General features: G+C 32.5%; 8 protein-coding genes across 25 annotated transcripts; 3 read left to right on the top strand and 5 right to left on the bottom strand.

Annotated features, from left to right (window-relative positions):
- Positions 1-25,052: 25,052 nt before the first annotated feature.
- On the top strand, positions 25,053-44,544 carry mRpL55 (mitochondrial ribosomal protein L55). Its single transcript, XM_035377908.2, has 3 exons — positions 25,053-25,212; positions 38,261-38,423; positions 43,702-44,544. The coding sequence occupies exons 1-3, from the start codon at positions 25,190-25,192 to the stop codon at positions 43,852-43,854; spliced, it is 339 nt and encodes a 112-aa protein (XP_035233799.1). The 5' UTR covers positions 25,053-25,189; the 3' UTR covers positions 43,855-44,544.
- Positions 44,545-44,688: 144 nt separating this feature from the next.
- Positions 44,689-106,436, bottom strand: LOC146997118 (MYG1 exonuclease). Of its 11 annotated transcripts, none has more exons than XM_085816699.1 (10): positions 94,725-94,766; positions 93,689-93,733; positions 90,459-90,618; positions 90,057-90,197; positions 86,808-86,903; positions 76,840-77,073; positions 73,290-73,365; positions 59,182-59,307; positions 58,910-59,091; positions 44,689-44,903 (listed from the first exon to the last, which is right to left on the bottom strand). In XM_085816699.1, exons 3-10 carry the CDS (start codon positions 90,467-90,469, stop codon positions 44,741-44,743), a joined length of 1,029 nt encoding a protein of 342 aa, XP_085672825.1. In that variant the 5' UTR covers positions 90,470-90,618; positions 93,689-93,733; positions 94,725-94,766; the 3' UTR covers positions 44,689-44,740. The 11 variants fall into 11 exon arrangements, with proteins under 11 accessions (XP_085672825.1, XP_085672827.1, XP_085672820.1 ...); XM_085816701.1 differs by having other exon boundaries at positions 90,057-90,192; positions 94,725-94,764; XM_085816694.1 differs by lacking the exons at positions 90,459-90,618; positions 94,725-94,766 and adding an exon at positions 106,415-106,436 and having other exon boundaries at positions 90,057-90,192.
- LOC146997119 (uncharacterized) lies at positions 99,302-103,055 on the top strand. The gene is made up of 2 exons (XM_085816693.1): positions 99,302-99,537; positions 101,696-103,055. Exons 1-2 carry the CDS (start codon positions 99,382-99,384, stop codon positions 103,052-103,054), a joined length of 1,515 nt encoding a protein of 504 aa, XP_085672819.1. The 5' UTR covers positions 99,302-99,381; the 3' UTR covers position 103,055.
- An 8,857-nt stretch (positions 106,437-115,293) lies between the features above and the next one.
- LOC118190916 (uncharacterized) lies at positions 115,294-135,537 on the bottom strand. The gene is made up of 4 exons (XM_035361708.2): positions 135,262-135,537; positions 132,605-132,739; positions 129,430-129,500; positions 115,294-119,484 (listed from the first exon to the last, which is right to left on the bottom strand). Exons 1-4 carry the CDS (start codon positions 135,446-135,448, stop codon positions 119,074-119,076), a joined length of 804 nt encoding a protein of 267 aa, XP_035217599.1. The 5' UTR covers positions 135,449-135,537; the 3' UTR covers positions 115,294-119,073.
- A 12,149-nt stretch (positions 135,538-147,686) lies between these two features.
- Naa60 (N-alpha-acetyltransferase 60) lies at positions 147,687-191,395 on the bottom strand. Of its 3 annotated transcripts, XM_085816690.1 has the most exons (7): positions 191,252-191,270; positions 175,611-175,715; positions 172,380-172,531; positions 157,478-157,607; positions 156,765-156,861; positions 154,025-154,262; positions 147,687-147,939 (listed from the first exon to the last, which is right to left on the bottom strand). In XM_085816690.1, the coding sequence occupies exons 3-7, from the start codon at positions 172,487-172,489 to the stop codon at positions 147,813-147,815; spliced, it is 702 nt and encodes a 233-aa protein (XP_085672816.1). In that variant the 5' UTR covers positions 172,490-172,531; positions 175,611-175,715; positions 191,252-191,270; the 3' UTR covers positions 147,687-147,812. The 3 variants fall into 3 exon arrangements, with proteins under 3 accessions (XP_085672816.1, XP_085672817.1, XP_085672818.1); XM_085816691.1 differs by lacking the exon at positions 175,611-175,715 and having other exon boundaries at positions 191,252-191,395; XM_085816692.1 differs by lacking the exon at positions 175,611-175,715 and having other exon boundaries at positions 191,161-191,262.
- A 9,662-nt stretch (positions 191,396-201,057) lies between these two features.
- LOC118201489 (uncharacterized) lies at positions 201,058-219,933 on the bottom strand. The gene is made up of 4 exons (XM_035373609.2): positions 219,630-219,933; positions 213,675-213,821; positions 205,599-205,688; positions 201,058-202,580 (listed from the first exon to the last, which is right to left on the bottom strand). The coding sequence occupies exons 1-4, from the start codon at positions 219,844-219,846 to the stop codon at positions 201,961-201,963; spliced, it is 1,074 nt and encodes a 357-aa protein (XP_035229500.2). The 5' UTR covers positions 219,847-219,933; the 3' UTR covers positions 201,058-201,960.
- A 267-nt stretch (positions 219,934-220,200) lies between these two features.
- LOC118201470 (RNA-binding protein RO60-like) lies at positions 220,201-308,305 on the top strand. Of its 3 annotated transcripts, none has more exons than XM_035373594.2 (7): positions 220,201-220,323; positions 248,648-249,165; positions 255,514-255,725; positions 267,310-267,600; positions 270,113-270,355; positions 291,528-291,697; positions 298,199-308,305. In XM_035373594.2, the coding sequence occupies exons 1-7, from the start codon at positions 220,280-220,282 to the stop codon at positions 298,326-298,328; spliced, it is 1,608 nt and encodes a 535-aa protein (XP_035229485.2). In that variant the 5' UTR covers positions 220,201-220,279; the 3' UTR covers positions 298,329-308,305. The 3 variants fall into 3 exon arrangements, with proteins under 3 accessions (XP_035229485.2, XP_085672815.1, XP_035229491.1); XM_085816689.1 differs by lacking the exon at positions 220,201-220,323 and adding an exon at positions 221,154-221,276; XM_035373600.2 differs by lacking the exon at positions 220,201-220,323 and adding an exon at positions 236,385-236,610.
- Positions 308,306-323,105: 14,800 nt separating this feature from the next.
- On the bottom strand, positions 323,106-1,141,152 carry Hasp (Hig-anchoring scaffold protein). Of its 4 annotated transcripts, XM_085816685.1 has the most exons (25): positions 1,140,911-1,141,152; positions 851,971-852,144; positions 676,930-677,112; positions 658,761-658,952; positions 634,789-634,962; positions 627,316-627,489; positions 623,482-623,655; positions 620,048-620,227; positions 555,682-555,855; positions 491,142-491,346; positions 481,289-481,425; positions 471,476-471,649; positions 468,127-468,331; positions 462,966-463,099; positions 453,839-454,030; positions 439,203-439,397; positions 420,935-421,150; positions 377,909-378,226; positions 357,907-358,176; positions 346,913-347,086; positions 340,215-340,352; positions 339,450-339,623; positions 332,532-332,711; positions 329,118-329,294; positions 323,106-324,456 (listed from the first exon to the last, which is right to left on the bottom strand). In XM_085816685.1, the coding sequence occupies exons 1-25, from the start codon at positions 1,140,984-1,140,986 to the stop codon at positions 324,257-324,259; spliced, it is 4,590 nt and encodes a 1,529-aa protein (XP_085672811.1). In that variant the 5' UTR covers positions 1,140,987-1,141,152; the 3' UTR covers positions 323,106-324,256. The 4 variants fall into 4 exon arrangements, with proteins under 4 accessions (XP_085672811.1, XP_085672814.1, XP_085672813.1 ...); XM_085816688.1 differs by lacking the exon at positions 420,935-421,150; XM_085816687.1 differs by lacking the exon at positions 676,930-677,112.
- Between the last annotated feature and the right edge of the window lie 12,281 nt (positions 1,141,153-1,153,433).

Here is a 1,153,433-nt window from a genome sequence, read left to right as displayed (position 1 = left end):
AGACGTTCCGATGGCAACTTATACTTCCAAGATCCCGCATTCCTGATGTCCTTAAAGAGTTACATAGCACCCCTACTGGAGGTCACTTTGGAATAATGAAGACCTTGCAGAGAGTTCGTGAGCGTTTTTACTGTAATAATGCAAAGGATGACGTGCAAAAGTGGTGCCGATCTTGCGATGCCTGTGCAGGTCGGAAAGGACCGAGGAGACGCAGCCGAGGCAAGCTGCAACGTTACAACGTAGGGGCGCCTTTTGAACGTATCGCCTTTGATATCTTGGGATCTCTGTCACAAACTGCTGATGGCAACAAATACATGCTTGTTGTCATTGATTACTTCACCAAGTGGCCTGAAGCGTTTCTTATTCCTGATCAAGAGCCTGTCACAGTAGCTGAGGTGATGATACAGCACTGGATTTCCAGGTTCGGAGTGCCTCTTCAGTTACATTCCGATCAGGGAAGGAATTTTGCCTCGGCAGTAATCAAAGAACTATGCAAACTACTCGGCATTGACAAAACTCAAACGACGCCATTGCATCCCCAGTCGGACGGCATGGTAGAGAGGTTCAATCGAACCATCCTTAATAACCTCTCATTAGTGGTTTCCAGAAACCAACAGGACTGGGACAAGAAATTACCACTCTTTTTACTGGCTTACCGCAGTGCTGTCCACGAGACTACCGGCTATTCTCCATCACAGATGCTCTTCGGTCGTGACCTTCGTCTGCCTTGTGATCTATTGTTTGGCCGCCCTCCGGATGCTCCTTCATCGTCTGAGGAATATATTCAAGATCTCCAGGCCCGGTTTGAAGTGATGCACAACTTTGCACGAGAGCGAGTCAACTTGGCGACGGAGAAGATGAAGACCCGCTACGACACAAGAGCTACTGAACATCAGTTCCACGAAGGAGACAAGGTGTGGTTGTGGAATCCGACTCGACGGAAAGGACTTTGTCCGAAATTACAGTCACCTTGGGATGGCCCGTATACAGTCCTAAAAAGGCTGAATGACGTCGTGGTTCGGATTCGTAAGTCTTCGAACTCTAAACCTAAAGTCGTTCATTACGACAGGTTAGCTCATTACTATGGCCATAGTACGTAATGTAAATAATTGTAAATAGTATCAGACCATGGTCCTTTTTGTTTATAAATGTGTATTTAGTATTTGATTTGTATTTAGTAATTGATTTGCATTTAGTATTTGATTTGTATTTAGTATTTGTTTTGTATTTAGTATTTGATAGCATTTGATTTGTTTAAGTTAGTTATTGCATTTATTGTTTATATTGTTTGATATTGTAATGTAATGTTTATGCCTCAGTTGCATTTATGCCACAGTTGTAAGTTTAGCTTCCTGTCCAGGGATTGTACTGCCCGGGACGTGCAGTCCTTGGGAAGGGGGCAGTGTTACGAATTTGGTATTTAAAAAAGATAATGTTAGTTCAATTATAAATTAAATGGTTTTATTTCTCGCGCAGTGCAGCGCGTGACGAATATTAAAAGAAAGATAAGCCGGAAAAATTAAAAATACAAGAGCGCGTGCGTTAAATAAATAAATATCTCTTTTTGATTTCGAGAAAGTACTGGAAAATTCTAGCGCGTGATTTTAAAATCTTATAAAAGGAGGAAAACATCTCAGTTTGTTGTAGTTGCTTAGTTTGTTGTTGTTTAGAAAACTGCCGTTGTTGATTGTAGCGAATTCGCGGATTAGCGTTCTTTAGCTGTTTTGAATTACGTTCTATTGTACATTTAAGTAGTTAAAAGATAACTACTGTGAGATATTGTGATACTGCATGATAATTTGAGAAAATTTAAGCATTTCTGTCGTGATAATAATAAATTTTTGGTGTTCATTTTTCATCGGACTTGTGCATTCATTTCATAACGAACCCGTACGCACACAACAATATTGTTTTGGTGAATTAAAGTGAAGAAGTGGTATTAACTTGTTAGTGGTAAGGATGAAACTAATCTAAGATGTCATATTCGGTTCTTGTAATTACTTTGGTTACTTCTTTTTGATATATTGGGCAGTTTGGTGCATAAGCAGGGTGATATGTATTAAGATCCGTATTATTAGCATCGTTATGTAATTTGCAATTTATACATAAGGGACTTTCTGCTTGGCATTCTTTGATATTGTGATTGCCGCCACAGAATGCACAATAGTTTCTATGTTTGCAATTTCTGAGTGAGTGTGAAAAGTCTTGACATATGAAACATCGACGTAATCCAAAAAATTCTGCGATTTTGTGACTTCTCCAGCCGTAGTTTATAATATTTTGTTTCATTAGTATTTTAAAAGCTAGAGGAGAGCATTCAATTATCCATTTTATTCCATTATTTCTTTTGTCATTAATTTTAAAAGAGGGTATGAATTCATTTTTATCCAAATTAGTTGCTTGTTTAATTATTTCAGTGACATCTTCTGGACCAGTATTATTAGGTAGATTGTTTATTGTGCATTTAGGTTTTCTTTTGGAAGGTATTTTGAAAGAAACTCAATTATTGATATTTTTATTGCTTTCCAATATGGAATTAATCTTGAGTATTTCTTCTTTGGTATTGCATGAAACCGCAATACCACCTTTTCGGATAAGTGAAATCTTTTGAATTTTGTATCTCTGGTGGATAAATACGCTGAACGGGCCTTATGAAAATCCCATTCTGAGTTTTTAGTTTAACTGTTCGAACTTTGCCATCCCGACCAGGAATTTTCTCTATAATTTTACCCAAAGGCCAATACAAGCGTTTTTTGAAATCATCGCCTATTAAGACTATCTCCCCAATTTTAGGCAACCGGGTTACTTTATTTTGTGGTTGTTTCATTATTAATTGCCCCAAATATTCTTTTCGGAAGCGGTTCCTTAAATCTTTAAGAAGTTTTGTGCGGTATTTAATTCTTCTCAAAAAATGCTGAGAGTCAATTTTATCTATATCTGCTACATTCGAAGTACAATTTTCAATCAAAAACATTGACGGAGTTAAAGGGATAGCATCTTCAGAGTTCTCCAAAATATATGTTAAAGGTCGAGAATTAATTACCGACTCACAATCGCAAATTAAGGTTTCCAGTTCTTCATAAGATAAAACCGATTTTCCCAAAGAACGTCTTAAAAGTTCTTTAACCATGCGAACTAGCCGTTCCCACCAACCTCCCCACCAGGAGGCTGTTGGTGGATTGAATTTCCATACTATTCTCTTTATTTTTGCCTCATTCTCTATTATGTCCCAGTTAAGTTTAGACATTTCGTTATACGTTCCTCGGAAGTTAGTCCCATTGTCAGAATAAATAGTTCGTGGTCTGCCACGTCTGGCTATGAATCGTCTTAAAGCCAAAAGAAAAGATTCTGTTGATAACGAAGTCACCAGTTCTAGATGGATTGCCCTGTACACTGCGCATGTGAAGAGTGCCATCCAAACCTTCTTACCGTCTTTCAAAAACAATGGGCCAGCTAAATCTACTCCCAAAATTTCAAAAGCCCTATAATCTCCTACGCGATCTTCAGGAAGGGGAGTCACTTCGCAAGACATCGGTTTCGCTTTATATCGTTGACATATTACACACCCTTTTAACACATTACGCACAGTTTTACGTTGTTTTAGTATCCAGAATCTTTCTCTTAAAATAGATTGAAGCATTTGAGTTCCAGCATGACAATGTTTCTTATGAACTGACTCAATTAACAATGTAGTAAAGATACATTTACTCGGTAACAAAATTGGTGTTAAAAATTCAGAATTGTCTTTACGTTCCAATATTCTAGTTTTAACTCTTATAATATTTTCATTATCAATGAATACATCAAGTGGATTAAGAGCTCCAATGTCAGGGAAATTTGAGCTTTGAACCAACCGAATCAAAACGTTTTCGGAATTTATGATTTCAGCAACAGTTAGTTTAGATTCTTTACACAAATTTGACTTCTTCCTACAGTTAGAAATAAAACGTAACACCCAACCGGTTACACGAATAATTTTCTCATAATCAGAAACTCTTTCTGCATACCAAGGAGTGGTATCCTCTGAAAAGTTAACATTAATAAGTTTTACCTTCCTCTTTTCCAAGTCAGCTTCGCTCGGCTGACAAACAATATTGGTAGGCCAAAATTCAGGGCTTTCTCTTAGCCAGAGAGGTCCCTTAAACCACTCCGAGTTAATCATTTGTTTAGCAGAGCAACCTCGAGATAACACATCTGCTGGGTTCATATTACCAGGCACATGCCTCCATGATTCAGGTTTTGTCAACTTAGTAATTTCTTTAACACGATTGCTTACAAAGTTTGACCAATTACCAGGATTTCTGATCCACCATAATGCGACTGTGGAATCACACCATAAAATTACATTTATATCAAAATCATTAAGAGCTTTACAAACAGAATATAATAATCGGGATCCAATGCAACAGGACATTAATTCCAATATAGGAATCGTCAAATTCTTAATAGGAGCTACTCTAGATTTTGCTCTTAAGAGAGTAATTTTTACACTGCATGAATCAACACTTCTCGCGAAAATACATCCTGCATAAGCATATTTGCAGGCATCGACAAATACATGCAATTCAACTGTTTCAAAGGTTCCAATGAATCGGGGTATTGCCACATTTTTCAACAAAAGTATATCAGATAACCACACAAAAAATTTACTTACAAAATCATGAGGCAATACCTCGTCCCAAGAAAATTTCAACTTCCATGTTTCTTGTAACAAAAGTTTTGGAAGCAAAGTTATTGGTGCAAGTATTCCAATTGGATCAAAAATTGATTGTACAATAGACAGAATCAGTCTCTTAGTTACCTTAGTATCACAAGTTATCATATTTACATTTATATTACACCTTAAAGTATCATTGTCTAAATTCCACAATATTCCTAAAAGAGGTGTGTCCCCAGAATGTTTTGTAGTATATTTGGAAGCAACATTGCTCTCCCATCCCCTTAAATTAAATCTGCCTCTCGACATAAGACTTTTGGCCTTTTGAATTAAATCCTCTTGTTCCTCAATATTGTAAACACCCGTAATACAATTATCCACATAGAGCGAATTTTTTAATTTGTCAGCCACATCTAAAAAGTCAGATGGACAATTATTCAAGAGATATTTAATAAACGCACCTAGTAGATAAGGGCTGCAGGAAACCCCAAAAACTACTCTGCAGTGCCTATACACTATTTCTCCCTCATCACTTGGATAGAAAAATCGCAAGTAATCTCTATCCTTCGGAGAAATTCCTAACTGCAAGAATGCTTTCTCTATGTCTGCACTCAGACCAATAGGAAAAAATCTCATTCTGTCTAAAATATCAGGGACTAATTCTATTAAATTAGGTCCTTTCAATAAACACTGATTCAAAGATGGTTTTCCCTTTTCACAAGATGAAGCATCAAAAACGGGTCTTACCTTAGTGCTTTCACTATTCATCTTAATAACCGGTCTGTGTGGTAAAAAGTGGCATTTATTGTTTAATTCCTTTTCCGGAACCTTTTCTATAATATTTAAATTTTCCCACTCTCTAAACACTTCTTGATATTCCTTCAAAGAATTATTTTCTTTTGCCCTCTTTATCATTTTTTGATGACGTGTGAAAGCAATGCTTTTATTATCTGATAAATTGGTAGATTCGCATTTCCAGGGTAATTCTAATTCATATCTACCATCGGGCCGAATAGATAATTTATTCTGAAAATCAATCTCGTAGTCGCAATGAAGATTTTTCGTTTTACTATTTTCCGTCGGGTCGGAAATACCCAAAACTTCAAGCTCCCATAAAGATTTCAAAGAAGCATTATTTACATGTAAGGAAAGACTTATTAGGGCATTATCCCTGACAGTATCATTTTCTTTACCCATAACCGTCCAACCCAGTTTTGTTTTGACTGCAGTTAAACCAGAGGGTAATTCTAGGTATTCGTCAGTTAACAGTTTACCAATGACATCTGCACCTATCAATAAATCAATTTCACTTTCCTCGCAAAATGTGTCACTGACCTCAATTTTCCTGCTTTTCAATTCCTCTATAATCTGAGCATTCTTGATTGTTGGAACAAATCCACATATCTTTTTTTTCAGAAAAAGCTTCAAAACAACACCTGAAAGTGTTATCTAAACTGCTTATGTCAATAGCAAAAACAGAATGGGTTACAGGCGCAGTTTCCCTCCCCCCAAACAAACCATGAATTACTTTCTCCTGTCGAATAGGATCAGCCTTCATTCGCTTCATAATTTTCTCCCCAACGTATGATCGTTGGGATCCCGAATCCAAGAGAATTCTAATTTTTCTCTCTCGATCTTTAACTTTAATTAGAACACATAAAGTTTGCAAATAAACTTTCTCGCTCTTACTATTATTAGAAAGGGAAACATCCAACTTAGAGTGATTTTGTTTTACAGAACTAACATTCTGAGGACACATAAATTTTATATGATCACAACTGCAAATGGGGCATTTAATATTGGCTTTACATTGGTTTTTAAAATGCCAATTCTTAAACATGAAAAACAAACACCTTTCTTTTGTACAAGTTGCCTCTTTTCATTTAAGCTCATATTTTCAGCTTTAAAACACTTAGCACTCATATGAGGCTTACCACAAAATATAGAAACATTTTGCTTACCTTTACTGGTTTCATTTGTACTTACCAGCGCGGCAGCTGTTGCTAAATCTGAATTACCTGAAATAACATTTTTATTAAGACGCTTAACAGAATGAGTAAATCCTGATTGTGCTAATCTAATCATTTCTTCCGATTCTACTTCATGCCTTAAAAAATACATTAGTTTTTCAAGCGTTCTTTCAGAACTCTTTTCCTGTCCCTGTTCAGAAGTTCGACTCCGCTCTCAGGCACGTAGAATATTCTCAGGTAGGCACGACTCTACTAAAGGTCCCAAGAAATCAGCAAACTTTTCCTTGGTGCGTCCTAAGCTTTCCAGCGCTCGTAATTTACTTTCTATACTATCATAAAGTACTCCTAAGTCCGACGCCGTTCTCCCTGTTGTAGCATTCTTTGTAACAAGCCCAAGCAAATCTCTTACATAGATCTGCACCAGAAGGTCTTCTCTACCAAATCTTTCTTTCAGCTGCTCGATAGCTTTAGGATAATTCGCGGCGGTAACAGGAAAACTGTTCAAAAGTTGAGATGCCTTTGAGCCAGGTACTGCACTTTGCACTAAGTACAAAAATTTATCTTCCGGCACAATATCCGCATCTTCATGAATTTTGGAGAATTGGCTCCAAAAGCCTAAAAATTCTCTTGCATCTCCAGAAAATTTTTTCAGCTCAAGCTTAGGAAGTTTGAACTTCCTGTTTTTATTTTCTTTAGGATCCGAAATCGAAACTGAAGCAATATCTGTAGTAACATTCATCGAATTCAGTTGTCCAATTTTATTCTGAAGTTTCACCTTTAAAGCTATAAAGGAATCTCTGTATCCTTCAGCCGTATTAAATTCATTCTCGAAATCCGCTTCCTTGGTTTGTTCTAAAACACTGCTTTGAGTACTGTCCAAGCGTTCAAATTTGTCAATTAGTTGCCCCAACAACACTTTCAATCTCTCAGGATCCGTACAAGTAGGCAATTCTTCTTCCACAATCTTCGTAGTTAACGTAAACGAAGTACGTTCACTTTTACGTTTTGCCTTTAACAACTCCATTTTAACAAAACGCCTAAATCAAAACTACTCGAAATCACACAAACGTCCTGTCAAACGGACGCCAAACTTTTATGTTGAAACTAAATAACGTTTGCATAATCCGAGTTCAGAAAACAAAACATTTATTTTACATATTTTAAAGAAATAACGTTCTGAAACAACATGTTTCATCTACACAATCAATCGACGCTTTCACCAGAGCATTACGCCATCAAACTTGGCACACATCCAAAAGTTCAAATTGAAGAATTACAGAAGCGTTGTTGCCACACAAGAAAAGACATATAGTTACAACTTCACACAATAATAAAACAAAAACACACTTTTGAAAAATAGACAATAATAATAAAAATAGTAATAATAAAATTCTTAACAATATTTTCTCGATTATGCAACACTTGATACAATATGTTGAGTTTCACAGAGATAAAGGCTATTTAAAAGATCTGGCTCCAGTCGTTGTAATATTAGTTTAACATTGAGTATTGTTAAATTTTAATAACTTACGAACTTGATAACCTTGAATGACAATATCTTTTCAGTCCTTGGCGATATATTCCTAAAGATTACATCCTCTTATGTATCTTTTTTAGGGCTTTAAAATGATATGAAAATAATATGTGGCCAAAGCTCTGATATAAACGAAGACGTATGCATTAAGTTCGGTAAGAAACTGTCAAGGCTTTACTCTACTTACCTGCCGAAAGATATTTTTAATGAGGACGACAATGCAATCTTTTATAAACTATTCCCGAACAAGACATTCCATTTTTAAAGGAGATATTTGCGTAGCAGATAAAAGCGGTAAAGAAAGCTTTAGTTTGTGCTAATATGGATGGGAGCGAAAAACTTAAATTATTAGTGACTGGAAAGTCCAAGAATAGATTGATTTAAATAGCAGAAGTGAGTAGTATTTTGAATTTTCTAATTATTAAGATTAATTGATTCTCTGCTATATGTAGAAACTTCTATATGTTCTATTATGTGTATTTAAATACAAATGAAAGAGACATAAGTGAAAGTGAAAACTTAAGTTATGGAAACGAATATGTAATAAAGTTAAAGTACATTCATATTTTCGGTGGATGGATTTATGTTTCTTCTCAGTAAGAATATTTGAATAACCGAATATCAGATATAGATTTCTGAAAAAAATTTAATTTTAGGAAAATTTTATTTGAATATTTTAAATACTTTTCAAAATACAGACCTTGTTTAAATTATTTTACTGTACAGGTTATTGTATATTACTACTTGTTAATGTAAAAGAATTTAACGGATCTAGATCGGATTCTTATTACGATCGTATCTGGATTAAGTGTTCAATGGGGATCGATCACTAGGGAGCATTTTACTTTTATAACTGTCGCTTTGAATGTTTTGCAGGGATTTACTTCAATTTTTAGGCCAAAGGAACGTTAGACCCAGAAGGCTTATAGTCTCAAAACGGTATTTTGCTTCGTTTCATTTTCTGCATTGGTTCACTTTTCAAACTGTTGCCACCAAATATTATCGCCATGTATTATATTTAAAGAGAAGAATCTGCAAGAATGTTTTTAACTGAAGCCTACTTTAGACTTTTAAACATTTTTTTCCCAAAGCGCAGATCTAATGCATCACATGGAGCTTCGAAATCCAGCCTTTGGTTTTCTGGGAGAGTTTGAAGGATATCCGCTGCGTCTGCTCTCAGAGAAGCGGCGAGATAACAGGCTTTAGCTTGGGAATTCTATCCGTGCGCTTCCGTCACTATAGAAAATTGTGTCTTGTAAACTTGCCAGGAGGTCTTCCATCATATGTGAATAACTTTAGAGAGGGACGAGCAGGCATGTGTAAAAATTTAAAACCATCAGAATTGTTTCCTTCTGTAGCTATGCATTTGTTTCTTAAACAAACTTCAACTTCTTTGCGTTAGCAGCAGAACTCTGCCCTCAAATTGTTGCTCGATTTGTTCTCGAACGGCAGAAACTCTTTCTTCGGTTTCTCCAATTCTGTTTTCAACCGTGTCAGTTCTGTCTTCTATAGCTTCAAATTTATTGTCCGTTATGGAAGTAATTTCTCTTTTCATTATTTCTTGAACTGCTTCAATTTGCTTGGCCAACTTTCATCTCTTCTTTGAAGGAGTTGATCGCCCCTTCCATCTTCCCTTGAACGGCTTACATCTCATCTTTAACAGATTCTTGACTGGCTTTCAGAACTGCTTTAAAGGATGCTTTGCCAGCTTCCATCTTTTCTTGGAATGCAAAGGCAGTCACGAGATGTCTTAATTAATTCCATCGCTCTTGTCACTGGAATTCAATCGCATTACTGACACCAAAAATTGTTGCGTGTGTACTGGTTCGTAAAGATTGAATGCACAAGTCCGATAATAGGTTACTAAAATTTAATTTTACCAAAAAAATTTCAGAACTTTGGAATTTTCCAAAGAAATACTCATACAGGTGTCACAGTATCACACAGTACATTCAGTAGTTACGCTTCAAACTACTAAAAATGTTTAACACGACGCAATGCAAAGCGTATCTAAAGAGAAAGTTAACTCAGATGTCTCAGTTCACTTTTGACTAAACAACAATAACTAAGCAACTGAGAGCAGATGCTCTCTCTTCGGCATTAAATAGTTTTCAACAGACCGCGAGGTATTTCTAGTACTTTCTGCTTCTTGAAATTACTGGAGAGAAATATGAGGATGTAATTACGGTTACAGCTAACATAGTGGTCAAATACATTTGTTCAATTCCAATACATATTATGGTGATACAGGGATCGGACCAAAATGTCGCCAAATGGTGTTTTGGCAAATTCTCCCCAAATTTGGCAACAAAATAAGTCGCCCAAACCGTTGTCAGGTTGGCGATATCTCGCCAAATTACCGAGATACCCATTTACTCAATGTTAAGTGGACTTTGCCCCTGTATTCTTACTTTTCCGGCATTGCGTTCTCTTAAAATTCTTCTCGTGTTGCATTTCACAGAAAAATACAACAATTTTACTTATAATTCTGCTAAATTTGTCTATCTAAGTACAAAACTTTTAACAATATGGATTTAGAAATCAAAAGGTGCCTGCAGGGACCTCTATAGAATGATTAAAGTTGATATTGAAGTTGATAACGTAAAATCCCAAGGCATAAATACATACCTTGTTCCTGATTAAGCACAGCCAGTTGATATAATCATTGGTTGGATATGGATTGATGTCCCTCATATCGCTTATGTCAGAATAGCAAAAAGATTTCACTTCGGATATCGTGAAGATGAACCATTTAGTAACTTCCTTATTGATGAAAAAATAAATCGAGTCTACTTTAAAGCTCTTGAGGCAAATGAATCAGAGAAAAAAACTGTCAACCTTGTCAGTTCTCAAGCAGATTTTGTCGATATTGGATTAATTATGATAGAAAATCCTTCCGAAGGTATCGGCTATTTATTAGAAATTAAAAATGGCGAAGTTTGTATACCAATGATTAACGTTTGCGATAAAAGTGTTTTGCTCCAAAAAGATCAATGCGTTGGGAGGGCAGAAGAAGTTGAACTATGTTTAAATACGGAACTTTCTGAACTGAGCTCGAACCCAACTAAAAGGGAAAATGTTAACTACATAAAAGTTCTTGTAAGTTTAAGTGAAGTTAAAATTGGTGAGGATCACGACGTTGGTCACTAGCAAGAGTACTACTTCAACAATTTTAACTTCACTTTCAACAATTTTAACTTCAACAATTTTAACTTCTACAATTTTAACTTCACTTAAACTTACAAGAACTACATAAAAGTTCTTGTAAGTTTAAGTGAAGTTAAAATTGGTGAGGATCACGACGTTGGTCACTAGCAAGAGTTACTGCATCTTCTGAATGAATACAGAGATTGCTTCGCCCTAGATATTTCAGAACTAGAATGCACTGATCTCATAAAATGGGCATTAAGAAGAAATCCAAGGTTCAAAACTAGTATGTATGAAGCCTTATAGAACAAATGTCTCTGAAAGAGCTGCGATCAAAGTAATAGTTCAAGAATGGAAAGAAAATGGATTCGTAACAGAAACGCAATCCCCATATGCTAGTCTTCTCATATTAGTAAAAAAAAAAAAAAAGACTGGTGAATTCATATTAGTTGTTAATTACAGGTGTATCGATAGTCAAACTATAAACAATAAATTCCCCCTTCCTAAAACAGATGATTTATTAGAATAACTGCATGAGTGCAGATTAAAATGTCTCATATCGATGCAATCAGTAGAGCTCCTGTTATTAATTCATCAAACATCATGCAAATTTTTGATAGAAAATAATTTAGAAGCTTGTCAGACCTATATTTAGCCGAACAAATTCTTATGATACATCACGCAGATGAAAAGTTAAGAGAATTAATAACGATCTTGAAAAAAGACCAAAGTGAAATAACCAAAGAAGAAAATCAAAATGTGGAGAATTATATTTTGAAAAGGAATAGACTTCCGTATGAGAAAAAGCATAGGTGTGAAGTTTCATGACCTTATGGGACATTTTGCTGTTGACCGGACTGTCTCAAAAATCAAGGAAGTGATGGCAAATGGCACTGGTTAGTTCCAAGTGGAAAAAGACAAGGTCTTTCACATCCAATCCCACCATCCCGGAGACCTTTTGCAACACTACATTGACCATCTTGGACCTTTCATCACAAGTTCTAAAAGAAAAAAAGGAGTTGTTAGTCATCATTGATAATACGACTAGATTCGCTCGACTGTATGCTTGTGACAAACACATCTTCGAAGCACGTACTGAAATCATTCCTGTGTTTCATAGAAGAGTTTGGATTGCCAAATCGTATAATATCATATCGAGGTTCTTGTTTTACTTCAAATGAATTTCAAAACTTTTTCAATAAAATGGAATTCTTCATACATTAAATTCAACCTTCCACCCACAAGGAAATCATATGGTCGAGGGAATGAATAGAACAATTTTATCAACTATAGTAACATCAATGAAAAGTAAAGATCAAAGGATTGGTACAAAATAATTAAAGAAGTTGAGAAAAACTTTAATAACAGAATCAATAAAACTATTGGAAAAACACAATTTGACATACTTCATGAATATATACCACTATTTCCAGATGCAGTGTTGAGATTATTGCTGATGAAGAATAAGAGGTTTGGAAGAAACCGGAAAAACTACAAAAAGAGGCTAGAAAAAAAATTGCTGGGGAATTTTAAAAAGATTTAACTTCTTGCGACAAGAAGAAATCGGTATCTCTATCATTTAAGCAATTAGAAATAGTAGCAGTTAAAAGAAATACAAAATCTACAGGAGAATCAACCTAAACTCAACGTAAGTATCATCGTCCAATGGTTGTTACAGAAGTACTTCCGAGCGACAATTATAGAACATCACAAATAGAAGAAGGCTACGATGGTCGCTTTTATGCATCAACTGCTCATGTAAGTCAACTAAAATCTTGGAAAAATGCGGAAGGAAATGATGACGATGACGATAATATCGAGGACAAACTTAAAAGTGAAATAAACCCAAGCGAATAGTGCGTAAATCATTGCATTATAGAGACTTTTGTGTAGGACTTATAGATTTTTTTAAATTACATTTCGTTTTATTTCTCTCTTGCTTACTGTTGCGTGCGTACGGTTTCGTAGTAGATTGAATGCACAAGTCCGATAATAGATTAATAAAATTTATTATTAAAAGAAATATATCAGAACTCTGGAATTTTCCTCAGAGATATTCGTGCAAATGTTCAGAATATCACGCGGTAATAATCAGGAGTTATACTTCTAACTACTGAAAACGTTAAATACAGTGCAATGCAAAACGCATCTAAAGACGAAGCTAATCTCAGTTCTTGCGGAACTAAACAATTCGGAAGAACAGTAACTAAGTAACTAACTAAACAACTTAACTGAAATGCTCTGTCTCCGGCTTTTTATAGTTTTCAACAGGTCGCGAGATATTTCTAGTACTTCCTGTCTCTCGAAATTACTTGAAAGCAATACATAGTGGTTACAGTTAACATAGTGGTCAGTTGCATTTATTTAATTTTAATACAAATTAAAGAGATACCCATTTATCAAATGCTTGCCCCTGTATTCTAACATTCCCCGAATATCTTTCTCCTAAAATTTACCTCGCGCTTTATTACACAGAAAAATACAATTTTTAACTATAATTCTACTAAAATTAACTATCTAAATACAAAACTCGTGACATTACCCCCTTTCCAAGGGTTGCACCTTTCGGGCAGTACAATCCCTGGGCAGGAAGCCATACTTACAACTAAGGCATCAATGCAATAATAAACATTACAATACAATAAAAAATAACATAAGTAATAATTGCAATAAGTAGTTTAAGACAAATCAAATACTAAATCAATAAATTAGTGCACAAATTTACAGATTTATAAACAAATAGGGCCATGGTCTTACAATATTTACATTATATACACTACGTACTGTGGCCATAGTAAGAAGCTAACATGTCGCAATGAGCGACTTTAGGCTAAGACTTTGATGACTTACGGATCAAAACTACGACATCGTTCAGCCTGTTTTGTACTGGGTAAGGACCATCCCAAGGTGAATGTAGTTTACGAGAGAGTCCTTTCCGTCGAATAGGATTACACAACCACACCTTATCTCCGTCGTTGAATCGATGTCCTGTAGCTCTCGCGTCGTATCGGTTTTTCATTCCTTCCGTCACCAAGTTGGCTCGCTCTCGTGCAAAATTGTGCATCCCTTCAAACCGGACCTGGAAAGCATGGATGTACTCCTCAGGCGATGAAGGCAAATCCGGAGGGCGACCAAACAAGACATGCAAGGCCGACGAAGATCGCGATCGAAGAGCATCTGGAAGGGAGAATAGCCTGTAGTCTCGTGACAGCACTGCTATTAACCAGTAAAAACAGTGGCAACTTCTTGTCCCAGTTTTTTTTAATTTCTGGAAGCCACCAACGAGAGTTTATTAAGGATGGTTCGATTAAGCGATTCCACCATGCCCAATAGGGGATAGGGCCTACGGGCTACCGGGCAGATGCCCGGTGGACCGGAGCGATTTCGAGCCGATCAAGAAACTCGAACGATCGAATCAACACAGAAGACTCTGCGAACCAGCCCTGCACGTGAGCGAACCTGGGTAATACTTTCACTCAAAAGTATATCTTCCAATGATATACAAAATGCACAGATACGACAAACAGCGAAATCTACTCTGGATAATATATCCACTTTTAGAATAATTTTGTCTGCTCACGTGTATATTTGAAAATATTTCAATATACTAAGCCAGTAATGAATCATTTGCAGCCTAAAAGATTAGATTACATCCTAGCATATGATATGGTTAAGGAGGCTACAAGCTCTAAAAGCCATTTCTAAAAACTTCGAAATATTTGACGCATCAAAATCGTTTGCAACGGATTTAAATAATAAACTAGAAAGGCTGGGTTGTGATATAATTACAAAAGAACTATCTGCTAGAAGATGCCGAAAAGTGACACAAATGGACGACGAAGAATCGGCCGACTATAATTTGAATTGCTCTATCAAATAATTCGAAGTTTAATTTTATAATGGATAACACCATTTTATCGATAGAAAGTAGGTTTAAAGGACATAGGGAGTTGTATGAAGACATATCACTTCTCGATCCCCAAAACTTTTCGAAGCCATTGTTCATCAAACACCTTCGACTATTTATCTGTATTATTAGGTCACTATGCAGGTGTAACAATTGATAATCTTATGGATGAATATCAGGATCTAGTAATTAAATGGGAAATACAAAAAAAATTCAATTGAAATCATTATTTTGAATCTGATACCGAGTCAGAAGGAGAAAGGGCTCTATCTATTTAATGAGCATTCATCCAAAGCTAAATGCAATTTTTGAGAAAAGTGCGTCTTGTGTGCATATAAATTACTCTTGAAATATAATTTATATAGCAATGCGTACACCAGTGTCTTTTTTCTTGTAAGTTTGGACTCACCTTATCTACAACGCACGAAACAGCTTTTTCAAAATTAAAAATTGTAAAAAGTAGATTAAGGAGTAATATGGAGAAAGCTAATTTGGAATCATTGCTATTGATGAACATAGAACAGGATATTTTGTCTAAAGCGAAAATTGAAGGTATAAGGAAGAAAATATTTGCCCATGCACCTGGAATTAAAAAATACTGAAATTTCTAATTTTGAATCAACCGCTGTTTTGTTTATATAATTATTTAATCACTGTTATTTGTTGTTTGTATTTTATTTGCATATATATGTAATAAACACAAAGTAACTGAAGTGGAGCAGGAATTTGGATGACGTATTAGTGTTCATCCATAATGACTAGAATATTGGAGACGAAGGCAGATTAAATCTTCAGTTTTATTTTCAACAATATGTTACGGCTGCACACTAGTCGGAACTTGATAACTTTGTAGCAAGAAAGCAGCAGCGAACGGACAGCAGTCTAGTTAGGCCAAAGCGTGGAAAGCAAGTGCGTAATGTTCAGGATGAAATCTCAAGTCAGACTGAGTTAGTTTGGGTTTTCAAAGCATTTTGACTGGATAGTTAATATTGCTGTAAAATTATTATTGGCTGCTTTAGTTCAATTTACATCACCAGAATTACGTAAGCGTCATATGACACAGATTTTTCTCGAAATGACACAGTGCAAATAGATGTTGCTATTTTTAGAATATAGAAGCGAAATTAATTTACGCTGCTAATTTAATCTTTTACATATTCTTTATTTTTTTACCTATCCCCCTTCAAGAAGAAAAAGACGTAGCGACAGAGAAGCTTTTTTAAAGAAAAAGCGTTAAAGCACTAGCAAGTGAAAAAAAAAAAAATAATAAATCATAAACTTTTGATACTGTAAAGTGCAATTTATAAATATCAATTTTTTAAATAAATTTTTAATTTTTAGAGTCTTATTGAATTTTTCAGCATTTCAGTCCGAAACACGTTTTATTTGAGAGTTCACATAATGATAATTCTTCAGGTAAGGTTCTTATTATCACAGAATATCACAAAAAAACTTTTACATAATCATTACTTATAATTAAAAGTAATGCACATAAATATTTATGATACTAATTTCCATATTGATAAATTATGTTTTAACACCATAAATATAATAGGAGTAACAGTTTCAGAAATTATGGTTTCACTGTTATTATCTTTCATTTCCAATTCCTTATTTTACCAAACTGGAAGGCCTCGCAATACTTCTAAACAAACTTCTCCATCAATAAGGCTGTCCTCTTGAGCTAACCAGTGTGTTCTCTGCACTGGTGAACCAGGGTGCCTAAGCAGTTACTTGAAAAGGCCTCCGTTCCTTGCATAAGGTAACTGGCCTTTGAGAACTGCACTAATACCTTCCAGAATAAAAAAAATAGTATAAAAATGATTACACACACTCATAAAATGATACCCTCCAATATTATCTTACCTGAAGAGGGTAAAAGGAACAGAGGTAATTACAGGCCTCTGTTTAGGAACCAGTACACCCTCAATATACTCTATACTTAACACACAATCACCCATAAATTTGAATATACATTTACCATAATTTCATATTACTTATCTGTACTAATTTCACTTATTTTTTACATCTACTTCATTTTAGAATAATTATAAAATTCGTATTCAAAATTTTCAATAAAATTTCAAAAATATAGAAACTTATCTTAACAGCCTTCCCTAGAAGTAATTAAAAATCTAAGAATTCTTTACTTACTTTACTAACTTATTAGAATTCAAATTTCTAATATTATCAAATTACATTTTTTCATATCACAGGGTTACATTTCAATGCCTAGTTTATTAAGGAAAAAAATATCAGTTCCCAATGTAGATTCAGTTACACAAAAGCAGAATTGAAAATAAATTTCTGGCACCTACTTCAATTGTAATTTAATCCTATAACTACGAAAGAACATCCTCATTTATTCTCATAAAGCCGGATCAAGGTATGTAGTTCGATAACCCTGAAAGCACTGGAATGATTTGAAACGTTGGCACTTAAAATCATTCGTCATTCTGCAATAAACAAACGCTGTATTAATTTTGAAAGGCTGGCTCTAGATTTCATTTTTAAGCACTCTTAGCAATTCTATAATTCGAATTTTTTTCACATTTTCATATCGCTGTTGAATTACGTTGCAGATATTAAATCATCGCATATACTGGATTAAATTTCCAAGAATGGATTTTGACTTCTGTGAAGCACAGGCACATTTTGATGATTTAAAACACTCTTTTATTTATTTTTTTTTCTTCTAAACATTTAAGAGATGGCTTTACACTTCGTTTTCACTGCCTTTAGCACTTTTGGACTTGCAGGTACTCGATATCCATTATGAATTTCCGTTATACATGGAAGTTTGAAGTGATGGTTGGTTATTGCAGACATTTCCACTATAATTCCAACGCACTGGACATGTATCCTGTCGACTCAGTTGTAATAAAAACAAAATCAGAAGTAATTGAAGAACAGGACGAGGAATTTGGATGACGTATTAGTGTTGATCCATAATGACTAGGAAATTAGAGGCGAATGCATATTAAATCTTCAGTTTTATTTTCAGCAACATCTTACGGCTACACACAAGTTGGCACATTAAATGTGCCTGTTCCAAAAGACTTACATTTTTGATAACTTTGTAGCAAGAAATCAGTAACATACAGACAACAGTCTAGCTACGCCAAAGCGTGGAAAGCAAGTGCGTAATGTTCAGGATGAAATCTCAAGTCAGACTGAGTTAATTTTGGTTTTCAAAGCATTTTGATTGGATAGTTAATACTGCTGTAAAATTATTATTGGCTGCGTGAGTTTTAGTTCAATTTACATCACCAGAACTAAGTAAGACTCATTTGACATAGGCTTTTCTCGAAATGACTCAGCGCAAATACATGTTGCTGTTTTTAATATAGAGAAGGGAAATTAATTTGATGCTTAGAGCGTCCATCCATTTTTGAAGAAGAAGCAGTCGAGACGGATTAAATTCCTTTTATTTAATTAAATTCCCATTTTGCGGCCACAATTCACTTGGCACTCCACTCGTGCCTATTAAAGAACATTTACAATTTTTATATTATTGCCATAGAACCCAATATAGCAGGACACACATGATTCCAGAATTTCATTTGGGAACTTCATCTATCTATTTTTAGAACAGATAGATGAAGTTCCCAAATGAAATAAAAGAGATTATAGTGAATTAAATTTAGAAGTTTGCTTTCATATTTTTAATCTTACATATATTTATTTTCTAAAATTAATTTTTATAATGGTGATGATGACAATGATAACTTATATGTATAATGGCATTTCATATGGGGCTTTAGGGCCAATATATTTTTTCTTGGCAGGGCCGATTTCTTTGGCCAATCTGCCATGCCGTCTGACTGGGGATGTAAAGATGTCATCTGTGTTTTGCAATGCTAAGTAGCTTGCAGAGTTCTTTTATTACAGCCGATGCAAAATTTCTTCCTTGTTTGGAAAGTAACTGAAGAGGCACTCCGAACCTGGAAATCCATTGCTGTATCACCTCTCCTATCGCGACATCCTCTTTATCACGAATGGGATACGCTTCAGGTTACTTAGTGAAAAAATCAATGACAACGAGGATGTATTTGTTGCCTTCAGTTGTTCATGGATCAGTTCGTGGATCAGTGCCATCAGTTGTTCGTGAATTGTTTTATGATCTTTAGATAGATTTTTTTTCAGTTTTTAAGTATTGGGAATTTTTAAATATATTAAAATCTTAAAAAGCTTTACATTGATATGACTACTTTTTAGAGAAAATATTATTTGTCAATGCTTTTTTTCTGTGTTATATTGATTTATTTTTGGAATTTAAATGATTTTTAGTATACTAATTGAAATTTACTCAGCATTTGCTTAATATATATACTGGTGTGCAAAAATTAAGGACGAAGTCGAAAAATTAGCACATCAGCTGAACGAAGAGGCAGAGCGGACAGAAAGACCAATCAGGAGATTAAGTAAGGTGATGTACGGTAGCACATGCGCAGATATGCAGGTAGACGTAATGTTGGAGTGTCTGAGTAGTATAAAGCATGTTGTCGGTGTAAGATCAGTATTTCTGGCAAAGAGATTGCACGCCGTATAGCAGTTAAAATCACACCGAGTTGCTGCCTCAGCGAGAAATGGTGAATAATCAATCTGTTAGACGACATCTGGATGCTTTTACCCGAGGTCGAATCATTCGGAAGTTGGAGGAAGGCCGCAGTGTGACAAGTGTGGCTGCAGAGTTCGGAATTGCTCACAGCATCGTTTCACGACTTTGGAGACGATTTCAAACTACAGGAACAGCTATCCGAGGGTTTAGTAGTGGTCGTCCACGAGGAACCACACCCACAGATGACCGGTATATTGCCTTACAGGCCAGAAGAAACAGGCGGCAGACAGCGGAAGAAATCGCTAGACACACGACACAGGCGACTGGACGATCGATATCGCGTTTTACCGTGGCCAGAAGACTGCACGGTGGTGGTCTGTTTGCACGACGCCCTGTACGGTGTGTAACTCTAACGCCTGCCCATCGGAGAAGGCGTTCTCTGTGGTGCCGGGAACACCGGAATTGGAGAGACAGTGAATGGGGACGAGTACTCTTTACAGATGAGAGCAGATTTAGTCTGAGTAGTGATTCTCATCGCATACTCATCTGGAGAGAGCAGGGAAGCCGCAATCATCCCTCGAACATCATTGAAAGGGACAGGTATGGAGGTGGCGGTGTTCTCGTTTGGGGAGGCATCATGCTTGGTAGTCGTACAGACCTTCACATCTTCGACGCAGGTTCAGTCAACGGGACCCGTTATTATAACGAGATTCTTCTTCCATATGTGCGTCTTTTTAGAGGCGCTATGGGTCCGCAGTTCCTTTTCATGGACGACAATGCACCATGTCATCGCACAGTAGCTGCCGAACAGCTCTTAGAGAGTGAGGATATTGAACGTATGGATTGGCCGGCACGATCTCCGGATCTCAATCCCATCGAGCATGTATCGGATTTTCTAGGCAGACGCTTGGCAGCTCGTACCTTACCACCAGTAACGATCCCGGAGCTTCGATTGGCGCTGCAAGACGAATGGGCAGCAATGCCTCAACAACTCATTGACACCCTCATTCTCAGCATGGGCAGACGCTGTGAAACCTGCCTAGCAGTCAGGGCAGATCATATTCCCTATTAAAGACCGGATGTTTCTTGCTGGACACCCATCACAGGGATGTTTCGGCCTTCAGTCGCATTGCGCTCCATGCTACTTTTTCAATAAAGCTTCTTTTTATCCCTCTGATTTCTCTTTTAGTAAGTGTTGCTTACATTACTCATGTCCTTACGTATTGGAGATCTTACGGTATTAAATGTGTTGATTTGGAAAGCTTTTGTACAAAGTTATATTAAAAAAACCGTCTCGTTCTTAATTTTTGCACACCAGTGTATTTTAACTGTAATTTTTATTTTTAGTTTGCACATAGTATTGTTTATGAAAATTGCAATATTTTAAGAGAGTACATGGGAAAGTATTAGTTTATGAAATATCAAAATAGAGGTTAGCAGAACATAATAATATAATTAAATAAAACTAAAAAAAATCCCAACATTGAGTTCCGAAAAGGATTGGTGTTAACTGCAAGAAAAATAAATAAACAAGCCAAAAAAAAAAAAAAAAAGAAAGAAAGAAAGAAACTGGAAGGTTTCGGATTATAAATTACGTCCAAAGGGGCGTTTTTTAACGTTTTGTCTATCACCTTTATTTATTAAATATCATGTTCTTTGCAATCAAACCATAAAATTCAGTTCAATAGCGATGTCGCAAAATAATTTTAAAATGAAGATCTTTTTAATCTTTAGAATTTCGATTGACAGTTCCGGGAGCTGGAGATAAAAAGGTTTTTTCCAGAGAAAGGCAGGTTAAAGGCAGAGTGTTGCCATTCCTCGCTTTTAATTGGTGTTTTGGTGTATTGAGAATACATCAAAGCACACTAGGGCTATCTGCCTTGTGGGAGGGATGCCTTCGTGAAGGACTTTCTAAGCAAAACTGGCTTGTATACACGTTACACATGGGGAAAACTACGAAAACGCCCATGCAGCCAGCCCGTTCGCGGGATTCGAACCTCGGACCGAACTACCAGTGTTCAGCGATTTTACCGCTCGGCCGCTGGTAGGCCTTCTCGCTTTTAAATCGTTGAGTTCTTTACTCAAAAATTCCTTAAAGTTTTACAAAAATATGAAATCGATAATAAAACAAATTACAAATTTCAAATTTGGTCTTCCACATGCCCATATTCATAAGAGGATTACGTCATGTCATTCTAAATTCGATGGCTTTATGTACCGTTGTTTTATCACAATGCAAGAAATATACACACATTAATGCAGATTTTTCATACTTAATTTCTTCATACATAATGCAGGATTCTAACATTTGGTGGCAACAATTTGAAAAGGGATTCGCCGTATATAGTGATTCAACGCAAAATCGCAAAACGAAACCAATAGTCCTATAGTGATTCAACGCAAAATCGCAAAACGAAAACAATAGTCCTATAGTGATTCAACGCAAAATCGCAAAACGAAAACAATAGTCCTTCAGGGACAAAGCCCTTGGGACTAATAAAACTAAAATTGTTCAACTGTCACTCAAAAATTAGAAGAATGACTCACAAACAATAGTACAGGGGACAAAAACGTTTAAAAATAACTTAACCTGAAATAAAAATTAGCACTTTCATAGAAGAAATTAATTCAATTAAACAGCATGGAACTGAAATACTGTATCTTCAAAACACAGCATATTAAGAAAGCAATTATGTATTCATATCGGACGAATAAAACTAACAGATTAATATAATAAATGAAACTTTAAATGAATTCAATTAAACAGCATGGAATAGAAATATATATTCTAGGCATACTATTTTACAAAGGCATTTATGTACTCATATAGGAAGAACTATAGGAGGGCATACTAGAAATAATTATTTTAATCTCCTAAACTTGTTTAATGATACTAAGAGAAACACTATGGATGTCGGATTCTCGGAAAATCAAAACGTCGCCCAAAGTAGGGATAACAAAACAAATCTGGCAACTTTTGCATTAAAAGTATTCTTTATTATTAAATAGCAATATTCGTCGCTACTAAAAAACAAGAGAATTAATTATAAATAAAAAATATAAGGTGGAATAAGGAGAATTAAATATATAATAAAAATATATATAAAAAACATAAGCAAAAAATATAATGTGGAAATGAAAACTTAAAATTAGAAAATATAGCTTGAAAAACTGCGAAACTGCCAAGCATTATACTGGAAGTAAAATTCACAGTTCAGGTTCAAGCATTGTTTGTTGTTGTTTACATTGAGAACTTGCTCATTGAACCTAAATGAACATCAGCTCTATCAAGGAGGTTAGAATAGAACCTCCTTGAGCTCTTTGCGTTCATTTTAAATTTAGCCACAGGAATATCTTGGTAATTTCTCAAGTCATATATATAGGACAAACGCGACAAAAAGTTTCGATACAATACTTGTTTTCTTGAAAAAGGCTTATAAAAATATAAGCTTTTATAGGAAATTAAATACTTTTGAAAAATAAGAACGGCGTATCGTCCATATCGTCGATGAACACTTATTCTTTTGACATAAACCAAGAACGAGAAATACAATCTCTCTATTGTGACAAAGTCCAAAAGGCATTATAAATCAAATCAAAACATGGGTGGAGGGAACTATTTTTTGCTATTCTTAGTAATAGATATATCTAAAGATGCTAAAACGTACTGAGCCACAGGTACATATTTGTGCGGAATAATGATTGCGTCTGATGGCATTGACAATACGCATATTGTTTGTTTATTTCGGTTGATTTCGGTAAAATGGAAGTCTGCGATCACCGAGGCAAGCGGCAGCACGATCGCTGCGCTCCGTAAAAAAGTGGAAATATTTCCTTTCCTCTTGGTGATTATCAATTAAATTTCTTTGAAAAATGTTTTTTTCCCCTACAACACCTATATCATTCCAATGAATTTCGGCTCCGATGTTGACGAGAATAAAACAGCGGACAATGTAAGGATATACTCCAAAAGCCTGGAATTTTAAGATAAGTACTTTTCTTTCATCTAAACTAAATCAAATTTCTTTAAATAAGTGCATTTAAATCAATTAATCTTAATTTTTCATCAGTTTAAAGCATTAAAAAATACTTGAAATTGCCATTGCTTGTGGCTTCCTTTGTGTATCAACTCCAAACAGACGCCAGCGTTATCAGTTCACGTCTGTCAACACTTACAAAACCCTTAAGGAATCTCGAGAGAGGGAAAATTTGGGGATGAGAGGGATAATTTGGGCATCGCGCTATTTCCCTCTCGGATCTTCTGGATTCTCATTTCTTTCTAGATCGCTTGAATATAGTTTCGCCTTTAAATAATATTATACCTCACCGATTTTTTCTCATACTGTTCTTTGCTATCTGTTAAATGTCCATATGTAAGGGATGGTTTATTCTTCACCGCATTAAATGAATTCTTAGAACTATGAGCTTATATCAATAACAGTGTGCCTCATTGTGTTATACTAACATTATTTAACTAGTAATAAATTATTATAGTAAAATAATTAATCTTGTAATAAATTATGATAGTTAAATTAATAAATGTTTAATTTGTGTTTTTAATGCATATACTCAGTAATTTACACACACACACACATATATATATATATTTGGTGTGTGCGATTGTGGTCTTGTATTGTATATATTGTATATGGTTCTCTGTTGTTAGTCTGATGCTGTTTTTTGAAAAATGTATGAAAATGTTGAGAATGAAAGTAGCATAAGTTACTTTGGTTAAATTAATGTATACTTTTGTTTGATGACCTTTGTTGATATCTCAGGATGCAAGCGTACATATTACTTTATATTCCATGCTAAATACCTTGATACGAAGCATTTTAACACCGTCAATAATTGTTTTTTCCCCAGTAACACATCTATTCACCATTACCAAACACACTCACTACACAAACACACATGTGAGACACTATTTATTGTAAATGAAGACATTTTCTTCTCCTTTTAACTACACTCATGGACACAATCGTATTTTAGGATATTTCCTACTTCTTTTCCTTTTCATTCTATAGGCCCTTTTTTTTTTTTTTTTTTTTTTTTTTTTTTTCCCTCTATTATTTTTGGGCCATTTATTTTAAATTTTATTTTGTCCCATCTTTTCTTCCTGGCCTTTTGAACTCGTACAAGATGTACGAAGTTCCTTTTTACTCTCCTCAAATGCGAAATTGCCCCTCTTTCTATATACCTTTCCTTCGCACCTATGCTTGATTTTTCGCCCATCGGTGCAGAAAGACTTAGCGGGTGCAAAACAAGACATCTGTCTACTTTGTCTGTCTGTCTGTTTCGGTAAAATGTGTGCAAAGGATAGCATTTTTGGCAAAATTCAATGAAAGTAAATTATACTCTGGAATTATTTGGCAGTTGATTGTGTCCCAGTGGACTGTTTTAATTTTCTGCCATGTCTGCTCATTTCATACAAAGGTGATGAAGTTTTAAGAATTATTAAGAAAATACATTATAAAATAAGTGCACGCAGTGTAATATGTAGATAGGCATAGTGTAATTTTTTTTTTTTTTTTCATTTTAAATAATTTCATCACATTAACTCATTTTATAAATTAATTTTTATAAAAGTTAAAGGTGAATTGAATTATTTTTTTGTGTTCCGATTAACAAAAATGATGAACAAAGAAAGATGTAGGAAGAATGATTTTACTAACTTGAAATAGAGCCAGCCCCCCCCTAGAAAGTCTTCCAGTAAGGCATCCCTCCTTTTAGGCAGATAACCTTTGAGGGCTTTGCCGTTATTAAATAAATCAAACCAAACTAAGTTGAAATGTTGCTGTTAAATCCAAAAACAAAACTTTATATAAGAAACTCTAAATGCTGATGGTCACTAGTAGTCCAGCGGTGCAAAAGCGCCGAAAACTTCTTATTGGCAGACCGGATTTCCTAATTCTTTTTCTTGTGCAATGTGAATGAATAAATTTTCCATAGAAATTTTTCGATGGAAGTATTCCTCATTGGGTAGGTAGCCACAGCATGCTTTTCCTAGAAAGCTACTCTTGAAGGCATCCAAGGTTAAGGGGGCAGGCCTGTGTGGATCAATTAGCAGAAATTTTGAAATATATGAATTCAGATTTCAAAATAATGATTGCTAACACAAACAAAAGTTATATCAAAGAAACCTAAGGCAGCAGCTTGATTGCATTTTAAAATATCAAATACTGTACTTATTATAGCATTATTCATTCAGTGATGCAAAGCACATTAAAGCTTAATTTGTTCAACATTGTACAACCAGGAAAGCATTTATTTCCTTCACAGAGTGTGAAGCAAACACAAGCGATAACATTACATTTCAATTTCTTTAGAACAGTGTTTCTAAAACTACATATGAATGTTGCCAAATTAATTATACAAAAAAAGAAAAAAAAAAAAAAAAAAAGACATTGCACATGCAAACAAAAGCATAAAATAAATTTGAGTTCTAATATTAAAAATGACGTCTGTATCTATTAATGTCAGAGAAAGGGCAATGTTGGTAATTATTGGTTACTTTAAAAAGTAGATGACCAATGTAGTTAAAATTATTGAGAATGGTGCTTTGACATGAACAGGGCTTAATTTCTAAAATTAGAAGTACTAGAGCACTATAGAAGACCATCAACAAAGAGCATGAAGAATAAATAAATAATTAATGAATTTGAATAATTTTAATTAAAATTCAAGAAGATATAAAGTTGTTTGACTTCTGAATAAGATATAAAGAGTTAAATAAAAATGTAATACGTTATTAAAAATGTTAAATAATAAAATAAAGTACTAGACGACTTATTTGGTTAAAGTATATTTATGGGTACCCCTTGGCGATTTTTGGTGGTACATGAATACCGAGTTTGTGCAATTCATTGACTTGTTATTTTGTCTTTGTGTTAAAAATGTTAAATAATAAAATAAAGTACTGGACCTCAACTTATTTGGTTAAAGTATATTTATGGGTAACCCTTGGCGATTTTTGGTGGTACATGAATACCGAGTTTGTGCAATTCATTGACTTGTTATTTTGTCTTTGTGTAGTGAAAAATCGCCGCTACACAAAGACAAAATAACAAGTCAAAGAATTGCACAAACTTGGTATCTATGTATACATTGACCTATTTTTACTTAAAAAAAATCACAAACTTGGCATTGCGCACTCTCTTGAGTTTTTCCATGTACACATTGATATATTTTCACTTAAAAAAGTCAAAAGAGCACCCAATTTTAGGTAAAAGTATATTTATAGAACATTCAACTACTCAGGTTACCATAAATGAAACAACAACTTCACAATAATACAAGGGGTACCCTTCAGTCTACTCTAACATTTGGTGACTTATTGGAATTACAATTTCACCCAAAAACTAGGAGATAGTTCAAATTGTCCCTGGTTGTACAGTACAAAGTCTGGAATCTCCGGAACTTTGACGATTCCGGATATAGATCATCAGTTTAAATCTAGTTAGATGGCATGTAGAAATTATAAAATTAAAAATATGAAATCATGATTTATGAACTAAAGAGTATCAAAATTTACAAAAAAAAAATTGCTTAATATTTATTTGTTTACCTTATTAAACATTTCTTTCAATATAAGTTGTTTAAGTTGTTTCTTTTCTGTGCTAATACTTTCTCTTTAATTCTGTAGATAGACATAATCTCTTTTTCAGTTACATTCGTTGAAGTCCTGTAACTGCTGTTTCGAGAATTCCGACTAACTTGTCAATTGAAATTTTCTCGTTTTCAGTGACTTCTCTGTCACTTTCTTCACTATCAGTAGCATTATTTTCTGGATATAGAACTATACTACAGATTTCACCATTCATCAATTGATTGATGAGATTGAGAAGTATTGTCATCACAATGAAACACTTTTTTTATATGATCTTCATTTATTACCACTTCTCCACATTTCCTGACAAAATCCGTTAATTGGAAAATTTCGCCTTTGCTTTGTGATATCCGAAAACCTTTAAAATTAGTGGCTATCATCATCAAATTTAGCTATCCTTCACTATACATATTTGGTTATGCATCATGAGCTGGGCAAATAACAACAAGGTTTTCCGTTTTTCGCCTTTGCTTTGTGATATCCGAAAACCTTTAAAATTAGTGGCTATTATCATCAAATTTAGCTATCCTTCACTATACATATTTGGCTATGCATCATGAGTCATTATACTTATGTCTATTTCTTGCACATGCTTAAGGCTTATCAGAGTTCTGAATCAATAAATTCTGACATATACTTAAGCCTTATTGAGGGCCGGTGCTAGATATCTTACCGCCTGGTGCATTCTCTGTGAATTCTAAATTCTGTGACTTGGTGCGGCCATACGAGCCCTGGCGCTGGTTCTGGGTTTATGTGAATAACAAATCAGTTATTCTTAATTCAAATAGCCCTAAATGTAAACTTTGGATCTGTGAGTATCATCAACAAATTTTATTTTTAGCATATGGAAATAAATTTTTGGTAAATTTTTCCTCGTCAACATTTTTTAACGCATTCAACTGAAATCTGTCATCATCGCCAAGCGTAATATCAACATAAAAGATTATCATACTCTTTAATTATTCAATTACTAACATAAAAAATTGCTGGTTGATCTTTACATTACGGTAACTGGTATTTTGGCGACATTTTGGAGGCGATAAAGATTACTACCTGGGACTTTGGTAATAATGTGAGCAGTACTGAGTTCCGATTACGCATTATTTTGTGTGGGGGAAATGAGAGATCATGGGATATGTCATGTGATATTAATGGACGAATTACGGTTCTTTAATCGGAAAAGGGGGGAAATCGGGAAAAAATCTGGAAATTTTGTATTTGGCTTTATTCTGTGTTGTGTGAAATAGTGTTTGTGAATTTTTGGATCCCATGGCCATAAGTAAAGTGAATTCGAAATGGGTATTTAGTGGTATTGAAAAGGATAGTAAAAAATGTTTTTTAAGGTTGTGTGAGAGAGAAATAAACATGTTTTATCATGTTATTTATTTTACCTGGTATCTTGCTTTGAAAGATAAGTATGATTTTAAAGATTCTGAAAGAGAATGAAGAAAAGTGTATCCGCCACGTAATGAAGATTCTGAAGGAGATTAGGTAAGTTAGTATTTTTAATTATTTTTATGCATTGTTGGAAATGTAAGGTGGAAAGGAATTTGGTATTATTGGGAAAATTGTTATTAGCAATGATTTAGTTTAAAGTAATTAGGATTGTAAGGTAATTTTTATTAATTGAATGTATGTGCTCATGTATATTTTAAGTGGTGTTTTTGAATTTAATTATATTTTAATGAAATGATAGTTATTTTGTGAATTTTATACTTGTAGGAATTTGGTGTATGTTTAAGTTGAAATAAATGTGCATGGAAATAATTTAAATATTTGATAATAAATATTTGTAATGCTTCATGTATGAATTCGTTGGTGACGTGTATAATGTAATAGATGATTTAGAGGTAAAAGTTTTTGGATATTTTATTTATTTTATATGTGGAAATGTTCATATTTGTAAAGGGTAAATACTTTTTCGCGATCAGGTAATTTCATATATGTTCTTTTTACCGGGTTTAAAGATTGAGAAAATTGTCATGTATTTTCGTGAAATTTTTCGAATTTATGAGAAAAAAGCAGTGTACATGAATATAGTGAAGAGTGTGCGCAATGCCATTTTTGTGCAATTCTGGGATGTTTTTTTAAGTAAAAATAAGTCGACGTGTACATGGTTTATGTGTATGTGTTACTTTGAAAAACGCGTAAGGTGTATGGTATTGTGCACTTTTTCCGAATTTTGCAGTGAATATTTGTCATGATTAAGCAGTTTTGTTTGATAAAATTTCTAGCATAAGTGTAATTCGGCTAGTAGATTGTTGGAAGAAGTGTTCAGTAGATAAGAAGAAAAGAAACATGTCTTTACTTCGTGAAGACAAAATGGCGGCGGGGAAAAAAAAAATAGAGGGTTGCTGTAAGGGAGTTGGTCGCCAAATTTTCGCTAAAAAATCGCCAAGTTACCGTAATGTAAAGATCAACCAAATTGCTTAGCATCGTATTCCATATTTTGATTCTACAACTCAAATTAGGCCTAAATATTAAATTTTGTAATTGTTGGTGAGAAATTTAAAAATTTACCTTGGCAGAGTTTTTTTCAGTTTGAGCCAAGAATTTTGGCAAACTTCTTATTTTATAGCAACCTATTTTCCTTTTATAGGTTATAATTAAAATTTTTTGTGAAAAATTTATAAACATTTTTTAAAAATACAAATTTTAAAAATAAATCACAAAAAATGGACAAATTTTATTTGGAATGAATCTAAATTTCGAAATATGAAAGAAAGAATCAAATAAGTTTAATAAAAAAGAGATATTAATAAATATGTATCAAATTCAATTAACATTAAGAAGCTAAAATTTTTAGAGCTAATTTTTTAAAAACTACTCATGCGATTTTGCAGACCTTGGCAGTTTGGCATAATTTGAGTAGTAGAATCGATATCTGGAAAAAAATTGGCTTCGCACATATCATGCAGAGCCTTTGTTTAGAGTACAGGGAAAAGTATGTGAAAGTAATGTAAATGTGTTTTCCTGTGTGGACTGAATGTGAATTATATAGCATCCTGAATGGGAATGATTTTAAGAGTTAGTAACTTTTTCTTCAAAACTTGCAGAATTCTGGATAAAATATGACAAATACACTTCATTATATCTGATTTTTATATTCTTGGAAGTTCACTATAATAGTATAAAATTCATTAAATGTATAAGAAATTGGATGGGGCTGAGAAGTTGATTTATTATTAGCCAAATTCATTATAGCAGGGTTCAAGTTCAGTTAATTATTTTTTTCTGTGAGACTGTTTTCTTCTGAGCAACTATATTCATGTGGGCATGGTCAACCTTAGCAGTGGTTCTCAATCTTTTTCACCCCATGCAGCTCTTTCATCATTGCTAGATGATCATCTTCCTCATTCCAAAACTTGAAAAATACAAATACGTTTATTTAAATTTAGATTGCTTTTTAACTTGTTTTATAAATTAAATAAGGTATAGAAAATATTGGTAAATACCAAAGACGTATAGATGTCACAAAGATTAAGTAAAGTTGGTTTCAAGATTTGTGTAGGTCAGTCAAACATTTCAGTGCCTTTCTCATTAAATTCTGTAGTTACAGGTTTATGAATGGAGGCAATGTTATATTCATTATATGAACTTGCATACCAAGCTGTTGCCACAATATAGTCAGCACAGGATGTTACAAATGTGTGTTTTTTCTTTTCCACTGATAATGGGGCAGCTATCCACTGGGTTCGGTTAGTTTCTTGGCCCAAAACTCCATTATCAGACTGTTTAATAATGTTGTGCCTGTGCTGTGTCTACCAGATCTATCCTTGTAATGCAAATCAAATATATACACCTAAAGAAAAAACTTTCAGCCAAAATTAATATTAGAAATGCCTAGATAAACAAGACAATTCATAATTTGCTCTGTGGGAGCCAAGCAATCCAAGAGAAAAATTCCATAATTAAATTCAGCAGCATATAACATTCACCAAGATCTGCACCTGCATGGGGCAGTCATATTGTTAAAGGGTGTAGTAGAAGAAACTGGATGGGGCTGAGAATTTCATCTATTATTAGCCAAATTCATTATAGCAAGATTCAAGTTCAGTTATTTTCATCTGTGAGACTCTGTTTTCTTCTGAGTAACTATATTCATGTGGGAAAAGTGCAACAAAAGTGTAACTTTTATTGCACTTTTGTTGTGATAATGTTTGATTTATAAATATTTTGTTGCTTGTAATAATCCATACATATCAATTTGTTGTGAATACTGTTGTACGTTAGAATTCATTACAGATTCGGGCAGTCATAGCTGATTTTCAAATAATTTTCTATAGCAGAGGTGAGGAACAAGCGGCCTCCTTGAGTTTCGTGTGAAGCCTTTAGCTCTGTCCTCTGTATTAATTAATATTTAATTATATAGATTTTGCAATTTGAAAATTAATAGAATTAAATAATGTGCTACCATCTGTTGAACATAACATGAATTAGAATGCTACAGTGTTGCAGTTCTAGCGGTCTTTCATAGTCTGAAATTATTGCCATTCTAGCACACTTTCAGTTTTCCAATGTCCAACTATAGAAATTCTATTTTTTTCTTATTTTTGACCATAGCTCACCCTTACTTGAAATACACTAACCCTGTTGCTATAGTAACTGCCACCTGTCAGACATTGTGACAGTGGCTGTTCTGAGAGGCAGATAGTGCTTTCTCCCTCTGCTTCCCTCAGCATTCCCCTTATGTTATAGATTGGTGATTTGTAGTTATCTGAGCATGCTTGACTTATTCTGATGTTTTACTGAAACACAGTTTTGTTGTGTATTTTTGGCAAGTATGTGCTTTCTTAAAAATACTATGCACCAACAATAAGCATCTTTTAATGCTTTTGTAAAAACAAAAATGACACTGCAGTTGCTGTTACTTACAAAATAGCACATATACTTGGAAAAAGAAGCAGACAATTTAATAAAATAGAAATAATTAAAGAATGTATTGTAGGTATGTTAAATCCAGAAAAAAATGATAAATACAAACAGTTACCTCTTTCAAGAAGAATTTTAACACATTTGCAGCATGAATTAGCTGAAAATGCAACTGAGCTACTTTGTACAATTATACAAAATGAAGCTGTTTATTTTTCAATTGCTTTAGATGAAAGCATTGATAAAACTGACTCAGCACAAGTTTTATACGAGGTGAGACTGAAAAGTAAGGTGATTCACCCATCCTTTCGAAAATGAGAACAGCCCGACGATCTGGTACATGCACGTTATGATCTTCGGTATGCAGCATTGAAGTTCAGGGTTATTTGCAAAGTTTTGTGTTTGTTCGTGCAGTCACTTAAACGTGAATTTGTGAGTGCATTGCATAATGGAGCAGAAAACAAATCTGAAATCTGTTTTAAAATGGGTAAAACTGCTACAGAAACCTTGGAAATGCTTCGAAGTGTGTATAGCGAAGAAACTTTATTTTGCAAGACAGTATTTCAGTGGTTCAAACTTTTCCATGAAAACGTGGAGGATGAGCATTGCAGTGGAAGACCACTGACCAGCAGAATGACAGCAAATGTTGAAAGAGTTAGAAAGTTATTTCTACAAGATCGCAGTTTGTCCATCTGAATAATGGCAAACAAATTGAATCTTCGTGAAATCGTCCGAACAGTATTGACGCAGGATTTGGGCAAACGGAAACTTTGTGCGACGTGTGTCCCTCATTACTTAAGTGATGAATAAAAACAGCAGCGATTGGACTCCTGTGGCGACTTCATCAATGCAGCTGATAAAGATGACATGTTTTTGCAGTCAATCGTCACAGGAGATAAAACGTGGTGTTTCACGTATGATCCACAAACACAACGCCAAAGCATGGAGTGGTGCAGTCCCTCATTTCTGAAATCGAGAAAGTTTCGTTTCGAAAAATCAAAGGTTAAGGCAATGTTGATTACCTTTTTCGACGCACAGGGAATTATCCATAAAGAATGTGTACCGAGGGTCAAACAGTTAATGGTGAATTTTATTGCCATGTTATGAAGTGCCTCCTGGCTCGCATTCATCATGTTCGGCCCCATTTTGCTGCATCAGGCATGTGGTTTCTAGCATGATACTGCAATATGTGTTAGATGGTTTCCTTGCATAGCAAAAGGTTATGGAGTTATTTCACCCTCCTTATTCCCCAGATCTTGCGCCAGCAGACCTTTTTCCTCTTTCCACAACTAAAATTGGCACTAAAGGGACACTGATTTTCAAGCATCTCAGACATTCAAGCTGCTGTTACCAAGGAACTTAACACACTCTGTAAGGAGGACTTTTTTAAAAGTTTCCAAAATTTGTATGAACATTGTCAGAAGTGTACTATAGACAGCAGGAACTACTTTGAAGGAAGTGTTGTATTTGTATGTAAATATATAATACAGTTATTATTATGACATCAGTCACCTTACTTTTCGATCTCACCATGTATTTTATTCATGCTTTAACAAAAGAGTTTCAATGTTACGAAGAACTTCTTGCACTGGGTACACTAACTGGAAGAACTCACGGAGTTGACATTTTTTTAAAAACTTCAGAGAGGTATACCATCGATTTCAATTAAATGTCAGTAATTTAGTCAATATCTGCACCAATGGCCCACCTTCCATGAGAGGTAAAAAAGAACGATTCATTGCTTTATTAAAAAAAAAACTTGAAAAATTGATATCATTTCACTGCATTTTGAATCAGAAAAATCTTTGCACAAAAATAACCATTTTACAAGACACTCTGGATAAAACTATTTCGATTGTCAACTATATTTGCACAAATGCAATGCGTTGTTTCAAATTTATGCTAAATTTAGATGAGGAAACATACAATATTTATCTATCGTACTATTACAGGGTTCACTGGCTATTAACAGGACAGATTTTGATAAAAGTTTTAACTTTTTAACGAGAACAGGGTAAACTATGTGATCTATCAGATGAAGCATTTTGCAGAAACACTGTATTTTTTCTCATAATATGACAAAACAAAACAATTTAAATATTTATCTGCAAGAATATGAAGCATATATATGAAATGTGGCAAAAGATCCAAGCATTTAAAAAAAAATTATATTTTTCAAAACATTGCTCTCTTGCTCGGATATATCTGCAGAACACTTCCCGGAGCTAGCAAAAATGTCAAAATAAAACATTCAATGAACATGTAGGTGTCTTAGAGTTTTTTTAAAAGAAGAAGGTACTGCTAGATTTTCAGACTTTGACGAGCACACTTCTGCTATGGAACTGGCATTTGAACCACATCCAAAGCTCCTATGGAACTATAAAGAGTTATTTGAGTTGCAAGAAGCTAATATCCTCAAATCTCTTTTTGACGCTAAGAAAGGACCCCTTAGAAATCTGGGAAAATGTTGTTGAATATCCATGCCTACAAGAGGATGCACACCTTTACTTTTCCTGCTATGGAAGTACTTACTGCTGCCAGACAACATTTTCTCTCATGACAAAAATTAAAACTAGTTTAAGAATGCTAATTACAGATGCTGATTTAGAGGATCTACTAAGGCTATGTGTTAGGAAGTTAATACAAATATTAAATTAATTCCAGGCAAGAAACAGATGCAGATATCCCACTAAATTAAATTTCCCATCGGAATTTAATATTATTTAACATACTGTTGCTGTTTATTTTTTAATTTAATATTAATTTTCTATTGTTTTTCTTTGTAGTGTAATAAATTTATTCAAAAATACTTTATTATTTTTATTTGAAACAGTATTTAAATATATGTACAGTAAAATTCCATCCTTTAGATCATTCAGGTTTTTTTTTTTTTTTTTTTTTTTTTTTAAATCAAGAAGATATCTAATGTCATTTGCATTTTTCTTTTGCACTCCATAAGAAGTTGTTGATAAGGGGACAAGACATCCGTGACATCCCGTCTTGCTTTTGAACTTCTATTAAAATGTGCGTCATTTTCAATAAATTGGTCCATAATTTCTGTTATCGTGGTCAAACTGGTTTTTAGAAATGCTGTAGAAAGTTCTTTTTGCTCTTTTTCAGAATCACTACTTTCAATATTTTTGTGATGTTCTTGGTCTGCTAATTCCTTCAGCTCAACATTAGAAAGACTTTCTGCTGTTTCTTGCAAAATTTCTTCAAGATCTTTTACAGTTACTTCATCTAAACCTGTTTGTTTCGCTAATTCCATTATTTTGTTCATATCAACAACAGAATCTCTAGTGTCATCATTCTTATTTAAATCTGGCCAAATGTTTTCCCACATTCATTTCAAACATTTTTCCATTTTCCATTACCTCATTTCAAGAAAGATTTATGTTTTCTATAGCATCCATGCTATTATAGTTCCTCGAAAAATCTCTTATTCATTGTTTATCTTCACTATCTGTTTTTTTTTTTTTTCAAACATTTGGACAAATGTTTGAAATTGGTAGCAGGTATTAAGCTTTAAAATTTGATATAACACCTTGATCTATCTGTTGGATTAATCCAGTTGTGCTAGATGCCAAGAAAAACACTTCGACTGGAATACATGTTATTAAGTCAGATAAATTCTTTAAGTGTCTTGGAGCATTATCCATTAAAAGTAGTGCTTTTGATTCAAATTTTTTGATTTCCCAATAGCATTTAACAGATGGGCAAAAATGTTCAGTGAACCAATTCTGGAAAATTTTTAGTTATCTATGATTTTTTATTAACTTCAAAATTATAGGTAAAGTTGATTTTGATATATATTTCATAGCTGTTTGGTTTTTTTGGGGATGATAAACAAGAAGTGGCTTTAAATTCAAAATTAAGTCTTCATTGGCATTAGCATTCAGGAGAAGTGTCAAGTGATCTTTCGTAGCTTTAAATCCTGGTGCATGTTTTTCTTCACAAGATAAAAATTTATGTTTTGGCATTTTTTTCCAAAATAGGCCCGTTTCATTCACATTAAAAACTAATTCTAGAGGATAATAGTTTCCTCGTTCAGTTATTGTTCTTAATGTCACTGGGAATTCAGCTGCCACTTTTATATCTCCACCTACTTCTCATGTAATCTGTATGTTATGAAGATTACTTTGATGTTTAAATCTATTAAACCATCCTCAACTTGCAATGAAGTTTCAGTTGTGTCACCTGTTTCAATCTGAATGTGATTAAAAATTCTTCTTGCTTTTTCCATTATAATAGCTTGGCTTAGTGGCATATTACATTCAATTTCGTGGTCAATCCATATAGAAAGTCGTTTTTCCAGCTCCTCTGTTGTATGATTTCTAGAACGGTTATTATAGCTTCAGAGGTTTTTATAGTTGTAGTTGCTGATGACACTATTTTTTCTTTATTCTTGAGAATTGTCCTTATTGTTGAAGTTGAAAAGTTTAATGCAACACCGATTTGACATTGACGTTCACCACTATCTAATCTTATAAGCACATGCATTTTAGTTTCTAGCAAAATGCTTTTTCTTGTTGCTTTATTTTCGTGTTTCTTATTATTACCCATATTAAAAACTAAAAATTGTAATATTTATCACTATATCAATCATTACATTACATAAACTTATACTTACAATAACAGCAATAAATGATTGAAATAATTAAAATGTGTTTTGTATAACACTAGAGAAGTAATGCAGGTAAATTATTTTTGATTCGGAGGAAGCCCAGTGCTACGTGCAATTTTCAGGGAATTTCACTATTCCAATAAAAATACGTTAAACTGAAATAGCGTTAAACAGACTGGCGTTAAGCTGTGTCTTACTGTAGTTGTTTGTTAAAAATTTATTTGTTATTATTATTATTTATTTGTTAAAAATTTAAAGATTAATGTTATAATAAGTTGTTAGCCATATGTGAATGCAAAATTATTTTGTATTGTAAATTTTTATTTTAAGAAATGACTTAATGTTTATAAAGTAATAAAACTATAATAATTTTACAGGAGGTATATCAATTTATGCGGCCTCCTAAAATACTTAATTTAAATGTGGTCTCTCATGGTAAAAAGTGTTCCTCACATCTGCTCTATAGCGACTGGTGAGTTTTGAAATGTATCACAGCTTCCTAACAGTTACTGCTGTAAATCATTTTACAATTACTGCTGTAAATCATTCTATGGCATCATCCTCAAAGGATGCTAGTCTAACTAGCCCAAAATCTGGGAAAATTATTTCATAATTTATGTATTAGCAGATGACAATTCTATATAAAGTCAATTAGCTTTACCATGTGACTTGTTTTGCTGTAAATTATCTTGATTTATATCAGGGATGCTAGTGGGCTATTTAAATTATCATTGTGGGTGTTAGAGGGTTTCATCCAATGATGAAAATTAAGGAAGGTGATCAAAACACATTCACCCATATGCAGATGTATACAAATATACCGATATGAAAGTTCTCTATTTGGCCATTCCCATGCCTGCTGCACTGTAATGTTTCCATATATTTATATGGCTCCGTTTTTTTTTTTTTTTTTTTTTTTTTTTTTTTTTTTTTTTTTTTTATAAATTATGTCTGTGTCATACACAAAGTATAAATAAATGGATAAATTTAATTATATATTTTTTACTCAACCTGCACTCAAAACATTATTTTGCAGTCATACTAAATTCAGTTACTAATTAAGTGGGTGGTAGGTATAAAAAGGTTGACTACCTTTGATTTATATTGTCAAGTGAACTACTGTTATTTATAATGTGATTCATGTTGTCATAGACATCATATCTTCCCAACTTTTTTTGCTATAAAATTTAGATTTAATGTATTTAACATTTCTGCTTCTCATTCTTTTTTAAAGACATGCATATTTTCATTATAATTATAGATCTCATAGATTACTCAGTAATGTGTTTATAATCAAATTTGTGTACATTTTGTTATTTAATTGTTCAAGAATTCTTTCTCATCTTTTAGTTACATTTGTTAACTTTTATATATTGCAGGAAGCTTTTTAGTTTGTTTTCACAAGTAAGGAATAACTCAAATATGACATGTATAGTCAAAATTGGTCGAGACAAATACTGCAGAATGTATCTAACTACCATTGTAAATCCTGATGGATCATCATATGCTATCAGATATCATGAACCACGAAAAATCATTAAGGTAAGTGTGCTGCTTTTAATTACGTTACTAAAGAAAGTTTTACTATCTCTCCCTCGTCATATTTTTTGAATGTTTAAAATATTCTAAATGGATTTTGTTGTTCTTCCTGATTCTCTGTTTATTAAAAAAAATTCATTTAGATATGTTGTTTTGATATCAATGCCTGCAATCATACATTCTTATTTAGTGCAACTTAAGTTATTAATGTGAAATTCATCGTGATTGATATAATCATACACTCTATGACGTAAAAAGGCAATGCACCAAGGATTGGTCCAAATTGGATGAAAATAATAGATGTGATGTGCATGTATTAAAAACAAAATGCTAACAATATGATAAGAATTGAATGTTTTATTCAGGAAATACAGTTACAAGAGCAATAAAAAATAAATTATTTGTTGATTCACCTCTGACTCTGATGCAGGCTGTTATCTGGTTGGGAATTAACTCATAGAACTGGTGGATGTTTTCCTGCAAGACTGCTTGCCATACACATTCCAACTGACTAGTTACATTGCCATGATCCAAAGATGGTCAGAGATGCCTGCTCATCCGAACTCAAATGTGCTCTATTTGGGAGAGATCTGGCAATTGCACTGGCCAGGAAAGAAATTGGAGAAGCACAAAGACAAGCAATAGAATGGTGTTCCATGTACAGTAAGGCATTATCCTTTTCAAATGTAAGCCCAGGTGTCTTTTAAAGGAAGGGCAACATTACAGGGCATACAATCTTGTAGAGATGCTGGGCCTCGGCCCAGCATCTCTACAAACATGCTTGGTGATGTGCAGTCTTGAAGAGCAATCAGAGCAGTGGCTGCCGTGACTTCAGTCCTCTGTTCATTCAGTCACATGTCAATGGTCATTGCAGTTGCTGGTATCCCAGTCAGACCATTAATAAGGACACATCGGAAGCTGTGAGTGCCAATCAGACAATCACTGTCATCGCTTAATCAGGAAATAAATCACCAATAAAAATTTTATTTCTACACCTGAAAGAAACAGGTTATTATTATTTAATTTATTTAGCTTTTATTATAGTGTAATTTTAATGTGTTTCACTGCTTGCTGCATATCATTTGCTGAGTTTTAATACCTATTCATTTTAGTGTTCACCACTTTATTATTTCATGTAGATTTTATAACTTCGCTATTTGCTGTTTTATAAAATTTATTTGGGATGAAAGTTTTTTATAAACTACCTTGTGTTTGGACCATATAACCTTTTTGGTTATGTGCCATTAACTCAACTACCACGACTGTGTAATCACTCTCCATTGACTGCTACTTTCTTGATGCTCTTTACAGCCAAGGTTCACTCATTTCTGACAGCATCACTTCCATCCAGATGTCTAGCAATCCTGTGATTTGACTACTCTGCTTCCCCTAGTCTAATTGCATATCCTCTTTCAAATGGTAACTGCACATACATTTCATGAACTTATCTGGGATACATTGGTACTGTTCACCTGAGTTGACAGAAACACATTTATATGGAAGTTTTGTCTTACCATTGGAATAGCCTGTTTCATACAACGACTCTAGCTAGTCAGTCACCGGCCTCCAAAAGTTTATCATTTGCATAATCTGTCGTCAGATAAAGGCATATGCAATTTTGTTCTATTCAGCTAATGCCTTGTTGTGTTGCTTTTTATGGTATAGAATTTTTTTATTTATTTTAGGCACTTTGTAATATATGAAAAATTTTTAGAACTTTATTTTACATTGAAAATAATTCCAAGATTTTAGTACTCTAATGCAGTGATATTTATGTACATATATTATTTTAAAAGTCAGATCTCTTTGTAAATACCATTTGAAATTTCACGCATGCTTAAGAATAAGTGAGTAAGTTTTTGACATTGTTTGTGCAAAATCTTATGCCACATATATTCAAGCACAGTTTGAACACTTTGCAGTGTGAGGTTAAAATGTTTAAGAAAATCTAATTCCTTGCTGGTTGTAAAATACAATCAGTTCTACAATACAATTCTTAAACAGCAAGATACAGGAAAGCTGCTTATATTCATCGCCATATAAGAGAAGTGTATGGGGAGAGTAAAATGCAAAAATGAGTGAGATGGTTCAAGGAAGTTCATGAGAAAGTCCTTTGATCAGCCATCAGTAAGTACTGGTTGCCAGACTGTATGATTTTTCACAAATTTATTACTTTTAACAAACCTGTGAGATAAAATTCATATGCGTATGATTTCACAAAATTTTTGCTACTCATCATTTTCATTTGCTACTTTTTGACTTCAGAATTTTTTATATATCATAGAACATTTATATGTTAAAATAATGTATCTGCTAAAATTAATTTATAATAAATAAATAAATAAATAAAATTATTTAGGCTAAATAGAATTTGGTATGTGGCAATTCTGAGATCATAGAGCAGGTGAAACAGCACCTGTCTGCAGTGTTTTCACATGTTTCATTGATTGCTTTGCTTAATCTTCTAAAGTTTGTCCATAAGCAACTGCAGAAAAAGTTTTCGTGGTTTTCCCCATGTGTAACGTGTATACGAGCCAGTTTCCCTTAGAAAGTCCTCCACAAAGGCATCTCTCCCCTTAGGCAGAAAGCCCTCGTGTGCTTTGCCATAATTAAAATACACACTTTATGCACATGTGTTTTTGTTTATGTTTCTTTCAAGTGGCTTTCTGAGGGAGGAGTATCTCATCTTAGTGCAGTTTTTAGTTAGTTAGTTTTTTTTTTTTTTTTTTTTTTTTTTTTTTTTTTTTTTTTCTTTTTGTATTTTATTATTATTATTGCAAAGGCACTTTATGTCATTGGCCCCCATGCATCAAAGATATATGAGATTGGAACATGAAAATAAAAAATAGAAATACAAAAGACAAAATATTAATTAACCTCATTATAAAAACTACATCAAAACTGGGAAATGGAATAACAAGTGACTACATTGTATTAATAATAATAATAATTAGTCTCTCGATGTCAAATGCATCAACTCTCTAGCCCGCCAATATTGACTATATGTTTTCTTCCTTCATTGAGGAACATTTTAGCAAATTATCTCTGTTCATCTCAAAATTCTGGTTCCACAAAGTAAACAAGGGACTACCATAGATACCAATGCAGTGCAGATGTTTAGCGAGAATATCATATCTGGTCTCTAAATGAAACACCACAACTGTGATTGATCTGGGAGAGTCTGAGATATTACAAATCGAATCCTCCCACTTCCATTCCTTCAAGTAATTTAACTTCAAAATTTTTTCTCGGGATATTTTTTATTATTCTTTTCATTGATGTAAAAGGTACCCCACTATTATTTGATTGCAAAATTTCAGTTCCCTTTTTTTAGCTAGTTTATCAGCCCATTCATTACCAGTAATTCCAACATGTGTTGGGATCCACTGTACCACAACAATCATCCCTTTTGAGAGTAGAAGATAAAGCGTTCTTCTGCAAGATTCAATCATTTTTTATTCTGCAACATTATGTGCAAAAATTGCTTGAATGGCTGAAAGGGAGTCTGAAGAAAAGAACAATATTTTTGAGTTTTCCTGACATTTTAAATTGGTAATGAAAAACACAAAACCAAAAAGCACAAGCACTGAACACAATAAAAGATAAGAAATTAACTCCGACCGATTCGCAAACACTATCAGCCTTAAACTAAAAATGGCGACTGGGAGGAAGTGGACGTGTCAGTAAGATTAAGACGAGAGAGGGCGTTGGAGCGGGCGTTGCAAGGGTGAGTAAGAAATCACTTACTCATCAGAGGGGAAGGTTCCGAGAAGGCCGAGGGATTTTTGCTCAGTTTTGTGAACATTTTTATTTTCTTTGCTTTACGCTTGAAAAAAAAAAAAAAAAACTTTTGTGCGGCTGGTGTGGATAATCGGGAGTCTACTGTATTCTTAAAAATCAGTTTTGCATGTTTTCGGTAGTGTCTGTCCTTTCATAGGAAAATTGATGACAGCATAATACTTGATTTTATGTATATATACACTCATATATCTATGTATCACATTTGTAGATTTCTAAGATGTCGCTGTATTATATATTCTCTCTACACTCCTTTTGAACATATTCTGTGTTGGGCTGAAAATTTATACTTATATAAAGTATATTTCATGAAAATGGACTAAACGTTTTACGAATCACATAAATTCCATTAAAAAGTTCCTCATAAGCACACTTATTTAACTCACACAGTTTTATACAAAAATTGTATATAACTAATTTAGGGTAATTATTCTGTAATGATATAACAATATATTGAACTTTCCTTCAGTGTTTGCAATAGCATCGTAAAGTCTATTAATAAGGTAATGATAAAATTTTCACACAAAAGCATGTACTGTAGAAATGCAAAAAAAAAAAAAAAAAAAAAAAAAAAAAAAATTGAAATCAGGAATAAATGAATGTTTTGATTATTAGTAAGCACTTGAATTGGGAAATGAACTCCTGTTTACATCATGAAAATTAAGATGTTATTGAGTGTTATAGGATTAAACATATCCCTGTAAAAGTAAGATATAATTACTATGTTGTTATATATTGAATAAAAAAATTAATTTTCACATTTTAAACCAGAAAATCTGTTATGAATTTTCTGAAACTAAAATTTCTTTAAAGCAATTTATCTGTAAAAATATATCAAAAGTATAAAACAAATTGCTCCTAATACTTTGTTGTTGTTGTGTGTAAATGTTTTCTTAGCCATAAAGACCTTTAGAAAAAGTCATTGCTATATTAAATTATTTTTGTTGGGCATAACATGTTCCTTCTTACTATGGATAAAATCATGCTTAGAGAAACTAAAATTTAGTTAACACAATATCAATAATGTTCAAACAAATATCAGAAAGTTAAATTGTAGTAAATATAATTACATTATTATCTGTGGGCTGGTTATTAATTGTCTCCCATTTTTATTTGATTTCACTCCTGATAGTTTAAATCTACTCATTCATGATTTGTACATGTTTCACATTAAGAAAATTGTTATGAATTATAAAGCTAAAGAAAAAAAAAAAAAAAAAAGAAAGAAAGAAAAAAACCCCTTCACTTTAATCACACACTTATCTTGGTTTCAGATATTAAGGTTACATTCCAAATATGAAAAAATTAATTAAATTAGGTTGTTACTTAAATTCAGTTCCTTGCATGAATTTTCTGGAATTACTTATATACTATTTATTCTGTTACTGGTATTTGATGATAGAACAAAATGGAGAGGTAATTTTGTAATTTATGTTTTAGTATTATGTAAATTTTATTATTAGTTTTATTTTATTTTTAAAAGCTTCCTTTAGATACAAGCACATTAACTCCAGAAGAATTGGAGATTCATTTGAACAGAAGAAAAGTAGAAAAGAAGATAATATATGAAGAACAGATAGATGATGATTTTGATGTGAATCGTTACAGTCACTTATGGAAATCAAAAGATAAATGATCTTGTATAGTAATTTTAATATAAAATATGTATTTAAAATTAAATTTCTTACATATGCTGGATTAAAAAATTGAATTTATTTAAAGTACTTTTAAAAAACTTTGCCATATTTTTTACTAAATTTCCTGAAGGAAAAAATCATCAAAATGTTGAAAAAATTACTTATAAACTGAAACTTTTCATCTCTCTGAAAATTAAGAGCTAAGAAAATAATGCGAGAAAAATAAATAAATAATACATGTTTAAAGATTTAATGATTCATACTTGCCAGCTATTTGAAGCTAACACACAAAACTGCTTTATTTATTATATATAAAAGCAATAATTTTGGAAGTCGTCTATATATTTATTGTACATAATTTTGACTATATTTTATACACATTAAGATATAGTTTAAGATAGATAGTAACTTGATGTTTTCAAGAAATGCATAATGCTACAATAAATGTTATCAGAAGTACTTTCCTATAATAATGGAACAATGCTATCTTTTTTGAGGAAGTCTTTTTGGCAATTAGATTTCTTTAACTTTGATGTAATCATGTTTTAAAGTTCTGACTTATAAAGTGTGAAAATCTCCCAGAATATTCCACATTTCATTATTTAATACTTTATTTTAAAATGTATATTAGTTATTACCTAATTATTTGTGAAATATTCGAAAATAAAATATTCATTAAAGGAATTAAATCACTTGTTAAAGTAGAAATTCTTGTTGTAAATTAAAACTAATATTTTGTCCTTTAAAAGTATAGCTGCATATATTCCTACAATATTTCAAAAAACACTCGACTATCAATATTGAAATAAATATGATTTTTATAGTAAAGGAAATAAAACTTAATTCTTTTTTTATTTGTATATTTTTTACAAAAAGTTATTATTATCATTCAATTTCTAATGTTTTTAAAGCCATTTTCATAACACCTTCTCGTGTCTTATTACCTCCAATGAACCCACTTGCATGCACAAAAACACATTTTGGAATTCCACTTTTAATACTCAATTCTTCATCATGAAGACCTTGCCATTCTGCTTTTAAAGATAATCTAGAAAAACAAAAAGTGCATGTAAATTTATTTTGCTAAAAAAAAGCAGAGATAAATCTAAGGTCTGGTTAAATTATACTTAATGCTGATAGCCTTTAAGATAAATAACATAAAATATAATTCAAATGTGTGTTCATTTCACTTAACAATCATAGTGTGATATATAAATTCTTTAATTGAGGAAGAAAATAGGTTGGCATTTATAATATTAAATGCATTAAAGACAAATCTAGGCTCAATAGCCAAAAATAATAAGTACATTGTCTTTTCCAGCAATCGTATAACTTATCTACTTGTGTGCCATTTAAAGGGATATTATCGACTGTGTTATTAATTTGATAGTTTTTGTATTCATAATTCAGACACATATAAATACACGCAAACTATCGTGGAAGTATCAATTAAGTCTTCGTTCTAAATGACAATTGATTATAACATGAAACATTAAACAAAACTGTATTACTCTCTAATTCCTTTAAATAAATAAAAACTGAAGTATAAGTTACTTCCTTTTCTTATGTCTCAAAAAAAGCATTTTTTTATTTGAAGTATATTTTAAGATTATTTTCTTATAAATCATAATTAACTGACTTCCTTTACATAAAAAGATGTATTCTGTCACTTCAAAAAGTCACATGACTGCATTTGATAGATATGTTTTTATGCATAACTTTCTATCACGTCAAAGACTTCCCATACATGCATTTTAACATTCTACATTTAAGATCAGATTTTATAAAACAGAAATTTTCAGACTGCTTAAATTATTGACTTAGAATTCTTTCTTAAATAACTAGAAATGCACATTAAGAACAAAGCTAGAAAAATAATCATTTGTTGAAATTTATGTGAAATTAATAATTAATGCATCAGTATGTATAGGTAATTGAAATGAAAAGCAAATATTGAAATAAATAACATTTTTCAGGGCACTTGTAGTTTTAATTTGAGGTTCATATATTAGAACAAATAATTATTTAAAAGTCTATATCAATTCTTTATTTGATCAAAACTTTTTATTAATTAAAAGAAATTATAATTGCTACTTTTCAAAAATGTAACTTTTGAAAAGAATTCCGGATTAAAATAACAAAATATTGCAAAAGCAGTAAAACAATTCATTCTGAATAATGTAGAAAGAAGACATTTGAAGAGTAAAACAGATATCCATACTTTCTGAAGGAAAACATAATCACTATAGAAGTTGTATAGCAATAATTTGTACATTTCTGTTCGAATTTAACCCTTAGCCATTATGCAGCAAAGGTGGAGTTCAACACAATTTTTTATGCAGCCTCACAAAGAAACAAAAATATTTATATTATCAAAAAAAAATCTGAAAGGATTCAGACTAATATCATCTGAGAAGTTTTTTTTTTTTTTCTTTTATGTTCTTCGTAAGCATCTTAGGTTGCCAATCTGCTCTTGGACTCACTCCTAACACTTTTCCTCTTGGCCTTTTAGTTTTATTATTCATCTTCATCGCTTTCTTCGCAATCATGCCATGTACAATTCGACAGCAAAATTATAAATTTTTAATATCAACATATATTTTGAATTTCCAATACAGTGTTACGTGTTAGCATAACATTTTCCTATTTTTTCAGTCTCAGTTCATTATATCAGTATTCTACTGAGATGACTTACAAAACTTTTTTTCTTTTTATTATTAACTTTGTGTGTTTATTTATTAAACATCATGTTCTTCGCACTTACGTCACATAAAATTTAATAGAAAACTCACAAAATATTTAAAAACAGCATGCATATCTTAGGAATTCGTTTGTTAAGGGTTGCCATGTATTTCTATACACTGCTGGCCACCTAAATTGCAACACCAAGAAAGACAAGAGATCTATCACAAAAAAATTTATTTAGTAGATAACATGTTGACCAAGTATCAAATGATTAAATTTATAGACTTCTGTGAAGCGTGGTTCCTTTCAGAATCAGTAGCCAGAGTAGTCGCCATCGTTCGAGATTACAGCTGCCACACGCCTTGGCATTGATTCAAAGAGACTTTGGATGTGTTCTGGGATACAGCAGACCAAGCAGCTTCCACACTAGGTCAGTCGTTCAGAAACCATGAACCACATGTTTTCTATCGGCGAAAGATCCAGAGAGCGAGCCGGCCAGGGAAGCAATTCAATCTGGCGATTGATGAAGAACCCTTGAACAATGCGTGTCACGTGTGGTCGCGCATTATCCTGTTGAAATATGGCTGTGGGCAAGCCCTGAAGGTAAGGAAGGACAACTGGCTCCAATACCTCAGAGACGTAGCGCTGGCTGTTTAAAGTACCGGCAATGCATATTAGAGGAGTGAGAAAGTGATATCCAATACCGCCCCATACCATAATACCCGGTGCAGAACCAGTGTGGCGGTGTATATCGCAACTGTTCAGCATCCTCTCTCCACGGTGTCTCCAGACTCGAATCCGACCATCGTGGTGATGCAGACAGAAGCGTGACTCGTCAGTAAAGAAAATTTCATTCCATTCTGCCGTTCACATCCTTCTTTCGATGCACCATTGGCGGTGGAGACGTCTGTTGTTCTGCGTCAAGTGTAGACAAAGCAATTGACGCCTTGCGGACAGACCACTTTGCTGTAAACGGCGTCGAATGACATGCGCAGACACTGGATTATGCATTACAGACTGAATGTGCTCTGTTCTGGTTCGTGATGTGACTGCGTGATCCGTCACTTCCATGCGCACAATGTTCCTGTCATCACGTGAAGTGGATGCAATCGAACACGTCGGCCCGTCGTACCCTCCTGCATCCAAAGGTCACATATCTGCATTACAGTTGTTTGGTTTCGTCCAACACGACTACTGATTTCCCTGAAAGATAATCCACACTCTCGGTAGGCCACTATCCTTTTTCTGTCGAACGCGGATATTTGATCAAACGATGATTGCTGTTTACTACGAGGCATAATTGATAGTTTTTTTGAAAAAACACAAGTGCCAAACTTGAAATCGTCGAAAACTCCAAGCCTTAAATAGCGCTTTGAAGTAATATCACAGGCACACGTGATGTGCGTCTGCGCTGAAATTCTAATCATTTGCATATCTCACCTCCGCTAATGCATGTTGTAAATTTCATGTTATTTGCATGCTTCCTTCAGGGTGTTGCATTTACGGTGGCCAGCAGTGTATATTTGCTATATTATTTATTTAAAAACTAGTCTCTTGCATAGCGAGCCTCCAAAAATAGTTATCATAAAAAAGAAAGAAGTAGTTAATTGTTTTAATGAGTCCAGCTAGTGTAATTTTATAAAAAAAATTTATATTTCTGATTAGATATCTCATGATTTTAATGCATTTTTATTTAAATCAATCATATAAAAAAGTAGAAAAAACAGTCTTAAACTATGTTTAATATTTGATGGTCATGAACGATCTCAGTTCGCTTTACAAGCTGCTGAAGGATTAAATCATTTAGTTTATTACTCGAAAACAGGGTTCGTACACATTTCCTTATATGAAAATTAAGGACTTTTAAGGACAATCAAAGAAAAAATTAAGGACCTATCAGCAAACAAAAAAATGAATAGAATAAAGCAATTATCCATACAACCGACTTCATGCTTGTAATTTCACTTTAAAAAACTAACAGAAATGTGTATTATGCACTATTATTAAATTCAATTTAATACTTACCATAAAACAATTTTGAAAATTAAACTAACTCCCTACCAGTTATGAAGTAGATAACATTAAATTAGGAACATAATTTCTTGAAAAACATGTATAAGTGTATTTTACACTAATAACAGTCACTATTTTAGAGATTTACATGATTATTATTTAACTTATTTGATATTTACTTAAACACAGTCAACTACTATTATAATCACAATGTAAGAATATTTTGCAGATTAAAATAACTGATTTGTAAACATACAATTTGTTTCCTTGGTTTTTTGAAAGATACTAGAATAATAAACTGTACAATAAAAGATACAAAACATTTGTTCTTTTTTTAAATCTGAAATCTTCTTTTTCTTTAACTATTCTTCTAAGTTCATTTGCTTTAATAAACAAATCAATGTTCATGCTGGTCTCAGCTTCATCTGCTAAAGCATCTACTTCTTCATTAATATCTTTAATGTCCCTTTGAAGAAATTTTTTCTTCTGCTTCATATAATCAATTTCTTCCTCAATAATATTTCTTTTCCTCTTTGAATTTTCAGATTTAGTTAAAGATTTTTGTTCTTCTAAATACTGAACTTTTAAATAACGAACTCCACTTCTTGCAGAAGCTGCTGCTGATCTCATTTCTTTATTAATTTCGATATTAAGAACACCTCCAGAAAATTTTATATAATCAAATACTGTGCGTTGAAAAATGTATGATGAGTCACTTAAATTTTCAATTTCAATTGCTTTATTTACAGAGAAGCCCCTTTCCACAAAGGCCTGTTCATGTGACAAGATAAGAATACTAGTCACAGTGAATACTTGAATAGTGAAAATATACATTTTTTACTATATATATATATATATATATATAATTTATTTCCTAAACAGTATTGATTAATTGATTATATTATCTCCTAAGTTTAATTAAAGTAGAATTATTTTAAAAGAGTGAATCCATACTGGTAAGTTATATTTTGAAAGATGTATATATATATATATACAGTACTAAGTCCGAGATCCGGACATCTAATATCTGGAATGATCTAAAATCCGGACCTCAAAGCCACCACCAACCAATTGCGCATTAGATTTTTTCCTTCATCATAAAAAAACATGCCGGAAATCCCGATTCTTAATCTCAGTTTGGCGCTAAATAAAATATCTCATTATTGAAGAAATAATTATTTTAGCATAAATTTGTGTGATTAGTAACTTGACTCCATAGCTGTGTATCTGCTTGGCATAATCTCAAACCGAAACATTTGTTAATTTTACACCAACTAATATTTTATATCCTTGATGCCGAAATCGCGAATCATTATTTATTGTATTTTGCTTTCATCACCGCATGTTTATCAACGGATGACAACTTGAGTGATGAATCATGCAGCGACGCCAAATAACAGAGTATTATCCGATTACAGATTTAAGTTTAATGCGCTAAAATGTTGACAAGGGGAGATTTAGAAGAAATTTCTTTCCTTATGCTAAAAATAGATTTTGTTAATAATACTCATAGGACACACGATTATATTTAGTGCTATTTGAATTAAGAATAACTGATTTGTTATTCACATAAAGCCAGAACCAGCGCCAAACCTCGCATGGCCGCACCAGGCGGCAGAATTTAGCGAAGTTAAACAGAAGTTTTTCATTGCGATGACAATGCCCAATCATCAATCAATTAACAAAGGGCAAAATCTGTAGTATGGTTCTAAATCCAGAAAATACAGCTACCGATAGTGAAGAAAGTAACAGAGAGGTTACTGAACGAGAAAAAATTTTGATTGACAAGTTATTCGGAATTCTCGACACAGCAATTACAGGACTTGAACAATGGAACTTGATAACTGAACAAAAAATATGTCTATAGTATTAGTCTAAAGTATTAGCAGAGAAAACAAATCAAATAACTCACATTGAAATAAATGTTTAATAAAGTAAACATATAAATATTAAGCTCTTTTCTTTTGTAAATTTTGATACCCTTTAAATCATAAATGCTTCATTATTTCATAAATCACGGTTTCATATTTTCAATTTTATAATTTCTACGTGCCATCTTAGTAGATTTAAAATGATCTAATATCCGGAAAAATCTCAAATCTGGGATCGCCCGACGAGTCCAGACCTTGGACTTTGTACTGTATAAATATGTATATATATATATAAAATACGGAATGTATATTTTCAGTTAAACTTCTACCCAATAACTTTAGTAATTCATGAAAGTTAATTTTGCATCTAGTTAATTCAGGAAAATTAGTTTCAATTAGTTGTTTTCAGCTTTAAAAATATTAAAAAATTTTTAATTAGTTATTTTCAACTAATAATTGTATCGCCATTAGCAAAAATTATGCATTACTATCAACAACATAGGTTTTAAACCAAATACTTAATTGTCTATTGAAGCTTCAAAACGTATTTCCGAACTTCACTTTTTCTCGGCTAGCGTTACCGAATTTGCCCTTGGCGACCTAAAATCGAAATGGAGCCAACAGATTTCCCGCGAAATCGATAACAGACCCTCTGCAGAAATAAACTCATAATCCCGATATCCCATACATATAGTATGTGCAAAAGAGAATAAACTCCGTAGAAGGTGATAAAAAATTAATTTATGGCTTAATTGAAACAAACACAGAAATTAAGCTAAGCAAAACCGTGTAAAAACAAATTGAAATGATAAAACGAAACTTAATTTTCATGTGAATTTTCAGCACTGACTCTTCCATTCTAGAAATTTCAGTTTGTTTCAGACAAAGACCACATTTAAGGATTGCCATCCATCAATATCCAGTCTTTGTAGTCAGCTTGATGAAGCCACAGTTTATTGAAAATGCACTTTCCAGGCATCTCGTTCCTATTGGCGTCGGAAGGGTTGTGGCCTTTCAGGTTGGGATTGCTCTAATTTTAGCAAATATTTTCAGAATCTTCCCCCCCCCCTTTTTTTTCTCAAGCACCTTCATCATCACTTTCGCCTCTTAAAGAACTTCCGGCTTCACGCTTTCGTCACACTCTGCCTAAATTTATGGATAACACCTGTTTCGAAAGATTGCATGAATAGCCAATCAGGCACCGATACTTTCGCTCGGGTAGCTAATTGTTTTTTTTTTTTTTTTTTTAATCGTCTGCAACACAAATCCGCCAACAGATTGGTTAAGAGCCGTGTAATTTTAATTCCATATTCATGAGAAATCGTAATTCACACTTAGAATGGCAATCATTAGAAATGATAAGAAATGTCAAATGAGCAAAATTAAGGACCGTTTATTCATTTTGGCCAAAGTTAAGACTTTTAAGGACCAAAAATCATTTTTGAAAAAATTAATAACTTTTAAGGACCGTACGAACCCTGGAAAACCTTCCAGAATAAATATGAAAGTTAACGGGTTTTAACAAAAGTTTCCCGCCACTTCAAATAGCATCTGTGCAAACAGTTTGTGTAGGCATGTTTAATCATATTGTGTCAAACAATTTTTGGCATTTGAAAGAAAAAGATTTGCTTTAGAACACCATGTTGTGAAATTTGTAAAAAAATATCTTTATCGTATAAGGTGTTTGAAATGGAATTATCATGCTACCAGATAAAAACCATCATTTACTTCTGGTTCTGTAGCAAAAAGTCAGTGACAGAATGTCACCAAATCATGTGTACAGCTTAAGGTGCTAATGTTGTATCATATGGCACTGTGTAGGTTTGGTACCGAAAGTTCAAAAATGGATTATGACACTCGAGAAGCAGAGCGCTCTGGATCTTGTGGAAGAAGATCAGTGTGCAATCACTCAAAAGCTTGCTAAGGAGTTAGACGTTAGTGCCATATCTATTAGTCACACTATGCATCGCATAAACTTGATGTACAAGTTCAGTCGGTGCCGTTAGATAAAGACGGAGGTGTTCGGGCCTGCACTAATCTGCTCGAAAATCAATGCAAGGACCTAATTATGGACTGGATCGTGATAAAAAATTTACTTCCAACAACATAGGTCAAAAAGGGAGTTGGTCTGCCCTAAGTGAGCCCACCGGCTGCGTCCCAGACTGCAACTTGACTAACTAAAAGATCATGCTTTTTATCTGGTGGAATTGTCATGGTATTATTCATAATGAGTATCTGGAAAAAGGTAACAACCTCAACAGTAAGGTCTATAGTCAGATGCTAGTCCATGTTGACGCTGCTATTAAGAAAATGTCAAACTGAGTTCCGCCACAAAAAGGTAATGTTCCATCAAGATAATGCAAGACCATGTGTCTTGCATTACCTTGGGCTCTGTACGAACTCGAATGGGATCTTTTGTCACACCCACCATATAGCCCAGACATTACTCCTTTGGACGTCTACCCTTTTTCACACCTACAGCTACATCATGCTGGTGCTATCTTCCTTTCTGCTCAGGATGTCTAAAATGAGGTTAATCTGTTTTTGGGCTCACAGCCACCAAGTTTCTGGCTTTGAAAAACTATCAAAACATTAGCAGAAAATCATAGATTTGGGTGGTGATTACTACCCGCACTAAAGATACTGCTTTCATATTTTTTTTCCTAACTTTATAAAGAATGTTTTTTTGGCGGAAAACTTTCGTTATAACCAGATAAATATTTTAATGAATGGCAACACATTGGGGGTGGAAAATAAAAGTATTTTATTTCTGACAGTGGTAACACATGGCTTTCAAACAGCTAAGTTTGTTGATTTAAACTGAAGGATAAGTATCTTGCATTCTACTGGATGGTAAGTCTGGAGCACTGGAGATACAAATGTTTTATTATAAACAGTGTGCCACATTTTACTTCCTTGTACGAAGTAAAAAGAAAGTATTGTAATCGCGAAAAGTTTCAGCCAGCAAATTTCAACGAAAATATCCATTTTGACCGCTATCGAATGCAATTTAATGATGTTTTTGTGTGATATCTGTACATAAGGACAGAATAAAAGACTCGTTTCCTCCAAAAAATTATAAAACTGCTTTAAAATTAATTCTGAAGAGAATATTTCGTGGCGTCTGTATGAACGTATGTACGTACGTATGTATCTCGCATAACTCGAAAACAAGTAGCCTCAGAACGTTGAAATTTTGTATATAGGACTGCTATAACATGTAGATGTGCACCTCGTATTTTGGTTGCAATCGGCCGCACCAAACGTATATAAATACTATATTTATATATATATCCACTCTGTTACTCGGCACAGTGATCTCGGTTTCTTTACTCTTATATGTTTGTAAATAGTACATTTTTTTGCTTTAAAAATGATTGAATTATATTGTTCTTATCTTCCGGTTAAGGTTTTTATGCCTTTCATAATTCTGGAAGCAATATTTGTACAATTATCAACAATTTAAAAGCTGTTTAAGTGCGGTTAAGTTTTAAATAACATGGCGGACATATTTGTTTACATACGAAACAGCAGAATAGTAGATTTGTTGTCAATCTAGAGAATGTAAGCTTCACAATAATAAAGATAATGCTTTCTTTTATTGGGAATTAAATCATGCTTAATCCATTCTGGAATTTATTCAAGGAAATAAGTGTTTAAGATTTACTTCGTAATTTTTAATACAGATATTTTGAGTTTTTATGTATTTTTGCCTTGTTGCGAAGTGAGAACTGAGTTAATAGAATGAGAAATACTAAATCGTCTGTGAAAAACTGTTTCTTTTCTGTTTTGTTTACTTAATTTCTTTCATACATTGTTATAGCTTTATTATAGTATTTGAATAGAACATGTGGCAACGATAAGATAATTCTTCGAATGATATAAATTTTGTGCATTCAGGATGTCATTGTAGTAAACAAATATAGTGAATTTTAAAGAGTGCATTTATTCTATTGTGGTTTATGCACTGTGCATATAATTTAATATTCCGTACAAGGAAGTCATGTGGTGTACACATCAGATTTTTTTCTTTCAAATTGCTGAGTTTGATAATAAAAAATTTATTAAATTTTTCCAAAATATGAAATAATTTTTTTAATTGAAAAGTTAGGCTTTGAGGTACAGATGTTTATGGGGAGGACTATGTGTAGTAAAAATTTGGTGACTCTAGGTGTTATTATTTTTCCATAATTCAAGGAACATCACGCATACAGATTCTTCATTATTTAACTTTTTTTCAAAATAATACATGATGATAATGTTTGATAGCAACAGTTTGAAAAGTGATTCAGACAAAAAAAAAAAAAAAAAGTGTGATTTAGAGTGCTATTAGTTTTGAGACTAAAAGCACTTCTGGTGCTAGTAAGTATATCTAATATAATGCCCCTCCAAAGAAAAAAAAAAAAAAAAAACTATAATTTGTTTCCTCTCTCATATAGTTTGGAGATGCCTTTCCCTTCAGTTCATAAAATAAATTACTAAAAATGCTCCTGCCATCTTGTAAACATCCTGTAATACATAACCTAATCCGATATGAAAGTGTTTGAAGGAAATTTTGCATGTTTATTATATTTACATCACACTGCTGTAACGTATCAGGAAATCAAAATTCAGAAATTTATTTTTACAGGTTCAAAAATCAACTATGTTTCTACATCACAATGATTTCACAGGAATATTTACCAAATAAAAAGCCAAGTAAAAGTTCTTCCATATTACTACTAACTTTGAGAGGTATAAATGGTTATTACTGTTACTATGCATAGTGTTGTTTTAATTTATAAAATATTGTTACTGTGAATTCATTACTCTTCCATCTGCAGATGACTCAGCTAAAATATGTAACTAATCATGACATAATATTTATTTTTTCAATAAATGCAATTTACTTGGTACATGAAGAATGAACTACCAGTGTTTTCTAACCATTTGGCCTTTGAATAGCTCCTATAAAAGACCAAATTTAAAATTTATGCTAGAATACTTTCCGGGGGGGGGATTTCACCAGAATCATATGTCTTCCTATGTATTTTATATAGTATCAGTTTTATTTCATAATGTATTGAGAACTACGAAATTCCAAAGAGGAAAACTTTATGCAATCATGTTCAACAGCCAGGAATTTAAAACCTTAAATGAATGAGAAGTATTTTGTGGCTTTAGTCACTTGGTTACTAACTGGCTTTAAAAAAAGACTAAACTAAGTAATCTTTAGAGGGTCTTTCTATTTCATTTAAAGGTTTACCAAGTTTGTAATTGTTTAATGATAATTTTACTTCATATGATGTTGAAGAAAGAAATATGGAATACTAGTAATGTATGTACTTAATTCTAAAAATTATATCTGCATGCAAGATGCTGAAAATTTGAAATTCAACAAATAATATGCAGATAAATTCTGAAATAACAAGGCATTAACAGGGTTTGTACACATTTCTGCACATGGGAATTAAGGGAATTTAATAAACAAAAGCAATTATTGATATTCAGACTTCACTTCTGTAATACCATTTTAAGAATAAAGTAAATCTCTAAATAGAATGCATTATTATTATTAAACATAATCTAACATTTAGCATAATTATGTATGTTATAATATTTATTCTAAAATGATATAGGCTATTTTTAATACACATAAAAAGTTACAAATCATATATATTTCATAGCAACAACTCACAACAAAATCCTTATGTGTTTATAAAATTTTCTAGATAATTTAGCTAATTCACATCATTCTTCCAGCATCTTTTCTAAGTTCATTTGTTTCAATAAAAAAATCTGTACTCCCACGAGTTTTCCCTAATTTCGTTAATGCTTTAACAACATGAAGATGTTCTCAAAATGTTTCCTCAAGGATTTCAGATTTAATTGAAGATTTCTGCTATTCTAAAGAAGTGCATGAATTTAGAATATATAGATGAAACTGCTAATTTTATTTCTTTAATAATACAGGTATTGAGAATAAGTGTAAAATGATATAAGGTCAGGACTGGTAGAGGCATTATGGCAAAATTTTAGAAGTTAGTGAAGCACTGAGCAACAATATTTAAAGATTAGAGATTAAGGCTTAACGAAAGTTTTAGAACTTAAGACAGGCACTGGGCAGGACCGTGACCCAGATGGTATAGTGGTTAAGGAAGCTTATTTCGGTACCTAAGTGCGCAGGTAAGACATGAATGTTTATAAATGTATAGTGTCGGTGCGGCAAGGCTGCACTCTAAATATGCGGCAAGCCGAAAGTCCTCTCGTATGGATTGGTGCGTGAGGAGAGGGGTGGGAGACACCGGGATGCTCTCCCTCAAAATTGGGGGTGGAAAATAGAAGTCCAACCTCTCTTTGGAGTAGGCTCTGGCAGCCATTGTTCCATGTAATATGGACAAGACAACAACAACAACTGGGCAGGACCCATATAGAACCAAATCAGGACCTACAGAGATTGCACCAAGTGACAAAATGCCTACCCATGTGTATGGTGCAGTGAGAAACTTTAACAAATTAAGACAAACCTCTTAAATTTTCTTTTCTTTTTTTTTTTTTTTTTTTTTTTTTTTTTTTTTAATAGAAAAATTCCTTTTTTCAAATGCCCATCCATGTGAGAAGAGTAGAACCACTTTTGCAATTTCCCACCTTGTGTCTACTGAAAAGATGAGAAAATAAAGTGAAGATAAACATGTTAAAGAAAGACTTTTTAAGATCAAAAGTAGAAAATTTAAATAAGCTTGTTCTCACTGTTCTTACAAAAATTCTTCAAAAAAAAAAAATTTGTTCAAAATTTCTAATTAAAAATTCATTCATTATATGTCTTAATACCATGAAGATATTTTTCATTTTGTCACATTTTTCTAAAAATCTTGTTTTCAAATCTTTATAAACCTCCCGAGGCGCCAGGTCTAAAAATTATCTCACTCTTAAGAGCAAAAAGCCAGAAAATTTTTTAATAAAAAATTCAGAAAAGTATAAAATGAATTTCTAAGAGAAAATTGAGAGAGATTTGATTATTTTAAAACAACTACATAGGTAAAAACTCATAAAAAATATAAAATAAGAAGGCTTTTTTTTTTTTTTTTTTTTTTTTTTTTTTTTTTTTTTTTTTTCCATTTGCACACACATACATGTTTTGAGAACATTTGGGCTAAAAATATTTAAAAAAACAGCATTTCTTTAGAATTTCCGATGGACACTCTCGCATGCTGGAAATATATATATATATATATATTTTTTTTTTCTGTATAATGTTGCTATTGTTTGCTTTGAAATCATTGAGTATGTTATAAAAAATTTGTTAAAGTTCTATTTCTACAAAATAGACAATAAAACAAATTCGAAATTCAGGCTTTCAGGTCCTCATATTTGTGTAGAGGACTACGTTATTCAAAATGTGATGGCTTTAGGTACCATTGTTTTTCACAATGTGAGAAACATACATATGATAATATTTGGTGGCAACAATTTAAAAAGTAATACAATACATTTAATGATGCAGCAAAAAATACCATTTCGGGACTAATAGCCCTAATAGGCTAATGCCCCTTTGGGCTAATAATTAAGTGGCTTTAGTGCTTTGGAAACTGTGTTATATAGCATTTGTTATCTTATTTATTTTTCAGAATCAAAATATTTTTAAGATGCCGAAATGGAAAGTAATGTCATTTTCAAATCTGACATGGAAAAATAAAAATGTTTTGTGTTAATACTATTTACACTTTTAATAAATAATTATTATTTTAATTATATTTATGGATTTTATTACAATTGTTAAAAAAATCGAAAAATTTGCAAATTTCCAGATAAATTTTTTATATATAAATAGATTTTGAAATTGCCAAAATGTTAATGAGTCACTAAATTTAGCACCACATAATAAAAAACTTGTATCAAAAAGGAAAAATTGTTTTGATGTAATATTTTATGAACTCTTCCTTCTCAAAAAAGGAATTATTTTGAAATGTTAATGTTCCAATATAAGCAGGGCCTTGTGTCGGAAAATTCAGGAATCATACCTGAATTCTTTCCTACTTAATCATATTAAGTAGGAAAGAATTCAAATCATAATTCATAAAATACATATTTCTCAATAAATCACCAAAACATATTCCTCAAAAATGTTAATTAACACTCAAATGGACTTGGAAAACGAATAGAAATGTCAGATGAGTAAAAGTAAGGGCTTTTTGCAGATTTTGACAAAACCTAAGGACCAAAAATCATTTTCAAAAAAACCTAAGTATTTTTAAGGACCATATGACTGTAAAAATACTTCCTGGAATATGTTTTAATATATTCCTCTTTTTTTTTTTTTTTTTTTTTTTTTTTTTTTTTTTTTTCCAAATTAAATATCCTGTGGTTCCGATATATATCTGAATATTAGCAGAGTTAATTACATCACAAAAAATACTTTTTTAGGTTTTTGCAATGTAATTTATCACCAAGTTCATATAATTTGATTATATTATAAAAATTATCTTGTATTTGAACTATAACATACCTGTTTTCAAATGAAAAAGGTGAAACAGAAACACACTGGATTCTCCAATTTCCATTCATGTCTGTATAAATTACAAATTTTATGGGCTTTTCAATATTAAGAGATTTTTCCAATTCAAACAAGTGTTCTTTCCAAGGACAGCCACCATTATCCAGTTCAATAATTTCTCCACTTGGATGAACCTTAATTCATAAAATTGTAAAATTAAAAAATTAATGATTCTGATTATAGTGATGTTAAACTACAAATTTTTTATAATTGCTGACACTTACTGACATCCTATTCAGTATGGCAGATTTTACAATATCTCTGGCCGGTAACCAGATTTTACCATAAAAATTGACTCGATCTAAAAATTCTTGTTCTACTAGATGACTTGCCTTTTTGAAACACACATTCTGGAATAAAAAACGACTGTCAAATTTACCGTACAAAAATACTTTATAACAAATATATAATCATTACAACTGCATAATCTATAAAAAATTAAAAATAAATAAGGAAAACTGATTCAAATATATGGGCACTAATATTGTTAGTATTTCAATATAACTGCAGAATCTATAAAACTGCAGAATCTATAAAAACTATTTCAACTGCAGAATCTATAAAAAATTAAAAATAAATAAGGAAAACTGATTCAAATATATGGGCACTAATATTGTTAGTATTTCAATATTGTTAGTATTTCTGACTTTTGTACATAATATATTGTTGCAAAATGCCCAGCTTCAGAAAGATAGCTTCCCTGCAAAAAGGGTTTAGGGTTGCTAGAAGGTGGCAAAGAAAGGCAGGATTGCCAAATTTGGAGCAACATCGCCCATTTGGCGACAAAATTGGTGATATGCTATAGACGGAGTGAAGATGTTCTGGAAAGAATTCTTGGTTTTCTCCAGAATGTGCTTGAAGACAGATCAAAAGCTGTAAATATCCTGCTTGTATGCAGAGTAGCGGTTTATTGTGAAGAGTTCTTTAGTGTGTTCAGTTCAGAGATTAGCTCGAGAGCGATCGACAGAGTCGGAAGCTGTAGTGCTTTGTCGTGATGCTGTCTTCACTATTATAGCCTGAAGGCTGTGTTGCTGATTGTTTCAGGGTGTTTATCGTAGTTTTTCAACAGCTCTAAATGAGTCTTTGAAATTCTCCTGCGTAATACTGATGAATAAATTGTGTTCTTCATCAAGTGTTATGATCAATCACTCCAAAACCACAAACCCATAGGATGCAACAATATTGTTTTAAATAAATACTAGACTCCAGTTCAGAACAAAACATTTTCTAAAATTACATTTTAAAAAAAAGGATCGAAGAATATTTTGAATAATCAAAGCATTAGATAATTTTTTTTTAATTCTCTTCACATTTTTAGCACCTAAAACTATATTAAAATCTTTATCTAATTTTTACTTTTGATTTTGCACCAAAACTGAATTAACAACATTTCTTTTTTTATTATATTGATTAATGCATTTTATAAATAACTATTATATATTAAAAAAAGTTTTATAGTGAGATATACTCCATGAAATGTTACCATAATTCAGATAATACAAAATTCATAACACTGCTTCAAGGACTGCACGTCCCAGGCAATACAGTTCCTGGATAGCAAGCCAGACTTACAACTAAGGCATCAATGCCATAATAAACATGACAATACAATAACAAACAACATAAAAAATAATTACAGTAACTAACATAAAACAAATCAAATACTAAATCAATAAATGAGTGCACAAACTTACAAATTTAGAAACAAAAAGGGCCATGGTCTTATACTAATACTATTTACAATGTATACACTTTGTACTATGGCCATAGTAAGGAGCTAGCCTGTCATAATGAACAACTTTGGGCTCAGAATTCGGAGACTTATAGATCCGAACGACATCGTTCAGCCTCTTTAGGACTCTGTAAGGACCACCTCAAGGTGACTGTAATTTAGGAGATAGTCCTTTCCATTGAATCAGATTCCACAACCACACCTTGTCTTCTCCGTTGAATTGATGTCCTGTAGCTCTTGTGTCATATTAAGTCTTCATCTTCTCCGTCACCAAGTTGACTCGCTCTCATGCAAAATTGTGCATCACTTCAAACTCTGTTTAAAGATCTTGGATGTACTTGTCAGACAATGAAGGCACGTCTGGAGGGTGACCAAATAAGAGATCACAAGGCAGATGAAGGCCACGACCAAAGAGCATCTGAGATGGAAAATAGTCGATAGTCTCATTGACAGCACTGCGATAAGCCAGTAAAAACAGAGGTAATTTCTTGTCCCAGTTGGCTTTTCTGGAAACCACCAACGCGAAGTTATTAAGGATGGTCCGATTAAACCTCTCTACCATGCCGTCTGACTGGAGATCTAAAGGTGTTTGAGTTTTGTTAATGCCAAGTAGCTTGCAGAATTCATTAATTACAACCGATGCAAAATATCTTCCTCGATCGGAATGTAACCGAAGAGGCACTCTGAACCTGGAAATCCAATGTTGTATGTATCATTACTTCTACTACTGTGACAACCTCTTGATCAGGAATAAGATATGCTTCAAGCCACTTGGTGAAGTAATCAATTACAATGAGGATGTATTTGTTGCCATCAGCAGTTCATGGCAGAGGTCCCAGGATATCAAAGGCCATACATTCAAAAGGCATCATACAGGGCCAGATTTAGACTTGATAAGACCCTAAGGTATTTGAGATATAGGGCTATTTATAAGTCCAGATATTATATGTCAGTGCCAAATATGACTTTTGGATACCTAGAGGGTTAAACTGAAACACAAGAAGTATAGAGATAGCGAAATAATAAGTCTTTAACTTAAAATCATTTTTATTCATAGCAAACTTAAAAATGCAAACTCTGGTAAAAAGAAACAAAAGTTTACTTAAAAGGCACAACTTAAAAAGGCTTATTTTCTAAGCTTTTAAAATATGTTATACGAATTAAGGAATTATATTAAACTAAAATATTTTATTTCTTGCCTTTGCCAGAGCAAAGTCACTGATGACATCATCAAATGATAAACTGCATAGTTTGTCACTTTCTATGCAGATCTGACTGAGGGAGCATAATTTATCTTGAAATGATGTTCTAAATTCATTTTTATCCTCTTCAGCTGAGAAAAAGATTTTTTTCCAGAGCAATATGCAACCATTATAATAAGAAACAATTTCAAAATTGCTTATACATTAGGGAATGCTGATTGGATACGATCGTTAAATAGTATTACCCTATACAGATCCTGATGTATCAGACTATCATGTTCCGTTAAACCATAGGCTTGACTATGTTTAAGATACTGATGAAAATGCTTGACTTCTACAAGATTCATGTCCACATCTTCAGTATATTTTTGGCATAAAGCACTAACTTCTTCACGAATATCTTCTGTAGCTTCTAATTTTGTTAAGAATGAAAACTTTTTTGCAACATCATTGCGCACTGAGGCCCTCTGTGCCAGATTTGACTCTAATGTATCCATCACAGGTATAAATGTTTTGAATCTGAACTTGTCTCTTGGCTCAATGTGCTATAAAGCATCATCTTCATCATCATTGATAGGCCTTCTTCTACATCTGCTTTTCTTGTAATCAACATCAGGCAATTTTTCCTTTGCCTTTTTTTTCAAAATGATCGAACGTATACCTGGAACCTTTAATAAAATCAGAAAGTGAAGCATACAATTTACTACATACATTTAGACTAATTTGGGGGTCTTGCAGTGATTGACTAGTCTTGTGAAATTCCTCCAGCAAGTAACTCCACAAATATAACATTACCATAAATTTAACCTCCTCCATTTTATTCAAAATGTTTGTAGCTTGATTTCTTGGCTCACCTTTCTCTGTAGTATCAAAATGCAGCTGATGCAATGCAGAAATTATTCTATCATAACTATGCACTTGTGGCCACTGAATGTGCTTCCCATCTAGTCTTTGACAAAGACTTTGGAACTTTTGAATCATCTTCGAAGAATGACACATTACTGCCCATCTATGTGTAGATGATGAAAAGAAATTATATATTTCTTGAACAATTCCAAAAACGTTTAGTGCATCTAAACAACAGTCAACTGCTGCTCTACCAACAAGATTCAGAGAATGGCCAGCCCATGGAATATACATAGCATGTTTGTTAAAATTCAATATTATTTCTTACATACCCTTGTATTTGCCAGACATATTGGCAGCATTATCATATGATTGACCTCGACACTTAATAAAATCTATTTTGAACTCATTTGTAAAAGGTAGTTGTACACCATCTTAGCCATACTTTTCCCTGTGTTTCTACCCCTCTCTAGGAAAGTTAGAAAGCGTTTAATAGGCAGCCCATCATCTGGTGAAATCTAAATCTTATGGGTACAAAAGTCAGTAGATGGAAACATGGTTATGGAAACTAAATTACAGGAAATAAATATTTATACTTAGTTATACAAAACGAGCATTCTCTTTCACCATTACTCCAGTGACAAATTACAATTTTATAAGATTTTTAAGCTATACATTTAAGATAACTGTCTTACACTGCACAGCTTCAGTATATTTAAATAATTATATTACTGTAAAAATATCGTATAATTCGTTTCATTTGATGATTAATGTGAATCATTTGTTTTAAATAATTCAGCATTTCCTAAACGCAATTTTCTGTTCTCTTAACAAATAGAGTATTATGCAAAAGCATAACAAATTTGCATTAATTAATTACTCCAGTTCATAAAACAATTATTGTTACCAAAGCTGACTTACAGAAAATCTGTATTACTCACTTCTGAGAATATACACTATACTATGACCTTCATAGCAATGCTTAAATACTATTCGTAGCTCATACAGTAAACTAAATGAAACTCAGCTGTTTATGTGTTAAAGTACACAAGTTTCTTTATTTAATCAACACATATGGGGAGTAAACACTTATTGTATACTGACTTGAATGATAGCAGTAGTAATTAATATATAATAATTGAAAATAAATTTAAAAATTATTACAGTCAAAAGTCGTTAATCCGAACACCCATAATCCAGAATGATCTATAATCCAGACCTCAAAGCTACAAACTTTCTGCTCATGTGTCACCGCACATGCACTGCGCGTGCGGCAACGCAATGTGCATAATACCTTTATGCATGCGCATAATACGTTTATGCATGCGTGTTTAATGAATAATGGACGGTATAAGCTAAGCTAAAATTATCTAATTATCTATTTCAGTTAATATTGTAGATTGTGTTGTTCCTTAATCTTCAAATTCAAACCGGCTTATTATTTTTTGCAGACTGTTAGAGCAATTTTATAAAAGTAAGTTGGAACTTTCGATTATGTCAAATAGAATTTCCGATGCTGGATCTACAAAGGGAAAGCATGCTTCAATGTTCATTAAACAAAAAGTGGAATTGCTGCAAAAAATGGATAAAGGCTCCTTTGTTTCTCTAACCATTCCGAAATCTGTTTATCAATTTCACGCTGCTCTGAGGGGGGGTGACATCGCGGCGCATAATGAACTGGAAGTTTATCTGTCAGCACTATCCTTATCTTCAGGGCAGATGTTTTTATTTTATTCCGCTTATAATGTAGTATTTCATCTCGATGTACTCTGTCTTTGATATGATTTAAATCAAATTCCTCGTCATTATAAATATCACGAATACAAATCAAATAGTTTTCTGGTTGCAATTTTCTAATTTCGACTATGCGCAATGTATGCTTTACGCATGTGCACGTTGAAAGAAATGTTTAATAAAGTAAACAAATAAATATTAAGCTTTTTTTTTTGTAAATTTTGATAGCCTTTAGATCATAATTTCATAAATTATGGTTTCATATTTTTAATTTTATAATTTCTGCATGCCATCTTACCAGATTTAAACTGATGATCTATAATCCAGAAAAATCGATAATCCGGAATCGCTGAAGTCCTGATTAAAGACTTTTGATTGTATTAAGAATGAAGTGATTATCAAAGAGAAAAATACCAGATATGCATGAACTTTATAGAAGCGCAAGAAAAATCAAAGATTTTTTGCTATCCACAAATTTCTACAAACCGCAATGAAATCAGGGCATTTGGAATTATTTTAATACAATTTTTCAGAGCAAAGATGAGGATTCGAAAAATGTGATTTGATGTAAATATGAAGTAACATGAGATATAGGCATTCTTGCTATCCTTCTCCTTTAGTATAAACACGATTGAGTTTTTTATTTAATTTAAATAATATGAAGATATGATGTTTTACAATGCATACTATCAAAAAGTTATTAATTTAATCTAAACGAATCTGTACAACACAGAGCTGTACCATTTTTGCGTGAATCAGGCATTTGAAAATAATTGGACACATGTACTGTATGTATAAGAATTTGGAACGTAATAAAAGTGTTTAGGAGAAGCAGTTATGAGATTAGTTTCAGATATTAAAATCTGATGATAAGGCTCTGATGCTTTTTAAAGTACTTAATTTTTCTTTAAATTGGACTGTCGAAGTTTTCATTTGATTTCTTTATTGAAATCAGAAATGATTTCACACTGTTAAAATGTCAAAAAGGCATCAATACATGTTTTAGCAATGATGTTGTAGTTTTTTACTAGACGGGAATTAAAGAAAGTTTCCTTAGTATCAAAATCATAAAAAACAACCTTATATTTAGCGTAGGTATAATGAAACACTCAATCGATTTCGAGGGCAGCTAAAGGTCCCTCCTCATCAGGAGAAAGAAATACATAGAAAGAAGAAAATAGGAATCACAGAAACACGTGGTGCTTATCAGCACTGCACGTGGTTATAACTAGATTTTTAATCAGAGTTGCACTGGCCGCCTACTTTTACTGAGCCAGGCTGTCTGATCAAGCATAAAGAAATATTAGCGAAGTTAAAATAGGGAGCGAGGGGCAAATGCACATTACGCTCAAAATCTGAACTTCAAATAATGGAAAGCAACCACTGAACGGATTTTTATACCCTCTGGTAGTACCAAGTGCGAGGAGGTAACGCCATCTATCGGCAAAAATAATTGAATTAAGACAGTAGAATTTTAAAGGCATTAGGAAGGACTGGATTGGACTTCAAATCATTAACTAAACTTTTTAAATCTTTGTGAATGTGAAAAGCCTCAAGAAAATCCAATTCGTCTATGGAAGAAGCCTTTTGGATGATTTTTGCAGACCCGAAATCAAAATTATGGTTAAAAGTCCAGCTATGATACGCTATTGAAGACTTGTTAATTTCTCCTTTTTTGACATAAGATTCATGTTCCTTGATACGAAACTTCAACGCTCTTTTTGTTTGGCCAATATATCTTAAACCACACTGACATGATATACTATAAATTCCCCAAGAATTCAAGACAGAAACGCAATCTTTTAGAATCGAAGGGTGAATTTTATTAATAGGGGAGAAACCGACTTGAAAATTGAATTTCTGGAGAATCCGTGCAATTTTATAGCTAACAGAAGGATAAAATGGAAGCACGACAAGGTCATTGATATTATTTCTAACAGTGGAATGTCTTCTTTGATGGGAATCTGAAAATTTTTTGACGGCTTTATCAATAATCACGGGAGAAAATCCACGGTCAATCGTAACTGCTCTCAAATAATTAAGTTCATTGGTAAGCAAAGATTCAGAGGAACCGCGCGCTAAAAGTTTGTTCCGCACGCTGTTTTCTGCACGCTAAAAGTTTGTTCCTCTGAATCTTTGCTTACCAATGAACTTAATTATTTGAGAGCAGTTGCGATTGACCGTGGATTTTCTCCCGTGATTATTGATAAAGCCGTCAAAAAATTTTCAGATTCCCATCAAAGAAGACATTCCACTGTTAGAAATAATATCAATGACCTTGTCGTGCTTCCATTTTATCCTTCTGTTAGCTATAAAATTGCACGGATTCTCCAGAAATTCAATTTTCAAGTCGGTTTCTCCCCTATTAATAAAATTCACCCTTCGATTCTAAAAGATTGCGTTTCTGTCTTGAATTCTTGGGGAATTTATAGTATATCATGTCAGTGTGGTTTAAGATATATTGGCCAAACAAAAAGAGCGTTGAAGTTTCGTATCAAGGAACATGAATCTTATGTCAAAAAAGGGGAAATTAACAAGTCTTCAATAGTGTATCATAGCTGGACTTTTAACCATAATTTTGATTTTGGGTCTGCAAAAATCATCCAAAAGGCTTCTTCCATAGGCGAATTGGATTTTCTTGAGGCTTTTCACATTCACAAAGATTTAGAAAGTTTAGTTAATGATTTGAAGTCCAATCCAGTCCTTCCTAATGCCTTTAAAATTCTACTGTCTTAATTCAATTATTTTTGCCGATAGATGGCGTTACCTCCTCGCACTTGGTACTACCAGAGGGTATAAAAATCCGTTCAGTGGTTGCTTTCCATTATTTGAAGTTCAGATTTTGAGCGTAATGTGCATTTGCCCCTCGCTCCCTATTTTAACTTCGCTAATATTTCTTTATGCTTGATCAGACAGCCTGGCTCAGTAAAAGTAGGCGGCCAGTGCAACTCTGATTAAAAATCTAGTTATAACCACGTGCAGTGCTGATAAGCACCACGTGTTTCTGTGATTCCTATTTTCTTCTTTCTATGTATTTCTTTCTCCTGATGAGGAGGGACCTTTAGCTGCCCTCGAAATCGATTGTTTCATTATACCTACGCTAAATATAAGGTTGTTTTTTACGATTTTGATTGTCACATTAGCGTGTTTCTCTTCTAGTCTAGTTTCCTTAGTATACTTTTTAACTGAAGAAAAATAGATTATTTGATTTCTTTAATATAAGAAAAATAAAAACACAATGTGAAATGAAATATGAAAACAAGTTTATACCTTTCATTTTAGAAACTACGCAATTGAAACTGAATTTCAGTTATTTACTTAAGTTCAAATTGAAATTGGCTGTATTTATGAAAATAAAAGTACACTGCTGGCCACCATAAATGCAACACCCTGAAGGAAGCATGCAAATAACATGAAATTTACAACATGCATTAGCAATAGTGAGATATGCAAATGATTAGAATTTCAGCGCAGGTGCACGTCACGCGCACCTGTGGCGCCACTTAAAAGCGCTATTTAAAGCTTGGAGTTTTCGACAATTTCAAGTTCAGCAATTGTGTTTCTCTTGTGATTTTTTCAAAAAAACGATCAATTATGCCTCGTAGTAAACAGCGATCATCGTTTGATCAAGTATCCGAGTTCAACAGTGGAAGGATAGTGGCCTACCGAGAATGTGGATTATCTTTCAAGGAAATCGGTAGTCGTGTTGGACAAAACCAAACAATTGTAATGCGGATATGTGACCATTGGATACAGGAGGGTACGACGGACCGATGTGTTCAATCACATCCACCTCAGTGCACCACTTCATGTGATGACAGGAACATTGTGCGCATGGCAGTGACGAATCACTCAGTCACATCACAAACCATACCACAGCACATTCAGTCTGTAATGCATCATCTAGTGTCTGCGCATGCCATTGGACGCCATTTACAGCAGAGTGGTCTGTCTGCAAGACGTCCATTGCTTCGTCTACCCTTGACGCAGAACCACAGACATCTCCACCGCCAAAGGTGCAACGAAAGAAGGATGTGGATAGCAGAATAGAATGAAATTGTCATGCTTCTGTCTGCAACACCACGATGGTCGGATTCGAGTCTGGAGACACCGTGGAGAGAGGATGCTGAACAGCTGCGATATACACCGCCACACTGGACCTGCACCGGGATATCACTCTCTCACTCCTCTAATACGCATTGCTGGTACATTAAACAGCCAGCGCTACATCCCCAAGGTTTTGGAGCCAATTGTCCTTCCTTACCTTCAGAGCTTGCCCACAGCCATATTTCAATACACAACCACACGTGGCACGCATAGTCCAAGGGTTCTTTGTCAATCGCCAGATTGAATTGCTTCCCTGGCCGGCTCACTCTCCGGATCTTTCGCCAATAGAAAAAATGTAGTCCATGGTTGCTGAATGATTGACCCAGATTACATCCCAAGCTGCCATACCAGATCAACTTTGGCAACGTGTGGAAGCTGCTTGGTCAGCTGTACCCCAAGAACACATCCGAAGTCTCTTTGAATCAATGCTGAGGTGTGTGGCAGCGGTGATCTCCAATGGCAGTTACTCTGGCTACTGTTTCTGGAAGGAACCACACTTCACAGAAGTCTATAAATTTAATCATTTGATACTTGATCAACATGTTATCTACTAAATAAATTTTGTTGTGATATCTCTTGTCTTTCTTGGTGTTGCAATTTAGATGGCCAGCAGTGTACTTCCACTACTTAATTTTGTAGGAATAGCTTTACAGCTTTTGTTAAAATTAAAAAATAATGAAAATATAAAACTCCTTTTCTTACATTAAAAGAAATATTTGTTTGTCCCACAGTATAATGCAGCGCCATTATACGGAGTTTTCAGAACCTTCGATTGACTCTCCAAGAATTGGCTTTCTGTTATAAAATTTCCAAACAAATTTATTTGCTTATTTAAATGCAGCAAAGAACTGAAGTCTGTCCCAATAAAAAGAATTCCATGAAGTTATATTTTACCTTAAAATCAGTTTTTCTTCCCCTGTTTGGCAAAGACTTTAATTCATCAGTGTTTTATAATATGCGAATTTCCAAGTTATCACAATGAAATTTTAAATTCCTTTGTGAAAGATTCCTTTCTTAATTTTTCTAAGCTTTTTAAATACGATTGCATAAATTAGTATCTTCTCAATGTCTATTTCTGCAAATGATACTTTAAAGCAAAACTAGATGTGATAAGCTTAGATAACTAAATTAGACGTAATTAGAGGGTTAGATGTAATTTTTTAAGTTTATAATAACAAAATAAAATATCTCGTTTGCAAAAGTGAAATATATTAATTTAAAATAAAATTTTTATTTCGAATAAAGTTTAACGGTGAAGCTTAAATATACATTTCGAATTATAGTAATTTTCATTACGTTTATAAAATTGTCTGCAATAGGTTAAATTTTCTTAAAATACAATCTGAAATTTGGTTTTTTTATAACATGAAGTAACTTGTACTTTTAGAGACATATTACTATTAATTGATACTCTTTTGTCACAAGTGAAATTTTAACTTCCTTCATATATAAATAACAATGAAATGCAATTTCTTTATTTTTATATTGTTGTCATTTAAATAATTTATGTATCTAGTTAAAAAATTAATACAATAAATATATTATCTTAATCTCTCAAGTAACAAATACTTTTACACTGGTTTTCATTTTTTCTTAATATATAAAGTTACTACGAATTAGTTTCCTTAGAAAGTCCTCCACCAAGGCATCCCTTCTCTTAAGTAGGCAGCCCTCGTATGTTTTGCCATATTCAAATAATTTGACCTAAACTAGGAAATATTTTTCTCTAACTAAATCTCTTAATAAGGAAATTCGGTTACTTTAACAACCCAAATATATTATACGTAAAAGTGAAAAAGAAAAGAAAAGATCTGATATAATAAATTTTAAGACTAATCTCAGAAATTTACATATAGGAAACATGTAGAAAAGTTCAGTGTTTTAAAGTAATACGCCATTTGCAAAGTTATAATAATTAAAAAACGTGTTCTATATAACTAAAACGTGGTTATGAAAGTATTGCATTATTTATAATGTGGCGCTATGTACTACGCATGGAAGTAAGTAATTATTTTGTGAATAATTTCGAAAAATAGCTGAACACAATGAAAGTACTGCAGTAAAATGCATAAAATCAATTCTTTTTTCAAATTTTCTTTTAACATTAAAAACAACAAAAAGTGAACTATACCTACCAAATAAACCTGACTTCCTAAATAAAAATTTCTAAACAGTGAGACAAAAATAAGACAACTTTTGATAATGGCCCTTGCTTCCACACTTTTTGTAATACAAATAAAAGTTAATCTACTGCCAGCATTTCTTTTTGTTCATAGCATTTAAATTACGCTTTTATTATTATATATTAATTATTACTGATATCATTCACTTCAATGTACAACAAACAGTGCTTACCTGAAAATCTAGCACAGACGATGTGTTCGGTGAACAGAACTAAAAAAATGGTTGCGAAAATCCTTGAGACAAACAAACACTATGCAGACAACAAACTCTTTTGTCAGTCTCTAGACACACTAGATAAGGTAGAATGTGAATCCATTCACCACAGAATATAGTTCAATGATTTTGAAATATCACATCAATATAAAAACAAGCTAAAACCTGTTAATATTTTAAATAAAAAAAAGAAAGAACTAAAATTGTAAGCTATTAGCATAAAAGAATCATTTATTTAGAAAGGTTTACTGAAACACAATGCAATGAATTGGGGGGATTGAGATCAGCACGCAAGAATACCTCCCATTAAAGAAGAATCACATCAGCAAGGTCAAGAAAGGTCAGCGTGGGGAAGACTGCAAATTTCTTGTCGTCACATTAAACGTTTGCTGCGACATGTATGTGACATCCGTACGACATTCACATCCACATCACAATGCGACATTTCTCCGACATTGTACCGTGGTCATAAACGTAATGTGAAGAAAATGCAACATTGAGAGGTCACTGCAACATCATAGCAACTAAGTGTGCTGTATGGGAAGTAAGTTGTAAACTCCTCTAAAAATAGTACATCATGAACCTACCACTTTTATATATATATATATATTTAAAAAAAAAAAAAAAAAAAAAAGGGAGATTTTATAATGAATAATTCAGATTATTGAACTAAAATAATCTGAATTTACAATGTGATTCTGATATAAAATATGTTGATATGTAATTAGATCTCCTAAGTTTTATGTTCAAGGTTTATTTCATTCTGTAATTATGTAACACTTTTATGCTGAGAAAATATTAAGTAGAGAAGGAAAGCTTTATTTACCGTAGTAATTTTCAATGAAAACAAAAATAAAAATTTTGTCTACATACCATTGTGTAGATAAACTTATTAATTTGCCATTAACTGATGTAAAACACAATGAAATACTAACTGATTATATATTGGTTGAATCTTCATAGAAACCTTGCAAATCTCTACAGATAAAGCTACTTCAAATCAAACAAAATTCTGTAAGAAACATCATGCTGAAAATTACTAGGGCTTAAGTAACTTTCTTTTCATATGCCTATGTTTCACACATACATACCTTATTAATGAAGATGTTTTATTATATGGAAATAATTAGAAGGCTCTCTTGACAAAGAACACACAGAGGTAAAGATTCGCTTCTTCTATAATAAAATCTTGAAAATATTCAAAAACCTACTAGTGTGAAATTTTTGCTGATCAGCATGCCTAACTAATAATAAATGCAGCATGCCTAACTAAAAAATAAATAATTCTCCACACTGCAAATATCCTGAAAGCTTAGACTAGACTAGAATGTCAGACTTTGCATAGAATTGTATCTGATGTATAATGAATCTTAAATTAGAAAAACAAAGTAAATTTTATGGCAAATAAATTGCCCTCTCCTCCTTTCTTTTTTTTAAAAGGTATTAGAAAATTACTTTCATTAAATAAGGGATTTGAAACTTTGCTTCACAGTTCTTAAAATATTCTGCCTCTGAATTATATAACAATTTAAAACTGACACACACTTAAACAATTACATTTCTAAAACATTATCCATAAATTAAATAACAGAGTCCTTGCATACAAATATAACTAAGCTTGATCAATATGGTAATTCAGCTTTCATAAGTTCTGTAACACTTTTCAAGTAGCCTTCACTAAACATAGCTTTACTTTCAGATTTAAATCTCTGCTTTTTATAAGGATGGATTTGTTCAATTGCCAGATACCCTTATTCATGAATTAACAGAAATTTATTTTTAAAGGCTTTCTATCATTTGTGGAAACAAAAAATTGAAACACATTATTCACTAAAATCCCAGCTTTACTTTAAACATATTGATAGCAATCATACAGAATCATCTGTCCAAAAGCTACAAAAGAACAGCTGAAGTTAACTTTTTTTTTATTTTAGACAATAAAGAAGGCAGACATAAATAGTTAGAATCTATTGTCTGCTTCCTTATAAGAGCTCCTCATCTATGTCCTTAAAGTTTCATTGTAATGATACATGTATCACAATTTTAAATGCTATTGCTTTGAGTATTATTCGCATATTTTCTTGAATCAAATTTTTACTGTTGAGAATCTGAAAATGCTTGACTTTAGGAAACAAGTAGTTAATTTTTCAAAGAATGCATTTCTCTAATTTGTTCTGTGTATGTTCAGAAAGTAATTTTTTGCCAGTTTCACAGAAACAGTACTGTTGCTATCAAATTGTTATACGAGACCAATAACAGAACTATTAAAAAATAAAAGTATACTACTACTTTTCATTGGTGAGCTGACACTTACTTCATCTACATTTCTGGCATTCCATGGTGGATTGCAATGTTTTACTCTAGCACTTAAATGAGTATGAATTTTGTACCTGGGGAAATACAATAAAAATTTGTGCATTTGAAAAGTTATTAAAAGATTCTTTTAATTTAAAACAAAAATACACATATCTCTTTTAAAAAATAAATAATTCTCCACACTGCAAATATCCTGAAAGCTTAAGACTTTGTATAGAATTGTATCTGATGTATGATGAATCTTAAATTAGAAAATCAAAGTAAATTTTATGGCAAATAAATTGCCCCGTCCTCCTTTCTTTTTTTTAAAAGGTACTAGTAAATTACTTTCATTAAATAAGGGATTTGAAACTTTGCTTTACAGTTCTTAAAATATTCTGCCTCTGAATTACATAAAAATTTAAAACTGACACACACTTAAACAATTACATTTCTAAAATGTTATCCATAAATTAAATAACAGAGTCCTTGCATACAAATTAAAAAACTCTTTTTGCTTAAAAATACTGTTGTATTTTTGTTTATAGATTTGATGATGCTGAATCTAATACAATATTTATTTTTCATTATCGCCACCAATAAAGAAAACTAAAAAAACTAGACAGTGTTAAAATACTCCTTAAAAATTAGTGTTTTTATAATTTCCATCATAGAAAAATTTATAATAACTCACTAAGAGCTCCACCAACAACTGGTTAAGACTGTTGAAATTGGAAGTTTGACCACAATGGGCTGACTACATGGATGTTTTTCATGGTTTTTCCCATGTGTAATGTGAATACATGACAGTCCTCCATGAAGGCATCTCTTCCTTTAGACAGATAGCCCTTGTGTGTTTTGCCAGATAACCTAATAACTCAATATAAAAAATTAAATGACAATCTACATTTTACATAAATTGAATTATAAAAAACAGTACTGTTCTATTATCTTCATTCTTTCAGTGGCACCAACTTAGGTCTTTAACAGATTATGTATAAGCATTCAACAATAATTAGCCACTTATATTTACACAGCTTTTTTTTTCCACTTCACCTTTCTCCATATTACAAGTATATTTATTAAAGTTTCTATGCTCATCGAAAACAGTTCTCAAATTTTAATAGAAAAAGCAATTTGAAGGAAATATTGCAACTAGATGTACAAGAGGTTCAAACAAATTAATAAAAAATTTAAGTATCTCAGGAATCAATAATGATAGCTTCCCTTTTTACTTCCTTGTACAAAGTAAAAAAGAAGTATTCTAATAGCAAAAAATTTCAGGTATCATATTTTAATGAAAATATACATTTTCTGACCGCTATTAAATGCAATTTAACAATGTTTTTCCATGACATCTGTACGTAAGGACAGAATAAAATACTCTTTTCCCCCAAAAAAAATTTATAAAACTGATTTAAAATGAATTCTGAAGTGATTTTTTCGTGTGTCTGTACGTACGTACGTATCTCGCATAACTCAAAACCAAGTAGCCTCAGAACGTTGAAATTTTGTATATAGGGCTGCTATAACATGCAGATGTGCACCTCGTATTTTGGTTGCAATCGGCCGCGCCGAAAGTATAGAAATATATGTGTATATATATATATCCACTCAGTTACTCGGCTCAGTGATCTCAATTTCTTTATTCTTATATGTTTGAAAATTGAGCATTTTTTCCTTTAAATATAATTGGATTATGTTGTTCTTATTTTCTGGTTACAGTTTTTATGTCTTTAGTAAGTCTGCATGCAATATTCGTAGATTTATCAACAATTTAAAAGTTATTCAAATGCGGCTAAGCCTAATTATTCTTGCCATGGCAGCCATATTTGTTTACATTTGAAACTTAGCACTTAATGGACTTGTTGCCAATCTAGAGAAACTATGCAAAAACAAAGATAACACCTTCTTTTATTATTGCGAATAAAATCCTACTTAATCCATTCGGGAATTTATTTGAGGAAATAAACATGTAACATACTTTGAGTTTTTATGCACTTTTGCCCTGTCGCAAAGTGAGAATTGAATTAATTGAATGAGAAATACTAAATCGTCTGTGAAAAACTGTTTCTTTTTTTGTTGTTGTTGTTTGTTTAATTTCTTTTATACATCGCTTTAGATTTATTATAGTATTTGAATAGAACATGTGGCAACGATTAGATAATTATTCAGATGATATAAATTTTGTGCATTCTGAGTTATAAAATGAATGAATTGTAACGCTGTTAAGTAAACCTAGCCTCAGCGTGTCGGTATGGTAAACAAATATAGTGAATTTTAAAGAGTGCATTTATTCTGTTGTGGTTTATGTGCTATCGACGAAGTAGATTTAATTCAATCCAATACGGTTAAATGAATGCAAGAAAAAAATGCATATAATTTAATATTCTTTATAAGGAAGTCGTAGCGTACACACCAGATTTTTTTAATCTAAAATACGTTAATAAAAACCTACTTGCAGACTAACAGATCTTAAAATGTGTTTCTTTAACTTTTCAAAAAACATCAAGACAGCATTCAATTCTCCATCCAAGTATTCTGTTCTGCAACATTTGAGGCATCATAAATTCTCATGCAATAGCAATGCTTTCTCAAAGATTGTTTTGTCTTTGAGTCTTTTTGTCAACACCCAAGCTAGACTGGGGAAGTCAAATCAAACAATCACAGGCCCAATAGTGCCTTCCTTTCTAATTCAATTCAGTGGAAACTTGATTAGTCAATGGTGATAAAACTAGACATATTTCTTTTTCAGAAAAACAATACCGAATAATGTTATTACTGTTAAATATTTATACAGATACCCAGACACACACATAGATGTATATATTGCATATGGAAATCTATTTTGAAACTGAATAATAACTCTTTCTTGTAGATAATAGAAACATAAACCAGTTTGTCTCAATCAACCTCTAAACTATTATATAGGATCTTCCTATTCTTAAGACACTCACATCACAGTTATCTTTATTTTGCTGATTCAAATAAGATCATTTGTGATGCAGCAAAGCATACAAGGGCTATCTTCCTAACAGGAAGGATGCTTTTGGGGAAGACGTTTTAAGGAAAACTAGCTTGTATTCACATGACATATGGGAAAAATTATTTTATTTTGCTGGAGAGTCATATACATATTTCTATTATTTGAATTTCATTTTTTGCTGGAGTGTCATATACATATTTCTATTATTTGAATTTCATTTGTCCATGAAATCGATAATGTGGTTTCTTCCAAATGATGTTTTAGTGACTCATATGATCATTTTGCAGTTGTCTTAATAACCTCCATAATAATATTTCCTTCTCAGGTGCTGAAATTTAGAAATGGTTGGAGTTATGTGGATGGTCAACTGTAAACAGAACTTATTTATGCCGATTTAGATTATTTAACCTCCAAGTTAGATAGAAAAAACAAAACAAAAACAAACAAAAAAAAATATTAAATTATTTGACATTAAAGAGAATATACGAGTACTTTATAGTAATAATAATTAAAACAAAACCAACAGTCTGAAAATTCTAAAACTTTGTATTATCATCAATATAATAGAATTATTATTACATACTTTGGTTCAGCTCCATCAAAAGGGTCAATGCCGTTATCAATAGCATCAACTTCTTGAATAAAATTTTCATAAATTTTAGAAAATATAATGTTTACTTCTTCAGAATCTTCAGGTAATTCTAAAATCTTAGAAATGATCTGATGTCCAAAATGATAATATACTAAACCAGCACTACTGAGTTTTATTGTCCATGGATATTTCTCATTTAAAGCATTCATTGTATAATCAAAGGATCTGAAAATATAATTTTTTTAAACATTAACAAATTAATTCAGACTAAAATACAGAAGATGTTTACACATTTTTACAATGATTTTGATAAAGAACTTTAAAAAGAGCAAATGTTTTGGAATAAAAATTTTTAGCAAGAGCTTATTATTTGAAATGAGAAATATAACCTCTACTTCAAAATTTACTCTTCCAAAATGTCGCATGTAAACAAGTTGTGGATTGAAGGATATGTTTTTGCACTTTCCAAAGACAAACATTTCTATTCCGTAATTCAAAAACATTGTAAAATGCGTGTTATTAAAATTTCTAAGTGAAAAATAAGCAACATTATTAATCAGAAAGGTAAAACTGTCAGTTGTTACTTCTACATAGAAAGAACACTCCAAATGAATACTTGAAAAAGTTATGCCCTATTTCTAATATTTCTAATGTTCAAAACTGTTGGCAACAAGAAAAAATCCGCAGATGCAGAAATCAGTTGCAAAGTCTTTAAAATGCATCTGTAGCCAGAGCCATGCCTACAATTTATTTTTATTTATTTATTTATTTTTTAATCTGAGGTAAATACGCTTCCCTATATACAATGCAAAGTGACCCGCTATTTCAAAAAAAGGGAAAAAAGACGTGCATACACACACTTATATACAGAGTACCAGGTTAATTATATCAATAAATTTTATATGCACATTTCATTCATTAAGCTTCAAAACATAATATTAAGATATTTACAATAATGTTTAATCATAGATTTGTATATTAAAAATTGACACTTGTAATGATTTACAGTTTTTAAATGAAAGGTATTAAAGCATTCCTTTCTGATAAACAGGAAATAATATCAATAAAGTATAAATAGTAGAGTGCCGTGCCTAATATAAAGATTACTGAACTTATTCTTTCAATTGTTTTTAGTAACTAGTCCCACAAACCGCTTAATTCAACTTTTTTTTGTTGTTGTTGTAATTGCTGCCTGTCAACTACTTTTAAATTGTGCATTAGCCCACATGCAATGTAAGTTTGAGACACTGCTGTAAAGCACTGTTTATGTAATATTTCTTCTTGCATTGTAGAAAAATGCCCTAAAATTCATAGAGATGAGAAAGATAGCGATATTGTATTTCATATTTTTCCGAAGGACAATTTGTTTCTGGAGAAAAAATCAATACATGTGTCAAAGACAGGATTCTATTAATGTGAAGAATACAAGAATTTGCAATGAACACTTTTTATGCAGTGATTGTAAAGATGGCATGAAAAATGGCTTGCTTAGATTGCCGCAAAAGAAACTGTTAAAATCTAATACTGTGCTGAGAAAAGAAAAATAATGCAGAGTGCTTTTGAAAAATTACACAAATTAAATTTGAAGAAAATTCATTTTGAGGTCGATTGCAAAAATGATACAGTCAAAAGTCGTTAATTCGGACTCGTCGGGACTTCGGCGATTCCGGATGATAGATCATCAGTTTAAATCTGGTAAGATGGCATGCAGAAATTATAAAATTAAAAATATGAAACCATAATTTATGAAATAAAGAACAATTATGATCCAAAGGGTATCAAAATTTACAAAAAAAAGCTTAATATTTATTTGTTTACTTTATTAAACATTTCTTTCAATGTAAGTTGTTTAAGTTGCTTCGTTTTTTATGTGATAATACATTCTCTTTAATTCTATAAACAGACATAATTTCTTGTTCAGTTACAAAGTTCAGCTGTTCAAGTCTTATAATTGCTGTGTCTACCGACTAATTTGTCAATCGAAATTTTTCCGTTTTCAATAACCTCTGTTACTTTCTTCGCTGACGAGGAATTTGATTTAAATCATATCAAAGACGGAGTACATCGAGATGAAATACTACATTTAGTAAGGAATTATAAGCCAAATAAAATAAAAACATCTGCCCTGAAGATAAGGATAGTGCTGACAGATCAACTTCCAATTCATTGCGCGCCCCGCCGCGTTAAAGATAAACAAAGGATATGCCTTTATCCACTTTTTGTTTAATGAACTTTGAAACATACTTTTGCTTTTTAGATCCTTTACATATTAATAAATATATATCAGAAATTCTATTTGACATGATCGAAAGTTCAAGCTTACTTTTATAAAATTGCTCTAACAGTCTGCAGCAATCTGCAATATTAACTGAAATAGATAATTAGATCATTTTAGCTTAGCTTATACTGTCCGTTATACATTAAACGCGCACTTGTAAACGTATTTTGCGCACGCGCACAAGCATATTCGCAGCCATAAAGGTCTTACACGCATGTGTCAACGCGATGCATGCGCAGAAAGTTTGTAGCTTTGAGGTCCAGATTATAGGTGTCCGAATTAACGAATGTTGACTGTAATAGGAATAATAAATCAAATGCAAATGATTTAAAAATAGATGTAAATATTGCTAAATGCTCTAAATGTAAAAATAAACAAAAATGCATTGATAATATGTAAAAAAACACAGCTAGCTCAGCATTTTAGCTAATTTATAATCGTATAAAACATAAAAGTAATTTTGCATAAAAAAAAGATCTTCCTCCTTTGCCCCTGTTTTGAAAGATAAGTAATAATCTTTAGATACTGTGAGTAAAGTTGTTTTGTCAAACTTAAGACAATGATCTTGTATTATTTAAATGTAATGCATGTATATAAACGTTTGACAATTATTTTTACAATACCTGTTTTTATATAAAATAGGAAAAGAAGCATGCGAATGATAAAATGTATAATTAGGTCGAAAAACAATCTTAGATTAAATTTTGAATAAAACTATTGATTTCAAGGACAGTCAAACATATGTTCTTTAGCTGCAGGAAGGAAAACTGACATATATATTCAAAACTATGACAAACCAATTTTTTTTTTTTTTTTTTTTGTTGTTTGTTTGTTTGTTTTTGTTTTTTGCCTAACTTTAAAAAGCTGTTATTATAGTTATCGTAGAAAGAATAATAGAGTTCTTCCGCTTAGTATGCAGATAAAGAAAAGATAAAGAATCTTTTTCTTCAATGGCTAGACTGCCCATGATGGACCCTTGCCTTCCTCAGAATCGAATTCCAAGCTCTTCTACCCCTAGCCATGGGCATCCAGTTGGTTATTTTTAAAATTCTTAAGTCTGTTTCCAAACAGTCAAGCCACCTAAGTTTAGGCCTCCCTCTTTTTCGGGTGCCGAATGGTCTGGCCAAGAAGATCTTTTTAGTTACTCGATTTTTCACTCCATTCTGCACAGGTGTCCTGCCCATTTAATTCTCTTAATCCTTATATATTTTACTATATATATTTCTTTAAAGGATTTATAGAGTTCAGAGTTAGTTCTTCTTCTCCAGATATTGTTACATTTTATGCCACCAAACATACTTCTCAAAATTTTTTTCTTTCAAAAAGATAAAGAATGCCATAGTTTTTTCTTTATGATTTAATACTAAATGCACAAAATAAGTATTACAGTCAAAAGTCGTTAATCTGGACTCGTCGGGACTTCGGTGATTCCGGATTATCGATTTTTCTGGATTACAGATCATCAGTTTAAATCGCATAAGATGGCATGCAGAAATTCTAAAATTAAAAATATGAAACCGTAATTTATGAAATAAAGAACAATTATGATCTAAAGGGTATCAAAATTTACAAAAAAAAAGCTTAATATTTATTTGTTTACTTTATTAAACATTTCTTTCAATGGAAGTTGTTTAAGTTGCTTCGTTTTATGTGATAATACTTTCTCTTTAATTCTATAAACAGACATAATTTTTTGTTCAGTTACAAAATTTCGCTATTCAAGTCCCATTAATTGCTGTGCCGAGAATACCGACTAACTTGTCAATAGAAATTTTTTCGTTTTCACTAACCTCTCTGTCACATTCTTCATGTCCATTTTTTGCAGCAATTCCACTTTTTGTTTGATGGACATCGAAACATACTTTCGTTTTGTACGATCCTTTGGAAGCTCCAGATTCGGAAATATTATTTGACATAATCGAAAGTTCAAGTTTACTTTTATAAAATTGCTCTTACAGTCTGCAAAAAATAATAAGCCGGATCCAACTCGAAAATTAAGGAACAACGCAATCATCAACATTAACTGAAATAGATAATTAGATAATTTTAGCTTATACCGTTTGTTATACATAAAACGTGCACGCGAAAACGCATTCTGCGCTTGCGCACACACAAATGCGCAGTCGTAAGAGCTTACACGCACGCGTAAATGCCTATGCGCATGTGTCAACGCGGCGCATGCGCAGAAAGTTTTTAGCTTTGAGGTCCGGATTATGGGTGTCCGAATTAACAACTTTTGACTGTATTAACTTTTTAAATGTTATAAATGTTTACACAGTAATTACATCTTCTCTTCTAAATTAAAACTATTTTTTATACATAGTTTTTTAAGGCTATTTTTTCAAATTTAAAATGTCTATTTCTTTGCTGCGAATCGCATCAGTGTCAACATGACTACGTTATTATACTCTGTAATTACTGTGAAGAGATGTGAGTAATTTGGAGGAAATTTCTAGAACTGTGAAGTGTTTCTTTTAATAAAATTAATTTTATCAAACTATTGTTAGTCCTGTGTGCATTCAATCTATCACAAACCCATATGCATGCACCAATTTTTGGTGTCAGAAGTGGGACTGAATGCCGGTTACAAGAGCAATGGAAGAGCCATTAAGACAGCTCATGGCAGCTTTTGCTGCAAAAGGAAAGATGAGTGTGGGTCAGGAAGAGGCCATGTAAGGTCAAGAAATCTGCCCACATGTTGAAAGCCTGTCTCGTTTCAGCTTTTCATACTGCCCATCAGAAAACAAGGGAAATCCTGTCCTTGCAATACTTCATTGATAGCATGCGATATCTCGAAATACAAAAAAAAAAAAAAAACTTGTAAATGGCAGATGTCAAGGATCTAAAAAGCACTTTAGTATACACCATGAAATTTGAGGCAGCGCAGCAATTCTGTCTGTTGAGAAGAAACTGTCACCCAATCAGAGCTGCTCATGTCTAGGAGCCAGTGGTTCAACTAATTGCATGTCTAGACAATTTAACCAAGTAAGTCAATACCTTGACATGGGACAGTAGTGGCAACAGACCGACCCTAAAGTACTGGAACTGCAGTGATGAAGGTCACGTATGGAACTGCAGAACACCCCAAGGCACAAAAAATAAGATCACTTCCCAGTAACGGCACAGGAAACAAAATAGTGACCATCTCATAGAATGGAAGTTGCCAGATATTGGGAGGTCCCATTTTAAAGCACTTCAGATTTCTGTAATCAGTGGCGGCAGTAATGAACTTTTTATCATGGCATATATCAATGGGGTTCCTTGCAATATGACCATCAATACAAGAGCCAATGTTACCATTATCTGGAAAGATTTAGCTCAAAAGTTGGAAGGTAAACTCATCTGGATGCTACCCTGTGTTACCTTCCATGCTGTGTCCAGTGATAAAATCAAAATTCATGAAAAGTTAGGCTTTAATATCATGTTTGGGACTGCTGCTTACCATCATACAGCACATGTAGCAGATATTATGAACTCTTGCATACTCAGTATAAACAAAACCCAAATGACACCTTTACATCTGCAATCAGACAACATGGTAGACAGATTTAATTGAACCATTCCTAATAACCACTCGCTGATGACATGCAGAAACCACAAAGTTAAAACAACTAGACCTTACTTCCATTCTTACTGGTGCTGTCTACCAGACTGCTAGCTGTTCCCCATCCCGGGTGCTCTTCGGTCATGAACTTTGTCTGCCTTGTGATCTAGTATTTGGTCACCCTCCAGATGTGCCTTCATTGCCTGAGGAGTATATCCAAGATCTCCAGGCATCTGATACGATACGAGAGCTAATATGATATTGATTTAACAATGGTGAGAAAGTATGGTTATGGAATCCGATTAGACGGAAAAGTTCTGATAAATTACAGTCACCTTGGATGGTTGGTCCTTACACAGTCCTAAACAGCTGAACAACATCATAGTTTGAATCCATAAGTCATCAAATTCTAAGCCTTAAGTCATTCATTACGACAAATTAGTCCCTTACTATGTCCATAGTACAAAATCCCCATAGAGTACATAATGTAAATAGTATATAAGACCATGGTCATATTCCTATATAATTTTTTTAATTTATACATTTATTTAGCATTATATTTGTCATTTATTGAAACTACTGTTTAGTACGGCATTGATTTTCCTTCCTATGGCTTCCTGTCCAGGGTATGTACTGCTCGGGTACTTGGGAAGGAAGCAACATTACAAATTCTGCACCTATATAACTACCTTTAATAAAATTATATATGAAATTGTGGTACTTTTATGTGTGTGTGTAACGTAACATGAAAATGTAAAGAGGCGATACTTTCCAGAAAAGTAAGAATACAGGGGCAAACACATTTAACATTGGGTAAATGGGTATCTGGGTAATTTGACAAGAAATTGCCTAAAGTCCCCAGAGTTGGCGACCATTTAATCCAGTTCTGTATCACTGTAATAAGTATAGTAATTGAATAAATGTAATTGATCACTATACTAGCTGTAGCCACAATTCGACCCTCATATGCATTCCAGTAATTTTGAGAAGTACTAGAGATTTCTCCGCAGCCAGGGAAAACTATATAAGACCAGACATAGCATCACCTTAATAGCAGTAATCGTTAGTTCAGAGCTGAATCTGGAGTATTGCGATATCTGTGAGAGTTTCACCTTTGCCTTTTAGATGTGCCCTGCATTCTTGCATTGTGTTCAACTCTCTTAGTAGTTTGAATTTAAACTGTATGATACTAGAAGAGCTGTATGAATACTTTTGTCAAAAGTTCCAGAACTGTGAAGTGTTTCTTTCAATAAAATAAATTTTATAAAGCTATTGTTGGTTCTGCATGCATTCAATCCATTACGAACCCATGCGCACACATTATTATAAATAGTGTTAATAAATTATGCTATTTTAAACATGTTTAAATATATCTTGATGTGTTTCAAAGCTGAAAATTAATAATCATAATTTTCTGAGAGAAATTTCTCATACTTAATTTGGTGTCCCTTCTAGTTATTCACCTGAGGCAAATGCCACATTTGCCACACCCTTGTTCTGGCTCTATCTGTAGCAACAAGAAATAAAAGAATAAAAAAAGATTTACAACTTAGAAAATCTAATAAACATAATGTTCATCAGCTTTTGTCAAGTTATGAGGCTTAATGCCGAACAACTCTATATGAAAACAATTTTAGCAAGAGATAAATAGAAATATCCTGTGACCCTTAAAGAAGCTTGGAAGCAACCAAAAAAAGTCTGATATGAATACCCCATGACTTCCTTGTATGGCCTATTAAATTATACACATTTTTTGCTGCATTTCATTTAAACTCATTTCCTCAAATTTTATTATTAGATACATTTCTCATTCAATGAAATTAACTTTCGCTTCACGGTAAAGCAAAAATATATAAAACTCAAAAAATTTTCATTTATATATATATATATAATTAAAATCAGACTTTCTACGCAAAAGCAAGCAATTTGGCCAGTCGACAAGAAAACAGATTTTTCAGTGAGAAAAATTGAGCATTTAATTTTGGGCCCATGCGCCAAAAAGAGACTGAAGTTGCAGAAACTGACTTAATTCACTCTCTACTAAGAGTCCCAACTGTAAAAAAAAATGGCAGTTTCTTTAGGCTTTGTAGCACTTAAACAACTTTTAAATTTTTGATAATACAACTATTGCTTGCAGATTAACTAAAGGCATACAAAACCTTAAACAGAACATAAGAACTTAATTCAATCACATTTAAAGCAAAAAATGCACAATATACCCAACATCTAAGAATTAAAAAACAGCTCACTGAGCTGGGTAAGAGAGTGCATTTATGTACATGTGTGTGTATATATATATGCGTTTATATATATATACATACATACATACAGTCAAAAGTCTTTAATTCCGGACGTCCATAATCCGGAATGATGAATAATCCGAACCTCAAAGCTACAAACTTTCTGCGCATGCATAAACGCACAATGCATTCACGCATGCACATAATACGTTTACGTATGCGCGTTTAATGTATAACGAACGGTATAAGCTAAGCTAAAATTATCCATTTCAGTTAATGTTGCAGATTGTGTTGTTCCTTAATCTTCTAATTGGATCCAGCTTAATATTTTTTGCAGACTGTTAGAGCAATTTTATAAAAGTAAGCTTGAACTTTCCATTATGTCAAAAAGAATTTCCGATTCTGGAGCTGCCAAAGGATCAACAAAGCGAAAGCATGTTTCGTTGACCATCAAACAAAATTGCTGCAAAAAATAGATAAAGGCACATCCTTTGCTTCTCTAACCATTCCGAAATCTGTTTATCAATTTCACGCTGCTCTGCGGAGGGGGGGGGGACATCGCGGCGCGCAATGAACTGGAAGTTGATCTGTCAGCACTATCCTTATCTTCAGGGCAGATGTTTTTATTTTATTCGGCTTATAATTCCTTACTAAATGTAGTATTTCATCTCGATGTACTCCACCTTTGATATGATTTAAATCAAATTCCTCATCATTATATAAATATCACGAATACACATCAAATAGTTTTTGCAATTTTCAAAAATGCAAAATTGCAATTTTCTAATTTTGACTTGCGTAATATATGCTTTATGCATGCGCGCATTGAAAGAAATGTTTAATAAAGTAAACAAATAAATATTAAGCTTTTTTTTTTTTTTTGTAAATTTTGATACCCTTTAGATCATAATTGCTCTTTATTTCATAAATTACGTTTCATATTTTTAATTTTATAATTTCTGCATGCCATCTTACCAGATTTAAATTGATGATCTATAATCCGGAAAAACCGATAATCCGGAATCGCTGAAGTCCGACGATTAAAGACTTTTGACTGTATATGCATTTGGTGCAGCCAATTGCAACGAAAACGAGAGATGCACAACTATAGGTTGTAGCAGTCCCATATACAAAATTTCATCTTTCTATGGCTACTCGCTTTTCAGTTATACAAGATACATATGTAAGTACAGACATGTAAAAATTTCTTCTGAATTCATTTTACAATCCATTTTCGAAAAAAGTCCTTTATTCTGTTTGTACATATAGATGCAACACAAAAACTACATTTAAATGGATTTGAAAGTGACAAAAATTGATATTTTCTTTGAAATATGATATCTAAAATTATTTGCGATTACAATACTTCCTTTACTCCATATAAGGAAGTAAAAAAAAAAGGGTAATTTATATTGAAAATGAAGAGAAAAAAGTGTACAGATCTGGTTTGATCAATACAAAGAAAATTTCAGGAAGGGATTTATGACTGTTGCAGTATTCTCTTACAATGGGAAATTAAAAACAAGAGTGGGGGGATGTTAAAAATTAACTGAACATACTATCAAGAGGAAGTTTTACCCCCAATATTTCATCTATGGACTATTACATCTCTGGTCTCTTGAAAAGAGCTCTTTCTAGGTGCAAACCCAACATAATTGATAGTTTCTAAAAAGTAGTAAAATAGGAATGGAAATCTGTGCCTCTGAAAATGTTATGAAAAGCCCTTTTTTCATGGAAATTATAATGCAGACTTATAGTCCAGAAAAAAGGCTATTCGATTGATTTTAAATATTAATTAAATGGGCCCAATTCATTCTAAAAATGTATAAACACCCTCTGTAGTAATAAAATAACAAGCATAAAATATTATAACATAAACATTAATAATGAAAATTACCTCTGATGGTGGTCATATCTATGTGTTGCTGGATCATACACACCTCCCACATCAACAACTATATCACAATCATTTAGAATATTCATGTCTCTAGATCTGAGGAAGAATGATATTTATACATATAACACAAGTATAGATAAATTTTGCTGTAGATGGAAGATATTCTAAGACAGAATAAGCACAAAAATTTTAAATTATAAATTAAGTAAAAAAAGAGCATATAGATATTATTCAAAATGCATATAAACAATATAAATGCAGAGCGTATTCTTTTGTGTGTGAATTATAAAAATGCAAAATGTTCATGACTGAAGTTTTCGCAGTGAATGATATGTTATTTCCGTTCTGTTGCAATTTGAATTTTGTCTACATTTACCTGGAACTGGAAAAAGGTGACATCATGAATGTTGCATTTAAAATTTCAGTGGAAGCATAGTTACTCACAGGTGCAGCAGAAGCTCCCTAGATTTGGTAGATGCTCACTAGGTGCAGTAAATTCTTGCAGGTGAAGTAAAAGAACAGAAGAACGGCAGCAATTAGTACCCACTACATGTCAATGCAACTCTTTTAACTCTGAATTTATGAACCGATTGATTAATGCTACTAGCCTCCTGTTCACTGTTCTTGTTGGATAATTTTCTCATGATGCGGTAACAGCACATGTAATTGTTATCTTCCCCCCCCCTTTCTTTTCCTTCTCTAAGTAAAACAAAGCGTATCTAAACATTTTCATGACCAAGACAACCAACAGACTAAAAGTAATTTGCCATAACTACATTTAAAACAACATAAAATAATTTAAAAGTGTAAAATGCAGACATGATCTTGGTGTATGTGAATGGACGTACTATTTCACCTTTGGCAATGAATGTGTTAAAGACCATTTAAAAAAACTGCTTACCATAAACCACCAAAATATGATGCCCTATATGTGGAATAGTGTGGAATCAGTTCCTAAGTTATACTTTCAGAGATTAAGAAATTTTCAATATCAGAATTAGTTTTAAGAACAAAGCTATACAATTTTTTCAGTTCAGACTTATAAATTATCATATTACTACCATTATCTAACATTATTGTATTACAGTTTTCACATTTAGCAATCAATCTTTTGTTAGGATTAAATATGGCAACTGTAGTTAAATCAGTTATTACCACAAAATATATTACTTTAGTAGCTAAACATATAATGATATACACTACTGAATGAGGAATGGACCAGAAAAAACAAGTACCACCTTTTGAGTTATATCTCAACCAGTAATAACTTAAAATTTGCTGTGAATTTGATGCAATAAAACTTGTGCATGGAGATATAATTATTTAACTTGATAATATTTAGAAATTAATCTAATAAATAGTGTTCTTTTGACATTCCATAAGGAAATTTTTTATTATAATTAAAATTGCTACTTGCAAATCTACTTCCGCTAAAAATAGAAATAAAAATTTTAACTTGTTTTTAAAAGAAATACAATTTTTATTTTCCAAGAACAGAATAACCTTGCAACATATTGTGATTGTACACATCTTATAATGATTTTTTCAGTGTCTTTCAATTCTTTAACAGTTAGAGGAACTTTTACATTTTTTACAACTGGCTATAAATCTGCAAACAAAACTTAATACAAGCTTAATATAATGTTATTGTTACGAAATGTCAAGCTCGGTGAGATGGCTTCCTCGCAAAGCAGTTTTTGGGTTGCCATAAAATGGCAAGGGAAGGCATGGTTGCCACATTTGACGAGAAATCGCCCATTTGGTGACAAAATTGGTGATATGCCATGGACTGATGGAGAACCTTTTGGAACAAATTCTTACCGGTTTAGCCCAGAATGTTCTCGAACACAAGCCGAAAGCTATATAAACCCTGCTGGTCCACAGTCAGTCAGTATCGAAAGTAAGTACCTCGTCGAGAGGGCGAGTGAGAGTGCCTCGTCGAGTGCAAGATAGTCAGTATCGAGTTGGTGTCTCGTCTTGCGAGTCAATCCCCCAAGTTGACAGCTGGGCAGCAACTGCCGAGTGGGTCGTCGAGTTCACTGAAGGAGTCTCTTAGTGTATCGTGGTTAGTGCATCGTCGAGAGAGCGTGTTGAGCTCTGGGAACAACTGAACCGAAGAGTCGGGAGCCGTGCTCTGTGTGTCATCGAGTGCATCGTGAGTTGTAGCGCGGAGAGTCTCGAGAGTACGCGGAGCTCAGAGAATGACCAAGCAGAGTCAGAAGCTGTACTCTGGAAAGCATAGTCGGGTGCTTTGCAGGAAGCTGTTTCCACCGCGATAGCCTGATAACTGGAAAGTTGTGTCGCTCATCGTATCAGCGTGTTTATAGTAGTTCATCGACGACTGTAAAGCGTGCTTTGGAGCTGCCCTGACAATACTAGCTAATAAAGTGTGTTTCGATACAAGTGTCGTTGTTATTCACTCCAAATTTACGAACCCCGTACAAACGTGAAGGAAGAAAATAATGTAACAGTATTAAGGACATTAAGAATATGATCTAAAACAAGAGAATTACAGTTCAAATTTAGATTAATTGAGTCACTGTCTTAAAATTTCGGTTCCTTGACATATTTCACATCAGCCATATAAGATGAAATTGTATTGCAGGGCTTCAGTTCTTTAATTAAGAATGTTGGTCCATACCATTACAAATTATTATACAGAAGATCATTAGACTCCGTTCTACATGTTATCAAGTCAACTGGATTATTATTAGTGCTAACATGTTACTATAGATGAATAAGAGTCATATAGCCAATAACAAACATTCAATTAACAAAAATATCTTGAGTTGGTGTGGCTCCTTCTCAATCCATAAGACTACTGAACAACTAGTGAAATAATTCACCTTGTCTATGAATAGTTAATGGCCTTAATAGTCTTTTCATCAGCTTTATCCACAGAACTGCACCACAAAGTTCCAAACAAGAAATGGTAATTGACTTTAAAAGCAAAATATGAGACTTGCAGAAATCTTGATTAACATTCATCTGAAGATGATATTTATTTCACATACATTGCAATGTCATAGGCTTTCCGGCTACCACTGCATAATCCCATGATTTCTATTTGCTGTACTCTATTGGTAAGACCAAACCACTCTGGTACTGGGGATATTCTAAGAACTAGGGATGCAATAATCATTGAATATTAAGACCATGAAGAAATGTCTTCCATTCTTCAAGTCATTTTTAGGAAAAAGTGTTATTTTTAAGAAAAAGGACTACTTAGTAATAAATAACAATAGTTACCTTATTATTTCAGCACTTTTATATTCTGCTTTAGCATATTTCAGCAAGGAACAAGCAAGAACTTCATCACAATGAAATGTGCCATTATGTGTCCCAATTTTTACTTTGGGTACCATCTTTGAATTAAATGTCAGAGCTGTTCTTAAAAATAATTAAATGGTGAATAATTATTTTGCACAAAATTAAAGCATCAACAACAGCAATACGATAAAATAAGTTCAAAAGCAAACTAACCTTGAACAAAGAACAGATAATAATGAATTCTCCTAAATTGATTCGCATTTAGTTTAAGATCTAAAAATTGTGCAGAATATGCTTGCCACAATATTTACATAATTTGTGGCAAATTAAGCTTGAAAATACATTTTGCTAACTCACAGTTGAATACATTTGATCACTCACTTGTATAGCATCTTTTGCCTATCACTCCTATGTAGCTTGAAATTTTTACTAACCCTCAATTTAGTTTTGTGTTCTCAACATTTCCTTTTTCGGGATACCCAACGATGCATCTGAATGTTAGAACATTGATTTTTCTACTGTCTCTGAGTCTGCAGAAAACCTGAAGGAAACATACAAGGAATTCCTTAAAAACACTTTCAGAGATGACACAGAGAAAAATAAAAGCAAAAAACAGAAATAAGAAATCAAAATTAAGATTCCAGTTCTGATTTCTTCAGCATCTGCAAATGGAAAAACTGATGATGATCACATAAAAATGGTTTTAGATATCATCAAACAACATGGAATGGATAATGCCTTTGCTGTGCTGCTATCCAGTATACTAGAAGGAAATTCACAAATAAAAATCAACGAAGCAAAGACTTACATACTGAGAAAACTGAAAGTTCCACACTAAGCACAAATAAGAAACCCCAAATAAGACTGTCAAGATGCCTGAACCAACTGAGTCTATAGAAATCCACAACCAAAACTGCTTTAAGACCCTTGCAAATACTACTAATAAAGGAGGAAAAAAATTACCAATGATTTGACGACTGAAAAAATTCCACCAGTTGTGCCAACTCACAAAAATATTGACTGCCAGTTGCCAGCTCTGACTTACTAAGCGGATGTAAACAAAATTCTGAAGCACAGGTCAGAAGAGGTTCAATCCTTCTATATGCAAGAAATAAAGAAAACTTTATTGGAATCCAGAAGCTAAAATTAAGAGGTATTCCATTCTCCACCTATTTACCCAGCAGCAAAAGTATGCTCTAACTATTAATTAAATTAATTTAAATAAATAACTATTTTTAAAAAATATACTCTAACTTCCGAAGAAAGCATAAAAATGATTTAATAAGCAGAAATTTCTCCATATACAAAGTCAAACAATTCACCTAAAAAAGGAAAGAAGGAATTTTTAAACTTCCCATCTTTTCCTTGGAATTAGAACAAAACAGGTTGTGTCATTTTTCAAGTACACATCATGTGCCTCAATGTGCACACTGAAGAATACCAACATAGTGCTTCAACTGACAAAGATTTGGGCACATTCAGCATCAGTGTTTCAATATCACTTGATGTGTAGCTTGTGGGAAAACCACAGAAGCTCTGAATGGCAAAAGCCAAAAGAGGAACCTCCATGTGCATTTTCTGCATAGGTCCACACGTGTATAATTACCATGGATGCCTGAACTACAAGAAGCAAATCCTGGAAATACATAAGAAAATTCAGGAAACTCCTTCAAGATCCTTTCAACCAACCAAAGAATTTACAAAATTAACAGAGAATCCTAAATATCTCCAATCAAACAACAGAAGAAAATACATCGAAATTCTCAAAAATACCTCAGAAAATAATAGAACTGGCTATAATAATTAGATAAATATATTAAAAGAATTTTCAAGGTCATATAAGAAATGCAGAAAGCCCAAACTCCCATTGAAATACCCAATATACTTCTGAAAACAGCTGAAATATTTTTCTAAATTTTTTCCATGACCTTCATCAGTCCAGAAGCAATAATGTAACATCTTTTCAGTATACGAATGGAAATGAAGAACTTTTAGCAAACGCCTGTGTCGACAGATGGCGGCACTTGATTGGCTCCTTCCCCCCCCCCTTTTTTTTTTCTTTCGTACTGAAAAATTTTGCACTCTTCAATTTAACCTAAAACCAAATCCTTAGGTCATAAATTCATGATGGTGAATGCCTCTGTAAGCAAAATGCCAACTGTACTTTTAGTTCAATAGAATGAAAGCTTGAAAAGCCAGAGTGAAAAATTCTAATTATTCTGAAATAATTCAACTGATTACTAATTGTCAATACTAATAACTCCTTTTAATAGTGTTCATGATGATCCATAATGAAAATTAGCATAGATACTAGTATTCTACTTGAAAATTAAACATGCAAATAAAATAAACAAAACAAATTCATTGACAACATGCAAACTTTATATTTTCTGTTATATAACAATCACCATTTTCCTAGATACCACTCTGGTACTGGGGATATTCTAAGAACTAGGGATGAGCAACACTTGCAAATCTACGAAGCCATGCTAAATAAAACAGATCATATTCTTTCTGCATGTAAATTACTTATAAGTGTTGACAGAAATTCATAGTTTTGGGGAAAAAAAATCTACTGTACAATTTTATTTTAAACATCTAAAAATGCCAATAAACTGATGATTTCATACATAATGCAGTCATATTAGTGAGATGATGCTGATTTAAGATTACTCAGAAGAGTGTGTAGAGATTACGAGTCATTTTATTTGGAGTAAAAGACATGAAAAATGTAAAATGCCCTTGCTGAGACTCAAACTTTGGAACTTTTGACTGTTAACCAGATATGCTTTCCAACTAAAGCATGAAGACACATAGTAAAAAGGAAAAAAACCTTATATTATTATCAACCACCTCAGAGCAAGTCAGGAGGGCAGGACCCAGTCCGCAAACCCTGATGGTAATGAATTATCGTCCAACACCTTTTAGTTTGTGTGCCACTTGTAGAAACTATAAAACATTTTATTTGGAGCAGAGGGTGTGAAAAATGTTAGTGCCCTTGCTGGATCTCAAACTCAAGATCTTGTGATTGCTAGTCATATATGCTTTCAAAATACATCATGAAGGTAAGGGGTAAAGGGGAGAACCTTGCAAGGGGACTGCATTTATACATTCAATAAAGTATTCAATAAATAATAAGCTAATTCTATAAACTTTATACTGGAAACTAATTCCCATGTCATTTGAATAAATATAAAATCCTTTTTCCTTTTAGAAAAGATGGCATAACAACATATATCTTGAATGACTTGGTCATAGATCCACATATTACAAAATTAATAAATCTGTGTTCATAATGTTCTACTAATCACCAGTCCTTATAATTTAATGTAAAGCATTCAGCATAATGTACTATCTTCAGCAAAGCAAGAAATTTTTATTGAACTTTTCTTACAATATTATTTACTATTAATCTTCAAATACAGGAATTATGCATAAAAGAAAACATAATATCTAGATTTTTATAATCATAAATTTCTTGCAATCTTATAAATTCAATGCAACACTACGAAGTAGAATAACATGAAACCATTTTAATGTATCTCTTTAAATGTGCATTATATGAAACTATTTAGCTTACTAAATACTGAAATAGAAATAATTATATTTACCAATAAATGATCTTGAAAAAGTGGTCCAAACTCTAATCATCAGATCTAAAACATATTAAGAATAAAACAGATTAATTATAAATAACAACTGTGTATAATGCTGAAACTAAATTTCAATCATAAAGTAATTAACATAAATTGATTTGGCAATTCAGTAAGTAATCCTTTTCAATGCAACACTGTATAAGAATTTAATAACCCTTTTAAGTATAAAACTGTATAGCATTTTCTCTAGTAATATGCAGTACAAAGTCCAAAATCTGGACATCCAATATCCAGAATGATCTAATATCCTAACCTGCAGGCCATTTCCAAAAAATAAATAAATAAAATAGAATAAAATAACCTCAGGCCTCCCCTCCTTACAAAATTTAAGGTGGAGAATTTAATGCTTGGCAAAAAGAAACAGGCATGCCACAAATGTAATTTTTCTCCCAAATAACTTAGATTCCTGCATGTCACTTTCAAACACATACTGGCTAGAGAACTGCACTGAGACTAATAACAGTATGATGACCGGCATTGTACTGATTTTGGTAAGGTCACACACTTTCGGCCCTTGAGTGGTTAAATAGGTTATTCACTTAGGTGAAATTTTACAATGTTTTTCAGATAATCCCCACTAATTCCAATTTCAGTGAATATCATGCATTTCACATAAGTTTACCTCTTTTTATTTTTCTGGTCCTATAAGATCAGAAGTTAGCCATTAAGCAAAAAACATGGAAGGAAACTTAAAATAACAAGAACTTAGATCATAAAATAAGCAAAGCAACAACTTTGTATGCGGCGTAGATTCAACCAAGGACTCTATCGATTTTATGGAGAAAAAGGTAAACGTCCCTCTTCACCAAGAGCTAAAAAATTTGCTCTTGATGAAGAGAGACCTGTACTTGTTTACATTCGAAATCGATAACACTTCTTGTCTAAACCTAAGCCAAATACAACGTTATTTGCTTTGCTAATTTTATGTTTTACTTTGGCGTGTTTCTCTACTGTTTTGAAGAAATCAGCGATTAATCAGATGTATAGTTACATGAAAATCACAAGAATACATGATTCTTAGAAAATGAATCACCGCCTTACACTTAAACAGTAAACACTACACGTTCCTAAGTTGAGAACAGTTCTTCCTGATACATTTTCCTAAATTCAAAACCATAATGAAAGGCCAGTTTATATAGTGGCTTGTTATTTAATGTATGTGTAGTTTTGATCATAATTTGGTTTCAGAGGAAATACAACGCGATTGATTTATATATATATATATATATATATATATAAATATTTGCCAAATTCAATTAACATTGAGGAGCTAAAATTTTGAGAGCTAATATTTTAAAAACTACTCGTACGATTTTTACAAAACTTGGTATTCTGGCATAATTTGAGACGTAGAATCGAAATATGTAAAAAAATTGGTATGTTATTTCAGAAAAAGTCCGATTTTGTGTCAAAATACCTATGTTAGAATAGTGCTATATATAGATCTAATATATATCCTAAGTCGCGCTTTCGAGACGAAAAACGCAATTTGAATTTTGTCAATCGGCCCAGTAGAACGGGAGATATAACACTGTCCCCTTTTTTTTTTTTTTTTTTTTTTTTTGAGCAGTGTACATGCGGTTTGCTTTCATGTGGGCGACATGTGGGTAAAGTTCCCAGAATAGCCATGTGGCGACAGTTTAGCCAAAGATTCTCATCTCACTATAGATTCTTTGGTTTAGCTTCTTAGGATGTGATCGACATTTTATTATGCGAATGGAAGGAAATATCCTGCAAGGAATAGGAAGAAGGGAGAAGAACATTGTGTAGTCTCCAGAACACAGACTTGGTGGTGACTATTTGGCATTTCTGAGGAAGTAGGCAACGTTTTATTACGACAATAGAAGTAAATATTACGTAGGTAGGGACTTTTGTATCTGGCTGCATATATATATATATGTAGAAGTAAATATTACGTAGCTAGGGACTTTTGTATCTAGCTGCATGCAACGTTTTATTACGACAATAGAAGTAAATATTACGTAGCTAGGGACTTTTGTATCTAGCTGCATATATATATGCAGCTAGATACAAAAGTCCCTAGCTACGTAATATTTACTTCTACATATATATATGCAGCCAGATACAAAAGTCCCTAGCTACGTAATATTTACTTCTATTGTCGTATTAAAACGTTGCCTACTTCCTCAGAAATGCCAATTAGTCACCACCAAGTCTGTGTTCTGGAGACTACACAATGTTCTTCTCCCTTCTTCCTATTCCTTGCAGGATATTTCCTTCCATTCGCATAATAAAATGTCGATCACATCCTAAGAAGCTAAACCAAAGAATCTATAGTGAGATGAGATTCTTTGGCTAAACTGTCGCCACATGGCTATTCTGGGAACTTTACCCACATGTCGCCCACATGAAAGCAAACCGCATGTACACTGCTCAAAAAAAAAAAAAAAAAAAAAAAAATAGGACAGTGCTATATCTCCCGTTCTACTGCGCCGATTGACAAAATTCAAATTGCGTTTTTATGTCTCGAAAGCGCGACTTAGGATATATATTAGATTTATATATAGCACTATTCTAACATAGGTATTTTGACACAAAATCGGACTTTTTCTGAAATAACATACCAATTTTTTTACATATTTCGATTCTACGTCTCAAATTATCCCTGAATACCAAGTTTTGTAAAAATCGTACGAGTAGTTTTTAAAATATTAGCTCTCAAAATTTTAGCTCCTCAATGTTAATTGAATTTGGCAAATATTTATTAATATCTCTTTTTTTATTAAACTTTTTTGATTTTTTTTCTCACATTTCGAAATTTAGGTTCATTCCAAATAAAATTTATCCATTTTTTGCGTTTTATTTTTTAAATTTCTATTTTTAAATAATTTTTATAAATTTTTCGAAAAAAATTTGAATTATAACCTATAAAATTTTTACCATCATCTTAAAGTAGGTGTATTTTTAAGCATATCTGCAAAAAATTAGACTTTTTTATTCAAAATTTTCTAAGATATACACGAATTTACATATTTTCGAGTTTTGAAATTTGGCATCTTTTTTTTGAGCGATAATAACGCCAAATGTGGTCTATGGATTTTTGTTACAGTGAATTGCCACAGCTATTTTTAACCTTAAATTTCAAGTAAGATTTTACGAAGAATTAATTATATAACATTTTTTCCCTCAATGAATCGTAATAAATATTTATTAATACTATATGAAAAGCTATTTTTTTAAATTATAAATGATATTATTTAAATTTTTAACTATTTTTTTAAATTTCTCTCTATCTTCCTTTTTTAAAAAAAAAATAAGAGTAAATTTTTACCTTCGGCGTTTTATCGTCTGCTACTTTACTTCGTTTAAATCGAATTGTCTAAAATTGAGAATTTTCGTTTGATATTTATTTGAATTTTATGACATTAACTGCATAATTTATTTCTAAACAAACTGTTGCTTTTGAAGTGGCTGAAAGAGCGGCTGATACTATCATACACATTTTTAAAGCACAGTATATTTTTATAGAAACATAATATTTAGAATAATCATTTTTATAAAAGTCAAATTATGATATAAACATACAGCCTTCTAGAGACTGAATTAATGAAAGTTCAATGGTTATGTAGAAATGATCTGCAGCTACTTAATGTTTGGATAAGTCAGCAGCTTCTGTGGAAAAGTAAGAATAATTCTATAAACGCCACCCAAACATTCAGGATTCAATTAACAACGAGGATACGATGTTTATTAAATGAATTTAAGAAATTTTAAAACATAAAAAACCAACTCATTTTTATCCTCAAATGTATTTTTTTGCGTAGCGTATTTTCATTATCTCCTTAAAATTCTAATTTAGAATGTAATTGTCAAGAACTGAATCCTAATCATCAGTAATATAATAAGTAATTATTATGGTTATTAATAAATCCTTCTTATAAAGTAATTGCAAATATTTCAAAAAACTTTCTGTCTGAATTCAAATATTTTTCTATGCAAATATTTTAAATTTTATATTAATCAAGATTGCACAAGATATTATTTATTTGCACTTCAATTCTTACCGTCAGTTCCAGTAGAAGTTACAAATCAATTATATTTAATTAAGGATTGGATTGGATTATTTAATTATGGCAAAGCACACGAGGGCTATCTGCCTAAAGGGAGGGATGCCTTCGTGGAGGACGTTCTAAGGTAAACTGGCTCATATACACGTTATACACGGGGAAAACGCCGATGCGGCCAGCCCGTTCGCGAGATTCGAACCTCGAACCGAACTACCAATGATCAGCGTATTTACCGCTCGGCCGCTGGTGGGCTATTTAATTAAGGAATGACCATCTAAGTTTAGAAACAGCGTACCGTAACAGCAATTCAATTATTGGCGCCGTATCGTTCATTTTACTCCTGATTGGCAAGCTACATGATTTTTAATGAGTATTCGGGTTTTCAAAATCGTAAAAACAACCTTGTATTTAGCGTAGGTATAATGAAACACTCAATCGATTTCGAGGGCAGCTAAAGGTCCCTCCTCATCAGGAGAAAGAAATACCTAGAAAGAAGAAAATAAAGGAGAAGGAGTCACTGAAACACGTGGTCCTTTTCAGCACTGCACGTGGTTATAACTAGATTTTTAATCAGAGTTGCACTGGCCGCCTACTTTTACTGAGCCAGGCTATCTGATCGAGCATGAAAAATTAGCGAAGTTAAAATAGGGAGCGAGGGTTTTGCTAGTAACTTCCCTTGGAAATCGCGCTTAAACTAGGTTAGTTGGTTATTTGAACATAGAAAGAACATGGGAGCTATTTGATTAAGATGCTTTCATAGAGAACCTTTGTAAAGAGAACCTAGAAAACTACGAAAACCAACTATGCAGCCTGGGTTAGACTTCGCAACAAACAATTAGTATTTAACAATCTTCAAATGCTAGGCAACTGGTGAGGCTCCAATAAATCTCCAATTTAATATTTTATTTGTAAACATTTAAAATATTGTTGTATTCTTAGACACAAAAAGCAGAATTTAAGTTTTGTTAACTTGTTAGTAAACTACCAAGCCGTAGTGCAAATGAATATTCAATTTCTTTTGCAATAATTGTATTCACTTAATATTTTTGGAATATTACGTTTGTCTTACAAGCTTCGGATCAAAACGATTCTGCAATTGCTCGAGTAGTTTACTTTTAAATGGCTGTGTATTAAGCAGATGACTTTTAATCTTACGTTTTCAGTCAGAAAACGTATTCCAAATGTTTTGTATTGCATGACAATGCATCTTTTCATTATTCAATAACCAATCGGAGAACCGCTTGTGCTCCGAAAATAAGTATGTGTACTCAATTGTCCTGCATGATCTTCAAATTTGTCTTCTTATGATTTTTTCCTTCCCAAAACTAAAGGCCTCTCAAAGGAAAATTTTTTGACATTGAAGAGACAAAAGGAGTATGACATCTACTTTTAGAGGCATGTCAAAAACAGATCTCTACCAGTACCTCCTATATACGAAGCCAAGCCTCTAGGGTTGCTTGAACGTTCTGACGTCATCTAAGTCGTCATTCCTACCATCTTCCTCGTGGCAAAGAATGAAAGAATTTCGGTGTCGTAGCGTAGTGAACTGACTGTTGTTTGAAAGTGTAGTGTGCTCTAATAGAACATCTTTCATTTAAATTACTTTATTTATTTTTTATTATGCCACATAAATGCTGTGTTGCAACATGCAAAGGAAATTATAAGAATGGCCCGAAGGTGGCTGTATTTAGTTTTCCTACGGAAGAACAACTGAGAAAACAATGGATTTGGAACTGCAAACGAAAAGATGGATTCAAGCCTACGAAACATTCAAAGGTAAGCATGCATTTCATTTTTAAATTAGAAAATTCCTGAAAGATTAATGTCATTGAAAGAAACATGACTTGAAAATGCGAAAACAAAAAATTCTCAATGCAAGGGAAATAATTTACTAAAGTTCCATTGCATTCAACCATAGAAAATAAAACAAAGTTTTAATTACTTTCTATACAAGCATAGTTATATATTTATTTACTAGGCAGAAATTTCTCTTATCCCATTATGAATGAGTATTATTAATGAATTCTTTCAGTAATTTATATTTTCGGCGTCGGGATCTTTATAACACGCACATTGATTTGGGATTGATTAATCTTTCAGGAATTTATGTTATACAGAGCTTATACTGAATTTTAAAGTGATTATAAAATGGACCCTTTTCTCAATAACTGTCAATAGAAAATCCACCAACCTTATAAAGTTCATATTATAACTTTAAGTAGATAAATATAAAATGCTTCAAGTCGTAATTTTAAAGCCGTTAATTTAAAGTTGTTTTAGATATAAGTATTTAACTGTTTGGGTATACTATTTCTTTTGATTTAGATAAGTCTCGTTCCACCTATTTTATTTTATTTTTTTTCTTTTTAAAACTGAATGTATGCAATGCCCCTTTATTATATGCTAGGAGCATTTGAGAATGCATTTTGCTCGTAACTCATTTGAACAGGAAATTAATGCTAATTATGCAATGTTCTAAACTTTATTAATTCTAAAATCCTTAAAAAAATTATGAAATATATGTAAAAGAAAACAATCGTATAAATGGACTAGTTTTGAGAGTAATTATTTTAATTTCTGGAATAAGTTACAAGGTGTTTAAATTAAACTGTCTTGTTCAAATAATATTGCCTAAGATTGTAAGCTTACTAGTTTTCATTACATGTTAGCATAAATCCTAATTAGCCTATTAAATTGTTTCATGCATACACACATCTATAAAAGTACGAGTTTCTTATGCCAATAACACCTACCTTGTTACAGTGGTTGGTTCATTTGCTACTGGCAGTAAGTTCTTGTGGGCTTGAAATTTACATTAATTTCTTATCTAAAAACACTTATATAAGGGGTTTTGTTTATTTATACTTGTTGCAGTGGAATATGAAAATGTTTCATTGTATTAATAAGTTATATAACTTTTAAAATTTTTGAAAAAAGTTAAGAAAATTATATGGAAAATAAGCAATCTAGTGAGCCTTCCACAGTAATATAATGTCAAACACGATTGATGAATGTGAATATTTCACTCCAAAATTACATAAGAATAGCCTAAAATATTTAATTACTGCAAATAAACTGTTAAATATACAAATTCTTGTTTTTTTCTTTGTGTATCATATTTTAGCACTTATACATGTTTTCAATAATTCAAGAAAAATGAATTTTTTTAATGACTAATGATGTTTTATGCTCTTAAATATAAACATTCATAGGCACACAAGTAAATTTGTACTTCTGGTTGTGAACATATCATTTGTAAAAATGTTTAGAAAAAGAGCCAGTAACTTTATATTTGAATGGTACGAATGAATGTGGTTAATCTTATTCTTATCCATCAACTGATGGTTAATCTTATTCTTTTTATAACTGTATTATCACCATTTTGAATGTAATTCCATAACCAAGTGTTGTTTTCAAATAACTGAAGAAAGAAATATTTAGGATGTAGCAATTATATATACATGAGCAATTGTATGTTACCTGAGGATGTATCAATTAAATATTACTTATGTTATATGCATTTGACATATGACAACAAACATGTGCTAATTATTTGCACTTTTCAAAACTTTATGACAGCATCCATGGCTCTTTTTAGCCCAAAAGAGTTAATAGTTTTGTTTTAAGATTTTGCATTATTCACTCTAAATGGCTGCATCACTTTTTTGCGTTGTGCACTTTAAATGGCTATATCTCTTCAAATTGTTACCATCCAAACATTATCGCCCTGTATTATTTTTAAAGAAATTAAATGATGAACGTTTTCCACTTCCCTTAAGCAGATAGTTCTTGAGTGCTTTGCCATGATTAAATAAAAATACAATAAAACCCTTATTAGACTGCATGTATTTAAAGGATGGCGAATGCTTACGATTTTATAATTGTTTAACCTTTTGATACATGTTTATTTATTTGTTCTTTTTCATATTAAAAGGTGTGTGAACTTCACTTCAAGCAAGAGGACGTTCTGAGGCAAACTGAATTCTTTGATGAGAAAACTGGAAAGAAGATCATTATACCATTGTCATATCCTCGTTTAAAGAATGGTGCAATTCCAAGTCTGTTTCCTGATGGTCCGAGTCATCTTAGTTCCAGTGTTTCATCAAGGGAATCACCAGAGCATAAAAGACTCAAAAGAGAACAAGATGCACTCGAAAAAGCCTTAGCCTGTAGCTTAGCTGAAAAGGAAGAGTATGAACGAAAACAAATGTTTTATAATTTAGATGAACTAAAAATTTGTTTTAATACTGTGAATTTACCAGATAACTGGATAGTTATACACAGGCCTATACATACTATGATTCTTAATATTTCTAATGACAATCATCCAAGAATTCTAAAATCATTATTGATTGATTGTAATTTGAATATATCTGTAGCAATTAGAAATATACCTATTAAATCACTGAAGCAATATGTAATCCCATCAAAAATTAACAACCTTAAAGATCTTTTAAGTATTTTAGAGAAATTAGACCTATTTGCCTCAAATGATTCATCTGAAGACAGTATTCAAAATTATTTACAAATTGTAAATGAATTAATGACAATTTTAAAAGAGAAAATTCCACATAAAAACAATGAAATAAATTTTCTCGTTGAGCAACTATCAAACTTGAATTCAGAAAAACAACAATATAGGTATTCTGCAGACTTTCTAATATTTTCCACTTTACTTCACAAAATTTCACCACATGCATATAATTTTATTCGAAATTCAGAAAATATTATTATCCCTCATCCACGGACCATTCAGAAAATTTTTTCAGATTTTAATATATATCCAATAAATGAACAATACAACCAAAAGTTCCTAAGCTACATAAAATTTAAATTTCAAGAACTATCAGAAAAAGATCTGCTTGTTATTTTAATGATTGATGAAATTCATCTAAATCAAGCATTTGATTATAAAGGTGGTAATTTGTGTGGAATGGCATATAATTGCAAAAATGCTGCATCTAGTGCATATGTTTTCATGATTCGCAGCCTATTATCTGTTTATAAGGATGTTGTACATATTTTGCCGGTGAAAACACTTAGTGCGGATAATTTGTATATTTATATTAAAAAAATTGTTGTGGGATTAGAAAATATTGGGTTTAAAATTATTGCTATTGTCACTGACAATAATTCGATTAATAAAAAGGCTATGTCTCTGTTTTCCGAACCACCTAAAGTTAGTATTGTTTATCAAAACCCTGTTGACAAATCTAGGCCAGTGTTTTTTATTATTGATACAGTGCATATTTTAAAATGCATTAGAAATAACTGGATAAATCAAAAAAAATAATAATCAGAGTATGTTTTTCCCAAGTTTTGATGATGCTTCACATATTGAAACTGCATCTTTTTCTTGTATTAAAAAATTACATGAATCTGAAAATGGTAAGTTATTAAAGTATGCTTATGGTCTGACAATAAAAGCTCTATATCCAACTAACTTAGAAAAACAAAGTGTAAAGCTTGCATTGCAGATTTTTAATGATAATGTTGTTGAAGCATTATTTTCTTTTGGGCAGCAGAAAGAAATAATAAATTTCCAAGAAACTGGAAACTTTATTAAAATAATAAACACATGGTGGTCAATTGTAAATGTGAAATCTATTTTTAAAGGGGTTCATAAAAATAATGTATTTGAAACACCTTTCACTGTGGCAGAAAATGATGAAAAATATGTTTTTATGAATAACTTTTTGAATTGGCTAGATAGTTGGAAAAATTTGAATTTAACCTCTGGTTGCCTAACCAAAGAAACTCACTTTGCAGTATACCATACAACGTATGCTTTAATTGAGATATCAAGGTATTGTATAAATGAGTTTGGTTTTAAATACCTTTTACTTGGAAAAATACAAACAGATATGTTAGAGGCTAGATTTGGTAAGTACAGGCAACTGGCTGGAGCTCACCATAATATTTCTATCAGACAGGTTTATGAAATAGAGGGTAAATTAAGACTTCAGAGTACATTACCAACCCTAATAAATTCTTCAAAATTTGGAAATATTCCTCTTCGTGTATCTGATTTTAAAGACACTGAAGAACAAACTTTTGATGACACTGATGTACAAACATTCATAGATGAAATAACAGTTGAAGATAGTGATATACACGACATAAAATTGGATGTACCTATTTTGACTTATATAGCTGGATATTGCTGTTATAGTATGCTAAAAAAGTTAAAATGTGATGTATGTAAATCCAATATTACTATTGATAAGGAGTTAGCTTTAGAAAACGATGAAAATATTCATTCATGGATTAAGGTTTTTGATAGAGGTCTTATGTATCCTCATCCTGATATTTTACATGCTGTTATATACAATTTTATTGTTGTTAAGAAACTTATTTCAGATGAATATGAGCAAAAATCTTTATTTTCGGCAAATCCACGAGTTACAGTGTGTAAAATTACTCTAAATTTACTTCATGAAAATTTTTTTTTAGAGTTGAATGACTGTCCTAAACTTCATGACCCTCAAATTATTTTGAAAAACATCATACAAGCATCAACGAATATTTTTCTAAATAATTACTGCAAAAAGTTGAATGATAATCTTTTAAGTAACAATTTAAATAAGCAACGGAAATTGAAAACATTAAAAAAATAATTTATGCATACAGCAGAAATGACATATACTATGTTTATAAGTTAGTAAACTTTATAAAATAAGATAGTGACACTAATCTATTGTTTCTTATTATCTTCAGACTTAATTTGTAATTCATTTTATCTAAATGAATATTTTTTGCAGAATGTAGATAGTATGTTAAATAAAAAAATAGTGCTTTTTCTATTTGTGTTGCGAAATCTTTACCAGCTCTTTCAAAATGCATGCACACACACACACACACACACAAAGCATTTGTAATAGTTAACTAATTATGACAGTAAAGTGCTAAAGTTGTTAAGTCTCTTATATAATATTTTGTGCAAAATAGGTGTATTTATTGTAAACTAGAGAAATATTGATTTTTGAAGATAAAATACTTTGCCAATTAATATTACTATTGTTTAGATTTTGAAATCAGTATCTTGCAATTTTTTAATATTATTTTAATTGAAGCAGACATGTTTATTACATTAATTTTACACTGTAAGAAGAAAATAAATACAATTTGTTTTTACCTACAATTCCATATGAGTCATTTTTATAGATATTCATGTATTTTTATGGAGGAAATTCACTGTATTCTTATACAATATTTTCATTGTAATACATGCTAAATTCTGTCAAAACTAAAATTAAATACTTTGGAATTAAAATTTCTAATGATGTGGTTGTACATATACAGGGGAAAACTTATCAAAAATAAATTGAGTAAAAAAATATTTTTAATCCTTCCCAGCTGTAAGGCTTCATGCAGTTATACTAAACTATTTTGATATTAAAAAGACTTAACTGTAATAAAAAATAAGTAGCATCAAGTTACATAAATAAATAGTCATCCCACCCTTTTTCCCACTGTAGTATGCAATGCCATTTCCTATTACTTCCAGTTATAAATTTACTGGTACAAAAAATTCAGGCAAAAAAAAAAATAAATAAAATCCTTTTTATATGTTTTGCATCCTAATTGTGTTGCTTTCCTTTAATAAAAATCTGAATTATTTTGAAAATTTTAAATCTTACTTTACATCTTAACAATCAGGCTATATTTATTTTCATTTCTAATAGGAAAATACATAAAACTTGTTATTCTTTCAATTCTAAGAATTGAGGACATTTGATCTATTTAGATGTTTTAAAAGTTCCTACTGATTACCCTGATAAAAATTCCAGTAAATACATATATAAACTTCATATTTATCATTTGCTAAAAAATTCTCAAATAAGTTACAATGAAATGCTTTCAGGAACAAAAATTTACAAGTTACAAAAAAAATTATATGCACATAATTTGACAAAAGGGGTGTTACAAACATTTAACAATAAGAATGAAACATAAGAATTTTGAATTCCTAGCAAGTGTCAAGTTTGTTGAATTTTTACAATTTTTCTTTTTTTTATTATTGGGAAGATGCAGTTATGTATTCTCAAATAATGATCTAATTTAAAATGCCTAAATATATGAAATGTTTTGCTACCGTATTTTAAAACTACCAATGAATAAATATTGATAGATGCTAAAAAATAGTATTTTTCAAATCATTCTCCAGGTTTCTCATCTGTTAAGAAATTCAGTCCCACACTGAAGTGAAAAAAAAGCGGAAAATGACTAAACAATTATGTGTAAATTTGTATTTATGAGAAACAGAAAATGCCGTTAAAAATTGATTAAAATTAATTTAAGGATTTTTAGTGTTAATCAATTGTAAACTTGCTTAATTATGCGTTATCCTCTTTGTTAAGGAAGAAAATATTTAATAAAATATATATTCTTCAGAAAGCAAACCAGCATCAGCCAGATATTCAGTATATATTTATTACTACTAATCTGAAGTATGTTGAATTAATTTCTTTACTATACTGTTATTATTTTAAGCATAAAAATATATAAGGAAAGTAAGGTTAGTTATTTGAAATTAGAAAATGCAGTCGATGAAATCAAATCGGAATATATATATTTGCACACACACACATATATATATATATATTTAAAACCAAACGATATAGTAAGCCTTATGCAAGGAAATAAAAACTACTTTTCATTTTCTCTCCTCTTAAAGGAATAACAGCGATAAGTGGTTTCATGTGGCAACCATGCTTTCTGTACATAAGGACGACTTTAGTGACGTAGTGTGCGGCGTGCCGTGGCTTCGTTTATAGGAGGTACTGTCTCTACAAGCCTTCTTCCATTACATGTTGTGCATTCAGACAAATAGTTGCATCAGCGTAAATTCTATAATCTATTTTTATTACACTTTATTAACATACACTTTACTTTATTAACATACAGTGAATATATACTAAACCTTTTACTTCAGCATCAGTAATTCGGAATTGTTGTCGGAACTAGGACTTAGAAGATAAGTCAAATTGAATATTTCGATAATTCAATAAATTCATGGTCGAAGTTTCAATATTTTATTTTCGGAGGGAGGGGAAATTTTTTCAGTTTTGGTCTAATATCCTAAGTATATTTGCTTCGATTCTTTATTTTTTCCATAAAAGCGAAAATCTTACGCATGGTATACATATAACGCATAGCTTCAAATTAAAATTTAATAATATACAGGGTGGTTATAATTAAAATTTCACTTTGAAACGGTCATAAAAGGAAAACTACTGGGTCAAGTGTTATCAAACTTTGTAACCGTGTAAAGGATGTCATGGGAATTTATTTTCCGCGAAAAAAAAAAGTTGGAAACCTCACCACCAGGGCAAAATGGCGCTGTATGCAATATTGTTAAACGAAATATGGGTCGGAATATAACTTAACCTTTTGTTACACGGGTTTAATATGTTGTATACCCTTAAGAAACTTTGAAGTAGGCAAATTACCATTTAAAGGCGTTAAATTCGATAAAAGTCGAGTGCGCCATCCGTGTAAGTGAGAAATTCGTCCGTGAAAACCACGAATTAGCGATTAGAAAATGTGAGGTCGCAAATCACTCGCACAAGTGTGTACAATCTGGAAATCGTTTTCTTACAGATCGCTAATTAGTAATTTTTGAAGTCTGAATTCGGCACTAAAACATGAAGATACTGATTCAAAACGCTTTTAATTGATTTGGGCCAAAGAAATCTCTCATGTTATCTATCTAGCTTCATTGCATTCTCCTACTGCATTCGATTGCATAGCAGTCATTCCACACCGTTTAGTGGTGAATGACAGCTAGTATTATAACTGAACCATTTTTCTCTGAAGAGCAGTCGACAGCTGGACCACTGTGATTGCAGCTCACTTAAAGTCAATGTTAAAATGTTTCGTGATACATGAACTGCAGTAACGTGGCATTTTAGATACTACGATTTTTATGCAGGGCTGGGCCCCACCTCACGTGTGTCGCACAATTACTTAGGCAATATTTCACGAATGAAAGTCTTATAGGCCAACACTTCCCCTCTTCCCACCAGACCTCAACCTCTGTGACTCTTGGCTATGGGGTTATCTCAAAAGCACTGTTTATGGTGATAATCTAAACAATTTGCCAGAAATGAAAAATGTGATACACTGACATTTCCGTAACATTCCTCCTGATATGCTGTTTTCGTGGTTTTCCCCATGTGTAACGTGTATACGAGCCAGTTTCCCTTAGAAAGTCCTCCACGAAAGGCATCGCTCCTCTTAGGCAGATAGCCCTAGTGTGCTTTGCCATAATTAAATACACACAATACATCTTGATATGCTAAGAGCTGCTATCGAAAATGCAGTAACAGGATTTAACTTACTTTCGGAAAATGCTGGACGCTACATTGAACCTGCTTTGTAACACGTTTCGGAAAATATTAAACGCAATTTAAACAGATGTTTTCATGTCTTATTTCATTTAACAATATTGTATACAGCGCCATTTCCCCCCTGGTGGTGAGTTTTTGAACTCTTTTTTTTTTTTCCGCGGAAAATAAATTCCCATAACCTCCTTTACACGATTCCCAAGTTTGATAACATTTGGTCAGGTAGTTTTCCTTTTATGACCATTTCAAATTGGAACTTTAATTATAACCACCATGTAAATTAAACTTTAAAAGTTTGACAGTTTGGTTCAAGTCCCAGCTTTAAAAATATATATATAAATATAATCTTTTATATTAATCTTCTTAGAAAAATTGTTTTAAGAAGCTAATTTTTCCCTCGCGTTATAGATTGTATAAAAAACATGATCTTTAATATGATTTAGATTGTTTCAGCCGATATAAGAATCGGGTTACTCGGTGGTGAAGAATAAACACTGCTGGACTGTTTTATTTCTTTGTCATTTAGCAAAAAAAATATTTTAATTAAAATATTTATCCTTTGGACTTTGCTCTGTACAATGTTTATAGTTAAAATGTCTAGAAAATGAAAAGCTGTCTTCAGCTGAAACACAGTTGATGTAATTGATATTTTAAAATTTTGACAAGAATGCAAAATTTATGAAAATCTAGCAATCGAAAAATCTTAATTTTCTTGTGTGAGCGCTTAAAATAACTGTAGAAGGAAAGAAGAAAATTAGGGAGAAAAGCAAGCAAAAATTTGCAGGGAAAATTTGGCTCTTAGACATACCAAGATGTTTCAAAAAGTTGGACGCTTTTGAATATACTTTCAGGTTACTTCAAAGAATTTAGGCGTTCAAAGAGAAAACACTTGGGCGTGTACACCAGCAAATACCATCAATTGAGCTTGTGTTATCAGAAAAGACAAAAACGATATCATTGCAGATTAAAGTGAAGAGCGACTGGTTTTAGACTATGTGGTTGTATAAATTTAAATTACGTTATAGAACATCATATCGTACCATAAATGGAGAATCCCATGATTTTCTCAGTCGAATGATTTGAAGATTCAGGAGTTTATCCAGTATTGTATGTCAGTGTCACCTAAAGACATTTTTTTTCCCTCCTGATGTAACAGCGGCCGAGCGGTAAAGTCGCTGAACTCTGGTAGTTCGGTCCGACGTTCAAATTCCGCGAACGGGCTGGCTGCATGGGCGTTTTCGTGGTTTTCCCCATGTTTAACGTGTATGCGAGCCAGTTTTCCTTAGAAAGTCCTCCACGAAGGCATCCCTCCCCTTAGGCAGATAGCCCTAGTGTGCTTTGTCATAATTAAATAAACCAAAACCTCTTGATGAAACCAGTCTTTTCTTTCATCTCATACCTTCAAAATGTTTAGCCTCTAAAGACTGATAAAGGCTCTGACCAAATATTGATGAAATGGATTGAATTGGATTATTAAGTTACGTCAAAGCAGGGTTATCTGCCTAAAAGGAAGGATGCCTTTGTGAAGAACTTTCAAAGGAAAACCAGCTGGCATACACGGTAAACATGAGAAAATCCACGAAAACACCCATGCAACCAGCCCATTTACCGGGATTCGAACCCGGGAGTTAACTACCAGTGTTCAGCGACTTTACCACTCGGCCGTTTGTGGGCCTTTATGAAATGGAAGGCGATAACTTTATTTAAAATGATTGTCAGAAATATCAAGATATTTCGAAAAGTTGGATGTTTTTTAATATACTTGCGGAATGCCTAAAGAAAAAGAGCAAAAATAAAGTAGAATGCCTGAAGAAAAAGAGAAGAAAAATAAATTTTTGGGTAAAATTTAGTATTTGTATTTTTTTTTAATTTAAAACTTTTTAATCTTATAATATTTGATTCTTACGATTTCAAAAATAAAATATTTGACTAAAATATGAATAACATTTAAGAAACCAAATGTAGGATAAAATTGTGTAAAGCAATGGGCACAATGATAAAACTGTTTAAAGCAGTGTATGCAAGTCATACTAAGTTAAAATGTCGGTTATACATCTCTCTTATTTATATATATCTTTTCTGAACGGAACATTGAAAGGCGTGTTAAGTATGCTTTTACTGTATTTGCTCTTTTAATGTATGCAGTTTTCAAACGCATCGTAATCTGGGTTACAAAGTATTCCTCCGAAAGAAACGCAATTCAAATAAATAAAATCAAATTCTGGAAAATTTATTTAAAATGCTCAGTTCGAAGAAATAGATAAAAAATTTTAAAACAATTATCTGAAGAGACAATGCAACACAAACAATTAAAATAAAAGTATAAGAATTTAAAAATTACCTAAAGTAATAACTATGACAAAAAATATATATAAAGAAAACTATTTGAAAAAGAAATAAACGCTGCACCTTTATTTACGCAGTTCGAATAGGTAAATAGAAATTTTTAAAACAGTTATTCCGGAAAAAAAAAAAAAAAAAAAAAAAAAAAAAAAAAACCATGCAAATTAAACAATTAAAATGAAATTCGAAAAAGAAAAAATTACTTAAAATAATAAGTTATAATTAAAAATACAATATAAAGAATATTATTTGGAAAAAAGGAACGATGGTGACTTTTTTTCCTCTCACGGGAAAGGAAACTAGGTTGCCATATATTAAGAAGTTCGCCAAGTGAACTATTCTTGGCGCAAACTGACAAAATAGTGCCAACATAAATTTGTGAATTTCTCCGTAAATTTTGCTCCAAATTTTTATTTAAAATTTCATATTTAGGCGTAATTTGAGTCGTAGAATCGAAATATGTAAAAAAATTGGTATGTTATTTCAGAAAAAGTCCGATTTTGTGTCAAAATACCTATGTTAGAATAGTGCTATATATAAATCTAATATATATCCTAAGTTGCGCTTTCGAGACATGAAGAACGCAGTTTGAATTTTGTCAATCGGCCCAGAAGATCGGGAGATATAGAACTGTCCCCCCTTTTTTTTTTTTTTTTTTTTTTTTTTAGCAGTGTACATACATACACTTGAGACTTAGTTGTAAAAATGGAAGATCAAAGTCAACGATGCTCCAAATAATGTACTTTCTATAGACTGCAAGTTATTTATTTATAAATCCATGTTGCGTCCCATACTTTGTTATGTCTGCCTCTCAGCGTATTTCCAAACCCTACCCCACTTTTCGAATTTTTGACGTCACGGAAATATCGACTAGTTTCACCTGGCAAGACGGCTAACTTTTTAGTCCGTCACAATTATGTACAGACACACGCCAAAGGTGTACGGAAAAGTGTACCGTGACGTTACGTCCTTCTGGATGGGTTACAATATTTGGCTTTTTATCATATTTCGCGGTGAATTATGGCAAAGATTAACAGTTTATCGTGCGATGTAAACAAACATCGAAGATTTCGTGTTAGGGTGCAAACGTTGTTGTAGTCAAAGAATATCTTAGATATTCGTTGTTTGTAGTGTTCCCTTATTAATAAATTTCTTCTGGTGATAATTCAGTTAAAATCACTGACAAAAGTTTGATAGAACATGTGAGAACTTCCATTGCAGTGTTCTTTGAATTAACATTTATTTCCTGCTAAACATATTATAAATAAAAGAACAAAACAATCTCAATTTTTAATATCTCTGTTAGTACTTCATATATTTTTTTTAGTGGTATGAAAAAATTTTGTGCATATTGATTTAAAACTATTAAAATCAGATACAAAACTGAGTTTTTTTTTTTTTTTCCTTAGGAAAGCACTAAACTGTTTAATTATAAAAATACTATTTTAATACTGAATTTTGAATGCATTTTTTCTGTTGATAATTTAGTTAATCGTAAAATGACTGTGCTTTCGCATAAGTTAACATCATTTGTGAAGTGAATGACACTAAATTTCAGATGTGATAATTTTTTAAATTGTTTCTGCCTCTGAAATAAAAATTTATTCTAATATTTTGCGACTTTTTAAGTGTATCAAAATGTCAATGTTCCATCGGCACTTGTGCAGAAACATGGGAAATTGACTCATCGTTTGTTGTAATTATTATGTCATTTAATGTGAGCAAAATGTTGCAATGTATTTGATTTTTTCCTTAATGAATTTGAAATTATGAAAAAATAACGTATGGTGTAGATGATGACAGAAATTTTTAATGAATGAATTTAGAAACTGTAAGATGAAAAGAATTTTACCTTTGATCTGATTCACAACTGCATGTCACAAAACATACTTCATAAAGTATGCCGAAGTTTTATTCCTTGCAAAAAACATGATATCTATTATTCAAGTTTGTGATCAGAGAATTATTATAGAGCGATGAAAGAATATGATCTTCATGAGGTGAGCTGTAATCTTCATAATGAGGAAAATTTGGAGTTTTATTCCTTGCAGAAAACATGATATCTGTTATTCCAGTTTCTGATTAAGGAATTTTTATAGAGCGATGAAAGAATATGATCTTCGTGAGGTGAGCTGTATTCTTCATAATGTGGAAAATTTGGACGAAAGTGCAAATGAATTAATAAGGACTAACCTCCTTGGTGCATTTTCTGCATCTTCTAAATACATATTTTGAAACCATGTTTCAGAAAACACAATAATAAACTGTTTTAAGCAGGATAACTTTTACTGATGGCAAAATCAGTCACTTCCCCAAATAGATCCAAGTACCAAATATGAAAAGAATGTCTTTGAATATGATGATGAGAAAACTTTCTTACTTATTATTCCTCAAAACTGGCTCACTCAGTGCTCATAAACTGTGTATGAATGAAATTTTTCATGACAACTGCATGCTGTCCACTATTATTGAATTTTTAGCTCTTATTTCTTAATGAAAGTCCTGTGGAAACATGCAGTTTTATATTTCTATTATTCATTCATTTTATATTTCTATTATACATTTATTTAGTTAAACTGTATTGCAATTTCGTTGGGTATATTTCTCATCATTTAATATTATGATTCAGTTTTTGCTATCAACACAGATATGAACAAATGTAATGATATGCAAAACAGTGTGTGCTTTTTTTGTAGAAAATGCAATCGAACTTCCCAAAGAGAATAACCTCTTACTTAAATAGATTTGTCTTATGGGAGTGGTTATCTAAGAAAATATGCTATTAGTGATGTTCTATTATCAGCCATTATTTTATTTTATATCAAATATGCTAATCATTTGCAAAGGGCCTCTTCACATAAATTTTCTCTCCATTATACATGTATAAATCAACTATGAATGCTTTGGCACAATCAATAAAGTATTACTACTTGCACAGTGATGTTTTGGTAAAAGTATATTTACGAGTACCCATTGGTGATTTTTGGCGGCACATGGATATACCGAGTTTGTGCACATTGACCTACATAAATGCAACATGAAAAATTACAAATTATGATCAGAACAAGAGAGTTATAATAAAACATTGGTATAACAAATACATTTGTTAATGGAAAAAAACATCACAGAATTGCACAAACTAGGCATTGTGCACTCCCTTGACTTTATCCATGTACACGTTGACCTATTTTCACTTAAAAAATCACCAGAGAATTGCAGAAACTTGGCATTGTTCACTCCCTTGACTTTATTTACTGACTGAGTATATTTACGGATGTACAGGACATTCAACTACTCAACAATCAACATAAATGAAACAACATCTTCGCAATAATACAAGGGGTACCCTTCAGTCTATTCTAACCGATGCTTTATATACTTGCCTGTACTTCTGATGAAATGATATTGTAGCTTTTGCTTACAATATTTTATGAATAATAATTTTCTTTTCTGTTAAGAGCATGTATAGTCCTCACTGTACCTTTATTTACTTCATCTTTATGATATGCATTGCTATGCTTAATTTGACATCTGCTTTCTATTTTAAATAATTTTCCTCCTTTTTTTTTTTTTTCCCAAACTCCTTAAAGGATGGGTCTTTGGGAGGAAAAATTAATGTCTCCTAAAGTGTCATGTGCTGTTCTCAAAGTGGGCCAATCTTTTTTTTCCTGCTTTTTTATTTTCAGCTTTCTTGCAGATAATCTTTTTAGCTCAAAGGGGCAATTTTCCCAGAAGGGCTATTAATTTTGTTTTGGCATTTTGCGTTGATTCATTATAAATGGTGAATCACCTTTTTCAATTGTTGCCACCAAATATTAGAGTATTATATTTAAAGAAGTTAAATAATGAAGAATCTGCATAAATGTATGTATGTTTCTCACGTTGTGATAAAACAACTGTTTTTAGGGCCATCAAATTTTGAATAATGTATGTCTCCACCAGAATATGGGCATCTGGAAGCCCTAATTTGGAATTTGTTTTATTATCTATTTCATATCTTGTAACGCATTTATAAGTCTTTGATTAAGAAACTCAATGATTTCAAAGTGAGCAATAGCAGCTTTGTATGGGGGGAGGGAACATTTTTATCTCCAATGTACGAGACTGTGTACCGGGAATTCGAAAGACATGCTCTTTTAAATATTTGTGATATTGCTGTTGAATTGAATTTTGTGATTTAAGTGTGAAGAACATGATATTTAATAAATAAAGATAACACAAGATGTTTAAAAAAAAACCTCAGGGCATAATATAAAATCTGAAAGCTTTCAGTTTATTTATTTATTTATTTTCAAAAAGTAGTCAATGGTTGATCATGTTAAGATAAATGACTTGGTGGTTTCACAAAATGAAATTTGCTGTCCGGTTCCGAAACGAAACGTAAAACAGATCTGATGAATTGGAAACGGATGAGTAATTACACGAGATGTCACTCAAAAAGTTGCACTAAATGTATTTAATATGATACATAATTTCTATTTTTATTTTCTTTTATATGAACTGTTGATAAATTATGATTAGTCATGTATACTTCAGATTGAAACTGCTTTGTGAAATCAGGTAAGGTATGAGGATTGAATATTAAAATTATCATACACAAACTTAAGAGCGTATTTCATTTCTTAAATGAGTTGAATGAAAATTTTAAATGGGTGAATTATCTGTTTTCTTGGTACATTCATTCTGCTAAAACAGATTACAATATTTGGATTTTATTTTTGCCTTGTGATTTGGTGCAGTTTTTTTAATCAAATCAATTAAATTGCTACAAAAACTCAAGAGGGAGTCATACAGTGAGCTATAGTACAATGAAATTAATAAATACACAGATATTACATGATTTGTAATTTTTAAAATGTTTTATTCTGTAACATATTACAGATAAAAAATGATTACTACATGAAATGAAATAAAAGTTCATCAAATTTGACATAATACCATAAAGGTCATTGTGTGTTCCTGTTGGTACAGGACACATATCCACCGGGTATCACAATTCTATCCATAAACATAGTAAAATTTCCCTGCTGATGGTCACCAAAGGAGCTATAATGCAGTCTTGGAGTTTTAATATTATTAGCAATAGGAGCATATAAATATAGTCTAAAGCACATTCCAAAAGCAAAAGATTACGGAGTGTATGGTCAATGATCTCATGGTCATCTGAACAACATTGAGTCATCTTCTGATATTGATCAATCCAAAAAAGATAGAAATTTATTATTAGGTAATGATGTACAACAGTCTTTCAGAGAGGAAATGTGTATTTTTCTGAATCATATTTCATTTAGAGAAATAACAACAACTATAACGTATTAAAATCTGACATACCTTTTACAGTGTTTCTGTAGAAAAAAAGAACTCATGTACATTTATCAGTGAAATGGCATATAAAATGTTCAAGTAAATATAATTTCTATTCAGTAACAGCATGACAATTTTCCATGTCCAGTACACAAACGTACCTATCCAACAAATGCTTCACCACTAGATAGTGGAAGAATTGTCTTCCATGCATATGATTGCAAAATTTATATTGCAGCATCTGTAAATAATATGGATTTAGTTGTAATCGACATTGCAAAATCTTCCCTGTGTTTGGTTATAGAATACATATTTGCTACTAATGTAATTTGTAGACCTATCCTGTTTGTGGATTACATGCAGTGGTGAGCTATGAAAAACTTGACAAAGAGTTTGCATTTTATTCTATATAAAACAACTTATGCAATTCTAATGAACTGTTATATTTTTTACAAAAACAGAAAATACTAATAATTGTATATGAATGAGAAAAACGTAATATCTTTTACCAATAAATCACAAAATATCAATTTTTAAATATTTCAATACATTTACCATTATCAGTCTCAGGTTAATCTCATTGATTGGTGATAAAATGCATATAATGTATCAAGAAATATTTCAAAATGATTTCTTTAATGGTTTTACTTACTGAATCTTGTGATACTACTGTAAATAAGAAGCTAAGCAGTATACAGTGATAAATTACAATATTAAGAAAAATATCTAAAAGTTTGATTACAGCTACTTTTTTTTCCTTCTTAATATCACACCAGCTGTATGTGAACAAACTGCAATTAAATCTTTCTTCAAATAGTTTTAAAAAAAAATAGGTATTAATGTTAACCATTCATTATACATGCATGTGTAGATTCAGCAGCAGCATTTTCGGAGTCTAAACAAAAAGAATCAGTTGTATCTATCATAGCTTAGATATAAATTTAATAAAGGGTTAATGCAAGTTTCCTATAGTTCAGTTACTAATTTATATGTCAAACTAAATTTTTGCACTGTTTCATTGGAAATGACTGGCCATCTGGGGTTATTGCCTTTATATAAGTAGCCAGTATTCTTGAACTGTCAATACCATCATAGGATACTCTGCAGGCTTAGAATCATAGGATGCTTTGTGTACACTGGTGTGCAAAAATTAAGGACGAAGTCGAAAAATTAGCATATCAGCTGAACGAAGAGGCAGAGCGGACAGAAAGACCAATCAGGAGATTAAGTAAGGTGATGTACGGTAGCACATGCGCAGATATGCAGGTAGACGTAATGGGGGAGTGTCTGAGTAGTATAAAGCATGTTGTCGGTGTAAGATCAGTATTTCTGGCAAAGAGATTGCACGCCGTATAGCAGTTAAAATCACACCGAGTTGCTGCCTCAGCAAGAAATGGCGAATAATCAATCTGTTAGACGACATCTGGATGCTTTTACCCGAGGTCGAATAATTGGGAAGTTGGAGGAAGGCCGCGGTGTGACAAGTGTGGCTGCAGAGTTCGGAATTGACATGACAATTATGTTAAATGTTAAAACTAAGGCCATGGATAATCAGAAAATACCAGTAGTTAATTTTATCTTTATTGAAAAAGAAATAATAATTAACAAACTTCAAATTTATACCTATTTAGTGAACAAGAAATAATAAGAACATAATATTATCAAAATACCTTTATTGTTTCAAATAATAACATCAGGAGTAAACAAATTAAAACAGGATGAACATACAACATTTTAAAGAACCTTATATTAAAGTTGCATTAATGAAAACAAAATGTATGACATCAATAACTATTTGAACAGTTAAAAATTTTACCATACATTTATGCTGAATTATATTTTATGCAATTATTAACATATACAAACACTGCAAGAATGTATTATAATTCTGCATAAAACTTCACACTCTACTCATTTTAAAGATATAAGTAATTAATAACAACATAAAATTAATTACATTATAAAACATTATAAATTTTCACATAAAATTATCAATGTTTATGTAAAAATACCAAAAAGTTTCTTTAAGGCCATTTATTTTAATATAACGAGTAAATAAAGCAGCCTTAAGGTACACTGCACACCAAAAAAGAAATTCAACTGGCATTTTGCCCATTTTTTATGATTTATTTTTAAAATTTGTATATTTAAATAACTTTTTAAAATTTTTTGAAAAAAATTTTGAATTATAACCTATAATATGTTTTCCATTTTCTTAAAGTAAGCATACCTGCAAAAAATTAGAACTTTTTTATTAAAAATTTCCTAAGATATACGTGAATTTACATTTTGGCGAATTTTGAAAGTTGGCATATTTATTATAAGTGACAATAACGAAAATGTGGTTTATGCACTTTATTAAAATTATTTGAAAATATGAACAATGACTTTTTCCCCGCTCATGTACAATGGGAAAAAAAAAAAAAAAAAGAAAGGAAAATAGGTTGCTATAAATTAAGAAGTTTGCCAAGTTAATTTTCTTGGCTCAAACTAAAAAATTGCACCAAGATAAATTTTTAAAATTACTCCATAAATTCCCCACCAAAAATTACCAAATTTAATATCTAGGCATAATTTGAGCCATAGAATCGAAATATGGGAAAAAAAATTGGTATGTTATTTCAGAAAAAATCAGATTTTATGTCAAAATACCTACTGCTGTTAGAGCAATGCTATATATAAATCTAATATATATATATATACGCTTTCAAGACATGGAATGCAATTTGAATTTCGTTAATCGGCCCAGTAGAATGGGAAATATAGAATTGTCCCCCCTTTTTTTTGCGCAGTGTACATAAAAATGTAATTTTTTCTTTGGTATTACCATCTTTACATTCTTGCCAATAAAATATATATTATCTGCAACTTGTAACTGAAAATACCTCCTTGTTCTGATGGTTAAAAAGATTATGTTACCTTCAATTTACAAACTTTATCGCACTAGCGCACATATATGATTTAAAAACAATGAAATGAAATGTACAGCTTGATGAAATGTATGAGGTTTACTGATGAATAATTAATTCTTAGAATGAATACTTGCATAGTTTCAAATGAACCACAGAAGAAAGAACTTGAAACCATAATATGAGAATATCAACTACAGCAAACATAATAAATCCAATTCTACAAAAAATAAAATATGATCAAGTTAAAAAAACATCATATACATATTTTCTGCTACTAACTTTCTCGTTGTGTAAATAAGATATTAAAAAAAAAAAAAAAAAAAAAAAAAAAAAATTCACTACCGAAATAAACCTATGCTTTAGTAACACAACTCATGAAGAACTGATGTGAAACCTCCAGCAATTCATTTCATGCAGGAAAGTTGAGCATCTAACAACTTTACTTTCTTTTCATACTCTTGCCTCGCAAACATTAGCTCTTGTTCTATTGCCCTAAGTTTTGCATCTCTTTCACTTTCCATAGCATTGATCTTAACTTCGTGCTGCATCTGCATTAACTTCAATTTAGTTTCCTGAGCTTGTTTAGAATAATTTTCTTGCTGTAATCTCCTTGCCAGCTTTCGCTGGTTTTCAGATCGCAGTAACTTTGCTCGCTCCATATTGAGTTGAATCATTGCTTCATTCTGAAGTTTAAGATTTTCCAGCCTGTTTTCATGATATTTTTCTACTAATTTATCAATTAGGGTTGTAACTGCCTGATGAGCAGCATCAACAGGAGATTCAGTGAAGAAATTTATTTGATCATCAGACACCATCTGGAAGGATATTTATTTTTAAAAACCAGGATACAGTTAATACTAAAACAGACTAAACTGTTTGATTAAAACAAAGTATAGTATGGGTAATACCTTTATGAAGAACTTCTTACAAGCGGAAAAAATTCATGCAGCAGTTCACTAAACTAATAAAAATAGAATTCAAGGCCAAATTACCACTGTTTCACTGCTTCAGCTATTGGGGGTATACTTAACATAAGCTAAACTAAAATCATCCAAAACATGCACAAATACCATGATTAAAAAATAACTTAGATAAAACATAACTGCAGTTTAATGGATAAAGATAAGTTACTATCCAAGTATTAACAGTTGCTAAGCATTAAATCATACTATCCCTGAGCCATAATAATTGCATGGCAAAAATACTTAATATATGAAGAGAAAGTTTATTTCATGAATTATACAAGTGATATAGTAAAAATGTGATAATCCAGAAAGTTCAGAACTCTGGTAATGTTAAGTTATCAAACATAACAGATTATAAAATTAATCAAGATAATACGGCAAAATAATTTTATAAATGTGACTTAACTTATTGTAAGAATGCAGACCTGTAAAGGAAGTTCTACATAATTTTAGAAATACACTCTAAATGGCTGAAAATTTACTTGAATATACATAATTCCTTACTCTTAATAAATTAATGTTTTAGAATTTACTATATTGTCTTAACCCTCTGAGTGTTAGGACCGGATAAAGCTGCTCATCAGAAGTTTTGCTACTTGACACATATTAGCTTATAATTTAAGATATTTTGCTTTTTTACTTTTTTAATTATGTAAATACAGTCAAAAGTCGTTAATCCAGACTCGTCGGGACTTCGGCGATTCTGGATTATCAATTTTTCCGGATTATAGATCATCAGTTTAAATCTCGTAAGATGGCATGCAGAAATTCTAAAATTAAAAATATGAAACCGTAATTTATGAAATAAAGAACAATTATGATCTTAAGGGTATCAAAATTTACAACAACAACAACAACAAAAAAAAAAAAAAAAAAAAAAAAAAAAAAAAAAAAAAAGAGCTTAATATTTATTTGTTTACTTTATTAAACATTTCTTTCAATGTAAGTTGTTTAAGTTGCTTCATTTTATGTGATAATACTTTCTCTTTAATTCTATTACAGACATAATTTCTTGTTCAGTTACAAAGTTTCGCTGTTCAAGTCCCGTAATTGCTGTGCCGAGAATACCGACTAACTTGTCAATCGAAATTTTTTCGTTTTCACTAACTTCTCTGTCACATTCTTCATATCTTTATCCATTTTTTGCAGCAATTCCACTTTTTGTTTGATGGACATCGAAACATACTTTCGTTTTGTAGGTGCTTTGGGAGCTCCAGCATCAGAAATTCTATTTGACATAATCGAAAGTTCAAGTTTACTTTTATAAAATTGCTCTTACAGTCTGCAAAAAATAACAAGCCGGATCCAATTCGAAGATTAAGGAACAACGCATTCATCAACATTAACTGAAACAGATAATTAGATAATTTTAGCTTATACCGTCCGTTATACATAAAACGCGCACGCGAAAACGTATTCTGCGCTTGAGCACACGCTTATGGCCAGTCGTAAAGGTCTTACGTGCACGCGTAAACGCCTATGCGCATGTGTCAACGAGGTGCATGCGCAGAAAGTTTTTAGCTTTGAGGTCCGGATTATGGGTGTCCGAATTAACGACTTTTGACTGTATCATCTAAATGAATGTAAGTTTATAAAAATACAGACTAAAATAAGTAATTATACAAACTCAATTAATATATGCTGTTTAAATACCAGTTTCATGACGGATCTAAAATCCTGCGCCGTTCAGAGGGTTAAAGACTTTGAATACTTTCTTGTCTAAAGACTTAAGTTTTGACTACCTACCCGTCTAATTTTTTTGTCAAATCATCAATAAAGAGAATAGATTATTAATTTCTCCACTACTTTGTAAATATAATACTCTGTAAATGTTACAGATTATTAATTTTCTTTAATTTAATCAGCTATTTGTCTTTACAAAGGATGACTAGAGAATTATTCAAAGGAACACTCTGAACTCAGTTCAGCAGTTTAGAAGGTTTAATCCTAAGGCAATTAATGATTTTACTTTCTTTAATGGAATTGAACCAAAGTAATGCTATTCTTGAAGTTAATGCAGAATGCTTCCATATAATAAACTCATAACTTCAACAGACAGCACTATCAGATATTACATGCATCAAATTATTGGGTATACCATACCACTAGACGCTGAATTTTTATTATTTTTATAAACTAACTCATTTCCACAAAAATTCTTAAAATTTTCATTTAACTAAAAATAAATATATTTAATTATACTAAAAATAAATACATTTATCAACTGGAACAGCCCCAAAAAACTGTCTAATAAAAGTAATAATTATCTATTATGAGGTGCCTTTGTACTTTTCTGTTAAAAGGTTACCACTCAGAATCAAACATAGTGTGAAATCTAACTAGAGGGTGGCAACCCAATTGATACATAAAGTTTAATGGAAAAAATATCTACTTTATAAATAAATTTTTATATATATATATATACACACACCGAAGAGCCATTACATTATGACCAACCTCCGTTTATAACACTGGGTTCACTCAGGAATAAAACCACTGCACGGCTGATGCTAAAGTAAATAAAGCGACTATGCATTGTCTTTCTAAACATGGCATGACCAGCGACATAATGGTAAAAACCTGATATATCAGATAAAGGTCAAATCATTATGGCTCGGTGACTGGAAACATCAATATCAGAAACGGCGAGTTTCGTGGGCTGTTCATGTGCAGTTATTGTCAGAACATATTGAAAGTGGCGTATGGATGCTGAAACGACAAGTTGCCGTCCAGCAGTGTGTCGTCGATGGCGCACTTATTCCACAGGAGTGTAGAGATTGTCATGAATTGCTCGCAGTGACTGAAGAGCTACAACAGCCAAAATCACCACCAGCTACAACAGTGGCAACCCAAATAGTGTTTCTCAACACACTGTGCAGCATACATTGCTGTGTATGGGCCTATACAGCCGGAGGTTGAAGCATGTCCTTGCAATGATGGCACATCATTGGCAACTGTGTCTGCAATGGGCCAAGAAACATCGAAACTGGACATCAGAAGAATGGAAGGAAGCTGCATGGTCCAGTGAATGATATTTTCTGGTCCATTACATTGACGGGTGTGTGTTAATACACCGATTTCCAAATGAAACCCTAGTTCCCGGATGCACAGCTGGATAAAGATAAGCCAGTGGCGGGGGTATTATGATACAGAAATGTTTTGAAGAAACACATTAGGACCCATAATTCCTACAGAACAATCCACAACATATGTGTGCTACATGAACATCATTGCAGATCAGGTTCACCATTCATGACAACATTATTTCCGGTAGGGGATGGCGTTTACCAACAGGATAATGCACCATGTCATAAGGGTCGAATTGTCAAAGAGTGGTTCAAGGAACATTCCAGTGACTTTCAAGTCATGTCTTGGCCTCCAAATTCACCTGACATTAATAGCATTTCTGGTCCCACCTGGAAAACTAAATTCGTGCTGCCATGCTACCACCTTGCAATGTGTGGGAACTGCAGGATCAGTTGGTGAGCTCTTCGTACCAGACAGACTACCTATCAGCACCTAATAAAGTCACACTACCTATCAGCACCTTATAAAGTCAATGCCCCGCCGGGTGCCAGCATTTTTTAATGTTAAAGGTGGTTGGTTCTACATGTTATTAACAGGGTGGTCGTCATAATGTAATGGGCCTTCAGTGTATATATACTTGTATATATATTTAATGTGTACTTGTATATATATATATATTTAATGTGTGCAATGCCGAGTTTATACAATTCTTTCTTTCTTTAAAGTGAAAACAGATTGCAGCGTACGTAAGCGAAACGAAATGGCAGTTCTTCCCCTCTTCACAGCAATTTATGTTCGCTTTATACATATTAAACATTATATGCGTATTATATTTGTCCAAGCATTCACAACACAATATAAATAGGCCACCATTTTTGACGCTTTGGCAAATTTAACAAAAAATACTGATGTTTCTGATATCAAAATACTTTGCAATTTCAAAAAGATTTAAACTGACAATTTATCAGATTAAAGAAAGCTACTTGACAATATTTTGTTCAGATACACTGACATTACTTCATAAAGAAAAAACATAAAAATGATAACTATAGCCACAAGTAAGCAATGAGTACGATAAAGGCCAAGCAAAGACTACTTATTATTCAATGATAGACTGCCTTTAGAATTTGATTCCTCTCCTTCTTGAATGTTATCATAGGATTTTTTAAAAAGATACAGACCATATGAGAAATTTTACTAATAGCAATGATATAAAGGTAGAGCATATATAATTTTCCTAATTTAAAAAATAAATTCAACAGAAATAATCAGCAGATAAAACATCTGAGCTGGTGCTTTCTGATTAACCACCCAACACTCTTGCATATTTGCTGATCAATCCTCAGTGACGAATTTTTTACCAATCCAACATGTAAAAAACATCAAAATCTCCCCTCTTTTCTGCCTGATAGCATCATTAACCATTTGTTAGCCATATTCTATACCCACAAGTTTATAAACAAAGTTTCCTAGGTATATCCTACCATCAGGGTTCGTACACATTTTTGCACACGGAAATTAAGTACTTTTAAGGACCATTATTAAACAAAATTAAGGACCTATGAGCAAATGGGAATTGAATAAATTCTATTAAAAATATTATGTATGCCTAAACTTCATTTTTGTAATGCGACCTAAAAATAAAATAGATCCATAACTAGGATGCATTATTAAATATTAATTAACATAATTATTAATAAGTTTGAGAATTAAGTAAACTTTGTAAATTTACAAAGTAGAATTAAATATTTAACACTTATAATAGTTGGACATATTTGAAAGAATATAAGTGACATATTATTTACGTTTTACTAACAGTTTGCTTTTTGTTGATTTTTTTTCATGTCTCATTTTGTCACATACTTGCTCAGTCTAGCAGTTTAATAAATCATAAGTAGATTTTATGTCAAGCGGCGTTAAGTTAAAATGAGAAGTAAAATCATAATCAGCATGATTCATTATAAAAGACTGCATGTTGCCACCGCTGCTGCTTGCCTACAGAGACTTGCTGATCAGAACAAACCTGAAAGGCCTAATGTAGGCATGGTTGATAAGTTTTGAAAGTTAGTTGGGGGTTTGTCTGACACAGAGAGTATCACAGCTCCATGTAGAGTTCTAGGGGTTGTAACCCAGTTTATATACTTTAAGATTCCAGTAAGCCACTAAAGCACTAGAGGTGATAAGTTGTTTTGTATTATTTTAAGTCTCACTAGATGCAAAGAATAAGTTTTACGTGAATTTTTACATTTTTGTGTTTTATCTTGTGACCACAGTAAGGATTAATGAAAGACAATAATATGCAGAGATAATTTTTAAGGGTAAGTTAGTTATACAACCTTAGTCATTATGGATCGACATGTCCACTATTAAATTATATTTATTGATTAAAAATACAGTCAAAAATTTTTATCCGGACTCGTCAGGACGGTGATTCCAGATTATCGGTTTTTCCGGATTATAGATCGTCAAGTTAAGTCTGGTAAGATGGCATGCAGAAATCATAAAATTAAAAATATGAAACTGTAATTAAACATTTCTTTCAACGTGCGCATGTGTACAGCATACATTACGCATAGTCGAAATTAGAAAATTGCAACCAGAAAGCTATTTGATGTGTATTCGTGATATTTATAATGACGAGAAATTTGATTTAAATCATATCAAAGACGGAGTACATCGAGATGAAATACTACATTTAGTAAGGAATTATAAGCCGAATAAAATAAAAACATCTGCCCTGAAGATAAGGATAGTGCTGACAGATCAACTTCCAGTTCATTGTGCGCCGCGACGTCCCCTACCCTCCGCAGAGCAGCGTGAAATTGATAAACAGATTTCGGAATGGTTAGAGAAGCAAAAGATATGCCTTTATCCTTTTTTTGCAGCAATTCCACATTTTGTTTGATGGACATCGAAACATGCTTTCGCTTTGTAGATCCTTTGGCAGCTCCAGAATCGGAAATTCTTTTTGACATAATCGAAAGTTCCAGCTTACTTTTATAAAATTGCTCTAACAGTCTGCAACATTAACTGAAATAGATAATTTTAGCTCAGGTTATACCGTCCGTTATACATTAAACCCGCATACGCAAACGCATATCTGCATGCGTAAACGCATTATATATACCCGTAAATGCATTATGCGTTTTTGCATGCGCAGAAAGTTTGTAGCTTTGAGGTCCGGTTTATAGATCATTCCAGATTATGGACTTCTGGATTAAAGACTTTTGACTGCATTTGCTAAAAAGGCCCTATTAAAATCACAATCTAATAAAATTTCACAGTTTAAAATACATGTAATTAATGACATTAATTCTTAAACAATATTAGGATAATTACACATTAAAAGCTACAAAACATTTATGTTCTGCATGCGTCTTTTTAATGACGCATAATTTTAATTTTTTGTTTATGTGTCTTTTTAATTTGAAGCCTTCCCAGACATTTTGGCCAATTTATATCGATTTCCTTCTCTTTAAGCATCTTTTCTAATAATCAGAAATTTGTCTCAATATGCAAACCAATGTTCTCACTAGTTCCTGCATGCTTATCTCCTAACTTGTCAACCTCTCCACAATGTACCTATGAGGGTTTACTTCATCTGGTAAAAGTCTGCCGCCTCCGACTGACGTAAAGCAACTATGTCTGAATGTAACTACAAAGTTAGACAAAGGTTTAAATAAGCCCCTTATTTAATAAGAACTTATAACATAAAGGCATGTTCTTATGCTAAGAAAATCAATTACAGCTCATAGTGATGAAATTAGACAAGAAGAGTCAAATTCATCTTAAAAATGTGGACTAGTGGTCAAAGACCAACAGTTCAATTTTAATTTAAGCTAGCTCAGTAAATCTCTCATATCAGGAAACAGAAATGGGAAATTAGAGTAAAAGCTGAAATTATAAAAACCGGGTAAACTACATAATAATAACTATACATATCTTTGAAGAATAATTTTCTTTATGTATTCAGTTTTTCTTCAACACATTTCCTTTTTACTTCAAAATGTTTGAATTTAATTAAGGATTTATGTTATTCTAAAATAAAATAAATGCATAATTCTAATAAATAAATGCATTTAGAATGTGTAGAAAAAGCTGTTAATTTTATTTCTTTAGCAATATGAACATTCAACAGAAGAAATATGAAATACATATGGTAAGGGCTGATTACAGAGCTAATGTGGTAGAATTTTTAGAATTTAGTGGCACACTGAGCAACAAAATCTAGAAATGGCATAACTTTTAGAATTTAGAGCAGGCATTGGAAGCAGAATTTAGAAAGGCACTAGACAGAAGAATGTAAGATCCTCAGAGATCACATCAGGTGAGAAAATGTCTAGTGCCAGCCGTGTGTGAGATGCATTAAGACATATTAGATGAATCTTTTAAATTGCCAGTTTTCAATTTCTTTATTAATAAAAAAATTCGGTACTTTTCAGTTTCTCCGACTCAAATCTCACCAAGCAGACTTTGTTGGCGACAACATACAGTATACACATAAAAAATATTAACTAGATAAATGCTAGTTCTAAGAATTTTTTATTTTGAAGGCATAAACATTTTAATATGGTTTAAAATTTTGTAAAAAGACAATAAAGTTGTAAAAAGACATTAATTTAAGAATTTACTATGCTATCATGGTTTAACATCCTGATTCGCCATTTCACATCACGTGACCCCAAGCGATCTCACCTTACGTAAACTACACTGCAAAAATATAATTCTGTCAGTAATTATTTACATTAATTTCAAGTTAAATCTTAATTTGGAGTACAAGTTTAAATGCAAGAATTATTCAATTTGTACGAATAGCTTACTCAGAAATTATGTAAAACCGCAGTGCTTTACTTCACTAGTGCATTCTCATTAGAATTGATGAATTTAACCCTTGATTTTGCCTTTCCTATATTTTCGCCTTTGGGTGAGCGGTGTGATTGCGTTCTAATTGACTTGATTGCAGCAAATGGTCTTAGGACATAAAATTTAATTATCTTTGTAAATGTTCTATGTAATTGTATGACAGTGTAGAAAGAAACAATCAATCTGGTAAGAAATGACTGCGACTTGTTTTGAAAATGAGACATAAAAGGTTACCAGCGAAGATATTCCGTTTGGCATCAATTGTACCATTATTGGCTACTTTATTGTTTGCGCCAGCAAAACGGAAAAGTACGAAAAATTCCTTTATAAAATGCCTGTCCATGTGATACGATTAAAAGCATTTTTGACATCTCCCATGCTCGTGTCTAGCGAAAAGTACAGAAAATAAAAGGAAGATAAACTTGTTAAAAAAGATTCTAGTATCAGAAGTAAAACATTCAAATATTATGTTTACATTGTTTTTCCAGGGTTCCCCAAAAAGAAAGAAATTCATCGCAAACTTTTTGTAAAACACATCTACTACATGTTAATACCATGGAGACATTTATCATTTTGTCACATTTTCTGGAACTTTCTAGAATCGTGGGTCTATAAAATTCTTGTCATCAAATCCTTCTAAATATTCCCAGGTGAAATGTCTAAAATCCTAAAGAAAATTATTCCTACCAATTCTGAAATAGCAAAAAGCCAGAAATATTTTGGAGGGGGGGAACACACATAGGAAAAAGTGCAAAATTAATTTTATAAAGAAAACATGCATATTCAGAGACAATTAAATGGGAAAACACTTACTATGAAAAAATTAAAAAGAAGACATTTTTAATTAATTACACGGCTAATTTTGTTTTTGCTAAGAATTGTTTCATAAATTGTGCCTTTATAGCATTACACTTTGTTTATTTTTCAGATTCAAAATATTGTATAAGTTGCCAAAACGGAATTTTATCATATGACAGTGAAAAATAAAAATGTTTTATTTTATTTTTAAAATATAATTTCAATATATTGCAATTATTTTAAGGAAATTTATCAATGCTACAAAGCTTTAAAAAAAATTGTCGAAAAATTCCCAGATCTCGGAATTAAAAATTTTCTATAGAAACTGATCTTAAAATCACCAAAATGTTGATAGGTCGCCAAATTTAGAACAGTTTAATAAAAGAATTCACATCCCCAACAGAAAAAAGTTGTTCAAGAGATCTTTGTTAGAAAAAAATGAAATAATTTTAAAATGCTTATGTTTCACTTCTTGCTCGGAAACTCGAGTATCCCACCATTTATATTATATTAGAAATAGGAACACATGATAATCCATGAACCCTTTCACGAATTCAAAAGATAACTAAATTTGTCAGTGAATCGCCAAAAATGTCCCTCCAAAATGCTAATGCACACTCAAAATGGCAATTCCAAAAATAAGACAGAAATTTCATATAATTAAAATTAAGGACCTTTTGATTTCGGGCTGATTTTGCCCGAAATTAAGGACTTTTAACGACCAAAAATTGATTAAAAAAAACTAAGGACTTTTAAGGACCGTACAAACCCTGTTATAGTATGGGGGAAGATAATTATTGTCATTTATTAAAGTTGCAATTCTTTATCGTGTTCTGTTAGATGTTAAGTATAGCATATCATTATTTATAATGCACTTACTATTCACAATATTCAAAAGGCATAGTGGTATATAGGATTATTAGACTGCAACAATTAATGTTTTTCTCTTATTTCTTCTTTGCACTACAACTTTAAAAATCCCAATCTCAATGCATATGTTTAATTAAAAAATTTCAAAAGGATTCTAAATTTCAACTGTCACAAACCATCAAACTAAACTAAAGGCCTGAAAGTAGAAAATTAAACACATTACAAAACATATCTTACCTGGTCAATAGGAATAGGTCCACCAAATCTTGCTTCTGGTCTGTCATTTTGCCTTGGTTCTTCAAGATCATCTATAAAAAAATACAAATGTTAAAAGATGACATAATTATATATCAGCTACAAATACATAGCAGAACACAAGAATAAGTTCAGATTTTAACTACTCAGAGTAAAAGGCTCCTTTCAAACAAATTCCGAGTTTTGTCAGACTGTTAACACTATTACAAATATATCTGCTTTGTAATGAAAGTTTTCTGCCAAATAACATTCTTAATAAAGTTAAGGGGGGAAAAATGAAAGCAGTGTCTTAAGTGCGAACAACGGTAATAACCACTTAAATCTACGATTTTCTGCCAACGTTTTTGGTAGTTTTTCAAAGCTTTGACTCAGAAATTTGGTGGCCACGATTCCAAAAACAGATTCAACCTCATTTCGGATGTCCTGTGCAAAATGGAAGATAGCACCATCAAGATGTAGCTGCAAGAAACATAGAATTCTGAAGGAGCAATGTTGGGCCTATATGGTATGGTGTACAGCAAATGATCCCATTTGAGTCCATACAGAGTCCAGCCAGTGAATGCAGGTACATGTGGTCTTGCATTATCGTGATAGAACATTATCTTTCTGCACCGAAACTCAGTTTGATGTTTTTCCTTGATGGCAGCATCAACACGGACTAGCATCTCGCTGTACACCTTACTGTCTAGGGTTTTACCTTATCCCAAGATATTCCACCAGATACAAAGCATGATCTTTTAGTTAAATTGTGCTTTGCGATGCGCCGATGGGGTCGTCGGGTGCAGACCAACCCCCATTTTGGTCTGTGCGTTTGAAGTAAATCCACTTTCCATCATAAGTGATGATCCAGTCCTTGAACTGATATTCAAGCAGATTAGTGCAGGCCCAAACACATCTGTCCTTATCTGCTCGAGTCACCTCATGCACACACAGCGATTGAACTTGTACATCGAATTTATGCGATGCATAGTGAGACCAAATGGACATGACACTAATGCCTAACTTCTTAGCAAGCTCTCAGGCGGTTGAATACCAATCTTCTTCCACAAGTTCTTGCAGGCGGGCCTTATCAACATCAATACAGTAGGCTGACCAGAGCACTCTGCTTCTTAAATGTCATAGTTCTTGTTTTTTAACTTTTGGTAACAAACCTTCCCAGCGTCATACGATACAACATTAGTACCTAAAGCTATATATATCATTTGGTGAAATTCTGTAGCTGATACTGAAATAACAGAAATGGAAGTAAATGATGGTTCTAATCTGGCAGTATGATAGTTCCATTTCAGACACCCTGCACTTAAAGATATTGATATTTTTTTACAAATTTTACAACACGGTGTTCTATAAAGAAAGTCTTTCTTTCAAATGCAAAAAATCAATATGTCAAATTGCAACAAAATTTTGAAAACGTCTTGACAGGCCACAGGTTGTGCATCCCTATGTACAACCTGTATATGCTTCTTGTTCAAGAGATATTGCTCTAACAGATTATCAGATGCTTCGACATCAGAACACTTTCTGAAATGAATACCATTTCAAAATACTGATCAACTGAATACAGGTCAGATTTAATTCAGCATTCAAACTGCCTTCCATTATTTATAGAGCATATTGAGCATTTGGCTTCAATATGGTAAACCATTAGAGATAATGATGGTGATTATGCAGCTGATTAAGATGGTATATATTTTCTGTTTTCCCATTTGTCATTCCAAACTGAGATTTCCAGGTACACCAAATAAAAATTATTTACAAGCTTTAACATGCCACTGAAAAACTGCAGCCCAGACATGCCCAGTACTGTCCTTCCTTGTCAGTCCCAAACCATCATCTGAAGTAAACATATGCAATTCAGGCCAATATGGAAAATACTTTATTTTCTGCTAAATCCTTGAATTATAGAAACTTTTTTTGGGAAGGGTATGTGTGTGTTTTATTTTTTAGAATAGCACAAATTTTTACTACATGTAGCTATAAAGACTGAAGACTGTATAAAAAGTTAAGATTTTGGTAATTTTTAGAAAACTAATTTATATTTTTTTAAAACTTAAAAATACCATATCATGAATATTTTCCTTATTTAACACACTTTTGTAAATAAGTGTATGCCTATGACCAGGCCACCAAGTCATAGAATTTTGAAGACATGATGTATATACAGTTAAATGAAATGAGAAATGCCATATTCTTTTTATGTCCAGTTGTTATGTATTACTTAAGTCCCAGGTGTTTTATATCAGGAAAATGTTTCATTAACAGGATTCTTAGAGCTTTCAGAGTGATCTAAACATAAGCTTAGTTATATAAAATGAGAAATGTCATATTACCTTCAAGCTGCTGAAATATGTGACATTTCTACCTTTACAAAGTTTTGATTGTTGTAAGGGTTTTAACAAAAAAAAAAAAAAAAAAAAAAAAAAAAAAAAAAAAAAACAGTCTTGATTTGAATAATAAGAATATTTCAAGTTTGTAAAAATTTCACAACATAAATCCTTTATCAATTTCTGAAAGAAAATTGCAAAGACTGCTACAGTTGAGGATATTCCTACAAGAAAGTCACTAAATCATTAGGACTTCATGCCAACCGACATTATAGATACTGATGAATGATCACACTGAATATGTTCATAAATAAACTGCAGAACTCCATATGATGTATCTTCGGTATTTAAAACGTTTTCACAGCGATAAATTTTAAGCTTGAAAACTTTCAAAATTTTCTGAGTAATCATTTATAAATCTGAGGTCACCCTGAGTTATGTTATCACAAACCCTGATGGTCCACTTTGCTTTGAGATGGTTATACACCAACAATGTTTACACTGCCTACATGCTAGCTATACATATCCCTAAAGGTACTTTAATAGCTTTTTGACAGTATTCTGGTTAAAATTACAAATCTTATTATGAAATCTATATTAAAAATTTTATCAGCTATTTTCAATATTACATTTGAATGTATTGCCTTGCACACTGGCTCCAATTAAAGCACATCACAATTAAAATAAATGCCTAATTACATTACCCATTAATAAGAAACATGTATTCACTAATGTTTAAACATAATAAATAACATTTAAATTTAGAAATTAATATAAATTACAGCAATACTTAAAATTATTTCTATAATAAAAGGATACAAATCATTACTTACCTGAACCTGAAATATTTCTAATATGCTTCTTTGTCTTTTCATGCGTTTCAAGAATGCCTTTATGAGCTTTAATCTTTTGATTACATGCTCTACATATAGCTAACTTCGGATTATCTGGATCTTCCTCAACCCACGCTATCATAACAGTAAAAAAAAAAAAAAAAAAAATTTATAAATAGAATGAAAATATCTGATATCAGCTGCTAATTTAGTAAATTTTAACTTAGTAACCTGGCAATAGTACAACTAAATGGTTTACTAACTTGACAACAAGTTCAAACTTACTTCATTTCGATAGCACTCTGTTAGCTAATCACTGAACTATAAAACAGTTTAAGATACTGGCAAAAGGGAAAGAAAACACAAATGTATTCTACTTTTAATGTCAGGAGACGAAACTGGAATACAGTCAATGGCCAATTAATTAACTAAGAAAGAAGAGATTAACTAGTCCCTATTCTTCAAAAAATATATATATAATAATAATAATAATACAGTCAATGGCCAATTAACTAAGAAAGAGGAGATTAACTAGTCCCTATTCTTGAAATAATAATAATAATAATAATAATAATAATAAATTGTTTACTGCGCAAATCAGATAGAAAAATTAGTTATATATTATCAGTAAAAAACAAAAATTGTCTAAGAAAAATAGAAAAAGATAAAGAAAAATACATGAGATAATAGGAGTGATGGCAGATGATGCCTTGCTAAATAAATTCTGCCAAGAAATGAACATTTTACAAACTTTTTCTCAATAACATTGCTCAAGTTCTCTTGTAAATATTACAGTCAAAATTCGTTAATCCGGACTCGTCAGGACTTCGGCGATTCTGGATTATCAATTTTTCCGGATTATAGATCATCAGTTTAAATCTCGTAAGATGGCATGCAGAAATTTTAAAATTGAAAATATGAAACCGTAATTTATGAAATAAAGAACAATTATAATCTAAAGGATATCAAAATTTACAAAAAAAAAAAAAAAAAAAAAGCTTAATATTTATTTGTTTACTTAATATTTATTTGTTACAAAATCAATAACACAATGAAAACAGTACCATAGGGGATCAATTCAAAATTTTCAATAACTAAATTATATGCAAAATACAGTTCAACATACATTACATTATTTTAAATGTTTCGCAAAATCACGAAAAAAAGCATTCTTTACAGTTGCTGCAATATAAACACACTAAGTAAAAGTTTGCAATTGCGTGTCTCTTGTTTGGTTAGAGTATATTGAATGTTATGGTTTCGTTTATTGAGATTACGGCAAAGCACACTAGGGCTATCTGCCTAAAGATAAGGATGCCTTCGTGGAGGACTTTCTAAGGGAAACTGCATCTAGCCCGTTCGTGGGATGCGAACCTCAGACCGAGCTACCAGTGTTCAGCGACTTTACTGCTCGGCCGCTGGTGGGCCTGAATGTCATGGAAACCCTATTATAGCATAATTGGTTATGCGTGACTGTTGTGAATTTGAATGATGGGAAAAGATTTGTAAAGGCTTGTTTGTGTGTTGGATGTTCGTTAGGAAGTACATTGTTATTTTGTAGATTACACGGCAAAATGGCTGAACGTGGTACGATTAATTTGAAGTTCCTGTATGATTTCGAGTTTTTGCTATTATAAGATTTGAAGTTTACTTAGGAGCTATTATAAGTGTCCTGTTTGTACGAAGGAAATGCGTATGGTTGAATGCCGAAGAATAAGTTTGACCCTTATTTTTGCGAATTTAGGGGGCAACGCCAGTTTACAGATTTTAGTTCAGATAATTTTAAGAAGTTTTTGGATGCTGTTAAGGAATTTTGTTTGACTAAAGACGTAGAAATTTCTAGATAAGGCAAGTGGATATTTCCTTTATGTAGTGCTAAGATAAATTTCCTTTTTTATGTTATTTAATTACTTAATTTAAAATGTAGTTTATTGAGATATATATTTTTTGTCAGCTGCTCCTTTGACTTTAGAAGTGAAAATAGATTGATGCGTACATAACTCGGCGTCCATGTACACACCGATCTATTTTCACTTAAAAAAACATCAGAGAATTGCACAAACTAAGCATTGCACACTACCATAACTTTGTCACCGTATACATCAATACTATTTACATTAAAAAAAAAAAAAAAATCGAGGTAAAATCCTAGTATACTGTGCAGGCTTGGCGCGATTATCGCCAACACCAAAAAATGACCCAAAGAACGTCTATGTATACACTGTATACAATGTATATACATGTGTACACCGGATACTAGGATTAAACCAAAAAGGAAGAAGCTAAAACAAAGTTGAAATTATCATGGTAACCAGAAATGGGGTTTCATTACCAAACTGAACAAAATTTGTCGCTAATTGAAGGGTCACCCAATTCTATACTAGAGCATAACACTGTTGTTTCCATTCATTTGTTTCCTAAATTATTCGGAAGAAAACTTCTGCTTTCAACTCATCCTGAAATTTAATTAAAATTGCAGATTCAATTCGCATTTCCAATACATAGAAAATGATACATTTTACGCAAATTTGTTAAATGCGACTTGTGGTATCAAAGTTACACAGTGCTTTAATTTTCCTTAAAATGCACATGCATTTGAATCCATATACGGGTAATGAATACTCAGAAATAAAGCAAGTATAACAAGCTATACTTACGGAATAAATCCAACCATTCTTTTTTAAAAACACGAGATTCATAATATAGTTTCCACTTTCCCTTAGAGCGTCTAATTTTTTTTGCTTTCAGGGTTAGTTTCTCATTTACAGGCTCATCACTGTCAGAATCACATTCATCATTTTCTGAATTCGCGTTGAATTCCGAATCAGAATCATCGTTCGACATTTCTAAAAATTAACTACCTTCAACTCAGAAACCCAAAGCTAAAGAAGAAAACTAACGCGCTTTTCGCTTTGCCACAAACGTATCGCAAATTTTCGTTAAATTCAAAATCATCCTAGCCAAGGCCAGCGTTGATCCTGAAATCATGCGTCTAATGTAAATTAAAATATTAAATTGCTGATTGTTGAAAAGCACGATTACACCTTCGAAATATATTTTTAAACTGACACTTAAGTACGATGCAGACAGAATTTCAAACAGTAATGTTATTTTTTTTTCTCGAGTAATTTCTTTCGGTTTACTCCAATTAAAAATCAGTCGCCAAGTATAATTTAAAAATCAAAGATTAAATAAATGAAACATTTGAAAGGGTTCTTGACAAGACCCACTCTAAAATCGGTATCACATGAACCTCAACAGCGAGTTGACAGAAATATTTCTGCGACTTTTCATTTTCGGGATACCTAATTGATTGACTTACACGAAAACCAATTATTCGATAAAAAAAGTACGGGGGGGGGACACAGGGAACATTTTCATCTCGATTACAAAGTGTCCGACATATGTAGCCGAGAAGAGTATTTCTAAACCGTACCCCATTTCTTGAACTTTTCACGTTATGGAAAAATCGACTAGTTTCTCCCAAGGAGGTTAGGCCAATCTAGTTGGCCTTGGTTAGGCTCTACTGTAGTTGAGTTCACCTGTTCCAGTAAAATTTTAGAAACCTTGGCGCATACGATAAGCAATCAATGGGCGAGATTTTTGCACTGGCATAAGAGATTAGGGATTCTTAAAGGAGGTAATGAGATAAACATAGTAACGATCTCGCAAAAAATATAAATACTTACACATCAGCTAACAATGTGATAAAAGTTGATACATAAAGGATACATAAATTCAAACTAGTTGCTATAACCTAGAGTATAAAAATTTACTCAATTATTAAATATCTTATTTAAGTTTTGAAAAGGAGATCGTTAACTTCAACAGAACTTAAAAAATTAGTGCATTCATTCGCCAACGCTAGTAATCACATAGTGTGAAAGTGTGTTCTTTTATATAAATGCATACTTTGACTTCTTTCTGTAATAAGAAAACATCGCTCAGATTTTTGGAAACTGCATCTTTACATTTCAACATTTTCATAACCATACGCATAATGTGTCAATACTTGGGTTTTCAAAGCAGAAAAAGTTGTAAAATGATACACATCCAGAAATAAGTGTCAAAAGTAGCTAGTTATCTGATACATATGTAGATCATATCAGCACGAATGTGATATATTAATACATATATGAAATCGGATCCAAAAGTAATTGCCATGCGTTTTCGTCATAAATGCACATTACTTGACTTTTGAAGCTAATTTAGCAATATAACAGAATTAAATTAGCAATCAGTTTCCAAACAGACAGAAACACCTCTTAATCCCGTTTTTCCCCATATATTTCTTTTTTTTTTTCCCTAGCTCCAGTTCCTCACATGACATTTACTTCCGTTGGCATAATGAAATGTCAGGAGGGTCTCAGTTCTGGCCGAAATCCTGTCGGGTTGTCGTAAGAATTAGCGAATTTGTGTAGAAAAATTTTACTACCGCCATTTTAGTTTTTTGACAGAATTGTATGCCAGCCGTCGCTCTTGCATAATATTCTAGCATTGCGTACAAAGTTAAAGTTATTTCATTCTGGATAGATTATTCTTAAAAAAGAAATTTGCACTTTTTGAGGGAAGATATTTTCAATCTCGTTCTAATTTATTTCGCCATTTATGTAATATGGATGATGTACTACCTGAATCAGTAGGAGGTAGTTTAATTGGTCCATCTTGCGACAGAAATTCATTAACCTATCAGCAATTAAGAGAGCATACTGGGGATGCACGATATTTTATTTGAATGTTATGAACTTACATCTCGCCCGTACCCTTAAGGCTGATATCACACGGCGGTTTGTTTCGGAAGAACAACTGCTTGGAACAATTTTTCGGCTTTGTCACAACAGCCAAGATCGCTTTGGGGTTATCACAGGGGAAACTAGTTCCCCATTACAAGCAAGCTGATAGCTGACTGTGAAAACGAACAACTTGCAATTTTTTTGGAAAGGAAAGAAAAAGTCGCACGTCTTTCTTTCAATAGTAAACCAGTGAAAAAAATTGTCCGAAACAGTTGTTCGAATGAAACAAACGCCGTGTGATATGGGCCTAAAGGAGCCATGTTGGAACAACTAAGGCTGTTCTCCGAGGAATATTCATTTGGGATGAAACTAGAAAGAATTAAAAACATGTTTCAGATGGATATGTGTAGAAATGTAGAAAAATTTTGAAAGGTCGACTCAGGCGAACAAAGTTCGCAAGCATCAGGCACCCGCGCGGCAGCGCTATCCCCGGCTAAACATGTTGACGATTTTCGATCTGTAATGTGTCCGACTATAGAAGAGGGAGAACATTACGTTGAAAAACTCATAGGGAAAAGCAATTATAGAGTTTCCGAAGTAAACATTACGTCGATCAGGAACAGTATAGGAAGTGGAAAAAGTCCTCGATGAAATGTTTCAGGGCTACACCAGTGGCGACGCTCAAATTAGGGCTGGGAAATGCACGTAAGATGAGGAGTACTTTAACTTAGGAGGAAGCTGGTGTTGGTGTTGGTGTATTTAATTATGGCAAAGCACACGAGGGCTATCTGCCTAAGGGGAGGGAAACCTTCGTGGAGGACTTTCTAAGGGAAACTGGCTCGTATACACGTTACACATAAGGAAAACCACGAAAACGCCCATGCAGCCAGCCCGTTCGCGGGATTTGAACCTCGGACCGAACTACCAGTGTTCAGCGACTTTACCGCTCAGCCACTGGTGGGCCACTTAGGAGGAAGCAAAAATTAAGGAGTGCAAAAATACCCAGCAGTCTTAACCAAAGCAAGAGGTGATACCAAAGGTTAAACAGTTAACTATAAACATTTAAATACAGAAAATTATATATTTTTAAACATTCTATTATATATTTTTATAAATGTATTAAAGAATTAATTTTAAGAGACCTACTAAGCATTAGCACAAAATAAGCGACGTAGAAAGTTGAGTTAATTTAAAGCGTTTATTTCCTCCACAACAGAGTAGAGGACGTTAGATTTAGTACCTAAGTCATTTGCAGCCTGCATAACAGGCAGTTTACTTTTAAAAATTTGCGTGACCTTGTGTAGGTTAGTACCAAATGTTCTTTGAAATCCAGATAGAATTTTCATTAGTTCCAATAATTCCATCAGATTACTGCCGTTTGGCAAACTACTGGAGTTCATACAGTTTCTACCGTTGGTGAGATTTGTAGAAAAATTTAAGTCTATAGTAGCAGGTTCCGAAGAGGAGTTGGCATTTTCTTCTTCACTACCTGATTATTTTAAAGTCTGAGCATAACTCACACCATTGCGGGGATCAGAAGCGGGCTTTTTAGGTCTCTTAAGACTAGGAAATTTTTCATAACCCCTATACGAGGCTGGGTGACCCTCTTTTCCGCAGTTGCAGCACTTAGGGACGTCTAAACTTCCTTTATAGCTGTCCTGAGTTTTATGATGTCCAACGCATTTCACGCATCGTGGGGAAACATGACAAGTCTCCGAGGAGTGGTGCCATTTCTGGCAGTTAAAGTACTGCGGAACTCGGAATTTCGAAACATATTTTTCCACCGTAAGTGAAAATAGGCACAGTCGATTACTTCATTTTTAAATAACTGTACTTGAAATAAGGGCATGGGGGCCCGAGCCCTATTTTTTGTCAGCCACACTATAAAATTATGAGGGTACACTTTTAGCTATTAGAAACTATTTATTTACAATCTTAGAATGTATAATCACAGAGAACTGCAATACCAGCATAGTTCTATTTTCCAATCTGTATCCAAAGTGTTGCCAATTACAAGTTACTAAATATTAAATGTTACCATTTACAAATTATTAAATATTACATCTTCCGTTTTTTTAAAGAGTTCAAAAGTTTTAACAGTCTAAAATCAGTCCAAATACCTGGCCGGCTTTCTAATCAGTCTCCCACTTCTAGTTCTTAGCTCACCGTTCCTTGTTTCTGAGTTAGCAGAGTTTGGTAGTTGATCTTCTAAACTTTGCCCTTGAGAATATCTGGAATCATATCCTTTTACATCTATTTCCTGTGTATTAACTCCTTGTTCTGTTCCTCTGATATTCTCATCAACAGCTGAACTGTTTCCTCTAATATCTTTTATATTTCTTCTCAGTACTAATCCACCTGATCTAAGTATATATGATCTAGGCGTCTTATGCACTTCTACAACTGCTGGTTTCCAGCGATTATCTTGATATACCCGAACACAATCTCCTTTATTTAGCAATGGTAATGTTTTTGTATGACGATCATAATATGACTTCTGTTTAGTTCTTTCATGGTTGATTTTTTCTTTTACATTTCTCACAACTTGAGGTTTAAGTAATTCTTCAGATGTAGGAAGAATCGTTCTTGTTCTTCTACTCATAAGTCGTTGAGCTGGTGATCCTAGCATCTCATTAGTTGGAGTGTTCCTATGAGCTAACAATGCTAAATAAGGATCAGCATAATCTGCTTGAGCTTTCTTTAACAATTTCTTCGTTGTTTGTACTGAACGCTCTGCTAATCCGTTCGACTGTGGATGGTATGGACTGCTTGTTATATGTTTAAATTGGTATTTCTTTTCAAATTCTGAAAATTCTTTATTTGCAAACTGAGGTCCATTATCAGATATCACTATCAATGGTATACCGTATCTTGCAAAATGAGATTTCATGTAACTGATCACTGTCTGACTTCGAGTATCCGGTAGTTTGGAGATTTCAAAAAAGTTGGAATAGTAATCTACAATTAATAAATATACATCTTTGTTAATCTCAAATAAATCTGTCGCAACTTTATACCAAGGTAAATTGGGAATTTCATGTGGTATCATAGGCTCTCTTATGTTTTTGTTCTGGTATTCATTACATATAGAACATTTTGAAATTTTATCTTCTATCTGCTTGTTCATAAATGGCCAAAACAAAACATCTCTAGCTCTTTTCTTACATTTTTCTATACCAAAATGACCCTCATGAATTAAATTTAACATTTCCTTTTGCATAGATAAAGGAATAATTACCCTTCCTCCTTTGAAAAATAAATCATTTTCCATTGTCAACTCATCTCTGTAGTCCCAAAATACTTTGACTTGAGGTTCTACCTGATGTTTCCTTTCTGGCCAGCCTCTCAGAATATATTTCTTTAAGCACTGTAGTGTAGCATCACATTCACTTTCTTTCTTTAACATTTACAAAGCCAGTACATTACATCTTTAACAATAATAGAGAATGGGCGAAATTTTTCACATACAGTTATGTCAACGCTTCTAGCACTAGGAAATAATAGCCACAGCTCGCCCTTCACCATCAAATTACAACAAATTTTACATCGCAACCTGCAGAAACATCTCTCCTTCACACGGATCAAGGCACATGCAGAAAATGAGGGAAATGAAGCAGCTGATAGCTTGTCCAAGCAAGCGGCCACCGATCCAGAAGCTAAACAAATCACAATCCCAGCCCCTCCTTCCTACCTCAAAGAGCTATTACGAGCTCAAGGCTTAAACCTTTGGCAGGAAGACTGGACGCACTGCACAACTTGAAGACGTACATACAGCTACCTCCCGAAAGTCAGCACCGAACGCAACATTGCAATAGCTCCTCTCCCGTTTTATATTACGGGACACGGTCTATTCCCAACCTACTTCAATAGACATGGCATAACGACTACGGATGCATGCGTCTGCGGAGCGTAAGGCTCCCCAGACAACTACGTTTTTGAGTGCCATCTGGCAGTAGGAAATCACCTCCGTCTTCCCACCAACAATAGAGAAGCTTATCACCGCCTCCTTATGAAACACATAGCGGCAGTAAATACAATCTGCAAGGTTGACAACACACTCAAGAGAATGGGCCAAGATTTACGCTCTTCTCAGCCACCTTGATTAGCTTAAATCACTTTTGTTGATCCGCCCCTAGCTTCATTTTGCCAAATGTTCTCGTTAGCCCCGTCTTCTTGCTATCGCTATTTTCGGTCTTCTCCGGTTGCCGATAAGGATAATGCTTACTTTGAGGTTTCGTTTGAGACGAAACCTCGAATACTGGTTCTGGCGAAAACTTGCTGAATGCGTATTTTCAGCTGTTCTTTTACTTTGGAATTTCACGGCGACTGTGAGTGTGGATTTCTCACCTCCAGAAAATCCGGAATCGAAGAAAGTAGACGCGGCAAAATTATTTCGATCAATTCACCACCCGGCCTCTTTCCATACAATAGACTGGGCCCACCAGCGGCCGAGCGGTAACGTCGCTGAACACTGGTAGTTCGGTCCGAGGTTCGAATCCCGCGAACGGTCTGGCTGCATGGGCGTCTTCGTGGTTTTCCCCATGTGTAACGTGTATACGAGCCAGTTTCCCTTAGGAAGCCCTCCACGAAGGCATCCCTCCCTTAAGGCAGATAGCCCTCGAGTGCTTTGCCGTAATCTGATAAAACCAAACCATACAATAGATTGAAGATTTGTATTTTTCTCAGAATAAAATCGGTTAGATCTTTGACATTCGTCTGGTTCATAATATTTTAATGGCATTTTAATACAGAAAACCAATGAGTTAACAAACTAAAAATAAAATAATATTCTAGTTAGTTTGGAATTATATGCTAATAAATGAATGAAATTGCTTATTAACAATGTTAATTATTATGAAAACAAAGTCATCCCACTTAAATCTGATTTGACTTAGACACCAGAAAGCATGAGAATTTATTAACACTATTCATTAAAAAATAGTTTTTAATTTTGTTCGGGAATTTTTGTTATAAAAAGTAGGAAGAGGGTACATATACACTCTCCCTATGCCTGCCAATGATCAATGCATTATTGATATAACATAATAACCTAAGATACAGATAATAAATAAAACAGTTATCTAAATTGTTTCAACTATTTTGGGCATTTTAGCTTCATTTCTTTAGACCTCAATGGTACAAAGATGATGATTATAATTGTGAATGACAGATATAAAAGTGAAATAAAAGGTATATAATAAGTAATATTGAATTATTAATACATAATATATCATAATACCGAATTACAGAAAGTAAATAATGCCTGCTTGTTTTTAGAAGTTATCATTAAAGAGATTTATACATTTTTACAATTCTTGAGGCAACTGAAATAAAATTCTTGTTCAACATTTTTAAACATCATTTCTGGAATCAGTTTCTCAAAGCTCTTCATTCTATTTATCAAAAACATAATATTAATATTTAACAATAGTTTTAATATTTTTATAACATACTATTACCATTTTCTCCAGACTACTAAGAGGTTACTAAATTGATAGGGAAAGCCAAAGGAAAAATATTTTTCTTCTCTGTACTAGCTCATAAAATGTATTTACCTAGTTTATTGAATTTTAAATAAAAAATTACAGATTCGATACTATTGTGCCCAAAATATTTATAACATTGAAGCTCAATTTTTTTTCTTTTGATATTTAGTTTAAAATAAGTTTATAAAACTTGTTATTTTAATACACTCAAACCTGTTTTTGCACAATTTTTTTTCGTGCGGTATATGAAAATTTCAATCCAACTGGAACATAGTCATATGATTATGTGACAGCAGTTAAAATCTATGTAGGACTCCAACTTTATCATAAATTAGAATGTCATTTATTTGCAATGAATGCCAATTCTGAAATAACTTCAAAATTTCAAAAGGAGGTTTTTTTTTTTTATATATATATCTGGCTACCGAGACATATACAAGCATCTAGTGAAACAACACACATCGCCAAAAACTGATCACCGACTGCATAACTGAAAAAAGTCAACTCTAAACGAGCGCGAGATAGTATCTTCAAATGGAGAAAGTGATTTTGAACCAGTTTACAGAAAGAAAATTTACTGTCAGACTATGAAGGATAATGGTTATATATTTAAAAAAGTTTTGTATGTACATACGTATATAAAATAAGTATGTATGTATACAAAATATTCAAAAATGTTCACACGTGTATTTTCCATATCAGACTCTAAAAATTTTTGGTGAGATTCCAAGTAGCTGCCAAGCCTCATGTCTTGATTTCGTTTAAAAAAGCAGATCCAGTTATTTCTTAAGGTTTTGAGTTATTTTCTATACAAGACTTTTTATGCAATCCATATTCACAGAATAAATAAATAAATAAAATATATATAAAAAAATTTTTAATTGTGTTGTGAAAACTATTTTTTATAGCTACTTGCAAAGTTTTTTTTTTTTTTTTTTTTTTTTTAACGCGGTCCCATCCACTGCACAAAAACAGGTTTGAGTGTATATTAAAACCTTATCATTATCATGCAGTAAACATGAATGTTAATAATCAATTTGTTAAAAATAAAATATATTCCAAGAGAGTCATTTAATGTGATTTAAAATTTTCACTTATATCTACAATTTAATGGTGGAATTATGTGACTGGCATTCAGCATAGTTCAGGTAGTTTACTTTTTACTTCACAGCAATATATACCTGTTTTAGTAAGAAAACTATTTATTTAATATAGGAAAGTATATTTCATTTGCTTTCATTTACATTTAATGAAAAGTTTAGTTGATATAAAATGAGCAAACCAATATTTTCAGCCCTGTGGTTGTTGTATTTTACCTAAAATTAGCAATTTAAACTTTTCACTTCACTCCATATACAGATTTGCCATCATAATTATCTTTCTTTTTTACTGTTTTTATGCACCATACGTTTAAAAGTCAGAACCTTATTTGTGAAATGTTTATGAAACAAATCTATTTACTCAATATCAAACACTGCTTGGTAAATAATCAGAAATTAATTCATACAGTATTTTTTCCATTTGTAAAGCAGACATTGCTGTTTAAATCAACCTATCATTACATATAATTTTAAACACGAAGTTGTTAATGAAGCTTGAAATGCATACAATATCCTTCACTGCAACTAAAATCTCTGAGATCTATCAGCTATGCAAGTTCAATTACTAAAAATGCCGAAATAAGCCTCTTTATCAGTAAATACTTTATGCCTATAATAACTTTTCTATGATAATAACGCTTGTTTTCTATTTAACCTTTTGGACTTTTCGAGTTCTATACATAACAAGAAACATTTGCCAATTAATCAAGAATTGCACAGATAAATTAAAACATACTTATGGCCACACAGAGAATTCAGTATTTATTAATAGCAATTATATCTCTACATCAATCCTGCATTCAAAAATTTTCATTCCAAAAGTTAGAGACAACATAAACATGTGTTTTTAAGAAAATAAATCATATTTACTAAAATTTATCACTTCTAATCTTCAAATTCACTATCATTTATGCATTTGCTTATTTTTGGTTAATGTGAGCAGGTTGCATTGATAGAGTCCGAGGACCACACATGGACCCATTCCTGCATTAAATACTTGTGTAGCTATTTTTAATTTGCTTTTATTCCCCAATTTTCCGATGGAATTTTATTTTCCAAATAAGTATACAAAAGTATTTTTTTTTCCTGCAACATTCAGTAGCTAATTCTGACCTTCACTTTTAATACTGTAAGTGACCAATCTGACATCAGCTTAACAAAACTATTCTGGCTGTTCATGTCACAAAGTAGGCTCCTGTTGCAATTTTGTGCTTCATTGGGAATGAACAAGTCTATCTTGCACTCGCTGAGTTTGCTTTTTCAGGATATGATGAACAAGACTTTCTTTAAATATTCCCAGTTTTTATTGTGGGCAGTCAAACCAACTTCGCATATTTCAATAACAATGTATTCTTATGTACTATGTTTGGCATAATAAATAAAGTTCAATAGATGATTGCACTTCACTGATTCTTGAAATAAACACTTACTATACAAATATTTTTGAAATTTTTTTGGGTCCATAATACCATTCATGAATGTTTTTGCCAATTTTTTTGGGTTCATAATACCATTCATACATGTTTTTGCCAATTTTCTTGTTTCTTCTAGCAATAATGATAATGATACAATTATTTATTCTGAGAATACTTCAAGACCTGACAAATTGTCTGAAGATTTTTTTCCCTGTTATGATTCCTCAGATGAAGATAGCAAATACCTTTTATCATTGGCGTCAAATACCTTCTCAAGATTAGTTACCTACAGCATAGCAATTCTGGAATGATAATTCGTATTGCAAAAACTATATTACAAAGTTTTGAGTAGAGTATATTGCAAAGAATGTGAAGTTTCAGTATGCACAGTTCTTTGCTTTAAAATAATTTACCATATGCAAAATGAATTTTAAATTGCTATTACAGTAATTTAAGAGGCCAATATATATTTTCTGTAAGCATATAATATTTGTGTAACAGCACCTTTTTAAAGTTAATATTTTCAAGATTTAAAGACTTTAAGCAAAAAAATTGAAGAAAATGAACATACAAATGAAAAATATATAATTTCCCATCATATACAAAAAATATTAATCAAATCTGATATAAAATAATTTAAAGTGATATGATAAGAGGGAGGTGTTATGATTAGAGAAGTGTTGATTTAAAATTTTCAAGACACAGCAAAAATATTTGTACCAAAGAAACTTGTCCTATGATGGAACAATGCATGTATCTGAAATGTCCTTGAACAAGTGGTGAAGCATGTTATTAGCAATCACTTAGAGTTAATAATTTCCCCTTTTACATCAAGGATTAAGGTTTTGTATTTACCTTGGAGTTGCATTTTACAATTTATTATATTGTACTGAACACTTTCAGAAAATTTCTACCAGATAAACTACTGGGAAAGGTTTTCGGTTTGGTTTAATGATGATGGTAAAGCACACTAGGGCTATCTGTCTAAGGGGCAGGATGCCTTTGAGGAGGATTTTCTAAGGGAAACTGGCTTGTATGCACATAACACATGGAGGAAAACATGAAAAATCCCATGTAGCCAGCCCACATGCTTAGAAATGAACCCAGGGCAGAACCACCATTGTTCAGCAATTTTACTGCTCGGCCACTGATGGGCTTACTTGAAAAAGGAATCAAAGACCTCAACTAGTGATAGAAGGGATGTAGCTTCTTTATTATACAGGCTGTAGCAAATAAAAGTGGTCACTCTGTTCTCCGAGCCGCTTTTATTTGCCCCACCCGATATAACATAATGATACAAATTGTGGATTGGATTATAGTAAGTATTACAATTTGTTAAATGAATGCAAGTATGCTTAGATAATTATAGTCAAAAAAAAAAAAAAAAAAAAAAAAAAAAAAGATAATTATGTTTTAAATGATTAAAAAAATGTTTTTAGAATCACCAGAAGTTTTTTTTTTAATTGAACTATATTACAAAAAATTATTAGCATTTCTTTGTAACTGACCTTTTCAGCACTTCAGGTTTTATTCATATTAATATGATTTCAGTGTATTTTTACTTCTTAACCTCGATTAAATTAGAAAAACATAGTAAATTTACAAATTTAGTGTCTTAAATTTTAACATCTGTAAAAAATATAATAATAACAATAAAAATCATAAAAAAATTCTTGTTATATTATTTTAAATAATAAAAAGATTATTTCAAACGCTTTTTCCTCTGAAAATTCTTCATTACCTGAATAAATTAGTTCTCAAGTAATTTTTTTAAAAAATAGATCTTTGATCTTACTTGCATATTATGTAGGAGAATCTTTTATTGAAACATATAAATAAATAGAAGATTTTTATGACATAATTTAAAAAACAGTATTAATGCTTTTTTCTAATATTTACAACAGATTTTAAAGTCAGTAAAAATAACATTTATTAATGCAGCAGAAAGAGAAGAGCAATTTTTGTAGAAATTAGATTTCTGTTTCCCTAGAATTAATATTTAAAAAGTACAAAAGATAATTTAAACTAAAAATGAGTATTATAGTGCTTGGATAAACAAAACTTAAAAGTAAGCTTTTCAAATAAACTAAAATTTCAAAATTTAAACTTATATAGAAATTCATTATCACCACTACTTTAAACAGAAAAATTTTTATTGCTGAATTCTATATTTTACACATGCAGCATAGGTTCTAACTACAAAATTCCTATTTCAATTAGTATGAATAAACTCAATCTGAGAATGAGTTCATTATAAAATTTGTTCAATTCAATAAAACATATATAAATATTGAGTATATATGCATACAATTAATAAAATTATGAAGGATAACTCTTATATAAGACAGTAGAGTATATGTACATTTAATACAAAGTAATAATTACATATTTGACATCACAAAAATTAGCCTCGGGATGAAAGATATGTTAAAAATATCAGTAAAAATTATCTATGTATTATGACTAAACATAATTCAGCGGGACCTCCAACTCTCTGGCCATAATTTCATCACAAAACCTTGAAATAGACGATACATCTTCTTTGGCAAAACACAAACTTGGAAATGTGTAACAAGTTGACCCCAGTGTTTTAAATAATCTGTAAATAAAACGTTAAGGTTTCCATACAACCATATTGTCAATAGCAGTGACTGAACCTTTTTTTTTTTTATATGTGATATACACATCATTAGCTGATGGAACTTTGATAATTAGTTTATGGTATGTTCAGTTTCAGCAGAAAATAATTTTGATTAGTTAAAACTAAAAAATTAATTTTGCTTAGGACCTACATCTTTTCTAACTCTAGCAAAGTGCATGGATTTTTAATTAAAATATGATTAGAGTGTTAATCACTGTTGCATGGTTATGTAACCAAATAAACCAATTATACAAAATAGATAACAAAATAAATACTAGATATGTTTACACTTTCTGAGGAATTGTGTAAGATGTGTTACATTATTGTATGCAAACTGGGAGTATGAAATCAAGATGATTATGTCATAACATATGCTATATTACATAGTTTATTGTTAATATCAAACAGATGATAAAAAATAAAAGTGATCTAAATTACTATTAAAACTCTGCAAGAAATAAAACTTGAATACAATTATACAAATTGTGCATACAGTGTAGCAACAGATTTTATAAAATTAAAACCATAACCATATTAACTAATGCAATATATAAAATAAAGCAGAAGTAATATAATAAAAAGGAAATGTACATATTATAATGAAAGGAATGATAAGAAGATTAAAAAAAAATAAGTAGTAATAATAATAATAATTAAAAAACTCTCACAAACTTTTATATATATTAAGCTAAAAACAGTAGATTGTGGTTTAGTGTGGTAACTTTAGTGAGAAAGAGTGGTATAATATGAATAAAATTTCACAATGCGGATATAAATTTATTTAAGGGAATAACATCTGAGAATGCTTCACGGACATAAAAACTAGACAGCTCATTAAAATATACTCTAATTATAAGAGAATGCTGCAAGTAGTATCTATATCGATTCACTCTCTCCAAGCAACAAATATTGACAGATAAACCTAGAATTACCTACCTATATCCCAGCCAAAAGACCTTCCCTTTGATAGTTTATTAAATTAAAATCCCATTATTCAAGTTTGTTTTAATTTGTTTATCCTATGGTTCAGTGGCTGTCTGTGGATTATTTTACTACAGTTCACAAAACCATTTCGAAAATTAAATATGCAAATATGACGTAATTTACAAATTAAAATACATTAATGTTTTCACAAGTTAAAGAAAACAATGCAACTAAAATAAAACAAGTTCTCATAGGTTAAAAAAATGTAATATTTTATTTCTTACGATGGAATGTCATAAAACTATAATATTGCTTACAATATACCTATAAACACTTATTACAAAATAGTCAAGTACAAGTTCTGTAAATTAAATTCACTTGTCTGTCTTTTCTTAATGCAAATAAATCAATAGGTTTTCATTGAATTTAGGTAAGTCATTTATGATGCTTTTTTCAATTCAGAGCATGGCTAGAGCACCTAGTCTGTCTTCGCTTATAGTGATTCTTAAAAATGTCTTAACACGTTTTAGAGTTGAGAAGCATCTCTCTGCTTCATCAGTGGTCACTGAAATAGTAACAATAATTAGCAAACGTTTGTAAGTCTTCAAAAACGCTGGTAAGTTGTTTTCTATGATAATTGTAAAAGACTAATGGCATCAATCACCTTTCAGAAATTTGGCTTTCTGTAACATGGAATAAACACCAGTTGTTTTGGTCACAATATGAGTTAGAAACTTTTTTCTCGTACTTTGGAATTTTGGAGCTTCAAAGAGAGAAAATAGCTGAGTACAGTTCTATTTATTTGAATGTTTTCTCTCTTACATTTTCTTGAAGTTTCACGATTCTGATATCTCCTTTGTCATTGTACCCATTATCTTCTTTTCCTTTTCTAATGACTGTTGGAAAACTTTTGCTTACTTTCTAATGAGAGCTACACCTGTTAGTATGTTCTGAAGCAACATGTCGCATAATATTGTAAAACACTGCAAGCAAAAACATAAACTCATATTCTTTTAACATACGGCGAATAACCCCTGCTTGATTTATTACTACAGGTTGTTTATATGCTGAGTATTTTTTCCATGCATTCAATTAAGCATTCCCTACATTCGTACACTGAATTAATGGTTCGACTCTTAAAATTCCATCTAGTAGCTGGATACGGCATCCTTTCTTTCTTACAGCTTCATCTGGAATAGCAGTTCTCTGTGAGAGTCATTGAGAAAGTTAGTAATATCCCTGTGGGGAAAAATACGATCTTTTGGATTCTGACTGGCTGTTTGTCCAACAATCAAATTGAGCTGATGCATGTAGCAATGCACAAATTGTATATTCTTGTAGGTACGCTAAGTGAGTTAAAAAAAAAAAAAAATTCAAGCATAATGCATTACCATTCATTACGCTTGCACCATCGTAGCTTTGCAATATTAATTTCTTAGGCTTTCCCACTACTTTTTCCAAACTTGCTTGGATACGTTCAGCTATAGAATTTCCATCATACCTGGATTCATGAATCCCAGAATCTTTCAACAGTTGTCCATTATTTAAAATGTCTTAGAAAACAACAACCAATTGGGAAGTGGGTGAAGCATCAGTAGTTTCATCTGCTATTACTGAAATAAAACTTGTTCTTGATCGCATTTTTTTGTGTGGTTCTTAAAAACAGTGAGCACACAGTTTAATAAATAATTATGAATTTATTTTGACATTTCTTTAAAAATATTGGCACTAGTGAGATAACCCTAAGAGACGAAATTCAAATCATCAGACGAGAATCAAATTCTGCTGAGAAGATTATAAGACCACTGAAAACTCCCAGATTTAATGAATTCTCAGATTCATCATGCCCTCGAAGTGCAAGCTCATATGCATTGCAAAACAAAACACAATCAATATATTTTTTAGAACACAATGACTTTTATAGCCTCCTTATTGTGTCTTTTAACATTTGAACTAAATGCACTGTTGTTGGCAAATATGTGCCTTTCAAATCAAATTAAATTCTAACATGAAGTTTAAATGTGATTGTGAGTATTCACACGTTTTTATGAGTTAGATGTGATAAATCAGCAACATCATAATTTACTCAAATACTAAATCCCCATTCTGTTTTACAAACAGGAGATATGGAAAACAAGAGTTTGTTAGTTGATTCACATTTACTAATCCTCAAACAATTCTCACATAAATCTGGTTTGAATTTTCTTTTTAAATCTCTAGATTTATATTCTTATATTTATCTTATATTTCTTATCACAAGCTGTTGGCATGAATAGTTTCATTTCAATATTTCTTTCCAAAGAAAATGCTGAAAAAATGTAATTGATTTAGTTCCAACACACTAATTTTACTAAATGCCATTTTAACTGTTTGCACTAGTTTGCAAAAAATATGTATAAAAAAAAAAAATGATAAAAAAGGGGGGGAGGGAAAAGAGAATTAACTAACAATTGTATGCGTAACAAACCAAGGGAGAACTCGGACAAGATAACTGCAAAAAATGCAAATTTGCGCATACTGAAGAAGTGCGAATGGAGGCAACCTCAGCGGTGCCTTTTTTCTCCCACTCCTCTGTCCACAGAAATTGGTTTTCAAGGGCATTTCTTCGATCACACGTGCAATCAAGGAAAAACCCAAACCTACTACATTGTAAGTTAGCTATGTTTTAACGTAATTAAAAAGGGGGGAGGACTCGTATTGAAAATGGGCAAAAGTCTGGAAGTGTATTAAATATTATTTTAATTAATTTGTTAATAAATTTATTTTTTCCTTTTTCTTTGGGAGTTCACATGCTCATGTGCACAAAAAGAGAAGCCGCCACTACTATGGTTATCACCATTTATTAAATGTTTTCAGCCTGATGACCTATTGAATATTTACAGAGAAACTGACAACAGATGATCAGAGGTACACTTATTATCCATCTAAACAAGCATCTTATTAAACTTGATTGTTTCAATAGTCAGAGGATTATTAGAACTGGAAAATGCTTTAATGTCTTAAAAATATCCAGTTAATTGGTGAAAATGGTGTATTTTTTTCAGTATTACCTGGAGTTAAAAGACTTGGCATCGTAGATGGTGACTGTTGTGTTAGAAAAATAGAAGTAAAATTCAGTCTGAAATCTTTCACAATATTTCTGCATACAAAGACAGCAAAAAGTCAACTGTTTGCCTCGGAGGTAACTGTGTCATTTGGAACATGGCTACCATATTTGCAGCTATGCTTTTTAAATAGCTGCTGATATACAAATGCAAGTATATTACTTTTGGCTGAATTTATGGGAAAAGAGTTTAAGAGTAAGAAATTGTGCACACATCTTGGCAGGGATTTCAGACCTCTTTAACCTCCAAGCAAAAGTCATATCTTTTCAAAAAGTAAATGTACACATAAATAAAAATAAATAATATATATATATATATATATATATATATATATAATGGATGTGCTTAATAAAATATCTGATATTATTCATTGAGCAAAAGAGATCAAATGTGATGTTAAGGTTCTGAAATGGTAAAGTGCATTGAAGCGAGCATTGCTGGGAAGCGCGTAATAGAGTAAAAGATTTTGCCTACGATTAAGAAACACTAGATTCTGATTACCATAGCAGATTTTCCATTACCTACGGTGCACTACGGGGAGGAATACTACTCTACACCCCTCCAAAAAGCTCTTCCTGATTATATGATGATTACATGAGTACAAATGGGAAAAAGGTAAGTTGACTATATGATATTTACACTTCCATCTATTTTTTTTACATGGTAGCACTTCTCAAAGTAAGTGACAACACCTTTGAAAAAGCAAAACCCAACATTTCATGTATCCGATTCACAATTTGAAGGCAATTTGTTTAGCACCTTCATTGCTTCAGAAATGGTAAGCAATCTCCAATCCATTTGCAAAATCATTAAAAATCAGAAAAAATAAACTAATATTATATCTGCAATTTAGAAAATATAAACTACAAAATAAAATTAAATAAACATCTACAACTCAAAACTATCAAAATGTAGAGCTAATGAAACTTCTTTCAATGGAAAAGAAAGAAAGAAAAAAAAAAAATCTGCTCTAGTAAACAATCAAAGAGATAAGTGATAAAATTCCCCCTTCAGAAAAACACCCTAACAATTTCTTAGTTGGTAACCAACCCTCCTCTCCCCCCCCCAAAAAAAAAGTGCAAAAGAGAAACAGGAAATTTAAACACAAATGCGGACTCACTTTTCTATTGTGAATGAGCTTATTGATGAAAATACTGCAGTGAAACCACAGATATAGTTATTAGTCTGGTTCTGATTCCACTCTGGGCTCCCCAGATTTTCGTCGTTTGATTTTGGGAAAGATTTGAAGTTAAAAATTTAAAACTAATATAGAATAAAGAGATTAGCATACAGCCAAGAAAATAACATAGAAATTTCTTTTCAAACAATTCCTGTTATATCCTAAACTAAATGAGGGTCTTTATCCCTCATATCCCCCCCCATTAATAAATTTTTTTGAGAAATGAGGGTCTTTAAAAACTAAACATGGCTAAAATGTATGGACTGGTTTCTATTATGTTGCCATCTAGTATAAATAATGAAGGTTCAAAGTAACCTATAAAGCCTTTTATATTCAACTTTTATGTGTGTATAGAGGGAATTTTTTGGATGTGCCGGAAAGGGTTAACCGAAATAAAATTTGCTCTCAAAATGTAGCAGCTAACCTGCAGCTCGACAAAGAAACCTGGCAGATAAACACATGGCTTTTCCAAATGCATGAAAACTCGATTATTTATCAATCAAACTGCCGACACAAAGGTAGCATTTATCACAATCATTTATTACAAACTGCTAACAAAAGCACATACAGTTGAGTGTTCCTGTTTTGTTTAACAAAGGCCAAAGACAGTGCATTTAAGACAAAGACATACCTTTCTATGCATTGCAAATACATAGGTAATGACACCACCATACAATTTAACAATAAGAATAATTTAATTCCATAAAACAAAATACTGTACATTCAAAGCAGTAAATAATACTTTTCATTCATTAGCAAAGGGAACAAAAAAATGAAACATAAATCTCTGCAATCACATAAATGTAAATAAATACTATGAGGTAACAAAAAGGATATAAAACTGTCCAGGGAGGATGGCCACCATTGATGTAAAGAACATAGGAGTAACCATCTTTGGCAACTCCATGCACTGAATAATACAAAGGTAAATAGGAATGAAGGGAAAAATTGCGCCGCTCATAAAACTGAATGGCTGTCGTATTTGATGTTAGGACATGTAAGTAGACAGCTTTGCAACTGTTTCCATCAGGATTTTTTGTCAAGTGGTCAACTAAACTATTTAACAGAAGAGTAGCTGGAGAGGAAAAAATTAATATAAATATATAGACAAATAACTGATAAAAATGATACAGTTTTTAAACAAAAGTTTAACTCTTAAATAACAAAAGACTAACAGTTTTGCTGCAACATCCAAATTGATTGCTAGTTTTATGGAAGCCTTGAGTACAGTTGACCATAACTCCAGTCTGCCACAGTGAAATATACAAGAGTTTTTCACCAAATCTCTGAGATCTCTGAGTACACTTTTCCAAGTTACAGTACAATAATTAATGTAGTAGGATAAGAGTTTTCTATGATGATATGCATAATATACTATAGTACAAATGTACTTATATATTGTAAATGGTTTATGAGTAGGAGAAAACTATTCCAAAAATAAAGTCTCAGCTCCCAGTTAACATAAATTCTTTTAACACAAACTTTTGATTTTTCATTACCTTAGGTTTCATGTTAATGAGGGTTTACTATAATTAATATTTCAATAATCATATATTAAATTATGTAAGAAATTCTTTACTATGTATTTTGATGTAAACTTTGATACAGGTATATGAATCAAAATATTTTATATTATCTTTTGGGTACAGTAATTTTTAAAAGTTATTCAGCTTGAAATAAAATTAATTATTTTTGTAAAAGTTAAGAACTTTAGAAAATTACAGCATACATTGATCAGAAAATTCTTAGTACAAGATAATCTAATTTTTGATACATTATGATTTGAAAACTTTATTAATAATCAAAATATTTATAACATTAAGGCTGCATTTACTTTTGGTAAACGTTTTGAAAATATTTTAATTTCATAATAATATACATATTCAAAAAATATTTGTAATCCTGGAAAAGTTTTATTATTATTATTATTTTTGGTAAAGTCACAACTTTTACATGTTACTGATACTAAAATAGATTCTATGCCATTCATTTCTTGTAATTTAACCAACTTGATATGATAGCTCAGATTTATTACAAAGTCAAATAAGATTAATCTGGACCAACTGCCACTGAAAATGAAAGTGATTAAGATGCACCTCCATTATTTTCCCTCACCCTTGAACACAATCCCCCAAAAACAAACTACCATGTAGAGCTGATAACGCTTGTACCATTGCTAGATATATTTTCCCTTCTTCTAATACCTAATAAATATGTTTTTTTTTTGTGATAATAATAATAACTGTGTTTCTTACATACAGCAAGGTGGATTAGCCATTAACAAGGCAAGACAATTTCATTCTGTTTTATTTATCTGCTTGTCGCCAAAAACTTGCATTTAGTTAGTAAACAAATGAACCGCGTGAACCTTCAACAATTAAGGCTTTTCCTCACTTTTTTTAAATACATCTAAACCAACTGCTTCGTGATTAAACTCATTTTTAATTAATAAAAACATTAAATTAAAAAAAAATTAAATCTTTATTTAAAATTTATGTTTGTCACATAAATAAAGTGTATGTCTGTTTCTTCTGTCTAAATTATTAATTATTATAACAGCAACAGAAAGGAAATTAAATTATTGACATATATTATCAAATATTCAGTTGACATGCATTAACCTTAATTCAGTGACATTATGAAAGTACAAATGCTAGTTTTAAAACCAACTGCTTCATGATTAAACCCATTTTGTTTTAGGTTGGGGGGATTTAAAATTATAACTTTATTCAAAATTTATGTTTGTCATATAAATAAAGTGTATAATCCTCTTCTGTCTAAATTATTAATTACTATAACAGCAACATAAAGGAAATTAATTTATAGGCATATATTATGAAATATTCAGTTGACATACACTATCCTAATTCAGTGACATTATGAAACTACAAATGCTAATTTTCAAAAATGGTTTTATATCTTTAAGCAGCCAATGCTTGCGGAAGACAGACATAATTTTTTGTCTCTTTGAAATTAACGTTTTTTAGTCAAGACACACAAACCTGTATCACTCTGCAATCACTGCTTCTGGGTTAGAGACTTAACTAATGGATCACTGCAATCGGTTCCGTAAAGTAAGGTTTTATAGAGAAAGTAAATTTATATTTTGCCATAGTGCTTGATCAATATCATAAATTGGAAATATTTAATCTAATTTAATTCCAGAACTTCAGAATCAGTTTTGTTTAGATTTTCCAACAGCAGATGTATTATAAAACATACATTACTAAATACTAATAATGGCAAATGGCCAAAACAGGACCGATATGACTGCTGAAAATATCTTTTAAAGATATTATTTCAGTTAATTAAATATTTCTAATGAATATTGTACCCTCCACAGTGATAACATTCTGATAACTGTGCTCCTTGTGGAAAGAAAAAACAAAATCTGATAATGATGTCAAAGTGGAAAAACTTTGTATCATTTTATTTCCAAAAATGTGATGGCAACAAAACTGAGAAAACATGTTACTATCTTTCATGAATTTATAAAAAATTTGATCATATCATATTTTCACTTCCTCATGATTTTATGTTAGTAATTACAATTGTTATATCCAAATCCAAACCATACCTATGCCATTTCTTCTGAATTCTTCAACAACACCCAGAGTAAGAATATAAGCTACTTTAGTATTTTTGGCAAAATGTGAAGAAAGCAGACCTTGGTCCTGCAAAAAGAAGGCAGACATAAAATCTTAATATTAATTATTCATTGCAAGAATATAATTAAACTTGGTCAGGTTAAGAAAATAAACAAATTATAATTAATAACACACACAGAAAATTTTTAAATTGGAAAATACAGACACTTCCCAAAGAATTATTTTCCCTTAAAATATTAGTTATAATAAAAAACATACTGTCACAAACTTGATTTAGAATCAAAGAAAATTTATTTTTGAAACATCTCAAACAAGAATCATAGTACAAATTTTATGAATGAGGTATATTTATTAAATTATTGATGTTATTATATAATTATTTAATTAAGGATAAATAATATTTAAAAAAATTGAATAAAATTTCTCCCCCTCTAATACTGTATCAACATGTCTTTGTATCTAATAAGCACATTTTGTTTTAAGTGAATCGATAAACATCTGGTTCTAAAACCATATGGGCAAAGCATCCCTTTAATGAAAATATTTAATGGAATACTTTGTAACACTCCTACATCTGTCATGGCACTGCAATATGCATTTTGGAAACCTCTGTGATCAGTTATTATGTAACTTACGATGTTCAATCATCTTATTTAGCATATTATTTCATAACAACATATACCTCTTTGTTACATTTTGATTGGGATTTAATTTCTGCAACAACTAGTCCAATAATTTGCACTCTGTACACAGCAGCAAGGGAAAAAAACTTGTTGCTGGAGGTAATGTCCTTGTACCAGCTGTCAGGATACCTTAAATAAAGAAAGAGACATTAAGTAATTTGAATACAGTAGGATAATTGCAGTAATAAAAATATACTCACCACACAGAAATTAAAAATAATGTATCATATTTACTTGCATATCCCCCCTTTCCCTACTAAAGTTATTGCTTGAAAACCAGGGGTAGATAATTATGCAGGGTGTACTTTTTCTGAAGAGACGGCTTTGATAAACATAGCACATTAAAAAGCACACATAAGAACACACTAATATTAATATATTTTGCATTTCAAAGGACTTACTAATTTCAATAATAATCTTTTTGCTTACACAAAATACTTTCCTATTTAAACCTATGTTTTACATAACCATAACTTTCTAAAATATATGCAGAAAAAAACTAGGGGAAAAGTATGCGAGGGAAGAAATATGCGACTATAGTTTTTATACAAATTTCTTGTCCATTTGAAAGCAATAAGATTTATAAGATATTTTTTAAGTACGAAAGTTGATTTTAATTACATTACTACTTATATATAAGCAATGATGAAAATATCTGATGTCTAATTAGTACTTACTTTTATACAGCAGTTAACATATGTAACACGCTAACATATATATGTAAAATATATAAAATACATGGGTTAATAAGTACAGAATTTTACAATAACAGTTTCCTTACTGTTGGTGGAAGAGTTACACAAAAATGAAATTCAATTTTTTATTCCGTTTCCATACAGCAAAAATTTAAATCTGTAAAATTTTTGTTATTTTAAATTTATTTAAAATTAAAAAATTCCACACTTTTAAGTGCAAAATTTGTGAAGACATGCTTTAGTAAATTTACTTACAAATATCTCTGTAAATTCTGAAAACTCTTAGGCTAGCAAATTTTTCATTCACTGGAATTTTTTACAGATATGAATCAAAGAATACTACTTAAGCATATAAAGTCTATGACCACCTTTTTTAAACACCCAATAAAATATCTATTAAAGGCATCAGTAAAATTAATCACATTAAAACTTTTAGCTTATGCGTACAGCAAAAGAAATAGATGAATGTATCTAATTTTTGATAATGTCACTACTAGTCTACATAAATATCTGAAAAATAAGGATTACTGGTCAAAACATTTTTAAATACAGAAAACATTTTTTTGGGTGAAACTTTGAACAGTTAATTATAAATATAAAAAAATGATAATTATTGGATATAAATGAGATTAAGTGATGACCAGATAGTTTGGAATTGCAGAATTTTGCATTATGTGGCTAACTAGAGAGAAACATAATTGTCAGGCTCCTACATGTGTTAGTAATTATTCTTATTTTCATATTGTAACTTTGTCATTGATTTATTGAATACAAATTCATAAAATGCACCAATTAAATGCTGATTAAACTAACTTTTCAAAACTAATGTGTAATGTTAAAAAGTAAACTGATTTTATATGCAAAATTTACAGAGTTTAATATTTAGTTTTCTTCCCCCTTCTTTAAAGTAGGCGAAGATATAACATTAGTTAAATCATAATTTCTTTCTTCACAACAGCCTAAAAGAACTTGTAGTTCTTTTAGGCTGTTGTGAAGCCTAGTTGAAATACTTTCTAGGAGCCTAAACTGAGCTCCTAACAAAATTATATACAAAATTCGTCATAAATGATTTTTTTTTTCATTTTAATAGAAAAGGATGTTGTATTTAATAGGAAATACAAATAAGTTCATATAAAAAGATAATAGCATCTCATTAATTGTTTTGGATTTTATTGATTTATTAGCTACACTTTATGTCAGCACTACGTCCAAGCTCAAATTCTCTATTTCCAATTAGAGTCATTCTTTATGTGCTCTAAATAATCAAAAAATTCACTCTACAATGATACAAACAAAAACGTGCCAAAGCTCCCATGCCTTTGCAGTGTAATTAGAAGCACATCTGGTTAGCAATTGGAAGAGGAAATATGAAAAACAGGCAATGTTTTCAGGAGTTCAAAACCCACTGAAAACATTGCCTGTTTTTCATGTTTCCTCTTCCAAAACAGATCTATTCAATCTACATATTGATTAAAACACAATTAAAAAAATATTTACTAGTTAAACATTTGGCTGAATCTTCATATAAAGTTCTATAAATGACTAGATAGATTAAGACAATTCAGATTAAATAAAACTGAATAAGAAAAATTATGCTGAAGACCACTAGGAATTGAGGAATAAATTTTGCACAATTTACGCTTCATTAATTCAATAATGAAACTTAAAATGTGCAAATTTTAATTTTATTGCTGAAAAACACTTTTCATTCGTAAAGGCTAAAAATGAAAAGCTGGGAGATATATTGATAAAGCAAAAGAGTTGGCAGTTATACTAATCCTATCTAATATTTTCTGATAAGATATATATAATATACTTAAACAACTTTGCTTTACCAACTGAAAGTTTCAAAAGCTGTTATATGCTATCCTTTCGCAATCTCTTGTATTATGAATAAAATATTGTGTAAAATCCTAGTATACGGTGCAGCCTTGGCGCGATTTTGAAAATTATCGCCAACACCAAAAATGATCCAAAGAACGTCTATATACTATACACTATATACTATGTGTGTATATACATAATATATACTATATATAACTATTGTGGAGAACTCTTTATTATTATTATTTGTCCGCTGCCCCGAGAGAGGGCGCTACCAGCTTTCTCCCTCTTCCTCTCTGGAGGAAAATTCGAACTGGTTACTCGGTTCCTGGCTGCCATCGGTAAAGCACGCACTCACCTCTCTTTCCCTCCGTGATGTTATCGTAGCTGTAATATGACTTTCTTGATTTTTACTCATGCAGACTTGCGAACTGAAAAATGCTCATCTTGTAACTACATGCAATGTGATTGTGTATAAGTGAATATATGTTAAAATATATATCATCCTATAATTAAATATAAATGTTAATATTACCGAGTCAGATTTTGTTAACATTCAATGTGCAATCAAAAGTGGCATCCATCAACAACAGCCATAAATGGTGACTCGTCAAGTTAGTGAACACGTGCCTCCTGTAACCTGCTTGCATCCTCAAGTTCTGTGATTATAATGTGCTATGAAGTGAAAATTATTTCTGTTCATGCAAACTACTACCGTACTCCATCATTATTTTCGTGTCATCAGCAATATAGTGTGAAAAACAGTTGGGCCTGCTTAACAATGTGCTTGTGAATTATCATGTGTCTCATGCAAATCGTCAAAGAGCTTTGAAGTGATCTCCATATAAATCGTACAACGTGGCTACATATCATAAAATAAGTTTTTTTCGGAATATTTTTTCTACAAGTGAATTGTGTTGTGCCGAATCTGCTGCTGACTGAGCAAATATTTCTCGCATTATTCGGAGGTAAGCCACGCAAATTCTTAGTATTACTTATGCTTATATTCGGATAGCTTACCTGCAAAAGTGTTTCTCTCACGTTAATGTTTACATTAACTTTATTTATTTTGCACTAGTGTCGTATGTGAACTTATTAGTGACTGATTATTGTGTATTTATTTGTGTCACATTGGCAATATATATTTGTTTTTGTGAATCATGGCTCCACCACAACCCATTGCAGACGATCTTAATATTTCACGTGTTTCCGTCAAACCTCCCCCATTTAGGAAGGTCAACCCTACTTTGTGGTTTGCACAACTAGAGGCCCAGTCTGATATCGCCAGAATCACTGTTGACTCCCCGAAATTCAATCATGTGATATCTGCAATCGAATCTGATATTCTCAATAGCGTTTGTGATATCATTTTACACCCACCTGTGACTGGCAAATATGATACACTAAAAACACGCTTAATTGAATTGCATTCTGAAAGTGAGAAGTCAAAGATACATACACTTCTTCAAGGGCTAGAACTTGGCGATCAACACCCATCACAATTACTTTGCCGTATGCAAAACCTTGCTGGAGAGACCGTTAGAGAACCTTTGTTGAAATCCCTATGGATATCTCGTCTCCCGCAAAATACACAAAGTATTCTTGCTGCCTTAAGTGATGATCTTCCATAACTAGCAGTTGTAGCTGATAAAATTACAGATCTCACAACTCTCCCGCACATAAATAGTGCTGCTACGGCATCTACCTCTCCCATCGAACAGCAAGTTGTAGAGCTGACAAAGCAGGTAAATGAACTTTCGCTAGCCCTCAAAAACAGCCGTGAGCATTCCTGTGAACGAAGAGACTATTCCCAACGTAGCAGCAGGCGTCATAGATCTAGTGGACATTTTCGACAGTATAAAGAACCGTGCAACAACATCTGTTTCTACCATACTAATTTTGGTTCCAAGGCACGAAAATGTGTTTCTCCGTGCAATTTCCGGCAGTCGGAAAACTAGATCGGCGATTGCTTGCCGGCCAATGTTGCGACCACCACATCAATCGAATTCTTTTGGCCGACTCATCCTCAAAGCTGATTTTTTTTTAATTGACACCGGAGCCGATTTATCTGTCATTCTTAAGAGTTACAGTCAGCATGCCAAAATACCAGCTGCATTGGAACTCTTTGCCACTAACAGCACTAAAATTGAAACGTATGGCACCAAACTTTTGACCATCAATTTAAACTTACGTCGCTCATTTACTTGGCTTTTATCCTGGCAGACGTAAATCAACCCATCATAGGTGTTGACTTTCTCACAAAGTTCAACTTACTCATAGACGTTAAAAACAACCGTTTAATTGATGGACAAACAAAACTATATTCTTGCGGTAGACTTCCTAATGTGAACCCGCTCAGTACTAGCATTCATATTTTGATGGGTAACTCAAAATTTGACAAAATTCTTGTCGATTACCCTAGCTTGACAAATCCTTTGCAAACTTTTGAGAGGCCACCAATGTCAATGATTTTCCATCACATTGAAACTAAAGGACCTCTTATTTTCTCCAGACCTAGAAGATTATCTCCAGAATTACTTCAAGCTGCACGTCAAAAGTTTGATTTTCTCCTATCAAAAGGCATCATTCAGCCTTCAAAAAGTCCTTGGGCAAGCCCCCTGCACATGGTTCGTAAGGCTAATGGCGACTGGAGACCGTGCGGGGATTATCGTCGCTTAAATGCCGTTACAATTCCGGATCGCTATCCCATACCCTATATTCAGGATTGCACTCAAATGTTTTCAGGAAAGAACATATTCTCAACACTTGATTTAGCACGTGCCTATCATCAAATTCCTGTTAACCCTGCAGACATTCCGAAAACTGCCGTCACAACCCATTTTGGTCTTTTTGAATTTTTGGCTATGCCGTTTGGTTTACGAAATTCAGGCCAAACTTTCCAACGTTTTATACATGAAGTTTTATTTGGATTGGATTTTTGCATCCCTTATTTTGACGACATCCTTATTGCATCGACTAGCGAAGAAGAGCACATCCGTCATCTTCGTCAAGTGTTTGATCGTTTGAATAAACATTTGACATTAAACCCTAACAAATGTGTACTCCGAAAACCATCTGTTTCATTTTAGGTTGCCTCATTACTGCCTCAGGTGTAAAACCCCTGCCTGAGAAAACAAAAGCAATTGCTGACTTCCCAAAACCTACCACTATTGTCGAGCTCAAACGTTTTTTAGCCATGATAAACTTTTATCGCCGCTCCTTACCAAAGGCAGCCGAGACCCAAGCTTCACTGAATGAACTCTTAAAAGACTCACGTAAAAATGATAAACGTCCTGTTCCTTGGAACGACGAACTTAATCAGGCATTTGAAAAATATAAACACGACCTTAGTAATGCTGCAACTCTCTCCTAACCAAAAGCTGAGTGTTATGGTCGACGCTTCTGACATTTCCATCGAAGCTGTCTTAAACGTTCGACATTCTAATGACTACCAGCCGCTAGGATTTTTCTCACATAAGCTGTTCCCTACAGAACAAAAATACAGCACGTATGACAGAGAATTATTAGCTATTTACGCAGCTATTAAGTATTTCAGGCATAATCTCGAAAGTCAACACTTCATTATATTTACTGATCACCGACCTCTAACTTATGCATTCACATCAAAATCAAATTCTGCTTCCCCGAGACAAATTTGGCATTTAAATTATATCAGGCTGATATTCAATATTGATTGATATTGATCAATTCAGCACTGATATTCAGCATATATCAGGTTCCAGCAATGTCGTCGCGGATACTCTCTCACGTATTCAGGGCATCGAAGCCAATGCACCACTGGATTTCACACTTATTGCTCACTCGCAAGCCACTGATGAGGAGCTAAAACGTCTGAGTGAAGACCCAAACTATTCGCAGAAATTCCAGTCATTACAACTTACTCGGGACCTCCAACTATTGTGCGATACCTCCAACAACAGACTGCGACCTTATATACCACTTGAGTTCAGGAAAAAAGTTTTTGACTGTTTTCACAACCTATCGCACCCAGCTATCCGGGCTTCCAAAAAGCTCATACAAGAAAGATTCGTTTGGCCATCCATGCTAAAGGACATTGCCAACTGGACTCGTTCCTGCATCATGTGCCAATGTTCAAAAGTTACCCCGCACACACATAGCCCTTTGGAAAAAATTGCGATGCCATCCGAAGGATTCGACCATGTCCATATAGACATCGTCGGTCCTCTGCCACCATCTGACGGTTATCGATATCTACTCACCTGTATTGACAGATTTATTCATTGGCCTGAAGCTTTTTCAGGACATCTCTGCTGACTCTGTGGCTCGACAATTCATCACCGGTTGGATTGCACGATTTGGTGTACCATCATTTGTGAGTACTGATCAAGGTCGACAATTCCAGTCACACCTTTTCGCTTCTCTGACATCTATGCTTGGAATACACCGAAGTCGCACCTCACCATACCATCCTTCCGGCAACGGCTTAGTGGAACGCTTACATTGCAACCTGAAAGCAGCCCTGAAGTGCCGTAATGACACCCGTTGGACTACTTCACTTCCTCTTGTGCTTCTTGGTTTGCGTTCTTCTTTCAAGCAAGACCTCGCAGGTACATCCGCTGAACTTATCTACGGCACACCCCTTCGATTACCATCTGAGTTCTTTCAGCCATCCTCTGCTCCAGTCAATCCAGCATCCTTTGTCCAGACTTTCCGAGAGGCGATGAAGAAGCTGTCTCCGACTCCTACTTCATGCCACAACAAATCTGCCCCTTTCGTGCACCACGCACTGAGCACTTGCACTCACGTGTTTGTGCGAAACGACGTGGTCAAACCACCACTCCTCCATATGATGGACCCGTCAAGGTCTGTGCACGTAACAATAAGCATTTCACCATTCTCGTGCGCAAAAAGGAAACCGTTCTGAGCATAGATCGTCTGAAGCCTGCTTTCTTCAAAGCTTCAAACACTCAGGTCCCTGTGACCAGCGATCCTCCTGACTCCCCGGATCCAACTGCTACTCCGAATACTCCTCCTTCGACCGACCTTACGCTTCCTCCCAGTGCTCCACCAGTCGTCACACGATCGGGAATACGTGTGCGCTTCAACACCAGATATTTGTGAACTGATTTTTTTCATTGTACCTTTGGTACTCAGGGGGGAAATACTGTGGAGAACTCTTTATTATTATTATTTGTCCGCTGCCCCGAGAGAGGGCGCTACCAGCTTTCTCCCTCTTCCTCTTTGGAGGAAAATTTGAACTGGTTACTCAGTTCCTGGCTGCCGTCGGTGAAGCACGCACTCACCTTTCTTTCCCTCTGTGATGTTATCGTAGCTGTAATATGACTTTCTTGATTTTTACTCATGCAGACTTGCGAACTGAAAAATGCTCATCTTGTAACTACATGCAATGTGATTGTGTATAAGTGAATATATGTTAAAATATATATCATCCTAGAATTAAATATAAATGTTAATATTACCGAGTCAGATTTTGTTAACATACAACATGCAATCAAAAATGGCATCCATCAACAACAGCCATACTATATATATTCTTTTAATGACCCATTTACTACTCATCGTATATGTCCCGCTTTTACTGCTCATCATAAAGTCGCCAAAAGTAGCCAAATCCCATGTGCACCAGATACTAGGATAAAACCAAATACTGTTATGAAATGTAAAGGCGCGGTAGATGGCTTCCCCGCAAAGCAGTTTTACGGTTGGCATAAAAATGGCAAGGGAGGGCAGGGTTGCTACATTTGGCGATATACCATGGACGGCTGGAGAACCTTCTGGAACGAATTCTTACTAGTTTAGCCCAGAATGTTCCCAAACACAAGCCGAAAGCCATATAAGTCCTGCTGGTCCACAGTCAGTTAGTGTGTGTGCTTCGAGTGCGAGTTAGTTAGTATCGAGTTGGTGTCTCATCTAGTTAACAGCCGGACAGCGAGTGCCGAGTGCATCGAAAGAGTCTTGTAGTGTATCACGGTTAGTACATCGTCGAGAGAGCGTGTTGAGTTCCGGGAACGACTGAACCGAAGAGTCGGGAGCTGTGCTCGTGTGTCATCGAGAGCATCACAAGTTGTAGCGTGGAGAGTCTCGAGAGTACATGGAGTTCTGAGAACGACCAAGCAGAGTCGGGTGCTTTGCAGGAAGCTGTCTCTACCATTATTGCCTGACAGTGTGAAGGCTGTGTCGCTGATTGTTCCAGCATGTTTATAGTAGATCTTCGACGACTGTAAAAGTGTTTTGGGGCTGTCCTGATTAATATTGATAAATAAAGTGTGTTTCGATACTTCATCCAGTGTCATCGTCATTCACTCCAAATCTACAACCCCGTACGAATATGAAGGAAGAAAATAATGTAACACAGAGTTCATAGCCACATTTTAGTTAAAAAAATAAGCACCTATAAGCACTTTTCAAGCACATTTTAAGAAAAAAAAATAAGCACATGTCTAATTACATCATACACAACTGCATAACCTTAAAAATTAGACTTGTAATTTAAAATATGAGAAATGCAGTATTTATTAAGAGCGAATAAGCATTACCTCAACCATGCAAAATAATAACTTTTTTTTTTTAAATTTTAAATAACAGTTCAATTTACAGAACTAGTTTACAATGAGCGAAAAAAAAAAAAAAAAAACTATTCAGAACTAAACTATATTACAAGATTTAATGATGAAATTTCAGTTCAAAATAGAGAAAATAAATAATAATAAGGCATATTTATTGTATTCGCTTGGAACCTAATAATAAATACAATTTATTTTTCCACTCATATTGATATTTAAATCTAAATTTTGAACATTTTCTAAATTTTCATTGTACTCATGTCCAAAATTATGTTTACATGCATAAATTCACAGATTTCTCAGAGACTATAACTTATAATTTAATGAATTTTCGTGGAATCATACATAACATGATGACACATAAATGCAAAAGAAAAAATTGAAGATCACCTCATATGATATAAAATTGTAGCATGAAACAATAAAAATGGTAAGAAAGTGTGACAAAGAGAGTTAAGAAAAAAAGGAATGATTCAGAAAAAGAATTAAGCCTTACGAATTTAATATGGAATATGATCTCCCCTGACTTGTACACACATATCACAACGTGTTTTAAGGCTGGAAATAACGTTGTTAACCACAGTTTGGGGAACTAATCTCCACTCTTCCAGCAATGCCGTCTTTAGAGCATTTACATCTCTAGGAGGAGGATGTATACGCGCAATTGCTTTTCCAAGGTAGTCCCATAAGTTCTCTATCGGGTTAAGGTCAGGAGAGTTTGGTGGCCAAGGTATTCGCTTAATGTCTTCACTTTCAAGGAATTCATCAACGAGGTTTGCTCGATGTGGACGGGCATTATCATCCCTAAATAAAAAGTCAGGTCCATGTGCACCCCTGAAAAGTCTTACATAAGGATCTAAGACCTCATCTCGATATATCTGGCCTGTCACAGATCCGCTGCTGAACACGTGTAGGGGCGTACGTCCATTGATCATTATTCCACCCCATACCATCACACCTCCACTACCGAAACGGTCACGTTCCACAATGTTCGAGAGATCATTTCGTGTTCCTGACTCCCTCCAGATGTAAACATGTTTAGAATCACCAGTTAAACTAAACCGCGACTCATCAGTAAAGAGAACATGGGACCATTGATGTTCAGTCCAGTTTTGATGTTCTTTACACCAATTAAAGCGATCTCTCTTTTTCTGTGAAGACAGTAAAACACATACCCTTGGCTTTCTGGCATAAAGGCCTGGCCTTTTTCATTAAGCCTTCTGTATATTGTTTGCCGTGATGCAACAGTTCCAGTGGCGGCTGCAAGCTTTGAACTTAACTGGCGAGCAGTAGCCTTTCTGTTACGACGGGCAGTTAATGCCAGATACCGATCTTCAGAAGCAGTTGTCATTCGTTTCCGACCTTGTTCAGGCCTCCTTACAACACTTCCATCATTTTGAAACTGTTTCCATAGCTTAGAGACTGTCTGTCTTGAAATATTCAGACATGTGGCTGTTTCCATGACTGACTGCCCTGCTTCTAAACGGCCGATAATTTGCCACTTTACAGATTCTTCCAAATGATACTTCGAAGCCATAACAAACTGCTTTGAGTCCCTACACACTGAAATCAAACGCTATGTTGCAGAAATTCACTCAAATATTCAGTTTGCTCAAAGCGCTTCAAAAGATTCACCCTTGGATGACGTAACGCCTAGATTTGCATATCACAAACCATTTGATTACTTTTGATTGGATAATACTAATTAGGCTTGGTTTTCACACATTCCCTGCAAATACGGATCACATTGATTCGATATTTCATTGAATATCATCATTTTTGGGTATGTAAAGATAATTTTGGACATGAGTATCAGTTTTCCCTTAATGGATATTACAAGCAAAGTAATTTAAGTAAAAAAAGGAACATTTCTGAAATCAGAAGACAGAAATTTGCTTCATGCAGTCATCCTTTAACAGTAAAAGCTTAACTAACCCGCATACTTGGAAACTGGCGAATATTCGAACAGCCGAGCGTAACTTGAAAAAGAGGAGCGGAGGGGGAAGGGTAGACTGAAGCCGCTCTTTAGATTTTTCTGCTAAATAAATGCTTTTGACATTTCGATATGTGCATCATACAAAAATAAACCAATGGAACTGAAAAATATTCTTCTTAGCAAGCACAGCAAAACTCTTAGTGTTCATAAACAAATCTCAGACTGAACATCAAAATTAATTATCTCTGCAAAATATTGCAAACGTTATTGCGCAATACGTGAGCCGTGAATAACGTGATATTACGCAATTGGAATCAACAGCTGCCGGTATTGGGAGAATAAAGAACTAAATAACTGGGGTGTTTTTCATTCTAATTTTCAACAGACGGCGTTAAATTTCCGGAATAGAATCATTCTTCGCTTGGGTTGGTAGACCGCAGAACTTTTATTCATATTATTCCTTAGAAAGCTAATCTGTGTTAAAACACAAACATTTTTGGAAGTTTACTATACTTCAGCAGTTACTGCAACTATGTTATTATAAACATTCATACATATAATATAAGCATAACGATCATAATAAACACAAATATGAACTTGCCAAGCAGAACGAGAATGCAAATTTTTAAGATCTTGATAGAAATTCAAACGTATGTAATATTTGGGTGGGAGGAAAATAATTCTGAATGTACCAGAATTTTCTACTGCTTTCCCAATTCTTTGACCAATAGAACGACGGGCACCTGTCTGTACTCTTTGTGCACACCAAAGGTTATGTTAATGCAGAAAAAGGGGGAAAAGCTGTTTCCGGGAGTATGATTCACCATTTGACATTCCATATTAGGAAGAAGAGTTGTTTATTTAGTTTCGGCTTTGGTACGGGGAAAAATAGCGCGTTCATTAAAAAAAAAAGCACTAAAAGCAAAAAATAAGCACTAAAAACAAAAAATAAGGGCTTTAAAGAAAAAGAAAGCACCTATAAGGGCCTTTATATTTTATTTTCAAATATAAGGACTTATAAGCACTCATAAGCACCGCTACGAACCCTATAGTAACAACTGGTGTCAGAAGATAAGAAAGAAAAACACAACAAGACTTATCATTCTGCAGGCATTAATTGCAAAGCTGACATGTATAAAAATGCTAATTTCACTTTCAAGTTTTTATTAGCTCCTATGACATACTATAATTAGTTTTATGCTCAGTCTTAACAGATGAATTTTAAGATAGTTTTTAAATTATATAGCTTGTGATGTAACAGAATTTTATTTTATGATTTTCACATTTATCATAAATTAAAAGTATACCTTTTTGCTCACCACATAATCTTCCTGACAATATATATAATAAAAATAAAAATTATAATTTATACAAGGATCAAACACTGTAAGTGGAAAAAATTCCTGAATAATTTTCAAAAAGACAAAATTTATTTTACTTGGCTCCTATAAATGAACATATAAAGCAAGTATTCAGATAAAATTCTTACAAAAATAATTCCTAATACTTCAAGAAAATAAGAATTACTAAGAAATATTATACTAGTAAACATCAAATAAGAACTGCAAAAAAAGGATGATTTTAGCTCAAGCAATAAAATTTTTAGATTGGATAAAACTTAAATAACTAATTGAATTGCAGATATTATTAGCATTAGCAGGCATATTTTCTACCTACATGGGTAGAATTGAGCAATGATAAGAAATTCTAAAAATAATTCATTGATAAAGTACAAATGAAATAAAAATAATTATTCAAGTCATTTATTTACATGTAATTTTTCTCAGTTAAAGTGATATCTAAAATCATTTCCACATATTTAAAGATAATACTTCATTAAATACCAAATCAATCTGATTTTTTTCTTCATAGAATAAACAGAAGACACACCTAGTTATCATTAACAAGGTTAATTATCTATCAAACTGATAGATCATAATTATCTATCAAACTGATAGATCAAATCAGTTTGATAGATAATTATGATCTATCAGTTAGAATAAAAAACTGATTAATTATCTATCAAACTGATAGATCATAATTTGATCTATCAGTTTCTGAAATGCAAATAATGGCATGATGTAATTCTATTATGTTACAAATACTTTGCAGAAAGTATGTTTACCAGCAAACTTTTGCAAATCAGATCTGAAGTAAATGTTTATTGAGTCAAATCTATTTTCTTTTCACGGTCATTTATTTTTTGGAAGAATCTTTGATGTGGAGAGCTATCAGCTTTTTAGAAAGAGGTTAGACAATGACAATTACAAAATAACAGAATGCTTCCAGAGAAACAGTTTCTCCCTTCTTGAAATAATTGTTGCTAGGAAGTTGAGTCTAGAAGATGAAACACTACTGCTTCTTAAGATTTGTTTCTACTTGTAACTGTTCATCATTGACCGTTATGCAGCAGAATTTAGAGCTGCCACTCGAAATTTTGTATCATGGAAACATTATTTATTAGCCCTTTTTACCAAAAAATCTAAGGTTTCTGTTTCACTAATTTCACTTGAAGAAGACACATGAATAGTGCACAGAACATCACAGTTACAATTTACAATATTGGGCTTGCATTCTTTATAATCACCAGTTCAAGTTTGGCTTAAAATCTGAATTTTTAGACACATCTGGAAAGAAACAAGACAAACTATTCTTACCCATATCAGAAAAAACAACTGTTTCAGCAGTACAGGTTTGATAAGTGGTACAAAGAGGAAGAGTGATCAATAATTATATTTGCCTACATGTGTTCAACAGAGGCATTGTGACTGCTCAAAGATAACAAGATATATATTTACAGCCCTGCACAAGACTTTCATGAAGATGACTATAAATCTGTGTTTATATAAATGATATTGTTCATTCACATTAAACAAATTTAGTTTCACAAATTTTTTTTGAACCTGAAGTCACTGAAGAAATAAACTGGTTAGGAACATCATTTGCTTAGAAACCAATGGATGTCAAAAATCTACATATTTGCAAGTTATTTTTTCCTCAAACTTGTCAAACGTTATTTGAGCTTTATTTGTTTTATCATATTGTTTTGTATCATATGCATCTATATTCAATCTTCTAGCTTGTATTTTATTGTAACAGTGCTATCTATCACACAAAATATATTCATACAATTTTATTTCGTATATTTCTAAAAAACTGGTTCTTATTCACACAGATATAAAGCAAATTTTGAACAACACTGTAGAACATATTACTCAAAACAAATAATGAAGTAAATTATTAATAAGAAACTATAATTTTAACATGTCAAGATTTAAATTAACGAACCTACATACTAAAAGTGTCATTTTATCAGGGGTAATTCATCATTAGCATAAAAAATGTAGTGGTTGTTTTATCATTACCGCTCTGTCTTAAATGATGCTAAAAATATAAAATTAATCACGGGCAAGCAGCATACTTGTTTTCAGCATATATTATGGAAATATTTAATAGCCAGTCAAACAACAAGTCATATTTTCACAATAATACATTAGATTCAAAGCAATGTCAAATACAAAATATACCGATTGATGAAATTAAGAGTACACTTTCAAAATTCAAATGAATATGTATGCACTGCACAGAAATCGATGAGTTTTTTGAAACATGAAGTTTTTAAAAATTCAGTTAAAAATTTAACTTGTAAATCTCTCAAAAATTAAAAATGAGCCCTTGAGGTATAAATGCTGTTTCCTTAACATAGTAATAATATAAATTTACTTGAATATATGATGATAATATCTGAAAATGAACTGCAATCATAAAATTTAATTTATAGGAGAATTTGAAGATTAACTTTCTTTTAAGATTATTTTTAAAATATTAATAAAAGGCATAATCAGAACAGAAATGATCAAAACATAAAGCATAATCTCACTCGATGGGAAACCATTCTGTGCATAGTTTTTTCACTTCTGGAACATCATCTGGACAAAGAAATCTTAGTTGAACATTACTATCATTGCACAAAGGAACTTGCTTGCTCATCAGCTATCCCATCCTGAGGAAACAGCTTTGGCACTTAACACTCTGGAAAAATTATAGCATTATAATACAAACTTATTTTGAAAGCATTAAAAAAATGTGAAATGGAAAAAAATAATATATATAATAAAAATAAAAATTATAATTTATATAAGGATCAAACACGGTAAATGGAAAAAATTCCTGAATAATTTTCAAAAAGACAAAATTTATTTTACTTGGCTCCTATAAATGAACATATAAAGCAAGTATTCAGATAAAATTCTTACAAAAATAATGAACATATAAAAGCAAGTATTTATATAAAATTCTTACAAAAATAATCTTCATGAAACTTTTCAATTAATATTTTAGACGAATTATTTAACATTCTACTGATACTTCATGTAATTCAACTGCCACTTGGAACTTCATTTGTCATTAAGATATGGCAACAGACTGCCAATAAAAGTCTGCTTCCTTGTTACAACCATGCTCTTAAACTTTCTTGCTACCCATGCACTCAGTCTTATTCTATTAGAATTATTCTGATTTTCAATGGGTCTGTGGAATTAACAAAAGGATGAAGTGAAAATTATCAATTGTTTTTAGAATCATGGAATATTATGAAACAATCAAGAATGTCCTAATGTTCATATAATGGAACGAAGCAGGAAGGATGAAACAAAATATCTAAAACAATGGTAAAGTACAGCAAAAGCAGAGAGACAAATCAAATGACAAACAGCTAAATAACAAATTAAAATAAAATAACTAATCTAAGCTACACTGAATCTCTGTCTTGGGCTCAAAAACATTTGCATCAAATTCTCTTAATTAAGAGCAAAATACCAATTTCTTCAATTCTTAGGCTGCCAACTAAAAGATGTATCTCTTAATTTCAGTACAACTATCAGAAAAATATGTTTGATTCAGAGCAAATAAAATAATTGAAAAAAGATGCTAAAATATATTTAGCAAATCATTTTTCAAAAATCAGCTCTTTTTATTTTTAACTACTATAATATATAAATATATAGAGACTTAAAGAATCTTAAAAGTTTAAAGTAAATTGGAGTCAAAGCAAGGTTATTCCTCAACAATATTAATAATAGGAATTGTGTATAAGAGTTTTAACAGAATATCAAACAATCAAAATTAAAATAAGAATTCATAGTAGTACAAACACTAAAAATAAAAATGGGGGAAAAAAAATAATAAAAATAAATCTCCTTTTACTAAAACTCCAATTCAGAATTCATTACGGGAAAATGAATTAAAGCTTCAAAAAAGTCGATTAATATGTTTCAAAAACATGTTTCGTTCTCCTGGTCCATTTGAGATCAAAAACAGAAAAAAGAATCTATTAAATTTTCGGTACTTACGTATTAACGCAACCAGGCCAAAATTCGCATAAATCGCCAAATTTGGCGACCCTACTTACGGCAACCCTACGTGTTATACGTAGTTTTTCGTACAGAAATTATTTTTCTTACTGGTTAGATTGAATGCCCTGAAATACTTTAACTATGGGTATTTGGGATCTGCCTGCGAGTGAAAAAGATGCTGTTGAATTGTTGCAGGGATATGGAATTATACCGAATGAACATACTTGTAAAAATTCTCATAAAATGAAAAGCAAATCTTCTGGAAATGTAATGTTGAAGAGTGCAATCAACATTTGGGTGTGAGAACCGGAAATCGGTTTGAAGGTAGCCGAATTTCATTTGTGACAGCGGTGCACATCATTTATTGTTGGTGTAAAGAGTTAACCTCAATTAAATTTTGTGCAGAAGAGATGGTGCAGAAGAGAGATTGCTGACAAAACTGTTATAGATTGGAATAATTACATGCAGGAGATATGTGCCCTTGAAATGGATGAAAAAGAATGAAAGCAAATAGGCGGCGAATGACTTATTGTGGAAATAGACGAAAGTTTATTTCGGCAAGACGAAAGTTCGGCACATTTCTGCCGAAAAAATAATTCTGCAACTTATTCAAATTCGAAACCGGAAGGGTTTAATTGCTATTTTATATTTTAAAACAAAATAATATAAAAAACTGTATTAAAAATTATCTGTAATTAATAAATGTACATTTTCTTTCTATTCATACTTTTTTACTCAAACTTACAAATCGCGCCACCTGGTTGCGATAATACGTAAGTACCAAATTTTCATTTAAGACACTAAAATTCACATAAAACCAAAAACTCGAATCTCAAATGTACCAGGATTTCCTTTACACACTTTTGAAACACTTGGTAAAATGAATAAAACATAACATTGTGCTAAATTAACTACTCAATAAAAAATAAAAAAAAAAAAAAAAAAAAAAGCTATACATTATGTAAAAATGTGTAAAAAGAACATTAAAAAAAATAGTCTCAAAACATTATATGCAAATCTGAAATTCAAAAGCAAACAAATAAAGAGCAAAACAAATATACTTTAGACCAAATTGTCATTTAAACAACATAAAACGTACCAGGATTTCCTTACACGCCTTCAAAACACCTGATAAAATAAATACATATAACATAACACTATGCAAAATCAACTAATCAAAAAAAAAAAAAAAAAAAAAAACTTTACATTATGTAAAAAGACATTCAAAAAAATCAAATTGGTCTATTATATGCAAATTTGAAATTCAAAAGCAAATAAGTATAAAGAGCAAAACAAATATACTTTAGACCAAACTGTCATTTACACAACATAAAACATACCAGAATTTTCCTTACATGCCTTCGAAACACTTGGTAAAACGAATAAAACATAACATTGTGCTAAATTAAACTACTAACCCCCCCGCAAAACTTTACATTATGTAAAAAGACCATTAAAAAAAATGAAATTGGTCTAAAATCATTACATGCAAATTTGAAATTCAAAAGCAAATAAATACAAAGAGTAAAACAAATATACTTTAGACCAAATTGTCATTTACACAACATTAACAAATTGGGTGGTTCCTGATTATTCTAAACTAAACTTTTAATGCCAAGAAAATGGAAAACTTTTCACAAACATTCTTTCAATAATAAAATAAAATCTGAGCTTTATCAGCTACAAACTGGAAATAAATTGAAAACAAAAATTGAAAAAAAAAAAAAAAAAAAAAAAAAAAAAAAAAGCAAACTTACTGAAACCTTAGGATGACATTCTGAATGAAAATATACAGTCAAAAGTCTTTAATTTGGGCTCGTCAGGACTTCAGCGATTCCGGATTACAGATCATCAGTTAAAATCTGGTAAGATGTCATGCAGAAATTATTAAAAATATGAAACCATAATTTATGAAATAAAGAGCAATTATGATCTAAAGGGTATCAAAATTTATAAAAAAAAAGCTTAATATTTATTTGTTTACTTTATTAAACATTTCTTTTAACGTGCGCATGCGTAAAGAATATATTACGCATAGTCGAAATTAGAAAATTGCAACCAGAAAACTATTTGATGTGTATTTGTGATATTTATACCGACGAGGAATTTGATTTAAATCATATCAAAGATGGAGTACATTGAGATGAAATACTACATTTAGTAAGAAATTATAAGCCGAATAAAATAAAAACATCTGCCCTGAAGATAAGGATAGTGCTGACAGATCAACTTCCAGTTCATAGTGCCGCGACATCCCCCCCTCCCTGCAGAGCAGCGTGAAATTAATAAACAGATTTCGGAATGGTCAGAGAAACAAAGGATATGCCTTTATCCATTTTTTGCAGCAATTCTACTTTTTGTTTGATGGACATCGAAACATGCTTTCGCTTTGTAGAACAGAATTGGGCAGCTCCCGAATTGGAAATTCTTTTTGACATAATCGAAAGTTCAAGCTTACTTTTATAAAATTGCTCTAACAGTCTGCAAAAAATAATAAGCCGGATCCAATTAAAAGATTAAGGAACAATGCAATATGCAACATTAATTTTAGCTTAGCTTATACCGTCTGCTATACATTAAACGTGCACGCATGCACAGAAAGTTTGTAGCTTTGAGGTCCGGATTAAAGACTTTTGACTGTACTTAATTCTTTAGACAACCAAACTGTGTTCTTTGAGAATTCAAAGCTGTTCTGTAGATACAAAAAATCGTAGTTCTTTGAAAAAGAATGCGTAAGGTTCAAAGTGTCCAACAGCAGAATTAAGCATTTACAAATGTGTTCAAAATGTCCATCCTGTTAAACATTGTGTGCAGTCTGTAAAAATTATGACTACCAAGAAAAGTGATCTTTGACTCCAAAATATGGCAGCGTAGGAAACTTCTAAAAGATGCTGTCTTCTATAAAATCATAAAACACGAAAGCAATGCTGGCTAAAGTTGAGGAAAAGGGGAGAAAAATGTTATAAAGGATAAAATTCTTCACGCAATCAGGGTACACTACATCTTAGAAACTAACAGGGAAGTAGCTAGAGTTTCCAGTGCCCGGGGACAACTGAAGAATTTGCACCCCTTTCTGTGTGCCAAGGATGTAAAACATTTCATTAAAAAATTTCGTAGCATCAATTTGGCGCCCCTTGGATGCTGCGCCCGGGGACAGATGTCCCCCTTTGCCCCACCCTAGCTATGCCACTGGAAACTAAAAAACCCTATTTTTTTTTTTTTTTTTTTAGTCCAAAGGGATTTGAATCCCGAAGGACTATTAGTTTCGTTTTGGCATTTTGCGTCGGACGGATAAATGTCGGTTCACTTTTCAAACTGTTGCCATAAAATGTTAGAGTCCTGCATTATATTTGAAGAAATTAAATAATGAAAATCTGCGTAAATGTATGTATATTTCTCACATTGTCATAAAATAACGGTACATACAGTCATTGAATTTTGAATAAAGTAATCCTCCAACGAATATGAGCATGTGGAAGACCAAATTTGAAATTTGAAATTTGTTTTATGATCGATTTCCTATTTTTTAAAACTTTGACGAATTTTTGATTAACAAACTCAAGGATTTCAAAGCGAGCAATGGCAACGTTGTGCAGAAAAAACATTTTTATCTCCAGCGCGTGAGTCTCTGTATCGGAAATTCTAAAGATATGCTCATTTTAAAACTATTTTGCGATATTGCTGTTGCACTGGATCTTATGGTTTAAGTGCGAGGAACATGATATTTAATAAAGAAAGGTAACACACAAAATGTTAAAAAACGCCCCTTTGACGTAATTTAAAATCTGAAACATTTCAGATTTTTTTTTTTTGTAACAGCTAGAAGATATATATGTACTATTTTTGAAGCATAGAAGAGGAATCAGCTAGCAGTTGTTGTGGCTTATGGTGAAGGTTTACAGATGAAAATAACAAAACATGAACTTGAAGAATTTTCAGTCTTTGTTTCCAAGCATATAAAATCACCTCTGTGGATATTTATCCAATCATAATGAAATCCGATACATTTCTACGATTCAATCATAATGAAATATGATAAATTGTTATGTACACTGGTTTTTAACACGAAATGATGCAGGCATTTTACAGAAGTGAAGTGAGGAGACATTAGCAAGGTAGAAGCTAGCAGAATAATGACGTAATTAGTTTGCCAGAGGTATTTATACCAGAGTAAATGCAATTCTACAGACAAGCTATGATTGGTTAATATTAGTTTTAGTTGCCTTTTTCCAGTAGCGTTCCGTAACACAAAAAAATCTCTAATGGTAATTTTGAGGTTGCCAATTATTTTTTTAAAGCAGCTATCCTATTTTGTTACATCTTACATATATATTAAAATTAATTACGTAAAAAATTGGGGAGGAATTCATACAAATTTTTTCATTTTAATGTTAACAGATTAATTAAATTTACTATTATATAAAAAATTCAAATTTAATTTTATAGAAATTATAGAAGGTTTCTAAAAATTATTTCATTGATATGCATAAGGGTTTAAATAAAATACATGCAGAAAATTTCTAAATTTTAGCAATTTATTTGTCTCTTATTTCAAGCTTTCACTTTAAATTGGGGCTGCTATTAAAGCATGATTAAAGATATAAAACCATCAGAAGAGAAAAAGAACAAACGATAACATTTGATTTCAAAATTTGAAATCAAATACAAGATGAAGATAAATACAAGCTCGTTTTTGATAAGAGATATAAACGATAGCAAAGAAAACGCTGAATAATTAATTTCGACAAAGTGATCAAACTCACAGAAGTGGAAAACTTAAAAATGGGAAATGTTACAAAAAAGGGATACAGTCAAAAGTCATTAATAAGGACCTCAAAGCTACAAACTTTCTGCGCATGCGCATAGGCATTTACACATGCTCGTAATACTTTTACGCATGTGCGTTTAATGTATAACAGACGGTATAAACTAAGCTAAAATTATCTAATTATCTATTTCAGTTAACGTTGCAGATTGCGTTGTTCCTTAATCTTCGAATTGGATCCGGCTTATTATTTTTTGCAGACTGTTAGAGCAATTTTATAAAAGTAAGCTTGAACTTTTGATTATGTAAAATAGAATTTCCGATGCTGGAGCTACAAAGCAAAAGTATGTTTCGATGTCCATCAAGCAAAAAGTGGAATTGCTGCAAAAAATGGATAAAGGCATATCCTTTGTTTCTCTAACCGCAGCGTGCAATGAATTGGAAGTTGATCTGTCAGCACTATCCTTATCTTCATGGCAGATGTTTTTATTTTATTTGCCTTATAATTCCTTACTAAATGTAGTATTTCATCTTGATGTACTCTGTCTCTGATATGATTTAAATCAAATTCCTCGTCATTATAATTTGCTTCTGATAGTGAAGAAAGTGAGACAGAGGTTATTAAAAACGAAAAAATTTCGATTGACAAATTAGCCGGTATTCTAGACACAGCAATTATAGGACTTGAACAGCAGAACTTTGTAACTGAACAAGAAATTATGTCTGTTTATAGAATTAAAGAGAAAGTATTATCACATAAAATGAAGCAACTTAAACAATTTACATTGAAAGAAATGTTTAATAAAGTAAACAAATAAATATTAAGCTTTTCTTTTTTTTTTTTTTTTTTTTTTTTTTTTTTTTTTTTTTTGTAAATTTTGATACCCTTTAGATCATAATTGTTCTTTATTTCATACATAACGGTTTCATATTTTTAATTTTATAATTTCTGCATGCCATCTTATCAGATTTAAACTGATGATCTACAATCCGAAAAACTCGTTAATCCTGAATTGCCGAAGTCCCGACGCCACCCAGATTACAGAATTTTGACCGTATTAGATATATATTTCTAAAAAGTAAAGTCGACTTTTTGTTTCCAGGAGCAATGCTACATTAATTTATAATTTTCATTATTTAGAAAAACCTGAAGCATTGATAAAAGTGAATCTCTCTTAAACACCAGATTTAATACAACCGTAACTTAATAAGAACATTCATAATTATATTCTTAATGGAACATAAAACTACACATAAATATTGAAAATAAGGTGGACAGAAACTCATCTCCAGGGGCATGAAATTTGGCTGTTGGCAATTCCCTACTGAGCAAATTGCACCATGATAACTGCTTCACATTCTTCAGGCCAGGGGTAATTAATTAATTACTTTTTATGAAGGAATGGGACTAGGTTTGAGTTACTAGCCATTTGCAGTTTTCAAAATGGGAACTGTTCGGATTGGTCATCAAATAATTGACATATACACTGACTACCAATAAGTATTTGGACACCTATGCAAATGACGATATCTGCAGTCCTAAGGTACGTCACAGACTCCGCCAGTATATATCGTGTAGGAAACAGCATCGGCTTTAGTCGTATGCAAGATGCCTCGCAGTTCGAAGCTCTCTGATTTCGAGAAAGGTATAATTATCGGGTATCACAATCGTGGCCGATTCTTAAGGGACATATCCAATGATCTGAACTACCCAAAATCGACAGTGGCCTATGTGATTAAGAAGTGGAAGGTGAGCGGTGATTGTCAGAATGTGCCCCGAGTCGGCAGACCAACAAAACTGGGAGATAGAGACCGACAAGTGCTGTCCAGAGAAATTCGGAAGAACCGCACCCAACCGATGGCCCTCATCCACGAGCAGTTTCAACAGGCATCCGGGAGTATTGTTTCAATGAATACAATCTGTAAGGAAGCACATCTGCTTGGTTTTCATGGTCATGCTGCTGCCCATAAGCCTTTGATCACAAAGTCCAACCGCGCTGCTCAGTTAATGTGGTGCAAAGCACATCGAAATTGGACTGTAGATCAGTGGAAACGGGTTCTTTGGAGTGACGAATCAAGGTTCACCCTTCACCATTCGGATGGCAGGGTCTGGGTCTGGCGTCTACCTGGAGAACGTCTCCTGCCAGAATGCATTGTGCCAACAGTCAAGTTCGGCGGAGTTGGAATTACGGTCTGGGAGTGTTTCTCCTGGTATGGGCTGAGACCCTTGGTCCCCATTCATGGTAAGCTCAACTCTGATGCCTACTGCACTATTTTGAATGACAATGTGCTTCCTACGTTGTGGCAGTTTTACGGGTTGGACCCCTCTTACTTTCTGGACGACAATGCCAGTTGTCATGTTTCGACGTTAACTATGGCTTGGTATGGTGCCAATGGAATTCATCGAATGGACTGGCCTGCCCAGAGTCTAGACCTGAACCCTATCGAGAATCTCTGGGACGAGTTGCATTGCCGAATTCAGGGGTGCACTACCCATGCAAAATCGGTGAAGGAACTTCTAGGTCTTCTCAAAGCAGAGTGGAAGAAAATACCACTAGCTGTCATACAAAGACTTGTGGAAAGTATGCCCCGGAGGGTCCATGATGTAATTACCTCTTGTGGAGGCTCTACTAACCATTGATTTTGAATAAAGTTAGTTTTTCTTTTTTATCACAGGTGTCCAAATACTTATTGGTAGTGAGTGTATATTGTTTCATTTTAAACAAAAATTTAGGAATGAAATGTTCTTTTCCTAAGTCTCCTTTTCTGGTCAGTCTTTTTATCTCAACAATATTAATATATCCTTGCTTAATTTCTAAATTACAACTCCTAGAAATGATAGATTATTATCTATACATCTATATACAGTCAAAAGTCGTTAATTCGGACACCCATAATCCGGACCTCAAAGCTACAAACAGGGTTGCCACTCAAACAGGAGAATGAAATTCCCCGACTTTTCCAGGTATGTTTCGAGAAAATTCCAGTCTATTTGCGTAATGTACGCTGGCTGTGCTAAGAGGTAAATTAATTATGGTATTACTTGCACTGTGTAGCAAATTCACTTCATTATTCAATAAATCCCAGAGGATGTTTATTCTTAATTATTCTTGGTACACTTTGTTTGATAATTTTGTTTACTTTTCCACTTAAGAAACTTAATAAAATTTAAGATATATACATTGGATAACAATTGTACGTTTTATTTAATTATTACTCATGATCATCACCAGTTCAACATGAGGCTAATCCGGTTCTTATAAATCACAACGCAATGCTAAAAGTTAGGTTAGATTTTAGGTAAATTTAATTTGTGTGAGGTGTCTTCTTAAAAGGCACCTTAACACTTGAAAACACAAATATAATTATAATAAGAGTTGTTTTCTCCACTGAAGATTGAGATTAGAATCTGCCCAATCTGGAATAAAATAAGGCTTTTTTTGCAGACATTCTGCAGCTAAATGAAAGAAAGAAATCTATTTAATGATATTTTTTTTACTAAATTGAGGTATTTTATATTTATTACGCAGCATACATAAGGAAAAAATATGTGCAACATTAAATGATATGAATAACATAAAAATAAAGATAATTACTTAAAAATTGAATTAGAATAATCAACGATATTTTAGCGAATATAGTTATATATGGTTATCCTAGATGACTGATTACTATTTTTTTTATTTTACTGCAAAATGACAAGGTATTTATTAAAAAGAAAAGAAACAAAAAAAGATTTTGCGTTAAAATCCTAGTATACGGTACGGCCTTCGCATGATTTTGAAAATTGTCGCCAAGAATAAAATGACCCGTTCACTGCTCATCACCATGTCGCCAAATCCCGCTGTACCATACATGAAGATTATTTTAACCAAAGAACGTCTATGTAAAGAAGAAAAGGTTCCACACACGTAAATGCTATTACGCCGCTAGAAAGAGAAGGGAAAATTTGCCAAGGGATTTGGCGACGGAACCTGGCGGCCAGAATTTCCCTCTCCGCGATATGTACAGGAAATTGAGAAACACGTGTTAAGAAGAAACGTTATTTGACAAAAAAGAAAACTTCGAAAATCCGTTTCTAGATTATTGAGAAAAATCCAAGAAGAAACGTTTTATCAAAGAACATTTTTTCTTGGATTTTTCGCAATAATTTTAAAAAAGGATTTTCGTAGTTTTTTTTCCCTCAAAATAACTAATCCATGAATTAATTTACTTGCGCCAAAAAATATTTTCTTTTCCTTTAGAGTTTAAAGAAATTTTAAACGATATTCGTTTTATGAACTCTTGATAACGTGACCTTCAAACTTCGACACCAGTTTCGAGCTTTGGCGACAGATAAATCACGCATGCACAGCTGTTTCTCTCTATGATGGAACGGAGCCATGTCTGTTGCAGAGAGGTTTTCCTTCTTTACAATACATATTTTTTGATTCTAACCTTCATGGTAACGTATACTAGGATTAAACCCATTTTGTTTTATACGAGAACAGGTATTTTCTTTAGTTCATGCACTGCACATGCGATTCTCGAGGTTACTGGAAACCAAAAGTTGCGGGAAACTTGCTTTGCCTTTCTAAAAGACAATCAAATTGGAGCTGAGAAAATTGGTTCTATGCCAGCTGCCCAAATGACACTCACGTGATACACAATTCACCAAAAAAGTGATCTCTTCCGACGTTGGCGCAAAACTCGCCATTTTTGGCGGGATCGTTGTATGAAATTCCCTGACTTTTCCAGATTTTGACTAAAACACTTAAATTCCCTGAATTTTTTGGTCAATTTCCAAATTCCCTGACTTTTTCCGGTTTTCCCGGTAGCATGGCAACCCTGTACAAACTTTTTGCGCATGCGTCAACACGACGCATGCGCATAGGCGTTTACGTGCACGCTTAAGACCTTTACGGCTGCGAATATGCTTGTGCGCATGCTCATAAAACGTTTATGCATGTGCGTTTAATGTATAACGGACGATGTAAGCTAAGCTAAAATTATCTAATTCAGTTAATGTTGCAGACTGCTTTGTTCCTTAATCTTCGAATTGGATCCGGATTATTATTTTTTGCAGACTGTTAGAGCAATTTTATAAAAGTAAGCTTAAACTTTCGATTATATCAAATAGAATTTCTGATATATATTTGTGAATAAGTAAAGGATCTAAAGCGAAAGTATGTTTCGAAATCCGAAATCTGTTTATCAATTTCACGCTGCTCGGCGGGGGGAACGCCGCGGCGCGCAATGAAATGGAAGTTGATCTGTCAGCACTATCCTTATCTTCAGGCCAGATGTTTTTATTTTATTCGGCTTATAATTCCTTACCAAATGTAGTATTTCATCTCGATGTACTCCGTCTTTGATATGATTTAAAACAAGTTCCTCGTCATTATAATTTGCTTCCAATAGTGAAGAAAGTAACAGAGGTTATTGAAAACGAAAAAATTTCGATTGACAAATTAGTTGGTATTCTCGACACAACAATTATAGGACTTGAACAGCGGAAATTTGTAACTAAACAAGAAATTATGTGTGTTTAATAGAATTAAAGAGAAAGTATTATCACATGAAACGAAGCAACTTAAACAACTTACATTGAAAGAAATGTTTAATAAAGTAAACAAATGAATATTAAGCTTTTTCTTTTTGTAAATTTTAATACCCTTTAGATCATAATTGTTCTTTATTTCATAAATTACGGTTTCATATTTTTAATTTTGTAATTTCTGCATGCCATCTTACCAGATTTAAACTGATGATCTATAATCCGGAAAAATCGATAATCCGGAATCGCCGAAGTCCCGATGAGTCCGGATTAATGACTTTTGACTGTATATATTCTTCTGCAGATGCATATCTTTGTTGACCGTTGTTGCTTTGTTTTTTGTGCTAATAATTTCTCTTTAATTCTATAAACAGACATAATTTCTTGTTCAGTTATAAAGTCTCACTGTTCAAGTTCTGTAATTGTTGTGTCGAGAATACTAACTAACTTGTCAATCGAAATTTTGTATTGCTTTGTAGATCCTTTGGCAGCTCCAGAATTGGAAACTCTTTTTGACATAATCGAAAGTTCAAGATTAATTTTTATAAAATTGCTCTAACAGTCTGCAAAAAATAATAAGCTAGATCCAATTAGAAGATTAAGGAACAGCATAATCTGCAGCATTAACTGAAACGCCTCAGATAATTTTAGCCTAGCTTGTACTATCCGTTATACATTAAATTTGCATGCCTAAACGCAAACATGCATATGAGCATGCGTAAACGCATTATACATTTATGCATGTGCATAAAGCTTGTAGCTTTGAGGTCCAGATTAAAAATCATTCCGGATTAGAGACTTTGTACTGTATAAGTATTCAGCATGTAGTTGTATTCAAATACAGTATTTTAATAACTTAAATACTATCTCTGGAAACATGTTGCCCTGATTGTTAATTGTACAATTGTTGTATTACATAAATATAACATTACAAGATTTATTGTAAACTGTACCTGATATACATTGCTTTTAAAAGGTTTAAGTTTGTACCTAATTTAATGCATAGCAAGACTCATGTACTATTCAGTACGCATTGTTATTCATACAGGGTGTCTCAGTACCACATTTCAGAACTTGTAGCAGAGACGCAGTGCACCCGGTAATTTGGAATCGTAAAGCAATGCAGGATGTAAATGCTTTCATGATGCGCTGGTGTACACAGAAAAATCAGAAATTAAAAGACATCAGGTAAGTTAATATTCATTTTAATGATAAACTTATATGAATCAAAGAGTTCGAAGTTTCGTCCACTGACTTCAATGCACACCTCACATCTACGGCACATGAAATTTCAAATATTCTAGGCATATCTTGAATTTCCCTGGCAGCTACTGCAATTCGTGCAACCAACTTTTCAGCATTGTCAACAGAGGTGTCATAAAAACAAGCGTCTTCATATGACTGCACAAAAAGAAATCAAGTCATGGCAGGTTCCGTGATCAAGCAGGCCAATGCACCGGACCACCAAATTTGACCGAATGTTGACCAAATCTCGTGTCTAGACAGGTATGAATATTATGGCAGAAATGTGCAGGGGTTCCATCATTTTGAGACAACATTGTCGATCCCATAAATGTAGAAATCTCTGCATTATCTAAAAGTTGTGGCATGACTTGCTGCATGAAGATCAAATAGTTACAACTCGTTAGACGAAAAAGTAACAAAGTCAGTAATCCTCCCACCAATGCCAACTTAAACATTAACCGAAAATAGACTCTACACTGTATCATGTCGTGTTGCATGAGGGTCCTCTACCGCCCTGAGATGGTCATTAAGTGCATTGAGTATTCCTTCCCTTGTATAGGATGCCTCATCGGTGAATAACACATTAGCAGGGAAATGATGACCTGGAGCACACTTTTCAAGACACCATTGTGCAAAATCGCTTAGTTGAAGATTTCAAGGTTGTGCCTGAATATGCTGCATGTGATGCGAGTGCATTTAATTTTCTCTGAAAATCCTCCAGATGCTGGAACAGGAAACCCTTATGGCGTGTGCTTAACTTCGTGTACTCAAACTTCGGAGTCCCCTCTACCAGAAATAGCACACTCTTTTTGATGTCTGGAGTATGTGTTAATCTTGCCCGATTCATGGCAGCTCTTTAAAAGAACCTGTTTCAGCTAACCTCAGGTGCAGTCCTGCAAAGAAATTATTACCGCTGGGTATGAGCTGTAATAATTTATATAGATATAGGATATTATTTTGCGTATAAGTGGTGTGCAGTTGGCCTACTACAATCTGCAGCCCCACATGCCAAATGCATATCGGCTAACTCTGTGTTAGTATAATTATTCATCCTACTAATTCTGCATCCTTGTGTGAAATGACAATTTCTTGCACGAACTCTCAAAACTTTTGCAAAATGCCATGTACCGCATCAAGAAAGCATTTCAGACCCTGCATTGTTATATGATACCGAGTCATTGGGGGTGCACTCTACCCGTCATATAAGTTCTGAAACATGGTACTGAGACACCCTGTACTTTGTTCTATATATAGAATCTTGAGTAAAATATTAGATTTTTTATTATTTATCATGGTCTGCATAATTAATTCAAGTTTTCTCATTTGCATTTTATTTCAGCAAATAAATATTAAATTAATTACATTTACTTTAACAAATGGAAACATGTTTTTAATTACATGCATTTACATTAATTCTATGCATTTTTGTCTTCACAATGCAGAAAGGTCGACCTTGTTTTAACAGTTAATATTTCATTCAAATAATAAGTTTCATATTTAGATTTAATTAATTTTATTCATTCATTTCAATTTGTTGTTCCTTCATGCTTTGTATATTGGATTTAATTTTTAGATTACTTATTTTTGCACTATAGTTTATGAAATTTATTACTACCTCAGACAGGCAAAAAGAAAGATTTGAATAAGAAATTAAGAGGAGGAATCAGGATCTTACTAAAAATACTGACCTGAAGCAAAAAAGACTGCTAAAAAACTACAAGTTTCAATTCTAGTTGTTAAGTGTTATAAACATTTGTCACCAAAACATTTAAGCAAGTGTGAACATAAAAATATATACCCTCTGAAAGAATACTTAAAAGAATGGGTCTGAAAAATCATGGATTATCATTCACTTAAGTAAGTTGGATGTAAGAAGAGCAAGGTATGTCAGCCAGCATCAATATTATAAGAAACCTTCTGAAAGCTGCATTAAAAAGAATGACACAAGAAACATAACTTTACAGTTTCCATGCCAAAGAAATTATTTTCTTCACCCAAAATTTATGCCACACAGACTTCTCAGGATTGAAGGAATGTATTTAATCAATATTTTACTATTTTTCATATTCAAATTAATTCGATTTATTTTTATTTTTTTGTATTTTACTCTACTTTATTCTATTTGAAAAAAAATTCAGCACTTTTCTGTTTCTGGATTCAGAAATGTATGTGTACCTGTATGTACACTGCAGGGAAAAAAAAAAAAAAAAAAAGACTGTTCTGTATCTCCCGTTCTACTGGGCCGATTGACGAAATTCAAATTGTGTTTCTTATGTCATGAAAGCGCGACTTAGGATATATATTAGATTTCTATATAGCATTGTTCTAATATAGGTATTTTGTAACAAAATCAGACTTTTTCTGAAATGACATGCCAATGTTTTCCATAGTTCGATTCTACGACTTAAATTATGTCTAAACACTAAATTTTGTAAAATTTGGTGCGATTTTTTTTTTAGTTTGAGCCAAGAATATTTCGCTTGGCGAACTTCTTAATGTATAGCAACCTATTTTCCTATCCTTTTTTCATTGCAGACAGGCGGGAAAAAGCCATGAAAGTCACAAAATTATTTGAAAGTATAAATACTTTCACAAATAATTTTAAAAAACTGCGTAAACCACATTTGGCGTTATTATCACTTATAACAAATATGGCAAATTTTAAAACGTGCCACTAAAAATAAATAAAATTTATGGATGTCTTAGAAAATTTTGAGTTAAAAACTCTAATTTTTTTACAGGTGTGAATAGAAATGCATTCTACTTTAAGATGATGTTAAAAATTTTATAGGTTATAATACAAATTTTTTTTCCAAAAAATTTATAAAAATTATTGAAAAATACAAATTAAAAAAAAAAAAAAAAAAAAAACCCATAAAAAAATTGGCAAATTTTACTTGGAATGAACCTAAATTTCAAAATGTGAAAGCAAATAAGTTTAATAAAAATAGAGATATTAAGAAATATATACCACATTCAATTAACTTTGAGGAGCTAAAATTTTAAGAGCTAAATTTTGAAAACTACTCATGCAATTTTTACATAACTTAGGACTATGGCATAATTTGAGCCATACAATCAAAATATGGGAAAAACTTGGCATTTCATTAAGTCCGATTTTGTGTCAAAATACCTATATTACAACAATGCTATATATATAAATCTAATACATATCCTAAGTCGTGCTTTCGAGACATGAAAAATGCAAGTTTAATTTCGTCAATTGGACCAGTAGAACAGGACATATAGAACTATCCCTTTTTTTTTTCGCTGTGTACATCTGTACGTAGTACGTGTAGTACACATCCTTGAATTTCGTCCCAATAACAGAAAAGTTTTAATACAGTCAAAAGTCTTTAATCCGGACCTCAAAGCCACAAATGTTTTGTGCATTCGTATGCACGTTCAAAAGAATTTCCAATTCTGGAGCTGTGAAAGGATCTACGAAGGGAAAGCATGTTTCGATGTCCATCAAACAGAAAGTGGAATTGCTGCAAAAAATGGATAAAGGCATATCCTTTGTTTCTCTAACCATTACGAAATATATTTATCAATTTCACACTGCTCTGCGGGGGGGGGGGGGGGTCACGACACGCAATGAACTGGAAATTGATCCGTCAGCATTATCCTTATCTTCAGGCCAGATGTTTTTATTTTACTCGGCTTATAATTCCTTACTAAATGTAATATTTCATCTCGATGTACTCTGTCTTTGATATCATTTAAATCAAATTCCTCGTCATTATAAATATCACAAATACACATCAAATAGTTTTCTGGTTGCAATTTTCTAATTTCGATTATGCGTAATGTATGCTTTATGCATTTGCGTATTGAAAGAAATGTTAAAAGTAAACAAATAAATATTAAGCTTTTGTTTTGTAAATTTTGATACCCTTTAGATCATAATTGCTCTTTATTTCATAAATTACAGTTTCATATTTTTAATTTTATAATATCTGCATCTCATCTTACCAGATTTAAATTGATGATCTATAATCTAGAAAAACCGATAATCCGGAATCGCTGAAGTCCCGATGAATCCGGATTAAAGACTTTTGACTGTATTGCTTTCATGATTCTTGATATAAGTTGTTTCTGTGGATGAGATTTCAACCCAAATACTTAATGACAGAGTTTGACACATGCATAAGAGGCAAGAAGAGGTAAATAAAAAACACACTTTTTAATGTGGCGAAGATTTGGAGCTGCATATGGTGTTTATGGTAAATAATTAAAGACAGTGTAAGTGCACAAAAACACAAAGCGATCTTGGAAAAAATCTCTTCCATAACCTCCTATTTAGTTTCCTCAAGGAGTCATAATTTTTTAATAAAGTGATAACCATTTATCATATATCTAAGATCCTCAAAACTTGTTTTACTTCTAAAGGGCTTCAAGTGATAACTTGAACCTGGACATAGTCCTGATATGAACTTCTTAGAAGGCATATGAAATATTTTCAAAGATAAAATCCATGCTGCAGAAATAACAAAGATAGATAAACTAATTCAAAGAGACCACAGAATATGGGATTAAAGCAAAAGTCTACAGCAAGGTTTCTATAGGAGGAATTCCCAAAATAATCCAGACATTATTCAAAGCCAAAGAATGTCATAATGAATATTAAAATGTATTCATATTGCTTTAAAATATAATTATTTGTTAGGCTTGTTTGGAAACATCATTAAATATAGTTTATGTAAAACAAACCACTCTTAAGCATAGCAATATAAATTTCAGCAATAAATCTTTCCGGAATCCAAAATAATTCACACAAGACTAAAAATTTAATGTACCATGATGATATACTGATTAACTATATACTTTTGGTTATTGTCTTGTATATTTATATTTTATCAGTCCCTCCCCCCATTGGTTTATTGAACTGTAAGATTTAACTGTCCTTTTTTTATACTGCAATTGATTATCCTATAACGATTTTAGTGCTTAATGCAGAATAATAAAATCAAAATAATAAATATGCAGTACATCAAATTTACAATGTTATAATACTATAGACTTTCAGAAAATTATTTTCTTCAGCTTAATCCTAGTATCCGGTGCATACGGGATTTGGCTTCTTTTGGCGACTTTATGATGAGCAGTAAAAACGAAACATACACGATGAGTAGTAAACGTGTCATTCAAAGAATATATATAGTTATACATAGTATATAGTATGTATGTAGTGATAATATATAGTGTATAGTATATACATAGAAGTTCTTTGGGTCATTTTTGGCGTTAGCGATAATTTTCAAAATCTCGCCAAGGCTGCACCGTATACTAGGATTTTACCTTTTCATCAAATATCTTTAGATAATTTACAATTTTGCAAATCACTAAAAATGTAACTACTACTTTTCATTATTTTCAAAATTCCACGAAATATAAAAATGAATCCTAAAATTTTTTTAATTATTTTCAGGAAAAAAGTCAGTGTACGCATTTCAATTTATTTCTTAAATTTTGATACCGTATTTTTCCTGAATCTAAAAACTGCTCTAACTAATTGTACGCGTAAAAAATCAGGAAACTGGTAATAAGAAGGAAATTATCAGATAATTAACATGTGCCATACATTACTCAGTGTTTTACAGACAAATTTAAAAGAAGAGCTAAAACGATTAGAGTACGGCTAGCATTGGAGCATAACTACAGACGGGTACGTAAATTCAATGCTTAAGCGCAATTTCCTATTTACTTTATCAATCAGCTTCAAAATAATTACATAAGTAGTTACATTCCAGTAGGTTACCTCGATTCACATTTTATTAATTTTTCTCAGAGTTACTACACACAAGTACTTGATAAATTTTCAGTAATATCACGGTACTCAGTGAACTTACCTCCTCACAACAAAGCTGAGGATAAACAAAGCAGTTAGTGATGCCAGATATTAATTTCAAAGTTTCCACAAATTTTCAATTGTTCCATTCAAGGAGGTTCCTCATGACGTTAAATCATTTTAATTTTCTTAACGTTAAACGTTTTCACATAACAGGGCGCCACAAAGTATGAGTTCGTCTGCTAACTCGATGAAAGAGTATTTGTTATGTTATTGTATTCAATTTCTTCCCGTGGATGTTTCCAAGAGTAAATGATAAACCCAAACAATAAATTATTATTAAGGTCGGCGTGAGAAATATTAAACAAATTTTATGGCTTTTAAACTATGAAAACTGAATTTTAGATCGTATTTATAAATATTTTGGGTAAAAGTTTACAATTGGGTGCCCCTTGTTTTTTGGTGATTCTTTTTTTGACGCCAAGATCGGTGCCAGGAAGGCACAATTTCAAGGTGGCCGTTACACAAAACCAAAATAAGTCAAAGAACTGCAAAAACTGTGTGTCCATGTACACATCGATCTGTTTTCACTTTAAAAAACATCTCAGAATTGCACAAACTAGGGATTGCACACTGCCTTAAATTTGTCCGTGTACACATCAATCTATTATCATTAAAAAAAATCAAGAAGCTAAAACAAAGTTAGAACTATCATGTTAATCAGAAATGAGCTTTCATTGCCAAAATTAAATAAAAAAAAAAACATTTGTCGCTAATCGAAGGGGCACCAAATTCTACACCAGAGCCATATTTTGTATTATATAATTATAAGTCTTCTATTATGTTTTCATAGATAAGTACAAACTTTCCATAAGAATGTGCATTCATTCCTAGAAAGCCTATTTCGTAAATTCAGTAGTTCAAGTAGAACATGCGATATGCATTTGTTTTTCACTCTGTAGTAATATTCCACATTTCTAATTCTGATTTATCTTCAATATTAGATTCATTAACATTGCATAAATTTCTTATTAATATACAGTTTTGATCAGTACGTTCTTATATACATAAAAAATATTACAATTGTAACATCTGTGAGGTGCCGGTAAAAATAAACAAATAAATTAACTTATTTTTAGCAGACAGATATTTTCATGGTTGATTTGTGGCATTCTTAAATGAGACATTTAAATTCTTAAAATGCTTAAACATTATATGTAACACGAAAAAGTGCTGTTTTACTTAATTTAAATCGAATAATATAAATATAATAAACTGATATGAAGTTAATTTAAGTACCAAAAATTAATATCCACTCTCAAAATACAAGAAATTACGAGATATATTTATATTATATATGTAAGGTAATTAGTGAATTATGGAATATATATCTATATGTAAGGATAGTTTACAGTGGCTTCAAAACTAGGAATTAATTTTTTTTTCTTGAACATGTAATTCACAAAGAGGGTTTGCTAAGTTTTCCCCCCAACTAAACGAAATTACTAGATATGATTAATTTTGTTATATAATTGAAATACGGATATTATAAAATTTAATTTACTTAACTGAATGAGTAATGTTTGAAAATATTCAGTTCTGAATTAGTCAGTCATTATTTGGGTTGAAGACAAACTATTAATAATTTAACAACTAATCTTACAGGGCACAAAAAAGAAGCTAAGTTGTAATGATAGTACTTAATTTGCTCTTACCACAGAAAGATTTAAAATCTCAATATATGTAATTAAAATTTTCAAAAATAATGCTTGTCTGTTATTGGTTTAATCATCATAACAAAACGAAGAACCTATTTTCACTTTTCTGCGTTTTCCTCATGTGAATAACAATTTCCCATATCTTTTTTTATACATACAATTTATTTTCATATTATTTAACTTTGTTGTTTATTTATAAATTTAGTTGATTTGCTTTACTTAATATTAGCTATTTTTTTATCCCTATAATAAATAAAATATAATAAATAAAATATAAAAATCCCTATAATTTTTTTATCCCTATAAAACACATTAACAGCAATTTATGACAAAAGAATAAAAGTACTTTTGATATGAAGCTTTTTTAAAAAATTGTTTGTATAATAAAGTATATATGATATATTTGCTGGTACTCTTCTGTTAATGGATCTGAATTCAGAAATCCGATTGATGAAATTCAAATTGCGTTTTTCATGTCTCGAAAGCGCAACTTAGAATATGCATTAGATAGCACTGTAGATATTGTGACAAAAACTCAGTCTTTTTTCTAAAATGACATGCCAAATTTTTTCCATATTTCGATTCTGATTCATATTATGCATAAATATTAAATTTTGTAAAATTTGGTGCGAAATTTATCTTGCCGTATTTCTTTTCAGTTTGTGCCAAGAATTTCTTAATTTATTTTCTCTTTTTTCATTGTAAATGAGCAGGAAAAAAGTGATCATTCATTATTTCAAATAATTTTAACAAAGTGCGTAAATCACATTCGGCGTTATTATCGCTTATAACAAATATGCCAAATTTCAAAACGTGCGAATGTGTAAATTCGCGGATATCTTAGGAAATTTTGAAAACTCTAATTTTTTGCGGAAATGCATCTACTTTAAGATGATGGTAAAAATTTTATAGGTTATAATTTAAAAAAATTATACAAATTATTTAAAACTAAAAATTTTAAAAATAAATCATAAAAAAAATGAGTGAATTTTATTTGGAATGAACCTAAATTTCAAGTTCTGGAAGAAGGAATCAAGTAAGTTTAATAAAAAAAAGAGATATTAATAAATATATATCAAATTCAATCAACATTGAGGAGGTAAAATTTTGAGAGCTAATTTTTTAAACTACTGCAATTTTTACAAAATTTGGCAGTTTGGCATAATTTGAGTCATACAATCGAAATATGGGAAAAAAATTAGCATTTCAGAAAAGTTCGATTTTGTGTCAAAATACCTATATTATAACAATGCTATATATAAATCTAATATATATCTTAAGTCGTTCTTTCGAGAAATGAAAAACACAAGTTGAATTTCATCAATCAGCCCACTAGAACAGGACATATAGAACTTTCCCATTTTTTACATACATACATATATGTATACACACACATACATATTTTAATCTGGTCCTGATAACAGAAGAGTATCTATTTATTATTACAGTCAAAAGTCGTTAATCCGGACTCGTCAGGACTTCGGCGATTCCGGATTATCAATTTTTCCGGATTATAGATCATCAGTTTAAATCTCGTAAGATGGCATGCAGAAATTCTAAAATTAAAAATTTGAAACCGTAATTTATGAAATAAAGAACAATTATGATGTGAAGGGTATCAAAATTTACAAAAAAAAAAAAAAAAAAAAAAAGCTTAATATTTATTTGTTTACTTTATTAAACATTTCTCTCAATGTAAGTTGTTTAAGTTGCTTCATTTTATGTGATAATACTTTCTTTTTAATTCCATAAAAAGACATAATTTCTTGTTCAGTTACAAAGTTCCGCTGTTCAAGTCCCGTTAATTGCTGTGCCGAGAATACCGACTAACTTGTCAATCGAAATTTTTTCGTTTTCACTAACCTCTTTGTCACATTTTTCATGTCTTTATCCATTTTTTGCAGCAATTCCACTTTTTGTTTGTTGGACATCGAAACATACTTTCGTTTTGTAGATCCTTTGGAAGTTCCAGCATCGGAAATTCTATTTGACATAATCGAAAGTTCAAGTTTACTTTTATAAAATTGCTCTTAGTCTGCAAAAAATAATAAGCGGGATCCAATTCGAAGATTAAGGAACAATGCAATCATTAACATTAACTGAAATAGATAATTAGATAATTTTAGCTTACACCGTCCGTTATATATTAAACGCGCAGGCGAAAACGTATTCTGCAGTTGCGCACACGCATATGCGTAGTAGTCAAGGTCTTACGCGCACGCGTAAAACGCCTGCGCGCATGTGCCAACGCGGCGCATGCACAGAAAGTTTTTAGCTTTGAGGTCCGGATTAGATCATTCCGGATTATGGGTGTCCGAATTAACGACTTTTGACTGTATTACAACATTCCATTATTTTTTCAGTCAAACTGCTGTCAGGTACTTTCAATAGGCTTCAGTTTTTTTTTTTTCACTTAGGAGTGTTATTTTGATTTGGTTTATTCTTGGTTACTATTTCTTTACAAAATGTTGCAAGGGTTTTTCCATTTTTCCCTATTTTGTGCACATATCCTTTAACTAAGTAAAAATAATCTTCATTATTATGATTAGTTAAGTCATCATTAAATAAGACAGTTTCAAAATGTCATGTGAATATTCAGTTTCCTGCTTTTCTCAGGTTTTAGTCATTCAATAGTTATCTTCTTTTTCTCCATCACTGATGTCTTCTTATGACACACATATCTAAGCACACTAATTTTATTGTTATTTAAAATATTTTTATCTTGGTTGGTTTAAAATTACATTAAAATACAGCAAACCAATGCAAAAATAAAAAGTTTAGCACATTGTGCAGTATCGCCACAGTAAAAAATATAGCACATTAGATGGTCACTATTTTGTGCTTTAAATATATTTGAAACAGACTTAAATATTGAATTGATCTTGTGAGTGAAGTCTGAATGAAAGAGTTGTAATGATAAACACTTTCATTGCTCTAAAAGTGAGGTTTGACATAAAAACTCAAGAAAAATATGTGTTCTTGATAACAAAGTTAAAAAGTCTGAAAGCTTTCAGATTTTAAATTACACCCAAAGGAGTTTTTTTTTTTTTTTTTTAATGTTTTGTGTGTTACCTTTATTTATTAAATATCACATTCTTCCCACTTAAACCATAAAATTCAATTCAACAGCAATACCATAAAATATTTAAAAAGGAGCTTATCTTTAGAATTTCTGATACACAGTCTTCTGTGCTGAAGATAAAATTGTTTTTTCTTCCCCATACAGTATTGCCATTGCTCGCTTTGAAATCGTTGAGTTTGTTAATAAAATATTCGCTAAAGTTTTACAAAATATGAACTAGATAATCAAACAAACTCCTTATTTGGGCTTCCACATGCCCACATTTGAGTAGAGGACTACATTATTCAAAATTTAATGTATTCAGGTACTGTTGTTTTTTCCTTACAATACGAGAAACATACATACATTCACGTAGATTCTTCATTATTTAATTTCTTCAAATATAATGCAAGGCTCTAATATTTGAATGCAACAATTTGAACAGTGAAATGCCGTTTTATAGTGAATGATGCAAAATGCCAAAAGAAAATTAATAGCCCTTCAGGGCAAACTGTCCCTTTGGGCTAAAAAAAATATCAAATTAAAATGTCCTTCAGTTTTATTTATAATATTTCTACTCTGAAATAAAAAATAAAGATTAAAATCATACAATTTGTGTACTTGCTGGACAGAAGTGAATGCATATAATACAGGAATTGGTTTTACAAAACACTTTTCTCCCACCCCCCCGATTTTCTGCTTTTACTAAACTAAAAAATGCATTATACAGAGACAGTGGAATCAGATATATTATTTCTGAATTACTATAATTTATATTAAAGTAGTACTAAAAATGTGATTTATCAGAAAAATTTAAAATCAAAATCTAATCATAGAGGTTGACAAAAATTACAAGTATGAATGAAGAATAATTTTTTTTTTATTATGAAACTGAGGCATTGAAAGGAGTGAAATTTAGAAATTTTACTTTTAGTAAATTTAATAATTTGACTAGGTATAAATACTTGCATGGGCATTTCCATGCTGTTGTTCCCCCCCATATGTAATGTGAATTCAAATTAGTTTGCCTTAGAAAGTCTTCTTTTACTAAGACATAATGTAAATCTTGTTTGCCATGACTGATCACATAAACAAACTGGTATATTTCTGGTAAGTTAGCAATGCATTTTTTTCATGTAAGTATAATTTTCATACAATTTATTTGAGTTTACAGTAAAATATCAACAAAACAGTTTAAAGTCATAATTTACATATATTTTACTTTATGTAGTGCTTCCTTCCTGATGTTGTTTATAATGCTTTTTGAAATCTGTACTCAAGACAGCCTCATAAAGTATGTTCTTGTTAGAACCTTCTTAGCAGGTTTAGTGGAGTAGACAACTAGTTCCTCCTTGAATACTTAGGTAGTTGAGAAAGTTCACCTCCCTGGGATCAAATTGAGGCCAGCAAGGCTCCAACCCGCTAGTACAGATTCCTTAAAATGGGGTTCTTTCATTAAACTCACTTTTGCATTATATGAAGCTGAGCCAAAGGATAAAACCTTATACTAGTATCTTTAATCAGAACAAATAGATATACACACTTTATAATTATTATTTATCTATTGTTGCTGTTACTCTAACAGGGCATATGTATAAAATGCCCATTCAGAATTAAGGACCATTAAATAAGAATAAAGATGAAAGAAAATAATTATATCGAGAACTGTTGTAAATGTTCCATTTTTTGTTTTCTCCTGAAACTTTATAATATATATTTATTTAAATATATGACCTACTGCAGTAACAATAATTTATATTTAATGTTATGGCTATTAATTGCAGCATTAGGATTATAAGTTTACTGACTGTTAATGTGCATGGAATATTCCATACACATTAACTGTCATAATTAATATTCTGAATTTAATGAATATTCTTATAAAAATGGAGTTTTGCTAATATTTTACAAATATATTACAGTAGAATCCCAAAATCTAGAAGTTCCTGTAATTCATGCTCATTTTTGGATGTAAATGAACAAAATTTCGATTTTTCAGAAAATTCCATATGGTAAATTTAAAGGAAATTTTTTCCTCATATTCCTATTTTAGTGACATGGTGCATTGTCGCATCAGTACTTTTTCATGGCTTTTTAGTGGGGTGCTGATAATCATAAAGTACCAGAAAGTTTATTTGCACATACTTTTACCTATTGTGTTTTAATTTAAATGTATCTTATATATGATTTATTTACATATGGGACAACGAGTAAGCTTGTTTATATTGGCAACACTTAGTCACAGATTCTTAAAAACAGGAGTTATAGAGATTTTTCTGTGATGAAAAACATTATAAAGAAAGCTGCAAAATTTCAATCTTAGCAATTTTTTTGTTAAATGTTATTAATGCAACTGGCTAAGTAATGTTAATAATATTGAGTTAAACAGCAGAATTAGCCCAAGGATTCAATTTAGGGAAAACCTTAATACATGGATTTCTGTAAGCAATGCACTTTCCCCCGCCTTATTTAAGAGCATAAAAAATATTCTAAAAATAATTTCACCTCATGGATATACAATGTTTTGTATAAAATATTTCCATTACATTTTTAGAAGAGTTCTTTACATACTCATAAATTTCCTTTATAATTTTATCCTGTTTTCTCTGTGCTACCTTTACCTGATATTGATATTTTCTTGCACATAATTGTATTTACAAGACAATAACTTTGTATTTGAAAAGTGTTGATGTATCACTTTTTGAATTCAAAGTTATTGTTTGGTATGTAATGTAACATACATGTATAATTAAAAGGTATTGTAATGCAGTATTGTAACATATTTTCTGTAATAATTTTAAAAAATAAATAAAAGTTTTATTATTTATATTAGTCATATGTTAATTATGTGACAAACAAGCTTTTTTACTGACTACTGTTTTGGAGAAGCCAAATGATTTAATCAATGAGTCTTTTCACCGAGAAGCAAAATTCTAAATTTAGGATTGGGGGAGGGAGAACATTTGGCACCAAAGTTTTTGTCGGCATTGAAGACAATGGAAGGGAATCTCATATAACTTCTTAAAATGACCTTTTCCTTATGTTACAAAGGAGACTGTACTCACCTATCAAAATTGAGGTAATTTGAAACTATATTAAAATTTATTTAAATTTTTCTCATATTTTTATCAAATTGTACATACTCATCATTCACATTTAAATGTCATTGCTTGTAAATAATGGAAATTCACAATTAAGAAGAAATAGGAAGGATATTCCCATCTAAACCAGAATTGGAGTATATTGTCATTTTTTAATTATAAATATTTTCATAACCACAAGATATACACTGAAGAGCCATTACATTATGACCACCCCTAAACTTACAGCAATGAGCTCAGCCAGAGACAAAACCATGGCACATGCGTGGCTGATGCTGGTGTATATAAAGCACCCATGCACTGTTTCTCCGCATGTAGGAATGTTTAATGACATTATGGGAAAAGCAGCGGATAAGATCTGATAAAATTTTGATAAAGATCAAATCGTTATGGCTAGGTGCCAGGGAAAACTGATGTCAGAAATGCTGCATTTGGTGGGCTGTTCACATGCAGCCGTTGTGAGTACTTACTCAAAATGCTGTATGGTAGGTAAAACAAGTTATTTTCAAGGCACATTTGATTCCACAGGACAGTGGTGACTTTTATGCAATGTTTGCCATGACTGAAAAGCTACAATGGCCAAAATCACTAGCAACTACAACAGTGGTGATGTAGACAACGTGTCTGAATAAACAATGCAGCGAACACTGCCGTGTAGGCAGTGCCCTAAACGTGTCCCTGTGCTGATGGCATGTCATTGCTAACAGTAGAGCTTGAAGTGGACCAATGAACATGGGCACCGGACCACAGAAGAATGGAAGAAAGTCGTCTGGTCTGACAAATCACATTTTCTGGTCAATCATATTAATGGTCAAGTGCAAATATGGCCAATTTCCAATGAAAATCTGGCACCTGGATGCACAGCTGGCCAGACACAAAGCAGTAGCAGCAATATATTATGGAGCACATTAGGTAGATGTTTTCATGAGGTGCATTTAGATACCCATGTCATGTCTTGGCCTCCAAATTCATTTGATATGAATCCAATCGTACATTTGTTATTTCACCAGGAAAACCAAATTCGTGCTGCCACACTATCACCTCTCAATGTGCAGAAATTGCAGGACCAGTTGGTGAGTGCCTGGTACCAGATACTTCAGACTGCCTATCCACACCTTGTCAAGTCAATGTCCTAGTGGGTGCTGGCAGTTTTAAGGGCAAAAGGTGGTCTTATTCATATTAAACAGGTGGTCATAATGTAATGTGCTGTATATGCAGGATTAATATTATTTGTCATTGATTAGTATAATTTTAACATTTTAAAGCAACCATATGGTAGTTCCTAATATATAATAATACTCTATTTGAATGTTTTAAAATACTGCTTATTAAAAAAAAAGGCTTTAAAAGATCAGCACAGCACATTGCCAACAGCAATCTTTAATTTATAAAAACCCTAATAATTTCTCAGTCATGTTTAGAGCTATTTAAATTTGTTCTTCTATCAAACAGCTTTTCATTAAAAATAATATCCTAAAGTGAAATTTTTTTTCATATTTTATGATTTAATCACTAATGAGTCTTTTTCATTAGTCTGCAAATAAAATACAGGAAAAGATACTTAAAATTGCTGGTAACACTCAGTAACTTAAAATCATTTTGTATAGATAGAATATAATGCTGCTAATATATTTTCCATTTGCCATCAGCTGATTAAAATTTCTAATGAAAATAATTCACTAAATATTATTAGTGGTGGCTCTATTTATTTATTTTTTTTGTAACACAAGTAAGTCAATAAAAGAGCAAATTCATTTCTTTACACTTCCCCAAATCAGCTAACAGTTATTTTCTGTTGCTTACGTGAAACTTTTATTAACTCACAAATATAGAAATATTTCTTATCAGTTTATTATATTTTTGAAAATAACATTAGAAATCCAATTTTATGTATAATAGTCCCACAAGAAAAATTCTGTACTTCTTAAAAAAATTGTTTTGCAAGTATGCTATCATAAAAGGCATAAAGAATTTTAAGATAAACATATGAAGTACGAATAAGTTTATTAAAAATATATATCAAATAATGAGGTCTTCAGAAGTCTGTAACAGACAACAAAATGTTCTTAAAATAAAGAGGATCAATAAAATGTAAAAACCACCATAAAATATATAATATCAAATAGAAATTGTTCATAAATTTATGGCAATAATTTGATATATATATATATATTTTAAATCCAATGGCGGGCACTTGCCTATTCAGCACTGGCCACTCTTAAGGCTAGAAGTGGTGACCATTTTATTGTGGAGATGCCTAATAGTTGATTACCATTGCCTCTTTAAAAGGACAGAAAATTAAACATGCCTTCTTTACGATTCGAACTTTGGTAATTGAGTAGGCTCCTCTAACCACTATACTGTCTGTGCGCTGTTTGAAATTTATTGAAAATCTATTTAAAATTTGGTTAAAATCTGCAATTTTCTAGTCTGAAGACAATACCTTATGATTGAAACAATTATTTTTTCTTGCATGTCTATTTAAAGTTGCCTTTTAACTTCAAAGTTATAAAAAGTTCATTTAAAATAATACTGAACAATTATACATGGCAAGAGGCAAAATATGCAAATAACAATAAATAAATAATTTCAGTAACAAAGCTATCTGATGAAAGATCTTTGTATTCTTTGAGTGACTTACATATTTTCTATGAAAACTTAGTACACAATCAAGAAAATACATAATGTATTTATAAATAGACTTGTCAAAATCACGATGCATTAAAATTTTTAGAAAAATATGTATTTGTGACATTTATATGAAACTTATTCACATACATACATATTTAATGAAGAAGTTAATAAAAAAAGCTGCTACATAACTATAAATTAGGTCAAATTTTTTAAGTTTATCACTAATTTAAGTTACAGAGAGATGAATGCACAATATTTAGAAACCAGGAATTACACGCCCTTTCTTCTTTGCTCGTTTGATTTTATGTTCAAGTTTTTCCCTTTTTCTAGCTTTGATATTTTTCAACCTTTTCTCTTGTCGAGTTTTCTTCACAGTTTCAACTTGTTCAGTTCTTTCCTTCCATGCTTTTAAACTTCTCTTTTTCTTCTTCATTTCTTTTTTTATAGACTTTTTTAACAAAGAAGGATCATCTTTCACTTTCATGCCTTCTGTCCTTTGTATTGCCTTCTTCCATTTATCTTTTTCAATGGCTATCTTAGCTTTCTCAGGATCAGTTGCTAGCAACTCTTCTAATTTTTCTTTCTTCTTTTCAGCTTTTTTAAGAAGCACTTTGGGTTTTTTACTCACAAAGTCTTTATTTTTTTCCTCATGTCCATCTTCTGTAAAATCAAGTTTACTATAAATGATGTTACTGCCTTTATTAAAAACAGGTTTGATTTCAGATTTCTCCTCCTTTGCTTTTGGAGTCTGATCTTTATTGTTAATATTTATATTTTTTACTAGGTTTATCTTCTGTTTGCTTTTCATTTTCTTCAATTTCCTTTTAATTTTTTCCTTTTCCGCAGTATCAGAAGGATTACAACTTTTACGTCTCACTAGGATGGGGAGGAAAAAAAAAAAAAGTAAGTATTTCATGAAATAAAAGTATTTAAAACTTTTAACACAATTGTTTAAATAAAAAGTTATTTGTACTAATTCCATTACTCAGCTGTATTGAGCAAATGCAAATTAGTATTAATTGTACCTCCTAACATTTTCTGTATGTGATCCTATCTTGGCCTTAATAGGTAGAACCTGATTATGAGATAGCCTCCTTGTGGCAGCTCCCCACAGTTCAGGGAACTAATATAAATGACTCAGCAGTGTTGTGCTGTTTATCTGTAGGAGATCTGATCTCATTTCAATCTATTTAAAATATTTCAGTTCTCTGGGGATCTCCCTTTGCCATATTTTCCTTCATTTAATTTTATATTTCGGTTCAAAAGAAGAAACTAACAAGGATTTTTTTGGTACAAATTTTATAGATATTTCTTATCTCTTACATGGGATATCTTGTTCTATTTAATTCTCCCAATCACAAGCAGAATGTCTTGTGTATTTATTCCTTTAGCTCTGATGAAATTTACCAGTCTATGATAATGACTGCATTATTAGTGACTTTAGCAAAATAACAAAAATTGTAAAATTGAGCTTGTATGCCACTCGAAATGGAATTAATTATAAATTAATAATTAACTAGTACTTAGTTTTCTTTATGTTATTGAACAAGAAATGTCAACAGCACATGGAATGATTTTTCTTTATATAAAAAAACACTGCCAGATAGTACCAGAATATTGGATATTAAAGTTTAATACCTCCATATGCTCATAAAATCACCAAGTTCTTCATCGATATACGACTGAAGTGACTTCTGTGGAAATTTTTAGAAGGAACTTATCATAAGCACTTGTGTTTTGGATTTACAATGATACTAATCACTGAATAAGACAATTTTCCTGTTCTTAGTTCTTATCTTGGCATATAAGCACTCTGAGGTTTTTGCTAAAAAGGGTGCAAGTTACTCAGGCTATTTTATTGTTCCTATGCATCCGTACAAAAATTTGAGCATTTTTCTTATATCTTAACTTCTCTGATTTCCAGTTAATTAATGAAAGTTTTTCAGACTTATCCACAAAGGTCATTATTGTTTCCTTACTGATTTCATTCCTTGTTGTTTTCAGTTTTGTTGATATTCTTTGATTTTCTACGGATTGTTTTATGAAGGTAAATTTAAGATGACAATATGAAAAATATGAAATAAACATGCTAGAAATAAATACTGCAAATAAAACTTTAATGGAGAAAATGAATGTCATGTATATTTTGTTTGTAAATTGTTTTCAAAGTTATTTGAAGTTTAATCTGATTTTATTAAAAGGGATGCCTATATTATTTATATGTTACTCCCTTGCACAAAAATAAATAATTTTTATGTAAACAATATTTTAATTTATCATTTAGTTTCATAGATATTTGAAAAATAAACAATGATAATAGAAAATCATTTTGCTCCATAGATGACTAAATTAGTATTACAAATCAAGTATGTAGCCATTAATTGTAATATACATGTACGGAGGGTGCTTACACATTTTTGTAACAATTTTGATTTTCACCATGAATTTAAATATTAATTTTAAAATGCAAATGTGACTGACATCAAATTGGAATAAGGTTTAATTATTATCTGCAGCATTAAAAATATTTTCCCCCTTAAAACGTTCCTGAAAAATAAACAATGGATATATTTTTGTGCTGTCCAAAGAGAAATACTCTTATTCAATTATTAAAAAAAGATGTGAAATGAATGGTTTTAATATTCCTACACGTAAAATAAGGGACGTAATTAATATGGACTGGGGAAAAGGCAAAAATTCATACCCAACAAAGGTACATACATATCTTATTAAATCTAAAATCGCATCTCATGTTTTAAAGGGAAATCCAGTCCTCCCCGGTAGAGCTATTACAAAATCTTTAACTATCTTTGTAGGAGAACTCTGTGTTTCAACTTCTGTTGGAAATCTGTGTTTGTCTGTGAACAAAGTTATAAAATCCAATTTAAAGCTAGTGAAAGCAATAATAATAATAATAATAAAAAAAAACCATAATGTTCATCATCTAACACCGAAACATGTTTCTCAGCATAAGACTATGTGCAGAATGCAGATAACATTGCAGCACATAGTAGATTGCTATGTGCAAACTGAAAATTATTTGACAGGTGAGAAATGAAAATATATAGTTACAATTGATGAGGCTTGGATATAGTTATCTGACTGCAACAGAAAGGACCAATTTGCTACCGAGAAAGAGGAGAAAAAGATTTAAAATGTTGGTTCAGAGAAAACAAGAAAAGGTTTGATGGTTACTACTGGATTTCTCTTATAATGAAAAACTTGAAATAAGGAGAGTAAGAAAAATCTCAAAATTAATTTGGATTACTATCAGAAATAACTTTTAACATCTATTTTTAAAAAAGAAATTCAATCTCTTTATCCAAACTATCTTCACTGTGTTAAGTTCCATCAGGATAAGGCTTTAAGCCATACCTCTAAATATACTGCTGTATTTTTTGAAAAAATGAGAAATGAAACAAGAGTTTAAGCTATTCCCCTTAAAAGCATTCCACCCAAGTCCCCTGATGTGTTTCCTATGGATTACTATGCATTTGGACTTTTAAAACAAGCTCTTTATAAGCGGCATGGACTCCGGAAGATTGTGAAGGAGGAGTGGAATGAAATCAACCCTGATGTTTTAAGAAAAGGACTTTTATCTTGGAAATCAAGATGTAATATCTTGGTTAAAAAGGCCTAGCAGAGTGAACGTATTAGGAAATAAAATTCCAAGTTTTGTTTATATTGTTAAAAAAAAAATTATGAACACCTTCTGTAATACATATCAAAATAGACTTAACATGATCACATTAAGCAGTGCCCACTATATATTAATTATTCATGAGTTATCTAAAATTAAACTTATAATAACATTTTTTACAGTATTATTTAAAGCATTTCAATGAAAAACATGAAATATGAAAACATGAATGCTTTCAAGAAGGGGGAACTTACTTTGAAGCTGATCAATGCGTTCCTGAAGACGTTTTTGAAGTTCTTCGATATTTGCAGCTCTTGCTAACACAGATGAAGAATTAGTAATATCTGAAATTTAAATAAATAATTAAATTTAAAAGAAATGAAAGAAAAAGCATTAACTATATGAATTACCTTTATTATTTTTTTTAAACTTAGTTTCTACCATTTAAATACAATGATGACGTGGATCTAGCAAAATACTTTCTCAAGAACCCTATTCATGGAACTTTTAAATTACAGAGGTGAGATTTAATGAATCATATCATGTTCTGATGTCAGAAATCATTAAATCTGCTATTTCGGTATTCTCATCACCCCAATTATTAAATCTGATAATTAGTAGTTATCTAATAAATTCACATGCAGATTTAGAAGCAGTTTTAAGAAAAAGTACAGCTGCCTTTAAAAATAAAATAGCTGATGCCTTTGTATTTTAACTAAAAATAATTTGTAAAAATTATCATGTAATTTTGTGACTCAGGCAATTATTCAAAGCTCAGCACTCCTAATTTATCAGAATATATGTTTCATAATAAAAAAAATATTTTTCAGAGAATGTTACCATTTCAAAATTATAGCATATTTAAGTGACTGCTTACGTCCAACCTTACCCAAAACCTTAAAGGATTCAGATTTTACTGTCACAGCAGAGGGTTTGCTAAGGTTTAAAGCTCTCACTGAGCATCACTAGTTACCAATCTGCTCTTAGACTCATTTTTGCTAACATCTTTTTTAAAAATATTTTCAGCTCTAATATGAAGAACAGCATTCTTCTTGTACAGCACATACAATTCAACAGAAAAATCACAAAATTTTTAAAAGCAGCACATGTTTAGAATTTCTGATATAGTGTTAATTTGTCTAGTTTTTTCAATCTTTTTTCAGTTCATCATATTAATGATCAGTTTTCTTAGTAAATGACTTGCAAAACTTATTTTTATCTTTTTATTATTAACTTTTTGTGTGTTTATTTACTAAATATCAAATTCTTTATACTTATGCCACATAAGATTACCTTTAAAATTCCAGAAATTCCAGATACAGTGTTAGGGTTTGCCACACATTTAAAAAAAAAAAAAAAAAAAAAAAAAAAAAAAAAACTATATTATTTCTTTCAAAACTAGTTGCTCACGTGGAAAGCCATCTAAATTTAGTTATCGTAAAAAAGAAAAAGGTATATAATGATTTTAATGAGTCCAACTAGATTAATTTTATAAAAATATTTAATATTTCTGATTATATACCGTATATACCCGCGTATAAGTCGAGATATTTTGGACAAAAAAAAGACTTCAAAATGGGGGGGGGGTCGACTTATACGCGGGGCCTTTAAAAATTAAAAGAATCGGAAGTTCAAAAATTTCTTTATATAATGCAGTTGTTTTCTTCCCGCACTCAAATTGGACGACTTATCAAATAAGTCACTTACTTGTTCGAGACTGAAAATATGTATGATGATGAGCCAATGACGACAGAAGAGTTCTATGAAATGTTTGGCAAATCTGACCATGAATCGGACGTTGAAGGATTTTAATTTTGTTTATTTACCAAGGTATTTTTTATCATATATTTACTTTTTTTCTCAGATGATTTTGAATAAATGTAGTACATAAAAAAATTTTTTCGAAGTTTCTCGATCAATTTCGGAAGTGGGGGGTCGACTTATATGCGGGTTTTTTATTTTCTACGAATTTTTTATGTCGAAGTGTGGGGGGGGGGTCGACTTATACGCGGGTATATACTGTATCTGATTTTAATATTCTTTTATTTAGTTCAATAATAATGACAAGCAGAAAAAATATTCTTAAGAAGTGTGCATATTGCTTTTAAATCATTTAGTTTGTTACCCCATAATTTTACAGATTAAATCTGGTTTTGAAGTTTGGTGAAGTTAAATATCTTAGGCTTCACTGAATGGCAACATGATGGGTGTGGTGGAAAATATAAGCCTTTTATTTCTGGTACTAGCCTGCTGGAGATAAAAATATATATATTGAGCATTGTTGCCACTTCTCGCTTTTAAATTGCTGAGATTGTTGACTAAAAATTCATTAAATGCGTACAAAATATTAAAAATAAACAAATTCGAAACTTGGCTTCAAGGTACACATATTTGGGTGGAGAATTAAGCATATGAAAAACTTGACCCTAGGTGCCATCATTCTTCCACAGCGAAGAAACATACAAATCCTTCATTAATTAATTTTTTAAAAATATGATAGTAACACTTGGTGGCAACAATTTGAAAAGTAAACTGGGCACGAAAGTGAGTTTCAAGATTTATAGCATGCCTTAAATAATAATAATAATAAAAAAGAGATTAGCAGGATCTGTAGCTTTTACAGTTTAATAATTTTATGGAGTTTATTTAAAAGAAGATTTGGTACTTCCTTGTTAAAAGTAATTACTGCATATTTAAAAGATTTGGTATTGCCTTGTTAAATGTAATCACTGCATAAGCTTTGATGACATTTAAAATTAATTTGGCAAAAATTAGAAACGATAGTGTGTATGGGGGGGGTGACAATTCTCTGCTTTTATGAATGCCATAATTTGTAACTGTTTTTATCGAACAGTTAAATTATTAGTTATGAATATTTTCTCTCTTGCCACATACTACCACACACCAATGATGGATTTATGAAGTTGCATTTAGGAATTACAGTAAAATGGTGAAAACCATCCTAATTTCTTGCTCACAAGGATACCACCAACCTGAATACACCATATTTCTTTCAAGAACATATATTTTTATTATCTTATTAGCATTTAGGCAAATTCTGCCTAGTATTTGTACTAGAAAGCATTCAATCATCTTGCATATTCCTCAGAAAATCCATTGTTTCAGCAAAATTCTAATTACACTGTTTTTTGTTTGACAAATAGACTTCGTCAATCCTGACCATTTTTTTGGGTGCACCAATTTTAAAGTTTGAGTATTTGATTAAAAAAAACTTCTCCTGTATAGTAGTTCTAATCAATCACTTTGTTTTCAACCATATTATACAATCTACAGCATCTTCTGGTGAAAGGTATTTTTTTTTCCAGCTTTACAGTGTATGAAGCACAAAGCAGTAAGGACAGGAATCCTGAAACCAAGAAAACACTTATTGGCAAAAAGATCATTTTTTTCTCTGAAACACTTTAAACTGCATCTCCAAATACTTTGCTTCTCAATAAATAAATTCATCTGGGAATTATTTTTTTACTTTTGCTCAGCATGTACAATTTCCTGCTCTTGGTGATGGAGGGGGGTGCAGAACCCACTGCTTCATTTTTAGTTGATGTCATGTTAAATATGGATAATATTTTAGCAGAAGATAATATGAATATGGAAGAATGAACAATGTCAGGAAGAAGCTATTTATTTTCCAATTAATGGAAAGTTAAAATATTGATGATTTTAGAGAGAAGATAGTCAAATGATATCACAGAATCTAAGGTGAACATTCAAATCAAATATGTAGAATATAAATATCACAAAATTACTGCTTTTTTCTACTTATATTATAAGCAAAAATGATTTAAGCACATCAGAGCGAGGGAAAAAAAAAAGAATACTGGATCAATATCATGCAGATAACATCTTAATCAAAATAGTATGAAAATCAAATCTGTTGCATGTAAAAATCTGGCAATTTAATTTTCCTAGTTGGCAAACTGATAAGGTAGTCAATTTAACAATTTAACAAGTATTGAAGATTTCTCTAAACTTTCTTTACATTTGCATATTTTGTTTTGAAAAATGCAATCCACTACATTGAGTAATAGCTAAGGGTCCAATGAATATTTGATACATAAGTTAGGATTCTAAATGCTATATTTATCATATTTTGCATTTTATTTAAGTATTTTCTACATAATTTCATTAAATTAGGATGGTATTTTTAAGATAAGATAGCCCAAACACATAAACACTAAATCCCAAATAAAATATGGCTGTTTGTCTTTTCTCTGTGAAGTCTACTTTTAACATCACAGAGAAAAGCCAAACAGCCATATTTGCTGCTAAAATTTAATTTCAGAAATCTGGTGTACAGTTGGACTTCCTATAAAAGGCTCATCTTTAGCATCATCAAAGCTGCACTGTTTAAAAAAATGATGCCAAAAGCAAATTAGATATTGGAGATCAAAGATGCACAGGCAAAAAATGGTCAAGATAGTGAATCACAGTTCTAATGTGAATGGAACTGTGTATTGCAGGCTTTTGCTGATTGGAAAATCTCAAAAGAACCTTGGTTTTTGAGATTTTTCAATTCCCCAAAGCCTAGATGATTAAAAAATGTGAAAACACTTCCTGATGCCTCTAAAACTAATTGCAAGATGTGGATAATGGCAAAACTGAAGGACAGTTACAAAAGCGGGTTGAAGAACTTTCTGCCAAAATGCAAAGGATTCTACTCCTGATTGTGCTGACACACAATATCAGGAACCTAAGATGGATTGTTTTCTTGCCTATCACTAAGTGGGTGAAAATAGAGGTATTTCAATATTTTCAGATTGCGACACAGAAAATTTTCAATTATGTGATTATAATATTGTTACACATGAAGATCCAAGTGATGAATGACAGAACTAAAAAATGCTGGCATTGAAAATTCTTCTTCTAATCCTGGTGAAAAGGCTAAATAAATGCAATATACTGAACTCTCTACTAAACAGATGCCAGAATGCAATGTGTATCCCTTATGTTTTTATTCCCACAGACTTCAGAACCCAAAATTATGGAATCAATAATTTTGGGGCAAAAATATGAATAAAGTTTTTTTTTGCAATCTGCCAGCAGAAAGTTAGATTATTTCTATACTCAGAAGTTAAGGATAAATTCATCAATATTATTTGTTATTAATTTTAATGTTTATATTTTTTATGGATAAAATAGTTATAAATGTTTAATTTGGGGCAAGGGTCAGAACCATGATATTTATGCTAAGCAAGCTATCACGTAAATTTACTACCAGACAGTTAAACAGGAAAAGAAAGGTCAACAAATTTTAATAATTGTGCAAAATAACAAACAATAACTGTAATTAAATCTTAATATGACTTTATAATTAAATTTATTATTCCATTCTTTTGGTAGATGCAACAGTGTTAACTGTCTCAGCGTTACGGACGTAAAGTCCCATGCAGAAGGGTGGCATTCTTATTCATTACAGATGAAAATTTCTGCCAGCTTTTACTGTATCCAATTTTAGGTTCAATGCATATTGGAAAAAAAAAAAAAAAAAAAAAAAGGAATCAAGGTACAAAATGAGTGAGTCATTTTTTAAATTATAATCAAGAATTTACTTATAACATTTTGAGGAACTTTAAAATTGTAGGGCTAAACCTGCAATGCTCGAAGGGTTAATCAGCACTTTTTTTTTGTTATTCAATATTCAATGTTTATATGTTTTTGACACATTTACGGTTTTTCAAACATTGTTTATTTTTTAAGATAATCCTATCTTTAATAATTAGACTGGACACAGCAAACCACTAGTTACCGAGAACAAAATCTGTGGTACCTTGAAGTTCATTACAGCAAGGTGGTTCAACTATCTTTTCCACCTGTTTCTAATGTTACATTTATTTTTCCATGAAATTTTTTAATTATACTGCATTTTAATTTGTCATGCACTTGATGGTTCAACAGTTCTACCAAGCGAAGCAGACGGTTGTTGGACCCAAACCACGTTTCTGTTGCTTTTTATATTCAAATCATCAACTTTTACACAATTAGAACAATCAAAATGTATTTTCATTATGCCAGATTGTGCATCTAGTTTTTGATTAAATTATTTACTTATTTGGAATATTTTTTCTGTGCAATTTTATCATTTTCTTGTCTTGTTCAGGCTTTTAAGCATTCATTTATCGCTGTTTTTCTTTCAAATCATTTAAATTTTGCACATTAATTACATTCAAAATTTATTTAGTCTATATGATACAACACTTTTAATTATTTTTAATTAAGTATCATATACATCCTACTCGAAATATAATAGTCTTCTATCATTTTAAGACTTTCTTCCCAGTCTGATTTTTTATAAAAATATACTTCAAATATAGTTTATGCTTTATACGAGATTTTGTTCTCTAATGCATTTTGTAGTTTTTATCGAAATAACAGATAAGCTTCTTAGCAAAACATAAATTTTATTCTCAATTCTCGAAGGTAGAGTATGGTATTGGAAAGTCAACTGTATATGACATAAGAAAAAAGAACTTTTTGTGGAAGCAACTTAAACAACTTACATTGAAAGAAATGTTTATTTAATAAAGTAAACAAATAAATATTAATTTTTTTTGTAAATTTTGATACCCTTTAGATCATAATTGTTCTTTATTTCATAAATTACAGTTTCATATTGTATAATTTCTCGATGCTATCTTACTACATTTAAATTGATGATCTAATATCTGGAATCGCCTAAGTCCCGACGAGTCCAGATTTCAGACTTTGTACTGTATTATACTTTAAGGGAGCAATTTATTTTCAAGCCCACTATTTATGTAAAAAAGTCGAATTAAAAAATATCTTCAATTCCCATGGTCAGGCTTCATATGTTTCAGTTGGAATATATAATGAATTAATAACATTACATATGTAATTAAGACACAATAACACGCCGAATAAATACTAATTCAGAAGTCAAACAACAAAAATCAGCGTTAATTTGCAAAATTTTCACAGTGAAATTTTCACTGTGAAAATTTTGCAAATTAACGCTGATTTTTGTTGTTTGACTTCTGAATTACATATGTAGTTAATTAATAACATAACAGAGAGAAATCTTAAAACTCAGAAAGGGTTTATACAATATGCTTATTCTGCAGCTACTGACAAGAATGTCCACCCCAGTCTTCAACTTTTCTCTGTGGGCCTGTCTGCTCTTTGGGATATGGAGAGATCTTGGTGTGTCTGAAGCTGGATATGCAGGTTTAATAAAAATCACATGAGCGAACAGAAGGTTCATGGTATTGTTCCATCTAACCACTGAAAACAAATACCCTAGAGACACATGGTTACATGTCTACACAGATGGATCAATGTTTAACAATGAAGACGGAGCAGGAGCCAGTGTGCGTTGTGATCTTTTTTCATGCTATGCACCAATAGGTGCTCATTCCACCCATTCCGATTGCAAAATCGAGGCTATTTACATTGCATTAAAGCCACTGGCTATCCGCCCCTTGTCATTCTGTAGAGCGATGATTTTGTCAGACTTTCTGTCTGCTCTTCAGTCTTTAGCAAATAGGCAAGACACAGATAATATCTGTATACTGGAATGCAAAGAGCTCTCAACGTAAATCTCTGTTTCTTTCCAGTGCATCCCAGCTCACTGCGGGATTCCTGGGAACGAGGCTGCTGACTTTTTGACTAAGAAAGGGTGTCGAGGGTTCTCCAGACCTTTAAAAAGTCTCTTATTTCATTCAGTCAAACTCCTGATAAAAAGATGATATGCCTCCAGGATAAAGGAAAGAGCACTGTGTGACAGCCAGTAAGCCATGAGCCTCACTGCTTGAGGCACAGTTGATCCCAAATTTTCCTTAAAATGCAGCTGTGGCACTTTTTTGCCTTACTACAGGCCGTGACTATTTGCCAACATACTTGTATTGGCTTGAGCTTTATGACTCTCCTTTATGTTCTCTGTGCGGACAACATCAAATTTTTTATGCTACTCATCTTGACTTATGCTCTGCACTTTTGTTTTTAAACTGTGAAGTTCAGAAATATTGAATGGCTAGAGATCTAATGACATCATAGCCAATCTTCTGGGAATTTGTAATAAATAAATAACATTACATTGTATAGAATAAATTGTACTGCATAAAACTGTTAAATCGCATAGAAAAAGTGGTTTCTAAATGATCGCCTATTCTTTATGAAAGCTGTAAGTATGAATAATATGGTACAGTAAATAAATAGTATGCATATTAAAAATTAACCATAAAAATAATAAAATCATTATTCGTAAAGAATGTGTTTCAGATTCAAATACAAAAATTAAACCTCTAACAAATACTTTTTATAAAATATTCTACTTTCAAAGAAACATATTTTACCTTTTGTTTTCCTGTTTTTCTTTCGATTTTGTTTGTTGCATTGTTCTTGAATTTGTGACACACTCTTCTGATACGTCGGATCAAAACGAGCTCTCTTTTGTTTGAATTTATCAGAAGGATCATAACGAGAAAACTTTCTCTTTAGATCTGAAAAATATTTCATAGCTTAAATATCATCAAATAAATCAAATAAATTAAAAAAAATATGGTACTTTCTGATTATTTACACTCCTCTCCCAAAACATTAACAATTATTGACAACTATGTTTTTACCCAAAAAACAACAGCCATTTTCAAAAATGGTGATGTGCTAGGGCTCCTTGTGTACAAAGCCATCAATCTTAGTTTAAAAAAAAAAAAAAAAAAAAAAAAAATTACAGAACTGCAGAAACTTGGCATCACACACTTGATCATTTTCTCCATGTAAAAACTGATCTTTACATTTAAAAATATGTCAGAGAATTTCACACATTTTGATTCATAAAATTTGATTGTTTAAGATAGTGATGGGCAAAAGTTTTGGAAGCAAGCCAAAAGACAAAAAATATATATATTAATGGGCCAATATAATTAAGTCTAAAACTTTAAAAAAGTATATAAATATTAATGGGATGAATGAAACTGCAAATGCATTTTTAAAAGTTTCCTAAATTCAAGCTTGAACTGCAATGTACTGATTCCGATAAGAGCTGCTAAATGCTCATCTGTCAGTCTATTGTAACAGAATTTTTCCTAAGGTTCACAGTTAAAACACTTTTCCACATGTATAAGATGAACAAATGTAGCACTTATTTTCTTGGGGTGAGATATTAAATTTGGGAAATTTGTTTTCAACAACAATTCGTAAAACTTTAATTTTGGAACACTGAGAAACAACTGTTTGAGATGATTGCTAGATATTAACTCAATTAATTGAAACTGCAAATCCAGCCTCACTGCTTCACAATTTACCCTCCAAAGCATGTTAAAAATATCCAGTTCTGTTTGAACAGCTTGAAATCTGCATTCAAACTCAAAATACAGTTTTCTTAGGCTATGTTCAGAACTCCTAAGCTTGTCTTCATTTACTGAGGGTGTAGAATTTAGCCTGAGAAAATGTGACAAGTCATTTTAGCTAGCTGCCCAGCAAACAGATCAAGTTTTAGTTTAAAACCCTTGAGAGGAGCCTAGATGTTATTGATAGATTTTTTTCCCTTGCATCTTGACATTTCAGTTGTTCATGTGACAGAGAAGATCTTTGAAAAATGCAAAGTCCTCAAACCATGCTTTATCTTCCAACATTTTACACTCTACAGAAAACTATTTCTCATGGAAGAATGACACAGTGTTGTCTTTCAACTGCCAAACTTGCTCAAAAACACGTTTTGCGCCAAGATACCTTACTTTTATGTAATATTGTACATCAGAGGATTCAGATTGGCATGGACTGAAGAAATCTTGAAATTGCCTTTAAGTACACGACATCAAACAATATTTACAAGTGTCATGATTACTTTAAGTAGAGTTTTAATATTCAATGCAGATTTACACGGGATATTTTAATGTAGAAAGACAACATTGTTCCCAAGATAGCTGTGATTAGAGAGTTCAAGAAATCCCGATTATAATCGGCACTTCAATAAACATAATACAGTTAAAATTCGTTAATTCAGACACCCATAATCTGGACCTCAAAGCTACAAACTGTCTGCGTCGTGTTGACGCATGCGCGTAAGACCTTCACGGCTGCACATATGCGTGTGCGCATGCGCATTTAATGTATAACAGATGGTATAAGCTAAAATTAGCTAATTATCTATTTCAGTTAATGTTGCAGATTGCATTGTTCCTTAATCTTCGAATTGGATCCGGCTTATTATTTTTTTGCAGACTGTTAGAGCAATTTTATAAAAGTAAGCTTGAACTTTCGGTTATGTCAAATAGAATTTACGATGCTGGAGCTCCCAAAGAATCTACAAAGCGAAAGTATGTTTCCATGTCCATCAAAGAAAAAGTGGAATTGCTGCAAAAAATGGATAAAGATATGAAGAATGTGACAGAGAGGTCAGTGAAAACGAAAAAATTTCGATTGACTGCAAAAAACGGATAAAGGCATATCCTTTGTTTCTTTAACATTCCAAAATCTGTTTATCAATTTCACGCTGCTCTGTGGGGGGGACGTCGCTGCATGCAATGAACTGGAAGTTGATCTGTCAGCACTATCCTTATCTTCAGGGCAGATGTTTTTATTTTATTTGGTTTATAATTCCTTACTAAATGTAGTATTTCATCTCAATGTACTCTGTCTTTGATATGATTTAAATCAAATTCCTCGTCGTTATAATTCACTTCCGATAGTGAAGAAAGTGACACAGAGGTTATTGAAAACGAAAAAATTTCGATTGACAAAATTAGTCAGTATTCTCGACACAGCAATTATAGCACTTGAACAACGGAACTTTGTAACTGAACAAGAAATTATGTCTGTTTATAAAATTAAAGAGAAGGTATTATCACATTAAACGAAGCAACTTAAACAACATACATTGAAAGAAATGTTTAATAAAGTAAACAAATAAATATTAAGCTTTTTTTTGTAAATTTTGATACCCTTTAGATCATAATTGTTCTTTATTTCATAAATTTCGGTTTCATATTTTTAATTTTATAATTTCTGCATGCTATCTTACCAGATTTAAACTAATGATTTATAATCCGGAATTGCCGAAGTTCCGACGAGTCTGGATTAACGACTTTTGACTGTAATACATACGTTTATTACAGGTACTTTCAAAGTTTAAAGGACTTTCACAAATTCATGAAAAATATCATATTTCATTGTACTTACCTATAGTGACCACATGCATGGTAGTTCCTTGGTAATTTCAAAATTTTCATCTACACCTCTTACAAATAATACTAGTTAAGCAGTATCATTTATCATAGCTATGCAAAAGGATCTAAACTGGCCAGTCTTTGACTCTGTAAGGTACTTTTCTTTCCAGCATGCCTTCATAATGTAATGATAGCATACTTGGTCTATATTTGGGAGGTCCAGGTTCGAATTCCAGGAAGGACAATGTACATTTTTCACATCTGCTTCAAAATAACCTAATGACTCGACAGTGGCACGACTAAACAGTAGTAGACAATAATTTGTCATCACCAGGATTTGGTGATTGGGTCCGCTTATCCCTAGTGAAATTCCCCTTTAAAAGGGGAAGTATATAAGGTATTTTCTTTTTCCTTTTTGCATGTCTTCATGGTGTAATGGTAGCACACTTGGTGCATATTCGGGAGGTCCAGGTTCGAGTCCTGGTGAGAGCATTGCACATTTTTCACATCTACTGCTTGAAAATAACCTAATGACTCTACAGCTCAAGCTGTGATGACAGATTTTTATTAATGGATCTAAAAAAGTAGCGACTCTTAGAAGTTGCCACTTTTTTAGATCAGCTCATAGTTTCAAAAAATATTTTTTTTATTGTCCAGACATCAAACGCCACAAACTTAGAGTACATATTTTTCAAAGAACTCCTCATCACTGAGAGCTTGTTTACTTTTAGCAATAGTGCATGCTACAATGTAATCTGCATGTGAAGCTACTTGAAAGATACCATTTACTTAAACAAAACAAATTTTTGACCTGATAAGTCTACAAAAATTTCTGCTTTCTTGTTTTCTGTCATATTTAAACATTGCTTTATAACTGGAATCCTTATGCTTCAATGTGAAATGATGGGAAACATTACATTCTTTGAAGACTGCTACAGCGTGACTGCAGATGAAACACATTGGTTTATCCTTTACAACTGTAAACAAATATTTTCAGGTCCATTGATCTTTAAAAGCATGACACTCTGAATCAACTACAGTCAAAAGTCGTTAATCTGGACTCTTCGCGACTTCGGCGATTCCGGATTACAGATCATCAGTTTAAATCGCGTAAGATGGCATGCAGAAATTATAAAATTAAAAATATGAAACCGTATTTTGTGAAATAAAGAGCAATTATGATCTAAAGGGTATCAAAATTTACAAAAAAAGGCTTAATATTTATTTGTTTACTTTATTAAATATTTCTTTCAACGCGCGCATGCATAAAGCATACATTACGCAGAGTCAAAATTAGAAAATTGCAAACAGAAAACTATTTGATGTGTATTCATGATATTTATAATGATGAGGAATTTGATTTAAATCATATTGAAGACGGAGTACATCGAGATGAAATACTACATTTAGTAAGGAATTATAAGCCAAATTTTCATATTTTAAAATTTTTTGGAAGTGAAAGTATTAATTTTTCAGGGTTTTGTAAGGATTTTATGTTCTTTAAATGGTGAATCTTCAGGTTATGGTAACTCGGCGATTTTTTGGCGACCAACCCTGCTACGGTAACCTGCTAATTTGTTATGAACGCCGTTTTGTTTTCACGAAGTAAAGGCATTTTTTTTTTTTAAACACAACATTTTTTTCAAAAATCTGTTAGCCGAATTACGCTTATACTAGAACTTTTATGGAACAAAAATGCTTAATCATGACAAAGATTAGGTGCAAAATTGGGAGAAAGAGCAGAATCGCAAACTGCTTGCCACGTTTTTAAGAATTGCACATACACAGTATCCATGTACACGTCGACCTATTTTCACTTAAAAAAATATCCCAGAATTGCACAAAAATGGCATTGTGCACACTCTTGACTTTACCTATGTACACATCGACCTATTTTCACTTAAAAAGTCAAACAAAATTGACAAAAATTCATTTCTTCTTACTCTTGTAAAAAGCACCAAACAAATAAGTGGGCGATTCTGCACTTTAGCAGCAAAATTGTTTCTAAATGCTTATTAGCTAAAATCCCGATCAGAATTTTCCGGAAAATGTCACATTACATGTCTCATGATCTCTCATTTCTCTGAGACAAAATAATCTGTGATTCCAACTGTGTACTTCTCAGATTATTTCGCTAAGTCCTAGCTAGTAGCCTTTATCGCCTTATCAAAATGTTGCCAAACTACCTGTTACCATATTCCAAAGATTAGTCCTTTGAACTTATGTTTTTTAAATGATTTAAGTTTTCAAAGTCATTAGGTTTTTTTTGAAAGGATTTCCAGTTTAAAAATTTTTCCACTTATTTGTTTGGTGCTTTTTACAAGAGTAAGAAGAATTGGATTTTTGTCAATTTTCTTTGACTTTTTAAGTGAAAATAGGTCGATGTGTACATGGATAAAGTCAAGAGAATGCACAATGCCATTTTTGTGCAATTCTGAGATGTTTTTTTGAAGTGACTATAGGTTAATATGTACATGGATAAAGTCAAGACAGTAACTTCTGGTCCCAAGCTTTGTGGATTTCTGGACTTTACTGTACTTTCAAGTTTAAAAAATAGTACATTCCTATGAGTAATCAGATTAGATGACGAAGTCACTTCTTTCTTTTGTAGGCTCCTGGGCATCGCCTTTTACGAGCATATCATTAGACTGGTAAGCAATTATAGTAGTTATACAGTATCATCATTAATAGAAATTATAGCACGTGTGAAGTAATATGAGGGAGCAATCTATGAAGAGTTCTTTAGGCAGTATGTGGTTTAATCCTAGTATCCGGTGAATACAGGATTTGGCTTCTTTTGGCGACTTTATGATGAGCAGTAAAAACGAAACATATACGATGAGTAGTAAACGGGTCATTCAAAGAATATATATAGTGTATAGTATATAGATAGACGTTCTTTGGGTCATTTTTGGTGTTGGCGATAATTTTCAAAATCGCGCCAAGGCTGCACCGTATACTAGGATTTTACCCAGTATGTTTATCTGCTTTTGAGCTTATGCGAACGCGATGATTCTTTCATCCCAAATCTCGAAGATTCAGTTACCCTTTGGTTAATCATATGAGTACATGCAAATCTATATTTACACGAGAAATATTGAAAAGGATACAATACATAATTAAAAAAAAATTCGAACGAACCTTCTGCTTCTTTATTCATAGTCATCTCCTTTTCAATCGAAATTTTATTTTGAATTTCTTGATTGAAGTACAATTTTGCCGGAATAGTATCAATTAATTTCCTCAGAAATTTATCTTCTTCTGTTATATGCTCAATCAATTTCTGAAAGTCAACATCAGGAAGGCCATTTTCTGTAACTACCACTGACGTTTCATGTTGCTTTTCATCCTGCTCCATCTTTTTTAGAAAACTTATTAAAATTATTCAAGTGCCTAAAATATAACACGTGTGGTTCAAAAATGTAAACATTTGCAAGTTGCCACAATCTAGAATCTGGAAGTCAGAAGTCTGGATTTTATGCTAGTAAAAAGATTTGACAAAATTTTCTTTCTGTTTGAATTATAAAATTTATAATTAACTTATTACTCTGAAAATTTTCAGTCAGCATGAAATATAAAATGTGCTGAATTACGATAATGAACCATTTTAGCCAAAATTTTAAATATATTTCAGTGTATTCTCAGTGAACTAAAAATAAAAATATTAATTTTTAATTTATTGAGTAATTGCATGTTCTCATATGATAAAAAATTCGGCCGAGTTAAAAAATAATACTTTTTTTAAAGACATTAATATTTTCAATAGTTTTTAAATAAAATGGCAACAACATATGGCTGTATGTCAAATCAAATCTTGGCTTTTGTTTACGGAAAGGTAAGTTGTCATTTATTTTATTTGGAAATAATTTAATCGACTATACTCTTCTTTATTTTTCGAAATAATATTATCAATCATTATCTGACATTTTTATTCGCTATTTATTCATTTTAAGTAACAAAGAAGATGGTTTATAAAATGAAAATATTTTAATCTCAGAAGAATGCCGATTAATTCATAAATAACATTGCAAATTATTCTTTCGGAACTTTTAAGTAAAATTGATTAAAAGAGTTGTAGGAAAGGTTATGCTTTTCTGAAATTATGCTGACACCATCCATATTTATTTTCTTTATTAATGATTGTGTGCTTTGTTCATATTTCATTATATCAAGATTTAAAAATGTTCAGCGAGATTATGAATTGTAGGGAAATAATTCGAAAGTTTTTTTTTTATGTGAAATCATATAGGAAAATATTTTCTCTAATATGTATGATTGATTTTTGTCACTTCTTTTCCTTTCTTTGAAACATTTTTTAAATTTAATGTGCCGCATATATTTGTATTCTTTATAATAAAATTTTCAAGTGAAATTAATGTACTGAATAGAAATTTAAATTAGTTTGAATATTGTTTTAGGAATTTAATACTGTTTCATGTAATTTCTGTATTTTAAATCTCTGTATAATGAATCGTATGAAAAGGAAGTTCTTAAATTATCTCTGTCCCTTGAAATGTTTAAAGAACATGTAATAATTAAAAAAATTATATGTATGTTATGTGAATAATGTGTTATACTTCATGGGTTAAATATTTGTTCGTATATAACTACCAGAATAGGTTACGAGTTCTTTTGGTCATTGCTTTGAATATCTTTCAGGTATGGTTTTATGTAATAATAGTAAAATTGTCTGTTTTCCTCTTAAGCAGTGTCTTGTTAACAGCATTATTAGCCTGTGGCAAACCAGTGTGCTGAGGTCCCTGCAAAAACATTTGTAGAAATGAAATGGTAAGCATAGGGCCCTTGGTGCCCATCGTGCTCTTGCATTAAACTGGCCCTGTTCTTAAGGACTATTAATTGTTGCAGCTTTTACTTCTGCCCACTTCTCTCATGGTGGAATTGTTGAAAATGAATGTAAATTAAGAGTCTTCATAACTAGATATGTATGAAATATTCAAATTTCCATTAAGTGACAATCATATGGCAGGGCATTTAAAACCTAAAATTTTACTGATATTGAGCAGTAAGGATAAGTACAAAATGCACATTTTCCCCCCTATTTACTTTCACAATCCTGGAAAGAAGAGCCATTCAGTTAGTCTTGTGAGAACTATAAAAAAATGGGCTAATTTTTTGAATATGGTAACAGGTAGTTTGGCGACATTTTGGTAAGGCGATAAAGGTTACTAGCTAGGACTTTAGCAGTGTACATGAATGAAGTCAAGAGTGTGCGCAATGCCATTTTTGTGCAATTCTGGGATTTTGTTTAAGTGAAAATAGGTCGACGTGTACATGGATACCGTGTATGTGCAATTCTTAAAAACGTGGCAAGCAGTGGGCGATTCTGCACTTTGTCCCAATTTCGCATCTAATCTTCATCATGATTAAGCACTTTTGTTCCACAAAATTTCTAGCATAAGCGTAATTCGGCTAGCAGATTGTTGGAAAAAAAAGTTGAGTAAAAAAAAAAAAAAATGCCTTTACTTCATGAAAACAAAATGGCGTCCAAACAAAAACTAGCAGGTTGCTGTAGCAGGCCAAATTTTTTGCCAAAAAACCGCCAAGTTACCATAATCCAAAGATTAACAAAAAAGGTTATTTTATTTGTAAAATTTATGAAAATTTCAATAACAACAGATGCTTTTAAAGAAAAAATTTCATTTTTTGTCATAAAATTAAAGAATTGCACAAACTTGGCATTGTACACTCCCTTGACTTTGTCCATGTACACCTCGATATGTGCCATAACCAAAACTATTCGTGCTCTGCTGGGATCCATCCGAATACTCTCCGCCAAACCTTTCCTGCCAAATCTAAAGTCTCTCTCTTTTTTTTTAAATTAAAAATTTTTTTTTATCTAACCTATTGTTGGATTAAATGCAGTAAATAATTTTAATATATGTAAGGGCCAAGATTCTTATTTCTGGGAATTTATGTATACATGCTGGAGGGGGGGGGGAACACCATTTCAGCAGGCAACATTTTTTTTCTTATCTATTTTAGTTCTATATTTAGAAAAATAGTTAATCTATTTTTCTAAATTTCTTATGTTTCAGAAAATTTTAAAACCATGTTGCTGTGTAATAAAATTAATGTTTTTATTTCCTCCTATGATAGTGTTGGTGAATTTCACAAACTTATTGGTGATTATGAAGAGAAACATTTGTTTAGCTATCTTTATGTATGTTTTGATTATGCATTGATGAAATAGACATAAAAATACCTAAATAAATGTTTATCTTCACATTTGACGATTCAGAGAACCACCCATATTTTTGCACTCTTTTTTTTTTCTCCCCATGCAAGACATATACACTTTTAAGTTTTTCGTGCTGTTATTCTGTATGCAACAACCTGTTTTTGCTTTAAAAAACTTAGCAACGTGTACGACCTTTGGACCAAAATGAGATGGGGAAAAAGAAGTGCCTTATGCCATTAAGGAAGCTATATCCTGTGTACATGCTGCTGTATGCATGTAAAAAGTTCAAAGATGACAAGAACTCTAATGAAATCAATGACATTTTGGTTAAATTTCCATGGGGAACAAATATTAATTTAGCAGTCAAATAACAAAAATCAGTGTTATGTTTGCAAATTTTTACAGGACTAGTTTTGATGGTTTTACCTAACCACCATCCTCAGCTGCCAAAGTGCAAATGAGCAAGATAAGATATAGCGAATAAATATATCCCTAATAACCTTATCTTTCCCTATATCTTATCTCATTTATTTGCACTTTGGCAGCTGAGGATGGTGGCTCGGTAAAACCATTGAAACTAGCCCTGTGAAAATTTGCAAATATAACGCTGATTTTTGTTGTTTGACTTCTAAATTAATGAAATTTTGTCAGAAATGATGAAAACTATAGTATGTAGTCTACCACAAACAATATGCTAAAACACTGAAATTTCCGTAGGGGGGATTATAATCCTCAGAGTAGTAAAAATGTCTTAAGAAGTGGAAATCTGTCTCGGGCAATGCTAAATGCATACATGGGTTGTTACATGAATACTTTTTAACGACATGGTACATTGCATCATCATTACTATTTTGCAATTTTTCTGTGGGTGTGTGGACAATTGGAAAGCTCCTTAAGAACTTGTATATGGGAAAATTAGGTACTTATGTATTATTCCGTTGACAATGAAAGTTGGCTAAAATCAAATTGTGAATATGGCAGGAGTACTGTGAAAGTTTCGCTGGTCATTCCTGTGGAATTCTAAATTGCACTTTTCTCATTAACAACTTTTCTTTTCTCATTAATAAAACATTTGTTAGTCTATCTGCACAATTTTACTAAATAGCTACTGCTGTGAAAATATTTGACTCACTTTATTTTTGTGCTTCATTATAAGGATTTTGTCAATTTGTACTGTTACATTGGTAAGAAGTTTGTACTCATATAGGTAATTTTAGTCAAATTATGAGTGAAATTGTTGTTATTTCTTTTGTATAATGCAACATGAAAAATTTAAAGAGACGAGCTATGCTCGAAAAGTAAGAATAGAGGGGACAATTAACATTGTCTAAATGGGTATCTCAGTTATTGACAAGATAACACCAAGCTGACAGCGGTTTTGGCAACTTTTTTTCATTGCCAATTTGGTGAGAAATTGTCAAAAGTCAAAGCAATTGGTCAACCTTGTCGACCAACTGCTGACATTTTGGTTTGGCCCTGTATCACCATAATAAGTATTGAAACTGAATCAATATAAATGATTACTATATTAGCTGCAACTATAATTTGACGCTCATATCGCCTTCCATTAATTTCGAGAAGCAGAAATGGTTAGACTGAAGGGTACTCCTTGTATTATTGAGAAGTTGTTGTTCCATTTATCGCCAGGATGTTGATTTATTTATGGTAACCTGAGTAGTTGAATGTTATGGAAACCTTATTATGGTGTAATTGACTGCATGATTGTGGTAAATTTTGAATTATAGGATGTTTTGTAAGGGCTTGTGGTGTGTGTTGATTAGGAAATACATTGCTTGTTTTGTTGTTTAGACGGTAGAATGGCTGAATGTAGTAAGATTAATTTGAAGTTTCTGTACGATTTGGAATGAAAGGGGAAAATAGCATTTATTGACTGTAATGAAGGTTGTGTGTAAATGAAGGTTTACTTAGTAGCTATTTTCCGGACAGTTCGGAACTACGGAGGATAATTTTTACTCTTATTTTTGTGAATTTATGTGGCGATGCCGATATATGGATTGAAGTTCAGATAATTTTAGGAAGTTTTTGGATGCTGTTAAGGAATTTTGTGTGCCACAGACTGAAGAGGAAGAAATCTCTAAATAAGGTAGGTGGATATTTGCTTTGTGTACTGCTTAGATGCATAAGAGGTTTTTCCTTTTTATGTTATTTTATTGTTTGGTTTAAAATGTAGTTTATTGAGATTATGTATTTTTTGTTTGCCTCTACTGTAGAATTGGGCTCTCCTTTAATTTTTTAAGCGAAAACAGGTCGACGTGTACATGAATAAAGTCAAGTGAATGCACAATGCCTAGTTTGTGCAATTCTGTGATAGGAAGTAAAAACGAAGTATTGTAGTGCGAAAAGTTTCAGGCAGCATATTTCAACAAAAATATCCATTTTGATCGCTATAGAATGCAATTTAACAATGTTTTTGCATGACATCTGTATGCAAGGACAGATTAAAAGACTCGGTTAATCTTTGGATTATGGTAACTTGGCGTTTTTTTGGCTAAAATTTGGCAACCATCCCTGCTACAGCAACCTGCTAGTTTTGTTTTGGACGCCATTTTGTTTTCACAAAGTAAACGCATGTTTTTTTTTTTTTTACTCAACATTTTTTTTCCAACAATCTGCTAGCCGAATTATGCTTATGCTAGAACTTTTATGGAACAAAAGTGCTTAGTCATGACAAAGATTAGATGCGAAATTGGGAGAAAGTGCAGAATCGCCCACTGCTTGCCACGTTTTTAAGATTTGCACATACACGGTATCCATGTACACGTCGACCTATTTTCACTTAAAAAAAATCCCAGAATTGCACATAAATGGCATTGCGCATACTCTTGACTTTATCCATGTACACTGCTAAAGTCCTAGCTAGTAACCTTTATCGCCTTACCAAAATGTCGCCAAACTACCTGTTATCATACTCCAAAGATTAGTCAAAAACTCTTAAAAAAAAAAAAAAAAAAATTATAAAACTGCTTTAAAATGAATTCTAAAGAGAATTTTTCGTGTTGTCTGTATGTATGTATCTCACATAACTCAAAAACTAATAGCCTCAGAATGTTGAAATTTTGTATATAGGACTGCTATAACATGTGGATGTGCACCTCATATTTTGGTTGCAATCGGCTGCACCAAAATTATATAAATATATTTATATATATATCCACTCTGTTACCGGGCTCAGTGATCTCAGTTTCTTTAATCTTATATGTTTGTAAATTGTGCATTTTTTGCTTTAAAAATGATTTCTTAGCTTCTGATTAAAGTTTTTATGCTTTTAGGAAACCTGCAAGCAATATTTGTAGAATTACCAAAAATTTAAAAGCTGTTTAAGTGCAGTTAAGCCTAATGTTTAAATAACATGGCAGACATATTTGCTTACATTTGAAACAGCAGAATAGTAAATTTGTTGCCAATATAGAGAGGCTAAGCTTCACAACAACATAGATAATGCCTTCATTTATTATTGCGTATTAAATGATGCTTAATCCTTTCTGGAATTTGAGAAAATAAGTGTTTTAAGATTTACTTCAAAATTTTTAATATAGATATTTTTTATGTATTGTTATGGATTTGGTATTTAAATAGCTAATGTTAGTTGAATTATAAATTAAATTGTTTTATTCCCCGTGCAGTGCCAGTACCTCCTACATACAAAGCCACGGCATGGCTGACACTACGTCACTAAAGTCGTCCTTATCTACAGACAGCATGGTTGCCACATGAAGCCACTTATCGCTGTTATTCCCTTAAGACGAGAGAAAATGAAACGTAGTCTCCCTTTTGCAGAAGGCTTATATCATTGGGTTTTAAATAAATAAATATGTACAGTCAAAAGTCGTTGATTCGGACACCCATAATCCGGACCTCAAAGCTAAAAACTTTCTGCGCATGCGCCGCGTTGGCACATGCGCACAGGCGGTTAACGCGTGCGCGTAAGACCTTGACTATTGCGCATATGCGTGTGCGCAAGTGCAGAATATGTTTTCGCGTGCACGTTTAATGTATAACGGACTAAAATTATCTAATTATCTATTTCAGTTAATGTTGATGATTGCGTTGTTCTTTAATCTTCGAACTGGATCCGGCGTATTACTTTTTTTCAGACTGTAAGAGCAATTTTATAAAAGTAAACTTGAACTTTCGATTATGTCAAATAGAATTTCCAATGCTGGAGCTCCCAAAGGATCTACAAAACGAAAGTATGTTTCGATGTCCATCAAACAAAAAGTGGAATTGCTACAAAAAATGGATAAAGACATGAAGAAGGTGACAGAGAGGTTAGTGAAAACGAAAAAATTTTGATTGACAAGTTAGTCGGTATTCTCGGCACAGCAATTACGGGACTTGAACAGCGGAACTTTGTAACTGAACAAGAAATTATGTCTGTTTATAGAATTAAAGAGAAAGTATTATCACATAAAACGAAGCAACTTAAACAACTTACATTGAAAGAAATGTTTAATAAAGTAAACAAATAAATATTAAGCTTTTTTTTTTTTTTTTTTTGTAAATTTTGATACCCTTTAGATCATAATTGTTGTTTATTTCATAAATTACGGGTTCATATTTTTAATTTTAGGATTTCTGCATGCCATCTTACAAGATTTAAACTGATGATCTATAATCCGAAAAAATCGATAATCCGGAATCGCCGAAGTCCCGACAAGTCCGGATTAACGACTTTTGACCGTATATCCGATTTTCTCTTCATCCACTGCATTTCCTAATTTCAAATACGTATCTTAACTTTTCTTAAATAATTTTACACTTAAAATAATAGAACAGAAATTGATTTAACATACATCAGATGGTGGTGATAAAATACATGTTTAAGATCTGGCTGTTGCTGGTTTGTTTTTTGAATATATATTTTACTAAATATCCTCTTCCTTAATAAAAAGGCAACAGTAATGCATAATGACAAGTTAACAGTTGATTAAAACTAAAAATCCCTAATCCTAAATCTATTAATCATGTTTTATTTTTGGAATATCAGGTTTTAACAACATTTGCTATTTACACATATTTGTTTAGTAATTTTCCGGTTTTGATCTTGTTCACTTCACTGTAGGATTGAATTTCGTAACATATAATAAATCTGGAGTATGATTTGAATACTATTTTTGAGCAATATGAAAAATACTATTTTTGAGCATATATTGTTATTTATTCAGTGTTAATTTTCAATATAGGCGCAAAAAATTCCACACATTTAAGCTTTTTCAATTAGATTCCTATTTTTGAAGAATATGTATTTGCATTTTTCTCAATAACATAAAAGGAAAATTGCAAAAATTCAACAAACTTTACACTTGTTTGGAATTCAAAATTCTCAAGTTTCATTCTTATCATTTAATGTCTGTAACATCCCTTTTGTTTAATATGTACATATATAATTTTCTTGTAACTAGTAAATTTTTGTTCCTCAAAATCATTTAATTGTAACTTATCTAAGAATTTTTCAGCAAATGATAAATATGAAGTTGTATAATTGATATGCACTTAATGGAATTTTTTTATCAGGAAAATCAGCAGAAACTTTTAAAACATCTAAATAGATCAAATGCCCTGAATTTTTAGAATTGTAAGGAATAAGGAGTTTAGTGTTAAGGTAAGATTTAAAATTTTAAGAATAACTTCAGATCTTTATTAAGAAAGTAGCACAACTAGGGTGCAAAACACATTAAAAAAAAAGACTTATTTTTTTTACCTGAAATGTTTCTACCAGTACATTTATAACTAGAAATAATAGGAAATGACACCATGTATTATAGTGAGAAAAAGGGGGAGTAAATCTTTATTTAGGCAACTTCATGCTACTTACTTTTTATTACAGTAAATCCCTTTGAGAAAAAATAACTTAGTACAAATGTATGAGACCTTATAGCTGGGAAGAAATGAAAGTGCTTTTTTATTCTAGTTTATTTTTAATAGAGTTATCAGATGCATTTTCCCCTGTATACGTACAACTATATTTCTAGAAATTTTATTTCTTTGACAGAATTAAACATAGAATAAAATGAAAATAATATATTTGTAAATATCTATAAAAATTAGTCATCTGGAATTGTATTTGACTATAAATTGTACATACTTCCTTCTTACAGTTTAAAATTAATGTAACAAACACGTCTGTTTCAATTAAAATACGATTAGAAAATTTCAAGATATTAATTTTAAAATATAAACGAAAGTAATATTAATTGACAAAGTATTTTATATTCAAAAATGAATATTTCTTTAGTTTATGATGAAAAAGCTTAGTATATTATGCAACAGATCTTAGAGCTTTAGCACTTTTCTATGATAATTGCAAATATTTCCCCTTTTTCTATGATAATTGCAAATATTTCCCCTTTTTTTATGTGTAAGCGTGCATGCATTTGGAATAGGTGGCAAAGACTTCACAACACAAATAGAAAAAGCACTTTTTTATTCAACATATTATACACATTCTGCAGAAAATATTCATTTAAAAAATGAATAACAAGTTGGAAAATATTAAAAAAAAAATAGGTTAGTTTCACTCTCTTATTTTGTACCTTAAACACAACATATTTCATTTCTGCTACATACATAAACTATTTTTTTAATGTTTTCAATTTCCGTTGCTTAGTTAAATTATTATTTAAAAGATTATCATTTAACTTTTTGCAGTAATTATTTAGAAAAATATTTGTTGATGATTGTATGTTATTTTTCAAAATAATCTGAGGGTTATGAAGACAAAGTGGAGAGACGACTTTCGTGACGTCAGAGCGTTCAAACAACCCTACAGCCTTGGCTTTGTATGTAGGAGGTACTGGCAGTGCAGCGTGTGATGAATATTAAAGGAAAGCTAAGCCAGAAAATTAAAAATAAAGAGCACATGCATTTAAAATTTAATAAATAAATATCTCTTTCGAGAAAGTTCCAGAAATTTCTCGCGCATTTAAAAAGCTTATATAAGCGGCATGAAAACCTTTCAATTCATTGTTGTAGTTAGTTAGTTTGTTGTTGTTTTAAGAGTTTCTTTAGAAAACTGCTTTTGTTGATTGTAGTGAATTCGCAGATTAGCTTTCTTTAGCTGTTTTGAATTGAGTTCTCTTGAACGTTTGAGTAGTTAAAAGATAACTACAGTGAGATATTGTAATACCGCACGGACATCTGAGGAAATTTAAGCATTTTTGTTGTAATAATAATAAATTTTGTTCATTTTTCATCGGGCTTGTGCATTTAATTCCAAACGAACTGGTACGCATGCAACAATTTTTGGTGTCAGAAGTGGGATTTTTGAATGATAATTACAAGCGCGATGGAACGATTGAGGCAGCTCATAAGTGCTTTTACTGCATACCAAGAAAAGATGGAAGCTGGCCAAGCATCATTTAAAGAAGAAATGAAAGAAAAGATGGATGCTGGTCAGGAAAAGATGAAAGATTCTGCTAAAGATGAGATGTAATCCATTAAGGAAGAAATGAAAGGCATTAAAGCTGGTCAAGAAAATATTGAAGCAGGTCAAGAAGAAATGAAAAGAGAAATTACCTGCATAATAGAAAACAAATTTGAGGCTATGGAAAACAGAATGGACATGGTTGAAAATAGAGTTGGTGAAATTGAAGAAAAGGTGTCTGCTGTCCAACAACAAATCGAACAACAAATTGATGACAGAGTTTCTGCAGTTTCCAAAGAAGTGGATACTTTAAAGAAATTCGTAGCGATGGCAGGGAGCAATTTGGATGGTTTTAAATTTTTACCGATGCCTGCTCGTCCCTGTCTGAAACTATCTATGTGTGATGGGAAGATTTCCCGGCAAGTGTATAAGACACAATTTTCTATCATTGCGGATGCGAATGGATGGGATTCCCAAACTAAGGCTTGTCATCTCGCCGCTTCTCTGAGAGCAGACGCAGCGGACCCTGCAGACACTTCCAGAAAACCAAAGACTTGACTTCGAAGTTCTATATGGCGCATTAGAGCTGCGCTTTGACAAGAAATGTTTAAAAGACTCCAGCAGGATTCAATTAAAATCCTGTCAACAGAAGCCCACCGAATCACTCCAGGAACTCTCCACGGATGTTGAAAGGCTGTCCCACCTCGTCTTTACAGAATCCTGTCCCTGCAGTGCTTTATCGATGGCATCTGGGATCCCAAAATACAGAAGGCTCTACGAAATGGCGGGTGTTAAAGATTTAAAAAGTGCTCTAGTGTATGCCATGAAATTTGAAGCATCCCAGCAAGCAACTCATAAAGACCGCCACCCAATCAGAACTGCTCAAGTTCAAGAGCCGAGGGATCAAGTCGCTATTCGTCCAGACGATATAACCAGACAACTGAATCTGTGACAAGAAATCGACCTGAAAATGTTGGAACTGTGGATCTGAAGGACATAAACGAAGGTACTGCAGAACGCCCCACGGCACGGATGTTAAGATCGCTCCTAGCAAGCAGCAGGGAAACTAATTTGTGGCCATCTCGCAGGGTGGAGATAATGAAAAGCCCCAGTTTAAAGCCCTTAAGATTTCTGCAGTGAGAGGCGGCAGTAATGGACTTTGCATAATAGGACATATTAATGGAGTTCCTTGCAATATGACGATAGATACAAGAGCCAACGTCACCATCATCCGAAAAGATTTGGCTCAAACTCTGGGAAGCAAACTTATCTGGCCGCCGCCCTTCATTACCCTCCAGACTGTGTCCGGTGAGAAGATCGACATCGACGTAAAAGTAAACGTTAACATAACATTTGGCAATGCCACTTACCATCACACGGCATATGTATCAGAGATCACAGATCCTTGTATACCCGGATTGGACTTTCTAAGGAAATATAATTTTTCCTTGGACTTTAAAAATAATGAATTGCATTCTGCATCTGAGGACATAGCTCTATTTTTAATTAAGAATGAAGGAGTTAAATCTATCCACAAAAATCATAGCTTAAGACGATATCACAATGCCTGCTAAGAACAGAGATTCTACTTCCTGGATCCATAGCCAAAAATAGAAATTTCCACTACGGCATCATAGAAAATCCCAATAACTGTAATAGCCCAAAAGGAGTACTAGTAGCTTGAGCACTCGTCGACCTATTGAGAGCGGTTATCCCGGTGAGAGTGGCCAATGTAACTGAGAAGGCGAGAGTTATTAAGGAAGGTGCACTGGTTGCAGCATGTACTCCAGTGAGCAGTATTAAACGAAAGAGTAACCGTCCAGAATCCGTCTCTTCAGAAAGCATTACATCAGAGTTACTGCAGAAGGCGCAATTAAACAATGAAGAGAGGAATGCTGCCGATCGTGTCATTAAAGATCTTCAAGATGTTTTCTCCCACTCATCTTCTGACGTGGGTCGAACCAGTTTGACACAACATAGAATCGATACCTGCGATCATTCCCCGATCTAGCAACATCCAAGGCGTGTACTGATTGTTAAACAGGAAGAGGTACGAACACTTTTAAATGATGGCAATGTCATTGAGCCTTCAGCAAGTCCATGGGCATCTCCCATCGTTCTTGTCAGAAAGAAAGATGGCTCAACAAGATTTTGCGTTGACTATCGCCGGTTGAATGAGGTTACAAAGAAAGACAGTTACCCTGTTCCTAGAATTGACAACATTCTGGACACTCTTTCTGGAAGAAAGTGGTTCTCAACACTTGATCTAAAGAATGGGTATTGGCAGGTAAAAATGCATTCTGATGACTGAGAAAAGAGGGCATTTACTACGGAACAAGGACTTTGGCCGTTCAAGGTGATGCCGTTTGGACTCTGCAATGCACTGGCTACATTCGAGCGTCTAATGGAGACTGTTTTGAAAGGTCTTTCCTACGAGGCGTGACTGATGTACCTGGATGATATCATCGTCGGAAAGACTTTTGAAGAACATCTAGAAAATTTTAGAAAGGTGCTTCAAAAACTGAAGGAAGCCAATCTAAAGTTGTCCCACTAAATGCAAATTATTCAGACAGGAACTGACGTACCTAGGACATGTGTGTCCTAGGTCTCTGAAGAATGTGTGTGCACGGATCCTGAAAAGGTTTCAGCCGTTAAATCCTGGAAATGTCCCGAAAATGTCTATCAGCTGAGAAGCTTCCTAGGGCTTTGTGCCTACTATAGGATATTCGTGAAGAATTTTATTTCCGTCGCAAGACCCCTTCACAAGCTGACAGAGAGCAAGCAAAAGTTCTTGTGGACAAAAAAATGCGAGGATGCATTTAACAACTTAAAGGATACTATAACATGTACTCCTATCCTGACGTATCCTCACCACTACAGACCATTTATTCTTGACATGGACGCGAGCAGTGAAAGTGTCGGTGCTGTTTTGTCCCAAGAAATAGACGGCCAAGAACATGTAGTGGTGTACTGGACATTAAACCCATAATTGATTTAAGGGAGTCATCGAACAGAAAACCTACATGGCAGGACATTTCTATTTATAGTTCTACAACAAAACAATACTGGCACTCTGGGATTTACTTCACATTTGAAATGGCATCTTATATCGAATTGAATGATTGGAATACGTTCCGTTGGCAACTGATACTTCCAAGATCCCGGATTCTTGATGTGCTTAAAGAACTACATAACAGCCCTACAGGAGGTCACTTTGGAATAATGAAGACCTGCAGAGAGTTCTTGAGCACTTTTACTGGAGTAATGTGAAGGATGACATGCAAAAGCGGTGCCGAACTTGCGATGCCTGTGCAGGTCGGAAAGGACTGAAGAGACGCAGCTGAGGCAAGCTGCAATGTTACAATGTAGGTGCACCTTTTGAACATATCGCCTTTGATATCTTGGGATCTCTGTCACAAACTGCTGATGGCAACAAATACATGCTTGTTGTCATTGATTACTTCACCAAGTGGCCTGAAGCGTTTCTTATTCCTGATCAAGAGCCTGTCACAGTAGCTGAGGTGATGATACAGCACTGGATTTCCAGGTTTGGAGTGCCTCTTCAGTTACATTCAGATCATGTAAGGAATTTTACGTCTGCAGTAATCAAAGAACTATGCAAACTACTTGGCAGTGACAAAACCCAAAGAATGCCATTACATCCCCAGTCAGACGGCATGGCAGAGAGGTTTAATCGAACCATCCTTAATAACCTCTCATTAGTGGTTTCCAGAAACCAACAGGACTGGGATAAGAAATTACCACTGTTTTTACTGGCTTACCGCAGTGCTGTCCACGATACTAGCGGCTACTCCCCATCACAGGTGCTCTTCGGTCGTGACCTTTGTCTGCCTTGTGATCTCTTGTTTGGTCGCCCTCGGGATGCTCCTTCATCGCCTGAGGATTATATTCAAGATCTCCAGGCCCGGTTTGAAGTGATGCACAACTTTGCACAAGAGCGAGTCAACTTGGCGACGGAGAAGATGAAGACCCAATATGACACAAGGGCTACTGAACATCAATTCCACGGAGGAGACAAGGTGTGGTTGTGGAATCCGACTTGACGGAAAGGACTCTGTCTGAAATTACAGTCATCTTGGGATGGTCCGTACACAGTCCTAAACAGGCTGAATGACATCGTGGTTCGGATCCGTAAGTCTTCGAACTCTAAACCTAAAGTCGTTCATTACGACAGGTTAGCTCATTACTATGGCCATAGTACGTAGTGCAAGTAAATGTAAATATTGTAAGACCATGGTCCTTTTTGTTTCTAAATACGTATTTGATTTGATTTGTATTTAGTATTTAATAGCATATGATTTGTTTAAGTTATTTATTGCATTTATTGTTCATGTTGTTTATTATTGCATTTAGGCCTTACTTGTAAATTTGGCTTCCTGTCCAGGGATTGTACTGCCCGGGACGTGCAGTCCTTGGGAAGGGGGCAGTGTTACAGATTTGGTATTTAAATAGCTAATGTTAGTTGAATTATAAATTAAATTGTTTTATTCCCTGTGCAGAGCAGCGCGTGACGAATATTAAAGGAAAGTTAAGCCAGAAAATTAAAAATACAAGACTACGTGCATTTAACATTTAATAAATAAATATCTTTCAAGAAAGTTCCAGAAAATTATTGCGCATTTAAAAAGCTTATATAAGTGACATGAAAACCTCTCAATTCATTGTTGTAGTTAGTCAGTTTCTTGTTGTTTTAAGTGTGTTTAGAAAACCGCTGTTATTGGTTGTAGCAAATTCGCGGATTAGCTTTCTTTAGCTGTTTTGAATTGAGTTCTCTTGAACGTTTGAGTAGTTAAAAGATAACTACTGTGAGATATTGTAATACTGCATGGACATCTGAGGAAATTTAAGCATTTTTGTTGTAATAATAATAAAATTTGTTCGTTTTTCATCGGGCTTGTGCATTTAATTCCAAACGAACCGGTACGCACACAACAGTATTTTTGCCTTGTTGTGAAGCGAGAACTGAATTGATTGAATGAGAGATACTGAATCATCTGTGAGAAACATTCTTTTTTCTTTTGCTCACTTAATTTCTTTTATACATCATTCTAGATTTATTATTGTATTTGAATAGAACATGTGGCAACGATTAGATAATTATATAAATTTTATGCACTAAATTATTAATGATAAAATTATTCAATTTATGCTTCCAAACAGTTTCATATAACTCATTAGTTCCTATCTGAGAAACAGGACTTTTCAAGTTTGTGCGGTTACGCCTTATCTGTCAGAAAAACAATTCATAGCAGGGTCCAGCAGGGGTCTGATCTTTCCCCCGTCTCTATAATGTTTATATCAATGATCTCCCACACCCATTCATTATGAAAATACTCAAATATGCTGACGACACTGTAGTACTGACTGAATCCAGAAATCCCTAGCTCGCTCTAAGTAATTTACAAATCATCTCAGTATCATCAATCAATGGTACAAGACTTTGACAATTAAGCTCAATGCCTCTAACTGTTGTATTGTGCTCTATCAGAGATACAAAACAAGATTAAGAGTCAATACTGATACCTACTTAGATAGAACTCTAATCCCCGTAGCTAATTCCTATAAATATTTAGGTGTTTACATTGATAAGTCTCTTAACTTCAAAAACTTCAAAGATCATATTTCTTTCATCTTAAACAAAGCAAATGCAGTCTACATGGTAATTTATCCTATTATCGACAAAAAATCAAAGCTCAGTCTAAAAATAAAGAAAATGCTGTACATATCTCTACTTCGATCGATCATGCTATATGCAGTGCAGGCCTGGGCAATCACCAATAAAAATGAGTGCAAAAAACTAGATATACTTAAAAGTAAAATTCTACGTAGCATTGTGAATGCACCTTGGTACATGAGAAACTCTATAATTCATAGCGACTTTGATATTCCATCTTTGCATAACTTTATACTCATGACAGCTCACAACTTCTTCGAGAAGATGAAGCATAGTCAGTATGACGCAATTAAACAAATGTTGGATTATGATCCAACCATTGAATACACTGTCAAATGCTCAAGGACAATTCGTCATGGTGGTAACTTGTAAATTTTAATTTTAAAATTTACTTGAACTCTGAATGTTTTTCGCACCGACCACAGGTCATGAACTTTGATTAATTTTCTCTGATAGAAAAACTGGATTCTATCCCATTATTTGTGTTGCATCTTATACTTATGTTAATCTATTTTTATTTAAGATTTTTATGTTACTATTTCATTTTTTAATTATTTTGTAGGAATTTTTACTTTATCGTATGATTCTACGTACTTATGAACTTTTTATGGCCTATCTAGCTACTGCATACTTCTGAAGGACTTTGAACTCTTAAGCCATCCATAGCTTTGAACTGTCTTCACGCCATTTTCATGATGTCTCACTACTGTTTATCCTGCACTCTTACTAGCTATATTGCACTCACCATCTGCATTTGCCATATAATTCACTGCACCTGCTTGCATGCTTCAATTTAATGCCATTGCTTATCACTGCACAATTTTTATGATGAATGCCTACTTTCGTAAGTATTAAGATATGCCTGCTCGCAGCTGAATTTTCTTCACCCACGTGTGTTGGTACTTCCCTAGTACCATTTATTTGGAAATATCTTTGCCTAGCGCACTTTAATGCGATCTACTGGCGAAAACTCTTTAGTAGTTAATGACCAGAAAAAAGTAAGTCATAAGTTATAATATGAACGAAATATAACACTGTTAAGTGAACCTAGTGCCAGGGTGTCGCTATGGTAAACAAATATAGTGAATTTTAAAGAGTGCGTTTATTCTATTGTAGTTTATGTGCTATCGACGAAGTAGATTTAATTCAATTCAATAAACTTAAATGAAATGCAAGAAAAAATGTGTATAGTTTAATATTCCATACAAGGAAGTCGTGGTGTACACATCAGATTTTTTTCAAAGGGAAAGTTATTAGTTTGCTATTTTAAGGCATAGCCCTTAACTGAGAACGTAACTCTTTTTTAAAAACAGGGCAAGCATAAGAATTAGAAGTGTGACAGATGTTGTACTGTGTGTGCGTTTTTAAATTTGATCTTAAACAGTTAATACAAGATGGACCCCCTCCTCTTTACAGTTCAGAACTAAATTAACATGTGTATGAGCACAGTGAGAGCAAAATAAAGAATTTGTACAATTTTGAATATGGTGGCCAAAAGTCTGGCAACCATAGCATCTTAAAATTCAAATATATTTACGAAAACTACAAGAATGGAATCCGACATAAACGCAACCCTTATGACCCAGTAATGTCAAAGACTGTTTGTCTATTTGTAGAATGAAATTCTTATTATTGTCTGTGGATTTAAAAGCTTGTGACAAAAATAAATTAAATTAGTATCTCTTGGCAAGAGCGCCTTAAAAGCACATCTTTGACAGCAGCCTCAGTTACATTAACAGGAACTCCAAATAAAATAATTCTATCCATATGCGATCTGGGTGCTCGTGCCAAAATATTGGCATCTGGAGAAGATGATATCAAATGTTTAAGCTGTTCTTGATGCTCCAGTGGTTTCCAGAAACCAACAGCCACTGGGACAAGAAGTTATTCTGTTTTTACAGAGGTAACTTCTTGTCCTAGTGGCTGTTGGTGGTGGTTATCACAGTTCTGTCCACAAGACTACTGTCTATTCCGCATCGCAGATGTTTTTCTCTTGTGACCTTCACTTGCCTTGTGATTTCTTGTTTGGTTGGCTTCTGAATGCGCCATCATCGCCGGAGGAGTACATCAAAGATCTTCAAACACAGCTTGAAGTGATTCACAATTTTGAACGTGAGCAAGTCAACCTGGCAACAGAAAAGATGAAGACCCGATATGACACAAGAGCTACAGGACATCGCTTAAATGAAGGAGACAAGGTATGATTGTGGAATCCGATTCGACGGAAAGCACTTTGTCTTAAGCTACAGTCGCCTTGGGATGGCCCTTGCACAGTTCTAAACAGGAATTGTTCATCGAATTGTAAGCCCAAAGTTGTTCGTTACAACAGGGTAGCTCCTTACTGCGGCCATAGTATGTAGAATATATAATGGAAATAGTACAAGACCGTGGTCCTTTTTTTTTCTAAATTTGTGGATGCATTTATATATTTAGTATTTGATTTGTTTTAAGCTACTTATTGCAAATATTGTTATCGCTATTTGTTATTGTAATGTAATGTTTATTATATACGTATATTTAAATGGACCTTTGTTACGTACATAACTGGATTGCGACATACGTACTTTTTGTCAACATTGTGCGTTGCTAAGCAACTTTTTTGTTGACATACTGCATTGTTTCAAGAATGCTTTTTTTGTGACTTTTTGGTGGGGATGCCAATAATGAGACAGTACCATGGAAATAATATAATTATTAAGGAAATACGATACTGTTCTATTATCAGGACCGGATCAAGAAATGTGTCTTCATGTATGCATGTAAGCATGAATATATATCTGTATATATGTAATGATATTTTTAAATCAATTTATTAAATTAAATTCTAATAATATTGCTCAATAATGTGTTGGTGATTCTCTACCTAAATTGCATCCCTGTTCCTAAATTTTGGCAAAATCTTTTCTTTAGTATAAATTATATTAACCTGTTGGCGCCCGCCAAATCACCAAACTCATAAATCTGTCATATAACATAGTCCTTAAGAACACTCCTGATGAGAAGATAGCGTCACCTCGTGATTTCAATTAATATCGCTGATTGGATGAGCAGCATGAATCACACGTATCTATAAATAGGGCTTCTCCTCGAGGTACAGGAGGAACACTTGCGAGATGGATGCTAAAATTAACATATCACTTTATATTCCAAAATTTGTCTCATTCCTGTTGCCCCGCCTGCACAACACAAATAATGTATGAGAAAATACATTTCATATACATATACACATACGTAGCCATGCGCATAGGTTCAGACCTTTCTGAATCTGATCCGATAACAGAATGGTACTTAAAATACTTGATAACTCCTGTTTATCCACATCCCCATTGGAAATTCATAAAAAAGTATTCATGAGGCTGCATAGTATATTGTCAAAATAATTATGTGGCAAACTACGTCCTCCAAAATGTTTATGTGATAACTTAGCTACATTCATAGCATTGTTTAGGCTCCTGCACACTACTGAGTTTGTGCAATTCTCCATTTTTTTTTTTAAGCAAAAACAGATCACTAAATAGATAGAAAGAGCAGCAGTGCAAAAGAATTACTGAATGATTGCAGGAAAAATAAATGTTTTATTATTCATGTTTTTTGGCTTTTTAAATGTTTTTTGCATTAATCTGTGTATTTTGAAATTTTTAGTGTGCTGCTATTTTGAAAATGGCTCTTAATTTGGCAAAAAAATTATGAAGGGTCACACTGTGGAAAAAACCTTGTTTTTTTGGAAAGTTGCCATTTTGTGATTTTCCATGAGGTTGTGTATAATCAGAAAGTATTCTTTATTATATAAGACTTATTGGGTACTTACATATTAATATTAGTACAATCACCATGGTGATTTTTTTTACAGATGGAAAGATAGAAATTACTTGTCTAGTGCAAGTTGGCATTCTTCATAAATTTTTTTCAAAAGCATTATCAAACTATTAACCACTTGTGCTAAAAAGATGTGCCACGCACGTCGAGATGCTTTTGTCTCAAACCGCGAGCAAAGTGAACACCATATCGATAGGCATTTATCGCAAAAATGAAAGTAACGTGGTGCACATGTCGGCTAACAACGAGATTGTTTATTTCTCGAGTTACAGCTCTGGATTGCACTCGCAGATGCGGAGCGGTGTAAATGAGACACTTTACCACTTGTTATATTGTAGTGCACGACACCGCAACCGTGAATTTTAGTTGTAGCACAAGTGGTTAATATTTATCACAAGTTGGCAACCATTATTAACATATCGAAAGAAAAAATTAAATTATTAAATAAGGTTTACATGATACATTAAAAAAAGTAAAACAAAATTTTTTCGTGAAATCCTTCTCTAATTTTTTAGCACTGTTCTTTCCATGTACGTAAGGATCTGTTTTCACTTCAAAAAATCAGAGAATTGCAGAAAGTTGGCTTTATGCACCAGCTGTTTACCATTTGCATTTCGTCATCCTTTAGTGATTTTATGCCAAAATACTGCATTGCAGAATTTTTCTTGTTTCTTCCCTTGATGGCAAATTCAACAAGCAATATTGTAAAATTGAGTTGAAGGCCAAAAATGTGATACTTTGTTCATAGAAACCATTGGAATTTGGAATACAACAAAAAGAATGCAAACAAAAGTGGTGAAGTTGCTTAACTAAAGCAGTGGTTTCAAATCCAGATTGCACATGGGCCAAATGCACTAACTGAAAGTAGCTTAACGGCTACAATAAAAGAAAGAAAGAAAAAAATTATTCTTTACCAGCAAGGCGAATATAACTATATTTGCTAAAATATTGTTGATTGTTGTAATTTAGCTTTTAATCTTTAAGTAATTTATTTTAATGTTATTTGTACCATTTAATGTGGCTTCTTCCCTTTATTTATTTAACTAACTTTATATATTATTAGTTAACAATACTTTCAAATTTCAGGCAATTTTTCTGGCATAATCCTGAAATTAAATTCTAACAGTATGGTGACATACTATCATGAAATTTAATGCACATATTTTTTGCTTATGTATGCTGCTAAATAAATATAAAATAACTGAATTTATTTAAAAATATCATTAAATAGATTTCTTTTTTTTTTTTTTTTTGTTTAGCTGCAAAATATCTGCAAAAAATGACATATTTAAATTCAGATTTAGGCAGATTCTAATCCTCAATCTTCAGTGGAGAAAACAACTGCTATCAGCTTTAACAAAGAAAAATTTATTAACTAAGTTTTAAAAAAAATTACATATTTTTCAAAGCATACATATAAAAATGAATAATGCAAATTTATACAAATTTTCTGCAACAAACCAAAAAGTTTGTATCTGCAAGAAATTTCTGTTGTTTCACAGTTTGTAATTCAAATGCACTAACAACTAAACAGAAAAATTTTCAGATTCATACTTATTCAAATAATTGTAATACTTCAAAGTAACCCCTAAGTAACTTACACTAAAAATAATTGTACAAAAACCTCAGAGAGACAAATCTTGAGAATAAAGAATGAAACCTTTCTCTTTCTTTTATCTGTTAGTTGTTCTATAACACGTGCAAAAAAGAGTAATATTTGTATGCAAATAAATATAAACTTCTTTGTTTTATACTACACTTTTCAGTTATAACACACCATGGTATTTTGATTTTCAAAAAGTTTGTAACCTTGGAGCAAAATTACTAAAATGTATCTTCTTCACATATTGTAAATACTCATCGGCAGTACGGCCCTTTTTGTAGACTTATTAATCAAGCGTGCCACATTAGCTGGAAAACTGAAAAAAGTCAGGGAATTAAAAAATTGATAAAAAAAAAGCCAGGGAAAAGGTCAAGAAATTTTAAATATTTTAGTCAAAATCTGGAAAAGTCCAGAATTTTCTATACAACGGCGATCCCAAAAAAGTGAGTTTTGCACCAACGTTGGAAGCGATCACTTTATTGGTGAATTATGTATCGTGTGGGCATCATTCAGGCAGCTGGCATAGAGCCAATTTTAGCAGCTCCAATCAAATTATCTTTTAGGAAGGGAAAGCAAGTTTCCAGTAACCTCAAGAATCGAGAGACTCCCATGAGCTTGTGCAGTGCGTGTTGAACTAAAGAAAAAGTCTTCCCATTCGCATATAAAATAAAATTGGTTTAATTGTCATGTACAGTACACACAGGATTTGGTGTCATGATGATGAGAAGTAAACTGGTAAATTAGTTTTGACGACAATTTTCAAAATCGTTCCAAGGCCTTAGCATATGCCACGATTTTACTGCAAAATCTTTTGAATCTTTTTTTTTTTTCTTTTTAATAAATGCCTTATTTATCATTTTGCAGTAAAATAAAAAAAATAGTAATCAGTCATCTAGGCTAATGTTTAATACAGTACAAAGTCCGTAATTCGGACTCGTCGGACTTCGGCGATTCTGGATTAGGGGTTTTTCCGGATTATAGATCATCAATTTAAATCTGGTAAGATGGCATGCAGAAATTATACAATTAAAAATATGAAACTATAATTTATGAAGCAAAGAACAATTATGATCTAAAGGATATCAAAATTTACAAAAAAAAAAAAAAAAAAAAAAAAAAAAGAGCTTAATGTTTATTTGTTTATTTTATTAAACATTTCTTTCAATGTAAGTTGTTTAAGCTGCTTTGTTTTTTTGTGCTAATACTTTCTCTTTAATTCTGTAAACAGACATAATTTCTTGTTCAGTTACAAAGTTCCACTGTTTAAGCTGTTTTGAGAATACCAACTAACTTGTCAATCAAAATTTTTTTGTTTTCAGTAACCTCTCTGTCACTTTCTTCACTATCGGAAGCAGTATTTTCTGGATTTAGAACCATACTACAGATTTCGCCATCCATTAGTTGATTGATGATTGGGGCATTGTCATTGCAATGAAAAACTTCTGTTATATCATCTTTATTTATTACCACTTCTTCACATTTCTTTACAAAATCCAATACCTGGAAAATTTCACCTTTAGTTTGTGATGTCCGAAAACCTTCAAATTCACGGCCATCATCTTCATTGTCCTCACGATGAAATATGGTAGCTGGCCATAAATTATGCCAAGCATTTTTTTAACGTGTCTGGAGACACATCCTCCCACAATCTTGCGATGCTCCACACTGCAGATTTTATGCTAAAAAATTTCAAAAAGTCTTGATTAGCTTTGCCATTGTTCAAGAAATTTAACATAGATTTTAAAATTGCTACTTTATATTTGCATTTCAGCACGTGCCCTATTCCCATAGCCATAGGCTGAATGATAGACGTACAATTTGGAGGGAAGAATAATACGGATACATTATCTTTCACTAAAACTTAAAGTGAAGTATACGTCGAACAGTTATCAACAATCAGGACTATTTTTGAGTCATTAGGTAACCAACCGAATTCAAATGTCACTTAGCCTCGGGTATAAAATGATTTTGAAAACAATCGTTCTTCAATGCTTGTGTCATCCATGCTCTTTTATTTGCGCGATATATAACGGGGAAAATCGCTACTCCTTTAAATGCTCGAGGTCGTACATGTTTTCCGATTACGAAAAGTTTGCACTTGTGTGTTTCTGCAGCATTTGCGCATGCTAAAATTGTTAGTTTCGCTTTGGAATCTTTGACACCAATTAGAGCCTTTTCTGTAGAGTTTGCCAAGGTATTTTGTGGTACATATTGCCAGAAAAGACCAATTTCAAATTGTTCAGCAGTTTCAGTATCAGCTCAAGCTTTTTCACATGAAATTTTTAATTGTCTTAGACCATAGCGATATTTAAATTTGGTTAACCAACCTGTCGAATATGTGCACTCAGTGTTTTAAGTTCATTTCTTCATGAAATATTTTGGCTTCAGCCATTAGCATTGGACCAATCAATGGCACGCCCTCGCTGCGACACTGTCTGACCCATTCAATCATCACTTTGTCAGGATCGTCACTTTTAGCATAACGAACACTTTTTCTGTTATTCATTGCAAGTGAGGTGTCGGAATCCACAAAAAATTCAAAAAGTTCCTTTTTCTTTTTGCTTATGTCAATAATTGGCATACTCCTCGCATAATTTTGAAACGGATATGCCTTTATCCATTTTTTTGCAGCAATTCCACTTTTTGTTTGATGGACATCAAAACATGCTTTCGCTTTATAGATCCTTTGGCAGCTGCAGAATTGGAAATTCTTTTTGACATAATCGAAAGTTCAAGCTTAATTTTTATAAAATTGCTCTAACAGTCTGCAAAAAATAATAAGCCGGATCCAATTAGAAGATTAAAGAACAGTGCAATCTTCAACATTAACTGAAATGCCTTAGAAACAGTAAAGATAATTTTAGCCGTTATACATTAAATGCGCATGCGTAAAGCATACAAAAAAAAAAAAAGTTTGTGGCTTTGAGCTCCGGATTATAGATCATGCCGGATAATGGACGTCTGGATTACGTACTTTGTACTGTTTAACTATATTTGCTAAAATATTGTTGATTATTATAATTCAGTTTTTAATCTTTAAGTAATTTATTTTAATGTTATTCTTACCATTTAATGTGTCTTCTTCCTTCTAACTTTATTTAACTAACTTTATTATTATTAGTTAACAATACTTTCAAATTTCAGGCAATTTCTTCTGGCATAATCCTGAAACTAAATTCTAACAGTATGATGACATACTATCATGAAATTTAATGCACATATTTTTTGCTTATGTATGCTGCTAAATAAATATAAAATAACTGAATTTATTTAAAAATATCATTAAATAGATTTCTTTCTTTCATTTAGCTGCAAAATATCTGCAAAAAAATGACATTTTTTATTCCAGATTTAGGCAGATTCTAATCTTAATCTTCAGTGGAGACAACAACTGCTATTATAGTTATCATACTAATGTTTTGTGATTATATATATTATATATATGACTTACACACACACACACACACACATATAATAATGTAAGTCATATGTAATTGGTAGATATTTGTATTTTCAAATGGTACCGTAATTAATTTACCTCTCAGCGCAGCCAACGCGCTTTACGCGGATAGACTGGAATTTTCTTACAACACACTTGAAAAGCCTGGAAAAGTCAGGGAATTTCACTTTCCTGTTTGAGTGGCAACCCTGATTAATTTTCATCTATGAAAAGACACATGTAAATATACTCCCAAAGTGATTATTCTTATTGCAAAAACTCATAACTCGGAGTATATATCTTTTGACTACTAATAAAAGTTAATAAATTAGTATTTTCAAATCTATCAGTAAGATTTGTATCTCAGTGTAAATTAGGTAGATCCATATCTAGATTTTATGAAGAGTTGCTCATGTTCATATTGGTAATGAAGATAATGTAACATTGGACTTCAAACCATTAAAATCCTAAAGTTTTTCTTCAAATTCTTGTCATAATAATATTAATTAAATTTGTTGGCCACATAAAATTTATTTGGGGGCTGCCAGTTTGACTACTGAATTAAAGGACTGCTATGACATGGCTGTCTGAAAAATGTTAAGGTGCAATGGCTGGCAGAATTTTGCACATGCTGAAATATTAACTTCTACTAGGATGTTTGTGATAATACATAAGCCTTTTGTCTTTCTTTTTTTCCACCCTCCTGTAAATTAAAAAATGTAATCGTGTAAATTTATAAACATATTTAAAAACCAAATGGATAAAATTAACAAAAACATGAAGATATATCTCCTGCTGAAAAGAAACAGACTAACAGTACAAAGTCTTTAATCCTGACGTCCATAATCCAGAATGATCTATAAGCCGAACCTCAAAGCTACAAACTTTCTGCACATGCATAAACGCATAATGGGCTTACGCATAATACATTTACGCATGTGCATAATATCTTTACGCATGCGCATAATACATTTATGCACGCACGTTTAATGTATAACGGACGTTATAACTAGGCTAAAATTATCTAATTATCTATTACAGTTAATGTTGCAGATTGCATTGTTCCTTAATCTTCTAATTGGATCCGGGTTATTATTTTTTGCAGACTGTTAGAGCAAATTTATAAAAAGTAAGCTTGAACTTACGATTATGTCAAAAAGAGTTTCCGATTCTGAAGCTGCCAAAGGATCTACAAAGAATTAGCATTGGACAAAGATCTCTAATTCTGGATTATGTTATTGAAAGCATCTTTCAATGTCCATCAAACAAAAAGTTTAATTGCTGCAAAAATGGATAAAGGCATATCCGTCTCAAATTTATGCAAGGAGTGTAACATTGGAAAGTCAACTGTATATGACATAAGCAAAAAGAAAAAGGAACTTTTTGAATTTTTTGTGGATTCTGACACCCCACTTGCAAATGACTAACAGAAAAAGGGTTCGTTATGCTAAAAGTGACGATCATGACAAAGTGATGATTGAATGGGTCAGACAGCATCGCAGCCAGGGCGTGCCATTGACGGGTCCAAATGCTAATGGCTCAAGCCAAAATATTTCATGAAGAAATGAACTTAAACAGAGAGTGCACATATTCGACAGGTTGGTTAACCAAATTTAAAAATTGCCATGGTATAAGACAATTAAAAATTTCAGGTGAGAAAGCTTCAATTAATACTGAAGCTGCTGAACAACTTACATTGAAAGAAATGTTTAATAAAGTAAACAAATAAATATTAAGCCTCTTTTTTTGTAAATTTTGATACCCTTTAGATCATAATTTCTCTTTATTTCATAAATTACAGTTTCATATTTTTAATTTTATAATTTCTGCATGCCATCTTACTAGATTTAAATTGATGATCTATAATCTAGAAAAACCTCTAATCCGGAATCGCGGAAGTCCCGACGACTCCAGATTGAAGACTTTGTACTGTAAATGGTATTTATGGTTGTGCTGACTGAGTGGTATTTGTAGTTTTTAACTGTGTTACTCTTATGGTTGTTTTGTGGTTTAGTTTGTATATGGTTTTTGAGGTTAATATAGCTTTTGATAGGGCATTTTCTCATCTCAAAGACTTTCACTCTGTAAACTTTGCAAAGTAAGACACATGTTGATGGCGAAACATGTCTCATTGATTTTTATTATGCCACTTATAGACCATCACAATATTCACCATTTTGTATATTGTTGGATCAACAGAATTAAATTTATGTCTAAAATGTCTCTAACCTCATTTTCCAATTTCTCTGTTTTATATACTCGCTAACAGTGTGAATAAATTGCTGATAAGTATTGTAATTGTTGACAATTTTTGCCATGAGTGTATTTTCCTCTCTATTCGGAATCTCAGCAAGAAAGAATTTGCCAGTTTCCTGGGCGTATATCTTGGTATATCAAAGGTTTAAAAAAAAATTTTTTTTCCCATTTAAAAGTAATATACTTTAACATATGGAATATTTACAGTTCTGCTTGTAATAACAGAATTATGAATGAATTTTAATTATCAACATTTATATATGGAAGGAAATGTGGTAACACAAAGTTTACTTGGAACTCCTCTCATTGTGTGCAAACCATAAGTGATCATTGTTAGGACTGTTAGCCCTTTGAAGATGATTTGTGTTGCGAATAATAATAGAATTGTAAAAAACTGAAATGTTGCTTTGTAGTTTTGTGGTAAAAAATGTAAATTTTTTTTTGAACTTTACATTTTTACCACAAAGGCAACAGTGGATGACCGTTCTACTAATTGTGTTATCTAGTTCAGTGGTCTCATTCTCAAACTGCATGCGGGCTAAATGCGTAATCTATAAACAGGTATCGGGCAGTTTTTTTAAACCCCAAATGAAAAGTTTTTTTGAAACAAAACAAATTTTCAACTAAATTTAAAATTTATGTCCTAAATATTTACCAAAACTTATATAAACAGTACTAATCATGATGCAAAGGAAAAATTCCAATGTATTTTTTATTTTCTGTCTGAAATTTAAAGGTTGGTATGTGCAAGAAATTTTTACTGGTTACACTTTGTAATTCGAATATGTTGATAGCTAATTGTTAAATTTTCAGACTAAAATTTATTTCATCTGATTCTAATATGTTGAATTATGAATGAATTAACCATTAAATAACTTAAACTAAAATGAACAAATAGGGAAAACTTTCCAAGTAGGACAAAACTTGAGAATAAATAATGACAATCTGTTACCTTTTTTTTTTATTTATTAATTTTTTTGATGCACTTAAACAAAATACATATATATTTGTATGAATACAATTATAAAATTCTTTATTTATTTCTAAAGCTTTGAACTGCAACAACTCAGTGTTTTGATTTCAATATATAGTTTGCGATCTTGAGGAAAAACTGCTTGAAACTTTATCATGACTGAATCTTGAGGAAAAACTGCTTTAAACTTCTGTCTTCAGACTGATCAAAGATGCTCATTGATCAGTCTGATTCTCTTTTTAGACGTATTAATTATTCAACTGCAGAAAAATTTTCATGTGTAAATGTATTCTGAGACAAATTATATATCAAAAATTTATAACTGATGGTAGTTATCTTTGTTTTACAAGTACCAAAAAAAGGGTTAATCAATTCTGTGTTTTCAAATCTTTGAATAAGATTTATATTATAGTGTAAATTAAATTAGCTCCATCTGTAGATTTTCTGGAGCATTTTTAAAATTTGTTTTTAATTGTAAGGAAATTACTGTAAAACTGGACTCAAAATCAATAATGTCTTAAACATTTCTTCAAATTCTGGCCATATTAAACAATGTAATAATGCTAATGAATTTAAGGGAAATATATTTATGGGCCACGTAAAAGTGGTTTGAGGGTCAGTTTGATATCACTGATCTAGCTTACAAATTAAAAATTTCCACCTGATACCTTTTGTTAAATAATAAATTATTATAATTCAGTATTTTTAAATGAATTTAATCTCTTTGTCATGTTCTTTTAAATTAATGATATTGTAAAGATTATATTTCTTTTAAGCGAGTTCTATTTTTTTAGGTTCATAATGGCAGATTCAGATCCTCATATAGCCCAGCTTCGTCGATATCTTTATCTAGGAGATGAAACTAAACCTTTCCCCTTATCTGTTAGGTATCCATTTAATCCTGAGAAAAATCAATTTATTGAAGAATTAGAAACCAGAGAAACAGATAAAGAGGCTATTCAAGAAATACTTCGTATCTACAGAGAAGGTCACTATTTGGAATTGGAACCTATAATCTATGCATTAGCAGTTTATGCACATTCAAAGCATTTCTTTATGAAGGATGCAGCATTTAATGTAGCTAAAGAAATTTGTTCCTCAGCAGCTTCAATGCTTACTTTTGCTTACTTTTATAAGGAACTTTCTAAGCCATCATCAGGATATGGGCGAGCTCTTCGAAGATTTTTAACACATTGGTATAACAAAAAAGATGCTAAAGATTTAGCCATTGAGGTAACGAAGGTGAAATCTCGACATAAATGGACTCATAAGGATATTTTATGCATGGCTCATGTTAAATCAGAAAATACTGGTAAGATCTTTTGTATCATTTTTAATTAAAAAAATTGAGTAATTTTTGTGCTTTGTTGTTGTTGCTTTTCTTCAGATTTTGATGAAGGTCCAAAAACTGTTGACTCTAAGAAAATCGAGCACAAGGAGGGGATTTGTATAAATATCCTCCCTAGAGAGGTCCACTCAGAACAAAATATTTTTGTGTTTTTCATTATATAAGGAGGGATTAATAAATAAGATCTCCTACATATAAAATGAATTAAAGCAACAAAAGTCATTTCAGAATAAAAGAAAATCACTTTAGCTTCATGCAATTATGTTTTAGCACAGACATCATTTATTGCTACATATTTTTCCAATGTATGAGCCACTTTTAATTTGCATTTGTGAGGAGTTTTTTTAGTTCCCTCTTGATTTGTCTGCACGCAACAACTTTACTTTGTATTAAAGATGAAAGGTTTGAATATCTTTTTTAATTTGAGACTACTTAAAAATTGAGCTGAACCAGATCTGTTTAGAAGAGTATGTAGCAAATGTAAATTTCAATCTTGTTACTATCCTCCCTTTTTTACTGCATTGCTAGCTTTCTTTCTGATGATGCTAAAAAAAATTTCCTTTTAGAGTTGGTCCTGTGGATGCTTTGCTTCAATGTGAATGAGGTTTTACAGCGTTTTCGGTGTGAATGAAGCTTCATATATTTAATTCATCTACAGTGCAATCCTCTTGAAAGTGAAAGATATTAAATAACTTTTATTGCTATTTTGCTTTAATATCTAATGAAAGTACACCAACTAGAACTTGAAGAACAGTTATTGGTGTAGTACAAAACACTTTAGTTATATCCATTAGTGCCATTCATTGAATTTGTAGCACTTCCTTGTTGCTTTTTTCGTGCTTCTGTAATGTTGTACTTTTATGTGTAGAAACAAAAGAGAGTTATTAATAAAAATGTATGTCATTAATATTGACTTCAAAATTTAAAATGGCAAAGCTTCTGTCTGTAATGTTGAGGGAAGGGAGAAGCTGATGTAGGGGTAACTGTATTATAGTATGAGACTGCAGATCATTGATTTTCAATGTTGGCTATTCTAAGAAGTGGTGAAATTTCTTGTTAAGATCTGTCTATAACTAGCTTTTATCTAGTATTATATTTAGAGCTGAAACAAATCTGCTAGAGGTAAAAATATATTTATGAGTGCCCCGTGGTGAAAATTGGTGATTTTTGGCGGTACATGGATACCAAGTTTGTGCAATTCTTCGACTTATTTTGGCTTTGTGTGGTGCCGATCCCACCTTCCGCCCATTTCAAGATGGTGCCGATCTTTCTGCCTGCTACACAAAGCTAAAATAAGTCAAAGAATTGCTCAAACTCAGTATCCATGTACACATTGATTTATTTTCACTTAAAAAAACATCAGAGAATTGAACAAACTTGGCATTGCACACTCCCTTTGTTCATGTACACATCGATCTATTTCCACTTAAAAAGTCAAAGGAGCAGCCAACATAAAATATATAATCTTAGTAAACTACATTTAAATCAAATAACATAAAAAAGGAAATTCATTTTAGCACTACACAAAGAAAATATCCACTTACCTTATTTAGAAATTTCCCTGTCTTCAGTCAAACCAGAATCCTTAACAGTATCCAAAAAACTTCTTAAATTTATTTGAACTTCGTAAATTTATCTGTATACTGGCATTGCCACATAAATTCACAAAGATAAGAGTAAAAAATATTTTCTGTGGTGCCGCTATCCTCTGACGTTCGACCATACACATTTCCTTCCTACACTTATATTGGCCTATACTTTCCTTCCTACTCTTGTAATGGCTTCTAAGTAAATCTTCATTTACACACCAGTCAATTAATGCTCTTTTCCCCTTTTGTTCCAGATCGTACAGAAACTTCAAATTAGTCTTACCACATTCAGCCATTTTACCGTCTAAACCACAAAATAAGCAAAGAGCTTCCTAGCCAACACACACAACTAGTTCTTACAAATCTTTTCCCATCATTCAAATTCACCGTAACAACACAACTAATCATGTCATAATAGGGTTTCCTTAACATTCAAGTACTGAGGTTACCATAAATGAAACAACAACTTGTCAATAAATGAAACAGCTTCGCTACTATACAAGAGACACCCTTAAATCTACTCTAACCCTGGTAGATACTGGATATGTGGCTAGCTATTTGATTAAGTGGCTTTTTTTGTTGAATTTACTTTAGTCAAATTCTATGGGAAATAGTGTTGAAATTAATGAGCAGCTGTTTTACAAACATTGAATGGACTAGAAGGTAATAAATGTTTGAAGATAGCAATAAAACTAAATGAAGAAGTGTAAAATGTTTTAGGAAAAGAAGGGTACTTTTTAATTAACTGCCCAAACCTCCGGCAAAATCGACAATTGTTGACAACTATTTTTTTGCTAACCTAACATGTGAGAAACTGTAGCCATTTTAAAAAATGGTGGCACACTAAAAATTACATAAAACAGCACTGCATTAATGAAATTAGAAATGCAAAAAATATCTATAATGAAACACTGAAAAATCTATATAAGACAATAAACAAATTAACTAAAATAAAATATGGCAATTATCCATAGTAAGACTGTCAACTATCTTCTTCCCACATTCTTTCCCCATATCTGCAGTCTGATTTAACTTACAAAAAATATCGAGAAATGAAGAATTCTCAGCATCACAGAGCAACTTGCTACTGTCGTCTATGTACACATCAATGTGTTTTATCTTAGAAAAAGATTAGAGAATTGCATGAATTCAAAAAAAACTAATAATCAAAGAATTGCACAAACTTGAAAAAAGCTTTTATCACTGAAAAATACTTCAGAGAATTGTACTTATTCACAAAAGCTATTATCACAACCACCTAAAAACTGTTAATAAAGAATTGCTGATAATGAAACATTAAAAATTGCATAAAACTGTGACAAATTAACTAAATTAAAAATGCAAGGAACATCCATAATAAAATACTTATCTTTTTTCCCTGCATTCTCTACAACTAGTCAAAATGCTATACAGTACAAAGTCTCTAATCCGGACGTCCATTATCCGGAATGATCTATAATCCGGACCTCAAAGCCACAAACTTATGCATGCGCGATTGATGCGCGTGCCCGCTACCCATGTACGTAAAGCCAGTAAAGCGTTTACCCATGCGGGCTTTCGATAGTGAAGAAAGTAACAGAGAACGTTATTGAAAACGAAAAAATTTCGATTGACAAGTTAGTCGGTATTCTCGACACAGCAATTACAGGACTTGAACAGTGGAACTTTGTAATTGAACAAGAAATTATGTCTGTTTATAGAATTAAAGAGAAAGTATTAGCATAAAAAACGAAGCAACGGTATTCTCAACACAGCAATTACAGGACTTGAACAGTGGAATTTTGTAATTGAACAAGAAATTATGTCTGTTTATAGAATTAAAGAGAAAGTATTATCACATAAAACAAAGAAACTTAAACAACTTACATTGAAAGAAATGTTTACTAAAGTAAACAAATAAATATTAAGCTTTTTTTTTTTTTTTTTTTGTAAATTTTGATACCCTTTAGATCACAATTGCTCTTTATTTCATAATTTATGGTTTCATATTTTTAATTGTATAATTTCTGCATGCCATCTTACCAGATTTAAATTGATTATCTATAATCCGTAAAAACCCTAATCCACAATCGCTGATGTCCCAACGAGTCCGGATTACGGACTTTGTACTGTATTTCTGAAAAAATTGCAACATTTTCTTTTTCATTAGCAGGCATACTTCACAACAGCATTAAGATTTGTTTAAAAAAAAATCACACACTAACCACAACAAACAGAAAACAGATTAGTCTCAAATTTCAAAATTACAACTGCGCATATCATGCTCTGGTATAATGTTATGTTGCATGTTAATGTGCATGCAACTATTAGGAAGTTGCCGAGTAAATACATTTTTGTAAAATTCGGTTTACATAGTGTAGTGACATAGCACTTTCACTGGTGATTCTTGTCAGTGTTGGGCTATTAATCAAAGAATGCCAAAGGAAGTTCTGGGTAAAATTTACAAATTTGAATTGTATTTAACGAATTATATGTCTATTTGTGTAAGAAATTCTTATTAGTTTTTATGTATAACAAGTTTGATTTGGGAGAACTCATTGTAATGTTTGGATTGTCATTGATAATATAACTTGAGTAGATGCTTTTTATTTTAAATTTTTGTGTTTTAATAATATTTTTATTTATTTTACAAATGCCAAACATTAGCACTTAAGCCATTAGTTTACAGGCTCTTTAGTGCTTTTTAACAATGTTCTCATACCGAGAAAGTGCAATACAATTATTTAAATGTTGAAAAATCGCAGACTGATTGGAGTCGCATAAAACACAGTTTGGCAAAATCTACGACTCCAATTTTGTAGAGGTGGTCTTGTGAACAATATGTCCAGTCAGATGTCTAAATAGAGATACTATTTTAATAATATAAAAACTGCTTAATGCTGAAATTTATAAGTAGTATACATCATATTAAATGTTTCATATGAGTGGCTTAAATTTTTATGCTTCTGAATATAATGAAGTCTAGCTCTACAGTGTTATTTGTTATTAACTGAAAATATCTTACTTTCATATGAACCTCTTAAAGAAATGAATAACAAATTATGACAATTAAAATCAATAATTTTCAAAATTATTTCAGTTGGACCAGCATTAAACTTTCAGTAGGTGCATTCAAAGCCTGATACAAATATGTACAGTCCATTTCAGAAATGCTGTTTCATGTATGAAAATGTTTAAAAAATAGCTGAAAAATTTTTAATCAAGTATGAACCTAAAATGCTAACTTTTTGGTATTAAATATTGTTTAATGTACTTGTACATTCAGGGATAGGATCCTAATAAAATACAGTGAACAGTGTGAAATTAAAACTAAAATGTAATCTGTATTCAGAATTATTATTTGCAGTAAAAAATTGACTTACTTGATCCTTACTTATTGATTCAAAATAATGAAATTTACTCTCAAGATAAAATATATAATATGTACTGTAACTTTAAGTTAAGCTGTCTGTAGCATTTTATGATAATGCTGCACCTATGCATGGGGAAGTCGCATTATGGCATTGAATACAAATATTTTGCATGTGGCTGATTCATTGCACGCTATTTTTAGAACATTGAAGACAAGTACTTATATTGAATATTGAAGACAAGTATACATATTTGGCAATTGTATTTTATCAATTGCATTTTTTAAAAAAATTTCTTTACTTAGTTAAAATTTTTTCTTTTCTGTGCATTATTCTCTGTAATTTCAAAATCTTTACTGCCACACAAACTTTGTCTCCTTGATGTTCTGTTGCAGTTTTTTTAATATATGATGAAATAGATTTTTTTTTTTTAAAAAAGCATGGAAAAATAGTGTTGGGAAGAAGCATTAATTAAAATTATTATGGTTCCAACAACCACTCGTAGAGAATTTTATTCTTTAAAATTCTTTACTTTTTATTTCTAGAATTCAAGCATGATGGTATTTCATATGATCAACCTTTTTAGCTCAAAAGGCCAATTTGCCCAGAAGGGCTATTAATTTTGTTTTGGCATTTTGCATTGATTCACTATAAACTAAAAAAAAAATATTGCCACCAAATATTAGAGCTGTGCATTATATTTAAAGAAATTAAATAATGAAGAACCTGCATAAATGTATGTATGTTTCTCACATTGTGATAAAACAATCATACCTAGAGCCTTCAGATATTGAATAATGTGTGTCTCCACCCAAATATGAGCATCTGAAAGCCCAAATTTGGAATTTGCTTTATTATTATTTATTATATTTTGTAAAGCATTTATGAGTTTTTGATTAAGAAACTCAACAATTTCAAAACGAGCAACACTGTGTGGAGGAAACTGTTTCAACTGTGTTTCAACACTGTGTGGAGGAAACAAAACATTTTTATCTGCACAGCACGAAACTATGTAGCAGAAATTCTAAAGATATGCTCTTTTAAATATTTTGTGATATTGCTGTTGAATTAAATTTTATGGTTTAAGTGCGAAGAACTTGGTATTTAATAAATATAGTTGACACACAAAACATAAAAAAGGCCCGTTTGAGCATAATAAAATCTGAAAGCTTTCAGTTTTATTTATTTATTTTTGTTTACAAAGTTATTTGTTCTCTAAAATTTTTGTGTCATGAATGTAGAAGCAAAACTGTGCTCAAGTTTGGTCACTTAATACTTTTATCATATATGCCATATTACTAGTTACCATATCAGTAATAGTAAAATTGTATATTCTGATTAATTCATAATTAAACATTTCATATTTTATTTAGCTAATGCTGCAGTTCTGAAATATGCCGTAAAAGGTTTTCATGTAGCAGAAAAAGAGTGCGGCTCACAAGCAGAAGCCGAATCAGTTTTAAGCTATCTGAAAGGCATATATGAACTAACCCATACTGATGACCCTAAGATTGCTGCCAGGTTAATTGAAATCCATGATTTGTGCCTTGAACATGTACCTTCTAAAATTTTGAAATCCTCAGAGGTAAACATTTTATTTGTATACATCGATTCCATATATTTACTATGTATAAAATTTTATAGATAGTTTTCTGTTAAAGGCTATACTATACCATTTGGCATTTTTTTTGGGAGATGTGCAAAGAAAGAAAAGGTCGAAAATGGCAAACACAAAAATGATTTGTTGAATCATGCATTTCTTTCATTTTCTACTAATTCATTTACTTATGATATCATGAATTAACATCTGTTAAGTTTTATGAACTGAAGCTTGCTTCAGAGGAATCAGATTGTTGATTGGAATAGTACATGAGAGAGATATTTACCAGTTTCTTGTCATCTCATCTTAGCATTAAAATTGTGCTACAAAATTGTGGAATTTGATGAATCTTATTCACAAAAAGGTAAAAATAATGCAGGTTGTATTCTTTCCCCAGAATGGGTTTGTGGAAATCTCAGAATGTTTCCTTGCTGATCCTGAATATGGCTTTAAAAGAAGTTTACCATTTGTGTACATGTAAACAATTATTTATCTATTAAATGAATTTGTTCTACTCACAATCATTCGTAAAATGCTTGTTACCTAACTTTTTTTTATTTATTTGCCCAAACGTTCTTTTAGTCTTGAAACACAATTTTTGCATTGTGTCACCTTTCATTCGAGTCTGTTGCCATTTGAAAAAATGTAAGATATTCTTTTATATTTAATCTGACTGTTATTAGTTAACAAACTAAACTATTTAAAAGCAATAGTGCAGTTCTTAAAAATATTTACTTTTTTATTAACCCAAAAAGGGTATTAGTGCTGTTACTTTCGAAACAGAATTTGGTGGTATATCACTTTATATGTCTTAATCACGTTTCAGACTGATATCATGAAATGTTATTATATTGTATTACTCTTAAAGAAATTAAATAATGAAGAATCTGCATGAATGTGTATGTTTTTTGCATTGTGAAAAAATAATGGTACTTAGAGCCATATTCTGAATAATGTAGTCTTCCTAGCGAACATGTGCACTTGGCTGCCTGAATTTAAAATTTTGAATATAATATTTCACATTATGTAAAGCTTTAATGAATTTTTAACAAACTCGATGATCTGAAAGCAAGCAGTAACAACACTGTATGGATTAAAACACTTTTATCTCCAGCACACAAGACTGTATATCAGATATTCTTAAGATATGCTGTTTTTAAATAATTTGTGATTTTGCTATTCAACAGAATTTTATCTGGTGTGAGTGTGAAGAACATGCTTGATTAATTTAACACACAAAACAATAATAGTAATGACAAAAGTTTTACAAGCCATCTTACTAACTGTACTACATTGATATGATAAAATGAAAAAAATCTGAAAAAAATTAAAAAGTTAACAATTCCCAATGAACACATCATTGGGAATTCTAAACGCATGCTGCTTTTAAAATTTTTCAATTTTGCTGTTGAATTGTGTGTGGCATAAGTGTGAAGAAAATGATGCTTAAAAATAAAGCCAAAAAGAACTGGGTTAGTAGGAGTGAGTGCAGCAACAGGCTGGTAGACTGTGAGTTCCGCGAAAGTGTAGAAAAACTTTTTTTGGGGTGACTGTTAAAATCTAGTCCTTTCAGATTTTCCATCAAATTTTATTCTTCAATCACAATATATCTAATTAAAAATATTAAATATTTTTATAGAATTACATATTTTTGTTCTTTTTAAATATACAAAAGTTATATTATGTTCCCATATTAGTCCAAATGCATATTCATCTAATATCCTATAAAATGTTTCTCTATTTCTACCTGGGCCATGTCCATTGATAATCTCTACTGATAAACTATATTAAACTTTAAAAGAGATGTATTGGGCAGTCATTAAAATTTGAACCTTCTCTTGTGTACATACTTTTTTTGTCTTATGCTTTTTATATAAAATCATTTTTTTAACTGATATTTCTTTTGGATTTTTTAAATAAATGTAACTGTGTTTTAATAAGTTATGATTCATCAAATGATTCTGAGAACTTTAAATTAGTTAGTATGCTTATATGTGTATACTTTCCCATTATTAATAGGACCCCAGAAAGGTTGTATTGTTAAACTGTATATTGCTACTATATGTTCTTGCTATTTAAAAAGAGAAGTTACTGAAAGATATTTTGAAGATTTCCAGTATTGCCAACAGCTGTATCATTTCACTTTTTTATTAACTATGCAATTCAAAATAATAAAACAAATATCTTAATACACATATTAAGAATTTATCCATAAGTATTATAAGAATTTAATTAGTACATTTTATGTGATGAAATAGTATATAAATTTCAAATCTCTAGCTACTTAGTGACAGCATGTACATGTTTGAAGGTTGGCAATATTTAAACTGCAATTCAAATTGGGATACTGAAATTATAGAGTTAAAATGTGCAAAATATAATGAAAATTTAAATATGAATTTATAATTTAATTGAAAAATTTTATTCACTTACGAATGTCAAACAAGAGATGTAGAAACAATTGTTATTAGATGAACCAGTTTTCTGACATGATGTTAATCAAAGAATTTGAATTGGCAGAAGAAGTAAAGCTTCAATGACACAGCAATACCATGGAGAAAAATTGTTAGAAATCTGTAAGCGTCGACAGACTTTACAGGTGTAATGACAGGTTTTAAAATTCATCTATGAATGCCATCCAAAACCTCCAGCAACATCTGAGAACCTGCCAGAGCATTTATATTGATTGATTAAAAAATGTGAATTCTTTGCATAATTAATTTTTATTTCTTTAGTGTTAGAAATGTGTTTATGTTGCCAGCTTTAATTTCATTAAACATCCATTTCATGATATGAGAAGGTATTAAAAAATCACATGTTATCAACAATTAAATTGGAAACCCTCATTGGAACATTTTATTTTAAAATTATAAGCCAAACTATTAAAGGAATCATGAACATTTGAAAGTCTCTCAGTATGAAGTTTTCTTATGCAATGCAGATTATCTGCCTTACATTTAAGAACCAGCAACTGCCCAAAATTTCTAGAAACCAAACTTAATCAAATCCATCAACTTTTAATATAATGCTAGCCACAAAATGGGCAATCCTAAAAACCTCCTCCTAAGAAGAGCAAAATAATGTCTAACAGAAGCAATTCCAAATTTATTTTTATCTTAAAACCTAAATGTTACTCTGGAATGGTTAAAAACACTAACCCCAATAAAATATTATTGAATTCTTTTGTATAATGAGGGAGCTCAAAAACGTCTTTGGAATACTAAATTATTTTAATTAACATTTCTTATTAATAACAGTTTTCTGCAATTCTACCTATGCCTTAGTTTACTTGCATTTTTGATGCTCTGCTAGCTGAGAGGTAAGAATACTGACTGCGTCCTTGACTGCTTGGTTTTAGGTGAAGGATGTGAAAGGGAAATGCCCTTTACCTAAAACCAAGCAGTCAAGGATGCAGTCAGTATATTTGAGGGTGACTACTACAAAGGGTTATTTAAGAGCTTCTCTTCTTGCTACTCTCCACAGTTTTTAATAACTTTTTAATAAATGTAGCATTTGTGAATTTATTTATGGAAATATATTTCCATAGGCATTTAAAATGAAATCATAATTTAATATAGTATTACATTAGAAATATTAAAATATTAGTAACCATTTATTAAATATTTGAGTACAAAAATGATTAATTGTGAAATGAACACGTTTTCTGTAAAATAAAAGTCGTATGCAAAGCACATTGCAGAAAAAAATTTTGAGTTTAAATTAAAGCAAAACCTAATTTTCAAATAGCAGGTTTATGTTTCATTCTTCACTAACATTTCAAGTAGAAAGGTTTTCACCAGTACCCTGCATGTTGAATTTGAGAAACACTGTTAAATCTCACCAAAATGCATTCAAAGAATTCAAAAATAAAAGTTTAATTCACTTCATCCCATTTGATAATAATAGTGGATTATCTGGTGCAAAACCGTATAAATTGACTGATGAATCACCTCTTCCAAAAAAAGAAAATAGAAAACTGATTAGCATTGTCATGTCAATCAAAAGAACTGAATAAAAACTAATCTGATTTTTTTAAAAAAAGATTAAGATCTTTTAGTAATATCTGATATTATATCTCTTAGTGGAAGTTAGTAACTGCAGAAACTTTTCTGCATACAGATTTAAAAAGAGCTGGGGGGGGAAGGAGAAGCTTATTGGTCAAACATTTTGCATTAAATATCAACTTGCCCTTGAATGCAATTTCCATCTGCATCTTTGGCACTAACATTACAGCTTTTCATAATTATTCTTTCTGAAATTCTGGTATGTACTTCCTGAGTATCTGCACTTTCACAGAAAGTTACCAATTTATTGGCAACATTGAGTTTTAGCATAAAACTTTGTTTGGCTATCATTATGCTGCATTGATGCTGTTCTGTTTATGACTAATGATTTTTTAAAGCATTTTATATGAAACAGGACAATTTATATTTAAAAAAAATTGCAAAGATCTCTATGGCCTGCATTTGTATTTTAATCCTCTGAGCGATATGACCGGGTTTAGGCGGTCAAGGAGACCTACGTCAAATCGTTACGGACACTTCTAGGTGGTCAAGGAAAATGTGTTCGAAAGCGTTATTGACGGTTTTAGGCGGTCAGGGGCGATGATATCTCTGTCAGGGGGATGATGAACCCTGGAGATCTCTAAATGACAACTCTCAGTAGAAGTCTAAGAGGGTTGCTCTTCTTCATTTTAGACCGCTATGTTTTATTGCCAAGAAAGTGTTTAGACATACGACAAACTGACGCGAACATTCTTCACTAAGTAAATAAGCAGCATGTAAAAATTTCCCTATAAAATATCTTTAAGCAGATAAAATATCCTTTAAATTTCAAACTAAATGTTCAGAAATATGCAAAATGCTTGTGAATTCAATTAAAAAATAGCATTTCAAAATATTTGCATTATTTAAATAAATTTACTTATGATTATGTGTATGCATAAAGCTGGCAAGTTAAAAACTTTCAATTAATTCGCGCAAACCAAATAGCACTGCATTCAATTAACATGAATTACATGCAATTGCATATAAAGAATAACATTACTTAAGCAATAAGTCAGACAAAATTTAGAAAATTAATAGTCTGTTTTAATGAGTATTAATAAGCATATTCTTGATACGGGTTTATAAAACACAAACTAATTTAATAGTAAATATAATAATGGTGACTTAATTATTCTTTTTGGAACAATACTCATCGTTTATACTGGTTTGTTCTAATGCAATTTAAATAATCCAATGCTTTTAATGTACATTGATATGAATGCGATTTTCATTAGATAAAATTTTACTAAGTTTAATTTTCTTGTGTGCTCATGCTTTACATAATACCGTAATTTCCCGAAGAAAGGCCGCATCAGCATAAATGCCGCACTCGAGAAAAATGGCGGGAAAAAAATAAAAATTACACAGAAATGCCGCATCTGCGTAAACGCCGCAATAGATTAAATTGCGCATGACATCATCGTGGGCCGTATAGATGCAAAATCTCAACCTAAGTCCTGATATATGACATACCAGTTAAGAAAAATGCATGAAATGAAACCATAACTCAAAAATAAATTAAAGCTAAGAAATGTGGAAAATATATTTACCTTCACATATATACTTATATTTACCCACTAAAGAACTCCATATTTGTAATATTCAGACTATATTATAAAAAATGTCGCGACAACGAAATATTAAATTTGGATGACAAAAGGAAATTTTAAATTTTACTTACAAAAGGAATTACAGCAAACTATATATCATATGAAGCTATCAAAATCTGATTCTTCACTATCTGAATTAAAAAGATTTAGTAAATCCTGATCTAAGTCCAAGTCTTCCAGATCGTCACATTCATCCTCTTGGTTTACAGTCTCTTTAGCTAAGGATTTCAGCTTCTTTGAACCCTGCTATTATTGATGATGTTTTTACCGATTTCCATGCACTTCCTACCTTTTTTGCAACTTCTTTATAAGATGCTCTACGCATTTTACAGTTTTTGGTATACGTATGCAATCCTTCATTCATCTAACACTTCCACCGCTTTCGGACTTCAGCTTTGAAGGATTTATTACCTGACAAATCTAACGGTTGTAAGATTTTTGTCAAACCACCAGGAATTATTGCTTCGGCCGTAGACAATTTTTGACATGCTTCTGGTTTTCACTGACTCAAGTAAATGAGCTCGCATGGTATCCATTATCAATAATCCTTTTGGTTGGAAAAAAGATCCCATACGACACTGCCAAACTTTTTGTAGCCACTCATGCATGATTGTTTCGCACATCCAGCCGCTCTCGTTTGCACATATAATTACATCATTAGGAAAATCTTCTTTCGGAACAGTCTTTTGTTTAAAAATGATCATCGGCATTAGCTTGTTACCATTTGCAGCACAAGCTAACACACATGTAAATGACGTTCTTTCATGCCTCGTCGTAAGCTCAGATAAAGTTTTTGCACCAGTTTCATCAACAGTTCTGTTCAAGTCGAAAGCTAACGGCGTTTCATCAATATTTATTATCTGTGACCGAAGAAGTTTTTCTTTTTTTTTTTTTTTTCTTTTTTTTTTTTTTTTTGTCAATAATATCTGCCACATATTTTAAAAAAGATGCCTTTTTATCCTGCCAGTCCATTAATAATTGTTGCCCGACTGTTGTTCTAGTACGCGCAGAAATATTTTTTCTTTTCATAAATCTGCTACATCTCCTTTGAAATCATTTATGTTCATTCGTTTTGTTATAAATTTTGCTTGTAAGCGAAGTTTTACAGTCGAAATTGCCATTCCCTTTCCTTGTTGCTCCTTTATCCAGTTTGCAAGGTTGTCCTCTAGATTCGGCAACCTTACAGTACCACTTCTTTTGGCTCGTTTTTGTTGTGGCATATTTTTAAGTTCTTTTTCAGTTCTCCAATGTCGAATACATCTCTCGTCCACTTCAAACTCTCGAGTTGCTGCTTGATTTCCAATTTGTTCAGCATGTGAAATTACATTAAGCTTAAAACCAGCAGTATAGCTTCTGTGCTGTTTAGGTGACATTTTCAAAAATTTTTCGCTCCCGTCTTACTTAAAAACTATCCAACAAGTACTTGTACTCAAACTGATGGGATCTGTATCTGGCAGAATGCCAAAAAAAATCGATTCATGCTGAAAAGGAAATACGTCAGAGTTCGTTATTGCGAGGCAGGTGGAGTCGTGTTCGCCTTTGAAAAAAATTGCTGAAAAGGCAGGGGTGGGGAGAGGATGAGTCCTGGAAGATTCATCGAACGGCAGAGGAGAGAGACTATTCAAACTGATAAGAATGTTGATTTGAAAGGGGGGAAGAATGTTATTGTTCTGAGATCTTGTTTAGGGTAAATAAGGCATGTAGGTCCATTCAAGGGAAAGAATGTAAACAAAATAACGTTTGCAAAAAGCAACTGAGTGGTCTTTTGTGTGGAAACAGCACCAGTCCATGCACAATGACAAGGCCATCCAAACTATGTACAATGACCATCATAGAAAATATTTTATTTTTAGTGCACCTAAACGCCGCACCTGCTGAAAATTTAAGTTTTAAACACATAAACGCCGTAGCATTTCTTCCGGAAATTACGGTATATATTACTTTGCTCAACGCAATGTAACTACAAGCAGCAACGAAGAGCTGAGTAAAAATTTCCATATTTTGTTTCATAAATTATTAAAATAACCTACAGTGTAACATCTGAATTTCCGAAATGTAATTCGCAACTTTTCTAAGAGTTACAAATTTGAATAAAAGAAATAGCAGTAATGAAATAATAAAAACAAAATACTAATAAGAAAAGAAGCACAATTTTTTTTTATGTTTGTTTAGTTTATTTTATTGTTTTTTTATATATATATTGTTGGCGAATGGTGAAGTTGTCGTAGGCAAATGATGTATAATAAAGAAGAATGACCTGCATTATTTATTATTTAAAATGCATATAAATTTCCTCTAAAATAGTATCAGCGTTAGACTGAATGTTATCTAGACAGCTGCAATGATAACATATCACTGCAATGATAACTTGTTTAACATATCAAATACAGTTTTCTTTTAAATAATTTCGTCAGCAATCTGAAGAACCTTTTTGAATCATTAGATGATTTTGAATAAAACTTGGATTAGTCCAATTTAAAAAATATTTAGAATTACCAAAATAATAATAGCTAACCTTATTTTAATTTCTTTATCAAAGTACTACATTCTTTAGTCAGCAATAACTGATCATAAAATCTGAGCCTTATGCCCAAGATTCATAGGTCTAAGCAGTAAAAAAAAAGCTTGTCCCGCTAGAGAAAATCGTCATATATTATGGAAAAGATTTTGCGAGAGATCATTATTTTAGACAAATCACAACTTTTTAAATTTAATCTCTTCTATTAGAGATCAAGTATTTTACCATAATTTTATTTTTACATATGCAGATGATCGCCATGCCGTTCCATAGCATAAATTGAAATACACATAGCAACTTCAACCATAAACATATAACTTAAGAAAAAATTTTTTTGTCATGCTACGTGAAGGAATGACTAAATATTGATTGATTTTACATTTATGTTAAATGACAGTGATTAAAAAAGTATAGCTGAAGATGTGTAAAAAACCCGTACTTGTAACCTTCTGTATTTCTAAAGGAAAGCTTAAAATGGTTCACAATAACGGATGGCTTTGATCATTCAGTAAAGTCATCGTAGATACATTCAGTTCGCGGTTTTGAAGAACTGCAGGAGTTCAGATTTGTCACAAAATAGTAATTACACCCCTGGGGGAATGCTTTACTTACGGAATGGAAAAACAAGTTTTTAAACATACGCATACAAAAGACGTACCTTTTCTTACAGCATAAATGGCAGGTGTGATAATATGAACACATGCTTTCAATCAGTTGCTTCCTCCTAACAAAGGTTCCTAGCAAAGTCCTGCACTCTTTTAAATATGCTGTGTTCGAGCATTGTGAATGCTTCCATTCATTATTTTTTAGTTTGAAACAGTATTAAGTTGTAATTACTGGTTAAAATGGCTTAAAATAAATTGATACATTATACGAATGTCTGTAAAAATGAAAACTGGATTCACTTCTTTTCACATAATTTCTGACTAGCTCTTCCAAAATATTCTAAAGCTTACTTTACAACATACTAGAAAAGTCAAAATTTGGGGAATGCATTTGCTGTTTTTAGTTAGTTGTTTCAATTGGGGTTGTTATGTAAGAATGCATTTAATTGTTGTTGCTGTGTTACAGTGCTTATTTTATTGTATAATATAAGTACTGTGAGGTAGCAAGAACACAAATATTGCTTTATTTGTTAATATTATAATGCATAGAGGAACTTAAAAAAGAACAAAAGTAATTACTGTTATAGTATGTCCTTAAAGGGTTTCCAATGAAAACATAGATAACTAAGTAGTAACATTATATCAATTAATTTACTAACTGAATATGATAAAAATTTCAAATTTGAAATCCATCTTTTTACTGAGTACTTTTCTGAGAAAGGAAAATATCCTCAAAAAAAAAAAAAAAAAAAAAAACTGTGCTGTTAATATATTTTTGGATAACTTCCTGAGAGGAATTCATTGATAATAATAATATATAGAATCCATTAGGTGCTTAAAGCCATGAAACAGGTAAACTTAACATTGCGCTCGGCAGGATCACAGCCATAGTCGGTTCGGTTTTTTAAATACGGGAAAGCTATGAAGACTATCTACCTAAGAGGAGGGATGCCTTCGTGGAGGATATTCTGAAGAAAGCTAGCGTATTACACATGAGAAAAACCATGAAACTGAAACATGCAGTCAGCCCATTCGCCTGAGATCGAACTCAAACCAGGACGAACTGCCAGTATTCAGAGGTCTTAACTGTTCAGCCATTGATGAGGCCTTGAACACAATAATGAATCTTCAAACTTATTCAGCTGTTAATTCCATATAGTCTCTTCTCTTAAAGACTGAAATTCGAATCATAGATCTTTCAGTTTACTAGTTGGATCTGCTACTACTTGCACCACCAGAGGACGCAAGGCAAAAACAGGTAAGTCTTTACAAATGTACAATTGTGGTACAATTTGTAAATTTACAAATTTACAAATTGTGGTCTTATCCAGTCGGTCATCAGAAGACCCAGTTTCGTAGAAAACTACAAGAATCAAGTCATTAAAGAATTTGCTATTACATTGCATCGGCTAAATAATTTGCATGTCAGATAGATTTAAAAATTCTAACATAGCACGTAAGGTCACATTTTCCTAAATAGATATGGGCTACCCAATAGTCGAGCGGTAATATCGTTGAACACTGGTAGTTCGACCCAGACTCATATTCTGGCAAACAGGTTGACTGCATAGACACTTCAGTGGTTTTCCTCCTGTGTAACGTCAATACCAGCTAATTTCCCTTGGGAAGTTCTCCACGAAGACATACTTTCATTAATAAGCTAACACTTTCTTGCTTTGCCATAATCAAATAAACTAAACCTAAAACTGTCATATGTTTTGCCGCCATTTTAAAGGAAGTTTCACATTCAGCCTCCCTAACAGTAATAAGATAATTTTACTTGTTTGCATATACCATATTGGCATATTTTACATGTTCAAATATTCAAGAGGATAATTATAACTCTATTTTGGCTGATCATAGAATAATTAAAATTTCATAGAATAATAAAAAATTGGAACATGAGAGAAAAAAATTCTCACAAATTCCCTTTGTATATTAAAAAGTATTTTCTCAGAAAATAACGATAAAAAATGCAAGATTAATTTTTCACTATTATCGAAGCAATTCCTTAACTGGAAATTTAAAGCATTTTATGTTGTTTCTTTTACTGATATACTGATATTTGACTAACTTTCTGTATTCGGCCCATATCTTGATTAAGGTATGAGTAATATACAGCGTATGTATTAGTATGCAAATTATAAAGTAGCCAAATACTAGATAAAATACCATTTTAGCAACCAATCCTGTGACGAAGATACCATAGGGAGAAAAACTAATTTCACTCGCTAAATTCAACGGAGGGGAGAATTTGCTTAATTATATCCACATGGTAAGGGGAGCCCGCTTTTGAAGTAGTTTGAGTCAAAATATTTGCCGTTTTTGTAACAAACCTGGTAAGTACACACGATTATTTTTTATGCGCTTTCCTGAAAAAGCCGTAATGCTCAGGGGGTGGGTGGGTTAACTGCCAGTGGATATTATCCAATAAAATAACAGTTAAATATAAATTATGAGTGTTTCAAAGCATATATGGTGTGCACATGTGTGTGTATTGCCTATTGTTGTACATGCACTCACAGATACAACAAAAACATAGCATTTCTATGTTTTTGTTTTGAAATTGGGGGTATGGATGGTCAGAAAGTGCTTTAGGTAATATGATATTACTCTTAAATTTATTATTACTTGTTGTCTAATAAGAAAAAGGCAAACATTATGAAATGCATTTTCTATTTGATTAACTGCTGTTGTTGTTATTTTAATTGCTTAAATGTATTCATGGTATTAATTTTAAAATTTTACATACTACATCAATGCAACATTTGCATTTTAATGTATTATTAGGTAGCCCTTTGTTTGATTCCAAGAGTACCTCTGAAATGCCTTTTAGAACTTTTACCTCGCTTCAGTAAATTAGGTTTACTGAAATTAAACAGCCAGCATTACAAGGCTGTTTTAGAACGCCTGAGCTTGGAAGAATCTTTGAATGATGGAAGTCTAGATCCATTGGAAACATTTTTAGTTTTAAGAAAGTGGCAAATAGCAAACAGAATCTTACCTGGTAAACCTATTCTACGGCAAAATACCCCTGCTTTGGATGATGCCCTACAGAAACTGCATTTAGCTTCATTTAAGGTTAGTATTTTTTAAATTATGTTAACTCTGTTATGTATTGCATTTTTCTGTCCTGAAAATTATAGTTAGAAAAAGTAGGACTAAATGTATTTTTTATACTTTTGTTTTGTATGAATTTGAAGATAATCATCATTGAAAGGGTGGCAAAATATTGAAGGAGTTAAATTAGGCCATACTGAATAATACTTTAAATACTGAATATTAAGAAACATTAGGCAATATCACCATGTGGAAGGTATTAAAGGTACCACATATGACACATAAAGTATCTGCAAAATGTCCCCTGTTAATTTCTCTGTCTTTTTGATTTAGTTTTTATTATGGAAAATCTTAGTATTATAAGCTTTTGTGGTACTTGCATATTAATGTAACCACCTTGATGAAGCTTGGCGATTTTTAACAGATGAAAAAGAATGATGACATAAATCATCATTCAGTTCACTGTATGTAAGTAAGTGTGTGTGTGAGAGAGAGAGACTTATGTATCCATCTGATGAATGTACATATAAATCCAAATTATTTAATTAAACTATAAAAATGATACATACATTTTTTTTCTTAAAAAGAAATGTGGCTATATGCTGATCAAGTATTACAATTAAAATCCATCATTAATTTTAGTCTGTCTTTTCTATTATTAAGCCTCTTTGTCATTATTACCTGCCACATTTTTTCTATGGCATCATCCTCTCACTTCTCTCTTCCCATCATGCATCTTCTTGCCCTTCTCTCTTCCCAGTCATATTTAACTGTAGCCCTCCTGATTCTCACATTAGGGCATCCTGATATGAAAGATCCTCCTGAAGTTGATGAATGTGTAGTGAAATCTAAAATAATTAAATTTAAAAAAAAAGAAAGCTCATTCCTCTTGTGGATCATTTTAATAACATCTTGAGTTGGGGGGGGTGAAGAAGAAGAAATGTCTCTTTTTCAAAACGTCTTAAATGCTCAAATGTCTTAAGGACGTGCCTGGAAACATCTTGTCAAGGGAAAAAAAATTGACATCTTAATAAATCTTGTATATGTATAACTGTTGCATTTTGGGCACTTTGTCGTGATAAAACAGGGATTACTGTATCTATAACATGTTAATAACAGACATTCTTGTTTTGTCTTCAGTTCCAGTTTAGGATTTCTATTTGGATTACAACCCTTTTTTTTGAGACCAGCCTTGGAGATTTCTTCTTTCCCTTTTCGTCGACTTTCTTTTTAAAGGAAGGCTAAAATTCTTCTTCCCAATATTTTTTACATTTCCATGTGCTAGTTCACCATGTGAATTCTAGTCAATCCAATTATCAGTAAATTGATCTTTGTGAGGCTTGGTCTTTTGGTGAGGCTGTCTTTTGACTATACTTACGTGAATTCCAGTTAATCCAGTCTTTTGTAAATTGATCTTTATATTCTGGTGGGGGTCACTTTTTGATTTGATCAGTTATAATTAGGTCTTTCAGTTTATCAAAAGCCATCTCACGAAGAATATACTGAGAAAACATTTGTCTAAATTTGTCAGCAATAAGTTTAAACCTTTTTTGTGACATAGCTTTAATATGTTGGTAATTTTGATTGTCAAAAGGATTTTGGCAAACCCTTCTTCATAATTTTTTTAACTTTCTAATGATATTTAATAGTTTTGAAATTTTTAAATTTGGGCTTAAGATCACAACTAACTCTTCTGTTAAAATCTTAAGATTATGCTTTTTACCTTTAGCCAGAAACAGCATTGTTTATGCTTAGTTAACTATTCTAAACAAAAGTGCATTTTGACCATATGAAGTTTCAGATAAAATATATAAATTTAACAGGAGACAGAATCTAAATAGATCAACGTACAATCAATTTAGCATTAAAAAAATTAAAAAAAATATTTCACAAACTAAATTATAACTGACTACATTTCAGGAACTCTTATTTCAAGAATTAATATTCAATAGAAAATATTTAATTTGCAGTTTGAAATTTGTGAATAAAAGTTGCTGTTCATAATGCAATCCAAAATCACATGAACAAATAACTAATTTCATTTTTAACCAGTGCAATATATCTGCACCTACTTAATAATATTACACATGACCTATTTACTTTGACTAGATGCATACAGCATTTGAATAATTGTTTACAAAAACAAAAAATATAATATTGAATTTGAATACTTTATGTTTTCTTTAAATCTCAGATTTGTCATTTACTCTAAGTACTTCAGAACCATAACTATGATGTACAAAGAATATCTTATGCAAAAATTAAAGTAGTTATTTGTTTAATATCAATATATACTACTTCATTATATGTCATATTAACAACTTCTTATCTGAAAATGAAAAGTAAACTTTAAATGAAACACAGTTGTTCAGAAATATGTGGCCTTTTTAAATACTGAATATCAACACCAGGAATGAATACAAATGTTAAATTTGAATTATCTTTGAATATTAAAAACATTATCTTTTTATAAAGATAATATTAAAAACATTATATAATTTAAATATGATTTTAATATTTTCTTCTGTTGCAGACAATTATTCCTAAGGAAAAACGATATCTTATTGCTTTGGACATAAGATTGTCAATGAATCACATCCACTGTGTAGGATGCAGTGCTCTTACTCCTTCTCATGTTAGTGATATTATACTGATGGCACTAGTAAAAGCTGAAATGTCCAATGTTACTGTTGTTGTATATTCTTCTGGTGAACTTGTATCTGTTGATATAAACAACAAGATGACACTTGGGGATGTTGTAGAACACTTAAGTTCCGTAAGTGTTGTTATATTTTATTGTAATAACTTTATAATTTGTCTAAAATATTTATATAAAACCTTTTAATGTTGGTGTAAAAATTTTAATGTTAACATAAAGATTATTGGCAAAGTAAAATTTTTCTCTTACACAAATCAGTTATACAAAGAAAAAGTAAATGTAAAAACCGCCATGAAGGTAAGGGAGGTATTGTTTTTGGTCAAAATTAAGTACAGTCAAAAGTCGTTAATCCGGACTCGTCAGGACTTCGGCGATTCCGGATTATCGATTTTTCCGGATTATAGATCATCAGTTTAAATCTCGTAAGATGGCATGCAGAAATTCTAAAATTAAAAATATGAAACCGTAATTTATGAAATAAAGAACAATTATGATCTAAAGGGTATCAAAATTTACAAAAAAAAAAAAAAAAAAAAAAAAAAAAAAAAAAAAAAAAAAGCTTAATATTTATTTGTTTACTTTATTAAACATTTCTTTCAATGTAAGTTGTTTCATTTTATGTGATAATACTTTCTCTTTAATTCTATAAACAGACATAATTTCTTGTTCAGTTACAAAGTTCCGCTGTTCAATTCCCGTTAATTGCTGTGCCGATAATACCGACTAACTTGTCAATCGAAATTTTTTCGTTTTCACTAACCTCTCTGTCACCTTCTTCATGTCTTTATCCATTTTTTGCAGCAATTCCCCTTTTTGTTTGTTAGACATCGAAACATACTTTCGTTTTGTAGATCCTTTGGAAGTTCCAGCATCGGAAATTTTATTTGACATAATCGAAAGTTTAAGTTTACTTTTATAAAATTGCTCTTACAGTCTGCAAAAAATAATAAGCGGGATCCAATTCGAAGATTAAGGAACAACGCAATCATTAACATTAACTGAAATAGATAATTAGATAATTTTAGCTTACACCGTCCGTTATACATTAAACGCGCAGGCGAAAACGTATTCTGCACTTGCGCACACGCATATGCGCAATAGTCAAGGTCTTACGCGCACGCGTTAACCGCCTGTGCGCATGTGCCAACGTGGCGCATGCGCAGAAAGTTTTTAGCTTTGAGGTCCGGATTATAGATCATTCCGGATTATGGGTGTCCGAATTAACGACTTTTGACTATAATGAATTTTCAGTGAAAAAAAAAAAAAAAAGAATTGCGATTCCCTCAACACATTTTTGCTATTTTTGCAATGTCTGTCTGTATTTGTATGAGAATTTTTTCGTTCATAATAACTCTTATATGAAACCTCCCCAAATTTTTCTTTAATGTAATTAAGCATTCTAGCTTCATATAATGAGTTGATTAGATTTTGGGTAAAATTGGACAGCTGAAAGAAGTATTTGCATAAACTAGAAGTGGTACCTATAACAATCTTTTATGAAAACCAGAAGTAGAGCTTTACTTGAAGTACATAAGAGTTTTTAATAAAAAACTGTATCAAGATAATCCAATACTTCTCAGATTTGGTAACTAAAAAAGTATGTGTTTCGAACAATGTATAACATTTATAAGCATTAAATAGATTTATGAAATTATGCTAAATACAGCGAGAATAAGCTCAATACGAAGAAGAGTTTTCATCATGGAAGCAGTTAAATGTATTAGCCTCAATCTCCAATTTTGTGTTCCTTTCACTTTTCAAATAAATAACTAATAATAACAATAACTTTTTGAATAAAAGGGTGTGCTGCCACCAAATGTTATCATCAATATTTTTATAGAAATAATTAGCAAATGTGAGGCCGGGTGGTGCAGTGGCTAGCATGCGCGCAGCTGCATCACAGGACGGAAGTTTGATCTCTGGGCTGGGCAATGTTGACTCAGCCTTTCAACCCATGTGTAGGTTGATAATTTTTTTTTTTTTAATTTTATTTTTTATTTATTTATTTATTTATTTTTTACTTTTTATTTTATTTTATTTTTTTTTATTTTTATTTATTTATTTATTTATTTATTTATTTTTTTTTTTGTGTGTGTGTGTTTAAGCATTCTAGCTTCATGTAATGAGTTGATTAGATTTTGGGTAACATTGGATAACTGGAAGAAGTATTTTACATAAACTGGAAGTGGTACCTATAACAGTCTTTAATGACAACCAGAAGTAGTGATTTACTTGAAGTACATAACAGTTTTTAATAAAAAAAAATATATTAAAATATAACCCAAAACAACAACAACAACAACAAAAATTACAGTATATAAGATTTTTATTCAATGTGAATAGTATGGTATTTGATTGTGGCTAAAACTGATAAATCAAAAGTGATGCTTTATTTGAAGCTCTGAACAAATTTTCATTAAAAAATATGTTGAGATAACCCAAAACTTCTCAGGTTTGGTATTTAAAGAGGCATGTGTTTGGAACAATGTATAAAGCTCGGTTCACACCAACGTAGTCTCACATTCGGGCGGAAAGCGTTGACCAATCGAAAGCGAGCTCAGACATGGCTTTTTTTCCGAAAGACCGGAGAACGCATGAGTTGACTTAACTGTAACTTTTTGACACATGACGTGTCAGTTTTAGGTATCTTGTTTCAAATGTTCAGTTTATACCATGGTTTTTATATGATAGCACTTTCAAAAGTTCTTCTTGATGGAAAAAAAGTCAAATGGACTAATCTTAATAAAAATTTCAGGTGATAATAAAAAACTGCATATGATAATAGAATAAATAGCTTTAAAATAAAGGTAAATCCTCAAGTTTATTAGCAGTAATAAACCTTAACAATCAACCATAAATTATATATGGTTTATAATTTTTACAGAATAATCTAAAGCAATATATTATTGCGAGAAAATAGTGATGGATTTTGAAATCCCAGATTTTAAATTTTTCTTAAAATATATCTACATCAATTTAAGGTTGCTCTTATTGCCTAGTGGATAAAACGTTGGCTTCTTGAGTTAAAGATTTTGGATTCAAGTGTCACCAGGAGTACTGTTGAAATGGAGTTGGTATTTAAAATATATATATATATATATATATACAGAAAATATTATGACTAGTTTCAGAGTAGCCCAGATGCTTTTTCAGTTTCCTGAACGTGAAGTGTGAAAACCATATTTACCCGCAAGATATTTTAAAGCACGGAGGTTACATGCTCAAGTAGAAAATTCAGCTGGTACTAAAGATTTGTATTGCGGGTTTGGGCCCTACTTTTCCCTACCTTTGATGAGGGTATAAATACACCAGATTTTTTTTTTTTATCTACTGCGACTTTTTTTTTTTGGGAGGGGGGGACACAAGGAGCTTGCATTTATTTTTCATTTCATTCATCATTGATGTAAACCTAATTTTCGTCCGGCCTTGTGTGCATTATCCATCTTTTTACAACAAGCCTTTGGTATAATTCATAAGAATATCTGACTACGATGATCTGATTCTATTTCGGCTGACACGAGTCTAGCAAAAGCGATACTGGTATTTGTATAAAGTTGCTGTTTCATCTAATTAACCCGTAACAGGGGAGGTGAAAAAGTTGAACACAACAGGCCTTGAATTTAGCCTTAAATTTTTCGATGAAAATCATACGTTGCACTAAATTCTATAAAACTAAAAATAAGAATGCATCTACTTTGAGTTAACTATTTTATCTATATTAGTTAATATTTAAAGCAAATTTTAACCGGAGAAAATTGTATGTAGCACAATACATAAAAATTTTGACAGTACCAGCAGTATCAGTATCTCAATGATTTTCTGATAGTAAACAATTTAGTTTTCGTCGTCTTTAGCACATTCATTGCATAACTTTTGCGTGCATTCCAAACAAACAGGGTCTTGGCAAGAGAAACATAAATATGCTGTCTTTCGTTTCTTGCTTGGGGGGCACAGACAACATGTTTTCCTTGATTTTAATTTTGCTTCTTTTGTGCACTGCTCCACATCCTTAGACTCAGCTTCTTTTCCTAAAATCCGCTTTATCGTCAGGCGCACTTTCTCGATTTATTCTTGGATTTTTCACTCTCTTGTGTAGTAGTGGTTGGACTAATTCTCTCGCTAATTCTTTCAAAAACACCATTCTGGTCATAACAGGGTTTTGGTTATAACCTTGGTGCAAAATGTATGCGTTTACTGTACTCATATCTACTAACCGGTAAAAAAGAGCCATAGGTCAACGCGTTGTTCTCCTACTACAGGAATGGACAGAACATTTTTCATCTAAAGCATCAACACCACCTTTGGTTCTGGTATAAAAAACAATTATTTCAGGTTTCTGTGTTTCCGAGTCTGTTTCTATCGAATGATGCAATGATGACATCAAAACCACTGCTCGTCTTTTCTTTGGAACAAATGAAATCAAGGTTATGTCCTTAGTAAATCCATACAATGTTGAATTCTCTTTTCTTGACTTACATGGAAGAAAATCTTTCGGAATTTCTTTTTTATTTTTTTTAACAGTTCCAACATATATCAGTCCATTTTCAACAATTCTGTGGTAAGTTCTATGGAAGAAAACCAATTGTCTGCTGTTACATTCCTGTTCGTATTAAAAATTGGTTTGCTCAAACGCAGAACAGCTTGACTTGGTTTGCTGAATTTTTTCCAACTCTCTTCTACGCTAATTCCATCAGAGTCTTTTCCACAATAAAGATATGCATTGTAAGCATAATTATTCCGGCCATCAGTCAAACACATAACTTTTAATCCATATTTCACAGGCTTTTGGGGCATATACATTTTAAAGCGACACTTTCCTCTGAATCCAACAAGCATTTCATCAATGCAGACGCATGTGCCTAATGTGTACGCTTTCTGTGAGTTATAAATGAATAAATTCATCATTTCAGAAATAAGTGCTGCCGGATCAGATTTCTTTCGTTCTTCCCTATCATCTGGGTTATCAAATCGCAAATTTGAAAGTAAAAATTTAAAACGTTTCATTGACATAACTGCACGAAAAATATCACGATCAGTGGCAAATAAGCATTCAATATCCATTCGTGCCAAATAAACATTCAATATTTTCATGATTGGATTTGAAGACTGATGTGTTTATAAGTAAACCCAAAAGAGCTCTCAGTTCATCAACGCAGGTGTAGTCAATTTCACCTTTAATCGGACCACATATATTTTTTATTTTTCTTTCAATTTTTGGATTTGTCCATTTCACAATTATGCTTAAAAGTTCGTTAGTAAAAAGTAGTTGCCATAAATTTTTTGGATCTGAATTATCAATTTTTATATAAGGTCTTAGTCCAGAAAGTGTTACGATATTGTGAGCTGGCCTTCTAACTTTTCGATTTGGTTCAACGGATGACCATTTGAACCGATTTTTTTCCGTAGTAGTATTTTACGGATTTAGTTGTTTCTAGATCAGAGAAATCATTGCTATTTGCAGAAAATTCAGAGTCTGTTGAGTGGGCACTTTCGCAGAAATTTTCTTCACAGTCATCTTCTTCACTAAAATCACTTCCAACTTCGTCTAGAATTTTTTTCAGTTCTTCTGCATAATGCGGATCAGAAGGATAAATGAATCTCCGCGGACCTAACTTGAAAGCCATGTGTTCACTACTGCCGAAAATTGTAACACTGAGAGGGAGGTGAGGTCTCACAGACCGCTCTAGAAGAATTTCAACAGATACACTTGCCAAAGCATTCTAATAAGAAGGGGTCAGAAAGAAGGTCATGAAACGTGAAGCTAGGGGAAGAATCCATTCAATTGGACAAAGCATGCAATAGGGTGATGGGAGGAACATGTGGCGCGGTCTGTCAGACCGCACGTCCCTTGTTATGGGTTAAAAAATTTAGTGAGTTCTGAATTTTAAACAAGTGGTGACGAGTAAACCATTTATTTAAAAAAAATTAAGAAAACTGTTATTTATGCAGAAAAGAAGCTCGCTAGTATGTAGCTGATTTTATGGAATACTTCTATGCATTTTAATGGCTTCATGTTTGTTTTTCTTATCATGCGTGACCACTTTTTGAACAATTTATATATAAACTTAATCAGAGGTTTAACCATGATGATAATTTTTCATTAATTTAAAGAACTTTTGCATGAGCATTAGCAAATTTGTTAATTGTGGAATTCAGTTTTTAAACACAGAAAAAGAAGTATTATATAAAATGCAGTTTTTCAATGAGTTTTAGATAAAAGTGATATTATAAAATAACCCTTTAGATAGTGGCTGTTCATTAATATATGAATGACTTATTGAAATAATTACTGTTGTGTTTAAGGTAAAAAATATGTACAAAGGGAAAACTAAAACCATTTTTTAGATATATACAACGATCCTCTCTGGAATATCCTATTTCTATCTTCCAAACGATTCGTTTCTGTGATATTCTGACAAAAATTAGTGTTCTGCTTTTGAATAAATAGTTCAATGAGGTCTAGAAATTCATCGAATTGATGAGGTGTCACGCGAAAGTAATTAAAAGAAATTTCATTTCGTTCAAGCGCATTTCTTCAATTCAATTATTTGCATCTTCTTGCTGCAGTTATCTCTAACATATTAATGTAAACCACTGCAGTCTGCTTCTCTTACACAAAGCAAGAAGTAAAATAAGTTTTAATTGAGCGGAAATTAAATCTATTTTAATTAAAAAATGTAATTGTAAAAAGTCAAAATACCACACAAAAGTTTCACGTTTTCCCTCGAGTTTCTGATATAAAGAGCCATCTAGTGCGAGCATATGACAGCTTTTAAAGCAAAAGTTGCGCTCTAGTGGGAACTGACGTACGCGGAAAGCGTTTTTTCCGCATTGACGTTTTTCGCCCCAATTATGCTAAATACAGCAAGAATAAGCTCAATATGAAGAAGAGTTTTCATTATGAAGCAGTTTTAAATGCCTCAATCTCCAATTTTGTGTTCACTTTGCTTTTTAAATAAATAACTAATAATACTAAAAACCTTTCAAATAAGGGGGTTCTGCCATCAAATGTTATCATATATTATTTTTAAAGAAATAATTAGCAAATATGAGGCCTGGTGACGCAGTGGCTAGCGCGTCGCGCAGCAGCACTGCAGATCTGAGGTTTGATCCCTGGGTAAGGTTGACTCAGCCTTTCATCCCACAAGTGGGTCGATAAATGAGTACCAAGTTCGCTTGGGAACTAAACACCAGGGGTACTGCGACCAAGCTGACCACTTGTCCGGGGCATATGCTCATGTACCCCGGGGCCTGTGGTCTAGAAAGGAGATACCAAGGCACTGCCAGCCATGGCTCTGTGTGTGCTGTTTGTGCCACTGAGTTTAGTTTTAGTTTAATTAGCAAATATAAATGGTATAAAAAAAGAGGGGGGTAGGGAACAGTTAACACTTTTTTTGGGAATTCTAAAGATATGCTGATTTTAAAGATTTTGCTATTTTGTTCTTGAATTTTATGTGATGTTCAATAATAAGAAATAAAAAATCTGATATGTACACCATATGACTTCCTTGTATGGAATATTAAATTATACACATTTTTTCCTGCATTACATTTATAAACTTATTTCTTCAAATTTAATGAGATATATTTCTCATTCAATAACTTTAGTTGTCACTTCATAGTAAATTAAAAATACATAAAACCCCAAAAATATCTTTATTAAAAATTGAAAATAATATAGAAAATATATAAAACATAAACACAATTTAAAAGACAATTTTTACTATTAAAATTAGAGTTTCTAAGCAAAAACATGCAATTTGCCCATCCGGCAAGAAGACGGCTGTTTCGGCTCACAAAACTGGAATTTGTCGTTTGGTCCCACTTATCAAAAAGACACTCAAGGTGCAGAGGCTGACTTAATTCAAAATTCTGCTTAGTTTCAAATTAGTTTATGCTTAGCTTGTTATTGCTTAGCAAGTAGGGCTGCTATATTAAAAAAATTAGGCTTAGATGCACTTAAACAATTTTTAAATTGTTGATAATTTTTACAACTACTGCATGCAGATTAACTAACGGCATAAGAACCTTAACTGGAAGATAAGAACAACATAATTCAGTCATTTCTAAAGCAAAAAATTCACAATTTACCCACTTATAAGAATTAAAAAAAAGAGCTGATGGAGCCGTGTAACAAAGTGGGTATATACTATATGTTTATATACTTTTTGGTGCAGCCGATTGCAACCAAAAAGAGAGGTGCACAAATTCATTATAGCAGTCCTATGTGCAAAATTTCAACGCTCTGAGGCTACTCGTTTTTGAGTTATAAGATATACTCAAAAACCGTATGCGTAAATACATATGTAGGTATACCGAGATACCTACATATGTATATACGCATAGACGTCACGAAAAAGTTTGAATTCTGAATTCTTTTAAAATCCATTTTGTAATCTCTTTGTTGGAAAAGAGTAATTTAATGTGTTCTTATTTACAAATGTCATGCAAAAACATTGTTAAATTGCATTCAATAGCATCAAAATGGATAGTTTTGTTGAAATATGTTACTCGAAAATTTTTGTGATTACAATACTTCCTTTACTTCATACAAAGAAGTAAAAAAATATTTCTCTTATTAAGAAAACTGAGCAATGAAATCATAAATTAAGAAAAGCCTGAAAAGAAATGCATGACACACACACACACACACACACACACACACACAAAAAAAAAAAAAAAAAAAAAAAAAAGGAAAAGAAAAGAAAAAGGACAGTTTTACATTTTTTGTTCTACTGGACCAATTGTCAAAATTTAATTTTCGTTTACCATGTCTCAAAGGTGCGACTTAGGATATATATTAGATTTATAAATAGGATTGTTCTAACATAGGTATTTTGACACAGAGTTAGACTTTTCCTGAAATAACATTCCAATGTTTATCCATGATTTGATTCTATGACTTAAATTATGCCAAAGTGCCAAGTTTTGCTAAAATTGCACAAGTAGGTTTGAAAAAAGTAGCTCTCAAAATTTTAGCTCCTCCTTGTAAATCGAATTTGTTATGTATTTATTAGTATCTCTTTTTTTAAAATTAAACTTATTTGATTCTTTCTTTCACATTTCGAAATTTAGATTCATTCCAAATAAATTTGCTCATTTTTTATCATTTATTTTTACAATTTGTATTTTTAAGTAATTTTTATGAATTTTCCGAAACAAATTTTGAATTATAAAGTATAAAATTTTTACCATCATCTTAAAGTAGATGTATTTCTAAGCATATTCACCAAGTGAATCATACTTGGTGTAAACTGGGGGGGGGGAGGAGAAATACAGCAAGATAAATTTTTAAATTTCTACATAAATTTTTCACCAAAAATTGCAAAATTTTATATCTTGGCATAATTTGAGTTGTATAATTGGAATATGGAAAAAAATTGGTATGTTATTTCAGAAAAAGTCCGATTTTGTATCAGAATCATCTATGTTAGAATAATGCTATATATAAATCTAATATATATCCTAATTCACGCTTTCAAGACATGGAAAACGCAAGTTAAATATTGACAATTGGTTCAGTAGAACGGGAGATATAGGAACTGTACCAATTTTTTTTTTGTGCTAGTTGTACATGAACATATATAGTTATCATTGTCTAATGCAGTCTTTGCAATAGACAATTGTCTATTGCAGTATCCGCAACCTTTTCTCACCTGCGACGCACAAAAAATCTTTCTGGAATTTCGTGGCACACCAAAAGCTAATGTATATATGTATTGATTTATGCACAAAATTTACAATAAATTTTTGTTTTTAATTTGAAAAATATACAATTATAAAACCATAACATATTTATTTATATGCAATCATAATAATTATCAATGTGATACCTGCGCTTGCTTCAATGAACACAAAAGTTTTATATTCAAATGCTGACACACTTACAATCACACTCACAACCACGCAACAGTGAAATATATAAAAACATTTAAAATAGACATTATTAAGGAAAAAAAATTGTCATTGTGTATTAAATACATGATAAAAAATTGCAAAATGTCAAATACATGTATTTGATTGCGGCACACCTATATCCTACTCATGGCACACCAGTGTGCCGCAGCACACCGGTTGCGGAGCACTGGTCTATTGTATAATGGGGTAGAATAATAAGAAATGAGTAGTGTTTATAATTAACATATCTTTATAAGCAAATTATAATTTATTAAAAAATGGTCTGCAGAAACGATAGTTTTCTTAAAGGTCGTGCTGCCCACATCAGATTTTTTTTTATCATTGCAGTCTTAAATATCTTCTTCAGAGTTGGGGAATTATAAAGCAATGATTCCTAGTCAGTTGTAGGCATATTCATTTAGCAGTATTGAAAAAACAAACAAAAAACTATGGTATTTTGGAGTATGCAACGAAGCATTGAGTAAGGCTAATACATTTACAATGTATGATAAGATGTAAGTTAAAAGTTATGAAACTGATTGAATATTACGATGAGTGGTTGTTTTAGCAATCTGAGAAGTAAGATCTTATAAACTGATTAGAGCCTGGATATTAGAGAATATGTCTTTTGAAAATATAACCATCATTTTCTCCATTTCATGACATTATCTTGCTGTTGTAGAAAAAACAATCTGTGTGTATTATATTAATTTTAATTTGTAATAGATTTTTATGTTTCCATTTCATTTGCTTTTTCTTTCCTTTCTATCCTAGAGATAATGTAAGTATTTAACGTAATGGAAAAGGTGAAACTAAAATGCAGGAGTAATATTGAAAACTTGCAAACTCAAAACCTTTATCCAAATAATAGAAATAAAATGAAACCTTAACTTAAACTTTAACCTTAACCTTAACGCTGTTCTTAATCCAATATTTATAGTGCAGTCATCACACATTTCTGTTTTGGTAAGATGTCTATCACTTCTGTTTCATCACTTATTAAAATTCTGTTACTATGTAAAAAATAAGCTGATAGTTAAAGGTTCAAGTCACATTAATATTACCATCTGCTATGTATGAAGTCAGTGATAAGTAACTAATGATATAAATTGCATACCAGCAGTAGATTTGAGGATGTATATAGTGTATTTACAGGCATTTGGGAAACATTTTAGTGGCTGTTGTCATGAAGAAATGGATTAATTTATCAGACTTAACCTTTTGACTGCTACACGGTGCAAAAGCGCTGCGTTCATTTGTCTCAAAGCACTGCGAGTTTCAGTGTGTCTTTGTTGCTCCGTCATCAAGTCTATAATTATAATTATAATAAAATATAAGTCAATAGACAACATCAAGTCAAAATATGTCCCGCAGTTTTCGTGCGTTCTTGCAAGAATTGCTTAGCAGTCAAACGGTTAAGGAAAGGAATGATTATTGGGTAAAAGGTGGCAGAGGCATTTCAGAATATCTGCAGTTTGTGAAAGATTCATGAACTGCTGTGATAAAAGTGTACCATAAAATGGCATGATGCAAAATAAGTGAACTGAAAATTACAGAGTACCATGAGCCATATATAAAAGCCATATATGATCAGTGTATTACAGCTGAACAACTCGCTGGCCATAAGAACTGATGGGCTAATGCACTTGTGTCGAAAATGACAATTCAGTGAACCTTGCTACATTTTTTACTCTACAGCAGATGGATGGTGACAATACTTATGCTAACAACTGTTAATTAGGGAAAGAATATGGAATTTGCATGGCAGTATCAATAGTGAATTGACAGTGAACCTCCACTGATTGGCAAAAGTTTGCTTTCTCTGATAATTCAAATTTTTTCTTTATCTAATAAATGCATGCTGATAAAAACAAGGAAAGTGTAAGACTGAGCACTTCTCAAGCATTTTTGGATAATACAAATCAGTGGAGGCGACATTGTGGTCCGGGGAGTGTTTTTGTGATATTCTATAGATACTTTTGTCATTGTAGATGACACTGTATATCATATTACATATACATTGATCCTTGTAGATCACATACATTTATGTATACAAACTTTATTTTTGTCTGGAAATAATGACATTATCTAGCATGATATGATCCACAGCTAGGAATTTCATCAGAATTTCATCAGAGTATGAAGAAAACTTTACTGTACTTTGGTCTTCAAATTCCCCAGATTTAACCTAATCAAAAATCTATAAAACTATGTCTATCATGCTTTTCACTCTACGAAATCTCTACCATGTATCTTTTCAGCAGCTGTCAACTGCACTGCAGTCAGCATTGTTCCATATCACTATTTACAACAGCTTATTGAGTTTTAGTTTTTCCCAGGCTTAACCTCTGTTCATGCTGCACATGATAATTATTCTGGATATTAACAAATGCTCACATTAATGTGATTCAACTGTATATAAAATGCTGGGCATGCATCTTGCTTTAATTTTGCAGTGTATTTAAAGACTATTTTGTTTGTGATGTGAAAAATAATTCTTATGTGCAAAGCTCAATGAGAGAATATACATGGGCCAGGCAGAGGGCTTTATTAAAGAGAAAAGTAATGTTTGTTTTATTACTGCAAGGTTATTTATGGTGTGCATCAAAGTGATCATGAATGTTTTTTTAAATTTGAAAATGCATTAAAAATGTTTTTTATTTATTTTACAAATGCCAAACATTAACGCTTAAGCCGTTAGTTCATGTGCTCTCCAGTACTTTGTAACAATGTCCTCATACCGAGAAAGTGCAATACAATTATTTAAATGTTCAAAAATCATAGGCTGATTGGATTACATAAAATACAGTTTAGGTAATCCACCACTCCAGTTCTTTAAAGGTGGTCTTGCAAACAGTCATGTCCTGTCAGACATCTAAATAGAGCTACCGCTGTCTTTCTTGGAAACTGGGAATGAAAGTTGTCTTTCCCCAGATTTCTCCAACTCTTATCCATAGCACGTTGAATCATATCCTGCTAATGAATTTTCTAAAGAGTCAGGTTAACAAACAACCTTCCTAAAACCTTGCATAAGAAAATAAAAATTTTGAGAAAATAATATGGGATAATTGTGTTGAAAAGAGCACTAATTCTGCTCTTATACGTAGAGGATATTTTAATCATAAGTAGAAGTCAGCATTATATAAATAGAGTAAAGTTACAGTTGAGTAAGTTTTTTTTTATTAAGTGATAAATATTAGTTGGTTTTAGTTATTTATGTTCCTGTTCTTTTATTTATGCTAACAGCAAAGTTTAAATTTCAATGTATTTCTTCGGTCGTGCACTAAGATTGCGGCGCACAGTGAAAGAAGAACTAAGAATTAACTGAACTAAGAATTCTAGTATAAAAGAGTAATGAATTAATGAAATTAAAAAAGAAAACATCCATAATAAAACCTTCACCCTTCTGAAGAAATCTGATTTCTTCCCCCTCTGTTATTCTCATATATTACAGTGTATTTTTGCTTCAAAATTCATTGGGGTATTTCAAAAATTGGGCCTTGTGCATGCTGTTGATCTCCTCATGTGCAGGTACAGGTAGAAGTGGGCTTTGGCATTAGAATTTCATCGTTCGTTGTATAGTCCTTCTGCACTAACTGTATACTTTTGCCCTAATTTTTAGGAAGAATACCCCTGGAGGCTAGTCTGAAAGTCTCCTACATCTTTTCCCCTGCCATCAACTTCTCAGAAGGTCTTCAGCATGCCATGTATTTTGAGTGTCCCCTTGATGTCCAGGCACTATATGCCTGGGATTTGAACCCAGATCCATTCATATGACAGTCAGTGTCACTAACCACTATGCCGATGGGGGGGGGGGCTTTTCCCATATACAGTGTGATTTGTTTTTGCTTGTAAAAACATCAGAGAATTTCACAAATTCAGCATTATCACACGAATTTTGATCAATAAAATCTGATCTCAAGTGAATTCGATGAAGTGAAACTTTATGCAAAGCAGTTTTTTACATTCTTTACTGTAGCATAAAAATACAGTTTTTCTGAAGAAATGAAACGATTTCTTTTTCATCAGCAGGCAAACTCCACAATCCCTGTACAGTTCCTTACAAGGGAGAAAAAAATGCACTCATTGCAACAACAACAATACTTTTAGGCGATGTCATGGGTTAGGGTTGCCTATTTTGCTGACACAGCGCATCGTTTCAGGAATACCTTTTAGGAAGTTTGCGGATAATCAGAAATTATCTTTTTTTAATTACAAAATTTTTTTCATGCATGGTTATTTATATTGCTGTAAAAGCAATAAAAATTCATCATCACTAACTGTGAAAGCATAAAGTCGGACTGAACCGGATTTGTGAGATCGGACTGAACCGGATTCCACTGAGAGCTCCAAGGGACAAGGTGAAATTTTTTTGCTTTGCCTCGTCCCTTTTGCCACTTTGTTTGTTTGCACGTTGAAATGAGTGCCTTTTCCATATGTTCTATGTTGTAAAACATTTTTATAGCCTCAAAATTTCACAACAAATTAATAAAAGTAGAGAGTAAAATGATTTTTCTTACCTTGTATCCAGTGCAGCATCAAGCGAGATCATGATTATGTAATCCAAAAAAGTTTGTAGACGGAAATTGTAACTGAAATGCATTTTTATTTACATGAAAATAGATTAAGATTTGTTAGTATCACAAATATCAAAAAAGGGAGTTATATAATAGAGAGTGTCACATCACTGTCCTTTCCTGAAGGAGTGAGAAAAAGTGCAAAGCGAGTTACACAATTAACTCCTTTGCAGAGTTTCTAATTCATGCAGTTTATCACGCTATTGGCAACAGTCCATCATTATTTGTATACCAACATTCTACAGATTCCAATTTTTCTACAAAAGCATTATGGATGACTAATTCAAAATATACATGAAACTACAGGAATTTCTTCATGCTTGTTTCCATATGAAAGTTGAGACGAATTATTACTGTCAACTTTGGTCAGCTTCACCTTGTCATGCTGCAGGTATTGTGAATGCATCTGTAGTGCCTAAATAATTCTGTGTGCATGCTAAAATATCACTTTTCATTTGAAGGATATATCCTTTGCCATGATGTACCAGCATATTTTGTGTTTTCTCAATTAATTAATCCAGATGTTTCCAGATATGAATCTGTGCACGCACAAGCTTGGAAAATGAGGCCACGAATCACGATGTGCTTTTTCTTTCTTTCAGTTATAAACGATAACATCTGTGTAATGATAATGTTATATATATATTCAAGAAATTAGTAAATTCAGGAAGTAGCTACAGTAATAAATTTATCAAAATGTGCAAAAAATATGCTTCTTGTGTGTGTCTTTTTCCTCAAGAATTGGCACTATTCAGGTAACTAACATGTTTCAATATTATTGAATATTGTAGTCGATAATTGTAGTATTTTAACAATTGGTTTATTGCACCCTCACAATGGGTTATTTATTTTCTAGTTGGAATACTTTTGCTCATTGGGCACATTCCATTACACTTTAAGTAATTATTCGTGGAGACGATATCTTGTGTCTTAAAATTAACTTTTGCCATAAGATTTGGCTACTGTCTCCACAACAATTGCCCCCTTTTTTAAATAAAACCTTTAATCAGAATGTGATATTTTATATCTAGTAGATAAAGTGTGAGCACTTTGTTAAAACTTTTGCAGCTTACCTAAAAATCTAAAGTTTAAGGAAGTTGTTTTCAATAGATGACCATTTTCAATAAATTTATTATTGGGTTTCAAATTTACTGTACAACATATTTCAGATTTAATGGAGATTACTATGTCTTTAGTGGGTAATCATTTCACAAGATTTTCTTAACAGTAATGACTGCTCTCTTCTGCAAACTAGTACTGTAGTTGTATTTATCTTATTTTTCTTATCTTTTTTTAAACTAAATTCAGCTGATTGCTGTCCTTTTCAGTGTGCACAGTTATTGCTATAATGTTAATTCAGAAATAAGTGTTTTTTAGCAAAACATTCTTTCCCAGCATTCATTGCTACTTCTGCTGCCATTAGTTTTTGGTGACAACACCTGATTTCTCTTTTTTTATGACGTGTCCGCAAACATACGAGTAGTTGAACGTAGTTAAATTTCATCCATCCTTCATCTGTCAATGGACAGCAGATATCAATCAAAACGAATTTGCTCGCTGATTGGAGAAACACATAGAGAATGCGTTAATAACACAAAAGTGGAAAAGGGCCTTAAGTGTCCATGGTGCAACTCTTATAAGGTATTTCTTCCACCTTCTTAGCATGCCTTCTTGGTGCGGTGGTCTGCATGCTGGGTGGGTGCGTATTCCAGAGGTCCATGGATCGATTCAGGGCGAAGGCGTTTGCTCATTTTTCAAGTCTGTTGCTTTCAGAAAAATCCTAATGTCTCTACACTCTTTTAAAACATTCTCACGATATCATTTTGGAGTACAAATACATTGGCCATACATTATACAGCCATCTTGGAGACTATACACCATCTCCCTTCCTTTCAATTCATCACTGCTTTGAAGTACTTGCAATAGAGGAATGAGTTCTGCATCAGTTTCAGTGGCAGTAATTTTAAGAGTTTCAATCTGCTGTAATTGAAAAATGGTTACATCACCCTGAATAAGCTGTTGCCCCGAGTTCATCGGTAATCATGATAGAAAGTCAGCATTACCATGCTTGTTTGTTTTAATGTAGAATTGGAATGACTGTAAAGTGCAAGAGTCTTGTTGCTGCCAAAACTGGAATGCCTTTCTTTGAGCCAAAAATTGCAACAAGAGGTTTATGATCTGTAATTAACGCAAATTTCCTGCCTTTTAAGTACAGAACAAATTTTTTAGTTCCCTAGATGATTGACAAGGCTTCTTTATCTGTTTGAGAATGCTTTTTCTCCTTTCAGTTAGTGTTCTAGAAGCATATGCAATTGGCCTTTCTGTTCCATCAGGAAGTTTGTGAGAAAGTACTGCACTTAACTCCACTGGTGATGCATTGGTTGCTAATGTTAAGGGCAATTTTGGATTACAAAGCATCAAATTTTTTTGTAAACACAATTCTTTTTTAATCCTTAAAAAAGGCCTCTTTGACAACCCCTCATTGAAACCCATTTTGAGTTTTTCTCAGTTAATTGGTATAAGAGATTTGCGATTGTTGCTAAATTTGGGCAAAATTTCCCTTAAAAATTTACTAATCAAAAAAAAAAAAAAAAAAAACTTGGAATTTCCTGCACATTTCTGGGTCTTGGGGCTTTTGCAATCACTAATATTTTCCCATCAGTTTATGTAAACTATTAGCATCAATTTTATGACCTAAAAATTGTATTTCATCCTGGAAAAATTTATTTTTCTCAAAATTTAATTTTGGTCCATGAGTTAATTTTTCAAAGGAATTTTTTAAAGTATTTAGATGTGCTTCATCATCAGATCCTGTTATTTGCGCATCATCCATGAAGACTTTACACCCTTCCATTCCTTGGAATAGTCCATCTATGAATTGTTGCCAGATTGCCAGCACTGCATTTAGCCCAAACATTAATCTCTTACACTTATATAATCCTTTCTGTGTGTTTATTGTTACCAATTTTTGAGTCTCAGAGTGTACTTTCATTTGCAAAATAAGCATGTTTAAAATCAGTTTTTGAAAATGCTTTCTCCCGCTCAAACATGAAAACATTTCCTCAATGGTCGGCAAAGGGTGTTTGTGTTTACTGTCACTGAGTAGTCGGCACACAGTCGTATAGAGTCACCCGGCTTAACTACTGGTACTACCAGAGTTGCCCATTTCAATGTTTCAACCTTTCCGATTATACATTCCTTTTCCATGTGTTCAATTTCTTCAACTATCCGGCCCTTTAATACAAAATTTTGGTGAAACATTTGGTTTTTATTCAAGTTGAACCTCATAATTTTTTATCTCCCCTAATTTTCCATTAAAAATCTCTTTATGTTGTTCCAATAATTTATTTAAACTACTCTTTTGAGAGACAGAAATTGACATTATCGAGGTCCAATCTAAATTTATCTCTGAAAGCCATTCACAACCAAGTATTGTATCAAGATTTTCTTTAACAATGTAAAGATTTAAATTTTTATTTTGACCTTTGTATTCTACATTAGCTGTAGTAAATCCCAAAGGTATCAGTTTTACTCCATTATATGTTTTAAATACAAGACTGAATTTTCTTTTTCGAAATTTGCCGGAAATTTTTTAAACTCATTACTGATACTGCACCCCCTGTGTCCAGTTTCATAGCTACTGGTTTTCCTTCTGTGTTCACTTGGATCATTATGGGTGGTTTCCTATTTTTCACCTCACTGGAATTTATTCTGTTTATACGAACTGTGTTTTCATTTCCTACGTCTAACTGTTTTTGTTTTTCCTTCATTCGTTCGGCGTTTTTAGCATTATAGCATGATCTTTTAGTGTGCCCGATTTTCTTACAAAATCTATAGATACTTGTCTGAAATTAGATACTTGTCTGAAATTTACAAGAATTTTTATCATGGTCAGTCCCTGTGCATTGCGAACACATTTTGCCTTTAGTACTCTTAGTTGAAAAGTTTTGCTTTTTTAAACTTCTGTTTTGGAGTGACTGACTTAGATTTACCTTTATTCCTGGCACTAAATTCCTTAATTTCCACTGGTTTCCCAATTATTTCGTTTGCACCTTTTAATGCTTTTTCCATTACCAAAGCTATTTTTAAAGTGCCATCATAACTGATGTCATCCTGCTCAAAATTTCTATCTAGAGTAGTCCTATCTCTTAGCCCACTAAACTCTGCCATATACACACTAATTGTTTCCCCCTTATGCCGTTTTCGATTTAAAAATACTTGCCTGCTAGGAATTAAGTGGCTTAGGGTTTAAATGATTTCTCATTGTTGTTTTTAACACATCATAATTTTTATCAGAAGGATTATCAGGGGCCAGCAAGTTTTTTAAGAGACTATACATTTTTCCAGACAGACTGAAAATCAGTACTTACCCACGCTTGTCCTGTGAAGCATTTTCTATATCTAAATAACTTTTGAATCTTTCTAAAAATGAATCAAACCGTTATTCATGTTTATTATATTTTTCGAACTGAACATAAAGTTTAGAACTATCTATTGGTGAAGTTATAACTGAAGTAAGTCTCTCCATCAGAGTTTTATTCTGCTCTATTAGCTCAGTTACCAGCTGCTCCATAGTGGATCTTCCGAAAAAAAAAAAAAAGTGATAATAAAATTTTTACCTTGAACAGACCTTGGGGAATTCCCTAATCCAAAAGTACTCCGATAGCATTAAAAGCACATCGCGAAAGCACTTCTTGCATTATTTTCAAATCCCAAATTCATCATCGCAAGATTTTACTATGCCTTTAGTGTGTAACCATTTTAACGCTGTATTTAATTATATACTACTTTATTATATACAAAACGCATCATCCCCCCACTCGCATGTACACTCCTACTACCGGCATTCTCTGTCTTGGTTCTGGTTTTACAATAACTTTGCATGCTTGGTGATGCGTGGCACGGTGCCAGTTAAAGTTCCATTCCGATTAAGTTCCCGATACACCACAGAGGTCTATAGAAATACGAAAAGTCTAAGAGAATTTAATCCTAAACCTTATGTAAAAACATTTTTGGATCATCACTTGGTTTTAGAACCTCTTAGAAGACAACTGGCATTTATTTTTTAAATGGCTAGGTGCCATTAGCCTTGCGCCACTGCAAGGGCTGGAAGTAGTGGTCATTGTGGAAACAACTAATAAGTGGTCACCATTGTCTCCTATGAAGAGAAGGACAGTTACAGCCATGCCTTCTCTGGGATTCGAACTGGTCCCATCGTTACGGCAGTCAGGGTACCACTGTACTAGCTGAGTGGCTGATAACTGACATAAAAGTAGAAGAAGAAAATGTGTAGCAGCTTTTAGCATAAATTAAGCTACATGATGTAATCTACTCATTATTTTCTTTAATTTCTGTGATATTTTGTGATACTTTTGCTAAGTTTTAAAGATATGTTTTTCCATTTTTAAATTTTTTTTTTTTTCATGTACAGTCAAAAGTCGTTAATTCGGACACCCATAATCCGGAATGATCTATAATCCGGACCTCAAAGCTAAAAACTTTCTGCGCATGCGCCGCGTTGACGCTTGCGCATAGGTGTTTACGCGTGCGCATAAGACCTTTACGACTGCACATATGGGTGTGCTCAAGCGCAGAATACGTTTTCGCGTGCGCGTTTAATGCATAACGGACGGTATAAGCTGAAATTATATAATTATCTATTTCAGTTAATGTTAATGATTGCATTGTTCCTTAATCTTCGAATTGGATCCGCCTTATTATTTTTTGCAGACTGTAAGAGCAATTTTATAAAAGTAAGCTTGAACTTTCGATTATGTCAAATAGAATTTCTGATGCTGGAGCTCGCAAAGGATCTACAAAACGAAAGTATGTTTCGATGTCCATCAAACAAAAGTGGAATTGCTGCAAAAAATGGATAATAAGGCATATCCTTTGCTTATCTAACCGTTCCGAAATCTGTTTATCAATTTCACGCTGCTCTGCGCGGTGGGTGGGGGGAGGTGGAACGTCGCGGCGCGCAATGAACTGGAAGTTGATCTGTCAGCACTATCGTTATCTTCAGGGCAGATGTTTTTATTTTATTGGGCTTATAATTCCTTACTAAATGTAGTATTTTATCTCGATGTACTCCGTCTTTGATATGATTTAAATCAAATTCCTCGTCATTATAAATATCACGAATACAAATCAAATAATTTTCTGGTTGCAATTTTCTAATTTCGGCTATGCGAAATGTATGCTTTATGCATGCGCGCGTTGAAAGATATATTTAATAAAGTAAACAAATAAATATTAAGCTTTTTTTTTTGTAAATTTTGATACCCTTTAGATCGTAATTGCTCATTATTTTATAAATTACGGTTTCATATTTTTAATTTTATAATTTCTGCATGCCATCTTACCAGATTTAAACTGATGATCTATAATCCGAAAAAATCGATAATCCGGAATCGCCGAAGTCCCGACGAGTCCGGATTAAAGACTTTTAACTGTATAAGTATTTGTATTTTCTGTTTTTGAAAAAAAGGTATAATTCTTAATTAAAATTTGCTATTTTGTTTTTTATAAGAAAAAGTGTTCTCTGTTTGTTAAGATTTTCATAACTCACTATTATATATAATGAATGAAAAAGTATTTGCACCTCAAACACAATTAGCAAAAAATGTTTGCTCAAAACTAGTAAATTCCAATTTAATGAGAGTAAGTTAGGTTAATATTTCATAAGGTATATTTTAGCACATATAACAATATCTTAATTAGGTAAAACTTATTGTGTATATTTTTCTATGCAAAAGTACATAATATGGATTGAATATGCAACATATGTTTACATGTTTCTGCATAATGAATTGTAGGTTACTGCTGGTCCTGTGAACTTGTCTGCTCCTATTCATTGGGCTTCAGAAAAGAAAAAATGCTTTGATACCTTTCTTGTTTTTACTGATCTTCTTGGAAGTACTGAAGATGGAGATTTATTATCTGTTTTCAGGAATTACAAAGAAAATATGAACTTACCCAACACTAGGTAATTATACTGTGTATTTAAAAAAATATTTGGTTAATATTTTCAAATACCGTATTTGACGGCATATAAGATGCACTTTTTGTTCCTAAATTTGGTCTCAAAAAAGTTACCTGCGTCTTATACGTGAAGGTAATTGCATTCAATAATTGTTTATTTGGCTTTTACGAAAAGTGAGAACTAAAAGAAACCACGCTATTGAAACTTTTTTTCCTTGTGTGTGGCCGTCTAAATAAGGGTGCATCTTATATGACGTCAAATACGGTATGTAAAAATTAATTTGTATCTGACTACTATTTTTCTGTATAGTTTTTTTTTTTTTTTTTTTTTTTTTAAATTTTTTATTTCACTTTATGCTGAAAGAAATTTTTCTTGGGAATACATTGAAAATGATTGCAGGTAATGGTAAAACATATTGAGTTGAAATGTATGTAGACATACAGAAAATATATTTTTCAGAAAAATTAGATTTGATTATAAATAATAAGTTTGTAAAACTAGAGTATAGAGGATAATATAATAATCAAGGGTATTATGAATGGGCCATTATTTCCTACAGGGTTGCCACGCTACCTGGAAAACCGGGAAATGTCAGGGAATTCAGAAATTGACCAAAAAATTCAGGGAAAAGTCAGTTAATTTAAGTGTTTTTGTCAAAATCTGGAAAAGTCAGGGAATTTCATACAACGATCCCGCCAAAAAACGCGAGTTTTGCGCATGTTTTTTGGCGAATTGTGTATCACGTGAGTGTCATTCGGGCAGCTGGCATAGAGCCAATTTTCGCACCTCCAATTTGATTGTCTTTTTAGAAAGGCAAGCAAGTTTCCCGCAACTTTTGGTTTCCAGTAACCTCGAGAATCGAATGTGCAGTGCATGAACTAAAGAAAATACCTGTTCTCGTATAAAACAAAATGGGTTTAATCCTAGTATACGGTACCATGAAGGTTAGAATAAAAAAATATGTATTGTAAAGAAGGAAAACCTCTCTGCAACAGACGTGGCTCCGTTCCATCTTAGAGAGAAACAGCTGTGCATGCGCGATATATCTGTCGCCAAAGCTCGAAACCGGTGTCGAAGTTTGAAGGTCACGTTATCAAGAGTTCATAAAATGAATATCGTTTAAAATTTCTTTAAACTCTAAAGGAAAAGAAAATATTTTTTGCCGCAAGTAAATTAATTCATGGATTAGTTATTTTGAGGGGGAAAAAAAAACTACGAAAATCTGTTTTTAAAACTATTGCGAAAAATCCAAGAAAAACATTCTTTGATAAAACGTTTCTTCTTGGGTTTTTCATAATAATTTAAAAACGGATTTTCGTTTGCCGCAAGTAAATTTTTGCCGCAAGTAAATTAATTCATGGATTAGTTATTTTGAAGGGGAAAAAAAAAAAAAAAAACTATGAAAATCTGTTTTTAAAACTATTGCGAAAAATCCAAGAAAAAACATTCTTTGATAAAACGTTTCTTCTTGGGTTTTTCATAATAATTTAAAAACGGATTTTCGTAGTTTTCTTTTTTGTCAAAGAACGTTTCTTCTTAACATGTGTTTCTCAATTTCCTGAACACATCGCGGAGAGGGAAATTCTGGCTGTTCCGTCGTCAAATCCCTTGGCAAATTTTCCCTCCGCTTTTTACATTGACGTTCTTTGGTCAGAATAATCTCCATGTACGGTACAGCGGGATTTGGCGACATGATGATGAGCAGTAAACGGGTCATTTTGTTCTTCGCGACAGTTTTCAAAATCATGCGAAGGCCATATTGTATACTAGGATTTTACCGCAAAATCTTTTTTTTTCTTTTCTTTTCTTTTTAATAAATACCTTGTCATTTTGCAGTAAAATAAAAAAATAGTAATCAATCATCTAGGATAACCATATATAACTATATTCGCTAAAATATCGTTGATTATTCTAATTCAATTTTTAAGTAATTATCTTTATTTTTATGTTATTCATATCATTTAATGTTGCTTCTTCCCTCTAAATTTATTTATCATTAGTAAGTAATATTTCCAAATTTCAGGAAATTTTCACTGGCATAATCCTAAAATTAATTCTAGCAGTATGATGACATCACGAAATTTAATGCACATATTTTTTCCTTATGTATGCTGCGTAATAAATATAAAATACCTCAATTTAGTAAAAAAATATCATTAAATAGATTTCTTTCTTTCGTTTAGCTGCAGAATGTCTGCAAAAAAAGCCTTATTTTATTCCAGATTGGGCAGATTCAAATTTCAATCTTCAGTGGAGAAAACAACTCCTATTATAATTATATTTGTGTTTTCAAGTGTTAAGGTGCCTTTTAAGAATACACCTCACACAAATTAAATTTACCTAAAATCTAACCTAACTTTTAGCATTGCTTTGTGATTTATAAGAACCGGATTAGCCTCATGTTGAACTGGTGATGATCATGAGTAATAATTAACTAAAACGTACAATTGTTATCCAATGTATATATCTTAAATTTTATTAAGTTTCTTAAGTGGAAATGTAAACAAAATTATCAAACAAAGTGTACCAAGAATAATTAAGAATAAACGTCCTCTGGGATTTATTGAATAATTAAGTGAATTTGCTACACAGTACAAGTAATACCATAATTAATTTACCTCTTAGCACAGCCAACATACATTACGCGGATAGACTGGAACTTTCTCGAAACATACCTGGAAAACCTGGAAAAGTCAGGGAATTTCATTCTCCTCTTTGAGTGGCAACCCTGTCATAAGTAATAATTAAATAAAACGTACAGTTGTTATCCAATGTATATATCTTAAATTTTATTAAGTTTTTTAAGCGGAAAAGTAAACAAAATTATCAAACGAAGTGTACCAAGAATAATTAAGAATAAATGTCCTCTGGGATTTATTGAATAATTAAGTGAATTTGCTACACAGTACAAGTAATACCATAATTAATTTGCCTCTTAGCACAGCCAACGTACATTATGCGGATAGACTGGAATTTTCTCGAAACATACCTGGAAAACCTGGAAAAGTCAGGGAATTTCATTCTCCTGTTTGATTGGCAACTCTGTTCCTAGGTCTATAAACAAGTTTATAGACGTAGGAAATAATGAATACTCAGCAGTAGAACATTCATGTGGTCATCTTTAAAAGTTCTAACCCATTTCTGTACCATTTCATCACTTATTCTGTCGCATTGATAAACTTTATATTTTCCAAGTATGTATAGAACATAAAGCACTGTGGCTATGTTCTTCAGTGCATTTTGTGCTGCTTATAGCATGGGTGATTAAAAATATAATACTTTATATCTTTTGTATTGTTTGATTCACACAAGAATAAAAATGTGTGGTGTGCTTGAAAAATATTTCTTCTTTTCAGAGTACAAACTATGTATTAGGACTCAGCAGTAAAATATGTCTGTAAATTTTAATGTGGATAATGAAATTCTCTTAATATTGCTGGTCTGCTCTTACACTACTGTTTAGCAACCACCCTGGCAAAAATCCCTAAATTTTCAGAATGTGCCAAAATTGGCAGTCGTGCATAACAGTTCTTCAGTTTTCTCAACAATATTACTATTTTTGTATGCGTTCTTTTTGTGGCATTCCGAGTACCAGTGGTTTTTATAGACAAATTGGGAAGCTCAATTTAAAAATATCTGCTTATGATGGAAGAAATTTCGGTAAATTTTTTGTAGGAGTACAATATTATACCATAAAACCACCGAAGAGAACAATTGCTTTGAATCTATTATTATGATGTGAACTAAAAGAAAATAATAATAAATAAATAAAAAAGCTTAAAAATCAGTGAGGAACACAAAAAGAGCTAAATGAAAAGTGTGACGTAAAAAAGGTGCACAGAAATTAAAATACACCTCCTCCTCCCCCAGTAAATTCAGGGCAACTATTTGTGACAGTGAAGGACTTAAGATCATTAGTGATTTTAATACCCATATAGGAGAAAAATGCTTGCAATGCCCAGAATTTCAAATAAACACGCGCAGCATATTTTCAATAAATTTCTATAAGTAAAAACTCTGTTGTTCATTTCATACATTTTTACAATAACTAAACTTTTTGAATTAAGAACTTAAAATTTTTCAGTAACTTCAAGTAAATACCTGTACCTATGTTACTTATTTATGCATCATTTATTTAAAGCTTAATAAAATGTTAATTTCTAGTTAAATTAAACATTTTTTAGTATATACCCTCTGAAGAAGGGACACCTCTATTTAAGGAACAAAATGTCTGCTCTGGTGGGTGTCCATTATTGGGAGGTGTTACTGTATATTTTAAATTGTTATGTGTTTCCTTATTATTATTTTTTATTTATTCTTTTTAATATCTACGAGGCATATTTTTAAAGTAAGTATTATTTGGAAATAAATAATAGTAATTAAAAAAAAAAAAAATCTTACCAATTTTATTTTTATAAAGCCTGTTTTTCTACATAATTTTTGGTAATATTAAGGAACTTATTGTATTGTACAATCAATATTTAAAGCCCTTATTCATAATATTCTGCCACCTGACTTGACACCCTCTGCAACATAGCCATTTTGACCTCATCATAATGATGGCAAAGACCACCCAGATGCTTTTTTCAAATGCAGGAACAGCAGGTGGTGGTCACTGGGATTGTGCAAAGATGATTAAGTCGTTCCCAGCGAAGCGTCGTGATGAGATCTTGAGTTTGTTAGCCATGTGTTATGGGAATTGTCATTAAGCAAAACAGTCACCCTACTCAGCATGCCATGCACTTGTTTTGAATTTCTTAGTGCAGTGTAGAATTTATTGTCTTACCCTTGTGGGGAATTGTAGAATTTGTCTCAACACAAGGCAAAAAACTCCACAAGTAATACTCCCTTCCTGTGTCAAAACACAGTACACATGGTTTTCTGAACTGAAACAGTTTGCTTGAACTTAACTCTCTTGGGTGATGATGAATTCTGGCATTCCATGAATTGCTGCTTCAATTAGTATAGCATTAAGTCATCAAGGTTTTGTTGCCTGTGACAGTTAGGCTTCAAAAATTATTACCTTCCTTACTGTACTGCTTAAGAAAAGTTAAACATTAAGTTTTCTGTCAACATTTTTGGTACCCAGTATGCACATAATTTTCGATAATTTAAGCGTTCGATCACAATTTCATACAAAATACTGCAGGATCACAATTTCATACAAAATACTGCAAGAAAAATCATCAGATAATGACGAAATCATAAAGTGTTTGTTCTGTTTCACTCATTTGTCAACTCTCTGCACCAAATATTCAGTAATGACAGAAGGTTGTTTACTTTGTTCGTCATCATGAACATTCATGTGGTTATCTTTAAAAGCTCTAACCTATTTCTGTACCATTCAATCACTTATATATAAAGTTTTATTTACACACTTCATTAATCTGATGATGAATTTCAGCTGCTTTCATGTTTCCAGCACTAAAAATGCTTGTCACCAGTCATATTTCTTTGTCGCTGGGATTCTCAGTCAGCAGAGGCATTTTAAATACTCAAAAACAAATGCTATCATGGTTGAAAGTTTCTGTAATGTCGCCTGTGGCTTTCCAAAACATACATAAACAGCATGCACATGCAGAATCCTTGCTGTTACGCTGCAATTTCAAAATGGGGCTTTAAGAAACTTGCCTCCTATATGCATAAACATCTAGCATTTCTCTGACTCTCTTGACTAAAAATATTGATGAATTCTACAATTCATAATCTACATTTTAAAGTAATTGAAATTTTAATTGAGTTTCTGATGAATGCATTGTATGAAAATAGTACTTCATTTTTTTTATATATATATTATGCAAGCCATTTGAAAATTTGGTACTTATGTGTTATCCCACTGATCGTGAAACTGTTGCCAAGGGGTGCTATTTATTTTGTGCCAGTTGTGGATAAGCATGACATAATAGCGTACTCATAACATGTGTACTTTCATTTGATGTAATCGAGACTGATTCTTGATAAGCCTCCTTTCCTTTATGTGAACAAGGATGTAAATTAATTGTTGTTGCTATATTTTTATCTGACATTTTAAAAGAAGTGATTAAAATTTGGGATCTGCCTCCTACAGAACAGAAGCAATGGATTATTCTAAAAGTAAAGTGATCATTAAAAAAAAAAAAAAAAAAAAAGTGTTCTAATGGGCACAATATGATTAGCTGAATGTGGCTGACAAAATAGACTGGGACAATTACCTGCAGAAGTTTGTACTTATAGTACTCTTCTAAATAGAGCTTTTTTCAAAATTGGAGGGCTTAACAAAATAATAGAAATTGATGAGTCTTTTTATGAAGCATGTTGATTATTTATTAAATGAAAAGGCATCTATTCCTTCAGAATTCTGCAAGAATAATTGGTGCAGTTTTGGTGGGATCTTTGGCAATTTTCATAGTTTGATGGCAGCCAATTTTCGTAGGTGATGGGATAATACTTAAGTACCAAAAAGTATTATTTGTGACAATGTTTTTTGTAAATTAAATTACATAGTTAAAATTTTATTATCTTTAGGTATTTTCTATCAACACTTTGTGATAAGGAAGCATCTTTTCCGTATAAGGAAGCATCCATGTTGAATGTTGTAGGCTTCAACCCCAAACTTATCAAGATAATTCAAGATTTTACATGTGGTATTTTTTAACCAAAGAAAGAGCCTTTTAAAAATTCACATATATTGTATGTATGCACACACACATACATGTATATGTGTGTATATATATGTGTATATATTCAGTGCTTGATATGTATATATGCACACACATATATGTGCGTATATATATATATATAGTGAAGCTTAGAATATGTTTTGTCTTGTACTATTGTTTGCATATACTACATGGGTGTGGATGATACTCATCATCATGTTCAAGGTTTTAGGCAATTTGAGATATAAAAACTGTATACTTTTGTGAATGACTATCTGAGGCAGACATATTTTGTAGGAAATAATGTACAAATTTAGATATTTCCGTACAGCTTCAAAGCATATTTTACAAAAATCAAAGCTGTATTTTTAGCTGTTATGAAATATCTTTTGAAGATGGTAAACTAGTTTTGCTGTTCTTTGGTATACCATGTAGAGGGAGGTGTCTTTTTTAAATCCACAAAACAAGGGTTACATTATAAGCTAATATGTTAAGCACTAAATGAGTTATGTGTATCTTTCAGTTTACACCACAAAATGTCACTAAATATAGCATTTCAATAATACTAAAGGTCACATGTTTTATTCAAAAATGTGATTAAAACAATCATACTTTTATATATCATTATATTTCGAAAAGAAAAATCGCTGTTTAAATTGCAAATCACCAAAATTAACAAAACTCCCAATTAAAATTAATGCAAACTAATATAATAAAGTATGCTGTAAATTACAAAAGATTGTTTTGAAGTGTGGGGGTCCAAGAAATTTTATGAAGACATTGCAAGAAGTTTAGGAAAGAATTTTCAGCCATAAATGTATTAACATTTTTTGATAAATGGGATGGACATTCTTTTTGGTTTGTTGATTTGTTTTAATAAATTGTATTAAAAAGCATTCTATTTATATACATTAATATTAATAAAAATAATGTCATGAAAAATTTCAAATGAAGGTTTTCATCTTTACCATAATTTTTTTAGAAAACAAATTCTTTAATTTTTAATATGCAGTTGTTAGATTATCAGTCTTTGCTCTCTGGTGACTTCTGCAGCCTGAATATAAAATTGATTATTCATCCTGACTGAGCCAGTGCTTGACATGTTAAGCAAATAAAGATAAGATAGATTGAATAAATGTTGTTACCTATTGCTTTAATGTTTTTAAGTAAGCATAAATTCTGCCATTTGTAAGCTGTTTTATATGATCTTTAATTGTTCTTTGCCAGTTGTTTCCATCAACTTTATAAATAGCATTCTCTGCTTAGTTGATGTTATTGTTTAAATGGAAATAATCTAAAGTGCTGTGATCGACCAGTGTGACTTACACAACTAGGTCTGCTTTCATATTATCATTATTCATATATTTTCATGACTAAAAAATCTAGCTCTTTGTGGTAGTTTTACTCATTTTGAGTCGATATTATTTATTTTGCCATTACATTTTTTGATTATTTTGCAGTTTATAGGTGCATATTTCTGTATTTGCAAATCAATTTTCTTTCATAAGCTGTGTTAGAATGAAAAAGCAATTAATATATATTATCTGTTATTAATATATGTTAATCTGAAATTTATATCTGTTTGTTTGTTTACTCTTTGTGAAGATAAAGTTCTAATTTTAAATTAAATTATAAAGTTATGCTTTGGAATTCTGTAAAATGTATTCTATATTTTAGTAGATGCTTTATTAAATCTGTTTATTTTTTGTATAATAGGATTTAATTGTGCAAATTTGCTACTTAAATATATATTTCTTAAACATTTACTTTGTTATATATAAAAGTGGATATGTTTAATTGAAAGAGAGCATGGGCATGAAGTAATTTGAATTTAAAGAAAGTGCCCATAACTGAGATAATTTCACTGTATAGATGCTCAGATAACATTATGCTTTCTGTGTAAAGTAGTCTACTTGTACAGGAATGAAACTTGTCATGTATTCAAAATTTTGGCGATTTGTTTTCTTAGATGTGGAGTAAGATCAGCAAAAGTCAACAAATTAATAAAATTTTTCTTTGTTTTATATTCTAAAAAAACTCAAATACTGATTTCAGCTTTATCTTTGTATAAATTGATTAACTGCAGAAGTTTCCTATTAAGCTTCATAAAGAATGCTGCGAAGCTTCCTTAGCATGCTGTGCCTTTTACTTAAAGGAAGTTCTCATAAGCAGACTGTGCAAATAAAATGAGGAAAAAAGGGGCAAATACGAACAATAATCATATGGAAAGATGATCACTATGTTATATTCTGAGCAGATGTCTTAATTTGAGCTGGTTTGAATAAAATAACATGGTAGACATATATCATAATATTGAAATGTATTTTTTCAAAAAAATTTTTTTAGAGTTTTTTATTTAGTATTATATTTTAATTGTTTCATTTAAATGCTTGATTTCAGTATTATTTTAAATTATTTTTTCATTAAACTGTAAATGTGTATATTTTTGTTGATTTAAATGCTTATAAATAATTTTAAACATTTAATTATGTATTTTTTACTATCTGAGAAATGTGTAATTAATTATATACAGACAAATTATTGTGAAATAGTTGGGATACTGAGTTGAAATTTCTAATTCAAAAATACAATTGGAATAGCATTAATAAGAGGAAAAAATATGGCCAAAAAATAATTCTAACTTTTGTTATGTGAAATGTTTTGATGGTGAGGTTTTTTTTTTAATCATAAAAATAAATGAAGAGTGTGGAAACAAAATATTTTGTATTAATCCATTAAAGTTTTCTTTTCTAAATGTAGAATTATTTTAAATGTGAATACAGTACTTAAGTATGTAGAATAACTGGTAAAAGTTGGAAGAATTAAGATATTAATCAGAATTTTCAAAAAATTGAATATAGAAAGCCAATGTTTCAATGTATAGTATTCCTTATTTTATTGTATATTGTAATGCTTTTGTTTTAATACATCTCAATATTTTTTTATCACTGTTATTAAAATTCTTTTAAATGAAATAGAAAACATTGTTAACATATTGTTTTTTTATTAATGTTAAAAAAATTAAATATAATGAGAAAGATGGTAAGAATCTCCCTATGTTTTTTTTAAATCTATTTTCTATTAGTTAAACTTTCATTGAAAAAATATCTAAAATTTAAAAAATCACAAATGCACTTTGAACCCTTTGCTTTGCAATGTATGATTCATTTATTTATTATTAAAAAAAGTGTTTTTTAAACCTACTAATTTAATTTCTGTGTAGTAATTTTGGCTGAAATTATTACACATTTCCTTGAGATGTGATTCAAAGGTTTTAATTATTTTTCTTTCTTTATTTTTCCATGTTATAAAGTATACATAACTTGTAAAAGTAAGCAAAGTTTTTTTTTAAGATTTCATTAAAACAGTTTATAGAATTTTGCCTAGACTGTCCTATATCTTGGTTGCAGTTTGTGATCACTGAGCTAATTCCTAGGCAGTATTATTTTACATAAGTATGCATGACATTTTACCTTACAATCTGTAAAGTATTGTGATAATCTTTTTTAAAATTTTTTGAAATGATATGAACATTTTTATCTGGTTGTGATATTTGTTATAACTTAACATTTGCTACCTTATCTAAACTATTTTTTTCTCACTGCATTTTAAAGCTTTAAGTATCATTTTAATGAATGGAAGGCTATGAAACAAGGAATAAAATGAATAACTATGCAAACTTCTTAACAGTATCTCAAACTGTCAGTCACTTCTTAGCATCACTCTCTTTTGAAGATCTATCAAATGTGATAAACCATTCATGTAAGTAAATGCAACTTCAGATGCTCACTTATGATTCAGCTCTCGGTATTAGATGTAAGCTCCGTGTTGAGGGATAATTGTACAAACTCAGCTACCCCATTCCCATTAGGGTGGGTTAAAATTTCTGATGCCTTTTTTTTAGAACCAGACCAAATCCCTGGCTGCTAGGATTAATCTCACAAAGGATGCAGAGCATATTCATATGCACTGCATCATCACACTACCCATTCAGATATCTGATGCCACTACCCTTTGAAAAAGCATAAGGTGCTCTTTGGATTGTAGGAATTGGGCTTGTTTATTTCATTCCCCTGCTATGCCAAGACTGTCAGAGTACAGATCTCTGCCAGTACATCCTCTGAGAGGAGCTTTGTAGGATTAAGATTAGACACTTAATACTAGCATCTTGAATGTTTGCTAAAAGAAAAGGCTCAGGCAAAGAAATAGGCTAATAAAGGAAGGAAAGAGAAAATACAAATAGATATCTACCACTAAAGTATTTTATATCAAACAATTCTGGGGAATGCAGCAGATGCTTCAAAGATCATGTGAATGGTATGTGTTTAAATAAACAATAAAATAGAATTACTACTTCATTATGAAATGCAAAAATACTGTTTGTGTGGACATATTGTTTCTAATCCTTTTAATCTGAACCTACAACTAAATCAGGTCCACAAATATTTTTATGCCATGAAGCTAGGCTTGTACCTAGCCATTCATTGGCTTTGAGCACCTTGCCTTAGGTTACAATATGAGTTTGCCTAGCTCTATCCTAACTTTACTGAAGAGCTCGGAGGGGTTACAGGTTTGAGGAGTGCCCCTATGCTGTGAAGGTACTGTTCATTTTTAAATATCAAAATCTACTCCAGGATTCGAATTTGGAACCAAGGCTATGGCAGCTGAGGTTCTCTGCAACCTTTCAACAGGATGATTTGTATGAAGTGAATTTTTTTTTCTTTTTCCATTATGAATGATGTGACACAATTTAGCTTATGTGAGAAGACATAGTAGGAGTCCTGACTTGTTGAATACTTCTTTCAACAAAAGAGTTTCGAAGCTGATGTGCATAGCTAAACTGGCATAAGACATGCATCTATCTTTAACAAGTTTTCCTACTTTTCATGTTTTTGAAGTAAACAAGGAAAGCATTGATCACTGGGAGGCAAGATGGAGAAACACAGAAGAAATATGCAGTTTTGAATATGAAGGTTTAGTTAAGAGTGGCAGTTTTGGCTTGACTTCATTCCTGTTGGCTAATTTGGGTTTCAGCTTGTAGATTTTAATAATAATCCTGGCTGAAGCGATCTGCCTGTGAAATAATCTGCATTAGTATTGTATAAAAGTTATATGATATGAATTAACTTTGAAATGATGCAGTTTAAAGATATTTATTATAAGCATATTACTTATTTTAAGATAAAAAGAAATAATCAAACAAATAAAGGAGACTTAGGGGCTATTACAAATTAAAATTAGGATTTTATTTTACATATTCTTTGCCTTACACACACACACACACACACACACACACACATATATATATATTTATTAATAATGAAATAGAACACAGTTTAAGTTATTTTTTATATAATGATAAAATTCTCTTATGTATTGGGAAGATCACCAATGAGCAGAGCAAAAACGTTTTAACTAAAATTTTTTGAAAGTAGAACCTTGAATTTCCTTTAGCCTAGATGATGGTACAGAATAGAAAACAAACATTCAGTATATTTTTTTATGAACCAATAGATTTGTAAATGTTGATCCATTCACAATGGACGAAATGTTAAACATAATTATGTTACCAAACATTCTGTGTATAGTGAGTATTTTGTAGAATGTAAATCATTTGCTTATTAAATAAATCTTTTTTTTCAGGATTTAGATTTCATATTATTTCCCTCAAATTATAAGTGAAACAATTTTTATGTGATTTTATTTATTTTAACATTTAGTTATAAAAGGTATACTTATGTTATTAATTACAAATATTTACTCTTTTATATAAAGGGATGCTGACTGGTCTCGAAGAAGTGATAAGGTCTTAGCCTAAAGGTTATTCTTGTCACTTATAAATGTGAATCTAAATACAGTAAAGGTCTAATAATCTGACATACAATGATTTGAATACCTGATAATCTGGTATATTTTTGCTAGCATTCCTTCATAAGATAGTGCTACTACCATTTAATTTGATAATATTTAGATAAGCTAGATAGTTAGTTTGCCATTTTTAGTTAGTCCTTTGTTTAAAACTTTGCTTTTGTATGGTGTTTGATTTTTTTTTTTCAGCAGTTCAGCAAATCTGGATGTTATTTTAGTTAGAAAAAGGGAAAACAAAAGTATTATAATGAAAGAATGTATGTTTGGATCTTCTGTTCTTTGTGTTATCAAGACAGAAAGAAATACTACAGAATTCTTGTTTAAAACTAAGCTTGATCAACTGTATTGTATAAACTGTGTATAAAAAGATCTGATGGTGAGCCTAACAAAGAAGTGATGTTAATTGAAAAACTAAACAATTCATCAAGAAATAAATTTAATAAATGTAGTTGTTTGTTTTTGGATAGATGGCATATTAATTTTAAAACAGAACATTACGTTTGCCTATGGCATCATGATCAAGGAAAATTTTATCATCTTTTCAAGAATAAAATGCTGGGAGAGACTGACATTTTATGGCATTCTTGCCAAATTCTACATTAGTAGATTTTGAAGAGAAATATGCAAAAGATATTGAATTTGGAAAAGATTTTAAATAAGTTAATTATTTTATTATGTGAAAAATGTTTCTGGAGATCATAAACCTTTTTTTTTATTGGGAAATACAAAAAGCCTGATTGTGTTAATTTGTAATTTATAAAGCTGAATTGAATGCATGGATAATTGCTGATTTCTTAAAAAAGGATTTTCCCACCCATTTATACCAGTTGTTAAAATTTTTTAAAATTTGGCTTTTTTAAGAACTTTTAAACTTTTGGATAATTGCAGAGAAATTTTATAACTTCTGAACTTGTATTGGGAAACATTACTGTAGCATGTAGATGTTCATATCTAATAGGTGAAAAGGTTATCTTTTTAGATCTATTTTATTTATTATTTTTGGTTGCTTTATTTTTGACTTTGTTACTTGCCTCCTACACATTAGTTTTCCTGTGTTTTAAAATTATTAGGTTAATTAAATTTTAGATAGCTTATATCCTTCCGCAAAGTTTGTGATACATATAGGTAGCATGGTTGTCCTTCATTTGTTGTCACACAGGCTAGTTCCATTGTGGTCTTACAGCTAAAGATTGACTTTGATTTGGCTAGATGCATTGGGACCTCACCCTTGAGTGAAATAGAATCGAATCAAAGTTCCTACCAAAATGTAGCTGTTTTGATTCTGCTTGTGGGTCAAGTTATTACCCAAAACTTTAAATATAAATGTAGGAGTTCATTTTGCACAAAATACATTGAACTCTAATTGGGCAGTGTTCAGTAAAAAAAGATTTAATTTTTGCAGTCGCTGTTGCTTGGAAATGTGTTAACAACAGATGTTACAAAAAGCTAAACAAAATGGCCAAAAAGACATGATGCAAAATTTTTTTGAAGAAGCAAAAATATTGATGATCTGATGTGCAACCATTTCGAGCCATTATCCATGTTTTCAAAAAATAAAATTATTTAATATATGGAAAGTGATAGAAAGATAAGGATGCGTCACATTTGGGGGAGTTAAATGACATCATCACAATTAAGACTGTTGAATTTGTTGTTGGCAAAAGAAATAGAGTGTAACTAAGAAGTTAAAAAATGTATAATATTGGAGAAATAAAAAATACTTGTATTCTGCAGAAAGATTTTTTTTTCCAAGGAAAAAAGTAGAATTCATGAATCAGATAGACATTCAACCTTAATTTGAAAAGACTTCATACTATGGTATAGTGATGATTTCAAAGCGAAAACTGATTAAATTTAATAACTTTTAAGTATATTTCTATATTAATAAGTTTGGCACATTCAACATGTTTTCAAAATTACTATATGCAATTTTTTCATTCCTCAATACATTGAATAAAGTGAGAAAATTTATCTTGCTGTAGTATACAATTTTAGCTTATTAATTTGGCATGTTAGTTAACCTGGCATTGATAACATCTCAAATTAGTGTGCATTTATGATAAAATACACATTTTATTTTTTGGGCATTAACTGGTGCCTTTTGCAGACCAAAATTGTAAATATTACCATTCACCATTAAGTTATCCTGTGTTTTTGATTTTTTGCTCAAGAATTACTCCATATGATCCTAAATGTTTGGATTTCAGAATTTATATCATGATAAATGGGCAGTCTAATGCATTTTCTTGAAGTCTTATTAATCATATTTAAATTATGATAGAAAATTATTTCTAAAATGCTTCATTCTCAGCAAATATTTTCATGAAATCATAAATTAGCATTGATAGTGTAAGAATGTTAAAAAAAACCTTACTAAAAATGGAATAGCTATTCAAAAAATATTTTTTTAATTGGATCATTAAGTGCAGTGGAAGGTAAATTTTAAAGGGGGCAGTTATATTAACATTTTCTAGTTTTGAAATTGCCAGATTTTCATGAAATTTAATCCATCTGATGATGATGGTGATTTGAAACTTTTGGTTTATTAAAAAAAAATTTAGTATTGGAAATTTTGAAGTTGCGTACATTATACATTGATTTAACAATTTTTTTTGGGGGGGGGAAATTTTTATTTTTTAAAAATTTAGAAATTTCTCTGTTAAATTTTGACCACTATAATTATTTGAGAAGATTCTTCAATCCTTTAAACCATGCAACAGTATTAATATGTAAACCTTAAAGTGATGTGTTACTTTATCGAAAACCGCATAGTTATATATTTTGTGTAGTAAGGTTTATAGAATTGTGAAAAAGTTTGTGTTCTGTATGTAACAAATTTGCCCCCTTCTTATTTATGAATTTCCCATTTTTATTTATGAATAAAAATGGCTGAAATTATAATATCTCTGGGCAATATGTTTTTTTTTCCCCAAATGTCATTGTATTAATTTTATGAGTGGTAAATCTTTTTTACTGTGCTAGAAAGCACCATCAAAATAAATAGCAAATTGTGCAAAACATATTGTAGATTTTAAATTATATTAATTTTAATTTGTATTATATTTTACATGTAATTCATTCTACAGATAAAAAAGTCAAATATATAATTAAACATTAATATGGATGTATAATTCACAAAACAAAACACAATTTAAACTTAAAAAGATTTTTTTCATGATATATCGGTCTGGAACATGTGTCCATTGCATTGTTCTTTTGAATTTAGGAAGAATTTTGGTAATGGTTTATTAGTCTAAAAGTTGTGGCCATTCCATTGTTCCTTTGAATTCAGTAAAAAAATTTTTGTGTTTATATATTCTAATTGTATATTGATCAATAAATAAATTTATTTATTTTTGTTTTAGAAGTATATTAATTTCAGATTTTTAAAATACATGTTTTAGTTTCATTATACATTGAGGTTTTCTCTGTACATTTCTATTTTAAATTTCTGCTATTTAAGCTGTGATTAAAATTGTGCAGGATGTTAATTTTCAATTGATTTTTAACAAGATATTTTAATACTTATGAAAAATTCCCATATGTTAATTATTATGTCATCAAAAATTAAAAATTTAGTTGTATTAAATTTATATCTGAATGTATAAATTATGGTAGCTTGAAAATATATGTTTTTTATATCCTCATTATTAATTTAAATTTATTAAAGAAGGAAAAGGAGGTAGTGAATTTATTATTCATACTGATTTATTATGTAATTTCTGTATGTTTGCATAAAATTGTTCATATATTATTTTTGTACATTTCATTGTTGATCTTATAAGTAAAAATATAAAACTTGATTCACTATTAATATAAAAATAGTTATAAAAACTATCACACTGCCATTTACTCTAACATTTTGTTACTATCCTGTGATTAGTTTACAGTGATCTCTTTTAGTTTTTCTAGCCAGTGTTTTTGAGAATTTGTAAATGTTATTTTTGAGTAATTGTCCATTACAATTTGTGTTAATTTGTATTATAAGTCAGTCAACTTGACTCTGAATGTAAAAGTTGAAGCGTAATTTTTCATAAGTGGTTGGGTTTTTCAATCAATTGAATCAATTTGACCCAATAAATAAAGAATTTTTTTAGCTCTAAAATGCTTTGATTTTATTTTTGGTTACATATACAGTTTAACATATTGTTGGCAGACACTTAATAGGACTAGTGCTTTTGTCCATTACTTGGGAGTTGGTCTTCTGTTTTGAAGATTATAGAATTTAAGAACTGTCTATCGAATTGGATTGAGTTATGAAAAATCACACAAAGACTTTCTGCCTAAGGAAAGGAGTGTCTTCATAGAGGACATTTTTTTTTATGAAAATTGGATCATAGAAGGAAAATCATGAAAACTGTCATGCAGTCAGACAATTCACCGAGTTCAAACCCAAGTCAAAAATACCTGTGTTTGGTGATCTCAGCTGGGCTGCTGGTTGGCAGGAACTGTCTGTTAATGGAGATTAAATTACATATATTTGTTGTTTCTATTTAAAATGCTTTTTATTGGAATAAATAAAGATTATTATTGAAAAAATGTAATCCAGATAAAAATGTTATTTAAATACATTTAACACTTCAAGGACTAGAAATATAAATTTCTGTTTTTGTGTGTGTGTGTGGGGGGGGGCTAACCTATTCTTGCAGAATACCATAGTATTTGATTATTATCTCAAAATTGAAAAGCTTATAATTTTCTAGTGTAAAAACTAAAATGTTTGATGAATTATTGAATTTTTGTATTTTTCCACAATTGATATTCTGAGTATTTGTTCAGAAGCATTCAAAATGCCAAGGGAATAGAACAGCTATTAAATGATTGTTAAAAATGAGGATATGAGGAAACTTGTCTTATAGCAGTTACTGTACAAAAAATCAAATTATCCATTAAAGAAGCTCGAATGTTAAGCTTGGAAGAAAACGGAATGAAGTAGTGGTGAAGCAAAATCAAACAATTGTAGGCTATAACTCTTCTACAAGCCGTAAATTGTTTCACTATGAGGGACGAATGTGGGAGGGCATGGAGATGAATTAAGAAAAATATTATGGAAAAGGAACAAAGAACCCACCCCACCATATTCTGCATGTACAGGATGGATCCTTTGCAATAAATTCGTCTAAATTGTATGTGCTAGCATTTATTTTTCCCTTTTCTAGCAACAGCCTCATCGGTTACCGAGTAGTAAAAGACTGATGAATGCTGGTAGGTAGTTCCAGATTCGGGCACCCAGATGGTATAGTGATTAGGGGAGCCTGACTGCGATACCGAAAGGCCTGGGTTCGAATTCCGGAGAAGGCATGGTTATAACTGTTCGTCCCTTCATAGGGGGCAGTGGTAGCCCACCTATTAGGTGCTTCCATAATAAACCACATCTGCCCTTAGTATGGATTAATAGACTCTGTTGCAAACTGTAACTGTTCACAATCTGCCATTGGGGGGAAGTTCCAGCTTTGAACTTAGGTGAATAGGGTGGCTGCATGGCTGGGTTTCATGGTTTCACGATATGCAATGTGAATATGATGTCAATTTTCCTTAGAAAGTTCTGTACGAAGGTATACCTTAAGAAAATATATATCCCTTGTGTGTTTTGCCATAATCAAACAACCTAACCCAACCCATTCTAGCTAACATCACTTTTTCAATATTTTTTTCACTACGAGAAGTCTAGGTGTACCACTTAGAGTAGCATCATCAGTGGAATCCTGCCCATACGAGAAAAGTTTAAACTATTCAAAACACACGTTGAAGATACGGCTTCGTCTCCTTAAACTTGCTTCAGCAAGCCAAGGCTTTCTTTTGCAAATTTACCGAGCTTAAATTAATATTTAAATTAATATGTCGCTAGTTTGGCGAGATATCGCCAAGCCGGCAAACGGTAGCCAAATTTGGGAAGAAATCGAGGAAAGTCGCCGAGTTTGGCAACATTTTGGCCCGGACCCTGTATAACTGTAATGGCTATTGTAAATGTTGTTCTGGAAGGCGGCTTTCATTCGCCTTCCAGTAATTTCCAGAAGCAGAAATTGCTAGTACAGTAAGACTTGAGACAGCATATGCTCTAAGTTATTAGTTCAGCGTGAGTTCGGGGTAATGATATATCTCCGAGTTAGGTTTGCTCTTTAGATGTGCTTATCATTGCGTCAGGTTTAACGTTTTTAGTAGTTAGAGGTGTAACTATTGATTGTACTTTTCGCCGGATCGAATTCCATAACCACACCTTATCTCCTTCGTTGAATCGATGTCCTGTACCTCTCGTGTTTCATCGGGTCTTCATCTTCTCCGTCGCCAAGTTTAATTATTTTCGTCCAAAATTGTACATTACTTCAAACCGTGCCAGGAGATATTTGATGTACTCAAATGATGAAGACGCATCCGGAAGGCGACCAAACAAGAGATCACAAGCCAGACGAAGGTCACGATGGAAGAGGTTCTGGGATGGAGAATAGCCGGTAGTCTAGTGGACAGCACTGCGATAGGCCATTGAAAAACAGATATCTTCTTGTGCCACTCCTGTTGGTTTCTGGAAACCACCAGCGAGAGGTTATTAAGGTTGGTCCGATTCAACCTCTTTACCGAGCCATCTGCAGTGGCGTAGCTAGGGTGGGGAAAGGGGGAACATCTGTCCTCGGGCGCAGCATCCAAAAGGCGCCATATTCATGTTACGAAATTTTTTAATGAGACGTTTTCCATTCTTGGCACACAGAAAGGGGCGCAAATTCTTCAATTGTCCCCGGGCGCTGGAAATTCTAGCTATGCCCCTGGCCATCTGACTAGGGATGTAAAGGTGTTTGGTTTTGTTAACGCCATTTTGCAGAGCCGTTTTATTACAGCTGAGAAAAAATTTCTTCCTTGACCGGAATGTGACTGAAGAGACACTCCGAACCTGGAAATCTAATGCTGTAACCTCTCCTACCGTGACAGTCTCTCCATTAGGAAAAGGCTATACTTCAGTAACAATTTAGTGAAGTAATCAATGAGAAAGAGGATGCATTTGTTGCCATCAGCAGTTTGCGGCAGAAGTCTTTAAAGATTCAATTAAGTAAGCTATGCGGTTAATATTGCTGTTTTTCACCTGGTCTTTCGTGACTTCTTTGTCACTCCATGGGTCAGGGTCAGACGATGTTGAATTCAAATCTTGATGTACTTCGGATTAAGCAAGTGGTATTTCGCTTCGATCCTGGAACAGCTTTCTGCGCAGGTCTTCTAGACAGGGCCTCGGCATTTCGATGTGATGATCTTATAGAGTCTCTGTGTTCTCTTGGGTAGCATACAACGTGGACTCTATGTATGATAGAAGATGAAGTAGCGAATTCTCGGCATGTCTTGAAGAGTAAGTATTGTAGAAGAAAGGTGTAAAAAAACCTTTACCTAACCGCTAGCTTTTCCATTTTGCTAAATTTTTAAGTTTCAATTTCTGAATATATTTACAACTAATTTTACAAAATTACACATGCTTTACATTCAGAAAGACACATTTACATTAAGGACAGTTGAAAAATACTATATATATATGTCTCCAGTTTCTTACATCAAAATCTAAACAAAGTTGCCAGGAATAAATAATTTTATCTCGCCAAATTGTATAAAACAGTCTCGATTAAACTTCAAAATTCCTGAAGCGAACAAAAGTTTCATAGAAAATAAAATTTTCAGCTTTTTTTGCTGCAACAACTAATAAAACATCGGAGGCAAAAACAATTTGATAACTCTTAACACGCACTTTGTATATTTTTAGACATAACAGTATTGAGTACTTAAAAATAAAATGAAATTTTATTTATCTTTTTGAACTGGAGTAGTCCGTCATGCGTTTCTGCGCAAACTGGGTCCAAGATGGAAATTTTCTTGTTGCGGTCACCTTTGGTGCCTGGATGGCCGTTATTCATCAGAATGGCGACCCAGTTTTTTTTCCATGGCACGATCTTCTATCCATCTTGATTTCATAGGGTATTCTCCGGAGTATACACGGAAGCTTTCGGAAGTGTACACGGAATTTTTGTACGGCCAGTAAAACAGCTGTTGTTTCAAGTTCTGTAGCTGTATAATTCCTTTGGGTAGAGTTCAACGTTTTATTGAAGAAAGGTACTGGTTGCCCCGCTTGGGATAAAACGGCTCCTACGCCAAAGCCTGATGCATCTGCAGATATTTCAAGCTGACTTTCTGTGTCAGGAACCTTTAGCACTCATGCTGAAATTAAAGCTGCTTTTAACTGTTCAAATGCAGCATTAGATTCCTCTGACCAACAAAATTTTGCTATTTCCTTTTTAGTGTTAAGAGAGGATCAGCTATATGTGCAAAATTTTTGATAAAGGATCTGTAATATGAGCACAATGCCAAGAAATGATGCAAGTTTTTTCGCGGTATTTGGCGGAGGGTACATTTTAATGGCGATAATTTTTTAATCTTCTGTGTCGATACCTTTAGCGGAGATTTTATATCCTAAATATTTCAATTCCTATGTCGCGAATTTACATTTGTTAGGATTCACTTTTAGACCAACATTTTGTAAGATGTAAAGACTTCCGTCAAATGTTTTATATGCTCATCTATCGTATTACTAGTAAGGATTATGTCATCTAGATAGATGAACTTGGATTTTCAGAGAACTGGCCGACTGGTAAGATTTTGTGACGCCGTCTTAGTAACATCCTCCGATTTCATACTGATTTGAAAATAGCCAGAGATAAGAACTAGGGTTGTTATATATCTCGTTGCATTTATTTGCCCAATTGTCTCCTCTATGATCGGGTAAAGGGTACACTTTATATTTTGTAATATTTTCTAATTTTCTGTAATCTATGGCAAAACGTCATTTTATACTTTCCATAGGGGGTAAATTCTTCTTCTTACGACATAATACGACTGGGCTTAGGAACGGACTACTAGAAGGCAAAATTATTTTATTTTTTTAGTATTTCCTTTACGTGCTCTTCTATAATTGTCTCTTAAGACCTACAGGATAAATTACCCCCTATGTCGATCGAATGGTTTACCACATGAGTCAGCCCTGGCAGGTCGCTGAAAAGATCTAAAAACTGTCTTACCACTTGTTGAATTTTGTCTTTTTCCTCCTTTTTCAGGTCATTAACTCCAGCGCGGGAGGCTTAATTTGCTCAGATTTCTTCTTCGCCATGTCCAGCCTGATGGTGGCCTGTTGAAAATTTATTCTTGCTTCTGCTGACTTGAGGAAGTCCATACCTAAAATGATATTAGCTTGCAGATTTTTAACTACAAAGAAAGTAATTTTTAGTCGCTCACCTTTTACCTGCACGTATAGTGGCAGTTTTCCAATGCAAACGCACCTTACTCCTTGGGCTGCAATCACCGCTGTATCTTCGGTGATGTATAACCTATAACGTCGGAAATTCTGCCAAAAGAATTTTTCCCCTGAAAAACTATTCTGTGCTCCCGTGTCTATTAATGCGATTGCTGGCACGTTGTTTAAAAGAATTTGTATTTCTGGTAATTCTACATTCTTAAACAGGTCTGTATTCAGATGAATTTGGAAGGAATTTCCTTCTTCCCGGGGCCGCTGATCTCCCACTTTTCCAGCGCCCCTCAGAAGTTTAACGACATGGGTTTTGTTTCTTCCTACCGCTGCATATATGCCTTTTGGTGATTGTTTCTCTTCGTGGAAAACTCTTTCTTGAGTTTGAATTTCTTCTGCCGTCCTTCGTCTGGCTTAGGACGCGTGGAAATTTCTGTACTCTTGCCCATACATCTGCGTGCGTGTGCTGTTGGAATTGCGGCGGCTTTTCCTACTTTGTGGCCAGCTCGAATAGAGTTTCCAAAGTCGACGGATTCCTTATATATATAAAATCTTTCTCCGGTGGAAGTAACCTCGGCCTAATGATTTGAATTACATCATCGTCAGGTTCTTTGTCCATACAATGGTTTTAACCACTTGGATTTTACGTAGAATGAAGCTTGTGAGATTTTACCTGTTCATTTGGTAAAGGTTGTACAGTTCAGCTTCTAACTACACACGATTCTTTCTTTCTTTATTTTTGTGTTAAAGCATCGAAAAACGATTGAGTCAGGAAAGTTCTTCTGAAGCAACACTGCTACCATTTTCAAGCGAAACATTAGTTAATGCAATTATATTACCAATAAAGAAAAATGATCAAGACCTAAGCAGTAAAGTTCAAATAAATAGTACAGGTAGGCCTCCTACAGTGCGGGAGATACGTTCCTTGAAAATACCACGTTGTGGGAAATTGTGTTATAGGAGTCACCAACTTAATACAAAAAATGGGATTCGCTTCTTAATCCATTAACCGCCAAAACTACAGGGAATGTTTCTTTTCTCATAAAAATAATAACAAATATTAAATTAAGCATTTATAACATAAATTTACATTGAAAATAAAAAAAAAATGCTCTTACTTGTGGAAAAAGTAAGTGTTGCGTTCGCGCAACGTCAGCGGAATAAGACTACGGATGTTTAGTGAGTAGGATTGTACTCGTGTGATGTTTCTCTTGAGTGGAGCGCAGGATTACTTTTTAGCTGCATAACGTTTTATAAATCTACAAATCACTTTACTTGTAATTAATTTAATATTAAAATATACATTGTATTTCTTTTACAAATACAGATTTTAACTGAAAGATTCAAGCATGAAAAGCTTGATTACAATCATGATGTAAAGCTATATTACATACTTTGCATCTCTAAACAGTATGGCTATGATACTCTTTACAACAAAGTCTTTTGTTATCAACGGACTTTACGATAAAATGGTCTAATGTTTTGAATGCTGAATTTACTAGGTCTTCCTGTTGCTGATCTATTTCTGGCTAATTCTACACTCTCAGTAAGAGTTTGCAAAAGGAATAATGCATTCTTGGGTCTGAAATCTAAAAGAGACTTTATATTTCCAGTAGTCAAAAGTGGTGATATTTAGTAAGTTTAGATACGGTCTCACCTCATGTAATTTATCAGTATTGTCAATTTGACTATTGTCAAATGCAAATTCTGCTTCATATTCCTGTACTGCAAACGTGATATCGATTCTCGTACAACAGGAACAGAAATGTCCTTATCAAAAGACCAATACATTTTTTCTTGAGGTAAAGAATGATATCCTATAAACAATAATATTCCAATAAATCTTCTCATATGGGCTTCACATGCAATAAATTGTGGGCTTTTTTTTTTTTTTTTTTTTTTGCTGAGCGTATATATTTGTCTGTTCAACGAGAAGAGAGTAAATATCTAAACCAAAAGAAAATCGAAAATCTGCGCACTAGTTTTACAATGTATTTTGTCTTTTATAATTTCTCTTCTATCTCTTTCTTCATTTTCTTCCTGAGACATAACTAACAGTTCTTTTTTTATCCACTTCAATATTTTAGTCTTCTGCTTTTTAAACTTTTTAGTATGACTATAACTGCTTTTAGAAGGCTGAAACTTACTTCTTACGTGAATTTCAACTTCCCCCAGCAGTATCATTTGGTAAAATATCATTATCATTATTTAAAACATTGCCATTCATTTCTTCTTTGTCACTAGCTTCTGCAATTTCTGGGAAGAACAACAATATCAGTTTCATTCTGGTCATTATTAACATTATCATCATCTGTTTCTTCATCAAAAAAATCTTTGAAGGGCTTCTTCTAATGTAAGATACCTCGTTCTAGGCATTTTTAAATAACCAGAACATGAACCAGAACATCGAAAGGAATGAGTGAAAAAAGAGATTGACTACCCGTTTCCTGCTGACGTTGCGTCAGCGCAACACCTATTTTCCCTTCCTTCCCAACACAAATATAAACATCTGACTGATGTAATGTTCTGATAAACGGTGACCTTGACTAAAAATAGATCACTCATAAAGACGGCGATTCTTTCGTTAAATATTTTCAGCAAAAATACCCGGTCGAAACTTTTCCTTAAATTTTGCTTAAAGTATGAGATTAATTATTATAAACAAAATGATTGTTGAAGGAAATATTTTTTACAGAAATAATCTTCATAATATTCCCTACACAAAATCATCTGCTGGTATAAAATATCTTAGGTAGTTATATTTATATACCCATTTATTTTGCCCGTTGCGTCAACGCAACACCAGCGGCTAATGGGTTGAAAGAGAAAAACTGCCTTTTGTGGTATAAGATTTTCATCATTTTTTAAATTTATGTACATAAAAACATTTCATAAAAAGTTTAAATAAAATTCAACATCATATAAAAACTAAAAGGCTTCCAGTCATCAAAAGAAAGCGTAATGTTAAGGCCCACAGATGTATTCCTCATCGTCACTTATTATAGTTGTTGAAAAAAGGAATGTTTGACTGGCCTTATTTCAAGACCTGAGCTTCTTTCATCGACAAGTTCCACTGAACTTCTTGTAGGTTTAAGTTCTAAAAAAATCTGTCATTAGAAATTGTTTGCTCTTACTTTTCAAACCTGTACAAAGGCAGATATATAATTTTGAAGATTTCTGTATATTTCCACTCTCTCTTGCAAAGGATCGTTCTCTAAAAAGTAAGATTCCATCTGTTTCACCCTGTGCAAACATTTCTCTATATCTTTCAGAATGAAGTTTTTGGTTTCATCGTCAGAATTATCTTCAATCGGTAATGCTTCGGATATAACTGTCACTAAATCTGCTTTGCTTATTTCATTTTCCGTAACTAATTATAGAATATCATCAACCAGTTATTTCAGTAAATTCGTCGCCTCCTATTTCGTGTGCACGGCTTACTATGTTGTTCTATTCACGCTGAAATGTCTCAACAACATTTTCCTGACTGATTATTTCTGATAAAGTTTTCCACGAAGCATTTAGTGTCGAATGGCGCACTTCTTTTAAGGACGAGCCGAAAATTTCTACACATTTAAAATTGAGATTTAGTATTTCCAAACTTCACTGACTGTAATATATGTAGGATCTATTTTTTCCAAAATTAATTAAAAAGATTTAAGGATATAATATGATTTAAAAGTCGGTATGATTCTTTGATCCAAGGTTAGCAATAGAGGAGTGGTGTTGTTTGGTGAAACTGCAATCTCAACATTGGGATGATTTAAAACAAGTGGATGTGAGGGCACATTATCTAAGATTAGTAGGACTCTGAATGCTAAGTCTTTCTTTTTAAATAATTTTCTATCTCTGGAACAAAACAATTATGGAACAAATCTTTAAATAAACCGCCAATCATCCATGCCATTTTGTTGGCTCTCCAATGCATCGGCAGATATTTTTGTTGCACTGTTTCAGTGCTCGATCAATGAACATTGGCTTGGTAACAATGTCACCAGACGCGTTACTATATAAGAAGCAAAGTTACGCGATCTTCGGTAACTTCAAAGACCAGGAGCAGTTGTTTTTCCCATTTTTTTGAGGTATAAGTCCTGTCAGGCACTTTTTTCCATGATAATTCTGTTTCATCAACATTAAACACTTGGTCAGTCAAAAAACCCTTAATTTGAATAATGTATTCTAGTTCTGCCGGATATTATTTTACTACATCCTTATCCGGTGAGGCCTTTTACTCTTGTATCTGTATGCTGTGCAGCGAATGGCGTTTTTTGAACACTGGTTTCATTAGCTGATGGCTGTACCATGTGTTTTAAGTAATCAAATAGTTTTAAGGCTTTGGGTTTACGTGCACTTTTATTTAAAAGTGCAACCGTTTCAAAAAATTTAATTTTTAAAGTTATTTAAAGGCAACCGTTTCTTGTTCAAAACTGCATTTTTATTTAAAGGCCTATTGCCATTAAATAAAAATTACTGCAACACAAATATATGATAAATATATCTATATTCGTTTCTTGTTCATATCTTCTACCCATAATATTGGCGCTTGTTTCCATTTTTTTCTGTTATGGATGCTGTCGGATGAGCAACATTTTTCGCAAGAATAGATAATCCGGATGCGACCTAATCTTTTTTTCCGATTCTTTAATCGACCGAATAGTTGACTCATTTTAATTAAAATGCTTACCAATATCAGCTATCCGCTTTTGATTTTTAATTCGATCCAAAATTTCTATCTTTGTTTAAAGAGGTATAAATTGCCTTTTCAACGACAGTAATTTCTTTTCATTCGGCAATGCTATGGCCAAATTTTTTTAAATTAGTTTTGTGGGCAGTAAAAATCGCAAAAATTTACTTACCTTTATTACGTTGTTAAAAACATAAAGTTCTTGTTCATAGCTGTCTCCGTACTAAAGTAAGCAAATCAATTAAAAGCGTTTTCGTCTGCTTTTCTGCATCGAAATGGAGAACCCCAAAAACAAAATATAAAAGCTTGACAAAGGAAATGAGAAAAACTTTTCTTTGACTGTGTTCTATGTCACTGAGCTTTTATGATGCTAATGTGCACTATACTAGCGGTCAACCTAAGCTGAGAACATATATAGTAGAAAGTGTATGCGTCCACTGTAAAATATAGTTCTACCATTCCGAAAAGTCGTATTGAAAAAATTACAATATGAAATGTAAACACTGTTGAGCAAAGAAAACTGAAATATATATATATATATATATATATATATATATATATGAAACGATAGATTACGTAGTATTTTAAAATGTATTAATATTATGCCAATCATTCGATGACCAATATACAGGGTGTATCAGTACAACGGTGACAAACTTTCAGGAGAGATAGAGTACATTTAGACGATGGGAAATCACATAGCAATGCGTGGTCGGACACACTTTTTTGGCGCGGTAGTGACGACACAAAACGCAAAAAGGGAGGACACAAACAGTTAGACAAAACGTGTTTAATTATGTTTAGTACAGTAGAAGCCAACAATTAAGAGCAAAAACAAACATTGATCGTCATTAAAGAATGTATTTGAAATTACGACCCCGGATCGTGATGCAGGCCTAATTTCTCCGGGGCATGGAAGATCTGCATCACGAATGGAAGGTCGCATGGAAGATGCATGATGCACGGTTCTTGCATTACGGTCCGGGTCGTAATTTCGAACACCTTCTTTGATGACGATCGTTGTCTCTTTATGCAGTTTTTTTCTTTGCTTTTGTTGTACTTTGAATAATAAACACATTTTCTCACCCCGTTCGTGTCCTTTCTTTATTGATTTTAGAGTCTTCACTACCACGCTACGGAAGCTTTTCCGACCATGCATTGCTTTGTGATTTCCCATTGCCTAAGTCTACTTTATCTCTCCTGAAAGTTTGTCAACGCTGTACTGATACACCCTGTATAGCTATCTACTTTTTCGGCATATTTGGCAAAACTGCAGACTCCAGCAACCCGACTTCACACACGGCCGATTGAAAAAATTCCCGAAGTTCCCCAATGAATATGCCTCACACCACTGTCGCTGAGAAACGCAATTAAGTGCTCATTCATTCACTGACTGGGAGAAGAAGAAAGCAGCTGTTATGCTGAATGATTTAAACCAATAAATGAACTTTTATAACTATCGTTTATTATAAGTTCATTTATTATAACTTTATACCCAATAATTTAAATTTTTATTTTTACTTTTTTATCAGCGAATCCAATTGACATAAATCAAACGTACTGTAAGTTATATCGACGTATTAATCGAATATATAAATTCAACTAAAAATTGTCAGTTTCATTACATAAAAAAATTGTCAATTAAATACGCTGGGTATGACAAGAATTCGCCAAATGTGCAGCGAATTGGAGGAATCGAACAATGGCGAGTAGTTTGGTGCATATGGATAACTTGAAGGACAGTGTGAAAAGTTGTAAAAAGGTCGCTCTAGCGTTGTATACGTTCTCAGTTAGATGCCATGAGGTTTAGTGAGCGTGACAATGAATATGACACATTTATGGATGCTCCGCCCACTTTAACTAAATTCTTGGTACTCATACAGGGAATTACTTTATTCGCGCTCAATCTGCAGAAGAATACAATACGGGGAAAACAAGCAAGCCATAGCTGTCGCGCAAAGACAATGCACTCCATCACAAGGGAACATCGAGAATAGCTATACAGGGAACATCAAGAATGGACTTCCGTCCGTCGCAGTTTCTAGAATTCCCCTCTAGGGCTTAATTTCTACTTTCTCCTCTGGCGTGCTGTATCGTAAAGGTTTAGACAACCGGAGAATGGGTGGAGCCGCCACACATTTCTAAACTGAGTTGTAAAAGTTCCACACTGTAAGAATATTTCTGCGTTTTTCCAACTATGTTGGAACGAAAATGCGTTGTGAAGGTACTGCTTTATGCACTCAAGAGCCAAAACTTTAAGACCAGCCCTACATTTTGCGATGAACGGGCCTGGATGACGTGGAAGCACGTGATCAGGTGGAAGTGGTATTTAACTGCTGCTGGAGAGTCTGAAGAATCATTCTTTCACTTACTTCTGTGTGTGTTGGGAAAGGCTGCGGATCTAAGCGACTTTGATAGAGGGCAGATTGTAATGACTCGAAGGCTCGGAACAAGTATTTCCGAAACTGCACGACTCGTGGGTTGTTCGCGATCTACAGTTGTTAGTACGTATGAAAAGTGGATTAATGACGGTGAAACCAGAAATAGACGACATGGTGTTGGACGACCACACGCTTTCAAAGAAAGAGGTCCTCGGAGACTGTCTCGCATGGTGAAGCAAAACCGGAGCCAGACTGGGGCTCAGCTGACAGCCGAATACAATGCAGGGCCAAGTAGAAAAGTATCAGAGTACACTGTTCAGCGGACACTGTTGAATATGGGGCTACGCAGCAAACGTCCCACTCGTGTGCCTTTGCTGACCAAGCGTCATCGCCAACTGCGCCTGCGCGGGGCCCGGGAACATCGCGACTGGTCCATGGATCAGGGGGAAAGAGTTGCCTGGTCAGATGAATCACGGTTTGTCATTCATCACGCCGATGTCCGTGTCAGGATACGCCGTCTTCCAGGCGAACAGTTGCTCCCTCAATGCACAGTAGGTCATACACAGGCCGGTGGTGGCGGTATTATGCTCTGGGGGACATTCTCTTGGACGTCTCTGGGACCCGTGGTTGTGGTAGAGCAGACCATGATTGCTACAGGGTATCTTAACATCATTGCGGACCAGTTGCACCCTTACATGGCCTCTGTTTTTCCAGATGGAAATGGAATGTTCCAACAGGACAACGCCCCGTGTCACAAGGCTACAATTGTGTTAGAGTGGTTCCAGGAACATGGTGCTGATTTCTAGTTAATGTCCTGGCCGCCTAACTCACCGGATCTCAATTCGATAGAACACATTTGGGATGTCATGGGACGGAAGCTCAGAGGTCAAATACCACCAATTCGCAATATCTCAGATTTGCGTGACCGTTGCTACAACATCTGGTACAATCTGTCTCCGGCCATCTATCAAGGACTTGTGACATCCATACCAAGGCGGGTTGAAGCTGTGTTGCAAGCCAAAGTGGCCCAACTCGTTATTGACAGGTGGTCATAATGTTTTGGCTCTTGAGTGTAGAAGGCTGTATTTCAATAAGGTTCACTAGCGGCCAAGCGTTAAAGTCGTTAAACACTGGCAGTTTGATCTGAGTGCCATTCAACCAACGAGCTGGTTGCGTGAACGTTTTCAGGGTTTTCCCCATGTGTAACTTCATACGAGCCAGTTGCCTTAAAAAGGTCTTCCACGAAGGCATCCTTTCCCTTGGGCAGATAGCCCTCGTGTGCTTTGCGGTAATCAAAATAAACCAAAAACCAAGTACTACAATAGCCAAAATGTCCTCGTGGCCATTCAAGAGTTTAAGGGAAAGATCTAAAGTATTTTTTTCATTGAAAGAAATGATAAAAATATCCATGAAAAGTTAAACTTTTGTTAAATTCAGAGTCACTCAGATGTGAAGGTACTGAGTCGAAGAAGAAACAACAATAAATTCAATGCTAAAGGATATGATTGATATAGATTTGTCGCTCTTCCTGCGAAAACTCACCTGAAGAAGTAAACATAAGTATATTATCACCCCCTCCCTGAAAAAAAAAAAGGTACTAGGATGAAATAGGAAGATTCAGTAACATAATAATCTTTCTGAAGATTAGCATTAAAAGCATGAAAACAGAAAACTAGACTGTTATAATTTGTAATTAGTGCCTGATTACAAGAAATTTCCCATATGTTTTTGAAAGTTCCTCAACAAAAACTTCTAAAACATTGTAGAGAGTTTTGCTGTGTTTAAAGGCGATGCTTTAAGTTCATTTATGTAATTATCCTCTTTTGAAAAAGAGGATTATTCTTTCTTAAATCCTCTCACAAATACTTTATTTTAAATCTACATGTGATCTTCCACTCTGATTCTTATGTTACAGAACTCAAAGAACTCGTAAAATTGACGGTAGAGAATGAGAACAAAATGACTGCACTTGTTTAAAAAGTGTGGCTCCTGTTACTTTTGATTAATTGCCGTAGTTAGTTGCATATTTTTTCATCATATGATTTTGAAACTTCTAATTTTTGGCAACAATGCAAAGTATATGCACAAGTAGGAAAGTATTTTGTCTAAATGCAAAAAAGTACTATTGAAATTGACGAGTTCTTTGAAATATATAATCTAATAATGTTTAGTTAGTCTTTATGTGTACTTTTTGATGTGCTATGTTTATCATTCAACTTGTTCCTTCAGAAATAAAATACACCGCGTATTCTTCCCCCTCTGTTTTTAAGCAATAAAATTTATAGAAAGAGAGGGGAAAATACTTAAGTAAATATGGTATGTATAAACAATGTAATATATATAGAAGTACTGTAACTTATATTAACATTACAATTACTGTAAATTATATTTTTATTACATATATCTGTGGTGCAGTACTTGTGATTGCATATAACTAAATTACATTTGATGCAGATAATGTATGATTCAAATAATTAATATTTTGGCCTTTAGTTTGGCCAAATTAAAAAAAAATATACTTTTCTTATTAAGAATTAAAGTGAATGGTGAAATAATACTCAGTAGCAAAACATACAGTACGAAATATTCTCACTAAAGGTTTACTTAACAATATACAAGAAAATACATTTTTCTCAGCTATTAAAACTACTATCTTGTCTCTAAACATAAATGCAGTAAAATCGCCTTTAAAACACGTAAGTAAACGTCTTTCTCTCGTTCTATTTATGAACATTTAAGTGACTAAAACTGCAGAAATTTTAGAATTCCATTGAAACATTGAATTCGATTTGAAAGTCTTAGGCACAAAGTAGTTGCTTGTATGTGGGTACTACACCACATGTTTGTTTTGTTAAAGTAGTAGCCAAACATCACGGCGACAGTTGATGAAAATATCCATTCCATTCTAACATTTGTTCCTTTCTAATCGAAAATAATTTACATTCAGCAATGATTTCCAACTTTAATGCAGCAAATATTGATCCCATTATAGTGAGTCCTTCAACATATTGACTTTGAAACTAGAGATGAACACATTTGTCGCTATTTGTTGATATACTTTCCAGTATTTCAACAGCAAAGTTTTATGAACTAAATTTTACATGCCTGAAACTACTGAGATGTATTTTAATCAAAGGTATGGGAAACATATGGTACCAGCAGTCGTACCTTCTTTAAAGCTGTCTTGGAAACAAAGATGGAGTAGATGTTATGATTAAAAGAACATTAACATACTTTTATTGCGCTTTAGCATTTCTACCTATTAATATTCCCTGAATTTTTTAAATTTCTCTCCAAATGCTGTAAAATTTGATAGTTGGGTGTTGAAAATCCTTACGAAGCTGAAATAGTTTATTAATTTGGTTTTTTGTTTCTGATTTACTATTTAACGAAATAAGGTTTTCTTTTTTTTTCAGAATCACCAGAACAGTACCTGTTCTACTTATTGAGTGAAATTTCTTTGATTTCTTTTATTTTCATTCATTTCAATTATATTTTTTATAAGAGGCACCTTGATGTATTTTCTTTTTTTTTTCTCTTAAATATTTTTTATTGTTATTTCGCTAAAATATCTGGTGCATTCTGCCTCTTTCATTTATATAGTAGGTTCTTATACTAATTCACTCAACTTGCTAGTACCACATGTTGAGGAACTAAAGCACCTTGTTTTGTTTTGTCTAAAAATGATGTCATGGAAGACCAAGTTCCTTGTTTTCTTTGTATTTAACCTTTCCTTGTAGAGTGACAGCTGGGTGTTTCACTTGACCATCTGCCATCTTCAAGACATCTAAGCATTTTTGCTCCTCTCAATTCAAATCCTTCAGGACAATTAAATGTCACCGTCTCATTAATACTGTAAAAAAACTGAACGTTGGAAATTGTGGCACCCTGTGTTGTTCCAGGGTACTGACAAGCTGCTACACCTGAAAAAAAAGTGATGCAGAAAATTAATTAAAAAACAGAAATTCATAAAACTGATAATTAGTATTTTTGTAATGACAAAGAATTTTAGAGTTGTTCAGAGTTGTTAATATTTATTGTTAGATCTTTTTTTAGATCATTAACAGTGCAGTTACTCGTTAATTAAAATGTAAATCAATATCCATTAAGGGCAAAAATAAGTCGTTTTTGGGCCCTATTAACAAAATATTACATTTAAAACCAAACTCGATATTACGATTCTGCGTTTAAAAAGGAAATTTAAACTGCTATACTTTGCTTTATTTCATAACCACTGTGTACTGCAACTAGAAAATATAAATGCCTAAGGGAAAAAATCGGAAATATAATGTTACGAATTTTGTACTTGGGTAATTTTTAGAAGAATTATAAGTAACATTTGTCTCGAGCTATATTACACAGAAAAATACAACAATTTTACTTATATAACTACTAAAATTACCTATCTAAGTACAAAATTCGTAACAATATTTAATAATAGAATGGTATTTGATAAATAATTATAAGCATTACATTAGTACTGATTTAAACGTAACGTCTAAATACACTGCTTGACGTAGAAAATGCTACACATAATGGATTGCAAAAATATTCAGAACTGCAATTATATGTAGTCAGAATGGTGCAGAATAAATGATTTAATTTTCGTTTACAAACAGTAAAACATGTACTTTCCATAGTCCTACAGGGACCAAATAAACAAAATAAAAAAAGGGACCTAAATTTATATTTCTAAACTTGATTTAAAATCGATTCGATTAATGCCCGAATAATGTCCTGGGATATCGTAGGCTAAGTGATATTCATCCTAGTCACTAATTTCATTTTCATTGCATGGGCTTAGGACGGTATTCAATTGAAGTCCAATCGTGTCCTACAGATTTTCAATTGGGGATTGATAGTGGAATCAGGATGGCCAAGGAAGAATCTGTACACCTAACAAAACATCTTAGGTTTGCAAAGCACTGAACTGTATGTGGCCGGACGATATCCAGCTGAAAACGTGCATCTGGGATACTGTTTCTCAACAGGTATCCAGATATGAGAGTGCTGAAAGCTATTCAGATATGATACTGAAAGGTATCCAATCTCATCAACATACTTGTAATGTATTCTAGAGATTATCGGCTGTTGGCTATGATAACACCGCAAAACATGACTGCACGTTGACGGGCTGTGTATCGCTCCAAAATAAAGAGGAAACCGGCTGATGGTTACATTGTTCCCAGGCTTTCACATGGTGAGACAAAAATGAGGTTCATTTATGAATACTTCATTCTACATCCCATGCATTTCTGCTGCATGTATGCAGAATGTATCATTACTATTCTAAGTAATGGTGATAATGGCTCATTCTTAAGACTCGTTTAGGCAACAGATGACAAACTTAGTTCAATTAAACACAATTAAACAATTCAGATTTTGAATGACAGATGGCACTTTAAGTCAGTTGACGCTACAATTTCTGTATTGATAAGAAAGTATTCCGAACTCCAAATATAATGGCCAGTCGCAAACTGTGTGTATTCTATGGCGTATTTCTGCATTCTGATGTCCGTTTCCATACTTTGGTTGTATTAAGACACTACATATTTCCTTTCTGCTAACGTGATATTTCCTTTCTGCTAACGTCTCCAAACGTGATCGGTGGTTGTAACAGTTGCATTTTTTGCACAGTATGGCGCAAAGATCAGCTGGCTATATGAAAATCTGCAATAAAAATTGATTGATATAACAAATTGTATAAAAAAGTACAACTACTTACAATGAATTTAAAATATTTAGACGTGGTATCGCGAGTGTCCGGCCGCCTCTGAATATGGCCACCCGCGTACTTGTACGCGCTACACCCCCGCTAGGAACGGCCCCTGAGTGAAATGTTCAATCTATCCTCGCGGCGGTTGAGCCACTAGATTCTTCGAATTGCTGACAGTATTGCCCATCAAATACTGGAAGTTACACTCTTTCAGGCAAGCGCAGTTTCTTCACCTGTATCTGACAGTGTATCTAATAATTCTAAATTAGATTCCCTACTGGAGATGGTCTGCAAATTACGTGGTGAGGTATTGTCTCTACGACGATCACGCAGTGTTTTCAAAACCTGCAATAACAAGAAGCGAAGCCCCTCAGCTAAAGCTGCTTCGAATCGCTCCTATTGCTGGTATTATCGCAAATTTAATGAGAAGGCTAAAACGTGTATTTCTCCGTGTACATTCCAGGGAAACGAACCAGGGAGAGTGTAATGGCGACTTGCGCTTTACTCTTTGAGTGTCGTCGCAGTTTTATTAGAGATATAAAGTCAATTAAAATCTTTTTGTGCGACACTGGCCCAGATGTCAGTCAGTTCATTTTTTGAATTCGTGTCTTTCATTTCAAACAATTCATGTCTTTGAAAATTATTTACCGAGCCATATCCTTCACACAGCTACAATATAAGACATACACACACGCACATTGCAATTAATGTAGATTCTGATTTCATTAATAACTTACGGCTGTTCTAAAGAATAAATAAAATGGTTCTGTATAACTGGTGAACATAATTAAAGTAACCCTATTTGGACCTACATAGAGCCTGGTAGACCTATTTCGTTGAAAGTTTGATATATACGTTATATGGACCAAAGTGAGAAGAAAACTGCAATAAAAATAATAATTCAGATTTTGAATGACAGATGTCACTTTTTATGCAGTGTAGAAAGAACGTTGGAGTGGTTTAGAAAGCCAGTAGTCAATGCGCCGTAAAATCATTATTCTGTATGCCTTTAGAGAAGAAAGATCGAGCTCTACTGATCAAGTGGTTTTATAAAAATGGCAATAATTTTTCAACTGCACTGCGAGAATATCGACGTTTGGAAGATTTACGAAAAGAGACTATGACGAGGCAAGGTTTGAAAAAGATGATTATGAAATCTTAAGACTGAGGAGCTGAATGTCCTGCGAGGCAGAGGGCTGAAACGGATTTCAAATTAAATTATGGAACAAGTCGTTCTTCCCCTGGTCGAAAGAGCGTTCGTTTCCAAGTGTTCTTTGACAAGTGCTCGAATGGTCTCACATGATTTGTCTCTCTCTTGGTCAACAGTACGAAAGGTTTGGCGATCCATACAAGATTCAAGTTCTGTAAAAGCAGCTCCCGCAGACCCCAGATAAATGCACTGGTTTTGATAACCTTCGTTTGGCCAGAACGAATGAATGGTCTTTTGTGGTTGGACGAGTCGCATTTTACCATAGATGGAACAATTAATACTCAAAACTGTCATATATGTGGTACTGCTAGTGGCGTAGCTAGGGTGGGGAAAGGGGGGACATGTGTCCCCGGGTGCAGCATTCAGGGGCACCAAATTGATGTTACGAAATTTTAGAATGAAATTGTTTTCATTCTTGCCTCATAGAAAGGGGCGCAAGATCTTCAGTTGTCCCTGGGCGCTGAAAGCCCTAGCTACGCCTCTGGGTACTGCAAGCCCTAATGTTGTGCATGAACGGTTTCTGCATCCTCATTACATTACTGTATGGTATGAGTTTACTGGTGATTTCATTCTTGGTCTCTTACCTTGATGAGAACACCTTTGAAGGCCTTCAAAGATGTTCCATCACAGGTATTCTTTACCGCAAACTGTTTCAGCTGCAAATCAATCCTGCCATACAAGAATGAGAATGTTTAGAGACTATTGCCTTCATGCAAGATCGTGCACCTCCTCCCATTGCCGGACATGTAAAGGCACTGAAGATGATCGGTTAATTTCGGGAAGTTTTCTTACTGCCTGGCCTCTTCATTCTTCGGACTTGAATCCCCACGATGAGGTTTGTGTGTGGGGATTCGTGAAAGATAGTGTCTACGAACAGCATATGGACTATGCCCTAACTGAAAGCAATATTTCCAGATATTAAACATTTGAAATGAATATAATTATGTATGCCATGTTGCTGCAATTGATCGAGAAACCCTTCGCGCTATAACACACTTTGAACGTGATTGATACAAATGGAATGCACATTGAATAAATGCTGTGATTAAATAAAGTTTTGTGTTGCTCTTCATGCACCCCCTATACATCTGGTGGTTGAAGTTTCAACATTTTCTTTTGTATTGTAGTTTACTTTTCTCCTATAACGTATATAAATGTGTATACCAAGTTTCAACGAAATAGGTCTACCAGAACTGGCTCTACGTAGATCTAAATAGAATAACTTTAATTATAACCATCCAGAATTTATACTACATATTTATTAACCAGTGCCTCTTTTTCAGGCGATACATAAATAAGTGTAAAAATTTGTGGTAAGATCTGTAAAATAACTGAGTTCGTTAACAAGCTAATAAGTTAAATCTCATTTTTGGTGACTCTATTGAAGAATTCTTCTTTTGTTTCCACTAATTTTTTATCAAGTTAATAAACTTAAATTAATCCTGTTAAAGGCGAAGCCACTCAACACATTCATGCGCTTTTTTTTCGAACGCAAATATTACAGTTTTCCTTATATTTCATGCAAGTTAAAATTTCACGTAGAAATGTAAATGGATTTTGTAAAAGATAATAATAATCATTTAACAAACGCTATGTATAGTTTTCTATATAAATTTATAAACTAATATAATTAACGAAGAAAACCAAGTTACTCTTACATGTAGGTACAGGACCTGACCATCTGCTGCTTTCTTGGCATATGATAATTGGTGTGCCATTCATCATGAAGTTAGCGTCACATGCATATTGCAGAACATCTCCTCCTCGATATTTGTCCTTGTTGACGCTTTGCAGGAAACCATTCTTTGGCGTTTCCGGTGACTCACAGATCACTTCTGTAGATATTAAACATTTGAAATGAATATAATTCTACAGTAAATTATCAAACTAAAAAGGTGTTAGTGTATCACGTTCATTGATTATTATGAACAGAAAAATTTGTCGCAGATGCTTCAATGCAAAATTTATCATATTTTGCTCTGATGATATTCTATTTTGATTGATAAGTCAGAGAACCGTCTTAGCCGAAAACAATTATTTTTTGATAAAAATATTCCCTCATTACTCTGTATGGAGTTGTATCAGATTTCAAAGTGTTCTACAGGATAATGTTTCTAAATAACAGGCTTTTACTTTATTACAATAAATACTCATTTTTTATATAAAAGCCATGTTAATTCGTAATAATTGCTTTAAACGTCTATTTCACCTTCTGTTTTAGAATGTAACTCTATTTTCTTCAGTATTTTGTTTCTACTTTATCTCTTTCTAGAATTTAGCAATAGTTGACTTGCATTTTTGAGTTCCATTTTCCTTTACTGCGTATATAACTTGACGGAAAAATTCTTCATACTATTCCTTTACAGTTCTTAAGTTCTCGGAGAAACAATCAACAAAGCAATTCAGAAAATGAATATTAAAATACATATTATACCTCGGCGCATTATTGGTTTGATTTGATTTGATTTAAAGGTTGACCCAGACCCACTGAAACAATTCCTTATAGGTTTTAAAAGCTCATAAATTAGCTCTTGCTAACAAGAAGCTAAAATCGTGAAACATTAGTATTTCGCCCCTGCTATTTATCCTGGCGGTTGAACGAGTTTGATGCATGAGAATTTTGGAATTTTTATCAGACGCAATGTGAATACAGGAACGTTTTTTTAAGTCCTTCACGAAGACATCTACTCATGGACATACAGTGTAAATGTTTTTCCTACAATCAAGCAATCCACTTTGTTAATTAGTTAGCTCTAATCATCTGCTTTTTATATTATCTAAATATATATTTTAGTTTTTGTCCTGCTTTTTTTCTGTATTTTACTGTCATTAATTTACCCAAAATACTTTTATCTCTGTTTTTGAAAGCTGATGCTTTACACATTCAGAATATTTTAATTATTTTAATTTAATTCTATATTCGTTAAAATTATACATGTATTATGCAATTTTATGCAATGCAACTTTATTTATTTAATATTAAACCAGCCAACTCAATTTCATATTTGATGATTAATTTATGATAGAAAAAAGAATTTGATTCTTTACATTTCTTTGAAATAAATGGCAAAATTTGTATAATCGTTCGAACATTCCTGGAGTTCTTAGATTAGAGTGAAAACGGGGAATATTCAATCGTATATATATATATATATATATATATGACGTGCATAGAGAGAGATGTTCAACAGTTAAGACTAGCATTGTTTCATTTAATAGCATAGAATTAATGTTAAGAAAATATCTCATGATGGCAAACATCTCAATGTCTAGCCAAAATGCTATTCGAACCACAGAAAACTTGTGTAAGTATTTTGGAGTCACTTTTGGCAATGGTTCAGTGGGATATAGAAGAAGTTTTATTTAATATGTTAATGTAAATAAAACAAGGGTACACTCTTGTTTTTATTCATGATAACATCCCGAGATGAAACAAAATGGCAAGATCTGGAAAAGATTTCTTTTGTTAACAAGAAATTTTGTGTATCAACGTCATGATCCAAAATTATGATCCGTATTGTTTGGGATCCTAAAGGCAGCTGGTTATTGAACCTTCAACGCGAAGAAACGATCACATAGGACTATAATAAACAAATAATAGGAAAAGTTTGCGAAGAAATTAATCGTTGACGAAGGTTAAAGCTGAAGGAAATTTTTGATTATCGCAATGCATATCACGTACCTGTGCTTCGTCAATGGCTGCTATAAAAGCTGCAGGCTTTTAAGTATTACCTCATTCTCGATATTTGCTTCAATATGATTTTTTTCCTGTTGAAGAAGGATCTTTGCGAGATACGTTCTGCATATGACTATAAGGCTACGAATGCTTACAATGACTAGTTTTTAAAGCATGAGGGCGAATTTTTCCTGCAGGGAATCACTATAGAACCGCTATAAGAAATGTATTGTCACTGGAAGGAATTATATTACAAGTAAAAAATATTTTGTTCAGCTAGCATGCTTTTTATATCCCGTTATGCGAACATTTTGATCGCCTCTCATGCATTTAATGTTACTGCTTGCTATTTGTTAGAAGTGACGTCGAATTTTATATTTTTAATTTTTCAAGAAAATTCATTTATATAATTTTCCTCGTCATTTCCGAAAATAAATACACTGGTGGGATAACTTAAAGGAATAACTATAAAAACTCATATAACTTGAATGATTTTGCATCTAATAATATGGAACTTGCTCAATTGTTTTGTTTGTTTGTTTAAATTGTGCCCGACGTATCTTCACACTTCAAAATTGCCTGTTTCTGCAATAAGTAAATTTAAACGTAGGGAATGTGATATAAAGTAGGGCATAGAAAAATTTGCGTTAGGACATTTTAAAGGTACATATAGGAAAATTATTAAGGTGTGAGGTAACTTCTAACGGAAATTCTAGCTTTGCAGCGATTTTGTTTGCTATGTATTATAAATTGTCCAGGAGTTCCTGCGATAGCAATCTGTTTTAACAGTCGTTGTCAAATAAATGTGCTGAGAGTTTGTTGTGGCTCGTTTTCGACCTTGACTTGGTTATTTGCATACGTCGCTAGTGTTTTAAACCGTTTCCAATTTCTTAGCATGACGTCTTCGACTACTTTTAGGTTTTTACAGACTTTTTATCAGTGTCTGTTTTATTTACATTCTCCCAATTGCACGCAACTCGCAATCCGCCAAATGCCTTCTCAACGACATGTTCTATATTCCCAACGTGATAGTTACACTACCGGCTCTTATGTTGCTTGAAATTAGAATTTGAAGTACACCTTTACACTCATTTTCTCAAATTTGGAAGAATGGACGCAGAAATTTGCAAATTTTTGGGAACATTTGGTTTATTTGGCTATGGCAAAGCAAGCGAAGGCTATCTATCTGTCTAAGAGGAAGGATGCCTTTGTGGAGGACCTTCTAAGGGGAACTATATGATATGAATTATACGAGAACGCTATTAATAAAATTACCAGTTACATTCTTGATTTTTTTCAGTATATGCGTTATTTTTTATAAAAGCAAAGCATTACTTTTATTCTTCTACGAGAATACTTCTTTATTCCATGATTAGAAAAATGAATTATTACTTACCTTCACAGTATGGCACAGCTGCAGACCACTGTCCAGTGTCAAGGCATTGCAATGTATCGTCACCCCTCAGACCATATCCGGTAGGGCAAGAGAAAGTGGCTTTTGAACCGACAGTGCGACCAGATACTTCTGCTATCAGCAACTCAGAAGTGTCATTCGTTAAATCGGGACACTCTGTCACTAGATAATGAAATCAGTGATATATATTAGTGTGATTTATAAATTCTTCCCAAGAATGATTAATCGATATAAATTTTACTTTCCTTTAGTTTTCACATTTTGTGATTAAATGTTAACTTTCGAGCTCATAAAATACGAAACATAAGACTGAGATTAATTTTAATATATATGACAAAATCGATAATTTATATCAAGATTTGTTTAAAGCAGAATGAAAACGAACCAGCATTACTCGTTAGATTAAGTTAAGTTATTGGTTACTTAGTTAGGTTACTTACGGGTTGGATTCACGTGAGGTACAGCAAAATGAAAATAAAGAACTAAGAAAAAAACTACGTTGTTCATTGTAGTAGGCATTATTAATTTTACAGAAACAACCAGAAAATATTGAAAATGTAACAGATAATGAAAATCAGAGCACTTTAAGTCTGAATGAAATGAAAGAGATGGCTTTGCAATTTAAAAAGGATTTCAGTAGATGAGACATATAGTTATGAACCCTGACGGCCCATTTATATAAAAATCTTTCAACTTAAGCAGTGCAAATAAAGAAAATACACTACATACAATAAATTGTTTAAATTAAAATATTTTTAATTTAATGAATTTTTAAATAATTAATTAAGTTCAAAAGAAAGAAAATAAGTGATTTTTATTCCCTGTACAGCTGATTGTCTAAGAGAACATGGCAGCCTGTGGTATTTAATATCGATAACTATTTTTGTTCTTAGAAATACTGCTCAATTTTCAAAGATGTTTGACTACAGTGTTCGTTGCAGTTGTTTCAAAAATTTTTTTGCCAAATTTAAATCGGAGACTAGCAGGTCAAACTTTCTTTTCTGTCATATGGGAGACTTCTGCCGTTTCTATGAATTTGACTATAATATCTATATTAGAGTTCATTACCTGTATAGTCATTTAGATAGCTTTTATGAAGAGCAAAGGCAGAAGTTTTCCTGCAAGATATAAAAATTATGGAAAACTCCTATCATTTGGTACATGATGGCAAATTATTACTGGAATCTTCAGCGAGAGTGTTCTAATGATCTCAGTAGTGGAAAGGATATTATTCTGCAGAAGTGTTCTTAAAGGTGCTTTCATACGCTGAGAAACTGATTAAGTTGCATGGAAAATTGAATTTAAAACACTATTAAATTTAAAGTAGGTGCTTACACATTTTTAGAATAATTTCGATAAATAACTTTAATAACTGTAAGAAAGCAAGTGTTTTGGAATAAAAATTTCTGGCTACAGCTTATTATTTGAAATGAGAAGTATCGGCTGCTGCTTTTAAATTTTTTCTTCTTTCAAAATAGTCGCATGCAAACTAGCTGTGGATTGAAGGATATGATTTTGCACTTTCCGAAGAGAAATATTGGTATTCTATAACTCAAAAACATTGTCAAATGCATGGTGTTAAAATTCCTAAGTGCAAAATAAGAAACATTATTAATCGGAAAGGAAAAAACTGTCAATCATTATTTCTACATGGAAAGAAGGCTCCAAACGAATACTCGAAAAAGCTATGTGCTATTTCTAAATTGTTAGTAACGAGAGAAATCCACTGACGCAGAAATCAATTGCCAAGTCGTTAAATACATCTGTAGCAACAACAAATGAAATAACAACCTAAAATTTACAACTTAAAAAAGCTAAAAAAAATAATGTTCACCATCTTTTGCTGAGCATGTGCCTCAACGCATAACAATTTGTAGAGCCCTTCATGAAGACTATTTAGTGAGAGATAAATACATTATGAGCCACGCGTTCACATAAAGACTGCAACAACAACAAAAAAAAGTCTATTTATTATTGAAAAGGAAGAAAAAAGGGTATGCAAACCTAGTTCCGTGAATGCAAAGAAAAGTTTCAGTAAGGAATTTATAACTGTCTCAGAATTCTCTTACAACCGGAAATTAAAAACAAAAACAGTGGGAAAAATGTTAAAATCAACTCAACGTACAATCAAGAGAAAGTTTTATGTCCGATATTTACAGCAGAATTTCCTATTCTTTATCCCAATGACCTTCAATGAGTAAACACGTCATTAATTCATAATTCACGTCAAGGCAGAGCAACAAGTCATAGTTTAAAAAGTACCAATGCATTCCTTGAAGATGAAAAAAAGAATTGGTACAGGTATTGTATACAGGGTGTCCCATAAGTCTGTATATATTTTAAAAATTCAGAAAACTGGAAGGAATTTGTAGAATGGAAGGGGGTTCGCGGAAAAGTTTTTCTCGTTAAGGGGGGATTTTTTTTTTGGTAAAGAAAAATATAGTCAAAAATTATATCGATAGAGGGCGCTGTACGAGAACAAATCGCACATTTCTAGAAAAACTATATTTATTTGCATGCGGGCAAATGTTTACAATCATATCGCTCTTATTATGTACGTCCGCTATCATCACAAATTACAGTTTGCAAACGAGTTACACCACCGTTAACTACAGCATGTAACATATCTGAACGCATGCAAGAGATTTCGAGACGAATGGCGTCTTTTAACTGAAACAAAGAAGATGGGATATTGCGATACAATCTGAACTTGAAATAACCCCCAAAGTCAGAAATCAAGTGGTGTTATGTTCGGCGAGAGAGAGGGGGCACTCATTTCTAAAATTACAGTTAATTAATCGCTCTTCGGTGAAAAATCTTATGAACGTTTTCACTTCGGTTGCGATATGAGGGGTTACTCTGTCTTGCATGAACGTCACTGTTTTAAGGACTTCCAGTAAGTGCGGTATCACTTTTTCTTGCAGCAGTTACAAGTAGCATTTTCCAGTAACAGAGCAGATCCTCCAGTCAGCATTTGTGCAGCGCTCTTAAAAAAAGTCTCACAATATTGGATCCAGTGAAACCACACCAAGCGGTTAAACGCAGTGAATGCAGGATCTCCTCAGTATAGGCACTGGTTTCTCCTTTGCCCAGATTCTAGAGTCATGGATGTTAACAGTTCTATCAATGAAAAATGAGCCTCATCTGTTCACAAGATATTGAGAAGCCATTGTAGATCATCATCGATTTCCGACAAAGCCCAATTTGCGAATTCATACCGCTTAGCTCATTTAATAAAAGCCGATGGACTAACTGCAACTTGTAGGGGTACAATTTTAAAACACTGTGAAGGATACGGAATACAGATATCTTAGGTAACCAGTGTTCCATGTCACTTCTCGTGTGCTACTTGTTGAATGTCAATCTGCGAAGCCACATCGGAGCTACGGACCTCTGATAAACTTGGTGCACCACTACGAAGGCGGTACACAAACTTCCTGTTTCTTCAAAATGTCGTACCAGGAAAGTCAGTCAGGTAAGGAGTGACTGGACCTGAACCTTTCTTCCATCACTTCAGTGTCCGAAACCTTCATAAAGCTTCAGTTGGCGATTCTTGGCTGAGGTAAAACAACTTCACTAATAACGCTGTATCCACTAATGTCATCATCGAAATTAAAACTTTTTGTACGAGCAAGTAGGAAGAAGAATCAGAAACGAACTATTAATTGTAAAATCTGCAATTTGTAGGACTCTGATTTACATGTTTTTTGTTACTGCGTCTGTGTGGCGGGCGACCTCTATCAACGAAATTTTTTTTCTTTACCCCCCTCCCCCCAAAAAAATATATCCCTTCACGAGAATAACTTTTTTTTTCAAACTGCATTCATTTCTACTAATTCCTACAATTTTTATGAATTTAAAAATTATTTATAGACTTATGGGACACCCTGTATATACTACCTTTTCAACGTATTCCTCGAAAGTTCTTTGATGTTTCCCCTATAGGCTATTGTACCTTTGATCTCTTGAAAAGTGCTCATCCTAAGCGCAAACTCATCACGATTGATGGATACTGAAACAGGAATTAAAATCAATACCCATGAAAATTTTACGAAAAGCTCTTTTACCATGGAAATCACGATGTAGACTCATAGTCAAGAAAAAAAGGCTATCAGATCGAAGATTTAAAAAATAATCGTTACATTTTAAATATTAATTAAACATCCCTGAAACCATTCTAAAAATAAACGCTTTCTGTAACTGGAATTTGTTAAAATTTAATTTCAGTAATATGTGATTATTTTATGCTATATACTATGTGACATATATTCAAATCTTTGATTTGAAGAGCTGAGTATAATTAACACGTTGACGGCGGCGCGGATATTCATTGTTCTTTTCGGGTGGCGGTGCTTGAATTAGCGGTCCGTTTCGTGGGGCGGATAGAGCTTTGAAACAAGACCACGAATAGAGCAAAGAAAGTAACAATATATCGCGATAATTGTAAGGACAAGCCGGCACTTTATTTAGCCTGATTTAGAAAACTGCATAGAAAAAATTAATAATTATATTTAATTATATTTAATTGATAAGTTACATTTTAAGTTATTTGTGTTCTACTGAATCATTGTTTATAATGTTAAAATGTTAATGTATACTGTTGAATAATTAAAATAAAATAAAATTTTGTACTACATATTTTTTGATATACAAGCGTGCGACCCATCGGTGGGTCATGCCGGCCCGCGGAACAATCAAGCATGATCCTCTGGTGGGTCATGCCGCCTCACGGAACAGACATGTATGACCCACCGGTTGGTCAGGCCGTCGTCAACGTGTTAAATATGAAGTCTGAGTCATGTTCAGTGGTCAGACACAAATTGAAGAGGAGCAATATGTTCGCATTTGTACAAAAAAATGAAGTAGTTTAGAAAACGTTTTTCATGTTAATAGAATAATTAACGAACATTGCTATACAGATTGTAATGAAAAATACAGATTAATATAAATGTTTTCGAAAAAGAACCATGGAATCTTGCAGACTTTCTGTTATAGAAAGCATTGGCATGTTTCAGTAGCGCAATCTCAATCTTATTTCCATAAATTAAAAATGAAAAATATTTTCCTTTTAGTTATTCTTAAAGTTATTATTATATTATGGTTCTAAAGTAATAAAACTGCACAAGAATATTAATAACGTACATTTTTAGCACTTGAAAACTTACGGGCCTAAATTCCTTCTGAAAATGATACAAAATTACAAATTAAAGAATGTTAGACGCTAATAAAAGAGTATCACGGAATGACATTAAAGGGAAAAAACCAAACTCGAATTATTCTAATTTATTTTTTAACTGATCCTTCAAGGCAAGGTAAAAATGTGGCAAAAATTCCTAATTTTAATATTAAATAACTCGGCCATTTCTTTTCTTACATGAATAATTTTTTTTGTGCTTTTTATAAGTGTAGACTTACTAATGATAACTATAGAGGCAAGAGGCCACCGAAAAAATTAGATTTCGTAATTTTTATGACACTGATGTTTTTTTAATTGAAAAATGACAAAATACGAATGGAAATATGTGTCTTTTAAAAAATCTTTAGCACTGAAAATATATGTCCATGATCTAGAGTTGTGAGAATAAGGGTCACACAAGAACTTTTATGGACAGGATATATATGTACAAAACATATTTACAATTTAGGAGAACCACTAAAAAGAAATTAAGAATAATCATATTGACATATATTGAAAAATATATACGGGTGTAGCTGTATACAGCTAAATGCTTCTATGACTTCCATATAGTATCCTTGTTCTTTGATCATTACATTCTATATGGATAGAATAAAAGCATTACTTATTTGTATCAAAAAACTGGAAATGTCTGATAGAAGTTTTGTAAACTATTTATCGCACATTTTACATTTATTGAAGTATCGTCCTTCATGCAAGAACTATTCCATTAGTAGTGGTAGAAAATTATTTATTTAAGTACATATTGCACTCTGCTTTGGTACGCTTGTAGTACCTTCTTCTGTCATCAGTGTATTCGTAATGTGGACTATTTTTATCCTTTTTCTTTAAACAGTACACCGTAATTAATGTGCTATCTTACACAGAGTTTACATCGTACTTGATGTTGTGACACTATGTAAGATATATTTTAATTAATACATTATTTTTTTAAATAAATCTCTAATGTACTTCTATTTTCTTCCATCAGCTCCATCATAAATGTAAATTAAATAGTTTTAAATAGCGAGCGAGAGCTATTTTATTAAAAAGAGAGTTTTGACAATGGTACTAGCCACGCAGTTTCCTAGTATTTTTGCCACCTTTAATACCCTTTGGTTTCGTTAAGTGTCTTTTTGTTTTTTTTTCTAGTATTTTATGCTTAGATATTGTGCTTTCTGTTTAGAAGCCGAGTTACTATTTCATAAAATTACTATATTTTTTATTCTTATCTACACTTATTGTAATTCCAGAGACTATATACAGAACGCTGATTTTAAGTTTCCTAAGCTTTTAGTTTGAACATACGATTTGTACAAGTGCAAATTAGTTGGAATTTGCTCTTGTTGTGGACCTTGTTGTTTGTATTTTGGGCTTATATAAGCTTAAGGAAAGGACGATAAGTCGACCGTAGCCTAGGAAGGCTGAAAAAGTATTATTTTCAAAAAATAAAATTAGATTAACTTTTATGACTGTACGAACCTAGTTGTTATTAATAATACATAGGAGGATGAGAATAGATTATGTGCCAAGTGCACGTACTGTTTCACTCTAGGGACTTGAACATACACGGAATAATACTAAGTTTGAGGCGATTAGTTGACTGCGTAAAACGTTTGATTACTGAACTATGGAATTCTTAATAATGAACCATAAATACGTTTAGATACAGATTTGGAATTACTGTTTTAAGATAGAGATTTTTTTAAAATTTCTTAACTTACCCTGACACAAAGGCGGCTCAGCAGACCAATTGCCAGATGGCAGACACGTTGCTTGTTCACTTCCGAGAAGTGTTTGACCTTCACGACAAGAGAATACGACTTTGGTATCTAACTTTGTGCTGGGGTTGCTCACTTGAAGACCAGCAGTCGGTGGTATCTGAGGACAGTGAACCGCTACGGAGAGAAAGTGAATACTTTAAGCTAGCAGAAAAAAAAAATTACTGATGTCTTTTTATACTCGTTCTAAGTATTCAAATGCTTATTTTTCAAATTCTTTACTCTTGTTTTCTTGGAAACTATAAATTTTGATATTACATTTTACAGAAAATAATTTGAATGTTAAATGGAAACAGGAGTGTGTTCCGATAAAACTTGATAGTTTTTCTTTGATGAAAATGTATACTAACGCACTAATTAATTTTACATTGATAGTATGAATTACATTATAACATGGCTCGTTTTTTAGATTACCAAATTTCATGTTATCAGATGCAGTTATTTATGAAATTTTGTTCATTATTATAATACAATTTACCAAACTAAATTAGCTGAATATTAAAACTGAACGATTTTATATTGCTCAGAGTCGTAATTCTTATTAAGTTTGTAAAATTTTATTAAAAAAAATTTATTCACTTTTCTTGAGAGAATAATTAAGAGAGAATCAGTTTTCTTGAAAATTATTTTTCCATCTTAAAATTTAACTGTAATTCCACATGCAAGTAATTAAAAGATTGTTAAATCTCTTTAAAATTTTGAACTTACCAGCCACAACAATATCTACAGAGTGTCTGTGCCCCATAGGAGTGATACACGTAAAGCGCCCAGAATCGTCTTTCTGAGCGTGATAAATAGAAAGTCGGTATTCTAGTTGAGGATCTCGACCAACTTCGTTAGTCCATCCTGCAAAACATTTTTGCGGCATATTAAATAACTAATCATTAAAGCTAAGACAGTAATATTGTACCAACTCTGCTTACATTAATACCGTACAAAAATGCTACATAAACTGCGTTGCATGTGCCTGCGTATAACTATGCAGTGTGCTACTCATTCAGATTAAAAAAAAGAACGCTGTTAAATTTAGACTCTAAATAAATTTATAATATTGGTTTCTTTTACCATGGTACCTTGGTAAATAAAAAAAGGAATGTCAGAAAACAGAGTCATTTGCCATTCCGCGAAGCAATTTGTAAATTCATTTCATCCCACAAGCGAAACAATATAGCATGCTAACAGGAAGCACAACATCTTTGATAATGCTGCTGGAACCTTGAAGATTACCCGAAAACTGAGGCATAAAGGTCAAATTATTGAAAAAATTACACAAGGGGAAAAAAACATTAAATCCGAAGCCAAATGCGGTTACTGTATTAAACCATCATCTTCTAATCCTATGTATCCTGTCCACCTTAATGAGAAATACTTGATGAGATATTCTTACTAAGAGAATTTGTGGCAGATTTCAATGAAGATGCTTGACAATGCTTTTTTTGTAATGAATCAGATAACTACCTTGTTAAAACATTATCACTACTGTTAGATATTATCACTGTTATTATTCAGCTAGCATAGGCAATCTTTCTAATATGCCCAAATAAATCCTCTCAATGACTCACAGATGTCTGCTGTACAAGCAAGAGTAAACACACTGAGGGCTTCTATATATTACTTGACTTTACCTTCATTTCAGCATAGTAAAATATGGTGCTGGTTGGGGTACATATTCTTTATGAATTTTAAAAATGTTCCGTGGGCTTATGAATGTGACCCAATGCATGTAACTGGTTCTGCAACCCTTTAAGAGGCTGGCGAGTTTAAGGAAGATTTAGCTGGCGTTCTTAGAAAGAATAAATTTTCAATGCTTGGAAAGGAATCAGAGAGAGTAAACAGCAACATTAGTTACTATAAAATTTTTTTGCTGGATCCGAGAGTACGACGGTTTTCTAAACCAAACTCTATCTGTAAGAGCTGTTCCTTTTCGAAATAAAGTGACACAAAACTCTTCATTTGATCAATTTAAAAGTGGTAAAAGTTTCATAAAATAACTGTTTATTGCGTTAATGGTACAGTAGTGAATGTCGTAAAGCATATATAATTCGATTTCAGCTGGCGTATTGGTTTGTTGGGATATTATCTTGTATTTACATCCGTCATGTAATGTAAATAGAAGATAATATCCCTGAGAAATCCTTCGTATAGGATCCCTGCTCTTAAATATATAAATTTTGAATGCTGTACTATAAATTAATTAACTATTTTCATTTTAAATACACTAATTAATTCTTAATTAATTGACTTTTCTAATGAGTGTTCGTTGTAACACGAAGTCTATCGTTATTCGGTTTGATCAGCCTTAAATTTTCATCCAATTTTCTTCGTTTATTAGTCATACTTCAAGATTTAATTATTTACCAGGTTTATTAGTTGATATTTAATGTATAGTGAATATATAAAGTCTCATTGCTGAATATATAATATATAATGCAGTATCTCTAATGAGGATTTTTACCAGATATTCATCCCTTTTTATTAAATATATAATAAAAATTAAATTAATAACAGTGCTGTTAATTGATAAAATTAAAATAAGTGCAATACTATTAATTACTTAATATGCTGCTAGTCGCAATTACTATTAATATTTTTCGCTTAATTTCTGAAATAAAACAATTTTTGAAATATCTTCTTATGATTACTAAGCAACTGAAGTCATTTTTCTATAAATTTTTGAGAAAAAAAGTGTACATGTTAATCCTGTTAAACTAAGAAATTTTGATATTGTTCCTGAAAATTTTATCATTTCAATATTATAGTATTTTATACGAAGAATAAATTCTCAAGAGCAGCATATAGACTTGCTATTGGAAAAGGCAGTGGCATTTAACTTAACGGTAATAGTTATAAAAATAAAGAAGTCTTATTTTGAAAAAAAGTTTGTTAAAGGATTTTATATTTTGTTCTGAGTTTTACTTTATATATACATTTTTTTAAAATACATTTTTAATGAATAAGAGCATATTTAGAAGTATTAAACAAGTGAGTTAATACCTCAAATATATTCAGTCAGCTAATTTCGCAAATGCTGGAATTGATGTTGCAACACAAGTGCTTAGTTAATGCTGTAACATGACACTTAAAGTTGCTTTAAGTAGTCACAGTATCAGACTTATTTTCAGTTTGATATCATAACGCGGATTTTGGATATCCCTGCACTACGAGCTTTGCTGATAAAATCATGCGTACATAAAATAACTTTTAAATGGTGCACCTCTTTATCTATAAAATTAATTTTATATTTGTAAAATGTAAACTTACGTATGCTTAAGATTTCTGAAATGTAAAAACTGGTTTTTCAATATAAATTGTTATTTATTTCACGGCAAACTTGAATTTCATGAATCACAAATGAAACAGAAACATGTATTAATTAAAGAAGTAATTTTTTAATTGTAAGTTTCCTTTTAAGAAAATTTGGTATAATAGCAGACACAATCATGTGGAAAGATTTTAACACTTTTATGGAATCTCAAACTGTACTCCGTAAATACATTTTATATAACTCTTGTATGAACATTTATTTATTTTAATTTTGCCCTTCCTGTTACATTTTTTAAAACCCGAAATAAGGCCTTCACGTGCTCTGGGGCCACAGCTCTCAGAGAAGCTGTGGTGGTAGACATACTACCTAATTTTATATACTGGAGGTCTTTTCTTCTTGTAGTAGATCATGATTCGCCAGCCCATTGTCAGTGTGAAATGATGTCTGACTGAACAGATTGCAAACACATACTCTGAATAACGCTTGATTTCAATGAACGCGACGTGCTGCATCTCTATGCAATAAATCATCCTCTCTTAGACCAATAAACCTCTCTCTCTCTCCCTTTCTGTCAATCTTGGTACAAGTCTAAACAGTTTGGATGACAGGCAGAATTTCAAAGGAACATCTAAACTTTAACCATATTCCCTGAACTCTGTTATTTGAAAATCCTAATCCATTCTATAAAAATTCCATTCCATTCTCATTTCAATAAAAATTAAATTCTGAGACTGTAACTATTATGCCACCTTATTATTGACAGTTAAAAGAAAGATGTTTTTTGAAATCATAGCCATTTGTATACCCAGAGCCATTTGTATTTGTATCATAACCATTTGTAATCGTATGCAACTTTCTGGAAAGTAGATCAGCCATTGCACTCTTTAATTTTATTTAATCAAACTAAATTACTATTATGAACATTTTACCTATTTTTCTATGTTGGAAATTTCTCAAAGTTGGTTACTCCTTTTTAAGACTGGTAGAGCGCTGATTCACAACCAACATTAATTTTGTCTGTTATATTCTTTGAATTTTTGATGTTACCTTTAAATTATAGCTTAAATAATTATGCAATATTAGTACATGTTTTAATGTGAGTAAATTTCATGTTTTTAAATTTTGTGAATTAATGTTTATTTCAACTTTTTTATTAAAAGTCTTTCTTATTTTATTTCGCTTAACAATGCTAGTTCTAAAGTTCTGCTGTTACACCTTTTACTCCGGTTAATCTACAGATGTGATTCATTTCTAAGAAGTTTTTCATTGCTTAGTTATTGTCTGAAGTTATTTTCCATTTCCTAAAACGTAATATTATTATTTAAATTTTTTAACACTATCAAACTACCTTTTTTAATGCGACTTATATATTTTAACACTCAAAATCGTTCAGATTCGAAACTAACATAGGACTTCTACGCCTTTTTAAAGAGTACTTGTTTCGTCTTCAAATAAAATTAATTAATTTGCTAGAATTTTACAATGAATTTAAAAATCGAATAATACCGAAGAACTTAGAACATGTTAAATGAAATTGCCCCACATATTACTTAATTAACTATTTGTCTTTAGAGACAATGTTTTGGGTTTTGCGAAAACTTTTGGGTACCATATTTCAACGAGAACATCCGTTTTCATCATTCTCGAATCTATTTGAATTTAGTTTTTGCGTGACATCTTTACGTACGGACAGAATAAAGGACTTTTTTTGGTCCGAAACGGATCATAAAATGGATTTAAAATGGATTCAGAAGAGAAATTTTCGTGACATCTGTAGGTCGCATAGCTCAAAAACGAGTCGCCATAGAACTTTGAAATTTTATACTATTGTAATCGTGAAAAGTTTCAGGCAGCATATTTCAACGAAAAATATCCATTCTGACCGCCATCGAATGCAATTTAACGATGTTTTTGCGTGACATCTGTAAGTAAAGACAGAATAAAAAGATTCTTTCCCTCCAAAAAAATTATTAAACTGCTTTAAAATGAAATCTGAAGGAATTTTTCGTGGCATCTGTACGTACGTATCTCGCATAACTCATAAAACGAATAGCCTCAGAACGTTAAAATTTTGTATATAGGACTGCTATAAGATGTATATGTGCACCTCCGATTTTGGTTGCAATCGGCGCAACAAACGTATATAAATATATATATATATATCCAGTCTGTTACCCGGCTCAGTGATATCAGTTTCTTTACTCTTATATGTTTGTAAATTGTGCCTTTTTTTGCTTTATAAATGATTAAAATATGTTGTTCTATCTTCCGGTTAAGGTCTTTATGTCTTTAGTAAATCTGCATGTAATATTTTTAGAATTATGAACAATTTAAAAGTTGTGTAAGTGCAGCTAAGCCTAATTATTTTTGCGATGGCAGCCATGTTTATTTACATTTGAAACTTGGCAGAATAACGGATTTGTTGCCAATCTAGAGAAACTAAGCTTCGCAACAACAAAGATAACGCCTTCTTTTATTATTGTGAATTAAATCATGCTTAATCCATTTTGGAATTTATTGAAGGAAATAAGTGTTTAAGATTTGCTTCGTAATTTTTAATATAGATGTTTTGAATTTTTATGTATTTTTGCCTTTTCGCGGAGTGAGAACTGAATTAATTGAATGAGAAATTCAATTGTCTGTGAAAAACTGTTTCTTTTTTTTCTTTTGTTTGCTTAAATTCGTTTATGCATCGTTCTAGATTTGATATAGTATTTGAATAGAACATGTGGCAACGATTAGATAATTTTTCAAATGATATAAATTTTGTGCATTCTGAGTTATAATATTGTTACGTTTTTCTTCTGACACCAGTTGCTACGTTATTTTCTTCCTTCACGTTCTTACGGGGTTCGTGTGGATTTGGAGTGAATAATGATAATACTTCTTGATGAAGTATCGAAACACACACTTTATTAGCCGATATTAATCAGGAAAGGTCCAAAACACTTTTACAGTCGTCGAAGATCTACTTATAAACACGTTGGAACAATCAGCGACACAGACTTCACATGTCAGGCAATAAAGGTGGAGACAGCTTCACTGCAAAGCACCAGAATACAGCTCCCGACTCTGCTCGGTCGTTCTCGCAACTCCACGTAATCTCAAGACTCGCCAAGCTACAACTCGCGATGCACTCGACGACACACTGAGCACAGCTCCCGACTCTTCGGTTCAGTCGTTCTCGGAGCTTAACACACTCTCTCGACGATGCACTCGCTGCTCGGCTGTTAACAGGATCGACTCTTCACGGACTGACTAACTATCTCGCACTCTAGACGAGGCACACACTAACCGACTGCTTACCAGCAAGGTTTATATAGCTTTCGGCTTGTGTTCGAGAACATTCTGGGCTAAACTGGTAAGAATTCGTTCCAGAAAGTTCTCCATCCGTCCATGGCATATCGCCAAATGTCACCAAATGGTAGATTTCTCACCAAATGTGGCAACCCTGCCTTCCTTGCTATTTTATGGCAACGCTAAAACTGCTTTGCGGGGAAGCTATCTTACCGCTTCTGTACAATTCGTAATAATATAAAAAAATGGCTCTTCTTTTCTGTTACAGTTTCGCCAAATGATGGCCCCCGCGCTTACTTCTCTTCTACAGACTCTGCACTAGGTGCAAAAAGTACGTTCCATCTTACTGGATTCAACTCGTCATTAAAGATACACTATTTATAATATTGCAAGTAATTAATAATACGTTTAATTAATTAAGTGAATGAATTTTTTTCAAAATAATTATGATAGTTACAATAATTATGACTATAAGATGTATTATTTAAGGCAAAATATAATATTTCTGAAACATAGTATTACATAAACAAACGGAAATCTACCTCTCCCTTTAAATAAGAGATTCATTTGTAAGTTAATGTGATGCGTTTGGTAAGCAATTATCAGAAACTTTGTATTCACTAACTCAATACCACTTATAATAATTTATCTGAAAAATGCTGACCCTACTGCAATGAATGAACAGGCTTATCCGAAAATGGTCAGCACTTTTGATTATTTTGATGCATAGTATTTAAAACAGCTGTAAAAATATTATCACATTACGCCCTGTTATCAACCAAGTGGTAAGTTTAAAATAATAAATTTCGTTGATGAAGTTTTTAATTGAAAAGTTCCTAATTACCTTCAGGATACTTCCTATAGGAATGACTGACTTGCCAGTGGGGAATCCCATACTTCCGAATCCATAAGCATTCCAGATGAAGAATGGTTCCAGGATAAACTATTAGTTTTCCCTCGTTGCTTTGAGCTATGGGTCCCAGTTGATGCCGAAACAGGATAGTCGGTGGCTTTTCCACTATGGGAAAACAATAATAATTTTATTTGAATAATAATAATTCCAACCAGCGACTTTTAGAATAGGTATATTATGAATAAGTCAAAGCTTAAATTATTATATAACTTTATTTCACTCAGAAATAATATTTTAAATATCATGTATATTAATTTAGAATTCAAACAAAAATCACTTATATTTGCAAATTTTTACAGGACTAGCATCATACTTACCTACCAAAGCTCAAAATACTTTGACAGATACTTTCTGCGCTTTGGCAGCTGAGGCTGATGGTTCGGTAAAACCATCGAAATTAGTCCTGTGAAAATTTGCAAATATAACGCTGATTTTTGTTCTTTGAATTCTAAATTAATACTTGTTCGGCGCGTTATTTTATCCTAATCTGCGTGTATATTGTTCAGGTATTTTACAGATAGTTAAATTTTATATACTGCTGCCAGGAGTCTGCACTGGGTTCCACAAGTTAAGCACATAATGCAAATTGGCGATTTTCGAAATCGTAGCTGAATTTGAGTGGCTTAAAATCGCTGCGAATGAAGATTGGCAGTTCTATTTTTGATGATTCAATCGTTTAGCTGCATGTGGATTTCATATATTTCCTTGTTTGTTACTTAAATACGAATCAGCTTCTCTCGCAAGGTTATATTTTAATTAACCGGTCGCAAAGTATATTAACCTGTTATTATGGTTTAGATCTTTATTGTAACGTCTCCTTTCCGTTATTTCCTTATCAGATTACAAATTAGCCTTAAGCTAAGGGTTTCAAATCTTTAGATTAGATCTTCTGGCAATTGCGTCCTTCTGTTAGTAGTTTTGGCAGCTGTGCTTAAAAGTTATAGAGCTTTAGCTTCCAATGAGAATGAAAACTCTACACATTTATCATTTTGGCTTTTCTGTATTTCTACTTTAGTCATTTTCTACCAAACTTAGTTTTAAAATGTCAAATTTAGAGTTTCTCAGAGTGTTTGATAGCTTAGGCTGGCTGTTACTCTACAGTTAATATTTGCTTTGCCAGCGAAGTCTTACTTGCTGCGATTCTTCACGAGCGATTAATCAGAGGAGCCCAAATTTTAAATCAGGCTTAACACTGTATATTGCATTCAATTTAACTAGAATTGGAAAAACGTACTCTATGCGCAGATCGGTGGATTTCTGTTTCTGTTAATTTTCAGTATGTGAAACCGTTAAGCCGACACGTTAATAAATGTTATTTTTATTTACCTCCCATTTTGGTTGTTATAGTTTAGACAAAACGTAAAATGAAATGAAAAGTCATTCGACAGTATTTTACGGTTCCTAATTAATTACTCTGTTTTATTATAATAAATAACTCAGTACATTCAGACAGCACACGTAAAAACCAACTGATAATTAATTCAGAATCAGGGAAGTTTGTAATTCTTTTTTTATACTTTTTATACCCTTTCCCTTATTCTTTCTTTTTTATGCAGTTCAGGTCATATTACGTGCAAAAGAGGGCACAGAATATAAAATTGCTTTTGTTGGAATAGGATGAATGCCAATAAGATGAATTCGGAAATTTTAGTTTTACTATCTCAGATTAATACACATAGATGTTAGACTGAATGTGTGTGAATAATACGGAAATAACTGCTAAAACTGGCGGTTGAGACATGAAACTATAGATTATTAAGATGATTTTAAACATCTTCTTCTATGTGATGAAAAATTAATTTTATTAAGAGATAATATTAATTAAAAAACCTCAGTGTGACTGAGATATTGCGTATTCTTGAAGTTAAATGATTAATTGTAAATTTTGTTTGCTCCGTATGCAGACGATATAGCAATAAAAACGAATTTTCAAAAAAGTACTTAAAAAGTTAAAGACAATTAGAAATAAGAAGAAATTAACTAAGCAATTTTACTCTACAAATCGCAACTAGAGGCATTATTATTAGGTCTTAGCAGTACATTCTGTAACTTATTCAGGTTGTACTGGCAATGTTTATATTGCTTCGCCGAAGTTTAACCGAAAGCTGCCAATCATATACTTATTTAAGGCTTCGTTTTGATGTTCCTAGCGGGGGTAATAGGAAGTAAAAAACTGGAAATTACTGATTACTAAAACATTTCACTAAAGAATAAAAGAGATTCAGCTAACTGATCGCATTAAAAAGAAAAGATATGTTCTTAGATATTGATTTTGAAGCTTTACAAGAATAACAATCTCTTTTCCAGATTTTGCTTTTGAAGCTTTACAAGAATAACAATATCTTTTCCTTCTATAATTACTGAACTGATTTCCCAGTGATTTCATTTTATAGATAAACATTAAAACCTAATTTTAGAATCATTCGAAGAGAACATTGGGTATTGTTGGGGTAGCCAAATATTTCATTCTGAGAAAAATCGATTTTAAAAGCAAACATTTTTCAGTTTAACGTTATATGTAAGGTAAACAGAAAAGAATTGAAATGCAATTCGATTATCTAGTCTGTGCTGATAAAATGTGACTTACTGAAACATAAAGGGGATCCGTGAAAACAAAATTACTGGGATTATTAATATTTTTTAAACATGTTTCCTATATTGCTTTACAAGAAATACTGTACAGCAGTCACCTCGAACTCACGGGCCGTATACGATTTCCAGCATTCATCATTTAGGTCTGTCATATTACTTTAACATTTGTGTATAAAAATCTACATCAGGTTTGCCTATCTCCTACCATCAAAATAAACTACTTTTTTTCTGATACCCATGCCACCGGCTAGTGATGCGTGGAAAAGTTTAAAGTGTATAACAATAATAAACTATTTAATTGTTAAGAAAAATGTACACTATTTAACTCACAAACAATAACATTACAAAAAAAAAACATTAGGGGCTGTAAATTAGTAACTGTAAATAAAAAAATAATGTTAAAGAAAATAAAACAATAAGCTAAAGATACAAAACAATGATAAAAAATTTAATTTTTATTATAAAAATAGAAAATGATGCATTAGATTTACAGATCAGACATATTTTGAAGAAAAGATGATAATTAATAATATAAGTAAAATGAAATTTATTGAGATAGTTGATACTGTTCAGATTTGACTATTTGTTTAAAACTCGGATTATACGATGAAGTACAACCGAAAGGATTTAAACATTGATCAGAACTTTCACTTGTTAAAGAATGTTTCATTTTAAAGCATTTAAAATATTTAAATAGAAAAAAGAAGTTTTTGTCTAATGCATTGGGGCAATGCATATCACATTTTTCTGGGTTACATTTTCAGAATTAGGTGCTTTTCTTTCATAAATTTCCTAATATCCCGTCTCCAGCCTTTTTAGTCCAAAGGGGCAATTTGCCCTAAAGGACTATTAATTTCGTTTTCGCATTTTGCGTCGAAAACTTAAAAAGGTTGTACAACTTTTTAAATGGTTGCTACCATATATTATCGCCCTGTCTTACATTTAAATAAATTAAATAATGAAGAATCTGGCAGCTCCATCGCTTCCAAAGTATCAATCTTTAAATTAGAGTAGAAGTCATTTGAACGTGTTCTATATTCTGCATTTTGGTTGAGATGAAATATATTTCGTACTAGGATTTTTTTTATAGAAGAAATATGATAAACCAACAATGGCTTCACAAAAATATTTCATTCTGAGAAACGGATTTTTCTATTTTCTATTTGGATATGATAAGCAATACGACATAAAGAAGCGCACGCTAAGAAAACCGTAATTTGTTACAAATTAAAAGTAAAGCTAAATTTTTAAATTTTTAGTCATGATATAATCTTAAATTATTTTGTAAGTCTTTTTTAACAGTACCAATTTCAAGAATTATTTCCTTTGCTTTGAATCAAAATTATAAGAACATGTTTGTAAATATTTAGCAAAGTTTGGAAAATAATTGTACTCACCATCTTCCAAATTACTTTTGAGCAATATTTTAAATTACTGAAACGTTGTTATTGAGCTAATTATGTTTATTAGCTTTTTATTTCTATTTTATCTCTCAGCGTTTAAATTATTCAGTTTTTTGAATTAACATTATTTAAAAATGTTAAAAGTAAATAAAATAACAGATGGTGCTAATTGAGGTAAATAATCAACTTTTTCAAAAATGTGATTATTACCTATTACATATTTTTTAAAATTTTAATTTGTACTTTTTGTTTGTATCGCTTCAATCAGGGAATATCAGGGACTGCTTACAGTCTCAGTACTTATGAGCCATGGTCACTATATTAGCAAATATTTTCTTATTCGAACAGTTGGCTTGAATGTAACTAAATCTGATACAATTGGAACATCTCTTCATACTGAGATATAATACGAAAAACAAATTTGATGGCTTAATTTGGTAGTATTTATTGCCTGCTTACAATTTATTGAACATTAGAGAAGCCACGGAAAAAATCTTATGCTTTATTACCTTCACTGATAATTTTAGTTCCAATCCTCCCTCTTAGAAATCAAGATTCTGATCTTAAATCATGCTTTTGAGAGATCTCCTCCAGTATCATAGATTATTACTTTAGGATCTTTTTTTTATTTGGATACCATAAAGTAACATCCAGTTTAAATTACTCTTTATTGTTTAATTTTTCCTTGTACATTGTTATAAATTAATAGCTCGCGCCGTTAGGTGGCGCTCCGAGCGTCTTGTCTCTGTTGATATTCTATAACTTAATTTTAGTTTGATGGAAGAACGAAGGTGTTAAGCCTAAAAATGATGAATGCGTGCGCCTAATAATAATGCTTGTAACTATTGTATTATATTGTAAATAAAACGTGTGTGTATTAATAACGAAACGGAATAATCACTTACCTCTGGATCTAATGCTCTCTGATGGTAATGGAATTAGTTACTACATATATCACTAGTATTAACCCATTTAATTAGAACACTTTCTGCATTAATCTTCTTAGATGTTTTAACTCTAATAAGAAGTTGAATCAGATTAACAATACTTGTAAGCTCCTTTTAACATCCTCGGAAGTCATGGCGTTTTTTGTAGGCAATGAGAGAACGATTTGCTCCTTCTCTTAGTCCTGTATCACTCTGTGTTGTATCCATCTATTCTTTTAGGTGAATTTACATTGTTAGAAAATGCCGTTGGCATGAAGATGGAAGTCTTAGCTAATGCGGATAGTTTTTTCAAGGCGCCGTTTTCACCCACTTGCCACTTGTGATGACAAACAGCGTTACGCATTTAATAGATGCATGACTTGATATTCTTTTAAAAGATTTTCCACCTTAGAATAGCTATCTAGTGTTGAATCAAGTTCATATAAAATGGCTCTTTCATACTCAGTAAGTTCATCGTTATTCAGAAATTCTTTTTGCATCGAACTCATAATTAAGCAAGTTATGGTATAGTTGGTACTTTTAGACGGTTTGGAACTCTTCCGTAACCAAGGTCTAGATTATTTACTTGCAGGGAAGAAAGACCGAAGATCAAGAAAATATACATAGAAGTGCTCAGTTTATTAGAAAGTCTGTAATCGAAATTTATGAGAATGCTTTGAATATTAGATAAGATAATCATGGACCAATGAGAACTCTACTCGCCACCTCATGCCATTTACTATTGCTTATGTTGATATTTCTTGTGTTTCTTCACAAGAAGCTTATTTTTGTATATTTTATCCGTACTGTTCGTAATTTTACAAACATGTTGATGGGTCATTCATCATACTTTGGACTGATTTTCAGCATGATTTCTGCCAAATTTCAATACTCTGGACAGTGTCACTCTGGGCTTTGCAACGCCGCCGATTGTCCAAGCAACACCCGACTACCAGAAGCCAGGAAACTCACAGAGATTTTTTTTATTTTGCCCTTATAATAGAAGTTCTAAATTCGTGTTATTGCTGTACATAGGACTTTTCGCATTGCTCTTTTTGTTTATTTACTCAAGAAATAATGACTATTTAATTTTGCTGTTTACAGGAGCAGACTGTTATTTTATATTGCCCATAGGAATCTTCTTTCACTGTTCTGCACATGTATATTATTTTCATATAGTAGTTTGCAAGCTCTCTACGTTTCGGATTCGTCAAACTCCATCACGTGATTCTAGCCAGCTTTTCCTCGCCTACGTCCTTTTGCAGCTGCTCTATACCGTCGGTGGTGTGATGTCCAGACACGGCTTGCTTATCATCGAAGCTTAGAGCTTCTTTTCTCTCTTTTTCCTTACAGGTCTACCACTTCATTCCGTCCAATCCCATCTTATTTGACGACGATATTCAGTGGACGGATCAAGTGAAGTATCTCGGAGTCACACTTGACAAAAAACTCACTTTTCGGCAACATTTACACGAAACTGTCAGGAAATTAATATCTCAATAGCTACTATGCGTCCTCTCCTCGACAGACATAGTAATCTGACTATCAAAAATAAACTTGTTTTATACAAGTCCATCTTTAGACCTACTTTACTTTACGCCGGTCCGGTATGGGGACACGCCGCTAAAACCCACATAAAAAAGATCCAAGTTATTCAAAATAAAACCCTTCGTGAACTTATTAATGCACCCTGGTTCATTCCAAATTCATATATTCACAGAGATCTTCCAATTGATACTATACAAAATTATATCAAAAGACTTGCAACAATTTTTTTTCCTTTCTGTACTATTACATCCAAACAGCTGTATCATCTTTGAGATGCTCACCTTTTCCTAGAGAAAAACACAAATATCCTTCGGATATTCTTACCTAACATTTTGTTAATTATTTGAAATACTGATCCAACTTTTCTTCACATTGCTTGTCTATTTTCATTCATTACATCTTTCTTCGCCGACTGATGGCGGCTTTGTGAAATATCCCATTCTACCATCTCGATTCTTCTTATTATCCTTTTGTTGTTCCAGACATACTTTCATTTAATGCAGAGTAATAGCGCGCTGTCACTCACTTTCCATTCTACACAAGTCAAGTTACAGGTCTACCTCCAACTGCGGAAATTCCATCTTTGGACTATTACATACGCGAGGACCCTGAGGGGCTCATTAAAGAATCTGGAAAGAGCAGGAGTAGCACATCTCCCGCTGCATGCCAGAATAAGCAACAAAATATAAAAGCGTCCGAAAGAAAATTGTGCACACATTGTTAGGAACGTAAGTCTTGTTGATCCTGTAAAATCTTGTTAAAGGTTTAACTTTGTGCATGGTTTATTTATTGCTGTAACGGTATATTTAGGGTCTAGTACTTTTCGCCGTGCCCATTTTACCGTGGCCGTTTCACCGTCGGAATGTTTCGCCGTCAAAACACATTTACCTTTACATGACTGTGTTTTATCGTGCCGTATTACATTCGTATTAAATTTATTGAATTTAATAATTCTGTTTACCTTTTGTATACTTAATAAAAGTTGCTTTTAATATATATAGTTATTTACAAGTATGAGATATAAAGAAATTACACATAGTTAGTTGGAAAATTATGTCAGTAAAAGACAATGGGACCTAAACTTCTGATATAACAGAAGTTTTATCGATTTTAAAATTATGCGGGTACAATATTTACATGATTCTTCAGAATTTCTTGAAATTTTAATCGGATAGTTCAGAGAAATCACTCATACGAGCGAGAAATTCACATTTTTATGAAATCTAAATGGAAAACGGAATTAGTTTGGAATCTTGTCAGCATCTTACTCTTATAAAATTAATATGTCATGTGTAACGGTGTATTTGTATAAAACTGTACAAAAACATTTTATATATTATTTTAAATAAAATGTTTATTAAATTAAGTTATTAAAATAAACAGAGTTATTAATTTAAATCAATTTAATATAATACGGCAAGATATAATACAGTCGTGAAAAGAAAAATATGTCTTGACGTCGAAACGGTCGCGGCGAAATGGCCACGGCGAATAGTCCCATTCCATATATTTACGTAAATAGCTTCGCCAAATAACACAGCGGAAAAATGCGCTATGTGCACTTGAAAGACTTAAAATGGTTATGCTTTTTACCTATAGCTACTTCTTAGATTCTATTTCATAATGCGTTGCTTTGGTTTGTGATTACCTTCATTTTTATTAATCAGTATCGCCCAAGAGGGTGATGCTTTTGCATAAGAAGGAAGCTATTCGACATTGAAAATAAAGCATTTTTTTACTTGACAAAGGCGTGGTTTATTTGAATCAGGTATATTATATTGAATCATTACAACAGTGCCGGTGACCAGAAAGATGAGATGTACGCTTTGGGAAGCAGTGAAAACTATAAGTAGCCAACTCTTTTATTTTTTACAAGTGAAAGGCATTCGAACACTTTCAAACTCCAAACAACATACTATTTAAAAAAACTGCTCGGGTAGACTATTTGCTTTGTAGAGAAAGTGGCAGAGTTAGGTAAAAAATCTCTTTCGTTTGAACGAATGAACAGGCAGTTATTATTAACAACTAAGCTAATTTCAAAAATAGAAAACGTTTAACTAGCTTTTAATTGATACATTTACTCGAATTGTAAAAGTTGAGAAATTATATGGTTTTAACTAAAAGAAAATGTCAATTAATTAAAAGTTTTAGGCAGTGAAATTGAGAATCGGATAGATTTAAATGCATTAGAACAGAAAATTATTCGTAGTCAAGACTATTAAGGTGAATCCAAAAATGTCCAGGCAGACAGAAACGTACTCACGTATTAGCGCAACCACCTTGGGCGCAGTTGGGCGATTTTGTACAGAAATAAAGGTGATGCCTTGAATTTTCGGATTGCAAGTTTCAATGCATACGGTTTCCTAAAAACTGTTATGCGCATAATTTCCAGAGTTTGGCAAATTCTACTAAGGTGGCGAATATATGTAAGTCTCGAAAGAAATTTAAAATTATGCTGGGCAGAACTTTAGTACTTAACAAAATGTAATTTAAGACATTTTGTATTTTATTTAATAAGTCAAAATTACATGAATATTAGACATACTACTAAACTGCCTAAATAAAAAATAATATATAAATTTTATAGTGAACATAGAGCGCGGATAGGTTTTTGGAGTAAGTTTGAAGAAGCAAACCATGGCAATGAAACCTTGACGAAGGTTGAGAAATAGAGTTACTTAAAATATTACTTATCATGAGCAATTTGTAAGATTTCCATCGAGTTAATGAGAACCATAACTGTAGCATACCATTGCTTAAAGAGCAGTTTGAGCGTCTGACTGAAAATGACTTGAGCATTATTTCTCATTTAAATAAATTGTTAGCCATTGAGCTAGTAAGAAACTGCCATAATGTTAAGAAAGTTACATGGCAAACGCTTAGCGCAATTACGAAGTTTACAACCTTTTAATGTCACAGTAGGTTCAATGTATTATGTTCCTCAATTTTATAAAGATTGTCTGAAGAGCTGAATTTCAAGTAAAATAGCCAATTTCAATTAACTTCAGAAGTTCCCATAAATGAACTTTTAAGGTTAATTAGAAAAAGTCTAATGTAGAGAAACATAGAACTTGTTAGTTAATTCTGCTTATAGAAACACTAATAGTGGGGTAGGTAGAAAACCGTTAAGCGAGAATCCGCCTTCGAAAAGAAATATTGCAAGTGTATATGCATTAACAAACCGTGAGAAGACTTATCTTTTGTAACATGAAAATATATAGTACAGAAAACGGCAAAAGGCAAGGAATACGTTTCGGTGTTTGAGACATAGGCATATCACCATACTGTGTTGTTGCAGAAACATCTGATTATATAACCAGTTTCATACTTATTTAATTTATGATAAGGCAGCTAAGAAGAGTGAGTCCATATCTCAACCTGAAAATATATCAGATTTAGTTTTTAATTTAAATTATTCATTCATGGAAAGAGAATATTTTACTTCAAACTAATAATGCTGTTTTAAAATTCAAAGGCTATTTGAACATAGCAAAGCACACAAAGGCTATCTATCTCCTAAGGGCCTAAGTGGAGGGTTCACTTTGTGGAGAACTTTGCGTTTATAAGGAAAACCGACTCGTATTCATGCTAGCATGGAGAAAACTACGGAAACCGATCAATGCAGCCAGTCCGATTGCCTAGATTCGAACCCGGAATTATTTACCAGTATTTAGCAGTATTTAACTGCTCTTCCAGTGGTGGCGCCTTAAAAGAAAAAAAAAGGAGTTAATAGTGAAAAACAGGAGCTGAGAATTTTTTATGATTTTGAATCTCAGCGATGCTATGTTGCAAAAGAAATTGGTGATATTTTAGTGCTAATTCGGAAAGAAAATATCAAAATATATAAATTTAGGAGTAAAAGATAATCGTCTTTGGTTTAAAACGTAGTTCGTTTAAATCTGCACAATAGACGTAATCCGGCATTACAGATTAGAGTTGAAGCTCTTGTTTCAAAAGGAAAGAAAAATACAAGTAGGCAAATAGTAGTACCAACAAGGTAGATGAAATGAGTGGTGCTTACCAAGGGCGCGTGCAGAAACGCGTATGAATATCGAACATTATTCATCTTATTTTCAAAAATACTTCCACAACACAAGATGATCTTTGATTCCGCTCTGAGCGGAGATATATGTGTTTTTGAACAATTTCAAAATTTAGAAATGATCTCGTTTTCTAATTTTTTTCCTAAACATCATTTACATGAATATTTACTAGAAATAAGAATTATAATCTAAATTAACGATAATATACCATCAGTTCAAAACATAGAATAGATGGGGATACTTCTCTTTTCAGTTGTAATATGTTTAGCCTAACTTTACATAAATTACATATAATTATTACTTCTCAACAAAAGATGAAAAGTTGTACGATATATTTTATACATTTCTATGCGAGTCAATGTCTACGCAAGTCTTTAAGAAATTCTTTAAGAAATAATGTGTGAAACGCTTACATGCATAATCATTTTCCTGCGACAGTCCATAGCAGGAAGGTTTCACGCCATCCCAATCGCCATGCACACATCTCCTTCTCACACTTCCGATCAAGCTGTACTTTCCGATATCCTTACAGCGGAAAACAAGTTCTGTGTGTGGAGGATGTTCTGTTTCCTCCTCCTCAATCATCTGGTCTCCAAGGAACGCCACCAAATTAGGCTCCGTGTTATAGAAGATGCATGACTTGTTGCGCCGATCCTCATCTGGAGGAGGCTCAGGCTCAGCTTCTGGAACAAGAGAAAGAAATCAGATAATAGTTAATATCACTTAAACACTAGAGACGCAAATGAAAGTGCCATTCATCTTTCATCTATCCAGTCCTTTTGGCCAAGAAAATTTATTTCTGGGAAATAAAAATACTGATATGTTGCTAAAGAACTGAGTGGAATTAAGACGTGTAAATATAAAGTAAAATAAATATTTTGCCCTTGTTGTTCTATGCTAGTAAATATTTCAGCTTTGCTGTTCCATCCTAAGCATTTAAACTAATACGATCCTAATTTTGAGTCTTTGTTCAGAGGATGGTTAAGCCAGATTCCTTACGTCCGCTATAACAGCCATCCATATGATAGAAACTTTCATTTACAACTTGCTCATGTTTATCATAATATAGCAGCCACATTCATTCAAGTTTTCAGCGAGAGTAACAATTATTGTATAGATGACACTATCAATTTAGCATTGTAATATTACTATCATTGATTCAGTGAATGCCGCTGGCGGTGGACTGTAGATTCTTTTCCATCGCATGGACATATAACTCTGATTGGTGTAGAACCTTAGGTCGGAGGTCCATGCAACTGCGTATCAGTCTATTTATAGTAGCTGTAGATTGCATGACTTATTCTGAAAGAACTTCCTTCTTTTAACTTCATATGTAGTAACTTTGTTTCTATAAAATTAAAGGGATAAGATAACTGACAAATTCCGCCTTTTACTGGTGGCAACGCGAGTACGATGTTAAACCGGTCGTTTAAAATAAAAGTATGTTTATTAGGATAAAAAAAATCAGATTATGATCAACAGACGATCTTTCAGTATTAGTACAATTAACTGCATATGTAGCGTGACTTATTTTATTATATTACCACATTATACCATCGGTTTTAAATGCGTCGTTTTGAAATTACATAAATACAACGATCATCAGCTGATTACAATCTGACTTTTTTATCCCAATAAAATTATTTTAATTTTATTTATGGAATAACAGAGCTGAAATATTTTTACTACGTAAAGGAAGTATTGTAATTGTGAAAAATTTCGAGTATCATATTTCAAATAAAATATCTATTTTGACGTTCCCAAATCCATGCGGACGATTCTTTTTGTGTGATATCTGTACATACAGACAGAATAAAGGGTTCTGTGTTCAAAACAGAGTGTAAAATTGGTTTAAATGCATTCAAAAGGGATTTTTCTTTTTTGACGTCTGTACGTACGTGCGTATGTACGTATGCATGTCGCGTAACTCAAATACGATATACCGTAGACCGTTAAAATTTTGTATATGGAGCTGCTGTAACATCTAGTTGGCCACCTCTCTTTTCTTTCTTTTTTACTGCAATAGGCAGCAGCAAAACATATACGTATATGTATATCTACCTACTCCTTTACCCGGCCTTTCCATTCGCAATCGTTGGTTGTAGTCATATAGTTATCAAACCTTGTGTGATGACTATATGACAACGACCATTACAGAAGTGTTTTAAATGACTAAAACATTCATGTTTTGGCAATGTCAAATTAAAAAAAATAATTTTCGACAAATAACGAAAACTAATCTTAGTGCGATCTCTTAGTTCCTATACTTATATTTGGGAAAGTCTCATACTCGTTATGAAAAAATAAAATTATATGAAATTTACTCCAGTACGACAAAAATTGACCTGGATATTTAATTTCAAAATTTGCAATCTTTGATGTCACTTCAACTTGCTTTGAGCGAACGGTTAACGACGTTAGACTAATTCCAGAAAATAACTTTAAATGAAGTGCAGCAAAAATTGTATATAATTTTAAAAATTGCAAAAATTATGTTAATTACCGCACAAGGAAGTCATGTGGTGTCCGCACTAGATTTTTTACAAATAAAGTTCAAATTTTTTATCATCCCATTAAAGGAAATGACTATTATACTGAAAATTAATTCGATTAAAATAAAATTCTACATTATTCTTGGCACTGAAGGGCGACATTTTGTTGTTAATTACCACCTGCAGTATTCGACATTTTCATTTGATGCGTCTAACACAAAACTTTTATAAGAAAGATTCTTGGTAATGCAATAACCCTCTTACTATATACGCGTTAGGTACGATAACGAAATAAACTGTCTTACTCTATACACTTTACAGTACGGACGATGTAATAATATATTGAACCTTTTGATTTTATTTGATGATTTAAGGTTTTAAAGAAAATCTGAAAGTTTTCAGATTTTAGATTACGCCCAAAGTTTTTTTTTTTTTTTTTTTTTTTTTTAAGGTTTTGTGTGTTACCTTTATTTATTAAATAACATGTTCTTCTCACTTAAACGATAAAATTCAGTTCAACAGCAATATCACAAAATAATTTTAAAATGAGCATATTTTTAGAATTTTCGATACATAGTCTCGCACGCTGGAGATAAATTTTTTTTTCCGTACAGTGTTGCCATTGCTCGCTTTGAAATCGTTCAGTTTGTTAATCAAGAATTCGTTAAAGCTTTACAAAATATGAAATAGATCATAAAACAAATTCCAAATTTCAGATTTGGGCTTCCACATGCCCATATTCGTAGGAGGATTACGTCATTCAAAATTCGATGCCTCTACTGTTGTTTTATCACAATGCGAGAAACATACATACATTTATGCAGATTTTTCATTATTTAATTTCTTCAAATATAATGCAGGACTCTAACATTTGATGGCAACAATTTGAAAAGTGAAACGGACATTTATAGTGAAACAACGCAAAATCGCAAAACGAGAACAATAGTCCTTCAGTGACAAAGCCCCTTTGGACTAATAACTTCACAAAATTACAGTCGAACCTAAATTAAAATTTCTTTATTTTAAAACTAATCGGTGATCAATCGAATGATAACGGCCCATCTGCGGCCGAGCGGTTAATGTCCCTGAACACTGGTAGTTCGGTCCGAGGTTCGAATTCCGCGAACGGGCTGGCAGCATGGGCGTTTTCGTGGTTTCCTCTGTGCAACGTGTTAATAGGAGCCAGCTTCCCTCACTTTCCTCTACGAAGGCATCTTTTCCTTCCGTACACTGCCTTAGCTAGGAACATGTAAAAAATAAACGAATGATAACTCACAAAAATTAGCTCGTAGGCAAACAGAAAACGCATTAACAACGGAATAAACTAGAAGTTACAGCTGCTTAAACTATAATTCATTTCGCAAAATTAATACGGGATCTTTTCCTTGCACATGAGCTGAGTTCAAACTAGGTAAAGAAATTCTTAAACTAATTAATAATCTCATTCCTTTGATAGAAAGTAGTAATTTCTGAGTTCATATATTTTTAGCTATCATATATAAAACAGATTTCATCGAACAAATTATTCAAGATTGAGTTTACATTACAATCAACTGAAACATCTTTTTAATTAATTTCATTTTATGTCACAAAATAAATTCGAGTGTCCTCGGGTTGAAATATTCCTGCTTACAAAAACTAAAACTTTTATTAAGTTATCTTGATGTATGGCATAGAGTTTCAATAATAGCTTATATCAGACAACTTAATAACATAGTTTAATTCGAGTTATTCCAGGTATTTAAAAAAAGTAACCGTAATGCTTGGTTATTCATATTAATACTTCTGTGCTTTGATTGTGAGCATAATTTTCATAGAATAATATAAATGATGATGATAGAAAGGTTATTTACCTCTGTTGAAATTGAAAACCAATTTTAGAGCAGAAGGAAATAATTTGATGCTTTCTTTTCATTTCGAACATAAACATTTTTAATAACGCAATTTAGGCCATTTGTTTCATACAAAAACTTTTTAAATATAATACATTTATGCATTAAGGCTGTTTTTGGCAACACTCTTCATAAAAACACATTTCCAAAACAATATGTTTCTAAGTGAATACTATATTTATCTCGATAATGTTCAAGTTATTTTAATTTTTACGTAAACGACTTCCTTATTTGTAATAGCAGAGTAATAATTGGCATTATTAAGAACATACTGCTAACGGAAAGGAAACCATTTGACGCTGCACAAATAGAAAAACCTTTTTTTTTGTATTACTTTAGTTTCGAAATCTACCATTTTTTTCATTTATAAATTGTGTGGTCAATTTTTATTACAGCTGTTTTTTTAACCATTCAAAGACTAAATAAAAATGAAATGCGTTCTTATTTGTATTAGTGAGGAGTTGCTTCTAACTATAAATCTCACAGTTCTCAAATTTAGTATTTTTTTATGTTTAGAATGAAGAATTCATTAATGTAAAAATATGATATTACAAATATTTTAACAGACATTTACAGTATCTGTTGGAAAGTTTCTTTACTCTTAATAGGACTTTAATTTCCCTTTTATTTTGATTTATATTTATGATTCTAACAACTGTTCAAGGTTTAAATTTTAAGTCAAACGAAGTCTTTTCGAATTTAAAGTTTTTAATTAATCAAAAGTATTCAGTGAAATGCCTTTAACATGTGTTTGACGTACATGATCTTTTTAAATTATTAGCAGACAAAATTGGTATCTAAAAAAATTCATTATCATTTAAGAATAAACATCTCCGCTTAATGGAAAATGATATATTTCGCACGAAAAGGAAAGAAAAATGATACATTTGATACTAAAAGGAATAAAAATTACATATTTCACACGAAAAGGGAGGAACTGCATAAAACAGTCCTAAATTACACAGAAAAAAAAATAAGAAAAACAATTCCTTTCCAAAACCATTTTCAAAACGAAAAACTATATATATGTGTATATATATGTAGTGCCGATCGCTTGGAGCTGTGATGAAAACCAGATGCCGTGACGTCATTCTCTCTACGAGCTCCGAAGGCGCCAAGCAAAAATTAGGGGAATTACCGTTTTGAGATGATAGACGATTGACGTGGGAGCAGAGACGCTGCTTCTGTTCAAAAAGAACTTTGACAAATCATTACTTGTTTAATTCTCTTAAATGTTAAATTTATGTAATAATCGTTTGTGTAATTAAAATGTCTTTCGTTAATTAATTTGTTCATCGTCTAAAATCCCCACAAAAATTTTCTCAGAAGTGGGATAGCACTTCAGCACTCGAATGAACTGTAGTTTTACCTGCTTTCCTGGATTACTACCGGTTTTGAAGATTTATTTTTGCTGTGCTGGACTATTTTATGATGTATAATGAACTGTGTTTCGAACAAAAATCTCGTCAAACTCCTAGGAATGTATGCTGATTTACCTGAACTGAAACTGCGTAATAGTGAGTAAATAGTGTGCAGCTCTATTAAGGACTGTGGAATAAATTTTAATAATACCGGATGTCAAGTGTCAAGACGTGAAGTGTGGCCAAAAATCCATCGGACATAACCTGTTTGTATTCGCGCTTTACCGACACCATTCGTGATCTATTGGAGGATATGGAAGTACTTTCTTTCGTTTCTGTTTCCGGATTATAGAGTCAGGAACATCGTGGATTACCATTATATGAAGTGACTGATTTTCTCAATTTTATTAACTAAACTGGTGTGCAAAAATTAAGGACGAAGTCGAAAAATTAGCATATCAGCTGAACGAAGAGGCAGAGCGGACAGAAAGACCAATCAGGAGATTAAGTAAGGTGAGCACATGCGCAGATATGCAGGTAGACGTAATGGGGGAGTGTCTGAGTAGTATAAAGCATGTTGTAGGTGTAAGATCAGTATTTCTGGAGAAGAGATTGCACGCCGTATAGCAGTTAAAATCACACCGAGTTGCTGCCTCAGCGAGAAATGGCGAATAATCAATCTGTTAGACGACATCTGGATGCTTTTACCCGAGGTCGAATCATTGGGAAGTTGGAGGAAGGCCGCAGTGTGACAAGTGTGGCTGCAGAGTTCGGAATTGCTCACAGCATCGTTTCACGACTTTGGAGACAATTTCAAACTACAGGAACAGCTATCCAGGGGTTTAGTAGTGGTCGTCCACGAGAAACCACACCCGCAGATGACCGGTATATTGCCTTACAGGCCAGAAGAAACAGGCGGCAGACAGCGGGAGAAATCGCTAGACACACGACACAGGCGACTGGACGACCGATATCGCGTTTTACCGTGGCCAGAAGACTGCACGGTGGTGGTCTGTTTGCACGACGCCCTGTACGGTGTGTACCTCTAACGCCTGCCCATCGGAGAAGGCGTTCTCTGTGGTGCCGGGAACACCAGAATTGGAGAGACAATGAATGGGGACGAGTACTCTTTACAGATGAGAGCAGATTCAGTCTGAGTAGCGATTCTCATCGCATACTCATCTGGAGAGAGCGGGGAAGCCGCAATCATCCCTCGAACATCATTGAAAGGGACAGGTATGGAGGTGGCGGTGTTCTCGTTTGGGGAGGCATCATGCTTGGTAGTCGTACAGACATGGGACATGGGACATGGGCGCCAGAGACCGAACCTTCGACCTGGTATTCCTTGCAAAGTTAGATGAAACGGGCTCTGGATGGGACTCATCAGTGGCGGCGCAGACCCCACAGTCCCTGCCCGGCTTTATACTCAGACTCGGCGAGGTAAAATCAAAATGCGAAATCAAAAAAGATACAAAAGTCACCTTTGCCTCGGGGCACCACTCCCTCAGCATCAGTTAATTCGTTCTCGGTGCCTTGCCTTACTCAATCAGTCCCCGTCACTGGGACTATGAGGGCCAAACCCCCATCGAAAAGCCCCGCTTATATCTACATATCTGCTCCACAACAGCCGGGGGAACGGACACGACAGTACCAGTACGGTCCCTGCCAAGCCCGAACCTACCTGAGTACAATACTCGGGTTCTAGTCCTATGAAGAGTGTTTATGTACCCCCGTGGTTGAGACTGCCTAGGTACAGATCCTAACCACTACTTCCCAGGACGTCTCCGAGTCAACCCCGAGGGGGGAAGTCGAACAGACCTTCACATCTTCGACGCAGGTTCAGTCAACGGGACCCGTTATTGTAACGAGATTCTTCTTCCATATGTGCGTCTTTTGAGAGGCGCTATGGGTCCGCAGTTCCTTTTCATGGACGACAATGCACCATGTCATCGCACAGTAGCTGCCGAACAGCTCTTAGAGAGTGAGGATATTGAACGTAGCGATTGGCCAGCACGATCTCCGGATCTCAATCCCATCGAGCATGTATGGGATTTTCTAGGCAGACGCTTGGCAGCTTGTTCCTTACCACCAGTAACGATTCCGGAGCTTCGATTGGCGCTACAAGACGATTGGGCAGCAATGCCTCAACAACTCATTGACACCCTCATTCTCAGCATGGGCAGACGCTGTGAAACCTGCGTAGCAGTCAGGGGAGATCATATCCCCTATTAAAGATCGAATGTTTCTTGCTGGACACCCATCACAGGGATGTTTCGGCCTTCAGTCGCATTGCGCTCCATGCTACTTTTTCAATAAAGCTTCTTTTTATCCCTCTGATTTCTCTTTTAGTAAGTGTTGCTTATATTACTCATGTCCTTACGTATTGGGGATATTACGGTATTAAATGTGATGATTTGGAAAGCTTTTGTACAAAGTTATATTGAAAAAGCCGTCTCGTCCTTAATTTTTGCACACCAATGTATATTTCTAATTGATGTGCCGGGAATGGAAGATGTCCTGAAAAATGAAAAAGCACATAATATAAAATTATTACACAAAATAATATTTAACGATGTGGGCGACAGAAATAATCGAAAAAGGTTAAGACAATTTAGTGGTTTCTCTTTAGCAGAGAATAGTAAAGAACTTAATGAAAAACTAGAAAAAATCAAACAAGATTTTCAGGCTTATGAATTAATTTCCATTGCTAATGTTTTATGCATTGATAGCTCTGGTACACAAGATGACTTAACAACCCGAATTGTTTCTTATCTGAATAATTTAGAAGTGCTTAAAAATAATGTAATTTTAGAAGAAAGTGAAAACGAAAGTGATTCAGAGGGTGTGGATGGTGAGGATAAAAAAGAAGTAGATGATAATGTTCGAGATGAAACGAAGCTAAGAAACAATTCTGGTGCCACAGTAAGACAACTTCCTTCCCAATATGCTAATGATAATATTCTTAGTACCATTGAAAACAAGTCGAATGTATTTTATAACTGTAGTATAAATATTACTATTGAAGACATCAAATCATTTGTTGCTCAATTTGATGGCCAAAGCCACGAAAATGTCAGTAGTTGGGTCGAAAGTTTTGAAGATGCAGCTACGATTCTTCAGTTAAATGATTTACAAAAACTTATTTTTGCTAAACGCCTGATGACAGGCAAAGCAAAACTATTTGTTCTTAGTGAAACAAAGTTGAATTCGTGGCAAGTTTTTAAGAATGCCTTTCTTGATGAATTCCGGTCCAACTGCAATTCGGCCGAACTGCATGAGTTATTATCAAAACAAAAAATGAAGAGGAATGAAACATTTGATGAGTTTTTTTTAAATATGAAAAGAATTGCTAAAAATGGTCAAATTGAAGATGTTGCTTTAATACGATATGTTATAGATGGTATACCAGGCTCCACGTTTAAAAAATCTTGCTTGTATGGGTCACAAACATTAACTGATTTTAAGAACAAATTGAAGCTTTATCAACAGATATGTGATGATGAAGAAAAGTCGCGAACGTCAAAAACAAAATCTGAAAGTAAACAAAAATTTGAATCTAGACATAAATATGACTCAAAAAATTCTGTTAACCAAACAAAGCGTAACGTAACCGATAGTCGAGGAACAATTCCTGAAATTAAACGTAATACAACCTGTTTCAACTGCGGTGAAAGCGGTCATATTTCCAAACAATGTATTCATAAAGATAAGGGAGTCAAGTGTCTTAAATGTAAAGAATTTGGGCACCGAAGTTTCGAATGCTCAAATACGAATTCGAAACCAGAAGTATCAGCCGTGAGTATTGATGTAGTCTCGAAGTTGACGAAAGAAGTAAAAATTAATGATGCATATGTAACCGCGTTAATAGACACAGGAAGTCAAACTACTTTGTTACGTAGATCGACTTTTGATAAACTGAATATCGAAGGCCTCGTGCCCGTAAGTTCAACGCTGAGTGGGTTCGGTAAATGTCAAGTAAAACGTCTAGGCTTCTTTAAAGGTAATATTAAAATTAATGATTTCCAGTGTACTGCAGATATTTGTGTTGTAGACAACAATGTGATGACACATGAAGCCATTTTAGGCTTAAACGTAATATTAAAAGGTGAAATATTAATAAACGAAAATGGGGTTACCATAAAAAATAAGTCACAGGGTGTAGAGGAAGTAAATATTGTATCTGTTTCACCTGTTGATATAGCTAGTAACGAAGATGAAGTAAACATTGCACCTAGTGTTCCAAACTACTTTAAAGAGACTGTTCAACAGTTAGTTTTGAACTATATGCCATGTAAGACCAAATCTACGGACATACAGCTAAAAATTTGCGTTAAAAATAACGAACCAGTATCGCATCAACCGCGTTGATTACCGTTTGCGGAAAAGAAAATTGTTGAAACCCAAAATATTCGAATGGCTAAAGTCAGGAATTATAGAACAGAGTTCTTCGGAATATTCCAGCCCATTGATCATCGTTAAAAAGAAAGACGGGACACCAAGAGTTTGCGTTGATGATCGTCGTTTAAACAAAGTTGTCGTAAAGGATAGATTTCCCCTTCCCTTACTTGAGGATATCCTAGACCGCCTTCAAGAAGCACGTGTTTTCAGCACTATTGATCTCAAAAATGACTTTTTTCACGTGGACGTCGAAAAGGAAAGTCGGAAGTACACATAATTTGTTACGCATGAAGGACAGTACCAGTTTTTGAAAGTGCCGTTTGGACTCTGTAACTCACCAGCTGTGTTCCAGAGATTCATAAATACCATTTTTCGACCGTTAGTTAACGAAGGCATCGTTTTGCCGTACATGGACAATATCATCATTTTGTACGCCTCATACAAAGAGGGAATCGAGAGGCTGAGTCAAGTTTTAAATCTAGCGAGTGAATACAGGTTGGAAATAAATTTTAAAAAATCCCAATTCTTAAAGAAACGAATTGACTTTTTAGGCCATGTCATAGAAGAGGGTAAAAATTTCCCATCCACCTTGAAGATGTTATAAATTTCCCTGAACCATCTAATTTAAAACAGATCCAAAGTTTTCTTGGGCTGACAGGGTATTTCAGAAAATTTAATCATAAATACTCTATAATTGTCAAGCCACTTAACGACCTGCTAAAAAAGGGTAATAAGTTCGAATTCGGTGAAGAACAAAAGATCGCATTCAATCGTTTGAAATCAGCGCTAGCTGAGAAACCTGTACTTGCAATATATAATCCTCATTATGAAACCGAACTACACCCAGCATAGAAGGATATGGGGCGATTCTAATGCAGAAACCTCCAGGTGATAGCAGTTTTCACCCCACTTATTTTATGAGTAGGAAAACCTCAGATGCACAGAAAAAGTACTCAAGTTACGAGTTGGAGGTCCTCGCGATCGTAGAAGCACTGAAAAGGTTCCGTGTTTACCTTTTGGGAATTTCATTTAAGATACTGACGGACTGTTCAGCATTTCAACGGACGATGGAAAAAAGAGATTTAGCGACGCGTGTTGCTCGTTGGACTCTGTTGTTACAAGAATTCGATTATGTTATAGAGCATCTTAAAGGTGTTAGAATGCCACATGTAGATGCTCTAAGTAGAGCTCCTGTAAACGTCTTATGTATTTCTGTTGAAAATATCTTACCTAAATTAAAACTTGCACAGGAAAATGACACAAATAAAAACCATTAAGGAATTATTGAAAAACTCAAGTTATGAAAATTATTGTAATAGAAATGGCGTACTATACAAGTTTATTGACGATAAAGAATTGATAGTCGTACCAGAAAGTATGCAGACTGAAATCATAAAAGATGCTCACGAGAAAGAGCACACCGGTATCAAACATACAGAGAAACAACTGGATGAATACTATTTCATTCCCAAACTTCGGCAGAAGATAGAAAACGTTATCGCCAATTGCGTTCATTGCATCTTAATAAATCGCAAAGCAGGGAAAAAGGAAGGATTTTTACATCCGCGATTCAAGGAGGACGTTCCGTTGCATACCTATCATATCGATCACTTGGGTCCTCTGGAAAGTACCCATAAAAACTACAAACACATATTAGTAGTGGTCGACGCATTTACTAAATTTACTTGGATTTATCCAACAAAATCTACGACCTCAACCGAGGTGATAGCGAAGTTAGAGAATCAGAAGGTCATTTTTGGAAGCCCTTGTCAGATCATTTCTGATAGAGGAACGGCTTTCACATCCAGTGAGTTTTCTGACTACTGTGCTAAAGAAGATATTAAACATCATCTAATCACCACAGGCCTGCCGAGAGCAAATGGACAAGTCGAACGAATCAACCAAGTCATTATATCAGTATTAGCGAAACTGTCCTTAAAAAACCAACCGAATGGTATAAACATGCACACGAAGTTCAGAGAACGCTTAACTCAACATATCAAAGAAGCATTAACACCACTCCGTTTGAATAACTCTTCGGTACTAAAATGAACAGTAAGGGCACCGATCAGCTCAAAGAAGTGATAGAAAGTGAGTTTCAATCTCAATTCGAGTCTCAAAGAGAAGAATTACGAAAACAAGCCAAGAGGCAAATTTTCCAAGTCCAACAGGAAAATAAAAAGACATATAATGCCAAAAGAAGACAAGCACAGCCGTACAAAGTTGGTGACTTAGTGGCAATCAAAAGGACTCAATTCGGACCACACTTAAAATTAAGAGCGAAGTATTTCGGACCTTATAAGATCACGAAAGTTAAGGGTGGCAACACCTATGACGTAATAAAGGAAGGGTGCCATGAGGGGCCCATATGCACCGCCACATGTGCCGAATTCCTCAAGAAATAGACGGCGCTTTAAAAGTTTTCACGAACACTTATTTCTGTTATTGTATATCCTTGCTTGTTGCTTTGTTTTTTTTGTCTGTTTTTTGCAGTGTCCTGGAGGGCCAATCCACCCTCGGATGGCCGAAAATGTAGTGCCGATCGCTTGGAGCTGTGAAGAAAACCAGATGCCGTGACGTCATTCTCTCTACGAGCTCTGAAGGCGCCAAGCAAAAATTAGGGGAATTACCGTTTTGAGATGATACACGATTGACGTGGGAGCAGAGACGCTGCTTCTGTTCAAAAAGAACTTTGACGAATCATTACTTGTTTAATTCTCTTAAATGTTAAATTTATGTAACAATCGTTTGTGTAATTAAAATGTCTTCCGTTAATTAATTTGTTCATCGTCTAAAATCCCCATATATATATATACATGCATGTACGCACGCACCAAAAGAAATTGTATTGAAGTCTGGCTTGCAATATTAAGTATTGCCATGATACAGAAGTTTTCTTGGAAGACAAACAATGGAGTTTCAAAATTCCTTTACGGATGAACCTGAAGGTGTTACAATGAAAACAGTTCTTTCTATTCAACTTATTTCTTAAATAACATCAAATATTTGATAATGACTCTACCATGTGTATAATCTAGTTCAAATTGAATGGAAATGCCTGTGACATCAAATGCAATCAGACCAGGATGGATGGAAACTTAGTATGCTGTGAAACTTACAGACTTTAAAATTTTTGAATTTGTTAATCAAACATTCGTTAAAGTTTTACAAAATTGGAAATTGATAATAAAACAAACTCCAAATTTCCAATTTGATCTTTCACATACCCATATTCGTAGGAGGATTACGTCATTCAAAATTCGATGCCTCTACGTACTGTTGTTTTATCACAATGCGAGAAATATACATTTTATGCAGATTTTTCATTATTTAATTTCTTAGACAGACAGAATTATTTTTTACTAGTGTGAAAGATACTTAAGTAGTAGTTTCATAAAATCTACTTTAGCTAGACCTTCGAATTACTGAACCAGGCGTTTTCAGACAGGGAGGGGAGAATTCCGTCCTGGGAGGAATATCACAGTTTCAGGGGAAACGCGGTCAGTCTTTTATTTACCTTTTAAATTTTAGTTTATGAATATAAAAAACTCCTTTTATTTACACTTTGACATTTATCAACATTTTCTACACTTTTTTTTGTTTACAGTAAAAACTGATATAAATTTAAATATATGTCTGTGCAATTTTCGAGTTTTAGAAAGAAGGGGGAATCATCGTCTTGTGATGGTGAAAGGGGTACGTAGAGCAAAAAGGACTGAAAAACACTGGTCTATACTGTATAAATACGGCTTAAACAGTCTGTTTCGGGTAAAGAAAATATCACTTCTTTCTCAGAAAAATTAAATAAAGCTGTGCATAGTTATTCGGCAAAAGTTTTCATAGGAAAAAAAAAAATCTTACAATTAGAAGGCAGTGAAATGACACCAAAAACTGTCATTCATAGGGGGTGAAATGAATGCATTGTATACAACTACAGATAAGCAGTCTTGTATACGTAGCAGTTGTGTATGCTATTATCTCCATATAATGAACAGGAGTTTATGTCTATCCAATATACATTAAACATCCATTCTGGTTAATGTCAAATTTTTGAAAGGATGCAGGAGATAAATGTTTCCTTATACCCAATTTATGAAAATAAACTTCCATTAAAGTTTTCTTAGGGAATGATCCTCAGGAACATTGGTTTTTAAAGTCGCCATTCAGTATCTTTCATATGTTATGAGATCGTTTTGTTTTTTTTTAGATTTTTTTGGGATAGGAACTTTTGCAAAGCTTTTGATACTAGTCCTCAGTTTAGGTGAAAAATTATTCAATAATACTGTTCCCAGGAAAAATTAGTACTGGTGTAAAAATCTGTTTTTTTCAGATCACTTACGAATGGATTAATTAAACACTTAGATCTTATAACGAATTTCTTGCCTTTCACTGAAGAGCCAGCATGTTAGCACTCTCCATCGCTGATTTTTCGAACATCATTTTGCTAAAATGTATTCCCCATCCTGACAATGCATATGGCACAAACTACATTTAAATGTATGATAAATAATTTAATTAAATATATGATTTCAAGAGCTTTAAAAAACTTTTTTTTAGGAGGAGTTTTGACTTATCCTGCATTATACCAAATATGCATGCAAAATTGGGCTTTAAGGTAGCATATTGCCATTATTATCGTTGGTAAATTTGCTGTGTCAACTGTAACCAGTATCATCTATTCACCTGTAAAACAACGTTCCTGGCATGAAAATTAATCATGCTGGAAACATTATTTTACAGGCGCCTCAGGATTATGTACAGCTTAATAACACACTTGTCTCTTAATAACATATTTGACGTAGCTTAGTAACATATGTCGGACAGTTCTGTTGACGATGAGTACGATGTAAATTTATTAGCAGTCATTAATAAGTCTATTGCTAATTAATTATTTCAAACTATTTCCTGCCTTCGTACAAAATATAGTTGACATTCAGTGACATTTTATGTAGAGGGATTAGAAGATTATTTTATCATTCTAACTCAGTACTTACCATTTTTAACACTATATTATATTATGCATTTATTTCTGAAATTCTTCTACGAATGCTTAGGAGGTCACATTTTATACGATACAGGGTAAATTACATTGTCTTTCTTTAAGAAATGTAACAATTTTATTAGCTCACGTTCCAAAACTGCATACTTGTTATCGATATATCGTGAATTTATAAATTGTTATAAAAGCACTTTAAAGTTAATATACAATAGCTCTTTTTATTTTACTTGACTTCTATGAACTGTACAACGAAAGATTACACTTATTTGTGCATATGAAAATGCTACCTTAGTTTCATGTTTAAATTTAGATGAAGAAAAAATTAAACGAGCATATGCAATATTTGAATAATGTATTTCATAATGACCACAGTAAAAGTCTAAGGAATGAAGCTTAATCCTATGCAATTCTGAAATGGGATGAGATGGTCGTTATATCGATATCGTAATTTGAAGGTTCCAATTTCGATAGCCAGTGAAGATGTCATGAGATGTTTCACGAATCTTTGATTCAAACTCCTCTCGATCGTAAAGGGCTTCTGAACTAAGGAACTGAATGAAACGTTTTCATAAGACTTGAATTTCTTGATTTAAAAAAGGTCTGCATTTCATCAGTTGCTTTTAGATGACGAAAATGTAAAAAACAAGTTAATTCTTGACATGAGGTTTCTTGGTATAGCAGCAAGTAATTGGGATTGACTGTAAATTACTAAGATATTTTCCCATGCTAAAATTAATCCGATAATTTTAAAATATCTGGTTATACTCCGAAGAAGACTATGATAATTTTCTACAAATCCTTGTTTCTTATTCACGTTTGCACAGAGGAATCAAGTTCCTCTTTTTCCCCTTTTTAAAAGAATTCTTTAAGAAAATCTGGTTGCTGATGGATTTATATTATATCATTATATAGCTTTTAACTTTTGGTTATCATTATAAGAGACACGGGGCTTCCATATTTGGAATTTGTTTTAAAAATTAAATCGCTATCCCTCTCTCTCTCTCTTTCGGATTACCTTTCAAAAACTTTTCTTTTAAAAGAACATTAAAAGAAGCAAGACAAGGCAGAAACTGCATTACATAAGCATAGTACCATGGTTCATGGTTTCAAGGATTTAGTGAGAAATAATTCTTATTTTTAATTAAATCTTATTAAAATTCTGTGAAAATGTATTTAAAATTTATTGACAAAAATTTATTTATCGACAAAAATTTAATTCATAAAAATTAATTGAAAATTCGTGATGATGCAAGTTCATTATAAAAATGCTAAAAGTTTCTGATTACATTTATTAAAATGCATTAAAATGTGAAAAATATTTCAGTGTTTAAACTCTACAAAATTATTAATTCTTTAGATTTGAATTTCAATATTTACATGGAAATATGCTCAATATACTTAATTCTAAAATAAAGAATTTGAATAAAATGTAAGAATTTTTGAACTAACAATAACCATCCTGGGTTTTTACTATATAAAAAGGAACTTGGGTAAGAAGCTCGTTTTGCAGAAAATAAGCTCTAGAATGAATTCTCCAATGCTCAGTTGTTCATTGTTCAGTCTCCAATGTTAAGTGGTCTTCATGTCTTGATCGATAAAGCAAATTCTTCTAGACATCAAATTATTGAAACTAACCTATGTTTAATGAGCTGCAATTTTAGATGTTGCTGTAACATCCATTATGAAATTTTATGGTAGCTGCAATAGAATCTTATGTATTTAAAGAAAGAAGAGAAGCATGAGAAAAGAATCGCAAAATATTTCCTTAGCACTTATAGTTGTTAGGGTCTAAGAGCAGTGGGTAATTTCTAATGTGGCCAAAGATCCTAATTTAACTCTTATTCGCTTGAACACAGAAATTCGGTAAGAAGATAACTAATGACAATTCCATCCGTTTCGACATTCTTCTTACTTGGAATCTTCAGATCCACATTTTTATTAGATAGTTGTCGTTAATTATTTGTTTTAAACAAATCAGTAAGAATAATATATAATCTATTATTTTCTGAATTCATCTCCAATTTCTCTCTGTGTAATATTATTAAAAGCATTTAACTTTAATATGCTGTAACATAAACATAGAGATAAAATAATATAAAGAAGCCTTTTTAAAGCCGATATCCATCACAGAGAGTTCTATAATCATACATTGGCTGGTGATATTTACGCTTCATTTAAATTTCGCAAAAAGGCATTTTAATAAAAGTAATTAGGAAGTTCTTTTGTACCTCCTACATGCTTATATTTTGTAGTTTGTATTAAGCAAAACTTCAAGATGCCGGATATGACTTAATACGTTACAAAAGATTACTGTATTTGAAGTAATTGTGAGTGGCTGTTTCGTTTGATTCAACACCTAAGAGTAAAAGTATCAGTTTCGTTAAATTAGTTTAATAGTTAAAAATTTTCAAAGAGATGTAAGTACATGAAGTGTATGAAAAACTATTTAAATAGCGTGTTTCAATGTGCGTACAAATCCCACTCTTAAAAAATCTGTTTGAGGATAAGAAAATAGAAATGACATTCATTTACATATTTTTTATCACAAATGAAAGAACAAACCTTTTAGTGGTGTTACTATTGTTCACTAATCTAACTAAATATAATTGCTTTTAGAAAATAGCATGTTAACGTTAAATGTCACCCAGTGTCCATTAAAAGGAGATCCAAGGATATTTTTAAACTCTGCTCAGAAAACTTTAAAGTGATAGGTTTAAAGTATCGCCTATCATTAATGTAAAATGAAAAATTAATTAGTCATTAAGGTAAAATAAAAGGTGATACATTTACTTTTCCATTTAGGATATTGTAATAACAATAAATAATAATCCAGATTACAGAACCGAAAGCATAAATTTATTATTTTCATTGCTAAGAAATGTTTGCTATGTCAACGACGACAGATTTAATAAGAAATACGCGAAGAAGGCACTAAAACTGCAATTATATTTTTATGTGAATCAAGTGGTTTAAATTTTATATCTATGAATAATTTTCGAATTACATCATTATCGAATTCTGTAAGTCTTGATAAAGCACAAGAAAATTATTTATCTTGAAAATGTACTTAGGTAGACCAAAAATACCAAGTAACGCACTAAGCATCACTTTCGAATGCATTCAAAAATAAAATATATTACGAAAAGATGTCTTGATAAATATATTAACTAAGATATATTACGAAACAATCGGATAATAAACTGTATAGAAGCGTTTTTTAATTTCTTAAAAATGTAAGGAAATATATCAAATGGCAAGATAACTAATAACAGTTCTATCCGTCCCCGTTCTCTTTGTAATTAGAATATATGCACATCAATTATATAAGTTTTGGTTGCAAATTCTAAAGAATGGTTTGTCGAAGCAGAGCATCTTTTCATGTACAACTTCGAAAGTAGATTTAAAGAATATATCATCGAAAAACATATAGATTCGCCTATATTTAAAATGAAAAAGAATGACATTTGGCATGCGTTTTAGTTGGCTGCATTCTGCTGCAAATAATTTGGTTGCATTTTGCTTAGATAATCTGAAATCAGCTATTTATTCTTGTCATCGACGAAATATTCGATAAGAAGTCTACCTAATAAAAATTTCGACAAAAGAATTACAAATATTTCACTTAATTTGCTGCAGTAACTACAATTCTAGTATGCGAAGCTGCTGCGAAAATTTTGCGACTTCTCTTTAAGATTTCACAGTCTCATAAAAATTGCAAAATGTCGGAATTTCTTGGGATTATGTTTCCTTCATTTGCGTGAGAAAGAATCTCAGTTTATTGCGTTTTTAAAAGTTACTTGCTTTAGTCAGAAGAAATGATTTCCGAAGACAGAAAATAAGCATACAGAGGAATATGAAAATTCTAAATTTAAATTTCTATTTTCACAAATAAACAAGATGGCTTAGAAATTATTCCCAAGCATTACTAAAAAGCATTTCAAAAATCTCCAGCATTACTAAAGGTTTCTTGAGCCACGAAAGGCATAAAAAAAAAAAAAAAAAAAAAAAAAAAAAAAAAAAAAAAAAAAAGGGCATGACTGAAGTAGAATCCATGTTGTATAGGGAATTTCTATCAAAAGCTTGTACGATTGCATTCCAGGCATGCTTAATTACAATTAGTTGCTAATCTAAACCTGTGTTCGACTAAAGTTTTAAAATTGCTTTGTCTAGTTAAATTAATATTCGTTATTTTATCGAGATATTTTCTATCATTTGTCATTTTTGTAACAGCCATTTTAAATTGCGGTAATTCATACGTGAAATTTAATATAATATATGAGCAGAGAATGGAAGTTTGCGTGAACCACATCCAATCTTCGAAATGTCAGTACTGAAGGTCTCTGTTTTGGTCTTGCTTTGAGTAAATATCTAACGGATTTTCAAATGAATGGTAGCATGAGTAAGTGTGTACCTAGAGCTGATAGTAATAATTTAAGAAACTAGATATGGTATGTTTACTAACACTCCTTATTGAACTCTTTTCATATATTGCACAGAAAGTATTTGCAAGAAAGTTTTCATATCATGTTCGCATATAATATTTGTATAGCAAAATAATTTACAATATGAAATGCTTTGCTAATTTTACACGGCAAAATATTTCAAATATGCCTGAAACGGAATTATTTGAAAGTTTTGAAAGGATTCGATCTTGATTGATTTATTTTACAAGGATTCGATCTTAAGCAAGCTATTTGTCCTTTCCTTTCCTTTCTGAATATTTTAATACTGAATTTGAGAAAAGATATAGAATACTTTTTTGGAGAATTGTAAGATTTATTTTAAGTAACACGTTACTTTTATATTAAATTTTCCTCTATTACTACTATCTTTAGTAAGCTAGACCAGAAATATGAATTAAATGAATTTAAATAGTAAGCGCGATTGTAGTCTGAGAAAGAGAGAGATTTGGAAATTGTAATAGCCATAATAGTTCCTCTGCATTTCTTGCTTCCTAACGGCTACTGGTTTTTGATTACCTTTTCAGCTTTAGCTAGTATTAGAGCTTAGAGATCCTGCTTACGTATCAAAAGCAGAATTTCTAGATATTTGTTTTATATATATTTAATTTGATGAGCTTCCAGACCCGCCAGGAACTGTGATTTAAATGTTTGTACTTTTAAATGCAATATATGAGCTAAAATAAATATTTAAAATTTAATAACTATTTTGTTTGATTTTATTCTTGTTTATTAAATTAGTGCTTTGGAAGTTAAATTGAAATAATGTCGATAAGTAGAATAATTCGTTCATAAATGATGTTGAATACTCACCACATTTGTAGGCTCCTCCCACCCAGTTCCCATTCTCACAGACTATTTTCCACGTTGTTTTCTCTCCGTAGATACCACGGATACAGTTAAACCGGACTTCTGTGTTATGTGCAAACCATCTAGTTTGTCCGCTTTGTTCCGAATCAGTGGGATCTGTCGACACAGAAATGGCAGAAGCACTCAGAGCTTTGTGCGTAGGATAGAGCAGGGTATTCTGTTGCCGTTCGGGAGGCCCACAGGAACGCCATCCGCTTCCTGGAGGCATATCCATTCCGTTACCTCCTGGTCGAATATCTGTCTCTTGAATGCTATCGCTATCTGTAATTCAAAAGAAGGGCAATTACAGCTTAAGAAAAATTTCTATTCAAAAAAATTTCTATAAATTACTGTCTCCATAATCAGAAGTTATTAAAATTTTAAGAAATTTTTAACTACCATTTAGTTAAAATGTTAAAAAGTATTTTTTTTTAAAACGGTATCATTAAATAGAAAACGTGACTTTCATAAAACTATAGAAATAAAACAATAACGTTTTGAAAGAAATCTTTGTTTTACACGAATTCGATCTCAAGAAAGCTTTTAGAATGTCATTTTATTTCTGAATATTTTAATAATGAATTTGAGAAAAGATACAGAATACTTTTTGGAGAAGTGTAAATTTTATTTTAAGTAACACGTTGCTTTTATATTAAATATATCCTGTACTCCTATTATCTTCAGTAAGCTCGACCCGAAATGCGAATTAAATGAATTTAAATAGTCAGCTGAGTGCAATCTGAGACAGATTGAGAGAATTTTGGCAATTGCAATAGGCACGGTAGTTCCTCTGCATTTCTTGCTACCTGTGATATCTACTGGTTTGCGACTACCTTTTCACGTTTAGCTAGTATTAGTGATTAGGGATTGTGCGTACGTTTCAAAAGCTGAATTTCTAGATATTTATTTAGAATTTATTTAATTTATTAAAATTCCAGACCTCGCCAAGAACTGCGATTTAAATGTTTGTATTTTTAAATGTAATCTATGGGATAAAATAAATATTTTAAACAAAACTATTTGATTCCTCTTCAGCGTAGCTTTTCAAGCCTCTTTTTATTGATCCGGAAACGGGCAAGTGTTCCATTACTTTTAAAATCTGTATGGTTTCGTTATTATTTTCATTAAAAAGTCTGATTTTTTAATTTCAGACTATGCTTTGTTTCTTAATGAAATGAAACGCTCTTGGTTCAAAGGCAAAAAATTACTTTTATAGCAATCTATGAAACGAAATTGGGTAGAGGGGTATTAACTACATGGAGAATGAGAGAAAAAAAGAGAGACCTGCTTCTTGGCGCTAAATTTTCATTTAATTTGCATCGCATGTTTATAGTCTCTGAGCACAAGCTTTGAAAGTGCACTCTAATTTTACAATTGATTCAGAATAAAATTATTAAAGTTTCTAACCAATTTAAGTAGACAGGAAAGCCATATGATGAAAGTGAATCTTTACGTTTTATTGTCGATTTCCCAGCTCTTCCACCAAGAAATGAGTGCGCTTGAACCTGGACAATTCAGTCGATAAGGTTACTACATTTCATTATTGAAGAGCGATAACTATGCGTTTTACAATTTATTTGTAAGCAATAGTTAAGTAGGCGCAATGTTACCATAACGCATAGTTTGGAACGTTTTTACGGGAAATTTATTTTTTCGATGGAGGAGGCATAAATATACTGGATCTTTCTTGAATATACTATTTACTATTCAAGAACAGTTTGGTACATTGCAAATCTCAGGAATAAAATGCACAATGATTATTGCTTCCAAGTATTTTTAGCATTTTACGTAGAAAATATATGTACATTAATGAGAGCTATAATATTTTACACTAGTAATCAAAATTCAGATAATTTTCACATTTTTTAGATTATTTCCAGAACTGATTGACGAATTTTAATGAAATTTGATATGGATGCAATTTGATATAATACCAAAAACATACTCCGCAATATTCTTAGAACAGGCACATGACTGTGTGTAAGACTCATCGGTGCAAGAAGATCTAAAACAAATGTTGAAAGATGGAACAAGAAAGAAGGCTAATAGGAGTTCTCTAATAGTCATAGAACTCTCAAACGGGACTTCACACTAGAAATGAGACAACTTATGAGTCTCTGTCGTACTCGGTCCCACTTCTACAGCAACGTTGGTTTCAGGTCTTGGAGGATTCTGAGAGGGGACTGCAAGTTGTAAATATTCTCCCAAAAGCGTTCCAAACATAGAGTTCAGGTTCAGTAACCTGGCTTGCCAATCCATTCAGTTTTTATGTTCACTTTTTGGGAAAATCATCCATCAGATAAGGCAAGAACTCATTAACTGTAATGATCATTGTGGAAGCGAATTAACAGTATTTAAGTTGTATCTATCCATCTCCAGTTGTCTACATGTGGACACTGAAATTGTTACCCGCATTACACCCTTCTTCCATCCCTGAACCACTGACTCGTCCAGCGCTCTTTTTCACCCCCAGCACTTGTTAAAGCATTCGTCTTGCAAGAAACTCACCAGTGTTTTGTGGACTTTTGAAACGAAAAATTTTACTTCCTCATTTGCCAAACATAGGCTTGGGGAGGCTGCAATCCAGAGACGTTCGTCGCAAATTTAGCGGGGCCACTTGGCCGATGTGCTAACTGCCCCAGCGGATCGGCTGCCCCACCGTTGGTAGAAAGAAAGAAAGTTCTTATTTACTGTTTAACTTTAATTTTCAGTGTAGTGACATCATCGTCTTAGTTAATATTATTCAAACAGGTGAAGAGAAAAAAATGGCTAAGAAAAATGAAGGGCGAAAAGAAACATATGTGTGGCGTGGACGTCTTCAGCTGATCAATGATTACGTTTAGAAGTAAAGTTTTCGAAAATGAGAGTAATCAAACACAATCTAAGAGATATATATCACTGAGCCATCAAAAACGTTTAGTTTTTTCCCTGGATTCTATAAGTTAACATAAAAATTAACACATTAAAAAAATATTCGAAACAGATTATAGGACAATGAAAAAAAGTATTGAACTTTGGATAGAACAGAGGTACGCTGGGCAGTCTTTTTAATATAAAATAGTATTCCTTATGTCAGATAATCGGAGCTTTCTAGGTAATTATAAATAAAAATAGAAGGAATTTGCTGCTTGCATATAGATCTTACATGTTATCAGCTAAATTAAGCTGAGTTATTTAAACTCTGGTACTGCTGAATTTCTTTAGTTATTCAGACTTGATAGAATATGGATAGTTACTAGATAGAATGCATTTCTTTGTTTAGTTTCATTTTGTGCAGCATTTTCTAAATAGACTGCACTTCACTTTTTTAAAAATCGTTTTAGAAGTATTCCATAAAAACTCTCTACTGTTGTTTTTGGAAGCAGTTTGGTATATCAAAAATGCTTTTTTGTGAACAAACACATCAAAATAATATCGAGATTACTTTTTAACGATTTCTGTAGAGTGATTTGATAGTAAAAAGTCCAACGATCTTCCAAACGATTGCAGTAATGGCGTCATATTCCCAAGATCTTTAAAAATTTCCCTGAACTTCGGAAGACAAACGATCTCGTTTTGGAAACCAGCTCCAAGTTAGAAATAAATATCGTAGTATAAGAACTGACAACGCAAACGGAAACAGGAGTTGCCATGGCAACGACGCGAGTTAACCGCAATGCATGATGGGAGACGGCAGCTGAAGTCGACCACGCGGAAAATTTGGGACAATGAGCAGAAAGACAGGGATTTTCCTTCAGGTATTTTAAGACTTTTCTCCTTATAGACTATGTTTCTTACAGTAATTGGAAAGTTTAAATCTGCAGATAAGCCTCGGAATGTTTGCCTCCGCTGTGCGTCACGCGTTTAAATATTTTCTCATAGTGTGAGTTTTAACGAGCTAAAAATAGGTTAGAGAAACGAACTACTTCAACACAATTTCTCCTTTTGCGAAATAAAGGAAGACACTTTTACACGCAAATTTCCATATCCAATTACACGCTTTGGGAAGAAATACTTTCCATTTTATGGGTCTGGAGAAGAAAAAGTTTATTTTTAAAGCATGTAATTTAAATGTCACGACAAAGAAAAAGTTTGAAATTACTTTGAAAATTTAAGATAGATGTTACGAGGAATAATTTATATTTTATATGTATAATTAGTTACCCAGGTCAGATGAAAATAAGAACTCTTGAGGAGTACGTAATGAAATAAGAAGCCCTGATGATTTTTACATTGCACTGAAAAGGTTAAAAAAAAATTGAAATCGAAGATTATGGCTCTTGGGCTGGCAAAACCTATTCTAAGTAGTTATTATGCCGCATTGATTACAAACTATTGCACATTAATTTATAATTGGCTGACATAAAAATCTCTTAAAGTTTTAGAAAATATAGTGCTATGGATATTGTTACGTTATTTTCTTCCTCTTGACGTTCTTACGTACGGTTTCGTGCGGATTTGGAGTGAATAGCGACGGCACTACTTGATAAAGTATCGAAAAACACTTTATTGGCCATTATTATTCAAGATAGCTCCAAAATCACGTTTTACAGTCGTTGAAGGACTACTATAGACACGCTGTAACAATCAGCGACACAGCCTTCAGGCTATGTGCAGGCTATGACGGTAAAGACAGCTTAACGGCAAGCACCAGAGTACAGCTCCGGACTCTGCTCGGTCGTTCTCGGAACTCCACGTACTCTCGAGTCTCTCCACGCTACAACTCGCGATGCACTCGACCACACACAAGAGTACAGCTCCCGACTCCTCGATTCAGTCGTTCTCGGAGCTCAACACACTCTCTCGATCATGCACTAACCGCGATACACTAAGAGACTCTTTCGGTGCACTCGACGACCAACTCGACACTCACTGACTGACTATCAACTCTAAGGTCTCCGCACGGACTAACTAACTCGCTACTCGAGACACTAACTGACTCACTGCATACCAGCAGGGTTTACATAGCTTTTGGCTTGTGTTCGAGAACATTCTGGGCTAAACCAGTAAGAATTCGCCAGTAAGTCGAATATCGCCAAATGGGCGATTTCTCGCCAAATGTGGCAACTTTGCCTTTCATGTATGGCAACCCTAAACCTGCTTTGCGGGGAAGCTATCATACCGCGCTTGGACATTTCGTAACAATATTAATAAACAATAACATGTTTTCAGATATTAAAAAGTCAATTTATATTGAATTAAACATAAGTAAAGTATTTATTACCTAACGATTATAATATCATGAACATTTTTTTTCTGACATTTTGTAACAGATGACTTTATTTTCACTATGTAGCGAATAATGCACGATCTTAAGTCATATGGGGGAACATCATCATTTAACATTACATAGATTCTTTGTATATAAAACACTAATTCCGTTACAGCAAATAAATCTTAAGCCTTAGACAAAGTAATTCAAATTCATTCCACTTTAAAAACTTTTTGCTTCATATTTTCAACATGAAAGTTTTCAGTGCTAAATTGCTTATTAAAATTTATGTTTATAGTACATAATGTATTATTTTTAGGTTTAATTTTCGAACATTATTTGTAAACTTCGTAAAGTATATATTTACTACACTTTAAAATTTTTATTCCTTCTTTCTTTATTATTAAGTAATTTAATTTTTTTCAATCAAAGTTTTTCTTAGGTTGAACAGTGAATTCATTCCCAATCTTTCTGTTCTTAACGTCATAGGCGGATTTTCCTTTATACTAATCAAAATTTTTAGATTTAACTGAATATAACTGGTATCAAGTTTTTTTACAAATAATGTGGTATGAGTGGAAAGTCAAAAATATAGAAATAAAACTGAATATGTGTCCTTCCTCGATGACAAAGTGCGCCCGATTTCCATTTCTATTACTTCTTTTGTCACGCTGGTAGTATTTGTAGGCTGTGCAGTAATATCTATTTGATTCACTAAATGTTACTTTCTTAATTCGCGTTGGGATTGAATTATAAAGGATATATGTTTCATATTTCATCTATTGTTTTTGTTTTGTTTTTCTCGAAATAAATTAATTTTCTCGAAACATGCTTATTTGCATTTCTCGAAACTGTCTATGTTAGTTTAGCATCTATTTCACTCCAAATGAGAGAAAAATTACTCAATCAAGTGCTTTCAGTTTCTTGCTATACTTAGAAAGCTCTTTTCAAGTATTTACTATTCTTTTGGTCTATTTCATCTTGATGAGCGTTTTTCTCCGCTTTTTCATACTAATCTGTCTTTGCGAGAAAATTTGATTGAGATACTCTTGCAAAAGGACTTTGTTTCGGGGTAAATTTCGATTGAGATACACTCGAAAATAGTCTTTGTCTTCTTGGACAATTTGGTCTTGCTAACGGTCTTTGTGAAATATCTTGATTAAATTCTTTCGCAAATACTCTTCGTGGCAACATTTGTTTGAAGTACTGTCGCAAATGCTCTTTGTCTTCGTGCCAAAGTTTGACTGAGATATTTTCGCAAAAGGTCTTTGTCTTCATGACAGGTTTTGACTGAGATACTCTGGCAAATTGTCTTAGTAATGATTTCTGTTGTCGTGATCTGGACATCAGTCAGTCTTCCAAATGTGTTTATGTACAAAATCAACGCAATTGCTTCTTTGCAGCAATACAGTATTCACAATAAATGTTCAAAAAAAGGGAACACTAACAGTAATAGGAACTACAGCTGTGATTGGCCGGCAGTGCAGCGGTAGAGGGCAGTAGTGAGCCGGACAAACCACGATCCGATGCATCAGAGGATTGTTCGCAACTCTGATGTCGAGCGTGACGGGCGAGTTTACGTACAGGGAAAAAGCTGGCTTGCATCTCATGTATGATGCTGCTAATGGGAACGGCAGAGCAGCGCTACGGTTGTACCAGGAACGGTTTCTGAAAAGGCGTATGCCGAAGCACACAATGTTCGAGAGGTTGCATCGGTCTCTGTGTGAAAACAGGTCATTTGAAACCCCCTCTGACACTAGCAGTGGAAGAAGAAGTGCACGACAACCTCGCATTGAAGAATGCATCTTGAATCACCTCAGACAAGTACAAGAGCTATTGATCGCCGACTGCAGCTGAGTCATTCCACCGTTTGGAGAGTATTGCATGAAAATGGTTTGCACCCATACCATTTGCAGAGAGTCCAAGCCTTGCAAGAGACAGATTACCCTCTTCGAGTTCATTTCTGTCATTGGTTCTTGCAGCAGTGTGCGGCGCAGACGGATTTACCATCGGGTGTGCTATTCACGGACGAGGCAGCTTTCTCACAGGACGGCATCTTCAATAGCCACAACATGTACGTGTGGGCAACTCATAATCCACATGCATTCCAAACCCGCTTCTTCGTGAATGTGTGGGCGGATATTGTTAACGACTACCTCATAGGCCCGTACCCTACTCAATACCTGCACGTACAAATGGCTTATGTTATCATATTTTTCCGCAAGAGGTGCTACCGGAATTGCTGCAGGAGGTTCCGGCTGTGGTTCGTGATCGCATGTGGTTCCAGCATGATGATGCACCAGCCCATAACCACGTGCGGGTCCGCAATTACCTGGATGGGACATTTCCGACCCGATGGATTGGCCGTGGTGGACCCGTTCGATAGCCACCCCGTTCACCAGATTTATCCAGCTTGGAGTTTTTATGGGGCCATCTGAAGAGCATCATTTACGAGATTCCCGTTGACTCACTGGAGGACCACGTTGCACGACTATCCATTGCGGCTGCAAGCGTGTTCGAAATGCCTGTCGTTTTTAAAAATGTTCGTCAATCCCTTCTGCGATGTTACCAAGCATGTACACTGACTACCAATAAGTATTTGGACACCTGTGATAGAAAAGAAAAACTAACTTTATTCAAAATCAATAGTTGGTAGAGCCTCCACGAGAGGTAATTATAGCGTGAACCCTCCGGGGCATACTTTCCACAAGTCTTTGTATGACAGCTAGTGGTTATTTTCTTCCACTCGGCTTGGAGAAGACATAGAAGTTCCTTCATCGATTTTGCACGGGTAGTGCACCCCTGAATTCGGGGATGCAACTCGTTCCAGTGGTTCTCGATAGGGTTCGAGTCTGGATTCTGGGCAGGCAAGTCCATTCGATGAACTCCATTGGCACCATACCAAGCCTTGGTTAACGTCGAAACATGACAACTGGCATTGTCGTCCTGAAAGTAACAGGGGTCCAACCCGTAAAACTGCCACAACGTGGGAAGCACATTGTCATACAAAATAGTGCAGTAGGCATCGGAGTTGAGCTTACCATGAATGGGGACCAAACGTCCCAGCCCATACCAGGAGAAACACCCCCAGACTATAATTCCACCTCCGCCGAACTTGACTGTTGGCACAATGCATTCTGGCAGGAGACGTTCTCCAGGTATACGCCAGACCCAGACCCTGCCATCCAAACGGTAAAGAGTGAACCTTGTTTCGTCACTCCAAAGAACCCGTTTCCACTGATCTACGGTCCGATTTCGATGTGCTTTGCACCACATTAACCGAGCAGCGCGGTTGGACTTTGTCATCAAAGGCATATGGGCAGCAGCACGACCATGAAAACCAAGCAGCTGTGCTTCCTTACGGATGGTGTTCATTGAAACAATACTTCCGGACGCCTGTTGAAACTCCTTGCGGATGAGGGCCATCGGTTGGGTGCGGTTCTTCCGAATTTCTGTGGACAGCACTCGTCGGTCTCTATGTCCCAGTTTCGTTGGTCTGCCGACTCGGGACACATTCCGACAATCACCGCTCACCTTCCACTTCTTAATCACATAGGCCACTGTCGATTTTGGGTTTTTCAGATCGCTAGATATGTCTTTTAAGGCTACATTTGTGATACCCGATAATTATACCTTTCTCGAAATCAGAGAGCTCCAAACTTCGAGGCACCTTGCATGCGACTAAAGCCGATGCTGTTTCCTACACGATATATACCGGCGAAGTCCGTGACGTACCTTAGGACCGAAGATATCGTCATTTGCATAGGTGTCCAAATACTTATTGGTAGTCAGTGTATTAGTGCTGGTGGTCGCAATTTTGAACATTTATTGTGAATACTAGATTGCTACAAAGAAGCACTTTGCGTTGATTTTGTACATAAACACATTTTCTTCTCGTGCCGTTTTTTTTTTTGCGTTTCTGTCTTAACCCGTCACTTTAGACCTTCATTCCTATAAAAATGTTTTAGTACGCTCCACCAACCTTCCAAGTTTGTCCCTTGATCTATGAAACACCCTGTAGATTTAAAATGCATAATCATTTTCTGGCTACATTGAGTGTTTGTAAGAAGAGAGGACTGTTAATAAGTATTTTACTTTTGATTTAGAGTAATAAGATTTGGTATCAGTTGCTTAGTTTATTGATTACGAAAATTTAAAATGTTTCATGGAATTATGAATAACCCTGTATTTAATGTAGCATACAAAAAGTGATATTAATTTACTCTTGTTATGCTGACTAAGAACGGTTTAATTCACAAATTCAATTTCCAAACTTTATCCCGCTTAATTTGAGTATTATGAATGATCTACCACACGAAACGGATGCTAACTAAACACTAAGTACTTATAACTATGTAGATTTTTAAGTTCAGGCCAAGTGTAATGAAGATCGAATTAACTGTTTAGAAACGGTGGCCCTTTTTCAAACTGCTTAGATTCAACAGATGTAATTGCACGTAGAGACTAAATTTTGCTTACTACTAAGTCGGCGTATAGTTTTAATTTGTTAGGATTAATATAAAAAATTCAAAATAACACAGTGCTGCAATAGATCGAAACAAAAACGCAGTATGTAAATAAATGTTTTATCTTTTTCATTCTACTTCGCAGTGTTTGAAATTTATAACGTTTGTAACACTTGGATAAAAATACCAAAAATATCTGCAATAAATGCTAATTAAAAAGTTCTTTCTTTAATTTAAAATTAAAGGAGGGAAAATATTCCATACTCATGGTAGCGAGGAGAAATTATTTAATTTTTTTATTATTTTATGAGTGGAAGCATTCTTTAAATCATTTTCAAAATTTTTCAGACCCTTTAGGGATACAAATGTGTCCAACCAATTATTCATAAGCTGCGTGATAAATTTGTTTCTAAAGTTCCGGGTTTTTATTGAACATTACTATTAAGTTGACGTAAATGGCAACATTAAATAATTTTCCCCCTTCGTATTTTCCCTTTATTATATAAAGATGAAATAAATGGAAACATTAAATATTTTTTTAACCTGGAATGCGATTCAGTTAAGAACAAATGGTATCGAGGGGAATTTTTTATAAACATTCTTTTGCTTTTCCATAACAATTATTTATAGAAAACCTTTATGCTTGACGTATTTAAGGTCTAGCTCAGTCATACAAACACAGCACAGTTTTTTTAAAAACCATAATAAATGTCACTGCTTACTAGGTAATAGCCAAAAGCCAACAGAAAAACATATTTACGCTAGAAGGTATTTAAAAGTGATTTACCGGATTTCATATGATCATAATTAAGCGCCTGCTAGTAGATTCACCGAATTCTTTTAAAGCAAAATAAGGGAAAAAAAAAACTGAAAGCTTTCAGATTTTACATTACGCCCAAAGGAGCGTTTTTTTAACGTTTTGTGTGTTACTTTTATTAATTAAATATCATGTTCTTCGCACTTAAACCATAAAATTCAATTCAACAGCAATATCGCAAAATAATTTTAAAATGAGCATATCTTTAGAATTTCTGATACACAGCATCACGCGCTGGAGATAGTTTTTTTTTTAAAAATTTTTATCCCCGTACAGTGTTGCCACTACTCGCTTTGAAATCGTTGAGTTTGTTATCAAAAATTCGTTAAAGTGTTACAAAATATGAAATCAATATTAAAACCAATTTCTGATTCCAAATTAGGGTTTCCAGATGCCCATATTCGGCGGAGGATTACGTTATTCAAAATTTGATGGCTCTAGGTACCGTTGTTTTATCCCAATGCGAAAGACATACTTACATTTATGCAGATTCTTCATTACTTAATTTCCTTAAATGTAACACAGGGCGGTAATATTTGGAGGCAACAATTTGAAAAGTGAATCGGACATTTTAAATTTTCGATCCAAAGAAAAACAAAATTAATAGTCCTTATGGGCTAACACCCTTTGTGCTAATAATGACATGTTTATCATTAAATAAATATTTACTAATTTTAATTGCAATATTCACATTTTTCAGAAGAATTAGACCTTTAAAAATATATTGCACTTTTTTAGCCACATTACAAAATTAAATTGATCCGTTATTTTACTTCAAAACTACAGAAGGTATTTACACATTTTTAGAACGATTTGAAATAAGAAACATCGTTGATAATTAAAAAATTTACTCTTCTTTCAAAATGCCGCATGCAAACAAGCTGCAGATTGCAGATATGTTTCTGCGCTTTCCGAAGAGATATATCGGAAAGAGAAAAATGTCAGTCATTACTTCTGCTTGAAAAGAAGACTCCAAATAAATACCCGAGAAAGACACGTATTGTTTCTAATGTTCCAAAAGTTAAACCGTTAGAAAGAACAGAAAAATCCTCCGAGCGAAAATCAGCTGCAGAGTCTTTAAATACATTCTGTAGCAACAATAAATAAAATGAAAATCGAAGATTTACAACTTAGGAAAGTTAAAAAATGTAATGTTCACCAGTTTTTGCCGAGGTATATGGCTCAAAGCAGTTTTTGCCGAGGTATATGGCTCAAAGCCCTGTACGAAAATTATTTACCTGGAGATGAATATAAGTACATTGTGACCCTTGATCAAGCATCGGCTTATCTAAATGTATGTAACAAAATAATGGCCTATTCGTTATCAAAAACGAAACCAAAAAATGTATATACTGGGTTCCATCACTGAAAAGAAAATAAAAGGTTTATGACTGCAGCAGGGTTTTCTTACATTGGGAAATTAAAATCAATAAGAGTGGTGGAAAATGTTAAAATCAACTGAAAATACTATCAAGAGAAAGTTTTACGTTCGATATTTGCAAAAGAAATTTCATTTCTTTATCCCAGTGACTTTCAATGAGTGAAACTTCATAAAGACGCATAAAAAAATAACACTGCATTCTTTGAAAAAATGAAGAAATGAAGACAGATACAAGTACTGCATATATTTATTTTCAACGTATTCCTATAAAGTCTCTTTATGTTTCACTTACAGACTCCTGTGCGTCTAGTTACTTGGAAAATAGCTCTTTCTAAACTCAAAACTTACAAACTCACCACTATTGAAGGACTCTGGAAAGTAGGAAAAGAAGAATGGGAATCAATGCCCTTGAAAAATTTTATTCGAAACTCTTTTACTGTGGAATTCATGATACAAACTTATGACAAATAATCCACTGAAAGGATGTTCAAAAAGAGACTTCAATCTCTTTGGTAAGAGGAACTTGGATTTGTCTTTGAGCAAGTAACACACTAAAACTACGCAACAGTCTTTTTTTTTTTTTTTTCTTTTTCTTTTGTGGTCAATATTTTCAAACTCATATAACTCGATTATCTTTCCTACTCTATTGTAAAAATGGGAAAATTTCATGTAATTTTTAAGATGTGTACACTATTGACGGATGGAATAATTTTAGATTACAAAACCTGAAGAGTCAATCTAAAACCATTCAGTTAGTAACAAAATTGCGTTCTTATTTTAATTTTAAATGTGTTTACTTGCAATTTTCCTCGTCTACATTAATTTTAGCCGTAAGCTTTAAGAAATTTTTATTTTTACAACATTTTCTTCGTACAGTTTGATGTTTCTCCAAAAGAAAATTATTCTGGTAGTTTTAATTTAATTTAATATTTACTTTAGATACATATAACTAAACTAAACTCAGTGGCGCAGCAGCCGTTAGATAGCCATGGCCTGCTGTGCCCTGATATCTGCTTTCTTGACCGTGGGTCCCGGGGTGCTTGAACATATGCCCTAGACAAGTGGTCAGCTTGTTGCAGGACACCCCAGTGTTTAGTTTCCAAGAGAACGTGGTACACATTTTATCGACTCACTCGACCGGATGAGCAAGGTTGGGCAAGGTTGGCTAAGTCAACTTTGCCCAGACCGGGGACAAACGAGAGTTTAAATATTTCAAAATTAAGATTATTAATCGCTGAAGTCATGCAATATGCTGCGAAATTAATATTAAATAATTAAAGATGATAATTAAATAAAAAATTATAAAAATATGAAAGCTCTCAGATTTTACGTTATGCTCAAAGGGGCGTTTTTATAACGTTTTGTGTGTTATTTTTATTTATTAAATATCATGGTCTTCGCACTTAACCATAAAATTCAGTTCAACAACAATATCGCCAAGTAATTTTAAAATGAGCATATGAGCATATCTTTAAAATTTCCGATACACAGTTTCCAGCGCTGGAGATAAAAATGTTTTTTTTTTCCCGTACAGTGTTGCCATTTCTAGCTTTGAAATCGTCGAGTTTGTTGATCAAAAATTTGTTAAAGTTTTTTAAAATATGAAATAGATAATAAAACATATTCCAAATTCCAAATTTGGGCTTCCAGACGCCCATATTTGGGTGGAAACGTACGTTATTCAAAATTTGATGGCGCTAGGTACTGTTGTTTTATCACAATGCGAGAAACATACATACATTTATGCAGATTCTTTATTATTTAATTTCTTTAAATATAATACACGGTTCTAATATAAATTGGCAACAATCTGAACAGTGAATCTACGTTTATAGTGCATCGACGCAAAATGCCAAAACGAAATTATTAGTCTTTCTGGGCAAATTGCCCTTTTGGGCTAATAATGGTGCCTAATTATTTTGAAATTTTTAAACTCTTGTTTATCTTTACCACACAGATTTTCAGCTTTTAGCGCATCTGCTGGATTTACTTTTTTATTATAATCATCAATTATATCATTACGAGATTACTAACGTTCTAAAATGAATTTTTGTTTTGAGATTTCCATTAATTACTTCATTTTATTAGGTTATTTTGCTTTATTTCTTTTTTGATTTATATTCTTCATGTTAGTCAGTTAGCAAACATTATTGACTTAATTATCATTCCTTGATTATATATATGTAACCAAGAGATAATACGGATTACACACACATCTATATAAACTAGAGATAATATTGATATATATGCGTGTGTGTCAGTGTCTATGCGTACATTGAGTTAAAAGAAAAATAAATAAATTCGTCTAGTTTCAGCATAAATAATATGTAATAGTTATACCATTTTTGTAATCTTGTAGAATAACTTTAAGATATCAGTCTCAAACATATCAGGTAGTCTTACATATAAGTTTTTTTCCCCTTATAAAGCACTTTAAAAAATTCAGTCTCATCTAATACGTGAGGGGCACATGTTTAGATAATTGCTACAAATCTTACTAATATATAATTTAAATACCCATATTTATGTTAAACTTATGAATCATAATTTACATATTTTATAAAATATTTTATAATTTCGTTATAAAGAGAATGATTTGTTTTATTTGTAGGCAAAAATTAAATGCTTCTCAAGACTACTCACCATATCCTTTTTTGTTCGTGTCATAATACATTCATACTTATGTACCAAGGTGAACATATAAAATATGAAACACTAAGCTGTAAACAGCCATTTAAAATGCCGCTCAAAACTACTCGTATTATCCTTTATTGTTAGCGTCATAAAAATTCATACTATTGTACCAAGGTGAAAGTATAAAGTATGAACAACTAAGTTGTGAAGAGCGATTTAAAAGCCAATTAAAATTTAAACAAATTGATTAAAAAAAACTGGATAAAATATTTCTATCATTCTTGCATTATTGGTAACATGTACGTTTCTTCACGAGTCCATTTAATGCAGAATGACAGAAATAAACGACGTAATTAGCTACAGTGACATTTGAAATGCCTTTAAGTCTAACGTTCCTTTCATACTCAAATATTTCATCCATCCAAAAGCTTCAGAAGCTTAAAGCCTTCCATGGCTAATGACACTGTTGAGAATGATTAGTTCTCGTGAAAAGAATTTTTTTCAACTTTTTGAATCATAGGAATTCTCGGCATTTCGACAGTTAACTGTCCTTATCTAAAGCTTTTGAAAGATTTCCCGTTACGATTTAATTAAAATATAGTAAAAGGGAAGACTACCTTTTTTAACGTAAATTTCATAGATAAAATTGTTTCATTTATCAGTGATTACTCATATAAAATGCTCAGAAGGGAATAAATGGTAGCAGATCTTACAAAAAGCTTTCTCGTTTTTATTTTTGTGGAAATAATTATGAATTTAATAATATTTTTTGTTTTCCATTTTCACTCAGGTAGTTATTAAAAGTGCTCATGGTAAGCTTTCGCTGCATTTAGGCAGAATGAAGAAAACAAGAAATTGGGAATATTGACGTTGTGTAGTCTTTTATTTTCACTAAGTTATTACAGTATTTTTTTGTTTAAAATGTTTGAATGTTTATTCATTATTGTAGTTTTTAATTAAAACTATGAGTAAATAAAATAAAAATTGCAGGAAAGAGGCAAAACTTTAGAGGAAAAAAAAATAGGTTAGCACTTTGATAATCACACAACTATAAACGTACAGTAAAAACAATCTATTGCTATGTCGGAAAGAATTCATGTATTCATAAAAGTTAACAGTTGCATAAAAACTAATCCGAATAAAAAAATTATTATTTACATCTGAAGTCAGGAAAAATCAGACTGATTTAATAACATTATAATTTATGATATAAGTGAATATAATTATTACAACTTTTAGTAACTGTTAAATTTGGCACAGTATAATGCTTTTTTGGATAAGTGATAAGTGATAAGTGACGGAGGGCGTGGGCACCATCCCTTTACCATGATGGTCACAAACAAGTCGAATGCAAGCATTCCTCATTTTTTGTAAATGTTTAGTGCTTCGATTTTAACTCTCCTTCGGAAAAGAGGTTGGGCGCAGAAGCCAAAAACAGTTAAACGCAATTTTGTTTAAAGATTATCGAAAAATATGATATATTTTAGAAGTAAAAGTTTAGGTGAAATTTGCAGAATATTATGGTTGCTTGAAGAGACCTGTAGGATAAAGAAATGAATTAATTAAGCAGTCAAGTATACTGCCTTACTTAACTGTCTTACACTGTCAGTTACAGCAGAAGGCAAATCTCGACCTTTGAAGTAGCGGGAAGTTTACAGAGAGTTAACGATTTTCTTGCCTTGATGGATTCAGAAGACAAATGAATATATATGATCATCATCTTCCTTTTTTTCCCAATCTTATTTACTTTATACCAATCCAGTCTCAGACCATTCAGTCTAACGAACCATAATGACTTAATATCATTTCGATTCTAAAAGGGGAACTGCAAGCAAATGTATTAATTTTTTTTTCACAAGTTGTATATTTATTCCACCATTTTTGCTTTTATTATACGTTAGTGTTTATGCATTATTTTTTTGAATGTGAGAAAGCAAACCTTTTTTTTTACATTAATTGTAATTTTTCTTATCTTTAGACTAGTTTTAAGAGCTTAGCATAAATTTTTCTCTTTCACGCAAGAATATGCTCTTTTCCGAAGGAAAAACATTCTATATATATATATGTGTAAAATAAAAGTATCAAACCACCAGAAAATAGCTTTAGATGAGAACTGAAAATATTTGATGCCTTAAAAGTATCACTGCCTTTACTTTCTGAAAATAACAAAACAGAAATATGGACAATCAAAAAATGTTAAAAATTTCTTAATGAAGAGATATTCACTAGTGTTTTCTTAAGGATTTCTTATCAAAACATTCAGGTTTTAAATTGACTGCTTTGAAGAGGATATTGAAAGCACTTCTGTCATAGCTACATTTTTGTTATGATAATCTAAAAGAAAGAAAACTTCAGTTCAATGTAAACAGAAAATGTTATTTGAGTCTTATCACATACAATTTTGCGAGAAAAAAAAAGAAAAAAGATATTTTGAACTGTAAAATGAAATACTTTTTTCGCAATCTATTTTGAAAGTAACCATATTTAGAAAGCGTTTAAAGCTATGCATAACATTTATTTGTACAAAAAATACACCTAAGAAGTATTTAAGTACGAAATAAAATTTTTATTTTAACTGCACTCTGAACTGCAAAGAATAAATAAAACATTTCAAAATATCTTTAAAGCCTTCCAGAAAACTAGTTTATTGTATTTATAAACGTTCTAGGCATGTGTTTTTATTTTTTTCATTTTGTAATGGCATCAAATGTCATAAAATTGGTTCTTACTAGAACATTAAAATCTCTTTAAGCACAAAAATAATAATGAAATCTCGTGTCGTTAATTTGACTCGCATCTCTTTGAAAACTTAACTACTTGTGTTTTTACAACGAGCAGTAATGGAAGATTTAATTTCCTCGAAAGTGAAAAAAAAAATGCTAAAATTCTCCTTTTAAATGATGAATTTTGGAAATAAATTCATTTAAAACTGACGCCAAAAGAGAACGGTTATTTTATTTACTTCATTACAGAGAAATGGAAACAAAAAGGTTCTATTATAAAACCAAATTCATATTAAATATTAACATAAAAATGTTTTCTTTTTAACAGTAAGGCCATAGGTAGAATTAAAATATTACTAAAGCAGAAACAAAGCTGCTGACAATAAAAAAAATCTGATGTGTACACCACATGACTTCCTTGTACGGACTATTAAATTTTACGCATTTTTCTTGCATATCATTTAAACTTATTAGTTTAAATTGAATCTACTTCGTCGATAACGAATAAACCACTATAGAATAAATGCACTCTTTAAAATTCGCTATATTTGTTTACCATAGCGACACTCTGGCGCTAGGTTCACTTAACAGCGTTTTATTTCGTTCATATTATAACCTTTTACCTTTACCTTCACTCGCATTTGGTACCAACTACTGTGAGTTATCACCAATAGACTGTGAGTTACTACAGTCTATTGGTGATAACTTACTTGGTGATATACTAGTGAGTTATCATCAAGTATGCCTATTAGGCCTTTCACGTTTGTATCAAAAAGAAGATGTACTATTGGTACATCTATCACCCAGAGGCGTAGAATGCATTCAAAAACTCTAAGGTTTGGAGTAATCTGGTCGTCGAAAAGAAAAGGTTTCCATAGATCTTAAGTTGTAAAGCAATCTTTTACAAATGGTCGCATTCAGTTTCTGCTAGATATTGATTCGGAGTTATTTAAGAAGAAGCATTCTGAATTGAGAGCACTTTGTCACAGGATAGGAAAACAGTTTAAGTCTGCGTTCAATTAATGAGTAATGTCCTTAACATGAACCGAAACGTCAAAGTTCAATCAGACTTTGTTCAAAAACACAAAGTTCATAAAAATAAGTAGAATTTGCATTCACACACAATTGTCTTTAGTCAAAAACACAAAGTTCATACAATTTTGTAGAATTTGCAATCACTCAAAAGTCACATCACATGAAAACACGTTAAAACTTTATTCGCAGATACGCCCATGTGGGCGTGTCAACGAAACAAGTAGCACAATTTCCACTTCAAATCTTGGAATTAAACAAAGTTTACAGTCATGAATACAAAATACGTGATTAAATATGAAGAAAAATGAACTATTTACATATTTACAGTTACCAGGATGCGTTATGGTGTATTGTGCGGAGTCTTTCTACCATGCTTTCAATTGTAGGATCGTAGTCACACAAACTTCGGACGGAGGAGTATCCTGAGTTACTTAATCTTTCGAAGAAATTATGAGACGAGAACCAGGAAGACGCATACCAAAGAGCTTTCGCTATGGAACGTAGAATTTTATTCTGGAGAATATCAAATTTAGCAAGCTCTGTTTTGTTGGCGATTGCCCAAGCCGGCACGGCATAAAGCATGATAAGCCTTATTAGGGTGATATAGAGAGTTCTTTTGATTTTGATTGTTGAACTGCGGTGCTTAACCACCAGGGTGCCTGGGCGCCATAGCCCTATCCCTCATCGAATAACATGATAAAAGTTTCGAATTATGAGAAATATAACTGAATGTGCTAAATAATTAAATGAGCAAGAGTTTAAATTCATAATTGCTAATAGTTAAATACATATTTTTTCCTTAAGTACCTAATTACTAATCCATACATAATTAACTATTTTTTAACAACTATTTCACAGAAGAATACATGTACACACAAGAGAAACAAAATACGAAGTGCGACGCCTTAGTGCCACTAGTAAAAACAAAAAGCAATCAGAAGGAAAAAAGAACAATATACAATAAAGAATCTGAGCAACAATTTGCATAACACATATACAAAATTACACATTACTAACATTTAGGATCGCCCTTGGGCGCTTACTGAAATTGGGGTCCCTAGTATCATAACAATAGTTAACAACCACAGGATTGTCCAGAAGTTCCTGTTTATCATAAAATGCCCTAGATAGGCGGCAATAAAAATCACAAAGATCCTCTATTCTTAACTCTTTACGAATTTGGCTATTCCGAATGTACCAGGGGGCATTACATATCATACGCAATACCCCGTTTTGGGCAGCTTGTAACTGCCTTCTCAAACTTTTGCACGAGTATGCCCAGACGGGGCATGCATAACTAAGAATTGGACGCAACATGGTTTTGTAAATGAGCAACTTATTATCAATAGATAGAACACTGTTTCGAGCAATTAAGGGGAAGAGTGAAGCTTTACTAGCTCGAAACTTCCTGAGAATATGTGTAACGTGTGGGTTCCATGTAAGAGATTAACTGAGGATCACCCCAAGATAAGGGACCTGCTTGACCCAGGGAATGTCCACACCATACATTTGCAGGTGAGTCGGGAAATTCTTCTTAGTAGTAAACAATATGGCATGTGTCTTGTCGACATTCACTTTGACTTTCCATTTGGTCAGCCAAGTCTCTAGCGAGTGGATGTGGTGTTGTAGCTGTTGTATTGCTGAACTAACAAATGCACTTTGCGTGAGGATCGCTGTGTCGTCTGCATACATGGCTAGTGTTGTGTTGTGTGTAGTGGGGATGTCGTTCACGTAAATATTGAATAGGGTAGGGCCCAGAAGGGATCCCTGTGGAACACCAGCCCGTATAGGCCGGTTTGTGGATAATGAACCAGAAACATGAACGACAAAGTGTCTACCGGTTAGGTAGGATTTAATGTTTTTGTTTTGTTTCGTTTTGATGTTTGTGATGTAGCCTGGGAGTCCCAGGTTGTGTAATTTGTATATGAGGGCATCCAGCCATACTCTATCGAAGGCTTTGGCGACATCTAAGAAAAGTCCACCAGTGACACGATGTTGTTGCATCCCACTGCTTATTAACTCAACAACTCTGTAGAGTTGATGCGTTGTCGAGTGCTTACGCCTGAACCCAAACTGATAGGGTACGAGGATCTTCTGCTCATCCAGGAAGATGTTTAGTCTATGTAGAATAACTGCTTCCACGATTTTGCTAATTGAGCTTAGCAAACTGATTGGTCGGTAACTCTCAGGAGCAGTCGCAGGCTTGTTGGGCTTTAGCAGAGGGACAATCTTGGCAGTTTTCCAACAAGTTGGGAAGTATTGCCATCGTAGTATGATATTCACTAACTTGGTGAAGTAGAATATTATCTTGACAGGGAAGTGCTTGATCATCTCATTTGTGACACCGTCTACTCCAGGGCTCTTCCTTTTCGCAATTCGCATGATATAGAGATAGACCTCCGATGGCATGGCTGAGATAATGTTGTCTGTGCATGGCTGTGTTGTAAGATTGGAGTGGAAGTCAGCAATAAGCTGTTCAGTGTCTGAGTCTGAAATGTTGTTAATGCAGAACTGAGATTCCAGATGCTGAGCTAAAAGTTCTGCTTTCTCAGTTCCTGTGTAATGGATCCGTTGAGGGCCGTGAAGGGGCGGAATGGCGTTATAGCATTTTTTTGTACCTCTTCACTGCTTTCCATAAGGAGTTATCCTCTGCAGAAAGAGATCTGAGGTAGTTAGTCCAGCGATCTTGTGAGAGTTTATTTGTGAGAAACTTGACCGCTTCGCACAGGCGATTGAAGTTCCTTTTATCATCACGGTGTCTGGTGCGTTGATACGCTCGTCTTGCAGCATTTCTCTCTTTAATCAATAATCTGAGCTCTTGAGGCTTGTGTTTCATACCAGGTTTAACTTCAACTTGTGCTTTCGTATAAGCATTTTGTATATTTTCAGTGAGGTCCTTGACCAAACTATCAATGTCACTCCCCTTGTGTATCGTGGGTAAAGTGTACTGGGTGTTGGAGAGGGCTTTGGCAAAGACCTGCCAGTCTGTACGAAAGGCCCTGGTGTCTGATGTAGTATATCTGCTGAGGTCCAGAATAATCCTAACAGGATTGTGATCACTTGAAAGTTCGTCCAGTACGGAAATATCCAGTGGAGAACTGGTGTTCCGCAACAAGAAAAAATCAATAATTGCGGTGGACCCAGCAGCATACCGTGTTGGGGTACTTGGAACTGCCAATTTAAACCGTGCAGACGCGGCCAAGGAATAAATCAGTCTGTCTGTTGCATTAGAAGTGTAGCAGTTCCATGCGCGGTGTCTTGCGTTCAAGTCTCCACCAATAATAACATGTGTACCAAGTGTGAGTAGAATTTCAAGGTCTGTCTGAACGACAGCCACAGGTCTCATGGGAGGAATGTAGGTGGAGACAAAAGTGTATGTAGGGTTAGTGTCTGTTGTGATGCAGATAGCTGTGGCCTCTACGGCTGAGAGCTGTGGAATGTTCACGTGATAATGGGGAATGCAGCGTTTGACAAGAAGTGCAGTTCCACCTCCACGTGGGCGAGGAGCGGTAGTACTTCTGTGCGACTTGTAGGTATAGTAATTTGCCACATACAATGGTATTTTAGGGTCAAGCTTGTGTTCTTGTAGGAAAAATAAGTCGGGACTGTGCTCACTTGCAAAATCCCGCAATTCATTAATCTTACGGAACAAACCATTTGCGTTCCAAGTAATAATACTTAAGTACCTATTGTTTACACTATACATAATTATTCAACATTGGAAAAAACACTCTCAAAAACATTAAATAATATAAACAACTCATCGATTGGATGCTCCGCAGCCCACAACTCAGGCATGGCTGCCGAGATTTTTTGAAAAACATTCATAACTGTGGTGCCTTTAAAAACATCACACACCTCTTTGATTATTTTGAGAAAGTCCATAAACATACCCGAACCAACAATAGCACTAGCAGCACCACCACTGCTGACAGTCTGTTTATGCATATCAACATTAAAATTATTAACAGTATTTACAGATCTTTGAACGTCACCCTTGGCTACACTAGCATAACTGCGCCCGGAGGCAACAGCAGAATAACTCAAATTTGCATTAGAAGTACTAGGCATTTTAACACCATTATTTACATTTTCTGAGTTTGCACTCTTATTCACTGTTTTATTTCCGACTATGCGTCGGGGGAATTTCGGACATCCGCGATAATTGGCGGTGTGTCCTTCTTGCAGACAATTACAACAAATAGGAGAGTAATTTTTTAACATTACATTTATCAGTACGATGTGCACCCGCACATTTCACACATCTTGATTGTAGTTTGCAATTTTCACTACTGTGGTGGAAGTGTTGGCAGTTGTGACACTGCACAACATTTCCACGCACTTTATAAGGATGTATTTCAACAAAGAAACATAGCAGTTTTTTAACATCATAAATAGATTGCACCCCTGGTACATTCTCTAAATGAACCTGAAACAAAGGCATAGGAGCCTTAGATTTGGTTCTGTGCATTTGGGTAACTTTTCGAGGTTTATACTTTAAATTAACCAGCTCCTCAAAAATGTCATCTGAGGGGCGATCGGTAGGTAAACCTCTTATAACTATTTTGATGGGCCTATCCATCTTTCTGGTAATTAAATAATGATCTACACTTTTTTCATCCAAATATTTTGTTATCTGACGGTGATCATTTTCCGTTTTCGGAAAAACTTTTAAAAACTCATCAGTAACTTTAGCTGCAAAGTCTAAATTAGTTTCAGCCCTCAATGTTTTAGAGAAATCCGAAAATTTAATTGGAGGCTTCACCATTATCGGTTTCACCTTCGGTTGTTGCATTTCAATAACCTCATTCTCTTCACTAACTTCCATATCATTATTAGTGGCAGTATTATCTGCATTAGCATTTTCACCTAGCTTATCAAATTTATTGCTAACATTAATTTCTGAATTAGCTTTGACTAATTTAGCAGGACGAGCCGTATTACGCGGCTGTGTAAAGCCTTCCGAATCCTGAATTTCGCTCACACATCTTTTTCCTTTTTTCGAAGGCTGTTTAAGCAAAATTTTTGTTTTTTCTCCGCTAGGAATTTGTGCAATTGCACCAGATTTATCACTAACATTTTTTACACTTGATATAGTATCATTACAGTTAACAGAATTAACAGTAGATATAACCTGCATCTTAGGGACATGCTTAACAACATTCACATTCAACTTATCACAAGATAAATTTACAATACTAGGATTTTGGGCACTAAAAACGTCGCACTTAACCTGAAGTAACAAAGCCAGTCTTTTGGCTATACCACTCCTTTTTTGGTGTATATCCAGACGTTTTTGCTTATCCTCCTCACTGGATAATGTATTGAGATCATCTTCCGTTAACTGCTCATCTACATGAACTGCAACATTCAGAAGCAGAACTTGCTGAAGCGCAAGTTGATAATCCTCCGCATCGTAACAATCCTTGTTTAAAAGCTGACTCCAACCTTTTCCTAACACCTTGTCTGCATACGCACATATCTCCTCGGGTAAACCAGAGAGATTTTCTTTACTAACGTTCACAATCTCGGGCGGAGGAAGCGGCGGGTAATCCTTCGGATCCATTGCTGACACTAGCACGTGTTAGGCTTAACACCCACAACGCACACCATAGCACAAAACACGGTCAAAAACGTATTAATCCACAATAATTAAGACCAGAATTACAGTAGAAACACACTGAATAATACAAAACACTAATCGGATCCAGAATAATCCACTCTTCATAAGAAAAAAACAAGCTACATACGCAACTATAAACCATGATTTTGAGTGATAATTTAGAATGCACAAATTTATATCATTTGAAGAATTATCTAATCGTTGCCACATGTTCTATTCAAATACTCTAATATATCTAGAACGATGTACAAAAGAAATTAAGCAAACAAAACAAAAAAGAAGCAGTTTTAGTTTTTCACAGACGATTTAGTATTCCTCATTCAATTAATTCAGTTCTCACTTCGCGACAAGGCAAAAATACATAAAAACTCAAAATATCTCTATTAAAATTACGAAGTAAATCTTAAACACTTATTTCTCCGAAAAAATTCCAGAAACGATTAAGTATGATTTAATTCGCAATAATAAATGAAGGCGTTATCTTTGTTGTTGCGAAGCTTAGTCTCTCTATATTGGCAACAAATCTACTATTCTGCTGTTTCAAATGTAAACAAATATGTCCGCCATGTTATTTAAAACTTAAGGTTTAACCGCACTTAAACAGCTTTTAAATTGTTGATAATTGTACAAATATTGCTTGCAGATTTAGCATAAAAACCTTAACTGGAAGATAAGAACAACATAATTCAATCATTTGTAAAGCAAAAAATGTCAATTTACAAACATATAATAATAAAGAAACTTAGATCACTGAGCCGGGTAACAGAGTGGATTTATATATATAAATATACTATTTATATACTCTTGGTGCGGCCGATTGCAACCAAAATATGAGGTGCATATCTACATGTTATAGGAGTACTATTAACAAAATTGCAATGTTCTGAGGTTACTCGTTTTTGAGTTATGCGAGATACGTACGTACATACGTACATACGTTCGTACAGACGTCACGAAAAATTCTCTTCAGAATTCATTTTGAAGCAGTTTTATAATTTATTTTGGAGTTTATTAAGAGTCTTTTATTCTGCTTTTACGTACATATGCCACGCAAAAACAACATTAAATTGCATTCGATAGCGGTCAAAATGGATATTTTTTTTAAATATGCTACCTGAAACTTTTCGCGATTACAATACTTCCTTTTTACTTCGTACAAGGAAGTAAAAATCAGATGTAAATAAAAGTCTAGAACATCATTGTCCAGAAAGACTATTTTTCCGCTTTTTCTCATCTTAACCTGTGTTTCCTGAGATCCTTGAGAAATAATAAACTGCGTATATTCTGCAATGCTTTTCCATGGCTCTTAAATTTTTCTTTTTTGTAATTTATTTCACACTTTTTGAAATCGATTTGCAGCAGAAGCGTAGATCAGAATAAACAGATTTTGATGCGGATGATAAAAACCAAAAGTTAAAAAATTTCAGATAATTCAAATTAAATTAGTTAAATAAATTAGTTAACAATAAATTAATAATAGAACAAATTAATAATAGAACAAATAAATTTAATAACTAAGTTATCAATATAATATATATGAAAATTTATTTACAATTTGTTAAGCAACGTATTCGTATTAAATTGAGAAAAATGTTTCGATGAATTTTTTGTTATTTTAAAGATTCATTAATTATTTCTTGAAGTGAATCAAATGAAACCAATTTATAATTCATATATTCTGTCAAATAATAATGCCGAATACTCTTATGTTTGTTTTATTTATTACTTCACAACATCATTTAACTCTGAATTCAATCCTCTCTTTCATGTTTTCTCAAGCTTAACTCTGCTCAACTCCACCTTGCAATTCCATCATCTCTGAGACAGAATGTGGAATCCAGTAAACAAGAGATTTAATTACAATGCATATTTTCATTAAATGGGAAGTAAACGAGTTGTTAATTCGAGAACTGAGCTAACATTTGTAGGAACATGAGAAGATTTAGAAATTAACATTAAATTGTAGTATATCCCTTAAGTACACCCAGACGAAGAGTAAATTTTTAGATTAACATCAGTAGTGCAAACCTTTTTTTTTTTTATTAGTGTAAACACTTTTAAGAAATAACTTCTTTAAGTTCGAAAGCAGGACATTCCATTCTTTTTTTTTATTCAAATGCAAATATGTTGTGCGGCTTATTATTAATATTATTTCAATTCATTTATTAATTTACGGTAGTCTGAATTAGGTCCATTAACAATGATCATTAAATAATTATTTGTTTGTACAATTACCATGTTATTGCAGATGTATTGTTAGTGCGTTCTTGAGCTTCTATTCGTAACGCCATTTTCTAATTCTGTAACATATTTCTATTTCGTGCTACAAATTACTATTAAAAAACCTCAGTGGTACCTAATTTTCAACAACGTAAATTTTTGACAACTTAATAAATATATAGAATGGTGCTTTCTAGTAAATTGGGATATGTGTTAAATGCTTAACTGACAGTTTCGTGTGTATATAAGTTCGAATTCGAACCGACGAAACTTTTGTTTTGGACTAGGGGGTATCTTAAAACGTACTTGCTATAATAACATTGACTAACGTTAACTTAGTTAAAGATGTCATAAATTACATGCGTGTAGCTATTCTGATGACAGATTATGATTAGCAGCTCGAAATCTGAAACTTTGCTTTCAGTATGCTGTAGAAGAAGATGGACATCTAGCCGACCAAATTCTGTCAAAGACGGATGGAAGACTTATAAAAGGATTTTCTGCTAAAGATTATTATATACATGTATTGAATTTAAAATAATTTTCTAGAGAACAAGAGTTTTGTGTATTGGTGAACTGTAGTATATGTACTTGATCATATGTGCATTTTTCAGATAAACTTTCAGATAAACAAATACTGATTGTTCAGCACCCATAAGACACAATAACAATACCTCTGACAATAATAGAAAAATGAGTATTACAATATTCCCACTTTACTTTAGTTTCATAGCTATATAATTTATTTAATTTGATACATTCGATTTCTTTGCAAAAATAATTGTTGATTGTTCGCTTTCAGTTTGTTGCCACAAAGCAAAGCAAAATGTAAAAGAATATTTAAACATGTCGTGCAAATACGCTGTAACCAATAATCACACAGAATAAAAAAATTAAAAGAATGTAAGCATAGTCTAAAATGCGCTTGTGATTTCTATATGACATTTTCCTTCTTTCTTGTCTATCACTTTGTAAAATTATATGTTAACAAAATTTATTTTTATATCCAAACGTCACGAACGAAATAATATTAAATTGTTAACAGCGTCATTTTTTTACTGATTGAATGAATTATTTGTTTAATTATTTGATTCTGCTGCCTATTATTAATTATTTGATTCTATTTGATCCTGTTGGCTATCCAAAATGCAGCACTACGAAGAACGAGAAGTAGAAGTACCATAAATGTTCGAAAAATGACGTAGAGTATAAGAGCGAATTGATTAAAATTATAGCCCAGTTAGATTTGGACGCGAAGGTATTCTAACATTGCTCGTTCTCAAATGAAGAAACTTTGGATGTGTACCTGTAATATGTCAATTTATGCTGTTCCTTCTTTCTTGTCGATAAGTCTCCACAGAAATGTTAAGTTTGTTTAGTTGATTAGAGCAAACTAAGGCTATCTGCTTTAGAATAGACGGATTCCTTCTCCTTAGAAAAGATTGCTAACCTTAATGTAAACTTGTTTATTAATTATAAATAACTACATTCTAAGCATCTTTTAAAGTACGTTTTAAAAGAGACAAGACTGGAGATTCTAAAATCTTTAAGCCAAAGTGAAACTAAAGTGGCGGGACTGAGAGAATACGTCAGTAAAATGGCCCCGTCACATTCAAAACTGACCAACCTACGGTAAATTGAATTCTCTCTATCAAATTTAAAGATGGGTGGTTCGATTTCTCAAATGTCTTGAATAACATTAGTTTTTGACCTTTTTTCTGATTCGAATCTTAAGAATCCTAACCCAAAGTTTCGTTAAATATTTTAATTCCAAACTTAATAAAAATTAGTTTTATGGTAGTTAAATAACAGCTTTCATTAAAAATTAAGGCAAAGATTGAAATTTCAATGTCTATCATATCCCAAAAATTCTAAACCATGTTCTTGATTTTATGGAGACAGATTAGGTTACATGTTTAATGATTAATATGTTGAATTTTGAAATAAATATTTCATCTCTACGTCTGGAAGATTCTGGAAGAAAGTAAAAATCTGAAAAGTTTACTAATTTTTTTCCTAAATAACAAGTATATCTAGAAAGTAATTCACGGTTTTTACTTAATTTACTAAATTTAACAAATAATGACTTGTGAATGAATACACGAATGCTTTAAAAGTATAGCTTATATTTATTTTTCATTACTCGTAGATTTGAAATTTTGCTTTCTTTAGGAGCTCATAGGAGTTTTTGATTTTTCTTGTTATTATTCTTGTGCAAAAGTTTTGTTCTAAAGTCGGAAGGTTCGAGGATTTCGAAGGACTTGGTTTCCCAATTTGAGAAATATTAGGATTCGTACAATCTTTAGTAGGTACGATTTCTAAATCTAGTACAAGAGGAAAGTGCCAGTTTTCCAGATGAAAAAACTTCATGAACTAAGTGTTTTATGGCATAAAATAAAATTGCATATATTTCGTTGTTATATTATCAAGCTTAGACACGCTTTGCCATTGACTTTTGTTTAAAATTTAAAATGGGTATTAAGTTTCACTGCTGACTGCTTAAATGAGATTAGAAACTTAGGAGTTTCTCATGATTCAAAGACTTTTATTTTTATTACGTTAAATCTGAAATTTCCCAAGCTTTACCATTTTCTCAAAAAATACTATATTCTAAACAGAATGAATGCTTTAATTCTTTGAAGCATGAAACTCTAATATTTCCGATCCTTATAGGAATAAAAATCATTAACTGTATTTATTTGATAGCAATAAAAAGAACAAATAAAAAGAAATACACATCGACCCACGCATGTTTGCCGTCCTACATACCACCCACTCACTCTACTGGTTATGCAAACTTCAGAGTTCTGTTTTTCATGCTTTTAGCTATATTTCACAAAGAATATATTTTGATTCCACTTTTTCGTCCTTCTATTTTTAGCTTTCAAATGCTACTGGGACAAATATAATTTTGTCCCAATAGTTTCAATGTACATATTTTTTAACTTATTCCAATTAGTTGTTTCACTGGTATCTGGAATGGCACAAAAATGTCAATGCAAGAGTGTCGAGTTTCCAAATAAATATGATATACGCTAAAATAAATGCTGTTATTAGATAGTTCCTAACAGACAGAAAAGCGCAGTAATGCATGCAGATTAAAAGTACTTTTGGAATAATAATTACTAATAATTATAAATATTACTTTTTGAAACGTAGTTAAAAGAATTAAAAAAATAGAATCAAAATTAATTTTGAAATTTTCTTCACTAATAAACTGATTAAAAAGATATTATTAAACTTAGAATTATTCTCAGTATTTTACCGTTCAATCAGTAGTAGATAAGCATACAAATTTATATTTAGGAAAGCACTGTTAATTAACTCTAATTATATGCATGAGTTTCTTTTGCTCATAAACCCGTGGAGAACTTAAGGAAGACACTCTCAAAGAGAACTCATTTAAAAGGAGTAGTGTGAATTCACCTAATTGCAATTTTGTAAGTAAACTGAAATTCATCTGAGTTTGTTCTTTAAAGCATTTAAATCAGATTATTCCATTTATTGCGAAGCTGTTCATTTGATCCTTAAGCAAATATCCTTTGTTAGATTCTTTAATATAGTGCTACGCAATTTGGGATAGCTATCTCACATAAATGAGAAATACTAATAAACTTATTGATTAAAGTTCAATGCACTCGTGGAAAATTTTGAGCCTTCATTTGTTCTGATTTTCAAGATTCGGATAATGCTTTCGAATCTAAATTTGATTGTTTTCAAACATTTTATGGGCGGAAGGTGGTTTGCAATAAAATATTTGAAGAATATATGTAAAAGCTGCTGGTAGCTCTCTGGAATTTTTCTTCATTTTCTATTTGTGTAACATAATTAATTCATAGGATTGTTTTGTTAATTAACCAAGAATTATAACATGAAATTTTATTATAACTTTAGAGTTATGTCTTTTGGCAACTTCTCACGTAATTTAAGCCACATAGCCCGCTATGCCAAAGTTTATTCCAGCTTTAGCCAATTTGATATCCGTTAATAACTTGAGCCAGTTAAAGTAGATCACTTTGTGTACTTTCCCAAAAAGTTACATGATTTTAAATTTCAGTTTATGCACCCAAATGGCGAAGTTATATTCTGTACGACAAGTAGTGCCTTCTATTAGATTTCAAGAAAATCTAGTAGGTCTGAAGGACAAAGATGTAAGCTTCTATAGAAGTAGAACCCTATATATGGCATCTAACTCTCCCGAACCATGCCTGGTGACGAAACAACTTTTAACCTCTCTCCCTCTAAATTTTAGGTTTCTACATTTACAACAAGTCCATTTGAAGGATTAGGCTTTTGGACACTATGCATGCATCAGTAAAACCATCCACTAGTTTTGATAGCAAAAAGTCCATTTTGAGTTTAAAAGTTGAGTTTTAAAAAGTTTAAAGCTTTGAAACGCATTTTATATTATACCGAGTTAGAGGAACACAGATGATTGCTATAGTAACCGCTTTGTTGCAGCATCACGCACTGAATTCGCGAAAGGTATATTGGAAGATATCTGCTAAGTGAGTCTGGAAATCAGAACCACAAGTGTGATATATTTAAAGTTGCACTTTTAAGAGCCTTTCCCGTAGTTACAGATAGGGTCAAACTAGAAGCAAAACTTTATGGTAAATTTCAGACGAATACTGCTGAGTTAATTGATTTCTTTTAAGAAAAGCGCATGTGGAGAAACTGGTAGGTAGGAAATTGTTAAAATGAACAGCACAGGAATATTTTTTAGGCGGACTCGGTACCCTGATAAAAACACCGTTACAGATCCGTAAAAATATTTTACTGATTTTGGCCTACTGGTAGCCGTACGAAAACCAATAAATCTATACGAGTACTCGTCAGCCAGATCTCAGTAAAAACTAGTACAAAAACCATAGAGATATACTGTTACCCACACATACCAAATCCCCGTTAAAATTAGAAGGCAAAAAATCGTAGAACTGTAAAGTTATTCATAGGCTGAGTCTTTATAAACTCAACAGATAAAAACCTATAAATTTATACGGTTATCCGTAGATGAATCCCGTAAAAACAAGTCGACAAAACTCGTAGATAGAGTCCTCTTAAAAATAAGATGTCAAAAACCCGTAGAATTGACGAATATTAGCTATAAAGCAAATTTATAATCTCCACAAATATTCCTGACACTAGCCATGTAGAAAAACGAATAATCGTCCTCTCACTATTTTAAGGCTTGGTGATTTGCTATCTATTATAGAAAACTAAAAAACTAAACAGCGTAACAAAATAGCTTGTTTATCTCTTACCAATAAATGTAGAAATAAAAAAAATAAACCTACAAAAATATATGACCATTGTAAATCTCACATCTGGATATTTCCAGATATACGAGAAACTTGAGAACGTATACCAGATAAGGAGAATACTAAATAAGGAGTTTATGCCTTCCTTAGAATAGTGCTTGGCGTATGCAGAGTTACTGCTGCAATTTCAAAAAGGGCGGTGAACATAATCTTAAAGTCTGTATTTGAGAAATCAACATTCATATACCTAGATGATATACTAGTCACGAATACTAATGAGCTGATGAGCGCATTGAGAATTTGCATATAAAGGAAGCAGGTTTGAGGCAAAATGTAAATTCGTGGCCAAAATCTTTGGTACCTGGTATATAACGCATCTGAGCATGGAATAGAAACACAGGGTTAAAAACTGCAGCGATAAAAATATTACCTGGCATCTAACACGGCGAAAAATTGCATCATTTTTGGGTTTAGAATTTGCATTAAAAATTTTGCTCACAGGTCAGAGTCCATATTAAATTAAAAAAAAGGACTATATTTACTTTATCGGCGGAAGAGAACATGACTTTTAAAACCTTAAATCATTATTAAACTAATCCTGAAATTTTCTGAAGCAAATTCCAAGTTAAAATCGTCGCAGATGCATCTGATTTCGCGATAGGAGCCGTGCTAATGCAAGACGTTCAAGAGGTATCATATTTTAACAAAACACTGAATCCAACTCAAAGAAATCACACCGATGCCGAGAGAAAAACGTTAGCACTCCTGTTCAGAAATTCAAAGTTTTTGACAAGATTTATGCGGTCACAGTACATCTGCATCTGTATATTTGTTGTCCAATCTCATAAGATGGGCTCTTAAATTACAAGAATGCAATTTAAAAATTGAACATATCCCGGAGAAAGAAACTATTGTGGCGGATGCTCTAAACATGTATCAAATTCAATGACTAGGAGACAGAATTAAAATGTACTGTGTTGACTTAAACAAATTTTAGATTCTTTAGAAACAATTATCCCAGGACTACAAAGAAATCCAGAATTTAAAATACGTGTGCTTACTTTGAAGGCTTGCCGATCATTTTGTACAACATGATTTAACGGGAATTAAGAACAGGGTAGCTAACTAAAACATCATTGATAACCTAACCTTCTGTTTTATTCGAAAGAAAAAAATAAGAACAATGAATTAGGACTGGTCATCTCAGCGATTAACAATTCTACTTAAAATGCACGATGCGCCAATGTCAGGCCAAATCAGAATAAGAACAGCTCAGAAAATAAGAGACGCTGTTTATTTTCTGAAACTACAAAGATTTGTAACTCATGTAGCACTTACCAATTAGTTAAACAATATTAAGTACGAGCCGTCCTGGTACCTAATAATCTAAAAGCTACATTTCCTAATTGAAATCATAGGAACTGGTCTGTATCCATGTAGTGAAAAAAATAAAAACAGATATTTGCTAGATGGTTTACGAAATGAGTAGAAATAGTTCTCACCTACAAGAGCATCTGCGAAAGTTGTTGGAGACTGATTTTTAAATAAATTTATATTAAAATATGCCCCTGCAATAAAAATAATCTCAGATAAGGGTGCGCAGTTAGTCAAATGTTTGAGGAAATGTGTACGTGGCTTGACATAAACCATTTTAAAATGGTCCTCTTATCTATCTATCACAGTCAAATATTGCAAAGCGAGGAATAAAAACATAATTAAAATTATTCGCAGTTGCGTTATAAATTACCACCAGCGTTGGGATCCCCGTGTTAATAAACTCTTCTATACCTTAAGATCCGCTAAGCACGATACCATTGGTAAAAAAATTATTTCTTAGGAGGAAGCTCATCCCGACGTTCGATAAAATATTGGTGAAAAAAAAAAAAAAGCTCTGAAGAGTTCAATTGCCAGACATTCAGAAATTAGTGGATGGGCAAATGTGCAATTCAAATATAGTCCGCGCAAACAAAAATTTTATTATGATAAAAAAGGCATGTTGATTTTAACCTTTTTGTAAGGCTCTTTTTTTCTAATATTGGTATATTAAAATACTTTTGGGACTGAGATTGATTTCAGCTTATTAGATAAAATTAATTTGATCTCTAAGATCCCTTTTTTGTGGGATATGTGTGCTGCTGAAAGAAGGACATTTTATGCTTTTTCTTTCATTTACGTTTCACTACATGAAATTTATAAAGGATATTTTGTAAGCACTACAGTCCGCAAAAAGAACTGTAAATTAGGTGTAGTTTATATTGACAGATGAATTATTTGCACTGTAGTATTGCTAAGCTGTGGATCAGATGAATCAACATTTCTGCTTGCCTCAATTAAAACTTCTTCATCTGTTCCATTACTTGAACCGTGGGCAATTTTGGAGGGCAAAAATAATTCAACAGCTTCCACTGCTGTATATTTCTTCCTTTTTCTATGCGTTTCCCCAGTAAGTGCAAAAAATAATTGAACTAAATCTAATTAGAGCTTTCTAGTGCATTCAAAATACAGGGTGCTCATAAAACTTTTACCCGATATACGAAATCCTAGTGGTCTATCCTCTCAGCCAAGTGAAATGAAATTTCAGATACTATAATCTGAAGATATGGGATCGAGATTGGGATGATTTAAAACAATAGAGATCTCACGGTTACAGTTACAGTAAAAACATTTCAAAATTTTCAAAGCGCAGAACCTGTGATTTTCTTGTGCAAATTGATTAGCACAACTGAGAAACTATAAATGGCGCTAGAACAATACATGTTGCCAGCATAAATCATTTTCAAAGAAGCGCAGTTACATAACAGAGAGAAGGTGCATTGACACACTTTGCATACTTCTTCTAAGAGGTCCCCTTCCACAACTATTAAAATATGCTCCATTACAAGTACTTGATGCACAAAAATGTTGCCGAATTACGTAATCCCAGAACTGCAGCAGCTAAAAGTTGTTAGTTAAACCGTATAGATGCTACATGATATTCCTCTACACGTCGACACATGTATTCGGTAACTGTTGCTAAAGCACTTTGGGGATAGAGTCATTTCCCGTAACTTTGCAGTTTCGTGGTCACCGCAATCTATCGATCTCATTCCGTTGGATTTCTGTTCTAGGATTATCTGAAATCTAAGGTACACAAGTCAAATACACGATATTTGTCAAAATTGAATGTTAACAATTTCATTATTTAAATCTTCAGACTATTATTTCAATTGTCAATTATTTAAATTATCTGTCTCATCTATGTCTTTTAAGGATATTATACACAGGTCTTGTAAATCTTAAACATTTAATAGTCATCTATATATATGTTGTTACAATACGTATTATAACTTTTGTAACATTCTGAACTTTTAAAGTTTTCACTGCTTTAACAAGGATGCCATGCAAATGTCTAAGATTTAAAAAGACTCATCGGTCTTATATTACAATCAGAAGTCAGAATCATTCAGTCTCATAAACGACAGATATCATGAACTTTGAAACACGTTAAAAGCGAGGCCCTTTTCACCATACAAATTGCTGAATTGAAAAGTTCTTGGAAAAAAAAAAAAAAAAAAAAAAAAAAAAAAAAAAAAAACTAGAAAGGTTTCTTCAATGAATGAAGTTAAATGATAAAAAAACATTTTGATCCTCAGACAGATGAATAATAAAAGCATATTCTATATGCATTGGGAAATGAAAAAATTATTACTCGTTTTATTGTGAAATTCATTTTGCTGCTATGATTAGAATATAACCTGACTATTTAAGATCTAATAATGATTCTAAAATCTAATAATATCCCATACTGATATTTACATACGTTAATGAAAATGGTTGTTAATAATGCGAATCAAGTTTGTTTTTATCATCCAATTGTGTGCTCTACAAGCGCACTGCTCAGTAGCTTTTTTCTCTTAACTTGGCTTTGGCTTCCTCGCAGTTCAGCATAAATCTGTCGACATGATTTTCCTCGGAATGAATAAATTTGCTCTGCCACCAAAAGCTCAGAATGCTATATTTAACTCGAATATAATGTATATTCGATAATGTATAGTTATCTTGCTATATTCAACTAGAAGTATTTCCTTCTGATTCATCTACATAACTTGATAGGTTTTAATTTCTAATTTTCTCATGTTTATAATTGAAAAGATTTCTTTTCCTTCGGGAGTCTAAAATCTTTTTTGTTTTCAGAACTACATCATTCAAATATTCAACTACTGCAGCATGGTATTACATAAAGACACATTACTTCTTCTTTTACTTATTGGGTAGCCTTTAGTTGAGGATCATTTTCGGGTCTTAAAAAAATTTGAATCAATTCCATTAATTTGTTTAGCATTACTGTATATTCCAATATGGCACTTTATGTTCCACTGTTATTACTAATTACCTTTATTTTTGACTTATATATTTAGAGATTTATCTTAGATAAATATCTCTCTGTTTCGCTTAGTGGAACTGCCCTTAAATACTTCAAATTATTTAATTCTCATTAGACGTTATTTTGACGAAAGCTTTAGCTTATTCCTTTTGCTTTAAAACTTTATTGCGATAATAACCTTACATTTATTCGAAATTTTTTATGTATCTGTTCCGTAGCACTAGAAATACTTCATATCTTTTCTAGAAGGACATCCGTCGTTTTTCTGATTTTTTTCAACTTTTTTTATAGTTCCTCACATTTGTACTGTTATTGGTAATATTTTTATTTTGCAGCTAAAAACTTGTTTAATTTTTTAGCGCATTTAAATTTTGACTTCCAAACTTGCAGTCATACAAAGTTTCAGAAAATGTGGCCACACGCTTTAATGTTTTAATGTGAAATAATGCAGACATGAAAACAACTTTAACACTGTAGAAAGAGAGTTTTATAAAACTTATAAAAGAAAAATTATGTGTAAATATATCGTTATTAGCCATTATATATAAAAATAAAATTAATTTATAAAACTAAAAATTTAATTTTTATGGCAATCGTATTATTAGGAATTTTAATGAGTAGGAAACAACAGTTCTATATTTTTATATGCCAAATTTGCGGAAGTAATGTTAAAAAAAAGATTTAACGAATTATGTAATTTTCCTCGACAAATTTGACTTTTGAAAACAAATTTAGGGATGGACATATAAAGTAAAATCTGCTCATTTTGGCAACAAACAGTTTTCCTTTCCGTAAAAGAGCATTCATTTTTAGTTTCTCAAACACTTGACGTATATATTAAATTTGCAAACTCTGCATATAAATTAGCAGTATTTTAAATTATTAAAATTTAACTAATATATTACTGGCTGAAATTTTAGATTTCCAAAGACCATGCAAAAGACAAGATGTTACTTTCGCACTTTACGCTTTTACACTGTTTTTATAAAATTATCTACTTTGTTTCAAAAGCATTTATAAATAAAATTACATGGTAAATTTAAAGAACAATATTTTTTACGAGGTAGTCAGTGTAAGTCTTTTCTTAGGTTTTTCATGTATTTTTTAAAAATACTATTCACATATATTATAATCAAGGAATGCGGATTCATTTTAATGCTGTTGTTTTAGTTTTATCATATTTACCTAATTTCACTTACTAGAGCAACGAAATTTTTTCTCTTACTTTTTCCAAAATGATTTTATCATAACTCTGCATTGAAATTTTTTAAATATTAAAAATCTTTCTATCCCATGTTATAAGACTATTTTCAGCTTGAATGAAGAATTCAGCCTTAACAATTTTCATTATCTTTAAGCATACGAGAAAATTATGCACTTTCGTTTCTGAATTCGGAAAACCCTCTTTGAATTAGCTGGTTTATTTTGCGTCTTTTCTTTTAAACGCATTTTTTAAAATATCTAAATTCTTAATTTTTAAATTTTTGATCCTTTCCTAATTGCTTTTCCTTTAATTTCCGTTTTCAACCTTAGGCAGATAGCCCTCGTGCGCTTTGCCGTAACTAAAACACACCAAAACCAAACCTTTAATTCCTTTAGACATTTTTTGCTTCTAAATTACACCTTTCGAAATCTAATTACATTTTTCTGAAATACAATATTTGTATTCATTTTGCAGGAATCATAGGATATTATTTCTCTATTTCCCTTATAAAATGCCATTTGTAAAAAGCACAGCTTGTTTTTTGGTTTTAAAGATTTTATGTATTTGCAAAGCTAAATTTGAATAACATTTAATTTGAGTTTAGTGCTTCAAGCACGGAAAAAATTTGAATGATCACTTATTGCCTTGTAAAAAAGCGAAATGCTCCATCTAAACAGCGTAATATAGGCATTATAAAGTAATACAAATTAAATATTTATTTACTTTTGAATATTTGGTCTAATTATTCTTACATTTAAACCCAGTATTCTAATCAGCGTATTTAATTTAAATCGATGATACATCCAGCCTGTATACTGTAATCTGTTGAACAACTGTCTTTTAAATTTTCTGAAGTAAATATTCTTTAGTGGGAAATAGCTTAACATTATTTTGGGTTTTGCTACTTCTTCATTTGATTATCTTGTATGTATCTTACAATATTAAATCACATTTACTACTTATTTCATAAAACGGTACATATCATATTCATTTCAATAAATCGACTTATATCAGAAAAATGTATTTCAACCTCTTTCTGCTATCAATTTGTCACTGTGACTTATTTATAGGCAATTTCTAATAACAGGTTATAATAAATTTCCGTTTCATTATACTGACCCTGTAATTAATTTAGTGCAATTATAAATAACAAATTAATCTTTGCTAAAGTAGTAATTTACAGAAATGTTAATAAGCCATTTGCAATATCTTCAGCTCGTGCTGACGTTTCTGGTACAATTATTCTTATGAAACCTAATCCTAGTAAAAGAAACGTAATTCTTCTCTTTTCTAAAAACTTTCAATACTAATTAATATTGAAGTTTATATATATATATATATATATATATATATATATATAATTTATTTCCTAAACAGTATTGATTAATTGATTATATTATCTCCTAAGTTGAATTAAAGTAGAATTATTTTAAAAGTGTGCATCCATACTGGTAAGTTATATTTTGAAAGATGTTTTGAAGTAATTTTAAAGCAAAATGTTAATAATGTTTTAACGGGGACTGGAGTTAAATCATCACGAAGAATAATATTTCAATTGTAAAAGGAAAAATTAAAACATGTAATTATTGTCATTGATCGGAAATTAGTTGACTTTTCAAGGGGAACAAACCAACTCCCGTTCAATGAAAAATAATTGATAAAAATACGTAAATACGAAAGTGTTTCGTCTTTACTCGAGTTATAAGTTAAAGTCAAACCGGCAATTCTAGTCAGGCCAAATATTTCCGCGAATAGTTGCTACTCAAAGAACTTATTCTCATGAAGCATTTTAGTCAATTCAATTTGGAGTAAAAATCAATTACTGTAGAGAAATCCTGTAAAACTCGAGTAACCGTCCCCGACACTATCATCTTTATGTATTTGAGTACTATATTATTTGTAGAAATTAAACATTGGAAATTGTCATTATGAAATCGAATTCAAAGTAAAGTTGAAATAAACATAGAAGATTATAAAAAAGATAAATAATGCAAACTTTGTAAAAACAAATCAAAGAAAACATAAAAATAATATAAAAATAATATAGAAAATAATATAAATAAGATTAGTGAATGTACATGAAGATATAAAGGCCAGAAAGGTATTAAGTAACTTACATTCTTTCTAGTGGGGGAGTTGGCAAAGTGTTCTCTTCGTGTCTGACTCAGAAGTGTAGGGTGTCCGAAAATTCTTAGCGGCAGTAGGGGCTTTGAATAATATCAGTCGGTAAGACTTGGGTGAAGTAATTTATGGTAGTGGGTGGGACTTGGAATTCTTGAGGGATGTATTTTGTGGAGTTCTTATCTGAGAGAGACCATCTGTTAAGATTTTTTGAAAATACTAGTGAATGGAAATTAATTAATTTCTGGCTAATTGTCGTGTCGCAATGATTAAGAATTTAAGAAAGGAAAAAGGCATTTTCGCTGTCCAAGAGCTAATAGACAGTCTAAAGGCAGGAAATAGGCCCATTTTTTTAGTAACAGTATAGTAACAGTATATGTCTGAAGACAATTAGCTTTTTACAATATATACAATTGAGTAATTACACTATATACAAATCTTTCAACTGACAGTCATCCAACTTATACCGCCTTCTCAGGTTTAGGAATAAATTATCATATCCCTATCAGTTAAATGATTTAGAGTGAGTATTTAACGCCTGCTCTTTTAAGGCAATGGTTGATAAATTGAAAGGGAATTAGATTATTTTTAAGAATTTTGATAAGGATCAAAATTTCGCGTTGTAAATCTATTGTATCTGTGCATATAGTTTTAATTCGTTGTATTTGATTAATTATAGTATTGTTAATTACTTTTTTGGATATGTTGGAGTTCCAATTTATTAATTTGTTAGTATTGAAATTGAAGTTTCTTGTTTTGTCAAAAAGTAAAATTTTTTTGTAGTTAATGATTTGAAGATCTAAAAAGTCTATGCTATTTTGTAAATTATTAGTTTTATTAAGTTTAAGACAATTCGGATAAATGTCGGAGTTTTCAATTTTACCAAAATTATTAATTGTAATAAGGTCATCAATATATCTGTAGGTGTGTTTGTAGTAATTTAACTCTTGTGGTTGTAGATTTTTTGGAAGTTAAATTCTTTGACAAATAAAAAGATATTACAGATCGAGGTGCTGGAATGTAAGCCCACTGGCAATCCTCTGACTTGTTTAAAAAGTTGATTTTGAAACTTGATGTAGTTATGAAAAAGTGTGCATTTTAGGTAGGTTTTCCATTTGTCAAGAGTCATGATATTGAGTATATTAGGGAAAAGTTTTGGTAGATCAAGTAGACTGGTATAGATTTCTTCTAGAGGAAGTGAGGTATATAAGTTTTCAAAATCATAGCAGTTAATGTTTTGGATGTTAATGGTATGAATGGTATTAATGACAGGAGTGTTATTATGAATGATCCAGCAATAGTTATGATTAGTGTTACAATCATTGAAAATAAATTTACAGATTTTATTAAGTTGAATTGAAAAATAATAGTCTATATTTTTCTTGTAATTATTAGTTCCATTAGCTATAAATCTAAATTTTAATGGTGTTTTATGGAATTTGGGAATCGCATAAAGATTAGTAAATCTGTTGTAGTTTGCATTGAAAGTAATATTGAGTTTCTTATGAAAAGTTTTAATCCTGTTTATTATAGATGTTTCTGTAAGGTTGGCTAATTGATAAGTAGTTGCGTTGAGAAGTTCTTTATGAATAATCTCAGTGTAGAATTGTTTTCATATAATGCTAAAGTTATTAGTTGCTTTATATATATATATAAACATAATCTTCATATATATATGAAGATTATGCTAACATGGTTTCGATCAAAACGCTAATCCTCACGAATTTTAAAGTTAAATACAGTAGAAGTCCATTAGTCCGGCATACAACAGTCCGGAATGACCGATAGTCCGGCATCGCTCCGGAAAATTGTAAAAAATTTTGGTTTTCTCCAAAAGTGTGTCTTTAAAGCAAATAAAACCGCTCGAGAGCTATTCGGAAGTTTTCGGGGTAGTTCGAGATCATCCGGAAGCGCTGGTATTGTTTGGAAACAATTAGCGGCCGGCTAGTCTCAGCTGTCACAACAAATTCAGGTGCAGTGCAGCTCCGTTAATCAATCACGAAGCGTCTTCGCCATTTTTTTGTGCGTTGTTGTTTTGTGTCCTTTCACATCGCAGGAAACGTAACTTTTGAAACTGTTTATAAAAAAAGTGATTTTCGTTCTAACTGTACAGTGACCATGTTTTCAAAACCTAAGCCTTCGAGTTCAAAAGGAGAGAAACGAAAACACGTAACACTGACTCTCAATCAGAAACTAGAAATCATCAAAGGGCTAGAAAAAGGCGAGAATAGAAATGTTTTAATGAATGAGTTTAATATTGGCTCATCAACTATTTATGACATTAAAAAACAAAAAGATGAACTAATGAAGTTTGCTTCTCAATCGGTAACAACTGAAAAATTGGCTTCTAGACAAACATTAAAAAAACCAAAACTGGAACAGCTAGATAGTGTATTGTTCAAATGGTTTAGTGCAGTACTTTCTGAAGGAAAGCCGGTAACAGGGCCAATGATTGTTGAAAAGGCAAAGAAATTCGGCCAAGATTTAGGAGTTGCTGAAAGTGAATGTAATTATTCTGATGGTTGGCTCAGAAACTTTAAGTATCGGCATGGAATTCGAAGATTTGATGTAACTGGAGAAACCCTTTCAGCAAACCAAAACTCTGCAGAAAAATACAAAGACGAGTTTGAGAAAATAGTGGCTGATAATGATTTAACACCTGAACAGATTTACAATGCTGATGAAACAGGGCTATTGTGGCGATGTTTACCAACATCTACTAGCTACAATGCTTCAGAAATTATTGATTTCCATATCATTAGAAATAAATTTTATACTAAACGCCAAAACTAATAAACAAACAAAAAAATCAGCGTTATATTTACAAAATTACTGTGAAAATTTTGTAAATATAACGCTGATTTTTGTTGTTTGACTTCTGAATTAGTATTTATTCGGCGTGTTATTGTGTCTTAATTAAACGCCAAAAGTCAAGAAAACAAAAAGACATTCGTGACTTTTTTAAATCTAAGTGAAATATGTTTTACAGTACGTGTACATACATTATATGAAATGTAAAATAAACTTTGTTGTATGTATTTGCATACTGTATTTTTAGTTTAATTATTAACCTAATTGTTCTTATAATTACCGCCCGATAGACCGGAATTTTCGGTAGTCCGGCACCGAGCCGGTCCCGAACGTGCCGGATTATCGGACTTCTACTGTAACAACAATGGTAACAGCTACATTTACCAGCTCATCATTTCTAGAGAATAAACATCCAGACTGTGTTTGAAGTTTTGTACATTAATGGCGAAAACAAATCTCACGTATGTTTATGCGACCATTTTGAATAATAAATTTCGACACGGTCACAAATTAGAAGCAAAATATTACCTAATCGTGCAGGGTAGAATCCTGCAGAATAAATTTCAGTACAAATTAATAAACTTTGAGAGAGAGATATGTGAAGACTGATGTGATTTAAACTTAAACCTGGCGACCTAATTATTTATTACTTAGTTCAGATGCAGTATCGTAAAAGTAAGTTTATAGAAGTAAAGCAATTCAACTATTACTTTTTTTGCAAGTGCATATGCATTTCAAAAATTAAGCTTTTCTCACAAACCTCAGCAACGGGAGAAAGCATTGCTACATAGAAAAGTTTTAACAAAAAAGAGCTGATAGGCAAATTCAGCTCCACGTAAGGCCAGATTATGACGGAAGTTGGAGCGATGGGAAAGAATAATTCTATTGTTCCTATTAAATATACATACAAATTATTTCGAGAAAAATTTATTTAAAAAAAAATAATTTTCCAGTTATTCGCAATAGCAAAAACCTCAGGAATTAAGTTTTAAAACCTTTACTTTGATGAAGAATGAGAAACAGAAGCTTCAGGGTATAAAAAGCTTTCTGTTTTTAAAGGAATCTTTGCACCACTAGGTATTCCCGAAGAAAGAAGTCATGATAAATATTCTACAAAAATTAAAACAAATTCTTACAAACCTGGCGAAATGACTGACACTTGCTTCAGGGAATGGTGTTGACATGCCGGTGAATGAGGTTTAAGGATCCCCTCAGAACAGTATATTGCCTCTTCGCTGACCCTCACGTAATCGGGCTTGCAATTGTAGTCAATTGAGGACCCATGAGATATTGTCAATCCTGATCTATAACCACCCAAATAATGACCTTGAGGTATGACAGGAAGTTCACACGGCTCTAAATAAAGAAGGGGAGAGTTTTTCAATAAATTATATAACGAGAATACAGAAGAGAGTATTTCTCGAACTTTATTTGGCACACAAATTTGGGCAAAGAATTGCTATAAGTAAGTTTTTGGGATTTGATAGGACTATTTTAATAGCTAAATACAAACTTATTTAAATTTGTTAACTAGGCTAAAATGTGAATATTATTATCAGTACTATTCCTTTAACGTTTAATATTTCATTTTCTATGTGTATTCAAGTAAGAAAAAGTTTGAATATGAGAAATCACAGCTACCTTAAATAGTAAGTTTTTTTTCATTTTATCTTCATATTTTGCTTATACTGGCTTGGCTGTAATGGAGAAGAATACGCAAAAGCCTGAATTAAAACTTGTAACAGAACTATTAGGATGTAACCGAACTATTTTATCGTACGCTATCTAGTAAAAACGAAATCATTTTATAGTTAGTTGATCTCCAGCTGTTACGAGGATAGGTTCTCCAATATTATGCCATTTTGGTGTGCTTCTGTTTTGATGTATATTTTCATTGTAATTATTTCTGTTCTCTGTTAATAACCACTTTTAGAAATAGCCGCCGGCGTTTGTGTTTACAGAAGTCGCTTAATAACTAAAGGTTAAAAAAAAAGAACAGATTTGATCGCAAGTCTTTAGGTGAAAATCAAGGTTTTATATATATTTTCGTAGTACTGAAAATCATAAGACAAACATTACATTCTAAGCATCAGAAATTTATTTTCAGAATTTTTAACATTAGTAAAGTTATAAAGTTAAGCTGCTGAAAACTAATTTAACTACGGTTTAATTTACGGTCGTTCTTTCGTGCTTGGCTGACGGCAGTAAGCTTCGTCCGTTCATCATTTTTTTTAAAAAAAACTTTACCGAAAAACGTTGTGTTTCCATCTGGTGTGCTGGTTCGTGCCCATGAAAAGGGATGGATGGATGCTGACGGAACAGTCGATTGGCTTAAAAATGTGTGGGATAAAAGACCGGGAGCAACTTTCAAAGGGAGGCAACATTAAAAAGCTCGATATTACATTAATTGCTCAGTGGGTTAAAGATGCTTGGAACGAAATACCCTCTGAAATGATTATAAAATCTTTTAAAAATGCTGTATTAGCAACGAACTAGACGGCACAGAAGATGATGCTGTTTTTGAAAGTGAAAATGACGACGAAGGCTCTAGTAGTGATTGTAACGATACAGAGTTCGAGACTGAAAATATGTATGATGACGAGCCAATGATGACAGAAAAGTTCTATGAAATGTTTGGCGAATCTGACCATGAATCGGACGTTGAAGGATTTTGATTTTGTTTATATACCAAGGTATTTTTTATCGTATATTTACTTTTTTTCTCAGATGATTTTGAATAAATGTAGTGCTTAAAAAAATTTTCGAAGTTTCTCGATCGGAATTCTCGGAAGTGGGAGGTCGACTTATACGCGGGTTTCTTATTTGCTACGAATTTTTTATGTCGAAGTGGGGGGGGGGTCGACTTATACGCGGGTATATACGGTAATTTCTGATTTATATTTAAATAAAATATTTGATCTCTTAATGTTCTATGAGAGAAAATTTCAATCAAGAAGCGTGAAAAATAAATGTTAGTAACTATTTTCTCGTTACTATTTTATGTCGACATAAAAATTCAAATAGAAAACATTTCTGAATGACAACAATTTATACTCCAAACTGATGAATAAACAATATTGCTTTTTAATCTAATGGCGGGTACAAGTTGTCATAGACGTTGGCCAAGGCCGGAAGCGCTGGGACTTTATTATGTAGGCACTTAATAAGTGGGCCACCATTGCCTATAAACAGAAAATAAGGCAGAATCGCACGATTAAAAGTAAACATGAAATTACAGTGGAATTTTACCAAATACATACCATGAAGTCAGAGAGGTTTTGGATATTTTGTAAAATGCTTTGTAAGCGCAAACGTTTCTCATTGAAACACTATTTAGAGGACTCGCCATTTTAATTACAATCTTTGCTTGTCAGATTAAAAAAAATTGATTCGCCAGTAAGTAAAATCTTAAGTAGAGGAAAGTAAGTAGTTTAGTAAAGGAAAAGTTTAAATACACGTTGGAAAAATAAAAGAAAGAAGAAATGTTTGATGCATACAGTTTTCTGAAAGAGCATTTTACCTTTGTAAAAAGTGAATTCGAAGTATATTCTTGCTTCTCAGTACTCAAACACGACATTTATAGTCTGCCAAAAATGGTAGTAGCCAAATTTAACCCAAAAAATACATAAACACGATACCTTATGTTTTATACAAATTAATTTAACGTACGTTTTCAAAGAATGATTTACACTCACTTCCAAAAATTAAGCACGGAGAGGAAAATGCTAATTTCTGGAAGCCAATCAGAATTGAAGAGGATGCAATTCTCTGCAGAGGTAGATGGAAGTATGCAAATATGTTAGGTAACAGCCAATTGCGCTTTCATGTAAAGAAATATGCAAAAAAGGCAGTCTTATAAGAAGCCAGCTTTACGAAGTGTTACAGAAGTTGATTGTAAGTGCTGATAGAAGGTGTTTAAAACTTTCGTAAAATTTGTTTTCAAGACATGCGCGTTTCTATGACTTCTAGAAGACGAATGGAAGATTTTGAGCGCTGGCGTACTGTGGGGCGCATTGAAGCAGCACAGTCGATCACAGATGTTGCTCTTTTCTTCGTTCATCATTCTGTAATTTCACGTTTATGAAAACAAATCCAAACCACACAGACAGTTGTCCGAAGGCCCGTAGCCGGTCGCCCAAGGGTTACAAACCCCGCGGAAGATGGATATATTGCTATTGTAGCCAAGCGGAATCGCAGAGCGACCTCCACACGTGTGACATCTATGGTTACAGCGTCCGTTGGTAAGGCGATATCCGCAGCTAGTGTACGCCAAAGATTACATATGAGTGGACTGTACGCCCAGGTACCTCGAGTTTGTGTTCCTCAATCCGTCCAATCAAGAGGGGCACGATTACAGTGGTGCCAGGAACATATCAATTGGAATGTGTCTGACTGGGGCAATGCCATGTTTACTGATGAGTCAAGATTTTCTCTGGAGCCAGATGACAAGCATATAAGGATATGGTGTAAACAACGAACACGCAATCAGTCCCAAAACATCACCGAACATCACGCATTCCGAGGCGGAAGCATTATGGTGTGGGCAGGGATTTCATTAGGATACCGCACCGAGCTGCACATCTTTAAACAGCGTTCTTTGACGGCTGTCCGGTATCGAGATGAAATCCTATAATCCATTGTGAGATTATTCGCTGCAGCCAGTTGGCTCTACTTTTGTTTTAATGGACGATAACGCACGTCGCCATAGAGCTGACATCGTCGATGACTATCTGGAGAGTGAAGGGATTACGCTTATGGTGTGGCCAGCATATTTGCACGACCTTAATCCCATTGAAAATATTTGGGATGCTCTCGGCTGTGCTGTATCTTCCCGTTTCCCACCTCTAGCCACTCTTATTGAGCTGGAAACTACTCTACAAGAAGAATGGTGATTGCTTAATTCTGCGGTGGTTGACCATCTAATTGAAAGCATGGTCACAAGGTGTTAACTTTGTATACAGATGAGGGGGATCACATACCCTATTAATGTCCTTTTTTTCATTTTATGCTGTTTATTTTCACTTTTTACTTAATTCTGTTTAAGTCTCCAGTATGTCATTATCTGATAACTTACAAAAATTTAATATTGTTTTCATTTCTGCATATAATTATTGATTTTGTTTTATGAATAAATATATATGCTACTTTTCTGCTGAATTTTGTGTCAATCAAAGTAGTATTTGTTGATTTTTTTTGCATTTTACATCTTCGTGCTTAACTTTTGGAAGTTTGTGTCAACAGGGATATGTCCAAAGATGTCCCTTTATTTTAAATATTATTTTATCTGTCTATAATGAAAATCTCCAATAAAGCTTAATGTTGTCAGATCATCAAAGACCTTGTCTGACAAGGTGTTATACCTTCTCAGATCATCAATAAATAATTCTTTAAAATATTTGCCTACATTAAAAATAACCTCCAAATATATTGTTGCATGTATACGAGTTCGTAATATATTGAATGTGTTATGGAAAATTGTTATGTATTATTTTGTTGTGTACAATTATTATGTATTATTTTACTGTTCATAAGTTATTCTTAGTATTTATATTAGTTTACTGTGAACAATGAATTTGTAATGTTCGTGTTTAAGAATTATTGTATAATAATTAGTATTGTTTGCGATTCAGAAAAAAGGGCGAGGCTTGTTACTTCCGTTTCCCACGAAGCGGTCAGTTGCGGCCAGCTGCATTTTCCTCTTTTCGCGGGGGTTGAAAACATGTGTTTTGCTCGTTCAGAGGCGAATAGTTCTAAGGGGCGGCGATTTTTGGACAGAGTTAAATGTTGGAAACATTCTTCTGTTGCGTGGGAAAGGAAGGAGGGTCTGTCATTTTGAGAGAAAGTTCTGAATTTCTGCAAATTCTTGAGGCTATTTATTGCTTTTGTTCCAGTGGCTAGAGGGAGTCCAAGTTTTGCTTAAGATTGGCTAAATTTTAATTTTATTAATATTTCACCCAATGGTGAATTAGAGGCGTTTCTTTGTGAGTGTCAACCGAGTTTTCTTAAGCCGTTGCACGAGAGGCAGGAGAGGTTTTTGACTGAAAAAGAGATTTTAGCAGATTTTTCAGAATCTTAGCGGGTTTGATCCCTTGACGATGGCCCCTTTGGGGCCAGCCGCGGTCAGTGATGTGTTGCTGCACAGATCAGTGAGCGATAGCGAAATTTTTGTGCGATTTCTGACCAACTCTTCTGAGTGGGAGCAGAGATAAAGGAAACGCGGCGACCTTCCGGGGGTCGACCGTGGGTTACTGTTCAGGGATATTACCGCGTCCCCTTGGTTCTGGCTGCGAAGAACTTTTTGAGCCCGTGCGGATTCTCATCGGGATAAACGGCGGCGAAGTGTTTTTCCTGTCCTGCGGCATAATGATTTTGTTTTCATCATGGTGGGTTTTAGTAGAAAGAGACAGATTTTCTGATGGAATGGAACATGGAATAAGGGCGGGTCTCCAGTTCCCATTATAATCCCGAATTGCTCGAGCCGAAGGATACAGATTTTGTGATGATAATATTGAATAAAGGGAGTGGCTTCTTTTCAAGTATTTTTTATAAGGTTTCGCGCTGAAGATGCAGATTATTGACTGTCGTCCTCTCCGCTTGTCTGTTTGTCTGATTTCATCCACAGCGTCAGCACGAACATTTCAAAGGATGATTTTAGAGTTAAAATGCTATCGGACAAAGTAGTGCTGGAACTATGAGAAAATACGCGTGGTGCCTTGAACAGACTCCAGTATCAGTTTCCTGACAACAATGAAGTGGAACTATTAGAAAATTCCCGTTGTGCTATGAACAGACATCAGTATCGGTTTTCCTGAAAACGATGAAGTGGAACTATGAGAAAATCCCCGTTGTGCCTGGAACAGATTTCAGTATCTGTTTTCCTGACAACGATGAAGTTTTGGCCGTTTTTGCTTCGACGAATTTGGACGAGATCCGGGCTGCTCCCCGAGTCCCTCAGACTTCTGTACGAGGATTTTGTGAGTGTATTTTTGTTTCCTCTAATTTTGTTATTTTCTACTAGTGTTTTGTCTAAATAGAAGGATTGAACTGATTATTTTTTAATGTTTAATGATCATGTTTATTTCATTTCTATATGGCCTTAAAATAAATATTTCTGAAAAGAAATTTTCACTAAAGTAATTGTGATTTCAGTATTATATCCAGGAATTTAATATTTACTAACTGGCAGAATATAATTTGTTCTCTTTTCTAAATAGGAAATTATTAATTAATGATTTGTAGTATTCACACTCGTACTCGAGATAAGTGAAAAAAATGAGATATTATTGAGAAAATGTTTAGATTATGTTTTGTAGGGGTAGTCTGGCCAGCTATTTTAATTTATAATATTTGGAATATTTAATAAATATGTTTATTGATTTAATTATTGTATGTTATTTTGTGAGTTTCGATTGTGGTCTACAGTAGGTCACCCATGTGATCCTTACGGAACATGGTTATTCAATCGAACCTGGGTAACCATATTGCGATAGTAGAAAAATCAGTTTTAAGAGTTGTGACTATACGATCGGCTACTTAATTTATTTTGATTTTGTGAGTAGACTTCTTAAGTGTGAGGTTTATCCTTCTCTGGTGTTTCTAAGAGTTCTGTGTTGCATTTTAAATGTAATGTGTTTTAGGGCTATCTCTAGATTAGTGCTGAAGTTTATGTGTCTTCAGGTTGGAGACCTTAATTTGTTTTATTTTAGCGAGAGATGACGTGTTAATGATTTTGTTGTGGAAATGCTTTTTAACATTTGTTTTGATAAATAATCTTTGTTTTCACCAAAACACCAGGGAGGATATTTTCCTTTATTTCTTTGATTAAAGGGTTAAGATTTTGATTCTGAGAGTAGTAACTTAGTACTTAGAAAGATAGTACCTAGTTTTAGTAGTTGAGTATTTTAGGTCGCGGCACCAAGAAGAAATTAGCTTAAAAGTTAAATGAGAAAAGGTAAATAATTTTTTTTTCTACGTAACAAATGCGCATAGAACCGATGATAGCTTGATAAAATTTATTTTTACCAAAAGGAACACTTTACAGTTCTGGAACTTTCCACAAAAAGTTACTCATACAGTTCTTCTCAGTATCACAGAGTACAATCACTATCTACAATTGGAACTACTAGAACGTTAATCAAAGCGCATCGAAAGAACGAAGTTTGCACGAAGATCTTACTCCGAAGTTTTAACTGAAAGTTCTGAACTAAAAAAACTGAGAGCTTGAACTTGAATGATGTGAACTGTAATCGAGCTACTGCACCAAGGTGCGATTTTGGCAGCTTCTTGAATGTTAGTTATAATAGCCCATGACAATGAAGAGTTCCTGCTCTTTAAAGGAGAAATAGGAGGAAGGTAAGGCAGGAGGCAATCCGAAGACCGCAGGAAAGGAGCAATCAGAAGTGTTGCAGGTCACGTGCAACGTGCACAGAATGTGTCTAGACTCTAGACTAGCGAGACAACTAAGTACTGAAATTCTTAGGCGCAAAACAACTATATTGCAATAAATATAAAATCATTGAAAAACAGAAATACTAAAGAAAATAATATACGAAGTCTAAACTATACAGTACATATATACAAATTCCGCAAAGAAATTTAAGTAACAAAGTTGCTGTAGCAGTCCGCAAGTAAATAAGCCACGAATAGTCAGATATATCTATCTTCCCGTAAAGTCCTCTGTATCTTCCTATCCTTCTCATAATTAACTAATTGTGTGTAGTCAACAATATCGCAAGTAGTGGCTTTGTTGAAACATTTACCGTTTGTGTTGTGCAGATATGTTTTAATATCTTCAATTTTAAGATCTTTATGGAGCAAAGAGTTTCTGACAAAAAAGTGTGCATCTGTAATTATCCTCAAAAACTTATTTTACGTGGTTTGTAATTTATGCATTTGGCGTCCAATGGCTATGTTCCATGCAAGTAATGCACAGCAAAGGACTGACTTAATGCAAGTTATGTAAATATGTTTTTGGTTTTTAGGCTGAACTTTGAAAATAGACCTATAACTAGCAGAAAAACAATTTGAAATTCCTAATGCTTTACTTGTCACATTATCAGTATGGTCATTCCAGGTAAGAGTTGTATGAATCAGTTTCGATTTCAAGTCCTTTTTACTATAAGCAGTCATAATATATCTGCGTTAATCTTCATTTCAATTTTACACCGATTTTCCATATCTGTTTGTTTCTGAAGGTTTAGAATAGCATGATTAGCATTAATTGACTTTGTGCCAATGACCGTATCGTAGGCTTGGCAAGCTAACAGTGAATAATTATCAAAATTTGGTTTGGAGAAGTCGTATATATAAAATAAGTAGATCAACGGTCCCAAAGACGACCCTTGTGGCACACCAGATTCCATTTGATGTGCTTTTGAGTTAACATTACCTCATGTAACAATGAAGATGCGATTTTTGAGAAATGAAAAAACTGAGAGCTAATACTCTTTCCGGGCTTGCGTAATTTTCCCCTGGCCGCAGAAAAATCTCTAGAACATTCCATTTCTCGAAATTACTGTAATGTTAAAGTTACATACGATTAAATTTAAGGGCCGAATGTTTTTTACAATTACATATAGCGATCAATTACAGTTATATAGGGATCGGACCAATATGTGGCCAAATTTGAGGACAAAAATTAGTTTCCCAAACCACCGCCTGCTTGGAGATATCTCGCCAATTTAGCGAGATAGCCATTTATCTCATTATTAAGTAGACTTGCCCCTGTAATCTTATTTTTCTGGCAAAACTTTGTTTCTTAAGGCATTCTATGTTACATTGTGCAAGAGATAACACAATTTTACATATAATTTCGCTAAAATTATTTACATATATAAAAACTATAACAATATTTTATGCCTCGAGTAGAAAATAAAAAATACTGTTTAACATTTTGTAAGACTTGGTTAAAAGGAATAAAATGTTATTTTTAACAGAATACAATACAAGAGAGGGTTTTTTCCTTTGTAAAAAATGAAGCTCTACATTTCCAAAAAAACTTCGAAAATTTCTGAGCTCTGACCAGTTTGTTTCGCTTTAAACCTACGTCTAATTTCCTTGATTAATTAATTCTGAATAAGAATTTTAAACAAATGCAATGATTTAATACAACACAAAGAAACTTTATTAAGGCCACCATTTTAAAGTATCAAAAAGTTTTATTATACCTATGACCAAAAATAAAATATTAAAAGATATACATTACATACTACATACAAGTTGAAAACCCACTAAGACACAAACCTGACTTCATTACGTATAATAACAATTACTTGTTATTTAAAGCAAGCATAAAAAACCTTTCCTCAGGCTCTCTTAGCCTAAGTTTAAATTCATTGAAAGCGGAGTACTCTAATGGATAACGTCGGTCAGACTTCTCGAAAGAAACAATCTCTAGATTGCTCTTTCATATCTTTCCACAACTTTTGTATTTATTCTCTTATTTCTATACCACTGGATAGAGCGCGAGTCTAAGTTTTCTTCAGCTATTTAAGCCGGTAGCATACCTGGTTATCTAAGCATCGCCTTCGCCTGGTTCTTAGACTCCTTAGCTAAATTGTTCTTGCTGGTAAGGGGCGCATCATCTTTTATACTTTCCATCAGAAACGGAGATGCATTCTTATAATGAAAATAGGCCATAGCTTACCCGTATTCGCCATAAATTAATAGACTCCTTTACCTGTAGTTTTCAGTTCTGAAATACAAAGTACTAATAGTCCTTTTTTTTAACCTAAAATTTAGAAAAACAGTAACTAATAGTATATTGATTTATTTAAACTCAAGTATATTTCGTTTTTTCACTCATCCCATGCCATCATAATTCTGAAAAAAGCTTCTCGCTAAGAAACTGGCCAGAAAAGTAGAAAAATAAAAAGATAAATAGGAAAATAATAAATAATAGGAAATTAATAAAATCTCACAGGTGAACAAACATTTCTAGTTTTTTAATAAATATGGGCAAATAATTTGGTAATATTAATAGAAGCCTAGGTTATACTATCAGGTTCAATGTTCCGTCTTACCTTCTTCGGGAACATGCAAGGACCTGACTCGGAACAGAGAGCTTACTAAAGCTATGTTCAAAACTGTGGGAAGTAGACAGGATACACAAGAAGGGTATACAAAACCCTTTACTTTTCTCTATTTACAATAATTTCCGTACTTCGGAATACAATGACCCACCACTTGTGGTCTAAACGTAAGAATATAAAAGTAGAACTAAACTCTAATTTAACTTTGAAATAATAAACGTGGAAGATTGGCCTTATATTAACAGGAAGCCGTATGTAGTACAGATAACTGAGAACACTACAATACGTTTAGAGTTATCAAGAGGATTAAACCTCTGGCCTGGAAGGCAACCAGCAACTGAGTCAAACTTCTAAGGTAAGCGGCCTGCTTCGACTCACTGTTTCCTCTCTCTCGCTTGGCAAAAAGCCACAACTTAAATACTTGGCGCTCGCCAGACAAACTTTGCATAAATACATTAACGCTTATAATTCTGGCCGGAAGTAGAAAATAAGAAGTGATAGTAAAGATTTAAAATAAAATAAACGTTAGTAAAACTTAAGATCCTTACATACTTCCCGCCAGAGTTAATTAGTTTGAAACTGAGGTCTAAAACGACCTTGTTGAAAACTTTTAGCTCTAGAATCTAACGCGAGGCCAATCTTTTACAAACATTTTTCGCTAGAAACTAGAAATTTAAAAGAAAGAAATTTGTTTTTACAATAGCAGCTCCCAGGACACACAATTTTTTTCATCTGTACTGCATCTAAACAGGAGCTTTTATTCAAATCTGGTTCCTTCCAGAGATCTGGAAGGAAAACTAGTTTAATGAAATGTTACACAATGAAATGGCAAGTAACATGTATAATTATATTTCTCTTAACATTCTTATTTCATTCATAACTATTTTAGTTATCTCTCCCCGTGCTCTCTGACATGTGTTGTAAAAGAACACCAAACACGAATGTGTTTATGTCTATGTGTTCAATACTGCCTCCTACAATCAAAACACTAACGTGTTAAAATTCAACATACCAAGACCTCGTAACACACCCTAATTTCAACTCTAAACCCTGAGGTACTATTCTGAAAGTGGCTAACTCTGAAGTGTAGCGTCAGAGAGCCTAACTACATCATTCAACCTTTAACACATATTCACCATGATTTAGTCTTTTTACAGTCACACGAATAAAAAAAAATTTAACATTACTTTCACTTTTACCATATCACGGTATTTCTTAACATTTAAAATAACAGTTCACATTGTATATAAGAACATATTAACATGCCGTTAATTTTACACATTTGAAAACATACATTAGTAGTACATTGGTAACTTCTATTCTTTTCAAAGCAAGTGCCAATTCTTTCTACATTGAAATAATACATTTCAAAAAGTCTTTCAGACTAAAACTTCTTTCTTGCATTTGCTGCGGAGAGTCCTGTCGGATGAGTAGATCTTCCGTTTTAGAGCCGGGTTATAGTTGCCGTCATTTCTCCTGGTTCTCTTTGCATACGTCGTCCTTCTCCCTTCCTCATTCTGGGGGTGTTCGTCAGTTGTCTTTTCTGGACGGTGAAACGGTTTCTTTTTCTTGTTACCTTTACTTTTCCCGAGGGGAAACTTTCTTTTCACTTGCTCCTGCCTCTTAATGGCTTGCCCTTGTACTTGTCGTTTTTCCACCTCTGGTGCTTGTGCCTGCGGTGTCTGCCGTGCCGGATCCTGCAAAAGATCTAAAAATATTTGCATTTTATTACGATCATAGTAGGGTTTGATTTGATCAATGTTTGCGGAGCAGGATTCACCATTTCTGGCTTTTAACACTACTACAGCGTGAGTTATTTTTTCTATGACATATGGTCCTTCAAATCGTGGAAAAAATTTGGCAGTTTTATCTTCTGGTGCTGAAGAAAGTGAATGCTTAATTTTTAAAACTTCATCCCCTACTTTATAAGTTACTCCCCGTCGTTTCAAGTCATAATATAGTTTTTGTTTTCTCTGTGCTACTTCAGTATTCTTTTTTGCTTCTTTAATTAGTTTTTCTATATCACCCATTTTAAATTCTGGGGCTCTTTGTTGCACATAAAATAATTTATCTAACGGTGTTATAATCTTTCTGCCTAAAAATAACTCAGCAGGAGTTTTGCCCGTTGTATCATGTTTTGCGGTCCTAAGGGCGAAAGCAAATTCATTGACATAGTTATCCCAGCTTTTATGAAAATTTTTAACATAACTACGGATAATTTTCACTATATTTCTATTGACCCGTTCCGCTATATTTGATTGCAGCCGATACGGGACCATTTTTAAATGACGTATGCCCAGTTTTTGGCACATGTCTTCAAATACATTACTTACAAATTGAGGACCATTATCCGATATAACTTTTAGGGGCGCCCCGTATTTTAAAATATATTTATTTAAAATAGAATCAGTAACTAATTTCGCGGAGGCTCGTTTTAAGGGAACAATTTCGGTCCATTTACTAAAATGATCAACTATAACAAGGAGATAGCGACTTTTATTTAACTGACTTTTTGGGAAAAGGCCCAATAAATCGATGCCAATTACTTCATTTGGAAATTCGGATTTAATACTATTTAGAAACCCGGCCGGGCGGAAATTAATATAATTAACTGCTTGACATGTTGGGCAGGACTGGACATACGCCCTTGTTAACTTTTGCAGTTCAGGAAAATAGACTGCCTCGCGTACGCGTTGGATAGTTTTTCGAATACCAGCATGAGAAGCTAAAGGGCTGTCATGGAGCTCATGCAGGATATTTAATCTAAGACTAGCTGGGATAACAGGTCGAAATTCGTTGTTGGAATTCGTAGTTTTTGTGCAGAATAATAGACCATCTATTAGTTCGTAATGGACCGCCCTATTTCTTATCGCCACAATATCTTGGTGGCTAAAATTTTCAGGATCCTTCAAATACTCATAAATACTTCCAAACTCAGGATCCTTACCCAGTTCTGTTATTACAGTTTCTCGGGAATTTATTGTACACGCTGTAAGCATTGCAACTTTTACGGTATTACCCTGTTCGTCTAATTTAATTCGTGATAGGGCATCTGCTACGATATTTTCCTTTCCGGGGGTATGCTTGATTACCAGATTATATTCTTGCAGCTTGAGTGCCCATCTTATTAACCTTGGGGATAAATTTTTCCCTGAGTACAATCTAGTTACCGCCGCATGATCAGAGTACACTGTTATTGGCGCCTTTCCAAAATAGACTCGGAACTTTTGCACTGCTAACAGAACTGCAAGTGCCTCTCTCTCGGTCGCGGAATAGTTTCTTTGTGTTTGATTTAAAGTTCGGCTAAAAAAATGCCACGGGCTGCTGATTTTGCGAAAGAACCGCTCCTACCGCATAATCCGAAGCATCCGCTGAAATTTCTAAATTCTCATCCTTTTCAGGAAATTTCAACACAGGGGCTTGCGTTAATGCTTGTTTTAATTTTTCGAAAGCACTATTGGCTTCGGCCGTCCACGAGAATCTTGCCTTTTTCCTTCTTAATTTTAACAATGGTTCAGCAATAGCTGCAAAATCTTTTATAAAGGACCTATAATATGAACAAAGTCCTAGAAAAGAAGAGAGCTTCTTCGCCGTGTTTGGAGTCGGATACTTTTGTACAGCGATTATTTTTGATTCGTCTGTCTCTATTCCTTTCTGAGATATCTTGTAACCTAAATATTTTCATTCAGGGGCTGCAAATTTGCACTTTTCGACATTAACTTTTAGACCGGCCTCATTTAATAAAGAAAACACCTGTCTTAAATCCTGTACATGTTGGTCGAGATTATCACTAGTAATAATGATATCGTCTAAATAGATAAATGTGGACTTTCCAAGAACAGGTCTTAACACAATGTCCATACATCGCTGAAATGTTGCCGGCGCCCCTGAAAGGCCAAACGGCATACGCAAAAATGCATAAGTGCCAGACTTGGTTATAAAAGCAGTCTTAGGCATGTCCTCAGGCCTAACCCCTATTTGAAAATAACCAGTCGTTAAGTCTAAAGTCGTCATATATTTGGTGGATGTTATGTTCCTTAGAATTTCGTCAATAATAGGTAACGGATATACCGGATATTTAGTTATGGAGTTTAATTTACGGTAATCAATTGCGAATCTCCACCTTTTTGGATGTGTCAAAGGATAGTCATTATTTTTCTTACATAAAACCACCGGGCTAGCATAACTACTTGAGATGGGCGTTATGATCTTTTTACGTAGCATATCGGTGATATGCCATTCTATAATTTTTTCCTTATTCTTATCATACCGGTATGCTTTGTGGCGAACTGGCATTGAATCTACGGTGTCAATACTATGGTTAGTAACCTGAGTAAATCCTGGAATATCACTAAATAACGAAGCAAATTCACTTACCACTTGTCGGATTCTTCCTTGCTCGTCATTAGGCAGGTGGTCAAGATTTAACATCGGCGGTTCAGCCTTTTCTGCACGAACTGGTTTCATCGTCAGCTTAAGGGCCGCTTCATTAAAATCCAGCGTTGCTTGTGCCTCTGAAAGAAAATCTATTCCTAAAATTATATGTGCTTGCAGATTCTTTACTATAAAAAACATCACCTTTACTTGTTCGTCCTTGATACGGACATACAGCGGTACTTTACCTATACACTTACATTTTTCTCCTTGCGCCGCTAACACTGTTGTATTATCCGAATTATATATGCGGTATTTCCGAAAATACTTCCTAAAAAAATCTTCTGCCACACAGGAACACTGCGCGCCTGTATCCAGGAGTGCGGTGGCTGGGATATTATTCACCAACACTTCAGTCTTCGGAAGAGTCAAATTTTTCACCATTACTGTATTTAACTTGAAGGAAGAGGGGTTTTCTTGGCCTTCGGATTTCCGCACCTCTCGTCAGCAGAAATCCGTTTTAGTTTAAATTATTTTTCATTTCCGTGCTTTCCTTCTTTTTCCGCTGGCCTTGAGACTTTTTTCCTGGATTGCTATTGAACTGTCGACGTTCGCCGGCTGTTTTTGAATGCTCGGGTTTCCTTGCCCACTGGTTCGCTTTGCTTCCGTAGCCGTGTGCTTGAGTTTGCTGTAGTCTTGGCGCACCAAATTGGTTTCGCTGTTGATATTGGAGTCTTCTTTCAATGTCCGCCGTTCTTCTACTTTCAAACTGGATTGCTAGCTCAAATAACTTTTCCAGTGTAGTCGGATTTCTTAATTCAATAAAGTCTTGCACTTGGGGCAGTAACCTCGGCAAAATCACTTGAATTATCTCAGGATCCGGACGGTTTCCATACAAGAGTTTGAAGACGTGAATTTTTCTTAAAATAAAGCTTGAGAGGTTTTCGATTCTTTGTTGATATATACTAAAAAGTTCCGTTTCTAATTTCGCACGATCCCTTACGACAGGGAAGGCTTTTACTAGGGCAGTCTTGAAATTCTCGTAAGTATAGGTGGGACTTCCTGCTTGACCCAAGAGACTTCTGCCTATACATTTGAACCAGTTAAGCGCTTGGCCACTCAAAGCGCTGGTAGCTAAGGTAACTTTTTGAAATTCGTGCACAGGGTAGAGCATGAAGTGGTCATCCAATTTTTCCAAAAAACTGGTTACCGGTGAGTTTCCATTAAATGTTGCTTCTGGTTTCATCGAAGCGCGCATGGTCTGGACGATGTAACCAAATCCTTCCAGGGCGGCAGCTGGCATTTCTGGATTCTGAGCCGCTTCTGCAGGCAGCACAGGTTCTTCTTTAAACTCGGCCATGGTTATTCTTCTTCGTTGGGCGCCACTATCAGGTTCAATGTTCCGTCTTACATTTCTTCGGGAACATGCAAGGACCTGACTCGGAACAGAGAGCTTACTAAAGCTATGTTCAAAACTGTGGGAAGTAGACAGGATACACAAGAAGGGTATACAAAACCCTTTATTTTTCTCTATTTACAATAATTTCCGTACTTCGGAATACAATGACCCACCACTTGTGGTCTAAACGTAAGAATATAAAAGTAGAACTAAACTCTAATTTAACTTTGAAATAATAAACGTGGAAGATTGGCCTTATATTAACAGGAAGCCGTATGTAGTACAGATAACTGAGAACACTACAATACGTTTAGAGTTATCAAGAGGATTAAACCTCTGGCCTGGAAGGCAACCAGCAACTGAGTCAAACTTCTAAGGTAAGCGGCCTGCTTCGACTCACTGCTTCCTTTCTCTCGGTTGGCAAAAAGCCACAACTTAAATACTTGGCGCTCGCCAGAAAAACTTTGCATAAATACATTAACGCTTATAATTCTGGCCGGAAGTAGAAAATACGAAGTGATAGTAAAGATTTAAAATAAAATAAACGTTAGTAAAACTTAAGATCCTTACAATACAAGGCCAAATTATTTCTTCTTAGTCATCAAGAAAATGAAACTTACTGGAAACGTAAGCAACTGAACAATTATATAAAGTTTTCTTCCTTAAGTGTAGATAAAGACAACTGCTATTTTGTGTAATCGGTTTTAAGATTTATACGTTTCCAGAACATTATACTGTAAATGTTAATGTCACATTAACCGAACATTTAGACCGCACAAGACACTAAATAAGATGTCAATAAAGAACTGAGCATATCTTAATGCAATTTTTAATATAAAACCAAATTTAAATATAAAAAGAAATACTGATTTTGTTACTGTGTCTTAAAATTGAAAGTATTTCTTAAACGCCGAAGAAGTGTTTAGTTATTTAAAAGAGGAATTAACTCTTTCCATCATATGAAGAAAATTATTTTGAAATCTCACTTGAAAGATCATAAGGAAAATTTGACAAAATGAAATAGTTCTTGGACATTTAAAATAGTATTGAACAAGTGTGCAAGAAGAGATGATAAGAATATGAATTGCAAAATTAATGAACGATGGATATGAAGAAATGTATTACTGACTATGCGATATTCAAATTACTCTCACAGTCTTAAGCATATTTTGCTCTTAGTTTAAATGTAAAAGATTGACTCAAAAGATTTGATCCAAACAAAACTAGAGAAAGCTAACTAAACTAGCTGAGGATGAAAACGTGACTGAATTAAATGCAGTCTCCATCTCGTTCAAAGTTCTTCCCTTTTACCTTAATACGGCCCACCAGCGGCCGAGCGGTAAAGTCGTTGAACACTGGTAGTTCGGTCTGAGGTTCGAATCCCGCGAACGGGCTGGCTGCATGGGCGTTTTAGTGGTTTACCCCATGTGTAACGTGTATACGAGCCAGTTTCCCTTAGAAAGTCCTCCACAAAGGCATCCCTCCCCATAGGCAGATAGCCCTAGTGTGCTTTGCCATAATTAAATACATCATCATCACTACCTTAATACACCGATGCACCCTGATTTGAATGCTATGCGAAAGCCTTTTAATTGAAGAGTGTTTAGCACAGTTTATGATTTGGCGTGGATGTTTTACATGAATTTAAAAAGGGTTACCTTTAACACGTTCGCTGCCAACCACGAGTTATCTCGTAGGTCGAAGTAGGTTTCGTATGTCGCTCGGCAGCGTACGTGTTAACATTTGAATGCAAATCTGGAAATATATGTTTCACTTCAGAATGTTTCTGTGTTATCAATATGTTTCTGTAAAATTATTGCTACTGCCATAAGTTTCATCCTCATTCCTACTTTCACCTTCATTGTTACTGGACATTCGTATTGAAACCATTGATGAAAAGTTAAAAGCAGCTTGATTCATGGGCTGGTGAAATTTATGGGTCATGGACAAAATTGTAATTTTTGTTATTTCTATTTTTAACACAGATATAATTTTAAAAGAACTTTTAAAGCAGCAAGAATCATGTCAGTTTTTTAATATATTGCGAATATAATGTACGCAATTTTGGTAACACTTGCATGACGCCATCAACTGCACCTCTACGTAAATCAAGCATCTGGTGACATCTATGAATGTAATTAAGGACTACACTCTAAGAACACATACGAACGTTCACTAAATGCCTAATTATAATGCCTAAACTAAATGCCTAAACAATACAGGCTCCTGCAAAAAGAAGTTTAAGCTTACGTTGATAAAAAGCAACACTATGCAATGTAGGGTTAATATACAAATACAGAAGGCGAAGGAAAGAAGACCAGACTTAAAATTCAGGTAAATCCTTATCCTGTTGCCTTTTGGAAGCGTAGTATGATCGACGGACTATAAGAGGTATTAATCCTGGAACACTACCCAGAACTAACCAGAGGAATAGTAATAACATTTTTTTTTCAAAATTTGATCTAAAATTGAGTTATAAATTCAGATTCGGTGAAGAGTGTATGAAAAGCGACTTCAGAAAGTTTCACTACATTTTAGTTACAGGTTACAATATACAAATTATCAAACATCTTTACACTTCTGAAATTAATATTGCTGCACTTACTTGCTGCACAGTAGGGGAAATTGTCGATGGCCCAGTTACCGTACCAACATCTGAGAGAATCCACGCCCATCAACTCGAATCCCGGCAGACAAGTAAAAGTCAGAATTTCAGAATGAGGAACCTCTTCATTCTCGATCAACGTCCTCTGTAGGTGATTGTAGATTCCATTTGGGGTTGAAGGAACCAGACAAGTCACTGTTGGCAGATACATATAAACAAAAAAAGTTTATAGATTTTCAAAAAATTATTTAACGTCCCAAAGACAATATATAATAATTGTTTAGAAAGTCACGATAATTAGTACAATGTTTCATATTTCAAAATAATGAGTTAAAAATTTTTGATCAGCAAAAACAAGCTTCCATCTGAAAAAATGTTTGTTTTTTAACACCATTAACAAAGTTTTGCATTACCTTATAAAATATTCCGGGCTATTTACAAATTCTTCAATTTACAAATTAAATTTTAAAATTAGTTGAAAAGTATTAAATCTTTCTTCAGTTTATAAAATGACAGTATTAATTACTGTCTTCATCGAAACAGTATCGATGTGACTAGTACTAACCATATTGTACTGACTATTAACCATATTGTATTGTAATCTTAGTATCAATTTATTCTTTGATGTAGTTTCAGAGAAAGCATTGATATTACATTTCCTGTTATGTGGATACTTTCTCTTGCTAATCGGGTATTAGGAACTATTTCTTAAATTTAATCTCATAAAAACTTTTTTATCACTTAAATTTAATTTTATATTTATGATCTAACGATAAAGAAGCGGCCGGGGTATTGACCTTTCATTTAAGAAGATTAGATTTCATGCGCAAAGTACGTGTATTTGAGAATGACATTATTGTCTAAATTATATAAATTTTATTCTGTAGATACAACTATAAAAATCTGATGTGTACACCACAGGACTTCCTTGTACGGGATATTACACTCATGTCCATAAATTAAGGATAATGCAAAATCAGGAAAAGGAAGAGTTAGAAGCAAAACAAATTTGACTTATTTGTAAAGCTTATTTATTAAACAAAAGGTAAAGAGCAAAACAAGAGGCTTTATGTTTGATATTATTAAAAAATTAGCGATTTTTTCTCCCTGGAGCAAATTACAAAAAAAAAAAAAATATTTAAAAAAAACCAATATTACATACCGTGTTTATGCGAATCTAATGCGCCATCGAATGTAATGCGCATCTCCATTTTAAAACTTTAAATAATAAAAAATGTGTTTGTCGGCGAATGTAATGCGCATTAATGGAATGAGGAATTTTTTGAATCTTATTTTATACAAAAACGGATTTGTATATAAATTATCAATCAATGGTATGATAATTTTATTTAAATTTAGATACCATATTTTATACAACAGTGAATTTATACATAAAGTAGCAGAACATAGAATTAACCTATTAGTGGGCTATTGTTATGTGAAACAATCATTGTTAATTACCACTACCGTATATACGGTACCTATCGTAAAATATGAACATGAAATAAATCGTAACATTTCTATCTAGCTAACAGTTTCTACAATCAGTGATTAATAGTAAACGTCTTTATTCACAAATGTTTTCATCACTGGAATCCTCGCAGCTCTCTTCGTCAGAAGCAGATTCTTTTCTTCTTTCCTCATCATCATCATCGTCATCCTCGGCGTTCCAGAGCACGTCATCTTCACTGCGATTCAATGAATTTGAAATGCAGCATTTCTTGTATCTTTTATTTCTGTATCCTCTATGCAATAATGTGTCAACGATAAATGTAATGGTAAATGTAGTCGAGAAATACAGTAATCCATTGTTACGATTTAAATTTGTTTGACGTCATCGGCGAACTTTGCACTCGAATCTAATGCGCACCCCAATTTCGAATGCTTCATTTGGCCAAAAATGATGCGCATTAGATTCGCGTAAATACGGTAGTTGGTATGATTGTTAATACATTGTATGTCTCCCAGACGATGCAATACAGTCCGTACAACGCCTAGGCATGCTGAGTATCAAATTATCGATCTGATCTTGGGGGATATTACACCACTAAAAAAGAAATGCTCTTCGAAGTTCCGGTAGACATGTAGGAGGAGGTTGACGGGCTGCAACTCATCAGCCAAGCATATCCCACACGTGCTCTACTGGATGTGTTGGTGTTGGTGTATTTAATTATGGCAAAGCACACTAGGGCTATCTGCCTAAGGGGAGGGATGCCTTCGTGGAGGACTTTCTAAGGGAATTGGTTCGTATACACGTTACACATGGGGAAAACCACGAAAACACCCAATGCAGCCAGCCCGTTCTCGGGATTCGAACCTCAGACCGAACTACCAGTGTTCATCGACATTACCGCTCGGCCGCTGGTGGGCCCCGTGTTCTACTGGATTCAAGTCCGGTGAGAATGCTATCCAGTCCATACGGGTGATATCCTAAGATTTAAGGCATTCGCTTACGATGTTTGCACGGTGAGGACGGGCGTTGTCATTCATAAACACAAATTGTGCGACCATGGCGCCCCGAAACAAACGTACATGTTGTTCCAGGATGACGTCCCGATAGATTTGGCTTGTCATGGCTCCAATTTGAACATGCAGGTCAGTTCTGGAACCCAGAATAATTCCACCCCAAACGAGCACTACTGCACCACCGTAACGGTGTCGTTCAATGATGTTTTCTTGGTGGTAACGGGTACCTGGAGCTCTCCATATGAAGTCCGAAGAGAATCAAACTGCAAGCTAAACCTGGACTCGTCAGAAAACATCACACAAGCCCACTGTTGCGATGTCCACAATGCATGCTCTGTACTCCAGGCTAACCGCAGGCGACAGTGAGTTGCAGTAAGTGGAACGCATCTGACAGGTCTACGAGCTTATAGACCAATCTGCCCTAAGTATCTGTACACGGTCTGCCTTAAAATTGTCGTACCAGTGGCTGAAGAGAGCTAACGAGACAGGTCTGAGGCTGTGCTCCGCCTGCTTCTTTTGGCTGTAACTGCCAAATACCGGTCCTCAATCCGCGTTGTAACTCTGGAGCGACCTGTGCTGTAACGTCTTCTCACATTACCACCATCTTGGAATCGTTGCCAAAAGCCTGGAAATGACACTCTGGGCGATTCCAAGTTCGTCTGATACTTCCAGTTGGGTACGTCCACATTCCAGTCGGCCGATAATTCTACCACGTAAACAATCATCCAAATGCGTCCTTTGTGTCATAACTATTCAGTTATTGTACTGAAATTCTTATAAAGCGCCTGCGAACAATTTTACTTCTTTGCCTGTATTCCTTATATATCACTCTCTTACACTCTCGTCATTGCGACGTACCATCGGTGTCATCTGGTTACTTCCTGAAATTTGCATATGATTCTTGAAGATGTGTGTAGTGATTTTACAGGTGATATATTTTTTTTAGAGTTCGATTTCTGTGTGACTCCGAATTATCCTTAATTTATGGACATGAGTGTAAATTATACACACTGTTTAATATTATTATTATATTTATGTTTAATATTATATTTATATAAATATTTGCAGAAGGTTAAGCTGTTGTTGATGGGATAATGTTGGATTTTAGATGACGTGAAGCTTATGTAATTTATGAATGTTTTAATTTAATTTAATTTAATTATTTATTTATTTATTTTGTTTTTGTTTTTGTTTCTTGCATGTGGCAATCGAATGATGTGAAATATTTAATGTTTTGAACGAAAGTTTTTTAGTGTGTTGAATTACACGACGTTGCTTTATCATTAAATCAATTTCATACACTATTCTGTTTGCACATATTAATCGCTGTTCACCACTGTAAACAGAAATTTGTTATTCTGTTTACGTTTAAAACTCACTTCGTAGTGCTCTGATCTGATAAGTATATATATTTATTTACTCAATAACTATTTACAAGAATTATTCATTCTACTATTTTATGATGAATTACATAGATAGGACTATGTTTTTACTTGCAAAGCTGTTGGATTTTGTTTTACTCATCTCTTATTTTATGATCTCATTTTACTATTATAGTTACATAAAATAACGGCGTTTCAATTTTGCAGAACTTAAAAATTACTATTCTGTTTATGTTTAAAAATCATTCCTTAGTGCTTTCATTACCGCCAAAAAAATTCGCCAAATTTTGAACTTTCCCCGCTTATGGAATATTGGGCATAAAAACTTAACCGAAATATAAGAACACATAATTCAATCATTTTTAAAGCAAAAAATGCACAATTTACAAACAAATAAATTCAGTTTCTCTATTCTTAAAACTCTGAGCTTACTGAGCCGAGTAACAGAGTGCATAATATATATATATATACATATATTTATATACTTTTGGGGCGGCCGATTGCAGCGAAAATAGGAGGCGCACATCTACATGTTTTAGCAGTCCTGTATACAACATTTTAGCGTTTTGAGGCTACTCGTTTTTGAGTTATGAGAAATACATACATACATAAGTACAGATGCCACGAAAAACTCTCTTTTGAATCCATTTTAAATTAGATTTATAATTAATTTGGGAAAAATGTTCTTTATTTTGTCCTTACGTAATCGAAATTGTATTATATGACTAATGTAGTGTGCTGTATGGGTAGGTATTGAAATTTTAGACGAAAACTAGATAATCCCATCGATTGGACCAATCAAGCTGATATGAAATTATACCTAAAGCGAACCAGCTGTACAGTTGATAATTAAAATAAAATATGCAATCATATAAATTTTTTTCTGAATTTTGCTTCTTGTTTCTCTAAAGTGGAAGTTAAAATTTAGAATTTACTTTTTAATACAAGAGAGAAAACATGTCTTATATTTCGCCATCTTCAAGAGAAAATAGAAATGGATGTTGATGGCTTTCACCATGAAAGTGAGATTATTATACGATTTAATAAATTACTGAATAAACTGTAAGAGTGTTTGGGACTGTGATTATGGTTATAACCGTTATGTCTTTCATTTAGGAACGGAAAACATTAAAAGATCACAGTTATTTTCATGTTTATAATTTTTTCTCCAGTTGAATATTAAAACCAAAAAAGCAGGATTTCCAATCATTTATAATAGCAAAAACAGACCCAAAACAACCCAGTAATACTTTTGACGCCACGATGGTGATAGCAGCACATCGCTAAGCATAAGAAACACGACTGAACAGAAAATCAATTGATCAACAGATGAGTCATTAAAAGGAAAGTTCTACTTATTCAAGAAGGGTTACACGAATAGAATGCTTGTTCGTAAAAAAATCTCTCCCTTTCATGAAAGAAAATCCGGGAAGAAGATGGATTGCCTAGTCACCTGCTTGAAAATCCAGCATTTTTCTTCGCAGAAAGTTAGGCTTTTGTAGAGTACGAATAAAAAAAGGATATGTAATCTCCTAGGAAAGTGCATTACGATTTGTTATTACAGAGCTGGATCTGAGCATTACTGAACGTTAACATAATAGTTTTATTCTGATTGTTAGAAATTATTAAATGGGAATAAATTCTGTTGATAACTTTATTCATTATTAAAATTTAAGAAGCAAAAGAAAATGGAGCAGTAGCCTTATTTGAAGTAATAATGCTGAATGATAAAGACTGGAATAAAACGTGTGCAGCGTCGGTTTCAACTAAATATCCTTTATCGTAATAAAAATTCATTAAGGTAATCATTTGTAAAAAAATATTTCATTTTCTGCTTACGTTTTTAGATTTTATGTACTAGAAATGCGCAATGATTATGCAGTATGTTTTCCAAAGGGACGCGAAATGTATAATATATCACCTTAATATTTTACCTTTTTTAGCTACATCACGTACGCTATTTCTTTTACAAGGTAATGTATAAAATAACCTGAAGATATTTATCTAAATAGTCGATATCTCTTTTGGACAATCAGTGAAACTATGTAGAGAAAACGGTTTGTGTTAAGAGCTGCGATCATTATAAACTTAGCTGGAATGGAAACTACCGTTCGGAATGTCAATGAATTAATTTTAATGACCAAATTCCAACATTTTGCAGTTATTTTAAATGGTGTTTTGGGATGGATAATAGTAGATCATATACGTTATAGGATATTCCCCAGAAGTGTCCCGACTGGCGGATCATGGTGGAACAGGGTAGGCCAGTTAAACTTGCTTTTCAGTAAAGGTACTTTTATGAATTGGAATTTTTTAGCAAACTTTCAGAGCCAAAGGTTAGCTGCTTGCAATTTTCGCTTCCTAGAAAACATACTTTGGGTTTATTTTTTGAACGTTGAAAGAAACGCAGAATACGAAGGCATATTCTCCCGCTTTTTTACACTTTTTATTTATTCCAAAATCATTGGCAATGCAGTAATGGCAATTTATTCGAGACTTTTAATTGGGACACATATGTATCAAATGAAAAAAAAAGAAGAAACTTGTATTGGAAAATATTTTGCTATAAAAATATTGCTGCTTAGAAGTAATAGCTTGGATTTTTATATTCGTTTCACTGTTTAACTTGCTCACAATATTCTGTGAATCAGAAGTGTTGGGAAAGTTTCAATATTGGCTTCACCGTTTCCCACCTGTATGATATTAAGTTAATAGCCACTGCTACTGTGTTTTCTCATTTTCGTAACTCAAAGTCGTGTCAACCAATTTGTTGGAAAACATATATATTAAATGGCTTCTTTCCAAATGAAATATCAACTGCTTCATTTCTGTGCTGCGGCCAAATAGCTATATTCTCTTAAGAAATAGTTTCATAGCAGACTTTGGGGAATACTTCATTAATTTTCGTTAGCGATTTCATGTACTATATTCCTTCATAAAGGTAGGACAATTACGCTTTCTTTTACGATATTTGTAGCATATGTTTTCTACTTAAGCTGTTAAGAGAATGCATGAACGTAAATAAAATTTGAATATAGAATACACATATGCTGATAAAGCTTTCGTTATGTACATTTGCAACTGAAATTTTAAAGATTATTAGGCTTTTCGGGAGTGAGAAAATGTTATGAATCAACCCTTTCATTGATCTTCCAGTTGCTAGCTGCACATTCTGATTACACTGCTCGACACTGAAAATGCAACACCAAAAAGGAGTGGTCAGAAAGTGATGAAATTTGGAAAAAAGACAGAGACAGCAAGCAGCAATAAGTGATTTTTATTTCAAAATGATAGTCAGAATACAGAGCGGGAACGGCGTCGGCTCAGTAGGATGTAGGACCACCGCGGACAGAAATTCACAAGATTCAAGGAAATGCTATTAAATTGCTTATATTGCTATTCACGAAGATTCCTATCTATGCTGTCTACAAACATGGTGACTGTACAAATTGAAACTTCTCCTCTGAGACTTCTGTTTCATGCTTCATGTCCTTTCATCCTGTCCGCAATTTACATTTCAGCTGGTGATCGCCTAAGGGGAAAAGGGATTTATAGAAGTAAAGGCTCAAATACAGCTGAAGACTTAGATAGACGATTTACGATCTAAGGTTCGGGATTCTATTATCTGTATTGTCCGGATGTAAGAGATGGTGGCTGGATGTCAGTGGCTGGCTCGTCAGGTTATGTTCAGGAGTTCCCGTGCTACCGTAATATGCACTGGTCCGTATTGCTTAGGCATCCTTTGTGAAAATAAAACAGGAAATAGACCATGATCTGTAATTTAGCGTGTTAGCTGAACAGTGGAAGTACATCTTTTGTTGCTGACTTTGGGAAAGAACAGATAGGCGTGACGACTTTGTGGTGAATAGTCCTAATTCACCTTATCATTTCGCTCTAGCCAAAAAATTATTGAAGACTCTTTTGAGGAGGAAGTATGGTAGATTCAGGAAGCTGAGAAGTTGTGAGGTGCGTTCTTTGCCAGGGAATCTGTTCGCTCATTTCTTTTATTTCCGACGTGCGCCTTTATCAAGTGGAGGTGAAATTGAGGTGTCTGAAGCAACATAAGTCCCGTTGAGTGTTAGTAATGGTATGGGAGAACTGTGGGCTTACGATGGCATATAGCAATGACGGACTATAGCTGTAGAAACTGGCGTTGTAATGTCTGTTGTTTACAGCATGAGTATAGATCCAACATATAAAATTATTATTTTAATACTATTTATATTAACATATTCTCCATATCATTAATATTGTACTATTGCAAGTGAGAACACTGAATTTTATTTCGCAGGACAACTCTGACTGTTTTTGATGTCTCCTTCCAATTTGAATTCTATTATGCTTTAATGATAATTTGTTGCATTACTAAAACACTGCTAAAGTCTTTAAACAAACCATTTCATGCATTTTTATATTAAATGCTACTTCTGGTTTCATGTTAAGAACTCATAACTTCTAAGGTATTAAAATTCATTGAAAACTTCTCGTTCTTACTTATCGTCTGATCCTAAAAGTTATGCCCAGAGATTGGCAAGTTGGTGCCTGTTGCTGCTTAAATAACAGCACGCACGATTAGAAAAAAAGCTAAATTCAACATAAACAGCCATGACTTGTAAATTTTGCTTCTGAAATTTAAAACACACTTCTCGACTTCCCATCGTCTTACAACTACTTGTGACAATTAAGAAATAAGTTAAAAAAAAAAAAAACTACACAGATAGTAACTACTTTTCGAGCAATTATCTTAACTCCGTCACATCTTTAAGTTCTTAAATCTGCGAACGGCTTTCGCAGATGGACGGCAGTATCCCGGAAACAATTATGCTGATTTCTCAATTAAGATTATATTCTAGTTTTATATTATGCCATGTTTTTAATTAAAGAAACACAATAAGTTCCCCATGTACCACATAGTATCACATGGAAGAAAGTATGAAACACAATACAAAATAAACAGAAGAAAAAACTTAAATAAAATTAAGGATGATTACGAAGTTTCACAATAAATTGCCAAAAAGTGTTAAAAGCCCTTCTCTCGGAAATAAATTGATAAAATTCTGGAGGCCAGTTAATATTTAAGTTTTTCAGTTCCAGTTTCAAGACTTTTCTTTCGTTCTTATATTTAGGACATAGAAGAAGCACATGTTCAACATTCTCCTCCACCGAGGCTACAATCACAGGCAGACTCGGAGCTCAACTTAAATCTATTCAAATAACTTTTTAAATTTCCATGCCAGTAAGAAATTGGGTTAATTTATAGTTTGTGAAGAAGTGATGACATGACAATCTCATCTTGATAGAAGGGAAAAATCTCTTTGTTAAGCTCCCTTTATTTGAATTTTATGAACATTTAAAGCATTATGTTTACTTATAAAATCTGATGTTAATGAAGTTGATGACGTACACTGCGCAAAAGCAAAAAATTGGACAGTTCTATATGTCCCGATCTACTGAACCGATTGACGAAATTCTAATTACGTTTTTCGTGTTTCGAAAGCGCCACTTAGGATATGTATTAGATTTATATATAGCATTGTTCTAATATAGGTATTTTGACAGAATATGGGAATTTTTCTGATATGACATGCCAATTGTTTTGCTTGCGCCAACTGGAAAACGCAAGTTGAATTTCGTCAATCGGCACAGTAGAACGGGAGATATAGAACTGTCCTTTTTTTTTCTTTTTTGAGCTGTGTACATCGACAGAGAATAATAGTTTTCTCCCCCACCGGAGAGGATTTCTCAACCCGGTTTGTTGCTTCCTGCTGCCTGTGATATTCTATATCATAAGCATTATTTTTAGTATTTTGTGTTGACATCTGCTGATTAATTATTAAGCTACTTACCTGCAATAATAAATGAGCAGATGCCAAAATAAAACACGACCGATCAAAAGACTTACCAATCTTTTGTATTCAAACTGATAGCAGTAAAAAAATTCCTTAAATACATATTAATAGTCATATAAATTATACACATATGTTAAATATAAATAAACCTTAAATTTATACAATGCGATACAAAAACCATCATGAACTCTAATCCAAAAGCTAACATATCTTTATTTTACTAAGGATTTAATCTATTTTAGATGCACCCCGTATCAGCTCGATTATTAAATTACAAGAAGAGTGAGTAAACAGTATTCTGTTACAGAAATAGCAAGAAATGATTAAAACATATATCGCTATTGGGATTTTACATTGAAAAAAAAAAAAAAAAAAAAAAAAAGCTGAGTGACGATATATATTTCTCGCCCTTTTGTTCAGAGCGCTGACTGGAATACCAAGCATGGCTATTTTTCATGCTCTTCCGCAGATGTTTCTGTTTCCAATATGTTTCTGAGGCAGCAGGGCTTGTGACCATTATTAAATTTTACTAACAGTTAGATTTGAATTAAATTCTATCCTGTTCTTCTTAACTCAGTCTAGAAAACTATGCAAGTTTAATAGAGTATGTAATATTTTAAAAGAAAAAGATTAATAGTAAATGTAGATGTTATTGGAACTTTTGCCATTTTGTCTTTGTGTCTGACACAGTAGTAGTTTCACCTGTGTCCGTGAACGGTTTTAGTTTAGTCAGTCACTGTGCCTATCGTAAGTTCTTTATGGTTTGACAATTAGCAATTAGATGTTTAGTCTTGAATTTAGAACTTTGTTGTAAAACTTAGTGACTAAGACAATGATGAGTTATATGTTTATGTTAGTGTCGTCGCTGGGATGAACATTCAATTTAATTTTATCACAGAAGTTATAACTACTGCTTTTGCATGATGGTTATAGCAAATGCATGTCCTTCCTTCCCACTTTCCGCTCACTCTGCTTGGTATTCCACGATATGAAGCGTATGACTACTTCACTGACAGTCAGATACATTTATCCCAAAGAGGAATACTCGCACGTATTTTCCACTATTAAAATAGGTGATATTTACAAATTAGAATTCCATGACTTATGAATCGCAAGGTGGCGTACTATAAGAAAAACATAGGGAAGCGGATGGCATTCTATCACAAAATGAGAATGGTGAAGTGAGCAATATAAGTTGAAAAACAATGTCACATACTAATATAACTTAGCATTCTGACATCGTTTCAAATACTTTTACAGCTTTTATCCCTTTAAACTTTAGTTAAATTTCCTATATACTTTTATGAGTAAAGTGCTACTAAGGGACTAGCATAGAGCTAAAGATATTAGAATTACCTCAAGGTATGCAGAAACGTAATAACGTAAAAGGGAACTATCGCAATAAAACTAGATAATTGGATAAGTTATCCGGATTTTGAAAAAAGAGCCTAGCCTTATTACCGCCAAATTCAAAGAGAAATCGCTCGCTCTCTAAACTGTAAGTAAAATCTATGAGAAACTGGCTATAATAGTAATATAATAGTCCTCAAAAATTTAAAATCTGTATTTGAGTTCCATTGAAAATATAGGTAATCGGTAGAAAGAATGACTCTTTTCTAAAATAATGAAACGTTCGACACTATTCATGGCTGCATCAAAAGTTTCATACCTGTAAACATTAGATGCTGTAGATATTCTTTAACTGTAAAGAAGATAGTTTGGGAATGCTAGAATATAATTGGTTGCGATGGAGAAAGAAAGTGTTTCGTTTGTTTTGTCTCGCACCAAACACTTAAACATATGCTGAAATTACTAATATATTTACAAGAGCTTTAATCTATTTTTAAGTTACTAATTTAGTTTCAAATAAGTTTGGTTTCTAATGTTTTCATTCACAGAAGGTTTAACTGTGTACCTGTAATCTTTTCACGTAATATATAGATTTTGAATTATTATAGTTAAGAGTCAAAAAAACTTCCACCGAGTTTGTCAAGATATGGGTTATGGTTTAGCAACATTAAGTCATCTTGAGAATGCCCAAGTATGTTTCCTGATCAGATTTCACTATTTTAATTGTTGAAAATGCTACTACTAGTCAACTACAATTACTTGCATTTCTCAATGAAAGTTGCTTTAGTGGTATTTGAAACGGATGCATTCTGTCTAAGAGTCTAATTCTGTCTTTGAAACGGAGAGGATGTGACATATTTTCTTTACTAAAATTTATAAGGTTGCTTACATATTTAATAAGGCTTTTAATTTGGTTGTAAGTAAAAAAAATTTTGGTCATTTGATTTATCAACAAATGGTAAAAGTAGACTAGTTATTAAAGCCTTGAAAATATTACCATCTAGAATTACTGCATTTAATAGCAACTAAAAGAATAAATTAAATATTATTTCTTACTTAGCAATTTGCTACCTCATGGTTTCAAAACAAATGCATTGATGGTTTCTTAGCAAACATGCAATAAGTTTTTGAACAGAAGATTTCTGTTAGGCGTTAAATTAAATATTATAATTTCGAAACACATCCGTTGAGAAACTGCTTAAATCGTTCCAGTGTTGTTAATATAATTGAAACTAAAGCCTTAATGCAATTTAAAATTACTAATATAGCTGCATCATATCATTTCAAAAGTACTAAAATAGTATTGAACCGAAGATGATATAGAACACTTTTATTGGATGGAATTCGTGAACCCTCTGCTCCAGCAATTCTCATGATTCGAAACGGTTAGAATCTGTTGTATTTATTTGTGGATTTGTTACAATCCCGACTGAAAAAATTTTTAAACCCTCTACCGCGTTTTTTGCCTTTACAGCTTTGTTAATGTTTTATATTCAGTTGCATTGTAGCTCTTCAGGATGTCAACTGAAAACCCAAAATGCTCAGAACGCAGTATATAGACATAAGCGGAATTCGCTATCTGTTATCACTAAGCGCTAACAAGTACAAGCAGTATTCGTTATCTATGGCTGAGAAAGCAGTCTGTGAAAGCGGTATGTGAGTACTATGGGGTTGGACTATCAACCGTGTAATCAGAAACACTACAAGCATCTACTATAAACATCCACTTAGGTTTTTAAGTTTTATATTACAGCACAATGAAAACGTTCTTTACAAGCATTAATGAATATTCTTTTTTTCTTGTTTTCTGTTCTGCCTGTGATATCTCACTATTATGTATTTGGTAAGCAAATCTAAAAGTCTGTCATCTATGTATTTACTCACACATAAGAACTCCTAAAGGGGTAGCTTTCTGTTTTGCTCTAATTTTTCTCAAGGGAATTCTCAAGGTTGTCAGATTTAAGAGGTACAGCCGATGTATGAACAGTAGAGTTTTTATATAAGACAGCTTTGCAGTTTTAAGACCATTTTGAATAAGTTATCAGATCCAAATGCAACTGATCGGACATGAACTTAATTTCTAAAGGCACAATCAATCTTTCAGGTTAGCATTGGCCTGGAGTTAGTTTAAGTCACTTCTAAATCAAGGGATCTCGTAATTTAAAATGATATTTCTGGAAAAAAGTTTAAAAATGTTGGCTAGATTAAGTTTCTGAAATATTGCAAAGCATACGAAGACTAAGAGTAAAAGCAAGCTATTACACTGCCAGTTCGATGAAATAATCGTCATCGCTCAGTGCAAAAGCATAAAGTCTGACCGAACCGGATTTGTGAGATATTATTCCACCGAGTGTTGCAAGGGAGGAGGTAAGTTCGTCTCGTACCCGTCGTTACTTCGTTTTCGCACGTGTAAGCAATGAATGTGTCATTGAGTTCTTCAAATTCTAATTCTCTACAGATATTCCTGTGTATGTGAAAAACCTTACTGAATTGCGAGTTCTACACAGCTTTATCTTCATGGAAATAAAATGTTTTCCAAATGACGTATTTGACCAGTTTCATCTATCGGTCACCATGTGCTGTGGGTGAACTGCTGCATTTATAATGCCCCCAAAAATTCTTCGTGCTGGCTAAAAATATTCCAAGTGATTTAAAGAAAATGTCATCGACATAATTTGGAAGAGTAATAATTTTTTGTCATCATAATTAGTTAGCAAGGTAAAGAATGATCAAGATATGTTTTTTTCATTCTCATATAACTGATAATTTTGGCATACGATACAACGATATTTATATATTTATTCAATATAATTATTTATATTTATTGCTTATTCGGCACATTCAATGCATTTTAAGTAATTATTCTTGGAGACAGTATTTTATACTACGTTAAACTTAACTGCTGCCATTGTTGTGGCTTGAACTTGTACAGAAACTTTAAATACTGATTAATATCGTTTTATTTATTTATTTTTTTTTGTTTTCAGAATGGCAAAAAAATTATTATTCAGTTTTTGTTTTTTGAGAATGGCAACAAAGATTATTCAATTTTTGTTGTTCTTGGAATGGCAACAAAAGATTACTAATGATATTGTTCTAAAGAGTTGTTTACATTTGCTAAAACGAAATAAAAATTATTTTTGATTTAAAACGTGGATTGACGTTATTTGATGAAACAGAATTGTAAAAATAAAGATTAATTTGGAGTCAGAGCCAATACCATAACCTTTGACCCACCGTCACAACACTAAGGGAATTGATGCCTTTGTGCAGCAATGGCTGTGAAAACTGGCTGAAATTCACATAACATGAAAACCAACAGTACAACCAGCCGGTTTGTATGGGTTCGAACCCATATCGAATGAACTTTCAAATGTCAGCAATCTTAACCACACGGCCACTGTAGAGTTTTCAAATATTGGATAAGATTTTGTAAAATAAATAGAAAGATAATGTTATTTAGAAATAGAAATATAATTAATGTTATTATTTTATACAGTAAAAAATAAGCAGATGAACTGCAGATAGGAGCGAATAATCAAATGGAAAGGAGAGATGTGAAATAAGCAAACAAACTCTACGTACGTACAGGTCTCGCATACAGGCTCCTTGGGTTTCCACTTTCCTCTCACACACCTGGCTGTCCGGTTTCCGATGTTGAGTTTATGCCCTTCTGAACACGTGACGTTGATGACGGTGCCGTGCGGGAGCGAGTCATTGCCTCTCCCCATTTTTATGATCTCTACCTCCATCCAGTTCGTTTCGCCAAGAGAACATGGCTCTGAGAAAAAGAATAAGAGAAATTCAAGCATCTGGTAGCATTAAGACTAAAATACATTTTGATCGAAATGATATGCATAAAACATGGAAAACCACAACGTAAAACAATTGCTTCTGCTACAGATTCAGTGATGCGATAGTGGCTCAGAATTAAATGTATACTATCAATTACGAAATTAAGAATTAAATGTATTGAATTAAATTTGTTTCATATTTTCCCTTTCGATAACAAGATTGATACTTTCATGAAATTTAAAGTTTTCAATTCTGCTTGTAATTAATACTTCAGTAAACTAATCTTGATTTCAAACAGTTAAAGCTTAGTTTAGAATTACGAAAAGCTGAAGAGTAATTTTAGCGAGTAACAGGGCAAAGTGCAAAACATGTTGTAGGTAAGTAAAGCATGCTGTCGGTGTAAGATCAGTATTTCTGGCAAAGAGATTGCACGCCGTATAGCAGTTAAAATCACACCGAGTTGCTGCCTCAGCGAGAAATGGCGAATAATCAATCTGTTAGACGACATCTGGATGCTTTTACCCGAGGTCGAATCATTGGGAAGTTAGAGGAAGGCCGCAGTGTGACAAGTGTGGCTGCAGAGTTCGGAATTGCTCACAGCATCGTTTCACGACTTTGGAGACAATTTCAAACTACAGGAACAGCTATCAGGGGGTTTAGTAGTGGTCGTCCACGAGGAACCACACCCGCAGATGACCGGTATATTGCCTTACAGGCCAGAAGAAACAGGCGGCAGACAGCGGGAGAAATCGCTAGACACACGATACAGGCGACTGGACGACCGATATCGCGTTTTACCGTGGCCAGAAGACTGCACGGTGGTGGTCTGTTTGCACGACGCCCTGTACGGTGTGTACCTCTAACGCCTGCCCATCGGAGAAGGCGTTCTCTGTGGTGCCAGGAACACCGGAATTGGAGAGACTATGAATGGGGACGAGTACTCTTTACAGATGAGAGCAGATTCAGTCTGAGTAGCGATTCTCATCGCATACTCATCTGGAGAGAGCGGGGAAGCCGCAATCATCCCTCGAACATCATTGAAAGGGACAGGTATGGAGGTGGCGGTGTTCTCGTTTGGGGAGGCATCATGCTTGGTAGTCGTACAGACCTTCACATCTTCGACGCAGGTTCAGTCAACGGGACCCGTTATTGTAACGAGATCCTTCTTCCATATGTGCGTCTTTTTAGAGGCGGTATGGGTCCGCAGTTCCTTTTCATGGACGACAATGCACCATGTCATCGCACAGTAGCTGCCGAACAGCTCTTAGAGAGTGAGGATATTGAACGTATGGATTGGCCGGCACGATCTCCGGATCTCAATTCCATCGAGCATGTATGGGATTTTCTTGGCAGACGCTTGGCAGCTCGTACCTTACCACCAGTAACGATTCCGGAGCTTCGATTGGCGCTGCAAGACGAATGGGCAGCAATGCCTCAACAACTCATTGACACCCTCATTCTCAGCATGGGCAGACGCTGTGAAACCTGCCTAGCAGTCAGGGGAGATCATATCCCCTATTAAAGACCGGGTGTTTCTTGCTGGACACCCATCACAGGGATGTTTCGGCCTTCAGTCGCATTGCGCTCCATACTACTTTTTCAATAAAGCTTCTTTTTCTCCCTCTGATTTCTCTTTTAGTAAGTGTTGCTTACATTACTCATGTCCTTACGTATTGGGGATCTTACGGTATTAAATGCGTTGATTTGGAAAGCTTTTGTACAAAGTTATATTGAAAAAACCGTCTCGTCCTTAATTTTTGCACACCAGTGTATTTTGTTCGATAGAGAACTATATGCTTCTTTTATTATTAATTATTTTATTTTGACTATTTAGATGATAGTTCAACAACTACCATACCAGAAGGGCTTAGTGTAGTAAACCTGTTCAATTCTATGCGGGCGCGTAGCACAAATTTCACGATTTACCTATTTAAATTCCTACAGATAGGTACACAATTTTAACCTTGATAATAGTTATCTTTTCCTTCACGAGAAAATATAATTCTTCCTTTTTACTAAAGTATCATAATCGCGAAAATTTTTAGGCATGATATTTCAACGAAAATATCCATTTTGACCGCTATCAAATGCAATTTAACGATGTTTTATGCGTGACATCTGTACGTAAGGACAGAATAAAAGACTCCTTTTCACCCATAAAATTATAAAACTGATTTAAAATGAATTCTGAAGACAATTTTTCGTGGCGTCTGTACGTAGATACGTATCTCGCATAACTCAAAAACGAGTAGCCTCAGGACGTTGAAATATTGTATATAGGACTGGTATAACATGTAGATGTGCACCTCGTATTTTGATTGCAATCGGCCACACCAAACGTATATAAATATATATTATCCACTCTGTTAACCGACTCAGTAATCTCAGTTTCTTTACTCTTATATGTTTGTAAGTTGTGCATTTTTTCTTTAAAAATGATTGATTTATGTTGTTGTTATCTTCCGGTTAAGGTTTTTATGTCTTTAGTAAATCTGAATGTAATATTTGTAGAGTTATCAACAATTTCAAAGTTGTTTAAGTGCAGCTAAGCCTAATTAATTTTGTGATGGTGAACATGTTTGTTTACGTTTTAAACTTGGCAAAATAGCGGATTTGTTGCCAATCTAGAGAAACTAAGCTACGCAACAACAAAGATAACGCCTTCTTTTATTATTGCGAATTAAATTATGTCTAATCCATTCTGGAATTTATTCGAGGAAATAAGTGTTTACTTCGTAATTTTTAATATAGATATTTTGAGTTTTTACGTATTTTTGCCTTATCGGGAAGTGAGAAATGAATTAATTGAATGAGAAATATTGAATCATTTGTGGAAAACTGTTTCTTTTTTGTTTTGCTTGCTTAATTTCTTTTACACATCGTTTTAGATTTTTTATAGTATTTGAATAGAACATGTGGCAACGATTAGAGAATTTTTCAAATGATATAAATTTATATGCTTTCTGAGTTATAATACGAACAAATGTAACGCTGTTAAGTGAACCTAGCGTCAGAGTGTCGCTATGGTAAGCAAATATAGTGAATTTATTTTATTGTGGTTTATGCGCCATCGACGAAGTAGATTTAATTCAATCCAATAACTTTAAATGAAATGCAAGGAAAATGCGTATAATTTAATATTCCGTGCAAGGAAGTCATGTGGCGTACACGTCGGATTTTTTTTTACTTTAAATAAAGCAGGATACTTTAACAAATAAAATTCTGCCACTAGCATTACAGCAATTAAGTATTAAATGTAATTCACAAGAAAATATAAAGCAGTTATTCGGATTTAAGAGTATTGTAATAAGTTACTATTCCATTTAGTCTGAATATTTGAAGTACTGCTGAATACCACGATGCGACAGAACATATTGTAATAAAACTCATTTATGTTTAGATTGTAACAAGCTCAAACGTTAAGGATACCTTTTGTTTGACTTAATCTAAATATCTGTCTGCCTGTCTAATACTTCTAGATGAACCAGTACGCACGTAAAAATAATAAATCTTTTCTCTCTTGTCTTCAGATTTTAACCATTAAGCATATATACGATCCAAATGGATACGGTTTCTATTATTTGAATACGATTTTACTTTCATTAATATTTCTACGTGATTTTTATTTCAAACAATTGCTTTGTTTACGTCTATTTAGTTCATTAAACTGAGAACTCGTTTACAGTTAACATTAGGTACCATAAAATGCCGTCAATATCCAATAATTTTGAAAATTCGGAAAATTGCCCATTCGGTAATGAAAATATTAGCATATCTGAAAAATTTAATATCAATTTACGCTTAATCTTTTTCACACAAGTTAAATTTAAAGTCATTGTATTGTTGTAGTTTAGATATCTTACCTCTGAATATGTTAAGTATTTTACGCAAAACGTCCCGACTAGTTCTGTAGTATAATTGAAATCACATGCATTTAATCTGGCGAAATCAAATGCTGCCCGTTCCTGTACTTCCTATTCAGGAAATCTTTCTCTAAATGAGAGCAACGCAAATATATAAAATTTATCACAGTATTATTGTCAGTTTCAACATTTTTCTCCTTGGCTTTACCCGGAAGAAGTTTCATTGCATTACTCTAAGGAAGGCTGTTGTGGTTAATATATTGTTCTTTAAGTTTATTTACTTTACCACTAACAAAGTAGTATTAAATCGCGCCACTCAAACATTTTAGACAATGCTGCAAGTTCTTCATAAAAATCATACATAATATATAAATTTACGTGATATTAAGCATTTTCCAATTTATGTAAGCAGCATTTTGAAACAAGATTCTTTGCTTCATCTTTATTAAAATATTTAATCAATACTTCGTAATTTTAAGCACTCCTTTTAGCTCAAAGAGCCTAGATAACCACCTAAATTCATTTAACGGTTTAAAGACAATAGCTTTATTTCGAAGGCAGTATCTTGAAACTTATCCCGCTTTTTGGGAGATCTAGAAAATACTGTGTATATCGTTCGAATCAAAGTTTCAATACGTCTGAGAAATTTAACTTCTTTTGAAGCATCGCAAATACCCAAATTTTCCCACTAAGCAACACAGTGTTGTTGAACAAAATATGGTACATTTTAAGTTTTAGTTTAGCTGCTGCTTCATTTATCTTTTATCTTAACCAGCATAGCTCCATAAGAAGTAAATATAACCTTTTTTCGTAAATTAGGTTTATTTACTCTATAAATTTATAAATTTATTGTATTGCAGAAACAACAGGAAAAGCATTACAAGATTTTAATTGAAATATTTCTACAAAAATAGTTTTAAAATAGTAATAATAATAAAAATACTGGTTATAGTGATAAAAATGTCAGCATCTTCTTCGACAGTTAAAAGTGAGAAAATTAGATGCCTTGAGTTTTTTAATGATGTTGATTTTTGCAATGGAACCAATAATTTCTAAAAGCGGTAAAGCATAATTCTTACTTCACTAGTTTTCTGGAATTTTAACATATTCTGTCACGTGATCACTTATACCTTGAAGAGAGTGCAATGGAATGATCATTTTTATTGTTAATAATACTTTATCAATTAATACTTTTGCTTATCACTAGTGGATTTTCTCATTTGAGGTTTATCTGGAATCGCATGTTAATTCTGTTGCCGATAGTAAGGGATATTTACTTCTTTTTTTACACTGTTTGCATAAGATTAATTAGTTAATTGCCATTTTAAAAATTCAATCCAATTAACTGTCTATTTTTTCACAAGAAAAAATCCATCACGACATTAAATATAAATAACTCTTTCCTTCATCATATAAAATATTTCCTATACTAAAATTCGTAATATATTTTCACTGTTTCTTGTCGCTCTTTCAATTATTTGATTAAGCCATTTGATTTTAAAATCATTTATCGTTTCTCGTCTTTTTACAAAGTTTTTCCATGGTTTATATATAAATATATGAACATACAGTATAATGCGTAAACACAAATATTGTTAGATACACTTGCGAACAATGTCCCACGTGATATTCTGTTTTTAACAATGCGCAGTTTAGGAGACAGCGAGCGTGCCAGCCATTGCCTGCAGTTGTATGCGCAGCACGGTTGCGCGTATTAAATACCTACGAATACATAACGAACATTATGATTTATTTTAAAAGTAATGTAAAATTTAATTATTACTGTTACTATCATTTTGATTAGTGACATGTTTGTATGAGCGTCTATTAATTTTCTATGTGCTCTAAAGTTCTGAAAGGCGTGCACGCGTAAACGTACATACCTTAGATGCTTAGAGGGAACCCTGCTTGCTCGTTATTTAAACTGATCTGAATTACATTGTATGGAGTAAACAAAACAGAATTAGAAAAGATTCAATGTAAGAAATAATGTATTAATTAAAATAAACCTTACAAGATTAAATAAAGTATTTCTTAATTTCTGAAAGTTGGGAAATTAAAATTAATCATTCTTACTGCTTAGCATATGAATGGTAAAAATGATGATGACAATAACACCATAAATGAAGTAGTGTTTAGACCTGGAGATGAGTAATAGTGAAATAAATCTGAAAACGTCCTGGCACAACAGGCATTGCCTTTGTTTGCGAGTGAAGGCGTGATTCATCAGTATAAGCGTTAACTACGCAGTTTCAGATTATCAAAAACATATATTTTCTGATGCAAAAATTAAAAATATTTTAAAAGACATAAGATACTTAGATTTTAATTGAGGATGAAATTTTATTCCAAGCTAACTGTCCCAGATAGATTTTTTTATCCTTATCTGACTACAAATGGACTTGATTAGAAAATATACCATTTCGGATGCATTTAAGATTTTTTTCTTCCATAATTTTTATCTAAACTTTTTCTAACGTTTCTTCCTAGTTTTCGTGTTTTGTATTCGCAAACTAAGCCCACCATGCTAGTCGCTCTTCAACAATGCACAGTTTACTTGTTTTTTTGCGAAACTTTCAGTTTCTGTAACAATTATTTGTATGTAATTTTATTATCTTTTTACGTAAATTCAAAATTTTCTGTTGAATTAATTCCTCCGATATTTTATAAGCAACAGCATAAGTTGAACAGAGGGCTTTCCTTATTTGTTTAGTCAAGTTTAGGGACTGATTTTAGGATACTTCTGTTTTTTATTATCTCTTTTTTATGCATTTTCAATACTTGCAGCAATATGTCAGAATACTTTTAGCATATTTTTTGCAGGTTAAATAGAAAGCATTTCCGCTGAATTCCCATTATTCTGTGAAAAGTGTTCCTAAAATTACTAATTTCTCTCTCACTCGCATGATAACGTCTTCAACATATTTTATTTTCATAAAAGTTGCATCAAAGTATTTAACTTTTTTAAAAACACATTGGCACCAAATACTTCTTTCTTTTTAGCAAAATATCTTTGAATTTTGCATTCGTTTTTGTAGATTGAAGATTAAGAGTGAATATTTGATAATCACATTTTTCTACATTAATCTCCATTTCATTCCCGCCGTTTCAGTCAAAAATATTTGAGCTGAGCTATTTATTATTTTAGCAATTCATTTTTTTTAGTGGGGATTCATGTTCAAATAGCCAAATCATCTGCTTGTTTTCTGCATCTGATATTTTATGCTTCATCATTTTGGGGAGATCGTTTTCATAGTTATGAAATAGTGTAATTTTCACTTGTCTTTCCCTCAGCATTTCAAGTGCCGTATAAAAGAAATATTGTTGCGTGCGTAGGGCTTCGTAATAAATTGAATGCACAAGTGCGATGAAAAGTGAATAAAATGTATTCTTATCACAAGAAATGAAACAAAATGCAGAAATTTCCTCAGAGATATTCGTACAATATCGCAATATCTCACAGTAGTTGTATTTTAAACTACTAAAACTTTGAATAGAACTCAATTTAAAACACTGAGAAAGCTAATCCGATCTCACCGCGAATTCGCTACAGTCAATAACAGCAGTAAGTAAACAACTAAATTGAGATGTTTTCCTCCAGCTTTTATAAGCTTTTTAATCAGCACGAGAACATTCTGGTTTATTCTCGATTTTTCTGGATAGCAAAAGAGTACAATTACGAGATATCTATTTATCAAAATGTTAAATGCGCGTGCTCCTGTATTTTAATTTTTCCGGCACAGCTTTCTCTTCAGATGAACATCGTGCTGCATTGCACGGGAATATAAAACAATTTCAATTACAAATTCAACTAAAAATAGCTAAATAAATACATAAAACGTAAAAATATTTTCCGAAAATTTTCTTACGTATAACTAGGCATAATATGAGAAAATGTAGGAATGGATTGGATTATTCAGTTATGGCAAAGCACACAAGGGCTATCTGCCTAAAGGGAGGGATGCCTTTCGTGGAGGACTTTCCAAGGGAAACCGGCTCGTATACACGTTACACATGGGCAAAACCACGAAAGCGCCCATGCAGCCAGCCGTTCGCGGGATTCGAACCTCGGACCGAACTACCAGTGTTCAGCGCCTTTACCGCTCGGCCGCTGCTGAGCTCCTGAGGAAATATAGAGATGTAATTAATTAGAACATTGCATACGAAGTCTATCAACGTGGAACATACGCTGTAAACTGATTAGCGGTCTTTTTGAAGCAGGAGACGTGAAAAATGTGCAGTACCCTCTCCGGGACTCAAACCCTGGGACTCTCGAATAAACCACGAAGTCATGCAGAAAGGACGGAGAAAATACTTTATAACGTATGTTAACAACTTTCCAGAGTAAACCGGTAGGCATTATATGTTGAGAAACTAAGAAAATACCCGTAGATTTAAAATGGCTTACGCAGTTCCTTAGTCAAAAAAGTATCCGCTCGAGAAAAACTAAAAAAATACCTGCACAGGAAAAATGGCTAAAGCAGTTCCTGGGTAAAAATAAATTATATATAAATTGCACCTATCTTTTTTCATTTTCCCACCCCCATTCCGTCATTCCGTAAATTCCATTTACTTTTTCTCTTGAAAAAGGCGTCTGCTCACTGCGTTTATTTAAAGAACAATAAGGAATGAACTTCGAAATAGCTAAGTAGAATGGGGACAACTCTTTCTACCTGCATAAAACACTATTTAGGAACATAAAAAAGGAATATGAAAGAGGAAAACTGTTAGGGAATATGAAAAGGTTGAAAATAATCAAATAGTTTATATCTTGGAAATCATTTTCAAAACTGAAATTATTTGCAATACAAATAGTAATCCATATGAAGACAAAATAATAAAGAAAATAATTTATTAATCCATTTAAATGAGAATCTCACACTTTGAAATGAGAGAATGACTCAGTTCAAAATCGGGAGGTTCATCTCTGTTACGTCTGTACTAATAATGGAGCTTTCGAATAGAAAACCATCTGAAGGCTATAAAATAGGAGATTTTCTTGATAAATTTATCTGAATGTATAGTTGATTTAACATGAAAAGTAATTTGTACACTCACCCTTAATTATCCTCTCTTTGCTTCGCGCACCCTTGCCTCTCCTTTTCCTCTTCCCTCCACGTCTTCTACGCCTCATGAAAAGTTCCCTTCTTCTCCTGTGGGTGGCGAGGTCAGGGTGCGATTCGGATACACATCTGAATAGAAACGAAAGTAAAGATTTAAAACATACTCGAACGACATTATTAAATTTCATTTCTGCCAAAGAATTTCGATAAGTTTATTTTCTGAACAATAAATGTTGCAAACAAATTAAAATAACAGTGCAGATTTTTTTTTCAAATAAAATGCATATATATTTAATATAGTTACTCATTTTAAAGAGAAAAGGTCAATATCGAACTTGTAAGTGTCTGCATAAACTATTTTGATACGTACGAATTATTTAATTATCTGTGAATTTCAATGCTGAGTGAAAAAAGTCAAAAACATGTCACTAATTTAATATGAATGACGACGAAAGGTATAATTAAAAATTCGAATCTTTCAATACAATGGGAAGAATTTTATGGATATGAAAACTTCTACATATTCTAATTCAATGATTGATGATTTTTTTACTTAGTAATCTTGCTAGATAAAAAATTACTTTAGGCAATGAGGATGGTTTATAAGATTTTCTTTAAAGTATGTTTAGTACTTTTTATTATTATATTTTAAGCATTTCCTAGTTCAATAACGTAATAAACGTTTAAAAATTCTGCAATTCAAGATCTATGAATTCTGCATGGATTTATGTTAGTTTGCTTGTTTGAATACGACAAGGGTTATGACAACTAACTGCCTAAAAGGTCGGACATCTTCTGGGATAACTAGAAATTGGGCTTGCACTCACGTTACACATGGAAACAAGTCACAAAAAGTGTCTATCCATCCACCGGATGCGAGCTCGAATTCATATATAAATAGGCTTATTAAAGAACAAAGAATGATTTATTAATGAAATATAACTTGTGTTAAATTTACGCACTTATATAACTTATAAGAAATAAGGTTAAAGACTAAACTATTTCAGTTTATATTAATGAAGATATGTCATTTAAAAGAATAGTGGAAATATTTTTCCCTATACGGATAGTGTCAGTAGCTCCTCGAGTTTTTAAAGCAGTGGGCATTATGCATCATTCTCAAGAATCTTTGACTCTTGAATTCTTATATCCTTGTAATTGCTGCTAAAAAGCAGAAAATCTTTTATGCTGAAATACTTTCAGAAAGCTTCTGCGTTCATATTGCTATAATGTGATATTATCTTTTTCACCAGTGCGCTGTCATTAATCCAAGGACTCCCATCCTAAATGGAATAACAGGGGTTTCAATAAAGAGGGAGTGTGTCCTTGAGAGAGACGTTATATTCTGTAATTGTGGGAGTGAATATACTTTTATATTATACGTTATTAGTAAATAAATAAGTCACCATCTATCACCAAAGAAATCAAAATTGAAGTTTCCGTTATTCCAAATTAATCTGTCTGTAGACAGAGAGAAAGTAAGGGTTGCAATTATAATTAATTAATTAATAATAATAAACGGAATTATTGTTTTGAATATGAAAAAACTTAAAGATATAACTTTCACCAACTCAGAAAAATCTGTGGAGGATTTAGCTGGATCCGTATAGGGAGATACGTTATAGAACATATAATTCTCAGACTGTCAATATTATGCATGAAACTCATTGTTTGGTTCCTTTCTCCATGCATATCATCCACGATTTTTGAAACAAAACCTTAAAGTCCATTTGTAAAACATGTAATATGCACTGGGAAGGAATGCTGTAAATTTCTTAAATTTTGTTGTTGTTGTATTGTCCATATTACATGGAACAATGGCTGCCAGAGCCTACCCCGAAGAAAGGTTGGATTTCTATTTTAAACCCCTAATTTCGAGGTAGAACACCCAGGGGGATTCGGAGGTCTCCCACTCCTCTTCCCTTCCACCAATCCAAACGAGAGGACTTTCGGGTCGCCGCATATTTAGAGTGCCGCCATGCCGCACCGACACTATACATTTACAAGCATCCATGTCTTCTCCGGGATTCCAACCCGGGCCTTTCGGTACCGTAGTAGGCTCCATTAATCACTATACCGTCTGGGCTACATTTCTTAAGAAATAATATCTGGAATAAAATTTTAAGGATAGAACTGTGCATTTTATAAACAGGAGGAATAAATTTAATCAAATATTTATGTAATATACGTGCAAGGTTGCAACTAATGGAAGGAAATAAAATAATATAAAACAATATGTGCATGAGAAGTTTCAGATGATTGATATCAAGTAATTAATTCCTGGTCAAAATTTGAATTAGTTGAAGATTAATAGTTGAATTAGAAGACAAACTGATAAAGGTTTCCGAAGCTCAGTAGTGCAGGATCTACGTCCGATAGAACCTGAGATAAATAATCATTATTACTATCAGAGACAACCTTCACTGACAGCGAGGGTGTCGCCATCTTACTTAAGTGCAGTTTATCTATCGAAAGTTTAATTTTGTATGCTAAAGTATAACTCTTTCACTATAAACGCAGCTTTACAAGACAAATAAATTAATATTGCACTTAATTGCCTGAAGCAGTAAGGCGATATATTAGGGTCGGTGAGCTGTTGACTTTTAGGTAGCTTATAAAGAAAGTTCCAAAATAAACACAAAATCCTTGGATGGAAAAAATAAAATAACTTCCTTATTTGACAACGGTCTGCAGTAAAAAATCAGAGTTTAACATAAAACTGCTCTTGTCAAACAATTAGACTATTCATCATATCCTAAAATGAGCTGTAACTCTGTAGAGTCATTAGGTATTTTTGATGAAGGAGAAATGACAAATGTGCAATGTCCTAGCAGGGATGCGAAGTCAGGTCCTTTCGATTAAGCTTCGTGTGCTTCCACTTACACTAGGAAGGCACGTGGAAAGGGAGGAGAAAATATCTTACGCACTTACCCTTTTAAAGGAGACTGGTATCGAGGGTATCAAATCATCAAGTCCTGGTGGTGATGAATTATCATCCACTACCTTCTTTATTTCGAGCGAGCGACACGTGTAGTTATCAGATTTTTTTTAATTGGAGGAGAAGTGAAAATTGTTCACTGGCCTCACCGTGATTCGATCTCTGGATCTTCCGATTATGAGTCGTACGTGCTTCCTGTTACACCACGAAGGCATGCAGAAAGGAGGGAGAAAGTACTTTGTAACTCTTCCCCATTTAATTATTTAAATAAGAGCACCTGTATCATTAACAACTATTTGTTACCAAAGTTGTTATTAACCAACTAGAATTTTCCCCTTTCCCACTGCATGCTCACAATCAGCGCCATTTCATTAATTTACAACCAGGTTGTAAAAGTCAAATACTCAGAGTATTCCAAATTAATTTTAGTTGTATTTAAGCTGAATTTTAAATACAAGTGTCCACCTTTTCAATACCTTAACTAAGTTGAACAATTTGCATAAGCTCTTGTATGAGATGATATTGTTTTCTGTCAGGTTAGACATCAATGAAAACAAGATTATTGTAGATTGGAATCAGGTTAGAAATATACGATAAAACATTGCAATACTTTGCGGAATCATTAGGATTTTGAAGCAGAAGATGGGAAAAATGTGCAATGCCCTCGCCAGGAATTGAACCTGGAACTCTTGAATACGCGCTGAGTGTGCTACCGTTAGACCATGAAGGCGTGTTGGAAGAAGGGAGAAAATACTTTATAATGTCATTAAAGAATAAAAATAATTGGCACATTTCTTTTATGTTCTATTTTACTTTGTCCATACTAATTCTCCCCGGGGGTTGACTCAGGCGAACGGGAAGTACTGGTTAGGATCTGTACATACGCAGTCTCAACCACGGGGGCATAACAACACACTTCACAGAAAGCCTGAGGGCTCTCGGGACAGAGTAAGGCTCGGCAGGGACCGTACTTGTACTGCCTTGTCTGCCCTTGCTCTGTGGGGTCGCAACATTGCGAATTAATCAAGGGCGGAGAGGCACTTAATTCCGATAGGCGCCTATTAGGTCGCATTAGCCCGAAGTTGTCCCGTTCCATCAGCGTTTTCCATAGTAATAACGAAGAAGAACGAACGATGAACTATTACGAAGAAGAAGAACGAAGGAACAAGTTTCAAACGTATTTAACTAAAGACAAATTATGACATTTTCTAAGGAATTACTTAGAAAGATACACTACATGAAGGACTATAAAGAACTACTATAAGATATTTTTTTAATTCATATAATTTTACAAATTTTATAAGAAAGACATTAACAACAATTACATGCCTAATATAACAGCTAATTCTTGGCACTATATTCAAGAACAAATTAGGACTTCCCTAAAATTAGGAAGTAGATTATGATAGATATGTTTATAGACTTTAAGAAAAGTATTTATTTCACACCATTTTTGTTGCCACTATAAGTTTTGTTCAAAATTTGTATTATTAAAAGTATTAGGATTTACACCTTTACTATGTATATATCTATTATGTTTTATTTATTATGTATTCATCCATTATGATTATTAGTACCTCTTTTATATGCTGAAAATTCTATATTCAAGTTTATGTTAAACATAGATAGAAATTTGATATTAGTGTATAATTTGAAACTGATGTAAAATTTGAATCCTGTAAAGAATATGTTAAAAATAGCCATCTTATGGCAATGTAAAAAAATGTGTTAAAAACAAAATCCCAGTGGCCACTTTTAGATACAGCTGGTCATAAACGCCATGCACCAGGCGCTGGGTCTCGGGGCCAGGTATTAGATGACTGTGTAGCCTCACATTAACAACTCGGGGGTTTTTGCTCTAGACAGTGGCGGACGTGGTACTAAACAAATTAACCGTTATGGTGCCCACGTCCTCCGTTACCTGTTATTTGTCAATACTAATGGTTTTTTGTTGACTGTACAAACAGCTTTATAATTTGGATTTAAAGCAGGCGTTTTACATTTAGATAGGTTTTACAAGTAAAATTGCTGAACAAATCTAAGAAACATTTAGGGTAATGTTTTTTCAAAAGCCAGATCCATCACTAGTTCTCTCTCTGACGATTACATACGGAAAAATATTAGATACTGATAAGCAATATTTTAGGATAGATTAATTCAAAAACTGCTTAAAATTTGAAAGTTTCGATTTAATAAATAAGCCATGGGTAGTGCTTACCTTGGCATTTCTTTTGGACTCCACTGGCCGTCTATACAGGTAGCAAAAGGTGGGCCATCTTCGAGTGTGTAGTGATGGTGGCAGTCATATATTATCTGTTGGTTGTGGCCGATTCTTGTCACATAAGGTATGTAAATGTGCGTAGACGTGTACCCCACTGTCAAAATTCGACCGTGCTTCAGTACACCAGGATAAGGACAAGAAACTAAATAAAATAAAACATCACGAGTTAAAGGATGTGTATTATAAGTTTCTTCAAAATGTATAAATTACAGAGCTAAAGACGAAAATGGCTAAATACAGGCAAGAAGGAAAACCTTTTCAATCTGAATCATTTAGGTAAGTATTTCTTTTGCAAAGGAAGATCTATTCAGTTCTATTCAGATTTTTACATTAGAGAAGAGGGAAGCTGTAATTTTTCTCTTCAATTAGCTAACTTTTGGGAACTGGGCTAGTGCTTTGAAGCTTTTAGTTAGTCGAATCAGAGAATTTCCAGACTCTAAATGGTTTTTAAACTTGAGAGAACATATTAACAGTAAGACTTCTAATAAGTTGTTTTGAGCAAAAGTTTGAGCATCAAAGTGTATGCGTAATAATCCAATTAAGAGCATTTTAATGCTGAAAATTGTAATAAACTTTTACAAAATGTTAAATTAATGTATAAGAATTTTTGACAATATTTCTAAAGTAGAATTGAAATTCTTAGTCATTCGGAAATCTAGTAGTTCAATTTAATGTAACGTGTACGAATGAACATCTAAGATCACTTGCAAGACCAGGAAAAAAATTTTATTGGTCGAAATAAAACAAACACTTTTCATCAACAATTATCTAGTCATTTTCGAAAGCATTAAAATAAATTTTCTAATAGCATGTATAACGTTTTACAAGCTTACTGCATTTTCGATAACGAACTTTCTAGCTTTACAATTGTAAGACAAATGGTCACATGGATATAAAGCAGTAAACAGGAACTTTTTTTCCTCTCTTTCAATTATTTAAATATAATATTTAACCAAACCTGGCCTCCAGATTACCAAACTGATACACAACTCAACTACATTACAAGAGCCATATCAGAAGAATGCCTTTGACGTTTTGCATCACAACCTTAAGTATAAACTGGAGTTGACATCTAGTTAACAAATCCAAGTTGTTAATAGACTTTCATCCAAAACGTTTAGTTTGAATAGAATTGCAGTGACGTTAGGAATTAAGAATATGCCTGAAAATTTCATTGTACACTCTGTGGGAATTGAACCGTGTCTTCAAATTATCGGAATGATATGCTAATGTAGTACACAAGCCTGCCTTTAATTTCTTAGTCATTCACAGTTTCAAATTATCATTCCTTGGCATTATCATAAATGATGAAACTGAAATAATAAAGCTCTAAATATTTATGATAAAACATTCTTTGAAAAGTTATTCTATTTGATGGTTTTCAAAAATCATCTTAAATGCCAGGAAATGAAATCTGATATAGAAAGCAAAGATCTGAAACATGCAGAAGTAGTGAGTTAATATAATTACCATCATTTAAATCAGGGCTGACCAATCCGAACAGCGAGCTATTTTTCTCTCAACGGAAAACGTTCCAATCTACTTTTGTTGGTATGCATGATGACAGTGAAAATTATGATGCAGCCACTATTTTCTCAATCAATTGATAGCATACATATACATTCAATTACAAAAATGTTTTAAATTACATGAGCAGTTCAGATTTATTTTGCTTAATTCAGAGTGGATGAAATCATTGAACTCTGCTTAGGCGATAATTGAGGGAATGAGCATTTCTGTAATTGTACAGAATAATTGTTTTCACATTCGTGACAATTTCATAAAATGTATCCTTCTTCCCTCAAAATACATGAGGCTGTTGATAGCTTTACGAATGACTATAGTATTTAAAGCATGCACAATAAGATACTGATCTGATTACGGTATATATAGCGGGTAGTTGCACATGCTTTTGCTTTTTAAAATTTGTTTTTATTGTAGGAATCACATAAAAGTGCTGCTGTACGATCTCTAGGTTCTCTCCAGAATATCGCTGCGACGAAAGGATCAACGTTTCCTTTCAAATTACGCATTCATCTGGCGCAGCCATATAAATTTCTGAGACCGCAGAGATATTTTGTATAAGCTTATATAAGTTTTCGTAATCTACATTCAAAGCGATGTTCACAATCCTCATTCTTTACATCAAAAACAGAGGCCGCAACAAAGAATGTAAAGATTTATTTTAGAATGAAAAATCAATGAAATATACAGGATTCGAAACAATAAAATATTAATTCATTTTAAAAACTGATTCAGAGCATTCAGAAAATGTAATCTCAAAGTAAATATTGTCTCTCTTATCTTTCTTGTAATGACTGAGAACCGACTGTTACAAGATTCAAATTTCAATTTACTGTGGAAAAACGTATGTGCTACTTAGCCAGAAAGACTTTGATGCATGCGTTTTCTTTTCGCTTCTGTTGGTGTGCTTGATGAAAAGTGAAATAAACGAAAACTTCATTTGTATAGTTTATATGAAAAAGATTAACTGTTCATTTACATTTTCTGATCTTGATAATATTAATTTTGTTATAATTAGTTACTTTTCTTCTTTTACGTTGAAGCATTCTAAAAATCTTCTAAAACCGTCTACTGGAAGATATCCGGAAATTTATGCATTACTTAAAGGACAATATTAATTTTCTTTCCCTTTTGTTCCATACGCTTTGGAATCAGTTTTATACATGCAAAGGGAAACGAATCATATAACAGCAGAAAATTCAACAATATCATTTAAAGAATAAAGGAAGTATTTATTATTTCTAGCTTTAGAAATAATAACTGGTGAACTGAAATAATATCCAATTTGTTAGTGACGGTTAGAGATCGCTGTAAATTCGATTTCCATGTTATAAAATAATTATGTATACTCAATCACATTCACGAAAATAGACAATTCATTTCAAACGCAGTGAAATTGTCTGTAAAAATAAGAGCCAGGTTTTACCCGAAGATAAAGTTATATAAGCTCAGTCACCATATGATTCAAAGAACATTTCACAGATCTCTGTTTTCTGTCGATACATGATATTAATCATGAAACGTATATATGTGTTCTTTGCAATCCTTTTTAAAATCCAACCGAATGCACAAATGTTTTTATAATTTAACGATATACTAAACTTTTATTAGGAATTTTACACCAATGAAAGAGATCTGATCATTAGCCTGAAAAGATGGTTATAGAAATGAAGAAGAAAGTTTACTCCTAACATGAGAATAAATTAAATTCACCAATAAAAATATATAGATGAAGCATGAAATAAAAGTATCTGCTACTTACTATCTCTACAGACAGGTGTTGGAGTCGTCCATTGCCCATCATAACATTCAGTGACATTGGATCCAATTAGCTGGTAACCCTTTTTGCAAATGAAGAAAACTTTCACGCCATGGTCAGTTCCAGATGCTACAACCAGGCCGTGTTTTGGCTTTTCAGGTAACTGATGGCAATTGGCTATACATGACGATCAGAAGCAAAAACAAAAAAGAAAATAAACGATGCTACCAGAAACAGTCGATTTATTTCAATGTAGAAATTACATCCAACTACATATTTATAAATAATCATTTAATGACAAATGATGTAGCAAGCAAATGAAGATAAATTTCGTTTTGGGCTTAACGTTTCACACTATATAAAATACAGTTTAACTTGTGTGAAAGAGGCATTCACGTCTTTTGGCATCTCTGTGAACCAGATATACGTTTGCCTACGTTCTCTAAAGTTTTGAGCTGTGTTTGCCTATTGCATACTTAAAACTTACTTTTTTAATCTGAAAATCTCAATACTCGGAAGTGGGTTTCGTTAACTCTCATGTAATAATAATAATAATAACATTGGCTGTAATCAGAATTAACAGCAGATGGTAGCACTATATTTTCTTAAAACTACCTTTATCTTTAAAAATAATAAACGGGTAATTATCCCGAATGCTATTTCGAATACACAGCAACATAACCTCATCCTATACTTCAAAAGATCATTTCTAATTTTTTGTAAGAGTACATTTAATATATGCTGCATTATTGATTATCATCATTATTGTAATTATTATGTAACTTTACAACGAGCATTGAGCTTTGAAATCGTAATAGTAGTATCATTCAGAAGTAAACAAAAACTTTGAATTTATAAGGAAATGCATTAGTAAACATTACTACAAAGTATTAATAGTAGTAGTGGTTCAGTATTAGGCAAAAGGTTAATTATTAAATGTGCAGATGATCGCACAAAATCATTTATAAAGCTTATCTCTTCAATTGTATATGTACGGTGTAGAAAATGTTTTATCTCAAGTATTAAAGAATAATGAATATTTTACTGATTGGTAATTCTTTTATATAAGTGTTGCGAATGTGCTGAAATTAGTGCGTTGAAATTAGTGCTGAAACTGTCCTTATAAAACTCTCTATCTTATTAGGATGAACTTTATAATTAGAAACCTATTTTTGAGATTTTAAAAATGTAAAACTGCAGCCCCCATTTTTGAACATTCTTTATACTGATTTATATATTTGTATTGTTATTTTTCATATGCTTGTTCTTATTTCCTCTATCTATATTAAACACTTAAAGTAAAATTATCAAACACACGTTTCCGTTAAAAAAAGTAAAATCTCTGCGACATCGAAATTCAGATAATTGTTCGTTGATGTAAAGTTTTTGAAAGTACCTTAAATTTTATAAGTATGTTTGAATTGTTTTGTAACAATTTTTGTTTGAGCATTTCGTTTTCTCTTTTGTTTTCTTTCTATCGTACAGTAGCCTAGAATTTTATGAATCGTTTGGCGGACTAATGCTTCTTTCGAGCAGCTGATCGAAGCCCATAATTTATTACTGCAACGCTTCAATTTTTCGATGTCAAAAACATCTTCTGAAAGTGTTGCAAACTGATTTCCTTTTTGTGATCTTTCTCTTCGCAGTAAATGTATCATTGTCGATTTGCTGATATGTATGCTGATCAGAATACCTCAGTCTATATAGCTATCTATATTTAAAGTACATTGATTATTTGTTGTTGATCGATGTTAACGAGATCTCTATCATTCATTTCTTGAGATATGTGTTCAACTATACTAATACATTTGCTAAATCCTCTTCACAGGAGTCTGATTTATATCCAATAACATTTATCCATTGGGTACTGTAACTAAATATTGGTTAAAACGAACAAAATCAGCAGTACGATGTGGTAAAAACTTTTCTTATGACGTTGAATGGGCAGCGTTAAGTGAAATCCATGTGATAAATAATAAACTACAATCAATATACCTTGTTAATTCGAAAAACACACACAAAAAAAGCATAAACAAAAAAATTAAAACAAAAAAACTTTTAAACAAAAAATTTCACATTTATCATCTAGAATTTTGAAATTATTTAAATGTCCAAGAAATTCGGTATGATAGCACCGTACGTAATTACGTCAAGGCAGGAAAACAGTAGGAATGAATCAGAACACATAGAGTTTGATTCATTTATCACTTTACTGAATAAACGTTAGTTAAAAGTTGCACGAAAAATTGATCATTTATTAACTTTTAAGAACAATGATTCCTGCCCGAATCAGATATATACGACTTAACGACGTTGCAGATATGATAAGAGTGCTTTTATTTGATGATTGGACAGTTCTTAAACACGAAGTAAGTGACGAGTAGTTAGTTATCCACCATTCCGAAAACTTATTTGGTATTCTATACTCAGTATCATGCTTTTAGTTATTACTTTGATTGGCTACAAGAGGCTAATTGAGTTATTATGGAGAAAACCTCGAGAATTACGTATTCAGGGTGATGTAGTTTCATAGAGGATTTAAAGATGTCCTTTATGAAATGGTCATATTTGAATTACGCAAGACAAAAATATAAGAAATCTGAAGCAGCTAGCTTGTTACAGCATCAGAAATTAAATTTAGAGACTTCATTAACAAGATTTCTCAGGTTTAATCAGATTAATCAGGCGGTTTCTAGAGGACTTTGGGAGACATTTTTGCTAATGTGCATGTACAAATTCGAGTTGAAGGGGAGAAAATTAGCTATATTATAATTCAAAAATTATTGAAACGTTCATGTTAAATTTTGCTAGTTAGAAGATAGTTGCAATATTAGGCATGAAATATATACTTGCTATAGTGTGCAAATTAATTGGGACAGAGATATATTTTGGATAATTATGTTCGTACCTTCATATACAGTGATACTAGTAAAATTAATAGGACGTATGCCCTACTTTAGCATAAATGACCTCTATAATGCGATTAGGCATTGGTTCTACTAATGTTGTACATATAAGTTTTTTTTCTTTATCATGGAACCACACATTTATAGCATTCTGAATTACGTGCGCTTTTGTCGTATAGTCCATTTTGCTACAGATGATCTTTAAGAAAAGTGCTACAAATTTACAATCGGATTTATGTTTAATGAATTTCCAGACTAGTTTAGCACAATAATTTTATTTTCTAACATGAACCTTCTGGCAGATTTTGGATTGCATCATATAGCCAAGTCACGTCGACATGTGCCTCCAAAGTGTTTCAAGTAAGTACAAACCAAGGAAAGTACAAACCTACGTCTTAAAACTGCCGCATAATTTAATGAATTGATCATTCTAAGAATATGAAATGGACTTATGGTGCCATCTGTCATAAAGAAACCCCAAAATGAGGGTATTTTAGTTTTCTAAGCCACTTTCTAAGATAAACAAGAATCTTATATAACATGTATAATACAGCAATAGATTTACCTAGCGTACCATTTTCGGAACACCACATAACTATAAAATAGCTTGAGAGATTAATGTTTGGTCTTTAACTCTCCGAGAGTTACGATTTCTTCCCTGAAATTCCAAAGTTCCTTAAAAATGCCATGAATAAGTGGTATTTTCTTAATTTTAACTAAAAAATGAATCTCACATTTTGTACCTTGATTACTTTTCTTCCAATATGCATCCAAACCGAAATCAAATACATTAAAAGCTAGCAGAAATTTTCATTTAAATCCTTGTATTTTTATATTTTTTAGCTAATATATATTAATTTCATGCATATTTTCCAAAAATTTAAACCTCCGGCATAAATGTGTTAATTAGATTTCTGGCTAATCTTCTTTTCGTTCCACATTAGTCCTTCATTTCTGTAGAAAATGAAGCAGCTTCATTGTCTCCTCGGAATTCGAGAAATGCTCGATTTTTCAACACCATCCACCAATGCTTCTTACAGGCATGGATGTGGACAGCTAAACTTGATAATCTTTGCTCCCTTTCGAGGCCCTATATTCGTTTTTAGTACACTAAAATGAACGAATGCAAAACATATTTAAAAAGTATGCAAAAGTAACTTCTTTTCCTCGTAGAAACAAGTTTGACGTTGGTGCAATAGTCCTAATTTATAGTCTAAACAAGTTCTGACTAGTCGAAAGTAGATATCTAAACGACGTTAAGGTATATAAAACTGCTTTGAGGGACTTTCTGACACCAGTTGACAATCTAATTAAATTTCTATGAAAAAAATTAACTTCGTTCCAATTGACTTGCACACTATAGTATCTATCCAAAAGAGAAATAATATTTTTTTTTCCGAATAAAAGATTTACATGTTTGCATTAAGAAATCAGTTTGTACCATGATAATCTTATCGAAAATATCAAAGGTAACAATCCTTTTTTTAAAATTGAATTTGAGACTCTTAATTTTTCCACTGTTTATTTGTAGATTGTTTTTGAACTTTTATTCATGCATTTTTAAAAAAGGGCAAAAAGTATTTACTTCAGATAAAATAATAAGTTTAATTTCAGAATTTACAGGACATTTAAAATTGGTTTCATATTCATAAATGTATGCATGTAGCAAGCATAATAAATGAATTACGAATGCGTTTCTACATTTGAATAAATGTAATTTCACTGAAAAGTAAAACTAGGGGACTGTGGCTGAACTATAACATTTACTTAAAATTTAATCATGTCTGTTATTTGTTTAATTCTCGAAGTATGTTATTCCTTGATATTTTTAAAACTTTTTATATTTAGCCTGGTATTTCTATTGTGCGTTTATGTATCGTTTTTTGACAAATACTTTGTTACAAACGGTAGTGTGACAGCTGTCGTTTTATCACCTTATTAAAACCCATCGTCCTTTGTTTAAAATTTTAAATAAATTACAGGTTGAAAAATTGAGTCCTTTGAATTTCTGTAAAGCTTTCATTGGCATGAAGAAATTTTCCTGGAAAATACTTCCGACTCTTTTTTTTTTTGTTTAAAGCAGGAGAATTTAGAAATTTAAATGAATATCTCTACTCGAGCGGGAAAAAAAGAGGGAAATTTTTAATTCGCCATTTTATAAAAGCAGATAATTTCTTCTAGCTTTGAGAAAATTAAGAATGACGATCAGTAAACTAACTAATGCTATTAAATATATTATAATCAAATAATTTATTGTTACTTCAAAATTGTATACAATTTTTCATTTTATAATTGATTACAATGCATCTCCTCTTAAAATTTTGTAACTAAATGAAAAGTCTGAGCCGCCATTTAAACAAATGACAATAGTTTTCCTGATTCGTTTTCTTAAAGTATTTCATATTAAAAATGTGATGTAAACCGAACTTCTCACCCATTCAGTCCATAAAATCAATAGTAAAAGATTTTAGCATAATTGACAAAAAACAATCCACATAAAAATTAGAATATTCTTTTATTTTTATTTTATGGGTTGCATTTTAAATTTTTATCAAAGCTATATCTTAAGAAGTAAAATAAAAAGAACTTCTAAAATCGAAATAAAAATTCATAATAACAAATTATATTTTTATTATTAGATGTATATATTTTCTTGTATAAGTTCTTGTTACGTTTCTTCCATTTTAATTTTTTCACTTCTAAATATTACTAAAATGTCTGAAATAAGAGCCATATAAGCGAAAAGTTTTTATTTATGTGAACATAGAAATTAACCTTTGGGTTTGTATTTTTATATATTGGAGTAAATATTCATCTTCGAAGAAACGATAGTAATGTTTGCATGCAAAGCAATAACTACCATGGACAGCCACATGGCCAGTCAACAAGAGCTATGTGGACTGGTGACAGCGACAAATTTGTGGACTGACCAGTGCATGATGAACCAATTGGCATAAACTCACCGCAGTGAAGAGAGATGCCTTTGAACGACTCTTTAGGTTCAAAGGATTGCATTTTAAATGCAAAAATAAGAAAATACCTGAAATGTATACGTGGGGAATTTGGACATTTATTGAGGGCAAAGTATACAAAGATATCCTCTATCCAATTTAGAGAATGTAGCATTCGGACGTGAAGACAAGTGGCACTCCTCGTTTCATGGCGGTCGGTTAAGTGTAATATATATTTCTAAGATTACCAGACACAGTGCTCCCCGATATAAACGTTTTAAAGAAAGAAAAGCATTTTATAACTGATGGCGTCATATAATACAGTGAAATATTGTAATATAATGAATTTATCTAAATATAATTGTAATTCTCTCAAATCCATAGAGAATATGCATATTGTTAACTAAAACTAGACGAACCAGATCATTAGTACTTTCTTTTGTTAGGATTCAATGTTCCGCTTAGAGATAGTATTTTAAGATCTATCCCAAAGCAGTCAGTTGTGACTTTATTTGCAATTACTCCTTTAGGTCTTATTATATAATAAGACCTAAAGGAGTTATTGCAAATAAAGGACCATTTATAGACTTTGGTCCAATTAAAATCTTGATCTAACGTTGGTTCAATGTATAAGATCGCTGAATACTGTTAATTCGATCACTGAGGAATGATATGGTTGCATGGATTTTTGGAATTTCTCTATGTGTTTGAACAGTAGGCGATTTCCCTTAGCTAGTCAAAAAGGTATCGCTGCTTAGACAGACAATTCGTGTATGCTATCCCACAGTTTATTAATAAATTTATGTAAACAATTAACCGACTTCTTGGGTGTCGAATAAGATCGAATTCGTTCGCAAGTATACCAAGTTCCATTATAAATTCCGTGTATACGAGCCAGTTTCCCTTAGAAAGTCCTTCCCGAAGGCATCCCTCTCCTTAGGCAGATAGCCCTAGTGTGCTTTGCCATAATTAAATAAACCAAACCAAACCAAACCAAAACATTATAAATTCAAACACAAATACAAATTAAAACTATTTTGCTGTACAAATGGAAACGACTGCAAGAATCTGCAGAAATGTCAGGCCAAGCCTCTGCAGTAGTGTAACAAACGTAACATGACACGAAAAATGTAATGTCTCGAAGATAAACTTCCTTAACATCAAAAGCAGATGTTGAAAAATTCTGATAATAAATGGAGATATGTAAAATAGAAATAATTAGGTATTATTTATATAAGCAAATTGTAAATAATAATTTATGGCTATGAATAGGCATGAAAGCATAGCTTTGTTGAAGGTATCTTGATTAAATAATTGTTTTGCAGATGTAAACTGATTTACATTTAGTAAGGCACGAGGAAAACCATTTAATATATACTCAATAAAACTAACTTGCGTTCTTCTTTGATAAAATAACATTCACATAGGGATAGAATTTGGCATATTTCCATAATGATTTGGTATATGAAATTACGAAAAAGCCTCGAGGGCTATTTTGACTAAGTGGAGGGAAGCCTTCGTGGAAGACTTTCTAAGAAAAACGTGTTCGTATACACGTTACACATGGGGAAAACCACGAAAACGCTCATGAAGCTAGACCTTTCATGAGATTCGAACCTCGGGCCGAACTGCCAGTGTTCAGTGCCTTTACCGCTCAGCTGCTGGTGGGCCTATTTTTGCATAAACTCAATGTAATGTCTGTCAAAGGATTATAAGTATGGGGAACTTGGACGAAATTGCATATTATTCTTAATCTTTCCGGCAGCATCCGGATGCTGTCGGAAACAGGGCATGGTGTCTTACTCCTTCTGAAATTATCAACCCTACATTTTATTCTCAAAGTGAGCAGTTTTCTTAATCTTAAGTAAAGAGCTACTACTTATTACAATCTGTGATTCCTTAACATGTGCTAAACGTAATAGAAACGATTCTCAACGTCTGAAAGGTGTATTTGAATGCATGCACATCAGGAACAGAAAGTAATCCATAGGTATGAAACCTGGAAAACAACAAGAAAGCCTGAAATACCTAACAAAAATTTAAAGATCATCCCTTAGTATTCAGTTTTAGTATTAAGATTAGTGTTCTAAGAGCAGTGGAACCACGAGATACGAGTTTAATTCGTTCCAGCACTGAGCTCGTACAGCAAATTTCTCGTATCTAGAAACAAACTTTCCCATTGAAAATAATGGAAATCTAGTTAATCCGTTTCTCACCCCCAAAAATAGCAACATAAAAATCAATTTTTCTAATAAATAACATAACCGTAGTTTACATTTATGATAGCTTACGACGTCGACCTTAACTGCTTCTCGTTAATCCACACCAACAACAACTTTTCAACAGCTTCTAGAAGTTAGCTTCTAGTAACGGTGCTTGGAAGAGTAAGGGTAACTCTTTTGTCTACGTCAAGTTTCTTAATTTCTTCCTTCTGCTCATCGACGATCTGCAGAATAGTGCAGATAGTCGATGTCGAAAGGCCATAAGTCTTCGCCAATTCCGCCACTTTTACACCACGCTTATGTTTATCTATGATTTCTTTCTTAATTTCAACCGCCATGGCTTCCTTATTTTTATTTGCAGCACTATCTGAGGCCACAATCTTTTTGAGAGGCATCGTGAAATATTTATTTTGACGTTAAATGTAATAAACAATTAACTCACAAGCGCGCAAACACATAGATCAAAGAATACTAGTGATCTGTCGAGGGGATTCTTCGAGTCAAGCCGGATCGGGAAATGGCGCCACGCATACAAACAGCTTGGCTCATTGCTCGTTACTCGAGGCTTGCTCGTATTTAGAGACAAATGTTTCTCTCATACCTTTGTCGTATCTCGAATTACTCGTATATAGAGGTGCTCGGATCTCGAGGTTCCACTGTATATACATTTGGGAATAAAATGATAAAGAAATAGTTCTTAAATTCATTAAGAGTAGAAAGTGTCAAGTTGTGGATGTTGAGGTTAAGTTTTACTAACGAAATATTATTTAAATTTAATGCTTTCTTTTCTCTCCGAGGTTTGCTCATATCTTACTTCAAATCAGAATTTGTGTAGATTTATGTAGAAGGACAAGCAGTTTGACTATAAAAGTTAGGATTTTCGTGCAAGACTGTGAGAGTTTGGCCTCGCCCGCTGCTTTGTCGAGCGCCCACCAGGGGCTGAACACTGGTAGTTCGGTTCAGGGTTCGAATACCGGCGAATGGGCTAACTGTATAGGAGTTTCCGTGGTTCCCCATGTGTAACGTCCATAGGAGCCAGCCAGAAAGTCCTCCACCAAAGCATCCCTCTCCTCAGGGAGATAGCCCTAGAGCCTTAATTAAATCTTTACCGTAATTAAATAAACCAAACCAAATCAACGACTGCTTCGTCGATTCTAAATAATCCGACTGTAGATTAAGGTTAGATACTCTTTTGGTAAGTGTATGTTTGAAATTCTAGAGCCATCTAGGCAAGCTTGTAGTCTCAAATCAAATTAGGTAAAATTATTGAATTTACATCCATTTTAAAAGGAAGCTTTGTGTTAAAATCAGGCCCTAGTTGGATGGTAATTTATATTTGTATAGTTTAATTTTATTCGTCACAAGAGGTGAAGTAAAATAAACTTAAAGTGTTTTAATTCTGTGTCTGTTTGCTCGATGGTTAGATATTCTGGTAGTGAGAATTCACCTGACAGGATATATGCAACACCTTATTGCTATCGTATTGACTATTGAAAGTACTCGGAACCCGCAGCCGGTGTTACATAATTTACCCGATATCTTAATGACCAGAATTCTCATTACAAATTGTGCTTTTCTATATTCTAAATCAGTAAAAGCGTATTTTAAGGTTTTTTATGGTAACTAAGGAATATTTCAAAGAAAGGCTGTTTAAATGATTTGAAGTAAGATATCGTATGAGTTAAGTTCATTTATATCTATATTTGTTTCAAGATATAAAACAATTTGACTATTTACCGTTTATTAAAATTTCTTTGCTTTGCTCTTCTTTGTTTTCAACGTCTCTTATATCTAAACGTCTCATACGCCATCTGAATAGTTCTCTCCGTCTTCTTCTCTGGGTGGTGAGGACAGGGTGTGATCCGCGCACGCATCTGGAAAAAATTTTAAAAAGATAAAAAAATTAAGATTTAAAAAATTTAAGAAAATTTAAAAATATGACAACTTATGAGAATTGGAAATGATTTATCAGTTTTTTTCTTTTCACTTTTTTTTTTCTTTTTATGTTTTATGCTATAAAATATAAAGTGTCGCCTGGTCGATCAAATATAATAAATTTAACGTGATTGAATTCCCTTCAAGTTTATATTTAGAATGAAGGTTTAAAGCCAGGAAATGCAAATTTTATTATTAAAAATAACTTATAATTGAGATAGAAAATTATATTCAATTGAAAATAAACTAGAAACATACAAATACAAAAAGTTAAAAGGTAACGATAACTTTTTAAAAAAAGTAATGTAATTTAGCATTGGGAAAAACTAAGATTTGAAAGAAGTCGGTGAAATTTTTAATATGCTTTAATATTAAATGCATAGCAGAACCTTCTGCAGAGGCCATTGGGTGTTTCTGCTCTTTTCCTTCAACAACATAGTTTTATCACTCTACCGAAATCTTAAATTTTGATTAGTTTGTATTGTCTTTCTTGCTGCCAAGAAAGACCGGATTATTGCGTTGTCTAAACGCATCCAGAATTCTTTCCATCAATATCAACATAGTTTTAATTCTTCTTTTATCGCTTTTTTAATACATTATTAAAGTTATCTGAAAAAATCCAAATAGGTTTGATATTATCGGCTTAAAATATTGAATATCTTGATTTAACTTCCATACGTTTACACTTAAAGCCTACTAATTTTAATAAATGATTATGATTCAGAATTAGTTACACCTCCATTGAAAAAATATCGTAATTTTTCTAATAAATTAATATCAAAATTATTATTTACCAATCTTCATCATTTCAAATATTTAATCCTACGTATACAAGCATTGCTTAGTTATTTCTAGCCTACATGCAATGTAGCCTTCTAAGCCCTCTTAGGTCATTTTCTGCCTGCCTGCTTGTCAGATTTTCCCGCTCACTCGTTAGGAGTGGATGCCTTCCTGTCTTTGCGAAAGCGCGAAGACTGGGAACTACGTCAGCTTCTTGTCTGGAGCGTCTCTTAGGCATTCTACTTCCGGAAGTCACAAATTTCATTGCGATCTGCCGGATGTGTTTGTGACTTGCACCTCCTGTTTACTCTCTTGCATTTCCCCAAAATGCAAACCGTCAAATGGTTGAAATTTAACTCGCTTTCAGGGAAGCATAACGCGAGTTTCGATGAATGATCTTGATAGCTGCAATGGATAATGTCTGCACAAAGGCAGTCTGTGAGACTGATATTCATATTAGTATAGGAATTATAAAATCCACTTGTTACATGAATTTAATAACGAAGTTTGTATGCAAAGTTTGGAAAATTTGTTGAATTAACGTTAAACAGCATATCCTTCTGTTTAAAGCTTTGCACAAGTTGTAGCTCAGTAAGCATTATTTCGAATCATTTAAGAAAAATTATAACCCTCCTCAAAAAAAAAGAAAAAAAATATTTTTTTAATTATTTAAAAATTAAAGAATTATTGTATTTAAGTAAGTTTTTGAAAGCAATGTAACCGAATGCTTTAATTTATAAATCCAGAAAGCTTAGCTATACATGATTTAAAAAACATATAGTCATTTTAAGAACTTTTTTTTCTTTTGGATGTTTTCACCCAAACACTTTTGAACGCGTTTGCAAGCACAATTCAACATGGCACCAGTTAAACTGCAGTGAAATAAATAATAATTATACACATTATAACTTTTCCTATACCATTTGATATTGAAAATATTAAAAACGTGTCAAATCAGGAATATTAAGTCTTTAATGCTATAACATATATTGTTTTGTATTGCGGATTACTGTTCTGGATTTTAACGCATGCATAATGAGTTATCGATGCATAATTAGTTAACGCATGCATATCGAAGTTTAGAGCGATAATTATATATTCCTTATAATTATAGTTCTAGGTACTGATGGAACTTGTGAATACGTAAATATGTGATAGCTAAAATTCATTTATCATATTTATTTAATTTACTTAGGCATGATATATACGTATTTTCATCCTTTATTATTAAAAAAGGTATTAAAAAAGGTGGCCACAAGCTAAAAATGATTAAAAATTTAAAAAATTAAACAAAAATTTATATATAATTTAAAAAAATTGTTCCAGTGTAAAAACACGAAGTGAGAAATAACAGCGTTTTGGTAAACACATAGTAAAGACATTAGGTTATTTCGAAACAGAAGTAATTGAAAAATGAATAACGCCTTCGATGAGACTCGAACCACGGGCTCTGGAACACGTGCCGAGCGTGCTGACCACTACACTACGAAGGCATGCTAAGAAGGCGGGAGAAATATCTTATAACATAATTTAAATTTTCATATGGACAGCGAAAATTCGAATTAGTAAAATATTTATTATGATTTAATAATTTAATTGCAAAATTCTTTACATTTATATGTATATATTTGTTAATTAATCTTTTCAGAGGAAAAATTAAAGTCGAGTTCTTACAAGTGGCGTTTCACCTAATATGGAAATATTATTTAAAATAAATAAATAAAGCAACGAAACTTTGTTTTAAATTTTTTCGTTAAATCTGGGAGAAAGATAGTCAGATTTGAACACTGATTATGCGCTGAAAAGGGATTAAATTAGTCACGTCGTTGTTTTATATACCTATCTATTACCTTTGTGAATTTTATGCGAAAAGAATAAAACATTTTGCATTTAATTTAAAAAAGCGTAGTTTACTAACTGAAAGTTTTGATTTACAGAGACCATATAAAACACTGAATTTTATATTTACGAAAATATTCTATCCCAGCCATCCGAGGGACAAAAACGTATTGCCCTTTATTAGGACTAGCTACTGCTTATTTATATATTTTTTCTTTTCCTACAGTTGCAATGAGTTTACTTACTTTGTCATCCCAAGATTTCATACTTGGAAACATGCATATTGAAATCTGGCATTATATTTATTTATTTATTTTACTCTGGTTAGAGAAACGTGTTTATTGGCTCAAGAATTTCACATCTCGGAAACTCTCATAAATTGTTTTTATATCTTCGGCCATAAGATCTCAAAATTACTTTTCCAAACCGAGCTCAATTTTTGAGGAATTCATTTCCTAATGAAAATTGGAAAAACACATGGAATAAGAAAAAATGGGAAAAAGACAAGAGGCAAGGAATTATTTATTTTATACTACTTAAATTTTTTTTCAGATAGCAGGTTACTTTTCCAGCAAAAAAAGGCGCAATTTTAATGGAACACCACTATAATTCGTTGGGCGGAATTAAAGTAAACTTCATTAAAACCATTTTTAAAATAAGGTCCATAATACATTTTTATTTTATAATGCATATTAAAATACTTAGGACGTGAAATGAAGTTTTAAATAAGAAGTAGCATCTTCTGAGTTCATTTGATGCGTTTTTAATTACGAATCGCAACGATTTCACGCTATTATAATGAACATTCAGCATATTTCTCAGGCGTAAAGAGATAGTTCTATATTATACAAGCGAAAGAGCAAGGATTGATAATATCATTCATTTCTAATGTTAAAACCTTATACATTGTTATTTTAAAAGCTCTTTGCTTCTAAACGCTGTTTTGAGAATTCATATTACGTCCTTGCGCAGATTGGTGAAAAGACTTTCATGTTTTTCTGAGAATGCTTATTACGGACGACAGGTGATGGAAGACATAGACATCAGGATTATACCAGAAGCTAACCAATACAATCCTTATATCCACCACTTTCCAGATATGACGACTGCTTGGCATTAAAGAACCATCGGAGGAATTCTACAGTTGAATTGAGATCCAGCTGCAGATTCTTGGATCTGCAGTTGTCTATCCTGGTTTTTAGCTGGTGTAATGTCAGTCTATCTTCAGCGGTCAATTCTGTGCAACACTTTTGGTAATGAGACGGTTAGATGACCGATTTGTTTAGCTCACTCCCGACCATTAGTTAAGTGTCTAACCATTTAGGAAAATTATTTAGTTATGGGAAAACAGTGCTTGAAAGAAATTTGCAAGTTAAATGCAAGATTTCAGCGTAATCGCTTCCTTTGATTTTCTTTTGGCCGACCAGACGGAAAGTGGTTAGTGACACACTTTACCGAACCGAAGGGCGTAGGTTCGAATCTCAAGAGAATTTACCATTTTCGACTATCTGTTGTTGACGTTCATCTTCAGCTGGCCAAATATTCATTACAAAACTTTTCATGCAAAATTTACCCTCAATCGTAGTCTGTACTTGAACCATTTATGTAAATCTTGAGTTTTACCTATTCTACATCAGGTACTCCAACTTCTTCAGCATCATCCAGGGACATAATAGGAGTCAAGAGATTTCTGAAATGCAAGTTAGAAGTCTGGAGTTGAGGATTACTTACCGGTCACAGAGAACTGTTTGTAATTCTTCGAAATCTAGCAACTATTTCCCAAGAACTATTCATAGTAGTTCTTTACGAACACCTATCATTCTTTATCACATTCTGCTCCATCGTGATGCAGAATGATGAATAAACTTCCAGTGAATTTTCTTTGCAGAATTGTAAACTTCAATGCCCTTTCATATTTTTATTTAAGTCACTAGCTGCTCCGAAAATTACTTCCATAGTCACTATTAAGTTATAAATGGTTGTCCTCTACGCCTAATAAATCTTTGAAATTCTTGAAGAAAGCGATCAGTTGACAGTGGAAATCAGCTCGCGATGTACCGCTGTATATACTCCACATGTAAATACACATATCCATGCATTCTTCTGGGTTGGCTTCCCTTGGCTTTTCTGGTACAAAGGAACAGGGATTTCTACACCTGTTACTTCTACAGCCTTGGGCAACTTGGATGGTATGACAACCACCTAAACTCCAACATTGCTTTCTAAGAAATGACATGAGTTTAAATATTCATCAAAAATCAATCTGAAAACAAGAAGACAGTTGTTAGGAAAATTACTAGATGCCAAAACTCCTTCGCATCTTTCCGATAAGAAATCTTTGTTCTCAATCGTAGAACCCAATCTTCGACAACACAGGGTTGTAAGCTCGACAATCTAGAATCGCCCAAACTAGAGATAATTTCTTTTGGAAACAGAGTTAAGAACTTGGTTTCAGCTCCTATATATTCTTCATAGGCCAAATCACCGCGGATATGTTGATTTTTTAAAATGTGCCTATTCTTCTTGAATCGTAATATCCGAATCAACATATGCAATAATGCGAATGTACTTCGAAAAACATCTTTAATACCAATTTATATTTTCCAGTTGAACACTCAGTATGATTTAACACATTTTTTCTTTTCCGCTGAACTTTTCCTTTCTCTTACTCTATTACTGACAAAAACTGACCACAGGTCATCACAGGAGATCAAAATAAGAACCGTTGTTTAATCTGTCCAAAACAAAAATTCTATATCTTCTGATTTAAGGGTTTCCGTTACTGACGTATACAGTCTAGCTCCAGTTGTAGCTGATAGCAATTCCAGTCTTGGTATGCTATCTTCACAGAAGCATTTATTGGTCTTTCTTATAGTAATTGTACAGATATCCTGTGCTTTGATTAACATCTGATAAACACTGCGGCAGCATACGCTTGTTGACTGGCATTACAGAATGTATCCAGACTCAGTTTAACATCTCTGGCTCTCACCAAACCATCTAGGTACTTTTATACCGGGTAAATATGGTAAGGTCCTTCATTCACTACTTCATCTTCTTTAAATTTCTAGTCTTCTGGACTAAGCTCTACAGTGTCAGAGATTCCATAATAATCCCAAGCATTTGACTTGTTGGTTTCAAGTCCACAAGTTTCTAAATATTTGTGTTTCCAACCTATAAAATCTAATTGTGCTTCTCTCATAACCTCGTTAGCTTCTTTTATAAATCCTTCAAGTTCTGGTTTGTCTTCACGCTGTCAATGCGGGAAGACATACCACGCAACATAACAACTACCTTTAGTTATTAACATAAAAACGTTAAAAATTAGTCGATTATGACGCAAAATTTGCAAATTTCCTTCTGTGACAAACAACAAAAAACGGAAGTAAACATCATCTCTCCATTTGCGCAAATCTGCAAAAATACTCTTCTTATGTCTATTATAATACTTATTTTCCCATATTGAAATCTCATCAGTATAGAGGGTATATATTCTATTATGTTTATTGCTGTTTCCAAATAATCATTCAATGAAGTGCTTTTGGGAACCTTCGTTGTTGCATAAAAAGACGGTCTGATCTTAGTTGTACTATTTATTTTCTTTCAAAGTGTCAAAGTTTCAAAGTTGAAGATAATGTCCATGTAGAGAATGCTTGGCTTCTGAAACTATTTCAACCATTCTTCGAACATTTGTTGATAATATAAAAGCTAACCATCTTTTCCCAGCTTTTAAAACGTAGAATCCAGTCTTCTCACAACTAACTGATAATTTCCAGGCAAAGGATATTGAACTTCTGTTATTGTTGTTGTCTTGGCCAAACGTTTGTGTAGAAAGGTCAAATAGGGCCATTGGACTTCATAAAAGTTCTTTTCCTTCGCCTGTAAAGAGTGTTTCCTGGGAGATTTGATACAAGTAATAGTTCAATAATCTTCGATCTTTTTGCATGTCACTTGTAATAATATTAGAAGTTGCAAGTTCTGCAATCCATGTTCAATAGCTATATCGAGGGATGTCATCACAAATTATTTCTTGATCTAATGCTTGAAGATCGCAAAAATACCTAACATCAAAACAACATAAATAAATCTAATAAAATTTATGTTTCGATTCATTTGTTACTGTTCCTCCAAATAAAAATGTAGTGCAATTTACTGCAATTAAAACGCGTTGTTCTGTTTCGATTTCGTTTCATATGAAATTCGTTATACCATCAAGGCGATCTTCTGATGCTCTTCAAACTGATTGTCTTTGCCAGATTCTTAACAATTCTGGAACACATGATTCCATTAAGGGAACTAGAATAGCATTACATGTTTCAGTTGCTACACTAAGTGATTCTGACGCCTTCAAATGAGATTCTAATCTGTTATACAAAGCTGAAAGATAAGAAGCGGAATCTGCCGTTGTATTTTGAAGGATATTGACAAAAGTTCTCTAATGTAAATTTCCATAAATTAATCCATTTTTTCCATAATCTTAAATTAATCCTTTTTTCCATAATCTGGGAGATATGCTCCAAATAATATTTCATATAATTTTAAAGCTTATCTTACCTTCGGATATTTATTTGCAGCCGCAGGATACCCATCTACTAATTCTCTAGCACGAGAATTTATCACAGTTGATTGAATAAGATAATGAAATTTATCCGCAGGATCTATATTATCACCTTCATTTCTTAAATAAGGCCCAAAATATCAACCATTCTTTGATATTTCCATCAGATTTAACTCATTTCGGGGAAGTTTAAACTTCTCTTTCTGCGAAATATTTACACTATCAGAAGAATTTGCCACACTGTCAACACCAGTTTCTTTATTTTTTTTTTATCTAAAGTTATTTTAATTTTAAAATAATTACTTGAATACTGTTTAACGGACTTTCGGTTTCGAGTCTTCTATTTTGTTAGCTTCTAACATCTCATCCATATACAAGATTTATGATTCTTCAAATTGTTTCTGTAAAATCCGAAATTTTGATTGCATTTCGACAATATCAATCCTCTATGTTGATGTCTTCATATATCTCATTAAGAATCCGCGTGAATGAATGTTTTGCTACTTTCCACGATATGATGATTTTTTCTATGTTTACAAATAATGTCCTATCACGGACATATTAATATTCTGGAAGTACGGATTATTTTTAGTGACTCCACTGAGTCATGTTATGTGGCAAGAAAAATTCACTTCATAATAGTAACCAATACATAAATTTATTTTCAGAAAATTTAGATTTGTTACAAGTTAGAGTTTTATATACCCCTACCTTCCAAAAGTAGACCTCGCTATTGCCAATACGATGCAGCTAAACATTGACATCAAAAGGTGTGGCTCGTCAATATAGAACAGGATTCACTAATAATTAAAAATGACAGTTTCTGGCTTTCTTAACGTTACAACATAGTATCTTCATTTTTGCTGTGTTTGTCCAACAGGAAATATCTCTCTTAAAATCCAGTACTTTAAAAGGCAAAATATTTAAAATGAGCTAGCTGTAGCGCCTTTGGAAGTATTTTTCTTGCAATCGTTAATTAAAACAAATAAGCCTATCGTTCGTTCATTTACACATGAGTCTTCAAGATTTTCAGTTTCTCCGCTCAGACAATGAATTTCAATCCTCCAGTTTTTTTATGTCATATCCATGGAGCTGAAAAATTTCCCATTCAGAGGTTCGATTCTAATATGTATGCTTTTCCTTTCATTAAATCATTACTAAGAAGTGCCGCCCTGGTCAATGGAATGGTTAGAAATGCTCAGTGCCGTCAGCGATTGCCTGGGGTCAAGTACGGGAGAATGTTTGAATGTTTGTACGCGTATAATTTCTTTTCAGCATGGGACACTTAAACCATCCAGCGTGCAGAAAGTTTTTCGAATGGTTTGATGGCAGGGTTGGGAGACACTCGGATCCATTCCCGGAGAATGGTCCTCCAAAACTGGAGCGGAACTGGACAATGTCTTACTGCGCTTACAATAGGCCCAATGTCTATGCCAACGGCAGATACAATTTTGCGATACTTGTCGTGATAAAATTCGTGGAACTATTCTAATTTTGCTGTCAGACAAGTGAGGCAAGTTACAACATTACCAATAAGTAAATTAGGAACTCATATTTGCTTGGAACATTGAATAAAACTGGTCCCAAAATCGTGAATTTTCCGTGCTGAATTCTAGATCGTCTTCATAAATGCATTTCATAATTATTAAAGCATTCTTTTGTGAAATTTTTTATATTTCAAGAATTCTTTCACGGCTTCTTTTGCAAGATAGAAATTATTTTTGAAGCAGAAAGAGTTTGGAGCATATTTAGCTACATCTTAAATAAAAATAATAAAGTTTAAAACCTTAATTTTAACTTAAAAATTTTCGAAAAAATTTCAAAAACTCTTTATGCTCTATACAGTTAACAACAGCGTTTTCTTTTATAAGCAGTGCAATAAATGACTGTGAAAAAGATGTAAGTAATGTAATCAATTTCGTAAAATACTGAGGGCATAAATCAGGCAGTAAAAAACTAAGAGAAAGGAAGTTTCGAAAGGACATGTTGAAAAACTGGTTTGCTGGATTGTCCTAAAGATTTTGATACCATATAATATAAAATGATGTAATAAAATTAATTATTTTTATCTGGGTCAGGTTCAGATACAAAATTTTGGAAAGTATAACTGAGAAAATGCTTTAAAATGTGGCGTATAAACGAGAGAACTTAAGGTATTATTTTCATATCTTTCACCTGTAAAATTCATCATTTAAACAAGAGAAGAATATAAACCAGAAGTCTACAATTTAGAGTTTATCGTATTTAATATGTGTAAATACACATACATTTTAGTTAAATTAGTTAGGTCAAACCGATACTTACTAATTCGGTTAACATCTTTTCAATTCGCCAATATCAGACCTGTTTGCGAAAATTATTTGCGAAAAAATATCCAAATATATGCAGGTTACTAACCAAAGAACATAACAAATTGTTTTAAAAAGTTGAAATATAGCCTGTTTATGTGTGAATAAATATTCTGTGAAAATTGTTTACCTTGGCAATTGCTTCGGACTCCATTGTCCGTCTACACAGGTAGCACCAGGGGGACCGTCTTTCAAGGTATAGTGACGATGGCACTCATACATTATCTGCCGGTTATTCGTGACTCTTTTTACGTAAGGTCTATAATCATACATTCCCATGTATCCCACCAGCAAAACTCGACCATGTTCCAGCACACCAGGATAAGGGCAATAAACTAAAAAATAAAATGAAATGTAAATATGAATTAAAGAACATATGCTCAAATTTTCATCAGATGACGTGAATTGTAAAGTTAAAAATACTTGATGATACTTGATACGCAATGATAGAAAAGAAAATGATATTTGAATTAGATTATTTTAAAGTGTTATATATATATATATATGTGTTTTATATATATGTATATATTTTAAAGTGTTTTATATATACATAGAAAATCACATAGTCAAATTTGAAGAAAAGAAATTAGGATTTAAAAATAGCAGCGTTTAACATTCTTAACCTCTCACATACTTTCAGTTTCAGCTGGTTTCAAACACTAAATGATCTGTGTACCGTCTAAGACACTATAGAGTTTTTAACTAACTAAACCTCACACTGGATTGCAATACTTTGAATAGTTAAACATATAGATTTATGCTGGAAAATATGATTTATAAGGAATTGTAGAAACCAAATGATATTTTTCAACGGCGGTTTTGAAACTGCAGTAAGAATTTCTGATTATCTTATAATGTAATATATCAATTCTATATGAGAATACACACTAAAATGCGTGTCTTAAATATTTAGCACAAAACAGGAAAAAGAAGAAATTTGTTATTTCGTCTATAAAAGAAATACTTTTCATTTAAGAAATTTTATTACATCATATAAATTTTTAGGGCTTATAATTTTTCTACACGGAGTTAAAAATTTTTTCTGGGAATTGATTTTGGAGATAAAAAAGAAAAAGGTTTCGAGCACTGAAAACAACAAGCAAAATAACAAAGAACAAATAAAATAACAATTTTTAAAAAATTTGGTATTTAATTAGTAATTTCGCGGTATGAAACAAAATAACTGATAGATACAGATAAAAACATACGTTTTCGGAAAATATATATGTATACTCCTAACGCACATTTATTAAGCATAGGTACATAACTTAAAACAATTGGAAGGATAAGGTCAATATCTTTTGGACAGAGAAATAGGTTTCAAAAGCACACGACTCTTCTTCTTTACATAGATCAATTTTCGGTAATGCAGATCTTCATAGCTTTCTATAGAAATTCTTCATAGCCTTCTATAGAAATGGACATATAACTTTTATTTTATTAAGTTTTATGTAGCCAAAATATCTTCTAATTTTTCCTATATTAGTCATATATGGTGTAGAAGGTAATAAGACTGAAACAATTGAGCCTACTGATTGCCACATATATTATAAACATTCACAAATGAATACGCAGCTGGCAGTAGAGAAAGTGATTACTAGCATTTTATTTATTAATTTATACGCATTTTGTTATTTTACTGCAAAATATGAATGAAGAAAACTATAGCTATAGAGAATCTAGGGTTAGAAACAGTAGAGCTTATCTAATTTGATTTTGGAAAGCTTTTGATTATTCGAACGCTCAGTACACCAGTGGAATAAGCAATAAATTTCTTACTCATATAGTAATAAAGAGAAGACGAAAGTGAAGCAGAATGTGCAGGGCTCGATAGTTATGAGGAAGACCTGAATGAGATGGATTATGATGAAATACTGGATTCCAAGGTTTTAGAAACTTCGAGAAAGGTATTGGTTAGAAGATTATGTATTTTTTAAGACTAATTAATCGTAAATTTGAAACGCTGCTGTTTGTAAATACTTTTCAATTAGTTTTCTATGAGAACCGCACAGGGCAACTACACAAAACAGAAATCAGTTTTCAATGTGGCTTTAATACTATCTTCATGCATTCTTCTTGAAATCCATTAATACTGCTTTTCCTCATAAAACTAATAAAAATATATATTAAAATCCCTTCTTCCCAAGTATTAATATAGCGAACGTAGGCTGACTCCACTTGACCGTATGAAAAATCTCTTATTTCTGCCTTTTTCTTCCAAGAAGATGCAGTCAGGTTTTTCTGTGACATTCTTGCCGGACATTATTCAGAAGTTTCCAATATGAAAGCGGCATCCGGCAGAGTCCGTGATTCAATTTCCTGCTGATTTTGTCTTCCCTCTCTTTGTGTAGTAGCAAACTTGTATTCGGTTAGCAGCGAATTCTGAGGGCCATTTATAATGCCATCCTCTGCTACTTTAAAATCGCCGAGAAAACTAAAGTTAGGCTTTCTTTTGGAACCAATTTCAGGTTAAGGGTGAGTTTTCTTTCCAGAAATTTTATATGGTCTTTCAAATGTAATATATAGGATGTTGTCTTTCTTTTTTGATGCTGGTGTCGAAAGTGAGACTCTTCTTTCTCATAACTTACTCTGTGCTACATTCATTGTCTTGAGCAGAGAAATATTACAGGCTTTAAAATTTGTTTCAGATATTTTTTCTATATCAGTCCATAAAATAGATCAAAATTAGAATAGAAAGACATTTTATTTACAGTAGCAGGTCAGTAGATTACTCAAACTTTTAATTATTTTCAGCTATAGCCATACTGTTCATCCTTTATCGCTAAAACAATGTCTAAGAGAATTTTGTTACATATATGTGATGAAAGAGACGTAACAATGGACGTATATCCATACTGAAGAGGGAACTTGACAACCCAGTAAGATTAAATGTTAAAATTTATTTCAATCGATATCTGCAGCCACAAATATATAAGATAAAAAATACATAAATCTCATATAATTTATACTAACTATAGCCCTTAATTCCACTCTATTTTACAAATAGTAATAACCTTTCTGGACATGCAGATAAGGAGGCATATTTTATTCCACTTTTGCAGATATTTTATCGAACTCCAATTAGGGAACAAATTTTCCATTGAGGTTTGTAACATGGAAACAAGATTTATTTTTTAATACACTTTAAAGTCTCATAGATGAATTTTCCATTCGCAATCACGACATCCTGTCGACTCATTGTAATGAAGAAAACATAGTAATGTTGATGACGTAAAACGTACTGAACGAAAACGTATCCATACTGAAGAGGAAATTTTGCAGTCGAGTAAGATTAAATAATCAACTTCTTTTCAATTAACATTTGCAGCCATAATTACAAATCGTATCTATTAAAAAACATTTACATTTTTGATACTGATGCGACAAGAAGAGAGCAGAGCGAAATAGCGTTTTAACAGGAAGAGAGCCTCAAGCTAATGTGCACAGCTATCCAATATGGGAGTTAATCAAGAGAAGGCTTGGGTTTAGGTTGCTTAAAAGAAAGATTTCAGTTCTCGAAATTTTGAATTCACGTTCAGGATTAGCTATCTTAACAATATTATGCAAGCTATATTATATAGACTGATCTATAAATGATGCAGTCAGAAATATTATTACTATTTTTAGAATAAAGAGGAGGAATGAAGAGCTATAGCTAGTTTAAATTATAATTTTCAGATTTAAATATTTTTTTATCTTACATATATAGTAAAGAAAACAATTATCGCGTTCGCTAAAGTATCCCAGCTGTTAATGTACAACTAATTCATGAGATTTAATAAAAGAAAAAAGAATTTTATTGTTTTTCCTCAGTATGATATTTCAGAAGAAATTAACACATAAAAAACTCATTTTATACATTTCATGCCAACGAAGATAATAAATAATTAAAACATAGCTCTTAATCATTTAAAAAATGATTTAAAAACTAAAATTCAGACATGTTAACATTCGTTTTTATCAAACATTATATTCAAATTGTTATGAGAAAATATTTATTTTATGCTCCGGAAAAGTCTCAAAGGACTCTTGATAAATAATAAATTTTCTTTACTTATTAAATATTTAAGTTTTTGAATTTAATGAGAGTTAAACAAACGAGAAAGATAATAGGATCATCATTTTATATAGCATATATTTTGAGTTACTGATTACTAAGGCTGCATAATTTAGTATCACCAGCAAATATAACAAAAAGAACACACCGAAGGAAAATGGTAATGATTCTAATAATTAACATTGACGTAGAAACATATTAACGCAGAAATAATTGAAGAAAAGTATTATTACGTTAAGTAACAGTCTTTAAAAAACGTATTTAATCGTTAATTGCAATAAGTTTTTCTCGATAATTGTCCAAAATATCGAGACTGAAACAAACGGCATAGACAAAAGCAGCCTGACCATAAAGCCAAATTATCAACTCTTGAAAGGCTTCGGTATTGCTTTCGGAGATGATATTTTAAAATGTTTGATTAATGTTTCGAATAGACTTATGCTTAATAAGTTTCAAGGCCTGTCTAGGTTGATTTGAATTTGAGGAATATTTAGGGGCACCTACGTGGAAGTGGAATTCGTATTAAACGAATTCGAAACCTCCAGCAGGAAGAAGATCACTATATATTGGAGTCAATTGTGAAGTTTTATGAAGGCATTATTAGGAAAATCTGAACCCGCTTAGCACTGCCGTGAAGTGCTTGTTTGCTTTTATAAATACACACATCCCTGAGCACCACTCAGTTTTGGTAATTATTTATCGTTCTCCTTAAATATTCGATCTATTTTTCTGTGTGATTATGGCAAAGCCTCGAGGGCTATCAGCCTAAAGGGAGGGATGCCTTCGTGGAGGACTTTCTAAGGGAAACTGGCTCGTATACACGTTACACATGGGGAAAGCCACGAAAACGCCCATGCAGCCAGCCCGTTCGCGGGATTCGAACCTCGGACCGAACTACCAGAGTTCAGCGACTTTACCGCTCGGCCGATGGTGGGCCCTATTTTTCTGTGACTTAGCTTTATTTTCAGATTGAAAATGAATTAAAAGCATGACATTTTCGGAACCATGTATGACAATCAAAGAGAATCCTAAGGTTTCGATAGTTTTAAAGAAAACAACTTTCATGATGCTCTGAAGGCCTGAAAAAAACTGATGGTATTTTCTGCATGCGTTTATACTTTGAGAAGGTGACAGCCAAAGCAGTCAAATAAACACTGGATTTAGTTTTGCTTTAAGGCTCGAAATTTTCCAAGAGTCCTGGTATTTTTCTCTTGGATTTACTAAAGCATAGAATAAAAGATATCTGCAATCTATGTATATCATATACTATTTGATTCATGCATGAAGTTCTTATTATGGAGTAGATGATAATATAAGTCTCTTTAATGAGAAATTTTACCGCTAAACAAGACAGTAATCACAAAGGTATGCAACTGCTAACGGATCCAAATGCCATTTTAGCCATGATATTATCAGAAACGCTTAATTTGGAATTATCCGAGACTGATGCATTTCATGTTACGTTACCGACAAAAAAAAAAAAAAAAAAAATTCGAGGATGCGTTCCCCATTTTTAAGAATGATTATAGAGGAAACTAAAAGCTGAAGAATTGTATGATCGATTTATTTATGCCTCACATTTCGCATTAAAAATAAGAAAATTATTAACTTTCAATTTTTTCCTAAATTTAGAGTTCACGCCATTTTGATATAATAAAGTATAATACAAAAAACTGGAACCGTATTAATATGATCACTTGATTATTTTGAAAATACCTGGATCGCAAAATTAAAGAACACCGTCGTTTTTTTCTCTTTACTGATCAACACAAGATGACAACTGTTATTTAAAGCAATTAAATCCCCTTTAGCATTTTATGGCATGATGCAAAGTCGTAGGATCATTTGTTTTGCAGAAATTAAATGCTTTTTTATTTTACTCTACCAAAATTGCATTTATTAGGAGTTTTTATGAAAATTTTGAAAAATAAATGCTATTTTTTACCTAGTGTAAGTAGTCTCATTAGAACATCATAGCATTTTGTTTAAAGCTCCCGTATGTTTTATTTAACACTCAGAAAAAATTACACAATTTGTTTCAAAGGATGTTTTTTTAACTTCAGAAGTAATCATTCAGCTGTACAGCCCATCAAAACGATAAAATGCCATCAGAAAACTTGGGCTTAGGGAACAGCTACGCTTCATCTAGTTCTTTTTTATTGCACCCATTGTTTTTTTTATTCAAAAAGAAATTCAATTGCGTTGTTTCGACAGCTTGATCTCGTTTGATGTTTATGTGGGAGAAGATGGCATTTTTCTTAAATGTTGTATGTCAGTTTCGGCGCATATCGCGACGTTTGGACAGAATTTATGTTCCTAAAATGTCATTTCGTTTACGACATATTTTCGGCACAGGATGATTTATTCGGATTACTGATGGTATGACGGACAGGATAATCAATTTAATATTATTTTATTGATCCCAGCAAAATTCTTTTTGTTTTGATCTGGATACCCATATTTCACGAGTGCAGTTATTTCGAACTGCAGCTAAAATGTTATTTTAAACGGCTTCCAAAATACTTACAGTAAAAGAGAGCAATGTGTACGCGAAATAATAGGTTGATTTCAAAATGAGGATAATTCAGTAGCATTTAAGTTTATTAATTACATATCAAATGGAAAGGGAACTGTCAGCGTTTTACAGTGTCATTAAAACGATGTAGGATGCCAAATTTTCTAAATGGAATGCATCTTTGTCATTTTCTAAATGGAATGCATCTTTGTCATTTTCTAAATGGAATGCATCTTTCTACATTTCGCAATGGATATGACGACTTGGCGATTAAGTTCAATTAACGTTGTTTCAGTTCCATGCTACCATTGTCTACAAATCTGCATGATCTCAAAAATCTCATTACTACTGAAGGTAATAATAAGGCATATGCTCGAGGAAGATCTCTAGCTACGCATTGAGTGATAGTACAATGATTCAAATAGTGTTTGAATAGAGGGCTAACGTAAATAATGTTAAAATAAATATTTTTAATTTTACTAAGATATATGGTTCAGTCATTTGCATAGATTAAAAAACAGTTCATATTTCAAGTCAGTTATTTGTTATTCGTTGCTTGTTATGATTTGAAAAGACGCTTTTCTCTGCCTATGATTGGCAATGCGATTTTAGAGAACGCTAAGTGGCAACAGTGTGAAATTCAGAACCTGCTTTTGATTTGTTTGATGCAGCTTGAATGCTGAGGGTAAGACAATAAATACGTAGATTGTGGATTAGATAAATTTGTTTTCGTATTCTAATAAATTAACTTTTAAATTAGATTGAATGTTTAGATAGAAATATCGCTGAACGATGCATGTAAACATTTAGATACTGCATATAAATTCATTGTAGAAATTTGTTAGATACGATGCGCCATCGTTGTGCTATAACAATGCGATAACCGGTGGCTAGTTCGTAGTAAGAGCTAATAATTTTCGAAATGAAGTGAATTGGAAAGCTATCTGTATCTTACGAGAGAAATTAGATTGATAAGAACTAAATGTTTTTGGAAGGTTTTCTTTTAACCCTCCAGCGGTTATTAAGCAATTTTTCTTTCAAAATACGCGCGATATCTGTCAATCGTAAATTTGTAGTGCGATTTGTATTCGTTTGCACTCACTGCGGTGCGTAACAGAAAAGCAAACTGAGCTGGTTGATCAACATCAAAAGGTTAATAGTAAGAATTATGACATACGCATAGAGTAACCGATATTTTGGATGCAAGAATATAAAGAAGACTTTTGTGACGTGGAACATGTTTCAATTAGATTTTAATTTGATAGATAATTGTTAATTTGAAGAATTTAATTCTTCAAATTAACAATGCTGAAAATAGTTATTTAACTCTAACGCATATTGACGTTTGCTTTCATGACTGAAATTACATTATTAACCTTCCAGCACGCGCGCTTGGCAATTTTACATGAGTACGCGCGAGGCGTATGTTTTATGACATCTGTTTTTTTTTACCCTTTTTGGCACGAAAAACGACATAAATGGGGGAATATTGATAATAAATATGTTATGAAATAAAATATTAACCTTATTATTTCCAAAATACAAATGAATTCCTATTCAAATGAAATTAAATTATTTTTAAATACTTATATTAGTCAGGTAGAAAGGCAATTCTGTACTTCATTATACATAATTTTAAATTTACTCTTTAATAAATATATTTTAAACTCCAAGTTAGTTTTGTTATTCATCTGTCCTGTATTGTTGATTTATCTTTGAATCTAATACAATTCGTCAGAAATAAAAATCTCTTGTAGCTCATCACATCTCCTGCTATTTCAGTTCCCGTACCATTACTTGAAAACAATTCTTTCCCATTTACATGCTGCCCTTTTTTATTCGTATCGTAAATAACAATCCAAAGTGTGCCATCATTTCCACTCTTGAGGTAACAGTTCAGTCTCTTGAGTATTTGCCTTTTATCAAACTTATTTATTTGTACATTCCAAAATTTCATCAAGCATATTTGTATAAATTATTTTAAAAAAAGATCCTATTTAATTCTCTATATCCTTGGCATGGTGTTTTCTGCCAACTGTAGTAGCTGAAACTCGTATTCCTGTTTCCACTAATTGATCTGTCATGAGCTGAGACACAGTAATGTTGCTACTTCTTCGAGCCGAAAGAGGTAAATAACGGTCTTTTGCTGATGTTATAACTCTTTGTTTGCCTGGAACATATCTTTTAGACACAAAATTCTCGGATTTATACTGATTCCACAGTCGGAGGACCACATTACAAGAGACATTAAGATGTCAAACAGCATCAGCTCGTGACATTCCCATTTCCATCCATCCGATCGCCCACCACCTCAATGAATCGGGCAAATGACTTCTGGACACTGATAAAGTCTCCTGGATATTGTCAACGAAACTGCTAATAATAACGGAAGTTCAACAGTCGTGAACAAAACTTACAATTTTTGATTTTTTTCCTCTCACTTCTATATAAATATTCATTTCTATAAAACAAAAGTGCTAGCTATTCCTTTTGCATACATTTTCTTACACTTCTTTTCTGTCATGCATATAAGCTACGATTTTAAATGTTACTGACATTTTTGTAATGCTGATCTTTAAAAAACATGCTGTTCCTTAAATTTTGGAGGGCAGTGTATTTTAAACCTGCTACATCCGAGATCTCAAACTGGCATCCAGGGGCACATGTGGATGCCGATGTCCCCCCTTAAATGGGCCTCATAAGATTTCAAAATTTTAGATATTTGAAGTCAGAATTATTATTACAACTTTCATTAAAAACAAACATGAATAACGCACCAGAAAATTTATAAATGGTGCTAATTAATTTGCAGCGTGATGTAAATCTTATTCAGAGATGTGAAAGTAACGATTTTACTAAATTTATTCGTACATGTAACAGAATAAATGAGCTCAGTTACGAGTTTTGCCGCACTTGGTAAATTTTCCCTAAAAACTTAGAAAGTTTTCAAAATTTTTATTTTTATTAAAGAGATTTATTTAATAATTAATCAAACATGTAACATTTGAAGAAAATGTAAGGCAAGAGTTTCATATGATCAACAAAAATGTCTCACAGGTAAAAAACTTTAGACTTCAAACAGAAAATAAATATAAATTTAAGTTCTTTTCCTTTGCAGTATTATTATTATTGTTGATATATGTTTAAATAATTAATGCTTGAAAATTAAAATTTATTATTTTTTTTTGTTTTATTTAAAAGAAAATCTGAAGCCCGGTGTCTCAATGGGTGTAACTTGGGGACTAAACACCTGGGGGTTCTGCGACAAACTGACCACGTGCCCAAGGCATATGCTGAAACACTCCGGGGCCCAAGGTCAAGTAAGCAGATTTCGGGGCACTGCAGGCCGTGGCCCAGTAGGGCTGTTGCGCCCCTGAGTTTAGTTTTTTGAGAGGAAAATCTAAATATCTGGCCCGTCAGCTGTTTTTAGATCGTTCATTCGGCCTGGATGCAATTTTAATTTGAGAGCACTGTGTTAAGGGAATCTGTATTTCAAAAATCTTTTCTACAGTTGAAACGAAAAGTAAGATTATTAATTAACAAATTACAGAAAAGTTAATACGTTAATATTGCACAAAATTTTTGGATTTACTAGAAGAAGTTAAAAATTCGTTACTAAGTACAAAATTTGATTTGAGTTAAAAGAGAAAGAGACAACTAAAGACATTTTGTGTATAGGATTTTCAGCTTATGTAACTTATGTAAGAAAAGCAGAATTGACATTTGAATTCAATAATATATTATATATTAGATTCCAGGAGAATTAATATTAAAACAAACGAAATTATTATTTGATTTTTGAAATTTCAAACATTATTATAATTTAACAGAAACAGCAGTTTATCTAAAACAGTTTAAATGGGCTCTTTCGATTACTTTATTTTCGATGGAAAATCCTTTTGAAAAGTTTTACTGATATTAGATTTCTTATTTTCAGTCGTCTTATTATATTTATTATTTCTCGCGAAATCGGAAGAAAATATTCCTGGTTTCTTTCTATCTCAACTCATTAGCCCATGGAAAAAATATGTCTTTGTATTGAATAGAATATACTCGCCATTCCTCGAACTGTGTTTACATATGCAGTCCGCTTTCATTTTTGATTTATTTGCTTTTTGATACCTGATGTTTTCATAAAGCAGTATGTGCACTTTCGTAAAGGTAATATTGCTAAAAAATTGAAATCAGAATAACATTGCATTAATATGTGAATAAAGAGTTTATAGAATAAATGAATTATTTATAAAGTGACATGTTAACGTTAGAAACTTTCTTAGCAAGAAAATGAAAGGATTATAACATTTTTTCCGTGTCACGTTGCATAACATTACACTACTAAAATATTTATTATCCATTCGGCCTAGAAAATTTAACCTTTTGAGAAGATTGTTTTTTTTTTCGCTTCATAACTTATTTTGAATATTAAAACCTTTCATTACCCTTTAAAAACAATTAAAACTGGAAATTCTTAATTATCCATATTTTACTTTTTTTGTAATGTACATAGTTGATATAATTTGCAATAACTTTAACTAATTATTTTAGTATATATTTTCATGTTTAATAAAATTAATAAAAAAATATTTTCCACGTCACTCAAAGTTTTACATTTTTTTGGGTTTTTGTCGTGTCTATTATAAATCCTATTTAAATAGTGGCACGGGGGGAAATGGTAGCTCTAGCAATCTTCAAAATATTATCATCGTAGAGGATCGGTCCCTTAAATAAGACCCCACGTTTCAGCAATTCAGCAAGGGTAGCCGGACAATCATAAATGGCACTTTTCAGTTCTGTGTCTGCGCAGTTATCCCAGTTTCTGTAGGTTTTCCTTCCCTCTCTGTTAATTTTCAGTCCTCTGTGACGGCCAGTTTTCGATATGACAATGTTTTTAGTTATAAGCCGATCTCTATTGATGTTACAGAGCTGGCACTTTATTGGAATTGAAAGTTCCTTCAATCTGTATTTGGCCATGGCCATTTGTGTCCGAGAGAGTGGCATTTATGTTATTATTATTATTGAGATTTCGAGCCTCCTTTATCAGTTTATATACGTTCTCGTTACTTGTAATGTTGAAATGTGCTGGAAACCATTAAAGGATGCAGACCTTATTTAACCTTTAAAGCTCGTTTAGGCGAAAATTCATCCCGTTGGAAATCAGGGAGCTTCCGTTCAGAATTGCCTGTAGAACTGCATCTGAGTTATAGAAGACAACAATTCCTTTTACTTGCTCAGGAAAGGGATCTATACACGTCAAATATCTCTGCTATTGTCAGAAGCTCGCAACTGAAGTTAGAGACAACGGCTCCAGCGAAAATTTAGTGTTGATATTGCCTAGGGTAGTTAGAAATACTCCAGAACCTCCATTACTGATTGTCTCATCAGATGAACTATCTGCATAAGCGTGTACACTTTTGAATACTGTTAAAAGGTCCTGATCCTTTTCGCCTTAATTATATCAATCAATTTCCTTTTTGTTGTTTCCCATGTGTAACGTGTATATGAGCCAGTTTCCCTTAGAAAGTCCTCCACGAAGGCATCCAGGCATCTCTCCCCTTAGGCAGATAGCCCTATTGCATGGTTCGAGTAGGTTGCATACTGTTTTAGAATTCATAGGAAGCCTGGAAAGGAATGTTGGCTCTTGGAAGATGAAAAATGTGTTGCTCTAATATGTTTGTCAAATTGCACAGAAGATGATCTTTTCAGTCTAGGTGTTGCGATGATAGTTTTCAAAGGTACCTAGCGATGTGTTCTGGTACACGGCTTTTTGCCTCGTTTGCAAATTTTATTACGTTATACTATCATCTATTTCCGAGGTTTTCAAAGCCACATTTTGTGACTAGGTCACATTAAATTTAAGTCTGGAATTATTACATTCATTTGAAAATAGACAAGGGATTTCATCTGTTTCGTTTGGCGACAAGGTTTTCGTCAACAGGACTGTCGTAACTTAGACATTTCAGTTCAGTTTGTTTGTTAAGTGAGAGAACAATTATGATTGGTTGTTCTTCGCACTGTGGAATATTCTCATTGGCTGGGTTACTTAACTTTTGGTTTAACTGTAATAGCTTATAAATAACTGGAGTTTTGCGAATCTCGTGGCTTTTGCCGCCGGCAATGATACCATTTTTGTAAATCTCGTAGTTCTTTTGCTGCTGCTGACTCTTTTTCGGTTTTTCTGGATGTCTACTACTAGAAATGTTTATGCGTGCTGAAGTTGTCCTGACTATTTTCCTCCCGAGAATGTGTCTACTGCTGGAAATTTTTTGCGTGCTGAATCTGTGGTACTGGCTTATTATACACCTCATTTAATGATACAGCCCTGTTCCTTTTTCTTATTGAGTATGTTTGACTTTTCTTCCTCACTCGTCGTTTGGAAGATGTTGGCTGCTGTTAAAAAAGCTGTGAAATTACATTTGGAGCGGAGAAATGCTGCTTTTACTGTCCCTTCTATTTTAGTTGGCTTCTGCCAAGATGCAAATTAGTTAATGCATACAAGTAAAGAATTCTTGAGTTTAAGTAAAAGTCTTTGGAAGCATTCGTAGATCGTCTCGACACGATTTTCTTCCGTATTTGGAAATCGCTTGAATCCTGATTTAGCCTAGCCAGCCTTAAATAATCGCGTTCCGTCATTCCGTTTATTATTATTAATTTTTAGGCGGAGAAAATAATAAAATGTTTATTTTAAATCTACTTCTTTATTCAGTGTTATTTTACTGGATGATTAAAGAGCACTGATTCTCTTCTGGGAGCCATAATTCATATTTTAAGTTTAGGTTCCGAACAAAGTGCTTTAAGTTATTTTGCAAGTGAATTTAAATACTAAATCCTGATGCAAGTTTGAAATTATTTTACGAGTAAAGAGAGAATTTAAAACAAAAATTTAGAGAATAAAAGTAATGATTTCTAACGATAAAATTGCTAATGATTTACTCTAGTTTTACATGCAGCTGTTTATAACTTACAATAAATAAAACTTTAATGAAATATTTTGAAACTTTTAGACGCATATTAAAATGAGAACCCTGGAAGAAATAAAAAGTTTTTTTAATTAAAAATAACTGCTTCGGATAAGGAAGTATAAACATAAAATATTGACAAAATTTCTTTTTAATATTTCATCTGAAAACCCATTATATTAGCTAAAATTCTACGGTGTAACGTAACGCATAATAACGCATTCATTAGCACTAAAATTTCTATCTCAAAAATGCAAAAGACGCATGAACTCTGAAAACAGCTTTCCTTGTGTTATCTGTAACTACGACCGGAGTACGAACAGGTGCAAAACTAAGAGTTATCTTTCGACTATGCTATCGATTGGTGAGCATTTACGACGCCAATTTGGAGTTAAGAGAGCCTATCTCCCAAGTCTTTTTTGGCCGATAGATTTTTATGTTTGACTGTCCTCTCGTTTTTTCTTTCTCAATCCTGAACAGTATAAACAGTTTGAAAGCGACCATCTAAAGGTGAGAATTTCGAAAGCCGAGGAAAGGCATAAAAAAGCAGCAGGGAGGGAAGGAATCATAGAAATTTCTACGAGAAATGCGATTCGCCATAAAACTCCAAAACACGCTTCAATCGGGAATAAGAGGTTTCTCTTTGTTTCTGCGTAGGAGTTTTCAGATTGGGGAATGAATACCAATATCCTTCGAAGCTAGCTACTCAACTTTTATGATGGAAATTCCTTGCGGTTTTGTTTGGCTTTCGTTTCAGCAGATTTTTTTTGTTTTCTGAATAAAAACTGGAATCACCAATCTGGCAATTTTTTAAACTTTTTTTTATGTCTTTGCAACCTAAGAGAACAAGCACTTAAGGATTAAAACAGCATGAAACGGTTGGAATTTTCTAAAAGCAATTGAATTCATAATCAAAAGAATTACCATATTTGTAGTTACAGTAGTTCAAATTTAGTTTCGGATACTTTGCAGGCGTGAAATTTATTTCTATAGCTTTTGTTCTAAATATTAAAACACAGATTCCAAACTGTTTTCTAATGTAATACTATTTTTATTTTAAGCCTTCGTACAAAATAAATCTCATCAATATATTCCCTGTAACAAAATAATGTTATTTATATACACGTAAATAATTTTAGCGAAATTATATGTAAACTGTAGTATGTCTTGTATAATATAACATGAAAAGCATCAGATTGCGAAGCATCGCCCGAAAAGTTGGTTTACAGAGGTAAGTCCAAATTAACATTGAGGTAAATTGCGAGATAACGCCAACCTGGCGAAGGTTTTTGAGGACTAATTTTTATCACCAACTTTAGAAGTTGCCAAGCTTGGCAACAATTTGGCGATATTTTAGTCCGATTTCCATGTAACTGTAATTGGTCTGACCCATATGTAACTATGTCTTACAGCAATTTCGACAAATCGAAGGTAGTGGGAATATCTCAGCGTACAGAGGAAACGTTTATAAGAAAGGAAAGGGAATCAGTTTTCAGAGTTAGTTAAGAATTACTGAGAAATCACTGTGCGAGCTTTACATTGACTTACGTTCAAGTGGTGGTGACTAATGATTGTGCTATGTCATGTTGAGAAGAGCTGTACTAGTAATTTTGTGTGAAAGTTTCAGAACTGTAAAGTGCTCCTTTTCGGCGAAAATAAATTTCATTAAGATACTATTATTTGCTCTGTTTGTATTAAGTTCATTACGAATCCGTATGCGCATAATAATAATTTATTCAAAATGCTTTAATCAGCAACTCACATTATAATCAAAATGCTTGAAAGTTTTGTTGAGATGCTTTGGTAGACGACTTTTCTTGTGATAGTTTTATGTTTTTAATGAAACTACTTCATAACAATTAGCGTTTTTATCTAGAAATTATTACCTGATCAGTAAAGTTTTTCCATATTTAAAGTGAACACGGCAAAACGCTACGATTTAACCAATTTAACAAGTTCCCTTCGAAATCTAACTAATTACCATTTTAAAGATGGTTAAGTAGTTAAAGTATACAAAAGTCCTTGATTTAAAGAATTAAGTTATCTTTGATGTATTAAAATACTGGAAACGGCGTGAAACTCTGGACTGTATTCCAAGCTATGACAAAGAAATCGGATATTTATCCTATAAAAAATAAAACAGTATCAAACAATTAGCACTGCAAAACTACCCTCGGATTTATACGAACGGTCCTGAATAAAAGTTAAACGCGAATCCATCAGAAGAGTCAGTATAGCTTATTGCTTCAATGAGCGATCAGCAAGGAGGAAATGTTTCGACAACAACAACAACAAAAAATTAAAAATATACCTACTGTTCGTAAAAATAAACGGTAAGCAAAGATCTGTCATATTGAAACAATATTATACAGTGTTTCAAAAAAGTGATGGTACACTTGTGCTTTACAAAAGGAAACTGTAGTAAAATAAATTTAAAAAACAATAAAAATCTTTTTGTGGGTGTGTTTCATACTTAAATTTAGTAACAATTATTACATAACATACATTTTCTCAAAATATTAAAATATTAATTTAATAAAAATGCAATTGTTTAGAACGGAGCAAAAAATGGCACACATAAAAGTGATGGAACACTTACTTTTACATCAAATATTTATCCAAAAATTTTACTTTTTAAAAGGTTTTAATATTTTGTTGGATTTCCTTTTCCTTTTAAAACATGATTTAATCTTCTTGGGATGGATTCCACTAATTTTTTTGTGATTTCTGGAGTGATTTTACCCCATTTTTCTTGAAGCGCCGATTTTAATTGTTGTTTTGAAGAAATGGTGTGTTTGCGAATTCTTGATTCCAATTCTTGCCAAATATTCTCTATGGGATTTAAGTCTGGAGATTGTGGTGGTGTTTTTATTATTTCAGGACAGTTATACAGCAGCCAGAGTCTAACGGTCAAAGCAGTGTGCTTGGGGTCATTGTCCTGGTAGAATTTAAAATTGTTATGAAGGTTCAATTTTCGTGCTGAAGATTTCAAATTTTGATTTAAAATGTCAATATACTTGTACTGATCCATTATACTGTCAATAAAAACAAGATTATCAACTCCAGCGGATGACATACACCCCCATACCATAACTCCTCCTCCACCATGTTTTACTGTTGGCACCAAGTTCTGTTTGCGAAATTCTTCCCTGGGTTTTCTGCACACCAAGATTCTACCGTCAGAACCAAATATATTAAATTTACTCTCATCAGCAAATATAACTTCATTCCAGTAATCAGAATTCTTATTTATGTTGGATTTTGCGAAAGCCAGTCTGAATTTTCTATTCTTTTCACTTACGAAGAATTTTTTCCTGGCTGCTCAACCTGATATCCAGCAAATCGAATTACTATTCTAATAGTCTCAGGATTAACAATTACTCCATATAATGCTTGTAAATCAGCAGCAATTTTAGGAGCACTCACTCTTGGATTTTTTTTTAATATTTCGAACGATAATTCGGTTTATTCCATTGGATAGTTTTGATGGTCGGCCAGGTCATCTTTTATCCTGGATCATATGATTCTTTTTATATCGTTTAATGATATTGAAAACTGTTGAAGGACTCAAGTTAACTGTTTCAGCTGTTTCTCTAATAGATTTTCCACGATCAATATGCAAATTAATAACTAATTTTCGAATTTCAGGCAAAGTTTCTTTTCGTTTAGCATTCATAGATGCACAGAGCTAAAAAACACAAAAATTCCAAAACAAACTGGAGAGAAATACTGCAGACGATTTTATAAATTATTGCCAATTGCTTTTGAGTAAAAATAAACACCTCAAAAGATATTTTTATTGCTTACTTCAGACGATTTTTGTTGCATAGTATGTAGTGTGCCATCACTTATGTGAGCCATTTTTTGCTCCGTTCTAAACAATTGTATTTCTATTAAATTAATATTTTAATATTTTGAAAAAATGTATGTTATGTAATAATTGTTACTAAATTTAAGTATGAAACACACCCACAAAAAATTTTTAAATGTTTTTTTAATTTATTTTATTACAGTTTCTTTTTGTAAAGCACAAGTGTCCCATAACTTTTTTGAGACACTGTATTTAAAGACGACTCAAAATTTAATATATTTGGGTCCGATGACTGTACGAACTGCTATTCGGCGAAGCCGAATGAAGAAATGAATTCGAAAAACTTATTGCCTACTATTAAACACGAGGGTGGAGGTTTAGTGGTCTCTCAATGTTTCATGGCCTCTGGGATGGGAAATTTAGTTTTTAGATGAAAATAATGGGGATCGATTTAAACATATAAATGTTCTTAACGAAAACCTGAAAGCATCTGCAAGAAAACTTAGAATGCTAAATGAATTCATGCTCTATCAGGATAAGGATCTTAAACATACAGCCTAAAATATTCTCTGGTAATTATTATACAACTACCCTGAATTTATTTACATTTCTCCATATTCTTTGTACTTCAACTTTTGAATTCTCGGTTTATTTTTAAGCATAAATTTAGATAAGACACCAAGCCCTAAATGCAAATGGTTTCTATTATATCTGGGCATTAATGTCATTTGGAACTGATTTTGATACGAAACAAAGTTTCGACGTCTAATGAAATCTTTTTAGAGAGACAGCTGGCTATTGCAAATTTTTCGAATTTGCGAGAACTAATGAAGGATTTATAAATACGTGTATAATTCATTATAATATCACTTATTTAAAATTAATGGGTAATCAAGCTAAGAGATGTTTTCTTGATTCGATATCAGGATAAAATCGAAGAAAAGGCGACTGATATTTTTTTTCAAATAACTTTGACATGTGTTTCAAAAGACTATATGAAACACGATATATAGGTTTAGATATTAGAGCATTTCAGTTACAAAAACTAATTTGATATACCCATTGGTAGTTCAGATTTAGAGATAAAATAACGAAGAAATGAAAATTAAATGTTCTACCTTTAGTGAAGTAAGAGGAGGCTATGTGATGTTCTGAGGCAGTTCTTCAGGTTAGGGATATTGAGTTTCAACTGATCACAATCTACGTTCAATATAGTAAAGTAGCTTAAAGCCTAGAAACAAATGGACTTTCATGCCAAAGTAATGTTTCTAACCAATGCCAAAGTAATCTTCCACTATAAAAATGCGGATTTTCTATCTTTTCCTAGATGAATTCCACTGAGCTCTTCAACCATTCGACTTAAATCCTATTGAAAATACATACATCCTATGAAACGGAGAAACATGTTAGGAAATTCTGCGAAATTCTTTAAAAGATGCCATTCGAAAGACTTGGCATGAAATAGTTGTGCTCAAAATACTGCAGAACAGCTTATTATTTTCAAGGCCTAAAATTTTGTAGCTTAGTACAGAATAAAAGGAAAATAATACAAAATTCTAGCATTGCTTAGGTGTAATATTCACAATTGTTTTTGTTTCCTTCACGATCAGTATGTAAATTTTGTTAAAGTATTAAACTTTAGTAATACTGATCGTTTTGGTATAAAATTATTTCCTTTTTGATAATTTCTCTTAAATATGTTTCCTTTTTTAAAGAATATAATTACTTACAACTATTTCTAAATATGATGCCTAGCAAACTAACCTACTAAAATGCCTAATATACTAAAATACTAATTTTTGTGTGGGGTATACAGTCTTTCGCTTCTGATCGTATTTATTTTGGACATCAAAGAAGAAAATTGCATTTTTTTATTTATTCCACTTTTAATTAAGGATAGTCATTATTTTGACTTTATCTGTGTCATTATTAGCCACATGATGTAATATTTATACTATATTAGCAGGCTAGAAAGTATGAAAATATATTCACATTTTGTTTTCTCAAACTTTTCAAACTTAAAACTATTTCAAAGCATCATAGAAAAGTATTTGAAAGCTTTTTTCTCTCTTGTACGACAATTACACTTTAGTCTTTAAAATTGTTTTAAAATTGTCTTGTAAGACAATTTTAAAACATATTAGATTTAATTTGGAATGCTAATAAGTTAAGCTTATATTTTGTGAATAAAAATTATACCCACTTTTGTCGTTCAATTAAATTTTTTATCTGCTTTTAGAACATTTGCATTTTAGTAGAGATATTAAAATGAGGGCTTCCATTCGTCTTGTTTTACCCCAAAAGACACCATCTTTGTATAAAATGTAGGAATAAAATGTCCTGATGAAGTTAATTCAAATGTCCCACGTTTTAGGTATCCTTGCTGAGAAAAATGTAGAGGTAAAATATATTATACAATATTCTTTTAATAAAATCGAAATATACGCAGGAAAATTAATCTCCGTAACATTATTGGCTAATTACTATTATGATGTTTTCACTATTAATGGCAGTGCTTTTTTTCCGCCTGTAATTCGGTTAGTAAGTGCATGTACTTGTCTGCCTTTCACTAGATCCTTTCCCACTGACAGATCTCAAAGGAAGTGATGTTATAATAAAAATGCTCGCATATTTCGAATAAAAATGAATCAAGTTTAAGTTTTATCTTGTTTCTTGGATAATATTTGCTAGCAGAAGATATAATTTACCATTTGTTTTCTCAGGTTTATCGTCCGAATTTTGTCTCTCAATGTACGGCAACATTTAATACTGCAAACGTAAGCATTGATCAGCTGAGTGCGTCCGCGCCACACACATTTTTTTCTCTTCCCGTTTTCTATTATAAGTGACGATTATAACTTAAAATGAGATTCCATATTCAATAAACTACTGAAAAAGTTCGTAATCGAAGCGTCTAAGGATTTTGCAGCAAAAAAGGTAACAATCTATCCCATAGTAAGCATCAGTGGCATCAAAAAGGTCCCATTCCAGGTGAAAATCAATCAAACACCATTGGGAAATAAAGAAAGAATAAAAAGATAAACAGCGTTGCAGCCCAATATAAGTTGAGAACGATTCCTGTATGTTATTAATAATGCAATTTCAGAGATGCATTCGCTATCATTTGATTTCTCGTGGAGAATGATGGATTGCTTTAATGATCATCATAAACTTCGGCCATCTATTCAATTCCCTTCTGTTTCCGTTGCTTAGACAGTAATTTTTCTCAGGCAGCAGATAGTCTTAAGATGCATATGTAACCATTTCTTATTCATACCCTGAACAAGATTAAAATTTCGGAATAGGAAGCAGTTCCTACATGCAAATGATACGAAATTTTATATACAAAAACGGGTGAATTTTGTAATATCGGAAGTCAAATCAATGCAAATACGTTTTCCCTCTTGCTTGTATTTTATTGAACTATTCTGTATCATTATTTATTTGCTTTCATAAAATTTAGTAATTTTATCATAAACTGTATTCTGTAATTTTTGTAGGTAATAAAGTGCATTCGAATTATTTCTAGGTTTTGTCACTGTTAAATTGAACTTGCATATATTTTTTAATTTAAAATTTAAATAACGTATATTTACCTGGAAACGTATTTATGTTAGAATTCACCAATTTAGTACACAAATTTTACAAAAATTAATAATTTATAATACACATTTTGAAAAAATAAATACTTAAATATAGCTTTGTGAAAAGTTATTAATCTGCATGCTTTCTGTTTAATTTATTTACGTTGCGTACTCGAAATTTTGAGGTCGCATGAAAAATATCTTTTGTATTCTTAAATGACGCAGTAAGTGGAAGAAGGATCCCAAAAGGATTCAAAAATTTGAATCTAGAATAGTTTTCCCTCCAGTTCCTTGAAAATACTCTCAAGTCTGGATGGAATGTAAGAGGTGAAACCATTCTCACCCGTCTGCATGTTCTCAGGAAAGCGCAGAAGCTAAGAAAATGAATTTCTTAGGAAATGAATCAGACCAACAAGTTTGTGCAATTAACCGTGCTATTTTCTCATACTTGTCATGATGCAAAAATGAATAATTACGGGACTGCATATTCATATAAGATGAAATACCAAAAATATTGTGTACGATACCAAAAGTATTGTAAAATTTTCAAGACATGTTATAATCAAAGAATTCAAAACTACTACTGCTAAAACTTGGCATCTTCCAAGCTAAATATTTTGTTTTGCTTTTGAGAGACTTTCCTTATAAATCTTATAAACTTCTGCCAAATGCTGGAATTTTGACATTTGAAATCTACTCAGCAAACGGGTTTAGTTGCATTTACATAGACACAGTCAATCCATTAGTTAACAGAAAGAGCATATCTTCCAGTGTACAGTACCTTACCACGTATAACGAGCGATCAAGGAAATAATTGCCAGACTAGGGTGAAAAGCCTGGCAATAATTCAGGTATATATACCTAGTCTGGCAATTATTCAGGTATCTATTCAGATATATACTGGTGTGCAAAAATTAAGGACTAAGTCGAAAAATTAGCATATCAGTTGAACGAAGAGGCAGAGCGGACATAAAAACCAATCAGGAGATTAAGTAAGGTGATGTACGGTAGCACATGCGCAGTTATGCAGGTAGACGTAATGGGGGAGTGTCTGAGTAGTATAAAGCATGTTGTCGGTGTAAGATCAGTATTTCTGGCAAAGAGATCGCACGCCGTATAGCAGTTAAAATCCCACCGAGTTGCTGCCTCAGCGAGAAATGGCGAATAATCAATCTGTTAGACGACATCTGGATGCTTTTACCCGAAGTCGAATCATTGGGAAGTTGGAGGAAAGCCGCAGTGTGACAATTGTGGCTGCAGAGTTCGGAATTGCTCACAGCATCGTTTCACGACTTTGGAGACAATTTCAAACTACAGGAACAGCTATCCGGGGGTTTAGTAGTGGTCGTCCACGAGGAACCACACCCGCAGATGACCGGTATATTGGCTTACAGGCCAGAAGAAACAGGCGGCAGACAGCGGGAGAAATCGCTAGACACACGACACAGGCGACTGGACGACCGATATCGCGTTTTACCATGGCCAGAAAACTGCACGGTGGTGGTCTGTTTGCACGACGCCCTGTACGGTGTGTACCTCTAACGCCTGCCCATCGGAGAAGGCGTTCTCTGTGGTGCCGGGAACACCGGAATTGGAGAGACAATGAATGGGGACGAGTACTCTTTACAGATGAGAGCAGATTCAGTCCGAGTAGCGATTCTCATCGCATACTCATCTGGAGAAAGCGGGGAAGCCGCAATCATCCCTCGAACATCATTGAAAGGGACAGGTATGGAGGGGGCGGTGTTCTCGTTTGGGGAGGCATCATGCTTGGTAGTCGTACAGACCTTCACATCTTCGACGCAGGTTCAGTCAACGGGACCCGTTATTATAACGAGATTCTTCTTCCATATGTGCGTTTTTTTAGAGGCGCTATGGGTCCGCAGTTCCTTTTCATGGACGACAATGCACTATGTCATCGCACAGTAGCTGCCGAACAGCTCTTAGAGAGTGAGGATATTGAACGTAGGGATTGGCCGGCACGATCTCCGGATCTCAATCCCATCGAGCATGTATGGGATTTTCTAGGCAGACGCTTGGCAGCTCGTACCTTACCACCAGTAACGATTCCGGAGCTTCGATTGGCGCTGCCAGACGAATAGGCAGCAATGCCTCAACAACTCATTGACACCCTCATTCTCAGCATGGGCAGACGCTGTGAAACTTACCTAGCAGTCAGGGTAGATCATATCCCCTATTAAAGACCGGATGTTTCTTGCTGGACACCAATCACAGGGATATTTCGGCATTCAGTCGCATTGCGCTCCATGCTACGTTTTCAATAAAGCTTCTTTTTATCCCTCTGATTTTTCTTTTAGTAAGTTTTGCTTACATTACTCATGTCCTTACGTATTGGGGATCTTACGGTATTAAATGTGTTGATTTGGAAAGCTTTTGTACAAAGTTATATTAAAAAAAACCGTCTCGTCTTTAATTTTTGCACACCAGTGTATTTCTATTCAGGTCTATCTTAGACATTGTAGCTTGAGTAAATATCCCTTAGACATAGTAGCTTGGGTATATATCCCTTATACATCGTAGCTTGGGTATATATCCCTTCGACATCGTAGCTTGCGTATATATATATATATATATATATCCCTTAGACATAGTAGCTTTTTGTATTGAAAGTAGGTGATCATTTTTACAAAGTCAATAATTAAGATTGTTGTAAGTAAATGTTGTTATATCATCCAGAAAACGCAATAGAAGTTAAATAAGACTATTTTATGAATAAAGCATTGTTTAATCAACTTGATATATCTTTCACCTCAAATAACAATCTGGAAACATTAAACTATCGTTTATAGCAAACTAAGACAGAACGAGCTTTATTATTTACAAGCTACTGAATAGTGATTATCTATAGTCAGAATAAAAATCTTTGATTACTAAAAAAAAATTCATTTTGATATCCTTATTGATATAATGGCTGTAAAAAATAAAATACAAATTAAAATACAAATATCTGTATACAAATTGAAAAGTGCGTTTTATTAGATCAAATCATTTATCATAAAAATTATTTATTTTATATATTATCTCATCACATTTTCCTATATCACTCTTTCTACTGATGTTTTGTCTTTTTCAGCAGAAAACAAAAATAAAAACCTAAAATCAGTTAAAAATTAAAAGTAATATCTCTTATAACGTAATTCGAACTGAATGTTTTGAGAGATTACCGAATATGCTTAAACCTGACAATTTTGAATAAGTAAAATTTTAGTGATAGAAGACACGCGTTATATTTATTCAAAATCAAAATCTATACAGTATAATATCATAATAATAAATAACTGAAATAAGTGACTAATTATTGTTACCAAAATAAATTTCAAAATTTGAAATTTAGTTGCTGCTATTTATATAAGCAGAAAACAAATTTTTGCATAGAGAAATGACATATAAAAAACGTAGCTACTAACCGGAGGAATATAGACACTTTCATAACCAGGTTATTTTTTCATATTGAAACAATAAGAATTCAGGAATATCATCAGGCTACTATAACAACAAAGTTCATTCTAAGACCATTAGAAATCTCACAAAGGACATCTTCTGCAGATGATTTCATTAATAAATCTCATATTTTGTCTTCCTCTAAAAGGCGTTACATAAGGTTTTGTTCTAATGATTTGTTCACTTCAATTCCCAAACCATATGTCATAAGATCTGAAAGTTTACGTTATAGAAAGTTATGAAAGTTTAAGTTATAGAAAATATTAAGATCTGAAAGTTAAGTACAGTTTGGGTTATAATTCCGAATTCCATTCACGTTTAGGGTAATCTTATCAACATTATCATTCTGATGTCACTGAAAGAGACGTTGAAGAACATTCAGAATTTATTATTTTCAATATTTTCTTTTTCATAATTTATTCTCTAGAAAATTGACCGACGAAGATTTAATTCAAGAAATTATTTCATTAAAAAATTTATTTTAAACAGAAAAAAACATTTATTGGTGAACAAAATGCATTACATAGTGTATTAATAAACAATGTTAAAAAAGTCAACCAAATGTATGAAGAACTTTATCTGGTCGGTAACATATATGACAAATTCTTTTAGTAAAGTACAGCTATTTAAAACTTCTTGCTTTCAACATCTTACGTAGAAAGGCTAAATGCCTTTACAACATTAAGTATAAAAAACATGTTAAAAATTACATTACCGTTACGAAGACTTCCCGTGAAATATATTCATTAATATAATGTGTTACAGAATGAAGATATTAGTCATATCATGTTATAGAATTCGTGTTAACTAGCAGATTTGAGTGCTAGCATATGTCGCAACATTATTCACATGAATTAAATATGAAAACCATTTATACTTTAATGAGTTTTTTTTGTGGTTATTAGAGTATGGTACTAAAATAATAGAACTTCATGAAAATATTAATAACATGCTTTTGGTTTTAAAATCTCTTAAATTATTTATGTGAAATTTATTCCGTATACTAGTAATAATAAAATTAAAGAATGGTATAAACTAGTAAATCACAAAAGAATGCCATTTGATGATATGCAAGGTAAAACATTAACATCGAAATTAATTTATTTATTTATTAACCAACTCAAAGCTAGCCCAAAATAATGTCAAAAGGAGTCCATAGGGAATAATCTTATAGGGAGTCAAAAGCTTTGTGTTTCATTTATTTATTTGTACTTTTTAAATAATGATTACAAAAGTTTCCTAAATATAGGGATCTTAAAATGTTATATTTCGTAATTTTTACAAAACTGAGTTTTTAAATTAAAAAATGCTAAAGCGTGAATATTTATGTTTTTAAAACGTTTTATACCTGGAAGTGTATGTCTATAACTAACGGTTGCGAAAATAAAGACCGTGTACGTCTTACAGTATTAACACTGTAAGACTTTTACAACAAAGTCAGTCCACTGGACGTATCTGGAAATGGTGCATTTAAATTTGTAAAATGTGACTTGTATTTTTAATTCTTAGACTTAAAACTTGAATCACCAGGATTAAACTCTATTGAAAAGTTATCAGAAAGGCCTGGGTGATCTTCTTCACATTTGTGACTACTAGAGTATCTTTAAAGATTTGCATCAGGAGCAATCGTGCTCTTACATTACTGTCTCGTATTGCAAAGAATGTTTCAGAATCCTTTACCACAATGCTTTTATAAATTCGATTCTTATCTCCCCTCCATTTTCATGCCAAATATTTGATCTTACTCTGGCTTTGACTATAAAAGCTCTTATCGCTTACTTTTTTTATACGCTTTTTGAACTCTTAAATTTAAGAGAAGACTTCTGCTTTTCTTTTAATTCCATTCGGAATTCTTTTCTGAGCCGTTCGGATAGAAACTCCTTAGTCGCAGCCTTTCCCGAAATAGTACATGCCCTTAACAACACACAGTGCTTTCAAAATTTTCTAGATTTCTTTTAGCTATATCTCAAATTCCAAAAGACTTTCCAATATAGTATTTTGGGTTTTCGAAATTATATTCCTTTCTTATATTTTCAGAAATAGGGATCTTGCGAGAGTGCCGCATAAATAAAATAATGCAGAACCTTTGTTGCTTACGATATGAAAGAATGCACGTGGAACCTGTCAGAATGGAAACATTGATAATATATATTGTAAAGAATTAAATAGCAAACATGTTCTTATTTCAAACGTGAGTGAACGCATATTGATATTTTCGATTGTATTTAGTACATGTTTAATTTCCTTTTAATTAAATGTTTAGTATTTAAAGAAATAATGCCACAATAAATCATCATATTCGTCTAAAGATATGCTACGAATTCTGCCGAAAACATTTGTTCATATTTTGAAACGAGATAACATGTAATGTCATAAATGTTGAAGTAATATATTATGAAGAGATTAGAGAGTAAAAAAAAAACTAACAATAAGCCAAAAACTTTAGACTACTATCTAATAACTTCAAATGTATACCATTAAAGTTTCAAAAAGGTAAAAAAATTCAAACTTACAATAAGCCTAATAGTTTAAGAAACAGTTTATTATGGAGGTCACATTACTATGGAGGCACCTAATAGGTGGACCACAGTTGCCTACTATAAAGGGACACACAATTTTACATCCATGCCCTCTCCTGGATTTGAACCCGGACGCTTCGGTACGGCAGGTAGATTCACTAACTACTTTAACTGTCTGGGCGGCTAAATATAGTTTTTGTAGCTTTGTTTGTAGAATTGCTTAGTCTTTTCAAAACCTCAAGTTTCCTTACAAATGTAAGAGCCACTTTCTTTGTTCTTTTATTTCTAATAAAAAGTGTTCATGATCTTTTAATGAAGTAGAAAAGAATCCACATACCAAGAGAACAAGTTATTAAACTGACGCAGCTAATTAAAAAAGCGTATTTGCTTCAAAACTGATACGCGTTTCCCTGTATCTTCATTAAGATGTTCAGACTTGCAGTCCTCAATATTGTAACTTCTTGACAGTAAGATGGGCACGCTGTCGTGAATAAAACAAACATAATCTTGATAGAAGTAATAATAATAATAATAATAATAACCTTTATTAATAATTAAGTTTTAGTGGTATATCGGATTATAGGTATTGTAACATCATTAATAACAAAAGCAATAGCAAAGTTGGAATGCATTTTCCAAAGCAGGATGATGCATATCCTTTTGAGATTTTGAAATTTTATGATACAATAACCATAATAAATCCAAGCAAAGTAGTATATGACAGTACCTAAAGAATCCCTAAAAGTTTCTTATGTAACATCTTGAAAAAAGGGGCACTTCTATATCATCTGTTCTACTGGGCCGATTGACGAGATTCAACTTGTATTTTTGATGTCTCGAAAGCGCGAATTAGGAAATATATTAGATTTATATAAAGCATTGTTATAACGCAGGCATTTTGGCATAAAATGGGACCTTTTCTGAAACGACAGACCGATTTCTTTTCATAATTCGATTCTACAACTCAAGTTATGCCTATATATCAAATGCTGTAAAATTTGAAATAAAGAATTTAAAATTTTGTCTCGACACACTTTTTTCACTATTAAGAATGATTCACTTAGAGGTAGTTTTAGTTTATAGTAACTGATTTTCTTTTCCTCTTTTACTGGGCACAAACGGGAAAAAAAAGGTGCATCGTTCATTCTTTCAAATAATTTTTAAAATGTGCGTAAAGCACATTTGGCGTTATTATCGCTTGTAACAAATGTGCCAAATTTCAAAACGCACCAAAATATAAATTCACGCATACCTTTAGAAATTTTGAATAAAATAGAATAGTTGTGTTAGAAAAATGCTACATATAAATAATATATATCAAGTCACACTTTCGAGACGTGAAAAACGCAAGTTAAATTACGTCAATACGCCCAGTAGAATGAGAGATATTAGAAATGTCCCTAATTTTTCTTCGAGCAAGGTGTACGTTATAGATGTTGAATATCTGAAATCTTGGTAATGCAAGAGATTTCAATTTCAGCCAATGGAGCTGATCAGTCTGTTTGCTTTGCATCGCGCAGACAGCCATTCTTCTTAAACTTGCTTTGCTTGCCGAAAACTGTCTCATCCTGTATATAATATCTTATTTATACTTAGGAACCTCTGTTTGTTATTTCGTAGGAAACCTCCATTGTACTATCATACCGTCAGGACTAAGTCACATTCATCGAATTCAAAGTTGCAGTAAGCTTTGTCTTCATCGAATGCGCACTGTTTTTCTGATATTCTATTTAGTAAAGATACACTTGTTAACTCCTGAAGCAGTTCTATTTAGGACTTGACATTTAAGAAGTGCTTAACGAAATTTCTTTTGATGCAAGTTGAATAGAAAGAGACAATTTACCTTAAGAAATGCTCACAGCAAACTCAATATTTAGGTGCACACACCAATTTATTTTTTTGCGATCTGCTTCAAACGCACTCAATTTTAAAGTAAACAAAAATCGTTTAAAACTCAATCATAAAACTGCACAGCTTCGTGATAGAAATTGAGATGGTTTTTTATTCTACAATGATTTTCACCATAATTGTTCTTTTTAATTTCTTTTCGGAGCATAGCAATAACAGCATGGTATTAAGAAAAGAGGGCTTTCATTTCAAAACAGTATTAGCGCTCATTTTAAGAAACATATAATTAGATGATCCTAACTTCGAAGTTTTATATTCTATAATCTTTTTCATAACAATGTATTTTGTATAAACTCAATTTTGAAAGCTTTGGTAAAAGCTATCAGCCCCTAACAATTACGCTTAAGAACAGAACAAATTTATGAAAGTAAATTCCTTAGTATGGAACTATAGCTCATCTCAATTTTTATGCTGAAACTTTTACCATTTTTCGTAATAAGAAGAAAACAAGAGGCAATTTACGGCTAAATAACACAATTTATACCGGTCGATGGAAAATTTGACTGTAAAACTTTTGATAATAGAATTTCTATACGTAATTAGGATAACCATTTTTACTGAATGTGTTTATGAATGCAAAAAAGGAAGAAGGAAAAGATGTAAAGTAAATTTTAATCCGCCTTTAACATCGATATTTGCATTAAACGCAAAGGAATAAAAAATAATTCCTTTTAAATCGATTTTGTATAAATTACAGGAGATGAAAAATGCGTTTTATAATTGAAACAGAGTAGAAGAAAACATTTTATTCATTTTACCTAAGAGAAAATGGGACAGATGCTATATTTAACGATTGAAATATAGAGTAGTTATGTTTCCACATAACTGAAGCACTATGTTATAAAGCTGAAATATTTTTAACTGCAATCTTCTGTTACATTGCTTCATTTGATGAGACATTCATTGAATTATAGAGTTTTCACGTTCCACATTCAGGATCCCAAATCTCAAAGTTAGGTGACAAAAATACATAAAAAAGTGTTTTGTAATTAAATGTCGAAACATATATGTGCTTTCGGAGTATAAGTGCTTTAGAAAGTGTTACGTTAAAGTATTGCTTTCACAACCAACCAGTAAGAAAAGTGCTCGCATATGAAAAGAAAAAACTGGCTATAAAACAACCACATTTGATCATCCGAAAGTATAATTAGCTCAAAAATAAAGAATGGAAATTTATTGGAAAAATATATTTGCAGCTACCAGCCAATATTTCGCATAAGGAAATTGGAGGTACTATAAATGGTAGTAGCCGCTGGATGCCTTTTACCCCATAGTCAGCTGGAAAACCAAAGTAGAGTTACAACACTGAGTTGTAAACAAAGTTAGTGTAGCCAACTAACACGGGAAAAAATGACATGTCGAATAAAACTGAATACAAATAAAAGAGCTAATACAAATAAATACGAATAAACAATACGAATAAAAGACCATCATTTAGCGACAATACGAATAAAAGACCAATACAAATAAAAGACCAATTTAGCAAAATTACTTTACCTCATTGAAACACTATACTCTTCCGTCAACTGCAATCTAATGAAAGAAACATCCCACATATAGAATGAAAGATTAACGAGTTTCCGAGAACTAACTGATACATACAATTATAATGACATGAAAGAGAAAAACAACGAAAAGAAACAAAGAAATGATGCTATCTAGAGATAAGGGGAATGACTTCAGATCAAGAACTGATTTTCTTATAGATTGATGAGAAATATGAGTTAGGAATCTGATGATGAATAGAAATTTTAACAGTTGTGGAAAGCCTCAAAAAAGTCTAAGTTAGTGAAGAAGTTTTATGTAAGATGATTTTGGCAGGAGAAAACTTAGTTTGTCGTTGTAGATCGATTATGAAACAACGAAAAATGCACTTGCTTGCTTTTTTTTCTTACTCGAAAATGCGATTCACATTCCTTGATGCATAATTTAAAGCACTTTGGTCTGACTAATGTTTATGAGGCCGCAGTAACATGGACTGACAAAAATTCGTCAAGAGTTTACGTTAGAAATAATGTTTTTGAAGACTAAATTTTGCGTCTTATTAATGGGAGAAAAAAATAACTCGAAAGAGGAATTTATATAAAATAAAAGCAAGATCATGGATAAATTAACATTATTATTGACTGGAATATATACATATATAGTGCATTAGAAATAGAAAACGTTTAACTTTTCCGACAATAGTCTGAACTGAAGAAGACTCTATCAATTGCAATTCTTCGTCAAGGATCTTGAGTGTATAAAATATGGGTATAGGAAACGGATAATTTTTATTTAAGAGTTTCGGAGAATTTGGTACATGGTAGAAGAAAAACTGAGGCAGTTTTCCTATATATTAGATAACAAAACTCAAACTGTTGAATGTGATAGAAATATCCCGAAAGGAATGTGATTGGACGTTTCGAGTTCCAATGTTTTGAACTTATAAAAACTCTTTAAAGACCCGATTACCGATGTCAAATCTTGAAGAATTAAGAGCACTGTTTGTCAGTGCAACTTGATGTGAGAATCAAACCAAATGAGCTTTACATCTAGAACATAATTTCTATGTTCCAAACAAGAAAACAAATCAATTTTTTTACTGCACTATCATTTATGTTACTTTAAAAACTTTCGACCATTATGTGAACAGATCAGTTCTTGAGCTGATTTCATTATTTATCGTGTCATTGCTATGTGATAGCCTTTTTCATTCAGTAGCAGTTGAAGAATTTGTAGCATTCAGTCACCTCTGATAAATTAAAACTGTTGCAGAATAACGTTGTTGTGCTCGCATTCGACTAATTTATTTGGAAGTTTGTCGCTAAATTACGACTGTATTCTTACGAGCCTTATCTAGAAACCTATCTATTGATCAGAACTAAATCTTTCACTCGTCTATATTAAAGAGGGAAACGAGTGGAGATCACAAGGTTGGTGTGCTGTCTATCAAGCGAATGAAAGTCCAGAATACAATAAATGAAAAAAAAAATAAATATCGCTCTCATGATATTAGAGATAGAAAATGAATTTATAAGAATGGTTTTTGAAAACTTTTGAAAACTCTTAATCGCAATAACACTTCGTTTGATTAGAAATAATACCTTCTAATTTATTTTTGAAATCAGTCTGGTTTGCTTAGTCGTATGTGGGCAATGTTCCCATGAAAATTCGAATAAATAGTATTGTTGTGAATGTGATTAGATCTTCTTCAGAGGTATTTCGTATTTTCATTCTAACCATATTCGGCACATCAAATACTCCATTTTTAGAAGGTTTTAATAATAGGGAAGGTTTTAATGAAATAGTCTATAACAATGCTTCTACATCAAATTTTCAATAGAGAAAGAATATTCTGCCATATATGGAATAAAACTAACTTGTAAAGATTTGTTTCTCCCAAGACAAAACAAATCTAGTTATCCTATGAGAGCATATAAAGGTCACACTTATACTTGCAGTATGGGAAGAAGAAACTGTCATCCTTACAAAGGTTTCTATGGTCCAAACAGAAAAGGTAATAACAATAATCATTTAAACTTCAAGGGTTCTTAGCAGACTTATAATAAATCTTGCAAGAACTCTTGAATCAGAATTCTTGCCTTGCAAAAATGCACAGATTTTAGCCCAGTGGGTTCTCTGCGAGTGTGACCACATGGTATTTGCTAATACCTGTCATACCAAATGGGAAATCTGAGAAGCAAGTTCAAGTCATCACAGTAACCCGAAACATTTATTGCAAGGAGTTAAAAAGGGAAACGGATAAAAAAGAAAAAGAGAACTGGGGGAAAAGAAATCTTTACACTAGTAAATTCTTACTTCAAAGCGAATAAGCAGTGAACATCAACAGCATCTTTTACATACAGAGGTGCGTTGGGTTTTGAGGGTATGGCATTAACAAAACTATTTGAACTTAAAGACGAAGTACTTGTTTTAAATGACAATGGTAATAATAAAAATTTTTGCATTTTTTAATTAATGAAAAATGGTTATGCTATTTAGCTTACTTAGGTGATTTTTTTTTCAAACTGAATGAGCTGAATTTAAGTCTTCGAGGTCAATTAAATATATTTATAGCTAATGAAAATCAAGTCTTTACAAAGAAATTTGATTTGTGATGCTAATATTACAAGGAGATTAATTTTGCAGTATTTACTACTTTAAGAAAGTTCTATTATACAAAACAACGTTGTTCAATTAGTTATCAAAGATACGGCAACTCACTTCACAGATCTTAACTATCAATTTAATTTTTAGCTTTCAGAAAAATTTTCTGACTCTGAATGGATCCGAAATCTCTTTCAGTAAGCTTTACCCAAAAATTTATCATTTCATTTAAGTGAAAAACTAACTGAGCTATCAACTGATAGAGAAGTAAAATTTATTTCCAGAGCTCGAAATGAGCAATTTTTGGCTTAAAATTCAAAATTAATACTCCAAATTTTCTCGTATAGCTATAAAGTTATTAATACCATTCGCCTTCATCTTATATGTATGCGATCGAATTTTCTCAATTTCTGTATCTAAAATCTAACTACCAAAACAAACTGGCGTGTAGCGCCACCTTTAAGGCTTAAACTGAACGAAATAGAGCCAGGTATCACTACTTGTAAACAAAAATCAAGCTCGTGGGTCTCATTGTAGTTTTATAAAAGTTGAATTTTGTTTACGTTCCTACGTGTTATGTATCATTTTTCATTTTAATTTATAAATGATTAATTTTATTCGATTTTTCAACTAAATATTTAATAACTGCAGAGTTAATTTTCAATTTATTGTTACTTCTTTGACACTAATGTTGTTTTATATAAATTAAAAAAATAACTAAAGTCTTCCTGATTTTTAGTATTTTACGCAAGCATGTTACTTCCATGTCCCAAGTAGGACATGCATAGAATCACATAGGTAGAAGTTGAACAATTATGCACTGCCAAAGCATGTACTAATTTGCGAAGTACCAATTTGTGAAAATTTCGTGCAAAATTATAAAAGTGTTCTGTCAAATCTTAAATGAACCAAATTGTAAAAATATAATGGTAAAATTGAAAACGTGTAGTGATAAATTATGAATATGCCAATTGTGTAAATATAGTGCAAGATTGTGAAAGTGTAGTGATAAATCACGAATGTTTCAGTGGTGAAAGGTAATATCATCAGAATACGAACAGATTATGCTGATTTTGAATTGCGAACAATTTCGACACTTGAAGTGATTTCAAGTCTTCAGCTTTTCAAGAAGTGAAGTTTGCCTTTCTTTCTTTGGGCCAAGAAAATGTGAGGACAAGCCTCACATCTAAATTTCAATATTTCATCACTATCGACGCTGTGTCATTCTGTATAAAAGATCTCGTCTAATCAGATTCCCCCTTTTTTGAACCGCGAAAACAGACTCCTACCCCCCAAGCAACAAAACTTGAGAACTGTTTCCTTTTCCGTCTAAGAATTTTACTTTCTGAGTGATAAATAACTGGTCATGTTTCAGCTAAGATATTTTTTCATAGGATTCGAATTATCAACCGCTGGTAAAAAGAATATCTGAGATGACGTACAGAATAGCCGCTTGTTTTCTATTTCTTCCGCATTACGAATCTGCTGTACGGAACTTTAAGCAATATCTTAATGTTGTACTAATATTATGTTTGGTTAGCAGTTTTATCGAGGCCGTACTGATTATTTCTATGTAGGTAAGATATAAAATTAACTCGCAAAATGCAATTTGAATGTTTTGGCGCTGTGCAGTGTAATGAATAAGTAATCATTTTCCTTGCGTTTTATCAGTGGTTTATTGCGGTCGCAATTTAATTTCTTATTCGCTATACCTTTAATTTATCATGACACTTTACTGTACTGCTGTTCATTGTAAATACAGAAAAGATTACATTTAAATATCACTTCAATGTACCATGGTATATAGATGGAAAAACCTATTTATAAGAAATTAATTTTTCAAAAATGTATCCTCCATCTTAATATCACTTCGTTTGAGTAATAATAATATGCGTTTTAATTATATTTAAAATTAGTTTGGTTTATTTAGATGCAGGCAGGAAATATTCAAAACTTGGAACTCTTTCCCTCTGTTCTCTTTATTGATATAAAAGGTAGGTAAATTGTGAAAAACAAAAGATGGAAATTAAATTGGAATAGAATTTGGTATTTTAAACATTACATTTTTCTCTTACACACTTTCATTATTACTTATTACAATCTTTTCTCGACCAGTGTATAAGCCTTTGTGTAGAAAACTGAGTAATAAAAAAAAGCAATCATATAATGATTTCCGTAGTACATACTGCAGATGCATCAGTAGAAAATAGTTTTAGCAAATATATATATATAATATGTTTTTGAAGGAACATAGTAAAATTTAGTTGATTACTTTAAAAAAAAGTTAATACTATCTCGGCTTTCTTAGTAAAGCTGCGTTTTTATACAATGAATTACATGCTTCTAGACTTATTTAGGGCAATGCGATGCGATATCCGATAGTAATATGAAATAATATTAATATGCAGGGAAAAGGTTAAGGTTAAAAATAGTGAGTAAGGTTTTATGCTGAGAAGAGAAATTTATTTTAATTTATTTGATTTGAATTTGTTGTTTACCTTTGTTATTGTTCATAGAGCAAAGATCTTAATTGCTGCATCTAAAATAACCGATGTTCATGCTATATAAAAACATTCCGAAAAGGGGATGACAATATTTTTAAATATTAATAACAGATATCCAATTACGAAATTTTTCAAATTAAAGTAGAGAAGTATACGAAAACAGCTTCAGCATTCAGAAACAGAAGTGTTTCTTCGATACAAAATTTCGTTTTATGTGCGATGCCAATCGATCCGTTCTTTTAGTAATGAAACATTCAATATTCTTTAGTAAATTAAAAACAAAACTTAAGTAGGTTAACAGCAAAGTGTACTAAGATGTTTCTGATCTAGAATAATTTTTAAATGCAAACTACCATTTCAAAATTTGTTGCGAATCTACTCTAACCAGAACTTTCCCACATTTAGAAAGAAACTGAAAAACACTAGCTTTTCGTTTTGGCAACTAACAGTTCGGTATTGGGTAATACACCGTTCGTTATCAATTTTTTCCTGAATTTTGTCTGTTAAAATGGCCTGAATTTTAGGATTTTGATCTTAGACAGGCTGAAGCTTTTATACATAACACAGAAAGCATAATAAAAAAATTACTATCTGGAATTTACTTTAAGGAGTTTTTTTCTCCAGCCTTCTTAGAATGCCTTCGTGGTGTAGTGGTCAGGCCACTCGGCTCGAGGACCTTAGTTCGAGACCAGGCGAGGGCATTGCTCATTTTTCACATCTCCTGCTTTCAAAAAATTCCTAATGTCTCTACAGTGGTGCCCGAACTAAAAAAGATGGTGGATGATGATTATCCACCACTAGGATTTGGCGGTTGGGTCCCCTAAGCCCCAGTCGCCCTTTAAAAGGGGACGTGTATAAGGTATTTCTCCCACCTTCTTAGCATGCCTTTGTGGTGTCATGGTCAACACGCTCGGCGCGTATTCGAGAGGTCCGAGGTTCGAGTCCCGGCGAGTGCAATGCTCATTTTCCATCTCTCCTGCTTTTAAAAAAAACCTGATGTCTCTACAATACAAAAAGCTAAATTTTGCAATAAACTCTTTTGGATACAAAATATAGATTTTAACACCTAATTGTGACCTGTTTCCATGAAATCCTCTATTACATTTTTAAAAACGACATTATTTGTAAAAATGTGACAGAGTATTTTATGTTTAGGATGAATATTTAAAAGAGTAAAACTTAAAGTTACCTTTTAAAATCCCTTGCAAAGTCTCTCTCCCGCCCAGAGTGAAGGTCCGATAAGCCAAAATATTTATTATGTTTCAATGAGTGTAAAGAAACCATTTTGTATCTTTACATATGAAACTGAAAAAAATATGGTTTAATTCATGAGTGACTGTAATGGATTAGATCGTTTTCTGTGCTTTTCATTGACTTAAATTCAAGACTAATGAGTATTTACGAGAAACATATTCCTGTTTAGGCGATTTTTGCTTACATACAGTTAACACAACGTGCTATGATTTATAGCTGACTCTTTTAAAATATATTTATATTAAGATTATCCAGGTGAAAGATTTACATGGAACCGCAATAAATTTATTGAATCAATTGAATCTAATGAAAATCTTGTTATGGCAATGTTCCATACTACACAGTTATATAGCATGTCAGATATCACACGTAATCCACCCATCTACAATATTGAAACCTTATAATACTTTCTATCTGATTTTAAAAAAAGAAAATGAATTTTAAAATCTAAATTAGATTTTAAATAAGATGCATTTTTCTGCCTCACTTATATATCCACTTTCAATCTAAATACGTACACACACACACATATATATATATATGTGGGATGGCATCGTTCATTATAATCAGATGACGCGACAAGCTGTGAAAATAAATCTTTTACTTTTCCGATGATGGAAGGCAGACGATTTCGCCATTAAGACGATGACGCGACTGAAAGATGTTTACATGAAAAAGACAGTCGATTCTCTTCATCTGTATATATCATCTATGTAAATTCATCTATTTCCTTCTACGTATGTAATTAATTTGTAGTTTGTTGCAACTATTCATGTTTCATTAAATATTCCAGTTATTTGTAAATCGGAATAGTTTATTAGCCCCTAGACAGCTACATCGGAAGTAAGTTTACAAACATCATATTCCTAGACAGTAAGTACAGATTCTACAGATTTGGGCGCTCAGGCCGCAATGAGCCTAGGAAGAAGCATTATGAATATTACAAAATAAGTAAGTTTTGTTTCGATTATTTCCACATTGTTACTTCTAAGAATAGTGTTCTATGATACTGTGAATTAAGATGACTACCTTAAATTCTATTCCTAGAATTTCAAATTCTTTAAAGACTGGGCCTACTAAGTCAATTAAACTTTTACATCAAATTGTGTTTGGAACTTTGGGTGATCGAAAAAATAGAGCTAGATTGCGTAACTTTTGTGGTTTTCCATCTGATTTTAATATTGAAGAAACAAAACAAAAATTACTTAAAACTCTTACTGCAAATGATTTTATTTCTGTGTGTAATTTGTTACATCTTAATTATGATTCAAATCCTGATAAAAACTGTGATTTAATATTGAATAGTCTTTGTGATTTTAAGCTTTTAAAATCCGAAAGTGATGACGATGAGGAGTTATCTGAAAACGAAAGTGTTTATGATTCTGATAGAAATGATGATATTAAGTCTGTTCTGTCAGAATCACCTCCCATAAATAACTCAGTGAATGAAAACATTATAATGCCTAGCAATATTTCCTTACATTTTCGTGATATTTTAGAAACTGTTTCTGAATATAATGGCATTGATACATATCCAGTTGAATCCTTCATTGGTGATTTAGAAGAAGCTTTTAAATTATTTAAGTTATCGGAATTACAGAAAATTGTGTTTGCTAAAAAATTGCTTACTGGTTCAGCTAAAGTATTTATTAGGTCTTTGAAGGGTATAATATCATGGAACAAATTAAAAGAAAATCTTTTATCTGAATTTGGTTCTAAAATAAACAGTGCACAACTTCATAATTTGTTACAGAAACGACACTTAAAACCTGGTGAATCACTTTCCGAATATTTAATTGCCATGCGTGAAATAGCCAGCCGCGGTTCTGTTGATGATTCATCAATTCTTGATTATGTAATCAATGGGATACCAGATCATAGTAGTAACAAAATTGTTTTGTACGGTTGTAAAACTATTTCTGAATTCAAAGAGAAATTAAAAATTTATGAGAAAATTCGCGTTCCAGATACGAAGAATAAGGGTTATTCAAGTACTAACACACAAAATAAAACACTGTACCTAGTAAGATTAAAGAGCCAAGGTGTTGTAATTGCGGAAGTTTAGGGCATAATTCTAATTTTTGTAACAGTAAGAGTAAAGGATTTAAGTGTTTTAAATGCGATTTGTTTGGACACAAGGCCATAGATTGTTCGAAAACATCATCTAAAAATATCCAAGATGCCAAAGCTGTTACTCTGATAACTCAGACTTGTTAGAAAGAAATGCATAAAACTGTTAATTTGGGTAATTTGCAAATTGATGCTTTAATAGATACTGGTAGTCAAGTAACGCTAATCCGAGAAGATATACATAAGAAGATAGGTTCTCCTGAACTTAAGTCGGCAGAGCTACAGTTAACGGAATTTGGCAACAAACCTATAGAGAGATTTGAAGGTGAATTCCAAATTGATGGTTCTTCATTTAGATCAAATATTTGTTTTATCGCAGAAAACAAGAAATCTGAGAATGATTCTGAAGAGCAAAAAAATGCTTATTGCAATGGAAATGGTTCTGAAGAAGGATTTGAAAAAGTTGTTAATTATGGTTTTTTACTTCCAAAACTAGAAACTGATCCTGTTAGTATAGTTCCTGTTACAGTACAGAATGTGATCAAACTGGACACTTCATCTACAATCAAAGCAGGTGGCATTGATTCCTTGATTGTGAATTCTGACAACGTCCTGAGTGATTCAGATTCTGATGTAAATGAAAATGATATTATTGAAGATGAATTAGTGCAAAAAGGAAACTCAAGCACAATGCAATTAGCTCTGAAGCCAACGAGGAGAAACGCCACTGCAGAAGGAGATTCTGAAGAGAAAAATTTCCGCGAAGAAAAGTCATTTGCTAAAGATGATGAATCAAATGCGAATTCTACTAGAACAATTTCAGTAAAATACTTTGCAATAGAGAAGCAAAAGAAGCCACTGGAGACGAAGAAACTACAGAGACCAACGAAGAGGAGAAGATTGAAAAGGAGAAGTCGATCAGAAAACTTGACGACAACGACGTTGATACAGAAAGCAAAGACGGAACAAAAGAAACTAAAGAAGGTGAGAAAAAGAAGCGAAAAAGCAGATTCAGAAGATATAGGAAGAAATTCGAAAGGCTTTGACAATGAAATACCGATTTTGATGATTCCTGATTTAGGCGTTTTTCCCGACTAGACAAATTTCTCCCGATTTGACTATGGACTATTGTTTTAAAGACGTGAACTAATTTAAGAAGACTGAAGATGAGGTCTAAGGATGAAATGTATGAAGGAAGACGGCTTAAAGAAGATGATTTTGAGAAGACGCATTCGAATGACGGATCTTGAAGATATCTAAGACGCATTCAGAAGACGTATCCAGACGGTATCTAAGAAGACGCATTCAGAAGACGTATCCAGACGGTATCTAAGAAGACGCATTCAGAAGACGTATCCAGACGGTATCTAAGAAGACGCATTCAGAAGACGTATCCATATGATGTTTAAGAAGACGTAAATACGAAGATGAATTGTTCCAGACAACATCAAAGAAGACGTGTTTGTGAAATGTATGTATTCAGATAGACTGTTAAAGATGAACGAACACTGAAAGAGCATTGAAGAAGAGATAAAGTCGTTATTTTTGAGGATGTTAAGATGATGAGAAAAGATGGCTGAAATAAACTATTTAGGACGACTTTTTCCTCAATAGTAACTAAAAATCTTTTTTTTTTTTTTTTTTTTTAAATTTTATTTCAGATCCCTAGATGTAGACAGTGGTGGTACGAGAATGCGAGGCCGCATTCCATCAGGATGGACGAGCATTTGTGGGATGGCATCGTTCATTATAATCAGATGACGCGACAAGCTGTGAAAATAAATCTTTTACTTTTCCGATGATGGAAGGCAGACGATTCCGCCATTAAGACGATGACGCGACTGAAAGATGTTTACATGAAAAAGACAGTCGATTCTCTTCATCTGTATATATCATCTATGTAAATTCATCTATTTCCTTCTACGTATGTAATTAATTTGTAGTTTGTTGCAACTATTCATGTTTCATTAAATATTCAAGTAATTTGTAAATCGGACTAGTTTATTAGCCCCTAGACAGCCACATCGGAAGTAAGTTTACAAACATCATATTCCTAGACAGTAAGTACAGATTCTACATATATATATATATATATATAATTTATTTACTACAGAAATATTGATTATATTATCATTTAATATAAATTTAGTAGAGTGTATCAAAATGAGGGAACCCATAAGTAGGAAGTTTTATTCCGAAAATAGTTTTCTAAAGGAACTCGAATGTAAATCATGAAAACAACTCTTTAAGGAGACTTAAATTTAAATCATGAACAACAAAATTTCAAACTTTGAAAAAGAAATTAAAATTAAAAACAAGCATTTATCGCTATTGATCGGAAATTAGTTGACTTTTCAAGCGGAACAAACCGACTACCGTTCAATGAACAATAATTAATAAATGCGAAGGTGTTACGTCTTTTCCTCAGGTAAAAATGGTGATGGCAAACTGGCAAATTAAGTTCGGCCAAAATTGTAGTTCCGTGAAGTGATGTGATTTATAGCCAAAGTAGAGTATCGAAGAACTCATTCTGAATGAAGCATTTTTACTAATACAAGATTCTTTAGAAATTTTGAGTGAAAAGGCAATTTATGTAGTAAAATTTACAAGATACTTGAATAAAAGACGAAACACCTTAGCATTTATTAAGTATTGTTCATTGAACGGGAGTTGGTTTGTTCCCCTTGAAAAGCCAACTAATTTCCGATCAATAGCGATAATTGCTTGTTTTTTTAATTTTAATTTCTTTTTCAAAGTCTGAAATTTTGTTATTCATGATTTAAATTCAAGTCCCCTTAAAAAGGTTTTTTCATGATTTACATTCAAGTTCTTTTAAAAAATAATTTTCGGAATTAAACTTCCTACTTATAGGTTCCTACATTTTGATACATTCTACTAAATTTACATTAGGAGATAATATAATCAATATTTCTTTAGTAAATAAATTATTATTATCTTACTTTGCAGCTATTGCGCAAGTATTAGGAAAACTTGTTTTCGAATTCAATGAATTTTAGATAATTCAGTATATATATATAATAATAAAACTTTACATATACCATCTCCAAGGAACACAAATTCAATTTAAAATCATGAATAAAAATTTTTAGTCAGAATATAAATATTTTAAATATTGATTTCAATCTCCTTGTTTAAAAACACAAAAATCTGTTAAGAAAAATCTTTAATCGCGGAAATACGGAAACCAAAGGTAAAAATTTTAAGTATTGAGAAAGTAGGTATTGTCATTGATCGCAGATTAATCGATTTATCAAAGGGATAAACCAATCTACCATCAATTAACAACAACTAAATTAATAGAGAATGTTATTAAATTAAAAATTATTAAAATTATTATAAATTATTGGTTTATTACTTTGCAGCTTTAGCGCAAATCATAGACTTTTTACTTTACTTTTAATTACTTTAATTTGAATATCTATCTATCTATATATATGTGTGTGTAAGATATAATAAAATACGATGGCTGCTTTAAGAAACGACTGGCAACTTCAAAACTAACTATTCTAAATTTGTTGTTCTATCCCCTAAATTCATCTGTTCTCCCAAATTAGAGATCTTTCTATGTTACATAACGCTATTTGAAAAAGGGATCTAAAACCCAAAATTAACCAATCACATACATATTAGCTGTACGCACATATCTAGTATAAATAGTTACAAACTGCGTAGTCTGTCTCCCTTTCACCTCTTCCGCCTGCCTGCTGACAGCGTGTCGCACAGCCTCTGCTAGCTATTCGCCATTATTTAAAACGTAATTGCATATCTAAGTTTACGGGGCGCATTTAGCATTTCTAATTTTCTACCAGATATGAAGATATGCGTTACGAAATTCATCATTCAAAAATAAATTATGTTTAACTAACAAGTTGCTCGTGCTACTTCTAAAATTCTATCGGATCATTACACTGTGACTCACTTTCCATTCATCTACGCAGCAGTATTTTTGGTCATGGCTAGAACGAGATTGTTCTTTGTCTCCCGCCAAAAGTAAAAAATTACAAAAGATATATATATATATATATATATATATAAACATGATCAATGTTTAAAAGAAATAAAAGCCGTATCCTACTTTTCTGTACCGCTGTACCAACTATAGCAGGCGTAATTACAGGATGTTCCAAATTGAAGTATACCTAAACCAAACCCATATTCATGCTTATTTGACTTGTATTGATATAATCAGGGCACTCTGTTTTTTGTAGTGACGTTATATGTGCCACAATGTAGTATTTAACATGTACATCTATGTTACATTTACACCAATAAAAAACAATGCTGTACTAAAATTCAGTCTGGGATTACTCTTATTTGGGAGATTCTGTACGTATATTGTGCAAACGTTACATTCTGCATATTACGCTGAGAAGCTTACCTTAAACATAACATAACTGAAAAACGAAATATTTTAAAAATAGATGCGGAAAAAACCTTTATTCATTCTTAACGTAATATGCTTATGTAGAAAACCATACATTTTTTTCCTCAAAAAAGATGCAAATTTTACACCCTCTTGACTTAAAGGAACATAATTAATCTCAATGAATGTAAAGGAGTATTTACATTACTCATAAGAATCTGATAGAGAATGTGTTATATAAAAAAAGAAACGTATTCTAGTCTTAAGTTAGGGTGAATAAAAAAGCACATTTGTTTACTTTGCAATTACCTATAAAAATTCCGTAAAACTAAAAGCAGAATAAAGTAGGAGATTTAAAAAAAGAGCAAACAAAGAGTAATACCTTTCTACGTTTTTAAACGTCTTGATAGATAAACAAAAAGCCAGACACTCTATATTTGTTTTCTTTTCCTAAAAAGCCTTTTCCTTTTTTAAATGCCTTCTGTACATTTTGCTGAGCGTGCCACTTTACAATGCCATTTATTTTATTTTATTTAAGAAAACAAGTTAACATTTCCTAAACGTCCGATTAAATTTCAAGAATATCAAAAAAACATCAGGGAATAAAAGAAAATTGACTAGCATTATTTTAATTCTTAAGGAATGAGAACTTTTTCAGAATTTTTTTATTTGCTTAGCTTTTAAATATATGTAATAGAAAGCATTTGAAGAAATAAAAAATGTAATCCCTTTAGTTTAAAAGACGTTGTGTATTCTGAATTTCAGAGATAAGAATAAACCCATTTTAGGATTTCTTTGCAATTATGCAAGGGTAACTAATGTTAAAGCTTAAAAGTATATTTTAACGTCAAACAAAATGAAATTTGGTACTGAAATCTGGCCCTTGATTTTCTATATTTCTGCTAATATCAAATAACATCAGATCAACATTAAGATGTTGATTCATCAGAAAGCGAGATGTTTTTGTTTACATTATCCTTATAACTCACGTCTTTTTTTAATGCACCCAGTGCACCTTATGGGAGCTTTAGGACTAAGTGTATTTAACTAAATTCAGAAAACTTGTGAGACAAATATTGACAGCATTTATTCCTGTGATGTCCCAACTTACGTTTCCTAAAACGTTTTCTGCTTAAGAACATAATTTTATATTTAATTAATTGTTTTTTTGAGCCAGTGAACATTTGCTGTCAGTTGAAAAAATGACTTGATATTAAAAACACACATTAATACTTATTCTTTCAAACAAATGGTGAATACAGAGAAAGGTATGCTTTGCTTATTATCCGAATAAAAACTGGTAATAATGTACTTAGACTGTAAAACTTTCATTATGACCAACGAAGTTCCTCTTTCAGAAAGCTTGAAAAAGACATTATTGATGAACATTTTTGATGAGAAAAGGATAATTCACAAAAGATTTATTCCTGAAGTATAGCTGGTGTGAATGCGTTGGGCTAGAAACAGCTCAATCGGGTAACTGGTTTCTGCGGCACGTCAATATGCCTTTACACTATTCCATTCATTTGAAGTACCCTACAGTAAAAAGAAAACAGCCACAGATTTCAATTAGTTCCCCTTATATAGTAGACTTGGAATAACGGATTATTCTCTTTTCTCTAAAGTCTGAGCACAAAGGTCGTTATTTTAATAGTATTGAAGAGGTTCAGAGAATAGTAATCGGAAACTTAAACGGTTTCTACAGATGCATTCTACAAAGAAATCAAGCAAATGTATGAACGTGCTAAACGTTGCGTAAACATTCATGGCTAAGAAGTAAGTATATTATTTTCTTAATTTTTTGATTTTGTACGAACGTAGTCCCTATTGAAGTTGTAGGAGCACTGCAATTCACAATGGTATTTCAACTAATATGCTAATTAACCTAATAAAGTACACTTTTCTAAAAGTAGCATGACATTTTCTTGCTTGATAAAGCATTAGTTTCAGCTGATTTATCAACTGATCCAAAAGTCAGTTACCATTTAAAAATTCAATAATTCACGGAATCATATACTAAGAGGAAAATTGACACACAATTGCGTGAAATGACATAAGCTTTTACAGGATTCTTATAAAACATTTACGAAAAATGGCCAAAAGTTGGCAATGGAGAGCAAAATGTCAGTGACGCAGCATGAGAATTGTGTATTAAATGAGCAATAGAGAGACACAGCGAATAAGATGCGTTAGTGATCACAGCATATTGAATTTACTGAGAAAGGCATAGGTAATGGTGTACTATCATTGTGAAGGTGTACTATCAAAATGAAGAAGTGGTTACTGCAGCATTATGATCCTATCGTCATAAGAAGAATATTTGAAAAGGTAAAAGTCCTGTGATAACTGTCACGTCGAAGAAGATGACTACAAAGTTTGAAACACGGGTTGTTTAGAAAATTGGCCCCGAAATGGGAGACCAAACATGAATGCTACTCCTGATGTGCACAGAAGAAAGTAATAAGTTAGTCTTCCTTTCGGGACGAAAAAGAGAAAGCGTTGCATAAGTTAATTTGTTTTCAATTGGCTTGGAGAAAGTGTTATGACATACTCTTCGACCAATGTAAGTATTCTGAGGCCTGGTAGCATCAAAATTGTTTTATCTAATAATTAGTTCAGAAGATAAATAGAGAAAAAAGAATGAAGGAAAGAAAAGGGGTAACGGAGTAGAAAAAAGAGTAGAACGATAATTATGTGATGGTCAGTCTATTAGTGTTTTTGAAGGGCCTGATAAGTAAAATTTGCTGCTTCTGAAGGTGAAGAATGCACACATAATTATTAGATTCTGCCTATTCTTAAGAGAGACTGTATGCTTTGTGAGCTACATTTATGCCGCCTCCGTTGCTCCTGACCTCTCCTTTACATTAAGCGAATACCTTTTAATGCGGTCGTAGTGGATGGTATATCCGTGAAGACTTCGACTACTGAGGAACTTGAGTTTTGAATTCGGCGGTTGTCTAAGAAGTTTCGACCAGCAGCGCTACATTTAATAATCGTAACAGATGTTAGAATGTGAAACTTTGCGTGTTTTCGTTCGAGTAACGTGGAAGAATCTGCAGCCCCCTCCTCAAACACACGTATGGAATCACCGGATTCTTGTTAATTCTTGTTAGGAAGGAAGCATCAGCAAATGAAGACTCGCGTAACTGAATCCAAGTACTATTAGAACTGTGTGGCAAGGGGATGAATTACAGACTTTTTGCGAGTGTTTCATCAATACTTCGGAACCCCTGAAGACGGCATCCGCAAGATCCTCATACTGTCTTTGATACGTATATGAAATACGTATCAAAGACAGTATATAATGTATTGTTGTTAATAACGTCTATGTTTATGAATCTAATTCTAAATATATCTGTGACATATCTATTCGGTCATTATGTCATAGTCAAAATTAAGGTCCTGCATCACGTGCATCGGTATTGTCTAAGGTCTTAATTTGGAATATTTGCAAAAAGAATGAATAATTCTAAGGAAAACTGTTAAAAATGAATATTTAGGAATTATATGTATTCATCTTTTTTATATCTGACTCCCACTATTACCAGCTAAAGAACCAAATTTATATTTATGCATTAGAACCTGGGCTGCTTGATAAAAATATATATTAATAAGAATCAACATTTAATTTATGCTTTTTGTGGATTCCATCAGGCGTTTTGGCACTCCTGTACAACATTTCAGCACATCTTCTCACCCTCAATAATTGATCACTTTCTTTTATATACAACACTACTTAAGGAGTAAAAACTATAAAATAATAACAAAGCCGAATTATCTGCGTCGAACAATTTTATCGTCTAAGAAAACAGAAAATAAGAGTTTAATTTAGACATATGGCTACATTTGAAATTTGTTAGTTCACAGATTATAGAAACACTCAAGAGAGCTCTGAGCATTAATGTATAAATCATGGAAATCTTTCTAAAGGGAAATTAGTTCTTATTCAAACACGAACATATACACTTTGCCCGTTCACCAGAAAGTGAACTTGAGATAAACTGTAGTGTTCAATGGTCTTATCCACAGCTTCTTCCAATGCGTCTACTTCCAATACTATTACCAATGCGTCGCCCTGAGATAGTGGGTATTATTGCTCTTCCTCTTCCGGTAACTAAGTTTGATTTTTCTTCTCTTTCTCCCTGTCCAGTTTCTGGGCTTGTAATACAAAGCAGTAACGGTACAATCTTCAGAAGAAAGCCATGTAACAGAATTAGCAAAAAGGTTAATAAATTCAGTAAAAAGAGATCACATGAAATACCATAGGATAATAATAGACTATCCCTAACCAGTCAAGCCATATATATACATAAATAATAATGTTCCTAACATTTTTAAATAAATATATAAACGTGCCCTTTGATATGAATCCGCACTATTAAAGCAGCACATTTGAAGATAAAGATTCCAGTTTTAATGTCCCAAACTTGAGATAAGTAAAAATGAATTAATATACCATGATGTCCAATGAATATTATTTTAGTATTATCAAATGTTTTAAGGCTCTTATAGATAGTTCCATTCATTTTATTAATTTTATTAGGAATTTCAAAAGATACAATCAGATTTCTTGATTAGCAAAACAATTACCAATTACTAATCCCACTTTGTTCTAGCCATCTAACAAACGGAATAAAAGTCATTAAACCTTAGTATATGCTTCTAGATTTCGATACCCGAAGCTGATTGCTTACTTCCCTAATTCATTTCTTTTGTAAATGAAATATGAACATTCTTTCTTTAGAAAGCTCTCTTTACAAACCTTTATGATATTAAGAATATAACACATTCAGGCTTTCCCGTTCCATATAATAACGCATTTTCCAACTTTTCTGTTTGTATGAAGTCTTCAAGAATCTGATTTTCAAAACACTTTTGACTAAAATGCAATTAAAATGAATTCTGTTAACGGAAACTCGGAAGGAGGAAAGGGGTCGTAAAAGCAAATTTACAAGATATAAAATAAATGCTGAATTATAAATAACAACTTCATAATTAAAATACAAATAATATATATATATATATATGTGCGTGTGTGTGCATGTGTTCACTATTTTACACAGAGGCATAATTGAAAAATAAAATTAGATCTTAGTAAGTTATACAGGTTTTAAATCGATCGTACGTAAATACCAATCTCTTCCAATAACACAAAATCAATGACGGTGAAAAATATATACTTTATTTAAAAATAAAAATTCAGTTTAACTACCAAAATTTAATACACACATTTTCTATATCATTATGCGCAAAGTAAGTCGAATCATCGGCATAATTCGTTTATATATACCATATCAGCTTTGGAAGTTTATTACATTATTATAAGTGCTTTTAAAGAATGTCAAGACGCTTATTTAAGAAATTATGATGGATGATGCGTAGGATAACCTTTGGCTTAAAATAAATCCAGTCTATGAAAAGAGGTTTCAATCAATAGAAATAGTTATTAAAAGATTTAACCTGGTTCAAAAGCGAAAGCGACTTCTGCTTTGACAAGTGAGAGACGGATGGAAATGCAGCGAGACAATGATGCCAAAGCAGAAGCTCTATGGAAACTAAAAATTCAGCTTAAGGTTATGTAAGACGCTTTTTACAAAAACATCGCTATTTTTGGTATAGCAATATAATGTTTTACCTCAAATCAAGCAACATAAATCTGGAGTTTAGTAGTCAAATTCACTAAAGAAGACACGACAAAGAATATTTGAATTTACAAGTGCTAATTAATCTGATTTAAGCTAATTAATTGCTAATTAATCTAACTTAAGCTAATTTAACTGCTAATTAATCTGATTTAAGCTCATCGAAAAATTATTTAATCTTCAAAATAGTAGTTATAAAGGTAATATAAATCTCTCCTATATCGAGCAGCTTTATTGAATTGTTTAAATAGTTCTTATCAGATAGTTATTTTAACTGTAAATACAAGCATTTGTTACACATATATAACAATGAAAGTTACTGAGTTCTTTTTGTTTGTATTTCATTCATTTAGGTAACCTCCGAGGTTCGAATCCCGCGAACGGGCTGGCTGCATGGGTGTTTTCGTGGTTTTCCCCATGTGTAACGTGTATACGAGCCAGTTTCCCTTAGAAAGCCCTCCACGAAAGGCATCCCTCCTCTTAGGCAGATTGCCCTAGTGTGCTTTGCCATAAATAAATACACCACACCATTTAGGTAACCACAGACTACATTTTTTAATACACATATTATTTTATTGCCGCATCGTAATTTTAAGTCACATCATAATGACCTAATAACTCTCTAAATAAGGGAGTAGCTAACTAATTTACAAATATATGGGAAGTATATGTGAGTACAGGCTCACTCTCTATACATGTCTCCAAATTTAAAATTATCATTCTTTATAAGGTAAATACTTTCACAGGTAGTTTTCTAAAGGATTATTCTTAACATGTTTAGTTTTCCACAAAAGATTCGGTCAAGCAGAAAACCCAATCACCTATTTTCTAGTAAATTGTCTGGAATTTAAAAATATTTTATGTGTTGCTTTTTAAAATCTTCTGCATCTTCAGTTGTTTCTTAAAACATTTCTATTTGGAATAAGCTCAAAGAATGGCATCAAGTGAACATATGAAATATTATTGAAGAGGCAGTCAATTCATGTTTGTATCATTAAGCCAACCAGCCATTTACTTGTTAGGTTATTTTATGATGGGCATAAACGAACATGAGGAAGCAGAACGTTGGTGAGACACAGTTCTTGTCTGAGTCTCTAAAAATCCTTAGCCATGTGAGACTAGACCTTACTTTGGTCATAATAAGGCTTTTGACATGCAAAAGTAATGGCTTTGTCACTACATAATAGGCTAGTCATCAAGCTAAATTTTAATGGCACCGAAAAATCCAACTTTACAAAAATAGAGCATCGTTTCGTGCTTCAGTGGAATTTAAGGTGTCCGCCGAAAACATCGCGAACGAAAACTTTGTGGAGAAAACAGCGCAAGGCGAAAACGTCGTGGTAAAAAAACATCGTGAGAGAAAAGAAAGCAATGAGAAAAAAAACGCAGTTCTAAAAACATCGTGATACAAAATATCATCATCGAAAATAAAGCGGTTCATAAACTTCGCAATTTAAAAACAGGGTGGTCGAAAATATCGTGATAAAAAGTAAAGTTCCTAAAATTCATCGCATAACGTTAACATAGTGCACATGCATATTTCAGGTTTGGAAAGCTGAAAATGCATTTTTGCATAATGATTTGGGGGGTGTAAGAAGGAAAGAGGGATATTTTTACTTTTATATTTCACATTTTTCAATGAACTGAAATTTTTTTCTGAAAAAGTAAGAAGGAAATTTTAAGCATTTAAAAACCGAAAATGAATGCAACTTACAGCACTTAATATAATTTAAAATTTACATAGTTTATTAGCAAAGGTCATTAATAAATTAACCGTTTTTTATAAAGTCTTACTCATAATTTTTCATGAAAAATACAGCCTAAAAATATTTAGGAAAAGGAAGATAAATAACTGCATGAGGTTACCTCCATAAAAATTGCTTAGTTAATTTTCAAATTACTTTCTTTTACGATTATTAATCTGATATTATTTTCGTGAAAATTATATCTTGTTTTGTTTCCCTTTATTATTAAAGTGTCGTTAACATTTATTGCCCTTCCAATCTTTATGCAAATATGCATTTACAACCATTAAAAAATGAAAAGCGCATGTGTGCGATGTTTTCGTCATGCGATGCGTAGGTGCTTTATTTTTTACCAAGATATTTTTGACGACGATGTTTTTAAACTGCGAATTTTTTGAACCGCTTTATTTTCGACGGTCTTTTGTACTACGCTGATTTCTCTTTGGTTTCTTTTCTCCCAAGATGTTTTGTAGCACGACGTTTTCGCCTTGCTTTTATTTCTCCTCGACGTTTCGACGTTTTCATCCGCGATGTTTTCGGCTGTAACAGAATTTAAGTAATGTATTTTTATTTTACCAACATTATCAGATGAAAACAATGTTTCATTGTATGGATACTTGTAGAACAATGTAAAAGTTAAAGCATAAAAACGTTTCTTGAGAGTTTTAATACCTGCTTTTATCAGCTGTTTTCAAACTAATTTTTGAAATGTTTTTCAGCACCAATCATTTTTCTTTCTAATATTTATTTATTCAAAATGAATTATTAAACTGTTTACAAATATTTAATATTAATAAACGGAGTTTTCTGCTGTCAGAATTCAACTGGTGTGATTTTAACATTCCATCTCTCACCTTTTCATTTTCTGAGTTACGAATGATATTTTAATATCTTGATTAAACTTCATCATAATAAATATAAAAGGATATTGTCTGATTTCTAAGAGATTTTATTAAGTATAGTTTCAGTACCGCTTTCAACCTCGCAAAGCCTAAAAATGTTTTGATAAAAAATTTACTCGATTTTTAGATAAATGTTTATTTTATGAAATTATAAAATTTTATTATATTGGAATTTTTACCATATGTACGCCTTTTCACTCACTGAGTCATCTCTTGAATAGGGATGTAATATAATATAGCTGCCTATGGAATGCATTACGAATCAACATATGGATCATTTAAATCGTCATACGAAATTTAGGAATACTATGATTTCAGGTTTTGTAAACAATTATTATTTAGTTTCAAAATGCTACATAAACTAGTAAATTTTATATTATAAAATGTACAGTATTTAAGATTTCTAATGAACGCTTTGCTTCAAAAATGATAGACTAAACATTCTTTTTGTAATAAGAGTCGGAAATAATAACAAGATTAATTATACCGAGAGTATTTTCACAGCAATAGACGTTGAAGAAATACTCTTACATATTTAGTTTCAAAACCAAGCGTAATTTGTAAACGAATTTAATAATAAAATGTTTTACCAAAAAATCATTACCCATAAAAACTTCAATTAATGATTAGAAGCAATGTAAAAACGCACTATTTAAGTTCTCTTTAAATGTATTCCCTTTACTTACGTTAAAAACCTACATTCAGAGAAATTCTATAAAATAATATTTTATTACTGATGTGATTACAGATCCTCTCACGAAAAAAAGATGATACAATGTATTGGAATGATTCTACTATAAATAAACGGTTACTGAATTTTAGATTATAAATGAGTAAATAATTTACTAGCAGGCCAAATGCAAACGGGTATTTATAAAATTTTAGAGGATTTTCTTAGATTTATTGAATATCAGATTTTTTTTTCACAATTATCAAATAAATATACGAATTAAAAATATTTCTCTATTATTTTCAAATTTGGATTTCAAACGTTAGATTCTTTTTCACATTTAAAAAATTTAATATTATCTCCATCATATTTATGGGAAAGCAATCATGCAAATAAATTCTCTGCCGAAATTCAAACCAAAAATCTGAACTTAAATTAAATCTTATGATTGTAGGTCATGCCAAGATTTGGATCTTGTGCTACCAAATTCTTGATCTCTCAGTAAGCATCAACAATATTAATGCCAAATGATCATTTTATGAATTTAATAAAGAATTTTAAGCATTGCACTACGGAAGAAAGTCTTCTTGCCTGTAATGTAACGTGTCGAAAATGCGTCCTCACTTAAAGAAACATTTTTATCTTATGTAAAATGTTCATAACATTTCTAGAGGTTTTCTGGCTTATAAACACAAGTATCGGTTTAAAATGTGTAAAACAATATTTCTTTAGTCACTCACTAATTAAGAGTGTTATTAATTTGCATATGGGGCAGATTTAAGTTTTCTGCAATGAAATTTTCTCGGAATTGTTTTCCCATCAGTCCCAGCAAAAATGTTTGTGTAGTAAACATTTATCGCACAATCATACGGCGAATTTTGTCTTTTTGTCTTTCTTTTCTCGATAAAACTGTTATCTTAAAGAAATACTATCAACAAAACGCTTTAAAGAATTGAAGCATTTAGCAGATTGTATGACAAACATTGGCAGGCGTTTTACGTTTGTTTCCCCAAGTATTTAATTCTATGAGTCTTTCATTAATGGTTACGCTGAAGTAGAGAAGTATTTACGGTGAGAAACAGATTGTCAGCTTTAACTGGCAATAGTGTAAGACTGTTCCTAGAATAGATTTTAAAAAGCGCTGTGAAGATTCATTTCTCCTTATGTGACTGATTGATTCAACTGAATTTTTTTAAGAGTGGATTTAGTAAGGATAATACTAAAGGTATAGATAATCTATCTATTTAAGGAAAAACTCATTTTACATAAAAATTCTCTAGTGTAAAATGTCAATGTTGGAGTTCAGTTACAGAATGGTTTCAACTCAGAGAGCGAAGCTACATTTTTTTGAAACCAGCTTTGCGCATTTTTGACAGCACGTGCCCTGTATCTTTGAAACTTAATATGTGATACAATTTGGTTTCTGTATTAAGAATGGTTTTGACAAAGAACCTTTGAGGACTGTTGAAATTATATTATTATCTGCATCAATTTCACATCACTTAGACCTGAATAAAAGGATAAATTATGACTTTTCGTTTCACCTCTTTATTTGAAAAGCTAACACGAACCGTTTAACACGTAAAACTGTTAAGGAATAATAAAATACACGTGATATTTAAATTGGTTGAGGAAAACTTAAGAATTAAAAGAAGCGGGCAATAAAAACCACGCTAAACTTTAATGAAAATATATGCTAAAATATAAATTTACGAGGCAGGATGTATTATTTTAAGCGAGTAAAAATGACACCTTGAATATTCACTTAATTTCGAATTTAACTACTTTAATTAAACGGGATGCAGTTTGCAATTAATGTACTCAATAGCACGCATTTCAGCATATATAAAATGATACATCCTATTGTATAGTATAATATTTTATGTTTATAAGATTAAAATTCTAAAATATAAATAAGTTCAAAGTAAAGTTTTAAAATTCAAAATCTATTAGTTCTGAAAAGGTTATTTACCCTTAAAATGCTTTAAGGAACTTCCTCGTTTTAATTCAGTATCATTATCAATGTCCTTGCATGTAAGAAAGCTTTAAGTACTTTTTTTAAAATCAGAAGTAAATTAATTTCAACAATAAGAGAAGGAATTATATTATACGACAAAGCACTGCAATGTGAGTATTAGAATTTATTTCATGACGAACTAGTAAATTAGACTTAAAGACATCAAGAAGATAGTTTGCATGGAAACGTTTCAGAAATCTTTTAATTCATCCAATATTAGATTGCTCACAAAGTAAGGGGGAATCTATTCAAAATGTAAAAAAGTAAAACTTAAATGTTAATTCTTCTTCGTTCTTACTAAATCAAATGTGCAGTGTGAATACGAGCCAGTTTTCCTTAGATAAAGCTGCTTGTCCCTCTTTCCGGGAAATAATAATAATAATAAATAACACTAAATCAAAATTGCACTTTTAAACTGAAAAGAAATCAACTAAAGAATCAGTCATGACAAGTCATTGAGTAGTTAGATGTATGTGTTATTTGTAGTTAAACATAATTATTTTTATTCCATATCATCATTCAACCTTTAAGTTATCAATGGTATATAGATTATACAATTTTATAATTATATTTAAGTGGCTTAATTTTGTATGATAACATGCCTAGCAGCAAACAGATATAAAAATAAAAACAATTCAACATTTGTCGAGAACAAAAAGTAAATGGAAACCTTTAGGCCTAAACAAAAATGGTTTTAATCAAATTATTCCTTATTATTACAGATTTCAACGAGAGTATTGATTTTACTTCTAAAGAAATATAATAGCGGCATTTTCACTTATCCTCACATTTTCCAAGACCAATTTAAAAGCAGTAATCTCATATAAATGCACTATAAGGGATTTCTCCCACTTCCCTAGCGTGTCTTCATGGTGTAACGGTAGCACGCTGCGCCGGTATTCCAGAGGTCCGTGGTTCGATTCCCGGTGAAGGTGGTTGCATATTTTTTCATCTTTTCTGCTTCCAATTAACCTAATGACTACTACAAATGGCGCTTGAACTAAAAGGGTTGTGGATAATGATTCTTCGCAACCAGGATGTGGCGACTAGGTCCCCTAAAGCTGTAGTCACCCTTTAAAAGGGGAGTATATAAGGTATTTCTCCTACTTCCGTAGCGTGCCTTCATGGTGTAACGGTAGCACGCTGGGCCGGTATTCCAGAGGTCCGTGGTTCGATTCCCGGGGAAGGCGTTTGCATATTTTTCAGCTGCTTTTCTGCTTCCAATTAACCTAATGACTCTACAATGTGACCATTCCATGTGAGAATGACGCCGAAAAGAACTCGATTGCTGTAGCTTGCTGTGGTGAATCAGGGAATTTTCTCGTTAAAGAGCGTAAGATCTTGTTTAATGCGTTTCATTTATGTCTGAGGATGAGTAAGAGTTTTTATTATGACTCATCGATGTAGGTAAGAACATCGATGAGTTCTTACCAACATCGATGCCCGAGTAGTTGAATGCCTTATGCCCGAGTAGTTGAAGACTTTTATCCCATATAACATAAGAAAAGCTAGGACCTGATGGTTGTGGATGGCAGTGCTGTCAAGGTTAACGATATGGACCAACTGCATTATAGAGCAGAAGACAGTCCTTTTCTAAATTCAAACTGCTAATTAGGCACTCAGAGTTGGATGACTGTACAGCACTACAATTTTCATCATCACGTTTACCTCACATTTTAATGGTAAAAGCGATGTGAATATTTTTACGGTAACAGCTTTTTTTGAAGTGTAAAACCAAGTAAATTTCCTTACAAAGGATACATTTTGAAGAGTAATAAATGATATAAAATATTGCTTCCGTTTTCATTCATACTTTCGTAATTATCTGCTTTATTCATAATGTAAATGTTATCCAAAGCTATTTGTTATGGAAGGATGTCTTCGTAGAAGCTTTTTCGATTGACAGTCGTTTGCATTTATGTTACAGATATGCAAAGCCAAAGCAGTTTTTTTTTGCCTACACTAAGAAACGAAAACAAAATCAAAATTATAAAACGTTTTGCAACTTCTAGAAGTTGTTCGTCCAAGGATTGTTGTTGAATCCTATACAATGAAGACTTTTTAAAGAGGAATAAAAATGAAATGGAAATAATACAAAACTTCCTAAACTGAAAAGTTCTCAGATTCTGATTAAAATTAACAACGCGGCCCTAAGAATATTATAATTCCTGCAGCGAAACTTCTAAAATCCATATTCCCGCTTTAAAAAAGAACATTTTCTATTTGGAAAATTTCTTTTGACTAGAGTGATTGTTAAGTTGATGCTTCAGAATATTTAATGAGATCAAAGCGTGATTAACCGTTCATAGAACTTTTCTTTCTGCGTTTACCTTTGCTGATACTCTTATTTAAATGTTAAAGTACTTTAGTTCATTTACATTTAATTCTTTAAATGAATGTTTGAAAGTTAAAGTGGCATAAAATAAATTTCGGTTTCTAAAGCACTTGCATTTATTTATCCATAACCAAGGAAAATTTTGAAATGGTCAATGAATAACATTCCCTCCTAAATGAACAACAAACCTCAGTTACCCGGAATTGTAATAATAATATTTTATAAATTTTGGACGATAATATTTCCTATATCTCCGATTAATTTTTCACAGCAATTAGTAAATTTACTTACCGTCAGCTTCAGATATGTGCTCAGAAGGCTTTGAAGGTAACAAAGGAAATCATGTCAGAATTTCATTGTCTAGCAGTAACGTTATTGCAAATTAAAGCAAATGCATTTTTACGTGCGAGTATTTTACTTGAGAACAAATACGTAGTTAAATAAATATCTACAGTAAATTGTTGGGGAAAAAAAACTTTGTGGACGAATTTCTAAGAAAAACTATCTCTCATTTGTATTACCCATAGAAAAAGTGATGGGAGAACCTTATATAGATGATGTGAGAAGCCAAAGCAGCTATAAAATTAACAGAGTTAAAGAATTAGCAAACTCTGTTACTGTCATATTTTGCATATGAGATCAGTAAAAAAATATACGAAAAAAATATATAGAAATTTTTTTCAATGCTGGTTTGTACAGGCATTAGGTTGTTTTTTATTTTTTTTGAAACAAGAGATATGAAAACTAAGCAATGCCCTCACCGGGTCTCAAACCTGGACCTCTCGAATACGCGTCGAGTGTTCCTCCGTTACACCACGAACGCATGCTGGAAAAAGGGAGAAAATACTTTATATAGTTCCCCTTTTAAAGGGCGACTGGGGATTAGGGGATCCCAGTCGTCCAATCCTAGTTGTGATGAATTACTGTTCACTACCTTTTAGGTCGGGCACCGCTGTAGAAGCATTAAGGGTTTTTTTTCGAAGGAGGAAACATGCAAAATAAGCAGTGGTTTCCCCGGGACTCGAACTTGGAGTTCTCGAATCGTTTACAATTTCTGGTCCTACATTACGTTTTACATAGTTCAGTTCAAATGATGATGAATGGGAACACTCGGTCTTTACCACTAGTTAAAAGGTGTTGTCTCATGCTCATCATTAACCATATTTATTCCACTTTATTATAATAACACCATCTTTGTACATCTGCATGTTTCAGTTCACAATTTATGTGCCGAAAATTTGAAGTGAATATACATACAAGAGAAAATAAGACTACAGATAAAATGTAATTAATGCTAATTATTTCAACGTCCATACTTTTCCTGCTACTGATTTCTTTCATAAATGTTTCCTAAATCATGTTTCAGGTGCAGTATGTTTCAAATGCATCATTCTCAGCTTCTACATTATTAGTGTTATGTTCAAATAGTATTTCTTTGCAAGTTGCTGCGAGAGTACTGCTGTTACGTTTGACAGGAGCTGGTTTTCAAGATGGTCTTAAAAGTGTGCGTAGGAAAAAACTGATCAAGAGATGGTACTGAATTTCAGAAAGCCAAAAAATAAATAATAATAAATGGACCAATAATATAGGTACTCACTTATAATACCCAATAATGTAGGTACTTACGTGTTGACATACATTACTTATTTATAATATATTACTCATTTACAATATATATCAATTTCTTATTTTAATCGTATTCCGAACATTCACTGCTTTACCACTCTTTTGAGAAACGACCGATTAAGTTTCTATTGCATTAAATGAATAACTTTGTCAAAACACCGTTTTCCCATTTAAAATTATTTGAAAACATCTGCATGATTATGGCCATCATTCATAACTAATGCTTCATATGGAAAGCAAAATGTCTCTGATTTAAATTAAAGCACACTGAATTTGTGTCACACACATTTGTGAAGTTAATGCTTTCATTTGCAGTGATCTCTTCATAAAAATGAAAACTGACTTACGTCACACGGCATTTAGAACCTGAAAATATTATTCGTTGTTTGAATTTATTCTCAGATCATTAAAACAATTGAAACTAATGCTGTAGTATAAACAGAATAATGAAGATGCGATTAACATTAATTTTTTTCCCGAGAATAAGATTTGAAAAGTATAAATTCCGACATTTAAAGCAAACATTTCGCAATAAATTACTCTATTTATTGGCTTTCAACTGATATCTTAAAAGTCTTAAAAAGAAATTTTATACAAAAGCATCTGAAATATGCGAAAGCATAGACTTAATGATCCTCATCATTTAAAAGAATATCAATTAAGGAATTCTTTGGTATGCGTTCGGAATCAAAGTTAATCTTTTTATTCTTCAAACGCAAGATTCTTCTATAATTACTAGAATGGGAGATCTGCTTTTGCTTTTTTATTAAGAGACATTTTAGGGCAGTTATGTCATCACACCGTAGCAGTGTTAAAAATATCTACTGATAATTAAAGATAATTGCCTGGAAAAACGTGGTGAATTTTATTTAAAATTTCTCACTCATTTCAAACAAAAGCACTAAAGCTAGATTCGTGAATTCTTAAGATTACTTTTTCCGAATTTAATGGCCAGTTTATTCGCAAAAGCGTAACATTAAATTAAATATTGTCCACTACATTAAATGTGCAAAATATTTTTGGGAGTGGGAAACACTTAACTCTTAATTCCTTCGGCAAAAATATTTTTAAAAATATTTAAATATAACAACTGTGCAAGAAACATTTAATTGCCTCCATTAATGCACATTGCAGAAATACAATATGAGCATCTTAGAATGCATGAAGACAATTTTATTTTCAAAATAAATAAAGCTTGAATAAAATATTTCAAAAAAAAAAAAAAAAATCTGAAATGTTTCAGATTTTAAATTACGTCCAAAGGGGCGTTTTTTAACATTTTGTGTGTTACCTTTCTTTATTAAATATCATGTTCCTCGCACTTAAACTATAAGATCCAGTGCAACAGCAATATCGCAAAGTAGTTTTAAAACGAGCATATCTTTAGAATTTCCGATACAGAGACTCACGCGCTGGAGATAAAAATGTTTTTTCTGCACAACGTTGCCATTGCTCGCTTTGAAATCCTTGAGTTTGTTAATCAAAAATTCGTCAAAGTTTTAAAAAATAGGAAATCGATCATAAAACAAATTTCAAATTTCAAATTGGGTCTTCCACATGCTCATATTCGTTGGAGGATTACGTTATTCAAAATTCGATGACTCTATGTACCGTTGTTTTATCACAATACGAGAAATATACATACATTTATGCAGATTTTTCATTATTTAATTTCTTCAAATATAATGCAGGACTCTAACATTTTGTGGCAACAGTTTGAAAAGTGAACGGACATTTATGAGTCCGACGCAAAATGCCAAAACGAAACTAATAGTCCTTCGGGATTCAAATCCCTTTGGACTAATAAGGCTGTTTTCGGGAATTTTAAAAAAAGTTCATAATGTCAAAGTAAAGGGAGAAAGGCTGAACGAACATTTTTATATAACTATATAACTCAGTATAGCCAATCAAATGGGAAAAAAATTCGACAAAGTTCGGCATTACTGCAACTTTTTTATGTACGTTTTGTATTTCATGAATATCTGCAACACGGAATTCCTTTTTCAAGTAAGATTATTTTAAATGTAGCTGAAAATTTATGAATACGTAAACGTTTATATATAAAACATTATACTGCAATTTTTCAACCTCATGAATTTCAAAATTTACATATAATGACCAATAAAAATATTTAATGAAAGAAGAATAAGTAATTAGAATTAATAATTTGTGAAACTTATACTTAAAGGTTTGCTAACGGTTATTTTTAAGTTAATTTCTATTCCATGCTCTTTGGTTGATTAGCTCTCAGACTAGAAGTTATACAATTTGATTGGTTTGGTAATTGGAACATTGCATAGCACAGAAAGGCTATCTGCTTAAGGGAAGGGTTGCCCTTCGTGAAGGACATTCTAAGAGAAATTGGCTCGTATTCACGTTATACCAAACCACGAAAACCACGAAAACCAAACCTGCAGCCAGCCGATTCGCCAAAAATCGAACCAGGGTCAAATTCCCAGTATTCAGCGGTCTTATTCGCTCGGTCACTGATGAGCCTTATGTAACTTGAATGGCAAGAAGCTTAGTTTAATAACAGGAAATTAACGTTAGCTGTGAGCGTAGTAATGATTTCTCTGTGATTCTACTACCTACTACTGTAGAAATCTGCTGCTCTTGCAGTACTACCTACCGAGAAATTTGGCTGAACTCAGTAAGTTCTTCAGAAAGTTAGTTATCCATTCCAATCCTAGGCATTTTTAGATTCGAATAAGATACTATTTATTCAAATCGTAACCTTACCGTAAGGACAAGAAGCCTGTTGTACTGTTTGAAAAAATTATTAAATTTTCAGTTTGTTAGAAGTTTAGTTTTGTAACATCCATAAATTGTGGTTAACAACGTTTAAGTTAAATTTAATATTTGAATTTTATTTTGTATTGGACAGTTAAGCAGTATCAGCGACCATAAATCTTTTAGTTACTCTTAACTTCTGTAGACAGCCATTCGAAATCTACGCTCATCTTAAATTAATCAAAGCAACTTCCTTTAGGTGTCGATTTTAAACAAAATCTCTATCTATTTCGAGGTATATCAGACAAGTATCGCTCTCCTTTAGAAGCAAAAAGAATTCTGTGAAAGTTGGACTTCATTTGCTGCCATTTCTGCACTTTGTTGTTATGCTAATTTCGGAACATAATAATTTTATGCGCTATTAATAGCCTTTAAGGAAGTTCCAGTATGAAAACCAAGCACTTGCAAACTTAAAATATGATTCAAAGTATGAGAAAGGCAGAAAGAAAAATAAATAAAATGAGGCCCAGGCCTGATGTATAAAGGGATACTTGTTTGTGAGGAGTAGAACGTTTCTCGCAGAAAACAGAATTTCTCCAAAGAGCTGGAATTAAAAGAGACGAACAGTTGACGTATGCATCATATTCTAGATATGGAAGGAAGCTGTTTGAAGACCTGAAGGCTTTTCCAACAAATAAGAAATGTGAGCGGTTTTCAGGAGATGACTATGTCAAATTACGGGTGTAGGAGAAAGCTGAAGAAATTCGTCCGTCAACAAAAATCATGAAACTAGGGTAAATTAATTCGAATAAATTAACACTTTATGATTTTAAAGGTCAAATTTTTGTGGAAAAACATATTAAGGGAGAAAGGCGTTTCTGAGAGCGTGGGTACTGTAATGCCCAAGGATGTAGTCTGTATCAACAAGTTCATAATTGAAATTGTCAGTACAGTATCGTTATCTATAGCTTTGTTGAAAAACATTTTATTCAATCTGTGGATGTCGTGTATTATAGGATAAATTTTTAGGTCTCTGTGAATGTTTTCATTCCTAATGAGCCAAGGATCTCCAGTGATTTTTCTGAGAAAGGTGCTTTGCAGAGTCCGCAGCATATTGAAATCATTTTTTTTTCATGAGCAATCCAGGCAGGCAAGACATAGGTGAGAATGCGCCAGGTGACAGCAGCCTAAATCAGCTTTTTGCATGTAAGGTGCAATACAGAGGAACAGTCAATGAGGCATTTGATTTTGGAGGTCATCTCAATGGCTCTGCTAATTTATTTGGTAATGTTATAAGGTATTTCTCCTACTTCCCTAGCGTGCCTTCGTGGTGTAATGGTAGCACGCTGGGCCGGTATTCCAGAGGTCCGTGGTTCGATTCCCAGCGAAGGCGGTTGCATATTTTTCATCTTTTCTGCTTCCAATTAACCTAATGACTCTACAATGTGACCATTCCATGTGAGAATGACGCCGAAAAGAACTCGATTGCTGTAGCTTGCTGTGGTGAATCAAGGAATTTTCTCGTTAAAGAGCGTAAGATCTTGTTTAATGCGTTTCATTTATGTCTGAGGATGAGTTTTTATTTTGACTCATCGATGTACGTAAGAACATCGAGGAGTTCTTACCAACATCGATGCCCGAGTAGTTGAATGCCTTATGCCGAGTAGTTGAAGACTTTTATCATGCATAACATAAGAAAAGCTACGACCTGATGGTTGTGGATGGCAGTGCTGTCGAGGTTAACGATACGGACAAACTGCCTTATAGAACAGAAGACAGTCTTTTTCTAAATTCAAACTTCTAATTGGGCAGTGCACTCAGAATTGGATGTAATCTACTTAAAATAATGTTTTGAAAGGTCTTTCAAAGTTCAAAGGCAATGGACAGCGACGACTGTACTCATATTGAATTAAAATGGGCAGAACAAATGAAACATGACATCATCTGTTGAGTAAAGCACTAATCAAACTTCAAAAATAAAGATCTAAGAATTCTAAAAGCGTTAGGAAGGACAGGATTGTATTAAGTGTCATTAACTAAAGAAAAGAAATTTTTGTAAATGTGAAATGTTTCAAAGAAATTCAATTGACCGACTGAAAGAAGTTTGTGGATAATTTTCGCAGTCCAAAGTCAAAATTGTAGTACTTTTTGTCTCCTTCTCTCTTAGTTCTCTTTTTCTGACACAAGATTCGTATTCCTTCACGAGAAATTTTAACACCTTTAGTTTAGTTGATAGATTAGATACTTAGTTTGCCGATATGTCACAAATATATTAAATTCAAAAATCTCGTGAAGAAAAAGAAATATTGATAGAAATTTCCTGTGATCGAACTCTAACTGAAGATTTCAAAAATAACACACTTGTTAACTTTAGTAAAAGAAAGACGTAATCAAAAAAAACTTTGAAACTTTGTGTTCGTAATTTCAAAATAATTTGAATATTCAATATACCCTTTAATATTACTTAAATTTTCAAAAATCAGAATGTGTTAAAATAAATAAAAACACTTAAATTAATTTTTTTAGAAAACCTTTAATGAAATATATAGATTTATCACATATACTGCAATAAACAGGATTGGTAAAAGGCAGTCATATATTTACAATACCATTTATTCGTTATAAAAACCATACAATTGTTGAAACTTCTCTTTGAAGGAAAATTCTTTTCTAGAAATCCCGTTCTCCTATATGAAGTTTACTACCTGATATGTAACAGTTCAGAATTAAAAATATTTGTTTTTTTGTTGCGAATTTGTAGGACGTCTTCATGCTTGAATGTCAAGCTTTGGAAAAAAAAAAGAAAACCTGATGCCTCCCAACCCGCTGCAAAATTCTGTTGCGATTGTTATTGAACAGAAACCCGAAGTATTGAAATCAAACCGGAAAGGAGCAAAAATGAATAAAATGAATTTTTTATCTACAGTTACACAGCATGTTTCATACTGCAAGAACAGCTAATAATACCGTCAAAATGAAAGTTAAAATTGGAGAATTTGAAACATGGTTACTATTTTCTTGCTTCTTCCTTTGAAAAAAAAATAATAAATTTTCTTACCTAAGTACAGTTTTTTCGTTTATATTAAAACTAATTGAGTAATAGATCAAATTTTTTATTTTTATCAGAATCGTTTTGAATCAATGCACATGTAGACGGTGGGTATTATTTCAAAAGTTAATGCAGGTAAACACTAAATGTGGAGTGCTATAGTGAACTGAAATTAACATAATTATGTTCCTTTACCGAAGACGTCTATTGGACGTTAGTAGATTTATTTTTCAAAGTTCTAAGTTAAAATGTGCAATGATTGTTTAGAGCTGGTACTCGCAAGGCTCGAATGATGAAAAGAGCAAGAACATTTAAGTTTTCAAATTTCGAATCTTTCACAATATTGGCGGAATTTACGTATTTGAGTGTCCTATTCCTACATAACATATATGTGATTTATTTCGACAGTAGTAAATTTCTTCGCAACGCTAGAACCGAGGAGACCAGGAGGGAAATACAATGAACAACAACCATGAAATTAATGTAGGAAACTTTACTATTATTATTTACATCATTGACACTAGACCGTTCTGGATCTGCTATTTGTCTACATAATGTAGATCCTATTTTCTGTTGAAATTAATTTTTAATAAAATGACCCATAAGTGTATGCTTTAAGCCCTATTCTTTTATTCAGTTGTCCAGTCCAATTAATGGGTTAAGAGCTGACTTTGATTTAAAGCATTATTATCCATTGATAGCAATCTAATCAATCATCATTCGCGAAAGAGATGATTGTCCAAAACGAAGAAGGGTAGCAACACATAACAAGGGAATAGATTCAAATTTACCAAAAAGAGATATATAAATGAACCATGAAAATATGGTGCCTGCCACTTACTCTCTTTACAGACAGGTGTTGGAAGCGTCCATTGTCCATAATGGCATTCAGTGACATTGGATCCAACCAGCCGGTAACCGTCCTTACAAAGGAAACGTGCCTTCATGCCATGGTCAATCTTAGGAGCAATAACGAGGCCGTGCTTCGGTGTTTCGGGTAAGTGCCGACACTTTGCTGCACATCACGACCAGAAATGGAAAGAAAAAGAGAGAGAAAAAAAGGATGTTACGAGAAATAGAGAAATTTCATCCAACTACAATTCTTTTGCCAATATTTTAAAGGAAAATACTGAAACAAGCAAATTAAGAAAATTGCCGTTATGGGCTTATAAGGTTTATAAACATATGAAATACATTCTAACTTATATAACAGGAGATTCAATTCCTTTAGCATCTTGTTGTAAACAAGAAGTAGAAGCTACCTGGTGCCCGTTAAAATTTCACTCAATGTGTATTGCTTGTATATTCCAGACAGAGCTTTCATTTTTTATGGCTTTCATGGGTTATAGATGAAAGGTTAATTTTCTTATGAACAAATTTAAATGATAAAAATGAGATTTACAATTTTATGTAAACACTGATTGTACTATAAATATCGCAATAGCAGGAAAGACGTTTGTGATTTGCCCTGAAATATGAATATGCTCTACCTGTCATTAAAATTTCAATACCGTGAAGGAAGCAGCCGATATAGATTAACATTTTATAATAGTAGGATTAGAATTTATCAAATTATGACAAAACCCACTAAGATTTATTTACTTTAGAGAAGGCATACCTGTCTCTCATTCACTTTTCACGTGAAAAACAGGCGAAAACGTTCATGCAGCCAGCCCATTTTCGAGTCGAGCTATAAGTATTCTTGCTCAGCCGTTACTTAGGAATAAGAGTATAGTAGAATATGAAAATGATTAGCAATCAGATGCATATACAAGTAATGTTACGAAGAGAGGAGAGGTTATCCGTAACTAATGTCATATTTTCTCATTGATTGTTTGACTAGAAATGCAAACTATACTACGAGTATGAAGGCTGAATGGCAGAAGTATATATCCGAATCTGAATGCGGGATCATGAATGCTGATTATCATACTGCCAAACTGTTGTTCGGGTTGGCTGAAATCCGATCATTGGCAAATGAATTGGGAACTGATGGATCCAAGAAAGACGGATAGAACGGCATGCTGGCTTTCAATGACCTGCCCAGCAGGACATACATCTTATGAGAATGTCCCATACGGAATGTAGAGCTACATTACACATCCTATCCCGAGAAATAAAGTATATGCAAGGCAGGAAGTGGCTAGTGAATGGTCAAACATTGGTTTGAGAATCATAAACTGTTTGGAAGAGTGCAGTGGTTTTGTTTATCTTCAGTGATACAGCATGGTAGCTTTTGAGTGCATTAAGCTTCGAACATCGACTCATGAATGCTTTAACACCATTTGTTTAAGTAGATATCTCTCAGACATGAAATAGCATGATGTATGCATGCGCGACTAGTGCTACTATACGAAGCACTGGTTAGAATACTGTCGTTTACATCATCAATACCATCCTAGCATTTAGAGCTGTGACATAGGATGCAAATGGGTACAAAGCTCTCTTCTAATACACGCCTTCTTACTAGTTAACGCTATCCTACAGATGTATTAAGACCTATGGTTGCCTCATTGCTTCAGAAACAACCTAGATCCAAAATCAGTGCTTGACCAAAATCACTGTCTGACACGTCCGCGGCACCCAAAGAGTTATGATTATGCTTTGGCAGGTGAATTCAATCAGATATTCTCCCGATAGAATATTTCTAGTATACTATGTAAAACGTACAAAGATCACCAGTTGTTACAGCAGATGATCTTTCACGAGGATTAGAACTGCCTGGACTGCAATATCTCAAAATGCCAACTAAAGTATCTTCTTCGGTTTCCTTTTCTCGTCCTGCTCTTCTCTGTATAGCAGCGGTTATTGCTCAGTTCATGATACACATATTCAGCACTGATCATATCACTGTTTGCCCAAGCTATTGGCAATATAATTTGTAAAGATTATGAAGAATCTGTGAAATGAACTTTGTTATCCTACTTTTGTTCTTATCGGTTTGAATTTTAATGGCCAGTATTGTACTTTTGGTACAAATTGTGCATAGTTTCTAATTAGCGCTATTTTGACATATAATGTTCGGATTTTGGTTACGTACTATAATCAAAACATATCCTCACGGATAAAGCCTCTGATACACTTTTGTAAAAAAAAAGAAACCCTCTATCTTTAGAAAAAAATATAATTATCTTGGAACTGTACAGTTTAATTATCATTACACTAGATTCCAGTGTAAAAGAATCCACTATTTTTTAAAAATTAGAAAATCCTATCCTATAATTCCATATAGCTTAATCAATATATGTCCTTTTTATGTTACAAATTTACGATTTATAGTAATATATCGTTTGCAGACTATGCATTTTTCATTAAGCTTTAATATATTATATAGAAATTTCATTAGAAAGAATAAATTTTCAAATTTCATATTAAGTTTTATACATTAAAATTATAACAAAATATTAATTTTAATTAATTGATAAAAATTTCATTATTGTGTTATTTTCCCTCAACGCAAATACATCTTTTCTATACTAATGTGCAAGACTAAATTTTGTTATTCTTCTTTCAACCTTACCATCGTATTTAATATTGTTCAGTGGATTTGGGATCTATGTTTTTAAATGCATCTCTGATTAACTGTCAGGAGGAGAAGAGGCTGTGTTTTAGGCATGTTATAAAGAAGCCTACGTACCTTAATTTATTCCATAACATTTGCATCATAATTCTGGTTATATTGGAAAATAAGTTGTTAAATATATATGATATTACCTCAAAAATTATAATAATTACGTGACATAAGTCTGCAAAACACTTGCAAATCTACCAGGAATACCTTAAAATTAAGCCAAAAAGATCTTATAGGTTAATTCCTCTTGTATCTGGCTATGTTTTCAATTTTGCTGATATTAAATGCGTACATCTTTTTATATTACATTTCTACATAATACGTACAGCTTCAAATATCATTAATAACATGTGTATACGAATCCAAGTACAGTAAATATGAGAGGAGATTACTGTAAACGATTCACGTACTACATTTCGTTTCTAATGATGCAAATGAAATAAACGATATAGAGAAGACTGAAAAATGGCACACATTGAGTATTGACGCAAATCGCCATTTTTATATAAGATGAAATATGAGATCTTATAAGTCTATGTTGCTCTTTTGAGGAAATGATGAAAGCAAACAAGATTTCAATATCATTTGCTAGATTTTGTTTTTGGCTTGGAACTTTCCATTAGTGTTTGTACATTTGTGGATCTAGTATAGTGACATCCGCTTGAAAGCAAATGTTAATTTAATTTAATTTTGTAAAGATTTTCTATATTTATTCAGCCGAAAATGTTGTTTCCTTAATATCAGCTTGTCAAAAGAGGCTAAAATTAGTCGTCTGTCTTTTCTGATAGTTTATTAAAGGGGTAATAACATACACACATAAAACTGCTATCTACCGATTCTCATGCTTATTGAAATGTGTCGTTAGTAGAATTATTATCGAGTAATTTAATGATCAAGAGTCGATAATTTTTTTTTCGATGCCCAGAAAATATAAAAGAAAATCGGGATTGAGTTCAAAGTTAGAAAAATAAAAGGTTTCTGATAGCAGAAATAGCTGTGATAAGAAAAATATTAGACTTTCATTTCTCACAATACTTTTTACCTACAGCATTATCTTAGATGATGAAGAACAGAACTTAAATTGATATTTTCTAGTTTTCCTGATTTTCAATATACAGTAAGCTCCGATTATTCAACTCACTGGTTAATAAATTCAGCAGTTTATTACAATCATATTTCCAGGAATTAAACCAAATATATCATCCCCTGCTTATTAAACTCAGATAGGCAAAACACTGATTCTTCAGTGCCAGAATGTCTTATTTGTACCTATGAAAGCTTTTCGTAATTCCTCAATGCAATGTATTGTGGACCGAGGCTTTATCGTTCAGGTATGGACTGCTTTAGCAAAACGGGTTTGACTGAAATATTTTTACTCCCGATCCCTGTACCTGTGGATCTTTGTTTTCAGAGTTCTTGCCCTCACTGGATTTCAGAGGGGCAGAATTTTATCTTAACAAAAACAATCTTCTAAAATAGAGCCACTATAAATGAAGGAGAGTTCCTTCTTGAATACTAACTGATAAGAGGTGCAAATGCAACTTCTGTATCCCATCTTTTAAGATTTATGCATTCAAAATCTTCTCTTCGGGAAAGCATATTATGTTCACAGAGAGTTAAGAAGAAATGCCACTTAGCATTGTCAAATATTAAAAATCTTTCAATGGAAAGGAGGTGGTAATTGGTAGGCTGGAAAAAAGCAAGGAAAGACTCGGTAATGGCTGTAATCATGAAGTGGAAGATCAACAAGCCTATCGTTAATACAAGCCATAAGAAACTTATAATACAGACGAAACTGGACTGTGTTACAGAACATATTAAAAGTGAAACAATATTATACTAACAATATTATAAACGTCAATATTAAAAGTGAAACAGCAGTAGGTTCAAGAAACTGAAGGAATAAGTTACTTGGTTATTAACTTGAACCCAACAATGACGAGACAGTACTGGTTACTGTAAAAATTAGAAAAAACCTTGATATTTGAAAAGAGTCAAGAATTTACTTCCTAGTTGCCACAGCAACGAGTACTCATGGATGACAAGTAGTTAATTTTACTGATTTTCTTTTGAAATGGACAACAAACTAAAAAAATGAAAAAAATAGCTTTACTAATTATATAAATGTTTAGCACACACATTTTTCATCTCTTTCTGAAAAACGTTGGTGTCTCTTTCTACGAATATAACTTTTAACATTCCTTTGCTTTTAGAGTATAAAAGCTTTTAAATGTCATTACAGGAAAGATGTTCAAAAAATTATGAAAAAAAATAATTTTGTGAAAATGCATGCATTTTTAAAGGAGAAAAGTAAGCCTGTATCTCTGCTAGAGGTCAAGCATATTATAGTCAATGTAAGGTATTAATCTCTTAAAATAAGTTAATAAATGTTTTAAAAATGTGTCTGTTATATAGAAGGAACTTCAGAGAAATTGCAAACTATAGCTAATATTTGAGACATCAGTGAGGGAAGTTATGAAGATTCATTTTTAGAATTTGTGTCAATTTACAACATTATTAAGACAACCTGTGTAAAAACTGGATAAGAAAGTGGTAAAAGAACTGCAGAAACCGACAGTAAAAGTGAAAAACAAAAAGGTGATGATACATAATCATCAACTGAATCGTATTGCAAATTCTGATAAAAAGTCATAAACTGAAAAATGCTGATCACAAAAGCTATCAATAGTTTTATGAAATTAAGAATACAATTGGCAAAATGCTTTTCAATGATATGAAACAAACACAAGTAGAATAGTTGTACGAGATAAAATTTTATGAAATTAAGAATACAATTGGCAAAATGCTTTTCAATGATATGAAACAAACACAAGTAGAATAGTTGTACGAGATAATATTTTATGAAATTAAGAATACAATTGGCAAAATGCTTTTCAATGATATGAAACAAACACAAGTAGAATAGTTGTACGAGATAAAATTTCATCAAGAATGTAACTATAATATTTTTATAAAAATTTAGAAAATGAATTTCAAAATTGCACAAATGATTTAATTTTAGCGTTAATTTTTAATTATTATTTTAGGATTCATTACTGAATTATTTGTTAGTTATTTTATTTGAAAAATTTAAAATTGATATCACTAATCACCGTCTATTAAACTCGGACGCTTAATAAACTGAAATGCGTTTGAAATGAAAGTGATTTTAATAAGCGGAGGGTAATACTTGAATGTGGAGTCCTAAAGCTAATTTGACTCTCTGAACAAAGTATTCCTATTAGTTGTACTTTAACAAAACTTTCTATTAGCTGTACATTTTTGTAATTGTTTTCATTTCTAAGCACTATTAGTTTGATCCAGTTTCGAATTCGGTCACTGGTCGGTTTTGCATTTGCTGGTTGCATGTGCATTTTCGTAATTTCCCCGAAAAAAATGAGCCACTTTCCTTTAGAAAATCCTTCACAAGCATACCTCACTTTGGGTAGATAATTATTGCCTGCTTACAGCCCTTTAAAGAAAACAAAAATTAGCATTTGTTTCCAAAAGGGAAATCATTAGTGCACACAATTCTACCGCTTTCTCCTAAAACGATTTTGAAATATGATATATATTACGTTAAATCAATTGGGGATTTGTAGGTGAAACGATGTTCATCAGAGCAAAGTGTATCGAATATTCTCGCACGTAAAACAGGAGCTGGTATGTCTTATTTAAATACATATATGCAATTATACATAAATACTATTAACATATTTTTCAAAGTGTGTATATATCAAAATTTGAACGACTGAAACATTAGAACACATTATACATGAAAATGTAAATTTTTGTATGCACATTATTAAAAATTCAGTACTTTGATAGTATCAATACGAATAATTTAAAAGAATGCATAAAATGATAAATTATATGAGTTAAAAATCATTAAAAACAGGTGGTTTGTAAATATATGTATTTTAATGCAAACATCTGAAAACAAAAATAGCAACTTATTTTACATAAAACTGAATAAAATATCCTAAGTACAATTCTGAAATTTAATACTTTTATAAATCTAAAAATATTAATTAACCAATTTCTCTGATTAAAATTTCTGGAGAGAAAGTTCTTTTGAAATAATAAATTTGCAAAGTACTAAAAACTGCTCATTCGATTATAATATTTAAAATGTACAACGCAGCATTACAGTTTTTCCATGATAATGCACTCTTTTCATCTAACAAATACTATTACAGAGGTCGAAAGTAACCGATATATGAACTACTAGAGCATCTGCTATGCGATTTCTGTTTGGCTTAGAGTATCAAACTCTGGGTTTAAAATGTTTTTCAACTCATTGAATGGCTACTGCCACTTGCTCAAGATTTTAGAATCGGTGTGCTTCTGGATTTACCTAAAGATTTTCGGGATAAACATAAATCAGAGACCCTTAACAAAAATGACATCAGCATACTTCTCAATAATATCTCGTAGTTCATTATCTATGTTACGCACATATGAGGGCACCCAGCAGTGAACTATATTGTAATCAATAATTCTTAAGGAAATGAACAGTTGCAAAGTTTCAGTGGTAAAAAGAGGTATTTGAATGAAATTTTGATTTCTTTTTGATTTTGATTTGATTTGTGATACATTTAAGGTATCTGAGTAAATAACAATAAATTTTCGATTTTATTGTGTAAACATGCTGTTTGAGTTTTATAGCTGTGCTCATGAAGATTTGTGCTTGCTGCTGCTTATGTTATCAAAATGGTATCTCATCAAAATGGTATCAATATCTGATTTTTCGCAGCTACCACTAAGGGTATTTCGAATTCCTTTCTGCCTCAGAATTGAAGTCAATTAAATCTTATTTTTCCAGCAGTAAATGGAAACGTCAACAGGACGAAAGTATGCATGACGCCGAACCGTAAATATCTAAGCAACTATATGAAAACTATTTTTTAAAAGTATGTGTCACGAGTGCATAAAATGTGCATGTCTAATTTATGTTTTATTACTTATACCATAAATCAAGATCTGTCATTAGAGCTAAAGTTCACCAGAATATCAGTAGAAGAACGCATAGTGCCAAATGGGTAATTAGTAATGTGGCACTGGCAATTAGTTGCATGGTAAAGAAAGTTAAACAAAGACTGTACTGTGCTACTGAAATAATGCCAAGGATAATTTCTGCTCCAAGTATAGTTCAAAGGATATTTACTTAACAGTGCAGTATCATCTTGGTTATCACTAACGGAACAATTGGTCAATTTAGTAAGCTATACCATTGCAATAATATGCGGATTTTCGTAATACTCAGCCTATCATATTTGCTAAATTCCGCAGACGTCAGCACAGCAAACCTAGCACAATGATTTTCATTAGGAAGTTCGTGTACGTATGCTGGCATTGCTCTTATATAAAAGGAAAATGCAAGCGATTTGAAGGAAGAAACAGAACAGTTAATGTACATTTTTCAAATATTTCGTTGGTTATAAAACCTTTCTTTTTTATGCCTGGCGTTAATAATATGTATAGAATCTGTAGGGCTTTGTAACCAAAAAATACTAAAATATATATAAGAGTTAACAGAATAATATTAATATAGGTGCCGACAGCCAAGTAGTTTATCTTGGGAGAAAAATATTTGTAACAATGATATGGAAAAATGACGTGTAATTAATGAAGTAATGTAGTTAATGAATTTTGTCTTCCTCATTTTCTTCCTAAATTTTTCCAGTCTAACTTACTTTATTGAAAACACTCAGTATAATGCCAAGGATAATTTCTGCTCCCAGTATAGTTCAAGGGATATTTGCTTAACAGTGCAATATCATCTTAGTTATCACTAACGGAACAGTTGGTCAATTCAGTAAGCTGTGCCATACATATATAAAATGTTTCACTCTAGCTTTTATGATATCAACAAGGCTTCCTTTGGATAAAGGTTATTATTTTAATTAAAAATTATGCAGGAATTCCGAAATGCACCAACCTAAAAAAACGGATATTTAGAGAGAAAACTGTAACACAGCAGGGATGGCAAAACTGCGGTTCTTGGAGCTTAAATGCAGTTTGAACAGTTGCAACAAAGCCAGTCATTTTATCTCGGAAATGTAATTTAAAATTATATTTGGCTAATTTACTGTTCTGTAACATTAAGTAACTTAAAATTTGTTTCTTAAAATTTACGGTATGTAAATAATTATTCTTCTAATTTTTTTTAAAATGTCCATTGTGAGCTAATCATCAGTATAGGCTGTCGTTGCGAGTATTTACTGCCCAAGTTTCCATCTATTAAAAAAGGGTATCTAACGATCCAGTTTGTAACTGATGAAATAATGAGACGAATTAAGGCTAGATAAGGTCTTTGTACATTGATTCTCACATTAGTTCTATATTAGTTTTATTATTTTCCCGTAAAAAATCCAGCGAGCTGTCAATTTTATTTTAAAATACTTTTCAGATCTCGATATTAATTTCTCTGTACCGCGTGTAGCTCCGTCATACTTACTTTCATTCTTTCCAGAAGTATACAAAGGCGTTAAAAGGAATTAAAAATCATTGCTTAAATTTTTTAAAATCATTCCGCTGTCCTCCTCTCCAGTGAAACGTTTTGTGTACATTATTATAAAGAATACTTCGTTTTTTCTTTTCCCTTTTTAGATTTATTCTTATTAAAATCAGTTTACATATATCACCATAAAAAAGATCAGAAAACAGATCAATATGCGTCTTTATTTTTCTGAAAAAAATATTTAGATCATCATAAAAATATGTTGCTAATAATCACCACCTTACTCATATTTGTATTCTACAACATATTTATTGTAATAAAACACCTATAACTGTTTAAAATAATTTAGAAAATTTACATGCACAGAAAATGTGGATGTTAATTTCATCAAATAACGTTTTGTTGTTTAAAAACCTAAAGCCGTGCATTAACTAGTTTAGCAATTTTTCCTATCCATTTACCTCTCATTTCTAAATTAAGAATTAATTTACAAAATTCCTTTGGTAATTTTTAAAGCAATCACGAAAAAAGTTCAGTAAAAACACAAACAGTAAGATCACTTTATTCAGAAATAAGTGAAATGAAATTTTTGGATGAATGTTTTGATTAAAATGATGTCTCAAATCATGTGTTCAAAGACAATACAAATGAAGACTAAACAGTCACCTCAAAGATAAACAAACCATGTTCTTACAGTTTAATTTAATACATTTAAAATTTTTGATAATATTTCTGGTATTTAAAAATATTCAATCACTTCTGTGAGGAACTGTGTTGCTTTTTGTTAAAGTCAGATTTTACGTATCATGTTCCCATTAGTAAAAATGCAAAGAATGAGAAGCATATATTCAATGCATCCTCATGGTCTATTGATATTTAGCTAGCAATTTGAAAATCTCTGGTGAGATTCCAAGACAAGAGGACTGATTATTCTTTAGATCTCTGCTCATGGAAAACATAATGGTTCTACAGTGATGTCGGAAGTAAAAAAAATATAATTTGTGGTTTGTAAGTCACCATCACCTGGATTTGTCAGACTAGGTCTAGCTTCCTCTATCTCTTTCTCTCAACAGCACGTTTAATATGAATGGAGTGTATGGATGGGAATACAGATATGATGACAGAAGGAAAAAAGGAATTCTTGCCATATGTACTTAGGATACAGAAATCAATTCAAGAGACTTAACAGCTTAAAAGTCTCTGTTTATTTATCAAAGCTCGTTCTCCAAGAAAAAAACAAAACTTCAAGGATTTATTGCGAAACTTCGTAGACAAATGTTATTGCCATTCAAAAGTAAAGGTCACATATGCCTGTTTCAGTATGGTCACCAAAGTGTTCCAGTGTGATTGACAGTTGGGCGATTTCGGCGTTTTCGTGGTAACATGAAAAATTATAACGGATTAAAAAAATTTTAGATTCAAATTTTTAAATTTAAAAGTACATATATGTATGTTACAATATGCAGAGTTTTTATGTTTAAATCTGTATAGATTATAACGAGCAAATACACGTTTTTACAGTTCTTTCTAAATTTTTAATGGTATGTAAACAACGAATATTTATCATATGACATACAAATAATAATTATTTGATGCACTATTTGACACAATATTTTGGCCACTTTCTGATGCGTTTTTAGTGATAGCGGAGCAATATTTTTAAATAGATTAGCATACTTTAATCTATGAAGAATACATATTTATGTCAGCTTCCTCGAGCTAAACCGACTGTAAGTCAGATTCTAGCTATTTGCTCAATTTTCAGATCAACTAAAGTAAGAGCTGGATAATAATAATTCCTAAACTCGGAAACATTATACTTATTGACAGATCCAGTTTTGAACTCATTCAGTAAAAGTCAATTGGAGGTTCCACGTGGTTCATTCACACGAGTTCCGGTCAACAAAGGAGTGCTGTCTACGTCAGATGACATATGGCTTTAAAGATTAAATAGATACTTCAATCTCTTTTTTAGACAGTTCTTAGAAATGGACTCAGGAGTGAACAGAAAGTCATCCTGTACTCTAAAATTCTACTTTTATTATTCTTTTCTATAAAGTGCCATTTTTTGGCTTGGTTTCAAGAGACTTACCTGGTAACTATAGAAATATTCTAGAAATATCTATCTAATGCGGTTTACTTTCATAAGGAATTCATCAAGGCTTATTTACAGCAAACTTGGGAAGAACATACCACAACACTCAAACATCCATCTCGGAACAGAAATTAGAAGTTCTACGTATTTTCTCCGTTTTACGCTTGGTTTTAAGAAAAAGGCAAAAGGCGAATTACTTACATTAAAAATTTAAGCTGCGGCACATTAAGATTAGTTCGGTTGTTGCATTAAAATTATATAAATTTATTAAATGTAACTTATTTAAACTTTTCTTAACTTTTAGCTTTTTATAACCATTAATTTTATTTATTTATTAGACATTGACTGCATTTCAGGAATTTAAATTTTGAATTAAAAGTTTCATGATTTATTTAATTTAATTTATTACGTCTTTATGATAAAGTAATGCAGTAGAATGTTTCAAAGCTAATAAATTAAGACGACTGAAGTTTGAATTAAGCAAGCAAATTATTTTATAATCGATGTTCATGTCACAGTTAATAAATGATTATAAACTGTCTGGTGTTATTACTAATTTAAATAATTAGGGACTTACTTAACTTCTTTATAAGAGTATTTTGATAGTATAACAGCTGTAATTATAATCAACGGTTTCAGCTTTATGCGAACGAATTGCCTTGATCTTTGTATAATGAAACCGGTAGTGGTTTACGCAGTAATTGCGTCATGTTTAAGAACCTATTCGCCAGCCAATATTTTGCAATAATGTTTAGAAATATAGTACTTAATTAAACAGAATTCCATTTATAACTCAATAAAGCTACATGGGCATGCGTTAGTTGAATTACTAGTTCCTTTATTAAATTCGTTGAATTATCCAAGAATTATTTTTCCTTTGTCCAACTTGTAAGTACTTACTCTGTACTAGGTTAAGAGTAGAAACGGTTTACTTTATATGAAACAGTGCTTGTTATAGTCGAAGCTACAAATAATTAAAACTAACTTTACAAATCAATTTTTGTAAAATGGAATTACATTGAAGAATTAATTGCTTAAATAGTTTCACCTCTTACATTTAATAATTTAACTATTCTTAAAGATATCTGCTGTGCTAACATGTTATTAAAATACTTCATTTTATAATGAAAACTTTAAAGGATTCAAGTATTGACATGAATTGCAAATTACAAAATGGGTTGATATTTTGAATTTCTCGGCTAAATTTTTCCTTCGCATGAATTTTGAGTATCCTTTCATTCTATAAAAGCAAATGTTTCTTATATTTAAACTGAAACTCTTATAGCAGTTAATAATTTTGCTTTCTCATTACAAATAATGAATTCAAATATTAGTTGTTTGCAGCAAAATGTATCTATTAGATACGCTTTTTTAAAAGCAGATATAATACATCTCATACATACATATATAATTGTAAAATTTGTAATTAATTTTAAATTATTAATTAACTGAGACATAAATAAAAATACTACAGAACAATTTTCTACTTAATTTATTGTATTCAAGAATATAATAGTAGAATGTACGAAAAAATGCGAATCATAAACGTAATCATCAATAGAAAATTTTAATTTCATTAAACTTAATAGCCACTGTTAATTTTTTCTCCTTTTCATTTGATTCCATTTTATTTTGCATGGTTTTATAAGGCCCATAGGGTCTCTTTCATGAATATTTGTAATTTCATAAGAATCTATATACATGAAAATTATATTTTAAGAACAAAAAAAAAAAAAAAAAAAAAGATTTACACTTGTCATAAATAACACTGCGTTAACTGATTAACAATGAGTTTCGTTTCAGAATAAAATCTCTAGATTAGAGACCAATTTCTCAGGTTTCATCCTCAAGCAATCATCAGTGACCCTGATCGAAAGCCATTATTTAAGACTGTTATAATGATTTCACGGATAGTAACATCAAGTCAAGTCCACGAACTATATCGTGGCCAAGAAGCAAGAACTCTTCTGCGAACAAGTGCCTGTGATTGACTTTGTCCTCGGGCATTTTGTAGGTGAAAATATTAATTATTCCGGCTTCTCCCCAGTTTTCAAGGTTAATACCTTCAAGGACGGATCCAAAGGTATCTCATCCTTCTTGTCTTTCTACCAATTTCTCAAAATGACTTTGGGCTCGACAGTATTTTAAGTGCCCCATGCAATAAGGATGCTACACAATTATTAAACTGTTATTAATTCCCTCTCCAGAATTCATTCAAAACCGGACCTAAAGCTATGACAGCCTATTCCCTATCAGTATGTCAACATAGGGGGTTTAGTTACGTCTTGATAAACATTATTGAATGACTGGGGTTCCAGTGACTTCTCGGATCCATTACTTTGGTTTTGATAAGCATAGCTTGGTTTTGATGAACTGAAACAATGTTCAGTTCCAATGACCTCTCAGATCCATTTTTTAGAAATATTAATAAACATATCTAAAACAGTTCCCAACAACTGAAACTCCGGTGATCTCCAGGATCTATTATTAAAAAGCTGAGAAGTATATCTAAACAATGCTGTGTTCCAGTAACATCTTGGGTAAGTTATTTAGGTCTCAATAAGTAGATTTGAAACAGCGTTCAGGAACTGGAATTCTAATGACCTCTTGAACCTGTTAATTATATCTACTATAATAGTTTTCAACAACTGGAGTTAGTTGATATTTTGTACATCTAGTTGAGATCGATGGAGCTCCGTAACGTAGTGGTCTGAAACTGATGGTCCGCTGGTCACCTATGGCCACCGAAGTAATTTTATACGGCCCACAAATATACCTATTTCAATTAGGTATTTGTTGCAGATAAGATGTTGCAAAGATTTCAAGATTTTAGTTATTTGAAGTTCCAAGCTTACATGAGTTTCATTACCATTAGAAACAAACACTAGAAAATCTAGAAATGGAGCTAATTAGTTTGCAGTGTGATACAAATCTTTCTAAAAAATTTGAAAATGCAGACTTTATTAACTTTTATTCTTATTTGCTAAAAAATAAATAAGAAATTTTGCACACCGAACACTTTGTTTAAAGAAGTATAATCTATGAATCTCGATTAAGTGAAGTTCTTTATTTTCCATTCATTCATCGACATTCAAGTAAATGGTGATGATATTATTAATAAACTTGCTAGTGTTCCAAGACACCTTGATTATGTTTTAAAACAAACCATAATTCGCTCAAGCAAATAAGTTAATTAGAGCTAAATTAAAAACAATAAACAATTAGTTTTATACAGTTTGCTCGATACGAGTTCATGGCTTTTTTGAGAAACGCATTTTTTTCTGCAGCTCTGTTAACTTGCACAAGAAATTTGCATTAGTTTGTCATTTAATCGCTTGTTTGTTGTATTTTAAGCATTGCTGCTTTAAAATATTAATCTTAAAAAATTAAAAACTGAAAACTTAGGAATTACTCATTGCTTTCTCAGTTCACACGTGGAAAAACGATGATTGAAGTTGCTAAGGCAACAAGAAACAGCGTAATATTCATAAATTTTCAGACCTAATTTCGAAGGCTCAATGTTTAAACCTTCGATAGTCTTGAGAATTTGTGAATATTAAGCTGAATAATACTCGCCGCTTTGTTAAATGTCATTTTCCTAAATTGGAGAAACAAAATAGTGCTGAAAAAAAAATCTGAAAGGTTTCAGATTTAAATTACGTCCAAAGCGGCGTTTTTTTAACGTTTTGTGTGTTACCTTTATTTATTAAATGTCATGTTCTTTGCACTTAAAACATAAAATTAAGTTCAATAGCAATGTCACAAAATAATTTTAGAGCATATCTTTAGAATTTCCGATACACAGTTCCGCGCACTGGACATAAAAAGGTTTCTTCCCCCGTAGAGTGTTGCTGTTGCTCGCTTTGAAATCCTTGAGTTTGTTAATCAAAAATTTGTTAAAGTTTTACAAAATATGAAATCAATAATAAAACAAATTCCAAATTTGGTCTTCCACATGCCCATATTCGTAGGAGGATTACGTCATTCAAAATTCGATGGCTCTTTGTACCGTTGTTTTATCACAATGCGAGAAATATACATACATTTATGCAGATTTTTCATTGTTTAATTTATTCAAATATAATGCAGGACTCTAACATTTGGTGGCAACAGTTTGGAAAGTGAAACGGACATTTATAGTGAACCAACGCAAAATCGCAAAACGAAAACAATAGTCCTTCAGGGACAAAGCTTCTTTGGTGTGTGTGTATTTAATTATGGCAAAGCACACGAGGGCTATCTGCCTAAAGGGAGGGATGCCTTTCGTGGAGGACTTTCTAAGGGAAACTGGCTCGTATACACGTTACACATGGGGAAAACCACGAAAACGCCCATGCAGCCAGCCCGTTCGCGGGATTCGAACCTCAGACCGAACTACCAGTGTTCAGCGTCTTTACCGCTCGGCCGCTGGTGGGCCCAAAGCTTCTTTGGACTAAAAATGCAAGGAATTAGCGTAATCGTTATTTCAGTCTTAGTTCAATAAAATATTTCTGTTTTCTTTATTATTTACTGAAGTCAAGGATTTAGAAAATTATATCACTTCAAAAATTAGAAACCAATTGAACACAACTAAATCAAAAATAAATTTCTTTAATATTTTTAAGGATTACGGTGATACAATTACTTTCGAAATTAAAGCATTCTAAATATTTTTATTTTTTATTTGATAAGAATCAATATATAAACAAAAAATACGTATAAATAGATATTAACGAAATATTCCTATGAGTCATTTATTTGTGAATCTTTCACTAACTCGGTGTTGGGTTCTAAATACACAATCCTATGTCAAACTAGTAATTAATATAACTGAATATAAATTCTTCAATTACTTTTTGTAAAAAAAGTTCCTAATATCTGGAGTTGTATTACCTATTTTATCTGTTATTTGATTATCTATATTTATTACATGCTACATAAGGACTGTAAGAAATTACAAAAACGTTTTCTTGAAACAAGTACTTCCTTGCTTTGATATACAAGGCAAAAGTACTTTTTTCAAGCAAACCATATTATATAGGGCAATTTTTATATACTCCAGATAAGCTGACATTACTAATTAGCATTTGTCGCATGTGTGACCAATTGAATACTCATTGTTGAAGACTTCACGGAATACCAAATTTGTTTTCCCCAAGTTATAAAATCAGATTCGGCAAATTAACCAACAAGCAAACTTTAATTGCAGCTCTGGGAGTTCTCAGATTTTCAATTAATGCCATTAAATTCTTTCGAAAATATTACTAACTACTTTGCGCTGTAATTAACCATGATGGTAAGTAAATGAAGTGAATGTGCAATGATCCTTCTGCCATTCTGTAACAAAAGCTGACTTTTCAGTTCATTCTTCTAACGAAAGCTGAAATTTACCTTTTATCTTTTATTCTGTGGGGAAATCAATGTTAAATTCGATGTAGTCAGTATAGCACGCATTAAAAAGAAACGTATGCTAGCTAGAATTTCAAGGGAAGATTTTATACAGCTTGACAAGTTTAAAACTGATTTGTATTCAAGAAATGGGATCAATTTACCTCAAGAGAAAGTAAATAAGAAAAAAAATCAAATAAGGCATTCAACAACGGATATCGAAGGCACATTAAAGATTTACTTATAAATGAAGACAACTCTTTAAATTATAACATATTTTTGTAGATCATAAACAACAAAACTTTAATCCTTAAAAATTATGCAGAGTAAGCTAGAAGTTTTAGAGACTCATTACCGTTTTTCTTATGTATTTTAATAGATATTTTGAAAACAATTTTAACTGTATTAGTCATTTAGTAAAAATAAAATATTAATTAATTTAAAATTACGTAAAATTATTCTATAACAGAAATTACATGCCCATTCTAAAGTAACTTATTCTTTAATAGAATATGTAACACCATGTATCACCTTACGAGAAATGTGCACTATTTCTGAAGCTCGCAACCAATTCATTCTATCGGTATTTCGAAAGCTTGAAGCAATCTGATAGTCACTTGAATTTCCTAGGAATCTGAAGCAGAAATTATCTCCTTCTTAACTACTCTATTTATTTTTGTATGTAATAAAATATTCTAGTATGGTTGTGAAAATATACACGTAACACTATAAAATCCAGGCCTCAGCTTGCCGCCCAATCGGGATAGTGCTTAGTGACTGCACTCCTGAAAGGCCCGACTTCAGATTCCGAAGAAGGCTTGGATGTTTGCAAATGTATAGTGTCTGTGGGGCATGGGGACACTCTAAATACCTGGCGTGTCGAAAGTTCTCTTGAAGGGTTGGTGGTAGGGGAAGAGGGTGGAAGACCTTCGAACACGTCCTCCCAGAGTATTCTACTTCAAAATGGGGGGGGGAACTGAACTAAATGTTGGGCTGTCAGCTGTATGATACTCGTGCCAACGACACTTCTTGCTATGATAAATGTTGTGGGCTTGTGCTGACCATTGTAAGTTAAGTAAGACTGGTAACGACAACAACAGGACAAAGCTTAGAATTTTAATTCAGGAATTAAATGCTCTGTATGACCAGGGCACTTTTATCAAATAAGCTATCAAAGCTGACAACACGTATTTGGTAATTTCAGACTTGGATGTCTAGACTGGGATATTCTATTTTAATGACTTGATCTTATACAAGATCTATTCAGTTTCATTGATTATGCTTCTCATAACTGCAGTGCTAGGCAGTTGCTAAGGACGGATCTCAAATTCCAGTGTAGCATAACATTAAGCTGTGGTAGCGGATAAGCAGGAAAAATACATTTAAAACAATGTTCGGACATTAGAATAAGGAACAAGTTTTATCCAAGAAAATACAGAAGGTTTTGAATTATCTAGAAGTAAAAAAGTGTTCTTTTGATGTTGTGTAGGAGAAATGGAAAAATGCATATGCACGATCACTGGCACCCTTGAGAAAGTGTCAGTATGAGATATAACCACTGCGGAGTGTAATGCAAGGAACTTTCTACTCGTTGTAACATGCTTTGAACAACATTATCAAGGAGATGTTGGGCCAATTGATCCCACACCTCTGTCAGTGCACGGATGAGGAAAAGGTAAAGGAGGATAATTTCAACAAACAAGTCGCCTACTCAAAGCATCAAAAGCATTTTATATGGGATTTAAATCTCGAGAATTTGTTGACCAGACGTTCAATATTCTCGCTGTCTAGACAATTCTGAATAGCGATTACTCGATGGCATAGTGCGCTGTTCTCTATGAAGTCATTAATCGTGGAAAGCAGCATGGAATACGAGAACATGAGGCATTAGACTTTCATCAAGGTATCGTTAGTTGGTTATGGTCCCCAGCTGCAACCACAGGGCTTGCGGCCATTGATCTTGATGTCCGCCCATATCCATGATACTGCATCTCGGATATCGGTATCTTTTCTAAATATTTTCTGGATACTTTCCGAACTATTTCTTGTCAGATCGTTTGGCGTCTACAATCCGATGACAGACTGAACCTTCGTTCATCTGAAAATAGCGCTCAAACCCAATCCTGTTCAGTCCAATTGCAATACTCGCAACACCATTGCAAACGGGCGGTATGGTGCTGCCCAGAAAGTGGGACACACATGATAGTTCTCCTTCTCCCAAATGTCTGGTTAGAGTTTTCTGGGAGATCCCCGTCCTGTGGCGGCCGGAAATTCATTCGCCACGGGCTGAACTGTGATGCGTTGATTTCTGATTACTGATGATAGAGCAACGTATATGTCTTCTGAAGGATTCGTACATCTAACCATAACTTCCCCGTGACGTTGCCTACCTGTTCCAGGCATTTTAAATGCTTATTAACAGCCATGACACAACTCTGTGCGCGTCGGTGAGCTCTCTGGCCAAATGTTACTTTTTGTTTTTCTTTGAACTTTCCAATGATATGGCCATACGCAAAATCATCTAAGTTATGTCAAACAGACATATAGGAATTTCGAGATTATTCCGTTAAATTTTTCTTCTCTTGCCTTTCTTCAAATTTCTTGCCGTTGTGGTAATTTCTCACTTAATACCACAACTGCCCGCACGCGTCAAATCCCTTAAATCTTTTAGAAGCTCTATCACGCGATGAATAGGCGAGGAAATGAAAATTTGTATACGCATTACCTCTTCCTGTATGCTTCACATATTCTTTTTTCCACATTTCGCATATTGTGATTGCTATAGGCGATAGTGTTGTTCGTCGTTAGAAGTTGTCCAGCAGTGTATTTCTTGGATAAACGATGTAGCTGACTTATAATATTTTCAACTTAATCACTTTTGACGCTATCGATAATGATTAGAAAGCAACTTAAATTGCTATTCTTTGCATAAGAGAATTAAAAATATTTGAGCATATCAGTACACATTATTCAAAATATTAATAATAAATTAATAAATACAGTATGTTTGTCAATTCGTTGTTATTTTTCAAACGGGATTCTTAAAAAAAGAATGCATATATTCTATTATAAGGACGTTGTTCTTTTATAAAAAGCAATTTACCATGCATATGCGCTTAATATTAGCTGTTATAATTTCATTATTACTGAAACGTAGATAGATAGCATAGGATATACAAAATTGCAAAAGATTTTTGTAGAAAGAAATTTCTCAAAAATAGCTTTTTTCTTCGCTTATAAGTTACAAACAATACGATCACTTTAATATAATGAATATATTTTTCGTAGCTAATCTAGTTACTGAAACGTCATACTATATTGACCTATATATTTTTACACAGTAAACCAGTTACTTAAAGAAATTCTAATTAAAATATTATACGACAAAATGACTACAACCTTCTTTGATATATAAGAGCAGATTTAGGGATAATATTTTTTCTCGAGATTTTGCCAACTTTCTGAATTTTGCTCAAGTTAGAGAAGCAAGTATGTTGTAGCATGTACTTACACTTATATATACAGCAAATTCCATCCCTGCAACCTCCTTCCGCAGACGATCAACTGTGAAAACGACTAGTACTTTTGAAGACGTAAATAAATATCATTCTTTGAAAGTTTATTTTCTAACCTGGCGGAGACAATTGAATACCCAGTACGGCGACCAATGCCTAATTTAGCTTCAGACTGATATAGTTTGAATATTGTTTTAATCAAACTGTCATATTTTCTACTTTTTATTATTGCAGCAAAGTTATTTTATGAAACAAAGTATTTAATTGTTAATTTATTGTGGTTTATTTCCTTATTTGTTTAAGTGAAGAAAAAGAAAACATAGGAAAGCTATCAATCAAGCACTGGGTATTTTGTCATTAAAGCCATGCTTCAAATTATGAAATAATTTGAATTGATTTACTCTATTTCTCTAGTACTATTTACACTACAGGTTTCATTTTCTGCTTGGCATTGTATCAAAATTAGATGCTGAAATTCTTCAAAAAGCAGTTCATTTGTGTTTTCTGACTTTAATTCAATTGGCTACGTTGTCAAAGCAGTTCGATGAACCCAAGGACATCAGTTCTTAGCCCAAAGGAGCTATAACCCAGAAGAGCTATTAGTTTCGAAGTGACATTTTGTATTCATTCACTATAAGTGTCTGTTTCACTTTTCAAATTGTTGCCACCAAATATCATTGCACTGTATTATATTTAAAACAAGTAAATAATGAAAAATCTGCATGTATGTATGTATGTTTATCGCACTGTGAAAGCTCGACGGTCCCTATAGCCATCCAGTTTTGAATAACCTAACCCTTCACCCGAACACGGGCACCTGTACGCTCAGACTTCTAATTTCGAATTTGTTTTATTAGCTTTTAACGAATTTTTTATTAACAAACTCAACGATTTCGAAGCGGGCAACGGCAACACTGTACGGAAAATAACATTTTTATGTCTCCACTGCACAAGACTGTCTATCGGAAATTCTAAAGATATTCTGTTTTTAAATATTTTGTGATATTGCTCTTGAATTAAAGTTTATGCGGTTAAGTGCGAAGAACATGATATTTAATAAATAAAAGTAACACACAAAACTTTAAAAAAAAAAAAAAAAAAAAAAAAAAAAAAAAAAAACGCCCTTTTGGGCATAAATATAAAATCTGAAAGCTTTCAGATTTTTTTCTTTCAATTCGTAAATATAAATCTTAATTTAAAGTTACTTTTAAATCGTAAAATACAATTGAAGTTCACTGGCAAGGATAAAAAAAGAAGATATTCCCAGTGATCTCTTTCAAAGGAGACAGCAGACTTTAGCGGACGATTATATTTATAAATAGTGAATTTTTTTGAAATGAGGAAATAAAATTTGTGACATAAATTTTATATAATTTTGTTTGCTTTATTTAATTATTAAAAGACGAAAAATACTTTTTTAGTATTTTAAAATATGATTTATCTCAAATGTACAAAAATAGATATAAAATAATCTGCAATTTTATTTATTTTAGCTAGTGTGGTCGATGTCGCCTTTTTAGATGATTCTTAATTTTTTTTAGTTAAATGGTATTTACAGATTGGCATATTACACTTCTATTTTAATATTTTTAGTAAGCTACCAAAACCATGAATAGGGTACATTTGTAATGCAAATTAAAAACTGACATAACTAATCGTCGGCTTCTGTAAGATGACCTCTTCCATAAGAGACCAAAATTATCCAGAAATTCAGTTGGTCATCTTAGACAGGGTGTACTGTGTTAGGTTTAGGATTTTTGGATGCTATGTTCAAGGTTGAGAAGTATTTTCAATTACTTATCTATCCCCGTTTTGATGAAATTTATAGATATTTAAGTTCATACGTTTCTCAAAAACACTTACTTTTTGAACCATATAAAACAGGTGAAAAATACATGAGACTAATTAAGAAATGCATTATGCAAAAATATCTTAGATTAAAATGTCAAATCGCAAAATTAAAGTTCGAAGAGGGAAATTATAATATTATTATAGGAAAAAAATTATATTATAGGATATAAATTATTCTATTAATATAGACTATTATTACAAGCTTTTTTAAATATACGGGATGTAGATTTTTAAATAGTTTGATATTTTATTTATATATCTTTCTCGTTATAAATATCATTTACGGCTTAGAAAGGAAATCAACTTAGTCGCATGAAAAGATAACTGTAAAACGAAAACGCGAAGTGCCATGACAATTATTGCATTTAATTTTAAGATTTTACAGACAAATTAGCCCACTTATTTAATGAAGAATTAATAATGAAGAACTAATATTGAAGATATAATGGCCATATTAAAAGTACAGTTTTTAAAGATAATATAATGATATGATATATATGTCGCAGACATGATAAAGTAGAGAAGACTACAGTTTCGTGAGCTAAGACTCCATTGAGAATATCTTTTCTAAAGTAAATTTATAATAAAAAATTGTTTAGATTAAAAAAATTCATTGTTTCGGAAAAATTCAATCTTTACACCACACAAATTATATTAAATTTATGTTTACATTGCATACACACAAAAGTAAAATGCTGTCTGCTTCGTCAGTTGAATATGACGAATAGGTAACAGAAAATTTAAATAGTCTACTCAGAAGAATAAAAAGTATATTCAGCTGTGCATTTCAATAACAATGAATTTCGCAGTGAATGAATAATATATTGAATTGCAAAAATTAACAACTAAATTTGTGCCGGAATAATTATTAAAATTTATGATAATTTTGGAAAATTAAGATATTTTAAATCTGGATTAAGTTTAAAGAAATAATTAAAGAACAATTAAATAAATTTAAAAATTGTGAATACAATATTTTTCTGAGAATCCATTTACAAAGCATAATGAAAATCCATTCGAAAACGTAAAATAAGTTATAGGATAGGCGTACGTAAATCTGACAACTCACCTCAGATTTGATAGAAAAATTTGCTTCTTTGCCCTTCTAGCTTTCATCATGTTGACTGCATAAAATGAGAGATAGGTTGACTCTTTATGAATTAAAACTGCCTTTTTAATTTTTGTCATTTGTTATTTCTATTTCGCAAAAACTGATGGACTGCGTGTGCATATATGTTTCGCGTTAAAAGTCTTGAACATATTTTGAAAAAGCAACTGAAAGAGGGAGTAAAGGATAATGATATAATGCGTTTATCAAATATAAGTTCAATGACAGTAAATTTGTTCTGTTAAATCTATTCTTTCAAATACTAAGTCTACTTTTTAACTCTAGTGTTGTTTTTGACATAGATAAAGGCAGACAACGAGACGAATACTTCCTCAGAATTGCATTTTCTAAAGGCAGACAACGAGACGAATACTTCCTCAGAATTGCATTTTGAAAGGCCCGTGAAATTCTCATTTTGATCTCATTCAATTTCCTTTCTTAGCATATGAAGTTCAAAGTTTTGAATGCAGGATAAATGGATTCCAAAACGTTAATTCGAAAAAATTCCAAAAATTCCTTCTTATGTTACTGTCAGAAAAAAATAACACATTCTCCATGGTGCTTTAATTTGGTTTTGCAGTCCAAAGGAGAAACGTATAGTTTCTATAAACTCGTAATTGATCTGAAGAATATCACGACAGAAATAAATTGAAAACTTGTAGACTTTAATGAAATAAATAGCAATATTCCCCCATTTAGAAATCTACTTTGAATTGTCATTATAACACAATCATCCAAAGCATAATTGGACATTCAGGACCTGCAAGAAATTCATTTCTGTGAAAGAACAGAAAAAGAGTCGGACTTCTCTAAACGTCTTTCAAAGAACTGTTAGCCTGCCTTTCTGACAAGAGAGATCTGAAAAAGGAGATGTAAACAGAATTATTCAGAGTTCTTCAATAAAATTCAAAAAAGGAAAGCAATCCATTTATTTTGGAACACCAATTAAACTTTTTAATTCATATGCTCCCATATATATATATATATATTAATTATACAATGCCAATCTTGTAAATAAGATGTAATACTAAAAATTTCCCAAATTTTACATACCTGAATACTGAAAAAGACTGATATCAATCCATTTATTGAGGTACACATGGAAAATCTGAAAGTGATGATAAATCGATGACACGTAGTTGGAAAAATTGAAATTAATTTCTATTTTGATTATTAGATTTCAATATCTAAGAGTTTAATAGAACCCTAATCAAAAGAATTAATTGTCTCCTGGACCTATCTCTAGTTCAGAAATAGTAAATTAGATAACATATATGGATTCTTTTACTATAGAAAGTGTTCATTTCTTAGTGAGCAGAACATCTAATTATGGGCAGTTTGGGTATCTAACCTTGGGCATATTTTGTTTGCAATGATTTACCGATTCGTATATTGTGTGGCATATGTAAAAAGTGCAAACTAGCTTGAATTAGGGAAGCATTAAATCTTCGAAAACAGAAAAGAGTTTGATAAATTATTTTGGGAACAGCAAGTATCGAATGCTGTGATACTGTGTGTCGTGACACTGAGTGTTATTTTGCAAGACCTTCTTTTGCATTGACATTGTTCAAGCAAACTCTCTATTTTGGGAGTTGTGCTCTATACTGAGTATACGATATACGGTTATGCTGTATACTGAGTGAAGACAACAAATTTATCGGTAAAAACAACATGGACGCTGAGAACTCAACAAAGAAAATTTTGGTGATTTATTACCTTACTGCAGGAAAATAAATACCACTCCCGAATGCAATAAGATGATCTGAAATCTTTTGTAACACATTTGACCATGAAAGTGTTGCATGAGGTTTCAGTGACTAAAGACTAAAGAGATTTCCAGCTCCTGCAAAGCTGGATTAATTTTTATACTGGAAACATAAACATATAATGTAATGAAAATGTACATACAAAGAATATATAAAATACAATGCATATATAAATAATGAAAGAATAGAACATTACTGCTGTTATCCGGAGTATACGTAATGAAAAGCTTCATACAGTTTCTAAGAGCGCGATGAAATGTGTAGACATATGCATTGAATTAGCGCAACATTATTTCTAATAGGCAAGATATTTGTCATAAATATGTACATTTACCGTTTATACGAAGGGTACATTTTTAAGTCGAATACCCTATATATTTTCAACATGTAACACTATGGTTTATTGAATTCCAAACATAATATTTTAACAAGTACATACCTTTTAAAATGAATTGTTTCGAATAAATACCGATTACTCATTCAATAACGTCCCGCTGCTATGGGTATTTCGAAACATAGAAAATGACATTTCTCTACATAGTATCTTAGTGACCTGTCCACGCGTTACAAAGAGATATCATCGACATATTACGAAGTGATATGAATCATGGCGGCCACAAAGGAAATCCTTTCAGATAAGGAATGCGGTACAAGCCATAGACGTAAAATTATCAGAGATCTATAGTACTAGACGACAGCTTTAAATGACAATACCCACTCTTCCCCATTTAACGTTTCCTTCTGATTCAGCTGGAAAACAGAAGCTTTCAAGAACACTAATTAAAGTGCAAAATTATGAGGAACGAATCTGCTTTGCATTCTCTTTATTAAGCGAAATTTAAAATAATTTACGCTACTGCACACTTCATTATTGTAACAGTAGAACATGAGGTTAATTAATACAAGTAAAATAACACTTATATTGAAAACATTTTAATATAAATACATGTAATTTATACAATAATAAAAAATTTTAATAAATGCAATAGTAAATACATTTAACAAAACCATTTAAGAAATACGAAACCGGAAACAAAAATAATGCAAATTCAACCAATTTTTAATGCTTTTCAAAATTAATAAAATTTAGGGGATATACATTATTTGAGAGATTTTATTTAAACTTGCAAACTTAAATGTCACATATATTAACATAATTAGGTAATCGTATTGAATAGTTAGCTTTTTAATGCTTTTATTTTTACTTCCTTGTACGAAATAAAAAGAAAGTATTGTAATCGCGAAAAGTTTCAGTCAGCATATTTCAACGAAAATATCTATTTTGACCGCTATCGAATGTAATTTAACGATGTTTCTGCTTGATATCTGTACGTAAGAACAGAATAAAAGACTCTTTTCCTCCAAAAAAATTATAAAACTGCTTTAAAATTAATTCTGAAGAGAATTTTTCGTGACGTCTGTACGAACGTATGTACGTACGTACGTACGTATCTCGCATGACTCAAAAACGAGTAGACTCAGAACGTTGAAATTTTGTATATAGGACTGCTATAACATATAGATGTGAACCTCGTATTTTGGTTGCAATCGGCCGCACGAAACGTATATAAATATATTTATATATATATCCACTCTGTTACCCGGCTCAGTGATCTCAGTTTCATTACTCTTATATGTTTGTAAATTGACATTTTTTGCTTTACAAATGATTGAATTATCTTGTTCTTATCTTCCAGTTAAGGTTTTTATGCTAAATCTGCAAGCAATATTTGTACAATTATCAACAATTTAAAAGCTGTTTAAGTGCGGTTAAACCTTAAGTTTTAAATAACATGGCGGACATATTTGTTTACATTTGAAACAGCAGACTAGTGGATTTGTTGCCAATATAGAGAAACTTAGCTTCGCAACAACAAAGATAACGCCTTCATTTATTATTGCCAATTAAATCATGCTTAATCATTTCCGGAATTTTTTCGAGGAAATAAGTGTTAAAGATTTACTTCGTAAATTTTAATATAGATATTCTGAGTTTTTATGTATTTTTGCCTTCTCGCGAAGTGAGAACTGAATTAATTGAATGAGAAATACTCAATCGTCTGTGAAAAACTGTTTCTTTTTTGTTTTGTTTGCTTAATTTCTTTTATGCATCTTTCTAGCTTTATTATAGTATTTGAATAGAACATGTGGCAACGATTAGATAAATTTTGTGCATTATGAGTTATAATATGAACAAAATATAATACTGTTAAGTAAATCTAGCGCCAGAGTGTCGCTATGGTAAGCAAATTGATTGTTAAATTTATTTAAATTAAATTGATTATTAAATTTATTTACTATTCATATAGTGAATTTTAAAGAATGCATTTATTCCATTGTGGTTTATGCTGTGTCGGCGAAGTAGATTTAAGTCAATCCGATAAGTTTAAATGAAATGGAAGAAAAAATGCGTATAATTTAATATTCCGTACAAGGAAGTCATGTGGTGTACACATCAGATTTTTTTATTTTCTACTACTGCATTAGTCAAAAATATTTTTATTTATTTTCATGAACAGTTAATCTAAATCTTCATATATTTGTGTAACTTTAAAAATGTTCTCTGTTCTCAGTCACTACATGTGTTTAAATTCGCCCTTATTATATTAATTTTTCTTCATTTTTATTGCTTGAAAGTGATTTTCGACACCACACAGAAGTGCTAAATTAATATATATTTTGACAATTGAAAAGATTTAGGTAACTTTAAACTCAAATCATATACTAAGACCAGAAAGTAGTATGAAGGAGAGCTAGTGGTTAGAGTGGCTGTATTATCTGCGGAATAGTCTGAAATTTTTTATTATTACTTTTCATGTTCATTCCTGTTAGTTGACTAAGAAGTACTTTAAGTTTCTGAGCTCGGCTATAATATTGAGAGAATAACGGTATTTGCCCTAATCTATTTAAATGAGAAAACAAGATCCCAGCACTGTTTATCTCATTTGTACTAATTAATAACTTTATGGTGCTGAATTCTGTACTCTTTTATTGGATTACTGTTTACCTTTAATAGCTTTAATTTATTAATGACTTCTTATGAATATTTAGAATCTTACATTAACCTAAATGAAAAGCAATATTTTATTAAGATGTCTAGTATAGGATCTGTTACGTTTTTGGATCTGTTTAATTACTGGCGGTGTGAAGAAAATAAGTTTTATTTGTGACAGAAACACAAAATAGGAAGAATATTTTATTACTATATGTAATTACGAAAAGAGTTTATTATAATGCAAACAACTACTGCTTATAATGTAATTAAACGAACAAAATACCGAAAAACACAAATTATTTATCCATTAGTTAAAGTTAAAATGAAATCTTTTGTTAAAACATAGTGAAACAAGACTACACTTTTTATTTGAAATTACTGTAATTATTCAGCTAAGAAGCACTTTGCTCATATTTCATTCTTTAAAAGCTTTAAATGACCAAGTGAAAATTTTTGAGGTCCTGAGGGCAACCTTTTTATTCCAGCATTTTCATAATTTATTCATACAAAGCATTTCATGGACAAATATGAAGAGATTTCTAAAAGTAATCAATAGAAAAATGTATAGGTTAATTACTTTATCATTCTTCGAAACAGTATGATTATGGATACATCTACTATGATTACTGATTACTGATTGAACTGAAGCTATTTCCTTCTATTTTCAACTTTCGTTTACAAAGAATGTAACTTTAAAAAACTTCATTAGAATTTGTCAGAAAATTTATTATAACATTTACTAGAATATTGTGTTTGTGGAAAAATAGTTCTTATGATAATCTAATTAGCAAAGACTATCACAAATATAAGTGTTTTTTAAGCGAACTCCAAGCCAAATATGTTTATAAAATTTTAGAATACACATTTAAAGGAAAGTATTTGCAGATTTGTTATTCAAGTGTTTGAAAACGGCTTCGAATATAGTGAATAAAAATTTAAAAATTGGTTTTTTAAGAACTTTTTTAATGGAAACATTTTTTTCGAAAGATATAGACTTCTGCTATAACAATACTATTAGCATATTGTCATAAAAATAAATATTTACGTAGGAATATATAACTATTCTTTGATTATCTTAAATTTTCGAGATCGTATTAACTTTCAATAGAAACACATATGCATTATGCATTTGCTTTATTCCTCAGAACAATGTGATTGCTTGTGTGTTTTAAGGCCCACCAGCGGCCGAGCGGTAAAGACAATGAACACTGGTCCGAGGTTCGAATCCCGCGAACGAGCTGGCTGCATAGGCGTTTTCGTGGTTTTCCCCATGTGTAACGAGCCAATTTCCCTTAGAAAGTTCTCCACGAAGGCATGCCTCCCTTTAGACAGATAGCCCTCGTGTGCTTTGCCATAATTAAATAATCCAATCCAATACAATGTTTGTTTTAAGACTCTTCTAAATAATGTTTGCTCGCGCTCCTATGGCACAGTAATTACTTCCACTTATGTTTACTAGCATTTAAGTTTAAGAGATAATAAGGTATTATTGTTTCGCCACATAGCTCAATTTCAGGCAATCATGTTTTCGAAAATCTTTAACTTGCGAATTAAAGAAATAACCAAAAATTTTAAAAGAGGAATAAGAGAAATTTCAAGCATTTGCAGCTGGTTGAGGTTTTGGGTAGAAAATTCTATTAGTTTAAAAACAATATCAATTTTAGGAAAGGAAATTTCCGAGATTTAAGAAAAGAATGCAGAAACAAAAAATTAATATTCCAATTGAAATTTCGAAAATACCACAGAACATGATTTCGGGAACCAGCAGTAGTAAGTATTGTTTAATATTAATTATAAATGAAATCGCTTTTATAAAGCAAAAACAATATCAAAAGAATCAATTCTAAAGTTGCAACTAAAACATACTTTTCTAATTAGGAAAATGGTAAAAATGTATGAGAATTTGTTCTTTTTTTTTTCAACATCAATATCCATATGAAATTTCTGTTTGGAAGCTAAGACACCATATACTATAAAGTCTTCTTGGTTTGAAATACGAAAAAGAGAATTGTGAAGACAGAAGCATGCTGCAAAAATAGAGATGCAAAAGTAAATTATATTAAATACCTATATTATGCTAAAGTACATATAATAGAAATGTAGTCATCCACTCAGCAGTAAATACTAATATATATTTCTGTATGCATGTTCTTATCATTTACAAAGTAATGTGTACATATATGCATATTTAATATTTGCATAAGATAAACTTTATCGAGAGTTCAAGAACAATATTATTTCTCCGACACAAAACTGCCGTATTAATGCAACAGTTTACCAATTTACTTAAGTGTAATTCTAGAATATATTGCCATAAATAAGCCGAGTTAAATTAAATTATTAAAGAGTGTGAAAAATTAATTAGATCTGATAAATTCATTTGAAAAATTAGTAAAAGAATAAATATTGCTACTTTCTTTCCAATCATAAAATGAAGCTTCATGAAGACTAACATATTAGAAAATAAAAGTTTAGTGTAAATTATTATTTGATGATGTAATGTTTGAGCTGTCTAAACATTTAGTGACTAAAATAAATCGGTTAATATAATTAACTTACATTGAATTTCACATCTGCTCAATGATATGTAACAATATAACAACATCTATTACAAAGGTTACCTATTTATCAAATATAATATAACAAACTTCTGAAAGGCTAATAGATATAATTTAAGACTTCAGACTATTACACGCACATTATTATTTGCTTATATAAACAAACCTAAAAATCTACATTAACTACTCCTCTTACTCACATTTTAAATGCCACTTGTGTTATATAATATACTCTTCCGAGCTTTGTTAATGCAGATATTAATTGTATAACGCGCTTAAACATTTTTGGTTGATTTAGAGTAAGGTTACAACAAAAGGATATACGTTTTAATAACAACATATTTTTCGTTTCTAAATTTCGGCCTATACCATATATTACAGGCATAGTTAAATTTCTGTACATCTGGTGGTTTTTTTTAATTTTTTAATTTTTAAATTAATTTTGGTAATAAAAATTTCTTTGGTTTTTCATATCACAATCTTACAAATGTGAACAAATGTCATTATTCTATCGACTGCCGCTATGTTCACACTATTTTATTTTCGACAATTTAAAAATTTTTATGATATTTATAATTTTATTAAGTACATTTTTTGTTCTTTATATTAAATGTTTGATATATATCAAATAAATTTAAACAGCAGCACATTCTTAATATAAATAAAAAAATTTATTTGCTAACATTTGTATAACGCTTTGTAAGGCTGTTTTTTTTAATCATTTCAGACTTTTCAACTTCATTTTAACATTGTTTATTCTGGCCGCTTTGGAGAAGATTTGATTCTGGAACGAATTTTAATTTTTAATGTTTATTTATTGGCCTTAAGTTTTTTTTAATTACTAACGTTTTTTCCAAAATTCTCCCTGAGACAAATTAATAATAAGCGGTTGATTATTTGGAATTACGGTCTACTCTGTGAAAAGCGGCAGTCTCTTCAGAGATATATATATCTATATATATAGATATATCTATATATATAGATATATGTCTGAAGATTTATACATGGCCCCTTCTGGAAGTTTTAAAGCTTTTAAAATTTTAATATTGTAATCAAAAATTTAAAAAAATACAATGAAATTTTATTCCCTGTTTTCAGAAATCTATATTATGCATGCAGTTAGCTAAAAGTCGGAAATGAATTTCAACATTTAAAACTCTTCTAAGGGGAAGAGGTTGCAACTTTTAAGCGATATCGGAGGTTTGGCGCGAGCTATTTCAACACTTGTTTTATATTGCTCTTGTTGCTTATATTTATGATTTAAAGAGGTACTTAAAAATTAAAATAGAATTTGTTCTTATTTATATGGAATTTTCCTGTCTTATGTGCAGTGTTTAAGAATTATACTTCATTCTTGTTCATCTTTTATCACATTACGATTATTTTGTAAATAGCTTTAATAAAAACCAATTTTCTTTTTTAACTGCTTGGAAAGTTAAGTAAAAGCCTTCGCCACATTTAACATTCCCTCATTTCAAGTATCGTTTCCTGCGCGCTGTAATGCGTCACGTGCCATCTATGATTTCAAGTGCTGTAGTCATGAAAGAGCACGTTATGCTGAGATATGATAGTCCAATATATGTTATCGAGACATAAAATTGGGAAATTATAATCCCAATATTTGGATGATGAAAAACCACTGCAAGCGGCTGTTTTTTTTAATCATTTCAGACTTTTCAACTCCATTTTAACATTGTTTATTCTGGTTGTTGTGTTGGAAATTTCCAACAACTTTCCAACAACCAATTCTGTTGGAAATTTCCAACACGCACTATTTCTTCTTCGTCACATTTAACATTCTTCATTTCAAGTATCGTTTCCTGCGCGCTGTAATGCGTCACGTGCCATCTATGACTTCAAGTGCTGTAGTCATGAAAGAGCACGTTATGCTGAGATATGATAGTCCAATATATGTTATCGAGACATAATATTGGGAAATTGTAATCCCAATATTTGGATGATGAAAAACACTGTAAGCGACGGAGCACCATATTTTTAACATATTTTTTAAACAACGTACATCGTAAATTTTCATGCGTCGGGAATAACATAGTTTTTCTCTCTAGGAGTAATACAAAATATTTCATTTTAAATTTTCATTTAATATTTTGTACACAGGTAGAGATAAATTTACCTTATGTCAAAATTCAAAAATAAAATTTCCGATTTTTGGGTTTGATAATAAAATAATTTATATGTTATAAAGATTAAAAATTCTCAAGTCAGATGATACTAATATATACTCTATTATAACACAGAATTACGGATAACTTAGAAATCTAGTTTTTAACGTTTCCAATTTGGAGATCCTTTATGTCAATACATGTGTAACAGAAAGTGACTGTTTCTTTTCGATAATCGTTTTATTCAAGTTTAGAAAATAATTATTTGTATTTAATAATGTAATTAAATGCTCGCATAGGAAATGTTTTCAACACTTAAATGAAATAATAATTCCAAATTGGAAATGAAATGCCTATAATGACACAGAAAGGTAATACATTCTTTAAAATACCGAATCGTAAACACATGTTTTAATAAACCCGGTAAAAACTTGTCCAAGCCAAATGAGTTGAGAAGGCCATCAAAGTAGTTTATGAGACGTTCTAAAAAGTTCTTAACCACAACTGTAAAGTACTCCATTATGCTTTCAGATTTCCTTTACTTTAGTTTTAGGGTAAACAACAAACATTAACACAGCACTTCACACGGATTACATCGCATTAACTCAACGCATCGAGCAAAATAATTAAATTTTGCTCTTTTCACGCTACTGCGTAAGAAAACCAAGGTCATTAAAGTAAATTTCTTTGAAACGACTTCCTTTTAATTAGAATTAATTAAAATAATTAACTGGTAGATGGCGTGCACTAAACAGTTACGGATGGTTACTAAGAATCTCGTTAAGATGATTTTTTTTTTTGCGTAGATTAACAGCAAGATGTTTGAGAGTTGAATATTTTGTTTTTCTTTCACTCACTTAATGTCGTTGTTTTAATTTATCGTATTTATATATTTATTCACTTTTTTCTGTTTTGTATAGAACGTAAAAATAATTTTCTAATTTTTTGCACTGATAATTACATATGCTGAGTCATTAAGATGAAATGAATACTTTTTAAAACTGAATTAGTATTTTTCAGTGGAAATGTTTAGAATAGTATCTATTTAAAAATTTTCAAGCATTATTCAAATATTATAATTAATTCTTCCAAATATCATGTAATACAAAAAAGACCAATTAAAATGATGGTTATTCTGAAAATTAAGATACGACAAAAAATGTATTTTTGATATCAGCGTATGCATAGAACAAGATCTTAAATATCCTTTTAAGGCAAAGTCATCTGAAATGAAATCTCGTCTTCAAATCTTCACGATAATTTTATTATGATTAATTATTAGTAATTTGAATACCTGTCTAATTTATTTTCAAATCTAGCAATAACAACAACAACAAAAAAAAAAAAAAAAAAAGGGGGGGGGAGAATATGGGTTGGTTCCTTTACGTTTATACTTTTAAAGTTACACACAAAAAAATTCAAAATTTTGTAAAGAAAATTAAATGTAATAAAAATTTTGTGTTATGAAAATCAATTGTCAATACAATGGTCTTTTGGCTGTGATCCCATTTTTTGGCTTTTTTCTTTCCTTCTTGTTATTCCGTTGGCTTTTCTAAGAGTGCCCATGAAAACAGATGCATAACTTTCCTTCAATTTAGACTTACTATATAGTAATATTAAGTACTTCAATAATTTTTGGAATTATAGAATTCCGGTTACCAAGAAAAGCTCCATTGATGTATAAGGTATTTCTCGCCCCTTCTTAGCATCCTTCGTAGTGTAGTGGTCAGCACGCTTGGCGCGTATTCGAGAGACCCGTTGTTCCAGTACCGGCGATGGGGCTGCCCATTTTTCATCTTTCATGCTTCCAAAAGATCCTAATGTCTCTACATTGACGCTCGACCTAAAAGATTGTGAATGATGATTCTTCACCACCAGTATTTGGAGATTGGGTCCTCTAAAACACCAGTCGCCCTTTAAAAGGGGGAGTATATAAGAGAGAGTATTTCTCCCATCTTCTTAGCATGCTTTCGTAATGTAGTGATCAGCACGCTCAGCGCGTATTTGAGAGGCCCGTGGTTCAAGTCCCGGCGAAGGCGTTGCTCATTTTTCATCTTTCATGCTTCCAAAAAATCCTAATGTCTTTACAAATGCTTTAAATAAATGAAAACTTACATAAAACGCAGGATTTTAGCTTTTCAAATAAAATATACAGTTAAAGAAAATTCTCCCAATTTATAATATAATAGTTTTCCATTGCTTTTAATATATCTTAAGAGAATCTTAGTTTCTGTGAAATCACTCCCCCCCCCCACAAAAAAATAAATAAAATAAATAAATAAATAAACATTCATGTAATATTTAGACAGATCATTTACAAAGTTTCACCCATTTTGACTGCCTTTTAAATTTTATGCTTATTTTAATGTTTATTTTCATTTAATCATTATTTTACTAAAATAAATCTAATGTGTACATCGTCTGACTTCCTTGTACGCAATATAAATTATAAGTATTTTTTCCTGCATTTCATTTAAACTTATTTCCTCGAGTTTCATTAGACATATATTTCTCATTCAATTAATTCAGTTCTCACTTAACGGAAATGCAAAAATATATAAAAACTTAAAATATCTTCATAAAAAATTGAAACACATTTGAGTGCCTTTTAAATTTTATGCTTATTTTAATGTTTATTTTCATTTAATCATTATTTTACTAAAAAAAAAAAATCTAATGTGTACAGCGTATGACTTCCTTGTAAGCAATATTAATTTATACGTATTTTTTCATGCATTTCATTTAAACTTATTTCCTCGAATTTCATTAGACATATATTTCTCATTCAATTAATTCAGTTCTCACTTAACGGAAAGGCAAAAATATATAAAAACTCAAAATATCTTCGTGAAAAATTGAAACACAGAGGAAAACATAAAATACAGTTAAAAAATTTAAAAAAAACAATTTTTACAATTAAAATTACAGTTTCTACGCAAAAACAAGCAATTTGGTCAACAAGCAGATTTTACGTTGCATAAAACTGAAAAACGTTTTTTGGTTCCATTCCGCAAAAAGACACTGAAGGTGCAGAAAGACTATATTCACTATTCTGCTAAGTTTCAAATGTAAACAAATATGGCTGCTATGGTAAAAAAAATTAGTCTTAACCTCACTTAAACAACTTTTAAATTGTTGATGACAGTATATGGTAGCTGCTCTTGGACTTTCCCCTTCCTGTTGCTATATTACTGTTCAAGACTGCGAAAATCCAGCTACTTGTTTTGCTTGGAGGAAAGGCTCCTTAATTAGCAGAAAGTCTGCATCTTCCTTCATTGCAAACTGGACGCGTTGTGCCTGATTGCTCTCTGCAGATCGATTTTTAATTTAATCATGCTCCTCAATGTGGGAATTTATGTCCTCTTCTGTGAGCAAATCAGGCTGGATATTGGACATAATGTCAAGTTTTGAGAAGAAGTGAGTTGACAGTACTGTAGACCGGTGTTAAAAGTTATTTGTCTCAGTATTCTGCAAGGACTTAAACTTTTTGTATCTGCTTTCGGTAAGAGGGGCAATCCGATGCTACGTGCATGGTATATAATGCCTCATTTGTTCTATCATTATTCAGCTGACAGTTTATACAGTGAGGTCGCTCTGCTCTACAGCCTTTGACATCTTGCTTTCCTTTGCAATATGCACAGCAAAGTCTGTGTGGACAATCTTTCGCTGTGTGTTCAAGTCCTGACATCGTTAACATCTTCTCACATACTTGTACTCTGTTACTCGATGTTCACTCCATCTCGTACAAAATTGTTTATTTTGCATGAGAATAATAAATGCTTTCGAAGTGCATTTCTATCACCCACATTGTCGTACGGTTCCTTCTGTCGCTTTGCCTAAATAAGACATTAGTCTCTCCTTTCGTTAGTGGGAAGTGTTTCATCAGAAGTGCTTGCACTTCTTCCTCAGACGTTCCATACGGGATGTTAGGTTATTATATTCACAAATGCATTTTTTGGTCCGCTCTTGTGGAATACGCATGTTATATTTTCCTTTTATATTATCATTTTTCTCCAGCACTGCACTGAGCTTCAGCACATCCTCTTTCGTGTCAATACGCACTGCAACCCCTCCACTGTTAAGTATCGTGATAGCTCTATGTTGAAGTCCCAGACTCGAAACTCAATTGTGTTCTTCCAACTCTGCTTGCATATCTTCATCTGGAGCATTATGCTTTGGGAATATTAGAAGAGTTGGTCTTTTTTATCTCCTCCGTGCTGTTTTCCGCCTTATTTCGGCTTAGGTTGTGCTTGTACTGTGTTTATGCTGGGGTATTTTTGCTCTTGATGATGTGTTATCCACTATTGTTAATTGATATTTTGCCTGCATAAGGTACTGTGTGTTCGTACGTCTCTCTGCCGTTTGTGGAGGCGGCAAGATGGCCGAACCTTGCAGTGCTAGTTGTCTTAATGCATCTAGCGCTTTTAGAAGTTTTAATCTAAGGTACATGGATAGAAATAATCTTTTGCCGCTTCTACTATTTCCTATACTTCTTATTCTCTCATAGAGAATATTAATTTTATCCTCATATGAGATATTGGTTAAGTTAATTAGGATGGTAGGATCCGTTCCTCTAGTGGACGTTGATGTCTCAGTGGAAGTCATTCTGGACCACTATGTAGACAGCCTATTACTATTTGCTTGGTAAGTTACTAGAGTCTTGTGACTCAACCTGAACAATTAAGCTCTGGGCTCTAAGATACTGTGAAAAACTTTTGGATTATTATATTGACAAATGTAACAGACATCTGACTCCTAATTTAAGTCAAGCAGAGCTGTGAAGAGTTGTATAACACTTAAAGTACACTAGTTATTGTACTTAGCACTTCAAAAGGGAAGCCTCAGGTAGGATGTGGTTGTATAATACAAATAATACTGGCTATAACCGGTTAAAGAAACACCGAAATTTCATAAGAGTATCCATCGCATGATTCTTAGATATAGACGCAATTTTACAGCAGAGGTTAAAAGAGTGCAGAATTATTATTACAATAAAACGTTATTACTATTCTGATTAGTTACATTACTTCAAAGTTATATATATTAACACAGAAATAATGTTACCTAAATATTGAAAATAGGTTAATTGACTAATCCAAACAAAATAACAAGATTGCAACTGAATAGTAATAAGGTTATATAATCGAACAGCTAACTATACAATTAATGTATACAATGAATGAAATACACATTATCCTCACACAAATTATTAAGATTAAATATTGCGTAATTATTGTTTCAGTGGGTTAATATCACAGAATTAAGTTATACTCTCAAATCACTATATTATCACATTAATATTTTAAAATATTATTTATCACGCAATATGTTAAAAATAGTTATATTTTATCGCAGAGAAATAATGTTAATTTGGCAATTACACTGAGTTACATAATAACAACTGAATTAAAATTGCACTATTTAAAAGTATCAAGGGAATATTCCCCGGTTCAAATTAAACAACTAAAAATATACAAGAATTAGCGGTGATATATTCAATGAACTATAAGAAAATCCGCTACAGTTAATTACAGCTTGTCTAGTTAATTAAGATGAATTTACAGCTCAAAACCAGAGATTAACAGTTAATTGATAAATGATAAATTTATGCAGTATGCTATTTAGCCGAATTAGTCATTTATTCAATTAAATAAATTAAACTGGAGAATTAATTTCTTATTAAAAATGACATTGAAATTTATTACGATTTGAATCCTATCTTTCTACCAATGCTTTGTACGTTCTTCATCTGTTATAAAATGTAAGGTAATCTAATTAAAAATGAAATAATCACACACTATCGTACAAATTTAAACGTAGAATAATCCAATTAATAATGAAATAAGCACACATTGTCGTACAAATTTACAGCGGTAAAATACATAATACCAGAGCTTAAAACAGCTAAGATTTCTCTTCTTTAAATACTTCTCGATAGCTTCACTGGGGAGAAATTCTGTAGAAATTTTACAATTAATACGTTTTGTAGTTAAAACTATTTGAAAAATTATTGTACGTAGAATATTTTTTCAAATGTTTCATTTATGCAGAACATGTATAACATTTTACCATATCAAATAATTTTTGGTGCATTGAAGAGACCTATTCTGATAAAGCTGTGTATCCTAAGTCTCAAGCATACTGGATTATCGGATTTATAAAATACGAGATTTAAATAGGTCATATGCCAGGAGGATTGAAAACAGTTCCAGTTTTGCGATTAGTTTAGGGTTTGGATGTTAGTTTGCAGGTCGGATGAAGACCTGAAAGAAACAAGAAAAATCAAATCTTAAATGCTCTTAACGGATTTAACAAATCACTGATTTTCTGAAATTCCAGAAATGCTAGGAATAACTCAAATATCCTGACTATACTACGACTTTGTTGTAGATTTATATAGCTTTGTAAATAAATTAGCACTATTTATAGATTTCTTGGTGCATTATTCATGTTCACTTCTTAACGGAAAAGGAAAAGAATATAAATACGGGATTAAAATAACTAAAATATCGAAATCCTTCAACGCCATATTTGCAACAAATATAAAACTAAAATAGCTTTGCAAGTAACATAAAATTGTTTTCGATACCACATACGGCCCGCGGAACGGGTGTTTGAGGCCACTGGTATAAAAGATATCAGATTTCAATCACATCAATCTACTGGCAATAAAATAGACAGATAGAAATAACTATATTGAGATCAACTGTAAATACTCCTGAATTAATATTAATGTACTAATTTCAACAAACTGAGCGTCCTTACAAAAGTAAGCTGGTGCCATCCAAAAGGACGGCAAAATGTTTTGCACAGAACCTGGGAAATAAATCGCATTTCTTTGAAAATTAATTGATTATCGGTTAGAAAATCTTCATTATTAAAATGGACTTCAGAAAGATTTTGGAGAAATATCAATACCCTAGAAATTATTCACTTATAAATTCACAGCAAAGCAAATAAAGTTTTATTTGATAAACATGCACATAAGAAAAGAAACCTCATTTTAAATCTCTCGGCCATAAATATTAAGCTTTTCTACAATAATGCATAAAAGTCATTTATATAGTTACCTGAGATTTATAGCAAAATGTCTTGCAAAACATAAATCCCAGGCCTTTCTTTGAATCTGCTGTTTTGGAAATATTTTCTTACTTTTTAGCTTAGAATAAAAAAAAATAAAAAAATAAATTCTGTTGTTCAGATATAGTCGAATTTCAATAAGTTTCTTCCTATTTAGACAGACTATCTCCAATTCAAATTTCCAGTTTCTACGTCAATTCATACCACAGGTAGAAAGGGCCAACAGACACTTTTACAAATATCCGGTATAGCGGAGAGGATTTACTTGAATTCACAAGGATTTCATATGTCAAAGAGAAAAAATAAAGTTGCAGGCCACAGAAGTTTCGAAATACATTACTTATTTCCAGAGAGAAATTGCTGCTTTTCAATTTGTTTTCATTCTTTTGATTAAAATCTTTCGTTTCTTTTCCGGATTTGCAGTTCACATATTTATCATTACTAAAACAATGATGTATTGTAAGAAAACATCATAATATCGATTATATTTTAGAGATTGCAAGAAAATTTAATTATATATTTTTCCTGTTTTAGAGAAAACAAACAAATTTTGAATAGCGTTTTGAGACAAAAACTAATACTTTCTTATATATACCTTCCTTTTGTGTTGAACAGCAATAGACTTACGAAAATATGATATTCGTGATTAAAAAATTGTTATAGTCCATTTCTTATAAGAAAACTAAATCACGAAATATATAAAGTTTGTTGCTGAAATTATTGCTTTCACTCTAGTTCAATGTAATTCAGTACCACGTATTACAAATGTATGACAAATGCATACATGTACAAAGTTTTGGCTGTTGATTATTTTACGAAAAAATTGTTAAAATTATGATGGGGTTACTTTAGCATTCTAAACAAGTCTAAGTGAGACATTACTATTCATTTTATTGAGGTAAAATTTCTAATGTATATGTCGGACAACATGAATGTCAGTCACAATCTGCCATTCATATGATGTACAATGTAAAGAAATATATAGGGGTGATCTATGCATGTTTGTATTATTTTCCAAGAGTGTGCCTTGTTGAAATATCATTGGGGATTCAAAACAAATCTTTTAGTTAATTTCTTCTAGGATGTTTGTTTTATGCCGTTATTTATTCATTTATTTACAAATATTAGCTTCAAAACAAATTTAACACAATATGAAGAACAAAATGGATATTTTCTTGCCTTTATTTCATCAGTATCTTTTCGTCAAGAGTACAGAACAAATTAAAGAATTTGATGCAAGAAATGTAGCATATGTATCACCATAAAAATTTCAACAGATCCTATCGAAGAAAAGCAAAGCAATAATTATGCCATTCTTCTGCAGATGACATGGCTTCGTAAGCAATAAAAGTAGTTTAGTAAAACATGAAAACCATTCGTAAGATCCGAAAAAGATCACCATTTTAAAATCTAAACTAAAGCACATAGCAGTGTTAATATGCACAAAGGAGTTTGCTCGTTGAAGCATATCTATTAAACCAATATAAGCAAGAGTTTACTCATTACTTATTCACAATATACAATTGAAGTTTATTATGCATTCCTTCTGCCCTTCTCTTTCCAATGGAAGAGAATGGCCATTTTGCCCATTCTCTTTCATTGGAAAGAGAATGGGCAAAATGGGTAAAGTAATTCCATTTATATATATATAAACTACAAATAAATGTTTAGAACCTAGACCACTTCCTAGAACCGCAATGTTTAATTTTAAAATACAATTCGAGAAACTGGTACCTTCAAAAGTTTGGTAAGCTGAGCAATCTTTTAGTTTGATGTCTAAATCTTAAAATTTGAATATGAAATTATATTGAAAATGAAACCATAAACTAAATAACAATACTTAGTTGTTCGGAGTACTTCAACGGAATGGCTGATTTCATTTCAACTTATATCCGTTGAAGTTGATAAGCCAAATATGTTTCACTAATTAGTGAGTGGCTTCGAAATTTTTTTAATAAATTTTGTAATCTAATCTTTTTTTTTTTTTAAAAAGCATTCGCAAAAGCATTCACTGCATCTTTGGATTTCAACACAGTTAAAAATAAAATTAAAATCCGCACGCTAAGTCTTTTTTCTTAATGTAAATATAGTAAATTAAACTAATAAAATCAGTAAAATAAAATAATTTTGTAATTAGTAATAATCTTAATTAAGATAAATAAAATTTTTAATAATTTAACTCTAATTGATGTCAAATGTGCAGAAAAGAAACTTACTGCTTCTTTTTCTGACATTTTGCTAAATGTTGGTGAATGACTGTAAAGCGGGAAAGTTAAGTGTTGTCTTCTGGTGTCAATTCTAAAGAAAACATTTGACTGGCTTGAAAGGTGTGCCAAAAATTGGAATTTGATGTGCAAAGTGAATTACAAAATCCTGTTTTTATGGAAAACTCGAAAAATTAATTTTTACAGAAATTATTGGAAAAATATAGTGTCTCGAAGCAGTAAATATAGTAAAATTAGAAAGCGGAAGTAATAATGCATAGGGAATTTACGTGTTTGGATGTAATAGGGCGTGAAGGGAATTCGACCTGTTGATGACAGGTATTTGCTTCAGAGAAAAGATATTTATTTTTGAATTTTTTTACGTAAGTTACTTATTTGCAAATAATCTCTTTTCAGTTTAAGTGTTAAAGTTTCATATAGAACTTGTTTATTTAGAAATGTTTTGATAAGTAAATATAGTTCATTGTCAAAATCTGAAATTTTCATGCCAAATATTTTGGATCCTGCGTATTTGGTTAAAGATGGTGTTAGTTAAAACGTTATGAGAACTACTGGAGTAACCAGAGTATACGTTTGTTGATACTGAATTGAAAATATCTCCTTTTATCAGAAACTGTGATTTGATGGAAGTTTATGATGTTCATATGCAAGTACTCAATAAGAATTTGTCTTTCATTAGCGTTATTAAGTTTACGGCAAAAGGGCTGAGGCTCTTAAGTATAATTCTTGTTATTAAATGGTAAACATTCCATTTATGAATCTGCAAGTCAGTTAAAATTTGTCTTTTGTACTATCGTTTAACTAATTCACAAATTCATATTTTTTGGTAAAATCATAAAGTAAAGAAGGTAATTCAATGGAAGAGAATGGTTTATTTTTACTTACGAATGGAAGCGTTTCTTTCTTCAAGATGTGTGCAGTCAATTTGCGACATATGGAAATCAAATATTTTGTATTTAAATTTTATAATAATCATAAAATTTTCCTTTGCATTAATATAGTCACAGGGGCAAAACGTAAATCGAATTGTGAAATTTTGCAAATTTTATGTTTAAAAAATGGAAAAGCATGAGTATTTGCATCATTTGAAGCATTGCGTAATAGGAAGTACATGTATGCTATCAACGGTTGCAAAATTAAAGGCCAAGGAAGGATTTAAACAAACATATATGTAAGGAAGTACGCTCATCGAGGACTGACGTCACTCCAATTTGTCCCAGTTTGCAAAGAGGTGCAGATGAGTCGTAGCCGTGGACAGGAACAGACGTGCTTCAGAAGCAAAAGTTGACGAGCTTAGTAAGCCGCAAGATGGATGATCACATTTTCGAGTCTTCCTGGAGCCTTCGAGGAGTGGTAATCTTGCAGAAAGATAACAGTGATATTCAGCTATCGCGTAAACGAACGCGTGAACTTAGCCCCAGATAATATATGAGGTGAAAGGACTGTGTAAATTATTTCCTGAATGGTTTGTGATTTGTATCATCCTTGTGGGGTTATCTAGCCGCTATGTTAATTTTATATCTACCAACTTTCGATTCCATTATAATAGTTTAGAAATAAAAAAGTATAGTTTATACCTTTGTTTCGTGCTCTCAACCGTGAAAACAATTCCATGGAAAAAATAGTTTCGAAAGTTGCTGATAAGGGTAAAATGTGGTGATTTTCTAGTGTACATAACTGAAAATTTGCATAAAACGCAGGTGAAATCTGTAAATGCAAATGCTGGGTTACGTAAACTACAGTATAGTAGTAATTCAGTCTATGAAGATAAGGAAAAAACACTGAAGGACATTCCGAATTTTACTAAGGTTCAACATGACTCTCATTTTACCTCAGCATGCGTTACTTGTCAAGCTGTTTTATCTTCATTAACCGAACGTAGTTGCCGCTCATCCTGAGTTTAGAAATCGTAACAACCTAAGTAAAGAACCTCTACCAATTAATGCATTGAAAAGCATAATTCAGAAATCTGAAGCAACAATACACTTAGCAGTTCGGTTTGGTACTGGGCGAAAACTGGTGTCAGAAAAGACAGTTATTGATGTTACGACTGCAATACCAGCATCTCATTGCTGGTCCTACCGGTGCCTGGGGATAAAGTAACTGGATTTGAATCTTTCAAAGGTATGGCAAATACGTTAACATCTCTACTTAGGCAAGATAAGCGGCGTGCACGAATTAAAGCAGAACGAGATGGTGACATTTCTTCCCAGAATCGCGATCGACGGACTTGGCTGTGGAGAAATCTGTGGGGATATGATGCCCTTTTTCCCCTAAATAGGATTGGTAACATTCACAGCTCTAAAAATCTGAGTATTCGAACAATTCCATGCAGTTTAAGAAATCCCACTGTATTCACCAAAACTGCTGTTTGGTGCAGCTTTACACCACATTTCATCAGCAGACTATTCAATTTTGAGACCATTACTTTAACAGGACCACACATCTGTACCGTTACCATGCAAAGGTACCAAGATGTGCTAACTTGTTTTGTCATTTTATAATTTCAACAGAGGCAGTTGCTACATAAGGCAATATTTACGCCGGCAGGAGCACCAGCATACATTAGTCTATCAGTACAGTGGCTGTTGTGTCATTACTTTACAGAAGAAAGGGTCATAAGTCGCTTTTTTGTATTTGTTTGGGAGCCTCGCTCCCCAGATCTAACTTCATGTTACTTTTCCTGCGGGGTTTTTTGAAGTTTAAGGTCTATCTTGGCGAGACCCTGAACAATATATCACAGGCTGTGTTAAGCGTCCATGGTGACATGTTACGTTGAGTCGTAGAGGATGTTGTATAGAAGATATAGTGTATGATCCACGAGAATTAGGGTTACATTGTAAGAGGTGTACGCCAATGCAGTGGAAGCACATTTATTGAATAAAGTGCTACGGAAATATCATCTCTGTAACCTTTGAGACAGTTCATTTGATGTATTAAAGCGCTGTCGCATTGAAATTTCTTCTTTGTCATTTTTTTGTCTGGTTCTCAGCTCTGTAGACTAGAACAGAACGAAGTTTCACTCTAGCGGCAAACTTCGGAAATATTTTTTCATGTCGTCTTTAGTCCGTGTACCATATTTGGTGGCATTTCAGTTGACAGAACGAGCTGCAGATGGTTCTGATTAGTGTTAGCTCGATTCTGCATTGAGATGCTGATTAAGTTCTAATTTTAAGCGAAGGGCGATGAGTAAAACTGAAATAAGTACAATTGGTCGTAAAAACTCAATATATTTATTTCAATTTGAAAAATAATTTATTTAATTCCGGAGTCAAACATTTCATGTTGAAAATACAAGGGCAAATGGCTATTGTTCTCACTAAATGAATTTCCCAGCATACGGAAAAGTTCTTAAAGAAAATGCAACAACTGCCAACCTTAAGTAGCTTTGCCGTTTATAGCTCTAAGTTGGAACCTTAGGTAAGATTTTATGCTAGGTAAGATTACAACCTTAGGTAAGATTGGAACCTTAGGTAAGATTACAGTTTTATGTAGTATGTTTAAACTTGAAAATAACAGATAATTATCACCGAGAAAATAGAGTCACAGAACAAAGAAAGATTATCTCAAATGACTAGTGCTGGGCATATCCTGATCGAAAATTAAATTTATTGGAAAACTTCTATTCTTTTACAGTTCATTTTTCTATACACTAAAATTATTTTTATCCAAGTGCAGATTATTCGTGTTACGAATTACTCAAGAATTATCCAAAAATAATATTATGATACTCTTAGTTAAAGAATACGATAATATTTGGATTCTCAGAAGAAATTCATGTTCTCATATGCAATCAATTCATTACTAACGCTTGCATCAGATATAGAAGTTAAACTCTAAATTATGTTTGAAAAAATTAAAATCTGAAAATCTAATCTAGGGTACTGCAAAAGAAGAATGTTCAAACAAGGAAGAAAGAAAACAACATCGGTTCTTACTAAAATCATTACTGTCTAGCAAAATCTAATCGAAGAAAACATGGAAGGATAATCTCGGAAAGATAAAACGATAAAGCTAGAATTTCATCACATTACGGAAGTTTGGATACAATGACGCAATGAAAGCCAAAAGAACAGAAATAAAAAGAAAGTAAGATTAGAGGCGAAAAAGCAATAATTTGAGGTCTTGAAATTTATTAGACAGTCTATGAGATTATACAACTAATTAAAACCTGAGGAGTGAGCAAATAAGCTTAGGCTTAATGATGGCATTCTGTTGGACAATATGGAGAATATAAATGTGTTCTTTATTCTCGATATCATTTAAAAAACATCATTGTCACTTGAAAGAAAAGGACTTGCAAGAAGACTTCAGTGCTTGTCAGATAAAAACAGAACCTATTATATTTTATAATTATTTTAGATAACCCCTATTATAATATCTAATAATCGTCTGTTAAACCCTTGGTAAAATCATCGATTTAGAGTTATACTGGAATTTTTCTCTGTTATCTGTGAACTTCAGCATACATATTAACATAGATAATTTGTAGCTAGTGAATTAGCATGATTATGATATAGATTAGATACTAAGTTTATGTTAAAAATATCTGAAAATGTCTCCATATTTATTCTATAATTGTGTATTTCAAACTTCAAAATCAATTGAAAAAGTTTCATGCTTCTGAATTTTAGCACAGCATGTAATTTATACTTGCATGATAAAAACTTGAATATTCTCTGTCATCTTTTCAATTAAGATTTAAAAATCAGGAATTAAAAATTAGTTCATTAAATTTTAACAAATGAAATTAAACTGCAACAAATGTTATTTTGGAAACATAACGGTGCTTTTTTATGAATAAAGATTAAGGAATTTAACAATTAAATAACAGTTTATATACATACCGTATTTACGCGAATCTAATGCGCATCGTTTTTGGCCAAATGTAGTACTCAAAATTGGGGTGCGCATTAGATTCGAGTGCAAAGTTCGCCGATGACGTCAGCAGTTCACCGATGACGTCAACCGAATTTAAATCGTAACAATGGATTACTGTATTTCTCGACTACATTCACCGTTACATTTATCGTTGACACATTATTGCATACTGCAGAGTACGTAGTCACGAAATGGAGGGCAAGCAGAGAAGAATGTCATATGACGCTACTTTCAAACGTAAAGTAATTCTTTATCCTGAAAGAAATGGCAATAGAAAGGCTGGGAGAGAGTTCAACGTAGCTGAGAGCAATGTTTGCTTGTGGCGGCAACAGAAATTGGCACTGTTTGCAACTAAAACTAGTAGAAAGAAATTCACTGGCTCTCGCAAAGGAAGACACCCTAAAATTGAAGAAAAAGTTTTGGAATTTGTACGTGAAAGGAGGAAGAATGGACAACCTGTGACTAGCGACACTATAAGAAATAAAGCAAAAGAGGAGGCTGAAGTTCTTGGAATACCGAAACGAGAGTTTAAAGCTAGCCGTCGATGGGTGGATCGGTTTATGAAGCGGATGGGCTTATTTCTAAGACGCCGTACAACAATATGCCAAAAGCTTCCTGCAGATTTTGAGGGAAAACTACTAACATTTTAGCGGTATGTCATCACACTTCGGAAGGAAAAGAATTTTTCAATGGGGCAAATTGGCAACGCTGACGAGACGCCAATTTGGTTTGATATGCCTCGTAACTACACCATTACGGAGAAGGGAACTAAAAAGTTATCATCAAAATAGTGAATAAAGACGTTTACTATTAATCACTGATTGTAGAAACTGTTAGCTAGATAGAAATGTTACCATTTATTTCATGTTCATACTTTACGATATGTACCTTATATACGGTAGTGGTAATTAACAATGATTGTTTCACATAACAATAGCCCACTAATAGGTTAATTCTATGTTCTGTTACTTTATGTATAAATCCATTGTTGTATAAAATATGGTATCTAAATTTAAATAAAATTATCATACCATTGATTGATAGTTTATATACAAATCCATTGTTGTATAAAATAAGATTCAATAAATTCCTCATACCATTGATGCGCATTACATTCGCCGACAAACAATTTTTTTTATTATTTAAAGTTTTAAAATGGGGATGCGCATTAGATTCGATGGCGCATTAGATTCGCATAAATACGGTAATTATTTTGTTATTATTCCAAATTCTAGTTTCAATCAGTTAAGAGAAAAACATTGCTTCAGTGCTTATCTACATATTAGTTATTTTTCTTGATTTTTTAAAAATATTTAGTTAGTAAATAGCTACAGAGAATAAGAAAATTATCTGAACTATTAGTATTGCTTTCGTGGAAAAATTACAGTTTATACTGTCAAGGGAAAACCCTCTAAAATACCAGTCAACGAGTCTATTCATTGTGAACCTAAATGTAAACGAATAGCTACTGCTCAATAATATAATTTATTTTGCCATTGGTAGACCCTTTTTATTCAAGTATTGGACTCGTATTAGATTTGATTCAAAGTTGTAAAAGCAGTCAGGAATTTATTTTCGCTTTTAAGCAACTTTCATGACATATTTCAGATGTATTATAATATATTCTCGAAGTTCACATAAATGGCATCTGTATTACCTTCCACTCCTAGAAATTAGAAATCATTATGAATAATCTAGTCTTCGCAGGAGCATATGGCAATGACAGTTTCATAAACGTAGGAGACAGGCAACATTTAACATAAATAGTGGTAATTACATGAACGCTGATGATTACAGCTGACGCAGCTTCATTTTGACCGATATTTACTCAAGTATGATAATGAATTAAATTCTTTATATGTATTTCATCAGAAACATTGTGTGTGATACTGTTTGCGGGAGATTTTTTTACAAACTTTAAAAATAATATAAAATTAAATTAATGCTTAGCGATATATATAAAGAAGAAAGTCTGTGTGTTTGTCCTCTAATAATAATGTGTGTCACAACTATAGCTATCGTCGCCAAACTTTCTACAATTCTTACCTGTGTCCTGGAAAAGGTCGACGTTGACTTTTTTCCAAAAAAAGTAGCTAAAATCAGATATATTAATTAAAAACTCGGAATAACGGTAATTTTCGCCCTCATTTTCCATGTGGCAACAGTCTCGCAAGCTGGAGATGAAAATCTGCTCTATTGCGAACGTTGTTGCCACTGCTTGCTTTCAAATCCTGTAGGTTTGTTAATAAAACATTTCTAAGTTTTACAATGAAATAAAAATAGCATTGCCGAACATTAAATACATTACCTCCAATTCTAAAAATTCGTGTGAAGCCATTTCGGCTATTCCCATATTCGTACGACTTTAATCAGCTGACATATTAATTAAAAACTCTGAAAGCACTAAATTTCGTACTCATTTTCCCGAGTGGCAACAGTGTCGCGCGTTGAAGATAAAAATGCTTTATTTAGAAAAGTGTTGCTACTGCTCGCTTTCAAATCGCATAGTTTGTTAATCAATAATTTGTAAATTTTACAAAATCCATACATTTAAAGTAGAATGTCTGTTTGTGTGTTTTTTTGCTTGTTCGCGTTATTAATGATCAGTTATGATAAATTTTTTTTGCCACATTTAATCGACTAAAATTTAATATAGGTGAAATATTAGACGGAACTTAAGCTTTACGACCATTTGATTCGAAGAACGAAAATCATTAAAAACTCCATGACATTGTTGCTGATATCATGAGAGTGAATTAGCATATTTTTCTATCGAAATTTTTTATGTGGGTTCCATATCGCATCAGACTGAAAACTGTATGACTATGAATCATATTTCTTTTGCATCGGTATTAGAGAAGGATTACAGCGGTATCGCTCTCTCTGCTGTTAGATGCATTACTCTCAATCTAACCTAACTGGAATCGGGTGTATTTCCGCTAGTATATAATATATTCAGCATCTTAAAAACTGGTAACATATTGTGCTAGCAGTCCGAAGCTCCGTTGTTCAAATCCCGGATCTAGTTGACATTTCACTCTCCAAAATCTCTAATGTTTCCACAAAGTTATACAGTTGTTTTACATAATTAAATAGGCTGTATCATTAGTAGCAGGAAGAAAAGAGGACTAAGCCTATTTAATAAGACACGTTTTTATAAAATATAGTAACAGATGCTTAAGATACTTTTAAATACGTTGAACTATAATTTAAAACTGGTATTAAGTCAATATTTAGACACCTGTTGCATAATAATTGATGTTATTACAAAACTCAGGCATGGTCTAAAGATAAATCGTACATTTACAAAAGGAAAAAAATATAAACTTATGAATTTAAAATGTACTTTAAAAACAAATTCTTGCATTTCAGTCAACAAATTATGAAATTTAAGAGGCAGAAAAAAATCGCATTGAAAAAAATGCAATACATAATCTCCAAAATGAAAACGTTGCTAAGGATTATACAAATGTCTACATATAAACTTCGACTAAGTAATATATGTCTTCGTGAGAGTTTAGGAAAATCCCCAGTAATATCCGAAACTGTGGTACATTAAGCAGCATTATAAATGAAAAATATTACAATTACTTTCATAATTGCCATGAAAATTTTGAAAACATCTTAAAGTAGAATACTTTAAAGTTGATGACTTGTTTTTCTAATTCCAAACAGAAAGTTTATTTCTTTACAGTCAAGTTATTGAAGATTTTTAGGAAGCAAACTAATCTACATTAATGCTTTTGCTGGGGTTTTATATTACGCTGGAAGTTTTTTGCGCGGAAGTAGACACTCAATTCCCTCCTGATTTCCGAACGTAAGCTTGAATTTTTCTGTTATGTTGGGAAGAAAAAAGAAAATCTTTTCTTTGGCAAATTTATTTTCTAGATAAGAAAGCGATGCCGAGATTGTATGCAAATTCAAAAGTTTCGATTGTAGCTTCGTCAATTCCTTTAAATAATTTAGAAGCAAAGCAAAATGTATTATATATGGTACAATTTCACTGCACCTTAGTAGGCACGGGAAAGAGTTTTATGAATTTTTTAAAGTTTGCGTAATAAAAAAAACGAAATATGATGCCTGAAATCTGACAAGATACATAGTCTTTAAATCTTCGAACACCGAAGTATTCCATATTATGTACACATATATAAAATTATATATTTTTATATATAATTATAGATATCTAAAAAGGGGTTAAAATTAAATTCATTACAATGCATATTAGGAAAATAGTATTCTTCTCAGAATATGAATGTAATTCTCAAAATTTAAAGGTTCGTAAATTTTACTAATGATATTTCAGTGAAAAATTAAAATCAGGACATAATTGGAAATCTTTCTGCAGAAATCTTGCATAGACTTTTTTTGTTATGCTGAGTTAAGATTAAAGAATTATCATAAGTATTATTTTGAAAATGGATAATCCCAAAGGAAAATACGAAATGAAGAATCCAGAGAATAAAATTATCTAATGTATTAAAAATATATCGGGTGCTTAGTAGCTCAAAGGAGCGTTAGTCCAGAAGGGCTATTAATCTCAAAACGGGATCTAGGTTGAGTCATTATAAAAGTCTGAATAAGTTTTCAACTTGTTGCTACCAAATATTATCTTCCTGTATTACATTTAAAGAAATTAAATAACGAAGAATTTGCATGAATGTATGCATGTTTTACGCATTGTGAAAAAACAAAGGTACCTAGAGCCATAAAATTTTGAATAACGTTAACGAATTTTCGATTAATAAACTTAATTATTTCAAAGCGAGCAATGGGAACAAACACTGTACGGAAAAAGACATTTTCACCTCCAGCGTGAGCTCTCAAAACATGTATGTGCATGTAAATGAAAAAAGCGCCCCTTTGGGCATAATATAAAATATGAAGGCTTTCAGAATTTTTAATAAACTACATTTAAAAAGTTGTATCTCACCTATTTTTATTCAGAACACTTTTTCGTTCATCCTTATATAATGACTCCGAGAAAATTCAAACTTAGGCAATTATTTTCTACATTTTAAGTAAACTCCCATAAAATATTATTATTGAAAAATATTTTCGAAGTTCCCCACTTCATTCCCAGACGACGGAATCCATTCAATGCAGAGACGTTACAAAAATAAAAATTAATATTTTGATAAGAAAACACAACAAATAACTAAAAAAGAAAGAAAGTCGCTTTAGATTCTCGTTTGGGTTCTTAATGTAACAATTACTACCATTTCCTAAAATACTTTTTAATACATATAGAAATGATAATTAGATCTGAGATTACTTGGAAAGTAAGGATAATTATTACATCCCAGATACAGTTTTGATTTAGACAATGGAAAATTAAGTCAAAATTCAATTTCAATTCTAATTTCGTGTACACAAGTGGCAATTTGTTCATTCAGTATAGGCGACTCATAAAAGAATGTTCATTAAAATCAAGGTGTCATTGATATTTAGACCTTTGCAACATAGTGTGAGACATAACGTATGAACACAACTGTATTCAAAGTTTTTTCCAGAAGTCAAGTTTATTAGGTAGCGTACGTCTGCTGAAAAGTTGCGTTTTTGAATTAGATCATTTAATTAAGGTTAAACAAATAAGAGCTATCTGTCTAAGCTCAGTGTCATTTCTGACTGAGCAAAATATTCTTCTCCTTCTTTTTCCTTTCTTTCTTTCTTTTTTTTCTTAAATTTTTAAAGTATAGTTTTTTCGTAGTCACAAGGTCAAACTGTAGAATATAATATTTAATATTTTGCCTCTTGTTATAAGGAGCGACTCATACTTTAATTTCAGCTATACAGTTACAGTTAATTATTCATCATTAACTTAAAAAGTCCTTTTTCTTAGACTTTAAATGTAATATACGTGAATACGGTGTTAAAGAACTACATAAAATTTGGATTAAACATTCTAGTTGTACTTAGTGTATACCTGTTATTTAGGTATACACTGAATAACAAGTTAAAATGAATAACAGGAATGACATCCACGTCTATGCAACAGATCTATTTCATTGAAGAAGTAAATCAATATTACAGAACTCAGTACCGATTTAAATATTTTACACCAGAAATGAAACCTATTCTTTCCTTTTTATATGATTTCATATTTATATTTTGGAGATTCTATTATCTAAAAACAAAAATGCTTACAGTAAAAAGATTTTTTGTTTGCATTTAATTTTGTATGGTCGATTACCGAAAATACCCTACAGAAAAGACGATACAATTAAGAAAACTTTTTCTAACGAATCACATAAAAAATTATTTGAAGTTCAGCTTTGTTTTTATTAATATTAATCTAACTTATTTATGAAAGTGTTCATATATGTATAAAATAAGTTATTTTTTATAACAAATTATCCAGTTTATACTCTCTCTGTCTGTAAGATAAAAAGTATGAAAGCAAACTTCTAAATTTAATTGTCTATTACCTCTTTTATTTCTTATTTAATTTGAGGACTTTCTCACTCTGTCTAAAAATAGCGCCATATGCCTAACTGGGTCATTCAAATTAATTATGTGATTTTACGTAATGTTTAATGCAGATATCTCTTGTCCAATCAAAGAAATTTGTAAACCAAAACCTTTTTTGAATCTCCCCTCTTCCTTTTCATTACTACTGCGACATTCTTTCTCTTCTCGCTTCCGCTTTCATGCTGTTCAAACATTCCTGATGTCACATTTTTATTGCCATAGTATCAAAACTGTAAATGTTCTTTAATAGGTAGGAATAGAGCGCCAACTGACTGTGGCCACCAAAATCTGAATTTAAATAAATACTGGAATTTAATTCGGCTCGAATGCTTATTCTTCAAAATGGATGGACGCTCTAAGTATCAAGTATCTACGCTATCAGTATTTCTACGTTTCCACATCTCGGTGTTCTTACATCAATGCTTCCAAAATTGCGCCAATATTACATTTATATAGCTATTTATTTGCTTATTTATTGTAATGCCATTGCTTATTTAATTGCGATTTTTTATATGTAATACATTTTTATTGAAATTTATTTTTAGTAAAGTTGTTCTGCAGAGTAAAATTCTGAGCAGTTTTTTAATTTAATGTATGGCATTTTTCCCTTTAGGCATTTTCCAGTACATTTAAAAGTCAGACGAAGGCTGGCCGCGTAGCGGCTAGTACTCATATGGAAAGGTAATTAAACTTTTCGAATGAAAAGGTAATTAAACAGTATTAATATGTTATTTTTTCAAAAACCAAAGTATCCGGTTTATACTTTATAACAATCAAGATATGATTATGCAGTAATCTTTATATGTTTAGCCTAAACTGAATAATTTTATAAAAATTAAATTAACTGAATTTAATCGAATAAAATTTACTGTTTTATAAAGAAAACTTAATGCCGCTAATTTAGTAAGACAAAAGCTGTTAAAACATGACTTAGATATTTACATTTATCAGCTTCATTTCATTCCATTCATTCATTTATTATCATTCACCGTGAACTGAAATATGTTAGTGCGTTAATTGAATTAATAGTGCTTTATTTTCCCATTCATAAATATCTGAAGTTTACTCTTAAAAGCGCTTTATTTAGCATGATTTTGCTCTAACATTTTGCTGGGCAAAGGAAGGAAATTTACTTATTTTATTGAAGGAAGTAGAGGACACTTCTCATAATTACAGTCTTAATTTTGTATTTTTTTCAAAATTTTAATGCAGAAAATGTATGTGTTTAAAGATAATATCGTGTCAAAAACTTTGTTCATAATTGTCAAATATATTTTGGTACAGATGTAAAAACTAAGAACTTTTATTTAATTAAAATGTTTTTCAGAGTTAAATTCATATAGATATTTTGAAAAAGTACTACTTAGACCATGCTAGGTAAAAATGAATCGAATGGAAAGGTAATTAAACAGTATTAAAAATGTAAAGATAATTTTATTTAAGTAAATAAAATTGTTATTATGCAAGTTATGACACTTGCATTCAATTAATTTATGTATTCTAATTTACCGATTGCATACAACTAAGCGTGACCGCTATTAATAACGTTAAAAACATTTAGGTGCACCCACTTTAAGTAGAACTGTGCAGTGGGTGTTTTAGTTAACATAGTATATGTGCAAAGAAACAAGTTTTAAAGGAACAGTTGTATTCTCTTCAGCAATGTAATAATACGTAACCTCATTTGCACAGGTTTTGTGGTTTTCGAACTATATTAAAAGCACTTGATTCTCTAAATAAAGCTTGTCTTCTATAGATCTTTCCCCATCTTAGCGCTCCTTTCAGGCCAATGACTAAGAAATTTAATTTCTTTGTGTGTTTCAAAGTAACGAAAAGGAATGCTACCTAAATTGCTTGATGAGGAATTTGTTTTCCGGAATTCATGGTTGGGTAAAAGACGGTGATTTAGAAAATAACCTCAAGAGACAAGAAGTTAGGAAAGGCGTTGTTTGAACAAAATTACTTCTGGCCTTTAATGGAATGGTGTTTCTGTAGCGATTTGTCTGCCTGTGAAAGAGAAACTCACAAACTAGTTTAAACTGAAGTCAATATCTAAATATTTAAGAAAACATATAACAGTAAAATAGAAATTTTGGCATACCCATATTAATCCAATACGAATAATACGAATACAAGTAATGTATTATTAAATCGCATAAACCAAGCTTTAAGAATATCAAACTTAACAGACAGATATGCTTAAAATTAAGAGGCAAACAAATTTAAGTAACAAATAAGATTAATTAAATTAATACAAATAAGATTAATTAAATTAATACAAATAAGATTAATTAAATTAAGTAACATTAAACAAATTTAAATTAATTATTAACCTTTTATATAAATTTTTAATCTTTTAAGTAATGACGAACTGCAGTTACGTACTGTTCAGTATGTATAAATACTTCTGTAAGTACTCATCTAAACATTTAAAATCAAATACAGTTTTTTTTTATTTGTATAGCATTTTACCTAAGATACTGAGGTAAGAGAGATTTGCAGAAAATTTTATATCGTGCTGCCACATGCAGAGACAAATATATTTAGAAAATACGAGAAACGTCAGAAATTTGTCGAAACGTTGCAGTCATTGATGATGTTAGTAAAATTATTGGAAGAAGCTGTAGAAGCGTGTGATGAGAATTCTAAATTGTTCTGCAAATGGGTCTGTGAAAGCTCAAGGTACTTTTGAATCGAATAAATTTCATGCTGCCTTCATGTCATAAGAAAGCATTTTGACATGAGTGGTTTGAAATAGCACCATTGTCAAATTAAGGAGATCTCCATCCAAAACCTGAGCAAAGCTTTTTTTGTCATTACACATATAAGATTAAGTTTTTATTTTAAACGCCATCAGTCGAAACGAAAGGAAAAGTGTGTATTTTCTAAACACAATATCTTTTATACAGTAAAAAATTACGTAAACGCTATATTCTACTAAATACATTTGATTCAGTTGAAAATTATTTCTTCGATGCTCATTTGAAGATTTATCTATTATGTGTAATTACTGCTTTTATAATTGTTATAAATGCACTAGTTATGACGGATTTAGGAAGGTGAAATACATTATTCTAAAAATACAGTTAATTTGTTTTTTGTTTTGTATAAGCACAATTTCTATGGTGATGACAAGGATATGATTATATGTAGCACGTAAAAGAATGATTGTTGCAATAATTCTTGTTAAAGGATTACAGAAACTGTATCTTAACAAAAGATGCAATTAATGGATGAACAAAACAAATTCTATCCTCTTTTATTCACGCATTTATTGTTGTTACTGAAGTAAGTAATTAAATTTCTCTCAGGATAAAGGCTAAACCAATTTATGCGGACAGAGAAAGACACCAAAAGGGAAAAGTTCGTGAGGAGTTCTATTAAAATTTTATCGGGACAGCAAAGCGTTCTTGTTGTCTGAACTTGTTAACAGGTTGCATTTACGGCAGTGTGGGGAAGGTCGCAACAGCTGCGAAGCACGTCCAGTTATCTCGCTTCCTGGTGATTAGGGAGAAGGAAAGCACAATTCCGAGATTTGAGTCACCACACAAACTCTCCTTTTGCTAATTGCGTTCTGAATAGCATTGAGACATCCAAGGCTTAACTTAAATGGCAATAAGACTAGACTTATTAAAGTAAAATGCGATTTGATAAGACCCGAATAAAGATATGTGTTCATTATCATATTTCGTGTTGATATGTGGCCATTTTCCCGCCATATTTTATTGTCTAAAGTTTTAATGTATTGATTTCGTGTGACAACAGCTGTTCTGCCCTACATATCTTCCAGGATTTCGGTTCAAACTCAAATAGCAACAAGCAAGGATGCGCCCACACAGTCTCTATCTGTATGCATGCATATATATATGTGTGTTTGTAAGACAAAAATATGTAAATTACAATTAAAATCAACAATAACCTTTTTAAATTCCTCATACATCAGTAAATCACCAGGTTTAAAATTACTTGCTCTGAAATGGGTTTCATTCTTTATATACATTATGGTTAAGCATCAAAATATTTTTGAGCAATTTTTCTAGGTTCTTTAGTTTTTGGATGCAGGTCTCGATTTTCAGTTTGTGGTTCATATGGTAATTTTCATACGTTAAGTAAGCTGATGGGAACTTCATTATGGTGCATTATTGCATTCTTCACTAACCTGAGGGAAAAAGTTTGTACACGCGATATTTCTTTCATAAACATTTAATTTACATTATAATCTAGCTATAATAGTTTGATTAACTCTTTCTGCTCTGTTATTTAATAGCAGAAGTTAATTATTGTGTAATATTATGATTTCTTATAAAACACTTAAATTTTGAGGCCGTAAAAGCAGCATTTCAAAAGGTTCTCTGACAGATAGTAGAGCTAGCAGTAAACAAAATTTCTTTTGTTTACTTCTCTTATTAAACTGATATACTTCACAATGTTTACAGCAATTTCAAAATCTTATACTATTCTTGCATAATAATATTGAGAAGATAACAAATTTAACATTCAGGATACAACAATATGACTAAATTTGATATGAGCTTTTTTAAGAAATTTAGTGTGAAAAGGTATTGGTATTACAAATTTATACAATCCTTTTTCCTTGATAGTTAACACATTACTAATTTTCTTATATTTAGGATTACAAACATTATCCAAATGTTCATGATCTTCGATTTCTTTTCGAAGATTATACCTGTTAAAGATAGATTACATTAAGATAAACTTTGAGGGCTCCTCTTTAACCTTTGCTGTACTATAGCTCCTCTTTAACCATTGGCGAATATACATCAATTAGTTAATGTAGATTTGTTAGCAGATGGCTACGTTTGTTTACGTATCTACGTTATAACGTTTGTAATTGGAGGGGTGTTCCAGTTCCATTTGTATTTAAAAGAGTATTGGAGGAATGTTCCAGTTATGTGGAGTCTTCCAGTTTTGTGCAAATGAAGAAAATTAGAAATATAGTAATAATAATAAAAACAATAATTTCAGTTACGAATGACGTTGAAGTGTAAGTCATAATAATGAAAATGGTTGGTTTGGCTTATTTAATTATGGCAAAGCACACTAGGGCTGTCTGCCTACGGGGAAGGATGCCTTCGTGGAGGACTTCCTAAGGGAAACTGGCTCGTATACACGTTACACATGGGGGAAAACCACGAAAGCACCCATGCAGCCAGCCCGTTCGCGGGATTCGAACCTCGGACCGAACTACCAATGTTCAGCGACTTTACCGCTCGGCCGCTGGTGGGCGCTAATAAAAATGTGTTACAAAATTTTGAAATTTTTTGCGACTATTTAAAATGAGTGTATTCCAAATTTTTATATTTGCGACATTGTATGAAAAATTTTGAAAATACTAATTATGAAAATTGTGAAACTTCAAAACTATTCAAAAAATCTTTTGATTATGATAATAAAATATAAGTAAATTTTCAAATATATTAGTTTTGCTTTAAACAACCTATTAAAATATGCAATAAACCAAATTAAGTAACTAATAAGGCAGTAATCAATACAAAGCTTAAAAGCGAAATTGTTCTTTCAAAATATGAAATCTAGTTAAGTAAATTTTAAGATGTTGAATTGCAATGAATTCCAATATTGCCAGATATGAGGGCAACGTTCCCAGAAAAGAATTGTTAAAAAGATATTAAATGTATAGAAAAGCAATTAAAGCACAAAATCGGGAATTCAAACAAGAACTGTAATTTATATTCTCTTCTTTATAATGAGCCGTTGTAATTTTTCGATCCCACATAATACGAGTATTTGTTCATTCTCCATTTCCTGAGAACGCAGCTAAAAACCCTTTTTTAATATTTATTTCTGGTCTCAGCATCCTTAATCGACTTTTACCACGTAATGAGTATTATGATAAAAGACCGCCATATTTTAAACTAAATATTGATCGATATTTTTTCTTATCAAATCACTTTCTTTTCAATCACTTTGAAGGAAATCTGTTTAATATTTCAGGCACGTACAATAATAAGCCCTCTCACGTTGGTAAAACGGATCTAAATGATGTTTGATATTACCTTACGCATAAAAGAACATTAATTAATCTTTCAAAGAATCATTTTATATTTTATAACTAATAACCTGAAACTAATTTTCCAATAAAGTGCAGTTTTAAGTGAAAGTTCCCATTTTTTTTCTGTTTGAAGTATATTTCAACGAAACAATATATTAAAAAATTTCTATGCATTAAAAAATATCTGCAAAAGTAAAATAAGCAATATCATTTACACGGTCATTAATTGAATCTAACCAGTTATCTATAATTTCAGACTTTACTATAATTCCAATTTTCCGTATCCTCACCATAATGCAGATAATTTAAACTGAGGTTTTTGGACTGTAAAATAGAGCAAGTTTCTTCTTTTCGTGGCCGTATTATGTCCTGCTAGCTCGCCAAGCTTGTAATTATTCGGCTTTACGTTACTGTTGCCGACTTGTGAACTTTTACGCCGGTTGCAGTTTGTAGCCAGCTTAGATTTAAATTTAATTGCGTTGTCTTTGACACTACTAGTTTGCATTTTTAATTTTGAATTTTGGCTGTTATTTTCGTTGCATCGCCGCAAGTTAAGATTTAGTCTGTAAGCACGAGGAAGTGCATTTATGTTCTGTTTTGTTTCAATAAAAAGGTTTTTTTAAAAACTTTTTCAAGACTTTGTAGTTAATTACAGACGCAGTGATAGTTCGCTGTACGTCTGTTAAGAGTTTGGATGCAGTTTATCTCCTAAAGCAAATAAAACTCTATACATTGATTAAACCTAAAATTTAACGCATGAACTGGGTGAAGTTGAAATATATAATGTAAGTATGAAATGAATAGGATGAGAACATAAGTCAGTATGCAGTCCTAGTTTTAACACGTTTCCCGAATAAACCGAACATTAACCCATTAGCCGCTGGTGTTGCGTTGACGCCACGGTAAAAATAAATGCGTATATAAATATAACTACCTAAAATATTTTATACCAGCAGATGATTTTGTGTAGGGAATATTATGAAGATTATTTCTGTAAAAAAATATTTGCCTTCAACAATCATTTTGTTTATAATAATTAACCTCATACTTTAAGCAAGATTTAAGCAAAATTTTCGACCGGGTATTTTTGCTGAAAATATTTAACGAAAGAATCGCCGTCTTTATGAGTGAGCTATTTTTAGTCAAGGTTACCGTTTATCAGAACATTACATCAGTCAGACGTTTATATTTGTGTTGGGAAGGAAGGGAAAACAGGTGTTGCGTTAACGCAACGTCAGCAGGAAACGGGTAGTCAATCTCCTTTTTCACTCATTCCTTTCGATGTTCTCGTTCATGTTCTGGTTGTTTAAAAATGCCTAAAAGGATGTATCTTATATTAGAAGAAGTCCTTCAAAGATTTTTTGATGAAGAAACAGATGATGATAATGTTAATAATGACTAGAATGAAACCGATATTGTTGCTGTTCCCCCAGAAATTACTGAGGCTAGTGACGAAAAAGAAAGGAATGGCAATGTTTTAAATAATGATAATGATATTTTACCAAATGATACTGCTGGGGAAGTTGAAATTCACGTAAGAAGTAAGTTTCAGCCTTCTAAAAGCAGTTATACTCATACTAAAAAGTTTAAAAAGCAGAAGACTGAAATCTTGAAGTGGATAAAAAAGGAACTGTTAGTTATGTCTCAGGAAGAACACGAAGAAAGAAATAGAAGAGAAATAATAAGAGACAAAACACAAGGTAAAACTAGTGCACAACAAATTTTCGATTTTCTTTTGGGTTTAGACATTTACTCTCTTCTCGTTGAACAGACAAATATATACGCTCAGAGAAAAAAAAAAAAAAAAAAACTAGAATTTATTGCATCTGAAGCCTATAGGAGAAGATTTATTGGAATATTATTGCTTACAGGATATCATTCTTTACCTCAAAATATGTATTGGTCTTTTGATAAGGACATTTCTGTTCCTGTTGTACGAGAATTGATATCACGTTTGCAGTACAGGAATAGGAAGCAGAATTTACATTTGACAATAGTCAAATTGACAATACTGACAAATTATATGAGGTGAGACCGTATCTAAACTTACTAAATATCACCACTTTTTACTACTGTAAATATAAAGTCTCTTTTAGATTTCAGACGGGAGAATGCATTATTTCTTTTGCAAACTCCTATTGAGAGTGTAGAATTAGCCAGAAATAGATCAGCAACAAGAAGACCTAGTAAATTCAGTATTCAAGAACCAGTGCATGGAGATGGTAGACATTTTATCGTAAAGTCCGTTGATAACAAAAGACTTTGTTGTAAAGAGTACCATAGCCAGACTGCTTATCGGTGAAAAGTATGTAATGTAGCTTTACATCATGATCGTAACCAAGCTTTTCATGCTTGAATCTTTCAAATGAAATAATCTGTACTTGTAAAAGAAATATAATATATATTTTAATATTAAATTAATTACAAGTAAAGTGATTTGTAGATTTATAAAACGTTATACAGCTAAAAAGTAATCCTGCGCTCCACTCAAAAGAAACATCACACGTGTACAATCCTACTCACTAAACATCCGTAGTCTTATTCCGCTGAAGTTGCGCGAACGCAACACTCGCTTTTTTCACAGGTAAGAGCATTTTTTTTATTTTCAATGTAAATTCATGTTATAAATGCTTAATTTAATATTTGTTATTATTTTCATGAAACAAGAAACATTCCTTGTAGTTTTGGCGGTTAATGGGTTAAGAACAACATAAAGTATCAAAAAACTTTTAATGAGAAAGAAAATGTATAAAAGCTGCCATAAAGAGCAGTTTGAAGTTTATATCTTCCAGTTAATAGATATACACATTTAAGTAAAACACAAACTACACAGCAGTGCAATCTGGTGATACGATATTCTAATAGATGGGGGGGGAGGAGAAACTTAATTACCAAGGGAAGGCAGTCACAAGCATTAGGAATAACTGAAGAAATATTTTCATTTTGTTTGCAGCTGTTAAATCATTAATATCTTTGGATACAGAAACGTAATGATCAATTTATATGAGTATTACTATTATCATATAATCTTTCTCGGGTCATCCAAAAAACTGACATAGATATATTGTTTCTATATCCATACGAAAAGGCTGTCTAAAGGACCAATTCATACCTCGGTTTATCTTGAGCTAACGAAGTCAGTTCCATGTGTCGAAGTGCTCTGCTACACTGACTACCAATAAGTATTTGGACACCTGTGATAGAAAAGAAAAACTAACTTTATTCAAAATCAATAGTTGGTAGAGCCTCCACGAGAGGTAATTACAGCGTGGACCCTCCGGGGTATACTTTCCACAAGTCTTTGTATGACAGTTAGTGGTATTTTCTTCCAATCGGCTTGGAGAAGACATAGAAGTTCCTTCACCGATTTTGTACGTGTAGTGCACCCCTGAATTCGGCCACGCAACTCGTTCCAGAGGTTCTCGATAGGGTTCAGGTCTGGACTATGGGCAGGCCAGTCCATTCGATGAACTCCATTGGCATCATACCAAGCCTTGGTTAACGTCGAAACATGACAACTGGCATTGTCGTCCTGAAAGTAACAGGAGTCCAACCCGTAAAACTGCCACAACGTAGGAAGCACATTGTCATCCAAAATAGTGTAGTAGGCATCGGAGTTGAACTTACCATGAATGGGGACCAAGGTCCCAGCCCATACTAGGAGAAACACCCCCAGACCATAATTCCACTTCCGCCGAATTTGACTGTTGGCACAATGCATTCTGGCAGGAGACGTTTTCCAGGTAGACGCCAGACACAGACCCTGCCATCCGAAAGGTAAAGGGTGAACCTTGATTCGTCCCTCCAAAGAACCCGTTTTCACTGATCTACGGTCCAATTTCGATGTGCTTTGCACCACATTAACCGAGCAGCATGGTGATCAAAGGCTTATGGGCAGCAGCACGACCATGAAAGCCAATCAGATGTGCTTCCTTACGGATGGTATTCATTGAAACAATACTCCCGGATGCCTGTTGAAACTCCTCGCGGATGAGGGCTATCGGTTGGGTGCGGTTCTTCCGAATTTCTCTGAACAGCACTCTTCGGTCTCTATCCCCCAGTTTCGTTGGTATGCCGACTCGGGGCATATTCCGACAATCACCGCTCACCTTCCACTTCTTAATCACACAGGCCACTGTCGATATTGGGTACAGATCGCTAGATATGTCCCTTAAGGATAGGCCACATTTGTGATACCCGATAATTATACCTTTCTCGAAATCAGAGAGCTCCGAACTGCGAGGCATCTTGCATGCGACTAAAGCCGATGCTGTTTCCTACACGATATATACCGGCGGAGTCCGTGGCGTACCTTAAGATCGCAGATATCGTCATTTGCATAGGTATCCAAATACTTATTGGTAGTCAGTGTATTCGTAAAGATCAGTATTTTTCAGTTTGCTCCGCTATGAAGAAAACTGGTTTTGGGGCTGCGTCGTTTGTGCCAGATGTTTCCGTTAGTTCAGGTAAACCTCAGTGTGAACACCCCTTAAAAGGCACAATATCTCTAGAGTACATCGGGATAATAAACACACTTTATATTTATAAGGTATTTTCTCCCTTCTTTCCGCGTGGTAACTGGAAGCGCGCTCGACTTGTATTCAGTAGTTCCAGAGTTGGAATCCCAGCGAGGGTATTAAGGATTACTTCAGTTTACTGACATCGAAAAATTCTAAAAAACTCTACATGTGACGCCCAAACTTAAAGGGGGTGGACGATAATTCATTCTCACCAGGATTTGGCGATTGGGTTCCCTAATCTTCAGTCGCCTTTTAAAAGGGAGAGTATGAACAGCATTTCTTCTCTTTTTCTGCATGCCATCGGGGTGTAGCACTCTCGACTCTGGCGTTCGAATCCAGGCAAGGCCAATGCTGATTTTCAAGTCCCTGCATCGATAAAACCTAAAGACTCTAAATATTTTCAGATCTTCTGTCTGACTATGTGATTGTCATTTTAAGTAAAAACTTAACTCTGACGTAGAAAATATCTAACGTGAAGTAACCGGGTAATGCAAATAGAAGGATATAATCTCTACTTGCAACTCCAGTTAAAATAATGTTAAGCTAAAAGAGGATAATACAACAAAAAGAGAAATTGGTAAACTGACCTGGTACGCAAGCTGGAACATGAGTCCAAGTGCCGTTGTTACATACGACAGGGGTAGAGTTGTGAACGACATCGTACCTATTTTCGCATGTGATGTTGATCTCCAGACCATGAAGCACTCTGGCACCCGGTGGATAGTCTGTGAAGTTACCTTGTTCCATTTCTGGTACAATGCAGGGAGCTGTAAGAGGAATCCACATTTTACTCAAAAAACCTTTTCTGGACTGTTGCAGATATCACACATTCGGTTCCAAATCGAATATATTATACAAATTAAAAAACATATAAAAGGCATTAATTCTCATTGTATAGAAATAAAGTAATTTGGCCCCAAATTCCTGACTGTATTACTGGCTGAAGTAAACTTCCTGCTTAGTTTTTCGAGTGAAAGGAAAATTCACAAAGTAAGTTAAACTCGTTAACTGTACATCAAGAAAAATTCATTGAGAGGACGCATTATTGTACAGTATGAAACAGGAATTAGGACTATCACAGTATATTCCAACATATTTCCCTAGTCTCTGCTAGCAGTTGACTGAATATGCGACTTTTCATTCGATTCTCTGACAGAAAAAAACCTGATGCTTGTTTATGCAGTTATCCTACAACGCTATTTTTAACCCACTGATCGTTGGTCGTGAAAGGTTTTGGTGTCTAGATCTTGCGCGTAAAATTAATTTGCTTATTGCAAACTTTGGTATTACATTATCCATTATTAAGAACAGTGCAATTGATCAAATTTGCATACCTTCTGTTTTTCATGACTTCCTATGAAACATGTATGAAAACTATTTTCAGTGACTACCTATAAAATCTTAAAATAAGTATTAATGTTTGTTGCCTTTTTCATAATGTTTAATGCAAACACTCTTTTACACTCGAAGAAATTTATCTTTGCAGTTAATGGTGCACAGCTGTCATTTCCGGAACAGCAGCCCATAGCAGCTAAACGCTGAAACTGATCAACACTGGTACTTCAACCTGGTTTCAAATCCCATCAAATGGGCTGAGTGCATGGGTAGTTTTGTGATATGAAATACGAGCCAGCTTTTCAAAAATGTCTTTCACGAGAGCAGCCTTACCCTTAGACGGCCCCTGTATACTTTATCCTAATCCAAATGATGTAATCCTATCGATCCTGAACAGAAATAACGTGTGCCCCTGTTCCACAAATGTGGCTCTTATTTATATGGCAAAATTATGCATACACAGTGATTTCACCTCAGAAATCATCGCCTACGACAAAAAAAAAAAAAAAAAAAAAAAAAAAAAAAAAAAAAAATGTTTAAAGATGGTAAAAATCTTGTTATTTTGTGTCCGGGTGTCCATAATGAACACAATTCACAGCAATCACGATGGATTTGGATGCTGAAATGCGAACTGCCTATTTGGGGTTTTCAGCTTTTGCTCAATTTCTGAGAAACCTTCTGAGTCACTTTGCCACTGGGGCAAATAATTTTACAAACTTTCAGGACAATGTCTGCTATTATCAGTGCTAATGGTTTTTCGCGTCAATCGGCATCAGTAAAATCTCTGTGGCAGTGTTCGACCTGCTGGAATCATTTCACTAGGACTGAACGGGGTCATTCATGCATCCAAAGATTTCCATCATTTTATGATAAACATTCGTTATGATAAACATTCTTTTTTGTCAGCAAACCATCTCAGAGAAATGTTTGCCTACTGGTTCTTATATTTCATTTTTGGCACAAATTTCAGTTGACGCACCACTTTATTCTCATGTATCGAATCTACTTTTATTACCATTGTAAGGAAAGTGTCTCTGTAGCAAGGAATTGACATGTCTTGTACATCCTCTACTCTATTTGCGCAATTTTACTAATTCTTGAAAATAGCCACATACCTTTTGAATTACCTACATCTATCAGATTACAGTTACATTCTCAAGCCATATTATTAGCATCATTACATGTACAGTGTCAGCCGCTTATTAAACTCACTGGTTAATAAACTCAGCTGCTGTTTGAATTCAAATTTACAAGAAACAACGAATATATACTTATCAATAGAAAAAAAATTCACTTATATAACTTTATAAAACTCATGTCATCCACTTACGAAACTCAAACTGACGAAAGTCTGATTATTCAGATCCAGGATAAACTGTTTATGGCTGATAAAAGCGTTTTGTAGTTCATACATTTATATTTCAGTTATAAAATGCTTGAATAAAATGAGTTTAGCAGAACTCTCCGTCAACAGGCAGAAACAAGACCCCTGGAGGGAACACTTTTCTAGTTCCTGTCAGACACTGTTTTCAAATCGCTTTATACAGACTAGAGCTGAGAGCGACATAATTCCTCCTTATGATTAACAATTCCAGTCCTCTAGAGGCATTGGAAATATGTTCTTTGAATATGAATGAATGAGTCTTTCTCAGAATTAAAGAATAGGAGGTGCTTATGTGATGTGCACACTGATCCCCTTTCCCGAACACCAGCCTGATAGAGGACTGACGTGCATACAACCATTAAGTTTGTAAGCTGTTTTCAAAAAACACCGTGAAACCTTCTTGGCATTATTGTACGTTATCAGATTTTGATTAGAAAAGGGGAATGGTAGTTGTACGCTGAAGAAGAAAAAAAGAAAGCTTTGATTACGATTATAAAAAAGATGAATTGACAGTCGTCTTGATGGATGAAAGGTGCAATTTTTCTGGCACATTATCAATACACGTTTAATAAAAAGGGAAGAAAACTTTGAAAAAAAATGTATCAAAATATTATATATTTTTAAACATTTCTTAAATAATGCATATTTATTATAATTAATTACAATTTAAATTATAATTAATTTACTTATATAACACCAGTAGTCTGGTCCTTATTTCATGCAAATATATATATATATATATATATATATATATACATATATTTATGATTTTTATTCTATTAAATTACGCAGAATGATTAAATCAAACTTACAAATACCTTAACAGCATAGCAATGAAAATGTAAGGCACATAAAAGATTGACCGTTCATCATTCTACGTTAACTTTTATGTCAACCGTATTTTCACTTCTTAGCGAAGTCTTGATATCCATAGTATTCGAATCCATCAAATTCGAATACGATCGAATTACTTAACACAAATTTTGACACAGCTCATTCCGAATGATGTAAGACAACACTATTTCTAAAGGTCTCTCATAGTTGAGCTGGCCAAGATAAGGGAGTTTCTATGATTCGGAATAATCTGGTGATTAAATTATTGGAGTGAGAATAATACTTCAAGTACTTATTAACCACAGTCGCACCAAATTTATCGACACGTTAATTGTTATTACTCCAGATAACCAAAAAAGATAAGTAGGATAAGACTTTGCATCCATCGAAAAATTTCCCTACAAGCTGTAAACTGGATAGTGACAAGATTCATCCGGAAAAGAAGAATCAAGCCTAGTCAAAACTCACCTAAGCATTTAGGAATTGGCTGTGACCAGTTTCCATCTTCTTCACATGTAGTGGCGGGGGAGCCTTCCATTTTCATGCCATCGAAGCAACGGAAGATGACATTGGACCCGAGGCTATAACTGCGGCTTTCAAAGTACCCGTTGTAAAAAGGTCCTGGATCTTCGCACACGATTTCTTGAAAGTACAATAAGGAACATTTTAAGAAAAGAGTTTTGAGAAAAAATAAAGAATCGAAATTCCAATTTCATTCATAAAGTAGATGAAATTAAGTATTATGAGAACAATTTTGAAATAACGACTCATTGAATTTTAACGAAAGTGAATAAATACTCTTACTAAAAATTATACTTTACAAAAACAAAGAAGTGTTTCTAGCATTTAGCTCTAAGCATCTCAAAGTACCTACATGGTAGAACCCTATTTATTCGAACTAACTATCAATGGAACCATTTCGAGTAACAGTTTCTGCAGATGACTTAAGTCCAAGGCAATTTTCGGAAATATGGAATTTGGTCATTTAGTTACCGTTCGAATACAGCGTACAAATGACACATGGTAATATTTAAGTTTAAGTGACATTGGTTGCATGAAGGTACAAACAGTGAAAAATAACAAACAGTGTCAAATAGTAAACTTTTAGCGGTATTAGATTTCAATTTGAAATTTAAATTGCAATTATGAATTTTATTTTTAACTTTTGCTTTAATTAATTAATTGAATTATTGAATGTGAATTATAAATAAATAGTTTTTTAAATTATTTTTACTTCAAATGCAACTAAAAATATCTCTTAGAATTTTACAAAATTTATGCTTTAGTTGCATATTAAGCTGCGTTTTTATAAAGACTACTAAGAAAAATAACTAATATTATGTGGACAAACAAAAGATCTGCTCACTTATAAAAGTATCATAGACTCTTTAAAAAATAATTAAACGCAAAAAGATTTTTTCCGAGACGACCATTAGTTTACATCTTCTTGAGATATATAAAGACAATATTCATGAGGGAATCATTACATTCTTCTTTCAAACTAAGGTCGAAGATTAAAAGCATTCAACAATTTCTAGCCCAAATGTTTTATTTTATGTACTGTAACTTTCGGACTCTTTAAACTTTAAGCCGCAACTTGAAGTAAGTGGATAGGAAACGTTTTCTCATACAGGAAAATTCAGCCTTTATACCTTTGTGAATACTGCAATAAAAGGTTTCATATCCATGCTTCTTAAAGCTTAATTTTAGGGTACTTTGATATTGCTTAGATCTCCGTCTTATTCCACATGGTTATATATTATAAAATTTTATGTTAACTAAACAGTTATTATAAGCTGAATACTTTAAAGTCTTCTTTCCGTATAGAATGCAAATTAGTCGTGAAGTTCAGCCGAGGATTTGAATGTTTGGCCAGCCTTGACTTGCTGTTACTTTGTAGCGTTGCGCGCCTCCAACTTGCACGCAACCAAGAGGTGACTGTGAAAACTGGATAAAAGACAGAGTCTTGTTAAGGGTTTAAGTCTCTTTTTATTCAACGTAATAAATTACAAGTGCGTGCTCTTGACGCTCACAAACTGCGCCAACTCGGCGGTCAAATAAAAATAATAACCTGAAAAGAAACTAAAGACAAGACTCTAACTACGAGGCTCTCTAAAAGTAACTAACCTCACCGCGTTTTACAATACCGCTGCTAATTCAGCAAACTTGAAGATCACGTTGAACGATTAACAATACTTCCAGGCAAGCACACAGGCCGAAACGCGGGGTTCTTCAATTTCTGGCCAACTACCTCCGCGCTCGTGAAGTAAGAATATCACACCTCGAACTCGTTTCCTTTCTATTTAAATCAGAATACTTCCGCTGATAATTTGAATCCTTGCGCGTTCTACTAAAATTTACATACTCTGGCATTGGCAGTTCCAGGGGAAAGTAAGGCTTGACAGGAAAGATAGTTTAAACTTAAAATAAATGTTAGTTAAAATAAATATAAACCCTACAACTTATTACAATAACATATAAACATAGCAGGTATCATAAGCTCTAGACTTAGATGACAATATGATTCTTTAAAATTATTAAACACCTTTTCTCCTTAAGGAGATCTTAAAACTCTAGTTTAAGACTGAAATCATTGTTTTGATTTTAGAGTCGCCTTTAGCGCAGTTTTCCCAGGATTTTGGACATTTATGTTATGCTTCTATGCATTTATCAGTTCATACCTTAGTATTTTCTTCCTTCCGGCATGCCTTCGAGGTGTAACGGTTATGAATCTTCATATCTTCAAATAAAGTCATTCTTATACTAAGAAAAACTTTATTTGTAATGATCATTCTCTCAATACAATTTATGAAATAGATTAGAGTGTAGCTCTAATATCACCAAATATACAGTCCAAAATTTGTTCCTTAAACTCTATTAATAATGAATTTAAATGAAAGGAGATATTACGGCGCATTATTAGGGCAAAAAATGTATAAAAATTGAATCATCAAATTCTTCAGAAATATAAATGTTCAGCGAACTGCAAATATAAGTTTTCAAATTTATGTCCCAAATACAGGAAAGCAAGAACATATACACAATTAAAATACCTTGCATCTAGCATCTAAGTTCGCACTAACATATCAAGCTCCTTTCTGAATTAAGGATTAAAATTTCTGCTGGATTTTATTCACTTAATTAATGATCAACTCGCAAAATGCATGCAGATTGTTTTTGAATCCTACCTGGAGTGTTGGACGGAAAGAAAGGAGGGAAGAATTTCGTATTCTTGCCGACTGTAGAGGTGTCAAAATGATTAATCGAGAAATTTCGGTAAATCGCCAATTTGGTCTAGATTTTGCTAAGAAACTCTATTAATAACCATAACAATTTGCTCAAATTTTTAAATAAAACATTTGAACGTATCTGCAGCATTTTTATGTATGTACACATACTAATATATATGCAAATTATATTTAACTTCACTTTTATCTTTGCTAGATGTTTTGTCAATGCTGGTATTTCTGTTTCATTTCTTTAACTGTTTTTGATTATAAAATGCTTCTGCTTATACAAGTTTTAATCATTTTACAGCATGCAACGAAAGATTTTAAAAGCATTGCTGTTTCATTCTGAATAATCTTCATTGCTAAGTAATTAAAAACATTCCATCTAGAGTAAAATAACCTTTGCTAAATGTTCTGCTTTCCATATCTCTTATGCATGTCAAGGAGTGACTATAACATGTAAACATATGCATGCAAAAACTGAAAGCCATAAAATATCGCCCTTAAATACAAATGCAATAACTTAGTCTTGAATCTTGAATTCCAGAAAAATATATGAATCTCGAAATAACTTGTATGCGCAACCTGTTATAAACTTGTTATTTTTTAAAGTTTTATGAGGGAGAAATAAACTTTAAAATTGTGATATGAATTCAAGCAGTTATAGTAAAATTCATGAAACTCTAGATTAACTAATTTAATTAAACTCCATAATAATAATACACGCTTAATGGTCTTAAAAATATAATATCACTTTTCATGGCCGTCATGCACCGGCATTTAAGTTTGAAATTAATGGCCCAAAGGGTGTGAAAATTAAAGAATATTGAAGCAAGAATTAAGTTTAGTTTTTATTTTAGATAAATTATGTTATATCTTTTATTCTTAGGTTTGATCTCAATTAGCATATAGTATTTAATTTTTAATACTACTTGCACAGATTTTCATGACCAAACGATGGAAACTTTAATGCAAAAGATTAAAACAAATCTTACATCAAAGAAACAATAAGAAAATAGTTGATTGTATAGCAGTGATGAATAACAAAAATGATACAGAAGAAAATGTTTACCTTCGCATGTTGGATCGGATCCTTCCCACTGCTTACTTGTATTGCACGTTCGTGTAGCAGGACCCACTAGGCGGTAACCATACCTACACTCGTACTTTACAACAGAATTATAAGAAACAGAAGTGTACAGAGCACGACCATTTGGAGGATCGGCTGGAATGGGGCACTGTACAGCTGCAAAAAGAATGAATTTAAATGAAAGGAGATATTACGGCGCATTATTAGGGCAAAAAATGTATAAAAATTGAATCATCAAATTCTTCAGAAATATAAATGTTCATCGAACTGTAAATATCACTCAAAAGCGGTATTCTAAACAAGCATCGTTAAACTGCAAGAAAACTTACGTGCAGATGAAAAAAGGGACACATTTTGTTCTTTTGGTCACAGTAAAAAATAATAATGCAGCTCGCTCATTTGCTGAAATTACTAATGGGGATTCGATTTTAAAAACAGCTTTTGATCTTTATTTTTGTATGTATTTTGTAAATTTTAATAATATTATTATTCGGTACATCGATAATGACAATATACCCAAGCTTTTAAAATTACTCATAGAATGATTGCAATAAACAAACAAAAAAAAAGCGACGTTCTGCCATACCCTTTTTAAATAACGCATACACGAATTTTCAGGAGATTCATTTCTAAAAATGAAGTCTCACTGAACGTTAACTAATTGTCTTTTAATTTCCTAAGTTATTATTGTTATGATCACATCCTTCCTTTTTGAAAATAGACCTTGACATGATTTATACCTAATTATTCTCTCTCACCTCATTTGATTGAAATTCTTTATTCAGAGAACTTCCATCCTTTCTTCTCAAGTCATCATTCATCATTGCATGTTTTCTATTATAGTAAAGCTTTTGTTTGGGAATCTTCTAGGCTTCATCATCTTTCTGTTAGCTTATTATGAACCCTGAGATCAGTGCTAAGAATATACGCTATATAAACAAATACTCGCTAAACTTGTGTAACAAATGATCTCCGAACCTTATAGAAACTTTAGAAGTATTGATTCATTCTTCATTCTTCTTCGTATATGCAACACCCTCACATTCGTAAATGTCAAATGCAGCATTTGTTCAGAAGAAAATTTCTCGGTTGTCTGACAAATTGCTATTCGATTACTCATGAGAATTTGAGCTTCTCTAACAGGCGTTCGTATCATCTAGGTTAAAAATGCATTTGTGTTATTGTAGGCATGTCGGAAATTTCTGATGCACTGCAATGCACAAAGATGGCTCACATTAATCAGCAGTACGGAAATTTAAGAGTCTCATGCACAATAAACGACGTAAGAATTTTAAAGGGAATGAAAATCAAATTTATCCGACTGTTTAATTTTTTTTTAACTTGCTACTCACGGAACAAAGAAAACGTGAAGAGTTACTTGCAAACGGAAATACACCTATTCTAAAGCTCTCCAGCGTTTTACTAGATTCGCAAAAAATTCATTTATGTTTGTCGAAAATGAGTTTTTACTATTTTGACCTTAAATAAAAATAATTAATGTGGTGAAATTTCAAGAGATGATCTTAGAAAATTGCTATAAATAGCAGAACCAGGAGCAATGAAATTAATGTTATTCTGCATAAAATAGCTTTCATGGGTTCAACAAGGGCTCAGTGGCCAAGTCTAAAGTTCTTTGATAGAGTCTATTGACTGCATGGATCTTGTTTTTTCCTATTCATAACATAAATACGATTCAGTTTCCTTGCAAAGTCCTCCATAAAGTACCTCTTTAATTAGAAAGATAACATTCGTATGTTTTACCGTGATTAATTAACCAATTAAACCGAGAAGGAGGTCATAAATGGCACATCTTTGTATTTCATCATATGAAACAAAAATAATGTTGGCACTAATTCGAATCGCATTCTTGGTGACTTCTAAGATTCTTGCAATAACAGGTTACAATGTTCCATTTTCAAGGGAGTATGAAAAGACTTTCTAGAAAGAAAATACAGAAGATAGCTATCAGTTGTACTACAGTGTTTTCGGCTTAAGGATTAGACAAGCTTAGCGACTGTGTGTGAGACCTGCAAATAATTGCACTTTCATTTGAAGAATCCTTTTGTTTTTCTCAAGCTGCAACAAATAGGTCATAGAAGTTTTTTCTTTTCGTAATTTGTTATAAATAAAGGGTAGTCTGATAACGTTCTCTTCTGTGTAAGCTTTCTCCTTTGTAAACTAATGCCTTCTGATCCCAAAATTTATTGCTTCGATGTATTTCAAAATTACAGAACGCAAAGAAAAAAATATATTTTTAGTTAGAATTATTTCTTTTAACCAAGTGGCGAAATAAAAATCAACGGGGCACGGCTCGGAATCACCTCGAATCATATCGTTTGGAATTCATGTGGAGAAAATATTTAAGAAAAATGATGTTTTTGATGAATTGTTCAAAGCAGTTTTGGGAACATGGTCTTTGTCATGACGAATTGTTAAAAATATTCTTAGCAAACAACATGCAAGTATTGTTGTGTTATTTTTATGAATTGTGTCGTTTATTTTACATCCACGCTTCACGAGCTTGGCGGAATCATAGCTGTGATCCTGATGTAATCCTAAGATCGCCTAAAAAGGTCGAGAGTCACTATAATAAGGAAGTACCATTTTTTTTTCATTACTGAGTATCGTTGAAATCAGTAGCTTGTGAGGTTTATCTATTTATTTTTAACTAATAGTTCATTTTAAGTTATCACTTTCCTATTACTCTTTTTTCACAGATGCATTTCATTCCAGAATGTAAATGAGATAGCGAGAGTTTATTCAGGTTAAAGTAGGATGAAATGCTATTTAAGCAAGAGTTTCGGAAGTTAGTTTTAGAGCGTGTCTGCCTATTCCAAATCACGTTATACTGTGATTATTAGCGACTTGCTTTAGCGGCTTTCAGGGTTTTAGCCTTGTCATGCCGGTTTACTACAAACCAAAGCTCTTCCTGCGCGTTAAAATATTCTGTGAGGCGTTAGGCTGATCTACTACACCTTGAAATTTATTAGTTGTTACGTTATTCTTTTGAACCAGACGTGTTGGGCTTTCTGTAACCCGAGTTGGGTCATTTTTCAATTTTATGCTTGAATTAAAGGATCTTACATACCCTTCTTTTGATTTATGTTGTGTTTCACAAGGCAAGAAGATAACTCTTCAATAGTCCTTTTTAAAGTCTACTTTGTACGTTTTCAAAGAGACATAGACTTTACAAACTATATTACGAATAAGTATTGAGCAAAAATTCATAGCAATTGATTCTACATTTGAAGAAACAATATAGCATAGTTAATTAGAATTAACAGTACTTACAAAATCAAATGCTTAACAAAGAAGGAAAGAGTGGTATTTGACTTTAATGGCACAGGCTGCACGTTTAGGCCTTTAAAAATTAAAATTTTTAAAGTAAATCTTAACATTTTCTTGCATTATTTTTAGCCTTTAAATAATTGTAGGGCTAAGTGAAAAAAATTACGGGATCTATCTGTTTTAAAAAAATTCCTATTTAGCTAAACAGGAAATTTTGAATTAGACAAAATTCAACCTCAGATTTACGTTAACTTAAAGGGAAAAACGATTGAATCCAAATGTATTCGAAAGAAGACTGATTTTAAAGAAACAAGTTTGCCTATTCTAAAGGGACCTTTTTACATCTTATTTAACTGTTTTTCATTTGTTTGATAAATTTCGTTTCATTTTCTTTCCATTATATTTGGTTCCGTATTTGATACCATACAGCCATAACCGCTGTAGTTAAATAAATCAAAGTGGTGGGCAGTTAACAAAGTATTTTTTTAACTGCATGACACATGCGTCATTTTTTCAAAACATTTATAGCTTTGCTGCTAAAACTAACTTCAGTTTCAAGCTGAATTTCACCTACTCTCATTTTTAGTATATACAGTATTTCTCCCTCCTTCTTATCATGCCCTCGTGGTGTAGTCGTCAGCACACTGGGAGCGTATTCGAGAGGACCGTAATTAGAGTCCCGGTTACAGCACTGCTCATTTTTCATCTCTTATGCTTTAAAAAAATACCTAATGTCTCTACAAGTATATCATTTTTTTTTCATTCTAAAAAAAGTGATATGCGCTGAATAAATTTATGTAATGAATAAGTGACAATAAACAGCCTTCGATTTTCTGGAGTCACTCGAAGAATCGAAAGTTTAGACCTGCAAAATATATAATGAAAGGCTTAGCCTAAGCGAGGACCAGAGCCTGGAAATGGTTATACTAGTTGATTCTAGACAGACCAAACGAAATAGACAGGAAAATGTAGTAGAAGCTCTTTCGTTATGATTATAATCATCTTAAAGTTATTACTATATCACAATGTTGATTGGACGAGCAGCACAACATCAGAACCTGACATGATTTGCTTAACACCTATTGCAAAAGCTCCGCTTTATGTCACAGGTGGTTGTCATGTTAATGCTGTGTACTTCATATACATCTAAGTGATGAAGTTTAAGCCTTCTGCGCAGTATGAAACGTGTTAGTGTATGTGCAATATCCTCTGAAATGCACTTCGGGTGACTGTATGATCGATTACAATGTTACCTAATTAGTAACTATTGTATATTAGTGTGTTTTCAAATAGTATATTGTACAATTCTATAGTTGAGCCTTTTATCTTGTTTCTCTGCAGAACTAGGTGTGATAACGTCCTTAATTATCCATTATATTGCACTAAAATCGCTTTTATTCGATAAGGCATGTCTACTTTTAAAAGAGAACTTAACAGAGGATCATTTATTCTGATATGAAAGGGGTACATACGATTTTTTCTTTGAACATTCTCTATTCTAAACAAAACGTTTCAAAGATGAATAAAGAAAGTAACTCATTCCTAAGTAACGCAGAGACTGTCCCTGGATAAAATGTTCTAAGGTCTTAGAGTTCGCGCAACGACATAATACGGAACGAAATTTCAAATTTTTAACTTTAGTGATGATGGTAAACAACCGTTAATAAATATTAACTATCACTCTTCAAAAACGATCGTTTTCTACTGATAAAGATATCAAAATATAAATTCTTTTATTTTGGTCATGATGTACAATTTCAGGCTCTCCCGATTCAAGCTTTGTGAAAGGACAACAAAAATTGTGCCGTTCCAGGCTTTTTTATCCCTTCTGCAGGTGCTCTGTATGAAAACGTCAAAAATCGTACCGCGTCAGCTTTTCGATTTTTAAACTTTCGTTAAAGTTAGTGCTAAGACATTTGAAAAGGGAAAAGGAGAAAAGTAAGTTTCAAAGAAAGAGACTGGAATTAACCATTGTCACTTTAATGTCATTAATGATAAAGAAAAGCATATTCTTTGTTTGATTAACCAGAGAGTAAATCTGTTATGCAGGTGGTCGTAAATAACTCATTTTCTTTGTATATGGTTTAAAACCCTTTCAGGGGCGACATGTTATGATTTTTTAAAAGTTATGAAAAAGTAAGCATAATGACATGCAATGGTCCTATAGACAACATAAATGAGTTTAAAATTTTTTTCGTCCCCCTTTATGGAAAGGGGACCGGTTTCGCCTTGAAACCAGCGCCCCTCTAGAGCATTTAAGACTAAACATTTGCTTATTTATCTTTAGTTTGCTGAAAAGTATCTGAACGTAACCCAAATTGCAGATTATACTAGTAAATTACTGAATAACTAATGAAGTAAGTAATATTTGCATAAACACGCATTTTTAATTATAAATAAAGAATTTAAAACAGGAAACAAAAAAGTATGAGTCAAAAAGTAACTAATAATGCACTAAATTACTTACATAAAACTATGAAATATTTTTAAAAATTATGTTAAAAACTAAGAAAATTATATGTAAAAATAAAATAAATTAAGATGCATACAATTATTTTACTATGAACTAGAAGCATGAGAAAAGCGACCGCTAAGAGAAGCATAATAAAAACGCAACTGTGAGTGTTTTTCAGTGTGCTCTGTGTCTCTGTAAAAAATAAGAAATGTTTTCCCTTTCTCAAAAGCTCCATAAATCCTCATCTTTGAAGCCACTCAAATGAAGATATGGTGCAACTGTTTACAGCAGTCATCCAAAAGCAATAAACACAATTGCAAAAAATCTCGCGACTGCGTCATCTGATCCTTTCTTCGATGTCTCAGAGGGGCGGTGGTTTCATACTGAAACCGCAAGGAAAACAGTCAAAATTAAAAGGGTTCCATTACTTTTTTTTGTGAACTAAGGACATTTCATTACTCATTGATGCATGCTTATAAAATATATTGTGGAAAAATTAAACATTTTTGGGTTTTTTTGTTTTTAAAATGAGTCAAAAAGAGTAGTGGGGAAAAGAAGCTATTTTTGAATGATTCGTATCAATTAATGGATGCGAAGAAAGATTTGGTGCTGCCATCTGTTATCAGCTTTAAGTAGTAATTTAATTTTAGCAGCGGTTTTGAGAAAAAAAACCCAAATTTTCTAAATTAAAAAAATGTTGAAAATGCGGTTTCAAGGCGAAACCACCGCCCGTAAAAGGGTTAACATTCTTCTCTACTATGAAAATCACATTTTTAAAAGTGTATGAAATAATAATTCTATTTTATTAAAAATGTGATAGTAGCACACTCACGAGTTTCACGATTCTTTGCAACATTTTATTTTAAACACAGATTTAATGCAAGGCAAATCCTCAAAATGTTTTTATTTTTTTGTTTCAATGGAAATTTTTACTTTTGTTTTAGTTCTTATCCTTCTGTTTCACGAAAATAATAATACTATATCGTAATGAAATTTTAAAAGCACCTTGTTTTCTATATTAGGTATAATCTCCAATGTAATTAATGCGTTACTTAAGCAGTATCTAAAGTGTGATATAGACACCTAATAATCACGTGACTCCCTATCGCGCTTTCAGATTTTGCATTGACCCTGAATGAAAATGCTGAAATGGGAATCCTTCTTACCGCCCCATCGAGACAGGCTGAAACGCCGTGATTTTTGATTCATTTCTAATGCAAAATATCATCGAAAATAATTTAGTAATTTGAAACTAAAATAAATTCAGTTACAGACAATAAAGAGCTCGTTCCTCCCATAAAACTTTTTAAATTTAATATTGCGTATTACCCCACAATTCCACACATAAAAAAACATAGCAGAGAAGTTAGTGGTTTTATATATCGTCCATTATTAAGCAAGTTCTAAAAATTTTAATATTGTGCTTCGCGAAGCGCATGCGCGAATCATATGAGAAAGCAAATCGTTTGCTGAGAGTTTTAACATTTGAAATGTCGCCTTATACTGCAAACAAGGTATCTTTGTATATCATTTAACCCTGTTAAATTATGAGAATATTTCGGTAATTTGCATTAAATATGAGTATAGAGAACTGATATGCATTCATACGAATATTATTATACGAAACCTTAGGCAAGATTAAAGGCAGAATAAACTACTTTTCATTATTAAGTTGAGCATATTAAAATGAAAATAAACTGTTAACAACTTACGTCTGCAGGAAGGAAGTATGGCGGACCATTTACCATTGGCCTGGCAGTACCTGTGGGCTCGTCCGACTAGTTCGTAGCCTACGTTACAGTGATAGGTGACACGACTAGTAAAAGTAAATGTATTTCCGTCTCTTCGGCCATGCTCAATTTCACCGAGCGGACTGCAGTTTCTCGCTGAAAGAAAACAAATTCTCAAATGTAATTTTTGACCTCTAATTTTATACAGGTGAAGGAAATAAAAGGCAAAAACGCTGTCAATAACCATAAGGACCTGAAAGCAATAAGGTAACTGTTAAAAACCTAAAGCAACAAAATAACCGTTAAGAACGGAAAGCAATAGAATATAAGAACTAGTTAAGTAGCTCCCCCCCCAGAAAATAAGTTACTAACGTAAAATAGTTCACAAAATATTACTATCTGTTGAGGAGATAAAAACCATTTAGAATTTTAGTTTTTGGTTAAAATTGGCAACTCTGTAGACTGAGCTGCATAATAAATACTTTTTATAGTTTCCTTCGTACCCTACGTAACTATGAGGCAATTTCTTTTAGAAAATTCTGTACTAAGATAGCCTCCTAAGGTAGAATCTCTTGGATATTTATTATATCCGTAATTAATTAATAATTTAGCCTTAAACCATAATGGAAGAATAAAAATCGTTGGAAATTAATTTGATATCTTAAGCCTGCATACGAACCTGCATATGCACATTTCTCATTTGCTTACAAATGAGATCTTTTGAAAGTTTTCGCGAAAATATAAACAAACGGGTATATTAGCAGTAACCTAGATGAAAAGCACTTCTGGGAATATTTTAGCGCTTAGCAGAAATTTAGACGCCGGATACAAAAATAGCATCACAATTACGTATCACACTGCTTTTTTTTCACAAACTTGATTTTTACTACATACTTGATTTTTACTGCATATTATAATCGAAATGCAGAATTTGAATTATTTAAAAAACTTTGATAAAAAGAATTGGATACATAAACAATATATTATAATTTTCTGCCAATATATTAAAAATTTTGAATTTTACAACATCGTTTAACTTTTTATCGACTCACATATATGTGGGATAACGTTAAATAAGTCTTAATGCATAAAAAGTACAATTATCACAAATGAATATTTATAGAAATATGAAAACATTGGGCATGTGTGTGAACAAACAGTTTACATTCAATTCCTTGGAGCGTTTGTATTAAATTTTTATTCCACTTATATATGAACCAATATGTGAGTAGAACAATGCAGCAAAAATCAACAAGGCGAAAATTATTTTTCTCTAAGAATACCCCTTAAATCTGTTAGAAAAATATTTTTATCCAAGGTCTGTCACAAGGAAAATACTTTTATCGCCTATCAAAAGCCAAGTTGAAATATGGATAATATCACTATAAAAAATTAATGTTAAAGAAATACTGAACTTCTTATGAATGGCGTCTAAAAGAAGCTTGGTTGCCTTAAAGAATGTAAATAGTAACGGTTTTGTGTAAGAAGACTAATTATGTAACCACGTTTAAACATATACTATATGAATATAAACTTTTAGGCTGCCCAATTAAAATAAAACTCCATGTTTTGCAAAAAATAGACTCTTTTCTGCAGGAAATTTAGTACATTAAATGAGAAACTAAGAAAACGTTTCTATTTAGATATTAAAGTGGACGTCAAAAGGAACATTTCTCAGAACCCGCACATTTCCACGAAACCTACGTAGCTAGGTTACCATTTTTGCTTACTAAACAGACTTGAACGCCAAACAGTAATCGATTATTACTCAGATCGGGATCATGTGATCCTTCAGAAGCAGAACTTTCGCCTGATTGGTTGATCTCTTCCCGGAACAGAGCTGCAGACGGAATATTTTCGGCAAAGTTTCATCGTTTCCATAGCTAGGCGGGACCTCTCTTGCAGCGGAGCTTTTTTATCAGGAATTCTCCCGTTTAAACCAGTTCTACCAGAATCTGGTTTCTCAGAAAAGTCCCGTCTAGCGGGGATCGTCGCTAGATGCGATAACCTCTTAATATTGAAGATTACTCCTTCCACTGTAAAATCTCAAAGGCATCGGATAAGAAAGCAAAAAAATATAGCTTTTTTTAAACAACAAATAAAGTTTGTTAAGAATAAAGTTAGTTTAGTTAAGAATTTTAATCATGTAAACACTTGAATTTAATTTTATTTTTGGAGGGAGAATACTTTGTAGCTTTTTTCTACTTAAGTATATGAAATATTTCCTATTGAAGACAATTTTATTTGAATGTTTTTTCATTATTCGTCCAAGAGTCTGTACGAAAATACACCACCTATCAAAATATAGTTCACTCGAATGGCAATAAAACTTTTCTTGGTAGGTATGTTTGAGAAAATTTACCCCTTAATCCCTAATCCCCCCAAAAAAATACTAATTCAGTAAATATTTTCAAAGAAATTTTCACAAATTCAAAATTTTCAGGCCTGTGATATTTCATCCAGTTTACTGACATATCAAATGAATTCAATAATATGCTCTTTATTAAAAGTGAAAAATTATTTTTTGAGTTCACATTTATAAGGAATTTTATTATTTGCAACAATTTTCTGAGGCTGCGGGTAAAAAATTTTAATTGCAGAACAATCAGTCAACATGTTTGCTAGGCCAGTGTAATTTCTTATAACAAACAATACACAGTAACAACATGTATATTAAAAATATGTATTAAAATTCAGAAATGGAATGTGACTTGTAAGAAATATACTACATTATGCAAAATATATAACATGCAAATATTTCTAGATAATTTTATTCATCAATTTCCATCTAAGAAATGTTTTTAGAACGTGAAATATCCGATTCATGTAACACTGATATATACTTTCTGAACAGGTAATATTCGTTTGAAATAAGTCCAGCTGATAAACTGATATATGCGAAATGTCAGGCTCATGCATTCGGCGAACGTCCGGGCATTTTTCAAGCATCTCCAAAGTATTTTGTTTGAATTATATCGGAGGATTTCCGAGATTTCGGATAAATGTATGAAAAACTGTACACGTTACCAAAAAATATGGACATATGATACCTTTGAAATCATGAAATATATGCACACTATTTTTGCTAAGGCCAACGCATAAGGGAACTCGAGCTTCCGTATTATGGTGACAAACCTAAAAATTATTATTTTTAAAAACATATTTGATAGAGGAAAAACGATTTCCAAAATAACAAAACACAGGGATGGAAATGGCTTTTCAGTTTGCTGTTTGTCTCCTACCTGGGCGTGATGGAGCCGATCATATGAAGTCAGCCAATATATCACGGACATGGATTTATTTCATGCAACAAGGAATATATATTGTATACTGATATTCACGAGAAAAAAACAAATAAACTTGTTGGCCTCGAAAGGTCATATTCGTTGTTCAAATGAAGCAAGAAATTTATAACACTTATTTTAATAATTTATAATAATTTTACAGATAATTTGAAATCCTTTAATAAATATATAATTTTTAACGATTCAAATTAAACATTAATTTAATTTTTCAATTCTGAACCTCACAATATCTGACTTTTTAATATATTTAACAATTACTTTACTATTTGTTCTTACTTTTATAACAATGATTAGAGCCGAGTAGTGGCAAGTAAGTAAAGACGGAATACTGCGACATTTTTCATACGTTCTGTTCTCTACTGGGGAACACGATGGCTGCGTATTGTTTACCATATGTCTAATATAACTATGAAAAAGTTTTTTTAGAAAGCAGTTCCTGTATTTACCCTTTTCCTTAGGTACACAATGCTGTTGGGCTTTGTCCAAATCAAATAATTCATTGTAACAATATTTAATATACGTATTTATAATAAAAATATTTCAAGATCACAATACCCATATTAACAAATAAATATTTTAGTATCCAGTTTTTATTTTATTTTATTATTATATTAAATTCTAGTTTTGTTTTATTATTTTAATACAAAAAAAAAAAATCTGATGTGGACGACACATGACTTCCCTGCACAGCTCATTAATTTATACAGGTTTTTTGCTACACTTAATTTAAACTTATTTCCGCGAATTTTCTAACTTAATTGACCGACTCCTCAAGGCAAATTAAAAATGACGTAAGACATAAGTTGACAATAAATTGCAAATAATGACATAAGTTGCAAATTTTAAAATTAAATATGTCGATCAATTTTGTCGTATGGAAGTCAAACTTCTTATAATTTTAACTTTCCCAAATATAAATATAGGAACCGAGAGATCGCATTAAAAGTTAGATTTCATTATTTGTCAAAAGTTAATTTTTTTCTTAAATTTCAGATTCCTAAAACATGAATATTTTCTTCATTTAAAACACTTTCGTAATTGGAAGTATATGACCATGATCAACGATTGCGAAAATAAAGACCGGATAAGGGCTTTTAAGGATTAGGATAAGGACATGATAAGGGATTAAGGGCTTTATATATATGTACACCTTTGGTACTGCCGACAGCAATAAAAAACAGACGTACACAACTAGACGCTATAGGAGTCCATAAGCAAAATTTCAGTATTATAAGGGCTATTCATTTTTGATTTATGGGAGGTACATACATACATACATACGTACGTATGTAAGTACGTACAGACGTCACGAAAAAAAATCCCTTTGAATACATTTTACAGTCCGTTTTGGAAAAAAGAGTCCTTTATTCTGCCCATACGTACAGACGTCACGCAAAACATCGGCCAAATGTATTCGCGAACAGTAAAAATGGATATTTTCGCTGAAATACGATACCCGAAATTTTTCGCGATCGTAATACTTCCTTTATTTAGTACGTGGAAGTAAATATCATTTTTCATCTACTAAATAAGAAATTTCTTTTCACCTCACTTCAAGTAAGTTAGATTAACAGTTGAAGTTTTCAATTATTAACATTGCGCAATGCTATTGCTTAAAAAAGAATTAAAAGGAAAATCCATCTGGTCACTTTCCGAAGATTGCATCTCGTTTTACTGACAGAATGAAATTAAAATATGATTAGACACAAAATCATATGCTGAAAAGGAAATTTCTAATTCCGTACCGTCGTGTTAATGAAAGTTAATTTAAGTTTGACACTAATTGCTTGAATTGGACTATCTGAATAGCAGGCGATCTTATGAATAATGGAAAAGCCCTTGAAATCAGGTTTGAAGATTTGAAACTCTTCAGGCATACTCCGTTAAAATGGTGCTTCTGCATATTCAGTGCATATTTACTAGTTATTACACATCATAATTAATCATGCGTAAAAGTTAATTTTGCAAGCAATATCATTGCTTGCAATAACATTTTAATTTCTTAATGAATTTTTAGCAAGGATTTCATTCTTAACGAAATTTTTATCTGATAAGTAAGGAGATAAACTTTATAAGAACTTCAATGACACTACCAAACATTCCATTGTTTTCACTTGATCAGTGAAATACACAGTTCTTTATTGTGGCGTTGCAAATGCAAGATTGGAACGTTATAAGTAGCCATTCCTGTTATTAAGATAATATTTACAAACTGTTCTAAGTAAAAAATTATCGTTTAGAGTTTGAGTATTATTGATGTTTGAAATGAAATCGTATTTGCAATGGAGAAATGTGATAGGGTTGTTGTTTTAATTGCGGCAAAACTGCTATAGAATCTTATCAAATGACGCAAAATGCTTACGGCGAAGAGTGTTTGTGGTGTTTTAAAGTGTTTTCATGTTTTGGTAGATTTCTGGGTGGTAGAGATGACGTTAAAGATGCAGAAATAACTGAACGTTCTTGCAAAATAAATAAACTGGCTCGAACATTGGAAGGTGTCCCTGCTGCCTTAAATCAAGGTAATCGATTAGGGATTAGTATACTTGCAAAACATTTTGTTCCTCATTCAGTAATAACAGAATACATGGATGATGGAGTGGCAGTCGAGACAGCATCTTCTTGACATGTGAAATCGCGATCTGGACGTTCAAGAAAAATCATCACAGAGGACAAATCATGGTGCTTCGTCTACAATCCAGAAAGGAAGAGACAGAGTGCTGAGAAGTAGGCAAAAGAAGTGCAGTTCCAAAACTCCACGGGAAAAATTATGTAGTGGAATTTTTTTATACTGCAAAGGACTAGTTCACCAGGAATTCCTTTGAAGGTAAAACTGAATGCGGTATTTTACATGGACATATCGGTGAAATCGATATTGGCTACTGAATCGCCTCGAACGTGCGCTTTCGAAATTTCATACAAATAAAAATCGGTTCTTGCTGCAAAATAAGGCGCCATCCCATTGGAACAGAGTAGTGAACACAGCAGTAATAAATTTGCTGTACAAAAATAGAAAAAAGAATTTAACTATATTGACAAAATAACAAGTAAGTGTGAAAACTTACGATTTGGAATATAGGTATTTTACGGTCGGACACCTTTCTTTCGAATAACTGTTACACTTAGCCTATGAGAATTTGTATGATATTTTCTGCTAATGTTAAAATGACTACGGTTTGATTTGTTTGATTATGGCAAAATACAAATATAAAGATTAGGTTAAAGTTAAGTATGTTTATCTATGTTCTCTATTTGTCCAAAGGTATCTGTATAAACTAAATTGGCTAGTATTTTATATTCAATGATACATGCTTTAATTTTTTGTTGAATTTAATTTTCCCCATAATTTTGGTTCGCTAGTAATTTCACGTTCAATAGTCAGTGAAATTTTAATATGTGTAATATCCTTTTGGTTCCACCGAGTTGTAAAGATCTGCTATTTTATAATATAAAAGTTATAAGTCTAGTTCTCAGTTTTTTTTCAATTTTGTTTTCGAAATCTGTTCTTATTTGGAAAGGGTTTCACTGCCACTTTCGTTTCATTTGCGGCTGAGTGATAAAGTCGTTGAGTACTGGCAGCTCGACCTGAGTTCAATCCCGACATTGTGCAACATGGATACTAGCCAGTGTCCTTTAGGATGTCTCCCACAAGCACATCCTTGCATTTAGATAGATAGAACATATAGATAAGGAAGATTCACTTATAATTTAATCTCAATTGTAAGTGAGAAAAGATGCCTAAGTGACAAGTATCTAAACCAAGTTTAACTAATCATATACACTCTCCCTTTTACTATAATAGGTTTTCGATTAAAAATTGTGCCTGTCCATGTAGCATGAGTAATGTCGATATTGAGCATCTGTTGTTTAGATACTCTTCTATGAAAAATATTGTTCTAAGATTTATTCCAGATATTGCTAAATTTAATATTTTAAAGAATCTAAGTAAAAATACAGTGACTAAATTGATATTGTCAAATTTCATAAAATATGTATCTGTAAATGAAATGAATTTATATATTGATTGCTTTTAAAATTTCCCTGTCTGTTTAAAGGAAAACTAGAATGTTTATGATATTCTGTTATTTTATTTCTTTGCATATAGTAACATATTTTTATGCATGCAAGCAACATGTGTTATATTTTACAAGGTATGTAATAATGTGCTTTTGTTGTTGCAGCTGGTAAATCTCACCAGCTCTTAGACTTTAAGTTCATATTTTAGTTGTTTATTCTATTTTAAGTTATTTCAGGTAGTAAGATGGTAGTTCTACTGCTTAATGAGCCTGATTTAGGCCTTGTTTTAGATCTCAATGTTTCTTTAATTAAATAGCTATACTAAGCCCTCTTAAGCCTCTAACGGCGGTACAGGAAGTTCAACCAGTCATCCTTAACCTTATCCTTAACATTATCAAACAAATCAAACTATGGTCATTTTAACATTAGCAGAAAATATCATACAAGTGAGTGCTGCTACCAAACGTTTCAGCAGAAAGATTTTGTTGTGGTTTTATTATTTTTGAGTAAAGATTATCTGGGATGAAATTTGCTAATACCTGTCCTCACATTCTATTAATAACAGATACATTTTTCATTTAAGCTTAATGGTATGTTATTACAGATATATCAGCCGATCCTTTTTTTTCTTTGATGTTTTATATAATCCAAACGCATTTTACTCTAAATAAGGTGCACCTGCAGCTGGATGCTGGATGATACGTAGAGAAAACCCTAGAGCAATCAAATTTAACTACAGTGAAATTCATTAAAAAGGAAACGGTTTTTGCCTAATTAAACATAAATTGTATCTCGAAAATATGAAAATAATTATCGCAAAGTCAAAATCATTAGAATATGAATTCGAGTTACTATTTATACCCCCAAAAATATCACTAAAATTTCTACTCTTTACGCTCACCCCTTTCCCACGAGAGACAACATTTCCGAAATCTGTCCTAAACCTGAATGTGGTACAAAAGTCCCATCTTCGCCATCGGAAACAATTAGCCAATCATTTTTCCCCTCCCTCTTCAATGACTGTCAACCCCATTTTCCTCCAGGAAAAGTGACGTTAGTAGAAAATGCGATTTTCCTCTTTCTGAATTCTCCGGACTCTGAAAACGGGCGAACAACAGAATTCCGATTTCTGCTATCAACGGCTAATGAAATCTAAAGAATCGATGGCCATTCCGAGTGCTTAGAGCTCGTTAGCAAATAATGGCGATTAAGCCACCGAAAGTTTGGGGGCAGAAGGGAAGATTTCATTTGAGGGGTTGCTGGAAAGTGTCAGTTTAAAGAAATATTCTGAGAATCTTCAATGAAGCCAAATGTACAATATTTCTTACACTGTTTGAACTATTAAATACCTGAATAACAATTAATTTTAAATTTTTTTTTCTCTGTTCTCGGTAGAAAAAGAAAAAAGCAATTTAGAAAAATTGCCCATTTTAAGACTTAACAATGCTTTTTATGCAAAGTCTATCCAACGCTACACATGGCTGAAGTTTTGCGTTGTTAGGAACTTAGTAATAAGATGTGTCCCTTCGTGACAGCTATTCGTAATTTAGTCTCTTCATAAAATGCTTTAGAAGTACGCTTGGTCTATGTTCTAAATGTTCTAAAGTGGAAGCAGAGAAGGTTGAATTCTGAAAAATAAGAACTCCTGAAAGAGACTCAGGCTAAGATTGTAAGAGGTAATTTAAGTAAATAGTTTTTTAATGCTGTAAAAAATTCTTCCCATGTTCCCTTATTTTAAAACATTAGACATTCGCATTGTAAAAGTCAGGTCGCATATTATAAACGCATCTTTGTTATAAAATGATGCTGAGACATACTTTCGCGTCGTGGTTTAGTGTTTGTTTATTACGTCATTTTATGAGTTAGCTCTCTTCTTTATGGAGACAGTGAACGTTGATATATTTTCTTTTAATTATTTTCATTGAGATGTGAAACTTTGCATGCATACGTATTTTACCGCAATTATATCAAATATCTTTGAAAAAAGGTTTTGGCTCATTGCTATTTAATTTTTTTAATTCCTTTTTAATTAAATTTTTTTTTCAAAATTCTCCATGCGACTTACTTTTTTCTATTTCTTATTATTTTTGCTTTATTTCAATTTAAAATGCATTGCAAGCACAATTTGGTATTAGTTAGTGAATTGTATAACATGTTAAATTTTAATTGATATTTCTTTTACGTGTACCTAAATTTTAAACAAAACTTCCCTCTTTAATACACTTTAATTGGACTTTTATGCGCTTTGTAAATTTGCATCTAAAAATGCATGCCAATTTTTGTTACATGTATAAACAGGAATCTGAATTACAAACTGCAAACACAAATTAAAGTGCATGGAGAATTTTGAAGATGTAACTATCACGAAAATTTCATTATGAAAAAAATACATTTTAAGAATATATTTATGTTTATCTTTAAAATTTACTTTACCTTTAATATCTACTTAATATCACTTTATTATCTACTTTATTTAATAAAAAGTATGTTAACATTGTTTTACGTATGCATAAATATTTTTCATACCAATAAAATTGTAGAATGGTAAGAAGTACTTAATATTATTTTAGAAATTTTCCCGAATACTTTTAGTAAATTAAACTAAATATTTTTTAAACTAAGAATCACTTTAAAAATTTCCTACACCATATGTTTCTTCTTCCTTATTTACATTTTCATTATGCTTAGCTATTTTAAAAAGTTTTTTTTTCTTTCTTTTTTTTTTTTTTTTTTTTTTTGTTTGTTTTTGTTTTGGTAAGTCTTTTCTTCTATCCAGTTGAACACCTCTTTTCGCTCTGTTCTATACAACGTTTATCTCGCCTCTGTCCAATAGATACTGAGCATGAATTTATATCATTCCTGTTCCATACCTCAAATATTTAAACATCCAAAATAAAAGTCACTAATTGCTGTAATAACAATCATTTCTAGTCTGTTTTTCGATACAAATGTTTCCTTGGGGCAAGTTCTTCCAAATGACACTACGTAAACTCTCTTTGGTGTTTTATGTTTTCCCAGATATGTATCTTGCTAAGTTTATTACTGACTAGTCTTTGATACACTGGCAGTATTTTAGAAAAAACATCTGTTAATTTGGTTTTCATCACTGAATGAGATTCAGGATTTATTTGTTAATAAAAAATTCGTAAAATACGAAATTTGAAATTGATAAAAATACAAATTCGAAATTTTCGAGCATCCAGGTGCTCCTGTTCGGTTGCAGGACTACGTTTTTCAAAATTTGATGGCTTTAGGTACCGTTGTTTTTTACAATGCGATAAACATTCACGCATTAATGCAGATTCTTCATTATATAGTATATTTAAATATGATAAACGGCGATAATGTTTGGTGGCAACAGTTTGAAAAGTGAATGGGATAATTAATAATATAAAAAACCTAAATCTAATTCATAATTGTTTTTCAAACCTTTTGTTCCCGTTCTTAGTCTAATAGTTACCAATTATTGGTATCATGATTATATTGTATATTGTACATTATGGAGAAAAATCTTTGGGAATTGGTGAAGAAAGCCGTTTTTTTAAAATGGGTCGATGCAAGAAAATATCGGAAATCATCGGCGTAGAGACAAAAAATTTCTATTTGCTTTTAAGAATTTCTTCCATCGATATTTTTACTTTACTCAAATAGATTAAAAATTATTTCACTCGACGCTATGAAGTAAAAAAAATCAAGAAAAATTTTAAATGGAATCTAAGTATTATCAGTTTACCTTCTTGGAATAATTCTATCTTAGTTTTCCATAAATTTTAAAAATTCGCACAGAATGGAAGTTCTTGAAATTTGCTTAAATTAATTTGAATGAATAAATTTTTCTGCATCAAGACTTAACAAAATAAATTTTTTCCTCTCCTTTTTCTTTTGGCACATTAATTAGAACTTTAGTTAAGAAACTTTTCTTTAAGGAATCGGTTTAAGACTTTAAGAAATTTCTTTAATTTCTTGACTTATTTTTGTAACGCCGATATTTCCCTCTAGACTTCTATATGAATATCATTCTTTGACGTAATAAAACCTCATAACATTATATGACGTTTTACTAAAAATAATACCAGTATAACTTACAGTTTAAATAAAGGAAACGGAATGTTAAATCTGCACATATTTCAAATCAATTAATACAAATCAAATTACGCATAAAGACTCTTATTTTCACAAAAAGCTTTGAAAGACGATAGAAAAACTCGAAGATTCTCGTACTACTTTTAATAAAGTTTGTTGAAATAGAGCGTCTTAAATATTGCATACAATTCCTTTTTTAAATTCAACAAGGCAGCCGTAGGCTATCTGTGGTAAAAAGTATCATTTCAGCATGACAATGAGTTTCCGTATCAAGGTGATATAATTTAAGGAAACAATATGTGTAATAATTTGACAGAGTACCAAATTTTAGTAAGATGCTCTGTAAACATTTTTAGCATAAATAATGTTTGGAACCATTTAGAAATTTTAAGTACAAAGCCATAAGAAAGGCTGAATATTTTACTCAAGCAACACGCAACATTTTAGGTGGCCTTTGAAGTATCTTTCAGCATTACCTTTTCTGGTTTTATTAGTATAGGCGTTAGCCTATGCTAATAAAGTAATACTGTTTCCCGTAATACTAATACCTATACTATACTAATACTATACCTATACTATACTAATAATAATACCTATACTATACTATTAACTAATACCTATACTAATGCTATTTCAAGGTTTTCAAAATTATATGAGTAAACAGTGTAGTTTTGATTTACTGAATGACAAGATATGAAAGTTTTTATCGAATTCGTTACATCCCATGTAAGCGTTTAGTATTTAAATATGCTTTGAATAAGTAATAAGATCGTAAATTATGTCAGACTTTCAAATTTCGGACCGCAAATAAATTATTTTAATGTTTATGCTTAAACAAGAAGCAAGAAAGACATTCATGAAGTGGCAACCTTCTTAACCACGTTGTTTGCAAATTTATATTCAACAAACAACAAAATTTAACATAAAACTGAAAGAAATCAAAATATATTGTTGACTGCAGTTTCAATAGAATTCAGTCCAATTTAATCATTCTTATAGTTATATTAGAAGTTTCAGTACTATGTGCAAGAATAGGTTCAATTGGTCGAGAGAACTGCGAAAGGAAATGGCTTCAAACTCAGCCGTTCGACTAAGCAACTTTAGATTACCGGTAACATTAGAAATTCTACGCAAGTGTTAACGGTAACAACAATAGTCTAATAAATTGGGCTGAGTTTAAAGAAACTTACATGTAGCAATATTTTTTTTAAGTTTTTTGTTAGGTTTTAATTTTTTTTATTATTTAATGTTCATATTATTCTCACAAAATTTCCTCGTAATAATCAAAATTCATGCTTCATGAACATATAAATTTAACGTAGCCTTTCTAAATGTATAGCTTACTATACGCCATTAGAGTTCAGAAAATCTTGGCTATAGCAGGGAAAACATTTGCTATAGCCAAGATTTTCTGAACTCTAATGGCGTATAGTAAGCTATACATTTAGAAAGGCTAGCAGGGAAAACATTTGCTATAGCAGGGTTTTTAAACTGTGGGTCGCGACTCCCAAGTAGGTCGCCATTATAATAATTTAATAATTACCAAATATTTTTACACAATGTAAATGAAAATAGATAAGATAAGACTATGCAGACAAAGAAAAAAACGAAAACGTTTCGACGCATTCTTTTAATAATATAAACGTTAATTTTCCTTGCATTGCACGTGACGCTGTCATTTCATCTATTACTTATTTAAAATTTTCACCTTGTTCTATGTCTTAAAATTAGAAATTAAAGTTAATGACATAAAACTGAAACAGTATATTACAGTACAAGTGGAAAAATTGTCAGTTTCACTCACGCGTGTGTCGGATTTGCGCAATACTTATGGCGTCCCACAAAATTTTTGTAAATATTATGGGGTCCTGGGGGTCGCGAAAAAATCTTAGTGATAAAAAGGAGTCGCGACTGAAAGAAGTATAAGAAACCTTGTACTATGGCATTCCGATAATCCTCCACTTTGAGATCAAGTGTTGAGAGTGTTGGAACATTTTGGAGATCACGGGTCGTAGCTGAGTTTTATTTATATTTTCCGCTTTCTAATTTTAATAGTAAATTTGAATCGTTTAGATTAATCAAAGCTGAAGAATTATCAAATCAAGATTTACTGAATATTACATTATTATATTTTTACGTTTAATAAATAAAAAAATAAAAAATAAGACAAAAAGAAAACTTAGTGGAAAGTTAAAGGGACAAATTTTAAGGATATTTTTTGCAGAAGAAAAGTACACGATTTTGTAAAATGGCATCAATATGTTATTTTATCTTTGAAAAATATACATCTTTAAAAATTTATTTTCAAAACATTTTTTATGTTCTCATACGACCAAAAAATAAATAAACAAAAGGAGACACACGATTACAAAAAAAGTCCGGCAATGGATCGGTATCCCTAAATTAAATCCTTACCCTAATTTTCAATTAAGCGGATTAACACTGTAGATTGATAAAAATGAAAGAACAGAAATTTTGGATTTATTAAAATCAAATTTCGTTGTGTCTGGTGCCTTTTATATAATTTTATTTATTATTTTTGAATGTCAGAAAAATCTCTACGAGTACTATTTTTTATAGATCTACTATCTCAAATCCCCGATCGATAGAAATAAGCATGCTCATTGCGTGTAATGGAAACAAATCAACTACGAGATGCAATTGAGCTGAAAGTTAATGTCCGAAAAGTTGTGGATAAAGGAATTATTTGCACATGTTAAGTACAAAAAGTCAAAGTTAATTTTAAAAGATAAATTAGTACGCATTAAAATGTAATCAATTATCATAAGATGAAACATTTGCGACTTTAAAGATAAAATGAATAAAAAATTTGAAAATTAAATTTTTACGAAAATTTGTGAGATTAAAAATGAAAAAAAAAAAAAAAAAAAGATTCACCCTTTTAGTTTAGTATAAAAAGAGGAGTGCTGACACGTGCGCAGCAAATTGATAAATAATTTCAACTAATAAAACAAATTTGCTTCTTCAATCCAAGTAATATTATAAATATACAATATTTAAAGCTTATCTATATATTTATAAAACAAAACATTTACCGTTAAATTTACAATGATAATTTTTTTTAATCCGAATTGTTGTCTATTACCATCCAAAAGTGTGGGCGGATAATATACAAGCATTCGTGGAATGCAGAGTAGTCCTAGTATATTATCTTTCTTTATAATTCACAGGTTGGGAACGCAATCTAAATAATTGTTTTTCCCTGGAATAAATTTCCTTTTTTGAGCTTATCTTCCAAAAGGAAAAAGGGATTTTATGATGATATTTAAGATTACTCAAAGGATATAAAAAAATAAGTCGTAATAGATTGAAAATAGAAAATTGAATTTATCACTGCTCTTCAGTTTTATTAAAACAGAAGAACATTTTAACAGGTAGACATATTATTTTAACATGTAGAATTATATTTAACAGAACTGATACTTAAAATAATTTTGCTTAATAGAAAATAATATTAAAAACGAAAGCATTTAAAAATTCAACGCATATTATTAATAAAAAAAGTTTTAAATTCTCGACAACAGCTGCAATTAAATGTATTTGCCACCTTTTAAATTAAATTCAGTCTCATAAAAATTGATACATTAAAAAGAAATTCGGGACAGACAGAAAATGACTCTACGTTATGGCTTCAACTTGAAACTTTTTCTCTTGTTGTTTGCTCTTCTTTGGATTTTAGCTGCAAAATGAATCTCAGCTTTACCATTTCCCAACTATGTGTTAAAATTCGTTTGAAATGCTATTTATTTAAGGAAAAACATTTTAATTTGAAATGGATAATTAAATCTTGCTAACATTAAAAAAATCTAATGTGGACATCACAAATCTTCCTTGTACGACCTATTAAATTATACACATTTTTTGCTGCATTTCTTTAAAACTTAATTCCTCGCATTTCATTAGAGATATATTTCTCACTCAATTAATTTAGTTCTCAGTTCTCGGCAAAGCAAGAATATATAAAAACTCAAAACATCTTCATTAGTTCAAAAACTGTAAAATGCAGAAAAGCATAAAACACCAAATGCAGTTAAAAGAGTTTTTTTTTAAAAAAAAAAAAAAAAAAAAAAAAAAAAAAAAAAACAGTTTTTACGATAAAATTACAGTTTCTAAGCAAAAACAAGCAATTCGGCTAGCGTGGAAGAAGGCAGATTTTTCGGTGCACAAAACTGAAAGTTTACTTTTGGTCCGACTCGGCAAAAAGACATTGAAGGTGCAAAAACTGACTTAATTCATTATTGTACTGGGTTTCAAATATAAGTAAATAGGCTTAAATTAGAGTTTTAAATTGTTGATAATTCTATAACAATTGCATGCACATTAACTAAAGGCACAGAAACCTTAACTTAAACATCAAGAATAAATCTCCTCTGAATCCATTTTAGAATCTTTTTTGCAAAACACAGTCCTTTATTCTGCCCGTACGTACAGATGTCACGCAAAAATACTGTTCGAATGGTTTCAAAAGCGGATGAAATGGATATTTTCGTTGAAATATGATACCAGAAATCTTTCGTGATTGCAATACCACCTTTATTACGTACAAGGAAGTAAAAAGGGAAACATTTCGCATAATATTGCGAATGGGGACGCATTTTCTGCATTATAACAGCCGTTTCAAACCGAATCCTTACGAGAACACGATCCCTAGTAGTAGGTCCGTTTTTGTATTTATATTGAAAAATAAATAAGTGGTTGGAAAGGTATGAGTGATTTATTTGATACGATTTTTCGTTTAATGAGATTATGATTAAATGAGATGAAATCATTGTTTTATTAACTTCTTAGTAAATACTGATGTGAAGAACTTATTTTAGAACATATGTACCAAGCCTGAGTACGTGGTCTGAAAATTAAATAAACTTATTTTATGATATGCTCAATAAACGCGTTTCTGATGAAGCACATTATATATAAATAGCCAAACCTTATCTATGACATAGCAATACTATAATACCATTAAGCATTATGAGAAATACGAAGCCATTAAGTTTAATCAGTGACACAAAGCTGTTACATAAGCAGCATGGAGCAAACGTAAACTCAGGAAAATGTCAACTAAATTTAAGAAAGAAATAACTGCTTATCTCTTGCATATATACTCAAGTAGAATACACAATTCCAAAATGATATAGAAACAGTTGAAGTGAAGCTAGACCTAGACTTCCGTGCCCTATTTGTATAGAGAAGCTCATCGCGAAAATTAGAGAGAATGATTATAACAAGATTGTTGTTTTCCTGAGAGGAAGATGTAGATAAATCTGACGTTAATGCATCAAATTTTTGTGGAAGACGTGGATAAGAAGAAGTCGCTTCTGGCTACGTGCTGTTGTGTTGTGTCTAATGTTCAAAAATGTGATCGCGTTTAGAATGCAAAATACTCCTTCAGACAACAAGTCGAAACAAGTAAAAATTTATTAAAATCGGCTGCTGTGGAGAACGAATATAGTATTTCGCTAAACTTCTAGTTCTGAATGAAAATCACCAACTTTCCCCAAAGGAGAGCAGTTACTAAATCAAAGAACATGAATATATTTGTGTATTTGTAGAACAGCAAGGGAATTATTCTTCAAGAATTTGCTTCTGAAGGGCGAACTTTCAGTACTGTTTTATATTTAAGTATCTTAGAATACCTATAGAAGAGGCTTTAAAGATTTCCGCCCGAATATTCAGCAGATTGAAATCGCTTTTTTCTGTGTAATACCGCAAATGCACAAGGATCAATAACTATACAGGAAACTTTATTCAAAAAACAAATATTTATTCTCTTATTTTCTGCTCTATTCCTCACATTCGTGTTCCCGAAACTGAAATTGTCACTGAAGAAATGGCTCCTTGACGACGATCAAAAAATCCAAAAGACTGCATCATTAAGTCTTCGTGAAATATCACAAAAAGACTCACATGGCTAATTCCACGCTTTGTTAGGCTGTGCCACTTGTGATATCGATATACATGGGTCAAACTTTGGATTAAAAAACATATAATATTCTTATTTTTCATTCTATAAACTTAGTCTCATTATTTAATTAACAGACTGTTTAGAAACAAATTATAGTTTTAAGAATGTAAACAATTAAAAAACTATCTATTTATTTCGAAATTACCTCATATCTTTCCAAATTCCAACGACACACATGATGTTTTGGATAGGCACTGCACAACTAACTTTAAAAAGGTTAACAGATGCATTTATACACAAAAATATTATTATTTACGCATTTCTTCGAAATAATACAATACAGATGTTTCGTAATAGTATATAAAATTACTTTTTAATAAATGAAGTGATATTCACTTAGTTAATTTAAATGTTTAGAAATTTTAACATATCTGTCTCAAATTTATTAATGAAGCGTTTAGTTACAATTTATTTTGAGGTTAAATGTGACATTAGAGGAGACAAATATTGTAAAGCTTTTGTGTAATTTGAGGCTTTTTTTTTTTTTTTGAAAAAAAAAAAATGCATCAGAAAAAGATATCTGAACATTCATTTATTAAATGTAAATAGATTCATCTTAGCATTTTAAAATAATAAACTGTAATTCTAGAAAAAATTGAGCAGCAACGGTTTTCAAAATTTGTAATCCAAATTAATGATTAACAACTTTTTGCTTGAGCCGTAAACTAGTTTTTATTAAAATATTCACAATCTATCGCTCGATGTGTAAACGTTGGCCGATATGTAAATCATTTCGTATATTAATTTGAGTTCACAGTAATTAATAAACCATGCAGCTGTGCAGATCTCATACCCGAGTAAAATTTCTACTAAAACGCAAACGGGAAAGTAAAACTTATTTTTAGAAATGGCGATAAGAATCTTTAAGTTGTGTTGAAAATAAATTGCATAATCACTTCACGTTGTATTAGAGATAAAGCAAAAGTTAAACTAAAACTTTAGATAATGTTAAAGAGCAAGTGTAAATAAATATTTAAACATGAAATCACGTATTTTAAACATGAAAATACGTATAATTTCCCCTTATTTTGTCTGATTATGCTAATTAAATATTACATAAATTAAGCTTTATTTCAAGTAAGAATACTTACGATTATTACTGTATTTTGAAATGACAGTGTTCAGACAACAAGATAATATAAAATTCTCTGCAATAAATTCAGATTGAAAGATGTTTTATTTATTATATTTCATTTAAATGTTTATGAAAAGTGCCTTCCTAAAATGCGTTTTGAATATAAAAAATTCGACACTTGTTTTGCAAATATTTTATGTGGATACCGCCTTTCAGAGAACAAAAGTTTTGTTAATAAAACGCACCCGAATCAATGCATTTTAATGGATGAAAATATCACTATGCAGTACATTGTTTTATCTGTTTTCACTGTACTGACGAATGATACATTGCTGTAAATTAGTAACACTGATTTATTTTATGCCCAGCCATTACATAATATGGTGTTTTATGGTGTTTTTAACAGCTGTGTCAGAAAATTATGCTGCGCAATATATTTAAGTGTCTGACAGGCTGATTTATTCTACAGCAAACACTTTTAAATGCTATAGTTTATGGTGTTTAATCTGCATTAATACACGCATAATTATAAATAATATTCATTAGAAAAGTTAATCCAAGCTTTACATTTACGAATAAAGCTCAAATCATCCTGTGATCAAGATGAAGAAAAAATTCGAAATACTGAATAAATTTCATATGCAGCAAACACGAAGTGATTACCAATTTTAGCCAGTATATTTACAAAATGTAATTTAAATTTAATTGCTTAAGATATATGATCTCAGATGCCATTCAGGTTTCCTCACACATCTAATCTTGGCTCCTTAAATTAACTTTAATGATTGTCTTAAGATATTTAATTTACTCATAAAACGTTTTAATAAAACCATTAATTAACGAAATATATACATAAATTTGCCTTTATTTGGATCACTGATATTAAATTTTAAATGTATATTAGTTAATTATAACGATAAAAATTTAAGAAAAGGTAGATTTTAATACATTGCTTTTTATTTTAGACATGAGAATGAAGTAAACCAGATACAAATTTTCGCATTAGTAAAGTTAACTAAATTTCTGAATGCATATGTGAAAAGTCATATATTTTGAAATATATTCATATATTTTGAAAAGTCATATATTTTGAAAATTAATGAAATGTAAATTAATATATCTGTAATGTAATTTATCTGTAATGTATAATTATCTGTAATGTATATTATCTGTAATTATCTGTACTGTATAATGTAAATTAATATTCTGGTCACACGTAACACATCCAACTTCAGTACTACAGTTTACCGTAAACCTTCATCGGTTTGCCTTCCACCACACTTTAAATCATGTCATCCGACTAAACAAAAGTTAGCTTCATTTTATTCCTATGTTTTCCGTGCTCTTCAAGTTTGCTCCTCCAAACTAGCCCTTGATGAAGAACTAAATTATTTAAAAGCAATAGCTATTGACAGGGGCTTTTCACCCAACATTATTAATCAAGCAGTTAAAAAATTTTCATCTCAACACACTAAAAGCCACACTCTTATTTTAGGAGATTATAAAAATTCTGTTGTCATTCCCTTCTTTCCATCAATTAGCTATAAAGTTGCACATATTTTGCAGAAATTTAACTTTCGGGTTGTTTATTCTCCCATCAATAAAATGCCAAATTCTATACTCAAGGACCCCATTCCGGATATGAATTCCTGGGGTATTTATAGGATTCCTTGCCAGTGTGGTTTAATTTACATTGGCCAAACTAAGAGAGCCTTAAAATTTCGCGTCAAAGAACATGAGGCATATGTTAGAAAAAAGGAAACACAGAAGTCTTCTGTTGCTCAACATTGTTGGTCCGAAAATCACACTTTCAATTTTTCTGCTGCCAAAATTATTCAAAAAACATCTTCCATTGGAGAACTGGATTTTCTAGAGGCATTTCACATTCATAAAAATCTTTCTGTTCTAGTTAACGATCCTAATTCCAATCCAAATTTGCCTTCGGCTTTTAGAGAAATTATGTTTTAGTTCTGGTTTCGCCAACAGATGGCGCCACTTGCTTATTCTTGTCCAGGCTTTCTTATCTTATCTAATCATTATTTCCTATCTTGTTCATTTGCGGTTTTGCAGCTGAAGATGATGGTTCGGTAAAACCATCGAAACTAGTCCTGTGAAAATTTTGTGAATTAACGCTGATTTTTGTTGTTTGACTTCTGAATTAGTATTTATTCGCCGTGTTATTGTGTCTTAATTATATAAGCCCCAAACAGGCTTACATTTTGCTTTCTTTTTTGCACGTGGTGTGGCCGCCATTTTGTGATTGTAGGAGTTTCGGTGAGTACATTTTTGCAATTTTCAAGTTATTTTTATGTTTTGTACATTTGGATATTGTGCTTTGCTTGTCTGATTTCATGCATTTTGCTTACAAACGTTTTGTTTTCTATTCATTTCAGTGAGGTATTTTTCTGCTGTTTTGTGTGTACTTTATTGCTCAGTTAATTTAATTTGATTTTCTGCATTGTTTATCATGCCTTCATCCGTTAATCGTTTCACTAAATTACGCCTGAAACGGCAAAAATTCCTGAATAATCTTGACTTTTTACTTAAATGTAAATGTAAAAAATTGATCCCCAATTTTATTCAAATCAAATCTAATCAAAAACCTTCGAGTCGCGTTTCAAGAATTCTGTTAAATTGCAAGCTTGCCTTACTTCGGTCCGTGATAAGGGATACACGTCAACAATTGTCCAAAATTGAACATGAACTCTATAAGCTTCATCTGGAACTCGCTAAATCATATCCAAAATTCACTGCCCTTGAACAAAAGTCTTGGTCTAGAACGGAGAATACAGTTAACCGTCATAAAAACACCCTTGCAGTTAAATTCGAAAAACTTCTTTTACAGTCTTCCAGTTCAAATAGTTCAAAAAATCTTCCCATTGTAAACATCAAGCCAATAGTTAATATTTCTAATGTTAGTCTTTCAGAAGAACAAGAGAGAATTCTAAAATATAATTTTAACTTCTCACAAACCTGTAAACCCTCGATTCCAAAGATTTTGGCTCCTATCGAAAAAGCTTTCAAGTTCAGTAAAGTTTCAGATTCACAGAAAGAAATGATTAGGCATCTTATCGCTCATAATGTGAAATTCAATAATAAACCTTTGAAACCAAATCTAACTGCGAGAGAAAGAGCTACAATGCGTGAAATTCATTCTAACCCGGATATTATCATTTCAAAGGCCGACAAAGGTGGCCAGATAGTCGTCATGGATAAGAACACTTACATCGATGGTGTCACTAAACTCTTAAACGAAGGACCATATAATCCGATCCCTAAAGATCCTTCACCTTCGGACTTATCCAAAATAAAAACTGCGATCAAATCTTCGCAAATCATTTCAAGCAACTTAAAACATTCGCTTATCCCATCTGTTGCGAATTGTGCCAGATTATATGCTCTTCCCAAAATTCATAAAAGTGGTATTCCTTTCCGCCCTATTGTATCAAATTTAGGTACTGCCTCGTATCCATTAGCTAAATATTTAGTTTCTAGATTTTCCACTCTATTAGACAATAACATTTACACCATAAAAAATTCAATAGAGTTTGTAAAAAAGGTTAAAAACATTTCTCCTAGTAATTTACTCATGGTTTCTTTTGATGTAAAATCATTATTCACCAATGTCCCAGTGGAGGGTGCATTAAGATGTCTAGAAACCAGACTTCGCGAATTTCATTTCTCTTGCATCGAAATTGATGAGCTAATTTCTCTCACTCAACTCTGTTTGAAACAAACACATTTTGTTTTCCAAAATAAATATTACAAGCAAACTGAGGGATTAGCCATGGGAAGCCCCCTCAGTCCCATCCTGGCTGATATCTACATGCATTATTATGAATCAAAATTGTTTGAAACTTTAAACTTCCCGGCATGGTTCCGCTACGTAGACGATACTTTTACCCTGTTTGAAGGTAATAAAGATGATTTAAATAAAGTTCTTTCAACAATGAATTCTATTGATCCTGCTATTTAGTTCACTTTTGAACTTGAGACTTGCAATTCTCTTCCGTTTCTCGACATTCTGGTCACACGTAACACATCCAACTTCAGTACTACAGTTTACCGTAAACCTTCATCGGTTTGCCTTCCACCACACTTTAAATCATGTCATCCGACTAAACAAAAGTTAGCTTCATTTTATTCCTATGTTTTCCGTGCTCTTCAAGTTTGCTCCTCCAAACTAGCCCTTGATGAAGAACTAAATTATTTAAAAGCAATAGCTATTGACAGGGGCTTTTCACCCAACATTATTAATCAAGCAGTTAAAAAATTTTCATCTCAACACACTAAAAGCCACACTCTTATTTTAGGAGATTATAAAAATTCTGTTGTCATTCCCTTCTTTCCATCAATTAGCTATAAAGTTGCACATATTTTGCAGAAATTTAACTTTCGGGTTGTTTATTCTCCCATCAATAAAATGCCAAATTCTATACTCAAGGACCCCATTCCGGATATGAATTCCTGGGGTATTTATAGGATTCCTTGCCAGTGTGGTTTAATTTACATTGGCCAAACTAAGAGAGCCTTAAAATTTCGCGTCAAAGAACATGAGGCATATGTTAGAAAAAAGGAAACACAGAAGTCTTCTGTTGCTCAACATTGTTGGTCCGAAAATCACACTTTCAATTTTTCTGCTGCCAAAATTATTCAAAAAACATCTTCCATTGGAGAACTGGATTTTCTAGAGGCATTTCACATTCATAAAAATCTTTCTGTTCTAGTTAACGATCCTAATTCCAATCCAAATTTGCCATCGGCTTTTAGAGAAATTATGTTTTAGTTCTGGTTTCGCCAACAGATGGCGCCACTTGCTTATTCTTGTCCAGGCTTTCTTATCTTATCTAATCATTATTTCCTATCTTGTTCATTTGCGGTTTTGCAGCTGAAGATGATGGTTCGGTAAAACCATCGAAACTAGTCCTGTGAAAATTTTGTAAATTAACGCTGATTTTTGTTGTTTGACTTCTGAATTAATATATCTGTGTCTTTTAAAGTGATATACTGTTTAACAGCCAAATGAAAAATCCGCACTTTTATCCTTCCAAATTTTCAAAAAAGTATTCTTTATTTCATAATTACGTACATGCTTTTTATGTATGACTATCAAAAATAAACGAATTTTGCGTAGAAATTCAGCTTAAAGTTTTCCTCAAAACTTATACCTCAGAATTCCAACGACTTAAGAGTTAACTGTTCGAATTATTATCTGTTAATCGAAACTTAAGAGTTATCTGTTCACACGTCGGATATCGCAAATCCTATACAGGACAAGATTTATCTATGTCATAGTAATATTACAATTTGCTATCAATATAGATTAATGAATCAATAATACTGTTGTGGAATAGCAATTAGGAATTGAATTTTTTAATAAAAGAATACATTAAAATCTATATTGGTTTACGTAGCAAACATATATCGTACATTGGACTGCAAATAATGAACAATTATTATCCTCTTAGATTTAAAAAATGTCTGAATTACTTACGTATGCAATGGAAGTCAGGCCCAAACCATTGTGCAGTTCCATTATAGTGAAGACACTTCGCCTTGGGAAATCCTCTCGGGTCATAACCAGGAAAACAACTATATTGCACCATGGAATCGATCGGAAAGTCACTTTTGTCCAGGGGTGCACTATGCTTAGCGTGGGGAACCAGAGGAAGTGATCCACACATTGCTATACGAAAAGAAAAAGAAAAATAATTTATAGAAAGACCTTCCATGTTTTTTATCAGATATTTCTGAAAATTAGGTGAGAAATGAACTGAAACATTTCATTACAATACTAGATTTTCGAACAGTAAATGTAAAGTGAATTCTCTGTTAAGAAAATAATACACGTTTTAAATACCTGATTTTTAAGTTAAAACAGATAAATGTCTTTTTTATTCTCTTTCATTGAAACATGCAAAAAGGATTCTTGATAGAAAAATTTCGAATTCTAAGCTGATTTAACTCAAAATAAAAATCTCGAATATCTACAGCCTCAGTTGCACTGGAAACATTGAGAAGTTAAAAGATTACTAATTAACAGTTTAAGTAATAAAAAAAGTCTTAGTAGTAAAAGAGCCTAGTTGTCAATCTGTAAAGTTTTAAGAAAAGTTGTTTTATATTTGCCAAGTTTTTTAACCATACGTCAAAAATAACAATTTTTCATCTAAGATTCACTCTCTGTTTATACTTAAAGGCATACATTTATCTTTTATTATGAGTAAGTGCCCCTAGTAATATTTTTCTTTAAAGGTTCATATCATATATGTCTCACGAAATGGAATCTGATGGATGACGTAATCATGGAAATACATTAGCTTTTACATTACATATTTTTGTAATGACTCTCATTTTCTTGATGTGACTGACGTAAATCTCACATTCTGTAATTTCAAGTAATGACCATTTGTTTGCAAAAGAACTATGTATTATAGACGAACTTTCATAAAACTATACATTTTTTTGAAGTACATACATTTTTAGACATGTAACTTAGTCATTGGTCTATTAAACTATTAGACGTCGAAATGAGTTCAATGAAAGATATCGAGATTGCGTCTGCGGAAAAAATTTAAAAAGCTTAGCTTATTGAACGTTCAATCGAACATGCTGAGCAGAGTTACGGACGTACTGAAGCAATGTCTTAAAATATTACATTAGACGTTCTGATAAAAACGATCTCTTATTAACAATACAGCTGGAAGCGCGCGAAAATATTGTTACGGATTTGGTATTTAAATAGCTTATGTTAGTTGGATTGTAAATTAAATGGTTTTATTTCTCGCTCAGTGCAGCGCGTGACGAATATTAAAAGAAAGCTAAACCGGAAAATTGAAAATACAAGAGCGCGTGCATGTAACATTTAATAAATATCTCTCTTTGATTTCGAGAAAGTACTAGAAAATTCTTGCGCGCGATTTTAAAATCTTATAAAAGGAGGAAAACCTCTCAGTTCGTTGTAGTTACTTAGTTTGTTGTTGTTTAGAAAACTGCTGTTGTTGAATGTAGCGAATTCGCGGATTAGCTTTCTTTAGCTGTTTTGAATTAAGTTCTTTTGAACTTTTGAGTAGTTAAAAGATAACTACTGTGAGAGTTTGTAATACTGCGCTAATATTTGAGGACATCTAAGCATTATTTGCTGTGATAATAATAAATTTTGTTCCTTTTTCATCGGACTTGTGCATTCATTTCGTAACGAACCCGTACACAAGCAACAATTTTTGGTGTCAGAAGTGGGATTTGAATGCCAATAACAAGAGCGATGGAAGAGCAATTGAGACAACTCATCATTGCTGCGTTCCAAGAAAAGATGGAAGCTAGCCAAGCATCCTTTAAAGAAGAGATTAAAGTGGGAAGCCGTTAAAGAGAAAATGGATGTTATTCAAAAATCCGTTAAGGAAGAAATGGAAGCCGTTCAAGCTGGTCAAGAAAAGATTGAAGCAGGTCAAGAAGAAATGAAAAGGGAAATTACTTGCTTAATAGAAAAAAAAATTGAGGCTATGGAAAACAGAGTGGAGATGGTTGAAAAAAGAGTTGGAGAAATTGAAGAAAAGGTTTCTGCTGTCCAACAACAAATCGAACAACAAATTGATGAGAGAGTTTCTGCAGTTGCCAAAGAATGGATACTTTAAAGAAATTCGTAGCGACGGCAGGGAGCAAGAGTGATGATTTTAAATTCTTACCGATGCCTGCTCGTCCATCTCTGAAGTTATCCACATATGATGGGAAGACATCCTGGGAAGTGTATAAGACCCAATTTTCTATCGTTGCGAATGCGAATGGATGGGATTCCCATACTGAGGGCTGTCATCTCGCCGCTTCTCTGAGAGCAGACGCAGCGGATATCCTTCAGACTCTTCCCGAAAACAAAAGGTTAGTTTTCGAAGCTCTGTACGGCGCGTTAGAGCTGCGCTTTGGAGAGAAGTGTTTAAAAGACTACAGCAGGCCTCAGTTAAAATCCCGTCAACAGAAAAACACGGAAACACTCCAGGAACTTGCCACGGATGTTGAAAGGCTGTCCCACCTCGCCTTTACGGAGTGCCCGAGAGAAACGTGGGAAATCCTGTCGCTGCAATATTTCATCGATGGCATCCGGGACCCTGAAATACAGAAAGCATTGCGAATGGCGGATGTTAAAGATTTGAAAAGCGCTTTAGTGTACGCCATGAAATTCGAGGCAGCCCAGCAAGCCACTCGTAGAGAACGCTACCCAGTCAGAGCTGTGCGAGTCTACGAGCCAGTGGATCAATTGATGGCTCGTTTAGATGATTTATCCAGACAAGTCGACGCTTTGATACGGAGTAGCAGTGAGAACAAAGTGGCTCGAAGGTGTTGGAGATGTGGGTCTGAAGGTAAAGAAAGCCCTAAAGTGCCCTAAAGAAACCAGCTCTAAAGTGCTGGAACTGCGGTGTTGAAGGCCACCTACGAAGGAACTGCAGAACACCCCAGAGCACGGAAAATAAGGCATAGCATTTAAACAGGCAATTAAATGCCATGGGAAGGAAAAGGAGTGACAAGAAACCAAAGTGCTGGAACTGTGGAGCTGAAGGCCACGTACGAAAGAATTGCAGAACACCCCAGAGTACGAAAATTGAGACCATTTCTCAGCAACGACGCAAGAAACAAATTAATGACCATATCAAGGAACGGAGGTTGCCAGATAATGAAAAATCTTGTTTTAAAGCACTCAAGATTTCTACAGTGAGTGGCAACAGTAACGGACTGTCCATCAATGGGCACATCGATGGAGTTCCTTGCAATAGGATCATTGACACAGGAGCTAATGTTACCATCATTCGAAGAGATTTAACTGAACAGTTTAAAGATAAACTTATTTGAACGTCATCCTGTGTTACCCTTCAGATTGCATCTGGTGATAAGATCGACATAGCTGGGAAGTTAAACGTGAACATCATGTTTGGAAGTGCCGCCTACCATCACACGGCATATGTGGCGGATATTACAGATCCATGCATACTCAGATTGGACTTTTTAAGGGGACTCATACACCTTAAAACCTATAAGATGTTCGAATAGGTGACTGTTGCAAGAATTAGGATAACTTATTTATTTTAAAAGCAATTACTACCAACATTTTACAGCTGACTACATAATATAGCTGCTTTCTGAAATAGCAATCAGAAAGTTTGTGTTGCCACAAATATTTTTATAATTTAATTCGCTTTGTGACAACATTTTTTGTCATGTTTCCAACTTGCGCACACAGTTTAAAACATTCTGTTTCATAATTTAATTCCATATTTAATATATAGCTTTTATAACATTTGGAAACTACTGTGAACCTAAAATTCTAAAAATTTCATGTTAAATTTTTATTTTATTTTGAGTTGAGTTTGTAAAATGTATTTGATTAAAAAAATTTGTAATGTTTTCGTCCATAAAATTTTTCAATATTAAAATATTCATCAGATTGTTGGTTCAGTTAGAAAATAGTGCCCATATAAAGAATTCCATCTAATTTCAAGTGTGTACCATTAGCCATTTTTAAAATATCATGCGCGCAAGGTGGAAACATGGCGAAATATTTTGTCACAAAGAGGATTAAATTACAAAAATATTTGTGGCAACACAAACTTTCTGGTTACTAGTTTCCAAAGCAGCTATATTATGTAGTCAGCTGTAAAAGGTTGAAAGTAATTGCTTTTAAAATAAATAAAATATCCGAATTCTTGCAACAGTCACATATTCGAAGATGATTAGGTGTTTAAGGTGTATGAGTCCCCTTAAGGAAATACAATTTTTTCCTTAGACCTCAAAAACAGCAAACTGCTGTCAACATCTGAGGACACGACTATCCATCGTCAGAAGAGATCCTCACTTGGAAACGCCTACGCCTTTTCTGGAAGACCCAGTTCAGAAAGCTGCCGAAATCATACTAGGGTCGGAAAGAAACACCAAACTACCGGCTATAGGTGAAGACCAGATACGACATGAGAGCTGCTGGACATAGATTAAAAGAAGGAGACAAGGTGTGGTTGTGGAACCCGATTCAACGAAAAGAACTCAGTCCTAAATTACAGTCACCTTTGGATGATCCATATACAGTCCTGAAGAGACTGAATGACATCATGATCCGTAAGTCTTCGAACTCTAAACCTAAAGTCATTCATTACGACAGGTTAGCTCATTATTATGGCCATAATACGTAATGTACATAATTGTAAATAGTGTAAGACCATGGTCCTTTTTGTTTCTAAATGTGTATTTAGTATTTGTATTTTGTATTTGATAGCATTTGATTTGTTTTATTTATTGTTCATGTTGTTTATTATTGTAATGTAATGCCTATTGTATTCATGCCTTAGTTGTAAGTTTGGCTTCCTGTCCAAGGATTGTACTGCCCGGGACGAGCAGTCCTTGGGAAGGGGGCAGTGTTACGGATTTGGTATTTAAATAGCTTGTGTTAGTTGAATTGTAAATTAAATGGTTTTATTTCCCGCGCAGTGAAGCGCGTGACGAATATTAAAAGAAAGCTAAGCCGGAAAATTGAAAATACAAGAGCGCGTGCATGTAACATTTAATAAATATCTCTCTTTGATTTCGAGAAAGTACTAGAAAATTCTCGCGCGCGATTTTAAAATATTATAAAAGGATGAAAACCTCTCAGTTCGTTGTAGTGACTTAGTTTGTTGTTGTTTAGAAAACTGCTGTTGTTGATTGTAGCGAATTCGCGGATTAGCTTTCTGTAGCTATTTTGAATTAAGTTCTTTTGAACTTTTGAGTAGTTAAAAGATAACTACTGTGAGATTTTGTAATACTGCACTAATATCTGAGGACATTTAAGCATTATTTGTTGTGATAAAAATAAATTTTGTTCTTTTTCCATCGGACTTGTGCATTCATTTCATAACGAACCCGTACGCACGCAACAATATGTAATCAAACTTTCTTGAATCCGAATCGAACTACCAGTTTTTGTGATCCTATCTATTAAGCCACTCATCTTAAAAAGAATCCCTTACTTTTCAGCGCTAAGCCATGAGATTGGGTAGGATTATTTAATTTAGGTTAATTAGTTTTTAGTTAAGTTTGTACATATAATTAGGTTTTAGAAAATCGATTCCTTTACAACGTACGTCAAGTGTGAGAGAGGTATATGAATTTAGTGACAAAATCTGAATAGACGATAATGTGGAGATAAAAATGAGATAGTGTGCATAGTCGAATAACATTCTTATTTCTTCCTGTAAATCTGCAAGCAAATACACCAAAAGAAAAGATATTTTTATGAACGCAGTTGGAAATACTGACACAGGTTTTTTTTTTAAAAAAAGGAGGAGTAACCATTACGGCGTAACGTCATATCTTTATCAGACCTTACTGACGCGGGGGGAAAATATTGCGTTTAGTAATTATTTTTCCCTCTTCAAACCCGCAATATTTTGCTACGCTGGGGACAACATTGCACTGGCAGCTCTGCTTCACGTAAGAGAAAACGCAGAGAAACCAAAAGGTCTTTCTTTGCACTTCTAGGAGGAACCTGTTTTCTCAGAAAAATTTGTCTTTAAATTTTGTGTCGAGTTGTTTAAGAGTTTATTAAATAGACGGCTGTCAGTTGTGAATATGTCGCGTTATTCATAACTAGCATCCAACGTATCGTGATTAATTGTCTGTGGGCGAGAAGGTGTACGTCCAATAAGATTCATCACCAGCTGTGTGAAGTGTATGGTGATCAAGTAATTACATACCAGATGATCGCAAATCAACGTACGTTGTCTGAAAACAAGCGCATGCAAATAGAACTTCTGGAAAATTTCCATTGGAATTTACGGAAAAGATCTGATAGCTGAAAACCAATATCATACCTATCCACGTCAATAAGAAACATTTCTGAGGGACACACTTCTACCAGAAGTAGAAAGGAAGATAACACAGAAGCATACTATGCAGAAGCTGAATTTTATTCTTACTGGTTTATCTCCTTTCTTATTTACGCAAAAGAGTTATCAACGCAATTGTTTTTCTCGAATCGTAACGTATTGCTACTTATGCGAAACATATTGTTAAATACAACTACTATCAGGTTCAATGTTTCTCCTTACTTGCTTTGGGAACATGCAAAGACCTGACTCGGAACAGGGAGCTTACTAAAGCTATGTTCAATAAATGTGGGAAGTAGACAAGATACACAGGAAGGGTATACGAAAGCCTTTATTTTTCACTCTTTACAATAATTTCCGAACTTCGGAATACAGAGACCAACCACTTGTGGTCTGAACGTAAGAATATAAAAATATTTAACTAAACTCTAACTAAACTAACTTTGGATTAATAAACAATTGCCTACTTGAAGATTGGCCATATATTAACAAGAAGCCGTATGTAGTACAGAGAACTGTTAACACTACAATACGTTTAAAATTATCAAGAGGATTAAACCTCTGGCCTGGAAGGCAACCAGCAACCGAGTAAAACTGCTAAGGCAAGCGGCCTGCTTCGACTAACTCCTTTCTCTCTTCTCGCTTGGCAAAAAGCCACAACTTAAGTACTTGGCGTTCGCCAGACAAATTTGCATAAATAAGTTAAAGCTTTTAATTCTGGCCGGAAGTAGAAAATAAGAAGTGATAGTAAAGATTTAAAATAAAATAAACATTAGTAAAACTTAAGATCCTTACACTACTACCGGAAAGATGTAGCTAAAAACCTTCCGTTCAAACTAATGCTGCGAGAAAGCACTTTTAGGAGCGCAATGCAATAAGAAACATTTTCGAAAAATGCGTTTCTTCCAGGACAGGTTTGAACGGAAATTTTCTGTCCTTAGCTTTGAGGGAAATTTTGCATAGATCACTGTGCGCAAAACGTATGTCGCGTATGCAATTTAACTAATAAAGGGTACAGCGGTGGGGAAATGTGAAACTAATACAGCGGAACGCTGGGGACAATATTATATTACGCCAAGGAAAACAAAGCTGCCAGCTCTGTTTCGCGATGAAAGTAATGTGAGGAACCAGTTAGAGGAAAGTTTCCTTCTGTCTAGTCTACTTCTGGGAGGCCTTCTTTTGTACTTTCGGAAGGAACCTATTACCTGGAAAAGTTTCTTATCGGGTTTCAAATAGACAGATCTAATAACAGTTTTAGTACAGATGACGATTTTCAATAAGTTGCCCGAATTTCTGAACAAGAACCTTCGAATAAGCTACCATAAATGTAATTATTTATAGTACCGTGTTCGAAATTGTAATTGTTCGTAATTTTCATCCTTTGAGCAAACGTGACGACGATGCAGAAAATAATTTTGATAGTAAATTTCCATATATAATAAAAAGAACTATATATTTTATATATTTTTATAACTTATATTTTCATGTGCTCTTAATTTTTTTATACTTCAGGGGAGTGCAATAAACATTTTGATTGACTCCCCTAGTAAGTACAGCAATTAAGTAACTTGTTTTAATGCTTTAATTAATGTTTAGTATTAACACAAAAATTATTAATGTAGAAATTTTAAATTAAATTTATCCTTTATTTTACGAATTAATCAGAGACATTGTTTAATGAAGACATCTCATACTTCCTCTTCCAGCATTTTTATGCTTGTATTAATTTATTGCCTTTTTTTCAAGCGCAGAGATTACAGTGGAATTCTTTTTCAACGGCTATCAATGAAACGAATTTGCAATAATTAAAGATAAGTTTCTTTTTCTTCTTACATTTCGTTTTCTGAATTAAAGCTTTCATTATTCGCTTTTTGATTTATTAAAATTTTGCTTTCATTCTAAATTAAATTTAATTACAGATATTTAGCTATTTCATTACGTCTTGTTGCTCAACAGATATTTTGATTGGACCTTTTATTCCGGCTTTAATCCATTCTCATTTTATTTATTTATAAGTGTTTTAGTTTCATTCGCTTCATGTTTTTTTATACATTATATAAAGTAAATGCAACCTTATTTTTGAGGGTAATGTATTTCATTAAATTCAAGACATCTTTAAATATGTTTCGATTACTAAGCAACTGAAAAGCTTTTAAATATTCAGACTTTAACGTAATAGAAATCCAGTTTAATCGTTTTGCTTCGTTTTCTTATTTTACGCCAAAGGAGTCTTGAATAGAATAATAATGAAGAATGTAAACTCTTTTTATAGTGTATTTTATTTTTAAACGATCAAACATAGCAAAATTTTAGCTTTTGTTAAAACATTAGAAACATTCTCAGACAGTTTTTCGAGAGATTTTTCCATAATTTTACGTTACAATATCATGCACATATCATCCAGTCACTGTAAGTTGAGTATTGCCACGGAGAAGCTATCGAGATAAGTGTTGCCACTGAGCGAAACATAATGTGTTTAATATATAATCCATACTTAACCAGTTCTTAGTGTGCTGTCTTTCGGTAAAATGTAAAATTTTTAATTGATCTTTAGAATGTAATCAATCTTAATTGCCTAAAAAATTTTTAAAAAAATCTGAAAGGTTTCAGATTTTAAATCACGTCCAAAGGGGCGTTTTTTTTTAACGTTTTGTGTGTGACCTTTATTTATTAAATATCATGTCCTTTGCACTTAAACCATAAAATTCAGTTCAATAGCAATGTCGCAAAATAATTTTAAAATGAGCATATCTTTAGAATTTCCGATACACAGTTTCGCGGGCTGGAGATAAAAAGGTTTTTTTTCCCACGTAGAGTATTGCCATTGCTCGCTTTGAAATCCTGGAGTTTGTTAATAAAAATTTTCGTTAAAGGTTTACAAAATATGAAATGGATAATAAAACAAATTCCAAATTTCAAATTTTGTCTTCCCCATGCCCATATTCGTAGGAGGATTACGTCATTCAAAATTCGATGGCTCTATATGCCGTTGTTTATCAGAATGCGAGAAATATACATACATTTATGCATATTTTTCATTATTTAATTTCTTCAAATATAGTGCAGGACTCTAAAATTTGGTGGCAACAGGTTGAAAAATGAAACGGACATTTATAGTGATTCAATGCAAAATCGCAAAACGAAAACAATAGTCCTTCAGGGACAAAGCCAATTTGGACTAATAAGTTGACAGATCTATACCATAAGCTCATTTCTTGGTAGTTTCAATCTTTGGTTTTTTCTTAAATAATATATGCAACTGATATAAATTAAAATGTATTATTGTTATCAATAAAAGATTTTCAATTATCATAGATTACGTTTTGGGTTCAGATATTTTTTTTTTTTTTTAAATCTCGTGGCTGAGAAATATCAAGTGTTCTGAACAGTTTCTGTGCAATATTTAATTGAAATACTTCAGTTTCGAATTTTAATTCCAATTAATCGGAGACAGTAAAATTTTTATTCATAGCAATAGCAACTGCCCATTCTCAAGAGGGCTAGACAATAGATATCATTATGGGTACAAAAATGAAATAATTAACTTTTCTTAATTTTGCAATATTTCATTAGAATGGCTTTTTATCAGCACTAGCATACTTCACACATTTTTAAGAAAATAATAGGATTCCCAATTTTATGAAATGCTGTATAGACAGAAAGTAATGGTATAATAAATAACAGAAACTGAGAGAATTTCTTCGTGACTTCGTTTTTATTTAAATTTAATTTGAAAGTTAAAAAGTTGAAAGACAAAGCATAGCAATGATTTGTTGTAAAAGAACAGTATAGACTATGTTAGAAACCAGCCTCACTATTCTACTGGATATGAAGTGAAGCAATCGATGAATTCTTTTCTAACTGTATAAAAGAATTGAATTCAAGAGACACTTGTTTTATTCCCCTCAACTGTGCACGTGAGTGTGCGATGCAGCAATGTTAAATTCGATCCTTTCCACTGCATAATTTCTTATGCTATTAATTAAATATAATTTGAACATTAATGGATCTTTTAGTGATTTATTCAAATGTTTCGATGGCTGTTCAGCATCAGTTACATGCGCGAAAGCCGCTTTACAGTAGTTTCATCCTACACAGGAGTATTTCTTGCCATAAGTGCGGGATTAATATTTAGCAACTGATTAAGCAATATGGATGTTCGGAGAGATAATGAAAGACTTTTTTTGTGTTCGAATAAAATAAATACGGCACTTTCGAAAGGAATCCAAATGTCAACGAATTTTCAGTTTTAGAATTTAGTTCAAGGAGAAATTTGAAAGACAAACAAGCTGCCAAGAAGAAATAGTGAACACTATTTTGCAATATATTGATTATTCTGAATAAAGTTATGAAAAGGATTTATCAGGGTCCGAAAAATATACAGCTAAATATTACGAACTGATCCCTAAAATAAAAGAACGCGTAATCGGAAGCAAAGTTAAGGAATCGTGGACGCTGAAGTATTTGTATTCTACTGAAAAGAGACAGTTTAAACTTCCAAAGGTTGACATTTCTCTTTACTGGGGAACATTTCGAAAATATGTAAACTGATGTAAATTATAGTGAACACTATTTTGCAATATGTTAATTATTTTGAATGAAACTATGAAAATGGTGTAAGGATTATATTAATTTATCTAACAGTCAAATTTTGAGTTAAACTTCCTTTCCTATCATTTCTGAATTTCAGCTTACAACTTCCGGCTAGAACATAGTTTTAGAATCACGTTTGAATGCAAATGAGGAAGAGCGGTATTTAACCGCGAAGTTATAGCGTCTTAGAGAGAACCAGAGATTCTGACTAGCACGCGTCCGTCTTTTTAGGCTACTCCCTCTTAAGCTATTATTACGCTCAGCCGTACTTTAGGCCCTTGATAGCTTCGCAGTCAATTAGCGTTAAGAGGCCAACTCTGTTAGAATTTTGATAGCTTCGGCTATATCTCTTTAGTGAAGATTAGTTTAGTTTATTTCTTAGTCTCTTAAGTTCAAGCCCGAGTGTCGCCTTTATTGGATAAATCTTTTAAGAGTTTAATTAGATTCCTTGAACAAGACGTGTAAGGCGAAGAGATGGTTTTGTTGTCTCGTAGCGGTTTTGGAGCTAACGCAAAGGTTAACAAAAAAAGACTACCCGAATGCGTTCCATCGCGGTGCTGGTAACTGTGACGAGCCAAGGAAATTCAGGTAGGCTAAATTCCAATATCTTGTTTTGTGGTAAGAGTTATTTAATTCAGGTATGTTTTCATGAGTAGAAATTTTGGTCTTGAAGATTAAAAAAACAGATTTTGAATAAAAAGGAGCCTCCTTTTGCTGTTTACGAACAGTCACAAATCTAGAAATTGTAGATATAAAAATAAATGTGTCCAGTGCAATAGAAATCATTATGTTCTTATGTATCCTAATAGAGAATTAAATGGAAAGAAAATCAAAATTGAAGTTACCGAGACTAAGTCTTTATCCAATGACTGCAACGTTAAAAATGTTCTATTAATGATTTTAGCTTTGAGAATACGGAATAGAAACTACAAAAGAAGGTTAAGGCGATTGTATTTGCAGGGTCTCAACGCTCGTATCTGAGCAGCATAATAATTAAACATATTAACTTGAAGCCCAAATGTTAACAGAACTCATTTATGGATTTTTTAGAGAGAGAATAAATCTACATCCCGTGGGAACGATGTGTATGAAATGTAACTCGGTACAAACAAGAAATCAAAATCTCTGCACACAAGTGCAGAACACTTTTTCTGAAAATCTATTCTATAGTATAGCTCCAAGAGTTTTTGATATTGTAACCATTTTAGAATTAAAAGAAGGAGATTTGTTAGTGCCTGATTTAAGCCTTAAATAATCAGAAATTGATTTGCTCCTAGAAGTAGATGTTGCAGGCCATATATTTGCTAGTGCATCAATGAAACTGAATACTTGACTGGTTCTAATCCAAAACAGATTTGGTTGCACTTTAATTGGAAAAAATGCATGTCTCTTGACTTCAGAGATTGTGAATAATTTGTGTTGTATGGGAATAAGAATAATTTTCTTAATATTGGATCTTGTGTTCTCTAAATGACACTATTGAACTATGGAATCTTTATATTTTGAGTATCAGAGAACTATTACTAGCATTCAGTATGTGAATGTTAGCAAGAAACGTCTGTTTTCTGATAGAATGGATTCATTTCAAAATAATTCGACTTCTCTTCCTAATGGAAGATACGAGGTATCTCTACTATTCAAAAATGAAATCCTTTTTGCGGAGTAACAAAAACTGAATCTGGAAAGAGAAAAAATTTGCTTTCTAACAGCCAGTGAAGGATATCTAGATGACCATCGTTTTACATTTAAGGAATGGAAAAGGCTAGGAATTAAGAAATGGAACAAGATGAAAGGTAAATGAATTTGAACACTATTTACTTCATCACCCTGTAATTGAAGAAAACCTAACCTAGAAAATCAGACCAATCTTTGATATCTCAGTGAAAGAGGCAAATAAGCCACTCAGCAAGAGAAGAGGCAATAAGGATTTTTGATTTAGGAACCAAACGAGTTAATTCCCGATATAATGGATAAATTTAGGTTGTGTCTCATAGGAGTATCGTCAGACGTAGAAAAATATTTCCTGCAATTAAATATTAATCCACAACATAGACAAATTCTTTTTGTTTTCGAAATTGAAGAAATTTTTTATTGAAAATTCGTCTCTTACGAGCCAAATCTAGAGCTGCACCGCTAAAGGTCACGTGGATTCAGAAAGTAGAACTAATGTCGTCAGAACCCTCACTCCACTAGATTAACTTTTGATTTGTCTGAAGTAAAAGTTATATTTTAGGGTGATTCTATGATGGCTCTTTGGTGGATTCGAGATGCGAACAGTTGTTTATTTTTTGTTTTCAATAAAGTGAAGAAATCAACAGTTTTCCACACTAGGCAACTGGCGCCACTGTAGAAGACATTAGGTTAATTGGAAAAGCCAGAGAGATGAAAAATTAGCAACCGACTTCGCCGGGAATCGAACCACGGACCTCTGGAATACCGGCCCAGCGTGCAGAAGTACTACACCACGAAGGCACGTTTATGGAGGATATTCGGCTGACAAGTTAATAACTAAAGCTCAGTGGTGCGAGGGCCCATCATGGTTCTCCGAAAATTCTTAGAAATAACCAAATAATAAAATATTTTTTAAAAAGGAAATGCATAAGAAAAGAAGAACAGCTTCATTTTGCAAAGTGTGGACTTTCGAAATGAAAACTCACTTGAATATTTTTACCAGACCTATCCAGAAAATTTTTCCTTTAGATCTATCATCTAATCAATTTTGTGATTCTTTTTCACAAATTAAGTAAAAAAATAAAAAAGTCAGCAATGCTGATCGGTCTCGGAGCGTTCTAAAACAGATCTTCTCTGGATGCTCAGACCACTCTATCAGGAAAAGCTGTTAAAGAGCATCATTGTTTTGATCTGTTTAATATTTATTAAGAATTGTGAGCCCTCTGCAGTAGTTGTAGACTGAGAAAGGGGGAAGATGTTAGAGACCAGCATCAATATTCCACCGGTTTTAAAGTGATGTGATCGATGAATACTTTTCTAACTGTGGGAAAGAACTGAACTCAAGAGGCACTTTTGTAATTTTTTTTCCTTCAACTGTGTACGCGAGTGAGCTAGGCAGCAACAAAAAATTTATTTAGTGATATACTTAAATGATTTGACAGCGGTTAAATGCGCGAGAGCTCCTTTAGAATAATTTGATCCTACAGGATAATTGATGATTTTTCAAGCCGGATACTTAAAAAAAATATCCCACTATAAAGTTTATCAGTATTTAGTATGTTTAGTATGTGTAGAAAAAATTCTAACAGTGTGCAGAAATTATGAAATAATCATTGTATTTTATATGCGTTGTAGACTCATTATTTTCCTTCCTTTTGTTTTATTATTCGAATATCGAAAAGATTTCAAGTAACGTACATGCTTTAAAATTTGCTTTGCAATGAAGGAGAAGTGAGCCTCCTTTGAGATTTGCTTGGCTTTGTTTTTATATTATTTTATTTTTGACATTAATCTTGTTGGCAGTTTTCATGTTTAGAGATAAAAGCGAGCAAAAAATACTCTTATACATGATAAGAAAGAATGCCTTTTTTGTGACAGCGTTTACAATAACCAGTAATTTAGTTCTTAAATTTCTCAGAGGTGAAAGCAGCTTACACATTTAAGACAGAATAAAAAGGAGGCCTTTTTCCCCAACAAACTGTTAAGGATTATAATACTTTATTTTTCAAATAGGAGAAATTTAAATTTTATTCCAAATAATAATAAATAAACACCTTGCGATGTTTAAATTATCTAAAGTAGCAATATTTCTAAAACTACAGCAAAATAATTTAATTCCCTATTTTTTCTGTCTTTTCTATTTCAAAATATAGTATTTAAAGAAGCAATTCTTTCGCTTTAAATTGGAGCTCTAATCTTTTTTTAAGACTTAATTTATATCTGTCCTCACATTGTCTTAAATCACTTTTATTCTGTTGAGTTACTATATTTTACAGTTCTCAGGATGTTATAGTATATTGAGGTTTCGTATTATTTTTTATGTAGATACTCGTGTGTAATAAATACAAAGTAAAAGGCAGTTTAAAATCCATTCGAATTGCACGCTGAAAAATGTAAATGTCTTATTGCACTTTTGGTTTTGACATGTTTTGCCTTCTTTTTCTTGCAATTTGCCAGTGTGCTTCTTGTTTTTTGTATATGTTTATTCTCAACTGAGTATTGGATAAATTTTAAATGCATTATTTATTTAAATTTATTTTTAATTATGTATAGTTACCAACTATCATGAAGAAGACTTGTCTTCACCATGATAATGTAAAGATCCACTTTTTATACTCCATTTTTAGATTCTCACTATCATTACATTATTACTGGAATCCAAGTGTAGTTAATACCTCTTTAAGACAGCTTAGGAAAAAAAGAAATTAAATTTAGGCCAGTTAGCACAGTTCCTTTTTCTCTTTGCATTTAAAAACTTGATTTAAAACAGATTATTTTATTCTCACTAACAGCTTTAAACTTAGTCTTCCCACTTATACTTTTATAGAACGGAAAAACAAGAAATTTTGAACAGAATCAAACTAACACTTAAAAGAGTTCGCAGGTTTAAAGGCATAATTAATTGGTTAGAAATAAAAAATAAAATTGTGGGACTTAAGGCCAAATTCACTTTTGTCAAAACAGGCAAAACAAGCAATATTATTAGCATCATCTGAAAGAAATTCTACAAATCTCTTACTGATAAAGTACTTAATCAACCAATTACTTCGATTCCCGGCGAAGGCGTTTGCTAATTTTTCATCTTGCCTGCTTCCAAAAACCTCCTCCTGTCTCTACAACATAATTGAACAGAACTTATTTAATATACACAATAATTATCGTATTTAATATAATTATGTAAGCAATTTATTTAAAATAACGCCATATGTAAACATGTCAGAAAATTCTATTTACTAGCGGGAAAGCCCGCCAGATGAGCGGTCTGCGGCCAAAGCAAAATATAAGTTCTATATTCTATGAAAAGTTCAGTGCGTGGAACGATAACTCTTGATCCAGCATTCTGTCTAGAGATGACTTCACAACCTAAAACTTTTCCCATAATTCTCTTCAAAATAAGACTTGTTGCATTTCAGAGTAGCACATATGGATTTAGATTTCGTAGAAGTATAATTATAACTTCAAATTTCAAATTCAAACAATGAAATGGCATCCCAAAAGGCGTTAAGCTGTGGATGAATCCAGCTGATATGTGTCTTATTCATCTTTTGGAATCTGTTTTATGGTCTATTTCATATTTTGTAAAACTTAAACGAATTTTTGATTAAGAAACTCAACAGTTACAAAGCTAGCAGTGGTGACACTGGGAATAAAACAATTTTGATCTCCAGCTCGCGATCCAGATTTCCAGGCAGTCTATCAGAGATTCTAAAGATATGCTGTTTTTAAATATTTTAGTCCAATGTGGAGTTAACCTAAATGCTAAACGCTCTCGAAGCGTGTATGTGTCTATAAATGAAAAAAAAACGCCCTTTGGGCGTAATTTAAAATCTGAAAGCTTTCAGAATTTTCCTTTCATTTTAGAATAAAATGTAGAAACATTCAGCACATTTTTATTTCATATTTTTAAAAATTTACAAGTTTTGGTTTAACAAACTCTACGATTTGAAAGCGAGCAATGGCAACACTTTTAAATACAAAGCATTTTTATCTCCAGCATGCCAGACTGTTGCCATTCGAAAAAAATGAGAGCGAAAATTAGCGTTATCAGAGCTTTTAATTAATATCTTGTCTTATTAAAGCCATGCCAATAACAGAATGGTCCTGATGGTTTCCCACGAATTTTTGAAATCCGGGAGTAACTCTCTCGAAAGTTAATTTCCCGCCGTTCCGAATGAGATGTTTTTACAGACAAACGAAAAGACAGATGCGCGTAGTTTTTAATAGACTAGATTGTTTTATTTAATTCAATTTGTTAGAATTTATTCGAAACAAAAAACAAATATAAAAACATTGTAGAGACAATAGGATTTTTTGGAAGCAGGAAAGATGCAAAATTAACAACGCCTTCGCCAGGAATCGAATCGCGACCTCTGGAATACCGGCCCATTGTGCAGACCACCACACTACGAAGGCATGCCAAGAAAGTGGGAGAAATACCTTATAACATACAGGATACTCTTTCTGGTGACCACAGTTCAGCAAATGTTACTAGTAATATTACGAAGATCAACTATAGCTTATTTTCCGTTGATGGAAGATTGAAAATAGTAATCACAATGAGTATTTTACAAAGAAAACCAGTATTTGCAATTCATTACAATGCTGTTAGGAAAATTATTTAATTCACAATACAATTGGGAAAAAAACTGTTAGGTCCTTATCTTTTCGTTTCATTCACGTGCGCAAATCGGTAACTCTTTGTTCTAGCGCAGTGTTTCTTAAACTTTTTCAGTCTCCATTCCCTTTTTATCACTAGGATTTTTTTCGCGACTCCTGGACCCCATAATATTTACGAATATTTTGTGGGACCCCATATTGCGCAAATCCCACACACCCGTAAATGAAACCGTCAATTTTTTCACTTGTACTGTAATATACTATTGCAGTTTAAGGTCATTAACTTTAGTTTCTAATTTTAAGACATGTAACAATTTAAATAGGTAACAGACGAAATGGCAGCGGCACGTGCAAAGCAAGTAAACTGAACGTTTATATTATAAAAAGAATGCGTCGAAAATTTTTCGTTTTTTTCTTTGTCTGTATTGTCTTACCTTTATCTATTTTCAGATACTACATTGTGTAAAAATGTTTGGTAATTGTATAATTATTATAATAAGTTAAAGAAATATCAAAACTGCTAAAAGTTTTAGCGACCCCCTGCTGCAGGTCCCGCGACCAACAGTTTAAGAAACTCTGTTCTAGCGTATGTGCAAATCCATAATCGTTTGTTTCTCGCCAGCGCAGAAATGAACCAATCCACTTTCTAGACAAGGCCATTACAGAAGAGAAGTAAGGTTTATTCATTTAATCCGTGCCGTCTATTCACGTCTTCTTGAAATGCTTATTGCAGAAATTTTTAATAGCTGCTGAAAGATATAGCTGAAACCCACCATACTTGTCACCCACTGTAACTGATCATGCTACACTCTGTTGGTATTTAGAGATGCCCCACAATCACAAATGTAATAATTTAATTAACATTTGTATTGGACATCAATCAATAAACAACGGTATTATTTCACTGAGGAAAGCGAAATATATATATATATATATATTCACCTCCCTTGATCTTGCATTCAGGATCAGAACCACTCCAAGTAAAATCTCCTTGGCATACCCTTTCCGAATTGCCAAACAACCAGTAGCCTTCGTTGCAGCCGTAGGTGACTTTCTGTCCAAACATCTCCCCAATTACTTGGACTTTGCCATTTTGAGGAGGTAAGAGAGGCTGACAGTGTAGATCTGGAAATGAAATTAGTAATTTGAAAGAAGTGATAATTTTAAACAGGCAGCAATGCTTTAATAGTCATAAACTTATGCACATAACATTTAAATATACTCCACTGTTGCTAAAAATATAGTTAGCCTTTAGAATAACATATCATTAATATATGTTAATATGTGTACCGAAACACAAGCTAGTAATCAATGTACATTATGTAACCTACAAGCAAAACAATATTAGTTTTACAAGTCATCTTTTTAAATTTTACAGTTGTAGGGTTTATATTTGTTTTAACTAACATTTATTTTAAGTTTAAGCTATCTTTCCTGTCAAGCCTTTACTTTCCCCTAGAATTGCCAATGCCAGAGTATGTAAATCGTAGTAGAACGCGCAGACTATTCAAATTTTAGCAGAAGTAAATTGAGTTTAAATAGAAGGGAAACGAGATTGTAAGTGTGCTTCTTGAATCGCGAGAGTGAAGGTTGCTAGGTAGAAATTTTAAGAACCGCGCGTTTCGGCCTGTGTGCCTATTTCGGCAGTTCGTTGAATCTTTCAACTTCTTAATTAGGAAGTTTGCTGAATCTCAGCTGTATCTTAGAACGCGGTTAAGTTAGTTACGATTATAGAGCCTTGTAGATAGTGATTTCGTTATTTATTCATCCTGTCATTTATTTTTAGTTGTACTTTTCTATTTTGTTAAACCGCCGGGTCGGCGTAGTTTGTGAGCGTCAAGTGAACGCAGCTGTGATTTCTAAAGTGGAATAAAAAGGGATTTAAACCCTTCTTACAAGTTTGTGTACTTTACAGTTCATAGCAGTCACTACTACTGTTGCTGACAAGTTGGGGCAACGCAAGATCATACAGTATATAATACTGCTATATGAGTTCTTCATGTAGCAGAATTGTGAAAATTATAACAAATAATCCAACTGTCAGATTTATCCTTTACTTAAGTTCTTGTTAAAGGATTTTATTCACTGCCTTCAAATAATGTAGAGAACACGATTTATTGATTTAGAAAGCCATTCTTTCCTTTTTAAAGTTTGGAATAAAAGGTACAAATAACATCTTTCCTTTACTGAAATAAAATCATTCATATACTGATTTCGCAAAATGTGCATGATAAAAAAACTCTGCATCGTTTACTAATGCAGCAATAGAAATGTTAGAATTCAAAGGAAAGTAATTTTTTTTTCTCTTTTGCCTCAATAGCAACATGGGATCATTAGCAATCGAAGTACTTCAAATTATTCCTTAGGGTTTAATTACCCTAAGTGAAGAATGCAGAGTGAGAAGTTCCTTGAGAATCGTTACGTTCATTTGACGGATTGAATTTGGAAACGATTTATTTACATACGATCCGAAGCAAAACTTCTTTTATGTGTTTCTGAATCCTAAGTTCAAGCACTAAATTTTCAGTAAATCGAGGCAATTTTGCGATTTAAAAAAATAATTATTACACCAAAGACCGCTATCTGCAGACACCCATGCTGCTCGTTTATTAAGAATCCATCACACTATAGATGTATTTAAATGTATGAATTAAACTTCGGAATAACAGTTCTTCTCCATTATATGAGAATACAGTTTTCTTGTGGAACCTTTATTAAAATAAAATTGCATAAAGCGTTGAAACGATTGATTTCACTTTATGGGAAACACTTATAAACGCTTCTAGATCCCAAAGTCAATTGTGTCTTAAATAAATTATGAGACCTTAAATAAATACAAAACATAGGAATAAGATTATAAATAAGCAGAATCTAGAAACTAGAAGTAATATAATTATGTAGCGAGTAGAATCGCTTTTCCGATAGGGGTAGCAATTATTCTTTTGCATTTTATCTGTCTATTATTAATTAATAAACTAAACTATTTAAAAGTAATAAATTCCGTTCATAAAAATATTTTTTTCTTTTCTAAACTAATTGATATAAACAGAAATGCTCTTAATTCATAATGTATCTAATTAAAAGTATTCAATATTTTTTACGAACTTATATTACATATATTTTCGCTTTTTAAATACAGAACAGATGTATAATGTTTCCATGTTAACCTAAATGCATATTCATCCAAAATACTGTAAAATGTTTCGCTACTCTTCCTATCTCTATTGGTAATCTCTACTGATAAAACACATTAAACTTTAAAAGATCATCCTTAAAATCCCTTTAAGGGTCCTCCTTTTTAAAATTTTGGCACTTTTCGACTAATCACTAAAAGGTAGAATTCCTATCACATTCTGAAAGTATTTTTAATATAACAGCGGTTTTCTTGACTTTACACTAACTCGCAGTTAAACACATGTTCACGTTGACTGATGCTGAATTATACTGTTCTGAAATAATGTGGTAATTGATTTCATAATTTGGAAAATGCAACTATTTGAGACAAGATCCTGCACATGTTACAGATTTTTTTCAATTACATGACTGTTTTACAATTTAGGGAGAAAACGGACCAGCTATTCTTTTCATGAATAACCAATTAATGGCTAGTTCACTGATTCTTTTCTACGGTTTTAATCCTTTTTTTAACAATCTTTCTCATTCTTGTCATTTTACTGACTTCCTATTTTATCATAGAGGGACAGAGCAAGAAGTACGTCGCTGTCAGAGACCTTAGAGCTTTCTAGTCATGTTTCTAAATGAAAAGCAAACATTCAACAATATGGGCTAGTTTTAATTCTATGAATGTTACCTATTTGTCCTGAAGAAAAATATTAAAAAAAGTTTAAGAAGAATTCTGAGAACATAGTCCCATGTTTCCTTTCAATAGCTCTAACATAATATAAAGAACAAGGAGTGTTGATGCAAGAAACTTTTAATTTAGAGCATTTGTTAGATAATAAATTATATGTAAGCTTGAAAAATCAGCAAAAACCATAAAACTTTGGAAAGAGTTTGACAAATATTCTTAAATCGTATTATTACGCTAGTCAGGGCTAACCGATAAGGATAAACGACTTAAAAATATACTTGATTTCTCAATTAGATATAGACACGACATACGTTCTCTAAATAAAAATGCAATATGTACAAAAATATACATCAAAACGATATTTATTAATAATTATGTATATTAGGCAGTAATTGTACCTACATTATAAATATTAGCATTTGTAATGATGGTGCAATCATCATATATTTATTTAAGTTATTTTACTTCATTATATTATCTTGCTTTCGTTGTTAAGAATATTAGAATTATACATTCTTAGTTAAAATGTTACATTGTAATAATGAAACTGTAACGTATTTATTTATTTTAATTAACCAGTTATTTTATGCTACACATCTTTACTCTCATTTCTGTTTACAGTTACACATTTTTACTGTCTGGACTAAAAATTATGTAAAAAAACTAAAGCTAAAACAGATTATATACAATTTTATTACAGTTCATTTCACAAAAGTCTTTAATGGAAATAGTATTAATTTATTATTTAATGAAAATCTAGCCTTTTAAAAATAATGTTTATTTTGTAAAAGAGTAGGATTTACTCGTATTTTAAATAGAGAACTGGTTATTTAAATAGTTATTTTAAATACAGTTCTTTTTTTCATGATCTTCAGTGCAAGCATTTAAATACTTTTTAAGTATCTTCATGCAATAGCATCAAATTCTATCCATTGCGTAACGCGAATTAAAACTGTTTCATAAACAAAATAAGAAATATTATTAAAAAATAATGTAGGATACCAATTCGTCATAACTATAGTATACTTTACAAAAGAATCTTAATAGAAGTATTATTTAAGGAATTTAAAAAAAGAATAGCAATAATTTTGGAAACTTTTGTCAATTACAATAAAAAAATCTGTTCTGATAAGTTCAAAAAAACACTAAAATTTCCATTGGAATTTAACATTTAAATGTTAAATAATAAAAACTATTAAATGGGATCTTCCGTGATTAAACCGCTAAGAAATAAGATGTTACACAAAAAAATTAAAGCAAATAAGAGAAAAGAGTCCTTAGAAGCTTCCTTTGACATTTTCGTACCATTTGTTCTTTTCATTAAGCTAAGAATAGTAATGATATTCAACGTAAACTACATTTAGTTATAAAACCAATCTCAAGAGTATTTTTTCCCTTCAAATTTAAGTTACATTGTGTTTTCTCAGTGTAAAAAGCAAAATGCTGGAACGGTAAAAAAAGTAAAAAGGAAAATTGTAAATATTTCTACAGCCAGTTCTGTTTTTATGCGCCATTTAACATGATTAAGATTAAATATGGCTTAGAGAAAAATTTATCTTCTTTTTGCAGGATTTGTTCCACTGTAACACAACACAGAGGGCTCTTTTCTAAAAAAATATCAAACTGAAATTAATTCAGAAAATGTACTCCCACGGAAGAGAAATTTCTTAGATTTCATTTCCGTGAAATCTAGTTATGATTAAATGTTTCAGATTTTGTCTTTGTAAAATCCTTTTATGGTCAAACTTGTTGAATAAGTAGTGTATAACGGGCACATTTTGCTCATTAAAATATGAAATTGAAGACCACTTTACCATAACTATGTAATTACATAATAAAATTCAAAATAAAATATTTTTGATTAATAAAGACTTATTTAAAGAAGCTAGATTTAAATCTGCTACAACCGCCAAGAATGGATAATGGTTAGCGACACTGACTGCCATACTGAAGGTCCGGGGGTTTCCAATTCCAGAGGACAAAGGCGTTTAGCTTACGGAGCACCTTTTTAAAATAATTACACTTACATTTACATCATCGAAATAGAAATTTGAAACACTTAAGACTGAGCATCGCTAAAGAAAGAGGAGAACACTATTTCGAGTTTAAAAGAGGAGTTAGAAAATAAGTCCCCTGTGGACAAGAGTGAAGACATCTTGAAGTCAGCTTTCACAAAAGGGCTATTATCCCCTGGGGTGAGGCACGCGCAATTTTAGAGGAGGCATAGATGTTTTGCAACTTAAGGGACACTCAAAATATACAGTGAGCTGGAAGTCCTGGGGAATGATTTGGTTCTATTAAAAGAGGAGGGGAAGACACTGAGAGCCGTCTCACAGGCCTGAACGCTCGGATCCATATTTCAAAATAGGAGCGGAACTGGACCGAGACGGTTTCAATTACATGACGCAGACATAGGATTGCATTCCAAGAAAAATTCATGGGTTTCGTTCTGATTAGAAGGCAAGTGAGATTAGCTACAAGAACAACAAATTTGCCAGATTAAGAAAACATTCAAAACTATATAGAATTTAAAGAAAACATCAATTTAGTTATTGAAGAGATATTATTATAGAAATATTTCTTAAAACCTACTTCGTTCATAGAAAAGTAAAAGTCGTTTACTTTTAAAATTATTTTCAGCAACTTAAGCTCCGATATCCGTCTTTGTGTTTCAAGTGTCTCGCTGCATTTATAAAATTTAATAACTTAACATTTAGTATTAAATATAAGCATTTAATCAAGGAATCTGATGTAATTAACTTGCAAACAACTTATTATATATGTATATTGTAAGGATCTTAAGTTTTACTAACGCTTATTTTTATTTTAAATCTTTACTATCACTTCTTATTTTCTACTTCCGGCCAGAATTAAAAGCTTTAACTTATTTATGCAAATTTGTCTGGCGAACGCCAAGTACTTAAGTTGTGGCTTTTTGCCAAGCGAGAGAGAGGAAGGAGTTAGTCGAAGCAGGCCGCTTACCTTAGCAGTTTTACTCAGTTGCTGGTTGCCTTCCAGGCCAGAGGTTTAATCCTCGTGATATTTTTTAAATGTATTGTAGTGTTAACAGTTCTCTGTACTACATACGGCTTCCTGTTAATATAAGGCCAATCTTCCACGTAGGCCCTTGTTTATTATTCCAAAGTTAAGTTAGAGTTTAGTTAAATATTTTTATATTCTTACGTTCAGACCACAAGTAGTTGGTCTCTGTATTCCGAAGTACGGAAATTATTGTAAAGAGTGAAAAATAAAGGGTTTCGTATACCCTTCCTGTGTATCTTGTCTACTTCCCACATTTATTGAACATAGCTTTAGTAAGCTCCCTGTTCCGAGTCAGGTCTGTGCATGTTCCCAAAGAAAGTAAGGCGGAACACTGAACCTGATAATATTACATTTTATAATTAAAAGAATTTTCCGTTTCACAAACATTCTCATTTCAGTTCCTTTTTACAAGCACTCTCATTTATCGCTCTGTATATTCTCCTTTCTTTATAAATACCTCATTTCTTCATAATTTCATTTCTGCACCTTTTAAAAACGGAACTGGGTGTACGCAGATTCAACTTAGATGTAGTTCTCTACACATATGATTTTCTTCCGGAATTTATTTAGACAATTAAAAGCATTTACTTTTTGCTGAAAAAATTTTTCTGGCTTATATATTATACTGAAAGCACTGAAATTTACTTTGTTATTATATATGTGTACCACAGAATTTAACTGTTTTGAATATCCCGTATTTGTAATACTGGAAGTTACTCTACTTGCGTATCAGATTCAGAAAGTTCACAAATATAACCCGCTACGAAGCTCTTTTGATATCTGCATTTCTTACTCTTCAAGAAGAAAACGACAATGAGGGGATTAATAAAAAATAATATTCACAATTGGCCAAAAAACATCCTCACAGTAAATCATTTGGGATGCATACAGTCAAAACGTGACGTACGGGAGAAAAGTTGCGTACGTGTAGCGTTTTGGAAAGGGAAAATAATGAATTAATGTCTATGCTTGAACCAACTTCTGCTCCTGGATTCTATAAATGTTACAAAGGCTGTTCTAACATATACCAAATATCATTAGGAATATTGTGACATAATCTGGGGTTAATTTAATACTTTTAAGATGGTCAATAGATTACAAACACGCAGTATTCCTTTAAAATAGCGAAAGAGTGTATTTCCAAGTATTATTCAAGAAAACTCAGCTTATTGTCGAAGACAATTAAGTGGAAATGTACGGTTAGAATAAATTAATTTCATTTTATGCTGTTCTGTATACAAAACTAAGTGCTTGTACATTTCTTATGTTGAGAAATTTTGAAATCATAATACCGAAACAAATTTGTGGATGGAATTCAATATTTGAGGCAGTGTTCTGTTGAGAAATGTGTTTAAAATTTATATTTATAATGTAATAGAAAAAAATTATGTCTACCACGTAAGTAAACATTATTATCAATCAGAAACGTCCTTTCTTTACAGGAATAATCTGTTCTGGAAATACTTTCTTTAATACTTTCTTTCTTTTTCTTTCACAAAGGAATGCACTAAGCCACGCAGCCTACGTTTCTATGAGATGATTAGAAGAACAGAAGAAACTGTTAAATGTTAGAAAACAGCTGTAAAGACTGATCTTAACGTCTTCCGCTGATTATGAAAATGAGATTCGAAACCACGTGACAATTCATAAACACAGAAGTACATTTGAGAAAATTTTGCAACAAAGCCTCAGGAAACGAAACAGCTAAATTTGAGAGAAAAGTGAATGATAAAAAGCAAATTCTTTAGAAATTGAGTGTAAATAAAGGATGCAATACTGCGATTAACCGATGGAAGGAAGAATTTTATGGATGTAGAAAACCTTGGAGAAATCTAATTTGCCAATTGGAAAAATGCTTTGAATAATTTTGGCAGCATAAATCTCAAAATTATGATTACAACCAAGTAAACTAAAATAATCATAAGTTTTAACGTTGCCTTTTTACATCTGTGTATAGTTTTGGATGGCTTACTTTTAATGATTACAAATGATTAAAAATTGAAAATTTACTGGTGAACAAGTACGAGTAAATGTATACACCTGGGCGGCTTTCATAGACTGATCGGGTGTTGTCCGTATCCCGTAACTGTCCAGAGCAGCACTCCTTAGTGCCTTACAGGGGGCACAAGGAGAGTTTGTGGAATTTACATTCCATATAGTTATTGACTTTAATGCTTAATAAAGTCAAATGGGCATCTAATACTAATACAAATAATAATACATTAATTACAACAAAAAAAAATTAAATACATAATGCAAATTATACGAAATGTCTGAACATTGTACAAAGCACAATACAAAATTACTCAAATTGCTTCAAAAATTAATGTTGCAGTATTTTGAAGTTAGAATACAGAATGCTATATTCATTGTGTACCATATGCCAAGTTCAGTATATTTTATTTATTTATCAAATGCGTAGCCATTGACTAACAGGTCATTAGGCAACGACCTCTCTAGTACTTCTTTACAATACAGTCTAAACTCTTAAAAGCAGAGTACAGGTTCAGATGAGCGGCGTCCATGACTTGTTCAGAATCACGCAAAGCACATAAAGGTGAATCAGTCAGATTAAAATGAAACACGTGAGCACCAAGGCAGTCATGTACAGTGAATAGTCTAAACTCAGCCACAGAAGTAGCACAAGCAAAGTCCGAAAGACAATCTCCTTTTAATAGCACCCTCCATGACTTATTTTCAGTAGCACTAACAGCAACATTACGAAAGGATTTTTTATAAATCCTATTAATTTCAAGTTTAGCAGAGTGAAGAGATAGGTCTCTGGAAGACCTTTGGAGAATATCCTTACCTTTTTTGACAAAAGGTCCGCCATTTCATTCTCACATAGTCCACAATGTTATGGCACCCACTGGAAAGCAACCTTTGTCTGAATTCTGCCAACAACTCCTTGCAGCTCTGGACACGAGCACTTTGGTTAGCTGCTAAGGCCTGAAGAGTAGAACTTGAGTCCGATAAAATTACAGCTCTATTAAGAGGAGAGAGACGAGCAGAAAGCTGTTGAAGCGCTAAATGGATGACCTCGACTTCACCGTCACAATGGGTTACCTGAAAGCCAACATGTAGGTAAAAGGAAGACAGCACAGAAGACGCCAGCACCAGCCGCCTGGGCGAAATCCAAAAGTGAATCATCAGTGTAAATATGAAGCCATTCACCAGGAGGATAGCAAGTATTAATGGTGTCCAAAGCCATGGCACATAGAGCAGTTGTGCATACGTCGTTTTTCCTCACATTCAAAGTCAAGTCCAATCTGACACTGGAGTTCATGTTTCATAAACTCCAGTGGATTTATATGGGTTAATAATTTATAGGCCTTGCCGTTAATGGCATTATATTGAGCGTTCTCTTGGATGCATTGAATGAAGCTCTTCTGAGTCTTTAGATTACTCACTGTGTTAAAATCGTATTCACGCCAAAAAGAAATATTTGGGAGTCTAGTAAGTCCATTATAAAGGATGACTGCATTCTTCTGAACCAAGTTATTCATTGGCTATAGGTCGCAACGAAAATGCATAGCAAGTACGGGAGTAGTTTTAACACCTCCAGTGATCAAGCATAAATCACCCAACGACTGTAAATTATTGCAATTTTAGATTATTTTAAATTATTGCAATGAAGTGCTGGTCTCTATCCGAGGCAGAGACCAGCACTTCATTGCAATAATTTAAAACTTTCTAGACATAATTCTTATAAGTAGTGTCAAAGGTAGCTCTGTCACATCCCCATTTAGCACCAGCTAGTCTCTTCCTGGCTTTTGAGATGACGTATTCAACATATTTAGTTCATTTCAATTTTTTATCAAAGATGCAACCCAGATAAAGTTGAAATGTCATTATGCTGCAAGGGAGAGAATCTACAAACAATATCAGAAGTGAAAGGCTATCTATTTAAAGTAAAATACTGAGTAGTAGTCTTCCCCAAGTTTATAGTCATATTATTCTCCAAACTCCCAGCTATCCAGCCTCTTAAGAGACTTATTCAGGACAGTATTTAGCTCGGACTGATAACCTTTAGTTGAAAAGCACCAAATAGCAAGATCGTCCTAAAAGAAGCGGCTTTAGTCAATCCATCAGAAGTCAAGATACTCGATAGGCCATCAATAAAGATATTAAATAAAGTAGGGCAGATCACCGTGCCCTGTGGTAAGACAGTTTCACTTTGTTTAAAGTTGGACAAAGAATCACCAAAACGAGTGGCGCAGAAACGTTGTCAAAGAAAACTCTTGATCTAAGACAGCATATTACTGCAGACACCCAAGTTTATAATTTCTGCATAAATTTAAGTCGTCAAACGTTATCAAAAGCAGCCTCAAAGTCCACAAACACATCCAAAACAAAGCATCTCTGATTGAGAGCGTCCTTTCTGGATTGAACAAGATAACTTGTTGGTTTGTGGACATCCATTTTCTAAATCCAACCTGAGTTGGAGATATAAAGTTATTAGCTAAGTTCAATATATATACTATTCATTATGTACATTTTATATTGCCCGTCGCACATTATATTAACGACAGTAGTTTATGTATATTATACCGTATCGGACTCGACGCGGATTACATATGATGCAGATTGCATTAAGAGCAACATTATAAAGTACTCAATTAGGATTACTGTTGCTTTATCTAAGACATGGATTGCAAGATACTACACACAATGTGCGCCGAAATCCTAGCTACAGTACATAAGCTATTCACTATATGCATTCTCGTTACACTTACTGTGTGCCTTCTTTACAATCAGTACTACAGTCATTGTCTATCAGGACTACAATCATGGTGCTTCCTCGTGGCAGTTATTACTACTTACAGTTTTCAGTACTACTTGCTCATTACAGTTAGTACTGCTGCCATTACTATGTCATCAATATTACAGTCACTGTGTTTTATTACGGACAGAACTACAGTCTGCAGTAATGCTATATACAGTGCGTATACTGTTCACTATATGCCTTTTTCATTACAAAGGAAAACACTAACCAGCATGACACAGGCCCCGCCCTAGTGCCTCTAATTTTTTAATTATAATTTTTAATTTCTAAAGGATAGCCAATTCTTTGGTGAAGAATCGTTTAAATGGGTCGTCAGTGTCCGCGAATCGCACATGCCACGCTTCTGCGAGTGGGCACATTATTATGTAATGATCTGGGAATTTAGATTTGACGCACACACAGAGGTTAGAAGCAAGAAATCTCTTTTTCCCGAAGCATTCTGGAAAAAGAGCATGGCCTGTGACGAATCTAGCTATGAATTGTGCTGAATTCAAAATTTACAGAAGAAATCTTTTCTTTTGAAAAAATTATGAATTATAAAATGGCAATGCGTTTTCAAACTGATAAATAGTAAAAGCTCTCACATGACAACATACTGTAGGTGTAAAAATGAATTGTCTAAAATTAGTAAATGATTGTTTTTAACTCATGTTTTCGAAGTGAAAACATACTGTAACGTTTTTTACTTGTTTCAAATGTCTCCTGGAGCACGTTTCCCTATCATTTCCCTTCTGGAAACATGGACGCAGTAACTGGAGATGATGTGAGTGGGGAAATGTCCATCTCCAACATTTTGAATGCAAAGAAAATATTTCTTTCCAATACGTGCATACGTGTGTACTTTTAGGATATTTTTCTCGTGGTCCTAAAAATATTCCATGAAGTTATGACCAAAAGCGATATGTCCATCGTTGTTCTTTTCCTGACAAATAATTGGATATCGTGAAACGTACTTTGCTCGAGGCAGAACTTTATTTTAGAAAAAAATATAAAACTTATCATGTTCTACTTCACTGTGAACATTCGTAAGATTTATTATTTGATCAATAAATAAATAAATAAATAAAGTATAAAAAAACAGATTTCAACTGTTTTTTTTTCTAGTCTAGTTAAAAATTATAAAACAATTTTTGGAAAACAGAAAAATGAAGAAAACTGCTTTTTCTTGCTGGCTAGTGCGTGAAAAAGTCTGTAGTGCAGTTAAATATCTCTTTACCTAAGCAAATAAAATAAAAAATTAAAAAATATATAAACGTGATTTTTAATGCATCCAAATTCATTGAAGAACAACACAATAAATGTAACGGTTAAAATATCACATATCTAAGTCAATGGAATATATTTTATGTTTTATAGGTCATTTGCAGAATATAGTTTTATCAAGCTGTACGAACATACAGAAAATTTTTTACAACTGCTCACAGTTGTGCTTTACCAAATACCTTTTATTGTTCACTTAACTACTAAATCCACTGACGCAGAAAGCAATTAAATGCAGAACTTATGTGCTTGGGTCTTAAATAAATGGAAAATTTGCCAGTTGGCCATTTTACTTAAAATAAAAAAAATTCCGAACCATCGCGTAGTTAACTGGCTGAAACTATGGTATCTGTTGAAACCTCTCCATAAAATTCTCGAAATTATTCATTTAGTGAAATAAAGAACACGTTTTTTTCTTACATGAAATTACAAGAGTAATATATATTTGGAGAAATCATTTTTGCGTGAATAGATTAGTTCCAAAATACATCACAAGAAAAGTGGTTAATTAAAGCTTAATTAGGTGTATAATGAGTAAATATGTGCTAGTTACAGTTACCATTTATTTACTTTGTACTTATAGTGTTACGAATGGAATATTTAATAAAGATGCCAAAAATGCAAATTGTTATATAATAGTTTATAAAACCTTCATGTGAATGTCATATAAATATTAAACCGAGACTTGATATCTTATAAAGCACTTTAAATGTTTATATTGATGAAAGAAGTAGTTCAAAATATGATAAAAATTTGAGGATTTATAGCAATAAAATATTATACACTTATAAGCAAATAAGAAAATTTTAAGATGTTTAATATAATAGGATTCAAAACAACAGATAGACTCAAACTTTAAACGCTGTTTCCTAAGACCAAAACCTGTAAGCATGAAATGGCATACATAAAGTTCGATTTATAACTTATAAGTATTATGAGGAATAAAACTCAAAAAGAGCGTTTTAAGTCCTTATAGATTCATGGCTCAAATCCAAAGAGCTTTAGATTTAGAAGCCTGAAAATCTCAGCTAGAATAGACATTCGACAGACAAATAGGATTAAGTGCAGGAAGACTGGGAATCCGGCATCAGTGAAGAATATATCTCTTGTAGAAGCTTCCAGCGGAAACATTTCATAATAGGACTTTAAATTTCTTGAGAAATGCCATGTAAAATTAGATGGAGCAAACAATGAGAAAAGGAAAAAGGGAAATATATTCTAAGCATTCGATATGGATGAAATTAAAATCTTTTACGGTAAAACTATTCGCAGTCTAAAGGCATTGAATGATATATTGTGCTGAAGCACAGTAGAAAGAATGCTTGGATTGATTTAATTTGATTTAAGGGCGAAGCCCTGACACACCTAGCCAATCAATGTATTGAGTCTATTGAGTCTACAAGAACAATTTACAATCAATTTACAAGAACGTATTGGGTCCAGATTGTCCAACAATATACCAAGGCAATTACACATATGACAGAAATTTTAAAGGATATTTTTTAAATTATCACAAATTTACTTAATACTTATGATAACTCAGAAAACGTAGTTTGCAGGAAGCAAGAAACAAAAAAGGATTAAAAATAAAGTAACCAAGTATAGTACATAAAATACATCTTAAGGAAAATAACTTTTATCCATTTTATAAATCAATAAAAAATGCAAATTCGAAATAATTGTTGGTAGACAAGTCGGTAAAACACAATTTTACAAATTTTAACCCATACCCGAATTCTTATTCTATCTTTTTTATTCAAAATTATTTTCACTATTTCTTTGTGAAAAAGCAACTGCTTTTGAATAAGATTCTGAGACTGCAGTTTCATTAAAATCGAAATATCAAGCCCTTGATTTCTGCATTAAGAAACATGTCAACATTCAAGTTCTCGGCATCTCCATTGATATTATACTTTCTATATAGTTTAAAACCTTGCAGATAATAACTGTTTAAATAAGACAAGAACCGTCCATGTCCAGGAATAATTTGGTTTACATCAATATATATTTTCATATTCGTTTTTCTTATTTTTATATTCTTTTCATTCTTCTTAGTTGTTACAAGTTTCAAATAACTTTTATTTTGTTCGGATGGATCCCAGTATTCAATCCATACTTCAATAATTTCGTTTTTCATTCATGTTGAAGCTCTTTTTTATCTTGAAATATAATTAAATAAACATTCATCCACCAACGTAGCCTCTTCGACCAGTTTGTCTACTGTCTCACTGCCGTAAAATCCAACACGCGCTTTAATCCAGTGGCAATTTTCAGTTATGCCTTTTGCATAATTTCTTTATGAAGTGATTGAAAATCTTTATGAAATTATTTCTTTTAAAAAGTTATTGCATCCTTCCGTGAATGTGTATATAAGTGGTTGACATGTTAAGCTAGTGAATGAAACATCCGATCCGTGGCTGGAACCCTGTTTTATATTTCTGCGTCTGAAAAACTGCCACATAAACCTTCGGCGTTCTCACATGATCATATGAAGCTATTGAAGCATTCGAAATTAAGAAAATCGATTAATTAGATTAAGAATTAAGAAAATCAATCTTAAAGTATATTGTGAGAATATGAAGTGTACGAAAGAATCTTAAAGTGATCTTAGCGTGGCGATGAATCCACATCACATAGAAGGCAGCCATATTACAGATATAGGTTTCTTCAATGTATATGTGAGAAAACTCCTTAATTTGATGAATATATTATATCAGAAAACAATTCACCACCTAGGTCGTCGCAAATTATTTCACATTTAATTTTTAAATATAAAGTAATTTATAATTTTAATGTCTTCAATGTATTCATTATGTGGAAAGTATTTATTTTTTAATTAAATAAAAACTTGTACTCTGCTACTAACGAGAATATCATATTTCGTACAATCTATCATTATAGTCCATGTGCTTGAGCAGTGACCATAAATTTCAGTTTAAGATTTAGGAAAAATGATATTCAGTTAGACATAAAACAAAAGACTAAACAACATAAAATATATATCCATGTAACAGAATGGATGAAGGAGGAAAGCTATATGTTTTAATATCTGCATATTTGTAAAAATATACTGTTTCCACTTGACAGCATGGACGAAGAAAGAAATGAGCAGTTATCCAGTTTTGGAATATGAATACAAAGCTCTAGCAAACATTTATTTAAAGATGAAGTGGCCAAAATTAAGACAACCGTTCATTATATGAGCAGGTTTATTCTTGGAGACTCAAAGTGGCACTTGCTCTCTAAGTGTAAAAGGCAATGAAATAATTGATTTGGTTTGGTTTATTTGAACGTGGCAAAGTACACTAGGGCTATCTGCTTAAGTTGAGGGATGAATTTGTAGAGGACTTTCTATGGGAAACTCGCTCGTATACACATTACACACGAGGAAACATAGAAAACGCAGCTAGCCCGCTCGCCTGGAATCATTTGCCAGGTAGGAACTATCAGTGTTCAGCGACTTTATAACTTGTGTTGTGTGGTACATTTTAAGTGGTGCACTAAACACGAATAACAATAATTTATAAAATAGTATGAATACTTTTAATCCTCAGGCTAAATGGAACATCATGACAATCAGTACATCTATAAATATTTAGAATCCAAAGGAAAAATTTGACAATATTAGTACAACCGCAAACACATATACCCAGGTTCGTTTTATACGAGTATAACACAACATTCAATTTTTTTACTGCACTGTTGTGAACAGAAAACTTATTTGTAAATAAACAAATATCTTTAGCTATAAAGGTACTCATATTTTTTCTATACATTTATCTAAATACCACAATAACATATGAAGGTCAAAATAAACATTCAAATACAACTTATCCTAATCTAGGTATAAATTCCCGAATAAATAGTCACATTTTAAATATAAGATCCTAGATACCAAATTAAATATTAAATTCAAACACACAAGAAAAATCACTTAAGTTTTACATAACTATCACTACATGCAAGGAGGAGGGGAAGGGTACTAAGCAGATTACGAGAATCCGAAATATAAAACAATTGACACAATGCTGAAGGTTAACTTTCCATCAGACGGCAAAAGAATTCATGAAACCTACCCTTAACACAGCCACTTACAGTACTTAACCTAGTTCGGAACTGTTCGTAGACCGGAGCCGTTTTCTCTCTCACTCTAAATGTCAGTTCCAAACAGTTTCTTTGGCATAATTTCACATCATCAGTCGGAACCAGAAGCCGATATTCCGTAAGTCCAGAATAGTCTCATTATACTTCGGCAAAAGAAACACACGCTGTGGGAACATAGCATAGATCGTCGCATTTTCGTCTCGGAGGGTTTATGAATTCATGTATTTCTCCTAGGTCATCCATTTAATCCTTTAACACAGTTGATCATCTTTCACGATGCCGAGACTAGTTTCGTAAGTTTTCTTCTATCTCATACACGTTCGAGAGTCATCATTGCATTACTTTGCGTTATCTTCTCCATTGTCACACCATTTTACTAGTTATAATCAATAAAATGTTCCTTTTCCATCTCAGGAAAACCCTGCATTCCTTTCTACCACTTATGACTCGCATTTTCTTTCTCTCTTTTTTATTCTTCCTCTCCATTTTCGCTTAATTCCATCAATCTCAAGCCAGTACCAACACAAAACCAAATCCAACAAAAGTGTAAAAACTCATTAGAGTTTGAAAACCCGAAAGGGCCTGAAGAAAAACTCGCCTCTCTTTTAACGAAATCTCACCTTTTTTTAACTCCTGGCCTAATTCTTAATTAAAAAGGCCACTTCTGACGCGACCCCGCCTCATTTCAAATTAATTAGTCAATCTCCGTCTGCCAGACCTTTTCCAAGCCAATTACAACTGCGTAAAAATCTTCTTTATCAACAGTGTAAGAAAACTTCAGGGTAATTTCCTCTTCCTGGGAAAAAATCTAAACACACCAGGATCCGACAAAACATCTCTTACGATGAACAATAGATTTGTCTGCATCTTCTATCTGCATCACAGATCGTGGAATGCATAACAAAAAATGGCGCTCATCTTAAGGTCAAGATTTATTTTACAAAAGCTGACGCCTACAATAGAAACAATCTTAGCCTTCCCTTCAGGCATCCGAATCACCGTCGCGAGCGTGAGCAGGGTTAAATTAAAAACGATTAAGTGTTTTCATTTTTATTTCTACAAATTGCAGTGATAGAATATATTAATGTATTTTCTTGAACTTCCTCTCATAAATCTGATATTAGTAGCATATTTATTATTAGTAGTACATAAGCAATTTCATTTAAGTTTTTTTCGTGATTTATTATAGAGATACTAACTGAATAATTTGACTCCAATCCATTTGACTACTTTGCGGCCAAAGTAACTGTCATAACGCTTTGAAATTAAGGAACGAAACCTTGCTTAGTGTTATTATATATCAGAACAGATTATTTAGTGTACGTTAATCTATTCCTTAAAATATATATGCAACTTCTCATACCGAGACATTAATGGAACATCTTTGAATAGGCGTAAATATTCCGTCTTTACCTCCAAAGTAAGAAAATCCTTAAATCCATACAAACCCTTTAAATAATTTAAAACGAAATTATTTTTAGTACATATCTGAGCGTAACGGCGAAACATATTCCTAGCTTTTTTATAATGAGCAATTGTTTTGAAGAAAATATGTCCTACTAATTGGAATTCCCGTTCATGTTTCATAATGAACAGCCAAATAATTTTTGACTCTGTAATTAAAGAAGTATAGAGGCATATTATTCTTTTACACCAAAATGCCTTCAAAATGTTATCACTGATAAGCGAAATTCCACTTTGTTCGGTTCATTGGAGGACGCTGTGACAGCAATGTTAATACAGATGAACAGTCACTTACACGAAAAACACTTGAATAAAGACGTTAGACTAAAAAAGGTATTTTGGGTTTTAGCTTTTTGAAAAAGTCTTATGAAGATTAAACGTTTTCACAACTGAGACATTATGTTCAAGTTATCAAATAAAGCGAATCAATCAATACAAATTAAAATAATTCTTCGTTGAAGATATTCAGCAACGTGATTGTGACATAAAATATTGTTTAATTGCATCTTATACAAGGTGATTTGTTTAAGAGTGTGCAAACTTTAGAGAGGGATAGGTTACTCCCTCTCTAGGAAATTTATACAAATTGTGATGATGAAAAAATAGACACTTTCGTTGAGGAAGAACAGTCGATTTTAGAGAAAATTGAGGAGGTTCACTTAAAAATTATTCGTAATTTAAAGATTTACAAGGTCGTAAATGCAAATGGCGATAAACCTGTCGTACCTGAATCAAAATCGAAAGACGATTTGGAAAAAGACGATTTGGAAAGAAATTCCAAAAGACGATTTGGAAAGAAATTCCAAAAGACGATTTGGAATTATGTAGCAATATATTAGGGGGAATGCATTCTTAGCATTCCCCCTAATATATTGCTACATTCTAGAAAGCGTTCTTAGTGAATAAATAGAATACCACTTGATGAATTCGGCATTTGACACTTTCATTAGTTTTGAAATGAATAAATATCCTTTCCTTTTACGAATTTTGAAACTTTTCTTAAAACATTTTTGTTTTAATTTTGAAAATTAAATTATTTTCTTATCATAAAATGATCGAGCCAGTAGAAAAATAAGTTGGCCATGACCGCTTTCAGAACAAACGTAAAATTAGTTGATTTAAATTCCAAATATGGTGAATAGATTATGTTTGAAGTTCATAGATAATTAGAAAAATTACCATTAGTAGATATAGCAAAGCTATATCTGCGAATGGTATAGCTTCAGAGAAATGAAAGATAGAGCTTCAGAAAACTCGAATATACTTGGAGCTTTTTCCTATAAAAGTAAATCCTTTTCTCCAAACTAATGCACCTCAATGTAAACAATTGTTAAAATGAAGCTCATGCGAAATCAGATTTTTCAAATAAAGTGTCACAAAATTAAATCATACCTTTTGAGTCGCCAATAATCAATTTTCAAAGAGTAACAAAAATATAAAATAATTAGCACTTTTCGTATTGTAGAGTACATCTTTTGGTACTAAACATTACTAAACTTTAAATGTCATTTCACAGCTATAAGAGGAGATTTTAAAGAATGATTCAATCTAGTGGCTTGAGTAGCCTATCTTGTATTTACCTGAAACTTACTTAAGTAATCTATTAATAACATTTTCTTTCATCATAGAAAAACGTTCGGGGTTCAACTGCTGAGAAACGCCTCGTTCTAGGAATTACATTAAAGATGCGCTAAGCTGCAGTTATGCCGGTGATAGGCCGTAATAGAAGTTAGATTGTGATCTCCCATTTCTGCTCCCACTTATTCTAAATATGCATACTAGAGAAACTGCATCTTAAAGACACTTTAACCAAGCTAATGAAGTTGGAGGTATTTTAGGTAAAAGTTTTTTTGGGATACTCTGCGGCAAATAGTTTCGCATCTTAAAAGTAAAAAAAAAATTGCTCAGGAAAATTGGGCGTCCTAATACATTTACCGCATATTAATATCATTTTAATGGAAACAGTCTCAATTTTTTCTTTTGCAAAGTGTCATCTATTTCACGTTCAAGTCATTTATATAATGTCACCGTACGATGAGTACTGTATTAATTAATTTAAGTTAGGCTACATTAACTCATTAGGGTATAGCTCACGAGGGCTGTATGCCTAAAGGAAGGTTTGTCTTAGTAATTGACTTTCTAAAATAAACTATCTCATATTTACGAGAGAACCATTTACATAGGGAAGACCAGGAAATTGTCTAGCCAGTTCGCCGAGATATAAACTCATATCGAATTACCAGTTATTCTCTCGGCCATTGTTGGGACATCAGCTGGTTTAAGTCCATTGTTTTATTCAAAGAAACTTAAGATAGTCGAAGCACTAGAAAAAATTGCAGTTTCTGTTGTATCCGTGACATTAAAACAAAATAGCTTTCTAATCTTGCTTAATTATATCATATTTAACTCAATTAAATCCTACATTATATGAAAGAAATGATGTAAGGAAAAACTTTCCAGTATTTTATGGGGGATCTTTGAAATGCATGGAAACGATGAATACGAAACATTCTTTGGAAGCATTGTAAGTTCCCCCTCCCCCGAAAAAAAAGTATCTCACCATCAGTCAAGCAGATAAGACCGTTAAATACAAGTTCCGAAATGCTCAAATTCCAGCGAACGGGTTTGCTGTATAGACGTTTTCTTGATCCTCCCACATGTAACGCGAACATAAGCCAGATTTCCTTAGAGAGAATCTCCACGAAAGTAACCTTTGGCTTAAGTTGACAACTGTAATAGGCTTTGCCACAATTTAATCAATCCAGCACAAAAGCTGCAATTTTTAAGCTACCTTATGTTAATTAATCAGTTATTATGAGTCAAGTCTTTGCTATAACTTTTCTTCCTTTCGGTATTCCTCACTAAAATGCAGAAAGTTCGTGTGTATTTTACCTGATAGATTTTGAATCTTAAGAGTTTTTGGCAACCACGTCTTGCTGTTTGTATGTTCGCCAACTACGCTTAAAAGTTATATTTCGGCTTTAAATTTTTCATAGCTAGTGTTTTAAAATACATGTCGGTAAAACATCTGATCCAGCGTACACAAGTAGTGGGAAAACGTAGCCATAACTATTATTCTAGCAGGGTCTGCAGGACTTAAGCTTCCAGTTAAAAAGAAAGCCTACAATTTATAATGGAAGAACACACATTTAAAGACATCGAAATGAGCCATAACTAGCCATATGTTTCAATTTCATAAATCGGTTTTTGAAAAATTGTAGGCACCAATACTATGACACTAAAATATTTCATTTATATAATAATAAAAATTCACATAGAAGTGCTAGAGAATTTTTTTATAAATTTGTGAGATATTAGATGAAGAGTTCCACTTTTGATAGTTAAACATTTTCAGGATAATATTTTAATGACCCTCAAATTTTAATTTGTTAATCCATCTACGAATCCTGACGTTTGAAATTCATCTAACACAAAAAAGTTCCACGATTCAAGGTATTTACATATATACTGACGCTACTGTTTTAACAATATATATAATTACCTCTAAAGAATAAAACAATGGAAAAGGTGGATTTAAAAAGATTTAGGGAATCGAATTTTCGCACAATTTAATGCCATTTGATGTTTTTTCCTTAAATATTTCTGTAATTTGAATTAGTATTGAGCGGGATTATATTGTGCTATCTTTTTTCCGACAGACGCCCGTTGGATGAAATCACAGAAATTAAAGGAAAAGTTGAAGACAAGCGACTAATCTGAGTTAAAGAAATGTTTTTCGAACAACAGTCATTAAAGAACAAATTTTTAATTTACGAATGCGTATTTCAATCGCACTAATCAGACTCACTAATTACGGTAAGAAACAACTTCTCATTTAGCAATAAAAACGTTTCTGAGAGCAAAAAATGAGTAGGCATTTCCGCTACGCATCTTACATCTTAGAATGTTTGAGTTTGATTTCAAATAACTATACAAATCCAAAAAGACAGAAAAGATAAAATAAAATGTAAAGTATTATTGATTAAAATAATTTTGTAATCGAATTTCTGTTTAAAATAGTCGAAACAGCAAGTACAACAGAGTCCAGACGAATAAATTTAATCTCCTGTATGGCAGCCAAAGTTAGACATAATATGTCATTCAGTTAATTTCCTGAGTCCTTCGAACTTTGCAGATCTGCGAATTGCAGCGAAGGTTATGCAATAAATTGCATGAAACAGTTGTAATTAGCACAGTTTAAGAAAGTTAAACATATGCCGAAAGTAATTTACTCTCTTCTTGAGTAGTAATAGTCTGTAATAAACCGACAGTTTCCACAAATAACTTGGACTCAAAACTCGTGATTCCAGATTATGATCATTGAATTCAATTTGGTGAAGGTAATGCATCAAAGTTTCTGCATAATATACTAATTCAGGATTTCAGAACTTCTGAATGGGTAAATGTTTAAATAACATAAGAAACATAATTCTTTGAAATACGTTACAATTATTTTCAAGGCACGAGTTATTAACTATTTCTTACACGTATACACATATTACATACACGTACATTGAGTTAGAAAAACGTATTTTGTGTATAAAATATATGTATATTGCGTTAGAAAAAATGGTTACGAGCTTTTTCACTTTTTTTTAAGTAATTATTCTAGAAATATAATTTCAGTTATATGTTTCTCAAAGTAATCAGCAAAGATTTATGAAAACACTCTGATGATGGAAAATTTTTGTAAATAATTAATTTATGGTCCCTAAAATATTTTATGATCCCTGTATAGTAAAAATTAAAATAAGCAACATATTCGCTAAGCTTTACTAAACTTATATTTTTCATTTTCAAAGAAAATTCGAACTTTTAAACACATTAAACTTACGGAGAAAAGTTATAAAAAATTCACGGAAAATTAAAAAAAAATACAGATTTTACGGCGGAAGTAATTTTATCTAATAATTAATTGCCAAAATTTTCAATTTCTCTGTATCTAAATGCTTCTTTGAAAATCTCGAAGGAGAGAAAAGTTATTATGAGAAAATTTATTTTCCATTTTTGCCCTAAATTGTAACTGTCTTATTTCCACTACCATAGCCAGACTGAGGACAAAACACTTGAAAGGAATGAAAATATCCCCTGATGTCCAGCGAAATTATAATTAGCTGTCATCACTGTACATCTCTTTCGCTGTTCTGCTATTTTGGACAGGCTTCTCTGTATAGATATAGCTCCCTCGAACCAACTCCTTTATTCTTCGAAGGTTATTGATGTTGCTGCTGCTGTTCTGGATACTTTCGGTCCTATTTGACTCCTTGGGCAAGACAACAACATTTTCCATCTTTCCTCTAAATTTTATATTTACTGTACTCATGTTTATTTTTCACTAATAAAACCATATTAACTACTTAGCTAATTAATATTTTTACTCTAGAGTTATGTGTAAAACAGTGTTTAGATTTTACAGGACTCTGTCTTTCGATAATTATCACTGCTTTGCTAAGATTTTGCGTTGTTTATAAGATAGTTTGTAACCACTAAGTATAATAAAAATTCAATTAATCGGAACCCAAACATCCCAAACTTCAGTTATCGAAATTCTTGCGTTTTATTTCTTTCCAAGTACAACTGTTAAATCGTTTTTCAGCTCCTTTATGTACTTTTTGATTTTTCCTTGACTTAAGTAGCATCAAAGATATGCACAATCGTGAGAAAGGCCTATAGGACAGTTCTGTTTGAAACATAAAAACCAGTCACCTTCGGTACAGCATCTTTAAGCATACAAAAAGTTATCCAGCATTTCTGATATTCCTGGAAAAACTAAGAATTCGAATGACTGAAGCTTTTTATGTTTTGTTTCCAGTTAATTACGAGGGCAATCCCAAAAAAATGGTCTCCTGTATTTTTAGATATACAAAGAACCGTTTATTTTCTATTATTGCTACATCACTTTAAAGATTGAAGAATGCTTTATTTTTCAACATAGTCACCATTTCGGTCGATGCATTTTTGTAGACGCTGTGGCAGTTTTACAATGCCCATGTCATACCAGCTTGCCACCATGCCCTTCAGGAAGCGAGTCCAAGAAGTCAATCGAGTCCAAGAAGTTGTCCTTTTCGTCTCCATAGCGGCGAAGAAATTCGCGGGAAGAATCAACCCGTTGCTGTTTGTGGTCTTCGGTCAGCATACGCGGCACCCATCTTGCACACACCTTCCAATATTGCAACTTTTCCGTTCAAATCCTGTGTATGGTGCTTCTGGAAACCTCAGGAACCAAAATGCAGAGAGTATCCAGAGCGATCCTCCGATCTTTACGCCTGAGATCCTCAACTTTTGTGATTGTCTCGTCGGCAATTGACGGCCTCCCGCTTCTTTCTTCGTCATGAATTTCAGTACGACCTGCTGTAAACTATCTACACCACTTCCGAAAGTTTTCGACATCCATGCACGACTGTCCATACATTTCCGTCAATAGGCGGTGAATTTCAACCGGTTTAACGCCTTTTGCGTTCAAAAATCGAATAACTGCGCGCACTTCGTACTTGGCGGTAACGTTTATCGGGAGCTCCATTTCGAATGGCTGCCAAGCCAAGACTGAGCATCGTAGCGAAGCGCCTGCGTGCTTATCTGGTAGCGGAGAAGGCACCACTCACAACAGTGTTGCCAACAACCGTATTAAAACTTTCTCTACGTCCCCAAAAAATAGGAGACCTTTTTTGGGGGGGGATTGCCCTCGTAGATTTTGTTGAATTTCAAGTTATAAAATTTCTTACATACAGAGCAAAATTTTAATAAAATAGTACTAATGCTTTGGGGGACAGGAACCTATAAAAAACTAAGCATATTTTATATGGCTTTCAGAGTAACACTTTCAGTTACTAAAATTGTAGAGACATTAGGATTTTTTTTTTTTTTTCTTTTGAAGCCGGAGAGATGAAAAATGAGCAAACGCCTTCGCCGGGAATCGAGCCACGGCCCAGTGGGCAGAACCAATACACTACGAAGGCAGGCTAAGAACGTGGGAGAAATACCTTATATGCTCCCATTTTAAAGGGCGACTAGGGTTTTAGGAGACCTAGTCGCCAAATCCTGGGTGTGGAGAATCCTCATCCAACACCCTTTTTCGCTCGTGCGCCAATGTAGAGACATTAGGATTTTTGAAAGCAGGCAAGATGAAAAATTAGCACCCACCTTCACCGGGAATCGAACCATGGACCTCCCCAATACCGGCCCAGCGTGCAGAACCAATACGCCACGAAGGCACGCTAGGAAAACGGGAGAAATACCTTTTAAAATGTTCATTGTGGTTTTATTAGTGAAAGACAAATGTATAAATACACTTAACTGTGCATCTTAAAGAAATGTTGGAGAACAAATTTGGCGGCTTAGATAATTTTTTTCCTTTCATATCGATGTAAATTCGAGATTTTTAAGAACCAGTTAAGGGAGCAGCCACAAATAAGTTGCCTGTTTGCGTATTCAATTATTAGATAAAACTACGTCGAATATAAAATACATATTTTCTTAATTTTTAATGAAAAAATGTTAATTAAACGTTTTTCTGTAAGTTTTATGTTTCAAAGTTAGAATATTTTCTTGAGAAAGAGAGGTATATGTTTAGATCCCGCGGAAAGAATACTGTTGAAATTGAAATCTTTTGTGTGTTTAGGCAAATAAAAAATTATTTCATTATTTAATCTTGAGGAATAAAATGTGTTTAAGTTTTGTCTGAAATGATATACCTTCAAATATATTTTTGTGCGGGAATATGAACGGCTTAAAAGGAATCTTATTAAAAAATTTCAGAAACTTCATAAGTAGCCACAAAATATTTTGCTTGCAACACATTTAAAAAATAGACAGCAGATAGAAATATGCATAAATAAACTCCAATATAGAAAATAACTTAAAATCTCACGGTGTAGCTTGACTAAACAACGCAGAAATCAATTTACACGCGGGAACATTTCGAAATGCTTTATTTGCTTAAGAATTAAATAACACATAAACGAAGATACTAAAATGTATATATAAAACCTATTCATTGCAGTTAATAACGCAGATTTTCTTGTGGAGATCTGGTTCAAAATGCCTTTTGTCACTTAAAGATGCTTCCTCGCACTTGTTTACAGTTGATATTTTTTGTGATTCAGTGGTGTCGGTGATCAGTTTATAGGACGATTTTTTCTTATGTTTTGTATAATGTAATTAGATTTTGTTGAATTTCCAGTTATACCAGTGGTTAGTCGCTTGTATATGTCGCGGTAACCATACACAACATTTAATCTCATGCTTGATTTCACTTTCAACTTAATTCATTTTTGAAATTAATTTGTGTTAAAAGTCAAGAGGTGTGTACCTGGTCATAGGACGGTTGTCATTTGATTAGAAGATATAATATGTACATATGTAGGGATCTACCATATCTCGCATAAAAAAATTTCGATACGAGAAATTACGCCAAAATGAAGTAGATCAACAAAAGCTAAATTCAATTTATCTTTTTCATTTCTTTGGATTACCTTATTTTGAGACAATTTCCTATCTGCAAGCTTCGTTTCGAAAACCAGTGGTAACCTCGTAATAAAATTACTAATAGAATATGAACATATTTTTCTAGTGTGATGATGTAATATGGGTGGACCATCTGTTTACTGGTTACGTTGCATGTTATTTTGACATTATCGGCTAGCTGTTTCTTTAAGTTACTTTTATATTTCTTTTTATTCAGATTACGAATTTTGATGGATTTCGTTTTATATACCGCATAAAAGAAGATAACATAAAATAAGATTTGAATGTAATATAATAATGAGCGAAAAAAAATTCATTTACTTGTATTAAATTATATATGCAGCTGAACTTAAACTTCCGAATACCCCAGTCACATTTTAAAGAAAAATGTCAATAATGAAAGGATTAGTTACGAAATTTTAATAAACGCAGAGTAAAAAGAGTGCTAATAGTAGCTCCAAATTATTTAAAAACTAAATGTTCATAAAGAGCAGTCAGTCCCACAAAAATCATCTTATAAAAGTACAGTTATTCATTTAAGAATATTAAAGGAAACTTCAAAAATTTTCTTTAATTTTTCTTATCCTTTCTCATAAAAATAAGTAAAGAGAAGCTATTGGAAATTGTTCTTTTGCGACTAAGATGATCAGCCTTAGCAAGAAATATTAATTAAAGTATAATTGACATTTTAATTAAAGTAATGACATAAAATAAAGTAGAACCGTTTTCAACTGACCGCATTAAGCATTGTCCTAAACACTTCGGAAGGTATCGAGATGAACAAAAACGAAAAATTCATCAATAAGACTAATAAAAATAATAATAATAAAAAAAAAAAAAAAAAAAAAACCACAGAGGGAAAAAAAAAAGTGTGTTGTTAAAATTATTGTGTCTTAAAAGCTTTCGTAGTAAATAATAAAATTATTTAGTTCTTAAAAGATTTAACAATAAGTAGTCAAAACTAAATAAAAAAATCTGATGTGTGCACCACATGACTTCCTTGTACGGAATATTAAATTATAAGAATTTTTTCTTGCATTTCATTTAAACTTATTGGATTGAATTAAACCCATTTCGCCGACAGCGTGTGAACCACAATAGAATAAACGCATTCTTTAAAATTCACTCTATTTGTTTACCATAGCGACACTCTGGCGCTAGGTTCACTTAACAGTATTATATTTCGTTCATATTATAACTCCGAATGCACAAAATTTATATCATTTAAAGAATTATCTAATCGTTGCCACATGTTCTATTCAAATACTATAATAAAGCTAGAAGGATGTATAAAAGAAATTAAGCAAACAAAACAAAAAAGAAACAGTTTTTCAGAAACGATTGAGCATTTCTCACTCAATTAATTCAGTTTTCACTTCGTGATAAGGCACAAATACATAAAAACTCAAAATATCTATATTAAAAATTACGAAGCAAATCTTAAACAGTTATATCCTCGAAAAAATTCCAGAAAGGATTAAGCATGATTTAATTCGCAATAATAAATGAAGGCGTTACCTTTGTTGTTGCGAAGCTAAGTTTCTCTAGATTGGCAACAAATCCACTATCCTGCTGTTTCAAATGTAAACAAGCAATGGCCACCATCAAAAAAATTATTAGGCTTAGCGGCATTAAACAACTTTAAAATTGTAATAATTCTAAAAATAAGCAGTCCTATATATAAAATTTCAACGTTCTGAGGCTACTCGTTTTTGAGTTATGCGAGATACGTACGTACATACATACGTTCGTACAGACGCCACGAAAAATTCTCTTCAGAATTCATTACATATATCACGCAAAAACATAATTAAATTGCATTCGATAGAGGTCAAAATGTACATTTTCGTTGAAATATTCTGCCTGAAACTTTTCGCGATTACAATACTTTCTTTTAACTTCGTACAAAGAGTAAAAAGGAAAGCGTACATAATAAATATAGGATACATAAATATTAAAAAAAAGGAATATAAATGAAAAAATATTCCATGCTTAGAATTATTTTAATTATGAAAATACTTAAAATGAATTTCATATAAGACATAATGCATTTACTACAAAGAAATATTTTAGAATCAGATGTTTAAAATACTGCGGTACTAAAAGTTACATTCATGCAACGATAATGAAAAAACCATAATTAGTGAAAGGGCAGAAATATCCTTTTCAAACAGGGTCTGTTTGTCAAGAAATAAAATAGATCCATGTTTTTAGAAAAAATAAGACAGGAAAAACCGAATTAACTTATGTAAAGTTTACTTTTATCTACTGTTGAACATATTTCCGAATTATAGCCAATATATCAAGAAAAAAAATGGGTAGACAAAATTATCATTTAATGTTAAATTAACAAGTATGTGATTATTAATAAGAGTTTTTATCAAAATGGAAAAAGAATCAACTGCCAAGTTGGGTTAATTTTTTTGTTATGATGCATGACAAAATTAAATAACAGTTTTTGACATTAATGTATTTTTTGTTTATAAAATCATTAGGTTGTTTTGATGCTAGAGATGTGAAAAATGAGCAATGCTCTTGCCGGGACTCGAACCTGGAGCTCTCGAATACGCTACCGCTACACCACGAAGGCATACCGGAAGGAGGGAGAAAATACCTTACATACCTTCTGAAATACGCTACCACTACACCACGAAGGTATGCTGGAAGGAGGAAGAAAATGCCTTACATACTTCCCCTTTTAAAGGTCCATTGGGGATTAGGGTACCCAATTGCAAACCCTGGTGAAGAATTATTGTCCAACCAGTTTTTATTTCGGACGCCACCGTAGAGTCATTAGTTCTTTTTAGCCCAAACGGCATTAGCCTAGAAGGTCTAATAACTTCGTTTTGGCATTTTGCGATGAATCGCTTTAAACAGCGTATGTCTTTTTCAAATTATTACCACCAACAAGTGAACAATTAGAAGCTAATTCACGTAACAAACTATAGTCCTACTTGCACAGTGATGCTTTTTCCCCAGAGGTGGCATTACGGATTCAACATATCGAAATCGTGAGCCCGGTATTCCAAGAAGCCCCAAATCATTAATTTTTTAAAAGGCAGTAAATGTATTCTTTATATAGAAAGTGATCTACTGATCTTCACCCTTACGCTTGGGTACTCTTGAGAAAGTTCCTGTTTTCTTGACGGTGATCAGTTGCGCAAAGATATCGGCATTTTATGATAAGGCACCGTTAAAAAGCGATCGCGAATCATTGTGGTTACAAGAAAACGCTGATAATAAACTGCATGCATAATTGTCGTGTAATGTATACAATTACGGTTATGTTTATCAAAAAATTGTAATTTGGTGTAATTTATATTACATTGTACTGTACATAACAACTTGTATCTCTCTCTTGTGTATGACAATAAGGCTTAGCTTAATAATTTTCAAAGATAAAAATCACAGTACAACTCAAATGATGCTTTCCATAAGATCTACAAGACTAGCCACTTATCTGACTGATTTGAGTATGCATACTCATATTTATAGTCGGGAATGCAGTGACAATGCAGTGGTGGTTCTTATTTTGCCAAATTATAACCCATTCTAGCTTGGAGCTTTTAAAGAGTTTTTGGTAATTTGGACCTGTTGGTATGGCAGTTGGGAAACAGGCTGCCATAGACTTGTGACCGGGTTTGAATCCCAAAGAAGATATAGACATTTGTAACTGTAGTGCTTTTGTAGCATAGAGGCAGTTAAAATACTGTCGAGCTGAAAATCCTCTCGTGAGACTATGATAGAAGGTGGAGGACTCGGAGACCCTCAGATCTATCTCCTGGGTTGTTCTTCATCAAAGATCTTTCTCATGGATTTAATATCGGTCGCCCGTTAGGCTATGTTCTCTATAATGAGACGAATAAATGACAGATGCAGTTTGGTAACTCATGACGATTGCATTAAGTTGGAAGTTCCCGATCAACAGAAACAACAATAACATATTTTATGACAAATTATTTGCTATAAATGTTAACAGAAACACTCGCACGTACGAACCTCCTATTTATGAATTACGATTAATTTTTTACCTTTTGTTGGATTGATCCTGAAAAGTTCTGTTTTCAGTTCACTTCCTTTCTGAGTGACTAGAGTTTTTTGGTAAATCTAACCAATTTTGGTGGCTAAGAAGAATTGTGTTCTCAGGATTTACAGAAGAATCTGGAGAGAAAGCATTTCAGTTAACTAAAAAAATGAAAATCCGTTTCTCTCTTATTTTATGAACATATATTTTTATTTATAGTACCAAATTTTGATAAATAAAGGTTGAAAGGTTATTCAAAATTTTTTATATTATTTTATAGCATTTTTTCCTTTGTCATTGAAGTTACACAAACTAAAAATTAATTTTTCTCAAATTTCCTGTCAGTGGACATAGATGGTTTTTCCTCCTGGATCTTCATTTCGGTACGGAGATTCTTCCTCAGATCTCAAATTTTTTCGCATGTTTTGCTACTACAAAAGAAAATTAAATAAACAAATACTACATTAATTTTTCTTTTGTTATATTGTAATTTATTCACACAGCAAAGCAACAAAATACTGCACTTCATGTTATTTGCGGTTCCGACTAAAGCTAGGATTTCGTTACAAAACGCGCCGTCGTAAGGGCGCGTTGTCCCATCCAACACTGAAAGAAATCGTAATATATATATATATATATATATAACGTAAAAGCCGTGAATATCAGACCCTTTGTATTGATAAAAGTGTATTTATTGTTCAGCATGTGGTTTGTTTTGAAAAAAAAAATCAAATTGAGATTAATTTTTAAATAATATTTCTCATAAATTTATTTCACAGAAAATGCTTCAATGAATGATGAAGGAAAGAATGACGCATTTCACAGAAATGCAACATTCTTTCCTTCATAATTATTATAAAACATCTAAAAGACACAAATGTATTCCTTCAGAAAGCAAAAAAGTATAGATTCGTTTTTTACGTGATGCCAATGATATTGCAATTAAACTTAATTATTATATCTTCAGCTCTTTAATTTTTGAAATAGTTCTTCCTGCTTTTTTAACTAAATATATTTCTATTTTAGAAAATTATTAACCTCTGGGCCTTTAAAATCTGCCCGACTTTTATCCCAATATTTTAAAATTCGCACACATTGCTGCTTCATAACAATTACACAACATGAGAATTTAATCCGTTTCTATAATTGTAAGCCAGGTTTTTATTTTCTGTGATAAAATATTAATATTCGTTATTACCAACATTTATTTCCAAATTTAATTTATATCTCCTGTTCACTTAATAACGTTTTTATCCATAATATCTCTTTACGTTAATCAATGACTCAAATTCTAACCTGTTTTTCCCATCCATAAATAAATACATCATTTCTGATTTCATTTTTATGTCCTAGATGAAACCTATTGCTTTGCTCTTTTCCATTATTTTCCTTTTTCCGTTCATTATAAAGGGCTGCAGCTGCTAGCATATTCTTAAAAGTCGAATTCTTTAATCTTCCATTATGCTTCTAATACTTGTCATTCATTTAGTTACAGCTGAAGAATGCAGTAGTATCTCTGAAAGCCCTTCTGCTGCGCTAATGAAGAAGGCAATAATGATGTCTCTGAAAGCATTTCAGCTGCTATTTTTTTTTTCTTTACGGGAGTTCTATTAACATATATTTACCGAGTTAGCATTTCTGTATTAATAATTAAAGTTTACGTCTTTTATTTACAAAATATCTGGAATGGTTATATTACTATTTGCATGATACTTTTAGTATCGATTTTAACTAATTTTTTTATTTGAATTTTTATATATTCCACATCCCGCTCTCTTCCATTTAAGAATCATGAATTTTTTTAAATTTAAATTTAATGAAAATGTACAGCATTTTCTCTCTTAATTGGAAAATCTCGTACCTTTGAGACCACATTCAAGATTTTCTTCGCTTATTCTGTAGAGGAGATGTCATAGTTTTTCCCATATTAGAAAATATTTTGTATTTTGTATTAGTTTTATTTGTCTTTGATGGTAATAAATTTCTTTCCAAAATTTCTCATTTTTTAATACTTCTGCTTTCATAATTTTCGCCTTTTTTTCGTTCAATATTCATGTCACAAATACGATGCTTGCTTTTTCATTATTATTAGCGCTCTTTATTTTAGAATGATTTATTGCATTTATTAACTGCGTCAGTTAAGTTTTCCTCTTTATTTAAATAAGTAAGAACAACAGGTTCCTACGGAAATAACTCTGCGTTAAGCTTTGATCTGGTCTTTTGCTTCATTTATCTAACCCATAACAGCGATTAATAGCCATTTTTTCCTATTGTTTTTATACTTAGTATAATAGTTTTTCCATTCAATAGTGAGTTCAACTATATATTCTTAAATGCTTGATAAATATTGTAAAGTAATTTCTAGCTCATTAAAAACTGTGTTATTTTTAGCTCCTTATGTTATTTTTTATTGAGTACTAATTAATGGTGTTTAGTGAGTAATTCTGAACAATTTTTCGGTTTGTTTCGAATTGTCTCAGATGATAAATATTCAAATTTTCCACAAAGCAAAGAAAAAAATACTAAGTAATCATTATCAACATTTCCAAGCACAGTTTTTTCAGCTTGCTTTTTCAAATTGTCCTTTATAAGCACTACAAGCAGATATTCCGTCAACTACTGCAAAACTTTTATTTCTTTAGATGTAACATAAGAATTAATTTTCTTTTTATGAGCCGCTCAAAAAAAGTATAATTAGACATTTTACTCTGTTGACTATTGCAAAACTTTTATTTCTTTGAATGTGATATAAGAAATAATTTTCCCTTTATGAAGACGCCCTTTATGAATGTATCCCTTATCATGATATTAGCTCAGTGGTTTTTTTTTTAATAATCTAGTGTAACGTAGCCTATAAGTGAATATATTGAAAAGCTATACTAATATTTGCACAAATCTTGAAACGCTTTCAACAAACGCTTTCAACAAAAACGCGCTAAATGCTAGTAAATAATTTTTCTAACGTTGTAGAAAAGAATATATCAGGTTACACAACATTCATTCAGAGTTGAATTTTTGAGCATTTACGGAATTTTAAATACCTTAGGCTATATTAATGAAAAAACTAAAAAATAGTGATATCCCGAAGTTATGATATAGGTAGGACCTACGAAAAGCGCATAAGTGGGGAGCTAACTTTGCATATAAATGCATATAACATTCAGTTAATGGGAGTAAGTTAAAAAACATATTATTTAAAAGAAAAGAGCTTAACAGAAATTTACTTTCAATCATACAAAACAAAAATAAAATAAATATACTACATGAAATGGAGTTGTTCAAAGCCTGTGCCTTCATAAAATTTAACAAACTCATCTAATGGGTCAATGATTTTTTTTTAACTCGTCAAACTGTTTTAATCCTAGTAGCTATTTCTAGTAATTTCTCTTTAGTTTAATCGTTTATTTGTTTATTGCTTGTTTATTTGTATATTCTTTTATTCCTTGTAGCTATAAAACGTTCCTCATTAGAGTCGTTTTTCTCCAAAATTTGTATACGGCTTCCTCACACAGCTCTATTTAAATTCATCAATTTATTGCCGGTTCTTTACTTTATGAATCCAAGAACTTGTAGACGTCATCTCTAACGGCTTCCAAACTGATTCAAGATTGACATCTTCTTCCATTAAATGAATGACTTGATTGGTTTCTGGTGTTATTTAGCTTCGCTTTTAAAAACGAATGGACAATTTTTTTTATCAAACATTATTCAAGGTTTTTCTGGAAAATTTATTTCAAGATTCTCCAGCAATTTTTACGGCATCTAAAGCACGGAATAGCGTCTAAAAATACATTTTTTTTCAGAGGAGAATTGCACATGGCGAAATTACACATGGACTTTGCACGAAATATGTCAGAACACATTGAAAGTACGAGACTTATAAATGCTTGTAAAATTATCTACATGGTTTTTGGTGAGACATGAAGTGGGAGACAAAAGTAAGGAATCACATGCCCTTCGGTTCGTGTAAGTACTATTATTGTATATGAACTGTCCATAGAAGCAGTTACATGAAGTTACTCATGTAACTGCTTCTGTGGGAGTTATATAAAGCAGTTATATAAAGTTGCTCATGTCGCAATAGCGAGGGAGGTCGTGTTCTGAGATGATCCCAAATGATTTAACTAAGCTTAAAAAGACAGTATGCATAATCTGTACCTCAAAGCAATGGATCCCTGACTGTGAAATAAGAAGTCCATAGATCCTCCACTAACTATCGTGTTAGAATATCCACATTTATGATAAAGTAAACGCAAACGCATTTTTTTAATACGCACTTTTGGAATTGCAGTAAAAATTAACTTATCTTTGATTTATTTTTAAGGGAACTAATTCATAAGGTTTAAATTATTTACATTTCAGTTATACGTAGTATGAGTCAATATTAAAATGTGGTTTTCGATATTATGATTTTTTCTATGGCGTTTTTATTCTGAAAACTACCTTAATAACTGCAAATTAGCTTCATGTTTATTTCAACACAATACTACGTAAAAAATTAAATAATTTTAATTTAAACAATAACCTATAAAGTATGCACAATATTATTGATTAAATTATTTTTCTGATTACACCCCAACAACCTTACAAATATAACATCTTTCTTACAAATATAACCTTACAAATATATCATCAGTTACAAACATAATGCTATATCAATTTTTATGCAATTAAAGTGGTTATAATTTAAAATAAAAACTATAAAAGTTCTTTAATTTTAATAAATTCAGTCGTGGTAATATTAATAGCTTTTCTTATGTAATTATCACATAGAATAACACTTGATATATAAATATAAAATAACAGGAGAATAAGTAGTAGAATTAAAAATCAAGTAGAATCTCTTAAAAATATAACACATTTGAATATCTAGAAGAATTTATTAAATAAGTAAAAAGTAAATTTAATCATTAATTATTAATTTGCATAGCAATATAAATAAAAAAAATCACGAAAGTAAAGTAGTAATGAGAATAATTTCATTTTGTTATCTTAAACGTTATTTGAATTTCCATAAATATATAAAACTAATTTTTATTAAAAAAGCATTTTATCCTACGTATTCTATAAAGTTCGCGCAAAAGCTCATCTAATCGATCATTTCGAAGGAACTAGGAATGCTCGAGAAAGTCGAGTCACGTGATTCTTAACTGACCATTGCCTGCAGCAAAATGTGACTGGGATTACTTAATCCGGTCTTCCATTGAACCTTTCTTTTTCTTTCCCTAGACGATTATTTTTCAGCCGGAAACTCCAGACAATAAAACAATGGAATTTTGTTTTCCGGCTAGTTCCCAGTTCAGTCCCCCCGAGTACACCTCGGGAGAGGTACGTATCGGCCAATTCCGACCATATCTCTCGGGGAATGTTGTATTTGTTGCAATTACTTCGGGTGGGAACAAGCAAAGTGGAACAACACTTCGACCGGTTGCTTATTTTATTGATCGGCAACCTGAGACATCTGGAGACTGATTTATAGTGCCTTCTTTTGGCTACTTGAACACAGTTATGATTGCATATAACCATGATTTGTAAGGCTCTCAAATTTCCGTCTAAACTTAATTTGCTGCAGGCAAGATCTTTATAATTCTCAGGGCAGAAAATGCTATCTAAGTTTTCAAAGTTCTTCCTTAAGCAAATTGTAAGCTATAACAGATATCTTGTTATCTCAAGAGTTTTAATTTAATAATATGCTTTTCTTTTTGTACTTTCAGACAGCATTTTTCACGTAGAAAAAGAGATTATAATTATAAACAAAGAAAACTAAGGGAATCAATTTTACGTAATATAAGTTTCTTCACAGATAGATCCTTGCCGTTCTTCATATTACTTGAAAAAGGCTAAGTAACTATGAGAAACACAATTGCTCTGTATTTTTTTAAGTGTTTCAAAACAACTGTCTTAGCTCTTCTACGCTTCTTTAAAGATGAGTAAAGAAACTATAAAATATGAAGATTATTTTGGTAAGGTTCGTAAAAGCAACCACAGGAGAAGTTTCTTCTTTGATGTACCCACCGTTATAAATTTAAGGTTACTTGTTATGCCATTGCATATTATAATAAGTAGATTTATATTATGCTGTAGCTACTTATTCAAATTATTGTAATATTTGTTTACTGTTGTCTTCAAGGCTGCAGCAAAGTTAAAATTAATTTCCTGTAAGCTAAAATGTCTGTTTAACCTTCCTAGAATAAGTCAGTTATCGTTCTGTTTTACCATCTAATCCAAGAACATTAAGAGATCACCTAAAAATTTATTTGACTTCAGCTGGAAGTTACAAAAGAAAAAAAAAGATGAAAATAACTTTACAATAGCTTTCTGCGGGCTGAATGTAATAAAACTAAGTATTAAATATTTTACAACCAAACAGTAAATTAAAGACTAAACTCGGTTCTAATTTTAGAATGACTTCTAATCATCAGTACTAGCAAAAACCAGAACTCATCAAAAAGCGGCACAACTGTTATGGCACGTGAAAAATGAATTAATGCTACCGGCTGAGCTTCCAACACTTTTCCTTTGATTTAGTCTTACTTGGTATTTAAATCACCTGATTTGCAATTTTGGTAAAGCTGACAAGAAATGTAAAACTGCAGAAAAAAATTTTGCGTAAAAAAGTGCCAATTAAAATAAGCTGTATATACTTATGATGAAAATATGTTAGTTAATACTGAGCTTAATGGTTAGTTGGGCATACTGATTTTTTTTTAATTTTAGATAAAAAAAAAGAAAAGAAAACAGCTCAGTTTGCTGAAATCAAATCTAATATTTTCAAGCTGCTACGTGTTGAGTTATAATATTTGCACATTAAGCAATAACATTTCGCCCATAGGCAAATTATTATAATAAGTCTAAGTTTCACATTATAAAGTTGTTAAGCTCAAAAAGTAAGAGTTATAACTTGTATTAAAATGCACAATGCCGTTTTCAAACAGAATAAATGAGATTAGTTTTAAGATAATTTTGTGAATGTGCGCTCCCTATAATATACGGAATATTTTTTATTGAATTCAAAATGAATGTAATATCTTCTTTGGGATTGAATTCAGTAAAATACTTGAAATATATAAAACATCAGACTGTTTTCATCGTACTGTAAGTAGAATTTTCATGAAGTAGTTTTATTATTTAATTAAAGCATTCACTAGTTATGCGTTCTTTGAATTTCTCAGAGATTTTCTAAAACAATGGCACCATTTTTGTGATAAAATATGTCATTGTATTGGAAAATAAAATAACAAATAAATAATAAGTTCAATTTATTTTAAAACATAAAAATAAATTTTAAATGCCTAATATTGAAACAAGATAAAAAGCATAGATTTCTATGTTTTCAGCTAATAATTTTTTTCCTTCTCCGATTAGAACTTAAAATATTAATAGCTTAATTAACACTCTGAAAAAAAAACTTTTTAGAAGATATGTTATTATGTTAGTTTTTCTCATGTGATGAAATAAGTAATGACTAAACAAACAATTATAATATATTTTAGTTAGAATTTTTAAAATTCACTAAATTAGTTTTAATAAATAATTTGACAAATAAAATCTATATATTATGTTCATTTTACGCATTTCATAATGATTAGGGCTATGGCATAATTAATAGCGCAATGGCAGTTCGATAAAGAACTCTAGGGTTAAATCCTTGAAGGAAATTGCGCGTTCATGGAGGAAGGAGTTCCTAAGAGAAACTTGCTTCCATCATACACTAGCTTCCAAACCATTGCACGCAATAAAAATTAGTAATTTTTGCAAGCATAGTTGAGTAGCTAAAAATCGCTGAAGATTCTGATGACATTTTAAGTTTTCAAATATTGTATCTTACAGCCAATCACTACAGACTCTTCGAGCATATTTTAAGTACGCAGTTGTTGGAGATGTCAGCATTTTGAAGTGTTATAGGAGGTTTATGTAATCGGTGATATTGTAAAGACAACGAATTCCCTAGTTCTATATGCACGTGGGCAGTTACGCTTAGAGCTTTCCCGGGTTTCCAGAAAACCTAGCGGTGAAATTTCGGAAATGTTACTTCCAGCAAGCAGAATGTCACAAAGACGTCCCATTGTAATGAGTATAAAAGAAGTCCGCCCAGAGTGCAAAAATCTTTTCGCTTCTGGAGATAACTGTTTACTTTGTGAAAACGAGCTCCTGATGAAAAGCTTTGAGGCCAAGAGTATGTTAGAGATGTTTCTTTGATAATTTTGATTTTTAAACGTTTTTGTTTTATTTGAAGTCAGAAATAATGGTTTTATGCCATCTGAATTTCGTAATGGTCTGTGATATTTTAGACTTACACAAGTGGTGTCTGAGGTATATATTTTGGACCACGCCACCTGAATCTTTACACTACCTTAAGATCGTGTTTTTATGTAGGACAATACCAGCATTTCGACAGACAGCTTGATGAAAATACTGTATTTAATGAGGGTAGCAATTATTCGATATAGCAGCTAAGAAGTTCGCCGCTGAAAGTCCGACAGAACCGACCGCGAATGAAGAACTTCGATACTACATCACTGCTAGAAGTATAGCCAGACCTTCGTCAGCTGAATTCTATGTTTAAAAACTGACGGAACGACAACGGAAATCCTTGCAATAAGTGATTGCTATTATTACAAAAGAAAACAGCTGACGTGAGTACCTCTTGTTAATCTTAATAATCTTGAGGCTTATTAAGGGAAATAAAAAGGTGGTACTTATGATATTTGCTTCTGTGGCAGCCTAAGAATTAATACAAAACGTTTGGAAGGCTAGAACGTTTCAAGGATTTGCTATATTTTGTCATATATGATCGAAGAAGAGAGCTTGCCCCTGAGGTGCATGTTAAATGTCGCTTTGTTTAACTGGAAAATAAAATATGTTTTAAAGGAACGTATTCATAACATTTGAGGATCATTGTACGTTCATGATTTCCAGATCTATCGTCAAGAAGACTATATGAGGTACCTAGAAAGACAGTTTCAGATCGCTCTTAACAACGTTCAAGCATTGTCAAAGAGAGATGGATTTGTACTTTAAAAACAGATGACTCCTTGAGTGCACTTTTGCAGAACGAAATGTCCATTCTGAGTTTGAGACTGTCTGTTGAAGGTTCTATAAGTCCAGTTACATTCAAAGTGAAATTTTTAGGAGTGATGTTCGACCGGAAAGTTTACTTTCCTTCCACATGTTCTGTACTTGAGGAAGAACCGTCTCAGAACTCTTAATCTTCTGAAAGTTTCCGCGAACACCTCAGGGGGTGCAGATCCTGGATCATTGCTCCACCTTTTCAGGGCACTCATCCGCTCTCGGTTGAACTATGACTCAGTCGTGTATGGGTACACACCATCTGTGGTATAGGTAGTGTATGGTTGCAAACGATCTGATTAAAATGTCATTACTGTTGGCTTCCCGGAAATGTTAGAATAAAAGGTAACAAGCTGGAAGACATCACAGTAAAGTCCGCTGTTGAACTGTCTAATCAGCTTGTCCGTTTGAGTGAACATTAAAATAGTTATCTAATCCAAACAAGTATCAATTACTGTGGGATATGTAAATAAATAATAAATCAAGAACTGTAAAACCTAGGGCGGAATATTGGAAGAGTAACAAAAATCGGAGTTAGGAAGTACTTTTAACTCGCCTAAGAATTGGTCATTGTCGAGTAACGCAGAATTACTTGTTAAATGTCGAGAGTGTGCACTGAGTGCTAAAAACGTGTGCTTTCGTATAGATTTTGATAGAATGCTCATATTTCAACAGTCGTCGTATGAAATATTTGAATAGATATGGTGTAAGTTTTAACAAGTTAACGTAAAGGACGTTAATTTGCTTCAATATATAAGGAAGATTGATTTTTATTACTTATTCGGAATTTATTTTAAATACTTTTATATATTAAGTTTTTAATCAGTTTTATATTTATCCTGTGAATTTTACACATCTTTTCTTTCTACCTCAAAATAATAATCATCAGTTTACCATTTAATTTTTAATTTTTTTTTGTTTCATGTTATTGAGATAACATTAAAAAATTACCATCTTCATATTTTTTGATATATTAGTACAATTCTACACTTCACCTAAACTACTGACATTTTCCCTATACATTTGACGCATATAACCGTTCAGTCTTTGTGCCAGAAAAATACATTACCCACCACCACATATGGCCATCCGAAGCATCAACGACTGCATAAGTGGATGACATAACATTTGTGGTCAGCAGTCGCGCTCGTGGCATTCTGCAAAACAATATCTAAGAAACTAAATATCTTCAGCAGCCTTTGCAAAATGAATCAAAATTAATTATTTCCGAAGAAAAATTCTCAAGCAATTACCTTCAGATCACCATAACCAAACAGTAGCAGCTCATTATTTACAATAAATGGGGATACCATGAAGATTCCTTATGAAATGAAATAATTAGCAGTGATAATCGACGAGCAGTTTTCTTGGGTTTCCCATTTTAATGAGCTTGAAAAAATTCCTTATTCCCAGAAAATTCTGTAGAATACACGACTTTAATTGGAGATTAAAACTAGCAATTCAAAAAATAATATGTTCTGCCGTATTTGAAAAACTGGTCACGTACGCAAGCATCGGTTTCGGCAATTCCTATGGCAGAAAAGTAAAGGCTGCTCATTAAGAGTATTCAATGACCTTTCCTTCTCAACGTATCAAGAACATAATGAACTAATTATACCTAGGCATAAATCCGTATCAAAGCACAAGCCAATAGAATCCAAGTCCTACATTTAATGTCCCAATAAATGCCTTTGATAACAACTTCAGTCCAGCCAACCATGAGCCCAGGAACACTTATGTCGATTGCCACCCAATTCAGAAAGAATCTCCACATCATGTTACCACAAAGACATTACTATCTCTACCATCGTATCAGGTAGCTTTCACGGATGGTTCCTAAGCAGAAGGCGTGTATACGAGCCAGTTTCCCTTAGAAAGTCCTCCACGAGGGCATCTCTCTGGGCAGATAGCCCTCGAGGCTTTGCCATAGTTAAATAACCTAAACCTAACCTAAACCCAAGCAGAAGAAAATACAGGCTGTGCATATGGGGGGGGGGGTTGCTCAAAGAGACACAAAAATTGTTAAAACGTGAAAAAACACCTAGCGAGAGAAAACTGCATATTGAAAACAGAATAATTAACTGCAATACAGAAGATACTAGAATATGTAAGACGAACTAACATGAAAGAAATGTGTATTCGATTAGACTGCCAATAGGCTAGTAGAAACACACAACACAGTTGACCAATAGCAAACAAAATCCAAAAAAAAAAATGTTAAGACGATGCATATAACAGCACATTATTACCTCACGGATCAAAGAACACGAAGGAAATGATGAAAACGAACAAGCAGATAAACTTACGAAATAAGAGCACAAGAAATAACAACAATAAAAATCGATATACTATATGTACAATGACCAAAGTCCTCTCACTACTAATCAGCAATAAATAGTAATAACGGCATGACAATAGGAACGGCATACCATACAAAAGTGAAGAAGGACTTATATTTCCGAATTGTGCCATTAAATGACTTATTGCCACTCTAACAATAAACTGTATCAAACTATGGTCCGTTTCCTACTTACTTTTACGCCAAAAGCACTTCATCACCAGATGCCTGCATCTTCGGCGAAGTAGAAGACGATACGCATTTTCTATTCAAATACCCACTAACAAAAAATATTCACATTCGTCATCTATCACAAATAACTCTAAAAGATATAGCCTTCTTCATTAACAGGAAAGAATATAGAAGAAGAGTCATCGAAATAATTAATATGATTACAAAATATAAGCACAAATGTATGTAATTCATGACGAAGAATTTTTCTATCTGAAAAAAAAAAAAAATGCATTATGTCAACATTTCTTTTATTTTTTTAACCTACATACCAGGCAATAAACCATCACAGCAAACACTGAAATGTCATATTTACAAGAACCCCACGAACACTATGGAGTCGTTCTTAAGAACCTAAGCAAGCTTTAATGCTAGAGAAGTACTGAACTTTGAAAAAAATCTAACTTTAAGAAAATTGCAGCAGAAGGTCAGCACCTGTTGACACCACGGCAAAACATTGACGCCCTTGCCTGTTATCAACTATCAACTATTCGAATCCTCGATTATCGCAGTCGAGTAAAACAGAAAATGAAATTTTTGTGATATTAATTTCACTGGCTGTTTTATTAATTTTAAGTTAGAACTACATTTTAGTTGGATTTTAATGTCCAAATACAGGCTGTATTACGGGAAACGTGCGGTTTGGGAGGAACTCACTTTTATTTCCACATAGACAGATGCGCACGCAGGTTCCCTCAAGAGGCTTACATGACTTTTTTAACTATATATTCATGTCCTAGTATATTAGGAATTTTTCATCCGTGGACTTTCCCCGTACAAGTGCTAATGGAAACTTTTTACGATTTGTGACTCTTTGGATATATTTGAAGATATTAGTAATTTGCTTTTCCACATTCTTATTCATAAAATCATAAAAGACTTGTAAATTGTGAGTAGAAGTTTTAGGCATTAAGAGTGCAGCTTTCATGTATTTAAGACAAAATAGGTAGCCCGGAATCTCTTTAGAAATGTGCATGTGGAAAGTAAGAGTAAGTCAGCGTGACATGAATCAGTTCACAGTTTTGGAGATTAGTAACTCAGAAGGTCGAATTCAAGACTATCACAGCAATCTATAACAATTCCTGAATGTTAAATATTTATAAAATGTTGAATATTTATAAATGATCCTGAATGTTGAATATTTATAAAATTAGCAAGAACATTGATGTAGAGAATGATATTTATCTGTAGTGTATTTAGCAATGTAGTTCCAACGATTCAATTCAGGTAACTGGATCAGGTAGGACAATATTACTAGGGAATTTGCAACACATTTCAGCGGCATGGACTGATAAGAAAGATAAGACAAGTGTGATCCAAGGCATGATTAATGTTTTAATTCTTTATTAACGTTCTAAATATCACTTTATTTGATAGTTGTCAAAAGTCAAACTCAACCAGATTAATCTGCGAAATCTATTATTTTAAATTTCCTGTTAGAAAATATAGTCTGAATGTTTGCTAGTTAATATTTTTTTTTAATAGGAACGTTTTAAAATAAGATTAGATGCTTCATTTCGTCCTTAATTATATTTAAATAGCTACAATAAAACAGATCTTGCTGCAGTAGGTATATTTATATATCATCTTTATTTTATTTATTTATTCATATATTTCCTAGAAAACTGGGATTTTTAAAATTCCTTGATTATCCAAATGCTTCGTTCAAGATGAAATGATCGAGATTTTTCTGCTTTCCAGTTTGTAATCCTCAAATTCAAGTTCCAGAAAGTAGTCATGGGTTAAAGGGGCACAAAAAACAAAAGTTTAACTTTTGACTAAAATGGACAGATTAGCGTTTATTTTATTTTTTTATATATTAACTCATTTGCTGAGATATTATGGAAGAACATAATTTTCCTTGTTTTGTAAAGAAAATTTACAAGATTTAATACTGCAAGGTACAAACTTGTATTCCGTTTATTACGAATGAAATTTAAAACCAATTTTTTTGGTATAAATGTTTGTGGACAGGAAAAATGAAATTAAGGAAAAAAATCAAATCAAAAGACCTTTCCGGAAGCCAAAAAAGGTAGTGAAAGACAGCTTGTGAAAAACATTACATTCCTCCAAAAATAAATTTCGCACTCTGCACACTTCACGGTCTTTGATTACTTCCGAAAGCAGATGAATAAAAATTAGAATGCCACTAAGTGAAAAATCATGTTTATAAAATAAAAATACTTTACGTATCATTTAAATGAGCTAACCTAAAATGCATAAAAACTACTTTCCTGTGCCGAATGTATTAAACTAAATTCTACATGAGGGGACAGCAGTGCAAGTTACAACATAAATTGAAAAGCGTATAATAATTAAAGCTGTTACTTGAGAATTGCTCGAAAGCAGAAAACAAGATGGAAGGAATTCTAAATTAACTCAATGATACAATTTTCTTTCAAGTTTCAATTAGTTATGCTTAACGAAATTCAATTTTTGATTTTTTCGATTGAAACAGAAAGATATATTGCACAAAACGCTGCTATAACCTAAAGGAGTTGACATTTCACCCTTCGATGGTCATGAAGAAAGAATAATTAACATTAAAAAAAAGGAAAACCGTTTTAAACTTTAATTATCGTCTTAAAACGTTGCTTTTGGAATATTTATGTGTTTGGTTTGAGCATTTAAAAGAAATCTTAACACTAAAAGTAGTCAGATATTTTATATCGGCGACTTTAATTCAAAATTTATGCAGCATTTAAGTTTAAATAAATGTATGTGAGCGAATATAATTATTCAGATATCTAATTCTGTAATTTTGTACCTGAAGAGATAAATGATCATCCTTTAATTAAAATAAAATGACTGTATTTTATTTGAGCTCATATAACTCATTTAACTTTTGCTATACCAATTATGATTCTGAAACAATTCCCTCTTTTTGAATTATATATAAAAATAAGTATAGTTTTAATAAATTATATTTAGAACGAAAGTGAAGAATCAAAACTGCTTGTCTATTGTTAAATCCTGGTTCTCCGGTATTAGGTCTTTAATTCAATAAATTAGTAGGTTGTGAAATTTCGACTTAAAGCTGTTTGTTTATTAGCACCAGATGTGCTATTAATCTCGAAACTCACTTTTTGACCGTATCATTTTTGTGACCGAATAATTTTTCAAACTATCGACAACAAATTTTATGCGATTATTATGAGCAGATCTATAATAAAGAATCTGTATGCATGTTCATCGCATTGAGAAAAATGACGGCATATAGAGCCACGATTTGTTAACACGCGTAGTCATCCCCCCGAGCACTAGTACCTCGAAGCCTGAATTTTGAATAATTTGAAATTCTTTTATACTAGCCGCTACGCGGCCAGCCTTTGTCTGGATTTTAAATGTACCGTAAAAATACCTAAAGGGAACACCAAAGATGAAATTAAAAAAACTGCACAGAATTTTACTCTGCAGACAACTTTATTAAGAAAATCTGATGTGTACACCACATGACTTCCTTGTATTGGAATATTAAATTGGAATATTAAATTATACGCATTTTTTGTTGCATTTCATTTAAACTTATTGGATTGAATAAAATCTACTTCGCCGACAGCGCATAAACCACAATAGAATAAATGCATTCTTTTAAATTTGTATTTGTTTACCATAGCGACACTCTGGCGCTAAATTCACTTAACAGTATTAATAATTATATAACAGTTAACTTATATAATAATTTTATAATGGAAACTAACTGTTATATAATCCAATAATTATATAACAGTTAACGTATATATTTCGTTCATATTATAACTCATAATGCACAAAATTTATATCATTTAAAGAATAGAATTATCTAATCGTTGCCACATGTTCTATTCAAATACTATAATAAAGCTAGAATGATGTATAAAAGAAATTAAGCAAACAAAACAAAATAGAAATAGTTTTTCACAGACGATTGAGTATTTCTCATTTAATTAATTCAGTTCTCAGTACACGAGAAGGCAAAAATACATAAAAACTCAAAATATGTATATTAAAAATTACGAAGTAAATCTTAAACGCTTATTTCCTCGAAAAAATTCCAGAAAGTATTAAGCATGATTTAAATAATAAATGAAGGCGTTATCTTTGTTGTTGCGAAGCTAAGTTTCTCTAGATTGGCAACAAATCCACTAGTCTTCTGTTTCAAATGTAAATACCAATGGCCGCCATTAAAAAAAGCTTAGTGGTAATTAAAGGAGTTTAAAATTGCTGATAATTCTAAAAATATTGCACACAGATTTACTAAAGGCTTAAAATCCTTAACCGGAAGATAAAAACAACATAATTCAATCATTTTTAAAGCAAAAAATGTACAATTTACCAACATATAAGAGTAAAGAAACTGAGATTACGGAGCCGGGTAACAGAGTGGATATATATATAAATATATTTATATACGTTTGGCGCGGCCGATTGCAACCAAAATACGAGGTGTACATCTACATGTTATAGCAGTCCTATATACAAAATCCAACGTTCTGAGGCTACTCGTTTTTGAGTTATGCGAGATACGTACGTACGCAGGTACGTACATACGTTCGTAGAGAGGCCACGAAAAATTCTCTTCAGAATTCATTTTAAAGCAGTTTTATAATTTTTTTGGAGGAAAAGAGTATTTTATTCTGTCCTTACGTACAGATATCACGCAAAAACATCGGTTAATTGCATTCGATAGCGGTCAAAATGGATATTTTCGTTCAAATATGCTGCCTGAAACTTTTCGCGATTACAATACTTCCTTTTTACTTCGTACAAGGAAGTAAAAAGGCTTAGCAGCACTTAAACAACTTTAAAATTGTTGATAATTCTAAACATATTGCATACAGATTTACTAAAGGAATATAAACCTTAACCGGAAGATAAAAACAACATAATTCAATCGTTTTTAAAGCAAAAAATGTACAATTTACAAACATATCAGAGTAAAGAAAGTGAGATCACAGACCCGGGTAACAAAGTGTATATATATATATATATTTATATACGTTTGGTGCGGCCGATTGCAACCAAAATACGAGGTGCACATCTACATGTTATAGCAGTCCTATATACAAAATTTCAACGTTCTGAGGCTACTCGTTTTTGAGTTATGCGAGATACGTACGTACTCACGTACGTACATACGTTCGTACAGACGCCACGAAAATTTCTCTTCAGAATTCATATTAAAGCAGTTTTATAATTTTTTTGGAGGAAAAGAGTCTTTTATTCTGTCCTTATGTACAGATATCACGCAAAAACATCGTTAAATTGCATTTGATAGCGGTCAAAATGGATATTTTCGGTGAAATATGCTGCCTGAAACTTTTCGCGATTACAGTACTTCCTTTTTACTTCGTACAAGGAAGTAAAAAGACACAAATTTCAATAAAAGTGTATTACATATATAAAACTTACATTGAAATAAGCAATATTCTTTCGTACAAATATTAATTATCCTAATAAATAAATTAACCAACTTCCCGTTGCCTTCTTTCAACAAACGTCCAGTAGCCAAGAGAAACATTTAGTTTAAAATCTGAACTGAATGATCGCTCTCATTTTTCCAAGTGGCAACAGTGCTGATTTTCAACAATAAGCAGTCCAGTATACAATGCATTGAATGAAAAACTATTGCGAAAACCACATATCTAAAAAATGAAACTATTCAAAATGATGCGATTTCATCAAAAAAGATAAAATTAAAATAATTAGATTTGAATTTTGAAAAATCGCTTTGAGATTCTCTGTCTCTTGTCTAGATGCACCTATGTACCAAATTTCGTAGCCCAGGGTCTATTAGCTTACGCGCAGCACGAACGAAAGACACACACAGACAGACTCTTTTTTTTATTACATGCAAAGAATTTTACAAATTTAACGTATTTTTGTTTTAACAAATTTAGCGATTTAAAAGCGAACAGTGACAACACTGTTTGAAATAAAACATTTTTATCTCCAGCGCACCAGATTGTTCCCATTCAGCGAAATACAAGATATTTGTCTTTCAATTTTAATTCACAAAATCGTCTATTTGAAAGCGGTATGTCGCCACTGGCTTAAATAGAATACTTATTATCTCCACGCAAGTTCATGTTGCCATTCAGTAAAGCGCAAGATATTTAACTTCCAAATTTTATATTTCTATTAATGGTGTTGGTGTGTTGGTGTATTTAATTATGGCAAAGCACACGAGGGCTATCTGCCTAAAGGGATGGATGCCTTTCGTGGAGGGCTTTCTAAGGGAAACTGGCTCGTATACACGTTACTCATGGGGAAAACCACGAAAACGCCCGTGCAGCCAGCCCGTTCGCGGGATTCGAACCTCAGACCGAACTACCAGTGTTCAGCGTCTTTACCGCTCGGCCGCTGGTGGGCCTATTTCTATTAATGAGTAGCGAACCAAGTTACCGAAAAGCAATAAACGGAGTTCTTAAAAATATGTTTTATACACTTTAATCTGATTGCTTTAAATAAAAATGCGTTTAAATCTTGAGGTGTTTAACTACAAATGTTAAATACATTTATAAAATGACATATTATGTCATTTATAAAATGACATCATAAAGATTATTATTTATTTTTTATCATAATTCTTTTAAGAGTCTGGCCACTCGACTGATTAGTTTTCAAAAAATATCATAGCGAAAAAAAAAATGAATAGCAACCACTTACATGTTATCAGGAATTCTATAGATACGCTGTTTTTAAATACTTTTTTATTTTGATCTTGAATTTTATATCAAAGTAAGCGACGTAAGTGCGAAGAAAGCAATGCTTAATAATAAAGCTAAAAAGACAAAAAATTGTGTTATCCGAAGTGAATCCAAGAGCAGAATAGTAACTGCTCAGCGATGCTGAGCGACAGTACAAAAAAACTTAATCCTATGGTGCGATGTCAAAATCTGAATCCTTCCAAATTTTTTTTTCCTTACTTATCTTTATTCTATTTTGCTTTTCAAGTATTTTATTTAGCTGCTTTTGATGCTTTTTTTTGCCATTTATTAAAAAGAAGAATTTTAAGACTTGACAGTCTTAAGACGCAAAACGTGGCATAAGATTTATCTAAGACTCAGAATTATTTAGGAATATCTACATTAAACGCCAATAAATTGATTTTATAATAATAATTTTTGACAGTAAACTCCAAATTATTATTATAGAGCGAACAATGAATTTTGCAACTCATCGCAAGGAGCCTTTTCCTATTTACAAGCTCAGAAGTAGCTCTTAGCGATTAGTCTGTAGAGACATTAGGTATTTTTCTGGAAGCAGGCAGGATGAAAAATTAGCAACGCCTTCGCCGGGAATCGAACCACGGACCTCTGGAATATCGGCCCAGGGTGCAGACCACCACACCAAGAAAGGCACGTTAGGAAGGGAGAAATACCTTATATACTCCTCCTTTTAAAGGGTGACTGGAATTTTTAGACGCCAAATCCTGGGTGCGGAGAATCATCATCCAACACCCTTTTAGTTTGGGCGCCACTGTAGAGCCATTAGGTTATTTCGACGCCGGAGAGATGAAAAATTAGCAATGCTTTTGCCGGGAATCAAACCGCGGACCTATTACGCGCTTAGCGTGCAGACCACTACACCACGAAGGGTCGCTAGGAAGGCGGGAGAAATACCTTATAAGTTGAGCAATGCAATTCCACCAATATGATCTAGCAAAAAACATATCCCTCGAATTTGATATCGAGTTTCTCCCACAGACTGAAAATTGGCATTTTCTCGTTGACCTCCGTACTTCAGAAAATTGCCTATTCTTATAACGTCTTCAGTCAATCAGTGCGAAATGCTAGAAAACTAACACTCTATGGAATGAGTAATTTCTTAGGCTATTTAACATTATTTGCATTCATCATTTTTTATACTAGTATAGGAAAGAAACACTACATTAAATCTTCTTAGTTCTTCATCAAGAAAAATCCCAAAATCAAATGTGATAAAGTAGTTTTCATTTGATATGTGATTTTAAAATTGAGTAGCTTAAAGCATATTCTCATAAATTTAGCTTGAAATCTACCTGTATTCAAACTCAAAATGCAAAAAACTAGCACATTAAAGGAAAATGGCACTCTCAAATTGTGAATATACATTTCCGCTAATTGAAATCTATATTAAAACTTGTGAAATTCAGATAATAAGAGTGTAATCGCTCATTTACTAAATTAACTAAACAATTTTCCAAGACTAATTTTTTCTCTTATTAATATTCTTTCAGACAGTTATTATACACTTTTTCCTCCTATTTTTATGAATTTATTAACGTAATAAGTATCATAAAACAATTTTTAATCATCATTGTCATTCATTATTCTGGCAAAAAAAAATTCGTATCTTTTTTTGAAAATTTTTTTTGTCGTTTCCACAAAATAATAAGTGATTCTGTCACACTCAATTAGGTCTAGCCGTCTCTGGAATAATTAATTACACGCATCCTTTTTCATTTTATCAATTTTTTTCTTTCGAAAATTCATTTTCAAAGTAATCGCATCCTCTTGTGTGAAAATAGAACTCTTTAACCTTTTATCCTATACTATGTTCAGACTTTGTCTTCTAATTAAATTTTAATTTGCTAAGTATCTTGAAATTTTGAAATATTAATTTGTGTTAATATACATATACGAGTATATAAACAAGAGCAGATGTTGTTCATGCTGTTTTGTCTTAAGTATAATTATTAAAAGAAAAGGTATAAGTAAAAATTAAAATAATTTTGGATCATAGCGGAGAAGTAAATAAAAAATATTATTCATGATCGCAAAATAGTGTTAAATTATAGAAAAAACAATTAACTTTGACGAAAGCTGCGCGTAGTATGTATGTATGTATATAACATATAAAATGAATTAAACGTCATCTAAAATAAAATACTCAAGAGTACATAATTCACTAAATAATATAAATTTAAATGATATTATATCCTGATAATTTTCCCAAGTTTATTTCTTTCATTACTACCTTTGACAAGAGATACATACTGTCCATTTCTTCGTATAACTCTACTCTAAGTTCTTTTTTCCCCTAAGTTTGTAGAATCATTAGGTTTTTTTTTTTTTTTTTTTTTTTTTAAGCAGGAGACGTGAAAAATGTGCAGTACCCTCACCGTGAGTTGAACCGCAGATCTATCGAATACGCTTCGCATATGCTTCCAAATACCCCATGAAGGAAAGGAGGGAGAAAATACCGTATATACTCTCCCTTTTAAATGACGACTGGGGATAAAGGGACCCCACCGCCAACTCTTGGTGCTAAGGAATTATCGTCCACCACCTTCCAGCTCGGGCGCCACTGTAGAGATATTACTTTGCTTTGAAGCAGGAGACGAGAAAAATGTGCAGTGTTCTCGTCTGGACTTGGACCCTGGACCTCTGGAATACGCGACGCATATGCTTCCAATTACACCAAGAAAACTTGCGGAAAGAAGGTAGATAATGCTTTATAAATTTCACTGTCTTTATTTCTTTGCTTATTTAGTACGATTACGCAAAGAAGTTTTTATTATTAGGCATTATCTGTAAATATTTTTTTGCATATTTTCAAAGAATGCCATTTAAAAACAGAGTATGGAATGAAAACCATTGATGCATATATTGCATTTCAATAATTCGTTAAAATTTCTGACGATAAAATATGAATAATTATAAACATGGATGGAGATATTGATTGAGCAAAATAATTAGGACTTTGTGTCATTATTATCTTCTGGTTGATTATCTCATACGAGGTGTAGGATAAAATCAAAATGTGATAGTAAGTAAAATGAATACAAGAAGACGTTTTGCCCATTATATTGGGAAATCTAATATTGAATCATAAATGTTTCATATTTTGGGTGAGGAAATTATTAATATAATTGTAAATTATTTGTAATAAATGTTTTAAATATATTTTTAACTGATCTTTTATTCTTTTAAAGGTTTGTCCTTTCTATTCTACAGCTAGTTGCTAATTTATTTCTGCATAAAATCTCTTTGTAAATTATCTGGAGATCTTTCTAAAGTTTTCCAGTTTTATAATCAGAACTTTCCTTTAGATATTCTTAGTTCGTCAGTAATATTTAGCCGCGAATTCGTATTCACTAATTAATTTGTGATATGGATTTCTTTTATTCACAGACAGTTTGAATCCTGTCTTAGCTGGCCAGTTCTATAGATCCCTCACCAAATGTAAACGTCTGGTTAGTGGTTCCAGACAGTCATTGCAGCATCCGCCAGCTATTACGGCATGGAATTTCTGGCATGGAAGCGAAATCACAATAACTGAGACATCCGCAACAGTCACGACTTCAAGAAGGGAACATAAATTGAATATTAAATATATAACAAGAATCATTGCAGTAGCAATGAAGAAATCAAGAGCATTTTATTTTAATTTCAGAGCCAGAATTTTTATTTGCAAATTAGCAAAATTCAAGAACTTAGACCAACTACGAAAAGGAAATATTTTAAATGAGACATTTTATTATTACTGATATTACAAAGACAGCAAAAAGAGAAGTAAGATAAATATCAAAAGCATTGAAAGCATACAAGTAATGTGATTAATAAAAAATATATATAATAAATAGTTCTAAATAAATTAATTCCTAACTATATTTGAAGAGATTTCCAAACACATACATTGGGCAAGTTTATAACAATAAAATTGAAATAAATAGTGATATATAGAAAATAATATTAAATGAAAACTTACATGGAATTGGAGTTGAATTTTAATCGAAAAAAATTGAGAATAATTACAAATGAATGGTGGAAAATTAGGAAAACTCACATACCATTGAACTATACTCATGTAACCTCTGCTTAACACAGGGAATTAAGTTCTCCTCTTCTAAAAAATTGTCGAGGTTTATATGACATTTAGAGAAGAGCAAAACGAGATTCAATTTTTAAAAAGTTACTAACTGACTTATAATATTGCATGATAATAACCGTAGAGGAGTCCATTAAAAACAGTTAACAAAATAATGTTACAAGAGGGAAAAATAATTCATTCTATCGGATTATATATTAAGGACTGGAATCAAAAGTTGACCCTTCATTCGTAAAAGAAGTGAAATAACGGAATTATTTAGAAAATTTCTTTAAAAAATTCTAAATTAAATAAAATTACCAAAGAATTTTCTGAATTTTTGTTAGATAAATATTGCATATATATGCCGTATATAGCTTGCCTATATTTGCCGTACAAGTTTCATAACATTCGTGAGATACCAAACGTTTAAATAAATTTATTTAAGTATAATTTTGAAATAGTTTTCGATGAAGTAGTTAGGAACTTTGTTATATTTAAGCTAATCAGTACATAATTTTGATTAGTGCTGAAATCTTCTATATGTGTGTAAATATTTTTATCCTAATAATTTGAAAAAATGCGTGGTTAACTATATTATTAGAATTTGTTTAGAAATTTAAAATTGAATACCTTTTAGAATTTATAAAATATATTTTCTGATGAACCATTTATACTGCAACGAAAAGTTGTACAATGATCCGCTGCTTGATCACTACATACTCCAGGCAATAATGTAAAATTTTGCTCTCCTAAACTTTTAAAGTTTCATCTTTTATTTTTTAGAATCCTCTGCCTACAGACTCCATTTCAAACTCCATTTGAGATTTATTTTCTGTACACAGGTTAGGTAGCACAAAGGAAATTGTTTTATGTTGTGATGTTGCGTGGCCCCAACTTGCCCGCAACAATAGTAGTGACTGCTATGGACTGAAATTACACAAACTCTTGAGAAGGGTTTAACTCCCTTTTTATTCCACTTTAAAAGTTACAGATGCGTTCACTTGACGCTCACAAACTACGCCGACCCAGCGGTTAACTAAAAATCGAAAAGTACAACTAAAAATGAATAAATAACAAGTCACCACCTACGAGGCTCTATAAACGTGACAGCAAACTTTCTCAATAAGAAATTGAAAGATTCAACTCACTGTCGAAGTAGGCTCACAGGCCGAAACGCGCGGTTCTTAAATTTCTACCTAGCAACCTTCACGCTCGTGAAGCAAGAAAGCACACCTACAAACTCGTTTCCCTTCTATTTAACTCAAATTACTTCTGCTTAAAATTTGAATACTTTGCGCGCTCTACTAAAATTTACATACTCTGGCATTGACAATTCCAGGGGAAAGTACGGCTTGACAAGAAAGATAACTTAAAATAAATGTTAGTTAAAATAAATATAAAACCTACAATGTAACAGTTAGGCTGACAATAATTTATTTTAAACGTTCTTCTGAGCTATTTTACTTAGAAATTCAAGACGAAACGGTTAAGTCATTTGACCGTCTTTATGGATCGATCCATCAGTTAGAATATCGTGGATCCGTATACCTATTCGGCAAGAGATTAGGAAGTAAACTATTGTGCAGACGCCTGCTGTGTTACAAAAGGCCTCCACATCGAACATCTGTGAATGTCCACAGAAATATGAAGAGTTACGCCTTCATGTTATACCTGCATTTGCGAAATGAATTCTTCATAGTAGTCACTGTATGTTTTATTAGCTGTAACATTAGTTTTGATTTGCCATGTATTTGAAAATATGCTCAGATGTAAACAGCTAGGTTGAAGAATTCGGCTGGTAGACAGATGAAACATGTGCTCGACGAAGCGTTTATATAGCCCTGCACTGAATTTATTAGCAGCAGTAAGTTATATACGTTCAGAATTATCATAACGATTCAAGAGGTGGTTTCGAGAATCTTGAGTGATGCGCCTGAATTTCATTATCCATGTCTAAAATTATCTGGACGATTCCAGAGATTATTTCGAGAATTTTCAATGATACGCAGTGTTCTGATTACTAAAACATTCTGGCAGATTCTGTCCGTTGGATGCCATGCTTAAATACTGTATCAGTCAGAGAAGTCAAGAGAGATACTGATTATTGAAATACCACTGAAATTGCAATCATATTCTTTTTTTGTGTGTGTGAGTGAATTCTTCTATGCTGGAAATCAGTAAAAGTAGTTATTCCAAAGTTTTGGTAAACAATGTTTAACTATTTCTTACGTTAGGATCTAAAGATTCAAATGATCTCAGTATGTAGATCCTTATGTTAATTGAGTGGAGAAACAAAATTGATTTTTAAGTAGAAGCCTAAACAACTTAATAGCTTATTTTTAAATAAATATTCTTTCTCGAATAACAGTTTTTCTGTTGTGCGCGTTGACGTGTATCATTTAATTTATCGTTTCTAACAGACTGCTCTGAATTAAAAACAAACACTCAATTTTCTTTTAAACAATGATCTGTAATTTACTCAAATAACATTTTTTATGTGATTGTAGACCAACAAATATGCTTCCGATTCATTTTACTTCTGCTAAAATAAAACAATAATAATTATAAGCGGAGAGGCATATTATAATAATTGCCTAATATTATAAAGGAAATCAGAGGAAAACATTTGGTATTTCTACCTGCAGAAAAAACGCTCATTTGCCCAGTACAAGAGTTACGAATTTTTATTTCTTTGGGGCTTAACTTTTCTGAATACAAATCAGTAGATATAAGATGTATTTATTCGTATTTATATGTGATCATGTTAGTCACATATTCATTCATTTACTTCAAAAGTTTCTTTATATTCAAAACCTATCTCGTTATTTTTAAAACGATATAAATCTGGAATTTCGGCTCTCGAACTTTCTTAAAATCTACTATGCGGTTCCCATCGTCTTGAAGTCTGGCCATCACTGGTATATTGATTTGATAATATTGAATACAACATTTGGTAAATCACGGTATTTTCCTTGTACCGGTGTGCGCTATGCTACATTTATTTAATTGTAACAACTGTTATATTTTCCAACAGGGCACTGCCTATGTTTACCTTTAATTAGATGCACAGTTAAATATAACAGTTAACGTATTTTGTTAGGTATAATGAAGCTACAAGAAGCAGCGCAAGTTGCATAAATTTGCAGAACTAATTCGAAGATTTGGATAGAGCCTTCTTCAGCTACAAGAATGAGAATGACGAAAGAGAAGCCTGCGCGACCTTCGCCAACTAATCCTGAAAAGTTATGCAATTTATGCTGATTCTTGTTGCTTCAGCATTGTTCCTCGACAACCAACGTTCGTCCAACCTTGTTCTTTGACATGTTACTTTAGTTAATATCGCATTTTCAGAATGAATAACAATTCCGAATCAATTTTTAAAGCTATAAAGTCTTCTGTTAATTTATCTTTTCCTCACAGATCTTTACCCTTTGCAGATACGAAACTCTTCTGTTTTGGACACACCCAGTGCATTCTGTTTTTGTGACCCTTTTATGAACATCAAGAAAAAAATGACAGTACTCAAGCTTAATTAAATTGCTATGTAAGTAAGCATTAAATGGCACTTTTGGTCAGTATTGTAAAACAGCACTTGCAATCTAAAACATTGTTACCAATAAAAATTTAAATTGTTATAACTCCTGTTCTAAACCAGAGAGAAACAAAATGAAAGCAGATTTAGAAAAGATTAACATGCAATGTTAGAATAAAAATGGAAAAAGAGTATTTTGATAGAAAATAGCACTTTAAACGCATAATTTTGTGGCTTAATAATAATATTGTTCAATAATATTACTATGAAAATTTTAATGCATGCTGGTATTGCTATAGTTTAGTTTACTAATATTTCGAGGCAAGGATATATACTGGTCTTCCTTATTTCATTGTATTTGGTAATGGAGATGAAAACGATGTATATAAAAGTAAAATTAAAATAATTTGGCTGTAACAGCTGCGAATGAAGTTGATTTCTTAATGAATAGTAAAAGGTAGGTATGACTGGGAAATACTTGGTTTTCGTTAGCATAACCATAAGTTGACAGGTAAAGAGTATGCTCAAACTTAAAGTAATTATTAAACAATGTGTCACGAAATATTTACAAGCTTCTGGATTAATTTATCTTTTGAATTGGCTATAGTTAAATACATGTACTTGCTTCTAAAATTAAATATAAAAGAAAGGAGGATAAAAATAAAATTCCTATCGGTGCATTAATTCTTATGAAAAAATATATTACCATTATTTTTATAAAAACACGGTTATGAAATTTATTTAGAACCTTTCTTTATGGTGTAAAAACCTTTTGCATCGTCACAAGTATTCTGCAAAAGCAATTTTATAAATGTTTGCTTTATTCACAAAAAGAAACGAACAATATTTTTTCGATATGTCAGTAGGCAGTCATGTAAAACTAGTAAGTTTAAATATAAGCAAATATTTTTGACAACGTTATATCTCAGAAGGGACTAAACTTGATATTTCCAACTTTCTATGACGATGAAGATTTAGTAGCTCAAGAATCAAAGGGAAGTTTTAAACATATTTCATAAAAATAAAGCTCATTTCCAGGTAGTTTTTGATGCTTTCCAATCTTCCGCATAAATATTTGCTATATGTGTATATACGTGAATAAACTCTGGAAGGCAATTTCATTCTCGAATCTGCGTTTAAGATTTGTAAACGTGACAATCAATGGTATGGAATGCTTTTTCTTTCCCGCTTCCACGAAGCAGGACCAACGACCCCCAAGAGAGACAAGAATCCTTACCCTCTCTATATTGCTCTCAGAGGTTGTAGAAAGAAACAATCTGGAGGAGTGGGCACGTGACCCCGAACGCAAAAGGACGAGCTTAAAATATTGCTCCCAAGTTGCTCCCTACCTACGTGTGGGGTTCAAAATGCGGATTCATAAATCAGGCGTTGGAGTTACGTGCCCACGCGTTTTTTGTACGTATTTCTCTCCACCTCCCTGAACTTTTCTTCTCCCCCATCCAACACACAGACCCTTATCTCGCTAAATTGTTTTACGAAAAGACGCTAGTTTATTTATTCTTTTAACTTTCAACCTATTAGAATGCTGGTTGTGAGAGACTATATGAGAGTTTTTCAATAGAAATGGAATTTAGTTTTTGTTTTAATTGCAAAGAATAATGGCTATAAGAAATGTCACATAAGCTCACAGATGATATGAAACTATAATTTAATATTTCTACACGTTCCTTTTCCTTTGCATCTAAATATTTCTAAAAATTTAATCTGAAAGTGTAAATCAATTATAATTTTCCCGCTTCGGAATGAGACCTTCCAAGTCTCTTATAAAGATGAGGCTATACTCCTGAAAGTGTAAAGTCTTATATTTGCTTTCCGAAAGTATAAAGTCTTATATCTTGTTAATATATAATGTATACGTTAATAAGGCTAAACCAATCAACAATTTTTATTATATTTTAAATTTGTTGCGACATTTGGTGTTAACGCAGCACCGATGTAAATTTAGCGCATCACATCCAACAAAAGCTTCATTAGAATACTTTATCGTTTTTTATTAATATTATAACTTTTATATAGCCTACTAAGCCGCTTTTTATATTTTTTCATGTCAGTTTTTCCAACGGCTTTCTTGGCAAAAGAGAAATGATGTATTTTCTGAAAATGCTATTTTCATCGGTCAAATTTTCTTTTCAGTCCAATGATTATAATTTCAAAGGACAGATCTTACTAGTTATTTTTTTATCAATAGATGTCACTTATTTGGTGTAGACATTTTATTAAATAGTTAAAATTTCGAATTCATAATATCTCTAAACAGCGAATAAATTTCCGAACTAAATTTTTATAGATAGGTGGCAACACAGTAAATTTCCTTTCAGTTTTATTTATTGTGACTGAAAGTAATCTTTTCGATTTATAAATGGAAAATACTCTGGTTTATAGCCACATTCAGTATGCTAACACTTCCGAAAATTATTCAAAATTCCATCTGTTTAACTATTTTTAACGCGTAACTGGCTAATCTTAGTTGCTTCCCTTTCCTTTTCATTGAAAAACGTACACCACCCATTCTGTTTTAGGTGATATTGTTGCGTGGGTACGGGTTAGATTCAATGCACTCAGAACCAATGATACTTGATAAAATTTATTTTACAAAAAAAAAAAAAAAAAAAAAAAAAAAAAAAAAAAAAAAAAAAAGCATTTTATTAGTTATGGAACTTTTAACAAAAATACTCATACTGCTGTTCACAGGATCACAGAATATAAGCAGTAGTTACACTTCAAACGGCTAAGAACATTAAACTCAAAGCAATGCAAAGCGCATCTAAACAGCGAAACTAACGCAGAGATATCTCAATACTCCGAACTCACAACTCGCTGAACTGAACAATTGAGAACTGATGCTCTCTTCGGGCTTATATAGCCTACCCCGGCCGCCGAGAATCTATTGTACATTCCACTTCTTGAAATTGCTGGAAGGCATATGAGGGCCGGATACAGTTACATATATAGATTAATTACATTTATTCAATCACAATACCAAATACAGTTACACATTGACCGGATCAAAATGTCTCCAAGTGTTCGAGAAATTTGGCGGATTTTGTCGATTTGGTGACTCGAGAAATTTGGCGATAGAAATCGGTCCCCGAAACTGTCGCGAGCTTTGCCATATTTTGCCAGTTCACCGATACGGCAATTTACTCGGTGATAAATTGAGTAAATATCTATCTCGCTAAATTAAGTGAATGGCTACCTCGCTTGCACCCTGCAATTTATTTTTCCAGCAAACGTCGTTTCTTTCAAGCATTTCATGTTACATTATACCAAAAAAGACTGCAATTTTACATATAATTTCACTAAAGTTAATTAAATATATACGAAATTCGTAACAATATTCTGCTCGAGGATGACGTGGTTGATTGGAAAATAGAGTATCACTCCATACATCAGTATATCATATATTCCTAATTTAAAGCTCCTTTTTAATATTTTTGCTCATTTACTAGAGCAAAGTCTGAGGCGTTATCTGAAAAAAAAAAAAAAAAAAAGAAAAGAAACTGCATACTTCTGTAATCATATAATATTAAATTTTCTGTTAGTGTTTGCTAACAGAATAACAACTCTTATTTTCTCCAACTGAAAAGCATTTAAAGAAAATTTATCTTCACAGAAAATTTCTCTGACACCAACGATGATCACAGTAAATGTCCTAGAAGCGTTTTCTGACTATGACAATAGACTTACAAAAAAAACAGATTCAAGATCATTAGCCCAAAGCGGCTGGAGCCTGGAAGAGCTATTAGTTTCAAAGCGGCATTTGGTAGCGTTAAACGGAGAATCCCTTTTTAAATTGTTGCCACTAAATATTATCGCCCTGCATTATATTTAAAGAAATTAAATAATGAAGAATCTGCATGAATGCATGTATATTTCTCCTCATTGTGAAAAAAAGGACGGTACCTAGAGCCATCAAATTTTAAACAACGTCATCCTCCACCCGAACATGGGCACCTGGAAGCCTGAATTTTGAATTTCGAATTGCTTTGCTATCTGTTTTGTAAAACTGCAACAAGTAGTAAAGTAGTACAAAAGTACTGTAGTTTTGTAAAACTTTAACGAATTTTTGATTAACAAACGCAAAGATTTCAGAGCGAGCAAAGGCAACACTGTGCGGAAAAGAGCATTTTTATCTCCAGCGCGCGAGACTATCTATCGGCAATTCTAAAGATATGCTGTTTTTAAATATTTTGTGATATTGCTGTTGAATTGAATTTTATGTGCTTTAAGTGCGAAGAACATGATATTTAATAAATAAAGGTAACACACAAAACGTTAAAAAAGGTCATTTTGGGTGTAATATAAAATCTGAAAGCTTTCGGATTTTTATTCTTTTTATGTATTGTTTTTACTATGCGATATTTTATACAAGAGCAGATGTTGAGGACTTAAAATTTTGCAAAGACTGGTGAAGATATCATGAAATTCAATATTTCATTGCCTAAATATGAGATATAAAACAAGTATTTGTTCAAATTTTACTACGTGTGCTTGGGTTTTAATATGAAAAAACGCTGCATAATAAAATCAGACTAAAAAATTGAAGGTCGGCATGTTATGAGTGTCCTCATACTCTATAGATTTCGTAAAGAAGATACTAGAATAAAATTTTATTGCAAGCAGAATATTAAACATTTTTATATTCTATTTTTGCTTTAGTTCACAATTTTTGCTTTAGTTTACTGCAGCAATTTTTTTTCTTTCTCTGTAACCTACAGAAAAGCATTTTGATACCCGGTTATTGATCAAAGAATAAAAATGTTTGGTATAATATAATAAAATAAAACGTTTTGAGAAACATTTTTGAATCTCATTTGACTGATTACGACCATGCAATTGTATAAAGAGATTTAATCCTCTCTTCACATTCTGATTAAAGCTGACAGATATTGGGATAAAATCCGCAAAAGATACCTTTACTGATATAAGAGTTAAAACAGTTTAAAAATAATATTTAATTGCTAACAAATCGAAATAAGAAAAAAGTGAATTTACAAAATTATTGTATTTTTGATAAAACTGTACAGAACAAACGCTAAATGTTTTGTATGATAACTAGCTGTATGGTTATCTCATACTCGCAAAGCATCATCTGGTATTCAAACGAAAACGCGTTTAATATAGAAAACTACGCCTTAATTGAACTTGGACATTTTAGTTCCAAAAACTTCCATGCTGTCCTTTCTCAATTCTTCGTAAGTAACAGCTAGATATTCGAGCACAAAAGAAACCTTTATAGAAATTCGTTTCTTTTTACTCGTACCAGGGGGGGGCGGTGCGAGACTCTCATAGTTCTTGGTCGTGCGAAAAATCATAAAGAGAAAGAAGAAAGAAATACGTCTGGAGAGAAAAATCTGGAAAATATTGTCGTTCAGTTGTTCTGCAGACTATTTGTGATAAATGGGGAATGTACAAATGTCATCTTAAATTCCAAACCACGTTCTTCAACGCCCCCTCATACAGTAGAAAAGGAGAACACTTTTTTAAAAGTGATTTCGATATTTTTAGTAACATCATTTTATTGAGTTGCAGAAATGAAGAGCAATTCAAGTGTAATACTATTTTCGCAACATTAATTTGATGATTATAAGAAAATACATTTATAAAATTCTTTTCTTTTTACGAATACATTTATCACAGGTAACAGTGATACAAAGGCTATGTGAGCATTGCACTGAAATGCAGATTTTTAAATTAGTTCCTTAAATTATTCTTTATATAAATAATATTAATATATTTATTGAACAGGCTTTGAAATTGTTTCTAAAAGTGAACGATAATAATCATGGAATTTCTACACCCTATCTGTGATCAGCTTAGCTCGTTAAGACTGCAGTGGTCTTTCTGAAATGTATTTTTATTTCTCAATGCTAAAAAAATCAGACTTAAAAAAAAAGACTCAACTTTTAGATATCATGTTTTATATTTTAGGGTTAATATACGCTTATTTCTTCATTATTTACTTTTTAAAGAGTGTTAATTATAGATTTGGTCTTTTCTGTTTACTGCTGATAAAAAAATCATCACTGAGTTGGACTGAAATTATAGGATATTGATTATAGAATTAGAAAGTTAATTTCAGAATTGGTACCAGAACCAATCATTTTCTTAATTGTAATATTTGTGCGGTGAGGCGCCATCTATCGATGTGGATATCGATGTGTTTCTGGATATTTTATTCAGAAACAAAATGAGTAGAAACTGGACAAAGTGAGTGAAAATGTCGTTTAGCTTTATTCATTTATATCAGCATGGTCAACTTCGAATTAGTTCTATCCTCAATTATTACACTTCTGTCAACGTTACTTTCCATTATTGGAAAGCAGATATGTCTCTTATAAATCTTTTAACCGCTTCCTCACTTCGCTCCTGATATTTATTTCATTTTACAAATGCTTCCTTCGCAGTACCATTTCGATGTTCGCAAACATACAACTTTGCAGTACGGCCAAATCAGAGAAATTGGAAGAATGCTCAAAAGCACAATGATTGAATTACTAGCTAAGATTTCACAAACAATTAATTTTGTTTATAGAGGTGCACTATCATGATGCAAAATCCCTTCACTCTCTTTCAACATCTACTGTCACATCCGCGATACGTGATAACGGGGGCGTGTCAGAGTATTCACATACTAAGCTGTATTTGCAGGCTGTCGTTCTAGAACAAATTATGCTACATTATTCCATAAATGAAACAATAATTTCAGAAAACCCAGAGCTATGATACTATAATCCCCCCGTCGAAGCATCATTTGTAACAACTTAAATAAATCATTGTTTGACCAGTCAACACAATGTTCCTTCCCGTTCAATTTATAAAGTCTTACTCTCTTTGGTAACATAAACTGAGTGAAAACTCTGAAGATAAGCGATTTCTCGCTATGTATTGGAAATTACAACTGAGACTTGAAAAGGGTGTAAAAGATCCTTTTATTAACTCAGATAATTTAATAGAAGGCACAGCTTGTGCTTACAGAAACAGCCACCATTTATAGCGCAAATCAAAAGTAAAGGATTTAAAGTACATTAAGTAATGCAGTTAGCCCAAAGGATACACATACAGAAAACGCGCAAGATGGCTCAGACCATCTAATATCATCAAGGCTATTGGCAAGAATGACAACTTTGAAGAGATTCAGCTAGTAATGAGGCCTTCAACAGGCGGAATACTATCTCTTTCTACCTCATCTGAATAAGTGCGAACTAGAAGTTAGAATTCTGGCAGGAAAATGTAAAGCGAGAGTGACAGGGTTTGATCAGAAGCATCGCAAATTTGATCAGAAGTTTACGTTAGCTCCTTGCTGCATTAATACTTTCTTCTCCACCTCGACAACATACAATAAAACAGTTTTATAAGAAAGATAGTATATTATGTGCATCTCACGAAAACAAAGCTTGTACCGAAGACAAATTACTTTGACTGAACTTCTCACCTTTCCCCTTCACGCCATACTGAAAGAAGCACTATCAGTCTACGATCTTTTCAGACAGACAACGTAAATTTTAGCAGTCGAGTTTTCGTAATCCGATGTCGAAAGGAGGATCTCTCTGTACTAAGCCTAATATAATGACTGACCCGAAAGCTAACTGCAAGTGCAATCGCTATACTACAGCATGTTTTTTCAGCTTTCGAGCAAGTCTCAGGTTTCCAGTTTTTTCGCGTAGTACTTTTATAACACATTTATGTGTCTTATTATTCGGGGAAGTGAAATTTAGATTAATTTCCTATCTAGTTTCCATAAATGTTTTTCTTATTTTTGATTATTTAGCCATAAAGAAACTGAACACAAAGATTAAGTCAATTTATATTTATATTTTAATCACTTAATAATAATGAATAGAAGTTATGTGAAAATATCAGTACAGGAGTTTCTTAACTAGTTGATCTTTCTTAACTAGTTAACAATTTAACACCTTAACTAGTTGATCTTTCTTGAATTACCGTTGTTTCTTATGAACTATGATTTATGCTAAAATATATTTTAGTTGTACTTTTTAATATTAATCGCATTTAATTATAAAAAACAATAATAAAAGAAAGAAATTATAATTTTAATTTACAGATTTATTGCAGCATAGTAATGTTGCGTAATGCGTATACAATAATAGCGAATCTTTGTGTTTCTAATATTTTCTCTTAATGTTTACCAATTATATGATTTTAGGATGATTAAATTAATATTAATGATACTTATTAACAATTTATTTATTAAATAAAAGAATATTCTAATATGTAAATTTTGTAAACAAAACATAAAATTTTCTAACGTTTAAAACCCACTCTCTACGCATAACGAAACAATAACACATCAGCTTATCAGCATATGTGTTAAATACGTACAGTACGTAATATATATTTGTGCTTGCGTAATGAATTAGATAAGCAATTGATATATATTATGTTTGAATTTATTTGTTGCTTCTCTTTCCATAGCTTTGGACGGACATATCAATGGCTAATTACGTATACAGCAGGGTGCTCCTCTTTTATTATAGATTAATATAGATATTAATTAATATAATTGCATGCAAGTATTAAGTATAATCTATATCTAATATATTAGAATGCTGCATAATTATAGATTTTCGGCATCATTATGACATTTGCCTAGTTGCAGAACCTATTACACCTCCTTTTTTTTACCACCATATCACAAAATATCGTTCGAGTAGGCAGGCTTATTCAGAATGCTTCAGGACTACAGTAATAAAAACATGTCTTTTAGGGTCAATGGGCCTTCGGCATGGGAGCAAATTCCACTAGCCAACTGGATGGCATATATCTGAATTCGCAAATATTAGAAATTTAGCGCATGAAATTTAAATTTTCTGGCTCAGATATAGTTAATATATAGTTTTATATCAAAACCACACACTACTATATAAACTCAGGTATTTTTTTCTAAATATGGAACTCAAACCCTCCAGCTTAACTAACACCATAACCCATCTGGATAACCAAAAACTCTAGATAATTGAATAACCTTTTTTTTTTCTCTGAGCCCAGAAGTAATTTTTCTCTGTGGCTTACCATAATTTATTTTAAGCAAGATTTTAAAGTAAAAAGAAAGTAAATATAAAATATTTCAATTGCTGAAAAGTAAAATGTACTACACGTTAATTTTTGAATAAAACTGTGCAATGAAATTATTTTTTATATGCCTTAAATACACAGCCTATTTTACTTCGACTAATAAGAAACAATAAAATTACATACTTTTCTTTACGTAAACTAACATATTACGTACATAAACTAAATATTACCTCTGTTTTTCCTATGATAAGTTTAAAGGAAAAGAATTTTTTTCTTATTTCAGTGAAACGAAACGTACAGTCTATTTATGTCCTACTGAAACTATATATGGCCCACAAGCGGTCGAGCGGTAAAATCCCTGAACACTGGTAGGTCGGTCTGAGGTTCGAATCCCGCAAACGGATTGGCTGCATGTGGTTTCTCCCGGGTCTAACGTGTTAATATGAGCCAGTTTTCCTTAGAAAATCCCCCGCGAAGGCATCCCTCCCTTCCGTGTAGTGCCTTAGGGCGGAACATGTAAATAATATAATAATAAAACTATATTTAACTTCTGTCTTTTCATAAAACAGTAATCACGATGTAAGAAAATAATCTAAGTTAATTAAAATAATAGTAATAATAGTAGCACAGTATTATTTTAACTTAGATTAGCTAACACAATTATTTTTCTTTGCTCACAATTTTTAGGAAGAATTAAAAACTGTAATCTGAAATCTCAAGTTCATTATCAAACACCTCGAAAGGGTTATCGTTAACGTTACAAGAAGTTCAAAAAATATTTAAAACCTTAAACATAAAAATTTACATTTTAAAAATATAACAGTAATGCAGTTTTGTAAATGCTGAAGACTATTATATTAAAAAAAAATCACTTAAATTTTGTAGTCAAATCCTAGTTTAATACTTAAAAACTTTAAAGCTAAACAATTATGATTAGCTTACTAATTTAATAATTACTTCATTAAGAATTTAAGATATATAATATAAAAATCCGGAAAGCAACATTAAGCTAGAAAGGTGTATCGGCAAATCAAAAAATGTCAAATATTAATAAGCATGATAAAGCAATACCAGGCACGATATAATTAAAACATACAAATAATTACTGTGTAAAAAAGTACAAAAAGGCGAATAAATCTACAGTATTATCGGCAGCGAAATTCCGTGCTAAAAGATGGCAATGTGGTTGCCAAAGCTAAAATGGAAAAAATTATTTTTGCTCTCGTCAATGCTAATAATTTTAGTCCTTAAAATTATATTTTTGATTTATTTATAGGTTTGAGGAGGTTATATTTTTTATTTATTTATAGGTTTGAGGAGGAAGTCACAAACTTTCTCTCTCTTTCTCTCTCTCTATATATATATAGTACATGTATCAGGTTTGAGTAAATAATTGAAAGCAATTTCTTTCTTCCGAGTACGGAATGGAAACATACTTTATATACTTCTGCAACTTGAATAATCCGCATAAATTCATAAATGTTCACTGCTTTGCACGTGATAAAAAAACGCTGATGGAAAAATCAATTCGGTCTGTGATACGTGCTATCGAAATTAAATGCATATTAGAATTCAGCACATTTATTTATTGAAAATATTGAATCTGATAGCATCCAGGCTTTATCCCAGGAAAAAAGAAAGAATCTTAAAATATTCAGTAATCTGTATGAAAAGAAATGTACGAAACCAATGTATAACCCCTCAAACCGCCAGCTAGCATAATTATGGAAAGAGAGAATAACGTAACGTCAACTCAACCAGCATTAGCTACTAACAGAGAAAGTCTTTCACAGGATTTTAAAGAAATTGGTTCAGTGGTCCTAGATGCTATTCGTAATTTACCGGAAATGAAGGGTTGCTCTCTGAAAGACATAACAAAATTTATGGCTACCAAAAGCAAACTCGACGTTAAGACGTGCAACTCTGGGATCAAATCGTTTCTGAAGAAGTCTGTGGAAAACGGCATACTGACTAAGCTGGGAGGAAAATACAAGTTGAGAGAAACTGCTGGAAGACGTAGAAGAAGCAGAAGCCGAAAGACACCGAAATCTGGAGTTACAAAACGCAAACGTTCTCGATCCAGGAGACGTGCTACTAGCTCTAAGACCAGAGGTCGTCGAAGAAGTGGTAGGGCTAAGCGTACTACGAAACGACGCCGTTCAAGACGTAAAATGCACAAAGGTCATAAACCTGGAGATAGCTGCGGACAGTAACAATAGGAGAAGATTTTGAAATATTTCCACAAAAATTCCTAATTAGTATCTTAGAACATTTTAGAGCGGTATGACTTTTAAAACTACAAATATCAGCATAAAATTTCCACTAGTACATATCAGTACAATGCATGTATCACAGTATATAAAATGATGTATGTGCTTAAAAACAGTTGAACAGAAATTTAACAGAGTATGATGTGTTTATTTTTCCACAACTACCATCTTATGCAATATTCTAAATTATATATCCCTTAAGAGTATATCAGAAAATCATTTCTCTGATATTCAGTTAATTGTTATTAGATGAGGAATAATACAAATTTTATCTCTTACTTTATCTAATATCTCACGTAATATCTAACATCTAAAGACAGCACGAAGAATATTGCCTCTCTGATAATAAGTCACTCTTTGAACCCCTAAAATTAATTGCGAAATTTAATTAAATTTCTGGAAGCTCTAAACGAAATTTGAAGTTTAAACGCAGTTATAATGATTACTCAAAAAATTCAAAATGCATTTTTTCACTTTCAATTTAACACTTTCAGTTTCGTGAGTTTATTGGAATATTATATTAAACAATTCGCCTCAGCACAACACAAATTTAGTTTTCATATATTTTTACCACCAATATTATTTTGCAGCTATAAGGGCCTTCACACAGATTGTATCAGTAGCATGTTGAGAAAATAATGTAAGCTGGAATCGGAAAATTATATAATAGACACATTTTTAAAATTTCGTAAATATTCAAGACATTTTCGTTTCTAACACGATGAAGCTAGAATTTTCTTCTTTTTATTTTTGACATTTATTTTGTATCCCGCCGTTATAAACATAATGGTTTGCCACTTTGGCTTTCGAATTTGTTGCCGTAAGTATAATACGAGATACAGTATAATTTGCTGACGTATAATTTTGGGAATCCCTCCGCCGTTCGGCAGAAATTCAAAATTGAAAATTTATGACAGTAAATAGCGGTGCTAATTATGCTCTAAATGCAGGTATCACTGAATTATGAAAATATTCATTCAAGGCAGAATGTGAAAAGCAGCTCAGAATTAAATCATCTGGGATTATAATACGTGGACCTTCTTCATTTATAAATAAACTCGTAATCCGCTAATTTAGAAAAATTGCACGGAATTCTTAATCATAAACACTGGAGAAAAATCAGTACACTTTGGTAAGAAATAGTTGTAGATGTCGATGCTTACGAAACAAAATATTTTGATACTTGCGTATGATACCTTCGACTGGCCAAATAGCGCGATTTAGTGCTAATTATGGATAACCGTGTGCTTCAACAGCACAATACCTATATGACGACTGCCAAACATTGCCGAAGTTGTCCCCAACAGTCAAAGGGATAATATGAAAGTACCAATATTTTTCACGGTTTGAAAAATTGTGCTGGGATGTAGCTCTTCCGTATACTTAAACCCCAGTTAGTCATCAGACATAAGAGAGACTTCGTTTTTTGCTTTTTGTAAAAGCTTTGGCGAGAAGGTGAATTTACCTCATTTCTGCATTGGCGAGAAACAAACAGTTACCGATCTAAGCGTGGGAAAGGAACAAACGGTTAAGGACCTAATTACATTTTGATGATATAATTGTGTCAATATAGCGTTTTTAGATTAAAATTCCATAACTGGGGTGAGCTCCAAGCTTGGCGAGAGATTTTATTTGGCGCGATTTTAATTTGGTTGTGGTTTCCGGCTGTATGTTTTCTTGTGGCAAACCTAGAGCTTTATTTCGGTAACTGTAAGAGCGCAAATTTAGTGTAGCCTGATTTTTTTTTTTAATTTAATTTTGAAATACTGTGTTTGTTTTTAAAAGTTTTACTGTTTAATATTATTGTTATATATATGTTTAATATTATATTTGTATAAATATTTGCAGAAGGTTAAGCTCTTGTTGGTGGGAGAATGTTGGATTTCATATGACATGAATTTTATAATTTATGAATGTTTTCATTTAATTTTATTTAGTTAATTTTTTTAAAGTTTTGTTTCTTGCATGTGGCAATCGAAAGATGTGGAATATTTAAAGCTTTGAACGAAAGTTGTTTAGTGTGTTGAATTCCACGACGATAGTAACCTGCATGTTTTAGTTAGTTTTGTGATGCTGAATACGCTTAATTTGCTATTCTGTTTACGTTTAAAACTGACTTCGCAGTGCTCTGATCTGATAAGTGTGTGCATTTATTTACTCAAAAATTATTTACAAGAATTGTTCATTCTACTATTTTATGATGAATTACATATATATATAGGATTATGCTTTTACTTGCAAAGCTGTTGGACTTTGTTTTACTCATCTAGTATTTTATCATCTCATTTTACTATTCTGTTTACGTAAAATAACGACGTTTCACTATTGCAAAACTTATAAGTTACTATTCTGTTGACGTTTAAAAATCACATTTTAGTGCTTTTATTGCATCCTAAACAATTTGCCAAATTTTGAAGGCCAAAATAGTTAACTTACCCCGTTTATGGAATTTTAGCCCGTTTTTACATATTTACATACATGCATACCTATTTTTTGGACAATATTCGAAACATAGCTATTTCTTAAAATTGCCAGCTACTTCTACTACCGGTATTCTAGTGTTGGCCGAAGCTCGAAATACAATTTACTAATATTATGTATACCTGATACAGAAATTAAAAATACTTAACTTATAAAACTTAAAATATTTATTAATTTATGTATGAACAGTTTTCCAATTTATAGAAAGAATGAGCTTTATTAACGAAATTTTACATGGTTTCCAGATGGCGGAATGCATTAAATGGCAGAAAGTTATTTCCCAATCAGAAATTAAAAATACAGATATGTTTCTTTATAAATATTTTTTTTTTCTTTTTGGTATTCGGAAATCTTATTACGTATAAATTATTCTGGAAGCTTGCTTATTCAGAGACGTATTAAAATGAATTTCCATGCTCGGTTTACACTGGTATATTTATTTCAGTATGCGAGTAAGCGATGATTATTACAGCCAACAAATTCGAAATAATTTTAGTCGTTATTCTCAAATTCACAATGGAAATGCCTAATTTTTGCTCACAGTTGTGCATTGCACAAAGCTGGAAACGTTCAGTAATCATTAGCTGCACTGGTAAATTATTTCTAAAGCGTTTCGGTTAGTTACAGTTTTCGATTAATTACGAAAAATATTTACGTTAAATTTATACTAATATTTTACACGTTCTATAAATTACTCATATACATTTTCTATATGATTGGCGAAGTGTAAGCTACTTATTTTGTATTATTTATTATGTTACTTCTGGCTTTGGCCACATGAAGAAGCCAGAATTCGGTATTTTTATTTAAATTTTACTGAAAGGTTCCTTTTAAACCGGAATTTAATGCTATATTGAGGATAGGCGAGTTTAAAGTTTTTCATATAAATTATCTTTTTTTTTTAAATTGTTTTAAAACATTTGTCTTGAATTTTCTGGCTGTTAAATACTTTATATCTGATGAGAAATATAACCTGATTAAATGTTTACTTGTTAAATAAAGGAAAACTTATCAGTGCTGCGCTGCCCCCTTGATAAAGAAATAGCCTAGATAAGACTATTCATTTAATGTAATCTTGCATTTTCGATTTCTCACTTTTCGAGATTTATAAGTAAAGTCAAATTTATAATGCGATCATAAACAAAATTTAATTAATTTCCAATCAAAAAATCTTTTGAATTTAATGCATTTTAAAATTTATTATTGCATTTCTTTTTTCTGTGATTTAATAAATGTGTTTTATTCATGTATCGTAAAGTACTAAATTATTAATTATCGTTCATTAATTTACTTATATGCTTTCATTATTGCTGATTTCGAGCATAAATAATTAAATACCTTTGATATTTCAAAATATTTTTACCTTTATCTTTTTTACTTTAAATTACATTCATTATATATGTATGTAGTATATATGTGACGAAGAGAATAGAAATAGATGTGGCAAAGTTGATGGCTAATACGTAGAATTCATAGAACGTAGATCCATATTGAACAGGAAGAATTCTGATTGCGTAGAATACTAAAATGTTGAATCCATAATGACGAGGAAACTTGGCAGCTGATTAAGATTAAATATTTATTTTTTATTTCAATTGACATTTGTGGCCACAATTTACTTACATTTTTGGTACTGCTGCGATACGTGTATGTGTGTGATTATGGCAAAGCCTCGCTTGCTGTCTGCCTAAGGGAAGGGTTGTCTTCGTGGAGGACTTTCTAAGGGAAACCGGCTTGTATACACGTCACACATGGGGAAAATCACGAAAACGCCCATGCAGCCAGCCTGTTCGCGGGATTCGAACCTCGAACCGAACTACCCAGTGTTCACCGAGTTTAGGCTCGGCCGCTGGTGGGCACTGCTGCAATAAGAAGAGAGTACAGCGAAATAGTGTCCAAGCAGTACAGAAGTTCAAACTAAAGTGCGCAGCCATCCAATATGGAAGCCCACCAAGAGGAAGGCCCCGGTCCAGGCCAGAAGGACTTCAGTTCTCGAAACATCCGAGTTCAGGCTGCGAACTAGCTACGTCACTAGCGCTAGGTACATAAGATAAAGTTCCGAACGAAATATAAAATACCGAACGCGATTCAAAACGTGTTGTTAGAAATAGCAATGCCAAATTGTAGAGAAAGAGACTGCTATAGTTGTACTTTGTAATTTAAAGCCGTAAAATTTTACCGACCTGCAGAGATACTTCTTTAAGAAAACAATGACATAATAACTCAAGTAGTACATTTATTTCGTAGAACAGATGTTTGCAACAAATATTTCACTCAAATGGCAATACTTTCTATTTTACTAAGAAAGCAAAATCTTTAGTCGAAGATAATAAACAACCTTTCTTATTGGTATTTAATAACCTTTTGTATTTTATTTAACTAAAATATAGTTAAACATTTTACAAAAATGTGTATTTTATTTAGCTAAAAATAAGAACGAATGATCCGGATAACTGAATTTCGGATCAATGGGATTCTTTTGCTTCAAATACCAGCTTAATGGGAAATGTGGCCTATGTATTAAATTTCTAATCATTATCGACAACCTTACGAGCGACAATTAAGAATCTTAAAAATTTTCTAACACTCCCTTAGAATGGAATTTATTTCCTGCATTAAGCCCGGAACGGAAAAAGAAAGAAAAATACAGGAAACGAAATCGTTTCTGAGTCAAACAAAAGTAAGAACTTCATATTACGTACTTACAAAATATTCCTTCTTTTTTAGCTTACTTTTTTAACTTTTTAGAAGAAAAAAAACGAGGAGATTAACTTTCTACTCTCCTGGAAAGAATTCATTTAAGTAAAAAATTATTAAAAAAATGAAAAATAGGGGAAAAAGTCCTCACACAGAGATAGCGCAATAAAAAATTGATAAAACGTTCAGAACATAACGCTCAGAGGAATATTAAATTAAAAAAAAAGGAAAAATAAAAAGTCACATTTAAATCCAGAACGAAGAACATTTTATTAAAATTTAGTTACTGAAAAACGATTCCGATTTTTTTCACAGCATTTAGTTCTCTGGAAACGTGATGGAACAGCTGACTAAAATGTGGAAAATTGAAAAATAAATATTACTACGTTACTTCGTTGTTATGAACTATAAGTTCGCGTAAGTGACCCACTTAATGAACATACAGCTAAGTATTTTATGCATTAATAAGTCACAGTATATACAGTATATACAGTAAAACTCAATTTATCTGAATCAATTGGGACCGGACACTATTCTGATAATCAAAAATCAGATAACTGGAATTTTTCCAAAGAAAGGGTCTACATACACTTTAAATAATTACTGTATGTACTGTATGTTAAAAATGGAAGAAAAAACTATTTTTAAAGAAAAAGAGGTTTTAATTAATTAAAATGAAAAGGCAACACTTTTACGTACAAGTTATATGGCGTCTGTGCAGTACTAACAAGTGCTGAAAGTCATTGCTTGCTGAACGTTTCGGTCAAAGTAAACTGTTTGACGTACACCGTGCTTTTCTTAGCCAGCCGTTACTTTCTTTAAAGGATGAACAACCAAGCTTCTTAGCTAAAATCTTAGCTTTTTCACAAAGAATAAGACCTGAAATTTGGTTTCCCATAGAACATTGTTGCAAAAACCACTTAAAAACGACATATTCTAAATTTTTGTTAAAATTTTTTAAATTTTGTTAAATAAAATTATGAAACCTCCATGCAACTAGCCCAGTCAGTCATTTAGGCTTGAAAACAAAAATAGTCTATCTTTCCTTAAGCCGCTCGATCACTTTAGAAATGGCCATAGATTATAATAATTGATTCAGATTTTCTAGTTTTGTTGCATGATTTAATATGAAAAACATGAAAAGAGAGAAAGTTTATTTATTATATTGGTAAAAGAAGAAACCTTGGAAATGTTAAAGCAGATGTTTCAGACATAAGCAATTTTGATAATTCTTGCATGGGTTCTTTTGATATAACCATCAGCACATCGACTGAGTAATTCGAAGTTCACAAACTCGTTTCCAAGCAGAAATATGGTCAATTTATCAGCGGGTTCTCACTTTTAAACTATCGTACGTCGCGTCTGAACTAAAATGCTGGAAGATAATTCGTTACAAATTAAGATCTGTGAAATAGGAGTAGTTCATAATCGCTGTAAGAATTTACGAATATTTCTCCGTTATCTTTGCTGAATAATGATTATGCCTTTGATCCGGTAATTTGAAGGCGTAAGATTCAATTTCGAACAGGAGTAAAGTCAGTTTTTGGATGGTTTTAGTCTCTGAGCTCACTTTTCTCCACGTCATTAAAAGTGTTTGAAAGCGCGTCGAAAAATCTTACATTCGCTAGTCCTTCTCATTGAATATTATTTAACATTTTTAGGGATAGGTTATTTATTATCTGTTGATATTTTTTCCAGCACTTTTGATGTAACTTTTCGATAAAAGTAATAATAAAGTAATTTTTAAAGGAGATCTCTGGTACACACTGCTGAGCAAGAAATGTTTCCCACTATAAAGAATAACAGCTACAAAAGTCTTTTTACTATACAGATGATTTGTGATACAAAGATAATGATTCCAATTTACAATGGAGTGAATGTGTTTCGCTTGGAAACGCAAATCAGAAAAGTGCAAAACATCAGTATTTTGAGTATCTACCGTTAGCGCCAGTAACTAACGTAGCTTGGCTTGGAAGAGTCATTAAATGCCTAGCGTATGTGAAACTAAGTAGTTTCGACGGTGCAGAAATCCTTCTTCTGAATAGCGCATTTTATGGTGTCTTAGGAGTCGTGCGTTTAAGGATCAGATGTGTTCTACAGGGGATATTTAGTGAGGGCGCGGAATAATATACTAGAACTTGGAATCTTTGCAGGAATTATCAGACATTTCATTCCACATGAAAGCCAAACTTGTTCTGTGGTAATTGATTCTGTAAATAAGGAACAGTCATGTAGATCTAACAGCTCAGAATGAAATGTCACTGGAAATGCTAACTAAGCGCGATGAGAAATTCCTAGGCAAAGAAAAAGCTAGATATCGGTTGATATGGTAACATAGTATAAGAAAAAAACTCATTCAGTGTATCGCGGTGATACTAGCAAACATGAATGCGGCCATCAAATGTCGTGAATAAAAGCAGGATTTCTCTGAGAGGATAACATGTCATGCCATTCGTCTTTCCATGTGTGATATTCTAGATCTTTACTATTGCAACTGAAAGAAAGCACTTGAGGAGTATAGTCAGAGATAGTCAGTGTAATGAGTGCCTTGCAAAGATACTGCTGTGAAGAAAAAGACTTGCAACCTCACATGAGGAAACTCTTCAAAATTCCTCATTCCTAAGCAATAGTTTGTGATATGTCTACACGATAACGGTCATACACATTAGAGTTTATTCGTAATTTGTCCGATTTACAGAAACGGAGCTCATTATTTAGAGGAAAGGTTCCTTGTTTTATTATGTCAGATTTAAATATGAACTAGTGTTTTTATAACTTCTTTTATGAAAACTTTTTTCTCAATCAAGTTATCAGGGTCAATATTACTTCTTACCTTCTTCGGGAACAGAAGTGTTTGAAGGACCTGACTCGGAACAGAGTGCTTACTAAAGCTATGTTCACTAATTGTGGTAAGTAGACAGGATACAGACGAAGGGTATACAAAACCCTTTATTTTTCTCTATATACAATAACTTCCGTACTTCCGAATACACTGACCCGCTACTGGGGGTCTAACGTAAAAGTATAAAAATAAAACTAAACTCTAATTTAACTTTAGAATAATAAACGTGGAAGATTGGCCTTATATTAACAGGAAGCGTATGTAGTATAGAGACTGTGAACACTACAATACCTTTTAAAATTTATCAAGAGGATTAAAACCTCTGGCCTGGAAGGCAAACAGCAACTGCGTAACTTCTAAGGTAAGCGGCCTGCTTTGACTCAACTGCTTCCTCTCTCTCGCTTGGCAAAAGGCCACAACTTAAATACTTGGCGTTCGCCAGACAAACTTTGCATAAAAACCTTAACGCTTATAATTCTGGCCGGAAGTAGAAAATAAGAAGTGATAGTAAAGATTTAAAATAAAAATAAACGTTAGTAAAACTTAAGATCCTTACATACTTCCCGCCAGAGTTAATTAGTTTGAAACTGAGGTCTAAAACGACCTTGTTGAAAACTTTTAGCTCTAGAATCTAACGCGAGGCCAATCTTTTACAAACATACTTCGCTAGAAACTAGAAATTTAAAAGAAAGAAATTTGTTTTTTTTTTTTTACAATAGCAGCTCCCCGGATATACAACAATTTTTTTTCATCTGTACTGCATCTAAACAGGAGCTTTTATTCAATTCTGGTTCCTTCCAGAGATCTGGAAGGAAAACTAGTTTAATGAAATGTTACACAATGAAATGGCAAGTAACATATACAATTATACTTCTCTTAACATTCTTATTTCATTCATGACTATTTTAATTATCTCTCCCCGTGCTCTCTGACATGTGTTGTAAAAGAACACCAAACACGAATGTGTTTCTGTCTACGTGTTCCACACTTCCTCCTACAATCAAAACACTAACGTGTTAAAATTCAACATAACAAGACCTCTTAACACACCCTAATTTCAACTCTAAACCCTGAGGTACTATTCTGAAAGTGTCTAACTCTAAAGTGTAGCGTCAGAGAGCCTAACTACATCATTCAACCTTTAACACATATTCGCCATGCTTTAGTCGTTTTACAGTCACACGAATAAAAAAAATTTTAACATTCACTTTTACCTTATCACGGTATTTCTTAACATTTAAAATAACAGTTCACATTGTATATAAGAACATATCAAAATGCCGTTAATTTTACACATTTGAAAACATACATTAGTAGTACATTGTTAACTTCTATTCTTTTCAAAGCAAGTGCCAATTCTTTCTACATTGAAATACTACATTTCAAAAAGTCTTTCAGACTAAAACTTCTCTCTTGCTAGAATGTTTTAAATAAAATTTATACAATAACTTTTTTCAACGGGCTCGCCCTTCAGTGCTTTCCTCTGGAAGCTTCCTTTTTTCACCAGCTCGGCCACCCTTGAATACCTTCTTTTTCTCCTCTGCTTGTGGTCTTGGCCGTTTGATGGCAGCTGGTTTTGGCGGAACCGGGAAACTTCTGTCGTGTTCCTGCTTGGACCTCGTTGTTGGCCGTTCAAATTTTCCTTGTAACTTTTCCTCAGCCGCTGATGGCCCTTCCGCAGTTCGGCTACATTTACTGCGGAGAGTCCTGTCGGATGAGTAGATCTTCCGTTTTTGAGCCGGGTTATAGTTGCCGTCATTTCTCCTGGTTCTCTTCACATACGTCGTCCTTCTCCCTTCTTCATTCTGGGGGTGTTCGTTAACTCTCTTTTCTAGACGGTGGAACGGCTTCTTTTTCTTGCTACCTTCAATTTTTCCGCGGGGCAATTTTCTTTTCACTTGCTCCTGCCTCTTATTGGCTTGCCCTTGTACTTGTCGTTTTTCCACCTCTGGAGCTTGTGCCTGCGGTGTCTGCCGTGCCGGATCCTGCAAAAGATCTGAAAATATTTGCATTTTATTACGATCGAAGTAGGGCTTGATTTGATCAATGTTTGCGGAACAGGTTTCACCATTTCTGGCTTTTAACACTACTACAGCGTGAGTTATTTTTCTATAACATATGGTCCTTCAAATCGTGGAAAAAATTTGGCAGTTTTATCTTCTGGTGCTGAAGAAAGTGAATGCTTAATTTTTAAAACTTCATCCCCTACTTTATAAGTTACTCCCCGTCGTTTCAAATCATAATAGAGCTTCTGTTTTCTTTGTGCTACTTCCGTATTCTTTTTTGCTTCTTTTATTAGTTTTTCTATATCACCCATTTTAAATTCTGGGGCTCTTTGTTGCACATAAAATAATTTATCTAACGGTGTTATAATCTTTCTGCCTAGAAATAACTCAGCAGGAGTTTTGCCCGTTGTATCATGTTTTGCGGTCCTAAGGGCGAAAGCAAATTCATTGACATAGTTATCCCAGCTTTTATGAAAATTTTTAACATAACTACGGATAATTTTCACTATATTTCTATTGACCCGTTCCGCTATATTTCATTGCGGCCGATACGGGACCATTTTTAAATGACGTATGCCCAGTTTTTGGCACATGTCTTCAAATATATTACTTACAAATTGAGGACCATTATCCGATATAACTTTTAGGGGCGCCCCGTATTTTAAAATATATTTATTTAAAATAGAATCAGTAACTAATTTCGCGGAGGCTCGTTTTAAGGGAACAATTTCGGTCCATTTACTAAAATGATCAACCATAACAAGGAGATAGCGACTTTTATTTAACTGACTTTTTGGGAAAGGGCCCAATAAATCGATGCCAATTATTTCATTTGGAAATTCGGATTTAATACTATTTAGAAACCCGGCCGGGCGGAAATTAATATAATTAACTGCTTGACATGTTGGGGAGGACTGGACATACGCCCTTGTTAATTTTTGCAGTTCAGGAAAGTAGACTGCCTCGCGTGCGCGTTGGATAGTTTTTCGAATACCAGCATCAGAAGCTAAAGGGCTGTCATGGAGCTCCTGCAGGATATTTAATCTAAGACTAGCTGGGATAACAGGTCGAAATTCGTTGTTGGAATTCGTAGTTTTTGTATAGAATAATAGACCATCTATTAGTTCGTAATGGGCCGCCCTATTTCTTATCGCCACAATATCTTGGTGGCTAAAATTTTCAGGATCCTTCAAATACTCATAAATGCTTCCAAACTCAGGATCCTTACCCATTTCGGTTATTACAGTTTCTCGGGAATTTATTGTACATGCTGTAAGCATTGCCACCTTTACGGTATTTCCTTGTTCGTCTATTTTAATTCTTGATAGGGCATCTGCTACGATATTTTCCTTTCCAGGGGTATGCTTGATTACCAGATTATATTCTTGCAGCTTGAGTGCCCATCTTATTAACCTGGGGGATAAATTTTTCCCTGAGTACAATCTAGTTACCGCCGCAGGATCAGAGTACACTGTTATCGGCGCCTTTCCAAAATAGACTCGGAACTTTTGCACTGCTAACAGAACTGAAAGTGCCTCTCTCTCGGTCGCGGAATAGTTTCTTTGTGTTTGATTTAAAGTTCGGCTAAAAAATGCCACGGGCTGCTGATTTTGCGAAAGTACCGCTCCTACCGCATAATCCGAAGCATCCGCTGAAATTTCTAAATTCTCATCCTTTTCAGGAAATTTCAACACAGGGGCTTGCGTTAATGCTTGTTTTAATTTTTCGAAAGCACTATTGGCTTCGGCCGTCCACGAGAATCTTGCCTTTTTCCTTTTTAATTTTAACAATGGCTCAGCGATAGCCGCAAAATCTTTTATAAAGGACCTATAATATGAACAAAGTCCTAGAAAAGAAGAGAGCTTCTTTGCCGTGTTTGGAGTCGGATACTTTTGTACAGCGATTATTTTTGATTCATCTGTCTCGATCCCTTTTTGAGATATTTTGTAACCTAAATATTTTAATTCAGGGGCTGCAAATTTGCACTTTTCGACATTAACTTTTAGACCGGCCTCATTTAATAAAGAAAACACCTGTCTTAAATCCTGTACATGTTGGTCGAGATTATCACTAGTAATAATGATATCGTCTAAATAGATAAATGTGGACTTTCCAAGAACAGGTCTTAACACAATGTCCATGCATCGCTGAAATGTTGCCGGGGCCCCTGAAAGGCCAAACGGCATACGCAAAAATGCATAAGTGCCAGACTTGGTTATAAAAGCAGTCTTAGGCACGTCCTCAGGCCTCACCCCTATTTGAAAATAACCAGTCGTTAAGTCTAAAGTCGTCATAAATTTGGTTGATTTTATGTTCCTTAGAATTTCTTCTATAATCGGTAACGGATATACCGGATATTTAGTTATGGAGTTTAATTTACGGTAATCAATAGCGAATCTCCATCTTTTTGGATGCGTCAAAGGATAGTCATTATTTTTCTTACATAAAACCACCGGGCTAGCATAACTACTTGAGATGGGCGTTATGATCTTTTTACGTAGCATATCGGTAATATGCCATTCTAAAATTTTTTCCTTATTCTTATCATACCGGTATGGTTTTTGACGAACTGGCATTGCATCTCCGGTGTCAATACTATGGTTAGTAACCTTAGTAAATCCTGGAATATCACTAAATAACGAAGCAAATTCACTTACCACTTGTCGGATTCTTCCTTGCTCGTCATTAGGGAGGTGGTCAAGTTTTAACATCGGCGGTTCTGTACGAACTGGTTTCATTGTCAGCTTAAGGGACGCTTCATTAAAATCCAGCGTAGCTTGTGCTTCTGAAAGAAAATCTATTCCTAAAATTAAATGTGCTTGCAGATTCTTTACTATAAAAAACATCACCTTTACTTGTTCGTCCTTGATACGGATATACAAAGGTACTTTACCTACGCACTTACATTTTTCTCCTTGCGCCGCTAACACTGTCGTATTATCCGCATTATATATGCGGTATTTGCGAAAATACTTTCTAAAAAAATCTTCTGCCACACAGGAACACTGCGCGCCGGTATCCAGGAGTGCGGTGGCTGGGATATTATTCACCAAGACTTCAATCTTCGGAAGAGTCAGATTTTTCACCATTACTGTATTTAACTTGTAGGAAGAGGGGTTTTCGTGGCCTTCGGATTTCCGCACCCTCTCGTCAGCAGAAATCCGTTTTAGTTTAAATTATTTTTCCTTTCCGTGCTTTCCTTCTTTTTCCACTGGCCTTGAGACTTTTTTCCTGGGTTGCTATTGAACTGTCGACGTTCGCCGGCTGTTTTTGAATGCTCGGGTTTCCTTGCCCACTGATTCGCTTTTTCTCCGTAGCCGTGTGTTTGAGTTTGCTGTAGTCTTGGCGTACCAAATTGGTTTCGCTGTTGATATTGGCGTCTTCTTTCGACGTCCGCCGTTCTTCTACTTTCAAACTGGATTGCTAGCTCAAATAACTTTTGCAGTGTAGTCGGATTTCTTAATTCAATAAAGTCTTGCACTTGGGGCAGTAACCTCGGCAAAATCACTTGAATTATTTCAGGATCCGGACGGTTTCCATACAAGAGTTTGAAGACGTGAATTTTTCTTAAAATAAAGCTTGAGAGGTTTTCGATTCTTTGTTGATATATACTAAAAAGTTCCGTTTCTAATTTCGCACGATCCCTTACAACAGGGAAGGCTTTTAGTAGGGCAGTCTTGAAATTTTCGTAAGTATAGGTGGGACTTCCTGCTTGACCCAAGAGACTTCTGCCTATACATTTGAACCAGTTAAGTGCTTGGCCCCTCAAAGCGCTGGTAGCTAAGGTAACTTTTTGGAACTCGTGCACGGGGTAGAGCATGAAGTGGTCATCCAATTTTTCCAAAAAACTGGTTACCGGTGAGTTTCCATTAAATTATGCTTCTGGTTTCATCGAAGCGCGCATGGTCTGGACGATGTAACCAAATCCTTCCAGGGCGGCAGCTGGCATTTCTGGATTCTGAGCCGTTTCTGCAGACAGCACAGGTTCTTCTTGAAACTTGGCCATGTTTATTCTTCTTCGTTGGGCGCCACTATCAGGGTCAATATTCCTTCTTACCTTCTTCGGGAACATACAAGGACCTGACTCGGAACAGAGAGCTTACTAAAGCTATGTTCACTAATTGTGGTAAGTAGACAGGATACAGACGAAGGGTATACAAAACCCTTTATTTTTCTCTATATACAATAACTTCCGTACTTCCGAATACACTGACCCGCTACTGGGGGTCTAACGTAAAAGTATAAAAATAAAACTAAACTCTAATTTAACTTTAGAATAATAAACGTGGAAGATTGGCCTTATATTAACAGGAAGCGTATGTAGTACAGAGACTGTGAACACTACAGTACGTTTAGAGTTATCAAGAGGATTAAACCTCTGGCCTGGAAGGCAACCAGCAACTGAGTCAAACTTCTAAGGTAAGCGGCCTGCTTTGACTCAACTGCTTCCTCTCTCTCGCTTGGCAAAAGGCCACAACTTAAATACTTGGCGTTCGCCAGACAAACTTTGAATAAAAACCTTAACGCTTATAATTCTGGCCGGAAGTAGAAAATAAGAAGTGATAGTAAAGATTTAAAATAAAAATAAACGTTAGTAAAACTTAAGATCCTTACAAAGTAACTTTATTTAATTTATTATTAATAATATTTTATTATAAGAAATAACCTAACATAAATATATTAGTTATGAAAAATGTTACATCTTTACTCCAATTTTATGGGTCTGATACATTTTCACAAGGTATTAAAAACAAAGAATAGAAAATACAAGTTTTCTCTTAACTTAGATCGTAACTTTTATCTTGTGGGCAAGTTGTCGTCGTTAACAAATTACTAATTACTGTCTATACGGGAAAGAATATACACAAAAAATAAAATTTAATTAAATATTTATTGTTGCGGTTTTCAGACTTTAGAAACCAAAACTCGACACTCGCGAACGATATCCACAGCTGATGCGAGGCTCGAACTGAATAGAACTATTATCTTAGTTAGCAAAGTTCCAGCATTGTTTTTTTAGTTTTCAAACTGTGGTACTGAAACATGAAAACTAGAAATTATTTAATTATCTGACATAAAAGTGAATGTACTTTTTTCGAGATACTTCCATGTAAAATTACCAGGTAGCAGAGCTCCGCCTAACAATACAATATTCACCGTTCTGGCACATTACGTCGAAGCTAGTTGAATGATGTGATGGACGAGAAATTGCAACAGAGAAACCAGTGTTAAGTTTTATTGTACTCAGGAACCTATGCTACCTATGGATTATCGAAAGGCCGTGTATCCAAACGACATCAGAGGTTTTAGTGAAAGATCCACGATTAAAGCGCCTTTGAACAGTGCATATTGTCGAAAATGAATAACGTGGCAAGATATTACATCGAAAAGATCGTTGAGTTACTATTCGCATGATATCAGATCTGTTGAGTATGAAGAGAGATGTCTAATATTAGATTTTATACCATAAACTAAGAAAATGGAAGCTCATTGGTAAAATAAAGGAATGAAAAATCAAAAGAATATTTACCGTCGACATTTTGGAAAAGATCAGAAACAAACGCACATTCATGTTCAGCACTGTTGTGGAAGATGGCAAAGCTGGGGCTAGGAATAAGACTCTCAAATGAATCGGCAACGTGCGGCGAATAGCGAGATCAACCACAAAGAAAGCGAAGCGGCAATCGTCGAAATCCAAGACACCATCTTTCTAAGTGTTAATCGTGTTTGCTCACGTAAGTAATGTGGGTTTCATGAATTACTGCTTGAAGGACAAACCATGAATCATAACTTTTAGTCTGAGGTACTGAAACATTTCTTCAGGCAATTTAGTTCTCGGAGATCTGACATTTGGTCATGTGGCCAATGGTCGAGTTACAGCTATAAATAATGATCGTACTTCTTCACTTTCCATATATTCTGTATTTGCCCGATTTGTCGTCACGCGATTTCTTTTTGTTTTAATATGTAAAGATGCAGCTGAGAGTTGTCTAGAAAGCTGTAACAAATGTGCTGATAGAAACTTCAGAACAGATTTTCATTGTTTGCTTCGAGATTTTCTGAAACACTGGCAACTGCATATAAATATTGTAGGATCGTAAATCGAAAAGAGAAAGAGTATTAGTAAGTTGTTTATAATCCTTTTTTCTTACAGAATCATTTCTTAATAATATCGTTTCTGACAAGGCTTTCGCTGGTAGAATTTTTCTGAATAGGCTAATATTTAAACCCAAGTAATCGAGGACCTCCAACTCTCAAAAAAGACTAACTGTTGCATAACTAGTTGGGTTTACAGCACTAATAAAACTAAAGTTGTGGCAATCCAATTTCTGAAAGTATTAGCTACGGGAGCAGTTTAAACCCATCAGAATTTGCATTCTGGTGAAAATCAATTGAAAAATATAAAACCATATAATAATTAACAATATATATCTATTTATGTAATTATTAAAAATATGCATCTAAATTTTCAATATTTATTTAAGTGTATAAAGACATTTTTTTTTTTTTATTTTTATATGCGTTTTCTTACGAGGAAACAAACGTAAAATGTTGAAAATAAGAATTATATCATTAAAAGCAAAGAAAAGTGCGCTAGAAAAATTTTGGAATTCTATTTCTGATTTTATGATAATAGATCTTTCTTCATCTCTAATGAAAACTATTTCATCCTCGATTCTTAGTAAATATTGATATATTTTTCCATTATTCCATTCATATCTTTGTAAAAATGGTCCATACATATACAGTGAACACAATTCATATGCAGTAAAGACTACCTACGACACCTCAAATTAATTAGGTTTTCTGGTCATTTTTAGAAAGAACGACTTATATTCTCAGGCAGCAGTCTTAGAAAGATGGTCCTTATAAAAGATTTTATTATATGTACATGAGGTATATGAGTTTATAGTGGCTGCCTTTTACTGTCAAATGTTAGAATCCTTCAAAAATAAATTTAATTTTCTCATTCATTCAAAATGCTACATTAAGCACTAAGTACCAATTTCCAACAACATTGGGGTTATAAAAACAATTAAATGGTGTGTATTCTGGAAATGACTAACAATGGGTTACTGAGAAGGAGTCACAGGGGAAGTATCTGCATGCTCCTCAAATTAACGTGATCGATGGTAATTTTGATGCAAACATCCAGACGAAGCCAATTGAAAAGCTGGGTTCCCATGTAGCCATTTTGAACCTCTAGCTAGCATTTTTAATCAGCACTGTTTTTTCGCTTGTGGAAAAGTATTTATAGATGGGAATGTTATGCTGTTGGTCATCAAAATTAATCAATATTCACTCTGAGTTAAGTAAAAGGGTTTATTTACTTACCAAAACAATAATTTTCTGATGAAATTTGCCCTTCAAGCATTAAGAAGTAATCAGAAAGTCTACCTTTCTCTTCCGTCTAATATAATACAATACATTTTAATATAGCACGCATTGTGAAATTGTTGACCTTTTTCGAAAACAGAAAATATAAAAAAATTAACCTTGCCCTCACCGGAAATCGAAACTGAGACCTCTCAATTACTAAATGGGTGGGTTCACAACTACATCGAAAGAAACTCCTTTTTAGCTGAAAAGATGTCGGGAAGGATACTTTATTACTGATATTTATATAAATTATTAAAGAACATATTGTTTTAAATTGCTCTTTTTCTAATGGTAAGTAAAATACTTAGATTTACTTTAGATAACATTTAGAAACATAAAAAATTAAATTAAAATTAAAAAGAATACATATATGTATATTTAAAAAATCATTTCGAGTAGCGATTTATTATAATTTGAAAATTAAATTAAGGATTTTATTCTTAGATTATAAACACAGCTGCCATAACTGGAAATTTTCAAAACCTCATTGTTCATTGACTGTTGTTCACTGTGGTAGCGTAATGTAACATGATGCGAAAATTAAAATTCAACAGTTTCTTAATTCGAAAATAAAATACATTTAAATGATTGTAAGTAATTAGTATTTAAGTAATAAGTATGTTATAAACATAAAGCCTATGAAAGGAATTTTAATTTTTAGCTCAAAGGGCGTTAGCCCGGAAGGGCTATTAATTTCATTTTGGCATTTTTTTAAACTGTTGTCACCAAATATTACAGCCCTGTATTATATTTAAAAAAAATTAAATAATAAAGACTATGCATAAATGTATGTATGTTTCTCGCATTGTGATAAAATGGCGGTACCTATACCATCAAATTCGGAAGATATGCTCATTTTAAAAATATTTTGCGATATTCCTGTTGAGCTGAATTTTATGGTTTAAGTGCGAAGAAGATGATATTTAATAAATAAAGGCTCACAAAACGTTAAAAAAACGTTCTTTTGAGCGTAATGTAAAATCTGGAGGGAAAAAAGTGGGAAATAAAGCGGAGAACAGAAATATAAAAATTAATTATTTATATTTCTGGTCTCCTCTTTTATTTCCCACTTTTTTTTCAGCTGTTATACATTTTTTTTATTTAAATCTCTTAAATCACCAACCCTAAAACCAAGAATCTCCACGTGTCCTGCTTTGAGAATAGCAGTTTTAAATGCTCGTTGTGTTAACAAAGTTTGATTCGGAGAAATAAAGAATCTATACAAGAAGCTTTTATTTAAATTGGATATGACAATTAATGTACTAAAGGGAGGAAAATAATTTATCATATAGTTACATGGGAATAACAGATTAAATAACTCTTTTCACAAAATTTATCTATATTTATGTCTCGAACAATAAAACCGAAGTTCGTCTAAATAGCGAAATCAATTAATTGAATTGCATTTTCAAATGTATAAGCCATTATATTTGTAAATTTTTTATTTAGTTAGATTTCTTGTCAAATGTGCAAGCCATTATTTTTTATTTAGTTTTCTTGTCAAATGCGTAAGCCATTATCTTTTTATTCTTGTCACAGGCGTCTTTATCTTATTCTAGAACTAAATTGTGGATGAGTTCTCTAAATAAAAAATATACAAATAATAAATATATAAAAAAATTACTTAATCCATTACTCCCATTAAAATATATAATTATTTTTTCCTCCTTTAGTCTATTAATTATCATATCTATTTTAAATAATAGCTTATTGCATAAAAAACTTTTTTAAATTGAATTTTATTTAAATTTGTAACTACATGTAATATACAGTTTTATAAAACATTTAAAGAATTCAGAGAATGAATAAATGGAAGTTATTATTCTTTGAATACTCAGTTTCAAAAATTGGCTATAATAACAAAGTTACACCATTTTTCTTTAAATTAAAGTGAAAAAAACGAATATCTCTAAGTCGTCATTAAATATACTAAGATGACAAACTTCGTCATTAATTGCGCCACGATGCGAACTCAATGTTTAATATTTTTTATGAAACTGTTTTACGTAAACGTTTATTACGGGGTGCTAAAAAACACTTCAGTATATTTGTAAGTATATTATTTAATTAATATAGTTTAACGCAGTACACAAATTTGTTTTCAGTACCACTATCAATATTATAAGTAGTTAATAGATTGGCATACCTGGATTTCATTATAAGTCAACTAGTGACTCTTAACAGAATGTCAATCCCATGTATTTTCCATTAGTTTCAAAGTTATTGTAAAATGTAGTATATAAAATTAGAAAAACATTGAAAGGGTAATTTGCTTCCTGACGTTCCTGACGTTTAGTTCGTGCGATAAACTCAGAAAATTCTTCAGTTCCAACTTGTAATCTGGGTAGCCCATCTTAATATGTATATAACTGATGCTATCCTTAAGATCCTTTTTTTTGGACAATATTTAATGGAAGCAATAAAAGCAGAAAAATGAAATGAACATCATTTGTGAATTATTAAGTCAACCAATTTAATAAAAGGAAGACCATTAAGCCACTGAGACAAGAACCATAATCAGTGCTGCCAATATCCAATGATAAATAAAATAACTTACCTAAAATAACACACTGCTTAAAACAGTTAAGGGATATTATAATTTCGAATATAAACTGCGGATGAGGAAATGTTTTAGTAACTGATATATGATGTGTAGGTAATAAGATATGAAAAGCAAAAAAGAAGAAACGAACAAGGAATAATTAAATTTTATTGACGATATTTTTGGTAGACAAACAATGTGCAATTTGTGCATATCGTACAAACATAAAGTGTGATTTCTCGGATACAAATGAGTTTCAAAAAGGGGTATGGTTTTCGCTGACTGAAAGCAACGTCGCACACCAAAGAAGTATGAAATAAATGAGGTTACCAATGAGGAACTGATTGTTCTCTCCCACTCCTGTAGAAGAAAGCTTTCAAAGGGCTGAATTGTTTCTGGGGTGATAAGCGACTAGCAATCCTTCTCCGTGGAATGACGCAAATATGTTCTATTGGGTTCATATCTGTGTAACACGCTGCTCAATTCATTCGAAGAATTCTTTCGTCAAAAAGGAAATTGTCCACTAGCTGAGCACGATGTGGCCTGGAGTTATCATCCATGAGAATGAATCCATCCCCGATTGCTGCAACATAAAAGACCAAATAGATTTGTGGATCTCATTCCTACACCTCTGAGCAGTTAGTGGTCCATTCCTGATGATGTGCAGATCGGTGAAGCCATTGATAGAAGTACTGGACCAATATCATCTTTCCTCCTGAGCTAAAGAGGGCATTTTCAAACACAAGTGCAGAACCAGGTTCTCTACAGATGTGAATCCGCCTTCTGTCAGGTTGTGTACTACAGAGGAACGCGCCTAAGATCACGGTCATCTCGTCTTCATCAGAGATTCTCCTGTACCCCACATTCTGCAGACAGCACGATAGTCCTCTGCCAACGAAATACAAACCATAGGTCTAATAGTTTGAGTCGAAGCTCTGATGCCACTAGCCATCTGAAGGTGCTACTGAAAGAAATTGGCTTTCATAGTGCAGTTTCTTCTGGCCGTTAGTCTTAAATACCAATTCTTATTTTGTGTTATTGCAGGCGTACGAGCTTGTTCTGATCTTCGACGAACATTTCTAGTTTCCAAAAAACGATTCCATAAGTCTGAAAAATAACAACTTGAGAAACTCCTATCGCTTCTGCTAGAACGGATTGCATTTCACCAGCCTCTAAATGACCGATGGCCCTTCAAGCTACCTATTCAGTTAAATCGTGTTGCTGAGACATCGTATTCATTTCTACAAAACATTCAGTGCATGCCAATTGTTTTTAATCTAGAAAAGAAATGCTACAGGTTGCTTCCATTCCTTATTTAGATTTCGACGTCGCAGACAAAATTTGCAAATTCTCAACTTTTTCCCTTTCAACCTCTCCTGTTTCGATTTTGGTAACAAAGTTGTCGATTTTTTGGCTACATCATACCAAACTCAAAATATCCTTTAATTTTGAGCACTGTATACGTAAATTATAGCCGAAGAATTGAATACGAATCTTCTCATTTTCTCTTTTTACTTCCTTGTATGAAGTAAAAAGGAAGTATTGCAATCGCGAAGAGTTTCAGGCAGCATATTTCAACGAAAATATCCATTTTGACCGCTATCGAATGCAATTTAACGATGTTTTTGCGTGATATCTGTACGTAAGGACAGAATAAAAACTCTTTTCCTCCCAAAAAATTATAAAACTGATTTAAAATGAATTCTGAAGAGAATTTTTCGTGGCGTCTGTACGAACTTCGTTCTAAGAACTTAGTTGGAACAGTTAAGCATGGTGGTGGAGGTGTTCTTGTGTGGGGTGCATGGCAGCATCGGGACTAGGTAATTTGGTATTTATTGATGGCATAATAAATTATTCTCTTTATTTAAATATTTTAAAAGACAATTTAAAATTATCATCCCAAAATTTGGGTATTGGAAACAACTTTATTTTTAATCATGATAACGATCCTAAGCATACATCTCTGAACGTTCGCCTGTGGTGTCTCTATAATTGTCCACAGGTTTTGAACACACCACCGCAGTCGCCAGATTTAAGCCCCATAGAACACATTTGGAAAGAACTGGAGGTTAGAGTACGGAAACACGACATCAAAACGAAGAGCGAACTCAAGACAGTCATGATGGAAGAATGGATGGACATTGATACAGAAATTACAAAAAAACTAGTAAAATCTATTCCCAGACGTTTGAAAGCTGTTGTGGATTCTAAAGGATATCCTTTAATAATAACTAAATATTAAATTAACGAAAAATAAAAATATTTACTAATATGTCGCGATTTTTTTGAAGTGTTCGAAGACTTTTGTGAGATAAAATGTTTGTCATTTATTGATTTATTAATTTCTTAAAAATAAAGTTTTGTTATATTTTAAAAATATTTCATGTAATTTTGTTACGAATAGATTATAGATCTTATTATTAAAATCTCATTCAGAAAGTTTACTTTTAATTAATGGATAGAGCCCTATTTCAACGAAAATCATATCTGTACGATCACTTTTGGGAGCCACTGTATATATCCACTCTGTTAACCGGCTCAATGATCTCAGTTCTTTACTCTTATATGTTTGTAAGTTGTACATTTTTTGCTTTAAAAAATGATTGAATTATGTTGTTCTTATCTTCCGGTTAAGGTTTTTATGCCTTTAGTAAATCTGCATGCAATATTTGTGGAGTTATCAACAATTTAAAAGTTGTTTAAGTGCAGCTAAGCCTAAAATTTTTGCGATGGCGGACATGTTTGTTTACATTTTAAACTTGGCGAAATAGAGGATTTGTTGCCAATCGAAAGAAACTAAGCTTCGCAACAACAAAGATAACGCCTTCTTTTATTATTGCGAATTAAATCATGTTTAATCCATTCTGGAATTTATTCGAGAAAATAAATGTTTAAGATTTACTTCGTAATTTTTAATATAGATATTTTGAGTTTTTTATGTATTTTTGTCTTGTCGTAAAGTGAGAACTGAATTAATTGAATAAGAAAAACTGTTTCTTTTTTGTTTTGTTTGCTTAATTTCTTTTATACATTGTTTTAGATTTATTACAGTATTTAATTAGAACATGTGGCAGCGATTACATAATTCTTCAAATGATATAAATTTAAATGCATTCTGAGATATAATATGAACGAAACGTAACGCTGAACCTAGTATGAGTGTCATTATGGTAAACAAATATAGTGAATTTGAAAGAGTGCATTTATTCTATTGTGGTTTATGCGCTATCGACGAAGTAGATTTAATTCAATCCAATAAAGTTTAAATGAAATACAAGAAAAAAATGCATGTAATTTTATATTCCGTACAAGGAAGTCATGTGGTGTACACATCATATTTTTTCAAAGATGTTTTCAGTTTTTAGATGTTTAATGCTCAGATTTGACTTTTTTTATTTATAGAAATCTCAATGTACAGTTTTTCGTTTTCATGGTATTAAAAGTGCAGTTTAACAGAATCGAGGACCTCCCAATTTTTTAATTTTGTTTAAATGACTATTAGTTTTGCTCTTTATTTATACTTGCTTTTGAATTTCGGATTAGCATAATTGGTTTTGGACCAATTTGTTTTTGGAAATTCAATGTACATAATGTAAAGTTCTTTGATTTTTTTTATTGTCATTTTGGCAGAATATTATGTTTTATTCTTTTTTCCAAGTGTTTCGAAAATATGTAGGGCACATTCTGGCACATTTGAGATTCGAGCTTTCGGTTCTTTATGAATTTTAAAAATTTGAGGAAATCATTTTACGGTTTTTGATCTCAAATGAACCAGGAGAATGAAACATATTTTCGAAACATATTAATCGGCTTTAATTCATTTTTCCCTGATGAATTCTGAATTGGAGTTTCAATAAAAGGAGATTAATTTTTCTTCGTATAATTTTGTATTCTATCCCTTTCACATTTTTATTTTCCGAGTTATTGATTACTGTAAATTCTTTCTTTAACTAAGTTTGTTTTGATATTGTGTTAAACCTCTTGTGCATGATCGCAATTATTATATTACAGAGGAATTGCCTTGCTTTTATTCCAATTTAATTATAAATTTAGATGCTTTAAGTTTATTCTACTTCAATTCTGCAACTATGAAATATTTTTTTTAATTCTAATTTTTAGCCTATTTTTATATTTCTTTATATATATATATCTATATATAAAAAATAACAGTAGTAGGTAGAAACATTGCAGCGATCTTGCTAAAACGTTACCAGGAGCTGTAGCTCCACGAAATATTTTAACGCAGTATTACAAAAATAAGAAGAAATTTGTCTGGAAAAACTGAAAACAAAACTGTAAACACGCGAAAAAACTGCCAAAATTAATGCTGGAAGACTTGCTAATGCACGAAAAAATTAATCTGATCGTTGTGATATGTGAAAAGTTAACTCACATGAAAAATAGATCGACGGAAAAAAATATATAAGGAAAGTACAAAAAAAAATAAAATAAAATAAAATAAAATAAAATAAAAATAAAAAAAACATAGTTTGAAAAAAATGCCAATACATAAAAAGTAAATATTAAAAAGTAAAATGAAGACACAAATTGCAACAATACAAAATACAATAATTAAATAGCGGAAAATGGTAAATTAACCCACTCGTACTCTCAATTGGCTTTTCAAGGGAAAAAACTGATTGTCGAACTAGGTTAAATACCATTACGCGTTTCGCCGAAACAGACCATTGAAGCTCTTGTTTATATAGATATATATAATAAATCCTACTCCTATTCCATTGATGAATATAAATATAAATTAGAAGCTTGAAATATTATCTGACTGGAAATATTGCAAAAAATATCATAAAATGTAAATAGAATTTTTCTTTATCTGTTCTTGTTGCATTAAACACGATCCGTAAAACACGCAAGCAATTTTAATACATGTATTAATTGTAATACATTTATAAGGTATTTCTCCCGCTTTCCTAACGTGCCTTCGTGGTGTAGTGGTTTGCACACTGGGCCGTTATCCAGAGCTCCGCGGTTCGATTCCCGGCGGAGGCGTTGTTAACTTTCCTGTTTCCAAATTACTTAATGTCTCTACACATTTGCTAAAGCATTTATAATCAATATTAATAATGCTAATTTGTCGTTTAGTTCGTTTCTTCAAAAAATATTTTTTGAAATTTGAATAGACATAAAATGTTTTATTTCAAACTGCCCAGCAGCCTACGTAACTTCTTCTCGCCATTTTTTTCGATATAAATTGCGTTTTTAATTAAGTTTTAAATTAATAATTTAATTAATTTGCGTTTTAATTAATACGTTTTATTTAGTTAAAGAGTTTAATACTTGGTCCAGTATGGTTTTCCATAATGCTACAATTAGTAACGTGATCATTTCATTACGGCACACCTTTCTGTTTATATCTCTCATAAATACTTTTTTTCCTGAAGAAACATGACAAAATTGACCGATAATATAAATAAACGTATTTGCTGAGCTGAGGGTGGAATAATTCTACTAGTTCAAAGCTGTTTTTTTCCTACATCACTTAGTATTTAAATTCAATCAATTTACACATACTAACAGATTTTTTTTTGGTAATTTCAGTCACATTCAATTAGATTCACCTTCTTCTAAACTGATTTTTAATTAATAACTGAGACAGTTAAGACTAGAAGTCATCTGGGTACAATAATTCATACCGGCCATCAACAGTTACCATAGACTCTGACCACTCACTGCATATTCCCATACTTGAATTCCATTCTGTAATTATAAAAGAATGAGTCGTATATGATGATATAATTAATACTTGTAAATGAAAATTAGAAATACCTTGCTAACGGTACTTACTACCTTTGCCCAGTTTCATTGCATAAATAAGAATAAAATGAAATTATATTACAGAAATAATAAATATGACCATGATTTTATCGATATTCATGAAAAGTCATGATGTTAAGATAGATATTTAGAACAATTCTATGGCTAATTGCATTAAATAATTAACGTAATTCGCAGCTATAAAACATAATTTTAAATGAAGTAGAAAATATCTGTGTTCATGTAATAGCAAAGCTACATCTTTCACTTGTGCAAAGTTTCTAAATTTTGTTTCTATTTCTTCATTCCTAGCGCTCCAAACTGTGACTGCAGATAGATCTTAGTAAAAAAGATTCTCACTTCAGGAGCAAAACACCATTCCCTTGATATTAAATTTCTATTAACCTGTCAAGTAATATACCTCGAGTTAGTAATACATATGAAGATTCACAATGGCCGTCTTCATCGTCTTCGTATTTCAGCTCACTTTAGATGAGGCCAAATGGCAGGACAACATCAGCTTTTGTGTACAACAGTTGCGAAGGACAGGCTGCTTCATTACCGATGATTTAGGAAGTGAGACATGACACTTAATTGACTTTTGGCATTCTGCTGAAGATCGGTGATTTTGTGGAGAGAATTGTGTGGGTAACAATTCCCATTACATAAATACAAATTTAAGCGAGGTAACTACCTTAGGTATCTCTATGCAGAATGAATCTCACGTCTAATGCATATATCACTGACGAATATAATGCAAGACATTAAGCACAAACTGAATAACAATTTAACTTATAAAGTGTGCTAAAAGCTTCTAAAAGTAAATGAAAAATATTTTATTTTATTAGCATATCCTTTGCTGAAAAATGACCGATTTCATTAACTATATTTGTATCGTGTATTATGCTCATCAAGCACACGTTTTAGAATATTAGATATATAGAATGGGAGGAAATGATGTTCAGTATTAGAAAGACGTATTAAACAAATTTCAGAAGTGTGGAATTTACTACATTACAGTTACGCACTCCTTAGTTCAAAAACTGATATAAAGATTATTGCTTTATGGCAAAGCAAACTCGTGTGGATCTGTCGCTATTAATCTGCAATTTAAAATTCCTAGATCTTGTGGGCCTGCAGAGTTTTTTCGACGAGACATCTTTAAACGAAACGACACTTATGTACATAATATATTACTGTCTTACCTAAATAATGAAAAACAACTATTTTTATGTGAAGTAACACAGCAGAAAGCATAATAGCTGTTTATCAATTAAAAAGCACAAATAAAATAAATAAAAGATGTATTATTTTAAAGAAAATTTATTCTCTTTTTAAGTTATTTTGTAAAAGTGTCTAATTAAGTTCAATATATTACAGATGTTTCTGTTCCTACATTTAATTCTTTGCTAAATTAATAAATTGCTTGAAATTCTTCTAGTCCATTTCGTTTCAAGTCCGCTTTGATTACAGTAGCCTCCGAAGAAATGAATGTCCCAAATCTGGCAAAAGGAAAGCGTAAATAGATCACCAGATATGTCTAACATTCGAAAATACAGGTGTTGCCAAAAACAGAAAAAAAATTAATTTAAGAAGTGAAGATATAAATAGAAGAAAAAAGTCTGAAGAGTTCAGTTTTTAACAGTTGTCCAAAAGAACATTTTTAATTGCCATTATTCGAACTCCGGCTCTTCCAGTCTATCTGAAAGTACAATTACTTACACTGCAAAAGAATTTATTAGAGAATACGGTAATTCCTTGCATTCTCCCCCATTTAAAGAAGTACCAAGGAGAGGTGTAAGGCAGCTGAACGAATTCAAGTGGGAACAAATTTTTGCGTGCTCATTTAAGTTAGGCCAATACTGCAGAGACGGCTTTCTCCCAAATTCGAACTCCAGGTCTTCCAATAACTAATTGCATATTCTACCACGAAACATGGACGGGGAAATTGGACGTTTCCATACAAACTGAGCATCTGTTTCTGTTACTTAACATTAAAAAAAATCAATCGTTCCAAAATTTGGCACCAAACTGGTTTATTTCAAATCATAAAATTGAGAATAGATATGCCAGCAAAGAGTTTCTATCATAGTCAGTGAAATTTTTACTTTGACATTTAGTAAGGCAAATTTCTTTTTCAATACATCTTATACCATCGGAAGACGGTTAAAATTTGTCAACTGGCTTGTTTATCTAGTCATTCAAAATGCTGAATTTTGTTTAATGAAACTTTTGCAGACATCTTTAGTAAAACAGCTGGATGGGTATAAAAGAAAAGACAATTTCAGTTACCAAATAAACATAATTTTTCTTCATAAACGAAAACTTTTTTGAATTTGCAGAATGTGTAATATTCGTAATGCATATTATTATGGAGTTCAAATTGTACAAATACTGTGTAAATACTTTGAAATATTTCCCAGAAATTTGACAAATGTGATAAATTGTGAGCAGTAGATAAAATACTGGATACATTAGCGAATCATTGTTTAGCTTCAAAATGCAGCAGAAACATTAGATACCAATAAAATTTTTAAATATAAATCTCATTATGTAATTAAAGACTTGCTCGCTAAAGTTAGGAAATATAGAATCTGCGCGATTGCGATATTGTGACATTTTCAAAATCTCTTTAGAGCATGTCTGTCTCAACGGATCTATCTACATTTGGAGTTGAGTTTGCATTTTCCTAGAAAAGTCTTCGTTCACTTCGATTTCTGAGATCAAATGGGTCAGCTGCAGATGGGGCCAGTTGGTAGACAGATATAACAGCTAGAAAGAGCGTGAGTGAACTAGTATTCTCTGAACAGCTTTCAGAATAAATTCTAAATAGCCATAAAAAATTTCTGTTAGAGTAATGTTCAAACTATTACATTGACTTAGCGCACTTTTTATTAAAATATTCTTATGATATTTAATTTCTCATTTTCATTGCTGTTAGATAAAATTAATGCTGTCTACATTTTCGAAGATTTTAGAGTAGCTTAAACGAAAATCAAATTGCGGAGATAACTGTTTGCTACTAAATATGATAGATGTAAAATGTATGGACTTGAATAGTGTGTCTAAAATAATAAAATAATTTATAATAAAAAGTTTAATAATGACAATAATAAAATAATAATTTATAATAAAAATAAATAATAATAAAATAATAAATAAAAAATAATAAAAAATAAGTAATAAAATAATAATAATAATAATAATAATAATAATTTATATTATGGAGATATTAGGTTAAAATCTTAAAGACAAGTATTCAGTTTTAAACGCAATGAAAATGCTTGGGCGTCTATGGCATTTTAAAACGAAAATTTGACAATAATGAAGATTTTTGTGTAACTGATCGTGAATTACGCAAAACTCCTTTATATTCAACTTAATTGAGTTTCAGATGTATAATAATATGCTTCTTGTTCGGATGTATTTATAAAAATTTATAAAAATTTATAAAAATTTCATTATTTATCAACACTTTGATATTTAAATAATTTTATTTTTTGAGGTGAATCTCAAATATATTTTGTATTCAGAATATTATTATTTTGAATTTTAAAAATAAAAGGACTGTTAAATTCTTTAAAACATTTATATAGTTTAGAAATTTTCTTGGCAATTATAAACTGTAACTATTGATAGACTGGTAGCGAATTACCACAAAGTCTGCATGAACAATTAAAACTTGAGAAGGGTGTAAAAGCCTCTTTTATTTAAAACTAAGAAGAACGGAAAGCACACCTCCTGCTCACAAAACAGCCAAACACTTGCGGCGATGAAATTTAGAGTTAGTCAAATGTAAAATTTAAAGTAAAGTTATTAGCCGAAGACTGCACAATTCGGACCTGAATTTGTTTTCTTTTGATATATTTCGTTGACATATTTTAATATGTACGTATATATACGTTCTTACAGATATCACAATAAATATTCTAGGCCGTATATATACGACCTTGCCGCTTATAGGGTTTTAACTCTTTGAGGGGCAGGAAAAGGCGATAAACGTTTTCAGCAAAACTCTTGTTTTATTTACTATATCAGGTGTTACAATGAAATTATTTGCGACAATCACACATATTTTGTCCAAGACGCGTGAAAAAAATGACCACTTCTGGTGGTTAGTGTCAATGACCACCGCCCACAGAACACATTCCTACAAATCAATCTCTATGGTACTCATGGAAACAGTTTTTCTTTTTCAAGCAGAGCGCAACTTTGCATGTGCTGCAATCCCACACTGTTCTTACAGGCTTTTTCATGGTGCTGAAAAGTGCACGTCGTCGTGATGTGTCTTCCATAGACACATAACGACATCATCGAAGACACATAACGACGACGTGCATGCTTATTTTCTTGAAGACGAATTGCTGCATCAACTACTGGCTTATGTTTCTTGATTGCCATTTAGTGAGCTACAAGGGAACTTCAGAAACGGTCAGTCATGAAAAACCACTCACACGAGTGAGTAAGATGTTTAATAGAAAAGGCGGTAACTGAAGGTAACCACCGCCCTTCAAAAAGTTAACACGAACTTGGCTCAGCTTAACCGGTTTGAGATTCAATATCAGCGATTATAATGCAAGGTTGAAGAGGTATTTAGCAACCTAATAATGTGGACGTGAGAGGCAGAACTCGCTCTGTCTTACAATCTAAAAACCTCATCTTAAATGCACGCGAACTAATTTGCATTGGGAAAACAGAGGGACAAGTGTCAACAAAGGTTAAAAATATAAAATAGCTAGTTAATTAACGTAAAGGAACTTTACACAATATTTCTGTATAATATTATATTTTGACTTTTAAAAGTATAAGAATTGTGTTGTCATATCTATTTAAATTTTCGGTAAAAGCAGTTACTGTTCAAATTCAAGATATCTCCATTCTTTAAAATCTGTTAATCAACAGATATTACTGTTGAAAATAAGTTTTGATGATTTGCATTTTTTCAATCGTACATGCATTTGCTAATTTATTCATGAGGTCCATGAAGTCAAAATTATGTTTTTGACACATTCAAGATATTTAATCAGTTTAAATTAACTTTTCATTATTTACAACAATGGAATATTTCTAGGAAACTAGAAAATAGTAAATTCTTAATCTAAGACATTTTGATTAAATATCGAAATAGTAGAGATTTTAAAATAAGTAAAAAAATATTACAAACTTGGCATCAAAACAAAATGCTTTATAGTTTAGCAGAAAACGTGTTTAGTTTTTAAGAAATATTTCAAGACTTGCAGCATTTCATTAGAGACTGAAGTAAAAAATATATAGCTATGAACTCCGTAAAAACCTACACCAATAGCAACACTCAACTGAGATGGATAAAATAAAGGTAACAGATGACAGTAAAGAGAAAAGTGAAACAAAATACTACCTCTCTCTCTCACTGTACAAATTACATCCAATCTCTTTTAGGAAAGCGTAAAAAGAAGAGAAAGAAGCATAAACTCTCGCAAGGAAACAAAAAGAACCCATTTCCAAAAATATTTCAGAAAATCTGGAAATAACTACTCTCAACGACATTTCAAGACATAGCTGTCCTGGGTAAACAAAGCGGGAAACAAAACTGCTATGCTGTTGGACAACAAAGACGCATTCTAAGTTAAGTGGCGAACAATTCTTTGAATTGTAAATGCAGGCGCCATGATGATGAAAATGCAAATAGTGTAATATCCTGAAAAAAGAAATTTAGAATATAAAGGCAGAGCGATAAAATCTTTTAGATGACCGAAATTTGAATTTTCGCTGACAAATGGAGATATTTTATAACAAACCTTTGGAAGAAAAAACGCTTCCTTTTCTTCCCATTAAAATTCTTTAACACAATATAATTAAATTCGATAAGTATTAAAATTGCTGTTATTTTTTTTTATTTTAAATCAATTTACCTTACTTTATCAAGATGTGAAAACTTTAAAATGTTGTCAATGTATTTTTTTGTAGTTGGGGTTGGTTTTAGGTAAAAGCGTAATTTAGAACTAAATGAAACCGCTGAACAAAACTGTTTTCAAATTCCTTAACAACCTCCCGCTAGCATTTGTCGTTGATGGGGGGGTAGCAATAAGGTAGAAAATCATGTTAAATTTTATTTTATAAATAAATTATTAATAATAATTATTAATAGTAAAATTTTGCTTACATTGTTTTATACATTGTTTTATACGATAAGTATTGTGAAGTATTTAAAAGTTTTTAAACGTTATGAAGTTATATTTAAAAAAAACCTGAAAGCTTTCAGATATTATATTACGCTCAATGAGGCTTTGTATGTTACCTTTATTTATTAAATATGATGTTCTTCGCACTTAAAACATAAAATTTAATTGAACAGCAATATTACAAAATACACTCTTTTGCAAAAACTCGAAGCACCATGAAGGAAGTGGTTGTTTCTGATGAAATTGGATATCTGTATAGCTCATACACAGGTAATAAAATGATTAAAAAATCAAGGTCATAGTACCTGTTCACAGCTGACAATCACCCATTGAGTGTTGAAATTAGTAGTTGGTCGAACCGTCCCTGGCGGCAATGCATGCTTTAATTCGTCGAAGCAAGGACTGGTAGAGGTTTCCAACGTCATCCTGCGATACATTATGCCAGGCATTAATCAGTTGTTGCTCCAGATCTTCGATATTTTATGGTGGCCTACCATGTTCCAGACATGCTCGATTGGTGAACGATCTGATGGCCTTGCTCGACAAGGAAGAGTATCAACCGCACGGAAATACTGGAATCCAGAGATATGCGAGCGATATGTGGACTGGCATTATCTTGTTATACCTCTTCAAAATGATAATCCTTCGCTTATTAATAAATATGTTATCATGCTAATACTATTATACTTTAAATCCTATTAATACCTAATTATTTGAGTACCAGTAAAACGCTACGCTTACGAGTTCATTTATATACCTTCATGTCATTTATATACTCAGTCGCCATGGATCTAAATTCTAAGCGCACAAAGCAAGTAGTAATGAACTAAACAAAAATTCCCTTCCAGAACGCTTTTACTTTCTACAAAAACACTTTTTGCAGACAATTCCTAAACTCCGTGTGCCCAACCATACACAATCACACTCTATCATTTCTATGCTTTTTACTTACACTTTACTATCGGTTTTACATTAGAAAACTCCCATGGAAATTAAAAATTTTGAAAAACAAATTAACGAAAGTCAACAAATATTACTCTCAAGGATCGGATTTATCTTACGACGGCTTCATTCTCTGACACTGCTACAGTCTAGAAAATTTTATAAAAAGGAATAACTGAATAAAAGGATTTGGATTGTCGATAAATTATTCAATATCATTTTCATATATTTTAAAGAGTAATAATCTGAATAATGTTTTTCAGAGAGGAAACCAAAACTCGAGAAGCAGAATTTTAAACATATACTTTTTCTTATAAATGTAATGAATGACTGAAATTTTTCCATGGCTGAAATTTTCCATTTAGCCTCAAGTTAATTGCATACCTCTATGCAAATATTAAAGCAGTGTCTTTCTAACTGAAATTTGTTAGCGCATAAAGTAAGAGAGGGTGATAAACAACATTATGAAGAAACATTTAATCTTCTATTTATTCAGCAGGTTAAACTTTTTAATAGTAGGTACATTTTTAATAATGGCAATAGGGTTTATTTACATAATAATGTTTATTTACACTATTACAATCAAGTGTAAAATAAACATCATTTTAAGACCAAGCAGTATTTCATTTAAATAAACATATTAGAATGCAATTAATAAACACTTGTTAAATTAATTATTTTTTTGCCATGCCTTAAAATGTATTAAAAAATAAAAAATTAATCTGGTTTTCTTGATACTGTCTTATCTGTATTTTTCTTTGTCAAAAATAATATAAAGAAAAATAATAGCTGTTATTGCTCACACGAAAGGTTATCATCATTCAGAGTTTGTGTTATCAGTAATTAAAGTTAACAGTAATAAAATTTAAGTCGTTAAAACAAATTAACCCCAAAATCAAAACAAAGCGAATGTATCATTTAACTTTTGTGACAATTTTCGTAAATTTTAAATACAATTGAAAACTTATAACCATTATTAAAATTTTGCGAACAAAGAAAAGTATTTTCTTCAATGCATAATGCAAGGTAATATATCTAGTGTGAGTGGAGGCTTGAGTGTCGTTATTAAAAACTGTCATTAATCACAATATTTTACTATCTGATAACAATGAATCAAATGAGAAGAGAAATTATTGTGAAATGTAGTTTAGAGCCAAAAGTTTCAAATTTAAGTACTCAAAGTAACAAGTAAGTCACTCAAATTCTTTTTTAGCTTCACCCAAAGATTTAAAATATTTAATGCGAAATTTCACTAAATAAGATTCTTAGGACGTATCCTATTATGTAAGTACTAGTAGTGAGAGATACTATACTTGTGGTACGGGTAATGAGGAATTGTGAGCACCAGCTCCGTCTTAACTAGTTTTTTTAGACAAAAAGTTTTTTAAATTTTGATTCAAGGTAAGTCAATCGATTATTTTAATTATTTTAACTATTTATTTTGTCTATGCATTTCATTTAAGAACGCTGAATTTAAAAATTTTAAGAATTTCAAGTTTTTGATAATAGCAATATTTTCTTATAAATCAACAAAATTACCCGAAACCATACGTTGTACAAGTTGAACAACATCTAGGAGCAAAACGTTACACGTCACAACTTGCCACGAGATTTTGATTTACATACTTCGAGCTTCTGTTTTAAATATTAGTATGTAAATTACTTTACTTTACGTAGCTGTCTTTCTCAAAACAGAAAATTTATTTTTTGCCCTCAAAGGTTAGACCTCACCCCCAAGGAAAAGGTCTAGAAGAAAGGCCGATGCAAAATTAAATCTTACATCCTAGTTAACACTCCTGAAAAAGATAAAATGGAAAAATATATGAAAAGGTAATTAATAAGGATGGAAAATAAGAAGAAAAAATTAAAGGAGAAAGCCAAGGAAAGGAAAAGGTTAAAATCAAAAACAGTGTTTTTCTTTACTTCTGGAAATACCTACAGCAACTCTGATCAAGAAGAATGCGAGCAATGCTTAAGTTGAAGAATGTAAGCACACGTTAAATGTGTGGAAGTAAAAAAATCCATCATTTGTTTGAGTTAACAGAAATTCTGATGATGACTGACAACAGATGTATAGTTTTGAAAATGTAATCTTTGTGTAAAATCAGTGAAACTGCTAAATATTTTTGTGCCTGTATGTGTGCATATAATGAATGAATAGTTACGCTATATTAAAAAGAAAGCAGTTATAGTCAAGAAATCGTAAATGCATTCAAAATATAAGTATTTTTTTCTAAAATTTTTATAACTAGACCCTAGTTCCCTACATTTAAAACATTATTTCTTTCGGTGTTGGTGTATTTAATTATGGCAAAGCACACTAGGGCTATCTGCCTAAGAGGAGGAATGCCTTTCGTGGAGGACTTTCTAAGGGAAACTGGCTCGTATACACGTTACACATGAGGAAAACCACGAAAACACCCATGCAGCCAGCCCGTTCGCGGGATTCGAACGTCAGACCGAACTACCAGTGTTCAGCGACTTTACCGCTCGGCCACTGGCGAGCCTTATTTCACTCGGAAACCATCAAGTAATCTAATAGATATTACTAGGCTTACGGTGCTGGAAACGTGATAAATCATTTGTGCCCTTGCTGGGATTCCAACCGCGGATTTTCCAGAGCTAACAACTTATAATCATATAAACACGTAAAGAGGGATGTGATATTTTCTTACTGTCTAGTATAACCAGAAAAGGTCTGTGAAATTATGCATTCCTTTTCTTTAAAATGCTATTTGAAATTTCTTTTACTTCACTTGAAGTAAATATAAGCTTAAAAAATTAAGCAAATCTATTGTTTATGATACAGTGAAAGTGATTTACTTAATTATGGCGATAGTTCAATTTTCCTTTGGATATTTACAAATGAAATAACTCTTCTAAATTTATACACAGTTATTTATTTGAATGACAAAAATTTGCCTTAACTTTACATAAACATATTATAATAATATATGAAATAATATTTTTAAACAGTGAACAATTTAATTATTTATGAAGCGTTACTTTTTGCGAATTTCGGAAACATTATTTTGATTACACTCCATCAATATCACTGACTTGTAATTCTGAAATTTCATTCAATTCGGTAATTACGATACCCTAAAAAGTGAACATATTTCGTGTACCTCTAAGAATTTCTAAAATGAATTGAAAAATTGCTGATAAATATCAACAGTCTCACACTCCATTTTCTTTCGAAGATTAATGTGTTTATTCTTTGATATCTAATAACACTAAATTCTTAAAGAGTAAGAGAGATAGAATGATACAGTGGAATAGAGCAATAGAGAGAGGAGATTAAAAAGAAAAGAAATCCTCCCATTTCTCCAATTTTCTGTCCAATTTCTAAGACGACCAAAAATATCTTGTTGAAATGAAATTGGAAGATTCTTATTATTTCCTAAGGATAAAAATCATCCATATAGAACATAAGAATAACAATGCATAAAAGCATTGGAAGGAAATGAAAAAAGAGAACATTGTGAAAGAGCTAAAAGAATGAAAAAATTTACTTTTCTTAGCCAGACATTGAAAAATGTCTGCTGCATTTCATAATGTAACAGGAAATTTTGACATGTTTGATTAAAATTGGAACAGAAAGTCTTTGTTAAAAGAGAGATGTGCGATATCAACTGAAAATAAAGTGTTTTTAAGCTTATTATCAAACAGGCTTTAAATTCTTTGAACCATCAACGTTATTAAACTATGTAAAATGAATACATTGGAGCTAATTATCATCTGTATATTGTAGTTCCACTGCTAGAAGATTTTGGGTAACGTATAAGATTGTTTGTGTGAATTCAAAATTAATGCTTATTCCCCTTAGACTTTTTGCCTTAATTTCAGTTCGATTCAGTCCAGAAGGATGCCAATTTAAGTAATATTTTAAAATATTCACATGCATTGAAATGCAAGAATTTTCAAGCCGCAACTTGCAAATTCTTATATTATCAAGATATGCTCGCCCATCTCAGATATCCTAGACAGTTGATACTTATGTTAAATTCCACTCGGCTAAGTGCTAAGAGTTCTAATATTACGAAGCATGATGGAGATTTTCTTTTTCTCGAATAACTAAAATTTTAATTATCCCAACTAGCAGAGGTCGACTTAAACAAACAAAAAGCATGAATAATCCGAAAACGCCTCCGTAAATAGATTTTCATAAACTAATTTCTGGATTCCACAGTTAGTTGCCATTTTCACGTGTGACAACTTGTCTACACTTTACAGTGCCTCTGCTAGTTCTTGAATTCCACACTCGCTTCTTCTCTTTCTTCCCACCGTTTTGTTACAGGCTTTGCTTGAGTAAATGTATCCAGTGCCTTTTGATCTGAAAAAGTCCTACAGCCTTAATTATTCTTGTCTTTAAGAAGCCACTAATTCGATCATTCTGTCTGAGATATTTTGGAAACTTTAAGTACTATAAACGATTTGAATAAAACCTTGAACATCGTTAAGAAATTCTTCTTTATTAATAGTGGAAATAAGTTTTTTATTCAAAGAAACTTTATCAATAAAATTAACTCAAATCACTCAAAAATTCTGAGTTTCTTTTAAAAACTACAAGTTTGCCAAGATCTTGACATTGAGTGCCAGCTGTCACTTGCAAATTCTTTTATGTTGATGCATGTGCACATTTTAAAATATTACTTAAATTCGCATTCTTCTGTATTGGGTTGAATTCAAATTAAGGCAAAAAGTCCGAATGTAATAAACATTAATTTTTATTGGACATTAATAATGCGCATCGTTTTTAATCTTTAGTCTCAGGAAATTTTCCCGAGATGTTACATATATAATTCGTTAAGCGAATACTTCAGTGAAATGCAGTCAATTTTTATGTTTCTCTCATAAAGACAAAGCACCAGAGATAGTTATAAGTAGGAAGTGTAAAACAAGTAGAATAGTCATGTAAAAGGAAATATTTTACAATCAAAGTGAATGTAAACATTCCAGGAGAAAGAAAGTGAATGGATCTTGGTAGTTATCGTAAATTGAAAATCCCGCATGGCTACCATAATCACTTACACCCAGTTAACCCACAGCACCCAGTTCTTATTTATTGCTGTAGATAGGAAACAATGGTTGTAGTAACGCATTTGTGAAAATTTCAGAAACTATTCAAGCCATCTTATCATTATCAGATTAGCACTTATTGTCAAGCTCGAACCTCGATACGATGTGGTGATGAGACTCATGAAAGTCGAATTATTCCCTCTCCTAGGTTCCATTATCAAGAGGATTCTTCTAAGGAACTAGCAGTACGAAACAACATTCAATCGAAAAAAAATGAAGTCAAAAAACTGCATTAATGAAAGATAATAATACACTTTGAAGTATAACCCGCGTGCTGGTTTGGAAAACAATAACAGTTTTACATATTTTTGAATATTTATTGATAATAATGCAAGTAAACTTGAATTTATATTTGCAGTTCAAAGTTCCTTCTTTAAGTCTGTTTTAATGGATCAAAACTGGGTGTAATATGTATTCGTTTCTTTTTTTTTTCAAACCTATTGTAACCAGCTGTGCATAAAAATAAAAGTACAATATTTATCCAATCATTCTTTGATTTTAAATCTAACTAAAAAGTTAGATCGCAACTACCACTGTTCAGCGAATTTACAGCTCGGCCGATTTCCACTATTTTTTCTAACTAAAAAGTTAACAAAGTTAAAATATTTCTGCTACAACACTTTAGCAGTCTATCACAGATACGCATTCCTGAACTTGCGTTTGTATAATCATATAAAATCATTATATAAATCACCAATCTCTAAGGTGTTTTAACCTTATTGATCCCCATAGCCTTTCAACTTGTTTCCTTTCCTTTTCAATACCTAGCTTCAGGAATATGAAAATGAAGAATGAATTGGAAAACTTTTATGACTAATCGCTTGAGTAAGTTAGGCTAACTGAGACCTTAATATAATTATATTCTTTGTTGCTATCCTACGTAGTGAACTGTTGAGAGGTGAAGGTTAGCTTCAACGTGAAATTAACAACAACCCAGAAGTTTGGTTGCCTAGCTTAAGTAAGTCAGTTGCCTTAAATAACAGTGCAATAATAAGTGTACTTGTTTCTTTAGTTGTTCTGTTAAATATCTGTGCTAACGTAATCATCATATTTTGAAAAGGTTGCTGTTGTTGTGACTAATCTCGATTCCCTGATATTAGAAAAAGTCCATGAACTTCATTGCGACAAAGAGCAAGATTGCGCTTATCGTTCGCAAGAGCCTTGGCATCATACAGCTGACAGTATGACACTGTTCAGTTCCGCGCCCCAATTTTGAAGGAAAGCTTCCTAGTGGGACCGGTTTTGAGGGTATCTCACTCTTATTGCCCTACCACTAACCTCTGGAAAGGACTTTCAGCTCGCTGCATATTTTGCTTGCCCCCCTGCAGCAGAGACACTATACATTGTTCAGAGATTTTACAGCTCGGCCGATTTCCACTATTCTACCTGCCGAACTAAATTTGTAAAAAAGCTGGATAATATTTAAGGATGACCGTAAGTAATGCAATTTTATTAGCAATATATATAAATTTGTAAATATTTATTGCTAAAAGGATATAAAAACAAAAACAATTAATGGTGCCTTTCTATTTACGTTATTAATCAATAATTAAGTGATATACACGTATTAAGTGTAGAAAACAAATTTTACTTCAGAATGCGAATTTCTGACAGTAAAACATATCAGATTTGCTGATTACATTATCACTTAGGATAAAAATTACACATTTTGGTACTTAAGACAGTTAACCATAGAAAATTATAGAATTTATTTTAGGAGACTGAGTTATTGAGTATAAAAATACTGTGTTTAACACCCTGAGGTATTTGTATTTGGTTGTATAATCGAATACGGTAAAATACTATATTAGGGTTCTCTATGTGCTAAAGCGTATATGTACTGTGCTATGGAGGACCTTTAGAAAAAAGCTGGCTCATATTTACATTACACGTAAGAAAAATTTGAAAATACCCTACAGGATCATTTTGAAAGCAAAACGAAAATTAAAAATTAATACTAGAAAGTTTGTTTCTTTACTGTTAAACAGTTTTATTAAATTTCTTTGAAATGTTCCTAAATGTTAACTTTTAAAAAAGCTTTAAAATATTTATCAAACTTTACGTACTTTTTGCACTGGTTTCAAATTCGGTAGTCATACTTTCTCAATGTGTACTTACTTTTGAGTAATTAAAAATTTATCTTAAAATTCGTAAAACATTTCATATTTCTGCATGATTCTTTGATTCAATTCGAAGTTTGTTTTTGAGGATTTGAAGTTTGTTTCTGAATGATTTCCACTGAAAATTAACTCTTTTTGTTTCTGATAAAATCAAAGTATAATTGACAAACATATTATTTCCAACGTATGGAATCCAATAAAGAATTTAAGATTTTCTAATTGAATTTATGCCTAAATGATTTTGAATAACACCATAAAACATATAAGAATGACCATTATTTATAAGAAAACTATTGTTTTTAAACGTTTCGACAAAACAAAATCTTTGTAAATTATATGTTCTGTGATATGAAAGGATTTAAAATGTAACACTCACAGTATTCAGGTGGTTATTCTCGCCCATCCCAAAAGAAAATATTTTAGTCAGTGCGATTTTCATTGCTTTTGAAGTGAATGTAACCTGCCTCACCACAAGAAAGGAAAAACCTTACTTTTTTTCAGTTTTTGATCAGCTTTTATGTTTACTAATCAATAAGATACATATTTTGTAAGAAATTAAATTACTAATAGCCACAAAAAAAAAGGAATATGCGTAAAAATAACGTCCAATAATATATCTCCTCATGTTTCTGCGAAAAAGCTTGATTACGAAATAATTGAAAACGAAAACGGTATTACAATGCTTTTTGATTAATGAGCATATCATTTCGCTTTAATAATTGTTCGTTATATATAAAATCAATTAAAATGGTAAAATTCCAAAAATGTTTTTCGAGGATCACATTTCAGAATTAATATCCAAAGATAAAAGAATTTTATCTCAATCTCAGTTTAAAAATAGCTAGTTTTATGATATCTATGATTTAACTTTTGTTTTCATTGGCCCAGACCGAAACTTATGAGATCAGAATCAGGTTATCCCAGATTTAATTATGGCTGTTTTCGAATTCATGATAGTGCTTTAAGAAAGGTAATACATACATGTATAGTCTAAAGCCATGCGTCGCTCTCGAATCGTGCCAAAGAAGTGATATTTTCCTCGACTATGCTAGTTTTAACCTTCCTTCAGAATATATCATATTTTCATTATTAAGGCGGGATGGAAAGAATAGAAAAATTTTATTTCTCAGCGACCATGCTTATTCAGATCAGAGCTATCTAGGAAATGCCTGAAATCGGTGTTCTACTAACAAACTGTAGAAAATAATCTAGTGTATCTGATTTTCTGGAAATGCCTGAAATTGGTGTTCTACTAACAAACTGTAGAAAATAATCTAGTGTATCTGATTTTTTCATATAACTTTTTTTACTCTTAAATTTTCAAGAATTCTTGAGCAGTTTAATTATAACATTATATATTATTTCATTCAAATTAATTTCATTGAAAGCGCATGTTCAAACAATCAAATATGAATGTCATTTTACATATTGTACTTCATTCTTTTCGCTTATATTTCTCATAAGGACTATCTCTATGTAGTCATTTTCAAATAGAAATTTTGGCTTCAAACTAAAAAGCGGAAATTTAACTCTTTTCTGTACTAAATTATTATACACAGACAATCTTTAAGATCGCCTGCCACATTTTTAAAAATAAAGAATTTAAGCGGGATTTAAAACATATTTTTAAATTATGTTTACTGATAATAGAACAATTAATAATGATAAATTGCATATATATTATTTTAATAACGTTTAACCACAGCATATTGCACGGATGCTTGCTGACAGTTACAAGCATGTCACTAATGAATTATATAAGTAAAAGGAAAACTGTATGTAGAGCATTAATATACTTGAAGGGTATTCTGCGATTATAAAATATAAATTATCTGTAAAGAGGTGTTTGGTGTATTTAATTATGGCAAAGCACACCAGGGCTATCTGCCTAAGGGGAGGTATGCCTTCGGGGAGGACTTTCTAAGGGAAAATGACTCGTATACACGTTACACATGGGGAAAACCTCGAAAACGCCCCTGCAGCCAGCCCGTTCGCAGGATTCGAACCTCGGACCGAACTACGAGTGTTCAGCGACTTTACCGCTCGGCCGCTGGTGGGCTATCTGTAAAGAAACGTATATAAAAATTTACATACGCACACACACACACACATATATATATATATATATATATACACAACATAATTATAACGATGAGAATTTGCGTACATCATATAGACAAGTTACTTGAAAAGATTGTAAGATTGAATTTTTTGTTAGAACTAGATTCTTCAATGATTCTTATATGTTCATTTTTTCAAAGCATAGTTTTTATATCGTTTGTTGCAGCAATATGTGTACGTTTTACAGCATTTCATGGATGATTAAACAAAGAAATTGAATATTTTGTGACATCTCCTTTAACCCTTCAGCTATGGTTTGCCTTAATATTGCCGAAAATATTAAAATAATTATCACAAAATCTCTTTTTTAACAGTTACCCATGTTCAGATAAATTTCGTTTCCAATGATATTTTAATGTCAAAATTAACTCAGCCGTTGTCCCCATGCTATTCCATCCTACCTTATATATCGGAATCAATGATAACAGCTTTTCGTTACCTTCATCACATTTATTAGCTAGAAGATGTAAAACTATTTATACAGATTTATTTACTCCTATAATTATCTTCGATATATTTTTAACATCTGAAAATTTTTAATTTTTTTAAATCAGAATCTTTTTTAAATTACGATGATTAAAAAAAACGAATGTTGGAGTTTACCTCTCCCTGAATATATCGATTATCTGAAGATGTAGAAGTGAATAACTTGTTATTATGCATTACAATATTAGATTATTTTCTAAAGATTAGATTATAATCTAGATTAGATTATAATTAGATTAGATTATAATTAAAGATTAGATTATAATCTTTAAGATTAGATTATAATCTTTAGAATTATTAAATTCTAATAGCTACATCAGTGCAGTTATTTCACATTTTTACTACTCGACAAGTGCATTTTGTCTGCCGGATCTATGAAGTTTGAAATCTTTCACTATTGTAAACTATTACCAAGCCTTTGATAGACTTATCGCTATGTCTGGAAATAAAAAAGAGGCTTGTAAGGATCATAAGTTTTACTAACGTTTATTTTATTTTAAAACTGTATTATCACTTCTTATTTTCTACTTCCGGCCGGAATTAAATGCTTTAACTTGTTTATGCAAATTGTCTTGCTAACGCCCAAGTACTTAAGTTGTGGCTTTTTGCCAAGCGGTAGAGAGAGAAGGAGTTTTAGGAAGCAGGCCGCTTGCCACTGCAGTTTTACGAGTTTTCACTCGGTTGCTGGTTGCCTTCAAGGACAGAGGTTTAGCCCTCTTGATATTTGCAAACGTATTGTAGTTTCAGCAGCTCGGCGTACTACATGCGTGCCTTTTTTAAATAAAGGCCAGTCTTAGTGCTAGGCATTTGTATACTAATTCAAAGTTAGCTTTTAGTTAGTAGTATTATATGCTTACGTTCAGACCACAAGTGGTTGGTCTCTGTATTCCGAAGTTCAGAAGTGCCTGTAAAGTATTGAAAATAAAGGGTTTCGTATACCCTTCCTTCTTGTGTCGTCTGTTATACACAAATCTTGAACATAGCTTGAGTAAGCTCCCTGTTCTTGTTCAAGGCATTCCATGTTTCCAAAGTAAATCAAGAGAAACACAAGTCCTGACAGGCTTAGGAAGGGTGTTTAAGACCCTTACTAAACCTGTCAGCTTATAAAAGCTAAAAAAATAGATGAAAAGAGAAACACCTGTGCTTATAAACCCAACAGAACTAATGGCAAGAACTTAAAGTAGAAATTTAAATGTAAAGCTAAATTTAAATACTAATAGACAAAGGTACACAGAATAATTTAGAGCAAAGTTGGCTCAGACCTTACATGCGAGAATTTAACTGTCGACAAGTGCAATGCAAAGTCGAAGACAGGAACTCGTATCTTAGAATAGCAACTCTAGTAACGGGGACTTCAAGAAGCGGAACGCACTTTATAGCACGATATCAAACACTCACTTATATACACGGGAACTAATTTGCATTCTGAAGGGGAAGAAGAAAGAAAGAAGTGACAGTAAAGGTTCCAAACATAAAATAACTTGTTAAATAAATTAAATAAACCCCAGAACAGTTAAGTGTCACTGCATTCCTTTGTGCATACTACTGATGTGCAGTAGTACACATTTGTGGAGAAAAATGGATACTGTTCCACATTATTGAGAAACAAATCAAGTTGAGAACGCAGAAAAGATACTATAATATGCCGAAATCTAATCTTTGAAAAGTATCTTTTATGTTATGTTCCTACAGTTTCAAACCTTACTTTCGAGGAAGGTTTATTCAGTGTCCTTGAATGGTACCCATGTTTCTTTTTCTAGTGATTGAAGAACATTTTTAAGATTAGCATTGTGCATGAACTTTCGATCTGTTTAATCCAACAAATATTACCTTCTTCATTTCAGCATTTGATACTAAAAGAGCAAAATTTCGAATAAATCTAAATGCTTCCCTTCCCCGCCAAAAGTTTTAATGAAAATTTTCATTAATCTCAGTTTGATCTGGAGAAGGGAATAACTCTGTTAGATGCTGTTGCAAAAGTTTCGTTCATTACATTTTAAGATGGCGTCTTTACATACGTCGGTGATGGCCATTTTATTATGTGGTAATATGTCTGTTTCGAGTACTTTCTTATTCTCAGTAAATGTATGAATATATAGTATTAAATTTGTTATCTTAGTCGCATTCCTAGCAAACGAAATATGATCATCAATAACCAGAAAAATTTAGTTAAGCTGTCTTTACTTTAGCACATGTAAAATGAATATGCTTCAGTACACAGCACTGAAGGAAGCTTCGACGTTTTTCGAATTTTCGTATGTTCTTTGGAACGTCATAAAATGATATCACGTACATACGAGCATGATATGCGAATATATCTGAAATGAGAATATATCTAAAATACGAATATATCTGAAATGAGAATCAAATTGATTTTCATATAAAATACTTCAGTATTTCTGAAAATAAGTTTATTTAAAATAAATAAATTTTCCAACGAGAAAGCAGTTTTTGAGATACCTTCAGTATCACTTTCTTATTAGTGAAAGAAAATATTCAAGTTCAATTTTATAACTTTTATATAGGCTGTAATTCCAAAACATTTCGCAAGAAATTTTTAAAAAATGCCTCATAAGATTTATTTTATGTCTTAAAATTCACGTAATTATTTGCGAAATGTGAAAAGAAAAATGTGCTTTTTTCATGAATTTATAAAATGAAACATTAATTACAGCAGATGGATCCATAGCTTGCAGTCCAAAACAATTGGCTAGTACTGGAATAAAATATAGGTTTTGAACCTGAAAATGAGCAAGTGCAACCAACAGAGCATGATATGCTAGGTAAAGGTGTGAAAATAGGATTGGGAGAAGGAAAAAAAACAGTTAATGCCTTAATAAATATAAATAAAAAATCTTTCAGCTGACGAATGTCACAATAAATAAATTAATAAAACTCTTTACCACAAAAAAACCAGGCCAACAAAAGAGATATTCTTCAGCTTGCATATCATTAACCATTTTCCAATCGCAGAGTATTCCATTTTGGAATGATGGATATGGTGTTTTCCTTTTTTAAGCAAATGGTAATATGCGGGGTATATATAATTATTGTGATTATATCTCATTCTTTTTGAAAGTATAACATTCTAAAGAAGAACGGGAACACGTGATCCAGAATATAACACTGTCGTATTGACATCTAATAAACATGTTGACTTAAAGTTGGTTCCATAGCTTGCTTTCACGTATTTTATAATTATACGTATACTATAATATATTTTTTTACGTATTTTATAATACTCCATAGTTTAATTTTGAAATTATTGGGTCAATATATATTTATTTTCATGTCTTTTACAAATTTTAAAAGCATTTTCACTAACATTAATTAAACATAAAATAATATTATTTGAAAGAAGCATGATAATTTTAAAATTTCTTTTGACCTACTGCCATTAGTTAAATACGTTTATGGTGATGACACTAGCAGAAGAAATCAAGCTGGTCTACCCTCGGGTACAACTATTGCAACGCAAGCTCATCCAATTCAATATAGAAATTCAACAGTAGTTAAAAAACACGCATTCTCCAAATCAAAATAATATACATTAAATATTAAGTATTTCATTTTGATTTGGGGAACGCGTGCTTTTCAACTATTTCTGTATTGTTGTACTTCAACTTTCGAATTTCTATATTGAATTAGACGAGCTTCCATTGCAATAGGTAACATAACATGTAACATTTAAATATTAGGTAAACTTTTAGTGGAAAGTATTATCACCTAAAGTTTTAGAAGACTAGCGTAATCTCGATACCATAGTCTTTCTAGTCGTATCGAGAGCACACTATGGTTCAAAACATTTAAAAATGGGGAAAAGCAATGAATGCAAAATCATCGTATTCGAAAGCGAAGATGGAATGGATAGAATAGTTTAGAGAATCAAATTTGCTATATCAAATGACTGTATAAGTCATTACGTAGAAAATGAGTGTATGAGTCTTTTGTTACAGCAAAAGTAAATTTTAGTGTAAAAAATATATAGTACATACTTGATATTCGATATATATATTATGATATATATATTAACATAGTCGAGACTGGTCGAGACACATGTAATATTTTTCATAAGAACAACCGTAAATATAGGTTTAAAATCTGAAACGTATTGGAAAAGCTACAGTGGAACTTCGAACTACGAGTTTAAATCGTTCCGGCATTGAGTTCGTATAGCTAATTTCTCGTATCTAGAAACAAACTTCCTCAGTGAAAATAATGGAAACCTAGCTAATCCGTCCCGCACACCCAAAAATCTCATTACCATCTCATCTTCAGTCGACGTATCCGGTGGGTTTCGGAGAAGGTCCAAGTACAGATTGTTAGCTATAGCGCAAATGATAATTTCCGACACCGAATCGCTTTTAACTGCTTCTTGTTAATCCACACGAACAACAGCTTGTCAACATCTTCTAGGAGTTTTGGACGGTGCTTGAAAATAACGGTAACTCCTTTGGCCACATCAAGTTTCTTAATTTCTTCCTTCTTCTTCAGAATAGTGCAGATCGTAGATGCCGAAACGGCCACAAATCTTTGCCATTTCCATCACTCTTACAACGCGCTTATGTTTAATTTCTTTCTTAATTTCAATGGGTTATGGCTTCGTTCTTTTTATTTGTAGCACTATATGAAGCAACAATCTTCTTGGAGGCGTCGTAAAATAATTATTTTCACGTTAACCCATTTATGCCGGAGGTTTAAATTTTTGGAAAATATGCATGAAATTAATATATATTAGCTAAAAACATATAAGAAACAAGGATTTAAAGACCAAAAATTAATCTCTCAACTCATTGTATAGTTATGTGGTGTTCCAAAAATGGAACGCTAGATAAATCTATTGCTGTATTATACATGTTATATAAGATTCTTGCTTATCTTAGAAAGTGGCTTTTAATAACTAAATACTTGACATATTTAAACTTCATACATAAGAACACGCAATGTCACATTCGGTGTGTTATTCAGCTGAAAACTTCACATGTAAAGCAACATCACATTTTTTACACCGAAAAGTAGTTTTCTTGTGACATTGGGCACAGCGTGTTTGTTTTGACTGTTTTACTGTCAAATGATTCATTCCATCCTAGCGTGAATCAATATTGCGCTTTGCCTAAGGTCTTTCTTTTTTCCCTGGTTTTGCAGGATGACCATGAGTCTCCAGGTAATGGCATGCCCCTCGTCAACGAAATTCCAAAACATCCATCGACTTCATATGTTTTATTCAGTTGCTAAGCAAGATCAGTTCAAAACGAAACAAAAGCAGGCTTGAGTACCACGGATTGATGCTCGGTACTTATTAATGTCTTCATCAGCTGTATTCATACCTTCCATAAACTGATTATAAACTTTGATCAGGTTTGGCTACTGCACTTGGATCTTCTTTTTCTGTTTCTGAGAATAACGACAGGCACAAAGAATTGACACCAGCTCCAGATGATGCATCTGACACAATACTGTTTTCATGCCATCTGAAAATAATATTGCTTTGCCATCAGTTAGAAAAATCAAATGTGCCTCTTTCTTTCTTTTTGAGAGCACTGTCTGATTCCAGCGATCATTTGTAAATACGATTTTTTCGCCCTGTACCTGTTGCCTGATGACCCATTGAACTGAGCTTGTCAATCAGTGAAATACTGGTGAAAACGTTTATCAGATACAAAATGATATTATCTGGGGTGTTCTTATCTAAGTGCCTCACTAAATTGAAGAACAACTGAAGCACCAAGACTGTATTCGTCATAGTTTGTGCTCAGGGTACGGCTCAAACCAACAAATGTAGCCTAGACGTGTTGCACCACACAAAAATTTATATCCGAAACGAATAGGTTTGCCACGAATAAATTGTTTACAGCCATAACGATCAAAGTAGAGAACCATAGACTCGTCAGTACTAAAATATGTTTCCATTTGGAACAAATTTCATACATTTCTCATTCAGTTTGCTTATGAGAGGTCGTAACGGGGAAAATTTATCTGTTGGATCCAAATTTGCATTGTCAGCAACATGTAGATGAGAAAATATAGTTTCAAATCGGTCACGTCTTATGGCACTACTAACAAGTATATTATGTGTATATGTTCTTTGCTTCCAGAACATGTGTCGTCAGGGAACCGAGACATGGCCACTCAAAAATATAATTCCCAGAAAGCACTCGAATTCGGAGTTAGTCAAGTCAAGATTTATACCCTTACTTGAAGCATATAAATTAGAATATAATATAATGAGTTCAATGATTTCGTCATCAAGAAAACGGTCAAGGATCTGTGTAGAAGTTTTCACCTTGTGAATAAATAATTTGTTGTTTGTGTAAGTCTTCCCTTTCCGGGCTGTGTATTTAGATCAGCTTTTCTCTATTTGAGATTTTGTTCCCCTTTGATGGAAGCAGCTGCTGCACAGTAGCTGTGAATGCAATTTCATCCTCAGGAGAATCATCTTCAGGTATGAATAAAGGATCATCTGGTTCAGCGTCAGCATTAGAACCCTCTCGAATAAGATACGCAAGTGCCCGGAGCAAAGAACCTAGCAGATTATTTATTGTTCCCCCCTCTTCATCTCCGGAGTATTCATAAGAAATGGGCGATGTAACAGTTTGAAGTGTTATATGATTATGGCATATGCCTCAATGTTATCATCTGTCTCTAACAAGTCAGTTATTTCATGTAAACTTTATTTTTAGGCATTTTGAAGTTTGTAAAATGCTTTCAACTAAAAAAGAGAATAGGAAAATATTAGTCCTGATTGTAATGGGAAATGTTCCAAAAATATTTTTAGTGTTCCAAAAATGGAACACAAAGAATTTGAACCCTATAGCTAACATAGGAGAAAGAGTATCTGAATTTTCTGGTAATAGCATGATAACATAATATCCTGAGAATTAACAGAAAGAGATTTAGATGGATAGGGTATCATTTACTAAAATTATGTTTACCTGTCTTCAGATGGTAATTCACAAACTAGCTAAAATATTCATACACCACTATTTTCAGATCAACTCTGAGCTTGGCATATCGCCAGGAATGACTAATTATGCCTACTGAGTGATAGCAGAAACCCTTATGAGGCAGAGTGGAAGCGAGAAATCAAAGCACATTGATGACCTTGACGAGTAGCGTATAAATGAATTCAACGCAAAGTAGCTAGGCATACAGCTTGCTATCTGCAAGCTACACACGGCAATAGTGGGAAAAGGAAAGGAATAGCTAGGCATAATTTCACCTTGCATCCTGTCCTCCGGCCACACTCATACATTTTCTGTACCTGCAGTGTACTTATTAATTCCTGACAGCCGGTATACAGCTTGTTATCTGCTATCTCCAAGCTACACACGGCAATAGTGAGAAAGGTAAAGGAAAAGCTAGGCATGAATGGGTTAAATATAAAAACCAATTAACTCACAAGCGTAAAAACAGTAGATCAAAGAACACTGAGTGATCTGGCGAGGGTATACCCCGAGTCGAGCCTAAACGGGAAACGCGCCACCCATACCAACAGCCTGTCTGCCTGTTACTCGAGCCAATGCTCGTATTTAGAGACAAATTTTTCACTCATAATTTCCTCGTATATAGAGGTGCTCGTAACTCGAGGTACCACTGGATAAGGCATTTGCTTCCTTCTTTCTGAATGCCTTCGTGGTGTGATTGGAAGCACACTGGACCCGTATTTAGGAGGTCCAGAATACGAATCACGTCCAGGGCACTGCCCATGTTGTCCGTCTCCAGAAAAAGGAAAAAAAAATCCTAATAACTCTACGATATATTAGATATTTTTGAAGTAATTTTCTTGTTCTGCATATAGGTTTTTAAAATAGAAAAAAGACAAGTAAACAGACCGAATCATATACGACGGATATATAGAACTGTCATAGAACTGTCATACACGTATAAAAATTTTAGTAATTTTAATGTGCTATACACATTTTAACAGAGGCGGCCATACTTTTTAACAGAGATTTTTAATGTGCCACAGACGTTTCACAGATATTTAATATAGATGTTTCCACAATATTACCATATCCCCGATTTAAGAATAACGTTCACTTATTCTTCTATAGTCGTTAAATCAGATTTGATTGCATAACCAAGTATATAAATGACATTCATGTGTATTGATTTTAACATTAGTAGCGATTTTATTTTTCAGCACCAGTATTTAAAGATATTATAAAGAATGATAGTACTAATATTCGATCTACCTTTTTTTTCTGTATAAAAACCATTAAAATGCTCCCCCTATCCTTTGCTCTTCCATAATTTAGACTCGATGATAAAATAAAATTTCTTTGTGTAGTCTTTCACGTAAACGTTCTCTCTTATCTATAACAGCCATGCACTACTTTAGTAAAGTCCAATTAAGTTTCTCTAAATGGAAACGTTACGCAGAACTCCCATTACTTAGTCTATATATAACTTATCATAGAAATGTTACACATTTGGATTTAAAAAACTATGATATTTAATTAGAAGAACAAAATCGTTATTCTTTCCTAATCTTTAAAGAGCTGAGTAAGAGTTAAAATTATTCCACTCTTATCTCGTAATCCCATTATGCATTTCCAATCTGTACGTTATGGTAGTTGAAAGGTAGGCGGGAAATTACCTTATAACACAAGGTAAGATATGACAGCCCTGTGCAACCGATCCACTCACCTGCAAGAGAACCTCATTGGGACTGATGAAACCGTAGTCGAACCTGGTAGAACTTTAAAGCAGGCGTTTAGAAATTGGTCAATAAGAAAATCACTTTTTAATCGTAGTCAAATTATCTAATTCCAATAAATAATACAAATATTATTGCGTAATATACTTAACGATAGAAATATTTTAGAAAAAATGAGCTCTTGAATTACAAGTTAGGTATCAAAAATATAATGCCATATATAGCATTTAAAGACTATATTTAGAACACTCCAACACAATTTGGTAGTTTAAGAAATACATTTTTAGCTTAAAACAACAGCAATAAAATATAGACCTTCCATAATAAGAGTTATAGATGCATTATTGAGCAGCAAAACAATTCCTAAATTTATTTCAGTTCATTTAAATTTATGAATAAAATATCAATCAGAAATGACAGATAAAGTTTATCGGAGTGTTTCATTAATAATTGTTTATTCATGACTCAGAGTTCACTGTAATCATTGGATTCGCCATAAAAGTCGATATTCCTTTTTATTTGAAATCGAATGGCTATAAAATTTGCCATTAACTATAAAGAATGCCTTCTCGAGACTTCATCACTTATATCAACAAACAGCCTGCTAAATATTTGTCTTGAAGTTGGAGGAAAGTTATAAAATGTGCCGCCAAGAACCATAACATAACTTTGCGACTTAATTTCTCTTCTCAGTGAGCAGACGACACCAGTTGCGCAAGGAAAAGCATTAAAGGTTGGACTAAATGACATTCAGTGTAACGAAGCGAGACCATTTCATAATCCCAAGAGCATCGTTATCTATCCCATAAGTCAACGCTATTCTCTGATTCAACGTTTTAAAATCGCCTTCAGCTTAAAATGGCGGCTGATGAACAATTCGGTGGAAGAATAAAATATTTTAAAAGGGGAAGAAATTTATATATTATTTTGGCAATGGCAACATTCTTTCGTGCTCGAAACTTAAAATTATTTCGAAGATTATATGTCGTAAATGAAAAATTATTTGAGCAATTCATTTCATCAGTTAATATACTAGAGCCTAGATTATACAATCCAGATTATGCAAAACTTCAGTCATTCGAATCAAGTAAAATTGAAAACAAAATTTTTATGGGTTTATTCGTAAGTTCTGTTTCGATACCATACATTCAAAATTAAGCTGTCGGTTTAGATTTCATGTCAGATCTGAGGTTTATAAAATATAGAGGAGTACATGCTTTTTTTGCACAACAAAATGAAGATGTTGAAATAATAAGAAAAAGATAAGTGCAGTGAAGATTATAAGATTCTAGTACAATGAAATAAGATTACACTACAATGGAATGCCAAGAATGGATTAGCAACTTGAAATGTCATTACAGAAGGCAACTCAATATAATGTACTTGGGATAAATAAGGCAAAGATGTAGGTAGGCATATTTTCTTGCTTTATGTAAGGCTAATGCTAAACTTGTTACAGAACCCACCATTTAAAATTATTTTGCATTTGCGCATGTTACCTGTCACAAGTGGATATGGAAGACTATCTCAAACTATTTCATAATGTAGCGTGATCTTTGAAAACGAGTGATAAGGATGTTTTACATGCGAGTATCTGAATGAAGAAAATACCACGACAGATATTAAAAGAAAAATGTTAACATCGGAGATTCTTCGACCGATATTGTTGAAGAAGCTGGTGAATTACAAAATATGTGGAGTGAATTCTCTTTCATTTTGGATGCCAAAAAGCGATGCGTATCATTAATAGCTTTTGACAAAACAAACAGTGGAATCTAGTGTGTCGGCATCATTTCTACGGATAAAAAGCACTAATAAATATTTTTTAGATTCTGTATCAAGCCAGAAGAAAATTACAAATTATTTTTGTCATCAGTATTAAATTAATTAATTAATTTCTACAACAATTAAAGCTTAGTTCATGAAATTTTTTATTTGGTCAATTTATAATTTATAAGCTTAAATTGCTCATTCGTAATTTATAAGTATATATTTCAGATACATAATCTTGTAAAATAATTTATTAGGCATAACCTTAAATATATGATGAAACTAAAAAAAAGCATTTAGTGACTCCATAATAATAGTTATCCTCTGTTATGGTTTTTGTTTTGAAATCAGGGTTCTCATTCCCATCTCTTTAAAAGTAAGAGTGTAAATTTTAGATACAATTTATCAATAAATTTTTACTTTTTGGGATATCATTATTTTTTTTAAATAGCAAACTATCGAATACAGCAAACCAACTATTGAAGATATGTAAAAATAAAGCTTAACTGTTTAGAAATAAAGATAATACTTTCTTAAACAATAATTTTACCAATTATCTTTCCAAAATGGGATAACTATATGTAAAATATAAGAATAGTTTGTTAAGAAAACGATATATAAAAACTGCTTTATGCAATATTAAATATTAAAACAGAAAATTTTAAATATTTATTTTTCCTTTAAACTGGTGCACTATATTGCTCACGCTGATTTAAGTATCTGATAAATATATTTTAACCAGTTCTGAAAATTATATTTAGCACATAGTTTTCAATAGTAAATTTTACGAGTTAACCGTGGATAGTTTCCGCAAAAAGTTTATCCATATAATGTGAGCAACATTAGATACAGTCATGCGACATTCAATCAAATACTGCACGTAATATTGTAATAGGCAGTCAAATAAGTATATTTAGTTGCGGTTAAGCATTTATAACAATACCTTCGCATAATTACTGTACATGATGGCTCTAATATATATTTGAAGGGGTGTGGCTGATATATGATATGCTGTGGGAAATTTCAAAAAATACAAACTAATCAATACAAAGTCAATACAATCAATGCGTATATCGTACAGCTCCAAACCTAACCCCTGGTATCCAGCATAATTAAATTATTGTTCAGTGAGGTATATTAGAAACGAATAAAAGATAACACTATCACATTTTAAGCACGCTGCATTATTTGTTCCTACAAAAGAACACATACCGATTAATATATAGGAAGATGATTCAATTAGAAATATAGAAAACACTAGAAATTCTAAGGTTTTTATTAGAACTTTTAGATTTCTGCGAATTGGAAAAAAGATGGACTCAAGATGATTTACAGGTATATTTCCTTTTATTGGGTTCTGGATATATGCTTCGATTTTATAAATAGAAATAATAAATGTAAGAGAATTGTGTACCCACTTAAGTTCAATAAGTTCAGTTTAAACAAAATCCAGTTTTTGAAAAGTAATAATTAAAAAAATATCGTTGGATTTTTTGGAAGATGATGTAATACGATTCCTTTGAAAAGCATAGACCTTTTCCCAATTATTTTCTGTAAATCTATTTTTGATCTTCTTGGTTTTAAATTTTACATACATAACCTTTTGAAAGCCAGTATAGAATTTAATATACAGTTTGATATACTGTTTTGCTAATTAAGAAAAGGAATTATTTGTTACAAGGTGAACTGTCTTTTTCGTTAAAAGTTTCAAGAGTGTGTTGGGATGTATTTTTATCACACTACCCAAATTTCATTATAACTTCGGCCTTACAGAGTAAAACTTAAATTTAATTAGACGAATTTATATTTCCAGTTTTCAAAATAATTAATTTAAAAAGATATCCAAGTCAATTATAGTCAAATTCAAACTTTTACACCAATAATTGCGAAAAATTTAAATGTTCAATTTTTTAGACGTAAGAAATCACCCATTCTATGTCCTAGGTACCAAAAACCGTTCAAAAAAGAAATTATTGGAACAAAATCTAAGAGACTTTGAGAAAGAATCATGACATTTTCAGAACAAAGCACTTTTATCGGAAGCCTTGGAGATGTGAAAATATTTGCAATGGCATTTCATTCCTTTGTTTGCTTTTCCTTCGTCTACGGTTTCTCCTCGCATCCTCACACTTCTTAGACTATTGTTTTCTTTTCTGCGTATGTTTGCTCCTAACTCGCTAACTGTAACTGCTTTCAGTGCAGCTTGTTCTTGGATTAATTCTTACGGATGCCTGAGAAGATACCAAGATTTTTCAGATTGCTCAGTGCTCAGTTTATTGGACGCTGACTCACTATATAATAAATATCAAGAAGAATTCAGTGAAGTCTGGTTGTTACTAAGTTACTTTATTTCAAAGGTAAGAATAGCCAGCGTGAAAGTTAGGACTATTTGTCAGTTCTAACTTTGTCATAACCAAAATATTTTTTTCTTTTCTTTTATTCTACCTCTTCTGATTAGTGATGACAGGCTAAGCTATATTTAAAGCGATGTAAGATGGAATTTTATCGAGATTAGCCAAATTAAATATATTAATAGTATAAACTAAAATGAAGAATGTTTAATTTGAAATGAGTAATAACTAAATGCAAATTTAGCCCATTTCACACATCATGAAGAATTATTAATTAAATAACGATTTCAAATAAAAATATTTGAAAACTAAAATGAAGTTAAGCAGACATACCCAAACATGAATATATGTTGGCATCGCATATAATTCGACCTCCATTCTCAAAAGGGCTTTACAAGAAAATGTAAGCATTTGCATATAGAACATTTTAATATTATACCTGAATATTTCCTTCTTTTACAATAAAAAGTGATTACATGACCTAAGCACCAAAGTGTGAAAACAACCTAAGTAAATTTGTTAGTTTTGAATAAAACGATAAGGGATAATTCCCAAATTAACGTAAGAAAATGCGATTAAGTGTGGTTTGCAGAAAGTCATTTTAAAAAGAATATCGTCTTATACTCGAACCAAAGTGCAACAAAGTCTCTAATAGTTTTTGTTTAACCGATATTCCATAACATTCTTTCTTTGAGGATCATAAACAAGATTTTTGCTACATGATAACAACAAGCGATTCAAGTCAATTTCTCTATGTTACATTGAAGGATACGTATATGAAACTATTTCATCAACCTTTCTTAGTGAAACACTAAAAATCCTTCCACACCAAAGCACTGCAAACAGAAATTAAATGTGTGCATATAATTGTCTGCCTCTTCATTTTGAATCATCGCGCAGTAATGCAGACCTTATTCTAACTGAAATGAAACGTACTTTCAAATGACGCACACATCATGCGACCGTGATGAACATAAGAAAAACAGAGGGAAATTCATGAAATTTTCTAACTAAAATGTTTTAGGATGATTTCAGCCTTTATCACTATCGAAACAACGCGGTGACAAGTTTTGAATTGCACTCAATAGCTGCTTTACATTGTCAAAAGGAGAGATTCATATACTACACTGAGAGAATCACTCGGCAGAGATTATACGCCAAAGGAAAAAAAAACATATTTTCTTTATTAATTGATATCGTTGTTTCTTTATTAATTGATAGTTAGAGACTTTTCTGTTTTTTCTCCAATCCCATATAAACACAGAGTAATCATAACATTCTTAGAGGTAATGAAAGCGAACACTTTTGAGATATTAATGCCCTAGAAGAAAAGCATTAAATTTACATTTTCTTTCACTTCCAACATTTTGAATACATACGAATAGCATAACTATTAGGCAAATCAACAATTTTGTGTTTGGCATAGATTAGGCAAATCAACAATTTTGTGTTTGGCATAGAAAACTCTATCGATTTCGAGGGCGAGCAGGTATAGTCCCCTTTTCGCCAACAGTAAAGAAATTCTGCCAGAATAAAAGCGTGTGGCGCCCGTGATAAGTTAAAAAAGCTAATGGCTTACACATTTGACATTTGCAATTCAGTGAAAAGAAAATTAAAAGAACGTAATGGCTTATACATTTACAATGCGATTCAATTAATATATTTCGCTATTTAGCCCACTTTTGCTGTTATTATTCGAGACATAAATTATAGATGAACTACCCCATGTTAACAGAAGGGGAAATGTTTGTTTTATAATCTATGAAAATTTCAAAATTTTACATCGGATATATTTAAATGTGGACATTTTAAAATGCTCTATTCGATGTTAAGTAACGTGGTATATCATTGGGTTAAATTTATGTAAGAAGTGATACGTACGTATTACAAAACTTACAATCAGTATGTATGAGCTTTTCCCTCCACTGAATGACTGAATGTGTAATATCTGATATCCTCCATTTTCTTTTCAAAATCTGTACTAGTTTTAACATTTTTACTTCCTTCTACGAAGTAAACTAAAATCGAAGGAAATATTGCAATCGCGAAAAAATGTTGAGTAGAATATTTCAACGATAATACCCACGAGTTCATTTGGACATTCTTTTATTGACGTTTGGTCAGAATAAAGGACTTCTGTTTACAAAACGCATTGTAAAATGGATTTCAAATATATTCAGAAAAGGATATTTTCGTGACGTTTGTACGTATGTACATACTTAACTCAGATAACTCAAAAACGATTAGCGAAAGAAGGTTGAAATTTTGCATATGGGATTGTTATAGTATCTAGTATTGTACCTCCTGTTTTTATTGCAATCGGCAGTATAAAACATTAAATTAATATTTGCATATTCTTTAATTTGTAAGAAAAGTAAAGAATATGTAAAAGATTAAATTAGCAGTTTAATTTTCCTTCTATATTCTAAAAATAGTAACCTCTACTTGCACGAGATTAATCCATGTCATATGATTCTTACGCAATTCTATTGATGTAAATGAAACTAAAGCAGCCAATAATAATTTTAAAGAAATATTAACTATCCAATCAGAATATATTGAAAACCAAAACTAACTCAGTCTGAATTAAGATTTCACCCTGAACATAATGCACTTGCTTTCTACGCTTTGGCTTAGTTGCACTGCTGTCTGTCTGCTCCTTCTTTCTTAGCAAAAATGTAAACTTTTCGGTATAGGACAGTTAATGTGCCAATTTGAATGTTGCAGCAACATGTTTATTAAAATAAAGGTTGAAGATTTAATCCGCCTTCGCCTCCAAAGAAGATTTAATCCTCCTATTCATTATGCATCAACACTTCTACGCCATCAGAATTCTTGCTGGTTAGTTATTTCGGACTTTTTTCCATAAAAAATTTTCTGTACAGTACAATTCAAGCATCCTTTGTATGATCAGCTCCAAATTCCTCAAATTTTCAAACAGTATCACAGTCTGCTCCTGAGCGAACAGCTCCAAGTGACACCTTGTTTTAAGTTTAAAAAACCTTTAAGAAGTATGATTGTTAATCACCATGGTGTTGTAGCTAATAGCAAATGTGATTGCCAGCTTCTTGATTACAATAAATATGTGGATCCTTATCACAAACACATAGTCACAGGTGATCTTAACATTATTCAAGATTGTAATCTGCGGCAGCTCGTGCAACTGGGTACCAAATTTCGTCCCACTTTCTATCTCAATAAGAAAATTTGCTTGAAGCAGTTCAATAATGATTTAAATAAATTTATTATTTTAGCTAGCAATCGAACTAACTTACCGACGACTACCTTTCTTGAACGGAGTTCATAATAATTTCGATTTTCAAGATCAACACTGCAGTTGGATGATTAATAACAACGAGAAAATTCTAGAGACATTAAATATGCTTAAAATAGAACACATTCAATGTTACGACTTCGAAAACCTGTATACCACTTTACCTTTAGAAGAAATTCATAGTAGCCTACTTATTCTCCCCAATTTCTTTCCACAGATCCTTGCAATAGTTACTTCAGAAGAATGGAAACTTTTCCTCAACAGCATACTTTTAAAAAATTATTTACAATTTGATAACACTATCTTTAAACAAGTACATGGAATTCCTATGGGAGGAAATTGCTCGGCTGCAATCTGTGGACTCTTCCTTTTCACTCAAGAATTTAAATTTATACGTGTACTTAATGTTGAGAAACACAAGTATTACCAACACATCTTTCGATATATTGATAATGTTATTGCCGTTAACAACTTCAACAAACTTGAAAATGCAAATATTTACCTTGCTGGCCTCAAACTTACTACTCATGCAATAAAAAATGATATACTTTACCTAAATCTTCAAATTCTAAATTACAATCTGATTAAAATTTTTGACAAACGCAAAGATTTCAATTTTCATACACTCAAACTTACTAACTGGAATTCTAACATTTCTAAAATGGTCATTATTAATACTATTAATTCACAAATTCTTAGAATTAAAAGAATCTGTAACAGCACAGACCTTCTCTAAGAAGAAGTACTTTACTTCAATAAAATCTTGCAAAGCAATCTTACTCCAAAAACAATCATTAAAAATTCCATAAAAAATGCTGGCATTTACTTTTTTAGATTATTTGGTTTGGAGGTATGAAATTTTTTACCTAAATCCCAAAGGAGAGTAGATGATGCATGGCTAATTCAAATGATCTAATGTAAAAATGTAACATTTCTTAATACCGCATCAAATTTTTCTCTCTTAAATTGGCACAGAGCTTCAGTTAATTTATAAGTTTCGTTTGACGAAACGCGCCCATGGAATTAGCTAAATTCGAGTTTTTGTACGTTTTTCCCTTGATAAGTCCATGTGAAACCTCGAGTCGGGCTAATTTACCATTTATTGCAATTCTTTGTTTTTAATTTCTTTGAAATGTTTTTTGACTGTTTGCGTACATTATATGAAAATTTTTTATTTCAAAATTTTTTAGTCTTTTCTAATCCCTTGTTGTTTTTGAAGTTTATATCGTTTTGTAGTTATTACTGTAGGTTTTTTCGCGATAAATTTTACTGCTTTATATTATTGTTTATACTTGGTATAACCTTTTTACTCTGTAACTGCAGTATCAAATGTAATTTAAAGCATTAGCTATTTTGAACTTTGTGCAAATATATATTATATGTACTCACACAGAAGTGTATTAAATAACGAAATATTAATTATTAATATAATAAATAATTACAGAAGTGTATTAAATAACGAAAATACTCATGTTTTGGCAATATCAAATAAATAAATTTTCGCCAAATAGCGAAATCTGACATTTAGTACGATCTCCCGTTTCCTGTATTTATATTTGGGAATGTTTAATATTCGTTATGAAAAAATAAAATTATAAAAAGTTTGACTCACGTACGACAAATATTGATCGAGATATTTATTTCCAAAATTCGCAGTTTTTGATGTCATTTTCAATTTACGTAGAGGGATCGGTTAATTCGAGGAAATAAGCTTAAATGGAGTGCAACAAAAATGTGTGATGCTTCTTTGACGAAATGAAGCAACTCCAATGATGGAACACAGCAATAACTTTTATTTAACACTCAAAAAAATGACGACATACAAACAAGAAGAGAAAACATATTCTAACATTTAAAAATAAATTACATTCTTCGTGCGAGAGTCGCACGTGGCACTCGAGTCTGTTTTCAAATATTGCCATTCACAAATACCTTAATGGTCATCTATTTAAATTATTTAAACTACAAAATTTTAATACTATTTAAAGCTGTTACAACCTCTCCCCCAACGGAGAGACTTTTTCCGAAGGGAAAAGTTCTGTAAATTTCGAAAGTTTATAAGCTCGGCTTGCTCAATTGCTTAAAGAGAAAAGATAACTTCTCTCATAAGTTTCCAAATTTTCAGGCCGAAAATTTTAAATTTTAAACAAATATTTTTACACATTTAAATAGGAAGAAAATGGACAGTGTTCAAATTAATCTTCTTTTTTTTTTTTTTTTTTTTTTTGACGGCACCTAGATCTCTTCCATGGTGGACCAGTTCCTCGGCTATAATTCACAGCAAAGCCTTTCAGTTCATCTGTGCCTTTCGGATAATATTCATTTGTCATTTGCTTTCGACAATTGTTTTCTTCGTATATTAGTATCGGCTTTGATATTAAATCAAAAGCCAAAAGATGATGATAACGCTGCATTGCAAAATGATTCTCAATATTAATTTCTTTATCGTTTTTCAAATTTTCGTGAACATCTTCCACGTTTAATTCTGGTGATTTAACTTTTTCTTCAAATACATCTCTGGATGCTTTATTTTCTTCCTTCATCGGTTCCAAGATCTGCTCTTCAGCTATTTTTCTTTTCCTTTGAGCTCTAGTAGAAACGGCATTAAAATGGTATCACTAAGTTTACGTTCAAGTGATAAACTAATAAAATAAGGCAGTTCAGTGTTAACAGGAAGTAATAACCTGATATCACTAATATTACGTTCAGTGATGAACTAATAAAATAAGGCAATTCAATATTAACAGGAAGTAATAACCTGGTATCACTAATATTATGTTCAGTGATGAACTAATAAAATAAGGCAATTTAATATCAACAGGAAGTAATAATCTGGTATCACTAATATTACGTTCAGTAATGAACTAATAAAATAAGGCAATTCAATATCAACAGGAAGTAATAACCTGGTATCACTAATATTGCTTTCAGTGATGAACTAATAAAATAAAGCAATTCAATATTAACAGAAAGTAATAATCTGGTATCGCTAATATTGCGTTCAGTGATGAACTAATAAAATAAAGCAATTCAATATTAACAGGAAGTAATAATCTGGTATCACTAATATTATGTTCAGTGATGAACTAATGAAATAAAAATACGCACGATTATTCGATCTCGTCGGTGCCTCCAAAATAATTAAGACTGTGATGCTTCTTTGACGAAATGAAGCAACTCGAATGATGGAACACAGCAATAACTTTTATTTAACACTCAAAAAAATGGCGACATACAAACAAGAAGAGAAAACATATTCTAACATTTAAAAATAAATTACATTCTTCGTGCGAGAGTCGCACGTGGCACTCGAGTCTGTTTTCAAATATTGCCATTCACAAATACCTTAATGGTCATCTATTTAAATTATTTAAACTACAAAGTTTTAATACTATTTAAAGCTGTTACAAACGGTCTACAATTTAATAGACAGTACAAAGTCATGTGATGTCCACGTCACATTTTTTATACCAAACTGGAATAGAACTTTAACTTGATAGATTTTTTTCACAAAGATAGGATTCTTTTCATTCCTCTTTTCCTTGGGCCAGATAGTAAGATTTTCTGATTCGTTTAAGTCTTTCACTGTATATGTAACTGTTTTGTGAAGGCGGTGAAGGTTTTGAAGTACTCTTGTTTGCGACTCACCTCGTGAATTTACCGTTTGTTGGTATTTTAACTGTCTTGGAGTATTTTTATCATCAAATTTACTGTTCCTCCAAGCCCCCTCCGTTAGCTCGGCGTTTACGAGATAGTATTGGATTGACACGTGAATCAAAGCTTTTCCATAGAAATTCTGAAACATCTGTCACTTGAAATAGATCTAAAACTTTCTCGGAAGAGAAAAGTATAAAGGTAAACTTGGCTTCTGCAGGAGGAAGTCTATATTAGCAAATTAGAGAATTAAGTTCAATCATAGTATTAAAGATCGGCTTATAAAAGAATTTTAGTTTATAAATTTCTGCAAAATTCAAATTCTTATAGAGATTCATCATGTGGAGGTTTTAGGTGTCAGTATTAATCTATGGATCCTCAAAATGAAACACATTTATTACATTTTTTCAAACCAGAATATTCCTATAATGTAGCGTTTTCCAAGTTGTTTAATCTGGCGCCTAACATGCATGCTGTTAAGGAAAAATATAGTAATTAACAACTGTATAATAATGAAATTGAGTTACATATTACCTTATAATTGTATGTAAAATATATATTTTTATAACAAAAAATGAATATTTCAAAATTTTTCGCAACATACCATACATTATGTCCAAACCACTGGTGGGTTATGATCTACACTTTGGGAGCCATTACACTATTATATCAGAAACATTGCCTTTCCTTGACGCAATCAATAAACTTTCACCAACACTGTAATAACCTCCTTAATCAACCCTAAGATGTCGTCCTTTTCTGAAAATGTTTGTGCAGTATTATAAGTACTCCCTCAGTATATTCACTATACATGCATTAGTTTTTACATACTTACACAAGCCGCCCAGACGGTATAGTGATCAGAGGAGCCTGACTGGATACCAAAGGGCTCAGGTTCGAATTCCGGAGAAGGCATGGATGTAAATCTGTCTGTTCCTTCATAGGAGGTAACGGCGGCCGCCTATTAGGTGCCTCTATAATAAAGTGGTCACCGCTTCTGGCCTTAGGAGTGGCCAATGCCGTTATAGGCAAGTGCCCCCCGTTTGAGGGAAAAAAAAAAAAACTTGCACAACACGAGTCGCAACGAGTAATTCATACGCGTGAAAAACTAACTATACGAGCAATTTTGCAACCTGATGTCATTCTCGAAATCTGAAAACAAAGGGATGAAATTCATCGACGGTGCATGAAAAATGGACGGTAATTTTAAAACATTGTCTCAATATAGATTGCTTTTTGAATAATAATATCAGTGAGAATTTGCAAATTTTATTTTGGCTTTTCTTCTTACAACTCAAGCACTGATAGTGTGTTTTTACGTATAATCTGTCAATGGACCACTCACACAAGACAATTTTAAGAGTATGGCATGGTCGGATTTTTATAGCTATTTTTTAAGAAATAAAGAAATGTTGACAAAATTACATAACTCTGAAAAATATGTTAAATGTCTAATCGGTTTGAGCAGTTGGTTCTAGAAATTGTGTTAATGTTGAAGTTATTTTATCTGGCAATGAAGATATCTTAATTTATTATCTTAATATATTTTAAATTTTCTTTTCAAAATAAACGTCCTGCTAATATACCTCTTACCTTTCTAAACTATTGCAAGTCCAAACAGCACTACAACAAACCTGAGCCTATCGGAGTAATAAAATGAACCATTAAAACAAATATATTTCTTAATACAACTTTAATATGTTTAATGCAATAATAATAATATACTTAATAAATTATTGGCTAATTATCGCAAGTTTTCGCTGCCATATACTGAAGTTCCCGTCCACTATAAGACAACGGTACCATTAGCTGTGCATTACAATACTTGCGTTTCGTTGTGAATAGTATAACTCATATTGGCATTAAAAAATAGTGAAAGAAAGCAGAAACAAATCTTTTTCCAACATATAAAACGTTTTAATTTCATTATTATAAATAACTCCTTGAAGATTCATCTTTGTTTTCAGTTGACTTATAAAATTTCAATCTAGAAAAATAAAATTCGCAAATACAATCACGTGTCGGAAACTGACGGAGGAAAATTTAGCGATATAGAAAAACGCGCTTCGCAATAATTTAAATATTTATTTTACATTATTTTAATATTGAAGCTAATTGACATAAATTAAGATACATTTTATTCATAATATATGCAACTGATAAATCTTTTTTATGCAGCTTTCCTTTAAAAAAAAATAGAAGTTTTCTAGCCATACGTCACTTTGTGAATCGCCTTGAGTCAATTGTTACAGAATTATTCGTTTTTGTTAACTTTAATGGTGTTTCATATATTCAAAATATTTAAATGTTGTTTAATGTTTTAAAATATTTAAATTTAAGCTCGTTTTTGAAATGTTAATCGATACTATTTTGCTTGTAGATTGCAAATGGTATTTTATTACTGTTATATCTCTTCCTTCTTTCTTTTTATTCTGATATGAGTAATTTTTCCTTTAATATTTTTATTCTTACTTTTATTGAAATTTTACTTTCTTTGTCGCAATTTTCACATGAAAATATCGACAGCATCAAATTGTCGGATGTGCCTTATTTCTCATCAGTTCCACAAGATAAATGTTTTGTGGTGATGACATTATGATCTATATGGAAAATCTTATATTGTTTGTACTTTCTTGATGTTTTGTGTATTTTAAACCGTATTAACTTTTACTAACACCCAAAACAATAATTTATTTCATTAACAGACCAGCTCTGAATAATGCGGAACACTGTATACTCAGAATCTTCAGATAAAGAAGATTCTATTGCACTATTTTCTTCTTTTGTTCTGAACGGTTATAGCGACTATTTCCAAAAGAAATAATACTTGGGCCGTGAATTATGTGCCAGGAAAAAGGATTAAGCTTAATGACGCTAAAGGGAATTCATAGATATTAATGCCAATGGACTAGAATTTCATTTGATGCATATATTTATAGACATTGTTTCGTGTTTCCACTTGGGAATGTGCAAGTGTTACTTTCGCTCTGTAACGAAAACCAATTACGTTGTTTTCCTCTTTTCTCCGACTTGAATTCTTTCCCTTTCTGAAGTATTTACTACATGAGCTCATTATGTTAATGTTCAATAGATTCTTTTAAGTTTCTTGAAATCGAACTCAAGAGACTATTGTTGATAATATTACACGCGTTTGAAAAATAGCCTTATCATTAAAAAGGCGTGAGGTCTGATCCCTCGAATCTAACAACTGGCAAGGATTTGAGTTAATTTCTATCTGATAGTTACACACTGAAATAACTCTCACCAGAAAGCTTGTAGAATTAAAAGGAATGTGTATGCAATTTATTATTTATGACAACTTTAATAAAAATTTTAGGTTAAAAACAAAATGCATGGCTATACTTTTTCTAAGCGTTAAATGCAAAAGTAAACAATCATTTAAAAATATAAAAACATAGTTTGCTCGAAAATGCATTTATTTAGCGAAAGATTGCGAAAAAGGAATGAAAAATAGATATGATTACAATCTAAATGTCGCTGCAGAGTTTTATTGTTATATATCTCGATGCACTAACTCCCGTTGCCAAACGTTACTAAGAAGTGCTTGTCACATGGCAACGAAGTTTCATGGTACATAAAGTAATTGAATTATTTTTCGTCATATATTTGATAACAATTTCGTTTCTTTTTGAAAATAAAGCAAACTGCGCCGGGGGGGGGGAATTTTGAGTTCTCATAGAGAGGTTTGGAATGATAAATGTTGATATTGTATTATCTTTTTAGGTAAATCGTAATGGTATAATTTGTATTTTCGCTTGTATTTGAAATATTTATCATTATATGTGTCGTAGATATTGAATAGCATCTGTGAGAAATTATTATTATTATTTTTTTTTAAAGAGAAACCATTCAACAGGATTATCATATCTTACTTTTGAGTTTTAATGAGGAACAGAAAATAACTTCTACGTAGTGATGTACGACAATGTTTATTCATTTAATTTTCTCTTGGACAATTTGCTATTTATTTTAATTCGCAGTAAAAAATAAATAATAACCAAGCAACTGATGTTTATTTCAATAAAAAAAAACTTACGCCTGCTAAAAAAATTCCTGTTTCAGCTTTCCAGAAATATACTTCAATTTTTCTTGAAAGGAAAGAAAAACTGTACAACTACTTAAAATATTTTCGAACTTGATTAGTAATAAAGTGATATTTAAAGATCCTAATGTTCTACTTCAATAACTTCATAACATCAAATATTTTGTTTTTGACATTATCAGATAAAATAATTACTCTGTCTCTGTTGCATAAGAAAAGTTATAAGAGTATGCCAGATGTTCTTTCAGTGCTACTGAATTAAACCTCATCAGTACAGAATTGAATCTAAAAGTAAATGGACAGATGTTTGTTCTTCAATCACATTAAACTTATTAAGGAAAATACTCGCATTTTTATACGAAAACAGAAGATTTGTGTTAAGACTTTAAGCCATTAAATATACCGGATTTGTCCTCTTTTTTTTATGGAAATCTGACAAACTGAAGAGATTACTATTTGATACTGTAATTTTAATAGTAGCAATAATTCACTTCTTTGCTATATAGCATATTTATTTCGCATTTACTGAACAGAAAACTCTAATAGAAGTTATCTGTACTATATTCAATAAAAACCACTAATCCAAAGTTTTCTGAAGATATAAGTGATTAAAACTGCTCGATTTGCAGAAACAACTTGTGAAAACTTATATTTAAAAACCTCTATTTTATCACTTGATTGTCACATTAAAATATCTACACAGAGGAGCCGACTAACAAAGCAGTGTAATATAACAAAACTGAATTGCTATCAAAAATTTCAAATATTATATCAAATACTGTACTAGTTACAGGTTATCTACATTGCTGCAGGCTATCGGTTTCCTATATATCTCTCTGAAGTATTACTCCGTAAGAAATTTAAAATTTGTTATAAACAACACATTAATTACTTTAAAAGGTTAAGCAAAGAGTAGATATAAACAGATTCTCCTTAGTACGAGAAATATGACGGCAGTTTCCAAAAATCACACGCAGAGTAAGCTTACAGTTCAGCTAAATGTTGCAGTTGAATCCCAAAAAATCATCCTTTGGTGCTTACTTCATTGTTATGCTAGTTTCAGCGCATAATTTTAGGCGCTATTACCAACATCTTAACGAAGTTCCAGTAGCGAAAACACGGAAACAGAGTCATAAACGAAGACCTAAAGTTGGAGATATGCAGGAAGAAAAAAATGTAAATTGAGAGGCACACCTCGCGAATAAAATAAAGTCTTGCCAGAGAGGAGCAGAATTTTCTCCACAAAAAACGGATGTTCTCCGAAAAATTAGGAAAGAAAACGGCGAATAGGTAATGCAGGTGTCATATTTCGGACTTGGGAAAGAACTGAAAATGCTCTTCAAACAGGTCAGAAATGTAAGGTGATGACTAGCCAAATTGCGAATATAGAACATAGCTGAAGAAATTCGTCCGTCAGCAAAAATCATGAAAAAATTAATTTCAATAAAGTGAAACCTTTTATGACTTTGCAGGTCATGTCTTAATGAGAAACTTTATTAAGAGACAAAAGCATTTCTGAACTGGTAGGTATTATCTGAAGTTCATATCTGAAGCTATCAGCGTAATGTACAGAATCATTATTTATGGCTTTGTTGAAAAATGTTTTATTCAATCTGTGGATGTGGTTTATTATGGGATCAATTTTTAGATTTTTATGACTAATTTCTTTCTTGAAGAACCAAGAGTCTCCAGTAATGCTCCTGAGAAAGCTGTTCTGAAAAATATTCAGCTTCTTGAAATCAGTTTTTTTTTTTTTTTTTTTTTTTTTTTTTTGGCGGAACTCTTGGCAGGCGAGGCTAAGTGAAAACGGGTCGGATGATTGCTGCGCAAATGAGCCTTCTGTGTGTAAAATCCATTACAGAGGAACAATCAAGGATGCACTTAATTTTGAAAGCCATTCCAGTGGATCTGCTGATAGAATAGGTAATGTGAGCATTCAGTGTGAGAGTGCCGCTGAAGCGCATTTTCAGATAGTTCCCTCTGCCACTCCGAGAAATGTTTCGTAAAAGAAAGTGAGAAAATTTTTGTTGCATGTTCTTTTATGTCTACGGATGAGTACTATTTTTGATTTTGAGGCATTGATGCTGGTCTTCTAGCATAAATCTTCCATCTTTGTACTCTGCTTTGAAGTCTAGCCATAGTATAGTCATGGGTTCAGCGGTTTCGAGAAAATAGCTGTATGGTCTGCCTAACAAGCGGTAAGGCAGTTTAAATCGTTTTCAAACAAAGGAAAGTGCATCACATTAACGAAATGCAGTGTGTGTTTGTGATGGGTCGAGCGACATCCTCTGCGACATCCGGCTTAAAATCTCGGTATTATCAGAATAGAAATTTCCTTGCCTGCCCGTGAAGTGACTATGGCTTAGGAAAGAGTTAATCAACAATACTATTTTGCAACTACTGTCTATATTAATGAGTCTTTATAGCTAGACGGTCGTCGAAGGCACTTTCTCCACGTCTAGCACGAGGAACGCTATAACCTGATGATTGTAAATGCCAAAGCTGACAAATTCAACGATACGGGCCAACTACATTTTAGTCCTTTTCTAAATCCGTACTCCTGGCTGGGCAGTGCGTTGGAAACTGGATCTAGTCTATTTTAAAATAATTTTTTCAAAGATCTTTGCAGATGAAGACAATAGGCTAATCTGTCTGAAGTTTTCGACTTTGGAATATGCCTTGGCAGATTTGACAGTAAGAATAACTGCGATGTTTTTCCACGCCATGGGAAAATAATTTAGATTTAAGCGAGCTTTGAATATGCTACAAATTTTTCTAATATAATAAAGTCCGCAAGAAGATTTTTAATAATATGTTTTCAAATATCTCCTCTTTTGGAATCTTAGTGTTCTTCAAAATAGCAACTATTTTTTGAACTATCGAGGGGGCTCTGAATTGAAGAATATTTTGAAGGAAGGTTGGAGCAGCCAATTTTCAACAGTATTATTTACATGATGTGTGAATCGCGCAAACCACTAGTCTTCAAACTTTGTGGTCTAAAGGAACCCCTGAGAATGTAAGGTTATTAAGGCGAATTTTTAGTAAAATATATTTCAAAATAATATTTAAAGTACATCATTATTATAGGTACTTTATGCAAAAACAATTAAAGAAAATTATTGTATTTTTTATCAAAATGTTTTAAGGTAAAACTAGAGTAATTAACTCATTAGTAGCATTAAGTCGTGCTCCAGATGTCACCTACAATTGCATTATATTCAGTGCCTGGGGGATGCTTGCAATTGTTTTACATAAACACTCGAAATCTAGCTTTATTGAAGTTAAGTGTAGTATCATTTCATATTTTGCATTTAATTTATTTCCATATTTTGTTTTTATTGCCACATACGCTAAGAAAGAGTTTTTGCTACAATACGCAGTTCTGAATGGCATTAAAATATTATAGCTATATGAAAAACTTCTGGACGTTCAGCATAATTATACAAGCAAAACCTTAGGAGTTGTTCTCGTTGAAGTTTAGATTGTTACGTCGAATCTGTTGATATGCTGAGAAGTTGTTCCATTTCCTTTAATGGGAAGTCATGTGATTAATAATTGTACTTCAAACGGATTTTTTATCCAATCAATCTCTTCAGGGAAATATTATCTTACAGTTTTCTTCAATTAAAAAGTTGCTCCATTATATAATTTTTAACACTGTATTTAAATTCAATTCATGTTTCAGCAGAAAATTATTAGTTTTGCAAATCCCTGCACATCATTCGCTTTGATATATGATGACATATGATCTCTTTGACACCTGTTAACTTTTAAAATAAAGCATTAATTTTTTCTTTAATTTTTATAATATGTACATTCAGTCTTTGAAGGAACATGTTCACTTTATTGCTATTGCAAACATGTTTGTTAAATTGCTACCAAGTTTCAACACATAATTTTTAGCATTATAATGTATATTTAAATAAGATCTGACTTCTTGACAACTCAATGAAAAAAGTTCAACAGTTTTTCCTTTCTATAATTATCTGACATTTAAATGTAAAAGCAGGTTTCTATGGACTCTGGATAATTCTTAGTCTAACAATAAATTAATTAATTCTTTTGATTCTCATTAACTTCTAGAAATTTCAAGAAAAATTTGCTTGGTGAAAAGTTGGATTACTATGAAAACTTCAAACATTAATATCCTCATTTATAGCTAATATATATTTCCTTGTACAGCCGAATATTAATGTCTGGCTCAGTTACATTACATTATTCAGAACAAATTAATTGTGCATTCAGCATCACAATGGTAAATTTTTATTTGTAATAAAAAAATCACAAGAATGTTTTACCAAAATTTAATTAATGCGGAAACTGTCCATAAATACTAAAGACGAATAATTACTGAAGAATTCATTAGTATTGAGAAAGCTCATCACTCATAAAAATTGCAACTTTCTGAGCATATTAATAATTGTTTTCTTGATTTATCGTTACTTTTGTAAAAGATCTTTTTAATATTTTACTTTCAAATGCCAACTTATTTAATCAATCCTGATATATTTCGGCTCAATCGTGCGTAATTTGTTTTTTTTTTTTTTTAATCATCGAAGAACTTCAAATAAAAACTCTTTAGCTGTCAATTACTTGCAATTATGATTCCCATCCATCTTTTTAGGATTAAAACAGACGTTCCTTAGAAATTGTAAGATTTTCAATTAACGTCTCATGCACATTAAAGATATAAACTTTAAATGAAAAGAATAATATATTGTCTGCTTATGTGGTCCATCGAGCGTCAAAATGCAGACATGTTAAAGGCAAACATATTAAACATACACATTTTTCTCACTCTCTCTTTCTATATATATATACATATGTATCATATTCCCGGTTTTATTATCTTAATTGTTTATTACTCTATTTTCTCGAATACTGTACATACACGAAAAACATGGGGGAGATGCGGAGAAAATTAGATAAAAAGATTTCCGGACTGTCACAGGCAAATCAGCAGTGGCCTAAATCAAGACAGAAAACCAATCAAGAATTTAAGCCTGAAATCAAGATGCCCAAAATAAAATAAATTAGTAACAGGTAGCTTAAGAATTAGTAAGGATGAACTACGAAAAATTGCAAAACTAAGAGAAAACTGTTATTGTCTAACACTAAGAGAAATAAGCTGTTATTCTATACAACATAGCTAATCAATTGCTCTATAAAATTAAAAAATCTGATGTGGACACCAACATGACTTCCTTGCGCCACATTAAATTATTCACTTTTTTGCTGCCTTTCATTTAAGCTTATTTGCTTGAATTTCATTAGAGAGAGATTTCTCATTCACTTAATTCAGTTCTCAATCCGCGGCAAAGCAAAAATACCTAAAACTCAAAATATCTTCATTGAAAATTGTAAAATACAGAAAAACATAAAACACCAAATACATATATAGATGATAAGATTATGAAAAAATTACAATTAAAATTACAGTTTCTACGCAAAAACAAGCAATTTGGCAAACAAGGAAAAACACAAAAACCAGTAATTCAGACAGATTTTTCGGAGAACAACACTGAAAGTTTACCTTTGGTTCCCTTCTGCGAAAAGATACTGAATTTGGTGCACTAAATGGCTTAATTCATTGTTCTATTAAGAGTTTGAAATGAAACAAATGACGGCTTCGTTAGGCTTCACCACTTAAACAACTTTTAAATTAAGATACAATAACTTGCCGAACAAGTATTAATTTAGAAGTCAAACATCAAAAATCAGCGTTATATTTTCAAATTTTCATGACTGTGAAAATTTGAAAATATAACGCTGATTTTTGTTGTTTGACATCTAAATTAAAGCTTTTAAATTGTTGAAAGTCTACAACTATTGCATGCAGATTAACTAAAGGCATAAAACCCTTAGCCAGATCATAAGAACAACATAATTCAATCCCTTTTAAAGCAAAAAATGCACAATTTAACAATAGATAAGAATAAAATTACTGAACGCAAAGAGCCAGGCAACAGCCCAGCCGGTATAGTATATAGCCGAGCCGAGCCAGATACATCTATATATGTATTTATTTACGTTTGGTGCGGCCGATTGCAACTAAAAGGAGAGGTGCGCAACAATATGTTATAACAGTCTCATATACAAAATTTCAGAGTATTGCGAGATACATACATGCATACAGATGCCACGAAAAAGTCTCTTTTGAATCCATTTTAAATCCCTTTTGCAATCCATTTTGAAAAAAAAAAGAGTCTATTATTCTGTTCGTACGCACAGATGTCACGCGAAAATGTCTTTCAAATGGATTCGAGATCGGTCGAAATGGATATTTTCATTGAAATATGATACACGACATTTTTTGCGATTAAAACACTTCTTTTACTTCAACAAGAACATAAAAAACTATTTCCTTTCCATGCTCTGTTTAATATCTTCCTGCGTATTTCGATCTTAAATTTGGTTATCAATTATAGCTGTATTAATTGTTCAACAGACTGAGAGACACGAAAACACTAAACGCATTTAATAACACTTTAATTCTTCATTTATAATTTACAGATGCGTTTAATTGATATAAAAAATATTTATACTGTAGTATAGTTAATACACATATTTATCACAAGATAGACACTTGTGGCTTAAATTGTTGTTAAACAAGACGCTTAGTTTGCTGGAACGTACACTCATTGGCCAATGAATTAGAAACCTGAGATTTTTATTTGAATGAGTTCTAAGGATGAAGTATGCATGTTTTTTATGACGTGGGTAACACACGGTTAGAATGGTAGTCTAGTTCAGGTGTAAGAGTACGTTTCACGATGAATGAAGTAAAATGGGGAAAACGACAGATCTTTCACCATTTGAAAAAGGGCTTATTGTTGGTGCCCGTTCAGCAAGGACGTCGATTTCAAAGACAGCATATCTCACTGTATTTTCAAAAGCAACTATATCAAAGGTTTTCAAAAGCTGAAATCAGAACCTACAGTCTTTCTCTAGAAGACATAACTCCAGTTAAAGCACGGTTTTCCAAGAGAGTGATCAACGACGTCAGCGACGATTTGTACGGCAGAATAGAGACCTATTGTGCTTCAACTGACATAGATCATCAACCCAAGGCTTTTCCCAAAAGATTTCAACTCGAAACATGCGCAGAGAATTGCAGAGGATTAGGAATGCAAGCTCGGGTGCCTGTGAGAAAACCACTCATTTCTGCTCGACGTGCAAGGAATCGTTTGCAGTGGTGTCGGGAAAGAAGACACTGGACATCTGAGGATTGAAAACGGGTAATGTGGTCGGATGAATCATGCTACACATTATTTTGCACTGGAAGACGTCGAATTTGGAGAGAACCCCATGAAACCATGAAGCCATCTTGCCTTACTCGCAAGGGTCTGGTGGGGTAATCATGATATAGGGCATATTCTGCTGGCATGGTAGTTGTGCCCTGGTGTTACTCGAGGGTAAACAAACAGCTATGGGAGAGCTAGATATACTGGCAGATCAAGAGCAATGTTGCATTTTTACCCTGATGGCGACGGATACTTCATGGAAGATAATGTAACGATACATCGTGCCAAGAAGTGTTCAAAATTGGTTCGCTGAACATCGGTTGACTTTCAACATCTTTCGTCGCCATCGCATAGCCCGGATCTTAACCCTATAGAAAATGTCTGAGATATGGTGGAAAGACGCATCCGACAACACTTTTCTCTTCTACCTAATTTACAAAATCTAAAAGGCTGCATAGCCAATGCATGGGATTCTCTGTACGTAAAGGCACTCCAGAAGCATGTAGACTCGATGCCCAAACCAATCAGAACAGTTGTCCATGTAAAGGGTGCTCCAATAGAATATTGATCTTGGGTTCTTAATTCTTTGGCCAGTGTGTATAATAATAAAGAAATAGGGTAGGCTTGAGATAATTATTTTTGGCATATATTTCCTATCTATTGCATTAATTAGCATTTAAGCATTTTTTATAGTTTATATGTGCACAGACATTGCGAAATCAATAGGCTATAATTTAAAATAGCCAGCTAAAAAAATAATAATTAAAAAAGAAGATAAGAAATGCGAAAACCAAAACAAGTTTATAATGGTTTTTAACCACATGAATGGTATTGCTTCATGCATGTATTCTCTCTCAGTTTTTCGCGCCTTACACGATGTGTTGCAGGTGACAATATATTTTATTTTTGGCAAAACTTTCCTTAATTGTAAAACGGGCATTTCTGAGATACAACTTATTATAAATTAAAGTATCATTTCTTAATTTTACTGTACTTGGAAGAAAAGTCTTTTTATGTCTTATGTTCAGTTGGATTAGCACTTGTACGTTAAACTGAAATTTGCAGAAGTTTAAATAATTACAATCTCAATTAGAAAACTCAAAATAATAATTATAATAAAAATAATTACATAGAGTGGTCCGAAAGTTCGTGAACAAATTTTAAAAATATATTCTTCATACGGAAACAAATTAATTTTACTTAGGAACATATGAATGCAAAGTCAACCTGAATGTGCTACAGGAGAATAAAAAGTAAAGCAATGCAAATAAGGCAACACAACGCACTAATTAGACATAACAGATATTTAGCATACCAGAGGAAGTTTATTCAACCTGCTGAAGTTCATTTAGTGGCTATAAAATTAGGAAAATTTATTTTCCTAATTTATTTCAAAATATAAGCAAAAGGAAAAAAATGGTATTCTCAAACCGTAACCATTTTCTATGAAATTGGAGTGACAATATTCATGTTTCTCATATCTTTATAAATGGTGCCGTGCCAGGATTTCGGACTTTTGATGCAATTTCACACAAAAGTGTCATTCTATATTTTAATTATATTTCGCTTATTTTTTTACAAGTTTCCAAGTAAATGAAGTGATTTGTATGCAACTGTAATTTTTATGGGATATTTATTTTTAAGAGACTAGAGTTAGCTTATTATGTATTTATTATGTTATTTCTCCATGCCCATTTTCTGCATTTTGCATTTACTAAAGTTTATTCAAGTTAACTACTTCCACTTGAATGAAATGAAAATGAAACATTTTCACAATCATAACTTTTCTCGTTTTTCGCTTCTTCCTTGTTGTTTATGTATTATGTTCAGATCACTTATTTTTCTTTCCTGTACAAAAGACGGTCTAAAAATTGAAGCTTTTCACCTCTTTATTTCAAATACGTGACAGGAGTTCCAATTTTTTTCAATTCTCCGTTATCGACGTTTCAAAAGTTGAAAATCAGTTACGCATAATTAGTTTTTCTATAGCAGATAGTGCTTCTGCAGTTCTAGAACTAACTCTTCATTCAAAAGTTAAATGCATGCATAAAGATTCACATGAGAACACTGGATAATTTTGTTTATTCTTTCAATAAGTTGCATTTGATTTCATTGTAGCTTTGACAGATTCAGTAAATAAACTGGTTAGAGAGTAAATGGTTTGGTTTCTTTAAAGCAAAATGGAATTTAAATTCAGGATTAAAAAGATGAAAACCAAATACGAATAAAAATGTTAGCGAATCATATTTTGAATTTAAAAATATATATATATAAGGGGATGAAAGTTCAAAACTATTTTGTAATCGAAACTTGATAAATTCTTAAAATATTCAAGAACATAAGAAATATGTAGGACTATCGCATTATACCCCAGTCGTGACAGTATTTAAATCCAACTATATTTAACTTAAATAATTCACTGCTCTGCACGTTATTTAAAGAAGAGCACTGCATTGTTTAACTGCACATTTTTCTAGGTTCAATATACAGTCGGGAAAAATAACCGATTTGAAAATTCCCATTCCGTTTCAAACTTATTCCCTTTAGCTCAGATAAGAGAAATTCCTGAGGCGCAGCTTAAAAACTTTTTTGCTGTCAGCTGTTATTCTTGGAACAGAAAGTCTAGAAATAGAACTCTTTATCACGTGACATTTCGAAGGCCAACGATTGGAGATCGCTTTTGTTCCCCTGCTATCAACGCGCCACGTGACGTCATTAGCTATTGCTCTCGCCCGCAAGGCAAGATAATTTTCTTTTCTTCAGATTTTTATGTTACCTTAATGGTGGAAAAATGAGATTTTGAAAAAGCTTTCGCATAATGCTGAAACAATAAAAAATTAAATTACTCTAAGCTATCTCCTTTTTATTTTAAAATCGAAGAATATAAATCTGCTGTTCCGAAAACAATTTAATTACCAACAATAAAACATCAGCGTTTTTATAAATACAGAGAATTTCATTTCATTTAAACAGAAAGCGGTAACACAAAATTTCAATTGCGTGGACGATTTAACATCCCAGTATCATAAATATGTTGAAAAAAGTAAAAAAGTACTTCACAAAATTACATCTGTGTTTTGAAATTGATTTCAAAGAACGCTGTTGAATAAGTGCATTTCTGAAGGAAATTACCTTGATCTCCTTAACAGGAGAACATTTTTCTGTGAAAGCGCCCTGGAGTTCAGTGGTCTTAAATAAATAATATGGAAGATAACGTAATCTACGGAGCAAATGGAGGCAACGAAAAATACTGAAAAGATACGCGTACACTTAATATCTACGAATTTTGTATAAAGTAAAAAAACTTTATGTTATATGTGAAACTGTAGGGGAGAGTTTTGTATATTGTAACATGAAATGCTTAAAAGAGAAGACAAAGCTCTGCTGGTAAAATAAAATTGCAGAGGCAAGTCTATTTATTTAACATTGAGGTAAATGATTATCTCGCTAAACTAGAAAGGTATCGCCAAGGTGGCGATTGTTTTGGTCACTAATTTTTGTCGCCAAATTTGGCGAGAAATTGTGAAAAGGGGCCAATCTTGCCACATTTTGGTCCGGTCCGTGTATAGTTGCAAGTGGCATTGTAGTTGAATTGATTTCCATATGGAATTGAAATGCACTGAAAATTTCGCTACAGCCGAGGGAAAACTATAGAAGTCCTGTGGCAATTCAGAGTCGTCTACGGAGTATGGAGATATCTCCGTTTGAGTTTCCTTTTTAGATGCGTGTGTTAATGTTCTTTGTAGTTTGAAATGTTACCATTGATTGTATTGTGTGATATAGAGAACTGTATGAGTATTTCTGTGGAACGTTACAGAATTGTAAAGTGTTCCTTTTGGCAAAATAAATTTTATCATGTGTTATGTGTGCATTCAATTCATTACGAAAACGTACGCATGCACTAATATTTTCTTATGGGAGTGAGGCATATGTGTGCCATTTTGGACATATAGAATGTTTTTGTCTGAAAATAACGCGATACAAAGTTTTGTAAACGATTAACAAATGATAAGTGGTGAGTGCTGTTGGCAAGTGAATGCAATTAAATTACAAATCTATTATCTATTGCTAGATTGATGCAGAAAGATATTAGTCTTTCACACCATTGCTTAATACATAATTTCTACTTTCCAAATTATTTTGCAGGTTTGATGGTTCCCTTTTATTGATTCAATAAATAAAAATTAAAATAATATAAATCTGTTGCATTTATATAGGGAAAGGAACCTCGAAACAGAATGCAACATTTTCGGATACAATATTCGCTAAAATAACATACGGAAGAACAATGTTAAAGCTATTATAGCAATAAGAATCAGCATAACAAATGCACAAATTTGCAGAAATATTTTTCGAATATTTCTGCTAGTCTCTTTTTCTGTTGCAAGAGCGAAAATTATGAAGGGAAAGCATGTGCTCACGCTAAAACAATAGACAAAAAATCTAATGTGTACACCACATGACTTCCTTGTACGGAATATTAAATTATACGCATTTTTTCTTGCATTTCATTTACACTTATTGGATTGAATTAAATCTACTTTGCCGACAGCGAAAAAACCACAATAGAATAAATGCATTCTTTAAAATTCACTCTATTTGTTTACCATAGCGACACTCTGGAGCTAGATTCACTTAACAGTATTATATTTCGTTCACATTATAATTCAGAATGCACAAAATTTATATTATTTAAAGAATTTTCTAATCGTTGTCACATGTTCTATTCAAATACTATAATAAAGCTAGAACGATGTTTAAAAGAAATTAAGCAAACAAAACAAAAAAGAAACAGTTTTTCACAGACGATTGAGTATTTCTCATTCAATTAATTCAGTTCTCACTTCGCGAGAAGGCAAAAATACATAAAAACTCAAAATATTTATATTAAAAATTACGAAGTAAATCTTAAACACTTATATCCTCGAAAAAATTCCAGAAAGGATTAAGCATGATTTAATTGGCAATAATAAATGAAGGCGTCATCTTTGTTGTTCGGAAGCTAAGTTTCTCTAGATTGGCAACAAATCCACTAGTCTGCTGTTTGAATGGCCGCCATAAAAAAAAGGCTTAGCGGCACTTAAACAACTTTAAAATTGTTGATAATTCTAAAAATATTGCAAATAGATTTACCAAAGGCATAAAAACCTTAACCGGAAGATAAGACCAACATAATTCAATCATTTTTAAAGCAAAAAATACACAATTTACAAACATATAAGAGAAAAGAAACTGATATTACTGAGCCGGGTAACAGACTGGATATATATATTTATTTCTATACGTTTGGTGTGGCTCATTGCAACCAAAATACGAGGTGCACATCTACATGTTATACCAGTCCTATATACAAAATTTCAACGTTCTGAGGCTACTCGTTTTTGAGTTATGCGAGATACGTACGTACGTACATACGTTCGTACAGACGCCACGAAACATTCTCTTCAGAATTAATTTTAAAGCAGTTTTGTAATTTTTCTGAAGGAAAACAGTCTTTTATTCTGTCCTTACGTACAGATATCACGCAAGAACATCGTTAAATTGCATTCGATAGCGGTCAAAAGGAATATTTTCGTTGAAATATGCTGCCTGAAACTTTTCGCGATTACATTACTTCCTTTTTACTTCGTACAAGGAACTAAAAATATGAGAAGTTTCCATCTTTGAAAAGGAACAAAGCTTCTGGTGCCATCTATTGACGAAAATTGAGAACAATTATAAAATAATTTCTTTAAGAGCAGATGATAAAAATGGGTTAGAATTCGGATCATTTTGTAGAACTGAAAGATTTTTAGGAATATGTAACGTCTCTAGGAAACTTAGTTTTCAAACAGAATATGTTTTTTGAAAAACATTTATTACAAAGAATAGGAAAATGTGATATTTTGATCAGAATGGTAGGCAATGCAGGATTTGAGTATTTCCTTTTTCTTAGCATGCGTTTCAGTTTCGTCAAAGCGAAATTTGAAGGCTCTTTTACTTTGATTAAATCGTTTCTCCTTTTACCAATAAAATTCACAATTCTAGTCTTAAAAGAATACATTCCGTACATGAAATTTTCAGGTACATACAGCATTCGTTGACAGTGCGGTTTAACATCCGTTAGGGAAACTAACAGAGCTGTGGAATTTCGCAGTAAAGAATGTTTGACATATCTTAAGAAAAAATAAATACATAAATCCTCTATTGGCCAACACATTTCGGAACAGAAAAATCACATTTTTCTTTCTCTATAGCCAAAATTACTCAAAAAACATCTTCCGAAGTCAAATTAGATTTCCCAGAGCCGTTTCACATTTATAAAAATTTCCAGCTAATGATCTTAGTTTTAATCCGTCTTTACCTTCCGCTAAAAAAGAATTTTTTATAATAGTTTTCCTTTTTTTGTAAATAGATAGCGCCAGTAGACTTCTTGCTTTCCTTCGCCAGAACTTTCCCGAATGTTTTCCTATAGTTACCACCTAGACCCATGCTTTTCCTTCATCACTTTCACTTCTGAAACTGAAGAAAAAGGTTCTATTTGACCTTCGGAACTAGTTTTACAAACTAGTTATGCAATGTATACTCATTCTTGTTGCTATGGTATGCTAACATCTTTCTGATCCGTCAATGCTCTATTAATTATGTCATATGCATCACTTTAAATAGACAGTTCGAATTTTTTATTCTGATACTATGTTCCGCTGCTCACCAGTGCCTGCTAAGTACTAGGGCTCTGTTAAACTCATCTTAACTATCCCGGTACTGAAAAGGCTACATGAAGTTTCCTTGATTTTTCTTATGTAAAATGTAAATAGTATATAGTTTCTTTAATAAAATCCTCCTCGGGGGAACCTTTCATATTAGGCAGGTAGTTTTGTGTGCTTTTTGCCAAACTTCGTCTTTTGATAAAAAGGAAGTTGCTCAATTTTCAACAGTTAACTACACAGAGAGTTTAATAATTTTTTCATTTCTACCATTTATAGCTTATAAATTCTGTATAGTACGGCAAAAATGCTTTTATATAACTTTTGTGACTTTATGAATGGTATAACAGAAATATGTATTTTATGACATACTGGACTAGGAAATGTTGGATATTTTTTCAACTTTAATTTCATTATTTGGTCTCAGAGTTATATTAATACATACTTATATGTTACACTGTATTTGCTATGAGAACTTCAGGGACAATAGTCCTTCAGGGACAAAGCCCCTTCTGACTAAAAATCTGAAAGGTTTCAGATTTTAAATTGCGTCCAGAGGAGCGTTTTTTAACGTTTTGTGTGTTACCTTTATTTATTAAATATCATGTTCTTTGCACTTAAACCATAAAATTAAGTTCAATAGCAATGTCGGAAAATAATTTTAAAATGAGCCTATCTTTAGAATTTCCGATACCCAGTTCCGCGCACTGGAGATAAAAAGGTTTTCTTCTCCCGTAGAATGTTGCTATAGCTCGCTTTTAAATCGTTGAGTTTCTTACTCAAAAATTCCTTAAAGTTTTAAAAATTAGAAAATCGATTATAAAACAAATTCCAAATTTCAAATTTAGTCTTCCACATGCCCATATTTGTAAAAGGATTACGTCATTTAAAATTCGATGGGTCTATTTACCGTTGTTTTATCACAATGCGAGAAATAGACATACATTTATTCAGATTCTTCATTATTTAATTTCTTCAAATATAATGCAGGACTCTAACATTTGGTGGCAACAGTTTGAAAAGTGAAACGGGCATTTATAGTGAACCAACGCAAAATCGCAAAACGAAATCAATAGTCCTTCAGGGAAAGCTCCTTTGGACTAAAAAATACACTTTTCTAAATTAAGAATTCGCTCGTTGCTAGAGAGTCTGGTTTACTTAGCATGCATCATTTATGCATGCATCACTTACCTTGGCAATCAACGACTCATAATAGATTGGTTAATTTGAAATTTGATTATGAGACAGTACGTAGGCTATTTGTCTTACGAGGGAACCATCTAAAACACTAGAAAGACAGTCATTTTATTAAGGCCCTTTCCTAAGGAAAACTGATTTTTATTTAACGTTACTCACGGAAACGTTACTCACGGAAGCAAACTCATTTAACCTGCTCACTCCCTAAACCGAAAGGAGCATGATCTACTAACGTTTAGAGATATTATTCACATGACCATAGTTATACAAAAAATAGAAGAAAACTGTATCTCAATTGTGATTGCTGAACTTGTTTGAAGGAATATGAATTTCACTTCGTTCTAACAATTTAAAGCATGTAAATGATTTCTTAGTAAGCCTCCTTTCCGAATGGATGACATTTTCTACGTGAAATAACCAAGTAAATTTTTATTGTTTTGTCCAATAAAGGATTTAAGGGTTTGGTTAATTTCTCTTTGAATTTGTTAGAAGAATAGCTGTTAAAGAGATGTTTTGGCGTAAGCATAATATATGTGTGATATAAGCTTTCAAATAGCATTAAGAATATTTCTGAAAATTTTGAGACTTCAGGGAAAAAACTGCATTGCTAATTATTCGGTTTCTAGTTACACATTATTCGCTACATACATAGAACTTCCGGATGCCTTCCTTGAAGATTTGTCGAAACACACTTTAATATTCTTGTCACGTTTGTCTAAATTTCTGAAGAGCTCTCAAAATGGTTAAAATGCAAAACACAATAATTTACTTGAACATATGAAAACGGACATTGTTATAAAAACAATTGTTTACTTGATGCAGCCTTTTTGGACTTAATGCGTTGAATTTTGTTCCCAGCGAGTTCGATATATCTTCGAAGAGAACTGAATTTACTATCTGTCCTTTAAGTAAAAATAATTCACAAGAGTTCCTTTGTGAATGACTCCTTGCGCATAAATAAAAATCACAGTATGACTTTCGGAACGCGATCTTTCATAGATTCTTCATTGTTATCTTCCAGGTTATTCGTAAAAATAGTTATGACTTGCACTATTGAAATTTAATATGCGATTTTTTGGTAGGGAAAAGGAGAAACACAAGACACTGACTAATTAAAGACCACAAGACAGCTATGCCTCGCCATCTTGGGTGTTTATATTCCTAGACAGGTGACAGGTGACGGAGGACGGGGACGCCTGACGTATAACATAGGTAAACAGGCATATGTCCCACGTCCTCCACTATCTCGAAGAAGCAACTCGCTGGAGCCCCGTGAGGCTGCACCAGGAGTTTACATGGCCATACAGGGGCTAGATGTCGGGTAGTTTTTACATAGGACGTTGTTAATAACACAAAGTAACTTAGAAAGAATATAAAGGATAGCATTAAAACACTAAAACACTCATATAAGCTGAAACACATAGATATACAAAATTAAACGTAAAAGCATAAAAACACACTCGTAATTACGTAACATAAAGACATAGAAACACACACGAAAATACATATGGAATACATATGGAAACACGTAGAGCACATAAATGCAAATATTACACTCAGAGGAAACATATAAGACATAGTAAGGTGTGCGTAAAGCAGTAGTGCTGTGCGGAAATATGCTCAGTTCCCATAATACATAATGTACATACTTTCATTAGGGGCTTCTGTTGCATGAATTACATATTTCGTTGCATACACTACATTCGTGCATTGTACGGATATTATATATTTCGATTTACGATAACACATCATTCCATTGGGTGCCCAGTGCTTCACACTGATAAACATGTCAGTAACATTATATCTGCAAGTTGGTGGCTATTGAAAGCAGATGTTAACACGAGACTCGAAATTGAATGTGGAATGTGTATTACAGAATGTGTACATACTGCGAATATCTAATAGTTGAGTACATTGTCTGCAGTACCATGCTACTGTGGCTCGCAAATGTCTTGCCCTAGGGCGTTGATTTGCTGTACAACTGCGCAGATGCTCCTTATAGCTGGCGGGTGTTTGATTATGAAACGATAGTAAAGTGTTCTATCATTCGTTGGATGTGGTAAGTGGTGGTTTGTTGTTAGAGTGCAGTCAAATAGATAGTGCTCGGGAGAACCTAGCATGCCACAGACACAATTGTCAGATGCTGAGATGCCATGACGCATAAAATAAGATGGAAATGGGCCATGACCCGTTATGTACTGTGTCAGTGGGGCTATTGTTACAAGACGTTCCGTGTCTACCTTTGGTAGGAAGTTATACGTCCTTCTCCCTGTGTCGCCACTATTCCATTCTTCTTGCCACTTTTCTTTACAGATGTTACGCAGAGTTTTCTTGAGGTGTGAGACGGGGGTAGGGGCACTTATAGTTTGAGCGTGGATGTTGTTGGCAGTCTCATTAGCCAGTCGGTCTGCGACGTCATTCCCTTCGTTGTCGGAGTGTCCTTTCACCCATACCATGTTAAAGCGGGCTTGATGATTATTGCGTAAAAGTTGCTGTATATCTATGATGATGGGTGAAGTGTGGTGATGATCCCTGAGTGCGTGTAGCACTGACATGCTATCTGTGTAAAAAGTCGCATTGGTAAGGGAAAGGTTGAGGGCATGTCGTAGCGCATTCAATATTGCTAGTGCCTCTGCTTGGAAAATACTATTGCTGTTAGTGAGATGTCCTTTCCATTCCTTTACTAGTGTGCCATGTTCGTAGTGAGCAAACGCGCAGCCCACTCCCTGATCATGTTTTGATCCATCAGTGAACAGTTGTGTAATCGCACAGGAAGTGCGTTGTCTGGAGTGCGATGGCTGATGTTGGATTTTGACATGGATCCCTCTACCTTTGATGGCAGGGTGGCCTGTCATCAAAGGTAGGTTACACTGCCAGGGAGTTCATAGTCTGTTGTTCTGAACGTAATTCCTGCATATGTGGCTTCTTGTCTGTGATGAGTGATTCGTACATAGGTAGCCTCTGCCTCTGCCTTTATGTGTAATGGCAGCAGGCCTGCAAGTATCGTGGCGGCGCTGGACGCTGTTGTGCGATAACCTCCGCAGATGTTTAATGCAAACGGCCGTTGAATTGTGGTCAGTAGCTTGGTCTTTCGGCTGCTCATTGGTTGTGCCCATATGACTGCTGCGTAGAGAATTATTCTCTCTGCCACTGTCAGATATAATAGTTTCCTGATATGGGGGTTTTGTCCCCAATTTCTCCCTTGAAATTGCCTGGCTTTCCTTGCGATGGTCGATGTTTTTGTACGTATTTCTTGGAGGTGCGGTAACCAGGTGAGTCTTTGATCCCAAGTGACTCCTAGATATTTAATCGTCTTCGTTATTTTTAAGTTCTTGCCCAGTAGCTTTATACATGGACGTCTTGTGGGATTTGTGCCAGGACGTGGAATTACGATGGCTGCGGACTTTTGCCGAGAGATGGTTAACTTAAGTTTATTGCATAGGTCCGTGAATATCGAGCAGGTTTCTGTGGCATTCCGTTCCAGTTCATCTCTTGTGCGGCCAGACACCAGAAGGGCTACATCGTCGGCGTATGCTATAATATCTGTGTGCAAAGGCCATTCATGTTGTAGTATGGAGTTAAAGGTGATTATCCAGAGCAACGGACCGGCGCAAGAGCCTTGTGGACACCCTCTTTCCTGCCGCTTGATAGTGAGGCCATTGTTGTTGGCTACTATGAGGCTACGTGCATGTAGATAGTCCGTGATGATGTTAAAGATGTTTTTGGGACATTGTGCCTCTCTAAGTGCTTGCTTTATAGCAGGCCACCAGAGGGTGTCAAAGGCGCTTTGCAGGTCCAGGGATATGAATGCCGTGTGAAGATTTCTGCCTCTATTTTGTTCTATGCTATCTTTAAGATGACTCAGGGCATGCGTGGTTGACAAGCCAGTTCGGAACCCGTATTGCCGTGGGCTGAGGAAGTTGGTCTGCTCGAGATGGAATTTAAGTCTGTTTACCAGTAATTTTTCATAAATTTTTCCCAGAGACGAAAGTAGGCAAATTGGCCGAAACGAGCTTGGGTCATCTGGGGATCTCTGCTTCTTCAGGAACAGGACCACTTCTCCTTTTTTGAAAGCAGTTGGGAACACCTAAACATGTCTTTTGGTATTTTTTATCCCCGGAGATCTGTTAAGCAGTGCATTTCACCCCTCTGTTGCATCACAAGAATTTCCGCAGAGAGTTGTAGCAGTGTAGTTGTAGTATTGTATTCCGTTGCTCTTAGAATAACTGAAAAAACCGTGTCAAGAAACTGACTGTTATTCTGTTGCATAGGAAGGTGCACTCAGTCAGTGACGGACATAGCAAACTTTCATTTTTTCTGTTTCAACATTTTGATGTAGAACATATTTTTGTATTGTCAGGATTTAGTATTTTCCCAATGAGTAAAATATGCTTCTTCGTTTTGAAACATTAAAGAAATAATGTCATGAATCGATGTAAAATATTTAATGATTAATAAGCGAGGAAATAATATCTTGGAATTATTTAAGTTAGCAGTAATTCTCGTTACTTTAACGGCATCTTTATAATACTTTTTAAAACTTAATACTTTTTTTTTTACATGTTTATATTTTGTAACCGTTTGTGCCCCCAAGCACCTTTTTCACTATTGCAAGTCGATCATCCTTTCCTTCCTTTTCCAAACTCAATAAATACATACGCGTAATTTAAATTTAGATTATTTTTAATGTTTTTTATAAAATAAACAACAAAAGGTATAAAAAATATTAATAAATACTAAATCTTGAACAAAAGTTTTTTTTCTTATTTAAAAACTAAAACTAAATACTTAACAGGTAAAAAATGTATGACCTCATCCTCCCTGAAACTATGAAAATTCACTTCGGGAAAGGGAAATTCCCCTGACTGAGAACCCCTGTATTAGAATAAACTGGTTAGTCAAATTAAGAAGAGAATTAATTTAATGATATAATTGCTGTTACCAATATGCCCTGATAAGTACTACTCATCCACCAGTGGCCGAGCGGTAAAGTCGCTGAACACTGGTAGTTCGGTCTGAGATTCGAATCCCGCGAACGGACTGGCTGCGTGGGCTTTTTCGTAGTTTTCTCCATGTGTATCGTGCATACGAGCCAGTTTCCCTTAGAAAGTTCTTCACAAAGGCATCCCTTCCCTTAGGCAGACAGCCCTCGAGGCTTTGCCATAATCACATAAACTTATGTGACATATCACTTAATATCATAAAAATACCATTCAATTTATAACGATATATTCACACTCATTTCCTTGAAAATAGTTATAACTTTCTAGAAGCTATAAGAACTGAATTTAAATTAATATAACTTATATGAATTTTTGAAGAGTATTGTAACAGAATAAAATTAATATATTTCAATTCTATTGAAAACAAAATGTTATTTAAATTTTTTATTTGTTAAAAAGCAAGAAATATGTTTAGAACTCAGGTACTCTAAATTCGTCAGCTAATTCTAAAATGGCGGAGAAATTAAGGGTATTTGTTAGCATTCAGTTTTAATGCTAAAATAACTTAAAATAGCTAGATGAATAGAATATAACACTTAAGAATGATATTCTAAGAATAAATTTAGACATAATTCCCTTCCCTATTAAATTTCGAAGCATCCATTATACAGCTACGTCACGACAGAATAATAATGTGGACTGTGACGTGTGCTCAAAGTAATTTTTTTTTTAATATTTTTCTTTCTTGTGTTGAAAAGCAAGAAATAAAAAAAAGAAACTTAAACTTTTCCTTTTAGTGCCATTTAGGAGCGACGTTCGTTGTTCTTTTGGCTTTTGTTATCCTCGTGATGTATTCTGGGATTTCAAAAGGCCGCCTAATGGAACATGCGCTGATCTATGTCTCGCATAACCGGGGACGCAAAGAAAGCGAAAATTGAATTTTCTCTTCCATTCTTGAATATTTTAACAGTTGGGGAGAAACTGCAATATTCTAGAACTTGCTCTATATGGCATTTAATGGCATCGAAATTTGAACACCAGATTTTAGACCCACTTTATACCACGGAAATCCAAAAATCAATTTTTATTTATCGTTATATGCTACTGATAGAATCCGTCTATCTTTCCGGACGGTATATCACATCTCTGTCACCCTTCTCCCCTTCCCCTGCTAAGCATTCTTTCGGTAAAAAGTACGTGAAACTTTCTTTAAAGGAAACTCTAGAGTTCTTCGTTCGAATAAAGTTTTCTAAATATTTCATTTTTTAAGTTCGTCTCCTTCGGAAGCTAGCAGAATGTATTCTGTGAAATTTTAATATTGACTCCTATTATGCTGGAATACTTTTCGGTGTACTGTGGCTACTCAGCAAATGCATTTTCTAATCTAAAATTCTCTCGCTTCGAAGATGAAAAATATTCTCCAGAGTTTAGGAAAAGTTGTAGTCCTAAATACACATGGATTTACACAGTCGATATTCAGATTGATGTTTTGGATTTAGATTGCATGATCCTTTAGAAATAAACTGTTCAGAGAATTTTTCAATTTAGTTTGTTGCCAATGTTTTTATTCTTCGTCTCGTGTTGTGCTATGCTGCGTTACGCTACCGAAAAAGTTATCAAAATTTCGACATGGACAATTCTCAGGTTTCACTGCTAATGCCGATATTTGAACAGAAGATCTTTTATTTACTTTTTGAATTTTATAAATGCATTGCGTATAGTGTGGCAGTGTGAAAGGTGGAGAGATTTTAAATTAATTCCTGTACTTATTTTAAAGTTTTATCGTCGTTTCATTTTTAAGTAACACCCTGACTTGGTATATTTTACACTGTATCTAATTGATTAATTTTACTAAACCGTATAGAATATTAATGTAGTTTATAAAAGTTTATAATTTTCTAATAACACATTTTGTGTGCTTTGCCAATGAATTATAGTTTTTTTTTTAATTTTTCCTTACATGTAATATTGTATTTCATACTCAAGTTCTGTCACCTTGTACATTTGTCTGTAGGAGTTTTTTCTAGACTACCATTTACAAGAAAGCATCATCACGTAATTTAATATTTCTGATGATAAAATTCCAACAAATAATATTAAAAACATCGCATAGCGTTAAAAATATTTTCCACCACGTTCAGTGCAGATATTTCAGTTTATTGGAAATGCATTCTGGAATAAAATTTACTTCAACTGTGTAACCAAATAAGCATCAGGACCACTTATAATACTAACAAAGATATATACGAGGATGCCTATTACATTCTTTTTATTATTTGATTAATATATGCAGATTTTTTTTTAATTTCTGGACCCAAGCATCAAATAACTTCACATCCTTTCACTTGTGCACTTATGCATGCCTCAAAATGGGTCTCCTACATCCTAACACATCCTTGTTTGATGAAATAACATTTTCATAGACCAAAACATCTGCATACTCTTATTTCTCAAGCCGGGATGTATAATAGTACAATAGACTACTATGTGATATATATACAACATTCTACTTTGTGATTTTAATCTCTTTAATGCTGTATTAATTTGACGTTTCGTTTCTTCATCTCATTTAGCATCCCTTCTTTGGTTGCTGTTTATTGTGGAAAATGATAGTTAAGTAAATACTGATAAAGATAGCAGTATTGCAATCGATAGTCTTCTTTTAAAAGGTAGAAGATATAATTTGCTGTCGAGAGTCCAAAGTATAAAGCCTTACAAGTCCAAAGAAAGCAATTCTTTTTCGACCGTTCAACCATGAAATGTATACACTATTGCGTAAGTACACAAAGGTGGGAAAAGAAAAGAAAAGAAAAAAAGGCATTCATCAACATGATAAAAAACCATATTAGTGCGGTTAAAGCTGTTAATAATATTATAATAATATCATAACCGGTCTAGTGATTTTATCTAAATAAATCGGCTTAACATACGGAGTGACGGTGGACGTAATATGAAAGTGAAAAATTCCTAAATTCATTCCTTAATTTATTAATTTCTACAAAGCCAAGATTACCAAGAAAATGTTACACCATCTTAGTTTGAATGCAAGATAGCCTCACTTTAAAGACCACTTTGCATTTATTGAAATTTTGACAAAAAAAGCAACAAGCTTGCTTGGAAAACATTGAAACTCTCCTGCAAGAAAAGTAAATTAGGTGGTTCATATATCACATTTTAATTAAAACTAAACCATGTTTTTTTAAATCTTCAAGGTTAAGAGATACGTTATTTTATTGTGTCCTTTAAAGATTAACATAAATAGAAACTTTTTAAATTGTTAATAATGCTACAACTAATGCTGACAGAGTAACTAAAGGTATATTTGATTTGATTTGATTGAATTTTTATGAAATTTTCGAAGTGCATGCAAATTGGAGAATTTATTACAATCTGGTTTATCGGTAATCTTAAGTTCTTTTGTGAAATGCTTTAACTCTATTAATTAGTGTTTTTTTTTCATGTTTAAAGATTTGGTAAGTAATCTTATTATTGAATTCATTGCTAATAATTTCTTGATAGAATTTTTGCGTAACTTTGTTAATAGTCGTAATACTAGATTGGGCTTTAAATTCTTCAATACTTTTGTTAAGTTCCCTTGTAAGTAAAATTTATGTTATTTTTATTATTGAATTGAAGTTTATTAATATTAATTTTAATGTCATTGTAAGCATGTTTCCATTCTTCAGAGGAGTTCAGTGGATGGTTGCTGATGGAAATGTTAAATTTTTCACGGTTTTTTTAAAACAATTAATATTCGTTCGAGTATTATAGTTAATTTTGCACCTGGTGCCTAATTTCGTGAATTCCTTAAGTTGTTGATTTTTAATAACATTAACATCTCCTCTAGTAATGTGTTTTTCATGCTGCTCGATGCATTTCTCAAAGCTCGATTCATGGCAGAAACAAGTCAAGTCAGTAATTGTCGCAAATGGTTATGATTAGTAAAGACACTGCTTAATTTTTTGTTGTACTTGAAGTAGACTTTTAAAGGCATTAACTGGGAAATATTTCTGGTATTGTTTGAGCATTTTGCTAAATTCAATAAAGGTGGGATGTATAAAATCAATTTTATAGTAATTAATATTATTTATTTTTTTTTTATTTTGTTTGTTTAGGGATTTTGTATTTCTGTATAGATTAAATCTTCGACTTCGACAATTTTCAACAACATATAAACAAGCGTCTTAGCGCGAAGATATTTTCGTTAAACTTTAATTATGTGCTTCATAAATAAAACTACTACTTGTTACGAAGCAATTCTCATGCAACTCTCCAGTTTGCTGGAGCAAATTTTGTTAAATTATAAAATTTTCGACCAAACCGCAACAAATTATGATCAAAACTTATCAGTGCTTCGCATTTTCAGTTCGTTTGTTTAATAGTTTAGGGCAAAGCACTATCTGCCTAAATTAAAGATGCTTTAGTGGGGGACCTTTTAAGGGAAACTAGCTCCCATTCACATTACACATGGAGCAATTTAAGAAAACTTTTATGCAACCAGCTAATTCGAGAGCTTCGCATTTGCTGAAATGGTGAAAAATTTAATAAACTGAAATGCAAATTTGGAAACATTGCTGTTGCAAAAAAATGTATAGAAAGGTTAGTCGATCTTATTCCTTAGAAACGTACTTTTATTAACTTTATTACTCACCCTTATGAGGGGCGTTCTCATTTTATTGGAATGCTTTGCATAATTAATTAAACGATTTTTTTATATACTTATATTTCATATATAATTTCTTTTTCCCAAGAGTTCAAAACAAACTTCCAAAGTTCAGTTTCAGAAATCATTTTTTAAAACTATTTTTAGTGTCTTTAAAGCTTTAACTATTCATTAATGCTAATTGCAATTTCTGTGTCTAACACTGAAATATCAAATTTGAGATTGATCTAAAATGTTAGAATGCAGCCATTTGCCATACATGTTACGCTTTCTGCTTCATTTCATTTTAAAATAGTAATAAGAAGTCATAACACATATCAGTGAATCAATTTTTATATTTTCTGCTATGAAATTTAGTTTAAAATCTGAAAGCTTTATCATTGCTTTACCTTTTAAGTAGTATATCGAAAACAGAAATACCAAGCTAGCTGAATAATCTAATTAGTACTTTTAACACTTATCAAGGTAGGGAGTTGCATAAATCAGGGCATTTTAATTAACCTAATTTTAATTAACCCTTTCATTTGTCGGGATTTTGAAATCAAAATTACAACTAAGAGCACTTTTAGTCTTTCCAATTCAAGTTTATTTCAATACTTGGTTCTTAAACACGATCACATCTAAATAAATTATATTCTATACTGAGTAATTTCATTTAAAATTTGATCGAACGGAAAAAACGTAAGAAAGAGTTAACGCTTTACGACCAAACAGAACGAATATATATTTTTCATTTTAAAACTTTTGTTGCTCTAATGTGGCAGATTTTAAAAAATTGTTCCTCTTTTTATTTCTTTTTATTTTATTTTTACAACTTTAGTTCAAAGTTTCATATGTTAGATTATAAGGTATTTCTCCCACTTCCCTAGTGTGCCTTCGTGGCGTAACGGTAGCACGCTGGGCCGGTATTCCAGAGGTTCGTGGTTCGATTCCCGGCAAAGGCGGTTGCATATTTTTCATCTTTTCTGCTTCCAATGAACCTTCCATTTTAATTGAAATTATCAATATTAGATTTTTAACCTTTTTTGCTTGTTTATAACTCTGTTGCTATAATGTCTTCCTCTTATCTTTTTCTTTTCTATTTTTTTAAAGTTTTTAACTCGACCTGTATAGATTCAAAATTTACACATATTTCACTTTTTCATGTATTGGATTGCTTATGTTTGCATGTTTTGTTTTGTTTTTGGACTCGTTCACTCAAAAGAATAATATATTTTAAATTTGTTTACATGTTTTCGACATTGCTTACAACAAACGCACTGCAGTGTTTTTTTAATATAGGATAAATTTATATTGTTTTAAATGTTTTGAGTCGAACGAATGGAAACAATAATTAAATCAATATTATCACTAAATTGTATGTGTATGTTTATATGCATAAATTTTGAAAAGGTAATAAGGACAATTAAGGGTTCTCCTTTTCTGGTTCTTGTTTGATAGCTCATCAAACAAAAAAATAATAGCGAGATGAGCATCTCGGCTAGTTTTCTGTTGTTAAAAACGATTTGCGAACTGTTGATGCAAATGCCGACAACCTTTTCTCGAGTAGAACAAAAGGAACTTTTCGGAAATGTCACATAACATAAAAGATTATTTTATACTCCAGTTTACTTCAAAAGTTTCAAATATACGGATTTCCACAAATTTCCGCATCTAGAGAGTAGGTTAAAAAAGTCTTTTTTTTACTTTGCTACCAGGGAAGCCGTCTTAGGGCATATGCTATGTATGCCTACAAATTTGAAATTGGGGGAAAGAAATTATTATTTTTAACTTATTTCGAAAATCGCGAATTTGTGTTTTGTCCAGATTAAGGTTTCTTTTCCGACAGTTCATAGATTTAAACTCATCCATGTTCTTTCCGGCTGGTAAATGAATAAGCACAAATAAACTAAAATGCATAAACACAGTTCATAACTGAGCTTGAAATTATCGACTTAAGGTCATCCATCTCCATTGCAATCATCGTTTGAGAGCAAAAGTGCAAGGAATTAAAAGTATTCCTGCAGTGGCTTTTAGGATATAAAAGTCATCACATAACTCCTCTTATTCCAAAGTCACAAGTTAGATTTTGACAAAGCCAGAGTTAGTGTTCTTCATGTATCTCCTTTCTTAACTCTGCTTCCCAACAAGTAACAAATGCTTAAAACAGGCTAGATGTCTAATCCGATTTGACACTTACCTTTTTCAGTTCTTATCGAGAACCTTGATTACAAGACAGGGAAAAGACATCAAAAGTTTTAGTGCAGTTTAAAGGCAAAGAACGATACTTTTCTACAACTAAAGTGTTTCGGAAGATAAGAATCCGTTTCTTTGCAATTTAGGGAAAGCACTTCGAGAAGGCGGTTTAAAAAATCGATTTTTCCTCACTCGCCTGAAATTCAAACCGCAGGCACACAATTTCGATTTTCGATGAAACGAAGAGAAAATCCTATTAGAGATCTGGTGACAAAATCGAAATAAATGGCCGCCATTAAATGGCACAAATCCTTCCGACACCGCTCCTTAATACTTACCAATCTCCTACATAATGGGCGAATGACTCCACAAGTCGTAAATGGTCGGTACGTACAGCTGGAAGTATAACTCATTTGTAACTTCAAATTGCGCAGAATGGAACAAATAGTTTCAGGCTGTTGCTGCTTACGCTTCAAAGAAATCACGTGATGATCAAAACAACTCACATATCCCGAGAGAGGAAATCTCTATTCCTTAAAAGTGAAGTTTAATAATACGACAAGCGAAAGTTCCGAGTGTTTTTAAATTTTTTAGTTTGGAGGGAACAAATATAAGAATATTCGTTATAAATGACTAAGTTCGTAATAGGATAGATTAAAGAAGCGTAAAAGTTTCAGCTGGTAGTGCAATAATCACCCAAAGAAAAACGTTTTTCTGAAAACTAAGGTCGGAAAGAAATTGCTACGCAAAACATATTATAGAAGTAAATACTATCTGAGAATAAAGTCACTAAGGAAGAGAAATAATAGGATGTTCAGTAACAAATTCCATGAAAAAGAGCTTTACTAAACTAAGCAACATTTAATAAACAGAAATTGCAACAAACTTTATAAAGCAGTGAGGAATTTTATATGCATGAGTTTGTGTATATTTGTGTTATTTAAAGGGTAAATAGAGTGAAAATTGTCTAGTTCCCTCAAATTTGCATTAAATATTTGCAGCTTCAGAAGAAAAATGGGTTAAATTATATAGCTAATGTGGTTAATACAGTTGGTTTTTCAGTTAATGCCCTTTGTTCAGTAATGCGTCACATGACCTATGTTCCTGGCGTGACGCGAATTTCAGTAATTCTTTTTATGAATTTTAAGAATTTGTCTAAGATTTAGCAAACTTTAGACTTTGCCCCAAACACACAAAACATTTTGAAGTTTTTTTTCTCTCTCTCTCTATATATATATATTGTTTTTAACTTGTATTTATTTATTGTATACTGACATGATTTTGAGGCAGCTTTCTGATAGAATTTATAAAGAAGGGAAAAAACTACGCAACTCTTTCTCCTTCAAAAATCCCAGCACGAACGTTGAAATTTTAATTTCTTCTCAAGATTTCGGCTCACATGGATTCAAGAGATGAATGTACGACTGGACTGTATTACTTGGATTACGGCAAAATACACGAGGATTATGTGGCTAAAGTGGGATGATGACTTTTTAAGGAGATTACACAAGGTTTTCGTGATGTCCACTTTCACTATTGATGAATAATCCCGCTTGTGTTTCCCGTCACATGCCCTTTGTTGCTCTGGTATTTTAACGTGCCAGTTTTTCTTAAAATATTCTCTATGAAAGCATTCCTTACTCTGCAGACTGATCAAGAGCTTTTACTTGATTAAATCAACCAATCAACAAACCTGTACGTTGGCGCAAAGTCACTTGAGAAAAAACTATCAATCTGGAACAGCCAATGATTTTCGAATCCTCATTTCAATCAGCAGCATTGAACACACTGCCAGAATTTGATGATTTTTCCAAATTTAAGATTCCGTTAAAATTATTCAGTATAAAGTTTATTTAATATGAACTAGATAACTGCAAACTTTTTGGGAACTGCTATCTTAAGACCTCAGCAAACGTTTTGCCAAATGGTTAACATAAATTGCAAACCACGAATCTGTTGCAAAATCCAAAATTTCAAATTCAACCCCCGTCTAATTCAGGATTTGTATCTTTTTTTTTCTGCAACAAAATTAATAGTTTACCTGTGATTTGATATCAACTAAAAAAGACAAAGTGAACTGATACAGGTGATTACAAGTTGCGATCCGCTTCTGTAGTTTAATATTTATATGAAAAATAACTATAAATAATTAAATGCATAATAGTTATTATTATTAGTAGTATTAGCAGTAGTAGCATGGCAGAGAAATATCTCCTGACAACAGGCAAAACAGGACTTTTAGCTGTGTCAACGGAGTATATTTACTAACAGCCGAAATGCTGCAATAGGTGGGTCAATAGTTAGGGAGATATTTGTTTATCTATATATCAGTTAATTTGTAAGGTAAAAATATGTAAATCAAAATTATAATTTAAATTACCAACAGCCCCTTAATTCCTTATTTTCATTTGGTTACTTCCCTTTTTCACTCTAAAAACAGTAGTACATTTTTCTGCATTTCGTAATATCTGGAGTTATCCATCACATGACTTGTACATAACAATAATGGCGTAGCTAATTTGGAACTCAAAGTTTCGAAAGCAGAAAGCTTTCTGTTAATAAGCCTCCATATTGGATAACTACGCACTTGCTTTCTACACCTCGTCCTAGAATAGACTGCTGCTTTCTACTTCTCTTCTTACCGCAAAGCTATCAAAATTGCAAAATGTTTGAAATAGGCATTATTAGAGTATCAAGTGAATTGAGGCCGCTAGTATCAATTGAAATAAAAAAAAATATTTAACCTACTTCAGCTACCAATTAGCATCCTCAATATTTACGCAATCAACTTTCCTACATCATTATAGCTAAGTCTGCTTATATATAATATATATATCTATAGAGAGAGTTTTCTATATTTAAAGGTAAAAAATTTTGATTTGAATTTACCTTGTTTTTTACCTTGCCTTGGGGAGCGGCCAGAATTTTTGAGTGAACTATTGTAATTAAAATACATTGAAATGGTTCATCGGCTAATTCTGGATACAGAAACGCAAGATTCTTGTGGAAAAGAAGTTTCAATTAATTTCAGTGTTCCATCTCCTGACGAAGTGGCATTAAAAGGGATTGAATTCCTTTCCTATTATGTTCTTTTTCCTTTAAATCTCACTGGCTTTTTAAATGGGGTATTGTTTGTTTGAAGTGTTTTGGTTTTAGCAGTTATTAAATTCTTTTTTTTGCATTCATAGGATTATTTGAAATTTATTACTTATGAATCTCAATTTTTGGTCTTTGTGAATAATTGGTTCTAAATTTCTTACTTTATGTCTTTACTGATAATTTTTCAGCAGCTCAATGCGCGAAAATACTAGACATGATTATATTATGTTTTTTAAAAAATTGTTTTGCAATATATATATGACATTTTTCAAACTAAAAGAATAAATCGGAAAAAAAAATATTCGCAACATATGCTTATGATTGTATCTTTTTTTCAAGGATTGCACATCATTGCTCAAGTCCTCTAACTCATTTCGGAAGTTGCGAAGTTTAAGAAGTATCTTGGTAATGCCTTTAAGCTATAACCCAGATTTAAAATTGAGGCCACGTAGCTGAAATATTTTCTAGGCATGTTAAAAACAGGGAACGCTTCACAGTGGCATAAGTATTATCTAAATATGGTTAAAAAAAACAATCATTAAATTACGCCTTCATTCCATTCGCAGAAAAATTATCACTGGTTTCCGTAGCATGAATTTACTCGAAAAGTGTCAGCATGTTAGATATATAACCTTGCTTTTGGAATTTGACAATGACATGATTTTATCAAAATTTGTTTTCGAAATTTGACACAGGGGTTCTTAACGTTTAAAGTAAACATTCCGCATGTATTGACAGATATTGAATTTATAAGGTTTATTTATTATCATTCAAAGATAATGCTTCAGATAGAATATATACCTTATTACATTATTAAGGGTGACAATATGAAAATTAGTAGACACATATCTCGAATCGCTGTGCAGTCCTAAGGGAAAAAGAGTCAGAAAATCTTAAATGAAATAATTGTTACGTTAAATAATAATCCAATATATATGCTGTTTGTACCTTTTCTGTTCTCAACGTATTAAAAGCCTTCTGTTAAGTTGATTCCTTTGTTTCAGACTATGGATAGCATAATCGCCTTCGTTTACTAACGAGTGTGAAGCCACTCGGAATAGCCATCGATCCCTTAGATTTCATTAGCCATCGAAGTCAGAAGCCGGAATTCTGTTATTCACTTGCTTCCGCAAGTCAGAAAATTCGGCAGAGGAAAATCGTGTTTGCTAGTAATGTTACTTTTCCACGAGAAAAAGAGTGCTGATAGATATTAAGAGAAAGGAAAAGAGATAGCTAATTGTTTCCGACGGATAGAACTTTTATTTTGGGGACAGATTTCGGAAAGTGTTCTATCATCGAAATGTTAAGACGTGAAATGTGAAAACATCCATTTCAGCAACAGTATACTATTACAATACTTCAGTAAATGTTATGATTTAATAAATAGTTATGTTTTCATTTGACAGAAAATGACTTATTAGGAATTGCCATTGGCTTTTTTTTTTCTGCACATAGGGGAAAAACTATAGAACGCTTTTGTAGTTACATTACGAAATCTATGACCATAGGAAAATGTATAGTTGTAAAAAGTTTGAAAGAGAGTATATTTATATAGATTTCACATTTATTAAGTTATTCCTCATGACAGATATGTCAAAAAGTCTTTTTTTTTTTTAATTGAACGTCAGATTTTTGACAATGCGCACACTGAAAATTTCGTTGTTCCACTTTACATAATACAGTTTCTTGGAAAAGATAAAGAGAACAGTTATACAAATGTTTATCGCAGTGCAAATTTAAAACATACTGTTTGGAGCAAATTAGAAAAATGTGCTCGCAAAAGGCCATCAGCTGGGAAAGTTCAGTTAGTTATCGAAAGTAACAGTTAAATTCATACCGGGCTGCTGCATTAGACAAGATGTTTGTAGAGGTTCTGTCTTATATTTTGCACGAAAATTGTGCTGTGTTTCATTTATAGAACATCCCAGAAAGAGTTTGGGGACCGCAGCTTTTACCTGATGTTTTGTACAACTTCAGTACAACACATGATTCCTGCATGTATTGTAGTAAGCATGATTTATCCAAGGAAAATAGCAACATTAGCTGTTTGCCAGCAGACAGAAACAAAATATATTTTAAGAGAAACCGATTAGAAATTTATATAAAATCTTGATTATTTAATGGTGTGTATTGGAAATTTTCTAAGACGGGTGTACTAAGGAAAAAGAAAATGAAGCTAAGTAGATGCGGAACACATATTTTAGGTACAGTAAACCCTTATTGAATGCGGGTTGTTACCTCATTAATCATCCGCATTTCGTAGAATTAAATTTCTGTAGAAAAAGCATGTTAGGTAAAATTCAATTTAAGAAAATACATGTAATTTCACCAGAAACTATAATTATAATTATAATTAAAAGAATAAAATCGAAACAATATTAATTAAAAGGATTTTTATTATTGCTTAATATGTATGTGGTACAACTATTTTTTCAAGAATCCTGGTGACTTTTACTTGGGATGCTGACGCAGCTGTTTAAAAGTATCGCGGAAAGAAGCGCAGAGTTTTTCAACGAGTGTCACAAACTCTGTCTCTTCTTTCTTCGATTGGATCAATCTCCGTCGTAAAACAAATCAGTTTCTCTGCTTTTTTAACATTCGCTTGATATCTTGTAAATTAAAGACACTTTATCAGATTTTAATTAGCAGTGCTTTTCCTGATGCCTGGCTTTATAACGTCATTGAGTTATTTATTCGTCATTTCTCGGTTAATTCTTTGACTTTCATCCATATCTGAAAATTCCTTTTGCAATTTCCAATCATGCAAATTTTGTAAAATGATTTATAAATTCTGGCCAGAGCTGAAGCTACCATGCATTCGACGTTGAATGAACGTTGAACCGCATATTAATGAAATTATCTCATTGATCAAATTAAATGGAAATAAAATAACGCATATAAGTGAAATCACATTTCGCAGATTCGTGCTCGGCAAGTGGTTACTGTAATGATATGAAATATTTTCTTGTCTCAAATTCAGGGTTAAGTAGCTTCCTATATGTGACTAAAGACAAATTTAAATATTTGTCGTGAAACTTATCTATTTCATTAAAGACCTTTTTGTTTAATTATTTTCTTGTCTATTCATAAACAAAGTACTTGTCTAAAAATGTAAATGAAAAACTGCACATTTCTTCACTGGTTTGATTTTCTGAATTTTCGAAGTAATATTATTTCATAATTATAGCCATCTTAATAACAGTAAAAGTATCTATCTAAAACTGTAGCAAAAAAAAAATCAATTTAAATAAAATTATAGGCATAATTAATGCAAGTATTTAAAAGGTATGTAGCATGCTTTCTTGGTGTAGTGGTCAGCACGGCGCTGACCACTACACCAAGAAAATAATGTAATATATATATATATATATATATATATATATTAAAATAATGTAATATATATATATATATATATACGCTCGGCGCGTATTCGAGAGGCCCGTGGTTCGAGTCCTGCGAAGGCATTGTTCATTTTTCAAGTCTCCTGCTTTCAAAAATCCTGATGACTCTACATATTAATTTGGTATAACACCACAACAAAAGATTTAACAGTTGACAGATACATAGTTTTCCTAGCAAATAGAATAAGCCAACAAATCTGATATTTCTTATAAACTCAATTAATAATTACATTCTGCTATTAATAGTTTCAGCAACTTTTTTGCATGAAACATTACGAGTTTCAAAATTTATCTTGTTTTTATTTTTCGAAGTTAAATGTATAGAATCTGAAATTACGGTTTTGGGTCAACCTCTTGTGGCAATAATAATTACCTTCTGTTTGTAATAACTGTGCAATGTAGGCTTTTTTTAAACTGTCACTAATATATAATTTTTCTTAAATTATCAATGAAATTAGGAGGTAAAACAAAACTATATTATAATCAGGAATCAGGATTATATATATATATAATTATATATAAAATAAACAACAAAAGCATGGTTAAAAAATAATAAATAATTATGTAGATTTAGAACGAGTACAAAGTATCTCAAAATGACATGATCTCACCTGTTTCTTCTCCCAATTTTTTAAAACTGAATTTACCTTTTATGTTAAAATAAATGGTAAAGAAATATAAATGTAATTGAAAATATTATCAGTTGAGTTTTTTTATAAAGCAGTTACTTTCCAAGAAATAAAATGTAATATATATATATATATATATATATATATATATATAATTTATTTCCTAAACAATATTGATTATATTATCTCCTATGTTTAATTAAAGTTGAATTATTTTAAAAGAGTGAATCCATACTGGTAAGTTAAATTTTGAAAGATGTTTTGAAGTAACTTGAAAGTAAAATGTTAATAATGTTTTAACGGGGACTGGAATTAAATCATCATGAAGAACAAAATTTCAATTGTAAAAGGAAAAATTAAATTAAAAACATGTAATTATTGTCATTGATCGGAAATTAGTTGACTTTTCAAGGGGAACAAACCAACTCCCGTTCAATGAACAATAATTAATAAAAATACGTAAATACGAAGGTGTTTCGTCTTTACTTGAGTTATAAGGTAAAGCCAAACCAGCAATTCTAGTCAAGCCAAATATTTCCGCGAATAGAAGGGATTACGAACCAATGCTGATACTCAAAGAACTTATTCTTATGAAGCATTTTAGCCAATTCAATTTGGAGTAAAAAGCAATTTCTGTAGAGAAATCCGAAAAAACTCGAGTAACCGTCACCGACACCCTCATGTTTATGCATTTGAGTTCTATATTATTTGTAAAAATTAAACCTTGCAAATTGTCATTATGAAATAGAATTCAAAGTAAAGTTGAATTAAACATAGAAGATTACAAAAGATAAATAATGCAAACTTTGCAAAAACAAATCAAAAATAATATAAAAATAATATAAAAAATATAATAAGAACAGTGAATGTACATGAAGATATAAAGGCCAGAAAAGATATTAAGTAACTTACATTCTTTCTAGTGGGGAGTTGGCAAAGTGTTCTCTTCATGTCTGACTCATAAGTGTAGGGTGTCCGAAAATTCTTAGCGGCAGTGGGGGCTTTGAATAATATCAGTCGCTAAGACTTGGGTGAAGTAATTTATGGTAGTGGGTGGGACTCGGAATTCTTGAGGGATGTATTATGTGGAGTTCTTATTTGAGTGAAACTGTCTGTTAAGATTTTTTTGAAAATACTAGTGAATGGAAATTAATTAATTTCTGGCTAATTGTCGTGTTGCAATGATTAAGAATTTAAGAAAGGAAAAAAGGAATTTTCACTGTCCAAGAGCTATTAGACAGACTAAAGTCATGAAATAGGCCCATTTGTTTAGTAACAGCATAAGTCTGAAGACAATTAGCTTTTTACAATATATACAACTGAGTAATTACATATACAAATCCTTCAACGGATAGTTCTCCAACTTATACCGCCTTCTCAGGTTTAGGAACAAATTATCATATCCCTATCAGTTAAATGATTTAGAGTGAGTATTTAACGCCTGCTCTTTTAAGGCAATGGTTAATAAATTGAATGGGTATTAGATTATTTTTGAGAATTTTAATAAGGAGCCTACAAATCTGAAGCGTGTCCTAAATATTACGTTTGAGATTCAAATCATTTAAAAGAATATTAAAAGATGGTAAAGAGAAATAAAATACATAAAAATGTTTAATATTGAATAAATGGTAAAACTATCATTAGTATGTAGACATCATTGAATCAATTAGTGTATGATAAGTACAAGACGATTACAGACGTTATAGATTAAAATTTGTTATATTAATTTCTATAGAGTTAAAAATTTTATGCATTCAGGAAGAGAGTTTTCTTTATAAAGAAATAAAAATTTACGATCTGAGAATTTTTTAAGAGGAAATGCCATCATTCAAGTCAGTATCAAATCTACAGTTTTTTTATCTCATATCACCCATATTCTTTGCTGTCCTTTTGCGCGTTGAGGATTTCTGTTTTCAAGCTACCAAGAAGTGTCAAAGGTTGGCAATCTTCTTGACATCTGCAAACAGGCAGAGGCTCTGTACATAAACCCTTACGTTACGTTTAAAGTGGCAATATATGCGATAATACTTTTTAACGTAGTGACTTTGATTGTTACGGCTTTCAGGCACAAAACTTCGAAGCTATGAATGATAGGACATGTAAACACTTATAAAACTAACATAATCTTAAGTCATCAGGTGCACTTGTTGTTCAACATTTCAAATTAAAATACGAAATTGTGTTATTTTAATATCTTCAAAGCCATTTTTATGATACATTATTATTTTAATCAATAGTTTCATGTTTTTGTTGCATTTTCAAATTACATTGTTACCAGAAGAAGTCTAATATTATCTGAATATTTTTCTAGACGATATCTAGACTATTTTCATCCATGAATACACGTTACTACAAACGCACCGAATCAGGAAATATTGAATTTTAAACAAGAAAAGCATTCCAAAAGAAGTGATGATAATTATGACAAGAGCGTAGCTTTTACAGCTATATCAAGAGAAAGAGTTATATAAATAAAATATTGCATAAGCTAATGCTTATATCGCATTGGCTTAAAAAATTTTCCAAAAAAATTTGACGTCCTACCCATGCAAAAATAAAAACTTCAAACTTAAATTTACGAAGTATTGCCTAATACCTCAGACGGCATTTTGCCATAAATAAAAACTGTGGACATTATTGAAAACATATGTAGTTATAATAGTAACTAACAGCTTTTAGACCGTTTAATGCTAATATTCAAATTCAGCTTCGAATTCTAGCAAACGACTCGTCATTTCCGTTATTTTTCACAAGGGTAAAGTGAACATAATTTTCATTAAAAAACTGCCTGCCAACAAAGAGAGCCATCCCGCCAGGCAAGAATTTTTTGTGTACTTTGCCATATTAAATATCTAGACGTAAGAAACCATTATTATTAAATATATACTCAAAAAAGAATTTTAAAAATTTATGGTATTTGTTTCTATTTTGGCATTCATTTTTGAACATAAAACGGTATAAACAGGAGCGTTTCAAAATAGTATAAGAAAATATATCATCGATTGAAAAAAATACTGTTGTAAGCGATATACAAAACAAGAAGATTTATTTGAACACGGTCATATAACATTCTATTGAAATTCAAGATCCATAATCAAAACTGGCTTCTTAAATTAAAATCTTAAGAAAAAGACATCGTTTCACAGTTTCCAATAAATCACACACTTACAAAAAGTGAAAGCTCACGCGACTTGTTACATCCTCACCTTTGTTGACGACTTCAACCTGGGAAGACGGTCATATGAAATACTCTTTCTTAATTTTGATTATCAGTACTTTAATGTCAATATTAATTTTTATTAACTGTTCAGTTTTAAAGTAGTTGCTGTAAGTTGATTTTTATAAGCTATTGTTTGCTTTTAATTAAGTTTCGTAATCATAATTAATTAATTTTGGGATTCTTATTTTAATCAGGTACTTACCGAATGCAAATTTGCAGTCTTCGCTACTCGACATTTGACTTAAAAATCGTCAATCTATCGACATTTAAAGGAAATCGGAAAAGATTATCAATATTCCGAGAAAAAAAAAATATCTAATTTAAAACACTATTTACAATTAATACAATAGAAGAAATTAAACATACAAAAAATGATATTTTTCACATAACACGATACAATACTGTTGTTCTCCACATGTGTACAGCGATTTGTTTTCTCTTAAAAAAATCACAAAATTGTACAAAGTAAGCATTGCGCACAACATAGGCAATGCGCGCAGACTAGGTACTGCGCACTATCTCAAAACGAAGCACCAACCTTGATCGCGATCCCCCTAGAACAGTTGAACTTCAACACGCACTCCAATGTAATGAAAAAAAAGAGGGTTCTTGCTTTTAACCTTTAAAAAGAATAGGCCGTTTTAAAATAACAGATAATAATTCAAAACATAGAACTAGTAAGCGAGAAAGAAATATCACGCATTGATTTGAGTTCTAAAACAAATAACACTTCCAAAAAAATGACTCAAGGATGAAAATTAAGCTGCCAGAATAATGTCATTATTTAATAACGAAATCACAAATTAGGAATGCATCCGGTACTTCACTTTGTAGAGTAATCTAGCGTGTCTTTCTTTCGTGCTGCGGGTAAGCTAATAGATCCAGGGCTACAAAATTTGGTACATAGGTGCATTTAGATAACAGCCAGTGCACCTCGAAGCGATGTTTTTCAAAATTCGAATGAGCGTTTTTTTTTATTTCATGTTTTTTGATGAAATTGCAACAAATCGATAAATGACACACAGCCATTGTTCTTGATATATCACTGTTGCCATTGTTGTTGATAACAGCACTGTTACCACTCGGAAAAATGAGGGCGATCATTCTGTGCAGTTTTTAAATTTAATGCTTCTCTTGGATACTGGACGTTTGTCGAGAGAAGGCAACGGGAAGTTGGTTAATTTATTTATTAGGATAATTATTATTTGTGTTAAGAGATAGTGCTTATTTCATTGTAATCTTTTTATATGTGATGCATTTTTATTGAAATTTGTGTTTTTTGTTATTTTTTTTAATAAAGTTTTCTGCAGAGTAAAATTCTGTGCAGTTTTTATATTTAATGCTTGGTGTTCCCTTTAGGCATTTTTCTGGTACATTTAAAAGTCAGAAGAAGGCTAGCGGATGGTAATAAATAAAACATACTTTCAGTCCTCGGCTTCAGCCGAATGTATCCGTATCTTAGAAGCGCAAACTGTTTCTCACTTTCAAATGATAATGCTTGTATACTTCGGCGTTGAGACAGCTGAACGCTCGGAGCTGTCTCGAAAGTAATCGATTTGTTACAGTTTACTGTGTTACTCTGGTGCCAATAAAACCTCGGATGTATGCTGCAGATGCAATGCGATACGCCACAGGCATGCTAAGAATACGGCCGACTTCCCTTAGAGTGATGGCCGGACGTGTGCGGCCAGACCTTGGCCTTCTTGTGATAGTACCTTTCAGTGACAACGCATGCACACTGGATACATCCGTTGCAAGTCTTGTTTTCAATATTGCGAAAAAAATTCCACCTTCTCTTACACGGCCTCGTTTAAACTTGGTAACAATACTGTCATCTTCGTCTCCTTAAAGGCAGACTCAAATCTCTTTCACAACACCCAATCCAAAAGACAAATAAAGTATACGAAGTTCACATCTTTCGTATTTAAACCGTGTGATTCGCATGTTCATAGTGACACTCTTAATGGCACCTTATTCGTCTTGTTCGAAATGTGAGTGAACGTAATCTTCCAGATGTGGTAACACGCCTATCAAATATCTTTTATCTAGCAGAATTCCTTCTTGATTTTTCATCTTAGTTGAAATATAAGTTTCCTTCAGTATATAAAGATAAAACCTGTTGTTGAGTGAAAATCTGTTTGAAAATCCAGCATCTTTACAAGAATGACAGGAATTTTTACAGTATACGTTTGCATGTTATAAGACAAAAAGTTTACTTCGTGTCGTTTCAGGTGTTTCTTGATTTAAGTTTTGCTTGGTGTCGCTTTATTTGTTTTAAACCTGAGTTTGCTCGCAAAATATCGATTTTGTATCGTATTCACATCTTAATTTGATTCATATTCATCGTATTATTGGAATATATAAAGGGAAACCTAAATGCGTCCAAGAAGGGTTGAATTTTTCACTGCAGACAAATATCAGAAAAATAACTCGCTTTGTTTCTTACATTCACGACAAAATGTTTTTAAAAGGCTTGGGAAGAGACGTTTTTTCTTTAAAAATATTACTTGATTCAGTTTGTTAAACATTTTCCAAAGTAAAAGCAACCGATTCTAATATAAAAACCTTCTTGCTTCGTGATATAAAAACATACTACCTGAAAAGGGCGTATTTTTCTTTATTTGCGTTCTCGGAATGCTAAGCATGTTTTATCCCCCAGCTAGTTTATTTTCACTTTATTTTTTCAACTGAATTTTAAATTTTAAATGTGAAAATGTAGACTTTTTAAACTTTCATCATAATAAATTTATTAAACCATAAGCTGGTCGTATAAAATGAGACGTTTTGTTTTGACTGCACAATAATTCACTTATTAAACTTAATTTTTGCCTTAACTTTTATAAAAGGAAGAAAGGGAGACTATCATTAGGTAAACTCAAACAAATAATAAAATTTCACTGCGTATATGAACCAAGCATTCTTCATTTGTTACAATCATTTTCTCACGCAGTAATCAGTAGGAATGTCTGTAAAGGATTGCATAATCTCTAAACAACTGCACAAAACGGGAAAGTCAAAATCTTCACGGAATCTAATCTCAAAAGTATGCATAACACAACAGTTTCAGAAACTGTAACATACATGTACAGAAATGGTTACAGAGCAAGAGGACAGTGTTGCTTACCTCGAAACATTTTGAAGACAGAACAGACTGAGAACTAATATTTAAATCTCTGAGTTTTCGGTTACTCGAAATTACACACTTGTTGTGAACTGCCTACTTAATGTATAGCAAAGAGGAGACTGTGCTGAATAAGTTTCACATGTCAATGCAAAATATATTATTGACTGCATATGAAATAAACTAAAAATAAACCACAAAACAATATAAGAAAATTATTTGTTACATTCAATACTTCAACCAACATTGTCATTAAATTTCATCACCACTAATAAGTAAAGAAAAAGCATCCGAAAATAATGTGCACGCACTGATAATCTCAAAATTCTGTATCAAATTAAATGCAAACACACTTTTTTCCCCAAAACAAAATTATTGTAAAGAATTTCACAAATGCACAGTGTGAAAACGCATCGATTTTTCTATGCGCATGCAAATATCATTAATATAGCACTCATTAATACACCAATAATAGAATTGTTAATATAAACAGTACTAGACTCCATACAGCATACTGAATTGCTGTGCATATACATTTAAATAGTCTAAAAGCCAACTATTGTGAAACATTCGGAAATCGTATAAAGGTTCATAGCACACTGATAAATCTTCATAGCGCACAAGGAGTTAATTATTCTATCACAGACATACAAAGTTATTGGAAAATAGTAGCATCGATAAACTTTAATGGAACGTTTATATAAGCACGATATTATTTCACAAAACCACGTTTTTCCTTCGTGTTCGTACACGGTCTTACATTTCGCTCATTTTTGCCAAACGATATGAAGTATTAAAATCGTCTAGACGGGAAATGTCTCTTATTCCACTCATTTCTTATTTGGGGACTGTAAATCTTTCAAACGTTATGTCGTCTTGCAATTATCGAACAGTCTCTATTTTTAATTAGGATTTGTAATTTATTGCTAAATGAAATAGGGAAAGCACTGAAATCTCTTCTAAATATCTTACCTGGTCTGACACAGCTCAGTCCACACAAGCCATCACACAAGCACCTCTTCTTTGCACTAATGCAATCGGAATCGTTTTTGCACTTTCGTAAACACTGACGTCCGTTTGCCTCCGCCTTTTCACGGTCTCTGCGACAATCGGCTGTTCCATCATCTAATTCACCATCATCCATATCTGTTGATAAAAACATTACGGTTACTTTTCAGCAGGAAACCTTTAATGAGTGCAAGAAACAGCAATGTTTCTTTTATTAAAGAACAATATTCATTTATTTATTTATTTATATACAAGCCGCTTCTTTTTTAAACACATTCTCTAAAACATTAACTTTCATTGCACTTCCCAGTCTGCATATTTCGCTTCTTTATGTGAAAAGTTATAACAAAAAGTGCTGAACGAATTAATACATTCTGAACAAAAGCCAGATTCGTTTAAAGACAGCCATTTATATCAATAATTTATATCAATTGAATTATATCAATTTAGAGCTTTAAAACGGTAATTTTAAAATTTAATTTTAAATAAATGAAATATAAAATAATTTCATTGGAAATTGCAATAAAATGATATATTCATGGATTCAATAGATTCAAACGATTAAGCGAAAAAAATAAGCCGCGCTACTTGCTAACAATTATTTCTAATAAGAAAGGTAATAGTTTTTTTTTTTTTTTTCAAATTAACTAAAAGCTTTCACGGTCATAGTTTCCATAAATAAAGAAATATATATAGATATATAATGATTTTAATGATTCCAGATAATGTAATTTTACGGTTTCAACTAGTAATTATTAATAACTGAAATGAATTTGCTTTTAAATCGATTAAAATTTGGAAACATCATTTTGCTAAGTGACAAAGCACTGCATAAATGTTCTGGAAATCTAAATATTTTTCGCTTTGCTCAGTGGCAACACAAAACTTTTCTCGAAGGGAAATGTATGTGTATTTAAAATTTGATTGCTCAAAGTGCCGCAGTTTTTCTCACTGAGAGGAGCATACTTACATACATAAATACATACGGATTCTCCATTATTTAATAATAAAGTTATCGAATCTTGCTCGTTTAGAGGGCATAAAATGGAGACTCTGCTGAAGACGAGATAGCGAATTCTCGCTACGTCTTGAAAAACAGATAACTGCCGAAGAAGCTTGTAACAAACTTTTTATTTTAACTAAACTGAACAGAACATGCACACACTCGGTGCTTACAACTAACCACCGCTTGTGGCTAAGAAACTTAAACTCAAAATAGAATGTACAATCAGAATGAATTAAATTTTAGCTACACAACTGGATCTTACTTCAATTTAAATTCGCTTTATCGGGCTGCATTATTGTTTAATATGAATATAGTTTAAAGAAAGCAGCTAGCACAAATATTCAGCTTCAGAGCTACTTACAAACACACGGCATTAACTCTTTCTCGTCTTAACCCGCTCTACTCGTAACTAGCTCTTCTACTGCAAATTCTTCAATTCTGCTATTCAAATATTATTTCCGAATTCATTGAGATTTTGCATATACGGCATTTAAATTTGCATTCTGGCAGGAAATTGAAATCAGAGGGGTAATGAAAGTTTCTTAAAAATAAAAATAATTGATTAGTACAAAATAAGGTCTTTAAAAAGTAAATAGATATAATTTTTTTGAGCCAACTAGTTTGAAATCACTGAGATAGTTTGAAATTAGTAAGGTAGGTTGATTCCAGTATAATGGTTTAAATCGAGTAAAGACGATAGATCCAGTAAAGTAACTCGAGTAAAGACGTCAATCGGTAAAATTTCTTTATGACCCAATAAGGTAGCTTGGACACTCTTAGATATCAGATATCTGGGTACTTAAGTGTACTAATAGAATACTACAAAACATAAGTATTATGCTATAACAAACTGTAATAGTAATGAAAACCGTTAAAGATGGAAAAATTTTGTTTCGTTTTCTAAATTTCGAATAAAGTTGCTCCGACAGCAAAACATAACAAGAATTTTAAATTCGTGATTAGCAGAGGTTTGATTAGAAATGACTGAAAATTACAGAAACACTAATTATGTATACTAAGACGAATCCAAATAAAATTAGCCAGCTTAATTACTGTTTAATCTGATAGCTTATCATTTCGAGCAACACATAAAGCAAACCGTGATAATTGCTTAACATGTGAAAGTGACATTTATATCAGGCATTCTATCTTTAAAGGCATTTCTTTCTATATTTAAAGCAAAGCCATATCTACTAACTAAGTTATTATACAAAGCTTAAAATAAAATGCGACAACCTTAATAACTAGCGCAAGACGAAGAAAATTTATTAAACAGAATTGCAGATTTCCTCGGTTAATGGGAATTTAGAGTCAAGAAATGTAGTAAACCTCAGATAAGCGATTTTAATGAACTGCAGTTTCTGCGCAAAATATGAATGGATAAACATAGGATAAACAAACTTATCATCTTTGCGTTTAAGGTTTGTCTTTTGGCCCCATTTATTTACGCACATTAAAATAAACTAAATTTAATAAGAAATGCTAGCAGTGTTGCTATTAAGTGGCAGCTCTAAGTAAGAAGCTTTAAGAAAAATGTTGCTTAATGTTACAGTGTCTTAAAAATTTAATAAAAGCAAACGAAAGCCTTTAATTTGTAAACTACCTTACATTAAAACTTTTGCTGTAATTGAAAGCGATAAAAATGGAAAAATAAAGCAGGAACATAATTTTTTTTTAAAATCATCAAAACTCAATTCATTTTGAATTCTACCATCATGAAAACTTCAGTTGTATTTAGTGAAATACAACTGAAGTTAACCAACTTAACTCAATCATTTTTAGTTTTGGTCAATCGTTACCACGACTAAGAGTGGACGGCTAACTTAAAGTCATAGGCATGAAGCCTGTCGTTGGTTGTAGACCTTAGATATCAGTAATAACAAAATGATTTTATATTTAGCAGAATTTTGATGTTGATCGGAAACTATGACCTAAATGTTGCTTACAACCAAACGTCTGAGAGAATTTTTATTGAAGAGGCTTTAAGTGTCTTTACCTCGTTAAGACATTACACAGTTACAAATTATCATGGCTGCATTAATTCAAACTTCAAAACTAGCCGGCATTACTAATCATCATACATTCCGCGATGTCCTTCTATCAAAGAATGTCAGAAATAAGATATTTCATTGGAGAAGTAAAGCCGATTTGAATTTTCAAATTAGTGTTAACAATGCAGAAAAAATAAGTTTTGTAAATAAAAAAGTTTGGATTTTATTTCTTTCGGTAAAGTCACCGAGTATTGCTTGTCTTCCGTTTACCTGCTGTGTTCCGAGAGATGCAACATTATTGCTAAGAGAATTACTTTCATCGATTTCTTAGCGATTAAAAGACTTTAATCTTATTTAATATCGCACTTGACAAAAAAACAGCAAAAAAAGCAAAATCATTTCGCCATTAAAAATCATACTGTAAAAATTTACTTTCACACTAAAAAATAAGTTGCCTTTGAAATATACAGCCTGTGTATGTATTCACCCCTCCTAATTCTGTTATTCTAGCCACAAAGATTTATAGTTAAGTTAACATTTTGTGTGTCTATTAAGTTTTAATAATTTCGTTACCAAACAGAGAGTTTGTTTGGATGTTTTGAAATCCAGATAATTTTATTATGCGCTACTCTCTCTCTCTCCATATATGCCTATATCAGCAGATGTATCTGAACCTCGTATTTAATAAAGAAATTTCTATTTAAAAGAAACATTTAAATGTTTTCACTTTTAATTTAGCGATATAATTCGTACTTATCACAGCCTTAAAAGAAAATTTCCGTTGAATTAATTTGTTATATATAAATCACTAATCTGTTCATTCATTCTCAAGAGACCTCGAGACTCCCATTTAATCTGCACATGCTTAAATGTCATCACAAATGAATTTTATGCTTATGAATGGAAATTCAAATTTTAATGATGACTGGATATCCTTGATCGTTGTATCGTAAAGAAGCATTGGTACCAGTTTAGATCTGTTCCTGTAGACGACAGTAGTATGAAAAGCAGTATTCTACTAAATCTTCAAAAAGCAAATCATGGCCGAGGTTCGAAACAGAATACCTTTCGCATAAGAAACAATAAAATAACATGCACAGCTGAAAGAATAAACTATTCTACTTTTTTAAGCACGTACTACAACTATAATCAACCTGAGCTTGTGATGTTGTATCACAGCCATATAGATGATATTTCTGTTTCTATCACTCCCTGAAAAGCCTGTCCTGCGAATAGATTCCACGGCAATAACGACTAGGTTTCGACTCGTAGACTAGAAAGCTATGCAGATTCAACTCTAAAACCATATTTACAGATAATACAGATTCTAATTATCCTAAAGTTTGTCTGTACTTGGTTCCATTGATGACTACGCTGTAACACTAATTGCCACCTATTCATCAAATCAAAAATTACGCATTAAACATTCAGCATGTATAAATCTTTTGCATTTTTATCTTTACTGCTCAGGATGATTGTACCTTACAACAAACATTGACTCCGACAGATATTTATAGAATAATGTATATTTCGATGTTACTTCCTTCAGATTTTTTCAGTTCTAAAAGAAATGTTATCACAGGTTATGCAAGGTTTCTCTTCCTCAAATTAACATCACCAGGAGTTTCTAACTACAGTGTAATTGTTACGTGAACGATTTATCTTCATGGAATTTTAAAACAAATTGCAAACTTACAAACAACCGATTTCGAGTTCCGAATTGCCTGACAAGTTCTGAATTCTCTTCTCAATCCAAGCAGACTGCGTCATGGAAAATATGTAAACTAATAATATCTTTTACACTAAAATGGCACTGATCTTTGCTACACTAGTACAAAAGTTATACCAGAGTAAACAATGAGAACGAGAGAAGAAGCAAACAATTTTCAACGCACTTTACATTTTGTTTACAATTTTTGGCATGTTTTAATTTTTTACATGCTAACCTATTCCATCCTTTCACTAACAAAAATTCTATATCAGCTCAAAGTAATTTTTCGGCTACATCTCCTGAATAAGATGTATTTAAAAAATTGATGCATTTGAAAGTCAATCTAGAGACCATAAAATTATTAGAAATAGATATCATTATGGAGAAGAAAATTGTTCATCTATATTGCTAATAAGAAAAGGCAAGATAAAACATGATTGTTGAAAACAGAATACAACGGATTTCTCCTTAAATCTTTATAACAAATGACAGATGCTGGTTCTAAAAATGGTTCATGAAGAGTGATTACACAAGCTGATAGGTTACGTTTCAGTTCCGCTCTGCATAAAATGTAAACGGTGAATAAAATGCCATTTCGGTGGTACCTAAAATCTTTCAATTCAAAAGTTTAGAACAGGGGCTTATAGTTTCCTACATTAAAACATTCCATTTAAAATGTCAAATAAAAGAATATTTGATTTCGTTTTCAGTGTTCTTGAGAACTTAAAAGGTTTGACGAATTACGAAATAAAATTTAATTTTATTTACCTCATATTCATGGCTTCTGTTTAAGGAATACATTTATGAGCAATGAAACTGAAAATTTCTACCTAGTGAATGAAACGATTATGCTTACGAAAAGCTTTAAAATTAACTAAGTTATTTTTATACTTTTTTTTCAAAGAACTGCTTTATGCATTTAAAAGAATATGACACCGCATTTTCTCTTCCTAGCAAAGAATATATTCTGAGTTACGTTTCCATATTACGTCGTGTAATAAGCTAAAAATAAATAAGTGCAAGGAAATGAGCAAGGCGATTATGGCATTGATCTGTGAGCAAATATTATGAGAAAGCTTTTAAACATTTCGCAAGAAAACAAACAAAACACGCGAATTTGGACAACATTGGCATTTTCTAGAATATCGGATTCAAACTACAGGAATTAAACAAATAAATGTCTAAAAATGACCCGGTATTTAATAATTTCTACTTTTCCGAAAACACTAATATTCTTTAATAAGCATTGTATCAGTTCAACAGCTTATCATTAAGTCAACAAGTATATGAAGGTCGTGGAAGATTGACAAATGTGATAAATAAAACAGAATTACTTTGAATTAATTGAATTAAAAAAGATTAAAAAATAGGAAACTACAAAATTTAGAAATCCATAAAAATGTCTTAGCTTAAGTTTACCCAAATAACTGCTTGTCACTCCAAAAGATTAATAAAAGAATCATGTACATCAATTTCCTTACTTTTTCAAGAAATTCATTTCTGTGCTACTAAAAGTGTGCTACTAAAAACATTTAACACAGTTTTATAATTTGTATATTTGTAATAATTATTACAAATTAAGCCTTAAAATATGTAGAAGATTAAAAAAATAACATTAAAGAAGTTTAAAAGATCTTTTTCTTGGAATTCTAAATAATAGATCACATATCCAAAGCATCAAGTAATTTTTTCAACATTAAATAAAAATCATTAAGTATAATTATCCTAAGAAACCCAGGTGATAACATAATTTATTTTGTAAAGCAAAAACCTGATTTTGTTAAAGTTCTTCAGCAGAAGAACTAGAATGAATCTAAAAGCTAGAAGTTGCACGAGGTTTCATTAATAAAGGATCAATAAAAGATATTAAAATTAAAAAAGTATGTATTACATTTCATTTAATGGAACTTAAAGCAATCAGAAGTCTTTAACTTGGTAATACAAAAACCAAAATGCTGCAAATTACGTGAAGGTTGTTACATACCATATAATCATAATATTTTGCTCAATGCTTCAGTCTTTGCATACATCATTTTCTTCTTTCCTAACACAATGAAATTGTTTTATTTAAAAGTATTCTTCACAAACAGTAAATACTACTCGTCCTCATGCAGTTGATTATAATACGCTTGCCGTCATCCACTTCAGAACTGAATCACACGTTTGAAAACTGGTAGTAAGTTACACGTTTCAACTCATGTCGAGCGTGTCCGCAGACTAATTACTTGAAATATGTCATCATTATTAAAGCTGTTTCTGAGCGAGAGTTTCTCTCTAACAGTTTCTGCCTTTGATGGAATACTTGTTTTGAAAAGGCGAAAAGGGATTAATTAAGGCCGCATTGAAACTTAATATTCTTTATGTACATCTAAGAGATCACATCGCGTACATAATGTTTCTATCCCAAAGAAAAATTTATCTGTGTGGATCGATAGTTAATATACTTTTATTCAGCATAGAGAATATAAATTTTTGTGTTTTCGGATTAGTAAATTATTACTTAAAATCCAAATAGAAATCCTAGAAAATGCATTTGTTGGGACAGCTCGAACTGTGATTGTGCTTAAAAGATAATACTCCTATTTTAAAAATGAATCAAACTGATTTTGTAAAACTGTCAAAAAATGAAGTTCTATTTAAAATAGATATTTGATAGAGGAAACTGTAAGTAAACTTCTTTTTTAGAACATCTTACGTATGGGCAAAACGCAGAATCGGTTAGCAATTCAGTTCGTTCCACTGTTAATGGAACCATACGAAAAAAATATCTAGCTTTCAGAAACTGCACCGTGAATCTAAAGCAACTATTAGGTTAAATACTTTCCATGAAAATAAATAATAAAATAAAAAATAGGAACAAAATGAATCGTAATTAAACAGATGTCAGTAAAAATTAAAACAAAGTGCAGAAAAACCATTCCGTGCAGAAGAAACAAACACCGCATTGAAAGCCAAAGCTTTAAACTTACAAATTTTGCTTTAAAATTAACCCTCAAAATAAATATTTTTTTTATTGGATACAGCATTAAAGAATTACTTTTTGCTTGCTACAATGATTAATTAAATAAATGCAATGTTTTCTTCAGTACACAACTGTGTAGTTTACAAAAACCATAACAAATATTATATTCAATACAGGAAATGCGGAATACTCTAATAAATACACGTAGATTTTTTGCATAACACACAATACATCAACAACATTTGGAAATTTTAATACATATAGTGATTTGAAAAAACCTTTGGAAATTTATATAAAGATAGTGATTTGAACTGAGATGAACCTGCTGTCCATTCCAAGCCTTTTACTCAGCTTACATCCCGTAGACTGAAAGGTCGAAGTGATATTTTGTCCAATATGATTTTGTTACGCTCTTATATGTAAGTTTTTAAACATTTATCTAACTGATCACGTTTTTATTTCTCAAATCGACGAACTTCATTTTTCAAACTCAAGCTGAGTAGTTTTCTTAATATGAAGAGATTATTTGTTATTTATTAAAACCTATGTTATTGTTTCCATTGACCTAGAAGTTACGATTTTCAGAGCTTTAATTGCTTGTCTAAATACACGCATATCAAAATTACTTTCTATAAGTTATCCATTTTTTTTATAAATAAAAGATAAAAATACAAAGATTCTATTTTTTGCAATAAATACTGAAGAATGCTTTTTTCGTATAGCTTACTACTTTTCCTAATGTGAAATTTATTCGAGTAGCCCCCCCCCATTTAGAAAATCCATTTAAATACTGCACTTTTAGGTCCACGTTATTCAACAACGCTATTTTAAAGCAATCATTAAATTATTCATGATGTTTATATTTCGTGTGTTAAAAGAAGTATGATTTTATTATATCTAGTTTCTCGAGTTTATGTTTGCGACGTCCCATCCAATTAAATTATCCAATAAAAACTAAAACAAATTTGCGTCTCATCCAATCATTCATTTCAAAGATTTTATAAGCATCAATTTAAAGATCAAATGCATATGCATTTGTTTTTTCCGAAAGTATTTTAATATTCACTTTGTAAAATTGAATAACATTTTTATTATAAGTGGGTAATTTTTAAATCGGAACGTGTCAGTGATGAGTCCTAATGGAAGGAACGTTTCATTGATAAGACTTAAGCCCCCTTCAGAATTTCAGTGAGAGGTGGCAAACTTCATACAAAAAAGAAAAGAGCTTACACAAATTTTAAAGCTACGGTTTGCTAAGTATTTAAATTTTAATGATATAAAAAAAAGACCTTCGACGAATCTTCAGTCAAATGATATAAATTATTAATTTTATAAGTGTAGAGAATTTTATAAAGATTTGGAATTATCTTGCAGGAGGAAGTCTTATCGATACCTTTTTTGGCAGGTAAACTCTATTCGCTTGTTTTGCTGTATGGGTCCTGCTATTTAATTCAAGCTATTTAAATCTCATAATATTTTAAGTGTACGTAATTAGCATAATATTTTAGGCATTTTCATTATTAATTTGAAAACGGGGTTAGAGCCCTTTTCAAATTAATATTCAAAAGGGCTATTAATTTCGTTTTGGTATTTTGTGTCGTTCACTATAAAATGGCGTTTCACTTTTCATATTAATACGAATTTCACGAAATATTAGAGCCCTGCATTGTATTTAAAGAAATCAAATAACAAAGAATCTGCATGAATGTATATTTCGCGCACTCTGAAAAAACAACGCTACCTAGAGACATCAAATCAAATTTTGAATAACGTAGTCCTCCACTCGAATACGGGAATCTGGAAGCCCGAACTTGGAAATCGTTTTACTATCTATTTCATATTTTGTAAAACTTTAACGAATTTTTGATTAACAAACTCAACGATTTCAAAGCGAGCAATGGCAACACTGTACATGGGGAAATAATTTTTATCTCCAGCGCGCGAGACTGTGTATCGGAAATTCTATGCTCTTTAAAATATTTTGTGTTACTGTTGAATCTAATTTTATAGTTTAACTGCGAATAACATAATATTTAATAAATAAAGGTAACGCACAAAACGTTAAAAAACGTCCCTTTTGGCGTAATATAAAATCTGTCGGCTTTCAGATTATGATTATTTTTTATTAAACTATTGTCAAAAAGTTAAGTAACACTGATATTATCGTTACCAAACATTCAGTGGCTATTATGGATTCACTCACTTTTGTCTGTTAAGAACCGAACAATAAATATTTTCCTACAGAACATTACAGCATTTCTTTAAATTCTACACGCACTGAACACATAAAATATTAATCCTCTGAATATTTCCACCTTTTTATTAATATAACATTGAAATTAGGGTAATTGATTATAACAATTGCATCTAAGTGCTGCAAAGAAAGTAAGTGTGTCATGTTTTTCATTTTAAGTCGAAAACTAGAAATGATTAATATTAGAAGTAAGGATACCTAAAGCACAGATAGGCCGTTAACCAAATAGTTTAGTAGAGAGCTCAAGAAAAACCTTCGAAGTAAAAAAAAACGAACTGCCATTCCATTGAATACACAAAAATTCAAAAAATAAAGGTGTTTTATTGTTTAATAGACTATACAGAGTGTTTAGAAAAAAATTACAAGAGTAAATACGTGGTGAAAATAGTTCGCTGTAGACACAGGGTTCCAGTTTAAAGACGAAAATAAAAAAAATTAAAAAAAATAAAGTTGGCTGTCTACCAATAACAATTTATCATGCAACAGCTTTTAGGAAAAAAACTATTACATGGAAGCTGAAGTTCCAGATGGAGTTTCTGCAGAGAAAACTAATTATTGACTTGTTAAATTATCTTAATAAAGGTAAGGAAGGGAAAGAATTTTGAAGAGTTCTTTAATATGTACCATTGGCCTTGAAATAAGTTTCGAAATTCCTTGAATGAGACTTCCGATTTGGGGAATCATTTGATTTTAATTAGACAAAAAATACTTCGAACTGATTCTTTCACATATGAACCATTGCTTTAGAATTAATAACTTTTATAAATGGTAGAAAACTGTATACTGAAATCATTATATAACTAATTGCTTTTACTAGTATACGTAGATGTTATTATAAAATTTTAACTAATGGTGCCTCGGATAATTTTGGTTAAATTCGAATGAATTTCTTTTATATGACTGATCTTATTTCGAAAAGCGTTTCTTCTCCAGACACTTAGTACATATACTTAGTAATATAAAACTTCAGTTTTATATCTTGGCTAAATAAAATCTGCCGTCAAATTTTCATAATCTAAAGGTTTACCTTATTTGATTCATTTTGTTTTTAAACTGGAACTACAGGCCTTGAACCATTAATTTAAGAAAAGTTTGTTTGTGAATAGCTTTAAATATTTTGTAGTATTTATGCCGTAAATGTAATCTTCATATGCAGGAAAGGCATAAATTAGTTCTTGGTTACTTCTGCCCAGAAGCGGTTTATGGGGTCGCTCAAGCCGCAGTCGGTAGAGGCCCACAATCCAAGGGCCTCAAATTCGAGAATTTTTTAAAATAGTAATCTATTGCTTCAAATGAGGGGGCACTAAAATAATGCTGTGTTCCCCTCCTAATGTGTAAATTTATTGCCGCGTGTGAGTTTCAAAGCAATATTCATTTCATAGTGGCGGTTCGCGATTAAATCTGCAGTGACTTGAGGTATTTCATATTTTGTGTTGGAAGTATGAAGATGGACAAACACTTCGCGATAAAGAAGCAAACTCATGATGATATGAATTTAAATATATTCAGAAGAGTAATTCATTTGTGTTTAAAGAACTACAGCAAACTAATTTGGATTAATATGTACTAATTCGAACTAATCTGGACAAAAGCTAATCGGAATAACCAAAACATTCAGGTAGTTATGCTGCTTTTTTCTATAAATAAAATAACTGTTAACTGTAATTGAATACGGAATTTAATTTTTAAATTCAGTTATCTTTTTTATCAAAGGTTAGAGAGGCCAAATTAAAAAAGAAAAAGAAGTATTATAAAACGGAAAAAAAAACAAATTTATGAAAATTTGTAAAACGAAACGAAAAACGCATTTTATAGACAACAATTAAACATAATTAATTTTTATCTTCCAAAATATATATTTCGCTTCTATTTGAAACAAAATAAAAAAGTTAATTTTCCATTTACTCAAGCCTTAAATCTACGCACAAATGAATTTTAATTTTTTACATCAAATTCAAGCAATAATATTTTTTTTATTTGTGTAAGACGCAACGAATAATCTGTTTGACTTTTGCGATATAAAATTGTCAACGAATTTTGTAAAGAAAATTACTTAATCCTTTGTTCGCATGAAACTGAATGATAAATTATTTTTCTGTTTTTAGTTCATTAATTATTTTATAAGCTCTAAATGTAAGATTATTTTATTAAAAAAAAACACTTTCTTTTCTTTTCTTCTTTTTTGTCTCGATGACACATTGCCAATTAAATTATTCAGTTCAAAAACTGTTTTTTCTGCAATAAAAATATAACTCGTTTACTTCCAACAACTCTGTTACGTCAAAGAATTGATAATAACATAGAGTGGTTTCTGAAATATCGTCAAAATGTTAAAACTTACGTTAAAAGTTTCATGTAAACTGCGTTTAAAAGTATTTCTTCCACTCTATCCCTTGGTCCAAAAAGTAAATTTCTGAGAGTTATAAACAGTTCGTTAAGCGTGTAAAAATAATTTAAATATTAAATTAAAAAATCTAAATCGGATTTTAAAAAGATATCGTTGCACCATACTATACTGACGTTCACAATGAGTCGGTGTACAAAATCTGAACCGGGTCGCTTATCAGAAAGTAGTTTAAAAATTCTATCGCAAAGTTTTGACCGTAGGAAAAAAACACAGTGAGCGAGTTAAAAAAAAAGTGGCTAGTTTTTAAAAAATTCTAAAAACGTAAAAACGAATTTTATTATTTAATAGTTTTTATCATTCTTGTTTTAAAGAGGGTGTAAATTTCTTTTCTAACGTTTAAAAACTTCAAATCTTCATAAAGGACATAATCTCCATGCTATTTTTCGATATTACAGTATCAAAGACCGATCAAAGAATATAATATTACCTACGATAATAATATTAAGACAGCTATTATACTAAAATGCTGAGGAAAACGCGAATATGAATTTAGTTAGTTACAGTGTTCATTTCACTACAAATAATTTTAAACGCTAATCAATCGTTAAATTGTGTTCTTTTTTATATTTTAAATGAAAAGATATTTTGTACAAGTGATAAGTGATAAGAATCGTGAGAAGGCGAATTATTTATCTTATAAGCTGTAAACATTTCAAAATTTTATCTTCGGTACATTTTTAGATGGCGAAATTTTAAAATCGTGAACGTCAAATAGTTGAAGTAATCGAGCGAGTTTCGTAAACAGAGATATGTGAGAAAAACCGTTTAAACAGGAAATTACAAAAAAAAAAAAAAAAAAAAAAAAATCTAAATTGAATTTTGAAAAATTGTTTCATTGTATTACATTGTCATCAACACGCAGTGTGTGCATAAAATATAAATTCGATGTCTTATTAGTAAGTGTGCTAAAAATCGATGACAAAATTCCGATCATACTAAAACACCATGAGTAAACCAAATAAAAGCTTATAATAAAATAAAACTTTGGTTCACGACATTTAATGCGAAACAGTAGAAAATGATGTTACGTAATAATTAAATACGCTTTTGTATAACATCTAAGTTAAAGAAAAAACGGAAAACCTATAAACAAACTTATTATAAGCCTTGTAGAGACATTAGGTATTTTTGGAAGCAGGAGAAGTGAAAATTGAGCAACGCTTTCGACGGGAATCGAATCACAGACTTCTGGATACGTGCCCAGCCTGCAGACCACTACACCACGAAGACATACCAAGAAGGAGGGAGAAATATCTTATAGCCTAATTAGAAGGAATAAAAAGTGATGCAGTTAAATAGAGTTATGATAATCAGAATTCAGAATGATACTCAGAAGGTAGTGTGTATATCTGTATTTCGAAACACACGTATCGTTACGATTACAATAGTGGCACTCGTAAACATTATCATGAATATCGGTCTTTTGAAATAAAGCGTCGATATTTAAAATACTGAAAGGCGTGCATCAAATAACCTTCATCTGCTCGGTGCTGCAGGGGCTCATTTAGACTCGGTCAGCCATTCTCTTAGCGCTTTCTTTAGGAAGCCATTAAATCCTTCGGTTTGATTATTACTAATCCTTTCTTAATGCCCGTTGCGAAGAAATACGAAAAGCATTAACGAATCAGTCGTCCTGCAGACTCAATAGAGTTTTATTACTCGCACAATTTTCAAAGGGAATTATGAAACTGTTCGGTATTTCACTTCGGTTCCTTGGCAATCCCTGAAAGTAAAAGAAAGCACAAAATTTTGATTGTATTTTAATTGTCTAATACAATTATGAAAATTCTGTGTTCTATAAATAGGAGTTACAGTCTCATTTGTATGTCATCTGACACTTCAGGTTAGGTTTTGGAAAATATGAATATAAATTTGGCATACTTGTCAAGATTTAAATGCCCTAAGCAGCGTTCTTTCTAATTTTTGACTACTGATATTGCATTTAATGGTTTCGCACAAGGCAAATTTTAAATCCAATTATCTGTCCATTTTTTCCACTAGCAAAATCCTTAATTCCAAATCCATCATGACAGTAAACACAAATAATTCCATTTTCTTCGTCGTATAAAAATATTTCTCGTAAATGAATTCGTAATTTATATTTGCAGTTCAGTATCATTATTCCAATTATTTGATTAAGCCAGAGGCCCCCAACCCTTTTTATCTATAACACTTACAAAATTTTTATCGCCCAATTTGGCAACCCTACTCTCGAGATGAACCAGTTTATTTAATTTTCGATTTTAGGTATGGGAAATTAGGTTGACGAATGCGCGAGGAAAAAATAGTATCGCATTTCGCTTTGTGTTGTTATCTGCGTTTAACGCAATTTCTATTTCATTAAAAATGAGGAAACTTTCACATAGAACTTTATTGAAAACTAAAACATTTTTATTGTGATCGCACAGCGACGGGCACACGCTAAACGATCCGCGAGCGAAATGGTACCCGCGGGGAAACCCCTGGATTAAGTCATTAGATTTTAAAATCACTGTGTTTCTTCTTTTTGCAAAGTTCTCCGTGGTTTGAACAAAATCTCATATATTGTTAGTTACAGTTGAGGACAATGTACTACGTGCTAGTCGTTCTTTAACAACGAGTACTTTACTTACTACGCTAGGAGACTGCACAATCTCACCAGTACCATTTCTTGCAGTAGTATAGTGCAATACAAGAACTCTTATTAAATACCAACGAATCTATAACGAACTTTAATATGATTTGTTTTAAAAGTAATGTAAAAATGTAATTTTTATTACTGATATTATTATGATCAGTGGCTTGTTTGCGGTTGAGGACATGCTTGGAGAAGGGTCTTTAAAAAATGTTTGGCTAGTTGGTTACATTACGCTACTACGCAATACCCTTATTACTTATCTTGGCAAATGTTGCGCCTGTAGGAAGTATAAGATGTTTAATTTATATACCACGACTCCGTCCATAACCAGTTCTCAGAATCTTGCTATTCGGCAATCAAATTACCCCCTCAAATATCATCAAATGGAAAGGCCATCTACATAATAATAATAGTGTTTTCCAAGCGGAATTGTCAGCTATAAAAGCAGCGATTGAAATAGCCATACTCAAAATCTCAACGAATTTAGCATAAAATCTGACTCCGAAGCAGCTATTCTAGCTATTAAAAATCCCTTACCTTCCTCTCCATTGATATCCGACATAAATTCTCTTCTTGGAAAGATCCCGAACTACAAAATTCAAATTTAATGGATCAAAGGACATAGTGGCCATTTTGATAATGATCAGGCAGATGAACTAGCCAAAGAAGCAGCTATTAATCAAGATGGTACTGAAATCATCATTCTGTCGCCCCGCTCAAATTTCAAGTACCAACTAAAACAACTTGCTTCAAGATCTTGGCAAGATTTGTGGAATAATGCTCCACAGGGAAGACGCACATATAACTTGATGCCCATTGTAAGCTTAGCATCTCTGAACTCGAATCCTTCCCTAAATTACTTTATATCAGGACATGGACCCTTCCCCACATATTTCTACGCAAGAAATTTGGCAAATTCTGATATCTGCATATGTGGGTAACAGGGAACTCCTGATCACTACGTTTTCTCATGCCCCTTAACTGAGGATATTCACATAAAATCCCCAAGAACTGACCTCCTGGCGTTCCAAAGATTTTTAATTAAAAATAAACATCAATATCCAAAGTTTCAGAAAATTATGCAACGACTCTCTTCCTACGGCCTAGATCTCTGTCAAGTGTAAGTCCACATACAGTTTAAACTTAGTGAACTTTTACATGCTGTGATTATGGACAAAATGGATCCGCTCGTGAACTTTATAAATTGCAATAAACCAATATATATGAAATAATCCATGGACACCTACCTCTTTAGCATTATTATAACAATTCATTTAACATTGTGTGCCAGTACTAATTATAATTATATTATTATGTTTATTTGTTTATTAATTATGTTTATCTCCTATTTTTGTTGCACCAAATCAGATGTGCAATTTATCTTGTGAATCTCAAATTGTATTCCTACTATTTTGTAATCTAATCATGCCCTACACCATTATTTTTAATAAATACTGGATGCGGGGCGTACTGTGGAATTGCACGATGTACCATAATAGGCAAACTTTAGACCTTTTGAAAAGCTTCAGTCTATGCAAATTTTTATAAACTTGCAATTACCCCCCTTTTTTTTCTCTCAAAGAGTTAGTATGGGAAGGCATTACCAGTTGACCTATGGTACATCTCTGGTGTCCCCCATACTTTTACCTTTACCTTTACTTACTACGCTAGGAACACACTTTCACACTTAAATCATTCTATTATTGCTTAATAAACCGAAGTAATTAAAGGAATAAACGCATTTTTTAAACTCTTTTTTCTTGTTCTGCATCTATTTAGTAATGAGTTTAATTGATATATATTAAAGCACATTAAAGTATATTATTGAGGTTTATAGACGATGCTTATAAGAGGGTGCTTTGGTGTTAGAAATACGTAATATTATTACATTTTGGTAGAAAAACGTTTTTTTAAAAAAGGAATCATATTAGAACTTTCAAATAAATCCCAATTTAGTTTTATTTGCGAAATTTATTATCTATCTTTTAATTACTTTATAAAAATATATGAAAGCGTATAAATCAAATTGTCTTTTAAGAAACTAATTTATCAGTATTTCAAAATGCAAAGTATACAAAATTCAAAACGGAAGTATGCATAACCTTTGCAATCTTAATGCAGAAACTTTAGTCAAAACATAAAGCACGATCTACTGTAACTTGGTAGATAAGAACTATAAAAATTAAATTTTGTGATCAAAAGCATTGGTTTTTGATTCTATGCAAATGTCATTCAGTGATCCATTTGGTTTACTGCACTGTAGCTATCTTTGTTTCCCTGTCACGAATGCACGTCCGTTCCATCGACTGCATTTTGCTCTCAGGATCGGAATGAAACATCCAGGTTTCATCACACGTAACGAAGCCTTAAAATTATACAGAACAATCCGTAGAGAAACTTTACAGAGAATCATGACACCCGTTTTTCCTGATTTGCAACAACGTTTATATCAAGAGCTTTATAAGACAGAACACATAAATTTTTCTGTATCCTAGTCTTAGGTGAGCGTTAACAGAGATTCTTCCTTTGGCCATATGTGTGTTCTCTGTGTGTCCTCGTGAGGTTGCATCTTATAAATTTGGATGAATTTCTCAATGATTGATGCGTTTCCATGGATTGAAAATTTAACTGACTGTGGTGGTCCTGGATGTCGCAACCACCACACCAAAATTTCTAAGCCATCAACATACATTACTACGATTCATTATGTTGTCCCCGTAACATAATGAATCAGTTACCTTACTGCGTAAATAAATATGAATGAATGAATGACATCTTATTGTGAGTACACACTTCTTCTATTAATATGCATCTTACTATGAATCGATGTCGCTGAGTTATCCTCGAATCTGTAGAGGAACTCGATTATCGTACACACTGCCACCCTCTCCCCAAAAAAGGGATAGCTCTCGTTCTACTGGGCCGGATGACGAAATTTAACTTGAGATTTTCATGTATCGAAAGCGCGACGTACGATATATATTAGATTTATATTTAGCATTGCTCCAACATAGGTATTTTGACGCAAATTTGGACTTTTTCTGAAATGACATATCGAATTTTTTCCATATTTCGATTTTACGAGTCAAATTGTGTCTAGATATTAAATGTTGTAAAATTTGGTTATAAACGTAACGACAAATGTCAAAATTTATGATGGTGGACTTTTTTCATTTTGTGCCTAGAATGGTGAAATTCTTAATTTATGGTAATATAATATATTTTCTTTTTCCTTTCATTGTGCACGAGCGGAGAAAAGAGCAGCATCGTTCAATCATTCAAATAATTTTAACAAAGTGGCGACCAAATGTTTTAACAATCACACTTGGCGTTATGATCGCTGATGAAAAATATGACAAATTTTAAAACGCTCCAATATATGACGTATGTCATTGGAAAATTTGAATAAAAAAATCTTATTTTTTACAGGTTAGCCTAGAAATACGTCTACTTTAAGGTCATTGTCGAACCTTGATAGGCTATATTTGAAACATGTTTTCAAATAGTTATAAAAACTACTAAATAAAAATTTAACAAAAAAAAAAAAAATAAATAAATAACTGCAAATTTTATTTGAATTGAACTAAATTTCAAAATGTGAAAGAAGAAATCAAGCGTAAGATATTAATAAATATACACCAAATTCAATTAACACTGAGATGCTAAAATTTTAGCAAATTTGTTTTAAAAACTACTCGTGCGATTTTTATAAAACTGGCACTTCGACATAATTTGAGTTGTAGAATCAACACATGGAAAAAACGTTGTAATTCCTATATATATTCAGAAAAATGTTCAATTTCGTGTCAAAATTCCTAAACTAGGACAATGCTATATATGAATCTAATGCAAATCTTAAGTCGTGCTTTCGACACATGACAAAACGCAAGTTAAATTTCATCAATCGGCAAAGAGAGGTATGGCAAGATTTGACAGAACGGGAGATATAGAAATGACATTTTTTTTTCCCCCAGAGTGTACTTTGGTATAGAAGATGTATTTGCAACAACAGGAGATAAAATTTAGGAGTTAAAAGACAAATGCTTTTAGCTGCAAAACTTCACGTATATAATGCTTACCTTTATCGATCGAGAGTAAATTGCGCATTATGTTTTGACTGCTTATACGTCACGTAGTTAAACCATTTGAAACTAAATGAAAATTTAAACAATTTTTGTTCAGTGGTATTTTATACAGGAAACATACATAAGGCATCGACATTCATCCATTTAATGATACATTTTTTATCGTCTTCCGGAATCTGAAGGGATTAAAAATTAATATAAACTGAGATAAGGGAAGGCCTTTTTTGCTATATTTTACTGTAAATTTTTTACTTTGATTTCAGACAAAAAATATTATTTATAACTAGTGCGACGGCAACTCGAATTACTTTCTTACGACTTTTGAAGATTTGTATCGCCTGTGGCAACAACAATACGATATACATAAAAACCTTCCCTTAATCAGTGAAGACACTTTGCATGTGAAAGGGCGCATTTAATGTCTCTTTTGCGAATAAAAAAGTTTCTTCGTCCTTCTTCTGAGACAGAATCACCACTACTTTAAGCGGATTAAATTTTAAAACAAGAGAGGAAGAAAGTCAGTGAAAAATGTAACTGAAACAGAAAGTTGACACTTTTATAGCAAGAGAATGCAAAGTAAGTTAAAAGGGAAAAAAAATGCAAAAGGCGTTCCAAAAAAGAGAGATACGGAATTTTGTTAATAATATTTCGAAAATACAGCATTGTATCAAATTCCCTTAACTAAATCGGACATGAACAATTTGATATAAGTCCTTTCAAAATTTTGAATTTATTTTTAACTACAATTGTTAGGCAGGAATATTAGATGTGTAAATTTTTCACTTTTTTATAATTCAATGGATTATTACAATTAACATACAGAATGATTAGCTTTCACGTATTTTGTGCAAAAATTAGAAAAAATATTTCTTATTTAATTCTGATGTTTTTCTTTGCGTAGATTTTCCCTTTTTTTACTTCCTTGTACGAAGTAAAAAGGAAGTATTGTAATCGCGAAAAGTTTCAGGCAGCATATTTCAACGAAAATATCCATTTTGTCCGCTATCGAATGCAATTTAACGATGTTTTTGCGTTATATCTGTACGTAAGGACAGAATAAAATACTCTTTTCCTTCAAAAAAATTATGAAACTGCTTTAAAATTAATTCTGAAGAGAATTTTTCGTGGCGTCTGTACGAGGGTATGTCCGTACGTTCGTGCGTATGTACGTATCTCGCATAAGTCAAAAACGAGTAGCCTCAGAACGTTGAAATTTTGCATATAGGACTGCTATAACATGTAGATGTGCACCTCGTATTTTGGTTGCAATCGGCCGCACCAAACGTATACAAATATATTTATATATATATCCACTCTGTTTCTTTACACTTATATGTTTGTAAATTGTAAAGTTTTTGCTTTAAAAATGATTGAATTATGTTGTTTTTATCTTCCGGCTAAGGATTTTATGCCTTTAGTAAATCTGTGTGCACTATTTTTAGAATAATCAGCAATTTTAAAGTTGTTTAGTTGCCGCTAAGCCTTTTTTTAATGGCGGCCATTGAAATTTACATTTGAAACAGGAAACTAGTGGATTTGTTGCCAATCTAGAGAAACTTAGCTTCGCAACAACAAAGATAACGCATTCATTTATTATTGCCAATTAAATCATGCTTAATTCTTTCTGGAACGTTTTCGAGGAAATAAGTGTTTGCGATTTACTTCGTAATTTTTAATATAGATATTTTGAGTTTTTATGTATTTTTGCCTTCTCGCGAAGTGAGAATGATTAATTAAATGAGAAATACTCAATCGTCTGTGAAAAACTGTTTCTTTTTTGTTTTGTTTGCTTAATTTCTTTTATACTCATTCTAGCTTTATTATAGAATTTGAATAGAACATGTGGCAACGATTAGATAATTCTATTCTTTAAATGATATAAATTTTGTGCATTATGAGTTATAATATGAACGAAATATATAAGTTAACTGTTATATAATTATTTGATTATATAACATTTAACTTAGTTTCCGGTATATAATTATTATATAAGTTAACTGTTATATAATTATTAATAGTGTTAAGTGAATCTAGCGCCAGAGTGTCGCTATGGTAAACAAATACTAGAGTGAATTTTAAAGAATACATTTATTCTATTGTGGTTTATGCGCTGTCGGCGAAGTAAATTTAACTCAATCCAATAAGTTTAAATGACATGCAAAAAAAAAAAAAAAAAAAAAAAAAAAAAAAAATGCGTATAATTAAATATTCCGTACAAGGAAGTCATGTGGTGTACACATTTTTTATTACCTCAAAGGCACAATTTGCCCCGAAGAGCTATTAATTTCTTTTTGGCATTTTGCTTTGATTCACTTTTCCAACTGTTGCCACCAAGTATTACAGCAATGTACTATATTTAAAGAAAATAAGTAATGAAGAATCTGCATAAATATATGTTTGTTTTTCGCATTGTGATGAAACATGGTAACCAGAGCCATCAAATTTTGAATGACGTACATCCCCACCCGAAAATGGGCATCTGGAAACCCAAATTTGGAATTTGGTAATTTGTTTTATTATCTATTTCATACTTTGTCAGACATTAAAGAATTTTTGATGAACAAACTCAACAATTTCAAAGAGAGGTATGGCAACACTGTACGGGGAAAGAAAATTCTCCAGCGCGCGAGACTATATATCGGAAATTCTTAAGTGAGCTTAAGTAATTAGTGAGCTTCTTATTATGCTCACTTTAGGAAAGATATGCTCATTTTAAAATTATTTTACGATATTGCTCTTGAATTGAATTTTATGGTTTAAGTGCAAAGGAAGTGATATTTAATAAATAAAAAGGTAACACACAAAACGTTAAAAAAAGCCCATTTGGGCGTCATGTAAAATCTAAAAGCTTTCAGTTTTTTTTTAAATTTAATTTTTTATAACTAATTTTATTATCCGAAAATCAAAAAGGGAAAAAATTATGCGAATAATTTAATTTCTGAATAGATAGTGGTTGTGGAAAGATCGTAACAAATGAAATGAGTCATGCACAAACTGCAGGTAACTATAATAATGTTATTTCTGTAAAAGAAACTTACATTCCATGAATCCACAACCTACATTCCAAGAATACATAGTAATATTAACATTGCAATGTCTTATAAGGTATTTCTCCCGCTTTCCTAGCGTGCCTTCGTGGTGTAGTGGTTCTGCACGCTGGGTCGGTATTCCAGAGGTCCGTGGTTCGATTCCCGGCGAGGGCGTTTGCTCATTTTTCATCTCCGGCTTTTCCAAATAACCTAATGTCTCTACAGTCTAATAAGATATTTTCATTTCTACTTCACTGTAACATGCCTCTCTCCTAATTTTATCGTTGTCTCTTCTACTCCTTAGGCCTCAACTGATCTATAAATCGCAAAATAAGGCGAATGTGAAGTTGATCCAGCAAAATCGTAGACTGAATGTAATCTAGTATTTGCTTCGCTACGATAGGACGGCTTTTGTACTTGGCTGGCATAAAGTTCAACAGTTAGAAGGAAAAGGTTCGGTATGACGATCGCAGACAGCTTGCGAGGATTCGTCTTTGTTAGTATGAAAACAATCACTATGTGGACGAATGCATTTTGAAATTTAGAGGATGTAGTTCTGTATACGCACTGAGGAAGGTGAAAAGTTACTCGAATATTTTTTGAATTTTCAAACTCTGGTTCTAAAACGCCCCGGAAAAATGTAGGCAAGGAAATACGGCATATAGTAAAATTATAAGATAGTTTCATGCATCTTTGCTTAAAAATTTCTAGTGTTAAAGTTTACAATATAAAATTCATTTTCTTTTTAGAGTTTTGTTTTTAGCTACTGTTTTAGCTCAAGTGCACTTTCATTATATATACAAGATTTAAAGATAAAAAATGGACAAAATAAATGGAACACGGTTTCCAATAAAACTTCTTATTATGCTCACTTTAGGAAAGTGCTTGGATTTGGCGACAAACGATGGACACTAAGTAAAATTTATCATACTGAACAATTAAAGTAATCTGTTCAAGAAAAAAACGTTATCTCAATGAATATGAATGATAATACATGAGCCAATATTACTCAGAAATTTTTGCCTTATATGTTACTGGTGGTTTTATCTTATCTACTTAAGACAAAAGAGGAAATAGTTATTTTAATGGAAAAAGAAAGCAACTATACCCAACCTAACATCAAGATGCGTATGTTGAGACAGCAGTGTTCGTAATCAGGGCTAGACAAGAAATGAATGGCGTAAAAGGAAAAATATATACCAAAGGTATTCGTGGAAGGAACACAGTACATATCGTATTGAATTTTGCTTACTAAACATTTGCTAAATGGAGCAATTTACTTCAAATATCTTACATAACATCTTTTACGGTACATGAGTACTTTCGAGTACAACATTTTTATTTTTACAGATATTAAAAAGAAATATATTTTACAGGCAATCAATTGTGTTCAGTTTGTATCCAAAAGACCAGTGGAAAATGGCAGGATGATACTGAATAAATATAACATATAGTTTTTCCCCAAATCATTAAAACGTTTACATAATCATAATGAAAATCATCATAATGAATTCGATAACAAAATTCAAAAGCCATTAGAAGCTCTTAAATTTATTTCCTTTGACATAATGCTCACATATTTCTATAAAAATCTTACTAATGACGGAAGAAAATAAAAAGAAGCATTTGCGAAGGTACAAAATGAAATCAGGGTTTAATGCAGTGCATCCATTACGGGCTCTTGAAGTAAAGAAGCTATTCATTGTGTACACAATAACAAATCTTAGTTGACTTTAGTATGATTGAAAAAAGAGAAAATTATATAAAAGTTCATTTGAACAAAATTCAGAAAATCTATACTATTAAAATTTGTGCGTGTCTGTCTGTTTGTTCATTTCTGACATCTCCTCCTCCGGAACTGCGGGGAGTTTCGAGATATGTATCTCCGGATTCCAAAAATTAGTGGGAAGCTATTTCGACCTTCGTAAAACTCAGTATACTCTCAAAACCTAATTTGCGCAATCACTTTTGTGAGTGGCAACAGTCTCGTGCCTTGGAGATATAAATGCTTTGTTTGGAATAACGTTGCCACTGCTCGCTTTCAAATGATTAGAGTTCGTTAATATAAAAATTTTATGTTTCTTATTTAAATATGAAATGAAAATTGGATTGACAAACATTAAACAAGTTATTGCATGTGATGTCATTGTTACGTTCACAATTTTTCGTTAATCTCAGCATTTTTAATTAATTGTTGCTTTAGGATTCATTTTTTTCAGGTTAGGATAATTGAAGCGATATGTTATTACCACATTAATACGTTTATTTATATTGAGAAAAAGTTGTTACAGTACATTAAATTGAAATCATGACGTCATGCGTATAAATATTAACTTGAAGTGTCAAAAGTTTTTGTTGCCGGAATTGGAAACAAAAAATTATTTACGTATTGGTTGTTCTTTGGAAAAAAATGAACCGATTTTATTCATACAGAAATTTTTATGTACATTCTCTTTTCAGATGCAATTGGAACTTATAAATTTTCCTTTGGACGCAGCTCGCTCATCTGGCGGGCTTGCCCGCTAGTATACATATAATATCTGAAAACGATGATTAGAGACTTTGACTGATTAAATATCAATACTAGATGTATATTTTCATTAACAGGGTTTGTTAAAAAAAGCAAGTAAAAATTCAAAATGAGTAACAAATTTAGTTAGTAATATAAGTTATTTCTCCCGCCTTTCCTAGCGAGCCTTCGTTATGTAGTGGTCAGCACACTGAGCCGGTATTTCAGAGGTCCGGGGTTCAATTCCCGGCGAAGGCGTTGCTAATTTTTCATCTATCTGGCTTTTCCAATTTACCTAATGTCTCTACAATATAACCGTTATATTCTTATAAATTAAACATAAAATATTCAGTACCTATATGTGCAAACTTCGCAGAAAATATTCTAGGTAATTTGTTTGACCTTAATACTCTTCAATATAGAGAGGAAACATAGAGGAAATTTAAAATTTTCAACTGAATGAGGAAGGAACTATGAAGCGAAAGTTACTTCCTTTGTTGATTAATGATAAAATAGCACTCGCCATTAAATGTGCAATTGACATGATGAAAGCATTAACTAGATTTTGAAGGTAATAGTATAAATTTTTAACATATTAAAGCATAATGGATATATTGGTAATTGGAATTTTTACTTAACAAGTACCAAATGAAAGTTAGTTTCATATTTATAAAACTTTCCCATCCGCACACATTGTTCTCCTAAATTATCTGCTCTATTTCTGTAAATATCTTTAAACGTAATTAAATGTCTAGGATTATTAGATAAAAGACTTAGTATATGTTAAGGTGATTTAGAAATTTCTTAAAAAACGTGGTAACCCAAATCACTCATAAAATATACAGTTTTGAAAGCATCTGCTATTGCTACTGCTACAGTTTACTTAAAAACAAAATTCCAGTAACCTAAACAACATACGCGAGTGGTTTATTTAATATAGATAGGTAATACAATCAATGTAGGCTTTTAAGAAAATATTAAAGATTTTAGGGTATGCTTACTGCATGTATGTTAATGTGAAAATTTTGCCAAATACGTAGCCTATAAGCAATAGAAAAAATTTTATTGCATGCTGCACGTAGGGCTATTACCCTTTATTTACTGTATGAGTTTTCTTTTATTTTTCTGTAACTTACTCTTTGCCTTTTGCGCAATTTTACTTCCTTGTACGAAGTAAAAAAAGTGTTGTAATCGCGAAAAATTTAGAGTATCATATTTTAACGAAAATATCCATTTTGACCGCTAACGAATCCATATGAATGATTTTTTGCGAGGATAGAATAAAGGACATTTTTTCCCAAACAGATTATAAAATGGATTTAAAATAGATTCAGAAGAGATATTTTTCGTTATATCTGTGCGTAGTACGTACGTATGTATGTATCTTGCATAACTCAACGAGAAGCCGTAGAACGTTGAAATTTTGTATATGGGACTGCTATAACATGTAATTGTGCTCTCCCTTTTTCGTTGCAATAGGCCGCACCAAACGTATATAAAAAATACGACACGCACGTTCACACATACATACTACTATATACTTACTCTGTTACCCGGCTCGCTGAGCTCAGATTTTTATTCTTATATGTTGGTAAATTGTGTAATTTTAAAACACACTTATGGAATTATGTTATTCTTATGTTTCGGTTAAAGATTTTTTACATTTTTTGTTACTCTACGTGCAATATTTATAGAATTATCAACAATTTAAAAATTAAGTGGCATATTTGAAACACTTAATAGAATAGCGAATGAATTTATTTTTTATTTTTTTTTTTAGTTCGCAAACCAACTATGGTGTCTTTTTTGCTCAGTGGGACCAAGAGTTAACTTTCAACTTTGTGCACCCAAAATTTTGTCATCCTGTCCACTGGCCGCCTAATTTTGCTTAGAAACTTTAATTTTAATTGTAAAAATAATTTTTAAAGGTAAAAACGGTTGTGAAAGGAAAGCCCGATTAAGAACTTATGTGAACACAGATTCAATTTCAGAACAGATTTCAATTTCTAGACTTCCAATTATAGTTGTTTGAGTTCAAGAAAGCATATATTTATTCTAAATGCTTAAAAGGTAGGTATTTTAAATTCATTTTCTTCAAGAAAAACGAAATTGTTGGAAAAATAACTAAATATTAAATGTTTTTTTAAAAAAAAGAAAAACAAAACAATGCCTTTCTTAAAAGCCTTTTCTTCTATTAAACTTTTAATATATTTTCTGCTCAAAATGATTTTTTCTTTGCATAATTTTGTAATAATATTTTTAATGGCATAAAATATTTATACTTTTTCCTTTCTAACAATTTTTAACTTCTTTTAGACAAAATATATCAGTAATTCCCTCCTCCGTTTATCTGCGGACATCGCTTATTTCAGCTGACAATTTTTCACTTATTTCAACTATCTTCATCTTCAAGATGTTTCGGTGAGTACATTTTTGCAAATTTCAAGTTATGTTTATGTTTTGTACATTTGGATATTATGCTTTGCTTGTCTGATTTCATGCATTTTGCTTACAAACATTTTGTTTTCTATTCATTTCAGTGAGGGATTTTTCTGCTATTTTGTGTGTACTTTATTATTGCTCAGTTAATTTAGTTTGATTTTCTGCATTGTTTATCATGCCTTCATCCGTTAATCGTTTCACTAAATTACGCCTGAAACGGCAAAAATTCCTGAATCATCTTGACTTTTTACTTAAATGTAAATGTAAAAAATTGATCCCCAATTTTATTCAAATCAAATCTAATCAAAAACCTTCGAGTCGCGTTTCAAGAATTCTGTTAAATTGCAAACTTGCCTTACTTCGGTCCGTGATAAGGGATACACGTCAACAATTGTCCAAAATTGAACATGAACTCTATAAGCTTCATCTGGAACTCGCTAAAACATATCCAAAATTCACTGCCCTTGAAAAAAAGTCTTGGTCTAGAACGGAGAATACAGTTAACCGTCATAAAAACACCCTTGCAGTTAAATTCGAAAAACTTCTTTTGCAGTCTTCCAGTTCAAGTAGTTCAAAAAATCTTCCCATTGTAAACATCAAGCCAATAGTTAATATTTCTAATGTTAGTCTTTCAGAAGAACAAGAGAGAATTCTAAAATATAATTTTAACTTTTCACAAACCTGTAAACCCTCGATTCCAAAGATTTTGGCTCCTATCGAAAAAGCTTTCAAGTTCAGTAAAGTTTCAGATTCACAGAAAGAAATGATTAGGAATCTTATCGCTCATAATGTGAAATTCAATAATAAACCTTTGAAACCAAATCTAACTGCGAGAGAAAGAGCTACAATGCGCGAGATTCATTCTAACACGGATATTGTCATTTCAAAGGCCGACAAAGGTGGCCAGATAGTCGTCATGGATAAGAACACTTACATCGATGGTGTCACTAAACTCTTAAACGAAGGACCATATAATCCGATCCCTAAAGATCCTTCACCTTCGGACTTATCCAAAATAAAAACTGCGATCAAATCTTCGCAAATCATTTCAAGCAACTTAAAACATTCGCTTATCCCATCTGTTGCGAATTGTGCCAGATTATATGCTCTTCCCAAAATTCATAAAAGTGGTATTCCTTTCCGCCCTATTGTATCAAATTTAGGTACTGCCTCGTATCCATTAGCTAAATATTTAGTTTCTAGATTTTCCAATCTATTAGACAATAACATTTACACCATAAAAAATTCAATAGAGTTTGTAAAAAAGGTTAAAAACATTTCTCCTCGTAATTTACTCATGGTTTCTTTTGATGTAAAATCATTATTCACCAATGTCCCAGTGGAGGGTGCATTAAGATGTCTAGAAACCAGACTTCGCGAATTTCATTTCTCTTGCATCGAAATTGATGAGCTAATTTCTCTCACTCAACTCTGTTTGAAACAAACACATTTTGTTTTCCAAAATAAATATTACAAGCAAACTGAGGGATTAGCCATGGGAAGCCCCCTCAGTCCCATCCTGGCTGATATCTACATGCATTATTATGAATCAAAATTGTTTGAAACTTTAAACTTCCCGGCATGGTTCCGCTACGTAGACGATACTTTTACCCTGTTTGAAGGTAATAAAGATGATTTAAATAGAGTTCTTTCAACAATGAATTCTATTGATCCTGCTATTCAGTTTACTTTTGAACTTGAGACTTGCAATTCTCTTCCGTTTCTCGACATTCTGGTCACACGTAACACATCCAACTTCAGTACTACAGTTTACCGTAAACCTTCATCGGTTTGCCTTCCGCCACACTTTAAATCATGTCATCCGACTAAACAAAAGTTAGCTTCATTTTATTCCTATGTTTTCCGTGCTCTTCAAGTTTGCTCCTCCAAACTAGCCCTTGATGAAGAACTAAATTATTTAAAAGCAATAGCTATTGACAGGGGCTTTTCATCCAACATTATTAATCAAGCAGTTAAAAAATTCTCATCTCAACACACTAAAAGCCACACTCTTATTTTAGGAGATTATAAAAATTATGTTGTCATTCCCTTCTTTCCATCAATTAGCTGTAAAGTTGCACATATTTTGCAGAAATTTAACTTTCGGGTTGTTTACTCTCCCATCAATAAAATTCCAACTTCTATACTCAAGGACCTCATTCCGGATATGAATTCCTGGGGTATCTATAGGATTCCTTGCCAGTGCGGTTTAATTTACATTGGCCAAACTAAGAGAGCCTTAAAATTTCGCGTCAAAGAACATGAGGCATATGTTAGAAAAAAGGAAACACAGAAGTCTTCTGTTGCTCAACATTGTTGGTCCGAAAATCACACTTTCAATTTTTCTGCTGCCAAAATTATTCAAAAAATATCTTCTATTGGAGAACTGGATTTTCTAGAGGCATTTCACATTCATAAAAATCTTTCTGTTCTAGTTAACGATCCTAATTCCAATCCAAATTTGCCTTCGGCTTTTAGAGAAATTATGTTTTAGTTCTGGTTTCGCCAACAGATGGCGCCACTTGCTTATTCTTGTCCAGGCTTTCTTATCTTATCTAAACATTATTTCCTATCTTGTTCATTTGCGGTTTTGCAGCTGAAGATGATGGTTCGGTAAAACCATCGAAACTAGTCCTGTGAAAATTTTGTAAATTAACGCTGATTTTTGTTGTTTGACTTCTGAATTAGTATTATTCGGCGTGTTATTGTGTCTTAATGGTATGAATATCAAAGCACAAATATCACAATGCGAAAGTTTAATCTCTATTATTGCATTGCGAGAACTTCTTTAGCGAATAAGAATGAAATGTTTTTTGTGAGCATTTTATTAAGGAGAAGCTAATATATCTGTAGTTAATGGTGAAAATAAGAAAAATGTCTTAATAGTGATAATGCTTAATAAAATTAACAAATCTTTCTTAAATTTACAATCAAACAAAAAAATTTCATCATATTTTGAACACAAAGTTACTCAGATTTCTATAGAATGTTTAAATATTTCAAATGGCAAAATATTATTAATCCTTATTTGAAGGTGATTAAATTAGATATATAACTTAAATTTTCTGTAATTTTTTAGTCTTACTTAACAAATTAAAAAGTGGTTATTTACTGTTTAATTTTAGTAATTAATTTAATTTTAATTTTAATTCATTTTTTATTTTAACTATATTATTAATGTATACACAAAATATTTCGCAGGAGAGTTTAGATGATGTCATTCTGCGCGCAGCTGCGACTTTATTGACGCACCAGATTCTTAAGGGATACAGATTACATACTTTTCCTTCCATATAATAAATAATCCAATGAAGAAACATGACATCTAAAGGAGCCGATTCAAATACGTTTAGCAGTTATATTAAGATACATTAAAATAAATTTCATAGTTCACATCAGATGCGGTCTACAACGGCTGAGTTGATACGATGGGTGAATATTGGTAGTTGAAATTCGGGTTCAAATTTCGGCGAATGAGCTCTATCATTAGAGTTTTTTGAGATTTTTCTATATGTAACACAACTACCAGTAAGTTTCTCTTAGAAAAATCCTCAAGAAAGGCAGTCCTTCCCTTAGGGCGGATAGCCTTCTTCGTCATAATTGAATAATCCAATTGACTAAGCGGCGCTCTTCACTATTTATATACTGGTTTCATATTTTTAAAGGAGCTATTTGATGAATATTGCCAATAATCGCCTAAAATCTCATAGTTTAAATAAATGATACACATGAATGAAGTAATGTGTCTACAGTTCCACTATAAAAAGTTTAAGTAATACGTGTAAAACAGTACCTGTCAGTGTAGCTTATAAAATGAAAAATAATATAAAATAATAATTATAACCTTCGGTAAATACCAATAATTACAAACTCTGCAAATAAAAAAAAATAAGTTATAATAGACATTAGCGCTGGGAAAGATAAGAAACAAAAAGGACTGCGGAACTTGAAACAAGACTTTCATTTCTCCCGAAATCCTTTAATGAAACTCTTTTTCTAAGTACGTCTTCATAGCTGTTATTTTGAGAAAATAATTGCATTAAAAGTTAGTTTTTTTCCTTTCACAACGTATTCGTCAGCTTTCCTATGTAATTTATGTGTCTTTTTTATTTTTCTAAGATCTTTTCTCGCTTAGAATAATTTATTTCGTTTCATGTCATTACTGAGTTACTTGCATTTTCCTTTCATTCGATTTAGTTGTATTTTATTTCGTTTGCATCTTGATGTGAACTTTCCCGAAAGGTCAGAAAGTAAAACAAAGACAAATATTCCGTTGCCTGAAATGCTTTTTTTTTTTTTTTTTTTTTTTGTATAAAGATACGATGAATAATACTAACTGCAACTCTTACGTTTTGATTTCTTTGCTTCAATGCGTTATTAAATTTCTTCTCGATTTAAGTAATAGCAGAAATCTTCTAAATTCTCAGTAAATGAAGACTTGAAAAGACAGATTAACAATTTTTTTTAATTAGTAGTAGTTAAAGTTTTCAGCTACAGATCAAATAAAGCGATATTAGTCAGTGGATGCAAAATTTTAAAACTTTAATTTTTATTTATTTTTTTTTACAAAACAATTCTTCTGCTTGTAAATAATTTACCCTCCATTAAAAAAAATTCGAAAGATTTTTGTTCGGTTGCGGGTGGGACTCTTATATATAGGACTTAATTAGGAAATCTGGATAGCATTAATGTTGTAAGTAAAGAATTCTCCCCTTCCCCCCCAAAAAAAAGTGAAACTGTTTTATAAGAATTAGAGCTCATGATAACCAGTACAGTGATCGTAACCTTTCGGTCTGTCTCAGACATACTTTTCGAAGGAAAAAAAAATACTTGATTTCAGTTGGATTTTTCTTTTATTTGTATTAATTGGAGAAGTATCATTTCAGATAACACATGACAACTACTTTCGACAATTAAAATATTAATTAAATCCATTTACATCACATGTACATGAACATGAACACCAAGAGTGGAGCATCCATTCCCTGGCCTGCTTCTTTGAGCCTTTAGCTCTCCACATTCGGACACTGTACGGAGGGCGTAATGGCAGACCGCACATTGAGTTGAACAGTGTTAAACGAATGTTGCATACTGCGCATGCCCAGAAAACAATTTGGCGTAATTACTATGTTCGTGCGATTTTGAAAAGAAGATAAATATGGTATATGGTAGATGTACCGCCATCTGATTGTAAACAAATCTGGCGTTTAAATCTTCGTAGAGTATAATGTAAATGTAAATTAATTACTGTGTTAAAATACTATTTTTTGCTGTATTGCTCAAACAACTAGAAAGCTGAAATTATTGCGAAGTAATGTGAAGCAGTGTTTGCATTCAAAATGTAAAATATAATACCTATGAAATTCTGCACATTCCTTTGGAACTGTACAAATTTTTGTTCAGAAAAAGACTGAAATTTAGGATATATTAGTGGAAAATTTATTCATTATACTTTTAAGCAATAAAAACAATTCAGGATTTACCATACGTTCCATTCGTACATACATAAAGAAACACTGAGGAATATAACAAGTGCTTGCAAATAACACTGAAGAAATTTTGCAATTCTTTAATGCTAGTTATTAAATTCTTTGAAATGAGAAAATAAAAGCGCGAATATACGCTAACAAACTAAGCGAGGTATTCCAGTTTACAATTACTGAATTATAACATGTAAACAAATTACATTTAAATAACGAATTATTACGAACATATGTTAACAAATATTAAATGCACTGTTATTGACAAATTACAATGAAATATATATTAGAAAAATAAGCAAGTGCAATCGGTATGGACATTAAAATAACTAATAAGCAAAGTTCCACAACATTACAGTTGTAAACATCATTCGAACACACTCGAGAGCCATGGTGATCACGAATAAGCTAGCGTAGGGTTGCTTAGTCGCCAATATTTCTCCTCGCGCCAAAGGTACACCATCAAGCATGCGCAGTAAGTGAAATTTGCTTAACATTGTTCAACTCAATGTGCAGTCTGCCATTACGCGTACGGAGGGGCGCCACTCCCACCGACCAGCCCGCGGGGACTTTTCCTGTTCATAGCCACAACCCATCGCCGGTGACTGAGCGGGCAGCCGCCCCCCCCCTGCACAGCCCTTAATATCTACATGAGCGATTCCGGACATGTACACATTAGTATCACAAAACGTGCGCATATCTGTTACATTTAAAACAACAAATGAATTTCTGAAATTCTCGTAATGCTTACAGAGATCGGTACCTCAGTTTCAAGCGCAATGTACAAAATCAGCTGGTCTCGACTCACCTCTTCATCAACAACACGTAACAGGAATTGAGAAAGTAAATCATTTCTTTTCTTAGCCGCATTTACATTATTTCAGAAAAATATTTCCCGCTTACAAAGACATGCAGCTTAGTAAGATGTTAATAAAATTTCCATTTTCATGAATCATCCTTCGCAAAGATATTAACCTCTGTACCTGCCAATGACAAATTTTCTCTCTTAATGACAAAACCTCTTTCTGGGGGACAAAAAATTTTATGTTCTTTAGATTAGATCTTCCAGGTACTGTTTTTTACATAACGTAAATTTCTATTGTAAGAGTTAATTCATCAACGAACAGATACAGGTATTTTAGGAATGATCTTCTCAAGAGAGATTTATTATATATTTCACTATTTTGGGGCACAATATATGTCGATATCATTTGTTTTCATTGTAAAATATGCATTTACGTATGAAAATTGAAACAAGAAAAATGTTTACTTCTCAAAACGGGAAATGACTGGTTTTCGAATTCACAATGGCCGATTTATAAGACTGCTGAATATTAATAGCTACTCCAGCCAATTTTCTTAAGATTCCTCCAAGAAAACATCCCTCCCGTTTTTTGTAAGCAATTAATAAATAACTGGGTATACTGACTTGACTATTTTTCTTCAGTACTTCAGTTAAATGATGTTTTTGTATTTGTGGAAAACCACACTATGGTTATCTGCCCAAGAAGAGGAGTTCTTTCTGGTTGAACAAGTTATGAGAAGGTATTTAATGAGAAAAAATAAGAGGAAAACTCCACGCACTCATCCCATTAAATTACAGGAAAACCAAATGCAGAACGTACTAGTGCTTTCCAGTTGTACGTACCTGATATTAACGGCCCATAATATGTTTTGATTCAATGAACTAAAAAGTTAGTTTCGTATTTAGAGGTAGTACAGTGATCATCGTTTACCACAGATTCTTATGATGTGTTATTTCGACTCGACCACATCTGTCTCGTTACCCTTAATTATAATACACAGAAAACGAGGAAATGCACAGATCAGCAGAAACTTATTAAACATTCCCCACAGTCTCGATTAAATATAAATTTAATACTTTATCAGGCTAGTGTGTTTTGCTTTGTTTAAACCAAAACACACTGACATTCGAGATATTAAACATTATCAAGATTTCGCATTTTCCACCGCATATTCTGTGATTAATGGGAAGGAAAAGAAAACATTTTGTTATAAAAATTATTTACAGAATGAAATGTATCAGTTTTGCTTCGCACCATATTCCTGAAATAATCTTTTCCCGATAAAGAATTCTTTACAAGATTTGCATATATAGTTCATCTCATTTTATGCAGAATCCTATTTCACCTCTATGTTTACGGATGATTTATCATTTTACTGGTGATGACTGCTGCCAGAATAAGTTTTCTTATATTTTGAATTTTAGAAACCACGTCCATTGTATCTTCCCTTTTATCATTATCAGTATTTATGAAAGTATATAAAAATAGAAGCCACAAAAAATTTAAGCATATTAAAAGCTACCAAAGATAATCATAAATATCCTCTACAGAAAATTCGAAGAGAGTTTTTTTTATTACTGAATATCATCAAATAGCACAGAAAAGTACTTTCTTCCTTCAGTTCTTATGTTTTGGTTACTTATAAATTTGTGTTTCCTGCCTTTTGATAAGAGCATTTCAGTTCAATGTTTTTCTGACTGAACTGATAACAAGAGGAATTTGAAAAATAAAATGAATTTCAATCTTATTCCAAACTTAGAAGCTTTGAAAATATGAATTTTAAATTATTTTACTTTTTTGTAATCTATTTTTTATTTCAATTATTCTCTGCCATATTCAATTTAAATTTTCATTTTAATTCCTAGCCTATTTAAATACATAGAAGATTTTATCAGAAACACATACCACTCAAAAAGAAGAGGAAGGAGAGTTATTAAAAGTTTTAAAACATGAAGATTTACATAAGTTTTAAGCAAAAGAAACTTATGATTCGAAATTTAAATTTGTTTCTAAATTATGGTGCTAGAATGTTTTTTATTACATTTCATTATTTGCAACTTGCGTTTTCAGATATAATTTCTGCAATTTCTGTTCGAGTTGAAATCTAATAAATTCTACCCTAACTCGTTTCCTTTTTGACATTCTTTTCAAAAATAGTGAATTTATTTAGAAATTCGAAATTACTAGGTTCCATTCTGTGCAAAGCAAAACACACCAGCCTGATAAAGTATTCTTCCTTCTCGTTCAAGTAATTCTCAGAAAATTCTCAAAGTCGTGTCTACGCAGATATGTAAATGATATTTTTAGATACTTACTAGTGTTCAAATTCATTTCTTCCTCTTATCCACTATTACTTATTAAATATTTTTTTCTTCACAGTGATGAATTTATCACAGTATTTTATGGATATTTTCAGTGGAGCTAAACTATGATCAGTTAGCCCTTTAGTAAATTAAGATATAAGAAAGATAATTTCGTTTCAAAAGTATATATATGTGTGTGTGTATGTGTGAAATAAAGAATTATAAATTTCAAAATGAAGATTATTAATTGTTAAAGTTGCAAAGTATGCGAAATTAATTAAATAATCAAAAGCTAATTAAATCAGAAATGATTGTTAATTATCTAATAGAAGGAACACATATTAAAATTGAAAAACTTGCTAACATAAAAATACTAATAATATAATAATATTGTATAAGGAATAGTTGAACACTCTTTGGTCTTTACTCAAGGAGCAGACAAAAAGTTCCAACAGTTCCACATTTCTGAATGATATCTGGCTGATTATAAAAACAGATTAATAAATAATTCAAAAGTAAGTACAAAAATAAACAAAAATTAATGTAATTTAAAATAAAAACGTAAGACCATTAATATTTTTACTAAAGAACGCTATTAAAATCATTAAGTTTAAAAATTAATCACTTTAATAACTTTTTTAGCAAATCATGAAGGTATACTCTGGTACGGGTGATCCTAAACAAAATATTCAGTATAAAGATTAAACAGTATAATACAAGTATTCTCAAAATTAAAAGCAAATTGGTGAAATTAAAAGCAGTTGAAAAAGTAATATTTTCCTAGTAAATGTTGAACCTAAGAAATGAAAATAACTATTGCAAATTAAAATCAGTTTTGAGGAAAATGAGGAGGATAAACCATATAAATGTTAAGGATGGCTATAAACCTAAACTAGAAGATATTTGAAAAGGAAATAGACCTACAAAAATTAAACTTAAATTTAATAGAATTAATTTTCTTAATAAAAAGTGTTATTGTCTTTGCATTTTCGTTTCAACTCACATTAAATTTGTTTATTTTTGCACTTACGTTTGAAGTATTTATTAATTTGCTTTTATGATCATTTAGATATAATTCAGATATCTGTCTTTGCTGAAACATTTTCGGCTGCCCCTTCAAAAGATCAAAGAATTTTCAACAATTTCTTTTATTACATTATTGCATTTTCATGTTATTTTATTGTGTTGCTTTTTTTCCTATTTTGTTTTGTGTTTTTAAGGTTAGATAGACAGCCACCATATTTAATTTAATAATAATCCCTTAATTATACACACACATACATATATATATATGTAAAATATTAAAAAAAAAATACGATGGCTTTGTTCTTCGCAACCTTTAAGTAACTTTTTGCAATTCAAGATCTTTCCCCCTACGCCAGTATCTTCCAGAACATTCGCGCCTATTACATAACCGCTACTATAAATAACGAATCGCGCCATTTTGCGTCAGAAGCTTTTTACTCTCTCTGCCGTTAGGGTCTACGCTACTGCGCTTCTCATCTTGCTTTCTTTGTTAGAATAAGTTATGACGCATTAAAGTTAAAATACTCTTATTTAATAACGAATAAATGATCTACGGTGATAATTGAATTAAAGGTATGGAATAAAGATGCACAGTTAAAAGCTAAATCATTTTTGTGTCTTCATTGGATTACTCCTTACCACTCTCCAAAAACCATGCCTGAACTTTTATATCAAGCTTCATCATGACTGCTAAATATCACATATATATATGTAATGTTTTCAGTTATTCCAACACATCGTGGACGAATGGTGAGGCTATTCCATTACACGTTCTGGCAGATGGTTGAAGAAGCTAGGATGATTGAGACGCGGAGAAAAATGACGACTCAGGACTTTTCACTTTTAACAGCAAGCATATCTGTATTTTAATTTAGAGCAGATGACTTTTTCCAGATGAAGTTAATCAAATAACTTATTCAGTAATTGAACTATTAGATATGACTGGTCTTTAAACCTTAATACGTCATAACGTTCTAACAAAGAAAGAGGAACATAACAGATCCTTTAATTTTATTTCGGGAAAACTTGCACCAGGTTAATCCTGTCCTGACTTTTTATAAATATGCAATGACCCCGAATGCGTAGACGAAAGCAGTGGACCCCCCAACAGCCCCCTTTTCCACTTTAGCTGTCCTGCTGGTAAGACACTTTTCATCCATGCTGCTGCCGCTTGCTTGCTTGAGATAACGTTCTACTTCAAGATGCAACTTATTCTATTCAAATATTACTAAGAAGTATCTTATCTGAAATAGGATGATTTGATATGCATGGAAAAAATAAAGATTGTGATTTTTCAAGATATGTTGTGCTAAACTGCGTCATCATTCTTTCCACTCTGCCACCTTCAAACCACAGTTTCATTACAATAATATGGCGCAGCCGATTTTCGACCCTGCAGGCGTGGAGCTTCGGTGCTGTTTATTTCAACTGGTCTCGCATCGTTTGGCGAATGGATAAAGTAAAAAGGGTAGCTATTCGTCTGGGTTCCCGGTCGGGCCACTGCGGTCTTCTCGGTCATCTGCGCGGTGTCGTGGGCTGTTGGGGGGTCCACTGCTTTCGTCTACGCATTTGGGGTCATTGCATATATATATGTATGTATGTAATTATATTTTTAAATCAATTGATTAAATTAAATTCTAATAATATTGCTTAATAATGTGTTGGCGATTCTCTACCTAAATTGCATCCCTGTTCCTAAATTTTGGTGAAATCCTTTCTTTAATATAAAATATATTAACATGTTGGCGTCCGCCAAATCGCCAAAGTCATAAATCTGTCATATTACATAAAGTCCTTAAGAACACTCCTGATGAGAAGATAGCGTCACCTCGTGATTTCAATGAATATCGCTGATTGGATGAGCCTCGTGACGCACACATATGTATAAGGAGGGCTTCTGCTCAAGGTACGAGGAGAACGCTTGTGAGATGGATGCTAAAATAAACCTAGCACTTTATATTCCAAAATTTGTCTCATTCTTGTGGCCCCGGCTGCACAAAACAAATAATGTATGAGAAATTACATTTCATATATATATATATATATATATATATGCGAGGTGTGACCCAAAAAACAAGACTAAGTGTGTAGCTTGAAAACAGAGAGTGTTTGGTGACGTCATGCCACACACCTCCTCTATCCATGCGGCCAGTTTTCACTTAACCGACCATGCCAGTGGGGAGTACTGCGTCATTGAGTGAACACCTACAACTGCATTTTGCCCGAAAAATTTCTAATATAAAAACTGAACAGCGAATCAACATCAAGTTTCTTGTGAAACTTAAGAAATCAGCCACGGAGGAAACATTTCAACGTTAAACGAGGCGTATGGAGATGAAACTTTGTCTCACGCACGTGTGTTTGAATGGCATTAGCGGTTTCCAGAGGGAAGGGACAGTGTGGAAGATGATGAACGTGCTGGACGTCCCCTTTGCCGTTCATCGTGATTGAATGGGTTCTCAGTGGTCAGACTGTTAATCAATGCTACTACAATGAAGTATTAAAAGGATTTCGTGTAAAACTTAAGGAAAAAAGGCACAGTTGAGGGGTGATGGATGGCTGTTGCAACCAGGACAATGCACCCGCTCACACGGCTTATTCTGTCAACCAGTTTCTGACCAGCTAAAATATGACTGTGATGGGGCATCCTCTTTATACCCCTGATTTGGCTCCATGCAACTTTTTATTTATTTCCTAAAGTTAAATATTACTTAAAGGGAACCCATTTTACCTCAGCTAAGGATGTTCAGGCAAAAACGGAAAATCTCCTTAATTCGAAAATCTTGTTCCAGAACTGTTACCAGCAATGGCAGCACCGAATGCAGAAGTGTGTAAATGCTGAAGGGAACTATAATACTTTGAAGGTTATAATGTCACGGAGAACTGATTCTGTAAATACAATGATTTATTGGACCAGTCTCGTTTTGTTGTGTGTCACACCTTGTATATATATGTAAGACATAAGAAAATAAAATAGCTGCTCTAAAAATAATTAGCGATCTCAAAATTAACATTCTAGATTTGGTGCTCTTCCCTAAATTCATCTGTTCTCCCGAATTCGAGATATTTTCATGTTATGTAACGTTACTGGAAAAGGGAAACTAAAAATAATATTAACCAATGATAGCTTGTCTGTAAAATCGCACCTACTTTCGTATAAATACCTCTAGCGAGCTAATTACGTCATTATTCTGCTGCACTCCTCTGCTCCCTTCTACATTGCTAATATCTCCCCGTTTCGCATCTTTAAAAATGTTTGCGTTATTTCCTGTTAAAAACTACTGTACATAGAAATTGTATCATATTTCATTATGATTGAATCATAGAAATGTATCGAATTTAATAATGATTGCAAAAATATCTACTTTATACGTGCTTTTAATTTTTACCGAGATGATATTATACGTGCGAAAATAAAGACTAGAAATTCTTCAAGATCAAGTGGGTCAACTGCGTCATCATATTTTTATCTTCAACCATTACTCTCTGCTCAGCCATGACTGTTATCGAAAGCTGTTAAGAGTCCCAGCCATCGCGACTGTGCTTCAAATTATGACATATATATATATATACTATATGTAAGATAAAAAAATATGAAAACTTCTAAATTTATTCTATTTCATTTGGAAACTTCATCTATCTGTCCTAAAAATAGCGCTTTAGTCTAACGTAATACGTGCCTCTTGACCAATCACCTAATTGTAAACCAAAACTTAAAACTGAAACTTTTTACCTCTCCCCTTCTTCCTCTGCATTACTACTGTGACACTCACTCTCTTCTGGTTTATGTTTTCATCCTGTTAAGACGCTTTCGCTTGGCGGCTGCCTTCTTTCTTCAAGGAATATGTGCTGATGTAACACAAATGACAGCGCATAAGACGCTCGTCCGTATGTGAACCAAATATTGAGAATCCCGACTTGCTTTTCTTCAGTAATAAAGTTAACTTGAATCTGGACATGTCTGCCACGTTTCTTCGCTGCTCATCTATAACGCCACCTCCAAGCTCCAAATCATTCATTTTATATCATGTTATTTTGTGTACCTGCTGCCTACAACTCCAATGGGAAGAGTATCTGCAAGTTCATCATTCTTAAAGTTAGATATCATCGAGTATTCAAATATGGTCCTTACTTCATTTTGCAAATTCTTCAGAAAATGTGCGTGGAACTAACTACCAATGCAGTGCTTCCAAAATTTGGGCTTTCATTACATATATGTAAGAAAAATAAAGAATATGTAAAAGAGTAAATTAGCAGAAAAAATTAATTCCCTTCTGTATTCTAAAAATAGTAACCTCTATTTGCACTGCGTCATTTCGATAAAAATCTATGTCACATGACTCTTACATAATTCTGATGATGTAAATGAATCTAAAACTCAAACCGCCAATAGTAATTTTACAGCAAAATTAACCATTCAATCAAAATGCATTGAGAACCAAAACTAACTCCGTCTGAATTAACTTTTCACTCTCAACCTAAAGCCCACTGTTATCACAGACAGCATCTCTGTTCTACATGCCATCAAAAATGTGAAACAGCCCTCTCCGATCATAAACAAGATACAACAAACTCTTCGCGAAAGTTCTCATCAAAAAATCCACCTAGTATGGACAAAAGGACACGTGGACAATGCAGGAAATGAAGCTGCAGTAATAAGGATGCTAAGGAAGCAGAAAGTAATAAGGATGCTGAGCAGCTCAGTATAGACTGGCCACTCTCCCACTTGAAGCGAGAAATGAATTTAAAAATTCTCTCCAAGTGGCAAGAGGAATGGGACACTGATACAACCGGTAGGAGAACGCACTATCACATGTCCTATGTAAATCCTGCACGACAAGTCACTAGCTCGCAACTAGTCAGATTTATCTCAGGGCACGGGCCGTTTCCTGTCTATTTCCAACGTCATGGTATAACAAACACGGATATATGTATCTGTGGCGAGACGGGAACGCCCGAACACTATCTTACTACATGCCCTCTGACAAGAGAGTATCACATAAAAATACCCACAACCAATGTTCAAGCCTTCGCAAAGTATTTAGTTAAGCAAAAGCATCTCGCAAGGAAAATTATGAAAATGATGGACTTATTATTCAACAATGGGATTAACTTATGTCAGGTGACATAATTACCCAAGATATCTAATTTTTATAAGTTAAAAATATCTCCACAGTAGTGACTTAATGTGACGGACGTTTTATTAACACTTCAGCAAGTATAGTGCTATTCAGATAGTTTTAAATGTACTGAATTTGTAATAGCGTGACACTCTTTTATAACATATAATGGAGTGTATATACGTATTTAGACAGATAATGCTTAGCATACCTATTGTAATGTATAAATATGTTTTAATAATAGAAATTATCAGATGCATAATAGTAACAGTAAAGTAGAATTTATAGTATGGAATGTTTAGAACTGAATGTTTAATATTAAATGTGTTTTCAACGTAGAACGTATAGCATATATAATGTAACGGGAAATGGTATAAAATAGGAGTATCAATGGTAAAACAAACAGAACGTATAGCGCATCTACATCTATTTACCTCACGAATGAGTAACTAGTATAATATGTATAGCACACTCATAATCAAGTAAAGCGTATTTAAATCATGTATATTGTACCTAATGTAAAAGTTCATGTTCTGTCTGTATCTGGATTTAATAATAATGTATATCGCTATAGTATATCTAATGTATAATATATTTAATACAATGTCAAGCTCACTATATAAGTAGATTCTGTGAATTTAGCTCTATTAATAAGCAAGTGTGCAGGTTGTAGCAAGTAGTTCAAATAAGTTAGTGTTACGTGAATTATGTGCAGAGTAACTGTAATCGCAAGTGATATATATTTAATGCAAAGTAATGTATGTATAGCTATGGTGCCTAAGTGAAGAGTATACTGTAATCGCAAGCGTTCCTTATCTAACACAATGTACAGTATTTATGTAACACAGTATTTATGCATTTTTTATTTTTTGTATATACTTGTATTCCAGGGTTATTAATCTAGTATTATTTGAATGCATTGGATGTAAAATTAGCATGTCACAAACGGCCCTATATGACCATGTTCTTATGTTTCTCTTTCCTTTCAATAATTACTGTGGCCCGGGCAGCTGGATGACACCGAAACATATCGGATGCTCTGGATAATGGTGTACGTGGTGCTGTACTGATTAATCACTATGGTAAAGGAACAGTGCCCACGTCCTCCGTCACTCACTCACTCACTCTGAACATAAAGCATTTGCTTTCGCCGCTTTGGCCTAGCGTATATATCATTAAAGACATAAAGTGAAAAATTTAGAACTAATTTTTCACAAAGAAAAACTGAAATTCATAATTTATAAATTTCAAATAATCTTAATTTGCCTTCTCTATTTTAAAAATCGTAATAACTTTTCTGGAATGCATCACTTTTAAATCAATCCCATCTTGCATGGCTTGTGTAACCCTGATACGTAACTAACTCGGAACCTGAACTTAAAATTTCGAGAACTGAAACCTTTCTAACCCAAACCAAAACCCTCTCTTGGTAAGCCTCCATATTGGAAAGCTGCGCAATTTAGCTTCAATTCTGCACCCAAGATGCTGCTTTGGTGTGCTGCTAACTACATCGTTATCTAAAATGGAATACTCTACATAAAATTGTAGGTTGCATACTGCGCCATGATAATGTATGATGAGGAATATGTTTCGATAATTAGTTCGTGTCCAGCAAAAACATTATGTCCAATTTGGCCGAATCTGCTTAAATGTCTCTCCTTCAAGTGTCATTTACAAATCTGATATGCATTGTTAATCAAATGTATTTTAATTTATGTCATTAGAAACATTATTAAAAAAGGAAAATTAAATTACTAGGAACCGCGTTTATTGCTTATAAATCACTCGGGCTGATAATAAATCACCAGAGTGTATGTTACTGTGTGTCCCCACACATGAATTAAATTTAAAATCTAAGTTATAGAATTCATTACTTCTTATTTTCAGAGAATATAAATTTATGCATTTTTTATTATTATATTGAGCGTTCTTTCTTACTATTTATAATTCTTCTATATTACATATAAATGTGAAGCACTTGTATTTATAATTAATGTTAATAGTAATGCTTTATGTGCACTATTTACTTATTCTTAATTTTACAAAATTTTTAAAATTGATTTTATGCAAGGGCTCCTAGAAGATAAGTAAATAGTTACGTACTGAGAAGGCGTAGTATTTGTTAAATGCTGTTTCTAGATTCTCTCGGTTCTTCTTTTCCACTAGTTTATATAACGCCGTTACTTCTACATATTTCGTTTGGCTACGACGTATTTTTATATGTTATTGAAAAACAATGCATCTCTATCCAGGTGTGATAGTAAGTTCCATGAGATCAGAAATAATGTTTTGAAGGCAAACAATGTGATCAGCTACTTACCTTCGAAGCTCTATTTTTATGTTCAGTATGTGTCATAATGGTATGCCGGATTTTCTGGTACCATTACATTGGACAGGCTAGCATACTTAATGGTAACGGAAAATGGAACAATGTCGTAGTTTCTACTGCAGTTATAAACAAGTGCCTTTTGAATTAACGAAAACTCTTTAGAATAAGTTAGATTTAAACATAATCAAATGAACTCCAATATTTTCGATGAAATTGATTTTACTCATCAGAGTTTCAATAAATTGGTGAAGTAATTTAAAATATTGAATTAATTCATCGATTAATAACAAAACAAGTTTAGACAATAATTTCAGTGGATTAGTATAATTTTTCAATAAATTCAAAAATACTAATTTTGGGCGAGTCCTTTTGAATTCATCAATTATTTATGTCCATAAGTTAAAACACTGCTGAGAGTACAATTTCAGTCTTCAACTGAAAGAATTAAATTTACCTTTAGTACATATTTGCTATTTCAACAGAGCTTCCTTAAAAGGCGTCAAAATATCACGCGCGTTCAGTTCTCTCTCTGCCGGTTATTTGGCTAATTATGAAAGGTTTAAGGTCCCAAATTAACTTTCCTTCCTACCTAAACAATAAATTCGGAAAGCGGAGATCGATATTTTATCACCAAGACAAGAGATTGGATCTTGAGTTGGAAGACATGGAATGGGTGGAAAGGCTGATGGCCGGAAGGTTATTAAAGGGCAGATTTAAGGCAAGAAGCTAAGCGTTTTATGATATCAACCAGGGAAAATTTAATATTTCTTTAATTTTATCCATTTATCGATAATCATATATGATGCAGTGTCTCTAAATTGTAAAGTTTAAAAAATATTAAAGCATGTATTTATTCATAAAAAAGATGCTGCTTTTTCTCATTTCTGTAGGAGATACAGTTGTATGTATGATCAACATTCATCCTCCTCTGTTAAAAAATGTAAGGCCATCATTGAATTTATTAGCAGATTTTATCCAGTTTTTAAAAAGAATTATGGAAATAGTTACCTGTTGTATTACTGTTTCGATATTTTTTTCTAGATGATATACCGAAGTTTTTTTTTTTTTTAAATTTTACTTTTGTTGTTGTTGTTTTGTTTTGTGCGTGTGTGTGTGTTTGCATACGAGATTTCCAAGAAACATCTTCCCCGAAAGCCTCTTAGTCAAAGTAATACAACATTCTTTGGTTTAATTTTAGTAAATTATTTTTCTAATCACCCCTTTGAATTTTCCACATCTAGTACAAAATCTTTCTCCTGTTAAAATGGCTAAAAATAAATTCTAATTCAATGAAATAAACTGAAAATGCATTAACTAATGACCCATTTAACGGAAAATAAAGCTCTTTAAACAAGGTAAACATTTGCTGCACTTTTCGGAGGTAATTAATTATTAAAACGCTTTTAAGAACCTCATAACTAATTTAATACCATAATTAGAAATCAGCGATAAATGAATACTGAGATGTATAAAATATCTCAAAGCAATCCTCACAATTTAAAATTACATTAAAATATATCCTGATTTAATGTTTATGAATTCTGACTCAGATACCGTTTGATATTTAAACTCGATATGCCTCGATAATTTACCACTTTACATAGAACTATTTGTTGTTAGATTAGTCTTAAGGTTTAGGTGCTTTAATTGGAAAGTAAGTATGAATTAACGCATATCGGTGTACCAATAACTTCTTTTTTTAATAGGTAGTAAGTAGGTAAGATGATTTATCAAAATGGAAAATAAAAGTTTTTAATTTTACTTAAACACATGTATTTTTACCAAAGATAAGGAAACTGATGTTGAAACTAATTAGTAGATAATACTTTAACCAATCTGCTGTTAAAATTTCAATCTAAAAAGGAGCGTAATACAGCACAGGTCGCTTATAACGAGCCCTGATTTAACGAGAACCCGATTTTAACTTAGGAACTGGTGATATTTGGTTTGTATAACGTTAATTCTATAGGAGCATAATTCGCTTTCAAAGAACAAACCCTTGTTATAGAGAGCAATATCTTTTGTGATTCATAAAATTTCTACTGGCTTACGCCTCTCCAGCTCAGCTAATTATTTCTTGGAAAATATCTATCAAGATATATTCGTTAAGATTCCGAAGTTAACTGAAAGTTAGTGATGAGACATAAATCATGCGACCAATGTGGTGGCGGCCATTTTCATCTTCAGGAATGCACGTGCGAGGACATCCACGATGACCTTTAGGAAATGGACGGAGACGACGGAGGCTCCTGATTGGACGGAAGTTTACTCTGTGTAGGAGTGGCAGGGTAAAGGAATTGTGGGAAGGTCATTCTTTGATCTGCATCCTCTAACTCCCGTAAAATCTGCATCTTCTGTCTTTGATCTGCATCCTCTAACTCCCGTATTCATAAAAAACGCTCATAAAATTTCATCTTGCGAAGTCGAAACGTAAAATTTTATCAGTTGATGAAAAAGTAAGGATTTTACGGGAGTTAGAGGATGGCAGAAAAAAATTTCAAAATCTGTAAAAATATTTTATTTATCTTTGACTTTTTCAACACTATTAAAAAACAAAAAAAAATTATGGTTGCGCGCGATCAAAATAAGAATGACTGTAAACGTTTGAAGGAATGTGCTAAAGAGAATTTGGACGAAGCTATTTTAATGTGGCTGAAGGTGCACCGTTATGCAGATTTGCCTATATAAGTTCAAGCAGAAACATTTGCTAAACGATTTGGCTATTCGAGATTTGCGTGGTCGAATGGATGGCTTGACTGATATGGGATAACCTTTGGATAAGTTTGTGGTGAAGCAAAATCTGCAAACGGGCCGGATATCACGATATGGATAAGTGAAAAGTGGGGAATCATCCGAGAAGAATACACAAAAGATGGCGTTAACAATGCCGATGACACAGGCAAATTCTGTAGCGTAACCATACAGCAAAATTTTAAGTTCAAGGGAGTACGTCGTAATCCATCTCTCCAATTATAGATTGTTAGCTTTAGTATGTTCTAATACACGATAATAATTGAAAAGGAGAAATGATTGGTTATTCGCAAGTACAAAAATCCTGGGTGTTCGAGCATCTAAAAAGGCTTCCTGTTGATTATACGCACAGCAAGAAAGCCGTGCGAACTTCGGACATTTTCACGGAATTAATTTCAAAATAGTAGAAGCAATTGAGGAAACAAATGCGTAACATTAATCCCTTTTAATTGATAATTGTAAGCGCATCCCGAAATCACAGGACTTACAAACATCACGATTGAATTTTTATCCCTTAATCCTAGTGTTAGTTATCCTATAGGCCAGCGTGTCATCAGAAGTTTTAAATGAAACTTTCGTAAGCTTTTGACTCTGATGCTTCTTGATAGAAGTGATAAAAATAGGCTCAACCTCTAATGCTAATGTGAACGTACTCGAAGCGATATGTTTAATGAACGATGCATGAGAAAACGATTTATCAACATGCATTACCAATTACATTCGTAAGGCTGGATTGGACGTTTCTCAAGAAGGGCAGATTACTGAGGAAAACAAAGCAGAGGACTTGACAAATTTGGAAATGGGTAGAGAAAAATTTGAAAATTATATATCTGTTGACACCAATGTTATCACTTCCAAGATACCTACCTACTCCTGAGGATACTGCAGCTGAAATTCAAATTAAATAGATGAAAAAAAACTAATGAAAGCAACGATTTTAACGACGAATGTGACCAATTTCAAGTTGAACCGCCTTTAACATACTCAATGGCTTTTGAGTGCGTATAAAAACTTCAAAAGTTCTTCGAAGCCAGTGGTGCAAATGATAATGTTTTTCGGACCATGAATCTTCTCCGAATAACAGTAACACAAGAAAGAGACAAAACGACAGTACAAAGCAAGCTAACCAACTTCTTTTCTACTGTACAGAAATACAAAATAAATAAAGTGAATATAATATAGTTAGCGTGTATTAATTTTATGATTTTTTTCAAGAATCCCTTTTTTACGAGCACTCTCTTATAACTAGCAAATATCGAGATACTTTCGCGCTCGTTATAAGCGATTTCGACTGTATATCTTAGTAGCATTTAGACAAACCACATTTTTAAATCGTTTTTTCAGTTTAACCCTCCATTTTTTTAACTGCCTCAGCACAGTTTTGTCTTGGCGTTTGCATGAGTTTAGCAACGATGCATGTTTCTTTAATAAATCTCCAGAAACGTATACAGACATCCTTTGTCTGCTTAATAAAAATCAGATAATCAGCTTCAGATACTTACGATGTAACCATTAAAGTTTTTAAGCTTTATCTTTAAAACATTTCATTGTAATACATAAATAAAATACAAACGCTGACCATAAAAAAATGGCAATTTCTGTAACCTTGTTCACTGTGACTTACCTACTCAAATGTTTCTACCCAAACGCCAAAGAAAATCGCATAAAGAAGCAAAATTAAAAATTAGGAGGAAAATAAACAGCCAAGTTAAAGTTATGAGAGATTCTAAGGAAACATCAGTAAGAATAAAAGTTTGCCCCCAATTACTGGGAACTTTCGAATTTTCTGGCCCGATTAATTCAACTGTCTGACTAACGGCGGACCTAAGTAAGTATAGCAGACGTATTCAGAATCCTAATTACCGTACGTTTCATTATGCAGATGACTTGTACCGGAGATCACAATGGCAGAATCCTGCAGAAAAGTGTAATTGAAGAGTTAATGGCTGAGATTGATGATTCAAGGCAACGCTTCTTTTACTCGCCAAGTATACTAAAGTTTGTCGCATGAATGATAGAAGTATGCCAAGAACGTCCTCTGTCTGCTTCTTGTAAAAAAATGAATGAATAATAGTTCAGTGAGCTATACAATAGTATTTAATTCACAGTGAACATATCCACCTTTCAATTCATTATTTAATTAACTTATTTTGAATAAATACAAGGGAGAGGCTTATGTTGAGAGCCATATTTACTGTAATTGTCTGTAACAGCATTTAATTCCTTAACAGGAGCTTTAAACAATCACGAAAGTCAGCTTTTTTACTCTGTGTAAATTTTAATTTAGCCATCGTTTTTACCTACTGGTGATCAAGCGGATAACAGTTAAAATATGGTAGTTCAGCCGGCTTGGAATCCCAGAAGACAGGCTGCTTACGTAAACGTTTGTGTCATTTTCCTTATGTGTAACTTCAATAAGAGCCAATTTTCCTCAGAAAGGTTTCGACCAGGGCATAAATCTGATGCCGATAACTCTCGCCCCTGTTGCCTCAATTTATTAAGCAACTTGACACATTTTTGTATATAAATTTCTTATTAACTGTACCAATAATCAACAAAAAGCGCAAAAATGTAAATAATTTGAGACAACAAGAAAAAACCTGACCATATAGTTACCTATATATATTTATTTTATTTTATTTTCAGATGCGCAAAGGTAATTTGTTTTCTTAATATGCATCAGAACACAGTCGATGAAAACAGTTGTTGAAATAATAACAATTATAAATAAAACACTTTTCGTCATTTGCATATTTTGATGAGCATATGTAATCTCATGCATGGCATATGGCTGTAAATAATAGGAAAGTTGCAAAAATGATAAAATTTATATTAATGTACAACAAATATAAAATAATAATTTTTTTCATACAAATACGATTTCTTTGATATTGCTTCTTATTGCCCAATCTTATTTGAGTTTTAGTCTAACATGGAATTCAAAGTAGTTAGTGTTAAGCGGTGCACATTTCTGCCGGTATCATCATCTCAATTTAAGTATACTGAAGATGAAAAACTCAAGTTTTTTGTTCATAAACCGTGTACTTTACGTGTGCGTATGAGTATGGGTCAGAAATTTCCTCAAAGCTTTTTTTAATTCCCTAATTCGTTTCGTTAACATTTATAGCACGAGGGCACTAATATATCTTACTTGCTCGGTCATCTGCAGAAGAAATGATACTGATAATCTTTGAGCAGCGGAGAGAAAAGTACCAAAGAAAATTTTGGAGACTTTCTAATCTAGCGTCCGGAATTCTATTTATTCTCAAATTATCTTTTAATTAAAAGTTTTAAAGCATAACAAAAATATGTTTTTATTTTCAAGCAATAAATCTCGGTATATAGTTCATCTGTAAAGAGCTAATTATATTCAAATGATATATTTTAACTAATATAGTGTTTCTGTGAATATTATAAACTATAACCTTATAAATTTAATAGTGTATAATATTCACAGAAACAATATAATTTTTTGCAAAATTAAAACAATCGTTTACTTTCAACGTTCAGTGTTTTAAAATTTCTCGCTAAAGTGGTTATTTAATTTCAAAATTAAAGCGCTAATAAAAAGAATACAAGGGATTAAAGCTTTAATATGATCCTTTTAATTTTCATTATAGGACACAAAATGAAGTACACTGCGCGGAAAAAAGGGACTGTTCTATATCTCCCGTTCTCCTGGACCGATTGAGAAAATTCAACTTGCAAGTTTCATGCCTCGAAAGCGCAACTTAGGATATACATTAGATTTATATATAGCATTGTATATATAGTTATCTAACATAGGTATTTTGACACAAAATCGTACTTTTTCTGAAATGATATACCAATTTTTTTCATATTTCTATTTTTAATATAGTAATTGTTGTAATTAATTTGATATCAGGGATATTGAGGTTTATTTTTGTAATTGATCATATAAATAAATTTTTATCAACGTGAAATAGCTTTCCGTCTACTCAGTCTTATCCATTTAAAGAAGTGTACAAGCTTTCGCAGCGTATTATCCTCTTCCAGATAAAAAGATGTAATTTATGGTAATAAAATTAGAAGAAATAACAATAATTTCATAAAGAAAATTACAATAATTAACAATAGAGGAAAATATCTTATGTGTAACGGGAATTATTTCAAACAAAATATTTAGATTTCTCTTCTTAAACCATGTAAAATATCATCAAAATTATGATAAGAAAGCTATAAATCTTATGATAGAAGGCTATTTATAGAAAACAGGTGAAATCCGCTAGTAAATAATTTAACCTTAATTAATTTATAACCGACTGTTATTTTAGGAACTTGAAGAGCTAGAAAGAGCAAATGCCTTAACTTTTCCACTTTAGATTTATCATGCATTTTTAATTTATAATAATGCCAACTGGTAATTGCTTCTTAAAGTTTTACCAGACGTGTACGAAGGAAATGAAAAATCTATGACCTAACAGCAGTGATACCAGATAATGGCCTAGTATTTAACAATTTCCTTTCATCCAGTACTTATCTGGAATTTGTGAGTTGTACAAACGTCTGTTTAGAGTAAATTTCTCAGTATTAAAAATAAATTAAATGTACAACCATTAAGCCTCTGTTTCACATTAACGCCTATCGAAATATAATTTTTACCCAAACTGTTCCCAATTATGCATAGTAAACAAATTTGGAAAATTTATGTAAATTTCTGCGTAAAGTATACGTTTGTGAAAAGGAAACAAAACGCGCAAATTTACGTAAATTTTCATTAAAAATATACAAAGTAAAAATCTGGGAAGATTTACCTATATGCGGTATATATACGTAAATTTTCACCAAAAATATACGTAAATCCTTAAAATGTACGTATATTGTACGTAAAAACTGCGAATAAAGCGGGATAATTTGCATGAATATACCTAAATTTTACGTATATTGTAACGTAGAAATATACGTAAATATCTACTAATTTTTACTGGACACTTTTTATAATATTTTTAAGCTAAAGTTTTACGTTTTTTATACGAAGGACAATTCGTATATTACACGTATTTTTCGCGTGCAAATTATGAACGCATGCTGCCTGGGAAGAGTAACGTAACAAAAAAAAAGCTTGTTCACCGTTAATTATGGAAAAAAAAACACAAGAAAGGGAAAGGATGCGCACTCAAGAAAGAGAAAGAGTAAGCTTTTAAATATTCATTTAATTTTCATTGTCAAATTAATTTATTTTCCACATTAAGCTGCTTGAAAATACAATTAAATCGTCAAAAATATTTTTGTTAATTGTGACATGCATTATTCTTCTTTCCTATGCTGTTTTAACTGTCTTCGCTTTAACCACGATTCTGAAAATAACATAACAGCTCAAGGAAGCTCCAAATTAGCACCAAAATTTGCATACATAATTTTTATTTTGAATTTTTTTTTCTTTCGCTGCTTAATCACGCTGCATTAAATTTTACTTTTGAAGTACAATCCCTTATATACTGCAAATTACAAATTTAAGAAAAAAGGAAAGAGAATTTTTAAAAGATGCTGTCTTTTCCGAATATATTCCTTTGTTAGGGAAAAACTATGCATCGGCATTACGTAATGTACTGAAAGTTGGAGAAAAAGAAGTGGCAAATAACTGAACAAGTTCGGTAACAGCTTTAAGATACCCGGAGCCTAACAAAGCGTGATGAAAAGGCTTCTGACTAGCTTGACGCAGATATTAAGATTTAAATAATAAGGAAAAGAAATCTTTGCTGAAGAAGGAAAAAGAAAAGTAAAATAAAAAACACGAGAAGTTCCCGCTGCAGTGTCGTTCGTAAGTTTCAACGGTTGGCTTGTTTTAATTACCTTTTAATTCGCTTTTTGACACGGCCTATTAACAAATACCTTGAGCTAGCTTCTGAAAGTTGCAATATTGAATCGATGTTTCACAAGCCACGTTTTTAAATACCTTCGAAGTTTCGTCATTATTGAAAATGACTCCCCCCCCCCGCATAAGTCATATGGAGGAAATTAAGTATGCTGAGCATACTTATTGGTTTTCTTTGAGGGAAACTTAAATAAAAAAGAAAGAAAAGGGAAAGTGTAATTAAGGAATGCTTAATTCTCATACAAAGCATGTTCTTGTCAAATAAAAAAAGCTTAAACTTGGTTTGAATGACATTTTTAAAGACTAAATAATAAGTGTAAATTTAAAAACAGATTCAGTATTTATAAAAAATATTTTTAAGGAAAATAATTCTTTAAATGTGCTGAATATTAAACATTTTAATTCTAATATTTATTTAATATATATATGTAAAATATTAAAAAAATAGGATGGCTTTGCTCTTTGCGAACCAGCAACCTTTAATTAATTTTCTGCAATTCAGGATCTTCCCCTAGACCAGTACCTTCTAGAATATTCGCGCCTATCACATAACCTCCTCATATAAATGCTGCGTCATAGGTTTTTCTACATTTTTCTAGAAGCTACTCTGTTACATAACCTTTCAAATAAATGCTGCGTCATAAGTTCTCCTACACAGATGCCTTCTCGCCTTCGTTCTGCTAACGCCTCCGCTATGCTCCTCTTTGTTTGTTAGAACGTTATAACGTATTAAAGTCAGTAGTATCTACTGAATAAGTTATTTGAGTAACTTCATCTGGAAAAAATCATCTGCTCTAAAATAAAATAAAGATATGATGATAAAAGTGAAAAGTCCTGAGTCGTCATTTTTCTCTGTGGTGCAATCATCCCAGCTTCGTCAACCATCTGCCAAAACGTGAAATGGAATAGCCTCACCATTCACCCACGATGTGTTGGAATAACTGAAAACATTACACACACACACACACACACACACATATATATATATATATATATATATATATGAAACTATTTAACTTCTTAATACAACTTACTTTTATTTCCCTTGAATCAGTTAATGAATGGAATTTAAACAAATCATATGCGAGTGTATAGTGAAATAGGAAAAGGATTTGATTATTATAAAATATACATTATGTTCTTTACAGCGACGTGCGAGTTATTTACATTTATTTACTATTGCTGAAACTAGAAACATAAACAATAAACGCTGCTTAATTGAGACAATAATCAAATTATCTGCAATTATTCCGCATAAAAAAACTTGGGAAAGGGCCAGCTATAGTTTGCTTTATTTTAAATTTATATGAGAGTAAATTATAAAACTCATATTGTAGTGTAATTTTATTTATGTAATTTAAAAAAAAAACAATATTATCTCCTTTAAAATCATTGTGATCAATCAAGTAACAAATATCAACGTGAATCTTATAAATTTAATATTTAAACGTAAAAGAAATGAAAAATTATGAAGACCGGAATTACGAAAAAATTCGTCGTAAGGAAGATTTCTCATTATATATTTATAATTATATTACAATGGCATCACGGAGAGAATCCTCAAATTCAAAATATTGTGACTGAGAAAAGAAATAAGGATTTCCTTGCTAGTGAAATAATGATAACGCTTGATTGAGGTATCGCTGAACTTAGTTAATTTTAACAGACACGACGTTTGTTAGGAGGCCAAGATGGCCCAGCGCTGGGGTTTGCGCACCTGATTCCCAGGCGCCTGAAGCCCATGGAATACCCCACCCGAGTCCAGCTGCATCCGTCATTGTACTGAAACTTAAAATTTTGTACACATGCTAAAATTTGCATATAATTTAATCATACTGTAGATATATGTATACAAATTTCTTCATAATATTGACTATGACCAAAAACACAATAATAACTTAAAAATTAATGTTTTTTTCTAAATGCATATAGTGCGCTCTGATATTTTATCATCATAAGACGTCTGTATTTATAAAAATGAGTAACAGAACTCACATTCAGGGAAGCATATAGATACTAAGAATAAATTTCTTTTCTCTGAATTACAATGCTATTTGTATAGCTCTTGGCAAAATTGTAAGATTTAGTTTCTGTTCCAAGACAAGCAAATAGTTGATTTTAATTTGAATGACTTTTGCATGCTCTTAAAATTAAGAGCTCAAATCACCATATCTTTTCTAATCATCATTATGCACAACAAGGATATGAAATACAGGAAAAGCCTCTACTCTTGTAGAAAATAAAAAGAAGAAAAAGAAAAAGATTATCATTATTCTTCGGCCTGTAATTACTTAAATTCTTCCCATTTTCGTATGTCTCACTTCTTTATAAGTTTAGCGAAGATTTCCAAGAAAATCAGTCTTCAAAATTTCCTCAATATTTTGAGAAGCAGATATAAAAATTGAGACAGTTTTCACAGTAAGTATATATTTCAATAACTCTTCAAATATAGTACCAGTTCCCATCCTAACAATTGCTTTGTAAACAGTGCTACTAATGAAAACGAATTGAGCTAGCTGAAACCAGACTACCTCTCTTTTCTCCCTTTTCCTGCCGCAATTTTATTCACTAGCATCGCTAGCATTTAAATACGAAGAATCAAACAGAACATCAGATCCTGCATCCGTATTGAGAAGGTAGAATAAAAAATCTTCAACGCGCCCAAGTCGCTGCAAAAATTGGTTTTTCTTTGAGAAAGAGTGAGCATACAGAACTCGTAAACTTCTTATCTGTAAGAAGCAGACCCGCTTCCCTTTTTTCATAAAAAGATGCTGTATATCAAGACATTCTTCTTTTTATGCTGCTATTTCTTAGCCATTGCTTACAACTTCGTGAAAGAACGACTTTTAGTATCACAAGTGTAATGACCACGTACAGAGAAGTACTTAAGATTATAGTTAATTCCCGAGGATCAGCTTAGAGATGATGGCTCCACGAGAACAGTTTTTCGGAATTAGAAAAATAAACTGGCACAATAAAAAAGGAACCTAAGTTATTCTCTCAACAAATTTAGATTCTTCGCATAACAATCTGCTAAAGAGAGGGGGAAACCTAATACTAATAGCATGAAGTGTACTATTTTCTTTTAATAGTGTATCAATGGTAATCCATATCACTATGTTTTAAGGAAACTAAACACTGAAGCCATCAAAATTTTAAATCTAGAATATCCTAGACAGTAATTCCTAGCGATTCTTTTACTCGTTTTTAGGTATTATTGTATGAAAAGTACATTAAAATCAAGTGTATATACTTTGCCAAAGAATCAGTAATCATAAACATGTCCAATTCTTGATTCTAATTTAAGCCTGGAAATTTTGTTTCGATATTTGCTTACCCTAATTACTTAAATACAGAATAAGAATCTATAGTATTTAGGTACTAGCCGGTACTTGGCCATATACTGCTAATAATACTAGGCATACTAGGCATGACTTTGCTTTCCTGTCGCGTTGCGGCACCTCTAAAAGATGTTCCGGATTCTTCTATAAAATGGGATATAAAAGAGATGTGTTCTTTTGGGGTCAAAATCAGCTTCGAACTAGCAACAGAAACAAGCACAAGAACGTTAGAACAAACGCCTATCTGAATTGCGTTATTTTAAGTAACGCGTTTCCCGCAGGAAATTCTTAGACAACGTTTGTTCATCTCGTATAATATTTTACTGTACATTCACATCTCAGACAATCCTGGTCTCTTTCTCTTAGCGTGGTAGGTAATCTCAGGCAATCCTTACGTTTTACGTCAATGCGCTGGTTCGCCAATTTGTCAGCCGCTGGGTTTAACTTGTTCTTTCTCTTAAATTCTTACGTGGTAAGGAGAAAGGCTACCTGTACATACATTTGTGTCACAGTTTACTATAATTGCTGAAAAGTAGTATTTTGGTCTCATTTTGCTTTAAATATTCCATTAAATTATAAATAGTATCATAGACGTAGCTTATCGATTTTATACTGTATCATATGTCTTGTATTGCATATTGCATAGAATTATTACCAATTACTTGACAATATGTATTTTTCTACATTGCATTTGTCTATATACTGTCACATACTCTATTTAGTTACTCTTAGTATTGTATTGTACCTATTGTTGTGTCTTGTATACTAACCCTGTAAGCATGTTAATTTACCTATTGTATCACATATCTTACGTATTTGCAGTACATTATATTATATCGTATAACCGTATTGTATAATATATATATTAAATTGTGAGCTTCGTATGGATATGTATCATCTTATAAGAAATTGCAATGTTGTGAGCATCGTATACATAATAAAATTGCACTATAAGTCCCCTGCAATACAGGAAATGTGTAGTTGATATCGTAATATAAATAATGTATCATTAATTTTGCATTAACTTTTGTAATTGAATGATATAGCATCCATTATCTTACGTATTAGTTGTAAATCATATTGTACTGTATACTGTATTATATAATATATACATTAAATTGTGAGCATAGTATAGATATGTATCATCTTGTATAAAATTGAATTATAAGTTCCCTGCAATACAGTACTGTGTAATATATATTAAATTGTGAGCATCGTATAGATATGCGTCGTATAAAATTGCACTAATATAGGAAATATACAGTTGGTATAGTAATATAAATAGTGTTTTATTAACTTTGCATTAACTATTGTATTGAACAATATGGCTTATTGATCTTATATTGAATTGTCTATCTTGTCTTGCATCTCGTACAGAATCATTAGTATCGTTTTACCTTGTATTGGTATAGATCTGTATATGTGTATGTATGTATATATGTGTGTATGTGTGTATATATATATATATATATATATATATATGTGTGTGTATATATATGTATGTATATATAGTTGTATAATGTATCCTCTTTACCTTGCATTGGTATTTATATAGTCGCATAATGTATTTATGTATTGTATCCTTGCTTTGTACACTAACTATTGTATTGAACTTACCATCAGTATTAAGATCATTACATCATCGATATCATACTATCAGCATTATTATCAGCCTAGTATATAGCAGCAGTAGCAGTTTTGTAATATTTAGCATTGTATCAGTTTGTAGTACTGTTTGTAAGTATTCTAGTAGTAGTTTTGTAGTATTGTAGTATGTAGCAGTAGTAGTTTTGTAGTATTGTAGTATGTAGCAGTAGTAGTTTTGTAATGGTGTTTACTCCTTTGGTTTTCTATTGTTATCGCTATCTGTATGTGTTTTGTTCTAATTATGTCTATGTGATTATAGTATTTATTCAAAACTGGCACTTGCACTTTTGTAATCTTATGCTTTGTCAAAACTACAAATGTACCCTTTATTTATCTATTTATTTTATTTTTTTGAACCCTTGTCTGGCCATGTATTTGTTGAACTTTGACTCAATAAATACTAGGCCCGGGCGGTTGGTGTGAACATGCTTCTGGGGGCTTCTTTGGTCTTTTGGACTGCCACCTGGATGGCCTGGTCGCTGGGTTTCGGTGTATGGTGCGAGGCGCCTGTGTGACCCATCTGGCTCAAGATAGAGGTGGACGTATTGCATATGCCAATTAACCATTACGGTAAAGGGATGGTGCACACGTCCCCCGTCAACTATCAACTATCAACTATAATTGCTGAAAAATGAGGTAAAAGCAATCCGTTATCTAATTTGTCGAATACGATTCTCAAGACTGCCAGACATGATACTCAGGAAAATTATAGAAACCTGTTTAATCTAGCCATTGAATATGATCATAGTATATTTCATGGCCAAAACGCGACACTAGACGGTCGGCAGTATATCGATGTGTACCAAATCTTTTTCTATCATCCAGAACGGAAAATTGTTTAATCATTCAATACCTTCATTAATTTCTCTCTTTAAACTATAATTTTAGAACTTTTATAGAACTTTTAGAATTATTTTTCTAACACCTTAAATATGTGAAATTAATATTTCACATATTAATTAATATGTGAAATAAATTAATAATTATTAATAATTATTATTTCACATATATGTGAAATTATTATTTCACATATTTTATACGAATTTTTATGAACAATAATAACCTTCTTAAATTTTTATACGTATATAACTGAATACAGAAAAACATACTAGGTTATGTGCTTAAAAGAAAGAAACTCACTTTCTAAGTGGGTTCAGAGGTACCATGGTTATTCATCTCCCAACAGATGGACTCCTTTTTTATGAGTAACATAAAAGTTTATTTCAGTATCACGGGAAAAAAATCCGTAAATGAATTAATTTTATTTATTCTGAAAATGTTCTAACTTAAATATCCCTAAAGGAATAAATTGCTGATTGATTTTCCTGTGATTGAGTAAAATATAATTAGAACTGAACAGAACGCTATAATTAAAGGTTTTATAAATTGATCTGACACTGTGCCGCATAGGACATTACCATTTGTTTGAATCATATTTGTTATTGTTTACAACAAATAATCAAAAGGCACCTTGTTTAAAAATAAATGATTCAACACTTCGATACCGAAGACACTATATGTTTGGTGACCCGAACGTGACTGGATGGAATGTGGACTTTTGACTTGGAAGTTTCTGATTTATGACTTTGGAATTGAGAAAAGTCTCTTTAGATTCAGTTTTTTGAGGTGTTATGGTTTTGTACGTGATAGGAAGTTTTGAATTTGTATTGTTGATTTGCTTATTTAGCTGTTGTGAACTGATTGGAAAATTAGTTTTGAAAACAGAAATACTTTTTTTCAAACACGGTGAAAAAAATGCTGAAAGGCTGAGGCAGGAACAAAACATCGTTGGACAGCATTTTCCTAAATTTAGGAAGGCTGAAGACGTAAAAAATAAATAAACCTTTAAAAGAAATTTGTAGTAAAGAACAAAATCTTGATGATCATTACGACCAAAGAAACCAGTATTGAAAGGATTAAGAATCTTAAAGTTCAGATTGTGAAACAGAAACAATAATCTGTATAGATGAGTTCAAAAAATGACTAGGAGTCCAAACTATCAGAAACACGGTATTCCATGGAAACCAAAAATAGATAGACACATAGAAAGTGTTCTTAAAAGTAGCTTCGCAAAATGAAATTCGGGTAATTAAATCGAATGAAAATCTTAGGCTTGAAACACGCTAAATAAGAAACGTAAGTAAAGTAGTTAAGTACTGAGAAGTTTTATGGCTTCTTGGTTGGACTTCCGAAATTCTACGAAGTAGCTATTATAGTGATAATTCTTAAAGGAGGTTTGAGAAGGTTTCGTAGTTGAAAACGTTTTTAAAAGTTACTACCTTTTCAGCAGTTTCAGGATTTTTCTTAAGAAACGAAAATTATGATCCCTCCATTATGTTTTTAAAAGAAAGATTCAGAAGGCTAAATTTGATTATAAGCTCTCACATGAATGAACAGTTTTGATTCGTCCGTTAAGACATGCGCGAACATCACAGCATTGAGAAGAACGTATGATACGACTGAAATACAAAGACGTTGCAGCACGCACTTACAGTAGTTTACTTTGCCCGCTAATATTATAAAAAATTTCAAAAGAATTAAATTTGAAATACAGTAGACAACGCGAACCGCATTAGCAGTTTGATATAGAACACGTAACTGAGTTTTGAGAAAGGAGGCAAAAATCGGAGAAGCGTCTTCATTATTCAATAAACGTTAAGCAAAATGAAATTCCTATTAGCAATAAGAAAACGAGACAACATTTTCAGAATAAAAATTACGTAGACTCAGAACGAATGATTTTAAAAATGCGCATTCCAACAGCGGCTGCTTTCACAAATGTAGGGAATTTGAAATCTGTACTTTTTCTTCGGATAAATCTCATGTAACTCAGACATTCCCTTTGTCATCAATCGAAAAGAGAAAGTCGTTAAAAGCACAGGAACGATGTTACATTGTAGAGACATTAGATATACTTTTAAACAGATGAGCAATGCTCTCGCCGGACTCGTACCACGGGCCTCTCGCGCAGGCGCCGAGTGTGCTGATAACTACACCACAAAGGCATGCTAAGAAAGCGGGAGAAATACCTTATATACTCCGAGCTATGATGATAACGGGTGATGATTTCTTGTGAATTAAATCGCTCGGTATTCATTGGTTGCGCAACCTTATATACTCCCCTTTTTAAACGGAAAATGAGGATTAGAGGACCCAGTGGCCAGGTCCTGGTGGTGCAGAATCATCATCCACCACTCTTTTAGTTCGAGCGCCGTCGTAGACGAATTAGATATTTTTTGAAAGCAGAAGAGATGAGGAATGTCCGCCGGGACTCGAACTATGGACCTCTCGAATACGGGTCGAGTGTGCTGACCACTACACCACGAAGGCATGCTAAGAAGGCGGGAGAAATACGTTGTAACACTTGTCTAAAACGTAGATATACCTCAAAATTTTGCTGGAAAAAAAGACCAGCTATGCAAAATATATAAGAAACCTCAGAATTATTTAATATGCGACAAGGATGTACTGATAGCAAATTCTACTGAATAAAATAGAAAACAAATGGAAAGTATTTTACCTATGGTGCAGCCGCTGCATTGCTTGGGAAATAAAAATAAACGTAACATCGGAACTTCAACTATTGAAGAAGCGGTATCTCTAGCAAGAAACGCTAAACTCATATTGAGTAAGCAAGCGTGAATTTACGGAAGTTGTCTTCTAATTCAACATTATTAATCAAATATCGAAGGAAAACCGAATGGAACGTCGGATGCCATCGAATCAAACAAATATACCGTTAAAATTATTATCATTAATTTGAGACAATGATAAAGACACTTTGAAGATAGATATGAATCAGTTTACAAAATTTAAATAGGCGACATCAACAAAAAATATAGTAATAAGTGCATGTGGCATGTTATTTGATCCACTGGGTACAAATGCACCCTCCAGTGTTAGGATTAAATTGATAAAGCAGATTCCTTTGGAAAAGGGTTTAAAATCAGACAAAAATATTCCAACAGAATTCCAACAGGAAGCTATGTTCCAAGAGTGGTGAAATGAAGTAACCGAAATTGAGTGGCTTGTCCTACCATGATCATATTTTGATAAGCTGAAGATTCAGCAGTTAGAAGTACATATATTCTCTGACGTAAGCTATAAGGTTTATGGTGTGGTTGCATATTTCAAGATTGGATACCGAGAAAAATGTGCGACAAGTTTTATAATTTCAAAATTTGGTGTAGCTCCACTGAAGAAAATTACTTTGCCGTGATTGGAACTGTTAAGGGCCATTCACAGTAGGGTTTATCTGAGCTAACGGAGTCAGTTTCATATCTTGAGTAACTCCGTTATACACGTAGTTCAGATTCTTCAACTCGCTGCGCTATGGGGAAAAACTTGTTTTGGAGATGGATCGCTTATGTCAGCTATCTCCTTTAGGTCAGATAAACCCAGTGTAAACGGCCCTTTAGGGAACTGCACAATTGTTTTATTATTTCCGATTCGCATTTCCTTCGCTGAACATTTCCTTCACGGAGTAACACAAAGTGACATTTATTTGTGGATCGACTTAACGATATGTCTACATTGAATTAGAAGTGTTCAGCTATCAAATCTTAAAAGAAAAAAAATATAAGATTGGCAGAAGAATTACAAACCGAACATAATGTATCTATTTGCGCAAAGAGAAATTACTTTGCTGCCAACCCAATATTTATAACTAAATACCATTTAATATTCTGTAGCTGAATAATTGTCTTTTTTCTTTCGATTAAGACGTAGAATTCATTTGTTTTGAAATATATTCGTCATATTTTTTTTTCGGTTTAACTAAGGTAAAAGCTAGTTCTAATCTGAATCAATACAAAATTTACGTTTCGTATTCAAAGATCAAAGATCGTGAGGATATTAGTAAAATCAAAAATTAACACTCTGCATATATAACGTTCAGCTGCAACATGCTTACCGTTAGCTTATAAACTTAACACCGGTTTCGTAATAGATAGTTTTTGCCGCAGCACCATGAGTTACCTGGTTTAAAATGCAGTATTATTATTGATACCAAGAGAATTAGTTACCCAATACAACTTGCATCGGAATTTGCTTATCCCATAGTAACAATTCATCTTTGAATTCTATTAATAATACTTCCATACGTGAAAAGCAATACCTGAGTTAGCCATTTGCAACTGACACTAGAATACTCATCATTTGCTGTGTATGTAAAACAATAGGCGATTTGTAAAGTGCAATGCATACAATTTTTTACTAAATATTTTGACTACAGTTTTCTATTAAATATTTTGACTGAACATTCGCTTGAAAATTTTGTTAAGACATTGACTTTAATCAGATAGGCAATGGTGCAAAGACAATCAGACATATTTTGACAAATCGAGAATTACGTCGATATAACACCGGTTTCAGGCAGAGGGGAGTGGCGCAATTAATGAAGATAAATTTCGCATTTAATGGGACGTCACAATGTGGCGTAGGTGCAGGAAAAGGCTGTAAGAGTTATGGTATCAGACGGTCTAAGCGGGGGGGATCTTTGTCTGCATAGTGCAACTGCTGAAAGGTAAGTGCAATAGAGAATTCTCGCCGATCATTTGGACTTTTGATTACTGTAAAGCACATTAATGGTGAAAATGTATTCTGACAAGATAATGCAATATGTTACCAATAATTCCTAGTTACATATAGATCTAGGATCTTTGCACAGACATTATTACAGTGGCTGCCAAAGCCAGGACTCTCGTCCTGGAACAACCTTTCGAAGTTGGATATCCGGGCCTTGGGATGACCCCCCCAGTGGCGGCGCAGACTCCACAGTCCCTGCCCGGCTTTATACGAAGTCTCAACTACAGTAGTTAGATCCTTTCTGAAATGAAAATCTTGAAGCATTTGTAAGGTATAAGGGAAAGAAATTTGCTATCCACGAGCAAAGCCGTGCCTACAGCTTTTAAGTGACCAAGTTAAAAAAAAGTTTTTTTAAACTCAAAATTTCAAAGTTTTCATTAAACTATTTATATTACTTAAATAAAATTTAATATAAACAGCAATACAAATTAACATAAAACTGCACTCAAGCATTTTCTTAAACTTAATTTTTCTTGCCTTTAACACAATAAAATTATCAATAATGTTTTAAAATCTATTTTACTACAACACTGACTGCTTGTCTTGTTGCAACTTTTTAACAACTTGATTCATGGCGAATGGATTAGATACGGATAGTTTTCGGATTTTCCATGTGTAACTTCTATTAAAGACAGTTCCTTTAGAATATCCTTTACGAAAGTATATCTTCTCAAGCAGCTAGCTCAACGTGCTTTACTATAAACGATTGCTCATCGAATCAGTAGTTAATATTCACACACATTTTAACACTAAAATGAATATTTATTGCAAGGAAAGCTTATTTTGACCGAGACATTATATTTTAGAGCAGCTAACTCTAATTTACAGATAGCAAATAAAAGTGCTCCCCTATAATATCTTTTAAAAAAATTACAAGACAGATATTTTATTCTAAAATAAACCTAAAATTTTTATATGCTTTTGTTTTCATCATATCCCTACAATAAAGGCGCAATTTTATAATTAATTCAACAATGTTTCATGCTTTATCTTTACTTTTACCTCGCTTCAGCGGGTAGCTATAGGGGCTCCAACGAATTAAATTTCACGAATATGATAGGTGTTTATGATAAATCTTTATTCGTAAGAGTAAACTCGCTTACCACAATACTTCGATTTTTCTGTTTTAGTTATTAAATTAGCAGTTTTATCCCGTTCAATTGATTCTCTTCTTTCAAGTTTAAATTTCTTTCGAAACAGTGTTTCTTAAAATTTCTTTATCAAGAAAAATATTTTAGAGGTGTATGCTTTATATCTGTTATCTTAAAATTAATGGAACGAAATTTAATTTTTAAAACGCATTCTTTTATGTCAATATGAGTTATATTAGAACACAATTTGTCTTAAATTTCACAAAAAATTCAAAATTTTAAACTTCGTTTTTTTAAAAATCACACAAATTATTTCGTTGTTTCTTTATGAACAGCAGAGCACCTCGAAAGGGGTAAAAACAGAAGTAATTCCTTATCTCATATGTTTACACTGCAATCTTGATAAAAAGAGGCAGAAGAACATACGATTCGCCTAATACATCCTGCAGCATGTATAACTGCTTCAGAAATAATTGTAAACTGCATAGTGCTGGATCAAACTAAATATAGATGCAACAAAATGAATCCTCGAACTATGCAGCTCGTTCTGGGGCAAATTTAACAAACAAAATGAAGCAAAAGACTGATAATATGGAACAGTGTAGGCAGACTAAATAAGAATGTTTAACATTTTAAAACATTCTTATTTAGTCTGCCTACACTGTTCCAGTAAGCCTTATGCTTTAGCTTTGCTGCCAAATTAAAGGGGATTTCGTCACCGTTCATAGTGAGTTAGTGGAATTTGAAAAATATGTTATTGTGAAGTACGAGCTGTAAGAGCTACAGTTCAAATTAAAAGTAGAGAGTGCGGAATTACTAATGTCAACAGCTCTACATTGTTAGGCTAGTTTATGAAGATCTTTACAATAATTTTAAAGAACTTCAATGTTTACAATTAATTTTTGGAATTCCTCAAAAGGTAGCATTAGATAGAAAAAAGTCCGCTTAAATAATATAAAAAACATATATTGTATACTTTTTATACGAGATGACTGTTAAAATTTCTACACCAAGAAGGAAAACTAATAGCAGAATCATATTATATATAAATAGTAGACGTGGTGCCCCTTCTGTGACCAGTATCGTCGTTTGTCGCACGGTTAAAAGGACTTTGACTGTGTTGCAGAGTCAAGGGAAGCCGGAAGATTTGTCGCCGTGCTACAGACGTCGTCGCTCTGCCCTTACGGATACACCTTTTCTTGCGCACGAGCCGGGGCCCACCAGCGGCCGAGCGGTAAAGTCGCTGAACACTGGCAGTTCGGTCCGAGGTTCGAATCCCGCGAACGGGCTGGCTGCATGAGTGTTTTCATGGTTTTCCCCATGTGTAACGTGTATACGAGCCAGTTTCCCTTAGAACGTCCTCTACGAAGGCATCCCTCCCCTTAGGCAGATAGCCCTAGTGTGCTTTGCCGTAATTAAATACCACACCACACCTGCGCACGAGCCAGGTTCCTGATTCAAGGTACGCGACGTGTCTCTACAATAGCGTCAGGCTGAGGGGACAATATGTCTAGCATTAGTTGCTTGGGACCGCTAAGATTCTGCACAGCGTCGAATATGGGCATCCTGGATCCATCAATTCCATATTCATCTGGCAATCATGGGATCCCGATCAACGCAAGTAGTAATGTCGCAGAAAGATAATTTGATAGTCCACGATTTCTGACTCAACATCCCAATAGGACACAATACTTTCGCTGTCGAATTCCGACACGTGAAGGCAGTAGTTTCTCCTTTTTACACGAGGCAAAACACCTGTAAACGAACTACAGATATTAAAATTCAATTTCTAAATGCGAAATGCGCTGTGCTATGCTTCTATTCATACATTTTTCTTCACGAAAGTTTAAAATTTTATCACAAAGATCACTACTCGTGGTTAAAACTCTTTTATTACTAATACGAGAAATGTTTGGAATATAGGTTTCGTCATATTTACTCACAGAGAAGATGCACTACAACGTGAGGAAACACATTGCCATAACAGAAAACAATCTTTGCCGAAGTAACGATGGAAGAAGTAACAGCAGAAGAGCAATAACGCAGCCGTAGAATGCCTATGAAGAGAAATAAGCATCAGACTGGCGTGCCGGAGCTGCGTTTGATGGAAATCAGTATGGCAGGAAGACGTGTGATCAAAACGTGGTCGCAACTGAAATGTGTGCTGTCCTGCGCTATGAATGTTCGCGTAGGACTAATTTTTCAGTTATCCAACGACGCCTCCACAGCGTTTATGGAGCCGACGTCAAATGGCCCGTCAAATGCTGGACACCGGGTCCCCTATGGGCCTTTCGTTCGTTGAACTGCCCTGGGTGGATCCGGCGTTGGGCTTGGTCTCTCTGTGCGCGGCTCTCATATGGCCTCTTTGGCTGCTCTAGATCTTGGGGGGGGGCGCGGTGCTGAACTGATTCACCCTATGGTAAAGGTACAGTGCTTGCGTCTTCCGTCAATAGAATGGAATGGTGATCAGTGTTGAGGGAACGAGAGAAGAGTGTGAAAGATGAAGATCGATCGGGGCGCTCCTCCATATTAACGACTGCAACAAACTTCGTCAGAGTATAGGAAACGGTGTTAGCGAACATCTGCGAACTGTGTCTGATATCACATTCACAACGGGTTTTGGACGTGCTCAAACCCAGCATATAATACATTATTTGTTGGGTTATCAGAAGCTGTTGGCAAGATGGATGCCGAAGAACCTCACCCAGATTACAAAACTTGAAGAATGGCAATAAGCCTCGAACACTTGATAAGTTATGAGAAAAAATGGACGCAGATGGATGCGGGAAATGGTTCTCTTTTCAAGGTCATCAGCAGCGAAAAGACATGAGTGCACTTTCTTTCTTTCTTTCTTTCCACCGACAGCGAGGCAGCCGGTCCACTGGGTAGCCGATATGCTAACTACCCAGTGGATTACATGAATGCACTACTTTTCCCCAGAAACCAAGTCTACTTCAATGATGTTGAAGCATTCTAGTTCGGTGTCCGCCGAAAACATCGCGGACGAAAACGTCGCGGAGAAAACAACGCAAGGCGAAAACGTCGTGATACAAAAGATCGTGGTAGAAAATAAAGGAAAGAGAAAACGTCGCAGTTCTAAAACATCGTGGCACAAAGCATCGTTGTCGAAAATAAAGCGGTTCAAAAACTTCGCAATTTAAAAACATGGTCGACGAAAATATCTTGGTAAAAAATAAAGTATCAACAAATCATCGCAGGCATGCGTTTTTCAGACTTTATAAATATATCAATGTCAATGGCGACTACATACTAAAATATAGCTAAAATTTTGCATTTTTTATTCCATTGAAATTTTCTGTTTGTAATACAGATTCTTTGTGAAAATTATGAAACTGACTTTCAGAACGTCTCTCGTATATATTTCTAGATGAGTAGGTTCATATACATTTTTTAAGAAAAACTGAGGGCTTAGTATTGGACACCCTCCCTTATCAAAGCAACGCAGTTCCAGTGTATATGACATAATTTGTGGATGGATATTTCTGTAGAACGGTGCTAGTAATTAATCTTATGAAGCATTCTCAACAAAAATAACTTCATATTTTACATATATACAACTTACATATATACAATAGCACTGCATCTCTGTTAATAGTTATTCAAATAATATGGTTAACAAAACTTCATTAAAATTCAATTTTTTTTCTACTCGATTTAGGACTACAAGAGATTGTATGCGCCTTGTTCCACGTGCGGCTACATTGCTTACACTTGGAAAAGAAACCTATAATAGTTACTTGAAGTAAAATTTTGAATACTGAAATGTATCAAATATTAGAACTAATTATAAATTAAGTTGTGACTGCGTATAGCGTTCGCGGTAATCAAACGATAAATGTAGCCAACGTTTCATTTCTTAATTGTAATTGTAGCAAATTCTACCCATCACTAGATAAAGAAAGAGCTGCCTGCTAATCACACAGCACACTAAAAGGGTTTTTACAAGTTCATCGCTCAGAATCTTAATACAGAAAAAAATGGGTCTCCGAAGGCATCGTCACGAATAATTTTCTTTTCTGCACTTCAAGAACGGAGATTCAACTAGAATTTATCATGGATGAATAAAGACCAAATATTAGTTTTGCTGAATTGCTCTGTGCAATCAAATGAATGTCAGTCTCTTGCCGGGTGTTTCTTAAAGCGAAAATGGCTCAAAAAAGTGCAAAGTACTTCTCTCCTTCTTCAAGATTTGTGGGAAAGTTTATCGTTCATGTTAACGTTTCCAGTAGTGGATTAGAAGTTCATGAAGGAAGAATTTACAAATGATGTTAACTTCCAGGCGTCTTGCAGCTTCTTTATATGAAGAAAGGGTACGAAATCTGAAAGAACTTCCTTCTGAGATCGCTATGCATGACAAATGAAGAAGAGATTCTTCAGAGCATTCCCTTCTCTTCCGTCTCTCCATTTAAAAGAAGGAAAAACCAGTCAGACAAGATAATCCTACAACCGGTCGCTGGGACGAAGTAGAATAAATAATCAGAGAAGAAATGTGAGGCTTACTCTCGCACTACTCCCCATAATTTCTTAGCATTAAGTGTATGTGCATAAAACCGCAGTTAATGATTTTATGTACGCATAAATTGATATTAGTGCAAAGTAATCATGGAAGCCATCGAAGTAAATTCTGAAAATTAAAGCTCATTCCCCAAATACTAAATTATGTTAATTAAAACGGGGCTTCTTTTTATGATAGCCGTTACGAAGCTTCTAAGAGTAGTTAATAAATTTCAGGCAGAAATATATATCTGTATTTCATTTACTGTCTAATTACTCCATTCTTTACGGAAGTCAACAACAGTTTGTTAAATCGTCACAATAGATTTAAACTGAGGGGAAGGTGGGGAATTTGAACAAAAATTGAAATTATTAAACAAAGTAATATCTAATTAGAACATTGACAATTATTATTGCAGCTCAGAAATCAATAAGTTAACATTTCTATCTCACCCTTTAGCTCTAAACTTAGATGTAAAAGATGTAAAAGAAAAACTATCTTTGATTTTGAGTTGATCCTTGATTTCTGTTATAAAGTTTCCAATACCAATAGAATTACCATCAATATAACTTCCAATAAGAACTCAACTCACGTTTCTTTCCCGAATACACTAATTCAGGCGGCGCATGTTTTGAATGCATCATTTGCGCCAAAAAGCATGAAACTGAATAGACAAAAATTTAGGTATTTCAAATATCAGCAGCGCGTCCTCTCCTGATAAGAAATTGTGTTTATTCTCATGCTTATATACGCAGCCAAGAATTTTCAAAGCATTGCCATGGACAAAAAGGCTAGTGATAGGTTTCCGCTCTCCGTGTTATTGAAAGATATGTTTATTTTTCTTTATATTTTTACCTTACTGATGTTTCAGTTTTAAATTAATTCTAGATTAGATTTTTTATAGGATTGCTTTATCCGTATTTTAACATTTTACACATGTATAGTCTATATGGTTTCTAAATCAGCAGCGGAAAGTGTACTACATCAAATCAACTCTTAGATCAGCTTAATATACAAATAGTAACCCGATTTTTAAATATAAAAGGCGTAAATAACAGAAAAATTTAAATTCTCTTGAAACGTCATAATTTAATCACACACATCACATAAGCAACAAAACAATTTTTCTAAAATACAAAACCATCACACAGAACTGTTCCCAAAGTCACAGCGAGACAAGTTCTTTTTATGTGCACGCGGTTATCAGCTCAAATTTTAAATTAAATTTCTGGATATCACGCAGTTGATGAACAGTAGCGATCCCTTTATTATGTCGAATATTATTTGCCCCTATTTCATGTTGAAGAAGCACAGGATCATTAAAATTAAAGAGAACAATTTGATCTATCCACATTTTTAAGGTAATGTCAGGAAACCCTGAGTTAGGAAATGTTTGAAAATCAAATTATTGGTGACACTTTAAAGAATACCTAAAGCAGCAATGCTTCTGATGCCAGTCTCGTTAAAAAAGTAAAAATATCCCTAATCAATATTTAGTGCCCATAATTCGCTAAGCAAATTCGCACCATTTCACGAATTTGCAATTATAGAGATGTCCATTTAGCCATAAGCGCTTATGGGTATTGAAAGACGTACTAATCGTTTATTGGTAGAAACACACTGTTATCACTTTTAATTATAATAGGATGATCTGAAGACGTTTAGATTTTTGTTTAACAGTTGACATCCATTGAACGAACTCTGATGAAAGTGCGAATGTTTCGTAGTATTAAAATATTTGGGCCATTATGGTTAATTCGTAGATTCATCTGCGATATTGAAATTTAAATCTTTCCCAATGATACAATTTCATATAAAAGTCAGAGCGGGTGCAGTCTGTTCTGTAAATAATATAGTATTTGACCTGTAATGGTTATAACATAAATCTGTTTTCGGAGATTCGGTAGTTCGTTAGCATTTCTTCAAACGCGATCAAGCCAAGTAAACGATTATCTTCCGTTTTAATCAACATATTTTTATTCAATTACGTTTATAATTCTCTATGCGGTTTATAAACAAACCAATAATTATTATTAATAGTAAGCCTGCATCTATATATGGTTCCGATTACTGTGCGAGAATGTGCAATCGATAAAACTCTGTGTTTCTGATGCTTACATTAAAGATCCTCTGTATAATAGTGTAAAAATTATAATCCAAAGTAGATTGTAAATTGGACTTTAGTTGCCTTAAAACAAAGGACAATGTATATAGCCATGAAGATGGTACTCAAAGTCAAAATGAGACTACTAAAATCTAGTACAACTGTCTAAACAAAATGCATGCAAAATGGTACATAAACTTATTAGAAAACGAGAACAGACTATGAAAATGCCTAACAAATGGTTTTTCTTTATGAATTCCTTTCAATACTTTCCAATCCTCTGCCGAGACTATTTAAACTGTAACAAAGGAACAGAACTACAGTAAATCCTTGCTGAACGCTGACTTGCGGAACGCGATTTTGCATATACACGTTATCTTAATTGTCTCTATTTGATTTGTCCAAAGCGAAAATTTCAATTACTGCACAGCTGCAGAGCGACGGCCGCGTTGCGATAATCCTCTTTAATGATTGGTTTGAAAATTCATTCATTAAAGAAATCAAACATTGCTTAGAACAGCAAAACTGAGCATTAAAGTTTTCCTAATTCTCGATAATATTCTTGGATATGATGCTGAAGCCCTCCTAATATTGTATCTAAGTATTTTTATTCCTTTCACCGAATGGAGTATTATTTCCTTAATCTGACCAATGGATCAAGGGATCATAAAAACATTCAACGCTTATTATATCAAGAATGTTAACATCTCTGCAAATAAAGCACTAGAAGAAGAAAAGCCAGATATAATAATGGAATTTTGGAAGTAGTTCAGAATACGATACTACTTAGAAATGGTTAAACTAGCATGGTAAAAAGTGAATTCATCATTAATGATTGTGTTCTGGCATCAGATGTGACCAGAATTTGTCAGCATTTTAAAGGATTTCCATTGACTGAAAGTGAAGCCAAGGAAATCGTACAAATCGCAAAAGCAGTAGGCGACGCATGATTTTTAGAATGGAAGAAAGAGAAATCAAACATTTAGTCGAGAATAATGATCGTGAAATGACAAATGAAGAGCTGGATGATCTTATTATTGCATGAGTACGGGTTCGTAATAGATTGAATGCACACAGATCCGATAATAGGTTAATAAAATGTGTTTTTATCAAAAGAAACACTTCCAAGTTCTGGAATTTTCCACAGAAACTCTCGTACAGGTGTTTACCGTATCACAGAGTACAATCCGTAGTTACAAAACTACTAAAAACCTTAAACACAAGGGAATGCAAAGCGCATCTAAAGAGAAAGCTAACCCAGAGATAGCACATGCTGAACTAAATAACTCGCAACAACAGTAACTAAACAACTGCTGAGAGAACATGCTGTCTCCGGCCGTATATAGTTTTCAACCAGAAGCCGAGATATTTCTAGCACTTTTTCCTTCTCAAAATTACTGGAAAGCAATATGAGGGCAGAATTATGGTTGAAGATAATATAGTGATCAATTACAATACTGTTACGATGATACAGAGACTGGAGCAAAATGTCACCAAATGGTCGCCAAGTTTGGCAACTTTTACAATTGCTCGCCAAATTCGGAGACAAAATAAGTCGCCAAAATCGTTGCAACTTGGCGATATCTTGCCAAATTACCGAGATACCCATTTACTCGATGTTAAATGCACGAGCCCTTGTACTTTTGCGGCATACTTTGTCTCTTTTACGTTTTTTGTGTTACATTAGACAGGGAAAAAAAAGCAAGAATTTCACATATAATTCCATTAAAATCATCTATTTAGTTAAAAATTCGTAACATTATAATACTAGCTGATGGAGAAAGCTAATATTGTAATAATACTAGCCTTCTCCATCAGCTTAATGAAGAATATAAAGAGCCTTTACCGTACAACGAATTGCTAGGAAGCACCGGGAACTGTCTGATTTTTGTAGTGGAGATTGATCGAAATGGAGAAAGAGGAGGATAATTTATGATTGATTGGAAAAGTTTAAACTCGTTACCGCGAAATTTGTAATGAGTTGTATCAGACATTGCCCCAAACAAAAATCTCCAGCTATTTAAAAAAGTTATTTTATCATGTACCTACTTATTATGTAGTAGCAGAAATCCTTTCGATGAACATTTCTTTCATTTTCCTCTTCCAGTTACAATAATGTTAAGATTTCTATTAAAAAATTCATCCTTTCTTAATCTGAATTACACCTAACCCCTTTTTCCATTGAAACGGAACTTTGGGGAACGCAATTTAGCCGTACTCACAGTGTGTTAATGACTTAACTCCAACATTCGGCAAGTGTTTACTGTACATGAATATTGTAAAAGAATAAACAATAGGCAAAACTTAAAATATAATATCGAGAAGCACCTATTTCAAAGTTATTCTTGTTAATACTGGCTTTTTTATGAAACGCTGAGAGAAAGGTTTACACTGGCTTTTTGTGAAACGTTGAGACTATTTTCAGTGATTTTCTGCTTCTCGTGTGCTGTACATATCGTATCGTACTTATAATTATTGATTCCGATATCTATATTGTAACAAAATAATTTCAAAGTTCAGAAAACTAAGAAGATAGTTGGAAAATTAGTACTGCATACGGATGCAAGTATGTACTGGTGGGCAGAAAATGCGTTTCGTAATTGTTAGAATGCTAGCTTGAAACAAATATTTCGAAACCGTAAAATTCAGAAACTTGAAGACTTTTCGGTTGATATGTAATTAACATGGTTATTGCATACTGTTTTGCTATATGATCATATGTTTCAATTTTGTACTACCCTCTACTTACTATAAATCAGCCGGTTTTATTAATTTTGATTTACAGACTAGTTTAATGATACTTTTTGATTACGAAGATCGTTGTTGCCAGAACACCAGAAAAATGTGTTATCAGTCTTTTGCGTATCATGTGATCATAATGCCTTTCGCTTTCGTTGGAGAAATGCTGTCTTTATTTTTTCTACCTCCTTGATCCGAGTTTGAAAGTGCTTCTGGCAACGAGAGAAAAATGTTTCACTTCGAGATGTTCTTTTATTAATATTAATACCAGCGTATACGTATATTATTGAACTTACTTTTGAATATGACTTGAGTAAAGAGGTATTATTATGAAATTAATGAGATCCTGAGAAGATTTACGATGTTCTTTTCTTCGTAAAGCTTCTCAGGATCTCATTAATTTCATAGTCAGATAATAGTCTAAATTGTGTCATAGCTCCTTAACGTCGTTGAATAAATGCTTATGTCCTGAAATTCTACTGATCCTGATCTTCTCATCCAACATAACAGGCAGTCTGAAGGCTATCAGAAAAAAATACAGTACTCTTCTCTTATCGGGACCGAATTCAGAAATGTATGTATATATGCATGCATGTGTCTATGTATGTAATGTGTATACACGCATACATACATACGTGCGTACATATATACATGCACGCATGAACACATCCATTCATTCATCCATACATGCGTACATACATGCAATTCTAAATCCGATCCCTATAACAGAAGGCTATTGAAACTACAAATTAAACATTCAAATTCGCTATAGCACTCGAGAATTTAACAGTGATTAATATAATTAACATCGATTAATATAAATTAATCGATTTCGTTAATTTTCCACTACAGATTTTTAAATGGATCTTTTTGAATGAAATAATATATGAAGGCCATTACAAAATCGTTGCCATTCTGAGTTTCTGAATTCCAAAGACCTAACTAGAAAATTTATGCACGAGAAATTATTGCTATTAAAATATGTTGAATTTTCATTATAAATACTCCAACTTTTTCTAAAATATTAGTACGAATTCAAGCGTAAATTGGCAACAGCTGCGTGCATACATTACAAGAAATTATGTTGTTTGCAGTTTTAGGCATTCCTAATTTGCAAAGGGTTGCTTGGTTGCAGTGGTTCAAGTGCTATATAAACTAACAAGTTTTTAACAGCTTTGTTTCTTTATTAATTTCACTCAAACACTATTAATTTTCTCCATAAGTTTCAGAGAACTTAAGTTTTATAAGTAATGTTCCCTTGTGCAGCAAATTATGAGAAAAAATAACTCCCATTCCTTTGAAAACTATCTAGAGTGAGTTTCTTATTCAAGAAACGAATTAATAATGAGTAAGATTAAAATTTGGAAGGAGAATTAATAATACATTTGGTAGCGTGATGTTTCATTCTGACGTCAAATTATGAAACAATTTTTAACCTTTAAAATATTGCCGACATATAATCTTTAAACTATTTCGATATTTGAAGAAACTTCGATAAAGCGTTTAATTAAATGGAAATACATTTTATAAAACTATTTAATCATAAATTGGGTCACGAACGTACTTTTAATTAGCAAGCAGATTAATCATTAATCTTTATGCCTCCGTAGCTACTGATAATTAACTACGGTATTTAGAGATAAGGTTTAAAATATTTCCCTGTCAATCAAGTAACAAGATAGACTAGACATTTTTCACAAACATAAACTCCTGTTCTGAATATCCAGTATATCGTTTTAGATTTTTTATGTTCTCCTTTTAGTTGAAAACGATATATAATAAAATCAATTTGAAGTCTGCTTATTTCAACTTATTCATTAGAACGTTTTCTCCTTTCATGTATCACTCAGTGGAGTGTACAATAAAATTTTTCTCGTTATCAATAATTAAAATATCCAATTGAATAGCTTTATTTAAATAAATAAATGTTTTGAAGAAATAATTCTTAAATTTTCATTTCTTAAACTTTTAAATTGCTAATTTTCTGTTATATTTATAAATTGGAAGATACAAACTATTTTCAATCAGGGATGATATCAACATTATTTCCTGCCTGACCAAAACCTGTCGTTCCAAAATAAATAAATAAATAAACAATTGTGGCAAGCAAAATGTTCGAAGTGCTGTTGTTAGAAATATTAGTCACTATCAGGAAGATTACCTAGTATTATTAACATTATTAATATATGAAAAGAAAACATACTTTAGCAATTTAAAATAAAATTTTAATTATCAAATAAGGATTGCGTGATACATTAAAAAATTAAAACGCTTATATGCTTCCCCAAATACTTCTGTATCTTTTTTTTTCGGGGGGCGTGAGGCGCTGTTCTTCTTCTTAAGTACACAGCGATCTGTTTTCGCTTAAAAAACATCAGATTGTAGAGACTCAACATGAGATTCACAAAGCATTAGATTCGGCATCACTGGTTATCAACCAAAAGCCCATCCTCGTTGTTTCCTTTGGAAACTGTGCGAAAAAATTTTATATTACTGCAGAAATTTGATCGCAGTTTGTTCCATGAATGGCAAATTCCACAGGCGCATGTTTTAAAATAAAGTTTAAGGCAAAAAATATCACGATTTGGGTATAAAAACTGATGGAACTTGGAATACAATAAAAAGAATGCCTACGAAAATGCCGACGTTGCCGCTGAAGGATTGTTATGAGCATGGTTGCCTGACCGTGGTTATGCAAAGGTTGCCTGTGTTTGGCACATTCTGAAAATTTAGCGACTAAGTTGGTTGAGATAACACGTGAATACCTAATTTTCAATCCTGAACAACTTAAGCGCTTAATTTTATTATATTTTATATAACCCCCTTTAGTCCTTAACTTTATTTATTACTTTTAAACACTTATATATATATATATATCTGTGTGTGTGTGTATAATACATCAAATTCTCAAAAATTGGACGAAAATGAATAAAATGCCATATTAAATATTTGAAGGTTCAGCCTATTTACTCCGTGTTACAATATAAACTGGTAAAACGCAAATTAAAGAAAATTACAAAATTGTAATAAAAAATACTCACTTCAAAGAGCAAAAATATAAAAAACGGGAAATTTGGTATATAATAAAACCAAAAAAAAAATTTAATCTCCTTTGTTTAATGCTTTAACAGAACTTGTCAAGGGAAAGATGTTTTGAAGCCTTAAACCTCGTTGATTAATGAAAGACTAAAACATATTTCGTTCCACTATACTCTTTGAGATTTTAAACCAACTTTAAGTTCACCCAACTTTCTTTTCAAACAGAAATTTCGTCCTCCTTGATATAAATCTTTGATGTTGATTTCCTTTTTGATATTTGATATATATATACATTCTGTCTCATTTTGTTAAAAAAATTCTGGGGGGCATGCAACTTGAGTTAGAGAACACTGGTTTAGATTACCACTATATTCATGTCTTTTCATAAGATAGAAACTTCTATATTAAAAGGTATTTATTCTTGGGAGACAATTCACTTTCTGCCATTAAAAACATTTTGAAAACAAATCTGAAAGAACAGAATTTTCTAAAGAGGGTAATGCCACTTAAAAAGACATACAAGCAATCTTGGTTATAAAAAATGTATAAACGTACTAAATCATTTTCTTAACTACTAGATGACTAAACTGTTAACTTAAATTTCAAGCAATTATTAAGGTAATAATTGTAAATATGGATCAGGAATTTAAAGAATATTTTCAGCATTAATAGCAGAAAATCATAAAATTATTTCTACCTGTCCTTTATTGAGAAACAACTAAGGTGATCTTGGCATATAAATACCAACAGCATCTTTGACACATCTATAGTTCACTTTGAAGCAAAACCAAGAACAACAACAAGCCCCACCCCAAAACAAAGGAGGGAAAATTGCTCTAGTGAACAGTCAAAATATGTCAAATAGACCACAGAGATAATTTATTTTGCAACCTGCTTTTAAGAAACAGCAACCGAAAATTGTAATAAACCAACTGAACTTTATCAAAAAGTTATCTCTTCTAAATTTATTTGACTTAAAGAATGATGAAACTGTGAGTGAGCTCTTCCATCTCTTCCCCTTTTAATTAGATTCTGACTACAAGAACTCGCCAATAGGAATCAAACTGCTTTTATAAGAATTGGGACGGATATAAGTGAATTAGAATGACTTGTCTGTGATAGACTTACTTTGAAATAAGTCATAATCCCACAGGGGCGTAATGTTTTATTATTTGAAAGAGGCAATTCGTGAATGTGTTAAATAATTAGCTATTAAACCACACGTAAGAAGTCTACATAAGGAAATGAGCTGGTAAAATGTTAAATGAGTAAAATATCAATTCCAGTAATGACAAATATTCAGTCTAGAAAAATTATTATTATATTCATAAGACTATCGGTATGCATTAAATTTAAACAGCAAGTTTAGTTCTACAGTTATACGAAAATGCAAACTTCGGGGAGGATAATTTCCTTGATTGTTTGCCACCGATATACTAAACATATGTGGAGGAAAGCAATGAGTGGAATTTGATATACTTTCAACACTTGAACAAACCTCGATTAAATACGAAACATTTTTACTCTCTTCCCTTACGTGGTTTTCTAATGCAGAAATGTTGCTGGTAATTTTCCTGCCTTGCTCCTTTAAACGATTGTCAGAAATAATTTAACAGCTGATCTATATATATAGTTATGCAGTGCACTATTGTTGTCGTTATTTACTATATTGTTCGTACATGGGAATCCATTACGTGAATTAATTCAGGAATAAAGTCTTATTTATTTATAGTCATTATAAGAGATTTAATAACACTCCCGATTCATTCTCATGGAGTTGCTTCGGTGCAACCGAGAAGGGAATCGATGTCTTAAATTCGTAGTTCCTTTACGAAGACTTCGATTTGCAATTAAGGGAAAAGTTGCTGTCCAAACCACTTTCACTCCCAGTTGTCTTCTCGAATATCGCAGTTCAGTGATTTCGAAGTTTGTCACTGTCAACAAGCGAGCTAGATAAAGCTATATATATCCCTTTCCAGCTCCGGTAACTACGGTCCGAAGATTTTCGACCACGGCTGGCTGGTCATTGGCTGCAGAATGCACCGGTACTCGGCATCCAATTGGGGAGAAGGATAATGACCCGTTTCCGGTACTCGAAGATGTTTTCAATGAGAAGGTCTTTTAAATGACTACTACTTGGAGCGTGTTCGAAATGCACTTCAGCTTCCACTTTCTCTCTCTTCACACCGACAGCTTGGAAATTTCAGACATAATCTAGTAGATAGAGAATTTTGGAAGGGAGAACTGATACTGAAGAATTTGTGGGAGGCTGTGAAATTGTACATGACAATCTCCATATTTCTTGGAGAATGAAATTATTTCGGTTTGATGAAAGTCTCAATCTTATGCTAATTCACTGTGCTAGAATATATTATTGGAAATCCATGCAATCATTTGTTCGCATTTTGTGCATAAATGTATAAATTTTATTTGTATTAGTGTGAATTAGTTTACATGTGCTTTTGTACTTTGCTTTATTGTACAAAATTATGCATATTTTGGTATTTTTAATTATCTGAATTTCATTATAACTATTGCTTATACATTTTCATAATTATTTTATTATATTTTAATTCGTGAAATTTTGTAAATATATCCTTTATATCTTTTAAAATAGCTCCTGTAGAAATTGAATGTACCGACTCCTGGGCTAAGTGATAAAATTTCCTGATGAAATGGATATACTTCTAAAATTCTCGCAGGATATGACAAAAGAGATTTTACTTCCTTGTACGAAGTAAAAAGGAAGTATTGTAATCGAGAAAAGTTTCAGGTAGCATATTTCAACGAAAATATCCATTTTGACCGCTATCGAATGCAATTTAACGATGTTTTTGCGTGATATCTGTACGTAAGGAAAGAATAAAAGACTCGTTTCCTCCAAAAAAATTATAAAACTGCCTTAAAATTAATTCTGAAGAGAATGATTCGTGGCGTCTGTACGAACGTTTGTACGTACGTGCGTACGTACGTACGTACGTATCTCGCATAACTCAAAAACGAGTAGCCTCAGAACGTTGAAATTTTGTATATAGGACTGCTATAACATGTAGATGCGCACCTCGTATTTTGGTTGCAAACGGCCGCACCAAATGTATATAAATATATTTATATATATATCCACTCTGTTACCCGGCTCGGTGATCTCAGTTTCTTTACTCTTATATGTTTGTAAATTGTATATTTTTTGCTTTAAAAATGATTGAATTATGTTGTTTTTATCTTCCGGTTAAGATTTTTATGCCTTTCGTAATTTTGGAAGCAATATTTGTACAATTATCAACAATTTAAAAGCTGTTTAAGTGCAGTTATAACGTTGCGCGCCTCCAACTTGCACGCAACCAAGAGGTGACTGTGAAAACTTGTATAAAAGATAGAGCCTTGTGAAGGGTTTAAGTCCCTTTTTATTCAACGTAATAAATTACAATTGCGTTCTCTTGACGCTTACAGACGGTGCCAACTCGGCAGTCAAATAAAAATAATAACCTGAAAAGAAACTAAAGACAAGATTCTAACTACGAGGCTCTCTAAAATAACTAACTCACCGCGTTTTACAATACCGCTGCTAATTCAGCAGACTTGAAGCTCACTGGAACGATTACCACTACTTCCCGCCAAGCACATAGGCCGCAACGCGGGGTTCTTCAATTCTCGCTAACTACCTCCGCGCTCGTGCAGTAAGAATATCACACACCGAACTCGTTTCCTTCCTATTTAAATCATAATACTTCCGCAGATAATTTGAATCCTTGCGCGTTCTACTCAAATTTACATATTCTGGCATTGGCAGTTCCAAGGGAAAGTAAGGCTTGACAGGAAAGATAGTTTAAACTTAAAATAAATGTTAGTTAAAATAAATATAAACCCTACATTTGCCGCTGCCAGAATTTGGAAAACTTGGAAGCAGGTCCTACAAACGACCTGTTGTAAGTTTCTCTAATTCTGAACTAACTGGCGAGAACCTCGTTTACACAAAAAAAAATCTTATGTAACAATTATATACTAAAATTCTGTTGCTCGTTATAACTTTCTTCTTACAGCAACTTTTCCTGGACTTCATCAATCAATCTTGGTCTTTCCTTCCAGCACCTGGAAGGAATAAGTATCAGTATCTTTCTAAATACATTATAATTTACACTTTCTTGACACAATAAATTTTTGTTTTTAAACGATTCGTTTTTCTTAGTTATTGCTTAATTCACATTCATTCAATTTTTCAAGCATTAATTTAACTTTACCCTGGCTCTCCACCGTGTGTGGTGTCAAACGGGAATATTCGTGTTTTAGTCTTACAACACTTCCCCCAACCACCATGATTTGTTAGAATTCAACGACCAAATAGACACACCTTACTCGACATTCTACAACTCAATGAGCTACTTTAATAGTCTTAAAAATTCAAATGTAGGTGGAGAACCCTACAAAACACATTCATTCTAACTTCCCCCTCATTCATCTTTAAACATGCAGGCTTTCGCTCTAAAGCATGACTTTACAATTTAATACTTAAATTTTGACTTCATTGCTTTTAAGCAATCACTTTTATCATCTACAATTTTATGCTTCTAAACTAAATTCTACTTTTACATAACCTTCAAGTATTTACATACATTTACAAATTTTTAATACATATGCTTTTAACAATTTACCATAAAATGAATAAGAGAAAATAAATTTTTACTTTACTCATTCTTCGCCAAGCTGGCGGCACTGAAAGTAAAATTCTTATTAATACAAGAATACGAAGTTATTTTTATCTCCGGCCAAATTTTGGCTTTAACATAACAGAATTAGTCTTTCGACCAACAGAAAATGCTTGTTTTTAGCTTTTACACTTAAAGAAAATAATACTTTTGCCTTAGCTAAATAAAGTAAAACAAAACTAAGTCTCAACCGAGACATATTGACTTTCGTCAAAACATAGAACTTCGTACTTATGCATAACATTTCGGAACAAAAGAGAAAAAAAATTATAGAAGGTTTTAACTTATCTTTGAGTTTTCGATGCTTGAAACTCCGTCATCCGTTTTTGGCAAAATTGATCCCAAGTTAGAGGTTTCATGGATGTCAATCTTCTCCTTATTGATCTCCGAGTGTCGTCCACGTTGCTTTTTCTTTTGCGTCCTCTACATGCTGGCCTCTTGGCGGAGTAATCGTCTGGTTGTTGGCCTTTCCGCTTCTCCCTGGGACGGCTGGTTTTGACGTCCTCCGGTCTGGAGTCCTTCTTGAATTTCTTCTGTTCCTCGTATTTTTGTGCCTCCTGTTGGCGTTTCAATTTCCGGAACGGCGGCCTTGCTGGCCCCTGACTCTGTGGCCGTGTGCGCGTTCTCCTTGATGTGTAATTTCTCCTGCTATCCTTTGTAGGTGGTGTTTTTCTCTTTACCACGGTTTCTTTACCCGGTTCATCTGTATTTTTGTTTTTCTTAAACGCTGGAGTTTGAAAATTATTTTTTCTTTTTGATACCGACGTCCGGGTTGTAGAAGTGCTAGGTCTCTCTTCAGTTCTCTGTTTCTTGGGTGGTGGAATAGTTGTTGTAGTCTCTGGCCCTTCTATTTCGTTTAGACTTGAGTCCTGCAAGAAACTTTTAAGGATTTCAAAATCATTTGGATTATAGTATTTTTTCACCTGGTCGGGACTTGCTTTACAGATTTCCCCTCTGTCGTTCTTAAGATATAATACTACCCCTTTGATTTCCTGAATTACATAGGGGCCTTCAAACTTTGGAGCTAGCTTTGCCATAAAATTGTCTGGGGCACTTGATAAAGAAAATTTCCGCTTCAATACTTTATCCCCAACTTTAAAATCTGCTTCACGGCGTTTTCTATCATAATAAATTTTCTGCCTATTTCTTGCCGTATCCGAGGTTTTAAGCGCCTGATCAATTAGCTTTTGCACGTCTTTTTGTTTAAACTCCTGCTCTCTTTGTTGCACAAAGAATAATTTATCTAAAGGCATAATTAACTTTCTGCCTAAAAATAATTCTGCTGGAGTTTTTCCCGTAATATCATGATGTGCCGTTCTTAAAGCATAAGCTAATTCATTTATGTAGCCATCCCAGCGCTTGTGATGTGTGCTAACGTAACTGCGAATTATTTTTACTATGTTTTTATTAACTCTTTCTGCTATGTTAGCCTGTGGTCTATACGGAACCATTTTGATATGGCGTATGCCAAGTCCATTGCATATGTTTTCAAATACTTGACTAATGAATTGTTTTCCGTTATCGCTAATGACTTTTATCGGTGCACCGTATTTTAAAATGTATCTCTGTAAGAATGCATCTGCGACTGTTTTGGCTGACGCGCGTTTAAGAGGAACAATTTCTATCCATTTTGAAAAATGATCTACTATTACTAAAAGAAAACGATTTTTATTTAACTCGCTCTGGGGGAAGGGACCAAGGAGATCTATGCCTAAAATTTCAATCGGAAATGTAGCGCGAATGCTATTTAAGTACCCGGCCGGGCTGTAATTAATATCATTTACTAACTGACATACGCCGTTACTATTTTGTATAATTGCGGGAAATATACCGCCTCGCGTACCCTTTTTATAGTCTTTCTGACCCCGAGGTGGCCCGCTGTTTTTTTTTCGTGCAACTCCTTCAAAATGCTTAATCGAAGCGAGGCTGGGATGACTGGCTTATACTCAAGATTTTCGTTTGTTGTTTTCGTATAGAATAATAAATTATCTATTATTTCACAGTTTTTTGCTCTATTTCTTATCGCATCGATATCTGTATGCTCAAAGCTTTCGGGGTCTTTCAAATAAGCATAGATATTTCCAAATTCAGGATCAGCTTTCAGTTCAGTAATAACCGTATCTCTAGAATCTAAAATTTTTGAAGTGAACACAGCGCATTTAAGTTCATTACCTTCATCGTCCAGTTTTATACGAGAAAGTGCGTCAGCTACACTGTTTTCCTTACCCGGTTTATATTTTATTGGGATATTATATTCTTGGAGTTTTAAAGCCCATCTTATTAACCTGGGCGTTAGGTTTTTTCCCGAGTAAAGTCTACCAACAGCCGCATGATCCGAAAAGACTGTTACTGGCGATTTGCCGAAATAAACTCGAAATTTGTGTACAGCCATTAATACGGCTAATGTTTCTCTTTCTGTAGCTGTATAATTCCTTTGTGTCTGATTCAATGTTTTACTAAAAAATGCCAGCGGATGGTTATTTTGCATAAGAACCGCCCCACCGCATAGTCTGACGCATCTGCCGCAATTTCCAGGTTTTCGTCCCCCTCAGGGAATTTTAAAACAGGGGCATTAATAAGCGCTTCTTTTAATCTTTCAAAAGCTGTGTTAGCTTCCGCTGTCAACGTAAATTTACTCTTTTTTTCTTTTGATTACTAAGAGTGGTTCAACAATATTAGCGAAATCTTTTATGAAAGATCGATAATAAGAACATAATTCAAGGAAAGACGAAAGTTTCTTGGCGGTGTTGGGCGGTGGGAAATTCTTAATAGCTTTTATTTTTGAATCTTGCGTTTCTATACCCTTTTGCGAAATTTTATAACCGAGATATTTAAGTTCTTTAGTTGCGAACTTGCATTTTGAGGCGTTAATTGTAAGACCGGCCTCTTTTAATAATTTAAAAACTTGTTCGAGGTCATTAATGTGTTGTTCCAACGTACTACTCGTTATAATTATATCATCTAGATAAATTAAAGTTGATTTTCCTAGGACAGGCTTTAGAACAATGTTCATAGCTCTCTGGAATGTTGATGGGGCCCCACAACCCAAAAGGCATGCGTAAAAATGCATAAGTGCCCGATTTTGTTATAAACGCGGTTTTATGTACATCTTCGGGTCTCATAGCTATTTGATAGTAGCCAAAGTAGAGTCCAAAGTAGTTAAGTCCAAAGTAGACATATATCTTGTCGATTTGATCTGTCTAATGATCTCGTCTATAACCGGCAAAGGGTAAACTGGAAATTTAGTAATACTATTTAGTTTTCTGTAATCAATAGCAAACCTCCAAGTCTTTTTCCTACATAGTACGACTGGACTCGCGTACTCACTATTTATGGGCGTTATTATTTTATTCTTTAACATCTCCTGAATATGTTCTTCGATGATTAGGTCTTTTTGTTTATCATAACGATACGGTTTAGTCCTACAAGGTTTTTCGGCATTTAATTGAATCTTGTGAGTCACGATTTGGCAGTTTCCTGATTTTTCTGAAAACAAATGAGAAAAATTACTCACCACTTGCTGTATTGCTTTACTTTCATGGTCATTCAGATGGCTAAGGTCCAATTTAGGTGTCTCCACGGGTTCCACCACCCTCTGGTCCATCTCCAACACCACGGAACTATCTTGAAAATTTAATTTGGCCCTCGCGGCCCTTAGAAAGTCCATACCTAAAATAAGAGAGTGTTGCAGGTCTTTCACCACAAAAATTAATACTTTGAGATTTTCCTCTTTTACCTGTAAGTTTAATGATAATTTCCCGATGCAGTGACATGTTTTTCCTTGCGCTGCTATAATTTCCGTATTTCTGGTTTTAAATAATCGGATCCTATAAAAATTCTTTTTGAAGAAATTTTCACTCATAAAATTTCCTTCTGCTCCTGTATCGATGAGGGCTTCTACTGGTACATCGCCAACCAGGACTTGTATAATTGGTAGCTGTGAGTTTTTTACGATGACCGTGTTTAAATGTCTATTTGAGGATTTTTTTAAAACTTCCGGGGTCTGGACCCTCCCTTTCACAGGCCCCTCTAGTCGTTTAAAGCTTTCCTTTCAATCTGTGTCTTCTGGGTACGCGGATGCTTATTTTCAAATTTTCTTTTTGTGCCTTGACCTTCGAGTTTCGATGCGTTAGCTTAATAGTTCTTTCCCCCATACGAGCGATTTCCATTTCTGGTTTCCTCCTTCCTTCGGGTACTTTGAGAATATGTTTCCCCTCTCGCTCTTTCCGCTATTCTGCGATTTTGAAACTTCACCGCCAATTCGAAAAGTTCCTGCAATGTGCTTGGGTTTCTAATTTCAAAGTAGTCTTGGACAGCGGGTAACAATCTTGGTAATATTATTTCAATTATCTCCGCATCGGGTTTTTTTCCATACAGCATATCCGTTAGCTTGATTTTTCGTAAAATAAAATCCGTCAATTGTGCTGTATCCCGTTGATAGAAACTATATAGTTCGGCTTCCAGCCGTGCGCGATCTTTCACTATGGGGAAGGCCTTTACTAACGATTTTTTGAAATTTTCAAATATATATGTCGGGCTTCCAAATTGCCCTATTAAAAATTTACCTATATTTTTCCACCATCGCGCGGCCTGTCCTCTTAGTGCTGATGTGGCGATGGCAACTTTTTGTCTTTCAGGCACAGGGTAGAGCTGAAAGTGGTTTTCTAGACCTTCTAAAAATACCGCAAACGAATTTTTTCCGTCGAAATGGACGTTTGGCCCAATTGATGCTCTCAAAGTCTGGACCAGGTATCCAAATCCTTCTAACTGAGTTCTCATTTCTTGGTGTTGTCCAGCGGCTTCCATCCAATTTTCGGCCATTTCAGTTCGATAATTGTTCGGGCGCCAATATAACGTTGCGCGCCTCCAACTTGCACGCAACCAAGAGGTGACTGTGAAAACTTGTATAAAAGATAGAGCCTTGTGAAGGGTTTAAGTCCCTTTTTATTCAACGTAATAAATTACAATTGCGTTCTCTTGACGCTTACAGACGGTGCCAACTCGGCAGTCAAATAAAAATAATAACCTGAAAAGAAACTAAAGACAAGATTCTAACTACGAGGCTCTCTAAAATAACTAACTCACCGTGTTTTACAATACCGCTGCTAATTCAGCAGACTTGAAGCTCACTGGAACGATTACCACTACTTCCCGCCAAGCACATAGGCCGCAACGCGGGGTTCTTCAATTCTCGCTAACTACCTCCGCGCTCGTGCAGTAAGAATATCACACACCGAACTCGTTTCCTTCCTATTTAAATCATAATACTTCCGCAGATAATTTGAATCCTTGCGCGTTCTACTCAAATTTACATATTCTGGCATTGGCAGTTCCAGGGCAAAGTAAGGCTTGACAGGAAAGATAGTTTAAACTTAAAATAAATGTTAGTTAAAATAAATATAAACCCTACACAGTTAAGTTTTAAATACATGCCGGGCATATTTGTTTACATTTGAAACAGCATAATTGTAGATTTGTTGCCAATATAGAGAGACTAAACTTCGCAACGCAAAAATAACGCCTTCATTTATTATTGCGAATTAAATCATGCTTAATCCTTTCTGGAATTTTTTCGAGGAAACAAGTGTTTAAGATTTAGTTCGTAATTTTTAATGCAGATATTTTGAGTTTTTATATATTTTTGCTTTGTCGCGAAGTGAGAACTGAATTAATTGAATGAGAAATACTAAATCGTCTGTGAAAAACTGTTTTTTTTTTTCTGTTTTGTTTGATTAATTTCTTCCATACATCGTTTTAGCTTTATTATAGTATTTGAATAGAACATGTGGCAGCGATAATTCTTTAAATGATATAAATTTTGTGCATTCAGAGTGTGGTTATAGTAAACAAATATAGTGAATTTTAGAGAGAGCATTTATTGTATTGTGGTTTATGCGCTGTCGACGAAGTAGATTTAATTTAATCCAATAAATTTAAATGAAATTCAAGAAAAAAATGCGTATAATTTTATATTCCGTACAAAAAAGTCCTGTGGTGTACACATCAGATTTTTATATCTGTGATTAAGCGCAAGGAGTTCAACGTGGAAGTTCTTTCTTGTGCTATCTTTCTTCCCCAACAAGAAAAGTACAAGACTGTATCTGTCGAAGCTACCGCCCATTGTATTCAGCATGCAAAATGAGAAGCGCTTACAAAGCTAAGTGAGAGTCAATCAGAGTGTTTGCAATTTTTTTAGGCTTTTAACGTTCTGTTTTTTAACGTTTTAACGTTCTGGTTATGTGTTGTTTTAATACGAGCTTTGAACACTTGAGTCCTCAATGATTCTTTGTTTTGAAGTAGCACTCACAGAATTCGGTTCCATACACGATAGACTTCAGAAGTATCCGCCAAAACAACTTAAATTGCTATTCATTCGTTTCTTGCCCTTCTTTGGAGTTGCGACAAAAGTAAAGTTTTCCTTATAATTCACCGAAATATTTTTGCAGCAGATCCGATAATAACTGCTTATGCAAGCAATATTATTCCGTTGTTTGCTATCTTTGTGGAGCAAAACGTGGGATATATAACTTACCGAAATTCAGGCGTGTAAAAATATATTAAAACGATTCTGAAATCGAAATTAAAACATATTCATTACCTCGATATTATGCCCTTTTTTAACAAATTTGTTTAGTTAAAATTTCATTAATTTTATTTTTACATAGATGATGTTTTGCGAAAATTCCGTATTCTCCATACCATGTTTTATGATTTTCTCTCATAAAAAAAACCTAAGATTGCATCCAAAGAATGTTCTGCTCTGAAAATGAGAGCATTGAAGGTGCAGTTTGTTTCGAACTGTTAGTAAATAACCAAACAGTTCATGCAGATATCTATTGTCGTTAGTTAGATTACATAAAATGGTATTTAACTATCAGATGACTTGCTTACTTCAGCTAAGCTGATGTAATTTTTCAGCAGGGTAACGTTAGATCACGTACTGCAAAAACAACGCGAACATAGAATGAGAAATTTTTACTCATCTACGAGTTTAGATATATCTGATTTCAGTTTTTACCTGTTGAGATCACAGCAAAGTTTTCTTTCTAACAGGAACTTACTCAATAAACAGGAGATTGAAAATTTAATAGTGAAGTGCAAAGGCATTCTTAAAAATGACTATTGAAAGTTTTCCGGAAAGTTGAACAGAAAACGTAAAAAACCTACGAATACTTAAATATTCGTCATTACTGTAATATTCCTATATTACATTTATCCAGCAATGCATTTTCTCATTCAAGTTGACAGCTTGAGTCGTATATTAATTTCCTATCAAATTATTTATAAAATTATAAATGAATCTTTTTCATTGTTAACACTTCTGAAAGATACCAGTATTTTTAGGAACGTGAATTACGTAATTACAGTATTATCATCTAAACTGACCACTCTCTAATTTGACGAAACTTCAAATATATATTAAGTTCTCAGCAAAATGTCTGATTTCGTTATCTAATTAAAATAGTTTATGTCAGAGAGTGAAAGCAAAGTTATCAACACATTTCCAATTCAACAACAAAATTAATTTTATGAAAAATTGTACTTAATTATTTTCGGTGGTTATAGCGGACATCAATATAATAATTTTATAATTTCAAAAATATTTATATAATATAATAATTTTATAATTAAATTTATAATTTAATATTATAATTTCAAAAACAAAAATGAAATGCCTTTGCGCAATTTGAGCATTGTTTGTTACAGGTTATAAGCTATTCAGGCAGCAAATGGTCAAATTTTAATGTAATCAATTCACAAACATGATAATGTGTTTAAAATTTCAGCAATTGGAATCGTTTGAGAGTTAACACATGCTTTTGTTGTCATGTTTATAAATCATATACATTTAACTGAGATTAAGATGCTCGAGGAAAGAAGAGAAGTCAATTAAATTTAACAGCACGATTAAAAGTTATTAGAGATACTATTAGTAGCCCATCACAGCGGAAGCTGTAGACTTCGTTAGGGACACAGGAAGAGTTCATTGGATTATTACTTCTACAGAAAATTTATAACGTAATTTTTTTCTTACTAACGTATTCAATTTTAACACATGAAATCCACCGTAACACATCGAATTTTGTAATTTTCTTTGAGACTGTAAGAGTCTTGAATCTGTAGATCCTTTACTGAAGTCGATAATTATCATCACTGTTAGTCATCTTCTCTTACAAAGACCACGTCGTCAGAAAAACAACACTGTATGGAGCCGTAGACGGTGGTTTTATACAGGGTTCATTCCATATACAACATATATTTAAAATAAATATTTTGAATCGCGTTGACGTAACTTATTAGAACTTATAAAGTAAAAATATAATAGCAAGAAAAGTGTACAATATATTTCATTGTCTCCTGCTCTTCTCGAAGGTTTTATTCACTATGCCAGTTAATTAAAATCTCTAAAAATTAAAAACGACTGCTGGGCCAGTGCATAATTATGAGGATTACACACAATGGCGACAAACATCAAATCACATCCGTCTAGTGTTTAAGTTAATTCTGTTAATTTACTGTTTATTCTTCCCAGCTTTGGTTTTCCGAAACCTACTTGGCTGCGTAAGGTTTTCGTGGTTTATCCCATGTCTTAAGGCGACAATGAGGTAGCTTCCCTTATGTTAATCCTCGACAAAGGCACTCCTATCCTTAGGCTCTCGAATACTTCACCTAATCAAAAGACAGATAGTTTCTATAATACACTTGAGCGCATTTGCAGTATAGTAAAAGTAAGCGCGATGAGTACTTTTCAATGCTTTTTATGCAAAATTAATCTTCTTAAGTTGGTTAATATCGTTAATTGCATATGGTTAGAATTGAGTAAGACGAACGTATTCATATTTCGAGTAGACTTCAGAATATAAAATTTATGTAGCATTATTTGGAATAAAAAGTGAAATGCCGATGGATTCAAGCAACGAATCTAGTGAAACTTCGTGATGTTTTTCTAGAAGAGTGAAAGACTGATGTTACTTACATCCGCAAATTAAAAGAGTTGATGATATTTACATCTTGATGGATATGCTGTGTTACATCTTGATGGATATGCTGTGTGGTAACGGGTAAAATTTTGTAAAATAACTGATTTTTAATGCAGATAGTTTATATTTTTAATCTAAATATTTACAATCACCTACAGTATAGTTTTCCTGACTTGAGCCTTTTTCTTAATATATTTATATAAATTATATTAAAATGTAAAACTAGAAATTTACGGAATATTGGATTTAACTCACCCAGGCCCTGAATCATGCAAACCGAAATATACTTACAATTTAGGATTTAGGTTAAAACAACATTTCGAGTAATGATTATTGGAGAAGAAAAACAAGAAGGCACAAAATTCAACAAGTTGAAGTTTCAAGTCAAATAACAAGAAATTTACGAATATTACGTTGATTCTTGTTGTTTGACTTCTCCTACAGTTTAGTATGCAAAAGGAAGGAACGAAGCATAAAAGAACATGCGCTGTTAGGCTCCTCAGGAGTTGAATCTCCCAGTTTTTGACTCAACTGTTAAAAAAAGAAGGAGCTTTTATTACTCTCTTTTGTTCATTTTCAAGTTCTTTGTTGGATTAGTAATTATAATTCTTTGTAGAGAAATAAGCTCTTATGTTTCATGAATGTCTGAGTTTCACACAAAGCATACTAACTCATATGCAAAGGCTACAATGGAATAATTTTATCGAGGTATGTAATTGTAATGCTATTTTATTTAACGAACTATAATAAATTAATTAATGTATGTTCAGGTAAGTACTTTGAATCGATTATGTACTGCAAACCTATACTGTATTATAGAACACTGTTAAACTAAAACTAAAACTAAACTCAGTGGAGCAAACAGCCTTAATGGGCCAAGGCCTGCAGTGCCCCGAAATCTGCTTTCTTGTCCGTGGGCCCCGGGGTGCATAAGTATATGCCATAAACAAGCGGTCAGCGTGTCGCAGGACCCCCAGTGTTTAGTCCCCAAACTAACTTGGTACTCATTTTATCGACCCAAGGGATAGAAATCAAGGGATGAAAGGCTAAGTCGACCTTGCCCAGTTCCAACCCCGGACCTGTGGTGCTGCTACTCGATGGGAAAGCCACTGCGCCACCGAGCTTATACAACACTGTTAGTGGATTAAAAGTTTAGTGTTAGTAGTGATAACTTAGAGCTGTATATAAGGTACATGTAAAAAATCGAATTAAATGTTATTATGAAAGTTTTAATAACTGCGTTATGTATGTTTTATAGAAGCCTTCCTGCTTGTTATGGTGGTTAGCAGTGCCAGCTAATAATATAGCTGGCACTGCTAACCAATAGGATTTGAGCTCGTATCCTGGAAAAAGCATGACTTTTGTAGTTTTCTAAGTCCCTTTCTTCGCGGATGCATTATTGGTCTACCCTTGATTAACATCCTTATGAAGAGAAGACCAATTGACACCGATGAATCTTGTCATTCGGAAACAATGTTTACTAAGGCTATCAAAAGTGTTTTACAGAAAATTAAACATCTTTTCCTATTTAGGAATTCTGAACCTCATATATGACAAACTGATCTCAATATAGAAAAGCAATATTTATTTAATTTTTTATACTGATTTTTATTTACAACTATTATACGTAACAATGTTTCCCTGAACAAGTTTCTTGCATTCATGCTCATGAAAAAGAAGAAAAAAGGTTTTTGAAAGACAGTCTTTAGTTATTACGAAAACATTTTTAAACTTTCAAGCAAATCTTCAAGACAAATTTCGTCTCTTACTTGAAAATAATAAAATCTGATTAACCTAGTGTTTGAATTCAGAATTTAGAGCTGATATAATTTTTTAAGATAATCCTGATGCAAAAATTTATTAAAATGCTTTTCCAGCTCCTTTTTCCTTTTCAGTCTTAATCTCTCGAGTCTTTTTATCCAACTTTCTAAAAATTGACTATTGTAAAAGCTTTCTGAAAGTAAAATTAAATTCTTTCATAAAGTTGACTTTTTATTCCTTTCATTTCGTTTTTGTTTCTCGTAAGTGCGTGGGAACTAAATTTAACTTCTTCTACAAACTTCTTTTTTTTTTTGCTTCAGTATTAAAATTTTTCTCCTTTTTTCTTTCCACTTTCATTCACTGAAGAAAGTAATCTGAAAAAGTCATTACGCACTGGGAAGCGTAAATATTTAATCGCCTTGAAGGAAATAAAAGAAAAAAGAAAGAAACCTAAATATGATTTTGCTACCAGGCATTTTTGCTTTAATCATATATGCTGTGTATGTTGTAAATGTAGGAAATAATTATCGTGTAAATATCATAAAAATTTAATCTAATTGCAAAATTTAATAAATGTAAATTTTGTATCAACATTGCCTAAAATTGCTTAAACAGTAAGTTGTTTAAAGCAATTTTCCAAATATTTTATGATAACATTTTTGATATTTCAGCATTAACATTTTCTTATTTAAATGATATCAGCTTTTATATCTCTATTGAGATATATCTCTATCTAGCGAGTGCTAATAAACTAAATTGTATTTCTATCTAATTCTGTAATTTTTGAGAATGATATATGTCTTGTAAAAAAAATCTAATGAGGGAGAGCACTTCATTTTTCTGATCGTTCTGCTATGTATAATCCTATAACGGCTCAAATAATGGTTGACTTCTGAAAGTAAGTGAGGTACTCTAATCAGCCATTATTGATGAGTTATGTAAAACGAAAATAATTATGGTTGCAACATCTTTGTTTTCACGGTGCTCTATAAACAGTGGCAAAACCAGCATGGTATCCGAAAGCGCCCTATCATGAATATAATGAGATTACAGAATTAAATATTAGCGGGGAGGAATCAGTCAGATAGTAAAACTCATGCGACAAAACGTCTTCTTTTTTCTTCTTCGTCTACTGAGACGTGCATTTGAAAAACAGAAATCAGAAATTAAAATTTACAGTAAAAGGTAAAAGATAAAAATAGTTGAAAATTTTCAAATTTTGTTGTCGAAATATTTTATAAAAAACATGCATTTTTATGTCCCTGTTAAGTTAGGAAATCTATATATGAATGATCATAATACACTTTGATAACAGGAGCCTTTTGTACCTATCTTTTGTGTACTATGTATTATAGTACGCAAAGGGTAGGTATGCATAAAAGCACCTTTTTATTTTAAAGCAATGAAAGCTCATTACTTTATTTATTGATTTAAATATGTAAAACTGTTTTTCAGAGACCATCAACACGCTTACACTGTGATAATTTACGCTTTTTCTTACATTGTGTAAATATTCAGTTTCTAGTAGGAAATCCTTTAGATTCATTATAGAAGTGATGGCCTTCTGAGTTAATATTGATAAGACAATTGCAATTATAAGCATAAAACCCTGAGCGTGGATTACTTCAAACCATTATTTGAAACTTATGAAAGAAAAGGATGATGATTAGGAAATTTTCTATGATTTTTCATGACTTGGTTTTCGTCTACATTATTCCAGCAAAATACTCGACGTTAAAAAACCACTGACGTGTTAGGATGTTGTTAATTAATCAAATTAACTCTAAATACTCAGCACTATTATAACATTGAAAAGAAAGACTTGATGCTTCTCTTAAATTCTATATTGTTTCCCGATTAGCATATCAAAGTTTCTTTCTATAGTCATGTGTCTAAATAAACTTGCTTAAAGCATCGCTAATAAATTTTAACTTATTATGAAAAGTATAGTCAAGATTACCTTGCTATAAGAAGATAGTAATATTTGCGAAAAGTTCCTTACTGGCAATTCATAAAACATAATAAATATGAGATTTAGTAAAAAATGATTGGTAATCATAGAAAAAATTAGTAGTCAAAAAGGAAAAATTAATAGGTATTTTTTAAGGGGAGGGGGAGTGAGTTTATGTATTTGGTTTCCGACATCCTTAAGATGAAGTGGATGATGATTACGATGAAGATGATCATCGTCGTTTTCATCCTACCTGTGACAGATGAAGGATACATTGGTGGGGGATGTGTTTGTGATGAAGGAAAAGGGAGGCGAATGTCGTTGACATCGAAATGCAAGAATCATTTATTACGCTCTGTATTCGACCGTTTTGAAGCGGAATTACTTCTTGGAGCACGATTCGTAGCTAATGTTCGATGGCGGATAAATGATTCCATCTTCAATAGATACTTCAGTTTCAGGTGAAAGCTTTTCAGCATTCAATTCGGATCAAATATCAAAGTTCAGTTTTTCTAACCTCTCTTCAAAACGTATTAAATAAAACCTCTATATAAAGTAAAATATAGACTGTTAAAGGGTACCTTTTCGTGAAGATACTTTCAGCGTAGTATTATGTAGTTTTCGTTTCGTTATATATCACTAGTAGTTCAATATTCCTTTAGCTTATCATACTTTAAAGTACTGCAATCTGAAAACTTACAATGAAATTATAATTATCTTACAGTTATCTCGAAATGTTTAGCACTAAATTTTATTAATTATTTATTAATTTTATTCATTTTAAAATATTAAAAATATTTGTTTATGTATAACTGCAGATTAAAAGGAAGTTGCAAGTTGACTTGGACATGCATATTTTAGTTCAATATCTAAAATTATTTTAATTCATTAACAACTGACGTTGCGTTTCCGCAACAACAGCAAAACAATTTTTTGGTCTTCTGCATAATGTTTTTACTTTTTTTTTTGTATACTGCAGACAAAACTTCATTGTTTCTTGGCAAAGAATCTGTTTCTCTCACATTAAACATTTGTTTTAAATAAAGAATGTTTTAATAAATTCTTTGCAAAGTGTTTTCTAATAATTATGAAAATAGCTTCTAGAAAGCACAATCAATCAAATAGTTATGTGAAGACACGTCAATCTTCTAGAAACATTAGACTATAATGTCAAAAGTTTAGGTCATTATTTTAATTTTTTTGGTATAAATATGCATTTTTAAAATTTTGCGAAGCCTCAGTGCCAGTTCAAAGCAGTGTCTTAGTGAGCATAAAGATGTAGAGATCATCGACGACCGATGCTAACTTAGCGAATTACCGGCGTGGTGACGTCATCCCAGCTTAGCGCAGTGCGGAGCAGTTAAGACAAGGCCAGATAGCGTCCAGCCATTGAAGAGAGTGGAGAGTAGCAGATGCGAGCGGATGGCTTGCTTGTCCTCAAGAGTTGGAAGAAGACAGACGGTCTTCTTTGGTGTTTAAGTGCCTTTGATGCTTAATCCAAGCCGATCATATTATTTAAAGCTAGCTGTGGATGTTAAAATGATAACGTATTCTATCAAAGCCTATGGAACTAATAGCGTGTGTGAATTGTTCATCATTACATGAATCCTGTGGACTGATCATTCATTCCAAGCAGTATCAATTCTTACTTAGCTTTGATTACTTTTATCTATTTCTCTTTAGTAAAATAAAAGCATTTAACAATGCAATATCCGTGCATTCCGTGCGTGTTTTGAAAGTAAAACCTACATACATATTTCCTAGATAGTGGTATTTTCGTTTACAGATTTCACAAAAGAAGTAATTCAAAATAACGAATATCGGAGATAACGGTTTTTAACGTTGATTGAAGCAATATTAAGATATTATATATTATAATTTAAGAAAGATTAAATAAAACCGAAAACCTGGCTAAGGTTCATCTCTTATTAAATATTTTAAATGCCAATTTCATGCCATATGAGGTTTATTTTCAACACATCTTTCTACAGATTAGCAGATACCTTATTTTGACAGACGTTCATGCAAAATCTTTTTCAAAGGAAAATCCGTTTGCTTCGAATACAAAGTTAGGTGTTTGGTGTTCCTATGAAGAGTACTTATATCATTTTGATATATAGTCTAGAAAATCTTCAAATTCAGTTGAATGATCTTTGGCCTAGGTGGAGATTTTGTAACAGGTCTTTTAAGTGCAATGGAAGTTTCTTCAAATCATTACGTATGTTTCGAAAACGTTTTTACGTCACAAAGGCTGACGTCGGGATTGAATAAGCTGAAAATTCATGCTGCTAGGCAATGTTTGATTACAAATTAGGAAATTGTCCTATCGTACCTGTAAATTAAATGGAAACGAGGAAGGTGGAGCTTATGACACTGCATCTGATAAAGAGCATGGCATCGCTGTCATTCAAGGGAACACTAATCCCATCATAGTTATGAAAATCCACTTTGTTACAATTTATCCGCCTTCAGCGACCAAGAGGTTTTTTAAAAAAGGAAATAAATCTTTATCCGTAAAGTAGCTTAAACTCATCTGAAATTACAGCAAATATTTGGATGGCGTGGACCTATTGGACAATTACATTAGGAGGTATATAGAGTGCAAGTAAAAAGTAAGAAAGAATGGCGGCCTATTTTTACGAATCTTTGTAGCTAAATCAAATGCATGGAACTTTATAAGATTGCTGTATACCCCAAAATTTCCCTGTTAAATTTTTAAATTAGTGTTGCTCTAGGATAGCTTAAAATAAGGGAAGAATATTTTGAAAATTTGCAGCCTTCATCTTCATACACTGACTGTGTTGGCAACCATCATTTTTTCAGAATTTACCTCAAGTGAAACAAAAAGGGATCCCACAAATCCCATTATCGAGAAAAAATCAAGAAACAAAACTCAACATGCAAATAGTGTGCTTGTTAAACGATAACTGTTTGTAATAAATGTTTAGTGCATTTGTATAACAAATGCTTCAAAGATTTCCATGCATCCCAAAAATAATCAGTTTTGACCGAAGTTGCATTTTCGCAACATTTCGTATCTTCAATTAAGAATAAATATTTTTTCCTTGTTACAGTTTTTCTCTTGGTTAGACTCTTAATACGTCAAAGAATGACATTTATTTATTTCCCTTAAGTGAAAATTAGTGCGGTCGTTAATGGGTTAAGGTAAACAATAAAAGAATTAGTATTAGCCTAAGAATCAATCACCCAGAAATGAAAACTACACAACATAAAATCTTACATTTAAAATGAGCTTTTCAAAACTGCAAAACCAACAAAAGAATTATTAAAGAGAAAATAGGAAATAATTTGTATAATATTATTTCACTGTAAATTAACGCCGATGGAGGCTTGGGCATTTAGCTAATAAAGAAAGTAATTAATCATTTGAGACGTAGGTTTGCATTTATTCGCCTGTATTCGAGGCTTGCAGTTAATATTTTTTTCAAATGTTAGCACTTTCTATTTTGCCGAGTTATTAAATATGAGAACTGTAAACAATAAAAAAAAAACACATTTTAATAATGTTGAGTGAGACTTTGCTGAAATTTCACCATATTTATGCTATACATGAATGAACCAAGGAAACACTTCCAACAAAAATTTTAATTGAGATGAAAGAAGGAACTCTTCCGTGGTTAGGAAAGAAACACTCATTTAAATGATATTTTGATGAATATAATTCGCCAAACAAATAAAAGGTAAAGGAAAGCATTTAAATTCACTTTTATTTGCTATTACAGCTTCTTTTACTCGAAGTTGAAAGGTTATTTAGGAATATCAATTAGTAGATTAACCGGAAAACAACAATAAAAAAATTATAATTTATGCATATTCAAGACTTTTTTAAGGGGTTCACGTTTAATTTTAGATTGTTCTTCGAGTTACAGTACTTTATTTACATTTAACAGATATTTTAATTGCACTTCCCTATCGATTGCTCCGTATTCCTTTAAAATGGCTTTTCCCTTCAAGGAGGTAAATCAGCTTAAATAAATATACCTAAGTGTGATTTGTTATCTCTGTTTGCTTTTACCGCGACTTGGTTTTTAGCAATCTGTTAATTCTTCCCCCTGCTGACAGTGCCTAAATTAGGAACACTAAATCATTATAGCCGTGTATTTAAATTAGGAAGCTAGATAGAAGGTAGACGTCCTTTCAGTAAAGCCCTTGGTTTTGTATTTATCAATAGTCTCATCTTGACGTATATTTAATTTCTGCAGACTTTAACCTCAAGTTGATGATCTGCAAGTTTTACTTGTATAATATTTTATCTGTGTTAATCTATCTAGAGTTTCCTTTAAGCTCTTCTAAGGACGAAATATGCCAGAAGTAATAACCATCTAATTGGCAAATTATTTGTAGAAGAGAGTAAAGATAAAATTAATTTTTGCAAGGTTGTCAATATTTTTAACCTTTATCTTAAAGATTTCCCTGTGCATAAAGATATACCTTTATATGAATTTTAAATTATTCCGAAGGGAAATAGTAAATTTTTAAGAGGCATTCGCCATGTGGATGTTGAAAATATTATGACTTTTTAATTTAGTTCGATATTTATGCTTAGATTTAACATAGTTTGCAATGCACACTCTCTTCAACATTTATATTTAGACTGCAGATAGACACTAGAATCTTGCTTCAAGCAATTGCAAGTTTCTACAGGAAAAGAATTATCACCAGTACTGAAAACAATTAATTAGAAACAGGTTATTTTTTCTATCATTCAGATTCTTAAAGTCTAAAACTTTAAAAAAATTAAGTTTTATGTACTTTTACAAAAAATATTTTAACATATAAATAGATGGAGTTTGTTATCTATGAAAGAAACACTCATCTTCAAACTGCGTTTATAAAATTTTACTAGGCTGTGTTAGAAACATAATTTTGTTTCGAATAAAAATAGAAATTGTGAAAGCTTTAATTCTAATTGTTAAAGTGTTTTTAAAGCATATTAGTCACCAAAAACAAGGGCAAAGGCATGGCTGTGGAAAAAGATATTACGTGTATTATGTTTTTTATAATTAAATGCTATAACACAAATGCAACGATGTACATATATACACCATGTTCACAAAACATCTTACCCGGCATTTGTTTTCACAAGCACTGATTTTAGACATATACTTCCAGTTACAAAAATGTTTTAAATGATGCAAAGATTAATGCTTTCGTATTTTTTAATTTAAAAACTAACTTGGCCTAAAATACCAAATCTAACACTTTACAAATTTCTTCTATTTCTGTACTTATATTTAGGAAAATATTATTTTCATTATCTAAAAAATAATAGATTTTCGTACTACAAAAACTAGCATATGTTTTATTTCAAAATTTGCGATGTTTGATATCATTTTGAATTTGCACTGAGTGGTCGGTTAATAAATAAGTTGAAAAAATTCGAGGTTGATTTGTTTTCCTTAAACGCCATTCAATGATATTCGTTTGTGATTTACAAGAGCCTTTATCTATAATTTTGTTATATTTGGTATGCCGAAAGAATACAGGAGATATGAAAACTGCATTAGTGCTTGAAAATTGCATCAGTGCAACTTTCTTCAATGCAATATTTCACATGTATCGTACACGGCTGACACCGACTGCCGTACCGATGGGCCCAGGCTCGAATCCCGTATAAGACATGGATGTTTGTAAGCGTATATTGTCCATGCGGCATTAGGGAATTCAAAACACACGGCAAGTCGAAAGTGCTCTCGAGAATTGGTAGTAGGGTAAGAGAGGTGGGAAATCTTCGAATCGCCCCCCCCGGAGTGTTCTTTCTTAAAAGTGGGGCGAAAGCTTAACAATTAGCTACGTTTAGCAATACCTTGATTACCTATTGGTACTACGGAGATGCTGACCTAGCTTCTTACCTGTACCTGTATCGTACATGGAGCACTTTAAACACATTATCTAAGTTAAAAGAATTGTTATGTACCAGGATTTTTAAAAGTAAATGAATTATTATCTTTTCTTATCTTTTAAACTTTCTTCAGAAAAGAACTAAAGTATGTATTTTGGTTTTGATACATACCTTATATATTTCATTGCAACTCAATTTTATAACTGAAAAAGCAAGTTAAGAAAGGCAACAAATTACAGTTTACGATCCCACAGTCGAGCCACTATCTTAACGGCCGCTTTAATTTGATTGATTAACATTGAGGAGAACCGAAACTTTGGTGCTAAGTCTTCCAGAAAGAATTAATGGAAAATCTTAATTTCAAAGTACACTCGTACAGGAAAAGGGAGAGAAGCATAGGTGGAAAAAAGTATGAGATGTTACACAAAGTCGTTTGGTTTGTAAGAATTTCAGCAGGTAAATAATACCTCTAATTGCTAGCGATTTTGAGCTAATTAGACATTGCGTTTTAAAACGAAACAAGGTATAATTACCCATTTTTCCATAATCCTTTTTTTTTTTTTGCTATTTTTATACAAGGGTTTTTGATACGCGCAATATTTCAATCTATTGAATTTCGACTGAGAAATATTAGGCTTAAAGAGAATATGTACCAGAAAAGAGACATTGTATTAGGTCAGATTTCTTTGCATTCAAGAATACTTCAAAAATAGCTGTTATAAAGCATTCATTCACAGTTCATGAAATACGCATGCCTATTAACTAATTAAATGTGTTTAATCAATGCAATATAAAATCAGCATTCAACTTACACATTAAATTCGAGAAATTAGAAACCACAAGTATGTCGCCTTAAATAATTTTATTTTCGTCCACTAATTTTAACATGAGAAAGCCGTTTTCAGAGGTAACCCTTAATGAATTTAACGATATTTCTAAATAACGAGTATCTGAATACTTTTCTTTATTTAAGTCATAGTTATATAATTCATGAGACCACTATTTAACTGATGAAATTCCATTTAATGAAAATCAAAATCTAAACGTTAACCGGTTATAAAATTTTCGAATTTTTCTTCCATCTATTCACATACTTAATTACCTCTGATAGCACTACATATTATACATCTAATTTTTCAAATGGAATGAAAATTCAGTGGTAAGAAAAACTAGATTTTGATAATTAATTTCAGCATGAATTAAATTGGGGTATGCTATTAAAGCTAACTATACTTTTGTTTACTGCGATTTAAACTGGTGAAAGAAATTGAATTCACTTTAATAAGTAGATTATTTTTATAGACTTTTATAATATATTATTACCACTATTACTGATGGTAATTCTACTACTAAAATGGGAAAATATTACTCTAATAAAAGTTATTATAAGCTTTGCGTAACTTCCTAATAATATTCTTAATTCTTTCTCTGAAGAATTAAACTCCAATCCTTTCAAATTAAAGTAGTTGTAGATTTGTATAACCTCACTTGTCGACACTAGTTTCGCTTCGTCAAACAAACTTGTCAAAGAACTGCCAGTGTATTCACTGAATAAATGTTAACCTTCAATTATTCATCTTAAAATAGAGTCTCAGGAAACTGCGTTCACAATCTTCCCTCTAAATGATGAAAAGGAAACTTAACGTTTTCGCTTTCTACAACAACGGAAGTAAACTCGAAGCGATTCACATTCAACAGATCCCAACAGAGAATCACTGGAAGAGGAAGCATTATCTTTATTAGAAAGCATCGAAGTTCGTTAATTTCTGCCAACGTCACACTCTGTTAAGTGGTCGGAAATTTACAACTCTCGTTATTCGGGTGTCACAAGGGAGATGTCACATAAAAGGTACTTTCAAATGAACAATCACAGTTAACGAAGAGTTACTTTTCTCATATTTTTGAGTCATTCCGCAGTGAAGGACGTAATTAAAAGCGAAAGAAAATGTTCTTTTCATTCATCTTTATTTTATTTGTGCATCAATATAATCGCATGATTGAAAGAAAATTTATTACATTCAGAAATGCTCGTTACAGTTAAGTTATATTCAAACACGTTCAATCCTTGTCGTTAGAAGATATGACAGAAAATAATTTTACGACAAGATTATATTTAATATAAGCATTAGGCATGTAAATGTATTAAATGTTTAAATGAATAAATTGCATGCATAAAGAGATTTCATGATTTATATTACCTTATATTTTCTTGCCATTATATTTCCAGTCCCTCATTTTATTTTATTTTTGTGAGATTTCTAGATTATTTAAAAATATTATACGTTTCCTTCTATCAATGTAGCTTAGGCACATTATTCTTTACTAGTATGATTACATGCAATATTGTGGATTTTGCTTTTAGTCATACTAATAAATCGGTCAACAGAAATTATATAACATTAACATGATTTATTTTTTAATACATTATTTTATCGCCAGACGGTATATTGGTTAAGTAATCCTACTGCGATACCGAAAGTCCCGTGTCCGAATCCTGGAGAAAGCATGGTTGTAATTGTCCGTCCCATCCTAGCAGTTAAACGATGGCCCACTTGTTATGTGTTCCACAACAAAGTGCCCGCTACTTCTGGCTCTTAATAGTGGCCGACAAGCCTAAGTCCGCTACGTGCGTGCCAATGGGAGAGAAAAAAAAACATTCTTTTGCTGCCCCTCCCTAAAAATGGAGCGCCAAGAATAACGTGTTTTTTTTATTGAAATTAAATATAAAGCTCTTCTAGGAATCCATTCCTACAGCTTTAAAACACCCTACGTATTATAAATATAATAATATAATCACGTTAACGTTCATTATGATTATGTATCTTCTCATGCACCTATTGAAAATGACATATGTGTAAACGCAACGCATTAATTTTATTTAAAATGTATTTTCTCGATTGGCAACAACAGTTTTTTTCAGAACGATAATATTTTGAACTGTAAGTTTTTGAGCAGTAATGTTGACGGTAATGTTTCTGAATAAAGCAAGTATTTAACAATTAATGTTTTGACGGAATGTGTTTTTAATAAAGGAACTAATTAATTTCTAACATTTCAGAAGTGGGATAAACTAGAATTATTATCTAGATTTAACAACGTATTGCCTTAACGTACGCTAAGCCTAAACTGAATGTGGAAGCTCGCCAAAACTGAAAGTAGAAAGGTACGTGAATTTATAAACTGTTTATGTTATGCCTAAGTATTAAACGGAAAGAACTTAAGTATAATTATTGTATTAGTATTTGAAAATTGAAGTCTAAGATGGCTTATTTGGAAAGAGGCAAAAAATGTGATTTAAAAGAACTTGCTTTGGAACTTGATTTAGATGTCCCTTCTGATATTAAAATTGTAGGCTTAAGAGATATGATTTTGAATAGTAAGAATTATAACGAACACTTTACTAAACAAATGCTAGATAGAATTATAAATGATCGTTTAGACAGGGAAAAGTTAGAAATTTTAGAGAAAGAAAAAGATAAGCAAAGAGCATTTGAAATGGAAATTTTAGAAAAAGATAAGCAAAGAGCATTTGAAATGGAAATTATAGAATAGAAAAAGATAAGCAAAGAGCATTTGAAATGGAAGAAAAAGATAAGCAAAGAACATTTGAACTTGAAAAATTGAAAATAGAAGCGGAAATCAGAAGTAGTAATGTAAATGATTCTGTTCCTTCTAATGTTAGTAGAAGTAATATTTGTGATATGAGTAAATTAATGCATAAGTATGATTTGAATGAAGGTGATATAAGTTTTTATCTAGTTTTATTTGAGAGACAGGCACGACGTATTGGGTTAGAAGAACAAAACTGGGTTTCTCAGCTGTTGGGTCTATTGCCTTATGAAATAACTAAATTAATTGCCCGTGAATCAGAAGAAAAAGCTAACGACTATAAGCACGTTAAGCAACTGCTACTGAGAAAATTTAAGTTAAGCCTTGAACAGTTTCGGCAAAAGTTCGTTGATCATATTAAAACATTGCGTAATACGTGGAAGGACTTCACGTTTGAATTAAAAAATTATTTTGAAGAGTGGCTTGCTGGATTAAATGTAACAGATTTTGACTCTTTAAAACAACTTATTATTATTGATCAATTAAAGAAAAGGGTCCCCGCTGCTATCCGAGACCATTTCATTGATGATTGGTCTAAATTCATTAATCCTGAAGAGTTGGCTGAAAAACTAGATGAATATGAAAATATTCAGGCAGGGATAAAAGTACTTCAAGTAGAAAATAAAACTTTTAGGCATAATTCAAAGCCCAAATCTGGTTTTAAATTTTATGAAGGATCCTATAATCAGTATTCAAGACAAAGAAATGTTAACGATTCCATGCAGACAGATGGTAATTTCAAAGTGGGTTTTAAAAACAGTTTTGATAATAAATACAATCTGAGAGATAAATTTTATAAAACATACGAAAGGAAAAGGGAATATAATTCTGGCATCCGCAATGAAAAGGGTGAGCCGAAATGCTTCAATTGTAATGATTATGGACATATAGCGACGGATTGCCCTCAACCTAAAAAAGAAATTATTTGCAGGAAATGTAATGAAAAGGGTCATACTTTAAAAAAGTGTACGTCTAAGAATCCAGACTTGACAAATGTTAAAAATAATTTATCCGTGAACCAGAATTCAGGTGTTTCACCAGCTGTATATTTAAAGTATGCTCGCATCAATAATGAAGAAGAAATTACTGCAATCATAGATACGGGTTCTAGTTTATTGAAACAGTCTGCATCTAAGAGACTGAATCTTATTGTAAAACCTGATGTGGAGGAATTGTTTGGCTTTGGGAACCAGAATAAACCAGCCGCTAGAACATTGGGAAAAGTAACTGTTAACTTAGAGATTGATAATGTGGAAGGAAAGGACATTACAGTTCTAATTGTATGAGATGAAACGCAACCATGTGACTTATTAGTTGGTCGAACATGGATTGATTTACCGCATATTGCATACGCCAAGATAGGAAATACCTTGCATATACGCTATGCTAATGACTGCCCAATTTCACAGTTGCAAAATGATAGCAACACTCCGCGAATTAAACTGAAGGCTTCCCAAGAAACTCAAATTGAAAGTAATATGGTTAATTTCGTGAAAGTTAAAACTGATGAAATAAATAACGGTTATGTTTTAATAAGTGGATCGGAAGATGAGTTAGGCTCATTATTGGAAGTAATACAGGGAGAAACAGTGATACCAGTCACTAACTACAGCGATCGAAAACTAATTTTGAAAGAGAATCAATGTATCAGTAGAGCGGAAGTAGCACAATTAGTTGAACCAAGTTCAGATCAGAAAACTGAAAATTCAAGTCAAAAGGAAATACTGATAATAAATGAAATTAAGAAGTTTAGGAGACCGATTACTTTAGAAGAAATTAAAGTTAATAACAATACTACGCCAGAAAGAAAACAGGAAGTTTTACATTTGATAAATGAGTATCGAGATTGTTTTGCATTAAATATGGAGGAATTAGGATGTACAAACTTAACAAAAATGGATATTAAAGAAATTGAAGGGAGTAAGCCTATTTGCATGAAGTCGTATAAAACCAATGCCGAAGAGCGTGCTGCTATAAAGAAGATAATAAATGAATGGGAGAATCCAGTAATCTTACAGAATGAAGCTAGAAAGAGAATTGAAGATATGCAGATGAAAATGAAAGCAAATTATGACAAGAAGAAAAGCAATTGTTTAACATTCGAACGAGGAGAAATAGTAGTTATGAGAAGAGTACTGGATAATCAACCAAAACACAACAAAAGTATCGAGGACCTTTAGTAGTTACAGAAGTTTTACCAAGTGATACCTATAGAGTGACTCAATTAGAAGAGAAGGTGAAAGAACATTTCTTTAGTACGACAGCTCATGTGAGGCAATTAAAGTCATGGCAGTGTCAAGCTGAATCAGAAGAAGACGATGATGATGGTGATGACATTAGTGTTACTGAGGATAACGATAACAACACGCCGCATATTACTAAAACTAGGACACGGAAAAAGAATAGAAAACGACGGTGAATCTATATGACAGCTAAAGACTTTCGAACTATAAACATTAATATTAAAGATTTAATTTTTTAAATATAAGTTCTTAATGTTCCGAGGTCATAACTAAGTCAGGATGCCCGAATGTAAACGCAACGTATTAATTTTATTTAAAATGTATTTTCTCGATTGGCAACAACAGTTTTTTTCAGAACGATAATATTTTGAACTGTAAGTTTTTGAGCAGTAATGTTGACGGTGATGTTTCTGAATAAAGCAAGTATTTAACAATTAATGTTTTGACGGAATGTATTTTTAATAAAGGAACTAATTAATTGCTAACATATGCGTATTTTAAAGTTTAGAAAAGTAAAATTACAATCAGTTTTGTTTTAATGATGCAGGGAAAATGTAAGAAACTAAAATTATGATTTATTTATTTATTTAATAAAAATATTAAAGATTTACACTTACTTTCCCGAAAGTTTTGCAATAATCTGGAATGTACACTGGTATATTTTGAAAACATGAATTCCTGATTACGATAGAATCAATAAAAAAGTGAGTTTTCTGTTACGTAATGCCAGAAAACAAGATCAGGAATAAAATGTATTTTCCAAATGTTTTGAATGTATCTAAAATATTTTTAAAAATTAAAATAAAATGAGCTTGATCTGTTGACAATTCGAACAGAAATGTTAAAAATTGACGCAGAAAAGAATTTGCTCACAGACAAACACACAAAAGTTTTATGGTCATGACTTTTGAGGTTGCGTTAAATGCTCAAAAGAATGTCTACTGCGTAGAAATTGCATATTATACTTACAGCCCAAGAGGTCTAGGCATTTTAGGTTTATGTTAAGAGCCTTAAGGATAAAATTTAGGATTATGTCGCTGTGACATTTGTTTTTGAACTTGTATTTAGTATCATATTCCATGCAAATCGCCAAATATTAGATTTTAATTCAGCTCTTTCGAACTATGGGTTGTAGGAATGAGTAAACTTTTACATTTGGATTCATTTACTATTGTACTATTTCTGTTGATTGATTTATAGGTACGTGATACATTACTATCTGCAAAAAACTATAGCTAGTTGTTTAGTCAGTTAGAGAGTTATAGATCTTATTTCAAAAGTTTAAGCACTTATAATAACGCATTATGAATGGCTCATTAAGCACTCCATGACAGTGATGTCTCTACTCAAAGCTTCCTTTACTTTCAGAAATTAAAAAGTATATTCAGTTTTTAAAAAGTGTGCTTTTTTCTTCTAACGGATATAACATGAATTAATGCCCAAATTAGCGCTGTTATTCTGGTTACTACGTTAGGATTTCAAACGAGTTATCCCTGCGCAAACTGGATACAGTACAAAATGTAATTTGTATACTACAGAAATTCGATACCAATTAATCATATACTGTAAAGGCCCTTATTTTCGCGGGCCGTAATTTTCGCGAAAATAAATATATCGTTGATTTCGCGAATTTTGTATAAACAGAACCTAAAGTTGAAAAATTTCAAAAGTACCTAAGTAAAGTTGAGAAAGTTGAAAATTCCAAAAGTACATCTTTTGCATAAGCATTTTAAGAAACTTCCTTTTGTCCGAAAAGTTCGTCCCCCCTCCGTTCCCATCTAAATGGCGAGTTCATGCGTTTGCTCAAGAATGAGTTTATTGAGTGGTATTCTAATGGAATTTCTAATTCAATTTCTAGAGGAAAAGGAGTCTGTGGACTTGCGAATATCACGACTAAAACCGATTTACGCTTCTTGGCTTGTGCGCGTATTTAACGGTATTGAAGCCAAACATGAGATAATTTTGAATGGCTTCAAAGAAGCTGGTATAAATAGTATTTTAAGTGAATGGGCTGCCTTCTATTAATTTTATTGTTTTATATTCTAGAAATATAGTTGTATATTATTCAAAAAATAGTTATAAGAAATAAAGTTCTGAAGAAAAAGCTTGTAACTGTGCAATAAATCATTAAATTTTGGGTAGTGAAAAATTTATGATTTTTATTATTATTTGAGGCGGGAAAAAAAGTATTTCGTGAGGCTTAAATTTTCGCGATTACGACGGGTTCGCGAAAATCGCGAAAATTAAAGCCTTGCGAAAATAAGGGCTTTTACAGTAATTATAAATCCTATATGAGAATTTTCACTACTTTTTATTATTATATACCAATGTGTTACTTAAATTTTTATTTCTATAATAAATAAAGTTTATACTAATTACTGAAAATATTTTCGATTACTTTTTAATTTTAAGCTTAATAAAAAATTGTTTTCTAATTATTTATCAAATATCCACAGCGAAAGTAATCCTCCGAAAAAAGACATCGTAGGAAGACCTCAGCATTGATGATAACATTAGTAACAAAATACTTCATAGTTTTAGTTTTTAAATACAAAACTACAGATTCCAGAAAATATAAGAATATAGAATAATAACCGATATAATTATTTATGTAGATTGAAGACTTAAAAAGTATTAAAATTTAATTAATGTTATTTTTCAGAATGGAATGGTAAATCAATCTCTATCGAAATTCATTTTAACGTATAGGTATTTTTCTAAGAAGCTGCAAAGCATCATCTGAGTGTTATTCTCTGAAATGCTGCTACAATTTTATCAGCTGCTGCTGCAAATTCGAATTACTGAATGCGCTCATTATTATCTAGTTTCAAACAACTTTCACCTAAAAGAAGCATAAAATTCTCATACTTAAAGAGAAAAAATTCCTATACCATAATCGTATTTTAGAAGAATTTTCCCCTGAAAGGACGAAACTGAATTATGAATGAGAAAGTGTAGCGTAAAAATAAATAAAAGTAAAATATACTCTAAAAAAGGGAAAACTACCTTGTGTATCGCATGTAAAATTTCAGAACGAGTTTCCCGAATTTAACCCGAGGAAAATCTTTTAAATCCTCAGGAAAATGAACCTACCTTCAACGAAACGTCAAGAAATGTGAGATATTGGATAAGAAACGACAAGACGACGAAATTTGGGATCAGCTTAAATTACAGTTTACAACATGTCATCCACAATAATGCCAGCTCCAACAAAGTGAAGTTATGTAGAGAAAGAAAGGGAAATAATGGTGCTCGCTTTCAGTTTTGAAGTCATTTATAGCTATTATTTTCAATAAAGAGTGACATGAGAAAGAAATTATCTCCAACAATGCTTCTTTAGTAATTTGAAACCAGGAAACAGTTTCCGAAACTGTTACAGAGTTGGAAATTAAGTTCATTATGAAATTTCTTCATACATTCTTGCCTTACAAATTAATCGAAGTATTTTGTAATACAATATTAATTCGCTAAACTATCATATTATCATGAGTCTAGACCTCCTTTTAAATGTATTTAGAACTTCAGGTATACATTTAAAATGTAAACTAAACAATCCCCTTGTACCCGTTATAAAAATGAAAAAATTTACAAGTGGATAAATACAGCCTGAAACCTTCCACTGACAATTTAATACACTGAAAAATTTATAATTAAAGTATCAAAAAATTTTAAAAGGATATAGTTAGAGAAAATCATGACATTTAACTATTTAAAAAATTCACAATTCTGATCTTCGTATAAAATTTCAGTTTAACACGTGAATCGATTTATAAGGGTTATATTATTTTTACTAATAGTTATTATAACTTATAAGCCTTTTCTGTCGCTTCTTGTTCCCCTTCTGTTTCCTCATTATGATGTAAATAAGCTAGGGTGAACGAGAATGTATTTAAGCTAAAGTAACAAAATGGTTAGTCAAAGTCTGTTTTCGCTATTAAGTACGTACGTCGTTATCTCTACCAGCTGTTTGAATTTTGAAGCTCGGATATGCATTCTTGCCGCCAAAGTTAATATTACACTGATGTAGATTTCTAAAAATATCTGTTAGGTTAAATTATTTTGTGCAATTTTGAATTACCAGCTTATCTCTTAAATTTAGTTTATTATCTTTAAGTTCCTCACTCCAAGTAGATAGTGAAATAGTAAGCACTTAAGATTGTACCGTCTGTAAATAACTGGGTTTGATAAAAGGGTCTTTTACACCCTTTCCTTGTTGCATTCATCTTTTAATCTTAGCTAGAAGTCCCTAAACGGATAAGTAGGTCTAGTAGCAGAGTATGTTAGCCAAAAAAACTAGATGTTATACATTTGCGCCCGAAATAAATCCTAACTAATGGCCCAGGATAAGCCCAACTCATCGCTGTCTCCAAAGCCGGTGAGGTCCAACAAAATTGCAGACGTCACCGGCTTCAGTAAACTCTATGGATGGATTTGGTATTTTAGTGGACACAATGTGAGCCTCCATGAAACCCACAGTGACATTTAATGGCAGAACGTTGGCCACTAGTGCTTAGGAATAGCTGGACAACCACGTTTTACTGTACCTGGCGGTTACGACTATAGAAATAGTAATAAGACTATAGAAATAGAAAATATAAATGGCGAGAACGACTTTTAGAAATAAAAGAAAAGATTTTGGTGATCGCCAAGGTAAGACGCTAGATAAGAAAACAAGGTAAACCTTGTTTAAAAACCAAAAGCAAATTAGTTTAGCTGCAAAGCTAAACTAATTTAGGGTACTAATGGAATTAGATTAGAGTTGGTCTGCTCGTATAGAAACCGTCTAAATGCGATTAAATACAGTGATCATAAAACACTTGGCCCTACCGGACAGTCAGGTTTTGCTAAATAATGTGCCAGCGGAGGCTCTGTTAGATACAGAGGCGCAAGCAAACTTGTTTTCTGAGAATGTTTTTTGTAAACATTTTAAGATACCGACTGTTTATAGAAAATACGAAAGATATTGCCTCACGAGGCACTTATAGGAAACTTATAGGAAAGGCCACCTTAATGTTCAAGTTAAAAAAAAGACTCAAAAGATAATTTCTTTCGACATTAAAAGCTTTCGGGCCGCAGTTACTTTAGACGTGGAATTCCTCAAAGAGCCAGGGACACAAAGGAAGCAACAGTCCAAATACAGAAAAAAGCTGAGCATAAGGAAACAGAACAGCCACCCGTCTTGGAGCTGATACATATGCAACTCGAAGACAAGAAGAAACTAGAAGACCTGGTAAGAAATTTTATTTAATTTCTGATAACACGGACTTAACCCAAATAGTGCAATATAAAATTGAGATGATAAATAACGGCCCCTGTAGAGCAAAGCCTTACGGCTACGATAAAGGAGTTATAATTGAGCAACATACCGAAGAAATGCTATAATATAAAACAATTATCCTCATAAGCTGTTAGTGTGCTATTCCGGTAGTGTTACGCCGCAATATGCTTCGGATAGACATTACACTTTGGCGATTTTCTATTGATTACAGGAAACTAAATAATTTAACTAAATATTCCATTTATCCATTATCTATAATCGAAGAAATCATGAGGAAAATAAAATCAACTAAATACATGACCACGTTAGACCTCACTCACATCGGAGAATTCAGATAGCTAGGAAACCCGAAGATGTTCCCAAAACCTCATTCATTACAAAATCAAGCATTTATGCCTTTCTGATAATGCCTTTCCGCTTGTCCAGAGCACCAGGGACCTTTCAAAGAACCACGGACATAATTTTATAGTGTGTTCTTGGAAAATCTACTCTTATTTACCTCGACGATATAATAGTGCTTACTTAAAATATTGATGATCGTATTAAAGATTTATATGAAGTTTTTACATTATGAACAGAAGCAAGTTTAAAATTAAATGAGACCAAATGTAAATTCGTGGCAAAAGAGCTTAGGTACCTAGGCTACCAAATTTCACAAAGAGGCGTACATACTGAAGATTCTAAGACAATTGTAATAAGAAACACCCGCTGCCAAATACAGAGAAGATAGCCTCATTTTTGGGCATGTGTTCTTACTATCGAACATTAATAAAGGACTTTGCGCAGATAACCGAACAGATGTTAAAATTAAAAAGCAAAGAAGCAAAGTTTTTTTTTTTTTTAATTTTTATTTTTATTTTTATTTTTATTTTTATTTATTTATTTATTTATTTTTTTTTTTTGGAGGGAGGACATCCGAGGTTATTACGGTGTTTGAGAAGTTAAATCTGCTTTCATACAAGCGCCAGTAATAAAATTTCCTGAAAGGGACGAAAATCCTGAAATATCAGCTAATGCTTCCGATTACTCTGTAGGGGCTGTTTTGATGGACAGTCGTCAGTCCGTCGCCTATTTTAGTAAAACTTTCAAACACAGCTCAATTACACGGCCACAGAAATAGAAACGTTGGCTTTGCTTTTAGCGGCGCAGAAATTTAGAGTAGATTTCAGCAAGGCACCGTACGACAATCTATTCTGATCATACTGCTGTGGATCGATTATACTCCGGAAAAAAAAACGTATCTCCATTTCATTAGAAAGGCCTTGAAACTAGAAGTATACAACTTAATATTTAAACATACGCTCGGGAAAGGTAATATTGTGGCCAATGCTTTATCGCGAATAAAATTACGCGAAGAGAGGAATGAGATAAAATATATTATGTTAACGTCGAAAATCCCCTCGAGAAACTATCATTGCCGAATTCCAAACTGATCCCGAATTTAGACATATCTATGCATATTTAATAGACCCGGAAAATTTTTAACATACAGATATAGGGTCGTTAGAAATAGAGCAGCAAATTATGAGATAATTGATAATCTCTTGTTTTATTCTAAAATGAGGATAATTAATTAAGAGTGGCCACCCCAGCCTGTTTAAGGCTCACTGTTTTGCAAAAGTTTCATGATACACCTATTGCAGCCATCTTGGGATCAGCAAAACGGAGAAAAATGTGTGCGAGGCTCAGCTTTTGTCATTAGTTAACGTTTAAGTTACTAAGTAATTAACGATGTAAATTATAGCCCGACATGGTACCTAAATAATATACAAGCCATTTACCAGATGTATTACTAGTAATAGATTTGTTAAGCCTATGCCGACGTAGTGGCATTAGTAAAAATAGATACTTGTTCCTTATTTTGGATCCTTTTTCGAAGTGAATAGAGATACTGCTCCTCAAAAGAGTCTCAGGTAGAATCGTATCTGACTCTTTTCTAAATATATATATATATATATCTTAAAATACCGTGCACCAGTTCGGGTTATCTCAGACAACGATCCAAAGTTTATTAGCCAAATATTCGAAGATGCCATTTAAAGACGCAGGTCCATCTTTAAATGGCCGACGAGTCCATCTTTAAATAGCCCATGCCATTTAAAGATGGACACAATTGACCTATTCCAGAGCGCGGGAACAGGAATAAGATTAAAATTATTCGTAGGTATGTTAAAAGTTACCACCGCAACTGGGATGGCTGCATCAACGAATCTGCTTTTGCCCTAAGAATAACCAAACATGATATTACTAGAAAAAAGTCAGCAGAATTAATTTTCGTGGGGAAGACAATTAGCCCCTTGGATAAATTGTTCTTCCTACAAAAAGGGGAAGCAGAATTTAAACTAACAGATATCTAAAAATGATTAATGAGGCGGTGGCAAATTCAAATATCGCAAGAACAAGGCAAAATTGTTCTACGAGAAAAAAGAAAAAATTTAGACTTTAAATTTGGGGACAAGGCGTTGAAACACACACATAAAACATTGTGGTTTTGAGCTTAGTAAAAAAATGTTGGCAAATTCTGCCCCAAATTTGAAGGAACATTCGTTAAAGAAAGGAGTTTTAGAATTATGTGTTACTTAAAACAAGATAACAGGATGAATATTACTGCCAATAAGGATCAAGTTAAAAAATACTGCGATCGTGCTGATATGACTATTTTTCAAGATATTTTGCAGGAATCACCTTCTGGCAGAAGTAAAGCACCAATGCCAAGGACAAGATATGAGCTTAGACTTCAAGAATAGTAGTTCCAGAAAAGCAAAGAAAAGAGATCAGAGTTGACGGAATAGAAACTAATTGACGCAGGCACTGGGAGCCAATAGGAAAGATCACGGAAAAATGAAGCCATCACAAAAGATTAGCAACTCATAGAAAAAGGAAATCAGGACGAGATCCAGCGAGCGGCTGACGGACGAACAACGCCAGCCAAGGGACCAGCTATCCAGATTTTAAGTGCTGAGGAAAGAGGTTAGCGACAGAATGGCAGAGGAGATTCGAAGCCGGAAGCGAACGTTTCAAGAAAACCTCCCCAGCGCAAGAACTTGTTTAGGAACCAGCGGACTCCTCCGACTGACCAGGTCAGCATTCTCCGCGCAGCAAGTCAAAGAACATCGACGGCCAGATCCCACAAGCGACCAGCACTGCAAAACTTTGTCAACGCCGGAAAAGATTTCAAAAAGGAAACTGCATACAAGAGGAAAACATAGATGGAGATGAAAGGCAACAGCAGACCGTGTCAGTAGAACACCGTTCAAATAGGTCAAGTAGCAATGTGTGTTAGTCAAGAAGACTAGAACTTAGATAGTTTCAAATGTTGGACCGATTAGTTTAAAAATGGGCCTAAAAATTACATGTAAAATGTAACATAAAATAAAAATCATATGTAAAACGAGTTGTTTAATAGCAAAATTGTAGAAAAAGTATTTTCTATGGTATTATCTTATCATAAATTACCAGACACTTGTATACTTATTTAATAAAGAAATTATTTATTTGTTCAGAGGTAAGCAGAGCATTTCACAGGATCACTTGAGAAAACATTTATTTGAAAATGTTTTCTCAAGTTCCTCGAGTAGCATTATTTTCGATTTTGCCAGAACACCAAATCCGGGAACTGAAGTAATTAACACCAGGAAGAGCTTACTTTCAAGAACATAAATTATGTTCTTTTCCCTGTAATTATGAACATGTTATGTTCCAGTAAAATTTTTATATTTTAAAACAGCTAAAGATTTTCAAATAAAACTTTTAAAAGCATACTGCGGTTATATTTAAATATTATACATGCAAGACCAATTTCTAAAGCATGCTTTCAGCTAGAAAACACATAAAGCTCACGAAATATTTTAAATTTCGAATAGAATTGCGACCAAACGTATCTACCGCAAAGTTACCTTGAGGTGTTTCAATTTTTCGAAATTAAATTGTGCTACATAGTATCAAATGAGATTTACGAATGTCTGAAATAAGTTTCTTTTTCCAAGCACCTTCGGCTATAAATGTAAGTTCTCGAATTTTCGTATTTCTTAGCTTTTTTAGTATTATTATTACACTTTTTACATTCCTTTCGTCTGTTTATTACTGTTAACAACTGAAATTTATGAGAGAAACAGAGAAATACGACGAATTGTTTTATTAGATTTTAGAAGGAAAAGAATATAGATGTTATGACTTAAGTCATCAGTTATTATCTACACTAGCTTATTTAGTTTAACTTTGGACTCCAAGGTACATACTTATGAGCACATTAAACTTTATTAAAGATCAATCGTTCCTGCATTAATTGCAATTTTTTTTCCTAATCAATGTATTAGAAATTAAAAGAACATAGAAATAAGCAAGACACACTGCACACATTGTACTCTATTATTTTAAAATGCACTTTTTTGAGTAATTTTCACCCACTCGGCTTGCCTCGTATGTGTGGTCACGACAACTGAAGTAGATGGTGGAATTCCTTACAAGATGTAGAAAATAAGCGCTGTGCGGTGATGACGACACGTGTTACAATAGCAAATGAGATAGGGTCGGAAAGGCCTTGAAGTGCCTGTATTAAAGTAATAGACTATAATGAAGCAGTGCTTGATATTAATGCTTCTTAGGAAAACAATCTTCTTACAGCATGCAGATAAAGCGCTGTTCACATTCCTCAACAGGGCATTTAGAATTTCATAACCCAAAAGACGGGTTCCATTGCAAACTAATTCGACTGAGTGTTTTGAAGAATTTTATTAGAAATGTGGCATTACGCTCCTTGTATGAGAATATTACAAAACACCGAAGACTAGGCGATCTACTATCTTTTTAACCATACAATTAAGCAACAATATATTAGTTTTTTATTGTGTATGAACAAAATTGAAATAATATAGTCATAAATTGCCATATTATTGTCTTATCGTTATTGTTAGAGAAAAACATCGCCGGCAGATCGTCCTTCATGAAGGAATCTCCCTAACCATTATTTGAGGGGGGAGAGCATTACAATGTGTTATACGATTTTAAGTTTGAAAAAGAATTAAAAAAGCCTTCACGTATGATGGCCTTTAAGGCTAGATGTATTGCAGGCATTTTACAAAAAAATTCATTAAACTATCAACCTTACTTCAAGGTGTAGTGATTTGTTGAACAAGTTTTCATAAGTTACTTTGGTCTTGCTATGATGAAATGAGGAAGAACTCTATAACTTTCCAGAGGCGAGAATGAATCTGCGTACATTTTCATTTCGCATGCTAGTATTTTACCCACATTTTACAGAAAGAGATCCTATAGTTACTCTGAGAAGCCACATGGATGATGGGATCAAAGAATTTTCATACCCAGCGCTTACACTCAAACCTTTGAAAGGCGGACAATTTTCAGAAATAAAGTTGAAGCATTTGAAATGTTTGAATTCTTCCGTTTCGTAGATATTCAGATTTTCCCAAATATTTTGAGGCCCTTTTCTCAACAAAGCATAGACCTGCAAATCAGATACAAAATTCAATAAAATCCAGCATTCATTGAATTATTAAAGGAATTAAAGCCATCCCCAATCTGTCACCGCAGAGGTTTAGACACTGGGATGTTTAGGATCCAAAATAAAATAACGAAGATTCACACACACACAAAGCAAATGCAGTGACAGCTAAATTATCTTAATAGCAGCAGTCGCTACTGGTGAGAGGTTCTACATTCCTTGTAAGAGTTCTTCGGTCACACTGATCTTACTGCCGAATCATATTCGTGAGTGCGTACTTTTCGAGCGGCCGAAGTGACAACAAAGCGATGCAGTAAAAACTTACAGTGATTAGAACTCGTGATGCATACACGCCATTTTCCCTTTATTACGAAGCAGGTTTCTGATTTTGAATGAATTGCTCCCACTAAATTCGAACTGTTGACTGAGTTTTAATAAGCTGCAACTCTCTAGCAAATTGCATCTTCTCTGTCATAATCTAAATGCATGCATATAATATAAAATGCTTAGCTGAAGTTAAAAAACTCAGTGCCTGACATTTTACTATTTGTTTTGATAGTCAGAAAGGTAACTATTTTGCATTCAACTCATAATATACATTTCACTTATTTTCAGTATAATGTATAAAAGAATATGCAGGTTTTATTTTAATTAACAATTTGTCGTATTACTTGCTATAAAATTTAACATTTATCACTTTTTCCCCCTATATTTATAATTTCATCAGATTAGGTTAAAGCAAAAATATGAGTCAGGTTTCAAAGTTAATCAGAAATCACTTGAAAACACAGGCTGGTTGTTACATTACTCTGAATTTCTAGTCCTTGCATTTGTTTGCCTGAGAAGATTTGCTCGGAGGGAATCTTCGAGTGTAACAAGTCATGGAAAACTAAGATTTAAGTGAGGCTTTGCTGATATTATGACTTTTTAAAACAATGGCAACCATACCTCTGGTGAACTTGCTATCATACCTCTGTACAGTTGCTCTGCAATGCAGCTCAATATAAATCAAACTGAGAATGGTAAATCGTAAACCGAAAAGCGTTGATGTATTTGACGTAGCAACAAGCAATAGCATTTCAAATGCCTCGCAGCGAGCTCTGACCCATATCGGCTATGTCTCTCCTCTGCTTGTCGTCTTACTGTTCATGAGTTCTTCCCTTGATTTTGCTCGGTTTATTTTGCGCCATCCTGTAAGAGTCTATAGCCAGATGGGGTAATGTTTAGAGATTTTGACTGCCATGCTGAATGTCCCAGGTTCGAATCCCGGAAGCAATACTCTTGTATGTAAGTGTACAGTACCTATGCGGCAAGTGGGCACTCAAAATACACAGCAAGCGGAAATCCGCTTGAGAGGTTGATGGTAGGGGAATAGGGGTGAAAGACACTCGGATCGCATGCGGGGTGTTTCATAAGGAATCACTCGGAATTTCATCTGGGACCTATTCCTAGCAGTGTGCCGGCCTTGTTTCGTCCTGTCCCTATATTAGTTTATATAATCTAATACAAGCTGTTGGAAACTTCACTATAGTTCAAACGTAAAAATAAGTGGATTAAATTCCCTTTTGTAAATTTAAATTCATCGTGATTTATTTGAAATAATTATACCCATAAATAAAAATAACAACGTCTGACTAAATCATTTTTGTTTTATATATACCAGTTTTGATCATTTTCTGTTCGATTGTGATGAAGCATTTTAAGAAATAATTGATGCTATTCGAGCTACTACTTTATCTGAAGAATGAGGAAGTGTGTAATTTAATACAGCAAAGAAAAAGAATTACTTTCCCAAACAGAAATTTTAATGGAAAATGAACTTTTCTAAAGCTAAGTAATTTTAAAATATTTTTACAGATAACGTAAAAATGAAACAGATAAGAAAAACGTTTACTGTTAAGACAAACAGATTCGTTATTGAAATAAAAAAAGAAATATTTAAGTTAGTAAAAGACATGTGAAACCAAATTCGTCAAAAACTAACTAATTTCAGTTATTAGTAAATGATAAAAATGCACTGATGACTATTACATTGAGTTAATATTAGATTTGTAAAGTAAAATTTTGCAGAAAATTAAGAAAATATTTAGCGTTTTAGTTGAAATAAAGTTTATACTACCTTTTGCTATTTAATATAACAACGCTTTTTTTACATAATATTTTAAAAAACGGAAAAACAACAGATTATTGCAACTATGTGCTACTACAGAATTTTTTCCTATAAGTAGTTTATTATTTATTACATTTAGCTTCTAAAATGTGAAGCAGAAAACAGTGTACAATAAAGAAAATTAGAAAAAAACATTTATATCTTGTAGATACCTAATAGTTCAAATATAAAAGTCTATAATTAAATACATCAATAGTCTCAACTCTCAGGAAATTTTGTACAGTCGATAAATATTAAAATATTACTAAACGGTACAGTTTATTTACCAAATGGCATGTTCTGTTGCACTAATAAACAAAGAATCATTGTTAAATAGAAGGAAAATTAAACAAGTTGCTTCGCACGGATAGGTAATTTATTTCTTATTTTGACAAACCAGATTTTATTTTTTCTTTGTTAAGAGAAAACTATACATTTTCCTTTGCTAAAAGACAACACTGAGGAGATGCTTTGAAGAATCTAAAAAATACCAGAGAACGTTTCAAACTACATAGACACAAAATTCTGTTGTCTTATCACCTTAATTATTTCTTTTGATTTTGGTACCACCCTGTTTAAAACGAAATCATTTGAAATCGTTTCACAAAAAATGTTCTGGAATATGAAGAATATTAAAAAACTTTAATTACTTGTGCACATCATAATTTGAAAGAAATGCAAGAGTGACATCAGAAATATTAAACAGTTCCTTAAACTTTAATTAAAATGAGTATTTCAAATTTTTCATTATTTTTATTGATTAGAAACGCTTCTCGTTATTACAAAATTCGTCTGTATTTTGAATCTGACGAGTTTTATGTAAGAAAGTCTTACGGAAAGTAACAAAATGAAACTAATTTTTATTCCTTCATAAACAATCCACGTTATCCCAAATCTAATCAATATAAAGGATTCATCTACTGTTTGTGTATTCAACTTTCTTTTACTCTTTTTCAGACGTATGCATTAGTAGTCGAGTGGATAAAATCAGTGGAGGAAGATAATGTTGTCTGGATCTGATTGCTCGAAGAGATGCATATGCAAGGGCAAACAATATTTCAGTTCCTTGCTATAATTAATTACCTATCGTAAACTGACTGGAGTTTATACTAATTTTATTAAAAGCGCGTTTCTAATAAATTAAAAGCCCACCAGCGGCCGAGCGGTAAAGACGCTGAACACTGGTAGTTCGGTCTGAGGTTCGAATCCCGCGAACGGGGTGGCTGCATGGGCGTTTTCGTGGTTTTCCCCATGTGTAACGTGTATACGAGCCAGTTTCCCTTAGAAAGTCCTCCACGAAAGGCATCCCTCCCTTCAGGCAGATAGCCCTCGTGTGCTTTGCCATAATTAAAATACATACACCACACCACTAATAAATTTAAAAATAAAACACTATATTCCACCAATTAAAACATTGCAGAGCTATATAGAATATAGCTAAAAAACCAAAAACCTAAGAAACAGCTAATAAAATTTAAAAAAACAATAAAAAAAAATCTGAAATGTTTCAGATTTTAAATTACGTCCAAAGGGGCGTTTTTTAACATTTTGTGTGTTACCTTTCTTTATTAAATATCATGTTCCTCGCACTTAAACCATAAGATCCAGTGCAACAGCAATATCGCAAAATAGTTTTAAAACGAGCATATCTTTAGAATTTCCGATACAGAGACTCACGCGCTGGAGATAAAAATGTTTTTTCTGCACAACGTTGCCATTGCTCGCTTTGAAATCCTTGAGTTTGTTAATCAAAAATTCGTCAAAGTTTTAAAAAATAGGAAATCGATCATAAAACAAATTTCAAATTTCAAATTGGGTCTTCCACATGCTCATATTCGTTGGAGGATTACGTTATTCAAAATTCGATGACTCTATGTACCGTTGTTTTATCACAATACGAGAAATATACATACATTTATGCAGATTTTTCATTATTTAATTTCTTCAAATATAATGCAGGACTCTAACATTTTGTGGCAACAGTTTGAAAAGTGAACCGACATTTATGAGTCCGACGCAAAATGCCAAAACGAAACTAATAGTCCTTCGGGATTCAAATCCCTTTGGACTAAAAATTTAAGCAACTGATAAATTATAAGACTTTTTATCAAAATTTACAAAAATAGTGTAACAATAGATAATAAGAAAATTACACTTATCATTAATGATTCAGGAATGTTTTAGTCTCTAATTATGTAGATATTTACTTCGAAGACAGTCGAAACATATGAATGAATGAATATATGAATAAATGTATGAATAAACAGCGGAGGATAAAAATTTTGTGCAAAAATCTACCCAAAAGTGAAAGCCCATATATAAGCTTTGTTTAAAACCACCACATAAATTTAGGATTTTTTTATCTTCAGAAATGCGAGTAACTGATCGTCTTACTTAATTAGACCTGTCAGACGACAGGAAGATGGATTTGCCTTCAACTTCCGTTCTAAAAATAGTGGTGAGAGCATTTTAGAACGAAACAAGCTCAGCAACGAGACAAGATCAGGCTCTTCCCATAACTCGAGTTCAGTGTGGCGTCACTTCACTTACAGAGTGGGAGAAACGAAGACACGATTACAAGTAGTCTCCCAAGGCAGTAATTACATTGCAAGAGGCAGAGACATCACTCGCTCAAAGTTTTCTGATTGAAGAAAGCAAACTTTCTAGTATAAGCTTGGAATGAAAGGGCACTTTTGCCACTGGTTTTGTTTCAGATTTTCCAACTTTCGGGCATGCGCATCTTTTAGTGCTTTGGCAACAGCGTGGTGAATTTTAATTCTCAGTTATGTTAACATTATAAATCAGTCTCGTAATTTATTCACTTTAGATGCTGTGAGGACAAAAAAGGACAGCGTTTTTCGTTAGATTCAGTCTAAGAGTGGTCAGTTTTGCTGAGGGATCCTGTGGAAGAAATTGAAGACGATGTTATATACAAAGCAGATAACAGCGATGTTAATGATGAAATGGAAACTAATGATATTCACTCAGACTTCCCTGAAGAAGAAGGAGACTTTCGAGAATTGCTAGAAAATTCTCTCTCCGGTATCAGTATTAAGGAATTTGATTAATGTATCAAATAAAATAAAAGTATTATTTTTTCAGTTGCTTAACCTATACTATCATTCTTATGCAGTAATCAAATGTATCATTCTTGTGCAGTAAAGGTTAAATACTAAGAGGTACGATTATTATTTTTAAATTCCCTAGTTCCTTTTTTAACAATAAACACATCAAACGTATTTGGATAAGTTAAATATAGCATGCTTTGTCATGTGAAAGAATGATTGAAGATTTTAAATATGAATTGTGACTGCTATTTCCATGACTTGCGAAATAGCTGGAAAACAGACGATATCTATCCCATAAGGAAGCGAAAATCGAGTGGTAATAAGTGTTAGAGATTCCTATGCTATGCTACGTTCAATATTTGAACAGACTTCCTGATAACTTATAAAAATAGCTTTAGTACTTAAACTTTCAAGTAAATTAAGAGAACTGTGTATGCCTCAAACCTTTTTGGAGTTATGTCGTGGTTCACCATGTACTTACTAACCAGTGCTCTAGTAAACAATCATTGATTATCATAGCGATCATGGAATCTCATTACGTTACGGTCAACACCAAGGTTTTGTTTCGTTTTCATTTTACAATTTATCTAAATCTACTAGACTTCCCCAAGTCACTGATCTTCCGAATTAATTGCCAATATCAATAAGTCTAATAACTGAAGCATAAGTTAATACTGACTAACAATTTTGGTACTGAACTTTCATATAAATAAAACAACTCTTCTGTGTATTTCAAACCGTTGCGGCGTTACTTCATAGTTTGCTACGCTACGAAGTACTTACTATATACTGCTTTGGTAAACAATATCACTACAATAGTATTGTACTATTTAGCGACTAATGGCTTTCACTACGATCAACACTATCGTTCGGCTTTGCTCACATTTTAGAATTTATCTAAATAAACTAGACTGCCATTCACCGACTAATCCTACGAATTAATCGCCAGTATCAATAAGTCGTCAGTGACCAACAGTTTCTTGGCAACTGGGCTCCTGCCATTTCTTTTTACTTTTTAAATTTTATTCAAATTTTCTTCACTGTCCCACAGTTGTGGGACCTTAATGATTTAAATTTACTGCACTACACTTATTGCACTACTCAATATCCGTGATCTATTGATTCACCAAGTGACCCTAAACTGTAGGTCACTGCTGATCTTGAACGGCAGCGATGGTCACCGTAGACTAACAGACACGACAGGCAGTTGTGTGCTTCACTTTCAATTTAGTTTAAAACTGTAAATTTACTACACCACTGTAAACCAATAACACTGAACCTGTAGATCACGTAAAACTTTTACAGGTATTAAGTGACTAACTGCTTTGAACCGAATCGGTATCCTTTGATTTAAATTAAATGCATATCTAAATTTACTCTTCTAACCGGAATTGGTACCTATGTGTTGGTACCAAGTGGCCCACAACACGTGTGTCACAAATGACAGCAATTCTGATACGCATTAACGAGAATCGATTTAATTTTAATCTAAATATCAGTCTAAATTTACTATACTGCTCCAAATCCTGACTCTAAGTGAACCTCAATCTATAGGTCACTGGTGCCACTGCTGGACACTACGAGCAGTAGTAACCATGATCCTTGAAGGGCATCGGTATTTTTTTCAATTTAATTTTCTTATCGATCTAAACGTGCCAAAGTTCCATCATATTAGCGCATATGAGTTGACTCCAAGACATTCTCATCTAGCAGGTCTGCAGTGATCAACATTCTTTAAACGAACCGTTGCGTTCCGTTTTAATTTAAATATCTGTTTAGGTTTTTCGTAAACTCCCATATTATTCTTTACCTATGGGTTGATACTAAATGATCCTGAACTAGTAAGTCACTGGTGACCTTGACGAGAACTGAAGAACGTTGATAATCAACAACATTGATGAAATGCGTTCATAAATTTAATTTTAATTTCAAAATTTAATTAATATATTCTACTTCCTCACATTTGTAATATACGGGTAATACTCTTTTGCTCCCTATGTATTACTCTAAATCTGAGCAAAAACTTTGAAGGACACTGCTGATCTTTGACTTAATTTAAAATTTTATGTAAGTTTAAAATATGCTTCATACCAGTGACCTATATGTTGCTCATTAGTGACTATCAACGTGTAGACAACGAAGATCAACGTCTTTGATGTGTCAGTTTCGGTTTAGCTGATTTTAATAATCTACGCAAACGATGTAATTTTAAGCATGTGTAACTTTTGATGTATTCAGCCAATATATCATTTTTATAAATATCTGCAGTAACATTTAAATCAATAAATATGTTTCTCACTCCATGCTTTCTGTATCTGCAGCAGAATCATTCGAGTTTGAATCCTCTTACACTACCCTTTACTTTATTCTTTTCTCCATAAATATTATTCTTCATCCCGAACAGGAGCTGCTGCATATAATTTCAAACAAAGAAAGATGAAACAAACTGTTCTCAGAGTCACAGTTTTGGCACAAAAAAAGAAAGAAGAGAAAAGTTCCCCTAATTCTTAAATGATTATGATTTTTTGTAACTACTTCTCTAAAATTAAATATTTTTGCTTCTTTAATGCTCCTCTAATTTAATAAATATGAACAGAAACGAAAATAGTATAGAGTACTACAGGTTCCCTAAAAATATAAGTTAGGAACTAGACGGTTAAGAAAACATCGTAATTTTGAAAACAATATCTCTCGAATTATTCTCCCTAAATTTTAGAATATATTTTAAAGAATGAATATATAGCCGTATATATTTTTATTCTTGCAATAATTCTGAGAATGAAATTTCTCTCCCTGTTAAGAAATTCCTTGAAATAACAATACAGTTAGTTGTTGCTTTAGGATACTGTTAATCATACATTATTACCTATTTCCCTCAAGACCTACTAATGATCAAGAACAATAGATGCAGGCTTAAATGGAAGTCGCTCAGCTAGACATGGCTATTATAATTACAAGTAGTTACGCAGTTTTTGTATACGGTAATTATTTCTGTGTTTTATTTAGTACCTAAGCAGTGTAATTATTCTTTATCGTATTATAATCGAACTATTTCTTCTCATACTGTAAGTTCATATTTCAAAATGCATGATTAAGACTACCAAATTTTACAACAAAAATATTGCGAAAAGATGGGAGATCTTACTTTCGAGTAAATAAGGCAAGTTGAAAAGTTAAGTATGTGGAAAGTTTATGTCACTATGATAAATAGGAAAATACAGTTAAGGTTGACAAAATTTGTTTCATCAGTAATTGTTTTTCAGAAAAATACCCTTTATAATATACATTTAAAAAGCTGCAAAAGTTTACATATAAATTACATGTAAAGTAAACGTTTACTAGTAAATGCAGAAACTGATATTTATATTTATTTTCCATTACTTTAAGTTTGCACTGGAAGTAGCAACAGCCATTAAAATAACGATGTTTATTTTTGTTAAGGAAAGAAGTTGAAAAATAAACGCCGAGTGCACAATAAAATTACGAAGAAGTATTTTTCTTTGCTTAACAACAGTTATTATATTAGCGTTACGGTACCACACAGATATGATATTCACAGTAAACGAAATTTCTTCGCAAGGTCACATATTTCATTCGCTTTTATAAAGTTCTTCGTGATACCTTTTTTCGCCCCTGGCATTTTTGAACTACCTTCAGTAAACGTGCAGAAGTATTGAAAGGTTTCTTAGAAAACGCGCCTTAATATTCCGAGATGGGAATGGTGAAAGCGAAATTATCCAAGCGAATTTATAACACGGATTACATAGAATATATTAGAGCGATTCAATTAAGCTTCTCAGCCAGTGAACGTTTAAATAATCGAGATGAGATCATTAAGCACTTGAGAGAAGTGAAAGTGCATTAGGCGGTTTCCAAGTAAATTAGCAAGCGGAAGTCAAATTAAGTAATCTGAACAAGATAGTGGATTCTGCCGATGAAGTGCAACTAATCCTCCAGGAAATAAATCTTTCATTGAGCAAAAAGCATTCCTAGGAGGCTTAACGCAGAGTTTGGGCGAATCAGTGCCAGCGAATAAGCTCAGATCTAGTAAACAATTCTATAAGCAAAAACAAAAATGCAAATAAAGAAGACATATAGAAATAAAAAAGTACACTAATGGTAGCGTTGTCATAAAAAAGATGTCTATGTTTATTAAAAATATATCTCGCGTTGTTCAAAATCTCGAAATATATATTGTAAATTCTTATGAGTTATGCAAATGATACCCATTTTGTTCCCTGAAATAGAGGTAAATTTAATAGGTTTTCTACACATTGAACGTTTATGAAAAATGTAAAAAAAATTTAGTAGTTTTTTTAGTATGTTAAAAGGTGGCATCAGTTGCATAATTCATTTACTACGAAAGTTTCAAAGGTTTCACAAAATTATGGAAATCCTGCGTACAAAAAATGTGCCACTGTTCGAAAGGGCTCTTTGTGGCAAAGTCAATGTAATTTATTTGTTATAACATTTTAAAAGCACCTCACGGAATAATGGTTAACACTACACATATTATATAAATATTCATTTATACATATGTCTTAATTTCAAATGAAGAAAAAAATTCTCTCTTGCCCCAGAATAACTTCTTTTCAAAATCGGGTGTTATCTTCCACTTTTTAATTACTTAAATCTAACATTAAAACAGTTCTCTTAAATTGTTACCATACGATTTTATAGTATTTTCGTTCAGAAAGTCCCTTAAGGCTTCTCTAACTATAGTGCATGTAACACTAATGGAATATTATATTATATTTAATGGTAAAACTTTTGCACAAAAGATTAAATAAATGTAAAATGACGCCTTTCTTGGTATATATGTTGACGCATTGTGGTCCATGTATTTTTTATTCTTATTCATATGGTACAAGATTTCAAAAATTTGAGAATCTCTGCTTAAGAGAACTTTATATAAGTATACTTTCTCTATGAAACTGCAAACGTTTGGAATCCTAAATAATCTATAGCTGTCAGTGGCATGCTTTGTGCTTTTAACTAGTTAATATTTTGCTAACTAAAAATTTTATTCAAATATTTTTTTCATACTAAAGGTATAATTTTTTTATTTGTAATTTTCATAAAATAATTTTTTTAAAACTAAACGTTCTAAATAAAACTCTCTGAGCTAGAATATACAATATTATAAAAGATTTTCTTTTTATTTTAGATTCTGTGCTTTTGATAAGCATTCAAACAAAGGATTATGAATATAAAAAAAAACCATGTTCTGAGTAAGAAACAGAATGCCAAATTGATTTGGCTGAAAAGGTTGAGCTGGTATATGAAAAATCGTAATATTTTTAAATTTTGATGGTCATCAACGAGTTCAGCTCATATTCCACTAACGCACAGCAGTGGGTTCAAACAAATACACTGTTTGCATCACAAATTTACAACTGGCAGATATCATGTGAATTTGAGAAGAAAGAATTGCTTAATCTTGCGAGTCACCTTTTAGATATGTTTTTATCTCAACCAAGTTTAATGAAAATTACAGAAATTTAATCACTCATAAGACACTTTTGAGGTATTACTATTTTAAATATCAACAGAATCGCTTCTAAAGTAAATTTTAAAGCAAAAATTTTGAAAAAGGATAAGGTACGTTAACTAGTGTTATTAAAGTTATTATCAAAGCCATATTCCCCTTGTTATTAAAGCTATATTGCCTTTGTTAAAGCCATATTGCGATTGATATTAAAAGTTGTTGCCAATCGGCGTTTACATATACCGGCTTGTCAAAATATAAGGATGATCATATAAATATGCTTATCATTTAAAATTTTCAGGCAATATTCCAGAGCCGTATTTATTTATGTTAATTATGCAAAGCGAAATGCACAATTTGATTTCCAGGTATAGGTTATTGTAAGAAATATGAAACTTGAGTGACTGACAACGTGCTGTGCAATAGATATACGGAATTCAGGTGTTTCAGTGGTATTTAAAGTTACTGTGTTTTCTGAAAACAATCAATATTCAATAGTTACGATTCAAAAGCTTCATTTAAGTAAACCGTTATAAGTGTCAATTACTTAGCAAATTCAAGAGAAAAGCAAACACAAATGGAAGTTCCCTAAAATGTGACTACGCCTAATTGATGCTACAAGATTTCGAATCAACCATTCTATTGCTGCACTAGGGCTTCACAAGATTAGATCTTTCGCAAGAAAACAAATTTTCTTCCACTCACTTCATCGTCTAAAGAGGAGGGCTTAAGGTGGTATCTTCTTTCAATGTAGCCATGGCTGACGTGTCCAGAGACGTATTTTGACTGGAAGGAACAAAAAGCACGCAGCGTGTTTTTCATTTTTCATCAAAGGTATCACGAAAACGATTTCATGGCTTCGAGTGGCATCACCGGAGATAGCTGCACCGAACTGCATGTTTTTAATACGATTCTCTAACATGTTAGAGGTATGTGGGTGAGGCTTTAGAAACATGCAACAAACCCCATGCAGAGCTACTTACGGTGATGTTGGTCCAGATTTGTTGCTAACAGATGACAATATTAATCCGCATCTAGCATCTGCTCATTCATCACTTGAATAGACAGGTTATTCATCGCATTTGAACCCACTTGAATATGTGTGGGATGCCTCAAGCCAATGACTTGCAATGTCCCAAATGTCTTTCTAGAGACTCCAGGATATGATAAGTGCACTTTCAAGAGAGTGACATGCAATTCTACAATATGTGATTAAGAGTTTTACAAATTCTATGAAATCAAGATATGAGGTTTGCATTTCTGTCAGAAGCGGCCGTACACGACTGTTGAAGAGTGATCTGTTGCAAAACAGGCATGGTAATTTTTCCAGCATTTGGAAACTTCCAAAAATTTGACTTTAAATTCATTATTTTGAATCATACATACATGGCAAACGTGACAACTAGTATTAAATAATAGTTTCGTCTGAGTTGTTTTTAATCAGTTTTCAGTAATTAGCAGTTATTTCTCTCAATGTCCTTTAGTTTTGACGAGCGGGTGCAATTCAACAATAGAAGTTTAGCTTTATGAGACGGCAAAATAAATATTTTTTTTTAATTTAAGAAGAGAAGAAAATACTTTCATGATTTTTTATTGCATTTTATTCATTAATTAATTTTATTGTTAATGATATACTCTTTTTCAAGGTTTTATACTGAAATCTAAAGTTTTTGAAGTAGCAATTTAAAACTAAATACTTCAGTTATTGTTTAACAGTAGAGAAAATACATTTTCCTAGTCTAGAAAGAAAGGAAGTTGTTGCAAATCGACCGGATTAAAGTCTTTCATTTTGGGTTTTATTTTTTCATATTATAGAAGTGCGCCGCTTATCAGCGTAACAAAGTAAGCCATTAAAAATAGTCTATACATCTTATTGACATTTCGTAGTAAATGTTTTGAAGAATTTAATTTATAAAAAAATGCTAAGAACTTAATTCATAAAGAACGCTAAGAAAAAGCTATTCATTAAAAAAAATTTAATGTTATGTAATACGTAACACGACTGCAAAATTTCTTGCCTTTGCTAGTTGGACTCTGCTGAGTATATGAAAAATTAAAATCTGATGGTAATGATAAATTTCTATAATAGAATACAGTTTACAATAAACTGTATGCTATTTATTTTTTCTAATTTTTTACAAATCGTAATATTATAGATTCCGTTGAACTGAGAAAAGCTCTGAAATCAAAACACTTATCATCCAGTTGGCAGCTGGATTCCAACCACTGCATCATGAGGACTTGCATGAAAGAAATAACATTTCTCCACTTGCGAAAAGACCATAAGGCCCAATCGATGAAACGCAACTGGTATTGTGATAACATGTGTCACATTTTAGTTCGGGTACAAATGCAGAGTCTAGTAGGTTATCAGACAGGGAAACGCGAAACATTAATTTTATCCTCGGCGGGTATCGAACCGCTGATCTGTCATTTATTAATTGGATTTGATAAATATTACACCATAAATGCATTTATTGGAGGAATGTCAAAATCTCTTGCAATGATAGATTTTGATAATATTTTGATAATTTTCATTACATTTCATTTAAAAAGAAGAAACGAAATATAGAAACATACTCTGGAGTTTATAAAGTGAAAGACGTTTCAAGTCATAAATTAAATATAATTAAAATCAAATCAGATGCAAATATTATTAAAATAAACAGCTTAAAAATTTCAGAAAGACATCTCTGAAAATTTTTCCGCTGTTAAAATAACTGTAGGAAACCAAGTTTTTTTAAATAGCTGAGAACTGTGCTATTTTTTATGTTTAGGGAAAACTTAAATTATGTTTATAATATTTGTATTTTTTCAAACAGCATCAATATTGTGATCATAACGTAACAGGAATGATTCATAAAACACACTTCAAATTATTGGTCAATATTTATTACATCTCTTTCAGAGTTATCTCCTCGAACTGTCGTGCTTTTAAGTTAATGTTTTTCCAATTTTCCTTCCACGTTTTAATGTCGCTGTCATGAAACTATTCTGGGCTCACAGTGATTTCTTTTAATGCATTAACAGACTAAACACGTTTACCACGAAGCGGCAATTTTATGCATGGAAATGAGTAAAATCGTTACGTGCCATATGCCACATGAGGCGAACGCGGAATTGCCAGAACATTATACATTATTATTTTGTTTACATTTTAGGTCAAAATCTCACGAATGACAGAACATTAAATTATCTTGCTGCAAAATACATAAAATATCTGTAGAAATTACTTCACCCAGACGCAGCAAAATACTCGAATGATATTCCTTGTTAAAAGTTTGGTTTTCTGATAGAAATCCAGGATGCATAACACTATGATAATTGGTAAAAAATAGTTAACATTCCCGTTAATTTTGGTGTTAAAATTGCTTTCAAAATACATAATGTTTCACCTTTCTACTGCTATTTACTGACTGCTGAGCTGTGTCATAAGTATAGAAACATGTTTCATCACCACTAATTATGTACTTTAAGGATTAGGATCACCCGGACACACATAAACGGGTTCTTGTTGCTGGAGAAAATATTCTATGTTTTGGAATATTGTGAGAAGTGACATAATGCAAGCTCAAGTGGTCTTCCAAAATTACTTGAAAATATTCAAATGATGCTGGATAGTGTTCATTAATATCCCTAATTGTTAAAGGGCGATCGATAGAACACCAAGTCTCTGACTTGATCAACGTATGTTTCATTACTTTAATTGAATGGTTTATCAGAATGTAATTCATTTTGTTCATTCTGTCAGCCTTAAACAACTTACGCCATACAAGCCTCTTGATTTTGATAAATATGTTTACCTCAAAGCCTATTTTTAATATTTCAAATGCTTTTACGGCAGAAATTCCATTTCAAAAACAAAACTAAGTGTACCTTCTTTTCGCGGTTATATTTCTTATTTTAAGAAGCTGCAAATGTGAAAATAGTCTTTTCATTACAAACGAATTTCTTTGAAAACAATAAAAGGAAAAAATATGTTTTCTTTCTAAATGTCAATTACAAAGGCTAAACAGTCCGAATAGAACATATATTTTTTATTTAGTGTAATATGGATTTAGAAGGAAAGAAAAAAAATAAATTTTCATTAATAACACTCAAGTGCGTCTTCACATGTTTTCATGTTTACGTGCGCATTAGTTTAATTAACAATATTTAATGCTAAATGCTTAAAAATTATTTTAGTTAAATTAAAACTTCTGATACGTAAAAAATAGCTTTAAGAAGTATCTTGGAAAAACTATATAAATATATATTATTTTACTACAGAAAGTCAGCAAAAAGTATCCTTTACAAAGAGAGCCTGAAGAAAGGCTAAATTTTCAGAACCGAGTTATTTAATTTTTGTAAAATAACTGGTTAGCAATTCAGGTTTTGAAACTTAGTTAATTTCTGAATTTCCCAAACGGCTGCAAATGTCGAACTTCTTCGCGCCTTTTACTTGCAGCTAGACTTTTGCCCTCCGCCGCTCCCTTCCCTATATCATGTGACAAACGACCACGCGCTTATCGCGTTCTAGCCAGCCACCTGAATATTTCAAACTAGCTGTGGTGAGAGGCACGTAAAATTAAAATATCCATAACATGCGGAACGCGATTACGGGAACATCCATTAAATGCAAAATAACCTTACGAAAAATACTCCCGAACCGGTGCACCAGCGAGCTAATTAATGGGCCTGGATAAACACTCTGAAAGTTGGAAGCTCTTACCGACACGTTCCCGCTCTCGTCCGAAACCTCATTAAATTGAATGTTTGGAAATTAATACAGTGATATTATGGATTAGCTAATAAGTGGTGTACTTCGAAAGAAGTAAAAAATGCTAGTTGAAACTAAGTCCCCGCTTAATTATTTTTCTCTTGATTTTCTGCAAGAATTAACAGCACAGCTCTTGCTAATCAATAAACTTGTTTTTTTCCTTAAGTAAACAGGACAAAGATTTTTTTCCAACTCCAAAAGATATGTAAGCTATTAAAGATACTCATTATTACATAATTTTTCCTCAAGCAACAAAAATTCGCTTTCACAGTTTCCTTCGAAACCGTATAACAAGAGGTTTTCTAGCCTGTTTTTGAAACGCATCTGACAGCCTTAATAAGTGTTCCTTTAAAAATATAGAAATGATAGAGTAATTAATAAAATTGGGATTTAGAAAATATAATTAATATATGCGTTATACAATATTAGATCAAAAAACACTAATGACCTAAAAACCGGTTGAGCCTCGATCTTAACTTTTCGCTTTATCAGATAGGTGCGATTACCAACTGAACTCTCCACGTCTGGTAAGCAGCTAAAGATAATTTCTATTTAAAAGTGAAATTTTTTGTTGATAGGTACCAATCACCCACAGCGGCCGAGCGGTAAAAACCGCTGAACACTGGTAGTTCACGGGGTACGTGTCCTGGCGAACGGGTTGGCTGCATGGGCGTTTTCGTGGTGTCTTCCAGTGTGTATAGTGGACACGAGCCAGTTTTCCTTAAAAAACATCAGCGGGCCATCTGTCTCTTTCCGTGTAGTGCCTAAGGTAGAGTGCGTAATAATTAAAAAGATAAGAACCACTCTGATCGGGTGGACTCTTCGTACTTCTTTACTCCCTCTGGGGGGGCAGAGATAAACTGAGAAACGCAGGTAGGTCGCTTATTCCTTGCAAAGATATTTCAACATCTCTTATAGTCTTTCATCGGCCGTCATCTCTTGTAGCGTCTGACTTGCAGAGTCGGTCGCTGTTGTAATGTATATTGCGGCACTAGCTTCTAATAATTAAACATTACTGTAACACATCTTATAAAGTCTGCTCATAATTAGGCGGGCGCAGCACGCGCAAACTAGCTGAATACTGGTAGTTCAGTCAAACTTTCGAATACCCATGAAAGGGTTGTCCTGCATGGGTGTTTTCGCGATTTTACGCATGTGTATCGTGTATGCAGTATCTTCTGGATGCATACAGGAATAGAGCCGGAGAAGACCGCGCAAATCCGCTGAACACTGGTAGTTCGGTTCAACTTTCGAATTCCGGCGAACGGGCTGCCTCCATGGAAGTTTTCGTGATTTTACCCATGTGTAACGTGTATGCAGTATCTTTTCGATGCATACGCGAATAAAGCGGGCGCAGCCGGGTAAAATCGCTGAATACAGGTAGTTCGGTCCAACTTTCAAATAAAGGCCAACGGCCTGGCTCTATGGGTGTTTTCGTGATTTTACGCATGTGCATCGTGTATGCAATATATTCTGGATGCAAACTTTAATAAAGAGGGCGCAAACAGCGCGAAACCGCTGGACACTGGTAGTTCGTTCCAACTTTCGAATATCGGCGAAATTACATTAGGAACTCGTATACACACGAATAGCGGGCTTCAGCCCGCTCAGCTGGCGGGCTTGCCCGCTAGTATTCTTATAACATCTGTTTCCTACAGATGGGCGCCGCTGTTCCATTTATTCTTGTCCGTCTATCTCTTGAAGTCGGATCGCTCTGTAATTTTTCTGTAATGCTTTTCTTTCCGTCACGCGCAACTGTAAGATCTCTTGAGATATGTACGTTTCATGATCTCGTAGTTTGAAGCCCTTGTAATGACATGAGATTGTCTAGGATCATATTTTGAGTTCCGCGACATCCTTAGTTTCAAAAATTATGTTCGGTGTAAAAATGCTTTCATTTTTAACTGCAAGTTAACTTTCATTTAACGATGCTTATGCATTAGCTGTTGTGTTAATTCTCGAGTTCCTGATTTCTTCAACTTTTTCCTAGCCTTCTCCATAGTGTTATAATACTTATACGCAGCAGTGGTATAAATTGTAAACTCATTAGTCAAGTTTATGCACTTAACAAACCGTCAAAAACTTTTCATTTGATCCCGATAGTGACAAAGTTTCCGGTGATATGAAACTTAAAAGATCTTTCATCATAAAACATAAATAATGAAAAATAAACCTTTTCACAAATTTGAGCAATTTTCCTTAGCAATCAAGATGAGAAGCGAAGTTATCATCGCTTAATCACACTCATCCACAACCATACATCTATAAAAACGTATAGATAGATAACAGAACAAAATTGTGGGATGTATAATTAAAAGTACTGCAAGAATGAAGCAAGTAGCCTTAATGACCAACTGATAAAACTAATGCTTCAGCAGATAAGTCTTTCTAATTGCCGGAAAAGCAATTATAGTTGCACTAATTCAAGTTTTTAATCCAATTAAAAAGACCTATATTACACTAAAACTTACCATTCTTCTGTAACAATGGCTTGGTAAAGTAAGAAAAGTATTTTCAAGCTTTAAATAAGTGATTCAAGTGAAACCGAAAAAATGTCAATTACTTCTGCAATTTATACGTACTGATAGAGTTTTACGTTTTATGTTTGTCATAATATATATGTTTTATATATATTATGACTTTTATATGACATACACGTTATGCAATTATGTTTACGTTATCATAACACGTATATGAATAAAAATAGTATCATACATGGAGATGCTATTATAAAAGTAAAGCTACTATTTATATTCATAGAGAGCATGTTCATGATATATTTACGTATACAGATAGCATTCTGCGGGATATATCCTTCATAGCACGTTTACGTTATATATCTTATATTGTAGAGTCACTAAGTTCTTTTTAGAAGCAAAAATCGTGAAAAAGGAGCAATGCCCTCGCCTGGACTCGAACCTCTCGAATACGCGCCAAGTGTGCTGAACATTACACCACGAAGGCATTCTAAGAACGTGGGAGAAATACCTTACATTTTCCCCCTTTTCTTTAAAAGGGGGAAAATGTAAGGTATTATAAGGTAGCGACTGGGTATCAGGGCACCCAATCGCCAAATCATGCTGATGGAGCATCATCCACCACCACTTTATGAGTTCGGGCGCCACTGTAGAGACATTAGGATTTTTTATGCTAAGAGATGTGAAAAATGAGCAGTACCCTCGCCATGACTTGTACCTCGGACCTCTCGAATACGCGCCGAGAGTGCTGACCATTCACCACAAAGGCGTGCTAAAAACGCTGGCTTACAATATTTGCGTATATAGATAGCATCTTTCATAACACGTTTTACATTATATGTCTTACATTTACGTATGTAGATAGCATCCTTCATAACAAGTTTACATTATATATCTTTCACAATATGCTTACATAGACAGATAGCATTTTACGCGACATAAGAATATAATACGAGATATCGCAATAGATGTTCTACATGTGGCATTTTTTCTAGAGGTTTTCGTTTACGTTAACAGTTAAATCTTATTTATCCGAACCAAATGGGCGAAATCATTTAGAAAAAAAAATTTTTACTCTTATTGTGGTAATTTGGGGAAAAAAGTTTCACAAAAGAGAAAAATCACTTTTTGTGAGCAAAATATAATTTTGAGAATATTTTGTATTAAAAAGCTTCAAAATTTCCCTTTTCTTAATGTTTTTTCAGTTAAATATTCCACAATTGATGCTACAAAAACATCTGATGAAATTCAATAGTAGTATAGTTTAAATGCAGAGGAATACGTGAAAAATATGCAATTTATCGAATACATGAAATTAAAAAATGACTTTGGGGTGCGGACGGTACGCTACACTGATGGCGCTGCTCCATACTAATTAGTGTTGGTGAAAGTTTTGTGTGTTATTTACTGCATATAGAACTAAAATACATTTAATATAAATCTATGAGATGTTATATTACAACACATAACACTGAAAACATAGACATATGTTTATTTTTCAGATAAAACACAGATCAGTTGTTTATATTATAAAATATATATTTACCTCTAGAAAAACAGTAATAAAGTGTATGAAAAACATTTCGGTTTTAATTTTTATCCCTAACCGATTTCAGTTGTACAAAGTTCGGCCAATTGGAGCTTTATAAGATTCACATTTACTACAAAATAAATAAAGAATCACATATTCCTGTGTCTTTTCTTGAAATTCAAAGTAAAATACTTTTCTAAATTTAAAAAAATGTTAATTTTACCTACTAAATCATTTTTATGATCATGGATTTTAAATAAATCCTGAGGAAACTGTCCTTTTCCCTACCATTCCAAATCCGAAAGAGTAGTAAAATTGCAACAAGGAATTTATTTCCTTCTTCATTGTAGTCTCAAACAAAAAGAAGTAAACATTCTTTTGATCTGATTATTTCCGACCCTGTGAACATTTTCCCGTTTTTCGGGTTCAAACAACCATTAAAACGGTTAGAATCAGATCGATTCGAATTATTCTTTTCTTCACAATATGAAAATTTGACAAACAATGGAGGTTTATGTCAAGGTATAAGACATAGAGAAATGTTTTGTTTCTTTCTCGCTGCATAAAACAAGAATTCGATTAAATAGGTAGGAAATAATAAATAGGTGAGTAAGAAGCAAAATGAAAGTTCAAAAGCTCGGATAGCTCAATAATAATAAAAAATTTATAAATAAAAATTTTCCTTCTGTAATATAGAAAGCAAAAGTTGTAAACAAGCATAGATAATATTTTCCACAGTATTTGAAAGAAAACTAAAGAAAGTACGAAAGTGAGATGTTAATTTTAAATTGATGGTTCAGATGAAATAATTTTTCGGATGATAACTAAAAGTTTTACACAGACTTTGTTATCATTTCACTTATTTTCCTGATTTTAATGTGAAGATATCTGAGGAGTTTAAATGAATGCAACTGGTAATAATAACAGCATATAGGTCACAAGTAAATTAATATGTATTAACCATTCAGATTGAACACAGGAAGTAAATATTTGTTTATATAGGGTGTTCTTAAAGAACTGAGCTGCTAAATACCTATTTTAATACTTATATGTATTTGAAAAATTGCATATTTACAATTCTGAGATAAGAAATGAACAGATGAGAAGGTCTTAAGAATATAAATTTGCGGACATGGTCGTTTTCATAAAAATGTACAGAAGTTAAGTCATGCAAAATATTGTTAATTAAAATACAGGGGACCGTCTGTAATTACTTTTAAAGACGGCCACGTATATTGTTTTTAACGCAAATTAGGAAAGGATACTTCTTATCAACAAAAAAATATAAATTCGAAACTTTTTTTATGTATTAAGTACTAAATTCGGAAATCTAGTTCCATAAATTGGTATTTTAATGTCGAAACTTCTTTATTAGTGGAAAGTAATTAAAGTTCCGTAATTGAAATCTTTTGGTGAGTTATGAGTTATTATAGACAAATTTCATTTCTACGATATTATTAACAACGTTTCATAGAGGGGACAAAATAAAAATTTGAGCGAACGTTAGCGGCAAAGTCACAAGACCGATAAACATTATAAATCTCAATGAATCTTATGAGGTTTCTATTATTCCCTCATGCGTAATGTAAATACGACACGTTTCCTTAGAAATTTGTCCAGGGAAGAATTTTCTCTTTGGGGAAAATGCAGTCCTATTTTTTCTGAAACCAATTTAATAAATAAGTAAAAAATTAAATTTCATAGGTTTCTATTAATATGCGTCGCAGGTCCAAATCTATCATTTTGACGTTACATTTTCGTTATTCTGTTTGTTAGAGAATTGGAGGGTTACTAGTGTTGAAAAACTTTGATAAAGAATTAAATGCAAATTAAAAATGTGAGCATTACTTTATAAGATATGATAAGAAGAATAGTTCTCGCGAAGTATAAATGGACCTAAATGCTCAGAATTTGCAACCTAAGCTCTCTGAATGATTCAAAAAAGTTCTAAAATGTATTTTCCCATGTATGTTTTAAAATTTCACAAAATGAAAATTTTATGAATATTTCAATGCCTGGAATTTCGTATCATAAATCATTTTCCCTTTCAGTTAAGTTTGAAAACTATCTTTAAATATAATTTCTGAAGAAAACAGTACTTTCTCCTCCTTTTCCCGTGGGCTATAGGGGCTAATTTCGAATGTATTTTGGTCACTTATTTTAACTAAAAGGAACAGAAAAACAAATCGGCAGGGTCTTGACTTCCTAATCCATATTAAGGAGTAAATTTTAAATCTTCATAGTTAACTGAAATTTCTTGAGATACATTTAAAGTAGTGAACGTGCGGGACATATATGTCCCAGCCCCCTGGAAAAGGTTATAAGGCTGACAGAAAATTTTGCATAAAATTTTCCCGCTTTTTAATTTCGTGTACAATGTTTGATAACTTCGAGAAATTATTTGCCTTAAATAAAAATTAAAGCTCTATAAGATAGAAAACATGCCAAAATAAAACATAAAATTAGGCAAAGCAACAATCATAGACTTTAGACAAGACTCAAAATCTTGAGTCCTTTTAGTCAAGATTTGAGCCTTGACTAAAACCTACACCAAACACGAGGTTGTCACTTTGCCTAGTTTTTTGTTAAATCTGTAGATGCAATAAAACAATTTTTCTAATTAGATGTAATTCAAATTTCATAATTACTAATTTCATTAGAATGCGTACAATGCAGCTAAAAAAACAACAATTTGATTGTATTTTCTGCTTCTTAAGTTATGAAGGGGAAATGTAAAATATATATGCTCGATTTAAATAATTCCGGAGTCCATTCGATGAGTTATTAGTATTTTTTTACTTTATCTAAACATTGAAAGTCCTCCACAATGATATGTCTCCTTTTAGATAGCTAGTTAAGATAATATTTGCCATATTCCAAACAATTTTATAATCTCCCTCGGAATACGCATTATGGTCACGAAATTTTGTGTATATTCATACCTTACCTCTGGGATTCCAGTTAGTGGTTTAGGATCCGTTAACTCTAGGATCACATGTGATCGCAAATAGCTAAAACTAAACCGTCGCAGAATTTTTGAAGTACCTGTGAAACCCGAGCCATATTTCCTAATAAACTAAACATGGTTTCCATACAGGCGTTAAATGACAGTGTACTAATTGCCAGTAATTTACATGTAAATCTACATACACTTATCTTGTGTACCAAATGCCAGTAATTTATATTGTAAATGGAACTAACAATTAAAGAACCATTTACCATAGACCCTGCCGATTTGTCACATTGGTGACTAGTATATTTGTTTTTGTCTTTAAATTTGCACTTTTTTTCATTCTGCATCTGTATGTCATAAAACTATTTATTAGCTGAGTTCCTATTAGTTCCATATATATATAAAAAAAAACTATTTCTTTATGTTGATGAAACTTTGTTTTCATTCGTGCTAGAAGAATATGCTTTCTCAGAATCAAAGAGTCTATTACGGTAAACGACTAGTAATAAGGAATTACCAGCAAACAGTGCTTTTAGACAAGTACACCAGAAATAAATATTATAAAAGTATATTTATTAATTATATCTTTGTTTTTATTTCAAAATCTAGTTGTGTATTAATAACGTTAAGCAGATAAGAGCTGTAGCTTATACACTTTATTTTTAAATGATATATGAAGTGAGGCTGAGAATGTTCTTAATAAAAGTTAATCATGTTATTTTAAAAACGCATATCTGTACAAAGATATATGTACTAATATCTCCAAATATAAAAGTTATGTACAGTATAAATCGAAATACCTTTTTATGTTAGAACAAACAAAGAAAAATAGTTTTTATGGGTTGAAATAAAACAAATATAGCAGTCATTCCCTATTTCATGAAATACATTACTATCCAATGTATGCGTTATCCATAGCGATCTCTGCTGGGACTTCACTGAAGTACACTAACACCATTCTCGGTGACAGCATAAAGAATGGGCCCAAAGGATCTGTAGCAAATGATGGCATGATAACAATAAACAAAAATACTCTGCAACATCTTGCGTGCAATCCATCGCCATGGCAACAGTTGTGTCTAGCGTGAACTCGGTTTTCTGAGACAGACCTCAGCGATGACGCCAGGGGGTTGTCATGGTTACCATAGTCCCATTTCGGACATTTAAGAGTGTTCGAGTATGAATGGTAACAGATCTCTTGCTACGATGTACCTTGTCGGGTTGAAGTCGAAAACAAAAAATAATAGTTTCAAGGGATGAAAATAATACTCAGTTTGCGATTTCTTGCGGCCTTTTTTTTTTAGGTCCATTAAATGAAAAGCATAACTACTGGCATAAATTCAGACTCATCATTTGTTTGATAGTGCATTCATCATAGTTTAATAGTTAATTTCAAATGAATACTGAAAATTATTATAAAACCCTCTTCAAAATAATTTTGAAAATAAGGTTTTTCAAAGTCAAAAACAAAAACAAAAAAAATTCTTTATTCCAAAATCTCAAATCCAGAATTTATAAATGTAAATGTATACGTTGTAATTTTTAACTTTTGATTTCATGTTCTTAATATAATAAAATATTATATACATATAAATATGAAAGACAAAAATATGTGAATCAAAATTCTAAGTTAAGTGTGAAACAGTGCCTTCATTCTTCAGTTTATTTTGGGTAGTTCCTCTTTCTGTTCTAAAAATAATAATTGTTGATTGTAGACTCATTAGGTTTAAATACACAATTCCAAATAGTAATTTGATGATTATTCTTATCAGTGATCTAAATGCATAATAAAAGACATGAAAAATGTACGATGCCCTCACTGGGATTCGAACTCCGGACCTCCCGAACATACGTCGTGTTGGCTTCCAGTTACACCACGAAGGCATGCGGAAGGAGGAAGAAAATACATAATAATAAACCTTTCTGGACTGCATCATTTCCAGATTTAATTCATATCATATATTAATCCATATAATATTACTTTTACATAACATTGGTGATGTAAATGGTTTTACGAATTAAAAAACAGAAGATAATAATTTTAGAACTTTATTAATTAGCCAGTCAAAATGATATTGAAATCGAAACTAATCCACTCTGAATCAAAATTTTGTTCTGAACACAGCACACTTCACTTCTGCTCCTTGGCCTAACAGACTGTTGCCTGCTACTATTCTTCTTTCCGAAAATCTATGAAAATGCAAATGATCTGGAATAGAGATGATTAGTGTGCAAAGTGATTCGTGGCCGCATACGTTAAATTAAAATAAAGGTGAATTAGATGAATCAAGTGTTTCAAATTATAGATCAGTATCTAAGCATTTAACCCTTCCGGTTGATTATTATGTCAAATCGACAGGATAATATGAGCCTACGTGTGTGTCTTTCCGTAAACGAAAAACAACTGTTAATTCTCATCTGAAATTATAAGCTTAAAAGTCTCGACCGCAATGGGTACATAATTATTTTAACCAGCTCTTCAGGATTTATTTATCTGATATGTGCGAAGCCTAAATATTTTCGGTAGTTACGTATTATGACGACTACCTTGGCAACATTTCCCGATAAAAATCTTCATTGGCGTTTTTTTGGTTTATGTTTATAAATTCTTTTAAAAATAAAAGCCCTAATTATAAAGAAACAAAAACTTAAAAACCAAAAATCTCGAATATATATATACATATTATAAATAAATGCATATATATATATAAATTATATACTAAATACGAATTAAAAAATTAAAATTAACTTACTTAAAACTGGTTAAAAGAAAACGTTGAAGTTAATGGTGAGGAAAGCGGTGGGAAATAGCTTTCCAAATAGCATTGAAAGGCATTTCTGTTTTTAATTCATTTTACGTGTTTAACCTAAACATGTAATAAACGTAAAGTTTCACGTGGTTAACCTAAACATAGTAATCCGCGTAAATGTAGCAAAATAAAGCTGTGGTAATACCAAGTGTGGGACTAGTGCGGGATAATACTCTTTTAGCACCCTCTATAACCTATGTTAGGGTTAACCTGTATAACCTACAAGGGTCACCAATTTTGGCGAGATATCTAGGTAGTCGTCATAGTACGTAAGGATTAAATTTTCTTTTATTCTAGTGATATTCGGTTAATATATCCCTAATGTCAAGAGTTCTATTGTCCAGTAACAAGGTTAAAAAAAATCGTTTCATAAATCTGCTACGAGTGCTAAAAAATACAACCTACCAGAGTTTCAAAATTAATCCATCATCTGCTTATAATAACAAAGAAATGTAACAAGTGTTTAAGAGATACGGGGTTACAAGGTCGTCAATCTCTTTGTTTAAAGAGTCAGCTTCAGGTATATGTACCAGAAAATTATTTTCATTTCTGCTTTTTATAATCGCAATTACATTTAAAATAATTTACTTATTAATTGGATCTATTCTGAAATTTACCATGTAATGCTGTTTTCTCACTATACTTTTTCTTTTAATGTACTACTGTTTGAGAAAAATATAAAATTACATTTTATAGTATCAGAAGTTTAATTTATGATGGATTTTAATAAATTGAGTAAAAACTTAAAACATTAAAATTATTTTATTTAGGGAAGTTTTTAAATATTATTGTGGTTAATACCTTTGAATTTATATTACAAGTTTAAAATTCAGAATTTTCTAAATGTTTTGTGAATAACATTGTGCTAAGAATTGTGCTAAGTGTGCTGAGAATCTTATTATTTTGAGAATGAGGTAAGCTGTGAAAAATAAATAGAATAATTTTTATTCGTATTTAAAGCGACATAAAAATTTATTTAAGTATTAATATAGCAAACATTAAATGTTTAACTCGCCAATTTCGATTCATGAGAAATGAAATTCTCGGTCTCGTTTCTAGACATTTAAGTTCACCTTGCTGTGGAACAATCTTGAATAACGATTTTACATCAAAGAATCGTAATGAAATTTCTAGGAGAAATATTTTAAATTAATTTATAAACTTTATTGAATTTTTAACGGAGTATTTGTCATTAGCTAACAAAGCCGAAAAATCTAGAAATTAAATATTTAGCTAACTGCTACAAGGCAGTGAGTAAATTTGATAGAGTAGAGTAGGGCGGAATAGAATACCACTTCTATAAATTTTGAGCACAGAATATAATTTGATGCAATTCGTAAGAAATGGGATAAGAGCCTTTTGTAATTGGGTTGGAAGAATTTCTGATGATTTAATCGTAGTTTTTATTTTTGAGAAGCCTGAAGGTAAGGGATCTTTAGGAATTAGATTGCATGGGCCTTCCTTAAAGAATTTCGACACCATCGGTGTAAATGCTTTTTGTCTATGACGAATATTTGTTCACCGTTGACGGTCTTTGGCCCCCAATAGTCAGATACTAATTTTCTGCATTTGAATTTGTACAAGTAAAATGTTTTCATGCAACAATGCTTCTTTATTGTAAACAAAAATATTTTCAGTTTTAGTATTTGTAACATTTTTAAACTCAAAAGTTTTATTAACACCAATTTTACAGTTTTTAGGGTAGTTAACTTAAGTAGTTTCAAATGCAAATGAAAATATGTTGCAAATGCCACAAATCAGAAAATGAAAGACGTATCTAATGTATCCTTTGCCGATCAAAGCGAAAATACTGCTGAGAAATTGTACAGTACACAGTCCATAAGAAAATGTGTCAAACACACGCTCAGTTATATCGTTAATAATGTGGTTCAAACCCTGGATACTTTGGGGAAAAGGCGGTTTAACTTGATGTCGATAAAGCAAACTTAATTAGGGCTGTCAAATTTGATCAAGCTTCTTCGTGTAGCAGTAGAAAGCCAGCTGTCCACAAAATGCTCGACTTCTGTCTCAAAACTGGGTTTAGAGCTTCTGCTATTTGATATTAAGTTATCTGAAAGGTACTATTTGAAGGTATTTACATTCTCTACTCTGAACAACGCGTATCTAGTAAGTCCTCTAATAACAGGACAATTAAAAATGTTCTCTTTGATCTCGCAAGAAGAATCTTGCATAAAATAATTTCTGCAAGATTTCTCCTTTCCTCAGTACAGTCATTCGACATTTTTACCATGCGTGTCCCTTGGTTTTTAATTTTGTTCTTGAGGAAGTTCATTTTTTTTCTGTGCACAATTCAATATTTACATAAATCTCTTAGATATTTTATTATTTATGTATTGAATATTTTCCCTTTTCCGCCCTTAAGAATTTTTTTGATCATGTTGTGTCTATGTGAAGTACTCATAGTCACTATTGAAAGTATGGTCGTAATACCAATGATGATGACAGAAAAACGTCTAATTATCCCACTATTCTATGACCCATTGCAGCACTAGAATCATAAGATCAATTTAGTCTTCGAAAGCGCTTATTAAATTTGTCTCCGGAATCTCCCAGTAAATTTATCTGAATTTGCCCAATCTACACAAAAAACAAGTAATTTATGAATTCTGAAAAGAATAATCATCAAATTACTGTTTGGAAATAGAGATTCAGACAGCAAATATTTTATTACTAATTTTGTTCTAATCAAATGTATCCAAATATTGTTCTTTCTAGAAGCGTATTGTTCGTAAATGGCTACTCTATTGGGCTGTTCCAGCTAGAAAGAAAATTTTAAAATTTTATGCAGCCTAGGCAAGATTGATGTTATTAACAGCTTTGCCAGTAGCAGCGTAATCATAGAAAAACGAGGAATGTCCTGATTAAAAATACATCTTAAACTTATAAAGTATTTATCCCTTCTTTCCGCGTGCCTTCGTGATGTAACTGGACAGCATGTCCGGCTAGCATCGGAAGATCAGGTATTTGAATTCTGACGAGGGTATTGCATATTTTTCTCGTATCCTGCATTCATAAACTTAATGACTCTGCAAACGTAATATGAAAAATTCAGCTCATAAATTCTTTTTTAATTAATAAAATGTTAATAAGTTTAATTCAGAATTTTTATGCCTTGAATAAACTACACGTGCTTTAAGTGTTCAAAGTTTTGACGAAAGGTTACTATAAGCGGTGAGAATCGAGATCTAAATAGGGCAACCAATGATTCCTTCGCAAGAAAAACATAGAAGAAAAAGAAAACCAATTTCCCCCTTTTTTTCTATTTCAAGCTTCGCTAGATAATAATGACGTAAAGCCATTATTAGATTACTTTCAAGTGGCAACGGTTCCGTCAATCACACAGCTTTCTTAGCAGGTACTAAGAAAAAACTTATTCGAGTTAGAAGTTCTCGGGGAGAATTGCTTTGACATAGTCGCTGTAGGGTAAATAGAAAACTTTTTCTTCCAACTGTAATATTTTTCCTTTTTTAGTTTTTAGCTTCAAGTGTTGCCTGGAAATAACTGGCTTTTATTTTGTGTTTTATTTACTTTAGGAATTGACTTAGTAGTCTTTAAACTTCATAGAAACAATAAACGTATTAACGTATCTGTGTGTTTGTAGCATCACAGTTTGCAGCTTACATAAAGGAAAGGTATTAATACTATCCACATATAAATTACTACTCTGTAGTAGTTCTTTTTCTTTTCACAATGAAAATAAAAACAACGAATTACTGTGATTACACCTACGTTTCTAAGCGTGATTAATTAGCAAATCATGGTTTAAAAATCAGCTAAGTAGTAGCTTATACTGCAGGAAAGATCAGTTTGAATACGTGGTAAAATTCGCTAGCTGAAGTAAATAATATATAAAGTTCATACAGCTTTATTATTACTTATGCTAATAATATAACTTTCATAATGTTGATTTATTTTGAAACCGTTCCATATGCTCACAGATCTGCAAAATTGTATTTTTGAAACTAAAATGTAAAATTATTAAAAAACATGCTTAAACAATGCATAATTTAATGCATCATAACCATTAGATTATTTTAATGCAGATGATAATGTACCTAAGAAGGAAAGTCGACCTGTCATTGAGTATTAAAATCTAAGATACTGTTGATAAAAATATACTTGCTAGAGAATAAAACTGGAAAGTCCAAATAAAATTACACTTTTTAAATAATAATTTAATGATGCAAGAATAAATGAGAGATCTTTCTCTTCCCCGACTGGCAACCGTTATTTGCTCTGGAAGCGATTTTATTGAAATTGAAAATAATAGAACCTCGAGGAGTTTCTTTTGAGGGATTTCATTAAACTTTGAATAAACTGGCTTCGATAACAAATTCTAATATAGAGCAAAGTGAAAAGTAAAATCCGTAAAATTTCAGATCACCATTTTATATTGAAATACACATTTTTATAATACTTCTGACAAGTATGGGGCTTCAGTTTTAAGCTATTTCAGAATTCACGTCGAAAAATCTATTCTAGCTCTTCGGTGGTTGCGAGATTAAGCAATTCTTTCTCTCCAAGTACGTGCCATATATGTCAGTCGTAAATTTGTAACGCGAGATGTGTTCGTTTTTGCCCATTACGACGTGTAATTGGAGTGCTAGGGGAGCTCGGTGATAACCATCAAAATTTAACACTAGCTTTGGTTTCAGCATCGAAAATCATATGAAGAAAACAGATGTCTTATCGAAGCGTCTTAATTGCAGACTATTTTAGCGTACATTTATAATTTGTAAGATAATTATAAAATCGTATGTTATGCAGAATGGCTTCCGCTCACAGAACTGACAGTTTTACGATTCGGATGCAATGCTAACATCCGAATTTTAAAATTGTCAATTCGGCATCCGAATTGTAAAACTGTACGGCTTGACAAGTTGTCACAGAACTGATAACTTACCAGGCTGTACACTAGAGGAAGAAACAGATAGTGATTTAACGTTATAATGCAACGATACGTACCACGATACGAAAATGGAGACGCTGTGTAACAGACATTCCTACCCCCAAATTTCAAAAGTCAGTTATAATTTTTACACATTGCTATCATGTTCCAGAAATTATAAAGTGTAAATATCAAACCTCAGTATACTAATGCAAATAATATAATAAATATCAAATTATCGTTCATAATATCCGAAGCGAAGCTGAGAAAATTTTATTCTGTTTTTATAAAGTTCAGTTATAAATGTATGTTTTATAATCTATACTTCCAACTGTTTACAGGATATGTCAGTACCTTCCAGTTCCATCATCATCATCTTTACCAAGTAATGGAGATGGAACTGGAAGATATTTTTACAATTTGTTTCTTTTATTCTTGTTTGTTGGAATACTCACCATTCATTTTGATCGAGAGATCCAAAGAAACTTGCGCCTCAACAGTTACTCGTAAGTCAACATGAATTTACTAAAGCAGTGGTCTTATCAGATTCAGGATTCTTCATCCGCTCTCTAAGCCAATTCTAACTAAGAGTCTTTTTTATCCTTCAAATTTTGAACTTTAGTAATTAAAACAAATAAATCATACAGCTACACAATTAAATGATGGAATAATATGGTATTCTGGGACTCTGGTCTTCGTGGTAGGTGCGGAAAGGATTTCTTAGCGAAAAGGACTGTCACTATCTTTAAAAATCTTATCCGTCTTCGTTTTCTTAATTACGCCAAACTTCTTAGGCAAAAGAAGAATAATCTGTTAACGATGTATATCCCTCTGCTGAGGCAAACAGATGGAACCTATTCACTACTAAGAAAGATACGATACCACTCCAACCTCGTTCTTCAGCGATAGCTTATGTTAACCTTTTAATTGGACACCTCTCTGACACATATATTTCGTTTCAGCATAGTTGATTCTGGATTATTTAAAAGGATTGATTTAATTTTATCTCACTAGATTTTTAATGTTAAGTAGCTTAACTGTCATTCTTCCTCCCCGTTTTTCTGCCAGAATACTAATTTTTAGTTCGCGGGTATTCGAGACAGAAAGAGATATTATTTAAAGGTAGGTTTTGGATCGTTTTGTCAGAGCACGTTCCGCCTGCTGAAGGACACGTTACTAGTTGCAATTCTTTGATAACTGTCTATCCTCGGCGTAACGTTTATTCTCGGCGTAACGTTTATTCTTCGTTATTATTGCGTTTATCACACTGGTATAGGGTTGAGCCAACTTGCGAGTTATTTATTCGTGTGTAGCTTTTGAGCTAACTTAAGATTTAACTTATTTTTAAATTTGAGTTCTTTATCTTTTGAGTTACGCCATAAATACTGAGTGATTTGTAATCTAAAGACGTGCCTTCGGTTAAATTATTTTATCAGTAAATAAAAGGGTCTTTTACACCCTTCTTAAATTCTGTTTCATCTTAGACATAGCCGTAAGTCACTTACACGTGTATTGAGGGATTTGTCAGAAGTTATCAGGGAGAATCCCTGCAATTCTTCTCTTTGAGTTATATGTATTTCAAAACAAATTTAAATATTGACCATTTATACAGGTTCACTGTACTTCAAAACTATTAATATTGCTCAAATATATTGGGAAGCTCATAAAGTTAATAATTTAATAGCTAAGAACTCGGTACTTGCAAACAAAATTTCATTTTCACATTTAATTTTTCTAATCTAAATTCTGATCACGCCTCCTCACTATTTTTCTTATTCGAAAAACGATTCATGATTTCAAACGAATGAGTGCCAGAAGTAGCTATTCTTTCTGAACTTTACTTAATTAATTAACTGATATTCTTTCCAATTTAAGTGTTAATTAAATGAAAAAGATTTCTGTTTTGACAGCCGAGTAAAAAAAGCTTTTCCACTTTTCCCAATATACGCTCGTTTCATTAAAAACTTCTGATCAAATATTAATTCTTACGAACAAAAAATATGATATTGTGATGTATATTATCATCTTTTATGAGAATGAAAGAAATATCGCTATCTTTCAGGAAAATTTAAAGGCATCCAGAGAGACTCCTAATCATTTAATGCGCTTAATAACCAAATGTTTCTAACTTAATCAAGCACTATGCATTGGAGATATGAACACTTTCTTTCCTCATTTTTCAACAAAACACTTCTTGAAACGCTTGCTCAGCAGTAGTTGTTCACTATAGATGCGGTTCTCAACCTTTTGACTAACGCGTACCATCTAAACAAAAATTGAAAACTTTAGTGCCACCACTACAAAGTACTACTACCACCACCACCACTCTCTAACAAATCTCAGATCGCATGCATTTACGAGTGTTAGAGGAAACACTCAATCAGGATGTTGGGGAGGTTTTAAGTTTTAAATTTAATAGTTAAAATACTTTGTTTCTTTGCGTCCCACCTACTTTTCTCTTGCGTACCACCAGTGGTACGCTTTCCACCGGTTGAGAACCCCTGCTCTATATTAAATGTCTTCAAGAATGAAAACTTTTATGTCGTGTAAACTGCTAACTGCAATTTATTCTTGATAGGATGTTTGTCTACAAAACGAAAGCAAATGCTGAAAGGCGCATCATATGTTAACTAATAAAAAAGATGTAAATCAAAAAGAATAAACACCACACGGTACTGTATTACGGTTTTTTCGTCATCGTATAAGTTCGATATCGATTGCAAAAGACACATGCTCATAAATGTCCTTTCTCACCCGAACCCAACAGTACGTGAATTCAAAACTGGAACAGATCACACGGTCATGCTTTACTTCTTCCTTTGAAACACTTTTAATAGAAAACATTTTAATTTAATTAGCTAATTTCTTCGAAACATTTCAAGTTAATTAATTGAGCTTTCTCTGAATTTTTTCCTTGAGAAATATTTATAATTCACTCCTTTTTGTGTATAATTACAAATAAAATTGCGCATAATGATAAGACGGGGCAGAGGTAACTACACCATGTTTAAAAAGATAAAGCTCAAACATTTGTTGAAAAATATTATTCATAATAAATAAAAGAAACTATAGATTTGAGAAATACTCGACAAGAATTCATTTCTACGATGATTAATCATTTCGCCTTCAATTCAAAGGCCTGCTTGGAGATGTTATGCAACTGATTTGCATGCATTGAAGCACAATCCATTTAGAATACTGTTGAATTCCTAAGTAGTACTTCAAATCGTCGACGTTTGAAGTATAGGTACACACTTTATTCTTAAAGAAATAAATCTATTTCTGTCAAGTGTGACGAGCGGACCGGACTCTCCACTAGCCCGCATCTTCCAATCCATTGCGTTATGAAAGATTCTGTGATGTATATGTTGCTAGATACATCCATTCAAAACTCACCGTATGACCTGCCTTTATACGTATGACTTATCAAGACCGCTTTGTCCTGTTTGTTTTGAAACCATATTCCTTTAAGCACAATATGATTACTACATTGTGGCACGGTATTAAGAATTATACCTTTAGCAAAATGTTTACGATATCTATAGCTATTATGTACTCCATTTTTAATTTGCGTCTATGGATATTTTATTGCTGTAAAATTGCTATGTTCTTATTTGCATGGATCTGGTTGAAGGAAAAATCTTGCAACCTTTAATTTCATCTTTTTTATTAAAACTCTATATGTTATATAGGTACGTTTGGTTTCAGTGCTACAAACTACAAATTCCAGCTAGAAATTAACTATATATTAATTTGTTTTTCATTCGAATGATAGGAACAGATTCTTGTGTTCATTTTAGTGAATGTTGTCACTTGTACGTTGTGGGATGATTTTGTTTTCATTTCACGCATTTGTGCTTTAGCATGTTGCTTCTAAATATGGTTTGAGGTCGCTTTGCATGCTTTTACTTCATCAAGTTTCAAGCAAAATATTATAATCACTTTTCGTAATGTTTAGCAAATATTTTAGATTTGAATTTTACATTTATGTTGTATCTTTCTTTACAGTCTACGAGTGCAAGAAAAGTTAAATACTGGTTTTCTTAAGAAGACGTAAGATTTCCTTATAACTTTAAGGAAACAGGAAGGAAAAGAATTCTGAAATAAACAGTTAAATTTTCGAGAATCAATAACTTTATTCAAGATAGCATTTTTCTATAAAAACTTACGACGAATGATAGAAGTATTGATTATTGCTCAGAGGGATATAAATTTATCATTTATTACTGGTTTTTTGACAACTTATATTTTATTATTGGCTGTCATGTTAAAAAATATTTCCTCAAAGATTTTTGTTGATAATGTTTAATGGAAGGGTCTACATTGCATGAAATTTAATAGATTTTTTTAAACACTGAATTTTTTATTATATAGAGTTAACAGAAATTACTGTTAGGAAAATCAGTTTTAAGCTATATATTTCATTTCCATAGGAATGCATAGGAACATATCTTTGTAGTTAAAATATTTTCAGCTTGCATCTGCTTTTTGAAAGTATTTTCATGCTCTACCTTACAATAAATGATGAAGGAAAAGTATAGGGATGTATTTTATTTTTTACATTTCAACGCTTTAGAAACCGCCTTCAAAGAGCAAAGAATTTCTGGAAAATAATGGATTACCTTTAGCAAGTGTTTCCCAGACGTATGCTGGAACTCACTTATATACCGTGATGCCTCGAAGTATGTCACGAAACTTCTAAATTTAAATATGAGTTTAATTATTTTAGTCTGTTTAATTTCATATTATGCGAACCAGTATTTTCTACTCTGAAAATAACGAAATCTTACAAGAAAACCACATTGCAAAATTTTCAAGTTTATTTATTTCTTGGATTATCAATTTAAGTTCTCTTCTTGGCGTATTTTAGAGAACCCACAAAACCAATAGATGAATGAATAGGGCTCATAATAAAATAAAAAAAATAATAAACCAAATCGTTAAATTGCAAGATCTCGGATGTTCAGTATGTCGTGAATCAGAAAATGTCAGTGTTTGCTACTTTAGGCTTTGGCAAATTTTCAATGAAGAAGACATCGATCAGTCCAGAAAAAAGAAGACATAAAATAGCGTCTTTTCTAAAACCTGAATACATATATTTAATAGGTAAATAAATATGTTTTGAATTTCTAATTCTTTTTATATAGTTTTTCTTCTACATTGACAAGAAGAAAAGGAATGTTTCGATATTCAATCTGTCAGATTTTGAATCGTGAGAAAATTACTTTGTTTCATTAAGGGAAAATTTCATGTTTTGGACGCGTCTACGAAAGCAGAGCCATTAATTATAATACGAATATAAATTTTAAATGTTTAGGTTATTCTTTTAATTACTACAAAGGGGCATTTCGTAATTTTGCTGTGGAAAGATTTTCTACTCCTTTTGTGTTGCTTTTAGTGCGTCAGTTTCCTTCGGCTAACGGGTAGGAAGTCTCTTTCAAATTATACGGAAGTATAGTGCTAACAATATATTCTTACAAATTTAGTATTTAGATAGCTAATTTCAGTAAAATTATAATTAAAATTTTTGTATATCCCCGTGCAGTGCAGCGCGAGACAAATTTTAAGAGAAAGCTATGGGGGAAAATTAAAACTACAGAAGCACGTGCATGTAACATTTTATAAATAGGTATCTCTTTAATTTGTAGTAAACATAATTACATAATTTGTTTGCTTTCGAGAAATCTCGAGAAGCAGAATTTGCTAGAAAGGTCTCATGCAGCCGGTTAAAAACTAAGGCCGAAGAAAAAGGGTCTCAGTTCATCACTTCACTTTTGACAGTTCGTCTTGAACTTAGCTTAGGTATACCTCCAGGGCCACAGTGGAACACAACTTCAAGACAGCCGGAACACGCCGTGCATTACTTGCACGAAAATCGCGGCATGTCCACGGTAGTTGGAGCTGGATAGTCTCAGTTCACCACTTCAGACGCATGAATCTGTACCGGGTACCATGTCCAAGTGGGATAAACTGGTCACGCCCCTTTGCTATCTTCTGTCCTGTTCTCCTGGACTTACTGTACTGCACTCATTCTATTTGAAGCTCTCTTCTATGGCACATGAAGTTCCGACAACCGGAACACAGCATGAACTTTTCATGCTAATCTCGGCATACAGCGGAAGTTGAAGTTGGAGAGTCTCAGTTCAATTCATGAGGAAGAAAACGAATGCTAAACAAATTATCTTCTTCAATGAACCGATCCCAGTAGTATCTAAAGCTAAGTAGCTAGGAATTATCCTGAACAGTAAGCTGACACGGACGAATAACATCAATAATGTGAGAAATTAAAACATTATATATTATGAAATGCCTCTACCCAATGTTAGGACTTTTTTCAAGCTCGACTTGTCAAAAACGAAACAGATTTACCTTTCCATTCTAAGACCTCAAATGACATATGCATCCCCAGCCTTGGCCACTGTGTCAAGGACTAACTTAAAGTTCGAATGGTGAAAAACTGTTTTCTCAGATTGATTACAAACGTTCATTTCTTCTCACTTCTTTGTGCGGAACGAAGTGCTCTATAAGAACTTAATTGAACCACTGGATACCTTTCTCCGTAAAACAAATTCTTCAGGAAACAAGTTCGTAAACAAATTCTTCAGGAAAGCTAAAGACTTTGAACGTACGAATTTATTCAATCTATTTTACTATGAAATATTGGATGAGGACAGACATCTCCGTCCTTTTGCTGCCTTCATTTTGAATAGAAATCAGAATTTTCCCACCTAATTGCTATGTATTCAACTCACATCGTTTGATTGTACGAGCTGTAAGTACAATACGAAGCAGCAGCAGCATCAGTTGGGAGAGTGACCTCCCACACGACCAGTGCATACAGACTCTTTGCTATTTTTCCAGCAAAGACTATCCTTCCTGAAACAATGTACATGTGTAAATATTTCGTAGTTAACCAAGAAGATTGTATATTCGTATTTATTTTGTAATATTTCATTATTTTTTTCTGTATTTTGTATTTATGCCATATTTTTGGAAGGAAAGTATAGCACTAATCAGATGTCATTTCGTTGTTCATGTGACTTGATCACACCCCTTCTCCATTACAACCATCCTCCAACGCATAGTTCAAGCATTTCATTACTTTAACCACATTACTTACCACATTACTTTCATTACTTACCTCAATGAAGCATCTATCTCAAGATAGCCGGAACTCAGCATGCAAATGTGCTTGCTAATCGCGACATAAGTGGAACTTGGTCTCAGTTCTTTTGTTTAGTAAGTTGCTTAGTTACTGTCTTACGATTCGTAGTTCCGCGTGGACTGAAATTAATCTGAATTACCTTTCTCTTTAAATGCTGTGCATTGCGTTCTAGTTAGCGTTTTTAGTAGTTTAAAGTATAACAACTGTGTGACATTGTGAACAATTGTAGGAATCTCTCTGAGGAAAATTGCAGAGTTCTGATATATTCCTTTTGATGAGCATAAATTTTATTAGCCCATTATCGAACTTGTGTATTCAATCTATTACGAACCCGTATGCACGCAACAGTATTTAAAATTATTTTTATTTTTAAAAGGCGAAGTGTTTTATTTTTAGATGATTCAAATTAAGTATCAAATTTATTTTCTGCGTAAAGAGTGAATTCTGAAACTTTTTACTGCACTATGTAGAGAAAACTGATTTTTCTTTACTTCCTGAAGTGGTGATTATTTGGAACCAAAGCCTTGATTATCGGAAATTTGTTATTTACTCGAAACAAAGTAATATGAATTTCATATTAACTGAATCTGTGAAAATGAATTTGGGTAAAAGGATGAAAATTTGAATTTAATTATGATTAGAAGAAAATATAAGACTACCAGTGCTACAAATTCGGGACTTAATAACTGAAATGTAAGAGTAAACATAAATTTATAAATTTATTTTTAGGTTAGTTACTAATTTTTGAAGCAACATCTATTAAAAAGTTTTAGATTGTGTTAAAAAATGTAAATTTTTAAAACACTTTTTGGAGTATACCGCCTTTCCGAATAATTACATCCCAGTTTTATAACATATGTGTCGCTCTCTATACATGCTTAATACGCACTATATATATCACATTATGTTGTGTGTATTTTGCTTTGATGAATACTCATATTTTGCTCACATTTAGCATCTCTTCTAAGACCATAAGATTCTGACTGTTGGTATTAACACGAAAAACAAACGTAACATACCAACTTTAACAGTTATATGAAGCTATGCAACCTTTTAAAATTTTGTACAACATAAAAAAGAATTAAATCTTTTTAGAATTATGTACAAAAAATTAATACGCCTAAGACAAAAATATTTCAGTGCCTTTAAACTGAAAGCTCATTTTCCAAGAAGACTTTTAAATTGAGAATATTTTTTTCTGAGGTTAAAAGTATTTGTTTTTAAAAGCTATATATTTTTCCAGTATGAAAACAACTACCCATTCATTTTTTCATTGTAGCATAAATAAAATCAGCTGTGATTCGCCCCTCAAGAACGAACAGATAAAATTTTACTCTTAATTAAATGATAAATCTAATATCAGATCTTTTAAATAGTCTTTATTTATGGTGAATTTAAGGGTTAGTCATGTAAAATTTGAAATTTGCATTGCAAAGCTGAATTTCTGTTACTAAACTGTTGGCTGCATTATATAGACTGTTAAACATACTAAAGTAACACTCCCAGAAACGACCCGTACGAAACTAGATTGCTGCCTTTATTTTGCAGAAGGATTCGGATCATATAAAAATATCATATCGCTTCTATATTCTTCCTGTGATCTTCTTTCTCTGGGTATCAAGCCACAAAAAATATATCAATAGATGCAATATTATGGATCTTAATTTAAAATACTGCAGGTAAGATTCAGATTCAGTTCTCAGAATGACTCAGAAGTAAGTTTGTAGAGACATTAGGACTTTTTTTGAAAGCAAGAGAGATTGAAAAATTAGCAAAACCTGCGCCAGGAATCGAACCACTGACCTCTGGAATACGTGCCCAGCTTGCAGACCACCACACCACGAAAACATGCCAAGAAGGCGGGAGAAATACCTTATAAGCTATTTCTTAAGAAACACTGAGGATCGCGTGGCTTTGTCCAGAATTTGTCCAATTTGATCCACCCTAATAAATGACAGCTGATTTTCTAGTATTTAGACAGACGGGTACAGATGTATGCAATCGTTATGAAGTGCTTGGGTTCTTAGTTTCAGTTTAAAAGATATTTCAGACACGAGCTGCGCAGTGAAAGCGTCTGACGTAAATATTGCATTTTTTTGACAAATATAAACGTGCTTCCAAAATTTGTTACTTTTCCCCGAAAACATTTATTTTATTTTACTGAGTTACAAAAATCCATCGAGAAGCATTTGAGAACACTGAGCTATAGAATTTATTTTTCTTCATTGGGTATTGCTTAGCAACGGCTCTGAAACTTGAAACTTCCATGAATGGTTCAGAATCAGGCATAGAGAGACAATTAATCATCGACTTTTTTGCGTTTAATAAATAAATAAATATAGGTATACTTCGTTTTATCAAAATTTGCAAATCCGTATCCCTCAACTCGAAGATTTATGACAAACCTTAAAGTAAGTTGGTCGATCAATATTATTCATCCAACCCCATTTGCTTGCATCGTATTTCCGTGCCATGTTCTGGTAATATTCACAATACTTTAAATATTTTCATTTTTATTGTATGAAATTAAGCAAATGAAAGTCGTGCTATAACCTCTAAATGCTTAGCGATTAGTGAAAATATTTAAAATGTATCATTCAAAGTATTCTATAAGATTGTTAGTTTCGTAATTAATTTATTAGTTTTGTATTTGTATTCTAAACTATTAATTCTTATAATATTCCACACATTACTAGAAATGAAATGAATACATTACTATACATAAAAAATTTCGAATAAGCTGCAGCAGGGAAAGATAAAAGGTAAAAGAAACAAAATCACTTTATACGTGTCCGAAACATAATTTCTTTGAGGGAAGGAGAAAAACTTCATAAATATCTTGAGAGAAATGAAAAATATTACATTACCTCTGCTCGAAGTACCTTCACGTGTTTTGGAAATAAAAATTGGTATAACCTATAATCATTTTAGGAAAACTCCCATTTCTCAAGAAAATTCCTCAGCATAGCTGCAAAGGTCATTTCTAGAAGAAGTCATATAATCCATGATGGAATGAAACCTCCCTCTGCAGTGTTTAACCAGACGCTTGAAATTGTAACGTTATATATGAATGAAAAGTGTACACGATCGCAAAATTGCTATTTTTATTACTTTTGTTTTAAAAGAAAGTAAACTTCGGACGCTGAATTTTTACAATCTGCAAAAATTTCAAGTTATTATGAGTAATTTAAAAATGCTGGGGATAAATGAATGAGACCCGACCAGTGTTTTGAAAAACTCTCAAATTATCTTACAGATTCAGAATAAACTTCAATTTTTTATTTGGTTTGATAATCGAAAAAATGAAATTCTGCAATTATTAGTTTGATTGTGAAGCGATGAGCAATCATATGTAAGAAAAATCCGTTTTTTCATTCATTAAATTTAAGAATTTTATCGCACCGTTTACATCCTCCTGTATTTTCATTTTTCGCTTTCGCAGATGATTTCTTTACAACTCAGCTCGTATTTTGAATTTTTATTTTCCATTTTTATAGAACTACCATCTTACTACTCAACTCGATTCAACACTTAACATCCGTTTCTTTTCTTTCCAGTCACATGGAATTCGCACAATGATAGCAAAGAACATCTTTATCACATTTCTTTTAATTATCTTTTCCCTTTCTCATTTAATTTATTACATAATTAATTCATTTTTTTACTAAATTTATTCTTTTTTCGAATTTTATGCCTTTGGAAATATTTCCCATTTTAAGCTATTGCCTTGCGTTCTTACAAATGTGACTTATTTCGTTTCCTTAGGTTTTGACTTTTAAAATTTAATTACTTTTGTTATGCAGCACTTTTTAGCAATTTTACAATTTCTAAGTTTCTACATGCTTTGAAAAATACTAATTTAGCTAACTGTATTTAATCTGAACAATGCCATGTGGATGGATTCTAAGTTCTTATAACACTTTTTCCTAGACATTAATCTCTCGAAAAATTCTCATTACAATGTATTATTAAATTAATTCCTTTTCCTAATTTGAAGCCTCTGATCTGCTGAAATATATCACATTTTAGCCTAATAGCCTACCACTCCCATTTTTTTAAAGTTTTGTTTCCTTAAATATTGACTTTAATTATTAAAAAAGATTTAATTATATCTATTGTGTCTTAGTCTTTTAGAGACTTTTGAAAAATATTGTTTTAGCTGATGGCTTCTAATTTAACCAATTGTTACAGTTTTATCTAGTTTCTAATTTCGAAAATTCTTCTTTTATACCGTTTAATTTTTTGTTTTGAATCCTTTCGAAGCAGGTCATATCTCGATGATTTTATTAAGAAGACTAAAACATTTTTAAATTGTCATTACAATGTATTAATTAATTGTCTATTAGAATTAACTTTATTTTATTGTATTCTATATTTGTATTATAAAACAATTTTAAAGACATTCAACTATTTTCCAGCGGCCCATCTTCCTCCAGTAGACTTTTAGTAGTCCATAAACTGTTTCAAATTTATCCGCCCAGGCGAACAGCTGTGTGTTATTAAATTAGTTATTAAGAAGAGAGAGAGTTTACTAAGTTATTCTAAAACAATGCCGAACCAAACATTTAAACACAATGAGGATTTCCTGAGGCAACATTTTCTAGTCTCGCGTTCGCCCGTATATCACCGTCTTAGTCTTTGAAGATGATATTTCCGACTCTACATAGCTATATGATTTTGTCTATGAGCAACGTATACTTCTCAAAATGTTTACAACGTTGTACTGAAACAATGTAAAAAAAAACTCGAGGTCTAGTCTTTAAAACTATTATTAGTTTGACTGTGAAGCGATGAGCAATCATGTGTAAGAAAAATTCGCTTTTTCATTCATTAAATTTAAGAATTTTATCGCACCGCTTACATCCTCCTGTATTTTCATTTTTCGCTTTCGCAGATGATTTCTTTACAACTCAGCTCGTATTTTGAATTTTTATTTTCCATTTTTATAGAACTACCACAAAGTTTTAATATTATTCAGCTATTTCCAGCAATAAATAAAATTTAAATTTATTTTGGAATTTTACAGTCAATAATCTCTTGACTCTGCACATAACTCATTGAATATTTTAAATAAAATATTAAATATTTTATTTAAAATATTCGTAATGAAGAGATATTGAGAATCTATTATTTTTCCAAGATTAGAAATGTATGCGTTGTAATAGTAGAATTCATTATTCCCTGAAGTTTAGAATAAGATTTGTCCTTGCCATTTATATCATAATAAATAATCAGTTGAACGTCCACAACTTCCTGAACCCGAAAACGTGTCTTTGCTTTTCCTCCTGTCCTGCACAAGTAGCGCCATGTTTATTTCTAATAAACATTCATGCATCAAAAGAAAGATATTGATGAAGGCGATTCAATTTCATTTTAAGTCTGCTCAGGGACGTAAGGACAAAAAATCAAAGAGCTTTTCTATTTTTTACATCATGTTTTCTTTTAAAAGTCCCAAATATCAAAATAAAAGGTTTTTTTTTAATCATCAGAATGAAGTTCTCTGATGCGATCAGTGAAATATGTAGTTTCGTTTCACCTCTAAACCTTATTTATTACATTTCAAAGCAGTTTTTCAAAACATATACACTTCCAGAGTTTAAGCAGTAATTCTTTAATTCATATAAGGTTGTTTTAAATAAATACTTTATTCACAGAGGGTTGTTTTAATTTCAAACGTTTCATTATTCCAGGGGTTCCCAACCTTTTTGCCTCTAAGAGCGCATTCTAGAATATCTGTTGGATCGGGGGGGGGCAGCATTTAGTATGTCAAGGAGAATTTATAGTTGGATAGAGTTAATAACACATGAACACAAAAAAACGGATCGGTCGCGTTTCTCTTTAGGCTGGTATCTGTGTTGAGCACAATTTCTATTTCATTAAAAATGAGGAAAATTTCACATAGAATTTTATTGAAAACTAAAACATTTTTATCGTAATCACACAGCGGCGGGTACACGTTAAATTATGGGGGGGCAGGGGCTTCATGCTGCGCGCGGGCATAGGGTTGGGAAACTCTATATTATTCCATGCAGAAGAATAAAAATTAAAAACCAAGCTAAAATAATATTCAGTCTCTGATTATCATTTTCTTCCATTAAAAATAATAATTATTAAATAATAAATAATCCTATCTAAAGTACGACATAGTATAGGTGAGCGTGTATGTTTATTTGCAATATTTATAATTCTTATTTATAATTGTATTCCTACCACAGTGTTTCTAAACATCTATATTCAGCTTTTTTTTTTCCGCGGCGGTTGGTTGTAGGCATGCACCACCACGTTTAAAATTATTTTACATCATATAAATATTTATATCATAATGTTTTTAAATTTAAAAATATTCATAAATGTTTAAAAATCTAACTTTGTGCACGGTCTCTCCAATTCTTACAATTTTATTTAGAAAAAGATTATACACATTATAAAAATATAAAGCTTAAACAGTTTAACACCCGCACCACAAAATTGACTGAAATAGTATTTAACTTTTGTCCTTTTTCTTTCTTCGTTCCTTGAGCGTTTCCAGGCTGATGTTTTTTTCTTTGTTATCTTTCAGTGGCATTCCTTTATGATTTATTAACGTGTAATATGCTTTGACTTGTAATTTTTCTATCATAAGTATTCGGAAAGCATTTTCACGTGAATAATTTATAAGATTTTCAAATGCTAAAACTACTTTAATAACATTCGTGGGCAATTTTATTAATTTAGGATCATAATTTAATATTTATTGGACTAGAAAGAGATTGAATTATATTTCATTTTCAATTTATACAGATAATGTTACTAATTAGCTTTGCGCCAATATTGCAGTCTACTATTGTTCTCAGAAAAATAAGCTCTATAATACTTACGAATAAAATTTCTCTTCTCAAAAACTTTGCATTGATCAAAACGTTTCATGACGAGTTAGGTTAGGAATGCTCTTCATTTAATCTGTTGACGTCAAGAAACCTTTTTCTACGATATGATGCTTCATTTTCAGCGTTGATCGCATACAAATTTATTTCAATTTTAGTTATGTCAAATTTAAATATTTCGCTCATCAGTTTATTTATGTCCCTTGAATATTATCCTAAACTTTAAAAAAAAAACTTGGTCATGTTTTACATAAGGAAATCAAGTTTTTTTAAACACATAACGCTTTTATTAACATGTACCAGAATCTCAGATGTAAAGTTAAATTCTTCAATTAAAACAAGATTTTCAAATTTTCAAGCATGAATATTTTCCTTATTTAAAGCATTTCTGTGTTTCAAAGTATATGCTTGCGACCAACAGTTCTAAACATAAAGCCGACATATGGACGTTTATAAGCAAAATGTACATATTTTATATATGGAGAGAGAGAAAGAAGAGTTAATCTAAAGTTACTCAGTTAGCAACAACATTACTTATATATTTTATTTCCATGTGCTTGTAAATTTTCGCTCTCCTATATTATTAGCCATAGGCTTTAAGAAGTTGTCATCTCTTTTTTCTCACCAAATTTTACACTTCTAAAAGTTTTTTTTTCCCTCCTATGAGTTTTAATTTAATTTGTTTAATTATATATATGAAATATCTAAAACATTAAAAAGAGGAAATAGGGACTTGCAAAATAAAACTACAGTACTAAAGTAGCTGAGATTAAAACAAATTACCACTTTCTAAGACAAGTTGTATAAAAAACTGCTTTACAGATAATTTAAGATAAAATAATTTTAGGCCTTGTTTTCAATGTTTCTGTAAAATATTTTTTGTAAAACAATTACGACGAGTTTTCTAGATTAGAACATTATATTATTTTCATACAGTTTTTTTTTTTTTTTTTTTCAAATTCTTTTTTTTATAGTTTTCTTTTCGAGTTTCGTTATATAAGAATATTTGGCGCATTTTATATACTTAGAATATCAATTTTGAATTCACTTTAAGTGGATCCAGTGTTTTAGGATTCCAGTTTAGCTTCATTTAATATTTATTTTAATTTTATTTCGTTTTTTATTACATGCTAAGAATTTAAAAAAAAATGTAGGCTAATGTTTTGAATTTTTAAAGAACCCTCTACTTAAATTATAAAAATCAGGGACGTGATACCGAAAGCTCATCCATAAAACTCAGCGTATGAGCTTTCTTCACCTCATCATCTCTATCAGACAGGATCGATATTCATTAACGAAGCATTCTGCATTGAAATCACTGTTATATTCTCAACACAAAACTCCCACAGATATGTATTCCCAATCTTCTTATATGGTACTTATATGTAAGTTATTATCGCATTGCATTAAACCCTTGCCAAACGCTAACCTGCAGAATGCGATTTTGCATGTATGCGCTATCTTAATTGTCTCCATTTAATCTGTCCAACGCGAGAATTTCAATTATACGCGGTACGCTTCACAGCATCGGCCGCGCTGCGATAGGGCTGTTTAATGATAGGTTTGAAAATTTATTCGCTAAAGAAGTGAAACATTAATTAGAATAGCAGAAAGCTGAGCTTTAAAGTTCTCATAATTCTCGATAATGCTCAAACGCACGGTACTGAAGCCCTCACAAAATTGCATCCAAATGTAAAGGTTGTTTAATTCCTTCCACCGTTCCATTTCCTAAAACATTCAAAGCCTATTAGGTCAGGCATGTTTATATCTCTGCAAATAAAGCAGACGAAGAAGAAGAGAGGAAAAGCATAACAGACTAATGGCATTTGAGAAGTAATTCAGCATAAGATACTGTACATAGAAATGATTAAACTACAAGGGGACAACTGAATTCCTCAACAATGAATTCTTTGTGGTACTAGGGCTGGCAAGAAGTTGTCAATAGTTTTTAAAGATTTCCATCGATTGAAAATGAAGCAAAGGAAATCGTAGAAATTGCGAAGCAACAGGTGGCCCGTGATATTTAGATATGGAAGAAGGAGAAGTCAAAAAATTATTTTAGAATGACGATCAAGAAATGACAAATGAAGAATTGGATGATCTCATAACGCAAGTCGACGGCGAAAGCAGCGGTAATGAAGAAGATTAAGAGCCTTTAACGTATAAGAAGTTAAACGAATTGCTAAAAAATGCAGAGGAACTGTTTATTTTTGTAATGGAGGACTGATCCAAATAAAGGAAGAATATTTTATGAGAGGTATTGAAAAACTTTGCACTCTTACCGCGATACGTTTAATGAGTTGCGCCAGATTTTGTCCCAAGCAAAATCTTCAGCTATTTTAAAATAAATATTTGTTTCATATACCTACACATTAACGAGTAATAGATATTCTTTTATTTAGCGTTTGTTTCATTTTCCCTTTTAATTAAAGTAATATTCTGATTCGTACAAATTATACAAACTTTCTTAATAATTTAGATACTTCTTAATTTAATAACCTACTTATTTCTTAATAATATACATGCTTCTTAATTTCTTGAACTATAATGTAACCCGCTTTTGTCAGAGAAAATTAACTTTGTGGAAGGCGATTTTGCCATACGCGCAATTTGTTAATGACCTAAACTCTGCATTCGACAAAGGTTTACTGTATCGGAATCATACGCACCATGTTTCAGTCTGTAAAAATACAAATCCCATTTCATTTCCCCCTCCGTTATTTCCAATATAAACATAACATTTATTATAAACAAATAGGTGTATTTGCTTTTAACTTTACTTACTTATAAAGTGTTCGAACATATGTCAACGGCCCAACTAACATTACTAAATTAACTCCATTTAAGCCAGCTGAGTTTTGCCCATCCGTAACTAGTAGGCATATTAAAATTATAACTTACTAGTTCGGATACTCTGCAAGTTACACCATTTTGTTCCCCAAATATTGCACAACTTGAACTTCGAGTGCAGTTTGAACTAACCAGCATCTAGAATAAATCTACAATCACCCTAAAGACGTTTGAGAGCAGTAACAGTTATGCATATCATACATTGCGTCATTAGATATTTCCCTTCTTGTTCTTAAATCGAAACTGAAACTTGATTATCCCTATGACAGATCACAGAACATAACTATTGAAGTGTGTAGTAAGGCAGACTTCTATTAGAGAGTTGTCAACTCCTAGCCACCTATTAAATTAAGGAAAATCCTTACCATGTTGCCTTCGATTTTTAATTGGATTATTAGCGAATGTCGTTCCAAAATTAGTGTTATTCCTTTATCCGTAATTCATAATAATAATACATCAATCAAGATGACAACTTCTTAAAGCCTATGGCTAATAATATAGGAGAGCGAAAATTTACAAGCACAGGGAAATAAAATATATAAGTAATGTTGTTGCTAACTGAGTAACTTTAGATTAACTCTTCTTTCTCTCTCTCCATATATAAAATATGTACATTTTGCTTATAAATGTCCATATGTCGGCTTTATGTTTAGAACTGTTGGTCGCAAGCATATACTTTGAAACACAGAAATGCTTTAAATAAGGAAAATATTCATGCTTGAAAATTTGAAAATCTTGTTTTAATTGCAGAATTTAACTTTAATTTACACGTAAATATATGAAGAGTTAGAAGATTTAGGAATTTAAAAAGCATTGGCCTTAAATTTTCTCAAAATATAGAAATATCCGTTAATGATACAGAGATTTTGAAATCTTTCCATAATTCCTACAAAATAATAAAGGGACACCGATTGGGAAAATGCCATGCAGACAAGATGTTACCCTATCTTCCGACAATTATGATATAGCCCTGAAAACTTTGCATATCTAACGCAGAAAACTATGTGTTAATCCATATTTAGAGCATATTAATATGGAATGCACCTACATTGATATGTTCTACATTGATATGTTCATCATAGCATTTCAGAGGTTTATTGGTCGACAAAGATTCTCTCACACCATCTATAATGATAAGGCCACCACCTTTACTTCGAAAACAAAGACTTGGCATCGCTTTGGAATACCATAATAGGTAATCGAGTCCAAAATCGTTATGCTACAAACGGCATTGGTTGGAAATTTATTGTGCCACGGGCGGCTTAGTGGAGCGGTTGCTGGGAGTGTTTAATAGGATTAACTAAACGATGTCTTAGAAAATAGCTTCGTCGTTCGTTGATGGATTAAAAAGCACTTTTTACTGCATTAGTAGCGTTAGAAGCCACTCTGAATAGTGTATAAGCGATGGAATGATGATTCCGAAGCCTCGACTGCAGGTCATAGCTCTTGGAACTATGCAAGTATCATCAGATAAGCAATATCCCCAAATTAGTTTTCATTCAGAAAAGGAATAATATACAAGAGGACGCAAGGCCTCGGCGTATGGGGAAAAGCCGTATGGGAAAAGGTAAAAAAAAAATTATTGTTCCCTTTCAGGTAATATCTTCAAGTGCTCAGCATAATTTTTAAATATGAGGGGTCATCAAAACAGCTCTTCAACGGCCGATTTGTGATTAAAATGTTTTGCCACAATTTTATACAAACTTAAGTGCATATGAAATTTAAATACACCATAGATAAAAGATATCTTTTATTTGTAAACATTAATCAGAAAGTATTTTTCGTAAAATATTTACTATTCAGCTATACCAAAAATTTATTCTTGGCTCTTTTTGGGTTTTTTGACTTAATATGAGTACTTTTTAACAGAAAGCTTGTTACTGAGAAAAAGGTTCATTCTCTCTTTTATAGATATAAGCATTTATTAAAATGAATAAAATTAACATTATATCATTGAAAATTATATTAAACTCTATATCATTCTCATCTCCTATCCTATTACATTTCCTCGATATTTTCTTTTTCATCCAGTACCCAGTAGAAACTATTGGGTAGTTCCAATAGAAATTGCCTCAATATTTCCCCATCTTCGAACGTTATAGCTTCCTGCTTAACAAAATTTGTGATTGCAACTGTGCAAAATTCTGCAATAAATATGAATTCTTTGAAAACGTAAAACCTATCTTGTTAGCATGGTATTCTATAAATTATTAAATCTAAGCATGACAATGTAACAATGTCAGAAAAGAGTATTGATATGTTCGGCAACAAATTATTTATTTGTAATTATTTGTGTTATTTCAACCAGTCTTTCAATTATTTATTAAAATTATCAGTTAAATTAAATATCTGTAAAAACCTTCTACATTAATCAGAATCTTCCAGTTCTAGTTGATGAATTTTCATTAATTCTATTTTTATCACCATTATCCCATAAATTTGTTTTTTTCCTTTCTCCCCCTCCCTTTCAGTTTTGCTCATTGTTTTGTCGCAAATCATGGCTTTACTCTGAAACTAAGACGAGGGAAACCAATATTCTTGGGCCGAATAATACGTTACTGAAGTTCATATCGCTTGTATATCGCAAATTCGAAATTAATATGACGCAAAGTTTCAGCTTTATCTATTACAAAATTTTAAACTGAAAGTTTTGCATGTATCATATTCTTATTCACTCTTCATTTTCTGAAATATACGCACGACAAAGGGACCAGAAAATTCGTTTCGTACATTTCAGTTTCAAATTTAATCCAGTAAAAATCTCAATTTGTTTTGTGTCAGCATGTTTATCATTTTAGAAAAAACGGAAATGATATTAACGTATGTTATGCGAAATACCTTATCTAAAACCTACGTCCACCACATTGAAATTAATAAATGAGGAAAGAATAAGTGAAATGGGATAATTAGTCAAAGATGAGGAAAGAAGAATTTGATCCATTCAGCTGGCATTTCCTAACACACTGTTGCATAACATTCCTTTAAGAACAGCCATTGCCTTGGGTTAAAGCTAAAGGGTACATGCGCTAAGGAACGGATGAGATCACGTGAAGAATCAGACCCCCGCTTTCCCCTCTAACTTAATGAAGCGTAGGAGGACTGCAACAGGAAATTACAGTCGCTAATAACCACTTCTCCTTCTAGTAACACCCTTTTAAGGCTGGAGTAATAAGCTTCCAGCAAACAACTAAGTAACAAAGAAAAAAATATTTATTAAGTAAACTTCAACAGTCCTCTTGTCTTGTCTTTTTCGGTATTTAATTTGCTTTAGGTTCTGGGCGATGTAATTGCCACCTACCGAAAACTTAATTCTGAGTGTTGTACCGGATGTTGACAATGCAGAAGGGAAAAAAGACAACAAGGAGAGGACATTCGATGATTTCAAAATTAACTTAGCGCATAAATGCCTCGCGGCAGACGACTTTCTGATGAAAATAAAAGATTCGAAGAACTACGTTAAGGATGGGTAAAGAGAATAATATATAACCGAATTTATTGAACTCTCAAGACCAGTAGATTAATAAATGTTCCGAGCGTTTTGTTCGAGAGGATATAAGTATTTCACTTCAGAAGAGTTCTGATGTTGTTTCAGTGAATTGTTTCTAACTCCATTCGGTTGTTAAACTGTTACGTGCTAGACCTTTAAATGTAGAAAAATTTTATTGGCCATTTCTTTCTTTGTTCAATGAAACATAAAAAACAAAATGTTTTCTAGGAAGATAATCTGGAATATTTTAGCCACATTCTGAATAATAGTCCCACTAAGTTCCCCATTTTTGCAAGATATTCTTTATAAATTAAAAATAACATAGAGGAAAAATATTTTTTAAATATTATGGTGACATTTTTAAAAATAATTTTCCGTCAATGCCAAGATATATATTTGGATGTAAAGAATGATATTAAAAATAGTCTCCCACTTCTTTCGTTCATTTAAATTCCATGGAAGCACATATTCTCACAGTAGACGAAAATTATGCGAATCGGTTGTTTCGATGACGCGGAAAAATAGTCAGAAAAGAAGTGAAAGTTCCATAATTCAGTTTCTGAAACAATCGATACCAGTTTTAGAAAATTTAAAAAAAAAACCTCACATTTTCAAGGTAGAAAATAATAAATGTGACATGAATATGAGCGCACGAAGCATGATGATATTCTCAGTCTTGTCCAACCACTTGTCAAATGCTGGAACAATATGCTATAATATATCTTGCATATATTTTACATATACGACGCATAAGTTTGATACTTGGACAATGCAAGACATTGTAACTAAAAAAAACCTTATTTCACGTTATTATATACCTTATCTTCCTAAAAAAGGTATCTTTATTTTTGAGTTATTCAACTCTTTTTCTTTTAATTTAGTAATATAGCGCTTGAAATTTCATTTTCAGTTCATACTATTAGCTTCAAAAAACCATTTGTTTGATGAATGAGCTTTTCTTGGGCAGAAACATTTTACGATCGAGCATTATTTCACAAAGCATTCTTACAAAACAATTTTTAAAACGTTAAAGACATCCGAAGATGATGCGAATGCAAAGTAACGCCAATTTATAAAATTTCGTTCAGCTTGGAAAAATACACATCTCAGTCTTGCACCAGACAAATGATTTTCATATCTAACAGCATAAACTATGACTGAAATTTTTTAAGTGCTGTATAATTTGTAACAGTATAGGAGTCTCATCTTCTCAAACAATTTGTAATTCTTATTCATTTTAGAATTTCCCCAATTTTGAAATTTCGATGAAAGTGATATTTCGATTACCCAGTATTATTGCATTTTGTATAGTTAGAAGTTCTATTTCTTAGACTCAGTAACGTAACATGTAACTTCCTCAGCCAGGAATCGATAACATTATTAGTATAATAAAGCACATAAAATTCGCAATCAATCACATTATTAAATTTTGAACCATCCTTTAAAATGATAATACCATAATCATTTCAGACTGATTATCACCATAATCATTTTCAACATTGCTTAGAGCTGCGTTTGCACGGATTTTCAAGTTTGCTGGATGGCACGGCCCGTGGGTTTTCCAGTCGATCAAAGCATTTAAGGTTCATGTTCAAAGAATTCAAATTGTACATGTACTATGCCTCAGTTGTAGAATTTTTACCAGAGCTATTTCCTTTTATACTTCAAAGGGCGGTACTAGTATATTCAATGCGCTTTTTTTAGTGTATATACAAGATAGGTAATGTAATGCCAGATATACAGGATCTTGGCCAGATATACAGGAACAGATGAGTTTCAGCTATATTAGGAAAACCGGGAACCTCACAGATTTGATATCGTCTTCCATATATACTTAGTAATTTTCCTGTCTCATGAAGAGACATCATGAAGCACATTTGTTTCTCTGACGGTTTGATATTATACCCTCAGAAGCTAAGAGAACACCCTCCAGTTTATTTCGGCAGATTGAGAATTAGAATTAATTTTCGTTTTTATGTCTTAGCAAGGAGCTCATGAAAGTAGAACGTCTATGGTTAATCCTAGATAACTGAGCTTTTTTACAGTTTCAATAGCCTTCCAGAGGAGATAGAGGGAGTTTCTTTCATGGTGCTTTTCATTAAAGGGTTTTTGTCCTTGCTGTCAGATATCATTGACTTTAGTTCTCTTGCTCAGCTAGCAATTTGGTCTATGGCACATCGTACACATATTTCGTACTCTTTTCGATACCTTAGCCAATCAGAATCAGGTTGTCATCCACAAAAACAAGCATGTGAAATATCATTATTAAACATTTCTCTGGCTGCATCTGCCTTAAATCTACATAAAGCTGTTTTCCAAATTCTACTTAGTTTTTCACATGCCAAAGTGTGAAATAAATAAATTAGCGAAAAAATATCTTCGATTGCACGTATGATATTACTGCCATTTCTATCAGATTCTTCATGATGTTCCTAATCTCAGTGTCCCTAATAACACGCTACTAAAATTGCGTAACAGCCATACGTTTCATTTCTAATATCTTTTTGGTTTATTAAGCCTGGGTCTTCTCAAGGGACATGATATTTGATATCATAATAACGATTTTCCCTCCGTTAGCAGCTCCTTGTAGAGTTTTTGACAAGTTATTAGTTGGATGGAGTATTTCTGTAAAGAGCGATTTTGAATGTTAGACTTAATTTATGTTAATGGGACTGTATAAATGTTTCTACAAATAATCATTATTGCACTGTTGATGTGTCTTGCCTGTTTTTGTTTGAATGCTATCGTTAGCATCCTCTTTCTCTAAAAATCTTGACAAAAGTATTATTTTTCGGTATATAGTTATGATGTTCAACAGATTTGTGAGTCTCGGCATTCACCAGCAGTTTTTCTTCTGCATTCTTTCACCATTTCTTCATTTTAAGTACCCTTTGTACATATATTACCTAAATTAACAAATTGTATTCATACCCTTGTCCTTGTCCTTTATATGCGATGATAACCATTCATTAAATTTATTTAGCCTGACGTATTTCATATTTTACCTTTCGTATTTCATATTTGAGTGAAAGATGAAATTCTCTATATACGATATTCTATTAATGTATGATCACTTAGTCATGATGCATCATACATGTGCTATTTTTGAAGGCATAGATAGATATTTAATGACGCAAAATTTATGTTGGGCAGCTCTCTGTACTACCGCTACAAAAGGATGATAGATAGTTTGTCGTGTTAACAAGTATCAGCTTATTGAAAGCAACGAACTTTATTTCACAGAGGTTTTTATTCTGACTAGAAAGCGAGATGCTATGTAAGTAAGAAATTCTTTCCGGTTGATTTTGGTGCTGAGAGAGATCAAAAGATCATTAATTAGTAACTTAACAGATAGTTAATTATGAAGGGCATTGGATAAGAAAATAGCAGAAAGTTGTTGTGGAAAATCTATGAACTAGATAATTTGGCATTTGACAGGGAAATGCAAAGAAAATTTATGACGCAGGCATAGGATGCTAAGAGAAACTGACATTGCATCTCTTAAACTAGTATCAGATTTACATGTTACCCTCAATAGCGCGTCGAAAGAAACATTTCCCAGAATTTTTATTTCGGGATATCTGATTGTTTGGTTCATGTGAAAACCAGCTTTTTGGAGAAGTATTACGATGGACAGCGGTTCAACCGAAACATTTCCAGTTCAGTTTCGAAACCTCCCGCGGGAATATCCTGGAAACAGCTCTCAAGAGAAATATTTTGGTTATGAACCCTCCAATGGAACGCGACGGACATGCTCATTTCTGGGAAAAGTTTCTTTTAGCTTCACTCGTAGTTAGATATGGTAACTTCATCAATCAAAAATAGAATTCTACAAGCATTTTCTTTCTGCAATTTATAACACAAAAATCGACGCACAAAGAAGGTGGAGACAAAAATTGGTGGATAGGAAGATTATGTACAGAATAGAAAATGATTAAAATTTCAGAACAATTTAATGATTTATTTCAGAGTTACATAGTTACAAAGTAACTAGGTCAGTAATGTATTGACCCACCTGTAACCTGGATGCAAGCTACCGCACGGCGTCACACAGACTGATAAAGCTCCTAGATGGTCTCCCGCAGTATTTCTTGCCACATTTGCTCTAATTGTCCGGCTATGTCTTCAACATTCCCTGGTATATGCAGTCGCCTTCCCATCATATCACAGACATGCTCGATGGAAGAGAGATCTGGCTGTGCAAGGAAGTGTTTGACAAGCAGTAAGACAGTTCGTAGCAACACTTGTCTATATGGTCTGGCATTATCTTGCTTGAAAATAAGGCCAGTGTACTGCAAAAGGAACGGTAGCAAAACATGTCTCAGAATGTCGTCGACGTAGCGCTGTGCTGTAAGTGTGCCTCTAATGACAACCAAAGGGGTCCGGTTATCAAAGGAAATGGCGCCCTAGACCATAACTCCTAGTTGAGGGCCTATGTTGTGTGCAATAATGAAAGCAGGATCGGCACACTGCTCTGGGCGTCTTCAGACACGTCTTCAATGATCGTCACAACACAGTTGGAAGCGGAAGTCGTCGCTAAAGAATATACGTCCCCAGTCAGCATCATTCCAACCTGATCGAGCCAAGCACCATTGTAATATGGCTCGACAGTGTGCTGGCGTGAGTGGCAGGTGGCGTAACGGTCGGTACGAGCGTAGATTTCGCTCTACGCTATCAACCGTCTGTGAATGGTCACGGTGGACGCTCATGTACGGGTCGCACGTCTGATGGTTGATAGCAATGAATCAGGCGCTGTGACAGCTGATCTGATAGTCACTATGTCCTCCCGATCTGTTGTGGCATGGGTCGACCACTACCATCATGATGTTGAGATCTGCCATTGGCCACCCATTCTTGCCAGCATCTTCTAATCGCCGCATCGCTTCGACTCATATGACGAGCGATTCACCGGTTTGCCCAACCTGCCTCTTTCAATCCAATAATACGACCTCTTTCAAACTCTGACAGTTGCTCGTAATGAGTTCGATTCCTGCGGCGAGGCATTTTTTCAGTCGTTGAAAGGTACCCTAAATCGCAATGCAACAGAAATTTTTAACAACAGTTCAAGAACAGCTCCTTGTATACATCTCCTGGATGCGCAATTCCGATGCGCTGGAGATCGCACTATTAATTCATTGGACACCAAATTTTAATCATTTGCATATTTAGTCAAAACATTTACGCATACGTGTGATTCTTCTTGCGATTTTTTTGTTATATAGTGTAGTTACGGCGTACGAGAATTCAGAAAGAGACTCATCAAGAAAGAAGCAACCAATCTGCTCTTCAGGTTTCAATTGCGAAATAACTATTCTGATTCTAATGGTTTTAATAAAATTGCTTCTTCAGAAGCCTCATGACGGCTTGCTGTTCCTACTTTTGATGAACTTTTTTCTCAGTTCTCATGTGGGAAGTCTGTATGGATGGAGAAAGCAGCTGAGCATATTCACCCTTTTGCTTATGTTTATGACTGTTTCTACAAAGCCTTTGCTTCAATTTCACTTTATATAGTTATTCTGAAGAGTATGCCTGTTCAATAAATTAAGGTGTTGTTCCTGCTAAGATTTCGTAATCAGGTATGACTTTAGTTATAACTAAGAAGTAATTTGCTGTTGTACCGTAAGAGCAATTCTGATTTTGCTCTTTGGAAAATGTTAAGACTTACTTTAATAAACAATCATTTAGAATTTCTTTAAATGTTGCTCTGCTCTGAAGATATTTAGAAATGCACCGTCGATAACCTCTCAATCGTAAATTAGTTAAGGATTAATAGGTTATATTATAAATTACCAAACTAAGTAGGCAAGAAGTTGCGAATTTGCGCTTTTATTTACTTGATAAATAATTATATCGCCAAGATGACATCCTTTCTAGGTCGACACTTACGGAACTGAATGTTATCTCTCATACATGAACAATTTTTGACGGTTCGTTTAACAAATTTCTGAACATGCTAACGAATATTTAAATTACCATTGCTTTGATAGTTCATTCTCTAGATTTAACAATATTACAAGAGGCAGTATCCTTTTTATTCACCTGTATTTGAAAAATAACTTACCTTTTGGATTATTTTTTTAAACATTTTTCTAGAAAATATTAAGCAGTTCTTTATTTGACCCACCCCCAAAAAAATAGAAAACAAGCAATCAAAGAACTATTAGAATTTTCATTTCAATGAAGAGTTTTAAAAGTAGTTTCTAACTTTCTGAAGATTGGTACTTGTAAGATCTCCCTTTCCTTTTTTCTTTCTTATTTTTACTTTTTAAATATAGTTTTTTTTTCTTTTTAATTTTGATGATCGAGTAATACATGAAGCATAAAAAGTCACTTCAGGAATGAAATTATTGATCTGCGGCTTAAACATCATTTTACAGTAACGAATAGATGGGGAGAATATTGTATCTATATATTAAAACTCCCAAAGAAATCGATTGCGGTATGTTACGCGCAACAGAAACAAGACAGGGTCTTTTCATAAAAATGAATGAAGTAGCGGTGGTAAAGAAAGAAAAAATAAAATCCTGGAGAATATTTTCCAGTTTTTGTGTCGGAAATAGATTGTTAGTCTTTATATTCATTTGATTGATGCTAGAGCTTTTATGTATATTTCGCAGCTTCCCTAGAAGGAAGAATTCTCGAGAGTTTTTAAGTTTCCTTCGAAAGAAAGTCGTTTAGGTGGAAGTGAGATTTTTGTTTATGTTGAAAACTCTTGATGGGTGAGGCACTTTATATTTGCTTTGAAAGCAAACCTGTCCTCAAGGAAAAGGAAAAGATGAAAAGAAAAAGGGGCCTAAATCTTCCAGGAATCGCATCTTAATGAGATTAACTTTCATTACATTTAGGAAATAAGAGCATTTAATAAGAAGAAATTCTTTTAAATATACAATCAGTCGTTGCATTTTCTTGGATTAATTTTTCAAACATTTGCTTTTAAGGAAAAGTCATTAAGTGGATGATGTTAAAATCTGACAATTCTGAAGGGGAAATAGTAACAAAATTCATGCTTATTTTTAATGATTTCATTGCACCGGTTTATGGACTTAACTAAAAGGGATTATAATATTAAAATTGAAATGGAGTAAATTTCTCAAGTTATAGAACTTAAAAACAATCTAATCAGACATCAACTTTTAAGTCTATGAGTTGTATACAATTATTTGCAGTAAAGCATGAGAAAGCTGCCTGCCTAGGTGTCGTATATTTGTTCAGTTATAGTAAACTACAGAAAGATTATTATTAAATACACAAAGGGTGAGGGCGTCTTTGTGGAATATATATTTAATAAAGACTGGTTTGTACTCATGTTACTTGTGAAAAACCCCATGAAAACGTTCAGGCAGTTAATACATTCGCGAGAACTGGAGTCAATGAAACAACAAGGGTTTAGCAGATTTATTCATTTGGCTAATTCTGATTTATCCGCCTGAAGAAAAAGCTTTCCTGGAGAACGTTTTAAAGAAAACTGAATTCGCTGAAACTGAAGGCGCTTTTTATAGCCAGCTTTCTATGTTCCAAGGATTAAAACCTGGAAAAGAATTACGAGTACTATCTATGCTTTATATTCCAATAGCCACTGAAGCAATTAAGGCTCGTTTTTAAAACTTTGAATTATTATTCTTTAAATTTAAACTGAAATTGGTTTAGTTTATAAGGTAATTTCTCCCTTTTTTCTGCATGCCTTTGTGGAGTAACGGTAGTACGCTAGGCACGTATTCGAGAGGTCCGAGGTTCGAATCCAGGTGAGAACATTGCTCATTTTATATGTCTTCTGTTCAAAAAATCATAATGTCTCTACAGGTTTGAATAACTGAATACCTATTCGAAGAAGAAAAAATAAAACAAGGTAAAAGCATCATACAGCTCTTTGATTACGACACTCACTAGCAGGAACGAAATCTCAGATTCAGTTTCTAACATTTTATATAGACATTTTATGACACCTTAAATAATAGTGTAAAAATACTTAAAGTTGACGGTGGACCTGAATAATAATGGGTTTATATCCTACACATTAAGTAATAAACTAAAACAAAGTGAAAATGTGGAAACAAAACAAACTGAATTGGAATTTCCTATTCATTTCAAAGTGAATAGGAAACGTACAGTGGTTAAATTCGATTATGTAAAGACAAGCTATATCTATCTATTATTGAAAAGTGTAGCCTTCTTCGGTGAGGTTTAAAGGATTTTTTTTATATTTACATTATGTACTGGGAAAAAGGTCGAAACTGCCACTCAGTCTGTCTGTTCCTACAGTTGATGGTTTAGCTGATCGTCTTCATTAAATTGTAAAGGACTTTTTCATCTTTGGAAGTCATGTTTGTGTTGCCAGAACGTGTCGCTGAAGAAACCAGTGGGTACCTTGTATGTGCAGAATTTTGTTTCATGGGGCAAAAAAAAACCTTAATCTACTTCCTAATATAGCAGGATTCCTAATATAGCAGGACTTTCTTAATCACTATTTAGGTATTTTATTTAATTGAAATTGTTGTAAAGAAGTAATGTATACATATATTTTTAACAGTTAAAATCTTTACTCGTAATTATTTTTCAATGTTCAGATTTTTTCTAACAAAGATAGGAAGCGTTTCTTTCTGAACCATCTGGACGGAAACGAGTTCTTTGTTGTTCTCCAACTAATTGTGTATAGCATTTACAATGACAGAGAGCTGTATAGTAGTGCTGTGTCGCATGTCTTCCGCGCTGCAGAAGTTTTCGTTTATTGAACTGGTAAAGGAAGATTTAATTGCTTACTTCACTTTTCTCTGTGAATGCTATAAGTGTTGAATAAATCGGTCCTTTCGGAGAGGGGCGTCTGTAGATTTCTTATTTTAAGGCAGCAATAATTCTTATCTTTTGTTGTTTTTCCGCTTGTTAGCCAGGGTCGAATTTTGTTTCTCACGCGTTGGGTGACTCAACTGGTTCCAGTTTACAGCTGATTCTTTGGTCAGCGTCTTTATTTCAGTTTGTCGAAGGGCGTGAAGGCAAAAAGATGATATATCTAGAAGGAAAAAAGGGAAAAGTTAATTCGGTTTCAACCGTCTTGCAGCGGATGCGATTGCTCAAGCGGTCTGGGGCCGTGCGGGATTTTTTCGATTGGAGGTTGCTTGAAACAGAAGAGTGGAAACTGAGTAGTCTTGTTTGGAGATTTAACTAAGTGTGGTAATAGAGCTGCAATTAAACGAGGCTTTTGAAAAAGGAATCGTGCTAAAGCGAAGGACCAGAGCTCCACCTCGTCTTTGTTACGGATGCGCAACTTAATACGTGAGGATTTGACAGGCTTTTGGCACTACCGGTATCTCTTATTATATACCTAACCTTACCTCATCTCTTCGAACACTATACGGGTATGAGAGCAGCGTTGAAGGCAAGTCATTTCAAAATTCGGTAGGAGTATCCGGCATTAATGCTTGGTGTGAGTTTCGGCGATGGTTCCTTGCAGGTCAACCCAAATAAGCAGAACTGACTTTGGACTATGAAAGCTTCCGTATCTTCGGACTATGATGACAATCTCCAGCAACAGTGGTTAGATAAGTGGACTTCCCCCTGCCAGTGAGTATTTATCTTTAAGGTGTTGATTCCAGGAAATTGGACGCTCCCGAGATGGTTGTTCCGGAAAAATGGACTCCCCTCTTGAGTGATGATTTAATGTTTATCCTATTTTCTCTAATTCCACAGTAGGCAAGGTAATGATCACTGATTCAGTACATACGTAAACTAAATGATTAGAAAATTTTAAGGTCTCTAAAGGAAGGATTAAAGATTTGTTTCAAGAACTAACTTTGCGAGCTATGGAATATTGTCTAATAGCCATTCTAGCCGTACTGCGCTTTATTTGACTTAATAAATCCCTCCCCTTTTTTTTGCTTCATTTGGCATTCACTGACATACGAGAAAATTTCTAATACTGTGAACAAATCTACGAAGTATTATTTAAGATGTGCATTCAAAGCTAAATTGAAAAAAACAATGATGGAAAATAACATTTAATAAATGGCATTTGACAACCTAGATGTTATGCTAAAAACCAAATTAGGTAGTCCCCAACATTACTGGAAATGTATCTAAATCATATCTCGTGTCCTGCCTTCAAAGATATACTTGTTTGCATTGATGCACCAGTTTAAGAGCTTGCAAGATGACTCAGTGCTCCTTAGAAGTCTTTTAATTGTAAGTGCGTTCAACATCTTCTTCTCTTTGACCTGGCTATCCTCTAGGGGATAAAAGGGTTACGCCATAGCAATGAGTTTCATCATAATGAAGGTCAACTCTCAAAATGGTGAACCGTACAACCTCAGAAAGGAAAACACCAGAGAGGCAAAGAATAATACTCATGAGACAGAGTTAATATCTTTCCAATTGAAGAGAACTATGAATCGACAATTGTTTTCTCCAGGTCTTTACTACGATATTGTTATGCAGTTAAGAAAGGATCTTTTAACATTTTTTTCTCTTATTTATGCAAAGATGAGAATTGTTTGCTTCACGAAAAAACAATGATATTGCATTGCAAAGTAACTTTTTCTGATGGGAATGAAACTCGCAATAGTCTACTACCCCATTACATACCATATGAGGTATTATGTGACCGTGACCACTCGTAATTTTAAGTATGAAATCAACCGTGAGTTGTCACTGCTTTAAATGTGAAGAAGCTGTTCAGGTTGAATCGCAAAGTGTGGTGATCACTTTTGAACTAAGGATTTCAATGAGAGCTCATTTGTCAAATTTGATGCATAAAGGCAGAAAAAGCTATGTATAACTTTGGAAGAGACTTTGTCAACTTTGTCAAATTTCATTAAAGTAAATTTGCAAAATTTTTTGACATGGAGCGGTTTCGTTTTGAACAAAATACTATTAATGTTAGAATAATTATTTGATACTACTGGTGTACATAATTATGCAACGGAAAGGGAGTCAGTAGGAATCCTATCAGCCTACATAACGAATTCAAGTAAAAGAATCTCAGCTTATTATAAAATGTAATGTAAATGAAAATTTGATCTGTAATAACAAATTAAATGAGTCTATGTCATCGTTAACGAGATGGGATGTAAAATGCCTCTTTTTATTAACATTCTGTAAACCCTTCTGTGCTTCGCATTAATTAAATAATACAGTCCAATCTTTTTGTACATCTGCTTAAGACCTGCAACAACTATACATAATCTACACCTCTTCTGTACTTTTGTCTACTCTACAGATGAAGAGAAATCTGATATAACATTGGAGATCCAACAGGAATAATGTTACAGTCGATAGAATCCTCTTCATTTCTTCCTTAGCTTTAATTTACAGTAAATTGGGTTAGTTCTATAACTATTTCATATAACTTTAAATCATATTTAATTTGACTTTAAATATATTTAAGTAATATTAAGTATTCATTATTTAATATAATAAATAGTTCATGTTTATTATGCATTTAAATCATATTTATCGTCATAGCGTCTTTAAATAAAATTCTTAACTATTTTTATTTTTACTTTAAGAATGATGATTCTAATTCCTTTTTGTTATGCTGAAAATAGTTAACAAATATGGAAATCGTAATTTTGTTTTCAGTTACAATATTTGCCGGCGTTATTCAGAAAGAGAAAAAGTGTTTCAGAAAGAAAAAAAGAAAAAAAAAAGAAAAGAAAAAAGTGAAAAAGAAAAAAACGTGCGTTTCAGAAAGAAAAAATTTTACAGTTACGTAGAGTTCAGTGAATGCGCATGCGCTGTGTTCGACAATCACAGCTGGATTCGTTTAAACTTTCCAATTTTTGTGAACGACTTTTAATGGCCTAAACTTGAGGCAAAGCTGAATACTTGGATTTTAGACTACAGAATATCGGGACTTTCAATCTCTACAAAAATGATTATTCATCAAGCGAAAGCGATAGCGACTGATAGAGAGATCGCCGATATTTACTTGATCAACATCTTGGTGTTCAAGATTCATGAAGAGAAACCAGCTATGTATGCGGACTAAACCAAAAACATCGCAAGAGATGCCAGACGAATATGAAGAAAAAATATAGAATAATAATAAAGTTTTACCCAGTAATAAGGTTTTATCCTTCAAAAATGTGTATAAAAAGGGGGTACGTCTTACAGGCCGGTGCGTCTTATACGCAGGCAAATACGGTCTTTTCTGTTCCTTCTAACAATCGAAATAGCAATTTTTTTGCATTTTGATTCCAAAGGGACAATTTGCCCAGAAGGACCGTTCATTTCGTTTTGGCATTTTGCGTTGGTTCACTCTAAGCGTTGTTTCACTTTTCAAATTGTTGCCACCAATATTATGCCCTGTATTATATTTACAGAAATTAAATAATGAATAATCTGCATAAATGTATGTATGTTTCTCGCATTGTGACAAAACAACGGTACCTAGAGTTATCCAATTTTGAATAACGTAAGTTTCCACCCGAATATGGACATCTGGAAGCCCTGATTTGGAATTTGAAATTTGCTTTATTATCGATTTCATATTTTGTAACACTTTGTCGAATTTTTGATACTTCAAAGCGAGCAATGGCAACGTTGTACAGAAAAAACATTTTTATCTCCAGCGCGCAAGATTGTATATCGAAAACTCTAAAGATCTGCTCAATTTAAAATTATTTTGCGGTATTGCTCTTTAACTGAATTTAATGGTTTAAGTGCGAAGAACACGATATGTAATAAATAAAGGTAATACACAAAATGTTAAACGCCCTTTTGGATGTAATTTAAACTCTGAAACCGTTCAGATTTTTTTTTACTGCTTTGTTGAGTAATACATTAATTTATAAAGTCCTAAGGAAAGGGATCTCTTCATAGTTGAGTTTATAAAGTAAACCAGCTTATATTTACTAATTTATGTAACAAAGAACCTCAAAACCATGGCACCAGATCATTGGCCATGATTTGAACCTACATTAAATTACTAGAGTTTAGTTGTTTTACCCACTCCTTACACCTGACACGCATTTGTGACTTCTCATCTTTTATATAAGCTAGTTAACCTATTTTTTAAAAAAATCTTATATTTCACTGCATGTTTTGTACCTTAGCAATACAGTGTGCTATATAATAGTGATAATCGGCCATTGTTCTCGCTGGGCATCTCCGGGTTAGCGCATTATTTATGATTTATTGGCTTTGTCCAAACGTTTACGAGAAATAGATGCACACAAAGTCACGTAGCAATGGTATATATTGCTAACATTTATCTGCTAGCCGAAACTGAATTTGTTGTAGAAGAGGTATTTTTACATTTAACATTGATTCAAATCACATCCTAGTTTCCAACAAACAGCTCATGAGACTAACGGCATAGAGAAAGGTGGATGAAATCAAAAGTGTTTTTTGCTTTGTGACTAAGATTAATTAGTAAGCATCAAAGTATAGAGCTTGCTAGCTAGTTATTTAAGCTGTAGGAATTATTTTATTTTTCTAATATTTTTTTTTATTTGGAAACCCTTTCCTTTAAACTTTTGTTTTCCACCTACAACTCCCTGCCAGAATGAGATTTCAGTACCGTGTTTTATGTAAATGAAGAAGAACCAGTATTTAATGAGAAGTTCACTCACTTCCGTAGAAGAGCTCAGAAGTTCTCAGTAGAGTGTGTTCAGCCTTCAGGTAACACTGTTGCTTTAAGCCTATCTTATTACGTACTGACGTATCTTACGTGCCTGTTAGGATTCGTCGGTAAGATTTAATTACAAGTCATCTCAGTTAGCTATCTTTGTACAGCTTCGGTTAAAGTTTAGCTAGTTATAATTAGTTTATTTCCTTATTTTCTATCATGCGTTGAAGCCCAAGTGGAGGCTTTTCTGTAAGCCCGAGAAGGGGCCGAGTGTGATTGTTTCTTTGAGTGAATAAAAGGATATTTTAAACTTTTTTTGGACTTCTATTTTAGAGTTTGAAGGAGATCAGCGAATAGTCACTAGACACTCTCATAAAAGTTCTAGTAGCCAAGGACACGTAAATTAACTAGAACTTTAAAAAGGAGTAGTAGGTAGTCACCAACATTCAAAACCCGATAACGACTGTTTCATTAAATTCTAAGCATTCATTTCATACATTTCATAACATTATAATAAAGTTTGCTTCTCGCAAGATTGTCTAGTAAAAATTTATTTCTTCTGTAATTTGGTTTGCATGTTTGCTATTTCACAAAACTAGATAAAATTATCGGATTTATTACATTTCGTATTGTTCTATTTAAAGTAGAGAGTTTAGATAAAATTATACAGCAATCTTTAATTAATGCAGATAAAGTTACGTATTAATTACGTCATAACACGAGTAGAGATGACTTATTTCATTTTTAAGCTTGTAAACTGTTGTTTTACGAAAAGCAATTTAAGAATAACAAGATAAATTTTAAAAGAACGCTAGGAATATTTACCCACAAAGTTTTCTTTAAATTTGATTTCAAAGCACGTGAGAATAATCTCAAATAAACTGCTATCAAACCCGCAAAAAGAAAACTACCATATCAGATAATATTCTGAAACTTAGTTTAATCACGGAAACAAATTTTAAAAGAAAAATTAATCACGACCGTGCCATAAGCAAATTTCGAGTTTTGTTGACGCTGTTTCAAAATAAGTTTTATTTCCCTTTGTAATTGCTAAAACGAAGAGCCCGGATTTCAGATACCATCATGATAACCATTGTTTCCATTTCTTTGCTTTTGTTATTTCTTGTTAAATAAGAACTGTTTCACGCGGATGCTGAATCACACAAACTGAAGTTTAATTAATTTCCCTGGAGAATGGTTTGAAGGTTTTCTTGAAGTATTTTAGTTCCGTTAGCCATAGATAAATGTTATTCAAATTTTAATGGTTGGAATTTCCTTATAACAATTAACGGGGAACAAATGATAAGCCAGAGTTTGGAGAATATTTATTGGAAACAATATCGGTCCTTTGATACAAGTTCGCATCCTCACTGGATTCCTCGAAAAGCATCGTTTTAATTGGATGTTTCTGTTAGTTAATGAAAGGCAAGTAACTGAATGTATATATAGTGGAATTTAACAATCAATAACAGGAAATATGAGCAGTAAAATTTTATTCCACTTTTCCAGAATACGAAAATGGAATTCTAAGATATAATGAGCATAAGCAAAGTTTAAGTATTTAAACCATCGAAACTAAAGAAACTATTGAGAATAAATAAGTAAACTAACTAACTAACTCTTTAAAATTTACTTATAAGGGGCAGTTTGTAATTTTGAAAACCAATGGGGAACTCAAATGAAAACTTTTTAATGAGAAATAAGAGTTTTATTACAAATATGAAAGATATTAACATAAAAACTATTTTTATTGAAATAAAATTAAAGAAGCAAACAAAGAGGAACTGTAAAAGTTATGATCAAACAGTATGCAGCATATTTTCAAATCCACAACTAGAAGGAAACGTTAAGTTTTATTTTTCATTTTAACTCTTAAAATACATGTATGGGTTTCAATTCTTCTCGAGTTGTTTACCATATTATTCTTAAAAGAACCTGCGTGTGTTTTGGAATAGAAAATATTCCTGAAGTTTTATTAAGCATATCTAAAATAATACTCATTTAAAAATAGAAAATGTGTATAAACTTTGATAGGTAATTTATTCCCCGTTTTTATCTCCTCTTTTTATTTCAGTTATTTGCAAATTGTTTACAAACGATTTTAGATTCGAAATTTTTTACAATTTCCTGTAGATTCGAAATATTAAACAACATAGATATCTGAGTAAATTGTGTGAGCAAAGAATAATACCATTCTTATGAAAATAAATCCTTTTTCAAAAAATAGAAAAATAAAATTACGTAAGAATATATATAAACTATATGCTCCTAAAATACTATACAGAATTAAAATACAAATAATAATTTTAGATTTTCCTTCTGATGTGTTTACAATGGGGAATATTATTCTTGTACACACCTTACATCAACAATATTTTGCTAATAGAATTGTGATGGAATATTTTTCCATGCTTGAACAAAATATTATTAAGTATAAATTTAGAAATACAAATATTGAATCTACGTTTCTGATATTTATTAGAATTGATATTTCTTTATAACTGAGAAAGAATCACTTATAAAGGCAGATTCATTTCAACTGAAGAAGGGAGATTTCTCAGTTGTCTTTCAATATGCAATAAGATTTCTCATTCGAAATCGTCGCCAAACAAATTTTGACTTTTATTAACATTTAAAACGGCATAAAATTCTTACCTCTATTAATATCTAGGGGATTTAAAAGAAATTCAAAGGTATAGTCAAAGAAAATATTAGTTTTGAAAGACACCAAGAAGCATGTTAAGCTCCTACAGTTTGGATTTTAAATTTTTACGCAAAGATAATATCTTGGAAACATAAGGTTTAAGATGAAGCTAAGGGAGCTGTAATTGAAAGCCTCGTATTAGACAGTCAGTATAACTAAAACTACCCAAAATGAGAATATTTGATACTGTTCAGCCATTTAAATTCTAAATAAAAGCGAGGCGCGTTACGCTAAATAATTTCAGTTTGCATAATTACATTGAAGCTAAGTCTGTTATCATGTTATCATTCAACAACGTACCATTTATTACCGTAAAATCCGGTCAAAGATCCCATAACCATTTCGGCGGAGACATTCTATCCCATCTCAAGGCATTACGATACGAATTAAAACCGCTGGCTAAGACATCAAATTGTAATCGTAGGTTACATCTCCCCAAAGTGCTCGGTACAGTTAAAAGATAGTTAAATGTTATGTGAATGCCTGCCAGTTCGTATCCGTGCAAGTAATTTAAATACATACCGCAAACGTTCTCCCAAACCTGAAATATTTCCTAAGTTATACTGAAAGCTCCAATTGCCCAGAAGAGTCAAGTGTGATGTTATTGAGAAAATAGCTTCGAAAGATAGTTGGTTTTTCCCATAAACGTAGCGAGGGGTTTGTTACGATACTCAGCATTATAAGCGCTGTGTTAAGCCTAGAAAAATTTTGGAAAAAACTTTCGGCAAATTTAACACTTGTTAAAATTTACGTTTTAAAGCACTTTGTTACAGAAAAGCTAAAACCACGACAGCTGAAGCAATTATCATATTTAAGGTAAAACCCGAAGATACCGTTCGAAGAATCATATTGATATTTGATATACAGAGCGTCGTTTGATTTCCATAGTTAAACAACACATTCTAAAAGCATAATGCCCAAAATGAAATCCTTAGAGGTAATATACAAGGTGTGACACACACACACACACACAAAAAGTGACTGGTCCAATAAATCATTGTATTTACAGAATCAGTTCTCCGTGACATTATCAACCTTCAAAGTATTACAGTTCCCTTCAGCATTCACACACTTCTGCATTCGGTGCTGCCATTGCTGGTAACAGTTCTGGAACGAGCTTTTTGGAATTCAGGAGATTTTCCGTTTTTGCCTGAACCTCCTCAGCTGAGGTAAAATGGGTTCCCTTTAAGTAACATTTAACTTTAGGAAATAAACAAAAAGTCGCATGGAGCCAAATCAGGGGAATAAGGAGTATGCCCCATCACAGTCAGTTTTTTGCTGGTCAGAAACTGGTTGACAGAATGAGCCGTGTGAGCTATTGTCCTGGTGCAACAGTCATCCATCACTCCTCAAATGTGGCTTTTTTTTTTTTTTTTTTTTCCTAATTTTTTTCATGAAGTTCATTTAATACTTCATTGTAGTAGTATTGATTACAGTCTGATCACTAGGAACCCATTCAATGATAATGAACGGGCAATGGGACATCATCTTCCACACTGTCCTTTCGCCCTGAAAACTGCTTATGCCATTCAAACACACGTGCATGAGACAAAGTTTCATCTCCATAACCCTCGGTTAACATCTAAAATGTTTCCTTCGTGGCTGCTTTCTTAAATTTCGCAAGAAACGTGATGTTGAATTGCTTTTTTTACATTAGACTTTTTCCTGCAGAATGCAGTTGCACGTGTTCACTCAGCGACGCAGTACTCACCACTGGCGTGGTTGATTAAGCTGAAAACTGGCCGCATGGACAGAGGAGGTGTGTGGCATGACGTCACCAAAACAGTTGTTGCCAAGTCCACTCTGTTTACAAGCTACACAGTCTCGTTTCTTTTATGTCACACCTCGTAACCCCACATTGCTATTATTTTAATTTTATTTCAATTTATGAATAATTCTTATCCTGTCCAATTTCAAACTAACTTTCAATCCCTTGCAATTCCAACAAAATGTAAGAGAAAGAAACTGTTCTTATACTTCTTAGGTTTTAAATTTACAATAAAGTACATATCTTTGTTTTACATAGAAATCAAGAATATCTAGAACAATTTGTGTTTTCTTTAGTTAAGATATTCCAACAATGTTAATTTGTGCGCATTGTCACAGAATACTTTTGTGTATTGACACAGAATACTTTTGTGCATATATAATCTTTGGTTGTTGGTTAGGCAAAAAAGAAAATGTTACACTAATTTAAACATTTATTATTAGAACTGGCGACAATTACTCATACCACTCCTGATTCAGGTTCAAACATAAGGATAAAGTGAAACATATTTTAAGAAAAAAGTGGAAACATATATCGACACATATTAATTTTTATACACCTTTAATATTTGCGCAGCATGAAAACATAGACCCAAATGAAATGAGATTTTATCCGCTGTGACTTTCCCAAATACAAGCTTAAGTAAAAATCATCTGAAATCTAAATATTTTAATCAAAACATTGAGTTAAATAAATGGCTAACTGTATAAAGCTATTTGGATTAAAAACAATACCAGTTATAAAGCTGCATTAAAAGATAACCCACGCATGAGCAGTTATGTTTTGCTTTCTCTATCTTTGTAGTCCTATGAAATCACAAACTAGGCAAACATATGACCGTGTCACGAATGAAGACTGAACAAATGAGTTTAAAACTTTCTTTCTAATATTATAAACAATATAAAAGACATTGTATAGAGGTTAAAAACCTTACATGGTGAATCCGACGGTAAAAATATTCGGCGGATGAACAGTAATGAAGACGAAGCGAGCAGATTATATGCCTTCCCAGAAGGTAAAAGTGAATGAGAAAAAAAGATACATGCCACGATTATAGAGATAATAAGGATAGCAGACTAAATTTGACCTGTCTACACAGTTAAGTCTAAGATGGATGAATACGGATTAAAAGTGGCATTTTTTAAAGGTGTGGTTTTAAGAGATTTAGACTAAGGAAAGGAAGAGATCCAGGGGATTACCTGATGAAACAAATCTTACTACAAAAGACATCTTCTCAGATTAAAAAATGGTTCTTTCCTTTTATCATCAATTGGTATGTTTTGAGTATATGCATTTATTAAAATACTGATAAGTTTTAACTAACATATTATTCTAAATGCATAATATGTTAGTTAAAACGTCGTTGTTAATTATTCTCACAGCAGAAACGCTCATTAAAATCTATGCATGGAAGTGGCGATTCAAACATAAAATACTCTATCAAATCTTCTTGTTATCTAAAGGAATACTAGTATTAACAAAAGTTTAATTTCTTAAACTGATCGGTACACATTTGAGGGGTAAAGCAATAAATCAACGATCTTTTACCACTTGGATTATCAACTAGCCAAAACAAATAATGTAACGTATTGTACGTGTCTGGCAAATAAGAATTACCTCAGTATGTACAGTTACTAGTATTAAAAGCATACCAGAATTAGTGTTTTCAGTAATAAAAATTGCAATAATTCCAGTTTTTTTAGAATTGACAAAGACTAACGGTATTTCTTCCACTTTTTATTATTTAAATCTCCTCGCTCAAACATACATCCCCAAAAATTCCTTTACTTTGCCCACAAAACTTGGACAGATACAAAACCTAAAATTCAGTCAGAAACCAAACGTATGCTTAAATAATATCCCCATATATTTACATTAACAATAACAACACAAATGAAACCCTACTACGGCTTAACGGAACTTAAGTAAACGGTGAAGTTGTCTGCTGTGACTTACCTCATTTGACTGACGGTAACATCAGAACAAGTCTACGAAATTTATGGGGTCAAAACTTTTAGCCATTACCATTTCACCGTGGCCGTTTCGCCGTCGGAACATTTCGCCGTCAAGGCATATTTTCTTTACATGACTGTATTTTATCTTGCCGTATTATACTCGTATTAAATTTATTTAGTTTAATAATTCTGTTTACCTTTTGCATACTTAATAACGGTTGCTTTTAATACATGCAGTTATTTACAAATATGAGATATAAAGAAATTACACATAGTTGCAAAATTATGTCAGTGTCAAAGAGAACTGGAGCTAAACTTCTGATATAACAGAAGTTATATTATCGATTTTAAAATTATGCGGGTACAATATATGATTCGTCAAAATTTCTTAAAATTTTACTGGCTCAGATAAATTACTCATACAAGCAGGAAATTCACATTTTTATGATATCTGAATGGAAAACGGAATGACTTTGGAATCTGTCAGCACCTTACTCTCTTAAATCAAATTATCAAATTAAATTAAAGTATTGAACTGAACAGAGTTATTAGTTTAAATCAAAGTTAAAATAATACGGCAAGATATAGTACAGTTATGTAAATAAATATATGTCTTGACGGCGAAATGGCCGCGGCGAATAGTTCCATTCTCAAATTTATAGTGGTAAGGAGCGTAAGGTTGCGTATGTCACTGGCATGCGGCTTAGTGACCGTATAGGTTATATTAGAACTTTGCTAAAATCACCAAATTTTGAAGGAAAATCCTCTGGAGTACGGATCTGAGGGTCTCGTACCCGAAAAGACTTTGAGCTTGCTATGTATTTTAAGTTCCCTGATATGCCGTAAATACATTATACACTTGCAAACACTCAATTTTTTTCCGGTATTCGAACAAGAGCCCAGCAACCGGCATCGCTAAACAATGTACGGCAGTGAACACAGCGGGAAACGGTTAACTATACTAAGGCTTAATTGATAAGTCCAAAAAATCAGTCATTCCAAATTTTTTAACAGATATTAGCAACAATTGTTAAGAAAGCGCCTTTATATCAGCATATAAATTCTTCTAAATATTAACTGCATGAAAATGCTTTAAAACGTTCGCACGGAGCTTCCGTAGGATGCTTCCCTGGATCAGTAGCATCACGGGACTATATGGTAAAGTGCTGGTGTATACTTACTCTTGTCCTGTGCCTGTGAGGACATTTGCAGTCCTTCCAGTTTAGGGAACTTCCTGATTCGCGTGCGTGGCGTAACTGTACGAATCCTCAAGACTTATTATAATAAAAGGTTGTCCCTGTTCTCCTAGATTACAAGTGCTTAAAGTTTTACAATACATACAAGAGATTGCATTTGTCCCAGAAATGACATTCTTCTATGGATTATATTAATTAATTAAAGTTGCCATTTAAAAATTACTAATTTAATATCTTATAAATTAAATGCATTTTAAATTATGTAAATTAGATACACATTAATATTAAAAATAATATTTTATATTACAAATAAGTACTATCATTTCCGTTTAAACCTCTTCATTTATTAAAAATTAACAGACTGATTAAATTTGAAAGGTAGCTTAAGACTCTTAATCTTCGTTTAAATGGCTACATTCTGAGCACTGCCTATATGAGAGGTTATATGGGAAATAAATTAAAGATCTCTTTCACTCTTGCTAGTTCATATAAAGAATAAATGCTTGATGGCATAGTGTAACCAAAAAAAAAAGGTTTAAAATTTTTTTTACTTTCCGCTGAAAAAGTATTTTTTTCTTTCCTCTCTCTCTCTCTCTCTTTTTTTTTTTTTTTTTTTTTTTTTTTTTTTTTTTTCAAAAGATGGTATAATTAACAGTTTGCAAGAAATCCTGTTCTATTTCTTGAAATATTTCATGTTTCAGTTTTTACTATTTCACAGGAAATTTTTTATACAAAGCAGGCTTTCGTAAAATGTGCTTCTAATGCCAAATATTACAGAACATCGACAAAAAATTTCTAAATCGGTCAGTTAACTTCTTTTTTACCCTAGCTGTTTAAAATTTTCTTTTTAACTTAACAGTTCCTTACGAAATGGAAATTTTGAAGTTCAATTCATTCAAAATGTATTAAAGAACATGATGAAAGTGAAGAGTAAGAAACTGAATCATTTCTAATATTTATGAAAACGAGACTGATTTTGGGTATCCTAAAAAAACCAAGTGTTATCCCAAGCCTCTCCTTTCAGGTAAATGGATTCTAGTGCATTCAGAAAAATCATTAAGCAACCAATATATCCACTGAGGATTCCTCAAGGATCCTAAGGTCATATAAAATTCCATTATGATACCTCAAAATAAACAGCAGCATATTTAAGGTAGTATTTTATTTGGAAAATACTCTGTATTTGTTTTTTGATAGAATGAGCGTCTTGCAGAATCCAAAATTTTAATCTTGAATAGTAAGTTATTAATCACAGCTTTGTCGTCTTCTCTCTAGTAATAATAGCATTCATTTTATTAGAGGAACATCAGTTCGGGGTATTACTTTCGTGTCTTTTTCTGGCTTAATTTACAAAACTGGACGCCTCTGGGAAAACCTGTTGAGGATGCTCCCGTTCTATAATTCCTTTCGATATCATAGACATCACCGATGTAAATTATCTATTTTTTTCGATTAATTAATCTTATATTTTTCATTTAAAAATATTTAAATAAAAATATATTTAACACTTTTATATGTTTTATTTTCATGATTCAGTTTATCATGTGCTGTATAAAGTATAAAAGTCTTTTGGGGGATTTAAAAACAGATTAAAATGGAAAAAATAATATTTTTCAGATCTGCATTTGTTGTTTTTAAATAGCTCAACTTGTCAAATCAATAATAGAATAAATTCGAAATATTCGAACCTTACGTTTTGACGAATGACAACAGATTTAGAAGTGAAATAGCTCATTTATAATGAATTAATGTAAAATCTTTTTTTTTTAATTCTGTTAGTCCTTTTGGTTTAACAATGCAACTAAACTGACTATAATGTAACTAAACTGACTATCAGTTTAATTATCAAGCAACACTTATGAAATCAGATGACTAATATTAACAATATTAACAGGAATGATATTATTAACTTCAGATGCGATTTTCACGCAATAATAGAGATTAGCTTACCATTTTAGAGTTATTTTCTAAACCGGGAGCTCGTTAAATATTATTAGTTCCCATTGAGAACATATGACATCAGCCTAGTGTCTGCTTTAAAAAAAAAAAAAAAAAAGACGTAATGAAACTAACACAGAGTTTAAAATTTGTGTACTACTCATTTTTTTAACATGCGGAATAGAAAAATTTATTTAAAATTTTAGATTACAGAATTGTTTGGAAATGTCCCGTTTGTCCTAGCGCAAACCAAGCTTTGGTATTATTACGAAATGTACAGGCGTGGTAAGATGGCTTCCCCGCAAAGCAGTCTTAGGGTTGCCATAAAATAGGAAGGGAAGGGATGGCTAAGTTGCCACATTTGGCGAGAAATAGCCCATTTGGCGTCAAAATTGGCGATATACCATGGACGGATGGAGAACCTTTTGGAACGAATTTTAACCGGTTTAGCCCAGAATGTTCTCGAACACAAGCCGAAAACTATATAAACCCTGCTAGTCCGCAGTCAGTCAGTGAGTGTGCCTCATCGAGAGTGCGAGTTAGTCAATCCGTGCGGAGTCGATCGAGTTGACAGCCGGGCAGCGAGTGTCGAGTGAGTCGTCGAGTGCATCGAAGAGTCTTTTCGTGTGTCGCGGTTAGTGCATCGTCGAGAGAGTGTGTTAAGCTCCGGGAACGACTAAACCGTGGTGATCCAGCGAAGCATCCTACGGAAGATGCGCGTGAACGTTTCTAAAGCATTTTCATGCAGTTACGATTTAGAAGAATTTATATGCTGATATAAAGACTTTACCTTAACAATTGTTGTTTACAAATATCTCGCCCTTGTTCCGAAAGGCATTTTAAACTATTACTGATTATGCAATTGAAATTTTGGATTATTTATTACATGCCTTCGAAAATCAAGCTCGTTTGTTGTTGGTCTAATGATACGGTGTGTTCTTGTTAATTAATGGGCGTAAGAAGAGGTAGTATTCTGGAGGTCATCCTTCTCCACAAACACGGTTGTCTGAGGAAGAGATATTACTCTCGTAGTAATAAATAGAGAAGGATCTATGTCCAGATTTAAATTGATTTAAACGGGGACTATTGAGATATCTTTTCCCGTTTATTATGTTGATTAGTTCACGTGTTTCCTGCCTTGGGGAAAATAAGTCTATTTTTTCTGTCAGATGTGATTTATTGTGGGGTACGCGTCTTTTCTTTAGGTATGACTTTAGCAAGAAAGTTGGCATCTCCTTGTCCTTCATTTCGTGTGTGTGTGCTTTCACCTAGTCAAGCGAGATTTTAATTTGGCTATTTTCTTGGAGGAGATCAAAGATTTCTTCAGCTATTTTAGGAGGATGTTGGAAATTTGCTTATGCATGTAGCAAAGAAAGAGAATCTGGTTGAATTGTAAGCTGACGGCCTTTATTATTAATTTATATTTCTGTTGCTTTTTTAATTGCTACAATTTCCGCTAGAAAAACTATTTTCTGGGCACAGGCATCCTTTCCAGAGCATTTTTAGATTTCAGCTTTATGGAAAATGGAGGCTGATCTTACTTTTTCTCGTATTTTAGATTAATCTGTAAATACTATTGTGTATTTACAGATTGATCTAAAGTAGGAGATACTTGTAGGCTCTTTAAAGTCACTGATACTTGTGGGCTCTTTAGAGTAAATTTTTATGTTAGGGGAAATTGTAGGATGCCGAGAATATGGAGAGGCACAAAATTCAAAGTTTTTCGGATAGTAAGTTAGTCCGTATAAGAAAGCTCGAGTCATAAGATGTAATAATTAACGCTTCTAACTCCGATAGAATATACAAAGGGGGTATTCCAGAGAGCACGCAAAGATCAGTGATAGAAGTGGTGCAGAAGGGTTTTGTAATGCTGAGATGAAATGGTCGTTTTAATGGCAAGAAGCTGTTGCTTCTTTGTTTCTGCCATAAAGATAGCCCAAACAGCAGCTCTGTCAGTAACAATTTTCTTTATCACGGTACTGAACAGTAACTTCTGGGTATAACGATTTAAGCCCCAATCATACACTCTCAATCTTCTCATAGAGATAGCTACTTCTGAAGTTTTTATTCTAATATCTTGAAGGTGCTCTATCTAATTCAGTTTTCCGTCTATTACAATTCCAAGAAAGTTCAATTTGGTTACAGTCTTTATTATCTTTTGGTGAGTTTCGAAGGCTGGTTTGCTTTGTGAGGTTTGGCCAGGTTTGTGAAACATCATCCCTTTGGTCTTTTCCTCTAAAATTGTTAACGGTTGTAAGTTACAGAATTGGTTGAAGACGCACGAGAAAGCTTGTTTTTCAGATATACTCTTTTCTGCCAGAGATCATGAATGCGGCTGCGTCTGCGAACACCTGGACTTTTATGTGATTTGGCCATTGATGTGATATATTAAAGATGAGAATCCAGAGATTCGCGAGGGAACATGATCCATGAGGACATCCTCTTGCATGGAGCCTTTTTACTGTTCGTTTATTGTGGGTGATTAAAGTTCTCATAATTTTAACATGAACGCTTTTATGTCTCAAATTACACCGTATCCATAGAAATACGTAACCGGTTTTTGTTTTCATAACCATTGATCGTAGAACATATACTTCCAGTTAAGAAAATGTTTTAAATATCAAAGAGACTCATATTTTGGTATTTTTACATTTAAAGAAATCAGTGTGGTGGAACTTACAAAATCTAACCTCTTCCGGTCCCTATATTATTTATGTTAAGGAAGATGTTAAACTTGTTATAAAAATATTTTTAAAAAAAGATTCGACTCCCATTACGAGAAAAATTGACTGTGATATTTAATTTCAAAACTTGCCAGACGTCAGTTTCAATTTGCATTGAGGAATCTGATAATAAATAAATTAGAAAAATACGAGGTTGATTTTCCCCTCATAAATGCCACTCGATGATATTCTTTTGTGATTTACAATTATTTTGAGTTTGTGATTTTGTTACACTGGTTATGCCGAAGAAATTTCACAAAACTAATTTAGAAGTTTTCAAAATCTAAAAATACGCTGTTAACAATCTCATGAAATTTCATTACTTAAAAATATTGATTTCAAATCGCACAAAAAATTCCTTACACTACAGTTATTTTTCATTTTTAATTACTTCAAATAATACAACGAGTTGCTTACGTTACGCACCAATACAATTGATTTCTTACAGATCGAATTCTATAAGATTCTTTGCATAAGATCGCTATTTTGAAACACTTATATTAATACTTTTTTTTTTCAGAATCATCTGAATAAAATTACTCATCTCTTAATCTTCTAACATCAGAAATCGTTTTCTAAATTGGTATTTTATTTTCAGTTACGTACAAATGCAATCATTTTGATATTCAATTTGTGCATGGTCCCTGAATATGATGCTCGACTTTAAAACTAAATATCTCGGTCAATTTTTCCCCTACGGGACATCAAAACTTTTGTGTTTTAATTTTTATAAGAAGCATAATATTTTTCAAAACACAAATCTAGGAACCAGAGAGACCCTTTGAGTAACTTCAGTTCTTTCAGTGCCGAAAAATTAATTACACGTGAGAAAAGGAAGAAAAACTCTGAATGTCATTCAGAATAAAAACTTCAAAAAAATTAAATCATTTCATTTCGTTGTCTTTAACACGTTCACGTCGGGGCCAATTTTAATGTTCTTCGGCCGTGAGACGGCGCTCGAATTTTTGCCACGTTTCATCTGGCGGCGCGCGATTATCACCTGCGCAGACCTGTATACGAGTTGTAAGTTTGCTTTATTAATTATAATTGTTATTAAAAAATTTTTATAATAAATAAACGTTAATTTTTCATTATTTTAATTTTCAGCGTCTAATAACACAATCGAATGCGTACCATCGGTGGCACGCGCCGCCGGCAATAGAGCAAAACCACTGGTACCATCTGTCTAAGAGGAGGAATACCTCCGAAGGAAGTTGTATCGTATTCACGTTACACACGGGGCAACCCACGAGAATCCAAGCATGTAGCTGGTCCCTTTGCTTGGACTCGAAACCAAGCCAGGTCGAACTACCAGTATTTAGCGCTTTTAACAACGTACTCACTGATGCAGCCTTGATGGAACAGCAGCGAGCTTTAAGTAAACTATCATTTTTGGTTTATTGTTTGCAATTAAAATCTAATTTGACTATAATCTTTTTGGCTCAGTATTAATTATAAACAGTACTCATTTTTTGCTAATTTATTCACCCATACAATGGGTAATGATAACTAAACGTGCTCATATACATATCCGTTCCCATGTTTTGATTTGAAAACATTGCATCGATTCGTAGTACATTTTCTGGTCGTATAGTGTTTCGCATTCACAAATCGATGACTTAACAACCACAACATTTTTAAAACAGCTAACCTTTAGAATTTCTGATAAAGTGATTGAGTGTTAAGTATTGCCATGTATTTCTTTCTTTCTGCCTTTCTTTAAGAATAATGCACAGTGATAACATCTGGTGGCAGCATCCTTTTGTGTAAAAAGTAATTCAAAACAAAAGTTAAATGAACGTAAAATTGAGGAATTAGGCTAATTTATTTAATTGCTTCTTAATGAGAGTTCGTTATCATAATGCGATTATTTTCATTGTGTTTATCGTGAAAATGCATTTAAAATTTATAAGCATAATATCTTGTTCTAAATCCCTTACCTATTTTAAATACCATATTTAAGAAGTTTTGAATTACCTCATAATATATTTTCTTTTACGAAAATTTGTCCTGAGCTTCAAGAAAAGTATCATTTCCCATTTAGCAATTTTAGTCAAAATCTAATATGCTGTTAATATTGATATAATATTCTTAAATACTAAAACGAAAAAGTTTTGGATTTTAATTTAAGATAGTTTTTACTAATAGCTGTTAAGGCTTTTAGTAACGCACTTCCGGTTGGTCAGTTTTATCCAAAATCTAATTAACGCTTTATTTGATTGCTCTAAAAGCATAAATACGGAAAATAGAAATGATGTGAAGTTTCATATAATAGTTATTCTTAGAGAAAATTTCATCACACGCATACAGACCAACATTATAAAAATAGTAAAAACGTGTTATGGGGATCCTAGTTTTTGCTTATTCAATGAAAACTCACTATGAAATTTTTGGACAGAGAATATTAGCTCTCTTGCTATGTAATATATAGATGGCGGCAGATAAATGTAGTGAGTACCGCTTTTTTTTTCCCTTTCGAAAAACTATCAATTATTATATGCGTATATGTTTGTACTCAAAGTCTAGCTAGCGTAAGCAGGATTTTACCGGCTTCAAAAGTGAATTATCACTTGCGAATGTCCAATTTTACCAAAATCTAATCAACTCTTTATATGAATGTTAGAAATCTCAAATACTGGAAATGGACACTTTTGGAAGTTTTCTATAAGAGTTATCTTGGACGAAAAAATCGTCACACACATACTATATTTCTTCCGCCTTCTTAGCATGCCTTCATGGTGTAGTGGTCTGTACGCTGGGCGTATATTCCAGAGGTCCCCGGTTCAATTCCCGGCGAAGGTGCTGCTCATTTTTCATCACTCCTGCTTCCAAAAATTAACCTAATGTCTCTACAATACACACAGACAGACGGAAGGATAACATTGTAAAAATAGTAAAAAAGAGTTATGAAAAGCCTAATTCATACTTATTCACTAAAAACTCACTATCGAATTTTTGGACAAAAACATTACCTTCATTACCTATGTATGTAGTTTGTCAAAGAGTTACAGGCATTTATTTTTTCCTTTAACTGAAGAAGCTAACTGAGAAGATTTATTGCAAACATACGAATGGAATTCTATTGCAAATTCTGTAAATATGCATCAAATATCTGAAAATAAAAATAAAATGGTTTTATATTAGAAAATGCTAAGTAAATATTTTTATACGTTCAGCTGTCATTAGTTATTCCTCCCGAATATATAATTTATTAACAAATTATTCTTAAATGGAAAAGTAATTTTACATGTACGCAGATTTACCCACCGCAATTACTGCAACTATTAAAAAAAATTAGGTTCTTTTGAGAAATTTTTTTTCTCTTTTTATAACGAAGCAGAGCATTTGTTATGGAAAACGCTCTTGCCATAAGGAAAAAAAAAGAACAATAGTCTTCCTTGATAATTAGTGCACTTCGAATTTATTAATTAGTACCAACAGCGTTAAAACTTCAACGCCAAATCAAGCATACCACGAATAAATACGAAGTTTTTATTGCATGTTTCCTTTAATTAATTAACGAAGATTATTCCATGCAGTAAATTTAAAAACTAATCCAAAAGGAAAAAAAGAAATAACAAAAGATTGTTTCTTATATTAATCAAATTATTCACAATTTTTATTAAAATTCTCTAGATTTCGTTCACAGGCGAAAGAAATTTAGTTTTGCTCTTTTTTAATACATTTATTATCGTATCAAAAACTCACGAATAAAATAAATAAGAGAAGGAATTTTGTATAAACTACACAGGAGAAGTTTAATATAAACGAACACCAATATATTTCTATGATTTTCCCTTTTCTTACACGAATGCAAACTAGACGTAGAGCTGTAAAATTTTCATGATTACTTTTTATTTTAATACGATATAATTAATAAAATTACATTAAGCATAAAAATAAGCATTTAAATATTTTTCTCATTAATAAATCATTTAAAAAAATGTTTAATTCTGTTCAATAAAAATATACTGACAGAACTACATGTTAGATTAGGTTATTTAATTACGGCAAACCTCGAGAGCTATCTGCCTAAGGGGAGGGAAGCTTTCGTGGAGGACTTTCTAAGGGAAACTGGCTCGTATACACGTTACACGTGGGGAAAATCACGAAAACACCCATGCAGCCAGTCTGTTTGCGGGATTCGAACCTCGGACCGAACTACCAGTGTTCAGCGACTTTACCGCTCGGCCGCTGGTCGGCGACAGAACTACAGGAGACACCTGTAAGTTTCAATAATTTTAGCACAAAGTTTTGAAACAAATTAAATAAACTTCAGGTTAAATAAATGCGAAAAATTGCATATTGCAAAACATAGGGTTTTAATAAATGATATTAGAGTTGCTCGTTTCATACTTTCTAACGTCAAGCATTTACGCAAAATATATGCGAACTATTTATAGTTAATGCAACAGATATTAAAATTCTTAATTTTTATGTTATAATTAGACGTAGAATTTATTCAAATTAAATCTATTTGATTTTAATGCATACTTCGAACCTTTTTCAGTAACTTTTCGAAAATGTAAATTTTAGGATAGAAAAGCATAAAGAAGTGCTTACTAGCTTTCGTATTTTATCATAAATTTGCTGAAAGCAAATGGCAGTGAACAACCAAGTTTCAATGTAAGAGAGCAATTTTGGTTTTTGTTACGTATTATTTTAATAAAGAAGACTACATTATCTAAACGATGTGAAAAAACTTGCATAATATTTCAAAACACTGGAAAAATTATATTCTGTTTCCATGTCAAAACTACAATGTACTTTAAAAAAAGTGCAACACGAATTATTTTATGAATAATGTTTAAGAACAAATTATGCAGACTTATTTATTTTAACCAGTTATTTTATGTTCAGTAGCTTTTCTCTCATTCTCACTTTCCATTTTCCTACCAGAATGCAAATTTTTGAGGTAGAAAAAGATAACAATTAAAGGAAAGTTTTAGACTGTTGAATCAGAACGTGTTCCGCTTGCTGAAGGCTATGATACTAGTTGAATCCCTTTATGGCAATTTGTCCGCGGCGCTGTTTTTACTTCCTTGTACGAAGTAAAAAGGAAGCATTGTAATCGCGAAACGTTTCAGGCAGCATATCCATTTTGACCGCTATCGAATGCAATTTAACGATGTTTTTGCTTGATATCTCTACGTAAGGACAGAATAAAATACTCTTTTCCTTCAAAAAAATTATAAAACTGCTTTAAATTGAATTCTGAAGAGAATCTTTCGTGGTGTCTGTACGAACGTATGTACGTACGTGCGTGCGTACGTACGTATCTCGCATAACTCAAAAACGAGTAGCCTCAGAACGTTGAAATTTTGTATATAGGACTGCTATAACATGTAGATGTGCACCTCGTATTTTGGTTGCAATCGGCCGCGCCAAACGTATATAAATATATTTATATATATATCCACTCTCTTAGCCGGCTCAGTAATCTCAGTTTCTTTACTTTTATATGTTTGTAAATTGTACATTTTTTGCTTTAAAAATGATTGTATTATGTTGTTTTCATCTTTCGGTTAAGATTTTTATGCATTTAGTAAATCTGTATGCAATATTTTTAGAATTATCAACAATTTTAAAGTTGTCTAAGTGCCGCTAAGCCTTTTTTTTTTATGGCGGCCATTGATGTTTACATTTGAAACAGGAGACTAGTGGATTTGTTGCCAATCTAGAGAAACTTAGCTTCGCAACAACAAAGATAACGCATTCATTTATTATTGCCATTTAAATCATGCTTAATTCTTTCTGGAATTCTTTCGAGGAAATAAGTGTTTAAGATTTACTTCGTAATTTTTAATATAGATATTTTGAGTTTTTATGTATTTTTGCCTTCTCGCGAAGTGAGAACTGAATTAATTCAATGAGAAATACTCAATCGTCTGTGGAAAACTGTTTCTTTTTTCTTTTGTTTGCTTAATTTCTTTTATGCATCATTCTAGCTTTATTATAGTATTTGAATAGAACATGTGGCAACGATTAAATAATTCTATTCTTTAAATGATATAAATTTTGTGCATTATGAGTTATAATATGAACGAAATATATAAGTTAACTGTTATATAATTATTGGATTATATAACAGTTAACTTAGTTTCCGTTATATAATTATTATATAAGTTAACTGTTATATAATTATTAATACTGGTAAGTGAATCTAGCGCCAGAGTATCGCTATGGTAAGCAAATACTAGAGTGAATTTTAAAGAATGCATTTATTCTATTGTGGTTTATGCGCTGTCGGCGAAGTAGATTTAATTCAATGCAATAAGTTTAAATGAAATGCAAGAGAAAAATGCGTACAATTTAATATTCCGTACAAGGAAGTCATGTGGTGTACACATCAGATTTTTTTACTCGCTATTAGGCTTATCACGCCGGTATAAGATTTAAGCCAACTCACGCGTTGCTTATTCTGTGAGTCTGTGGCTAACTAACGATTTACTTAGTATAATTAAGATTAATTTTCTTTGAGTTATGTCATAGATGCTGGCTAGTTTTGTAAGCTTTGTTCACCATCTATATAACTTTTTATCTATAATCACTTGATGGCGTTCTTATCTTTGCAGTAAAGATTGTCATTTTAGCAATGATATACAGGGTTACTTGCATTACTGTAAATTCATTCTAAAAGTTAAAAATAATGTTCATATCGTTTTATATAGTTCTATATATGAATTTTAAATACACAAATATATTATTTTACTTGCTTCAATTTGTTAGATTCTCGGTGATAAACAGAAAGGATTTGGTTACAGAGTTTTCGTTACCTATATGGAGAGATCATACCTCCCAATGTCTTAATGTCGTTGATGTTGAAAATGAAATTTTAAAAGAAGAGTGTTTAAGTAACAACCCAAATGCAAAATACAAATCAAATACTAAATACACATTTAGAAACAAAAAGGACCATGGTCTTACACTATTTACAATTATTTACATTACGTACTATGGCCATAGTAATGAGCTAACCTGTCGTAATGAACGACTTTAGGTTTAGAGTTCGAAGACTTACGGATCCGAACCACGACGTCATTCAGCCTGTTTAGGACCGTGTACGGACCATCCCAAGGTGACTGTAATTTCGGACAAAGTTCTTTCCGTCGAGTCGGATTCCACAACCACACCTTGTCTCCTTCGTGGAATTGATGTTCAGTAGCTCTTATGTCGTATCGGGTCTTCATCTTCTCCGTCGCCAAGTTGACTCGCTCTCGTGCAAAGTTGTGCATCACTTCAAACCGGGCCTCGAGATCTTGAATATATTCCTCAGACGATGAAGGAGCATCCAGAGGGCGGCCAAACAATAGATCACAAGGCAGACGAAGGTCACGACCGAAGAGCATCTGTGATGGAGAATAGCCGGTAGTCTCGTGGACAGCACTGTGGTAAGCCAGTAAAAACAGTGGTAATTTCTTGTCCCAGTCCTGTTGGTTTCTGGAAACCACTAATGAGAGGTTATTAAGGATGGTTCGATTGAACCTCTCTACCATGCCGTCCGACTGGGGATGCAATGGCGTCGTTTGAGTTTTGTCAATGCCGAGTAGTTTACATAGTTCTTTGATTACTGCCGAGGCAAAATTCCTTCCCTGATCGGAATGTAACTGAAGAGGCACTCCGAACCTGGAAATCCAGTGCTGCATCATTACCTCAGCTACTGTGACAGCCTCTTGATCAGGAATAGGATAAGCTTCAGGCCACTTGGTGAAGTAATCAATGACAACGAGTATGTATTTGTTGCCATCAGCAGTTCGTGGCAGAGGTCCCAGGATGTCAAAGGCGATACGTTCAAAAGGCGCCCCTACATTGTAACGTTGCAACTTGCCTCGGCTGCGTCCTCTCGGTCCTTTCCGACCTGCACAGGCATCGCAAGATCGGCACCACTTTTGCACGTCATCCTTTGCATTATTCCAGTAAAAGCGCTCACGAACTCTCTGCAAGGTCTTCATTATTCCAAAGTGACCTCCTGTAGGGCTGCTATGTAATTTTTTAAGGACATCAGGAATGCGGATCTTGGAAGTATAAGTTGCCATCGGAACGTCTTCCCATCATCCGATTCGAATTTCCGGTGTAAGACGCCGTTTCGAATGTGAAGTGAATCCCAGAGTGCCCAATATTGTTTGGTTGTAGGACTACAGATAGAAATGTCCTGCCAGGTAGGTTTTCTGTTTGATGACTCCATTAAATCAATTATGGGTTTAATGTCGCGGTCTTCCAACTGGTCCTTACTGACTTCATCATCACTCCACGGTTCTCGATCAGCCGATGTTGATGTTGTAATTTGTCTTGCGACCGGAGTCAGCAGCTCGTATTTCGCTTCCACCCTGGAACAATATCGGGAACTTTCTTGGCAAGGTCTTCTAGACAGGGCGTCGGCGTTTCCGTGTGATGATCCCTTACGATGACGGATAGTGATGTCATATTCTTGGAGTCTCTGTATCCACCTGGCTATTTGACCCTCAGGATTCTTGAAATTTAAAAGGCAGGTCAATGATGCATGATCGGTGCAGAGCAGGAATTTTCTGCCGTATAGATAGTGATGGAACTGTTCTACAGCTTTGACTATGGCGAGCAACTCTTTCCTGGTGACACAATAATTCCTCTCCGGTTTAGACAGGCACTTGCTCCAGTACGCCACTACACGTTCTTGGCCGCCTATTTTTTCGGACAAAACAGCACCGACACTTTCATTGCTCACGTCGGTGTCGAGAATAAATGGTCGATCAAGCTGAGGATACGTCAGGATTGGAGCAGATGTTAAAGCCTCCTTTAAGTTGTTAAATGCATCCTCGCATTCTTTTGTCCACAAGAACTTTTGGTTGCTCTCTGTCAGCTTGTGTAGGGGTCTTGCGATGGAAGAAAAGTCCTTCACGAATCTCTTATAGTAGGTGCAAAGCCCTAGGAAGCTTCTCAGCTGATGGACATTTTCGGGACGTTTCCAGGATTTAACGGCTGATACCTTTTCAGGATCCGTGCGCACACCTTCTGCAGAGATGACATGTCCCAGGTAAGTCACTTCCTTTCGGAACAATTTGCATTTAGCGGAACTCAGCTTCAGGTTGGCCTCTTTCAGTTTCTGAAGCACCTTCCTAAGATTTTCTAAATGTTCTTCAAAACTCTTTCCGACGATGATGATGTCGTCCAGGTATATCAGGCAGGCTTCGTAGGAAAGACCTATCAAAACAGTCTCCATAAGACGTTCGAATGTTGCCGGCGCATTACACAGTCCAAACGGCATCACCTTGAATTGCCAAAGCCCTTGTCCCGTAGTAAATGCCGTCTTTTCTCGGTCTTCAGGCTGTATTTATACCTGCCAATACCCACTCTTTAAATCAAGTGTTGAGAACCACTTGCTTCCAGAAAGAGTATCTAAAATGTCGTCAATTCTAGGAAGAGGGTAACTGTCTTTCTTCGTAACCTCATTCAACCGGCGATAGTCGACGCAAAATCTTGTTGAGCCGTCTTTCTTTCTGACTAGGACGATAGGAGATGCCCATGGACTTACTGAATGCTCGATGACATCGCTTTCTTCCATATCTTTTAACAGTGTTCGCACCTCTTCCTGTTTAGCAAACGGTAGACGTCTTGGATGTTGCTTGATCGGGGGATGATCGCCGGTATCTATTCTATGTTGTGTCAAACTAGTTCGACCCACGTCAGAAGACGAGCGGGAGAAAACAACTTGAAGCTCTTTAATGACGCGATCGGCAGCATTCTTCTCTTCATCTTTTAATAGCGCATTCTGAAGTAACTCTGATGTAGTGCTTTCTGAAGACACGGATTCTTGGATGTTACTCTTTCTTTCAACGGTGGTTACTGGAGTACATGCTGCAACCATTTCACCTTTCTTAATAATTCTCACCTTCTCAGTTACATTGGAGACTCTCACCGGGATAACCGTTCTGGATAGGTCGACGAGTGTTGAGGCTACTAGTACTCCTTTTGTGCTATTACAGTTATTGGGATATTCTATGATGCCGTAGGGGAAATTTCTGTTTTCGGCTATGGATCCAGGAAGTAAAATTTCTGTTCTTGCCGGTATTGTGATATTGTCTTGTGCTATGATTTTATGAACAGATTTAACTTTTTCATCATTAACTCCAAACAACGCTATGTCCTCAGATGTAGAATGCAATTCGTTATTTTTAAAGTCCAAGGAAAAATTGTATTTCCTTAAAAGTCCAATCCGAGTATGCAAGAATCAGTGATCTCTGCTACATATGCCATGTGATTGTAAGCGGCACTTCCAAACGTGATGTTAACGTTTACTTTTCCATCGATGTCGATCTTCTCACCGGACACAGTCTGTAGGGTAACGCAGGGCGGCGTCCAGATAAGTTTGCTTTCCAGTTGCTGAGCCAAATCTTTTCGGATGATGGTAACGTTGGCTCCTGTATCTATAGTCATATTGCAGGGAACTCCATTAATATATCCTATTATGCAAAGTCCATTACTGCCGCCTCTCACTGCAGAAATCTGAAGCGTTTTAAACTGGGACTTTTCATTATCTGGCAACCTCCGCCCCGCGAGATGGCCACTAATTAGTTTCCCTGCTGTTTTTTTAGGAACGGTCTTAACATCCGTACCCTGGGGTGTTCTGCAGTTTCGTCGTATGTGTCCTTCAGCACCGCAGTTCCAGCACTTAACGGTCGGTTTCTTCTCACCAATATTCCGTCTCAAGGCGTTCAGTTGTCTAGTTAAATCGTCTAGACGAGCGGTGACTTGATCCCCTGGCTTCTGGACTTGAGCAGCTTTGATTGGGTGTCGGTCTCGACGAGTGGCTTGCTGGGCTGCCTTGAATTTCATGGCGTACACTAGAGCGCTTTTTAAATCTTTTACATCCGCCATTCGTAGAGCTTTCTGTATTTCAGTATCCCGGATGCCGTCGATAAAGTATTGCAAGGACAGGATTTCCCTTGTTTCTGTCGGGCATTCTGAAAAGGCGAGATGGGACAGCCTTTCAACATCCGTGGCGAGCTCCTGAAGTGTTTCGGTAGGCTTCTGTTGACGAGATTTTAATTGGAGCCTGCTGTAGTTTTTTAAACACTTCTCCCCAAAGCGCAGCTCCAAGGCGCCGGACAGAGCTTCGAAATCTAACCTTTTGTTTTCGGGAAGAGTCTGAAGGATATCCGCTGCGTCTGCTCTTAAAGAAGCGGCGAGATGACAGGCCTTAGCTTGGGAATCCTATCTTTTCGCATCCGCCACGATAGAAAATTGTGTCTTATACACCTGCCAGGAGGTCTTCCCATCATATGTGGATAGCTTCAGAGGTGGACGAGCAGGCATAGGCAAGAATTTAAAACCATCACTATTGTTCCCTGCCGTCGTTACGAATTTCTTTAAAATATCCACTTCTTTGGCTACTGCAGAAACCCTATCATCAATTTGTTGTTCGATTTGGTGTTGGACGGCACTAACTCTTCCTTCAATTCGTTCCTCCACAGCAGAAACTCTCCCTTCTATATGTTCTTTTACAGCAAAATCTTTTTCTTGTATTTCTTCTTTCACCGAAGAAACTCTTTCTTCAATTTGATCTTTTACGGAAAAAAAACCTTTTCTTCAATTTGTCCAACTTTATTTTCAACTGTGTCAATTCTGCCTTCTATAGCTTCAAATTTATTTTCTATTATGCAGGTAATTTCTCTTTTCATTTCTTCTTGACCAGCTTGAACGGCTTTCATTTCGTCCTTAACGGATTCCTGGCCCAATTTCATTTCTTCCTTAACGGAGTTGACGGCCCCTTCCATCTTTTCTTGGAAAGCAGCAAATGCAGTCATCATTTGCCTGAATTGTTCTTCCATCGCTCTTGTAATTGGCATTCAAAATCCCACTTCTGACACCAAAAATTGTTGCGTGCGTACGGGTTCGTTATGAAATGAATGCACAAGTCCGATGAAATATGAACAAAAATTTATTATTATCACAACAAAGATGCTTAAATTTTCTCAAATTATCATGCAGTATTACAATATCTCACAGTAGTTATCTTTTAACTACTCAAATATCCAATTGAACGAAATTCAAAACAGCTAAAGAACGCTAATCCACGAATTCGCTACAATCAACAAGAGCAGTTTTCTAAACAACAACAAACTAAGCAACTACTACGAACTGAGATGTTTTCCACCTTTTATAAGATTTTAAAAATCACGCGCTAGAATTTTCCAGTACTTTCTCGAAATCAAAAAGAGATATTTATTTATTTAATGCACGCGATCTTGTATTTTCAATTTTCCGGCTTAGCTTTCTTTTAATATTCGTCACGCGCTGCACCGCGCGAGAAATAAAACCATTTGATTTATAATTGAACTAACATTAGCTTTTTAAATACCAAATTTGTAACAATATATTTACTGTACCATAACATATCATATTAAAATCCAATAATATAGTAAGACGTATTGAACTAATGAATATTAATACCATTAAATGTTGACAGTTTGACAAATCTTCATTAAATGAAATTATTTATGTTGTGAATAATTAAATGCATTTTCCTCATGAAATCTCCCAGTAGCACATCTGCTCTGTAACTAGCAGTGTCGGATTCAATACCGGGCCTAAATGCAGTCATCTGTTTTGAAACTTATGTGCTCTTGTCAATGTGACGTTCATTTAGCTTCTCGCTTAGTGTTAAAATCTAACAAAAATCTATTTTTTGCTTCTAACAACTACACCAAGCAATATATTTCATAATTTCAGGAAGGAATGTAGTGAGCCTTTTATTTAGCTTTTAAGTATTTAGTTTTATAAACTTCGGTTATTAAAGTTTCGGTATTTATGAAGATTTTCTATACTTTTCCCTGTTTAATTACAAGAACACGTTAAAACATAGTCTAAATGTAAATAAATATATATGTGTATTTTTGATTTTTGAAAGGACAGCGGAATGATCTTTTAGCAATAGTGAAAGCGGTGGAAAACAAAGTTGAGATACACTGATTTAAAAAAGTGACAAAAAAAATGCTTTTACACTATTAAATAAAAGTTTAATTAAAAAAATTCAATTCCCTATTAATACAAGATATTTACCTAATTTTTATTGAATACTTAATTTTTAATTAATAAATTCCCATTAATGAAATTTAATTAATTTAAAATGTTGAGCAGATAGTCTCTGTCTTTTATTTAAATTTAGCACAATAGTCACATAATAATCCTCCAGGTAATAATAATTCCATTAGTTCTTCAGCAACAAAATTGCAATATTTAACATTTATTGAAAATAAGATATTGCATCGGCGTCTTTCTGTTCGTATATAGGAAAATCCTGATTCCACAAAAACAGCTGAATAAAATTGAGTGAATTTATTTCAGGGCATATATAGAATCTTAAGATAAACTTACAAAAGGAAAAATCGTACATGAATGGGTACGACGTAAATTATTTTATGAAACAATAATATTGAAGTAGAATGCGACAACGTAACTTTAGGGAAAAGAAAATAAATGAAGATGTAAAATAATGCTTTGAAAATATTAAAAAAAATGCTTCAGAAGTAATACTTGGAATAAAATAATATTTCGGAAATAAATGCAGATGTTTAATAAGAAGAAATATTATATTCGTATCTACAACATAATTCTAGTAAAGCGGTTGATTTTTTAGTATGTGGGAGGGGAGAATGATGCATTTCTCTACCAATACTACCTTCTGATCTCCAAGAGAATAATTCACTGTGCAACAATTCTTTTAAGGCTAGGGATTTAGATCAAAAAATAAGGTTGGCCAGTTCATTGGATCAATGACTTATTTCAAAAATTGATCAGCAAATTTTATTTAATAAAGATGAGCGTTGTAATCCATAAACAGAAAAGGTGTATACTTTAATTTGTAAATAGTCTCAGTTAGAATTCTTTAAGAACTCATCTTAGTAATTAGAGGCATAATCAGAGACTATGTTGAAAAAGAGCAAGGGATTATGTTTCCATTGATCATCAATCATCCCCGTATCTTCCCATCTACGCAGCCGTTACAGTTATACTTCCTAATGAATGTGGATATATTCCATTTGAAGCTTTCTTCAATTGTTAAACTGAGCCTCAATCAACACACAACTTAGACCCATTGTGTTGACTTCAGCTCTGAAGTGCTCTGCATCAGTATAAGGGAGTTTTGTTTGTTGTAAAATCTGGTAAAACGCAAACTACTGGTTTCTGCAATATAACCGTTTCTCTCTAAGAATAATGTACACAGTTTATAACGATATGAAATACCTGTGATGACTGCAAGTTTTAAACTCAATTACCTGGCAGTCCATTTCTTTTTGCTGTAGGCAGTTACGGACAGAAATCAATTTTAAAACAGTTTTAGATGTGATTTCATCACAAAACGTTCAGATCATATTGTCTGAAAATTTTGTAGAACAACAATTGCATGGTTTGAAGTTGCTTCAATAATTTAATTTGTTTCTTAAAAACATTATTCAGATGGCCACTGTCATAATTTCTAAATTTACTATTATACAACCGACAGCTCTTCACTTCTAAAATTCTTCTAAGTAATATTTTGAGGCCAAAACAAAATTGTTTGGACTTATAAACACAGAAATAAAATCTTGAATTGCAATCGTTTCCCTGACAACATATTTTATACAAAGCCCTTGTCACAGTGTTAAATGATTCCCTGCCAGTTTTTATATTTTAGTAACAGATTAGATTGGATGGCGATATTGAGACTTTATTATTTATTCATTTCGCTAAAAATAAACCAGTTTGAATGGTTAGTTACATTGTGAAATGGATAATTTTCGTCACAACTGTAGTTTAAAAATTTCTTATTTGTTTGGCAGTGCTACTTTTATGAAAACCAAGTTCTTTCAAAAATATCTAATAGTTCTAAGATTAGATGGAAGAGAAATAGTAAACTTATTTAAAACAGAATGTTACTAGAAGATTAAAAAGAGTTTTCAAATACAGTTAGGGATAGTAACTGAAAAGTTCATTGTAAACAGAGGAAGAGGAAAAAAATATCTTGCTGAATTCGATTGAGTTAAAGCAGTCTTACAGAGAAACTCGTTCGAATCAAACGATCAGACTGCAACTTCTACTTGCGAGGCAGGCGACAATGAAAACGGAAGAGTGTCGTTAGGTTGAGTTTATTCTTTTATTTTATTTCCGGTTCTTGCCGAAGTCGAGAGTTGCGAGGTTTCTTTTCTTCTGGCTCATTTCTTATTCGCCTTGATGTTTCCTTTAGGTTCTGATTTAGAATTGATACGTGCCAAGCGTAAAGGAAGGAGTATTTGAAAGAAAATTATTCACCTGTATTTTTCAGCATTTTCTACTCGCTCCGTCGTAAATGTTTAGTTCCTTTCCACAAACTTTGTGATATAAAATTGAAATTTATAAGCTTTCGAAGCCCCACAATTTCCTTTAGAATTTCATTTTCTTTGAAAATATTTCCTTCTGTAAATGAAGTGAAAATAATTAAAATCTTACACTGGATCTTCTATTTTATAAAATGATTTTACTCCTATAAAAGTAATAAAGTGTTATTGAAACCGTTTTATGAACAGGAGAAAAATTAGGATTTAAGTAAGCGTTAATCTAAGAGATTTCTGTGTCATCAAGTCACCGACATCTCCAAGATGTTGTTTTTGGACATTAAATATAAACAGAGATGAGCTAAATGGAGCACCATTAAACTGTTTTGAAAGAAATATTAAGAAGCTATAAAATGTGTATTTAGTATAGAAAGATAAAACATACAAAATAAACAAATCGGCTGATTAAACAGTTTTAATTGCTTTGCAGATTCAAGTAAAAAATCATTAGAATTTCGGGTCAGATGAAAGACAACACGTAAAAGATCGAAAGACGTTATCGCGTTGCAAGATATCAGAAATGCGAATATATGTGGAAATAGGATGTACCATCAGAAAATTATAAAATTTTAATAGTTGTTCTTCAATACAACTGGAAATAATAGCGCAAGATATAAAGAGAAATACAATATACTAACTTTATATCAAATGCTGTATGATCTTAAATTCACTTAGTGAGAAATCGAGTTATTCTACTACTTGCGCAATAGCTGCTAAGTAAGTTAATAATAATTTATTTACTAAAGAAATATTGATTATATTATTTCCTAAGATTAATTTTAGTAGCATTATCTAAAAAGAGTGAATCCATAGTTAGTAAGTTTAATTCCGAAAATTGTTTTAAAGTAACTTGAATGTAAATTGTTAAAAATGTTTAACGGGGACTTGAATTAAATCATGAATAACAAAATTTCAATTGTAAAAAGAAATTAAATTAAAAGCAAATAATCATTAAAGTAATCAAGCGTCTTACTCAGAAGGGTTGTGTTTCCAAAATTCTTTATCGGTAACGGGGGCTTTGAATTATTTCATTCGGCGAAACTTTTGTGAAGTAATTTATGGAGAGGGAGGGACTAGGAATGCTTGAGGGACGTATGTTATCGAGTTCTTATTTAAGTGAAACCGTCTGTAAAAATTTTTGAATATGCAGTGAAGGGAAATTAATTAATTTCTGGCTAATTGTCGTGTCGTAACGAGGAAGAAATTAAGAAAAGGAAAAAGGGATTTTCACTGTCAAATAGCTATTTGACAGTGAAAAAAAGATTATGAAATAGGCCCATTTTTTTTAGTAACAGCATACGTCTGAAGACAATAAGCTTTTTACATTAAATACAGCTTTGTAATTACACTATGTACAACTGATAGTCATTAAACTTACTAAGTATGGATTCACTCTTTTTAGATAATTCTACTAACATTAATCTTAGGAGATAATATAATCAATATTTCTTTAGTAAATAAATTGTTCTAATATAGGTATTTTGACACAAGATCGAACTTTTTCTGAAATAACATACCAATTTTTTCATATTTCGATTCTATGACTCAAATTACGCCAAACTACCAAGTTTTGTAAAAATCGTACGAGTAGTTTTTAAAAAATAAGCTCTCGAAATTTTAGCTCCTCAATGTTAGTTGAGTTTGGTATATATTTATTAATCTTTCTTTCTTTATTAAACTTATTTGATTCTTCCTTTCAGATTTCGAAATTTAGGTTCATTCTAAAAAAAGGTCACCCATTTTTAATGATTTATTTTTTAAATTTGTATTTTTAAATAATTTTTTATAATTATTTCAAAGAAATTTTTGAATTATAATCTATAACATTTTTACCATCATCTTAGTAGACATATTTCTAAACATACCTGCAAAAGATTACAGTTTTTTATTCAAAATTTCCGAAGATATACGAGAATTTATATATTGGCGCGTTTTAAAATTTGGCATATTTGTTAAAACCGTTAAAACATCAAATGTGATTTAGATACTTTGCTAAAATTATTTGGAAGTAGAAACATAGTCACTTTTTTCCTCTCACGCACAATGTAAAACGGTAGGAACGAGGTAACCGGTTCGGCATAATGGAAGGGAAAGGAAAATTGGTTGCCACTTATTAAGAGATTCGCGAAGTGAATTATTCTTGCCGCAAACTGAAAAAATTGTGCCAAGATAAATTTTTGAATTTCTCCGTAAATTTCACACCAAATTTCACAAAATTTAATATCTAGACATAATTTGAGTAGAATCGAAATATGGAAAACAATTGGTATGTTTTTTCAGAAAAAGTCCGATTTCTTGTCAAAATACCTATGTTAGAACAGTGCTATATATAAATCTAATATATATCCTAAGTTGCTTTCGAGACATGAAAAACACAATTTGAATTTTGTCAATCGGCCTAGTAGAACGGGAGTTATAGAATTGTCCCTTTTTTCGCAGTGTACTATGTGGTAGTACTATGTTGTCCTTATAAAAAATATATTAGGCCAGCAAAGTGAAATGTTAAAGTTATCAAACTATTTTGAATAGATTTAGTAAACGATAATATCTGACGGTTCGGAATTCTTTATAAACATAACATTGTATTTATTAAATCTGATGACAGAATGTTTTCACATATCTAACAGTAAAACGATGCAAAAAATATTTAAGAAGCGCACAAATTCCCAGCAATTGGTATGACACACGAAGCAGTATAGAGGGGGAACAAATAACAAAGTTTACATTTTTAGTTATAAGCAGGAACGAAAAACATAAGACATAAGGTAACAGTCCCAGAAAAAATTCAAATATAATTCAGGAATATAGAAACAAATAATGTTTTACATAGGAGCATATTGCTATAAATGCATCTCGAGTTTACTAAAGATAGAGAGAAATTAAAAAGTAAAGAAATATAATATAACATGCTTATTAGATAAACAGCCATTTGCATTCACTAAAACCGTAGTAATAATAGCTTTGCAATATCAATGCGGATGTCTTCCGGGCACGTATTGTTACATTAATGCGATGAATTCACTGGGTATAAGACTACATAGTTCTCATACCCAAAATTTCTGAAGTAATGAAAGAGGAATAAACTACTAAGGCTTAATTTACTTCTTTGTTAAGTATTCAGATTGGGAAACGATAAAATTTGGAAATTCTTTCTATTCCAGAACATCAGCACCTCAAATGATGATGACTCTCACTGCCCAACATCTTGCGCTGATAAACAACGTCCTTTCGCAAGCATAGCATTCCCAAATACACTGTAAGGTATATTTTAATTTTATAACAGTTATTTTAAGTTTATGACACTTTCCTATCTCTTCTAGATTCAGCTTACAATTCTTTACCAGATTTTAGAACAGCGGTAAATGCAAATGAGAAGTATAAAGTATTTAAGTTGCACTAACTTCGAGAGAGAGTGTTAGGATTCCTGAATAGCGCGTGTTTGCCTTTTGCTACGTCTCTCTAAACTGTTACTACACCTTTCGATACGCATTATGTGATTTTTGATAGCTTCGCTGGATTCGGCTCTCATTAGTAAAAGTTATTAGTAGTTAAAAAATATCTTTAGTTAGTCATTAGTTAGTTCTTATTTCTTACATTTTGACTTTAAGCCCAAGTGGAGGCTTTTCTGTACGCCCTGAGAAAGAGGCCAGCTGTTAAATCTTTATTTTGAGCAAATAAAGGGTAATTAACACTTCTTGAATTTACGTTTCTGTTCTTGGACTTGAGCGATTATTCGCGTAGTAGTTCACTAGGTACCTAGACATTACATTTAACAAGATAAAAGTGAGGAACCTTATAACACATCTAAAGAATTTTTCTTTTGATAAAGAGACGTGTCTTAGCAGTTACTGACGATGGCGGCTAAATAATATACTAAATCCTTCGGTATTCTGCAAATAGAACGGTGCTGTAATTTTAATCAGTTCACTGCTATATATTGCATTATTTGTCTAATAAATATGTTTCGATATGTGCTGTTCTGCATAGGGTAGCATTTTGGATGTCCAGCACTCTATTTGATATTGAAATGATCAGAAAGGAAAGCGCTCTGATCTTTTATCTGAGGGATTATCATAAAGGTATATGATGATGAATACTGTGCAGAAAATGAGGGTTTAAATGGTAAAGTATTCCTAAGAATTAAGTAAATTTTAAATTAGTTTAAGAAACAAATAAGAAAATAAATTAGCGTCCAATGCTCCTTATTCCATAAATTTCATGCAGATTTGCTAATGTTTACATTTTGTTTCATCAACATTCCCATTGCTTATGTAGCTAAAAGGTCTCACCATAGTACAGAAGAGGACAAATTTTGTATACAAAAACTGTGAAATACTTTGGCTAATAGTAGAGAGGAATGAAACTATTTTATAATGTTAAGTTTTAAAAAACGAAGCTATAAAGAAACTGTGTAAGAATATTCTGGTAAAACCTATGATTGCCCACTAGTGGTACATTAAGAATTAGAGAACATAACAAAGATGTAAAATCGTTGGGTTTGGTAAAACTTCTTAATAATTATTATCTTTACCAATCGTCGCTTTGTTTAGGTATTATATAATTGAAACTTTGCAATTTCATAAATTCGAAATGAAATATTTGTTTACCGCGTTCCAGCAAACCTCTGTCACGTGCCATGAATGACGCAGTTATCCTAGCTTACATTTCTGCCGTAGAAAGCACAGTGACGCTCAGCTTTGTGCATAATGCATATGATATACCTTTCCGGATGGTAAAAATATTTTATATTTACAACGATTTGCTATAACGCGGTCAGATTCGAACCATCAAAATATCCCTAATATTTCTCTGTTGTACCATCGAAGGACTTGTATCGTCGATAAATAGTAACTCAGGGGTTTCAATTTTCAAATGATTCGCTCGAAAGAATGAATGAACATTATTCACCTGTGAAATTTTGATGCCAGGTTTTAGTTCGCATCAGTTTACTCATGCGAATTAAACTATCAGAATCTCAAAACAAATTGATATTATGCATGTAATATTCTGAGACAGAAAATGCATTATGAAAGGAACAGAGAAACACAGTTGACACTAGATAACTTTATACTCGTATTTAAAAAGTCATGAATTCTAAAAGATCTTCTAGAAAAAGTCAAACTTATTATATACACTACGTACTGACAAGTTAGCATGTAATTAATATAATCTTGTTTATTCCTGAACGCGTGTGTTCCCTGTCTGTATTTTACTAGTTTTTTAAAGGAATCTGCTAAACATTGCTTCTTTCAGCGTTGATTTCCTAGGAGCAAATCTCAGCGTTATCAAGATACTACTGAACTAATTTTATAATTAAGTAAAATCATAGATGTAATGTTGAACAAAAAAAGTAATTACTGCAAAACATAGTATCTTAAATGCCTATTTTAAATTTCTCTGATTAATATTAATGCAGTAGAAATTTTACTTTAAAATAATTTTAAATGTTTAAACCTTAAATTTAAAACTGAAAACTATGGCAGAAAATATCCCTACTGTAGTATTTTTTCCCTTCTGATCGTATCCTCAAGACAAAATATATTATTTAAATTCGTTTCTGGTACGGCCACGTTCCGGCAGATATTCGAAGAAACAAAACACTAACGTATAACATGCAATAATTCATAGCAGAAAGATAATAATTCGTGACAATTGTCACTTAAAATACAATAAATTAGTAACGCAATCGTGCGTTTGTTTATCCGAAGCAATATCTATTTATTTCATTTTAAACTAAAAGAAGAAAAACAGTGCATATCCATATGAAGAAATCCGAAACAGCTCTTTGTTTTACTCATCCGAAAGATAATACTTCGTATCTGTGCAGAGAAGCAAAAGAAAACAGGATACCGCAGCGCCCTCTCTTTATGCTATTAATTTCCCACTAACAACAGAAGCTGCCACTCCTTTTAGAATCAATAACCTATCTTTGCCTTCGGTCTCCTCGTCTGAGACTAAGCCACTTATTTATTTATTTCATAGTAGATTAATATGGCAACAGCGCTAACGCGAACTTAGAAGCTTTCTATTTAGCAGCTGAGAAAATATTCGCTTGGAAAAATCTTCCGCCCGAATTCAAGATGAAAATAATGCTGTCAAGGAAAGAAATAAGGTTAAAGAATAAATTTCAGAGCTGTGTCAACAAGACTGGGCACTTCATGCGACATGGTCTAGAAGGGAAAAAAAGGAAACCTTCTTGATAAAGTTCACGCACATTTTTAATACCACTCCTTAATAACTAGCTAATTCTGTTGCTTTCGTAGATAATTAAATAAGTCTTTTAAATGTAAACGAGAAATACTTTCTTTCATTTAAGATTCTTATTCAGCTTTATTTTTGAATATTTATGGAAATAAATTTCAGTAGTTCTTTCTTTTTTTTCATATGAATCGATTTTAGAATAATTCATGCGATATTTCATTACGAATTTGATGCTGTTGATTTCAAGAAATTAAACTTGTAAAACTATATGAATTATATTTAACATCAATTCTGTACCCACCAACGGCGCAACGGTAACTTAAAGAAACACTTGCAGTTCAATCCAAATTCAGGTTCCAGCTGGCTACATAGCAGTTTTCATGCTTTTCCTGTTTGCATATATTGTCAGTTCTAATACGTATTTTGTTACAATTAGGAAATCCTTTAGGAAGACATAACATTACTTAGGCATAAAGCCATCGTGCTGTTTACCTTCATCCAAATAATCCAGTAACAAAATCTTTTATCTTAATAAAAATAAAAAATCTGATGTGTACACCACATGACTTCCTTGTATTGGAATATTAAATTAAACGCATTTTTTCTTGCATTTCATTTAAACTTATTGGATTGAATTAAATCTACTTCGCCGACAGCGCATAAACCACAATAGAATAAATGCATTCTTTAAAATTCACTCTAGTATTTGTTTACCATAGCGACACTCTGGCGCTAGATTCACTTAACAGTATTAATAATTATATAACAGTTAACTTATATAATAATTATATAACGGAAACTAAGTTAACTGTTATATAATCCTATAATTATATAACAGTTAACTTATATATTTCGTTAATATTATAACTCATAACGCACAAAATTTATGTCATTTAAAGAATAGAATTATTTAATCGTTGCCACATGTTCTATTCAAATACTATAATAAAGCTAGAATGATGTATAAAAGAAATTAAGCAAACAAAACAAAAAAGAAACAGTTTTTCACAGACGATTGAGTATTTCTCGTTTAATTAATTCAGTTCTCACTTCGCGAGAAGGCAAAAATACATAAAAACTCAAAATATCTATATTAAAAATTACGAAGTAAATCTCAAACTCTTATTTCCTCGAAAAAATTCCAGAAAGAATTAAGAATGATTTAATTCGCAAGAATAAGTGAATGCGTTATCTTTGTTGTTACGAAGCTAAGTTTCTCAAATTGGCAACAAATCCACTAGTCTCCTGTTTCAAAAGTAAACATCAATGGCCGCCATTAAAAAAAGGCTTAGCGGCAATTAAACAACTTTAAAATTACTGATAATTCTAAAAATATTGCACACAGATTTACTAAAGGCATAAAATCCTTAACCAGAAGATAAAAACAACATAATTCAATCATTTTTAAAGCAAAAAATGTACAATTTACAAACATATAAGAGTAAAGAAACTGAGATCACTGAACCGGGTAATAGAGTGGATATATATATAAATATATTTATATACGTTTGGTGCGGCCGATTGCAACCAAAATACGAGGTGCACATCTACATGTTATAGCAGACCTATATACAAAATTTCAACGTTCTGAGGCTACTCGTTTTTGAGTTATGCGAGATACGTACGTACGTACATACGTTCGTACAGACGCCACGAAAAATTCTCTTCAGAATTTATTTTAAATCAGTTTTATAACTTTTTTGAAGGAAAAGAGTATTACATTCTGTCCTTCCGTACAGATATCACGCAAAAACATTGTTAAATTGCATTCGATAGCGGTCAAAATGGATATTTTCGTTGAAATATGCTGCCTGAAACTTTTCGCGATTACAATACTTCCTTTTTACTTCGTACAAGGAAGTAAAAAATATAATTTTCCTAGGAATTAACATAATTATGGAATTAGGTAGTTGGTCTGAAGGACTGAGATTTTTACTATAACAGACACTAAAATTTAAACTTATTTCTTTATAAACTGTAGAATGATTTTTTATTAACCAACGAATTGAATTGGCGAAAATATAAAAAGAAGCAGTTCAGTTTAAAATGTTTACGAACTTTCAAAATTTTAAACAGGACGGCAAATGAGATACTAGAAATAGAAACCGCTACTATGTTCTCTGATATACCGTATTTATGCGAATCTAATGCGCATCCCCATTTTAAAACTTTAAATAATAAAACAATTTTTTGTCGGCGAATGTAATGCGCATCAATGATATAAGGAATTTATTGAATCATGTTTTATACAACAATGGATTTGTATATAAACTATCAATTAATGGTATGATAATTTTATTTAAATTTAGATACCATATTTTATACAACAATGGATTTGTATATAAACTATCAATTAATGGTATGATAATTTTATTTAAATTTAGATACCATATTTTATACAACAATGGATTTATACATAAAGTAGCAGAACATAGAATTAACCTATTAGTGGGCTATTGTCATGTGAAACAATCATTGTTAATTAGCACTACCGTATATACGGTACCTATCGTAAAATATGAACATGAAATAAATCGTAACATTTCTATCTAGCTAACAGTTTCTACAATCAGTGATTAATAGTAAACGTCTTTATTCATTAATGTTTTCATCACTGGAATCCTCGCAGCTCTCTTCGTCAGAAGCAAATTCATTTCTTCTTTCCTCATCATCGTCATCGTCATCCTCGGCGTTCCAGAGCACGTCATCGTCACTGCCATTCAATGAATTTGAAATGCAGCATTTCTTGAAAGATTTCACAATCATTGGTGCTTCGATGCTTTTCCAGGCAGCAGAAACCCAGTGTGCAACAATGTGCGGTGCAGCACGCTTAATTTTTCCTGTCGGGGTCAATACACGGTTTGGCTAACAAAACCATTTTTCGTACTCCGCCTGAACGTACCCCTTAAAAGGTTTATTTATACTAACGTCCAGGGGTTGTAACACAGACGTCATCCCTCCAAGAATGATAACAAGATCACTGCCTAGTCTGTGCATCTTCGTTTTTACGTCGTCAGTGAGATGACCACGAAATGCGTCCAGACAAAGCATTGATGGTGGATTAGAGAGCCCACCGGGACCAAACCAAATTGCCGTCTCGTCAGCGTTGCCAATTTGCGCCATTGAAAAATTCTTTTCCTTCCGAAGTGTGATGACATACCGCTGAAATGTTAGTAGTTTTCCCTCAAAATCTGCAGGAAGCTTTTGGCATATTGTTGTACGGCGGCTTAGAGATAAACCCATCCGCTTCATAAACCGATCCACCCATCCACGGCTAGCCTTAAACTCTTGTTTCGGTATTCCAAGAAATTCAGCCTCCTCTTTTGCCTTATTTCTTATGGTGTCCCTAGTCACAGGTTGTCCATTCTTACTCCTTTCACGTACAAATTCCAAAACTTTTCAATTTTAGGGTGTCTTCCTTTGCGAGGGCCAGTGAATTTCTTTCTACTAGCTTTAGTTGCAAACAGTGCCGATTTCTGTTGCCGCCACAAGCGAACATTGCTCTCAGCTACGTTGAACTCTCTCCCTGCCTTTCTATTGCCATTTTTTTCAGCGTAAAGAATTACTTTACGTTTGAAAGTAGCGTCATATGACATTCTTCTCTGTTTGCCCTCCATTTCGTGACTACGTACTCTGTATCCTCTATGCAATAATGTGTCAACGATAAATGTAACGGTAAATGTAGTCGAGAAATTTGGTTGACGTCATCGGCGAACTTTGCACTCGAATCTAATGCGCCATCGAATCTAATGCGCACCCCAATTTTGAATACTACATTTGGCCAAAAACGATGCGCATTAGATTCGCGTAAATACGGTATTATTTTTAATGATAACAAGAATTCATTATAAACATATATTAACATTTGCACTTAATACTATTTCTGGTAAGAACCATTCGGTGTTGTGAAAGTGGAATGATAGGAAATATATTGATACGAGACATGATCGATTTCTAAAAACCGGGACAACAAGTTCGGGAAATAAAGCTCACTTTTCGAAATTATTCTAACGCCCTCACTTTAGACTTTCTCCCATATTAATAAAACTTATAGATATAATATATACTAATGAAAGATTCTGATTAATTTTAATAAACAATTTCTTCAAAAAAATTTAACTCTGGGATATACATATATTCTTACACAAATGATAATATTGAAATCTACTTATCGATGGTAGTTCCTTAAATTAAATAAAAATTTAAATATTTAAAATTAAATAAACAAGAACGTTAAACAGTTTAACACTTTATTGATGATATGTTAAGAATCTGTTTTGAAAATTTTAAACCTAATTTTGAAACTAAATCCGATTGTTCAGAAATACTTCTAAAATTTAAAAAAAGCTTTATTCACAACATTTATCAGAAACAAAATATATAAAAGAAAAATTTAAAACTGAGAAATTGTATGGCGAAAGGGCAATAAATATTGTTTAATTCTTTTATTATTAGCAAGGTAGTTTAACTCTCCCGAAATTATATATAATAAATAATACTAATCCCATTATTAGCAGCTGTTTCAGGGAAACATACGAATAAACCTGTAGAATAGATTACACTGATATCAAAATTTCTATCAATTTAATATGCAATTTAAGTTCTTTTAACATCATTTATAAATGATAGTTTTATAAAGGGCGAACTCTCAGTACTTCATTCAAAAGTTCTATTCTGTGTATTCTATGAAAATGGCTATCACTAAATTTACACGAATAATAACATGTTCCCTGAAACAGCTGTCATTTTATAAATTCTAAACAAGTCGATTTTCAAGTGTTACTATATTTAAAAGTAAAATGCAATAAATAAATAATTTTCGTAAGTTAGTGAGTTCGAGTACAGATCTAAAGTATTACTACTTTCAAATTTCGTATTACAAATTAATTTTCCATTAAATTCTTCTGGTCATAATGTACAAGGAAATATTCTGAAATATTATTTATCGAATGTTAATGCAACTCTAATGATTTCAATTAATGTTTTAAAATATTCTTAAAATAACATTATTTAACTTTTAGCATTGAAATATTTTGTGAATTTTGAAAAAGAAATATCAGTGAATAATTATTTATCAAAATTTTAATTTTGAGAAAAATATTAATTAATAATTATTTTTTCATTTAATTAAGATTTAGAAGATTTGAAACATGCTTTAATTAATAATTACTTATTAGGATGAATTATTTCACAATTATCAAAACAAAATCTTGATAACTTTTAAATATTTTTTCTAAAGCAAAAAAGAGAAAATATAGGCTTTGAAGTTATCATAAAGCCCATAAAATCACATGAAACAAGTGTCATCTAGAAAATTTTTGTTTACAATTTCAAACATGATTACAAAAGTTTCATTTTACTTCATTCTTTAATATTATGTGATATTCAAACTCAGCACTGAAAATAAAAATCATTTACGCTAAACTACTCATTCGAAACAATGTATGATAAATTATAACGATCTCGGCGGAGAAAAGAATTCATTATTTCAACTGCAAAATATATTTTATCAGAAATTCCTTTTCCAAAATTTCCAGTGTATGTGAAAGTAGTAAACACAGAACGGAAATATTTTGACAGCAGTATAAAATTCGAAGAAAAATGACTCGTAATAACGATATTACCAATTCTAATGCTTCGAAAATGGCATCCAGTAATATATAATACAGAATCTGAATCTGCGAGAAGCTATTTCTGATCCTCCTTGAAATGATGGAGCAAAGAAACACGTGAAAAATGTTTTAAAAAAAGAAAGGAATAATAAATACTGATAAAAAAATCACGCGAAGCGATATGAGGATAGCTGTCGAGTACCACAAGAAAAGTCGTCTACCAGAGAATGAAATCTTTAACATCTTTTTTCGAATATCGACAAGCTGCAAGAAGAAAAAATAGTCGTAGCCTTTAGGCTATCACAACAATGGCCTGGGCTCAGGGAAAAAGAAACTCGTATTATGCGACGGCGGTGGATATTTGACTGGTAAGAAATCTCAGACTTTACTTTTTCGTACAGGTTTTTCTCCCTTTCACTTATTTTTTATTGATTCAGAAATCTTCATGTTTCTTGAGAAATTTTTTCCCTAAATAGAAAGAAGAAAAAACGAAAAAATATCGAGCAGTGTGATGAGTTAGAAATTGTAAAAGGTGTGTTGTATTCTGTTCAAATGTTTGTACACTAAGCCGTCTTTAATTTGAAAGTTCCAGAAACGTTACTTCGGAAAACTAAATTTGAAAATACTGCAATTTTAATAAATTATTTAATTAATTTCAAGCATTTTTATTTTAATTCATTTGACTTTAAGCAGCGTTAGCTCACCCTTCAGAAAGAAAGTTTTAGAACATAGTATTCGCCCACCGTATGCAATCCAGTATTTCGCTGCCTTTACTCCAAGAATCTTGCCTAATGCGTAACAAACATTTGAGAGATACTACACGCAAAAAGAGTGTTGAAGTTAGGACATGAATGTCCTTGCTCGACCCAGGCCTTTTTAGAGCTCTGGAATATTGCTTCGCTATTTACCATGCCAGTCTTTCGATTTGAAAATACACGAAGCGTTGATGAAAGAAGGGTACAACTTCATGTTCTATTCGCAAGTACCTAATAATATTTATTTTTAAAAGACATAGCGACCCTTATTGCATCTTTTGTATGTTTAATATGTCATCATGGTATTTCCTTTATCTTAAAAACGACATTTTCCAAATAATTTCCACCTGTATACGGTGTAGGATAAACATTATTCAGAGAAAAGCCAAAGTAATGTTTTCTTTCCGTGTTGCGTAATTGGGCAGATAAGATTTTAGGTTCTTTTTTTTTTAAGATTCGAGTTTTAGAGTAGACAATATTTTTAATATTTCAACGTTCCAAAATAATAAACTCACATATAGTCGGTCGTTGCCGAACCGCTTCGAATTTTCTATCTACTTTTGTGTTCTAGCTAACATAATTCCTTGTGATGTTGGATAAGTTCAATTTCCAGTGGTTATATTCCCAGCGGCTCGAAAATTCTCAGTGGCTATATTTTACGTTATTGCGTGGTAATGAATGGAGACATATTATTCTCAGGCTCAAATCTGCTACATATGTATGTGTTTACATGTCATATCACACTGCATACGGTATGATGCGACATGCTATAATACGTAGTCTAAATACAAGCATCATCATTATGCATGCTGTCTAAATACAAGCATAATTAACGAAATAATTTATTTTATGAAGTCAAAGAGAAAATTCTTTTGCCCCCTGCTTGCTCGCAATGTGAGAGAGAGACCAGTTTTTGCCATATGTGCATGCAGTGCTCTTATCGCGTCAGGCGGAAATGTTTGGTTTTCAGCATTAAATTAAGTGCTATTTATAATAACATTTTAAGCATTATTATTATGCATTTGTGCTCAAAGGTAAGTGTTCTGCTTCGAAGTTTACATTGCAAACAGTATATTTAAGTTTCAAGATGTTTATGTAAAGCTGGCTTATTTATTCCCATTTCCGGTCTTCCTTTCACAATTTCGTATGATGATGAAGCATTTTTTTTTTTTAAGATATTTAAGGCACATGGCTTAAAATGAAACAAAGAATCTTTTAAAGGTATTAATTTAACCGTCATTTAGATTTTGATCATCTTCTGAAAAATAAAAATTACTTAACCCCTTTCCGGCCCACTATCTTTTAAAGCCGGAGTTTTGATTAAAAATGGTATGCAGTCTAATTAGGCCTAGAGGAATACACAAGTAAAATTTTGTGAAAGATAGCACTTATCGTTTATTTTTGTGGGTGTGCCCGAAGAGGGCGCACTGATTGAATAGAGCTTCGAAAAGAGTGCTGAAACGAGCATTGTTGTCAATGAATTGACCGATGAGATGAGGAGAAACAAAGAATAGAGATTCTCAGTTGTCTTAGATTATCGGTAAGCCCGGTCTGGGCACACCTAAGATTCGCCGTTTGATTTTAGGCAAGATTTCCAGGTAAAAATTTAAAACTAGTATAGAATAAGGAGATTAGCATACAGCCAAATACATTACATAGAAATTTCTTTTCAAGCAATTCCTTTTATACCCTAAAAAATCTGTAAGATTTCTTTGAAAAATGAGGGTCTTAAAAAACTAAACATGGCTAAAATATATGGACTGGTTTGTGTTGAGTTGAGCATCTACTATAAATAAAGAAGGTTCAGAGTAACATAAATCCTTTTTCGTTCAATTTTGGTTCAAGGAAATTTTTAGTTGTGTCCAGACCGGACACACTGTGCCGCAAAGGGTTAAAATGATGCACCTTAATGGCTAAATGCAGTAATATATAAAATAAATACACAAGACACTGTACAAATTAAGTAAAGCAAGAAAACTAGCTAATTTATAATTTATGATGTTAAGGAAAATTTACTTTCGCTGTGGTTAGTTGTAATTTATGAATTGAACAATTTCAATATGTTATTAACATCCGTCTTAAGACATAAAAAATTTTGCTTAAGACTTGAATTGAGCCGATGTCCGCTTTAGGTTCTACTAAATGTATTAAGAAAAATCATAATTCTAGCCAGAGTGCATTGGAGCTTTAAATAAGAGCGACTCCGTTACATAAGTGAATTGCAATAATATCAACAGAAAATATCACTGCTACATTTTGTTTAGCATTTTAACAGATATTAATATTAGCTATAGAATGTATTACTCAGTTTCACCACCAAAAGCAAAATATGTGGGAAAATGCCAATTACTTGAGGAAGAACATCCTCCTCCTCAAATGCTAACCCATTAGGAAGAGGAATTTTTATTCTTTAGTCAAGATGTCTTTAACCGGATTAAAAGCCAAAATAAAAATGCACTAATATCTCTGGCCAATTGAACTGTACAGTGGTTAGCGCAGTGACTGATATTCTAAATTGCAGAGTGAGAATTTGGATTCCACTTAAGGCTTATTTCTTAATGCAGACAGGAGTGAAAGAGCTTTACGTTCATACGAAAGAGCTTTACGTTCATGCTAAATGGCCATAATTTTAGGAACATGGTTATAACTGGAAAATAAGTCACAGGGAGAACAGAATTGCTGTTTCATCAAAGATTATTTTAATCTAAAGGGGTAACTAGCGATAGATATGTCTATTGCCGACTTTTCCGAAACAGTGTCATAGTGCGAGAGACTCATCAAGAGAAATGGTCTGTGCATGCGTACCAGAATTGCAATAGCACCAAACCTGTCAACTGAACACAAAAAAGATTATAGAATTCCACAACCCCGTCACCATGCTTGAGAAAAAATATGTGTTTTGAAACAGAACAAATAGGAAAAATAGATAAGGTACTCTTGTCGTTTAACGTTCTATCAGATATAACAGCGGACGTTAAAGATACTGTGACTATAAAAATATGAGTAATGACTAAGACAATAATGATAAAGACTTCAGTAACGAGAAGAGGCGCTATTCTGCTATACTTGTGTGTTGTGCTGACGATTTGAAAGTGCCTTCCTTGTTAATCTTTAAGCATAAGCACTTCCTAAATGTAAGCCGCAATGGATATATGGTGAGGGTATAAAGCTGTGGTTACAGAAAATGTGGCACAGACTTCCGGGTAGACTTCTGAAGAAAGCGTCTTTATTAATGTACGATCAGTTTAAAGCCCATGTAATGGAGTCAGCAAAAATCCCTGTTACTGAAGCTGAAGACACATCTTGCACTGATTCCTAGTGGACTGACGTCTTAATTGCAGCCTCTGAACGCTTCAGTCAATAAACCATTCAAGGGATTTACGTATGAAGAGTGGATAAAGTGGACTGAAGCGCCAACTTATGACTTGACATTGACAGGAAGAATGAAATGGCCGTCCATTTCTAACGTTTGTGAGTGGGTGGAAAGGTCCTGGCAGAAAGTTAAAAGTAAGACTATCATAAAGACTTAAAAAGCGTGGATTTAGGAATGGGCTAGATGGAAATGAAGAAGCCCGGTCTGGGCACACCTAAGATTCGCCGTTTGATTTTAGGCAAGATTTCCAGGTAAAAATTTAAAACTAGTATAGAATAAGGAGATTAGCATACAGCCAAATACATTACATAGAAATTTCTTTTCAAGCAATTCCTTTTATACCCTAAAAAATCTGTAAGATTTCTTTGAAAAATGAGGGTCTTAAAAAACTAAACATGGCTAAAATATATGGACTGGTTTGTGTTGAGTTGAGCATCTACTATAAATAAAGAAGGTTCAGAGTAACATAAATCCTTTTTCGTTCAATTTTGGTTCAAGGAAATTTTTAGTTGTGTCCAGACCGGACACACTGTGCCGCAAAGGGTTAAAATGATGCACCTTAATGGCTAAATGCAGTAATATATAAAATAAATACACAAGACACTGTACAAATTAAGTAAAGCAAGAAAACTAGCTAATTTATAATTTATGATGTTAAGGAAAATTTACTTTCGCTGTGGTTAGTTGTAATTTATGAATTGAACAATTTCAATATGTTATTAACATCCGTCTTAAGACATAAAAAATTTCGCTTAAGACTTGAATTGAGCCGATGTCCGCTTTAGGTTCTACTAAATGTATTAAGAAAAATCATAATTCTAGCCAGAGTGCATTGGAGCTTTAAATAAGAGCGACTCCGTTACATAAGTGAATTGCAATAATATCAACAGAAAATATCACTGCTACATTTTGTTTAGCATTTTAACAGATATTAATATTAGCTATAGAATGTATTACTCAGTTTCACCACCAAAAGCAAAATATGTGGGAAAATGCCAATTACTTGAGGAAGAACATCCTCCTCCTCAAATGCTAACCCATTAGGAAGAGGAATTTTTATTCTTTAGTCAAGATGTCTTTAACCGGATTAAAAGCCAAAATAAAAATGCACTAATATCTCTGGCCAATTGAACTGTACAGTGGTTAGCGCAGTGACTGATATTCTAAATTGCAGAGTGAGAATTTGGATTCCACTTAAGGCTTATTTCTTAATGCAGACAGGAGTGAAAGAGCTTTACGTTCATACGAAAGAGCTTTACGTTCATGCTAAATGGCCATAATTTTAGGAACATGGTTATAACTGGAAAATAAGTCACAGGGAGAACAGAATTGCTGTTTCATCAAAGATTATTTTAATCTAAAGGGGTAACTAGCGATAGATATGTCTATTGCCGACTTTTCCGAAACAGTGTCATAGTGCGAGAGACTCATCAAGAGAAATGGTCTGTGCATGCGTACCAGAATTGCAATAGCACCAAACCTGTCAACTGAACACAAAAAAGATTATAGAATTCCACAACCCCGTCACCATGCTTGAGAAAAAATATGTGTTTTGAAACAGAACAAATAGGAAAAATAGATAAGGTACTCTTGTCGTTTAACGTTCTATCAGATATAACAGCGGACGTTAAAGATACTGTGACTATAAAAATATGAGTAATGACTAAGACAATAATGATAAAGACTTCAGTAACGAGAAGAGGCGCTATTCTGCTATACTTGTGTGTTGTGCTGACGATTTGAAAGTGCCTTCCTTGTTAATCTTTAAGCATAAGCACTTCCTAAATGTAAGCCGCAATGGATATATGGTGAGGGTATAAAGCTGTGGTTACAGAAAATGTGGCACAGACTTCCGGGTAGACTTCTGAAGAAAGCGTCTTTATTAATGTACGATCAGTTTAAAGCCCATGTAATGGAGTCAGCAAAAATCCCTGTTACTGAAGCTGAAGACACATCTTGCACTGATTCCTAGTGGACTGACGTCTTAATTGCAGCCTCTGAACGCTTCAGTCAATAAACCATTCAAGGGATTTACGTATGAAGAGTGGATAAAGTGGACTGAAGCGCCAACTTATGACTTGACATTGACAGGAAGAATGAAATGGCCGTCCATTTCTAACGTTTGTGAGTGGGTGGAAAGGTCCTGGCAGAAAGTTAAAAGTAAGACTATCATAAAGACTTAAAAAGCGTGGATTTAGGAATGGGCTAGATGGAAATGAAGATGGCTTTGTATAATAAGAAAAGAGATAAATCCAGTGACAGTGACAACCAAAGTGAAAATAACTGCGTGTGTAATTTGGCAGCAGCAATGGCGAATTACTGGAATTTTAAGATGAATAAACTATAACGTTGCGCGCCTACAACTTGCACGCAACCAAGAGGTGACTGTGAAAACTTGTATAAAAGATAGAGCCTTTTGAAGGGTTTAAGTCCCTTTTTATTCAACGTAATAAATTACAATTGCGTTCTCTTGACGCTTACAGACGATGCCACCTTGGCAATCAAATAAAAATAATAACCTGAAAAGAAAGTAAAGACAAGATTCTAACTACGAGGCTCTCTAAAATAACTAACTCACCGTGTTTTACAATACCGCTGCTAATTCAGCAGACTTGAAGCTCACTGGAACAATTTCCACTACTTCCCGCCAAGCAGATAGGCCTCAACGCGGGGTTCTTCAATTCTCGCTAACTACCTCCGCGCTCGCTAAGTAAGAATCTCACACCGAACTCGTTTCCTTCTATTTAAATCAGAATACTTCCGCTGATAAATTTGAATCCTTGCGCGTTCTACTAAAATTTACATATTCTGGCATTGGCAGTTCCAGGGGAAAGTAAGGCTTGACAGGAAAGATAGTTTAAACTTAAAATAAATGTTAGTTAAAATAAATATAAACCCTACATTTGCCGCTGCCAGAATTTGGAAAACTTGGAAGCAGGTCCTACAAACGACCTGTTGTAAGTTTATCTAATTCTGAACTAACTGGCGAAAGCCTCGTTTACACAAAAAAAATCTTATGTAACAATTATATACTAAAATTCTTTTGCTCGTTACAAAGCTTTCTTCTTACACCAACTTTTCCTGGACTTCATCAATCAATCTTGGTCTTTCCTTCCAGCATCTGGAAGGAATAAGTATCAGTATCTTTCTACATACATTATAATTTACACTTTCTTGACACAATAAATTTTTGTTTTTAAACGATTCGTTTTTCTTAGTTATTGCTCACTTCATATTCATTCAATTTTTCAAGCATTAATTTAACTTTACCCTGGCTCTCCACCGTGTGTGGTGTCAAACGGGAATATTCGTGTTTTAGTCTTACAACACTTCCCCTAACCACCATGATTTGTTAGAATTCAACAACCAAATAGACACACCTTACTCGACATTCTACAACTCAATGAGCTACTTTAATAGTCTTAAAAATTCAAATGTAGGTGGAGAACCCTACAAAACACATTCATTTTAACTTCCCCCTCATTCATCTTTAAACATGCAGGCTTTCGCTCTAAAGCATGACTTTATCTACAATTTACCACTTAAATTTTGACTTCATTGCTTTTAAGCATTCACTTTTAGCATCTACAATTTTATGCTTCTAGACTAAATTCTACTTTTACATAACCTTCAAGTATTTACATACATTTACAAATTTTTAATACATATGCTTTTTACAATTTACCATAAAATGAATAAGAGAAAATGAATTTTTACTTTACTCATTCTTCGCCAAGCTGGCGGCACTGAAACTAAAATTCTTATTCATACAAGAATACGAAGTTATTTTTATCTTCGGCCAAATTTTGGCTTTAACATAACAGAATTAGTCTTCCGACCAACAGAAAATGCTTGTTTTTAGCTTTTACACTTAAAGAAAATAATACTTTTGCCTTAGCTAAATAAAGTAAAACAAAACTAAGTCTCAACCGAGACATATTGACTTTCGTCAAAGCATAGAACTTCGTACTTATGCATAACATTTCGGAACAAAACAGAAAGAAAAATTTATAGAAGGTTTTAACTTATCTTTGAGTTTTCGATGCTTGAAATTCCGTCATCCGTTTTTGGCAAAATTGATCCCAAGTTAGAGGTTTCATGGATGTCAATCTTCTCCTTATTGATCTCCGAGTGTCGTCCCCGTTGCTTTTTCTTTTGCGTCCTCTACATGCTGGCCTCTTGACGGAGTAATCGTCTGGTTGTTGGCCTTTGCGTTTCTGCCTGGGACGGCTGGTGTTGACGTCCTCCGGTCTGGAGTCCTTCTTGAATTTCTTCTGTTCGTCGTATTTTTGTGCCTCCTGTTGTCGTTTCAGTTTCCGGAACGGCGGCCTTGCTGGCACCTGATTCTGTGGCCGTGTGCGCGTTCTCCTTGATGTGTAATTTCTCCTGCCATCCTTTGTAGGTGGTGTTTTCGTCTTTACCACGGTTTCTTTACCCGGTTCATCTGTATTTTTGTTTTTCTTAAACGCCGGAGTTTGAAAATCATTTTTTCTTTTTGATACCGACGTCCGGGTTGTAGAAGTGCTAGGTCTCTCTTCAGTTCTCCGTTTCTTGGGTGGTGGAATAGTTGTTGCAGTCTCTGGCCCTTCTATTTCGTTTAGACTTGAGTCCTGCAAGAAACTTTTAAGGATTTCAAAATCATTTGGATTATAGTATTTTTTCACCTGGTCGGGACTTGCTTTACAGATTTCCCCTCTGTCGTTCTTAAGATATAATACTACCCCTTTGATTTCCTGAATTACATAGGGGCCTTCAAACTTTGGAGCTAGCTTTGCCATAAAATTGTCTGGGGCACTTGATAAAGAAAATTTCAGCTTCAATACTTTATCCCCAACTTTAAAATCTGCTTCACGGCGTTTTCTATCATAATAAATTTTCTGCCTATTTCTTGCCGTATCCGAGGTTTTAAGCGCCTGATCAATTAGCTTTTGCACGTCTTTTTGTTTAAACTCCTGCTCTCTTTGTTGCACAAAAAATAATTTATCTAAAGGCATAATTAACTTTCTGCCTAAAAATAATTCTGCTGGAGTTTTTCCCGTAATATCATGATGTGCCGTTCTTAAAGCATAAGCTAATTCATTTATGTAGCCATCCCAGCGCTTGTGATGTGTGCTAACGTAACTGCGAATTATTTTTACTATGTTTTTATTAACTCTTTCTGCTATGTTAGCCTGTGGTCTATACGGAACCATTTTGATATGGCGTATGCCAAGTCCATTGCATATGTTTTCAAATACTTGACTAATGAATTGTTTTCCGTTATCGCTAATGACTTTTATCGGTGCACCGTATTTTAAAATGTATCTGTGTAAGAATGCATCTGCGACTGTTTTGGCTGACGCGCGTTTAAGAGGAACAATTTCTATCCATTTTGAAAAATGATCTACTATTACTAAAAGAAAACGATTTTTATTTAACTCGCTCTGGGGGAAGGGACCAAGGAGATCTATGCCTAAAATTTCATTCGGAAATGTAGCGCGAATGCTATTTAAGTACCCGGCCGGGCTGTAATTAATATCATTTATTAACTGACATTGATTGCAGGACCTGACATACGCCGTTACTATTTTGTATAATTGCGGGAAATATACCGCCTCGCGTACCCTTTTTATAGTCTTTCTGACCCCGAGGTGGCCCGCTGTTTTTTTTTTCGTGCAACTCCTTCAAAATGCTTAATCGAAGCGAGGCTGGGATGACTGGCTTATACTCAAGATTTTCGTTTGTTGTTTTCGTATAGAATAATAAATTATCTATTATTTCATAGTTTTTTGCTCTATTTCTTATCGCATCGATATCTGTATGCTCAAAGCTTTCGGGGTCTTTCAAATAAGCATAGATATTTCCAAATTCAGGATCAGCTTTCAGTTCAGTAATAACCGTATCTCTAGAATCTAAAATTTTTGAAGTCAACACAGCGCATTTAAGTTCATTACCTTCATCGTCCAGTTTTATACGAGAAAGTGCGTCAGCTACACTGTTTTCCTTACCCGGTTTATATTTTATTGGAATATTATATTCTTGGAGTTTTAAAGCCCATCTTATTAACCTCGGCGTTAGGATTTTTCCCGAGTAAAGTCTACCAACAGCCGCATGATCCGAAAAGACTGTTACTGGCGATTTGCCGAAATAAACTCGAAATTTGTGTACAGCCATTAATACGGCTAATGTTTCTCTTTCTGTAGCTGTATAATTCCTTTGTGTCTGATTCAATGTTTTACTAAAAAATGCCAGCGGATGGTTATTTTGCATAAGAACCGCACCCATCGCATAGTCCGACGCATCTGCTGCAATTTCCAGGTTTTCGTCCCCCTCCGGGAATTTTAAAACAGGGGCATTGATGAGCGCTTCTTTTAATCTTTCAAAAGCTGTGTTAGCTTCCGCTGTCCACGTAAATTTACTCTTTTTTTCTTTTGATTACTAAGAGTGGTTCAACAATATTAGCGAAATCTTTTATGAAAGATCGATAATAAGAACATAATTCAAGGAAAGACGAAAGTTTCTTGGCGGTGTTGGGCGGTGGGAAATTCTTAATAGCTTTTATTTTTTAATTTTGCGTTTCTATACCCTTTTGCGAAATTTTATAACCGAGATATTTAAGTTCTTTAGTTGCGAACTTGCATTTTGAGGCGTTAATTGTAAGACCGGCCTCTTTTAATAATTTAAAAACTTGTTCGAGGTCATTAATGTGTTGTTCCAACGTACTACTCGTTATAATTATATCATCTAGATAAATTAAAGTTGATTTTCCTAGGACAGGCTTTAGAACAATGTCCATAGCTCTCTGGAATGTTGATGGGGCCCCACACAACCCAAAAGGCATGCGTAAAAATGCATAAGTGCCCGATTTTGTTATAAACGCGGTTTTATGTACATCTTCGGGTCTCATAGCTATTTGATAGTAGCCAGACGTTAAGTCCAAAGTAGACATATATCTCGTCGATTTGATCTGTCTAATGATCTCGTCTATAACCGGCAAAGCGTAAACTGGAAATTTAGTTATGCTATTTAGTTTTCTATAATCGATAGCAAACCTCCAAGCCCTTTTATCCGAAGGAGGAAACTCGTTCTTTTTCCTACATAGTACGACTGGACTCGCGTACTCACTATTTATGGGCGTTATTATTTTATTCTTTAACATCTCCTGAATATGTTCTTCGATGATTAAGTCTTTTTGTTTATCATAGCGATACGGTTTAGTCCTACAAGGTTTTTCGGCATTTAATTGAATCTTGTGAGTCACGATCTGACAGTTTCCCGGTTTTTCTGAAAATAAATGAGAAAAATTACTCACCACTTGCTGTATTGCTTTACTTTCCTGGTCATTCAAATGGCTAAGGTCCAATTCAGGTGTCTCCACCGGTTCCACCACCCTCTGGTCCATCTCCAGCACCACGGAACTATCTTGAAAATTTAATTTGGCCCTCGCGGCCCTTAAAAAGTCCATACCTAAAATAAGAGAGTGTTGGAGGTCTTTCACCACAAAAATTAATACTTTGAGATTTTCCTCTTTTATCTGTAAGTTTAATGATACTTTCCCGATGCAGTGACATGTTTTTCCTTGCGCCGCTATAATTTCCGTATTTCTGGTTTTAAAGAGTCGTATCCTAAAAAAATTCTTTTTGAAGAACTTTTCACTCATGAAATTTCCTTCTGCCCCTGTATCGATGAGGGCTTCTACTGGTACATCGCCAACCAGGACTTGTATAATTGGTAGCTGTGAGTTTTTTACGATGACTGTATTTAGATGTCTATTTGAGGGTTTTTCTAAAACTTCCGGGGTCTGGACCCTCCCTTTCACAGGCCCCTCTAGTCGTTTAAAGCTTTCCTTTCAATCTGTGTCTTCTGGGTACGCGGATGCTTATTTTCAAATTTTCTTTTTGGGCCTTGACCTTCGAGTTTCGATGCGTTAGCTTGATAGTTCTTTCCCCCATACGAGCGATTTCCATTTCTGGTTTCCTCCTTCCTTCTGGTACTTTGAGAATATGTTTCCCCTCTCGCTCTTTCCGCTATTCTGCAATTTTGAAATTTCACCGCCAATTCGAAAAGTTCCTGCAATGTGGTTGGGTTTCTAATTTCAAAGTAGTCTTGAACAGCGGGTAACAATCTTGGTAATATTATTTCAATAATCTCCGCATCGGGTTTCTTGCCATACAGCATATCCGTTAGCTTGATTTTTCGTAAAATAAAGTCCGTCAATTGTGCTGTATCCCGTTGATAGAAACTATATAGCTCGGCTTCCAGCCGTGCGCGATCTTTCACTATGGGGAAGGCCTTTACTAACGATTTTTTGAAATTTTCAAATGTATACGTCGGGCTTCCAAATTCACCTAATAGAAATTTGCCTATGTTCTTCCACCATAGCGCGGCCTGTCCTCTTAGTGCTGATGTGGCGATGGCAACTTTTTGTCTTTCAGGCACAGGGTAGAGCTGAAAGTGGTTTTCTATACCTTCGAGAAATACCGCCACCGAATTTTTTCCGTCGAAATAGACGTTTGGCTTGATTGATGCTCTCAAAGTCTGGACCAGGTATCCAAATCCTTCTAACTGCGTTGTCATTTCTTGGTGTTGTCCAGCGGCTTCCATCCAATTTTCGGCCATTTCAGTTCGATAAGTGTTCGGGCGCCAATATAACGTTGCGCGCCTACAACTTCCACGCAACCAAGAGGTGACTGTGAAAACTTGTATATTAGATAGAGCCTTTTGAAGGGTTTAAGTCCCTTTTCATTCAACGTAATAAATTACAATTGCGTTCTCTTGACGCTTACAGACGATGCCACCTTGGCAATCAAATAAAAATAATAACCTGAAAAGAAAGTAAAGACAAGATTCTAACTACGAGGCTCTCTAAAATAACTAACTCACCGTGTTTTACAATACCGCTGCTAATTCAGCAGACTTGAAGCTCACTGGAACAATTTCCACTACTTCCCGCCAAGCAGATAGGCCTCAACGCGGGGTTCTTCAATTCTCGCTAACTACCTCCGCGCTCGCTAAGTAAGAATCTCACACCGAACTCGTTTCCTTCTATTTAAATCAGAATACTTCCGCTGATAATTTGAATCCTTGCGCGTTCTACTAAAATTTACATATTCTGGCATTGGCAGTTCCAGGGGAAAGTAAGGCTTGACAGGAAAGATAGTTTAAACTTAAAATAAATGTTAGTTAAAATAAATATAAACCCTACAAAACGTTGGTATATTTGCTAATTTTTTAATGCAATAGTGCCGTTTTCATTGTCTTTTATCATCAAAATAAGTATTTTGATCCTTTGCCATCTGATCCAATTATTTTTTGTAAATTCTAAAGTGATAAATCGCATTTCGCCCCATATACCAGGAAATAAGGTAACTGAGGTATAAATGATATATTTAAAGATCAAGCATAAATGCTAAATTGAAAGAGAGTTATCGATTAATGCAAGATTGAATTTTGAATAAAAATTCGAAATTAGACTACATAAAAAGGCAAAAGCATAAAAATATACGAATCTCCAGTTGAAAGAAGAGTAAATGTTACAAAATCTAATTCTCTGGTCGTTTAAGTTTATTTATTATTATTAAACTTTTAATTGAATATTTTATCCTTCCATTAAATCATAAGTTTTCTTCGATCATCTCATTTTAATTTTCATAATTAGTCTTTCAGTCTCCATCTTTATTTACAAAGCTAAAAGCAATTCAAAACCTGATCCAGTTACTCGCTAATAGCAGCAACAAGTAGTGATAATAATGCAAAATAAAATCCGCAAATTCTATTATGTTCTATTTTGCATGTTTTGGACTCGGTCCACCAGATCTGTAAAATTTTATTAGATTTTTATAACTTTATTACTTGTTTATGATTTAAGCTATTTTTACCCGTCCTGTATGTTTTCAAAATTTGTGTATGGTTTTGTGTTTTCAAATATTGAATTAAAAATTTGCATTTGGTTTCATTTTAAAGAACTGGATTATTATTTTTGCAAGTTTCGTTTTTGGACTTGAACTGCTCAAAATAATTGTGTAAACCTGCAAATTATTTCTCAATCTTTTTTGAATTTATCATTGTTTTTAATGCCATAATTTTTCAATTTTTCGCACTGCTTACTTCAGCCTGTAGGGGTCTGACTCATAAAGACATAGATTACTTTTATTGTTTTTCTAAGAGTATTTTAAACTTTAATTTGTGTCTTTGTCGGTTCAGAAACAGGCTGTTTTATTTTCGTCTTTCATTTGACCAACACCTTGATGAAAGATGTAAATTTCTTCCTTCATTTTTGGTTTTGGCATGTTTCCCTCTCTTGCAGTTTTCCTCTGTGATTATGTTTCTTTTATTTTTGCATGTGATTTTTTCAAAGTTGGATAGGTGATGAATTTTGTTTTATTTTGTTTTGCATTTGTGTGTATGTGTATGTGCATGTATGTATGTATGTTGCAAGTAATACAATTTTAAAATTTTTAAAGTGATCGTTAGTTTTATTCTTGAGCTTATCGCTTTTCAATATTTCTAATTCCTTTAACGATTAATTTTTGCTCGTCGTTTTCCTTTAAGAGCTTTCCTAGTAATATAATGTAACTATTTACAAATATCAATTTTATAAATAAATGACAGCCAACTAGTGGCCCTTTAGTCCCCTCCCCTCTCCATTGACTAGATAAATGTTTCTGCTACTGACCGAATTTCTAAGTTTGTGCATGTTTTCGTATTTCTAATCATCTTTACACGATGATTATTTGAGATTACTACCAACAGAATTTTGAATTAACCGATGTTTATTACTAGTTCATATACTGAACATAACCTATTTTGTAGCCAGTGGTCGCAAAAGAAAATTTAAGTTGGATTAACGGGTACAAGAACTGTTCGCAATAAATACACACGTTCACGCATAGCAACATAGTGAAGAAAGGACAAAATTATGCAACTAAGCCTCATAATTACTTCCTTCCTTCTCTATTGCTTTACACGAAAATAATTGAACTTGAAATCGTTGATTAGTGGAACTCGGACCCTTTAAATATAAGACTAGTGCAAGCGGACACACCCTAAATGTGATTGTCCGCTAATGGAGGATTTGAATGCAAGTTCTATGGTATGTGTGAAAACGTATTTTGCCCTGCATGCAATTTATATGACCAGTTCAATATGATATCTACAGACTTGTGCAAAAATGAATAAAAAAATGCTGATGTTTACACCACATGACTTCCTTGTATGGAATATTAAATTATATGCATTTTTTCTTATATTTAACTTAAAATTATTGAATTGGATTGAATTAAATCTACTTCGTCGATAGCGTATAAACCACAATAAAATACACGCACACTAGAAAATTCACTATATGCGTTTACCATAGCGACATTCTGGCGCTAGGTTCACTTAATAAAGTTATATTTCATTTATTTTATAACTCAAAATGCCCAAAATTTATATCATTTGTAGAATTATCTAATCCTTGCCACATATCTTTTCAAATATTATTTTAAACCTAAAACGATGTATAAAAGAAATTAAACAAACCAAAAAAGATAAAGAAAGAAACAGTTTTTCACAGACGATTCAGTATTTCTCATTCAATTAATTCAGGCGCCCACCAGCGGCCGAGCGGTAACGTTGCTGAACACTGGTAGTTCGGTCCGAGGTTCGAATCCCGCGAACGGTCTGGCTGCATGGGTGTTTTTCGTGGTTTTCCCCATGTGTAACGTCTATACGAGCCAGTTCCCTTAAAACGTACTCCACGAAGGCATCCCTCCCTTAAGGCAGATAGCCCTCGAGTGCTTTGCCGTAATCTAATAAACCAAACCAATTAATTCAGCCCTCACTCCTCTACAAGGCTAAAATACATAAAAACTCAAAATATCTATATTAAAAAGTATGAAGTAAATCTTAAAATACTTATTTCTTCGAATAAATTCCAGAATGGAATAAGCATGATTTAATTCGCAATAATAAAAGAACGCGTTATCTTTCTTGTTGCAAAGCTTGGTTTCTCTATATTGGTAACAAATTCACAATTCTGCTAAGTTTCAAATGTAAACAAATCATGGCAAGAATAATTAGGCTGAAGCGCACTTAAACAATTTTTAAATTGTTGATAATTCTACAAATATTGCATACATATTTACTAAAGACATAAAATCTTTAACCGGAAGCTAAGAACAGAACAACGTAATTCAATAATTTCTAAAGAAAAAAATGCACAATTTACAAACATATAAGAATAAAGAAACTGAGATCACTGAGGCGAGTAACAAAGTGGATATGTATATACATATATTTACGCACTTTTGGTGCGACCGATTGCAACCAAAATATGAGCTGCTCATCTACATGTTATAGCAGTCCTATATACAAAATTTCAACGTTATGAGGCTACTCGTTTTTGAGTTATGCGAGATACGTACGTACGCTCAGACGTCACGAAAAATTCTCTTCAGAATTAATTTTAAATCAGTTTTATAATTTTTTGGGGGAAAAGAGTCCTTTATTCTGTCCTTACGTACAGATGTCACGCAAAAACATCTTTAAATTGCATTCGATAGCGGTCAAAATGGATATTTTCCTTGATATATAATACTGAAAATTTTCGCGGTTACAATACTTCCTTTATACTTCGTACAAGGAAATAATAAGCAGATCTTTTGCTCTTTCATAATGATATAAATAGTGTCACACATATAACGATAAAAATTCGAAAGAATAATTATTTCAGTACATCCTTAAATAATTGTAGTTCAGTGTACTATAGAAGAGTGCAATCCATTTGCATTTAAAATGACACATTACATACTAGTACGTCGTCGTGCTGTTGAAATTTTTTCTCTTTTGTAGACTAAACGTAAAAGCTGCGTAGCTTTCTAATTCTACGTATATACGGGATTAATATTTGCTGCTTATATTTGAATATTTAACTTTTCTGAACTCTGAAAATGCCACATAACACTGTTTCTTGGTCTGAAAGACGCCCTACTGATTGATCTTAATAACAGAAACAAAATACTCTAGCAATTTTTCTGTTTGATTTTATACTTTAACATTGATAATGTTTTAAGTAATTACTCAGCTCTGCTATTAAATTGCAATAAGATTTAATCAATTATATATATATATATGTTTAGCAAAATAATAAAAGCATTAAAAATCAAAATTTTCAGTTCATAGTCCCATTTTATTATCGTTCCTTCGTTCGCATGTTTCTGCAGTCAACTTTTACTTCATTTTCTTTTCATGACATACGTGCCGCAGCGCCATCTGGTAATGATTAAATTAAACGTAAGATAAATGGGTTGTTTTTCATGAGCTCTCGGTTCTTCAAATTGTAAGCTTGTTGCAAACGTATACTTCTGTCCTTCTTCAAGACTAGTTACTACTAAAATATGATGAATAACATACCAGTCAATAACTCAATTACCCAGACTTTTATTGCACTTGCTGTAACCAACCTCCTCAAGTTACTTTTTTTTACCCTCATTTCTCTTTTGAGACTTTCATTGTTCCTTTCTTGCTATTGATAAATCGGAAGCCATTTTGTTAATGTGTTTTAAACGTCGCTAAAGGATAAGGAAATAAAGAACAAGCGCAGGAGAACACCTACATCAAAAAGGACATCCTCAAGAATCAGTTTTCTTTTGTCTCCCTCCCCCAATAGAATTTTTTGAAACAAAAGATCGTTTCGTGTTGAAAGCGAGGTTCTATTTCAATGCTGAGGGAGGGATCAAAAGAATGCAGTCCTTTTTTTTCTTTTTTCAAATTTTTGTTGGGTTTTTTTCAGGCGACAGACTTTTTCTTGCGCTAATGGCAACACGGAAAATGGAATACAAAATGCTTTTGAGCAGCTGGCAAAAGAATGGTTAGTAAAACGTAAGTACTAAGCATTAGAAAAGACCGTGTTATCTGTTTTCCAAGGCAGATAAAGATACTTGGGTCGCTAAGTTGAAAAAAAAGCTCTCTGTAATGTCTTTTAAGTTTCGTGATCTTTACATTATAACTTTAAAATTCTTAAAAGAAAATGTTACAACAAAATGACTGAATATTTATTCATTCAACAAATTTTTCTGTGTGGTCAATTATGCATCTACAGTCAATTCCGGGCTAATACAGATAATACCAGGGATGATTTTCACTATTATTTCTAGGTTCATGGTTCTACAATCACAGTAATCATAGGGCAGTTAAAAAGGAGATTCAGACGAATAATGCATACTACTCGGATAATCAACAGAAAAATATTATTATAAAAACCTGAAGGTTTTTAGATTTTATATTACGTCCAAACAAGCGGGTTTTTTTTATTTATAGACATATACACGTTTCGGTAACATTTGTTTTAACGCCATTTTGGGCTGAAAATATTTAAAAAGAGCATATCTTTAGAATTTCCCATAGGCAGTCTCGCTCGCTAGAGATATAAGCGTTTTATTCCCTACAGTGTTGCCACTGCTCGCTTTGAAATCGTTAAGTGGTTTTAATCATTTCGTTAAAGCCTTACAAATTATGAAACAGACAATAAAACAAATTCAAAATTCCAAATTTGGGCTTCCAGATGCCCATACTCGAGTGGAGGACTACGTTATTCAAAATTTGGTGTCTCTAGGTACCGTTGTCTCAGTGCAAGAAATATACATACATTCATGTAGATTCTTCATTATTTAATTTCTTTAAATATAATATAGGGCTCTAATATTTGGTGGCAACAATTTGAAAAGTTATTCAGACTCTCATAGTGATTCTATTCACATTACACATGCGAAAAAAACATGTAGCTAAACCGTTCGCCAGGAATCGAAACTAGCTCGAGCTACCAGTGTTTAATGACTTTATCGCTCAGCCGCGGATGGGCAACAGTTTTGATTTAGAATAGATTGTGCGACCCAAGTGCGTTGTAACCTTGAGTAGAAACACTGTTATCTAATTGTATTGTAGGTCTAGTTATTTCCTGAAACGTCAAAGAAACATATGTTGTTATTTATTATTTTAATTTGAAACCCACAAGTAATGGGGAAAAATAAAGTTATATCAAAATTTTACTTTCCTGTGGGTTTGTGCTTTCAAGAGTCCGTCTGGGCTTTAGGCGGCGACACGTTACAAAGCTTTAAGGTAACGTTTGAAGTAGAGGTACTTAGTGAGTTTAAAAAACAAGACCTCAAGTTTTACAGTGGACACTTATGATCCTTCCTATCAATTTAAATTACGCCGCATTCCAAACAAGTTTGCGTAACGAAATAAGGCATAAAAAAAAGCTGTAAACTAAATTTTTAACTTCTAGTTGAACTCAAATGCAGTGTTACACGTTTAAAGTGAAATAGGCATTTCTATTACTAGTTTACTTTGTTAATAATAACAATGGAGCATTATCGTCCTACCTGACAATGAAAAGCTTTCTAAAGGTATGATCAGGTCTACGTTTACCTTACATATCAAACCGATTAAAAAAAAGCTGCTGGAAAGGAATTTCTCTGAATAATACCATTGATAGTGTTCAGTAATATTTCAGATGAATAAAATTAGAGATAACTTCTTTTAAACGTGGATTTATTCTAATTATCATTATTGTCTTCACACTTCAATTGTCTTATAAAATATCTAAACATCATCTTGTTTTGCGAGCATATTTAAATTCCCAAAGGAGTTTAATGACCTAAAACAGAAGGAAATATGAAATCCGAAATACCTTACACATACTAACATTATACAAATGTTCTTTATAACGTTGAATTTTATAAAACTGCATCCAAAATATTTTACGTTATGGAATTGTTCTAAAATATTTCCGATATTTTCTGGTTCTCTTCCCCCGTTTCAAATACTACTTTGCTTAGCAGCCCCTGCGATTACAACAATTATAATTAGATGTCTTTTGAATGCAATCTTTAAACATTGACTAAAAATAACTGAAATTTACTGAAAATGCATAATAAGTTGTAATTATACATTTCCCTTGTTTTGCAACTACTCATGAATCAAAAATCATCACGCATTATGGAAGGAAAATGATCAAATTAAAGATTTCTCAGTGTTTTTATTATATTGAACATACATAGAGTCCTGCATTTGCATACACAAAGATGCATACTGAAAGAATCTGCGATTTTGACGTGCTGGATATCACTATAAATACGGATTTGAAATCACATTCGTAATATTAAATTTTCAGTCTGCAAGTTCCGATATATGGAAATTGAAAATTACGCATCAGGTCGTTTGCCTGACACTTAGTTGGCCGATGGTACGTGTGTCTAACAGGTATGTTTGCTCGACAACTCAGTTGCCTAACGCCATTTGCCCAATGGTATGTTTGCCCTACAGGTTAATTTTTTTTTATTCACCGCTAAATGGCAGATTATTATATTTCATAATAATGACCCTAAATATATATATATATATATATATATATATATATATATATATATATAGTCGTGTGTCAGTGGCGAGTAAGATTATTGTGACAAGCTCAAGCAACTAACTCATCGTCACTTAAAAGTAGAGTGGTGATTCGGTTCGGAATTCAAACTCTGGCGAACAGATTGGCTTCATGGGCGTTTTCATAGTTTTTCCCATGCGTATCGTAGATATGAGCCAGTTTTTCTGAAAAAGTCCTCCAATGGGGATCCCTACTTGAGCGGATACCATTTTTTGCTTCGCCGTGATCAAATAAAAATGAGTTTTTAACAATAGAAAAAAAACCGCACATCTATACATGTCTTCATGGTATTTCGAAAAATATTGTATTAAAACCGTTATATATGTCGGAACCCTCCGTGGAGATATCCGACATACACGTGTACCTCTCCGGAAAAAAAAAATATGTTAAGGCTTCAAGTCCTTAAAAAAGCTGGGGATAAATGTTAATGCAAATTATATATATACACTGACTACCAATAAGTATTTGGACACCTATGCAAATGACGATATCTCCTGAGAATTAAATTAAAAGCCAGTAATTATAATTTAATTTAATTTCTTTTTCAAAGTTTGAAATTTTTTTATTCATGATTTACTTCAAGTCCCCGTTAAACATTTTTAAAAATTTACATTCAAGTTACTTTAAAACAGTTTTCGGAATTAAACTTCCTACCTATGGGTTCACTCTTTTTAGATACTTCTGCTAAAATTAATATTAGGAGATTAATATAATAAATATGTCTTTAGTAAATATATATAATATAATGTATACATAATTTTCTAAATTCCTTGGTGCATTTAATTTTCTATATTCTTTACTACCAATTAACATTGAAATTGTGTTTTAACTTTCGTAAGGACGAATAAAAAAAATTTTATACTTGACGCAAAATGCTTCTTAAGGTTAAAAAAATCTATGTCCCTTTCCCCATTCTAGCTGAGGTTACGTTACATTAACTTGCAAAAATATTTATTATTCACGCGGTCTCTCGTGTCATATCAAAGATACATTCCCACTTTTGATATCTTTTAATTTAATTTCCACGTGTCCTAGTAATTCTTAGAATGTTGGCATTCGAAGCGGTAGGGAAGCTAACTCGAAAATTATAACAAAATATCAAACATGTTCACATTATAACAGTAGATGCTAAAGCGCTAAGTGAAGTATGCAGCTTATATTATTTTTAATGGTGTGATTAGCTGATATCATGTATAACATGTTTAACTTAAAACTTTTATAAAGATTTAGACTATTATTGTAATTAATATAAATGGTATTTAACACTATATTTTACAGATCTTATAATGCATGCTGTTACAAGATAATCATTTCATTTAAATTATAAAACATTCTGCCATTATTTTAATTACAAAATAATTTAATTAACACCATAAATTTCACACAGGCCAAATAAAAATTGCAGCTAATTTTTTAAATGCTAAAAATACAGCAAAATTTTTAAACCCTCATTGTGGCACTAAAATATCAAAATTAAAAATACTTTAGAATATCTAGAATATGTTCTAAACTTACAAAATAATAAACATTTATGTAATAAATTGATTTTGTGTGTAAGACATCCTTGAGAGTCTTACTACATTTAAATGTCAAAAGCTTTAATTAAAAATTAACGCTTTTGATATTCAAATATTAAAGTGATATTCGATGCTTAGAAGTTAGTCAAAGACATTTTTGCTGGCATATAGGAAATCTTTAGAAGAAAGAAGAAAGTTATCAGTCACCCACAGATTAGTATAATTAGTAATTCGCATAATTCCGTTTCAAAAGTTTCGTTCCACTTTGCTTTTAGAGGAAAGCCAAACTATTTTCATCAGCTATTTTCATCAGCTATTTTCATCAGCTGTATCAGTTATCAATACCCTATCTCAAGCTTTTTTATTTTTCTCCTGAGATTTCGTCTATTGTTACCTCTTCTATTAAATAAAAGCTAGGTAACAACTGTAAGTGCAAAAACATCTCATATAAACGCAGATATTTTAATTATTAAGAAATATATGGAAATGCATAATAACTATTTTATAATTAAACAAAAATCAGCAGAGGAATTTTGTTTATTTGATTCAATACCAGTAACTTGTTGAATTAATAACATTAACAAAATAAAAATATAAACGAAATTGCTAAATCTACCTTAAATAATAACATCTAAAATTTTGCAAAGTGTTGATATGCCTGAGGAATCCCATTATATGAATGAACAATCATATTGAAACAGATATAGAATAAACAACAGTAACAAAATATTCTTAATAATCTAAATCTTTATGAAATATCTGTTCAAGAACGCAACAATTACATACTTTGCAGATTATTTCGCATTCGATTCTAGAACGAAAGTATTGTTTTTATATAAAGCAAAAATCTGATTTACAGGATTAATTTCTGAAGAAACATGTAAGAGAGACCTTCTACTATCACAATAAGCATTGTTAATTTAAATTTTAAAGCGAAATGAAGAATAAAATGTTTTAAAAAAATCAACGCTTTCAGCAGTTAGTTTCTGAAATCTAGATATTCTCATCATTTAAAACTAAGTGCTAAATAAGATGAATTAATTTTATATTTTCTAACTAAGAAGAGTAAGTTATTTTCAGTACTTGTTCGCGGTGTAATAACGGCTATTATTTAGTCATAACAGTTTATTAAAAATTTATTAACATTTGTTAACTGACCTATAAAGTAAGCAGTGCGATTGAACTTTCAATATTCCATTTTTTTACGCAGGTAAAACTCAAGTTTAGTTATCTCAGTTTCGCATACAACGCTATGAGGGAAATGATACCTCACACTTTTATTAAAATTCTCCACTTAATCAAAATAATACATCATAATCATTCTTAATGTAAACTTGCACCTTCTATTTGGAATTCTCATGTTGTAAAATTATTTTGAAAACAAAATAAAGGTACCTTCTGCCGCGTCGTTTCACCAAACAAAATTAATGGAATATAGAATTTTCTTATTGTGAAATTATGCTTACACATTTACTACATTACAAAACTTTTAAACATATTTTTTTTATCGTTTTAAGCAGCAACAAACTTAAAGACGCACACTTCGCGTATTTAAGTTGCCGAGTAAGCAATTATATATAATACTGAAATTAAATTGAGAAAGCTTCTACAATATTTTTTAAAGAAATTTTTAAATAAATTCTTATTTTATTTCAATAAAAATTAATTAAAAGATCATGAAATCAGAAATGTGTGCATGAAAAAAATATATGAAAATTTGATCAGTACCATTAACCTTGTTTTATCCGTATTAATAACATGTACGTAAAACACTGTAATTTTCAAAACGCCTAGAAATAATTTTACACACTGCATAAAGTTACGTTGTTGTTTGTATATGACATCATTTCCACATTAAAAATTCGGAGCTTTGTTAAATTTACTAATTTACTAAAAAAATTATTTTTGGAAAGGACAAATATAATTATAAGTTTGCTAAAAAATATTTATTGCGGTTATTTATCTTTAGACTATGTTTAAGTGTCTTAATAACACTATACCGCACTTTAATAATGCATGCTTAAATACAAGCGAATGAATTTGTGTTCTACTCTTATGGTAACTCCAAATGGATGCAAAATTCAACCTTTGTTTCAACCAATCTACTTCCCCTTAGTTGGACGCTTACCAGTTACCTAAATATTCGAGTGTTTGAAGTCATTTAGTATGTACACTTAACTGAATCAAGCCTTGTTTAAATATGAAAATGTTGATTTTTACTACCTTTAAAATATACCTCAGTCCAAATTTGAACATCCTTACAATTCTTAAATCTTTCCAAAGGATTTTTAAAGAAATACAAAAGCAACTTTTGCACGAATGCAAAAGACGTTTGTCCCAAATCCCAATTTAATGGCTCCGTTTGAGCACTTCATTAGAACGCAGAGAGTTTTTTTCCTGCAGTTCCAAATATTTTACTATCAAGTTCTAAACAAACTTTATCTCTTAAAAGGATTTATCTTTCTTACAATTCTTTCTCTATTACAATAAGGCTTTTATATTTTGAAGTATATTTATTTTATTAGCCCATAAACTACAGGATTAAGATGAAATGCAAACAAATCTCAAGGGTTTTCTTTTCCGGACAAAGATCAAATTATATCCGAAATATTTGTACCAGAAAAAGAATGGTTAGAGATAACAATTTAATTTCATTTTGAAAGAAAAAAATTCAAGTAAAAACAAAAGTAAGAAATGTGGTTTACTTTAAGTATTTAAATAGCAACCTGGTTAACTGAATACGAAATTCACATGATGTATGTATGAGTAAGTAGTCAGGATATGGTCTGTGTGGAGTGTAGAAGTTTATGGGAGTGATTTTAAACGAAACTGTCTCGATTTTATGCTATAATTGAAGAAGCTTCTCAATCAAACACTTCAACTTGCCAGAAATCAAATTGTAATATAAACTCTTAGCTTGCTCTGTTTTCATCTGTATGGTGATAAAATATAATTTCCCAATGCATTGTTCCATGCAGTGCAATGTACATTACCTATCTTAAATCAGCATTTCTCAAACTAGGTTTATCTGTAAAGAATTTTTTCAGTCTTTATTTTTTCCCTTTTTCCTTATCTTTCTCTCAATTTTCATATCAACTCACTTTTATAAGGCCCACTGTAGTGCTGGAGCGGACGACACAGCTGAACACCAATAGCTCGTCGCGGGTTTAAACACCGGCAAACTGGCTCGCTGCATAGACATTTTTATAGACTTCTCCATGTGTAATGTGAATATGAACCAGTTTCTTTCAGAAAAACCTACAAGGATTCATAGACAGATAGCCCTCGCATGCTTCAGTCGAAAACAGAAAACAAACAAATCTGTACTTTTGCAGCAGATGCAAATAGATAATATATATCAAGTTTAATATAACTATTTAAAGACATGCAGCTCCAAATACTGCAGATACTCAGATACTATAATATGCACGTCGAAACATTTAAATTTTAAAACATACAAAATTTAGGAAAAAGATTTTACAAAACGTAAACAAGGAGTATTATAATTTCCAAGATTCTAGAGGTCCTCGTTCTTCAGCTGCGCTTGTGAAACTGAGACGAAAGGGAACACGGGAAAATACAAAAAAATATTTCAAGGATTGCCCGAGTAAACGAAAGTGAAATAAATTTCTAACGACATTGAAAGCCAATTGCAGATAAGGATTAGGACTATCTTTTGCTAAAATACAAAGATTTTTATAGATGTGAAAGATTTCAAGAAATGAGTTCGTCAAATAAAAATATTTTATAAACTTGTAAAGTATATCCTAATTTTATAACAGTTATTTTAAGTTTATGAATTTTTCACACACACATTGAAGTAACTACACATTTTTTTAATAGGAAAATGAAGGACACCAAAGTTAAATAAAATGTAAACTATTTTGTAACTAAGTTAATAAAATAATAATTCACAATCTGTCAGAACGTAAGAACTCTGTTTTTGTTGCTTTGATGAAATGGAAATTTTTAGTTGCTTAGCAAGCAATACAGATGAAGAAACTCTGTCAGTTCTAGTCACTGTTATATGACACTCAGCTTCTGATCCAAAGTTGATTTCCGAGCAAAATTTGAGTGCACTGAAAATACGAGTAAAAAGAATTTATTTTTTTATTAGTAGAATGACAGGATTTGGAATTAGTATTAAAGCCAAACTTCGAAAGCTCACTGATAAGCATTAGATTTATATCAGATCTATTGCGCAAGAATAGACTATTGAGAACGGAATAGCAATTAATATATAATTTACAGTTCTTGAAAATCATCCTTGATAGCAGGTAATTTTTTTTCTACTTCCCCAATTTCAAACGTAAAATATTTTTGTCCGACACTCATTTAAAACTGTTTCAACACCGTTAAATCCTCGAAAGATACGATTCAAATACAGAGATAATTAAAAGTTTTTTCCCCGTTTTCAAATATTCAGAAAGTATGAAATTTCTAAAATGCCCTTCGTAAGTGACATTCGCCTTCTATGTTTTGTTTTATAACATGAAGCTGTCTCCAAACTTTGTGTCTCCAGAGAAACTGTATAATTCAGAATTACACAAAAAGGCTTTGACAAAGAAGGATACCAAAGGATCACGCGACAGCAAACTTTAATGAGTTTTTCTATAAAGTGTCTTAAGTGTCTTAGCACAATGTTGAGGATTCAAACGTAGAGAATGGCGTTTTCCGCGTCAACCATAATGAAAACATTGCCTTAAATTTAGGCCTTAAAAACTGAAAATAATAACTCAATGCATAAGCTTGAGTAATTAACTAGAGCTACACTTAGAATAAACATACGAACATGGCAAAGTATATGAGGGCTATTTGTCTAAGTACCAAAGCAACCCGTAATGAAGCCGTCAAACCGGTATAGTGGTTAGTGTCGCTTACTGCCGTGCCGAAGGGTCCGGGTTCGAATCCCGGAGAAGGCATGCATGTTTGTAAATATATAGTGTCCGTGAAGCGTCGCGGCACTCTAAATATGCGGTGCGGCATGGCGACACTTCACTCTCTCTCTTCCACCAAACCACAACCTCGCGATAGTCCTCTCGTATGGTTTGGTGGAACAGGTGGGTGGCTCTCCGACCCTTCGCCCCCCCCGGGATGCTCTCTATCAAAATTGGAGGTGGAACTGAGCAACATTGCACTGCCACCTGTAAGGTGCTCAAGGCTGTTGTCAACAGCAGGTGTATCAACGCCAATCAACGACAAAGTATGTTGTCAACGACAAGGAGGTGGGCTGATGTTGGTGCAACAACAATAGTGTAATGAAAGTGGAGAAAAACTTCCTTAGTGAAACACTTTCTCAGGGAAAGCGGCACGTATTCGCGCTACATGTGGAAAAACCAGGAAAGCTAACTATGTAGCCGGCTCTTTTGTATGGGTTCAAAAGCAAACCAAATTTCCAGTATTTTGCAGTCTTAAAAATTCGCCCGTTGATTGGGTCATTTAGCTACAGCTAGTCAAATAACTTTTAATACTAGGCATTCACTACCTAAGCAGTCGCTGCTTCAATCCCTGCTACTATAAAATAAAGTCTAAATCTCTTTATTCGTAAGATCATAATAATCCTTCTTGCTATTTTGACACAAGATATTTCCTGTTTTGTAAGGCTTTTTTACCGAAAAACTAAAGAAAATGATCTCGCTAAGCTATTGTTCAAAGAGCTTATATTTTTATGCATCCCAATTATGTGTCTTCTTTTCTAAGCTTCCTTTTCCAAAAAAGAAGTACGGCATTCCTTATTAATAAATTTTTAAAAAATGGTACGACTGAGATATACTGATTTAATTTCGGTAATATTTAACACCGATTTTAACTGGACATTGTCTTTTATACAATATGTGTAAATTTGTATCCAAGAAACTAAGGTATCAAAGGCCATTAGCTCTGTTTCTGATACTCGGTAATGAGTCAAATTCATTTCAAGATGGAGCTTACAATGCTTAATACGTTTGTAGGGTTTATATTTATTTTAACTAACATTTATTTTAAGCTATCTTTCCTGTCAAGCCTTTACTTTCCCCTAGAATTGCCAATACCAGAGTATGTAAATTGTAGTAGAACGCGCAGAGTATTCAAATTTTAGCAGAAGTAAATTGAGTTTAAATAGAAGGGAAACGAGATTGTAAGTGTGCTTCTTGAATCGCGAGCGTGAAGGTTGCTAGGTAGAAATTTAAGAACCGCGCGTTTCGGCCTGTGTGCCTATTTCGGTAGTTCGTTGAATCGTTCAACTTCTTAATCAGTAAGTTTGCTGAATCTCAGCTGTATCTTAGGACGCGGTTAAGTTAGTTACGATTATAGAGCCTTGTAGATAGTGATTTCGTTATTTATTCATCCTGTCATTTATTTTTTAGTTGCACTTTTTTTCTATTTTCTTAAACCGCCGGGTCGGCGTAGTTTGTGAGCGTCAAGTGAACGCAGTTGTGATTTCTAAAGTGGAATAAAAAGGGATTTAAACCCTTCTTACGAGTTTGTGTAATTTACAGTTCATAGCAGTCACTACTACTGTTGCTGACAAGTTGGGGCCACGCAACATTATACGTTAAAAAGTATCTTTTTAAACTATTGAGCAAGCACTGGAAATTTTAGCACTTTAGCTTTGTCCTCTTAGCCTGTATGTAGCAGATTCATAGAAAATCTTTAGGCTAGTACTAATTCTGTCTGTGCTAATATCTTGATATCATTCCTTAATTTCTCACAACCCTGTCTGAATCAATTTCGCTTAATAATATGTCTGAATCGCTTAACATAATTCTCAAAACCTGATGACATCGCTGTTGATTTGATTTTGAAAAGAATAGCTGGTAGATTGCATTACACATGCAGTAGCGTTCCTAGCACATTTTAAGTGGCTGAGTGCACCGATATAATGCATGTCAACCTACAAAGCATTATTTTATTAATGAGCCATCATTTTGTTTGCTTAAATCGAAGTGGAAAGTTGAATTGCTAAGCATTATGCATTTTGTTGCTGAAACTTGTTTCAATAATAGCGATTCTATAAATTCATACTAATTCAGAAGTCAAACAACAAAAATGAGCGTTAATTTACAAAATTTTCACAGAAAGAAAAAAACCAGACTTCGCGAATTTCATTTCTCTTGCATCGAAATTGATGAGCTAATTTCTCTCACTCTGTTTGAAACAAACACATTTTGTTTTCCAAAATAAATATTACAAGCAAACTGAGGGATTAGCCATGGGAAGCCCCCTCAGTCCCATCCTGGCTGATATCTACATGCATTATTATGAATCAAAATTATTTGAAACTTTAAACTTCCCGGCATGGTTCCGCTACGTAGACGATACTTTTACCCTGTTTGAAGGTAATAAAGATGATTTAAATAGAGTTCTTTCAACAATGAATTCTATTGATCCTGCTATTCAGTTCACTTTTGAACTTGAGACTTGCAATTCTCTTCCGTTTCTCGACATTCTGGTCACACGTAACACATCCAACTTCAGTACTACAGTTTACCGTAAACCTTCATCGGTTTGCCTTCCACCACACTTTAAATCATGTCATCCGACTAAACAAAAGTTAGCTTCATTTTATTCCTATGTTTTCCGTGCTCTTCAAGTTTGCTCCTCCAAACTAGCCCTTGATGAAGAACTAAATTATTTAAAAGCAATAGCTATTGACAGGGGCTTTTCACCCAACATTATTAATCAAGCAGTTAAAAAATTCTCATCTCAACACACTAAAAGCCACACTCTTATTTTAGGAGATTATAAAAATTCTGTTGTCATTCCCTTCTTTCCATCAATTAGCTATAAAGTTGCACATATTTTGCAGAAATTTAACTTTCGGGTTGTTTACTCTCCCATCAATAAAATTCCAACTTCTATACTCAAGGACCCCATTCCGGATATGAATTCCTGGGGTATTTATAGGATTCCTTGCCAGTGCGGTTTAATTTACATTGGCCAAACTAAGAGAGCCTTAAAATTTCGCGTCAAAGAACATGAGGCATATGTTAGAAAAAAGGAAACACAGAAGTCTTCTGTTGCTCAACATTGTTGGTCCGAAAATCACACTTTCAATTTTTCTGCTGCCAAAATTATTCAAAAAACATCTTCCATTGGAGAACTGGATTTTCTAGAGGCATTTCACATTCATAAAAATCTTTCTGTTCTAGTTAACGATCCTAATTCCAATCCAAATTTGCCTTCGGCTTTTAGAGAAATTATGTTTTAGTTTTGGTTTCGCCAACAGATGGCGCCACTTGCTTATTCTTGTCCAGGCTTTCTTATCTTATCTAAACATTATTTCCTATCTTGTTCATTTGCGGTTTTGCAGCTGAAGATGATGGTTCGGTAAAACCATCGAAACTAGTCCTGTGAAAATTTTGTAAATTAACGCTGATTTTTGTTGTTTGACTTCTGAATTAGTATTTATTCGGCGTGTTATTGTGTCTTAACTATAAATTCATCTTTCATTCTTGACAATAACAGTTCTATATAATTTCTAATAAGAAGTATATCAAGCAAGTGATTTTCCAATCACTTTGAACATTGCATTGTAAATAATAGCCCGCGTAAGAGCTGTCTTCAATATTCTTGATGATACTTAATGATCTATGAACAGCTTCCTCTCTCGTTGTGAAGAATGTGTAGTACAGCAGGTCTGTTATTAGATGGGGTTCATTTGAAATATAGAATGATAAATGGTGTTCTTGCAACTATTATTTGACACAGAAAATGACAAAGAAAAATACTTGTTTGGCTACAGTAATCCACATACATCTTGAAGCTATGCTCAAGCACTCCAGTTAGTTTTAGTGAGATATCGCTTAAAAGACAGTAAACTCATCAGGTTTATCGGCGCAGAAAAAAATGACAAAAAATTGAGTAGATTAAATATGTAAAACGAGAAATATCTTCACCGGGATTCGAAGATTTTGCCACCTGATTGCTAACTGGACATGCTTCCACTTACTCCACGATGGCACGTGATAAAGAGGTAGAAGCTAGCTTACAATACTGTTTCTTAAATGTTCAAAAATTCCGTCAGCGGTGATGGCCATTATGTGTATTTATTAAGTCATCAGAATTCTGCACTTATTCTCTGTTTGCTTTATTTTGTAATATCTCTTTCGTCTCTAGTCATTATGAAATACGAGGGCATTTCGAAAAGTAAAGAAACACAGTACGCCAGAGGAAAACAAAAATTTTGGTGAGCAGGTTGGCAACACAGATGTTAACCTTGAACCATTAGCTTTCTCCTCGCGATCGTTCGGCATTTCAACGTTGATGCTGGTTGGAGTAGGTCGTGTTTAAAATGGTTGCGCCGATTCAGAATCCCGCCAAATGCGAAATGCACTCCGTCATACGTTTTCTTCGTGCAAAAGGTCAGCGACCAGCGGATATTCACAAAGAAATTGTTTATGTTTATGGGAACATTGTGAATCGACAAAATGTAACGAATCATTTCTTTGAAGGTAGGACCGATGTTCATGACGAACAAAGAACAGGTCGGCCATCTGTGATCTCTGATGCCCTTCTTCAGAGAACAGAGGAAGCAATTCGTGCGAATAGACGTCTCAAATTGAAAGAATTGCAACAGATCATACCGGAAGGGTCAGTGACAACTCTTTATGAAGTCGTGACTGCCAAGTTAGGGTACAGGAAATTGTGTGCGCGTTGGGTTCCAACAGGCGGCAACCTTCTATGACTGTGAGATACAAAAGCTTGTGCACTGACTTAACAAATGTTTGGATAACGGGGGTGATTATGTCGAAACATAATAAATAATCCAGTTAATAAGATGTAACTGACGTTTTCTAAATAAATGTTTTTTAAGGTATGCGAGTCATAGTATCTTTATTTTCCGAAATACCCTCGTATTACAGATGCAACTCTAATTTTTTGTTCAGTTCTTTGCAATTTTCTTCATGTTTTACAAATTTTCCTACATCACTCTTTACTTTGGTTGAAATAAAATATATAATTGACAATAAAAGCATAGCAGAACAAAACATTTACAATTATTTCTGCAACTAACCTTGCTTTTGAATTTTATATTTAGTGGGACATAAATAGTACATATGCAATATTTAAACATTCTGCAAATAAATTTTGAATGCAAAAATTTCACTTTGATGAAAGGATATAATGAGCACTCAAAATCCAATCCATTATAGATATACAGCAATCACCCCACGAAAATGAAATACACTCTTGATAAGTAATAAACCAAAAGGGATTAAACCACATTGAAACAATTACTTCACTTTCATAAATTCTTGATGAATGCAAACTCATTAATGTCCGAAGCAATTCAATGACGGAAACAATCTCCATAACCTCGCGTTAATGATTCATTAGTTAAAAGTCTTGTTAAAGCATAATTACTCAGTCCAACTTCCGAAGACTGTTATCGACATACGGAGAGCTTACCATTCCAATCGATACGGCGATGCTTAAAGATTTAAAAACTGACCTCTGGAATTGTGATCGCAAACTCAAACCTTCAGTCGCTGAAATAAAAATAAAAAACCCTCCTCCGATGCATGCTTTAATTTAGAAGTTAGGCTATAAGAAAGTTTGTAGGTGCTAAAGGAAGACTGTAAATAATCGAACTTTATATGTTGTTGTTGATGCTGTTGTATATAATCACCACTGTATTTTACTGAGACAGTAAGTAACGTTGCAACGTATAAAATCAGAAAGAAGCTAATCGTTACTGAACTTCTAGATCGCCATGGCAAAAGATCAAATTTCAGATATCATCAATCCAATTTTTCATTCTTGATGAACAGAAACCTTGCTGTTACGAAGTCAAATCTCTATTCAACGAATACTGTATTTTACACATTCCTCTATCTAGCGACGTTTTTTGTGAGATTCTGCCAAAAGTGTGAATTTTCTTGTATAAAAATCTCCGAATAGAGAAGTACGTTTTATTTAACAAAATTTTTGAATGGATGATTTTTTTTTCTACTTTAAATTGATTTATTCACTTGCTGTGACACGTACATGCGTCATATATATATGTGATGTATCAGCTTTTATCCAGAATAAATAGATCTGTGAAGAATCATAGATGTAGTCGTAGCTTAAATTATCAGACGATAAATTAAAAAAACAGGATCTATTTATTATTGGTCAGGATAAATAGCAGTTACAAAAATCAGATATCCAGAGTAAATAAAAAGAATTACTAATTACTTTTTGCATGAAGTTTACTGCATCGGGACATTTAAGAGAAAGCCCCCGATATTCTTTTGCGAGTCCTTTTATAGTCTCTGGAAAGGCGGAGCTTATAATAAATGACGTCAGCCTCGTCAGCCCATCCAGTTCGCTTTAAATATTTCCAGAACATTCTATAACTGTATGTGTAGAAAAGGCGGGAAAAACAACTTGACTACGGGGCTGTGGATTTAATTCCACGTACTTTCAAATAAGAGAACATCGCCATTAAAAATGGAAAGAACATACAGTTAGAATTTTAAGTATATTCTTGACTATGGAATTTTATTATTACATATATATGTGTATATATATATATATATATATATATATATATATAACAGAGATATATAATATAAAGGCCGTTGACACTGAAAAAAGCTACGAAGTTTATAAAAGCCTCAGGATAAAGTGAATTTCATACGGACACTACATGGCTGGAATATTTCAAAAAATAACAAGGAGTAGTTGCAGAAGTTATATATGACGATAGCAAAGATGTCCGTGAAGATAAATGTATCATGTAGAAAGATCGAAAACCTAAAAGGAATTATGGAAATGTACAAACTAAAAGATATCTTTAACACATGAGAAACTAGTTTATTTTATCAATGCTTATCGCAGAAAAATTTAAGATTCAAAAAAGAGAAATATTTTGGAAGGAAGTACAGCAAAGTTAGAGTTTCTCTACTAATATTAGGATATATGGAAGAGAATTAAAAAATAAAATGTTTACTCATAGCAGAGACTAAACATTCCTGATGTTTAAGAGGTATTTCACCATTGAAAGTAGATTTAAATTTCAGCAAGAACTCCAGATGACCTCAGACACTTCTTAAAGTGCTAAAACAATTTAAAGGAATGCATGGCTGTACAGAAACGAAACATTTCTTTAGGGATAGACAATTACAGTGCCCACCTTCAAGATAAGATATGAAATGTTAAGGGTTTATTTTTTTCCTTTCCTTAAAATATCACATCGAAACTGCTGCCTGTGGATCAAGGGGTGATAAATGTGCTATGAAAGGAATGATTGCAAAAGAATTCTGAGTAGGACGTTAATGGGAATTGAAAGTAATCATCTTTTATGTGTAATAAGTTTATATGACTACGTATCTGAACTTGCAAGAGTATGAAATTATGGTATCACTGTCAACACTGTTCGCAGTTGCTTCAGAAATATTGACTTCATCACTAAGATTGATAGATTGATACTAGTACTGATAATAATAGTTTTACTGACGACAGTGGGCGAGATGAGAAACTGAATATTATGTGTCTGCAGTTCAAAAATCAAGGATAATTAAAGAATAATGAACAGTGAAAGAATATTTAAAGATAATGATGCTGAGACCTCAGAAATTCCTACTAAAGAGGGCATATTGGAGAACATAAAAAACAACAGCAAGAAAACTATTAATGGTGATAAGGGGGGAAACGAAAACGTTAATGAAAATTAATATATAAAATCATTGGCAGAAGCTATGCTAAATGTGTCTCATACTTCCCGAAGCGGTTTCCGGTTTGAAGAAGGTGTAATAGAAGACGTTTTCCGAGCATTACAAAGATGTGAGACTTATCATAACACGAAATGCTATTACCGCCAATTAAAACAGACTAAAGTAACTGATTATCTTTCGAAATAAATTTATGAGATTTTCATAAGTAGCTTTGATGGAATAGACACCTTAACGTATGTAATTTTGCTTTTATATTACATTACTACCATTTTATATTTAAAATTAAAAAACATTCTTATTATACATCGCCTTTTATCATATCCTCCACTTTGCGAATTCCTCCATTTACCGAAGGTTTCAGCAGAATTCAGCCACTTCGTTGAAAAAAAGGTTTGACTGTAGTATACTGTAGGATTTTCCTGTGCCAACAGACGTACAAAGTGAAATCTTGGCAAGCACATTGGAGGAGAAAAATAAAATTAGTAAAATTTATGAATTTCTACGTCCAAAGGGAGGAAAAAGTGACAAAAAAACATCCAACGAAATGAACTTTTCCTACCATATAGGCGGATCAAAGTATACTGCATATGTGGAAGCTTTGCGTTATCAAAACTGGTTTAGGAACAATTGAAAATACTCATAAGTTTGGAAGTACTACTTTCCGGAATATTTTCATCTGATGGCAGAAGGTTGCATTGAATCCTGGAAATTATTCTTTTGTACTGGAAAAATGGAACATGGGAAACTACTTCCTGAAGCTTTGAGTATAAGAAGTAAATAAGAAAAGGCGTATTCATTGCTTTTAAACAAATCTTGAAATGTATGATGGTGTTAAAAACAGAATACACACAAAAATATAGTTTTGCGAATAAATTCAGACTTTGTAATATTCGGAATTTAAATTTTCTTATTCTCTACTTAAATAATACCAATGAATATTTTAGTATCATTCCAGCAAAAAACAATTAAAAGTGAAACTTTATCATATTTGATTTTCTGGTCGGAACTCTATTGTATTATTAAAGGTGAGTACGCAAGTTGACTTCAAAGGAATATTTCTGTAACATATCTTTTATCTCATATAAATACGTACATAAAACTCTAGGTTTCAAGCTGTTACTTTTAGAAACATTAAAATTCAAAATTACTCTAGCTAACATAATTCATTTTTATGCATTCCCTGAGATTAAAACTGTTTACTTTTTTTTTAAATCATGGAAAGTGCTTTCACTCTCATATTATTCTGATACTTTTTTGTAAGCACTTTTTCGTATTACAAATGTTTTCCCTATTTGTTTGTAATGTCTAATAAGGAAAGGAACGTCTTACTAACTGATGTTTGGTGTTTGGTGTATTTAATTATGGCAAAGCACACTAGGGCTATCTGCCTAAGAGGAGGGATGCCTTCGGGGAGGACTTTCTAAGGGAAACTGGCTCGTATACACGTTACACATGGGGAAAACCCCATGTGTAAGCCAGCCAGCCCGTTCGCAGGATTCGTACCTCGGACCGAACTACCAGTGTTTAGCGACTTTACCGCTCGGCCGCTGGTGAGCCTTCTTACTAACTGGAACTTTCTATATAGAATTCATATCTATATGTATGAAGGATATGTAAAAGAGATAAATTTTGTACAGTTTCATTAAGTTGTCATGTGACGAATATTTTTCTCTATGGGTATTATTTTATTCGTTTCTTAGCACACTGACTGCCTAACTTTTTAAATCGTCTTTGTTTCATTATACGAACTAAAGAAAGCATTGTTATCGCAAAAATTTTCGGGTATTACATTTCAACAGAAATATCCATTTTGACCGTTCCCCAATCCATTCGTACGATTTTTCGCGTGAAGTCCGCATGTAAGGACATAATAATCGTGTTTCAAAACTCATGTTTCCAAACGGATTTCAAAATGTATTTAAAATGAATTCAAAAGAGACTTTTTCGTGACGTCTGTCCCGTATGTACGTATATAATATATAGTATATGTGTGTCTGTGTATCAGGCATTAACTGAAAAAAATTACTATCCATAGAACGTTGAAATTTTATATATGTGAGTTGTGCACCTAATACTTTATTTCAATCGGCAGTACCGAACGTGTATTTATGTGTATATAGATTCACTTCCTTACCAGTCTTAAAAGTCCTTAACTGACCTTTATTCTCGCAATCGTTGATCGTAGTCATACTTCAGTTACAGAAATGTTTTGTTACAGAAACAGTTACAGAAATGAAGAAAATGTTTCTGCTTTGGAAATGTGAAATTAAAAAAAATCCACAAATAACTAAATCTAACTTTTAATGCGATCTCCTAGTTCCTATACTTACAGTTCGAAACGTTTTATGCTTATTATGAAAAAATACAATTATATGAAGTTCGACTTCCGTATGACAAAAACTTACCGAGATGTTCAATTTCAAAATTTGCACTTTTTGATATTATTTCCAACTTCCCTTAGGCATCGGTTAATTAAGTTATCACAATACGAAGAAATAATTTAAACGATGTACAATAAAAAATTTCTATAACTTAACAGGCCGCCGAAGGAAATCATGTGATAGCCATAGAGGTTTTTTCTCTTAAAAATGGCTTCATGTTTCTTCATAAAGGCATGATAGAGATATTTTAGCCTAGAATTTCAATTATTATTAGCAATCATGCGTTTTGTTAAAAATCCTCATTTGAGAAGCATAGCAGTAACGAAACATTTTGATGTCTTTGAAAAACATATCACTACATTGCTTCTTAACATTTGTTTTACTCACGAAGCATTTGGTTTGGTTTCTTCAATAAGATGTAAGGTATCGCAAATGTACAATGCAAATTTTCATTAAACTTACACGGGAATAAACACTATACAGTAAATACAGTAAAATTTGATTCAAATAAACATTCGTACTCCAATATATCAGTTACAAGCAAAACCTCACCAATTGTGCAAGCGCGGAAAATTCTCAAAGATCATTGCCAGGCAATGGATTATTCTCTTTTGACTTTTTCAAGAAATAATTAGTTAATTTAGAATTCAACAGCGTTATTTTTGTAAATTTTCACAGGACTAGTTCAAAGGACAAGTCCTGTGAAAATTTGCAAATACAACGCTGATTTTTGTTAAAAATCGATTTAACTTATTATTTTACCTTGAATAATTAGTTGTTCAATTTTTAACTCACTTTGCAGATAAACTTTATTTAGTCGCGGTCTAATTACTTAAATGTTTATTACGTTTTAACAAATTAAATACAAAACTTGCACATATTACATGCAAATTTCGCGGAGCTTAAGTAATTCATAGTTTCATGGAGACAGCAACGAACTTAATAAGTGCTAAGTGCGGTGCGCAACACGGAACCATCAATTGTTAAATTGAGTACCGTTAGTTGCGTAATTTCTCCATAAATGTAACTAAACATTTCTGGAAATTTCTATGTGATACGATGAAACTGGCCCAAATTAATTAACTCATTCTTTTATATCTCTATGAATTTCAAACGCAAAGGTATGGAATTTCGTACAGTTAACTTATGAATGTGTAAAAGCAATTAGATTGGTTATACTTTCTGCTTTAAGAGGTATATAAAAACTGCATCTTATATTTACGGTTACACCTCTAGTACCAAAACGAATTTTATAAAATTTTCCTAATGAGAAATTTTAGATTTGGAAATACATATCTAAAATCAAAATATTTAAGGAAATACAAAGTCCTGTGGAGCCATCTTCTTCCTTTACCTTGTATATTACTCCACAACACAAGTAAATGTAAATTGTCTATTTACCAGCTGACAGATTTTAGCTGATTTTGCACCTGATAGATATCAGTTTTTTTGGCTGTGCCATTAATCAGCATTTTACCATGTTTCGTAAATGATTTGTTCCAGAGTTTAGTGAAAATGAAAAGACAAGCTTATAAGTCTTTTCGAACGTCAATACAGCGGGTATCAAGTATTCTAAATTTTTTATTCCTGATATTAAAATAAGTATAACAAATATAAAATGAGCTTAACAGTACATGAAAAAATCTCTTGACGTCTATATTTGTTTTAGAATGCATCAGGAAAATATGCATTTAGATTCTATAAGGCAATCTGACTCTCAGTAATAAAACAATACAAGCTCGGCAATCATTAATGAACACAAAACGTACTGCATCTTATAATTCATTAAAAATATAAATAGTTTTACCTAAAGACTATTCGTGCATGGTTCCATCAAGTTCACTCACACTGACTAGCTGACTATAAGCAATGAAATACTGAAAAGCTGCCCAGGATATTCATTGAGACCAGAGTCTGCAGCATCAACAGAGCTGCACATCTAGAGATATTCTTTATCAAATGACATGAATCTTTTTTCTATATTTATTATCGTTACTATAAATATTAGAGACCTCAGAAAGAAAGCCTGTGTGTCATGTACCGGTTAGTCATTATACTGCTCAATGATTTTCTTCAGGATATTTTTGGCTGTAAATTAGAAACTGATTATCAATTTATTTCTTGGAAAACCTTCGAGAGATTTTGATGCTTTTATATCATATTAGATCGGCACCCTGCGTATTTGTCATATCATCTTTCAGAATTTCGTAACATACTTGCATGCATTTGTGCCACAAAACAATTCCTCCTTTGTGCTTACATTTCCTATTTATTGAGCGGCGCAGGTCCATAATACCACTCTTGGGATGAGTTAGGTTATTCGTTATTATGTACTGGAAGCAATTGGAATCACATAGTAAAGGAACGCGGAGAGCCGACACCTTCCTAATCTTCCTACTTAATCCTTTCCCTCCTGATAGGTAGAAAAAGGAAAAGAGTCTATACATCACACGCGCGGAAAAGAATAAAATAGAGGTAACTTGTTTTCCTACTGTGATATGAGTCAAGAGATAGCTATCGGAGCTTCTCACAGAAACAAAAAGAAAGGGATTTATTGCCAACAGGCGATGGTATATATAGATATATATACATATAAGGAACTGATGAAGGATTTGCGTTAGGAATTCAATTTACCACTGTAGGTCTTAAACCTGCGCCACTGAGCTATTTCCTTTTCCTTAAAACCCATGGTATAGTTCACTATTTAAATTTTGAAATTTCACTTTCGTGTCTGATCTGTGTCTACAAATAGAAAGGAATTCTATTTGTAGTAGTAGGAAATTTAATACAGTTGTAAATATCTAAACGCTTTGTAATAAGTAGTTATAGCAGTTTTCCTCTCCATGAAAACGCTGAATTTGCTGCAAGTAACACATTGCCGTGATTTGAAAGACAGATTATAAATCTGAGGCACTCGGTTTTTTGACAGAAGCAGAAATTTGCCAAGATACGATTTCCATTTAATCTATGGACGAGGAACTAGTAGGATTCCTTATCATAAAGTAATGTAATGCGAAAATTACATAGATGGTGCTACAGAAGTTTCTGATGTTATAAAATGAAATGGTGGCTAATAATGAGAGAACCATGTTTTTTTTTTCTCTCTCTTTTCGCAATACAATTATTTAGGTGCATTTTTTATTTCAATTATTTCTTTATGAATGAATCTTTGCCGCTTTGATTATTCAAAGTTACGTTAATATTGTTACGAAATGTACAGGCGCGGTAAGATGGCTTCCCCGCAAAGCAGTTTTAGGGTTGCCATAAAATGGCAAGGGAAGGCTGGGTTGCCACATTTGGCAAGAAATCGCCTATTTGACGACAAAATTGGCGATATACCATGGACGATTGGAGAACCTTCTGGAACGAATTCTTACCGGTTTAGCCCAGAATGTTCTCGAACACCAGTCACAAGCTAAATAAACCCTGCTGGTACGCGGAGAGTTAGTTACGAGTTAGTTAGTGTCTCAGAGTTTGCCTCGTCTAGAGCGCGAGTTAGTATCGAAATGGTGTCTCGTCTAGCGAGTCAATCCCTGCGGAGTCGATCGAGTTGACAGCCGACCAGCGAGTGCCGAGTGGGTCGTCGAGTTCGCCGAAGGAGTCTCTTAGTGTATCGCGGTTAGAGCATCGTCGAGAGAGCGTGTTGAGTCTGGGAACGACTGGACCAAAGAGTCGGAAGCCGTGCTCTGTGTGTCGTCGAGTGCATTGCGAGTTGTAGCGTGGAGAGTCTCGAGAGTACGTGGAGTTCCGAAAACGACCGAGAAGAGTCAGGAGCTGTACTTTGGTGCTTGCAGTGAAACTGTCTCCACCATGATAGCCTGATAACCTGAAGGCTGTGTCGCTGATCGTGTCAGCATGTTTATAGTAGATCTTCGACGACTGTAAAAAGTGTTACTGGAGCTGTCCTGATTAATATTGGCCAAATAAAAGTGTGTTTCGATACTTCATCAAGTGTCGTCGTTATTCACTCCAAATCTACGAATCCCGTACGAACGTGAAGGAAGAAAATAACCTAACAACTGGTGTCAGAAGAGAAAACCATAACAATATATTATTACCAACATAGTATTTTTCGCTTTCTGAATTGAATTTTTCCAGGCAGCATTGTAAGGTGCTGTAAATACAGAGTCATTACAAATGACTCCTCTGATCTAGAAGTCATTATTTGCACATTATGGAGCCCATGAACTCTAGATGCTCAAGGTAAAATAAAGAAACTATCTCTATTTTTAAATTCACATGTGGACATTCTTTGCAGCACGTCGTGGAGACGATATCAGATCCATTTTCAGAACAAAGGTTTTACAGTAAAAAGTATTTTGTTTTTTAAAACATGCAAAGTATTTATCCATTTTTATTATGCATGTGTATTTTCGAAAAGTAGTCCCGAACGACCAAGCATTTCTAACAAAGAAAATTAAGGCGTTTTGTATGTAGCCTCCAAAGAACACTAAACAGCGCTAGTCGAGAACTTGGAACTCAACCAACCATTTGTGGCAGCAACTGAAACCGTACCTTTTGTATAATAGTGATTATAACAAGAGTTCCAATTTTTTTTTCATTGCAAGGCGAAGACTTTACAGCCCACCTATTCAGTGACATAACGATGCTTCATTTGTATGAAACTATAAACCGTCACAGTGTTTGGAGATGGGTATGAAAAATTGTCATTAGCTTATTAAACAGATACGAAATTCACAAAAGCTACGTATATATTTTCTACGCCATTTCAGAAGCAGAGGTGCATAGGCCTTTTTCGTTAGGATACATAAATTACCTTAATACGTTTTTTAAATGTTATGTCATTCATAATTAACATTTTATTTTTAATTTTTTTAGGATTTTAAAATTTATGTTTCAATGCGCATAACATATACGTATTTCTTATTTTTCCTTATTTTTACGGTACGCCAGTTAAAGAAGGAATAAGAAACTCTTCAATTCTCTTCTTTCCACTTCAATCCAGTCATTAAGGTAAAGTGATTCGATTTTCACCCACTTTACGGCACAGATTTTTTTTTTTTGGTGGGCAGGAGGAGGAGAGCATTATTAATGACCCCCTTCTTTCAATTTCAATTTCTTTGTCTTCTACGTGATCGAAATTTCCTTTCAAATCCACAAAAGAACGAGTTACTTACTTTTTAAAAAAATGGATAAGAATTACCAGGCATACAATAAAAAAAGAACTGAGAGTATGATTGGGTTATCAGCAGACGACTTCGAAAATTATATCGATATAAGCTGTCTGCCAAGGTGAATTGAGCGAAAGCGTAATCGATTTTGAATTAATTCTTCAGTGTTTTGTATAGTCATTAAACTGAACTGCGATTTTCGAGATAAATCTTAACATTCCATGAAATTTGATGTCCCGGCGGAAGGTCACGTTTCTAGCTGGAAAACGTAATGAAAGTGAGACACTCTAAGGTCGAATAAACGAAGCTAGTTAACGGTAAAGTTTGACAATGTATAAATATTCGACTTTTGACTTCTACATTTATAAATTTCAGGAGAAGTAATTTTAATAGATTTGCATACATAAAAAAGTCTATTTTGCCCAGCGCCTTTTCTAATGACACAAAACTAGCGAAGTATTTAAACAACTTAAACAACAATGTTGATTAAATAAAATGTATTTTATTTAATCAACATTTTTATTTCAGTAACACATACGTTTTTTATTAAGGCAATAAACGTTGTGTTATATGAAACATGTTTTGCCAAGCAACATTTTAAGGTTGTAAGATTTGTATTACAAGAAAGAAAAATTAGAAAAATCTCAGGCAGTTCATACAATTATAGCATTATTCGCAAAACTATTTCATATTTCTTCAGTTACTGTGAAGCACTGTTTTTAAGCTATAATAATGTTTATGTTAATACGGTAATATTTTTTAAACTTCCTAAGTACTCTGCTCTATAAAAGTAAAGGATAATTTATAAACAAAGGCAGAACTATTTTCGCTTTCCCAACAAAAATATTAAATTTACAGAAGATTTTTATTTTGAACGCTCATAAATTGCACAATTTATGCCGTACAGTTTCAGATTTTACTTATATTTTTAACACAAGAACAACGCTATTAAATTAGTACACTTGTGAAATATAACAGGATGGTCATAAAAAAACTTCCTCGATATATAAGCACCTAGCGGGCTATCCGCTCAAGCAGTCGAAATGAAATTTCACATATTGTTCGTTGAAGGTATGCGATCGAGATAGTGATGATTTAAAATAACACAACATTAAAAAGCCATAAATGGCCTTGGTACGATACATCTAAGATGAAAACCTAAAACAGCGTAAAATATTTGCAAAGAAGAGCATTGTAAAGGACAAATGACAACAAAGAGAGGAGAATGGAAAAACCTTTTATTGGTACCAGTAGTTTTCAACTTTTTTTCACACCCTTGCAAACGATAATGCATTGCGTGTGGGAGATTTATGACAACAGTGACGAATGGAGGAATCTGTGCTATTTCATGTTTTAATGCATCTTTTAATTCTGACAAATTTCGTGTATTCAATGTGTACACCTTATATTTCATATAACCTCAGTACCAGAAACCCATCACAGTGAGGCCAGGCGATTGCGGCGGCCACGAAACTGCAAAGTTACGGGAGATGACTACACCCCCCCCCCAGAGTGTTGCTGCAGCACATGCCCAACACATGAGACGACGTGTGGAGAAGCAAATTCTTGCAAACATAATCTTACATCCATCACTACAATGTCGTTAACGATATTTCGCTGCAATATCTGTGTATACTGAGCACCGGTGATGAAGCACGTTTCCATACTGTGGAAATGACCTCTTCCAAGGAATACGGACCGAGAACGAATGTGCTTGCGATGCGGTACCACTTTAGGTTCGCGAAAGGAGCTGGTGCCACATGATAAGAATTTTCGTCAGCCCACTGAACACAGTTCTTGGCGTTTACATTCCCAATTGAGGAGAAATGCATCTCATCTATCCATCATATCCTCAGATGCCACCTGCTATCTTCATCATATCTGATATGAGAAAAACGTTCTCAAAGTCCACGCTTTGTTGCTCATCGCCAAGACATCTGGATACGCTAGAATCGATACGAAAACGTCCGCAGAACAGAGCGCAAAAGCCTGCGAACTGTGATTTTCGGTACATCCAAACTTCTTGCAGTTTGCAATGGAACTGTAATAATCAGTATTATGCATTTCCACAACAAATTTAACAGAAGCATATTCAGTTATGCAAAGTGCGTAAATGCAGTTCTTCTCCATGTTGCCATTGTTCCTTACAATGTCTTTATGCCTGGAGGTTTCGTCATACGTGTATGGTTCCAAAGCCGTCTATGGTTTTTCAATGGGCTGATTGATTTGTGCAGGAAAAAAGGTTGGTATTGCCTTTCAAAATATTTCACTTTAACCGTGAATGCTCTGTTGTTTTAAATCATAGAAATCTCGAGCGCATACCTTAAAATAATAAAATTTCTTCTTAATACAAATTTTGAAATTTCATTTCGATTGGCTGAGCAGTTAAACCGCTAGGGATTCATATACCGGGGAAGTTTATGTCCACTCTATATAATAATTAAAAACCAAAAATTCAGTAGGAAATGTAATTGACTCTACCACAAATACAAACCTAGTTGTGATGGTTCATGGTATTTATAAGAGATTTGAAACAGTTTTGAAGTAGCAACTATCACTTTTGCTTAAAGCTTTTTTTTTTTAAATTATAGTTATTACGTGATATTTTATACAGAAAGTTTCCAACAACCTGGATGTCCACTTTCTAAGTATTCGAATACAATTGCCAGTTTATGAGATCGTACATCGTTATTAGTTAAAAAGTATTCATTGCCTTACCTTCTTCATTAATTTTCACATAAATATAAGATATCATCTACATACTTCTGGGCCCTAAAGGGAAGGACCCTGAAGTAATATACAAGTCTTTTTAATATACAAGTAATATACATTATTACACTTACCTCATTCAATCATCTTTACATTTTCGTATTTCTAAAGTACTTCTGAGGATAAGTCGTTATTTGTTCTTTTCAGTTAGTATGCTAAATACCTAACAAAGTTCTCCAATCACATATATCCCATGAATAAAGTGCATTTCCTAAAATTCCAACTAATATATTCTCTACATCATTTGAAATGGTTGAAGCTTAAAAAAATGCAAATCTTGGGCGTTATCTCCTACTGACATTTATCGAGTAACTTAAACACAGAATTTTTCGTTATATGTATACCTTCACGTGAAGCAAGCTCGTAAATATCTGTTGTGCTGTTGTCATATTTTTGTTTGTTACTAAAGCAAGGGAAACATTTCTACAACGTAACTGTGGATCGTGAGTGACCTTGCGCAGCGAAACAAGATGCTTTCTTTGTCTTTCTAAGTTGTTTCCAATGAGAAAATATTTTGAGCTATACGAACTTTCTATATTTTAGGTCGATTTTGTCCGATATCCCTTCTAATAGACCGTTATTTTTACGATCATCTAAAAGTTTTTATCTTGTCATATTCAAAGATAAATTAGTTCTCTTATTAACACTTTACATGCTTAAAGTTTTAATACTGAATCTATATCAGAGCTAACCAGTTACTTAAATGTTTTAGTAAAAGTTCTTCTGTTTTGAGTCATATTTTTCATTCATTTTTTCTTGCATTATTGTGAATATCTACTATATCAGAGATAATTATATTTTCATCATAGTACTAAAACAATAGTAACAGCAATGTAAAGTCAATTTTTTTCTCACAAATATCTTTAAAAAAAAGGCGTACCATATATTCAGTGCTCAAAAGCATTGATTCTTCGTTACAGAATGACTTATCTTGATTTTGGGTTCGTAATATTTTGTTTCAAATCTGGTCAGATATTTAAAGTAATAAAGACGCTAAAATCAAGGCGAAAAGTTATAAGTACTCATCGATAAACTCGACTTTTTTTTTTAATTTAACCATAGCATACCGAATCACATTAACACTTCACTTTAGTCATTTTATGAATGTCTATATATACAAAGCTTGAAATCAAATATAATTTCTGCAAATGATTGGACAGTGGGGGATCATACAGAAGTGTTAATTATTCTAGCTGCAACTGGACATCATCTGTTTCATTATAATTTAGTTTTAAGACAGTGTTATTATTCCACAATCTTATCGTGTTTTATCCGCCTATGTCCCGATATGACAGTCATTTTACTTATATTGCACTTGTGCGAACTATACCTAGTATTATTTTGCAATTATCAAGTCTCGGCATTTGCACCGTACAAAACTAAAGTATCGAATTGCAAGCAATTAACGATATTTTAATTTTAGAAAGTATTATGCGTATATATATATATATATATATTCACGAGCTTTACCCCTTTGTTATATAACATGTAGGGAGCTAAATCCCTAAGTAGGGCTCGTCTAAATTCTAGCAACTCTATCGGCATCTATTCTTTTGGCTTTTCAAGCATTCTGCTGATATGGAAGATTAGGAAACGTATGCCTGTCTCTTGTTTCTTAATTTTCTTCTTTTCTTTTTAAAATAAAGTTTTTCAATGTAACTTAGCTCGCTCCAGCAGCCTATTTGTATGAGTAATTTTTGGAATAAATATAAAATTCACAAAAAGCTATTTTTCGAATAATTGAGCCACCTTTGTTATAAGCTTTATATAATTCAATTGAACAATTTAATTTTCAATTTTGAAGAAAAAATTGTTTCATTAACTCTTAATGTAGAATGTTTCTTCTTGATTTAATTTAGTTTATGGAATTAGTTTGTTTTGCATATTTTAGGTTTCGTTACGCCTTTTATAGGTTTTATTTTATTGGTTTTTTAACAAATTTTTACTATTATTTAGCTTTCGAATATAACTTTTTGTCTTGAGTACGAATGCATGTAGGGAAAAGATCGGACCATTTCAGAGCTATTAGAATGTCGTTATAAAGTGAGGGTTTGGTACAAAAAAGCAGTTTCGAGTCTTAAATGATTCATAGGAACGAAATAGGTACTCGGAACTAATTAAACAACTTAGTTTAAGGCTTCAAAACACTTTTCCCTTGACAAGTTCTGTTTGAAGCGTTAAACAGAGGAGATTAATAAAAAAGTTGTTTTGTTATGTAGCATGTTCTGTAATTTTTTAAAAGGTTTCTCTTTTCTCATATTAGTTTTCTAAAGATTACGTTTTTGAAAGATTCATCAAATTACGTTTACTCAAATTTGGTAATTTTTTACCCGGAGAAGAAACGTTATACCTTCATATGATGGAATAAATTTTATTCAATATTTCCCGAAATTCACTTTTTGATTTATATATATAAATACTATATATATAATTATTATTAGAAAAGGTATTTATGTACAATCTCTAAGGCAAAGAATTTAGTCAAAGCTATGAATTATTAGAAAAAACTTTAGTAAGTGGTTTCAAGTAGCTTTCCAAATCAGTATCCAAAGTTATCTAGTTCTATTGTAGTAAAGATTATTTAAAATCTGTTGTAGTAAAAATCATTTAAAAGCTGTAAAGAAAAACCTTTTGACTATAAAAATTCCAAAGATTAAATTCAAAATCCAAAGTACTGTAAAAGTAGCTATTGTTATTAACTTGTCAAGAAGAATAAACCAATCTACTATCAATTAACAATAACCAAATTTATTGAAAGGGTTTCGTCTTTTCTCAAATAAGGATAAAATTAGTTATTTTGTTACAGTTAGTTAATAAGTTAAGAACAATAATCAAGAATTAGAAAGATATTGGTCTAGTTAAGACAAAAAGCTTTTTATCATAATATATATCGTAATTGCTTCTGTTCCCGTGCGTTTTGTATGCATATATGTGATTCATGTGTTTCTAAGCGTTTTATGTATTTGTTATAAATGCTTTAGTAACTGTATTCCTTTATATCATGTTGTCCTGCTAAATATCAAATGCAATTAAATTGACAGCCCTTGTTTAACAATGCTATCGGTTAATATTTTAAATGAATTACTAGTGAGGCATCTTATGGCTTCAAGGGAGATATCAGCCCTATAGATAATGGTCGGAATGGAATAAATACCTATTTACCAATGTTAACCCCCAGATGTCCTCGTACTCTGTCCCTTATCGGAAACCAGAAGACTTAGGTAAACGTGTTCACGGAAACTAGGCACTTGGACTTAAGCTCCATCTGCATTAACGACGCTGGTGGAAATGGCCATCACATTCTTCTGCCTAACACAGAAGAGGTGATAACGGAGAAAAGGGCTAAGCTCTTGTGCGTAAAATGCCTTTTGGATGCCAAGTTACGTCCGCTAAACAATGAAGGTGACATAGCATTCAGAATTACTGTTCAACTGAAGATAGTAAGGAACGATCAAGAACGATAAGCAATTAATGGTGTAGGCATTACTCCTAAGAAAGTCGGGGCGCTACATCAAAGCAGAAAGAAAGGAAAACGCCGTCCCTGCGTTCAGTTTATTACCGCACTTATACAGAGTAGCAAATATTATTTTGAAAATTATTATGAGACTCAGAATGTGATACATACTAGAGATCATTAGACTACCTTAAGAGACAATAAACAAATAGTAGATCATGTTGATATAATATTGGCTTTAAAATGATTATCATTTTGAAACGTATACCTAAGGGAACATACTTTTGTCTCATTCAAATGATAAATTTGAGAGATTTAAATGTGATTGCTGGGAAAAGCGAACGGTTTTTATTCGATAAATTGGCAGTTATTTATAGGTTATTCTCTTTATCAACAAAAGATTTAAGATTCACGAAAGGCCGGGAAACCTATTTGGGGCAAATGAGGTAACTTAAACGCATTTTTATGTATGAAGAACCATTTTATCCAAAGGAGAGGACCTAGTAATGCAGATTAAAAACGCAATATGGCCAGGAATGAATAGAAGAATCGACACTGATCTTCTTTTGGGAGTATGACTTCGATAATGAAAGTCGAATACGGATGCAAATAGTCATTAGTCGATTATATGCCAGAAAAAGAAATGATGATCATTAATTTCCATTAGTTCCATGACAGCGTCATGCAAAGTATGCATTAGATTTTTCTTCAGTATAGTGCTATAAATTTCTTTTACTATGAAATTTTGTAGTTGTTTCAAACATTTTAAGAATTACTAAACCTCTGATCGGTACAATGGTTAGCGGTGCTGGCAGCCGTATCGCTGCACCCGGTTTCGAAACGTTAACAAAGCTTGGATGCTTGTAAGCATATAGTGTCAGTGCGACATATATGTACTTAAAGTACTGACCAGTCGGAAGTTCTCACAGGCTGTTTTATGAAATGTAGGATTGCCTCGAATGCGCAGAAGGCATGGGAATATGCTTCCTGAGGTGTTCAGCACCAAAATTGGGTGAACCGTATAGTGTGGTAAAACTAACTCAGTAGACGTAGACACGTAAAAACAGCTCTCCTCTTCCTGTTCCACTCTCTTCTTCCTGTTCTGTAAAGTATTGCGCACACCAAAAGCATAATTAGTCTCGTATTCCTACCATTTTTCAAAAAGCAGAAAAACGCATTATTTAAGCAAAATAGCACATTATTGCATACCGCTTCGTGCTATGCAACACGCTTTTCATCCGTTGCCTTACGCTGCACGTTCTCCAAATAAAAGACATTGAAAAATATATGTTACTGAATTGAAGAGATGTTTACCGCTTGCAGTGTCTTACAAGAACTATAGTTCAGTCGAATTTAAAAGTTCACAGTGTGCGTAATAGTATTTCGTTACCAATATTTCGTATATTTACTAACCAGTAAGCGGAAGCATCTATTGCCTGCCACTTGACACAACGTTGTACTGATTTAAAAGAGAATCCTGCATATATTGCGCGAATTAAAACGACCAAATATTACTTTTGGAAACATTTCATTTCGATGACATTGAGACACTAGTAAGAAAATATAGTGTCAATTTATTTAACGTCATTTGTGACATCAGAAATTCAAATTTTAAAATTTTTCTGAGGCCTGCTCTCTGTATTAGGTTAAATTTAATGTCAATTAATCACTACTAACAATAGCTTACTAGAGGTATGATGTTAGACAGTTACTTTATTTCTAATACACTGAATTACCCGAACATTTCTTTCTTTTTATATTTATTGTCTAATGGCAACAAAAATCGCCTCGTGTAGCAAAGGTTCGCCATTTCCTGTCTAAGTGAAGAGCTTTTGGTTTGGCTGCTGTTACTATTCAGGAAATAAAAAAAGAAACCCAAAGAAAATGGGACAAAAGAATGATACTGGACGAAAAGAAAAAGTCGTCGAAGAAGAGACATTCTTACGGCCAGGGAAAAGATAATCTTATTTCTAAGTTCTATTCTATGAGTCAGCCGAAATATATAGAAACTTTCTCAGAACTTATAATGAACAGAGTCCTGAAGTAAGCTTGTTTAAATCTTTACGGAAAAAAGGAGAAAATGGCATGTTTTCCGAATAATTATTTTCAGAAATACTCACAATTTTAATTCAAAAATATATATTTCTACATCAATTGTGAAATTTACCAATGTGGTCAACTGAATTTTTTTAAATACATCAATGCCAGCTGTTTCCTTCAGAACATTCATGAAGAAACCATTTACAGCTATTCCATTTTATTAAAGAGAGAAGCATCAAGTTTTTTTAAATGATCGAAAGCTAACTGAAGATAACTGCCTATTAGTTAGTTCCATTATTACTACTTTATAAGGTTTTATGTTACTTAACACAGTTATCTTATTAGTTTGCCTGTACATTCATTTTGACTACCGTCAACTTCCAAGTTAAACCATAAATAAACGCGCTTTTCCAGAGTTTAGACACGGAGCTGTTGTAGCATTTGCTGACCATTATTATGTTTCAGTTTGCTGACCACTACACTCTGTTCCAGTTTGCTGACCACTCTGTTTCAGTTTGCTGACCACTTTGTTTCAGTTTGCTGACCTCTCTGTTTCAGTTTGCTGATCACTCTCTGTTTCAGTTTGCTGATCACTCTCTGTTTCAGTTCTTGATTAAATTTTCTTTATCGGCGTAAGCTTCGGTAAGCTTCCTTTGTTTTGCGAATACTTAGAGCCAGTCTAACGTTTACTAGTTCAAATAGCCCTCGTGAGTTAGTTTGTAATTCATTGTACACTTTGATTTGAACTTATATTTTTAATTATCCGCAGGTAGTGGAGTTTATCTGCAAACTATTTTTTTTTAATTTTGCATAACTATCAGGTTGACGTTTTAATGCATTTTCTTTTAAACTTTCTCTTTGTGTTTATTGTTAGATTCACTGAATTGAAAAAGCTCAAACGTGTTATTAACCTAGAGGGAGGGATGCTTTCGTGGGGAGATTCCTGGTAGGAAACTGTTTTCGTGGTACATACGGAAAAAACCAACCACGTAACTAGCCCGTTCCTCTACAAACTCCCAGTATTCAGCTGTCTTCACAGCTCTGCCACTGTTTTGAGTTTATCTCTGAACTACGGAAATACTGATTTTCGTAGTTCGGAGGTAGATGGTACGAAAGTCTTCTTACTGTCGTAATGATTCTAGAAGTTTTCGCCCTTCTAGAATCATTAAGACAGTCAGAAAAAATTGAAAACAAAATATTGAAAGGCCCTACAATTTAATTATTGCATTAAGAGATTTAACTTTTACGTTTCCTCTTTCATTTTGTTGAAACTATTTCGAACTTTTTTATTTTTAAGCCCTGTATAAACTGAATAAAGATAGCAGATTATTTTATTTACATTTATTTATTTGGATCACTATAATTTTTTAGAAGTAATCTCCAGAGATATTAGATCAAAATGATCATGTTAAACGCTTTAATAATCAGAAGCAATGAATCTGGAAAACTTTTGAAGAATTCTGAAGCTCTATAAATAAACTAAGATAGCTTTACTAATAATTAAAATTTAATTTTTTATTAATTATTAATTAATTAATTAATTAATTAATTAATTAATTAATTGATTAATTAATTAATTAATTAATTAATTAATTAATTAAACTAAGATAATTTTACTTTAATTTATTTAAAGTAAAATTATGTATTAATCTAAATTAATTAAATTAAGTAAAAAGACCTGAATATTTACAGACAAAATACAAATCAGTATGTATTCCAAACTGAAATTTACTTTATACATTTAATTCATTGACCCATCATATGATTTATGTGAAAATATCCCATCGATTACTTCATAGGCCAATTTCAATTCATAATCTATTCAAAATGTTGCAAATCATTTTAAATCAGTATTTAGTTAACTGCGGTCTGCATACTACGAGGTGCACAAGAGTTAACAGTCAGAAGTTAGCAATCGGATTCAAAGTTAACATTTGATGTGCTATTTCATTCCAATGTGAACAGTTTTCTCCGAAAAATCTAATTCCTTACACCTTCATAACAGGATAAGTTTACAGAATTATATTACTATGATTTTACAAACTTGCTCCCGAATAAAACAATCTTCCTGATTTTTAGTTGTGAATGAGCAATAATATATAAATAAATTACCAAGTAGTTATTTCTCATGTTCATAGTATATTTGTGCAATCTTTTTCTGCCCTTAATATGACTTAAGAAGTTTTTGATAGAGAAAAAAAAAAGTTAGGAAACTCTCAGATTCCACTCTCCCTTCCTTCCTCCAATGAGGCGTACTCCTTCGAAATTGGGGTGGAACTTAGGATATAGTCTTGTTTGAATTTTATCATAACACAATAATCTAATCAATCCTACCCTTGTGCCTTTTAATTAAAAAATTAATACTGAACAATTTCGAGATCGGATTTATGTATATGGATTTCCCTTTATGAATCAGATATTACACAATAATAAGACGAAAATGACCCACGCTTTTGGCGATGAATATTTATAAATATATCCTATTTTCGTAAAGAAAATGTTGTAATTGCATGTATTACTTTCAAGAATGTTAATTTATGTAGTGTTTATAAGCTCAATTCAATAATATAATATTTGAGTACTGAAACAGCTTACATACATGAAAGTATTTTATAACATTTTTACGGCAATTGTGAAAAGGATCCTTGAATCACAAACTTGTTGAAGAATCACTGCTTTAAACTATAAAACTATCGTTTACCACAGCACACCAGCGGCCGAGCGGCAAAGTCGCTGAACACTGGTAGTTCGCTCCGAGGTTCGAATCCCGCGAACGGGCTGGCTGCATAGGCGTTTTCGTGGTTTCCCCCATGTGTAACGTGTGTACGAGCCAGTTTCCTTTAGAACGTCCTCCAGGAAGGCATCCCTCTCCTTAGGCAGATAGCCCTAGTGTGCTTTGCCATAATTAAATAAACCAAACCAAAACCGTTTACCGCATTTTAAATTGTAGTAAAATATGAAAGCATAATTTGAAAACGATACTTAGCTCACATTTACCTATTAAAAGGTCTATTAAACTAAATATATACACTAATTTAAAATAATAAATTATGAAATTTTGTATCTAGTTTCTATCAATGCGCAGACTATAGACATAGGAAGAAACGCAAGCGAATGAAATAAGTTGAATTTCGACAGTTAAAATTCTAATTTTAAAAAATATGCTTAGATCTAAATTGGTTTATGATTTAAGAAGTATTTATGTATTATTTAAATATATCTAAGAGGCACCCATTTAAACGAATGTCAACGGCGGCTATTAGAGTTGAGCTTGTTCTGTCACATTCGAATGTCACTAAAGATTTAAGTATTTCATAAAAATACTTAAATCTTTAATCACCATCTCAAACATCAGTCAGTGGTTTGGTTTGAATTAAAATGCTAATTGTCTGAAAAATCTGAGATTTTTCAAAGGCAGTTACAGAAACCGAAGGTTCTTATCGGTTTCTACTGATGAGAACCAAATCATCATGCTAGTGCAGGGCTGGATTTAAACTTGATGAGAACGTAAACTTTTTGAGATATGAGGCCCTCTTTAAAAGATATCTTATATTTTGGGGAGCTCCCAAGAACGTGAGGGCCCTAAGCTTTAGCTTGTGCAGCTTATACGCAAATTCAGAGCTGTGCAAGTGCAATGCAATTTGCATTACTCATCACAGTAGCCATTATCAAATGAATAAGTAGGATCACTATTTACCAAAATCTTTTAGAAAAAGCACGCGAAGAAAGTATCCAAGAAGTTGAGTTCTTCTAACTTCTACTTCACCGGGAAGTACTTACGATAGCGTTCATTACATTGTCAGCGGATTCCAAATGATTAAACCTGCGTTCTCTTTACTAATGAATCAATGTTCAGTTTAAGTACTACTTCTTACTGTACTTTATCTAGATAAAATTAATAATACATCTCATCATTAGAAAGTTAACGACAGATTGTTTTTGCGCAACTGTGATTTTCTGGTCTGGAGAGGAATCAAGATTCTGATTTCTGGTCTAAACAGCACCGGTTTATAATAGAGGTATTATTGTAAGTGGTGAGGGGTACTAAAACGAGATCCTACATTCTTAGGAAAAGTGTTTTGGGCCTCATAATTTCTTTGAATAGATAATTCATTTCGGGTTTTTTTTTTTTTTTTTTTTTTTTTTTTTTTTTTTTTCCCTCTCATTTTCAAAAATGTATGCAATGCCGGGGCAAGGGTGAGAAAATGAAGAACCTGCATTAGGTAAGAAATGAAAAGAATCTCTAAATTAATTCATGAAATTTAGAAATTCATTTTTAAATAAGACATTATGATTGTTAACTTTCAGTTTTCGAAAGCATCCAGTTTATCATAAAAATTTGGTGTCACAAATAATCTAACTAAATTAAAAGAAGAAATAATGACATTAATTTATTTAAGAATCTTCGGATGTTTCACTTTCTATAACATTAAAATTGATTCTTGGAACTAACGTACTGAAGTTCATTTAAGCTTATTGTAATGAACTTCCTAGACTAAATTTACCTAAAAAGCACCTAGCTTCCAGCATTAGTAATTCTACACTATCTTCCTGTAATTTGAATTGTAGCACTTATTGCTCTTACTTCGCCAAAATAAATATTCCACTAACTGAGTATGGACGGCGATGTAGTTGCCTACAGTTTGTTGCAACAGAACTAAATCATAAGGCCTACTTGAACAGCATAATTCAATTAATAAATAAAATGAATTTACTTACATTAAATATTCATTTCTCTTACAAAGGTTTGCAACTTCGTTGATTAATTGTTCATAGTAAAACACGTGCTTTAGGTAGAATTCTTTCGTGGACGACATTCCAAAAGAAATGTCTTCTCTTTTTGGCAAAATTCGAAAGTTATAAGCAGCCAACCCTTTCGCTCTGAATCGTCACAAGAAAATTTGTTCGTGTTATCTACTCGGCTACATGTCAACACGAGCATTAACGGAAAAATCTGGAGTATAGAGCTTATTATTTATAATTTGCTGAGAAGAATTTTCGCTGTCAATAATATCTCCTAAAAATGAAAGTTAAACGTTTAATTTAAAATATTGAAATGTTGACGTAAATTAAAGTTGATGAAAAAGATGAAGATGTAAAGTTCATTCCACTGAACTGTTTTTTACAGTCCAGCCATACTGATCCACATCTTTGCATATTGTGGCTTCTAATTAAAATATGTTAATATATTTTTGGAGATGTTCAGAGAATCTAATTTTTTTACATCTTCACCGAGTAAACGGGATGCACTTATGTCTTTAAAATGAAACATTAAAATATCACATCCATATGGTGGTGTGGTGTGTGTGATTATGGCAAAGCCTCGAGGGCTATCTGCCTAAGAGGAGGGATGCCTTCGTGGAGGACTTTCTAAGGGAAACTGGCTCGTATACACGTTACACATGGGGAAAACCACGAAAACACCCATGCAGCCAGCCCGTTCGCGGGATTCGAACCTCGGACCGAACTACCAGTGTTTAGCGACTTTACCGCTCGGCCGCTGGTAGGCTCACATCGATATGAGATGGGCATCAAACACAGATGCTGTCAAAGAACTGAATCAACAAATAACCGAAATACATCGGTTATTAAAACGTTTGATATCTAGTGATAAGACCAAAGATATGGTATCAAGTGATGCAAGGAGGTAAAAACAGCATTTTGAAGCAAACCAAATTTAAAATTTACATGTATGTTATTTGCGTGGAATTTACTAATGCAAGAAATAGAGAAAATGAAGCCTTATAGTTATAAACTATAACTATCTATTAAGCTGGCCGTTTAATAGAGGTATTATATCTTTCTTTAGAGGAAATGAGAGAAAATATTTATGAAGTTATAGTTGTTTAGAACTAAATATATCAATAGAATTGGGGGGGAATGTTAGTGCATTAGATTGCCAAGATCAATTAATAAGGTAACAAATTCTTCATTAAAGCGTTTCTAATAGTAAAAAATTAAAGAAATATTAGATGTTTGAATCTCTTAATTGAAATGATGATGAGGAAAACTAGTGTTACGAGATTTATGTAGGTAATTTAAAGACATCAGTTTATAATTTAGCTATTAATTGTCCAAATGATATAAATACTGCAGCTATTCAGTAAGAAATATCCATGGTTTAAAATCAACCTGTTTCCATAATTCCAGGTGTTAAAGCAATATTTTTTAAAGCTTAGAATTCTAAAAAGTAATTCACGGTAATAGTTTAGTTCAATCCCATCCGAACATGGAAGCAATGTTAAAAATATTTTAAACGTTTCTAATTACTATTGTTACTGTTGCCAAAAGGAATATCGTTACATTTAAAATAATAATAATGTATAGATGTAGGACTTGTAATAAGAGACTGAAGCAGAACTTTACCTGAAATACGCACATGATGCTTGAATTTACAACCGAACTACATCTGATTTATTATGTTTACCACTAAACAATTATTTTATTTTATTAGTAGTATACCCACTATTCTTGTGAAATGTTTTCTGTTTATCTTCGTCTGTGAACTATTACCTTAAAATGCAAGTCAATAATCGTGTAAATACGAGAACGGAATTCCTGGATGCGTGTTATGTATAGCTCTGAGAATACCGTTATCAAGCCCACCTGGACCTGCGGCTTTACTTGGACTAAGCTTTTTGATTAAGTCATTCAGTTTCTATCTTGTTGGAAAAGGCTCAGAATCGGCAATACACGAAGTATAAATATTCTTCAATACTAGCTCATATTTCCATCTGCACAGTTGTGTCTTTATGGGGATCATCATGATTGAAAATCGTTTCCAGTATGTTTCACAATTTATGAGCCAGTGTTGACAGATTGACGTAGACTGGTAGGTTTGAAGGCCTTTCCATGAGCAACTTTGAAAAGTGTACCAAATTTTTCAGTCACGTTTGTCCAATATTTCTGCCAACATTTCAGTTTAGCCTTTGAAATCTTCCGCTTGTAGGCTGCACGGTTTTTACTGAATATCATTCCTAATGCCTCTTTCATTTGAATAGCTGCAGCCTTGAAAACTGTGCGTAAGAGCGTGAACTAGACTCCGTCCGGGCTCTAACATGGAATTCCACCATGGAGGTTGCTAGTGTAATATCTGGCTCGCCGTCTGCCTGTGTGGTCTAGAAAGTTGGAGGACTGTCAGCTGAATTAACTATCGTCAAACCATGGGATGTTATGAAGTCCATAACTGTCACTGCTCATCTGTTTCCGATACTGTATCATGGATAAGACAATTGCCTGGTCAGATAAATCACGATTTTTCATTCATCACGTCGATAGTCATGTAGTCGATAGTACGCCCTCTTCCAGGCGAACAGTTGCTACCATCTTGTACAGCAGGTCATACACAGGCTGGTGGAGACGGTATTATGCTTTGGCAGACGTTCTCATGGGTGCTTTTGGGACCCTTATTTGCGATAGAACAGACCATGAAAGCTGCGAACTATCTGAACATAACTGCGGATTAGCTGCATCCATATATGGTGCCTGTCTTCTCAACTGAAAATGGAATTTTCCAGCAGGACAATGTCCCATGTTACAAGGCCCGAATTGTGTTGGAGTGGTTAGAGGAGCATAATGATGGATTTCAATTAATGTTCTGGACACCTGACATGTCGGATCTTAACTCAATAGAGCATATTTAGAATGTCATGGGCAGCAGCTCAAAGCTCAGACACCACCATGTCGGAATATCTCGACCTTTGCGTGAACGCTGCTTAAACATTTGGTACAACCTGTCTACAGTCATCTACCAAGAACTTCTAGCATCCATGCCAAGGTGAGTTTCAGCTGTTTCACACGTCGAAGGTCGCGCAGCGCGTTCTTGAGGGGTGGTCATAATGTTTTGACTCTTCAGTGTATATTTCTACTCTTAGTGTGATCTGTCAGTCACTAATCAAACTGTGACTTTAAAATATCATTTTATTGCAATGCTTTAATATAATTCATGATACTTATTCAATATTGTTCGTTTCAAAATCCTTTTTATTTCTATCCAGTGTAAAATTGTTTCTAAAATACACTACTTTCAATATGCATTGTCCAAAAGTCTTTTAATGATCGAGACTCAAATGGCCCTTTCATACAGTGGATTAAACAACACACCAATTACAGGCATTGTCATCTCTCGGTTCATTGTAGCAAAAGCTTCGACATTTAATAGATCTAATTAATAGCTTCAAACCAATCAAGAAAGGATAAGTTCATGAGCATTTGAATTCAGCACAAATCTATTAGGTGCTCCCATTACGACTGAACAAGGATACTGTCGCTTTGATCGAAAGCTAATGTCATTCACTTCATTGTGATTTGCCACCTCACCTAAGATTTGTTACGTTAGTTGTGATTTGTGACTTCATTTATGAAATGTAATATTTATGAGCATGAGCTTCCTGAAGCGTGATAACATGCTTTGTTATTAGTTTCACAGTGACTAGGAATAAAAATGTTTAAAGCGTGGATGAGTACAAAAATATTCAGTTATGTAAAATCCGATTATACTAATTTTTTTATTTCATTTTATTAGCATAAACGCATTTCAGTTTGAGACATGCAGCAGTTTGGTTAAAATCTCAGTAATATGAAAAGAATTACCAATTATGGAGCTAAGGGCGCTTGCTGTTGGAAATCCAAATACATGTTCGGATTTGAAAACTCAGGATGAACTTAAAAGATCGAATTGGAATTCACAGAATAATAAAATTATCAGATTATTTATTTAAGATTACTGAAACAGTTTTGCGTAATTGGTAAAATTCATTGTTGACGAAGTCAAGCTTAAATTTCATAATACTATAGAGAACGAGATTTTTTTTAATGTAAATACACGAAATGCTTGATTTTTCAATAATTCAAATACGTAATTAAAAGGTACGATTTCATTTTTACATATTTTAGAGAAAAAGTACGGAGAGCATCCAAAAACATAAGTTACCATATATTAGTATTTAAAACAAACTTGCTTGAAGGCGAGCTGAATATCTCAGACTGTATGTTGTATTCCTTGCAGGACGCAACTCATGCCATAAAATTTAGTGTCCTGGACATGGATCAACTAACTTTACATTAAAATTAGCACATCAGTAACCTTGCGTTTGGTTTATATTTTAGTTAAGACTGTTTCAAGAGCAACAGGTACTGGTCCCTCCTCATCAGGAGCAAAGAAGCCTGATAGATTTCTTTTCTCTTCATGAAGAAGGACCTGTATCTGACCTTGGAAAACGATAGTCTTTCGTAAAATCTACGCCAAACAAAGGTTGTTGCTGTGATAATTTTATATTTTACTTTGACGTGTTTAACTTCTATCCAGTTTCCCCACTATTTTAATATTATCTTCTCTGTAAACTCGAGGTAAAAAGATGCTAATAGAAAACATGAAATATTGTAAAGCAAACAAATTAATCTGACCTGAAGACTTGAATTTTTGTAAGTTAGATTGAAAATCCTGGATTGAAAGAACTGACGCGAGAATAAAACAATTTTCATGACATTGCTTCTATTAAATGTGTTATCATTTATATTTTACTTTTAAAAAGTGAATTTTTCTTCATTTGAATGAGAGTTTTTCATCTAGCCGCCCAGATGGGCGACAGCGACTCTGTCTGCAGTACCGAAAGGCTCCGGGTTCGAATGCCGGAAAAAGCTTAGATATAAATTATCTGCCTCTTTATAGGAGGCAACAGTGGCCGCCTATAAAGGTGCCTCCATAATAAAATGCACAGCTGTTCCCTTCTTGAATCTTCAGTCATTATGGTGACTACTTAGTAAAAAAATAGGGATACCGATCAAAGTGCACAGCGACTTACATCCCTATACATTTTGCTGATGAAGCGATAGTCCTTGCAAACTTACTTTTGAGTCGAGCTACTTTATGCTGGGGAAATAAGAAATAAAGAATAAAAATTTCGCTTAAAATTCCAGAGAAAAATGTAACTAACATCGCTTTTGAAACTAAAATAGGTATACATAAAAAATTGTCTTTAAATTTAATGTCAGCAAAAACCGTTTTTTAGTAAGTAAAGTAGTGAAAAAAGGGCTAAAAAAACTGCAAATAATATTTTGTTTTATTTCTATATTTTGACTTAACGTGATTATAGGTACAACTGTTTTCATGAACATTTCACATTCACACGTGTGAATGTATGTTATTTTCAGAACTACTTTAAAAAAAACCGCTTTGGTAGTTTACAGAAATTTGTCTTGCCTTATTTCTTAAGTTGGCCTTATAACTTCAACTGAAAGACGCAAATGATGCTCTAATTTACAACCGAACTACATCTGATTTATTTCGTTTACCACTAAACAATTATTTTATTAGTAGTACACCTACTATTCTTGTGAAATATTTGTTTTATTTCTTTATATTTCGTCTGTGAACTATTACCCTAAAATAAATGTAAGTCAATAAATAAAAGTTTGGGACATATAAGCTTTAATATAACAAATATTTCATATTGACATTAATGAAATTACAGCATCGAAAATTATCATACATCCAAATATGGGGATTGAATAATTTTTAATACAATAAATTTCTCAGTTCATTTTAAGTATGAAAATGTAAATTGAACTTTTAGCTAGCTGTATATCTATCCTATTCTTGAATGTCCTTCCACCTTCATGATCAAGGAAGGAAATGTTTTAAAAAAGGATTAGACGACTTTTTTTAAGGAGAGCGAAAGAATATTCGTAAAATGCTTAGCCGGATTCAGCAATCTATAAGTAATTTCTGTTTGAGAAACACAAGTTTTCATTTTAAATTCGAAAACATATGGAAGTTCAGTTTTCAGAGATAAAAACTCTTTTATTGGTATGTAATAATCTAACAGTGGATTCGGAATCGCATAAACTGTAATGTGTTTTTGAAGTTCTTTCTAGGTGAATATTAGTTTAGAAATAAGTCTCAAAAGTGTAATCTGAAAAATACAGCGTTGATTTTAATACCTCAAGTTCGCTAGGGAAGCAACAACAATTCTAAATTCGTGTCTGGAAGTACAAAGATAAAATTTAGTTCATCCTTTGCAGTCCTCTGAATTTCCACAGGGACACAGATGTTGTGCAATGTGTGTTTTAATTTTGTGAAATCTTTATATTCCTAAGTAACTCTACAGATGATGTTTTAAAGTAATTAAATGGAATTAATTTACTTTGGGTGACAATGGGACGTTACGTCTTGGATAATCCAGGTGTGGGGCCCGATTTCCTTTTCTAAATGTAAAGCACGGTCACACTTGAAAGCGTAAGAAAGAATGCCGCAAGGGACCTGAAGGCGCATAAACTTTTGAGTTTGATAAAGACACTGTATACAAGCTCCTAGCAATTAATTAAAGGAGTTCATTGCATTGTCAAACAACAGCATTGTTCATCGTTTGAGTTTATGATAGATACTTCTCGAACACATTCTGTACACCAGATCGATTGCTGTTACTAATACTAGAGCGACATGCGAAGTTTTTTCAATACTTTCCCAGAATCAGATACAGAAAATAGTAACAGAGCTCTATAACTGTAACTAGAACTCTTCTTGCCACTGGTAAATGTTTCTATTTAGTATTAATTGTATTAGTATATTTTATTAAAGTAATAATTTTGCTAACTTACATGTTCAAGATATTTCCTATTTCCAAGTACATATTTAAGACAGCAGTGTTATTCTTGTATTTTTACTAGTGATAATATATCCTTTTATTTTAACTTCAATTGATATACTCCTGTACTATAAAATTTATTGTATTTATGTATTTCCATACTGCTAATAGTTGACACATACATCTTATATTTGTATCGTATTGGATATTAATAATCAGTGTTAATTGTATCCCACTGTATTAATATGTACTCTTAACGTAAATTAAATGTGCTTTTTTACTTCCTTGTACAAAGTAAATGAAGTATTGTAATCACGAAAAATTCCGGGTACCATATTTCAACGAACATATCCATTTTGACAGCTATCGAATGCAATTTAACGATGTTTTTGCGTGACATCCGTATGTAAGGACAGAATAAAAGACTCTCTTTCCCCCAAACGAATTATAAAAATGTTTAAAATGCATTCAGAAGAGATTTTTTTCGTGGCGTCTGTATGAACGTACCTACATATATGTATGTATATAACTCGCATAAATTAAAAACGAATAGCCTCAGAACGTTGAAATTTTGTATGTGGAACTACTATAACATGTAGATGTGTATCTCTATTTTTGGTTGCAAACGTTTATAAATATATATATATATATATATATATATCAGTAAGATATATATCTCTCTAATATAAAATAATAGTAGTAAGTAGAAACATTGCAGCGATCTTGCTAAAAAGTTACCAGGAGCTGTAGCTCCACGAAATATTTAACGCAGTATTACAAAAATAAAAACTAAGAAGAAATTTGCCTGGAAAAACTGGAAAAAACTGTAAACACGCGAAAAAACTGCCAAAATTAATGCTGGAAGACTTGCTAATTCACGAAAAAATTAATCTGACCGTTGTGATATGTGAAAAGTTAACTCACATGAAAAATAGATTGACGGTAAAATATACATGGAAAGTACATATAAAAACATAGATTGAAAAAATGCCAATACATATCTGTTGAGTTACATGCTTCTGGAGTGCATTTATTTACCATGGATTGGCTGTGCAACTTTATAGATCTTGTAAATTACATAGAAGAGGAGAATGCTGTCGGATGCGTCTTTCCACCATATCCCACGCATTTTCTACGGGTTTACGATCTGGGCTATGTAGTGACCAGGGAAGGTGTTGGAAGTCATACTGATGTTCAGCGAACCAATTTTGAACACTTCTGGTACGATATATAATTGCATCATCGTCCATGAAGTAACCGTCGCCATCAGGGAAAAATGCAACACTGCAGGGTGCACTTGATCTGCAGTATCTAGCTATCTCATGGCTGTTTGCTACCCTCGGGGAATACCACGGCACCACTTCCATGCCAGCGGAACACGTCCCGTATCATGATACTTCTACCAGACCCTTACACAGTGCGAGTAAGGCTAGATGGATTCATGGCTTCATGAGGTTCTCGCCAAATTCGGCGTCTTCCATCAATGCAAAATTTGTAGCGTCATTTATCCAACCACATTACCCGTTTCAATCCAGTGTCTTCTTTCCAGACACCATCGCAAACGAATTTCTACATGTCGGGCAAAAATGAGTCGTTTTCTCACAGGCACCCGACTGTGCATTCTTATTCTCTGCAATACTCTGTCCATGGTTCGAAATGAAATCTCTTGGGAAGAGCCTTGGTTGACTATCCGTCTCAGTAGAAGCACAGACAGAAGAGTCCCTGTTCTGACGTACAATTCGTTGGAGACGACGCCGATCGCTCTCTTTGAAACCTGTGCTAGAACGGCAGTTACGTCTTCTAGAGAAGGACTGTGGGTTCTGATTCCAACTTCTGAAAACCTTTGATATGACCGCTTTTGAGAACCTAGTGAGATTTCCCGTCTTCGAATTGATGCCCCTGCTAAAGGGCACCAACAATAAGCCCTTTTTCAAATGGTTGAAAGATCTGTCGTTTTTCCATTTTACTTCATTCATCGTAAAAAGCACTCTTACTCCTTATTTATACTAGCAATCTAATCACTTGTAACCCACGTCATAAAAAAATTTGCATACTTCATCATACTTAGCAATTGCACATTATACATTGCGTTCAAATGAAAATCTCAAAGGTTTCTAATTCACTGTATATGTAAATATGTTACCCTAATCTGTTGCCCGGCTCGATAATCTCAGTTTTTGTTCTTATATGTTGACAAATTTAGAAATTTTTTTTTGCTTAAAAGCGATTGAATTATGTTGTTTTATGTTCCGGTTAAAGTTTTCATGCTTTTAATTAATCTGCATGCGATAGTTGTACAATTTTCAACAATATAAAAGTTTAAGTCGTACTAAGCCTAAGGATGCCCCATTTGTTTACACTTGAAACTTTTAGTATAATAGTGGGTACTTACGGAAAATCCAGTTTTTGCCAAATTGGGAAAAGTTTTCTTCAAACACGCTGGGTTTGGTGTAACCTTGATTACACGTGTTAGTTATTCTTCTCGGGTAAAGACTCCTTTTTTCCCTTTATCGCACATTTTCGAAAACAAATTATTAAAATTTGGGACCTGCCTACTACAGAAGAGCATGCTGTTGAATATTTCCAAAGTTATGGAATCTTACCGGCCTCAAAAAAAATGTGTTAATGGCCACGAAATGGCGCTTTATTTAAAAACTGAGAATCAATGGTGCTGCAACGTTAAGTCTAGTATTTCGCGAGACATATTTTCTCGCAAAAATTAAAACCTAGCAGAAATTTTACAGTATATCTCCTTAATAAAAAATAATGGAAATTTTTAATGAAAAATGAAATATAAATAAATAATATGATAAATTTGAAAAAAAATAAAAATATAACTTTTGGGGGGGGTTGGCGTGATTGGCGCCGTCTCTTGTGGTCGACGGGATTTTCTGTAAATACCGAATAGTGAATTAAGTCAACGTCAACCTGTGCACGAACTTCAGTCTTTTTGACTAGTAGGACCAAAATTAAATCTAGCAAATACACTGCTCCCGGCAGACGAATAAAAATTCTTTCTTTAATGTCATTAGATCAAGGGAAAATTCGCATTACATTCGATTTGCAAAACACTGCAGGCTGTTTCTTTGAGGGAAATTATAATCAAATTGCTTGCGCCTTATTATATTAACTTGAATATATTAAATGTTAGTTGCTGTCTTTCCCCCTCTCATCACCTTTGAGTGCACCTATTTTTGTAAGCTGCACATACCTTTATTTTAACTTGCAATCAACTTGACCAATCTAAAACCTAAGAAGATTTTGATTTAGACTTTTAATTCTAAACCATACCTTTATTCAGGGCTTTCTAAGGAAAGCTATTGTGTTCGCGTTACACATGGGGGGAAAAACTAAGAAATCGAATACGCACCCAGCCAGGTTGAACTACCAGTATTCAGCTATGGGATTATAGGGAAAACGTTGTAACACATAAACGTAATTGTGAGAAACGACGAGAACCCTTATAGTGCTAATCCGTTCAGGCTGATATGAACCCACGTCGAACTAACTGTGTTCAGCAATTTTACCGCTCGTTCACCGTTTGCGTTACAATTTGAAATTCTTGTAATTCGATTCGGTTTCCTAGTTGCTCTTGGCTTAAAACAGATTACTGGTTTAATCTTTTTTACTGCACTTTATATGTGCTGCACATTCAAACCTTAATCAGCGTATCTGTTATCCGGAAAGTATGTATTGTTTGTATTGCGCTAAAATGACTAGAGTATGAGACATTACATACTCTAGTCATTTTATTACAATAAAATACTTACTTACAAAAAATATTTTTACAATAAAATACTTTTAGTATTTCTTATATTTTGACATAATTTTTCAAAAATTGAGTTTCCATCAATTCTATTTAACCTTTCATTTTACGTTACTGTATACTGACAACCAAAATTTAAGTTTCTTTCAGTTTTTATCTTTTCATTCATTTCTGTTGTGTGAATCGATGACTTGGCGATTTCGGAAATTTTCAAACCTGCTTATTGAAAATTTTGAGTGTCCCTAAATAGGGCTGTACCGCCAAATCTCCTTAAATTCCACAGATTTTAATTGCTCGTTTATTTAATACTAGTAGCTTTCTTTTTTTATTGTTATGCTTTTCTGCTTACTGTTATACTCTGTTTGATGAGTAAATTCGGTACTTTTCCGTTTTGCCGGCGCAAACGATAAAGTCGCCAATAATGGTAGAACTGATGCCAAACGGAATATCTTCGCTGGTAACCTTTAACGCCTCATTTTCAAAACAAGTCGCAGCCATTTCTTACCAGATTGATTGTTTCTTTCAATACTGGCAAACAATTACATAGAATAGTTACAAAGAAAATTAAACTTTATGCCCTAAGACCATTAGCGGTAATTAAGTCAATTAGGATGTAATCACACCGCTCACCCGAAGGCGAAAATATAGAAAAGGCAAAATTAAGGGTTAAATTCATCAATTCTAATGAGAATGCACTAGGGAAGTAAAGTACTGAGTAAGCTATTCTTACGAATTAAAATAATTCTTGCATTTAAACTTGTATTCCAAATTAAGATTTAACTTGAAATTAATGTAGATAATTACTGAGAGAATTATATTTTTGTAAAGTAGCTTACGTGAAATGAGATCACTTGGGGTCACGTGATACGAACCGGTGAATCAGGATGTTGAACCATGATAGCATAGTAAATTCTTAAATTAATGTTTTTTTACGAATTTATTGCCTTTATTTATTGGCTTTTTACAAAATTTTAAACCATATTAAAATGTATATACCTTTAAAGTAATAAATTCTTAGAAGTAACATTTGTTAAAATTTTTTATGTGCATACTGTATGTTGTCGCCAACAAAGTCTGCTTGGCGAGTTTTGCGCCGGCGAAACGGAAAAGTACCGTAAATTCATGCAAATTTCTTTCAGAAAGTATAAAAGTTTTAAGTTGGAAGACCTTCCTTGTTGATCTTTTTTAATTTCTTTTTGTAAAGACTTATTACATATATTTCTGTATCTTAAACTTTGGACCCATCAAATGTTATTCAGCTGAACAGAAACTACCCCAGAGAAATTTTTTGTGGCTATAACAAAAACAAGAATGTTAGAAAATTTATTTGTCGCATTACTTAAAAGAAAAGACATCAGATGAAATTAATATTAGTAGTAAAGTATAGGACAAACAAGACCAAATTCAGTACAGGTGAACCCGAATACAGTACAAATAACACCGTCTACCGAAAATGAATTTTAAAATAAATGTTTTATTTGAAAAAATGATAATGATTACTGTGTTGCAGTCTTATTAAACTGACTATTTAATCTTAGTTGAAACTGAAAATACACTCATTTAATTACGTATTAGAAAGGACTGCGCTTTTTATCTTCTGGTAAGTTCAACAAACAATATCTTAATTTAAATTTTTTTATTAATCAAATTAGTATTTATGAGCTGCTTCCGAAACTCGTTCTTCGAGTTAAAATGAAATTAAAATAAATAATTAAAATAAAGCAAAACTACATTAAAATAAAATGGGAGTCATCGGCGACTTTAAATTATTTCAGTATGTTACGGAGTTTTTTTTTTTTTTTTTTTTTGCTTCTGAATTATTATATTATTCATAAACGTATGGTTTCTAATTAAATCGCTTTCTTAAAATTATTTCTTACGGATAACTACTGATTTCTTTTATCGGTAGATTTCAATATGTAACACTTTTAATAAAACAGGAGAAAAATATTTCTAAATTTTATATCTGTTCCTGGAGCTTTAGGATTTAACACCAAATTAATGAATAATTCATTTTTAAAATCTTACTCTGCAGTTCTTTCAGCCCAAATGGACGTTAGCCAAGGACGGTTTTAAGTCTCGAAACGGCATTTTACGTCGAATCACTAAAAGCGTTGAATCGTTTTTCAAATTGCTGCCACCTAGCATTATCGCCCTCTATTATACTTAAAGAAATTAAATAATGAAATATCTCCATGAATGTATGTAAATTTCTCGCACTGTGAAAAATCAACGGTATCTAGAGCCATCAAATTTTGAATAACGTAGTCCTGCTTCCGAATATGGGCATTGGAAGCCCGAATTTTGAATTTCAAATTTATTTTATTATCTGCTTCCATGTTTTGTAAACTTTTATCAAATTTTTGATTAAAAATACTCAACAAATTTCTAAGCGATTAATGGCAAGACTATGAGGCATAAAACATTATTTCCAGCGCACCAGACAGTCCATCGGAAATTTTAAAGATATGCTGTTTTTAAATATTTTTAGTCTAAAAAGTCGTTAGGCTAAATGCTCTCAAAACGTGTATGTGCATGTAAATAAAACAAAAAGCCCTTTGGGGCGCAATATAAAATCAGAGAGTCAAGATTTCAGATTTTTTTTATACCCGAAACGTTCTCGAAAGATGTAAAAGCTTACGTATTTTAAGAACAAATATTCAAAAAGCCATCAACTTCAAAATACTTCACCAAAAATTTTAATTTTGAGAAGATTTCAAGGAATTGCAAGTTTTAAATGCATGAATTACTTGAATAATTTATGGCCTTCTTTACCTGTAAAGAAAATCATTTAAGATGAAATGCGATAATTTGTTTTCAATTTTTCTGTCAGAAATTTCGTTCGAAACTGATCTCCGACAAGATAGTTTTTTAGAACTACAGGGAATTAATTATAATAAAATAATCATAATCTTATTAACAACAAGAACCATTTATATTACTTTCAATTAATTTTAAAAATTATAATTTCAGAACAATGTACAAGGAGCCCCAAAAGAAACTGGCAAAAAGTCCTTACCTGTTGGAGCTCCAAATCCAGCTGGTAAGAAAAGTATCAAAATTATCTTCAGTATCGTGGAGCCACATCTAACCATTAGAATAATAGTCTTTTAGCCCAGATTACTCGTTCACTCTTCAAGATTTCGGGCTTAAACCGTAAAAACCCGCAGTGGTTCACCTTGCAAATCGGTATGCTTAGCTCTATGCTTCAGCGATTCTTCCCTACAAAGTGTAAGGAGCACGAGTTTCTTCCTGAATGATCCACGAGCGCTGTTGATTCCGAAGACACCGAAAGGAGTGTCCCGCGCATTGTGCGCGCGCATTCGACTCCCCGCAGCTTAGCTTTCGAGTAAACTAAATTATTTCTTGTTTCTTCCTTTCCATAGCTTGTCCGGAAAATGTCGAGTGAGCGTTCATTTCTATGGAGATAAACTTCAATTTTAAACAAATAAAAAGTGCACCATAATGCTTTTTAATTAGTTGTTTAACTTTCTATACCAATTCCTATTTCAAAAGAGTATATATTCATAAAACCAGATGCCAATGTTATGCAAACAAAAAGTTATAATAATAGAATTTTGGCGGGGATAAAAAAGTGCAATATTACGTTTCTAGTTATAAATTCTACAAATGTTCAACTCGTTTGAAAACTTTAAATTCAGCAGATCAGATTTTACATTGTTTTGTTTTAAGTTTCTTACTTAATTAAAATTTTTAAGGGAAATATTTTGTAAAAGGGGAACTCCAGTTTCTAAACCTGGACTCTGGAGGACTTGAAAAACACAGCGCTTAAAAATTTGTATTGACTGGAATATAAAAATGATGTTTACTAGTTACGGCGGGTTTCATAATGTTTAAAAATATAAGGTCATTATAATTTTATCTATACATTTTACGCTAATATGAAATTAATTACTTAGTTTTACATAGATATAGTATATCAAGGTTATCATAGCGTTACTAGAATAACACGAATTACGCTTTCTTTTTTTCTTTTTATGATGATGTCACTTCATAGTTTCTTCTCTAAAATGCAGTTCTAATGTCCTCTGTAATCCAAATTCTAGTATTTCAGGCTTCATGTATGTGTCATAACGTTATCGCAGACCTTTTGAACACAAAAGCATTAGCGATAGATTTGAAGTTATAGCTAGTAGTTTTAACATAATAGAGTTGTTTTGTTAAAGCATTATGAATAAGGAGATGAATTTTCTTCTTTAGAAACTGAAATAATATTTTACAATTAATACTACAAAGCACTGATTTCAGTACATTTTGCTACTCTTCTTTAATGTTTTTTGAACGAGAAACTAGTTTCAACCGTAAATCCTTTACCGAAACTTTCTTTGAAGTCTAGAAACTAAGCTCGTTGGTTTTTATCTCCTTTCTTGAGACAGTAAAATGATTTTTTTCCTGCAGTCCCATAAATAAATCTATGTTTCATAAAAGGATACTACGTATTTTTATTTGTTTCTGGTTAAAAGATTTTCATAACTTGTTCTAGAATTTTTCTGTGTTCCATAATATGCTTAGAAAACATCGGCGAATTTTATAGCTTCTAACATATTTTTAAGACTTAAATTTGTGTTTATGGACACAGAAATATATAGAGACATTGCGATTGTTTTTTGAATCGATGGTTTTGTTTTGAGATCAGAGATTTAGCAGTTGAAATATTCGTAAAAGGACATACAGTTCTTAGACAGTCCTTCTTTCGTGCAATAAATGCAATACTTGGCGGTTTTTCCTTTATTAAAAATAATATTAATTTTGCATTTAAAAATGTCAGTTCATGATTTTCGGACATTTTCATTCTTACGGAATAAGAATATTTCTCTTTTGTAAAAAAACTGCAGTAAACATCGAATTCGAAACTCTTATTGACTATATAAATCCTTTTTTAAAGAAGACTATTATTTAGTTATATCAAATGGTGTCTTACATTACAGATGATGAATTGTAGGCAAATAATTTATTTGTAATGCTTTATTTTTTTCCCACAGAATCTTTCTAAACAGTCGCTGCATTTCATATTAAAATTTATCATTTTCCGAAAATTTCTTAAAGTGAAACTTTTTATTGTTCGGGATTTTCATCTGATTTATTAAATAAAGAATGTATTCAATCACAGTTACGTTATTAGAATTATAAATTAACTTTCTCTAGTGACTGAGAAATTCTTGAACATGTTATGCGCGCCGATAATGTTCGGTATTGCACCTCCTGAGGTGGAGTTAAAAATATGGCTACACATTTGAAATAAACAAAGACTGCCGCGCTCTGTGCAAGAAAACGGTGACTTGTTTGTTAAACTTGAAATTTTATTTTGTCATTCGAAATAAGAGACTTATGTCATTAGGCAAGATCGCATTTGAACACGCAGCAACAAATTACAGTTCCATAATGCAACTACATACCAAAATGATCATACAGCCATGAAATTGGCAAGATGTGAAGGGCTAAAACATGATGAAGTTTGTTGTTGCCATTCTAATATATTCAATAATTTGCATAGCTACGAAACATTTCTGAATCATTATATTCCACTTATTAAAAGAATTCTATCTTAGGATAATTGTGTCCAGATATACTTCATTTCATTTCTGATCCATGACGATCAGAAAGGGAAGCTCAATCAGAGGATTGTTTCAGCTAGTGTTTTCTGTGGGCATAACTATAAAACTTTGGACAGATCGCACAAATTAAACTCAAATCTCAGATACCATTTTCCCACAGCTGAGTGGAAAAGCAGATAGACATATAATTTTCAAGAATTTCTGAGATTTTATCAACTTCGAAAAATATTTAAACCAATATTCCTATAAAATGTGTGGATTTACCAATCAAGCTTTAAACTGATCTCTTAGTTCTAAACTGAACAATCTAGTTTCAAACTGAATCATTCCATCACAGCAAGCTGGACGTGCCTAAAATACCTTAAATTTTTAAAAATTCAGTAGCGCTGTTCTGAGACAGAGAGGTTTCTTTTACATTCAGTTGCTCTCTCGAGCAAGATAACCTAGTTTCACTATACCTGCGCGGCCGAGCGTTAAAGTCGCTGGACACTGATAATTCGATCCGAGGTTCGAATCCCGCAAGCGGGCTGGCTGCATGGGCGTTTTCGTGGTTTCCCCCATGTGTAACGTGTATAAGAGCCAGTTTTCTTAGAAAGTCTTCCACGAAGGCGTCCCTCCCTTTAGGCATATAGTCCTCAAGGCTTTGCCATAATCGCACACGCACTATACCTGCGATATATTATTTTTATAAAGGCAGCCCAAAATACCGCTACTTGCATATGAACAACAAGTTCAGGAATTGTTTTCCTCCCTGGATAAATGGTTAAATAAGTCAGTTTTGACGCATATGCCCTTTGTTTAGAAAGGTCTTAATAGTTTTCTTGCACTAAAGGTATTTCACATAAGAAGATATATGGCCAACCAGTTATTGCGTGCACAGAACTAGCCCCAAAGAATAAATGAAAAGGAAGATTTGCACTCGAGAATTATTATGATAATAATTATTAGAGAGAATAATTATCCTAATAATCCTAATAATTAGTGGAAAACCTAACTATTAGATTAATTCTTGGGATTTCTTGGAAATGATTTTGTAACTGATGGAAATAAAAATGAAATATTTTTCACTGTCCAAATGTTATATATCAAATACTCTGATCATCCACCACGTTACCATGTTTTATCGTGTAATTCGCTACACCATCCTTGAAAAACATAGAAAACGACTTCTTATAATGGGGAATATCCAGAAACCTCATTAAAAGTCTATCATTAACCAAAAAACATTCGGAAGAAAGGAATAAATAGAGAGAATCCGGTAGGCAGTTTTCGTCACTGTTCTTCTGTTTGAAGAACTGTCTTTTCAAAGAGACGCAATTACATTTCCTGTAATCATAATACAGCCATCACATGATGAGATCAAACATGTAACCATTTTTAACTTACCATGTACGCAAATGGAGGATATGTGAAAAGAACAAGTACTAATTTTTACGAACAGGTGGACACTGCATTTTGTTTCTTACAATATTTCTGCATAGATCTTTTACGGAATGTTTTACAACATACTTTGAATTTTTTCAAGGTATTTTTTAATAATGTTCTTAAAAAAGTTAAGCCTGTCTCACCTCAAAAGAAGAAAATGTTTTAACATATGCTTTCAGCAACTTCTTTGTTTGAACAGAGAAAAATATTACAGGTTTCATCTCTTCTTCTTTTTCCTTCTTATTATATGTATTAATTGTAAAATATGTGAGGCTTATATGAGAAAAATTAATTAAAATATTTCTAAGTGGAAGAAACAAGCGAGTTCTAAATTGTTATGTTTTCAATTTGCTTAAATTGTAGCAAAATATTTCTTCCTTCTTGGTATAAAATAGTTGAAATGTTATTTATTAACACGTCAAGTTTTGTTTCGAGTGTTGACAGAACCATGACATCTTCCTATATATTTCTATAGACGATTTTTCGTTCGTTTTAGCTCCTTCTTCTTTTAATGTGGTGGATAGTTTTTACATCTGTATATTTGCTTTGCATAAATAGGGGAGTCAAATGAAAACCATAATTATTTATTTAATATTATTTATTGGTCACACAGGGTACAGAAGTAAATCACTTTTCAACGTAGTCCCCTCCTCGTTCAATGCAAGTCCGTCAGCGCTTCGGAAGAGCCTGAATACCTGCAGAGAAAAAGTCTTTTGGGCGACGGCGCAACCACTCGTGCACCGCGTTGCGTACCTCTTCATCGGAGTGGAACTTCCTGCCGCCCATTGCTTCTTTGAGCGGACCAAACAGATGCAAATCACTCGGTGCGAGGTCTGGCGAGTAAGGGGGATGTGGGAGGTATTCAAATTTCAGGTCTGTGATGGTCGCAACCGTTGCACTCGCCGTATGGGGCCGTGCGTTGTCGTGTTGCAGCAGCACACCTGCTGACAGCAACCCACGTCGTTTCGTTTTGATGGCAGGCCGGAGATGATTTTTAGGAGGTCTGAGTACGTAGCACTCGTCACAGAGGTTCCTCGTGGCGTGTAGTGTTCCTAGATGATGCCCTTTTCGTCCCAAAAGAGGGTCAGCATAACCTTCGCTGCAGATGGCTGTGTCCGAAACTTTTTGGGTTTCGGTGATGAGGAGTGGCGCCACTGCTTGCTCGCTCGCTTTGTTTCAGGCTGATGGTAATGCACCCATGTTTCGTCACCAGTGACGATTCGTGACAGGAAGGTATTACCGTCACGTTCAGCACGCCACAAAAGGTCTTCGCACGCATCAACACGTCGCTGTTTCAGTTCAGGCGTCAGTTGTCGGGGCACCCATCTTGCAGACACCTTATGAAACTGGAGAACATCATGCACAATATGATGTGCTGATCCATGACTCATGTGTACACATGCTGCAATTTCGTCTATTGTCACACGGCGGTTTTCCAAAACGATGGCTTCAACGGCTGAAATGGTCTCTGGAGTCACTACGCGCCGAGCCTGGCCGGGGCGTGGAGCATCGGCCACGGACGTAACATCATTTGCAAATTTCCGGCACCATTCATAGATTTGTGGCTGTGACAAACACGCATCTCCATATTGAACCTTCATTCGCCTAAAAATGTCAATCGGTTTCACACCTTCACTTCGCAAAAACCGAATCACAGAACGCTGCTCCTCGCTGGTGCATGTGGTTAGTGGGGCTGCCATTTTGGAACTGTTGTTGCGCCGGTGTTTGTGCATCTGCCGGCTGCTGTCACCTAGCAGACATCCGGCATACTATCGCAAACAGGCATGCCAACTTAAGGCTCACTGGCGCCATATGCTGATTTTTATTTCTACTTTTATGGTTTTCAGTTGACTCCCCTACGTATCTCTTCGTACTTTTCTACATAGTTGTTTTAACCTTCTTTCTACTTATTTTTATTATTTATTACCTATAATGAGGTTTTCTTCCTTGTAAGTTTTGTAATTTATTTAATATTTTGCATTAATTTGTTCGAAGTCTTTCGGGAATTTAACCCTTTACATGAGCAAATAACATTAGTAAGTTTTACAGTAATCGCGTAATCTAATCCGTTTCAATCAAGCCAGGATAGTTCTTTATAAAATTATTCTGAACTTAATTTGATTGTTTTTTCTGATAAAGCAATGCATAACATCACTTATTGTTAGAGATGCATTCTCACTTTAGAGTAATCCTTATAATATAGTCAAAATTTACAAATCGCCTTATTTGAATTTCGTTTTTAACTTCTAAATTCTTTACACTGTGTAATAGCAAAAAAAAAAAAACTAAATTCACTATAAAATTCAAGCGAATTCAAGCTGAAGTGAACAAACAGCGTAGAAGTTTTAACTTTTCCTTTACGGTGCATTTGTTTTGGCATAATTACTAATAATTCAAAAACTTTTATCTCTGCTATTCAAACAAAATTCCATTTCGCGCTACGTTAGCACGGAGACTTATAGTAATAGCTAATAAATTCGAAAGTAAATGAAACTTTAAAATAAATCTCGGTTTATAAGCAAAGTGTCGCATTATTTTTCTCTTATCATTTTGCGTGTATGACTTAGTAACGAAAATTACTGGAAAACTGAGAAAACAAACAACTTATCTAAAGTACTACACGTAAGGAGCAATATAACATCTGAAATTTTTTGAACCCGTAATAAATGTGTTTGCTACCCTGTTTAACCAAAATCGCATTTTGGAACACTTGACTCATATACATAAAATATTTTCTCCTTCCTTTCTGCATGCCTTCGTGGTGTAACGGTAGCACACTCGGCGCGTATTCGAGAGGTCCAGGTTCGAGTTCCAGCGAGGGTATTGCTCCCCTTTCACTTCTCCTGCTCTGAAAAGTCCTAATCGCTCTACAGTAACGCCAGAACTAAAAGGTGGTGGACCATGATTCTTCACCACCAGGATTTTGCGACTGGATCCCCTAATCTCCAGTCGCTTTTTGAAAGAGGGGAGTATATATAAGGTATTTTCTCCCTCATTTCTACATGCCTTCGTAGTGTAACGATAGCACACTCGGCGCATATTCGAGAGGTCCAGGTTCGAGTCCTGGCGAGGGCACTGCTCATTTTTCATATTTCCTGCTTTCAAAAATCCTAAGGTCCCTACATACATTTTGAAGTGATGGCGCTTTTACTTGAACCTAACTGCGCAATTTATCTTCTCATGGTTGGATCAATGTTTCTCTCTCTGTGAAACTTCGAAAAGGTTAAACGTAAATTGGTGAATTTAGTAGAGAAAAGTTGACCTCTTCTTGAAGTGCATAAATTATTTTAATACATCCAAATAACATTGTTACGAATTTTGTATTTAGTTAGATATTTTTAGTAGAATTATAATTAAGATTGTGTTTCCCTATGCAATTCAGCGCGAGATAAAATTTAGGAGAATACACCAGAAAAGTAAAAATATAGGGGCACATGCATTTAACATTGAATAAATGGATATCTCTTTAATGTGTATTGAAATTGAGAAAAATCTAAGTGACTACTGCTTTAGCTATAACCGTAATTCCATCCTCTTGCTGGTTTCCAGAAATCTCGAGAAGCAAAGAAATTACCAGAAATTTCTCGCGACCGATCGAAAGCTATAAAAAGCCAGAGAGCGAACATCTCAGCTCAGTTGTTTAGATGCTGTTATTGTAGCGAATTCAGCGAGAAATCGAAATAGCTTTCTCTTCGCATTGCGTTCTATTTGAAGGTTTTTAGTAGTTTGAAGTATAACTACTGATTAGATTGCGTGCTATTGGAAATACTTGCACGAATATGTCTGAGGAAAATTCCAACATTGTATTATATTTCTTTTCACAAGAATAAATTTCATTAATCTATTATCAGACTTGTGCATTCAGTCTTATTGCGAATCCCTACGCACGCAACAATATTTTAGATTATTTATTAAATTCTATGTTAAACGTAAACATTTATTACAAAATAAGCAGTAACACTCAAACCTTCATAGGTTTTTGATCAATCATGTGACAATTCAATAAATTGAAACTGTATAGTACACTTGATAATGATTTGTATTTATGCTGCTGTTCAAGTGTCGTGAACAACTGAACGTCCTGTCAATGTTTGTTAAGATGGTGGTTTGAGATCAACATTCTGTCATCAGGGGCGAAAGCGGTAATAAGTCAAAACGTGAAATGAGGTGCAGAAGACCGTACATAAGTGTATATGAGGGTATGATTCATATAGATGATCAAATGTAGCTATTCTGTGGTTTCTTTGGAGATAGGGACTCTCAGCAGCACCAATTCACAGGCCGCTATTCAGTGTACGTGATGATCAAGCTCCTGCTTACAGCTGTGTATTTAAGTGGCTTAAAAACTTCAACACGGAAAATAAGAGTACAGTGTAAGAAACAAAAAGTTGTAGATGAATAGTGAGGTGGGCACCATCCAAAGTATTGCAAGTGTCTGACTTAATACTGATGTATCGAATCCTAATTTTTGGTGAGGTACAACGTGAAACGAGTATTAGCAGAGGAACCCTACAGACGACAGTGCATGAAGATTTGAATATGCGTGAAGTTTCTGCTCTATGAGTGCCCTACAGGCTCATTGATCTGTAGGGGAAAAAAAGGTGTGATATTCTGCGGGGGGAATATTGCATCGAACCATGCACATTCCGATAAGTTGATGGAGAATCTGTACGTTCGATGATTTGCCACTAGAGAGAAACTGCCAAGAAGCTGTCCTTAAGAGGTCCACAGTACTCCTGAAGAATGGTTTGTTGTAGTTATCTGAAACTATTTGGGAAATGATCTGCATCCAGTTGTGCTGTAAGCATCTTAAGTTTTACTAACGTTTATTTTATTTTAAATCTTTACTATCACTTCTTATTTTCTACTTCCGGCCAGAATTATAAGCGTTAAGGATTTTATGCAAAGTTTGTCTGGCGAACGCCAAGTATTTAAGTGTGGCCCTTTTGCCAAGCGAAAGAGAGGAAGCAGTGAGTCAACGCAGGCCGCTTACCTTAGAAGTTACGCAGTTTGCCTTCCAGGCCAGAGGTTTTAATCCTCTTGATAAATTAAACGTATTGTAGTGTTCACAGTCTCTGTGCTACATACGCTTCCTGTTATTATAAGACCAATCTTCCACGTGTATTATTCTAGAGTTAAATTAGAGTTTAGTTTTATTTTTATACTTTTACGTTAGACCCCGAGTGGCGGGTCATTGTATTCCGAAGTACGGAAGTTATTGTATATAGAGAAAAATAAAGGGTTTTTGTATACCCTTCGTCTGTATCCTGTCTACTTACTACAAATTAGTGAACATAGCTTTAGTAAGCTCTCTGTTCCTAGTCAGGTCCTTGTATGTTCCCGAAGAAGGTTAGAAGGAATATTGACCCTGATAGTGCAAAAATTACCGGGAATATCCTTGTATGCATTCTAACAATTAAATTTATGTTCTACGACTTAACTTGTCTTAGTCATTAACGAACAGCTTAATCAGAAATTATAAAGAAAGACTGGATTGAAAAGAGAGCATCAAATACATTGCTATAATTTTTAATATTTTTAACGCTTTAGAGTTCAAATAAAATCTACCTCTTTATTGCAAATGCTATAAATTTTCTAGAAACCTACCATATCTGTCGCAAATACATTGGAATACGATTATCTTGAAATATCTAACACTTCTTTCAGAACACAATTTTCAAGAGATGGCTGCCTTACAAATTGACTGACATATTCGACTACACAAAAATTTACAAGTATCTAAACTTCACGTAAGATATTTGTCACCATCTTCTAGCTTAAGAACGCTTAATAGTAAAAACAAAAAGTGTATTGAACTAAGCAATGAAACTGACAATGCATGAAATTATACACATTAAAAGTTACTATTTCTATTTTAAAATTCTTTATTCCCTCCTCCAATATAAAAGGGTTTCATAACGTATTTTATTCGAATAAACTAAAAGTGATTATATCCAAGCAAAACAGATTCTTTAAACTTTTTGGGGGTTCATCATTTTATTATATTATTCTCTTGTTTGAATTCTCTTACTAAAAGTTGACCTTTTTATCATACTTGTTTTAGAAATATCTGTTCAATTTATGTATTATTTTTAAGACTTTATGTTTTAATTTTATGAGTGACGCTCAGATAAGCATATGGTCGATATTCCAAATAACACAGTTTTTATTAGGGATATCCTTATCATGTAATGTTGACAGTTCAAGTAATCTAGCGCTTTTTTAGAAAGATAGTAGTTGAATCTTAATAATATTCAATTCATGCTTTTATAAACGTCTCCAATGAGTAATCTTTACCGCAGTCACTTTAGCCTAATCTTAAATTTAAATTATTTTCTCCCAAATACAATCAACAAAATGTATCAATCAAAAACATCGTAAACTTAAAATATTACAGTTCAGATTCGACTAACAGAATCCGCAGCAATTTCCCATAATATTGATGCAAGACATGACCGTTGTGGTGCACCGTTCACACATTTTTTACAATAGTTATACCTTCTTTTGATATTGTTAAATAATATTTGCCCACTTGATAAATATTCCTTGAGCACTTCAGTTTCTTAGGAATTGTCCCTTTAGTGGTATTAAATTAGGAAGCTTCTTTATTTCACAAATATATCATTGTACCATTTTCTCAGGAATAATGATGGCTATAATAAGTAGTTAAAAGCTTACTTGAAATCCATTAAAATTATATTAAAAGACAGTTTATTTCTTTTGTTTTTGGTGTATCATACATATCATATTCCATTCTGCATCATATGCACAATTTCCTGGGAAAAAAATCTAAATTGTACCAGATAAATTATTTGAGATCATTAGTGATCAGATGATGTAATAGTTGTTGCTTTTATTTTATTAAAAGTTTTTCTCCACGCTTTCAAAAGGTATATGGCCTATAGCAATCATACCTATTAGAAATTAATTGATAGTTTGCTCATTAAGCTCTCTGGCAGTAAATTGTAAGCAAGTGATCAAAGTTGATTGCTCTGTGTAATAATTAAAGCTTACATTTTTCTACGGACGATGATTCTAGGTCGAAAGGGTACGAATTACAGGAGGGGGAGAGCTTTTTATTTGATAAGAAAGTTAAAGAAATTGTGTCTCAATATTTTTTAAACTTCAATTTTGCAATGCCCGTAAGCAAGCTGTATCTGAATTTGTAAGTCTATTTGATTTTTAGCTAGGCACAACTTGACTAATTACTTGGTATTTTTTTCACTCATAGCGATAATTTTTAGATTGATTGTATTATTTAACTTGCTAAAGCACATAATGGCTATCTGCTTTGGAGAAAGGTGCCTTTGTTGAGGATTTCCTAGAAGAAGAAACTATCTCGTCTTTATGCTCATTCATATGAACGAAACTGCCATAAAGCTCGTACAACCAGCGTTTTCTACAGCCAGCAATAGACTTTGACTTACCTACTAATATTTCAGTTTAAACTACTTGAATGCTAGTGTGATCATAAGCTTAATTAACTTTCGTTTATTTTTCCGTGACGAATCAAAAAAAAAGTGGAAAACGGTGAAACCTCGCTAGTAATCCAAAGATTTTAGCATTAATTACGCCAGTAATCGCTGTTCTTTAATCGACCGACAAGCACATAATCTCCATCTTCTGGGGAAAAAGATGCTTCTGTGAAAGAAATTTTCAAGGAAACTGGCTCGTATTCACGTTACAAACGGAAAAACTCCCAAAATCGCAAAAAAAAAAAAAAAAAAAAAAAAAAAAAAATATGCGAGACCGTCCGGGAGGGTTTGAACCCAGGTCAAGCTTCCGTTTTGTGCCCTCAGTCTGCTGGACTATTAAGGGCAAAATATCAAGAAATTATAGACTGGAGTTTAGTATTAGATTTCAATTATAACTTTAAAATCTAATGATGACCATTTTTGTTTGACTGAATATAGAAAGCGCACAAGGGATAGCATATATTTTTCACTTCTCTATCATGGAAGCCCACTTTTATAACATTCTGAATTATACTTTGTTTTCTATTTGGCTATCCATTTTGCTAAGATGTTCCTTGACAATACGCCACAAATTTTTAATCAGATTTAAGTCTGATGAATTTCCAGGGCAGTCTAGTACAATACTTTTATTTTCCAATATGAACAGATTTTTGAATTGTGGCATGGAACCAAGTCATGCTGAAATGTTTCTGTAAAGTTTTTCGATAATGGCGCCATCTTTTTTATTAAGTTGCTATATACTTCGATAAATATAGCATTCCATTAGCAAGAACTAGATTTTCAGTGCCATCTGCAATGAACAAGCCCCAAAAGATTTTTCTTAGAGTAGTTTACGATTTGTCGGATATGTTAAGGTTTTACTGATTCACTCTTGGCTTCGTCTAACAATGTTAAATGTATAATCATAAATAAATGAGTCTCCTTGCTTGAAATGTTATTTTTAGTCATTTGTGACCCAAGAGTAATATTTTGGCCCACAATAATCGCTTTGCTTCATTTGGCATGTCAAATGCTTTTAATATGCTTTCTAGCCTAACAGCAATGAGAAGTCTACGCTGCATGTTTG

Source organism: Stegodyphus dumicola, chromosome 5 (genome assembly GCF_044657685.1).
Source record: "Stegodyphus dumicola isolate Sdum_Otavi_A_Nest chromosome 5, ASM4465768v1".
NCBI classification, from domain to species: domain Eukaryota; kingdom Metazoa; phylum Arthropoda; class Arachnida; order Araneae; family Eresidae; genus Stegodyphus; species Stegodyphus dumicola.
This window is presented reverse-complemented; position numbering and strand designations above follow the sequence as displayed.

What these genes read in the sequence shown, in the direction of transcription:
- mRpL55 (XM_035377908.2), top strand. Translation starts at nt 25,190, where the DNA reads ATGTCTGCTCATTTCATACAAAG. An exon ending in TCTGCTCATTTCATACAAAG is followed by an intron (nt 25,213 to 38,260) that starts GTGATGAAGTTT and finishes TATATATTGCAG; the next exon opens with GAAGCTTTTTAGTTTGTTTT. An exon ending in AACCACGAAAAATCATTAAG is followed by an intron (nt 38,424 to 43,701) that starts GTAAGTGTGCTG and finishes TATTTTTAAAAG; the next exon opens with CTTCCTTTAGATACAAGCAC.
- LOC146997119 (XM_085816693.1), top strand. Translation starts at nt 99,382, where the DNA reads ATGCCACATAAATGCTGTGTTGCAACATGCAAAGGAAATTATAAGAAT. An exon ending in AGCCTACGAAACATTCAAAG is followed by an intron (nt 99,538 to 101,695) that starts GTAAGCATGCAT and finishes TCATATTAAAAG; the next exon opens with GTGTGTGAACTTCACTTCAA.
- LOC146997118 (XM_085816694.1), bottom strand. An exon ending in CCATACTGAATAGGATGTCA is followed by an intron (nt 59,092 to 59,181) that starts GTAAGTGTCAGC and finishes TTATGAATTAAG; the next exon opens with GTTCATCCAAGTGGAGAAAT. An exon ending in CCTTTTTCATTTGAAAACAG is followed by an intron (nt 44,904 to 58,909) that starts GTATGTTATAGT and finishes TTGTTTTTCTAG; the next exon opens with ATTATCTTTAAAAGCAGAAT.
- LOC118190916 (XM_035361708.2), bottom strand. Translation starts at nt 135,448, where the DNA reads ATGTCGAACGATGATTCTGATTCGGAATTCAACGCGAATTCAGAAAAT. An exon ending in AGAATGGTTGGATTTATTCC is followed by an intron (nt 132,740 to 135,261) that starts GTAAGTATAGCT and finishes CTGTTATGATAG; the next exon opens with CGTGGGTTGAGGAAGATCCA. An exon ending in TAGAAATATTTCAGGTTCAG is followed by an intron (nt 129,501 to 132,604) that starts GTAAGTAATGAT and finishes ATTTTTTTATAG; the next exon opens with ATGATCTTGAAGAACCAAGG.
- Naa60 (XM_085816691.1), bottom strand. Translation starts at nt 172,489, where the DNA reads ATGAGCAAGCAAGTTCCTTTGTGCAATGATAGTAATGTTCAACTAAGA. An exon ending in AATCAAAATGTAACAAAGAG is followed by an intron (nt 156,862 to 157,477) that starts GTATATGTTGTT and finishes TTCTTTTTGCAG; the next exon opens with GACCAAGGTCTGCTTTCTTC. An exon ending in CATCCTCCCTGGACAGTTTT is followed by an intron (nt 147,940 to 154,024) that starts ATATCCTTTTTG and finishes CGTTTTATTTAC; the next exon opens with AGATTATTTAAAACACTGGG.
- LOC118201489 (XM_035373609.2), bottom strand. Translation starts at nt 219,846, where the DNA reads ATGGAGCAGGATGAAAAGCAACATGAAACGTCAGTGGTAGTTACAGAA. An exon ending in GAAAAACAGGAAAACAAAAG is followed by an intron (nt 205,689 to 213,674) that starts GTAAAATATGTT and finishes TTTAAATTTCAG; the next exon opens with ATATTACTAATTCTTCATCT. An exon ending in ACGCATTGATCAGCTTCAAA is followed by an intron (nt 202,581 to 205,598) that starts GTAAGTTCCCCC and finishes TCCCCATCCTAG; the next exon opens with TGAGACGTAAAAGTTGTAAT.
- LOC118201470 (XM_035373594.2), top strand. Translation starts at nt 220,280, where the DNA reads ATGGCTGTATGTCAAATCAAATCTTGGCTTTTGTTTACGGAAAG. An exon ending in TGTTAAATCAGAAAATACTG is followed by an intron (nt 249,166 to 255,513) that starts GTAAGATCTTTT and finishes TATTTTATTTAG; the next exon opens with CTAATGCTGCAGTTCTGAAA. An exon ending in ATGAACTTACCCAACACTAG is followed by an intron (nt 291,698 to 298,198) that starts GTAATTATACTG and finishes TATTATCTTTAG; the next exon opens with GTATTTTCTATCAACACTTT.
- Hasp (XM_085816685.1), bottom strand. Translation starts at nt 1,140,986, where the DNA reads ATGGTTAGATGTGGCTCCACGATACTGAAGATAATTTTGATACTTTTC. An exon ending in CATACTTCCTTCCTGCAGAC is followed by an intron (nt 627,490 to 634,788) that starts GTAAGTTGTTAA and finishes TTCTTTTTGCAG; the next exon opens with CTGTACAGTGCCCCATTCCA. An exon ending in AGTGTCAGTCATTTCGCCAG is followed by an intron (nt 378,227 to 420,934) that starts GTTTGTAAGAAT and finishes TTTGAATTACAG; the next exon opens with ATAGCGATAGCATTCAAGAG.